The sequence below is a fragment of the Melospiza melodia genome, chromosome 1 (genome assembly GCF_035770615.1).
Source record: "Melospiza melodia melodia isolate bMelMel2 chromosome 1, bMelMel2.pri, whole genome shotgun sequence".
NCBI classification, from domain to species: domain Eukaryota; kingdom Metazoa; phylum Chordata; class Aves; order Passeriformes; family Passerellidae; genus Melospiza; species Melospiza melodia.
In genome coordinates this window covers 150129711-151127681 of record NC_086194.1, presented here as the reverse complement: position 1 = coordinate 151127681, position 997971 = coordinate 150129711, and the positions used below count along the sequence as shown (strand labels likewise).

The window sequence follows — 997971 nt, the reverse complement described above, 5'->3', positions numbered from 1 at the left end:
CCAAAGGCCAATTTCTGAAGCACTAAGACTGAGAAAAGCAGAAAAGCAATTGCATTGTTACATTTTCCAAGAAATCAACATACAGAAAACCCCAACCCAAAATCCCATGCTTCTAAATGATATTCACAGAGGTCAGCAATATAAACGGCACCCACAAATCACCTTGTGCAAATTCAACTCAGCTGTACTACAGTTCTTTGCTACACTGGTCTCATCAAATTCCTGCAAGAGCAAGTAAAATTTTATGGAGTAATGAGAACTTAGAAAGGCTAGGGAATATGGCCTGAAACCATTTTGTGCCAGCTTTGAAAGTCAGAGCCAGTTTGACGTTGGTCAAAATAATGAGTTCAAGGTAGTTTGCAAAGTAGGTGAAGTGACAAAAGACAAAGCACAGTTTTTATTTATTGCATTGGGTCTCTTCTTAAAGAAATGCAGTTTTTTCTACAGTAGCAATATGCCTGCACAGGATGATTTTTTTAAATCATTTTTGGACACTCTAAGATGAGTGTAACATCTACCAGCATCAGCTTGCTTGATCCATTCTAGTTGTCTTTTCATCATGGGCCTACAGCAGTGCTGCTATTCTGACTAGCTAAGTCCAGTTCTTAAGAAATAAAATCAAAAAGACATTCAGGACACAACAAGAGTAAAGCAGAGAATGAAAAAGCAGTCTGAAGGCAGAGAGTAACTCAAATTTTCATGATCCAAATATGTGAGGATTTTCTGCAACTTTCCAGAAAGGATGGTGCAATTCAGTATTTCATTTCATCTCAAAATCAAATAAGTAGCCAGGATGAGAAAGCTGTTTCAGCTCAGTCCTTCTCTCAGCATCCTGTTCTTAGCTTAGAAACTGTGTTTTTTTTATAGAAGACCAAAATGGTTGTGGTGGATGGGAGAGCTCAAGCACCTCAAAATCTGTGTCCATCAAAGCACCTCAAAATCTGTGTCCATCAAAGCTCTCTCACATCACTTCTCTTCTGGGTTTGCTCTCTTTTATCATATTAGGTAATATTAAAGGCTTTTTTTTTTTTTTTTGTCTCTAACAAAAGGATGAAATAAAAACCAACTTGGACAGGCAAAACCTGAGTTGTCTAGAGCTTTATTACTCAGAAATGACTTTAAATGCCACCTCAGAAGTGAGCCCCTTCCACCCATGGAGACACCCCAGTTGTTTTGACTGTGGCTCTAGTGAAGAGTCCTGTGTGTCTACAGTTGTAATTATTTATAAATACCATACATATACTTCTAAAACTCTTACCTGGGTTGTATCAGGTGTCATCCAAGAAAGCTTTGACCCAGAGGCAAAGCCAATTGCTCAGAATGAGTAGGGTTGGGTGGGAAAGAGGGGTCATCCGCATCAAAGTCTTTACTGTTCCTCAGCACTGAAAAAAATCCAGAGTGCATGCACAGAAAAACAGTGAATCTGCAATTAAAAATACACTTTTCAGATGGGCAGCTGCTTAATGCAGTGATTTTTGATTTTTTTTCTTTTTAAGATGCATGTGGAAGTAGTTTTGGTACAGACCAGCAGGGATTAAAGGGTTAAAAATAGATATTTTATTTTCATGTAGAACAGTGTGTCTTACAGGAATCAATTGCATCCAGGTTTTCTGAATATTTTTGCAATGCAATAATTCTTTTAAATTAGTTGGCAAATACATGAAGGGGGTTCCAAATGAAGGCACAAAATTTATTAAATTGGTTGAGAACTGTAATCAGTTGTTTTTGTTTTTCAAAGAGAAGCAGATGAAAATGAGCATTAGTACATAGTAGTTGGAGGAATGTCTTAAAAAAGAATTAATTGAAGTTTCCCTTAGTCCTTTTAGGGCCTTCACTGAGCTACTGTATTTTGAGGCATTAATTATTTGTATTCATAAGAGTTAATTATCAAAAAAATAGATGTAGTTTGTGTTGGTGTCTTTAAGAACTTACTTTTATGCCAATAGGCAGCACACAATGGCCCAACTTCTAAAATGGCAACCCCAAACTACAGATTTCTGTGTCCCCTGAAGTCTCCCTGCACCTGATGCTGGGGCAGAGGAGGCTTATGGGGTGTTGCAGGTGTCCAGCAGCACCCAGTGGGACACACACTGGAGCCTGAGGAAACAACCTCAGTGGAAGCTGCTTTTGGAGCAGTGAGACAGCACCCTGTGCCAACAGCTGTGGAGGCCAATCCTTGCCATGCAAAGCTCTGGAGTCGTTCCATGTTGGAGAAGGAAGGGTAAGAAAGGTAAGCTCGGAGATCCTGATCCTGCCATTTTGTGTTAATTTGGGGGAGAATAGAAAAACAACCTCTAAACTTTCCTTTTTTAGGTTAGAAGACATGTAGAAGATTAGTTTTACTCCTTTTTGGATTATCCAACGAAAGCAGAAATATCCAGAAAAGAGCAATTCCTTCTTTGCCTGAAGGCCTGTTTGTGGTGTTTGAGGCACCCACCCCCTTTTTGTGGTACAGCACGCTGGTGTGAGGCCAGAGCTCACTGATGTTACAAGGTGTGGTTGTGCAAGGCCTTGCACATGGGCAAATACACGACACACAAGGTAAGGGGCTTCCTAACGAACAGACTTTCAAATCTCTGCTTCCCTTAGAGCAAATAATTCTTTTGATTGCCTGAGCAGCAGAAGATCTTCACACATCTTTAAGATCATAGGAACATAGAGTGGTTTGGGTTGGAAGGGACCTTAAAGATTGCCTAGCTCCAGCCCCCCTGCCATGGGCAAGGACACCTCCCAACAGACCGGGTTGCTCAAAGCCCCATCCAGCCTGGCTCCCACCAGGAGTTCAGACCCTGTGCCCTTGCCATTTGGTGTGGAATGGTTCATGGTTTGACAGCTTTCCTGTAGAAGTGTAAAGACCACAGCAGAGCAAATGACTACACAAGGTTGGAAGAGACCTTAAAGATCATCGAGTCCAACCCAGCCCTAACTCCTCAACTAAACCATGGCGCCAAGTGCCACATCCAGGAACGGTGACTCCACAACATCCCTGGGCAGACCATTCCAGAGCTTTGTCACTCATTCTGTGAAAATCTTTCTATGCTGTATCTGTCTTTTAAATTCTGCTTTGATCCTATTCTGAGTAAATCTTGACCTTTATTTTGAAAACTATTTTTTAATTCAGATTTCCTTCTGTAAAAGACCATCAAAAGCTGAAAGATTACTGTCCCACAGTACAAGAGGAGGGATGCTGTTAGGTTTGCCAAACAACTATCACAAATATGCAGGAAATACAGCATAAATTCATTTTTCTTCAAATGTTTTCTGCAGTCAAGATCCCAGGCTATTAGATTAACTCCAGGGACTATAAAGACAATAACTTGAACTACAAGTCCCAGGACAGTAGCCAGGTTTCATGTGGTCTTCAGGGATGGGAACAAATAAACCCCACAAAAAATAATAACTTCCTTTCACCATTGAACATAGTGAACTCCACATGTCAGCTGGATTTCAGAGTCTATTAAGCAGTAAGAGAGGTCAGTTCTTCTATCTAGAAGGTCATGAAATTGATGACCATTAAAACTTGATTCTTATCCAAATCCATTTGTAAAATTAATTTGCATATTTTTAAGGACATAAATTACTCTACAGGGACCTAGACTTGGAGGAAAACATACATTTCCTCCTTTTCAGTCCTCAAAATGCTAGGACCACTGAGTATTGAAAAATATTAAAAGCTTCAGCCAATCTGACTGAAGCTTCAGTCTACTTCTCAAACAGGAGCCAAACAGGGTTTCTGAAATTACAGACAGGATATACCTTTATTCCATGTCATCAAATTGTAAGAAAACCTAAAAGATTGTCCTTTGAACTTTGACTTCTGTCATTAACATTTCCTTTGGTGTAACACCTGTCTTCTTTCACAGCCTCCTGTAGGCATACTTTTATTAACTGAGCCTTCTGCTGTATGTACCTATATTTTTTGTCATGATAAATTTTTTTTCAAGTGGAAAATACTACAGAAAAGAATGAAAAGCAGATACTTTTTCTAAGCTTTTAGACATCCAGGTATTTTTTTCCTAAATATGAAGCAATATATCTTACAGGACACTCCATAGGGTATGGGTTTTCCAATAAGTTAAGATAGTCATTAAAATAAAAAATACAAATATTTTAGTAAGTGTTCTGTTTCCACTTTCGATTCTTGAAAAACACTTGGATAAATTGGCAAGGCATTTCTCTTCCCCAAGTCTCTTTTGTGCTCCAGCATGCACTCGGAATTAGTTCCATTCCTCTAAAGAATAAAACCATCAATCTCTATGTCCTGCCACTTCAAGCTGAATGCTGAAGAGAAAAAAAATAGTGATTGGCAGAGCTTGGAGAGGGAGCCAGGAGTGCCAGCTCATCCAGCAGAAAATTTCATGTAAAACTATTCCTAGTCCAAGAAAACCAGACCAAAACTCTCACTTTAACATCCATCATTGATGGAAACAAAAGCTGTCATGTATCTGAGTATATTCCAACTTAATGAAGGGACAAGGAAAAAAAGAGGAACCCCCAGCTGTGACAGCACATATGAACAACATCTCTTCATGAGGGAAATAAAGCACCAAATTAAAATTTATGGCTTCCCAGTAGCATTACATACCCTGGGAACAGTGAATGTTTTGTTCCTTCCCCAAATGACAAGTGTTAAGATCATAAAATCAAACTCAACTGGAGTAGCAAATTGATTCTAGACAATCTAGTTCTTGCAGGCTATGTCATGCCGAGTGGAGTTGATGGTTGGTTGCCTAGGGTAGCAAAATATTAGGAATAACAGTATTTAGTGGCTGTTCCTCATGAGCGTGCCTCCAAGAGGGGAGGAGGTGTGTTCATGTGTTACTGTGCTTACCACAGCAGAAACCCTAGAACTGAGTCAGTCCTGAGTGCTGCCTTTCTAGCCAACTTTCCAAACAGCAATGAACTAATAGCATTTCCAAAGGTTAACATTTCTGTAACTTTGCCAAATGGTAGGGTCATGCCCTGTTTTTCTGCTTAATACAACTTACTTCCCTCACTTTTTTTCTCATGACCTTTTCCCCACTATTTGCCACCATCCATTTTGGCCCTTTCCCATATTGCTACAGACTCTAACATACTTCAATATTTGTGTTTTGCTCTGTCTGCAAGGAAGGGCTGCAAAGCTGCTGTAGCAGTAACTACTCTGCCTAAGCTGTAGCTGCTAACCATGCAACAAACAAGGCAGGTCTGAAACTTCTTCTTAACAATGTTTTTCACAAGTATGGTGTTTTAATCTTTTTCCCTTGGATGTTATACACGATTTCTGATACAGCTGATGTGATTTCTCTGAGGCCCTAAAGACATTTTGGCTTCTGTGCCTCTGTGCCATCTCCTGTCACAATAAAGCTGTTCAGTAGCACAAAATGCACTGAGGACAGATCAGGTATTTACTAAGTAGAGATGCCACTCTTAACCAAAAAAAAAAAAAAAAAAAGAGACAGAAGAGATGATCCCTGCACAAAGATGTCACTCTTCTGTGAAGGACTCAGAAGAGATTGCCAATATTTACTGTACCCTTGTTTTGTTTGTTGGGCTCTATTATTCCCCATTTCTCAAAGAAACTGATCTTCAGAACTAGATCCACTGTGACCATATTCTCTAGTTAGATGTCCAACTTGTTTGCATTTTTGGAGCAAGGTGCATTTTTTGTAGCCCAACAGCCTCTGCAGGTGGCACAGCAGAACTCACACAGTGAGCAGGGGATGGCCCTCAAGCTTTGTCCAGACTCTCATCTGGACAGCAAACTCTCATCTGCAGCCAGCAAACAGCTAAACATGCAGGGCTGAGGCTTACAGAGGAGACCTCTACTAACAGTTTTGTCATAGCAAGAGCTCACCCTGGGCAAGGGGTTTGTCCTCTCCAGACCCTTGGTTTCCTCAGACTGTTTATTTCATGACATGATGGTCCTGCACGTGGTGTTTGCTGCACAGAAATGTACCAGGTGCAGGATTAATGAGTGGCTGAGACAGTAACACCCAATCTCATATGCTCCTTAGGTGACATCCAAATTCATGTAACTATCCAATTAACAACAGAAATTTCCTCCAGGACCTGGCTCTGTGTTGCATTCCATGGACGTACTCCCATAGCAAATGTATGCCAGTACTGCCTGAAACTGCCTTCTGCTTGAAGTCCTGCTTGGACTGTAGGGAAAGCCAGGAAAAGGTCTGAATAGTTTTTTTAATGAGGAGAGGGGCTTTTTCCTCCATTTTTTGCTCATTCAGTAATAACTGAACTTTGCTTCCTTTATTCTTGTGAATGAAATGTTTCAAAATACACAATCCCACCAAATTGCAGGCAACTGAAACACCAGGAAATTTGGAATCAGGAGGTGACAGCTTCTTCAGGTTAGGGACTGAAAGTGAGGTTTCAACCTAAGCCTTTTCACCGTGTTGGTCTCTGTTCTCACCCTAGGTTTTAATGTAAATCATTGCCTAAATCAGTTGCAGGACGCCAACGTGAAAAGAAGCAATAGGAGAAGGATATGTTGGCAAGGAAAAGGGTATTTTGGCTATCCCAAAGGTAGGGTGGTCCACAGAAAATGCAGGAGAGGCAAAGGAATACAGCATGATCATGTCTAGGTGCTAATGGGTGGAGGGATCAAAAGGGAGACACAAAGGGAGAGGCTCAAGGCGCTGGGTGTGGTGTGAGGAGGGGCTGTGACGCAGCTGGCAGAGGATGTGCCTCCGAGACCAGGGGGATGTGTCAGAGGAAGGAGGGCCCTGCCCAGCTCCTCCAGGGCCATCCCAGCTGGCCCCAGTCCCACCTGGTGAAGCTCCCTGCCTGGCCCCCTGTCCCCCACCGCGCATCAGCTCCTCACCAAGGACAACAATCTTCCAGTTGCTTTTCAAACTCTGACTTGGGACTTGTATTTTAGCTTGAAGATAAACATTTTGAAAGCTGTCTTCTTTCTCACAGTGTCGGCACAAGTTGTTTTTATTATCTTAGGAAAGCTTTTCTTGCCCAGGCCAATTTGTTCACTGTTTGTCTTGTGGAGTTGGCCTATAAACCAGCTTTTAGGGATTTATTGTATGACATTATCAAGAAAGCAATCTTTGAAAAAAATTAAATCACTTACAACAATACATTTTTCTTCTTTGCAAATGGCTTCATAGAAGCCAAATTATCCAAGCTGACCACCCAAACCTACTGGACAATGCTCACTCCAGATGAAAATGTTTAAGTTTAGAAATGTTTTAATCCTAAAATGTTTTAAGTGATGATTTAGGCAAGAAAAGAAAGTTCTTACTGTAGGGGAGAAACAAGACTGTTGTTCAGAATTGCAAATTTTGGAGTCAGCAAAGCATGGTAAATGCATGGACATGTAAGTCCTGCTCTTTGATGGATTTGTGTTGTTTTACACATACACACACACACACACGAGCATGTACTCTTATTTAAAGAAAGAAAGCAATGGGCAGACAGAAGAGCAGGGATTATTCAACCCCCATATTTTATGACTTCTTTTCTGTACAGACTGAACCATATGAGTGTTGATTGTTGACTTTTTTAAGAGATTACCTTTGAAAATTTTGACATTCACAATAAATGTGCTACTCATTTAGATTAATTCAGTTATCTTGAACTGTAACAAATATTTAATTTCCTTTTTTTTTTCTCTGAAATGTTTCTGTGTAATCCTTTTTTGACCTAGTGCCAGTATTTTTCAGATGACTGTAATTTTATTGCTTTCCTACAGACAAAGGAAAAAGGCATGTCTTTCTCAAGTGCTCCTCAAAAAGAACAGAAAAGCAGGACTGTTGTAAGTAGAGGAGACTTCAATATTTACATTTTATTACTATTTGAAAGGAAATTTGATGGAGGAGAGAGTTCTGCTTTTAGTCAGAACATCCTTGTATGTCTCATTTCTGAAGCACCTCTTCTGCCCTAAGGAAATTCTGCCAGACTTTTAAAAGACTACTCCTCAATTCAGAAAATTAAAGAAACCCACTGGAAATCTGGCTCTTTTCAGGGATCCGTATATTTACTGTCCTTATCATCTAGATCTCCCGACCCTTTTTCCTTGAGATGGTCTTACATTTGTGACTGCTGATGCAACTGCCCTTAAAGTCTCCACTCCCTCTCAGTTCCTGCATGTTTTGATCATCACTGACATCAGTCAGAAAGCATAAGGTATTGACTGCATCAGCTCTGATTTTATGCTGCACCCCATGGGAATACCCAGGAGATCCTGGATCTCAGACTGTCCACGAATGCTCACAGCACACCAGCATGGGTTGTATTTGCACAGTTTAAACATTTCCTTCCCTAGGACAATTGTAGTGCTATTTCCCATTCTGCTGTAAGTTAAAGCTGTGAATAACAATGGAGAGGTCTAACCACACCCCTGCTGTCCAGGTAATCCTTGACCAGCCTGGCAGCTTTAGGGAGCAATGCAATTCTTCTCTCAGATGTTCTCGTGCCCCTGCCCTGGGAGAGCATTTCTCCACCTCTGCTCTGGGGACTACTCCTTTCTGCAAGACTTCAGAGAATGGTTTCTGAGATAATTCTAAAACAAATCAACTCCCCACTACCTCCCCCATCCCAAAACTGCCCAAACTCCCACACCATGCTGTCACTACTTTCAAAGGGCAGCCTAATCTTCAGTTGGTTATTCATGAAAACTGCAGCATTAAGACTGCTCAAACAGTCTGCAGCTTAATCCTCAAAAAAGGTAGTGGAACTTTGGATTAAGGAGCATGGGGAAACACTTCTTTGGAGGAGCCTGTCCACTATTTCATTTATTTGTGAAGACACAAAATACCTGCCTAAAGTGTTGTCTGTACTCTTTAGAGTCAATGACAGATTGCAGTATCAGGCCTCCATCTTCCACCAGGTGCTTAATACTCATGAATGAAGCCTACTAGATGCAACAGCACTACTAATAAAACCAGCAGGTTAACATTAATTTACTGCACTCTTTTTGTATAGTGGACACCACCTCAGATGTTGCTGAAGCCCTTACTACCACTGTTGCAGTAGGCCAGGTTGGCCTTCCCAACATAATTATCACTCCTGGAATATCTCAGCTACCATGTAGCCTCCAGTCAAATGCAAGTCTTCTGCTTTCCTCACAGCTCCCCTATAAAGAGAAGAGGTGGTTGTTGCTATGGTCAGAAGTTCACATTACAGCTTTGTGGCTGCAGAAAGCCAAGACTGAACCTAACAGCTCCACCAGCCTGTGGAAATTGCTGTGCTGCTCCCAGTTAGTCTAGTCTGAGCACACTGTGGTGGATTTTGAATAAGGGGTAGGGTGAAAGAGAAGAGGGAGAGAAAGAGATTAAAGTGAGGGAGAGGAAAAGAAGAAAGAGAGGGAGGCAGAGAATGAGGGTTGTCCAGGGTGCTGGGGGTGCCTTTTTATAGACCATATTTTCCTGCCCTGAACCTAAATTTATTGTATTTAATGCAAATTAGTTATTGTGAGCAGTCTGTTCTTTCGGACCTTTTTGGAAATGAGCCAGAGTTCTCTGGGGGGCAGATGTGGTGTTGATCCACTTCCACTGGATCAACCTTTGGTTGACAGTCCATGCCCACTTCTCAGTCTCATGCTTGCACTCCACTGTGCTGTGCTTATTTCCAAGAGCCAGAACAAGAGCATTTGTCCCAGCAGAGTGCTGCCCTTCCTTTGTATGCCACCCTTGTCCAGACACATCCTGTTTTTTCTCACAGGCATGGTTATTACCAACAATCCTTGGTTGGCTCCATAACTATCTGGCTATCAGTGTTTGAGACATACAGATTGGCCCCTTATCTTCTGGCTTCCACAGCTGCCTGTTATCTAAGTGAGTTGTTCGCACTGCAGACACACCCAGCTGCCTCTGAGCACTCAAAAATGCTGCATATGAGGCTGGCCCAGAAGGATTCAGGACAGCACTGTAAGCAGCAGAAGATGTCAAACACAAATGTGTGCAGAGGACTCAAACTGGTGCCCAGACTGCTGACAGCTCTGGTGCCTCTTTCATCACCAGGGACACAGCACTACCCCAAAACCCTGCTGTGAAAGGCAAATGGAGGGCATGGGGAAGAGGGAACAGAAGTCATTGCTCCAGAAAGGAGGAGGTTAGGTTTTAGAGCTTAAAATAGATAGATAGATAGATAGATAGATAGATAGATAGATAGATAGATAGATAGATAGATAGATAGATAGATAGATAGATAGATAGATAGATAGACAGTGATTGATAGATACTTATTAGATACCTACCTTATCTGATTTCAATTTTTTGGAAAAGGGAACCAGAAGATTGCTCTGCCCACGAGCAGTGAGGAATTCAGGAGAGTCTCTTACCTGTACTAGGACACAATATTTTGTAACTGCAGGCTCAAGGCAAGAGTCTGAATGCCTCCCAGTAACCCCCCAGCTAACCCGAGCAGTTTGGTTATTAGGTATTAAACAGCTGAAGTAAAGCACAGGGCCCTGGTATCTGCTGCTGCTTCTGCAGTCTGTGAGCACCAACATTTGCTGAAACAGAGTTAGGACCATTCCTGTAATTTTTTTGCACTCTATTCTTGTAGTTTGATATTGAGATAACCTTAACCAGTGCTTTAGTGAAGTGCCTGTTGCACATTTTACCCTGTTCCATGCAGCCCAGCTGTCACCTCACTCTGCCAGTGGCATTTAGCATAACAAAATGAATTAACATAGGCTTGAGTTTTGGCCAGATAAACATGATGCATTTTTAAGGTATGATTTTGTTTTGGCCAATGGTTAATGACATGTTTAAAAATGTGATATTATTTTGCATTAGAAAACTTTTTTATGCATCATAAATAACTAATTTAACTGAGTTTGAATTATATTTACTGCATGCTGCACAACTTCAGTTCTAAGAAAGAAATAATAACAAGGTTCACTCTGAGCACTGAGAGGCATGGAACCTGGCACTCTAACAACCACATGATAGGGAGAGTAAAATTAAATGTTAATCAGTGCCACCTAAGTATGCAGTTAACCCCACGTACCCATGAACACTTTTTTCTCCAATAACACATATATAAAGAAGAAAAATGTCCTAGTCTTGGGCACAGCTGGCAGCACTGCTTTGTTCTCTGCTGTAAAGATCACATTTTGAGCTGATCATAAAAGTGCCAAATTTTTCCCATCTCAGAGGAAACTTTTCATATGAGGGCTTTACCTCAGGGTGCTACTGATGGTTGTTTATAGTCAATGAATTTAAGAGTATGGTTTAAGTTCAGTGAAGGAGGTAGTGAAAACTGTTTGTTTCTTAGCAAAACAACAGCACTGAATTTAATTTCTTTTTAACACAAAAGGAAAGAAGCATCTTGTCCTGATGGCAATATGAAGTGCTGCCACAGCACCCTCCAGACTGTTGCAGCAGAGTCAAGGCTGAGCAGAAGTGCTCTTTTCCCAGTAGTCTAGCTCTTCCAGTTCCTGAGGACACTGCTAATAGTCTCCGGTTCAGACTTTGAAAGGGTTTCAACTTGTACTTTTAAACTTGATATTTATGTTTTGGACACTAAGGGGTACCTGGAGCAGTGAGGACCCTGACCTCACTTAGGCCATAGAAAGCCATTTGTTTTGTAAAGTGCTGCATCCTTTGAAGCTGTGTCCACCTGTTGGGGCTGCAGGGCACCCTCCCCATGCAGCTGGTGGATGGGTGATGCATCCCTCATCTGCTTTGAGCAGTGGCCAAGGTGAGCAGAGGTTTCCCTTCATGGACAGTGATGGCCATGAGAGGAAGCTCAGCATGTGCAGGGTAATGGTGCTGGAAGAGCTCTGCAGCACAATGGCAAGCAGCTTGGGGAAATGCCATTTTTTACTCAGCATATTCTTTGCAAAATTACAGTTTGTCTGTGCTGTAAGTGTCTGGGAAGTACATGTCAGGGATGTTTCTGGAATTAAAGTGAGTACTTGTTTGACATAAGTGGGAAACATGAAAGGCTCAGCTCAGTCAAACATGTGCAGCACCAGACCCTGGATCAGGGAGGAAGGGCTGATGTTCCAATTGCTCCTTGGCAAAATTACCCCAAGAATTCTCTCCTTTCCCTGCCCTTTCATGGGTACCCTTTTGGGCTCCCAACTGAAGACTTTGCTGACTGCAGCTGGAGATTGAGGAAATGCAATAGACAGGAAAGAAGTAAGAGTCTATTTATCCCTGGCAAAGCCTGCCTTTTTCTAGTTTCGATGGAAAAGAAGACGAAAGTCCACGGAGCACTTGAGCGAACAACAAATGGCACAAGAACAAATGCAGTGAAAGGGAATGCCAAGGCTGTCATCCCCCATCAGCAGTTTGGATGGGTTTCCTGCTCGGAGCAGCACGGGGGAGGCTGTGGGCCCTGCTGCAGGAAGCAGGTGGTTTGCTTTACCCAGAGCCATGCGTAATGGCCAGCACGCTGCGCCGCACGCCGGCCAAGCTACAGCAGATGGGCTGCAGTTTGCTCCTCTCAAGGATATTTTTCATGTTATGTGTGGAAAAGAGCAGTAACCCTTGTTTGTTATATGAGGCCTTGTAGGATTTTATTTGGAAGAAAGCCATTTTTGAGATTAAAAAAAAAAAGCCATTAAAAATGTGAGTCACTGTAATCACTTTTAAAGTGCTCTGACAGGGCCTTTTGCAGAGACTTCACTATTAAAGGAAACTTTTTTTTAAATGAAAAACTCTACCACAAATAATCTCAGGCTAATTGAGGTGATATTAGGATCTTTTCATTTGAAAATTCAAAGAAAAACTACCCCAAACACCTCAGAGCACTGGATCCAAGCTATTTGCTGTGTAAAGCTGCCAGCAAAATAGCAATGTCTGTTCTGTAGCTTAACATAGCACCTTGGGCTGTAAAAGTACCACAATATTCCCTCCACTGCAAAGGTATTTCAACTCCTATATCCCCCAAAGCCTGGGGGATACTCATTCCTTGTTCAGAGAGAGGCAGGACCTGAAGCACAGGGTCCACCCAGGAGCTGGACCCTGTGGGGTGCCCTGGGAACCTCAGTGTGGGGAGATCACAGCCTGAGTAAATTAATGGCTGATCACCTGAATGGTGATCCAAAGATGCCAGGGCTGGTATGCACATCCCACTACTCTTTGGGGTTTGGATGTCCCAGTCAGCATTGCCAGATGCTTGTGTCCTCTTGGAGGGAAGATGCCCCAAGTGCTGCTTTCAGAACACAGGCTCACTGTGAGGCTGTGAGCAGTGAGGGACAGAGAGAGCAGAAACCTTTTTGTCATATATTAGCATCTGTCAAATATCAGCATCTTTTCTTTCTGGTGCACCATCACCATCCTTGAGAAGAGACCAGCTGACCTGGGCAGGGTCTCCCCACATCCAGGCACTCCTCCCAGTGTGGTATTTACTTACCACACCTCAAACAGTCACTGAATTAGTCATCCTCCTCCCAAATCTGGGCTGAGCTCTCAAATCTCTCAGGTGCTGAAGAAAGGGCAGCTCTGTGATGTTGCCTGTTACCATTGCCAGGTACCACCATACCTGTGTCACACTCTGGGCCAGAGGCTTTCAAAGCCTCCTGCTGTGCTGGACTTCCTGGAGACCTCTGGGCACCTTTGGACCACCACCAAACTCAGCAGTGAGTCAGAAATAAAATCACTGAAAAGAAGTGAGGCTGCTGCATCTCTGGGCGTGCAAAACAGCCAACAATAAATTATAGTGTCAAAACAAAGCACAGGCAGCTCCCTGGAGAGGTGGCAGGGCTGCAGCTGTGGGAAGTGGGGAAGCCAGGCATCCAACCATGGCACGCTGGGTCTCATCCTGTCTGTGCTCTACTTCTTCAGTGCTGCTACGATCTGATTTTTACTTTGTGTTTGGCCAAATGCAGACACTGGACGATGGAGAGAAAGCAGAAAACAACCACAGAAAATAATTTGAGGGCTTACAGAAATATCTGGTGGTGAGAGACTTAGAAGGCTTGTCTCTAGCTTAGTGAAAAATCCATCATATTGTATTTTGCTAGAGGGACTTACCAAGTGCTTTAAACTACTGGCAAAAGGCAAATAGCTGCAAGCTAAACAAGTTAAAATAGACACAAGGCAGAGTTTAAAAACAAACAATGACTCATCGCTAGTAAAAATTACTAATGGCATTGGTGGTTCCTCTACTTTGACTGGTAGGAGAGGATGGGCTGTTTTCTTCTGTGGATGGGTCAAAGGGTTCACACAAGTGCTGGGAGGAGGTTGCCTGACTTGAACTGTAAAGGAGGCCAGGCCAGATGACATAAAGCTGCCTTCTTATATCAACAACCTTTGTTCTTCACAGTGCTGAATCAAGTCCTGCATCCACACCCCCAGAATCCCGGCAGCATTGTCGGTACATGTTGTTAGTTCACTGTTAAATATTGTCAGCAAAAATAAACACAGAGATAACTGCAATGCTTGGTCACAGTAAATGATATTCCTCAGCCCTTTTGCGTTGCAAAGCACAGAACAGCAGTTCTTGAAAAATCAATAGAAGGTCCAGTAGTGTGTTGTTGTATTCTATTGCTGAACAACGTGTTACCAGCCACAACCTTCAGTGACAGGTAAAAGCTGCTTAACTGGCAGCCTCTGTGCCATGCAAGCACTCTCTCCTACTCTTGGCTGAGGGCATTGGAGAGCATTAGACAGCATAAAGCTCTGCACCTGGTACACATGCTATTGAAACTCAAGGAAAACTATAATTTTTTTTTCAAATGGCGAGGAAACTCCTGATCTTGTGCTCATGTTGCTCTGGATTTATGCCCACAAGCTATCAGATGGAAGACAAATGACAGTGCTGTTATTTCAAGCAGTTTAATGATTCTGGCAAAAGACCTGGCAGCAGACTCCAAAGATTTCATCTAGGCAAGGCAATGCCTATTCCAAGAGTGGAAATCTTCAACTGGAGAGCTGGCAAGTGCATGTTTGTGCTGGAGGCTTAAATCAATCATTTCCATTTTTCCCAAAGTGATTTAGCAAAGTACAGAAATTGGCTCCTTCATCAATGGCCACAGGCCACTTTTCACATTTAAGGTATTAGTGCCATGGACTAGAGTGATATATTGACTCCATGTAAAGCAGTCAGTGTTAGCACCACCTGTTTAATCATTCCTTTACAGTAGTTGTAGTTTGAAAACTGTCAACAAGTGCCTTGTTGACACTGTCAAAAAGGGAGCCCAGAAGACCACTGTACATTACTGGTCCCCTGGAGTAATTGCTCTGTGTTCATGCAAAACTTTCCTACCACCACAATACATTTCTGAGTCTGCTGCCCAACAACATCCCTCTCATGGTTACCTTGGGAACTGACAGATTCCCCTGGGACTGACGCCTGAGTCCATTAGCAAGCAAAATACTGATGGAGATTTGTACTATGAAATGCACTTTGAAAGTCTTGGACAAGCTTTAGGGGCCTAACTGTGAAACTGGGATTTAGATTAAATAAAAAAAAACCTACTCAGCAGCCACCTAATCCTTTACTTAGGCCTGGAGATTCTTGAGATTCTGTGGATACCAAAACTGTCCATGCTTACTCTGTGGTAAGCAGAAAGTAAAGGGAATGTAATCCAAGACTGCAGGTTTACACAACTTCCTTGCTGAGCACTCTCTAGAAACACTTCCCCTGTGATGGGAATATTCTGGCAGTACTGTATCTTATCAGAGCAACCTGTGTTGTATACATATCACACTGTCCAATTTCCCTAAAGGGAAGACCCTGCAAGAGCTCTGCATCAAAGACAGTACATGCCCAAGAGGCATTGATATGAGGCTCAAGGCATCCCCGTCTCAAAAATATGTTTATGCGCATCTCCAGGGGCCAGATTGGCTACATGTGCTCTGAACACATTTAGCACATGGCAAGAGGACAAGGATCATTCCTACATGGTCAGGAGTGCTTAATATGTAGTGATTATTTGCCAGTGCTGTCTCCTTTTATGTCATAACTAAATGGTTACATCAGCCAGGTGCTTGGGAGGTGCCTCTACAAATTCCCCAGCTTCAAAAGGTCGAAGCATGTCCCATCTGCCAAGGGAATTTTGTATTTCCTCCCTGCTTCTCTAGGCAGAGAACAATCATCCTTCACTCCCAAACTGGTGGGAAATAAATAAAAAAGCAAAACCCAAACTAAAACCACAACAAAATTATATGAAATCACTATTTATTCACTGATGTCCCTGACTCTATCCCAGAACCCAAAAACTCAGGATTTCTCAAACTCTTGAGAATGGAGACCACTAAACATTTCTCTATATTTTGCTCCTGAAATGGCCTTGGTTTGTAAATCTTCCAGCTTGGCTCTCCAGTAACAATTATGGTCCTTAGCCTCTATCTCCTTTCAGCTAGTTGCTAACACAGTCCAGCTGATTTCTGGAGAAGGAATGAACAAACAAATTTGAACAAGAAAAATGTCAAGCCTCAGAGGACAGTAACAAAAGGGCACACTGACAGACAGCTCAGTCTAATCATCTGCATCCCAGTGTTATAAAAGGGAGATTTTTCTCTGCAAGCAACCATCGATCCTGCATAAAGAGGCCTGGAAGGAGATATTGCATGGCTGAGAACAGTTTGAGTATAGAAGACCTTTCAGTCCATCCTTCCAGCACTGTTTACACACCTTATTGCAAACAGTCACTGAAAATAAAAAAATTAGCCCTTAGAATCCTTTATAGTCAGACATGTGTCCAGGCTTTTAGCTGACCTTGGGACACTGCTGGCTGCCACAAGCTGCTATCCTAGCCTCACCTGGGGCCATTCATCACTCCATATACACAAGCCAGTGAGTTTGGCACTTAAGAGACTTTCAGGAAGCTCTTAGCTGCTTTTGGGGCATGGTGATATAAGAAGAGTGATCTTAGCAGAATGCTTGGCATATAGAGAATCTCCTCAGATGGAGAGAAATAATATTATGGTTCCCCCGAAGGAAAAGAGGTCTCACTCCCTCTCCCCCTTTTCACATCTGTCCCATCACATGTTCCAGTCTGGTTGGGTCAGCTCAGAGAGCCACCCCAGCAAGGAGAAGGATGCAGATGCTTTCTACATGGATGGGTGACCAGAACTGGCCCCAGGAAGCCACAGCACCTCAGAGCTGGGAAAAAGAGGATGAGCCTTTTGGCAGTGCTGATCCATTCAAGCAGCTTGCCAGGTGTATGAAACCACAGGTTCCAAGCACAGAAATTCAAACCCTTATAAAGTTTGTCCTCTTTCCTTTGGTTTTAGGTGACCAGTGCCCTTCCATGCAAAATGTGAGTCTGACAAAAGCTGGGCTGGAGCGAGTAGCAGGGAACCAGCCCGCCAGGTGAACACCAGGCCCCTCCCAGGGGCAAACAGACAAATCCAGTCAAAAGTTTATTGTTTGCCAGCTGAAACTGTTGGTAAATGAATCCTGATATTTTACAGCAAAAATTAAACAGTCTTGCTCTGCTCCAGAGCTCCCATTTCCAGGCCCCTGGCCAGTTAATACTTCATCTCTTGCTGCAGCGTGACCAGCAGTGGAACAAGCACTAAATGAGTCCTGCTGGTCCTGGTCTGTCACAAATCCCAAACTGGAGCCTGAGGCACCACGTGAGACACTGCCTGCCTACCACACCTTCTCCTGGTTTGATTTCTGCAGGTCCCATGGAGGATCTGTTCAGGAAAATTCAGTCTGCAGGCACAAGTTTTGCAGCTTATCTGGCCCACATGTTTGATGTCAGGAAAAGCACTGCAAAAAAAGAACTCCTTATTAAGGAGAAGGGCTCCAGATATGTTGTTTTATTCCAGGGCAAAGGCTTTTCTTTTAGCAGGCATTTGTCTGTGGTGTTTGCAACCTAAGTATGGCAAACAGAATCTGAAAATAACACTGGTTAGAAACTGATTCTTGAAACAAGTCATGTTCTTGGCAGAGCAGTAACGAATTCTCATAACTGAGTTTTTCCAATCCTGTAATACATTAATTAGTTGGAATATGTTAACATCTCAAGGATCATATCAAATCACAAATTTCAATTGCACATAATTTCTACCAGTGTTTTGGTCCACAAATTATTTTGAAATACACCAGAGATAAAATAAAACACTTTAATAATTTTTTAATAAACCCATAGGAAGAAAAAAAACAAAACATTGTTCAAGAAGAAATCCAGTAATTTAAAATAAATAACTTTTGCCCCAGATTTTTCCATTTGATTTATTGCTTTAAAGATAAAATCCTACACCTAGTAACCTCTATTACCTCCTGCAGCCCTCCTGAGCCATGAAAACAGATTTCAGAAGGATGCCCAAGGCCATTAATTTAAAAAAGCAACAATACCAAATTTTTTCACCCATTTGTTTCCCAGGTCACAGAATGAAAACCTGTAGGCCTCTTATTTCCATCTTTAGCACATACTCTCACTTGAGACTTAGCAAGCAGCTTAAATTTGGCTTGCAAAAGAAAGACAGGCATGTCCTTACTCCCTGGAGAAAGCATGTAAAAGTCATGTGCTTTTTTTATTTTAATCTTTAGAAACTTGAACTCAAGATGCTAGGCAGGAAAGGAAGGCCAAGCCAAGCAGGTGGTACAAGTAAGGTGCGGACACAGAGTCTTGTCCTGTGTCAGCTGGAAAAGCCCCATATTGAAAAACAGCTTCACAAGTCCCCAAATGCCACAGGGACATTGCTGCAGACAAAATACTGCAGCTCTGTGTGTGCTTTGCAGCATTTGGAATGAAACTGTCTTATGGATCTTCAGCTGAAAATTAAATAAACAATTACTTGGGGAAAAAAACTAGACCTGAAACAAAGTACACACAGTCTATGGCCCCTACCCATTAGTGCTTCTACCCATAACTGCAGCTTAATTCAATCCTAAAACAAGACATGAACATTTTTCAAGAGCACTTTCATTTGTTTATGCAGGGGATGTGACCAAAACCCCTGTGCTGGCTGAGGCGGATCAATGGTACCGCACAGGGATAAGTGCACCCATGAGGAATTCCTTGAAGAAGCTTTTTTGAAGGGATACTGGGACAAAGAGACACCAAGATGTCCCAAATCTGAACACAAAGCCTGTACTGTCACTGTTCCCATCACTGCTGGCTCTTCGAATCAGTGTGGAGACACAACCGTTTAATTAAGGGAAAATTGCACAATTACCGTGACTGTGGTCCTGTTTTTTACAGCCTTTCCTCATGCAGAATTACCAGTGTTAACAGGAGTTGCCCTACTTTTGTAAAGGTATTTTTCCAAGACATACCAAGAGAGGAACCCTGGCTACCCCACTTCCTCTGAAGAACCATGCATTTTCTTCGCTAAAACCTTCTTTTGCTGAAAACAAAAGCTAAAACTCAGGCCAGACTGTGCTAAGAGATCCTAGAGCCCACCCCAGTACAGCCCAGTGCACAGGACTCCTCTGGGAGGATGTAAAATGTCAAGTACAATACCTGCCTGGGCTGGGCACCTCAAATCCTTCCTGGGCTGGGCACCTCAAATGTGTCCCTGTGCCCACGTGCCTGTGGTCATGGCAAATATTATCTTCCCACTGCTCACAGAAGTACTCATTTCCTTGGAGGATAAGAGAATTTATCTGATGGTAGGAGATAATCAGGATTGTTCCACACCCAATACAAAATTATTTTTGTTTTTTAGTAGACACAACTCTATTTGTTTATACTTCATATATATTTACAGTTTTGACTCCTGAACAGGAAGGAAAGGGTTTAAAAGGGATTATATATAGCAGAATACTTTGAAATCACTTAAAAAAATTATAATTTCTCACATTTATCTTTAAACATTTACACAGATCTGAGGAGTTCCAAAGGGGAATTTTTATAATCCTGTTCTGTGCTCATTGCATTTAAAAGCAATTAAAACTCTAAAAATGTCCTCAAGAGGCATTGATACTAGAAGAATATTCCATTTCATTAATGGTGATTTGGTTTTTGTTAAGGCTTCCTTTATCTTTAGGATACAATAATGGGATAAATTAATTAGGATTAAATAATACTATGTCTCATCAACATACAGGAGTTCAATGTATACTTGAATATGTTCAATAAAAAGGTGCTACTGATCCTTGTTCCAGTGGTGTTCCTCCTGTTAACTGGCATGTAAAGTGCTCTCTTCTTTCAGCTTTGCCTTTTCACCAAGTCATCTTCCTTATTCAGTGTGCCATAGCATGAACAATGAGAATCTGGTTGTATTTTGCCCGTCAGATTTTCTCCTAAGGAAATGTGGTGAGAGAAGGAAAAAACAACAACTTTGTGAAGAATTTTAATAAAACATATTCCCCACCAATCCATCATTTAAACATTCTTTGCTCCAGTAATCATTGTTTTCATTTGACTAGTTGCAACAATAGCTTGGAAAAACCCTGAAAAATTCTTTGAAAAATCTGTTGGGAACAGGAATAGAAATCAAGTGAACAGTATATTTATTAAATATGACTAGAGCATATTTGTGACTCAATTCTCCTAGGTCATCCCATTATCTGATACCTCATTTAAATAGAGACAGAAAAAAGCCCTACTTACCAGGAATATGTCCACAGTCAATAAAAGGGATTTGTAAATGCTCCTCTTTTTTATTTCTTGCAATTATAATCACACCAAGGAAAGACAGGAGACACCTGCAAAATAACAGTGGCACAGTATCATTAGAAACAGTTCACTGTATCTGAGATGAGAATTTCTTTCCATGTTTCTTTTTCAAGGACTTCCAAACCCAAGTTGCTGAGTTTATAAAGAAACACTTCTTCCTGGCAGCTCTGTAAATTTATTTTGGGCTTCTTTCAGTCTAGTTTTGCCTCCTGAAGCTTTATTATCAGTTCCAAAGACTCCAGAGCCAAAATTACACTTCCAGCAATATATACCTAATCAGATGCCTGTGGGTGTGAGACCTCAACATTTGAATCCCTGAGCAAATCTTCCCCGAGCATCCAAGCTAGCATTCTAGCATGTGCAATTTCATTAACAGCTCAGTCTGGCTGCGGACAGTCGACATCTCTGTTGTTTTTCTTGTTTGATTGCGTGTCTCAGGGGCAGGCTGTAAGCCAGGAACAGTGAAAAACTGCTATGGCTGGACACATCTTCTATCTGCTGTGTGTTGGACACACAACCCCTAACTCCTAGCTGCCAAATACATGGTTGCTCATCTCCATGTTTTGTGTCCTTTCCAGCAGTCAGACAAGATAGTGGCTGTGAGCACCTACTCCAGCCCAGCTGCAGAAGATGAAGATGTCTGTAGCTATCAGCCCCATTTATTTGACAGCACTGTGTGCAAGACATCTCCAGCACTTCTAGGTTTTCTTTTAAACATTTTGTGCCCATTATTATTACTGTCACCTCTCCCGAAAGTTGTGGTGCTGATACCCATGTTTCTGCTCTCACAACACCTAGGCCATTCTTCAAAAAGATATTTAGCATGCTCTGAATTTTTCTGCAGGCACACTGTGTCTTTCTTGACACAGGCAGATGGGAGAGAGTTACTACAGTACTGCCTTGTAGGCAAGCAGCTCATATAATTGCCCATGCCTAGGGGCAGGAAAAACCAGCCAGACACACCAGGGGAAGTTAACATGGGAGGAGATGTCTCACAGCTGTAAAAGCACCCCCTATAATTTGATATTTGGTGGAGAGCAGTGACTTCTCCTTCCTGCTGAAGGAACAGATGATGCTGGTTTTTCATTCCATCATGAGATTAGTAGTTCACAAGTGTCTCACATTTTTGCATATTTGGATTCAAAGCCAGGCCTCCAAACTCCCAAAGCACAGACATCAATCTTTCCTTTAATGTTTTTTTTATCCTACTATAATGGCTATTCCATAATACTTTAATAACAAGGCGGTTTCTCCTTACTGAGAAAAGAAGAGATTGCACAAGGCAGTGCTGTTTCAGTACAAACCTTAGTGCAGATTTTAGGCTGATACACTCACCCGAACAGAAACATGAACACGCTCAGTAAAGCTGCACTTTGGAATTCCCGATAAAATATGACCCCTGGAATGTGACAGAAACAAGAATTGCAGATCTTGACTGGCTTCCAAGTGATATGAATTACAGCTGGGAGGGTCAGGAGAAGTGCCATGCTTAAATGGAGCAAAAAAAAATCCCAAATAAAGTATTAATACACATTGTGATGTGTTCACTTTGTGTCCTATATTCCATAATCTAGGCTTTCTCAAGATACTGCATAGGGCTGGAGAAGATTTAGTCAATCAGGCTGCAACATGTGCTGGGTTAGTAATTGCACAGATGCATGTATCTTTTGCATTGTCAGCAACAATTTCTGTGCAGGTCAAACTCGAGGTCTTACTCACAAGCAGCGACATACCAATACAGCTGAGAGGTTCTTCATGGACTTCATTAAGCTCCTCCAGCAGAGCATGTGGACATCTTAACTCCAATTGGGAACAGATTTTCAATAACTAACTGTGTCCCTGAGGTTTACTCCAAGTGAAGGGCTCCAGCAGCCAAGTTTTGCCAAATCTTTCTGGCTGAAGGGATCGCTAGGTCTTTCTGGTCGCCCCTCTTCCAGGAATTAGCACCTCTGTAGTGGAGGTGACAGAAGCAGATGTGTATCTGGATCTCAGCTGCCCCTATTAACAGCCAAGTATATTAGCTTTAAACCACTGATGAGCACAGCTTTGCTTAGAAATGCCAGTGGGACCCAGTGCAGCTGAAGTGTGACTGTGTCTTCAAAGGCTCTAACTAGGGATGGGGAAATCATGACACCAGTACCTTCTACAAGCACCCCAGCAAGATTCAGGAGAGGTTGCTTTCCTAAGCCCTACAGTGGTTTAACTAACCTGGTGCAAATGCATGTGTATCCACTCTCAAAGCTATTAAACCATTCCTGAATAGGTACTTGATCTTATAAGGAGGCACCAGGCCAAATTCCCCATATGGTCACAGGAACACAACCCCCTTTTGGCACAAATTTCTTCTCAGTCACAAAGTGTAGGTCTCTTCTAACACAGGTGTTGAGGCAATCTGTGCTTGAAGCTAACTCCCCTTCTCATTAATGGCAGCTCTGCATGAGAAACTCCTGCACAGCAATGACAGGAAAGCCCCCAGCGTGTGTTAAAATGAGTCATAAATGTTCTAACAACATGATCATTTTGGCTCATTGCTGATACAGCATCTTAGTCGTCCTCCCAGCTCATGTTCTTGCGCTGCACACCATTTCCAAGATTTGCAGTCCCTCTTTAACAATGCGGAGTTCAAAGCTCTCACCCAGAATAAAATGTTAAATGCTTAAAAAGTTTTTGTAGTCATTTTATTTCCTTCACTTAACCCAGAATTCCACCTTCTGAAATGGAATACACGCTAACTACTATGAAGCACAGCTGGTTGTCATTTGAGTAGTTTGCCAGGCTGTTAAAATTACTCTACCAGTTCGTATAGGGAGAGACTGGTGTGCACATGGTAAATGCATTTACTGGATGTCAGTATGAGGCTAGGATAAATGCAAGTACTTCTAGTAAGCCAGCAAGGTACAGTGAATCACACATAATCTATTTTGGAAAGGTTAGAATTTGATTATTTTTATAGAATTATAGAATGATTTGGGTTGGGATGAACCTTAAAGATGATCTAGCTCTAACACCCTACCATTTATCTTGTTTCAGAAGTTGTGAACTTATTTATTTTTCAGAATTTAAACACCTATGGCTTAGGAAAAAATTATTTCTATGAAGACAAATATGACAGGTTTGGGTTTCTATTCACAGGGTTCCTGTTCTTGAAAACCTGATGTTTAAAAAATCTTTCTGTAGAGGAAGAAGGTCAGAAACAAACCTGAAATGATGGCACTGGTGGTGAAGAACACAAAATTAATGGGGACAACTGCTGTTGCTTCATACAGATGCATTGCTTGATTCAAGAACCTGAAAGATAAGCATTATTGTATCTCATGCCTACAGGAGATCCCTTGCACTTTAAGTCAGGTTAGGCCACTTCCTGTCAGTTTAACAATAACTGTGACCATTTCTTACCACAACAGCAAGTAGCCCTGGACAGCATACAAATACTGAATTTACTTTCTGGTTTTGACTCTGCAGAGTACAAATGAATAGGTGAAAGCAAGAAGGTTGGCATGGATTCTTCTGGCCACAGGTTTTCAATGAACATATTTTTGAAGCATTGCTGGAAAAATTTTTTCTGCCACAGATAAGGGAGGAATGCTGGGGTACTATTGCTTATGATCTGCATTGGTTCTTGGAAGCAGTGCTGCCTGCAAGCAGCCAGGGACAAGTTGCTCTAATTCAAACAGGTTGTGTAAGGGTACATTGCCATCATGGACATGAACATGTGAGTGCTTCTAGGAAGTGTTTCACTTTGCTGAAGTCCACATTGCTACTACTGCTCACTCCAGCTTGACAGAAACACCTATTTGTATGTTTATCCACACAATCACACTCAGAAACCCTGTCCTGCAGGGAAAGTCCAGGAAGGTGGCTTCAAGCTCCTTGGGTTGGAAACTCTCTGCCCTGCTGTTCCAAAAGGCAACATGACCTCTGACCAGAGCCATGAGCAGGAGTGTGCAGGACCTCAGGAGCATGCATTGCACACAGACCTGCAGGACTGAGACACTGGCCAGGGAGCAGCCTGCACAATCTGCAAAAAGCCATTAACCCACTTGTACAGAGACCACAGCTATCACCATTCACCCACAGTGATGAATCATGAGCTGACATCGTGGATGCACCTGTAGATATTCTGTTATGTGAATGGTCATTTCAGAGAGAAAAATCAGGAGTCTGCAGACTATATTCAAGCCTGTAAAAAGAACCACACTTGAACATTTCTCTGGTGCAATATACGCGCACAGTAAAAATCCAAGCTTGGATCTGTTTTAGCCATTAAAATAATTGCGTGGTTATTTTAGCAACTGTTGAACAGTCTCCATGGTGCTTTAAAAATAAAGAAATCCTACATATCCACAGGATAGTCAGGATTTTGAAGTCATTGAAAACACCTCATTATTTTCTCCCATTTGCAACAAACTTGGTCACAGGGACTAAATCAGCAATAGCAAGGCCCCGTGTTGGATCCAGGAGATTGTTGCAGCACAGGCTGTTCTCAGCTAATGAATGACAGTCATATAAAATAAGAGTGCAAACAAATAAAATGAAAAATTTAGACTGACAGCACTGTCCCTCTTAGAAAATGAATCTAAAAGAGTAGAGAGAAAGGGATGCTGAGCCCACAGAATTAAATGGGCACATTCACTTCTACTTTAATTTTGGCCAGCAAAAGAGGGAAAGAAAAAAATTACAAGATGGAGAGGTTAATTCAGCAGCTTCTTATTTACCAAGCTCTTATTTCCTATTGTAAATGCCCTGAGCTGTTCTCCCAGCAAAGACAAGCTGGATGAAAATCACTTTATAATCTGTTACCAGGGAGTTCCTGAGTCAGCCATGAAGAGTCAGTGCATAATAATGCATGGACTTTCTGATTCCACATGGGAATGGTATGTTCTGCCATGAAAAAGCTGGGCTGGCTTTTCTACCAGAAAATAATCATGCAAGGAACTACTCAGGCTCACACTGGAGCAGTCTAGATGAGATTACTGAAGGCTGCTATCAGCACCAGAAGCAGAGGGACAGGCAGAAAGGGAACAGCCTCTGTTCAGCTGCAAGATGTATTTTACCGGGCTGCCACCCCCAGCAATCTGCCCAGGCAGCACAAACCAATCGCTCCACAGACCACAGGCCTGCAGGGGAACTTGAAAGGTACAGCCAGGCAGGATAGCAAAGTGCAACATGCAGATTTAACAGAGGCAGGGAGAAAGTTGGGGTTCACTTCCTTCTCCAGTCTGACTAGGGCCATAAAGCTGGGGAACAGACATGGATAATGAGGATAATCACTGTCATTTGATTATTCAGCAATAAAGATTTCTAAAAGTAACCCCCAAATGACTACATAGGCATAAATTTCACTTAGTGTGTTAAGATATGTACCAAAACTAGATAAGTAAGTTTGGGAAGACCTCGTTGAAGGTGATAATGAGAGGAGGTGGTGTCCATAACAATCAATTACAAACTAAGAAATAAAGTTTAAATAAACAATACAACCAGCTGGAGGCAATTTTTGCATCTGTCAGGGCTCTGCCAAAATTTGTTGCCTTAATTTGCAACTTGTATCTGGAATCATTATCAGTACCAAATAAAACTGTCAGATAAAACATGTATGAAGGTTAGTAGATAAGTGGAATCTCACTTACTTGACTTGGAAAGCACAAGACGTTGCCATTAAAATACTCATGATATAGAAAATGGAGTAAGTTAGCTGCATTTTCCCCTTCACAGAAAGTGCTATCATGCTGGACACAGCCTTAACAGCAATGACAGTCAGGGATGCTGGAAGGGAAGGGAAGAGATTAGCAGGGCAGGACTCAGATTAGCACTTCAGTGCATCACTGAGGGAGGACAAGGATCCAGGCCAGAGCCACAGGGCTGATCACTTAAGATAAGACTGAGGATAAGACTTGGGCACCTAAAACAAGTGTATGATTTGATAAATGCTTGCTAAGCTACTGTCTAAGCTCAGTGGCCTTAGATCCAAGTACACTTTGTGTTTTGCCTTTAAGCCTTTTTAGCTGACTGAGCTCCCAGCTGAAGGTGGTACAACAGCCTCCACATCTTCAGCAAATACTTTATTTATCTCCACACACTTTATTGTAGCTAATTTGGAGCCCATATTACAGCATTCAGGAGACATCTGAGAGGTCTGGCTATCTGTTCAAAGCAGTTAGGATGCCTCTTTATAGCAGCCTGCATGTGTCAGTGGTAGCCTCAAATAACTCATCGTCCTCAGGATTTCTCTTCTGAAACAGGAGCTGGACAAAGCTGATTTCTGGGATCACATCCCAAAGCACCTAAATCTCCCCTTGCATTATATATATGAAGAGCGGACAAACAACACAGGGGTCTGCACTTCATCTCAAGAACCAGGCTCTTGAGACCATTTACTGGATTTATCCCACAGAAAGAGTATTTCTGTAGTGTATTGTCAATCCATTTAATCACTACCATTGTATCACCACAAACAAATTTCAGACAGCAAGCAATGGGTTTTATACATGTCACCAGTTCAGAGAGGTTTTGCAAGAGAAATCTTTCAGAACAGGGGCTGAGAGTTTAGCTAAGAGTTACTTTAGATTTCCTTTTGGAGCTCTTGGTTTGTGGAAACTAACCCAAGAAGTCTGTGATTACTGCAAATGAAATGTAACAAGTTCAAAAAACCCTGAAAAATTCAAGAGTCAGGCTGCAGAGATGACCTTTGAAGAAAGGCAATTAATTGTCAGGAGCAGCATCCCCCAGCTGAGATCCAGTTCCACCCCGGTGCAGAGCTGAGGAGTGTTGGATTTCGGTCTGATTCATCCTCCTGTAACATTGGGATTGGCAAGGAGACCTGTGCTGTGCAAAAGGTTCAGGCCAAAGGTTGGGAGAAAAGGAGGGGGAAGAAGAATGAATGCAGGTTTGAGGGTTTGATTGCAAGCATTTTTCTTATAGAAAGTCCAAAAGTTCAGAGGGAGTTTAAGAGTTGCATACATCCTGTGATGATCCTGTTAATGACCATGAAATTCACTGTTTTCATGACAACCTTTCCCCCCAGCACTTCACTTCTTTCTCTGTAATGGAAACAGGTGAAGTGCTTTAACAAACACAGCTGTAAAACTGAGCAGAGGTCAAACACTGGCCTGCAGTGGTGCAAATGCTGTGATACAAAGTCAAAAATACACTCAAGCCCCAACAAGACATCAACATAAAACTGAGATTAGCACTCTAACATGGAGAAGTTATTATTTTAAAAGAACACTTACAGGTAAAAATTAGTGTTTTGAATTGTCATGCTAAGGGTAAAGATTGCTAATTTTTTTTTTCTGATGGAAGGCCAGTTTCCACACCTTAAAATATTAACAAGACAGAAATGAAAGCACCAGGAGGTTTGGTTGGTTGGTTGGTTTCTATTCTTTGAGAAGTGAAATTATCTTTTTCAGTAAAGTAACTCCAAAACAAGTTTCAAACCCAGGAGTTGTTTTCTCTGTCAGAATGAGCTCCCCTCAAAGCTAGTGTGACAAATGATGTCACTTTCCAGCTGTTAGGGCAGAAACCTCTGAAATCCCACTATAATCTAAAATGTTTTCCCCAAATTTATGATAACTGAGTGTATACATGAGGTAAGATGATTCTCGCCAAAAGAATCTGTAGAATTGTACTAAGCAAAACTTCATCAGATTTTGTGATCACCTCTGTATTTTCCTGATGGTGAGAGTAGCTTGCATATGCAGTGAAACACAAGGCTGCCCTCTCTGTAAAGAAACCTTTCCATCTTTAATTTACATCATGGAGTATGAACACTCCACCAGGACTATTTCACCTTCCATGAGCACTCACCCCTGCAGCAGGCAAGGCCTTGCAAGGGCAGTGCCTGGGTCACACACACAGGCAAAGTATTGGACAATTTTCCAGCTCCTCCATCACTTCACTCAGCAGAAAGGTCAGAGACCAACCAGAGTGCTCCAAGTGTAGATTTGTGGGGACTGCCAGGCTCCAGGACAGCTGCAGGAACCAGTCAGATGCAGTTCTGAGTTTCATGCTCAAGGGAAATGTCAGTATTTCAGAAGGTCCCGTGAACCAGGATTTGCTTATTTGTATCTTTTTTAACAGAGCAGAAACAATGACACATTTTTCCTCAGGTTGCATAAGCCCACAAAAACCTCAGCAGCCCCCAGCTGAAAATGTATTTTTGGTTGGTTTCAGGCAGAGCAGCAGGCTGCAGTTAGTGCCTGCCAGGGCACGGGTTTGCAGCCCTGCTGCCACTCCACGTGTCCCTCGTGTCCCTTTGCCACCGGGGCTGGCAGGACGCGGGGCACAGGCAGCAGGGCTGGCCAGAACCACTGCCCAGCTCCCCCAGGGCTTGCTCGGGGCAGCATCACGGTGGGCCAGCCCACAACTGCAGCAGTGATGTGGAGGAACACATCTGGAAACCTTCAGGCTTCCAGTTATGCAGGAGGAGGAGCTGGACCCGGTCCAGGACTGGCTGGACCTTTGCTCAGGAGTGCACAGTGCTCCACACTCCTCATGGCTGTGCTGGAAGCTGCAGAGCAGCTCAGGAGAGCTTTGCCAAAGATCCAAGGCTCTATGCTAGGAGCTGGGAATAGCCACACTCACCTGTGCCAGGAGCTGCGGACAGCCACACTGATCTGTGCCAGGAGCTGGGGACAGCCACACTGATCTGAGTTAGGAGATGGGGACAGCCACACTGATCTGTGCCAGGAGCTGGGGACAGCCACACTGATCTGAGTTAGGAGATGGGGACAGCCACACTGATCTGTGTTGGGGCTGGGGACAGCCACACTCACCTGTGCCAGGAGCTGGGGACAGCCACACTGATCTGTGCTAGGGCTGGGGACAGCCACACTGATCTGTGCTGGGAGCTGGGGATAACCACATCCACACTTCCCTCCTCCAAACCAACAGCAATTAGATCTAAGGCTCTGGGGGCTCTTCCATCTCTGTCTCATGCAGGGAGCATGGAAATCCTGCAATGCTTTTGCAGAGCTACAGATCCTAATACTCCTAGGGCTGGAAAACCGACATAGGAAGACTGTCCCCAAAAAGTTGTTCTCAGTTGTTGAGTTTTTAGCTGAGAAAGAAACCACTCAGGGTTTTTTACCCTGAAGGGAGGGTGTTAATAAATCTGTGAGGGTTTTTACATTCAGTTAAATTCAAACTTTGTACCTGGCAAACTTTAGTGAAATTCTATTTTATCAAAAACCCTCATGGTCATCTCCATTAGAAATGTAAGTCTTTGCAGACTGCAAGTCTTTGCACCCACTGAAATCAGAGAAAAAATAACCTTTGACTTCGATGGCACCTTTCACTTCAACCAAAGACTTGTGCCCCATGAGGGTTTCATGGAGAAATGACAAGACAAGGACAGGAGAATTTGTCACATGGGGTGGTGAAAATTTGTGATATAACCCTACAAGCATAGGAGCTTTAGAGATTAACTCCTGACATGTCTCAAAATAGATTCAAGTTTAATTTTATTGAAAGATGCCAATAAAATTATCTCCTGTATTTTCCCTGGTTATTGATTGTGGTGACAATGATAGAAAACAAACTTCAGTGGTCCACTGAGTTCTTGTTCTTCTTCAGGAAAGGTGGTAAAATATGAAATGTTGCATATGCAAGTATTCATAGATAATTAGAAGTTGTAGTACAGCCACAGCATATCACTGCACTTGTTTACAGAGCACTTAGAAGGTCTCCAGCTGCTCTCTTTTAAAGAACCAATTTTCACAGCCTGCTCTCCAAAGCAAAGTTTTGAATAGTCCACTTTCCCAGGAAACCTAAAGTTTTATTTAAAACAAGCTTCAGAATATCATTACACATAGCATATTAATTTGAGGGTATCTGTAAAAAGAAATAGTCCCAGCAATAAGCATAGAAACTATGTTTAAAAATCATCTTTTCCCTTCAGAAAGAGACCGCAGTAAAAATCATGTGAAATGTTTCAATGACTCTTCTTCAAGCACACTGCTTTGAAATGGCTCTAATCTAAAGTGTCTGGAGAGATGGAGTGACAAGGAATTATCAAGTAACAGACAGGAACATTAAAGTGAATAATATGTTCTTACCCAGTAGAGCTACCATCATTAGCAAAACCATGATGTGTTTCACAGCCTTTCTTTTGTAAAAATAGAGGAGAATGCAGAATATTAGAATTTCTAAAATCTGAAAATAAAAGAAAAGAAAGTTAGAGCTGTGAAACTATGTAATGAATGCTTCATTCAAAGTCTTTGAGATGTCACATTCATTTTTGCTGCTCTATATGTTCAAAGTAAAGAATGGCTTTATAAAATATCTTATGCTAAAAAGTAAAATCTATTGACAGCTGACTGAGCTATCAAACAAGTGTTGTCATTTATCTTTCCTGTTATAGCAAAAGTTAAACTTTGAGCATTTTTTTATATCCTCAGTTTTTCATTACCTCAGTCCAACCCCCTGGTAGTTGCAGGTAGTGGCAGGCAGTGCCAGGCAGCACCAGCTTTGGCTGAACCAGGTCATCACAGCTGGCTCTGTCCATCACCCTTCTCTTGTTCCTCATCATTTCATCATTTCTTCTCTTACTAAAGCTACAATAAAGCTCCACTGTCATCTCCTCCTGCTTAAAAGCAAACCAACCCACCAAGAAGACACATCTGAAAGGAAACAGCCAAGCAAAACAATGAAAAGGACACTGGAGTCCCTGATGGCAGCTCTGGAAGGGGTGCACAGGTCGGTGTGCATGGCCTCCCCTCCCTCCAGGGAAACCCCAAGAGCAGCCATGGTGTAGGGCAGAGATGGCAGTCCTGTGGCCAAACCCAGGGAGATAAATGATGTTTGCTTTTTAGGGCTGCTGTTTAAGTTTACTTAGCTCTGTCAAGTCTCACATGCTGAGCTGGAAATCCAAACAATTAGTTCTCAGTGCTGCCCAGCAGCCTAACTATTCTTCTGTGATTCTCTGCCTCTTGGTGACTGACCTACAGGTCATTTTTAATCAGAAGACAAGGGAGAGTCGGTGACAATTAAGTTACACTGCAAGCAGAGTCCATGGCTCCTACCAGGGGCTCACACAGCTGGGGTGCCCCAGCTGCTGCTTAAAAGTGTTTTCTGAGAACTACCCAAAACAGACCTTAGTTTCATCACTGATAGTGTGATGTGGTAGTGATAAATATGAAGTCCAGGAATGGGAAGGACATAGATTATATCAGCTTCACATACTCTGTTTAGAGGAAATGAAGGAACTTTACCGGCTTACAATCATCTTTGCTATTACAGCTAATATCTACTGAGGTCTCCTCAAGCCCACATATCATCAACATTTTTTAATAATCATGTTTTCCATGTTTCTAAGCTCCACCAGAAGGCACCAAAACAAAATACCACATTGGCTGCCTCAGATGCTTTTCTGGCATATACAGGATGGTCTTCTAGGCACTTCAAAAGAAAAGCAGAAGTGTTTTGAACCTGACTTTGCAGAGATTAAATATTAACAACCCAATTCTTACTATGCTTCTGTTTAGGGAAACCTAAGAGCTTCATCTATGATTTATGTCTTCTGTAGAGATTCCAAGTGCACATAAGCAAAAGAGAAAAAAACAAACTAGAGTAGTCATTCTTGCTCAGACATAATTGTGCTACTGCAGAGACTCAGAAGGTGACTCAAAGTTGTCTTGTGGGAATAGGGGCTATTCTGCAGAATACACCAGTGGAGTGCCACATGGGGATGGTTTACCACCCACAGAGAGCATTTTGAACCATTGGAGCTTTGTATTTCTCAGCAGACCACACTCTGGGGCTACTTTTAGAAAGATTGTTGGACTGTGTTGTACTTCTGTACTGTCTCCTCATTGTATATTTAGACTGGAAATTCTGCAGCTTCTGCTGCACTTTTTGATATCTCAACAGCCAACCTGTGCTAGGCATTTTACAACCAATTTTGAAGAGCTTGTTCCCTGTTCAAAGAGGATGTTTACAGCAGGGTTTGCTTGATCTTTCAGGAGCAACAGCAGGGTTTGCTTGATCTTTCAGGAGCATACCAGGGTAATCAGGCTGATATCTCAGTCTCTTGTGGAACCTTTCACTTGTCCCCTTTCTTTGGTCAGAGAAAGCTCAACACAGATGAATGCATGGAATAGAAGGAACATATAAAGAGTTAAATATTGTTGAGACAAGATTTGCTGTGTATTTGCTCTGTCCTTCCCTACAACCTATGCTATACATGCAGAATTAGATGCTGGCTGAGATAGGGAAAAGAAATAAAAGAGAAACAAAGTTCAGAGGTTACCTACAACCTCCTCACAATGTCTCCTAAGAAGAATACAGCACAGTCTTCCTACAAATTCAATTGTATTATTGAAAACTTGTCCTGAAATTAAGTTCAAAAAGTCCTCAGGTGGGGAAAAGCCCTTTTCCAGGAATCTGTTGTTTTCAAGAAAATGTGAATGGTATATCACACAGAAATTTCTGGTGTCACTGAGTGTGGATAGGGAGTTTTCTCTCTCCACCATTTATACATAAATGGGTGTATCAACAATTTAAAATCAGTCTCTAAAATGTCAGGCTACTTTATCATCTATAAGTGGAACTGCATGGTAGAGGGTGATATTCAGTAGAAAAGAAAGAGCATTGATATCCCTATTTTGAACTCCCTCCTCTTACTCTGCTGATTGCATGGACTTCTTGAAGCTCTTGTAGGTGCTGAAGCTATCCTTACTGAGTACCCCAAAACTCTTGGGTATTGCCTTCAAAAGCCTCTCTACTGCCTGATTAAAAGTACATGTTGTGTGTCATACAGTGTGAATATTAATTTTTTCCACTGAGCTGAATCAGCATCTTCCAAGATCTTTTAAAGGGCACAAAAAATTGAAAGAGAGTTTAAAATGCACAGCAAATTGAAAGAGAGGATTAATGTGTTTTATGGTAGCATGTGATTTGTGCTTAATTGGTAGTTAATGCATAGTTAGATGCATGTAAAGTCTGCAAGTTGGCTAAAAGATTATGGTCCTTAAACTGCCTACTCAGTGGCTTTTTAACTGAGATTCCTACTAAGAAAAGCCTGGGCACTAAGACTCTAACTTGAGTGAATCCCTGTTCTGGGAAATAGTAACTGCTTCTGAAGCTCCAATATTGCATTTTTACGTTCGGCTGGAGGAAAACATTTTCAGCTCCAGAGGAAAAGAGGGTCAGAAATTCATCCTACTCACTCTGGTCTTGTTCCAGATGTTAATTAAATACATCAAATAAGATATATGGTGTTTGAAGTTTGTTTAAAGACACTTTAATCAAAATGTTATTTTTGTATTTGAATTCTATCTCAGGTTCAGATTAACCTAAGTGCCAGTGAAGCAGGGCACCCCTTCACATCTCAGCTCCACACAAAACTCCTTTCAGCCAGGCTTAACAACTTGGGAATAAAACAGAGAGATATGAAAGACAAAAAGTAGAACAAAGAACACAGCCTTATTTTTAAAATCACAATTCCACCACATTCCAGAAATGCCCTGAAACTTAGAAGTAAAGGCAGACAAGGTGGCATGAATGCATATACAGGAAATTTAAACAGTACCAATATTTAGGTTTTCCCTCAAGTTCCCCAAATATCAAAATCTTTCCACTCTTGTTAATTCTGCACAATTATGACTTTCCCCTGACATGAAGTTAAAAATTATCTTTTGTTGCTGCACATTTTCAGTTTGGATTCAGTAGGATGATGGGGGACTTTCTCCCCTTTGAAAGTCACACAATTTATCTCCAGGAGCAGTTTTTCTACCACTAATTCATAATGCTATAAAAAGCCCAGTAACCCCAGTTTTCTGAGTAAGGGAGTAGCACAAACCAGATACTCACTGAATATACCAAAAAAGGCCAGCTCACTAAGTAATTCTGCACTTGTCTTGCTGTGAGCTCTTGAGGTACACTTGGAGCAAATGTGACCAACAAGTATATCCCTGTTATTGTCAGCGTTCCTCCTTTAAAGAAAAGGACACGTTACTTTGGCAATACAGTGCTTGGTAATCGTAGTTATACTTGACTTCCATCTGATCAGGAAATAGTTTCTAGAAGAAACTAGAGAATAGTTTTTATTAGGAAATAGTTTTAGAAGAAACTAGAAACAATTTAAACAGATCTATACTTAGTCAATTGGATTGCCTTGCATTTGTGGTCTTATCTAGTCTAATTTTTACTAAAGGCTCAAAGAATTTTGGAAATGTGAAAAAAAGTTGTCAGTAAAGCCATGTGAATTAGGGTTCCTATTCAGCAATTCAATTTCAAGTGTGTCACAAAGGAGAATTAATCCTTTGTATTTCCCCCAGGCACAAAGTTCATCACACAAACTTAGCCTAAACTGAAAGGACAAGTTTCCTACTAGTGCAGTCAGCTAGATGATTAACCAGTGTAAATAAACGTGACTGTGCCCAAGTCACTGTGGCCACAGAGATGTGCACAAGCCACCAACCTGCCCTGGAAGCATCAGATGCAACACACATGTGCCACTCCAGTGCTCAAGTGAAGCTGTCATGGGGCCAACATTCTGGCCACTCCCTGTTGCATTTCAGGGATCATCCTTTTATAAAACAGATCTATGAACTGTTTTATAAAAGGATGATTTGCAATAGACTGTTCAGCCACTAGGCTGCCAGGGCCCCATTTCAAGGCCGAACTTGCATTATTATGCTTTTAATAAAAATCTGCAAGTTCTGCCTTGTGGACATCTGCCTGTGACAAACACAGATGTTCGCTGAAGTATCAAGATAGAAGTGAAATGATCCCAAGATCATAAACTGTATTGGATTAAGGAAGACATTAGCTAATCAATTTTTCTTCAAGTAATCTTTAAAATTCTTGGTAAAGCTATAAATCGGTGAGGAATGCAGGGCTCAGGAATACAAAACAAAGCACATCCGGAGGGTTTTGTTGGCACTGCTATCTCAAACAGCTCCCTTGGAAAAGCAGAACTGTGTTATATTTATGTGCTTGCAAAACCATCACCATATTTCCCATTGTACAGCTCATTCTTATGGAATGTAGCAACATTGTTAAATCCATCTTGCAAAGTCAAACTCCCAGAAATAAAATAAATCAGCTGAATACCAGTTAAAGCAACACACAGTGTTTAAGGCCATAAGGGAAACATGATCAGTGAAGGGAGGGGGGGTTTGAATTTAGCAGCTGAGCTGGCAAACTTGGATTCCAAACCTAAATAAATCGTATATAGTATTCCTGGAACGATCCTGAACAGATCTCTCCAACACATTCATGAGAACAGCTGTCCTCACTACAGTTTGGACAATCAAGCCTAGATTTTAGGAGCCCACAGAAATATCAGGTGCCCTGCATCAGGTGCACTGTCCCAGCTGAGGTGGCTTGGTGTAAAGCCCAAACCCTGAAACCTGCTTTTCTCTCACTATTGCTGCATTCAAGGGGAGCAGTCTTGATATGCAAAAAAATCTTGGACACAGGCAAAAAGTTGTCAGGCTTTTACAGTGAAGACCACATTTCCCAGCTGAACACTTGACAATATGATTATTTGTTTTTTGAAGTGATAAAACTAAAACTAAAGGATAGTTATCACTTTAAATTGAGCTTGAATTTTTGTGCAATAGCTATGCAGTAGGAAAAAATATCTTATATTTGAATAAGTAACTCAATAACTTCCCTGATTTTATTAATTCTGTGTTGTACTCATAAAGATAATACTAAAGACAACCTCAGAGGCAAAAAAAGAAAATGGAAATAAATTTGAGCAATAAGGGCACATAAGGAATGAATTATGGTTATAAGAGCAGAGGATTTGGGAATACAGTCTTTTCCTCATGCATTGAAGATTCTCTTCCTTTTTATCACTTTTTCCCAATTTTGAAAGTATCTGCCTTGAAACACTTGCTTGGGAAAGTGGGAGTGTGAAGGTGGGGGGCTGTGTGAGAGTTACAGCTTGCTAAGCATATGGCAGCACACATGTCTAAATTAGCAAATGCTTACTTACCCAATATATCAGCAGTCCTCATGGTCTTCTTTAGGAAAAAGACAGAAATAAATGCACTACCTAGAAGAGATATATAAAGATTTTTATAAATATACATATATTTGTTAGAATATCAAGTGCTACTGCAGAAACCTGCCCTGGGACAAGTTTAAATATATCTCATGGGTGTTGTTGTTGCACCATACCACGATATAAAGAGCCAGCAGTCCACTCCTGCAAGCCACCAAAACTCACTTTCTGTAAGATTTCAGATGTATCCAGCAGGCTCTTACATGGTTGAAAAGATGCAATGCCCTTCTTATTTCCCACCCAGGGGCACTGCTTGAACTGTTCTGATTCAGTCATGTGTGGAAATGTCAGGAAAACTGGGCACTGATCAACCTTACTGTTTCACTGCCCGTTTGGCTACCAAGTCACTGTATGGACGTGCTCAAGGCAAATTGCATCATAGAGCAATAAAATTCTGCTTCTTTAGTCTTCAATGTATTAGAAGCTTATAAGCAAAGTAACAGCAGCACAATTGAGAAGAAGAAAGTCACTGCAAGAACGTAGTATTTAGTATGAGCTAAGTGGTCATGATGTCTGCAGACAAACAGGGAGAAACCCCACACACGTACGGGAACACTCTCCATGGTCTTTCACAGTGACTTGCGCTGAGGAAGGAGAAAACTGTGAGTCCTAGAAATGATTTCCTGTTTTCTGGGAAACACTTTCTCTTGCTCAGCTCTTGCATCTGACCCCTGCCAGCTCCTAGTCCTGCCTCCTCAGGATAGGCAGCAGTGGGGATGAGCAGCAGCAGTGGTTAGGGCAGGTTTTGTGGTTAGCAGCTCAGTGGGGACATGTGCTGGAGAGGAAGGAAGGAATGGCTTTGAACTTAGGATGGATGAGACTGGGAGACATGGCTCTAGCCCAGCACACAACAGCTACCTCTAAAAAGAAGAAAAAGAGGCTGGATAAAAGAGATGAGTAAAGTCCTCTGTGAGAGGTGCATCAGCAATGCTAGATTCATTCAGAAACCCCAAAGAAAGAAAGACTGCTCAGGAGGAACAGTGAAGGAACACATTGAAACAGTCATGGGATGCTGCTACAAGAGCTCTCTACTTGTCTACAGCATGGTTTATTCTTGAAATAACAGTTCAGCATTTTACAACTATCTTTGCCTCTTTATTGTTCTCATGGAAAACTTAATTTGTGGTTAGCTAGTAGATGTACTCTAGAAAAATCTAGAGAGGTTCATACCAAGAGGTAAACAGAGAACTGGAATTCAGCATCAGGCCTCTGTTTTCCAGTCAGTAGAAAATCAGAGAGAGCAGAAGTCATAAAATTAAACTGTAGCAAGAGTGATGGGGAGCTGTGCACACGAATAAGCACAATAAAAGGATCTTCAACTGAAAATGCCTCACTGAAATTAGGTTGCCTGATATGGTTTTCTTTATTCAATTTTACAGGGATGACTTTGCTGAAGACACTGAAGGTATCCAGGCAACACTGGCAATAGAAGAGCTACCTAGGTTTAGAAAAAAGGGACAAAAACTGGTAAAGAAGCACTATCCAAGATAGTGCAGGAATTAATTACTGCTCTGTCTCCCTGCTCTCACAGCTTTTACAAATCCCACCTCAAACCACTCACCTAGATAGTCTCTGTCACAGCAAAGAGCTGCTGCTTAAAGCACAGATACCTCAGTTATTTTTTTGCTGTTCTTTTTGTTCGTTTGTTTGTTTTGAGTACCCCATGTCTGGACTCTCTGCCTTTAGCAGAGGTCTAGTAAATGCAATTCCACTGTTGGCATCCAATCTGGGGTAAGATGAGTTATGCCCCAATGCCAGCTTACAGGGATCCCAGCCTCTGAGGCTGGCAGTGGGCACAAGGAGCTGCTGGAATGCAGCCAGGTGATGAAACTTGTCCCTCTGCTTTAATAATGCATTCAAATGCAGCAAGCCCTGTCTCCAGATAGCTGGTATTGCACCAAAGATCATGAGCTTAACAGAATCTATGTATAATTAATACTCTATGAGGAAGAGTAATATGTAGAGGAATCTAAAAATAGGAGAGGTTTTAAGGACACATATTAGACCATCTGGGAGTAGAGAAAAAGCTGCAGCAGGAAGGGAGGCACAACATCAAGGTGAATGAGGCCCAGGAGATACTCTGAACACACAACACAGCTGTCTCTGGGGTAAGCTGCCAATGCTCCAGTTGCACTCAAGTGAAGAAGAAAAGGAAATGGGGTAAATAAAAGAGAATAAGCAGAGAACAGTTGCACAGATCTGATGAGATGCTAGAAGACATACATGACTGATGAGAAGCCTCACAAACTCTGGCTGTTACCTCCAGAACTAAACTTTAGGTAAGTTATGGTAGCATGGCCAAGAGAATGTGATATTTTAATTTGACTTTTGTTAGTTTTCTGGGGTCTAAGCTCCCAGGTTTGACCATGGGGTATTCTTCCATATTCTTCAGTTTTTGAGGTAGGCTTGAATCAGATTAAAGCAAAGAATCCCAGAGCTGATTGTCTTGTTGCAGATGGGCCAAGAAGGAGGAGTACAAAAGGAGCCTTGGGAATGTAGGCTGGTGTTTGCCAGTTTTGCCTTCTGCTGGCTTTGCAGCCTTTTCTGGCTGGCAGGACAAATGACAGACATCAAAGTGCTCCCCAGGAGCCCAGTGAGGAATCCAGAGCCCTCCCAGCTGCTCTGCTCCTCCTCCTGACTCCTCTGTGCTCCCACTCACAACCCTGGGTGCCCTCAGTTGCTCAGGACATTGACTCCTCCCAAGGAGGCAGCTTAGGCTCTGTGCCAGAGGCCAACACAAACTCTCTGCTCTGCTCTCTGCAGGGAGGCCTCCAAGCTGATCCTGCTTTGAGCAGGGGCTTGGGTTAGGCACTTCTGGGGTTCCTTCCAACCTGAGTTCTCCTAGGACTTGTGGACTCTTTGCAGGAGAGCACGTGGGCATCCAGAGGCTGATAACTAGGCCTACCAGATATATGAATATAAGCCCTTGCTGTATCCCAAATGCAGACCTGCTGAAACTCCCCAGACTCTCCTCTCCTTTCCTACCCTCCCTCAGACCACAGGTGAGGTGTCTTGCATCTTCCCACATCTCCTCCTCTCTACCAGTGATGTTCTACCCCCATACTTTCCTCCTAGCCCATTTCCCCTTGATTTCACCCCATCACCACAGTGTAAGTTTAATTCCCTACCACTCAGCCCAAATTTTTCCTTTCCCATGCCAGAGCTCTTTTGCTCTTCCTTCACAAAAACTGTGCTTCCTCCTCCTCCACCATTATACTGTTGTGAGAAATAAACTATTGAACATTATGTTTCAGTCTGTGAGTGAATAGACTGAGGAACTCGGGCAATTGCTGTGCTGAAAAGTATGAATACATCTTTGCAAATTTTTTTTTGTTTGCTTTCTTTCTTTAAAAAAAACATAGTTATAGAAATTGAGATGTGTGTCAAAGTGAGGAATAGTTTCCTTCTTGCTGGTTTTTTTTGTGTTTTTTTTTTTTTTTTTAATTGGTTAGCAATAGAATACAACAATACAGAAACCCAGACAAGAAATCTTGTCAAAGCTGGCAGTAGCTTGGGAACAAAACAAGCAATTTATCATTGTTCTGAAGCCTTGCTGGTTTTGAACCATTGGCTTTGGGAATGCAACACATGGACAGCCCCAGGCCTGGATTATCAGCCTTCAAGACATCAAGGCATCCTTGGCATCTGAGAAGACTTGTGTACTTTTGGGTGAATTAGAATAATTTTTTAGCTTTTTCACTAATTATTAAGGTAAAATTTCCAAAAGTAGGCAGAGATCCAGCTCCCATTCCCAGTGACAATCGTAGCCTGCTAGATGAAGAGAAGGGCAGAAAATCTGTAGATGATCTGTTAAGGATTAAACATCACAGAACCAGCACATCCTAAGGTAATCCTTGAGTTTGTTTCATGCCTTGATTGCATGCTTGCATTAATATCCATAATTTGAGAAGTAAATAGGTCCTTTAAAATGCTTGTATCCACATGACAGAGCCTTTGTTAATGCTCATGAAATTAAAATGGAAAATATGATTTGACACTACATCAAAATCATGATAAATAAAAACTGTTGGGTGGAAAAGGGGGGAAAAGTTTTGTACAGGAACTTAATTGTTATCTAAAAATCTTCATCTTTTCATACATCAGCATAAACCAGGCTGATTTGCATTCATTATTGAATGAATATATTAATTATATATTGAATGATCATATATTCACATATATTGAATTAATGTGTACTCATTGCAGTGTGTGAACTTCAATGTAAATTGAAAAAAACGATAAAAAGATTTGAGTTTTTTTATGGTATGCAATTAAGTGACTTGAGGAATGGCTGTAATGGTGCTACACATAGCTCAGTCAGCTGCTTATTCTCTTAGGAGAGTGATCATTCACAATTATCTCCATATGTAGGTTTTCTCCAGCACAAATAAAAATAAAAAGCCGTGTGATGTGTGGGTTCTGCCACTAGCAGACAATGAATGGTGAGAATCCAGCTCACAAAATAACTCCTCTGCTTCCTAGACATGAAAGCTGCAGTTAGGATTGGGTTGTCTTTGTTTCTTTAAGAAAGGGATAACACACAACAGAAGTAAAAGACAGAAAACACATAGTGATTCATGGTATGTATTCTGTGTATTTTGTCCAATCCAGCCATAAAAAACTCAAGTGTGTGTACATGATTTATTTTTCCTATGCAAAACTATTTCACTATAATTCACTATTGAGATGTTTTCCCAATACTCAGGCCGTTTATGAATATGATCTTTTTACCTCTTGTTTTTACTGTCTAATTTTACACTAAATAGTTTTTGTAACAATTGTTCATAACAGTTATATACATATATCTGTTCATAACAGTTAATAACAATGTTATTATATTCTTTCTTTTCCTCTTTTCAGTTTCTAGATGAGCTTTATGCACTATTTAAAAAGACTAATGCTCTCCTTACAAATGCAAAGACTGCTTGCACTACTGTCTTCTCCAACAATTAAAAAAAAAAAATCCACAAAATTTCATATTTGCTTTAAATGTTAATTCTCTTAAGCTTGACAGATTCAGTCAGGTAAAGGCATTTAAACTCACCCATGCAGAAGAACACTTCACCAGTGGTCTGGATGAAATACCAAGGGAAGAGAACTAGATATGACTCGAAGACTATTGCACCTCTCTCAGTTTGTGCAACAATATTTCACTTTGAGACCAAGCATTTACTCTGTATTATGCAATTTAAGGGTGTGCTTCCATCTAATCAAGCAGTTTAAGTTCACCCAGTTGATTTTGCCCTAAATCATTTGAGCAGTGCTCCAGTTATGAGGATGCAGTTGCTGGCAGTCACATCCCAAGATGTGACCTCAGAATATGCTTTATGTGAACAGACTCTCAGCCTGTCTTCCAAGCTGAAGGGATTCAGGACCCTCTCAGTACTGAAAACTTGAAGATGCTTCAATCCATCCCCAAACAGAAGCTATTGTGGTCTGCCACACAGTCAGCAAAATCTGGAGAGACGATGAGTTACACAGTGCATTTAATTGCTGCAGCTCAAATGGCACCTGGGAACAAATTCATTACATCTAATTGACTTCTAAAACCTATTCTTAGTTTATATGATGGAGATTAATGCTGCACTGAATACAAAGAAAGACATTACATGTACCTCTTGACAGCTGTCTTGCACACTGACCCTGTAACATTCCTAACACGATCAAAGATTAGTACTGGAAAAGTGGTGAACAAAACATGAAACATTTTTTCCCATCTGAGAAACTGCTCAAAAGAGAGACCATTAAGGTGAGCTTAATTCTGGAACCTGGATTATAGGACATTCACACTGCAGAGAGAAGGAAAAACCCTGAATATCCTTTTTTTTTGCTTTTTCTAGACAAGTACAAATCAAGTATTTTAAAGAAGAGTTTAGTGAATGCTTCCTAGGTATCATTAGCAACAGAGTCCTCAGAATTCCAAGTTCTTGGGCCACAAAGATGTAACATTACAGTGTGCAGGAGAAATCCATTTCTACAAGAGTATCTCAGAATCTTCCTAAAGTATCTCAGGAATATAACTTTTCAAAGCCTGAAGCCTCCCACTGCTGTTTACAGGAGCATATAAAAATGCAAAGGGATCTTAACAATGTCAGGCTGGGTGAGGCAAGTGTAAAACAACTCCCCACAGAATGGTCAACACTGCAGAAGAAATGGTCTCCAATGCCACTGACTCTTCCTCACCTTTCCCATCCCCAAGTCATTTCTGCAGGCAAAAGCAAGATGATGAGCTAAAAACCACTGCAACCTAAAATTACCCAAGCTACGTGTAAAACATGAGCTGTACTTTTTAAGTATAGGAAGTTTCTTAATGATCACATCAAACATGTATTACTCCTCCACTTTTAAATTAAAAATTTACTAATTTCTCTTCTTGAAGAAAACAACTGCTGTCTTCTCAAACTATTTAAAACCCTGAACAGATGTAGAGCTTGCATCATCGCAACCACACACAGAAATACTTCCACTGTGTAAGAAGAAAAATATATAGTTTTTCTCTCTTAATTCTAAAAAAAAAAAAATAAAAAAAAAAAATTCAATCTCTCGGCACCACGCCAATTCATGATCTTTGGTGCTCTATTCTTTTAAAAACAAGACACTGGAACAATCCAGCTCAATAGAAAAAGGCACAAAGTTTTCACTATTTAATTGATACCAGGTTAAGTGCAACATCCAGTTGGATGTAGTTAAATGTGGTGGCAGAGCATAATAGATGTTGGCTCCATCTATTTTAAGATGCTTCCCGTCTCAGAAGTCTGGATATGTATGATGGGTACAGCCCAAATCCATTCTGGGCAGAGACTCCAGTCTGCCTTCTCCTCCTCCAAACCCTGGTTTCCAAGCAAAGGAAACTCCCTGCAAACCCAGAGACCTGCAGAGAATCCCCTGGATGCCTGGATGTACTGCAAAGCACATTTCTCCCCAGCATACCATATGTCCTGCATTTCCAACGGCACTGAGAGTCAGCCCTTACCATATGGACATGTTGACACTGAATTTGAGAACAAAATGCTTCTCAGAAGGTTGGACTTGGGGTTCAGGTATGCATTTGGAGTTTGTTATCAAGTACTTAATTTGTTCATTAAAAAAATTTAATTTATGAAAGACATTCAACAATACCACAAAAAAACCTGTGAGCTACACTCTGCAAAGGCCACTCCCACCACTTAAAAGTGGTCACAACTTAATGAGAAAACTATTTCTTGATCTTTTAAACTGGAAAACCTGCTGCCTAAACTACCCTTGGTGCAGGTGCTAGCAGATGATGCACACATGACTTGGGCAGTTCGTCACTGCCCTAAATGATGAACTCTTTTAAAATTGAGGGGATGCTCTCTCTCTGGCTTTAATTTCAGAAGACAGGAATGTATCTTGTATTAGGAAGTGTTACTGGGAAGTTATTGCTGTAATTGACTGTCTGCATGATTTTTACTTGCTCTTCCTCAAGGGAATGTTTGCTAGACTAAATAAAATTTCAGATATTTCTATTGTTTGGGCTGTGAAATGGACACTGTCAGCTGATTTATGGGAATGGAATATAAGATATTAAAGTGCTTTCTGGGATCTTACAGAATAAGCATTCTGGAACAGTTTAAAAAAATAAAATAGATGAGAATCTTGGTAAGACATAACAGTTAGGATCATGGTTTCTTGGTATTTGTTGTAAGTGAGGGAAGTGTCGAATGAAGGAATCACCAGATGCAACATTTCTTCACTTTTTGCAAAAGCAAAGAAGGAATCTACTTGGATAAAAATCTACCCTAAATGTGATCTTATTTTTTTCACTTTAATAAATATTGTGATTTTTCTTTCTACTCACTGCTTTTTGCTTTTTCTTTCTAATTTTCTATATTTGCATTTTATTCAGTTTGGACAACAAATGAGATTAGCCAATGTTCTTTGATGTTCAGAGAAGTTCTGATAATACCTACAATTGTTACAGATATAACTACTGCCACCAAAATCACACTCGGACATGTCATATTAATTTACATTTTCATCTCAGGTAATATGTCATTCCTTTCTTTGAGAACTGTCTCCTACTATGATGAACATGGCTTTATATCTGAAATTCTGCAATAGAATTTAACATTGAAGGTTGGGATAAATTGCCTGCAGTTTCCTTTTCCTTCTCTCTCTGCTAAATTGAACCTATATATTGTGAGCTGCTTCCTTTCACTACAGCTAGGCAGTCCACTGGGAAGGCATTTCATCTTTTCTACCTTCCCATGGAGAGCCACTCACTGCAGTGTCACTTCCAGGCATGCAACTGGTAGCTGGAGACCATGCAATGTAATCACTTGCCAATAGCAAGTAAATGAGCTCCAGCATATTCAGAACTGTTGGGATCTCTCAGTCCTGGATGATTCAGCTGGGGATGTGAAGTGACCAGGTTAAGGGATGTAGCTGCACCCTCTATTCCTGTTTTTGCAGCTTCTGGGCAATATTGCCCTGTCCACCCTGCTTTACACTAGCACAACATAAAGACACATTTTCAAATGTGTGTCACTTTGTCAAAGAAACAGACATCTCATACCTGAGCACCTTAATAACAAAAACCTCCACATGAAGTAAAGAGTGAGATCCTATCACTTCAGCTAAAGTCCAATTAATCTGAACGTAAAGGAACAAATGAACATGTTTAATAATGTCCATAAATGTACTAAACATTTCTGGAAATTTCTAGGCCCTTTCTGTCACACACCGCAGAGTGTCAAGCAAGTTTGCCCATGTCATAATGAATCATGGTGAAGAGGCAGCAGACACCACTTGGTGTGATGGTAACACAGAAAATGTACTCAGGATCAGAGCACAGCTCTGAGCATGCAGCAGGATGCCAGTCCCCCTCTTTGGGGGCTTGCAGAACTGGCAGCCCTTACAGCACTGGGCAGGAGCTAGCAGAGCACAGCGACACAAAAGACAAAACCATGGAAAAAGAAATATATTAGAAGAGTCTTTGATTTAAGTAGACAGTTTTTGTCAAACTGTCAGCTCATGTAATTATATGAATAATTTCTTTTCAAACCACGACATTAACATTTTCTCTTGTATTCCTGCTGCGGTTTCTGTGATATCATTCCTCTAGCCAGAAGCAAGCATTTGACTGAAGCACATACCCGAGCAAGAAATGGCAAATGGTCTCACCTATGACAGAAACAGATCCCAGTGGAGCCAGCAGAGCGATGGGGGCGAGGGCATAGGCTGAGAAAGTGCCCAGCTCAGCCAGCCCCAGGAGGGCAATGCCACAGCACCACAGCTTGCTCCTGTAGCACGGCTCCGGCTCTGCCCGGCAAGCCAGCCGCAGGTGAGCGCATTTCTAGGAAAGGAATTACCAGGAACAGGCGTGAATAGAAAAACTTCCATTGTGTTCCAATGTCTGACAGAAGTGGAATAATTAGGGGGCTGTCAACTTCAAGTTCCAGGTGCATCAAGGTTTTCTTTTAAAACATGACTTTGAGCTTGTTGCTGCAGAGCTTTGTGTTAACTCGGTGCTGCTTCAGATGTGCTTTCTTAGCCGTGCTGGAAAGGGCTGAAAATTTAGGCCTCTGAAAAAACCTGAAAAATGCTAAGTGAACACTGGCTAGTGCTTCCTAGCTATCACTGCACACATCTGCTCCTGTCCCAAAGCAAAGCTCAGCGGTTGTGCTCTGAATCTGGAAACACTCAAAGGCAGGAGATGGGGCCAAATCAGAACTGTGGCAGCAAACTGGGACAGGGGAACAGACAACAGGGTGTTCCGGTCTGTGAAACCTATCCTCACCACAAATATACTTTCAAAATGAAAAAGGCAGCACTTACTCACATCTTCTGTAGGGAGGACTCTAAATTAATTAAATAGAATTTATGATTTGGCTACAGTCTCCTGTTTGACCTTAGAAGGAGATTGTAAGTATAGCATTATTTTCTAAAGAATATGTTATACCAGTTAGCAAAGGTATAACATATACTCAAGTAATACTTCATGAACACTTCATGCTACATGAAGAAGGTGTCATTGGCACAAGTTGTAATTGTTTTTTCTCTGGCTGTACAGCAAGAATGTGTATATAGCAAGACAATTTGTCTTTGATCACACTGATCCTCTTAAACAGAGTCCAGGCAGTCTCTATCAAGAAAGTGTCATAACTGAGAACGATGCAATGTTCTGTAGATTATATTTTCCGTTCTTATATTCTGCAGATTATATTTTCCTTTCTCAAATTACTCTCCAGCCTTTCTGCACATGGGTCAAAAAAGGTGGAAATCAAATGATACAGTTATTACAGTACAAATAGTGGTAAAAGAATTTTTTTTCTCCATCACTTGAAATTTGATTTTAGAAGTCTCCCTGCAGAGCCCGGGGAGGTTGCAAAGGATTTTCCTCATACTCCCATCCTTCTCTGTAGGCTACTTGACAGAGCATGGGACAAACAGCAACGTCTGTGATAGCCCATAGTCCTAGTCAGTGCTCTTGTTGAGAAGATGCAGCACTTTGTTGCAGCTTTGTGCTGTGGAACGTGTTCAGGGGATGAAATTCTAGAAGAAAGTTTAGCCCTCCAAGAAGAAAAACTTGTGCCACCCATCCAAAATGGATTTTCCATTTTTATAAACAAAGAAACCCCAATAAAGATACAAATTAAATTAATAGTAAATAATACTAAATTATTATTCAAGAATCCGAGTTTCTGCCAAAAATTAAATAGGACAAATTCTTAACTGAATCCTGAGGGGTATTTTCACCCCAGATTCTTGTAGGATTAACTTTTGAAGACACAGTGAGACTGAAAAGATGTGCAGCAAACACAGGAAGGTGAGCTCAGCAACTCCCCTACAGCCTTCTTTCTCCAGATGTCTGTCTTCTTTGCACAGTGATGTGTGCAAATGGTATTTAGGTGGAGGCTGTTTATAACTCAGCTGAAATTGCAAATGATGAGCTGTTCTTTAGTAGACAACCTGCTAGAGGGAAGAGAAACAGGATAATGGACTACATGGTCAGAAAGGGACAGAACAAAAAAATCTGGCCTGTCCAGTTAATAGGATGTGAAAATAAATGTTGAGATCTAGGGAAAGTCGTTCTTCATATTTAGAAGATATTGTTACTAAATGGAGGAAAACCCAATTTAAAGGATAAAAAAAAATCAGTTAAATTTTTCTGTCATATGGCAATGAGAACCATTGGGTTTCCTTAATCAGCATTTAAAAAGCTGATAGTTCAAATCCAGTAAGAGCTGTTATGATTACAAGTCAATGGAAGTCTGCTTGTATGCCTTGGTACATCCCCTTGCAAAGCATCTACTTTGGCAGCCAGTACCCTCAGCAGACAAAAGATATGAACTCTGAACAACCTCATTATTATGGACAGACTGAATTTCCACTTCACCTTCACTTTTCTTCACTTCACCTTTATCTTTCCAGTTCAACTTCAGAGGTTTTCCTAGAGCCTGTCCTAGCACTGTCACCACCTGCAGGTTGGAATTCCTGTTAGAAAGGCAGGAGTCATTTCAACTTGCCTACCTCCTCTGGCTAAACAGGTTTCTTTCTATGGGATTGTCCAGCTAATGATATTTAAATAGAAAGGAATCACTGAAGAACCTTCTAGCTTTAATAAATTGGATTACTATGAACAGAAACTTTCATATTCCACAAGTTTCTGTTTCATTCTTTACAGAAAAAGCAAGAAGTAGCTTTATATGAGACCAGCACAACTTCTAAAATACTAGCTAGCAAAAATACTTCTGAACAATTTACACAACAATGTCTTCTGTGCTTTAAAAACTTTTGTTAGAAGACCTCAAAATACAACTAAGCCTACAAGATACAGACTATAATGAAAAATGTAACTTTCTACTGAGTATATACTCTAACTATTAAAACAAAGTCTTTTATAATTGACATCCTACAATGCTTTACCACAGTTGTAAGGACAACACCTTCCTTTACTTTTATGATTTAAATAGTGTTTACTCAGATTATTTTATCTTAATTGCAGAAGAAGAACTAAATTGGCCAAAGTTGTTTTGGGGTTCAATATTGTAAAAACCTTTGTATACATTTATGGAACAGGTCCTCAGGGAGCTGACTCAGAAAGGTGCCAGCCTTGATCTGCTGCCTGTCAGCTCTCGTGAGTGACATGGTGACTGGCACCGTCTTGGCCACAGAGACCACGAAATGATCAAGCTTAAAATCCTTGTTGAAGGGGGAAAAGAGCAGCAAAACCTCAGCTCTGGACATAAGGAGAGCAGACTTCAGGCTGCTCAAGGACCTAGTTAGAAAAGTCCCCTGGGAAATGTTTCAGTAGTGCTGGGGTCTGTCAGTGCTGGTCACTTTTCAAACATCACCTTCCAAGGGCACAGGAGCAGCAATTCCCCAGTGTCAGAAGTCAAGCAGAAGGCTGGCTTGGTGAACAGGGATCTTCTTTTGGGTCTAAGGCAAAAAAGGAAGGTGTGTGCCCTGTGGAAGCAAGGTCAGGTGACCTGGAAGAATAAGAGATGCAGCTTGCCACTGTAGGGAGAAAATTCATGCAGCTAAACATCAGCTGGATTGGAAGCTGACCAGAAAAGCGGGAGACAGTAAAAAGTTTTTTCAAATCTATTAATGGCAAAAGGCAGCATAGAAATAACATCACCTGTTACAGGATGTGGATGGGCACCTCACAAACAGGGACATGGACAAGGCAGAGGTGTTTAATGCATTCTTTGCCTCTGTCTTCAACACAGATGATGGACCAAGGGGATCTCAGTGCTCTGAGCTGGAGGACCATGGCTGTGAGAATGAGCAAATCCCAGCTGACCCTGAACTTGTGTAGGATCTACTCCTCCAGCTGGATCCCTAGAAATCTATAGGGCCTGATGGGATTCATCCAAGAATCCTCAAAGAACTAGCTGATGTCATTGCAAAATCTCTCTTGATTTTGATCTCTCAGCTGACTGGAAGCTGGTGAACATTCTCCCAGTTTTCAAGAAGGAGAACCCTGAAAAATTCCTGTCAGTCAGACAGGAATCAGAATTGAGACATGTTAGTCTCAATTTAGTGCCAGCAAAATCATAGAAAAGATTATTTTGGGAGGTATTGTAAAACACCTCAAGGTCAACACAGTCATGGGTCACAGCCAGCACAGCTTCATGAGGAGAAAGTTCTGCTTGTTAAACCTGACTTCCTTCTGTAACACAGTAACCCACCTTGCTGATCTAGGAAAGCCAGTTAATGTAACCTTTTTGGACTTCAGCAAAGCTTTTAATACTGTCTCTTATAGTACCCTTCCTTAATCCCAGGTTCAATGGGACCACAAGTGACGCACAGCTGGTGTTTCTTTCTGGCACATTGAAAGGAGGAGGAATTATGAATATTTCTTCTATTCCTGTATGACAATCACAGCACAGAACAGGCTGAGAGCTCCCAACAACTCCCAACTCCCAGCAATTATAGCAGGGCAATGCTAGATTACAGCTCATGAAAGAGAGAAGGTTTAAAAAATGCAACAAAAGTTGCATTTTGAACTTCATTAAAACCAAACTGCAATGTAAGTACTTGCTAAGCATAAGCAACTCTGAATAAAGAGAAACCATATCATACCTGTATATTCAGGGAGACACTGATGAGAAAATTTGAAACAGCAGCAAGTAAAACTCCAAACAGCTGAGTCTGCAAATCACAAGGCAAAGAAATACAAAAATACTTATTAGTTTAAGAAGAGCAGTATAATGGTGGTTTTCTGATAGCACATTATGACCCAATCAAAACCAAATTATTGTACTTCTCAGTCACTGAGTTCATGCTGCAGTGAGTAAAGTGGTAAGGAATGCCTCTGCATAGTTGACAATGGCTTAAGTAATAAACAAGTGGGAAGGGAAAGGCATGCTGGTTTTGCTGTCCTTCAGTAGAACACCTTCTTAAATCTCATGAAAGACAAAACTAGGCAGTTGAAAACCACAAACAGGGTCTTTTCCCCCAAAAAAGGACCCAGTTTTCTACATTATCCAGAAGGAAAACCATCAGCAATCAAACCATTGGATAATTGTGTTCCTATTGGAACACAATTATCTTACATGTTAACATATCCACTATTTGACAGGGCAGCCAGGAACATAGGTGTCCTCAAAGTGTCTTTAATGTATTGTGTTATTTCATTATAAAAATTCCTAATCAGGCTGTCTAAATTTCACTAAGATTTGCAAGCTTTCTATGAAGCCAAGAAATTAAAAACACTCAAGCAGGATTCATTATTTTGGAAAGAAGTCATTTAAAGATGCCATTTCAGCAAGGTCAAACAACATGTACTTGACAGAGCTCCCTGTCCACTGTCAAAAAGTTCTAACACATTGCAAGCCATGCTAAGTGTATTAAAAACCCATTCAAGGTCACTTCTGTAGTGCTGTGAGGAGCCCCATTAGCTTGTAGAGAAGACAAACATAACCATCAGTTTTTATAAACAAGGTCACGGTAATATAACCCAGCATAACAACAGTTTCCAGGCTGTAAAGCAGCATCCAACTCTGTGCTTACAGCCTCATGTTTCATGCTTACCCAAAAGGTTCCTGGGCAGCTCGGAACAGGCAATGCCTACCACCACAGAGACTGCTGCCCCTCAACATTTATAAAGAGCTACATGTTCCAAAAGCACTTGGAGGGGGGATTGTTGTTGTGGCTAGATAGTTCCCTGACTAAGCAAAGGCATCCCCAAAAGTGTGAAGAAACAACAGCCTTATTACAAACCAAATATAAGATTTAAGCCAAGCAGCAGAACCCAACTGTTTCCAGCCCCTCTGTTTCTGCAGTGGCCCGGAGCTGGCAGGAGAAGCAGACAATAGAACTGCTCAGAGAGCAGTGCCTGGCTGCCTGCCAGGTGTCACCAGGACATGACTGATGGGTCCAGAGGGATTCAGGGACAAGAAAGCAGCGAGTGAGAGGGCTCCCTCTGCTAACTATTACAGCATCAGTGCCACAGCTTGCATACAAGAAGCATCCGGTGAGAAGCATTACTCAAGATTTTAGCCCATAGTCTCTGGTGCATGGCCACTGGAGGTCCTTCCCTTCTTGCATCCTCTTCCTGGGATCCAGCAGCATGTTCTGGGCTCTCACACACACTGTGTTCTGGGAACACACCTCCCTGAAGCCAGTGTGTGATGTGACACCTCAGCACAGAGGTCCCTGCAGAGATCAGCACCCACTGTTAGAGGGACACACAGCCTCCTTCCACTCTGGGGAAATGCTGCACATGGACACCACCCTCTGCAGAAGCACAGGGGATGGGGTTTCCTTCCTTTGGCCTTCATGCTGTAGCATCAAATCGTGAGCACTGATCTTGCCCAAAGTTTGACCACTTCATCCTGCCCACACAGCAGCTTCAAAAAACAGCAACTAAATCAAAACTGTTTTTCTTGGTCCTGAAGACTTGTACTTTTTAAATGACAACATGCTCCCTTGTGAGGAGGTGGAGAAGTGGCCTTGTCAGCTTTGTCATGAAGTGTTTAAGAAAAAGGAGACAGAAGGGAATAGAAAACAGAATCTGCCCCCTCATTAACCCCATCATTTCACTGCACTTGCATTAGTAATTGTAACAAATCCCCACTACTCCCAGCTGAGAACTCAGTCTCTCTGTGGCTCTTGTTGTTCCAGAGGCTGATCCTGTCGTTACAGCTGCATCTCTGGATGCAACCCCTTGCAGCTCCTTCCTCCCAGTTTTCAGCTGGGGGTCACAAACCTTGCACAGGACTCAGTAGGCAACCAGCACACCACAGAGAAAACACCATTGATGTGAGCCAGACCACAAGAGGGTCTCCATCCAGCTCTTGAATGCAGCTGGTGAGCAGAGGATGAGGTCATGTGTTCCATTGGTCATCTAAAATACTGTGCTAAATCAGATCCATGTGTGGGTACTGATGATGACCTGAGTGTCTGCCTCCAGAGGCTGTGAATCAAATCTCCAGCAGTGGGTTTTCCAGTGCCCTGCATCATGGGTGTCCTCCCCAGAACAGCTTTTGCACCACGGTGGTTGCTTCACCAGGTACCTGTGAGCTTGGCTCAGATATCACTGGGGAACAGATAAGATTTCTATTATGATGACCAGCCTGTGTCTGAACAGAAACAATCTTATAAAGGTCAATTCTCTTCTTGGAGAAACACAGAATGGTTTGGGTTGGAAGGGAGCTTAAATATCATTTAATTCCAACCTCTCTGCCATGGGCAAGGACACCTTCTACCATGCTGGTCAAAGCCCCATCCAGCCTTGAACATTTCCAGGAATGGAGCATCCACAATTTCTTTGTGCAAACTGTTCCAGTGCCTCACCACCTCATTGTGAAAAGCTTCTTCCTAGTATCTAGTCTAAATCTGCCATCTTTTAGCTTAAAATCCTTGTGCTGTGACACTCCTCTGTGCCTAACTTAAGCAACCTCCTGGTCTGCACCCAAGGAAAAGCAGTGCACATGTAGAGGCAGCAGGCTGGGCTCCAAGCTGACCCCCATGGCTCAGGTCACCTTATGGCAATGACCAGATGTTTCACGTGAGCGTTGCTGTTGGCATCACTAGTGCAGGGCCTGCCCCAGGCTGACAGGGGCTCAGGAGCTCTGCTCAGCGTGGGGACAGCACCGTGCTGCCAAAGGCAGGGCTGCACACACCCCTGAAGAGTAAGAGCAGAGCACGATGCCCTAAGGAGGTCAAACATCACATGGATCCATTCAGGGAGATGAGATGAAAGCACAGCAACACCCTGCAGCTACAGCATGGCAAAGCTGTCTCATGTGGGTTCATATCCACACGTGCTTATATTAAATTAAAAAATGGGGGGAAATGCAGTAAAGGGGAAAATTACATTGCAAACATCTCAGGCAATTTCTAATGAACCAGGGTTACCACATACAGCAGCACTCAGAGGAGAAAAAGCATATCTCAGGCTAGGAAAACCATTCATGAGAGACAACCTGCAACTGAAGACAGATCACAAAATTGCTGTACTGCCCTGAAAGCCACCAGAGCCCTTCTGTTCCCATCTTATCATGTGAAAGGCTTCATTATTTGTGCAGTGTCTGCCATTTAATATCCTTCAGAGGCTAAAGGACTGGTGGAACAGCCAGTTTAATAAGTAATAAACATGATATTCTCTGAGTTTCCAGTTGTGATATCCAGTTGTGATATCATCCACAGCACTGCAGAGCTTCCCACACATAAGTCTCAAGACAAACCTCAGTTGGGGAATTCAGTTGCAGACACAACTTCAGAGCCATGTTACTGCTTCAGTCAACTAAGGACTTCTACAGGAAAGAGCTTTAAATATTCAAAACTGTTGGCATAAAATGCAAGCTTCTTCATCACTGAAACATCTGTCTGAGCATACAGGCCACTTTGTCAGACCCCAGATTTCAAACTGTTGACATATTCTTCCAGTGCTTCCAAATGCATGAGGCTTGTCAGAGAAACAACCTTAAGTTTTCCAGAAAATAAGAAACAAAACAGAAATTTATTTTGCTTCACTTAAATATGTTTTGGAACAAGCCATGAAAGCCACCTACCCACTTTGAACTCCTTCCTCGATAGCCCCTGAGCACACAGACCATGGACTGGGATTGTGGATCTGCCAGCATTTTCCTTGGTGGCAAACAGGCTTGAGGAATGCTTTCCTCTGGCCTGCTGCTCCCTCACTGCCCTGCTTGAGTGCCAGAAATAATCCATCCAAAACTTACCCCATTACCATTACATTCTTTATCAGCCACCTGCCAATGTTTAACACTGAAGGAGAGTCAAAAGTCACAATTCACACCAAGGGTTTTAAACCAGTGACCCTGTGCAGTTTGTCAGGAGTGACACTGCCCTGTACAGGGGGTGCTGGGGTAAATGAGTTCAAGAAATGGCAAATTTGCCTCAAGCAAGGCACCATCAGCACTGGTGTGGCATTCCCATCCCAGCCACATGAGGCTCCTGCACAAGCTGGGGTGTGGGGGAGGGAGGTCTGAACCATTAGCCAGGAGAAATCCACTCGTCACGTGGAGGGGCAGCACTATTTTGCTATTCAAAATAAGTGAGCAGCAGTGTGGCACTGGCCAGGTATGGTCCTGCTCCCAGCACTCAGGCAGGACCCGATGCTTGTTTACCAGAGAACCTTTTCACATCATTCTGACAGTATTTTAAATTGACATTTTACATGCAAAGTCTATATTTATTGTCAAAGTAAAATAAGGGTTTTATGGCAAATGAAAGCCAGGCTGAAATCTGTATGTTTGGCAATAATTCTACTAAGTTTATCACTTGCAGACTAAAATCTTCATTGGAGACTCAGTTATATGGTGAAATGCAATTTATCCATATTACATGTGTGTTTTCCTAAAGAACATTAAACTGCAGTTGCCAGGTCTGTGAAATGAAAACTTAGAAAAAGGAACATAATTTGCACTGACTAAAAGGTATATGCCATTATTTATGGAAACTTGCTCTGCCTATAAATTGAAGTGATGAGCAGAAAAAACCCCAAACACTTTAAATGTCTGTTGCCTGCTCACTCATCAAGGCTAGTTAAAGTGTGGCTCCTTTTTTTGTTGTTGATTTCTCCACGTATTTGTGATCTAAAGGTGTTCCCAACAAATTTAATGGTGTATACTGTTTCAAAAGCTATGCACCATTTCCAATAACTGGGATTTTGTCAGACCTCAATGGATCTTATTAAAAAAAAAAAAAGAGAAAGGGGTGGAACATGTTCTAAACTTCCAATTATGAGTTAACTCTGAAGCAAGAGGAATTCAGAGTCCCTAACAAAAACCATATTTTTCAAAGAGCTACCATGTGGAATTGGGAGAGGCTTATCATTTAGCTATTATTATTCACAGAGCTCTGGCTGTACTCAGTACTTCACAGATGTATAAATAAAACAAGGTCCTTGTTCCAATGGTTTTCATAGTGCAATTCATATACTCAGATATTAGTTAAGGTCCACATGAAGTACTGAAGGACAGCTGAAATAAGAGTAAAAGGGCAATTACCAGTGTGGGAACCTGAAATGAAAATGCATTTGATTTTTTCATTGTGACATAAAAGAAAAGGGGCATTGTTCAACATATGAGAAGGAGAGAGTTAAAACATTTGGCATCATCATTGTTAGGAATAGAGAGAGGAGACTTGGTAACTACATTACCTCACAAATTTAAAATTTATCTTTTTCCAGGAAAGTAACAAATTGCAAAGGCTGGAATGAGAGTCTGTTAAGTTATGAAAAGGTGGGGGAACTTCAGAGGATACAGCAGCTACAGAAATGGGACTCTTTTATTTATCTCTGGGTTTTAATCTCTTTTCTGAGATCTTAATTATATTCATCACTCTGATTATTTTAATTCATATACATCGCAGGTAGCAAATCAAGCTGGAGAATATGAACTGTGAACTAAAGTAACTAAAGTAACTTTTTATGTGCTTACTAAGGTTATGTACAAACATATCCACCCACTGTATTGTTAAGAAGCCTAGAATCATGGAGTTAAGTTGAAAAAGACCTTTAAGATTATTCAATCCAGCCACTAACCCAGTACTGCCAAGTCCACCACTTAAACCTAAGCACCACATCTACATGTCTTTTAAGCACCTTCATGGATGGTGACCCAACCTCTTTCCTGGGCAGACTGTTCCAGTGTTTCAGAACCTTTTCTGGGAAGAAATTTTTCCTCTTGTACTATTCAAACCTTCCCTGACACAACCTGAGGCCATTTCCTCTTGTTCTATCACTTGTTACTAGGGAGACAAGAATCACCCACCTCACTAGAACCTACTTTCAGGTACTTTTAAGAGACCACTATGAGTAGCAATTTCTTTTTCCTTTTTTAAGAGTTAAAACTAAACCTGTCACTTCTACATTTCAATTTCTTATTCTCGGGAATGAAATCTTAAAACTAGAAATAAATGGGAAAATGGAGAAGGGGCAGAATAGATTTTTACACTATTTCCATGAGCAGCCTGTGATACTTCGGGACATTTTAGTTCCTGGGATATTTTGCTGCATAATCAAAGACCATTTCATGTTTTTAATAACGCCTGCTAGATTGAAAATAAAAACCTCTCCCATGACTGTATAAAAACATCAATCATAGCTGAAAACATCTTAATAAAAAATTTTCTCAAGTACCATCACATATCGTCTCCATGGCAACTACAGAAATTAAATACTAGGAAAAGCAAGAATAGGAATATAAAGTTTTGCCAGTTTCCAGGTCCCACAGGAGAAACAGGGAGGCAAACTAGCACTGCCTGACCAGCTTCTACCCAAAATGGCCAGTTGGCTTGGGGATATGCTTCTGTTGCTGCCTAGGAGCAGGCTTTCTGGATATCCCTGTCTGACCCAGGCTAATTCCTGGTGTACAAGGTAAGGTCCAAGCCTAGGAATATGAATCCCCAGAAGCTACAGTCTGGCTCACGTTGAGAGGCTGTGCTGTTCCTATCACATGCTTAATGTGGCTCCATGGACACCTAAACTGAGAGCCAAGGAGGTGACACAAGGCTTATGGCAAGCTGGAGGCAAGCTCAAAAGGGAGCTATCTGAACAACAGAGTAAACAGAGCTGTTCAGTGTCACAGCAGGCAGGGCAAGGCACAAGGAGTACTCACAGAGAGATGGCTCACTCTGAATGCACACACAACCTCTGCATGGGCACACAAATGTGCCTCCAAGCCAGGCACAGAGAGCTCATTCCCTCCCGTTATTGTAGAATAAGTCTTGCTAAAGAGCAAATGAGCTATTTCTGACTCCACCTCAATCAGAAGCAGAAAACCCTGAGAGAAATGTAACCAGCTTAATACATTATTTAGCAAATCCTCAAAAGAATTTTTATATAAGAATCTCCCTTTACCAGTTGAGAGGAATGGCATGCCTCTTCCAGCATGCACCTCTCCAGCATCACTTTCAAACAAAGGCAGGCTTGTCTCCCATCCTAACTCAAATAATCTGTTAGCTGCAACTAACCCTTCCTTTGATCTTCACAGAAAATGCTTCTCCATGTCACAATGTGAGTGCACATGCTCAGTTGTTGAAGCACAAAGTCACCCATGTCAGACAGGGGTAAACACAGGCAGGAAATCACAATGCTCCCAAGCCAGTGGCACTTCAGAAATATTCTAGCAGGAATAACAACAGGGCAGGGAAAAAAGAAAAGACCTGACTGCAATTAGAATGAAGTTGGATCCATCTGTTAAAAGAATTACTTGATTTTATGTCAGGGGAAGGAGCTGCCCTTCCAGCCTGCTGTTCCTGCAGAGGAGGGTTGCTCTGCAATAGTTCTCTTGCTTTCCTTCCTGCACCTCTCGCACTTGGCTCTCCTAGTTTGATTTCCAGAGTGTTAATCATTTACAGATAGTTCCTAATGCAAAAAAAAAATGAGTGGACTCCAGAAGGCAGAACCTTCTGCTTAGCAGCATTATTCATTTAAATATAAACAACTGCTAGATTATCAGTGGTGACCTAAAACAAGAGATCCTGCACTGCCTGAAATATTCACACGTATATAGATGAGTGCCTACACATAAACACACAGCTGGATGCTTTTAATTTGCAGATACTTATGATAAAAACTGTAAGATGCAAATCTTGGAATAAATAAAATAAACGCTAAAGAAATAGCCTCACATGCAAGTTTCTTGCAAGGGCCTGAGATAGAGGTAGCAGGCTCATGTTTGCTCCGCTGTCTCCCTGTGGCACAGCACAGTTGCACATTTTGACATTTTACTGCAAACCAGTTTACTGGTAGTTTACAGGTTTAAAATATAAAAAGTATTATTAGCATTTTGTAATTCATAGTGAATGCTGACATAAAGAGTAGGTGTTTGGTTCACAAAAATCCAAAGCATCTAGATCATATCTGCCTTCTGCAAGAGGAAACTAAGACCAGTGTAGCTGAATGATCTCTTCTACATACCTTTAACACCTTTTTATATGCTCTGTTGTATTTACAGAGATAACAAGGTGGTGATGGTTTTTCCCCTAGTTTTGAGCATTGTTGGTCTTTCAGCAACTGTATCTTATGTGGATTCTCCAATATAGAACTTGCTGTCTCTTTTTTCTGCAATTTTAGCATTAGTATAGGATTTAATGGTTATAGAGCTTCTTCTTGACAGGGATTACTATGGAAATGGGGCAAGGAAGATAAATTCCTTTTCAGGAATTGAAGAGATGAAGGAGAACTGAGTATCCTTTTCATGAGGCAGATGCTATTATCTCTCACATGCATGTTTTTTAAACCATGCACTGCTCTTCAGTTTGTCCTGGCAGCCTCAGATGTGTGGTTATCACAGCCGCCAGCAGCTCAGCCTCACACAGCTGGAGCCACTCTTCCAGCAAGATGGGGGAGAAAATTGGAAGGGTAAAAGTGCAAAAACTTGTGGGTTGAGATAGAGACAGTTTAATAAATAAAGCAAATGCTGCATGAGAAGCAAAGCAATGTCAGGAATACATTCACTGCTTCCCATTGGTGTGTAAGTGTTCAGCCATTTCTACAGAAGCAGGGCTCCAACATGGGTAATTTACCTAGGAGCACCAATGCCAAGTGTCCCCTTTTGCCCTTCTTCCCCCTGCTTTATATGCTGAGCACACCCCCATCTGGTATGGAATAGTCCTTTGGTCACTTGGGGTCAACTGTCCCAGCCGTGTCCCCTTTCCTGCTTCTTGTGTCCCCTTCCCCTTCTTGCTTCCTGCTTCCCAGCCTACACATTGATGGGGCAGTATGAGGAACAAAGCCCACCTCAATGCTGGGCAAGCCCTGCTCAGCAGTAACTGAACACCCTGATTGCTAGCAGTACTTTTTCATCATAACTCCAAAACACAGACCACACAAATTACTATGAAGAACATTAACTCTGGCGAAAACAAATACAGTAGTCAAGAGATGGAGCTAGAGACTTGATCAGCTGAAATCTGCTATTATTTGTTTGACAGAAGCTTCTGCAGACACGACAAGCTTTGCTCTTGGTCATCTTGACATGACGACTGAGTCATTGCTGCACGATAACACAGACACAATGAAAATGTTCATGGTGCTTTAGTCACTGCTGAGAGCAAAAGACTGTTACTGAAAGAGAAATAAAGGAAAGAAAATAATGTGATAAGAAGTCAGTAAATAAAAGAACCTTGAGACAATTACAAAGCAGAAAAAATCCCCAAACCTACGACAATACCCCCAATAAAAATGGAAAAGAAACATTAAGAAATAGTAGGTTAGAATCATAAAACAAAGTAAATGAAGTCACAATCTATTTACTCCTAAGCTGGAGCCCAAAAAAATTAAACTAGGTTTTAACTGAGAGTTAACTCTGTGGGTACAAGTCTGTTATGCACACAAAGCCTGTATTTTGGTTGTTTTTCACAGGAACATATTTACAGTGGAGATACCATTGGCTGTTGAAGAAAAGGGCTTCAAGTACAATCTGTATTAGCTGGCAAAATTACTTTGTTTCCATTAGGATGACAGTCAAATCATTGAACATGCTAGCTAGGACTCTGGTGGAGGTTTCAGCTCCCATGAGGCTGATTTGGTTCGGGGGAATTAAAGGGCGGCCAGAGGTAGAGTTGTCCACAGAGGGACATGCACTTCTATGTTGCTACCTCACCTCACCACCATGACCTGTCCTGTCCAAGGCGCCAGCATTTGCTTTGCTCTGAGTCATTGTTTTCGTGTGTGGAGGGACTTCCCCCAAACCTTGCACCTCACCATAGACCTCTACATTACAGGTTGTTTCTGCAAACCACAGCAGGGTTCAAAGGAAATATAGCCAGAGAGTGGCTGTGTGCCTCATCCAAGAGTTTAACAATTCTGTGACTTCTCACTATCACAGTTCCATAACTTCTCTTCATTTCCCCATTACGGGCAAAACAGTTCGTATCACCTAATGAGGCCAAAGCTTCTAGCCTAGATGATGTAAATCAGCCATGAACGTCATCAAGGAGAGTGGAATTATACCAGTATAACCTCAGTCCAAGCAGCACACACCTGTTCAGTTTGATGGTGACTATTTACTTTTGAGCACACTGCAAACATCCCTTCCTTAAAAGCTCTGCTCCTCGCCTGGTGTTGATTCACACACCAACTGGCTGCTCTTTGAAGCTGCTGGCTGCTTGTTTCAAAGTTCATATTAGTCAAAGCATGGGAAGCATATCTCCCCACTGCTCACATTAGTGAATGCCATTTTTCTGGGACAATCCATGGTGACATTATAAACATGAGCATAACAGTTTATACATGTCACCAAAAATCCAAATGAAATAATCAGAGTCTTCAGTTGCCAGGTTAGTCAAAGGTCCCCACCTCCCTTATCACTGAAGTGCACAGTTGTTGTTTGTTCATCTTTCTAAAGCCTTTGTTTTAGTTTGGTCAGATTTCTGCTTGAGTGATTTGGGTTTTTTGATTCCTTCAAAGAGGACTTAATCAGATATGGCAGACTATTGGAGACAAGCAAGGATAAGACATTTTTTATCAATGCCCAAAGCAGGCTTCAAGACCCTAGTAAAAGGATTGTACTTAAGCTCTGAAGAGCAATGCAGTCTTTGGATCACAAAATCTTAAGAGGCTGGTGTTACAGGTGAGATTTTACATGAAAGACAACTTTTATTTTAAAAATTATATCCATGAGTATTTTCCTGTCAATTTACCCAGACAAATTGCCTCATCAAGGAACCAAATGAATGCTAAGGCAAATGGAGCACCACAAGCACAGATTCAAGGTGGGAACAACATTACTCCTTTGTGTGACAGCAATGTCCTAGATCCAAACAGCAACCTCATGAAATCTCAGGAACAGACAGGTGTTGCATGAGCAGCCAGACTCTCACCCTCCATCACTTTGCAACTCACAGACATGCTGTGAGACTTGAAAATCAACACAGTGGCCACAGCCAACTTAATTTAAAGTCATTACTTGCAGACTAGTCTAGAAGATGGGGACAGGAAGGGCAAAGCACTGTGCTGAGCCAGGCACATCCAAAGGAGGGTAGAGATTCAGATTCAGGCCATGCCTGGTCTTTCCCACTCAATGCTGACTAAGGGAAGAGAAGGATTTGCCCTGCTCTGCTGCTCCATAGTTTAAGCCCTCTAGTCAGTGGCTAAACTGGATATCAGACACAGCCTGCACTATGCACGCCATTTTTCTTCAACATTCCATTTTGAAGCAGTCTGAAGCAAAACTAAATTGTGCACTAGGTAGGATATGTGTAATTAGTGACTCAAGTTTCTTTGCATCTGTCTTTCTGACACCCCACTTTCTGACAAATGACAAGTATTGTAATGTTCCTTAGTGCCTAGAAATTTCCTAATTAACATTATCACGCCTCTTAAAACAGATTAGTGTAATTACAAAGCTCCTGTTAAACTTGCAGTCACCTCAGTCATCAGTTAAAAAAAGGAAAAAATAAAATGCAAATGCTCTTTAATGTCCTCAGAAAAAAATTAAAAATCATTTTACCATTGCATCTGCTGGGAAGGGAGGCATGGAAAACAGTCTGAGATTTCTGAAAAATAGCCCAGTGAGAGTCAGACAACAGACAGACAAGCTGTAGCTGGTGCTTAGCATGGCCCTAGCTCTGCAAGAGCATTCATTTCCAAGGTCCTGCATGAGGTGTCCAGGTAGAGCTACCAAGACTTCTTCAAAATGAATTGTGAGCCATCAGCCTAAATAAAAGGGTTTTGCTCACCAGCTTCTGTTGTCTGTCAGGCAAGGAAACACTCCTGAAAGCAGCTCTGCCAGCAGTGCTGAAGAGAAGAAAATGTCCAGCATAGATGGACTGTAAGCTCTCCCACCATCAGCATTTGCTTTGAGCGTGTGTGCCCCAAGCTCAGGATGTGGAGCTGGGCTGGTTTGCTGCTCTCTGCTGCCCAACACCACGCTGGGCTTAGCAGGAAATTGCCATGGGCACGTGGCTCCTTCCAGGCTTTGTTGGGGGAACCCAAGCAGGATACTAGAGGCCTGCCAATGGCACACACTAGGGAATTCTGCTCTGGGACCCTGAGAAGTGCCTGGTGGAAACCAGATAAGCAGGTCACTCCTCAGGTAGGCTGATAAAACTGCATACTGCCTTCAGTCTTTGGGCTACTCTCCCACTGTTCCAGACCTGCTGCCCCATGTCCAGCCTCCTCTATATTCATAGGAATTCTTGGTTGTCTCCCACTCTGCGGGCAGTCGTCGATGGCAAAAACCCCTACATTTCCCTATGGAATTTGAGAGCTGGGATGATACAAGCATGCTTATAGTGTTGTGCAAAAGGACAGGCAAGGGGTAATGCTTTCCTGTACTTATTTCCACCACCTTTGAGTCATGAGCAAGTTCCCAAGCAGCAGCTGATCTCCCTTTAAGCTGGAGGCTGCAGTCTATAAGCTGTGTGCTCATTTCCCATCAGAGATGTGACCTTTACATCTGCAGGGACAGTTGATGTTCAGCACAGCAGAATGTATGAGGTTAAAAAAAGATATGGACAATATTTTCTAACCAGTGTTCAATTTTGCCCTCTTGTGTCAGCTTCTTGGTCACACTAAAGCTAATCAGAGCACAACCCTCAGCAGATCAGACCCACAGCTCTGGCAGAGCCTGAGAGCTTGTGCGCAAGCTAGCCCAGTTGAGAGGCCTGCATTTATGAGCCAAAGCCACAAATTGTTTTCTAGCAGAAACTAGTTAAATGGGCATAAAACCATGGAAAGTTGCTGGATTCTTGACAGCAGAACAACACTGGGAAATCATGCAATGCTTCTTGCTTCTAGCTGCAGTGGGCAGAAACTGAAATATAGGAGATTCCATCTGAACATAGGAAGAATTATTTTACTGTGAGGCTGGCAGAGCACTGAAACACAGAGGCTGTAGAGTCTCCTTCTCTGCAATGACTCAAAAGCCTTTTGGACACAATTCTGAGTAATGTGCTCTAGGGGGCCCTGCTTGAGCGTGGAGATTGAACCAGATGATCTCCAACCTTACTCATGAATTCCCCTATAAGAGATTAAAAAAGGTTGCATTTGAAAGGCTGAAGAAAGTCCTCTTCCTAAGTATTGATTTTTTAGGGCTGAAACTAATATACATTTCTGCAATACCTAGGAAATTATTTACATTTTCTCCCAAACACATTTCCCAATAAGATAAAGGAAACTGAAACTGCATGAACTCTGAAATCTCACAGGTAAAGGACAACAGGATGACATAGGCTCAGTGTTTTGATACTCTTGTTTGCTTTCAGTGAAGAGTTTTAGAATAAAGAGCTGAAGGGATGGTGTTTAACAGGAAAAACTTCACAGATGAATACACCAGCAGAAAGCTGGGTGAGGACATTTTTCTCCACTTTCCCCATGCTCAGGGACTGGTTTACTGATTAACCTGGAAAAGCTAACATCTGCAGTGCATCAGGGAGCAGACTGGAGACTGAGGTATCCTACAGAGACAGAAAAAATAAAATTAAAAACCCCAGGAAGGTTTGCCTTCAACAGACTTTCTCTTCCTTCCTGCAGAGGAAAGATGTCCTTTTTGAAACCCACCTGTGCTGTGGCCATGCTGCCCTCTGACTCCCACTCACATCTCCTATGGACACCTTGAGTTGCTTAGAGCTTTTCCTAATTCAAAGCCATGGTTGGAAATGCTGTTGCTTAAGTATTTTAAAATGTCCTAGTGATTGTTTGTAGGGATGTACCATGACAATATTTTTCTCTGGTGATGGTGCCAGCTGAAGAGACCTTTGCTGTTTCTGGGGTGCTTCCTGAGCCAAGGCGAATGGAGAGAAAAATCTTTCTCTCCATGGAGACAGCTCCCTGCCTTCCTGCCTTGGGTCCCTCACAGCTCAGGTGAAGCAGTCCCCATGGCATCACAAGTACCAGCAGGCAGTGGAAAAAATGGGACCAAATGATGCTCTCACCTTGCTGAGGCTCATTGGCACTGGACATCAAGCCTTGAGTTGAAGCACTGAAGATGTTTCTCTTGAACAGAATGAGATAAAAACCTCAATTGTGGCATTCCACAAAAAAATCTAGATTTCATCTATATGATAGAAGGCAGAGTAGAAAAACCTCTATAATAATCTGCTTAATCTGTGGGATTTCTCCTCACAGCTGACAGCAGCCACCACTGCTGGCTGATGAGACCCCACAAGGCATCAGGCACACACTCACCACCTGGCAGGCTCTGATGGACTCTGAGGGGACAAGAGGCCACAGGTCCATCTGAAGGAACTGTCAGCATTGTCAACCCCTAAATACAGAGCAGAAATTATTTATTCCCACAACCCACAATATAAGGCTGTGGGTTGTAGGAAGGTGGCTGTCTGGGCAGTCAGTAATAACTCAGAGTCTATGAAGTGATAGGCAAAGAAGGAAAAAGAAGCAGAAGTGAAATAAATTTCTATCTCTGGCTCAGCTTCTGCACTTGAATAACTACACACAACAGACATGAAATGCTGAGTTACAGAAGAGCTGTTATGGGGCTCTGAGTAACATGGTCAAGTGGAAGCTGTTCCTGCCCATGGCAGGGGGTTGGAACCAGCCAGCCTGCAAGGTCCTTCCAACCCAAACTATTCTATGATTCTATTTCATCTGAGCTCTCAGTGACTGTTCTCATCCAGATGTTTTCGCCTACCTGATAATACAAAGTCAAACCAAGATCAGTACTGTAGATAATAATCTCAACTAATCCTGCAAATTGTTTTTGTCCATAAACAACAATATTGTAAATAAGTAAAAACCTATGAGAAGTCCTGAGGGAAATAAAAATGTATTACACTGAGGCAATTACATACACTTTCTATTAAGCAGACAAAGCCCACATGTTACGGCTTCCTACACTCATTGCTCCAGCAGACACAAAAATATTACAATATTAGTTTGCAGGAAATACTTCAGGTAACTAAGTACATATTTCATCAGATTTTACTGCACCATTAAACACACTCATGTCCCATAACACACCCTGCCTATACAGGGAGGGCTGTGGGAGCATGGCCTGGGTATTGCTGATTTCAGAGATGCAGCTCCTCAGGCAGTATCAGCCAAGCTATATCAGCTATGCTGATGGCAAGGAGAAATCCAACTCCACTGTTCTTCCCCATGGCCATGTGTGCCCCCTTCCACACTTATGTATGCTAGCACACATAAGGTAGCTAGCTAGCATATAATCAGCCTGATCAGGGACATCTCTGGAGAATAATCCCAATTAAATCAAAAGACAAAGAAACATAATTCCAACACAAAGCAGCATTATACTACACAGTCACACAGACACAGCCACTTAAAGTTTTTCCAGGGAGCTGAGTGTTTACAGACATCACTGAAGGCCTAGACCAGTGCCATGGATTTCCCTAAAGAATGTATCAGATCTGCTGCTCCTGGGTGGATGTGTCTGATCCCCGTGTGGCATTAGGCATCCACAACTGGCAGCTGTGCCAAGCCCCTCATGTCTAGGAGCTCTTGAAAGGGGATCTCACTCTTTCACCTCCTCATGGGGTTGAAGGGGCTGAAAAATACTCTCCCAAAAGTGATTCACCTCAGCTGTCTTGGGCTGTTCCCAGGCAGATCAGAGCCAGCGCAGTTATGGTCTCTTGTAGAGGGAGAAAACAAAGAGCTCCTTTTCAAACCAACAGGACGAAATGACCTCAAGAAAAGGGGAAGGGAAAGCCCCTGTGCAAAGACCTGAAAATGGGACGGTCCACTGAATCACAGGATAGTTACAAATGGGAGGAGGGAATTGTTTCTGAGGCTTGCACAAACATAAAATGTGAAAAAGGGGGTGGACAGAAGAATGTAACTGTTGGAAAAATTAGGGTTGGCATCAACACATGACCCATAGCTACCCATTACTGCTCCAAAGCTACAACTAAAGTAAATAAAAGAACAGAGTATCAGTCTCACCCACCGACACCCAAGCAGCTCTACAATACTATTAAGGTCTACCCAGAAAACGACCACGTTTAAAAAACAGCCACAGTCATGCAACAACCCCAAGGAGTACAGGAGCAGGACTGGGAGGTTTTCCAAGCAAACAGAAACCCCCCATTTTGACCTGCAGGTGGGTATCCCCATGCCAAGGGAATTCCCTGTTGCTGCCAACTTCTTGGCAGCTGGGCAAGCTCACAGCCTTGGGACCCCAGTTCACAAACCCACAGTAAAATCATTGGCTCCACATTCTTATCTCCCAGTAAGAGACCCCCGCTCTGGTCCTGGGAAGCACTGCCACCAGCCATCAGCCAGGAGTCCTGCTGCTCCAGGGAACTGTGCATGGGAATTTTCAGTTTTCCTTTGCTCTGAAAAATGTGCCATGCCAAATGGATATCCACCCAGCAGCAAATGCAGAATCCAGAGGGGACAGTTTTGGGACCTTCTTCAGGCTATCACCTGCTACTGGGCTGCTCCTAGAAAAAGAGACCAGCTAGTTGCAAGCCTTTTAAGTACAATTTATATCAATACTTTCCATCGTGACAAAGTGGTTTGCCTCTTATGCAGAGAAAGTCAAGTATGCTGGGTATCTTTCCATGCCTTCTAAACAAAAAGCAGAGAAAAGGTAAAGGGTTTAATCAACCTCCCATTAATTTTTATTGGTAGCAGATGCTTCAAATTGCTAGCTCTTAGGGGCTGCTTCAGTCTCTCTTTTGCAGTTGCCTAAATCCATTGTCAGCAGTGACAGAAACACAGATGACAAAAACCAGGGCTGCTTTAGCAGAGAACAGAACAGCTCTGCCCAGTTCCTGCTCAGCAAGGACTGCTCGGAGTGGGAGCCAGGGTGGGATTCAGGCTGAGCTGTGGGGTGAGGAGGGAGCAGAGCCAGCAGCAAGCAGGTGCTGGAGTGGGGCTCTTCAGAGGACCCAGGAGAGAGGCTGAATCCAGTGCCCCTCTGGCCAGGCCCTGCTGCACGCTGGCACTTACCTTGTGTGTGCTGTACCAGGGCCCGGACAGGGGCCCGCTCCCGGATCCTGCTCCCCCAAAGGATGCATTCCAAGGCGCCTGGGAGGATGTCCATGGCCCTGCCCTCAGGCCCCAGCCACTGTTCATGCCGTGCAATGTCACACCAGTGGGGAGGGGTGGCTCTGAGGAGAGGTGACCAGGACGTGGCACTCTTTTCCTGAGGGGAGCAAGGCTCCTCACATCCTCTGCACGCAGGCGTGCGCAGCCAGGGCTCAATCGCTGGTGTGCACCAGGACACCCTTGGCTGGAGAGTAGTTGGAGCACAGGAGAGGAAGGGGAGCTTGACAGAAGGTTTTGCTGCTCCTTCCCAGGGCATTCAGGTGCCTTTTTTTTGGTCTCTGACTTCCCCAATGCCCCACCCTCCTCTGAAGAGGAAGCCTGGGAATTTAACTCCTTCAAATCACTGCCTAAACCTAATGGTTAAGTATTAATTCCTCACTGCTAAATTGCAAAACTTAGAAGTTGTTGTTCCCAAAGGCAGATAGTCACTTACATAAATTCTTACTTATGTCCTTTATTTTTCTCTTCTAATTACTTCCTGAATAGTTTCTTTTGAGAGACTTCAGGTAATGTGTTCATTCCCAGTCTGTGGCTTTATTCATTCATTCTTTTAGTTTTGATTTGATAATTTGTTTCTTCTGGGGAAAACAATGAATGAACAAGCTCATTAAAGGGAGTGTAAAGCAGGCAAGGTACGAGCTTGGCAGAATTACATAGGAGACAGAAGTAGGCCTCTCCAGAGAAGCATAGAAAGAAATATGAGGACACCACATCTTCAGGCTGTTGACAATACAACTGCATGCAATCCAGAGAGCTCACACTGTACCTTGGAGGAACCGACTTGCATTAATTCATTCCTTTGCTTAGCTGGGTTTGAAACCCAAAGTCCTGACAATTATTGCAGCAGACAAGGGTCAGTGGGGAATTATTCTGCTCCCTGCTACATTGGTTTTCTCCTACTCTTAAGAAGAACTGGCATTGATTTCTTAGTCCCAGTAGTGCTACCATCAGCAAGATGCACTGAGAGAGGACGAGTCAGCATGCAGGATAGCAGGCTGGGAGCTGAGCTTCCAGCAGGCAAGGAGAAATGATCCCTAATAGAAATGAGCAGCAGCAAAGCTGACTGCTAGTATGATTAATTTGGTCAAAAATAGAAGAAACACACAATTACAGGAAAGAAACTGTAGTTAAATTAATACTTTCCAACTTGAATGCATAATATCTTAGCCACAAGGATTTATTTGAATCCAGACAGAAGGGGATTTACAAAAGCCAGAAGTGGCAAGGTAATTCTTCAGTTATATGATGGTATAACACCCCAAAATACAAAACTTGTCTTATAACAATAAATGTTTTGTTCATGCATGTGGCCTAACTTGAATTACCAGTTTCTGTGATCTCAGCTCCTGTGAGTCCTTTGTAAATATTGAAATTAGCTGCAGCCATGTAGGTATGATGGAAAAAAACAGCTCCACTATTTCATGGCTGTGTAACTTGCTGCAGATTATTTTTACAGTGTTGTGTAATTATTCTCTGCAGTCTAAGCTGACATTATAGAAAAAAATTCTAGGCAATCTTGGTTATGGCTGCAAAATAACCAGTGCAGTGAAACTGGAGTGTAAACTGCTGCAATGATATTTGCCCTGTCTAGAGAGAGTTGAAACAATAGCCCAGAGGGAAGTGTGAAAGGACCCATTCTTCTAACTGCAGTGCTAAACTAGAAGTCTGCTGACAATTTAAGTGTCAACATCAGCTACTTCAAGGCAAATCATTTGAGCAGAAACACCAGGCTAATGCTCTTATTTGTCATGCTCAATTTGCACTTGCTGTATAGCAGATCCTGGGATGAAGAGGAAAAGCAGCAACGATTGTCAAAGGTTGCTGAGCTGAGGAAAGTTCTCCCATTCCTCACCCTTCCTCACACATTCACCTCTGCCCCAGCTCAAAATAGGGAGCAAAGAAGTTGATGCTCCCCCAGGCTGGAGAAATTGTCTTCGGTAGCCAAAAGCCACAGTGGTCCCTATCAGCCTGCCAATGACTTTTTCAGTATGGTTCTCTGTTGCCAAAAATGCCCAGATTGGTAGGAGATTGAAAAGGAGTGTAAGGGGAGTGGGAGGAGAGGAGCAGCCCAAAATATCTCTTGGGGACAGTTGCTGTTGTTTTGTTTCATTCTTGTTGGTTCACTGCCTAAAATACAAATATGACTGTGGTTTTCTCTTGCATAAGAAAGCTATTGGAACAGGTTTTCTGTAATGCTGTCTACATGGAGCCCTTGTTGAATTGCTTTTAAAGTTGATCTAACAGTGACAGATCATTGTTCCACAGTTGGTTCCAAACATACCAACTCACTCTAAACATGCCAGGAGCATCCTTTATTTATTGAAGATCTCTGATTGTTTTGTATATAAAACCACTATTTAGTTATTCTGATTAATTTAGCTTTACATCTTAAACCAGCCCTATTAAAATTTTAAAGAATATTTTAAAAACAATTTCTGCTCAGTTACTACCCTCCATTAGGAAAAACAACTAACTGTGTGCTAAAGTCCCTATATTTGTGCATTTCTATTTTCAGGCTAAAAGTGATGCTGAGGTGTTTGGCATAAAGGTATTAAGTCCTTAGGACTGGATCCTGAAATATCCTGAGGAAATGTCCCATGAAGTGGAAGCAGAAGATGGGATCTGCAAGATGTTTTAACTGAGAACATTACTCCCAGTTTTCAGTGGCACACAGCTGTGCCAAAAGTTTGTTCCCAAAGTCAAGTTCCATTTGAGGGTCCTTCAAATCAGGGGTGTCTTCTGCTGGCTGGGCCAGCAGGATAGACTATAGCCACTTCAAAAACATGGAAATATAAGGCATTTTCAATGAGTACTACATTAGTAAGGTCACTTCACTGGGGATATGTGCAGAACACACCATGTACAAATTTCTGTCTGTGTATCTTTGGTTGTTGTATTTGTTGTACTGTGAGGTAGCTCAAAAAAATACCCCAAGAAAAGTATCTTCAGAAAGGTGACCTGACTTGCTGTTGCTGGATCTGTCTGTTTTTACACATGGGCAAAGGCAACAGATGAGCAGATTTGTGTCTCTGTGGTGGCTGACCACGTCAGTATCAGGACAGGACTGTTTCTCCCTGTGAGCAGCACCTCACTCCCTTGGAGTAGCACACAGCACAAGGCAGCACCTGTGAAGATGGAGAAGACACTTCTTGAGTTGATTTGCTGAGAAATCTCAAGGCTGGTTAAAGAGAGTAAGCTGCAGGTGCCAGTGTTTGACTCCTCTCATTCTGTTGCCCGACATTTTTGGGTAGAAGAGAAGGGACTTCACAGCCTGGGAGATTACATCCACCTTCTGTTGTGCATCCCATCAAGTTTTTAACATCTTGGGATATTTCTGAGCATTGGAGATACAAGAGATTGTTTTGGGTGCTCATTTCATGGATTCCCTCACTTGCATGCTGCATTTCTATCTGCTATTCTTGGGCCAAGCATCAGTTGCTGTTAACAACAGATCATGTTCCTCTGCTTGGTCATGAGGATTTGGAGACTGTAATGGATGCTTTGTCAGCTTCAGGTTCAGATACTGTGGGACATTGCCTGATCTGTGTGTGTCCCTGAACTCTGGCTTGTGTGACATTGGGACCTCATTAACCAACAGAGCAGGCAGGTTCCTACCCCTGGTTGCTTTAGCCTCTGGAAGTCATCCATGAAGAACTTGACCTGGTGCCCCTGTATTTGGGATATTCAATGCTCTTGGGTGTCTGAAGAGGAAAGAAGAGGGCTTTCCATGTGTGTTTGCCCATGCCCCATCACTTCTCTGAGCTTACACTTTGCCATTTTAGATGAGCCACACTCTCAGCTGAGAAGAGGAATCCCTGTCCTTGACTACTCAGCTCTGGCCACAGTTACTGAGATTTCCTGGGACAGAAAATTAAAGAGTCAGTGATTTCCTTCTCTGCCAAATGGTTTCCTTCTCCCTTTGTCCAGGGTACTTAGGTGTTCCTGTGAGGATAGAGCCCGGGTGATGGGAAGTTCAGTGTTGGAACAGATGGTTCCAGCAGGGTGGTGCAGGAGAGAGTTGAAGACCTTGCTTTTACCCAGCTACTAGTGCCAGATGAGTGCCATAAGTGCTGAGCTTGAGCAGGATGATCAGATGTGTTTCTGAGCTAAATGTCTACAAGCAGGCTCTTGCTGGTCACTCACTGTGTGTAAGGCTGTACCTGTGGGCTGGAGATCTGCCTGGAGCAGGTTGCAGGCAGGGAATACTGTGTAATGGATAGTGCAGGACAATTTGTGGAAGATGTGTACCAACAGTCAGTTGATTTTTATAAGCAGCTTTCATCTCCCTTCCCCCAGCAGCTTTACAAGACCATGGTGCAAGTGTGTACTGCTTCATATGCTAGCAATTACAGTCCTTTGGAAAGTTGCTTTCCATCTTGAAGTCTACAAATGTACAAAAAAATAGAAGTTCTGGAAGCAAGATGTATGTTACAGACCTTGGAGAAGGCTTTTGTCCTTCCTTTCTGCATGGTGGATCAGTGAGAGATTTGTAGACTTTGGATGTTTTCATTTTTGCCTTTTAGACCCTACCAATTTAGGCTTAATCCTGATCCTTTTAAAATCAATGTCAAAGTTCCCACTGACTTCAAAAGAGACAGCCTCAGCTTTCAAATACTTTAAAGAATAATTTTAAGCAAACAAACCCAAAATGGATAAGAACTACATTTTCTCTCTCTATTAGGCATGCAACTTATTTCTCCAAATGTAAACGTTACCTGGAGAACTAAGCAGTGATGTGGTTTTTATTATTTCTGTAGGACGCTACAGTACCCAAAGTATATTCCATACATACTTCTTCATTTAGGACCCAAACACAGCTATGTAAAGTGAGCAGCTTGTTTACAGTAGGCCCTTATGTCTTGCTATCAAATTAGTGGCAAATCAGGATTGTAGTAAACAGAGGTCAAAGATCAAACACACAATTTCACATAAAATTCCAGACCATGTACACAAAATTTAAAATGCAAAATCTTCAAATCATAAGACCATCAACTGCTCTTAAAACTAATCAAAAGCAGGATAAGGACTGAAGGCAATGAAATTTAAACATGATTTTAATCTAGCTTTTAATGGAACAGCTACATCATGGGTATCTTTTAACTATGACAGCTGATTCCAGGCTACTTATTGCATACCCTGAAACAAGGTTTTGCTACATCTCTCTGGCTATTCATACATGCTGTTTTGTTTCTTTCTTTCCAATTTGAAATAAAATAAATTTCAGAAGTGTTACCACCTAAGATTTTACAGTGGTTCTCTTCCTGCTAAAACCCATGGTAGTTTTGCACCCCTTTTTTTTTAGTGCTTTGTTTCTCTGTGCTCAGAAGAGGGAATGACAAGATGCCATGTTCTCCATTTTGTGACTGCATTTGAGCATAGTCAGGTGCCTTGGCTGATGGTCCCTGGGCTGATGGTCCCTTCCTTATCTGGAGGTCAGTGCTCACATACATGTCCCACCAGAGCTCCAGGACATGCCAGTCCCATACTAATGTGTTACAGTAAACCCCAGTCTGAAGTGGTCAGGGAGGAATGCTTTTCTGCAGCCAGCTAAGGGAAAGTAAGGATGCTGACTCCTTAAAACTGAAACATTTGTTTAATGAAGATTTTGTTGCTGAATGCCACCAGATGTCAGCATACACTTTATGATTAAAAGCAAGTGTCTAAGACCTCTGAGAAGTGAACAGTTACAAAAATGCCTTTTGCCTCATGGAAATGATGAACCATATCAGCTTTGCTGGGGCAAGAATTATGGCAGGGATTAGGTGGAAGAAATTGCCTGTGAGGTTTTGCTCAAATATCTGCTTACTTCTTCCGCCCTTGGAACGTGCCCATCTGCTCTGCCTTCAATTCTTCTCCCCATCCAGAGGTCTGTGAGGGGCCTGCTTTGGCCCTGTCCTCAACCTACAGCTTCATGGGGTTTCTTAGCATGGACCCAAAGACCTGCATCCTCGTCCAATCCAGGACAAGAGGGGAGAGAAGAATTTGCTGAGGATCCAGAACCCTGCTTTTCATATATGTAGTTAGGGAAGATACACCCCTACCCCAAATACTGCTTTTGCTATGAATGAACATGAGAACTCACCAAGGAGGTGGGCACAGAGAGTGGTTCTCGATGACTTAGGGAAACAATATGAACAGCGGGAAAATTGTGATGCAATTTTTTAATTCTCTGACATACTCCTTCCCACTCCGGAAAATGCCAGAAGGCCAAAGCTGTTCTTTGGATGACCCAGTTTAATATCTGCTCAAATTTTCTACTTTAATATAAGTATCTGAGGGTTGCATTTTTTCCTATTGAAATCAATGGCACAGCTCTTCTGAGTAAGGTAACCTGCTGCAAGGCTTCTTCCCCACTTCTTATTACCTTCTGTCCTATGGCAGGACCTGTACTACAACCAAACATGCCCACTCCACACCCTGATGGCTTGATCCTTTAAGTTCTGTACACACATTCCTCTTCCTCCAGTCATATGCACCATTTAAAATAGCTAAAGCAACAAGGCCCCTTCAAAACAGCTTTCCCTAATGAGCATGTAGAGAGCTGAAACCATTATTCGTTATTCTGCCACTCTAAGTTCTGCCCTAGGTCTGCCATTATCCACACACATCCCAAGAAGTCACAAAACACTGATCTATCAGAAAGTCCAAGTAAGAAAGTAAGAACCCAAGGGACAACTGAGCAAAATGACATTCCTTTGGTGCTATGAGTCAAAAAGCCATACATCTGAGTGTCCCAAAACATGTCCTCTTTTTCTGACTTGGAGTCTCAATTTAGTTTTGAGGATTTTACTATATTTGGCTGACTTTCTGGGTGTACAGCAGCTTTAGTTGAAGGTCCAGTACAACAGCTCCAAGTGCACTGGCACCCCTCCAGACTTCACAGCCGTGACTACTGTGCTGCAGCAGATAAATTCTGCTGGAGGCACGTGCTGTTGTCACCACACACCAACAGAGCAGATCTGACGCTTTGAGGCAACTTCAGAGGTTGCACATTCATAGAGAAGACACAAAAAGCACAGTGCTTCTGGACACTATCAACGCCATTGCCTGCTTGCTGTTCAGCTGCTTTGTTCCAGCTCAGCAAATGTGGTGCTTCCCAGGAGCACCAGATGGACATTCCACACCAGAGGCACGTGTATGCAGATGGTCTGTGTAGCAAGCTCACTGCAGGTGTGAATGCAGTAACATCACTGAAACTCATGCAATCCAAGGGCAAAAGTCCGTCAGCTCTTTCAGTTTGATCCATGGCATGAGCTGGATCAATCTGAGGATGGCCCTGCTTCAATAGAGTCTCAAAAGAAGGGCATGTCCTGCCTATGTCTTATGCAAGTGGTCTGGCAGTAAGGGTAGGGGACAAGTAGTTGAGAGACTGCCTGGGGAGTGCCTGAGTGCCTGTTTAACCTGGCTCTATCCATGGTTCAGGAAATCCCCCCTCTTTGGAGGGAATAAGGCAGGCACCTTGTTTCAAACCCCTTAAACAAATCCTTAAACAGGATTTGGGTGCCTACGTGCCTTTGAAGAGCTGACCTGTGCCTCAGAAACCTTATTCCACTGACTTCAGAGGAAGGAAACTGCATATTATAAGATCTGTATTCCAAAACCACACTGAAACCAGCCCTGGAGCCAGATACTTTATGTATTACAGCCTTGACAGCACTTACATATGGTGGCAGTGAACTGAAACAGAGTATGATAAGGTCTGATCTGGATTGAATCTGTTTTTAAAAAAATAGTGATTTGAAAATAAAAATTATGGTATTTTGGTAAATCCATAAAATCCCTGCAATATTAAACATAAAAAGTAAAATAACTTGAGGCAACCTCCGGGATAACTGGACTGAGAACACACTGGTTTCTTCCCTCCAAGAAATAAATTGTTAACATGAATATCACATATGTCTGTGAGTGTGCTGGAAGCAGGGGAAGAGCTGAACTATGTTTAATAACCAGTCAATTGATATCACAAACCTTGTATATACACAATATTCCTTGTTAAAATATTGGAAAAATTGGAAACAAGCTTTCTTCACATTACGAAGGACAAAACCCTTTTATGCCTCTGCATTTTAAATTAAGATCCAATGGGTTTATTTCCATAAGAGTTCTGTTTTCATAAATGAATTATTTTGTGTTCTAAGGACAGATAAGATATTCTGATTATAAACTAGCTTTCATAAATACCAAAGATCAAAGTCCCCCCCTTTTTTTTTTTTTGCTGTAACTACAGCAATACTCACTGTAGTGTTTTGAAATGCTGCTTTCATCCTTGTAAAACCATTCAAGCAAGAAAAGGACATACAGATCTTCAGAGATGGAGATAACATTTGGAATTACTTGGAGAGAACAACAGCAAATAATAATAAATCAAGAACATGGTGATAGACTTCTTTTGCAGGGAACATCTTCAATGAGGTATATTGACACAGATGTTTCCTGAAAGAGCAAGCAGAGATCCCTGAAGCATTTGCTGCAGAAGTGCAGATGTTTGCTTTGGTGAGGAATACTATCACCATGAAAGTAAACAGGATTTTGCAAGGGTATGTCCTGGGGGTGTATTACATTTTCTTCAGGCAAATGATGGATTTTAAGTACATCACTGAAGAGGAACCTTCCGTTGTTAGTGGAGAAAAATACTTTTGACTGTGATGTGGGTTGACACAGACCATTTTGTTAGAATATGTATTCAAGAAAATAGAATAGAAATTATATATATATAATATAAAAAAACCCTCCATCATGGATGTTTCATGAGTTTTAACTTTCTTTGGAGTAAGTATTTATTTTCTTGCCAGAAATTTGGTTCCTTGTCTAGAGTCTGCAGAACATTCCTTTCTGTATTTATTATATTTTTTACCATATTATTATAATTTTAAGATCAATAGAATTTTTTAACCTCTGACTGAATGACACTGTCCCTTTTTCAACTTAGACATGAGGAACTGATCTTTCATATGAAAATATCTTTTTTATCATTAAAAAGCCATTTGTGATGCAGAGTTTACAGACTGTTTATGATAGTTTTGAACATGATGGAAAGAAAAATAAGAGCAGTTGAAATTGAAATCAAGCTATACCAGACAAGGAAACATATTATATAAGGAAAAGATTTACAGGATTTCAATTGAGAGTGGCTTATGTGTGTAGCACACGGGGAGGTTTTGGTGCTGCGGATCCTCCAATTCCTCATCCAGTCCTTGCACATGTGGAATAAATGGAATCCCCCCAAATCTTGAGCCTGCAAGGTTTGCCTTTGCCCTGTAATATAATCTGCTAAGTGGAATAGGTTTTGTGAGTTTCTCTCAAAGGTTGGTGATCAAATCCCAGATGAACGTGTGGGTGGGGAGAGACCATTTTCAGTCCATAGTAGAACAGGCTTTTTCAACTATTAGTAGAGTTTCATGCAGAAACCTACTCATCTCTTTATAAATCAAATGCAGCAATTCCTGTTATTTTAATAAGCACAACATGGATATCTGTTATATATACCTGATCTATATAACCATGGCAATAAGTGCACAGATATCTCCACTTATTGCCATGGTTATATAGAGATCGGGTTTGTATCCACTGGTTTGCTAGCTCAGGACATGCTAACAGCAATGCATGACAGAAACCGTGGAGATTGCCTTTATAAATAGCTCAAATCCACACAGGAACTGTAAGCCAGGGGCAGTTTGTGGCTTTGACATTTTGAGGAGGATTTATTTGTTCCTTTTTTCCTAGAGGGTGATTTTAATTCTCTGAGAAATAGTATTTTGGAGTTTGCAGTGTATAACAGGCTTTCCATAACTCTTTACATTGAATGCAAGCTGTGTTTGTCATTTCTGTAAAGTCTTGTCTCAGCCCCTTGTCTTTTCTATTTTTATGCTATGTCAGGATGAATCTTTTGCATGTATACATCCGCCTTTTCCCCTCTATCCTGGGATATGGGAATGGTAAAGTAGAGATTATGCCCTTAAGCCTGAACATGGCTTCTGAACCATCCTTTATATATTACGGCATTATATGTAATCCCATCCTTCTGGGACAGCATTTTTATTTAGCCTTGAGGTTGCTAATTTTGAAACTCCAAGTGTAGACAAAGACTACTGAAGAGAAGAAGAAAAAAACAATTCTAATTGCTAGTGAAAAGTATTGCATGGTTAGACAAGAAAACCCAGTGGCCTAGCAGGCACCAAAGCAGTGTCACAAGTCTTATTTTCCTAGTCAAAAGATGGATGTACATCGCTGGTGGCGAGAGGGAAGGGGATGTGGGGCACACCGTGTTTCAGGTTCTGCTGCAGCCTGCTGGGGGGGCTGCCTGGAGTGCTGCAGGGCTGCAGGGTGCAGGATGGGGGTCGGGCACAGCCTGCTGGGTGGGCTCTGACTGGATCTGTAGTGCTGCACAAACCTTCAGGTCTAACTGGTCTAAAATAACCTTGAGCTATTTGTGTCTTGCATGTCCTCAGATGCGGATTTCCTACCATTAGCAGTCATATCAGTGGTAAAGCTGCTTGTAAAATGGATTTTTTTTTTTTGCAATCATGTTTTTTGTTTGTTTTTAAAATTAAACCTAATAAAAAGCAGAACTCGGTCTCAGGGTTCCAAATTAACATTTAAACACTGGCCAGGAAAGCACATCTTCCTACAAAAAAGAGAAAGAATAATGAAGAAAAGTTTGAAAAATGCCAAAGGAAAATATATTTGCCAGGCCTTTTAGCTTTTGTAGGTGACCCATCAGCCTCAGGTATGGGTTGCAAGTGTTCCCTGTGTGTGGTTTTAAATAGCATGTTGCAAGTATGAAACTTTTGCAATAAATTAGTTCAATGCCAGTTGATCAATTATATGTTATCTGAAGTTGTAACTCCCATATTTTCCAGAAAGAAAGGTGCACTTGGTGTTTGTTATTGTTAAACATTTGCAGTCTGGCAACACCAATTAAGACTCCACTGTACAAACATGGCAAAATAATAATTCTTCTCCCTAATAATGATTTTCACATGAAGGCCAAGAGCAACTTCTCTTTGCTCTAAGCAGTTTAATTCAGTGTTTAATTCAGTGCTCCAAGGCATTGAAAGCAGCTACTTCAGAATCATGTGAGCTCTCTGTGTGCAGTCTCATCATAAGCAGTTTTTTTATTTAGGATTCCCCGTGTGTAGCACACTGTCTTGTGATGCATGCTTATTTTCCAAGACATGCTGATGCTGCTGAATTGTCAGAGAGAAATTCCTTCCTTTGCAAATGTAGTGCTGTCTTTGAAGTGGTTCAGTCTGAGCTGCTTCTCAGTAAAATTGTGTGTGATAATCACCACAAGAGAATTGAAAGGGAGGTGTTTTTAAATTAAGTAGAGAAAGCTCCCAAAGGGATGGCTCAAGTATTGTAGCCCTACAAGACCTAAACTCTTACTCACAGTTTATGCTTCCACTTTATTCAGTGGAGATTAATCATAGACAAAAACTTTGAATTTACTAGAGGTTTCATAGGCAAAGTTTTTAGAAGAGGGGTGATTTTGCTTGTTTTGAGACTGCTAAAAAAGAAAGCATGATCTCCTTTTTATAGGCTGTTAAAATCAAAAGCAAAACCACCAACCAAACCAAAAGCTTGTTGGCACTCAGAGGCAGCAAGCAGAGCATGCCTGCACCATGCCACTGGAATGATGCTGAGGCTGGGGCTCAGCCCTGTCCTGGCTGCAGCTGAGTCACCCACTGCCCAAGGAGCTGCAAACAAGAGCAAGATCAGCCCAGCCTGATGATGCCTGGCCTCCCCACAGCTGTCTGCCAGGCCTTGCTTACGGCAGGAAGTGACACTGTGCTAGTAGCCACCAGGAGTCTCCAGCAACATGTTCTAACATGATGTAATTTCCCAGGGAAAACTATCCCACCGATGCTTCTTTCCAGTTTCAAGGCCAACAAACAACATTCATGTTGGGCTCAGTCCTAAGTGTTGCAAGAGCGTCCAAAGGTGCCAGTGCAAGGAAGGTGCAAGCTCTTTTCTCATGTGCTTCAAATTCTATTTGATGCAACTGTAAAATGCCAGGTGAAACTTCACATCTGTTCTGCATCTGCATTAATTATGGCAGCTTTAAATGGATTCCATTAGGCCAGTGCACTTGTCAGATTCAAGGTTGCAGCCTGCCGTTCTGGGGGCAGCTGTGGTTGCTGGCCTCCCCTCTGTAAGCACCCAAGGGGACATAAGCACCCCTGTCCTTCCAAGCAGGCAAACCCAAATCCTACTGTATGACTTAAGACAGTTAAAATTGCTGGCCTGAGCCAATCCCCAGGTCAGGCTCCAAAGCACATTCACCTGCATCCCCAGGAGCAAGCCACAGAGATGGAGGACATGAGCAGGGGCTGCTTCTCTTCCATCAACACAGCTGATCCTAAATAGGATGTCTGTCCCTGCAGAGGATGGGAAACTCACACTAAATACCCTCCAAGGGTGAGTAAAGCAAGGGAGAGCAGGGATTTTAGTTGCCACCTTCACCTAGGTAGTGTAGGCACTTACACATGTTACTTGATGAGTCACTTTATGATTTATGAGGTGTACACCAACAAATACTGACATTCCTCCAACTCTTTAGCTGACTCTTTAGTGCTTAATGATTTCCCACAGGCAAAAGCAGAAAAGCATACTTCAAAATCACAAGATCTCAGCTTTACAAAAATTTGAACCTTTACATGTGACAAAGAATCAGCTAAGGACAGTGTGGTGGGGGACAGAGAAGCCAAAGCAGGGGAGCATGGAAGGAACACTGAAAATCACCTAAATGTACTCAGCATCTTGCCATGTGGGGACATTCTACAGGAGGAAAAAGATATTATGGCAACAACAATAATAATACTTTGCAACCAGTATGGTGCAAGGTTAAAGCAAGAACTGACCTCACCCTGTCCACAGGGAGACTAAGAGATTATCTGATCTGCTTGGTCTCATTTGTTTTGTTTTTTTTTTCCCTTACATAAAATTTAATTGACTACAAGTGATTTAGACCTGAACAAATAAAAGCCAAAGTTGTTGCAATTACTTACACCTCAAAAGAAAAATGAGAATCTAGAGTTAAGATCCTGGTTTAGGATTTTTTTCTCTCTCCTAGGTAATTGATAGGAAGCCCACATTTTGTGTCAGAACAATAGCACAGTAATATAGCAACAAATACTTGTTTAACTGAGCCTTTTCATAAACCCCTTCCAAGCTAGGTGGCTTGCTGAACACATTCTCAGCACATAAGAGATTAATTTATCCTTCCTTTTTTTTTTAGAGTTGGCAAGCAAAGGCACCACAGCCTGAAGTCCATACCTCTAGAGACAGCATGGTCTTGGAACAAAACCATGATTTTAGCTGAAGAATTTAGGAAACATAAATTCCATAGCATTTGATACCACAACTCCTACATTTGGACTTCTTACATTTTGCAGCTAGGAGGGGCAATATATTTGTGTTTATGGTGGAAACACAGAAAACCTGGACCCAGAAAGGGGTGCTGTAAGAAAGGCTGGTGGTTGTATTTCAGCACTGCCCTACCCCAGCTGCAAGTAAAATGTATTCCCTTTATAACTTATATGAATTTAGTGTCTCTGCCAGGCTGCAAGCATTGCTGCAGCCTTGTGGGCCTTGCCTGGTGTCCTGAGCTCGCTCCCTGCAGTGCTCACTGGCAGCAGGGAAAGGCAGGTGCAGGTGTCCCCATCACCAGCAGTGCTGCTCTGCAGGGCTGTGGGCTCCACGGCCTCAGGTGATGTTTCCCCCTCCAATCCAATTTGATACTTCAGAGCTGACAGCAATGATCTCTCTTCAGCTGGTATCAGCAGGAGAGAAGGTAAATACACACAGAGTGAAAATCACTCACCTGCAAAATCTTAAGTGCTTGAATAGATTTAAACACCTCTGCAGAGGAGTTTCCTCTGCAAATAGTGTCTCTCTTCAGGCAGCCAATACTGGTTTGACACCATCACGTCTGACCACACAGCCACAGCTCACTTAGATCAGCCAGTCATATTGCCATGAACTTGCTTCTCTCTAGAGACACTTAACAGTCTTTACAGGACTAATATTGTAATCAAACCCAGAGAAATTAATAGAACGTAAAATATTTTCTCTATTTTGTTGTTAAAGCATAATGACAAGGAAAAAATGTGCCACTGCTTGCAATATAACTGGATTTAATACTGAGATTCTTTTGGGGCTTGATGGAAGCTTTTATTTTAATCAAATAGCATCCTTGGAAAAGTGGGTGTTATTTGCTAAGTGGCTCTAAGTGGCATATTGATATTGAGATCTTTGTCTTGTTTGCAGAATTACCACCAATTTCTTATAGGCTGCAAAGGAGAGAGTAGCAACCCATGTGTCCCACTGATCTTCTCCAAATTCATCTGTGTGCCTGCGGAGACATCATTAAAAATGCATGGTGCTGGAGGCTGCAGTGCCCAGGAACAAGCATGCACACCAAAGCCAGCAAAAGCTGCCTCTGAGTTAAACCAGTGAATTGTATTTATTTTCTTTTATTGCTTACTCATTTACTAAGAGAGAACATTTGTCACTTGCTCAGTTTTTCCAGTGCGGCTCCGTCTCTCCCTCTCTCTGCCGATCTGTGTAGGCCATACACGCTATCTCCTACACCCACTGAACTCCCAAGGTCTCTGAAATGCCTACGCCCTGCACAGCCACGAGAATGTTTTGGGGTTTTTTTAAAACTACAGCAGATGCAGAGCCCCACCACACAAAGTGGGGGAGGCAGAGGACACCCAGTCCCCGGGGAGCAGAGGAAGCTGTAGGCAGTGCCTCCTGTGTCTCCCTCCTGCTGCTCTAAAAGCTGGGTTTGCCTTGATCTATGGAAGGATATTTGAAATGCTGACACTATAAACAAGTCTGAGGGAGTCAGGATCAATAACACCACTAAAAGGAAGCTCCATCTCTCCATTCTTGCTGGGCAGCAGAGCAGCAAAGGTGAGAGCAGCAGCTGCTCCCTCCTCGCTGCTCAGGCAGAGGACAGGGATGGCCTGTCCTGCAGCAGCTCCTTCCAGGCCCCCTGCCCAAATCTCCTTCCACACCAGGCTACCCTGGCCTGCTGCTCTCCTTTTGATCTTGTGTTGGGATGGCTGCAAAGCTGGCATTCAACAAAGATTTCTTGTGGTGGCCATCGTGCCTTCCCACCAGGAGACAAAATCTCTCTTCAGTGACAAACCTCGTGCACACTCAGAGCCATGGGAAGGGCTGGGTCTCATGGGTCTGTTCCCATTGCTTTCTCAGCAAGTCTCAGTGTTCTCCATGATGGGACCTCATGTATTTATACTTACTTATGGCCCTACATTGTTTCATTTCCTGCTAGCCTCTCCCTAACAGCCTGCTTTGATTTAACTCCATGCAAGCAGGATATTATCAGCCAGGAAAATCGAGAGGATCACGATATTGAGATACTGATATTTATGAAGCAAACAAAAAGCATATACTTTTCGTCATTCTTTCCTCCCAGGTTTTCCAAATGCACCTTAACTTACAGCAGTAGTACAGTAAGGAAGAGTCTCAACATAAGGGAAGAACAAAGCCAGCCTACTGCCCCTTTCCAGTCTTTTAGGAAATGGCAATGTGAGAACTTCTGTGATCTTTCCTGGAGGTGAAAAGTTAAGGCTTAAGTCTTAGAGGAGTGCCCATTTATTACCTGATAGTCTCAATGCCCACAGGATTTACAAAAATTGGACTGGCAATTTTGATTCCTTCCTGCTTCAAAAATTGCCTTACTTTTGGAAAGAGACATTCCTGCATTTATTTTGTCTTTATGTGATGGATTTTTCCCATCCTGAGTCTAGGACTTTGTGTTTGTCCTTATTGAATTTCACCTAATTGCTTTCAGACCATTTCTTAAATTTATCAAGATCATTTTAAATTCCTCGCCTGGCCCCCCTCAAAAGCCTGCCAATGTGATGGTCATGTGTGAATTTCACAAGTACTTTTGGTCTTCCATCATTCAAGTCATTATGAAAATGCAGGATGGTACCAAGCTTAGGACAGATTTCTATGTGTGCAACTAATCCTGTTTGTCAGGAAGTTATTAAGAACTGATTTCTGAGTATCTTTTTAATTCCATTTTCCAAGTATTTGTGCACCCTTCCCAGTTTCAGCTAGGACAGACTGCTAAGTTTCTGCATGAGAACATTAGAAAAATGTAAAAAACATTACTAAAGTTGAGACACATAACATCTACTTCCTCTTTTCCATGATGTAGATTTCTTTTCAAAGAGAGATATACATTACTTTAACATGATCTATTCTTGACAATTCCATGCTCCTGTTTTTTATGATATTTTTTCTCTAGGTGCTCCTAAATATGTACATTTATTTGAATAACTTTAAATCATTGCAAAGCTCTCTAAGTTGTAAATTTCCAGACCCTCTCTCCACCTCTCACCCTTTTTAAGGGCAGGTATTTTTATTTCTCTTAGCTCTGTCATATTGTCACCATTTGGATGTCACAATTTAAATTGCTCCTGGTTACTGTTTGCTTTTGATAATTCTTTTTTGTCTTCCAAGTTTTATTAAACTGTCCTGCATGAAATTTAAAATTCACCTTTGCTGCTCTGCTGCCCAGCATCCAATTTATCACTAAAAATCTCATATACATCCCTCTGCTTTGTTCTAATACACTGTCCCCTTGTTACTATCAAAAGCACTGTGCATCCTTTTAAAATTTTGCATTTTCCAGTCTTTTTGGTAGGATTTCTTCACCTTCTACACCATCTTCATTCACTGCAACCTTTTTGGTTTGTTTGGATATTTTTGCAACTCTTGCTGTTGGCAACAGCTTTGGACCCTTGAGGTTCTTCCATAGTTCCTTTATTCTTATGGTTGCAGTTTCTATTCAGCTTAGTAACATGCTCCTGTTTCTCCTTTTGTGATTTCCAGATGAAGAAGAGGTCTTAATACTCCTCCTGAGGGTAAGGAGGAGTAACACAATTACTGAGGGTAAGGCACAGTAACCTCAATTAGAAAGTTCAGATGAATGCGGGGAGGACGGTGCTCTGAAGAATGGTCTGGCACTGCCCAGGAGTGAATCTATGTGTGTTTGAACAGGGATGGCAAAGGGGTTGGGACAAAACCAGTTTATGGGCCAAACAGCATGTTTTAAAAGCAAAGTTGCGTTTCAGGGTTCCTCCAGTGACCAGGCAGATGGGCAAGATGTTCCACAGCAATTTCTTTCCCATTGCCCACATCAGGACAATGTAATGCTTTGGCTGCATCAGGGAACTGATCCAGTAGATACAAAAACATATTTTAGCAGAGGCTTTTCTTTGTATTTCTTGCTGATGTGGTCCAGAAGCAAACGACACAAACCACAGAGCCAGTGGCACAGAGGCAGCGGTGGCGCAGCTGGAGGCAGAGAACAGCAGGAACCTCTTAAATCCCCTGCTTGGTGGGGCAGGCACTCCACAGGCTGGCTCCCAGCGGGAGACCAACTTGCAGGTCTGGAGAAAGCACCAGTGAAATGCCATGCAGAGCAGAATGGTCAGGAATTTTTGCTTTACTTATTTTTCCCCATGAAAAATTTACATTGCAAACTTTTGGCCAGAAACTTTCTTTTTTTTTTTTTTGATGTTTTGTAACTAATTGAAATTGGATCGTTCAAGGGGTTTTGGTTCAAAACCAGCTTTTTTCAATTGTAAGTTAATTTATACATTTAAAAATATGATAGCAACATCAGAGTTATTTCTAGATTATTATTCTGGCTGTGTATATTAACAGGACTCTGTGGATTAATGGCTGCTCCCTGAAAAAGAGAAGCGTGGTGCCTTTAGGATGGAATTTCTGTCTTATTCCTTTCCCAAACACTAAATATTTATGGTTTTTTGAGGAGGAAGTGTAGGATAGGCAGGACTGATTGCTCTGAGCCACAAAATATGCCAGGGTAAGCTGGATCAGAGTTCAGGAGCTAAACTTGACTTTTCTGGGCAGCACCCTGATGAAATGGAAAACCTTCTGTTCTTCAGTGACTTTAAGATGAGCAGTAATAAAAGCTTTAGCTTCAGGCAAAACTGCTTAAACTTGCTACAGCAAAGAGGGGGACACAAACAAGAACTGATTAGCTGAGGGGAGTGACCAGTCAGTGATTTATGCTTGTAAAAAGAGGAATATAGACACACGGGGTAACTATTCTGCTTAACAGCATGCTAGATAGAGATAGGGAAGCTTTGTATGTGTCCTCAGCAGCATCCAATGGCTCAGTTAACTCCTGACATATGTGACAGAGAAGTTATGGCAGGCTTTGGCCCTGCTGGAATGGGATGACTTTTAAGAAGTATAAAAGTCAAACAAGTTGCTGGTAGTTAAGATATCTTCCCAGGATGTAATCATGGAAAATTCCTTTCAAGAGCTGGTGTTTAGACCTCAGAAAACACACAGCAAATTGCATTGTGATTTATTTGTCGGTGTCTTTATAGGTTGGGCGTTACTTTACCCCACAGCTGGAGTCAATTTTTAATATTTAAAAGTGGAAAGAAAGCAAAACCTAAACACATACAGATCTGTCTGTTTTAGATTGTGCTTTTCCCAAACATTACTGTTTAGAATTGAACCCTGAATAGATTTCTGCAGAGGCCAGCTGGCAACAGAGAATTAAAATAACTGGGACTGGGTAGACCATATAGAAAGACCTCCTAAACTGCAGTTAGCTGATCTGGTATTCATAGTCACTGCAGGAATAAATCTAATCTTTCTCTTTTCCTAATAAAGGACAGGAGGTTCTATCTTTTTTTCTTTTACCTTCATCTCTTTCTCACTCTTTCTGTCTTTCTCTTTTCCTGTCTCTTTCTTTCCCTCTTTCTTTCACTATTCCATTGCAAAGTGCTGTACCGAGTAGGTGTGGTACAGTGCATTCTTTAAATACAGAAGTTGTTGGTTACCATGAGAGCCTGTTGAAGAAACAGATAAATAGACTGAGAGAGATGATCATTTACATCACTCTTGAACCACACACATGCAAAGGAATTAATGAAGAAATAGATGACAAGAAATTTTCTGGTGCCCATCAGCTTTTACTCAGCTAATGAAGAAACAGCTGGAGTCAGAAACAGATCCTATTTCAAAGCCCATACTGTACCTACACTAGAAAATTCAGTCTCCTGTGGTTCATGCTCAAGCTTTGTTAGAAAGTTGTGCCTGTCTTGCTGCAACATTAAATGAACTGACAGGCCAGTAGTTAAACCACAGCTCCAAGGACCAGGATTTTATTGCATAGTCTGCCAGCAAAGTGCCAGATGATTTCAAAGCCTAGCACAAAAGTGAGTTACCATCATATGCAGATAATCATGGAATGACTAAGCCCCAGTAAGTGCCTGTACATGTGTTTATAACCTCAAAGTCTGCCACCAAAGACCAGGTAAGAGTTCCACTTGGTCCACAGAGAAAGACAGTGAAGCTGGATCTGCTGTGGGCTGAGAGCAGAAGCACAGACACAGCTCAGCTGATGCACAGTGAGTTACCATCTCCTGTGGTAATTATCTTACCTATCTAAATGCTGGGAAAAATTACTTTGCTTCTTCATCTGTCAACTACAAACTGCAATGGCATTGCCTGACTCACAAATGTACTGCTGCCATAGGCCTGGGTAAGGGCTCAGAGGCATTTGGAAATTTTTAGTTGCTGTATTATTACTGTGGATCTACTATACAAAAAAACAAAAATCACTAAGGCTATTCCCTACCTCCCTCGTTTCTCTTAGGGAGAGTTATCTGTGGAAGAGGCCACAGCTTCCAGATTCTCAGAGCCTCTCTGTGCTGTAGCAGAGGACACATGGAAACAAGACCATCCCTGCATGGCAAATCAGACGTCACGCACAATTTCAGTCTCCAAGTTGCTGGTGAGTGGCCCTGGCACCCCTGCAGAGAGCCATGGATATGTTTACCAACAAAAGGGCTCTGTAATATGCAACATATGGAGATAGAAAAAACAACTCTAATTGGGAAAGGCACAATCTCATTTGGTAACATTGTTGTACCTCTTAATAGTATTTTATTTACTCTCTCTTCCCTACTGAGTCATGGTGGATGCCAAAAGCCAGGACCACCAAGCAAATCTGGCTCCTTCCCCAAAATATGCCTTGCCTGAGCAGATTCACTCTGTGAAGGATTGCAGGGAGATGTTCTCCTTCAAAGATTTTTATATGATTGGAAGGGATGTTGTGAGATAGGCAAAGAATTCTTCCAGCTGAGAAAGGTTTTAGTTTCCTGCCTGTCTAGTCCAGAGCAAGAAACTTTTTGGCTGTCTTTGTGAAGCTGATGTCTGCAGACCACAAGGCATTTAGTTCAAACCTCAGCTGTGAAAATGTGCACAAAAGGAGCATTTTATTCAGCAGATGGGGGACATCTCTGTTTGAGGAAGGCAGCTAATTCAGGGTCTGGCCAGCAGCTGGCAGTCCTGGCAAATGATATATATTTTAAAATATCAATTCTTGGGATTTGACATCCCCATCATGAATTTTCACATCCCTTCTTTGAAGATCAGCACAATCATGAAAGGTTTGCATTACAAACCTTTGAGCATGAGAAAGAATCCTCAGACCAACTCCTTGCTCTTAGGGGCATCTGGTCTGGACTGGTCAGGCTCTATCATGATGGGAATAGTTTATCTCCCAAAAATCTGTGGGAGGTGAGAAAGGTAGTACAGAGTGCTGTAGTGGCTAATAGGAAACACCAGTGAGGAGGGCTCATTCCTCCATATCCTAGATTCTATGTGCATTCTTTGACAAGAAACACCTTACTCGCTCTAGAGGCTACCCTAGTCATAGAAAATATGCCAAGGAGTATTCCTGACAGAACTATACTTCATGGGAAAATCTTGTGTTTCTACTCCTGCAAAATTCCTGTTTGAAAAGTCTCTTATTCATTCAAGCTTTCACCAAATTAAACAAGCAAACCCCTGCCTGGATTCTGGGCAGTCTACACAAAGCAGGGCCCCTCTCTTGGGTCTGTGGTGCTGGGCCAGCCCAGAGAGCCGGGTCTGCCATGGGCTCCTGGCAGCTGGGATTTCTGCCTGGAGCCAGGGTCCAGCTGGGATTTCTGCCTGGAGGCAGGGTGGCTGTGCCAGAAGTGGCACTGGCAGCCAGCCTTGGCCTGCAGGACAGAGAAGGGGGTCCCAGGCAGCACATCCTGAGCCTGGACACCCAGGGACTCCAAAAAGGGAGAAGCTTGCAAGTTCTGCCTCAGAGAGGGTCTTGGCTCCCTGTGTCCAGGCACGGATGCTGGCATCCCACAGAGGCTCAGGTGGAGTTGCCCAATTCCCAGCTGTACCTGAGAGGACTGAGACAAGCCCCAGTGATTCTGTCTACACAGGAAAATGGGAAGGTGGGACTATTGCAGCTCCTGAAAGTAACCAGGAAAGGCAAGAAAAAAGTTTTTGGGCCAATTTGTTCCAAGACAGCATTTTACAATTTTTTTTTTTTTTCCTCAGGTCAGATTTTCTTGGTTTGGATTGCCTCTAGTGACACAACACAACTCACATGCTAAAATGACTCGCAGTACTAAAATGAGGAATTTATTCCAAACTAAAGAGGCCACCTAAGAGAGACCATCCGCTTCCTGGCATACACACAGACTTCTCATGAAATGCATCCCAGTGTTATTCACATGAATTACGTGCTTGACTATGGAAAAGAAAATTAATACACTTGGACTGGAGCTACCTTTTTTGTGAGAATGACACAAATATTGCCAAATTATTCCAAAATTTTCATGCCCATGCAGTAGTTCTCAAAATTGAAGAAATGAAAGAAAAACACTTCATGGTGTGCAATGAGAGCATAGGAGATGGAAAAGTATACAACAAATGAGGAAAAATATATAAAAAATTAATTCAGACATAAATATAGAGGATTCTGTCTCTCTCAGGCCCCAACCCATTTGATTCACAGTGTGTGTGTGCCAACTCTTTTCATGTACAACCCTTTCTTTCTCTCTAGGGCAAGGGCAACACAGATGTAGAGCCTAAGAATAGGAGGATACTTTTACACCATGCAGCTGGATCTTGTGTGACACACAAAATCTCAGGAGCTGATCTCTGCATCATGTCTCAAACTTTTTGTTGAACATGTGCCTATAGAGACTTGAACAACATAAACACCTCCCTAAATAAATTGCTCCAAAGTTAAATGCTCCCCAGTATCACAAATGTGTCTGCGTGCATTTTCCTTGTTAGATATGTTTTTAAAATGGTGTGCCAAAGGAAAATATTTAGGGTAAGTTATCAAGTTTTGCTCAAGATTTAGATATAGCAATGTTCTCACCTCTCTGTTGTCTGAGAAGTTTTGACTTGGATACATTTCTGTAGAGAAAATATCAGAAAAATAAATATGGAACAGTTTTTTACTCTTGACAAAGAGCACAAGCAAAGGAGCTAGAAATGGATTTTGTTAGAACCTAAGTGGAGGCTCAGGGTCACTTTCCCCTCAGCTGTAAATAGTTGCCATGTGGTATAGGTGAGCCTTCCCAAAAAGCAGAAGACACCTCTGTATAAGAGGCAGGGTCCCTGAAAGTATGTCCTCATCCACAGAATGATTCAACAATGTGCAGGGACAGGGCACTTCCAACAGCTGCAAAGAAATCAGCCTTCCCACTCCTGGCAAAATAGGACTGAAGCACTTGGTGCTATTGCTGAGTATGAAGCAAAGAGAATGAACCTTTAGAAATATCCTTTTGCTTTTCTGTGTCTGTTTTATGGCACAAGTAAGGAGATGCCTAAAGGGTCTTAGCAACACTTTTATGTTCCCTTTCAACAGTTTATTTTTAAATAGGGCCAAACAAGTTGTTGTCCATGTTTCAGTTATCAGGACTGGAAGCTATAAAGCACTGCAGCACTTAAATTCCTGGATGAAATCTTGGCTGCACTTATTCATTGAGGCTTTTTCTATTTACTTCAACAGGGTGAGAACTGCACAGCTCTTAGTTGCCTGAAACCACAGAGAGAGACTGTCTGCACAGTTGGCTGCAGGAGGCTTTCACTGAGCTATTTCATGGATTTTGGGATTGCTGCCTCATGAAAAGGATTCTTCATGGTTTCTTACTTGGTAGATCTGTGCTGTGTTTAAAATCTGCTATCAGATATGCAGGAATAAACTCCAAAGGGTGAGGTGTGAACATCTACCTCAGGGCAGAAATTGCTTCTTTTGATAAAAAAAAATTCACATGTTGTGTGGGAGCTCCTGGACTTGTTGGACACCCCCAAGCTGTGTCCTTCTGCTGTATTTGGGCAAAGAGCTGCCTACAGATAATTATGCACCCTCCCACACCCCAGCAATACCTCCACAAAAGAGGTGTAGGCAGAACCTGCTGTGTCCAGGTACCTGGGGTGAATAATCAGGGGCTGTATCTGACTCACATCACACAGCCTGGCCACCACTGCCTGTGGAGGTGACTGCTGATGCTCCACTGCAGGGCTTCTTGTTGCTATTCTTTATTTAATGCTAACCCAATCTACGGGGCACATATATTCCAGGGACACTGCCTGTGAATGCAAATGGGATGTGCAAAGTGAGAGTTCCACTTTTCTGCATAGTGCTCCATTTTTTGAATTCATTGTCTTGCTGAATTACCAGTCATTGAGAGTGATTAAAAGCACCCAACTTATGTATCAGATGCTCCAACAATACATCTCAAAATGTTTCACAAAGCAACATGAATCTCTTTTATTTCTATAGCCCCTGGAATTTCCACATTTCCAATTTAGCTCGCTGCTTTATATGATCTGATACAATTCAGGAGAAAAAGACAAAGAGAGAGGTCTTTGCCTGCTGCTGTAACCCAAGAGGACATCTGTGCTATAACACACAGATGGAGAACCTGCAAGGAAGAGTTTGTGCAGCCAGGTCAGTGAAGAGAGAGCCAGCAGCTGTGTGGGCCCAGCCCCACACTCATGCACAGCTGCACTGAAACCAGCCTTGTCTTTGAGTAGGTGTAGAAAAAACTAAATTTCACCTACCTCCTTATGGCAGTGGGGGAGCCACAGAGGGTGATTCATAGGGCCTAAATAAGGCAGTAAGCAGGCAGCTGCCTGGAGCTAGTCAATAGGAACATCAAGCACAGAAACACAAATGGAATTTAGCCCCAGTTGTCTAATATAAAAGATCTGCCAGGGACCAACTCACTGCTTGGGTGGTTCTTCTGATGGTAGTTTGTGGTTTCAGTTATTACTTTCAACAAAGGAATGAGGATAATAAAGATTTCTGAGTCTAATTTAATCTTTGGAGGCTTGTAAAAGTTATATTTTGTACCAGCTTTGTGTTAGGCACAATCCAGTGGCTTTTATTTGCCTTTATACCCTTGACTTCTGAAATATGCACAGTACGTAGAGACAGCAGATTCTACAAAAAAAATCTAAGGATGAAATTCACATTTATTCATTTATTCTGTGCTAAAACACCATATCAAAGGCCTGTCAGGAGAAAGTTTCTTGCAAACAAATCACCTCAGACAGAGCAAGATCAAAATTTTACTTTGCATTTAGAGTCAGACACCGAATCTAAAAAAAAAAGGAAGAAAAAAATCTGTACTCACATGACTAGCAAATAGGCCAGAACATTTTTTAGATAAATTATGCTCTTCTGTCAGCTATTGTGAAACGAGGAAAACCTACGCATGCTTGTAAATAGATCCCACTTAGATGGAAGGAGATCTCTAAATGCACTGTGACTCACACAGCATAAAGATGCAAGGATGGGTTGTACACTGCACAGGGCTGGAGTTTCTTTCAGCATTATATATTCACAGACATGTAGTTATACAGTGTTACAGAGGAGCACTGATAAGAGCCCTGAGGAAGGAGAGTGGCTGTTTACTGGGTGGATTTTGAGGAACAGAGACCCAATCATCATTTTAATTTCCTTCTCAGTAACTACTAATCAATCTGGTAATTATTAACAAAATATTTTTAAAGCTCTGGATGGTCTAAATTTACAAAATAAGGAAGGAATATATATGGCCATCCTCAGAACACCATACTGCATATGAATCTGTTCACCATTATAATATAGGACAGCTTTTCTTCTTCTGCTTCCTTATAGTTATGAATACTCAGAAATGAATTGCTTACAGGCTTAAGTGCATGCTAAGTGCTTTGCCCAGCTGCTGCTCTTCTTAAGTGCTTTGCTCCATCCTCAGTAGACTTTGGGCTCAATTACTCATCTGTCTTCCCCATGATTTTGGCATTTAATCTCACAGTCAATGTCTACATGGCTGATGGACTCAGCAGCCCCTGCATTCTGGATCACCTGGCTGCTACAGTGACCACTGGCCAGCCACTTCTGTTGGCTGCTGACCATGTGGATGTGTTTGGACTTGTATTCCAACATCTCCCAGAGCATTTGTGTGGCTTGTACCTCTGATCATGTCAAAAAGAGTAGGAGTAGGGGTGGCTGGCACAACCTTGCTGGATGGGAGTCCCAACACTGCTGTTACAAGACAGTAGAAATGTAGTCCCAGACACACAGATCTTTCTTCGAAGCTTGTTTGAGCTGGGAGACAGGAATTATTCATGACCTTCTGAGCATTTAGAGTATCAAATGAGTTCCACTTGTCAAAACCAAATATAACACTGATATATTTTATACATTTTTCACATTATTCCACAGTAATGAGAACTATAAACATGCTTTTTAAAGAATTGAAATATGAGATTTTTGGAACCTGAATTTCTGGCAAATTTGGTAAGGAAGTTGCCTGGAGCACTGAATTTGGCCAGTGTGTATATCTGCAGGCTTTTGAACCAGAATGGGGCAGCATCAGCAAAGATTGCAGGGAAAAACAAAGAACTTTGCACACTTCTATCCTGGGAACCCACTTTCAGCCTCACCCATCAATCAGCACATGCTTGAATGCTTCCTGTAACTGGGCTCCAAAGCAACACAAACCATTTGCTCCAAGGGAGGAAAGAAGCTCCTGAGACCTCTGCAGCCTGGATTTCAAGCATCAAATGCTAACACCGTTAATTGCTTCCAACCGAGTTAGCAAAGCCAGAGCTATGCAAACCTTTGTGCATGAGCAGCTCACACTGAACTCATTTCAGAATGCTGGGGCAAGTCTACTTGGAGGCCAGTAGTATTCACCAGGCAAGTCAGCCAGTGCCAATTATTCCCCATGCTGTGAATCAGAACACAGTCCTTATGTTACAGATTTCATGATCACAGCCCATGCTTGAAAAGGCTTAGAAATGCAAGGCACTGCTTACAGGCTCTGGCTCTGTGCAGGGTTCTGGTATGTGAAGGACACCTATTTTCATTGGAAGAGAATTGCCAGCAGCAACTGACAAATTCTGGCCCCCTTAATTTTGTTTGTGTAACGAAAATTTTAAATCTATTCTTTGACTTGGAAAATAACTTGAGCATGAGTTTTTAATTCATCTTGCCCTTCAAGGAGACAAATTAATGAAGCCTAGTAATACATTAGTCCAACTGCCTCTTTTCTCTTATTGACAAAAAATATTTACATAGAAAGAGGTTAAAAAAATGTTGTCTGCCCATTCAGCTAGTGCTTGCATTTCTTGAGTTACGAGGTGCATACATTGTGAGCCTGGAGGGATGCAGAATTCTGAGTGCATTTCAGTGCCTTCCACTCACTTTGCCATTGAGATATTTGCTGACAACCTAAAAGGGTGGAGGCACCTCTGCAGTTCTCTTTGGAAGCTTTTATGGTTTATTTTGTGTTTGTGTTGTATTCCAGGCTCACAGCTGTAATTTTTCTACTGTTCTTTTGATATTATTACTGGCAGTGAGTTCATTTCCTTACCCAAACCGGTTGTGGCCTGTTTGCAGCCATCCCCTATGCTCACCACATTTCAGTGCCTGAAGAGGCATCCCACAGTCTGTGTCTCTGTGCCTCCTGAGTGGAAAAGGGGGAACACTCACCCAACAGCCCTACTTGCCCCTGTCACAGACAAGTGTCCCCTCTGGCCCCTGCAGGACTGTCCTGCCCAGGGACCATGGAGGTGAGCAGCAGAGATCCCACAGTGTCCCTGCAGAGCAGCAGGGCCACCAGCAGCTGTCACAGGGAGATCTGGCACAGCCACTAGCTGGGGACACAAGTCACTTGTGTTTCCCCCAGGCCAGACATCCCACCCATAGCCCATTGCTGGTGGAAAGGGCTGCTGCCCTCTGCCCAAGCCCATCCAGCAGGAGCAACTCAGAGCCAGGGAAGCTGGCAAGGAGCCTCTGTCCCACCAGACCGTGTCACCCAGGCCGTGTTCCCAGGCCTTTGCCGCGATTCCCGAGCTCCCCGTGTGTCGCTCGTGTGCTGGGGCCAGCTCGAGGAGCAGCTGGGTTTGGCTCCAGCCAGGGCCACGGCTGAGGCAGCCACACCCTGGCCTGCACCCAGCTGGCATGGAGCTGCTCCCCAGTGTCCATAAGCACAGACCTGGCTGAGAACCAGCATGCCCATACAGCCAGCCTGCTCTCTTACCTGGGCTGGTAGGAATGCCCGTGACAAGGTGGTTCCCTCACCCAGGTTCCCCTGTTGCTTGCCATTTGGATTCTTGCCCCAGCATTTGACACACCCAAAGCTGTCAAACACTCAAGAGATATACTGGAAAAATAGAAGCAATTAAATTAGTTGAAGTTGGAGATTTTAAACAGATCAATCAAGGCCTTCACTGTCACTTTTTTTCTCTGTTGTCTGAGGCTGTGTGGGCTTCATATTCTGAGTCCTTTCTCAACTGTCCTTCCTTTAAAGAAAGCCTAAGAGTCTTGCTTTCTTCTGCAGCTTTTAAAAAACCCCAAAACAGTAAACAAATTTAATGAGATTTGTGTTAAAATCAGTGTTGGCAGCACTGTCTCATTTGTTGAATTTTTCCATGACATGGAATAACTTTGCTAACCCATAATATGGAGAAAGATGTAGTTTATTCACAGAACCACAGCCTGGTCACTAACTGCCCTTTATTCCAGGCTTTTATTATATTGTTAGATAAATTCCCTTGGCTGTCATATGGATGAGAAAAATGAACCTTTGCTTCATGGGTGCATAACTTTTTTCAGCATACAAGCCACTAAGACCCATTGACATCATCCTGTCATAACCCCTTCAAACTCTCCCACAGCCCTCACATCACATTTGTAGTTGAGGAAAAGCTCTCAGCACCAGAGTTCCTCTGCACAGAGCTGAGCTCTCAGAAGAGCTACCACATTGATTTATACATATATATATATATATATATATCCTGTATTTTCAACAGGAGGGTATCACATCCTCTAGAGAAGACAGCATTCAATGCTCTGAATATTCACTGTCAGCAACAGTACTTTTAAACTTTCTGTGAGGGGGAAATTTTTTTAATTCCTCAGACTTTTCCTAGAGAAAGATAAATGAACTTGGTGTAAAATTTCCATATTTTAATAGCATCCATTTTATGTTCCGGCTCAGGACTTAGAATAATCAAGTTAGTTTCATTTTTGTTTATTGCTCATTTCTGCTCAATTTCCTCTCACTGCCTTTCCCACAGTAACCTAGCATGGCAGGGCTCACTCTGGCTGCAGATTCTACGGGAAAATGGTTAAATTGAGTTAAAATTTGTTTCACTAAAAATACACTCACAGTTCATACAAACCTATTTATTGATCCCCTTTTCAAAAAGCTTTACCTGTGACCTAACTGAACGAGACTACAACCCTCGAAGCTTTAGATGATTTAGATTTTCCCAGATATTGAATACTGTCTGTTTCTAATTCATATGTGTGTTTCTCATCTATGACAACTGGCTGTTTTATTTTTAATATCATGGCTGCACATGAGCAATAAAGGGTGGCACTTCTTCAGAAACCCACAGACTAGCAATAAATTTCTTCAGTTACAAAGGAAAAGAGCAGAGACTTACTGGCAAGGAAAAATCATCAAATCTGGGGGACAAAATTCAAAGTGAAGAAAAGGGTCTTCACATGGTTTGCAACACACATACAAATATTTTTTGACCACTCAAATGTTTTTGCATTTACCAGCCAAGTGCTACACAGGAAATTCCAGTTCCAGTGGTGCTAACAGAACAAGTCCAGCACTCCAAAGGTAACCTAAAGCTGGCTTATGCAGCTGATTGCCCTTTGTGGTGGCATGACTGGCTGGGCAGATGAGGGGAGAGCAGTGGGTGTTGTCTTCCTCACCTCCATCAGGCCTTTGGCACTGCCTGCCATAACCCCCCAGGCAAGCTCAGGAGCCTGTGCTGGGTGGCCAGGGGAGGTGCTTGGGCACTGCCTGGAGAGCAGAGCTCAGAGGCTGAGCCCAGACACAGAGCCTGGCTGGAGGCTGCAGCTCAGGGTGCTCCTGGGGTCAGTGCTGGGCCCAGCCTGTTCACCTCACTCACCATGACCTGGATGAAGGCACTGAGTGTCCCCTCAGCGGGTTTGCTGGCGGTTCCATGGTGGGAGGAGTGGCTGATACCCCAGAGCCTTGTGCTGCTCTTCAGTGGCACCTGGACAGGCTGGAGAGAAGTTCAGTAAAGGCAAGAGCAGAGTCCTGCCCTGGGGAGGGACAAACAGGAAGGAATAACCCCATGCACCAGCACAGACTGGGGCTGGGCTGCTGCAGACAGCTCTGTGGAGAAGGACCAGTGGGTCCCGAGGACAACAAAGTGTCCATGAGCCAGAGGTGTGTGTGCCTTGTGGCCAGCCTGGGGTGGAGCAGGAGTGTGGCCAGCAGGTCAGGGGAGGTGACCCTGCCCCTCTACTCAGCCCTGATGAGGCCACATCTGGAGTGCTGGGTCCAGTTCTGAACTCTCCAGTTCAAGAAATACAAGGAACTCCTGGAGCAGGTCCAGTGGAGGGCTGTGAAGATGATGAGGGCTGGAGGAGGTGAGGGAGCTGGGCCTGTTCAGCCTGGAGAAGAGATGGCTGGGAGGGGGCATCCAAGTATCTTAAGCGCAGGTATTAAGAGGATGAGGACAGATTCTTTTCAGCAGTGCCCAGTGACAGAACAAGGCACAGGCACAATATGAAATGCCAGTTGCTCTGTCTAAATATGAGATAAAATATCATCACTGTGATAATACACTGTTCTAGGTGAGGGAGACAGAGGACACAGAGAACAGGCTGCCCAGAGAAGCTGTGGTGTCACCCCCTCTAGAGATATTCAAAACTTACCTGAAGTCAATCCAGTGCAGCCTGCTTTGGGTAAACATGTTTTAGAAGGGAGGTTGGACTAGATGATCTCCAGAGATCCTTCCAACAGCAACCATAGGTTCCTTCCAACCCAAACCATTCTGTGATTGTAGAGGAACAGAGAAGGTCCCCTGGAGAGCTAACCAAAATCTGCCTGAGTCTGTCTGGTTCTTAGGGAAGGAGAGGGCTTTTCACAGGGAGAACTCTTTCACAAAAGGCAACCACAGATGAGAAGGTATCGTCCTGGGGCTAAACAGGTACCCAGAGGACAACCCAAGACTGGTCTAAACCCCCATTGTGTGACCTTCTCCTAGCTGAAGAGATGGCAAATAGCAGTGTCCTGTGCAGTGGCACCGTGCCTACCCAAGTGGAGCAGGACAAGCAGCTGGAGCACGATGGTGCTGCAGCTGCTCTGGGGTGGCTCTGGAGGGGTTGCTGAGCCTCAGCAGGTTCTGGGAGCCGCTGGCCATAAGCTCATGGCTAGGACCCCACCACCAAGACACACACTGAGCAGTTATTCTCTCTACAGAGTGAGGGGACATTGCATTTTAAATTTCTAGCTCTGATCAAGGTCTATTCAGCAAGGTTGCAACCATATGAGAGTAAAGAGCAGTTCTGTTCCAACAATCCCACTTTATTTTTCATCACATCTTGTCTGTAAAGGCAAAGTGTATTATAAATAATACACTTCAACTTTGGCAAGTTATTAGATCTAGTGTTACACAATGCTCTGATGGTAGTGTTAGAAAATATCAATAAAGTGAAGACTAAGCTGCTGAGCAACCAACACATCACAGTGACATTGATTATCAAATCAGGCTGGCTTTATTAAGGCTCTGTCAGGCCGAGTGCTGAGTCTGGCACTGTTTGATATCTCCACTGGTGATCTGGAAGCATAAAATCATTGCTAATAAGATATTTGGTAACAGAAAAGTAAATAGTTGTGTGGGCTGGAAGTTATGCAAGAGTGAGACTGTGCTCATTCTGTCTAAACACTCCTTAATACATTGTACACTGCTAAACAAGGAATGGAGACCAAATCTTTGCAGAGCGGAGGTATCCTAGTCTGGGGTGGGTGACTCAGAATTGCTCCCAGTAAAGAAATACCTTACCAGAAATTCCCTGTGCAATATTGAAGAGGAACTGATGGTGAGCAAAACTAACTGAAGTCTGACACAGAGTGTGGGCACCAAAACCACAATACTGTGTATCATCAACATTCTTTTTCTCAAGTTTTTTTTAAGGCTTCAGGAAAACTGAATAGGATGCAAAGAAACATGAAAACATTGAAGGGCCAGGGAAAACGCTTAAAGTTGAGAGACTTAAAGAGATCAGCCTGATAAGAAAGAAAGAAAGAAAGAAAGAAAGAAAGAAAGAAAGAAAGAAAGAAAGAAAGAAAGAAAGAAAGAAAGAAAGAAAGAAAGAAAGAAAGAAAGAAAGAAAGAAAGAAAGAAAGAAAGAAAGAAAGAAAGAAAGAAAGAAAGAAAGAAAGAAAGAAAGAAAGAAAGAAAGAAAGAAAGAAAGAAAGAAAGAAAGAACTATTTTACAGGCATGTTAATGAAAGAAAATACACAGTCTGAAGAGGCACTTCTCATAGAAAAAAGCATAACAAGAACCATGAAGAGGAGATGAAGCCAAATGAATTCACACTGGAAATAAAGCACAGAGTCTTAGCAGTGAGAACTATTAACCAGTGGAAGCAAACAAATTGGAAAGGAAGGATTTTCCATATTTTCCTCCTAATGTCCCCTGCTCAAGTCTGAATTTGCTTTTCTGCATGCAAAATTTTAGCTTATAAAAAAAAGCAGTTGGACTCCAACTCAGTGGGAAGTAATTGAAAATCTGGAGACAGACAAGAGGTCAGGCTCAACTGGCAGCCCCTTCCAGGCTTAGGAATCCCCTATGAGCTGAGATGCTGTTCCCTATGAACAGCATCTATGAACTGAGCTGCTAAAAACTTTGTCTCAGCTCCTAACAAGTGTAATAAGCAGAGAGGTGTTCTTGGAATGGATAATTTTAAGGAGGTTTTTTTGTCAGTGATACATATCACTTAATGGAATCTAAAATGAGGTGACAGATACCAACAAAAACATCACTGATTGAAATTGTTCAGATGTTTGTTATGAGCCTCTGCTGTTATATTCCTTTGTTTGTACATTTGCCAAAGGATTTCTTGGCATGCAAGAAGAGATTTTGTGCCTTTTTGTAAGAATGGGAAGAAAGCAGTGTTTTTATGTAGATGATGCAGACCATATTGATTGCAGTAGTCAATTTACTATAGAAGCAAGTCCACAATGCATGCCATGTAGTTGCTTAGGGATTATAGTCAGTTGTAATTTTTCTGCTAATTAAAATTACTGTAGAAATAACAATATTTCCATGTTGATTTTATTTCAAGAGCAATGAGATTGCATGTCTAGTGCACAGCTTTATTTGACAGAGAAGCTTGCATCTGTATTATATCACTGACAGCTAGAGCATTTGCATGCAGAATACTAGGGAAAGGTCATGATTACCTAGAAAAACACAAATGTGTATGCACTTACTGGCTTATTTGACTTGGAAGCTTAGGCCTAGATAAAGATGAGGAGTGTGTTGCCATAGGTAGGAATTTTTCTCAGAGAGGATTGTAATCAATTTGTAATTTTTAAAGAAAAGTATGAATATATAGGCAATCTACAGTTCTTGCCTTCAGCTGGCTTGCTGGTCTGTGTTGCATTATTTTAAGCAGCAGCTGCCTGTGAAGGTGCTGCTGATTCTGAAAGAGCAGGTTTTATGTCAACAGATTGAATAATAATACTGTGTTCAAGACTCTGCTTCCCACTCTGATCAGTCTGAATTCTTCAGGAAAAGAACATGTTCTTGTGTGTAGGTATCATCTATGTCTCTCTTCTTTCAGTGGATAATAAAAAACATTTTCCCAAAGCTGGCTTCATCAGAAAATGTAGCAGCAATTGCACTGTAAGATTCAAGCTCCAGAGAGGGGAAAAGTTCACCTCCCCTGGTAAAGCTCAGCACGCCTCTGAAATCATCCAGGCTCTCAGCTCTAACTGCCTTTCTCTCCCCCACATCACAAAAATAGCCTTTGAGTTCAAAATGATCACATACTCATCTTACATAAAATGTACAGGTTCCCAGAGAAGCTTGTGTCCTATTTGCTGAGGCATTTACAGAATTATTTCAATGCTTGCACATGATGGAAAAAAATCAGCACTTGTGTTAGAACTAATGCAGAGGCTCATAATGATGAGAAACATAACATTAGAAATAATTATGGGAGCTGCACTTTTACTGACGGACCATTGAAAATACAACTGAGCAAATGAAACCTAGTTGCAAAAGGAAGCTGGAGTTCCAGGTATTATGCCTGTATTGCCTAGCAAGCCTGGGCTTTCTTTGCTAGCCTGCCTGAGTCTCTGGTGTTGGATGTCCTGCAGGTCCACCTGCTCCCACTTTGCCTTCTGGCCTTAACTGAGTAGTTGTGCATTATCAACATCAAGGTGCAACTGCTCAGCTGGGGCAAGTGGCCACATGAGCACAGGATTTGCCACTGAATTAGCCTTCCAGTGCCTTGCTTTAGGCATGACAGGGTTTCTCTGGCAAAAATGTTCCTGGAGAGCACTCATGCCTGTGGCACTGCTGGGCATTAGGCTGTGGGAGGGTGCAGGAGTCCCTTCACTGGAACAGTCCTCTTCTCTGCCTGGTCTGGGTGGACTGCCAGGCTTAACTCTCAGGAAAATGCTCTGAAGAACCTTCCCCCACCAGAGGATTCCCTGCCTTCTTTCAGACCTTGCTTTTATTCGCACATATCTGTTTAAAACCAACTCTAAATCAGAAGTCCTGTCAGCTTCCTGTCTCAAAAGAACTGAGATGTCCTGGGAGGTGGCAGTGCTAGTGCACTCACTGCATCTCAGTGAAAGCCAGGCAGTGGGAATCACGTTTTGTCCTCTGACACAGCCAGGACCTGTGTACTCAAGTCTTTTAGAGAGCCCAGCCCCAGAATGAAGTCTCCTTGTTGGCTTTTCTGGAGACCAGGTGATTTTCCAGCTTCAATCCAAACCCAATACCTTTAAGAAGCAGTTGATTAGTCACAGAGGGGGAATAAACACTACTTAATATGTTGAAAAATCATCTTTTCCCCTATATTATCAAAAGAAAGAGGTTCCCAAGAACCAAATAGGAAATGTGATTTGCATTAAATGCAACCTATTAGTCCTCTTTAATTTAACTAGGAAAGACAGTATCCTGCTTTCAATGTTTCACTGTGGTTCAGATATTTATCCCAGGAAATCATAGCAGGGGGCTATTTAATACACAGAAACCAAGCTCAGAGTTTGCAAACAGACCTTAAAATAAAAAAAACATAGAAGTGGGTTAGACTGAGCAGGCAGCTTGGCATTCCTTAACACAGAGGCAATTTGTTTTCATAACTTCTGTAGCTACAGCCTCTCACCCCTCAGTAAATAAGCACCAATCAACCTGCAGGGAATCATTAGCCTAAAACAATTGCCAGCAGATTTCTTTCAGGTCTCGGGAGTGCTGAGGATTGCAAAGCTTATCATTTGGCATTCACTGCATCTTTAACCTTTCCAAAGGCAGCAGCAGAAAGCAACAGAGAGCCTTTCAAAAATCTTTTAATAGCTGCTTCCTCTGTATGTGTTTATAGTGACCATTGCAGTTGCAAAAAGCTTTCTAAAGTACTCCAGCCCTCCCTGGAGCAAAGGCTGGCTGGTGCTGGGCATTGTAATAGCAGCACATTGTTTCACAGGTGCAAAGTCACTCTAAAACCTTTCCTTTTCCTCCCTCTGGAGACCAGAACTGGCTATAACTCTCCACATCAGCAGGCCAAGCCTGGTGTCATTCCTGCAGGTGTGGTTTCAGCACAGTGCAGGGGGATGGGAATGTGGGGCTGGGAATTGCACTGGCAGCTTACTAAAGCTGAGTCTCTGCCCTGGGGACTCTCTCATTAGAATCACCATGCTGGCTGAAGAGTAGCATTTTAATGACATTTGCAGATGTCACTCAAACCACGGGTGGTTTTACTCATTTAAACAGGGAATTTTGGCTACATGGCTTAGTGCACTTGATGCTCTGTGCCTTCCAAAGTGTGGTCCCTGAGAACATTTTTCCCTGGTGAACAGAAAAGTCCAGACTCTCTCTAGCAGCTGAGACCACTTAGTAAAACTGAGGAGTAGGGACAGCAGGGACTAGTTAGTGGATTCTAATCTTCTGCTGTACTCTGGCTTCAAACTGAGTTGGAGAAGCTTAATACCATTTAATGCTTTAACTCCTAAAGAATTCACTAGAAGACAGAGCTCTCCACCCACCCCCTTACCTTAATAAGCTTATTCATATCATGTGCTTATGTAGAGAGTAAAGCTGAAAATCTGCTCCCTAAAAGTAATGGAAATGTGATTTTTACACACTCTTATTCCCATGTAATTCAAGAATCAGGATCTCTGTGCAACATTTATGCTACCTCTGCCAAAGAGTATAAGTTCCTGATCTCATAATTCCTCGGCTGATGGATCTGCAGATACAGCTCTTTTGGCACATGCTTTTTTTACACAGGACTGACAAAATCACCAGTAACCTTCATGCACAAAAGCAGTATCTTCAGACTGTAGGTCTTATAATTTGAAGCATCCTTACAGAAAGTCTGTGGTTCTACATAGATACTTCTGTTAAGGCCAAGAGATCCAGTTCTCATTTGTGATAATCAGTACTTCCACCATTACAGTTGATGCCTTGAGAGGCTGCCTAGAACAGAAGCTAGACAGTGTTAAAGGAATAAACTAGATATTTATTTAAAGGCCTTCAAAGGATTCACCTTGGGCAGTACAAGATCCTGGCCATGGCTACATCAAGATGGACACCAGGTCACGAGTTTTCACACTTTTATAAGTTTTGGTCCATTTACATGGACCAAATTGTCCAATGGGGTTAATTGTCCAATTACAGCTTCAGGTTATAAGTCCCATCCTCCCAGTTTGCTCTCCTCAATTTGCTGTTGTTTTTTTTTTGGGCCTGAAGTTGCAACAGTTCTCAGGCTGGAAAAGGATTGTTTTGTCTAACTAAACTCTGAGGAGAATTGCTAGCACTTTATATGAAGTTCAGGGTTATATAGCAATGCAGTACAGAATCTGGATAATATGAAAGTTTAAACTTAAGGCATCACAGTGACAAAGCAACAGGAGGTCCATGATCTCTTTGCTCCACCACTCAGGCAACGGAAAACAACCCACCCATGCATTCAGTGGTGCAATGCAAGGTATGAAAATGCTCTTTTCATTCATTTCCATGGATGTTCATCCCAGCAGCTTCCTTGCCCAACATTCCCAAACAGTGTGTCACACTGTGACCAGTCCACTGCCTGGCCTCATGCAGTTTCAGGGAAAGAGACACAGAGCCTGATGCACTAGACCTGTTCACTGCTAACCTGGCTTCCCGGCCGTAAAGCGCTGGCAGAGAGTGAAAGGGCTAAAGTTTGCTTCTGTCTGAGCAACTTTTAAAATAATATCCTGGTCCCAACCATGCAGACATAAGGAAACTGTACAGTTGTTTGTGGGTTAAGTGGAACACACTTTGCTGGAATTTAGACAGGTCCTCCTAGTTTCAGCCAGAAGCGCCCAGACAGTTGCTGTCTTTGTGAAAATACTGCAGAGCTGACTTCCACATCCCAGCCTGTTTTGTAGATATGACTAGTGGACATCAAGTTTTTGGGGAGGGCCCAACAGACCACCCTTCTGTCTTGGTCAGTACAGATCAATCAGTAACTAGATTCTGGCTTTTTTTGAGTTTTTCATCCATACACTCCTTCACACTTTCCTGCTATTTTTTCTGTATTTTATTTCTAAAACATGACCTGTACCACGGAATTCTGCTTTAGGTTGGTTAAGGTTTTTTTACAGAGAAACAGACCCCTTAACCCAAATCTTCTGGGGGGCTGTCACTAGGGCACAAGCAGCCCTGAGGGTCAGGGGTAGCACTCAGGAAGATGAGTCGATGGAAACTATCTTCAGAGGACCAGCCAGCTGAGGCTGGGACTTATTATGGGATAATTAGAAGGACCACAGGTGGGAAAAGGGATGGACCACGGTTGTTTTGGAGAAATAAGCATGACTGCAGAGAGGGATAAGGAAATAAAAGGAGCTGGTTGCATGCAAACCTGTGGCTGGTCAGCATATTGTTGGGTCATGCCCTGCGCCTGAGCAGCACAGTCTTTCTTGTCTTCCTATTAACCTCCATCTCTGTTTACCTGGAGGGGGAGGGACTCTTTTCTGCATACACGAGTGTGCATTGACATCTAAGTGCCAGCAATTAGATTTGAACCATAAGTTACAAAGGCCCCTGTGCCTGGGGTGCCAACAACCCCAGCAAGTGAGGGAGTGTCCACACAACAATGTGTCATTGCTGGCTGTTGTCAGGCTGGACAAGCCAGCAGAAGGAAGCGGCCTGGGAGCCATGTAGCCAAGTGGCCATAAGCCTGGGCTGGATACATGCATATCTGTGAGGCCTGGAGGAACTGGCTACTGGCTATTGGAGACACCAGGAGATCCAGGACAACTCTTGAAGAGACCATGGGCTCTCAGAGTCATGGATGTGCAAGTACACATGTGTGTGTGCAAGTGTCTGGGCAGGAGGCAGCTGGAGACAAGAGGGTGCAAGGGTGACTTGCTGGGTAGGCTTGGTGTCTGCCCTTCCTGGGGATCTGTGCTATGCACAGGGTACTGGGGGGGACACGTGTGTGTCTGTGAGGGATGGACAGGCTCCTGACCCTGGCCTACACTCTTCATATAAAGCATCACCTGAGTAAGTAAATTGAAAAGCACCAGAGACTCTTCCTAGGAACTGAACTCAATCACAGTAACTGTAATGTAAGAATAACCCTCGTTGTGCCCTGAGTCTGTGCCAACAAACACTCCTCAACAGTTTGAAGGCATGCTTTGGGATGTAGCTCAAGTTTAACTTTGCGTGCAGTCATCCTTTTTTGGAAGATAAGCAAACCTAAGGCCTCTCCTCTGCCAGCTAATTTCAGTGGCCAAAATTTAGCCTGCACACATTTAATTTAATGACAGAGCTGTGGGCACAGAACCACTGAGCATGGTGCCCCTGCACCAAAAACTTCTGGGTATCACCCTGCCTGAACTGTGGTCACTGGCCCTTGTCCCTGCCCAGCTCAATGCAGGATCAAACATTTGGTTACACCACCCCACTCCAATAGGCATTGGCTCACACTTCTGCTCCCACTGAATCCCTCCATTCATTCCCCTGCTCTAGAAGGTTACACTTTTTCCTATACTACCTATCAGTTTTTCTTACTCAAGATCCATAAACGTCCATGTACCCTGCTCACCCTGGAGCTGCAAATCCTGCCTTTTCAAGTCCTCTACTCAGCAAACGCAGCAAGTAGCTCATTATGGGCTGAGCTAACACTGATCAGGTTGACCATGACTGTTATATTATTTCTTTCAGTTCAAGCTGAAAGGCTTGAACTCTGCCCCAAGATAAGGAGCAAGAAGAGACTAGTTGGAGAGTAAGTTGTATTTCTTGTGGAAAGACAAGATATTTTTAACTTGCTTTTTCTCAGGTGTGATGTACTACAGAAAAATGAACAGAAACGCCAAATGGTGGAGTGGAAACGCTACACAGTGTTCCTCTTCATAATGCCACATCAGGCTTCAGTGATGCTCAGCCCCATCATGTGCCTGTTTCTCCTGAAAGATCTCAGTGGTTCCCCTCAGTGTCTTCTCTGCCCCAATGTGTACCCCTGAGCCACAGATGTGGGGTGCCAACCATAGGGGATGGGGTGCAGGTGCTCCTCTTATCCAATTCTGCCTTCAGAGAACAGGGTGCTGCAGCCACATACAGGTCCTCTGTGGGCTCTGCTGGAGAGGACTTCTTCACCATGTGAATCTCCCTCCTGCCTCCACCCTTCTAGATCTGTCACAATTCATTTCTCAGAACTTTTCAATGGCAGTCTCTTTACTCCTGCTATAAATTTGAGTTGCTCCCTAGCAGATGGATTAAGTATTTGCTAGTAGGAGGTAGGTAAGAGTCAGCATTGAACAACAACCAGCTGGCCATCATGACCCATATTTTACATTGTTAAGGGACTGGATTAATAAAAACAACAGGATGAATAAAATCAGCAAGTAAAGAGCACAGGGAAATGTCACTGCTTGTGTAAAAGGGAGCATGTCTCCCATCCCAAGTGATTGTGCTTTTTCTTAGGACTAGCAAGAAAGTCATCCCAGAGAGTCAGCAAAGGCTAAATCTTGCCAAACAAACACAGTCACTCCTCTTTTACTGATTTACAAAACCAGCTGATAAAGAGAATGAAGAAGCAGCCTACAGCCAGTCCAGAGAAAGCCTCAGTTACAAAATTACTTGAAAAATGAATGTAAGTTGGCTGGGAAATGAGCAGTGTCACAGAGATTGAACACAGGCTGTAAGTCCATAAACAAAGAGGAACAAAAGATAAACATGAACATAAAGAGCTGATGGGAGAATATCTGGGGCATGGATTGGGTGTGGGGAGAGGAGGAAAGGAGGACTAGAAATCTGCCCTAAGTCTGTTTTTATTTAATGTCTATTATGATCTGGAAGGAAACAATAAACACCACATTCATTCAATTTGTATTTGATGTAACAACTCCTATGAGTTAGAGAGGTGTTGTGTAAACTAATGGGGACAGACACAAAACATAAAGAAAGTAAGACAGGCTGGAAATAACAAAACAACAGCCAAGGGGATGGGCACAAAGCAGTAGTCTGCAGGAGGAGGGTCAACCTCAAATGCAGACATGGAACTAGAGAAATGTGCTTAAAGAAGGGAGGCAGAAGGTCCTAATAACAGCAGAGACCAACAAACTGTGATCTTGTGGAGCAGACTCATCCCAAAGGAAGCAACGGGTAAGTATCTGGACCTATTGATTTATGAGGAATTAAGTCAATGAGACGAGTTTGGCTGTACACCGCTGAGCAGAGAGCAGAGTGTGCTCAGGCGTTCGTGTTGAGACAATCTGCTGGAGGTGAGGAAATACCCTGGGGATGTCTATATATTTTGACAGTGTAAACATCACAAGGAAGGATTTATGGGCTGAGGAGGAGCAAGGGTCAAAAACAAGCTAAAAGAAATACAGGCTGATTCACTGACAGGGTGAGGTGTACTGCCCTGTGAAACAGCTACCTGAGGAGCAGTCTGACATTTCTTTCTCTGAATCCCTTAAAAGTAGATTGCACACAAACATATGAGAAAATAGTTTCCAGGAAACAGGTTTTTGTATTTGAGAGGAGAGGTTGAATGGATGTAGAGGGCAATGGCAGCCTGTGTTTGTCTGCTAATGGGTCTTGTCTGTTGTAAAATCCTAAGTGAGCCTCTCTCTCTCCCCTAAACTGCCCTCACAGTAAAACTGCCTGTGAAGAAAAAAGCCAAAACCAAACACAAAGCCAGGGGATAGCTGAAGCAAAAACAAGAGAAGAGAAGAGAGAGGCCACAGAACTAAAGTGAATGGCCTGCCAGCAGGGAAAAAGATTCATATCAGGGACCCAAACACTTCACATCTTAGTGGCTGGATTATTCCACAGGTAAAAGAGAAACCTGAGCCCTCTGCTCCTTTCATCAGACTGAAGTTGAGCCCACACCTGCCAGCTGCCCAAAGACTGCCCTAACCACACAGCCTGGGAGAGGCTACCAAGGTTACCAATCCTCCCATCCCAGTCTCTTCCCCAGGAGACAGGAGGATGCTCAGAGAATCCAATAAAACATTCAGCAGAAGAAAAGGGCAGGGTGGCAGTGTGGACTGTGAACTTTAAAGCTGACTGCTCAGCACAATATGGATTTGGATGGCCCTGGAGGCAGGACTAGAAACTTATGATTAAGAGGAACTTGGCTGGTAGACATGCAGATGGCTCAGGAATTTAGGCAACATGAGGCTTAAGAGGAAAGAGCAAGGAATTTTGAGGTGTAGTATTAGCTCCAGTGTAAGTTAATCTAGCACTTATTTCTTACAGGTTCATTGTTTTAAGATGTTAAGCCTCTCTCCTGTGCCAGATGAATGTCCAGAATATACTGGAAAATCAACCTTAATTTAGATAATTCTGTTCCCCAGAGAAGTAGCTATAATGCATTATGAAATGATATCTCATGCTTTGGGCTGAAGGGGAGAAAAAAAGAAATCTATTGGAAAACATGTTTTCAAGCATATGACACCAGGACTTGCCTTCCCATCTGTCTGAAGATGATAAGGACAAAAGTGAAAGTGAGGAGCATTTTAATAAATCACTGGTGAGGGAAACATTATTCTTGTCAGTAAGCTGTATTTCTTTACCTAGGTATTAGTCAGTGTTTTTGAAAAATCTCAGAAGCGTATAAATAATTTTTTTAAACAAACAAAACCAATTACTCCTTACTACAGAAAGCTGTGAAGACACCCAAACTTCAGATCCTTCACCATACAGAATCATAAAAGGTATTCAAACATGAGGTATTTCCACTTTGATTCTCTTTATTATACAGGCAGTCCATGAGTGAAACAGCCATTTCCAATTTTAAAGCAAAGAATGGTTGGACAATATCTTCAGTAGGCAGGAGGTAGGTGCCAGGGTCATGCTTTCCATAGATGGCTCCTGGAGGCATCGAATCACACAATAGCTGAGGCTGACAAGCACCCCTGGAGATCATCTAATCAGTCCCCTGCCCAAATCAGGGTCATGGGATGATGATCCTCTACCAGAGACTGAGCCCTCACAACCTCTCTGGGCAGCTTGTAAAGGAAAGTCCAGCCCCATCTTCTTTGCACGCCCTCCCTCAGGTATTTATACATGTGGATAAGGCTCCACACCCAGGCTGAGCCACAGTTCTCACAGGCTGGTCTTGTATGTCACTGCCTGAGTCGCTCAGACAGCTCAATGGCCCTTCACTGGACCAGCTCCACACTGTCCAAATCTCTCTGTACTGGGGACCCAGCAGTTCAGACAAACTGCACCAGTGCTTAGCTGAAGGGAAGGATCACCTTCCTCATCCTCAGCCCGCTGGCAGCTGTTGGCCTCTGTGCAGGGGCAGAGCTGGCCCAGGGCCACCCTCCATCCAGCACCCCCAGGGCCATTGCCCTCCCCTGCCAGCTGCTCTGCAGGAGGCACCAGCCCCCAGCCCCTCCTGCTGCAGCCCGCAGGTCTGGCACCAGGTTTAATCTCTTTGGAAATAAAGGGATCCTCTCAGTTCTGCACCCTTTACTTGTGTGCTGTGGGACAGTCCCACTGATGAACATTTCTCTCTCAGCCCTGAGGACTGGGCAAGGAAAGAGGAGATTTCAGCTCCTCTTTGGAGGAAAGACTTTTTAATGGTAAGGAAAGTAAAGTGATGGAAAATCATGCACTCATGAAAATTCTGTCACTGGAACTTAAACAAGTATCTAACGGAAAAATATTAGGCCTAGTTGATCCTGCTTTCAGGCAGAGGAGTGGATTTAATGAATTGTCAAGGCCTTTGCCATGGTTTTCTGCTGCATCACTACACAAAAATAATGGCATTGATATTTGAAAAACCTTACCCTCTTATTCTAGGAATGGCACTTATCATCTCACACACTGTGAGACACAGATACTTATTCCAAAAAAGGCATTTTATGGTCTTCTCCTCTGCAGGATCATGGTGTTCTACAAACACTGACAAATTATCTTCCCAGTACTCCTGAAGTTGAGAAGAGAGTATTCTTCTATGTTTACTCATGGTCATTGAGTCAAAATTCCCAAAAGAAACCACAGACTTTGGCTTCTCAGTTGAGATGTTCAAGAACAGATTTTTTTCAGCATCTAAAGTATATCTTCAAATCAAATTTCCCATAATCGTGAGTTTTCTGCATATCCCATATCAGATTCCAGTTGTCAGGGTTTCCAGAAAATCAGTTACCATCTGTGAAAAGTTGTTAAGTGACTAGCCCAGCATTACGTTTGGAATGAGGTGAAGTAGAATAACAACAAAATCCATAATAGCAACAAAATCCAATACCAAGAGAGCACTCAGTTTCCCAAACCACAGTACAATCCTTTCCTATTTTGAAGTCCTCGGCCATCACCCTCCAAATTCCACAGCTTCTGCAATAAGGTAACCATGATTCATCCCACAGCAGGTCCATCCTCTGCAGTGAGAGGAAAAATAAGGCAAAGAAACCACTAGTTTGTGGTCATGCAATTAGAAATTGGAAGATAGTGTACACAGTGAACCTGAATTATTGCAGTTTTAGTTCTGGCATTCCTTAGCCTTGCTTGGCAATTATTACGGTCTTTTCTGGGTTGGCCTTTTTTTTTTTTTTTTATCATTTCAAGGAGTTTCTTAAGCTTTTACAAAAGCAAACTGGAAAGACAAATTCTTCACATGGAACCAGCTGCTCCGCAGCTGGGTAAACAGCAGAGCTGGAACTTTCATATCCTTATCACAGTTCAGCGGGTGAGAGACAGGAGCAGTATAACTGCTGATACTGAAACTCTGTTATCCTCACATGGTGTCAGCAGTTGCAGGTCTTCAGACATGACCCGTGCATTCCACAGGAAAAACATGGCACCTCTTTCCTTGGAAAAGGTAGTCCTCAGACAAATCTCCTGCTCTTACTCCAGGTTTCATCCCTCAGGTTTGCTTCATTTTATAGGTATACCAGCATATTGGCTTTCCTCCAGATATAAAAACCCCAAAGCAACGGTCTCCATAGATGTTAGGGCCAAATAACCCATGGTGGATTTGTAACTAGATAGGAAAGCTAAGTACCTTCTTTTTGTATCAGAGACATCATTCCTGTGCTGCTTTTCTGAATCTAAAATAAGACTGAAAGCATAGATCTCCATTCTGACCTTCTACAGGTTTTATATACTTCTAATAACCCTAAAGAGTTAATTTCAAATAAGTAACAGCACTATTATACTTTTTCTATTTATTTAAAAAAGGCTGTTTTCCCATGTTAAAAATTCACAAATGTTGTTATACATATCTGTACATAAAGGCCCAACTAATTTCTTCTTTTTGGCAGTCTAAATCTCTTACCACAACCAAAGTCAACATGGAAGCACCAATAAAGCAATTAGATCTGAAGTACCTCTGGTTGTTTAATAACTTTAGACCTGTACATCAATGGGTCTCAGTCTTCTGGCTCTAAATATCTAGATAACTAGAAGAAGTCTTATGCATTTCACTGCAGAAGAAAAGAAGCTAAGATTGGAAGTATTGCTTTTGGGATGTAGAAGCAAGAATCACAGGACGAATCAAGCAAATTAAATGATATTATTATTAGCATCATTTAGAAGCTGTGTGAATGACAAGTTGAAAGGATGTGTTTAAACATGCCAAGCATGTTTGAGATATCTCAGGAGAATTTTATGCTCAGATACAAACTGATTAGCTTTGTTATTTAGGGCTAGCTGGCCTATAGAGCAATTCAGTACACTCTAAGGCCAGAAGAAAGTATCAGATGAAAAAAAGACAAGTTTTTGTCTATTGCTACTTTCAGCTCCAGTGACATATGTCATAAATCCATATAACATCAGATGTTGACAATTTCTTTGTTTCTAGTGAGACTTGCTTAGACTAGTCTCATCCCTAAATGAGACTATTCTAAGGAAGGCTTTCAGCAAAGACCAGGGTTGATGTAGCCCATGAAGCAGCAACAACAAGCAAAGGGATCAAAATCTGATGCCACTGATCCAGTTCAGTGCTATGGCAGAAACACCAGCCCTTGAATGGGAGCCAATGAAGCACATCTAACTGGTATTTGAATCACATCTCTGCCTCTTTTTACACCCTCAGCTGAGAAACTGATATGCTCTGCCTGCCACTATAAATTCTCAGGAAAATCTGCACTAATACTGGAGATTTTTTAATTTAATCTGATGAATGGTTGAGGCTGGCGAGTACCTCTGGGGAGCCTCCAGTCAATCCCCTGCCCAAACCAGGGTCATGTTGCCTGTGATTATGTTCAATCGGGTTTTGAATATCTCCACAACCTCTCTGGGCAGCCTGTGGCAACACTTGACCACCCATGCATTACATATTTTCTTTACTTATGTTTTAGTAACTTTCCTGTGTTTCAGTTTTTTCCTACTTTCTCTAGTCCTGTCACCGAGCACCACTGTGAGATTCTGGCTGCATCTTTTATTCATCTCTTTACCTAATCAGCTGTTTTATGCACAATCCCCTCAAGCCTTCCCTTTTCCAGACTGAGCAGCCCAAGTTCTCACAACCTCTCATATGTCAGATGCTCCAGGCCCCTAAACATCTCAATGGCCCTTCACTGGAGTCACCTGAGATACATCCATATCTCTTGCACTGGGAAGCCCAGACCTAGCAGACTGCACTTCTTTGGAAGTCAGAGGATTCTTATTTTGCATCTGTATGTACAGAAAATCAGAACTTTCTACTCTGGGAAATAATTTGCCACTTCCATGTATTTATTCTTTAACTCTTTCACAGGTGGAGCGTTGGAAGTTTTTCCAAAAAATACCTGATGAGATCTATTCCCTTGGAAAAGAGAAGGCCAAAGCCACATACCTGCCAGCTGCTCGTAGCTATTCTGAAGTTAGCTATAGCATGCAGCCACAGCAGGGCAGTCAAAGCGGCACATGGCTCAGTAGAGAACATCAATTCAAGCACAGTTTGGGGAATGTCCATATGTCACCAATTTACGGTGAAGTCCAGCCTGGCCTGTCTCATACTATCATTATCCATGAGAACCAGGGGACAGCTACTGTGAGACTGCCTCTCTGCACCTTACTTGCATGTTAACTGGGCTATGTGAGCAACTCCCCCATGTCTTCTTTCTCCTTGGGATGACCTGTGTTCTTGGGCCAGCCTCCAGGAAATCCCTGTGTCCTGCACAGAGAAACCTCACGACTACCATACCTTCATCTTTGCCAGGTTGTGTCTCTGATACAAATCCACCCTGAATCTAGAATCAACATAAAAGATAAACAAAATTACTGTATTTAGTAATATTGGATCTGTAGATAACAGTTTCCCTGGCTTAGTTGTTTGCCTTGTATTGCAACAAGACTACCTATCTAGAGAGTGTTTCTGTTACTAAAGGCATCACTGAGGAATGTTTAATTCTTAGCAGAACTCCAGTTCTTGTTTTACACAATCCAGATGATATAAATAAATAAACCATGAAACATTCAGGGAAGGCAAATCACCAGTCCATCAAAATACCTGATAAATTAGTTCAACAGACTGGACTACAGACATGTTCAGTGATTCATCATCACAAAGAGTAAATAAATTCCGATTAAGCAAAACTTGATTGAATCATGGTGAAGTTTGGCACTTAACAAAATAGATCAGTCTGAAGTCTTACTTTAGGAACACATAATCTCTTAAGATTTATGAGTGTTATTGCTGACCACATATGTTTCTATGTTCCTGTTTGCTATGTTGAGAAATGGATACTCTGAGTGTACAAAGGTTTGCCTGCTATTACACATTTTAATCTCCAAGAAACTCTTCTCCTTATTCCCCTTTTTAGGGTACAGAACAAACTTTTGCAATAGTAAACTTCCTGATTTCCTCCTCTGTCCCAGTAAAATTTCCCATTTCTTCCAGGTTGTTTTCCGTTCCATCTGACCATTCAATTCGTTTTGCTAAAACAAATGTTGTGATATAGCCAAAATGCAAGAGCTGAACTAAGGCACTTAGTGTCAGTGCATTAAAAGAGAGCTGAGAATTCTTTCCAATAGCTGGAACAATTTTCACACACTGATCATTGTATTAATCCGTTGGTATCTGCAGATTAGGAACAACACAGGCCTATGGATATCTTTTAAGCAACAAATTAAGCTACCCACTTTTTAGCAATAATTATCTTTGTTTAATGTTTATACTATGGCAATATCCAAGGTCACTGTCAGGGTGGAGATCCAGATGTGGTCTCCTGTGAGAATGGGAAGGTAAAGTCCTTTACAAAGCAAATTGAAAAATTATAACCACTTGAATGTGTGATGTCAAGTTCTCCTCTGGTGTAATACTAAAGCCCTCAAATATCTTTGCACTTGAGAATTTCTTTGTACTAAAAATATTGGCTAGGGATAGAGTTGGTATTATTAACCTTATTATACTAAGAGGTCTAATATGCAGAACAAGTTCCAGACTAACAGTGGTGAGTACTCTGTGTTCAGCCTTGGATGGCTATCATACTTTCCAGAATACTTAAAACAACAAATGGTGATGATTTTCCAGCCAACATCATGGATAGTGGGTCAACACTGTCAAAAGTTGATATTTATAATCTGAATGTTATCACACAAGCAGCAAAATCTCATGTCCTTATCCAAGCAACTGCATGTATTTTCATCTGGAAAAGCTGATCTTCATCCATGCCCCCCATCCAGGTTTTACTAAAGGAAGTAATACTTGTGTGTTTGGAAGGAAGTTTACTAAAGGAAGTAATATTTGTGTGTTTGGAGGGCCCAAACGCCAACATCCCAAGATGTCACACTTAGAGCTAGAATATGACTGAATTTTAAGTATGTTCAGTGCAAGTCAAAGTATGCTCTACACAAATAGCCTCTATTGCTATAGGAAAAATAAACAACAACAACAACAACTGAAAAAAACCACCCCACCCCCCCCAAAAAAAAGCCAAAAATAACCCACAAAACCAAACAAACCACAGGAAGATTCATTTTGTATAAAAGTCTTGTCCTGAATTCTAAGTATTAGTGGTTACCATGTAAGCAGTGCTTACACACGTATATGTGGATGCCAATACACAAATATTATTTTTCCTATTATGACCATACCCTGAAATAAGCCTGTTCATTGTTTCTTGTGAATTACAGAAGTAATATTCACTGAAGCAAACCTGCCCTTGGTGATGCCTGTGCTCCAGCCCATCTGTAGGTCAGGAGGAATGCTTTACAAGACAGATTCTCCTGTCTGCTGGGGCTTGTTCAGACAGATGTTCTCTGACTACTGGTGTAGTCTCTGTGGTGCTAAGTTTAAATTTTAAACCCATTTAAATTAACCCCAACAATACTGCAAAGGGAGAACCCGGTTGCATTTCCCCCACTACACCTGGGAAAAGATTGGTTGATGTACATCTTACCATTGTTTTGTCTTAGCAGAAAAACAATCTGCAGAGCATGCATCTATGGCAAGCACTCTCCAGAAAATACTTGCTCAAGATGACTTACAAAAGCAGTGTCACTTGACAGGGAGTACCAGGAAATGAGAATGGGAGAACAAGAGGCAATGAAGCAGACCAGAAGGAAAGAAAAAGCCTGTGTGCCAGTGGCAAAGGCACTGCTGCCTCTCAAGCAGCTCTTATACCCAGGCACAGCAGCAATACATCTGCTCTACTTGTGGCAGATTGTGTGAGTCACAAATAGGATTTCACAGCCAGCAGCAAAGTTGTGAGCCATAAAACCCACTCCCTTCAATTACAGTGATCACCTCCCAGGGATATTGTAAGACTTGATCAACTGATATTTACAGAGTGCTTTGAGATCCTGAGATAAAAGTCACTATAAAAGGCTACAGATTTTTCATAACATTCACAGACCACCTGCTCAGACCAGAAGCATTCACTTTTAACATTGCTTGAGCCAGCTACCAATCTGATATCTCCACAGGAATTTCCTAAAACAGATGTGGCTGTCACATTTAATCTCTCTTTTACTAGGAACTCTAAAAAAAGAAACTCCTGGAAAAGGAAATAAAACAAACTGCATTAAAACTGATGGTGAGAAGAAGGCCCATAATTCTGTTCCCACAGCTCATGGATTCTCCATCTGTACCTTTCAGAAAGCTGCCATAGTGACTAACTCTGTGAGCTTCACAAATTAGACCTGACCTAGATTCAGTGAAGTCTTTGATCTGCAGCTGGTTAGTGTAATATTCTGACTGCAGTGAATTTCAGAATTGTTCCACAAAGCTGCAGCTTCAAAAGAAAAACAAATAAAACAAAATTCAGGTTTTCCTCACAACATGCTGGCCCTCACTTGACTGTATACCAAATGAATCAGTCAGCAAACCAAATGGTGAAGTTTAAACCACTGCTGTTTTCTCATAATTCTATAGTATATGCTCTTGAAAAAAATTACTTCATTATTTCCTCTTACTCTTTATTATAGGAATAACAAACTCCAGGAGACTGAAGAAAAGCATGATTCTGGGAACCAGAGGGGGGTTATAATTAAGCATATTGTTAAGTGCTTTCTTGAATAGAAGTTAAAAATTTGAAGTTTAAAATCATGTTAGCTAAGGATAAAACAGTTCAGAGGCTTTTTTTATAAACTGATCTGAACCATATGAAACTCTTCAGAGCATGGATCTGGACTGGCATCCCTTCAGAATAAGGTTTCCCATGATGTTTTGGACTTTCTGCATTGTGTATAGAAACTGAGCACAGATGTCCCAACATGTTTCAGAAATTTTAAAACCTTTTGTTCCACGATAGCAATGGGAACAGTGGGAAACATTAATTACAGTCTTATTTGGTGATTCTTTTTTTTTTTAATTGGCTTGTTCTTGCTTTAAATATGATCCAAAAATATCATAGTGAATCAAATCCAAAGGAAATAGTTTCTTTATCCTTCATCCAATAGTGAAAGGCCTCTTTATAACCAGAATCTTTTTGGAAGCATATAAGAATGTACGTAGTCTCAATCAGATACTTAGGTAGGCAAGTCTGACCTTTAGGATAAATTACAGACCAAACTGCTTTTGAGATACATTTCAAGCAAGGTACTGCCATGGCAAAGTTACAGTAAATGACTCCAAGATAGACTGGTACTGCAAATAATTTGTTCATATATCTAAAGAGGTGGAGGGCACCCATTCTAAACAATGGGACATAAGCATTATGCAGATCATGAAAAAGTTTTAAATTCTTTTTTTTTTGCTGTGTATGCAGTTGTTAAAGAATATAAGGTTAAGGCTGATTGTTTTTCACTAAAGAGAATGTAAAAAACCCAAACCACTATCTCAATCCCAGTAGGGCTTGGTGCAGCACAAATCTTTCTCTTTGAGCTGTTACCAAAAAAAAAAAAAAAAAAAAAAAAAGAAAAGGGGTGGGAGGAAAGAAAAAAAAAAGGTGCTGGAGGCAATAACAGTACAGAAATATATTTTGTTGGCAGCATATGATGGCCATATATCTTACAGATAGTGTGCTACAAGCATCTTAAGGGGAGATTGATTTACCTTTATCTCAGCTGGCAAACTCTGCACATGGTGGTTTATGAGGCAGTGGTGAATGGTTCACACAAACTGAGAGAAATTATTCACAGTACCTGCTTTGGGAAGCTTCAGGAAGCCGGTTCAGTGTGATGTGCTTTCACTCTCTCCTTTTTGATGATGCTAGGCTGCATATAAATGGATATACCTGTACTGCCTCTTTGGGACCACTCCTTTTCAGACCCACTCTGCTATTTCCTTAGGCACCCAGGATCCTTAAGTTTCTTTGCTCTCAGGCTGACTTCAGAGGCAAACATTGCTCCTCTCTTGATGAAGCAGCCAGCGTGAATAAAGTGGATACTGAAGAATTGTGAACACCAGAGCCCTCAGGGCAACAACTAAATCCTTTACAAGTAGCACAAAGATAAAACAAAGGATCTGATGTTGGGTGGCTTCATAAAAACAGACAATGGTAATATTTCATATTTAAGAAGCTGAGACCTTGTATTAGAAGCCAGGAAACAGTAGCTTCTGAGTCCGTGCTCAGCTGCACAGATATTGGGATGCAGGAGGCTGGAGCCCCTGATGGTCCTCTGTGGTCAGAACTGGGTCTTAAGTCAGCTCTCCAAAATCTTTCCAGTTAAATCTCTATGGCCTTATCTGAAGATCCAATAAAGCTTTCTCTCAAGCCAGATTATGGCAACAGAGACCAGATATTGTATCACCAAGCTATTGTGTCATTGTTTGGGCAGTCAGGGAGGCATGGCAGTGGCAACTCACACATGGAAAGCAAAAAGCACATCTTCTGCCCTCTGCCTGTAGAAACAACCTTTTGGCGGCGCAGAGAATGCTGCCTTCCATTTCCTTTGCTTCTTTGTTTTATCTCACTCATTGATCTAGCTGGGCATTAAGGTTTTCAGTTGCAAAATAAATAATTTGGACAGATGAAGAGTAAGATTCTCTTACGCTCCTCTAATTTGTTTTAAAGTTAGTAAAGATGCTTATGATTCCAAGCTCTACCGGGCCCCTGCAGCCTGGCCTCACACTCTGTGGATGTGCTGGGCATGAAATGATCAGTCTGTCCTTGCCAATCTCCCTAGTGGTGAGGCTGGGCAGCAAAAGGCAAGGGCAGTGTGGCAGGTGTCATGCCTGGGTATGTGCTGTATGGGGTGACTAAATGGATGAAAAGGTTTGGACATCCAGCAGAAACTCATCCAAGGAGTCAGGATGGAGAGTCAATGGATTAAGAGTTTGTGTTTGGCAGCAGAAGCAATCTCTTCTGGCTGTTACCAACACAATTTCAATGTTGTTCCTATTTATTTGAAAAACACAGGATTAGCTAAGGATCTTCTAGCACCAAACTCCCTCAAAAACGTGAGGAAGAAGGAAGGAGATAATACTGATCCACGTGTAAGGCAATGGTAACAACATTGGAGCTGGCCCAGCATTGCAACACCAAAAAACCTGGCCTGGAGGTTACTAACCTGTGTAAAGTACGGCATGGACCTTTGCTGCTCAGTGCTGATAGTGAGAGCAGTCTGTGAGGCTGGGTCACCCAGCTCAAGAGGCTACTCTGCCCTTCTGCATGCTGGTTTCATAATCAAAATCAGTTTTCCTCCCACACTGAAATAGCTGTAATCTAGGAGGGGCTTTCTCATGTTAATGCTTTCTTTGAATTCTATGTTTCCAAGTAGGAACGTGGATCCAAGTTCCAAATAAGTAAGTACGAAAAGCAAGCAAAATAACCCTCCAATGCTCCATGTCAGCTGACTGGCATAGCAGAACTAGGCTTTTTAGTCACATTTTAGAACTAATACCCATAACCTGCATCCAGGCAAGATCCTCTTTCTCCCCACCTCCACTCAGACAGATATTAAAAAGGCCATGCCCATTGCTGTCTGCAACATGTGCCACTGTGAAAGTGACCATTGCACTGCATTTGGTCATCTTTACATCCAAAAATGCAGCCCTAAAACCCCCCTCTTTCCCACTGCTCATTGCTACTGGCAATGCTTACTGCTGCAGCTCAGCTGGAGTCTAGGGGTCTGTAGGTATGGCTCATCTCATCCATCTCAGACATCAGTTTTCAGTAGGGGACACAAGGTTGAAATTCTACAACCTATCCAAAAGAAAGCCACAATTATGTGATAATCTCTCTTTTTTTTTTTTTTTTTTTCCTTGCATTGCATGATTCTGGGATGTAGTGCCTTAATTAAGGAAGACAATGCTCCCCACTGGGCTTGCAAAAGCAAATATTGCCACATGTCCCTCAGTCAGGAATCAGGTGGAACAGACAGAAGTGACTAAGGAGGTCAACTCACAACAAAAGGCAGAATACCACAGTCATCACAGTAAAACCCCAATGCTCATGCAGTCACTGCACCACAAAATATCAGTATTTGCCACTCTGTTGAGGTGCTGTCAGACAAAAAGAAATGTTTCATTCATGTTCAGTACATGGTTCAGTTTCTTCAGCTGACAGATGGTCTCTCTGTGGTCCACTGAGTTCCACTGTGTCACAGTCAAGGTCTGTTTCCAGACATGGCTATCACTGCCTAGTGAACTTAGAGCTTAGTAAAGTGACTCTCCTTCCTCCCCCATTTTCTACTGCAAATGCCACAGAGCTTGTGCAAAGCCTTTGCCTCCTAAGAAAAGAAGGCATGTCAGTCAGGGCACTTACAGGGCAGGCAGACTCATAAACAAATGGCACTTCTTTTCTGCCAGTGGTTATGAGGGTTTGAGAATGATGAAAACAGCAGGGACAATCTCAGCTTTTGTTAGACTTCCAGTGAGAAAGGGCTGGCCACAGACTGACAGGAACCAAGCATCATGAGGGTGGCTGCCTAGCTGACATGGGGAGGTAAGAGCAAAGTTTGTTTAGAAGGCACCTTCTCATATTCCTTAAATAACGTGGTACCACATGTACCAATTAAACAAGTCCTGTCTCTCACACAGTCTCAATCAGAAACTATAACCGCCAAACCCAAAGTTAGTTTAGCTTTTGTAACATTGCCCTAGGGTAATATGAATCACTCATTCATCTCCCCACTCCAACAGGCAATTCTTTCACATTTCCTTATGCTCCCAGCCCAGACCCACCTCAGCACTGGTCTTGCATTCTCTACAGTCCAAGAAATGTCCACAAGGCACTGTAAACAAAGTGTTGTTTCATATTTATTTGGCGTATTACCAGTGCATCCCAAAATGTGCTCTTATCTGACACATCACTAGCTCATTTTGTGCAAAAATGACATACCTGATTTCTTTTGACATATCTTTTACCTCAGATTACACCAGTTTTTTACAGCAATTTTTTTCTGTATTTACTGCTGGGAAAGGCAAAAATATGAGGCCAGTGACAGTAACTCTTATATGTCCATGGAGCAGAGTGTGCCCTTTGAAAAAAAAAAAAAAAAGAAAGAAACAGAAGGATTTTGGATTAGTAATTTGAGTGCTGGATTCATTTTAGCCTTATTAGCAAAATGCTTGGACTGAGTCTATTAGCCCTAATTACAGGAGCAGTTATATGAGGACCAGTGAGAGCTGTATCGCTGTATCCTTATGAGTTTTTTAATGAGAAAATGCAACTTAGAAAAGTGACCAGCAATTTTTCCAAGGTACAGATAAGATCAGAGATTGATGAATGAGTAATGAGACTGCCTATAACCTTTTTTCTTAGCCAAGTGACTTAGAAAGTGAGAACAATCTATAAAAGCTTGGAAATCCTCCAAATATACCTCCACTTAGTTTATTCTAAAGCAACATTAAGGAAAAAATTTTTAATTTAAGTATAAGCAACAAAAGTAATTTATATTTTTACAAGTTTGCTGAAGATGTTTCAATATATTTAAAGCCCCCACCAGCCACCCAGGATAGCAGAGCTGTGGGAAAAACATGGACATTGCTTGCATGCACTTCCAGCAGCAGCTCACTATTCTTTGTAATGTTACTGAGGAATGTGAGTTATTTTTGTTCTCCTAAGAGTGAGTGGGAAATTACAATAGAGAAATTTTGTGATTTATCCAAGCCCTGGGGAACGTGGTGGGGCATCCAACTCAAAAATTTTGACGTGGTGGTTTCTCAGTCCTGTGTCCTGCTACCCCTTGCCCCAGGCACTAAAAGCCAGTATAATTAGAGCTCCCCAGTGAGCGGCTCGCCAGCAGAGCCCTGAGAGGAGGCGGCTCTCACGAACGACCACAACAGCTGCAGTGCCACTGGGATGCAGGAGAGCTGTCTCTCTGGACGTGACACACCGCCGGCACAGGGAAACGGGCAGGTGCCACGACGTTTGCTGAGCCTCCTCCCTGCTACGTGCAGTCTCTGTCTGCTCCGTGCCACTCCCCAGCAGGGGAAGAGCTGGAGGGACCGGGCTGAGAGGAGCAGCACTTTTCCTGGCTAGGAGTGTCCGTAATTCCGTGTGGATTCAGCGTCCCCTGGGATGTCACCAGACACGCAGTGACGCGTACTGGGACACAGAGCCCTGACCCAGGGCATCTGTAGGAAAGGGAGGCAGGAGCCGCTCACCAGCAGCAGAGCAAAGCAAAAACACACACCGCCCGAGAAAAGGAGAGCAGGGAGACCATCTGTAGCATCCCTGAAGCATCTCCGGGGGGGCTGAGAGCGCTCTGGGTCCCCGCACACCACCTTGGGAGTGTCCCCAGAGGTGTGGGGTCTGGCCACACAATGCACCAGCCTTGGTGGGGCATGGTGGGGTGCTCACGGCACCCCAGGTAGGAAAGCTGAGCAGGCTCTTGGAGACCTGGCCAGTGGCATACACCAGGACTTATTTGCCCCACTTCATGTCTGCACTCATTTTCCTGGGCTCTTAAAGGGCTGACCTTTAATACTGGGGCCTCCTTGTAAATGAGGCTCACCTGTGGCTGGGCCTGGACGTTATAACCTCTCTTCCTCACCGAGGTTTTGAGGAACAAGCTGAAGGTGAAGTTTAGGGCTGGAAGCAAGAGAGGAGTCTTCATCCCCCTGCACAACCTGACCCTACAAAGCACTGACAGCAGTGGGTCTCCGGGAGCCGGACTTTAGATGCGTGGGGTCACGAGGCAGCTGGCAGGAGACGATGTGGGTTATCCCGGCACAAAGCACCTGTCTCGGAGCATCTGTGCTCTGCTCCGCCGGCCCTGCTCCGGGCGGGGTCAGGTGCGCAGGGATTGCCACGATCAGGCTTCCCCCCGAGAAACTCGGCCTCACCCCGGGCTCAGCAAGAGAGGGGAGATTTCTTCCCCAGTCGCCTGCAGCGTGGGCAGGGACACTGCCATCGCTGACCATGTAGCTGGACACTACTGCGTGTGCGACCACGAAAAGTGTACCCACCAAGAGCAGCAGCAGCAGCAGCAGCGCAAGGTCAGCCCTCCCAGCCCCGCTGCTCGAGGCGCCGCCGCTCTCGATTTCCCCCCCGACATGGCTGCAGGGCTGTGTGTGGAGGTCGGGGGTTCCCAGCAGGCGACTGAGGGGGAGGCGAGCGGCTTCAACTCGCAGCTCCGCTCCCCTCACACCGAATTGCTCTGACTTTTGGCGTCCCCGTCTTTCCCGTTGTCAACCTCGGCAGGGACCCTGCTCAGGCGCCACAGCGAGGACCCGCGGGTGCCATGGGCGGGCGGGGTAGCGGCGCCCGCTCCCCCGGGCCCTTCCCGGCAGGGTGAGGGGGAGAGGGGCGGGGGCGGGCGACGCCCGTCGGCAGAAGGTCCGCGGGTGCTCGGAGCCACTGCGGCCGTGGGTGGGCGTCCCCCGTCCCCCCTCGGGAGGTTGTGCCGCTCGGAGCCGGCGTGAAGCGGCGGGGAGGAAACCCGAGTTTGCGGCGCCGCTGCCGCCGGTGCGCGGGGGCAAGAGCGAGCGGAGGCACCTCCGGCACACCGGCTCCGCCGGGCCGCCCCTCCGCAGCCGCGGTGCCCACCCACCCGGCCCGATCGCTGCCGGCGGGGTCGGGCCGGGGGTAGGGGGGAGCGGCGGGGGCGGGCGGCAGCCGCGGGGGTCGTCGTCATGACGAGCGGGCGTGCCGCCGCCTCCCGCCGCTGAGCGGGGCGGCCGCTGTCCCTTCAGCACCGCGCGGCCGGCGGGGCCGTCCTGCCCTGCCCTGCCCAGCCCTGCCCTGCCCGGCACCGGCACCCCCCCGGCACCGGCATTCCCTGGCACCGGCATCCCCCGGCAGCAGCACCTCTCCGGCACCGGCATTCCCCGGCACCGGCAGCAGCACCCCTCCAGCAGCAGCACTCCCCCGGCACCGGCAGCCCCGGGCAGCGAGGCGAGCCCTGGCGGCCCCCGCGGGCGGCGGCGATGGCGGGCGGGGGCCGGGGGCAGCGGGGCGCGCCGGCGGGGGGCCGCGGCCGCTGAGGCAGCAGGTAGGGCGGGCGCCGAGAGCCGCGGGCCGGGCGGGGCCGGGCGGGCTCCCCGCGGTCCGAGCGGGGCTCCGGCCCCTGAGGCGCGGCGCGGCACGGGACCCCGGGCGGCGGCGGGGGCTCCTGTGTGGCGGGGCCGGGAGGGAATGAAAGGTCCGCGCGGCCCCGGTGGCACAAAGGCCGTGAGTAACGGGGGCTCGGTGGGAGCGACAGCCGCAGCCCAGGTGAAGGGCGAGGGGAGGGACAGGAGCATGCCGCGGGAACAAAGGAGCCTCCCTCAAGGTCTTCGCTGGGGCGTGGGAGAAAAGAAAAGAGGGAAAAGGAGAGAAACGGGGGCAGAGGGAGAAAAAGGGAGGGAAAGTGAGTGAACAGGGAGAAAAGGGGGGAGAAGGAAAGGAGAGAAGGAGAGAGAGAGAGAGAGAGAAAAAAAAGAAAGAAGAGAAAAAGAAAAGAAAGATCATGAAACATCAATAGGTGACCATGCTGTAGATTTGTTCATTTTACCAACTTTCTGTGTAATTGAATCCTAGGTTTTCATTCCATACCCACCTTTGGAAGGAGCTCACTATGACAGGGCAGAGTCTGAGGACTTTATCTGAAGCGAATTTTGAAGACAATGAGATCAGCATCAACGTTGGAGGCTTCAAGAAAAAGATGAGATCCAACACATTATTAAGGTTCCCCGAGACCAGGCTGGGCAAATTGCTGAGCTGCCATTCAAAGGAGTCAATACTGGAGCTTTGTGATGACTATGATGACACCAAGAATGAATTTTATTTTGACAGGAACCCCGAGCTCTTTCCTTACGTGCTACATTTTTATAACACTGGCAAGCTCCACGTGATGGGTGAACTCTGTGTCTTTTCTTTCAGCCAAGAGATTGAATACTGGGGAATCAATGAATTCTTTATAGACTCCTGCTGCAGTTATAGCTACCATGGGAGGAAAATGGAGCCAGACCAAGAGAAATGGGAGGAACAAAGTGACCAGGAAAGTACGACATCTTCTTTTGATGAGATTTTGGCATTCTACAATGATGCCTCTAAATTTGACAAACAGCCCTTTGGAAACATCAGGAGGCAGCTCTGGCTTGCTTTGGATAACCCTGGGTACTCGGTTTTAAGCCGTATCTTCAGCGTCCTTTCCATAGTGGTGGTGTTGGGCTCCATTGTGACCATGTGCCTGAACAGCCTCCCAGACTTCCAGATTGTTGACAGCAACGGGAACACCGAGGAAGACCCTCGCTTTGAGATCGTGGAACATTTTGGTATTGCATGGTTCACTTTTGAACTGGTGGCAAGATTTGCAGTAGCTCCTGACTTTTTAAAATTTTTCAAGCATGCCCTGAATTTGATTGACCTAATGTCTATCCTTCCATTTTATATTACATTAATTGTCAACTTGGTGGTGGAAAGTAGTCCGACTTTAGCAAATTTAGGCAGAGTTGCACAAGTCCTGAGACTCATGAGGATTTTCCGCATATTAAAGCTTGCCAGACACTCCACAGGTCTCAGGTCTCTTGGAGCCACTCTGAAGTACAGCTACAGAGAGGTGGGGCTTCTTTTACTCTACCTCTCTGTGGGCATCTCCATTTTCTCAGTAGTGGCTTACACTATTGAGAAAGAAGACAATGAGGGGTTAGCCACCATCCCTGCTTGTTGGTGGTGGGCTACTGTTAGCATGACCACAGTGGGCTACGGGGACGTGGTGCCAGGGAGCACTGCTGGCAAGCTGACAGCATCTGCATGCATCCTAGCTGGTATCCTAGTGGTAGTGCTTCCCATTACACTGATCTTTAATAAATTCTCTCACTTCTATAGGCGTCAGAAGCAGTTAGAGAGTGCCATGAGAAGCTGTGATTTTGGTGATGGCATGAAAGAAGTTCCATCTGTCAACTTAAGGGACTACTATGCTTATAAAGTTAAATCCCTTATGGCCAGCCTGACCAATATGAGCAGGAGTACCCCCAGTGAGCTGAGCCTGAATGATTCACTGCATTAGTGTACAAGTCTGACAGCAGTTTGCATGAGAGCTATCAAGAGCTATGTTTATAAATGTTTTCCTATTTGTCTTTTTTTTTTTCCCCTAGAAGATAGTGTTGCTGACACTGCACTTTGCACTTGAGAAACTAAAGACATTTCTATCACAAGTTAACAGTTTGCACATTTTCATCTTGTTGCATAAGGGTACTGAGTGCTGACTTTTCCATACAAACGTTACCACTTTCATGCCATTACTACTAGTGGTATAGTGATGATCTGTTGCTTTGTGCATTTTCTCATATGAGCAGAGAAATGAATGTACCCAAGTGGAATAAAAATTCTCAGCTGTGACATGAGTAATGAAAAAATCACCTATCACCTATACTGGTGTCTGTACTAGTATAAGACTTCCCATGCATTTTACAATGGTTTGAAACAGCCACCTGTGAGTCACTGACACGGCAACACTTCTACCTATATTGCTGACCAGTGATTCTGATCATCACTTGCCTGAAAACACCTCTGAGTTTGCTTATTCTTGAGAGTGTGTGTTAAAATCTGTGTGTTCTTGTTCTGAAATGTTATGTATAATAATATTTTTCAGAATCTTCTGGGCATAGACCTTCCTCTGTTTCCAAGATTAGATCAATACTGAGCCCTCTAAAAAAGGCCACCCCTCATTTTCAGATAGCTACATATTCAAAGACTACATTTCCACAAGTGACTCTAGGAATGGAGGCCCATCTAGAGCTCTAGAATCCCATTTCCAGAAGGGATGTGCTCACAGCTTGGTCCCAGTGCAGCTGCAAATGTGTTGTAGCAGTCCATCAGAAAGGTTTTGAGATTAGACATATGAAGATGTGGCTTTTAAACAATTCGAAGCACCAATGAAAAACTTGGATTTGAATAATGAAGTGAAATATTCCCACATGAACAGTACAGGCATCATTTTAGGAACTGACATTCATATACTGCAAAAAGACTAATTATAAAGATGCCATATGTGATGCTGAGATACAAAATCTAATTTTATCGGTAAAGCTTGAAAGCAGGTGTTGATGACAGACAATTCCATTAAAATTTCTGCCAAGGAATCTCTAAGCAAAAAACCATTTTCACTCAGAAAGAAACTCTCAATTTACAGCTAAGGGAGAGTCTAAGGGCCTAAGAAGGGAACAGATAAAGAGCTTAATACTGCACTATCTGTGGGTAGATCCTCCTACCTACTTCTGTGATGTAGTCAATTTTAATCCTTTCAAGGGCTGGCATGTACTTGTTTAAAAAAAAACAAAACAAAACACGAGAGAACAGATCATATGCAATTTCAAGAGTAATAATGAATCTGCATAGAGTTGGTTTTTGAGTGCTCAGTCTCCTCCCTTACGCAATTGTACAGAGATCAAACACTTGTAGTCAACAGGCAGAAGCCACTGCTGCCCTCTTTTCACATCTGTGCTAGAAAACAAACTACTGGCACTCAGTGGGCAGAACAGCATTTCTCTTCAGATCCTACTGCTTTTCCATCCCATTCATTACATATAATGTTCCAATTAATTTTTTTGTTAGTTTTACTTGTGAAGAGTAGAGAGGTGCAGAAATTAAATTCAATCTAGTTAGAAGAAAAAATACTAAAGCTGAAATTGTCTTTTTGGAAGACTGTGTTTTTAAACCATGACAAAGAGTGGCTCAACCAACAAAATAAAGCAAATATGGTATGAATAGGTAATTGCCTCATTAAGGCTATTAGAGGTTGCAGCTTGGTCTGGATCCTTTGATGCTGTATCAGCTCCACCTAAAAAACAGAAAGCTGAGCACCCAGGATCACATTTCTGTTTGCCCAGTGATCTGTGACAGAATACACAGTGTGAAATAACTTACTCTCCCCCCCACACACCATTTCTGTTGGACACCCTCCCCTCACATCAGTAGCTGATTTAGGCCATGAAGTGTGAGGGGAAAAGGTCATTTCCAACCTTACCAATTTCCAACAGAGCCTGCACAAGTTATAAGTCAGTTGGAGAGCCATTGCTTGCTGTCCCTGAGACTGAAAGTGTCATACACGTGGTCCTGAAGGCAGACCTGGATAACCTGAATTTGGTGACCAAACTTGAAACATTTTGCTAAGGTTTACACTTCTGGATAGGGCTGGTTCAATTCCATTTCTGCAGACTCCCAGGCATAAATTCAGCATTCCTGTCCCTGATTCATTCTGCACATGTGTATGCTATGACACACCCACAAACAGCCACCTGACACACAGAGCAGCGTGAGGGCACCCCTGGAACTGAAACACGAAGAAAGAAACAAGGGGAGAAAGAGGTGGGCATGGGCAGCACATACCCTCCAGTCAGGTTACATGCTGCAAGGTTACATCTCTCACTGATGCAAAGGACACTGCAAACTCTGTCTGTTGGGTGGGGCTTTTGGAGAACTCCAAGCAGTGGTTTTACCTCAGTTTCATAAAGAGTAGATTTACAGAGCTGAAAACCGGAGACTTTGAGAGCAGTTATTTGGTGAGCCCTGTAGACTTGCCAAAGAGCCACAAATTCCCTCAGCTGTTGCTTGTTAAACATTGCAAAGGTTGGATTTAACTTTGCAACACATCATTTCAATAACCTATAGCTTATCTTATGTTCTAGATTTATTATTATTTGTAGGACTAATGTTCCGTCATTTCTGCAAATATTGACTGGAACATGTTCAAATTGCATTTCACTAAAGAAAATGAAATACCCAAGGAATTCCAACTTTTATTGTAGTGCTTGAAAGGAATTTTCATTATTGCATTTTTATATAAGTGCTTTTGATCAAAGACTAAATAAATAAAGTACTGAATAAATAAAGTACTGAAATTTAAGATGTTTTTATTATCATGGCAATTACTTTACACAGTGCACAGGAATTCCTTTCATAAACTTAACTGACTCCATGTTAAAAGTAGTCACATTTTTGCTGCCCCCTCCTCCTGAAGACCATTCCAGAGCTGTGCTGCTCTCCAAGGCTTGCACAACTTTTAGCACAATTTTATTAATGGCTGCTTTATACTGGCATTTTTTTTTCTTTTGCCAACACTGTTCTTTAGCTTAAAAATTTCATTTTCCTCTTAGTGTATTTATAGACAGCAACCATATGGTCTTACATACGTATTTTCACAGGTTTATACCTCTCAAGCTTCCTTTTAGTTTTCTTTTTGCAAGTCCTGTTCTCTTGGCCACGCTAGGGGATGTAGCCCTTTTTTTTGCATTACTCCTGCTTAGATTTATTAAGTTTGAGCATTGGACAGTACTGTACAGCAGTTTTAATATTTGCTTATGACTAACAGAATTTTTTACTGAGCAGAATAACAATTTAATTATTTCAGAAACATTGCTGTCTTAGCTGCCCCCAAAATATCTAGGTAAGGAGAACAGGGCACATCTTACCTGCCATTTTATGAAGTAATGTCTATTCTAGGGCTCAGTGCAGTAAGTGCTGCAAAAACTTATCTCTCATTAAATAAAAGCTACAGGAAAATGTTTACATTACACTTTGAAGAAAAAGTGCAATCTCTCCAAAGGTTCGCAGGGGAGAAGAGACTTTTTGCACAGTCAGTACTTTTGCCAGATTTCCTCACTCACTGCTGTGTGAGAGCAGGGCATCTGCACTGCCACACACCACTGGGTCAGGACTGAAGGATGAGAGCACTAACTGCCCACTTTCTCCAGAGCTGGTCATGAATCTGCTCAGTATGGATGTGCAGTTTTCTGAAGAACATTGCAGGAGCCTGTGCTCCTCCTGCCTGTGACAATCACCTTCGTGGCACCAGTGAAAATGCTGTGCCTACTCCCTTTCATCTGAGAGATTTGTATCATTTAAATGAGAATTGTGGAATATTTCAAATGAGGCAACTCACTTTATTGCAAGGAATAAACTGTTAGAGAATCTGGATTTCTAGTACAAATCTAGGGTATTATGAGAGTCAGAGATGCCCTTGAGAAGCAAAATGTTACATTATGTTCCTGAGATGTAAAATCTATATATAGATTGTGATTAAGCTTTTTATGTATGTTCAGATTTTGTATTATTGCCTGGTTTATTACTCATTTGCTTTCATCAGTTGCGAATTCTCTCTTTCCCTGCAGACTTTCCATTTTGAAAACAGACTGGTTTTTCCTCCCATGTTATATAGAGCATGGGCCACTTCCACTGCAAACTTAAAACCAAAAAACTTTGCATTTAGTTTTCCAAATTTAATACCTCCAGTAATTGTACCTTTTTGTATATAACTTTACAAGACTGCAAGGAACTACAGTATTTGGTGCTCTTTGTACTGTGTGTCTTGTCCCAGTAGTGTGTAATGCACTAAATAACTCAGTTTTTTGCCACAAAAAGGAAATTAAATGCATAAAAAATTATCTTTTACCAGAGATATAAAACTGATTTAAGTTTCAGGACATTCTGAGTAAATATTATAATCAGAGAATCCTGAGCCTCATTGTGCAGATAAGTTTTTTTAAACATGCACATCAGGCTAGATTTCTATTCTTAGAAATGCTCTTAATTGGTGGTTGTGGTGGGGAACCCACATTTTTCAGTTGAACAAACAGTACAAGCCTCTTGTTCTCTACCTGACAGATTAGGGACTAAACAACATACCACCAGCATTTGTAGGCACTAAATCAACTTGACACGACCTTTCATCTCTTCCAAAATAAGCCCCATCCCTAGAGGCCCCAGCTGTGCACATATAAGCAGCAGAAAGCCCCTGGAGTAACTGCTCCTGCTGTGCTGGTTATCCATTTCCTCCCACAATGCTCCTGACTTTAATCTACCTTTGATGGTGCTTTCAAACAACATTCAACCCAAGGCACCAGTCATATCCCTTGGTGAGGTGTTGTGCCAGAACTGTTCTTTTCTCATTATGTTATTCTTATTTTCTTTTCCAATTTATGCACCTGGCTTCCCATTAAGTTACATCAGAAATTAATTTGATCTCCTGTAACTAACTTTCAAGTTGCACACTATTCAGACAGGATAAAAGAATGTTCCCATCTGATTTCTGAAGCATTTTTTACTGATTCTGCCTTTTTACTGAAAAAAAATATTTTGCTTCTCATCTGAGAATAATTTACGGGGTTAAAAATAGAGCAATGGGTAATACATTATTCAAAGCAACAGTTCTACAGAGCAATCACTGAAGCTGCTAAGAAACATAACTCTCATTAAAAATTGTGAATCTCTTCACCCCTCAGATATAAAATTACGAGTTGTCAAGTGGAGGAAGCAACCTCCAAACAGTCTAGAAAGTGCTTCCCAAGATCACATGACACTGCTGGCAAAGGTCTGGCTCTGGAATTTATTTGCCCTGCTGGAAATGAGGATGGAGAATCATCTCACAGGTGTTGGGACTCACGCTGACCTCCCACTGCAGAAATTTGTTTGCCTGACATCGCCTCACCCTTTACACACAACCCTAAATCATGTAAGTCCTCACTTGGATAAACACATGAATTTGCCATAAGAGGCAGTGGCACAAATCCAGCATTTCAGCTTCACAGAAGTGCAAAGAAACATCAGCACCTCCCACTCTTGCTTTTTTTCTTTAAGGGTACTAATGGGCTCTGGCTTCTCACAAATCCCTGTTCAGATATAAACAGGGCTAAGTTTTTCAGGAATTGGACAAAGACTGCTATAAATCTGACAATTCCTTCTACAGATCTAAAGCAGCCCAAGAGCTGCCCATTTTCAGATGCACGGTCCAACATCTGCTTGTTGTCACCCAATGTGCAGATGTTCTGTGTGTGCAAAAGTCTGTGTAGCTTTGAGCAGACAATTCCACTGATGATGCTGCTGACTTTCAAAGAAAACTCTTCATCTTACTTGGAAGATGAGTGGTACTCACACAGCAGCTCAGTTTGCTTGCCAGCAGCTGCTGTGCTGCCCATCCCAAGTCCTGTACCTCCTGCTTCACCCTCTCTGTCTGCCATAGCCTGATGTGGCTATTCCAGCAGCCTCCATGACATATGAGAAAAAGTGATGTGCTGGGGCTGTAACACAGCAAAATGGGGGTTTGGAGTTCCTGAATTAGGAACATCGATCCCACTAACTTTCAGTAGAAATTATCCTTTCAAATTACTATGCTGTTTTTGAAATTCATGTTCCATCCCATTCTGGGAAATGTTCTGAATACTGACACCCTACCATAGCCCCATGAAGGAACATCCATTTGATTACCATTAGGTAAATTCTAATTTATTTCCATTGTATCAGTGCCTAGGCATGTCAGACTATGGGCTAGCACCTCCCTGTGTTAGGTTTTCCAAGTATGGCAGAAAATTGTGGTTTACTTTTGGGAAAAATCTACTCTCTATGTTATTTCATTCTTCTTTCCATACCAATGCACACCTTCCTACTGCCACAGTTGGCATGATCATTTTTTTAACATTTTGATCCCTTCCCTGTTGAAGGAAGAAGCCCTGGATGTATTTTTCTTTGGTGAGCTGGTTCTCAGCATTCCCTGTGGGAGCATGCTCTGAAGAAGACAGCTGAAAGCAGGGAAGAGGCGATGCCACTTGCAAGCACCTTCCAGAAGAGTGGCTTATCCCCATCCTACTCACCTTTTGTGTCTCCCCCTCTCCTGCAGGGTCAGCAGAGAGGCAAGGCAGGCCCCACAACAGGGACATCTCAACCAGCCAAAGTCAGGATGCAGCTCCTTCTCCAATCCTTCCTTCCTCAGCCTGGCAAGTGAACTACCAGGCCTGGCAGTTGATTTTTGCAAGGGACATCTCAGCTGCAGTATTGAAAATGCTTTATAAATATAGGGAAATTTTGCTTATGCTTTCAATGGCAAAAATGCTTGGGCCTTCCTTATACATTGATGAGGGCAGCCCCACTCCTGGCTCTCAAATTCCCCAAACTGGAACTGTACTGGGGCTCTCCCCAGTGTTACCAGTGCACTGCTGGAGAACACAAAGGATTCTGCCTCATGTGAGGCAGAGTAACACAGCACTGGCCCATCCACCAGCACAGAAAAAAACAAATATGCTTCCTCACACTCAGCAGGAGCCCCAGAGCACCAAAACAATTTAACATGCTGGGAAAGGAACAGAGGTGACAGGTGCATTTGATTTCCTTGGGAATCCCTTTAGATTCAGAGAAAGGTCAGTCCAGACATACCAAGAATACAGAAGAAAAAGTCTTTGCTAGACAGCTAATGATACCTGAAACAAAACACCTGACAATTTTCCATCCTGAGAAAGCAGTATTATAAAGCAAAATGCATCTTTTCATCTTCCCAGAGAAGATGAGAGGAAAGCCATAGGGAATGAAAAGTTAGTCTGTTTCTGTTCTGGGCTTTTAAAATAAAGCATTAATACAATGCAGCCCAGAAAAGAACAAACCTGAAGGGAAAACAAAGCTGCAACTGAACAGTTTCAATTCTTTCCTTGCAAAGTGCACAGGGCAGTCATGTCTTGCATGGTCTCAATTAAAGATCTGGACCAAAAGTCAGAGCCCACCTTCCAAATGTTTCAACTTCAAATTTCTACACACAGCCAGGAGTGCTAGACATATCCTCACCTGGGTCAGCAGCACGGCACTCCCAACACGAGGTTGGCAGCTTCACAGTATTGGGGAGGTAAGGCCATGCAGGTGCTGTCACTTGCTGTGATGAGGGAACACAGCAGCCGCCCATTCAGCCCCGAGCAGCCTCGACCCACTGATCAGGACAGAAGCTGGGAGACAGCTCAGAAATGCAGCACTAGCTCTTCTAAAAAAGCCTGAATGGTTGCTCCTCGTGCTAGAGCAAAGAGCTGAACTAAACAGTTCACATTAGTCAAACACTGTGCAAATAAGACTTTCTCCTACTCTAGCTGAAAGATAGGACCAAACTGTTGAGGTTTTTGTGGAGGCAGTAACTGAAGACAAGTGCTATGAGATGTATAAACTTATGTCAGTTGATGGACTGAATAAATCAGCACTAGCTACACTTAAAAGGCTTCAAAATTATACTTATTCTTGGAATAAATTTGCATTAAAATTTGGGATGCAGGATTACTGTATTGCTGGTCCTATCATCCTAGAGATCCTCAATTCCTTACTTATTCTAATAATTACATATTTGGGGGCTGTTTAAACATCTGCTTGTCAACAAAATTATAATTACACTAACTGGGAGAAACAGGCTTCTTGGGTTTGTTGAATCTAATACAACACTATTGCTATTGATTTTATCCACATTACATTGTGGAATGTAAACAGCCTCAAAAACAAATCTATTTTTATAAAAGCTGAGCAATCAGTGGTGGATGTGTTTCCTTAGCAGGAGAGATACCCACATACCTATAGTGGGTTACCAAATTGCTTTTGGTTGTTTTAGAGTTTCTAATGGAATGAGAGACTCTTGGAATGAGTCAGAGCAATATTTCAGTTGTATTTATTGAAAATTTATTGAAATACTGAACCACTACTCATCACATCAGAGAATTCTGTTAACTTTCTGAGGTAAATCAGATTTAGACTAAGCAATTGTATGTGTATATAAATTGTTGCAGTGCTGAACATTAACACAGTCACCCCATTATCTTCTGAACAGTCTCAAGTCCATTTTTTGTAAAGATCAACTAACAGGAAAAGCAACCCAAAATTTCTTCTGGATTTCAGGAAAAGTTATTTTATTAATTGTACTTAAAAGTGAAGCATTTGACTTGTTTCTGCATTTTTAATACAAAACACTTTGAAAAATTCTAGTCTTCTTTCAGCGGGAAAAATTGGTATATGACAAATAAATACGACTTATCTAGACTGAAATAACAGCTGCACTTTTAAAAGAATCTCATGCTTTTGGATATGGTTGGTATGAAAAATGTACTACTACTTAATCCTTCCTCAAATAATCTCTGACCTCCATAATCTCTGGACTATGACACCTGTTTTCATGTGCGATGAGAGATCAAAAGGACACCTCTTGCTGTTAAGCCCATGTACCCCACTGTACTGCAATAAAAATGAAATATCAATTGATGCATCACACAAAAGGCTTAGTGTCATATAAATCAACTCAAAAGCTTTTGGTATCCCTCTTTGATGTATTTGCTGTGAGGCTTTTTTTAACAACAACCATGCAGGCCTTGGGAGCCAGGAGGAGTGCAAAGCAGCAGAAACATCTGAATAGGGGAAAAGAAATAGTGCTGGAAACATCTGAGGGCCACAGCCACCTTCTCATGCATCAATCCTTCCGGTGACACTGAGGGAATGAAAGGAGGAATGCGGGAGTAGGGTGCTTGTTTCTGGGCACACCTGTATGCAGCAAAGGAACAGCTGTGAGAATTATACTGGTCAGCTCCAAATACTGTACAGGGGAGTGAAACAGGACTGGGAGGGCTGAGCTTTTCTCTGGGAGAAGCTAGGGAGAGATACTGCAATATCTGTTCCTCAGAAGAAATATCCACAAGGAGAGGAAACAAATTTTTAGTAAACAACATGTGGCCCAATTAATTTGACAGAGGAAAATATATGCAGGTACATTAGCATGTGGCCATGTATATTTACAAATTTAATTTCTGTAGCTGTGATACCTAAAGAAAAAAATTTTTAAGGATGCTGGGCTTTGCAGTGGCATGGTAAATGGTGAATGCCAATAATGTTTCTCCCCATTGTGACAGAGAGAAAATGCATATTTGAGCCCAGAATCAGATTACAGTTTTAATTCCTTCCAGTGTCTTCTTGCTGCCTGGGCAGCTCCCTACTTAGTGCCCAGTTTACCCCCTCTGAATTTTCTGTGGCCTTTAGAAAGGCCTGTTTGCACCAAACAAGTACGAGCACCAGGCAAGAACTCTGGCTGTTTGCCAACAGTACATGAAAAATTCCTGCTCACACCATCACTTCTGGCAAAGCTAAAGCCAGCACCCACAGTAGGAACTTGGGAGGTTGAGGAAAAGAGCTGATGCACTAAGGTAGGTCCTGGCACAGGGCATGGAGAGGTTGTTAGCTGAACTCTTCCACTGCACTGAGATCACTTCCTAAATATTTTTTGTACATCAATAAAAAATAGACACAAGGAACTTTATCTTTCCCAAAGGCCATGGGCCATGCTGCAGTCCAGCCAACCAAGCAAAGCAGCATCAAAAACTGTTTGCCACCACAGCATGGCTTTGTCCCTGAGGAAACAGCTGGCTCCTCCAAGGCTTCCCAGACCACAGGCATTGATTTGAGCTCAGTGCTGCCCTGCTGGGGATCAACAGCTTCCAGGCTCACACTGCTCTCTGAGCAGAGCAGGGCTCCCTGCCGTGGGTTGGTTCCTTGCGCTCTGCAGGAGCCCCAGTGCCCGGCAGGGAGAGGAGCAGGGGGACAGCAGAGGCTTCCAGCAGGGCACAACACTTACAGGACATCCTGAGCAGGGGCACAGCTCATCCAGCCCTCCAATAAAACCATCTCCATCCATGTCTGCCCAGAGCTGGAGCAAGCAAAGTCTCTCCATGCACAGACAAACGTCTGCCATCAGAAACGTCTGTAACCCCAAAGAAAGGAGGAGAAAACACCCCCACTTTGGTGACTTTAATTAGGTTCTTTTTAATTTTTATTTACTTGGCACTGTTATGGTATGTTTCCATTTATATAAAGCTTAAAAAAAATTAAAACTTCTATCTTTAAAGGATGAATAAAGCATGAACATCGAAGACAATAAACATTAACGGAAGAAAATCAGATGTGAAACATCAACACAGAGCAGTAAGTTGTACAGATGACTACCTGATTTGCTTTTTTCAGCCAACACATTTTTCCTCACATCCACAGTTAGCCTCATAAGCCACCTGGCCAGCTGCAGATGCCATATTCTTTTTCTTCTCTCCCCAAAGAAAACTTTTAAAAATTGTTTCTTTTTTCCTTTTTCTGTGACAAACACTACTCTTCTCCAATGCAGACGACTCTCTGAAGGCCTAGTGAAATGAAGTGTGAATCTGTCCTGAGGACTGTGTAGCAAATAATGGAAAAAAGTATAAAGCATTGGTCTGGGACTAACAATTATTCTGAAAGATTTGCTCAGAATCTGAACATCCCATCCTTTCAAAGAAAGAAAAAACAGGACAGCTGAGACTTCAGTGATCTCTGAATAGAAAAAGAGAATAAAAGCTCTTGCTGACATTTGCATGTGCCCACTATGTTCAAAGGACACTTGGCTCAGGGGATGCTCCTAAAAAATAATGCCCACATTCGTTTTCCTGAGCAGGAGGAAGAGAAGGAGGAAAATATGGGTAATTTTCACATATGCTTTAAAAATGCTAAGAAATTAAACCAAATCAAAATGGATGAGAGCACACCATGTAAAAGATAGGCCCTTTCCAGAATGAATGCACTGAACAAAGAGGAGAAACACATTTTGTGAAAAAGTATTTCACAAATGCAAGTTAATAACTTCACACTAAGCCATCAATGTAATTAGGCTTTCTCCAAAAAGCTTAAGCTATTAATTGGCTTATTAATACCCATTTGGCACAACACAATCATGAGAAACAACATGGGCTATGCAGGATCTGTCCAAGGCTTTCATTGTCAATAGTGGGCATAATACTGCTGCATCATGGCCTGGCATGGAAATATCCCACAGCAAATTTCCCAGCCAGCTGCATGACACAGCCTCAAATGCACCAGGGCAGGTCTTAATTTGGTATTGGGAAAAAATTCTTCCCTGAAAAGATTGTCAGGCACTGGAACAGGCTGCCCAGGGAAGTGGTGGGGTCACTATCCCTGGACGACTGAAGACACGTGGATGCTGCACTTAGGGCCATGGTTTAGTGTGGAGTTTGCAGGGCTGGGTTAACACTGGACTTGATAATCTTAGATCTATTTCAAGCTAAATTATTTAACATGCATCACTACCTTTGGAAACACAGAAAGAAATGTCACTGTAAGCTGGACTCCAATTGAAGAATTTTCACATATTTAAGAATGCAAAGAAATAAAGACTTTCTTACTTCATGAGGTCTTTCTGATGAGCTTTATAACCAGGTATACACTTAAGAAAGAGTAACCCTCAGCATACCACACTGATAGAGCCATATGCAGACCAAGTGCTTCACAGAAGTTGTACAGTACACATTCTGCTTGGAAGCACCAGTGCCTTTCCATGGTGAGTCAGGCTATCCCATGTACCTGGGCAGGGATTCACTCACCATGAGCCATAATTATATCTGAAACTTGAACACATGCTCATCAAAATACACTGTGCAATGCAGATAAGCTATTTTTTGCTGTAAATAAGTAGTAAATAATTACAATATCCAATAAATGTCAGATTAATTCAGATTAGCATCAAATTTTTGTGACTTCAAACATACCGTGGTTCACTAAGGAGCATCAGTCACGAGTTCCTTTTACTGAAATGTATTTGTGGGCAAGTTATTAAGAGAATAATTTTAAAAAATCAGAAGAAACAGGTAATGGAATTATATTCCAGACATTAAATGTAGCCACTTTTCTACTCAAGTCTATCAATTGCCTACTGGTTTTCTAGTGTCATGAGAACAACAAAGGAACAACTCACACCCCTTATGTCCACTAGCACCTCCAAGTTTAAGAAGACAGCCAAGATATTTGAGTGATGCTCAGCTGTCTCAGGATTCGGCCTTCAGCAACATCAGATTGCAGAGAGAAGACTTCCACAGAGAACTGAGGATTTCTGGCCTGATCCATTTTCATGGGGTCCTCAGACTTCTAATTCTTGCAGCACTGTTGTGATCTGGAAAAATCCTTTTCAGAGCTGACTTTGAGAGACTTGGGTTTCTGTGCTCACAGTGTTACACAAAGGAAACAAAGCATGAGGGATGACTACGGAAATGAACATTAATGATTATTATTAAGATCATTTTGCTTCAGTTAGAATGAACAAGTCAACAATTATACAGGAAAAATTAGCTTTTATTAAAAATGTTTAGTTATAAGCAATGATTTTCCAAAATTGTTTTAACTTACTAAACCTAAACATACAAAGTCAGAAGCAAACAAGAAATTGCTTGGTTAAAATCTTATTGAAGGTTAACTTGTCAGTAGTTCTATTAGATTTCCTGCAAGGCTTGCTTTTAAAATATCTTATTTATTGTTCTATTGGTTTTCCTTTACAGAGATGCTCATCCTCCAGTAGAGATGTGTAGTCAACAACATGGATGATTTGATTCATTTATACAAACAGAGGAAAGAAAAAATGAGTTGCATCCATCTCTGAGCACAATGTCAATGCTTGCAGAGGATTCAGAGGTCCCTATGCTGGCTGCTGAAGCCCAAGGCAGCTCTTACACTGACTGCAGTGTGCACCATACCAGAATGGCAACATACCAATTTCATATTAATTTATGAAGGTATTCTTTGGTCACAAACATCCTGTACCTACCCAGTTTACAGTGCATCAGATGCTACTTTTCACCCTTTTCAGTAGCTTGTTTTATTTGTTTTATTCATGCCATTCAGATTTTCCTCATGCATGTATATTCCATTTCTGTGTGCATGCATGTGCACAAAGTCTGAGTTGTTTCTATGTAGACACATCAGGATAGAAAAAAAGGATGTCATTTACCTTCTGATAGCTTTCAGATGTCAGACAGCAACAGCTCTAGTCTAAAATAGCCTTTTATTGGAGTCCCCACGGGATACACAGTTCATCTTTAGGGTACCACATTACTGAAGTTTTCAAAATACACAAAATAAGAAATTTGTGATCCTGTTATATTCTTGTCTATTACACTGTAAAGCCACATTATTCAAACTCAAAGTTTTATTTTTGGTGGGAAAAGTTTAAGATTGAGTAAGGGAAAATCTAGCTGCTGAGAATGCAAGTAAGAGTGTCTAAACAATGATACTTTGCTTAAAAGGCACACCAAGAAAAGGCAAGCTAGGTTCCTCTCCTGATGGTTTAAACCTGCTCTATATTTTCTCTTTTATATATATGGATATGAATACATATGTGTGTATATCTACACAAATCAATGTATGAACACACACCTTTGAGCTTTTGAGAACAGAAAGTTCAAGAAGTAGAAATTACTTTAAATAAATAAGAACCACAGTAATAGGGGGAAGTTGGTGCTGATATTTTTTTCCTGCATTATGATTATAATCTAATGACACAGTGATATGTTTATACCGTTTTTTACTTTACATCATTTAGTCGTATAAATGTGAGGCATAGGACTACCAGGTGCATTTTATCTTGCCTAAAGTAATTTTTATGGATCTTCTGTGTTCTTGCATTTTCACAAGGAATGGTCACTGCTCTAAGAAGTATGAAGAGAGCTGAGGATAAGGACGTTCTAATAATCACAATTAAGATTTATTTGCCTCTAGGGTTTACATGTCAGAGCGTGGTGTGCATGCAAACACACAGAGAATGACAAGGACAGCGACGGCTGGATACGGCTCAAACCCAAGCACTGGTACCAGCATGGCTGTAGAATGCTGATCCTCTAAGAACTTTTTGTTTCCATTAGCATAAGCTTTGTGACATAATGCATCATTTCCAAAATTGGCACTATTCCATCTAAATGGTCCACATATGTTGACAATTAATGTTAAGAGGTATGAGATGATTACTAACTTCCAGAAAACGTTTAACAGAAGATGCCCATATAGTAGTCACCATTAAAAGTTTAACAGCTGAAGGCTGAATGTAAAGATCTTTTCAGCTGTATTGTTTAAAGAAGTATGACTATCACAGTGAAGTTATTTACATACAAGGCAACAATAGTAAAGATTTCAATCCAGAACACAGCAGATTGTTTAGAGAGTGGATCACATTTTCTGCGAAGTCTGAAATATTTCTTACAATGTTGTAAATTCTACAAATAGATAGTCAACAACATAAACCAGACAAGAACTTTTAAAAAGCTATTAAGAGCTTGGTCCTGCATTTCTGAGTCCCCAAAATCTAGCAACAGAAGACTATAGGAATTTTGAATGTTTAGCAGTTGCAGGACAAACCCCCCAGAAAACTATTAAATGTTGCTTCTTTTCTGTACTTATTAAATATAAGTATTCAATTTATTTTCTTTGGTTTTTAAATTACTATCCCTTTGTAGCTACAATATGAAAACAAACAAACCCCAAAGCACTAATAATTCCCCTCTCCCCTCAAAACAGTGATTAAAAAAACTCCAAATGAAACAAAAAACATATCCAGAAAGTGTAGCTGTTACTTCATTATAAAACTACTGTGCAAAATAGAGGTTTATACTGGTCAGAATTGCAATAGCAATTGGAAGTTTACACTTAAGGAGTGACTGTAAGTATTGCTTCTCCTGAATAACAAAAATTAAAACTGATTAGGCACTTGTTTCCTTGTTTAATGAAAGCTGACTCAGTGTGCGTACAAATGACAGAAATCCTCTCTCAAAGAATGCTCTGTAGTGTAACAACTGTACTGTACAACAGTCCCTGATTCAGGAGAGCAGAAAAACATGTGCCTATTACTTACTTTATTCCTAAATTTTACTATGAATGGGCTGGATACACGTTCAAGTGCTGTCCTGAATCAGGATATGTGTTGAATTTGGAGTTTTAAAAGATACTACAGTGGTGAGCAGCTTTTCATTATACTACAATAGCAAGTTTATCTAATTTGACTCTGCTCTCCACAGTATTATCCTAATACTTCCCAACAGAAATCAGGCATAAAATAAATAAGATAACCAAAGATTACATAATAAATATGCTACTATGTGGGAGAAAAATACATTGCAATATAAGGCTCGGTAGTGTTGCACAATCAAGAAAACATTCCAGGTGCTCCAAAACACAACTCCCAATGTACAACACCAAGTTATCCCTACCCACCTGAAAAAGACTGGGAAGTAACAGATTAAACTTCTATTACATTAAACATCTGAAAATGCAAACAAGTGGTAAAGTGTTTTGCTGCCTTTGCAGAACACCATATGAATATTCTTGAGTGCTGCAATTGTCGCTGCTGATGAAGGAAAATTTAACAGATTGGATTTTTGAAAACTCTCATAATCAAATTCCTTCTGGCTTACAAAGTTACCAGTGTCCATACTGACTCCTAGTATTATGTTTGAAAGGAAAACAAACTCAGAAATTTTGCTGCCTCCGTTTCTTTGCATCCATCGCATCTAGGATAGGTTGCCTCTTTGCAGTGTACCTCTGACGAAGCTCCTCAATTTCTCGTTCCATCATAGGGTCCAAAGCCTTTAGTCTCATCTGTAATTCTTCTAAACTCAGATTTTTTAACTGCAAAACAACCAAACAAAAAGTATTAGAAACTGTTTTCAAAAAAAGAGAAAATCATTGCCTTTCATAAACCTTTAATTTATTGCATGGAATCATCTGCATTTAAAATGTGTTCTTTGTCAGGCCTATGTGTTTTTTTCCTGATGTAATTTAGTGCCATTCTGCATTTCTCTTTTGTTAGAATTGCCCATGTGCCATTCAGTCACATTATTCACCAGTGTGAAAACAAATTTAAAATAGCACATATAATTTCCTCTTATGAAAGGGATAATCTTTATTTTGTTTGCAAATAGTCTGACATTGTAAACAAGCACAGTACCTAACTCATGGGTAAAAAAACCCAAACTTTTCTGAATCAACTACCAATGAGTCAATACTTCATTCATGAATCTAGGGCAGGCTTCTATCAACACAATCTGATCTGTTTTCCCTGAGGAATTAACTGCTACTTTTGATCTTTATTTTTATCAGCAATTGAGGCATATAACACATACTGCTACATACAGTCCAAACCCCAGCATTATGACTTCTGCTAACAGACAACACTGCATACAGTAAACAAATGATTTAAAGTCATAATAAAGAGAGTGGGCATATCAGAAATGCGTAACAGAGCATATGGAAAAGATGCACATTCTCATGCAACATCATTTTAACCATAAGGTTCCTAATGAAGAAGGGAATTAAACCCCACATGTCAAAATATCTTTGAGGACTAAAGATCCCAAGATCTGTATGAGCCTTCAGATGTGCTCAGCAATGTCTGTCTTTCAGAATCACAGAATATGCCAAGGTGGAAGGGACCCACAAGGGTCATCAATGTCCAACTCCTGGCCCTGCACAGCACAGCCCCAAGAGTCCCATCAGGTGCCTGGGAACATTGTTCAAGTGGTTCTTTAACCCTTTCAGGCTCAGTACTGTGATCACTTTGCCAGGGAGCCCTTCCAGTGCCCAACCACCCTCTGGGTGAAGAACCTTTTGAAATGCCCAACCTAAACCTCCCGTGACACAACTTCAGGCCATTCCCTCGAATCTGTCACTGGGCACCACAAAGAAGAGATCAGTGCCTGCTCCTCCTCTTTCCCTCATGAGGAAGTTGTAGATGGCAGAGATCTTCCCTCAGTGTCCTCCAGGCTGAACAGACTAAGTGACTTCAGATGTTCTTCCTATGGCTTCCCCTCCAGACCCTTCACCACCATCTTTGCCACCCTCCTTGTGACACTTTGTTTGCCCTTCCTTGCTTTCTTCCAAAGACTCTTCTTCTCCTTATGAAGGAAAGAGTTGTCTCCCAAGGCATCAAACATAATCCATTTTATTGCACTCCTCCCATTTAACATAAAGAAAAAAGACAGGGGAAAGGAATTCCTCAGTCAGCCAGAATTTTGCAGAAAAAGACCTTTCCATTTTCAGAGGAAGAAAAGATTAAAACTCTGCACTATTCTATTTAATTTTTAGCCCACTGATATATGTAACTCGCATATGATGCACTTTTCCATGAAGATATTCTCTTAGAGGAGTTAAGTGTCAGAGATTTTAAGTATAACGGGAAGAGATGTCAGTGCCAACTCCACTGCTTAACTGATCCCAACACAGCACAGATGAAAGGAGCAATAAACCCACGTGTGACAGGAATAATGTATTTAGCACGTGCGACAGGAATAATGCATTTGGGGCTCCACAGACCAGCAAATGCCTAAGGCAGACACCGAATAATCCTGTGTGTGTTTTGTGAGAACTGCCAGTGATGAAGTCCCTACCCACTCTTGGCCAGTCTGGACAGCCACTTATTCGCTCTCAGTCACCACTGTAGACGTCAAGCTTAAACTGCACAGAACAGACTCCAACTGATGCAATTACATAATTATTCTGCTCTGAAAAACGTTTTTTTCATAAATTAGCAGAGAAGAATGTGGTGGGTGAGTTTTTATTTAAATTTCAATCAAGAAACTGAGCCAGGAAACAGAATTAACTACTCTTTAAAGATCATAGACAGCTGGGATGAATATTAAAATATAAAGAAAATTAGTTTTTTTAAGCCAGAGACCAAGAAACTTTCAGAATTATCTCAGACACATCTCCCAGGAGAACCAGATAGCCACAGTACTCATCTATATGAACAGCTGATATTCAGGACACTTAAAGGAAGGAAATGGCAGAAAATAGAAGAGTTAGGAAGGTCTTACCTATCTGGCATCAGATGAGAAAATCACTTAATCAGCCACAGCTCAATCTGGGAAATTATGTGTGTGTGTCTGTGCACATACGTTTCCTTGGCAAATTAAAAAATATATTTCTTTGACTTCTGTTTGTGCTATAGGTATTACAACACAAACCCTAAAAGCCTGCAATAATCCAAACACTGAATGCAACAGCAAATATATCAAATAAGATGTGTAGAAATATCTCAAACAAGATATTTCATTTCTCCTATGTAATTTATTGCCCTGCATAAATAAATATTTTGTTTCAAATTCTTAAAGCAATAGAGCTCAGCATTCATTCATTTCCACTTGCAAACAGCTTCCAATTTAAACTGCCATAAATAATTCACCAAGTAGCTTGCAGCAGTAACTACTGGGGCTACTGGCATTAATGGGAAGGGAGAGGGAAGCAGTCAGTAGCACAAGCTACAGGAATTCACAAACGATTTAAATTTTATTTCAGTAGCTTTTTAAAAGCTGTTAAATGTAACACATTGTTACAATTACAATTGTAATCAGGATAGCATTTGTGTGACAATAATAGATAATTCCATTTCTGCCACTCAACATAACAGACCGAATTATGTTCTTTCAGAGATCAAACACCCACAACCACACAAGAGACAGTAATTAGTGTCAGGATGGGCCACTTCCAAGACAGAGGTCATAATGCAGTTTCTGGTAGCAGCATTTGCCTTCACTGGGACCCTTTATTTCACCAGATAATCACATTTGGGATTTGGGAAAGCAATAGTCCAAAATCCAACTTGCAATAGTCCAAAATCCAACTTACAAGACACGGCCTTTTAGAGTGAGTACACTTACCCAGTTTTCCAGAAGAAAGATTAGGTGTACAATGATAAAACTTTTCTCCTTAAAGATGTATTTGTTAACCCACTCATTAAAGAAAGCTACAATGCATAAGGGAAGCAAATCAAACAAGGAAGTCAAACCACGCCAGAGCCAGATGACATTAAATAATTTCTCCTCAAAGCTAATGTATTCTCAAGACACAGTCACAGGCAAAGAAGCCTCACTGAAATTCTCTGCTTTGCTAGGGCAAGGGAAATCAACTTTGCCTATGAAGAGACGAGACAACAGTCATCCTTATGGGACCAGAGCTCCCAGTGCTGCAAGCTGAGTGCCAGCAGCTCCTGCCTCCACCTTCTCCTCTCCCTGATCTGGGGGGAAATCCTGGTGGAAGGCAAACTTTCATCGACCCAAGTTCCCAAGTGGCTGAAGTACCTTCCACTAGCACCAACCTAAGAAGGGACAAATATAATAAAAGCATAACTAACCTTCTAACTGAACTACAATTTTCAGTTATAATCCTTGGAAAAGGTAACTAAGCCACACACTTGGGAGATCAGTAAGTCTGGAAACATAGTACACTTTATCTCAAACTTCCAGCAAATGGGATACTAATAATTTAATTCCTCCTTGCTCATTTTTCAACTTATTTGTAACAGGTTAGATGCTCTTCCAGGAAAGGCCACATGTAGATGTTAAAAAGGAGCAGAACAGGGAAGGAATCATGAGCAAGCTTTTTTTAATGTGACTGTCCTCATTACACTGGGATACAGTAAAAATCCAAAAGTTGAGGCAGCTCCAGGCATGAAGTGTTCCAGTTGCCACCAGAGCACAGGTCAGAGCTACAAGCGCTCCACAGACAGGTGTGCTGTCCTTGTGGGAAGGTGGCAGGAGCCACTGCTGATCACTCCAGGGGTTTAAAATAATCCAGCATGATCATGCAAGGTTTGGTGAATACAAATTAGCATGTCATCAGAAGAACACTTCTTGCTTTAGTGGGCTGACCCTGTCTGGATGCCAGGCACTCACTAAAGCTGCTCTGTCACTCCCACAACTGGACAGGAGAGAGAAAATGTAACAAAGATTCACAAGCTGAGATAAGGTCTGGGAGAGACCACTCACCAAATTCTATCATGGGCCAAACAGAACTGAATCGGTGATACTAATTATATTTACTTATAACAAAATCAGAGCAGGATAACGAGAAGTCAATTGGACTTCTGTTAAAACGTCTTCCCTCAGTTAATCAGACTGTTAAAAACACCATCCCTCCACCCCTCCCTCCTTCCCAGCTATACATACTCCTTCCCCCACCAGTGGAGGGAGACAGGGAATGGATGTTTTGATCAGTTTATCACACGTTGTTTCTGCTGTTGCTCAGGGAGAGGTGTCCTTCTGCTGCTCCAGTGTGGGGTCCCTCCCATGGGAGACAGTCCTTCATAAACTTCCCCCATGTGAGTCCATCCCATGGGCATCAGTTTGCACAAACTGCTGCAATGTGAGTCACTCTTCCACAAGGTGTAGGCCTTCCAGGACAGGCTTCTCCAGCATGGATCACACACAGGATCACAAGTCCTAGCAGGACACCTGCTCCAGCAGGGGCTCCTTTCTCCGCAGGTCTGGAGGTCGCCACCAGGAGCCAGCTCCAGCACAGGCCTCCCACAGATTCACAGCTTCCTTTCCAACATCCTCGTGCTCTCCACGGGCTGCAGGTGGATCTCTGCATTGCCATCTCCCTCTGTGAACTGCAGGGGCACAGTCACCTCACCAGAGGCTGCAGGGGAACCTCAGCTCCAGCACCTGGAGCTGGAATCTCCTCCCTCACTTCTTCTCCCCTGACTTTGGTGTCTGCAGAGCTGTTGCTCCCACACAATCTTATTCTGCTCCTCTCTGGCCACAATTACCACTGGCAATACCTTTTTTTTTCCCTTCTTAAATATGTTATCACAGAGGTGTTACCACCATTCCTGACTGGCTCGGCCTTGGCCAGCAGCGGGTCCAGAGCTGGCTGGCACTGGCTCTGCTGGACATGGGGGAAGCTTCTGGCAGCTTCTCACAGAAGCCACCCAGCTACCAAAACCTGGCCACACAAACACAATACACCTATGCAAAAAACATTCTTACTCTGGTCATGACTGGTTTCAGGTGGCTGGTTTTTTTGTGTCCTCAGTGAGACACAAGGAACTTTTCTCTCACATAGTGATGCACTCACCTCCCAGAACCAAACTTCTGCAAGGGAAGTGCAACAAGTTTTACTCTTTTTGTCTTTTGGTCTGACTTCTTGCATCCCATATGGACCAGGTTTATTTGGATCACTATTTTCAGCACATCAAAGAATAATTACTTGCAATCAATACTACTGCCTGCAGGAGGACCCACACCATATAGAACCTTTTTTTTTTTTACAATCCTTGTCAAAATTCTGGCCAAAAGGGGCACTTGGAAAATAGGTCTGCATTCCTGTCTACAGACCTGAGTTCTGAGCAATAAGCTCAGAAGGAAGGACATAAAGTACAATCAAAAATGGACTCTCAGAAGTCAAAGAGTACAATGTAAATCCTGACTACTGGATCCCACATGTGTCCAGCACAGGAGCCAGAAGGATGGACTGAGTATCTGAGATACTTGGTGATACCTGCAGTCCATGGATTTAAGTGAGGGGGTCTGGAACTCAATAGCCACACTTGGCTAGCTCATAGGTGTAGCCATCCAAACTTTTCAGGCAGTGGAAGCCAAAGTTGTGGTGGATGTAGAACACTATCATCTTAATCCATTCTGGACAGCAAGAGAAGTAAATAAAACCTCTATGCCAATCATGTTTTCAATATGATAAAAGTAGATTCCATTATTAATTCCATAATGCCTGAGTTACCATTGCAAACCTCCGGTCTATCAAAGTAAATTATGAAATACTGCTATTAAGCTTGTGCAACAAAAACAAGCAAATGCATTTTCAGGGTTTAAATTTTTAAGAAAACAGATATTCAACAAAAAAGTAATCTCTATCAAGTTTGTTGTGTTTACTTGAAAAAACAAATTCTTCCTAGCAACTGCTTAAATGAATCTTATGTGCAACATGCCTATTAGGGTCCTTTGATTAAAAAAATATGGATTATTAATACTATATTCTGAGTCATCTATTTTCCCATCTGCTATCAATTCCTATAGTATGAATTACCAACAGAATGGCTAACAACAATTATTGCATCAATGGCAATTGCAAAAGGGGGTTGCCCACAGCACCTTCTAAGATTTAACCAGGGCATATCTTGGATTTTCTTGTGTGTTAGTGGTTTAAGACAACAGAAACTTTTCTGTCCAGCTATTCACTTCCCTCTGTCAAGTAGAGTTTTCTTTTCTCAAGTGGAATGAGGTCCACTTCAAACTCCTTTTTTTTACTGGTATAAAAAGTTAAACTTGAGTCACAATCCAAAAGGTACAAGATAGGACTTTCTGCCCAATTTATCTCTACTACGAATTCACATCCAAAATCTGTGAATCTCACTAGTGAAAACATTGTCACACACTTGTGTGCAAGGAAATACTCCCCAGCTACTGCAGTCTGTTCAGCTGCTTCCAGGCAGCACCAGGAGAACTGCTTTATGTTTGCTTACACAGCAAATCCTGCTGACCCTGCCTAAGCAGTGCCCGGTGAGGATGAGCTGTCTCAGGCACCCACTGGCCACACAGCAGAGCTCTGACCTGCTGCCATCCCCACCCCTGCTGTCACTGCAAATCAGTCTCAAGAAAAACTGGGATGGGGAATGGAATGAGGGCATTTATTTCAGGGTGTCTGAAGAGCAAGAATGCTTGTTGCAATGCACAGAGTTATACAAATATAAAAAGGACCTTATTTATTGTAACAATTTATAGGAGAGAAGGACTGACAACTGTCGAAAGCCAAAGTTCATTCCACAGGACTGCAGTTACCTTAAGCATCTTGGGGGGTAAAATAAGCATATAAGGAAAAAATAAAGATAGAGAAGGTAATGTATTTTTTAAATGTTTTTCTAGGGATAAAAGTGTATTTAACTTCTCCATTATTAATTCCTATTTTCACTAGTAGAATTCTCTCTGCTCTAACATTAAAGCTGAATGTAATTTTAGCAACACAAACCTAAATCTTAGTCAGTACCATCAATATTTTTCAGCTCTAGGAGACTTTTATCAGCTTCATACAAAGTGACATTTCAATAGAAATCACCACTAGGAACAAAACAAACTTTTCTGTAGCATTAGTTCATACTGTCCTTTGCATGCTTTTTTGAATAGCACCCAGGGCTCTCCTTTGAGCACATTTAGTACTGCCAGTACTAAAATTCAAAAATCATGAGCTGAGTCATTTATTTTCATTAAATTATCCTTAAAATTAGATTCCTAATATAAGATGTTTTTAAGAGAAGTGAAGTGTCTTTTTATTTTCTCATTAATTTTTAAGTCATCAGGATGCAGATAAAATCTAAATATTTCTGTAATTAAAAAGGCTAAAAAGCTCAGGGAAAAAAAATGTAGTAGTCAAAAACTTCAATGAACAATCCTGATTATTGGAACTGAAATCTAAGGAAAAGCACAGCTTATCATGAAGAGCAGTGTAAAATTAGCAATAATGTCTGTTGCAATATTACCCAGTTCCTGACAAAACAGTGAGGCAGTGTGCATTGATGCTTTATCATATCCTAAGCATTTCAAACATAGTTTATGTCAGTTTTACCTACTATAGCATGTGGTGTTCTTGGAGCTATTTAAGCATATAGTTCTCACTAATACAAAGAGAGCACCATGAAGGAGTCTGAACATGGGAAAATAAACTGAAGCAATGTATCTCAAAAACTCTGTAGCCAGTAAATTTCCATTATAAGTATCTTCAAGATCAAATCCTTAGTATCTCATAGAAAATGTAAAAAATAATGTGTCTCTCTTTCCCATGCCATTTGCACAGGGTGTGTTGTTACACTACATGCTAGGGTCTACTGAAGCATGATACTTTAATTTGCTATCACCTTCTCTTTAGAATTTCATCATCCATCACAGACATTTTAAAAATTGCTTTTAGAGTATCACAGGCAAAAATTCACAGTTTGGAATCCCTTAGAGAAAATCTTGGTGGCTTTTTATATCCTGTGATTTTTTTATACGAGGAATCTCAAGCTTAATTGTACAGTTTGTCCTGAAGAATACTACAAATGTTTATAGGAGCTCCCAACAGAGTAAATAAGCTAAAGATGAGGAAAAACACTCCATCTGGATATTCACCATGCTGTTTAAACTTCATTGCAAATATATCTACACAGTGTTGATGGCAAAGTAGCTACTACACCTGATCTAAAAATATGCAGGATTTCCCCCTCAGCCCCTTCTGCTTTTGGAGAAAAAAAAAAGGAAGGCAACCAAAAAAACCCAAAATAACACCCAAAACATCCTTTCAAATATTACCAAGCAAAGATATAAGGGTTTAAAAGGAAGAGGGACTCTTTCTTTAAAGCTCTTAGCATAGCAAGTAAGTAGCATCAAAAAGTTAAAAGTTATTTTATCTTTATTAATCTATAGGTCTCCAGGAGCAATCACAAGTGCTTCTACATAATCCTTCATCCTGAGCTCAGCTATCAGCAGGTACATTACAGTGTCCTTGAAATACCACATTTCAGCTACTGCAGCTGTAATTCAGCTTCATAAACACAAATATTGCCCTCATATCCTCATATCCAAAAGCTTTTGCAAGTTAAGCCACTGCCTCCCTGACATCTGATTCTTCCATGAAAAGAGCATTAAAAAATATTCAGAAAAGTATTTTATTTTTGTAAAATTCTACTCATCTATACATAAATGCATGCTGTATGTATTAAGAACAAAGATATAAACTGTTAGGGATAAGAAACACTTTAAAAACCCCATTTGTTGAAGACACCAAAACACTGTAAAAATAAATTTAAAAATGAAAGAAGCTCCTAGTTTTGCTAAAGTATTTTGTAAATACAAAAATATAGTGAAAAGTAAAGACATAAGTAACTTGAAGTAAAAGCCCTGAGTTTAAAAAAAGCTGTATTAAAAATCTAAAAATCATTGAATACATAATGATGTATTTTAAAGCTATTTTTCCTCAATAGTCCATTTAATATTATTTTCAAAAGAGAAAGAAAAATAGAAATTCAAATAATAGTGAGTTTTGACACACAATGCATGCACAGCAATAACTCTCAGACTGAGAAAAGCATTTAACCTGAAGTGCAATGCAAGAGGCTAAAAGAATTTTAAACATCAAACCTTAAGTGTCCTACTGAGGGATAACATATGATAATCCCAATCTTCTGAGAAGCATAAAAGGTTGATAATCAAAACTAAACCAACAAAACTAAATATTCCTAACGGGAAAAGTCTGTTGGAAGAGACACTCAACCCCCAAACCCAAAATGCACACCCGAATTGGCATCTTATTTGCTGGGAAACCTTGACTTAGCTATACTCTTTATAAGGAAGATAATTCAGTTTAGTTTAGAACAGCTAATTCACAAAGGCCCTAGGAATAAAAAATTATCTTTAATAAATGTAAAAATGATAGACATACTCTTTCTGGGGTTTACTTCATGCAGAAAGCTTTTAGTCCAAAGACTCAGGGCAATTTATGAGCAACAAATGCCAGGTTTATTAATCACTGGAAGACGGAAGAAAACACAGCAAAGGCAGCAAAAAACTCTGAAGAAAACTGAGGCATCAGTTGAAAGAGGCCTGCAAAACCTCAGAAACAGTGGAATCTGAACTTGCAGCAACTCAATAAAGACTGGGCTAAGCAGAAAGATTTAACTGAGCTGTTAATCTCAGTTAGCAGGGAGGAGAGCCCTGCCTCAGGAAGGCCTGCAGGTTACCACCTTGGGAGAGGGACTGGAGGAGGATGACAGCCAAGCACACCGAGCACGCCTAAACACCAACACAGAGCCCATGGATGCTGCACACAGGGACTGACTGCAGTGAACTGCAAGGGCAGAATCAATCTCCCAGTCTGTAGCATCTTCACCAGACAGCACCAAGCTTTCTTTTCTGTACAACTTAAAAGATCAAAGAGAAGCACTGTTGGTTTTTAAAGAATGTGTTGAGACACATTTCCTCAAAAGTTCTTTATTCCTTCCTCAAACATTTTCTGGAAATCCTTTTTCCCCTGCCAGAACTACTTGACTACTATTTAATTTGATGTGGTTCACAGTTCTCCTAAAAGATCTGGGTGCCCAGTAGCAGCATCCTGGCCCATGGCATACCCAAAGATGAATGGTACTGTTCCACTCCCGCATGGCATTCGGCAGCTTCCTGAATCACAGGGGATGGAGATCTCATTTGCTGATGGAAGTTTTAGTGTTATGAAAATTGATTTAAATTGTTCAGGCTTAAGAACTGAGCAGATTTTTAAAAATCTCTTTACACCAAAACAATAGTTTATTAACTGTTTCTGATGCTGCCTTCCACTGAAGTCCTATCTATAAATCATACCAATCAGGCACTACAGTTTCAGCTGGTTCATTAAGGTGGATTTGGTTTTTCTTTTGTCAAAATGCACCAGCCCCATACTTGGAAAACACATAATAAATAAACAAACACTATCAATGAACCTGATGAAATCCACTGCATGATGGGCTAAATCTAGCAGACATCTAATGGTTTGCTTTTAATCCAGACTAAATTAAATCTAAAATAAGTGAACAAATACAGAAAGGGATAATCTATGAATAACACCACTTAGCTGGCAGCTTTTAAATAATATACAGGATCTCTTTTTTTACAAACACGTAGTAGACCACTCTATTGCAAATAATATGCTAAAAAATATCCCAGAAATACAGAACATGATAATCACTGATAATCTGTCACGTCAGCACACATTAATCAAGAGTTCCATGTATCAACGTACAACTAAAAGCAATGCTAAATTAAAAAAAACCCAGACTATTCATCTTAATGAACAAGAAATCCAGGGAATCTAGACACTGAACAGTACACTTAAGCATAATCTAAATCTAGTCTCTAAAACACAATCCACCTTTGTGAGAAGTGTGATGCTCACTCTCTATGAATTTAGAAACTACACTTACTAAGACTCAACGATTCAGTGGCATATTCATTTACTGAGTCCAGAACTGCTAAAATCATGTGCCAAAGAAATATTTTATTATCAAACATTTTGTCTGTGACTCAAACATCAGTGTGATCAAGACAACAATTAGCACAGCTCTTTCTTACCTTCACAGAACTCTCTCCTAGGAAGATCCAGAGAGTATTTATCTATTTGCCTTCTCACAGACAACAGAGCAACACTAGTTTATTCAATTAGGTTTTTCATAATCTGCAGATATAGTTTTGACTCACTACTCAAGGCTAACAGGTACTGTACAAGCTTTTGTGCCAATGCTGTTCATGAATCCCCATTCAAATTTAGAATGCTCACCACTCCCCTTCTGCACCTCTGGAGTGAATGATGATGATGACACAGCCCAAACTCAGGAATGGTACGAGCTCTGCAAACCCTCATCATGTGAAACACATCTCAGCTGAATCTTTCTGGCCTCTCTGCTGGTATTCCAATCCATCTCTGGAATGATTATCTAGGGTTCAATTAAGGGCTCCATTTTCTAGACTTAAAAATCCATTTTCTTTTTCCATAAAGAAAAAGAAAATAATCATAAAATCTTAGTATATCAACATTGAAAACGCTGGTAATGTTCAAGTGCACAACACTGGTAAACTTCTAGTGTCTGTAGCTTCTCAAGAAAAACTGTTGGGAATTCAATCCAGGTTTTAGAATTGATTTTGTGTTTATAGATTGGAAACTGAAGTAGAAGCAAAGGCATAACCTGTATTATTTCCAAACTTAACTATCAGGGCAGGAAATAATGTGAACTCACATGCAGCACATTCCTAGACCACACAAAACGCAAAAGAAAAATGTGAGCTAGAAAAATGCATTCCTCCAATGCAAAGTGTCAGTACTCAAAAAAAATCCATGCTCAATGCAGTCAGTTGCTATACAATTCACAGGCTCAGCTCTAAATAAAAGTATGATTAAAAGCCAAAAAAAGTGTATTTCAGTGTGCAGTGCCTTGTGAAAGCAGTTCAGTAGCTTTGACCATCTTCATAGCGGTGCCCTTCCAAAATAAAATATGAAAATACAAACTCTGAGGTTATTAAATGCCCTCACAATTTATTCAGAATACATCACTGGGGTTTCTGCTTACTCCTCAGTTTGAATAGTATCCTGCATTCAGAGATACAACACTGAAGACAGACAAAGTACAAATTTATAGGACTGGTCATGTATTTAGAGTCATCGTTCAGTCTGTAAAAATAAAAAGAGAGTGAATAACTCCCTTATCACCGACAGATCTGAGGGATATGCATGAGCTTAAACAGATGCAAGAAATGGAAGTGTCAAAAGACTGCCTATCTGTCTTGGACCTTAAATATTAATTTAACAATGCACATGGGTTATTTCTTGTTCCAGTTATTGCACAAGTCTGGACATGAACACTAGAATTTACTGTGAAAAAAATCCCTACCCTCAGAAAGAAGCAAATATACAACATACATCATGGAATTGATACAAAAGAAATTCATCTTATGTGCCAGTAGGATGCAGGAATGCGAAAGGAAGGAATCATGAGGATCTTTACAACTTCTACATCCCATCACAAAGAGAAAACCTCAGATATTTTAAAACCTGACATTAACATACAGCAGCAAATGCTAAGAGCCTCAAAAATATAATTATTTTAAGAATCCCCAGTACTAGTATCACCTCCCCTTGTCACCCAAAGAGAGAGATGTGTTTTCATTTGAAACTCAAATTATTTTCTGGGTATATTCTGGGTATATTCAGTGACAGAGAAGTTGCTTTTGGCATTAAGCCACCATCTTCTGAAAAGCTGCCATGGTTTTGAATACAAATTGCCTTGTTGAACTACACCATATATTGAGCAGTGGACTCACTAACCAATTATTTTTCCTTGAAGAAACACAATGCCCGCTCAGGTCTGATGGAGGAAAAATGATACTTTTTCTGTTTAATGTCTAAAAAACTTACATTGTTACAGTCTGAAATCAGAGTGCACTCCAAGTCTAGATGTCCCAACATCCTATCGCCACAGAAATTCTGTTAGTAATTTAAGAATGCTACAGACATGAAGAAAGCAATGTCTTGTTGGGTTTTTTGACATCACTGAAAAAGTAAGGTTTTCATTATAATTGTCCTAACTTCATCTCACACACACGTGCATGAAGTTGAAAGTATAAATACTGTATAAACTATGAGAATTGACAATGCTGTAAAAACAAATACATTAGAGAAAATGTAAAAAAAAAATTGTTGCAATGAATGTCAAATTCACCAAAGGCTCCATTAAAAGACACAAAATGCAAATAATGACTTCACAATATTTTTTTAAAATCCAAAACCTAGGAAGATGTATTTTAAAATAGCAACATTACAAAGTTGCATACAAAAAAATTTGTGAACCTGGCCCATCAGTTAATTTTGTAAAAGAAGTAACTGTGCTTCTATTTTCATTACTGATTCTGACTTTATACTCCATTTGCAGAAGTTTTAGATTCTTGCCCATTTCAATTTCAAACAATATTCCTCTCTCTTCCATCAGTATCTTATTGATTTTAATACAGTCTACGAGAAAGATCTTATTCTGTTGATTTTTTTAACATTAATATCTCCAAATATCTTCCATTCTGGGAGTGTATTTATGTCATTTGATGGTCTGTATTACACAAGGAATCCTAGTAATTATGAACTAAATGCCTACTAATCTGGTTGTTGATGATGTTGTTAGAATGCCAGTCACGATTACCAGATCCTGGCCATTAGAATAATAATAGCAAAGGAGTATTTTCAGCAATTTAACAGTTGCTCCTACTTCAACAAATGTATTCTATTTATACTTCCCTAAGTAGGACCACAGTGCATAATAAGTTGCCTAGAAGCCGCCACATTGCAAAACTACAAGGCTAATTAATTTATCACATTAATTTGTTTTATTATGCTGAAAATATTTCACCTCTTTCTCACCAATATATCATACAACGTTTTGAAAGCAATATAATTTGAAAATTAACAGATTTGTTATTTAATGTTGCCATAACAACCATAGCAAATTGTGTAAGAAAATACCAAGCAATAAAGGATGAAATGCCATAGAAACAGATAAGAATAGAACAAGTTGTGTCAGTTCTAGCCTTCAGGAAAATTTTAGGCACAGAAAAGCTCATGGACAGAATTATGAACAGGTGGAGAAACAGAAAATGGCAGTTAATGTTGGAAAATTAAAAAATTAGTTGTATGGCATAGTGCCAGTGTCCTCCAACAGAGATTACATGCAGATTAGTTGAAACCTCTAAGAAAACTAAAGCACATTAGATAAAAATTCAGCACAGATAATGCAAGAAACTTGTTTTACTTTTGGGGTTTTTTTTAATCTTCTGCTTATAATAATACTGCTGCAGTGTTGCACAATATAAATAGTCAAAAGCCCTCAAAACCTGAATACAGTAATAGCCAAATTGCTGCCAGTTTTACATGGTTTTCTAAAATTCCCTCCAGCAGAAGGAATTAACAATTGACTTAGGAAGTTATGAAGGAATTCAAATGTAGGACCTATTTTCCTGTAGGTCAACCCACTACTGCACTGCATAATGAATGTAAACATGAGATGATATCATTTCATCTCTGCTCCTCACCTTTCCAATGACCTTTCAGAGAAAACATCCTGGAGCCTGAATTTTGTTTAACATGGAAGTCATACAGGCTGGATAACATGACGTTCCTACCTATGAGCAAAACATCTTTAAGGAATTTATTTCTCCTAAAATAAAAATGTTATACAGATATCTCTGTATCACAGCTAAAGTCAACACACAGAGCAGTCAAATGCAAAGTTTTGTGTACAGGAGAAGAAATAATATATTTACAGCTCTTTGTTTGAAGAATTAATAAAGCCAAAATCAAACCTCCTTCCAGTGAAACTTCATTTTGGATGGAGTACTGCCTTGTACTGAGAGCATAATCAAGGAAAACCACTTTCTTATTACATCTCTCTTGTTTCAAAGAAGGATAAAAAAGCAGATGACATCAAAATGGAGCCCAAAGATGGTATATTTAAATTTGATACAGCAAACATATGGAAACCATTATATAAGGAAGGGAATTGTTGCATAAAATGTTCAGGTGAGAGGCACTTAATGAAAGACAAGAATCTTGGGAGCAGCATAAAACAGGATAGAGACTAAAGAAGAAGCTTCATTCTACACAAAATCTGATCTAATCACAGGAGATAGCCCAAAGGGCCAGTCCTGCTGCGTGAAACCCTCAGGCTACCTTACATGACAATCTACCAATTCTGCAACTGTAGGGTGAGCTGGGAGAGGGAGGAGGACAAGGGGGAGTTGGACATTTTTTGAGCATGACAAATTGACTCAGCTTGATTGATACATGGAGATAACAGAAATGAGCCAGTGTGCCCTTCTGTCCTGCCTCAGTCTTTTCCTAGCTCCCATTTCATGGGTATGCCACCCCTCTGTCCCTGGCTCCAGGCTACTGAGGCCACAATCAACCTTTCAGCATGACAAAGACAACAGCTGACTACAGGCTTTGGGCTACAACCCATCCTCCAGCACAGGTAACCATCCTGGATCCCTCTTCTCAAGAGGCAAATTAGTAGTAGTATTGAAACTTAGAGCAAATTAACTTCCTTTGAAACCTCCACCTTTGCTGGAGGTCAAATTTGGTCAATATGACTCAAAAGTTATCAGGATAAACAGCACAATAATAGAAGTCTAATTTCCTCAAGAAACGGATGAAAAATATTATACAGCTAGATGGCACAAAAATAATCTTTGTACAGGGTGATTAAAAATTTGAAACACCAGTATGATTAAATTATTAGCAGAAAGCACACAGTAAGACAAAGTATCCCATTTTGGATAAGTATAGGTTGGGGGAGAGATCACAAAAATATATGAAAGATGGCTGGGCTTTTATGTCAAAGTGAATAAAATCGATTTTATACAGTACAACTTCTAAATCATATAAAGTATTTCCCCCAAAGCTCTGGAACAGGATTAGTAGTTTTCTCAAATTCAGTCTGTGCGCAAAACTGTAAACAAGTCATTTAAATGCAAGAGTGGGGGATTCTGCAGGGCTGGGGTCACCCAACACAGCAGCTTTTCTTTCTGGTATTCATAGCACCTTAGAAGAAACACAGAGATGGTGTATCCTCAGCACCATTTTAGGATTCACAGTATATCTGACAGCAAAATTACAATACCAATACCTATACCAAAAAATGGCACATCTGAAAACCCAACAAGTGAAAATGCAGCAACAGCAAGCAAAGCTTTTGTACCAGTTATTTCTTGTAGACTTAGAAAATCAAATTGTAAACTTTTTTCTTACTTCACAATATTCTTTAAATGCCAAATGCCTACAATCATCAGTCATTATCAGGACCACACAATAAATGCTTTTGAAAACCTTTTTCTAACATCATCTTACAATGTAACCTATTGCAATAGTTTCTTGTGTTCCTGTATTTCTTCCCTCTTCCAAGAGAACAAGAGCTGAGTATCATATTAATTTATTCTCTATATAAATTTGATCTTCTCACATTTATAAGAAGAATATGGGCCTATGAATGAGGCCCAATTGTGGATGTAGATGGTGACCTACTCAAGTGCTGAAGTTATACAACAATGACTTTTAAAGCACAATCTAACTTATCAATTGTTTTTTAGAAAAAGCCCTCACACCCTTGAACAGGAAGAAATAGCATCTTTGGAATAAAGGTTTCAGGTGTCACCTATTTGAATCCTCATGTTGCTTCAGTGTTACTACTGACATTCTGACTTCTTCAACTAACTGCTCAGGCAGCTCTGGTTTAATTTGGAAGCACTCAAAATCTTCCCTCTCAGAAAAGCCTCCAGCAACTCGGCATCACATCTTCTCACCACTGTGCAAAACCATTGCTTTATCAAAACCACAATAAATTTAAAAGCAATATATAGATAGCAGAGTCCACAACTCTTGTGATAGCACTGATGAAAGTGTGACAACCCTAATACTTCAAAAAATGTTTTAATTAAGCTGTTTCAGTGAAGCAATTGCTATTTTTACCTTTTACAACAGATTTTAATTATCATTTAAAACAACACAACTAATTAAAAGAAAAGCTTAAGTAACATTCACAGTCCTGTGAGGAGATATTTCACCAGGAAGTGAATCCTTATTAGTAAATTTTCTGTCCAGTGAGCTGAAAGGCATCTGCAGACCTATGGAATATAAAACACAGAGGAAAAGAAATCTGCAGGTATTGCAAAGTAAGTTACCACAGAGCCTAGTAAAACTCTCCAAACACTGAGATTCTGCAGCACCACTAAGAAAACCAACCTTACCCCTGAAATAATTGACACTTTTGAGTGATGAGGACTACACCATTCATCCAGTTTTACTTCATGTTATCCAACATGCAACACTGAGGTCAGAAGGTGTTACTAAAAGAAGCGCTATGATTGATTATTGCCCACCTGAACTGGAAACCAAAGGCAGTGGGGAAAGGAAGGCTCTCCCCCACTGGCACCCAGCACAGTACATGGTCCAGGACCACACAGTGACTTATCACAGTGCTTATCCTGTAAGGCAGATGTCTTTTCCAAAAGCAAAGTTTGAAGTGCAGCCCAACTGTATTTAGATTCCCTGTATCACATCCTCATGACATTTGTGCTAATTTAAAGGATTCAACTAATTCCAGGTGGCTGCTTTGAAAATTTAGAAATTAGAACAAGTCTAATTCCATATTGATAGCTACAATATTCCAGATTGATAGCTACTTGGGGTTTTCTTGAGGGTGGTGGTGGTGTTTGGTGTTTTTTTTGTTGTTTGTTTTTTTGGGGTTTGTTTTGTTTATTTGCTTGCTTTGTGGTGTATTTTAATGTTTTCAAAGCAGTCAATCCTGCAAAAGCAGTTGGCAGGATCACCAGACTCGTGACGCAGTAGGTTTATTCATCAGGCACTCATTTTGATTTTTAGCTGAAAAACTCCAGTCTTCATTCCCCAAACCATGGTTGGGAATAGAGGATTCCCATGGCTCTGACACCAACAGCCATTTGCAAAAGGGACTGCATATTCCCGGCTCCAGACCGTGGCAGAGCCCCGCTGGATGCCGGGGGGATGTCTGGAGGGGATGGACACGTGCAGCAGGGTGGCCCTGAGCGTCACCTCCCCCTGGCCCGGGCTGCAGGTACCACCCACCACAGCAGCTTTCCACCACCTTTGCTGCCTTTTTGAGAGACACTTCACCACTGACAGCCTAGAGCACTTGCTTTATTTTCTGAATTAACTGAAGGATTATCATGTAATAAGAATGCAGTGCAATTGTTTGGCAGCAGGTTCCAAGAAATTAATACTTTTGTGGATCCAAGGTCGTCAGGACAAACTGCAAAAATAATGAACTCATTTAAAGTAGAAAATAAGATTAAGGAACAAAAACACAGACAATAGGAATCAGGATTGATTATGTAGCTGTAAGCATGGAAAATGCAAATCTATGAAAAGAAATAAGGGTATCTTTAGAAAAACAAGCAGCCATCTAGACATGAAAGTAATGCCAACATTATCACATTCCCATAGCTACAACTAAACCAGCCCAGGTACTCCTTCTTCCTCATCTGAGAATTTAACAAGCTTAAGTCCTAGAAGAGATAATGGAATATGGACCAAAGATTAAGAATTATCCCCTCATGCTAAGTCATTTCTCACAGTTTCCAGGCTTGCTGAAATTCTGGTCCTACCTCTAAAGAAAAACAAACGGCAAAAGGAATTGTCCAGCTATTCTGTGTAAGTATTTTGAATTTCCTCCCTCAGGAAACAAGGTATAAGCATGAAGCTCAGTAACTTGCTTCTGGTGAGTGCTTCTTGCATATACATGGCTGGCTTCTCTTCTAAGATACTTCTCAGTCCCTAGTCACATTTAAACAGAGTGAAGATACTGATACTCTCACTGAAAAGCATTTTCAGCATCTTTTCTTCAGACACTGTAGTCTGAAGAAAACATGGAACAAACAATCTACTTCTTTTAATTTTAACTGCATAGTAATATTCAAAATAGCAAAGTATAGAAATTCCTTGTTTCACCTGAATTCAGTGAGGTAAACTTGTGATATTCCAAATTATGATATTTATAGCATGAACCAAATTTTCTTTAAAAAAAACCCAAACACTAAAACAAAACACAACCAAACAACACAAAAAAACCAACCCACTCCCCAAGTAACTAAACCAAAACAACAAGAAAAAAAACAATCCCCAAAAGAAAGTAACCCAAAAAACTGAACTCCCTGTAAACAGCCACAAAATCCCCAAGAGCCAAACACCAATCACTTCTGTAAGAACTAGCCTAAATAGCTTTGGGCTATTTCAATTTTTGTAGGACAAATAGAAGGGATTTCATTTGCATATAGGAAACTGAAGCAACAGATTTTATTTCTTTTCAACTCTTCCCAAAAATATACATGGTACAAAAAAAACCAAACCTTCCATCTCTTGGGAGATGGAAGACCACAGAAGTCTCCCTGGATAAACCAAATTCCAAATTCCTCTGCCCTGGGCTGGTCAGATCCACAGTTCAAATCCATTCCAGCCCCCATAGAGGGGCCTCAGGGGAGGTCAGAGGTACAGAAGCAATGAATATCATTATGAATTTTGTTTCCATTAAGGTTTGATTATTGTGTACAGTGGAGGAAATTTGCCACTGTTGTACTACGCTAAGTATTTACAGTGCAAGAAATTCAGCTCACTAATAAAAACGCAGTCATTCTCTTTCAGGTATTTTTTGTGATGCTTTGAACAAGTTGCTCAGCACTGTGCCTGTCAGTGGAAGTTCATCCTAATAACAGACTGCCCCATAGGCTCTCCTACCATCCCTTTTTTCTTTTTTAAATCTATGCCATAAAATATACATCATATATATTTTATTTCCATTCAAATTCAACACTATGCATGGGAATACATTTCTATGCTACAGGTACTTTAGTAAAAATCTGTGAGCAGATTAATTTAAAAGCCATGGACAGCAACCTAAAGGAATTTTTGACCATGCAAAATGTTTTATAAACAGTTCCATGTGCGCTGTTCTTCTGGAGTCTCACTAGAGACAAATAATGACCTTGTATTTGGTTCTCATTTACTCTGAATTAGCTAAACCTCCTGGTTTTAATTACATACTTAATACACCTGGCATGGTCTAATTACAGAAAACAAAACATCATTTAAACAAAGGGTGACCTTGAACTTAGTCTATCAAAATAATGGTTAACTTTAAGTTTTCAGTTTTTAACGAACTGCCAAGACATGCAATAGTGATTTTCCAAATGTGATCATACACCTTTAGAGCAACAGACTTATTGCATTAGGAAACATCTGTACACACCCTTTATGGCTTTGCTCATTATTAATGCAAATCCCTCTTAGATTTCAATAGTGCTATAAACAGTTCTATAGGTAAACACCAAGTGTGCACTACTGATAGGTTTAATGTGTTAGACTACACCAGATCTAGATTTGCCAAGCAACAGCTTGTAGGAGCTGAAGCTGAACTACTTTTAGTGGTTTTGTATGAGCATTGCATCTATGAACAAAGGGAACACAATGTAATAGCCATGACAACATGCCACAAAAGAGGCAACAAAGGGTTCTAATACCAGAAACTTAGTTAAATACATTGAGGATTCTACTGTTGTAATGTGGTTACTTATCTGCTTGAAACTGAATATTTGCTTTAATTCCCTTTTCAGCTGTGTTGAAGAGTTTCAGTGACAGATTGGTTTTAAAAGAATGTTTCAATATAATAATGAATTCACACATCTGATAATGTTTTTTAATTCTACTTGTGATCAAGTAATGCTAAGAAGCATATTTATTAAAGCATCTGGAATTTAAACATTCAACAGAATGTAATGCCTACTCAAAATTCAGTAAGGCCTAAAATTTCTGTAATATAACCAGATCATGTACCATTTTATATTGATTCTTGTTACAGCCCTTAAGCTTCCCAACTAAGCATGTCAGTGCAGCAAATGTGAAGTGGATTTGAGGTAAATTATGTGAAAAACAACATTAAGGAAGGACAGGAATTAGAATCTGAGCATGCTCAACAAAGATCTCCCAAACTATTGGCTATTACACAAAGAGCTGGCATTCAAAGATGTACTCACAGAATATTGGTCTATGTTCCATAATGCTGACCACAGCATACTTTCAAAACAGAATACTCCAGCATGTAAAGGCAGAGAAGTTGGTTATTAGAGATTTTGACAATGTTTCAGCATAGGAACATATTACTGTCACTGCTGACACTGCCAATGTTTTGAAAATAGATGAAAAAGTTAGTGTTTTGCATGTATGTTAGGTCTGAATAGGTAGTATTCTTTGAAAACAATAATTTTTCACCAATTAATAGTTTCAACTAATTCAAATAAAAGTATCCTATATAGATAAGCCAATATATTCAGGGTCGCCATGAATGTTGACAAACATCCATCACTTAGTTTACTTGGCTGACAAATTAGTAATAATAATGACTGTCTAAAGGAGAAAAGCATCCTAAACTTTTAATACCTCACTGACAGAATTCAATAAATCTATTAAGATAAATTAAATAGTAAGAAAAGATTTTACAACATAAACCACGTATGTAATAGACTGTGATTAAATAATTATATATATCACTAATTATTTAACTGAAATGCAATAGCATCCAAACAAGACTCCACTGCCTGACACAGACACATTGCAAACTGCCCAGGAAGGGACATGATCTAAATGAGATTTATCACTAAGTAGTACATCTCCGAAAATGAAGATTTGAGATACATGGGAGTGAGAAGAATTTATACTTCACATGAGACCTGATGGCAGGACTCTTGTGCCTTATTGCAGCTCTGCTATGAACTCACTGTGAAATCACTCACTTTCTGTTTCTCTGTCATCATTCTCCTGACAACAGCATTTATTATTTTTTTTTCCATTACTAGATTACAATTAAGGAAGTCCTTGAATAAATACTCAGATCTGAATCCTTCTCACTGTGCTCTCTCAACCAAAAGGTCTCTGTCAGCGCAATTATGTTGTTTTAGCTCTACCAGAAAGTCCTGTTTTCACAACACAGGCTATATGCCAAACACACAAACATGGCACCCACTAACATACTACAAAAATAACATAAATTCAAACAGATCTAGCATGGCTGTGCTGCTTTGAAACAGAAATAATCCTGTCCATCAAACAATGTTAGTGACATAAACAACCTGGAGCAAACAGGCATGTTACATGCACAGAGAAATAAAATCAACACCAGCAGTAAAAAGGTAATCTGGAAAAAAGCCTTGAGACTATACAGGGCAAAACGCTCTATAGCTGAGGTCTCACAAACTCCGAAATTAATGCGCAGAAATAATTAAAATACAGTTTCACTACAAATTGAAAACCATGATAGTTTCTCCTGAAGATTATTTCCCTAAATAGCAAAATAAAAATAAAAATCAGCATTTCACAAGCATGATACAAGAAATTTAAAATAATTTTTTTGTTCAATTAAATCTGTTCCAAAACCTTGACATTATTTAGTCTCTGAATTGTTCAAAGCACATAGTTAATTATAGTTCAAATGACAGCACAATATAGTTGGCAAAAATATTGCAAGAAAGGCAAATCTATAGTGAAAATAAGAATACAATCCTAAAAATAGGTGCAAATTCATCCCTATTACCTTTTCTTCCTTTATACTGGAACCAAAAGATGAACTTAAAAGTTTCAAACTCTGTTTCCTTAAGGTGGCATTCATACTTACAGAAGTGAACTTAATTAACCTATTTCAAGATGTATAGTAGTAGATACTCTCTTCTCTAAAGCCCTTAATACCAAGAGTAAGATCTCACAATATAGTCCAAGGCAAAAATCACCCACTATAAAAAAGCATTCCTACAAACCACCAAATTACATAAATGACACACTGAGACTGAAGATAATGGGTCCATCTCTGCTTTCTACAATACATAAGTATTTTAATAATCCTGGCAGCATCCCTAAGGATAAATTCCTTGCTGTCTGCCAGTGGCTAACCTCTTCCTTCTGGGAGACTAATAATTTATTTACATGGTATCTAAAAACAGCTTACACATGAAACAACAGAGGGCTTTTGGTTGGTTGGTTTTCATCTGGCAGTATTTTGTCTTTGTGTCCAAAAAAAAAAAAAAAAAAAGACTCAGCTCAAAAATCTTTTTTCTGAGTCTGTCTAGAGTCTGTTCAACTGTAGGGAGAAAAAGTAGCTCTTTCAAGAAGATGACACACAGCCCAGCTAATCTCCCCTGCCCCTGGCTCAAGGCATTTATAAGGGTTTTTACAAGGTTTTTGCAAGGGTTTCCTGTGCTATGATTCCAGAGCCAGGGATGACTTGTCACAGTTTGAAATTAGTGTTCTGCTGAGAGATGTCCTGTACCAGGGAGCCAGCAATTCCCACCTGTGAACACTCCTGATGCACGTACAGAATCAACACACAGGGAACCGATCATATTCTTTACTGCTACTGATCACTTGGTTGTGTTTCAGGGATCTTCAAAGTAGACACAAATACCAAATCTTTTTAATAATTCCTGGGGTGGGTATTTAAACACTCATATATGTATTGTTCTAGATGGGCAGTATTCTTCTCCCTAAGGCAGTCATGTAAGGGAAGATTTAGTAACCTATATAACTTGAGTAAGTTATTCTTCCTTGGAGGAGTAGGAATTGTTGAAGATTGTTCAAGGAGCTATGCATAAGATCATAAAATTTTACACTGAAGATAAAAAAATATTATTTAGCTGACAGATCTATAAAACTATATCTATATGTGACACAGTCCCCCCCAAGGAAAGAAATGCAAATACCTTTGACATGTTAAACTAATCTGTAAAAAGTACCTGGTAACACACTTACTTGAGTAGGGATACAGAAAAGATCACTGAGTGAGGAATTTTAATCTCTCGTTTTTCAGATTAATAATAGTTCTTTAGACTACTCTCACTACCTCACTAAATAAAAACAATAGAGTAAAATATAAGAAACTACTGGAATCAACAGTTGCTAATTTACAACCTCTCACATGTATTCAAATTACCACATGAACACATCCCAAGTACAAGGACCTCAAAAACCACTGAAAGAATAAAACATTTTTGTCATTTTGGATATTACCAGTAGACTTGTGTGGTTTTGTGCTTAATGCTTTCTTTATGTAATGTCTCATTTAAAACATAAAGTGAAACTCCAGTTTATCTGAAATAAAAATTTTGAAAGACCACAAAAAACTATGATAGTCTGTATAGATCATCTTTTATATCTTTTGCAAGAAAACTGTCTATTTATTATATTTTTGGACTTTTCTGCTTTTAATTTGAAGGAAGAAAAAACATGTACAATTCTTCCCCAACAACTCAATGAGTCAATTTTTCTAGATTGTTCTGGAAAACTCCAAAGAGATAAGGTCAGAAAACAATAATCCTCAAGCAGTAATGTATTTAGATACACTTCTTTGGAAAAACTTTGCCTGCCCACAAATTAGCACCAGGAGCAAGTTTTCCTCAAATGCAAGGTGTTTTCCTGTAGCCATGATATTTTCTGAAAAATCCCTTTCTTCAGGATTTTTCTCCTGAGAAGCTGAGAAGCCTCAGAGGAAAAGAAAAACAATAGTTATCTGCTGCTGTGGAATGCAACAGGTGCTTCTTTGATTGGTCCATGTTGGTTGTTTCTAATTAATGACCAATCACAGTCAGCTGGCTCGGACTCTCTGAGAGTCAAGAGCTTTTGTTATCATTCCTTTCTATTCCTTGCTAGCCTTCTGATGAAATCCTTTCTTGTATTCTTTTAGTATAGTTTTGGTATATAATTTTTCTTTTAATATAATATATATCATAAAATAATAAATCAGCCTTCTGAAACATGGAGTCAACATTCTCATCTCTTCCCATGTCAGGGCTGCCTGCAAACTTCCACATTTTCCCTGTAACCCTGTCTACTCACAATTTAGTGGCAGGTGCATACTACTCTTGAGACTCAGCAGATTTTTCTTGCGAGATAACTGAAGATAAACTCTTGACTAAAGAAGTGTTATTATAGACACAGTCTGTACATCACAACATAAATAACACAGGCAAGTCAACTTAATGCTTTGATGAATTAGAGGTAGAAACCTGGTACTTGCAAAGAAAGAAGGATGAGAGAGTCAAGGAGTGTCATTAGGCATTCTTAGAGGGGCCAAGTCAGAGATAAACCTTACAGATATAAGAAAACTTAAAGAGTTGATAGGTACAAAATATTGGCTAGAAAATCTTCAGAGTCCATACTGAAAAACATGATAAATCACAGTTGACAGTTGATAAATACAAATTATTTGATCGAATCATTCATTCATTAACTGGTACCACTCAGTGTTGTGCTTGCCATTTCTAGTGAATGAAAAGGTGGAATGAAGAGACAAAGTGAATCTGTTGGTATACCAGCAAGAGGAAACAAAAGGCAAGAAAAAAAAAACATTTAAAACAAGGGTTGCAAATGTTCTCATCAGTCTTACACAGGAAAGTGCACAACAGGTTTTGACTCTGTATTTGACTTATCAGGTGACTGGGATTTGACACCAATTCCAACAGAAACAAAGCAGCCTCTCAAAAAAACCTCCAATCACCTTCTACTCAACTTCAAGAGCCATCTTCTTTCTAGTCTTTCTTTTTTTCATACTGTATGGTAATCCAAAGAATTTTAGTTTTAACCAAAATAATAATAGCTGCTGAAATAAGAGAATGTAAATGTCTTCTATAGTCATATTAACGTGTAAATGTATAACCCAATATATTACACCAACTATTTACCTCCAGAACTCTGCTTCTCTAATATGGTTACAATTAGATTGTATTGCCATGGAGAATAACTGTGGTCCGAGCTTTCCTCTAATTTTGATTGCTGCTGAAGTTTCTCCTTTCATCTTTGTCCCAGAATGCCTTGCTACTGAACAGAAATCTCAGTTCTTCTAAACACCCAAATAGAAAATCAAAACCATAAACCTGGCAGTAAGAGAACAAGCATTAGTTTCCAGTGTTACTAGAAGACTAGCAGCCTCGTGGTGGTTTTATTATTTTCATTTTCTTGCAATAGTGTGTGAAATTAACAACCCCAAAACTTAACTGAGTGGTTGCTATGCAAAGAACCACACATTTAGATGTAGGATTCCTCAAATGGAAGTTTTTTCTGAATTTACATTTTTTTCTCTTTTAATTCCTATGATTTCATTCCACTAGTGGATGAATGCAAAAGTATCCTTCCTGAAATTTGCTGTTTAATTCTCAAAGCGCCTTTTTTCTTTTTTTTAAATAATAATATACAGCACCACCTAAAATATGCTACTGAGCAGTAACCAGAATGTCCTTGATGTCATGCTCTATACACAAACCTAGAAAGATTGGGGTTTTTTGGGCTTTGTTTTAAGGGGAAGGTGCTATGTCATGCTGTGGAGGTTGCATATGTGAGGTACCAACTGGTAAATGTGTGCCCTTGGTTCCTCACATCTAGAATCCCCAGCAACTTTTAATGAGACCTCATATGGAGTTAGGAATATACACATGAATGCAATTTCCTGAAGAAGTTCCATTCCAAGCTGAACCCACTGGTTTGGACTGATGAGGATATGTAAAACATTAAGGAAAGCAGTACTTAAGAACCACTGGAGCTGCATCATGCACGGAAGCCCCCAGTGATGGTTCCCTGCTTATAAAAAAGCAAACGCACATATGGAATTTATAGGGACAAATCTGCAATTCTCAGGGATAGATATATTTCTCATCTCAAAGCACATTTGTGCTCATGTAGATATACATGAATCACAGCTCTGGTCCTCTTGCAGTAGATCCTGACCCAGCATGTTACCACACTATCTCCCTGCAGGGAAATCACCACACACACAGGCATTTTTGCCATCTCTTTGAAAAGCTGGACAATCTTTCTAAACTTTCTTGTCCACATTAAAAAAATCCTGGTATCTCAGATGTGTGACTTTAGTAAGAACACAGGCAGAGCGATTTCCTGGCTTCAGTCACATGTTGCAGGAATCACATAAAATGCAAAGTTACACAGTTTTTTCCAACGTAAAGAAAGCCAGTGTAACTCAAGATATATTTTCCTAAGTATGTGGCAATCAATAGAAAATATTATTTAAACTCGAAGAAATTAAATTAAATTAAAAATTAAAAAATTGAAGAAGTGATCACACAGCCATGAGCTTAGAGGGATGATCCATAAGGGGATATAAAGGTAACATTAAAGTCTCAAAAAATGCTGGTTCATTAGATCCGCCAGAAAACTCTTATTATAAATTTTCCTATTGGGAAATTTTGCTGTAGAATACAATGAACTTGTTCCAGGAACACGGTGTACCCCTAAAGAGTACCCAAAGAAAAACTGCTTTTTTTGTTTTCAAAAAATTATTCTGACCAAGGGGAAGGAGACCTCCCCCTTAAAACACAGAGCACAAAGCTGGCCACCCCCCACAGACACTGCTTTGCTTGGCTGTGGCTGTACATATAGTGAACTTCTGAGCACTTTTTGATACTGCAGTTATCAAAGGATCAGTGTAGGATCAGGAGACTTTCCACAATCTGGAGTAACACTTAAGCATCAGGCAATGAAAGTCCCATGATAGTAAGCCCGAAAACCCAAAATTAGCTGTTATCACGGAGAAGAGATTGCAGAATAAAAACTGCCTTCACAAAGCTTGGGATAACTTAGGTCTTTTGAATATTGTAACTTTCTAAGGATCACCAATAATCAACCCCAAAATTAGCTCAGTTGGTTAGAGCATGGTGCTAATAATGTCAAGGTTGCAAGTTTGATCCCCATATGGCCATTCACTTAAGAGCTGGACTCAATGATCCTTGTGGGTTCCTTCCAACTTGGAATATTTTGTAAATCTGTAAATAAAGTTGCAGGAAAGAGATGAGTAAAATGACTGTGACTAGCAGATTAAAGAAGTATCTAAATAGAACCCTGCAGACAAACCAGACCACAATGAAAAATATTTATTCATCTAATAAAAAATATTTCCTCTTCATTATCAGGGAAAAAATGGGCCCATTTAAGCATCTCAAGTCCCACAAAACTGGCTTGAGTATCTTTCTGAAGCCTGTTTACTCAAAATTCTCCAGCCCTCACTACCCAATATTATGAGGGTTAGTCAATATGAGTCTTATACAGATAATCAATTCCACATATAGCCACCTTTTTTGCAGAGCATAAAGATCTCATGCCTCCTTTTTTGTTCACAGAAATTATTGCCCTGGTATGTTCTTGGCATTCTTGACATACAGAGGCTTAGACTCTTCCTACGACTCAAGTACCACACTGGAGAACGTGGTGAGATGGGCCAGGTGGAACCAATTGCTTCAACCACAACTGCCCTTTGGGTGTATCTGAACAAAGCATGCCTGCCTCACGAACATCACCAGCTGTAAGACTGAGACATTCACCACTGTACCTACTTGCCTAGCTAGTTGCACCTAGCTGTTGCAAAATACCAAGAAAGCTCCAAGCCAGCTCTGACAATCACAATTCTGAGGACAGCAGGTCACTCCAGTGAACAGCCAAGAAATGCATTCAGGCCACCCTGTAGCCCTTGTACTGCAGACAAGACCTTCTTCTAAGAAGTTCCAGAGCAAGCTGACAACTTTAACGAGTAGGAATTTGGAAGCAGTACTTCTGTACATGTGTCATGGGGCAATTTGAGGACAGTTCCAAAAAAAGAAATGAAAAAGCAGCTAGACTGATTCTCTGTATCTGGCATGTGTGAGCAGTTATGTAGGAACTCACTGAAGTGATCTTAACTGTAGGACAGATGGTATTTGTGCTTTAGATCACTGAGGGGGAACCAGACCTGGCACTCTTTCCAATAAAGCGAGCATCTGCAACAGCACTTCTTAGTTACTGAGCTGTGACTGCAAGACAGAAGTGCTGTATCAGGAAAAGAGAGAGAAGACCTGACACAGATCATGAAAACTTATTCTCATGTCAGAGATGAAGATGAGCTTCTAGCTATAGAAGATTCCTCTAATGAGTCTTAGCTGGTGAGGTGGGCTAAATCTTGCTAACAGCCAAATGCCCACCCAAATGCTCACTCTGTGCCTTTTCTTATGAGGCATGGGGGAGAAAATAGAATGAGAAAGCTTGTGTCTCAAAATAAAGATAGGGAGATTGCTTACCATTTACCACTGCAGGCAAAACATATTTGACATGGGGTAAATTTAATTTATTGCCAATATAAATATATTTGTGTAGTGAGAACCAACCAACAACAGAAAACCACTGAAGCAACACCTGGTCTCTTTTCCTTCCCAAGCTTGATTCACGCCTTCATTACAGACTCTGCTACTCATAGCTACTACTCCCCCAACAGCACAGAGAGATAGATGGAGGGTGAGCAGTTCTGGTCAGTCAGTAACAATTCCTTGTTGCCACTCCTTCCCTCCTCATAGTTCTCATAGAATCACAGAATGATTTGTGCTGGAAGACACCTTTAAAGAACATCTGTAATACAACCCCTGTGCCATAGGAAAGGGCATCTCATACCAGATCAGTCTGCTCAAAGCCCCATCCAATATTTGAACTCTTCCATGAAAGGAGCACCCACAAGTTCTCTGTGCAATCTGTTCCGGTGTCTCAGCAAACTTATAAAAAAATCTTTCCATTTGAAAATGCACTTGCAGCTCACTGAATCAGTTTAAAGTCATTGCACCTTGTCTTCCACTACAGGCCCTGGTAAAAAGTCTCTCTTCATCTTTTTTTAGAACTCCACCATAGATATTGAAAGGCCACAGTATGGCTCCCCCATAGCTTTCTCTTCTCCAGACTGAACAACCTCAACTCTTGCACCCTTTTCTCTCTCTCATCATTTTTGTGTCCATCCTCTGGACCCAGTCCAACAAATCCACATCATTCTTGCACTGAAGATTCCAAGGCTGCAGGCAGCACTTCAGGTGAGGACTCATGAGAGCTGAGTAGAGGGCAAGAATCACCTCCCTGGGCTTGCTGCCCGTGCTTTTTTACGCAGCTGCAAATAGCTCTCTGAGCCGCAAATGCATATTCATGGAATCAATCAAAGGTTCGGGTTTGAAGGGACATTTAAAGACCACATAACCCAACTCCCTCTTAAAAAAAGCATTTTAAGGCTGGAAGCAGAAATAATTGATACATGATTTCACATCTTACCTTATCAGTCCCTAGTCTCACATCAGTATGCATTGTAACACAACTACTGGGCAGCTCCATCACATGTGCATTATTACACGAAGGCCAGGCTGGACTCTCTGCCACGATGACTGCTGGTCAAAGCCATTTGTGTCTTGTTCAGAGTAAAGCATCTGCTCATACTAATCCCACCTCATGACCAGCAGAAAGACTAAGGTGATCTTTCTTGTTTTGTTGTATTCCCCGTTCCCTTCATCCAGGCTCCCAGTAATCTATTCCTCCTTCTGATTTCCTCTCTCTGCCAGTCTGCATAGCTGATCTGGGTATCAGCAGTCAATAATTCAGCACTTAGACCTAACTGATGTTGTGTAATGAAAGGCTTTTGTGTGTGCACCAAAAAAGCGTTGCTTTTCTCCCTCCTTTTCCTTTATAAATTGATATGAAATTACATTCTGTGATTCTATATCTAAAATTATGAAAGAATGTTAAGTCAAATACTTGAAAGACATTAGGGAAGAACATCTTACGATTCCTTAGGCAATCTTAATTTTGCTTTTTTTCCTAATTATAGCACTATAACACATTATTTAATTACATGACTATGGGTTAAAACTCAGTTAAATAATGAGCCCATAAGGGGTCAAGTGATCATAAATGTATTGCTCCTTAACTTTTGACCATTTGATTTTGGCATCTGAACAGTTTTTTAACTCGTTTTTGCATTTAGTGAGATTAGTTGAGAACCCTTCAGAAACACTACTTTTCCCCACATAAACAACAAACTAAAGATCACATATGAACATTCTCCTTCATATTTGGTATTATAATCTGCTTGTTAGAGGTGAAAGAAGACTTTCAATCCATGGTTCAACAAGAACAAGTCCAAAATAACGCCGATAGATTTGGGGAATAAAAAAAAAAAAGCAGCTACCTAGAGTATTCTACTCTGTCATAGCTCCCACTCAGTAAGGCAAAGGCTCCAGTATTATTCTTAACTAAGGTGCTTTGCTGGGGTCCCAACTACTCCTGTGAATTTGAAGAGCAGTAAAAACAAGGTCTTCCTCTTGAAATTTGTGCTTGGCAAGAATGTACTTTCTCTTCGACATGGGTCACATTACAACCACTCTTCTAACTTCATAACATGAAAAATGCCCTAAATTGAAAATTATGTTACACCTCTACTAACCAAACCTTTCTGTTATCATACTATATGGCTGTCCATCTTCTAAGTGACAGTTCTCACAAGCAGCACAGTACACTCTAGATGCCAGGCAAAGTTCACTGCACTAATTTTCAATTTAAAACTGTAAAATAGTGTCTTGAACTGGCCATGTGCAAAATCCTCTCACCACCACATGTTATAATAGCAACAGCCAGCAGCAGAGGAATTTCAGATAGCAATTCACAGATTAGAACTGTCAGCTAATTTTTCAATGAATGTGTCTCAGCTTTGGAATCAATTTCTCCTTAACCTATGGTCTAACAGCTTATTTTTGCTGAGTTCCATAACATGGGATATGGAACTGCAGAAGAAAATTACCATTGTGTTTGGTGATAGGACAGTATGAAGACCACAACATACTATTGCTCTTTGGAAGTGTTCTATTTTGGGAAGCAGCAATGAGATGTGCAAAGGAAGAAATTAACTGAAATCAAGCTAAATTAATAAACTGCTCAGCAGGGTTTGGAAAATATGTTTTCTAACGCATCTGTGCTAATTCTAGGGTAGCACAGGAATCTGTAAAAAAGGTGGGTGCAGGGAGCACACTTTGATGCTGGAAGCAATCCAGCCGCGCCACGCACACACGACTGCCGAACCTCTGAAACTTCACAGCGCTCATCCTCGCTGAGCTGCTGCTGCCATAGCAACAGCTCTTTAAAACGTGGAAAACAGGTCAGGCAGTTTCAAACTAACCACTGTTTCCAGTGTCACTATTTTCCCCTGTAGTTTTGAACTAGCCCACCTCTGAGATAATCACTGGGCTGTTGCTATAGAGTCATCAACCCACAGAGAGAAGAAAACAACGCTCTTGAGTTTCACAGGGATGCGTAAGTAACACGGAGTTTGGCCTCCCTCCACCTACTGCTCTCCCTAAATCCCTTAGAAATCCCCTTCAGAGGTATCAGCTCTTTTCCATCTCCTTTTCTCTGCAAATATTCTTTACTCTGAAAACTGTTTGGGACTTATGATCTTTAGTTTTCTTTTTTTACACAAAAATGCACTGTAAAATTTTAGATTTAAATCCTGTTAACTGCTGAGTGTAAGCGAAAGATGAATTATTTGGCTGTAACATCATTCCTTCAAAAGTCCATAACAGTACTATTCAAAACTTTATGTAAGGAAGAACAATCACTGCAAATAAGGCCTTTAAATCCCATGACAAGAAAGAGGTCGAGACAAGTCATGAGACAACAAATCAAACAGTTGAGCATGTACACATCAAGCATGCACTACAACCAGCACACTCCTGCCAATTCCTTCTCTGTTTCTCTAAAGCAGCACTGAAGGTGGACTGCACACAGTTGCTCACATCTTGCCAAATTTTAAGCCATAGAAAAAATATAAAAGGACAAGCCTCAGTTTCATTTTTAAATTTAATGTCTTCGTTATGTGAACCTGGCTTGAATGTAGGTGTACTTACACAGGTCTCTTCATCTTGCCTCACAGTCATATTCTAATAGCTAATGGAAACTCTTTAGACAAAAATAGTGATTAAATTTACAACTTTGCAAAAGCAAAACAAAAAGCCCATTTCATCCTACACGCACATATCACAAGCACCATGGAAATATCACATTTCTATCTCTATGAACATTATCAGCATAACAGTTTGCATCTTTAAGTGGTTCTCCATCTCTGTAGAATACAGGTTCTTTTTGTGTGTAGATGGCATTTAGAACTGGGGACTATAATTAGTGGCAATCTTAAAGTAACCCAAATGTTTGCACTTTAGAAAGAAAGCCTCCACTTCCATTCACACTTCAAGTAATTCCCCATCTCCAAAGACGACACAACAAAATAAAAGAGGCTGTCATTTTTACTAACAGAACTTTTTGCATCTAAGTAAATTTTTAGGGTAATCTGAACGTTTGGTCTGTGTCTTTGAAGAACACTTTTCCCTCCATTCTTACTTGAAAGTATAATATTAAACCATAAAAATTAAATAGATATACTGGACTTTATTGACATCACAAGGGAAGAAAAAATTCAAACATGTTTTTAGAAGGTTCCACCGTTCCACCTAATTCACATCTACAAGCACTACAGCATGGTCGTAGAGCATCATGTGGTCAAGGCTGCACAGGTTAGAAAGTTTCTGCTTCTCAGCTGCAGACCTAACCTTGCCCATCACCCTAGTCTGCTGCAGTGCAAATAAAGTTACATTTTTCAAAATGGTTAAGGTAACTTGTTTTAGTTCTCACTATGGCACACTAAAAATTGTCACAGAAATGAAGTCTGAGTGCTCAGGTGAGCATCAAGCAGCTTCTTGAAATGGCTGTAACCATGCTACTGTAACTTTAGAGCTGTCCTACTGAACAATTTTGTCCTGAAACATTTATGTCAACAAACTAGATTATCTGATTACTATTCTTATATCTGTACAAATCCTAATGTCAAACACAAATGTAAGTAACACCATGATCATTAAACAGAGGCCAGAAAAGTGCTAATTCTTCAAGCGTTTCTTTCCTAGGAATGGAGTGAACTTCCCTAAACTAAGGAATGCTGAGAGAAACAGTCTAAGTTGTGAAATTTCTAACCCAAAATCTAAATGCAGTTTCACATTTAGGCACACAAATGAAAGTAGCTTCTTTAACAGTCTGAGCAGTGAAACTTAAGATTGACATCAGTAGGAGTTTTGCCACTGACTTTAGCAAGTATGAGATTAAGTCTTTGTGAAGAGTTTGCCAATAACCGCAGCTTTGTATACGGGGCTTGCATAGCTTTATTTTTAAACGTTTACTCATATAAAAATATAAAGTAGGTTTAAAAACTTGTCAAATTTGGGTTTTTTTTGCTTTGTTGGATTTGTCATGTGTGTGGGTGTACCCTCTACACATCAGAGGATATCACATAGGGGGTTTTTTACCTTTTTAAGTACCGGTGCTGTCCATGAGGCACATGTCTGCCCAGGCACTAATAGCAACATCAGTGAAGGAAAAAAAAAGTCAAGTCTCCAAATAGTTTGATTAGAAATTTACAATGCACACATCTTACCTTTTTCACCAAAAATAAAATTATTAGGTCACAGCAATGCTGCAACTCCCAATAAACAATAGAAAATGTGGATTATAATGCATATTTACTCACAGATCTAATGTAAAAGAATGACATTTGGATAATTTTAACATATACTTTCATACATTAAAAAATACAAGTAAATGAGAATAATAAGTTATTCAGAAACTATAGAAACACAAATTTTGCTCTCAGGTTTCATAGAGGTTTCTTTTTATCTCTGAGTTATGAAAGTTGGAAGAAAAAAAGTAAAATTTACATGTAAGGCAAAAAAATATTTTGAACAATCCCTGGACTTGATATATGTACACTAAGTCAAATCTAATCATATATCTGAAAATATTAATTCAAAAATAACAAATAACTCCAAGTACTTGAGCCCACTGCTTCAAGTCACTGTGTTAGTGCACAAGTGTCTTTATTCAAATTCTACAAGATATTTGCAAACTAAAACCATACAGATTTTTTTCCGTTCCTCATAAAGCACAACAGTTTTAAATGTCAGTCATTAAATTTCCAGCATTTTGTTTACAAAATATTGTTAACATCTATGATTAATATAGAGTCTACACATGGTATTTACTGGCTGCTGATCCAAACACGAGGCACAGAAATCTAATACAAGCATTGTGATTATTCAGAGTCAGCCACAGAGTCACTAAGCTCATCCAATTTTATTTCTGTTAAATTGCCAGAATCTTATCTGACAAAGATCCCATTTGAGTCTAAAAAAAGGGATAAGGGGATGGCGCAAAAATCCCTAAACTGATAAAAACATCCCATTCTTTACCAAACCTTATGATGAGGAAATCCTCCTTGAAAATAAGAAGCTATAAAAATTAACTTAAAACAATCTTCCAGTCACCCACTCTCCCAAGACAGGTTTTATTTTTAGTCCTTTTCATTAGCATTAATTATCATAGCAAAGAGCAGAAGAGCAGATTTTGTTTCCTGGTGGTAAATTTGCATGATACTGACACAGAGATGATTTCAAAGAATTCTGCAGAAAGCCTGAGCTGGAACAAGCACTCCTTGGTGTGAACATTCAGTGTGGAGATCAGACATTATGCACAAAGGTGTGGCACACTGTCTTGACACTAACACTGATTCATGGAACATGAAAAACTGCTTGGATTAAATACCCTCCCTGTTTGTTTGGGTTTTTTTTTTTTTTAATGTAAGGGAAAACAGAATAGAAACCTGAATCTGAATTGCTTTGATGGACAAAAAAAAGGAACATTTAAAATTTGTCCAGCCACAACTGCCTTTTTACAAGTTTCTCAAAACTATGCACATTACTGAGCTATTACACAATGATCCTAAAGAAGTATATTAGTACAGACAACTGGTTACTAAGGTAACAAGATGTTACTTTAAACCAGCAGCACTGTCCCAGCTCATCAGCTGCACTCATGTCATTCCTTTGTTCTTTTTAAGCTACGCACAAATTACAGACTTGCTATATAACCAAATATACGTACTAGAGCTATGCTCCAGTTTCTCAACTGATTTTCCTCATTCAAGCTAATCAGGTAAAAAAGAAGGCACTAAGATGATGGAAGCATTCCAACTCTTTGGTGTGTAGTAGATTCACTCTTAACTCTATACAAAGAATTTGAAAGTTGGCTGAAAATTAAGTTTTGAGATGTTTTCTCACTAGAAACTATTTGTAAGTAAAAAACAACTGCACACTGAAATTTTTTGATGTGATAAAATAAGATGGCAGGGATCCTATAAACTTTTGGGAGGGAAAACCTGGTAACGTCTTATTGACTGCATCTTGGCTGAAATTTTCCAGAGGAAGACTCATGTTTGGAAATTACAGTTGATTGCTAATGGCAAAGTAGATTAAGGTTAGTCAAGCTCTAGCTCCTCCAAAACACTGATGCTCCTAACAAACAAATTAAGTATGTCACTATTTGTGAGAGCTCAAGCTTGTAAAACATAAATGTTCTCAACATCTTTTATGATTACAAACATCAGGCATCAGCAGTAGTTTAAAAAGCCAGAGGAAATAAGGCCATCGGAAACATTTACAGAAGCAGGTCACCTATAACAATCCTCTGCTCCAAGTGGGATTAACTCCACCAAAACAGTTCCTGATGTGTTTATATAACCAGGTCTTCAACACTTGCAACAATGGCAACTTCTGCAACTCCCCAATGCAGTCTGCTGCTGTACATAGCTATCCATTCTTCCTATATCCAACTTCAAATAAATTGCTGGATTCAAGCCTGACCTCTTGCCTTGTCTTCAGAGTGTATGTCAATGATAAATAAAAGCCTTTTGTTCTGTTTAACACGTAAGAATGCAAAAAGCTTTCTGTTCTAGAAGGGTGTTTCCTGTGCTCTTTTCAGATACAAAAATTTCTATAATCTTTGTCAGACAGCACAATTCGCTTTCCAAAGCTGCTGAAGTATAGCACTGACACTTTGTTACACATGACTCAGTAGTCAGAGTAACAGCCTTATAATAGTCCTACAATTTAAGAGAAACAGAAAGTATTGATCCTATTTACAGCCTAAAAAATTACTGGGATTGATTTTCAATTATTTACTTACATACTAATAGAAGAAGGAACATATTCAAAAAGAAGGGATGCTGTATTCAATACCAGCTGGAGAAACACTCTGCTCAGGCATTGTATTTCCCCTTCTCTGCATGAAAAATAATTCTACTTTCATGGTAAGAATATACAAACAGAATTGAGTTAAAAGAGTAAGTATTTTACTTATAGAGTTTTTTGAAAAGTGTAATAAGTTGTTCTGTTATCTTTGCCTATAAAATCTCAGCAACCAATACTACACTTCTGGTTTACATGTCAGGCTGGCAAAAACTCCACTCCTGAACAGCTGCACGATAAACCTAACAAACCACGACATTCAAACCATCCTCTGTGGATTCCTAATACAAATACCTCTCCCACTGACTTACCCACACACACACCTTTCATTTTTTGTAAATAATCACCCAAGACACAAGAAGTTTCTCTAACAGCCACCTACTTTAAAAGGTACAGAAAATCTCCACTGCTGAGGTTCACACTGTCCTCACAAAATGACCTAGATAAAGCATGTAATTTTCATTAAATTCGTTTTACAGTCTCTCCTCCTTCAGCCATGCCTGAACTGAGTAGAATGAAATTCTGTGTGAAAACTATCAGCACCAATAATATCTTTATCTCGTGGGTGTAAGGCCCATGCAAACACAGAAACCTAAGTTTCATATTTGCTTAGTTAAGAAAACATTCTTCCTGTCAGCATCTGGAAATGCTTCATGATATTCAACAACTTATTAAAAACAAAGCAAAAAGAATCTATATTAATACTTCAATTAAAAATTTCAAATCTTTGAAGTGATTCAGAAATTACTGAAAATAGATTAAATATGTTAATTCTCATTAATTAGAAAAAGAACTGTTCCAAACAAACTCATTCACTGCTTAAATAAAGTCAGCAGAAACCCAGCCAAGATTTTGGACAAAGATGTATTTCCAATGAAGTTATCTCAGCTTAGCTTTATTAGTGAACTTTTAATTTAATTCTAGATAGTCTTCAGTCATTTTATGCTATTTAATTTTTTACAGAATCAATTGCAACATTATACATTTGTAGATGTTAACTGAAGTCTCAGTATCTCCAGTACTACTATTCCAAAATTATTATATTCTAATGTATTTGTTCCTTTTGAAACCCAGAGAAATATTCTGCCTACAGTAACAGATGGCTTTTTATTTTTTTGTTGCTATTCCAGAATCTTTAAGTCACCCAAAATGCATCTACTTAAACATGATACTGCAGTTATTATGCAAAGCATGATCTACATGTTCACTGTTTAATATTTAACAATCTGGATACCATTCCTGTTTGGAAATAATTTTACTAGAGACAGAAATCATTACCCTAGCATTACTATAATAAACAGATTTGCCTTTTTACATTTTATTGTCTTATAACAAAAAGTAAATGACTCATTTAAAATGAAATAACATATTCAATTAGTGCAAATGAAGTTTAGCAACTCATTCTGACTAATGTAAATTCAGAGGTTATCATCAATTAGGTTCATGTAAATCCTTTGATAATATCACGTCCCACTCTAACACACATTACTAAGGGGCAGAAGGATTTACAGGGTAATTTTAAATCTCAATGAGATCTAAAATGTCATGATACAGTAAAAATATAAGCAGCAGGTTATTTCACAACATGTACACAATGCACATCCATCACAAGCTAAGGTTTATCTGGGTATCCCCACATAACAAAAATGTTGAGCTCTTCTTGCTCAGAATTAAAAGTTCACCTTTTCTTGGTGAAAACTAATTTCTATTATAAATGTTATACAACATAAAATCTTCAACTGAGAAAGACAATTAAAAAATTTCAGCAAGCTGCTTTAACAACACCCTGCAGTTATACTATTCATTAAATACACAGCTCTCTCCAGCATGTACCTATTTCATGGGAAACATTCCCCGTGGAAAGAACAAAGCTATCATCACAGCAACATGGTCACAGTAATACAAAATATCTACGAAAAATAGCTGTTCTTAAAAGGACTGGCCAGTGAGATGGGTGAAACAAGCACATAATTTGCTGTCATTCTGATCCAAACTGCCAACTTCTGAGCTAGAACTAAAAGTCAACAGTTAAGCTTACGTATGAAAAAGCTGCTTATACCCTGCATCATTAACACTCCTAGGAATATCATATCCACACACTACAGAGATTTACTGCCTTTTTACTTATTCAATGAGATAATGCCACTATTCCTCACAATGAGTACTATGTTGTTGATTACACTTACTGGCATCAAGGTTTGCCGTGCATAAAGCATCACTTAACCCCAAGTAAAACTGACAGAATTAAGATTTAAAATACTGCTTTAATTATGCCACCTGCCACATGTCTTTTAAAAAGAATTAAAATGTGTAAGAGAACCGCCTATAGATTGGTAACATTCATTAAAAGCAAAATTCCACAATGATCCTCAGTGTGAGATACACATTAACAATTTAATATAAAAGCTGAAGTTTGAATAAACATTAGTTTAGGTTTTTTGAAAGAGCTGTATATCAAATCAGAGCTTCAACAGCTGCACTTCAAAGGCTGAAGTAGAACTAGCAAAACAAAACATTACAAATACTTCCCCAGAAATACATTTCCCTAATATTCACTGATATCAAAGGTCCATACTTTTAGGTTTGAGAATTGATCATGAGACATCAAAAACAGACAGTAGAATAACAGAAAACAAATATTAAAACCAGCAATTCTATACAAATTCCTAGTCAAAGAAAATAAAATAATCAAAAGTGCTTGAACTTGAATGTTTATGTTTGGTTGTTGCTTCTTTTTAAAAAGCAAGAAGAAATGTAGTAGAAAAATTCCAAACAGCCCTTTTGCAAGAAAAACAGCACTTTAAGTCCAGAGCAAATATAACAGTATAAATTTGGAATAATGTAATATTCAAGGTGAGTATACAGTAACTGAATTCAGTCTAGTTAAAGTTATTTGCAATATACCTGATTCAATGCAATGTTTCTCAAAGGTCTGCAGTGACAATTTTTTCTTAACAATTCCTGAAACATGACATCAGTAACCAGCACAGACTGATCACAGAACTGAAGGCCCTCAGGACCAAAAGTCAGAGATAGACCCTAAATTCCCATATGGCATCAGTGAAAAAGAATTAAGACCAGCTTTGAAATTTCAAAACATATGTACTTCAGTAGGGGAAAAAACCAAACCATAAATACCTACTTACAGAACAAATAATTCTGCTAAAATTTACTTTTTTTTTTACAGCTCAGATTGATTACCAAGCATGTTATTTTCTTGGAAGACTCTTCTAGTTATATTTGTGCTGGCAAGTAGTTTTTAAAACATTTACATCAGGGCAGAAAACTATGCTCACACCAAGCCTTTCAAACCAGCCCTAACGCTAAGTTCATTTGCCTTATTTTATATATTTGTTTATCCACATTATGAGAACAGTTTCCTATGTCATTTATTTACATTATCTAAAAACATCAGCAAGTATGTAAGATTAACTGGTCTATGCACATTACATGTATTTGTATATTTCAACAAATAAAATAACTGTTTTTTCAGACAGTACAATAGACTAAGAACAGGCTAAAACATCACTGTGACCTAAAGCAAATATACAATTTGGCCACAGGAATTAGTTCCCAGTTCTTAACGTTTCAACTTAAAATATACAGAAATAAGCAAACTAATTAGTTACAGGGATTTATCAAGTTGGTTTTCACTTCCTCTTCCCTTCTCTTTCCCACCTCAATGCATTTCTTTTTCCTACTTCATGCTTTAACAGACATATACATGAATAAATTAGTAGGGCTTTCCATCCCATACACTTAAATATTTCTTCTCAGCATGTCTCTTCCTTCAGAGAGAACCATTCTAGGATTCTCAAGTCTGTACTTGCCAGGCTACCACCACTGGGAAGGTTTGCATATAAAACTCAGCAGTTCAGTTTCTGAAGATCAGAACTGCTTGGGTTTTGTTCTAGGACAAATTCCTACTTCAAGAAGGCAACTTCATTGCACAAGCAATGTCAACAAATTCCACATGATTATCCACGTATGAGTTATCAATGAGTAGGTACTAACAGATTTATCATCTTAGCATTTACAAAAAGAATAATTTTTGCCTGCATTTCTTCACAAGTAATGGAAAAGACAGGATGAATTTAAAATTGTTCTAAAGGCAGCTTTATTGCCACTATAATAACCCTACTGAAACAATGGCCAGTTATTTTCCAGTGAATAGTGCAACTATTTTGTTAGTCAATCATCAGGATGATAATTGCTGCATTTGATAGGAAAAAAAAAACAAAACAAACCTAAAAAAATTCTACCCAAACCAAAATCCAACTAAATCAAAACTCTCCAGCAGCAACAGCTTGTACTATGCTATTTAACTGGCTTTATCTCAGTAGTTTAAATTTAAGAGTCAGCTTTAAGTAGAAATGCAGTAAGTGAAAACTGGAAAGAAAATTCCCCGCCTACAGCTGTTACCTAAAATTAAACACAACATTTCTCTTGAAATCTCAAGTGTGCTTCAAAAAGGCACCATGTGATCATATTTAGCTACTGCACAGCAGTTATGAACATTTCATCCACAACAGATAAACAAAGACTTCATTGAAAACATGTTAAAAAATAAGCCAAGGTGAAAAACAAGTATAATTACTTACATAATTATATATTTCATTTTAAGTGCAACCTATAACTTAGGAACATTTTCTTTTTGATACTGTTATAATTTGCAACATAGGCAAAATGAAATAAACTACAAATATTTTGGAGGGTAAAAACTCCAACCTAAAATAGATGAAGTTGTGTTAGGTAGAATAATTCTATGTAAAGAGATGTTTGCTATTGGAATGGTACCAAGAAGATGACTTGTGCAAAACAGTAGGTGGTCTTAAACCTCTCCAAGGGGATTGATTAAATGCCTCCAATCCAGTTTAAAATGCTTATCATTTTACTGAGATAGCCAGCAAAAATGACAACAATATTCCATGTCTGTAGCAATTCTAGTTTTTCTTAACAGTACTGGGTCAAATTTTAAAGCTGTTATATCACATGAATTTTAAGGAACCAAAACCATTTTTTAAAAAAGTAATTACAAAGTAATATAATATCACACACCATTCCTCATTAAAAAAGTTCTGTGTTAATCAGGTGTACTTATTTCAACAACCAGAATGAGGCACAAAGATTAGATATCTGGACAGTATTTTTGAAATTTTATTTGTATTAATATAGTTATAGAAAGGGATTAAGTATTTTTGGCACACATAAAATAAACTGCATGCAAGAGAAAGTACTTACGAAATCAAAGTCTCCATCTTGAGGGACTTTCCAGTTATCAGGGAAAACGTTTTTGGATATGTGGTAAGGTTCATGCATGTTCTGATTACAGTTTTCAGGGCTTTTATTCTTGGAATCTTGTTTATCAAAGTAGTCCATGAAAGAAGGCCTTTGAACTTGTGGTGAAGTAGCATTTCCTTGGTTAAAAGAAAACAGAAAAAAAGGTAAAAAACTATTCAAAGATTAAAGTATTAATGCACTACAAACTAAACTTCACTAATTAATTTTCCTGGGGTTTGCAGAAACTAATACAGTCATTTGTATGTGATGCAAGCCTGTTTGTCCCCTGAGGATCTCTGGCATAAAAGCTCATAGTCGAAGTATGATATTTTTGTAGCAAGATACAATGTGGAGAAATGTTCAAGACATATCAGTGTTGCACACACAAATAACAGGAGAAGTTACTTCATGCAGTATTAATTTGTTGTTATAGAGACAATAACACGAGGTGCTAAGCATCCCTCTGGGTGCTGAATGCCCCTAACTTCAAGGCCTGGTCCATAGGCACTTGTAGGAAAGGACCAGAGTTTCACTAAAGGTGGGATTTAATAATTACTTAGAAAAAGAACTTGCAAAATACAGCTATACAAATTGTGCCCAGATGCTGCTTAATTTAATTCATTACCAATTAATATTCCCAGAAAACAGGATCACCCTCTACAGATGGTTGCAAAGCACCCTGTCTCCATGTCCTGGGGGATTTTTTGTCATCATCAAACAGCTGCAAAAGTTTTATGAAGCAGACAGGGATCAGCATGAACTCCTGCTCTTTTATCCTTTTCACAAAACTAAAGGTAAAAAAAATTAATTTCACCCCTAAGTTATTGAAATTTGTTTTCATTTGTGGGATTTCAAAGCAAATTCATTACTAAATACCATAATAAATAAACATTAACTGTCACCTCAGAGACCATATTCTGCATAGCATTGATACATTAAATGTGTCATGTCACTTCCTGGAAGTGTAACACATTTGACATGAAGATATATAAAATACATTTCCACAAATGAAATATGAAACAGGACAAATAATTAAGATTGGGGAGTGGGGGGGACCTACCACCAAATCAGACAAAACTATACATTTAAATTACAAGCATAACAAATTAATAGTAATTTTTATTTTATATATTTATTTTTACAAGTGAAAAGGAAAACTGAAATTATGTTTTGAGCATGTGTTTTACATGATTACTAGGACTTGCTAATTATTAACTTCCTTATCTGGCTTTACACTTGTTTTTATTCATTCACTAAGTGGGTTTTTCCCCCTCTTCCACTATTTATTTCGTCATCTCTTTCCATTTCCTCTGTCTAAAGATTTTCTAATTCATTCTAATTTTGCTGCATGGCTAACAGCAGCCTGTTTTTTCATTAATGTTAAATTTTTGTACGACATCAGAATCATCAAGGCCAGAAGAGACATTCAAGATCATCTAGTCCAACCACTGACCTAGAAACACCATAATCACCACAACCATACCCCAAGTGCCACATCCAGACACTTCCTGACACTGCCAGGCATTCCAGAGATGTTGCCCCCACCACCTCCCTGGGCAGCCCATTCCAATGCTTACTTGCTTTTTCTGTTAAAAAAAATAAATTCAAATATCTAATCTGAATCTCCCTTGGCACAATTTCTAAGGCCATTTTCTCTCACCCTTTTGCTTGAGACACGGCACAAGAGACCAACACCCAGCTGGCTAGAACCTCCTGTCAGGTCGTTGTGGAGAGCAATAAGGTCACCCCTGAGTCTCCTTTTCTCCAGGCTAAACAACCCCAGCTCCTCACAGGACTTGTGCTCCAGACCCTTCAGCAGCTCCACTGGCCCTCTCTGGACACACTCCAACACCACAATGTCCTTCTTCAAATCAGGGACACAAAACTGACCACAGGATTCAAGGTGTGGCCTCCCCAGGGCTCAGCAGAAGGGGACAATCACTGCCCTGGACCTGCTGGACACACTATTCTTGACAGAAGCCAAGACTGCATGTTGATTTATTGCTTCTTTTCTTTCTGCTGCTCTGAAAGTTTTCTGTTCCAGTAAGACTTCTTCTGGCATTTTTTAATGTGTGCTTCTACTATCATGCTCTAAGCTTTAGTGAATTTGACTTTAGCTGCTTTCCTTCAACTCCAAAATGGTTCCTTCAGTCAATCTGTTATTTCCATACACACCTTCTTTTCCTCACATTTTTTAGCTGATTTTTCTCTCAGTTTTTGCCACATTTTTTCACGTATTTTTTTCCTAATCCCAGATCTCTATTCACCATATTTTAATTAGTAGCAACTAACAATTCAGTGAACTAAACTCCAGGTTAAATTTAACTGACCAGACAACAGACACCTCTTCTCTAGAATCTCCCAAGTTTGCCCCCACTAAACTCAAGATCACTTGAAGGACATTCCTCTGAGGACTGAGGAAGGGATAAGAAGTAAACAGCAGGGATGCCAAATAACTACAGGAAAGAGCACTAAAGAGCAAAAGCCATAGTCATAGAATGGGTTAAGTTGGAAAGGACCTTTAAAAACCATCTCATTCCAACTCCCTTTCCATGGGCAGGGATGCTTTCCACTGGATCAAGCTTCTCAAAGTCCCATCTAACCTGGCCTTGAACACTTCCAGGGATGGGGCAACCACAGCTTCTCTGGGCAACTTGTTCCAACATTTTAACACCCTTGTAGGAGATAATTTCCTCCCAATACCCACTCTAAACCTGCTCTCTTTCAGTTTAAATCCATTATGCCTTGTCCTGTCACTACAGGACATTGTCAGAAGCCCCCTCCAGCTCTCCTGCAGGCTCCCTGTTAAGTTCTGCAAGGTCCAACAAGGTCTCCCCAGGAACTCATGCAGAGTTCTCCAGGCTGAACAGCCCCAGCTGTCTCAGCCAGTTTTCTTATCAGAGGTGCTCCACCCCTCTGATCATTTTCATGGTCCTCCCCTGGATTTGCTCCAACAGCTCCATGTCCTTCTTGTTTTGGGGGTCCTAGGGCTGAACACAGTATTACAGGAAGAGTCTCATGACAGCTGAGCAGAGCAGGAGAAAAATGGAAGAATCTAAATTTACAAAACCACACATTTAGAAAACAGATCCAAGAGAAGATAGTAGCATGAAGGAAGTAGAATTAAAAACAGAAATACAATGCACTTTCTTAGTACAAACTGTTCATTACTTAGTGATTACTGCCCAAACCCCCTGAAACTGTTTGTACCAAAAAAGATAGGACACCACATTGCTGGCCTTTCACAACCAATTTTTTCTTGTGTTGAGATGGCTGTACTTAAGTTTCATCCCTGAGACATAGTTATAAACAAAAAGATTGCCAGTCTCTCTGTGCAAAACTCCAAGGACCAAAATGTTTGCCCATTACAGGTAAGGAAATCTCCATTCTCTCACATATAAGGTAATACTAAAGATTTTCCAAGCATTACTCAGAATTTTTAAAACTATTCTGCTTGTAATTTTTAAAACTATTATAAATAATCTTCCTTATACATGTAATTGAAGACTACCTACACACAGAAAACAAACCAGCCCCTCTGAATTCCTTGCTACCAAATGCATATTATGGAAACTGGGTCAACAGGATTGAAATTACTCCAAGGTAAGCAAAGAACATTTATTTTTTTACTTTGAGAGTCTCTTTTATTTGTTTTGCTAAGTGAGAATTTAGACCTCACTTCTGATTTTAACTGAGCATACAGTCAGTTAGCCCAATTAAAACAGCAAGAGCTGCTTACCTTCACTGCAAATACAAAAACTCACACAGAAAACCAGAAATGTGACTGCAAAATGATGAGACCAGCGGTATTTCAATCTTTTTTTTTGTTTCTTCCTCTAATGTAAAAAATCCTGAAGAATTTATTTAGAAATTAATTTTTAAGGTTTTGTTTTATTTTTATAAATAAATAAATGGAAAAAGAGACACTATTCCAATCTCTAGCTAACCTAACAGGTTCAGTTAGCATTTCATAGGAATGGGTAGACATCTACCAGTTTAAAGGCCATGTGAAAGCTGCTATCTCTTTTGTATTTACATTAGAAAACACTCAGGATCCTTATGTCAGAGCAAACTGATAAAGGTTGCATCTTTTTTTTTCCCCAAAATAAGATCATTTTGGTCTGAAATTACTTTTTTAAACTTTCATGAATCACAGAGTTATCTTCTGTTGTCTTTTCAAGCATCTTTCAAAAACCAAGAAAACTGGAAGTATAATATGTAAAGATTACCTTAAGGACAATTAATTCACTCATCTATTCAGTAAGTTACATTTGCCACAAAAAATCTGCAGCACAGTCACTATCACTTCACACTTGCACTGAAAGCTTATTGTGTAATAGCCTGTTCCATTCTAGAAAGATCTGGATTTTTCATTCTTCTAAATATTTGCTTTTCAATAAGCAATGATCATGTTTAAAAATGTTTTCCACCATTTCAATATTTAAGAATATCTGTCTTCTACCATCCCTACAACTTGCATACTGCAAAGACAGCTTGGGGGAAAAGGCCATAACAAAACAACAGTCAGAAACTGCTAGAAAGCCATAAAACACAGAGAGCACCACTGGTGCTGAAAACACTCTACCTCAGCAATAACTCTGATAGGAACACAGCCAATAGGGATGTCCCCAAATAGTTATGTAAGCAAGTTTCTTCCAAAAAGTATCCTGAATAAAATGAATGAGGTAACAACACAACACCAACTCTATGACACTGTTTCAAAAACATATCACAAATAAATAATTCTCAACACACATTTCAAAATAAAGACGAATGCACACTCCATTCTAATACATGTTTTGGTAAAATTCCACCGATGTGTCATCTACCATGAAAAATTATTTTGCAGTGAAGCATTTCCAACAGAAAAGTATTATATTAACATCAAATTGATTTTAAACCTGTTTAAAAGTTCTGCTGTTAGTTAACAAGGAATTTCAGCAGAGGAGGGTGACCATCTCCTACAGAAAGGAGATTCCCACTACAGTTTCCTGGGAGGGCACAGGTGCTGGTATTTTGTTTGTTTGGCATTTTGGAGTGGAGGGTTTGCAATGTCCAGTAGAAAGTATATAAGCCTTTCTCTCACTCTGTGACTACCAGGACACTGGACCTCTTCTGCAGCTGCATATCTATGGAAGAAAGCTTTCCTCCTTTTGCCAAAAGCCACGAGCTTGCACAGCCTTCTACATTCTGTGGATATCCATCTACCACTCAACTGAGGAACATTTTCAGCTGCTTGGTGAAGTTAGGGATCTGGCTCTCCTGTCTGAAGTGCTTCTGTGAACATCCTGCCATTATCTTTTATTCCCTCAAAATACACTGCTCAGTCACTATTGAGTCAGAAGCTGTAAAGCAATCAGCTTTTCAGCCTCCTTCAGACCTGTACATACCTATGTGCTCTCACCCCTGCTGCAAAGGCTACCAGAGCTTATACAACATCATACTCTACTCAAGTTTAGTATTCCATACATTCCTACCACTACTCTCTCCCCTCACAAGGTGCCCTGTAACACAGTGGCAGTAATTCTGGGAAATGGGAGGCAGAAGCCTAGAATGTCAATTTGACCTCAAGTCTCCAGGCAAATGCATCTAACATGAAAAGCTGCACAGCCACCTCCTTCAGCCATATTTCAAGCAGGAATTGTGGCTGTATTTTATGAGTGGGAAAGTTCTGCTGCTAACACTCACCTGTTAAGCAACCAACTCAAAGAATTAAGAGGTCAGGCTACTGGGAAGCACAAGGAAGCAGCAGTAGAAACTGTATCAGTTACTTAGGCCAGAGCAGCTGGGATTCTACCACAGGACAGATCCAAGAAATGTCTGACTTCTGAGAGCTGTGTGACAAAGTAGTTACTGAGTTCACAGGTTTTGTATCCCAGTGACTTATACACCCAAGCCTTCATTCACAATTGGGCTTCATCCAGTCTTTTGTCTGTTGTATGACACACCTATTTACCAGAAGTAGTTGTTACTGGCATCTAAATGGAAAATCCACATAATTTTCAACTAGTTGAAGCTTTCAGAGACTTTTTTGAAGGACAATGAACCCAAGTTACAATTTTTAATGAGGAAAAGTTTCTAGCACAAAACATTTCTTTGCTACTTGAGAATAAGACTTGTAAAACTGGTTTAATAGTTTTGGGGTTTTTTTACCCTCATTCCCTGGAAAAAAGAAAAAATATTCAATGATACTACTATTATAATAATGGAATATTCTGAGTTGGACAGGACTCATTAGGATCATGGACTCCAACTCCTGGCCATGAATAGGACACCCCAAGAATCACACCATGTGCTTGAGAGCATTGCTCAAACACTTTCTATCAATCCATTCCAGCCAAATTACACTTTATTTCTGGTTTTAGCAAAGCAAAGAAAATCCACATTAAACTAGCATTCTGCAACAGCTCTCAAAAGCAGAATTGAAAACAACATTATTTAAAAAGAAAAATCCCCATTTAAAAAATATACTACTACTAGTGACATAAATGAACAACTTTATTACCAGTCACAGAAAATGGCTTGAGAACCAATACAGACCTGTAAACATCTATCACCTCTATACATATACACCTATATAAGGCACCAAGCAAACCATCTTACTGGGGGCACAGTAAACATGCCTGACTGAAGATACATCTGTGAAGTGTAAATACCTAGGCTACAGCAACACTGAAATCAGCTCACAATTGAGTTTCCTTATGAAATTCCTACCAAAATTAGGACCTAAGTTGTTATAAAACACATTTCACCAGCTTTTGCTTGTCAGCTGAAACACCAGCTGAAGTAAGAGTTTTGAAGCACCAGTCCAGAGCTATCCAAGCATACAGCTCATATCACAGAGGAGACTGACTTAGAATACCAAATAATCCCTTACCCTGGATGCTGAAATCACTAAAAAATAATGAATAAATCAACTCATGAATTCTTCTATCCCCATGTAGGTTCTACAGCATGGTGCATGTCCCGCTGTAATCAAAAATACCATTATGTATAATAAGACAGGAAAGTAAGTGCTGGAACCAAATCTGGTGCCTGACAGCTGAATGATTAAACCATCACTTGCCTCAGGCTATCTCCAGTTTGCCAACTTTGCTGGAGTTATTGGAGTTATGCTGCTCAAAACAGTCATCTGTTGGGGGGGGAAGAACAGGGAAGGAAATCTGCTGTCCCAAAGATTATATTCTTATATTTGATTAGCAGGAAGAATGTATTGAAGAATTACACTGACTAAACCTAAAATGTACATGTCTTATAGGGCAAAAAACCAAAACCTGATTACTTTTCTACATTCTAGCTGTCAAATGCCACCTCATGACTTCCCTGTCCTTGTCTTTTAATACATTCATTATCAACCACAAACTATCTCTAAGTTTCACCAAAGACTGAAGCAACAGTTAGAAATCCACAATAAACCCAAACTGCACCAAGAGACAACTTCTTTTCCAGCCCAATGCAGATAGCCAATAAAAATTCAACAGGGCAAAAAAGAGAAGCAGGGGCATGTGAGTGAAAAAGAGAAAAGAGAAGGACCAGGTATTGTTGGTGCACCAGAAAGCCCTAACACTAAGCCTTGCTGAAAAACCACAAGGGGAATGTGAGGAAGCTGCTCTGAACACTAGTCTCTCCACTGACATATGAAAAGGCTTCTACACAAAAACAAGTAAAACCCAGGCAACCGAACAAAAGAGGTAATATTTCCATCATTCTCACTCTCTCCTCTACTCCACATTAAACCTCCTAAAGTAAAGTTCCTCCCAACTCTCCTATGTTCTTCATTTTCTTTCCTCTTTCCAGGTACATACCACGGAGTCTGTGTTCAGAGCATGCACAGGCATACCAAGCAAGACAGGATAAATGTTGTTTATTACAAGACTGTATAATGTATGTTGGGGCAGAAAGGACAGGCCTCTTTTTGTTCCAAATCCCAATTTTATCTGGGCACAATTCCCTATTTGTGAAAAAAATATGGTTTTAGTTATTTTCTGTCATGGCTCCCAGAGGCCTCTAAGCATGGGTACTTATAAATAAAAACATATTATTGTTTCTTATTTTGTCCTTGAGCAGGGAAACAAAAGGCAGAAGGAAACAAAACATGAAACTAAACACAACAGCAATTAAATAAGAAGTTTGTCATAAATATTTTGTGTCTCTAAGAAGGAAATTAAATCTCTCTTCCCTTGTTCACGAAGTTTATTTCTCCAACCTTCTTGCTTGCAATGTTATTCAGCAGTATCAAAGAGCACTTTTAAGATACTAATTTTATTATAACCAAATCATGCAAACATCCAGAAAGTGCCTACTTTACGTCTAAAGGTATACTGGAAAAAGCAACTAATGTCCAAAGTCTCCTGTCTTTATCGAGTATAAAGAAACACAAAATCTGTGTCTGCCTTTCAGGGACATAAAGGATTTTTATGTCCCTTCCTGGTGACGTTTCTTTAGGAAACTTGCTATTGCTTCTATTTCAGCCAATAGCACAACAATCAAAGAACCAGAGGACCAGCTACAGTGGACATGATTTATATTCATTTTTAGCTGAGAGATGTGGAGGTCCCATTCTTGAATTATTTCTTGTTTTTAATGTAAAAAATGCAAATAATGCATACCTAATGCAAAATACAAGAAATTTCAACAAGTAAGTGCTGAAATCAAACCTGTGGCCTGACAGCTGAATGATTAAACCATCACTTGTCATGAAGCAAACTACCTCCAGTTTGCTGGATTTGCTCTGCTGTAGTTACAGGGCTCAAGACAGTCATCTACGGGACAGGATGGAGGGGAAGGAGAATAATCTCAAGATTATTCTTGTTTGAGAAGAAAGAAGAATGGGATTAAGACATATACTGATCAAATGTGAAGATGTAGAAAGGCAACTCCCTAACTACAGATTGTAATTGGAATCAATTAAAAATTGACAATAACAGTACATTTTAAAAGCAATGTCCCCAGCAGAGAAATAAAACACAGATTAAGAGATTGCAATGCAAACCCAATGCCACTCTTCTGATCTGTTGGGCCTAGCAACAGGAATTGCCTCTCAGCATATATAAAAACTGCATGGATAGTGTGGTGCAATTTGGTAAACTACTTCCACAGAACTTACTTATAAAGACTGATTTGTCAAGCTGCATAGAAACTGCACTAAACCTAATTCATAATACTTCCACCCTAAAAATTAGTTCTAAATTTTTTTCATACTATCTTTCCCCATTTTTTTTATCACACAGCTGAGAACTCTAAAGAAAAAACAAAATAAAATCCAAAATAAACCACAAAAAAGCCAAGCAAGCAACATCTACAAAACTCCTTTTTCCTTCCAACTTCCTGTACACACACAAAAAGTTTCTGCTTTGCACTTCCAAATAATCTTGAGCAAATTACATCAGGTATCTACATGCAAACACAAATGCAACTTTGTATTTGCTATGAAACACTAGTTATTTATTTGGCACTGAATTCCACTCTTGAGATACTAGCTCTCTGTATTACACACACACACACAACTTCCCACAGCCCCCTCTCCCTGCAACTGCCTGGAGTTAAACATTACATTGTGCCTCATGGAATCAGGCAGCTACAGCCTGAGTTAGAGTCATCTACTGATGCTGCCTAATCATGCAAATAATTCTATTAAAATTCATGGACCTCAATCTGCAGTAGTCTTCAGCCAAACAATGAGCATATCAGCCAGTAAGTATGTAAATTAACTATTTTAAAAATGTGTATTTATAGATATTTCATTATAAGTTATATTTTTATACATAAAAATCAACTATTTTTAAAATGTGTATTTATAGATATTTCAGTATAAGTTATATTTTTATACATAAAACATTCACAATTCTTTTTCTCGTTACGTACTCCCTCACATGCTGCCAAAATCAATTAGAACTTTTTAGTTAGTTTCAATAATCTTTTGATCATTGCCTTAAATCAATCATTGTTGAATTACATTCCAAAAAATGTCCAAATAATTATTTGCTTAAAAAATACAGATCTGCTAAGTGATCATGAGTTACAAAACGATTTTGCAGCAAAATATATAACTGATTGCTGACCCCAAAGAGAGTCATGATGCATTCCCAGGACCACTGACATTGAAACAGCAGCCTCTCACATAATCACACCAGTTTAGTTCCAAGAAACTGGTCCAGCTGTACGTGGGACAGGAGACAGAGACAAGCAGTACAATTCACAGAAGGACAATTTGAGAGTCCTCTAGAGAAACTTAGCAAAGCACCAAAACCAGGCTTCTGCTTTGAATCTCCCACTATAGTCAACTTTTTCTCTACAAATTACAGACTGCTTAGAGACAGAAAAACCCCTCTTCCCCTGTTTTAACCACAGAACTTCACACTTTAAAGCCTTTCATGATACAACACTGTCATGCAGCATGAGAAAACACATTATTAGAAGAAAGCAAATTAACAACATACGTTTCATGGTCCCATCTTCCTCTTCATCATCATCACTGTTGATTACCATGGTCCCCAAGTCTGATTCTAACATGGTGCTGTTGTGCTCAATCATTGTCTGAGCGCCCTCACTCATTGTGCTGGTGGCTCTCATGGTACCAGCACTCTCTGAATTGGTCTTCACCATGGTGTGAGAGTCCAGCTCATCTTCATCCTATGGGGAAACATTTGCCAGGACACAGCAGATCATTAAAACAAAGGTAAGATGCAATCACTTATTGATTAGTATTTTATCTTTTTGTGACCGAGTTGTACTGCTGGACTCCAGGCTTAAACTTTAAAAAGAAATCACAAAATAAAAAATCTTTCATATAAAGAAAAACAAAAACTCCTCTCTCTCACAGATGCATAGCAGGGTAAGTACAACCCCACACATTCACTTTGCATTAGCATTCAGGTTTGAGTTATCTTTGTGATTTTCATGACCCACTTTATCTCTCTGGGTTCCACAAATCACTGACACAATTTACAGAAAGAGATTTTGCTGTTTTGCAAGGGACTGTCACAAAGGGTGCTGACCAACCTTAATTTAAGATCATGCCCAGCATCTGACATTACATACAGAGCCCAGATTATAGGCTCATGTTCAATTTAGCTATTAAACAATCTCCAACAGAATTTTAAAGTCCTCCTCAGAAACAAAAAATCAACTTGACTTACTTCAAGTCTTTACTTCCATTTTAAAATCTTTGTTACAAATGTGAGTAAATAACTTGTTAATACCACACAGAAAAATAGCCCTTGAACACATACTTACCTAAGTGTGGGGGAGATGATCAAGGAGATAGACAGTAACATTTTGAATTGTTAACAGTAATGGGCCAGGAATTTTGAAACAGAGCACTAATGGCAATCCAGTTAACGAAATATGGAATTCATGTAGAATATCAATATTTGAAAACACTAATGGGAAATCCCATTGGTTTCCAAAATCTGATTTAGATTATATACACATCACAGCATTTCAGGAGTAATGTGATGGACTGTGACTACACACATTTTCTATTTGAATAAAATCTATTACTCAAGGTAAAAAAAAAATATTCTCATTTGTTGATTAAATGTAAGCAAAAATACTCATCACAATGAAGTTACTCTATGTCAAATTGTTATATTTTAAATACAAATGTTACTTTCATGAGTTCTATAGCCATATATGCATCCATTTCCTCTACTGTGTCAAAATTTCATTAGAGTTCCTTGATAAATGAATTTTATTCCTGATAAGCAAAATATTTTAGTTACATAGCTTGGAAGACTATTACACAACCCTTGATTTTTATTTTTTTTTATTACCCCTTACAAATAACATGGTGTTGCTACATAGAATCACAGAATGCTTTAGTTTGCAAAAGACCCCTAAAATCATCAATCTGTTAATCTGGCACTGCCAAGTCCACCACTAAATCATGACCCTAAATGCCACATCTACAAGACTTCTAAATACATTCAGGCAAATATGTAACATTAAAACAAGCCTTCAGCCACTAAGAAATTTCCCCTTTGTCCTAAATCTTTGCATTGCTTTATAGATTTTAAATGTTAAACTACAAAGTGACTTACAAGTGCAGGAGATGGGGAGAAGAGAGGCAGAATGCCATAAAAAGTAAAGCCCCAACTCAAACCCCTGCAAGATCTGGCACTTAGTGTTTCTCACTGAACTCACTCCCTGGCATGGCAGGCAATTTGCCTCTCGCACAGACACACGAGCTGCATGCCCTCAGTGCCTGTTTCACTAAGGGCTGGTCTAGGTAGATATAGAAAATTGAGTGCAGTAATACCAGCTCCTGAAAATTATTCTATTGCATCTCAAGTAAGAGATACAATACCAGATTTAATTTTGATAGTCCGGCTAACAGCATACCACAATGAAGCCAGGATACAGACTAAACAGATTTAAATACAAGTTCCGAACATCAAAAGAATAATTATTTTCCAGATTATAATTTACAAAAATTCTTGAGGAGTTCATTTGCATTCTTTCAGAGTTTTTGGATTTTTTTTAGTTGCATTCTATTTAGTACCCTACCCTTAAAAAAACTGTGATATTCCCAACGATACAGACAGCTTAGAGCTACAGCACTAGGCAACTGTGACAGTGAAAAAATGAGAATATTTTGGTACTGCTCCTCCTGGTGGCAGCTTCAATTTTCTTTACTATCTACCACCAAATGTTAACCCCAGTATTTTCTATGAATTGCATTTTCCCACTTCTAAATAGGGTACTCAGAAAAAAAAGTAGTTTTGCATCACATTTTAAAAGTGCCAGAACAGTTAACCTACAAGTGTTTCTTTCCGTACTGCAATACAACATAAAGCTGACTCACAACATACTGGTGTTTTACCTATTAATCACTACAAATATGGCATCTCTCACATAAAAATCTCTGAGTTTAAGGCACAGGTACATCTGATTGACAGACCAGGCTGACTAATATTAATATCAATATCAATATGCACTTGCAGTGCATATGGCCTTAAACTTACCTAAGCTGAAATAAGGAATTAAACAAACACTTTCCTGGAGCTCAAAACTTTAATTGTACAATTAATGGGAAAAGGTGATGGCTAACAATATCAACAAGTATGAAATGGAGTCCTAAATTACCATTTTGATAACTTCTGCTTAATTGAAAAAGTATCTTTAATTTCTTCAGTAAATCAGCTACCTGGACTTGGCCCAAAGAACAGCATTTCATTTTCCAGGCTGAGTGCCAAATGCCTTTGTCTTAGCACTGTCTCTCAGCAAAGAGAAGGGTTATCTTTTAGCCCCTAGGAGACTAAGGATCACAAAAGCTCACCTTAGTACTAGAGGAACAGCTGCCATAAAAAGGGAAGTACACAACAATTTTGATGAATGGTGTTTTCCTTATATCAGGAATGATGTACTGAGACAGAACAATGTCAAACTTCTCATGGCCTGTGCACAGCCCAGAATATTTAATTTTGGAGCTAACACAGATTGCTTCCAGAACTGTCACTCCAGTATTTCTCATAAATATGAGATTCAGCTAACATGGCAGTAGACTACACTGGTTCTGAGAAGGTAACTTAATAAAAACATGCAGTGGGTATCCAAGTTATGGATGCGCACATTTACATGAGAGATGAAAGTGATTGTTTCATACAAATTCTGATTCGTGCTTTACAGTACATAAATATTGGCATAGAACTTGTGATCTCTTGTTAAAAAAGGTAAACACACTGATTAAATAAAAACAAACACAATCTCAATTTTAAGCAGGAAAAAAAAGAGAAGTATTAAAGCTGAAGTGTCCTGTTCTCATATTGTTTATGAAAACAGATACAAGAATCAAACAATAAAAACAACTAACTCTGGAGTTAAACTGTCTGCTGCTGTCCTGTGTACAAGTAATAAGCAACCAAACTGGTATTTGGAAGAGGTATCAGTTACACCACTGTACAGCGACAGAAGGTGAGGCACAAGCAAGAACTCTACAATCTCTTTAAATGCTACAGAAATAACGACAGACTACAGAAACTCTGAATAACATCATAATGTAAAGTACAAGTAAAGTACCAGCAATAACCTGCAACCCTATAAGACTAACCCTCCAGATGTCCTTATTTACCAGAATGATGTTATTAACAAAATCAACCCTTAGAGCATAAAAACGCAATCACAGACGTTTGATTATCAGGATAGAAAAGTCAAAAAGACTTCAGCAGAGACCACACCAAGACTTCATTACATACTTGTAAAATAAAAGATCTCATCACACAAGAACTTTTCTCAGAGAAGTAGGCCCTGCAGACCGTACCAGAGTCTACATCAGTACAGAAGTGAATGAGCCGAGGTGATAAAGATTAAAGGATTTTTCTGTTTCCTTTTAAACATCAGGAGGGATGAAGACTTACAAAAAACTAAACAAGAGAAGCAAATACAGCAGCAGTTACTTTAAAGATCTCTCTACCTATGGTTTGGCATGTTAAAAGAACACTAGAGGGCAGCAAAGACGGCCAACTCGGCTGCAACGTATTAAAGGAAGATTTATTTACACGCTGGCAAAATTAAGTATCCTGTAAAATCATTTCATTTACTATTAACACCTCATCATCACCTTTGAAAAATACAGCTGTAGTCACAGCTATCTTTTTTTAAAGCACTGCAGTAGCTACATAAACACACAATTTAGTTTGGTCAAGCAGAAGGATTTCGTAAAAGCTCCTAACGTAAAGCCAAACTTCAACCTGAGTATATGATTAATACTGAGCACACAAAGCTTAGACCCATCAGTGAAACAGGTAAAAACTTAACTTTCAGCACACAGTCAAATCCTATCACATTCAACAGACATCTGTCACAAAACAGCACTTAAGCACATTTTCTACCTACAGGTAATGAAGCCTTGCTGCATGCTTGTACCTCCCCAGGTTTATTCCTCCTATAACCAGTTTCTGGCTCCATACTGCTGTAGGTTTTAACAATATGCTGCTTGTCTAACTTCAGGACACCTAAAGGATTGTAATCAAATCTAATCAACACATATGTCAAGTGTTCTTTGGCATGAAGAAAAAATGTCAGGGAAAGAGAAAGTTTTAACACTTTCATACAAAATTACATGTGTATATATATATATAAATATAGTACAACACATACATGCAAACACATGAAAGAAGCATGAAAACAAATATAAAAACCTTCAGAAAAGTACAGCACAGTGTATCAGATTTAAAATACAAAATAACTCATATGATTCACTAGTTCCTTTACAATAACACCATAAATATTGTAAAAATATAAAGGAATAATTACAGCAATTATTTCTTAGAGTCTCAAAATACAGATGCCAACTTTTCATAATTGATACAGGATTAACCAAATAATCCTTTGTATGAATGAATAAATAATTCTAAATATAGGAACAATTGATTATTTGACAGTTGGCTTTGGTGTTGATAGTTGTCAACCATCAAGTGCCCAAGAAAAAAAAAGGGATCACTGAAGTAGTAATTCCTTGATTTAATACTCTAAAAGATTTCAACATTTCTCACATCATAGCGACATTAAATTGTAAAAGAACACATAGAGAGAGCTGCTTGTTAGCTCACTCCTTTAAAGGTCCACACAAACAAATATTTAGACATGTTTTCTGTAAGCTGCCAGGCAATGAGTTACTTTACATTCCCATAATATAGCCGCCCAGCCCCAGCATCCACTTCACATCACACTTCCAAAAATGCACAAGAAGAGATTGGTCATGCCTCATAATGCCTAAACTAACATTTAAACTTTGATATTGGGATTAACCTTCTGTAGAACACAACAGAAGGTTGCGTTCTTGCGACTTTTGCTTAATTAAAAAAAGCTGTACAACTACCTCAGCACCTATCAAAACATGTCAGTTTGTCACAAGGCATTCTCATCACATGAGCAGCTCTCATAACAGGCATAAAATCAATTCTGAGCACACTATTTATAATGATACTATGTCTCTCAGGAAGGATACAGACATGAAGACTGTATTCAACCTGGACATTTATTTAGAGGTCTATAATACAAAGTTTTTAACAGTAAAAAATATTTACAGTATTTACATTTACAACTTCTCACGCTATAAAATGTTCACAGACTGTGGTGAAAAGGAAAAATTTTTACGGGGGATGTAACTCTTCCTCACCTGAAGGACAATTGAATTGATCCTGAAAATTAAGTACATAATTGTGAAAACTTTGCATCTGATTATTTCTCCAGATCCACACAATCCATTCTACTTCCAGTTATGTAAGTCACTTATAACTTGAGTGCCCATTACTATACAATTAGTGACTCTAAGAAGGTATTAAAGCACAAAAACGTATTCAAATGTAACTGTTAGGGTTAAACAGGTTTCCTAACATAAGAAACTTCTTGATGGGTCTCAAATCATGTACTAGGGAGTAACAAGCTGAACTCCTCACAATTTACATAGAAAATACCTGGGGGGTTAGATCAATAAATTCAAACCCCTGACACGTTAACTGAAACCATTCTTTTTCAATAGTATATGGACTCAATTCACTGCCTATGAGAGAACTTTAACCTCAATAGACTCCACTTAACACTAACACCAATATTTGCTCTTGCTTTTAGATGTTGTTAAATATGTATTTCTCAAAGTTCGAGTCTGTTTCTACAGGGAGGCTTTTACAGTAGTATTATTGGGGAAAAAATCCATTTTTGATGTGTTATTTTTCAAAATTGAAGCGCCAGGTGGCCATTACTTTGCAACTGAACGGTGACTCCAATTCTAGACACAATCTAAAACCATTTACACATATTAAAATATGAAGAAATACATGCATTACTTACTGCCACTACCCCTACATAAGGTAACACAGGGACTGTCGTTAGCTCTTTCTAGCATCGTTGCCATCACTGCAGACTTACCAAGACCTGAATTTTCATCTGAACTATAGGATCATGTAGTCATGTAAACCACATACAAGCGGCCCTGTATTTCTTATGGGATTCTGTGAAACTGATGTATAAGGAAGAGAAATGTACAAGGGTTATTTATGTTTATGCCTGAATGCTGGACTGCTGACTTCATCTGCTACCAAACTGTATACCAATTACACCAAACTGGCACTCATATTATCTGCTTTCCCTTTCCAAAAAGAAAATAATAAACACTCAGAAGTGCAGAAAAAATTGGTTTATTCTTTTTCTGGCAGTTCCACAAACAAGTTCCAGATTAAATGAAAGACATATTATTGTCAAATTATTATTCACTTCAAATTATTTTGAAGTGAAGCGTAGGGTTGGGGAATTGATTGTTTCTTTCTCAAAAATGACAAACACAAATATTGTAATGCTTTCATTTTATTCTTTCAGATTTTTATCCTGGTTTCCTCTAATAACTTGTGGGTCCACTGATTAACATCTATTACAAAACTAAAATCAGAATACCACTTACTGCAGGCTTCACTTACACCTAACATGTTGTACAGGAGTTTTCCACTATGCAGTATGTGAGCAACATGCATTCAAGAAACACCTTACAGAGAATGTGTTTAATTGAAAAGAAAATGGTAACAGTTTCAACGAATCACAGAATGTTTGGGATTGGAAAGGACATTAAAGACCATCTAGTACCAACTCCCCTACCACGGGCAGGGACACCTTCACCTAGATCAGACTGCTCCCATCAAACCTGACCTACAGCACTTTATGAATAGGGCATCCACAACTTCTCTTAGCTACCTGTTCTAGTGTAGCTTCTCTTAGCAAACTGTTCTACACACCCTCTCCACAATGAATTCCTCCTAATATCTAACCTCAAACTATTTTCCTTCGGATAAAAGCCATCACCCCTACAGTACATGTCCCTGAAAAATGTCCTTCAGCTTTCTTGTAGGCCCCCCTAGGGACTGGTACAAGTTCATGTTGCCGTTTCCTAGTTTGGATGAGTTTGCACTTCTGGCTGATCAGAACCTTTGGTGACAGCAACTGTACAAGATTCTGGGTTATCTCTCAAATGAAACTGGAATTTCTTACAATGATATAAGAAATGCACTGCACTGAAACTGCTGCAAGACATAGGAAGTCTGTATTATAACCAAACAACTATTATAACCAGACCAGAACAAAATTTGTTCTGCACTGTAACACACAAAAGATATTCATAGGTCACTCCAAAAACTGTTTTTGTCAACGAGGAAATCCCTCCTCACCTCACCATCAATATTCTTAATTTCAAACACTTGTATGCTCACTTTTTCTATTAAAGCCAAGTATTTCAAAACTTTTTTCACTCAAGACTTACCAAGCAATACAAAATTATTAGAGATACATTTACTGATAGCAAAAGTCACATTTACTACCAAATACCACCAGTTTTAATAACTGTTAAATATTTCATCCTAACTACAAATCTTGTCACAGATTATTTTCTTAAACCATAAAACTGTGGGAAAATTCAGGGAATTAAAAAAAATCTCAATAGCATTAAAAAATACACATTTTTTTATAGTAGGTATAAAAATCTTCTTTTAGTTGATCTTTTTACAATGAGAAACTTTTGAAAATGTTTAATTCTTCAATATAAACTTAACAGCAAAAACACCTGGACATCCTCTTGTCTGTTATAAGATATTCTTGCATGTCTCTTAATAGACCTTGCAAAAATAATTTGGTGCTAATTATTAATATTAGTTAAACAATTACAGCCTGGAAGTCAGCATCTGCAGTGCAAAATAAAAAGGAGTACACAACATCATATAACAAAAGATGATAAAAGCATTCTGAAAGAACATATTGCTGAAGTTTTTACCAGACTCTATCATCCTTCTCTTTTTGTCATCTTAAAATCTCATCTACTGATCCCTCCACTGAAGGTAATACTACAAAGCTTCATTTTCCAATTTCTCCCTTTCTGTCTTTCACTGTGCTGAAGTCATGCTCTTCTTTCTGTTTTTCTACTTCCTTTCTTTTCTGGACCAGCTAGTCTCATTCACAAGCCCACTTTCATGGCTTTCTCCTATTCTGTCACTATTTAGTACTGACAAGTCAGCTCTGCCTCAAATTTGCCTCTTCCCTTTCTCACCTGTGAAGTTTTCAGACCTCTACTCTTTTCTCACATCCTGTGCAACTACAGGGAGGGCTGCCTCCAGCCCTCTGCAAGGCTGGCCTTTGGAACTCCTCTACATCGTGACCACAAAAAAAAATTGAGCAAGGTACGCAAATGCTGAGCTGCCAACTGCTCTGACCTTCTGCCTTATATTGAAGAGCAATTTCTTTAAGCAGAGGTTGACCTCTGGTTCTGGGTTTGTTGTTGCTCATGCACTGCTATATGATTCATAGGCCCTAACATTCTATTAGTGTAAATTTTAAATGCTAAAAAATGACTTAGCATTTCTATATAATACAACAGCACTCATTTTTAAGAGCAAATCAATCTTTTAACAATAGTGGCTAATTAGACAAATTAGGCACTGCATTAGACAAAGTTGCCAGGAGGTGCAGGAAGGTGAGTGATCCTTCCCTTTTGCCCCACACTGCTGACACCACACCTGGAGTGCTGGGTCCACTTCTGGGCTCCTCAGTATGAGAGACGTGGACACACCAGAGAGAGTTCACAAAGGGCCACAAAGATGACCAAGGGACTGGAGCATCTCTCCCAGGAGGAGAGACTGAAAGCTGGAACTGCTCACCCTCGAGAACACAAAGCTCATGGGGACCTCATCAGCATGTGTAAATATCTGAAGGGCAGGTGCAAAGAGGATGAAGTCAGGCTCTTTTCAGTGGTGCCCAGTGACAGGAGCAGAGGCAATGGGCATATAATGAAAAGAAGATTTCCTGTGAACATCAGGAAACACTCTTTGTACCATGAGGGTGAGGGAGCATTGGCACAAGCTACACAGGGAGGTTGTGGACATGGTCCCAGGCAGCCAAACCTCAGGGGCCCTGCTTACGCAGGGGGATTGGACAAGATGACCTCTGCAGGTACCTGTCAATCTCAACCACTCTATGATTCTGTTTTCTCAGCCCTGTTAACCAAAGATACTCCTGTTACTTTCAGATTTGAGGCACTTATCTTCTGTATTTAGTGACCAGCAGACTCTTGCTGTCTTTTTTACTACAACTTGTTCCCTTATAGCACCACAAAAGCTCATAGCAGAATTCCCAACTACTACAATGGTAACACAAGTAACAGATTGCTGCCTCAATCCTGGATTTGAGGTTCTCTGACACTGAACACTAAACTGGGGGAAGTATGGAGGGAAGGAGTTGGGGGGGGGAGCGTGGAGTGGCAAAGCAGGGAGTGCACTGTTAGGTTCTGACTTCTGTACCCATGCAAGAACCACGAGGAGTTGCTAAATGCTGCCTCAGTTGAGGTGAACCAAACTTGTGTTACACCCTTCCATGCAGGAGAGGGAGAGGGAGATTTACACCACATCCTTAGCTGGCACAGACTGTGCCCAGCAATGTGATCTGAACCTCAGACTTAAGTAATCAGATGCTTAATTTCGGGTTAATGCAAAAGACATCAACATTGCCCAATAAGGAATAGTAAAATAAGATTTTCCTTCTAGTTCAGAAGGAAATAGTATGGATGAAAGCAAGCTAGTAAAGATATCAGATTTTTATGTCAGTAATAAATCAGTATCTTCAAAAATCAACGATTCAATAAGTCAAGTCACAAACATCAACTCTGCATGTCAAATCACACAGAGGAAAATTTCCTAACGTAACAAAAATAATCTCAGCCTTCCCTGCCTGTTTGTTACTGAGTAAGCAAACACAATTTAGAGCAAACGACCTTCATAAAAACAAGCTATGAATATTCTCAGAAAACTCTCTTCAAACAGAAAAAAAATGCAGCCATCCACACTGATTATTGGAGATAGAAAAGATTGCAGAGAACCTGCTTGAAAAGTATTCCTATACATAGGTCATCACATAGCAAGGATTCTACAATTTGCTATAGCACAAACTGCATTTACTGCACTGCTCTTTTCTGTTCGCTCAAAGCTGTAACATTCCAGTCTCCATCTTCTCTTTGTGCTCTTCCTGAATGACCACACACTGTATGTATGGCAATACACTTCTTTGAAGCACATTATGCTGCACTGCACAAGACTAACCTGAAATGAATCATGTAGGGAAGAATAACAATGTCAGGAACACAGACTTTTTCTTAACACTGCCAAACAATTCTAAATGCAACCTACTTATTACACAACCTGCTTCTCTCCTCAAACATATGCTGACAATGTCACCTGAAGAATGAAGTGCTGTCACCATTTTCATGTTACTTGTTACTGCCATCACTGCTTACTGAGTGTCGTCATTAATTATTCTGTGCATTAGGCTTAAACAAAAAACCAAAACACCAAGCAAAGTGCCCTGAACTAAAAACTAAACCACTTGTCTAGAAGTCCACCTGTGAAAGTAGAACCTTAAACAATTCTGAGGGTTTTAATATTAGTCTGAATAGCTGAAGTTGACATGGTTTCTTTTCCCACTTCCTAGAAAAGCTTTTTACTAAGACGTTTCATGGAATAGTGCTGAAAGCTGGCTTATACAGCATAACTCATAATTAAAGAGTGGCATACTCAAAATTCATAGGCTTAAAACTACACAGAAAGCTGATAAAGTATTTGAACACAACTACAGGAAGTAGGGGAAAACCAGCAACTTATCTGTAAAGTATAGGTGATTATAGGAAAAATGGGTACATACCGAATTTTCTTCCTCCTCTTCTAGCTCTCTCTGCTGTTCCTCGTGTCGCTTTGCCTTGATCTCCATTGCTTCGGTGATCAGGTCCCTTAAAATTGAAACTGGCTTAGCATTCTTAATAAATGTATGCTAGGGGAAAAAAAATCATTAAAATATGTAATATCATTAAAGCAGTTGTGTTCCAGATTTAATTACAAGTCCTATTCAACAACACAGATTTCAGTGATAAACAGTATCATGCATTACACAGTAACCAAAATCTAAACCTACACAATACACACAGCATCGTATCTTTCAGCCCCTTAGTAACTAAAATTTTACTTTAACTATTTTTAATAACTTCAAGCCTTGGGAAATGTAATCACTTAATACCTGTTTCATGAGTGAGGATACAATTTTCCAAAGAAATCATGCAGAAAATTGTAAATAGAGTGGTGATGATCTGACATAGAAAACCAAACTTTTTCAGATATTCAGTTTCATAATTTAATTAATCTTAACAAATTGAGAGCATAAATTAATGGCTCTAACCAGAGCATCTGTGGCTGCTTACTTCAACAAACCTATACTTTAAATGTCATACAATATTTCTTGATCTATGGTGCTGAAAAGTGGAACTAGTAAAAAAAACCCTTACTTTTAGCAGGAAGTTTAATTTTGAATTCAAGGTCAATTAAAACATAACTTTTTAATTTAAGACAATATTTATTATACCATTCGCACATTTTGCTGCCTAATAAACACCTGCTGTTAGAAAAAATTTGATATTTGATTTTTGCATCATTATATGCAAATACAATTTAGGCAAAATACAACTAAGCACTTCATAAAAATATAAATACTTAAAAACTGTTCCATGAAGAACAGAACTGATGAAGCCTCATGCACTACACCTATTATCTATCTTCTCCCTTGATATATTAATTCAATTACTCTCTTTTTTATTTCATGACTTCTGCTCACAGGCAGTACTTTCATTTCTACTCAAACATTTTCACAGCATCTCGAGCTCCATCACATATGCTCCAAATTCCAGCTGAGGAAAAAGACAACACAGACTCCTGATGAACAAACACAGTATCTGGTTTTCTGGTCAGTTAGCATGGGAAAGAAACTGTACACTGAAGCTTTTTCTTTTGTTTCTCCTTACTTGCCCACATTAATGCAAGTCTCTTCTATCCAGCAGTCTGTATTCAGCTAACCATACAAACTTCACATCCTGAAGGTGTTAAGTACTGGTTCATACATCACACAGACACTTATAACTTTCAATTTTTACTTACCTTGTGGTCAACATTTTTGTATTTTGCAATGTATAAAATTAAATATTCATAGCACGATCTACCAATTTCATAACATGACCTACCGATTTGACAGATTTATTACCAAAAAGTACTTTGCAAAATTTTTGTTCTCTTTGTAGTGGAGTTCACTGGAACTTAAAATTTAACAGCTGCTATTGCTAGCTCAACACAGAATAAATCTAGCAGGAGAGTAATACAGGAAGTGAGAGCCTGGCATGCCCTGCCTTGCTCCAAAGGTCTACACTGCCAACTGTGGCTCACACAGGCAAGTGCCCACTTGGCTGAACTCAGCCCAGGAACAAATTCATACACTGCATCAGACCTTTCTAGGACACAGACACCTGCCTGCTCAATCTGACATGACCAGAAGGAAAGACTGAATATACCCCATGGCTGGTCCACACAAAAGGGTAACCTGGGCTCAGTTCTGTTACTAAACACTTGTCTAAATCCTGAGATCTACTGAGGGCCTCAAATCACAAAGCAAGGATCCAATACTAATTGCAAGAACTAGCCCGAAACTATTTAATGATTAATTTTAGAAGCAGTAAGAAGAGAAATAAAATGGGGGCAGAGATACAGGAGCTGACAGAGAAAAGACTACAAAGTGAAAAAGAAATAAGGTATAATAATAATTAAAATAAGATTTTCCCTTACAAATTTTCACAACATTATGGGTTTGAGGGGTAAAAAACAAAACCCAAACATAAAATGTGCTTTTCCTCAGTAACTTAAATACTGACCTGTAGCAGCTGGGTTGCTGTAGCTCTTTGTTCAGGATTTTTCACTAAGCACTTCTTCACAAAATCTGTGAATTCATCAGACCAGAGCTCTGGCTTCCGGAAGGTTGGAGGGGGATTTGTAGGAATCATAAAAATAGCCTAGATAAAAATCAAACAATAGCAAATCTAAACAAAACACATCACCACAGCAGCTGAAGCCAAGCTAAAAAAAAAAGAAATTGCTTTATCCATGTTTCTTATCAGGCTAAGAATCTGTAAAACAAATTTTAAGTATGCAAGGATTTCTACTCAGATCAAGATTCAGAAAGTAAATCCATCTGCTACTAATAAAACTACTTCCCATTAGATTTTCTCTATTTAAACTGTATCCCACTGAGCACAAGACTCCTTATTTAATCTACTGCTGTACATCAATCTGAAGAGATGATTGTATTATTTCAGAAATTCTTAGCAGAAATTACAGCACTGCTTGTTTACACACACATATAAAATTGCTGTGAACAGTCAAGTTCACCTTTTCCTCCCTTAAGTGAACTTAGTTTTATTTGAGAATTGCTTCGGAAATTTGGGAGGATTGCTATTTCCTTTTGCACTCATCATTCATCAGACAGAGCTTTAAAACTTGCTTGGCCAAGTAAGATTTAGATACACATGCTAAAAGTCCTAAGGTAACACTAAAAGATGACAAATAAAATAATCAAGTAACAAGTCTTACAATACTGAAAACTTACACGAAATTGAAAATGCACCATTTTACCTATATAGCAAAAATTTCTTCTGTTGAGAACTATATGTGGACAGATTTTTCAACTGGGAAAAAAATATTCATTCTATATTTTAAAAAAGTTTGTCCTACTCTAAGATTATATATATTGTGCCATTTTTATATTATTATTTCCAGGTTTTCCTCTAAAAATACACACTTGCAGCGGGGGGAAAACAGCCATACAACTCTGACAGACTACTGCAAAATAATGAAAATTTTTGAACTTTTGTCTGTAATAAATGCATCCAATATCATCACTTAAGACTTACACATGATAGCAACAGATTATTCAGAACAAGGTCTATTGACAAGAACAGGCTATTATTGTCTTCTAAATCCAGGTTCAATTCAATCACATTTTCCAAACTCACAGGGAGTGAAAGTTCTTCATTTGTTTTTCTATGAGCATAGGCAGAAATATAAACCCAGAAAAGGGGAAAAAACTGATTCTACACACTTTTGACATACTAGAAGCACTAGAAGCTTCAGCCTGTGTCTGAAACATAGGCAGAAGGCAGAGAGAACTTAAGGAGATTTTATCCATAACTTAAAAGAAGTCTGACTGGCCGTGAAAGTTGGCTGAACTCAATCAAACCCTCATTAGAAAATTCTTCTCATATTCTGAAGGAAAGTGGAATCCATGCAAAATGATGTAAAAACTGTTTACTACCATTTTAATGAAAAATTAGTTCAGTACTGAATAGTTGCTAAACATTTACAAAACTTGCCATTTTGTTTAATAAAATTGTATGCTACAACATCAGCTTTATATTTTCAGAGGGCAGCCATGCCAAACAAGTATATAGACTGAGACAGGAAACGTGGCACTCAGTAACTGGCCTTATGTAATTCAGTTGTGATGCAAGATTAATTGTCAGTACACGTCAAGTACTTCTGGCAAAAAGCAGTGGCTAACAAATTCAGCAGTTTCTGTCCTTGAAATTAATGATCTCTTCTGAACTTTGAACTGATGACTTTTGATCTTATCTTCAGCTACTCTTAACAGCAAACTCTGCAGTAGCTATTGAAAACACACAGCTGTAAAAGAAGGCTACCAACTTCTGTTTATGTGGTGTCAAAATGGGTACCTCCTCTTTGATCATAAACATTGACCTCTCCCCCCACAGGTAAGCAATGATAAGTTAGAGTCCTACTCAGCTCCACAGTTCTAGAAAAAATGTTTGCCTTGGCAAATTATTTTCATCAAATACACAGCAGTTAAGAACCACAGCAAAGAATTGACTTCTTTGCCATGCACAAAGGACAATGAGAAGAAAGAGGAAATTAGTGAATCATTCTTTTATGCCAGGCAACAAAAGCCACAAAAGGAGATATTCAAGTGTCAGGAGTTCTAAATCCACAGGTATGCTTTGTACGCTCATTGAAAACACCTACTTCAGAAATATGTATACCTATGTAATGCCTCAACTGTAGGCATTTTTAAATCCTACTATGCCACATGAGCTCTATTAGCTGAAAAGAAAAATCACATGCATTTTTGTAATACAAGAAACCATACAGAAACTACTTATTGTTTAGTCCAACTTGGTAATTATGCCATGCATTTGCTAATGTGTGCTAGCTCACTCCAGCTCTCATCACTCCATTCTATTAACCAACCTAAAATTCTGGTTTCAATTCCATCTTCCCTCTCTACTACCTAATTTTGGCTTGCATATTTCTCAGCAGAAAAGTTAAGCTGCTTTCCTCTTTCAGTCTACGATTTAGCTTTGACTACCTTGTTTCCTTTCAAGAGGCTTGCAAAGCAATTACTGGAGAATTATAAAGCTAGTCCCAAATCTCCAGGAATGAAAACAAAACACTTATCTGACCGGAACTTATTCCTCATTTTTGCTTCCACTTCTTGTCCAAAAGGTAATTTCTATCCTAAAATAACTACATATTATTTTAAACCAAAACTAAGCTATTTCAATCACTTCAGGTGCCAATGGAAGCAGGAAATACTTGGGGTTTTTTCATGTTTCTTTCATCTTACCTTAGATTTCTCCAGTCCCTATGTTTTCCCAAACTATTACTTGTAGTATTTTTTTTACCTCCACTCCACTTGTAATTTTCTCAGAAGTTTCCCACAGCTCTTTGTTTTAGTGTAGCTCTCAGCTTGGGGCTGAGGACAGTGCTCATACAGGCAGTGTTAGGCAAATGTTGCTACAAAGAAACACCAAATATAAGCTACAATCCAACCAACTACAAGGGCTGAAATGGCAGTTCCAACTGCAGGAAATGTTAGGAGAAAATTGTTTAACAGATGGGGCAGGTTCTGACATACTTATAAAAGAGCTGGGGCTGATTCTTTTCTCTCTCCCACCCTCACCATCCCCTTCCACATTGCCTTACATTTCTGAGACAGAAAGACAAATCTTACACAATTAACACAGCAAATATACAACCAAAGAATTAGATTGCATGACTCGGTCTTCAGTTTCAACCATTCAATCACCTTTAAAAAGAGAAAGAAATCTCTAAAGATGCAAGAAGGATCAGCTTAATCTGTGTTTGTTTTCACCTGCATATAATAAAGAGTGAATTTCAAATTTGTCCTGAACTGATCCCTCCCCCTCTCAACCTTGAGCCCAATTCTACTTTGAATCCTCTTTCACACATTGGTATGAGACAAATCCTTCACCTTGCAGTGAAACCAGAATTCAAGGCAGGTTATAATATATGTATGATAAAAGATGGGGGGAAGAGAAAATCAGCCAGGGCAGCTTTTGGGGCCACTTCTGAATTGGGCACTGGACAATCCAACACAGTTTCTACCATACTTGTTCCCAGGCAGCACTTCCATGCTCAATCACCAGCAGTCACAACTAAGTTGAATGAATACCAGACTGAGAACCGGGTATTAAATGAGAGCAGAAATGCACAAGTCAGCCCAGGATTTTCTTTTTATTATTCTTAAAGGGCCTAGTATTTTAAATTAAGTCCAGGTTGAAAACAGGGGCTTTTTTAGTATGAAGGTTCCTTAACAGACAACTTTATTGGCATGAAAATATAATTATGGTGATGATGATGAATTAGGAAACGCCAAAAGAAAAATAAGATGCTCGTATACCACACATGGAAATTCCTAATCAGAAAATCCTTGCAGCTCATTCTTCTAGTCAGTCAGAGTAATGTATCTGTATTTCACACAGCCCACAAACACATTAAATGATCAACAGCAATTTTGTAGAGGTACCATGTCTTCTGGCTTTTAGTTCCCTGAATAACTTATCTCTTATTATTTAGTTGAAATAAGTTACTTGTAATAAAAAGCAGAAAATCTCCCCAGTATCATAAATGCTACTGAAGAGCACAACAAAGACTTCCATATTGTGGTGATTTTGTAATTTTCATGCTGTGAAGCTTCATTGCTAGAATCTACAGAGAAAAACTTTTTTATAAATAGGATAAGGATACATGACATCAGTTTGTGACTTCATTGTTTTTGGAACCACAATTATACTACTTAGTTCAGCAAATACGAAACAAACACCAAAACACATTTAAACTCGGTAACATTTCAGAGTGCAAAAAACTATTTAAATCTGGCAGAGTTAAATATTGATTACTGCAAAATTTTAGTAACTTTGGAAACAAAGAATCACCTGAAAGGCACATTTTTCTCGTGTTTGTGATGCACATCATAGAACCTCCATCCTTTGTAGAACAGCTTTCAAAAAGACAATTTAAACACCATTGACTGAGTTACACAACTCATCAGCTGTCTAAGAATGAAACATCAGCATGGAGAATGGTAAAATACTAGCAGGATTCTACACTGGATTTTCTTTGCTGAGCATGTTTTCTTGGCGTGGCTTTTTGGGGGTTTTTCTGTTTGTTTTGGTTTTATTCATTCAGAACTACAATACTGCAACACAGTGAAAAATAAACTTATTGGACAACATCTCACGTGTTTAAAGTCAAGAAGGTCGGTTCATAGTCTGCTTCATAGTAGATAATAGATTTGTTAGAAGCATCCTAAAAATCACTGCTTCCTCCTCCCATCTGCAAACACAGATGTTGATGAAGATTATCTAGTGTACTCACACCTTTTGTGCAGAACTACAAACAGGTCTGGTTCCATCAAACATCTATCACATACCTGATCCAAGTTGATTCTTACCAGAATTATCAATGCAGGATTAAATGCAGAAAGGGACAAGTGAAGCTTTAGTTCAGGCAAGTTCTGAACAAACAATAAATGACAAAATTTTTCGTCCTAATGAGGGGAAATATGTGTGACATTTAACATGCAATCTACTGTGCTTACTTTTATAGTTTTTAGTAATGGCCACTGATTAAACTATGTACACAATACTACATAAGTTAAAATTACATTTAAATGACTTTATTATAAAATCACATATATGAACACTAGGAGCACATGAAAAAAAAATAAAATAAAATATGAGGGAAAAAATCCAAACTGAATAAAACAAATCCCAACTGTTAACAACCATTCACTATCATAAGCTTCTATCTGGAATAATGACCTTTCGATAATCAAATCAAAGTATGATTAACTTAAGATGTAAAGTAATAAAGTAATAAACACAGAGAAAAGATACATAATGGGAAGACTATTCTCACGATTAACAGCAAAGATGGGTTACTGAAAGATAAGCTATTTACATTGACCTGCATATTTATTATTGCTAGTAAGCTCATAACATACTGACAGCATTACAACAGGTCAAGAATGTAAAGATACAGATCTGAAACATTTTGCAATAGTAAGTGCAATTGCAAATGTATTGAAAAGAATCCACCCTTGCCTCGTTGTCACTGTCACGTAACAGAACGGTGCCTTCAGATTCACCTCTGAGTTTACTCTTCCTACTGAGGGGGAATTGGGCTAATGAAACCTATGGGTCCCTTCCAAACTGACATATTCTTTGATGCCAAAAAATTGCTTTCAGTTTCAAAAGAATATTACAGAACATTTGTTATGTGACAACAACTTGAACAAGTTGGCATTCTACGGCCACAAGTTCCTACAGTTTGGGGTCTTTCATAACTGGTTTTAAACACGCTTACTTAGAAAACTGATTTTTAAGTCCCATCACATTTCCTAACTTCTACCATATCCTCCACTGACATATTTAAAGGACAGAATTTCTTGTACTGGCTGCTATGTAATTATCAAGACAAAGAGTAAGTTCCCCCTGCTAACTCAGCTAAAAGGATCGTAGTATCTGTGTATATGCCTGTTCATTATCAAGCCATTTTATCAGATGAGTAACAAAAATATTTATTACCACCAATGTACTCCCAGAACTAACACCTCAGCATGCTGACTTAGTGCCAGTTGATTAATTTATGAGTTTATCTATTTCTTTTTTTTTTCATTTTTCAAAGCTTCTTGAACTCTTACAACCCATCACTTGTATTATCCAAAGATATCTGAAAGCTACTCAACAAAAAAAAGGAGTTATATGCAAAGAAAGAACTGTGATTATCCGCACTGACCTCCTTACGCTCGTTTCTCCCTTCTCCCTCTCCCTTCAAGCCCAGTAGACCTATCACTATTTCTCCAGGTTTTATTCTAATATATTTAGATAATATTTCGGGAACTCTTCATTATTTCTGCCTGTAGTTTTTTACTTTTATCTTGTCCCAGATTTCCATTTTCTATTCTGAAATGAACATTTCAGTTTCTCTGTCCAATTCAGTAGGGTTATTTTGATTTCCTGACTCAACTCTTCAACACAAAATGTTCCTGAATTCTGCCATTCAATTGAACGTTGTCTTTTTAGTTTAGGGATGTAACCTTCAAGTTCCCATTTCATCTGCAAGTCATTGATGTCAGTGACATTTCAAAAGAAAGAAGACACAGTCAGCAACCTGCTCCTCAAAATTCTTCCCTCCTTCAACTTAGATCCTTGAAAGCAGAGCAACAAATGCCTTTTCAAAGTCTGTAGAAATGAAAAACAAAGCATGGAAAAATTTGCAATTGTGTGGAGGTTTCTGAATCCTTCTTTGGTTTCACTGGGGATTTTTGTTTTTTTCCTTGGGTTTTTTTTTCTTTTTGGAGTGAGGGGGGCAAGTATTTTAGATAAGTGAAATTTTTCAAGTGAAAACAAAAATAATTTCAGGCTATTCAAGATTTTGTGTTTACACTACCCAGTCAGCTACCAGTTTTGAATTTTTATTGACATCTACAGGTATTTTCAGAGGAAAATACCTAATTCCAAATAACCCCTTATAGGTATTAAAAAGTGTAAGTATTAAACACTTTATTGACAGGTGATACTGAAAGTTCACATCCACAATAATTAAAAGCCTACACATTTTTAGTGTTCTTGGACATAAAAAAAAAATTTGAACCCTGATGACTTAAAAACATCCACGCACCAGTGCAAAAAAAGACAGTGAAAGTCAGCAAAACTTAAAAAAAACCACAAGTTTCAAATAGCTGAAAAGAACTGCAGCATTCAGACACCATCTAGGACAGTATTTCTAATAACTTCATTCAGCAAAAAGAAAACCTAAATGAGCTGAAACTTATTTCATTATTCTTATTCTGAAAAGTACCCTCAATTTCAGCACTGGGTGATCAAGATTAATTTTATCAGAGAGAGAAAAAAAACAAGAGTGTACTGCATGTATGTATATGTGGGGGTTTTAGGGTTTTATTGAGGGGAGGAAGTGTTTGTGAATAAGGGGGTTGAGATAGGAAAAAAAAATAAATTAAACTACCTTTAGTTTAGAAAGAAGTATCTGTTGTAGTGGTTTAAACTTCCAAGTGATTTTTTACTTAACACAGACTTGCAAAAACAAGTATTTTTAAACACTGTTGTATAGGAGGAAACTTCCTTTTGATAGTGATGAGCAACACCTCCTCTTTGTGAGGAAATCAAAATCATCCTAACAGAGATATGGGGCCACTTCAGGCCACTGCCCAATTCAATTCAAACCCTCAGAATTCAACACTTAAAGTGTCTCTCAGACTAAATCCCACATTATAGCATATCCTTGCTCAAGAGCTAGGCACCTCACAGCCTAAAGGACATCTCCCAGGCACACAGGTGGCCAGGAATCAGAAGAGAAGACGCCTTTGTGAATGTTGTACCTTTCAGCCAGAAGCATCCTGCTATCCCACATCACTGCTATCACTCCTGTCACAGAATACATGGAGATCCAGAACATGAGCTTGAAATTGAACTACTAATTCTTTTTTCAGCACTGAACTACTTTCCTATCAGCTACAGAACAAGGAAATGCTTCAGAAAGTGCACACAGTATGACAGAATCCAGGGAATACTTTTGTGATTAATTTAGTCTTCTTTCACCATAGTTTGTTTTACTCCTGATTCAGTACTATCTTGAAAATTCATATGCATTATGCCAAGAAGGTTCCAACTTTTTACCCGAATATGAAACTTACTTTCCCATCAAGAAAACTCCAATGATTGACCTTACTTTAATAAAAAAATATTTTCTCTTCTTCCCACAGTATTTTCTGCAGTTTCTGAGAAAACAAGGCAATGATTACATCCAGAGACATACTAACATTTAATGAGACAGGAAGTGGAAAAACTGCATTTGCAATTATATTTACTAGTAGAGGAATCAAGGAGTGAGTAACTTATATTTGTGAGAAAAAGCTGCAGTAAACTTACTGGACTTTAAATGTGAAATCTCTGACATAACCACAGACAATAGTAATGAAAGAAGGCATTCAAGAAATATGTGGCAGTTCTCCTTTATTTGGGATATGTCAGACCTCCAGCAGCACTTTTGTGCTCAGTTTCAGGCATCGAACTTTCAGAGATGTGAACTGACCTCAGATGGTTTGAAACAGAGTAACTACAATGCTTAGATATTTTAAAAAGCACACTGTTCAAGAAAAGACTGAATGAATTAGGATTGCTCGGTCTAAAGAGGAGGATACAGTGAGAGATATGGTAACAGTCCCCAACATGTTAAATGCCACTTCAAAGAGGGACAAAGTGACAAAGTCTATAAAGAACCGAAGAGGAGCTAATGAGTTTAAATTTTAACAAGGAATATTCAGATTACATGGTAGGAAAGTTGCCAATAAACTACCCAAGAAGTTCCAGAATTTGGTGTTTTATTCTACAAAAAATATAAACAAACGCAGTTTCAGAACTTCATTATCAAAATCTGGGCATGTGTTTTGAGGACAATTTTCAGCACCACCACCTTCCCATTTGCCCTGTGCTCATATAAAATTAAGTTTAAAAATAAAGTATTAATAAAAAAAGGGGGGGGGGAATTATCATGTTTGGTCAGCCTAGGTGCAGAAACAGAATGACCATGTTATGTTTAACACAAGAAACACGAAACACAAATGAACAATGCCTTTCAACAGTGTTTGCTGCTTCCTACTTCACCTTTTACAATAACAGATGAACAGGTGACAGCAAAAGCTGGCCACTAGCACAAAGCAAAACAATTCATTCACCTGCAATATGCAAACTAAGAACTAAAATTAAACTGACAGATTACAAAATTCTAGACATTAAATGCCAACATCCTAAAGACATAATGAAAACATCTAATTAATTACAGATTTTGTATGAAAGAGTAATTGAGTTCTTACATCTTAAAGCACAGTCTACTTCCATCAGAAGAATGAAAACCCCTCGTGTTTCTGCTATGCTGACTCTCAAGGAACTGAGAAAATACAAGACTCAATGGTGCTGCTTTCCCAGACACCAGGTACATACAAAAACAGTGCTACTGTTGATTGAATACTGGAAGCATTGCTAGTGCTTCCAGTATTCTCCCTACTACTTTCAAATAAATGTCATTTATATTGTAAAGCCTTAAATTTCATTGCTAAATTAGTGTAATAGCCACATTCTTTCCTGTAAGGAAATGTAGTTACTATAGTAAATCTATTTTTGCTATTCCACAGGCCATGATGCAGTGGGAGGCATTACAAAGTAAAATCTGGACATGGGAATGTCCAAATGAAAAGAGAAGTACAACCAAGGCATAGTATTACTTTTATAATTACACTGATCTTACATTCTAAAAAACCAACACTCTTTTTAAACCAAACTGAATAGTACAAGATCACAGTCAGAGTTAAAATTAAAATATAGTGGCAGAGCTGATACTTCAGTTCTTCAAGGCACTGTGTTAGCTTGGTATGTGTAAGCACTGCTCTCTGGTACAGGGTGTGAAAAATATAAACTACATCATGGAATTCAAAAGTCTATTCAAAAGCCATGGAATTCCTACCAAATGACAGAGATAAAGCAATATACCAAATTCTGGACATGTTAGGTAAATCAATTAAAAAAAAAAAATCTCTGAAACAGCATTGTGTCTGAGGAAACTGGAATTGTTAATAATTGCTCATTATTTAATAAGTGATATGATATACATCCTCAGGAATATTCTTCCAAAAACAGAAACTGTTCTAAAGAGAAAAAGTACACACAAGATTCAGATGCCATGTATCTTTTTTAAGAGACAGTAAAAAGTAAAATGAACTGTGAGCCAAAGTTAACTCTGTATCTTCAAGTTTTATTTATCAAACTGAAAAATCTCTCCAACTTTCTCTTTTCCTGTATGAGACCAAAACTATGAGATGTTCTGTTTGTATTACAATTATACTAATTCAATGCAGGTCACTTGCATTTTACTGAATCCAGATGACATTTAGTAAGCTAAACACAGGCCAATTGGCTTTTTTTTTTTAAGGTGGGGGCTGGTTGCCGCTGGGTAGGTCATACAGTGGCTACAGAACACAATTGCCTGAATTACATTTTGACTTACATCAAACACAAAACTGAAGCTAAAAACTACCACTTTTTTTCTGCATGCCTTCTAGATTTCCTATATTGAAATGTACTAATTTAAAAGTCATCTCTTTCCACCCTGAGGTGATAGATACGAACAGATTCAAAGTTTGTGTTTTTCCTTCTTTCTCTATTTAGTTTAAAAATATACATTTTTAATAGTCTAAGTAGTACAAACAATTTAGTTTCCACTTTATTTTTAATATCCCCAGTGGCTAACTAACCTTTTCAAGCCTGCTCATTTGAACATACCACAGTAAAAAAGAAAAACATAGCAGCCTAGATTTAGTGAGTACTAAAAATAAGCCTCTTCTGTTTCTGCAACATCTGTATTTTCCAATCAACCCGAACTGCCAAGTAATTAGCCATACAATAACTTTTACTGATAATGAAGAGAAACCAGTTCCAGAGGAGTAGGAAAACCCTCAAGCTTATCTCCAAGAAAGAAATAAACAAAATGTCTTTCTTAATGCTTTAGTTTTGATCAACGGCTGATTCTCTTTTGACAAAAACACTAGCTATAAAACAGTAGTTAAGATCTATGTTATTAAATAAAAAAACAGTTTAGACTTAGTGCACCTGACTGCAAATCAGTTAGTGATATTCTTTCTAATCATGTCTGCTGGACCTTGGCATCTTTTTTTTCCCCAGAAGTTATCCACCTCTCAAGCCTTATTATCAATTGCTAAAATAAAGTAGCCTCATTATTTGTGTATTCTGTAACACACTGAATTATACAAAGTAGTTATTATTTGTATCATCTCAAGATTTTGTATCCACCTCTTATTCCTACCAATATGATCTGCTACACTTCCAACAAATTTCACCCAACAGAAGAAAACAAAGCACAACACAAGAGATTAATTAAAATGCATTACGCTAATGGCATCCAGTGCTAATTAGATGACTTGGTCATCTCTCACTCTACAGGATATCAAGGACATAGAAGAGAAAAATTCTTCATAATTAAGAAAAAAAAAATCAGAGCATAAGATATTTTGGAGGCCAGAAACATAGAGACACTGAGAGAAAAGACCTGCAACAATGTGAACTGGCCTTGAATCTATTTTTCTTTGCTTAAACCAAATTATAAACAAACCCGAAGAAAGATAAAAAAAATAGCAAGTATCTAGAGTCAAGAGGCCTACATTATTTAGCCTGGAATATTTTTAAGAATTTCATAAGTGTTGGGCTTGGGTCTGCGGCCTGTGTTTTACTGCCCTGTCCAAACACTTACTGATCATATTTTCATTTTTTGTTCCCCCTCAAGGCATGGATCATAACTTTTCCACAGTGACTGACACTGCAGAGAAAAAAAACAAGTGAAAGCAAAGCCCTGTTACTACAGGTACACACAGAAATCACATTCCTTCACAAACTGTTTAGGAACAAAATCTATAGCCTATATTGCTGAAAAAATTACAGTTTAGCAATGTGGCAGTTGCAATCACTCAAGTATGCAAACAATATAGCAATAGTTGAAGCACTGACCAGAAATGCTGATATTGTATAAATGGGCCATATCATACCCTTAATTCCTAGCAGCTTGTCCCCAGTTTATACAAAATACCTCAGGGCAGACAGAGGAAAGGATTTCTGAATGCAAGGGTTCTTCAAGATACAGCAGCCATATACAGTTACATGTAAATGGCCTTTCCTCTCCACAAAGGATACATTAGCAATCATACTCCTGGTTCCACCAGCAACAGGATAACTACTCACTGAGTAAACTGCATAGTTCACATGAAGCATCCCAAAAAGCCTCTTCAAGATTCATCTTGCTTGAACAGCCTTTGAATAGCAGGATACTCTACAACATATATGCAACTACCAAGTGAAGGCTTTGTAGATCTGAGAAATGTACACTTTGAAAATGGTGAACTTGCATCTCTCTTGCTCTAATTGTATGTATTCATTCCACTCAAGCAGCTTCACAGAACTTCCTCTATCCAGCCTAAGAGTATATAGAAAACTCCCTTAGAGCAGAGACAATAGAGGCAAGAAATATTCCTAAGCAAAGTAGGAAACTAAAGCATGAATGACATCTATGTTACCTGAGGGACACGTGCAATTGGAAGAGAGTATCAGCTGGTAGACTCCCAGCATAAAAAAATAATAAGCCAATCCCTATAAAAGTCCACACAGAGTCACAAAGTTAATCAAACTTCTCCATTCCTCCTCAGATACAAGGTCAACAAATAAGGAAGACTCTATTAAAAGGGGCAGGTTGAAGGAAATTACTACAGTTACAAGGATTTCTGAGGGACACCACAGTCACAGAGCGGTTGATACTGGAAGCGACCTCTGGAGGTCATCTTGTTCAATCCTCCTGACCAAGCAGGACCACTCATGGGCAGATGCCAAGGACTATGTCCAGACAGCTTTTGGGTACCTAAAATATGCTCCAGAACACTTCCTAGCTGAACAGGGTTCCTAGGGCTCAGAGAGGGACTGATTTAGAAGTTCCTCATGGCAGCTAAAACACGGAGAAGTAACGCAAGAGATAAAAATCCTACAGAAAACGCTTGACATAAACAGGAAGAATCATTATCTCCTGTGGATTTCCAAGACAAAAGACCTCCTTTGGAAGTCCCCTATCTCAAAGGGTAAGTTTTGAAGCATTATTCCAGACTCATGTTTTCCTGAAAAGTGTCAGAAACTATTCCTGACAAATATTACACTCTTGAGCTTAAGGAACAAAGATGTTCACAGGGACTTGAACTTCACTTGACTTCTTTCCTTCTCAGGAGACTGATCCTCACCTGGGAAAAAGCAATCCCTCTCACAATATCATTCCTCTTGGTCATCTTTACATACAGTGTCCTCAGGCCACAGAGGAACTCCTATGTCTAAAGCTTCTGATGTGGATGATGAGAGGTAGATGTCCTCACTGTTGGAACAGGACAAAGACTGAAGCTATACCAGGCAACCGGAGTCTCAGATAAATGCTGAAAGTCACCTATAAGCTAGCACAGGGTGAATGCAAATTCCAGACATACAGCCCACTCATCCAGGCCAAAGCAATATGCTAGTATAAAGAGGCCATCATACAACTTTGCATGAAGAGTGCCATGTATTTCAGGAACGCCCTTTCCTCTATCATTGTATTTAGAGCTTATGTCTTGTCTCTGCAACCCTACACATTTAGCTGAACACCAGACCGCAAGTGCACCCAAACCTATTTCAAATCAGAAATGGGAGCCATTGATTTGGAAGACAGCAAGAGCTGGAAAGCTGCTGAAGGCTATTGGTTCAAACTTCAGGTAGAGAAAGGCTGGGCACACTGCTTGAAGACACAGCACTCAACCTGAAGGCACTGAATGCAAGTCATAAAGCAAAGTTTCCCTAGAACAGACAGCAACACCAGAAAGCGCAGAGGGTGGTATCTTAATCATTCCTCCTGCAGCTTCTCTTGGCTACTTACAAGGAACTACCAGGAGTGATGGACTGAAACAATGACTCAAAAGCAGCACAGCACACTCCAAAGGGCCTTTCCTGTGGCAGAGACCCAGGCACTACATAACCAAGACCATCACCAAGTCCCATGTCTAGTGAATTATTTTCTTTGTCCAAAAATGGATATGCCCACTGAAGAAGGAACTTGGCCTTCATAAGTTAAAGGGAACATAAAAACATAACTAGGAATGGCATAAAGATGATTAAAGAAGCCACCCAACCAAAATAAAGAGCATTCACTTTGTAGAAATTATTCACTTACTTTAAACAAGTCTTTATTTAAAGCAGTAGCAAACTCCACAGTCAAGTCAAAGTCAACTGACATACAAAAGGAAAGGGAGATTGTTCCACCTTTTCTTTACACAAAAAAATAAAGAGAGGGACTATGAACATACCTGTTACAGACTGCTGGGCTATGTAATCCCCATGTTAGATTAACACAGGCAATGATTTAGAAGACAACAATATAAAGAGAAAAGTCAAGTGCTTAAGCTGAAATTCAAGCACACATTAAACTAAGAAGCTGATCTTAAAAACAGCAACAAAAGTTTCAGATAGGATAAATCCAGGATAAATTCCTTCAGAGATTCAATGCCCGTAATTATGTCTTTCATAAAAAAAGAGCCAGATTGAAAGTTTTCATGGGAATCTGCACAGCAGCACAGATAAATACAGGATGATTTACCAGGTTCTCTGCCTAATTCCACTCCAAATGACCTATGTGATGTCCAATTGATCCAGAAAATGCATAAGACTCATTTTCTACACAGTAGTTAAGCATTGCTTGGGCATCCACTCTTGGCAGTAAAACGGAGAGTGTCTCGGTTTAGTATCACATACAGCTTTAAGTCCACTGGAGCTCTTAGGTATAAACATTTTGTGAAGGGCTATATGAAAATCAAATTTGCACTCATATGATCACCAAGGAGACATCTGCAAACTGCTGAACAAACAATGCCTTACAAGTGTTATTAAACATGGACACTAAAAAATAATTAAACAAATACTCATTTTCTGCATGACTGAAAAGAGCCATTTTTAACAGGGCATTATTTGCAAATATATAGAACAAAATAACTCCTCTGTGTTTGTGTGCCTGTGTATCTGTACAGAGTTCATTGAGAGATAAATCAATATGTAAATATGTATTCCATATAAAAAAATAAGCTCTTTCTTCATAGATATTGAGATATGTTTATGGATTTTATATATACATATATATTCCTCTCACATAACTAACTCCATAGATAAAGATATTTAAAAAAACAACCCAGTAACAATAAAAATTTGTTGTTTTCTTCATCTTCATTTAATGGAAGCAGGTTTCCACATGTCTGCAAACAGCTTGCAATCATGGGAAAAAATACAAAAAATACAATGCTCATTTTTGTCTGAAAATACTAAGGTTCCTGATCACCTTCTAGATGCAATTTTTTAAATCCTACTGCTCTGCCTCTGAACAAGATTTGCCTGTATTTCCCTAGCAAGGCTGTCTGTACTGGAGATGAGGCATAACTCTAGGTTACATGAGCACAAGTTACAGCAGTTAACGAATGGTGAATTCTCAAAACACATCAGTCACATCCATTAGCTACTCACATGCACACCCTGAACTCACTGGTTTTTCTCTTTAAGAAGCTGGTGTGCAGAGACAACAAAATACAAGTGAAACTACTAATACTGAAAAATCTGAAAGCAAAGGCTCCCCCAGTGAAGGGACTGCCATGGCTGGGATCTGATTTTCTCTGTGAAACAGAACTCCAATCTCTCAAGGAGGCTTTGCCAAGTTTCACTCCTGTGGCTTGACTTACCTTTTCTCTGCTTGCATGCTGGAGAGCTCCCCTTTGCCTGGCCAAAGGGCCGGGGACATGAAAGGAGGTGGAAGAGATGAAAATTCATGTGGAAATTGGGAAAAGAAAGAATATTCCTGAGCACATCTTGCCTGACCTAAACAATCCAGACTAAGTTTCAAAATTTGGCTTTAACTTATGGTAGGGGACCAGCCAATCATTACTCAGGCTCTAAACAGGGCCATTTAAAACCTTCAATTTCCAGAACAGATCCTTATACCTGCCAAATGGCAAATTTTCTTTAAGAACCACTGTTTATATATTAAAAACACTGATTAAAAATAAAAAATCTAACCACACATACTTAAACTGTCTGTAACAAGAAGTCAACCTCATTTTTGTAGTGAATACTCTAATCAATTTCTTTAGATAAGTTATAAATACCCTTAATGATAAATTTAAGAAGAGAAAACATATAACTTAACTCCTAAATTTGCCAGAGGTTCTGTAAAGAACAGCATCCAAAACCAACACAGCTTACCTTTGCATATCTCCCACCAGCATTAGCTTTCTCTGCCATTTGGACTTAACACCCCATACATTCAAATGACTCCCTCAGTGAAAGAAAAGCCATCTTTGGTTGACCATCATTGGAATGGTTATTTGAAACTGGTAATCACACAATTCTTTCAATTCTTATCATATTACCAGTATTTTATGGGAAACAGATGTTAGCAGCACAACTTAGTAAGAATTATTGAACAACTTTTCTTCCAATTTCATAACAAATTAGGCAATGCTTAGTTGATGCATCTGAAAAAAGTTACAGAATTGCAAGCCCTAAGGCACAGGGCTGGTGTCATAATTTAAACCATCACCATCTGAAATGCAAAGGCATTAGAAACATAATGTTTTACTCTGTTAAACAAATTTCCCTTACAGATGAATTTGTTAATAAATTCTGAAGCCTCAATAGCAACCAAAAGCTCCCATTTCAACATCAAAAATCTAGCAGAGTTCTTACAAACATAATACTAAAATTCCCCAGATGTTTATAAATAAGTAGTGAAATACAAATAAATAATTAAATACTTTAACAAAAACCCACTTAGCCATAGCAATTATGAAATTATGATAGAGTTTTTGATTCCTATCATGAAATCAAAACAAAGCTAGAGAAGGGAATAATGCAGAAGTCAAATCATCCTATGTGTACACTACAGTAGCAGAGCCTAGGTAACAATTCTCAAATTTAAACAAAAGCAAGATATTTCCAGTGTCTGGTTTTAGCTCCTGATTTGCTGTCTTGGGCCCTAGTAATCCAGGTTACTGCCTTTAAAGTCCCTCTGAGAGGCTATTTTTATAAATGTAACTGTCAAAGGAAACCAATAAAGGTGGAGACTTTTGTCAACTGCTGAAATTCTGGAGTGTGAAAGTTAGTTATTTTAGCAACATGCATCAAGGGCATCTTTTGATCAAAGTTGTGCTGCAAAAGGCAAAAAAAAATGTCCTGTGTCAATGCCAGGTTTGGCAGTTTCCTTTTACTCACCATGTGTCTTCTCATAACTGTCATTAATTAAATGTGTAACAAATGTAATTATGATGTTCAGGATACACCTTCTTCTTCTGTTAACATTAATTTTACAGAAAAAAAAGTTCCCTTCAGTGAAAGAAAGCTGAGCCAACAATGTTTTTGTTTTCTCAATACAGGTAAGGAGTTAAGGTAACATCCCAAAAAGACTATTAAAAAGCAGTAGGAAAAGAACACGGTCAGTGTATGAAACAATACCTGGAAGACATATATGACTTAATGGCTTAAGAAAATGAACATTATACCCACTGACTTAATCTGTAAGTACTAAGGGGTCAAGAACAAACTCTTATATTATGGGCATGTTAGTCTAGTTGATTTTTATCAAAGTTCTTTCCAGACAACACTAAAGCAGCTTTAGGAATCACAATGCTAGATCAGAAACATTGCAGAAGAATACACTGTTCTCCTGCAGTAACTAACTTTAAAAAAAAAAAAAAAAAAAAAACCAAAAAAAACTAATAGGTTAAATTGGTTAAATTTTGCATCAGCTAACTTAATGCTGAACTGAACCTTAATCTAACCAGAACATGCACAAAGTCAACAAGCCAGCAGCAGAAATCCTGCAGCATATGCTTTAGCCCCTTGGTGAAATGCACCTCTGTGTCCACACTCAGTCCAGGTGCTGTGAATGAATTCTGTACTAAGGGTTATGAATTACAGCCTGAAACAGAAGTCATCTTCCACATGGAGAGAGGTAAACATGGAAACAAGCTCAGAGGCCAGGTACGTGACTTTGGGTACAGAGGCAGGGCACTGCACTGCTCCTGAGCCGCAGCCACATCACATCCTGCCCTCAGCCAGCACGGCTGTCAGAGGGAGCACCCCCCAACTTTTCAACACTCATCCATGACAGACAGACAGACATGTCCTCTGGCTTTTAGCCTGTCCTACTGCTCACCCAGGCCTACAGCAGTAAGACCTTTCTCAAGCACCATCAGCTTACCATAACATTTCCAGTCTAAAAAGAACCTTCCAGCTACTGCACACTCCACATATTTTCACACCAGGAAGTGGCAATGCAACCAGTTGCTCCACAGTCACAATTCATACATGACAATTCACACAACTGCTAGAAGGATCAAGTTCTAAGAAACTTTGTGCCAATTTCTCTAAATAATTTAATTACTCTGACTGTTTAACAACAGCATGTTTTACAAATTAGGAACTTGCATATGCTCATTTTCACCACAAGAATCAAATGCTAGCTACTTCTAAACATCAAAAAACACAGCTTGCACAAATTAGTCATATTACTCAGAGAAACAAACAAAAAAGCAAGACATTTACAGTATGCACATAGTTGCTCCAGAGACACTCCTGGAGCAAACTGAAAGGGGGACAGTACAGGCAAAGTTCACTTGTGTCTGGACGTACCTGCCCAGTGTAGAGGTGCCCTCTGTCCCAGGTTAGAGTTCATGACTATTACATTTCTTAAGGAACATCCCACTTGAAACAGATGACTGTTTAAACACATGCATGTCAGTTCGCCAACAAATCTTGTGCTGGCTGATGCTACCTGTTTTACGTTTTCATAGCATGAGGAAAGGAGCAGCAGCAGAGAAAACACTGGGCTGCCATCTCTAATGCCTCCAGTCCCAGCAGCAGGACACTGGGAAGTACTGCACCACAGGCACCCATCAACTCCATCAGAGGTACTCTCTTTTCTGGGAAAAGATTACTTCACTATCTTCCAAAATTATTCTAAGTTTCTGGGGGAGAATGGAAAATGTAAGACACCTTAAACTTCTCAGACTGTCCAGTGTTCCTGTAACCATTACTAAAAATCCAAAGTGCTCTACCAGAACACCAACTTTTTCCTCATTTGTTAACAGTATAGCATGGAGCTCAGAGGAGGAGCTCCTCACAGCACATGAGGCTTCTATCAGTAGAGTTTTTTAGGCAAGTAGGTAATGATTAGCAGTGTTTGGAAGAATTATGTCCATGCTTGTGTTTCTGAAACACAAACTGATAATGTATTAAGATTTGTGGCATTTGGAACACCACGTATGTAATTTTCATAAGGTGAATTCTCAGACATAGTAAAGAAGCACAGACAAAAACAGAATCTGGAGGTAACACTCATGTTGCTTTTGTTTCCTGTGGGAATGCAAATATTGACAACTTACATCTGGAAGAAAATCTTGGATCCACACAGCTTTAAAAGCAGACAGATTGTGTTATCTAAAAACTATGAATTTTTACTCTACTTTTCTGCAGGTAGTTATTACAGCTTTCAAACACACTTCTTGAGACAGTGTATCAAAAATACTTCCTGTATCTCAGTGCATTTTAAAAACAGCAGAACAATAAAAACTGGCATTAGTACAGAAAATTCGAATTAAAAAACAAAATCACAAGTTGTATACTCAAATCATTTGAGTTAGTTTGTAAAGTACTGACTGTGTATTAAAGCTTTGTCTAAGTACTTAGTAAGTAAAATCAAAGGCTGAGCCAGGCTGATTTCATTCTTCTCTAAAACCAGGGTGGTCTACAGGCAATTTTTGATACCACTGGTGTTGCCAGGGAAACAAAATGAAAACAGGTGCCATCAAATACAAATTAAAGATTTACTTCTATTTTAAACCACCTAAAAACAAAGTTTCCATAAACTTAACTGATACTACTACAAATTTGACAATACTTTACAACAAGAAAAGGATTATAAGTTGTCTTTAGACCATCAAGTTTTAACTGAAGCAAATTTAGACTGATTGGCAACACTTCCTTTTAAATAAATAAATTTCTTCATTAAATATGCATCATCCTCTTTAAAAATTACCTAGTGTACATTTTAAGGCAATATAATACCATGACAGAAACAGGGTACATGCAGTCTTAATAAGCTTTCTTCATTCGAAATTTTAACCACCTCCCAATCTAAGCAATTTTTTAGATTCTTTATAAAGTAAACAACCAGTATAGGCTCAAAGCATATAAAAATCTTCTGGTAAGTAGCAACAGAAGCTTAATATTTTCCTCCTAATTTGATTGCGGTTTTCCCCACATATTAAAAAAAAAATCAAATATCACTTTAACTAAAATCCAAGTAAATACACTTCTGCTTTTAAAACTTGTAATAATGAGCTCAGAAATTGACAATACAGCAGTCAAGTCTCTAAAGCACTTCCTCTAGGTCAACTAGCTATACTGACAGAACACATATTTTTAAAAAAGTGAACATACAATTCACTTCAATAAATAAACATTAATTCAAGTTTCCAAGAATGTCTTAAAATTGTTTGCCGAGTTCTTTTTTGGCTTAAAAAGACATTAGTTCTACACAAAAAATTCAAACAGACAATTCAATTAAAAGCAATGTACAGATTCCCTCCTCTTTAAGGAAGCTAATTGCCAGACTGCATAAAAATTAACCTTGTATATTTAGTGCTAACCCTAGAACTTGAAAGATAATAGTAAAAAGAAATGGAAGTATATTTCTAGCTAATATGTATAGCTCTTGACTTAAAAGTGGTATACTTGACAATATCCTGGAAGATATTACAGAACTGCTAATAAAATTACTTCTCCTAAATCTGTGCATAAACACCTTGCTGAACTATTTTCCACATCCACAGTGCAGGTTAAACAGAAACTGAATAAATTCAGCATACAATTACATGTACAAATGATGGAAAGTTGTTGGTTTTGTTTTTTTTTTTAATAACAATGGCTGTAAAGCTCATTAATAGAAAAGCCTTGTTATGTTAAAATTGTCATTTTAGATTTAATGACTCTTGATGATTGCCTATTCCAAATAAAATTTTCTCGAGAACTTCAAGTTGCAAACTAATTTTGCTTTGCACTCTGATCTATGTTTACAATATTACTAACATCACAAATGAGCAATCTATAGCAATTCAAAAACTTCTGAATAAGCCTTTTGGTAGAAGGTTGTCTGCTTGTTTGCTGTTAACATTTGCCCAGGAGAAAGCAGCCAGCTCAGGCACAGTGGGTGCTGTTATCCTGTGCCGTGCTACATCTGCCGAACGCATTCCGGGCTTTGCCCTCATTAACGGCTCTATCAAACAACCTTTAACAATGCTTACAGGCACAGGGCTTGAGCCAGTGCTCACTCAAGTCATAAAGCATATTTTCATTCATTTCATGGCTTCATTCAACCTCTGTTTACTGTTCCATTATCTTTGAAAAATAATTTTTCCAGGTCCAACATTTACCACCGAAGTGCCTTGTAAATAAACAGGTAGCATCATGGTATGGGTCCTTCTTTCAGATTAGCACTACTAAGAATCTGAATCACTCACAGAAGATGCACAGCATTACATGAAACTAACCAAGATCAAACTCCCTTTACAGTTATTTTAGTTAAAAGTTTCAAGTTAACTCACTTGTGTGTAATTATGAAATTACTGTACTGATCCTCCACTTACTTTGAAAGTGATTAATCAAAGTCAGAGAAAACCAACCATCAACTGAAGCATGTCTCAAATTTCCTATTCAGGGGAAAGTCTAAAAAGATGCATGAGTTTAATTTTAATTAAATCCTCATTTAGAAGCACGCAATAAATGTTTTCCATTTAATTCAAGTTAAACTCCAGTTCCAGTACAAATTTCAAATATTCTCTGCTTCTGCTACTTTATTACACATGACAGATTTACATTTCCTTTTTGCACATATGCACCAGCAAACGCGACATAATTTTAAAATGTAAGGAATTTATACTTTTAACAGTAATAAACATTAATTCTACTTCAAAAAATTCTAGTGACATAAAGAAAATTCTGGTGATGTGAAGAAGTGACAACTCATTCTCTAAGCCACAATCAAACATGTATGCTAGATTCTGCAACTACTCTTTAATTGCACTTTATTTACATTGCACTTTAATTATATAGTTTAATTGCACTATATAAACTTGCAGTTTATATAGATTAATTGCACTTTATTTATATAGATTTGTTACATGAACTTTTAAACCATCTCCTCACTGAAAAAAAAAAGCAAGATAGAGAGATGCAAGAAAAAAGGAGGGTAAATAAAAAAGGCAGGAAAACAACAATTACACACATCAGATTGTAGACTATTTGAAAAGCTTTAATGTGAACAGGAATAGGATGCTACCATCCTCCAGTTTAATCACTGAGCACACCTCAAGTAATCTCGTGTTTTCACTGCAAATCAATGCTAATGTCATACCATTAAAGAGTTCAATAAACCAGAGAGATCTGTCAATCCTTTGTTTGGGAAGCCATATGGCAGAATCTCTTTGAAAAGTTCCTTGGCCTATTAGGAAGAAAAATTTTACTATCTTTGAAGTTTTGCCAGAGAACAAATGGTATTTTTTCCTATCTTGCTTTCATAGTAGTATTACAAATCTTTCTTTCACATGAAATGGGCTGATGTTAAACCCACAATCCCTTTGCATAGCAAGCTGTCCAGTCTTGGAAACTGGATGCTGCCATGCTGGCTTATCATTCCCTAGGAGGCTAAATACTCATCACTGAGTCTGGTAAAGTCAAGCAATGAACTGTTGATTGCACTTTAGGAAATAAATAAAATATCATATGCTATATTTCATGTGTTTTGCAACCAGATACTTCTAAACTTGTCTTCATTGTCTGAGGAGAATTCACATACCACTTCTTTTCAGTCCATTTATATATTTTGACTAAGCCATGCCATAGGAATTTTCATTAAAATTCTATGCTAGGCACACCAAAAAACTGAAAGAAATTGTAATTCTGTGCCACAAGAAACTAGACTATACCCCTAGAGCTCTTCCCTGGGTTGACTTCCTCACTCATAAGAATTTTTCCCCTTCACCTCTACAGCAAGTCCATAGGAGGGCAGATCACAAACAAATAAGCAAATTAAATCCTTTGGAAATTCACTGCCTGCATTAATCCTGCAGGCATTACACATTAAAGAAGAAGTTATGTTCAAAGGGTACTATGCCTGTAGGTATGACTAGTATTTCCACGAAAAATAAGAGCTTAAGGAAGAAAGTACTTGAAATCACCTTCCATATATGAGTGAACACCAAACATATTTTAACTAAAATCATAAATCATACTTTGAGTTTGGAGACCCATACACACTTTGAAATTAAAAAGAAAAAATCTACAGAGTAGGATCTCTGCAGCTCCATGATCAGCTTGCCCAAGGACCACAAGTGAAACTTTGACAGAAAATTATTTTTTTCTGTGGGACCACAACTTGCCCTTTATTTTCGTTTTCAATTCACGACTAAAAATAAGTCAATCACAATGAAAGGTAATGTCAAGCTGAAAAAAGTACCTAAAAACTCTTCTTTCTATCTAGCAAAAATGTCATTACTGTAATAGTTAATGGTTGCCTTAATTGTATTCCAGAAAATTTAGAAATCAATCTCCTCACATTAAGGTACATACAACAACCCATCAAAAACATGCATGCACCTAATTAAAGAATAACAGCTGATGAAATAAGTTATCAAGTCCAATTGTTGTTACAATTATAGCAATTCTCCTGGTGATCAGTAGATCTATTATCTGGATATTAAGACTCTAGCAAACTCTATGCAAATATTTCATTTAGGTAGCACCTCAGGTATTTGCTCACAAAAAAATGGAAAACATGCACAGATATGCAAGTTCAAATGTACACAATCACTCATTTTAATTTGCCCAACATTTATCATCTTATTCCAGATGAGTTGAAAGGAGTCAAATCATGAAGAGGGCATTAGGACCTGGTCTGCACCTCAGCCTTTACTTACCACACCATCAGCAGTTCAGGCTAAAAGGTCTGTTCACACACTATAAACATTGCCCATTCATTTAAAATAAATAGTAAATACATTTATTTTGACAAGTAAATTAAGTGAATACACTTATTTTGACAAATAAAATAAATCTTTAATAAAAAAGCATTTAGCACCTTTCTTTTTAATGTATTGCCTCGTCTGTTTTGGTTTTTGATTCATACAACAATTCCTGCACAGCAATTATTCATATTTTGATCAGAGCAGGTGGACAGGTTGTTTACTAATTTGCATTAGCAGCATATTTAATTAAAATGTAACACTTTCCTTTGTTAAGAACTCTTAAGTATGTCACACTTCCTTAGAGTTCAGTCCTGAAAAGTTGTTGAACAAAAAATGAAAACTACCAAACATACAGATCAACACTGGTATTAGCAGAGCTGCAACTGATCTGAACCACATACTACCACTACTGCTATACACTCCAGGAAAAAATGTTCCATATGCCATTAGAATATGGACTTGTATTTCCCATGGTGATTAATGTGGAAAGCAATTCCTTTAAAACCGCTTTTTTTCCTCAGTCGGTACAGAGAATGTACTTTACCTTCTGTTAGACAAATACAGTCTGGTGTAAACAATGCTTATGGGTTTTTTTCCTTAATAAAGTTGTAACACCTATTTGAAACTTTGGCTACAAACAGTACCAGAGGCAAATATATTATGAATCAAAACTTGACTTCAGCTGCATGCAAATGGAAGTTTCCCTCCAAGAAGTTCTGCTGTATGACAGCAATAGCATTTAAAGATGGAAGAACAGAAATGCGGTGGAGAAGGAGGAAGGCTTTGTGGGGGAACACTCAGCCATGAAAGATCCAGAATTCTGTCTAATTTTGTCAATATGCCCAACCAGAAAAAGCCTCAAAGGACAATTAGGACAGCTATAAAAATGCCAGTTTGTCCCTTAAGACAAGCATCTTTAAGGGTCAACTTCAGACAAGCTCTGCAGTTTCCTTTAATAATTACTAAGTTTTAATCACAATAAATTTACAGATGGCCAGCTGAGACTCTGGTTTTGCAACTACCTAAATCAACTTGGCTGATGCCCAAAAATAGATGACCTATTTCTTCTATCAGTACCACCCACACATTTTTGTCCCCACTTAGTTGGAGTACCCTGTTAACAATATCATTGAAAGCTACTTCTTGTTACTTGGTTAGTTTTCTGATCCAGCTTATCATGTGACCACCTAAACACTCATTCCAGCAGAAATGGATGTTGGAAATGCATGGAAACAGGCAGGAATACCACCCCTCTGCACCCACTGCCTGCATTTAGATCTGTATAAAGTAAATACAAAAATTCCATTTAAAGCCTAGAGAGGGTCAAAGGTCTTACAAGAGCTCTTTGAAAACAGAACACATGCTCCTCCAATTTCTCTACTGTCACAGCCCTATCACATCAGTGCCTTGGGGTCCCCACAGCAAACACATGTTACTTGCACCTTAAAACAGCACAGCTCACTGTCATTCTTCCACAAGATTGTGAAGAGTAGTAAAATAATGAACAGTAATGTCAAACAAATATCCATATTTTAAACTCTTTAAATATTAGCTCACTCTATCTTGACACAGCAGGCAAGAAGACATCAAGTTACAAATTAACAGCGTCTCATAGAAAGTTCTTAAAAGGTAAAGGACTTTTAGAAGTTAATTCAAAGTCTTTTGCAAAGATAAGCAAAAGCACTAAAATAAGAAAACCATATAGTTTTACAAACCTAGTCTAATTTAAAAGCAGTAATGGTGAGATAAGATAGGTGAACTCCTAAAGAAAATAACAGAAATGAGATAACACCACATGTTGGAGAGAAGAAATGCAAGAGTGACTGTACAGAAAGACAGAAGTTGGGGGTTTTTTTCCCTTTCCTCAATTTCTGGCACAAAAGGCATATAGAAAAGTGTCTTCCTAATGGCTGAAAAAATTGGTCCCAATTTGACTGCCATGCTCCACATGACACCTCTTTTTTCTTAGAGCCCTACAGAGCAATAATTCTCAATTCAATCTCCAGTTTTAATGCAATATGTCAAGAATAAAAAAACGGGAAATTGTAGTTTGTTATAAGATACATCAGGAATAAAAGGTTATTACAAACAGATTAGTCCAGGGTGGAAATGACACAGGCTAAGCAGGAGGCATGGATAATCTGGGTAAGTGCCATGGAAAAATAAATATCATGATTGAACTTAAGGCAAATGGAAGCAGTTCAAATTGGCTTCCTCCAATTCACTGCAGAACATGTGATGCCCACATGTCCATTTCCAACAAGCTTCACCATAAAGAAACAAAGACCAATACTGTGAAGTGTTGAAAAACAAATCTAGCACCAGCTTCTTCCATGCCACAACAATGTGAATTACTGCAGCTGCCTGATAAGCATGAAAGAAAAGCGCTGGGGCTTTTTCAGTCTTTTTGTTTCCTTGTCTTTTGTAAGAGAGCTACCAGCATTTATTTGAAGCACACCAACCTGTCAGTAACTGTTCACCTTGCAAAGAGGAGGAAATTTTATAAGACACACACGTTGCCATTTTACAGTTGGTCTAAAAGGCTGAAAAGCAGCAACTCCCCTCAGCCCATTTCCTCTGCCCACTACACGCTCCTACAACTTCTCTGGCCCAGTTCTAGGAGGTTTCTATCACATCAACTTTTCAGAACATCAGCTGCTTTATCCAACTCCATGTGAGGCCACAATAATGTCAGTGTTTGCTTAACAGAAAGGTCAGAAACTGGCTATGGACAGGATGTCTCTAACAGCAGCCGCCCACACTTAAATTGATCATAAAAATCTCAGCCTTGCAGGAATAACTGATCACATCACTGCATGAATATTAAGAAAAATTTTAGTAAGGGTGGCCTAGAGAAGGACCTCAAAAAGAGCCATGCTTAAGTTGAAAGACTAGCTTTATGGCAAAGTGTTATTAAAGCCAAATACGATCAGCAGAAGGATCATATGAAAATCATGCAGCTTAAAGGATGTTCCACCAAAAAAATTCTTACATGACAATTTGAGATCATGGTTTGTTTAGCAAAGACAGAGGATATTTCACAAGCATGTTAACACTTTTTAGAAAAAGAGCAAAATCACAACTGTTACACTAAAACAGCCCATTCTCTGTGCTCTCGTCACAGATTAAAAATAACAAACTTAGAAATACTAAGGATAGATATCACATGCAGAGGAGTGACTGAACAAAACAGTTAATGGTTCAAATTAAGTTTTGTAGGACTTTGTCTGGGGTAGGACATACATATTGTATCACTACAGGACAGCACATATGCTGCAGTCAGTGGGGACAAGGGAATTCAGCTGTTAAAACATCACTGCAGTTTCAGAGGAAGAGACTGAGTCTTGACCTAGAACCACAATGAAGTCCCCTTTAATTAGCTCCACTATAAATTGCTAACTGCTCATCACAGCAGAGCAATCAAATGCAGATGCAGACACTTTTAGCCACATTAACCCTGGGTGCTGCACAGTCTGCTGCAATCAACATGCTTTTAGTCCTGCTAGATGGGTTAAATTATTTAGGTTTGAATTATTTTTTTTTTATCAGTAAATTCCTTGCTATTTCTAGCAGCTGTATCACCCTGTTTTAGGGAAACCTTGAGGACATCTCTATTTCTCTCTCCATTACAACTACCTGAAAATACTCCTTCTTTAAAAAAAAAAAACATAGAAAATACACAGAGGTTTCACTTTTCATCATTAGCAAAAGCAGAAAAGGACTCTGACATCGAGTATTGAGACAGTCCATAATTCTTAGGTGAATAAAGCATTAAAACTACTGAGCTGGCAATTGCTCTTGACCTTTGAGCCTCAAACCAAGTGTGACAACTACAGCTCCTGTTGAACTCAAGTTTGCAGCAGGAAGAAGTGAAATAAATCTTAAGCTGTGCCAAGGGAAATAGAGGTTGGATAGTAGGAAAAAGTTTTTTACAGAAAGAGTGACAAACTACTGGAATAGCCAGCCCAGGGAGGTGGTGGAGTCACCATCCCTGGATGTGTTTAAAGAAAGACTGGATGTGGCACTCAGTGCCATGGTTCAGCTCAGGTGTTAGGGCTTGGGTAGGACTTGATGATCTTGAAGGTCTCTTCCAATCTTGTGATTCTGTGTGAAATAGCCTGGATGACACTTACAGCCAAATACACTATGACAGAAATACTTAACCAGAAGAAACCTGCTGCTTCTTCCCCCTCCAACCTGAAATTCCATTTTGCACCCCCCACTACTTCTTTCCCATCTGAAACTAGTACAAATCTTTGGAGAAGTCAGAGTGTGGTTAAGCAGAGGAAGCTATGCTTGTTTGCATGGAATCTGCTATTTCCTCTCTGCCAAAACACTTGTTTAAAGAAGTCATGTAATATTTCTATTAAACTGTAAATGCAGTTGACAAGGAAATGGCATACTGGCAGTGCATTAACTTTGTGGCAGTGCCAACCAGCCTACAGCAAAATAGTGTGCATGGTAATTTCACTATGCATTCCCAGGCAACAAAATTGTGCCTTACATAAATACCACAGAACTCCAGCAACATCTAGGAAAAGCAATGAAAATTTGCCCAAGCTTTCATGCTTGCCTGTATCAATTCTGTATCATAACTAAAACAAAGCGTCTACATATGGCCAAAAGTCCTGTGAAGCTGTATCATATGACACCAGAAAAACTATTGCAACTTAAATCTGTGTATTTCTTGTTAACCACTGTAACAACTCACTAATAAAAATTAAGAAAAACTGAAGGTATCAAATATACGAAAGAGTACTGACTACATACAAACCCTTAAAAACCATAACGTAATTTAAATGTATTCATTAACAAGAACACATGCTGTATGTAATCCAGAATTGTGTTACATTACATTGGCCTTTGATAGCATTCACTTGATTGCAAGAATTAAACAGATCCACAAGCATTCAAACACAATGACCTTTGATTTATAAGCAGCTATTGTCATGCACATAAAAATCCTCTCTGATAATGCAGTCCTCACCTTTCAACAGCTGGTGCAACTACATACAGTGATGTTACTCAGATGTAATTAAGGAGTTTTTGTTAGAAGTATAACCAAAAATCCCAACATGATCAAGTGTTGATCATGTAATTTGTAATCAATCATTCTTCAAAATATTTTTACAGGTTATTTCACCTTAAATTCCTATAAAAATCCAGCTTCAGAGATACTTATTTTGTTCTCAGCTTTCACTTGAGTATTTTTAGTTTGAATTGTAATTTTAAAACAGTTAATTACATGGAAGAAAAATATGCTGCAGGAAAACTACTAAACTTTGCTTCCAAAATTATGTAATGTTTCTAAATGAAAATCACTCGCTAGCTTTAACAGAAATTTCAGAAAACATCTCTCCTCCACAGAGCACACACAACCAAAAATCAAGAACCCCACAAACAAAAATAGCACTAAATACGCTTGAATTCAGATGTGCATCACCTTACAGTAACTGTATATGAACTGTACCTTCTCTTTCTATAGTGGTGATTTCTTTCTGTTAAGATTCTGACACATGAAGCAACAGCAAAAGAAAACTGAATAAAATTTAATACGCATTACAATTTTGCAGCAAAATTTCTAAGATTTTTCTGGAGAATGGTATTCTTTAAGCAACGTAAAGTGCCTTCTAATTCAAAATGGGCTTTAAACAATTTAAGAATGGAGCATCAGTGCAATCAGCATAGCTGTTCTATAGCTTATTACAAAAGCAGCATTGTAACAGCAGCACAACTAACAGCGTCAAGTTATCCCTAAATAAACATTGATCCCCATTAGCTTCTCCAAGTAATTCCTTTGTAACTGCTATTCCTCATAAAGCAACTAATTCTGTTCACATTTTATTTTGAAAAAGTAAACTCATTCATTAAGAGACCTTAGGAGTCATTAATAAATAAAAGCTGTCAGGTGTAACTAATAATAATAGTATTAGCACTACTCCCATAGGACAGTTCTGAATTCTTCTTTAGGTTATCTTTATTTCAAAACTGCCTTTCAAAAGCAGACTGAGTCTTGGTGATGTAAATCTCCAAGTGCAGTATGAAACAGATTCTATATATTAGCCCAAAGCCAATTAAGAGCATCCTGCTGCAGCTCCATCTCAAGTGGAGATACAGAAAAAAACCTTACAGAAATGTGTTAAAACACAGAGAAACTGGAGTCAAGAGGAAGCAATACAGAAAGTAAAAATTGTTAGTATTAAAATCTCTCTTCATAAACATACAGCTTTATGATTCCAGTATTAGGGGGTTTTGAATGTTTTGTGGGTTTGAGAGTTGTTTTTTTTTAATACAAAAATTAAAAATGCCACCAACACACTTACCCTCATTGGGTGAATATCAGCATATGGAGGCTTTCCTTCAGCCATTTCTATTGAAGTTATACCAAGGGACCAGATGTCTGCCACACAGTTATAGCCAATCTCTTGTATGACTTCAGGAGCCATCCAAAACGGAGTTCCTATAACAGTATTACGTTTTGCCATTGTATCCTGTAATTATATTAGTTATGACATTAAACCAGGGATGCCTATTTTCAGATTATTTTTATATCAATTCTATATTTAAAGTTAAATTATCCATCCAAAGGTCAAATGGTAGTGACTTCCAATTAAGACCAAACAGATTCAGCCCATCAGCCTACACAGGCCAAAGAGGTGACAATAAACCTCATACTAAAATTTAAAGAGATCATCAGGCACTTGATGCACTGGGCTATAAAAACAAACAACTAAAAACCAAATAGCCCTGCAGCACATTAAATACTCACCATGATAAAGTATGTTAGTTCTGCCACTAACACTAGTGGCAGTGATAGTGCCCAGACACAAAATTCAAGGCAGAGGACAAAGGTGAAAGAACAAGGTTGGGAGCACTATAGCATCTTAAAATTATCTTCCCACAGTTACTTACTGTTAACTGGCCAGCCACACCAAAATCAGCTAATTTTGCATGTCCCTCGGTGTTAAGAAGGATGTTTCCAGCTTTTATATCTCTATGTATTTTTCTCATAAAGTGCAAATATTCAAGTCCTTTAAGAGTAGATTTCAAAATAGTTGCAATTTCATCTTCTGTTAGCTGTAAGAAAACATAAAACCACTTTCAGGTATACACAAAAGGTCCATATATTTGACTTATTTAAATCATGATCATTTCATAGTGATTATTGTAAGGAGCACAATGCTTGACTTTTTTTTTTTTAGCAGACCAGAAAAACTTCCATTTTAAAGCTAAAAAAAATTCGAATAAAAAATAAATTATTAAATGCCAACTAAAGAGAAAAAAGGTGTTGTGTAGACTTAGCAGGCCAAATGCTTCTCTTAACTCTTATATAGTGAAGAGTCACATGCCATCACAAATGCTACAATAAATTGCAAGTCAACTGGCAAAAAGATGACAGACATTTCATTATGACAGAAAACACAACAAAGTGAAAAAAAACTGAGACATATTTTGTTTTATTACTTCATAAATAACACCAACTCTTGAGTAAGTCATCAGCTAGCAGTTGTTTACTTTCATCACTTTAGATCAACAAAATAGGAACACATAAGCTCCTGAACAAGCATTATCAAAGAAACAGCAAGAGTCTCTTTTTCAAGTATCAGACCCCCTTGAGAACACTTCTTCATCAACATTTGTCCTCAAATAAAAGCACAAACATGCACATATAACTCATTCCATGTGATGCAACTGCTCAAGGAAATACAAAGAAATTATCCATACAACTGAAATGCCAATTAATTACAGTACACTGATGCTTCAATAGAAGAACTAAAATGAACTTCACACATCCTCAGAAATGCAAGAAACTGGCTCTGATTTGGCTGCAATTCGGGGTTGCATTTTTTCCCTCTTTCCTCTACTTTTCCAAGCCTACACAGAAAATAAATTAAGCACTAGCAATTCCTTCCAGTTTCAGTTCTCAAAGTGTTGGGAGACATCCACACCTCCCTCCAAAAAGCAACCACCACCAAAAGCCTGTAAGAAACAAAAAACCCACTTGTGATCACTCTAAGCCAAAAGAATGAAAGAACAAAAAGGAAAAAAAATATTAGTCAGCAAGATTATCTGCACCTGAGCTGCTCACAAGTTTTAATTACTTAATAAACAGAGCCACTTCCCGTTGCAGCTTCTATCCAGTCTCACAAAACCTAGGTGTGGAGCCCAAGGGCATAGTTGCACATTTATTTAAACAGCAGTCCCAAGCTCCAGTCCCTCCTTTCCCTGCAACCTACAGCAGTAATTCACAGTATCTCAGCCCTCCTTCCACTGAACAACTATAACAGACAGATCCTAGTTGAAAACAAACCTGTCTGCTAAATTATTTTTCCAACAAAACAGTTCCTGGATTCAAATCATGGCATAGTAAAGAAGGACAAAGCAAAGTAGCTGCTGCTCAAATTGGCATTGCTTTCAAAAAAGTGCATGTGTTGATATACCCCAAGAGTTCCAGAGACTTTTATAAACCTTTTCCTATGCTAGCAGAGGATGAAATTGATGGTGGTGTATTAGCTCCAAGCCAAGCACTTACCGCCTCTGCTGTGCATTATGCATTCCTTGCCCACCATTTATCTCTGAGATCTTTCACTGTTTCTATTCAGCAGCACACGGCTCAAAGCCTTCACTTGTGCTACTTTATGCTGACTGCTATGCTGCTTCAAAGGACTGCATGCCAGAAGAACTGAAAACCCTGTTACACACAGTTCAAACAACACAACTTTCCTGGCATTGTGCCATGGGAGTAAAACCCTTTACCTGATCTGGAGTCAAGCAAGAAGGGACTTCAAATCAACTGTAAGATAAACTTAAGTATGGTCAGAAAGATATTCGGAGAAAGAGACAATCTTCATTATGTGAGCTAAAAATTCTATGGTGAATCACTAAAACTGTGATTATCTGCACACTCACACTTCAGGCAATTTAAACCCTGGCTATTAAACACTGTACCACGAATGGTTTAAGACATGCTGAGTGTAACACTTGCTGCCCAAACTTTACCAAATCCACCCAATTTCAGAAACAATACAATGTCCCAAACCTCCAAAGCCTTCCATGCAGCAGAACATGCAACAGAACATGCAACAGAAAATGACCCTGAGCACTGACAAATGTATGGCAAGATAAGCATACAGCTTCCCTCCCACTTTCATCTAGAATCAGGTATTATTAAAAATACTTAGAGGACACGGCAGAGATCGCTCTTCAGTATGTTGTGCTCCTAAGGAGGTAAACACCTAGCTTTAGTTCTTGAAAAATCAACCACATAAAGATCTTTGGATCATCAGCTCTAGATGGAGAAGTGGTTTTGTAGCTGCATGACAAAGTTCAGCTCTCAAAATGAGAGGCTAACAGAAGACTGGAACCAAAAGCTGGCAAATAAGCTATGGAGTCAGAATCCAGCAAACCAAAAGAGAATCCTGGAGTACTGCAACCTGATGCACTATCTGGGGACCCTCAGCAAAGTAAAGCTCTACCATGGCTAAATATTACAGAAGAACAAAGTATTTACACATCCAAATACAAAAGTGGTCAAGAAAGCCCAGAGAAGTGAATAACCACCTCTAAGAAATAGGCAGAGAGCACAAGTCATGGTTATCACAAACAGCAGTAACAGGAAAGCACAGGAAAAAAGAATGAAGAACAGACTTATGATGTTCCAAGACACATCAATTCCAGCTCCAGACATCCTAGATTTATCCACTTGTGCTTCATATAATCATCATCTACATAACATGATGCAGTCACTAAAATCACTACTGCTTATACTGCTGCTGAACATGGCCAAGTATGTACACAATAATACTTAGACAAAATGTTTGGCTTTAATACCTAATATTATTTAGAAAGATGCAATGAATTTCGAGTCTTACACAAGAAGCAAAGAAAGTACACTCAACCTTCCCTAGACAAAATTACCTTTTCAGAAAGTAATGCACTGCCATATTGAACATTACCATGCAATCATCAAAAAAAAAAAGTATCTAAAAAAAGATTTCAAAATCATTAATTTCATTATTTTTGTGCCATTTAAACTTTTTGCAGAACCTATACCATCTATGGATAACAGTGAAAGCACATAAATTACAAAGTTCTCCGCATGTATACTTCTAAATCCAGAAACACTATTTAACTATGCAGTATTGCATCTGAGCTATACTGCACAGTTAAATGCAGTACATAATTTCCTCCCTTATTGGATACACTGAACATTGCTTTAAAAGTTCTATTATGTTGTTCTGTAGACCACAACCATCTTGTGCAGAGGTTTTTGCACACACTAATAGTATTTAAGTATTTTGTACACTGGCTGCCAAAAAGCAAATGGTATCCTGGGCTGCATGAGATAACGTTGCCAGGAGGTGCAGGAAGGTGAGTGATCCTTCCCTGCTGCTCCACACTGCTGACACCACACCTGGAGTGCTGGGTCCACTTCTGGGCTCCTCAGTATGAGAGACATGGACACACCAGAGAGAGTTCACAAAGGGCCACAAAGATGACCAAGGGACTGGAGCATCTCTCCCAGGAGGAGAGACTGAGACTGGGACCATTCAGCCTGGAGAAGATCAAGTTCATGGGGAATTTTTTTAATGTATGGGAATAACTGAAGGGAAGGTGCAAAGAGGATGAAGTCAGGCTCTTTTCACTGGTGCCCAGTGACAGGAACAGAGGCAATGGACACACTCTCAAACACAGGAGGTTCCCTCTAAACAGCAGGAAACTTTTTACTGTGAGTGTGACTAAGCACTGGAACACGTTACCCAGGGAAGTTGTGGAGTCTCCCTCCCTGAAAACCATACAGAAATGGCCCTGGGCAGCCAACTCCAGATGGCCTTTAACAGGCTGGTTGGCCCAGCTGACCTCCGGAGGTCTATTCTAACATCAACCATTCAATGATTCTGTATTAGTAGAATTTACAACTCCATACAACAAAATTAGGCGCATTTTACACCAATTTGAATAAATCATGGGTGGTTTGTTTTAGCTGACTTGTCTATATTTAAAGTTTGAATATAATCCCAAAATAAACAAATTCCAAAATATATCACTACTAAAGAAAAAGTAAGTTAGTTATCTGTCAGAACAAACGGCAAGTGTATGTTCCTAAGGAGGTAAAATCACTAGCTTTAGTTCTTGAAAAATTAGTGGCTGAGGTCCCTGCCGACTGAAAGCTAGGCAGTGTTATTCCAGTTTACAAAAAAGGCATGAGGGAAGACCCAGGAATCTATGTATATGTTAGTCTAATCTCAGCTTCTACAAAACTGATGGAGAGCATCATACTTGGTACTACTGAAAGGCTTTGAAAGAACAATGAGATCATCAGGCATTGTCAACATGGGTTCTCAGAGAGAAATCCTGTTTAATTTGATACCTTTCTATGATGAGGTCACCCACCCACTGGTTTTTAGTTAAGTGAGGCTTACTTACCTCATGGCATCCTTCTGCAAGATGAGCAGATAGACACTGAGCTGGAGGCTGAAGGGCAGGGCTCAAAGGGTTGTAGTGAATGGAGCTACATCTGGCTGGTGACCTGTCACCGGTGATGTACCCTCAATTCTAGGGCTCATTTTGTTCACTACTTTTATCGATAATCTTGATGCAGGAATTGAATGCACCATTAGTAAAATTTGCTGAGGATACCAAAGTGGGAGACGCTGTTTGAATGAAAAGTCTTGCAGAGGGATTTGGACAGAATGGAGCACTGGGCACTGATGAACAGGATCAAACTGAGCAAGTCTGAATGACAGATTTCACACCTGGGATGGGTAACACAGGGACAAGCATAAATTGGGGAGTAATGGCTCAAGAGCAGCACTGCAGAAAGGGATCTGTGTGTGCTGGTCAGCAGCAGGCTCAGCAGGAGTCAGCAATGCACTCTGGCAGCCCAGAGGACAAACCCCTTCCTGCATCAAACTCAGCATCCCCAGCTGGTGACAGAGGTGACTGCCCTGCTGGACAGCCTTGGTGCAGCCTCTCCTTGAGCTCTGTGTGCTGCTCTGGGGCCCACAGCTGAAGAATGAGGGTGAAGGATGAGAATGTGTCCAGAGGAGGGGAAATAGTGATTTTTTTTTTTAACATGATAAAAAATAACACACAGTTCTTTACAGCATAGAGACGAGCTGACACACAAACTAATGCAAACCTGATGGAATTTGTGGAAATAAATGGAAGACACTTTTATGGCCTACCAATTGTTGGAAGTAACAAGGGACCAAAGTACATAAAAACAGATCCAAAGCTCCTACAACTATTCATTTATTCACAAAACTACAAATAAACTCTTAAAATCCACATCAAAATGCTTCCTAATTATATCTCCTCCCTTCTTTACTCTAAATCAGAATCTGTCCTCATAAGCATGGTTAAAAGTTACTGTCTAGGTACTGTAGTGTCTGTGTCCCTACAAGCAACTTTCAACATATAAACAGCTGAATATAGAACCAGACCATAACAGGCTTTGGCACAGCACACAGCTTGCCATCTACTCAATACCCAGTACTCTCTAGTTCTAGAAGCAGTTTGATATTGACATACATGCAGTGCCATTGACAATCACCACACAGAACATTTAAAAGAAACAAAACTATTTCATATTAATATAAAACTATGCTGCAGTCAATGCTGCTATCCTGATCTAGATGTGTGGTTCTGACACTATTCTATTCCTGATCAATCTGTATGGGCAGTATTTATCCTAAACAAGTTGGTCAATTTTATTCTGAGATTTTCCATGCACAGCATCATTCTTCCATCAGCACAGCTCTATACCTTGCACCTTAGAATAATTTCACAGTCATAATCTTTCTGCTTAACTTTTGATTTCTGTTCACATCAAGATCCTCACTTAGACCCTTGTGGAACATTCATCTCTTTGGTATCTTAAGCTAGTTCTAATCCTGTATGCTGTCCCTTTGACAGGTTGGTGCTACCCTCTAAATAAGAGTCAGCCATGGAAAGCTTCTAATCCTTCACCATCAAAACCACATGCAGATTATATATTAAAAAGAATGTGAATGATAAAGGTGAACAACTCTACAGCCTACATAAAATACATTAGACATGAAGACAATCTTAAAAATCAAAATGTGGAGCAAAGCAGCAAATTCTAGTGTTCCACATCTATTAGGAGACTATAACAGACATCTAATTCACATATTTATATCTAACTGGCTATGGATGCCACACACAAGGGAGAATGAGGGTTTATCCAGTCCATCACACACCACCTAATCCATGCAGCTGTTGGGACAACTCATCCACAGGTTCTCTTGCACACATTCTCCTTCCTGAGGCCCCTCTAAAGGGGTCTGGGTCAGCTGAATTGTTTTAACTGACTAAGTCCATTCCCAGATGCTCTTTTTACACTAATACACGCACATTAAATCTGATGCTTCCAGGAAGTATCAGATTACTGCATCTAAACACTCTGATTAGGTTGAACACACTGGGTAGGTCCACTCTCATGGCAAATAAAGGAGCCATTCTTCCACCAGAAGCTATGAAGCTCAAACATTTCACATCCTATCATCATCACATACCTCTCCTATTCTTCATTTACACAAAGACAAGGCTGGACTAATAAAAAACCTGAGATTCAGGAGAGAAGGGCAAACAAGCAGGGAAGAAGAGATGACAGTTCCCACAATTCCATTCCCATTTGTAGTATTTGACATCTCACTTAGGAAGTAGGCAGAAGTCTTCAGAGAGAAAAAGAGTTGTTACAGCTCTAGCCTGAAGGAAGTTCCCACTACCTGTTACAAACTACACTGTCCTGAAATTGCTTTCCCTGAGCCTCCCTCAGGGCAACTAGACCCTTTTTTGAGCAGATGTATATGCTATGAGTAAATACAGTGCTCTTCAAACAAAATCACAGCCACTGCTTGGAGTAAAGTGCCAAATCATGGCATTACTTAGGACAAAAAGGTTTGGTCTAAGTCTGCCAGATAATCTTCACTTAATCCTATACTATCAAGGAGACATCTCAATATTACAGTAATGGACAGAGTAAGAACTCATTACCATAAGACCCAAGCTGCACATAAAATCATACAGAAAATATGCTGCAATAAATATAACTACAAACATTCACTGTACAGGTGATGATCAGTGTTAGCATTTTTAAGATTCGTTTTTCACTACATAATCCCAGTAACATAAATTTAATAATATTTCATGAATATAATATGCAAGAGACCTCATCTTCTCTTTTCTTTAAATTAGCATTTTTGTACTGCGTTATTAAAGATAGTGCTAACACATCAGTCTTCTATGTGTAGCTTGAAAATTACTACAGCCTAGCAGCAGCATAAAATTACCTAAAACATACCTAGTGGCTCATAGGAAAAACTATTACAGGAAAACTCATGCTTAACATTAGCTAACATTAATACATAGACACAGGCAGATCAAGTACTGATCAGAACATGAAAGTCAGACTCTTCAGCCCTTCATTACCTAGTCCCAGCTTCCTATAAGATATCTATGAAGTACTGAACCAGATGTTGAGCACAACCTTAGAAGTAAAGCAGAAAAGTACAGAACCTCTTTAGCACTGCACTAAGTGCAGATTTTAACTATGATTCAGTAGCACATGCTTTGGCGTGTCTACACAGAGCTGTGAACAGCACCAATGTAGTTAGTTTGGTTGTGCAAAGTCCTCTTCTGACAAGAATAAGGTCAAGAACTGCACTGGAAGCCCTTAACACAGGTCTGCTACAACAATATAACTGTATGCCTTTCTAACAGGAAGCGCCCATCTGACATGCCACTGTTAAAAACCAACTTTACCATCATAGGGAACACATCTGCTAACAGCTCACGTGGCTCACAAGCCACACACCTGCTCATACCCTCCCCACTGGATCTGACAGCATCACCAAGAGAGGCCTTGCACAATCTTATAAGCCAACAAAGAGCTGGCTGAGCATAAAGGGCAACCTCCTACAAGTATGAAAACAGTCTTTCCTGGCAAGAAGGTAAGTAGTAAATGCAGGAGGAGACCATCTTGAACAAACTAAAAACTCATAACTGAACTAAAGTACAGAAAATAAGGCATGCAAAGCACAAAAACAGATTACTAAAGAAGCACTGCCTGGATCTTAAATAGCTGCATTTCAAAGGCCAAGAATAGGGTGGATTTTAATTTGGAGAGTAAAACAGAAGACAGCAAGAAAATTAGGGGAAGGGAAGGGAAGGGAAGGGAAGGGAAGGGAAGGGAAGGGAAGGGAAGGGAAGGGAAGGGAAGGGAAGGGAAGGGAAGGGAAGGGAAGGGAAGGGAAGGGAAGGGAAGGGAAGGGAAGGGAAGGGAAGGGAAGGGAAGGGAAGGGAAGGGAAGGGAAGGGAAGGGAAGGGAAGGGAAGGGGAGTGGTCAGTCTGTTAACAAGCTATGCAGAAATCGCCCAAACACATTCCTTGCATCAGTGTTTAGCAGGGTTTCTCTGACTTTCAGTTGTCTCTGCCTAGTAGCAAAATAAAACAAGTTATGAATTACTCTAGTAAATTGGACAAATACATGAGAACAGATAAGATACATCCAAAGGTGCCAAGGAGTTGCTGAATGTCAACTCAAGGCTACCTCTTATCAACTTTAAAAGATTACAGCAATGAGGGTGTCCCTTACAACATCATCATCTTCAAAATAGGCAAAAACAAGGACCTGAGGAACTACAGGCTGAACAGCTCATTCTCAGACCTCAAAGATATTACGGAGTAAATCCACAGAGAAGCTAATTTTGTTTGTGTTTTTAGACATACAAACAATAAAAAAGTGACTGGGAACAGACAGCCTAAGTTGACCAGAAGGAAATAATGCTAAATGAACCTGGTCACTTTCTTATGAGGGTGAAGAGAAAGCTGAGGATGTCATTTTGTCTGACTTCACCAAGGCTGTTGGCAGCCTCCAATACATGTTTGTAACTAAACCTGGGGAATCATAGAAAAATGTAGAGGAACAACCAGCTGGACTGCCAGGCTCAGCAGTGGTTCAACACGTAACCAAGAGCCAGCTCCAAGCAATGTTCTCAGAAACTGATCATAGCGTGAATACTCCCAGCATCTTGATCAACAATGAGGAAGAACACACCCCATTATGGTTTGTGGATGACATGAAACAAGATGGAAACAGCCAGGGCACTGACAGGGCAGGACTGCCATGTAGAGGGATCTGAACAAGCTGGAAGAATTAGCTTGACAACAAATACAGCAGTTCAACAACAGCAGAGTCCCACACCAGGAGAGAACCACCCCATGCCATGAGCAGTAGGGACTGAGAATCCATGTGGCAGGGAGCATTCCTCCAGGAAAGGTTCTGGGTGGCTCCAGAAGACAAGCTGAACACCAGCCAGCAACATCAGCAATACACCCTAACCACAAACTGGCCTTCATTAGGAAAGCACAGTCAGGTCAAGTAAAAACCCCTCTATTTAGCATTTGTGAGCACAGTACTCTGTTCCAGGCTGCCATAAAAGAAAGGCTGACAAATTGGAGCTAGAACTTGACTAGAGGGGCTAGAACAAACCAATGCTCACTGAACATGCAAGAAGAAATAAAAGTTCTTGGGGCTGAAGAAAGAGACTGTTGAGTCTCACACTTTTCAGATTGTTAAAACTGATCTGAATAAGGTCCTAAACACTAACTGGACTTCCTTCCTTGGCAAAATAGATTCACCTAGCTGACTTCCAGAGGTCTCTTTCAAATTAAATCATTTATTCCAAATCAGTGGCACACTGTTCACCTCTTTCCTTACCACCTCCAAAATAGACATCCAAATTCAAAACAACAGCCCTTCTTTTACCTGCAGTTTTTCTACATTTCATCTGCTTCCTCACCACAATAATATAGAGCAATAAACCCATCTAAACTTTAAAGACTCTTTTATTGTAAAATAAAATACACATGGAAGACCATAAGGAAACTTGGCTCAACTCCTTGAATGGAGAAAAATTTTATTGCCCAAATTACAACTTTATATACAGAGAGGCTGACTCAAACTGGAAATACATTAAAAATTCAGCTGATATTTCTGTCTCTCCAAGGCAAACAATGATGGGGTTCTTTTGAGAGGAAAGAGCAGTGTGGCAAGGCAATAAGGTTAAACTTCCACTCCTTACTACAACAGGAATAAATTTTTGTGTGTTTTGAGATGCAAGTTATATACAGGGTACCAGCAGATGACTGGTGAAACATTCATTTAAACATCTACCTTTTACTGCAAGATTTTATTATAAATTTCTTCATATTATATTTTTATATGGTCATTTCATTGTCTGAGCAACTTAAAACTAGCACTAACTGAAAATTATTTACAAGAGGGGAAAAAAGCTGCTGCTTGCATTGAGTAATTCTAACAATTTTTTATTTGAAAAATTATTTGAGTGACTGACTTCAAACCACAGATGCAAGTTCTGCAATTCTCCCAGAAGTTCCACAGATTTTCTGAAACATGGGTGAGGAGGCAAAGGAGATCTGTTGACTGTGCAACTAATCAGACTGTTCAGATCAGAAAAAAGTGAAAATCCTATCTCCTCCTCAACATACCATAGCATTGCTCATCTTTTAGCAGTGACCTGACTGCAAAGAGATCAATAGCAAATATAAACATTGTGAAACCCAGAAAATACAACCATTAGAACTTAAGTAGTATTTTGTAAACTTTCTTCCAAGAAGTACATTTTTTTAAATAGAAGGTGAATTATATGATGCTGAGCATTTTAGTATTCCATGGCTAGTTTTAAGATAGCCCATAAAATGAACTCCAACATTTTATCCACCTGTAGGAAATCACAGAAATGTAGAAATCATCCAGGAATCAAATTCTTCTTAGAACTGACTTGTAGATGTTCATGGCACAAGTTAGTAACAGTATTTCTTTTAATGGAAAGAGGAAGGTCAGATAAAGTTTGGGGAGAGATAATTCTGTCTTCAGAGCAATTGTTATAGTATTTTACAAACAAACACAGAACTTCAGAGGGTGTATAATTTAATAGCATATTAGTCCTCACTGAGTGAGCATGATCTGCTAACACTGTAGAAAAAGGGGAAGAGAGGACAGTTAATGTACCCCAAAGCACATTTACCAGAGGATGCTGCATAGCCAATCTTTGTTTTGAAACTTGCCCATTTCTGAATGCTTTTGGTCAACTGTAGTTGCGTGTAATACATACATAGTTATTTTGGAAATGGATGAATACCAGTGTAGCTCAAGATTCTTTTTCTTTCATAAAAATTAGTCAACACATAACTTGCATTTTATTTCTGGCATACGAAGATTTTTCAGCTCAGGGAAAAAACACTAATTTTCATGAGCAAACTTCCAAGCAGATAAACACAGTTTAATGCAACACTGAAAGAAAGATCTATCATTCTGAGAGTCAGACAGTATAATCCATTTTTAAGGAACTTACAATGCTACTCTAAAGAACTAAGGAAAAATAATTCCCAGCATTTATATAGCAGCCAATCATTCAGAGCCATAGTAAGGATTTTATCAGACAAGCACTGAATAATCTCAGTGTTGCATTGCAGAAGCTAGGATAAGCTAACCTGCTCTGTAAGGCTAAACACAGAACAAGGCAACCAGGACATTTGTGATCAAGTTCTTTCCTCCTTTTCCTCAACCTGTAAAGAAAAGTAGTTTAAGAATGTTGGCCTAAAGCTCAGTCTCTGAAGAGTAACACAGCTGATTAGCCCATTGAGTCAATTCATCACCTGAAGGCCCACTGACAGAACATGGCCAGCAGCACAGCCAGGATGGACTTGCCCATGGACACCAAGATGAGATAAGCAAGTGAGCCAGTGCAGAAGGACTTTCAATCCTTGTATGGACTGTCTGGGTATTAATTAATCCACGTGGGTCCAACTGAGGAGTGATACTGTGATAGATGCTACTTAAAACGTACAAGAGGTACTAGGCCCGAGGCAGCTGCTTTACAGCTAATGATCACATGAACTTTAGTGAAGCAAAGGCTTACAAATTGGAAATATTTTAACCGTGAAATTACTGAGAAACATGACTGCTTAAAACTGCAAAACAACATCCTTATGAGCAAAATGCCTTTAGCCCAGATAACAAAAGATTTACCCTGAATGCCCATGGTAACATACAGAGAAAGAAAATCCAGCAGGAGATTTAAATACAGCATCCAGAGATTTGGATACACTATTCACTTGAATTAGTGGAGCTTAAACATACAGAAAAAAGTAATTAGCTAAGAAAACATGGCAGAAGCTAATCATTAGGAGTACATGAGGCATTACATATACAACTGAAAAAGTGGCATGTAAAGGAAATAATTTTAGATACAAAATGAACAATCTCTGGGCCCAACTGCACAGTACCTGCACAGCGATCCACTCCTACACTTGTTACTTACAATATTGACCCAAGTAAGACAGGTTTGTCAGATAAATCTACAACATAGCCACTACCTGGTATGTTTCAGTCAGCTGAATTTGGTCCCCAAAGAGTCAGGATTAGAATGACTTAGTTAATCATGATCAGTGGATGAGCAAATGCACCCTCAATAATCATTAGAGAAACAAGGTTGGTGGTGAGTAAATATTCTCCCCTACGTTCAGGGCAGCCAGTGAGTGTTGCTTCACACTGTAATTATCTCATCTATTGACACTGACAGTCAGTCTCCAACATGCTCTTCCTTCCCTTTCCACAATGCTCATGCCTTGCATCACATGAAGCCACTGTGCTGCCACAGTAAGTCCAGAGTTAACTCACGAGGGGTGGGGAGGACAGAAGAGAGGAAGTGTCCCCATCATATCATCAAGCTTATCGAAGACCACCTGGCAGCCACAGACAATCACTGCATCTGAGGCATGGAAAAGGCAGGAGGAACACACCAGTCAGGTTGGAGGACAGCAGCAGAACTGCCCTTCCCGGCAGCAGCCCACAGCCTGAATGCATAAGATACATGTACCTCCCAAACCAGTCTCTGAGAAAAGCAGACAAAACTAGATCTAAGTTTGCTGCCCAGGACTGATGAACACCACACCCTGGATGAGCTAACAAGCACCATGGATTTGCTGAAGTGCTGCTCATCTGCCTGGCACATTAGAAGACTCCAGTAGAATTGCAGGGGTCCATTTAACTACAAATTAATGGCTCAGGCCTCTTGGACAAGACCCTGCTCTTGCTAAGCTGAAAACTTCTTCATATGAATGGGCTCCAAACAGTCACTAAAAATTACCCTAACTCTGGATTCTGTTTCCTTGGTTTTGGTCCACTAGAACCGTGGAAAAAAAGCCCAGTGTTGCTCACTTTCAAGACAAACAGAATTTCTGAAAAACAGAAACCACTAAAACAGAAGATGATCAATAAATTCTTAGTTTTAGAGACAAGCAACAAAGGCAAACACATATTAACGTTTCCTCTCCAAACAGGAGGAGAAATCCAGCTTCTCCTATGACCTGACTTAATAATCATCCTAGAATAATTTAGGTTGGAAGAGATCCTTAAGATCAAGTCCAAATGATAATCCTAATGGCCATTGCACTAAAGGGTTCTTACTTCAACTTTCTCTATTTCTTTTCCTTAAATATGAGAAGCAGGAAATAAACTTTTCCTTGGCCCAGCCACAGTCTTCATTTGACAATTTAAGAAAGTTACAGAATACATAACTCTATGTGTCTGACTGTATTCAGTAAATATTCTGATAAAATAAGAAACAACTCTCTCCTTCTTTGCAAGTGAATATATTTATGTTCTTATTACAAAACCATTTCTTATTTCCCTTTAATGAATGAATGAATAAATAAATAAATAAAATGTAAAGTCATCAACAGAATGCTCAAGTACTTTAAGCAGCCTCATTCCAGTAACAGTCCCAAGCTTCCCATCACACAGTCAGTGATCAGGCCACTGTTCCACAAAGAGCAAGAGCATTCAAACATGTCCAAAGCCTCTGCCTAAACCTTCCAAAACTTGTAAGACAGAAGCATAGCAAGGGAGAAATTGAGGAATTGAGGAGTTGGCTTTGCTTTTTTTTTTTTTTTTTTTGATAGGCACTAGAACATTTCATATTCTACACCAGGATGAAAATTCTGTCCAGCCTGGTATCCTGCCTGAATGTGAGTATATGCCAAGTAAACTGTGACAGTTGTGTGCTTCGCCATTCCAGAGATCTGAAGCACATGGATTTCCTGCTCCAGTCATTATCCATTTGAGTGCAGTCATTTTTTCCTGGTCTTATTTAGCTGCCTTTTGAAAATCAACTCTCAGCACCTCCAAGAACTTCTGTAACTATACAGTAATCCTCATCATCATGTCAAAGAAAAAATTTTTGCTTTGCATCTACTTTGACAAGTGATCTCGTTTTGTAATAAACAGTAAGATACCCATATTTTATTTTCTTGGCACTATGCGTGGTTTTCAAAACCTTTCACCTTGTCTCTCCCTCCAGGTACCTCTTCTCATTACAGAAATATCCAAATGCATCTGGCTATCTGCTTCTAGAGAAATAGTCTTTACTTTTAATCACCCTTGTTACCTTCTTTAACCTCCATAGTTCTGCTGTGTCCTTGGTACCACTGTAACCTCTGACAACCACTTTACTTATTCAACTGCTTCTAAAAGTTAAGCTCAAGCACTCATGAACCTCAATATAAAGGCTTTGCCTTCCTCACCAAGCCAAATGTATTCCTTCACATTTAGTTGTGCTTATTTTCTCAGTACCACAAAGCCTTGCAAGTCTTTGCCAGTTTCCACTGCTAGGAATACAACCTCTCTCACCAGTATTTCTACCCTCTTTCTACCCACAGACCCATATAGTAGGCCAAAACACACTCTTTGTTATATTTTAAACAATTATCCACCTGTGACAGAACTTCTCATTTACTGCAGATTACAGCTGTATTTGCTTGAAGAGCCTCTGGTGTGCAAGTCTGTCCATAAACCTTCCAGCACATGCAACCAACTTTACATCAGCCAGCACCAATTGTGTCCTTACCAACTCCTTCCCAGAACCCTACCAGCCATGCACTCCATGACTTGCCTTTACAAAAGCTTTATCATTGGTATCCATGCATTTACTGGTTATTCTGTGTCTTAAAACAGAATTCATGCTATTTAATCATATGGACCTTAACAGCAGCAGAAGACAGAGTTTCTCTGATCATCAGTATGTATTTGGCCCAAGACTCCAATATCCCTTCCCCTCAAGTCTTTAATTCATCTACTATGTCAGTATTCTACAACAGATATAAGAAAAACTAGATAGCCTAATTTTATATAAGTACACACACATTCATATGGACACCTTTTTTAAAATAAAAATGCAAGCATTTTCTATCAATGCACAAACAAGTTTGCTCCTTTTTTATTTTCTTAAATTCTGTTTGAAATGGATTGTGGTTTGTTTTGGTTTTTTAATTCTGGAGCAGCTTGTGCCATTTCTTACTAGAGCTACTGATCCTTGGATAATATCCAACAGCAAGAACACCAGTTTTGAAGATTGCAGAACTCCAGCAATCTCACATTGGTTTTGTCTTTTCCCCATCACTTCAACACCACAGCAGCCTTGATACAAGGCACCTTATCCAAAGGGGCTCCCTTTAGTCTCGACATCACCTCCACTTCCTAATAAACCTGATTCCATTCTCTTTTATGTCTTGTTTTCTAAACATTGATTTTCTCTCCTTTACTTTTCCCCAGTAAGGTGCAAGGAACATCTCAAGGAGTGTTTACAAAATGTGAAGCCCAGCAAGTAGTGTCACCTCAGAGTACCTGCTGGTAAAAAGAATACCTCATGTTACAGCTTATTACTGAAAACAATGGACTCAAAGGAATTCAAGGCTCCTTGACACCTACAACAAAACACTTTTCAGAGAAGCTGTTTCTTCATGAGAACTAACAATACCTGCTTCCTACAGGCTTCCTCTATATTACTGCTGTTGTAAGTGCATGAAGACACTTCCATACAACCCTCATTTTGGTTCCCTCTCACATTCCTTAGTTGGCACCTCTTCCCCTCTCATTCCTTGAGTAATGCCAGTTATTTCTCATGCTCCCTAACTACTGAGTGAGAGCAAGACAGTTTTACACCTGTTTCCAAACTATGCAGCTACTAAGTGGCTGCTGACAGACTGTAAGGTGGAAGGGGTAGGGGAAAGAAGCCACAATTTTGCCTTCTACAAAGCAGTAATTTTTAGGAAATTCCCAAGATCTTTGTATTTCAAAATGCATTTGCTTCTGCTGGTGACCAGCCCAGAGAGGCATGCACAATGACAGTCAAACTGCATGAGCCTGTTTCCTGGGAAGCAAGGCACAGATAGGCCCCTTGGCCTCAGCCAAGATCTTCTCTTGTAACTCCAGCTTTCATTCCGGCTTCCAAACTTAATTCACAATTGAGTTCATGAACTGCTAAATATATTTTGTAAAAAAAACAACTCACCGTTTTATTACGCAGTCTAATTATGTCTGAAACAGAGCCAGCTCCACAGTACTCCATAACAATCCACAGATCTGTGTTCTTAAAGTAGCTGCCATAGTACTTGACAACATAAGGACTAAATGGAAAAAAAAAGTTAAATAGATGAATTCTTAGTAGAAGACAAAAAAAAATCACCAGCACACCTGTTGTTATAAACTGTTTGACATGCAATCGAATACATTTTAAATTTGTAACTAGCTTAATCAATGCCCTTTTATGATTATGATTACTTAATAAAATGATAAAGGCACTACTATGTATATAAGTTTTCCACAATCTTCAAATACAGACCAAGTTTTCCCAAACATCAGTCATCTGATAAAAAGCTTTGTTTTTCCCTCCTCTAAGGCCTCTCTTGAATGCTTCTCTTTTTAGAAAGACTGCCTTGTTTTCTTCTCTCCAGAGCAAAATCACATGGAAACTCAACCATGTTTTCCCAGTTTTGCAAGAATGAATTTATTTCAATGACAGAACTAGACTTTCTTATTAAAGAGAATCTAATGCTGGTTTGAAGCCTGCTGGATTTGCAAATGCTTTTCATACTCAGCACCTCATGAGAAGTGATAGCATTGTCACAAACAGAAGGCATTGCTTTGCTACTCATCAGTTTGCCACTTGACATAACGCTTCCATGGAGTCACTTGCACGAGAAAGGCAGAAACAGATGTGGTAAACATAAAAAGAATCATCCCTCAGAAGTTATTAGATGGTGTATTTAGGGAAATACAAGACTGAAGGTTTGGGGTGGGGTTTTTGGCAGGAACTGAAACAAAGAAGGCTACAGTTCCACTGTCATCTATCACCCACAAAGGAAGTGAGATACTGAGATTTCAGACAGTGGTTTCTCATCAGAACACCTACATTATGGGGTGGAATCAAACACCATTTTGTTTTGGAGCAAGGAACTGTATTTTAGGATCAGCATTTCTGGCAGCAACATTCTTCATAGAGACAACTGGTACAAGAAGAAAGGACCTATGGTTGCCTTCTGCAACATGGTATCTTTACAAAAAGACAGGTCAACACTATCAAAAAACTATTTCATTTAAGAGCAACTGTAAGCACTAAATGAATTCACCTTTTCAGAAGGAAAGGTGGGTCAGTCTCCTCCTAACTAGTCCAAATGTCCACCATTTACAAGCATGACACATTGACCTTGCTCCTTATAAATTCATGAAGTGAGGAATTCTAAAGAAAACCCACTGATTTTTGTGACCATCTCTTACCAGATTTACACTATGCCAGGATTCCCAGCAACAACTGGGTATTATTATCAATCAGGACAAGATGATCTTTTCAAAACATCAAGTGCTGTGCAATCTCAAAACACTGTTCATATTTGCCTAAAGACTAACACTAATAAGTTTCATTTTGAAGTTGTAGCCCAAAACTCCACAGACAACAGAAACAGCAAAGTAATTTCTGCATCCTTGCATTAAGGCTTCCTCTTTTACAAAACCTGCAATCATAAAATCTGTGAACAAGTGTAAGGTAACAATCCACCAGCACTTTCACAAGACTGCTCACATTTTGAAAGGAATGTTCTCACAGGAAAATGGCAGCCAAGAAAATATCCTTCTGGAAGGTAACTGCTAGCCATTCATCTTCTGCTAGAAACATCTTTATCAATCTTCTGAAACAGGCAGACTCAGAATTTCACAAAGCCCAAAGACATTTAAAGAAAACAGTAACCTTTGGCCTTAAGAGTGCAAGTAAAGTGAAGCAAGCACAGAGAATTCTAAGCAGAGACCAATATTTCTTCTTCCAACAGTTTTTGTTATGTACACTATTTGTACTTCCTTCAATCCAAGGTAAGGAGAGAAGGAGATCCACCAAGTGGCTCCTTTAATTAAAAAAAGTCTATGTTGGACAATTTACTTTCCATGAAAAAGTTGGCAGCTGCTTATATTTCAGCTATTTTCACAAGCAGAAATACATTTTCACATAGACTCATAGAAAGGGAACAGAAATGTGATACCTACCTGTCACATTGTTGCATTATAGAGATTTCTTTAATTATTTCTTGAAGATCTGACTCCACAGGGACCTGTTTAATTGCTACAACTTGTCCAGATTCTTTGTGTATTGCTTTAAACACGCTACCATAAGACCTAAAAATGAGACAATCTTTTTAAAAAACAAGGCAAACTGCTCCTGATTTCCATTATGCACAAAAAGTCAAGAAGCCATATGTTCATGCAGAAGTGTGAGCATTTTTCAGGCTGCAAAGAGATCAGTTCTACCAAGACCTCAGGAAAGACAGAAGAATGTTTTATCAAGACAGCAGAAATTTTTGTCAAGATTTAAGAGTTTCTAATTCCATTACAGGTGCAAGTACATTTGCTGTCTTAACAAACAACAGACATCAAAAATGCATAAATATATAAGGGAAAGTGTAGAAATCTACCAATGCATGCATTTGCTTTAGCAGTAAAACTTATACAGAGGCATTTACAGTCACTCTCTCTGTAACTCAATATTCCAACATATGCTTTATGTATGGTTTCCCTCTGATCCTATGCCCCTGTAAATAGCTGTACTTACCCTTCACCAAGCTTCTCCAGAACATCAAAGACTTCTTCAGGCTGCTTAGTTAAACTATCTTCACTTAGCTTTTTCAGTTTGCTAAAAGAAAGACAAAAGTTATTTACTTTTTGGGGGGAGAAAGAACTCAAGCAAATTTTCACACAAGCAAGCAGACAGAATAAATTATTACAAAGAAAAATATATTCCGATGAAAATAAAATACTTAATGTGTAAGAGCAATCAAATTTTAATTCATCTTATATGATAGTTGGTTAAGTTATGACAATTTTTGTCATTATCACTTTCCCATTAATGTTTGCTCAATTCAACACAGCATGGGACCAATTCACTCTGCAAACTACTTCCTTTGCTGAAATAGAAACAGACAAAGATTGCAGGAAAGTTTACCTTCCCTCCAAAAACAGCATGCAAACACATGCCCCTTACTGCTTAGGGGATGCCACACTGTTCTCTATTTATAAACCAATCCTTCACCCACATGAAGCACTCAGTTTCTAAACTGCACCCCTCATCAGCCAGTGAAAGATGTCATTAAAAGCAGAATTCTGAAGTCAAGATGATTCTGGGAGCATATGGGAGCACTTCCCAGGTGGCAGCAGAAGACTGAAATTCCAAAAGCTGAGTACTGTAAGAGCTTCTCTTGCATCTCTGTAAATGCACATAGGGACAGGATGCAACCAAATCTCTAATTCCATAACAGCACCATATTTGCCCTTAGTTCTCTCTGACACAGTCTCAAATCACTCAGAAACACCCAATGATTTCTTCCAGCACTTTGAACTCCCTTTTACCACCATTTGTTGTCCTTTACAAGCAGTCCTAGCCTTTCCCTGGTCTCTAGCATTCCCAGCTCTCCAGGCCCCCAGACTCCTGGCAAATCTCAAAACACAACTCAGCTGCAAGCTTGCACTAGAGCTAACACTGAACACAGCACAGGAAAATACAACCACACACACATTGCACCAGGGATGGGGGCTGCAACATGTAAATCCTTCACCCTAAAGTTCTAGGGAATTTTGCTGCAAGACTGAAGTAACAAGTTGACTCTACATGACAGCCTTCTTCTAATAAAGTAGAAGATGAGCTGAAGAAAAGCTGGTGCTGTAGTGTTAAATATATCCAATGTATTCCATATGCAGGAGGAGGAAAAGGGGAATAAAAAAAGGAAACTTTGAAGAACAGCAGATCATTGAGAACTTAGGGAAACTAAGTTATCCCACAACTTTCTAGAAACAAATATGAAACAGGGGAAGGAAGAAGGGCATGGACAGAAAATATTGACAAGTCTCAATAGTGGAAGAACAGTGATCTGAAAAAATAAACCTTTCATGTTAGGAGATACAATTCTGTGATGCACAAAATAAAAAAAAATTAAAGTGACTGACCAATGAGGGAACTCATGAGTCAAAATAGATTTCTAATTGCCAACCATCTAAGGAAAAGCAAAGAATTTAAAGTAATTGTAAAAGCACACAAGTCATATGGATTGGTGTTAAACAAGGGTGCACACATTTATACATCAAAGAACAATTTCACAGAGGTAGCAATTACATGAACACAAAAAGCATCCACAACCAGTAAGAAAAGGTGCACTAACTACAAGAAAGACCATGCAGTTTGCTACAGCAAACAGTAAAGAAGCTGGAAAGGCTGTGTGCTTAGGGAAAATAAAAATCTTCACAGCAAAGGAAAGGCACAACTCATCAACATAGAGAAAAACACCAAAAATTCAAATGAAAACAACTAAATAATGTCTGTAAAACTGCCCTACAAGAACAAAACTCTGTTTTCTTTTTCACTCTCTCTGCTGGTTAGACACTAGAAATTGGAAAGACAGAACTTATACTTTGCAGAGAAGCACATATTTCATTACTGAAAAAGCTGATGTTGAGACAAATCAAACAGGAAAAAATATTTTGCTGGTAGGTATTAAAGAATAAATCATTCATTTTGCTTCTTTTTTCCAAACTTCTTTCCTCTCTGAACAGATTATATACAGCCTTAAAGACTGCATTCAAGAATAACTTGCTGCCATGATTCCCTTCTTGCCACCAAAAAACCCCATGCACAGTATGTTTATAATATAAGCAGAGCCCTGAAAATTAAAAAGCATAACCTTTAGCTGAGTCTCTCAAAGAGCTGTGTAACAAAAGATGTACTGAACAGAAAAGCAGAGGGCCTGAACTTTTTAGCAAGAAAAGAGAAAGTATACAGCACCCCTGACTGGAGATGCCCACAAGGAGAACACTTCCACCTGCTCATTAACACCTGCTAAAATGAGAAAGAAGAAAAAAAACAAAAAAATGCATACCAAAAGGGTTCCAACAGCACTGTTAATGGCAAAGCATTGTGAGTGTCTGAGAAGAGTTAGTGAAACAATCACTAGCAGCCATAAACTGATCAAAACCAACATCATTGTCAAATAACCTTATCTGGAGTACTTGAGACACAGCCAGGAGATTTAAAAAAAACAAGCATTCTGTAGTTTTAAAATTATTTTCATATTATCCAACCCTGACACACACGTTACAAGACCAAATCACACTTAACACCAAGGCAGCTTAACACAAAGCCTATTTGCAGTGAGAAAGGTACGTGGCCTCAGGAATGTCCTCACCAAACACCCTGCCCGAAGCACCCCCCACTCCTCCACCAGCACTGCAACAGTTCAGGTGCTGGCTCCGGTGTTCAAGCGGCAGCACCAGCACCACAGGGCTTTGAACCACACAGAAATCCCAATGACTCAGCCATTCTAACGATTCCTGTTTCTGGAGCTTTCAGTAGAATATTCAGCTCCTGAGCTGCAGAACACCACGGGACACACCCTGAAGGGCTGCAGTGAAGACAGCATTTATGAAAACTCCTGGAGAAACGAGGAAGAAGGTGGTGACTGGTGTAACTGGCTGCAAAGCACCAAGCAGCATACAAGGAGAGACCAGAAACAGTTTCTTGTTGGTTAAATGCAAGCAACAGTCCTGGGACAGAGAAACACATCAAAGACTTCAGCATCAGCTCTTGATGGCAGGGGGAAGGGGGCACGGTGAAGAGGGAGCAGGAGGGAAAAATGGAGAGACAAAGGGCACAAGAACAATAGGAGAGAAGGACAGAACGTGTCTCATTCCTCCCTCCCTCACTGAGCCTCTATTTTCATAACACAAGCAGTTAAAACAGAACAAATAAATCAGTAAATGCAGGCACTGCTTTACTCTGACTAAAGGATGCAAGTGCCATATGTGTGTGTGAGGTACAGATCTCTATACATGAGAAAATCCAAAGGAGATACAGAGAAGTTGAGTATAAACCTGGACAGAAAGGTGTTCTGGGTTATTTTTTTGCTCTAGAATCTAAAGTATGAGGTGGTGGTTATGAGCTATTTTAGAGGTCTTCCAGAAGGGAAGCTGTTCCTTAAATCAGAAGGACTAACTAAACTACACTTCTGGGAGAGACCTGTGAAAATTATTTTCTTGTTCCAAGAAGGTTTGACTTTCCACATAACATCTAGTCTCTTAACAAGGAAAATACATCCTAGCAGATAATTATACTTTTATAAATCCAGTTATATGAGAAAACATTAATTCCTAGTCCGACCAGAATCTTATTTGCCATCAGCAAAATTCTAGAAAAGGAAAACCTAAGAGGCACTCAATCCCAGCATAAAGAAAAATCTGAACTGCAACATGAAAGAGCAAGAGATTTCCTCCCCAAAAATGAAAGAAAAAGTATGACTACAGTACTCTACAGTCATTATATATAGATTTCACAAAATAAATTGGTGATATGCTACAGAAGTAGGGATAAAAAAAAATCCCTGAAAGTTCAAAAATAAAAATAAAGCTGGAATAAAGAATAGAAAGCCATCAATTACTGTCATGAGTTACAAAAAACTGGACAGCCACTCCAAGAAACATAAATAAATGTGGTGCATTGTGCAGAAGAACTAGCACATTGAAACATTTAAAAAGAATGGCTGGGATCAATTATACTGATACATTAAAAGAGAAGGCAGCAGGAGAAATCACTGCAGTCATCTGGAGTAGAGGTGGCACATGGAAGCCTTGAGACATTGCTCTGCTCCACAGCACTCACACAAGGAGAAGCAAGATGAAGACACTCAACACCACTGTGCTGTGCACTTACACTTGGCCTTCTGCCAATAAAGCCCAAACATTTCTGTCCCGTCATTTTCAGGAGGAACTCGACAACTGCCAACATGTCCACCGACACAAACATTACAAAACAATTTTTTCACAAACAGTTCATACTCTAAGATCAAGTTCTTCCTCTTCCCACAAAACCTGAAACATTGTGTTTTTCAGTGAACATTAAACTCAAGTTTTTTAAGAAAGGACTGGAAAACCTTCATTAACACTCCCCATGCCTGTTAAGCAGCCTTTCACTTGGCAGCAGCATGCAGGAGATGGGCATGATTAAAATCCAAGTACTTGAGAAAATTCTGTCTATAACCACTTTGTTTTTCCCTTGTATGTAACCTGTATCCTCACATGTGAGCTTGCCAATGATATTGAAAAACCAAACAATGACAACAAAGGAAAATTACAACACTAACAGGCAAATGTTGTAACTATTTCAAAAGCAAATCTCCTTTCTAGTGAGAGAAAAAACTATAAAGCACATCTAAAGTACAGTTAAAGATTCAAGATGCAAGAAAACACTGTGTCAACTACTGCACAAATCATTCAGCATAAAATCAGAACATCTCTAAATCATTTCTAAAGTAAAAGGTGTTCTGAAAAGGACTCTTCCTTAAAAGTGTTGTGTTACTGTTGCAGTGCAGTGTTAGTCAAGGGAAAAAACAGAATTCTTTTGACGGCACCTCCATTGAAAAGTCACAAAGGCCCAGAATGTCACTTGGGCATCATCATTGCAGCTTTCTGGGCTGTGTTACAGATTCATGCAACAGACAACTGCATTGTGTGCTTCTCTGCAAGGAAGTGGAGATAAAGTGCCCTGTACCTGTACAACACTGGGATTCTAGGACATCCCTGCAGCTTCTTAGTGTCCACATGAAATTCTTGCTACCTGTAAACAGATGCACCACAGATATGATGCCAAGAGATGCCTCTCAGTAACTGCTCCTGTGAACAGGCACCAAAGTCAAGAATTCTGGTGTTCACATCTGTTTTGCCAAGTAAACATGGTCCATTTCACACCCCTACTGCATCCAAGGACAGCACCAGAAACTCAGCCCACAAAAAATCATCTGCATTTCCTCTGGACTTGCAGAAAAAGGGGGTGGCCCAGAACAGTTGGGAATACCAACAATTGGGAAACTGTACAAAACTGCCAATAAAGGAGATATTATGCACAGCCATGAAAAATTTGCTTCAAATCTTAAGAAATAACCTGAGTTAATATCTTACAAAAAACTGAGCACAGATTTTTTCCCTTCCACTAAAGAAACAAATCTGAGTTCTCATCACAATTTCCAGAAATAAGCTTCAAAACCCATGTGGAATATAAAAACCTGCCAGAGTTTAGACATTCCCAAATCTAGTTCTTTCTGACATAATCCAAAGATTTAAACATCTCTCAGTTTCAGTTATGCCAGCCACACACCTCCAGCTAGGCAATAAAGTTACAGCAAATGCCACATCCACCCCAAAACATCTGGCAGGTTATGCTAACTTCACAGTTTGATTCTCTGTCCTGGGATACCACCAGTTCCCAAGGTTTCCATTGCTGCTGGTGACATTGGTTACTCCCCAGACATTTCCATTTCTTTTCCTAAATTTTTGCTCTCTCCTACTTCCTTTATTTGAGCCATGCAGCACTGTCAGCCTGAAAGTACAGTGTAGGCCTGTCCCTTCTCACCCCACTGCCTGCTAAAACCACCCTAGACAGTAACTACAAACCAATTCATTTTCAAAGTTTTCCACAGTAGGTACTGTCACATAATGCATTATTGGAGAAGTCATCAGATGTTTAAGACTACATTCTTCTCAAGTCCTATCTTCCTAAAAGAATGCTTTTAAAGAATTTTTTCTAAATGGGGAATGTACAGGTCTTAAAGATGAATGCAAAAACTGATATCCTTTATCACAAATTTACATTGCGTAGTCCCTAGATTTTTTCATTATCAGGAAGTAAAAGCAAAATCAGAGCTCAAAGACAGTAAATACGTATATCAGCCAAATAAGTACATTCGGTACGCTACACAACTACAGTCTGTGTATTGTCCAACTACATCTCGTTCCAATAGAACTATATGATTGAACTTAAATTTAGCACAAAGCAAAACTGTTTTATGCACTAAGAAGTCAAATGATAAATTATTTTTAAAAACAAGCACGGTAATTAATATAACCTGATAGCCTATATATTTGAGAAAATACATCTACTGTGGGAATATTCCTGGGTTTTGCCTCTTCCCACTCCCTGATTTGCAATTGCAACTATGCAACGCCCACCCCCTCAAGCATCCATCCCTCCAGCAGCAGAGCACAAGGACGCTTCCCAACGTGAAAAGAGAGCACTCATGTGTGCTCCTGCCACAGACCTGAACCATCGAGTGGGAGACCCTCAGGGCAGGGGACTCTGCTCGGCGACCAAGTTTCCCTCACTTCATGTTAAAATTGTTGTGAACTCAAGCAGCCCCCAAGGGTTCCCTTCCGCCGGGGCATTTACTGGCGGGTGTATTTCGGGGCATCCACCGTACAGAAGACTCTTCCCCACATGACAGACCCCTCCGGCCGCTAAGCAAGGCCCAGCACCGTCCCTGTCCCACCGCCCCTTCACACACCCGGCACCGAGGCCTCACCCTGGCCGTGCCACCGCTCCCGGGCGGGGAAGGGGCCGCCGCGAAGGGTCCTTACCTCTTGGGCGCTGTTTGCTCCATGCCGTCGCCGCCGCGGCCCGCCGGGGCCGGTGACCGAGCTCCCGGGCCCCGCCGAACCCGCACAGCTCCGGTGCGACCTCACCGCCCCTCAACGCGGGGCCCACGCTCCCCACGGCCGCGCTCCGGCTGCCGCCACTACCGCTACCTCCGGCCGCGGCGGGGGCCCGCCCCTCCGCGCCGCTGATTGGCCACAGCCGTGGTACGGCAGGCGCTGATAGGGTGGTGTGGATGCCGCTCAGAGCGGCGGCTGCAAGAAAGCCCCGCCCACCGCGAGACAAGCGGCAGGGGAAGATCATGGAGGCCGCGGTGCTGCCGAGCTCCCGGCGTGCCCCGCGCGGTCACGGCCCGCGGGGTACGCCGGGAGTTGTAGTCCGCCCGCGGAACCCGCCCCGCCCGCGGGGCGTCCTTGAGAGCCGGGCCGTCCGAACCGGCACCACCCGGCCGTTCCGCCGCCGCGCCTCGTCCCCCGGCTGCCGGCGCTGCGCCGCCGGGCGAGGGTGGCTTGGGGCAGCACCGCCGCCTAAGGGCGGCTCTTCCCCCGCGGCCACCCCGTGGCCTCGGGGCAGCGCTGCCGGGCGGGCGAGCCTTTCACCCGCGTGTGCGCGCCCGGCGAGGCAGCGGCGCCCGGACCCTCCTCAGAAAGCCAAGGGCGTGTGGGCAGCCGGCTGCAGGGCAGGGCTGAGGGAAAGCCTGGGGTCAGTCACGGCAGGACGGCCGACCTGCGCCCCGCAGGCCCTCGGGACACGGGAAAGCTGCTGAGGGGAAAAGTGCCGGCTCTTGGGTGCGTGGTGCCAAAGCACACAAGTTACCCTGCGAAGCTGGGGAAGCTGTCACGTAATTATTCAAGCAGCAGGTCTCAGGCTCCAGAGCGCCGTGTGACAGCTTCGACTTTCTGCTGTTTATTTGCTTGAATCTGATGGATCCAAGTAGATCCAGCCAAGTCAATACAAGAACAGCTAAAATGCTCAAGCCAATTTCTATATCCTTTCCTGACAGTAGGTTTATTTGCCTAACTAATGGAAGTTCAAGGTAGTAAAACACCTAGGCAAGCTCCATATAAACACTGAGATGCCCACGTTTCACTTCAAACTGATTTTAGATGTGCAAGTATTACACTCCCACTTCATAGAAAAACCTGCACTCCATACGTAATTTTGCCTCTTTGATGTGCATTAGCAAGGGAATTCAGAATGACTGAAGTCCTACTGTTGTTCAAGTTCTCTACTTCGTCTGAGTCAATCCAACCCAGTTGACTCACTGCAGTCGGGCCAAATGCACAATGGCAATGTTGAATGAACGCACAAAACAAATCACACACCACCATATGACCTTTTAGGTTTCTTTGTTTTTCTGAGTCATGGAAAAACTGCAATGGAACATCTTCCTTTGCACAACAGATTAATGCGGAGCTCTTCCAAGCATCATCCCACAAGCCACAGTGGCTCACCAGCAGTGCTGCCAGATGTGTCCATAGCATAAACAGCAGCTTGTAGGATATGCCAAAAAAAAAACCACCCAGGAAAAGGAGCCAGCAGATGCCTGAGATGGAGTATGGTATGAGTGCCTCAGAAAGTGGTGAGAAGGAATCCCACAAGATGTCTCATTTTCCAGTTCAAGGACAGCTGAGGTCAGGCAGATAGCAAATGCCACATGGCCAGTGTCCAGCTTTGTTCTGCAGGGTATTTGGCTATAGCCACTGACCAATTATTATTTACAGTTCACCAATTTCACCTAATGAAGGGAAGTCTAACATCCCTATTTGGCTTTAATACTCCTGGAATGCAGAGGTTGTCTCCACATCCTTTAACACAAATATTTGAGGCAGTATTTTATCCAGGTTATTTCAGAGGAGGCAGGTTTTGCTCCCACATCTCAAGCCAAAGGTGCCACAGAATACACATTAAAGCAAAGAAAAGGATTCTTAGAAATAAAATACAGGTACTATATTATGTTTGTAACAGCAATACAAAGAAACAGAGCCAAGAAGTTCTCCCTCTCTCCCTTCACACATATATTTCATTTTCTGGAAGAACTTAGGTTAAACAGTCTAATCTGCCACTTACACCTTTCCCTTAAACAACAGCTAACAAGAACAAAAGAAAATTTTTCCAAGCGAAAATAGCACATTTAGAAATTTTCTTGTTTCATTTGAAACTATTTAATACCACAATCCCCACTTCAAAAAATACCCTGACTCCTCAGTAACTGAGGAAGATGGAGCAGGACTGTCCTCCATCTATGCCACTGAAGAAAGAAAAGGGTGTAAAAAACTCAAGATGTCTGAAAGAGGAGAAGTTAGGTAGCCTGGCTTTATTATATAGTGGGGCAGACAGTGCCAAAAAAGTATGGACTAATTCCATGCCTCTCTCACAGAAATTTAAGTTGTATCTTGTGCAATAGCCAGAAAGCTTTCTAAGTACATTTAAACTGAAAATAAAACATCAGGGGGATAATACATATACCACAGTATTTTTCAAGACCACTTTATTCATCTTTTATAATTTCTAGTAGTATTTTTCGTCAATGACACTGGAATAAATAACACTCTGTCACCTTTCCCCTGTGACATGAATTTGAGAACCATGCTGTGAAATACAACACTGATTTGGTATTCATTACAATACTGTACCTAGCCACTGGCAAAGAAGGAACTTTGAAAGGGAAAACAGATTCCCTCTGTTCTCCTACCTCATTCAGAGTTCCCACTTAAGAGAAGTCTAGATGTTCTGGAGGCATGAATATACTATGAGATTGCTGGTGTCTAGACAAGATGGAGATGAGGAAGTTGCAGACACTCTACATGAGTATTCCCATGATTTCTTCCAACAACGGGTCTAACACTAGAAGGCAGCTGAGTGAGAAAAGGCTTAATGTAGCCTAATCCTAAAAATGCAGGAGGAAACTAACTGAATTACTCTTTTTCTTCTGAAGTATTTTATCCATTTTACAAATTTATCTGCCTGAATTAGGACTCCCTTCTCTGCAGAACTGGCATTAACATCAAATACAATTCCTTAGACCAAAGAATGGATGAAGACCATACTTAGTTTTTGAGTACTATAATTATTTTATATTATAATACAGTTTTGTAAACAGATAAAATAATATATATTATAATTACTTATACTGAAATGAAATCAGGAATCATGATGGCATGGACAACTATTAGGTGCTTATAAACACACACAGAGGAAGTTCTCAAGCCCCTAAAAATGTGAACTATAAAAGTCCTAAGATATCAGTCCTGTCTCAGTTGTATGTAGTTTGTAATAAAACTAAGAAGAATAAAAGTTACTTGAGAAGCTCATGTCTGCATTTCTAACAGATATTACTAATGCTGGGATTTAAATTACAAATATATACTTCAAAGTCATTCATAAACATCATGCAAATAAATTACCTATGTTATAGCAGGGACCTTATCTCATTCCTTTGATAGCAAATAAAAGCACATTTACTTCAGAAGGTATTCGATCAGGCTCATTTAAACAAAGTTCATTGTAATGAATACATGATGCTACTGTAAAGCAGCAGAACTGATAAATAGTGTGTGTTTTCCAAGAGATACTTGTCATGAACACTCCCCAAAGAAAATGCCCCTAGTCCTCCATCATGTCTGTGGTGCTTTTCACAAGCCAGCTCTTTTTCCCATGTGCTTTCTACCCTTTCACCATTGTAGCTCCCATTTCTTTCACACAGACAGGGTCCTCTGTGCTCTCTCCCTTGATGTGGAATTGCCATCCCACAGCGGTTCCATTCACCTGCTTGGCACACCAAAACCAACAAAATCCATAGAGACCCCCGAGCACACTCCCAGCTTGATCTCCCTTAAACCCTCCCCATCCCTGGTGTCTCACCATGCCTGGGCCCACTCTGGCATTTCCTCAGGGAGTTCCAAGGGGGCTCTGTCTCCATTACACCTGCAGATTAGCTCACAGGAGAAGGTGTTTGGCTCACAGGAGAAGGCTGCAGGCCAGTCCACAGTGTGGTCCCAAACCCATGTAAGGATAGATTTTCTTTATTTCTCCTTTGCCTTGTGGTTAACTGCCCCACAAGCAGGGCATTCTTTCTCCTTTACCCTTGAGTTTTGTAAAAATAGGAATTTACTGTAATTACTCCAACTTTTCATGAAACATGTTTAAGACTAGTAAGGTAAGTCACAAATGATTGTGAGGGGGAGAAAGGCAGAGGATGGCAGGCAAGCACAAAGATGGAATGAATGCAGGAGCCTGCTTTCTGTGGAATCCAATTCATAAATTCAGTAGATAAATAGTCAACAACACATTTGCATCTCTCTCCCTGTGACTGCCTGATAGTGATCTGGTATGCCAAAAGTTAAGGAAAAGGCCTTGAATGAAATACCAACTTGTTTATACAAAAGATAAGGAAAATTGACTTCTGTCTGTATTTTCTTCCTACCTATCATGTCTAATGTGAAGTAACCTTGAAGACTTATCTAAGAATTTGTTACATACTTTCCTAACCTTGTCAGTCATAAAATAGTTACACATAAAATATAAAAGAACATCATATTTTCAAGTCTGGAATAAAATTTATACTTTTCTAAAGTGAGTTTTTAAGTAAGAACAAGGCGAGGGGGGGTGGTCTCCTTTCCTGAACTATTCACAATTTAATGGTTAATTAATGTCACTAAAGGGAAAATTAATTTTTGCTGGTCCAACAAAAGAAAGAGGCAGAAAATAAAAAGTCAGGCAATATAAGTAAAGCAATATAGAGTCTGCTGTCTGTATCTAGTCTGTTAAAGTCAGCATGATTCACAAAATTCCTACTTAACATTAAAAAGAGCCATAAAAACCCCATTTTTTATGGCTGCAATTCCTCTCCTACCTAGTATACATTATTTTGATATCCAAAATATTATTACTGGACCTAAAGCCATTTGTTGATTAGGATAGGCTTTTACTGTGGACTAATCATTTAGCTCACAGTCTTGGTAACAGGCTATATATAGACTTACCATTTGCTATTTTTCCTATAATAGCACACTATGGTAAAAATAAACCATGGATACAGAGTTGCTATTTACAGTTGACCACAGAAGATATTCTGGTCTGTACTACAGCTGCATTGATTGTGCTCATGGGATCTACAGATTGGCATTAACGTCCAAAAAAATTCATTTTGGTTTGTGAAGCAATTACTGTTGTTGTGGTAATACTGAGGCTTACTCTGGATTCTCTTCTGCACAAAAATATTCCTTCTCTTTCTGAGAGCAGCCATCTGCTCTCCAGTGTGCAAAGAAGTGTGCTCACACCCTGGAGAATAAATAAATAATGTTTAACTAGCAAGCCTTGATGCCTGCAGTTGGGGTGGAAACTAGTATCAATAACAAAAGAAAGATTGAATCATCATTACTTGATGAAGCAAGTACTACATGAAACCAGCTTCAGCTGGGTGAGCACACACAGCCTTATGCCCAAGGCTTCCACCACCATGGTGGCTGGATTTTCTCCTATCTTCCTTTAGCTCCTGAGCTAATAATTTTAATAATATGAGGCAGAAATATTTAGGGAAGATAAGGATTTCATTTTTTTTTTTACAATTTTTAGGGATAAAGATTTCAAGAGGCTAACAAAACCCATTCTTTCAGATTCAAAGGAGGGAAGTTTCCTTGCCCTTGTGGGCCTTTCACTTAAGTGCTGGAAGAGAAGTATCAATATGTGTGATGCCAAACGACAGAATAAAAAATTAGGAGAACTCAACAACATGAAAGCACATTGTGAATACTGAGCACTACAAAAACAATGTCATGAAGCACTTACAGTTTATTCAGTTACAGGGTTTTGGGGTTTTTAGTAAAACCCTTGCTATTTATTTCTGAAGTGCATCTCCAACTTGCTTCATAAATATTAAAAAGCAAATGTTTTTATGAGGAAGAATCACTCATCTAAATGCTTTACAATCCAGAAACCACATTTCAGTTTCTTACTTTTTTCCAACTTTCCCGACCAAAGCATGCCAGAAGATCATAATTCAAGTCCAAATAAGTTACTTGTATAACATGTACAGTCACACTTTAAAAAAAAATCCAAAACCTAAATACAATTCCAGTCTTAAAACTTCCCAAAAAAAAAAATGTTCAAGGACATAACAGCCATTTCATGACTGACTATGAAGTAATGTGTCTGATTACAAGATAAGGACCCATGGAAAAATCGAAAATCTAAACAAGAAAAGTATTAAGATTTGCATTTACATTCCCATTTTGCACTTAAAAGCAGTGGGAAGCCTTCCCCACAGCAGCCTGTGTGCTAAACAAAAAACAAATCAGCAAATAAAGAATTTTCATAGAACTGGCTTTGTACGATGCACTCCTTTGAGTCTCCTCTAAGCAGATTTGGATTGGTTCTATGGGGGAGAGTTTTATGGCATCCTCACCACTCCCCAGAATGAGTCCTTAAACTGCTGTCATGACTGAGCAGAGGAACTTTCTGCTGAAAACAAGGCTTCAAAGTGACTAAAGTGTACATAGGTAATGCTATAAAACCACAGCAAATCATAGAGCAGTTAACCCCATTAAATTTGAGAACTAAGCTTTTTCCACTATTCCTTCCTTAAAAATAATTTTCTTAGTGGATGATTAATGGATTTCTTTAATGCCACAAGAGAATTTATCAACAGCCATCAAAACAGCCCATTTTTACCCAGCCTGGAGTTGGCAAAAAGAAAAAAAATTTTGGTGGCATGATTTTCTTTCAGAGTTCAGGAAAATAGAGCAATTCCATATGCTAGGAGCTTTCCAAATAGAAACAGTTAATTTACCACATAAGGAATATCACATGCATACCACTTCCACCTAACATGAATCACTCCTTCCAGTTGAGAAAACTAAGGTCTTTTATCTTCCTCAGGGTGGAGTCCATCTCCTCCCATAGATCCCTACAGAATAAAACTGCTAATGGTTTGAAGATTTAAAGGCATTACTTCTTTTACTTTCTTGTGTCCATATATCACGGTTCAATGTCTTCTAAACAAGAGAGAGCTTAATGTTTTTGTGTAACCTTGAACAGGTCGGTACAAAACTTTTATTGCTTCATCCTTGAGCTCTTCTGTAGTTCCATAATCTAATTTGTTATACTGGTGGTATTCAGCTGCTCTTACTAGACTAACAATATGCATTATAAAGGCCTTAAAGCTAATTTTAAAACGGATGTGCTAATTTGAATACTAGGGTAAACAAGAAAAAGCTGAAACAGAATAAAAAAGCCAAACTACATGTTTTAATATATGCTGTGTCTCTCCTTCAATAAGGTTAATAGATAGCAAATCACTGCTCTATGCAGCTCAAACTAGGCAGAACGTCTCTAGGACCTCATCTAAAATTTGTTGACATCAACAGAATCTTTCTTTCAAATATACTACTTTGAGGATCAGTCCTTAAAGGAGGGTCCTGTCTAATTTTCTCATGGGATTGTAAATATAAAGGCAGATTTTTATTTGACTAGTGTTTCCATGCTTGGCCCATTTCATCTCCCAGGAGGATGGGGGAAAACCCAAGATTTGAGACAGATCATATTAGACACTACCATTTCTTTGAAATAATCTCTTAATAATGTGTCATTTTTTCATTAGATGAGAAATTATGCAGTCAGAGAAGATAAAGAGTGTAGAAGTGGTCCCTTTATTGTGGAATGGATAGTAAGCATCTGAAATTTTAGACAGTGGGAAAATCTGCTGTTCCTAGTCACAGGGACACTTATGCAATGTTGAATAATATGCATTGCCTGCTAAGGCATTACAATATCTAAGTATAATTTGCATTGCAATGGTATAGCAATTTTAAGTGAGAAAATGTGTAGGAATATTAAAACCACATAACTGTGTTAGTATACCCACAAATATATACAGCACTAATTTTGCATAAAGTAACAGAAGCAACACATTATAAACACTTGACTCAAATGTTATTGGCATTTTTCTTGACCTTTCAAAATGATCTTTCAAAAACAAGTACATCATTTTGATGGGTGTGGGATACTCAAAAGCTCTAAATGAAATGCCTTAAAAGCAGTCTTCAAAACTGGGTTCTAAATTATACTGCATTAGGCTACACAAGACCAGTTTTTGGCACCTGTTCTTGAAATGAAGGGGAAGAAAGCACATTGAAACAAGATTATGCATTATTTTTCAGGAATTCAGCAATTTCTTGGAGAGATTAAATTTACTACAGCTTTAAAATAACATAGTCAGTGTGCATTTTGAATGGTTGCAGGACTGGGTAACAGCTAGCACAGGAACCTCAGGGGATTTTATTGTAGCTAACCCATCGTTCTGTTCTGTTCCTACTTTTACAGGCAAAAGGAAAAGGTTGTACTTAATACAATATTTATAGCTATAACTAATAGTCAGTTCTCTTTTGGTTTTACTGTACCAGCATGTATAAGAAATACACAGAACTATATCTATATTACTGCTACTACTTTGCAAAATGTTGTATATTTTGCAAAGCTGGCTCTCTAATAGAAGGCAGTTAAAGCCCTCTGCACTGAAATCTGCCAAAGCTGATACTGCAATCACAAACATGTGTTGTTACACTTCTTGTGGCTCATCTCCACATGGTGCAGCTGTTGTGTTGGCTAAAGAAAATGCAGGCCCAAGGGAAACAAATTTAATTCAGCTGGGTTGACTTCCACTAAAAGAAGTGCTTTAAGGAGAACAGGTGTCTTACAGTAAGAAGGATTGTTTGAGAGGTTTTCTCCAAAGTTGCTTTGCTTCTAGGAAAGCTATTCTAAAGTGGTATGCCTGTGATAATAATCTTTTGCAGTCTAATTTTTAAATAATGCCCTTCAGAAATGCAATGGATTCCAGAAATTCTATTTTTGTTTGTCTGGCTCAGTCCTAGGACAGGAAAGCTACTACAGGACCTTATGCTGCTCGTTAGGAGCTGGAGGAAGCCTCATTGCTGTTATTCAGTTTCCTCAGCCTCAAGAAGGTTTGTTTAATCAACAAATGATTGTACCAGGCAGACCTGCAGCCCATGTAAGTCACTAGCTGACACCCCTAGAGCTGTGCCTGCTTAAACCTGTGTAACTATTGTTTTAAGTTTAATTTTTTACTAAATTCACTTGAATGTAGCTCCTTCCTAAATATGTTCCCATTTAGTCAAAATAAGTAAGCTAAGATACAGTATGTTCTCTAAGAAACCAGTATGAAGTATATGACTTCTTTTATTTTCCAGAAAGACATTTACCTTACACACTGTGACACCTCCTCTAGCTCCATCACGCTTTTCCAATTCTCTGCTGTGTCCTCTGGTTTAGCAGAATGGAAACTGACTGAAGTCCAGCAGCCTTCACACTATGGGAAGTAGCACACCCCACAGCCCTGAGGCGCTGGGGTCCCTGGGAGCTGGGAAAGTCTTTTCCCAGCAGGCTCTCAGGATGTCTGTCTGTCACTGCTGACTGAAGCAGCCCTTCAGACAGACACTGCAGCAGACAGCAGCTCTTTCTCTTCCTCTTGTCAGCTCTCTTTCCAAAATAAGGTTACTGCAGAAGGCAGTCTCTTGTTGTGTAGATGTCTTCACACTGCACTTTCCCCCTTTGGGCCTGTTTTTTCTATCTCCTGCAAGTTCAGAACTCCTTCTCTTTGAGGCAACAGAATTCCAAATGGGGGATAATTTTTCCACACACATCCCATTCCTACAGTGTTGGTTCTCCTATAAGAGATGTATAGGAGTTGCTTTCAGCTCTTCTTTCTCACATCTTAACTAAATAAATGTTATGACAAAATTCTGTCTTTATTTTGAAAAGTTAAGCTTCTTAGCTTCTTCTTTGATATTTATTGCCAGATATCGTGTCTTCAGAGTATCATATGCAGACCTTGGGCTGTTTTTTGGACTTTTTCTCGAATTTCTGGATTCAAGACCCAGTAATCCTCCTTTAGAATAATATTCAGAACTCAGCAAGGTCAGTAGCAAAATTCATGAGAACTTTGATTTCTATGTCTGCGCATAAAGACCTGCAACAAATCTTGCATTTTTGCCAACCTCCCTTTACAAAAGGGAAAGAAATTTGTTCTGCCCTTGCTACTTTTCCTAGTGGGACTTGTGACAAAAGTCCAAAGTCACACTGGTGGAAGGAACTGTCATGGCCATGCCTGAATTCAAAAGCCAGTAGATGGATCATATCCTGCCAGTGAGGAGGAGAAAAGTATTTCAATTAACTAAATAAGGAGAAACAACAATGTAGTGAAATCTGCAGTTGCAGTGAAACCATTAAGGAGACACTCACTCTTTACTATGTATATGTACAACCAGTATCCCAAACACTGGGGAGAAAAAAATAAAACTATTACTTGTAGAGTAAGATGAATTGAACAAAGTGTCTGAGTGTCACTGAGAGAAGTTGCTTAAAGTAATATCTGAAGTTAAGATTAGCCTCTTACTTTTCATGGCGTTGGACTGTGTGTTTATCAGGGAAGTTTTATGTTTGAGGTTCAGGGAGAAGGTGATGGCCATGTCCTCTGAATGCTTTCAGATGACTGATTTTCAGAATGTTGCTGGCATTCTTCCAGCTGGAGGCCTGGCCATTAGATAAGCTTAACATTATGGTGGCCATTTGCAAAACAGATGAGAGCAGGAATAGCAAGAGGAAATGAGAAACCCAAGAAACCTACTGAAACTCCCTGAAAATAGTCTTAGCATTGGAAGGAAAAGTCTTAGATCCTTCCACTGAAAGAAAAACTATTAAGCATAAATTTTCAGCTGGTAAAAGTATAACCATACCCCAAGGGAGACAAAAACCCTGGCTGAAGCCACGCTACCACAAGTGCCGGCTTAAAGAAATCTAGGAAACCTTGCACTAGCTTCCTGTGTGAGAGTCTAGACAAAAGGTTTTAGATATTGCCAGATAGGATACATTTACTCCTGCTTTCAAGTGGGGGGGGGGGGGAGGGGGGAGGGGTGTGTTTGGTTTTTATTTTTAATGGTGAAGCCCATAGCTCTGCTGGCTAAGAACCCTGTTTAAAAATCCCTCCTCTGCCAGTATTTAAAGTGTGTTAAATTGCACTGGAGCATTACACCAGCAGAAGATTTGACAGATATCATTTGGCAGATCCTGTCATGGCCATTCACATCACCCTTACAGCTGCCTCCTCCCTCCCTCCCTCTGCCAGAAATTACTGCTTCTGGAAGTGGCTTGGCAAAAGGATCATACCTGTACTTCGGCAATTCTTGTTCAGCCAGATGCTGTAATTCAAACTTGCAAGCAGAGATAGCTGAGGGCCATTCATTTTTGCTCTGCATTTAGTAGCTGAAGTCTCCTTTGCACTGGCATTTGGAAACATTGTTAGCCGTGATCCTTGGTTACCACATTTTCACTATCAAGCTTTCACATGGCAGTGGAACTTGATGTGGTGGAAACAGGAATGGGGCTCTCTCCACTGGTAATTTCCTGGCAGAGAGAAAATATTAAGTCATCTTTTTTTAATCAAAGAGCCTCACCTGAGTAAATATTCTAGCAATTCCAATTTTTAATTTTATTATCGTAGTCTGTTGCTCAAGCTGTGTTTTCTGACTGTGCAGCAATAATAGTGCTGTGAGCACATGAAGATTTTTCAAACTGGCATTGTATTCAGTTCCTCTTACATTTCCACACATAATCTGCATAACATTATTAAATCTTTCCTGTACATTATTTAGCCTCTGGGATCAAATGAAATCATACATAACTGGAACTCTTTGGACTTTGACAGATGTCCTCTGGCAGATTTTTTGCAGTGGTTTTTAAATTGTTACTGCTTTTAGCTATTTTCTTGGCCTTTTCCTGGAATTGGACACGTGTCAGCTGCTCTGGTGGAAAACACTAACCTCTTAGCTTTTAAATATGATAAAAGTGGGTTTGAGTTACTGTACCAGACTTGGAACTGGAGCAACTTGAAGCAAAGGTATGGTCCTTTTCACCAGCTCACCTGCAGGAAGAGTAGTGCTCCACAGAGGGCTGTCAAAAGGGTTGGGAAGGTAATGGGGAGAACTTGCTTGCAAACTGCTGGAGGAATATTTACAGCATCTTGTCTCTGGTCCTTTTTTCATGAGAGAGCACTGGAAAGCTGGGTATTCTCCTAAAACAGTGAAGGTAATACAAAAAAAAAAAAAAAAAAGAAAAAAACAAAACCCTGAACTTTCGCAGCTCTGTTTTGAAATAATACAGATTCTCCTGAAGCTGATCTGCTTTGTGTGCTCTCTCCTACTGTGTGTTATGAAGTTACTCTAGGTAATACTGTACCTAGACACTGCATGGTTTCCTTTCATCTCTACACCTGCACAAGGCTTTTTACGTGTGGGAGAGCTTTTTCTACCTTGTTTATTTTGTAAGTAACCTCTTTGATAAAGAGAACCATAGACTTAGTATCTCTCCCTAAGTTACTATACTTTCTACAGATTTGAATCAAATAAAAATAGTCATCCCAAATCCATAATTTGTTTTTTAAAACCTCTGTATCAGCCATATAATACAGAAAAAAAAATCCACACCACCACATTTTGATGAGTTCAGGCATTTTTGAACAACTGAGAATTTAAATCTGTGAATAAACTGAAGAATGTGTCACTGCATTCAAGAAGCATACTTTCACTTTAAGAAACCACAGCTGCAACAATAAGGTGGAAATTTGACACATACTGGGTTGGAGGTGGCAAGGACTGAAGGTATGGAATTAGAAAAGAAACCCTTATGCTGTTGAACAGAATATGGGACATAAATCAATGACTAACTTTGGCTAAGCTTTGCCTTATGGAGGTATGCAGCATTGCAGCTTCACAGTTATCAGTATTTGTCATCTTGAGTATCAGTACACATGCCAGATGCAAAAGAGGGGCCCAGAGAGAATATGGGGGATGAGGAAAAGAAAATTAATAGTTTCAGTGACAATGTACAGTATTTTGATGTGAAACAGAACTTCTGTAATATTTCAAGGAGCTTACATTCATATATATATATATGTATGTATGTATGTGTATATATATATATATGGACAAAAGCTGTTGGAAATAAGCCTTTGACTTCAAAATGTGCCTGATTAAAAAGAATACTGATAAAAATTGAAACAAGAACAGCTGGAACTTTGATTGCAGTTATGCTTTCTTCTGGATGTTTATTTCTAGATCACTTTTGCAGCTGCTTTTATCTACTCCTTAGAAGTTCTTTTAGATTTGAGGAACCATTAGCTGTAAAAGTAAACATCAGCTCAAGTCTGGTTTTAGAGATTTTGAAACCATTGAGGGTGGAAAAGATAATGTGAGACTAGTGCTGAACTAGATCAGACTTAAGTGATCCTTTGAACAGCCTTTTAGCTTCTCAGGCTCCACCTGTAATTCTAACAGAACATCCAGTATTTCCAATATTGTTCTTTATTAAGCAGTTAGGAATTTCCAAGCTCTAGGAATTAAAATGCTCTTTTCTGGAAGACTTAAATTCATGTCTCGCTGTCATTCAAAAGACAGAATTCTTTCAAAGTATGTCTCCCCTATCTAGGTAGAGAGATGGTCCTTAAAACTAGTTCTGCTGCCTTCCAGTATCTGTCATATATAAATATTATGCTTTGAATAAAACAGATCTGCAGTTTTGACTCCACTCTGTTTTGTTATTGTAGTTGTTTAAGAGTTCTTTAATAACTGTGGTTTTTATTTGCTTAAGAGATGCCTGTTTGGAGACTGGAGAAAGGTCAGGGTTAACCCTGCTTAACCTTAGCTAATGACCTATATTGGTGGTCCCTTTTTTAGATCTCAGGAGTATCAGCAGTGATGCTGTGGCCACTGACTGACTTTCATGCCAGGTCCCACTGAAATAAACACACTATTATACTTTCTTTATTCTTCTTCCAACAGAATTTTTTAACACACTATATTGGTCAAAGCCCTCTGGTAAGTCACTCAGACTTCTCCATTTTCAGATTTAAGATTTCAAGAATTCAAGCACAAGATCCATTTTGTTGAAAAATCCTTTCAGATGGCTTCGTGAGCCTTTTCCTTGGACTATTCCTGGATTAAAAAAATATTTTTTTCAGTTTCTACATTCAGCCTTCATTTCTCTGTCCTGAGCATTTCTGCTAATGATGGAGATTTCCTCACGTTTCTCCATAGGCATTCTCTGAAAGCCCCTAGTCTTGCAGATGCCATAGATCCTTGCTCCCATCACAGCCAGGAAGGCTGTCATTCCAAAGCATTCCTTGGCCCAGGGTCTCTTCTGCTCCCTTCCACACAGCCACAGCCTCCCAAAAGAGCTGGGTGCTGTACCTTCACAGGCAGGTTCACAAACGCGCAGCCTCACGGCAACAGTAAGACTCAAAAGCTCCTGGTTGCAGTGTGGCTGACAGTACCTCCTTTTCCTCTTCTCTGGAGCTGAAAATAAGAGGCCTTGAGTCAGTTCTGTTTCTACTTCAATGTCATGTCCTTGGCTGTCAGCACTCCTCTGGTGCTAAAATGAGTTTTGGTGCTGAAATGAATGGGATTTATGTTTTTCTTGGAGACAATTCCCAAGGGGGAATTTGAAAGAATAGTATAACAAGTAATAATTTTCACCAGCCTAGCATGGGTGAGCAAGCTAAATAAATGAAAGTTAATGCAAACATAAATCCTGCAGTAGTTATTGATACTGTTTATGGGACAGACCATGCCATCTACTCTAGACTAAACAGGGGAAAAGGCCATTTGCAAGCTTCATCCTACCCTTCACCATTGCATCCAAGTCCCTCAAATGCTCCTGTGGGGTCTGTGAAAGGGAACTAAGGGGAGCAAGCAAAATGCCAGTCCTCCGGGCAGAGACCATCATGGGAACAGAAAGCAAAAGTCCATGAGCAAAGAAGGTGGAAATCCACTGACACCAGCTCAGCTTGACAGGAAGGGAAGGAAAATGAGGTAAAGAGTGTTCTTTACCAGAAAGTCTTCTGACTGGCCTGTGCCTATTTCAGTTCTATTCTTGAACTGATCTGTTCTTTTTCCCAGCTGTTTCTTTGACTGTACTCCAGAGTGATCTTGCCCTGAGTTTTCCCCACAGTGGCCATGGAGAGTTCATGGAGAAAAAGGACTCTTTTTCCCATGCCATAAGCTAAATGCAGTGCAACTCCTCTCCACTGCAAAATCTCTACAGTGTATCAATCAGCATTGCATCCGCAGGCTCTGTGTTGGTGCCACTGTCCTTTCACCCAACAGGATGATGCACACAGTGGTGCTGTGAGGTGGCAGCAGAAGCTGAGAACACCAGCACTTAAGGCAAAAACAAGGTAGTCATACAGATATCAGTGCCAACAACTTAACTCATGGAAAAGGACATGAAAGCAGGCATGATGAAAATTCTTGCCTAGAACAGTAACTGCTTTTGGATTTTTTTATAAACTTTTGTTCATTTGTTTATTTTATGAGGCAGTCTGAAAATAATATCCCTGATTAGGGAAATATTTAAAACAAGCAGGAAACCACACATTCAGCAGATGGCCAGCATATAAAGACATTGAAGCACCTGCTTAGATACTTCCCTAGATAGCAATGATCTTAAGCATGTACTTAAAATACTTTTTAGATCATACAGAGTAGAGAAGCAGAGTTATGTTCAGCCTTGGCAGTGTCTTTAAGTGCTTTCTAATACCTTACCGTGGTAAGCTTTCCCTCGATTTCCTTGTATTTCAGCAATTATCAATAACTTAACATTCAAACCCCCTGATTTTATTATGAACTTCAGGGTTTCATTAGTAAGGTTTGTCTGGACATTGTAGAAGTGAATCTACCTGGGAATAACTGTTAGTTTTTTTGTTATATGCATTATTTTCCTTTTCTTTGAGTTAGATGCCACAAAAACTGGAAAAACACGGAGATTACTGCAGACATTGTGCACATCTGTAAGTGATGATTTGCATATGCTTGCACCATGCTTGTAATGCTCTGAAAATATCTGAAATGCTCTGTAGTATCCTGGTTTATAACATATCCTTCACCACAGTATACACATTGAGAATGCATGCTGAAAACAGGAAACCCGCATGTGGAGGGTAGGTAAAAGAGGATTATAGTATACATGCATTCGACAGAATAGTCCCAGTTTAAGGGTATCGTGAGCATCAGGCTTGCATAAACAAATCAGTGTTTAACCCACAGATGTATCTAATGACCAGATGGATTCTGCATGTTTATAACTGGAAAAAACTCTCTGAGCTTTTCTATTGTTTGTTGACTTACACCCTATAATATTAATTTTATTTGTGAAACCAAGTTATTCACTGGGATATTGCAAGTTCTTAAAAGGAAATGGAGTTACTTAATGTATGCCACAGGAGAAGATGTATGGGTCTGTTCTCTGCTGCCTTGGAGTTTTCATGTCCTAGGTAAGTTACGAGGCATGCGACCAAATGTACAACTGCATTTCTTAAACCAATTTATGACTTTTATACAATAATTCTTTTAGATTTCCCCCCTAGCAGTTGGCTCAAAGATTGCAAACTTCACGATCCTTTCGGCCTGAGGCAGCTGCAGAACTTCTTGGGAGCCTGAACCCCCCCTTTAACTCAGCAGTGTAGTCTACAAACCCATGGCCGTGCAGCCGGCAGGCAGCCCTGAAGCCCTGCCGACCTTCACCTGCAGGTGTCCTTTGACACGTCTGCCAAGAGAGGTAAAATGCCACCACCAGAGAGTAAGCAGAGCCTGTCAGCCTGGGGACCCTCTGCAGTGCCGAGGCTCGGCTGTGGGGGTGAGGTACGGAGCGATGGGAAAGGGCCCCTCGTGTGTGATGGGTGTCTGTGCCTCCGCAGCACGGCCCTGCTCAGTGTTTCCGTGCTGACGGCAGGAAAACTTTAGCCAAAGGTTGCTTAAACCAAACCATAGCAAGGTACGGCATGTTGTATTTCTTTCTGTCTTGACATCTATTCACTTCAGACAGCACAAAAACCTCTCATTGCTGATGGCGGGGGAAGGAACATTTTAGGCTAGAAAAGTCCTTTTATCGAGGGCTCGGGGCCCGCCGTCGGGGCAAGGCTGCAGCACCGCAGCTGGCGGCGTCCCCTCGGTCCCCGCGGCGCCGGCGGCCTCCGCGCCGTCCGCACCGCGCTATTGCACCGCGGCAGTGGCTGCGGCACAGCGCGCAAGTTCCGCGGGATGAGCGGCCCTCGCGGTGAGCACACGGCAAGGGCGGACTCGGCCAAAGGCGGTTTGACGCTCCTCCGGTGCCTGACACCGTGAGCCCCGCGGTGTCCGACGTGGAGCCAGGAGATTCGGGAGCGGGGGGCCGGAGCTCGGCAGTGGCCGGAGAACAAAAGCCCCCCGGTGCTCTGTGCTCCCCAGAGAGGGGAAGACGGGGAGGAGGCGCCCGTCGGGCTGCCCGCGGTGGCGATGCACGTCGGGGTGGAGAGCCGCGGTGCCGCGGTGAGGCGGCTGGGCCCGCTCCCCCAGGGGCAGCCCTGCGGCCGGGACCGCGGGCAGGCGCCGAGGGCGAGCGGGCGGCCGGGCTGGGGCGGCCGGGGAAGACGCGGGCGGTATCCAGCCCGCTGAGGTCGTTGCGTGCTTAATTACTTTCTCTTCCATGGAAATTAATCGCGGCGGTATTCTACGGGGATCTGAGTCCGAGAAGGAAAAAGGGGACGCCGAGCGGGAGTTGCAGCGGCGGTGTCCCCCGAAGCCTGCCAAGCGCCGCGTCCCCGGCCGCCTACGCCTGTTTGTCAAATCTTGGCATTTCCTGACTAGCTCATTAAAAGCAAAACAGAATATCCCACCCAATAAATCGGAGCGAAGCCGGTGATGATTTAGTCACCAAGAAACAACCAGCGGAATCCGATGACAGATAGACGGGCGGTCACTGTTTTCCTTAAAAAAAAATAATTAAGTCCTCGGTGTGTAGCCGAGTGGTTCGCTGCATCGGCCCGTCTGTCGGCCGGCGGTAGCCCGGGGCTGGGCTGGGTCCGCGGCCGCCCTCGCTGCCCAGCGACCGCTGTGCCCTGCGCGCTCCGGCAGCGCTCCCTGAGCCAGAGGCCGTCGGGAGCCCTCGGGTCTCTTCCAAAGCAGGATGCGGCGGCTGCCTGCACTGAGGGCTGTGCTCTCGACCCCTTCCCTTGGCATAGCCGCTTGTCATGAGCCGGAGCCGTCCCGAGTACCCGCTGACCCCTCTCCCTCCGGCGCCGGCTGCGGGCGCACCCCTGACCCCCTCTGAAGACTCTGCCCCATTCATTTTCGCCGGGATGAGTTCCCAGCGACCGCGGCCCCCACTGCCGATAGCGCTCCGTGCGCGCATCCCGCACCGCGGCCGCGCACGGTGCCCCGCGGGAGGGCCCGACAAGCGCCGCTGCGGGGCCTCGCTACCGTCTCCCGGACGCATTTCTGTGCTCAGAAAGGGGCGAATGGTCAAGGTTTCCCCAAGCTTCACGGCCGCGGAGGAACTGCTTTAATCTCTTCCTCGCAGCAAGAGCAAACACTGCCTATCACCTTGCTCCCCTGGACGGAATCCAGCGCTCCGGATGAATTTTTTTTTTTTGGGGGGGGGGGGGGGATGGTGCGGGAAGACAGAGCGGGTGGAGGCTGAGATAAGCGCGGCGACGTCTGCACCGGCGGGAAGCGCAGATGGGAACAGGAGGTGCGAGGTGAGCGCTCGGACCCCCGCGGATAGCGGTGCGGCCTCCGCGCTCCTCGGGGCCCCGCGGCCACCGTCTCTCGGGCGGTGCGGGGAGAGCCCCGCTCTGGGTCCGCCGGGACCCCGTCCCAATGTGCTGCGGCCGCCGGGACACCCACGGCGGGGCCGGGGCCGGGCCGGGCCGGGCCGGGCGGAGCGCAGGGCTCCGAGCTGACCTCCAGGCGGCGCTGCAGCACCGCGGGCCGCCGCCGCCGGCGGGCACGGAGCGTCCCCGGGCGCGCCCCCGCACCGCCCGGCCGTGCCCGCGCCCGCGCAACGCGGGGAAAGTGCCTTGGGTACGGGAGGCGCTCGCCCCAGGTGGATGCGGAAAGGTGACAGGGGAGTGCTGGGCTCCTGCGGGACCCGGCGGCCCGTACCCCGGCTAGTGCCACCCCCTCGACGGGTGCCGCTGCCGTGAAGCCCCCCGGCGTCCGAGCGACCCCGGGCTCCCCCTGGTGCGGAGCTGACGCGGCATTAGCTGTGGGCCTCGCGGGCGGATCTTGCCGCGCACCTGCCGGCCGGGCCGGGCGGAGTCGCGCCGGGGTCACAGGGTGCTCCCGGCCAGCGCACACGTGCGCGGTGGTGGGAGAGCGCGGCGTAGCCAAAAAGGTACCACGAGCGGCCGGGGAGCGAACAGCCCGGCCAGTGATGTCGCACCGCACCGTCTGCCTCCCGAGTCCCCTCCGCTTTGGGGCATTTTCGTTGCCTGGTCGGCTTGTGATTTGAGGAGATCGTTGTTGTTTGGGGATTTTTTAGATTCTGGTTTTGATTTTGAGTTGGTTGTTAAGTATATTATTTTTTTTTTCTTGTCCACAAGTGCGTCTTATTTCTACTTGCTGTAAAGCGCAAGAAATTATGGTTCTCCTGAAACAATTTCCCTTTGATCCTTGAGTCCGGGGGTGTTGCTCTTGGTATCCAGAAGCCAACAGTGCGGGGAAGAAATTGCGACTCTAAAGACCCCTTTTAACTTCGTTCTTGAAGCAGCCGGCCTCTTTCGAGAAAGCAAAACGACGGGATGCGGGTCCTGCCCCCGCGTCCTGCCGGAGTCCCCCAGCCCAGCCGCAGCCGACGAGCCCTTGCCCTGTGCGGGCTCCCCGAGGCGGCCCGTACCCGCCTCATACCCGGACCGAGGAAATCAGTCCTTCTCCGCGAATTGTGAACTTCCGTATCCTCACTGGCCAGGAGAAGAAATACTATTTATTTAGGCTGTCTGGATTTAAAACATAGCATTTTCGAAGCAGAGATTTCTAAAAAGAAACGAAAAATAGCCCCGGCGGCCGGCGGCAGCCGTGAGCTGCAACGTGCGCCATCCTCGGCTGCGCTGCCCTGTGAGGGGACACGGCCAAAACTTCCTCTGCCCACTCTTATTCTCCTCTTTGATTAGTTTTTTCTTACTGGACAACAAAAGGGAAAAAAAAATCCCTATGCAGCCGTAATTTATGTCCTCTTCTCTACCTCGGGCTTGAACTAACCTACATAGACCTTATCTTTGAAAATTTTTCAAAGCTATCCTTTCAGTGCCGTTTTCCCCGACATATTTTTGTACTTTTCTAATTCTTGTTCCGGTTTCCAGTCCAGATTATACGATTAATTTCCCATACATGTGATTGAAATAACGCACATAACAAGATAATATTACAGATAAAAATGTAACCCAAAGCCGACATGTGCAATCAGCCGCACTGCAACTGTCGACGAACGTGAATAGGGCTCTCTAATCGAGACATTTGAAGAGGGTTAGGGAGGCCCCATTTAGCAGTAAATTCCCTGGTAATAAATCGAAACTGCTTTCGAAACTATGTGTCTGTTCCAGGTAGGGATTGTGCTCTTAGTCACTGAGCATGGGGATGCCTCCGCAGAGCTTCTCTTCCCGAATCTGCCCTTAAGGGACTCAGTCGCAGTGAAAGGGCAGCGCCGAAACGCTGACCGTCATGACGGCCACAAGCCCACTAGGGACTTGAACACTATCTGCACCCACTCTTGGCCACATAGGCACCCACAAAACCCCACACTCTAGGTTTGGGGGTGTTATTTTAGATATTTAAACCAGTCGGGCCGCCTATGTCACTCCAGCTGGGGCACGACGGGCAGCCGAGATGGGCGACGAAGCGCAAGGAGCGCGCAAATACCCGCGGCCGGCAGTGGGACGGGGGGCGTCGAGCTGTTCTCGGAGGGAAAAGTCACCTTAGGTGACGCGGGGGGAGCGGGGGGCGTCCTGCCACTTTAAAGCCCAGTTGCTACCCAAACACAAGTAAACAGTGGGGCCGGCGGGGCGGGCCGGGGCCGCGGCCGGGGGCGGTCCCGTCCCGTCCCGTCGGGGCGGAGCGGCGCGGCCCCGAGCGCGGGGCTGTGCTCGCCGCGGGGTGGGCCGGCGGCGGCGGCGGGCGGGCGGGGACAGCGCTCCACGCCAGTCACCGCTGAAATGTGATGGACCGGGCAGGGGGCGGCTCAGACTCGCGCCGAGCCTCGCCGGGGTCGAAGGCGGGAGGCTGCGGGCGGGAGGCGGCGGTCTATGCCGGGGCCCCGGGACCGCCGCGGCCAGAGCTCCCAGCCGCCGCCCAGCCCTCCGCAACATGCCGGTCGCCGCCGGGCCACGGCCCCGCTGAGCGCCCCCGCTGTGGATCTAATGTCTCCGTGAAGGTGCCGCGGCCGCCGCTTCAGCTTTGCCCCCGGAGGAGCAGCAGGCTGCGGTAGGTGAGTGGCTCCGGGACCCGCCCTGCCCGCTGCCGTCGGCGGGAGCGGGGCGGCCGCCCCGGGAGCGGAGCGTGCGCTCAGCCGGCAGCGCGGGGCCGCCGCGTTTACTTTCAGTTCGCAGCTCCGCGGCGGCTTGGGGTGCGGGTGTCCCCCTCTCCATGCCGCGGGCGCGTTGGTGCGAGGCCAGGCGACGGCAGCCTCCCGAGATGCGCTCTCGATGTCCTCCACGCCAAACTCCTGGCAGGGAGCAGCCGGTCCGTGCATGGACTGCGAGCCAAGCCGCGGGTCGCACTGGAGAAACCTCGGCCGGGGGAAACACCTGGCTGCGCGGGCAGCGGCGGCCGCGGCTTCGGGTGAGGCCGTCGGGGAACGGAGGCGACCCGGTGCCCACCCTATTCCTGGGTAGGACGGCAGAGCCTTCGGGGCACGGTCCCGACCCCGCCGCGGGAGAACGGGGAGCGCGGGCAGGACCAGCAGGTCGGCGGCAGGTAGAGAGGATTGTCCTGGCACCGGGCTTAATTTAATTAAGCTCTCTGAATGGAAAGGGAAAAGGAAGTGCCAAGGTTTAAGTAACATCCGTTTTTGGTTGACTTTCAACCCCTCCGCCCCAACACACCTTAATATAAATGGCCTTAAAAATCACGTTCGAAGGCGCTTTCTATTCTTTTTTTGATACGTTTAACTAAAGTTACTTCCAAATACAAATAGTAGCATATGTACCGCCATTCAGACAGAAGTGTGGTTTTAGAAGTTTCTACATTAAAATGAGGATTTCATGTTCAGAATAGTTTTCTCAGGATTGGTTCTTGGACACCAAAATGAGCGTGGTGCAATGGCACCCCCATACGCAGCCACCAAACGCGGCTTAACAGAGGGAGCTCTGCCCTACAGGAACACTGCTCCTACCTCGGTCATAGCTCCCAACCGGTGGCTCCGAAACCCAGCCTCAAACAACCAGGATGGAGCCGCCGGAGCAGCCAACGAAAAGTGATTTAATTGCTTCTGTTTCGGTTCCTCATGGAAAGCGAATAGGAACTCACACTATGACATCTTTAAAAATAAGTCTCTATATATAACCACCCCCCCAACAATAAAACGAAAAGATGGCCATATATAATAGTATCGATAACTGTTCCCGGTGTCGATACAATCACAAACGAGGAAAACTGGGCAGCGGCGGAGGAAGCTCCGGAGAGCCACGACTCGAGGCAAACGAAAACAGGAGTAGGCAGCACTGCACTTAACACCCGACCTCCTTGCCACATTTTTTTTCCGCAGTCGGCCAATTGTGCTGTGCAGCAAACGTGGAGGGAAAGGTATTTTAGGAAAAAAATTGAAAAGTGTCTTCGCAGGCGGAGTGCGCGCGGTGGCAGCGGAACGGCAGGAGCCGGGCGGCAGCGGCCCGGGAGGCAGGGACGCCGCTCACGGAGCGCGGCTCTGCGCTCGGAGAGTTTCCTTAATTTTTGTTGTTGTTTGGAAGGGGTAGGTTAGGGTTTTTGCGGGGGGAGGTTCTCGTGTTTATTTTGGAAAGTGCGCGTGACCAGACCCTCCACACAAATCCCTTGAGGTGCTGGGTCACCCTCGGCCCTACCTCTTGTTTACAGGCCCGGAGAGACCCCGGCGTTTGCTTTGGCCGCTTTCTTGGGTCGCGGCAGCCTCTCGGCTGCTGGAAGTGAACCCTCAACGAAAGCCAAAATAAAAAAAGGAAACGGCAGGGGCTTGCCCCCCGCGCCAATGTACCCCTGCCCTGCGGGGGGGAGGGGGGGGGAAGCGTCGCCCCGGGTCCGCCGAAGGGACCCCCTTGCGACGGGAGCAGCGGGCCCGGCGGTTTCGGTTGAATGGGCTGAGTGAAACCCTCTGACAGTCACACATCGCTCATTAGCTCACAGCCCCGCCGCTCCGGCGAAGCTCCCGGGGACGCCCGAGGGGGTGCGGGGGGTTCGGCCGCACGGCTCCGTCCCCCGGGGCTGCTCTCGCCCTTCTCGGCCCCGCGGCGCGGAGGGAGCGATTGCGGGGCAGCGCCGGGCCGGGCGGCCCTCGGCGGGCCGGGAAGGCCTCCGGGCCGGCCGCTCTTCTCGCCGCCGCTGGGATGGCTGCTGCGCGGGCGGCTGGGGAGGAGGTGTGCGTGCGGGGTAGGGGCTCCTTTTCTCTCCTTCGGTTATCTTGATAAATGAGTTGTTGTTGAAGGAAGAAAAATAAGCAACGGAGCTAGGACGAACGCGGGGTTTATTCCCCCCCGCTCCGCCCCCCGGGCCTGACTCGTCTCTCCGTGAACACCCTGTTCTATCCCGGGAGGCCCCAGCCAGGAGGGGTCGGGGTCGGGGCCTCTGCGCCCGCAGGAGGCCGGGCGGAGGGTGGGAGCGACGCCGGGGGCCAGGTCGGCGCGGGGGCCAGGAGGGAGGCGGCTCCGGGGTCCCCGCCGTGGGCGCTGCGGGGGAAGGTGGCTGGGCGACGGAAAGCGGAGAGGCTTCGTCCCCGGCTGCGTCTCCGTTCCGTCTGTATTTTCACACGACTCGTTTAATTTGAATTTGTGGCGCCCTCGGTTGGGTCGGTGCTGGGTTTTCTCCTTTTTGTTTTAATTTGGGGTGGTTGTTTTGGGAAAGCTGTTTTTATTTATTTATTTCCTACGCTGTAGCTTCACCGGTCGAAGCGATCGCGCCGTGGGTCGGTGTTGGCCACCGGTCCCGGCGGAGGACGGGAGCCTGTGCCGCGGCGGGCACTGGGGCCGCGGAAAGGCAGCGCACCGGAGCCGTGCCTGGCCCTCCCTGGCTCCGCTGCTGCGCTCGCCTCGGCTAAGGAGCACCACGCTGCTCTCGGTAAAAGTCTCTCTCTCCTCCTTTCTCCTTCTTTCCTCCTAGGATTTTCTCCCGGTCTCGGAAGCCCAACAGAGACATCAGCTGCTCCGCCGGCTCGCACCCACCTCGGGAAGATGGGAAGCAAGGCTCTGCCAGCCCCCATCCCGCTGCACCCGTCCCTGCAACTCACTAACTACTCCTTCCTCCAGGCTGTGAACACCTTCCCCGCAGCTGTGGACCAGTTGCAAGGTCTGTACGGACTCAGCGCCGTGCAAACCATGCACATGAACCACTGGACATTGGGCTACCCCAATGTGCATGAAATCACCCGCTCTACCATCACGGAGATGGCGGCGCAGGGCCTGGTGGACTCCCGCTTCCCTTTCCCCGCGCTCCCCTTTGCCACGCAACTCTTCCACCCCAAGCAAGGGGCCATCGCCCACGTCCTCCCAACATTGCACAAGGACAGGCCCCGCTTTGACTTTGCCAACCTGGCCGTGGCCGCCACGCAGGAGGACCCCCCCAAGGTGGGGGATCTCGCCAAGCTGAGTCCCGGACTGGCCTCGCCCCTGTCGGGCATCAGCAAGCTGTCCCCGGACAGGAAGCCTTCCCGCGGCCGCCTGCCCTCCAAGACGAAAAAGGAGTTCATTTGCAAGTTCTGCGGCAGGCACTTCACCAAGTCCTATAACCTCCTCATCCACGAACGAACCCACACGGACGAGCGGCCTTACACCTGCGACATCTGCCACAAGGCTTTCCGGAGGCAGGACCACCTGCGGGACCACCGGTGAGGGACCACCACGACCGGGGTCGGGCCGTGGGCAGTCGGGGTGGGGTGAGCCGCTCGAGGGGGATGAGATTCAGCGGCTCCAGGAGCCACGGAAACAGCACAGGGAAAGCCCCCGGCTCAGATTCGGAGGCCACGGAGGGACCAGGGCAGCCGAAACCTGCGCTTTGTGTGGGAAGGGCACCCGCCTGAGGGAGAGCTAGAGGGGTTCACAGCCGGAGATGAAGATCCCGGGGCTTTTGTGCTTCTGAGCCATGACCCTGGGGGGTGCAGGAACAGGACGGGTCGCAGGTGGGCGCTTCCCTGCTGATCCCTCACCCAGCCCCGCACGCTGCGGCCCGTGCTGAGAGACGCCCGCGGCCGCAGAGCTGAGAATCCTCTCCGCCTTCGGAGAAGAGCGGCTCGGGTCCGGCCGGCAGCCCAAATGCTGTCCCGGTCTGGCACCAGAGAGTGCAGTCACGCTTCGATTCGAATTATTGCAAATGTTTTGAACCGGCCAAGAAGTTTAACAATACACAGAATAGTAATGGGGAAAGGAAGGAAGAGGAGGGTGAGGGCGTCTGGGAGAGGGGGTCGAGTTTGGGGAAGCGGGGTCTGGGGTCGCGGGGCCCACGCGCCTCCGGCAGCGCTGCTCACCCACAGGTTGCCTTCCAGGTACATCCATTCCAAAGAGAAACCCTTCAAGTGCCAGGAGTGCGGGAAGGGCTTCTGCCAGTCCAGGACCCTGGCGGTCCACAAAACCCTACACATGCAGGTGAGCCCGCCCTTCCCAGGCCTCTCAACGCGTGTGCCGCCGGCGCTGTTCCGGCCCGGCCCGGCTCGGCTCGGCTTGGCTCGCCGCGGGGCAGGGGCGGTGGCCACTGGGGGAACAGGACTCTGGTGCGGAGGGGAGCGAGGGGGGGCCGGCACTGGACGGCCCCGTGGGTCCGCGGGGGAACAGCGGCCCGTGATTACCTCCGCGGCCGCGGGAGACCCGCGGATAAACGGCTCCCTTGGGAGACGGGCTTAAGGACAGCGGGGACGCGGTTGGCAGCGGAGAGTGAGCCCCGGGTTCGGGTTTGTCCGCGCCGCTGCTTCGAGGCGTTTTTCGTTGAGGGCTGCAGCCCTGCCCTAGCGGCGGAGGCGGGCGCGGGATGCGGAGCGGTGCGGAGGGACCGCCGTGGCAGCCGGGCGGGCAGAGGGTGTCCCGGAGCGGGAGGGCGGCGGGGAGGCTGTTTTCCGTGTGCCCCAGGGGCGCGGAACATCACTACTCGAGAACTATAAAATAAGGCTTTTGGGGCAGGATAGGGAGAGGTGGGCGGCCGCCCGGCCGCGCGGGGCTCCTGTCGTTCGTGTCCTCCCCCGATATCTCAAGTTGTGCGTTGCGGTGAGAAAAAGTGCAGTAATACGTTAAACAAGGTGGTTTGTGAAGGATTAATCCTTTGCTTGCTTCAAATCTGAACAGGAATCTCCACACAAATGCCCCACATGTGGAAGAACCTTTAATCAAAGAAGTAACCTGAAAACTCACCTTCTTACCCATACAGACATCAAGCCCTACAACTGCGAGCAGTGCGGCAAAGTGTTCAGGCGAAACTGTGATCTACGGCGGCACAGTCTAACTCACACCCCGCGGCAGGACTTCTAGAGCAGCCAGGGACCCGCGCCCGCTCCGGCAGCTCCAACTTGCCCACTTTACTCAAGGAGTGTATTGTAGGAACTCACAGACGCGCACACACACACACACACACGCACGGAGACACGCACGCAGACTCGGGGCCAGGCTTTCCTACCACGTCTGCGAAACTCGTTTAGAGAGTGCGGACTGCAGGATCGGGCCCCTCTCCAACCCAGACCCAAGCGTAAAGCTCATCTTGTAGATAATCGCGGCTCATTTTAGAGCTCTGTACAGAACGTGTTTTTTCTTTGTTTGTTTTGTATCGTGTCAGATGCACATCGATAACAAATCATGGAGGCAAAGTATCTCTTTAAAAAGTTATTTCAAAATAAATCTTTTTTTTTTTTTCCAAATACCTCCTGCCTTCTTGTATTATTCTCTGAGCATTTGGGCTTTTTTTTTCCTGCTGTGTCAATGCAATGGCAAAGCATATTGAATAAATTTCCTAGCCGGGTAATTGTACTGTCACAACAATTTTGGTGATCGCTTTTGTTTGGTCTGTTCCACTGTCGCTGTTGTGTTATCTATTGTTAAGTAAAATGAAAGTGCCTTATTTGAGAGTTTATAGCTCTATTACTTAATAGTATGAATGTCTAAATATTAACTTCTGTACCTTTTTTTCTAATTTTCCCGAACGATTTTTTTTTAAGAAGAAAAACAGAGAAATATTTGCAAATAAACAAATCTTAGGAAATAATGCATAGAGCCGTTCTTACGCCAAAGCGGCTTATTAGTAACTTATTTGCAATCAGGCCGTATATTGTAAAAGTTATCCCTCTCGCAGGGATTGCAGCAGGCAGCCTCCTGCCTGTAGACTTTGGACACGGGCAATTCACCCGCCTAGACAGGGACTTTATCCTGCAGAAGACGATTCTTTCCCGGCAGCTCTGGAAGAAAACAGCGAGGCGTCAATTCCGCCCGCCCTCCGCCCTGGGCTCATCCGCGGGCCGTGGCAGAGCTGCGGCGCTGGGAGCAGGGATCCCCCCACCTGGTCCCCCTCCTCCATCTGCAATGCCGAGCGCAATTCACACCCAGGGGGTTGGACGGAGAGGGATCGTTCCCCCCCTCAGGAGACCCTTACCCCACCGTGGGGCCCCAGGCGCTCCTGCCGGGGTGGCTTTGGGCGATCCCGCATGTCCACCCCATGGGCAGCACGCTCAGCGCCTGCACCGGGTCTGCAGCCGGCAGCATGGTGGCACTGCACAACGGGCTCTCCTCCCTTGCCGTCCTTGCAAGCCCCTCACCGGTGCCTGTGCACTCTTCTGGAAGGGTGTGGTGCCAACACTGAGGCATTTTATATATTGCAGGGCGACTTGGATGTGTATCCTCTCATTACCATCCCACTGCTCTTGTCACTGCCGGCACCCTCTCAGCAGTGTCTTGAGTAGTTTGGGACCCCATAAATTGCTCTTTCTCAGTCTGGGGGCAACCATCCTTCCCTATTCCTCTGCCAAATGAAGGACCAGGTTAGAATGGCAGGGAGAAATCTTTTCCCCAGGCCCAGGGAGCCCTGTCCAAGGAGAGAGCAATCTCCTTGCACCCCGTTCAGCAGAGAGGGCTTCACTCTTGGGCTCCATCTAGCAGGGTACCAGAACTCCAGGTGGTCCAGCCGTGGGAAGGATCACAGATCCTAGCATGCCCAAAAGCAGCAGGCGCTGACAGAGCTTGTGTGGCTGCACTGTCACCATCCCTGATCCTCGCTGGTCCTTCGGCAGGGAGCACTGCCTGGACACTGTTAATGAATAGCAAGTCAAACCCAGCAGTGCCTGGGCTGGAGTCAGACTATCGGTGCAGAAAGCTCTGCATTACTGCCAGCACTGCCTCCACAGAAGGTTACCACAGGGCAGGGACCATGAGCCAGCCCTGCTCTGCCCCACACCAGGCAGCCAGGTGAACTTCCACCAGTACAGCAGATTTGAGAGTGCCAAACTCAAAATTTCTTATGGTCAAGGCCTATGTCTCCATCTGCTCCTGTCCAGGAAGATGGGGAAGGAAAGAATGTTTCTGCAGCCAGAAATACTCATCTGCTGGCTGAAGAGCAGCCTCCCTAGTCAAAGTTTATGTCAGTGCCATCTGGTCTCTTCCTCTTCACCGCCCATGAACTTGCACCCCTTCTTTGCTGGGGTGCTGCACCCCCAGAAATATCTTTTCTCACACCCTGCCCTGCTGTGTTGGCAGCCCTTGTTCTCCCTCTTCAAAACACTTCTCTCTCCACACTGCTCCTCTCCAAACCTCTCTTCGTGGGCATCTTTTACTCCCTCTTCATGGGCATTTTCCCAATATCTGATGTCTTCCTGTCTGACTGATTCTTCTACTCTCAGTGCATTCCTGTTCTCTCAGTAGGTTATTTCCTCTAAGTTTCTCTCTCCTTATTGTTCTCTGAGTTCCTGTCCCCAGGCCGTTTTACGTCCCCAAGTACGCAGAGCAAGGCTGGGATAACTCTGTTTGAGTAAACACTCCTGTCAGGATACATATGGGCTTAGTCTGCTCCTCATAGGCCAAGTTCTGTGTGAAGTTGGTTTGGAAAGAACTTAATCAGATGAGCAATATCAAAGGACAAAATTAAAATGATTGTATATAGCTAAGGTTTTATTTAATTGTTTGAGGTTGCTTGTTTAATAATCTTCCCCCTGAGCAGACACAGACCGTAAATTTTTCTTCCCAAGATTTCTAAAGTTCAGCAGCCAGAAAAAAACCCAAATTATTGAAGCAGGTCAGTGATAAACATCTCTAGCTGTTGGTCCATGAACTGTTATTTTATCTTTAAAGCAGTAGCTATCATGTTAAAATGCCAGAGAATGATCTTGTGTTTCTCTTTACTATCAATTCACTTGCCTATAGCACTGCCACACCCCATTCACTTTTTAAAAATTCATCCCTCACTGGAAAATTTCAGAGGCAGCTATAAAGAACATGTTAAAATACACATATGGTTTGTTGATTTTAGACCTGTTGGGAACAGAAACAAGCTCTGTAAAGCTACTTTTTGGGCAGGGCTAGGGATTTTATAGCCATAAAGTTCCATCCTGACTTTCACAATGCAAACACTAAATACAGCAATATCCCTGTGACTGCTGTTTGTGCCTTTGTGAAGTATCCTCCTTCCCTCTGGAAGTTCTCTGCTCAGTCACAGAACACAGCAGACAGTCCCGTGCTTCTGCAGTTTCCCAGAGCTTCCCAAACCACCTGCCTCCTGCTGCTCTGTGTTACTCTCTCTCATTGCCCCTTCTTTTTTGGCACTGCTTATTTTTTGCCTGCACTGGCATGGGCTGATTCTGCATCTTTTGCTGTGTTAGAGGCAGCAGCTGCACTGCTGTAGCAGGAAAAATAAATAGCTGTGCTGCATATCAGGAAGAAAAGAACAACAGATAATAAGAATGTCACAATAATCTACATTTTTTAGGGGCAAATTATAGCCCTTTAAGTTGCATCTGAAAACTGAGCTCTTTTCATATCAGTTGCTGAAACAGACACTGTCCGCAGCTGATGGCAGAGCAGCTCAGCCCAGCTAATTGTGCATAAAGCTTTTCTATGTGGCAAATATTACTTAGCAATGGCATGTCATGCTATTCCAGCCAGCACAGACTGTATCTGATGCAGTGTAAATTTGCTGGCAAAGCCCAGCTTTATACCATTGCCACCTTAGCCCAGATCTAAGTGTCAAACACTGAGCAGCAGCCCAGGAATGTGGCATGGCCATGTCTGCCTGGGTCTAGGGGCTGTTTCCTAGGGTCCCTTAGAGTAAAACATGTGAAAAACAACTATTCAACTCCTCTCTGCCTTCTCTCCCTTTCTTTTTCCCTCTTCCTTCTTCCTTCTCACCACTCTACTTTTGGATGTTTGCTTCAGGAGTTGCTTCTCTTACCCCAGATATCCTGTACTACACCCTGTCTCTTGCCTAGTCTCACCTTCTTCTCTTTCCCTCCTTTTTCTCTCCTGTTTCTTTTTTGCTTTCCCATGTCTCGTCCCACATTTCAATCTCTATTCCAGAGCAACTTCCTATACTTAGACTTTTTGGATCCCTCTTTTGAACCACTCCAGCTTCTACTTGTTGTCTCATTCTGTCCTTCAGCCACCAGCCCCTATGAGCTCCTCTGTCTTCCCTGACCCAGAGCTCGTGTCCCTTGTGTGGTACTTCTCGCACACTGCTGGTCCTTCCTTGCTGACCCCATTAATTGATGCAATGTCCACATCACACTCAGGAGGCATCAGAACAGGTGCCACAGATGTACTTGGACCATTTCAAGCATGCTGGCTCTGACTGAAAGCCAGCAGCATAGTCCTAAGAGGACCAGGGCTGGTGGCACATGCAGCTGGTGGCAGTCTGGGCTGCTCAGGATGGAAGCACTGTTGTCAGCTGCACTGCAGCCCCAAAACTACGTGGCCTTATGAAGATCAGTGATTTCAGGTGCAGTGCTCCAGCCCCAGAATGTCAGGACTGAGTTTGCAGTTAGTCAGCTAAGCTGCACTAGTGGCTCAGAGCCTCTAATCACTCCATGCTCCTAATACTGTAACTGCAGATAGTCTTCTATATGTAAAGTGTAGAACAGTGACTGGATTTATCAAACTGTATTACACAAGGGTTTAGGCATATGTTCCTTTATTTTAAAATTGTACTGGGTTTATAACTTGTATTTCCCTCCTCATGGCACATTTCTTCCTTCCTACTTATGTAAACTTGTAATGGTTAATTTTCCAACTTAAGACAGTGCAGTTATTATGAAAATAGGGTAGCTACCAGACAAAAAGTTTTTTTCATTGAAATGATTAAAAATAGTTATTTACATTCAAAAGAAAGGCATCATGCCTGTATAGAACATAGATTTCTTCTATTTTCAAAAATCCAGGTGCGGATGTTTATGAAACTTTTTACTAGAAGCTCCTAGTTTATCAAATAAAATGAAAAAATATCTACACTGAAAACAGTAAGCATCTTTCCTAGATCTGCAGAATTGAGGTAAGGGAAGTGTAAGCTGCTTCCCCTTCTTAGAGCCCTCCTTGCAAGCCTGAGCACCCTCTCCCAAGTGCAACTTTCAAACACTACTTGAGACTTCATGATGAGTGGAGGAGGACCCAAAAGCATTGGCTGGGACCCAAAAGCAGTGGCCTTGCACCTTCATCCGTACACAGTCAAGCTGGAGTGGTGCATGGTCACCTTTACCTGGGAAAGTTTCTTCCTCTGCCAGCACTAGGGCAGAACTTTGCAGTACAGATTGACCAAAAAAGTGTAATCTGAAGTTTACAGATACAGAAAATACCAAGCTCCACCTGAAATGAGGGGTGCATGTAGAGGGCCCCCTTGGCCTGGCTGTATCACTGGGGAGAGCCCACTGGCTGTGTCCCCAGCCCACGGGCAGGCAGGGGACAGCAGGCAGGGGGACAGCAAGGAGGGGGACAGGCAGCAGGGGGACATGGCTCCAGTGGAGACCCCACATGCTGTGCTGGGAGATGCAGTGGCCCCAGGGGATGGACAGATATCTCTTCTCAGACCTGGCAATGCTGGCTGAAGGTGGCATCTCTCCTGGCTGCAGGCTACCACCAGCCCCAGCAGCCATCACAGGGCTGGCTTGGATTTGGGGCCATGAGGGACACTTCTACAAGCTGTCCTCCATCAGGACCACAGTGAAAGGGGATTGAAGAGCGTGCTGGGCAGTCTTTGGGACAATTGGGATTGGCCAAGTGAATCTCTAGGCCTTCAGATTCCAATTGAAATCAGCCTCCTCTCAGTAGGAGAAGGGGAGCAGCAGGACTTTTGCTTTCCTGAAATTCTTGTAGGATCCAGAGAGTGGCTCCATCGCCTCACATGGCTGAGGCTGCAGCTGGGAGAAGATTACAAACCCCAGGTCTTTTGACTTTCCCTCTCTGCAGAAATCCCTCAGATTTCTGGCTTCAAAACAAGCTCACTTCAGCTTGCCTGCAGAGCAGGGATGGGATCGGGAAGGAGAGCTCTGGCAGGGCGGTGCCGGTGGTGCCGTGCCCCGGGCAGCGCCGCGGGACTCCCGCTCCTCCGGGCAGAGCCTTGACCTGGGGCTCCCTCACCGAGTGCTTGTCATGGCTCTCCTGCATGCCGGGGCATTTTGGAGACCCATTTGTACATACGGGGAAGTAGATTGGCTGATTGCTTGCTTTTCTTTTTTCAAGTGTAAAAGGAAGCAAAAGCTTTATTTCTTTTTTTCCCTCAGAGATTATTTATAAGGCATTATCTGTACTACTGCCAGCTGCCATCCTTTGGCGTCACTAGCCCTCAGTGCACTGAAGATGCCTCAAGGTGTGTCAGCCGTGCCTCACGTCAGCGCGCCTTGATGTATCTCCTTGGCTGGGATTGAAAGGTACAATTTCTAAATCTCCCGGTGACCCAATTTGCATGGATCACTGGTGCGCTAGAATGTAGCTACTCCTTCCCATCGTGTTAATGCAAGTTTGCCTGCCTTCAAAGCAGCCTGGCCTCCGTGTGCCACGCTGAGCACAGCCCCAGAGATCGCGCTCGGGCCTCTGCGTAGAGCAGGCCCGGCTGTGTCTTCCACACAAGTGGCATGCTTTAGGTGTTCTCATTGCTATATCGTAGTCCCTTTATTTAAACATTGTAAATTCTTTTGCTTGATAAACATAGGCAGACAGCTGGATTATCTTAATCTTGGGGCTTGCAGTCGGCAAGCACAGCGAATGCTCCCAGGTTGCGGAGGCACCCTGTCCTGCCCGGGCCCGCGGCTGGACTGGGCAGCGGCGCTCGCTGTGTCACCAGGAAAAGGACAAAGCGCCTGCAGGGGAGCAGCCCGACACCGCCTATGGTCCCGGGCTGCCTGCCGGAGTGTCCCTGGGGCAGCCCTGGGGACAGCCCTAATGAATAGTTCCAGCAGCCCTGTGGCTCCCCGTGCACTGCCCTGTCTGCCGCACGCTGGGATGGGAAGGAGGGTGGCGGGAAGGCAAACCCTCGGGGGCCCTTCTGGAAGGCCCTGAGGCCCAGCTGTGATGGCAGAGGGATTCATGGGCAGCTCCAGCCCCAGGCTGCCTGTGAGGGCAATGCAAATGCAGTGCACCTGCCTGCAGGGTGCCGTGACCTCCAGAGTCCTTTAAAGGGAGCCTGGCTGAGGTACAGTGAATATCCAGTGCTGATTTAGTCCAGGAGCTGGTTCTGCTGGCATGAGTCATTTAAGCACACAAGCACCCCATGACTCTGCCTCTCATTTCCATGTTGTGGTCTTCTTTTCCCACTCCACGGAGGAAATGATGGCTTGATCTTGGGCAGGAACCGCAACAGAAAAACACTAGGAAAACAAGGAAGCAACTGAAAGGATTTCAATTATATATATGACTGGACAAATCTGGGTGATTGGGTCAGATCCTCACCAAATTCTTTTGTTATTATCCTCTAATTTTATTTAATGAAAATTGGGTCTTGAAATTAATGCTGCTTTAAGAGATATGTGGCAGTTCACACTATCACATGCAATGTTCCTGCCAAGCTACAACCGTAGCTTTGTCATGATTCACATTTTCAAACTCCCATTAAAAAGGTTAAAACCAGATTTTCAGTCATTCAGCTGTGGGCACCTCACATTTTTCTGTGTCTCATTTGCCTACTTAAAAAACAAATTCTAGACACACCAAGTTTTTAATGAAAAATTAGTCTGCAATGCAGTTGTGTGGTCCTGTCCTTTTCTGGGGTGCACAACAGGTTCAGTTCCCTAAAATCACCCAGTAAATTCAAATGAGCCAGGTTTATGACATGGCAGTGAGTGCTATAGGTGGGGACCTTGCTGCCTTTGCCTACGTCTATCCTTGCATCGGAAGCACTTGCTTGTCTACTTCAACAAGGTTTGCCAACTGGGAAGTGAGAATGTGGGCACATGAACAAGTTACTGCAGGCAAAACAGGGGATGTGGAAGTTCAGCCCCTCGAGTACTGCCCAGAAATTGCTCAGAAGTATTCTTTAAACCCCTCACAAATGCAAACTCACTTTTCCTCACTCACAGGGAATAAGATACCTGACTTTTGCTACAAGGTACTGTATATACGAGGGTGCAGGTGGACACTTGCCACCACAGAGCAACTAAACTGTAGGTTGGTGACACCTTGTCCTGCAGTTGGTTGTCTCCCTAAACTCTGGGGCACAAAAGATTAATTTCCCTAAAAGCCCCACTGTAAAAATCCTCATTCAGGTGAGGGAATGGCGTGAGAGCTTCTGTGCTGAACTGGCCTTTGCCTCACAGTCACTTGCAGGCAGCAACCTGGTTTGACTAAAATTCTTCAGGTTTCAGCAACAGGAAATTGCAGATGAGAGAACGCTCTGTAAAGTGCATTTGCGCACTTTCAGTCGCAAGCTGTGAAAAGTAGCAGCTCTCCAAGCCCTCAGCTTTAACACTGCTATTAATGCTGTTTTTTTCTAATAGCATTGAGATTAATGGAGCATGAGGGTCTTGTTGAAGTGAACATCCTTCCAATGATGTTCAAGAAACCCATGTCTTGTCTTCACACAGTTTGCTGTCTAAATGTCCCAACAAACTCCCAAGCACCTTACAGTGTTCCATGTAAAATACAGATGATTAGGATGGTGATTCTATTTTAAAATCTAGTTTTGAGGTGTTTCGTCTGCCATGCAGCAGAACAGGCACCCTAGAATTCTCCTCGAGGTAATGATGGCTGCTGTTCAGCGTTCATGAGAGGAGAAATCAGGGTTTTCACCAGTGCCTTTTCCCTTTTCCTTGGAGAGCTCCAGGGACTGTTCTCATACAGGTGCTTGGAGTGCTAGGCAGGAGAAAATCCCTGTCCCAAAATTGGACGGGCTTTGCAAGCTGCCCCTGAGGACTTAACACCATTTTGGTTTCCACACTGCTCTCAGTGGTAATGTAGACAGTCTGTGGTAATATAAAAGCTGGTCAAGATGGTCAAATAAACTACCAGGACTCTCTGCAGCACTGAAATCTGAAAATATCTTCCTCCCAAAGCAGTCAGGAGAGGGATGGGTGCATGGCTGGTAGGAGCAAGGTTGGCTGGTGTCTGCCCCACGGCTAGGTAGCAACTCTTCCACTCCCTGAGGACAATAGGCCCCATCCTGGGAGTGGACTGGTTTCAATATGGGACTCCCCATCTTGATCCAGTTTGGATGGGTCAAGACATGTTGAGACATGCCCTTTCAATATGCTGCATTTTATTAAAAACAAAGTAGCTGTGGGCCAGATTGTAAAACTAGGTGGGCCTCGTTTGTCTGTCCCTACTGTAAGCCAATGAAACCTTCAACATATTCAAACTCTCACCTTTTTACCCATTTGAATGAAAAAGCATCACTAATAAAAGAAAATGACTCACCTAATGCTAAACCTGAGCTCTGTAGATCAGCTTTGATCAAATTCACTGACATTTGGATAACTGCGTTATTATAACTAAAACATCTTTTAAAGTTTTTTTTTCCAGACGTTCATTCTTTAAAATTTGCTTTGATCACTGTGCATATCCTTTTCAGCAGAAATTTGTCCACAGAGGGTGAATTTTTTTCATTTGTTTTTCATATGGATTCTCTTTCCTTTGTTCATATTTTAAATCAGTGAAGCTACCCTTCAAGCTAGCCCTTATAATAAAAATGCAGCTACTGTGTGGCTTTTAACAACTCATTTAACCCATCTGTGCTTCAATAGCCTTGTTAGAAACCCAACACAATTTATTTATGCAATGAGGCTGATCAGGAGGCTTAATTAGATATTTTTTTTAGGATAAAGTAAACATTTCAGAAGGGCAGAGCAGGGAAGTGGTGGTCACTGTTATGGTGGTCTGACAACACCAATTTGTAATATGTTACAACAGTAGTGTTACAAAATGCTGCACAGAAGGATATTTCTTTCAGAAAGTACTTTTGAATTAGTTCAAGTGCTCCAGTTTCCAAATAGGAGTCACAATCCGAGACAATTAAAATAAATGGAAGCAGGAATGTGTCAGGACAATTACAAATTAAAATATTGAAATCACTGGAGATGGAAGGGCAAAAATTTGCCTGTGTGAAAGTATGCATCTGTGTATGAAGCTCAACTTTAGATGTTGAGAAGGATAAAGTTTGACTGTTCTTTTTCTATGGGAAAAAAATCACACATCTATGATGCAATAAAATTTAGTTTAGCAATTCATAAGTACATTTGTAACCAATTTTTCCCTTTCAAGCAGGCAAGAAGACTGTGTAAGTTTTAATTTGCTAATTATAATTTATTGTAATTTGACCATGCAGCTGGGGAAGGTGGTGCTGATTGTTCATCAAAGAGGGCGTCTGCCAGGCTCTAGAGTCAAGATAGTCTCATTAGTGGCTTTTTACAGCATGGGCAGAGTTCTTGTTAGAGCTTGTAACAGAGATGGATTAACCACAAATAATTTAAAAAACTTTGAAGTCTAAAGCTGCAGCACCTTTTGCCGTATTTTAGGAAAAAAAGCGGATGTGTTCAGATAAGGTTGGCTGGTGAGATTCTCTGCCTGGCTCATACCAAGGTGCAGTTTCCACCCTCCCAGGGCTGCCTGCTCGGCCATTTTGCAAACACAGATTCCTGTCGTCCGTCAGAGCGGCCCTGCGACTCTGCTCGGCTTCTGCCTCCCATCAAACCCTTTATGAGCGCACACTTTTCCAAAGAGCGACCCTGCGATCCACACCAAGCTTCTTAGGGATCCCTTGTGTTCCCAACACACTTCGGGCTGAGAATTCCTACTAATATAAATCTGCTTTAAACAGGAGATAGCCATTTTTAATGCAGACATCCTCTAATATTTTCATGATGTGGCTTATACCTTAATAGATAGCAGTTGCGGTGCAGATCTGGCCCTGCCGTTGCACAACATATTTGCGGTAATGAGAATCCTTGCCGACATGGAAAATTAATATTAAGAAAATTAATGTAAGGAAAATCTTTAATAGGTTTTTATCTGTGTCTAATGCAATTTTGGAGTTAGCAGAAGGAAGGAATTTAGTACCAGGTGAGTAGCCAGCTCTTCAGAAATCATGTTTTGTTGACCACATTTTAAGACCTGCTGTTTTGATTTAGCGCATCAGGAGCAATATCTACTTCGTAAACAACAGCATGAAACACCACATTCAGGATCCCGCCTGCCATACTTAGCTGTCAGAACCTTGCCCACAAGAAAGAGTTCCTTGGTAGAAATGTTTTTCATGTTGGTGCCCGTTTGGTCTGGGGGAGTGCTCTGAAAGCTCAGAAACTTCAGCGGGGCAGGAGAGCAGCTTAATGCTCAAACCCACCTAGCAGTGACTGGGTGAAAAGCTGTTATCTTTTCATAAGCAGCAAGTGAAGTCCTTTGGCAGAACAGAAGTAGCTGAGTTCCCAGTGAGAAAGGCTGCTCTTACTTGCTGCATGTGTAGTGTTACAGGACCGCAGTGTTACAGCAATAGGGCAGCATGCAGTCACCGCTCTGCACAAAAGGGGAGGAAATCCTGGATGGGAACCAACCTTCTCTGCCTCCCACCCCAGACTCTGTCCCCACTGCTCACAGCTGCCATCCCAGCAGAGAACACCAATGTTGGCATCCGCTTTTGCTCAAGGTGATCTATGGTTTAGATGTTAGAGTCTTTTTATCTGTTGCCTGGGTTTCTCTTGAATAAAAGGAGACTGGCATATTTTCCTCCTTTTTGCTGCAAGGAAGGTAGGTACTGATCCCCTTTACTTTCTGGATTGTGGATATTAGAGATGATGCAAGCACAAGATATCTGGCATGACATTACAGAACCCAAAGAGAAAAGAATTCTTGGAAGAAACCCCCTTTTTAAAAAAAAATTAAGACAGCTTGAAGTTGTTTTGTTTCATTACCTCCTACCTAAATTTCTTGAAAACAGTATTTAGCAAGAAGGAGGGATTTCTTGGTAAAGACTATGTATTGTATGCCATTTTTCAAGGAGTGGGCAGACCCCTAACAGCCTTCTGAGTCCTCCCTGAGAGACACCAATTGTGAGAGAAAGGGTTGTATTTGATCAATAGGAAACGTGTGTGTGTGTACACAAATAAAAGGAGCAGCAAATTCAACGCTCTTATCTCTCTTCCTTCTTGCATGCCAGATCACCTTTAGCATCAGCTCCAGTCCTGCAGCTGCTGCTTCCAAGCTCACTGACACCAGCCCTGGCTGCTGACCTGCTCTGGCTGCAGATTCAAGCCCTGTCTTTCCTCACCCCTTCCCTTCACCCTTTCATTCCCACAACAAAAGGAAGGGGAAAATGAAAGTGAATTGTTAACTGCACTTTTTCAAAATTAAACAGATATCAGAAGTTCTCTGGAAGTGAAAGATGACAATTATTTTCTAAAATACAGCCATAACTTTTTTTTAAAGAAACCCTCTGCTGCTCACTGTTCCATTACTGAGGGTGCACCGAGAACAAAGTTTGTTTTATCACAGAGGGGACTGTCTTCCTGGAAACCCCAACAGACACATAAAGAAATGTTGTTAGGTTGAAGGAGCTTTCAAGATTTGGATAGCCAGTTTTGCCCAGATAAGAAATAATTTATTCTTCATAACTAATTCAGAAAATCTTTAAACCAGATTGACTAGCAATGTGTTAATATTCATCATCATCTTGATACTGCCAGTGGCTTGTATCAGAAATTGTTCAGAAATAATACATGAAAAAAATATGCTTATAAAATATAAATGTTGGTGTCCATTCTGTGCTGTGCATGCCCATCTCATTTGTTTTTATCCCCAAATATTTAATATAACTTCATTTTGCAGCATGTGGATTGTTAGTTCATATTTAGTTCATACACAAAAAGTAACAGAGTATTGAAACATTGCCCTCCTCCCACCCCCTGAAGAATGAGATAATTAAATTAACTTTTTTCAGTTGTCTATGGTATTTTTGTAGAAGGTAGATAACACATATGTATATTTGGAGACACACACACCCAAAACATATATGATGTTTTGTGGCTGAACCAGTTGCATTTGTCATCAAGAACAGCAAAACATGGACCTGATCCAATTGCTTTGGAGCTTCCTGTCACATCAATGCAGTATAGAAATACAAAAATAATATATAATTATACTCACCATATGACAGTAGAAAGTTTTCTGTCTAGATTTTTAACTCTATTCTTATCTCTACTAGAAACCACTATTTTATCTTGCTTTACAATGTTCCTTTTGCATCAGAAAAAATGCTGCTTATATTTGTATTAGCTATTCAGCAGACCGATAAAGATTAAAATGTGCACAAAGAATAGAGGACAAAATTTATATCAAACAATAGACATCAAAGAGCAGAGACTTCACTTCCTTTTTGTTACCTCCACCCGTAGATTTTCACATTAACCAAATCAATATTACATCATTTCTAGCCCCAAATGGCTCATATTAATTAATTTCTTCTAATTTAAAATGATTTTTTATTAAACATTTAACTGTCATTATATCAAATAATATGCTAATAAACATTTTAAATATTTGATAATGTAGAACATTCACCCTTTTAATTCTTGTAAAATGGACACCAAAACAAAAACACATCAAAAGAGAAAAGAATCTGAAATTTCAATTAATTTTAAGCAAAGTTCATGCAATGACAATGTCGAAGAGACTTTGTAATACCTAATATCCCCTGACAATATTTCAAATCCACATGTGAACATAAAATAACTTCTCGCTTGACTTCGATGACCCAGAATTGTCAGTGGAATAGAAACTTCAGTAATTCCTAAAGGTATCAAAGTGTGATTTGCTCTGATTTCAGCTTAAATTATCTATTTGTCTATATCTGCATTTTGTCTCTTTCAGAAAGCAGAGGGGATTTGTTCGTTCATGGTCTTTAAAAACACTGTCTTATTTTCATTAAGCTAAGCCCACTGCTGATGTAATTCTTGCATTACAAAGGTCTTAATTTAAACCATGACATAAATGCTTTTCATCAGTTGATTTTTTTTTGTTCTTTGTGCCAAATTTCTTGCATTTTTAAAATAAAGAATATGGTGTATAATAACTGCTGCGGGACAGGCTGCTTTATTCTCCAATATGAAAGACAAATGGGGTGTGACATGCATACGTTTCAACATGCAGCACTTACTTCTTCAGGACCTTTACTTTTTCCACTGTTTTCTCAGTAGACTATTTCACTTCCTTTGACTCAGGCCTAACGATAACACCGGATTTGAAGCACGGTTCTCGGCGTTGAGCACACTGACGGGACCAAGAGGTGAAAAGTGCTTCTAATCTCTCTCCTCTCTCTCTCTCCCCCTCCTCTCCCTCTTCCACTCCCTGCCTTCCTCTCCTTCCTTTCCCACTCCACTCAAGGATTTGGGGTCTGCAGATGATAATTTACAGAACGTTTTGGAAGAAGGGTGGGGATGCATTCCTAACACCCCAAATCCTGGTTTGCATTACACATTAGGGATTTCAAAGCACACCAAGATTTAATCATAATCAGAAAGTAGAGAAATCGTTTCTACAGCATTCTGCAGTACTGAGTCTTACTTTTTTTCCCTTTGGTATCCCTGTAACTAATACAGCAAAATTGTATTGCCATCATGTCCTACTATTATTGCAAAGATCAGTGAGCTGTGCAAATTCATCTGGGAAAACTGCATAACTTGTTTGGATATTATTTTGAGTTTAGGAGCTTGGTTAACTTTCAGATGGAGTGAAAAGACAATAGCTGTTTCTCTATTTGAATGTGAAAGTACAGAAGAAATTTTTCTTGATTAGCGCTACTGCAAATGAATCAAGATTACAATGAAAAGGATGCAAATATTTTATTAAAGTAGAATTTTCAACATGATCCACGCTAACATCAAACTGCAGTGTTAGTTCATTGATCTCCACGGGAAAATATTGTCAAATACAGAACAGATTTAGAAAATATCAATTGAATTTGTGGAAGGAATAAAATCTTTAAATGATCTTTCTTCATCTATTGCATTTTAGGAGATGTTGACCTGATACCTCTACATTCGTCCTGGCTTTATACTTTGTCTTTAAAGCAATGGTCTTAAAATTGCCAAAAACTGGATACAGGGACAGTTCACCTTTAATCTGTCAGCTTGCTTGTATTATGCAAGAAATTAGATTAAATGGAAAAGATGTCTTTTTTACTCAGATTAAGAATTTGTAATTAATTAATTTAACATGCAGAAATAGATTAATTCTATTTCTTGAATTGGGAACCTAAATAAAATTGAAGCCCAGGAAATAAATGTTTTTCCTATGAAATACTTACAACAACAGCATGTTGAATACTTCTAAATTGCAGATTATATCCATAAGGGTGGATATGATTTGTTCAGTTATTTTATCTTTTCTCTTTATTTTATCTTTTCTCTTTTATTCACTTTATTGTTCTATTGCATGAACCTGAGCTGAAGAGACCAGGGCTATTCTGTAAGGGTGTGTTCATCTTTACATATTTTAAACCTACTTTGATATATTTATATCAAGGCTGAAGTAATTCACTCTGGGAAAAAACTTGGCATCAAAACTTTTAAATACAAGCAGATTTTTCTTTCAAATTTTTAAAAGAAAATTTGAAAATAATTCGGCATGTTCTTAAAGGCAAAGGTTTAAATCCTGATTCATTTTAAGTCAATGGGAGCTTTGCCATGACTTCAGTGGAGCCAGGACTTCCTTCAAATGATGGGAAACAATTACACTTAGCATTTTCAGATGGAAATTTTTGTGCTAGTGTAAATTAGAATTTGTTTTCTTTTTCTTTTTGAGGTGGGGGTGTGTATACATATTGTATAATCCATAGTGTGAACTCATCTCTGGATATCTTTCTGTTAAGTGACTGTCTTTTTTTCATTAAGATAAGTAACAGTTCAACATATGTGCTTACTTAAGAAATTCCTCAGGATCTTTAGTGGAGTCTTTTGGGATAAGATGTGAAATCAGCCGTTGTCATTCATGACAAAGATCCCACATAATTTTTCCAAAGAGTTTGGCATGCCAATGAGAGTGGATCAGCATAAGTGATTGTATTTTGTCCATGCATTTTCCATCTGAGGTTTGGATCCTAGATGGGACTTCTGCCTTTCCTGCCCTAAGCTGCCTTCAAGTACCACTTTGCATTGAAGTACTTCATGTTTTTGGCCAGGCCAGGAGAGCTGTGAATTTCATTACCTTGTCTTGCTTCACAGGAAGGCAAGGTTATTGTTGGTGAGATCCTGCTCACCCTAATCAAAGACAAAACCTGAGCCCCAGAGAAGTAGTCCAGGGCTGCTTGTGTGAGGCATCTGCAGGATGGGCCGGGCCTCTCTCTCTCAGGTAAAGCTGTTCCAAAGAGATTTGTCATACCTGTCACCTCTGATTGTGTTCAAATATCAACAATATTAAAGCTATCCAAGGCAGATAATGCAACTTTTGTGCAAGGGGTGAGTAATTCAACCAGACCTACCCTGAAGTTCCTGCCTTGAGCCATCAGATCCCCAATACTTCCCTGGGGATTTAACCCCACATGTGGGGTCTTGGAGCCAAGCCAGGCTACTGTCGACAGGACAGCCCCTTCCTTGTGCCAGCAGGGTGGGACAGTGTCCACCTCTGTGTTTCAGGATGTTAGAAACTGGAGCAACTCCACTGCTGTAGTCTTAGATATGAGACAGCATCTAAGGCCTTTTTGGGTGTTTCCTGTGGATGTGAGATTGATGGTAATTCTCTGGTGCAATCCTGCTTATTTACAAAGAATAAATAGCTTTCCTGAACCCTGTGTAGCAGTATGCAACAACTTTGCCTGGAATCACTGGCCAGCACTGCCAGGGAGTTTTCTCCTGAAAGAGAGCTCTGCTCCCTGCTTTCCTCCTTGGCTCTGCTGTCAACAATGGCTCAGATGCACCCTGGCTATGGTTTCTCCACAAATTGTGTGGACCTTTCTGTCTATTGCCTGTACACTCCACATTGTCTGCACCAGGGAAGGCTGGGCCCCCCCACACACCACAGGTGCATGGGCTGTGCAATATGGGGAGATCAGAGCTTCCACGTGTCTCCTTCTTACACAAAAATGCTGTGAACCTGAACAAACTGGGTCAGCATCACATTATGGCCATGCCCTCCCTACCCAGGCACAGGTGTGACAGAGCTGGCCTCAGTGTGTGTACCCTGGCTACCTGCCCTTCCCAAAATCTGTCCAGAAAGCTGAGTGACAAGTGTCACCTAATTGTCCAAATAAATAGTTCCTTTTGAGCTCAAGTGTGTACCCTACCATGCTCATAATAAACAGGCAGCATTACAAAGTCTTGAAAATGCAAATGCTGACAGCAAGCACTGAGGTGACGCTGAACAGTGAGCTGGATATGGCTAAAACCAGTGATTGCTCTGTGAGCAAACACAGAGTCAAGAGAGTGAAACACTGGGCTTTTATTCCTTCCTCCACAAATGGAGGAAGAAATAAAAATGGAGTCCTTGTATGTCTTGGCTGTTGTCTGTATACAAATGTATTGTTGTATGTTATGACAATTTCATAGTTAGAATAAATAACTCCATACCCCCAATCTAAATCTATGCATGTATGACCAAAAAGCATTTTTACTGCTAGGATGAAGCATTTCCTAAGATTTTAGAAATGTTTCTTTTTCCAGCAGCATGCAGTCCAAAGCCCAACATTGATCCCACAGTATTTGGATGATGCAGGGACCGCCAGGCAGCCCTATCACAACTGGATGTTGCCTTGTGCTGCTGTCTTTTGTGATACAGCTTTTATTCCCACAGTTATGGTCTCTTATGTTATGGCTGTGACCATATATACCTGGTTGGTGCATTTGCAATTTTGGTTAAACACATAAGGGGCTTAACAGTGTGATGAGAACTTGTTATTTCAATTTGCATAGCTTTTAGTATATGCAGAAATAATGTAATAATGTGCTTCTGTGCATCTCCGACCTTTTAAGCATTGTAGCCTTTTTACTTTGTTGCTCAGAGTAAACACTGGGCTCTGTGTATCCATCCTGCTCTCCATCTGGTATTCTGAGACTGCAAGCAGTAGTAAAGGTGGGGCTACAGACTTCAAAGATACTCATACGTCTTGAAACTAAGCACTGTGCTAAACTCCCTTTAATGCCTCTGTGGGAAAGTGTCTCCATATGTCATCCCATGTATTTTCTTTGCTATTTAAAGTATTGCTTAATAGTACACTAAGCTGGTGGAAAACTATTTGCTTTGTTGGGTTAGTTCTACTCGGGCTTAATACAGGGCTGGGTAAGCACTGGGGCCTGTGCACGGGAGCGAGTGGGACCAGGAGCAGCTGGGTGGGAGGAAGAGGGCACCCAGCAGGCAGTGGGATTTCCATTGCTGGGAGGTGGTTATCAGTCCAGCTGAGTGGACAAATCCTTGGCTGGCTGGGAGGTGTGGAGGCAGGGGTGTAGCTGGACTTGCACTTCATCAATTGCACAAACACCCTGTGGGTAAGTGGGGTCTGTATCTCTGAAGTATTTTCAGACCTTGTAAATCCCCATCTTCTTTGCTTAAGTCCTACTCCTTTTGGACTGTTCTTCTCAACTCCATGCTTTTTCTCTCACCTCAGCAATTGGAGCACCTCACTGTAATCCTGTCATCTTATTTCTTGTCTTCTCTGTCTTCTGTGATTTACTCAATTCTGTAATCACTTTTTTAACAAGTCCTCTGGAAACTCCTTCTTATGTTTCCCTACTGATTTTTGAAGGGTTCTTCCAGGCTTTGGCTTTGATTTCCTTCCCTGGTTTCTCTACACTTCATCTCTAGACAACCTCCTACTAGAAACATATATGTAGAACTCTGTTGTGCTAGCGAGTCATAGACCTGCCATGCATCTCCTGTCACCTCCTCCTGCTTTCACTTTGTCTACTTTTTAAAAAAAGCCCATCCTTTCCCATTTCTTCAGTCTGGGCCACCACACATTCAGGAACGCAGAAGTCATGAGACCAGAAGGACAGTCACTCCTTTATTCTGATTGTTTATCTGGACCTTAAAGTCAACTTCCTTTAGAACCATGATTTTTAAAATTTGGGGCTGTTGTTTCTTCCTCGTTTATAACTACAGACCAAATGCCTTCTAAGAATTTGTCTTTCTTAGAGATGTTATTTCTTTTCCTCCCCAGGACATGGTGACATCTTTTGTGTCTTTTTAACTTCTGTGGTTTTGTAGAGGCAGCAATCAAGAAATTTCCCTCTGGCCATTCTTTAATATCACTTGGGCTACTGCGTGCTTTCTTGGTTGCTGCCCTATTTCTGCAAGATATTCCAAGAAAGAAATCGGGTTTAGAGGTAGGTTCCTGAAAATGAAAGTGATAAGACTGACAAGTCTATCTTCCAGTTCACAGTCTAGTTATCACTAACTTAACTGTTTCACCTGTGCTGGTGCAGCAGCCACTACTCCCTACTGTTACAGTGTGACTTCTCTTGTGCCAGTGAAAGGTTTAGTGAAAGTCTTTGTGGACAATCTGTTTGATCAAGCACCAAATATCTCCTCTATGTTCTCCCCCCTGCCTTCCTGTAAGATGTGATCAGGGTGGCTGGGGTTCTTGCATGAACACCTTTGGTACAACCCTGCCTGCTGTTGCACAGTTTAACCCCTTATATGATTGTAAATGGCTGCACTCAACCCCATTTGCAATTTTTTACTTGCAGTATCCCTGGAGGAAAAGCTAGAAGACTTTAAATGCAAAGTTTTTATTGGAATAAAGGTGATTTTTCAAAGGTGACTTTTTAAGAGATTGTGGAAAATGTTAAGGCTTCTGCTAGTGCTTAACTGTAATATGGCATTGATATAGAGGATGCATTTCCACAAAACCCTGCAATCCTAAAGGATGTATGTGGCAGTTACACTTATTCCCAGGTCTTTTTTAAAAATCATACTGTTCATGAACCATGCATGACTCAAGCTTGCCATATAGGAGAACTGTTTTATCTCTCCCTCCAGTTATAGTATTTATTACAAAAATAGATACCACAGTATATATTTAATATAAAGATATATAAAGACCTGCACTTATGGAAAACTACTTTTGACCATCAGAAACTGAGTGCCCACTTCATGTTGCCCAAAAGACTTCACAGCATTGAAAAGTCAGGTCATACACCTCCTCATGAGGCAACCTGGTATGGCAGTGTGAGAACTGCTTTTCATTTGGGAAGGCTGAAGAAGTAGGGATTTGAGCAAACTAACTCCATACATTCAGGACTAGAAAAATGCTGGTCCATAAATTAAAACTTTTCAAATCAAGAAAATCAAGAAGAAATCAAATTCTACTCTTTTTGTTGGAAGCACAACTCTGTTTCCAGCCAAAGGAATGAGCATGGTTTATCTCTCCACATACAGCTTTTTGAGTTTGGAAATTCAAACAGTTCAAACAATTCAAAGTATCTCTCTGAGTCTTCTGTAGAGGAAGCATTTTCCCTGCACTGACGTGAGCTGGGCTGTACCAGTATAAGTGAGCACAACACTTGACTTGGCCTCGTGTTCATGGTTATAATATTGCCCCTATTCACAGAGTGGAAACTCGCTGGATTTTTTCCATTAGGAGGAGAAATTGATGATAGGAGTCAGGAATGTCTTTGGTTTATTTACAAAGCATGTACTCAGAATCCTGTTTCTCTGAATGCAGCAGAAACAAACAACAGGCATTTTTCTTACTCAGAGTTTCCAAGCCTGAGTCTGTAGTGCAGTGTGTATTCCATAGAGCTGTGCTGCTCCGGCCTGGGCCCCTGGCAGGGCTCTGCTGCCCTGGCTGCTGCTGCTGCAGGCCCTCAGGTGAGACATGCACATGCACATGCACACCCAAGCCCCCTCCTCCCCACATCCAACCAGCTGGCTTCCTAACCCCCACATGCCACGGGGGTTCCTGGTCAAGCCCAGCCTTCCTCTGGCTGAGCTCTGTCACCATCCAGGTCACATCTACTGTTGTTTCCAGCCTTCTCCTCCTGCAGGGGCTGGAATGCTCTTTTCATTTAACTTGAGGAACACATGTGCTGTAGCTTTTTGGAGGTTGTGACTGTAAATTAAAAAACTCCACTGCCATGAGAAGCCCATATAGATACGACCCACATGTGCACATGCCCACACACGCACCCTCCTGCATTGCATGCACACATGCAGAACCTCCAAGCCTTTGGAGGAGCTGAGTAACATGCAGTACAACAGAATTATAAAATTGTTTCATTGTTGTCTAAATAATTTATAATTTTCAATTCTTTTATTGTAGGCCCAGTTCCACACTAGTTTTACACCCAAACAGCTTATCTCTGATCTGAGGCATGAATTTTGTCAAAGGGAAATAGGTAAATGACAGTGAAAAATTTTGACATTTTTGAATGCCTGCAACAAGACAATGTTCTCACATTTCAAACAAGGGCTAATTTTTATGGCATTAAGCCAGTCACTCTTGAGGTCTGCTGACCACCCTTTGATAGGAGGGTGCAATGGATAATGTCAAAGATTTTTCATTCCATGAAAAAAATCCCCAGCAATTTCAAACTAAAAAGGTGGAGATGATGGGCGGGCAGAGTTACACTGTGCTGTATTTCTCAGTGTGCAGTCTTAAAGCTTTTTTCTATCTTTAGTAATATTTACTTGTAGCAAAGAACATTAGATTGGTTGTAAGTGCAAGTGAAGCTAAAAGCAGACTCTCTCCAGAGCCCACTGCACAGAAAGTGGAAAGCTGATAGAAGAAAATGTTCTCATGGCACTGTAGCTTTGTAGTATTTCCCTCCTTTCTTCTCAGGACAATCTGCTTATAACCTGGATTGCACAAAGGATCCCTTTTTCTCTGATCTCAACAATTCCTTGATCTCTGTAATTTGTGAATTTTCATATGTAAAATTGATCTGATTAATTCTATTTTAACTACATGTACAATTCTAAAACAACTTAAAAACTATTGCTAGGGTGGGATAAGCATTAAATTGATGCCATTTACATCAAATAAGAGAACAGCTAGTAGTTTATGAAACAGATCCTTTGAACCTGATGTTGGACCAATGAGAAAGGGCTGTTTTCAATGATTCTTTTCATATGTTTATTGGATGCACACATTGCTTATATCTGTCAATAACACTGAGACCTATGACTAGATAGGGCAAAATAAACATTTTTAAACATGAACAGACTGCATTGGTAGCAGTGGAATGCATCTAGTTAGCTAAAGACCTTGTCCTCAGGCACTGAAGGGATCATAATTACAGTTGCAACTCCACCTTCTGGCTTATTTTGCTCTAAGGAGTCCAAGGTTTTGGATCTTTTATTTGAATAAATGTGGATGCTTCCTTCAGGGTTTGAAAAGGGGAAAAATTGACAGCTACATTCCAAAGAAAGCTTAGCTGGATGGAAAATGCTTGCAATACTAACGTGCTCTTTGTTTAGTGGTGCAAATCATTATCATCACTTTTAAAATGTGTAACTAGAATAAACACTGAATATGAAAGCAAAGTTGAAAGCAAAGTCTTCATGAGTTGAAGATTTCCATATGAAAATAAATGTATATGTGTGAAATCTTTTTTTTGAACAACCTTCAACAAGTGTATGGGAAAAATTATGTGGAAAACACTTCTTACCAGAAGCATTTGGGCTACTTTAAAGGAACACACAAAGGGTAAATTAATGACATGGAGATGGAAAGTGAAAAAGCAGCTACATCCTTGACTAACTGTTCTGTGATAGGAAAGACTCTGAAGTTTTCCACAGTTGTCTCTGTATTTGTAAATCTAGGGTCCTGCCTCAGACATTCTTCTATACTACAGTATTTTTAACATTTAGTATTCATCTTCACCACACCTATCTGTAGCAACCAATTTTGTGATCACTCTCAATGGCTTCAGAACAACACTCAAATTCATATGTTCCTGGTCAGGAGGGTTTTAAACATCCAGCTCTCTTTTAAAAAAAAGAATTATACACAGATTTGGTTATAAACATCTTCCTTCTGCATCCTTAGAATTAAATAGAGACTCAGAGTCATACACAGGATTTAATGGAAAAAAGTTAAAACCCTGTGTAAAGACAAGCACCAGCAGTGGAACAGTGATAAATGAAGCTGTTCAGGCTCCCTGGCATGTTGATTCTGTGGAGTGCATTTTACTGAAACAGTTTCCATATCATGTTTGGCCTCATGAATGTTCAGTGGTAGAGGCCAAATTCTGTCTTCAATCCAGTCTCTGCAATTCCCTTCAACCATGTTGCAGCTTTCATCTGTTTTCTTGCATCAGATTCTTTCATAGGAGTTCAGCTGTGCCAAGCATCTTGAAGTTGTATTACCAAGAATGTTTCAAGCACAAATCTCTTAGCCTCATCACTGAACACAAGTGCCTTTGCCCAAGTGCAGAAAAAGTTTCTTTGCCTTGAATTTAAGGAAAAAAGCTGGCAGATTTTGCACTTTGAGTCAAGATGTTGGCCTTTAAAGCTGTGGCATAAACATAGGTGTTGAACCAAAGCAGGATTTGGACTGTGGAAGAGGAATCAGTGTCTGTAGGAATCTGTGAAATGTTTCCGTGCGAAGAGAACATTCTCCAGTCCCTAGACTGGCCCATCTGCAGGGCTTGGGAGAAACAGCATCTTGATTTTCCCCTACAACCCACATTCACAGACTGAAATTATAGCTGTGCCTTGGTCTGAATGGTTTTCAACTCTCTGTCCCTGGGGTGTCAACCCTTTCTCCCTTTTTGTGAGCAGAAATTAATGGGAGAGGAGGGGAACTTTTGTTAGTTTTGGCTCAGGACTGGCTGGGGCACTAACAGGCTGACCAAAATGTCAAGACGTCCCCAGAGGAGAAAGGACTAACCAAAACAAAAACCCCACGATGAATAAAATCAAAACCAGGCAGGAGTGTGAGATTTGAGGGCTCACACATAGATCAGGAAGGTATCAGGTGACCACACCAGAGGACTCCAAAAAATGCTCAGTAGGCTGCAAGTGCGAGGTGTACCGCTCACTTCTTTACTCTTCCTTCACTAGGCTGCTGCATCTCGAGAAAAATCCTTTCCTGCCATCAATCCCTGCACTCCCCTACCCCACTGCACCAGGCATGGCCCTGTGCTGCTGCCCTGCTCCCTGGCAAAGGGCCTGGCTGGGCTCCTGCTGCTTTCCCCTCCTTGCCAGTACCAGAACAGCCTCTCTCTAAACCTGGAAGATGAGAGAAGGTTTTTCACAATGCTACCATGTCATCAATCCCAGCCAGTGCAGGAACACTGCCCTGCTGGTTCTGGGACATTTAGCAGGTCATGGGTTGGTTTTTGGGGTGCTCAAGCACATTCCTAATTGGGGCCTCTTCTAAGGGAAGTTTCAGGCTAGGGATGAGTATGTGTGTGAGATGGGAGGAGGAAGCCAATGAGAAAAAGCAGCTGAGAAATGGCAAGGGAATGAAGAAGGTATTTTTTCTTTCCCTGCTGCAAATGGGACCACTTCACTTGAAGAAGAAACATCTGAGAAATAATTTAAAAATACTGTCTCAAAACAGTTAGGACTAGTAGACATCAGTCAGGGGAAATCTCTCTTTAAGTTCAAGACTCTGGAACTGTATTTCTATTGTGTTTGAACCAGTTCAATCAACCCCACTTAATTTCTATTGTTGAGGGAGTCTAAAAGAGGCAGGAAAATAAGAAAAAAAACAAAGTCTGCTGGAGAGATATGCTAAAAAAGAAAAATCATTTTGAGAAGAGGGCAAAAAAGTGGAGAACTGACAGGAAGAATATAAAATGTACCTAGTGAAGCAATTTTGGGGACTTTTTTTTGCTTTTGGGTTTTTTTTTTTTTTTGGTGTTTTTTGATTTTGGGGTGTTTTTTGTTTGGCTTTTTTTTGTTTTGTTTTGTTTTGGTTTTGTTTTTTCTTTTTCATTTTTCTGTAAAGAAGTTGTCATCAGCTTATTGTAACCATCCACCTGTACAGTAACTGTAAATACACTGGGCATAACAAGCTAATCTTCTGACTTCTCTTTGCGTCACTGTTATGGGGAAAATGCCACAAGAGAAATTTATCTGTCATGTTGTCATTTCTCTTTGAATTTTAAACCTGCCCAAAATGAAAAAGTGTTTGTTTGTTTTAGTTGCAGAAGGGGTTTTGGCTTACTCCCCATAAAAATATGATTATAAATTCCTGCTGCATTTACTGTTGGCATATTATAAACAATTGAGTCCACTGATTACTGAGTTATATAAGAATTTTCATGTTATTTGAGACCCAATTCATCAGGTGCTCTGTGAAAGTGACATAGATATTTTTTTACATCTAAAATTCAAACTAAAAGAAACTTTTCTGTTCTGTGGGATTTTTATTATTGGCCTGGGGAGGAGGAAAGAAAACTGTGGGAGTTCTTGCCTCATACGCCCAAGATGATTTCTTTCAGTGCAATTTTTACCCATTTGCAGCTGGCCTTTGAGTACTCCTGCTCTGTCACAGTGTTGTCCTCATCCAGATATTCAAAAATTTCAATGTCCTTATTTAAACCTCTGGGGTTCAGCCTCTGCATTTGATTCAAGATTTTGAATGTCTTGGCATCGATCCCAAAGCTTCTTGGTGAACTGTAGGGTGTGAAAGAAGCTGCATTTTGACGACCGTATTTTACCTTAGTGTGGAACACTGAATTATCTGTCAGAGATGGGGAAAACCCATGGAAATTAATTTAGTCCACTTGTTTGCTTATGGTCACAATGTCCTCAAGGGAGTGCTCCAAAGCGAAAATGCTGAATTTGGTATTTCTATGAGGTAACAGAAAAATATTACTTCCTATTAACTGTATGCCAAGCAGTGCCTAGAGTTCTGATAAACTCATCAAAGATGCAGACCAGTCACACACAAAAATATTCCTGTAAGACATATTCGAATAATTTGGTTTTTTTGAGAAAGCCTTCTGAGGTCTTCAAAACACAATTGTAGAAGAGATTATCTGTATGAGGATGACCCATCTGAAGAATGTAATTTCAGAAAACTTTACTACCCACACTATGGAATACATAGATCTATGCATTCTATTGTATTCTATGGTATTTGTCATATTCTGACATATTCTTACGAACTATATTTTTGCCTATTACTGCTATACTGAGCCAAACCTGAATCTCAGCTATTTGGGCAGGCTAGAGTAAGGGTGCTTTTCTGCAAGTTTCTCAAAGGTTTAAAGGTTTCTTTAAAGAGAAAGCAAAGCATGTACATTTTGTAGTTACAGCAAATTGGACTCACATTGTACCTTAAGTTCGCTTCAGCTTGATTATTGACATTAATAAGAGAGATTATCTGAGTGAACTAGCAGTCTTCACTCTTTCAGTTTGACTTGTCAGTTGTAGAACCAATTTTCTGATATAAGGACATTTTCCTAGTCAGAAGGCTGTGGAGACCATCATGTTCTTTTGCTGGACTCATGGAACACCCAGCAGTATTTGAACCTCCTTAGATGACACTGGATTTTCAACATACAAAAAGAACATACTGCAAGATATTTAGAATGGATCATAGACACCATTTGATTAAAGTGCAAGCCAGATATAATGGAAAACTTTTTAAACTGATAGTTCAGGAATTGATTACTCAGTGGTAAGAGGCTCATACAGTGAAGTAAGAACACACTGAAGAAGAATGCTATTAGATGAATTTCTACAGCAGGATTAATTTCTACAGCAGGACCCACAACATTAAAAAAGCAGCAAATCCTGTATCCCACCTTTGGTTCCATTATCAGACATTTAATGGTATTGTTTATTAATATAATCATTATTTGTACAACAGTGTCACTTAGAAGCTTTAAATATGAGACCACAGTTGAGTCATTTCATCTGCAGGATTCAGTTTCCCAATCTCATAGTAATATTTTAGAGCCATGTTTTTAGGAGGGCTTAGCAATGTTTGCTGAGTCCTTTGAAGAAATGAAGCAATGTATTAAGGTATAATGAGGGTTGTTATTTTTTAAAAATCGTAATTTTTTTCAAAAGCAAACTAATTTGGCAACGTGATAAAAGCCAGGAAGAAAGAGAGAGCGTAGGACTGAAGATAGTATGTTCATTTTTTCCTCACTAAACAGTAAACTCTTTAAGGAGCACTATATACTTTTCATTCTCATTGTTCTATCACCCAGCCTCTTGCACTCAAGAGCAGTCATTTCATATCTGTATTTACACTTCTCAAGCCACAGTCTGTGCTCATGCTTTTCAGCACTTTATACATTTATTTAAGGATCAACTTGGAGCACTTATTTCTCCTATTGAGAAAACACATCACATTCCCACATCACAGCCTGCAACTGCAGAACTACTATAAATCATAAAATATCACTGACATTCCCCTTTCATCTTCTGATAGATGCTCTTTTTAGCTGTTTTGACTTTATTTAGGTTGCTTTGCTACTTCTTCCTTGGGATTGAAATACATAGTCTTTAATTTCTTTTCTCAGCCAATAGATTTTTTTACTCTTGATAGTACACAACAGTGTGATTATAAGTTATTGGTGTATGCATGGATCTCGAGCAATCAAAAACTATATCACAAAGTCAACTCCTTTATGAAAAGGCATGCCCATATCAAAACCAATAATCTTACATTATGTCTATCAGTAATATATTTCCTGTAAATTTTGTTTGCCTAAGTACCATTTTGGGAATGAAAAACATGAAGGTACAAGTTAAAACATGACATTTGTGTGCTGTGAGGGAAGATAAAATACTGACTTTGCTTTCCATGGTTTTAAGATGAATTTGAGTAGTATAAATTAAGTAAGTGCCCAAGTGAGAAGAAAAAAGTAATTCAGTCTAAAGAAAAAGACATAACAAAGAAGAGACAGTATCAGAAATAGAAGGAGCATGTCTAGAGGAGAGGCCAGTGAGAAATTTCATAGGCAGACAGAAGTGGAATGAGATTTGGAGTGTGGTACTGTTAGATTCAGTCAGGACCTAAAATTAAAAAAAAACCCAAAGAAGATGTTATTACTTTTGAGTCTGCTGGTAATTCTGCAGCATACTTAGACTTCATCCACAAGTTGCTGCTTGTTGGCTCATTAGGTTGATTCACTTGTGTTTTTAATCACCTCTATTGCTGATGATAAGCATGTAAATATTTTGTGGCAATATTTTGTGACAACTACTTCCCATAATTGAAAATATGATCTAGCCCTGACGAAAAGGTGATTAATGAGACTCCACAGCTCTTTTGAAATTTCTTTTGTTATGACTACAAAAAATAGGAATGTAATTTAAAAAAATATGTAATTACTGATGAACTTTAAAAAAACTAAGTAACTAAGAGTCTGATTGGGACAGTTTGGGTAAATTTAGCTGGTGTGAATCAGTGGCTAACATGAAACTGCTGGATTTATGGTATTCCACCAAACTTCGTTCTGTTTTCTGCTTAAAGTCACCATTAAGTCCATTCCTTGTTCTTAACTACCTAGTTTCTAAAAGTAGTACATTACTTTAAATTATTTGTTCTGTGAATCTGGTAACAAGATATTGCCTGGACTGTGCATGAAAACTATGCTGGAGATAAACTGTCTGTCTTTCTGTCTAATAACAAAAGTTTCAGCTCTGTAAATAAAGTTAAGTCTATCTGGAATAGGAATTTAGCTCTTTTTGAAAGCCACTTTCTGAAAAGATTGATTTCCTATCTCTAAAGGTGAAATGGGCTCTTCTTGGATTAGAAAATACTGTCTTCTTCAGTGTTTGCAGGATTATGTCTCCACTGTGTGAACCCAATATTCACACAGGATTGTGTAATGGTAAAAGTATTTGCCTGCAACAGCCAGCTTTATGATTGACTGATTATATTCTACTGAAGATTGAAGTGAAGATAATATTTTCAAAAGAAAAATATTGCTGGCACTTGACTACCTGTTCTGTACAGCATTTATTCGCACTTGTCAAGTAACCAAAATAAAACCTTTAATGCTGCCAATTTGTGACCTTCTTTGCTGTAAAATACTCTGTTACTAAATCAGCACTTCTCTGCTGCCTGTGTTTGCCTTAAACCCTTTTGTGAAACAGTATCTACCCCCTTGGAGCCATTTACTGCCCTGGCTGTGTACGCAATGAGAGTTCTGTGCAAAGATCAAGGGGACATTAGGTGTAGGTACATCCAGGTGATAGTGATGCAGGGTTTACTTTAGGGTTGCTCATTTATTAGGATACATGTTGTGTGTTCTTACTGAAAGACAGCTCAGCGGTATTGGAGCCTGAACTCATTGTTCTCAACATTTAAAAATTTTATGCTGAATAGCTGGGAAGAGCTGGGTAAATGTTTTGAGGTTTTTTAAGGTAATGAGTGAAAGACACATGAAACTAGAGTTATGTTCTACCAGCTTAATGCAGCCATAAAATGTACTGTCTGATTTATAATGAGAAGATGTTACATTTCTTATAATAATCTGTGATGAATAGGAAGTGTTTTTGCCGGTGGCTATATTGTGCTAGGGTCTGATTATATCAGAGCTCATAAATGAAAAAGTCAGAAGGGGCCACTGTGATCATCTGGCTTGGCCTCTTTTATAATACAAGCCATGGGACTTCCCTGAATTAATTCCTGTTTGAACTGGAGAAAAAGTTTAGAGAAACAGCCAATCTCAATTAAAATATTTCCAGTAATGAAGAGCCCACAACAACCCTTAGTGAATTTTTTCAAGGAAAAACTATCTTTGCCCTTACATTTTTGAGCTTTATTTTTATTTTGAATTTCCCTTAATTCAGCTTCCAGCAATTAAATCCTATTATGCCTTTGTCTGCTAGATTAACTCTTATTTATCAAAATCATATTCCTGCCATAGATACTTACAGTCTGTGATCATCTAAACTCTTAGCCTCTTTTTTCTAAAACAACATATGAAACTCTTAGAGTATGCTATAAAACTTTGTCTAGTGGTTTAATCAGTCCCATGGCTCTTCATAGTCTGTGTAATCCCTTAGCATCCTCTATGGATTGAAAACACAAAGGATGGTCTGTAGCCCATCGTGAGTCCTACCGATGCTAAGTGTAGCAGAAACACCGTCTTCCTCGCCCTTCATGCATCTCCTGGATCCCTTGCATCCTTTCTGGCTGCAGTGCTCATTGGGAGGTTAGATTCAGGAAGTTACTGACCATCAACATTCAGGGGTTAAGTCAAAGTTAGAAATGTACTGAGTAACTTAGAAGTAAAAAAGAAAAAAAAGAAGTCAGAAGATATTTTAGCTTCCTTATGTAGGACCAAATTAAATCCAAGTTGAACATATCTGGACACAAGTGGTGGAGGAAAAAAATTCACTCACTGCCTGCCTCCCTTATATGTCTATGTATGTAGCTGTGTACAACAGCTTTAATGGTTAGAGCAGCAACAGGGTTGAGCATCAAGTGCTCCACTCCAGAGCACATCAACCGGTGAAGGGAAGCGAGGAGAGAAAGGTGGGCGGCCCCACCCACAGCAGAACTTGCTCCCCATCTCTCCACAGGGCTGTGGAGGTGGGCCAGGGGGAGGGAGATCCTCTGGTATTCCCTTCCTGAACATCACCAGTCCCAGAGGACTGTAAGGAAGGAGGATGTGAGGCAAAGAGGTGCCTTGAGGTGGATTTCTCCAAATCTACTTGACTGTGAAAGCCCAGGTTCATTCAGTTTTTAAAGCAAGGGTAGCGAGACAGTCAAGACCATTCGATAGCCTGGCAGTATTCCTTCAGCCTTGCATGTTGTTTTCTCTAACCAGCTTCTTAAAGTAATTTTACACTTCATCTTGGAGAATGAATAAGCATCCTTATACCACTTTAGACAGTATCATCAGTAGTTTGTGTAACTTGCACAGCTACCTATGTAAAGCAGTCACTCACCCCCAGGAGATTTGTGAAGATTACGCTAAACCTCCTTCCTGTGTATGGTCTGTGCTGTTACATGAAATACTTATATAAAATCTCATGTAGGTATTGTTGCTGATGCTTCCTTTGCCTTTATTGTGGCAGCACAGGTGGGCTTTCAGTTTATAAATACTGCTGATAACAGCCAACAGTACAGGGTAAAAATGGACATGTTTTATATAGTAAATAAACTTGTGACAATGTCCTCATCGGAACTATACTTATACTAATATTCCATTTACTGCATTTATTAAAGATACCAAAATTAATTGCAACTACCACAGCCAATTTATGTGCTTAGCATTCTGTTACACACCCTTGAAGTCTGAAATTCATTAACATCATACATATTTTAACACACTCGTCTGTCTCTTTCTCTTTTCTTAACTGTGTGTAGGATCTAAGATATTTTCCTCGGGGCTTGGAGAGGTGTTGCTCCACACTGTGCTGTAGCACAGGGTCTTGGATATACCCCGTAGGAGTTTAATGAGTGTTTATCTTCTGACAGTGCCAGGAGGCTGTCTTGCAGTCAATCCTTCCGGTGGCTGCAGTTTCTCATTGCAGTGCTGATCATATCTCAGTGGAGGTGGATCTTACTCTCCTTCATAGCAATGTCAACGACCCAGTGTTGTAATAATGTCTCAGAGAAGCACATGCTTGCCCACTGCTGTGTTCTATTGACAAGAATTTCCTTTTTCAATGCCCTGAGTTTTCTCAAGGTTACAGTTTGTTCTGGGGAGATCCCAAGTTTCAAAAAAGTCTCCTGCTTAGAAGGCAGTCAGGGTTTTGGTTGTAGTGAATTCTCATCTTTTCACATGCACTGTTCTTCCTCGTCCTCTCAGCACCGCTAGTGACAGTGGTGGTGGGGCTGTGAATGTAGAAATATGCAGACAACATTGAGTGCAGCAGCAGGATGTTGTTCAGGCTCCTGGTACACATATTTCTTTATCCAGGGAGGGCTGGCTGTATTTTTTCTTTGCCTTTTGCAGAAATAGGGTCTCACACACTGTTGAGGTCATAGCAACCACCCAAGCTAACACATTCCTGGGTTAAGTTACCATCTCTCAGTTGGAAAACAGTTCAATTCACAATGTGAGCTCGAAAATAAAGGAATATGTGCTAAATTTACACTCAGCTGTGACAGTGCTTTAACTTCACATTTAAAAGAAATGTACAAATACTTACAATCTTCTGGCTAAAAATTGTAACTTTTTTGTGAATTTTCTCAGAAGGTCTACTCCTACTATGCTCCAAGGCCTGCTAGGGATGCTGCAGTTTTTCATAACCTCTTTTGCTGTTTGTACCACATTTCCCCACATGCCTCACATCTGCTTACCAGGTTCCTGGATATCCTTGAAATAGTTTGGCCAGTCTGCTGTGCTCTCCAGATACAGAATTCTCTTCCAAAATGGCTCTGTGTTACTCTTAAGAGTTTCTATTTTCAGTCATCCAACTGCCCTTACATACACTATCTTCTGTGCCCAATTCGTCTTGATAGCTCCAATATTTTTGAGAAGCAAGCAAAATTCTTCCCTGATGTCTGGCTACTCTATCAGAAATCTAGATGCAAGCACTTGTAAATCTTTGTCTTGTGAAGTTTGTTTTCAGATATTTTCCAAATCCCTGCCTTGAAACCATCTGTATAAGAATTAAAAAAAAAAAAAAAAAAAGGAAAACTATTCCATTTTGCACATATATTGAGCAGAAGCTTTTTAAAAATTCCTGTTAAAAAATTGTATATGATTAGATTTTTCTATCTGTAAGAGTACTTCTTGCTCATTTTCACTGTTTTCATGCTGCAAGATTTCTATAAAATTAAATAAAAAATTAATTCTTGTTATACAAAAGTAGAATTGCTTTGCAGAGTCAGAAGATTTTGTTAAAAGTTGTCTCTAACTTTCTACACCTAAACTTACACACACAACTCTATGGCCAGACACTCTTCCAAAAAAGCCATGGAATATTTCTCTCCTCAGTGCAATGCCCCAATTCTGTTTCAAGTGCATCATATTATTTACATGCCTATTGATTTTAGTCATTGCATTTAGAGATGTGATATGTTCCCTGATAGATGTGATGGCAGCATTATGCTGAAGTTTTCTTTGTATAGCATCTTTCTCCAGTACTGCACCAAGGGTTTCCCATGCATTCAAGATTCTTGGAATAAATATCAATAGATATTTTTATAAACTAATGTGAGAAATGAGAGAAAATAGTAACGAAAAGCATAAATATAAGTAATTAAAACATATGTGAGATGATAAGAATATAAAATGAGAATGCAATGGGAAAAAGGAGACAGCAGTCAGCCTCTTCCTGTCCTCTGCCTGTCCTCCTCCTGGGCACCACCGCTCCCTGGGAGTCAGAGCTCGTTAGCATTGTCTCTCCCTGAGCCCAGCAGGGATCCCTCGGCTCGCAGGGAGCCACGTCAGCATCTGCCATGGCACAGAGCCCTGCTGTGCAAATGAGCTAGACAGGGGCTGGCACAGCATGGGGTAAGGCAGAACTCGTTTGTTCAGGCACATTTCTACCACTTATCAGTCAGGCCAGATCAGGCACAAGTTTCTTCATCACCACTGGAGGCATGTCCTAGGCTCGTGGACATTATTTAATGCATGAGACTAAACATTGATTTTGTGGGGCCTTCTGTGGGGTCAGAAGTCAGTGACACTGTGCATGCCTGCTTTCTCACACACACAATATAGGTGGAAGCCACTACTATGAAGATTTTAAACCAAAGCAGTATCAAGCCTGAAACAAAGACCACTGGACAGGAGTCTGTTCTGTGGCATGACTGGCATATGGCTGAATCAGCCTGGAAACTGCTTAACATAAGAGAAATTAGGTGACTGTAAGAACAGTGTGACATCATTTTATGCAAATAATAACTTGATGCTTAGAATGTGATGGTATTTCATTATGAAATGATACAAACACTTAATTGATAGTTTGCTTCAGTTGTTACCAAAGACTGGCCAAAGCTGGCTGGAAGACAAGCACATGCTCTCATTGCTGTCCAAGTCTATCTGACTTCTACTCCTGCTTTATTTGTAAGACCAAAAGCACTGACTTTCCTGAGGCACAAGTAAGGTGCAGGTCTTTCAGCATTGCTTGCTCATGGGCATTGAGAACTTCCCTGGCTGGCATAATGACTTGGAAACACTATGGAGATCCTGAAACTAAGAAAGCAATAGACCTGCATAGGAACTCCAGATTAAATTGGGTTCTCAGTACATATTACTTTCCCCCTCAGTTCCATTGCTTCCTCCATTATCCATTATTAGGAAGAAACTTCAGCATCCTGTACGGAAGAAACTTCAGCATCCTCTACAGAAGAAACTGCCTTATATTTTAATGAGATGTCCATTTTTGATCTGAGGAATTGAGACCCCTGGGACACACTGAGCATGTGTGCGCCCACCAGTAAGTCTAACTGCAGTCTGAAGAGCAGAATAGTTCCTTTTTCCTTGTAAAAATTTCCCAGTGAAGCTGAGGAGTAAGATTGATTGATATTAGGTTGAGTGGGGAACCTGAGAACAGCCTGAGGCATGTATAGGTTGGATCACAGGGTTTAACCGCGGAGTGCAGGCCTTGAATAGAGAGGACAATGGACAGGTCTGATAAAGAGTAGTCAAGATTCAGGTTTTAAGTACCTCAGTGATCAACAAATGGAAGTCTCAGGGGAGCTGAGAGGGCCTTGGTGAGGGGAACATTGCAGAGGCCAAGAGCCACAGCTCTGAAGGGCTGTTGGCAAAGTACACCTTGAGTACACCTCTGTCTTCTGTGGGTAGCTGGGGTGTGCCTTGTGCTGGGCTCTGCCCACTGCTCACACAGGCACAGGGCCCAGCCAGGCTGCACCATGACCTCTGCAAGTGCTTGCCATCCCTCATTGCAGCTGCAGCACTGGGAGAGCTCTGCGGGCCGGCAGGCAGGCAGCACAAAGGCTGGCAGTCATGTCTCCATGCTGTCATTAGCTGGGTGGGCAAGAGCAGGGAAAATTACTTTGAGAAAAGTTAAAATAATTTTCCCCAAGTCCTGATAAAATCAGATTCTCTATGTGTGTCAGCCTTTCTGTGCCACTTACCCAGCCCCAAAGAAGGGTTGGCAGCATTGTACTCTTTACACGTCAGTCATAGGTCACATCAGAATCAGTAGTTAGGGTTGTTCTTTTTTGCACTGCTTTGAAGAACTCCACTTCTGTCATGAAACTGCTCTTACCTTAGTTTTAAATTTCTTCTCTAGCATCCATGAAGTAAAAAAAAAAAAAACAAAAAACCCTGAAATCAAGTGTGATAAGAGCATGCTATAAGTATTGTCCTCTGAAAAGTCAAACGAGTTTCCTCCTAAGATCAAGTAAGGATACTCTTCCAACCCGGTTGTTCAGCAAGATGCTACCAAAGTCTTACTTTTCAAAATAAACATGCTCCTTTATTTCTTTCAGGGATAAAAAATTTTAAAACCCTCTCCTAAGAAAATCTGGAGAGTTTTTACAAAGTAGAGGAGCAAATCTGTCTTCCACAACACTCACTCAACTACTTTCAGTCCAGGTGATGCCTTATCACTCAAAATATTAACATCTTTATTTAAAGTTATCTGAGGATGGATTCATCATGAAAGGAGAAAATACATGAGAAGGAGGTTGTTGGCACATGTCAAAAAATGATCTAGAAGGAAGTGGGGAAGAAAAATTAAATATATTTTAGTAGGAGGTTATATTACAATTCCCACATAAATTGGCAAGAACCTGTAAAGCAGCGTTTGAGCCTACATGACAAGGACATAGAGGGAAAAATCTTCATACATCCACATATTTGGTTTAGTTTTGAAGTGCTGGTGCAATGTGTGTGCATAGGAGAGAACAAGAGCACGTGCAAGGAAAGCAGGAGAGAGTTTCTGTGGCTGTGCCAGCAGGGCATGACTATATAATTTGTCATGTGGGGAGAAGCTAGCAGAGAAGATCTTTGAGGTGTTGATAGCATGATGAAATAGCTGGGTTAAAAGATTAATACAAAGAGAGCACATGAAGAGTCAGAGTCACGAACACAGGAAGGAGAAGGATCCACAGGAGTGGTCCAGAGAGACAGAGAGGGCTGCACACAAAAGGCACAGGAGAAAAGCAGGGCACCAACTATTGGTGTGAGAGGAAACATCTCAAAATAGAAGATAGGAAACTTAAATGGGAAGAAATAATGTGAAGACATTGAAAAAATACAAGGAACATAAAGTAAATTTAAAAAAAAAATTTTGGTAAGTTGTGAGTTTTCTAGGGTAAGGACTTTTTGTTTGGGGGTTATTGCTCCTTTGGTATAAAATGCACTCTAGAGACAGAAAAGTGTCTACAGTCAATACTGTCTGCTTGCTACGTCTCTTATGATTTTGGTTTGGGGCTTTTAGGTGTGTTGTAGGTTTTTTTAATTGGTTAAATTCTTGCTTAGTTGGTTGGGGGTTTTTTTGGTTTTTTTTTTTTTTTTTTTTTTTTGCTTTTTTTGGGTTTTGGGGGTTTTTTTTTTTGTGGTTTTGGTTTTTTTCCTTGGGTTTTTCTTTTTTTGATTTTTTTGAGGGGGTTTTCTTGGATTTTTTTATTTGGTTTGGGAGGAGGATTTAGTTGGTTGGTGGGATTTTTTGTGTTCGGACAAAATTTTTTTTCATTTCCTTGACAAGCTCTCTCAAAAAGCAGCTCCTTCTAGCTCTACCTGTGCACCCCTGTTACTGGCTAGCATCCAAACTGTCCCATTTACTATCCAAAAATTTTTCACAGATTTTGCCACATTAAGGGAAATCCTCATTGATTCCTTGAGCAGTTAATTCTCTTCACATCATTTGCAGGGAAAGATAAGAATAAGGTGTGAATATCTTCTCTCCTAGTCTTGACTGAGCTATGTCCATACTATTCTGTCAGGATTTCCATGTACAGGTGGGATGTAAGCATAAAGGTGAGGTGAAGGGGAGCATGAGCTAGAAATGGGAAAAAAGGAGGTAGGCAGAGAAAAGATGCGCAGATGAATGAAACCAAGCAAGGACAGTCAGGAGAGAGTCTATGAAATGTGGAACAAAAGTAAAGCAGAATATAGAATACAAATTTGATAGGGAGAGCTAATGAAGTGACATGTAAACTGCAAATAGAGCAAAAATAGAATTGAAACAAAGAAAATTAGTAAGGAAATTAAAATGTAACAAAATTTGGGCAAGAAATCTAGAACAGTAGGAAGAAACTAAAAGAAACTCTAGGGCAAACTAGATAAAAGCAGAAAGAAAATAACTAGAAGAATAGCAGAAGAATAAGCCAGTGAATAATTTTTTTAAAAGGGCAAATATTGACTGAGGTCAGCACCCTCTTATTTATAGGTTTTGTTAGGGAAGAGAAGCACCATAAATTTATGAAACACCTGGCAGGCTGGAAACAAATGTTGGAAACAGGCACCCCTGGCTGGAAGACATATTTTTGTTGTCCTCAGGCTTTTCATGACACAGTTAGATCTCTGTAGCTAATCAGGCTGCTGCATTACTGATAGAGTATATTGACATTGATAAAGAGTGGACACGAGGCACAACAGGTTCAGTGCTGTGTATATAAGCATTTCTAGCTACACCCTCATGGGAAAAAGTTCCAACTCTCTCCATGCAGAAAACAAGTCATGACCTTTGAGAAAGTAAGCAAGAGAGATATGTCTAAGCTGCCAGATTTTTATTCCTGGCCAACAGGATGGAAAGGGATGCTATGGAATTAGAAATTTGGCTTTGTTTCTAGAACTCCACTTCTATGTGTACACACTTCTATCTATTTTACCACAATGGTTCAGGTATTTGGGCTTTTCTTGGATCAATTTCTAACCAGACCCAAGTCCAGTTATTCTATACACCTTTCCCCCAGTTTTGAAACATTATCTGCATTGATATGCATAGAGCCATTGATTGTGTTCATATATGTGAGTGCTTACCTCTGTTACTAAGCCCTTCTAAATGCTTTAATTCACAGAACAGATTGGTGTTTTGGTGTGAAACCATACTTTTTGTTGGTTAAACACTAGCAGCTGGAGGGACTTTAAGTGTGTTTTAATAGGGACCATGAAACTGCCCTTTTGTTTTACACTTTCTTGTACTTATATTGTGCCCTTATTCCTTGTACTTACTATTCACAGTATTTAATGTAGATAGTTAAAATGCTTATAAGAGAGAGGCAGGGAACAGTTTAACCTCTGACAAGGGCAGCATTTTTAAATTCAACCATAAACATTTAGTTGAGGAAAATCTGTTTCCACTTTCCTGATGAACCCTTTAAAAAAATTCTGTTTAACTACACACAGCAAAGCCATGATATCAGCCCTGCCACACAAGGCCAAATCCTGCAGATCTCTATTTGCATGAAAAGTCCTTCAAACTGGGAGTCCTTTTCAAGTGAAAGGAATACACATGTGATTTTAGGATTTGGAGAATTTGGCCTCTAGCTAATCACTTGGCAAAATTGTGCCTCCACAAAATTTGTGGTCTCAAGTAAAACTTCCTAAATGGTTTTTGATTCCTTTGCAATAGTATTAAGCTCCTTTAGGAAAAAAGAACTGCCAGGTGATTAACTTTTCTGGGATTCAGAATGTTTGCTAAAATGATATTAAAACAATGCCCTAATAGTTGAGTCATAGGATTTAAAAACCCAAAGTTTTGCAACAGTGCAACCTAGAGATTAATGAATTAATCTAATTTCTTCTATGCATTAGAATAAATGTAAAAGACCAATTTGTCTTGCAAAAACTGATTTCAAATTGAAGGATAATCTAGTAATTTTAAATAGGCCAAATTCTGTAGCCTTACTGGAGGAAAATTCCCAATGTTGTCATTTGACATCAAAGGAATATTACCTGACTCAGGGCTGTAGCTCTGTAAAAGATGATTTTACTAGAGCTGGCATTTTTATTTGCTTTCAGAAGTGAAGCAAGGTTTTCCTTTCCTCTGTTGGATGCAGAGAGGGATTCCTCTTTTCCAGCTTCTTTGTTAAGAAATGCTGCACCACACCACTGTCTCCTCTTGCCTGTTACAAGAATGTCTCCTGCTGCTTCAGCAGATATTTGAGGGCAATCTGTGTGTCAGTCTCTCCAGGATCCTCCTGCAGCCAGTAATGTCTCTTCAGATGGCTCCATTGCACTCCAGGACATCATGGCATCCAGAAACCTACCAGGAAGGAGAAGATAAATCCACAGAGCAGGCATTCCTCAAGGAAGGTTCACACCAGAAAAAAGAAATAAAACAGAGCTACTGTAGATCAACAGCAGAACTACAACTGTTCACAACTCCACGGCATCTCTATCCAATTATCCCGAAGGATTTGGCAAATGCTCAGAAGGAATGATATGGTTGTCTACTATTGTAGGAAGAAACAAACTGGAAAAAGTTAATTTCTTTCAATGACAGACATCTGTGATTTTTCACTGGGTTTACAAATGCAATGTGTTCCAAAAGGCTGGGATATATAGTACTGAAGCCCTGCATCTGAATGTTAAATATTATTTCATTCAGAATGTATTTTCACTAAATCAGGCTTCTGATATTGCATGAGTTGTATTAATAGAAAACTCTTAAACATCTTAACATAAGACTCTTTGTGGTACAAAAATCCTCTAAAATAACCTGAAAATAGCTACTCCATGTTTTCTAATGCCAAAATTTTGCAGTCTGCTATCTCTAGTGCTCTCCCTCTCTTTCACTGTTGCCCCCACTGAATCTATCCCAGACGCAACACTAAATACCACTTTATCCAAGACCTATGCTTCTTCCACCTCTGAAGAGGAAAGGAAACCTTTATCTGGAAATACACATTTTTGGTTGTTTGGCTCTTCATGTGTTTCAAGCTGTTTCACATTAGTCTCAGAGGCCGAGGTGGTATACAGAACAGAAGGCAGGTGAGACAGTTCATGATAAATGAAAGTTATCTCATGAACATCAGCACCTCATTTGTGTACATGTGTGTTTTCCCCGTTGCCGAGTTAATTATTCTTGGTAATAATATTGAGTCAGACACATGACTATATCATTGCAGACAAACCCATGTTATTAATGCATTTTCACTAAAGTAATCCTTGCCACAGGCAAGATTTTAACCTTCTAAGGGGTTATAAGCTGCTCATGCACGTAGTTGCTCTACCCAGGGAACAGACTGTGAACAAACTTAAACTTGTAGTCCTCATTTATGCCTTGTTCTTCCTCATCTCTGGGGACGAACAAGAGACAGAGCCACAAGCATTTTAATATCTCTGAAGATTCTTTGATACAGAATGAATTTCTATGTAAAGATCATATAAGAAAAAGATCCTGGGTGTAGGAACACTTCTTTCTTAAAGTGACTGCAATTTCTTTATCAGGTACAGGAAGAAAGAGAAACACCAGCTCTTGTTCGTGAAGGAGACAATCCCAGCTGCCACGCAGCCGCTCAGGAGAGCTGAGTCCTGTTTGCTCCAGTGACTAATTCCAGCAGAACAGAGCACATCTTGTCTCTGCTGGCATTTCAGTTTGAGGGACCTTACCACCCAAAACCTGGTATCTCTGTTTTTTCCTTTCCCTGCCCTGGTGGCTGGTGGTGCAGCTGAGCACCGGCAGTTTAAAGCAGAGTGACGGGCAGCAGCGTTATCGAACACACTCTAAGGAGCAGCTCCCTGCTGGAATACCCTGGAATTAGAGCTGCTTATTTTTCTGACCAAAATCCTGTTTTTGCTATTGTTAGCTCTGTAGAGCCAAGGAGCTCTGGGAGGGTGAGCTGGCTTCTATTCTGTTTTGTACATCATCAACCAAATTGTCACCTAATTTCCTATTGTGGAATCTTTATTGCCATCAGTGACCTATGAGGCAGAATGAATATTTTTTACTTTCAAATCTCATGTGGAAGCTGCAGGTTGCCAGCTGGAAAAAAATTTCTGACCTGTAAATTTAGCAGATATGTTAGGAAAGTAATTGACAATGAAAAATAAGGATCTTCAATTTATCCCTGTTAAATACTAACTGAATTATAAACACATTTTTTAAAAGGGTCTTTTTCAGTTTTGTATGTGTGTGTGATATTTTCTTCTTTGTCCCTTTTGTGTCTTTTTTTGTCAGATGTTTGATGTTCTTTAAGGCTCTGTTAAGTCCCTGGGTTTCAAATCACATTGAAGCATATAGTTTCGTTAACCCTAAAACTGGCATCCTAGAGGTGTCAAAAATGAGATTGGCTTAAAAATCTTAAATTCCAGAAAAAATAAGATGTAATTTTAAAACTTCTAATCTTTTATCAAAATTTATATTTTCAGATGTTACAAATGTGAGGGGTAGAAACGCACACAAAGGAAAAACAGCTTAAAACGGTCATGGGTTCATTCACATCCAAGAATGGCAGTTATAAAGGAAGAAGCAACTATTGAAACTCAAGATAAAATCTTGAGACTTTTCAAAACTGAGCACCACCATCCCCCCAGTCTAAAGCAGTTCTTGTTCTGGAATTTGGATTGTAAATCTCCACTAAGAAGGTAAAGCAAAAATACAGCACAGTGGTGTCATTTCTGTAAAGAAAAATTAACTTAAAAAAACCCCTGAAAGCAAAGCCACTTAAAGCTCAGCAGCTGGTATGAAAAAACGGAAGCACTGGAAGACTTGCAAGGGCAGATTAAAGTGTACTTCTCCTAGCCAATTTTGTCTCTTTGCTCAGTGCATGTCCTTTTTGAGGTGAAGACAGTTAAATCCAACTATCTCCTTATGCTTTGTTGAGGTCAACAGTAGTTTTAAATGTGAAAGGACTGAAGCACTTAGTCCCTGTCTGGGAAGCCATTACAGCAAGACCTGTTGACCCTACAGCTCCCTACACCACGCTGCTATTTTAGGAAGTCCACAGAACAGTGTAAATTATTCTGAGATGAATAAAATCATAGAGAAGAAAAGCATGTAACTGTAAAGAATCAGTCCTAATGGAGAGTGAACTAAATCAAAATTATGTAGGAAAATAATTCAACTATGCTGGAAAAAAAAATTAAGGGAGACATTTGCACAGTTTGTAACCTACAGAAAATAACTCCATCTCAGGCAAGGATCCTGTGGCAGAAAATATAGTGCAAATAGAATTGAGCAGGAGAAGTAAGCAGGTTTGAATTAAATTTGTATTAGAAAGCTCATAGTAGCTCTAACTGTACAGAAATGACAGCCACTCAACATAGTAAACAGCCTACAGGTAGAGATCCTAGTGCAACTTCAAAAACAACAAGAAAAGTTGAGATCATCTGAATGACCTCTATTCTGCAAAAAGAAGCACTGAAAATACATCACAGTTGTACTGAGGAGTAAATGCTCATTCAAAGAATGCATGAAAAGTGCATAGATCTAGGGTATAAGGTTTTCCCAAGTAATGCTTCTCTAAGGTGTAAAATATCTTTTCAAGAATTACTTACCCTGTTGTTCAAAAATGAGCTACTTTTGCTGAAAGAGAAGCTCATTTTATCAAAGCTATGACTGAAATCCAAATAAATTCTTCTGTGTGAACTTTTGTATTTTTATCAGCTTTGCAAAACTTTAAAAAGATAAAGTCAAGATAGAAGACTAATCAAACAGAGGGAGCATTTTACCATCCCTAGATGCAGTGAACTAACACAAAGTTAGTAAAACTAACATGTGTGGAAGCAGTTTGCATGAAATTATTGTCATCAACTTTGCTCAAAACACAGAGTAACACTTTTCTGAGAGTTCAAATGCCTGTTACACTTCTGAGAATGATTTTATTCCTTTCCTTTTATTTTATTCCACTTACTTTTGGCTGGAATGTACAGAATGGCTAATTTGTGTGCTGAGTGCAATCTTAAGCCAAAGCAGCAATAACCTTTTTTGACAGCTGTTCTGTTGAGTTTTCCCTCTCAGATCTTCATACTCATAGAACCCAAGAAGTTGGAAAACTTAGTTTGCTGGGTGTTCTTTTAGGTTGAACTCCTGAAAATTATTTTAGGGAAAACAAAATTAACATATTGGGGTAATTTCATTTCAGAATGAAATACAGCTTTTCTGAAAAAGGTGAACACAAAAAAGCCACAGAACTAGCCCACGTTTGAACACCTTTGAATTTGTGATGCCTTTATTGCATATTCTACCTTTAACTTGATAAGAAATTATCTATTTCCTGAGATGGTGGCCATTTTGTTTGCAGTTGCTGTTAAGTGAGAAAGGTGCATTCTGTTTTCTCCAAGAACAGACTTACTTTTAGTTCTTGGGCTTTTTCTTGAAATTAAAAAAGGAACAACTTAAAGACCAAGAGAAAAGTGGAAAGGTTTTGTGTACATACATGGTACAAAAAACCCAAACCAAAACGAATATATATGTATAAATAAACATAATCTATAACCATAGATGCTGTTATAATTTGGTACTTACCTGCCTTTTCATATATAGTTTGTTGGAGAGAAAATAAAAAGCCTCACTGAGAGATATTGCAGAGCTGCAGCACAGTGTCCACAACATTGTTCTCCAGAAGCAGTTGAATACAGTTGAATACACAGAAATTCCAGGTTTGATCCCTTACTATCACATCAGGTCTTAACATTCCTTTGCATAATATCAACATACAAAATTTTAGTTTTAACCAAACATCTAGCTATTGATTGTTATTAAAAATTACTCAAATTTTGAGTAAAAAATCCAGAATTCAATTGTCAGTGCAAAACTACATTTTCTGTGACAGCTGCCAATCTCCACAAGGGCAATAAGGAGAACTCCAAAAGGCAATGCAAGAGCCCCTTGCTCGGTATCCCTATCATGCAAGCCCATTTTTGTCCTTTGGAATAATGCATTGTATGGCATTTTCTACCTTGTTTGGTATTTAGAGTTGGAATTTATTGCCAGGCTTCCTGGCAGCAAGCTGTGCAGGTTGCAGGCGGAGGCTGATGGAGGTGAGTGAATTAATGTGGTGGCTGTTTGGAATGTCGTCCAGCTGCCAGGGAGAATTATGTTTGTTTGCCTTTGGCACAAGTGTGAAAGGAACAGCCGTAGATTTCAGAAGTGTGAGTCTACATTTTTATATCTCACACTAATGAATACATTTTTTTGTATCCTATACATTTGGGGAAATAGAATTTATTTGTAGATTTTATTTACCACTTGTGTGGTAGAGAAGGAATGTTTCCTCAGAGACCAGAGACTGAACTTGTACTTTAGAAAAGAAAAAGAAAAAGAAAAAAAAGAAAAAAAAAAAGAAAAGAAAAGAATGAAAAAGAAAGAAAAGACCGGACTAAGCCAAAACAATGTCACTAAAAGTTATCCTAATTTCACTATTTTTGCAACTATACCTAAAGTCAGATTATAGATTGAGCAATTTCAGCAATAAGATTATTTTGGTGGTGGAGAAATGTCACTGAAAGACTTCACATTGTATTTGTTTTCTACTGGAAAATTATTTCTTCCAGTCAAACCTTTCCTTTACCTATAACCTGTCAGTTATCCCTACCCCAACCTCCTGTGCTATCAACAGAGGGATGATAATGCTATTTGTAATGTGCTCTGATGTGAAAAGTGCTATGGAAGATTGAATTGTTGTTGCTGATATGACCAGAAATTTCCCCAACTAGATCTGTCAATAGCTGACACTAAAACAACAAGGTACAAAGTGCATTTGAAGACTGTCAGACATCATTGCCTTTTTGTTTTCTCTAGCAAACTATTCCTTAGATAACTGACTTGACCTAGCATTGCTTAAAAAGATCAAGCGCTCAAAAGATCAAGTGTCTCAGAAAGAAAGAAAAGGCTGGAAAGAATAATATTAGTTACTCCATACTATGTAAAGCATGTCCCAAACTGTCACTTATACCTCTTCTGCTGGTCTTATTAATAATAGAGAAAGGAAAACAGCTTTCTAGTTTTGGTAGAGTAATGAACCAAAAAATAATAATATGCAAAATTATCTATTTTTAATAATTTGCAAAAAGTCACACTATAGGATAGATAAAAAAAAAAAAAAAAGACAATAATGAATACCTGTACTAAGTATTTTAGTTTCTATGTACAGCCATGTAACTCACAGATATGATCAGGAAAATTGTAACTTCAAATAAAGCTTTGCAATTTAATTTTTTTATTCTAAATTTATTTTCTATATGTTAATTGATTGTTGCAAAGACTTAATTATGCTATAACACAGTTCAATTATTATTTAAGGAGAAGCAAATACATTTAAGAGAAAATAAATTGTTGAGTAAATATTCCTCAAATCATTGTTTCATTCTAACTATTTAAAGAAAAATATTTGCAATCTTAATCAGAGCCCTTCAAGGAAGCAAAGACGTTTTAAGTGGCATATCCAGCAGAAGAAAGAAAAATAGATGTAAGCTTGCAAACAAGACTATTTTCTGGTAGGATGAAGATGTGAGATGTCACTTTAGAGATGGGATTATGAACAAAGAGGCAGAGACGAGAACAAGGAAGAAGGAAAAGGGGGGACAACAAGAATAAAAAGAACAATAGAAAATAGGGAGTGGAGGGTAAAGAATGTGACAGAGAAGACTGAAAACAAGAGTCAGTGGGGACAAGAAAGAGCTTGAGAAGCCAACGGGTGCTGGAGAGAGAGAGCTACAAATAAATGAGTGTAGGGTGAAAAATCTGCAAAGGGAGGAAAAGAATCTCACATGAGTGCTAAACTTAAGGAAGAATGGCAAGTCCCTCTTGGATGAATCAGTGCTTCCCAATTACCCACATGCAACCCCTCTGAGTCACCCCACGTTCGTGGCTGCGCAGCCTTGATGCCAAGACAACTGTTTAGAGTTGTGGTCCAGTGTCAGAGGCAGCAGAAAAGATGGCAGTACAAGTCCCGCGGCAGGGAAGCCTCGCTGCTGCCCAGGCCAAGCGCTCCTGCCAGCAGAGCCAGCTGCAGCTGGCCACGGCGGGAGCGCTCGCTGCTCGCTCCGCACGCAGGAGCGCGGCCCAGGAGCCGCGGGGCGCCGAGGCAGCCGCGCCGCACAGCCGCCCCTCTGCTCCGCGGGCAGCGCCCAGGAGCTGAGCCTGGAACCGCGCCCGAGGGACACAGCCGCAGGAGGAACGGGGAAAAGAAAAACCAAAAGAGGGCAAAAAAGAGGAAGAGAGTAAAAGAGGAAAGCAATTAGTGGTCATGGCCTCTTTGCAGCAAGAAATGACCCGTACTACAGACATAAGTGATCTCTGCGTGAACTGTAAGTGGGAGAGGCACAGCAAGGAGCCTGCTGTTGATCTCATGAGCTGACTATGAAAGCTCAGGAGTGACACATTTCTGTCTCAAATCCAGCCACTCTTACACGTGGAAATACTTCTGCTAGGGCAGTTCAATGGCATATATACATATCAGTTCCTTTCTGATCAGCTTTGACCTTTTCCTGAAGGCAAGCCCGGATTTATCTTTTTTATTTATTTTGCCAACATGGCTGTATTTGGCAGCATAGTAATTAGTTGAGCCGGTAGAGCTCTGGGAATAGACTTCCAGCTGACATGTGCTCCCTCTTCTGGTTGGCATTTGCCCCTACACACTGAGGTCAAAGCAAAGACAAATTTGGGTCCTCTAGCTCCTTAAAAAAAAAGAGCCTTAAAATACTCTGCTTACTCTATTTTGATATGACTGTGACATCTATGCTGCTCACTGTCCTATTGCACCAAAAGGACATGAGCTTTGATGCATTTGTGCCTTTCAGACAAATGATTTTACTGTCCATGAAGTCCATTCATGGATTTGTTTGTTAGTATTTCTGCTGTTTCACTGATATAAGCATGCATTAGTGCACTTTTTTTCCCCACAATGACAGGTCACTCATACTCCCTCACACAGCCATTCCCAGCTAAGCTCTTGAACACAAGGCAACCAAAGTTTCATTTGGGGGGGATCTGATACCTGATTAGAGGGGCACTATTGCAGGAAGTCTTGCTGGTCCACTTTATTTGACTACACATAGTGGCATACAGATAGTGGGAAAACACAATGCTAAAATATATCCTTGGTGAAAGAGCTCAGTCTGAGAATTTCTGTGAAAAGCATTCGCTCCTTCCTTTGCCTGTGGCCTGTTGTGAGCAAGGACCTGCAGCTGGGAATGGAGGGCTCAGCTCAGAGGGCCAAACCTGCTGCCTGCAGGAATGGGCCTCTCAGGGCTGCTTATGGAACTGAACTCCACAGCAATCACCTCTGCAACTCTCATCTTGTCTCTCACACTGACTCCTGGTCAAAATCAGTTATGATCTTTCTGATTTGCTTCCACATCTACAGAGAGGGAACAGTCCTTGCTTATAATATTTACCAGGCACACTGAAGCAGATCTTCAGCATTTACACCTCATATCATTTGTTCAACTGCCTCTGCTTGACTGGGGACTAGGTCATGCCTCTTTGGTGCTACCACATAAATGTTAAAACTTAACCATCATCTGCTCTTCAAAAAGGGCAGCTCCAATTCCCTGCCTTTTTTTTTTTTTTTTTTTTTTGGAAAGTAACTCTTTGAAATATTGTTTTAATAAAAAAGAACAGAATAAATGTCTGCTTGGCCAGATCTAGGACAGATTGCTGGATAGTATTTAACATTCAGAGTGGAAGTATTACTTTGGCCCTTAGGCAAAATGTACCAGAAACTTGTCTAGGGTCATGCCAACAACAAATGATGAAGAAAGAAAACCTATTTTTTCAATTTTAAATGTAGTCTTTGAGTTTTTCAAATAGAGAGACTAAATTTGGATAATTGTCTTGGAAATAAACTCAGAGAAAATTTAGATTTTTTTTCCTGTTCATCAATTTTCTAAGTATTCAAATTTAAAATAATCTGTCAATTTCTATTTCCTCTTCTAGAATTTGTCTTTACTGGTTTTTAACTGTTTCCTACTGCTTTCACAGGTCAGTGCTTGCAAACAGTAAAGCAAGCACTGTAAAAGCTGAAGAAAGTAGGCACCCACTAATATTTTCAGATCTTTTTCAACCCACAGGCAAAGCTATATTCCATTTGTCCATAAGAATTTCACTCAAACTTTTGAGGATTTCTTTTGGGTTTTTATTGTATGAAATCAATATTCAAATATATATTCAGTTAAGTTAAGTTATCATCTAATGCTTACTAAGGTTACATTAAATCTTGAAAAGTTAACTTTTATAGTACAATCCAAATGGAAATGTAATTTGTGTGAGATTTGCTTTACTATCATTGCCTACCACATTATTGCAGAACAAAGCACATTACGAAGGCAATATTTGTGGGAGGATCAAGGTACACTAAACATTTGTTGATTATGTGATACAGATATATCTCAAATGCATATGCATCTCAAAGTCTTTTTAGCAACACTGTCATTTTTTAAGAAACAAATGAAATAATGCTTAATTTTATTTCAGACCAATGAAATAGAACAGAGCTGATGGGGTTCACACTCATTCAGCATGTCTTTTCTGACCAAAAACCATTCATCTAACTGAATATTTACTCCATTTGATACCCAATTCCTTATAAACCCAAAGAAAAGCTGATACTCCAGAAACATACATCTTAGGCAAATATTTTATATCTATAACACAAAAACAACTCCAGTGACAGGAATTCTTGTGTCACATTATAAAAGCCTGAGATATAAAACCACCAGACCCTTTTGCTTATATCATTGGTCCCCAAACTCTGCTTTGTGAGTGCCTGCTGGGTAGATTGTAGCCTCTCAGGGAACAGGTCTGCAGAGCCCAGAGAGCACCATGGCCTGTCACCTGCCTTGTGACCAAACACACCTCACGGGTCCCCTGGCACTCAGTACAGCTCACAGTCAGATGATGGCTCTGCAGATGAAACTCTGGGCCAGCAGCACAAGAGGACCAGGACTGCCTACCTCAACCTTAGAATGGAATTTCACTCAAAATGAGGAGGGGAGGCTTCGCTTGTTTATGGACAACAAATAATGTGGTAACAAGGAAATTCATCTTGCCCAGGGCACATGCAAGTTTGAATCACTGCTCTCTGATTTGAAGCAGCGTCTGACACAGGGATTCACCACGACAGGTATATACTTAGCCCTGGTTACAAGTCTGTCTTCTGTCTCCTTTGCAGACTCTCTTGCTTTCAAAACATGCTGAAAAGTCTTGATTTCACCCTGCATCAGAATGAAACCAAATGCCAAAACCTCAGAATCTTTCACGAAACAGAATCCTTGTTTCCTGGCCAGCCTTATTATTGAACCTTAATATGATACAACATGTGTCCATATTTGCACACATGGTCCACAGCCCTTACACATGTGTAAATCCTACTGAAGTCATGTATAAAGGATCAGGCTCTAGGGCTGTTATAGAAAAAGTTCATGTTTCACTGACTTTTTGGTATTCTTTGAAGATATTACATTTAGAGTAAATATAGAGAAGTACATGTTATATGCAAGATTTTCAGAGAACATTTAACTTCCACACCAGAAGGTCACATCTAAGGCAATATGGTCTTGGAACAAGTTCAAAGTTGTCACACTTGATAAAAATAACTTAAAGGGCACATAACTGTGCTGGAATATGGGAAAACAGTGGAACATGAGAGGGAGAATGATTGAAGGCCCCATTACTAATTATGTACATACTTTGTTGCTATTGAAAGCTAGGTTTCCAAGCATGTACATGGTAGTTAAGTTAAATAAAAGTGCAAGCAATTAAGAAAATATAAATGCTTTTGCATTGCTAAATCTAAGGAAAGAACCTTTTACAAATATAATTTTATAGAATAAAGGAAAATCTTTTAAAAATAAATGAACAGAAGATAAATGTGTCTAGTTTTCTTTTCTGTTTGTTCTTAGTTTCAAAATTATGTTTATATACTTACATTTTCCCATCACTTATTAGTATTTTTGTAATATTACATTGAAAATCAAAACATATATTAATTTTTTTTAATATAAGAAGCTACATTCACTTTTAAAATATTTCACTTCAAACAGCTGCAATTTTGTTAAATTTTTTCTAACCTCCTGAAAGAGGGACGAATGTACATAACAAACTGAATCTCAGGAAAAGTTGAATCATACTGGAAGATGGACTGTTCTATGTGGTACATTAGAAATACAAGTTTACATTAACCTGCCTCTTGAGAGACACATGGTGTTGGCAATAATTAGCCCTTAGGACTGTGCTCTATGTATTGGTTGCCTGTTAAACCACAGTCAAATCTCCTGATGATGTTCAAGCCATACATTTAAGTGAGCCTAAAATAAGGTCCTACAGCCCTTCTGCAAACTGATTCACTTGCACCAAAGTCACACTAAATGGGCATTTTTCCATGACTGGGACACTCAGTAAGTCATGGGACATATGTCTCCTACACAGAAAGCCAAATGATAAATCTTCCAATTCAATGTTTGATTTATTGTGCTATCATGTTAATTCTGCCCTTGTAAAGAACAAGTCATGCAAAGGAATCTTTCACTTTGCTTTTAAATGAGAAATTTGTTATATCTTGCACATACTTTTTAATGATTGATGGCATGGTGCAATCTTTCTGCCAAAACATAAAAAAGCTAATGTTTAATGATTTTGTAATGCAAGACTCTTGCCTTAGTTCTGCCCAGAATTACTACATGCAGGACCCAGTCACGTCCTAATCCTATTTATCTCAGTGAGGCTCTTGATGGTGGGAAAATGAAATTGCTACTTTCCATGCTTGAAAGCAAATTTTTTACTCATCTGTATTCTTCCCTGTAGAGAAACTCAGATACAGGAATTTTTTGACCAGGTTTGGTTTCATAGAGACTTACTTACATTACCATGGAAGGTAACATATTTTATGGCAACAGTCTGCAAAAGGTATGTTCTGTGACAGCAACATTTTTTTTCCATAATAATTAAATATTATTATATATAAGATTTTGCTATAATCTTCAATTAAGAATTGAAGATATCCCTTCAACCAGAGAAAGACACCTGAAAGCACCGGCATCCCATGTCTCCCACGATACAAACAACTAACAGGAAGATTTTATATCTTCGAGGATGAGGAAGTAAATGATCAGGAAAAGAGCCTGAAAGCTGAACTCCAGGAGGTGCACTGGATACACAGAACTTTCTATACCTCCCTTTTAAAATGTATAACCACGGGGAAAGGTTATATTATATGGCAGCAGAGAAGCAACAATGTAATTTATGCCGCTCAGTTTAAAAGCATCACATTTTTATACAATAACAAAAAAGTAGAGAGTCTGAGTCATTAGAAAAATACTTGCACAGCTGGTAAATTGTATTTTTTATGGACCTTATACATGTGATTGTAAGCACTAAGTATACACATTATTAGGGTCAATTTAAATCCAGGCTGATGAAAAATCCAAAGTGTTGGAGGATTTAGAATCTTCCTGCGGATTTTGTTGTAGCCTCCACATCTATGCTTTCATTAAAATAATATCTGTTCTAACTTCCCAGGTTTTAAAAGGAGCATTTACAGCGTTAACCAGTGCACAGACTGTAGAGTCAACAGATTGAAACGATACTACCAGGATATGTGGAATAACAGCAATATTTATTCTGTATTTTTATCTTCCTGGAATGGATTGAGTGCTGATTCAGAAGCAAAGAACTACTGTGATATGGCCTTAGGTCCTCACTCAATTGGAGATGGCAATGTTTTAGTGGTTTTAGTGCTAACCATCTATGAAAGAGCACAAAAGGTGGCAGGCCCCTGGAGAGCAAGAAGATGAGGGTCTGTGTGGCTGTTACAATCCTGCTAAGAGGACCGTACTGCTCACTTCTTTCATCTCTGTAATGTGAGAGTGAAACAGTCCATCACAAAGCTGGGGAAGAAAATGACTCATCTGCTGTCCATTTTTATTTTGTCTCAGCATCTGGAAAGAAGTGCTTCATTTCTTACTGCATCTGGACCAAGACAGACCTCCTGGAGGTGCTCCCAGCTCCCTGAAGATACCCAAAAGGGCATTTTGGGTTAAACTCATGCTCTATTCAGGCTTGGGTTCACCTACTTTCCCAGTCATATTTACCCACCGCATTTCTTTTGGCTGTATTTTTCTGTGGTCTCTTTATGTAGTGTACAATTCTGAGAACTGCAGAGAACGGGAAGGTTTTTAGTCATCTTGCCAGTTCACATTATTTGCTGCTGGAAAGCCTTTGAGCTGATAGAGATTGGAAGGCATGCAATTCTCCATGAGCTAATGCCCACTGCTTTTGTCTCAAATGGTTTTAATGGCCATCCAAGTAATGCAAACTGGATTTACATTACTCCAGTCCAATTGGATCTCATTGAAAAGATTTTGCTACCAACGTTTCTTGCAGTGTAGCAAAAGTAAAAGCTGCACTCAGGAATAGAAGTTATGTTTTACAAGATGCTATACAAATCCAGAACAGAGAGATGATCCTTGCCTGAAAAATATGTAACATAAAGGTGTCACTTGGCTTTATGCTTTCCCCAGATGTTGCAGTTGGCATGTGTTTGTACATCAGCTTTGTTACATGAAAAATGGTTGCACCTAATTACATCCTAAGGTGACAACATGGAGATATGGCTGATGGATGGGGAGCCCAAGGATATAATCATATGACAGTGATCCATCTGACAGGGAGGGTATCAGTTCCCTTGCTCCTAGCTGTTGTCATCCTGATAGACATCCTGGTGAATTTTATAGAAAGGAGATGACAAAATATAGTGAAGATTTTCAGAGGTGTTTAAAACATGTTGTCTCCATGTATGAATGACTGCTTAGGTGATCATATGCATAGGGTAAAAAACTTGGAGTTGGGATGGTTATTTGCCTCCCTGCCAGCACAGAAAGGCCTAAGCATCTCCAAGAGTAAAGGAGGGAGAGTAATGGTAATGTGCTTGAAAGAAGTGCAAAGCATTGAAAATTAAATCTTTCATCTCTACTATGATAACAACTCAACTTCATCTCTATTGTGGTAAAAACTCCAAAAACTTAATGGAGGGATGCAAAGGGGAGGATGCAAAAGGGAGGTACTTTGTAGAGAAATGGCATGGATTTGCAATTGTCAAGTGCTTTAGAAAGGATGCTGTTGTACCTCAAGACATGAGCTGATGAGAACATGAACTTTGAATTGCTAATTGATAGCAGCTGTCCCACTTTCAGAAGTTTGCCATTTAGGAAATTTTGGGTGGCCTCGACAAATTTTTCCAGCTTCCCTAAAAGAAATATTCATTTCTCAGTATCAAATTTGTGTGTCTGAAAGAAGCAAATACACTCTCCTATGTAACACCACTATTTCTCTCTTTTCACACATATTTGTTTCTAGTTGAAGAAGAAACTGTGTGAAACATGACGAAAACAGAGGTATGAAGAGAAAATAGTCTAATATGACTCAGTTTTTCTATGTAATTTGGGATCAGAATTAAAATCAGCAGCTGTGTTCTGTTGCTAAGAGAATATCTTAGAACACTAAATTGTTAGGCCTAATTTGCATTTCTAGAAATGTCATGTGTTTGTTTAAAAACACAATAAAAGTTATGACAAAACATCTGGATGAAAGAACAAGACCCATTTCTGCAAAGCAGGTGATTCATGTAGTGTCAGCTTTCCAATTAAAATCTAAAAACTAATTTTGGGAAGTTCTTTCCATCTTATAGACTTGCTGATATTTGTTCTTAGGCACGACATAACTACAGAAATCTTGAATAAACTATCAGAAACGCAGCGTCCGGATGTAAGCAAGCTTTATTGTTTTGCAACCTGTGTAACAAATGTAAACTACTGATAGACTGTGTATGTTGTATTTACTTTGTTTCTCACATAGACCTTAAAAATTTCCAGCATCAAGCAAGATTCAGAAAAGAGTGAGAGCCATTGCTAATAAAAATGTTCGCATTATCTTATACAATATTGCAATCATCTCTCACTGAAATCATGCTATAAACCTTTGCACACTTTATAAAGCAATCTTTCAAATTTTGGCTACCATTATCTGTGATAATCAACACTCATCCCATGCTTCCAAGTTTTAGATTATATGGAGACAATAATAGATGTGTATCATGTAATTGAAATGGCATCAAGACCACCAAGTCCATCACCTTTGGACAAATGAATGATATTAATCCAAAAAGAACTGTTCTGTGCATTATGACTGGATGATATAAAATGCGTAACAAGAAGTATAGCATGAAGTTCTTTGCATCACCTCAATGCATGTGGGATACAGAACACCAGAAATCAATACTAACTGATTGTGTGTTTCAGAAAAAATGGGCAGACAAAAAACCCCTACGTCCTTGGAATAAAATGCAAGATATGCAATCCTGCCTACTCAGTGAATTTAAGATTGAAGGGAGACTTTCTGCAATTTACAATTCATACTTAAGTTACTGTTGTTAGCAACACTGAATCTAAAATGTGGGCAGGAAATTAGGTGAATGAAAAGAAAAAGGATGGAGAGCAAGCAATTGATAATGGCTGCTGAAGCAGCAAGGAGCACTGAAAAGCAAAAATAAATCCAGAGAGTCTCAAAATTTGCAACCAAATCAAAAATGTCTCAAAACTGCTGTGTGATGAATAGACTCTACACCTTGTTTTCAGGGGCAGAGGCAATCTGCGCAGTTGTTTTATCAGAAGTGAGATCTTCACAGAGCTTTTATAGCTATTGATTTTTGGAGAGGAGTGAAACAGCTACCTAATTTCCTAACAAAATACATCAGAAAATCAGAAAATTGAATGCTAACATCTATAAGTTCTCAGAGAGAAAAAAAATAGCCTATCCAAAGCCTGCATGTTATATGCTAGGACAAAGAGCTAAGAAATCACTAAAAATTCTGGAAATGATAAAAAGTCTCCCTCTTATAAATTATCTGCTTTCCATATTTTCTTTTTAGTCCTTTGTACCTTTCACAGACTGATTTCAATTTATACAGATTTATTTCAATATTAGGACCCATGTCTACTTATCTATAAAGTCCAAGAAACTCAGGAGATCAGTCCTGAAATACTAAAGATTTTATTCACATGGAGCTGTGTCTGCCATTCAGGTTCCAAGGGTGACTTTGTAGAGCTGACACATTTTCTTGGCTTTGCAGTTCTTGCTGCTGTCCAACATGCCTGATATTCATTAATATCAGCTCTACAACATGTAAATCAAATTTAATATCATTTTTGTTCACATGATGAAGACATTTTCGTGCAGACTTCAGAATCTGCAAGAATGTTCCTGGTACAGCTGCAGGACAAGCCAAAGAAAGGGCATCACAAAGTGTTACAGTTTCACTCAAAGATTCACTTTGCCAATAAAAGGAACTGGATTTTAGCATAGTTCCACCAAAAAGGTTCCAGAGCTTTGCCATTTTCATCTTCATCCCCTGAAGAGCCAGGAAATTACATAGAAAGAAGCTGTTGGTTACTTTTAAACTTTTGATAACATACAAAATTTTTTATTGAGGAACAATTATAATAGCAGTATATGTATAAATATTTAATTGAAATATATTGATAGCATATTTATGCATTTCTTATTTACTGAAAATAATTTATAGGTACAAGTACATATAAAATCATAGACGTGCAATTTTTTGTACAAGTAAATATGTAAATACTGGAGAAAAGTGATTATTTAACTCCTGAAAAGCAGGAATATTTTAAAAGGCTGTATGCTAGAAGTTGTCATTAGAAATACACATTTTGCATGAACAATATAAGAACAGTCTAGCAAAACCTGTGTGAAACTTTTAGTGCATAAATCTGTTCATAGCCAGAGGCGGTAATAAGTTACATGTTTCTCTACATATACAGTTTAAAATTGTCAAACATATATTTCATGTACTGGAACAGAAATAACATCTTCTTGGCTGACTTTCTGGGATGTGTTTCATAATTAGGTGTAGAAGTCAAAGATACCACTTCCTACCCAAAGGACACATAAACCCTTCAAGCATACCAGAACAGGTCAAATATCATTATATACCTTAAAATTTCACTACTGCAAGGTGGGTAACTGGTTTCCTTTGTTACCAATTCAACAAAACCTTGAAAAACAGTTTCCAGTTTTAACTTTCCTGATTAGACAGCTATTACCACACCTGAGTGAGCGCGGCTGGTGAGAGAGAGACGGTGAATCTTGTTTCTTGAATCAGAAGGCTTGATTTATTAAGATATTATATATAATACATTAGGACTATACTAATAGAATATAGAGAGAGGTTTGCAGAGCAGCTAGGCTAGGCTAAGAATAGATAGAAAAGAATCTATAACAAAGTTGTGTCCAGGGACTCAGTCCCCTGGCTTGCACTGGTGATTGGCCCTTAATTATAAACATAGGAAATGAGCCAATCAAGGTGTCCCTGTTGCATTCCCCAGCAGCTGATAACAATTGTTTACCTTGTCTGCTGAAGCCTCTGGCCTCCAGAAGATGCAGAAATCCGAAAGAAAGGATTTTTGTGGAGAAAAGTCTGCGACAGACAGCCATGCTCGCCTCTCATAATGTACCTGAAAATTATACTCCTAGAAGACTAAACTCTACATTTCCAGCCTGTTCCATTACGGTTTTTTATCTTGTCTTTCATTCATTCTGGTGTGTGAATAAAATTCAGGACGATTCATTCTGGAGATGCAGTACTGCCTCTTTATTTGAGGTTTAATAATTCCCAAAGAAACCAAATTTCTGTGCAAAGAATTTATGCATGGCTACATTTTAAAACACCAGTTACTGTAGCTAAATCCTTACATTTGAGTGTACTATCACGGTCTGGACCAAGCCGAGTTGGCTGCCAGTCCATGGCTCCCCCTTGGGAAGAGGAGATTGGACAGACATTGGCCCTGTGGACTCAGAGCGAGCACTCACCCACAGAGGAGACACCAGACGGGACTGGTGAAGCTTGAGCTGGGTTAGCATCCCAATCTGCATAAATGTGTCCTGCCCCCACTGCCCCGAGCATTCTGTCCCCACACTGCTGCAGGGATTAGCCGAGCTGGGGAAAGCATTTTCCTAAAAAACCAGATGAGGCAGCAATGAGCTGGGATCATATATCAAAAGCTTCCAGAACTTCATGACCTTTGGTCACTAAATTAATACTTTCTCTGTTTTACTTAGAGTGAATTGTAACTGTTGCCGCAGATCATAGTTACAAATAATAAATTTATTTTGATATTTTTGAATACTAATTTTCCATTTTAAAGGTGCCACAATTAAATCTATTTTTCTTAACAACTGAAAGAAAAATATTGCTTCAAGACTACAACAGAGAGCTCTTTCACTATGATTTTCAGAAACAATTTAGGGAATAGAAGAACAAATAAAATTTATCATAGACAATTGTTTGCACCTTAAAATTTAGGATATACCAAAAAACCAGATTACAGTGAAAGCATATGTGCAATTAAAAAAAAAAAGCTTTTAATATTTCCAAATTTCAAATCTATGTGCATTTCAGTGAACTTGAAAATAACCCCATAGTAACATGGGGGGCTATTATAGTAATAAAAGTGGCATGACAATTTTTGTTTCCCAGTTTCTGATTGCTATATATGATTTAACAATTAGGTAACATGACATCACTAATAACCAAATTACTTCTAACAGTAAAACAGATTGATTTATATTGTTTGTTTTTGTTGCTATAGTTTTTTAATGCTTGAAAAATATTAGAAGATACATTTTTTTAGTTAATTTAGTTTGAGCTCAGGAAATTCCCAGCTCACATCCCTCTGTACATCAGGAACCTTTATAACCTCTCCAGTTACTCTTGTTTCATGACACCCATTTATCTCCTTTCCTTCAAAGAGAGGGCAAACATTTATAATACATTATTCTTATATATTACAATATAAATGCATTTATACACATATTTTACATCTATCTATAATATACTACATCATTTAGTACAAGAATTATTTGTAGTAAAAACAGAAAAAGAACCAACAAGAAATGTTACAAATCAACTAGTCCATGTTTTAGCACCTAGAACAGGAAGGGAGTAAAGCTAAGTAATTTTTATTTTCCTCACAGGTGTTTCTGAAATATCTCTATTAGTACTGATAATTTATGATTACAAACTCCTTCACACTCTGTTTCATGCAGTCTGGATAGGACACCTCAGTAGGCTCTAAAGAATCATAAGCCAGCAGTTTTCTGCCACATGAATGGACCGAAAGCTTCTGGGACCAGTTGCCCATATCCATGCTGCTTATTTGGAGGCACTGGAGCAGCAGAGATGTTGACAGCAGATTGCTCAGTAACCTGGTTAAAGTGTCCAGTGTTAGCTGAGGGACATAGGGAAGGAGGCTGGGGGACTAAAACCCTTTTTCCAGGTAAGAAAGAAGATCCACACAGGTTGTCTCTCAACCCTTCGTCAATAACCTCAGATTGTCTTCTGTACTGTAAACTGCCCAGGCCAAACATTTAAAAATCTATTTAGATGTCTATTTTCCTTACTTTTCCCTTTAACTGCAGCCTCAAGTAGTTTACCCTGGTTGATGCCATGCCTGGAGTGCTGTGTTCAGTTCTGAGGTCTCCAGCTGAAGGAAGACAAGGAACTACTAGAGAGTGCCCAGTGGAGTGCTATGAATTTAATAAGGGGTCTGGAGCAACTCGCTGATGAGGAAAGGCTGAGAGAGCTGGGGCTGTTTAGGCTGGAGAAGGAAAGACTGAGAAGGGATCTTATCAATGTCTATCAGCACCTGAAGGAAGCCAGTCAAGAGGATGGAGCCAGGCACTTCCCAGTGGTGCCAAGCAGTAGGATGAGGGCGACAGGCAGAAAAATGATGCATGGGAAGTTCCAACAAAACATGAGGAAGAACTTCATTTTGAGGTTGACAGAGAACCCAGGGAACACACTGCACAGGAGAGGTCGTGGAGATAGAAAATTTCAAAATTTCTTTCTCTGGAGATACAAACTGTCCTTGATGCAATCCTGTGCAGCCTGCTCTAGGTGAACCTGCCTTAGCAGGAGGGTTGGACTGGTGATCTCCAGAGGTACCTTCCAACCCCAACCATTCTGTGATCAAGTAATTCTGTAACAGCCACTTAATCATCCTCTACCTTTTCTAGATTTTCTTCATTTTTAATGAACTCTATTTTCCCCCTCCATTTTGTATTTCATTGATCCCACTTCTGTTGCAAAAACCAGGAAATAGCCTATAGGAATAACACTGAAACCAGAAACACATTGATAGAATCTTTTGTAAAGAAAAAATGTACTCTGCAGGCAGATATGTTTCCTGAGGACCTCCTTGAAGTGCTGTTTTTTTCATGTCCAGCCAAAAGTGACACTGTTTCATGTGCACCTTTTCATTCTCCAGGTAAACTGTAGTTACTTTTGTTAGCTTCTCAGGGACTCACAATTGCTCAAGTTATATGATTGAACAAGATTCCCATGCCACTAGATTTGCAATTTTAATTATACCTATCCTGCATGTTTCACTGAAGTGTTGAAATACTGAATAAATTGGACTAGCTCAAGGAGCTGACATTTCTAGCAGACATGCCCTTGTTGCTGTAGTATGCCCAAGTTCATTACTGCACATCACCTGCCTACTACCTGCAAATTCCCCATGTACTCAGCTCACATCCTCTGTACATCAGGGACCTTTATAGCCTCTCCAGCTACTCTTGTTTCATGCCACCATTTATCTCCTTTCCTTCAAAGATTTATTCCTTTATGATTCCTTTCATTTTTTCCCTGATTTTTTTCCTACTATAGGAAATAAATTATTCAGGGTGTCAACATACTTGAACAAGAACTGAGATGGATAATGAAATGCTAATAACTGCCAGGAAAATTACAGAGTTGTTCTCAGCTGCTAGGTCTGCCAGGCAGCTGCCAGGAGCACTATGTTTTCCCCTTACTCTTCTTGTTTACTGATTTTTCACCAAAATAGGGCATTGTTCTTCAATTCTGAACTTTCAGAAAACATTCCAGCACCGATTGGATATGTCATTCAAAGGTAATAACATAATGGACAAAGAAACAGAAGAATGTTTTTCTGATCAAATAAGGGCTTTTGATGCAGGCTTTAGGCTGTGCTTCAACATTACACTTATCAGTTGCCACATCCTTCTGTTGTGTCAATGCAACTCTGTTGGGGGCTATGCTATAATTGAGATTGTTTCCATTAGCACTGATTATATCTCTGAGCTGGCTTGCAGTGCATACTCCTGAAAAGTGTTGCCAGTAAAATTCACAACTCCTACCCCTCCAGCAAAGGGGACAGAAAGGTATAGCAGTTGTGCAAAGGAATTCTTCAGGAACATTAGTCCTACACAAATTGTTTAGTCAGAAGCACAACATTAATTAAAGACCACTGACACTGTTAAAATTTTCCTGTCCCTCATCTGCCTGCTACCACCTCTTAGCCACAGATTAACCTGCCACAGGTACTGAAGAATGCTTGAACATACACTCAAGTATGAGCTGTGGGAGTGGTGACCATTGTAAGAAGAAAAGCAGTCCAAGCTGCTTTGACTTTTCATGAGGTGAAATACTGACTTACAAGCTGTGATTCATGAGTGAAGAGGGCAAAGCAAGTGAGGCAACGGTGTATGCAAAATGAGGTTTGATTCATGGTTAGCTCAGGATTCATGTATTCCAGAGGCAGAACAGACAGGTAATCCAGCAGGATTTGGAGCCTCCAGACCTTGATTAGCTCAGCCAAATTTCACTATATGCACTGCTATGGGGGTAGGCTCCTGCCCGAGCATTTGCTGTGTGATCTTCACAGATACTCCCTCAGATACTGTAGTGTTGTCTTTTCAGCCATGTAACTACACTGCAGATCAAATTCATGGGATTTCAAATTTCCAGGAGGAATATGTAACTCAAGAGGCACATCCCAGGCTTTCCTTCAAAACTCAAATCACAGGCCTTTGTACAAGGTTATTAATTATCTACATCAAAGCCATGCCCACAGGCACTGCTTACTGCACTCTTCCCTGACAACAATGAGCTCAGCTCATTTCCAAATCACCCATATGCCAACACGTCAGCCTGCATTCTATTAACTCACCTTTCCAGGGCATTTTCTGGGCGCCACAAGCAGCCCCAAAGGGACTTGATCCTGCTAAAGATGGCTCTTGTCTATGATCTAGAGAAGGAAGAAGCACTTTGAGCATGCAGAACATCAAGGGCATTCCTGGGTGTCAGGAATTTCACATCTGAAATGGTGAAATTGAGAACCTAAGCAGAACCTCATTCTAAACCAAGCCAGAAAATGCACACCTTTATTAAGCAGAGTGGGAACAAGCGTTTGCCACCACTGGGGTTTGCCCCATACGGCCTTTTGTCAATTATAACAATATGAACCAAACGGTGGAGCTGGGGCTGGTTGAGGCAGGGACACATCTCAGGGGCTCACAGAGCTCCGGGCAGAGCCCGCCATGCCCAAGCTCCCCACGGTGGGGGCTCACACAGCTGAGGGGCGGCCGGGCCACTCAGCCCTGGGAGGAGACTGTGTCCAGGGCTGTGTGCTGTTCCGGGCCCCTCAGCTCTGGAAGGACATTGAGGTGCTGGAGAGAGTCCAGAGAAAGGCAACGGAGGTGGTGAAGGGTCTGGAGGACAAGTCCTATGAGGGGCAGCTGGAGGAGCTGGGGGTGTCTGGCCTGGAGCAAAGGAGGCTCAGGGATGACCTTACCGCCCTCTGCCACTGCCAGAAAGGAGGCTGCAGCCACATGGGAATTGGCGCCTCCTCTCAGAAAAAAATGGAGAAAACATGAGGATACAAACTCAAGCTGTGTCAGAGGGTGTTCAGGTTGGACGTTAGGAGGAATTTATTCACGAGAAGAGTGGGTGATTAGACACCGGAACGGACTTCCCAGGGAGGTGGTGGAGTCATCGTCCCTGGGGGTGTTTAGGAAAGACTGCACGCGGCACTCAGTGCCATGGTATGGTTGACACGGCGTGTACGGTGCTGTTGGGCCACAGGCTGGACTCGATGACCTCGCGGCCTTCCCAGCCTCGCTCGCTCCGCGTCCCCGTCCCTGTCACGCGGCCCGCGCGCTCCCGCCGCCTCACGGGGACGCCGGGGAAGCCCCGCCCCGTCCCTCGGGTCACGTGACCACCGCCGCCCTCAGAGCCACCGCCTGGCCCCGCCCCGCGCTCGCGCTAAACGCTTCCGGCCGAGGGCGGGCGGAGCAGCGCGCATGCGCCGGGGAACCCGGAAGCGCCCGAGCGGCGGAGCCGGGGCGGGAGGCGCTGCCGGAGGCGCTGCGTGCGCGGCGCTCCCGCGGCCCGGCCGGCCCGCGGTGGGCGCGGAGCCTCGGGGCGCTGAGCGGGGCCAGGTAAAGGGGCCCTGAGGGGGCGTGGGCCCGCGGGAGGGACGTGCGAGGATGTGTCCCGAAGGTACGGGCGCGGGGTTCCCGGCTTTGGGAAGGTATCCGGGTGAAGGCGCGGCGGTGACGGGACGGGGAAGGGTCTCCTCAGGACGGCGGGGTTTGGGAAAGGATGTGGGGAGTGATGGGAGTGATGGCAGATGTTGGGTTCTTGGAGTTCAGGCTGGCACGAAACTGGCAGGGTTGCCTTGTACACGGTGCTGGGACCGGTGAGGTGCATCTAAGGCGATATTTTAGTGTGGACTCTTATCTGTTAGGAGTTACCCTTTTTTGATGTTATCCAAATTTATCCTTTTAATGACTCCAATAAGGAGTTTTCCTGTCACTTAAATGCTGTGTGAAAGCATGGTGGGCTGGTCGATAACCTTTTCTGTTTCTTCGTTTGTTTGTTTGACTTTTCTTTTGGACAAGCTAGTTAATAGTTCTGATATATATATGCGTGTATAAATATACATACACACACACAGATATGTGTGTGTCAATATACATATATGTAACCTGAAAATTCAGAAAATATAAATAGATGTGCTTGCATCTTTCTATACATTTTATCTTTGTATGTAACTGTATGAACCTCTGTCTATAAATGATGTTTAGAATTATTTTCATACTTTCAAACAATGGGAGTGTTGCATTATTGCAAATTAGACTGGAGCTATGTAACTGACATCTCAATTTCTTGTCCTTTTCCTAGTGCTTGACCTGTAAAACAGAGATCTTCCAGAATGCTGGAGTCCTATGTAACTCCTATTTTGATGAGTTATGTGAATCGCTACATAAAGAACTTGAAGCCTTCAGATCTGCAGCTGTCCCTCTGGGGAGGAGACGTTGTGCTCAGTAAACTTGAATTAAAGTTGGATGTACTTGAACAGGTACCTTATGCTTATAGCAGTTACAGTCCATGTCTTTGATTTAAAATAAGTTGTTTTATTTTAAATTATTTTAGAATTATTTTAGATTGGTCTGCACAGCTAAGTAGTAACTTAGTGCTTGCTGGTTTTCTTCTTATGCAAGTATTTCCCCCCCCCCTGCACTTAGTTATTCTTGCTTTAATTTCATGCCATTTGTTTAGCAGTGACTGGTAATTCCTTGCACATTCTCTAAGTTATGGAGTGTGAAGAGAGGCTTTTTTGTGGACATGTTTCTTCTTTCAGTAACTATTGTTTTGCAGTAGGAGCATTAATTGAATTGCTTTTCCAGTCATATTTACAAATTACTGTTAGTAACTAAGTTGAAAGGTCACCAAGTAAAGTGGGGTCTCTTTTTAATTATGCATATTAAACCCATTTGTGCCTTGTATTGTTTTCCAACTTCAGATTTCATTGTTCCAGTTGTATCTAAACTTAAGTAATTGAGGAAGATATTTGATCATCTGGTTTCTTTGGATTAAATCAAAGACACAGTAAAACTTAGCCTTAGAAAAACAAGCTTGACCAAGTAAAACACTAGATACAGAATTTGGAGCCTGCTGTCAGCATGCAGGTAAAGCCTTAGCATAGGGATGGTTTCCTTTCATGCTTATCTGGGTTGACACCTCGAGTGTGTGAGAGTGATAAAGCTTCTTTCTGTTGTGCATGGAGTAGCAGGGCTCAGCTGGGGTTCTGTGCCCAGATGTAGTCCAAGCAAGTGAAGGTGCTGAGAGAAATGCAGCAAAGAATGGGAAATTTAGTAAATACATCCCTTGAAAGAAGAATAAAATATACAGGGAATGTGTTTTTAATGTTGACTAAAATAAGGTGAGACAAGATAGGGCAAGAATTATTTGGATCTGACAAGAAGCAATTGAATAAATTGCATGTTGGGAGACTTAGGTTAGACATAAATGAAAATCTCATTTATGTGTCTGATGATGAGGCATTGAAATAGGCTGGAGTGACTGTGTGTCACTGTTAAAAAAGGGAACACCTTTTAAAATGTGAAAAATATACACGTGGTTAATTAAGAATCTCTGAACCTGTTTTGGAAGGAGAGACAATCTCACAAGAGATCTTGCTCTTGTTTTCTGTGCTTTTTAAAGAACCTTACTTGTCTTCCTTCAAGTGTTTCATAGCCTCTGTATTTTCTCTCCAGTCTATTGCTGTGTATGTACAAGTAAAATACAAGTCTATTACTTGTCCACAGAGCTGATTTTCTGTTGGATGTGCTCCCCTGTGAGCCTTTTTAAATGTTTATGTACAAAGAAGGGTAGATCAGAAAGGATTTCTGGAGGTCATCTAGTCCAACCTGTTTTGAGCAGGGCTGTTGCCAGCATTATGTCAGACATGATGTGTTTTTCTTCAACTGAGTCTTGAACTATGCCTTGTGAGAAGTTCCTCTTTGGGTAAACTGTTTGAGTGCTCTGCTGTATGGAGAGAAAGTTTGTCCTAATAACAACTGATGACTTGGGATGGATATATCAAACTTGCTATCAAACTTATTACCTGTCACTATAAGAATTTTCCTGCTGTCATTAGTGGTGTTCCCTTCCAGTAGTTGCAGTTTGCTGGTAGGTGATCCCTTGCTTCATCTTTGTCTGCCTGTGAACTGGCTTCCTAAATATCCAGCTCAACCTGATGATGTTATGGCTCTTGTGGCAAGTACTGCCATATGTACCCATGGCCATTTGGGTATGGTCATGGGAATGTGACTATGTGATGGATGCAACATTTAGCCTGGACCTACAGATGAGAGTGGGTCCAGTGGGTCCAGTGGGTGTTTAGAGTGTCTTCCTTTTTTTTTTTTTTTTTTTTTTTTTTTTTTTTTTTTTTTTTTTGTGGAGGGGATGCTGTTTATTATGCTGTTTATTTCTGCTCAGCAAAGCTCTTCAAGTAAGCCCTATATGGTAATGCAAAGTATCCAAGCCATTGCAGCTGTCAGGAGCTCCCTTGAAAAGCTGGTCTCTAAAAATGACCAGTTTATATAATTTTAGTTGGCTTCTCTCCCTGGATGGATTCATGATACCCAGAGGTAGTTCCCTTAACTGCTCTGCTCTTGTAACACTCTTCTGTCCTGGGTTGTGATGCCCAGCCTGGTTCCCTGCTCTTTATGTGACATTAGCACAGCTTAAATTTCACACTTCAGGTTCTTGGATACAAATCCATCCATCCTGGATGTATTTGTCTAGAGCCTTAATCATTTTCAGAGAATTCAGTCTTCTGTGGAGTTATACATGGTTTTTTGGAGTGTTAGCATTGGTGCCAAACTACCTGGACAGAGCACTTTGTAACAGATTTGGTAACAAGTGTGTGCTTCAGCTGATGTTAGTGTTCCCATGTCATGTTGTGCTATCCTGAGCCACCCAACAGAATCCCAAAGGACAGATAAGAACAAAGCATAAACTGCTCTTCGTCTTATAGAATATTTTAGAATATTTTAATTTCTTTTTGTGACCAAGTTGGAGCCAACCTCTTTGAGATCAGATGAATTACAGTTGTTGACAGAAAATTTACCAAATGTCAAGAGAATACTCCAGTATCTGAAAATACTTAAATACTTTACCTGTCTTTTACATATGTTTATGTAAGCTTTATGCTTTCATTAAACTAAGCTGAATGTCACTGTAATAACTCTTAGGGTCTGTCCTTCTCTCTGTCCCCCTTTTTTTGTACAAACCAATTCAGTAGTGGAAGTCAAGTGCTAGTTTGTACTCAGCTTGAATCTTCTAGGTACAGTGTAGCTTTTGTATATAATTGTGTCACTCTCTGAATAGCCAGTTGATTTTATAATAATTGTCTTTAGTTGAAGATTAAATCTAATAAAATTTTGATTTTTTTTCTTATCCTGAATAGTTCAATTACTAGAAGACTAAACATTCCAAGAAATTTTCCATCTGTACATAATATGCATACTGTACAAAAAATACTTCAAGAAAGTAATATGTAATAAAATTTTGAAACAAATACTTTAAATATAATTTTTTGGAAAAGTGTTTTAAGCATTTTTGTCAAGTTTTGTGTGAAGTCCCTGTTAGTACCAGAGGTAACAGAACTCCCTCTGAACTTGGGAAGTAGGTTGTGTGTAGTGTAGCTGTTGACACAGTGGTGCCAAAAAGATGGCATACATTGTGATACCTTCTTGCTGCTTGTGTATATTCCCATAATTAGTTTTTAGCTGTTTTGCAAATGTGGAAGGGAAGGATTAAGTAGTCTTTGGAAGACAAAGGATGCCTTGATCTAAAAAGAATTTGTATAGAAAGAAACATGAAAAATTCTAATGTACTTAAAATAGTTTTTAGGAATAGTCAATGGGAACATTGAAATATCCTTATTTTAAGTGTCTTTTATATGCCACTGGTTACTTGTGAAATACAGCCTTGACTGTGAAGAAAAATTATTTGAGTTAACACTGATGTGGAGAACGAGTACTTGCCTATCATCCCAACTTTTGGAACAGGCTTGTGTTTTAGAGCAAGGGGAGAGTTTAGGCAAAGGGGAATTATGATCATCTAGTCTGCAGTCTTACATGTTAGTCAGTTATTTATGGGTCAAGCCCAGAAGTTTGGTTTTAGTGATATGTACATTTTTGTGAAGGATTTATATGATTAAATGGAAAATCTAAAATGCAATGTTTTATCAGTTGTGAGTCTAGAAGAAATATTAAGAATTTCGAGCAGTACTTAATGAAAGGAGAAAGATGGCATAGGAAACAGGGAGGAATAAAAATCTTCTGTGTTGTGTTATGAACAAGTTGCTTAATTTGGCACATATTTGTATTGTCTACTGAATAGTTAAACAGAGAGTTCTCTACATTGCTTTATTCTAGTTGCCCTGGCTGTAACAGGACAATGGGCTTCCTTACTGACAGATAACATTTGTATCTAAATTTCCTTTGAAAGAGAACTACCTTCTAAATATGTTGTGCGTTTTCTTTTACCACCTTTATTTTGAAATAATTCCTACTTCTGTTTCTTTCAATATCTTCTGGTTAACTAGCCAAAAGGGACAATGTGTTAAATCCATCCAGCAAATAGTGGAAAAGCAGCTATTCTAGAATGCCTTCTGAAGTAAAGACAAGCCAGGATCTAAACAGACATTGTGGTATTGATGAATGACAAAAACTTACACATTGACAGGTCCAGAATGGGACTTTATTTCTATTACTGTTAACAGTGGTAGTTTGCTGCCTTGATCTCTGAAGGCATTGTCTCTTATGTTGTGATGTATTTTTAGATTGCATGTTTTTATAATTTATTTCTGTGCCACACTTCATGTGTTTCCCCAATTCCCCTCCTCTCCCAAAAAAAAGCTCTGGGACAAAAGATACTACTTAAGTTGTTGTATGATTAATCATATAGCAAGATCTGCAGCTAAACAGCCCAATATTTGCTTTTCAGTGTCTTAACTAAACTAAAACTGTCTGGATGACAATTTTATTTGTGTTGCTTGTGAGCCTAGGGCTGAATTTTTAGGAGAGGCTTTTGGCTAAAATCCTGAAGTATAGTAGTGAACAAGATGAAGAAAAAACATTTTGTAAAAACAAATCAATAATTTTCTTTCAACTTTTGATGAGAAAATCTGAAACTGTCATCTCTTAGAAGGGGGACTTGAAATTAGTTGTGACTTTGTGTAAGCGTGGTTGAAGAAGGAGTTGAGTATTTGTAGTATGAGATGGGTGTGGTTTTTAATACTTCATTAATCAGTACTCATTAAGGCCCAAAAACTAATTTAGAGACTGAAAGCTGTACTTGGCAAAAAAATAGAGCTATAATTTTGTGTAGTTTCCTCCTCAGAAGATTCTGTCAGCAGTGAATACACAACACCCTTAGCTCCTGGATACAAGATAAACTTTTTGATTGTACCAGGAGAAAGGTTAGGAGGTATCAGCTGCAGAATGGGGAAGAGTGTTCCCTAAAATTACTTCTCTTAGCAGCTGTTATTGCTGTGATGGTGTAGGTATTGGTAAAAATAGTTGACTTGCTTCTACTCATCCTGAGGACTCTCAAGATGTAAACCTGTTACAAGTGTAAATGGTGATGATTTCAACTCTGAACTTTGGAGATGTTAACTGCTTAAGAAAATAAAACTTTTTAGGGAGCTTTCAAAACATAAAGCTAAGATTTTATTATATATTAATTATTCATAAATTTATCGCTGATAAACATATATATTGCAATATATTTAGGCAAAAAATTACATTAGCTAGCTTCATGGAAATATTGTATAGGTATACTTTAAGGCTCTATAGGACATGTCAAATAGTAAATGCAAAATGCCCCTGTCCCCAAATTTTATTCATATAGAAGTTCTGTACAGCAAGGGTTGGTCTAGGGTCAGGCAGTGCAGGAAAAGAGGCTTTCTGCATCCACTGGTAGATATGTGTTTGACATTGCCTAACAACTTACCTGATTGATTTCTGAGTTTCATGGACCTTCTCTGAGTAACAGCTGTTCATTCATAGGAATTCTGTGTTGAATGGGAGGCATGTACCTCACCTGAGCAAGGGGCAAAGGGGCTTAAGCCCTAACTTGCCAGGGTAATTCTGGACTCCTGAAGGGTTTGTGATCATGAATTTACCAGAATACAGATAAGAACCTGTGTGTGCTGGTCAGCAGCAGGCTCAGCAGGAGTCAGCAATGCACCCTGGCAGCCCAGAGGACAAACCCCTTCCTGGGGTGCATCAAACTCAGCATCCCCAGCTGGTGACAGAGGTGACTGCCCTGCTGGACAGCCTTGGTGCAGCCTCTCCTTGAGCTCTGTGTGCTGCTCTGGGGCCACAGCTGAAGAATGAGGGTGAAGGATGAGAATGTGTCCAGAGGGGGGGCAACAAAGGTGGTAAAAGGGCTGCAGGCAATGTCCTGTTTGAAGGGACTGAGGACTTTGGGCTGGTTTCATTTGGAGAAAAGGAGGCTGAGGGGTGACCTCACAGCTCTCTACAGCTTCCTGAGGAGGGAGCATGGAGAGGGAGATGCTGAGCTCCTCCCCCTGGTATTTGGGGATGGGACATGTGGGAATGGTTCAGAGCTGTACCACGGGAGGCTTGGACTGGACATTAGGATGCATTTCCTTACTGGGAGGGTGGTCAAACACTGGAACAGGCTTCCTGCAGGAGGTTGATGCGCCAAGCCTGTCAGTGTGTAAGAGGCATTAATAAAATATGTTGACTTCTAGTCAGCCCTGAATTGGTCAGGCAGTTGGACTATATGGTCATTGTATGTAGCCCAGAAGTGCTTGCCTGTCTCTAGCAGACTTAGATTCACTTATTTCTCTCCTGAGAATACACTGCACTTGTAGTTCGCAACATCTAAGATGATGATGAAAATACCAGGCTATAAGCAACTTGAAGTGAAGATGTGTTGTTTTTTCTTCATTAAAACTTGATAGTAAAAAATATCAGAATATGAGATTTTAGAAAAGTGAAAAGATGAAGCATCCCCGAAACCTGAGTATTAGAATACTTAGTGTCAAGTATGCTTGACAATATCATATTCTATGATATTCTAACATATCAAATATTGCTTCTTTACTTTACAGTAAACAATTGTTTTCTTTATTCTAATCTTGATTGCTAGTTCTGGCACCAGCCCTCTAGCCTGACCCTTCTGTTGGTTGTGTTGAACTAAGTTTTTGCAGAACACCTGAAGCTACTGGGAAATTGCAACACTTTGTTAGCTTTGTATTGAATATACACCAATTTACTCAGTTGAGAACCTTTAATCTAAACTTTGGCACCTTCTTTCCTGCTGAATTGCTGCAAGCAGGAGGTGGTTCCCGGAGGCTGTCCTGCAGAGTTGTGATTTGTGTTAGGTGGAGTGCCCAGGCATTTGTTAGAAGCTCTGGACTGACTTGCACAAGTTTTTAAACCAGTGAGACATCTACATTAGACCTTCCTGTGTAGGAGGCTGGTTTTGCCAATGAAAAATTTAATAACTTAGTAAATACAAAGTAGTTTGATGTGAAAGGGGCAACAGTGGGCCAGTCTTATGAGAACTGAGCTCTTAAAACTCTTAAGCACTAAAATATTTCAGAAGAAATTGCCTTACTGTGGCATTGTCAATATTTAATTCCAAGTTTGTATTCTTCACAGTAATACTGGTTGCATATCAATTTAAGTATTTACCTTCACTCTGTTTCTACTTGTACCTTGAATAGTGAAACAGTTTGCAGTAGCTTCATGTGAGGGAGAGGTGGTTTTAAGCTATCTTTTATTATCAAGGACATGGTGACCCAAATGTCTCCTTTGAACAGACTAATTGTGACATAATCCTGTGAGTGATTATAAAGGCAAATGCCAAGTCCTGTGGCACACTGCTGATTAGGGGAGGGAGACTTGACTTGCGATGGAACATTACTATTTTGAGTTACAGATGTGTCTGGAATTTTGATGTTTCAGTGGTTAATTCTACATTCTTTGTTGTTGTTAGGAGCTGAAACTGCCATTTACTTTTTTAAGTGGGCATATTCATGAGCTTCGGATTCACGTGCCATGGACGAAACTGGGATCAGAACCAGTTGTCATCACTATCAACACAATGGAATGCATCTTGAAGTTAAAGGATGGGGCTCAGGTAAGAAATGTCATGAATGCTTTTCCAATATTGTGTGGTTCATGAGAATAAGACTTTCTGTAGGCCACTTTCTTGAAACTCTTCTGCAGAATCTGGCACGTGAAGTTGTGATCCCTTTTATTTTCTGAGAGGCTAATATTTTTCTTCTTGTCATGGCTAATATCTTCCTTCATATTTGTTTTTAACTCTTTATTAGCTGTAGCTGTGTTCTTGCAGATATGAAAGCAAGTTAATAGTGCTCTGTCAGGTTTTTCCTATGACTAGAGAAGAAATGGATTTCAAGAGCAGTATAGCATCCTGTGTTCTTCCAGCTTCTGAGACCCAAGCAGCAGTGCTGGTTGCCTGAGTCAGCTGTATGTGGCACAAATCAGCATGGGGCATTTTTCAAAAGTTCTGTTGCTATTATTGAAGGAATGCTTTGAAGATCCTGGAGTCTAAGTAATTTTTACCTTTAGAAATTATACTACTTGCTTGAGTGTATTTGGAAGACTTCTTGTATGTAAGGGTCTTCAGGGATTTTTTCTTTAGTTGCTCAGAATAATTTGTGCAGTAGGCTGTTTTTACAGGCTCAGGTAAGGTTTCCTTGTGACATAATGAAGCTGAAATATGCAGTGCCTCAATTTTTGTCATATGTCTAACTTAGTTAACCAAAAGTACTTGGTTATGTTAATGTTGAACTTGTGGGTTTTTTTTAATCAGCATGGTACTTTAATTCTAGAGAGGCTTACAAGTTTGTTTGGTTTGTTAGTTTTCTAAAAGCCTTGTTCACATTTTGATTTCAACAGTGCTTCACTTATATTAAGGATCATGCAAACGAAAATTTCAGTTTGTGAAAAAACTCAAGTGTTTGGTAGGGTGCATGATGAGCTGTTAACATTTAATGTCAATAACTAGGTACAAGGCAGCAAGAACATTGGAAAACACTTTGCTGTTGTTTGATATTTCTTGTTATGTCCTTTTACAGTTACATAACTAAGAGGCTTTTTTGCTGGAGTAGAAATCTCTAGTCCTGGCCACCCACAGAGGACATGCTTGAATTCTGTAGTTAGACTTAATCTATGTGCATGTGTGGATGTGCATATATGCACACCACCAGCCAAATATTAAGTACTTTTCCAATGTTAAGGTAAGCTTTTGAGACCAGATGTTCCATGAGAAATGTGGTTTTGGGAGCAGCAAATTGCAACTAATTATGAATTGCAGAAAAAGACTTGTAGCCCATGACTTTGTGCAACCCAGAACTAATATTTGATATTGGACCTTGCAGATGGCTACTGCTGAAATGATCAGATTTCCTGCTTGCATGGTATTTGAAACTTAAATTTTGCAGTGCATACATCAAAAGGTCAAGTGTCATGAATGTAAAGCACTCCCAAAACAAGTATTTGTTACAGATGTTTAAGATTCAGAGGCAAGAAAAGAGTTTTGAAAATTGCAACTGACATTTGAACAAATTATTCATTGGTATGTATGCTCAGGAGGGTAAAATTTGGGTCTGTGCCATAGAAGGATTATCTTTGATGAACAAGAATGTAGATGAAAACACTTTAATGCTGTTTTCTGAGGATATGGTTTAAAAGGTTGACAAGTTGAATTTCATTTTTTGAATTACTATTTGAAAATGTTCAAAGTATGACAGTGTACTTGGCTAAAAACAATTGTCATAAATTTTTTTGTAATCAGTGAATAAAAATATGAATGAAATTAAATATTTCTGTGGAAAATGGTAGTAAAATGAACTTTCAGTGAGTTTAGCTCCAGTTGGAACTGTTCTGCCAGGAACTTCATGTCAGCGAAGAGCTTAATTAGCAAGAAAGCTTAGTTTAGTTCTCAAATTGATTGGCTTGACCCTGTATTTCCTTCCTCAGGTGAGACCTCTAATGAGCACAGGGATAATTTCACCTGAGCAAAAAATAAAGTTCTTGACCTCAGCTGAGTGAGATGTGTTTTCTTTGGAAAGGTGCTATTTCAAATGTTTCTGTTGAAAATATATGAAGGCTAAAATACGTGGCATTGTTTGAAGCTATTATCCAGTGACCCTATAGATTTTGTAAAAAGAAAGAGGGTTTTGCTTACATCTTTGAAGAGTATCAGTTCCCTGGGGTGCTTTTGTATATATTTGTTTCACTGTGATGCTGTGTCATTGTTAGTTCAGCTTCACTATTAGTTTAGTTAGGTGTTTTTGTTGTTCATGCTTATTGCAGCATCTCCTCAGCTAAGTTTGGGTTAGACAGTAATGGCTCAACTTCTAGTTTTAAGCAAAAATTGTTTTTCTAAGCAGAACTGTTGTATAAGTGATAAGGTCATTTAATGATGTACAAAATCCAGAATTCTGTAGAATTAGGGGTATTTACATTTTGAAGGTCTTTGCTTTTCCCCTTTTTCTGTGCTTTGTTTCCTTATTCTTCTTTTCTGCATCTGGTACTACTACTTCTAATACCCAAGTGTTAAATGTGGATACTTTACAAGAAAAATAAACTGAAGTGCATCAACTTTACAGTGAGTAAAGGGGTGTTCTATTGAACATGCTTTGTATGTGTGCTTTTGGTGATGACTTTGGTTAGTGTCAGTACTTGAAATAGAATTTGGCTGTGAGGTGTTTCACATTGCTTTTTGATGTCTGTCAGCCTAATGCAATTCTGCCTGCTTTTTGTTTTTTTTTTTTTTTTTGCTCCTGAACTAATCTTCTGCAGCACTGAGTTTTAAATATGAACATTTATAATGTTCTCAAATATGTTCGTATGATTTTTAAATCTGCTTTTGAACCCTTTAATGTGATTCTGAAGTTTGCTTGACTTGTATTTAAGTTGTAGTAATTGACCGTCCTGACTCTGTTCTCCATGAGTATTATATTTTGTTTTAGAAAGTGGTTAAACTTCCAGTATTTTATGTTCTTTTCATTACCTATCTCTATATATTAAATCTCTGGGCTTCATATAGAATTGAAACCAATTTTAAAATCTGTGTTGATAGCTGGTTTTCCTATGAGAGATTTTCTCCCTTTGTCCTGTTGGTCTGTTCTTAACTTTTTTCTCTTCTACATATTCTTTTTTTTTCCAATAAAATTGAAATTCTTTGCTCCTTTCTCTTACCCTCTCAGTGCTAAGATATCTCCATGCCCAAGCCAGAGGCTTTAAATTCAGGTAGTACAAATTGGGAAGGACAAGCCTGTCAGCTCATGTCTGTTTTCTTCACCTTCCTGCCATTAGAACTAACCACGAGATTATTCTTCATGTTCCACCTTGAATTCTGTGGGGTTTTTTTGTCTTGGAACCGATGCAAGCGAGGAGATCAAGGAGAAATGTGTTATTTGTATTACTGCTTCACATTTGAGAACTTGCCTTTAAGCAGAACACAGTGCACCAGAAATATGCTGATGTGTATGAACGCTCCCTGTACTCCAAGGGTAATTAATTATGGAACTGGGGAAGTCTGTTAGGTTGAAGCACTTAGAGGCACACAGGGAAACCAAGCAGTTTGGATCAGCATACAGACAAGTGAGCACTGCTCCTTTCATAAGGCATTACAAAGAAAGTTGTGAAGGAATAGGATAACTTTGTGGAGGCAGTGGAGAACAGCCCACAAGCATGACTGTCAGAATACCAGACACATTATTACCTGACAGCTGCTAGAGACTGCCACCAAAGAATGCTGGAAGCAGAAATTGGTCTTGACTGGGAAATGACCAAGAGATGGGAGATAAGGTGCCTTGACAGATTATGAAAGGCTTTGAAGGTGAAGACAGAAGGCTTGTGTTTGATGAGGGCATAGTTATATGAAGTCTGCTTAGGTGGTAAAGCTTGTTCTAGATCTGAAGCAGTGCTCTAGTGGCTTTTTCTCACCTGGGTTGTAGTAGTTCGGTTGAATGTGGCTCTATGGGCAAGCAGTGCTGTGTTTTTCCAATTGAGTCTACAAGTCTGGTGTTGTGTGACAGCAGAAATATGGTCAGACTTGAAGTCAAGAAGACTTAACTAAAAGTCTTTAGTGGCTCACCTTTATGCTTTTTATTTGCTCATGAGGAAGCTCAAGGTCTTTATTTTTTAAATGAATTTAATTTGGTGCTTCCTTTCATAGTAGTATATTTAGTTCAGTAAATCTGATACTGAGTTTTAGCAAGATTTAAGGTGAAGATTATATCAAGAATTGCTCTATAGGAAGCAAACTATGTTATCAGCTAGTGTTGAATCATATCAAGTTAATGATGAATATGAAATGTTAATTAAGCAGCCAGTTCATGATGCTTTTATTTGTGTTTTCATAGAGTAATAGCAGAAAAAGAGGATTTTGTTTCTGTGTGCATGCATACAAATTAGCGTATATATGAATAACAAGAAAAAATTTTCATATTATTTTGAATTAAAACAAATTGCTTTGTGCAAATCAGACTGTAATTTAGTGTTTTCCAAAGGTTTAGGAAGGTTTGGCAGAGTCTTTTGTTGGTTTTTGTGCATTTTCTGTCAAGAGCTCCTGTCTGAAGAGTTTTTATGTTTTCTATAAATTGCTATATGTAAACAAAAGTGTTTTAGGTAGGAGGTTTTCTTTCAAGGATATTATCCATTTAAGGGATGAATGTCACAAATGTCTTGGAATAAAACTTACTCTTTGAATAGAGGAAGTACTAAAGGGAGGCTAAAAAAGGTGCTAAAAAGGCTTTGCAGCATTTGGTTCAGACACTTTGTTGTCCTTCTCCAGTGATTTCAAATGAGAGGCTGAGGAGGAGATGAGCAGCTTTGCTTAAAGCTGGATAGTCACATGTACTAGCTGGGTATGCAAGAGTGACCATGTAATTTACCTATTTTTGTTCCTGCTAACCACTTTACTAGACTGTAAAAGTAAAGCATCTGATGCTTGAGATTGCAGTAATTATGCTTATGTAAGAAAAAATTGCCTTTGTGAATTTGTTCAAAGACTCCTGCAGGCGTATTTCTTAACACTTTAACTGCAGGAGTCCTGCCACTGCCCTTGTGTTGCCTCAGTCTGAATACCTGTCTTGTTTACCTGAATGCCTATTATTGTTTTCCTAATTCTGGACAGTTTTCATGTGAATTTGCCAGTATATTTCTGTTTGAGTCCTTTTCAGGGCTAAATAATGGTGATCTCAGATGTCTGAAACTGATTACTGTGAAAGGTATGAGAGATCCTGCTTGATTCCTTCTGTGCTTATTCCTGGCTCCTAGGACATCTTTCAGTGTTGGTGTGCTGCCTACAGGCAAAGGTAGTGTGGCACCTCTGACCTAGTCCTATTGCTTACTCTGGGGGAATGAACCTTGCTTTTTGGTGTTAGTCTTGCTTTTAGATGTTTCTGGCAAAGAACAAGACTTGCAAACACTTCTGCTTTCTGGCTTGTGCAACCCTGGATGACATCTTCAACAGCTGTGCTGTGCCTAACTCCTGAGAACACCCCCAGGGACAGAAAGAGCAATTGTAAATATAGTTGGGAATGTATTCTTGCAAAGAGCTCTGATTTTAAATGCAGTTCTTGTCAAGAAAATCTTTTGATGTTGTCAAAACAGTTAACAGTTTTGATCTTAAAGACCCTTTCCAACCTAAATGATTCTATGGTTCTAAAATCAGGTTGGTCAGTAGGTATTAAGACCGTATAACATCAGTGTTTTTCAATAGCTTTTTTTATTCAGATGAGTGCACTTTGTATGTTGTGAAGAGATAGCCAGGTGAGGATATGGCCCTGTGTTGGTATAGGTGTTACAACTTAAGGAAGCTGCCAGGAGCTGTGTGTAGTTATAGTTTTCCTTCAGTTCTGTAGCAGCAGTTTTACCAATCATATCAGGATAAGATAATGAAAAGTAAACCTTAAAAATACCTTGCCCCATCACTCCCATCTGGAGCTAGAGTAAAGCCACTCCCTGGCTTTACTCTATTCCTGATCCTCTCCCTCCTCTTGCCAGTGGCACACAGGGCAGTGAATGGGGTTGTGGTTAGTTTGTCACAGTGCTGCCACTTGCTCCTTAGTGCAAGGACTTCTCCCTGTCCCCCAGAGAGGGGTCCCTCCCACAAGGGACAGTTCTCCACAAACCTCTCCAGTGTGAGCCCTTCCCATGGGCTGCAGTTCTTCATGAACTTGCCTAAGCTATCTCTTTCTAAACTGATGATTTTCTTTGGTTTGCAAAAAATGATTGAAAGACAGCCCTCACAATAAATAAAGCTGCAGGTTCCCTAGCTGCCTTGCTCTAATTCATAGTGCTTCAATCATTTTGTGTACTCATACAGTTGGTTTGTTTTAGGCATATGGACTGGGCATCTTGTCATCTATCCCAAGTTCACTTTTTGCTTTTCTAAAATTTAGGTATTTAGAATTAATAATTGTTTGGGGATTTTTATTACTATTTGGGTATATTGGCTTAGACTGGCTCTTTGCCTTTTTAAGATGTCAGTTATGTGTAGGGAAACACACCCTTGCCAAAAAGGAAATAACACTTTTCAGGTTTTTAACAACTTACTGTCCTCCAAAAAAACCAGTTTAATTGTCCTTTAAATTCAAGAAGGACAGAAATATATTTACTTACATGTAAATGTGGATTACATACATTAATGTCTCAATACTTCATACACAGTGTATATGAACTTTCTTGTAACTTCCAAACCAATGCCCCAGGTTAGGGGTCTGATGTCTTTTTTAAGTGCTCGTGTGGTGCTGGTGCTGTACCTCAATTTATGACCTTTCTATAAGCTTCAGAGACTGCAGCTTCAATTTTCCTCCTTCAGCTGATAAAGTTTGAGGCAGCCAGATGGAAATTTCCGTGTCCTGCAATCAAGAGAGCTCCTCTGGAGTCCAGTCTGACTTGCTATAGTGTTCCAAGGATATGTAGAAAAGTAGGCACTAAGTAATTTGTATCAGATTTATGATGTTGTTAGCTTAGTACAAGATATTTTTTTGGAGCATGACTTTTGAAGTTTGTTGGTTTTATGTGCAACATCAGCTGGAATTCTGTCCTTCTCAAGTAGCAAGAGTAAAGGATAATGGGTATGGGTGTAATATGTGAAGGGATGCTGAGGCTCCTAAATGGACAGATGGGTTAGGTGAGAAGAGATTAAAGAAATTCGATGGATGTGAAGTCACCCCAGGACAGGAAGGGTAGATTTTTTTGGGGTAGTGCTGGTGATCCTTTAAGCTTTCATGTATTCACAGGTAATTCTAAATAGATTGTTTAATCAGGTGAGGGTAGCACGCTTACATGGAGAATTCTACTTGTTTGCCTTGGAACACCTGAATAGCTGAGAAATGTCTCACTTATTTTGGTGGAGCCTTTTAAGGATGCCATGTTTTGGGAAAAAGGAATCCTAATTTTAGATGTGTTGGAGTAGTTTTCCATGTATGTATATTTTTTTGGGAATCCTGCATAGGGCTGAATTTATTGAATCAGTCACTATTTCAGACCTAGTAGTTCAATGCACTATTATTTTCTCCTATGCTTTGAAGAAAATATTTTCTGAGCCGATAACTAAAACACAATTATTGCATGGGTTTGTTCTAAAATAGATATTGATATGGGGCTTGCTGTTTTGTGGATCACCTTGTATTTCAACAGAAATCAGTGCTTTATGTGACATGTTTTGAATTTGTACTTTTTAAAAGCCTTGTTCTTTTGGGCAGACACTCTTAAATTAATCTGTGATTCTCACTGCTTTATTTTTTATAATTCCCCCCCCCTTTTTTTTTTCTTAGCCCGTTCTTTAATGTGGTTGGGTTTTTTAAAATACTTAAACTGTGGGCACCAACTTCCTAGCTAGGTTCCTTCCTCCTTCTTAGAATTCCAGTTTAACTACAATTGTGCTTTGATTCTTGGCTGTAGAAGTTGATTCCTCTTCTTTCTGGAATCTCTTCACTCGTCCACGTGTTGTCTGTGTGTGCTTGTCTGATCAGTCTCATTCCACTAAATTATATATTGAGTAACTATCAGCTGACCTACTGATCTTTCTGAACTGTAGCTAGTGCTGTATTTTTTCCCAAGAGTTGTGTTTTGGGACTAGAGAGCGTCCAAGATGTGCTGTCTCTATTGCAATGCTGTGTCGATGCACTTGGCAATTTTAACACTGGCAACTCGACACACAAAGTGAAGCAGTAGAGTGGGTTCATTTTCAAAACTGAGTTGTTTGGGAAATAGCATGGTGAGAATTCAAAATCTCAAAATTTAGTTTTAAATTAAAAAATATTTATAGACTTTTTTTTTCAACACCGTCTTTGGTGATGGAAAATATTTATTTTCATTTGCTGAAATTTGAAGTGTTACCAGCTTGTTGCACATGGGCTAGTGCTTCTGAAAAGAAGAGCTAGATAGCAATCTATGAGGCTTTTCCTGGAACTGGAGTGTACTAGATTTAGAGATTTGTTGGCATAGGAGGTGCAAGCTGTGCTTGGGAATGTATTCTGACTGAAGCATTTCCCCATGTCTTAGTTGTGGAGACTTGTATATTGTTGAACATATTGTTATCAAATAGGGCACAAGTAGCAGAAAACCCATTTATCTCTGTCTCCCCTCCCCCTCCTTTTTTATTTTTGCTTCCACTGCATTCTATAAAATTAATTCTAGAATCTGACTGCAACTTGCTACTCCTAAGTCATGCTCCATTAAAAAAAAAAAAGAAAAATTGGAAATCAAATTATGTAAGCCAAGAACTGTTTAACCCCCAGATATGCACGCTTCTCATTATTCATGCACATGAAAACTAATAAACCCCTGCCAAATGCCTGTGTTAAAAAAATAAGTATTATTGGTTTTAACCTAAAGCAGGTGCATCTCTTCTCAGCATGAGGCATCTTGTTTCTGAGGCTCTTCTCTCTATGACTTCTGGCCTGCAATACAATTTCACTCCAGTGGGCTGCCTCTTACACCTTCTCACACTTAAAATCTGTACAGTTCCCACTTTGCTTGTGAAGTAGTTCAAATGCTGACAGTTTCAGCAGTGTTGCCTGTGTGGAGGAGAAGAGCGTTTCAGAGGAAGCCTATGTTCCTCCTTTTACTTGTTTAAAGCTGTAGTTCCTTATTTTCTACTTAGTAGTTCTAGATTCCTTTGCTTGGGGGGATTACTTAACAAGTTAGTGATGTTACTTAACAAGTGAGGAAGCAGCAACCCCACTTACCTGTTGTACTGCACTGCTGTGGGAGCTCCTTCTGGGGCATACATTTGTGTGGGTATATATATGTGTTTGTGCATTTGTGTTTATGCCTATTAAAGATGACTTTCCTTCTGACTTGATTTCATTATTGCTTGATGGTAAGAAGGAACAGTTAGGACAGGAAATATGGATTGCACTCAGTACATAGGTAAACTGTTTTGCGTTGGGTATAATTTCATGTTAATCCAGTTATAGGGCAGTGAGAGCAGGCAGGAGCCATTTTCTGATTGCTTTGTGGGCAGGTACTGTCACACAAACCCAGCGGAATGGTAGTCAGTGCATATTTAACTTGCTTCGCTCAAACAAAATCTTTATTTTTTTCTAGAGTTCTTTAATAGACCATTGTCACATGTTCTGTGATCACTAGAAAGCTGCAGACCCCAGATTATTTTATACTACATAGTACAGCTGTGTTCTGGAAAGTTAAGAGTGTGAATGTTGCAGTTTTTTATACAGCAAATCACCTGAATATGCTGTGTGGAGAGAGGAGGTGATACGTGAGAGCTTTCTAGGCTGCAAAGTGAACTTGGAAGCTGAATGTCAGGTTGAACTCCTGGCAAAGCACCAGCTAGAAAGTGCATTGTTGAAATGTAAATTATGGTTTTGTTCTGTATCAGCTATGATAATATCCAGTAATTTTTTGATGGAGTGGCTGTGCTGCTAGGGAATTGAAGGAATTATATACAGGAAAGCAACATTATAGCAGGGAAATGGATGGCACAATTTAAATATTAGAGCTAATGCAGCATTGACCAATTTAACTTTTATTTTAGAACTATGGCATATATTGTGGGTCTCAGAGTTGTGGATTTGAATGTGAATGCAATAGAATTGCTTTTAGTGTGGCTTAATATGCTATATTTCTGGAAAAAAAACCCAAATAGTCAACAGGCTAGTAGATAAAAAAACCTACTAATATCACTAGCTAATTTAACTAATGCTAGTGATTTGCATATGCTTATATCTTTCAGGTGAGTTTACCTGTGTTAAAGTATTTATTGCCTCTGGGCTATGTGTGAGTACAAAGAGTGTTTGTGTGTCTGTGTACAGGAATTTTCTAAAATCTCCTTTGAGTGCTCAAGAAGACTTTGTCAAACTGTCACCTTTTGGTGCCTCCAGAAGATGACAGGGCTGTTGGCTGTTGAGGTCTTCTGGATGTTCATTCCTGATACAGGTCGCCCTTGAAGATAATTCTTCAGCTTTGTATGTCGTGCTTTTATTGACACATCAAAATTAGCAGGGAAAATAGCACATCACCTTGCCAGAAGCTTGTGTGTTAATACATAATGATTTTTGAAATATGTGGGTAATCTAAATTCCAACACTTACCATTTTCAAAATAATGACAAGTGTTCTGTTCGTAAGTTTATGGGTTGGGAGACTATCCATGGAGACAGAGAGGAGGGTGATACAGGAGTTCATCTATTTGAGGAACTGTACTGCAGGATAGTCCTGGACAGGAAGCTAACTGAATTGGTCTGTGCTAGCCAGCCAGCAGATCTGCTCCTCCCTGCCACAGTCCCTTTACTTCCCTTGGGTGTGTACCAAGCATTTGGAGAGCAGAAGCTGGCATATCACTGATGAGTCTGAATTTGCATCTGCTGTTAGCTCAGGGTTTAAACCTACGCTGGCTGCTTTGAAAACAAGGTTGCCACAGGATGTTTTCACTGTTCATGCACTGTGGTGCACCAGGTAGAAAGGGTTGTTTGGTTTCTTCTTTGCTGTGGTTAATTCAGTAAAGTGGTATTTGGGAGTGATCTCATGGTATGTACTCCTGAATTTTGGAAAGGAACCCACTTGTACAGGAACAGAGTCACAGTGATTTCTGCAATGTTAGAGTTGACACTCAGATACCACAGCATTGCTGATGTTTGTTCCAGAAAATAGCTTTACTAAGACAGATAAAAGTACTAACATGTGAATGGTGTATTTGTCTTTTTAAAGTACAGACAACCTGTTCTGATGTGTTGATACAGTTGTATAAAGTAGAAAAATTAAGAGTAATCCCAGTCCTATTACTGATCTTCACTCAATTTTTTCCCTGACCTACTTACAGCAAGGAAATGTAATGCCAATAGTCAGTGTCTTTGTTCCCAGGTACAGGGAGAAAGGGTTTATATATCATCTTTGGCATAATTCCTAGAAGTTTAGGATCATATTCTGATTCCTCTTTCCCGGTATAGGTCTGGATTACTTCAGTTGATTTACTTTGGAGTAATTCCAGATTTGTCCCAATCCAGCTGACATCAAATCAGGACCCGACAATCCAGCTTTGTTTCATGTAGTTGGGTGAAGAGTTTGGATTTGTGTGGTTTAATGGGGAATGAGGTGAGGTAATGCATGTAAAAATATTTCCTTGGAGAGGAAGTAGTTTTTCCTCATTTGTTGATAGATTAAAGCATAGATAAATTTGTTGGAATGTGTTTTAGCTCCTCATTACGGCAGAACCTACTATTTGAGAATGGGCATGATTACACAATTTGTAGTGGAAAAATCCTGCAATTTGTTCACCTTTGGTAAAAGGATCTTAGATTTCCAAAAGACAAAATACTCTTAATTCTTTCAGTACCAAGCATACTCTGGAATTATAGCTTGTTTTTTTTTTTTGAAGGAGTAGTATTTTCTCTAAAAGCTTATCATTGAATTATAAATTCTTAGATACAGCTTAAGCAAAAGAATTCCTTTTGCTCACCTATTGCTTGTCACTTACTTTGAGATATCTGCACTTGAAGAGTTGTTCCTGCTAAATAATTTTAATGTGCAACTGATGTAGATTGTGTTTTATTTTGAAAACTTATGGATTAACATAAATTCAGTTCTGGTGAGCTTCATGTCTTCCAAAAGAATGGATAAATGTTCAGATTTAAATGTGTGCTTTCTCTTCTAAGGAAAAATCATTGTCTTTGCCTCTTTACAGGCCGTAGAACCTGAGGGAAATTGTACTGTGTTACTGGCAGTACTCTGGACCATCCAACTGTTAGAAAAGTGTGAACTTTGAATGTAATTATTTTTTTCTTTGCCTCTGGAGAAAATTGAACAAACTTGATTCCTCTGTTGAGAAATATGTGGTTTTTTTTTTTTTTTTTTTTTTTTTTTTTTTTTTTTTTTTTTTTTTTTTTTTTTCTTTCCCTCTCCTCTGGCATGTTTGTTTAATGGTTCTGCCAATGACTTGCTAAGAAACTGTTCTGAAGTCCTCACCTTGGCTTCAGGAGATCCACTTGGCTTCCTTTACACGTACAAAGGTCTACAGAGAATGCTATGAGGTTATCCTTAATTTTCAGTAAAGTTCTTAGGTATTGCACCTAATTGGAGGATGAGCAATGCAAAGCTGCTTTTCCTTTTTTCTTTTATATATGTAATCATTCTTCTGAAAGATTTTGTCACGTAAATTGAGTTATTAGATTTGCAAGTATTTTCAGTTAAAGCTGAAAGTGTCTTTTAGTTTCATTAGGTTTCAAAGCCTGTTAGGCCTGTTAACCTCTCAGCATTATTCAATATTTCAAATTAGTTTAGGATTTCCAGAAACTAATCAACAGCAGCAGTATTATGTGATTACTTAGAATTCAACCTGAAGATCATTGTCCTGGTATTCTAGAAGTGTGCTGGTAATGTGGGACTCCTTTTCAAAGAACTGCAGTGGTTTTGCATGCAGTTCTGAGGGGTGAGAGGGCTCCTGATCAATGCAATCAGTGTTGCTCTGCTGTTGGCTATGGGGAGTACAGTTGATGGCAGTGTTTCAGTCCTTGGGTGGGTGGGCTGCTCCCAGGTTTGTTTTTTATTCCTAGTGGTAGGAGAGTGTCATATTTCACAGCTTCTGGAGCACTTTCTGTAGGTGAGTATCATCTGGATTGTGTTGTATATGTGTGTAGTTCTGCTGCCTTCTGGAAGTCTCTGCTTTCCTGGATCTTTACTGGATTCCAGGTGTTTTGAGCTTTCTACCCTGCAGTTTTTACCCAGCAGGGCCTGGTGAAGACCTGAGAAAGAGGGCAGACAGGAGTGTGCTGCTGACTGCACATGACTCATTCAGCCTGTTCTTGATGGTCTTCTTCCCATATGTTCCTCAGATGTGGACAGTGATGATTTTGTGGGATAAATGCATTGTTCTGGCAGTGGGAAGTGGACATCTTTCCTGGAAGCTCTTCAACCCTTTTCCCAGCATGGATTTAAAGATGGGCTTATTATATGATGGGGGAGAGGCTGCAAGCCCCCTAGATAAAATGGTTGTGGGGAGCAGACTGCCTGCTTCACTGCAGTCATCTGGTATGCAGCTGAGGTTCTCGGGAGAGGCGGCCAAAGGGAGCAAGCTAGATGAATTGTCCTGCCATACTGCACATGGCCTGTGGGTTATAAGTTGTTCATCGTTTATACTTGCTTATGATCCTTAAGAACATTAAGATTTTGCAGTAAAACTTTAGAAAAATACTTAACAGCATGAAAAAAATCTGCTTAAGCCACAATGAACTCTAGTTCTTTTTACCAGCCTTTCACAAAGAGAGAGCATCTGGTGGACAGAATAGATCAGAGTCCTGAGTGCATATGCTAGTGGTTTCATTGTCATCAACAGGCATTACATTTTTGTTGATTTATTTTGTGCAGTGACTAAAACTTCATTTCCTGCTCTGTTAAGGATGTTCTACTTTGCTTGACTTGTACTAAAATGAAGTATGGTTGTTTTATCCATATAAAAGTTGAAAGCAGTTGTGTGGCATGGAGTTAATGGTGGACATATCTTTTATCTACTTATGTGTATGCACCGGTTCTTTTCATCTGAAATCCTCTAGTTGTTGATGATGCTAAATTTTCTGCAGTTAACTTTCCCTTCTCAGGACTGTAATCTAAAGGTCAAGATACTACAATCTATTCTTCATTTATTGCATATCAAAGAGTATTCCTCTCATAAATGTGGCTTATAAAAATGTAGTTTATTACCCATATACCAATTATTTAAGCACTTCTGTTTTCAGTCAAGTAAAACCAAGCGCATCTAGTTGTAGGAAAGTCAGAGATTCACTTCTACTGATGTCTGTATAATCCATCAACTTGAAAAAAGAATACGCTATAGCTGCTCATTCATTTTACTTCTGGCATTTTTGATGCAACCATAATTTATCCAAAATGGTGTTTTTAGTGCTTCTTTTGTCTTGGGAAAAAAAAACCCCAAACAAGATACTGCATTTGGAACAGCACAGGGCAGTGTTTTTCTGCATGTCAAAGCAGGGCCCTCACATTTTTGATCTTATTCAGTATTGAGCTGTATCTAATTGAAGTGCTCCTCTCTTGTGTGTGAAGTGTAGCTTGGATGCCTGGTTCTCTGCTCTGGGTTGTGTTCCTGGATGTGCTTCCTCAGCAGCATTGATGTTGTTTCTCTCAAGTGCCTAATAAGGTCCTGTGATTAGAGGGCACTGCCACGAGATGTTCTTTTGGGGGAGAGAACTGGCTGCACCCAGAGCTTGGGTGTCTTGTGGCCACATTTTTGTTTTCAGGTGAATGCTTTTTTGTGTGTGAAACAGCACTTTCATCTGACAAATAAAGTTACGCTGCTTTCAGTAATGTTGGAAAACTTTATTTGAAACAGAAATAATAAAAATACAATTTTTCAGAAATTTGAAAGTGAACTTTGATGTTTCCAATGAAATGTTTCTTTGTCCACCACTTTTCCTCTTGATCTTGTACTAAAAGCAAGTACCAAGGTTATGAGACCTCTAGAGCTTGACTCAGTGAATTGGTCTGTATGTTAGGATCTGGTGAGGGACAGACTTGCCTCAGAACTGCCAGCTCATGAGCACTGATCTTCCCTCTGGCTGTGCTGGACGTGGCTGGAGGTTGATGATTCTGGCCCACAGATTCTTAGTTTAGGATGCAGTTATAAGGTGCTGACTATGTTTAAAGGTAAACTGCAGTTAATTTGAAAGTAACACTCAATGTCTACACACATTCTTAAACCAACCTGATGGTTACACTAATGCCAAGATCCTGTCCTGTCCTTTCCACCAGTGGGACTGGTATGAGTTCTGTAGGTGTTGCTTGTTAATAGAAGATGGATTCTGGCTCTTCAAGTATTTTTATGATCCGCTGACACAGTATTTCATTTTTTCATATTTAATAGGTTTCTGAGTTCTCCTCAGCAGAGAGCAGTCTAAAGTGCTCCTTTATCATCTTTTGTGGGAAACACCTGGTAGGCAGTTTGCAGGTTCCAATAGAAATGATGGCCAGTGCCACAAGGAGAGAGAAAGCTGGGAGAATTGCAGCTAGCAGTTATGAGAAGATCCCCTGCATGGGACATTGCACTCTAACAGAAGCATTAAGGAAGCATTGTGTGCTGGGACTGAGCTTTTCAAGTGGTGATGTCCTTTGTTTCAAATTTTTCCTGTCCTGCTCTGCTTCAAAACAGCAGCACACATGTACCTGTTCCATTCTTGCCTCTTCCTTTTGCCTCGTCTTAAAATGATCTTAATTGTTAGGTTTTCTTTTTTTCTGTCCTAGTGTTTTTGATGCTTGACCTGTGAGCTTTGCCCATCTAAAAGGTCTGGTGTATGATATTTTACATTTTATGATGGTGATGTTCTTGGTTATCTTAACCCAAATAAAACTCCTGACAGTAATACTTGTCTTTAACATGTGACATACTATTATTTTATAGTTTTGGTTTTTTGTTTAAAAAAAATCTATTGGATTTGTGCAAAAGGCTTGTGCATAACAATCTTAGAGAGGTAGAAAGCAAGGACATACTTAAGTGGTTGTTCTGCTCTTTTTAGTTTTCATTGCTGTTTCTAAGGAGACATGTAATGCTTTAAGTGATTGATAAAGTAGCCTCATAAACACAGGCAGGTCATAATAGTGTTAAAGCTTCCTTTGTACATGATTTTTTTCATCATTGAACACTCTTGTAATGAATTCAAGTGTGGTATGATCCTGTCATTTGTGCTGACTTGATGCCACTTCTTGCACTAATCACATCTTGATATTTATTTCTTGACTATAACTTCATGTCAGTTTTACTGCTGTTACTGAGTAAGAAATGGTTTTGTTCATGCAAGGTTATCCTCCTTTTTTCTTGCAATTTAAGAAGCACAGGTATATTCCCAAACACATAATTTCCTTTGCTCTGGTTTTAGTATACTGCAATGTGCAGCCTGTTCAAAAGAACAAGAACTTAATCTGTTCTGATGCTGAAAGGCACCATGTATGTAAAAGCAAATACTGAAGTGTGGTGCTGCTTGGTTTTGATTATATACTTATTATACTTATTATTTTGATTAATCAGTAAAGATTCTAGATGAGCAACACATCAGTCCTTCATGGTGTGGAGACTTTTTTCCCGTTTGTTCTTGCATTACTGTTTAAGACCTTGTTTTAGCAGTGGTAGGAGAGCAGGCAGGAGGATGTGGAAGGGAGGAGAAAAAGAATGCTTATTGACATGCAGGTCAGTTTACATATTGACGTAGCAGTTTGGTAGGCTACAGCATTATCAAAATTTTTCTCAGGAGCTCTCTCAAGCAGTTAAACCTATTTTCAGTTTTCTCTTCACATTGTACTTCACATCACCACTTGCTGTCATACTTGCTGTTTTGTAAGGTGCTGTTCTGCTGTCTGAGCTTATTCTTTGCCTTTCCAAACTCCCCTTCCCTGCTTCAGCTACCTCTTTTGTTTAACAAAACTACAGTGCTTCAATTTCTCCTTCATTTTGAATGTTAATGTAGATTTATCAGAACTATTGCATAATTGATTTCTTTTAATTAAAAGAGTTTGAGACACACGTAGTATAAGCACGCTCCCCATCAGACAGCCAGCCCTTAGAAACTTCTGCAGTCCTGAACCAGTTTCTATAAATATTTGCTCTATTCAGAATCCTGATCTAAACTAGGCTGAAAATTAGCAGAGCAACTGATTAGAAGACAAGGGTAACTTTTCCCAATTCTTATAGTAGTTAGAAATGTTTATTTCTTCAAGAGTATTGAGTTTCAAGGATTGAGAAGTATTTATCTGAAAAAATAAGTTATATAGTACTGTCTTGTTGAGTTAAATTTATGTGATAAAAATTGAAATTTGGATTCTATTTGAATGACTATCGTACTTTTATAAAAATTGAACGCTTGCACAATTTCTTGTGGAAGTTTCAAAGTACTTTGGTTTGGTAGCAGAGATAGTGTGCATGGAGGTTTTGATGTTCGTATTTTTTTCTGGCAGTAAAAATGCAAATAATAGTCTTTATCATAGGTTTGTTTATAAATGAAATTGTTTATAAACTCTCCCATGAAAAAGTTTTTAATGAATACCACTTTATTTTAGGAAGAATTGCCTTTCCTTTACCCTCTTGGGAATGCTATTTTTGTTGTATTTTTCTATTTATTCTTTTGTGAGCTTTAATTTCTAAAAGTTATTTCATGTGCTGTTTAAATACTTGCTGTTTTATCCAAAGCTTCTCATATATATCTGTAAAACCACTTCATAATCTCAGTAGAATGTTAAATATTTAAGACTGAGGTCAGTACATCACTGGAATTTATGATCCATTTATGATCCATTTTATTAAGCCATTGCTTTCCTAGCTTCTTAATTAAAGTCACCCCTTCCATGAGAACAAAGCTATATACTCCATTTAACACAGAGAATGGTATTATGAGAGAATTTGACATTCTCTAACATACAGAATTTGTAATATGAATTCAAATTAGAAAAATTAAATGACAATAGCTATGTAAAATGCAAACATTTTTCTCCACCATTATATTTTTTTGCTATAGTCTAAGACTTGGAGAAGACAAATTATTTGCAGAAATGTACCTTGGAATTTGGTTGAAGGGTTCAGAGTGTGGTTTTGGGTGGTTTGTATGTTTATTTAATTATTGTGTGTGTGAGGCTGCAGATATAATTTCCCCACACATTGAGTTACGTTACCAGTAAATCGGTTCTTTACTCCTGTAACAGCAGCTGAGACAATCTTCTAGCTACATGAAAGAGGCTGGAAAAAGTCCCTAATGAAACTGGTGAACTTATCAAGTTTTGAAACTAGTCTCTAGTGCATATAGAAATTCAGAGGCAATGCTCTGGGGCTTGGAGGCTGTTCCATTGAAACTGGCTTCCTATTGGTGTTTGCTGTGTGGACACCTCATTTTCCTTCTTGCTGGGGCCAGGCACTGCTTTTTGTAGGGCTTGCAGAAGGCTGCTTGTCACTGTAGGAGATGAGCTGGGGACAGCAGGGTTGCTGGAGCTGCTGAGAGGTCTGCCATGTCCTTGTCTCCCAGGGCTGCCCATCTCACCCCTGCTGGCTGTGGCTCTTCCCTCACCTTGTCTGCGGCACAGTAGCTTCTCCAGTTGGCAGAACCCGTGTAGTTCAGTAGCTTTACCCAGTGTGTTTTGTTGCTGTGATATGTATTGCTCTTAATGAAACTCTGAAACCAATAGTTTGTTTGGCCAAAGACTAATTTGAAAGTACTTAACTATTTTAATTCTGTACTTAGTGGCATTTACACAGAATGCCATGTGGGTAGGAGGTACTTTGTGATTCTCTGTGGAGCATGGATTGCTCTAGCTGGTTTTGTTGTACTCTTATTCAAGAAAATGTTGCACTGAATATCTCATAACAAGCTGCTGTTACACACTTGTGGTATTTTGTAATATTGTTACAATAATCCACCTGTATGGATTTCTACAAAAGGCTTATTGAATTTAGTTTCTCCCCACTGCTGACCTGCCATCCCACTTTGGAGAATGTCCCAAACTCTGCTTGAAAGGTAACACTGGGGCAGAGTAACTCAGAAACTCAGGCTCCTTTTGCCTGAGAAACAAAGCTCCTTCCTCCAGAAATAAAGGGCAGGAGGGAGAGAAGGAAACCCCAAACCTTGCTCTGTACGTAGAGGTAACAAATACCTTTCCTTGCTTATCTGAAATGCTCTAACATAGCTTCTTCATTCTACTTACATTGTCATGTGGTTCTGCTCTATCCAGTTGTTCCTGATGTATCTGGGCTGCTCACTGGCACCTGGTTTCTGAACATTGTGCTGTGGGATATAAAGATGGTTTAAAAGGTAGTCATCTAAATTAGTGTCGGGAAAAACCTGTTTCCAATAACTTTTATGGGTCTTGCAATATTTAATACATATCTAGTAATAGCTGTGTATGTAATTGTCTTTATATGATCAAAATATATTATTGGACATACTTTTTCATTCAGATGCCAAATTAAAATTTACTGTCAAATGTGGGTGAGGTTTCTTTTTCCATTTAATAATGCTGGAACTAAGATCTATCACTGTGTACAGTTCCACTTAGTATTTTGTAGTTGATTGAAGTATTGCTGCAAGATGTTAATGGGAATTTTCTCATGCTCCTTGGTTTGGCTGTTGTTCAGAGACCAGTTTTCATAACTTCTTCCAAACTATTTCAGTAAACTTACATATCATATGTATCATAAGCCACTTGGTAAATTCTGATCCCTTTAAAACCCTATAGAGAGACAAACACACATTTGAGTTTTACATAGCAAAAGAGATATATCAGAGAATATGGACAATGTCTACTGCTTTTCTTTTCTTTTTTTAGATTAAGCCAAGGGATTGGCCATGCTATGCCTTGCACTCTTTGAAGACTATGTTTTTTTTTTTTTGCATTAAAGATGCTGTTTTTAAAAAGTACTTTGCTTTTGTTTCTACCATTTTGCTTTCATTTTCCTTCGCATTTTGTCATTCTTGTGGTATCTCACTTTTATTTCTAATCATCTGCTAGTTTTTTGGCTATTTTTTGGGCACTATTCAGTAGTCAATATTGGAATAAATAATTATGGAAAAAGCTTCCTACCATCCTGGATGAATAGGGTTTTATCACCAGCAGGAGCTTTTTCATCATCTCATCTGGTTTTCTTACAAGAAGATGTCTATAAATTGAACTAATTTTTCCTAATCTAAAGGGTTACCTAAAACACATTTCCTCTGTGGGCTGAAATATGGCACCCAAAAAATTAGTCTGGTGCCTAAAAGCATTTCTTGGGTAGACTTATGAAGCATTTTTTTAAAACTTGTTCAGGATGTTTGTGCGCTAAGTGGCCCTAGGAAATGGAACATCTCTGTGCATATTCGGAAGTATAAGAGAGAACTTCCTCATGTTGATTTTATGATTCTCTTTGATGTATATACTGTCACAGGGCTGGTGCTCTGGGCAGCAGGGGAACAACATGAAACTATAATGTGGAAGGAAAAAATAGTGTCCTTCCCACTTTTACCTCCTGACAATAGGAAAGGGAGGAAGATTTTGTGTTCCGAACTTAGCCCAGAGGTTGGAACACCTAACACCTTAATTTGACAATTTTAACAGTAGTAAAGCTAGGAAAAGACTCAACTGGACTAGTGGTCTGTGGCTGGTGTATACTTTGAGATATTAGTTAAGATGAGTAATAGATCTTTTGGTTGTATGAATATGGGTGGCTGGGTGGACTTAGCAAAACAGAGTGTATTAAACCAAGTGTAGTATTTGCATAGGAGCAGTGAGGGACAGAATAAAGGGAGTGGAGACCAGAAAAGAAATGATGAATACACTGGTGGTGTTCAGGTCCTCTGGCATGTGATATGCACCATCTATTTCTGCATATTTGTTTCCTCAGAGCTGTGTGGAACATGCCCAGGTTTTAGGCTCAAAAGGCAACTCTTGAAGTTTTTGTTTCATTCGACTGAAAAAAGCCTCTACTTTTCGGTGCTCTATCTTTCTTTCCTGTAGTTTTGTCCTCCATGCTGCTGATGCAGCAGTCAGCAAAAAATCCTTTTGGAGGCCCTCAGTTTTTGGGACTTTTGAAGTTGAGTTTAGAGGTGGTTAATATATTTTTGTGAGGATTTATTCTTGTTCAAAAAACTTAAAATGCGCAGGTGTTCTGTGTAAAGAGAAATGTTCCCCTCATCTTAGGTCATTTTACCTCTGGGGGAGGACCCAAGCTACTGCCAGGATTTACCCTCTGTGGTTGCTTTCTGCAGGTGTAAATCAGAATTGATAAGGTGCAGTAGCTTGAAACTTGGTGATTCTCAGCCTTTCCTATGTGTCTGCTTTAGCCTTCAAGATCTTTTCTAATTCTAGGAATGTGTAAATAATGAAAACGGTTGCTGTCTGTAAATGTGATGAGGGAGTCTTGATATGGCCCCTTGAAAATTTGTGCTGTGCACCTTTTTTCAGCATACCAGTCAGAGGTAACTGATGTGATGCTATCAGTGATTTACACTGATCAAAACTCTCAACAAATGAAAAGCTGCTATGTTTATCTTCAGCAGCTAATTGCAGTGCAAAGCTTTTATTCTAGGAAAAAACCCAACACTTCACCCTATCATGGCAAAACACAAAGAAATGTGTTTAGTCTTCTCTGTCACTTCATGCCTATTAGATTTGGAGGGATTTTGTGCTTGGAGCATAAGAAATCTTCAGTCTGATACAAGAAGAATTATTGAAAATCCAAATACATTTTGGTTCTGATTGACCTAAAATGATGTAGTGGTGAAGATGGCTTGCATTTTAAAGAAAAATCTAAGCTGTGCATTGCAAATCAAGCAATTCTTACTTAATAGATGTAGTGTTAATTGTATATTTTTCCTTTACTAGACCGAAAACCCTGAAATATCAATATAGTTTAAAAAACTTTTCAGGAAGTTTAAAAACCTTATCAAGAAAATAGCAGGAAAATGTTTCATGTTGAAGTGTGAGTTTGAGTGGAGGGAAAAAACAATGCAGGTAAAGATCATTGATTTACTGGGTTAATTATGAAAGGTTGTGGATGTTGGTTGCAGTAGTAACAGACATAATTTTTCTCCCTGACCTAAAACAAATAACATGCAAAGTTTTTGATTAAATACAAAGTTTTTTCTCTGAGTAGAATACTGTAAGTGATGTGGGCAAATGTCACTTATTTAAAATTTCTCAGCAAAACCATTCATACAGTGTTTTGCCAAGCTGATTACAGGAACACAGATTACTTGTGAAAAATGTGCTATATTTGGGATCTCCATGTTTCTTAAATTTATTTTGCATACTGGATCTAGGGGGAAAACTGTAGTATGAATTTTGTCCATCGAGATAGTTATGGAACATTTTGTTCATGAAAGAAGTTCTAAAACAATGTCTTAATAGATAATGATATTAGATAAAGAAAAACTTTATAAATATGTAAGTATACAGGCAAAAACTCACGTGTGTTGATTTAGCTATATAGACTGTGGTTATATTAATTTCTTATTTATATACATGATGAGCATTCCCAAAGTACCTTAATGAAATAATATTTTCTGAAAGTAATTAAGGACTGTAATATAGTGCATTTTCAAATAGGAGCAGAAGGTTTATGATGGACAAGTGTGCACATAATGTGATTATAGTTCAACCACAAGAGAAGAGTAGAAGTATCCTTGGGTTATATGTTAACATATTAAGTTTTAATTGCAAAAGACACTTTGGTAAGCCTGCATCTGTGTATCTGTATGAAGTACTCATAACTTAAATTTGTAGATAAGTTTGGCTTTGACATTTATGTTGTAAAGATTTATAAGGAGTTAAATGATGGTACTGTTACTAGGGTTTTTTTATTTTTGTTATCTACAGTTTTTATGAAAATTGTGAAATTATATATACAATTGATAACTTTAAAATCATGACCCTGTGTCATGATTTGGCATGAACCTTTGGCTTCATAACAGAATTAATATTTTTTCTTAATCTATGTTGTTACTAACTTATTTTTCAAAGAGTTACTGGACCCCACAGGTTGTCTATCTCCAGTATTGCATCTTTTTCTTTTTAGCCACCACATTGAAATTACAAGTCTTTAATTGTAGTTTAAATTATTTTTATATGATTTTCTTTCTGCTTAAACTGTATTTTTTTGTTATAATGCTTGTTGGAGTATGGAATAGCTTAAAAAAAGAATACATATAGATAAAAAACTGCTTTTCATCATTTGGTACAAATATTTACCCACATATAAGTATGCCTGTGTGCTTCGACAGAGGAAGCAGGATTAGGATGACATTCCAACTGCCACATGGTGTTTCCAGGAACAGAGAAAGTCACAGTGTAGGGAGCACAGTCAGTATATTTAAAAACATGGATATTTAGATATCCGTGTGTGGCTGTGTTAAGACTCATATCAGTAGATGCACCGCCACAATCATGTCCTGTGGTAACTTCCTTTGTATGCAGTATATTGTTTCTTTGAACGTTTTGTTACTGCTTACAATCTGATTTTGAGACTCACACACACAAAAAGGACTATTCAGGCACTCAATGCTTCAATATTTGTTCAGTGTGAAGTGGAACTGTGTGGTTCTTTGCATCCTGTGCTCTTTGCCAGGAAATTTGGAAATAAAAGTGTTCAGTCCTGTTAACTATATGAAAGCTAGATGCATTTTTTTCTTATAAAGTACAAAACAAGTACTTAATCTCTTTGTTCAATGAATTACCAACTTGGTCTCCTCCCACAACAGTAAGTCTTAACAACTATAGCAAGATTTCAGAATAAAGCATGACTGAAAGTGATGTGTTTTAGAGCCTTTTGTTGCCAGAACACTTTAGAAATCTGTGTGTTTCAATACTTTTTGTTGAACAAGCATAGTTTTTAAAACAATATTTGAATATTTATTTTCATGGTATGTAAGACATGTTCAGAAGTGATAGTTACAGTTTGCAACTTTGTTCAGTTTACTCTGTGAAATATGGGGTAAAGATTTGGTCTGCAGGCTGTTTGAGGGAGAAGGATAAAGAAGAGAACAGTGAGGAGACCTCCTGAATAGAGCAAATGGAGGGTGTCTGTCTGTGTGTGGTGGATTCAGGAGGGAAAGGACCATGGTCTGTGCCACAGGAGGGTGCTGCAGCATGAACGTCATCCCTGGGCAATTGCCGTAGGTGGATGATCCTCGATTGTCCTTGTCCTTAAATTATTGGTATTATCTAAAGTTTACAGAAAGACTTACTTATAAAGTGAGGGATTTGCCTTCTGACTAATGAAATTATCTGTTGCTCTTCAGGACTGCAGATAAAAAGCATCAGTCAAGAAAAGCTTTCTTTCAGTTTGACACGAATGCAATTACACTTACATGAATTAATGGTATTTTAAATATTACACCTTAGGTTAGTTTTTGAAGGTGCTATAACTATCCACCACTGTAACCAGTGTACACCATGTAAAATAAGTGTTAATGAAACCTGAATGAGTTGATGACTTAATGGTATGTTACTTGTAATTACTTTTGTCAAACTTAAATTTATAAAACAGATCTCACAATGTAAACTAATAGATAAAATAACAAAGAATTAATAAGAGAATCTAAGAGAATATTTCTGTGAGTTTAATTTCTTTATTAACTTCTTATTTCTTGGCTGATGTTATTCAGTAGTTTTGTTACAAATATTGTCCCATGTTTTGATTTGAAACAAGATACAGTATTTTCTTCTTAAATGTTCCCTGAGCTTTTCTTCTTGGCATTATGTGAGATTAGAGGATATTTCCAAAGTTTTTTTACTTTCCCACATGCATATTTTTTCCCCAAGTTGTTTTCAATCTTATTTCTCCATCCTGTTGTCCAGTTTTTAATTTCTTCCTGTTGCACGTGGCTGGAGTTGCAGTTGAGCACAACCAGTAACAGTCCTGTCTCTCTAGCTCCTTTCAGAATGTTTGTAATTTCTTTCCTTGGGCACTCCATTTCTTTCTGACGCTCACTTTCCTACCTTGTTTTAAACCTGTCCTTATTTATTGCAACTTTGACCAAGGATAAAAAAGATTTTCCATTCAAAATGATTGGCACAGATTTGGAAGAAGGTGTTTTGTTTTTATTTGATGTTGAAAGTCATCCCTTTAGTTAGTGTTAAGAAATGCATATTTGAATTCTGAACATTCAGATTTCTGTAAGGAAGTGACATGAGCATGATATTCAGTGGAAAAAATAGCAAATGTTGAATGCTGGTGTAGAGTCCATGCTGCCTGACAGAAGGCACACTGTATTTTAAATTAACCAATGTGATAAAAAATTTAAATGTTATACTATAGACATCTTTTGTAAAACTTTGCAACATTTATGGTGTAGTGCTGACAGCTGCACTTGACTTAATATATAGCATTCTGGTGGTTTGGTGTGATAGACTGCTGGCTGTTTTAGAAGATAAATTACTGTTTATATAGGTTTAAGTTAATGTTTCAAAAGCTTTCTTACTTAAAAAGCAGAGCATTATAAATAGTAATAAGTTCTCTGAAATGCTCTACACATTGCAGACTGACAATTGCAAAAGAAAAGACTGATTATAAGTAGAAAACCTGTAACTATGTGTTTTGAGTAAGTTGCTCTTATGTGTACTCTTTAACATTGATTAACTAGAAAGTTTTTGCAGCCATTCAGCCAGCTTTTGTAGTTTAGTCCAATAGGTTTTAATAATGTTATTTAAATAAGATGTAATTGATAAATTACATTTGGTGAAAAATCTGTTCTTCTCCATCATGGTGTCTGAAGTTAAGCTTAAAAAGAAAGAATAAAATCAAGGACAAATTTGCAAGTGAATTGTTAGAAATACAGCAGAGCTATTAATGTGTACTTGAAAGTTTAAAGACAAGCATTTTGGGAAATTATGTGGAAGGTTTGCTTGAGACAACTAAATAATGAAGCTCTCAACTAGGCTTCTGTGTTTAGAATTTGATCAGCTGGCAAGTAAGAAAACTATGTAAGTTAAGAGAAATTATGTTTCAGATATGTATGTATCTGAAATTTCATGTACAATTATACTCAGTAGATTTTAATTTCTTAAAGTTGTTTGAATATTCATACATAGAATTAATACAATTACATAGAGTTATGTGTATGTTCATAGTATGCATGAGAAGTGTGAGAAGCACTATTGGAAATAAGAAGAAAGTGAAGTTTTGTCTTAATATAGCGCTCAAAAAGCCATGACTATTATTTTTTTAAAGATTGTGCTTATTTTTTGAAAAGAAGAATAATTTTTTATTACTGTTATGTTGGTGTTCCAGTTTCCTTCTGTAGATTGTATTGTATGCCAACATCTCACTTATTCTTCAGTGAAATGCCCATACTTCTGAATTTGCAGAATGCAGTGAAAGCTGCAAGCAGTTTAATCTTCCTGTGCCTGTGGCTGAGAAATCTTTCTACTAGAACCTTCTTGTATTGGCAAAAAATGTCCTGAAGAGTAGTACCTTGGGAAGAAGTCCCTGTTTTGGGTTCTGTGAAGAATGGCCACAAGCACAAATTTGGCTTGGACTTATCTTGGACAGTAACTGAGGAAGAAAGGATTGCTGGGCTGAAATCTCTGACCCAAATGCTTTTCAGTTGATTGGATTTTAAGATTGAAATTGTAAGGAAACCAGACCTGCATGGTTTTGTCATCTCTGCTTCTTCTTCTTTTGCACTGCCCCATGACATTTTGAACCTACTTGGTAGTTTCAAACAATTTTGATGGAGAATTAGTCACTGCAAGCATAACCTAAACACTTGTTTAGGTTACATATCAATAGCAGCTGGAGGCACCCTAGTGGGTATACTCTTCCTTCTGACATTGGCATGTATAATTCATTGCCATTTCATTACCTCTTTGCTCTCTTTCCATCCCCAGCACCTAACAAAAGCCAAGCACTAGCCAAATGATGCTCAGCACTGAAAAGAGCTTGCTTGGATAGCAAGTTCTCCGGGCAAAGCTTTGTGCCTCAGGCCTTTCACTGTTATATATTAGAGGTTTATTGTGATGATGGAAATTTGAGAGCTGAGGATTATTCAATTTGCTGGGACCCTGCTGTAGGTCTGCTGTTCAGTAGTGTTTGGGATTAGGAGAAAATTTGGTCTGGACAGTATTCTGCCTTACTCTGGAGGAAGTGGGTGGCAAGGTTATGTTGTAATAAAAATTATTACTACATCCTTGGCAGGTGCTTGGTGGAGAGAATTCTTGCACATGAGGTCTGGCTTTCTAATAAAATCCAGTAGGAAATGTGTTAGGGGAAAATACCCTCTAAAGAAAGTGTGAAGCAGAGCTAAACTGCAACCCACCAGAACAGTGCAGGGAAACAAATACCATCAATCATCTAACACCACAAAGGAAAGTGATGTCTTGGTGAAGTCTGGGGCAAGTTGAAATAGTGCTGGAGACCAGTGCTGGCCCTCTGGCAGGTTGAGGAGAGTATGAGAGAGTGACCTGAATGGATCAGACTTCTGCTAATGGTTCCCAGGTGTTGTTTAATGAATCGGTGATGTGGCTGAGCCATGCTTACCATGGTATTTTGATGTCGTGGCGAACGCTGCAGGAACAGACTTGATAAATGCTGGAGAAGTACTTCTCAGCCATTGCAAATATTTCAAGGTACCTGCAACAGGATGAGAGTATGTCTCGTCTTTGGTACAGTGTCTTCCAAAATAGCACAAATAAAAATGCAAGCAGTTGGTGTAAGAATGATATATGTTTGTTGTAGTGCTGGCCAGTTCAGTAGCTGGACCTGGAAGAGGGTGAGATGCTCATCTGACAAACCCCAAATTGTGTGTTAGGCTGGGTGACAGTGGAACAGTCAGACTGGCCTGGAGTTTTCATGTATGGAGATAAATTATTTAAACTTGAAATATATATCCTATTTTGTTCTGACTTAATTTTCAAGAGATTTTTGAAATAGGTATCTGTTCTTTTATCACTCTTAATTTTATTGAATTTGCTTGTTTCTGAACACAAGTTGGAAAAGAGAAAAAAAATGCTTGTCACTTCTCTTAGGTTTCTGTCTGTTCTCCTGAGTTGTTTCTGTCACTCTTTTCTCCCAGGCCTTAAGGGTTAAACTGTTTCAGTCACTCTTCTTTCTCATTTTCAGTCACAGAGAATATATGGGCCAGAGTGGCCCATTTCAGCCCATATTACTGGTTTTGCTGAAGAAGCTCACATTTCTGTTATGTCTTTCCTTTTGACTTTTGCTTTCAGTCAACCTGGTGTGAGAGTTACTGAGTTAGAGTTCTATGCACTGTGACTTTTGTGGAACAAATATTTCAGAATTGACTTTTTTTATCCCTTCCATCTTTACTTCTGCAGTGATGCCAAATTTTGAGTATAGCTGCCAGTTGCTGCTGTAGTATTTCTTATTTTGGATTTTTTTTTTGTAGCTTTGACAGCTCTAGTCATGGGTCAGACTTCACTTTGTTTGCTATTAAATGCAGAGTAATGTTACAGAATTAACACCACCCCACCCATATTCCTCCAAGCAAAGCACTGCACAAACTTCCTGTAACATGAGAGAATGAAATCTTGAAAAAGCTTATCCTAGGAGAAATTGCAGAAAAGTCATTTTGAGATGTTTGTTTCTATTAAAAAGCACTTACATCATGGTAGGTGGCCTCATAACTTTTTGAAACTACAGTAAATGTATCAGAAACTTTACTAGATGATCAGTTAACAGTTTATAATACGAATTTCTTTACACAATAGAAAGAAGATATTTGTACAACTCCCCTCTAAAAGAACTTGCAAAGTAATTTTATTTGTTACTCTGTCTTGAGCGTTGAGAAATTGGGGTGTATTTCTGAGAACCACTTAGTGAGAACAGCCTGTTCTATTTATCTTTAGCTGTATGACTGTATCACCATGGGCTTTCAGACACTTGACAGCTCCTTTTCTTGTGAACAAAGGAATATTGCTTTCAAATAGCCTGGATAATCAGCTAATCAAAACAGTAGCAACATCACAGGGAGATTTTGTTATCCAGCAATCAATAGGAAGATGGCACATGTTTTCTGGTATGAGTGCAACAAGTGCCTCACAAAGCTTCCTGGCTTACCTTTGGGGCTGCTGTGGCAGCTTTTTAGCCTGTCCACAGCATTTGTGTGGATTTTTAACTTGTACCTCTACTTTGGAGCACATTGTGCTGTGCTAACATGGAATTAACTCAAGGCTTGTGCTGACATTGGGAGGTGGATGTAACACCCTCATCTAATGCATGTACCTTAAATGTGCCTTGTTGGTCATTGTTGCTGGTTGTTTCTGTTAATTTAGCATCAGCCAAGATCATATGCAACAAGAGGCAAATAGATGCTGACACCTTGTTTAAATTGTTTCTTGATTGCTCCAGTTTGTCTGTTCTGCTTAACTTAAACCTTGTTTATTTGCCCCACTCCCCACGTCTCTGCCTCAAATTCCCTGGTATTTCTCCTTTGTAGTCTGGAACATAATATTAAGAGTTTATTTTTGACATGTTTCTACATGAAATAGTATTGAAAAAAACTGGCAGAAAAAAAAGACTTTCCAGCATGTTTTTGTCTGCTATAGAGAAATACAGAGCTCAGTCTCTGAGTACTTGCTCTGAGGTATGTGATTTGAAAAGATTTAAAATTGAGTTTTGTTACACTAGAAAAAAAAAGTGGCTAATCTCAAATAGTCTTCTGAAAGTATACTAGAAGTATATAGAACTTATAATTTCTGTGTGTGATACAGAATTCCTTAACTATTCTGCAAAATTGGAACACAGCCTGACTTGGCTAAATTGTCTTAAATATTTTACATTGTCATAGTTTTGAAATTAACCTGTATTAACATAATTTTAACATAAATGTGTGTTAGATTATTAAATCACATCTTGCAAAAGATGTACAGATGTCATATGTAACATATGTGAGTCACTGGATTTTCTTTGTTTCAGTGTTATGCTTCTAGTTTGCTGTTCATTAAAGAAATAATAAAATTAATTTTCTATACTAATTTCTAAGCAGTGCTTAACCTATGTTAGCCAGCAGAAGTGTTGTTGTGAGGTTAGAAGTGTAATATGAATCTGTTTATGTGGAATGCATATTAGCAAGTGTATAACAGTGGAAAAGAACCAGATGTCCTTTGGAAAGCAAGATCTTCATGGTGCTTACCATTTTAGTGAAACTTGTGTATTTTGAAGGTAATATTTTCAAAAATTTGTATTACTTTTTGTTTTATTTTCACATGCAGAGGAATCGTAGTGCAATGTGGAATGGTTTCTGGTGATGATCTAGTCAGCTTCATGCCCAAAGCAAGTGCAAATAGAATGGGTTGCTGCAGGGCTTGGCCATCCAAGTGCTGCATAATTCCAGGGACTGAGACTCTACCACCTCTCTGGGCAGCCAGTTCAATACTTGATCACCCTCCAAATGATGAGAAACAGCTTGCCCTGCTTGGAATTGCTTGGTTCAGATTTGTACCATGAAAAGATGAGTGGCAACAGACACAGTCTGGATCCCGCTTCTCTCAGTATGTACCCTCCCAGTATGTGGCTGTAGGCAGCAGTGGGATCATCCTTCTCCAGGCTGGACAATCCTAATATATCTCAAATTTATCTCAATCTGCCCTGAGAGAGAGCACAGGAGATTGCTCCTCTGCCCTAACCACCATGGTGGTCCTCTGTAGATCTGCTTCTGGAGTGTCTTGGGGAGCCCTCAGCTGGATGCAGTATTCCATACAGTGTCTCAGAGGGAGCTGAGGGAGGAGGATAATTCTGCCCCTGGGTCCACCCTTGCTAATACAGCCAGCACACATTTGGCCTTTGCAGCAAGGAGAAGCTGCTGACTCATGGGCAGCTTGCTGCCCCCTGGCACCCTTGGATTGGTTTTTGAAAAGCTGTTCTTGAGCGGTTTGGGTTTGAGTCTACGGTTCCAGAGTATCTTTATCCTGGGTGCTCCAGCACTCAGTGTTTACATCTGGATTTCACTGAGTTCCTGACAGCCCTCTCTGCACCCCCTCAAGGACCCTAGCAATAGCAGCTCTGCCCACCAGTGCATTGGCTCCTCTCCCTAGGCAGGTACTATCTGCAGTTTTGATGAGAGTGCACTCTATCCCGTCTTCAGTTAAAACACCATGGACTTGGCACTGATCCCTGAAGGATGCCTCAAGTAGCCAGTCATCAGCTGGGCTTGGCAGCTTGATCACAGCCCTTTGAGCTCAGTGGTGCAGCCACTTTTTCACTGAACTCCCACTGTCCAGCTGGTGTCCCACCAGTCTGTGGATGAGGAGATTGCCCATGTGAGGAGATGGTGTCAAAGGCCTTGCTAAAATGAGCACATCCTGAATGTTGCTTCACAGGCACCCAACTGCTCAGCCACGTGAGCACTGTCCACTAGTGGGAAATAAGTTCCACTCCCTCAGTTCTTGCATCTTGCCATTTGAAATAAATTTTATAGAAATACTAATAGATATATTTTAATGAATTGTAAAGGATATTAAGTTTATTGTTTTAGAAATGATAGAGGGTGAGAAAAAGCAAATTTTATAAAGGAGAAGGGAAAAAATGGGGATGGAGAGCTCTTTGCAAGTTTGTGTAGTAAGTAATTTGAATCAGTTTGGGTTTTAAAATTTTAATTCATAATAGTCATTGATTTTAAGCAGCTTCTTCATTTTTCTTTTGGTTTGTTTCTATAGAACCCAATTGTCTAACTTGGTTTTATGAAAGCAGAGGGACAGTATTTGTATAAATAGCCAAGTGACCTCCAAGAGAGCATTGTTTTCCTGTGAAGTGTGCTTATGAGGCATTTTGGAGATCTTGCATGTTGAATAGGATTTGTGTGTTTTGAAAAGAGAGTGTGTATTTTTTTAGGAGAAAATTATTTTGAATTTGGAAAGCATAATGAACAAAGGAAAGAATAATGAACTAAGATTATAAACTCCAGTTATTAGGAAAGATCAAATTAAACCTCATCTGTTGTGTGTTCAAGTATTGTCAATTGGAATTTGCTCTAAACCTTGCAATAATGGTTTTAAATTGCAGTAGAAAAAGAACTTGAAAATAACTTTACTAGCCTAGGTGTCTTTAGCATGTTACTTATAACTTGCATAGTTCTAGAACTAACCATAGTGCTTCATAAAAACATTTCAGCTGCATCTGACTGCTGGATCTGACACGTCTGTCAAAAGTGAAAAAAGAGCCTGGTTGTGCAAAACTGTATTTGTTGTATTTGCAGAACAACACCCCAAAACAGGACCTCTTGTTCAAATTTACTCTTGTTCAAATTTAAGTTTTCTAGGCTTTACTTCTGATACAAGCTAGTGGGAAAAGATACTTTTGTAAATTACTTGTCTTACTTAAAAATCATCTCTCTAGATATATCATGAGTATTTTTAGTTTTCCACTGCTGTGGCTATTGTTTGGAATTGCTCTCATTAATGATAAAATGAATGGATGTTTATCAAATATCATTCCATAACGATAGTTATTAGTACTTTTAGAATGTAACTCCCTTCCCACCACCATTATGATTTTGAATTCAGCTTTTAAATGTTTGTCATCTGGTGTGAGGTGGATTTATGGGAGTGCAGTAATTTTAGTGCTTTTTGGCTGGGTGTTTCTGATGACATCACTGTGATCTAGACACAGTGTGTGACTCTAGTTGGTTCCAGTTTTAAATAGTTTCATAATTATGCTAGTTTTGGCAGTTTCCTTGGAACTTTCCCCATCTCTCTAATGAACATGTTTTACTTCTGGGCTTATGAGGCAACCACATGTTTGAGAAATTAATAGTGTGCTCTTAAAGTTAACATTGAGCAGAAGTGTGCAGATACAAAAACCTTCTGGATATATGTGTACTTAGGAGTGTAGGTTTTTTTAAGTTCATGACCACTCTTATTGTCTTTGAGTAATTGAAGAATACATTTGGTTTATAAAGTATCAGTAACTGTTGTGAAAAATGGTGCGTATGTTCATGCTCGAAGACCTCAAAATCAACCCTTGCAGCTCCCAAAAATATTTTTGATAATTGTGTATTGTTATGAAATGAATGGATGTTATTCCAGATTACAAAAAAACCCACACCCTTTTTTCAAATGTCAGTCAGGTTGAATTCTTCTTAAATGTAGGTGTACTCTGTTACTTTGTATGGATTTAGTCACACAGGTGTATTTCTGAGATAAATTTGCTTTGTGTTTTGGCACCGTTTTGGAATATGTACATTTTTGCTTGTGTTGAGGTCCAGCTCGCTGTAAAGGATTTACAGCCGTTTTTCCATCACAACAGACTTGTAGCTCAGGGAAATATGAAAAACTTACTGGATGTAATGTGTTTGTTAATTAATTTATAATTTGTGTTTATTTAGTTTATTTAATTGATTTAATGTTGAGATTTGAGACTGTTTCAAAATTAAGGATTCTCCTCTCCTTTCCTTTAAAAAAACAATCCCTCCTCAAAAATATTAGTGTTTATTCCTAGCTCTCTCAAAGTGGTAAAAGCTTAAACCACTCTTACTTAATCTTTACTCATAATACTCAAAAATATTGCATAGATGTTGTGAAGTTTTGAGAACATGTATTGAGCATAATTACAGCAGTATGTAGATAGAAAAGTTAGACTTGAATGTAATCAGGCTTGATAGAGTTAACACTTCAGTAAAAGAACTTCCCCATTTCCTTCTCCCCCCTTCTCTTCATTTTGTAGTCAAGTGTAATGTGATCCTATCAGACCAAGTCATTAAATAGTTGCAGCACAGCGTTTGGTGCAATCCATGAGTGAGCTTGGGGAAGAAGGAAATGTGGTAGTTGAGCTTGGGCTTTTCTTCAAGTTCAAAACATAAACAGTTGTGTAGAGTCTTACCTGAAAAAAATACTTCTGTGCTACATGTAAACTGGTTTCCAAGAAAGTGTATCTAAAAATGATTTCAAAAATTTTAGAGTGTGTGATCTAAGTTTGTTCAGTAAACTGGAGAGGAAGGAGAGTTGAGCTCTGCTGATTACAAAATATATATGAAGAGACTTCCATCATGCTGGACTTAATAAAAGCTTTAAGCTCTTGCTTTTTCTCTGTCAGGTATGCCATAAAGAGAAGGGTGGTTTTCTACTGAAATTGCTCCACAGTTTTAGGTTCAGGGAGAGTCTTCAGGAGACTTGCATTCCTCAATGAAAAGTATCAGAAGTTTGTCAGAGATGAGAAAACAAACGAATGCCCTCTAAACAGAGCTGATTCTCAACACTCGTTATGGTATTTTTTTTATGCACTGGAATGAGACTTTCCTGTATGACTAAAATTGCCAAATAACCTTAAAATAAAAAGCATCCAACAGCTTGCTTTTCAATACTATATTAGTAACTGGAAAATCTCAAATCCTTTATGGTAACTCATCATTCTTTCAGAAGCTATCATGCAGTCTTCTAATATATGAATATGTCTGTCTTATGCAATTGCCCCAAATGAGTTAAAGCTTCTACCTTAACCTTGTCTTTTCCCAGCTAACATTCTAGTGCTCTTCTTTTTTTTCCCTTAGGGAAATGGTCTTCATTTCATCAGAGAATTTCCCTGTTTTGTTCTAAGTACAGAGTGGAAGGAAAAAAAATTCTTTAGTTACTTTTGAAGTTGTAGACTTGCATTTGAAGTGTATCATTGCATGTATTAATTGTTTTTAATGGAAAGCAAAATCCACATGAAAAAGCAAGTAATGTGAAGATTCCCTTTTGTAATTTCTCTGAGATTATTAGAAATACCAGGCAGCACATGGAGAAACACATTATCTGTCCTGTATAGAAATCCAGCAAAATTTAAGCTGCTTGCTTTTCATGTTAAGAGGACTTAAGAATATTATAATTCATACTATGTTACTTAACATTTGTTCCCCAAAGCTTCTTTTTGTGAACAAATTTTGTGATATGATCAGTGGAATGACCCAGAAAGCATTTTTCACTTTTTCTGCAAGAGACTCTATCAAATTAATTTGGCTTAGGTCAAAAGCTGTGTTTGCATCCTCTTTAACCTGTACTTTTAATACATTTACAAGAATATTTGCATTGCTTCTCTTGGCGTTCTTAGACTTGAACCTTCTGCTTAAACTGTCATTCTGGAATGTAATGGGAATACTACTGGTGTATTTAAAATCCTAGATTCAGCTAATTAAGATTTTCACGTGTCTGCAAATCTCATCTTGAAAGGCTTATATCACATTCTGGAATTATGAGCCATGTTTCTGCTTCTGAATTCCTTATGTTGAATAAACTATATAGAAGCTCAAGAGGAGCAGGTGTCCTCAGTTCATTTATCTTTTCTGGGGTCATGTTTTACTGTTATAGAAGTCTGTAAAAATATTTTGCTTCATGAATCAGTTTCAATTAGTGGTATTAGGAAGGATGTGACTCTGACATCTTGGAACCATCTGAGGTGGTTTCATGAGTAGGCATATAAGCTCATGCAATTAGGTAGTTTCTCATACTTGTTTTGATAATCTGCAATGATCTGTCTCTGAAGGAATGTTTCAGCAGAAATGCAGCTAGAAAAAAATATGTTCAGTTGAAATAAATATTTAAATGACAGGTTTCTTTTTTAAACTAAAGTTAGTGCAGGTATTCATTTAATGTTGTCGAGCTTGTTTTGTGTCAACTTCTGTAGTACAGGATTGAGTTGATGGAAAAACAGTAACAGAAATTAGAGAACCTTTACCAAGTTCTCCCCATATTTATTTTCTTTTTGTTTGGTTGACTTCATTGCTTTCTTTTCCTCTAGCAGGAAGACCACGAAAGTTGTGGTTCCAGTTCCACAAACCGCAGTACCACAGAAAGCTTGAAATCGGCAGTAAAATCACGACGAGTTCAGCAGTCTGCTTCTCCTGACCCTGATTTACCTCCAGGTAATCCATCATTTCAGGAACTGGTTATGTATTTTTGTGTAACTCAAATACAGAAGTTTATTCAGTGATCCCTGTGTTTAAGTTAGCTTATTATGGTTTTGTCTACCTACAAATCACAGAGGATAGTGAAATACTTATAAGTTAGAAAATAGAACCAAATCATAAAAAAATGTAGTTTAATGCTGATAACCTTTTTCTCCATTTTATCAAATTCTTAAATTGACATAATTCATTTATAGTTCAAGGTAGCATCATAGAATGACTTGGATTGGAAGGGACCTTAAAAATCATCTAGTTCCAACCCCCAGCTATGGGGAGGGACACCTTTCACTCAACCAGGTTGCTCAAAGCCCCATCCAGTCTGACCTTGAACACACCTTCTCTAGGACACCTGTTGCAGCGCCTCAAAATAAAGATTTTTTTTTTCTATTATCTAATCTAAACCTGCCCTCTTTCAGTTTAAAACAATTATCCTATGTCCTATCTGTACATGTCCTTGTGAAAAGTCCCTCTTCAGCTTTCTTGTAGACTCCCTTTAGGTAGTGGAAGGCTGCTGTAAGGTTTTTCTGGAGACTTCTCTTTCTCAGGCTGATAACCCGAAACTCTCTCATGTTTTATTAATGTTTTTTATTGAGCCCTGTATCTACTGGTGGAGATTGTCACCATTTTTTTTCCCCTGGATGTGGAATTTCAGTGTGAATGGGAAGTTTAGATGCTGAAATTGGAGAAATTTTATGATACAAAAATGCCTAAGGAAATATGTATCTGACTGCAGTTACCTCTGAGTGTGGATATGAGGTGATTCATGCAGAAAGGTAAAATTGGAGAGTACTGGAATGAGTTGCAGTTTGCTGTCTTGGTCAAGTAATTTTAGATAGGTAAAAAATATGATGGTTTTGTGTGAGATTTTGTTGCTGTCTTTTGTTAACAGAAGCTTTATACTTGACTTGAATCAAAAGACAACATTGACATTTAGTGTGTGTAATATGATGTGCTACATGGTATCATCTTGCTTGGAAATGGTTACTTGAGGAGTCAGGGCTGGAGGGTCTTGTAGAGCTTCCTGACGCAACAAACTCCAGGGGCTTGGAATTGGGGGAAACCATTTCCTACCATGGACAGCGCTCCAGCTGTGGCAGCTCTCTGGCATTTGTCTCTTTGGGTCACATCTGCAAACAACAAAAGTCAAAGGCTACTCAAAAATTGTATGAATATATTTCCTTCAACGACATTTGCAGGATTTTTGTAAGTTACCTCCTTGTGGTGAAATTGTATCAATATAGTTGTATTAATTGTTGTAAAATATGAAGTTGTAAATACAGGTGGCTTTGGTTTTGGTTTTGAGTGGAGAAATAGCACTGTTTAGTATAGATGTGGAGTCATCTGCTTAGGTGTGGTTTTTTTTTTTTTTTTTTTTTTTTTAACGTTTCCGGAGGATTTTTTAAAAAAGATTTCTTTGTCCTTTTGTTTTAGTGTCCTTGGAGATTAATCTCCAGAGGCAAAGTTTAGCTAAAACTGTAGCTTTGGCAACATCAGACTCCTGCTAAACTTCAATTGTTTAGATATGTGTACTCTGATGGTATTGATTTTATGACTACAGAGATACTAAATTTTTGGAGTGTTGGATTTGAAATTGCATTTGTAGCACTTAATGCTCAGTGCAGCCTCCTGGGTTCTGGAGAATTTGAAAAAAGCACACTTGTGGACTTTGTGTTGCACCTCAGGAAAGAATTTAGCCCTACAGATTTTTTTGGTAGTTTTATTCACTTGCTGTAGAACACCTATATTTCAGTGGCAAAGATGCCCATAGTGTTATTCTTAGAAATCATAGAGGTATAAGTAACCTTTTTCCCACTTCTATTTAAAACAAAACCCTTTTGAAAGAATCTCCATACACGAAAAACCAACAAACCCTTTATTATACACAAACTTACTGATGTTTTTATTATTTTGGTTTGAATTGTAGGAATTACAATTTCTTAAAAGACTGTTCCTCACGTGTGAAAATCTGCTTCTAGTATATTTGAAGCTAAACTTATTTAGGAAGCTGGTTTTTGTATGATACATCTGACAATGTAGTGTACCACTGGCTGGAAATATCTCCATAGGCAGTTTTGCAGTTTTTAGCAAATCCATGACCCCTGGTTTTTTTTTGGGAAGATAGGACTGTGCTTCCTCTCTTAATGCATTCAGCCAAAAAGACATAGAGATGAAAATGGTGCTACTCTTTTCCTGAAAGACCCTTGACAGCAAAATACTGAAGAAACTTTGGACCTGTGGAGAGACAGCTGCACTTTTTTCAATGAAATTAGTAGCTTGCTTTAAAATCATATTTAAATAACTGGCTATAATGTTATAATTGCTAGTTAAATAGTCTGCAAAAATATTTCTATACTGAAATTGGGAAAAGGAGCTAAATGCCTTGTTCTGCTTTCTACTTATGTACAGGTTGGTTTATATCACTCTAGTGATGAATATGGGTCTCTTATGCCCCTTAATTACTGAAGTAATAAATCTGGCTTTCTGAGTTCATATAAACTAAAAATGTCATTGTTTGAAGGAGTCAGTGAGAAAATCCTTAAAAACAGGTTATTCCACATATTTTTCAGTAGTTTTAGATTGATATGCAGAAAAAGCCAATTCAGATTATGTTAGAAATCTGACAGTACTAAGCTCTGAAAACATTGAATTTGACTGTATTTCTGGATTTCCTCTTTCTGGTCATTGAGGACTTTGAATCCTGAAAAACCAAAAAATGTTCTATGTCAGCTGGGCAAATTTTTAGTTGTGGAACTCAAGAAAATCAGTTATGTAATGGTAAAATTTTCCACATACCCTAAAGTGAAAAATTATATATGAGTGTGAAAAAGATGAATACCTAGAAAAAGCAGAGTAGAATGGAAGTAGCAACGTAAGTATTTTCCTAGTTAACTGACAGTACTTTGATGTTTATTTTAATTCTTAATTTGAATTAAAACTCCCTTGTGTCAACAATTTTATTTAATGCAGGTTTCAGAAAACTGCTCTTGAAGCCTGTGGGTTTAGGCCTCTATCATTAGCTCGCTTTTTTAAGCACAGTCACCAAACTAGAACTTGATAGTGTCTATGAAATGTATTTTTAGATGTGTGTAATGTGATAAATTTCAAAACAGAGAAATTCTAAGGCTTGTTTTTTTCTAGCACAAGCGAGTTGGGTCCACAGATAGCTTCAGTATGCATGAAAGACAGGAATGTGGGTAGTATTTAATTTCTTCATGATATTGTTAAAAATATTAATGCTTTCCACATACTGTGAATTCCCAGGTGAGATATTTTTTCAATAACATTACATCTAAAAATATGTAAATGGATTTGTTCCCAGCAGGCTTCAGTGCAGGTGCTTACTATTTGGTTGTTGACAGAAATTGGTTTCAGTAAGACCTCAGAGGGGTCTTTCTGAACAAGATGTGGATATATTAGGTTTTAGAATGAGAAAGTTCCAGATGTGTTAATACTTAGTTAACTTATAAAAAAACTGTGGGAGCACCTAGGCATAATATATGCACACTTGAAAAGTAACCTAGCAGCTGGTATTCACTTTTCCAAACCTATTTCTAAATATCTCTCAAGTAATTGTTAAAATTCTTTGTCTACAGTAATCCATAGTGTTATGTTTTCTTAATTAGTTTTAAAGTTAATTAGTTTTGTGTGCTCTATTGTATTCATAGTTTTTAAGAACTTTTTTTATGGTATCTTGCATTTCTAGGATGCTGATTGACTTAACAACTACACAGAGTGTTAAAGAGTTTTAAGTCGTGTTAATTTCTGGGTAAAAATGATACATAGTTTGTTTAAATTTTGATTCTTTAAAAGAGTGCAAGTTAAGAATAGTAAATGTATTGAAATAATGAATTTTTTTTACTAAATAAATGAGTTTATCATGTCTTCCTTATCTTTGCCAAGAATTTGTTTTAATTTATAGGTTATGTTCAGAGTTTGATTAGGCGTGTTGTAAATAATGTCAACATTGTGATCAACAATCTCATCTTAAAATATGTGGAGGATGATATTGTTCTCTCAGTCAATATCACTTCTGCAGAATGCTATACAGTGGATGAGTTTTGGGATCGAGCATTTATGGACATCTCTGGTGAGTTGATATTTTTTGGTTTTACTTACCACTGTGGAGGCACTCTTAAATTCCTACAGAAATTATTGTCTCATAAAAATGGCTTTTTTATTATCAGAAGTAGGACAATTTATGTCTGTTTTGATTTCCAGTCAGTTTTTTCTCTTGTTCTTACCTTAATTCTGACGAGCCAACTGTAATATTATAGACTGATTGATACTACATCCTTGTAAGTCTGGGTGCTCTTACTGATATTGGCTAGAGGTGGAACTGGGGCACAGTAACTGTGCTAAGATCACACAGAAGGTTTCAGGTAGAGTGTTGAATTCAATTAATGTTTTCCTGAACCTATTTTTTTTTTTGTTCTGGTTAAAATAATTACAAACTAATAGGACAAAATCACAAAATATATTTCGTGTTAAGATCACTACAAAAGCTTTTGTTTCTTTTGGAAGGTTCAAAAGAAAGCTTTGGGGGATAATATGCAAAACTATTTCTGTGGGAATAATGAGAATCATAGTAATCGTATGCTTCCACATGAAACAGTGCTCTTCTTTTATAAAAAGAGGCAAGTTATAGCAGACAGGGTGAAAATTTTTATTGGGTGTAACTAATTTGTCCTCACGTCCTGTGCGTTCAGCATAACAGCAAATGATCCTCTTCAGTCACATAAGCAAGTACTTTGCTTCTCTTCAGTCACACAAACAAGTACTTTGATTTAAATAATGACTAAAAAGCTGTCTTGTATTGCTTTCTTCTAGTTAAGAACCTGTATGCACAACTTACTTCTTGTATGTAATACACTTTTTTAACCTATACGCTTCTTTTAAAAGCCACTGATCTGGTACTGAGGAAGATGATCAACTTTTCTGACTGCACAGTATGTCTTGATAAGAGAAATGCTAGTGGTAAAATTGAATTTTACCAGGAACCTCTGCTGTACAAGTGTTCCTTCAGGACTCGTCTGCATTTTACTTATGATAACCTCAACTCTAAAATGCCATCAATTATTAAAGTAGGTATCCAAAATAATTGTTTTTGCTACTCCCTTATGAAGTTTTGAGGCTTTTCAAAATATCCTTTAAAATTTTAAGTAAAATGAAAAGCTTATGCTGTTGTGTTTTGCTAAAGGAATTTTTAAATTGTATTTTGTTCATATGATGCAGTCAGTTTATGTGCAGAAACAGCACCTAAGTAAGTAAGTTATGTTCTCTAATATTTTCATTTTTTTCCTGGCGTTTAAAAAAAACCCCATAATTGTAAGGGGGGAAAGAAAGTCTGCAGATAATCTGTTAAAAAACCCTCGGTGGTATACTTTAGGGTGTCTGCAATAAGATGGAAAGGATTTTTTTTGCCTGAAGTTATTGTTTCAAATATAGCTCCACCTCTTATGAATAACGTGAAGCATCAGTGGATTGACAGTCTGTAGTGTACCACGTGAGATGGATTAGCAAGCCAAACTCAGCTCCTAGTGAGCAGTGGCACAATGTTATTATTATTATGAGTAGTAGCATTAATATTAGTATTAGTATTATTATCTGTGGGTCATAAGGATGCAGTTTTTAGCGACTGCCTAAAATATTTAGCTAATGATTGGAAATAGTTTTGGTTTTTTTTTTTTTCATAGGGCTGAAGCAAAAAGAACTGCTATTAGTAAATAGAACAACTTCATTTATGGAATTAAATTTAATCTGAGGATGCTAAAATCCTTTTAAAAGCCTCTGCTGCAAATGGTATTACTGTAGCTTCAGCACCCTGAAGGGTTGGTTGCTGAAGGACAGTGGTTTTTCCAGCTCAGGACAAAAGCCAGCAGTGCTCCAAAGTAATTTTACATGGTTTTTGAATTGGATTGCATTAAGGCCAAGACTGATATGTAGTTACTTTTAATTTCCATTATTTTCACCTGCAACATGTAGAAACTGGACCTGGAGTTGAAAATATGTCTAATGTGGGACAGTAGTTTTGGTACAATAATTTTATGCAGCTCTTACTTAATGAAAGGTACCTTTCTTATCTTGTTTGACTTTGATGTTATAGAATGATCACATATTCAAAATATTTTGAAGTATTTAGCTGTTTAACAGCTAAAATTTTAAAAGAAGGATAAGTTTTCATGCCATTAATTTTAGTCTTTGCAAAGCTTTCTTTCATTTAGTGAAAGATGTCTTAACTGCATATTTGAAATGGAATATTCGGAGGAGCCAATTTTCTGCACTGCAGTTGGAATCAATTCTTCCCCCCATTACTTGGCCATTTGGAACAGTGTTTGGAGTGGGAAAGAATCAAAATGAAGGACCTTGTATTTTAAAACCAGTATATTTAAAGTTTATCTAAATATACTATCTAGGTTATCTAGAGCATGGAGAGATTTTAAAGAAACTCTATAATGAAAATAAAATTAGAGCATTGTAAGAGCATTTATTAAATGCTCTTACATCACTTAGATTTGAGAAAGTTCTTCAGCAATAACTTTAAAAAACAAATACATAAATATTTTTGTGTGTAAAACATGTTACACTTAATTTTTCAGCTGAAGATGTCTCGTGTGGCAACCCAAGTGAATGTTTTTGGTAGGCTTTGTTTGCAGCCCTTTGCCTTCTGTCGTATTGCACATCTCATTTTTGGAAATAAAATGCCCATACCAAATGAATACAGAGATGTATATGGTTTAAAACTAGGCTTTACTGATGTCAGAGCTTTGTATTATTTGGTTTTGTTCTCTTTGCATGTTACAGATTCACACATTAGTTGAAAGTTTGAAACTTTCAATCTCTGATCAGCAGCTTCCTATGTTTATACGTATAATGCAGCTTGGGATTGCTCTGTATTACGGAGAAATAGGCAACTTCAAAGATGGGGAAAGTGAAGAGTTGATTTGCCACACTAAAGATATGTTGGGAAATATCACAGGTGAGTACAGTTTTTAATTTGTAAGAAGAAATGTTAAAAACATTAATTTCTTTGCTTTTTTGCAAATGTAAATATCCAAGTCTAGTTCTTGCCAAGTATCTTGATAGTCTTGCAGTTTGCTAGAGGCATTGTACTGGGTAAGGATGCAGTGCTTTCACATGCTTAATGTTTTGTTCTATAATTCTGATGGTCTTAATTAACTGAGGTTAAATATGATCTAAGAAGACCATTTTGAGAGTTGTGACACTGTAGGGTACTTCGGATTTGTCTGTCAGTATATCACGCATTAAAGCACCTTTCCATAAGCAAGTCTGAAACTGGCAGCAGCCACACTTGAGCTAAATAAGAGAAAAGCCAAAGTGTATGTGCTTCTTAGTTTCTTTGAAAGTGGTCATTGAGAGCAGATGTAATTTGTCCTAAGCAAGGAAGTATTACTTTGTTCTGTTTCCCATAGTTCTGTCCTTTTACCTTGTCTGGTCTCAACTTTTTATTTTCATATAACACGTGTTCCTTCTTCTGTGTGATCTTTTGTGGTAACTTAGTGCAACAGGATCTTTTCAGGAGCATTGCACTCATGAGGGGTGAATGTTCTTCATCTTTGTGTCATTGCTTCCCATCTGCTGCTTCTCAGGCACATGGGGTGACTCTTGGGGTGATTCTGTGCAGGGCCTGGAGTTGGTCCTTGTGGGTCCCTTCCAACCCAGCTTATTCTGCAATTCTCTGAATTTATTTCGAGATTTGTATTTTAATTTAAATCGCCTCAAGACAAAAGTTGTGGTTATCTTTCTAAGGTTGCATTTGAATCTTTTGAATTGGGGAAATAGGAAGAGAAATTTACCTCACCTAGAAAATTCTTGGAATTTCATTTGAAGGTGACATAGCTTTCTTAAGCTAGGCTTAAATTTATAATATTGCAGCAGTTTAAAGCTATGCATAAACTAATAAATTAATTATGTTCTGTTGAAGAAATATACCATTTTAATTCGCATTAGGAGACTGTAATATTTTAAAAAATTCTGTGTTGCTGTTGTTGCTGTCTTCTCTGTTTTCAGAGAAATAGATGCATGATGGGTAAATGACAGCAGTGGAAATTTTTTTCCGAATATGGCCTTCACTGTTGTTTGGCACGGATAACTGTTTCACTCTTATTTCAGATGTAGAATCCTCTGTCATGTTACTGCTGTGTATAAATGAGAAAACAAATAAGATATCTGTAAATAGTTCTCTCTTATTGTTTCTGAAGATGGGTTTTCTGCACTAGAAACTCTGCATTGCAAACATGAGTTCATTACACAAAATACATGATTAGAAGGAATATTCTGCAAATATTGGCTTAATATTCTGCTGAGACTTTAAAAGCATACAAGTTTTAGAAAAATCATCAGTGTGTATTTTAGTAACTTTCTGTATCTAACCAATGATTTGTACTATTTACAGGACAAAGTGTCAGGAAGTTTTCTCTGAAGCACTGCATTGCCCTTGCTTTCAGACAGAGGGTTGTCTCTGTATCATGGAATATCTTTCTTTTGTTAGAATGAAGTTTTCCCCAAATTTGGCTAAGTGTTTATGCCATGGAGAATGACAATGTATTTAGCGTTGCTTGAATTTAGTGGCTGCATTCCTGGAGTCAGTAAGGCAACTAGGGCTATTTGAATGCAGGAAAGACACAGAAAGAAGAGAGAAATCATATGAGTCAATGTGAGAACAGCTGGGATGGGTAAGCAGTGACTTTCAGATGAAAAAAATGTAAGGATTGGGGACAGAGTAACTGGGATGAGAAAACTGGAATGAAGCTTTAACTGTTGAAGAGGACAGAAGTCAGCAGAGCTATGTGGGTTTTACTCAGTTTCTTTTGGTTAAGGTGTGAAGATGTGGTGATACAAATATAATTTAAGCAACAATTAATGTTAAAAGGCATCTTCCTACAAGTACGCAGTTGCTTTTGCATCTAGAATTAAATTTGAAGTTCTTACATCCAAATATGTGTAAAATCTTTGGCAGTCCATCTTGTCATCTCTGTATTAATGAGTGCCTTCAGGAACATTGAATTGCAATTGCTGTTGGTCAGTCCCATTTGCAGTCTTTTGAACAACTGTCAGTTTGACTTCCTAGCTTTTTGTAAGACAGCCATCTCAAAAAGAAATAATATAATGTAACTCTGCACTGTTATGCACAAGATGTTTCAGAAGGGTCAGGGATAAGATTGCAAAAGAAATCTGTAATTGCCTACACAGCTTTTGTTCAACTGTGCTGTGCTCTAGCATTATTGTTGTACTTAATTATATGATCATATGTATTTGACAGAACTATCTCCCTCAGAACACAAGACAGATGGCAATTGTTGGATGGCCAAGGCAGAGATGTAGAGGCAGTTTTAGAAGCCCATTTGTATCTTTACTGCAAAATATTTTGCCACACACAAGCTAAAATGGTCGTGCCCTTTATGCTTGTTTCCAGTGTCTTAGTTGTGAGTTTGTAGTAGCTTCTTTGGTTTGTAGCAGACAAATTGTGAATAAGAACATGAATTTTAATGTATACATTATTTAGTGACACAAGAATGAACATCTACATCTCTGTCCTTGAAGCATGTACTAAGCTTCACTCATACAGTTTCATGGCTGATTCAATGAGATGAAAATTCATGCTATTGCCAGCAGGGATGCATTCCTTCCTTCTTCCTCTAGTGCCAGCACTTGTATTCATGTAGCCATAGGCTAGGCTGGATCACCCATACCTGGCTGAAAATATATAGACAGAGAAATAAATAAATAAATACCAAGAGAGTAATTTTCTACTATGTTAATTCCAGATTGATGTTGAGAGATACCAGTTTCCAGATACCTATTACAGATAAATATCTCAAATCCTTTAAGAGAAAGTAAATTTCTGAAGGTCAAACTTGATTTGAGCATGCAAGCAGTGAGATGCAGTCACACTGCACTTGTGTAATATATATAAAACGTATTTCTTAACTGGAATCACTCTCCTGCATTATGGAGCAAGACTTCCAGTGTGAACTATGAATGGCTAGAAAAAAATGACTTTAGAAACCTGATGCAGGGTAACGTTTTGTCCTTTAACAAACTCATGTAAGTAAAACAGTGATTTTGTCACTATGTTTCATTATCCAATATGTTTTCAGGCAATGAAGTGGTTAATGTAGTTAGTTCAAAGCAAAGAGACTGTGTTTCGTGTTTCCCACATACATGCTCTCCTTCATATATTCCTTGTTATAAATGAATTTACAATGTATTTATATTTGTAGTGTTTAGAGCATGTTGTGTGTTGTTTATCAGGCTGATGTGCATATTTTCTTAAGTTTGGTGATTGTATAGGGGCTGTAGTAGTTTTAATTTAGTGATAGAAAATATATATATTCCTCTTTCAATTTTCTGTCTCACAGTATATAGGTAGAGGAGCTAGGGTAAAATGGTGCTTATTTTAATGTTTTCCAAAATATTAAAAAACATTATAATCCAAACTATTACTTGGCATATTTTACTGTTCTCTCCGTGTATTTCAAAAAGGGGTATGCTAAATGATGGTTGAAATTTATGGCCAGGTAGACCCAATGTTATACATGACCCAGGTTCTACAGCTCCACCTTTTTTTCAGTTGTTGCCAGGCCTTCCACCATTTCTTTTGTGCTTGCCAACAGCAGTCTGTACTAAACTACTTGAGTCATGATCAGTGTCAGTTTTTTTCCTTCTATAGCTGACAGTTCTTCCTCTTGGCTTTTTCCAGGATTTTATGTGCACCTCTTCTGTATCTGCTGTGTTTCAAGATTTGTTTCTGGATTTAAATCTGCTCCTTGAGACTTGTATGAAGGGAGTAGAAAGGGAGCTTGCACTGCCTTTGTGGGAGGAGATACCCTTGCCTCTTAACCAAGTGCAGAGAATTCTCAGGAGTGTTTTTTATTATTCTTTCCTCAGTTATGCAAGTATAAAAAGAGTAGAAGGCTAAAGAGTAGTTAAACTAAGCAATAAAAGGTCTGAAACTTGTAAAAATGGGATCTCTGAGATTGAAAATATGTGAATAGAATTGGAATATGGCTATTTCTGTTCTCAGTTAAATGATTCATTGAACATAATGTTCACCTTCAGGAACAGTACTGCATCCAGTACTACCTAGTGTAATTCTGAAGTATTTAATAGCCCTCATGAGTCCCACAAGAGTGGTGATGAAACCAGATAAAAGCTATTTGTACATGCAGTACATTACCTACCTGTTTAGATAATGAGTCTTAGACTTGAATCTTTGGGGAAGTTCTTACTTTGTTCTGCATGCGATCTCTGCTGATTTTCACAGGTGACCAACGTTTTGACTTTTGACTCACAGATGGGTACCAGCTTTTTTGAGCATAGATTAACTTGTAGTTAGTTATGTAGTAGCACAGATTAACTTGAAGTACTTTTGAATTTAATTTTAAAATTGGAAACTATAAGATCATAATATCATTATTTAGTCAGATTTAATTTTACAGCTTTAGGAAGTCTTTAATGAAAGCAGTCTTGAGGACTTGTGGTGTAGATGGCAAATTCTAGTCTCACTGCACATGTATGATACTAAAACTATGGCCAAGACCCTTAATATTCTTTGGAGAAAAATGTTAATGAATCAAAGAAGTGCTTGAAGAAACTCATATTCAGTAATTTAAAATTTGTACTGACTTCCTATGATTATAAGCCAAGTATAAGTGAATGCTGTGTGGAATACAGTCCAAGATAAATTTCACATACCTTAAATTTGAATTTAATAAATGATTTATCTGAAATTTAGCTTGGTTTTTGTTTTAAAAGGCACAGAAGATGAAGCAAGCTCAGTAATGCAATATCCTACACAGTACATTGGTCAAGATCCTTACTTGCATCAAGATGATGACCAGCAACAAGGATGGGTTTCTTGGGCTTGGTCTTTTGTTCCTGCTATTGTGAGTTATGATGATGAAGAGAATGATTCTGGTGGAATTGGTGACGGAACAGCAGAACAGCAGAAGTCTCAGTCCCTCAAGGATCCTATTATTTCAGTTGGCTTTTACTGTACAAAGGCAACAGTGACTTTTAAGGTAAATATTTCTCTGTGTCACTTATTGAGGAAGTGCATAAAGATTTCCTGAGCATTCAAATACTGTTTGATTCAAGACAAATATTGTTGGTATTATGAGGGGAGTATTTAGTTAATGAATAACAAGAAATGTGAATGCTAAAAATTCCTCTTGAATTGTACTGGACTGATAATGGCAACGTGAGTAGTTTTTGTTATTTGATCTTAGAATTTGAGTGTGAACTTCATCATGTTCAAAAGAAACCACTTAATTTACTTAGATTAATATTTTTTGATGGGAAAAGCCTGAAGGCATTCTGTGAATGTTCACTGCAGAATTCCATTACAAATACATATTTCTTTATAAAAGCCCCTCTGATTTAGAGCTAGGATTGGAGGAATTTTTAGAGACTGTTCCTTTTTTGGACTATTGTATGTGAAAATACCATTTTAACTTGATAATGCTGAATTAATTTTCCATAGGTCGAAATTTTATTGAAGGAAAAAAAGATAAATAGTACATTTAGGCTGAGCTATAAACAGTATATGTAGAGAAATATTTAATATAAGCTCTAAGCACAGCTGGAAATTGTTGCTGGCCTTCTAATATTTTGTAAACTTGCAGAAGGGAATATGGAGAGTCTGACTAAGGTATTGAGATGTATTGATAGAAATTAGAAATTAAAGTATTGAATTAGCAGAATACTTGCAATGTTTCAAGCTATTTGCAAGCAATTCTATGTGCATGACTACACTAAGTGGCTCTTGGCTTTACAATTAAGCATGTATTAAATCAAGGTCAGAACTTGCCACAGAGTAATTTAGCATGATTTTTATGACTTTGAGCCTTTCAGATTAACTGCAAGACTTTTGTAACTCTCATACAAAAATTATGTGCCTGATTATACCCAGTACCATCAGGAGCTCCCTGTCCCTTTTCTGCCTGTTTGGCTTGACATCTGTGCACAAGAATGTTTTATGGGGCTTTATGCCTAATTTAGCTGGTTTTGTTTGGTGGTGAAGAAGGGCATTTAGCTGCTCAGAAACTGCCTGAAAGGGTGAGACAAGTGACTTTGGAAGCTGTAGATATTCTGTGGGGATGTTGATGTTTTAAGCCTTCAGCCTCCTGAAAAATTTGGTTAAAAAATTTGAAGATATCAACAGCATTCAAGTGTTCAGTCGTGTTCTTTTGTGTCAGTCTGCTTCAGCTTGCATTAAAAGAGGCTAAAAATAAATATTATAATTTTGTTCCCTCCATTAATTATATTCCTGGGACACCGCTTGAAACATTAGTTATATTCCTGGGAATATAATTAATTATATTCCTGGGACACCACTTGAAACATGAACAAGCCACTAAAGTCCAAATTTTTCATTTATCATGGCTCAGCATCTTCTTTTACACTGTCATACAGTAGTAATTTTGTGCTCTTGTTCCTCATGCAAGAAAACTCATTAAAAATAATATGAGCTTATTCTTTGAACATGTGTTTTGCTAGAGAGGGTTTTCCTAATGCTTCATTTGCAAATTCATGCATTTTATATTAGGAAGTGATTAAAAACTACTGAAAATGTAACATTTTGCATTTTAGAGATTTGAAATGTGAAGTGATGTATGATGCTAATATGGTGACAGGAGGAAAACAGAATTCATTGTTCTGCTTGCATGCAAAGAGTGTATGGAATTAATTTGTGGTTCATATTTTGGTTAAAAAATAAGGTCAAGTTTCTGCATTAACATTTTGAATAGTTGATATCATTCCAGCTAAAATCATGCAAAATTGAATGTACCGTTTTCTAATAATGGTGAAAACTATTCTTGTAATTTCTGAGTTCTTTTAATCAATTAATTGCTTTTCCTCTGCAATAATTGCACACAGGTGAAGGGTGATCAGTGACTTTTTTTGTCCAATTTTCTTGGACATTCAGATTACACAATTTTAAATTGAAACAGCATCCGTTTGTATCCAGTCTTGAAAACAAAGAGAGTGTGTAGATATTAGTTTCAAAAAATTACAATTTGAAGTATTTAAACTGTTCACCATAAACTAACTTGAGGTTTTTTTGTGCCAAATGTAATATATTCAATATAGAGTGCATCTTTTTACTTGTTTTTCTTGGCTCTATGTTATGTGCTTTTTAACCTGTGCATGTTTTCCCATTTTGAATTTTTATATCAAAGTCATGCAAGAAATATAAATGCATGCTGCTCTTGGTTGGCATGATATGAAACAAAAATGTGTATGGGTATAATCAAAATGTGTCTGCAATACTATAATGATGTTTAATTATTTTCTGGGGAAAATAAATCAAATATTAATGGATTTTTACAGGAGTTTATAAGCTTATTTGATATTTATATCTGTTTCATCTTTTCACACAGTTTCTCTTTCGATAAGCAAACTGAAAATACTGTAGTGGATTTAAAGCATTCTGTTGTAGCATATTTCAAACTGAAGTTGAACATGAGACGTTCTGGATATGGATAATGTGCTACAGCTGTTTAATTGCACCTGTTTTCTGACAGTTAATGTATTTTTGCCCATAGTTTACTTTGTCTTTATCAGTTCTGTGTATTAATGACCATACTGTCATGAATACTAAGGTGTTTTATAAGGTGTTTGTCCTGTTGTTCTGTAGCTCACTGAAATGCAAGCTGAAAGTAGTTATTACAGCCCTCAGAAAGTAAAATCCAAAGAAGTCATATGCTGGGAACAAGAAGGAACAACAGTTGAGGTAATTTTACATTGACAAGGCTTTTTTGATACATTTAAAGTCATGTACCAAGAAGTTGCCGGTAAAGTATTTTTAAATTATTTAATTGCCGATTTTTCATTTGCTGTCATATTGTATGTGTTTGTTGTAATAATCACATAGATATTAACTCTCTAAACTTCTGTGTTGTAGTAGTTGAACACTATAGTAATACCTTCCTTTCTGGTGGCTGGTGTGATTGCTATTTATTGAAACTCTAATTATATAAACTAAGCATATTTTGCTTCATTTTTGTCCATCTTCTCTATTTCTTGTGGAATAGAAGGCTTAAAAATTTATCACTTTATTCTTTTTCATCACTAGGTCCTTATGAAAGGTGAACTTTTTTTTGATTGCCAAATAGGTTTTGTTGGTTGCCAAGCTATGTGCCTTAAAGGAATTATGGGAATTAAAGATTTTGAAGAGAATATGAATAGAAGTGATGAAGTGAGTATGTTGAAATAACAGTTGATTTGCCCAGTAAGCAATTTTGTTATCCTTTATTAAAATATCTGATTGCAAAAATGGAAAAGACTGCTGTTACCAGCTGTGATTTTTGGATATTACTGTGATACAGAGCTCAGTGTCTATTCCTTAGAGTTGAAAAGACAAATATCTCAGATTGAGAAGAGGCAGAATATAAGACTTTTTAAAAATCTTTTTGGACAGTAACCCATTGTTGCCTTTGTAATTTTGTATAAAAAATTAAAATATAATTGAAAGTCTCTGAAAATACTTAAATCAATCAAAGATTGGAAGGGAAAAAATGGGAACACTGTATGGTGAAGATAATAAAGGTGGCACAAATACTGAATGAGTGTCTTACCTCACTTTTCAGTAAGATTGAGAGCAGTATGAAGTGAATGAGTTAGACAGTATCAATTCTTGTATTTTAAACAGATGCAAATCTTCAATTGTTTAAGAAAAAATCAGGTATCATTATGAGCTATTTTAAAATTATTTAATGAAGTGTTGCATGAAATTGTTACTTCAATAATGATGATTTTTAGATGATTTGTAGATAGGGTAATGCCCTAAAGTATTGGAGAACAGCAACTATTATCTATGTTTAAATAAAAACAAATAATGTAGACAAGAAGAGACCTGTTAACTTGATATTAGTGCTCTGTGATATCTTGTAAAGTATTCTAAAAAGGAAAATAAGGAATATGGAAGAAAATAAGTGCCTGTATTTATGTCAGATATCTCCTAATGTGGGAAATTGTGATATTGTGATAGATTTGAGCACATCATGGCTTGACATCCATCTCAGGTGTTAGTGTGTGCAGAGCAGAAAACAAGAAAATATCATGATATGGCTGCTGAGTATGACATTATTGGGATTTTAGGGATGCAGTGGGACACACTGTAGGACTGGTGTGCTGTTATGGATACACAGAGGCTTTTCCAGAAGGAGAGGCTGGGGAGGCAAGGATGAGCCAGCTGTAAAATGCTATGCTGGCCTCGTTAAGGACAAGGGAGATGTGGCTGGGGATGTGAGGGTGGACAGCCACCTTGTCTGTAGCAACTGAGATTGTCAGGTATAAAATCTTGAGAGAATTGATTTTTTAGACTGAGGTAAGTGGGTGAGCAAAAGAATTTCACAGAATCATAAAATTGTCTCTTTTGGAATGAACCCAGAATAAACATCAAGTCCAACTCTTTAGTGAATATCCCATACAGGGATTGAACCCACAGCTGTGACATTATTAGCCCCATGTTCTGACCAATGGAGATAATTTCCTTTAAGATAGTTAATAAGGAACATTTGGGGTTTTATTCTTACTCATTTTTCTGCCACTCTATAGTCCAGGAATTTAGGAAAGTATCTGCTTTATGACAGTGGTGATGATTCTACTTGCCTGTTGTCTGTGTACTGCTGTGGTTGTGGGATTGGTCCTTTCATAAAGGTTCTGGCTCTGCCTGTGATTGAGAATAGATAGTTGGAACAAAAATAAATCTCCTAAAAAACTTTTTTGGATTGATTACTCTTGTTAGGAAAGTTGTATTGATTTCAGAAGGGTAGAAGTCTGGGAGGAGGCATGTTAAAACCTAGATGAATAAAGAATGATAATGTAGCAATGAGGTCATGCATGGAAATAACTGATTGCCTTGAAGATAATGAGTACAGCATCTAAAAGGATTGGGCAGCCAGAAATAGAGTGTGCAGTGACAAGTTTGTATACAGAAGAGGATTGGGGCAAGATTTGGAGTGATGATGATCTAAGGTTATTTGCTGTTAAAATGCTGCTATTATGTTCTATATCATCAATTGTATCATATTCATTGGTTCAGGCAATTTTTGTTCATTTGAAAATGGGGAAGGAGTGGACAGGAACTTGTGTTATATGAATGAAATTAATTTCATTGTTTCATCTTCATTCAGAATGAAGCATGCTATTGAAGATTACTACTCTGTGTGTGTCTTATTTGTGTTACGACAGAATTGAACTACTCTGTTAACTTGACTGATTTTTTTTTTTTTTTCTTGCTTCACTTTCTACTGCCTCATGAAGGAGGCATGCTTCTTTAATTGTGGAGAAAATCTGAGCGTGAAAGGAATGACATACCTTACCAATTCACTATTTGATTACAGAAGTCCAGAAAATAATAGTATTCGTGCAGAATTTATATTGGATGCAGCTCATCATAAGGTCAGAGAATTACATTTTTCTTATAAAAAAATTTCCAATGCTCTCTAATGGATTTCTTCTAATTATTTATATCTGTGTACTATTAGAGGACTGAATTCTCTTTACTTTTACACATTTAACTGAATCTTACTTTTCAGCTGGCCAAAAAAAAAAAAACCAAGTAAATCTGTTTGTGTCAAAAAACAGACACCCACAAAAACCAAGCCAAAAAAAGAGCCAAACTGAAAAAACATGTCCAAAAGAAACCTCAAACTCCCCTCCTGCCCCAAAAACTGAATTAATGTCATAGTTTCCAAAAGCAGTAACCACAGAACATTTTAAGAGGAAAAGAGACATGTGGGAGAATACTAGCAAAAGTCAAGCTTTACCAGCACGTGTTTTAAACCCAAACAGTAAGTAGTCTATGGTCTTCAAACTAATAAGTACTGTCAGATTTGGGTAGTATTAATTTTATTGCTTGTGTTCTATATTGGTCTACTTAGAGAAAATTTTGCTAGTTCTCCCTTTTGTGGAGACAAATTTTCAGTCGCCTCTAGTCTCTATTGTTGTAAATTGTGCAGTAAAGCTTTATTCCCTGGTTGTCTGCCATTATTAAAGATTGGTTGCAATGACCAAGGTGGTCCTTTCTGGTTGTGTTCATTGGTGGAGGTCTGTGCTGTTTGTTGTACAGGTAAGCCATTTACAATTTTGGAATGTATCCAATTTCCTTTAAATTTAAATTTAACTATTTTCACCTTTTTAGTAATATTGATGAAGTGTAATACTGAATAATCACGTGAAAAAATGAGTTTAGTAAAATCACAAGTACTTATAGTCAATCTTTTCCCATAGTGTGTTTTAAGCTTTATTCTCTCCTTGGTCTGTCTTCAATGCTTTCACAATTTGCCCATTTTTTGGCAAGATTGGAAGCAAATTTGCTGTGTGATGTATTATATTATGTATGAATCCCAATGTTGGCATAAAGTCTTGATAAGTTTCCTACTGTTGAAAGATAAAACTACAATATTCCTTGAATAGCAAAGCCAAATTGAACGAGCTGAAGTTTTCAGCATATTTAATTAGGATGATGTGTTGCATGCAAGAGGTCAAATGAAGAATAGTTACTTCATTAAAGGTACTAATTGACTCGATGTAATTGATGAATTGGTCAGCATGTCCGCAGGAATTATGGATGTGCATTTGTGTGGCCTCAAATGGAAGTTTCATTACCTATCAGAAAGGTGAATTCTTCTGATAACCTCTGTCCTTTGCTTTGATAAGCCTTTCCCTGTGTTGATGCACAAATCCAAACATGAATATATCTCTCTAGTAACAATCTATCAGTTGGGAATCTCAAGTTTCTTTCCTTATACAACATTTTCTTTGTTTGCTTTGCTTTGTTGGTAGGAGACATACACAGAGATAGCTGGAATGCAGAGGTTTGGGGCTTTCTACATGGATTACTTGTATACAATGGAAAGCACCGGTGGCAAAGGTACCTTTTTTCCTTTGTTTACCCTGATGAATAATAGAAACAAAGACTTTTCATGCCTAGATGGTCCTTGACCATCTGTCCTCTAACTTACCTTAGATTTACCATCAGGATTATCATTAAAATGCTTTCATCTTCATTGATGTCTTTCAGAGGTTAGTTGTTCTGGTTAGCTGTTGATTGTTGGTATTCTTCATTTTTTATTTTTCTTTTCTTGCATAAGTAATCAAAGTGGTATTTTATATAGTTGCTAAACTGAAAGTTAAGTATTTTGTAGCAGTGGTGGAATTCATAAAATATGATGTCTTTTTTAAAAAAGTTATTATTATTGACTTGGCACATTAAAAATATCTTGAGAAACCCTGGTTGAAGAATGAGGTTGATCGTATACTTAGCACAGAAGATGAAAAGGGCTATTGTTTTTCTTCTACGAATAAAAATGCAAGGATGCAAGAAAGTGTGAAAATTATCTTTAAATATGTGTATCTAAACAACTTGATGAGCAAATACTACTCTAAACTCTGTGCACAAAGGTATAGGATAATTCTAAACAGTTCTTTGTGATTCCAATAAATTATTTTCTAAATCTGAGAAGTGGGTTTAATGAAGTAAATATATCTACTTTTGTGAGTGTCACAGAAGCTGGGACAAAGGAGTTAATCTATCAGCAAGTAATATGTTTCTGTTTTTTCACAGATATTCTTATCACTGATTGTGATATAATTTCCCCCTCACTCCTCAGAACACTGTCATTTACAGCTGTTCTGCAGTTTTATTGTCAAATTAATATTACTTTCTTGCCCATCTGTGTATTTATTATTTTGAATACTATTTCTCTGGATATCTGTTGGGAACTTCTTGCTATTTTGGGGCTGAACATTTATCTGTCCTTACTACACAGTCCAACTCATCTGGGGTTTTTTTTGTGTTTTGTGTTTCTATTTCTATGTTAGAGAATTCACAACTCCTAATGTTTGGCTTTGTTTTCTGGACATGGTGGACATTAAGTCTGAAAGGAGTAGAAAAGAAACTTCCAGTTTCCTTTTAGTTGCATCATGAAACATTTACAAAAATAAGTAAATGATGCTATTGCCCTCAGCAGTAGAGGCATACACCAGGAAATTTAACAGTTCTTTCCTGACTCTGAGGCTTTCCTCTGTACCATGAGAGTGGTGTGAAGCTCTGAAAATTTACAATGAAGTCAAACATATACTGCAGACGTCTTCTGGTTTTAATAACAATTTAAGTGTTCAATTGCACACTGAACTCCTATGTAGAGAAGTTGAAAACCTCGGGTAAGCCTTATCTCCTTTTGAAAGTTAGTGTAGAAATTTAAATATGCACATACTATGTGCATTATGAAGAAAAATTGATTTTGTGGAGTATTTTTTCTTGTTTCTCTGAATGCATAAGGAATGTTATGATCATATCTCTTCCTGACATTTAACTAATGCTTTTCAGAAATTACTGAACTCAGAAATGCTTTTTTATTTTCCTCAGTGTCAGACTATTGTATTTTCTGACTACATTTTTCCCTCCTTAGCTTCTCTTTCTTTCCTATCAGGATGATTTCTTGTAGCCTGGGCTTCTATTTTCTCCATCAGTTACTAGGAGAACACCTCACAAAATGTAGCTTGGCTTTCTATCAAGTCTTACTGTGTGCTTTTATTTCAGTGTTGTTCCTTTGATTTCAGGAACCCAGCTGCGTAAAATAATAGAATAATTAATTTTTAAATTGTTTAAATGGTTGTTGTTTTTCTAGAGTCAAGAACTTAAAATCTTAAATTTTAAAATGTTTTTGTCCCTCAGAAAAGCAGATGTGATGCTTTTTGCTAGTTATTTTCTAGCTAATTTTTCCATATTGTGAGTTAAATGCAGAGTTGTTATATAGAATGTAAACAAATAGGTGCAAAATATTTATTTAAGATGAAGGTATAAATACATTAAGATTTTGAAAACAATCTAAATCTGCTCCATTTTTAATGTGTTTTTTTATATGGAAGTTTGCATTTTACTATGTCTTATTTCGGTGTAACTGTTTTTAGTTACCATTACTGCACCTCACATACCATAAAAAAAACGAACCAAACTTAAGTTATAGGAGGCAGTTACTGTGATTGTAAGATTTTTATCTGTCAAGGCAATTTTGGTTTGACACATTCTTTGCACCTTTAACCTTTCCTGAAGCATAGGATTACTGATTAAACCACAAGTGCCTCCTGGATAACATTAACCCTCAGGAGTTTCATCTGTCATTTACAGAAGTGCATTAATCAATTTCAGTATTTTGAATGAAAGCAAGATAGTCATGCACAGTAGTCTTATTTAGACATTTTGTCTGTCTTTCCCTTCCTTTATTTTTCTGGCTTTTGCTTTGTATTTCAGTGCATAACAATTTCTCTGAAACATTTTGTAGCCTGTCAGTTCCCTGATCACTGATTTGCATGACCTACAGAGCTAGCAGAGTGTGCTGTTGAAGTTACCTTTTGTTTGTAATGTCTACCTCTCTACTGTGCTGGCAACTTTATTGTGCAGCACTCATTTTGATATTTTTGGTTGATTAGAATTAGACACACAATTTAAAGGGAGCTTGAAAACTCAGTGGTTGAAAATTGGTTTTCTTTATGCATCCATGAAGTTTCAAGATTACCTACTTCTGTAGAGCCAATAGGTTTTCTGCCTTTTCTGTTTGCATTTGGGTGGAATTAACTGGAACTGTTCCAAAAAGTGGTTTGTATGAATTTTGTCACTTAGATATATTATTCATATACATACAATATATACAAGCAAGTCTGATTTTTCCTCTTTGAAAAGGCAGGCTATTACTACTTCTGGCCTTATTGTTTTTGGCCTTATTATTTTTTATATGATGGTATGGTTTTTTGCACTCTTTGGTAGTGTTCATCTGAACTGAATACTGTGTAGAATTGGAAGGATAAAAGTATTTATGTTAACTGCCTATAAAATAAATGCAGAAGCGAGTATGCTGGGTTTCAAACAAATCTCTTTCAGGATTCATTCAAAAGATTGTAATTCAGTTCCAGCTGAAGATTTGAGTAGGTTTTATAAGGAAGTATCCCTCTGTCCTTTTATCTTTCTTTTATTGTTCTCTTTCTTCTCAGAAAAACAACAAACCAAGGGAAGCAGAGGCTATAAATGCTCTCACCGTCAACTTCTGTTAGGCTTTTAAGGATAAAGCTAATTCTTCTGCTGAGTGCATAAGCCTGTAAAGGTCTGCAGAACATTATGCCAGCTGTGCATCCAATTCAGCACAGTCTCAGTTTATTTGAGGACCTTTATCCTCACCACTGCTTAGAAGCAACAGTGTTTTATGGAGTATGATTTAAACACGAAGGAAAAAAAACCCCCTATGCTTGCTTCCATTTCCACCAAGCTCTGCTTCCCTCAATGTAAGGACTGTTTTGAATGAGTGCAGTTAAAAGAGTACAGTAAAGGAGAGAGACCAAAGGGTGAATGACTGGGTTCCTCTTGGGCAACCAGAAATCATAGAATTGTTAAGGTTGGAAAAGAACTATTTAAGTTATTGAGTCCAACTGTTAACCCAGCACTGCCATGTTCACCACTAAACTGTGTCCCCAAGTGCCATATTAATACATTTTTTGATTACTTCCAGGGATTGTGGTTACAATGCTTACCTTGACAGGTTGTGCCAGTGCCTGTAGCCAATTTCAGTGATATTTTTCCCAATATCCAATCTAAACCTCCCCTGGTACAACTTGAGACCTCTCATCCTGTAGCTTCTTACTTGGGAGAAGAGACTGACCTCTTGCCCTTGCTACACCCTCCTTCCAGGTACATCTAGTGAGCAGTAGGATCTTCCCTCAGCTCCTTTTCTCCAGGCTAAACAACCCCAGTGCCCTCAGTTCCTCAGAAGTTTGTGCTCCAGGCCTGTCACCAGCTCCGCTGACCTTCTGTAGTCTCAGAACCATTTAGTCTTGATGCTTATTTTGTCAGTGTTCAGTTGTGTTATGGTCAGCAAGATATTTAATGTTTAGTGCTTCTGTCAAAGCAATGAAGACATTGTCAAAGTGATGATCTTAGGAAAAAATCAGAGTGAAGTTCAGCAAGCTAAAAGTGTTAGAGGGATAGGACCATAGTTTTACAAGTCATATGTGATAGGAAAGCTTGAGCTTCTGAAATCTGCATGATTTAACTGAAGAATTTCCATGAAGTATGTTTAGAGAAACAGTCATGCTGTTAATCTGACTAGATGAGTAGCCTGTACTCACTGGTAGCTGATGGGTAGCCTGTATACACTGAATGTGTGATTTTGGTCTGTCTTATTACTCTACTAAACTATTCTGTTATCTCTGTTGGCTTCAAAAAAAAAACAGTCTGAGGCATAACGATTAAAGAATTTTTCTTTCTTGTTGTCCATATGTCCGTGAGTGGTGGTAAATGTGAATGGAAGGAAGGGTTTATCTTCATTTTTAGTCTGCTTCTTCCAGTCTTGTCATGGCAGCTAACCTTTCGAGGGCCCAAATCTGTCATGTCTCTGCAGCACATCTTTTCCTTGATTATTGGGGATACGTAACTTTGTGACAAGCTGTGCAAAGTTTTGAACACCGTGGCTGTTATTGACATGTGAGTTTAAGCTGCCATAGAAATTTAGACACCTCCAAGGAGTCCCAAATTTGAGAAATACAAAGTTTATGGAAGAGTTAATAAGTTTTACTTTGCTTGGAGGCAAGGCAGAAATTTGTCCTGTTTGCTCTGCATTTACCAGAAATAATTTTGTTAAAACCTGTTAAACCAGTCATTGTATATTTGTATGTTATATGTGTATAGTTATATTTTTTTGTATATTTATTAAGTCTTTGATCACAGGATTTGAAACAGAAGTAGCTGATAAAATATATGTTATTGTGTGTAACTTTTATAAAACTTGTTGTAGTTTCTGGGAATCAGCAAGACCTTTCTTCAGTAAAGAGTGAAGATTTTGGAAATGTTCAGGAGATGTCTACAAAAAGCCTCATTGTGGGTCCACTCAATCTTCGACTGGATAGCAGCGCTGTGCACCGCATCATGAAAATGATCGTTTGTGCTCTGGAACATGAGTATGAACCATACAGCAGAACTAAGCCAGGTTTGCTCCTATTGCTTATACACAAAAGTACAGAATTATACCACACTACATTTAGTGCTTCTGAAGGTGCAGCTTTCAAATAGTTTTTTCGAGTCTGAAGAGCAAAATGTAAAATAAAGGTAAATTAATCACAATATCCCCGTCAGTGCTGGATGTACTTCTGAGATAATTTCAGACGCTTTGAACGCCATTTGTTTTAATCATAAGCCTCGTGTTGAGTAAGAATAGCTTACTTCATTTTCTACTCTAGCTTAATTTTGGAATCTTAGAGAAGAAAGTATTCCTACAGGTATTTATGAGTTCAAAATAATAGTTATATAGGATGAAAATGCATGGAAATAAGTTATGGTAGACTGTTAAGATGAATTTCTCAGAACAATACAGATTTCAAGTAAGGAAAATCCAGTTAGTATTGCATTTAGCTTTAGGTAGAAACAGTGTGGAATAACATTATTAACTGCAAAGGGGCAGAGGGTAAGCTTGGCATTTTTTGCTAGTCCTTAGGCATTTCTGAAACATCAGCTGTAGGGCATGTTTTATATATTTTAGTGAAACATATGTAATCTCCATTTATTGTAGATATTACAGATGGAAGTAGAACTATGCCAAGCTCAGAAGAAGTGGCATCACTGGAGGAATACATTCCCACTAGACTTACAACGTTCACTGTTCTTAAGTGTACCATTATAATCCCTGTGGCAGAATTCAATTTACTAGACCACTTGCTGCCCATAATCATGGGTGAGAAGGTATGTATGCACAGATAAGGATTCAGTTTTTTATATCAGCATGTGCTATTTCATATAAATTTTCTTACTGGCCTGTTATTCCATGTGCTGGATGTATCACTGAGTTCTGGATTAGTTTGGTGCTTGTGAACCTTCAGATACCAAAAATGGGAGTCTGACTAGTTAGACTTGGAGATTGAAGGTGTTATGTATGGGTGGGAAAAATACTTTCAAATGGAAAAGATTTTAAAGCATCAAACAAATGAAAAAGCAGTAGCTCTGATCTTATGATCAGAAGAGTGAGTACCTGTTCTGCGGGTCTTCATTGGCTTGGTAAAGTATGAAGTCTTTTAATATGCAGGCTCAGTAGAGACGACATAGGTTTTAATAGCCAGCTCTGTGTGTACCAGTTCCAGACAGGATGTCAGCAGGACTTGAGCATTTAACTGCTAAATGATAAGCTCACAGAGACAGAAATTTCCTAATAGCCTTCATTTGTTTTACCTTTTGGATATGTATAGTATAATGCCAGCTAAAGAATCCTATACTGGTTTCATTCTTGTTGGTCTCCTTTGTCAATGTGCAAAGTTGAGGTACTGTAGGGGTAAATCTGTGGCTTGTAGGGAAGGCTTGCAGTAGGTTTATCTCTTGTGCCAGAGGCTGGAAGGTGTTTTATGGGTAAGGGAGAGGGTGAGAAGAAGATTCTCATCAATTCTTGAGTTAAATTTCTAGGAGTTTTTGTCCAATATTTCATCTGATAAGCTGAGATTGCTCTGGTAGGTCATTCTGAAGAAGAAAATGCTTTGAGGAGACTTAATTGTGGTCTTTCAATACCTGAAGGGGGCTTTTAAAAAGGAGGGGAGAGGGTTTTGTACAGGTAGATAATGACAGGACAAGGTACAATGGTTTTAAACTAAAAGATCAAGTTTAGTTTAGATATTAAGAAGAAATTTTTTGTTCAGAGGGTGGTGAAGCACAGGAACAGGTTGCTCAGAGAAGTTTTTTCCTTTTTAGCACTTTTTAATACATTGCACTGAGAAGTGCAGTGGGTTGTAGTGCTTTTCACCTTATGGGCATGGACAGATGCTGTTTTTACAATGGGAGAAGAGTCCCATGTTTGCTGTAGGTTTGAGGTAAAGTTGAATTCCAGTGAATTTTTTGCTTGATGTAATCATTACTTGGAGTCTCAATTTACATTTCTTGAATGAAGCCAAGCATATTTAAAATAATGATTTTGAAGTTTAGATTGAAAATAATAAGTACATCAACTTATTGTCCTATTTTGATGCATATTTAATAAAATTTTCAGATCTGTAGTGTAATTTAGATTGGAAGAGATGTTTGGAGGTGTTTTCCAGGAGTTCAACATCCTGGTCAAAGCAAGAGCAGGTGTTCTCTGTACCCTCCCAGTAGGTTGCAGTAGACAGCAGTAGGATTCTTCTCTGGCCTTCTCCAGACTGAAAGACTTCAGTTGTCTCTGTTTCTCTTAAAACAGAGCTCATGTGCTCCAACCCCACAGCCACTTTGTTTCCAGCAAACTCATTCTGGTATGCCCATGTCCAACTTGTGCTGGGTGCAGTACTCCATTTTAATGGATACTATGAAAAATAGACTTGGATATCTAAAATTGTCATATTTATTTTCTGTGGAATGACATCTTCTTTTGTTGATATACCTGGCATGTCTGTGAATACATGGAAGTGTAAAGGCTAGATCAGCATGAGATAAGTATTATGGTGATAGTGCTTTGGAGTGATAAAAAGGTAAACAAAGATTTTTATAGGACAAAATATTTTGACTTGGCATATTCTTGTACTGGGTTGACCTCAGCCAGCTGCCAGATGCTTACCCAGCTGTTCTCACTCCCCCTCCTCAAAAGAGCAGTGAGGGAGAGAGTGGGATGGGACAGGGTAGAGGGGGAGATCAATTACCAATTACCAGTATGAGCAAAACAAACTTGACTTGGGGCAATTAATTTCACTTATTGCTAAGAATCCAAACAACATGCCCCTTTTCCCCCTGAGACTCAATTTCACTCCTTCATTCCCTGACTCTTCTACCTCCCACCCCTTAATAGAGGAGGATGGAGAATGGAAGATGGGGGTTAGTCTGTAACAGCTGAGCTCTGCCATTCCCTCATCCTCATGCTGTTCTCCCTCAGTGCAAGTCCTTCTGGCAGGTTGCACTCCTTGAGGGAGAATCTGCTCCAGCATGGCCTCTCCTCAAGGCTGCAGTGCCCTTCAGGGCATATCCACATCCTCCAGCATGGGGACCTGCAAGGGCTGCAGTGTGGATGTCTGCTTTTGTCTTGTCTCTTTCATGGGCTGCAAGAGAAGCTCTGCTCTGGTGTCTGGAGCACCACAGCCTCCCTGTCCTTTTCTGACCTTCCTTTTCATGTTGCTGTTTCTCACTTATTCTCGGAGTCTTTGCAACCTGTGTGGTGTTTTTGCCCATTCTAAAATGTGTTTGCACAGAGGTGCCCCCAGCTTGGCTGAGGAGCTCAGCTGTGCCCTATGGTGGGGCTGTTGCAGCACAGGCTGGAGCAGGCTAAACCTGGCCCAGGACAGCCCCTGGTGTCCCCTCACAGAATCTGCCCCTGCACCACCAGCACCTGGACACCTGCACCCAAGACAATTCCAGATAAAAAGTTGATTATTTTTGACTTCAAAGAAAAAATTTTGGAAAGATTTGAGGATTTATAGTATAATGCCATGGTAACGGTAAATAGTTTATTTAATGTAGATTTTCTTGTGTGTTTGGGTAAGAACATACAGATATGATAAATAATACATTTAAGTTATGACATAATTCTTTTTCCTCCCTGCCCTAGAACTTGAGTGGGCTGTTAAATGCTGCAAGTTTCCAGCCCCTGCGGCCTTTACCTTCTGTGCGGATTCTGGTGGACAAGGTTAACCTGGAGCACTCGGTGCCCATGTACGCTGAGCACCTGGTGCATGTGGTCAGCAGCCTGGGGCAGCCCTCTGACAACCTGCTGCACTACTGCTACCAGCACTGCTATCTGAAGGTCAGTGAGGGCTTGAGATGTGTGCTGAGAGCATCATGTATGTTCAGTTAATCTGAAGTGTTAGCAGGTTTCCTGAAAGGATGTTTTCAGCTAATCTGAAAGGCCATAGAGTAAATACATTTCACGGAATGTTGTTGTTTGGGATTACTGCTTCTGACTCGAGCCAAGTGTTGTGTAATATACACTGCACACTTCATATGAGAAAAGTGCTAACTGAAGCCCCAAGGTCCTTGTGACAAGATAGAATTATTCGAAAGAAACTGTTTTCCTCATCTGAGATAATGCTCCTGTGGTTTGTAGATCGCTGCAAAATTACAAACTTACAAACTTGATGGGAATTTAGGAGGAAAAACTGTTACTACTGGTAGTGTTGATAGAGCAAACCCATCACAGTGAAGATATGCAATCAAAAACTGTTAAACAAACAATTTGTTTTTCATTTTAAGAGAATAGATCTTTGGAGGTTCTCAATTAAAGATGCATTATGTGAGAGGAGCTCTTATTGTGAGGCTGGAGGAAGCTTAAGATATGGAAAATTGTTTTGAGATGGTTCAGTTGCCATCTGCTCTGTGGAGGAGTTTTAAAGCAGGCCTTTCCAGCCTTTTAAGATGTGCTTAGGAAGCTTGAAACCTTTTGGGTGCTACTAAAATATAAATATCTAATATGACTACTGTGAATTTTAGTAAATGTCTGAGTTATCTATTCACTTCCACGCTGATATTTTACAAAAATTTAAATATTTATTATCTGCATTCAAGAAACTGTGTTTCAGAATTGCATGGCAAGCTTTCAGTTTTCTGGGTGACACGTCACATTTAAAGTGATTGGAATTGCAGTACTGCAGGTCATCTGTATGTTTTTCAGTTTGAGAGGATTTTTTTCTCTTGAGGAAACATTTTAGTAGCAAAATTTGGACATCAGCTTTGGGTTTTAAAGGGGTTTTTTGCTAGCTTTAATAGTGCCTGAGTTGTTCTGTTCTTGTGAATGGTACAGCATGTTAAAAGACAAGTCTACAACAGTTTGTTTGCCATATTGAATAGGGAAAAATCATAAAGAATTCCTGTGATGATTCTTTCTGTAGCCAGGCTCTTATTAATAAAAAAAGCTTTGAAGGAAAGGTTCTAATTTCCTTAAATACCACTCTTTGGTAACTACCAGTGTTGTTATAATTACTCAAAGTGATTTTACTTTGTATGAAAGGCAGTATGTAATCGGCAAGTTTAAAGGATATAGACTAAAGTATTTGAGTTGAAAAATTGTAATTCAGTGTTCTTTTAAATTCAGCTGACTGTAGTTAACATTTTTTGAGTGAAGAAAATATTTTAATGTGTATTTTTAGGGCATTACTTGTAGTAGATTTTTGTAGCTGTATTTATGTTTGGGTAAAAGGAATTCTCTAAAAATAATACACAATTTATTTAATACTTACTGAGTATAAGTACATATGTTATAAAATATCTTGAAACTAATCTAGTCACATGATAATATACCTATTTGACCAACTGCATTTGTTCCAGATATTTGGTTTTCAAGCAGCACTGACTTCTTTGGACAGTAAAGGATTATACTGCATCCCTGTTCCAGTTATCCCCTCATTCAGTACTGCTGTTTATGGCAAGCTGATCAAGTTCCCCAAATATTGGTGAGTATTAAGCCTGTACAGTGTGATTAAGTCATGTGAACAATTATTTTGAATTTTTAATGAAGGATTTAAAAATGCCAAGCTTTGCATATATCCCTAAACTTCTCTGTGTCCTCTCATATTCTATTATCACTCATAGGTTTCTTTGTGAGGATAGTTGTCAATAAACATGTTAGACCTGATGTGGCTGAGAGACCTGGAGCTAATGACACCAAGGTCACAGGTTCAATCCCAGTATGGCCCAGTCACTTTGGATCAGTGATCTTGTGGGTCCCTTCCAGCTCTGCAGATTCTGTGGTACAGAAGAAGCCCTGTGGTGCATGGCTTTCTTCGGGACCTTGTAGGTTTCTGAAACAGTTGCCATTCTTTCTTGAGGTGATACAAAAGTTACATACTGATGGCAAGCTTGATGTTTGAGCTGAATAGGTCAGCTTTTTCTTTTTTAAATTCAACCAAATAAAAAGCAACAAATTGGGGGTAAAACCCCCAAGCATCCCAAATCCACAGTGTTTCTGCTACACTTTTATTTGTTTCTCATTACAGTTGGAAGTGTAAACTATTTGTAGTAGCTCAGATGTTAAATACAAATATTTTTCTTCTGAAAACAGTTCTGTACTTTATTAGGAAATGTGCTACATAATTTTTTTAGCCATAAGTGCAGTGGAAATTCACTATTTAAATGTATCTCTGCGGTTCAAATTTTGTGGTCATAAATGGCAGTATGCAATAATTTATATTGATAGGTTGCATTTATAAAAACTATTTTCATGAAAATCCATTTTGACAATATTTTGGACAAGGTATTACTTTTCTTTATCCCTCATTTTGAGTAGTAGCAGTCTGTAATACCGCTTTATGAGTAAATCCATGCAGAAAAAATTACCTAGAGTGACAAGAAAATAAAAAAGTATGTTAATTTCAAAATATTTTGGCTTCAAACATTTTGTTGAATAGCTAATTTGTAAGATGCATTTGTTTGTGAAACCTTAATGGATTATACAAAAAAAGTCTACTTCTATAGTTGTTCTTAGTGTCACATAAAGAATGTACTAATTTTTCTTTCATAAGCTGTGATACCATATTAAATGTAAATGGGTTTTAGCATTATTAGCACACCACCAGGTGGTAGCAGCCTAACTGATAATTTCTATCAATAGTTTACAAAAGTATTAATGACTTTGAATTAATTGCTGTTGTGTTGTACCTTTTTACTAAAAAAAAAAAAGAATATTTCTAGGATACTCTATTATCAGCACTAATCAGAGTACTCCAGGACTTTACGACTGACAGCCTTTCCTTATGTTATCTCACGTTTAACACTAAGCTCTGGTTAGTAATCCTGGTAGCAAACTGCATGAATAAATTAGTGTTGAATGGCAAACTTATATTTCTTCACTATATTCTAAACCCCATGCTTAGTGCAAAAATCAAAAAATTATTTTAGGGATGAATTTCTAAATAAATGTGTCATCTGACAACTTCATGGTATTCAAGTGCTGCTGCTTTCTCATGTGTGCTTGTGCTCTTCTGCGTGTGCTTGCTGTGCTCCATCTCTTGCTCGCTCATGCTTGGTTTCTTGTGCTTGTCCTTGTGCAGTTTCACACTTGCCCTCACTCTGTCTCATGTTCCGGGTCTTATCCTTACATTCTCTCTCTCGTGCATTCTTGGATTGTCTTGTGAAATCTGCCTCTCTCACATTCTTTGTCTCTCTCTTTTAAAAATGCATTGCATTACCGTGCATGCCCAGCTGGAAGGAGCTGTAGTTTTGGGGAGTGGAGGCAGGGCACTGATCCTGCCTTAAAACAGCAAACCATCTATTGGCATTTATGAGAAGATAGAAGATAGTTAGAGCAACACTTTCTGTGGTACTGTGGTCTGGTGTCTTTTGACGGTTTTCTCACTTTTTTTCTCTGATATGATCTCTTTCTATGGCTTATTTATTTCTTAATGAAATTTAAAAAAAATTTATAAATGAACTTAGTCCAACCTTTTATCTAAACTAAGCAACACCAATTTGTGAGTAATAAAGTAGAAAAACAAATGAGTAGAGCAGCAGCCTGGTTAAATGAAGTGTAGTTTGAAGTGAGTAAAAGTCCAGATGAAACGCATCAAATAGCACTTCAGCTAAATCGAAATCAGCATGAGGACTGAGAGCTTCATTGAAGTCATGCAGTGAGTGAGAATTAGTCTGGTAGGATAACCTGGTAATGTCATTAAACTTAAATTCAGTTCTCCCTCCCAAATTATACCACCTGCTTTATTTGGATTTGTGGATTTCACATTCCAGAGTTTCTTAAAGTGCACACATCTGATGCTACATGTGTTCTTCTATTTCTTCGTAGAAAATACATACCACAGACCATACCTTTTAAAAACAAAGACATTTTATGAACTGTTATGGAATCCCTTAGGTAGTATGTTTTGAGTTAGCAGTGAAAATCTCAACTTTATTTCTGACATAAATCAGTAGAAAAGGTTTCTTTTCTAGTTTCAGTACAATAATCTAAAAGTTACTGTTATATACAGTGTATTAAACTGTAGTAATATTAATTTTTTAAAACTAGTTGATAAACATTGGCAGGCTGTTTTAACAGATAAAATTTCAGCAGCATCAGTCCAGTAAATTCTAGTAAATGCCTGTAAACAGTCATAACATGCTGTTTATCTATCAGATTGATGTCTCTTTTAGTTTCAACTAGTACACTTTCTTTGTATAAAAGAAATGTGCTCAAACTCACTAGTTAAGTCTTGGACATCTTTTAAATTGCATAGCTAATCTGTTTTTATTGGAAAGTACAAACCATCTGGTCTTTTGTTTTTGTCAAGTGTAACAAGATGCAAAATACAATGTTAATGTCAATATTTTACAACTGCTTTATGTAGTGTTGCATGCCAGATTGTAAAGCAGCTTTCAGAGCTTTCAGGAGGATGTCTAAAACCAACTGAGAATTAACAGAATATGGTTAAAAGCCTAGAGTGAATGACAAGAATGTTTATTGCCAAACAGAAAACTTGAGAGGAATTAGATTATTTTCTTTTATTCTTTTGGCTTCAATGTCTCTGCTAACAGATGAGGTAATCTGGTGTGAGACACTTCAGTGTTGTAACCTTCTATCACTTCTAAAATACCACTTCACTGTACTTCTGAGGAATGCTAAATTAACAGTACAGAATATGGATTTGTAATAGCCTTCCTTTTATTTTTCCAGTATCTGATTGGCAGTGAAGTGTTCTCCCTATATTTTGAGCTAGGTATCAGTCTAGTTATGTGTGTTATTTATTGCTTTTCTTAACCTGTCTTCTCTAAACTAGTGTTCCAGACTCATGTTTTTATTTTTCTTTATCAGGTCTGTAGGAAATTTCTCACTCACTGTCTCTACCTGTGGCAGATTTTCAGACTGTGAGCTCTGGTAGAATGAAATTATAAATGAAGGTGACATCATTATCCCTGATTCCTTTCTGTTCAGCTTCTTGGTCCTGTGGTCTGCTTTTAAGAGATCTGTTTTCTTGATAGTGAGTCCCCTCTTTGTTAATTGGATACCAGAGCAATAGCTGCTGTTTGCTGCTTTCAAGGAAGTACCAGTACAGAGTTGACTAATAGCTAGTCAGGTTAAGTTTGAGTGTGTGAATTAGTCTTTTATAAAGAGGTTGAGGACCTGCTGGGTAAATTATTATCTAGGGCTTCGTGGTCTGCACTTGAATTATTAGAGAGTACAGAGCATATAATTGATTGTTCTTGAGTTTTTACTCTGCCAGAGCAAAAAACTTGAATAGAAACTTGCAATTAGATCTCAGTAATTATTAGTTAACAAAGAACAGTCTTTGAGATGCTTTGCAGTTTCTGCAAAGATTCTTTCTTTTGAGCTGTTCTCTGCAGGCTGTCTTAAGTGATATATTTCAGCTTAAGTACATGCAGCGTGCTAATCTCCATCAAGATTCATCTTTCTGATGAAGAAGGATTTTTGGTAACAGGAGATTTGATTTGGGTTGGCACTGTAGTTTCATTTCTTCGGTGTTTTTATTGAAGTGCTAATCATTATTGACAAAAGCTGACAAAAGCTAAAACTTTGCTCTTCTGTTAAAGGCAGTCACATGTATCATATGCTGGGCACCTCAACTGTCCAGAGATCTGTCACTTGTTTCACTTGTGAAAGCTGTGAATTACAGACCTAACACAGTCATTTTATTAATATATGCACTTAGGGTTCTGAAAGATCACTTAGGAAATTTAGATGTAGTGCTATTCACATGAAATGAATGTGTATCTTCTGTAGGCTCTTTTTATGAACTCTCAAGAACATTTATATAGCATAGCTGCACTTAATATTTCAACACGGATTTAACTGTAAAGGTAAACATTTACTGTGTCCTTAGAATCTGCTACATTTCGAGTAGTTTGGCAAATCAGGTTATAATTGCCTTTTGGCTAACTATTATGCTAAGATTTTGAGAAATATTCTTTCACCAACCTGAACATCAGCATTTTGTTTTCTTACATGGCTTCCTTGCTTTTATTTTGATTTTTTCATGATGTAATTGTTGCTTTGTACACACAATTTAGCTTCTCTTTTATTTTCCAGCTGTAATATTAACATTACCAAACCCAAGGACTCTAACTCCCTCATTACTACTGCAAAGGTTTTTGTTCCAACTTTTGTTAAAGTGTTTGTGTTTTTATATAGCTTTACTTCCGTTTTCTTCCATCACGTGTCCCTTACAAGGCAAACATCTGTCACTTAATCAAAGTTATTTACCTGGTATGCCACACAGTTGTGTTCTTATTTATAGAATACTTTCTTAGACTCATTTTGCAATTTATAAAGTCATTATAGGATGTAGCCAGGATGTGCATCTGCTTGTGTCTGCTTCAGGGGTCGTCTTGTAAATACCATGTGCATTTAATGGTATCCCCATGAATTGACAAGGGGGAGAGCAATTCATGTTGATCTGCAAGCAGAGTAGTAGATGAAGATCTGGCTTCTTACACAGTAAGAAGCTATTTAGCAAGGAAGTTAGGTTCTGCTGGCTTGGCCTTTACCAACAAGGTACCACTGTCATGACAGTAGGAGATCTTTAGGATTTACTGCTCAGCAAAGAAAGGATTAGAAGTGTATAATGGAGAATGAGGCTAACTGTCTGTTTGTGCTACTTTTTTGAATAAAACATCTTTGCAGGGCAAGTCCAGTGGAATAATCTGTTTAGGACTAGAAACCATAGTAGATTTGTGAGTTTGAGAGTCACAAGATTTAGTTGTCATGACATTCAATGTAGGTAACACAGACGCAACTATTCCACCAACTGTGAGCATTGGATCATAAATCTAGGAAGTTTTCCCATAAATTGACGCTTAGGTCTTGATTTTGGCAGCCTGTTTTATTGGCTAGTCACAGCATATCAAGAGCAACGTCAGTTTAGATTTGGTGTGGATTGCATTTCACATGGGCTGTTGAAGGGCCTGCTCATTTCTTGGGTCAGAAGCAGAAACAGGTTGAAAACACATGAAACTCATTTTGTAGCATTCAGTTGTGGCTATTAGTTATGTCAGTAATTGAATTTAACTGCCAGATAAAAATTTGGGGTATTCTTTGAAACAGAAAAGATCTGGGGTTGAATGCCTGAACAGATGCATTCAGTGTATGGGGCAGGGGAGTTCCAGCCACCTCAGCATTGTTGCAGTTACATCTGGCACATGTTAGAACCTGTTTGAACTGTTGAGATGTGCCACTGATAGGGGCTGTGCAAAAGCAGAACACAGCAGTTGTTCCTTTGTGTTCTGCAGGGGTGTTTGTGTAGTAGTGCCTCACGCGTGAACAGTCAGAACAGCACAGGAAGGAATGTGCTGGATTGCTTCAGTGTTGTCCACTTCTCTGCTCTTGCCTAGAAAATGCATCAAAGAACATAATACTAAATCACACTTTTAAAAAATTGGTTGGTAACTGGTTTTGGTGGGACTTTACCTACCACTGACACTTTCAGAAGTTTGGTTTACTGTGCATCTTAGTGTTTGAGGAGTAAGTGTGGCAGTATAGTACAGTGTATTGTGAACACTAATGTAGGGTGATGTAAAGCTTAAACAGAAGTACTTCTCATTGATTTAACATATCTTGCTTTATAAAAATTCAAGGGAGTCACACTTATGTATAAGGATGAAGATGCTTGAAGAACTTGTGTAGAACATTTCTAGTCTGCAGTGATATGAACATTTTAAGTTTCAACAAGAACATTTTGGGGCACTTTTCAACTACACTATTCTGGAAGGAGCTGTTGTTGGTTACCAAGAAAACCACTTGGAACAGGAAGGGTTTTGCATTCTGAGGGGTTTTGCATTCTGAGTACATGACTTGCAGCTTGATTAGTGTAACAACAAATTAGCTTCAGTTGCAACCCTCAAGTTTAATTTTTTTTTTTTTAAATCAAGTCCAGATCAAATGTTACTGTTTCTCAGCAGATGTGGCAGGCAGCATTCAGCAAATCTGTGGAAAGTGCAGTTATAATCAATGTAAATTGGAAGCAGTTGTATTGTTCAGTATTGTCTGTGAGGAGGAAATTCAGCAGAGTTGACACTAAAGGGTAGTCACTGGGAGTGTTTCCAGTGTAGTTATTTAGACTAATTATTTGTCACCTCTCTTCAGTGAAAGTAAATTAAGCTTATTAACTAATATCTGTCCAAGGAAAGTGATTGCACATGGTGAATAATTAATCCTGGGTTTTGTAAGTGTTGCCATCAGGATTTGCTGGCATATGTACTAGAAACAAGCAAATGGTATTTCAAAATTTGAACGATTCTCAGGGTTGAAGCTGCATTTTGATTAGAGACTGATGAAAGGTACGAAAAACACAGTCTTAAAGCTGAAATGCTGTTGTATAGCATAGATCCTAAGGAAAAACTGAATCCCTGATATATATTTCTTTTGTACTGGATATATTTAGAAATTCTTTTTCTCTTAGTAGCAACACTTGTCCGTATAAAAGGACCTGTTAGGAATTCTCTCCTATGATGCTTTACCCATGTAGAATCTGGCTAGAAAGATGCAATAGTGGTAATTCTTCACACAAAGTTTGTCCTTTGTTTCTCCAGAATTTTGTCTGTAGTTTGGTGTCTTTTTTTCTGCCTGTGAGTGCATCTGTGAATTATGAAGAGAAATAATCTCTGCACTGACATCTCTGCTGCTAAATTACTAGAAACCCATCTGTAGCTCTGAAGCTTGGTGTTTTCTTGTCTCTCAGTTCATATACACATACCTACTTGTAATTTTCCTTTCCACTCCCAAAAGGCAGGAAAAAAATTAAATTAGAGGGACATATATTGAGGCTTCAGACTGAGGACTGCTTCTGAGGTGCTTGGTCCCTTCAGCATTGTTTGAGAAAGTGCCAGCCTGAGGCTGGTGCAGATCAAGTGAACAGGTCAGCAGTGCACAGCACAGGTCATTACTGGAGCCAGCCCTCAGCCTCCATAGCTGGCCAACAGGCAAGCTTGAAACTTGGACCCTGAAACTGAGCGTGGTGGCATTCTGCCAGCCAGCCCAAATCAAAGCTGGTTATTACACAGCATTCTGAAGAAATGTACTTTAGTCTTGGGGTTGCTCTCTTACCTTTCACCGTTTTCTTTGCATCTTCTTTTTGAGGTAATGCCATGGGAGTTGATAGGATTCAAAGTACTGTTTTAAGAATTTGTAGTCATTAAATAAAAGAAGTTGGAAAAAAAAAAAGCCTTTCATTCATTAGTACTTTGGATAATTCTACAGGGAACTATGCTGGATTATTCACCTTGTGTACCAAATAATCCACCTTCACCAAAGCTCTGCGTTTACTTCTTGAATAAACTATATGCCTATATAGAATTACTGATTTTGTTTATCTTTTTATGTTTGCCATCATTAAGCTTGTGTAACATAGTCATGTTGCTGGCCAGGCTGTAGCATATCTCTTTTTGCCTCTACAGATCTTCACTCTCAAGGGGTAGACATCACTTCCACCTGAAGTGAGGTACCAGAAACCAGAGTTAAATTATGCACCTTCTCTTACAAGCAGATTAATGTGACACCCAGTTGAAGCTGGTACCTATGATAAATGGTGACTGCACACAGTTTATTAAAAAACAAACTGTTTTTATCTTGACTCAAATAACCCAAATATAAAGGCTCAGGTGGATGTTCAGCTGTCCATAATACCTTAGCATCTTTACTGTATCTGTGTTCATCTGTAGGTGGAAGAAACATACTGTCCTGTGTCCAGTATAATTTGTTTGCTGTATTCTCCTTGTGCTTGTTCCCTCTGTGACCCTAGAGGTGCTTTTTCTTTTTCATAGGAATAATCCTTCTATTAGACCAGAATCTCTTTGGTTCTGAGCTGAGTGCTTGTTTCCTTCCACACGAACAATATGCATTCTCAGCATTTTTCCTCAATCACTTCTATCCTAGTTGTTTGTAGGTTTGTATTTTTGGTACTGTTTCTTTAGCAATGCCTTTTAAAGGAAGTTAAAGTAAGCTGTCAGATGTATATACTGAGGAATAGCATTGCATGAGTACTGAGGTACAGTGTTGAATTCATGTAAACATTTGGATCTCCATTTGGGCCTGTATATTTGGTAAGAATTGTCTGTTTTTATTATGTTTTAATCTTCTAAAGGACACCAGCTCCCAGTTTATGAACAAGATTTTTTAGTATAGTGTGTTTTTGATGGGAATGTTAGAGGGCCATTTGAATAAACAAAAAAAAAAGCTAGCAAGTAAAGGCAGGCTCAGGTGGAATATGAAGCTCTTAAGTAGAAAAATATGAGAATAAAACCTGTTTATTAGATTTGGAAATCATTATACCTGTTGAAGATACTTCTGACATCAATGTAAGAAATGGAAGGGATTGTTAGCTCCAACACCAGTACAAAAATCATGGATTCATTTTTCAATTGATCAGATTTTTCTCATTATAGTGTGTGTGGTTCTTTAAACAAAAGCCAAAATGATTCTTTTCTTTGCTGATGTTTAACTAACTAGTTTTTTCTTTGAGTTTAGTGGTTGATTGCAAAATGAGCAATTGAATAGAAGGAAATATTTGGTAAACATGATTAGAATATTTATTGGATAATAAAGAAATACCCAGGGAGAATGAGAGAATTAAGAACCTGACTTCCATATTTTAAACGAGCAATTGGAAATGAGACTTTTATAATGTCAGTGACTTAGTCTGTTGCTCTGAAAGTACTTGTATATCTTTGATTTTGCATACATGTTGGATTTGGCTGTGCTTATGTATAATACAAGAACATACCTTTTTGATGTGTTTTACTGACAATATGGTAATTATGTCTGTGTGTGATAATTTTGATGATCTTGAAGACTCACAAGGGCTTGTGGAGTTTTTAGTTAATTAAATAGGTGTTACGAGACACAGTGAACAGATCAACACTGAACACAGGAAAAATAGATCCCTAGAATCTGCTTCAAAGCTTGTATTATTTTTGAGGAATGAATGGTGTAAAGTAATGGCAGGGTCAATGCTTAAAGATGGTAAATTTAGATTTTGCAGTAATTGTAGTCTTTGAAGTACAAAGTATTACACATTTACTGAGATTTAATGTTTTGCTTTAAATAGCTTTTGATAGCCTTTAAAATTCTTTTGAGGTTGATACTTAATGAGGCCACAAAATAATAATTTTCAAGTCTTTGTACTCTTTCTGCAGTTATGCAATGTGTTCATGTGAACCATTAGCACACCTTGTCCATTCATGTCCTTGCTGTTGAAGACACTCTTGATCCATCCTTTGCTATATTAAAGGCTTTTCTGGTAATCAGAAAAACAAAACTTCCCTGTTTTCCCTGTGCTTGCCTGTTTCCAGAAACTTCTTTTTAATATTGTAACTTTTCTCTTAAAGGATAGTGGAATTGGCTTTTGAGGTACAGTAAGGGACAGAGTTAAGTCCCTTTATTTAGCAGTGAGGTTGGATTTAAAGGATCACTCTTCCAACCCCAACCATTTTGATTTACCTTTTTGGATTTGACAGAATTCAGCTACAGAAGTACAGCTTCTTTTTTTTTGTTTTTTTTTTTTAGTTTTGTGTATTTTGTTTGTGGTATGTCCATTTAGGGCAACAATTTTGTTCAAATACTAGTTTTGTTTTGCTAATGCAGACATGCAACTTCTTACTGTTCTAACAAGCTATAAAAAAATTGTCATAATTTCAAGTAACCTTTTTTCTCTCAGTGGAAATGTGTCCTTTTTTCCCCACCAAAATATTTTATCTATTTATGAAAGAAAATAAACAACATACACAAGTTTTTAGTAGAAGAAAGTCACAGAAGCCCCCTAATCATAGCCCACTTACCTTTTTGGACAATTATTTTTTTACTGAGATCTTTTTATTGTTGCTGTTTACTTGAAGTTGGGGTTGTGTTCAGCTCTTAAATCTTTGGCAAGGAATTTGAAACTGTGTTAGTTCCCAAAAAGACCTTTGAACTGGGTTTGTCAGTGCAGTTTTCCTCACTGAGCACCAGCATGTTTGAGCCCTTCTGGCTCCCTGTTTTACCTGCTAATGGCAACCAAATGGTTCTGTGTGGCAGATTTAGAGGATTGATTTAATGGCTGTTTCTGCTGCTTCTGGGATTGTGTGAAGGGGGAAAGAGGAGAGGAAAGGGAGAGGATGGGGTTACTTCCCTAGACAGTAAAGCAGGCTGCACTGTGGGAAGCCTGTTCCCCAAAGCCTCAACCACCCCGGTGGCTCCTGAGATTGGATACTCTGTAGTATCCAAAGCAATGGTACTGGGTTTATATAAGCTGTAAAACTGAGTAATGCTTGCTTTGTTTTAGTAAACACAGGTCTTTGTGGTTTGGAGGTTTATGGCCACTGGCAACTTTTACCTGATCACCTCTGGTGGTTTTGCTCATCTGCAGCTGTTTAGTTACAGTACTGGCAAGGGTCTGCTGATTCCTTTTTGTCCCCCACCCACAACTAACATTTACCTACAAGATAAGTGGTGATGATGGATAGCATTGAGTTTGGCCTTGCTGATTTTTCTCATAGGATCTTTTTCTCAGGGAAAGATACAAGACACAATTATAATATAGATGTAAAAGTTCTCTGCTTTTTTCATGATTGCTTTCCCTTTGCACTGCCTTCATTATGCCAGTGCTTCCCTATTGAATGTCCCTGCTTCTTTCCAGATTTGCTTCTGGCTATTTTTTGTTTGTAATATATTTTGATTTTTGGCTGCTCTGATGAATACTGATTTTTCTCATGGTCTTTATATTTGGATTTTATGGAACATAATGCTGCTGTCAAATCCCTTCCCTTGTTTCCACTAACACCCACCATCAACAACAGGAGGATTCCTAGATCCAAGTAAAAAAGTTAGACCTTCTTGCAGAAGTAAAGAAAGACTGGATGTTTAAAGTGTAAGTAACTAAAAAAGGTCCTGAATTCACACTGAGGGCATTCCATGATGAAAGTTTATTTTTTTCCCCTTGATTTTTTCAGATCTCCACCCTATACCTTGTAGAGTTCTGAAGATGCAGTTCTTTAAAGATATAACTTTATGCTTCATATATATATGGTTTACACACATCAAAACATAAAAGACATAAAGAAGACTGAGATATGGTTGTTATCTCCTCAGAGCAGGGAACTTGTAATTTTATTCTTTAATGCATTAAAAAATATATATCATGTCACTTTGATTATTTCTGGAGACAATTACTAACTAGTGCCTAGAAAAAGAGTTTTTTGCAAAGAAATAGCAATTAGTGACTGATGTCGACTTGTGGTTTCATGGCAGTTCAGATCCCTAGCATCTGTCCCATTGATGAGTCAGTAAGCTGAATTTGATCTGAACATCCTAAATGTTCCTCTAATGCAGCTACAGGTTTAAGATGTTCAAGAGCCACTTTAGTTTATCTTGTGTTTAAAAATAAGACTGAAAACTCCCAATCCCTTGTTGATACCAACAGATTTTTAGTTCAGATCTGTTGCATTTTGAGGCACATAGCCAATGACCAAGCTAGAAGTAATCATAGACTGCTTTCTTGCCTGCTTTCTGAAACATGTGATCCACAGGTAGACTCATCAGAAGCTTTGTAAGGCTCAGATCATGTTGTGGGAAATTAGAACTTTCCTACCTTCAGATTCAGGTGTCTGTTTTTTCTTGCACACTTTCTTCTCATGCTGTCGCATAGCACAGGTCACTGTTTCTCACTTCTTGCTGTATTACAAACCAGTATTATTATTTGCATGTAGCAATCATAATTTTTAATCTAATGATCATAACTTTAATGACCAGATGATACAAAATGAATAGTTATTTTAAAAGCAACTCAAGTTTAGAGCTTCTAACATGTCCAGAGTTGTGCATTCTTTGCTTAAAAGGGATTTTTTTCAAGATTTTTTTCCTTTCAGAAATTTTTTGATTTCGTAGTTTTTGTTCTTGTAATATGCATTCATTTTTGCTGTGCTGTATAAAGCTGAATTTTATTGTTCCATTAAAACACACACTGTATTGAGAATTGAGAATGGATAGCCTCTGTTCGTTTTCTAAGCCATACTTAAGTTTGTACTCTGACTGTATTGTTTTGTTTTCACAATTGTTTCAAGGAAATCTGTGGGAGTTTTTTGAAATTTGCATGTGAGTGAACACTTTAAAAAATGTTTTCATCACTGACAACTTATATTTCAGAATTTATGTTAAAAAATCTATACAGAAGTCCATTTTGAAATTATAGCATATTTCTCTTCTAATCCCATATCTAAAATTTTCAGAAATATCAAGTTAATATTTGGATTTACTGAAAAAAAAAGAAATTGGTGAACATTGAAGTTCGTTGTTCTCTCCCTTGTAATAAATCGTGTGATTAACAGTGTTTCCTACAGCAGCCTAGGCAGCTGCAGCTCCTGAAAATTCCTCTGTGTCAGAGATGATGTCAGATACCAGGCAGCCTTTAGTGAAGACTGTAGAAGAGCAGAAGTTGAAGACATCAGTCTTGGAGGTGTTTTTGGAATGGAGTGTTCTAAAGCAAGTTTAATTGTTTGGGATTTTTTGATAGTAATTAACTTGGTCATCTAGCAAGTTGCTCTCTGAAGACTGAAAATTGTGTTAGTAAATGTGGACATGAGATATGGTTGGGTTTTTTTGTGAGTAGTGACTTCATTTTGGCATTTCGACCAGTAATACTTCCATTTCCCTTCCTACATGTACCTTTAGGGGTTTGATATATGTCATTAAGGAGCTAGACATTGTTTCATTTACAATAATAATCATAGTTACTTAAATGTTAAGAAAAGGGATCAAAATTTTTGTTTTTGAAAACTAGATATCAAACATCAGATTAAGTATAAATACAGATTGTTGTAGGTATGTAGATGAAGCATTTGTTATAAAAACAGCATGCACTTTCTGGTTGCCTAAGAGGAAAGGTGTGCAAATGCTGACTGAAATTATTTGGGCATTTAAATTACATTCAGGTTCTTCTAAGGCACAATTGCTAGGTTCTAGTAGCAGGTTACCAGTTTTGTTATTTTGGAAAAAATGAACTAATCGTGTTTTACTGTACAGGATATGAGTAATAACAAAAATCAAATTTTTTCAAACATTTTGCAGGTTCCAGCTTTGCAGTTGGGGACTCTGTATAAACCTCTGGATCCAGCTGTTCACCACTATATTCTTTCAATCACTCTGAGGTGTTGATTTTACAAGAATGAGTTGCTGTTGCTAAAGTCTACAAACTGAAAATATTTCATAACGGGCCTGTGAACTTACATGGATTGGTTACATTCATGCCTATGCATGCTGTATAATAAGGACCAATTCATATTTTTGTTCAAAAATAGCAAAGAAAACTATTTTCTTTAATGGTACGCCAGATTTATTAAAATATTTCAGCAAGTCTGTATTACAGTTTGTCAGCAAACTAGCTACAACCAAAGAGTATTTAAAAATCATTTAATTAGGACAGATTCATTTTCACTCCATGCCACTACACAGCAAGACTTGCTTGTTCATATTTCTTTAAATTTATTCTGGAACTTGTCCAAGTTCAGCTTTAATGAGTAGCCTATCCTGCTAGTTAGGATTTATTTTCCCCTAGAGAAAAGTGTTTGAATTGGTAGTTTTTTAACCTGTTCAGTTAAATGAACATATGTTCAGAACTGCATCTTAACTCTTGAGTGTAAAGATTCGAGAAATAATTATTCCTATTGTTATTGCAGTTCCAAAATGCAGTTTAAGTAGTGTTTTTAGACCCAAACTATGTGCTATCACTTTTTTAATAAGGTGAAGAGTTTTGATATTAAGTTTCTTAATGCAAATTTAACGATACAGTATAGAACCATAGATCTGATTTGGTTTACTGAAAAAAATATTTGTACTTGTATTTTCACTTATTACTTGAATATATCTCTTGGGTCGTAAAACTTGGTTAAATATAGCTCAATACCTTATTAATGATGTATTTTCCATATTAACAGGTGCAGGTTGGTGGCAAACTTACATTTTAAGATCTTTAAAATGCATTATTTGTGTTTCAGAACTATTATAATAAATCCTGAATTATAATTGTACTTTCATCACTAGCCGGGTCTAGTAAAAATTTCCTTTAAGGAACATTTGCTGCACACATGGTAAAATGCTTCCTCCGCCTTGATATTTTTTTTTCTATAAAAAAGGATTTGTTTTCAACTTCCCATTCCTCCAAATATATCTGAAAAGGACCAGAAGACTTTATTCCTATGGGATTGTTAAAGTACAGTAAGTGTAGAATTTGCATATTGTTAAAAAAAAATTCATATGCTGTTACTACTCCTAAGGGACAATTTTATATAAAACTTTTAAGTTTTGAATGTAGCATAGGTTAGTACAGTAGCTGTAGTATGTATTAGCTGAATAGTCAGACTTTTAAAGCAAAATCTTTTGCATTGCTATATTATATGCTGTGATTTTCCCAGCTCTTCAGATTCCCTCTGAAATACATTAATTTGTTAATAAAAATGTGTTTAGATGGACTTATTGTCAAGTCATGTTCGTTCTGAAGTTTGCTGAAAAATGTTTTCTATCTTCTTGGTTCCTTCCCAATTTTACATTAGGAAATGCATCTTTTGAAATATTTAAACACTTTGTTCTGAAATACTTAGTTGTAATCCTGCAAAATAGTATTCAGAAATAAGGCGGAAAATAGAGAAAACATTGTGTAAAAGGATTACAAAAGGAAAAAATACCAGAAAAGAGAAATGTAACAATGCACTTCCATACTGAGATAAATACTAAAGGATTACACCACATGACTTAAGAAAAATAGGAATACCAGGAAACAATCTGATGTCACTATGCATTACATTTCTTTCTGGGTAATGCAAGCTAAAGCTTTCCTGAAATGCATAGCAGGTTTTCCAACTTCAGTTGTGTAAAAGAAATTGGTTATGCTGTCTATATAATATGAAATTTCAAAATAAATTAATCATTGTGTATACCATTTTGTTTCACAGGAATGGATTTTCTTTTTCATTTTTTTGCCTTTTATACTCCTTTACTCATGCACACCTCTTTTGCTTGAATTGATAAATTACTGAGCTTGGATTTGAACTCTAGGAAATTTTTGGAAAACAAGTTCAAATTCTAACTTGGGATGAACATCAGAAAAGATTTCAGAATTGTAGTCTCCACCTGTGCTTTTCATGGCACCCAGAGCTTTTCTTTGGGTGGCTACAGTCATATGTGTGTGCATTTGCACAGAGCATTTCTTGTGTATCTGAGGAGCTGGAATGGGACACGTGTTTTATGTAATTGTATCCACAAGGCAGTGATCATGTGTCCTCTTGTGCATTTGTGTGGTAGTAATGATCAGAATATGTTCCAGGCTCTTTATTCCTTTTGGGTGTCTGAGTCCAAGTGTTTTTCTTTACTGGTGATTTTTTGTCTTGTTTTGGTTTTTTAAACCAGGCAGCATCTTTCTTTATGTGCTTGACGTAATACTAGTATTATTTTCAGGTTTTGTTTCATCTCTCCTTAAAGTAGTTCTAATTTTCAGACTAGGTAGTTTTCTGATGTTTAGAAAAATGCTTTTTTTAAATGGATTTTTTTACACCAGCTAAATTCAAATGTGTTTGGATATGTTATTTTCTACGCTGTGTACTTGTTATAAGAAGAGCATTTTCAGGAAAGGTTTGTGGTGTGTTTAAACTTCAAACTGAAAGAGAAAGAGCTTCAGGAGTTTTGTACAGAGATTTCTTACCCTTTTGGTGACCTGCTGTGCTGCAGTTGATAGAAGTGAGCCTGGAATGGGGTCTGGTCATGTACTCCAGAAAGCTGTGTACTTGGCTGTCAGCAGATGAGGCAGTGGGAGATGCAGAGTTCCCCCTAACAGGTCATACATAACTTCTTTGTTCTAGCTTGCTGTTTGGTGTTTGTGACTCCTATTAAAACAAACAAAATCCAAAAAAAAAAAAGACCAACCAAACAAGGCTTAATACAAGTTGTGTTCTTCAAAGGCCTCTAATGAATTTTGATTTTTCTAGCACCAAAGGCTGTACCTATAGGTGAATTCAGACTTCAAAGGTGGATGGGTTTATTCAAACAGGAGACTGCTCTTTTTGAAGGGGGGGTTGTGGAGCGTGGTGTGTGTTCATATGAAAGAAATTTCTACTACCAAACACAAGGCTGAGTTCTTCCATATAAACATGAAATGTTTTTCCTCCATTCGTGGTTTTTTCTGCAGATGGCATTTGAAGCTGGCAGCATAATTGTGTCATTAGCTTCAAATGAGTTGCAAATCAGAGGCAGTCTTGTTTCTGGTTTCCTCCCCATTCTCAGCATTTTTGAGACAGGTAATCCTGGTTCCAAGCTTTATGAGGTTGGAAAACCTCATTCTAAACAATACTGATTACTATTGCAGAAGGTTATAACATCTGGTTTTGTTTGTTCTTTGTCCTTCATCTGTATTTACATCAATTTCTGAAAAATCTTTCATGAGTATCTCCTTTCATAAGAATCAATTTTTATTTTAATAATAAAATAGTGAGGAGCAATGGCTATTGTGGATGGGCTTTATGTGACACTTTGATCTGTGGTGCAGACATCCCCAGCTGAGAAGTGTTATACTTTATAAGCAGTGGGCAGAAACAGTGACCTGCAGAGACATTACATTTGTAATCCTCAGGTCTTGAATGAATGGATATCCGTCTGCTGTGTCTACAAGTGCTGATGTATTTCAATTTACCTTAAAAGGTTCTAGACTACAGTGTTAGTTGAGGATATTTGTTTTTACTGTAGGTATCTAACACTGAGCTTAATTCCTCTTGGTCCAGAGAAGATGATTTTCACTTACCAGCTGTTTGCTGGTATTGACAAGGAATTAAAGGAAGAAGCTCTGTTTAGGACTTGAGGTGAATGCTTTTATGGCCAAGTCTAAATTGAAATAGATGACATTATATTTAGCTGTACCACCATGTAAAAACAGTGGTTGAGAGATGTCTTCAGATGTTCAGAATGCTTATTTCCAAACCATGCTTCATAAGTCACATCTGCAACTTATGGGCCAAAAGTATTAGCAGCAGAATATTTTATTTCACTTCTTCATCTAGAGCATAATTATCCTGGTCTGAGAAGTGATACGATATTTTTCTCTTCACAGTTGTCTTGGTGAAGGCCCACTCTCACAATCAGATGCAGAATATTCAAGAAGTCTACTCCTTATTACCAGAACTTTGTGTCATTTCATGCTGCTGAAGGTTTTAGAATTTGACATCATAAATGGCCTGTTTCTTAATTCATGGAGCCTCCTGCTCTCTACTTTTGGGCCTAGATAGAAGATGTGGTGTATTATGGCTGCTTCTGAGAGTTCCTTGGAAGATTTTGATTTTGCTGATCTGGAGAGTCATTGAATGTCTGCATGTCTTTACATTTTCAGTCCCTGGGCATTTTAGTAAAGCATGCTTTTCTTCAGGGCCAATGGATTTTGTGTGCAGTTTCAGCAGCTTTGCCTCATTTGAGGCTCTGATTCTCAGTGAAACATTTACCTACTATTTATTTTTAAGGGGCTTTAAACATGTCCCTAAAATTTCTAATGGAGGAGATGCTCCAGAATGAGAATGAGCTAGTATGTGGATCAGTATTTAAATTTCATGGAATCATAGAATGGTTAAGATTTGGTGCAATGTTAAAGATCATCTAGTTCCAACCCTCCATGTAGGACATTAGAGAAAATAATGCTAAATAGCAGAAAAAGTACATTTCAGTGGTGGAGTGGGAGGTGATTAGGGCAGGAATGATAATGTTAAAAACATGATACAGGAAAAGGCTTCAAACTGAGAGAGCTAAAGAACATTGATAGTTATTGAATGTAGCAAATCAGTCTTGTTGCTTGATTTCAGGTAATAGTGTGTAAATTAGGAAGAAAAAATAAATTACTGACTTAGCTATAGTTTTTGTAAAGCATTCTTGTTGATGGTGGATTATATTGTCCCAGAGGAATTTATTTCCCAAACAAATGTCCTTTACTTTGCCCTGTTGAATGCCTGTCTCCTCCTGTTGCTCCTCCCCAATTAAAAGATAAGGCATTGAAAAAGAATTGTAGAATCACTTAATGAGCTCTGTTAGCAAAATACAGAATGTGGGCTTGTTTGTATTTTGATGTATGAATATTGTCTATATGTTTTTGGTGTCTCTAGCCATATGTCATTTAGTGATGCACTGTAAGCTTTGTAAATAAAACAATCTCGAACATTCAACTTTTGAACAGGTTGTTTTAGTATCTGCATAATTTTGATTAGCTCTTATTTTGATGGGAGCACATGGAATTGCTTTTATTTAATATTTTCAAGTCAAGGGATAATTAGATAAAAATATATGATTTTTTTCTGTCACATTCTGGAGGGAGATATGAAGTTAAATCATGTAACAATTCCTATTTAGGTTTCATTTCGAGTAAGTAGAATCAGGTCTAATCTAAGAAATCCAATAAGCACACAGTTCCAACCTTACAAACTAACTACTTGTACTCTAATATTCTGTGACTAAGTTTTAAAGTGGTTATTTTTTATGTGCCAGAGTAATGATTTTCTGTTTTTCTTTTATTTTAAACAGGACCAAGCGAGCTCATGTCCCCCTAACAGAATGCATTTTTGAGCTCCCTAATTTGACAGTCCAAGCAACTAGAGCTCAAACCCTTCTGCTTCAAACTATTTATCAGAGCTGGTGTCATCCTGTTGGAAATGTCAGTTCAGTGGTGGTAAATGAAGCTTTACTGAATGAGGTTTTCCAAACTTCAGGTAAATATGTGTTGGTTTTGGTTCTTTATTGTGGTACAGAACACTGCTAGTGAGTGTCCATACAGCTATATCCTTTAAATCCAGCTTTTTACTTATAGTAGGTAACAGACAGAATTTTTTTTGTGTGTGTATATGGGTATTTATAGCTTATATTTAAAATCCAGGATGTAAGCTAAGCCACCCAGCTTCACTCCTTGGCACCAATTTCTGGATGCTTTTCATTTTCCCATACAGGATAATTTTTCCATGCTTCCCTCATCTGAAACATCCACTTTTACAACCGTATATGGTACAATGTTGTTACTTTAGGATCATTCAGAGGTGAAACTGGGTTATTAAGGGCTTTATTAATCAATGGCATACATTGAATTCTTTAGAAGGGCTGCAGATGTTTCTCATTATTTCATAAATAAATATTACTTAACTGTTGTGAAATTGCTGAAGATATGCAAGTGCTGGTGATGATTACATGCATAATGAAAATCGTTATCTGTCATCCTTTTGTAAAACACCCATGGATTTTTGGGAATAAATAAAGGATTTTGACCAGTGTACAGAGGAAGCCAGAGTTTTCAAGTAATCCGGAAAATGATTTTTTAAAAATTTCTATGCAGGCTAGAATAATTTAGAGCTGTTATTGTTTATTTGTTGTAAATAAACCCATAACAAGAATAACAGATATTTTGGAGTATCCAGCATTGCCACTCTTTGAGAATGTATTCCGAGAATGATTTAGGTGCAGAAAATCATTATTTGAAGCAGAGTGGTGAATTAGACCACTGGAAGTCTTTCAGCTCTGCATTTCTTTCCGTTTTTCTTTTTCACTCCTTCTGTTTATTGAAGTTAAATCTGTGTTGATCTAATGTTACAAAAGAACAGTTGTATTTTTTTGCAACCCTTGGAATAAGTGTTTAAAGTGATTAGGTTTTTCTTCTTTCATGAAAGTCACTTTTGTCTTCATTTCTTCAGTCTGTGTGGGTCACCTAAGAATGGGATTGTGTCATTTTATTTTCAAGTCCTGATACTCGTAAAGGTAGCAGGTTTATAGTCCGCATCACAGAGCAATCTGAAAATACAGTTGTTTGATCACTTCAGATGCTCTTAGGGTTTGCAGAGTTTCAAACTAACCTGTTCTATTATTTAACATGTTTCAGTCCATCAGTGCAATGAACTGTGAAACAACTCTGCTAACAGTATCTCTGCAGAATAGAAATCTGGAGCACACATTTTAAGTACTTCAAATAAAGTAAATGAACAATATAATGCAGTTATTTTGATCTTCTCTTGTTCATGGCTTAACGCTTCACCTGGTAAATTTTACACTTCTGTAGTTGTGTTTGGCATTAACTAGACTGAAGCCAGCTTTTTGTTCAAGGCTATGAAATGATTGCTGTCAATCCTTTTGTCTGAATTTTTGGCTTGGTTGATTCTGTAATCCTCCTGTGTTCATTTGAATACTGTTGTATTCAATTTAATATCATGCCTTCCTGAAAGTCATCCTTGTAATTAGGGTCAGCTTCCACATATTTTAACAGTAACACATATGTGTATAAGCCTCTAAAAATACTTGATTGTATTTTCACAAGGAAGTTGAAATTTCAAGTTTTCTTTTGTAATTTTTCTTCTTTTTTTTTTTAAATGAAGTAACTATGAGCATAATGCAGTCCGTAAGGAACTTGTCAGTAAACAAGGCACATCTGTTAAACACTTTTACTTACATTCCGCTTAGTTTCTCCAACATAAAACAAAAGCTGCTGAATGTTTTACTTGGGAGTCCTTGTGTTGAGTTCCTGCCTGCTGCTGCATGCCCCAGTGCTCCTTTAGGCTGGTACAGAGTGGCCTTACAGGGCTCATGTCTTGGGGCTGGCAGTAGCCTGGCAAGGTCTTTGGGCTGCCCCTCCTGCCATTGTGTGTTTGAGAATCTTTGTGGGTGAACAGATGAGCTTTTCTTGTGTAACCTAAACTCTCAAGAAAAAGATTGCCTTTTTCCCATGGTATTGTGTTTTCCATATGAGCGCAGCTTGGTTTTGGCTATGCACAGAAGTAATACTTTAAGAAAATAGGTTTCCGTGTCCATGGTGTTGTGGATTAATATTTCTTTGATTAATTTTCTACAAGTAATGAAAGTATAACCACTTGTTTTTAAATTGCTCTTTACTGTCCTTCCTTTTCTTTTTCTGACTATATTTATATTAAATTGTAGTGTTCTTGCAGGAAAAAGCAACAATTTACTCAAAGATTCCCTTACCTTCACTTTATTCTACTTTTCAGGGAATCCTTTTCTTGAAATTATTTGATTACATTCTGCTGTTTCAAGGAATTATAAACTATGTGTTTCATTAATACAGCAGCCCAAATTTTCTTCTATGTTTACATTTTCAAACTTCTAAAAGCCATCTTTCTAACTAGTTAGAAATATAGCAGGACAAACAGCTATGTCTGCTGATTTTTTTCCTGTTAAAAGTAAATAAAAAAGCCTTCCCAAACGTGACATTATTCTGAAAATAAAGGCTTATATATTTCGTCTTCTATTTGTAATGGTCTGCTATTATCCTGAGGTGTCCAGCAAATCTGACTGCTATAGGCAGTTCACAGGATTTTATACATTCTTGATACTCAGTGTAACATCATGCTTGTTTTGTAATTTGTGAATGAAATGTGTCCTCCTATGGAAATGGTCTAGTCATTAGCTACCCACCCGGATCTGTTCTAGCAATCTGTTTCACTGATATACTGTGACTTGAAAGTTTTCTTCTCTGGGTAGCTCCTCATACATAGCTAGTCTCAAATGTGTTTGCCATTTGTTTACCAAGCCTACAACTTTGTCAACTGCTTGTGTCTGCATTGCCACTTTTTGTGTGTGGTTGAAGGGTATTATTGGACAGAAACAGTTGTTGCTGAGCTCATTGTCTTTGTTGGGGCTTTGTGCCGGATGCTGTTGAGAGTGTTTGGCTTCCTTAATACATCAGTTCAGTATTACTTGAACTCAAAAGTGGTACCCCAACCTTTGTAACCTCTCAGCCAAGATCTTTTTCAGCAGTCATTGTGCTACAGCTTTTAGTTATATGTTTTTTCCAACACAGCCATCTCTTCCAGTTTTATCACTGAAACTTTTAACATGGGCTTTAAATATGGGCTAAGATATTCCATAGGAGAGAGACAGATAATATAGGGGAAAATATAAATAAAAAATGTAAAGGAAGAAAAACAGGAGAAACAGGATCACCTAATAAAAAGGGAAGAGAGCAGCAGAGGAATATAAAGCAAGAAGCAGGTAGAAAGAGTTAAAGTAGAAAAGCAGTAGAAGTTAAGAAAACCAAAAATTAATAGGAAGACAAGTACAAATGCATGAGTTGCAGGAGAGGGGGGAACCTTTGGGAGGAATCCATGACTATTGGCCCTTTCACCTGCTGTGGAGAGGCTCACAAGGTACAAAGGCCCCTTTGGGAATCTGTTTGTTAGGTAATGGCTGAAAGACCTTCTATGGATCTGGTTTAAAAAGTGAGCGCTGCACTGTGTGTTTCCACAAACATCTGAACAGAGTTTATTGCTAGTATCTGGAGTTCTGTCCTAAATTTTCACCTGGTGCAGAAATTTTATCCTGCTCCAAAACTTCTTTCAAAGGTTATTGAGGCTGAAGTAGGTCTAGGGATTCAAAATGACCTCTCTGAGCTCTGTGTTCTGCAAATTCTTTTTTGTAATAGATTACTGGAATACCAGAAAGGGAAGATTGCTTGAAGATTAGCACTCTTTTGTCCCCCATCTACTTTCCTCTCCTTGTTCTTCAGAAACCTTTTCCTACTAGGAGAAAGACACTTTACTCAAATATTCCCTAGTTTGATATTAGATTGTTGTCTTCATTAGATCACCTGAGAGTTTGTTTTTTATTTAACTTGCCCAAAGGCAAGCTGTCTGAAAAAAAAAAATTAAAAAATCTGAAGTCTCAAAAGCAAGTGGTGTGTGTTTGGTATCTGACAAAATTTAAAAATGAGGTGCCTGTACTACTTAAAATTCATATTTGTCATACATATTAGGAAGGTCTCTTATCTTAAAACTTCCAGTAAAAGATGCATACAGTACTGTGCTTGACTGAGCGTAGCACTTGTGAAGGACAGATAAAATAAATATGTCAGGAAAGATGTATGATTTTTGCTCTGGACATTTTTTTATAAACATGTTTAATATTGTGTCTCTCTTAGCTTGAGATGATTTAATTCTGCTAAGAGTAATTTTAAATTATAAATGAATTATAAATTATATGGAATTTAATGAAACTTGTGCAAGCATTCAACTCCCTTCATTGCATTTACACCTTTGGTAACCCATGAATTTAAGTGTCTAGTTGGGAAAAGTTCTTTTTAAGATTTTTAGAAGTCAAGATAGATTAAAAAAGAGAGATAATATAAACAGTTAAACTTACTGCTTGAATGAGTAAGTATTATCATTTAAGTACACGATTGATACATACTGCCTGAAACAGTTATGCAGGAACAAAAAGTGTAGAAAACTTAAAATAGATGGGAATACTAGTGATAAAATGCAGCATAACAAACAGAAACTAAAACAGCTGCAAACAGCTTTTTGCTCTTTTTCATGGGTCAAGAAAAAGCATTACTAACTTTTTAATGCATTACATCTAAAATAAAAAAAGCACAAAAGCAGTCTTCAATCCACATGAAACTCTTTGGAAATTTATGTTTTGGTTTAGCTTTATAATCCTTTTGGTATACAAGCACAACAGCATGTTACATGTCAGTTAAATAGTGTGAGTTCTTATGCTTGTGAAACATCCTGATTCTGCATTTCAGTCACTATAAATGTGGAAACAAATACGCATTTGAAATACATAATGTTTTCTACCTTATGCCATGTATAGATGTTAATATTATTGCAATTATTAATATACAGTTTAAAAAATAAAAGTGTGCAAGATACCAAAATATTAGGAAAACAGCATTAGTTAAGATCTTTCAAAGGTTGAGCATGATTAATCCTATAGAGTAATTGTACTCTATATTTTTTCCATTATTTGTTAGTAAGTACCTGAAACACTCTGTTTCTAACCATTTCAGCTTGCCAAGAAAATACATACACAGTCACACATGGCTTTAGTTTACTCTGGAAAACTGGAACTTGCTACCACTTTTTCCTTGTCCTGTTCAGGTAGTTCATTATTTTGTTGACAGTTCGGTTCCATTAATCTGGTATTTTTGGGAAAATTGCTTGCAGACCTTACGTTTCTCTACTGAAGGTGATCAAATAGGCATTGAATCCCTCATGTAAATGATGTCTTAAAGTTAAAATAAAATCTATTTTCCAGAAAGTAACTGTAAAACTATTTTATGCAAGATTTCATGTGGGATACCTTAATGGTTGAATAATAAATTTTACCTCATAAAAATGAAATTCAATAATACAGTAGCTTTCTCAGCGCAGTAGCATCTGGTTGAATCTCATGAGAGCCAATATTTTCCAACTCATTAGGATCATGTCGTTCTGTATGTCGTCAACATTGACTTAGCCAAGCTACCTTTACTTACATAACCGCCAAACTATTAAATAGGTCTCTTGTGGAGTGAAGTCAAATATTCCTCTTATTTTGCTTTTGCCTTGGAAGAAGAAAAGAAAATGTACATGCTGTAACATTTAAACATCTGGTCTAAACCACATCAGGGTAACAGTGAGGAAAGTAACAGGATTCAGTATTCTTCCCAGGTGTACATATAAAAAAGGGTTGTGGAGCTGCTGCATAGTTCTTTTAACCACTTAGGAAAAAGACTAAAATAAGTGACTTGCCTCTCTAATACCCCTGTTTTTAAAACTACTTTTTTCCTCTTGCCTGCTCCCTTGCCACCAAACTCCAAAACACAAAAGCCAGCCAAAGACCAACATCTCAGAATTTTAGAGATAATACAGGTTGTTCAGCTTTAACTTCCTTGCAACATACGGGCTTTTAATCTCTGTTCTATATAACATGGACAATGTTGCATTCATTTGGAGGAGTATGAATTGAAATTTCTGTCTAAAATAGAAGTGTAAGAAGTGTAATTGCTTGGGAGTGGCAGGACACATCTATACGAAACTTGCACAGTATAAACAGTGTGGATGATTACCCACATGTGTCCTCATCCTTCATGTAGGATGAGAATGCAGTGTATAAATAGTATTATTTTTATATGTTGTGCATTTCTGTGAAACTCTGGTAGATTATCAAGTCTATTTTCAGATGGAAAACCAGCACGGATAAGCAACCTAAGAACCTAAGATTTCTTCTTTAGCTTAATTTTTTTAAGCTTGATATAGTTGTGTATAAGATGTTATTTCCTCTTGTAGTAAACATTTTCAGTGATATTCTTAAGTCATGAACTGACTTGCACTGAAAGGAGGTAGGTGGGACATTTTATTACTCCAGTACATAATCAGTAAGATTTATCTGAAGAAATCCTCTGCCAGAAGCAGTGGCTCTGTTGTGACCTGAAATGAGGCATTGAAACCAGTAATTACGATTGCCTTTTTTTTTCCTGGTCTAATTAATATATACTAATAAGCTTTGAAATTGAAACATACAGTATTCTGATGAAAGAATGGTGGTAGGCATACTTAAGGCATTCATGTGAGTTTAAATTTAATATGTAATGTTGTGCTAAAGAATCTAATGTACTTCAAAATCCACATGAGACTTTTTAAATGTCTTTTGTGTTGAAAATTAATATATACATACTGTCAACAGAACAGTGAAGGAGAAAAAAGATAAATAAATGAGTGGGCTGTGAAAGGAATACATGCACACATAAAATCCATAGCTGTGCATAAATGTGTACAAATTTCTTAAGCTGAATTGTTTCAGAATTGCAGGAGAGCTCAGTTCAGTGTCTATGTTGAAATTAACAAACTCTTGAGTATGCTAGGAAAAAACCAGCAAACTCTTGGTGTGCTACCAAAAAACCAAGGCACCTAAGCTTAGAGCTATAAATATTGCCCTTACTCCAGAGTCAGTAGTTTATTTGCACAAATAACAATGTGACTGAGAGCACCTGTTTTGTTTGTTCAGCTGCTAGTTTGATGTTATTGCTTGTTCTTGTGCTTGGATAGCAGAGAGGTAGGCTGCCTTTTTGCCTTGTTCTAGCTGCCAGGTACTACATCAGGTGAAAAACTACAGGGAGATTGAGATGTTGGCTTCTAAAACCAATAAAGCATGTTGAGCCTAAATTACTGAAATTCAGTGTTACAGCAGGAAGACTAGGAAGAACGTAAATCTTGAATCTGCTGAATAATAGAAACTGGGAATTTTCTGAGAAGCATTCAGAGCACACACAAAAGAAAACTTCAGAGATAACAGAAGGGTGTTTTTTTTCCCTGTGTGCAAAGGCCCAGAGAACCTGTCAAATATAGAGTGAACCTGGAAACCATCAGTGGTTGCTGATGTAAAAATAAACCATGAATGAGGCGGGCATAGTGTTTTCTTGACATCTGTGTTTTTTAAGAAAAAGGTTCGTGCAGAGGTGTTGCAGTAGAAGTATTGATGCCAGTCACTGCCATTTCCTGAACACTGCTTTTCAGAAGAGCAGAAGAAAGCTAATTCTTTGTAGCTGGCAAAAAATAATAGGGTTGTCAGAAAAATCAAGTTTGAAGGGTCTACAGGAAGTCTCTGCCGTTCAGTCTTGTGTTAGAATCAGAGTCAATTACGGGATCAGACCAAGTTCTTTAGGGCTATACCCAGTAAGACCTTGAAAATCTCCAAGGGTAAGAATCCCCTACCTTTCTGTGCAGCCTTTGCCACTGCTTGACTGTTCTCATGGTGAGATAGCTTTTCCACCATTCTAGGCAGAACCATTCATATTTCAGTGTATGACAATTGTCTTTCATCCTACTGCTCTTCACCTCTGTTTAGAACCTTCATCACAACTTTCTCACACATACAGGAATGCTGCTAGTATGTCAAGTGTGTTGTTGCTGTTTTTGACCTTATTAAACATTAAAACAAAACTACAACTTAGAAATCTTGACTAGTCTTAACACTGTCTGATGGTGACTCTGAAATCTTTTTCCTGTTCAAATTCTCATGCCAACTAGATTTAACCTGAGTGTCAGTGCATCAGTACATACAAAATAAATCATGCTACTTTGTGATTAGTAAATATACTGGTGTATGACATGAATTAATTCCAGCTTATAATATCACTCTCCGCTGGTTTGACATTGTGGAAATTCCCAAAGTCACTAGCTCTTCTTTTGCCCTTCCAATTAAACAATCTTATTTTGTAGGTTACTCAGTTTGTGTCATGAGATATTCTGAGATGAAATGAAAATGCAAACAGGTGTTACAGCATAAAGAAATTATTGTAGTTTATGGTCATTGTGGGATAATGTTTTCTGTTTATGGTATCATTGGACTTTTTTTTATTATGTTTACTTACTTCTTTTTATTTATTGAAACAACTTGAATCACTTTAAAAGAATTTGGAATGCCTCATAGCACCTATTTTCCCTCTTTTTATTCAGAATGAGACATTTCAGTTTGGAAAGGAACAGACTAATTAGGGGTTTTTATCTTCATGAGGCAAGAAATATCAAGACATTTTTAAATGGAGAAGATTATTATGGAATGTGAATGAAATGAGAAAATAGTAAAGATAAAATTGAAATATTTCTGTGAGGAACTTATTGTAGTAAAAATGTGTTTATTGTAGTAGTAGTTTTTAGGAAAAAAAACCCCAAGACATAATCAAAAGTAGATAGATTTAACAATAAGCAACTATTAAATATGGTAGAAGCATGTTTTCTGTTTGCAAATATGTAATATTGACTGCTGACCTTGAGTAGTGAGTTTATGTAATACATATAGTGTTGATCAAATAACAGTTGTACTGAGTTCAAGTAATGGGACAGATCCCAAGTATTGGACTGCTGCTTAATAATTATTAGTGTCTGCAATACTAAGAGTTAAAAAATACTAGTATCCACTAAAGTTACTTTTATGGAATAAACTGTAGTGAATGGTATGGAAAACAACTTTCCATTTGTGGGAGTATTTTGATTCTTGTGGCAAGGTAAGATGATAAATACCAATGGTATTCTTCCCATAGAGATACCAGATTATTATGTACTGCAATAGCAATTTTTAGTCTGATGTCCCATGTGATTTCATATTATATTAAATCAGGCTTTAAAGAAACATATACACCTTGTAATTATTTTAAGCCTAGTGATTATAGATCAAAATCCCATTTTTTAATTGCATGGATATTCAAGAAAAATACCTTCTTCTCCAGGAACATATCATGTGGGAGAGCTGTTAAGCTGTTAACAATGCAGACTGTATGAGGAGTAATTATGGTATTTCTTGCAGTCAAGAATAATGTTTTTCCTACGTGTCTAGTCTGCCTCATAGTCAAGAATATAATGAGTGCAAGTTACATGTAACATGGTAATGGTAAGGACAGAAAGTGTATTTTTACTGGAAAATACTGAGCTTCAATTATAGGAGCTCTTTTGCCCATTAATTTTTCACTTAGTGTTATGTCTCTAAAGGCAGGCAGTTCTTGTGGAGGAATATTCTACCAAAAGTAGAAGTACACAGTAACATAAAAAGGTAGTAATGATAAGGGAGACAAAGCCAGTGAAACATTAGGTTCTCAGTAAGCTATAGTAAGCAAGAAAACTCTTAAATTAACACTTCACTGTATTGGATTTTGCTATATTGAAGGAATTAAGGTGCTAATATAGAAAGGGATGTGTTCTGTTACAGTGTTATTCAGTGGTGTCCTGTGAGTGTCCCTTCTGTTTGTGTGAAGCATAATAAGAAAATTAAAAATGGCGCAAGCAGATGTAGCTGCGTTGATTTTGCTTTGAATACTTGCTGTAGGCAAATATTCCTTACTGTGTAGTGTTATAAAGGTGTGTATCACACTATGTGAATCACTAATCAAAATACTGGATTCTAAGGGGATGTCAGAGGTGTCTGTATAACCACAGCTCCTGGGTTCTGGGATCTTTATCTTATGTGAAATAAGAGCTCTTATACCTGGTTAACACTCTCCGAAACATACTTTGTAACAGGCCTGCTGGCTATTCAAGGGAAGTAACAAGAACTATTTCCAGAAACACCTTTGTTTGAGTTGGAAATCATCTAAATAAGCAAAGTGAGCTTAGTTTCTTTTTTTTATGACTATATCAAGTGCAAACCAAATGTGTTTTGCCTTTTTTTTTTTTTGAGTGTAGCATGCTGAATAAATCAGGTATTACACTGTCTTATGCTGATTTCTCCCAGTTTGATGCTGTGGCTTTGTTACTGCATCTTGCTCATGCTTTTTTCCTATTTTAACTGTATTTTTTGTCAAATTCTGTGATAGTCAACCCTTTATTGAACTTCATGGTTCCAGTCTTTATGCGTTCTCCTGATTTGCCTCTTTTTTCTTCTTTAATACACAACAGGGGACCTGAACAGTTAGGTATGGATAGGTAGAATTGTCTCATGCATGGTAGTTTCAAATGTTTTTCTCATTAAAGATGCTTTCTCCGAACTGAGGTTTATGGTAAGTGTTTTCCCCTTCCCCCATCAATTACTGCAGGGCAGGGGAGTGACTAGAAGATGCAGAAATTAAAAAGAAATTCGAGTCTTGGGTATTGTTATAGAAATGTTTTACATCTTGACTTCTGGAAAGGATGTTTCTATTACTATTCCAGTAATTATTCAAGTTTTCCAATTTGAAGACATGGATTTTTTTTTCTCAACCTGCTGTTGGAAGAAGAAAAGCTTAATTGCTCTAAGGGGTGTAATCTTTTTGAGAAGCTCCATTTACTTCTTCAAATGAATTGTCCCAATAGTGGAATTATATTGTAGAGTGTTTCAGTTTCCTGAGCTAAGTGAATACTGGATGATTTAGAGCAAAAGACAAGAATTCCAGCATGACAGAATCCAGCCATCTTTGCAACTCTGGTGAGATTTGGAGTTCCCTTCATGTGATTGCTTGGTTTTACCAGGCTTGTGTGATATACCACAGCTGGATATAGCTCTTCTGCTATGTCAGCTGCTTTATTCTTGCATCAGTTACTATTTTTTCATTCTCCTATATGTACACTCAGGTTTGCAATATAGCTTAATACCAGGTACTTTAGTGCTTGGATTACTGGAGAAAGTTTTAAAAACAATAATGATTAAAAATACTAAAAAATTAATCACTTGATTTACTACAAGCCAAGAAGAGTTTTCAAACTGACTGATAGCTTTCCTAACTATTTTAGAAAGTCAAGCAGTCCATAAGATTTCAATTTTCATCTATCTCCCAGAATATTTTCCTTACCTTTTTGCTATCTTTTCAGAGAAAATCTATTAGGAAAGATCCATGTTTTGCTGTCTCAGTATCAGGTGATTTATTGTCAACTCAGTGGCTTGTACTTGGAAGTTATCTGATGTCTTTTGGTTTCAGTTTGGATAGCAAAAAATACATTCTCCAGATGAGGTTGTGCCTGTTGTTTGATAGATGGGTCCATTCAGCTTTCTTATTTGGTGTTTTCTGATGTTTTGACTTGCGATGGACTACACGAAATTCTGTTCCTTTCCTTGAATGACTCTGTCATCTCAGAAACTCAGACCTCAATTGAGATGAGGATTACTCATCTCATTGAGATGCAGAATTACTCTTTTCAATATCTTCAGATTTGTGAGGTATAAATCAGTCATCCATCTACAGTGAGTTCAGCAAAATAAGTGAAATAAGAACTTGGTTTAATTGTTTACTTAATAAAAGGGAAAATTTCAAACTTCTGCACTTTCAAAGGATGACTAGAGTTTGAATGAAATAGGGGTTTTGTCAGAGGGACTTTGGATATCACAAGAGTCTGTTTTCATTTGTGATCAGATGTGAGTCCATTTTTACACTGTAGAATGGAGAGTAGTGGCAGCCTTGCCTTCCAGAAGGATACTTCCCTTGCATCAAAAATGTGCAGAAGTCAAGCAGTTTCTTCTGGTATGGTCTGTTACAAGCAAAGGAAATGGGAAGTGGGAATGATTTATTTTTTGATGTATTTATTTTCTAAACTAGTCATACTGTTGCTCATGCTTCCCAGGATTTAAATGCAGTTTTTTATAAGTGCTTGACAATGAATATTGCTGTTGTAAGTAGTTATGACTGTGCTTGCTATGCTCGGTTAGTAAACAAATCTGACTTTGTATTGTATACAGTGTAAAACACCTGTTAGATATCTGTTACATTTAATCTTTTTGCAGATTCTTTTAGAGTTACTCTTGGCTTTTAAAGAACGTAGTTTCTGTGTGTATTCAAGAGCTTTTCAAATGCTGTGGAATTGTGTTACAAAGATAACATACAGTTCAGAGGGGTGAACTGCACTATTCTGGGCACGGTCTTATGAAATTGTATCTAAAAATAAACTGTTTGTGCCAACAAACTAGATCACTTCAGAAACATTAGGAATCCATAGATATTATGTCTACTCATTTTAGACTGAGCATAAACTTTAAAGCAAAGCTTTGAGGCACTGACGTAACAGCATTTGCAGTTCTGTTGAAAGCTCATATGATTGTGTCTTGCTATAGCTCTCACAGCTCCTGGTTTCATCAGTTAGCTCTGTATTCCGTTCACTGGGCTTAGATGAGGTGGTTGTGATCACCAAAGTGCTAAGCACTTGATCTTCTGTCTTTCAAGAAAGCTTTTTATAAAACTTGCTTTGATGTGTACTTCGTGTCCAGGCTACTTTCCCAGTGGGATCGCTTTTATGCCGCTGTCTATTCGTATGTTGCAGTATCCCATATGTTATCAATGAAACACAGCTTGCCAGCAGATTTTGAGCTTATCACCAAGACAGTACCTCTACCATATTCAGCAATAAGATCAACTAATTCTCTAATTCATAAAATTTGCTTTCTGTAAATTTGCACAAAGTCTTGAAAAATTCTTTTCACAGGTACAGAATATTTCCTAAATGCAAGGAGAAAACTATCTGAAAAAGGGAATAGTACTGGACAAAACTATTGTCATGACCTCAGTCTTTGCATCTCATGCTCTCCCACTTCCTTTACTGCTTTCATTTGAATGATTTGCTGAGTTTGAATGTAAGCCTTTAGGCAAGTTTCTTTCTAAGAATGTCAGTAAAAAGCTGTTCTAACTTAAAAACTGAATGGGGAAATGATCAACAGAAAAGAGCTGGTGATTTTTACAGCATTGCAGTACGCACTAAGAAGTCCACACGCATGGTTATGAGATGAAATAAAGAAATATGGCGCAGAGCATTCACTGAAAACACATTTTTTTCAATATTTGGCTATTAAGCATTCAGTCTATCAGGCATTCTGTCAGATACTGCATTTTCTATGGTAGCACTTGATGAGAAAACTGAGCTGCAGGAAAAGAAGCTGCAGACTTTTTAATAGAATACCTTGAAGCATGTGTGCAAATTAAATGGGTGATTTTCTTGGGAGCTAAATTTGTACATTTCACTCCATTTTATATTCTGAAGCTGGTCTGAGTTATGAATGTTGTCATTTAGGTTTTTCTAATACTGCCCAGTCTTTTCTGGAATCCATTGAACGGTACACATTTTTCCAGGGTGAAAATGACACAGTTTTATTGTACCAGGTGGCTTTGTTCTTAGGCTTTCAAAGTGCCATGAGTATTTGCAGGTTAATTAGATGAGTATTATTAGAATTTCTTCAGTTCTTCCTTTGAAACTCTTGTTTGCTGTAGTGCAGTAAGATTTAGCTGTAGAATAAAAACGTCTCAATGTGTATGTGTCACATTCCTTAATCTCCTTTGCAATTTGCAAGACTATGTTTACTCTGCTGTTAGTATATAACTGCACATGTTGAATATAATTGAGCATATTCTGATAATATGGCTATTTCCTATGCATTTATGGTACTTTAAAAGTTTTTATTGCAAAGAATGGAAAAACTTGGAGCTTTATTGTGCCAGTCTATGTTCAAATGGCTGTGAACCACAGTGTAAATTTTGAAACCCACTTTGACTTTGCGTTGCTGCTGTTTTGAAACTGTTTTCATTAATAATAACTTGTAGTCAGGTAAGTCTTTTCATAATGTAAAGGGAAAAGATATGCCCTTCATTTCTGTAAAATCCACTTCACTTTTCTTCTATACCTAATAGTGATGCTCTGTTTGATTGAGGTAGTTAAAAGCTTTCTTGTTTTAGCAATTAGAAAGGTACTTAGTGCAGTTGCACTCAAAATCACAATTCAGAGCTCAAGGACTGCTATGGATGCTTTCCTGTTTGGATACTGCTTACCAAGTGGAGCTCAGGAACCTGCTGGCCACAGTGTTAAGATGCTTTCTTCTTTTTGTAAGACATAATATCTGGCACTCACTCTTTCTTTCCCCTATGTTCAATGCAAATATAACCTCTCAGCCAAGTCATTATATGCAAATGTTGATTGTGTATTTTTGTTCGTTGCCATTTTTTCTTAGCTTTCCCCAATTTTAAGCATATAAACAAAAAGAGCATCAAAATAAGAAATTACTCCATGGTGGTTCTACTTCAGATGAATTCTCTGTGTTGTCTTGTCCTCCCAGAAGTCTCAAAGATCAACTTGACTTCCAAATGCTGCTCAAGTCATTCTTTTGAAAGGTCACTGATCATCTTAAGGCTTAATGTGCACTTTGGAGTGGGAGATGACTCATGACAGAAATCACATGCAAACCTTAAAAAATTCTTTGTAATAGGCAAATCTACTCATATTTCAGTCAACTGTATTATCTGTTCAAAATGCAACTTTTCAAAAAGTTCCATTATCCAAAACAAATTCCAGTTAAAAAGATGCTTTTTATGTTGAAAATAGTTCATGATTGTAACAACTTTTTGAGACTGCAGGGGTTTTTTTGATAGATTCATGCTGGTGTAAGTACAGGAAGAAAATCCTGCGATCTGTATTTTAAAAGAATCAAGGCTGGATGATCACAAGGCTTCCTTCTTTTCCTGTTCATTTTGTGTTACTTGATGGTTCACAAATTTTCTGTTTGAAATGTTGGTTCCCCCAGTTTTCTAATTGAGGCCAGCTGCTTTCTGAACTATCCTCTTGTTCAGGCTGTGTCTCTTTAGTGCAGTTGGCCCTTTCTAGGTGCTAGTTGAAGTATATTTTGCTGGGTTTTTTTTTGTTTCCTTTACCAGCTCTTTCAATTGCAGGATATTAAATCTTGGTAGACTGAACACCAGGAAACTGATTTGAAGTTAAAGAAGAATAATATAATTTTCTGATGATTGTCATGGCATTGATTAGTGTAATCTTTAAAACAAACAAAAAAAAAAAAAAAAAACAAACCCCAGAAACAAAACATCAAACATTATTTTATAGTGACTCACCTATTTCATGGGCTAGTGAAAACAACCTTCTCAGGAACTTACCAAGCAGCATCTATTGAATAATCATCTTTATATATATTGCCAGTAGTTCAAAGGTATGTTGTGATTTTAGACATTGGCAAGAACAAATCTCTCTTTTTGTGATAAATAGTTTTCATTGTAAGGCATTTATCCTTAGCTGATTACCTCAGATATTTTTTGTTTTTCACAAATTCTCTCTGTCAAGGGAAGCTTCCTTATAATAAGGGGAAAACCCCCTAAATATAGAAATGTTTCAGCAGCACTCTGCTTAGTTAAGGTGTTTGGTAGAGGAGATGGCTTGGAGTCTGTATGATTTCATTATTTCTAACATAGTTGTTCAAACAGTTTCTTTGCTACAAAAGTTGATGGTTTATGGCCTGCCATGTAATGTGGATAGAAGCCTCTTGACTGTTCAGCTATCCTTGCTGTTGGATTTGAAATGTGATTTTTCTGGCAGTGCAACCTTTGATGTCAGGAAGGTTAGATGGCTTCTTTGCTTTCTGTCCTTGATGTGGACCATCAGCTTTATTAGCCTTGGAATTTGTGTCAGATGAATTCCTTAAGCCTACTGTGAGTTCCACATGTTTTATCCTGCTTTTCCCAGTACCACATAATGTTGTGCAGTGCTGCTCTTAAGTTTTTAGTTCGACACCTGTTTCTTTGTTGAAAAAGAAAGGCTTCTAGAATATATAGGTACAATAGAGTTCTCTTTTATATCATTCTCATCTGTGTTAAGAACTTCTTGATATTTCACTTGTAGGACTCTGTTTCCCAACAAAAGTCATGTGACATCAGCAGTGAGGCGCAATAAGAGCTCTCTTAGGATTACTTAAAATAGAATGGAAGACTTTGAGTATATAAGGTTGTGTGGCCTTGAATGTGATTTTTATTTGATATATGAGCTGCGACATAGCTATTGCATGACTGAGATGTGCCTGTAAGCGATGCAGTGTACAGATGGGGTTTCTCTGAAACAAAGCCAGTGACTAAATCTGAATGTGCTCATTTAAAGGGTAAAGAATACTTCATAAAACATATGGAAACATTTCTGTGTTTTTTCATTAAGAGGGCTTCTTACTCCTTATGCATTTTTTATGATTGTTCATGTTAATATGTCATTTACCTGAATCAAGACTGCTTATGCATCAGTTCAGTTTAGTAGCATTTGTATAGTGATACGGATATTTTATTAAAAAACTCACTAAATACACTTTTTTGTTATCCTAGAGTTTTTCATCATTTCAAAAGTAAAATAATCCTTTTCTCAGAAGTGTTGAAAAAAACCTCCCCATTATGTATTGCAAAGCACTTTATTTAGGAAGTATATAAAACAATAGTAATGGGTCTGTTGCCCAGTAGGATTTGAATTAAATGGTTATTGTGATCCACTGGTATAAAATACAGAATTATTTAAATTTGAACAAGAAATTTATAAAAGAGGATCTCACTACTCAAAAGTATGGATGCTGAAAATGTGCAGGAGCCATAGCAGCCCACAGTTTAGCAGAGGTTTTCTCTGTTGTTCTATGCCAATAGGAGAATTGAGCATCCAAAGCATCTGAGCTTCGGTGGTCTGTAATTACTTACCAGAAGCCTGTGGAAGAAATACATGTTATTGATTTTTGTCATTTTGTGGGAAAAAAATAAAATATTAAATTGCTAAACACTAATTGGTAAATTTTTCTACTCTGTTTGCAGGGATGTGAGGTGGAAATTACAAATCCCGAGTTTTTCGCTTCTGCCCACTTATTTGCCATTTGATTTCCCTGATTAGGCTGTGCTTTAAATTTGAAACATCCTTTAGCAATATCTATAGCATCTAATATATTATGAAATTATTTTTTTCCTACTATGATGTCAAATCCATAGTGGATTTTAACACTAAAATGTATTAAATTAATGCAGTGATGGCATTCATAGCTGCTCTTCAGAACTGGTAATTTAGTAGAACATGACCCTGATTCTTGAAGTTCCTAGGTAGTAGGTCAAAACAGATAATATTTCCCTTAGAAAAGAGGGATATTAAGCACATTACAAAGCAATGGTGTGTGTTTTCTTTGTAGTTACAGATGTCTCATTATAATGGATCAAGAATTTTGCTTTGTGCCCTCTCAGACCCATGATTACAGTGATTCTGAGCCAAATTTTTCTTAAACTATTTTTCAGTCTGACTGTACCCCTAATGGAAGGTACTAGAGTTCAAGAAACAGACATATAACACTTGGATCTAGGTCTTACAAAGTCATAGGTAGTCTTTCAGAAACTTCTCGCACGTTTTATTCTTGTACACCCTCAAGAAGTGTTTTGGTGCCAGATTTTGATTTATAGGCATCCTTATAAGGTTAGGGGAGTTGAAAAACTCATCTGTCCTGTCTTCTAAAGGATGTGCTTTCCTTTTATTTTTAGGATGTAGGGCCATACAGCTGTGTGTAGGGCCATTTTACACTGCACTCCTGACAGCAGCTTTCCCACATGTATAGCCAAGCAGTTATGTGAGCAGTTCATTCAGCTTGTAGGTCCAGCTGGAAGTTGTTCCTTCTGAGGGTTATTTTTCAGTCATTTTAGCTGCTTTTCTGGCTTATAATGTGCCCATGTGAGCATGAGAGGCAACTGAGGGGATGGTGGCATTGCCCCAGTGGAGAATGCTGCAAAGGTGAAGGAATTTATAAGCTGGTCTTGGTATCACTCTCTGCAGCAGTCTCAAACTCTTCTTTTAATGCATCAGGTTCTTTTACTTTCTGAAAGATGTACAGTCTTTCAGGTTAAGATCATTTACATTCTTTGTGTGTTTAGTATAATTATTAATATTAGCTTCTTAGGTAAATGGTAGAGGATTATTTGTACTTCATCTGTTAATGCTGAAATCCATATTGTCTCAATGAAAAGGATGTCAAGGTTGATGAAATTTTACATTGTTCTGTGCTGTAATGTAGCATTGTGCCAAAAATACTTTGTGTGTTACTCTGAGAAGTACAAGCTGAACTTGTACTTTCTAACATCCCTAAATTGAAAATTCACATAGCAGAGATCAGCAGTCACTGTGTAAATGGGATTTAGTGTCTCAGTTTTGAAAGAGGAACTTTTCACAGTGTGGTTTTCTATACTGCTACTATTTGGTAGTCATTTCAGAGGATGTCACTACTGAGTCACTCTTGTATGGTGAAGTTTCTGCACATATACTGTTGTAAATATTTCATAGATTTTTTTGGCCTTAAAGAGAGGGGGAGATATCAAGACTGAAAGGTTGTCATCTACTTTGGAAATGTAAGAGGAGAAATTGAAATGGGAGTGGAGAAAAAAATTTTTGATTGTAGGAAGGTACGTTTGGAGATGATGTTTGCAAAGGGATCCTGCAGTTGTGAAGAGCTGTGAAGCAAGCCTCTGTACAGCTGCAGGGGCATGCAATGCAAAGAATGTAAGCATTAATATTATCCCCAGTAGAAAAGCACTTTAAGTACTGCTATGCCTGGTAGTTTGGTTAACGAGATGATTTTTGGTTAACAAGAACAGTCTTTTTTCTGTGATATTACTGGAACAAATATGACTTTATAGTGTTTACTTTTTGGGGGATGATGGTGGGGTTAGTTTGGTGTCCTCTATGTTTGTGCAAATAGGCATGATGCATCTCCTTCAAGTCTCTCAGGCATATATCTTATTCTAATTAATTGATTTCATTGTACAGAAATCTTCTGTACATCAGGATGTATGGCTGTATTTTGTACAGTTTCTTACTAAAATAAGCAAATACATTAGCTGATCTCTTAACTGCCCAGCTATGCCACTGATGACCCAATCCTTGCAGTGTAAAGCTGCTGCTGCTGAAGCTTAGCCAAACTCCAGGGAGCTCTCTCTAATATGCTGCTGCAGGCATTTCTTAGTGTGTCGAGCCAAACACTCTTTCCCTTGGTTTCATTTCCACTTTCATTTGCTCTGGCATTTTTATTTCCTAAGAAAGATTGACATTTCAGTTGCTTCAATATGTAAATGATCTGTGTTTAGTCATCACTGGATGCAATTAAAATATCTTTGTTTTCCTCTTTGGTTCTTTCTATTTCTCTTGAATATGTAATATATTTGTGAACAAGGTAATTGATCAGCAATACTGCTGAGATTGTTTAGGTGGTGTTCTGAGAATCTTATCATTACGTGTTTTTGCTTTCTTATTTCTCAGTTTATGCTCTGCAGCAATGTTGTAGACTTCTGCAAATCTTCAGGAATTGTAACAGAAATGTTAACTTACCTGCAGCTGGAAAACAACTTAATGACTTGTAAAACTGTGGTGTTCATCTAAAAAACCCAAAGAAAACCTCAGTCATTATCTGTACAAAAGCTGAAGTAATTCTAAATTGGTAGGTTTTTAAAATTGCTAGCAGCCTCTAGTTTTAACATTAACAACTGTCTTCTGGAGAAACAAAATTTGGTCATCAGCAAGATTATTACTAATCTTTTTTTGGCCTTACCCTAAATTGATGATGTGCTTAACAGCAGAAATAATTTTTTTTGTATGAGGAATTATTATTTTTTTAAATATATGTCTTGTCTTTTTTGCTATGCATTGGATTTATGTGTGTCCATATCAGTATGGACATATTAAGATTCAAATACCTTTTAAAGAATTGTTAGGGTAAGTGTACTCTTAGGGTCGCTTTACATTGTTAGAAACATTTAAATTTCTTTTTATTTGAATCACTCTCTGGGGTAAATTGTCTTTCCCAAATCACATTAACTTCTCTTTCCTTGATGTCCTGTTGTAAGTATTTTGTGTCCTTTATGTATTTTCTCCTGCTGCTATGAATTATTTTGCACTGGCAAGATTTTCCAAATCTTTCCACCTGTGAATGTAATGGCAGATGTGTAGTTTCCTGTGACAGAATGAAGCCTACTGAAAGTTAGTGTTCAACATCAGTTGCCATTTCATCTAGCTGATTTGCACATCACTTCTGTGTACTCTGTGAGAAGTTTATTAGTTACTGTTTCCTCTAGGAATTAATTTGACCCATATGTCTGATTATTCATTATCCATTCTGGCTGGTGTGTTGAAAAAATTTATTTCCTGTATTTATTGACATTGTCTGAAGTCCTGGGATCTACACTATAAAGTGTTATATATCCACTCCAAGTGGTAGCTAATGCAATGTGATGTAATTGGAGAATTTTTTATTTATTCTATGATATAATTGAACTTAAAGAGAATTATTCACTTGCTCCCTTGCTTGTATGCATGTCATTTCAAGTTTCTTTACTGCGGTTCATTATTCACTTGCAGAGTAGGGGCTTCTTAGCACTGCAAAGATAATTCCTGTTCTTGTGTGCTGTAATGGCATAATGGAAAGTCCTGAAAGAAGATGTAAGTTACAGCTTAATTTAATGTGACTTTTTTGATTGTTGGTTGGAATGTCACTTAGCTTGACTTACCTTTAATTCTTTGGTGACTTCTCATAAGAAATCCCGTTTATCCAGAGGAAATGATCAAGTTCTTCACAATGAAGGGTTTATTAGTCGAGCTCAATTTGCCATCCTGAGAACCACAGGCTCGTCTCTGGAAGTAATAATTACTAATGAGCAGGAATACCACTGTTACAGATGCAGTAATTTTAGTTTTGTTCCATAAGCATCATTCTCAGAGCAGAATTAACTTGAATGTGAATAACCCAGATGCAGACTAAGGAAGGATTTTATCCTCTCCAAAAGTCAGTTAGTGTTCTTGCATGGGCTCTGTAGCTCTAACCTCTGCAATGGTAGCATATATGAAATGGAGATATGAATATCCATTAAAAGCAGGCTTATGTTCTTGTTTGTGAGAAAAGAATCTCATAAGGGGAAATATTATGTGGTGTGTGCTTCTTTCTGGGAAGTGGCTGGAGAGTATTGAGCAGGAATAGTTACTGTGAGGTCTGTGAAAATGGTTGGTGAAGAAGGTTCCATGTTAGAATACAGTGTTCTAGACATGAATGTAATCTTTCCACAGCTGTAACTGGGTATGCTTGTGCCTATAGGACAAAATTGAGGCAAATGAAATAACAAACATCCTTGTAGTATTTATTATGTTCCTGTTTTTCTGCATTGTAAAAAGAGGAAATATTTTCTGTGATGTGCTAAATACTGAATTAATTTCCAAAGGAATGTCTGCTTTTCATTTTTAAGATGGTATTGTATTTAATGCATTCTAGGCATATGAAAATGATTATGGAAATGAGGGTATGTGATCTGAACTTCACTACCACTTGGGTGTGCAGTGTAACTTGTGTTAAAGGCCAGTGTTATTCAGTGCTTCTGCTAATAAGGGCAGTTCTTTGTTAAGCACAATAATCCCATTTGATTTGTCTTTAGGATACTTCTTTTTTAATAGATAAAGAAATTATATTCTCAGTATTGGACACTGAATTTAGAGTTTCATTGTTGAGTTTTTAATGGTTTTGTGTGGGAAAAGTGATTTGTCTGAAAAGAAGTTCCATTAATGGAAGGCCCCATATCTTTATTTCCTCATTCCACCGCTCCACCTCCCAGTATCAGAGTTCTAATCTTTATAATAGTGTTTTTCCAAATATGTAGTAAAGTGTCTCTAGCAAACAGAAGACAGTAGCTCTTCTGATCTGGACTAGTAGAAGGCCTGTTGCCATTTATCTTTTCTCTTACAGGTTGGTTTTGATGCTATTTCATTACTAATCTCTCACATACAGATCTTCTCACTCTGCTGATGACTATAACTAGCAAAATTGTGTGTATGGTAGTCCCTTTGGAGGAATAGTAGTGCCTCCTTATGGTGGGGCAGTGTAAAAATGACCTGGACTATTGACCAGCCCTCAGTTTACTGTTGACTAGTTATGCTAAATTGGAAAAGTTTATTAGTTAACATTGCTCAGTCATAAATTAACTTGCTAAAATGCAGTGTGTGAAGAGCTGCATTTGGAGAGTTTAAAGGGCTTAGGAGAGTTGAGTTCTTAGCTTAAGGCAACAGCTGGTTGGACTGCTAGAAAGAAATTAATTTTCTCCTGTGTGCTCTCTGTCTTAAAGTCCAGGGGAAAAATGATAATTTTCATAGTTATATTTATTCAAATAAGAGAATATGCAATGTGTTGTTATATAATGGAGAAATGTAGTTGTTTTTAAGGATTTAATTTAGCTGGGCTTGAACCATAGATTTGTAGTTAATATGTAAATAGTAGCAGTGCTAGGGAAGTAAATGGGTTTTAGGATTAATTATCTATTTGGTTCTTCAAGATTTCAGGATAATAGAAGACAGTGTTTTATTCTGGTAAATAAATTTCTTCTTTTGTTTGTTGAAAAAATTGTACTTGATTGGACTTACAGCTTTAGAAATGTATTTCACCAGAATATTTACCATGAGAATTTTTTTTTTCTCTCAAGAAAGCATTAAATGAAATCCACATTTTAGGTAAGGGCATGTTATGAAAGGAAATTATTTATCAATAATCTGATAAAGTAGGTGGTATGCAAATACTTTATCCTCTTTTCATCACAGAAATCTTATCCCGGGATCTTTGAGTAAGGAACATGAAGTTAGAACTTCATTTTAATGTGGAAAAAAAAAAGAATATGTAGTTTATTTATCAAGTTATTTTGCCTTAAATACTATTATAAAATACAAAACAGTGGTTGTCGCTTATTGATTCAATTAACAGTAGATGTAAGAGATACAATTTACTACCAAAAAAAGAGTAAAATCTCAAAGATGAAGCAGTTGTGTAGTTTCCAAGTAAGTAATACATGACACATTTTAAAAACATAAGAACTGGTTTAATTTCATTAACTGTGGTCTAGTATGTTGTGCATCCCACTCTTGGTAAACCACAGCGGCATTTACTGGCTATTGCTTCAAAGCACTACTGGTTTTCATCCCTTTCGTTGGCCAAATGTGTCAGAAGAGCATTAACTGAAGTCTGGAAAACAGTTCTCATGGATTTTGCTTTAATGATAAATCTAGCATATAGTACACTTGCTGATACAATCAAGTGAATGGAATTTCCAAAATCTTGACTTAATGTCTTTTAAGTATGAAGCAATAATGTTTTTATGAAGTAGCTTTTAAATGGCATTTGTTGAAGTGGAGAGCAGCTGGATTAGAAGGGTCTGTTTCTAACTGCAATCAGCAATGATCATAGTATCATATTACAGTCACCCTATAAAATAGCTTGTATTTTAAGAAAAATGGGGGGAAAAAAGGGAAGGTAGGAATGGAGAGAAAAGCGAGCATGGCCTGTGTGATGCCCAGAGGGGTCTGGAATTGGTTACAGTTGGGTAATGTTGCTTCAGCTGTTTGGGCAACAGTAGTATAGTTCTCAATATAGGAAGTTCTTTATCAGTTATTAGGCTTTTAAAATGTTTTGGAGATACAGTGAGTATGCATTTCTCAAGTGTTTTCATAAAGGGTGGCTTTTCAAGTCTAATGTTTACCAGGATAAAATTTAACTGAAATAACGACCATGGTTTTAGAACCTTTTGCACTTCTTTCCTGTGTTTCTCTGCAATACAAAGTATTTTTACCACTGTTGCATTTGTATCCATTTGTATAAATGGAATGTATCTCTTCACAGTCCATCTTTTTCAGTAGATAGGCTTTGCAAACAGGGAAAATACTTTCTGTTGTTTCTTACAGAAGACTAAAGTTGTTAGTGATGATGTGTTCTAAAATTTGTCACTGCTGAGTCTCAAACTTTAACCTGGGAAACCATTTTATCCTCCCAGTAATTGTTTATCATTCTCTTCTTTAATGTATAGCATCAATGAATTAACTGCAAGAATCTTCTGTTGCTGTTTCAGTAATAGCTTGTTGTTTTCTAGCAGCAGTCAAGACACATCTACATCACTGAATTATGAAGGTCTGCTGGCTTAACATTACACAGGAATGTCTTGCAAAATAAAAGCATAAAAATTTTGGAGACATGAAATGCTCTTACTAGGTAGTGCTGTTGATCAATATTATTGAATACTTCCCAACTGATGCTCTTCTATACTTTAATTTTTTATTAATTTAATTTTTTTAATGGCATGCTGTCTGCAGAAAAAAATGAATTCCAAAAATGACTTTATTTCCTTAGATATTTAGGGTTTTGTTTGTTTCTAAAGGGTTTGATACAGTCTTAGGCAGGATCTGATTAAGACATGCGTAATATAGTTGTACCTAAAATGCCAGCTGGCTAAGGCAGACAAACTTTTGAATATGAGTTTTAAATTAAAAGAAAACAAAAGTATAGATGACTTGATTGTGAAGAAGGTCTAAATATGATTTGACTTGTGCTTGCAAAAATAATATAGTCATCCCTGCCATGTAGCTGTATAGACACATCTTTCATCGTAAGAATTGTTTCCCTATCCATTAGTTCAAATAAGTTGATTTTTCTTCCTGGAAAAGAGCTCTTGTTGAAGTGCTTCACTTTCCTGAGATCTCTAGATAAAGAAGAGGTTCTGTGGTTTGATTTAGTTGTATTGGAATGCAGTTCTTTGGGAACAGTATAAGGGAAGGTTGCCTCATGATGTGCTCAGATCTTTAATTTTCTAAATTGGAACATGTTATCTTGGAGGGCTCAGACAATGTTCAAATCCATCCATGCAACATGGCTGAGGCAAGTTCTACATTTAGTCTGCTCAGGGAAGTAGGTCCTGCTGTTCTGCTGGCTTTTATGGACTTCCTCTTTTGCAGAGCCCTACTACTGTGAGAGTGTTCAGGGCTCTTCTTCCTTGTCTTCTGTCTCACTAGGACAAGCCAGCCCTCACCAATCCCCTTGTCCTTCTCCTTGCTCTCTTTCTCTCTTAAATTTATATTCTCCTATAATTCACTGCATAATATTATTACTCAAAACCTCTAATTCCTCTTTTACAATTTTTTGTAACATTCACAAAAACAGTTTCTTAAAGATGTCCTGAGAAGTCACATTTCTGGAAAGGCACAGTTTTGCTTTATGGGCATCACAATATTTTGCTCTATAATATTGTGGTCATTTTTAGCTGTTTTTCAAGAAATGTACTTTAAGTTTTTATTTGAGGTAGGGCTAATTGATTTCTTGTAAACACTTACTAAGGTTGTAGGGCATTTTAATAAAGCAATTATTGTTCTATTGAATGTAGTTTTTCCATCAGTGGTGTAGTATGCCATTAAATCTTCAAAACTTTGCCTTCAAACCATCAGTCAGTTTATGCCATATTCCATTTGCTAATATATCTCTAATATGGACTCTGTCTTCAGTTTACCAGATTAATAATTCCATTGTTAAAGCTTTGTGAGTCTATTGTGTAGGCTGTTGATCCAAGATGGGTACAAAATATGTATCCCTGAAGTTAAAGATTTTCTAGTTTGATTCGGAAAGTTATTTTCATGATTAGGAATGATTAACTTTGCTTTTATATTTGCCCTGTGTTGGAAGAAAAGGGTTATAAGTGGAAGAATGAGAAGGAGGATAGTAAATTTGCTCAAGTGACCTTTTTGCTGGGAATGCTGAGAATACCAGGCTGGGAAAACTCCATTTCTTCTGCCGAGTGCTGTTCGTCCTCTGCCTGGTTTGAGAAGTATAATTGCTGTGTAGAGATAACACACTCTAACAGACAAGCCCGAGCCTCCTGCTGGGACAGAGTGCAAGAACAAAAGCTCAGAGATCATAAAAGCTCAGCCTTGTGATAAACTACACATGTATGAAGCCCTTTAGTATAATGGGGCAGGAAGTGGCCCCTCCTGCTGTCTGCTGGGATAAGCTGAGCCTGACAGAGCCCGTGTTCTGCTGTGTGTCTGTCCCCTGGGATGAGCTGAGCCTAACATAGCCCGTGTCTCTCTCACCCAGCATTTTTAGTGAGGAAATGAAATAAATCTACTCTTTGCATTTCATCTGTGGTTTGGTGGTCGCCCTGGTTACCTGTATGTGTTGATTTATACCCTCTGTATTCTAAATGACAATTTTTTGTTTTGAAGTGTTTCTTTTTGATTTTGTTATGACATGTTTTAGTGGCTTTTTATACTGAATATGCCTTATAGTACTGAGTCTGATAATTTTTAGTACCGTTGATCTGAGTCCGCATTTATGATGACCTGTATGGCTTAAATAAGCAGCTACCTTTACACACATGAAGAAATGACTATGTTGTTATTAGTTACGTATCAGTAATTATAATGATTAGATCTTATGTTACCATAATATTAACATAACCTTCATGTACATTTCTGAGCCCCCAGTAGTGATATTCTCGGTGGATGACACATACGTGGTCTTGAAATGTCATTAGGTCATGTTTGGCAAAGTGACCTTTAGGAAGCCCCTTCTCTTCTTTCTGGAAATGATGCAATTAACTTAATGAAGCCGAGGCAGTTGGGAATGGATTCCTGCTCATAGTGTTCCCAGGTGCTGCTGAAGTCCTGGTCTGTGCAAGGAACAACGTGGTTATGTTCTCAGTGCCAGTCAATGTCTGCTGTACCAAGGTGTTGAATTCATGTCTTCCCCTCAGCACATGAAATTTGAAAGAGCTGTTATGAGTGTGTAAACATGTCACCATCAGAAAAGAGAGCAGTATGCAAGGCCTGGTAAAGTTTTGTGTTTCCAAACAAACACCCAAAGAGAAGCAAGCACAGGTGCCTGCATATTTGAACTCAAGGTTTAATGGATGAAATTAATCTAGGATTAGTCCTGATAGCCTTCATAGTTTCTCATCTTTTCTGAGGCAATTTTTAAATGCTGAAATACATACCATACAGTGACTGTTCTGAATAAATAGGTGGCAAATGACTTTAAAAATTGTGTTCATTTTCTAACTGATTCTTTTTATTCTTGATTCTGACATATGAATTTTCTTAAAGGAAACTTGCATAAAATTAAGTTTACTGCTTTTTCTGGTTGATTAAAATATTTTTAACATCTGTATGACCACCATGAAATTCTCTGGATGCTGATGTCTTCTAAACAGTACTGAGAGAAAGTAATTTTAGTTGTGTTTTAAAATTTGTTAAAATCAGTTTAAATAAGCAAGTTAATCACAGTAGTTTTCATTCTACACTTCTCTTTATCAAGTGTTTTTAGGAATTCACCTGTGATCTAAGCAAAAAAGGAATAGAAAAATCCTATGTGACTATAGTAAATGTGACAAAGCATAATATATAACTAGTAAGAAACTTTGATATACTAACTATAATTGATTCCAGCGATTTGTCTGTTAAAGCCAATGCAAATAATTGTAACATCTGTCAAAAACCAACCACTAGCATGAAAACCTTTTAACATTTTTGCACTCAATAAACTATTTTATACATAAACTACCTTATTGTTTATATTAAAAACTAAAAAATATTCGGTCTGTTCCAGCCATTCTAACAAAAACTTTAATAAGTAGACATTGCATAAAAATGACACAATCCAGCAGTTATTTGGTAAGGCCAGCATAATCATAAATTTACCATCCATGCTTTTCCAAAAATACTAACCCATATTGTTCTCTCTGGACCTGTTGCAGGGATGACTAATCCAGCTGCTGAGGTCTCCCTTTATGTGTTTGATGGAACACTTGGCTTGCTAGACTACAGCTGTGTGTTTATGTGCAGTGCACACCTGCAGGGGCCTGACAAATAGCTGTAGTATGCAGAGTATGCAAAATTACCCTGGCAGTGCTGCAAATAAGGAAGTTTCTGTTTTGAAGTCCATATGTGTGTGAGCTTGAGATGCCAGCTGGGGTATTTATGTTGCATTGCACAGATGTAAAACTGCCAACTGATTTTATACCAAATAAAGGCTAATCTTTTTATACATACTCGGTGTCAGAGTTATGAAGTGGTACATAAGAATGTTCTCACGACTTAGCTCTTTTAAAATAAAAGCTGACATTAAAAATGCTCAAACGCACAATATGCATAGATGCCGAAGATAAAAACATGCTGTATTTACTTAGATATCTGCTGTAGCATGGTATTCTAAAGGTTTTATTGTTGCTGATGTATAGTTTTTAGCTGCACATAATCAGGACTTGATTTATTGTATGCACATACACTATGCTATATATTCTTTTTTCCAGGAAGTCACTTCAGCTCTGTGGTGAATCCAGTTTATGGGTTCTGAAATGTGAAAGCCCAATTTATATAGCTACTTTAACTTGAAAGCATTGCATTCCTGTTTTCAAATGTTCTTGAGCACAGTGATAACTTTTCATCATATGTAATATGTATTTTGAAAATTGTTATAATTGTTAGTAAACCTTGTTTGTGAAAAAAATTTAAAGGTAACATTTGCTTCTGAATACTAAAGAAATGAAAATGGAAGCACTGATTTCATTTGCTGAAGCTAACAAATAGCACAGACATGAGTTCTGATAGTTTGATGATTTTAGCCAGTAGCTTGGCTTTTGATATGAAGTGGTTGTAAAGACAACAAGGTGAAATTAATAGTTTGCTTTGGGTACTTAAGTACTGCATGCTTAATCCTTTTTAAATGGCTAAAATGAAGGCTTGGGGGGGGAGAGAGGGTTAATGTGCAGATGTGAAAGTGGACAGCTTTTGTGCTTTTGACTACTTACTGGAAGTTCTCTAAGCACTTAGCTACTTTTTTAGGCTTAACACACTTTTCCTTCAATTAATGTTTTTCACATTACTGTGTGAAGCAATTTTAGTAATGTCTTTAATTTGTTGTTTATTCTGGGCTACAAAAACACTTGGAGATGTGCAGAATTCTTCTTTGTCCCAGTGTAGACTTGAAATGCATTTATGCTACATGTGTAAGAACAAAGGAAATGGGAGCATCATTGAATTGTATCACTACAGAATGTGTCCCAAAGGACTTAGGAATGTATTTTGCTAAATGTAGTGCACAGCTTAGAACTGGCTAGCCATCACACGCAGCTCAACAGGCTGGTGGGGTCTTTTTCAAAGCAAAAGAATTTCATATGTATACACATACGCATGCACATGCTCACCGTGAGAGTGCTGTCATGGACTTCTTGTGCTTAAAATGAACATCTGCAAGTATCCCCAGAAGCTTAAACATTATCCAGGTTTACATGGTTTAGAAATAGTTTTTTTGATGACTGAATTTTAAAGCACAAACCTCAGGCATTACTATGACTTTGCTGAAGAGTTGAGCTGTACCCCCAAAAGACTGCCTAGGCATGTCCTCCTGGCTGATATAATAAGGGTGCCTGTGAGATGCTCAAACCAGCATTAACTGCTGAGAATGAGTCTGTGAGCAGAGAGGGCTGGGAAACAGCACAGAATGCCAGATCTCGGTGAAAAATGGAAACACTTCAAAAGATGTTACTTCTGCTAGATGAGTATAGGAAGTCTTAATTGTTGTTATATCCTCTATTTAGGAGGTGTATTCAAGACCAAAAGAGCAGAATTCTGTTGTTGGGTGAAGAAATATGTTGCAAAGATGGTTCAGTTATTTTGTGGCAAGACCAGCTCTGTTATGGAAGGATATCACTTCAAACAGATTGCCGCCACTGCAGGTTGCAAACACGCAACTGAAGGCTTCTAGTTCTCAGGTCATGCACAGATGTCTTTCAATAAGTTTAGCCAGTAATTTCTTCAAATTGCTCAGTTTATCAGCAGCACATGTCATCAATCCTGGAGTGGTTGCTCAAGTCAAACTACAGAATCCTTAGCTTACAGACACAGCTGCAAACAGGTGAACAGGCAGAAAGTAATTTGTGCAGCTTGGTGGCTGTCAGACAAAAGACAGACAATCTGTGTTTAAAACAGATTGCAGGCCTTGCATGAGCCAGACAAAAGGGATTTCTACAACTGCAAATAATTCCAAGGTTAACATATTTTCCTTTCTGCCATTAGGTGATTTGTTAAAATTGGAAACAATGAGCATTATAAATCTACACAGAAACTAGAGATAAGATGAAAGAGAAAACAGATCGCTAAATAAGTTTACATCCTTCTGTTGAAAAGCATGCAACCGGTATTCATATAGCACTCCTTTTTATTAACTAAACTAGTTATAATACCTATAGGGACATTTATTACAGATTTTTAGTTATGCTAAGGAAGTCTAATTGGGAAAAGAAACAGCATTGTAAAAGCAGTAAGTTTGTAGTATTGTTCCTCTGTATTGAAAATTTGACTTTTTTCCTCTTTTCAAAATCTCCTTTGGTTATCATTCAAAGATAATGTGAAGATTTAGCAGGATTAATTTTAACTTTGAAGTCCTCTCTTTCTGAGATATTTCGATATTGGGTAGATTTACCAAGATTTACTGTACCAAGTATATCAGTGTAAGAAATTTGTAGCAAACAAGCGTACTGTAGTGCTAACCTAATTACAATAAATTAGAAAATATCCAATTGCCCAATCACAGAAATTACCTCAGATGTATGACTATAAAATATCTATTCCTTCCACTTCTCATGGGCTCAGTAAACTTGCCTTGACCTCAAAACTTCTGCAGCCTTCCATGAGGTACTAATCAAGCTAATGTAATATAGCCCTTCTTCCTGTTTAGTTCAGTGAGTAAGTACTTACGTGCAGTAATATTGATGGGTAATTCTATGCCTAGTTTAAGTTCTGGCAAATTTATTTTCCACGTTACTTAAAACTTACCAGCAGATAGAGATTGTGGGTGGAAGAAGATGCAGGAAGTAACTGTCTACTGTAAAGTAGCATCTGCTTTTGTGATGATTTGATTCTGTGCATAGGGGATAAATCATTCTGCTTTAAAATACGTGGAAATCAATGTACTTTGTGTGTAATATGTATTACAATAATTTAATGAATACAATGGATAATCATGCAAAAGTGTTTACAAAACTTATTTGGTCCCATCAAAAGCCAGTGTTGTTTTCTTAATGAAAAAATTAAAATATGTTCATTTTGTTACAATCATGCCTATATTACCTACTTGAATCCAGCATAAGTATTGCCTTAAATGTAGACTTCTGTTGTACATCTATTTCAAGTTCTTAGTATTAGTGAAATCAAGCACTAAATTCTGCAGGGAAACCTGATGCTGAGGCCAAATTAAAAAATTCTTTCAATTTCTCAACTATGAAGATATCACAAGCATGTGCTTCAATAAGCTATAGCATGGAAGTACCCTTTTTCATGTTTTCTGACAAAATGCAAATTCCAAGATAAAATTATCTTTAATATGTGCTGTGTTACAAGACTCCTTGCATTTGGATTTTCTTCTGTTTTTTATATCGTAACAGACAGCAAGGTTTTAAAATTTCAAAAATTATTCACACTAATGCAGATTTTCTATTCCTGGGCCAGGAAAGATTATATACCAGGTTCTTTCTTTGCAATGCTGACAGCATGTGCATTGCTTGTTGATTGTGCAGGGTGAATGCTGCAGATTGCAGTCTGCCATTGCTGTGGTGTTCCATGCATGGGCTTCATGTATTCACTGTAAAGGTGAGATCATCATCCTTAAAGGATGGTTTTAATTTGTGTTGATGAATCAAGTGGATACTGTATTTAAGGAAGGGGAAAAAAGTGTATTCATGCAGGTTGCTGTCTGCAGTCCAAATTGCTGATCAGAGGGTCTTTATACACATCGGTAATGTGCTGTGCAATATAAGCTGAAATATATTCCACAAGGGAGGAAAACGGAATAGGTTACATACGCTGTTCCTAAGTGCAATGAATATAAAACTCCATTACTCACTTTAAGCAGGTGCTTTTTATATGAGGCTTTAAAGAAATATAAAACTGCTGGTGAAATGATTGGTTTGTACAGACACGACTTAACTTCCAGTACTTTGACCAGATAAAGAGGCTAAAAATATTTCTACAAACATTTCTTTAATGATTTCAAGGATTAAAGGTTAATATCCTCCTCGTGTAAGAAACTGCCATTCCAGACACTAAATGTATTGTTTTCTTTAAGTCCTCAGGAGTTACATAGACTATTTAAAAGAAAATACAAACTTGTTTGTTAAAATTAGAGCATTGTGTTTTTAATTTGATATCCTAAACAATCTGTATTAGGTTGTTGGAAGGAGTACATTGGTATAAAGAAAAGCAGTGTGGTATAGAAATTGTGAATAAGAATGATTCTTCAGTTAGAAAAAACCATCATCTTTAATGAAAGTGAGATTTTGTCATCTTTGTGCATGGAAAACCTGTAAAGGGGTAAACTTGGACCTTTTGTTTAAAGCAGCATATACATTCTGAGTAGGAGATTCATGGGAAGATTCCTCATGATAATACTGATCTATTGTACTTTAATCTTTCTGTTTAATTTCTGTAATATTTTATTTATCCGTCCTATCTGAATGACTGTTTTCCTGTCATTTCCTACTCATTTACAGTCGGTGATTGTAGCAGCAATCTCTGTAGTCCATCTTTTAATCATGTGACTCTGGGCTTTCTTCACTTCCCAACTGAGGGATGTTAACATTCTTTTTTGCTTTTCCCCCATGCCTAGCAACTCAGGAAATTAACTGTTAATGATTACACTTTTGATGTTCCTTATTTTTGATAATACTGTTACTGAACACTTCTGACCTTCTTTTGAATCTCTATGAACCTTTGCAATTTCTTTACTAGAATCCTCTTCTTGTTTACCTTTTTTCTGGTCCATACCTGTGCTGTCCTATGTTCAATAAGCTCCAGCTGAGCCTGTGAGAGATTTCAGCCATTGGATATTGTGTTTGACAGCAAACAGGTGACCAGGTGTCATGTGTGTTACAGGGAAGCTCACAATCCTGTGTAGGTCCAGGTGATACCTGGCACTTTTTGTCTTTAGCATATTAGATGTGTTACTTAGCACTGTAAGGTTAGAATCTGTTCTGGTGAAGGAGACTTTTTAAAGGCAATGCAGACTCATAGGAAATATTTATTAGTTTTATAGTTGCCCAGTAGTTTATTTGAGTAGATGTGCCTTAGAGAAGAGAGCTCCACAGTTGCAACAGAAGGTGATAAGGTCTGAGATGAGCTCTGATTTGTCTGAAAATTTGGTTTTTCATCCTACAATTTGCTGTCCTAGAAAGTTTCTCTTTAGTTGCTACCCAGCATTTTACTAAAAGAAGAGTTGTAAAATGCAGAGTTTAATCCAGAGTCTAAGATAAATTGCACTTTTTGCTTAATGTGTTTGAAGATGAGCCCTTTGAGATTGTCCAGGATTGAATTTGAACTAGACTAGATAGAAAATACATTTCAGATTTTTGAGATCCTGTTAGAATTTACTAGTGAGTGAAAGTGTTTTCATATATTTTACATGTTGACATTTGGCATGAGCTATTATTAACCTCAGATACAGGAAAACTACTGTATTTGAAATGGATAGAAGTCTTGTACAACGGAGATGGAATGAACCAATTGCAAGCTCATGGTTTCCAACCAAAGGGTGTCTTATTGAGGATGGGAATTGTGAGCTCTTTATCTATCTGTCTGTCTTCATCTTTTTCAGAATCTTGCCTCAAATACTTTGCTGTGCAGGTTTCTCAAGTTTTTATTTATCTGTATCCCATACAGATGTACCCATGTCGCTTTTAGCATTTGTCAGCTGACAACACATAGGTATGAGGATTGATAGCACATGCTTTTCTAAAGTTACAATCTAGATTTTGATAGGGTTTTTTTGCATTTTCTTGGAAGACAAAATCTTAATTTTATTTTTATTTTAATTAACTTAAATTTTATTTTTATTTTAATGTATCAACTTTGGCTTCTACCAATTGTCTCAAATAATACAGAATATCTGAAATGCAGCTGTTGAATTGGGCAGAAAGGAAAATCAATCCTTTTCTTTTTTTAACCTCTGTTTACAACAGCAGGAAGAGGAGCACTAAAGCTACTTTAATCCTGTGTTCTGACCAGTGTCATATTGCCAAATCCAAAATAATGACTTCAGTTAGGTCTGCTTATAATTGCTGGTGCCTAAATAGCCCAAATGTTAGCAACAACGAGGTTAATATTAATAAATTGCCCAAAACTGCACTTTTCACAGCAAAATTTTGGAATCATTTACAATCCTGTCTCTGTTTAAAAATGGAAAATGGTATTCCTTTTCTAAGTGTTGGCTATTTAGATCAACAGGGTCCTCTGTCCAACAGGGAGCAGAAGTCTGATGGTGTGGGATGTGGTCAGGCTTCCTTATGGCAGAGGGGTTTGTGATTGTCTGCGTTGCCCAGGCTTGGCCTCTTCTGACATGTGGCATGCCAGGGGTCAGCTGCTTGCCACTCCACAGCCTCACCTTGGTTTGCAGGTCTACAACCCATTTTCTGAGCTGCCCTGGTTTTTCCCTACAGCTGCTGAGGTAGAGCTGCTCCCACCTCGTTCCCCTGCTCTCACAGCGCTCAGGCCCAGCTCTGTGCCTCTGCCAACTCCAGGACAGTTTTCATGGCTGATTTCTCTCACAGAGGGATTGCTACTAGTGACATTCACATTTTCTATCCTGAAAGAACTTAGCAAATACTGCATAGTAGTAGTTTAAATAAATACTACTAATCACATGTGAAACTTAGCAGTCAGTGTGCAATGCTTGCAAATTGTTGTCCAGCTGTGCTCCAGTGTTAGGTACCATTGCAGGTGGAAACAGCACACTGGGAGTTATGGTAGGTCCATAAGGGAATGTTTCTATTACTAGAAGGGAGGCATAGTTGAAATTTTCAACCTTATCTTCACTAACATCACCTCCAGCTGCACTGTAAAAAGCACCTGAAGGAAGGTGTTTGGTCATCTGATTACTTCTTCTGGTGAACTTGGCAGTGTTAAGTTTACAGTTGGACTTGATGATGTTAAAGGTCTTTTCCAATGTAAATGATTCAGAGATTCTGTGCATTTCTGTGGTAGCTGTTTAGTTCTCGTATGAGCATTCCAAATTAAAACCACATTTTACCTTACTGGATAATCACTTAAAGCAGATCATCAATAAGGAATATTTAAAGCTTCTTCTTACCTAGAATGCTCTAACCATATTATTCCAAATGTTCTATGTTTTCTTCAATGCTAGTTTTCAGTTTTTGAGCTCCAGTTTTCTTATTTACCTCTTTATTTGAAGAAGGATTTTAGAAAAATCAAGAGGCTTTTGGGTTAGGGCATATGGGAACCTGTTTGAAGGCCATAGTGAAGCAGGAATGTAAACAACAGCATTTTGTCTTATTAAAATGATTCTCCATATAGGTGAAATGCTGCTATTCTTTAGCAAGCTGGGAAATATTTTGCAATATGTAAATCTCTGTTTATAATGATGATCCTGCATCTTGTTTAGTATTTAGGCAATGGAGAAACCTTAGCTAGTTTAAAGGCAGTTTAAGGATTTAAGTGATTAGTTAGAGATATTTTAACATGTGCTTCTTGCAGTTTATATTCTGATGAAGAAAATGATACATACTTACACTGATAAACATTTTATCATTGTTGCCCAAGAACAAAGCAGCTTGACCTTCTTTAGGGAGTATTTCAGTCTGTCACTTAATTTCACCCTTTCACTTACTTTTTCTTTTAGTACCATGTTGAAAAGAAAATAAATTCAGAGCTATTTTTTAGGGCAGGGTTCTCTTTTGTGTGGAGCTCTGGCCCAGAAGCTCAAGTCAGTAGAAAATCTGCCCAGTTCACAATATGTTAAAGGCAAGACAGGTCTACCATAATCCTGTTGTTGGTGCCCTTTTACGTCTTGGGAGTGGGTGGAGATGAAACAATAATTTTTTAGAATAGTGAAATGTAGACTAAGAACTGGTTGACACAGTTACATGAAAATAAATTACTATGATAATAAGAATAGAAACTGTGATATTAAATCAAGTTGAGTTAGAAAAAACACCCAAATAATTTTACCTTGACAGTTCCTTAAAATAAGCTGCTTGAATGACTGTTCTGAAGAAGTAATAAAATAATAGCCTGTGAGTATGTGCATTAGGGTTGCAAAATATGGTCTATAGATTATGCTGACAGATTTAAAACATGCAATTGTGAGCACAGTGAAGATCCTTGAGGTACTTTGTTGCAAAGATTCAATTTTACTATGGAAAACCCGCAGAAAATACCTATACCCCAGCTTCTACGTTTTAGGAAAACCTCTCTTTTCCTCTGTTTTTCCAGTTAAAAAAAAGGAAGTGGGAGAGTGTGGGAGGTGGAGGAGGGAACGTTAAACACAAGACCCCAGTGATTTCAGGTGATGTGTGTGAGGAAGCAGAATGATTGAAAGAGATATTGAAGTTCCCATGTTGCTGCTGTTTTATTGCAAATAAGAATGTGAAAGCTTTATGCTCTCCCAATGCTTTGAACGTGAGAAGTAGGACTGGTGCCAGTTAGAGCTGGTCTTTGTGGCTTCTATTATGTTCTTTCTGAAAGGAGGAAGGAATTAAGTTTGGTTTTAGCTTGGAGTTCCTCAGAAGCACCATCTCTGTAACCAAGCCCAATACAGACTCCAGAAATTCTCACTAAGAACTGCCTAAGCAGAGACTGAATACAGATTAATATCTCTTAGGAAAGAAATGAGGTTTCTCTTATGCTTCAATTTGTTTACTAGCTTTTCTGTGTTAGTCATGTAAAACCTAAATATATGTTTCTGTGAAAATAATTTGACATTTTTTGTCATGATTCCAGTAAGACTTATGCTTCAATGTTCTTTCATTTAGTTAATAGCTCCTTACTTTTATTCATGGATTGATCTTTTTACTGTTTGAAATTATTTTGACAAGTATGTGACAGTCTTTTACTATATCATGTTTCCAAACCATAGTTTATTGGTACTTAATACTTTAAATATTGAGATTTTTCCTTCTGTGGCCACAGACTAAATGTGGGCACAATTCATGTGGAGTTACTTCTAGAAGTTTGTCATGCCTTATTCATTTCCTATTTCATATTTTGCAGTTCTTTTATGAGCTTTCTAAATAATTATTGTATTTCAGGGATTTGGTGGCACGCAGTTCTGTCTGTTCTCCTCAGAATCAGTAACATTCCTCTTTTCTGGTTTTCTGTGTTTGTTATTGATCAGTTTAGATTTTGTTTCTTGGTTTGCTAGTAATCGTTGCAAATTCCCCTTATCACAAATGGATTAGTAAAAGATATTTGTTGGTAAAATCACTAATTAGGTGATGTTTTTAAACAGGCCTTAAATTAAATGAGTACTTAGGTTTCTAGGCTTGCTAGAAGAAATCCTGAGCTGATGTATAAAGACATAGTTGTGATCTGCCTTTAGCTGTTTGTTTCTCCCTGCTTGCATGTGGAATGACACTGAATGCAGGAACTTGGGGCAAGCTGTGTGGTTGGATTATGTACATGGAACAGACCAAAGCTATATCTGGAATGTTGGAGGGAGGATGTGAATACCTGTTTCAAAGTGTGGGAAAACCTTTCTTGACAGCACAATATTTCTGTATGTGTATCTGGATCACAACAGCTCTTCAGGCTTGGAGTTATAATTAAAGTGAGTTAGTGTGTGCAAGGTGCAAATTGTCAAGGTATAGTAGATTTTAAGTTAGAAAACGTTTCTGCCTGTTTTTGGGTTCTACCCAAAGAACAGATTTTAAGCCTTTGGTGATATGAGGTATTCCATGTGTCTGAATCAAGTGAAATAGGCTATACTTGATCACTGAGTGTACACAAGGCTACATATTGGGAAGGAAACACTGGATTCTTACTGCAGATCATTCTGCAATGGGCAATGTTTGCAGGAAAAAAAACTCCAGACATCTAGAAAATTTATCTGAAAGGAGCCATAAGTTACATATGATGATGACTGGCATATGTATCTCTTCCTTCATAAAGTCTTTGATTCCCCTGTTCCTGGTGAAAATAATAAATTAACTGAAGAAAAAGTGATTTGTACTAAGAAAAAACATGTTGCCCTAATTTGACTCCGCTGGGCATTGTCAAGTAAATCTGAGTGGTGCTTTTGCAAGTGAGATTCCAGAAGAATGAGTACAGTGCAAGTTCTACTCTCTTGTCTAGCACCTTGGAAATAAGCCTTTCTCCTACTTCATTTGCAGGATGTTGAATTTGCATAATGTTTGCTGTTGGCAATGTTAGATGTGGTTTTCATAGTGTCTATTCAAATTCATGCTCAATGTCTTAATTAAAATGTTGTGGTCTGTTTGTCTCCGTGTAAAATTTCAATTAGTACATGGAGGCATGGAGCATTTCTAATCTAGAAGTTTGAAAATCTTCATAATCAATCCCTTAAGATTGATCTCAACTACCTTAAGAAAAGTTTATAAACATTGAGGGGAGGGAAGGAAGCTCTAGTCTTTGCTTGCTTAAACGTTTGTTTGCTGAAATAGGTGTTTAAGGAATATTTTAGTTCTGTGAACAACTGCTGAGACTTCAATTTTTCAATGGTACCACGATGAAAGAAATAAGGGAGACTATTCGGGAGGAACTGAAGTTACAGGGATGCAATCTACAAATAGAGGCACATGAAGGAAACAAGGCTTCTTTCTTCTCTGTAGAGCTGCTTGCCAGTTTGACAAGTTTATGAGAGATGGCTCATAATTTCCAAAAATTTTCAGACTGAAGAAAATGGCCTCCTATTTTAAACCAGTTCATTAGAAATGGTTCACTAAAAGTCTCTAAACTTTCTGTGCCTTGAAAATGATTTGTGATTTGGCCAGGGCAATCACTTCAAGTTTAGGTGATTTTTGTCTTTGTGATGAAAGTCTAATTAGACATTCTAAGTTTCTTACTGTGTTCTCTGTATAGGATTTCAGTAATTAATAAATAGGTATTCAGTAATTAATAAATAGGTAATAGGTTTGAGTATCCATCAGTCCAGAGCTGGAATTTTTTTTCTGGCAACTTCTCCTTGTTTACTTTGCTGTGCTGTAGTTTTCAGGTGTTGAAGCTGAAAGCAGGTTGGCATTTGACATGAAAGCAACATAGAAAAGGAAGGCATGAGATACTCTGTGTTTTCCCAGTTCTTCCCTATTTTCTGTCAAATAGTTGAAAACAATGGACAAAGTGTTTACCCTAATCCTGTAACAGAAAAAAACCCAAAAAACCTCATTACTGCTACCAGTGACTTCTTCATATGCATTAAAATATGATGGTTAATTCTATGAGCATGTATTAAAGGTTTGTGGGTTTCTTTAAGGCCAAGCCATGAAGCTTTCCTGGCTTCCCATCATGGTCCTTAACTGCTGGCTGGGTGAAAAGCAATTTGAGCAATGCTTTGCTGACTGTCATAAATTTGATAATTGGTCAGTTGAAGAGGGCAAATAGAAGGTTGTAGAAAATAAATGTCTTGGATAATGCTGTCATATCTTGCTGGAATTCAGCAAGTCCAGAAGTTACTTGGTGAGGGACTAGGAGTAAAAAGAAACAAAGAGTGATCATAATCACACTTAACTTGGTTCCTTTGTCTCAGATAGGATACTAAAATCAATTTTAAATTATGCATGTAAATAATTTTGGACATGGACAGTTTTAGTATCAATGCAAAGAAGTTGTCCGGGATAATGCATCTATAAGTGAACTCCATTGTAGAAATTATTTATTTTTAAAAGTACTTCATCTTCCTTAGTGAAGTGAGAGAAATGAATGCACATCACACCTTTAATTTTGATTCTTAAAATAATTGCTGAAAAATGAAAACAGCAAGAAACTCCCAGTTTTAAGAGGGCTTAAAAGATGGGGATCAAATTGTGACTTCAGTTTGGTTTGCTTTAACTGTAATATTGGCTGCTACAAACTGTTGAATAATCTTTGTTTTGGAATTGGCAGAAGATGGATATCCCCCCTCCACCTCCCCCCTTTTTTATTTATATGAATGTAATGGCCTCTATTTTGCACAAATTTCTAGGAACTATGAGGAGGCAGAAATGCCTACAGATATCCTAGTTTCTTTTGATAAATTCATGTATTATGTCAGATACCATGCCTTAGATCAAAGGGGATTTTCAGCTTTAAAAGAGGCTTACCCTGGACAGAAATGGGAGTGAGGGTCTGTTCACAAGACAAACTGGTAGTTGGTCTTTCAGACTGAGAACTGATGGGGTGTTGTAAGGAAGGCACACAAATTAGTTTCAGTGAGTGTTCTTTGAGCCTGAGTCACAAATTAGGAAAAGTCTGGACATAGCCCAAAGACAGAAAACGGGGTAAATTTTGATAACAAATAATACCTTCAGTGTGGAACCTACTTTCAGATGGCAGTCTGCTTTATCATGTTCTGTGTGTCCCTTCATGTGTTTCTTCTTTCTTTCTGTCTTGGAAAGTACTTTTTATTCAAAAGTTATTTTAATGTTTTACCAGAAAAAAACTTGAATATCTGTCAAGACTGCTTGCTAAATGATTTTGTATGCACCATGAAATATTCTTCAATCTTTAGGAACTTGAATAAGCACAGTGAACTAAGCATAATTACCAAGTTTAATCTGAAATCTTCTGTTCCCTATAATTTTCTTAGGATTCTTTTCCTTACTAGTTAATATATATTAAAGGTTGTTCTTTGAGTTAAGTCTTGGACAGATTTTGGAAAAAACCTAAATAATTAATTCTGTAGATGATTACACTTCTTTAATGTGTTTAATAATCTTGAAATATGTATAAAAATGCTTTTTTACCTGATATTCCACAATACTTTCCTTGCATAATTATGGATTTTGGAACAAATTCTATGTTACGTACATGAGGAAATGGTTCCATAATTATACTAATGTTTGCATAATTAACAAGCTGCTTGCCAATTTTAACTGACAAATTCCAAGTTGCTTCTGCACGAAGGGCAAAAGAAACCATAAAAAAGGCAACTTCTGTTAGTTTTTCCTTTCATACTTCTTACAGGTGTTGAAACTATTTATTTCTAATTTGCAAGTGAATTTATATGTTTTTTTTCTGATAGGCAGTGCTGTACAGATTTGGAGGGCTGGCTTCCTCCACCTATGCTCTGGGGCTGTTTTGGGGGGCTGCCCTCAAGCTCTGCCAACAAATCTCAGTCCTGGCTTGTACAATCCCCTGCTGCTTCTGCCTCAGTTCTGGGCAGCTCTTCAGAAGCGACTGCCAATAGCACTGACTTCTTCCAAGTGGTGCAGTAGTTTTCTGGTGCTCACAAATGGGGGCTGAGGAAAGACCACCAAAACTTATTTCCACTTGTGACCCAAGGCAAGGTTTGAACTCCAGTTTCCGCTGAAAAATGGCAAGTGTGCCGTTGGCCTTCTGTACTGCTCAGCTGCATGGATCTAATGCTTTACATAGCTACTGAGTAAAATGTTGATGTCTAAATAAAAGCTGAAAACACTTAGTCATTTTAAGATCCTGAAATTAAATGGTCGTAATAAAAACATGAAGGAGAATAGCTGATGTGGCACTTGCAAAGTGAAAATGAAAGTATCTATGTGTATATATGTATATTTGTTATTTCAATTTCTAAGTGGTCTTGTGTGTTTTCCTCACGGTATCTATATATATTTTGTACATAACTGTTTGTATTAAAAAATCCATATGCCGCATTCTTTCACTTTCATTTGAAACCTGTGAATCACAACAAAAATGCTGTAAGAACATCTAAGGTAGATAATTAAAATATAATTAAGTTTAAATGCCTTGGTGAAGGAATATAAAAATATTTAAATTCAACAGGCTAGTACATTTGCAGTTTTCTTTTATTAGGTGTGAAATCTAAGAATCCCCTGCCAACTCTTGAGGGCTCAATCCAGAATGTTGAATTGAAGTACTGCGGCACATCATTGGTCAAATGTGCCTCTGGGACCGTGGGATCAATAAAAATTTGTGCCAAAGCCCCAGGTATGTGCAGCTGGACCATGTAAAACTTTATTGCCTGTATAGGAGAATTGGCCTTGCTTTTTACAAGGGGAGTTACTGAAACAAGAATTTACTCATTGTTCCTATGAATCAGAGAGGGGTTTTTGTATTCTGTTTTGGGGGTTTGTTGTTATTATTAAGTATGTCATGATGATCCAGTCTGGCCTAGTATAGTCAAATTTTACACTGAATAAGAAATTTATTTTTTTTTCTGTTGAGACAAATACTAATCAGGAAGTATTCAAGAAATAGGAAAAATACAGAATATTTTCACCTAGCTTTATCCTTAGCATTATTTTGGTGTATTTTCCTGACTGTTTAATGCCTCATTTTCCATTAATGCTATAGGTATGTATTTTGCTTGTAAAGTTTTTGAGGACTCTGTGATTTTTTTTCTTTTTTTTTACTTCTTTAATACAGTTTTTCCTGAGGAGCATGTGGGAACTAATCAATGTGTATGATGTCTTTATGGATAAAAAGGAGCTAAGATCAAGAGCATTAAAAATTTAGTGTCTTTAAATTGAGTTCATGGTGATGTTTAAGTAGATTATTTTATAAAATTTTATAAAATAATTTATAAAACAGTATAAAATACTGTTTTAAAGATAATCAGTTACATTATTTGAAATCCTCCTGGAAGTCAAGGCATTTATAAGTAAACATTAAGTAGATTGCCAAATAGTTTGTGTGATGCTGCTCTTTCTAGTTGCTCTTTTAATTCTGTATTCACAACGTAAATTAATAGATGTTCTCTTTGGACTAGTAAATGTTTGTCTTGAAAATTTATCTTGTAACACTAAAAGCAGTAAGGAATGTAATTTTTATCTTAGGTGATGGTAGAAAAGAGAAGCTGATTCCTTTAATTCAAGGCCCTTCTGACACCAGAGACTTACACAGCAGTAAATGGCTCAATGAGAGTAGAAAGCCAGAATCTCTCTTAGCTCCAGATTTGGTAGCCTTTACAATCCAAATTCCACAGTATATGGACTACTGCCATAATTCTGGTAAGTACAAAACTCTTGTTAAACTGGTATCATGTTACAGTTTTCCTATCCAATGTGATTTGCAAAAGAGGGGCTTGATATAAAATGTGCCAAATGTCAATGTATCTTCTAAACACTCTGCACACATTGTAACTTCAGCTCACTGTGAGACAAAAGAACTGAAAGCTGCATTTTGATTTATGTCTTCTTCAATAAGGAGTGCTTCATTAACTTTGGTTGCCTTTTAAAATAATTATATGAAACTTTTGTAAATTTCAGGAGGGGGAGGGAGGAGAGGCAGGATCCATGTTGAAAATATTAGTTCCATTCTCTCTTCCTGGTACTGGGTTGGCTTTCTTATACAGAAGTTGACATACTGGATTCTAAATGGTCCATATAAATTTATTAGTAAGAATTTGTTTATCATAAAATTTGCGTACAATAAAAAATAATCTAAAAAATACTGCAGGGCACACGTCTGACCTCATCAAATTTGATGTTGTGGTGGCCTTAAATCAGAAGTTAATAATTTGTGAGAGTTGTTTGGCTAAATTTAAGGGTGTTGTTGACTTTGTGGGCATAAATACTTTTACCTGACATTCTTATGGTTTCTGTGGTCTTTAAACAAAACATTGGTCTGTTTTAAGCAACACTGAAAATTTTTAAATATGTCGAGTTTAAAGTAACTCATGTAGTTTGTGAAATACACATGGAACTGGGTTTTGCTGTCAGTGTGGTGCTCCTTAAAAACCATGTTTTCATGTTTTTCAAAGTTAATTCTATGGTCATGCTAGGCATGGAATGAAAAGTGGGGAAAAAACAATCCAAAAAAGTATCTAGGTAAAGGAAAGTAAAAGAATTACCTGATCCCAATATTATGAAACACAGAAGCAACTTGAACACTTCAAGTGTGCTTTTTTTCTGTATTTTTTTCCTGTGAAATGATTCTTGAATGTCATTAGTCTGAAAAGTAACAGTGAATTTATTACTGTCATTGCAATTTTTATGTGCATATGTCAGCAGAATTTGATTCTTACACAGAGTAAATATTTGTAAGCACTGTGCACTCCAGCAGTTGTTAGGTTATTTTTTCTGTAATTGTACTTCTGTGTTTTTTGGATAGCGTCATGTTGGAAATGTTTACAGCTGTGTTATTACAACAATTGTCTTCAGGTCCTGCTCCTAAAGCATTGCCAAAAAGCAGTTCAGGATTCAATAATATCTGAATTAGTCAGATGAAGCTAAAATCTGTTGCACCTGTTGATTCACTTAAATACCTTTTAAATGTTCATAACACCAATATTTATTACTATGACTAATTGTTGCATTTCGTGCCTTTTTTGAGGATTTTTTGTTTAATTTTCAAATTTTTGTCTTAGTCTATGAATTATAATTTAAAGGTTCTGTGGATACATATACGGTACACTTACTGCTTTTGTTACAGGTCATAAGGATCACATACATTTTTGCTCATCAGTATTATAGATGTTCCAGTTAGGTGGGTGGGAGTCATTGATGGGTTGTGACAGGAGGTGCTTAATGAGAATTAAGGCACTGACAAATGAAGTGCTGGCCAGGCTCACATTCAGGGATTTTGAGATACAAAACATTTTTTTGCAGTAGACAATTGTCTGTGGTACCTGTTTTTTAGATGAATGGACATGCATTAAAAATGTGAAGGTTTTAGAGTTGAAAATGTTCTGGACACTTCACCTGCTCCTTCAGCATCTCAGGGAAGTTGTATTGATTCTGTGTACACAATGGCTGTCACTAACCTGCTCTAGCTGTGCTCCTGTGGTGGCACCTGCAAGGAGTGACAAATGAGAGGAAAAATCTGACTGATTTGCTCAAGCTTCAGTCTCATTCAACAGGAAGAATGGCATACTGCAAATTACTTATTTTTTTAATGTAAATTAAACCAGGAGTAATTAATGTTTCATTTGTCTCAGGTTCTGTACAAAGGATCACCAAAGCAAAAGCGTTTGCTTTCGAATACATGCTGAAGAAACTGAGGCAATTTTAATACAGGAGATATGGCTATCATTTTCATTATTACTGTGAAAATTATATGTAGGTAAAACATGAAGTGCTTTGAGAGCATAAAAATGCATTTACCATCAGTTGCAGTCACTTCTGGGAGTTAAAAAGGCTATACTGGATAATATCACAGAAAAAACCTCATCCCTTGAGAGTAAAAGGTTTTTTTAAGCTGTATTACTGGAGGTGATTGTGCAGTACTGAAGTTGTTTGTGAAATTTTTCCTGATAATGTTGCATAGAGTGTTCTGTAGTAGGAATTTGGAATAATTAATTCATTAAATTGAATGAAAAACAACTTGATCAAAAATTAAAGCAGTCGTTTGGATATAAAATGCTAAGGAGGAGGTTGTGCAAATGGCATGAGATACTCGAATAAATCAGGGCATATTTACCTGGTGAACAGGGAGGGCACTGTTCCTCCTCCTCTCCTTGTTGCATCAGCAAGTGTCTACTGTCTTGTATCACTTGAACCATATGATCCAGAGTGATCAGGATGGTTGTGCAACTTCCTTTTACTGCTTGTCTGTATGTGGCCCTGCAAAGTTACAGGATGTATTTACAGTCTGAGGGATAGAGCATTTGACAAGATAGCTTCCTTTTTGCTATTTCACTTGTGCTGTTGAGAGGAAGAGAAAAAAAGAATATGGTTCTAGCAGTACCATACTGCATTGAGTACAACCATTCCAAGGAAAAAGCTCTTTGAAGGGCTTTCAAAAAGAGCAGCATTTAGAGCATGTGATGTGTAGCATGTACAGTGTACGTAAAGTATAAAACAAGTGCATAAACTTATGATTACTGGTCAGGAGTGTTTTACTGTTTAATGCATAAAGTGTCATTAGCATGTGGAAAACGGATCCACCTATGGCAAAGGAAGTATTTAGGGACAAAGAACATAAATATGATTTTGTTTAGTCCTTATGCTGTAATTTTAATTTTGGATACTTTGGTTGTATGAAAACTGCCCCAGGTATCTCTATGCATGGTTGTAAAAATCAGTGAGTATGCTTCTCACTCTTTAAACTGCAGCATATAAATAAGTACAAGAGAGGAGATTATTCCATTACCCCGGGGCTTGGGAAGGTCTTCTTACTCTTTCTCTGAAATAACCCTGGCTTTATTAACCCTGGGAGCAAGCTGCAGACCTTGTTTGTTTCACCTGGCCTTTGAGAGTAGAGCGAGATTTCAAAATGAGTGCTGGTGTTAGTGGTTAATTATGAACAGCTGTTGAATAGATGAGGTGAGCTGATTAAGCTCTATTTGGTTTGCCATATTGAATAATTGGGAGTGCGTGCACAGCCAGTGTATGGACAGCTTTATTACAAATAAATCAAAAGGAAAAAAAATAAAAAATACAATTAATGAAGTTTTCTCTGAGATCGGCTTGAATAGGCAATAATGCAGCAGTGAAATAAGGGAGTAAACAAAAGTGCTTGTATTAATGTCGTGCTCATATGTGTCGAATTTCTACACTTAGTGCAGCAAAGCAAGAATGGGAAGGCTTCTCTAAATTGTCGAAGCTGCATAAAAGCTGAAGAGCAAACATTTAACCTTATAGAAGTTGGTATTTCTTGTTTAAGTGATATGTTTCTCCGACTTCCAAAACTTTTAGAATTTTTTTCTTCTATCAGTCTTTTGATTTAGATAAGATCACTCCATTCACCCCCTTCCCATGCTAAAAGGAAAAAATAACTGAAGAAATGATCAAGTATGAAAAAATTGCCATAGAAGTTGTACCAGTACGAACATAAACATTTTTATTATTGTAAATGATCTGATTTTTATCTGTTAGAACTTAATAAAAAGGAGGTGAGAGATTAAAGATAAGTTTGGTTTTATGCTTATACACCTACATATGTCCCCCAAATTCCCTCTTTTTGCAGTTAAAAAAGCATTATATTGATATATTTTTAAATTTAATTTTGACTGCTTGCACTAGGGATATTAGCTTGAATTTTGAAGCTGAAGCAATTATATTTTTAAGCTCTCATCCAATTTAAATGAGTTCTTGTGGTAGTAAGTAAATAAGTAAAAATCCTAGTAAAAGAGAATTCATGGTCTAATTTAAGTATTTTGAAAAGATTTAACACAATGAATGAATAAAAATGGTTAGTGTATTGGAGTAATTAAAGACAATTCACATTTGTGGTTTGGACATAAATGTGTAAAAATTATACCCATCTATCTTATTACATTTCCTTTTCTCTCCCTGAGGATTTCACTATGTACTTTATCTGTAATTGTTGCCAGTTTTCTATCAAGTTCCCACTGGGCTTCTGGTGCAAAAAATCTTATCCTCTCGATGACAGAGCTTGCCTGAATGATTTCATGCTCTTAGCATTTTTGTTCACGGGAATTAGGGGGAGAATGTAACTGCAGCTGAACATAGCATCTATTTTTGTAATTTTGAAGTTTAGACTCTGTTATTGGAACTAAATGAAGAGATGCAGGTGTTCTCCAGTTCAAGTCCTTTGGGATTTTTTGATGGTAGATGCTTGAAAAGAAAATGCATGTGTTTCCAGAGTCAAACAGCAGCTGTGGACAAGGATTTATGTTTTTCTCAGAACTTTGGGATTTCAAAATGTTACATTTAATCACATGCACAGAAAGGAGAGCAAATGTTAAAGATGTTACATATAAAACTAGGAGACTGATCTTTTTACCATACCAACTAGTTGTGGGAATAGAGGAACAAAGTGATCTTTAATCTTAATATGCGCAATTTCAAAAGGATTATGATAGTTGCCAGGACTCTGGTCTTATGAGAACTGTGCTCAGGCAGTGTGCAACATTTATATCTTCTTAATTGCTTTTAAAACCTGGTTTATTCTTATATTTTTCTTTGGAAAAATATGAATGTTAATAGTATGAGTTACTGAAAACACAGTATTCATGTAGGCTTCCTTTGGAGGGTGGATTTAAATTCGGTAAGTATACATTTTTAGAAAAAGATTTCTGGCAACGTCCTGTAGTTTTCAAAATTTGATTTAAAATAGCAGTTCAACTGCCTGAACTGCAAGGCTATATTTGGAAGTTTTCTTTCTCACAGAATTTGTGGGCAGAAGTATTTTGTGGTAATGCAATTTCTCCCTCCCTTTCTCTCTGGTGATTTTGCAGTTAGTTGATTGTAGCAAACAAAATGTCTGAAATCTTAAGTTTAGCTGAAATTGAGGCAAGGGTAGCAGATGGTGGTACTGCTGAGCAATTCTGGAAGGGAGAGTAGTGTGGGCAGGAGCAGGTTGGTAACAGTGGTAAATGTCAAGTTAATCCATACCAAGGAAGGGAAAGTAAAGCCTCTTTTAACAATCACCAGTCTGTGTGTGCTCCGTCCTCTGCCATTATCCTCACAACCTCAATATGCTGTGCACTACAGCAATGTTAAATATCAAATGTTTTTCCAGGCTTGGATCACCACTGCATCTACTGTCTTACAAAGATCCAGCACTTAGTACTTTCTCTAAGAGAGAAGTAAACTTGTCCTCAAGTGCAGTCTGTTCCTCTGCTGGCTGCAGTTGGAGATTTCATGTCCATGGGAGTAGCAGCAAGAAAGGACATACTATACTATGCTAACTAGATTGACTGCTTCCAGTGAGTTGCATAAATCTGGCAACTGCCAGTAAGTTCTGGTTATAGAAAGGTACTTGCACAATGCAGGAATAAGACAGCTTGTTCAACTTTCCCTCAAGTAATTCTGCAAATCCTCTTGAGGAAGAGGTGTTTTCATCTCTCTGCTTATGTTGCGGTCAGTTTCTCTCAGTATGCCATAAATCCTTCAGCAATACATGTGTTCTAAAATTCTGAGATTGTGACTAAAAAGGATTAGTTTGTAAAATCTTACTTTAAAAATTGATTTTTTTTAAAAAATAAAAAAGGGAAAAAACCTACACTGTCGTGCAAGTTTTTAGGAAGTTAGCCTCTGTAGTTGAGTTCCCTGAACTCTTTCAATCCTGTTTGACTTTGAGATGTTCTGTTCAACTGCACTGTGAAAGTTGGGCACTATCTTTAGTCAAAGAAGCACTTTTGCCTTTTTTCCATTTTTTTTTCCTTAATAGAATCACTTAAGATTAAGAGTTTTGGCAAAACAGGAACGAAGCACTGTGAGGATGGGGACTCAATGCCAAATGGCAGGAGCCTTAGACTCCTGGGAAATATGGGACTGGGAGAACTGGAAAGCCTGCATCTCATCTGGATTTATAACTTTTTTGTAAAAACTCATTGTCTGCTCTTTCTTTTCTTTTAACTCAGGATAACAGTGTAGATAATGTAGTTGATCATGTAGTTCTGGGGATAGGACTTTGAGCTTCAGTATTGGCAATTAAAGAGTTGAGCTCTTCAGTGGTGGGGGTAGTAAGAGGTATGAAGGCTTTAAAGTACATAAAAGAAATCTCTCCACCTTCTCTTTAAACAGCTCATAACCTAGAAAATTCTGTAAAAGTAATTAAAAAGAAGTTGTTGAAAAGCCTTTTCTTTTTTAAATGTTTAACTCATTAAATGTGTAGAAGTTAGGGAATGGCAGATATGAGATTTTTTTCTGCTACCTTTATTTTGTGTGTGTGCATGTGTGTTCCATTGGATTTCTGTTCACTTTAAAATCTGATAGTATCAAAGTGTTCCATATGGCCAACAAAGTCATATTTAACACTTCTGTTATTGGAAAAAAAAATCTACATGTGGGTTCAAATGATAATTTCTATTTTCATAATGGTAGAGGCTGATGTATCTGGGCTTCCTTTATTTATGAAAATGCATTTACCTTTCCCACTTACGGCATCTGGAAAAGCATTATTCAGCAAGGTGACTAGATACCCATTGTTGGTTTCAAGTGTTTTGAAAACATGACAGGTATAGGCTCTCAGCAATTGCTGACACATAGCTTTGGACATTGAAATCTGGTTTTAATTGAGAAAATATATGTTGGCCAGCATATTGGGATAGTTCCCTCCCATTTTGAAAAAACGCCATGGGATCTTTAACTTGCATTTGGACACTTCCCAGACATGGCCATAAGGGACTGGAGCTGTTTATTTTCAAATAGTGTTTAAACTATTTCCAGGTTTTATAATTGAATTGTAGTGCTCTCACTGCCTCTTTAGTGATGTAAATGATTCATATAAGATGGCTACTTTTTTTGTAATGAAATGCTAAATAGATATGACTGAAAATCAGTAGACTCTTGGTAGTAGTAAATGCATTTTGACTAGGTCAACTTCAGGTTTTTTAAATTTTAGTAACAAGGAACTAAATAATATCATAGTGCATTTGATAAAAACAACAATAAATGAAGCATCTTATTTTTAATGCAGAAATTATTGTATGTAGAAATGTATTTGTTCCACATCTGAATTTTTTTTCAGTAATTTTCACGGTTCAGCTCTGTAGCAGTTTCAAAAAAGAAGCTACACGTCACTCCCAGGATTCCAATGTTCTGGTTCTAATACAAATGTACTAATAATCTCATTTTTCTGATTCAGTATGCAGTCAGAGTGAATATTCAACCACATTGTCCCTTTCTACCCAAACATTACTGTTCAGAAGCTCCCACAGAAATTCCTTCCTATGATGTTATGAATAGCCAGTTGTGGTCAGCAATTGAAGTTGGGCCATTACCAAGTGACTGAAGAGCTGGTTTTATGTAGAAAGGAACAGTTCACAGTCAGGATTAGGCAAAGCAGGTTAGAATTTCAATGGTATTTTATTTTTTAAACTCGACTAGATAACCTCTGTGATGACTTGCAATCTAGTACAGACTCCTATAGCTGAGCAAACTGAATTAATTTTGAACAGACATATGATCTTTAAGCTGTACAACTTTGGAAACATTTAAATTAGTTCTATTTTTCTCATGTTCTGTGAAGCTTCTCAGGGGCAGGCTCTATTGTTACCAGAAATCTGCAGACTATATAAAAATTAGTATTGCAGGAACTATTATTCACTTGTAATCTTTAAACCATTCGATCACTCCTGTGTTGTGTGAGCCGATTTAATTTTACCTGTGCACTCAAATAGAACTAATATGTTCAAAATACTTAATATATACTTGTGTAAGGTGCCAGAAGTACTTAAAATTGGTATCAGGAAAACAGTGCATTGTGTAACTTTTCAGTTCTATTTAACAGCTAAAACTAGCTTACCTATAATACATGAGCCAATTATGTTGAGTATCTCTAAATAACAGGATTTAAGTACAGCAAATTCAAACTCAAATGTGGTGTATTTGAGGTTATCCTGACATTCTCAGTATCACATGGAATGCTAAATCTATTTGAGAAATGCAGTGATAGGATTAGTGTGGATATATAGTTTAATTAAATAGCTAAATATTTTTAATTCTTCATTTTAATGTGATTTACACTCTTCAGTTGAATACAAGGCATTTTGAAAAGTTAAAAAGAAAACCATTTGTTTTCCAGAAGTCATGTCTGAACAAGAAGATTCTAGGTGTTGCCCTGGTCTTGCAGCCAGTTCAGTTAAGACAAACATTTGCCAGAGCAAAGTAATTTGCTGACCTGACTTCTGAGTTTCCATCCAAACTCATTTATGCTGCAAATTGTTGATACCACTTTCAGCACAGCATATTAGTGCGTGCTCTGGCTTTCCTAAGTGTTTTCCTAATTTCTGATGTATTTTCAAGATGAAGTAAACAGGTCTGGAAAAAAAAAAAGGTTATTTTTTCTCCAGGAGATTTAGAAACTGTGTATTTGCAGAATAGCAAATACTTTTGGAGTTCTGGTTTCTGAACCTTTGAGAACATTTCATGGTTATGCAATGAATGGGTACTCTGACAATGTGAATGGAAGGGATGGGGAGTTCCAAACATTTCAGCTCTTAGAGTGAGAGTTTGCCTGTATCTACCAACTCTTACACATTTAGCCTGGGTTCCCCATCTGTCACTGTAGAGCTTCTGGGGCTGATTGTCTGGGGTTTGTGCCAAGCTGAAGAAATATCTTTGGCTGTGCTGCCTCATATCCAGGAATCTTGGAAAAATAGACCACTGCCTTTGGAAAGGTTGACATGAAAGGAGTCAGACTGACCAGAGTTTGAGCCATGTCTTTTTGAATTTCAGTGTTTATAACTGTCATACCAGTGGAAAAAAGACCATGTTCTAATAATATGATGCAAAAAATAAATTAAAATAATGTTTATTCAGCTATATAATTAATAATAAATAATAAATCTTCAAATGAACAATCTGAATAAACAAACAAGTGGCTGACTGCCTCTTCTTATCTCCTGCTGCCCTCAAAAGTACCTAAGCTTGTTTTACTTTTGGAATAAAAATAATTAAACCCTAAACAAATATTGTGTAAATACAATATAAAATATAATATAATATTAGAACTTCCCTATTAAAGTGGGGAAAATAATGGACATTTTGTAAATAGAAACAATACTTTGAAAATTAAGAGAAGATATGATTAAATATAAGAGTTATTGAGTACAGTATCTGGCTCAACATTAGTGAGGAGGGTTATGGAGCACATATGGCAATGGATCATCACATTTAGATAGTATTCTCCTCTCTTCTGTATGCCCATTGATGTAATCTGTCAGATATCTAGTTTATGTAAAAGTTGATAAAGCACATCTTTTATGCTTTGGGCTTTTCATGAATTATATGTACAGCATATTTCTTATTTTTAGTGTAATTATGTTCATGTTTGGTCATGTATTCAATAGAAATAAATTAATGAAATGAGAATATAAATTGTCTTCTGTACTTTTGAGCTCTCTTATTTCCCTGCTGTAATAAGAGCACAGGAATTCAGCGTTGAGCAAGTCTTTCAGGTTGTTACGTGAAGATTTGTACAAGAAAATGAAATATGTTCAAACCATCTTTATAGTATTTGCAAGATGTATTAGCCCGTGTCCTGGAATAATATTTTTCAGATAGTAAAATTATTGCAAAACACTTCTTTCATACATATTTCATAATAAATTCATTATTCAGTGATAAGTTTAACATTAACCTATTATGTTAAAAATATGTTTTAAAACCAACTTTTGGAAAATCTTACAGATAGAATGTAATTTTCTGAAACCAGATATCTAATTTCAAGTGTGCATATCAGTCCTTTAAGCAGTTGTGGTCTAAACAAGTAAAATGAAACTTTAATGCAAGTTGCAATCAGTTGATTAAATTCTTTTTAATTGCAAAATTAAATAGTTAAGATATATTTATATTTTGCAAAGAAGGAATAATAAAATATAATAATCATAATACTAATATGTTTAGGGTAAAAACTTTTATGATAATTTGAAGCCAACAATACTTGGTTTTGTTCTTCACTGGTAACATAAGCAAAGTATAAGCCTGTGAAAGGGATGAGTTAACACAACTGTTGATGCACTTCAACTGAAACATCTTTATCAAGTTAATACAGAAGCAGTCATGCCCTACTTGAATTACTCATTTATAATGGCTGAGCAGCAGCCTGGATGTGGACTTTGAAATCCTGGGAAAATAAGATGCATGCATGCATCCAAATGTCTTTAAAGCAGCTGTAAAATGTTTAAGTGAGATGTCAGCTACTAGCTGTTGTCTACAGTTTTAGTCTGAAGGGAGGTGTGATCATTTAATTGCTAACCAAATTTAATATTATGATAGTGACTATATCCTCAGTTTAAAACTTTTTATTTTCTAGAGCCATTTGAACTGAAGAATTAGAATATTTGTCTGCTTTTTTGCACACTTTTATTGCAGAGATTATTCCAACTTTTTTTTATATCTTACTTGCTTTGTTAAAATACATACATTTTTCACTACCTTTTATTGCTTGTAATGAGGAAATAATAATCCCAAAGATGTGTAAAATATCAAAACAAAGCACATGTATGGGTAGCAATTCCAAAAATGGTACCTTTGTTGTCAATAAGGACCTAAGAGCATAAGAGCTGGTAAAAGCCATATATTAAAAGGATTTCTGTCTCTTTGCACTGGTGAGATGTTGCTGTTTGCACAGTCCTTTGCAGATGATGGCATTGCCAGGTTCTTTGTCTTCACAGTTTGGTTTCATGTTTTCTTTGAAAAGACAGACATATAGGAAATTAACTGTTGAACTTTAATTTTTCTTCAAATTCTTGCACAATTCCAAAGGGTGTGTATCTCGTTATACTTGAAACAGATTTTTTGTTAGAAGTGCCAGATGTTTCTCTAGTATCCTCACACTTCCCAAGTACCCAGTATGGAAGTAAACAGTCTTCAGTTACTGCAGGAATTGTAGAAGTTCCTATGACAAGAAGTCAGTGGGAGCATGAACATCCAGTTTTGCATGTTGGAACATCTGTAAGGCAGTGTGAACTTCATCTTGCACTTTGGATTCAGACAATAAAGTCCATGTTGTATATATCCAGGGATATTCATAATAAACTCATAGCAAGGATGCTTAATTAAGGATCACTCAGGAACTGATGAAGAAGTTTATTCCTTCTTTCTGTTACAAGTAGTATTGAGGTGACTTGTACTTTGTTTCCTGGAAAAATCACTGTCTCAAAATCATGGTGGAAGGAGAACTAACATTTTCTACAAAATGGCAGCAAATTAGGCTCCCAGCTCAACGATCATGCCTTCTTCCTGGTGCTGGGAAAAAGGAGAGGTGAGAAGAATCCACCTTAAAGGTAGAAATAGGATGGGTAAAAGTCTTCACTCATAGTTTTTCCAAGGCAGCCCTAGTAGAGTTATTTGGTATAGCTCTTATTATTAAAGGGCTTTAAACTAGATTTGAAGGAGGAAAGCAAATAAACCCAGGCTTACTACAGATAACCTGGGGGCACTATGCCACTGTCTGAGGGATGCTGTTGTAGCACGGTCTTTGGTCTGCTTCCTCTGTGGAGTTTGGGGGAGGAAATCCATGTGGCAGCAAAGACACAAGGGTTATTGAATTTTTTGAAACCAAGGAAGCACCTGAGAATGGTTGCTTAGGAATTAGGGCTTGTCATCCCCAAAAGGCAGTAATGAATATTCCAACTGAAGTGCATTTGCACCAATGCACTCAGCATGGGCATCACGCAGGAGGAGCTGGAAGCCTTTGTGCAGCAGGAAAACTGGGATGTATTTGCTGTCATGGAAACATGGTGGAATGACTTGGGCAACTGGGTGCTGCAGTGGATTGCCATAAACCCTTCACAAAGGATAGTCAAGGAAGGAAAAATGTTGGAGTAGCTCTGGATGTTGGGGAGTGTTTTGGTTGTCTGGAGCTTAATGATGGTGACAGCAGGGTGAGTGTTTATTTTAGAGTCAGAGTGAAGGACAGTGAGGCTTTGGCGGGAGTTTGCTAAATGCCTCCTAAGCAGAATAAAGAGGTAGATAAAATATTCTTTTAGTGGCTGGGGGAAATCTCACAATTGCTGGTCCTTGTTCTCATGGGGGACTTTAACTTATCAGATGTCTTCTGGAAATGCAAAACATTGGAGAAGAAACAGCCTAGGAGATTCCTGGAGTGTGGAAGTTAACTTCTTGACACAGCTGATGAGCAAGTGAACTATGAAAGGCACAGGCTGGACCTGCTGTTTGTGAGCAGGGATGTGCTGGTGGGTGATGTGGTGGTTGAAGGCCTCTTGGACCCAGTAATCATGAAATGACAGAATTTTTGGTTCTTGAAGAAGTAAGGGAGATAGCGGAGCAGCAGATCTGCTGCACTGGATTTCCAAGAGCATACTTTGGCTTGCTTAGGAGACTGACTGAAAGAGTACCTTGGGAGGCAATCATGAGGCACAAAGGAATTCAGGAAGACTGAACATAATTTATAAAGGAAATCTTAAAGGTATAGCAGGCTGTACCCATGAGCTGAGAAAGATGAGCTGATGGAGAAGTGTCTGACATGGGTGAACAGAAAGCTTTGGCTGGAAATCAGGAAAAAAAGAGGAGCTTTGGAAGAATGGTTGGAAAACTCACAAGCACTGGAAGGATGTTGTGAGGTAATGAAGGGAGCGAATTAGAAGGGCCAAAGCCCAGTTAGAACTTAATCTGACTACTGCTGGCTACTAATGAAAAATGTTTTTGTAAATACATCAGCAACAAAATCCCTTGTTGGATGCAGGGGGAAACATGATGGCAAAAGATGAGGAAAAAGCTGGAGTACTTAATGCCTTAATGCCTCAGTCTTTAATGACAAGATCAGTTGTTCTTTGGGTACCTAGCCCCCTGACCTGGAAGACAGGGTTGGGAGGAGAATGAAGGCCCCATAATCTAAGGGGAAATGGTCAGTGACCTCCCATACAATTTAGATATACACAAGTCTGTGGAGCTAGATGGAGTCCATCCAGGGGTGTTGGGGCAGCTAGCAGAGGAGCTCACTGAGGCATCTTCAATCATTTACCAGTGGTCCTGGCACACTGCAGAGGTCCCAGGTGACTGGGAATTGGCAGTAGTGACCCCTGTCTATAAGAAGGGCCAGAAGGAAGATTTGGGGAACTACAGGTCTGTCAGCCTGACCATGGTACTGGGCAATGTTATACAGCAGATTATCTTGTGTATCATCATATGGCACATGCAGGACAACAGAGGGATCAGGTCCAGCCAGTGTGAGATCAGGAGAGGCAGGTCCTGCTTGTCCAGCCTGTCCTCCTTCACTGACAGGGTGACCTGCCTAAGGGGTGAGAGAAAGGCTCTGAGTGTTGTCTACTTGTGTGTTAGTAAAGCCTTTGAAACAATTTTTCATAGCACACTTTTGGAGAAACTTTTTTCACGGTGTAGATGGGTGTATTCTTTACTAGGTAGTAAACTGGCTGGTTGGCCAGGCCCTGAGAGTGGTGGTCAATAAAACTAAATCCATTTGGTAACCAGTCAATAATGGGGTTCCCCAGGGCTTTGTGTTGGGGCAGGTCCTGCTTCATACCTTTATCCATGATGTGGACAAGGGGATTGAGTGCACGTTCAGTCAGTTTGCAGAGGACATCAAGTTAGGTGGAAGTGTTGATTTGCTGGACAGTGGGAAGGTCTGCAGAGGCATCTGGATAGGCTGGACTGATGGGCTTGGACAAACAGTATGAGGTTAGACAAGGCAAAATGGTGGGTCCTGCACTTGTGTCACAACACCACCATGCAGTGCTGCCGACTTGGGCAGAGTGGCTGGAAAGGGGCGCTGTGAAAAAGGACCTGGGCATGCTGGTCATCAGTGGCTGAATGTCAGCCAGAGTGTGCCCAGGTTGCCAGGAAGGCCAGTGGCATCCTGACTTGTGTTAGGAATAGTGTGGCCAGCAGGACCAGGGTGGTGATTGTCCCCCCATACTGGACACTGGTGAGGCCACATCTCAAGTTCTGTGTCCAGTTCTAAACCCCTTAATTCGGGAAGGACTTTGAGGTGCTGGAGCAAGTCCAGAGAAGGGCAATGGAGCTGGTGAAGGGTCTAGAGGGCAAGTCATAGTAGGAGCAGATGAAGCAGCTGGGATTGTTAGGCCTGGAGAAGAGGAGGCTCAGGAGAGACTTTAAATTTTCTTGACAGCTGCCTGAAAGGAGTTTGTAGCTGGGTGGGGGCTGATCTCTTCTCACAAGTGACAAGCAATATGACAAGAGGAAATAGCTTCAAGTTGTGCTAGAGGACATTTCAATTGGTTATTAGGAAAAATTTATTCATTGGAAAGGTGTTCAGGCATTAGAATAGGCTGCCCAGGGAAGTGGTTGTGTCACTGTCCCTGACAGCATTAAAAAGACATCTAGAAGTGGTATTTAGGGACATGGTTTAGTTGTGGATTTGGCAGTGTCAGGTTGATGGTTGAAATCTGACCTTTAAAGCCTTTTCCAGCCTTTACAATTCTGTGACTCTATATAACCAGGAGGAGCAATATCTTATCTTACACACTTGTGTGAAGTGGAGCATTTGGGATGGGTTTGCATTGCTGTTTTCCACTGAGGTTCTCTGTTGGGCTGTTGCAAGAGGATGATGGAGGGATGTTTGCAGTAAGAATGTGCCAACCCTTGTACCCTTTACTGTAGCTTGGCTCTATTTGGATTTAACTACCATGGTTTTTCATCCCTTCTCAAATGGGAGCTGCTCAGCTAGCTCCTGTGAAAGGTTTCTCTATTTTGAGACGTGAAGTAAGTTACTCCAGAACACTTGTTCGTAAGAGCAGAAAAATTGGTAATTAAGAAGTATAGTTGTACCAAATAGCATGAGGTAATGCTAAGGGAACAAGATGTTTTTCATTCATTTTCTGTGAGGTTCCCCCACAGTGAAACACTTGCAAATGAATGCTGCTATATTGGAAGCCAGTACAACTCAGACTCAGTAACAGCAGCATTTTGGACCTGGCTTTGGGGAAATAAAGCAACATCTGAGTTCCTGCCATGCTTACCAATGTGAGGCTAAGTTCTTCCACTTCTGTGTAATAGAGGTACCTCTGCATGTTCCTTTTCCTTAATTTGCTAAGAGTTGTTGTCAGCTCGTACATAGGAGCCAGCGTGGAGGACTGCTGTTTGTGTGTTCCACAAGTCTCTGTTTGTGTGTGACCCAGTCTCTGTGGATGGTTGGTTGGGCTTCACACCTCACAGGCATTGGAACATTAGAAACCTATGATTGCTGCTTCAGGGAAATAGAAACAGTGTAGTTAATAACAATAATAATAATTAAAAGAACAATTAACTAATAAAAACATGAAACTAACCCAGCTTGAAGTCCTACTTATTTCCATTTTTTCTGAGAATTTTATTTGTTTTCTTAAGAGACAAAGCCCTCTTCTTACTCTTCATTTCCTAAACTGGAATTCCACAATAAGAATTTGGAAGGGCCAGGGTCAATTTTTTAATTAGGGTGGGGAAAAGTGGGAATATATACTTACCAGACAGCTGGTATAATTTTCTTAAACATTTTCATGTTTAGCTATACATGTAGCTAAGTATAAGAAGAGAACAAAATATTTATTCTCATTGTGTCTGTGAATAAGATAATCAGAGTATTGTTGAGATTTGGGAGGGTGCTTAGAAAACTGATGGTGTAGTCCATGGTGCGTTGTGTGACATAGCCCTATGAATATCGTGTAGAGCTGCAACTTAAGAGAAAATATTAATCTCTTTAGCTCTAGATGCTCTTGTTTCCCAGAGGATTACTAGCAGAACAGGAGGACAATTTCTTTAATTCCTTTATCCATAAGTCAATCCCTTTGGAAAATCTGAAGTTGGTTCTTCATACCCCAGGAAGAATGCTAGCCAAACACTTGTTGTTTTTTAACAAATTCTACCTATTTGCTGTCAGTACCAGGACAACGTGATTGATTTTTTTTAGGGAAATGCAGACAAACTCTCATTAATATATATGTGGGACAGAAAATATAGTGTGTGTGTGTGTATATATGTGTGTATGTATATAAATATCTATATATCTATATGTGTGTATATATAGATATGTATTTTAGTATAAATGTGTAGTGAATTTTTCCTGTTACTTTCCAGTAATTTTCCTGCATTAGATAGGATAGTAATAAAAATACCTTACAATCTCATCACTTTTTCTTACTTCTTTTAGGAACTCTACCTGGCCTTGTCCTGTCATGACTATTTTGACATGTGCAGCACTTGTAAATGAACTTTGCCTTCCAAATTATCATCTTTCAGTTTCTATTAACCAGTATCAATGCTATCAACACAACTTTAGAGAAAATCAGTATTTTTAGCATAGTATGGCTTCTTTACTAAATTCTTCCTGTGCTTTTATAAATAAATTATCTTCTAAACAAATAGGCTACAGCCTAATAAAGTGTATGTTATCCCACTAGAAATTCTAAACAAAAGCTATTGTATGGCAACTTGAAATATGTCCAAGGCAGCTAGCATTGCTGCTTTTTAGTAGTTTCAAAATAATATTACACCTACTTATAACAGCAGAATGTGTCTTGCATATCAGTGTGCCAATGCAAATAATATTCAGGCTTTCTACTATGTTTCTTCTGTTAAGTGCAGTTTAATATTTAGTTGCTGATAGCGTCCATTATTATTGTTATGCTTTGGATCAAGGAAAAGATAAAATTGTCTGAATTACAAAGCATCCAATGCCTTGAATTTTCTCCCCTAGTAATAACAAAAAGTAGCAGACTGAAGTTCAAATTTATATGGTGAATAAGTTTGAGTAGTTTTCTGTGCCATTAGTGGAACAAATTAAACTTTTGCTGCTTGAGTGCATATACCTAAACAGTGTAGTGTGGGAGGATTATCAGCCAGTAAGTCTTATTGGTTTATTGGCAGTAGAGCAGACTTAAACGAAATTTTCCCATGGCAGAGGTACTGTATCAGTGATCCCAGAAGTTTTCCTAAGAAATTTATGAAGTGGTATGAAAGTAAATTACTGAAGAGCCATCAAAGCAAGTATGTTATTAATTGACAATTTATTGACTTCATCCTTACTGCTAGTAAAAAGAAAAAAAAAAGGGATTAGGATTCCCAGTACACTTTGAAAGCTGCGTGAGGTCTTCTGTACGACATTTCAGTTAACCTGTAATTAATTAACTTAATTAAACAAATATTAGTAAAAGAGTAAAAGCACACTTATTCTGATGGATCTGTAAAAATAGTCATAAGATCAATGTAAATAATTAATGGAAAGTGTGAATCTGGGTCTGGTTAGGACAGAGTGTAACACCGATTATCTTTGATCTTTTGAGAAACTTAGTCCTTGCTCAGGGAAATCTCTCATAAACATCACTGACTAATTGCTAAAGTACTGCTGGGTCTTTACCCTTCAGCTTATGGTCAAAAATATATTGCTATTTTTTATAGTGACCATTTTTCTGTGCCTAGGTTCAATACACTTAATTCACACAGATTGCAAATTGATTTTGTTGTTTATTATTTGACCTATATTAAAACAGTAGGATAGTGATTACAATAGAAAGAAGTGATTTTCTGTTAATTCCAATTTCTTCTATTAACTTGCTGCTTTTGGCTAATTATTTAACTTCTCTGTGTATCATTTCATCTGCAAAAATATATGTTACCATCTGTGTGAAATGCTATGGGAAATGCTGTAAGGATATTTTCAGACTTTCAGTTGGAAGGTATTATGCTAAGACTGGAATGTTGTAGTGATAGTAGTTAGGTATTAGTGAGCATGCTGTAGGTCTTATAAATGTCTAATATTTGAAATAGGAATTTAAGTCCTACTAATATTATGTGGAAGTGGAGGTCTCCTTAAATTTAAATTAAAAATCTAAAACTGCTCTTTCCAGATCATTCATGCACATTTTAAATTTATAACTTTTTTAATGTCACTCAATTAAGACATGCAGATTTAAAGACAGGAATATTTTTCTTATTACTAATAATTCATAAAGCCTACTGCACATAAAATACATGTAGTACTGAATTCTCTCATTTTCTGCCTCTTTCTGATACCTGTGAACTTTTTTTGTTGTATTCAATGGCTGATCAATTGTTTGCCAAGTAGGAGGGAGAATGCTTGACTTTGACTCACAGTTTAATTTCTTGAGAAAGTACCATTCTGTGCAGTTTGTCCACAAGAGAAGCTATTACAGAATATTTTTCTTTGCTGTCAGGGTTTTGGCCAGTTTGCCCATGAAAGCAGTCTCCTGGAAATCTGCTTAATCAGTAATGCTGTTTTGAAAACAAACATTTTGTAAAGATCTGTCCTTTTTCATTAACAGCTGCAAACATTATAAATAAATCTAAGTCTTTTTTTTTCTTCACTCACACATGATATGCTTCCCTTCTTTGATATTGTCAGTTTTACCTACTTTGTTCATGGTACTTCAACTTTGATCTGGGCTAATTGCCATTAAATTCACACCGCTCACTGACTTGGCAAGCCAGAGCAAGTTAATGCTATTCATCATCGGGAGAGCAGTTACTTTCTTCTGTCCCCTCTGGGCATGTGCTTGTTTGTTTAACTTCGGAATGATTTGAGCAGTTTTACATAGGCTGCTCTTACATTTTCCATATGAAAGTCAATAGCACAGCAGAATTCTACAACTGAAGGTTTTTAAATATGTTTATTCCTTAGGACCTGGGTATATTTAAAGTCTTTTTGGTTTTATTTTCCTTGCTGCTTCAGATGCTGTTTCTGTCCCGCAGCGAGATTTCACAGGAGGCGTTTGGAGCTTGTCCTTGGGTCAAGGAAGGATTTTTGTTGGTTTGGTGCTTCTTCGCTTTTCAGAATACAGATTGCTTTTGCCGGCTGAAACTATTTAAATACATTTAAATCAGACAAATACAGGCTTTTTTCTAGGGCTGTTTTCCCCTCTTCAGTTGTTACAGACTGTGTGATCTTGGGAGAGGAAAATACAGAATCTCCCAAGCCATTGTCTGTCTTGGACTTGCTCATTGTCTTTGCTGGGCTGATGTGGTAACTTCTGGATACTGCATAATTTACCAGTGTAAATGCTGATAGGAAGGAATTAGTTTATTAAATAAACATGTTTATTAATTTTAAGCATTTAAAATATGGAAATCATATTTTAAATATAAAATAGTTCTGATGAAGCAAGTACATGGTATAAATTTCAGATCTGTGAACGTAGATTTTTTCCTCCAAAAGGTGGAGAATTGCATTCATTAGAAAATAGGACAGTGGTTATTTTTAAACCTGTAGTCCAGTACTACCCTCAAGAATCATCTATTGACCAATAATAGTTCCTCTTCCTAGAGAATGTAATTAGTTGAGGCAAGGTGTAGCATCTAGCACATAATAATAATATAAGAATAAATAAAAAGCATGAAGAAGATTTTTATAGTATGAGGTGTTAAATGGACTCAATTTGAAACTGATGAAAAACTTGTTCAGCAGCATTATTGCCAAATCCTCCTGAAGGCAGCTTGAGAGATAATAATAGTAGTTCAAGCCTTTGCTGGTGTGTCTCTTGAATCTTTCATAACTTTTTGACCTTCATTAATAATAAGTTTTCTGCACTGTGTAAATAATCCTTTTGATATATTAAAAAAAAGAGGGGGAAGTACATTTGAACATTCAGATCATATTTTTGATTGCAGAAAAAAATGTAACAATGTTGCTTACTGCCCCCCTCCTATTGAAATTTATTATTTGATCAAAATTATTTGATTTTTTTTAATGAGCATCTGTTATTTGAGTTATTTTGATTTTGTTTTGGTTACTTATTGTCCATTATTTTCAGTAACTGGATTTCTAGTGTTTTTCAGTGTCTGCCTTAAATCTGCAAAATTAATGTTATTCTTTCTGGAATATTCTTTCAATCTGCTTAGACTGCAATGAATGCTTACATCATTGTGTGGAACAATTGAAATGTCTATTGAAAAGTTTTATGAATTTTGATAATGAAGATAATTAAATGATCTTTATTTCTTCGGGTCAAATAAATAACAAATAAAATGTAAAGAGAAGAATTGTGATCGCTGGTGTGACAGGAAAAATGAAGGATAAAACTGAATTTACAATAGGGCCAAGCAAAAGTAATTGGGCAGCAATTCTCAATTGGGAAGTACTGAAAAGCACCAATGTTGTTGGGAGCTGCATCCAGCTCAGTGCTGTCATTCTCTGTTTGTGGGATAAATGTGAGGGTTTGGTGCCTGGTCCGTTTCTGTTTTCTGGATAGCTGCAATCTTAAGAATCAGTTTTAACAGAAATGCTTTGTGGTGCCATCATTGTTCAAACAAGTCCACACTGGAGCAGACTGCAGATTGCCTGTCAAGTGCAGGGTGACAATCAAAGCAGAGCTCAGCCAGGTGCCAGAAGCAATGTAGGCAACTGTGGAAGTATCACCTCACTTGCACTGACTCGTTCTCTTCCTTCTTACATCCCACACTTACAAGAAAAAAATTATACTCAACAGTTCTCTCAGGTGGATATGTTGGAAATTGTGGTGTGAGAGCATGAATAGTAGCCTTAATGTTTAAAGGTTTCAAACTACTGTGCAGATGTTGTGTTCAGGATTGAGTCCTTAGGGTCCTTCATCTCATTTTGGAATGATGTAGTATAAAAGCTTGTTGTTTGTTTGGTTTGGTTTTCTGATACAGTTTTCCCATAAGACTCATATTAATGTTCAGGAAGCAAGATTTAAATAAGAGACTGTTTCTTGTTTTAGTAAAGTTTGAGTTCTTTCTCTAGAAGAATAAAATGTGATGTGAGACAGTTAAATACAATAAAAACTGAAATAAGCTGTCCAAGCTGAACTCACTGGACCACCCAGGTCTTGGACCACCCAAGGGACCAACAACAAGCAGTTGCCTGAAAGAGATGGCCTTTTACTGGAGGTCGAACAAGTTGTATTGCAGACCTTGGATATATTTGGGAGTGATTTCTTAGTGCAGTTGGCTGCCTACTGGAGATGGTCCTTATTCTAAGTTCCCACTGTATCAGTAATATCCCTATAAAAATGGCATTTCTTATTTACTTCTGGCCTTAACAATTTTTTTGTCATTTTAGGACAAAAGCAAAATTAGCAGCTTAGTAATGTGTTGCTACTAAGTAGAGATTTTGAGTTACTATAGAGTTATGTAGTGCCACATAAAAATAAGATTTTTGAATGGAGGATATTTGGTGTCACTGGTAGGATTTGCAATGAGAATTAAATTGGAAGCACTCAGGTAAATAATTCTTGCTTGAACCATGTTCACTATGCTTCTATTCATGAGAAATGGTACAATATGAAGGTAGCTAATTCAGCGTTAGAATTGGTGTGTCCCTAAGCTTAAATAGCCTTTGGAAAGTGTAGAAAATCTTAGTTGGAAGTCATTCCAAGTGGCAGGTTTTGTCGTTAAATCCACAGTAAAATGATGTATATGAGTGTGCAAATATTTTCTGTTAATAAAAACAGACATTGAATTAAAATTTTCTATGGCAGCTGTAATTTCAAGATGGTTTCCTGTTGTGTTATTTTTAAAATTTGTTGGATAAACTGTAAGTCAACTTAACCACCCCAAATCAACATTTTTATGTACATGCTTTTGTAGCAATTCTAATGATGGTAACTTAGGGTTTGCTGAGATGTAATTACCTGTTATGTGAGTTAAAATCCCTCCATCGTGTGTCAGTAAAATCTTATATTCCTATAATCTTGTTTTAGTAGATAGAGAAAATATTTAAAAGTAAACAGCTGTATCTTGTGCAAACCTCCTTTTAAGTATATGGCATTATTTCTTTAGCATTCTTTTCCATTGTAAGTTTTATTCAACATCTAATTTTCTGATTTTTTTCCATCCTTTCTTAAAACCAAAATTAAGGTAGCAACTAATTTTTCACTTTTTGCAAGCTGGATAAAGCATTGGCTAATTAATTTAACTCCTATTAGAGGAGTGAAATTTATTTGATGGCTATAAATAGGTATATTTTTGTCACATTTTTTCCATCTAAAATGGATACAAACATTGTTTTGATCCTGTTGAAAGACACAAAGAACTCCTGCACCTTTGCAAGACAGGAAGAAACTTTTGAATAAAGAGGACTTCAATGAAAGCCCTGTAGGCAGGGCTTGTGTGTTATTGTGGGTATATATACGTGTTTTCACTAATTTTAATCTGCGTATTAATAATAATTTATTAATCAAATTAATACTATTCATAAAAAAGTTTGACAACTGCTACATTGTAGTTTCATAGAATGGTTTGGGTTGGAAGGGACATTGGAGATCATGAAGTTCCACCTTCCTCTAAACCAGTTTGCTCAAAGCCCCTCCAGTCTGCCCCTTCATGTGTGTGGAGTATGAGTGTACATAGACTTGGGCCATCCACATTGTGAAATGTAACAGGTGTCAGTGTAATAATAATTTTAAGTCAAAACAGTTGACAAAACATCAGTTCATCTGTCCTACAAGCTGTAAAGCCTTTTCCTTTTACCACCTTATAGCCAACTGAGTAGAACAAACAAGTTTTGAGATAAAATAGTATATTACTTGTTTTGAATTTCATTTAATAAGCAATATGATGAAATAATGACGAAGAAAGCAGTCAGTATTATTTATAAGTATAGAGCTAAATCTTGTATTCTTATTACCAGCCTTTCTAATTTTCCTCCAGTGCTCTAATGCTAATAAGTCATTGCAAATCCATGTCAGCAGAGTCCCGATGAACAGTTTTCAGTTTTACTGAGGGGAATGTTCTCGGCAGGGCTTTGTTAACCTGATGTTCTGTGGTTTCGCCTCGTAAAACTAGCAAAGGGCTCTCTGCATGGAATGTTAATGGGGTGAGGTAATGAATGCAGGATGGGATGTAAGATTCAAACATGCATAAAGTTGGGGGTTTGGAGGAGATCCTTGCAGACAGTAGCAAAGATAAAAGCATTGAAATTTTTTTTTGTTTGTTTTAAGCCAGCAGTTGGATCTCTGCTGGAAATCTGGCTTTGAAGTAAGAACGTAAGAAAGGAATTAGAAGTTAAGCTGCATAAATTTATTTCAATTTGCTCTTGGTGAAAGAAACAAAGTTGAAGGTCATCCCTGTGGTTTTAATACTGTTTAAAAAATATTCCTATTTCAAAACATTCATATAAATTATGTACTTTTTAGTTCTGCATCAAGAAATTTTCTGTTAAAAGTAAGGTTGCTTGTGCTATGCCTTTGCTTTCTTTTCAAATGTATACCTTCAGAAACATGCAACTGAGCTGAATTCAGTTCCTGGAATTTGTAATCCCTTTTATGGAGAAAATGTGTTCAATACTTTGTACTTCCTGAGGAATCAAGCAGTTGAAATTTTTATACAAGTGTAATGCTAATTAGTTACATTTTTCAGGCATAATCTGATCTTGAATTTGTTGTGCAGGGAATGGATACATCTATGGATGAGGTGTTTCTTGCTCTGTGTGAGTTAATGAATTTGTTGGTTGAGGGCCCAGATCAGGTCTGATGAGGTAGGTGTATTTATTTTTGTTACAGTAAAGCCCACCTATAATTGTCAGTCTGAGGGTGTTGATCAGGTCACCTCTCCTTAATGACTTGGTCACTTCACGCTCGCACTGCTCAGTGTGGCATTTGCGCTACATCAGAATGGCTAACCTGCAGGGCTTTGACCTTTCCCTGTAATTTTATTAAAAACATAACAGCAAGAAAAGATGTGTAACTGTGATTTGAAACAAATAATCCTTTTTTTTTTTTTTTTTTTTAGGGATGGGGTATGTACCTTTTTTTCCATAAGACATTTTTTGTATTTCTTACTTTAATACAAAAAGGCCAGTTGCATAAGATTTCAGAATACAGAATAACAAGTAGTAGATAATGCAGAGAATGGATGCAGGTTGTTTCAGGAACAACTACTGCTCCAGCTTGAGGGAATATAAATGTCTGCTAAACATTGACAGTGGGGGCATATGATAAACTAAGCACTGTGAAATCTGCTTACTAGGTAATTTTAAAGGTAGATAATCGTAGCTGTTTGATAGCAGACAAGACCTGGTCAAACTCAAATTTGCTTATTTGCTGGCATTTGCGTTTACACATTTACATCTAAGCTAAATGGAAGAATAGGGGTGGATCAAGCTGGATTGTTGCTCTCAATTTTTACCAAGTTTTGGGAAAACAATTTTGTAGCACTGGAAAAAGTACAAGTGTTGGATTTTTCTGGGCGTAGGGGTTAACAAAGAAGAAGGGTTGGAAGAGAAACAGTATAGTGTTTGTAGTACTAGCATTTCTGATTGATACCAGTTATAGATAAACTATGGAATATATGTCTGGAATACAGTAACAATGGTCATGAGGGAAAGTGGAATGTGAAATGCTTACCTCTATCAGTCAAATGTTGTTAGAATGAACAGTAGCACAATAAATATCATGCTGTAATGATTTATATGGTCTTGTGTAATTTACCTGTTTTAAATAAAGTGTCTTAGCTTATTCTTAAAAAGGTAATTAAGAGATAGCTTTGTAAACTGTGTGTATTGATAAAGGAACAGGCTTTTGGAGCTTTTCAGAATCAAACAAGATTGAATGATAATTATAGAACAATTCAAACTCAAGAGATACGTACTGTAATTATCAGAATGATTTTTGAAGAGTGATCAATGTATTCTCCAATGCTGGTAATGATAAAACCAAATGGGGGCTTTTTCAGAAGTTATGTTCCATACAGCCGTGTTTGCAGTCTAATTCAGGGAAGTTCTGCCACCTGCTTTTCAGTAGAATTAGTTAATTAATTAAGCGGATGAATCTTGACTCATTGCTGTCTCTCACTTAGCACATGTTACTAAAAGATTTCTATGGTAGAAATCTTATCTGGTGAGTTAGCAAATATAGAGCCATTACTACTGTCCCTTAGAGGTTTTTGCTAGCTTCTTGATCTGTAGAATTCTGTAGGATTTGCTCTGAAGTAAAAACTTTAGAAGAGTAATATGCAATTTAATGCTGATGATTGCCTTGGATATTGTTTGGCATATTAAATAAAATCAAGATATGTAGTGAGGACTGAAATTGCTACTGGTCCTGCTCTTGTAGGCATTCAGTTGTGCTCATAGTAGGATGCACAATGCTTGTCTCTGGTCATTTAAGTTACTTCAAAAGGATGGGGCTTTCTTCTCCGGTTTGATAGCAAAAGTTAGAAGAGGTTTTTTAAATGGAGGCTTGAAATACTTAAATTTTAACCATCTGTTGAATATGTTGTGTATTGGTTCACGGACTGCTGATTTCATTGCAGTGATGGCACCCAGCTGCATGTGTCTCCTTTGATAAGTGTCTTTGTCAGTGCCTAATGGAAATACAGAATTTGGCTAAGAAGTTGGCTGAAAGCCAGACAAGATAAGTTGGTGGCATTGGTTTGAAAAAAATGGCCCGGAGGAACCCACTGAGGCTGTGTTATTCTTTGATGGAATGCAACCAATATTGGTTCTTGGAGCACAGAAAGTGCTTGTTGGCTAGGTGCTCATCAGGCCAAAGTAGTTTAGTTTTTGTTATTTCCTCCACCAAAAAAGAGAAAGCCAGTTTAATGGGACAATTTTTGCTGACAGTTATGTAAGAGCGTTATAGTTTTGGAAATTAAGAGTGTGTAGTGGCAACTCCAAGTATTGTACAGCCAGGTCTTGAAATCACAAGCTAAAAACCAGAGTATTCTTACGGTTATTCAGTTTTACTTCATTTGTTTTTTTATACCTGTATATTTTAAATATAAATGAATTCTCAGTCATTGAAATGTGGAATGAGTGTTTAATCACTTTACTTTGTGATTATAATTTGCGAGACACTGAACCTCTTTTTCACTTCCAACATGGTGGTGCATCAAGTGTCGGTTGGAGGTCTTAGTTTACAAGATCGCTTAATTAGAATATTTATATTACTAATGATAATTTATCTGTATAATTGTCTTTTAAGGTAATTTTTGGAGTAAAACTTTAGTTACTCTTAAATGACAATTAGGAATGGAATAAGCAGATATGGATCATGCATTTTGTGGTCTCTTGAAGAATTACTCCATGTGCTTCTCGAAGAGAAGCAAAGAATAAATAATTACAGGTGAAACTTTTGAGAGGTTGTGCTTCACGTTTTTAGAAACGTTTTTATTGTTTGAATTTATTGTTTGAATTATGCCAAAACATAAGAAAAATATAAATTGCATAACATAAATCTTGTATGAGAGGATCAATGATATTTCAGATTTTCAAAACAGAACCGTAGAATGTAAGTTGCTGCATGAATAAGACACAAGCAGACAATATTTACTTAATATATTTATTTCTACCTCCCTGGAATGAAAGAAGTGGCTATATCGTAGAACATATAAACCTTCAGTTAATATGACAGTTTAATGTCTGTCCAGGATTGAAAGTTGTGTAGTCTGGTTTAAAACTGCATGATAAAGCTTTTTGTGAGAATGGAAGCCTGGAAGCAGAAGTCAGCCAAAAGTTGATTTATGGCTGATAATGACATTTAGTTAAGTTCTAAGAGTAGTATTTACTAATAAATCCACTTCAGTGATTTACTAATAAATCACTGAAAATTTACTTTGCTAAACCTTCAGTGATTTGAGGTAAAAGTTTCACTCACATGAAATTTAATAGGTGACTTGCATCATTTGTGAAAAGAGCATAGGTTGCATCATTTGTGAAATATAAGTCTCTTCCATTTGAAAAAAAAAAATAAATAAATACATGTAACTTGCTTCCTAAGCAGTGTTACAATGCCCCCACTCTGTCAAGTTTAGGGTTCCTGATTCACAATCTACATTGGCATCAGCACATGTGTTTGACCCTCAACAAAGTCGTGGGAAGCTTGTAGAAGTCGTAGAGCTCACACACTCTCCTGAGCACTAGGACTTGGAGAAGACCCAGAGAGCCCCTACATAGACACTCTAAGACTCAGGAATTAATTATTTTCCTAGAAACTAAACATTGGTTCTTCAGTTGTTCATAGCAAGCACTCTTCTTTAATATTTTTTAACTTTTCAACAGGATTATTTTATGCCAATACCAGTAAAACTTACATTTGTTTGTGAAAAATGTCATGAACCCAGTAGGATTTAGAGTTAGAGCAGAGCATAGGAAGTCTAACGATAGTAGGGGTTGGATGGTTAGCCCCACAAAAGCCAGATTTTTCTGCATGTGGTGCCAGAAACCTCATAAAAGGAATGTTTTCAGTATTTTAACTTTTTTTACTGTGTTATCTTCTTCTGCTCCTTTAAGCCCAATGACCATGATATTTTTACCTGATGGGTATCTCATATACCTTTAAAAAGAAAATAAATGCATTAGAAGGCTTTAGAAAGAGTTTGGGCTAGCTAGAAACTTGCAGAAACTGTCAAATTATATTAGCTCTGAAATGTAGGAAGCAAACACTGAAAATTAATCATCTGGATCTTCTTTATTCTAACTTGGGGAGTTAGAATAAAGTTGTGACAAATATTTCATGTTGTGACTGACATTCAAAGAACTTAATGTATTTAGATTATTTATACAGATCTGCTTCAATGTATTGTTTAAAAGTGCATGAGTCTAGAAGGTATTTGTTGTTTAATCACATGAACTGTGACTGTGGTATCATAGGAGCAAAATTATCATTCTTCCATAAATATTTAATCTTAAAATGTGGATTAAAAAAATTGCTCAGCTGCTTTTCTTTATCTTTTTAGTGAAGTGAGGATTCATGAAATGTCTTTCAAAACTTGAGTTTACTTTTGCTTAGTTTTTTTTAGGTAACTGCAAAGGAAAAGATGCAGGAAACTAGAACTGAAACAATTATATTGTAGATTGTTAGAATTCAGGGACTCTTCTCATGTATTTGATGTTTGAAAGAGAATTTAAGTTAAAGATTAGATCTAATGCATTGATTTTTAGGTTCATTTTCCCATTTATTTATTGGAAAAATCCTTAATGTTTCTTAAGATAGAGTGTACTTCTCTACGACAGTCCCATAATTCAAGTATTAAGTAAGTAGAAATACTTGGGTTCTGTGAAGCTGTTATCACTCTTAATTCTGTGTGGCTGCTGCTGAAAAGGTCAGCTAGCTGCTGGTTGGTTTGCTCTTTCTGGCTTCTTCATTTGGTAACCCAAATCAGACTAATTCTACTTCCTTAAAATGTCAAAGACTTAGATCTGTCTTCACCTGATAAAGAGCAGGCATTGGGGCTTTAGAACTGTCACTACAGTCTCATTGGGTGTGATGCTAATTTATAGATTTGTCTGTGGCACAGCTCCTTGACAGCTATGTCCATTGTTAACACCTTTCTTATCAACCTTTGCTTTCTCTGCTCTTTATTTATTTGTTTCTTCTTCTGTGAGGTCTGGCAAGGAGAAAGTACTTGTTTTTTGTTGCAGTGTGGAGGAGTGCAATCAGTAGCAGCAGAGATAGCCGTAGCAGGGTTGGGGTAGTGCTTTAAATTGGTGACAGGAGAGCAAGTTTTGGATAGAGTGAGAAGTTTGTCATAATTTGGCAAAATTAAAAAGTGATTGCATATTCCTGAGCCCAACATAAGACATTATTGTTTTGAGGGGTCTCCTCAGGAGTTGTTTAGTTGGTTAATTTGAACAGTTTGTTACTTTAGACTGCTTGTGCTCTTGCAGGACTGTGATGGAGAGAATCCTAAGTACATGGTAAAGAAGTATGGGGAAAAGGGAATTATCTAAAAATAAATGAAGTTCTCTGAAGTCTCACTGTCATCAGGAGAAATGTGTTATGAGTTGAAATACTCTTTTTTTGGAAAAGGGGAGAAAAAGGATGTTGTATTTAGCTGGTTGGGAATCCACTGGTGAAATTACTGTGTGTACTAGAAATGTAGACTGTAGGGCAGGCTCCTTTCAATGTTTTTGCAGTATTGGAAAATGACAATCCTAGAATGGGTTGAGTTAGAAGGACCTTAGTGATCATCTCGTTCCAAGCCCCCTGCCATGCACAGAGACACCTTCCACTAGACCAAGTTGCTCAGAGCTCCATCCACCCTGGCCTCGAATGCTTCCAGGGATAAGCCATCCACAACTTCTCTGGGTAACCTGTTCCAGTGCCTCACCAAACTCAGAGCAAAAAATTCCCATCTTATACCTGATCTGAACCTACTCTTTTTTATTTCAATCCATTCCCCCATATCCTGTTGCTACACGCTCTTGTAAAAAGTGCTACTGCATCTTTCTTGTAGGCTTCCTTCAGGAACTGGAAGGCTACAATTTGGTCACCTCAAAACCTTCTCTTCTATAGGCTGAACAAACCCAATTCTCTCCTTTGAGCATTTCGTCATATGAGAAATGCTCCATCCCTCTAATCAGCTTGGTGTCCCTCCTCTGGACTGGCTCCAGCAGGTCCATGTCCATCCTGTGCTGGGGACCCCAGAGCTGGTGCAGTGTTACAGGTGGGCTCTCAGCAGAGCAGAGCAGAGGGGCAGAATCCCCTCCCTCCCCTGCTGCCCACAGGACTCTGGATGCAGCCCAGGACAGGTTTGGCTTCCTGGGCTGTGAGTGACCATTGGTGGGACATGTCCAGCCTCTCATCCACCAGCACCCCCAAGCTCTTCTGGGCAGGGCTGCTCTTGATCTGTGCATCCCCAGCCTGTTGGTATTGGGGGTTGCCCTGACCCAGCTGCAGCACCAGGCCTTATTAAACCTCATGGACCCTTTGTCACAAGCTTGTCCAGGTCTCCCTCTGGATGGATCCTGTTCTTCAGGTGCGTCAACAGCACCACTTAGCTTGGTGTCATCTGCAAATTTGCTGGAGTGCACTCAATCCCTTCATCTTCATCATTAATGAAGATATTGAATAACACTGGTGCCAATGCAACTTATCACTGATATCGACTGGGACTTGGAGCCATTGACCACTATCCTCTTGATGCAATTGTCAGTCCATCTTCTTACCCATCTAACAGTTCACTCATCAACTCCTTCTCTGTCTAGTTTAGAGAGCAGGATGTCAGAAGTCCAGATAAATGACACACGTAGCCCTTCCCATGTCCATTGATGTGTTCACTCTGTTGTGGAAGACAGGGGAGTTGGCCAGACAGAACTTGCCCTTGGTGCACCCATGCTTGGTGTCCTGAATCACCTTCCCGTTCTGTGCATGCCTTAGCACAGCTCCTAGGAGAATCTGTCCCATTTATCTTCCCGGACACAGAGGTGAGTTTGACAGGTCTGTAGCTCCCAGGGGATCCTTCTTTCTACCCCTCCCAAAGATGGGTACAATATTTCCCTTTTTGTGGTCAACTGGGACTTCACCTGGCTGCCATGACTTGAATATCATGAGAGTGACTTGGCAGCTACATCAGCCAATTCCCTCAAGACTCTGCGATGCATCTCATCAGGTCCCATAGACTTATGTACATTCAGGTTATAATTACTTAAATGATTTTGTTTTTTGGATTTATAGTAAAATATGCAAAACCTGTGCAGCAGGCTACTTTTCCTGACCACAGCTTTTATTAGGAAAGAATGGAGATGCTGAACATAACTTCTGTAAAATTTTAATTTGCTGGAAGTATAAACCCTCACCCTGCTTTCTCTTTAGTAGCAATGAAAACAGATTCTTAATTATAATAGTATTATTGGAAAGCACTATTACTACCTGCAATGGGATTTTAAATTTCCCATCTATTATTTTGCTGAATTGCTCTGAAAGTTTTTTCATTGTGATAATGGAAAACTCAACAATTATTAACACTCTATATGTGTAAACCTATATATGGTTTTCAGTCAACAAGTATTTAATGAGATTGCAACTAGTGAATATCTTTTTGATAGTAGTACTATTAAAAGATATATTTTGGTTTATCTGCTGCCAAGAAGATGTTCAAATGGCAAAAAGAGATAGTTTTCCTTGAAGTGGCAAAATCTGGCCAATCTCCCAAATGTCTTTTGTTTTCAATAATTTCTTTATTCTTCTTATGTCATCACTGTGCATTGCATTTTCTCATCTCCATTGAAACTCCTCCTCAAAGACTCTTCTTTTGTGAGCCTATCAGCTATCACAGAAGTAAAAATTGGAGAAGGGTTTGATACATCACCCAGTCAGGCTTGCTGCCGCTGTAGTGAGGAGAGGTCAGCAAACAGCCCTGGTTTCTTCTCCTCTGATGTGTTTTCAGGTGACTCCTGGCACATTCAGAGTAAAGCTTAGCAGTCACCTGTGTTTTCCATGTAACCATGGTGTTTCAAACATCACATTGTGAAAAAGTTTTGGTTTTTGTTACGGAACTGAGATCTTGGAAAGAAATTGCATGTTGATACTAAGAAGCCTGTATCTGTGTGTGAAGATGTAGATAATGTATATACAGAGTGTATGCATGTGTTCCTCTGGCTAAGGTAGGAAAGCTTCTTGTCCATATGTGGTATTTGAAGTAGGAATAGTGTCTTACAGCTGTTTGATAGCTAAGATGATAGCCACCCTGACTGCAAAAAAATTAAATAAATAAAGCAATCTGGGGTGCCCAGAAAGAAAATCAAGCCTAAATAAATAAATTATATGATACATAATTATTTGACATAATGGATTTCATCTGTCCAACTGAAGCCTCTAAAGGTTGTGCTGTACAGATAAAAGGTAATGCAATGTGAACTGGTGGTTTGATGCAAGTGAGATGTTTTCATGTCTTGTGGGATATGTGTAATTGTTTATATAATAAAAAGGTGGATACTAGACTGATTTAATGGGCGATGATGAAGAAGTAGACAAAAAGTTTGACCAAGTACATATATGCCCATATGTATGCATGTGTATAAGTATGTATATACAGATGCTATTTTCTTTCTATCTTGAACTTTTTATTGGATGTTTCATTTGAAGAGACTAGTCAGGTCAGTGTCTAATACCATAACTTTGTTGTTGGACTTAGCTGATATAATTAGTTGTCAGTGAGAAGGTGATGCTCTCATTACTCTGAATATTGTAAGTGCTGTGGTTATGAGCGCACAAGTTGGTTACATCCACTGTCAATGTCAGACCAGTCTTAAACTGACTTAACTGACTTAACCTGATGGGATAATTAGCAAATTAAAGATAGTTTGATCCTATCCATTTGAGAAAGTGTAAACCCATCATGCCTTCTAAAATAAATAGCAAAGTCTGACAAGGATCAGAGGCAAAAAAATCTCGCTATGTTCCACTCACTTTAGGCTGTAAATTTTATAATAGCCTGATTTACAGCCTGTGGAGTTCAGGATTGATTTATTTCCTGCAGTGTGCTTACAATTGTTGTTAAACTCTGATTATGCTGTCATTTAGGTAACAGCAAGCTTTTCAACCCAGTAGGGAAAAATGGATAATGTGTTTTAGTTTCTTGTAGTCAGGGAACTAGATTCAGTGGCTTAAAAAGTAAATGTGCCAAAGTATTTTATTTTTACCGTTCTTTTTTCTCTCCATTTTTCATTTTTCTTTTTCTTTCTTAGTCCTGGCCACAGCTTCTAACAGAAACACAAGAAGAGTAGTTGGAAACTGTTTTTACTTTGTTCTGTTACTTAAGGAGAACACAATACCTTCTTGATTTAGGTGGAGAACTTAGTGTCCCTGAGGTTTTACCATGAACCTCATGCGCATGCAAGGGTTAATATATATCGAGATTTTTCTTTCAGGATGAACTTGTGCACCAGGGATATTTTATGTTTGCTTTTCAAAACCAAAATCTTTCAGCATGTCTTTTCATAAGTAGAATTAGGATTGCTAGTTGAATCCTGAATGTTTATCTGAGAAATCCTGATTGAATAGGACAAAAGAATGTCTGGGGAAAGATTTTATCTGATACAGTAGCTCTGTAGTCTAGATCTCTGTGGGTATTCTGGTCAGAAGTGCAATTAAGACAGTTGTTAGCATTCTCTCTCTTTGTAAAAGGTTCTTAGCATTAACAACCAAGATCTTTCTCAAATGGTCAGAAAAATCCATCTGCCTTAAGAGGAAACTCCCTGTTAGTTCCAAATTATGAAGAAAGCTGATATCTTTGCAACCATAAAGTCAGCTTCATGTGTAATGCACCCCACAATTCCCCCAGCTGTCAGCTGGCATGATAGCTATCAACATAATCACTAGACATGCTCTGTGGCTCTGACCCTTTCCTGCCCTTTATATAGCAAAGTGTCTGTTCCATGAGCTAATGATCAAACACAGATAATAAGGCTTTCCTTACCCCAGAAAACTACTTCAAGGCTGTCATTCTCTCCTAAGTAAGGGTCTCCTTAGTCCTAACGCAGGCCCTGCTTCCCTCAAAACTAACAGAGGTTTGAAGCTTCGCTGCTGCTTTAAAAACCACAAGTTGAGCTTTGACCAGTTACTCCAGAAGTGTCACCAGTCTATTGAATCTTCAAAATTACTAGCTGGCAGCAGTATACTTACAGTAATGTTCAAAACTTTCTCTCATCCTATTAGCCATTTCCATTCCTTCTAACTTTTGAAAGGCTTATACATTACAGTCATTGGATAACATGGCCAGTTGTAGTTATTTCTGAAGTACAGTAAGAAACTATGTAATTGTGTGCTCATTTTCCTTTTAATTTATTACAGAAGACCACGGACATTCTGATAGAGCCTTAACAAAAAAGCAAATATAAGCCATCGCTATCATCAAATATGAATTCACTTTCTATGGGGGTTGAATTACATCTAAGAAGTCATGGTACTGCATGTCATTTGCCAGACCTCATTAGAAATCTTCAAATCTGGGTTTCAAACTTTGGCTTCTGAATTCTATTATAGGGGAGTAAATTATTCTCATTTTCGAAGTTGCTGGAAGCTCAACAAGCATGTCTTGTTGATACCAAAATGTTTTCTGCAATTGCTTCAGATTTGTATCAACTACTGTATTGCTTTGTAGACTATGTCTGCATGTTTCCAAAGTAGTGGGACTTCAGTGGTGTTTGGGATTTTGACTCCTGGTATGACATTAATATTTTTAAATAACGGTGATTTGCTTTCACAGAATCATCCTGTAAGTCAAACTTTTTTTTTTTAATTTTACAGTTACATTCCTGTTTCCTTCTTCTCTGTTGATTTTGTGAGAATCAACAGAAGTACAATCTGTTAATAAATGTTTGTGAGCTGTTTGTGAGTAGTGGCTGCATGAGCTGCTGGAGCAGATGGAGTAAATTGTGAAGAGATGAGAAAGTTGGCCTTGGGAAATTCAGAGTGAGAGAGAAATAGGGTTGCCTTCATTGAGGGGGCACGAGAATGGCTGTTTTCATCCTGAGATCTGTGTGCACAGTTGGAGACAAGAAGGCTTCCAGTCAGTTTTGCAGAATTAGATGCAAATGCCATAACCTTTGCACCTTAAATGATGGTGTTTAGATATGCTGGGGTTTGTGGTAATCATATGATTCTTGTTGAATAGACTCAAAATTTTACACTACCTTGGATGATGGCATTTAGAGCCAACTAAATATCAGTGCTGTAATTTTATAGCCTGGTTATGTTATCTCCGTCTCCAAGTAGCTGAATTGTAACAGTGATTCGGAATTCTGTTGACATGATTAACCTAATTTCTGATTTTTTTCTCTGTTATTAAGTAGTTGTCATTAAATCTTCAACACAAAAGAAACTGTGTTTATTTCTTTTGATTTCTCTGTGACATTGCAATGCATTGCAACTTGTGTTGACTTCTGGATTTTCAAACTTGTGAGCGGCATGAAGCCTGCTGCTTTGGAGAGAGCCTGTTGTCACACAGGTGCATCCCCAACCCTTTTTCCACAAAAGATTGAAAGCTGTTGTGTTGTGAAAGTCAGAAGGCTCTTTGGGGGACTGTAATGGGTGCTTTTATTGAGGGGAACAGGGTGATGATCACTGTGTGTTTGGCATACTTTCTGGGTTTTGATTTTTGTTTGGCAGTTTTCCATGAAACATTGTAAATATCTTTGCTTCCATAGCTCATTCCTGCTCCCTTTCTTCTACTAAATTATGGAGCTGTTTGCTGTGTTCTTACAGCCTTTCACTTAACACTAAATGACTTCTTCCATGTAAATTACCAGTATATTCAGGAAGCCATTGAATAATTGGTGGTAATTTAATCTAGTTTTGTGGAAAGGTTGGGAAAGAACTGGCGTTTTGCACAGGCAATGGTCATGGTGGGTTTTTGTAACTAGTTTAGGAAAGTCTTCCTGAGGGATACAGAATGAAGGTTGAAAGGACATTTATCTGTGAGTCTGACATGGCTCCTGATTCAGGCCAACTTCAAGTCATGGCAGGAGCTCCTGCTCTGAATGTCCATGCAGAGGTTATCCCACCAAGATTCCAGCTGCTGCATGGAGGCTCCATGGAAGCTGTCCTGATAAAATAATTTACATTGAGGTAAAAGTCTAATCCAGGAAGTGTTACTCTGGTGAGAGTCCATAATAACTGCTGAAGCATTTTGTGTCTTCAATCATCATGGGCAAATGAGTTCCCATCTGCTGCTTATCTTGGGCCAGTGCTGTGCTGTGGGTATCGCTTTGGGTTGCGTAACTACAGTGCAAAAATAGTAGCAGACTATTGATAATATGGGTGGTTTAAACAAACCGCCCATATTATCAATAGAAGATTATGGGTCTGGATGAGATTTTAGGATTGTATTGAGAACTTAATTTTTAAGGAATTTCCTGTGAACAAATTAATTAAGGTGACTGCTTTAAGGTGTTTTATTTTCTTTAACATTACTGCCCCCATATGGACTTAGTCAGAACACACAGTGGAGGTAGGGAAGGCATTTTGTACAATAAAACAATTTTCCTTTTTTTTTTTTTTTTGGTCAACTCCAAGCTCTTGGAGTTTAATTTGCTTTTACTTGCTTGGTACTCAAAGAAAACAATTAATGGCAAGGTAGGTGCTGGTGCCCTTAAACAGACAATTTGAACAGAAATGGGCTTTTAAAGTAATTATAACACATAATTTTGCAAATACACCTGTAGTCAGCATGTTTTCTGGAAATTCATTTTACTGCCAAATAGAGATTCAACACTTACATTTTATTTGGAAGTGAATTCTTATGTAAGTGAGCTGCAAACTTTAAAAATCCATTTGAATATTGTAAAAATAAAGATCGATGTTTTACCTCCTACTTTTGAATGAAGTAATGTAGCTGGTACATGCAAGTGAATTGAAGGTGATTTTTGCTAAAACTCAGCATGGTAATCTGGAAGAAATATATGTTCTCATTTAGATTATGTAACTGTCATTTCAGTTAACTTTATTGCTAGAGTTCTCTGGTTTCTGTGAGCGAGTACTTAAAAAAAAAAAAACCTCATCTTTTTTTCCATAATTTTGTGTGGTTCACTGTAAAGTACTAAATTTTCAGTCCTGAACTGGTTGGATTGAAATTTTATTTTTAACAAGCCCCACACAGTAAAATCCAAAAATAAGGAATTAATAAAGGTTTGCTATTGCCACCGCAGCATTTTTTTTAAATGGCCATTTCCAGGCAACTAGGGGAACAGTTAAAACTTTTTTTAATCAGCTAAAGTGTTACAGTGTTGAGTGTTCTTTATTTATTCCAAGTAGCTCATTCAGTAAATTCTTTGAATGTCCCGGAGGGCTCTGTGTGGAAAGGATGTTTACAAGTACAAAGTCAGTGTTATAGTTATACTATATGCTTCCTAATGCCAGTTTGTTTTAAACAAACTGATGCAGGTTAGCATTTGCAATATTAACTGTGTTAAGCACAGTGACAACACTTTGTAGTCTTTAAAATATAGCTGGTAGTGGTTTGATTTGTTTTGATGAAAAAAATGTTTTCTGATTTCTTTTGCATTTTGAGACCATTAAAATGGTACTGAATAACAATTTTTGCTGCATACAGTATTATTTTCCCCACTTTTTATCAAGAAAATCCTTTCATTCTCTTCAGCTGTATGTGTGTAATCTGATAAAACTCATTTTTCAAATGAAAAATCTTGATCTTGCCTCTGAAGTGTGAATTTGTTTTGGATAGTGTTTGTTCATTGTCTGTAGGAGAAGAATTGGGGAAATGTAGGCATTTACATACTTTTATATCTACAGTAGACCTTTGTAAATACTACTGAATTATCACTTCAGTAACTCGTTAATTTTTCAGCTCTATCGTTAGACTAAGGCTTTCATTTGCAATATTGGAATTAAACTAACCCAAAATAAATAAAAAAACAAATGAATAAAGGAATTGCAGGTGTCCCCTTATTGTAAGAAGAGCAAGCCCTGCATGATTATCTGTTAGCAGCAGAAGTGTTTGTTCTGTTGTAATGTTTAGCAATTTGCCTTTCAAACAGGCAGGGCTGCAAAGCGGCACAAAGATCAGCAAGTCGTGTGTGACAGCGTACGCTGCTGCTCGCTGCAAGGAGCGGGGGAAAAATGGAAACATTTTGAGCTATGGGAAATGAAAGAGAAGCTCAGCAACATCTCATTCATGCCCTAATAATCTATTGATAATTAGGATATAATATGGTTTAGCAGAAGCAATGGTATGTTAGGAAAGAAATTAGGTTAAAAGAATGTTTACTTCTGACCCCACTTTGCAGCCAGTTAAGAATTAAAGTCATGCTCAGTAGTAATGCATCTGCTGCTCTTCTATGCCATTTTAGGGCACATGGAAAAGCCAATTGCACAGAAGATAGTAGTAAAATGACTACAGAGAAAAATTAGCTGACATAGAATGGAGTGGACGAGCAGCTGTTGAAGTGGAGCTGAGTGACACACTCCTTGTCTTGTGCCTTATTTTCCTTAAGGGAAAAAGCGAGATGCACATGGTCTGAGTTAACTGATTGTTCTGTAACACTGCTCCAGTGAATTTTTGAAGTGAGAATAGAAACTATGTAGAATATTCTTGTTCTATTACATTAACATTTATTGAAATTTTAAAAAAATCCCACAAATAAACAACAACAAAAATACCAACCAAAATACCTCAACAAAATACTGTCCTAAAGTTTTGTTCCATTTCTCTTTGCTGCTCCTGATTTTCTTTTCATTTATGTTTTAGCTAAATCTGTTCAACTGAAGAATGCATTTGAAAGGTATTTTCACATTTGACTTACAGCATCAAAATGTATGCAAGACATTAAATCTGCTTTATTGATAATTTTTCTATAAATTTAAAATAGAAATAATGCTGACCTAGTAGAAACTTTATCAATGATAATTATTTGCTATATGAGACCTATATTTAATGATTGCCATAAAACATCTGTTACCAAAATTGAGTTACAAATCAGATTACTCTAAAGTATTTGTCACATTGTAAAAGTAAATGGTACCTTCAAAAAATAAATTGTATTAGAGGTTCAGAAAACTCAGCATAGTCAAGATACAAAACAAAATAGTAAGTGTAGGACAACATGTCTGTAAGAGTATGGGGTATATTGATGGGTCAAAAGTCAAAGTATTATATGTTCTTGAAGGGCTACATTTGAAGGAAATAAAGATGACAATGAGAATAAAGGTATTTGGTGTATTGGGAATAATATGGGCTTGCAAAAGAACGTGAGACGTAGAAGGAAGCTATTGGATTACAGAATGGATGGAAGGAAGATTAAAACTCAGAGGAACTTTGGTTGGAATTAAAAAGATACAAAACACAAGTGATTATATCAGTATATAAAGAACATAAATTAGTTATGCCTTAAGAACATATTTCTAAGTTTTGATTTGGGGAATCCAACCTGTAGATGTTACCATACAGTTAAATATTTTGGGTGGGTTTTGAATACTTCATCTCCACTATGAGCAGCTGTCTTGCCAGATTTTCCCATGCTATAATTTTCCATCAATTCTCCCAAACTTATCAAAGGACCAAAAGATAGTGCCAGGCTGCTCCTCTTAGTTCATTTCAGTCTTATTACTCTAGCACATTCTTGTGGGGAATCTCTTAAAAATTTTAAAAGAAAAAAAAAAAGACCCCAAGGCAAACAGGAAAACTTACGCCTCTTCTGTTGTCTCCTCCTCTAAAACTGCTGTATTTGCCACTGTCTTCTTTAGTGTCACCAAAGGAACAAAAAGTTGCAACAAGACACAGTGTGTAGTGATGCTTTTCCTCCCCAGATATAGATAAAATTTTTATTCACTCCAGGAAAGTAAATGTTGTAGCAGAAATTTTGCAGCACAGTACAAATATGTGGGGATTGAATGTGCTCCTTTGTAATTCCCCAGCAGAGGTGACAGAGTCCTCCTCCTTCATCTGGAGCTTCAGTAGGGCACCATAGGGTCCATTTTTCTGCCCATGTAGCACCATTAAATTTGACCTGAATCACCAGAGGGCACTGCTGGGTCTCTTTAGGGGCACAGTGTCCATCTATGCCTGTTAGGAGAGTTGATGGTTATAGAGGAAGTTCTATTTTCTCACAGCCTAGTATCTGATGGTACCTTTTTGCCTTCTTGACCCAATAAAATGTCTGGAAAGAAAATTATAGAAGAGGCATCTACTGTGTTCTGGTGTGAGTTTGTTTCTTCTTCTTCTCCCTTACATTTCATCATGGTAGCATGTCTCATGCATTCCTTCTTCAGGCACATAAAGTATAATTCATGGACTGTCTCTTAGGATCCACAGTATCCACATTAATCCTACATGATTAACCAGTAATCATGGGATTCTGTGTGTCAACTCAATGCTTCCACTGAACAATATAAAAACTGTGATGCCAGTAAATATACATTTATAAAGGGAGGCTGTGGCTCCTCTCAGTATTTAAAATTTAGTTTATCAAGTTACACTGTATGCTTTCTTTGTAATGACAGAATAGAGAGGGAAGGGTTCTTCAAAAAATATCATCTGTTTGAGTCTTCAGCTCAAAGAACATTTACAAACATTTTGCAGTGATGGAAAATACTTTAAAGACATTCAGAACTGTAGGCTGTTTCTGAATGTGGCAGTAGTGACAGGAAAATAAATTTTGATGTACATTACATTTGAACTTTATTATTTGACTCTGCTATACTGAAGCTTAGTGCCATGAAGTTTCTTCCCTCAAGCAGCTCTCTGGAGGTAGGGCTGATTCAGGGTAATCTATCAGTTTTGTGTGTGTCAGCATGAGACAGCTGCTGGTACTTGAGGGAAAAAGATCCTGCACAATCAGTCTGTGCCAGCATTCCATGGTGGAGCTGGGGCTTGGGAGTTCAGAGCCAGACCAGTCCAGGAGGGTGGGCTGGTTCTGCTGGAAGGTGCTGGGAGCTGTGTGTATTGATTCTTCAGGTGGCATCCATGAGGGATTGCCATCCCTTTTCTGAATATGATCTCTTGTGGCAAGAGTCTTTGCTAAGGTTCTTTGCAAATCCTTTCAGAATGAGGAGATAGATATATATATATGTGTGTGTCTATATATATATATATATATATATAATTTTGGAGAAGTGTTTTAAATAAAGTTATCTCTTCAGTTATAAAGTAAAAAGAATCAAAAAGAAGTCTATCTCAAAATTTCTAGATATTGCAGCAATACTGGTATCTGTTCCATTAAAAACCTGTCTGTAGAATATATTAGAGGAGTTAATGCTAAGTAGTTTTGTGATATTGGAAAGAAACTATTATTCTTCTATAGGGTAATACAAGACTGAATTAATTTGTGAATTTTTATTAGTAGATGGTTATTTATTTGTAAATATGGTATGGATTATCCCCATAGTGTTATTATAATAATCACAATTTTTTATTGTACAAAATGGGCTACACATGAAATACCTGTTGTTCAAAACATCAGCTTTAAAATTCTGTCTTTTCTCAGTGCCTGTAACCACTTCACTAGCCACTACAGCTGGAGAGTGTAAGTGTATGAGCACAACTACAAGAAGTCAGATTAGATCCACAGATGATCTATTCATTAATTTGCTTTATTCTGTTTAAGAATATATTCTTTGATGTTAAAAATGCTCATATTTCATATCAGAGAACTGGTTTTTATCTTGATTTTTAAGCACAACTAGTATTCGTTACACTGATGTCTGACCAAAAAAATGCATGTTTTAAAAAATAAGCAAACAGCTTATTTTTAAGTGGTGCTTTTCCTTTCTACCATACTTCTGAGGGAGGAGACTTACAACTTTATTACACTATCTGTTTTACTTGATTGTAGCTTATGACTGCACACCTAGGACAGATACAGAAAAGTCACAGTTTAAGTGAGGTTATAACATCTTGCCATCCACGTTTACTTTAAATTATCATCTTTTGAAATTGGATAAGTTTGCTTCTCACAACTCAGTTTCATTCACATTTAAATACTGCTTTTGTGTTTTCTTTTATTCTGTGCTTCTGTGATTGAATTAAAACTATCATAGTATTTATCTTTTACAACTTTTAGAATTATTTTAGATATGGAACATCTTTTTCTTAGTGTCTGAGAGTTTTAATAAAATGCAGGTTTAGGCTATTTTAATCATAAGCATCCACTGAAATCTGTTATCCTGCTCTTCTGTAGCTGATTGTATTGACAGATGAAAAGAACAAGACTATTCAAAAATACAAATCCTTTCGAATGTTAAATAATCTTTCTTGTAAGTTTGTAAACACACTACAAATTGTTAAAGTCATTATTCAGCTTTTGTTAAAGATCTTTTTCTGTGCAGGAAGATGTTCTATATTGTGTGGTTGTGTGAAAAGGATTAGTGTAGAATTTGGGATAAAATCATCTGTGTTAGAATATGTGAAGGTGGTAGGAACAGGTGCTTTTAATGAAATAACTGAGGACGCTCTTGGGTCTCCTGAGGTTTGACAGATGCAGACACTAATGTAAACGTGCTCTCGTGACCAGCAAGCAGCACGATAAGATCCTTGCTTACTCAGTGTTCTCTGCTTATTTCATGGCAAAACAGGAGCATTCCAGCTGACTGTACAAGAATTTAGTGCAAATTCTGTTAAATAATGTGCTTCCAATATGTCCGTAACTGTAGCAGACTGCTGTTGTGATTCTCCCTAAAGGCACACTGCAAACACAACTGGACTGATATGAATAGAAATTATTTTCCATAAATTATGGAGGCACTCAAATTAGTGTGTAAAAAACAGCTTGGATATTCCTTGCTTTCAAGGGCTTGTAATTATTTTTTGACAAATTCTCTGGTTCGTAAGGAAAGATGAAAATTCTTTTCTTTACATATATCTGTAAAATAAGAACATGAAATTAAAAACTTCCAAGGTTGTCATATTCACTGTTGATCTGCTTTTCTCTTGGACTGGAAAGAGCTACGTAAACAGTTATTCTGAGCTATCTTGTCACGTTCTTCAGTCGGACACTGTTTAGCATGTAGCTTGTCATTCCGGAGATAGCTGAGCATGGACTAATATCCACTGAAAGTTGGTGTGTTTTTAATAGCCTTTGGATTTGGTATAAATTTACAAAACAGGAGAAAGCAGCTACGCAGCAGCAGTATCAAAGCAGATAAACTTTATTCCACATGAAATTTGTGATGTGATAAGAAGAAAGAAGCAACTGAAACACAGCAGGTATGGTATTGCTGGTTTTGTTACCAGTGTTTATCAACTGGTGTTCTCTTAAACCCATGACTTAATGAAGATTTAAAATTACTTAGTGCATGAACTAGGAGTTTTGTTTGAATGACAACTGCATACTTGAAATGCATATGCTTCAGTCACTTTTTAAACAGTCTTTAAAGGCTCTCACAATTCTCGCCCACTCAAAATCTCAACCCACATGCCGAGTATCCACTTAGTATCAGAAAATATAAAGCTGTAAACAGGCACAAGACTTTATAAACATCTGTATTTTATTCCAGAATTCTGGTTTTCACATGCAGTATTATAATTGCAATAAAGGACTATGAGGTTAATGAGCTGGGAAAGAAGCAGCTGGTCAGAATTATTTCCCTTAATAACTAGAAAAGATGAGGTAAATTCCTCTAGCTTTCTTTTCTCTTCCAGGTACAGAAACGCCATAGTATGGTCGCTGTTACGTTCACCTCTTGGTTTTAGAACTGGCACCTCTCCAGCCCCAGCACAGAGATACAGCTCTGACATATCTGGATTAGCAAATGATTTGTTTAGATAGTGCTATGGTTACATGGTAGGAGCCCCATAGGGCCCCAACATGTGGTGTCAGGCAGAAAATTTAAAATTGCAGGGCGTATCTAAAGCATAGCTATAAGTAAGTGTTCCTTTTAATGTTTCATTACTCAGAACTCGATTTATTTTCTTACTGTTTTTACCTGATTGAATTTCTTTTTTATTAGTTTTAATAGTCTGACTTGTGCACTAAAAAATTCAGGAAAACTTGATCTAAATAGTTTTTACAGGTATCTTTTTTGCTGATCTGTAAAATATGACGCAAGAGCGCATACCACTCTTTTGGAGCACATCCCCAAAAGATCTGCCTAGAAAGTTAGTATTCTGAAGACAACATGATATATTGTCAGCCATCTGCAGTAATATTTGCTTTGTAAATAAACTCAGTGTTCTTATAATGCCTGTGCAGATGTTTTATACAGTTTACTTAACACTTCTTATGCTAAAAATCTTAAGTGAGGTTTGCAAAATCATAAAGCTGCAGTGTTCAGCTTACTGCCAAAATTACACGAAAGGTTGCATGTTTCTGTTTATTTGTAACATCTCTTGCAGAAGACACTGAAAAAATGTGAAAGCTGGTTTTACTTAAAAATCAGTTTTTCAAGACAACATATTTAAAAAATCCCACTGTGCCTTAAATGTATGACAGCAGCTTTCTACACTTCTACTAGTTAAGATATGCTATTTTGTAATTTTCCTTACCTGTGAGTTTCCAGTGCCCATATTGAGAAGCTCATATACTTTTTAAACACAATTGTAATTTTTAAAAATAATAACCCTCTAGATAGTGTTGATATTTTGAGTGAAGAGAAGCATTCACACAAGCCCCAAAATGAAAGTAAAACTCCTATTCTCCATCTAGTTAGGTACGGATTTAGAACACTGACTTAATTAAACAACATTTTGGATTTAGTTATCAAAATGTATGTAATCAATTAAAATTTAACTTAAGGGTTGTTTTAAAAGCTTAGCAGTGGTGGAAGAGGTTAAAAGATTTGAAAATAAGTGTGCTTACATAATACAGTGAATGTTTTAATATATATTAACCATAGTTAATAAAATACAGATTTTCTAGAATTCAGAAATATTAGTTAGCCTTTCTTAGATCCACACGAGTGGGAAGATAACCATTTTTAAATCTTAACACCATGTAAGAATGTATATTTCAGCTTAAAGGAGAATGAGGTTATTATACTAGGTGTTTCAGTTTTTTGAGTGCATCATGTTTAGCACTTCTGAATCTTCAGAAACACTTACCTTGACAGTTGACTGAAATTGTATGTTCCAAATTCACAAACATAATGGTATTGAGAAGAATAGCTTCTTTGTCATCTAAATGATTATTTTGTAAAAATAGTAAATGTTAAATAACCATCTCTCTGTTCACTGCTGGTATCAATAAACTGCACATGCTTGGCTTTGTTTGCAGTTTTGTGCATTAATTTCTGCTGTGAAAAAACAAAGTTACTTTTTCTGCTGGCTGTGTTGGAGGTCCACAGCATTGTTAGCAGAGGAAAAAAGCAGTTTTTATAATAAACTAGTTTGGCAATCTGGATATCTCTTAGGATACCTCTTAGGATATTCTGAGTGTTGTCTTTCATTGATTTTTTAAAAATTGATATTTCATGAAATTTGTACTGTACTGTACCATGAAGATTGAAACATCACCTTTAACTTAATTCCTTGATTTTTTTCTCTTTGTGTGGACTGTAAAGACATCTTTATTATTTGTCTGTTGGTGATCATGGTGACATTCATTATATTATTGAGAAAATTCAATAATTGAGAATTTTTATTACATTTACCTGGAAACCTTAATGAATTGAAACATTATTTCAATGTATAAAAATACTTTAAAATACTCCAAAAAGCTCTCATTCATAAAGGCAAGATGACTAAGAGCCTCTTCCAGTATTCCTTGTGTTGGTGCTTTGTGTTGGTTCCTTGCTTTTCTAACATTTTTAACATTAATTGCTTAATGTCTGTGGTGAGCTTTCCTCTGCCCAACTAAGATTCTTTTTTAATCTGTATCTGCAGCATTCATAGTTACCATCACCTCTGTTTCTAGTCTGAATTACTGTACATTTCTAGTAACATAAATGCTACTTTAGGAAATTAAATAATAACAACAATAACAATAACATATAATAATAATAATGATGATGAATTAAATAAATAATTAGAGAATATCTGATAAAAATTCTTCATTTTAGTCAGTAAATATGATGGTATTCTAGAAGGGGATTGAATTGATACCAGTAAAGGCATGATTTTGAACTTAATGTAGACATGACTGAATGTGGGATTAATAAATGATTGTCTATTTTTAGATTTTGTTTATTTACCAGAAGATTGTGCAAAGCAAAGCTATTTATTCTGATAAGTTTACTAGAACCCAGATGAATGCTAGAGAATTAACAGAAAAATCCCTGAATGAGGAATCCAGATTGTGCTCTGTGCACTGAATATGTTCATGGGTAAATTCAATTTACAGAATTTAGAGAATTTCACAATATGCAGTAACAGGGCATTTTTTTATTGGTATTTATGCTGTGTGGGCATTTTTTAGTTAATAGTGCCCTGTGTATCTTGAAAAGAAACTCCAATATGTCATGTGGTTACATTGAAATCTTCTTTCTGGAATCTCTTGGAACTGCAACACATTCCCAAGACTTTCTAAAGATGGCTCTCCTGTTGTAGGTGTGAATAGAATTAATTACACATTTGAGATGTTATTTCTTGGCATTTTGTGTCTTGGTACAACCATTTCAGTGTGTGTGGAGATGCTCATCTATCCTCTCTCCTTTCTAATATATAGATTTCATAAGTTCATTAAGACTTTTTGGTTTTACATGACAGGTGTAAGTCTGTCAAAGTGGTGCTGTAAATCTCAAATTATCTTTAATGGATTTGTGGCATTTCATTCAAATTTTGAATGAAGGTAATGTGATATTAATGACTGTACATCCAAAATGTAAATGGCCTTATTTATGTAAACCAAGTACATATTTGATGAAATATCTTTTTGATGTGTGTCTACTGTAATTCACATATACTTTTGAAAGCATTGCCTATACAGATAGTAACCGCAAAAAGGACCAGGATTGGCTGTCCTTTAGAAAATTTGCCAATTTTATGTTCAAAGTACCTAAGACCTATATATTTTTCTCACTGAGGAACCAAGCACCAGACATTTCATCTTTTTCAAGGTTGTTATTTTAAAGAAGTCATTTGCTTTCAACTTGAGCTCTGTGTATGAAGTTTCTGTTGAAGTACATGTATTAAAAAAAAGAAAAGGAAAAAAAAAAAGGTAATGGCAGAACTGCCTGTGTAACTTTACCTGCTTTGCAGTGTCGTGACTTCAGCAGTATAACACACAGAGGCTATTTTTATTCAGGCTCATTGTTTGGCAGTTATATGCTATTTATTTCAGCCTAGAATCACTGTTAAAGAGCATGAAGTCTTAAGCAATAGAAAGGAATACATGAATTAATTAGAACCTCCTCTTTAGAAAATATATATAGTTTTTTGTTCTTCCTTTGCTGACATTGCTGCTACAGAAAAGCATAACCTTATGTGGAATTTCTACTGTAAAGCTTGCATGCCTTTCTAAGTTACTTTCATTTTCCTCTGCCTCTCTGACTGTGGGTGCGTTGTTTTAATTGAGCACCTCAGGAGTTATGTGAAATCATCTATGTGTTTTCTGTTGCCTCTGAGAAGCCCTAATGTTTAAGTAAAAAGAAAGCAGAAACCACAGCTGTATATTATTCAAATTTTTAAAAGGAGGTACATGAGGCATCTACTGCTGAAAGGATTTCAGCTTTATAACTTGAAGTGCAAGACCAGTGGTATCCATAGTCACAACACTACAAATGTTCAGCTGCTAAAGAAGGAATGAAAATAGCTCCCTTGGTGCCCTGCTGCCGCAGAGGAAGAATCCTGTTGCAATTCCCAAAAGCATACTGCAGTAAGAAATTGCAAAATATACTTTTGGCAGATGATAGTGAGGTGTTTATAAATGCAGAAGCTGAACTGTATTGAGAAACTTCTTGGCAGTTTTCAGAGAATTTGCTAGTTTTAGTTTAAAATCCATATTTTAAAAAACATATAACTGAATGTTCTATTAAAAATCACTTAAAAGAAGATATATTGGGGTATTTCTTGTTTTAACTAGATCATTAGCTCCCAGTCCTCTTAAAATGGTGTGTCACAGTTAAAGAAAAGGTGTGGTAGCACTCTACCAATCCAGTCATAGAGAGAGGGAGGATGCAATTCTCTTACCAGTGTGGTAGCATATGGGTGCACAGTTAACTACCTAAAGTTCATAGAAATAATAATTTGTAAATCTAGCAAGCTTTGCTCTGCTGTTTTTCGTAGTAGAAAACTTGAGAGAGATTGTTAGGCGTTCTCACAGCTTAGTTAGGAGTAATGCATTTGGATCATGACTGATACTATTCTCTGTATTTAGAGAGGTGATGGTTTGTGATCCTCTCTTCCCTTCTGGCTCATGGGTGATGTCAAGTATTTCAGCAAATATCTATTTCCCATGATTTCAGAGCCTTGGAGCAAACCTCAGCTATTTTATGCCTATTATAACTTATACAGATCTATAGTCTAAATATGGAATGGTTCTGTATGACTAATTCTTTCAGACCCAGCCTATTTAAGATAGCTTTGAGACTTCTCTGTCAAAGTATTATTCCCCTCACAGACTTGCAGAAGGTTTCTTTCCAGTGGCATATGTTTTTTTAGTGGCTTGCCTGTCCATGGTCTTTTGGCCTTCAGCTGGAGCTCTCTCCACAGAAGTTTGTGTGGACTTTGGAGGGTTTTTTAATCAACTGTTCTGCAGAATTATCTACAGTGATTAGAACTTGTTTGTTACATATGTGGAGACTCTGGTATCTTCATCAGTAACGTCCATGTAACCTGCTTGTAAAGTGCAGCTTCTGGAAAACATACAGAATTACATTCACACTTACCTAGAATGCTGCAGTGATAAAAGCCTACAAATGACATTGCCTTTAGAAGAGGTTCTGACGTTGCAGCTTGTCTCTGAGGTCCCCATCCAGGTGGTTTGGACCTGGAGGTTTTCAAAACCCATTTGCTTTGGAGTTGACTATAGCAAATAGGCAATCCTTAAACAACGATGAAAAGAAAATTGTTTAACCAGTATGTGTGAATACTTCTTTTATTTCTGTGCTTTCTGCTCTGGGATTTTGAGAATGTATAATGCATTTGGCATGGAGCATAGAGTGAATCAGGGAGGATAAACAATGAATAATTGATATTGTGAAACAGAAGTTTTCAGGTTTGTATTCTTAAAACTGACCCTTTTGGCTGATGGCAGCTGGATGCAGTGTTCTGAGTATCTGTGTACACAATGCATTTATGCAGTGGCATAGTTGATATTTTCTGTTTTATTGCTTGTTCCTTCCTTCCTACTGAACCTTGATCTAACGCTTTTCTAGAATAAACAGAAATGTTGTTTTCTTAGGCAAAGCAGTCAGCTCAGTTATCATTTACATGTGAAGTTAAAATAGAGGCAACAACACCAGCAGGAGAAGTGTGTTTATCTGTATTGAATCAGGTGGGATATTTGGGAGTTCCTGGGTCAGCACTGTTCAGAATTACTCTGGTTACCTCAGCAGAGCTGGTCACCACATTGATGTCCTGTAGTGGCTTGGGCAGCTCAGGTCCTGCAGGGCTCTGCTTTCTTCCATAGGGAAAATGACCATGTTTGCCTAGGACTGTTGCTTTTCTCCTAAATAATTTACCCTTTCTCAGACCAGTGACAGGACTTGAGGAATCAGCATGAAGCTGAGGCAGGGGAGGTTTAGGTTTGATTTCAGGAAAGTGTGGTCATGGAGCAAGGAGGGAACAGACTAGGGAAATGGTCTGAGCACCAAGCCTGACAGTGACACTTGAAGAAGTGACACTTGAAGAAGTGTCTGCAAATCGTTCTCACACACACGATGCTTTTCTTGAGTTGTCCTGTGCCAAGTCAGAAATTGGATTTGAGGCTCATTGTGGGTCCCTTCCAGCTCAGCATATTCTGTGATTTATCTAGTTAATTTTCTCTCTTATCCCTTCTAGTTTCTTTAAAAAACCTATGATTAAACAACTTGTGGAATTTGTAATAGGGAATTCCAATGGACTACATAATTAAATCTGCTTTGAACTTGTTCTTCTAGGAGAACACCAGATTTTGAGCCAGAGTGTTTCTTATTTTAACATTAAATCTTTCACCATTTTTTTAGAGAATAGAATATCATCCGAAAGTAATACTAGAGATTAAATGGAAGATAGGATTTGTTGCCCGTCTCCTCTGATTTCTAGTTTCAGTCTATTAAATAATTAGCAAAATTTTTGATAAATAAAAAACATTTGAAGATTTTGTTCCTGATCTGCTTGAGGGTGTCTGTTTTCAGTAGTTCATCCAGTCATTGGAATTACTGTGTTTTACAAGTGAGACTAAAAATCTTTGTAACATGAAAAAATAGCCACAACAGCCTTTCAAATGGGACTGAGGAGGTCTCAGGTAGAGCAAATAAAAATTAGGAAATTGCCTCAATTTCTTCAGAGCTCCAAACACTTCTTACTTTAATGGAATGTAGTCTCCTCTTGATCCATAGGAGTAACTGTAAGTGGTACTACTGGTTCCATACAGAAAACAGAAAGAAACAGCCTTGACATTGTAACATGTATCTGAACTCGTTTGTCACAGAGCTAAACAAGCTAAAATTCTCAGGCCTTTGTTAGCATTCTGAAAACCTGGTCAGGAAATGTCAAGTCTTATGACTGAGAGTCAGATTGATGATCAGATTTATAATAGTGCCTGTTAGATAGTTTTCTAGTGGGACTTGAGGAGGAAGAGACAAAGGGACCAGATTTTGGTAGAGACCTTTGTAAACTACTGGTTTGTGTTACTGAGTTTCTGAATACCTGCTTTTTTAGCAATGTGTCCATTAACAGCCTCTGCTTCCAGTCAGTTTGGGCCACCCTGCAGTCTTACTGGAAACACAGCTCTCTGGGAAACTCAACTGCTTTATTTCCCCATATTTGTTTATGAGTAAAACAAAATGTTCTAAACACTTCATGTTTTTGAAAGCATTCCAGTTTTCTTTACTTGCTGGTTTTAAAGTCCTTATAGTATGTCCTCCCTTTCTATCTATTTTGTCCTTTCTGTCAGTTGAATTTAGAGTTCCTCATTTTCCTTTTATTTACAGAATAGTAAGTATGATGGTTAAATATATAAACAACCTAAAAGTGAACAGAAGGAAATGATACTTGAGTGAGATATTCTTGCAATAAAAAGATAGAATTAAGGAAGAGGTGCTGTGCAGCTCATCATAGGAATATTGCCATTACCTTTTCATAGAGATGATTCAGTAATCAAAATAAAGCTGATATTTCTGTACACTACAGCTGCCTGCACATTTTCTTTTTTTTTTTTGGTCTTCACTGCCTGTTAAACTGTTTCTCTGAACCCGCACACCATATTCTCTAAGGGAAATTAAAGTTTTGATCAAATTATTTTGGGAAAAAAGAAGCCTTTCAAGATAACTTGTTTTTCTTTCAAAAACATGCAGCACACAAATTAAATATAAATATTCTAGCATTTTTGTGAAAACTTCTAACTCAGCATATCACAAAGTTTTTCCTCAGTAAGAAAAACAAAATGCTAAATGGACTATGTTCCATTCTTAACATCAGAAATGATGTGAAATAAATGAAGGTTGTTGTCCATATATTGATTTGATATGGCTTTCTGCAGATTGATTTGCAGAAATTTGATGTCTTGTACATTGAAAAATGATGCCTTATATACGCCACTTTGTGTTAAACAGTGTATCCAGCAGTTTTATTTTGCCTCATTATGTTACATCTTTGAGTATACTTCTATGGCATAATTCTGTAATTCAGCATTTGTGAACATTTGGGTATGTATATTGATAAAGACAGGACACTTTTGTCTTTAAAAATATGATGATGGCTTATCAGAACATTATATTAAAATTAGACCTCTCTGATTTAGTTATGATTAACACAGGATGGACTCATACATTAAATTTTTTTCTATTAGCTACAGTAGGCCAATATATATGCCACTTAGCAGTGGCCTATAACTTTAACATCTGAATTCTATTGGTGGGTTCTGCTGTGGGATTTAATAAATGCAGTTCTCTGCCTCACTTTCTCTATTTTTAAAATAAAAATAATTATGTTGACCCCCTTTTTTTAATGGTTTTCTGCCACAAACCTCAATAGGCATTAGAAGGTCATGATAGCTGTAGAAGTATGTTCGTAGTAAATGTTTCTGAATATCAAAAGCTTTTTTAATTAAAAAAACAAAAGAATGGTGTTAAAATCTTGTGGAGTATGTATTCTTGGGTAAAGAATAACTTTTATGAGAGAGCTGTGTTTGGTATTACAGACCAAAGTGCCTTAGTTAATGGGAAAGTCTTAATCCACTACTTCTGTTTTAGTGAAATATTCCAGTATTGGACTAAGCAAATAAAATAATTGATTTCAAAGTTATTTTAAGCACTTGGTGAATGTAAAACTCTATGCAAGTACAGTAGACTTGGAGTTTTTTCTGAGATAAAATGATAATATTTGCATCTGTAGGCTTTGGAGTCAACCTTGAATAGAGAGACATGCAGACATATACTTCAGTAGTCTGACAAAATTTATTAACTTAATATAATGTAAAAATAATTTTACAGCCACATGAACTTTGATATGGGTTGAAGTATCTGTTTCCCTTGTGTACTCAGCAGTGGAGGATGAAATGCAGGACAGTGTCTCTTAGATAAGCAGATTATTTTGCAAGATAGTCGTATTGGCTTTGCCCTTGATATTCCAAAGTATACCAAAGTTGTATGACTAATTTTTGTGCAGTGTAACTGCAATTTCTAACTCTTCAGCTCGCATTCTTCATTTTGGGATGTTATTGAAAATGGCTGTGGTGCCACAGGATAACTAATTGGTAAAGCCTATTTGGAATGTGGGTAAGCAGAGTAGTGAAGAGGAGTCTTTTTCCCTTAGTTGACTCCCAGGCTAAATTTAAACAGACTTAGGTATTTCCACACTTAGGGATTTACAATGCATCTGCTTTGAGTCAGCAGAAAGAATTAGTTACTTACATACTTGTATAAAATAGAACTCTTCACTTGGATGTAATATGCAAATCTGCATTTTTATGGTATGCCTTAGTGAAAATGCCCTTCAAAACAGTAAGAAAAAAAGAGCAAAAATTATATTTCTTCTCTCAGGTATCATTTAAAATAATTAGGTACTAAATGAATTATGCTAATTCAACCTGTTCACATCTAAATATCATTCATGTGTCCTGAGAAATCTAGGAGTCATGAGTGCTCAATGCTAAAATAATTCATGGTGCAGTTTATATAGCAAGATGGTGTAGTATTTTTTAAAGCTAGTTACTAAAATATACATATCTTGTCAGAATTCGGTGTTATTGTAGGTCACTCCATTTGTTCATATTTGTAATCCCTCCCTTATAGAAAATGTACATCAACTCAAACTTCAGTTTCCCATAGCGGTTTTTCAGTTTATTTTATAGGAGGGTTTCTGAAATGTGTTACTGGAAGTTTTTTCTGGAAATAACATTAAAATGTGTTTGGATACTGCATACACACAGAGCAGAATTTGGAAAAAATTCTGCCAGGGCGGTGGTGGTTGTGGCAAAAAATAATTTTCAGATGCATAAATGGCAAGATTCTTGTCTGCTCTTCCTGGTATTTTTTTTCTCCAGATTGTTCAGAATGACTCAGTAATGCAGTTTACTCATTCACAAGATTTTTGCAGTTCCAAAAAGTGTTTTTTGCCAAGGGTTGCCACCTCCCTTCTCCTTCCCAAGGTCCTCCTTCACTTCCACATTATTTTTTCACTGTCCTGCCTCTTTCATTTTTTTCTTGTGTCTCTTTGATATTTGAGACCCTTCCCTGTTCTTATGTAATGACTGAACATTCTTCAGCTCCACAACTCTACTGCTGGACTCTGCCGTATTACACCCATCCTGCCTTTCCCTCTGGCTTTTGTTCTTTGCAGCTGTGTTGCCAGGGTGGGTGTCCTCTCCCACCTCACCAGAAGTGTACCACATTACCTGTTTTCCCCACTTTTTTCCCCTGAGTTTCTATGGGGGAGCCCCAGGCTGGTGACCCCTGTCGTCCCTGCTCCTCCAGCAGCCTATGCTCAGCACTCCAAGTGGGAGGAGGTGGCAGTGGGGCCAGCCCAAGCTGGAGGCCCCAGTTATCTTCTGCAGGGCCCCCTCCCTTGGGAAGAAAAGTGCTGTTGTTGCAGCTGTCATCATCCAAGGAGACTTTGCAGGAAGCTCATCCACAGGATGAGAGAGCCAAGCATCGCTGTGCTCTGCTGCCTTCCCTTCATCATCCTCCTCTGCCTCACTGCAGCCTCCCTGTCTTCTCTTCCTTCAGGAGAGAGTGGGAATTTGTGAAGGAAGGAAATTATTTGCCCAAGCTGAGCCTGGCCAATGACACCATGACTCAGGAAATTCTCAAACATTAAAGATTACACGGTGTTGAGTCCGATACTTATTTTTCAAATCTGTTGCTAGAAAGATGTAATAGATAACTCTGGCCAGAGCTGAGATCTGGAAAGGAAACCCTAGTATGCTATGGGAATAAGGTCTGCATTTTTTCTGAAATGTAAATTTAATTAAAAGGAAAAAAGGGGAGGGGAAGAAAAGAAAGTTCTCCACAATCCTAATGAAATCCGGGGAACTCAAGCATTGCATTTTGATGGAGACAGAATAGCAATTTTTAAATTTGTTTTAGGCATGTGAGGAGTCTGCCACCAGCTTCAAGCTTGATCCTCAAATTAGTAAAAACTTCCTTAAAAACTTGGGAGTATTCTTATTTCTTGACATGAAAACAGGAGGCAAATCTGAGAAACTTTTTTAATTCATGCTGATTTTGGAGAAAGCTGTTACACGGAAAACAACTTTACATAGGTGAAACTGCCCTTAAATATAGTGGCTGAGTAGCAAACACAGCAGTAAATTTCAGTAATTTGGTGTGACAGAGGTGACTTAGTAGGAAGCTAAAGTTACCTGACAGTCAAACTGAAAGGCAAATGATGTAACTGCTTATCTGAGTACTTCTGCTGGGTTTGTTTTGTTTGCTTGTTTTATTTTTTTAATATCCTGAGCACAAGCTATCAAAAGATAACTGGAGGAATGTTTGCTATTTGTGCTGCCTTACTTTTGAATTTATGGGATTGTGCTAATGTTGACTTCGTTGAAGGGAAAGGAGAATTTCAGTTCAAAGCTTGACTTACTTGTATTGAACTTTTAAGTTGTAGCTCTTTTTTTCAGTAATCAAGTGTTAAGTTACTAGAATGATGTGCTGCAGTAACACTGTATTTTTCTTTTCAGGAGTCTCCTAGAAATGTGGGATTTTCTGTTGACTTTGCCTGTAGGCTGCCTTTGTGCTGCACTCATTGGGAGGTCTGTCTCCCACTTTCTGTATCACATGTGTATTAAACCTTTCACTAAGGACTGCTGACAACAGGCTGTGTCTCTTAAAGATGCAGGAGTCTTTTACATTGGCATATAAATATCTTATAAAAGATAATGATTGTAACATATATTTTATCAATCCTCTGTTACCTTTTGCTTCCTTTCTGTAGTTTCCTGCACATCCTGCCACAAGGCATATTCACTGCTCTTGCTTGCATGTTACCCATTTATACTTGACATTGGCTTTGCCTTTAACTGCAGATTTATTTCTAAGGTTTATTACTGACATTTAAAACCTTCAGCTCACATGGACTAGTCTGTATATAGGAGTTCCTCACAGTGTGTGTTCCAGCTCCAAGCCTGGGCTAGGCAGATGATTTATCTTTGTGTGTTTCCTGACTGCCATTTTCCCATTGTGCTCATCAGGCTTTGCTTGTGTCACCCCAGGTTGGTGGGTCTTCTGCCATTTGGAATTCAGTTGGCTTTAAAATTTTGTTATATACAATAAACTCATAACTTATATTTTTTTCATTAATTTCCCATTTACAGTTTTGCTGATGTGTCTTTTGAGGCACATGCTTTTACTGTTTTTTGGAAAGTACATTGAATTGTGTGTCAAGCTTTCTGAATGTATTTGAATTTATTATTAAATTCAGATTGCTGCATAATTACATTGTATACCACAGAGTAAATGTAGTGTATATTGCTTTAGGCACTACGATTCTTGGTATTATAGAACTACTGTAATTCTGTGGAATTTGGTGATGGGAACTTCCAGTAATCAGGATTTCTGTTTTAAATTTATTTTGCTACTTTTTTCATTATTTTATGTATTAATTTGTAGTAAAAATGCAAAGCTTATATGAAAAGATAACTGCCTACTACTAGTTGCTACACTTTTTCAGTATAGTTGCTACGTTTGTATTCCATGAACCCATTTGCTTCTGATTTGAACAGCTCTGTAATTATGTTCTGCTGCAATAGATACATTCTCTGTTCTGTTAGGAAAAAAGCCTCACCAGTGTATAATCAGATTTTTAATGCAGGTTTAATGGAGATAGTGCTTCATAATTAGGGTTTTAGTGTGCATGGTTTGATGTATATGCTAATATTTCTAGGAACTGATGTAGTTTTTCTCCTGTTTCGAGCCTTAACATTTTCCATGTGAGGTTTTCTTCACAAAAGAAAACTAGAAGTTTACTTTTAAGAAATAACGTAGCCCTGTCTTGTAATCCTAGGTCCTAGAAAGTGACATTTAAAGAAAATAAGGTGTATTGTAAAGCTTAGGAAAATCCTAAGAGCTCACAGTATGGAGGCTGCCAGTGTTGTCAGTTAAAATATTTGCCTTATTTTGCCTAACTCATCCTGTAAAGAATATTCATGACCATGTTTACTTGAAAAATGTTTGTCCTGAGCTTTGGGCGGAGCTAGTGTGAAGTAGGCATGTCTTTATTAAAAGAACTCACTGTCCTAGACCATGGGGTTTTTTTAATTGAGGTTGTAGGGAGTCATGCATTGTATTCTTCCCTGCATTGTATTCTGTCAAGGGTTTTATTGACTCATTTTTTGCAGAGTGTTAATGTTGGCTGAGATTTTGAGGGAAGGTATTGCATGTATTCAGTTGCATAAACAATTTTGTGAAAAGAAGCATTTTTCTTGACAAAAAGTTTTAATAAATCAATATACAAGTTGCTGCATTTCTTTGTATGTGCATATAGTACTGGTAAGTTTCTCACTTTGAATATGTTACTGAAGTTATTCTTTATGTATTATTATTTATTATATATGTAGTCCAAGACAAATAAAAGTCTTCATTAAAGAGGATTTGTTTGCAAGAAAACTGAATACATACAAGGAGATTCTTGAGCAGATAGTTTAATTTTTTTTTCTTTTTTCTATGGTGTGCAGGTGCTGTTCTCTTGTCCAGTGTACAAGGATTAGCAATTAATGTTGATCCAGTCCTGTATACGTGGCTTATCTACCAACCTCAGAAACGAGTCAGCAGGCACATTCAGCAGGTATGTATTTTAGGAGGAAAAGGGATGGGGAGAGGCGAAGCTTTCACTTCTATATATGCCAAATAGTGCATTCTTCCAAGTATTTGTAGCTTGTGACTGCTTCCTTGTGATTTGTTGCATGTACTGTTGATTTTATTTTGAAATACTTAAAATGTTAAGTTGACATATTAAAATTTTAATTTCACAACTTCTTCATTTTTAATTAAAAGAACAAAGAAGATGTGTTTGTGATCACCTTCTAGGAATATTATTTTGCAATTATTCTTATCTACTGAGACCTCATAAGCCTTGAGTCTAAATAGTGCATCATATTTTAAAATTTGTCATGATTTATCAAATAACTGTAATCACTGGTTATAAAGTCAGCACTCTTAATCAACCCCATTTTAATAGGAGATGAGCCATACAGTTCACAATTTGACAGAAGTGAGTAGCAGATTCTGTATATGATGTCAAAATACATATTTGCATACGATGTGCTTGACAAAGATAGAAGCAGCTGAGGCTGGGGCTCTGCGTGGGGCAATGCTTCCCTTGACATGTTCTTAACCCTGATTTTCATGCCACATATTCCTGACCTGAAAAGAACACTGTTTTTCCCTTAAACTGAACTTACTTATTACTGTTGTTTGGTAGAATTTCCTAGAACTTAAGTGTGCTATAGCTGATCAAACCGGTGGTTGATGTCACCAGTGATGTTCTGTCTCACTTCTCAGTGGTCAGTTATAAAGCGACAAATGTAAAAATCTCAATATTTGTCTCATAACTGTAGAACACTCTGCACATCAGAGGAGTTTCATTCTGGGCCCCTGAAGTGGGAGGATAAACATTACTTGTAAGCATTTGTTTCTTGTGTCTAAATTACCTCGATAGCTAGTAATTGTCAAACATTAATTTGAGTCCCATTAAGCTCAGTTTGCACCAGCATCAAAAAAACTTCATTGTGACAGTGAAGCTTTATTATTGTTTTAATAAATGTACTCTTTTTTTTAAGAGTATTGAGTTATTCTTCATTCCTGCATCACAACTGGAGCAGCACATTTCCTGGTGTATGTCCCTTGCAAAACAAACCATTTATCTACATTTTATTGTTATGTAGCCTTCCAAAATGTGATCAATCCTGCTTATCCTGCTTATTTTAAGTGTTTGTATTAAAGTCTGTCTTTAACATCAGTGTATTTAATCAGCTGTTAGTCAGTGCTTTCTTTCTCTTTTGATACTGGATGACTAGATGGGTTAAGTGACTACTTTAGGAAACTTGTTTGTCCCTGGGTTTGATCATCACTGGTAAAATTTTTAGCCAAATTTTGTTGAAGTATTTATTTTATAACTTATGTCATTACCTCATACAGCCTTCTAAATTTTTTCATCATCTATTTCAGATTACAATTACTGTATCACAATCCTAATGTTATTAAAATGTCTTAGCAATTTGAAATTATTTTAAATATGAGTTTATAAACTCAACTGTCAATGTCATACCATTTGCGTTGTTAACATGACTGTGGTAATGAACTGCGTGTAACAGTACAAATTAAATTGTCTTTAATAGTGATGAAGAGACTTTATGTGAAAAGAAGCTATACCTGTAAAAAATTATACTTAACCACTGACTTTTTTCTTTATATAATGCTGTAATTATCCTAGAATAAAAATTCTAGTCAAAGTTAGGCCTTGTGCCATATTTTTTGGAAAAATTCGGCTTGTTACCATAATCTAACTAGTATAATCAAACAAAAATGCTCTATATGCTTAATTTTTGAACATTTAAGAGCCATAAGATACAATGCTTTCAAGCAAGAGTTATGGTCAAAGTGTTATTGATTGGTAAAGCTCTTACCTTCCTCTGTTCTAACTGTCAGTCTTACACAATTGCAATGGAAAAAAAAAAGACAAGACTTTCTTTAGAAGTTCTTTGTATGATTCAGAGATCCTAAATATTTAGACATTTTAAGTTTTAAAACACTGCTTTTGCTCTATCATTTTGAGTAAGTCAGAGTTGTGAGTTCTATCGGAAAACACAGAGTTAGAAAATCTTTCAGTGCATTTGGCCCTGTGTTCACATTAAACTCATAATGTTGAGTTTATACTTGAGTTTATCAAGTTTGTACTTTATAAAATAAGTTAAATGAAATTATTTATTAATTTATCTCTTTGTACAGCGGTAGTCATGTAAACTTCTGCTTTCATACAGGATGGGGCTGAGATTGTCTGGTTCCCCACAGAGATGAGACACCTTTACATATGAACTTCTTAACTTTTGTTTGCCTTTTAACTATTTTTCTGGGATTTTGAGTTTAGGTTTATAGTGCCAATTTGGTAGTACATGTATTTTATATCTGCTGAAATATTCACTGTGGCTGTTGTAACTGGTTTTAACTGAAAGCATGACAAGTCAGAAATATGGAACATAATAAGCTGCATTTTTACAAAACTCATGACATTTCAATGTCTCTTTGGCCTCAGTGACATTTTATTCAGCTGGAACAGAACAGTGACTGACTGCCATGCTGAGGTGTGGGGGGACATGCAGCCCCTCTTTGTTTATTGCTGTTGGACTGCTGCTAGGCAAAGCTCTCTTTGCACCTTGCTGCCCAGCAGCTGAGAATTGTACAACTGGTGTGGTAACCAAGGCCATGGTGTTGGCATTCATTTTTAAGAGTGCTTTAATCTGTGTGGATTGTTTTTGTACAATGAACTGTAAGTGTCGCAACACTCAGTATGGGAGTAGTTTGTGCACCAATTGCTTATCTGCCTAAACCCCTTGTGTTTGTTTAATCTGAATGCCCTGTTGAGAAGGTAAATTCTTTATAAATGCTTATGAAAGGTTAATTTGACCAGAATTTAGCGAAGATACTACTATGGAGTGATTTCTTGTACTCATGCTGTTTATAGCTTGTTAACCATGACTCCCAAATGAAAAGCAAAACAAAGCCAAATTTAGAGGCCTTGTTTTCAGCAATTTAATATTTTATTTTGACTTTTTTTGGAAGATTTTTTTTCTGGTGAGTCTTATGGCAGCAAGGCCTTGTTTCTAGTAATTTTTAAGTATTCTTTAGTGTTTTATTATGACTATTTTAAAGACTTTTTCAGCTGTGACTTGTTTTATTTCTTTAAACCAATGCCATTTTCTTAGTTTTGCTCTCTTTTAAAAGCCCATACTTAGCTTTGCAAGACAAAAAATTGAAGGCTTTCTTTTCCTTAATAAGAAGCCTTAGCTATACTTTGATATGGGACAGTCAGTATGTGTGATACTTTTTGCAATAAATTTATAAATCAGTGTCTGTCATCTTTCTCAAATGTACAGTATGTAAAGCCTTTGGAACTTGTCAATACTTTTCTTACATTATTTTTTCTATGAGCTAAAATGAGTAATTTTAGGGAAAGACTGAATTATCAAAAATATGTACTCATAGATGCCTAGTGTAGATCTGTATTGTTCATATTTCTGTCCATTTTTTTGGCTGCTCCATACGTGTGCAGGTGTTACTACCTAATTTAAGGAGCATTTCAGTAACAGAGTAGATCTAAACTCAGGAGGTCAGGGTGAACGTTCTTAGTCATATATCAAAACAACCAAGAGAATTACATTGCACTTCTTCCAGATTCATCATGCTGTGAAACACTGGAATGTCATTTCAGAATCCAGATTTCTCCTTTTCTTGAACATCTGCTCCATAGAACACTGTGTATCCCAGTTCAAACCCAAGAATTTTTGCTCAGCTGTGTAGGTAGATTAAAAAAATCAGTCATTAACAATTCAATTTAATCAAGTGATTTTTCCTTCAACTCTGCTTTTTCTCTGCTCGTTTTCTCTTTACCGTTACCTTAGGAAATTTACTGTGTTATGAAATCCTTTCACTGCTTTATGGAAAGGTCATCATGAACTGAGGGTAATACCAATCTTGATGTTGTACTTCAGCTGGTACTTTGTTGAGAAGTCTGCATCAGAGATCTCCCTAGAATTTTAGACTAAGATGAAATAATTCTATTGTTATTGATCAGTAATCTCTTGTAGAACAAATAGATCCTTAAAATTGTTCTGTCTTAGAATGACTTTTGGAATATTGCACATCCTTGATGCTTTAAGAGCCAGATGTGTGATAATGAGCAGCAATGAATGAAGGACAGAAGGTAAGAGGAGGTTTCAGTACCCAAATTTAGGATTATTCCATGTTGCAGCAAAGCTGGCTGTTGAGAGCAAAGCTGTGTTGCCTTGTTTACCTTGAAAAAATAGCTGGAAATGCTTTGGTAAAACAAGCATATTCCTATAGTAAACATAATTCCTTTCTTGGTGTGCAGAGATTTCTCAAATCATGACAGATTTTGATTTCTGATATTGCTTGCAGGTCAGAAGCACTTTGTGTTTATCCCTATGAGGATCTGTCACCTCTTGCCCCATGAAGGCATTTAAGTTTATGAAGGATACAGAAATGAAATTGCTTCTTGCTTAAGGAACTAAAGCTACGTGGAACTGAAAGCTTGTAACTTCTGCTTTCAGAGGCCCCTTGAAACTGCTGATGAAATGCTCTCATTGGTGAAAATGAGGGGTTTCTTGGCTGACATCAATCCACCACATAAGTTTGGAAACATTACAGCTAATCAGTTATCAGTCTTTTATTTCAGCAGAACACTTTTCCAATACCTGAAGTGCCAACCTGAAACAATCATAGAATTTCATCTAAATTAGCAAGTCCACCTGCCAGGAAAGAAGGTGGTTTTGTGCACCCCAGGGGTGAAGCAAGTCTTCTTTATTTAGCAGTTAATTTTAATTAGTGCATTTTCATTGATTTATTTAATTGGGAACTAGGCCTAATGCCTTGCTTTATTTGAGTCCTCTGAAGCAATTTAGGTGTAGTAGTAATCTTAGAAATCAAAACAATTAAATGTAATTCAGTAATCAAACAGTGATTGCCTTTTCATGTCATTAGAATTTGTTACAAGATAGGCAGGGGGGATCCTTCTTGCTGTCACAGCTCATTCTGGTACAGTTTGGACAGTCTTGTAAGCAAATGTAAATATTCTTCTCTGAGCTAGGTAGTGATTGCATGACAGTGATCTCAGATGTTCAATAAACACCATGTGTTGAACAGAGCTGCCATCCATCCCCACTCCAAAGACTCTGTTGACTTTTCTTGCTGCTTGCTGGCTGCAAGCTACTGCAGGTGTGACCGTGGGTCTGTGTGCATGCTGCATCCACCGCGTGGGAAAGCTGGCTTCTGTACCATCTATCTCAAGGACAGCCATTCATGTCTGGGCACAAGCTTTTCAATTTGACAGTTCACAAGCCAGTGATAATATTTAGGTTCCTATCTTGGAACATTCTTTTGCCTTTGGTTTGTTTTCAGGAAGGTGACTGTATAGGCATCCCTTGAATGAAAGTTATTAATCTGTTCAGGTGTTCACATTTTCTGTAAAACTCATTTCTCATGCTCCCAGATCTGCCTGCAGTCTCTTCAGCCTCTTATTTGTGGGAAATTGTAATTCAGAAATAAAATATTTAATTACAAAAAAATCCCAAGGAAAATGAAATATTAATTCACCTAAGGCAAATTAGTCCTCTTTATAGATATTTTAGGTTTAGTTAGTTGGCATGTCTCCATGTAAATCAGGAAATACTTGGCCTGTTGTATTTTTGGCAAGCTGTTTTTAGCTATTATTTTTCTGAGCCTTTCTCTGATTTTAGATCTTTATCATTTCCAAAGTCATGTTGACCACATAGTTTGAAGTAAAAAAAAAAAATTATTAAAAATTGGTATCTGTTGATCTATTTGCATGTTTAAATGGCATATATATGTGTGTGTTTTTTGTACACATACTTCGCATGGTTTGTAATGTGTCAGATTATTGGTACCAATAAAGATTAAATTTAGAAAAGGATTGCTTATCTATAGTTTTTTAGCTACTGCTTAAAAACTGAATTACATTTGAAAAATAGTAACCTTTCTTCTTTTGAAATATGTGAATTGTTATTATTCTAGTATTCTGTATATAATTGCCACAAAACATTATTGATAAAACTGTCAGTATTCTAGAATAAAATCTGATTTTGACTTTGTGTTAACAAAACAGTCTCATATAAAAGCTGCTGTAGTTCCAAACTTTGTTACATGTTCTGCATCTTCTGCAACATTACCAATTAGTATTCATAAAGCTCAATCCCAAGTAGGTGTATTTAAGCTTTAGTACATCCTACTTTGTAGCTGGCTATTTGGATTCTTGTGATGAAATGCTTATGACAGCTCTAGCCTGCAGTGTCTCCTTTCCCATCAGATTTGCCTTTCCTGACAGCTGTGAGGCTCTTGTCATCTGCTATTTCCCAAGCCATAATTTCCTCATCAGTTTGTGGCTAAACCCCAAATCTTGATGATCCTTTTCCATCTAGTTCAATGCTGATCTTTCATCTTCTGGATTCTTTTAACCAGAAATCTCATGCCAAAAACCTGACAAGATTGTACTGGGTGTCATCAATGCAACATCAGGCTTGATTTCAGTGAGCAAAGATAAAACAGCTGTTTCATTGTCCAGATCAGCACTCAATATTTGGTCATAATTTTTTCCAGCTTTATCTGGCTGTGATAGCCTTGATGTTTTTCACTCTTTGACTAGTAGTGTAACTTATTATATTTTGCTGATCCATTTCTTCAGTGGTTCAGAAATAGATACAGCTTCTTCAGGCAGTATTTCCATCCTGTTGTCTTTTGTACTGTCCTGTGTTGTCTGCATTCATTCTTCAGAAATTCTTGCTTCACTTTGGCAAGTCAATGTTCTTGTGGTGTTACACGCACAATTGCCAAATTGTGGCTCAACAGTTGCTGTCATGAGAAAGCTGCAGCTGGCTATGCCTTATGAGAGTTGTATCAGATAAACTGTGAGATTTTGAGAATAAGTAATGTAAAATGTCTGATGAAAGTTTACAAAACTTCAGATCCCCTCTCTGTGTGAAAGTGGGAAGTATTTTTGTGGTGTAAAGGTTGTCTTTTCAAAGCTAATGGGGATTTTTGTTGTTGTTTTAACTAGAGGGTATGCCAAGGTGGCATGTTACTGTACTCCAGAAAAACTTTTTAGTGCTTTTGGAGACAAAGCTAATGACTGTACGTTCAGAGGGAAGAGGAGAGATTAGAGTTCTGTTTGTCATTGAAATTAGTATTTTTCTATTAACTTTGCATACCACTGCATATATAAATGGATTGTTTTCACTGGAGTAGGATTAAATAGTTGATTGTCTTACTTTAATTTACTTTTATAGTGGAAAATGGTGAAGGCGTTTGGAAGCCATTCTCCTTCAATTAAATGATTTTTCTGTTTGTTTTGGGGTTTTGTATGTGTGCACATATTGCACACTGCTCGATTCAGTGATCTGTTTTCTATTGGAGAAAATTTACAAGCACATTGCCCGCCTCACACGAATTTGTTTCCCACAGAGATTCCTAATGCAATGTGTGAGGTTTCTCATTACACAACTATATGGATTACATTTGCACTCCAATTTGAACAAAATTGAATTACACAAAAATTAAGATGCGTGTAATCCTAATGTCTGATCTTTAGAAAAGAACTTTGTCATCTTTAAATGATAACCGTCTGCAAAATCAGTGGTAGAACTATTCTGCTTTTGTCAACTGGGATGCATCTGCAGTTTACATAGCAGCTGATGTTACAGCAAAATGTTAGGGGCCAACTGTATAGCAACATTGTGGATCAAATTGTTTTTAATAATTTTGTCTTTTCTTGCTTGCATTACTAAAAAAGTAACAACAAAGCCAATAGACCATTCATTTGTTCCAGAATCCATGTAGACTAATACACATCGCTCTTGTCTAATCTTAAAATAAGGATGCAGTCCTTCAAACTTAATTTCAGTGCCAACAGTTTTGTAGTTTTGTATATGTCTGCAGTTTCACATTTTGAGCAGGTTCTTATTTATTGGTATGCTTAAAAATCACAACAGTTCACAATCAGTAGCAGTTAAATCTTGTATTTAAAATGTTCGGAAAAAGCACAATAATGGAGAAATATAAATACATCCTATATTTTGGAATTTAAAGAAGGTTAATAAGTGTCTTTGGATCTTCATATCTGTATAAAATTTTTCAGTTTCCATAAAACATTTAGATAATTATTTTACTTTGTTCACCAGCCAGGTTTATTCCTATTGTTTTTGGTTGGCTAGCAACCATGGTACTCTAAAGTTAGTTTTATTTCCCTTTTTTGTTTTCATAGAGCTTTTCCTCAGACTAACAGGACTGAAATAAAGAATTACAAGTGCAAATCTGAATCTGGCATTTAATTTCCATTTGTTTTCAAAATATTTGTGCTCCAATCAGCGTGTCCAGTTGTCTTCTATACATTTCCAAATATTAGTTTAAAACACGTTTCTCATGACAATGCCATAATTCTATGTTAATGTGTTTTGCCTTTTAGTGGTTCACAAGGTACTTCTTTTTCTAGCAGTCTGTAGGAGCTGTTCCACTTGGTGTGTCAGTAACTCGAAAGAAAGAGGATGAAGCATCAGTTGGAAGTGCACCTTTGGCAAGGCAGCAGTCCAATCAAGCCTCTGAGTATGCCAGCAGTCCTGTCAAAACAAAAACTGTAACAGGTATATATATCACTTATTGAAACTATCCATTTTGTATTTGCAACTTCCCTTGCTAGTGTGGCACCACAACAGACCAGCGTCAGCTGTGCAAGTACTATGAAACAACTTTTCAGTTTTAGAAAAAATAAAACTTCTAAAATTGAAAATAATCAAATGGGTTTTTTTAAAATTTTTATTATCATGTTTATTTTTATTCTCATTTTTGTTTAGTGCTGTCTTTGAGGCCCTGATAGTCTAATAAAACATATTTTGTAAAATGAGATAAAGAAGATCTGCTTTCAGTAGAATATCTGCTGTTCACCTTGATATTTAGTCCATAATTTTGTCAGATTTCAGACTGTGATTAATCTCTGATTTCAATCAGTCTATTTACTTTGCCTAAAGTCTGACATCTGTGAAAGTCAAGATTTGTGCATAAACAGTTAAAATTTACTGTTTTCAAAATCAGTCCCCATAGAAAGTGCATTTTTTGGCATTTCTGCTTATGGAGTTCAAGAAATTCTTTATTTTAGGAGTATTTTCTGTCCACTTAAAGAGTCTAAAGTGAAACTTCATTACCACTGATCAAGATAATATGGTTTTCTTGGAATTTGTTGTGTATTTATTCATATTGTACTGTCTGCAAGAAGTAAAGTAGGTGATCATCCAAAAAAATTACTGTCCAGCTGAGACTTGTAGTGATCATTCTGAAATACTCTGAACAAATTCTCTTTTCCTTTGCATTGATGTTTATTTCCACATTATTATGAAGCACTTAAAGATGTTATCTGCTGAAACTAAGATTACAGTCTTGTTCATTAATGGTAGTTAAATGCTATTTTGTGATTAAAAGGTGCTAACCCAGAAAATCTGTTTGCTGAATAGTAGTGATGTTATCATACTAAGAGTAGTGATGTTGTCATGTTATCACTGGTAGTAAGACAGCAGATTAATTTTGAGGCCTTCCATTTAATTCATAAATATCCTTCACTTGTACCATTTATCCACTTATTTTTACAATTCATTTATGAATTTCCTTTATTTTTGCCTGTGATGAAATGGCTGTACCAAGTATATTCTTCTTTTAACTGTATGTGTCATCTGTTCTGCTTTATCAGCATCATAAATGGTATGATTTGTTTCTTCTTGATGTTAGTTCTACCTGTGCCTGCAAAGCACAAAGGTCTATTTCATTAGAAAAACTTCCATTATTTTGAATATTCGACATTCAAATCCAGCTATTTGCATGAATAGATTCTAGATTACTTTTTCTTAATTTATTTAGCCAGTTTATAAAAAGTAGGCATGTAGTTCACAGAAATAGCTTTGTATTTGGATTTTGAAAACTGGTGTCCCAGTCTGGTACCTGCTCAGCACAGTAGCCCTTTTAGTTCTTCAGTTAGTCTTCACTTTGAGTATTATCTTTTCTGATCACACCAGAATATTCTACTAAATGAAAACATTATTGTTCAAAATCCAGAAATGCCATGAATGTCAGTTTTGCTTTTGGGAGGGGGGAAGTTGTGTGTGTGAGAAATAATGAAATTATAAAGTATAAAAAAAGTCATAAAAGCAAAAGTGGGGTTTCTGTGCATCTCAGCTTCTTCCAGCTTTTTAGTTCAAAGTCAATACCAAGATGTGTTTTCAGTTACACATTGCTGCAAAAAATGGATAGTTCACTTGTAGATTTCATTTGTTATCTGCCACTTACTTTAGTCATTCAGTTTATCCAATAAGTTTAGCCTAGATGCTGAGGATTTTTTGAAATCAAGTAGATATTTGGCTTCTCTATAAACAATTTTGCAGCATGGAGTTCAATACTATGAAATGAGAGGTGATGGTGCTAATTCTCTCAAGAGATAACACTGACTAAGAATTTTCTTTTTTTGAATTAAAGGCTCTCTTCTAAGGAAGAGACTATTGAACTTGGTTTCATTTATTTTCAACTGTTAAAAATTTGTTAAAAAATACTAGTATTTTTTTCAAGTGAAGCTACAATACATATCAGATGGTCTGCTGGGTTTATTTTTAAGAGGCAGTGTGCCTGACACCACTGGGTTGAAGGACAGCCTGTTGTCATGGTTTAGCCCCAGCCAGCAAAGCAGCCACTCACTCACTTCCCCAGTAATAGGACAGTGGAGAGACTTGGAAGGGTAAAAACTGGAAAACTCATGGGTTGAGATGAAGAGAATTTAATAAGAAAACCAAAAGTCATGCACACAGGCAAAGCAAAACAAGGAATTAATTCAGTGTTTCCCGTGGGCAGGGAGGTGTTCAGCCATCTCCAGGAGAGCAGGGCCCCATCAGGTGTAACAGTTACCTGGGAAGGTGAACTCCATCACTCCACACATCCCCTCTTCCTCCTTCTCCCAACTTTACTTACTGAGCATGATGCCACATGGTCTGGAATATAATTTTGCTCAGTTTGGGTCATCTGTCCTGGCTCTGTCTCCTCCCAACCTCCCATGCACCCCCAACTTCCTCCCCAGAGTGGCAGTAGGAGAAGCAGAAAAGGCCTTGGCTCAGCAACAGCAAAACCATCTCTATGTTATCAACCCTGTCTGTGTTCAGCACAAATTCAAAACACAGCCCTGTACTATCCACTGTGAAGAAAATTAACTCTACCCCTGCCTAAACCAGCACACCTGTGTTTTAAAATGTTTATGTATTTGTTATACTCTGGAGAAAAAATGGTGGGTATAATATAGTTGAAATATTTGATATTTATATGCAAAAAGTGTGAGTAAAAAATATAAAATTAATGTCAAAGAGCAAATGCCTTCTATAGTAACAAAATTAATTGAAGAGATGCTCTCTGCTTCAGTGGGCCACACAGATTTCCCTTATTTAAAAAGAGTCATGTCGTGCTGCAGTGCCATGCAATTTCAGTCTCCTGAAATTTCATGTGATGTTGGAGTCTTTTCCTTTAGAGTTTTCTCATGCCAGGTTTGTCAAAATTGGCTTTGTAGTGGAAAATTCAGGGGACAGTAGAAGTTAACACATATTTTGTGTCACCAAAATAAAAGGTCTCTGATTGCAAAGCCCCCAGTTACAGAGGTTAGAAAAGGTTGGATGGATGCAAATTTGAAAGGTGAAATCTCATTCTCAGAGAAGTTTTAGTGGATTCTTTCTTTGAAAATTTGTTTCTTTACAGCAGTTTATTGTGTTGGAAGATGATGAATGAGTGACCATAGTTCATTAAACTAAACATGGAGTGCCTGTGATGATGATTCTTTCTAATTTTTCTAGGTCCCTCGCTTCCACCATATTTTACTTTATTTCCTCTCTTTTATTTTCACCTGCTTTCTGTCTGAGGTTTCTTTCATTATTTCTGTAACCTTTTTATAGCAGGAATGCCACACTGGTTATTGATCTAGGACATCCAATGTTATCAATTCTACAAAAACATTTCAGGTAAAGAGGCAGTGAGCCTCCTATACCTCATATTTATTAATCATCAAGGCTATAGCTAGACATGTTCTAAGTTTTGAGAAAACTGAGACCTTATATGGATAATATGCACATATGCATGGTCTTTGCACATTGAAAGAGATTCTATCTTAAAATCATGCTGTTCAGGGGATGATTTTGAATTAATTCTTTTCAAATCTAGCATGATCTCAGCAGTCACTCCCTTGAGAACTGTTAGGAACCAACCCTATGTAGTAAATCAATGCAGTTCGTAATCACAGCTGTAAAATTATTTCAAACATTGAGATCAGTTTATTAGTTAATGGCTACTGACACCTTGCCAAAAATGAAGCATGGGAAAAGAGCAAAACTGTTATCTATATGGTATCTGTCTCTGAAAATCCAGGATTTCTGTTCTGAAGTCCAAAATTGTAGGTATTTATAAAGCTCCTTAACCACAGAGGCTTTACAACCAGAGTAAGATAATAGACTATGTGATTTAAATCTGATATGATGTGGCTGTGAACAAGGAAGGGGATAAAGACTATCGAAAAAAAGGTTATGTCTGTTTTTCTGTCCACCCACTTCTCCCATTCTCAGCAATTCAGCAGTTCCATGTTTGTTCAGTGATTCACAGACCTGTAGCAGTGCACAGAGGCAGAGTTCTCATGTCTGGATAGAGGCAAAATGCTGTATTTGTGTGTAATTCTTTAATATATGTAACATACTTCTGCAGGAAGATAGTATGGACTGCAGTAGATGAATAGGACAATCTTTGAAAGCTGTCTTGGGCACGCTGTTGAATAATGATTTAAGCCCAAATGTCTGTTTTCACATTCAAGATGTGTGCTTGTTCATTACTAAAATAATCTGTAATTTTCTTTCATATTTATAAAATTTTTATAATTATTTTCACTGTGTTTGGAAAATACAGCATTTTCCATGATCAAAGATGAAATTGGGTGTGGGGGTTTTGTGGTTTAGATTTTTTACTGCCTTCTGGTAAGGTCTTTTTTTTTTTAGCCATGGCAGTGAAATATAATTTCACTAGATCTGACACTGTCTGACATTTATCAGTTTGGAAGTAACCCTGATCTCACAGACACAAATTTAACACTGTCTTATGAGGTGTAATCCAGTGACTATGGCATCTAATTTTTCAGTAACACTGGGAAAGTAGCTTCATACATACTCTTAGTATGAAGAGGGACTGTAATGGAAGAAGCTACTTTAGAGGGGCTGAAAAGGTTATTAATTTTTTGTCACTCAGAATCCTGAAAGTTGTATTTTCTTATAGTCAGAGAATACGTAGGTAAATTGAATGGAATTTAATGTATCTTCTAAGAAGACATGAACTTTCTGGTTGGAGTAAGCTCCATAACCTGTTAGGAAAGCAGCTGATAACTGAATGCCTTGTCCCATGACTGAACATACACTTGTAAAAAAAGTTTTACTGATCCCTATTAAGCAGCATTGAGTTATTTGCTCATGGTACAGGTGGTCACTGCATTTCAACCCTGTCATGAGTGTACATCAGGCCTGCAAAAGCAGGCAGATGTTTTTCATTGCTGTGTCTAGCACCAGCTTTTCACCTGTCTGGTGGACAGATTGAAAGAGCATTTGCAAAAGAGAATTAAGCAGTGGTGGGTTTGGGGCAACATTTTTCATAGACCAGGTCTGCACTTCACATGGCAAACTGATCTTTTAGTTTCACTACAAATTCAGTATCAGTTCCAAGTTCAAAGCTGAAAAGAGAATCCAGCCTTGTTTCATTCTGCAGGAAGTGTAGGTGTGTTGTGTAGGAGTATGTGCATATGGAGAGAAATAAAGGACATAAAAGCATTGCATTTTGGAAAAATCTCTTGTGTTTTGAAACACTGGTATTTTGATCTTTGGAATTATGTTCTTGAAGAGAAATAATTAATTTGTAAGCTTTATAAATGCTGTTACACCTAGTTTACTATTTTTATTTCAAGTAGATGGAGGATGGTGTAATAAATAGAAAATAGAGAACTCTTGTTTGAGATAGACTTTATGTTTTCTGTTCTGTACAAATCACCTGAGTTCTGATAAGGACAGAGCTCCTTTTACCAATTCCTTCCTGGTTTACCCTGCTTACTTATTTTCCCAGAACTTGTAGAAACGTAGTACCTTTGAAACAGTTACCCTTTTGAATTTGACCAGCAAGTGCCTACAAAGTTACAAGATAAGCAAATGAATTGAACGCACATGCAGGGAATATAGGCTTGCATAAGCCTTCTTTCCATAGGAAATCAGGCAAAGAGAGATTCCCATCTTTTCTTTCAATCACTTCTTAACATTTGATAGTGTAGATATAATAAAACTTGCATTGCTTGTTAGATATTTACTATAACTGGAATTTCTTGGGGTTTATGGGAAGTGTTAGTAATTGAATTTTGAAAGCTTTACAGAAGGCATTCTTAAAATTCTTTCAAAGTATACACGAGATATTTCTGAACCGCTCTTAAGTACTTCTACACAAAACTGAAGAAAGGACAAGGCTTTAAATTTAAACACATCTCTTTTATTTGGACCAGGTGATGCCAGATAAAGTGATATTTTTATTTGAAGTTTTATTTTAAATCAATAAAGTTTCTACCAAAAAGTTTCAGTGTAGCAGAATAGGAGCTGTACGTAGCAAAACTGGATGCAGTTACTGATTTTTGTTTTTCTTAAAGTCTGACTAGAATGCATCGTTAGATTCCTGCTAAAATTAGTTGTTGGAATGCAAAAACCTGGCAAATCTGAGAGAGGTCTGGCTGGTGAGAAATCAATGGATTATCTGAAGTATTTGATTTAGTAGGTCACTATTTCTGCTCAATGAACTGAATGATTATCGTTTATTCATGCCTGTTATGAAATGTATGCCTGATGATTAATTTGGGAAGATGAATGAAATTAAATAGATGCTAAATAAATTAAGTGAAATACTTGAAAGAATAAAAAATCAGGAATTTAAATCTGATGCACATTTACCTAGGGTGCCTGAAAATACTTAGATTTTTATAAATGTGCTTTAGTTCTTGGATTATTTAAAAGGAAGGTGTCCAGGAACAAGTGATTTATAGAAAGTTTTAAATGTCTGGACAGTCAAATATCTATCAAAAAGAATTTTTCTGAGTTTTGTCAGCTAGTGAAATGTTTAACATTTTTGTTATGGTGGCATGATTTCTTCAGTTCACTGTGTGAATTTCAGAAACATTAGTAACTCAAAGCCAATGTAGAATATCAAACATTCTTTCTGTAGGAAGAAATTCAGTGTTGAGAGTGAACAAATGTTTTGTTATTTATTTTCAGGTTATATTTAAAGAACTAAGGAACTTTATGTGTATTTTTAAAAAGGCAGAGTACTAGGCAGAATTCCACATTTATCAGAACTTACTGCAGATCCAAAAGCTGAAATTCTTACTTCATGGTATAAATCGTATTTGGAATGGAAAGTGATACTAAGATAAAGTCAGGCATGGACTGTAGATATGAACACACAAACATCACATTTTTGTAATTACTAATCTGGTAGCTCAGTTTGGCCTCTGAATGGCTGGTTTTGATTTGTACAAAAGTGTGAGTCCTTTTTTATTTTTGTTCCCAGAACTAAATAGATATTTTTTGCCAGAAGTAGTGCAGCAATCATTAGGAATTTGGTGGGAGAAAATGCTGACCATAGGCATTCCCTAGCCAACATACACTTTCACACAGAAAGATCCTTTCTTGTTGCACAACATTAATATCACATTTGTCTTTGTTTATTGACATATGTTAAAAGCCTCTGTGTTTTAACACTTAGTCTGCTGTTAAGTCATTGGGTGAGCACACAAATTTAGTCACTACACCTCTCTGCTGCCATTTCCCTGAAAATAAGGGACTTACTCTCATGAGTTGTGTTGCTCAGTTATTATCTTGATAAAAGTAATGTATTATCTGCACTGTTAATAAAGTGGAATGCAAAAATGCTCAAAGGCTAGCAAAGAAATTATTTATGCAAAGACTATTCAGTATGCTGGCAAATATATTGCATATTTTAATAAGCTTAAAAGGACTTCCTGCTGTCATTTAAGTACCGCTTTCATTCTGAAACATTTTGACGGAGAGTGTAAATTTCAAAAAGTAATTAACATAGTCTATTCTTAGAAAATGAACAATCCAAGTATCATTCATCCAGGAAACGGAGTGTGGGGAATAACTTGTCTTACGACACCTCACAAATAAAATGTGAATATTGGTGAAAGACTTTTGAAGGGCACTGATGGTTCGGAAAACATTGAAAATGCAGATTTGAGCTTCTCTGCATGGTTTCAGTGAGCTGCTGCTTTGATTAACTTTGAAATTCAATGGTGGCAAAAATGATGCATTAAGATAGAAAGTATTTTAAAAATAATTCCTTTGTGCTTTTGCAGTTCCTTGTATTTGTAAAATCCTTTAATATTAAATCACAGAAGAGAATTGTTTAATGGATGTGTATTATATTGGGAACAGAATTTCTTTGGCTGTCATACATATTTACAGAAAAGTTTAGATGATTTGTAATGCCTTCAAATATCTTTATAACCACATATGCTTAGTTCTGTTGTGTTGCAAGTATGAAAATATAGAGACTTGTGAGAGAAATTGGAAGGCAAACCTATGGACAAACAAGCTTTTATGTAATAAGTTTCACCGAATTTTTACTTCCATGTAGTATTATACACAAAACAAAAACCTGCTGATTTACAGAAAATTGCAGGTTTTAAAAGGTGATGGCTGTTTGGGGTTTAATTAGGGGGTAATTTGGGGGATTGTTTTATATATACAGAAAATTAATCTTCTGTTTAATTAAAATAAATAAATGTGTGTGTGTGTATGTGTGTGTGTATGTGTGTGTAGGCCATTTCATTTTTTGGGGGTTATTTAATGTTTGAATTTTCTCCTCCACGGCATTTTGATCTTATTTCTAATCCTTTAGAACCCTTGATCAGTTCCTTAGGGTGTTGTATTTGATGCAAACACCTTTGTAATTTTGAGTTTATTTTTTCATGGAAAGACATATCTAACTCATGAAACCGAATACCTGTTAAAAGAAATCCCAATGAGTGCTCTGACTCCATGCAGACCACTTCCAATTTTGGTAGAGGAAAAATGTCCCTAGAAACAAGAGCGATGTGGTAGGAGAACATTTTCCTCTGGTTGCTTTTTTCTTTCAATGTGTTTTGCTGCCATGGCTCTTGGTAACTGTGGTCAGTCTGTAACAGCATTTTCCTCAGCTTAGCTCCCCTCTGGTGTGTGAGAGGCTGTATGGCAGGTGATGTGATGGTGGAAGGAAAGCTTGCTCAGCCTGGTGAGGTCATGGTACAGACACATTCTGAGTAGGACCATGAGATGGGACAGAGTGTGTGGGTTCTCGAGGTCAGGATTGAAGGCACTTGAGATGGTAGTTTGTGTTTGGACTCAGATGTTTATTATTTCTTATCAGTAAAACAGCCTCACAACCATGAGTTCTGCAGCTTTTCATTAGCAAGGCACAAAATGGCTAACCATTTCTCTTTACAAGGTCTTTTAAACTATCCAATTAAGAAAGGACACCTAGATTATTTTCCCTTTTAACCCAGTAACAGATCCCTCAAAGCCTACAATGCAGATTTTTCTGTCCAATTACAAAACATCACCCAAACCCATGAAGAAGAAGGAAGAAGGTAAAAAAGAACAACTTGCCTCCACCCTAAAACCTCCATCTTGTTTCATATTTATTTCTATATTCTAAAACCCCAAACTCTAAGTTTTCCACCCTGTTATATTACACACTTCTAACCAACTGCAGATCCATAATCCCAGTGCTATCAATCAATTTTTAAAGCCTTCTCCACAGCCTCAGGTCAATTGCAGTGTTCTCTTGTGGGTCTGTGCCTTTCTAAGCATAGAAAGTTTAAAATTCTCAGCATCCAGGATTCCAAGAACAGAGGAGGGTCCTGCTGCCTGCCTGCCTGGCTGTGGACCTGTCCTGAAGGAGGAGTGCTCTGAGCTTTTGGGCATCAGTGAAATTGTGGATTTGCCTGCAGCAGGATGACCTTTTCCAGCCAGAAAGAAGCTGCTGCCTTCTTCATGCATGAGGGATCTGAGGCACAGTGGGACAGGAAAAGGAGTCCATGTTGTGCCAGAGAGATTGAGATCTGGCAGGTTTGTGCCACACAGAAATCAGGAATAAGATATTTTTCTTTATGAGCATGAGTCCATCAGTGCCTACAGATTATCAATATTCTTCAACCCAGTAGTGGAAGTCGCTTTTTTTTCTGCATTGAATTATTTGAAGAAATGTCCATTTGTCCCAAATCGTACCTCAGAAATTCTCCTTTCCCTTTTCTATTTCTTAAGTCACTGAATATTAATAACACAGAGTAGTATTATTTACACAAAAGTTCTTTTTATTTTTAAAACTTATGTATTTTCTGGATAGAAGTTCTGAAAACACTCATTCCTAGTAGGCTAAAAAAACACAAAGAAGGAGACATTTGTCTAAATAAAAAAGACACTTTTAACTGGAATTTATACCTATAAGTCTTGCTTGGTGGCATCTCCTACAAAGTGAGTACTTTAATGATTAATTTTGCAGAACTTGGAATTCCCTCAGTACTTTAACCAGAAATTGTTAAATGAGTTACGAAAATTACTCCTTTGATGAGTCCTTTTTTTTTTAAAGTCTGTTCATTACCAGTGTGTTCTGAAATTGGTAAGTGTGGTGGCTTATGTGTCATTGATGTGCTGTATGTGTGCAAAAGCACCAATTAAGCAGTAAGGGACTAAAAGATAAGAATAAGAGCATTTTATGTTCCTGTGCACCGTTTTTTTTTGGGTTTTTCTTATTCAACTGGTAAAACCTAAAGCAGTCCCCACATTGTTGAGGTTATTTTTGTCCCCTCATCAATTTGGAAGTGTTTCATACAAATCATATTTTCTGTCTAGCTATTGCTGACACCTGGGTTGAACGCAAGACTGATTACATTGTCAGGAAATGTTTCGAGGTTTTCAGTTCAGTAGTAGCTAAGTGGCATAATTATTTTAGTAGTTTAGTAATTACCTTCATACTGAGAATAGATGAGGCTGATCCAGTTTACATGTCTACTCTAGAAGATTGGCCAAACACACATGGTAGCCACACCTGACAATGTCTTAGCAAATATCATCTCCTGATCTCCTTGCCTGACAGGGAATTAGACACTTCTTTCCCTGCGTCCTTTCAGGCAAAATTCTGGGATTTACAGTACAGGAAAAAAAAATAGTACTACTTTCTTCTTTTCTCTTCAGGAGTTACTTCTTTGCTTGTTTCTTCTTTCTACCCCAATTTACTTTTTATTCCTGTTCTATTTTCCATGGTTTATGGTTGAATGGTTCCTTATCTTTCTGTTGGGTTTTGAGACTTTCGGGTTTTTTTAATCTCTTGGTTGAACTTGAGGGATTATAGCAAAGCTGGTTTTATCATGGATATTCCTGGAATTTTGCAGATTTTAATGACACATAAATGAAGAAAAACAGGAGGTACTTCAGTCAGCTAATCTTATTTTAAATTCACAGGTTGTTGTTGTCTGCTAATTGAGAGAGAATTAGCAGTTTTTATTTGTTTTCCTACAAATAAAATATGGGAGATGGGAACGAAATCTAGTTTTAAATCCCACTCATGAGGAATGCACTTGTGAAATGATGTAGGATGTTGACAGTCCCTGCTGAATGCATTGTAGAATATGTAGGTTTACATAGTATTTACCTACTCATCCTGACCTGAAGCATCCTATCTGTGAAATTCCTGGAGTCTTACAGTGATTTGTGTGCCGTTCTCACCCTTACCCACACTTATGTTCCAGACTTCTGTGCTTCAATGGCTCCTGTTTTAATATTTCTTGGTACTCAAGTGTTCCTGATTCTTACTTTGTAGTGTATGTGTAGTGTAGGGCCTGACTGCACAGAGGACTGCACAGAAGATGGTGTGAATTGAGGTGGGGCAATAAGTTAAAGGAGAACAGCTCTTCCTTGACTAATTAATCTCTTAGTTTTAACGTAATCCATTTGTAATGGGGATGGAGGACATAATCATGGCATGAAGCTGTCCATGTGAGGTGTTATAAAACAGCTATTGCATGCTGCTTCTCCAGATGGACAATTTACATGTTTGTCTCTCCAGTACGGCTGACAGCAAACAGTCCTGAAATGTCATGCTTTTTACACTCTCACGATCCAGTTTTCATTCCATAGCCTTCTAACATATCCATAATTGGAGCCAGGAATCTCTGAGGGGACTAATTATCCTGCAGCCATAAAAATCTTCTTTCACTCTTTTGACGACCTCTCTGAATCTTTGGATTCTCCATCAGTTCAATGAAGTGACCATTTCTCTTTAAGATGATTAAAACTACTATTTGTTGAGGGATTTTTTCTGATAATGTTAGTGAACTCTAGCTTTGATGGGGAAAATGTCACAGATTAATTCATCCAGTGACATTAACATTGCATTCTCTTGGCAAAAGGTCACCACTTAGATGTTTCAGTTTTAAATCTTCCCATGTCCATTGCATTGCTGAAGAACCAGTGATGCATATCAAGGACCAGGTATTTTTGCTTTCCTTAGATCAATTGATAACATAATTTTGTCTTAAGAATTCTTCTGTGAGTTTCATGCCACAGATTTCTCCTAGCTGTAAAATTGGTAGACATAAATTGTCACACACTGATTTCAATTTAGTTTAAATTTAAGTCATGAAGTCTTTGTAATTTATTCCTGCAGTTTTATCAGCTCAACAACATGTAGGACAACACTAGAAATGTCAAATAAGCTGATGGTTGTTCTATGGGTATCCCAATACACAGTGAGGTGGATATCCTGTGAAACATGTCAGAAGGAACTCTGCACCACTCACAGTCCAGTTTTGAAGTTTTAATGTGCTTATATTTAATTTAATATTTCTAAAATCTTTTCATATTCATGTTTTTAAATAACAGTTTAAGGGAATGTTTCTTTTTACTAGAAAACAATGAATTTTGCTGAAATATTTCACACTTTACTGCCTTAAAATTTGACAAAGTAAGAAAATAGTTTAATTTCTATGCCTTTTTTTGATGCATACTCAAATTTTTAAAGGGATTTTTTCAAAGAAAACGAATTAAAGGCTGTTATTTAGTGTGGTCTGTCATTTCTTACAATTTTAGAAAGGTGATACCTTTAGATGACACCGGCAGCAATGTAAGTGAAAACCTCTTGAATTTCAACTGCATCATCAAATAGGTTATCACACTTCAAAAACTGTCTTAATTTGTTTAAGTCAAACATTTTTCATAATATTTTCTTAGCAGTTCGTGTTGAAGAAGTTGGAATATTTAATTTTCTTGTGCTGTATTTCTCACAAGGCTCAACTGGTGCTGTTGTATTGACAAGTTTAAAACTAATACAGACACATTATTACTATGTGCCTAGTGAGCATAATTATTATGTGCCTAGTGAGATATACACAGTGAGAGAAAGACTTTCTGAATGTACAGTAGTTGTTTTTCTTTGCTATCAGTAAGTATATTATTTACTTAGATTTCTTTTTGTAACTGAGTTTTCTTGTTTGCATTAGAATCTCGTCCTTTGTCACTCCCTGTGAAAACTGTGCTGAACTCATCTGAAAACTGCAGAAGTCCTGAGGAAAAGATGAAAGAATTTATTGGAATAGTGTGGAATGCAGTTAAGTGCCTTACACTTCAGGTAAGATGAAAAGGAAGTGAAAAAACCCCTGTGTGTTTCCAGACTTTATGATACTTTTTATGCATCCTAGTGCTTTTTATTAGAGAGGTTTTAAAGGAGCTCCCAAGTTTTATTATCTTATTTCAGTAGTTTCAAAGTCTGAGAGAATGAAAAATAAAGTAAGATTTTTGGGTAAATTAAGCAAAGAATGCTTTGGTTTTAAAATATTAGGTTTTGAAATGCTGTTTTGTATTTAAAGGGAAAGATCTTTCAAAAATTATATTAATAAAAATTGCTTGTCACATTTTTCTGCATCATAAACACTGCAGTTATATTTGCAGAATGCTTTTTTTCTAAAACTATTTCAGGAAAGTGTGTAAGATAAATATTTTCCTGAAGTGTATGATACAATTGCTGTTGTTACACAGTGAAGTCTCAGCAGCTTACTTGCCTGCTTTTTCATGAAGGACAAGGAGATGGCAGCTGGGATTAAACAATTTTGGTTTATAGTGCTCTAGATTGTAGCAGCTGATCAGTAAAAACAGTTTTTGTGTAGAATTATAGATGCCATATTAGGACTCCAATGTTGAGATTGCAGGAACAAATATTAGCTGGCTTAGAAGTGCTAGAATTATGACTGAATTGTTCCCAGTACTTATCAAGTGCTTATTGAGAAATTATTCTAGTTTGGAATTATTATGACCTGTGCCTCTTGAACTATACATTCATTTTATGAGATCAGTATTTTCAAGATATAGTAGCTACTCTTTTTTTTTTTTTTTTTTTAATGTCACTAAAAAAAAACCTGCCAAAGAAAAGTCTTAATTACAACTTTTGGCAAGTTTTTTGTCATTATTACAGAAAGTAATTGTTAAATACTTGTTCCTTCCTCCTATCAAGCAGCATATTTGATAATATGCAGGCTCATCCCAGAATGTGTGTCTGTGTCACTCCTCTTTCATGTAAAAAGTACTTAAAATTCACAGTTTTATAAAGTTTAAAAGTTCAGGTTTTGCCTGAGCAAGAACTTGAGACTTGTCACCTGATTGCAGAACGTAGTGAAGTTGAGATGTTTTCCATTAAATCTATTTCATTTTCAGCTTTCTCTTTAATCATTATTTCATTACTATTTTGCTTATTTTCCTTTCTTTCTAATGTTCTCACCACTGTAGATTAAAATGTGTAGATAAGAGAGAGAATTTGTTATCTATTTGAAGGAAGCAGTGTGTTTTTGTTATGTGTCTGGCTGGTACTTAGCACAGTGAGACTCCCTATATAAATGCAGCTTACAGTTTGAGTCATTATAAAAGTAATAATATAATAATGGCAAAGAGGCAGAGCTGGGTCCTTTATAAAAGGGGAAAGCTGAATCAGGACTGCAGTACTCTGCTCCCACATTTTTCATGGCACATGTTTGCTGTGAGCAACCAGCAAATTGAATTAGTTTTGAGGAATGAATAAAGCACCAACCATAAAGTTTGTGTGTTACTAGATAGGAAAATAAGGTATTGTTTCTTTCTGTGGAGATGAAGACTGATGGCAGTGATAGGCAGGGGTTGTCTCAGAGAGTAATTCCTAAATACCTTATTTTTCTTACCTAACATACAGAATAGGGCTCATACTGGCAGAGGATTTTTTTGTATTGGGTACTTTTTCTGGTGCTTGAGGTTCTAGATTTACTTGCTTTGTACAGGTTTCTGTAAATAGAAAGTCATCGTTTCTATTTTCAGCATTACGACTATGAAATGATATTTTTTGGTTTTATCTATGTTGAAATTAAACAGCCCTTTGAATTCATACAGTAGCTTACACCCTTTGTTTCATCCTTATTCTTTAACTGTACTTTGTACGGTACTTGCCAGTACCTTCCCAGGAGTTTATTACATGTTATCAGAGAAACATTTCAACAGACTCCAAGGAAGCACTGCAGGAAAGTTCAAGAACATGCTTCCACACAAATATGCAATAGTTATTTCTTCTGAAATATGAAGGATTTATAGACATGTTTGCTGTTCTTTTTATTACTATTAGTAGTCCCTATGTCTAATTTATTATGGTTTTCAGCACAAATGCCATATATATAGCTTGTTTCTTTCAATACCTGCCCAAATGGGAAATTTGTGCAAGGCAATATATAAAGGGTGAGAAAGTGAGTATCATGACTCTGTATTGCAATTCAAGTATATTTATTTTATTATACATAATGTGCATTTTATTAAACATGTATAACTATATTTAAATGATAAGTTTTTACAGATTCTCTGTATTATTATTTGGCATGAAAAAGGGAAATTTCTAGAATAATTTGTCTGGTTAAATGCTGGAGCATTTAGACTCTGTGGCTTTTTTTCTAAAGCTAATTTTCATGTTCCTGGAGCTTTTAGTTACATGATTTTAGAACAGAAAAGTCTGTAGTTGTCGTCAGATAAAACTGAGCTTCATAACTTAAAATCATCAAAGGATTATTCTTTTAGTGGAAGTTAGAGTAAGTAAATGTGTTTGGAACCAAAGTAACTGGAAAGTTTATTTTGGATCCAAAGCTGGTACTTGCTTAGCCCTAGCCCTGGCTTGCTTCTGATAGAATATTGCATGAAGGTTTTATGCATTGGAGTAGTGGTATTTAAGTGAAAAGGCTTGCATATTTAATTATAAAAAGTTGGTTTATTATTTAGTTGTTGTAGGATTTTATATGCCTTGAAGTCTTTTTGGCAGTTACTGTGTGTAGGAAGGTAATACTCATTTTTCACATGTTCTTCATACTAATAGTTGCTAAAATTGTGAAGCAGTATAAACACAATTATTTTTAATTGGCTGTTAATGCTGAATTCCATTGAGAACAATGAAGGATCTGTATTAAAAATAAATTAATTAATGAGTAATGTTGCAACAAGTGCCAACTACATAATAATGTAATTGTTACATATAAAACTTAGGTATGTCACATGTCTTTAAATATCCTTGAATTTATTTGAAAAAAATTAATCCTTTTCCTGAAACTACTGAAAATTTTATTTTCTTTAATGCGTATAACTTGTAAAAATTTTTGACAAAGTGAAACAATGAAAGGCAAGAAAGGGGAGGACAGATTTGATAAGTGTTCCAGTTCTTTGAATTGTGTCGTTATCCAGGGATCAGGAAGAGATTCTGTGACTTGTAATTTAGCAGTTACAGCTCTCAGCATTTTTTGGCAATTATGAGATAGGATTATTTCTTAAGTTGGTTACTTACCACAAGCCAACAAAAATTTGTGCTTTCGGTAACTAAACAAAACCTTTTAAAATGTTTTGAAAGTTTTCTTGGGAAAGAACAGGAATATTGTGAAACATAATGACACTGTGTTTTAATTGGTCAAAGAAAATATATCTGATCCTTATTAGGGTCATTTTTATGTACAGGTAGCCTGCTCTCTTAGTTCCTTTTCTTATGTGTTCTGCTTTCCATTTATAACATTTTTACTTTTGTCTACCTTCAAAACAAGAATTTCTGCTCAGTTGTAACAAACACTGCATGTCTGGCTCAGCAGCGGATGGTCTGAATGGTAGAACAAATTTGGGTGTTGGAGGCTGGGCTACAGTCTTACAATACTGAGTGCACCAGGACCCTCACACGAGGTGTGTAAGCAGTGATTCTTTGCAGCCTGGGGAGTCGTTGCAAGATGTTATTCTGTACCCAGAAAAACACATTGCCTTGCTGCTGAGAGCCTATGAGGGTTGATGACTAATTCAGAGAAAGGCGACTTCCCTGGAGAGACATGCTCATGCAAATGTCGCCTTGTAGAAAATCTCCAGTACCTCTAATTGAATTATGTAGCTGTTAAATGTGGGTTATGAAAGGGAATCTTATGTTATCACTATCATGAAAGGCTGAAAAGACTTGAACCACTTGTCCCTCTTCATAGCACTTTTGGGCAGTCACTGGCTTTTTTTCTTCCCTCCAACCCGCCCTCCTCAGTTAGGAAGACCTAATTTTTCAGCAGTATTTATTATCTTTTCTCTAGTGAACAACATTCCTTTCTATAAAATAAGAATTAAAAATACTCCAGTAACCTAATACTTTTCTTTTTATGCAAGAGTCGTTGGACATTTTGAGGCTTACATGTTTGTAAAAGTGTAGAGCATATAGTTATGCTTTACTTAAAGTTTTAGAAGGGAAAATACTACTTGCTTCATTGGTTTATCATTTGTGTACATTATTTAGCATATATAGGCCTTGACATTATAGAAATGAAAATAAGGGGTGATCCTGTTTCAAGAATGTAATAATTCGTTCTCTTTAACACATGAATGTGTTCAGTATTGGCAAACGAACATGTTGCTACCAAAACTGAAATCAGATTCTTGAAACAGAAAGGATGTTGCCATGGAAAAATGAAGTAACACTCAGTGCAGCTGCGAAGCATTAATGAATAGGATATTTTTTTAAAAGATCATTTGTGTTTGGTGTGGCTTGGAGGGTCCCAACCAGATGGTTTCCATGAACAGGATCTGACCCCCAGCTTGAGGACTTCTTACTGGCAGATTACTTCATTTTCTTTCCCTTGGATTGTCAGATCCTTACATTAATGCAAGATTTACTGCTGCAGATTTATATTCAGTTACATAAATCAGTCACATCTTACATTAAATTCACAATTTTAGGCACACAGTTTAACAGTTATTTAAAAAGTGTAAAAAGATTTATATGATAGCTTTAATATATGCTATTGATGTAGTTTAATTTTAAGAATTTGGATTACATATATTTTGAAACACTTTCCGATTGGTGAAGCAATCTGTAGCACACATTCTCACTTTTGTCCAGCATATAATTCTATCATTTTAGGTGTACCCTTCCATTCCTTCACTGGAACTTGTAGGCAAATTTCCAGATTCTGCGAGTTAAATGTACACAAATTCCATTGAAGTTGATCGTTGTGAATCTGCCTCCGAGAAGTTCAACAGGTGCAGCTCAGTTTTGCACTTATTGGGCCTTTGTGCATTCAAGTTGGTAATTTCTTGTGTGATTATAATCATGGCATAATTTGCTCTAAAATGTGGACTTTTGCCATACATTCATTGTATTGGACTTTGAAATCTTGCAGTAATGTTTTGCAAAATTTGTTAATCATATAAAACTTTAAATGAAATGCAGGTAAGCCAACTATATCTGTAAGCAATTCTGTAGTATTACATGTTGTCAATTTTTAGCAAATCCAGATCTAGGATCCTGCTGACTGCACCAATTTGTCATGAATGAGTGATTTAGAGTAACTTAAATAATCATCATCAAAGGCATTAGCAAAGGAGATTTTAATATGAATTCATAAAGGTGTAACTTGGTGAAGATCAATAGCAAGATTCACTCTATCATTCACTAATGGTCAAAATATACAAGGGAAAATAGAATTTGAATAAATCTGGCATTATTTACATGGAGGTCAAATATGGAAAAGGGTAAGGGAACCCAAGCGCTCAGTCATGAAGTTCAGACTGGAATTCCTTGCTTCCCAGATCTCTGCTGTGGCTTAGGTGCAGCTGGATCTAATCTGGACAACAGTTTATATCTAAGAGAAGAAATACAAAGAGTAAGAAAGTCCTTTCATTGAGTCATGAAATACAGAGTGGATCCCCTTGCTTTCTGAACTCCTGATGAAGCTTAGGTCCAGTCTTAGTCTCAGACTTTGACAACAGTCTGTCTAAAGGAATTACCTACATGGATTTCAGTAGTATTAATTTACCATGCTATCAGCAGCTTACCAGATCTATTGCAGGCAAGGGATCTCTCTGCCTTGGGTTACAGAAAGAATACTCAGTCTCAGATAAGGAATCCCAAACACTGGGAGGCGTCCCAGCTCAAGGGGAGAGTCACTGGTGTGCAGACCAGTTGCACTTTAGGGAAAGTTTGAATTGAACTCATCCAGAGATCTGTTGTTAGTAGAAAGGCCTCTCAGCCTCTCAGAAGAGCCTTGAAAGGTGTCCCAGCTCAAGGGGAGATCCCTGCTGTGCAGGCATCCTGGCAGGGAGAGCTCAAAGGCAGTTCACTTAGGCTGTTGTTGGCTTGTAGTCAAACTGCATGCAATGGGAAGGGCATGCAAGAGACTCCTTGTACTCACATCTTTCTTTGTTCCTTGATAACTGAGTCTTGGAAAAAACACATTCAAGTGTTATTCACACGATCAGGCATTATGCTCATTGGGTCACTCTGCTCTTTGTGGGTTTCCTGGAGTTCTTGACCTGGCTACAGCTCAGACTTTTACCTCATTTGGAGCTTGTACTGAGCTACTGCAGGTCTGGTTAAGGGGGCTCAGTGTATTCATCACACATATGGAGGCCTGATGATACCATTTAAAGCCCACCAAAATTCATGGTCCAACTCCCATTCAGTTGTTTGAAATGAGTAGCAAAGAGCTGCTTTTGTAAAAGAGGAATTTCCATCAGGAATTTAAAGGGGTGAAACTCGTGTGATTCTACTTCAGTATTCTCGATACAGCAAAGTAAAATAAACCAAATGTGATTGGAAGAACTTTTCTTTAGTACAAAGCTCTATTAACCTGTAAATGAAGTGCAAAACTCTACTGAGTATTGAGATCTGTTCTTGAGAGTGCTTTGTAAAACATGCCCTATAGATCCTGCTGCTGGCAGTGTGATGGAGTATAGTATCTCTTCAAGTTGGTGGAATTTCTGGATTATTACCACATGGTTTGTATATCCAGGCAGCATTTGACGTTAATCGTCATAGATGTGTGTGTATATATATGTGTGTGTGTGTGTATGAAGAATGGGTGATTTTTTAATAAACTGTTTACTCAGCAAATGCATGGATAAAACAATAGTTATACTGCTCATAAGTGCTTTTGTCATCTATTTATCATTATCCCACAATGATTTGACCTACAGCCTATTATTAATAGACCAGAAAACGATCTGTGTCACTGTAAAAATCTTTGCAGATTGACATAGAGACTAATTTACCATTAAAAAAAATCCAAATCTGTTACATCTGTTACAATACACCCAAGCTTTTCATTCAGTATAAATAAAGTACACTCAGCAACCTTGGATCAATAAACTACTTATCAAAGATGTAATTAGCTTTGTTTTATAACTCAAACAGTTCTAAATCCAGAAACAAACACAAACTTCATGAACCAATGTATTTATTTTTGCAGAATTCTACTTATATTTTTCTGCAGTGAATTCTTGTCAGTTTGTCTAAGCAAAAGGGTACAAAAATGCTGAAATAAAGATGAATATCTGTGTACTCACTAGGCTGGCAAAGTAGTTACAGTGCTGTGGAATTCCTGCTCTATTACAAATCACTATTGTGGTCCTAAAGACCTAATATCCTTCAGGGGAGAGTATGAAGTACAAATCTTGGTTTTTGCTTTTAAGCTGTGCTGTCTTTAACAATGTCAAACCAAAAGAGTGTTACCTCAGTTTGCAGCAAACAAATGTTTTTATCACAGCTACAAATAAGATATTGTCCAGCAATTTGTATGCTAGGTTTTTCCAAGCAATGTGAAGCAAGGAACTGAATCACAGCTTGTGTTTGCTTAACAAAGCTTTCCAGTGTGCAGGCTGTTGGAGCCTTTTGATATCCAGGTGCCAGAATGGTATTTGTAAGAGCCAAGGAGGACTAACAGTCCCCAGCTTACATCACCTCTGAGTTAAGAAGTTGTGATGAGTCGAGTTCTTGGTTTGGGCTCACTCTACCTCACTAGAAGCTCCTAAGAAGATGGCAAAATGGTCAGACATGTTCCAGGGCACTGAAAATAAAGAACAAAAAATTTTATTTCCTATGAAACCATATGTACTGCTTCTGAATTGCATTGAAAAGGGGATAAAAGTATCAATTTATTATTATCTCCTTCTCTTTGTTTAATGTATACACCTCTCCATTTGTTTGAAAGTCAGTCAGTTTTTTCTCTAAAGTTTGTGTTTTTCATAGTTTTTCTAATGATTACCTTTTTTGTACATGCTCATTATGTTGCTTATTAAGCAGAGGCAGAATTTTCCTTGAATCAGTTCTTTATAGAAAGTAACAGCATATAAAATGTTGGCTAGTTCTAGAGACTTAGCTATTGCTAACAAAGCTAATGAATGGTAAAAAGTGGAGGGCTTTCTCATTCAGAACATTCTCTGACTGAATTGCACTTGTACAAAGCTGTTGAAATGTAGATATATGTATTTTCACTTTATATGGCAACACTTTTCTGATGAATTTACACAGAAAAAACATCCTTCTGCTTTCTCCCCTTCTATAATCATAATTTATTAGCATATATTATTTCCCAGCATTTTGCGTCATCTTTTCTCTTAATTCAACTAGAAGGTAAGACTATTTTCAGTAACTGTGATGGATGAATAACTTCAGATTTTGTACTAATATGAATACACAGTGAGGGGGAAAATAATCTGTTTCTGAGAATCTGTCTTTGCTTTGTTTTTTCAGCTTGAAGTGCAGTCTTGTTGTGTATTCCTTCCCAATGACAGCCTGCCTTCTCCCAGTACTATTGTGTCAGGTGACATTCCTGGGACTGTGCGGAACTGGTACCATGGGCAGGCCAGTATGCCTGGCACCCTTGTTGTCTGCTTGCCCCAGGTAAAGGTTATGAGTGCTGGACACAAACACATGGAACCATTGCAAGAAATCCCATTTGTTGTGCTGAGACCCATCCTGGAAGAAGGTAACATGATAAACTCAAAAACCTTTCTCTTTAGTTTCCATTTCTGTCATGAAAATTGTCTTCAATTTATTTTGAAAACTTCTGATTTCGTACTGCTCTTTTTGCAGAATGTTGTTATATGTTATTAATGTCTAGAAATACTACTTACAAGGTTGGCCCCATGGAAATCAACATGGAAATTATCATCAAAGAGCTAGTTCTGTGATGTTTTGTATATTTGAAACTAAAATAATTTTTTCCCTTCATTGGTTTTGTTATTCAAATTATTTTGTAGCTAATGATCTTGACACAACAGGAAGTGACAGTAAATTGGAAATTCCAAGACAGAAGAGGCAGGTTAGGAATTCCAAGAGGCAGGGTAGGAAAAACTTTTCATCCCACCAAGGTCTTGGATGTAACATTCAGACTGGATGTTTAACTAACGTTCTTCACTGAGTGGTTGGTCTCTGGAACAAGCTGCACCGGAAAGTGGTCATGGTACTAAGCCTATCAGTGTTCTGGATGCTTTTAATCTTAGGTAGTCCTGCAAGGAGCAGGGAGTTGCACTTCTTGATCTTTATAGGTCCCTCCCAACTTGAGATATTCTATGAGTCAATGTAAAATGAGAAAAGAAATACATAAGTAGAGCAAATTGTCAAAAGAAAATAATGAGGCTTTAATGGCCATCCTGACAGGCAACAGTTCTGTGTTCTGTTGTGACTTAGGAATTGTAGCAAGGATTTTGTAGAGATTTGGAGAAAAAAATTGTAAAGGTTGAGAAAAATACAGTAGTTCTTATTTGAAAAGCTAATATTTGATAGGGCTTTGAGTTTTACACCAGCTTGAGGGAAGGGTCAACTTTTAACATTCTGCAATTGATCAAAAAATTAAAGGAGGAGATAAGCTGAAAAGGACCTAGCAAGTGAACACAAGTTGCTCATGTTGAATATTTTTTATTGTGTTTTGGCTTTTTTTAACTGAGCCCTTAGAAATAATGAGAATAAATGGTAAATGGACTTGCAGCAGTGTTCTGAATAAATCCTGATGTAAAAATCTTGTTCCATATATATATATGAAAAATTGTATACTGGAAATAGGTGAGGCAAATATTCTGAGCTATCTTGAGCCTTGGGTTCCGGGTTTATTTTAATGATTTCTGTAAGAGCTAGTCTCACAACTAAGTTTTGGATTCCATGGAAATGCCAGTATTTGTGGTTTAACCCCAGCCAACAGTTCTGGCTGAATGCAGCCACTAACTCCTCCACCCTGGTGGAATGGAGAAGAGAATCAGGAGGTCAAAAGTGAGAAAGCTTAGGAGTGAGATAAAGGCAGCTTAAAAGATAAAGTTGCAGGTGCAAGCAAAGCAAAATAACAGATTGATTTGCTGCATCCTGTCAGGAGGCAGGTGTTCCAGCCTTTCTTTTTGGTTGGTTTCTTTGGTTTTTTGAGGTCAGCTGACCAGGCTGTCTCCCTTACCAGCTCCTCCTGTGCCCCCAGTTTACTTGCTAGTGGAGCAGTGTGAGAAGCAGGAAACACTTGAAGTACTGTTCAGCAATAACTAGAGCATACCCATATTATCCACAGTTTTCAGCATAAATTCAGAACAGCACATGCCAACTACTATGAAGAAAATTAAGTCTATCCCAGAAAAAAACAGGGCATAGGTGTACAGTTAGTTCATTGTTGTATTCCTAAACTATATTATTTAAAAGAATTCTTGCTGTTTTGTGTATTGATTCTAAGATGAAGAGAGGGAGATGCAGTAATTGTACCATTGCTTTTGTGACAGCATTTTTCTGAGAAAATTATTCTGTTTTCTCTCTTGCTGCTGAAATATAAACAATTTAAAGGGTATGAGAAATTAAGTGGAAATCGCATTCAAGAGCTAGTCCTGCTCCTGCAATCTGAAATTTGTTTGGATTTATAACATTGTGTTTCTTCTCCCTTTGATCTGCCACTTATATTGGACTCTTCTCCTTTGTGTATTTTACCTTAATTCATGGCAATGAAAATAAAATTGTAGTTTTTAGTATTGAAAAACATGTTAGAGATGCTGCCAAATGAAAAGGAAAAAAAGTTTGAAAGAAAGAGAGGAAGGTATATGTGGTTTTCCTAATAATTTTCAGTAGGAATGATCTTATTTACTAATCATAGTGACAGATAGAAGAGACATTTAATGGGAGTCTTTTGTTTCTTTTAAACTGATGATGTAATTTAAACCATTTATGAAAGATATTGCTATTTGAGTTTTGTCAGACCCAGATTTGAAGGAAAGAGCTTAGTGAGGGAAAAGAATTCCCCTGCTTGGGATAAAGCCTATGGTAAGGAATTTATTTGTGTGGCTTCTGCTCTGGGAATAATGCCAAACAGAAGTTCTCACAGTCTTGATGATTTTGATTCTTTAATGGAGCCATTGCCTTCTCCCATGCCAAGACTCCCTCTTAAATAGATCATTTCAAAGTTTTTTTCACCGCTTAAAGTCACCTTCTTGGTTCTTCCCCTGTAGAGGTAAATAATTTTTATGGTCTTGTATTGTGAAAGTCTCTTAATTGCTCTGTCTTCAAACAAGACTTCAGGGACAGTCAGACATGTTACCATCTCTCAGAAATTATATGCAGTCAACTGTGCTTTTCCTGATAGCCATTTTTTGGTCATTCTAAAGAAGATATAAGTAAAAGGCTTTTCTACAAGTTCGTGTTGTCACTTTTAAGATAGCTGTGTGCTCACTGATATAGTTTTCTTATTACATGAAAGACTAAAAGAGGACAAAAAGGGAACATTATCTTACTGTCATTTGGGAATATTTCAGCCTCCTCAGATACTTACTGACCTCAAGATGTCAACATACTGTAAAAATAGCTTATACACTATCCCACAATCAGGTCTTTCCATGTGTTTACAGAGTTTTGCTGCATCTCTGAGGTAATTTTAGTTTGTAGGAATGCTTTTACAGTACTTTTATTCAGAAACATGTAACTCAGTCATTCTAAATAATTAAGTAATCCATAAATGGATTTATCTATGTAAAGAATGAAATAATTCTTTTGAACTTCTGTTGAATAAATATACACATACAATTAAGTAAGGTATTGAATTGCATTATGTGTTCTTAAGAGTACAAATGAATCAGACAGAGATCTGTGAGGTAGTATTTATTGAAGATGTTAAAGTAGAATCACAGAATCATAAAGCCTGGAAGGCCAGGTTGGAAATGACCTTGAATGATCACCTGGTCCAAATTTGCATGGCAGAGGGACCCAAGATGACATTATCTAACACCCTGCTCCTTTGCTCCTGAAAGGCTGCACATCTCTAAGGAGGTTGTTCCAGTTAATGGTTGTTGTTACTGTAAAAACTTCCTTACATTGATATTAAATCTCTCCCAGTGCAACTTGTACATGTTGCCTCTTGTCTTCTCTGTTTTGACACCTTCTGAGGAGAAAGACCTCTGTCCTATTTGTAGATGCCTTTTATGTAAAACAGTTACTAAGGAGAAAGTAAATTGTTAGAAACTCACTTTGAGGAAAACTGCAATGTTTAGAGAAGTGCTTATAGTGAGTTGTGACATCTAACTGTGCACATCTGTGCACATCTAACTTAATATTTGACAATTCATCTATAAAATCTCCAAGTTCCAACCTATAGGCTATAGCTGGACAACATACGTTGTTATGGTCAGAACTTCTGGACTGCTAAGTGGTCTTCCAAAAATCTAAACACTCATAACAGGAAGAAAAATTGAAGACATGAAGGGAACTTTTTCATAGCTAAAGCACTAAAACACAGTTTTAGAGTAATAATGAAAAATTTTTGTATTGATGAAATCTTCCTGTTTTTATAAGTTTATGTTTTCAGTTATTTTAATTATTGATTTTTTAATAGTATTAATTATAAATATAATAATGTTCCTCTTTGGAAACATAGTAGTAAATCTTTCATAGTAGTAAATTTTATGACTTCATCTTTTTAAAAATGTTTACTTATGTCAGATACAGTAAGATACAGATCTTTAGGTAAGACAGAGTAAAATACTTTTAGAAAGCAGTGTTCAAAATATCTTAAAATTGTTGTTGATATTGTTGCTAATCATATTCTCATTTTCAAGTGGATAGCCATCCACTGACATTCATGTGAATCACTATTCCAAATATTTAAATTTGAAAGATGGCTTTTGCTTGTGAAGTAATACAGATTATACATCTTCGCAGAATTTTGTAACACATGTTGAAACTCAATAATCTGTCCATAAGTGACTTGCAGGAAAATAGGAAATTAGTGTCATATAGATTTCAACCTGAAAAGAACATTTAAATGTTTAAAGTAGAACAACAGTATGTTGGCCTCCTTACAAGTTATCATCTTGCATTAGATTTTTTAAAATGTTTGCCTTTAAATTTATTAATTTTTCTGTTATTATATTTAAAATAAATGTTTGACATTAAAATAGTGTGCTGTTTCATAGAGGGTTCTGTGTGTGACCTTAAAGAGCATCTATTTCCAACGCCCCTGCCAAGGGCAGGCACACTTTTCACTAGACCAGGCTGCTCAGAGCCCATTCCAGCCTGGCTGTGAGCACTTTCAGGGATGGGGCATCCACAACTTCCCTTTGCAGCCTCTTTCAGTGTCTTGCTACTCTTGTAGTGAATAATTTCTTCTTTATATCTGATCTTAATCTACCCTATTTCGGTTTATTCGAGCTTATAGTCGATGTCACCATCTGTAATAGTAATTACTGTGTTTAATTTACCTGTCATGAGAATGGCTTGTAGAATTAGTTCTCATGTTGGAAAAGCTGGAGTTATGCAGACATAGAACCCCTATTGTATGTCTGGGGGGGAGTACAAGTGACCTAACATGTAGTGACTGCAGTGTCTTTTTTTAAACATTGCATGTCCCATGAGAATGAGGGCTTTAGAAATCCATGTAAAGACTCTGCAGTGTGGGTACAGAAAGGGAAATGAAGACACAGCAGTCAGGTTGCTTTTTAAGGATTGCAATGGGTACTAATGGTAAGCCTGGGAATAGATCCCAGAGCACATGCATGATAAAGCTTTCATGACCTCTCTCCTACCATTACTGATTTTAAACAAACAAAATTTTTCTTGTGCAGAACTGTCAGTATTGTATACACAACATCATGTACAAATACCACAATTGCAATCTATTTTTTAAAATAAATATAGATACCTCATAAAAATGAAAGCAAACATAACAATTTTTAGATTTATCAATGCTGTATGTTATGCATATGGGAAGTCTTACTATGAGCATTAATGATTAACTCTAGCAAAGAAGCAAAATGCATCAATAAGTACCAGAGAAAGAGCTTCCACATACCAATTTTTTTATTTATAGATTGGAAAAATAATTCAAAAATTCTGTAGGAAATTAGTCTTTCTAAACCATTGCAAGTAGCAGATTAACACAGTTAATGTCTGATGGTTGGGTCGGTCAACTGCCAAATACCTGATAGTGGTATTTATAAATTTAAGAAGTTATCAAAGCATTTGAAATAGTTTAAATAATAAATTTTTAAATACAAATCAATGATGGTGCTCTATAAAATTAAAAATAAGGATTAATTATAGTAATAGATCAGAATTGACCAGAATCTTCAACCATAGTAGGGGACTTTCATGTGTATATTTTGCAATCTTGCCATAATAAATGTTGAGTATAATGTAGTTCCACTAAAGGCAATTCCAGTTTTCCCAATTTACTTAAAATATTTCAGAATTTCATCAATGAGGTGACAAAATAAATATTATATGCAGATTCCAAGGTTAGATGTAGAGAAAATTTTGCTAAATATGGCAATTTCCTTTCTACCAAGAAATCATTCTTTAAATTATGGGAAAATCCTATAAGCATTGTTGCTTTTGATGTTTAGATGCTTTGAATTATTTTTTTAATAGCTTCATGAAACAAATTTGAAAATGAATGAAGGTACATTTTTAAAAAACCAAATAAGATATAGGTACAACAACAAAACAAGGATTTATCAGGTGCACAGTTCCAGTGAAGTGTTAGAACAGCAATACAGTGTAAATGGAGCTGAAGAGGAGGTAACTGGTGACATTGGGGGAATTTCATAGCTGTAAATTCACTGTGTCTTTACTACAGTATTTTTTCAACATACTGCAGTTTCTGTAAATTGATAACATTTTATCATAGTTTTCCCTTTAACTTAGATATTGTGCGCAGTCTAGTAAAGCTACCACTGTTTTTTTTCCATAGATATTCTTTCTTTCTAATCCATGAAATATAAACTATGTTAATTTACTGTGGTGGTCACAGAGAAAAACAAAGTTCATATGTAATAATTAGAAACATGCCATTGGAGTTGACTTTGCATTTGAATTTTTTCCATTTATTACAATTATTTTTTTGTATTTCTTGGATGACTGAACTTGGAAAAATGCAAGAATTAATTGCTTCAAAACTTTTAATCTGCAAACCTTTTGAAAATATTTTCAAGTTTCTTTGAACCAAATTCTTCAGTATGTAATAGCTTCAAAATAAACTATTGAAGTTTTCAGTTTGTTCCTAGGATGAGATACAGAGTTTTCTGATATATACTTTTGGACATATAAATATATTGCTGAAGCCACCTGTGGAAGAAAAAATAGAAGTCTTACTAAAATAATATGGTAAAAAGATATTGGAATGGAGCTTTCTTTTAATTTCAAAACCCTTCCAATTTCTTTAAATGGTCACAGTTAACAGTTGGTGCTATTTCTTAGTGTTGTGATTTCTCAGCAGTACATTATTGACTGTAGGTCACACCAGGCAGCAAACACTCTCTTCATATATTGTTTAAAAACACCGGTTTGAATTTTTTATTGTCCTGTGAGACCCCAAGGGGCCCAGCCCAGTGTACCTTTGTCTACCATTTTCTCCTCTGATTCTCAAGACTGGCTCCCATGCTTCTGGGGCATTAATTTGGACTCTTTATCCATGGCTTACGCCAAAATTTTGAAAAATAAAACTTCATACCAAATAACTTTCTGAATTTTCCTGCAGGAAGGAGAACTTTTCTCCTTCTGTGTTCTCCCTGCAAAGATGAAGACTGTTTCAGGCATAGCGGAGGTTTGTGGATGCTCAGCAGCCTGCTGTGTCTAGACCTGGCACTTCATCCAGCTGCTTTTACATTACTTCATATTGGGACAGGCAGTTGCTTTTGGTGGATTGAAAATTCACATGCTGGGCACAGACTCTGTTGTTCAAGTGGTGACAAAAAGGCCCAACTTCCTCAGTAGGAAAGCTGAAAAATGGGATGAAGATTTTCTTTAAAGAAAACAAAACCAAACAAAAAAAACTCCAAAGACCCCTAAAATATTATGTTCTTATACCTGTGAAGAGCAAAAACCTGTATCTGTTTCAAGTAAAATTAGAATTATCCACATATCTTTGATTGCCTTATTTTCCTCATGTATTTTGAGCATTCTTTAAATTTTGGTTCAGGGTTTCTCCCAGAGCCTAATTTTTTTCCTCTGGGACCTGGCTGTCATATTTGAGATTGTATTTGCTTTACCTGGCAAGGTTTTGGTAGTGGAGTGGGCTGCAGGGCTGACATCTCTGAGAACATTCCAGAAGCTTTCCTCAAATCCAACAAAGCCAGTTCCAACTGGCTCCAAATGGTCTTTCCCAAGTTGAATCTGTTCTGCCCATGAACAGTAACAGGTGAATTATTTCCCCCTGTTTTCCAGCCTTTTGTTAAATTTTCTCTTCTAGTCCAGCTGAGTAAGGGGAGGCATAGCAGCTGTAGTGGGTTACTGACACTCAGCCAGGGTCAACCCACCACAGGGATTCTGTTTCAAGTTTCATTCAATTCCTGTAATCTGTGTGCTCAAACCCTCTCAACTCTAGCTGGTAGAACTGTTGAAAATTTTCCTTTACCAAAAGGAGTTCCTGTTGGCCCTTTAAAGATCTACCTGAATAGTTCTGTGATCCTGCTTTGGAAACTTTTATGTTTCATCTGTTGACAACCTAAAGAAAACTGATTGTACAGAAGCTGTAGGCATTTTGTTGTTCAGCTGTGCACCCCCAATTCCCTTGGTGATTATTCCTGATAAAAATTCCTGGTAGGATGCCAGGAACCTCTCTGGGTAGGCTATTGGAAAAAAAAAGGCTCTCAATATTACCAGTTAGATTGTGCCTGGGCCAGTCTGACCCTCGCTGCTGGGCCAAAGGCAGCAACTGCGGCGTGTCACCCCAGAGATACCTTAGCTTGCTGGTGGTTGCAGCTGGGCACTGAACAAGTCCAGGCTTGTAAGAGACCCCGTTACTTCAGGAGGATAGCTTCAGGCGATGGTGAAGAGAAAAAGGAGAGGATTCTGCTGGAGGGTTTAATGTCCAGAGGTTTATTCCATGGTTACAGAGGTCTGAACATGAGGACCTGCTCCAACAGAACAAGACCGCATGGTCTGATGACCTTTTTAAGCTCAGGGACAGGGGGAGGGGAGGTACAGGTGAGCCACCAACCAGGTGAGAGGGGCAGGGTCTCAGGGGAAGATGACACCCAGACAGGCCAATGACCCCTGGGCATAGGGGCATCCTTTGAACTTGACCAACCACACGACGCCTTGCTGGAATGTTAAGTCTGAGTGACAGGACTCACTCAGCATGGGGGCAAGGGGGAAGGGAGAGAGGTATTGGCACACCTGGGAAAGTGACCTGGAAGGCCAAAATGGGACATTGCAGCACACCACAACAGTAGGCTTCTTCCTAAATATAAGAAATTAAGTGCTAAGTAAATGTCCATAATAATTTTGTTTTAGAAAATCCATCATCTAGGAAGTTTAAGTGAGACAGTGGAAAGAGCTGTCCTCTGAGCAATGGAATAGGCTTCACTCTGCAGCACCACTGTATTGAGATGCAACCTGTAGACTTTTAAATGAAAGAATTCACTTTCTTAGTATTACAACCTGTAAACAGATATAAGTATATAATAGAAAGACTTGCCTCTGAACTGCATCCATACGCTGAAAAAAGTGGGGAGTGTTTTCTAGATATTTCTCAGTTTGAGGAAAATTATATGAAGAAGAAAGATTTCTTCGAAGACTATGTTGTACATGTTCACAGTTTGGAGTTAAAATTCCCAGTGGATTTCAGTTTTTAGAAGTTGTAACAAATGTATTGCTATTGTTAGATTTTGAAGTATAGCATGGAAATAATGGTTGAATTATATTTATGACAGTTTGGGATCAATTTAATGGTTGTGGATTGCACTTGCTGACTTCTAAGGTGGTTTAGAATAAGGCCGTTGCTAGTTTTGTGAAATTAATACCCTACTTTTTAGTAAGTAATTGTTCAACTGTTTAACACCCTTCTTTTTAATCACTAGGTGATGCTTTTCCATGGACAATTAGTCTGCATCATTTCAGTGTATATACCCTTCTTGGACAACAGATGACTCTTAATTTGGTAGAACCAATGGGCTGCACTTCTACTTTAGCTGTGACTTCACAGAAACTGCTTTCTTCAGGGCCGGAATCCAGACATTCGTTTGTCGTCTGCCTCCACGTCGACCTTGAGTCCCTTGAAATAAAATGCTCCAACCCCCAGGTTGGTACATTTAATTGATTTATAAAAGGAAATTAAAAATAACTTGATTTAAGTACGATTGATCTGCATTTTCATTAAGAGGAGCTCTATCTTAATTTTTTTTTAACTGGGCCATCAAGATCAAGGTGCTTAGATTGAGATTTGCTTTGAAGCTTTCTCAGCTTCTGTAATTTAAACTCTTTTCCAAATGTAATAGCTGTAGTATAAATGCATCTTTTGGCTGATGGAGTGAAATGAATTGCAGATGTACCATTAAATGCTATGATACTCTTCTGCTGTCACTGTGGATTCTTATATTGAAGTGGTTTAATGTAGTTTTTTTGCTACATTTTCATGGAACTAACGTTTCTTTGAACATAAAGTGTCTTTTAGGCAAACAATGGTATCTGGCAGTAAAAGGAAGAAAAAACAGATGAATTCATGTAAACAGAAGTTACCACCTAATTTGTTTTTATTAAAAGGAAAAGGTGTTCTTAGATTTTTTTCAGAAGGCACATCTTGTATTTTAATTACTTGGACCTAGTTTGCTGTAATTTCAAGTATAGTAGGTATTTAATAATATTAAAAGTGGAATGGCATTGTATAAGTGCAAGTCTTACCTCAATGTGAGTTGAGAACTAAAAAGAAAATAGAAAAATACAATATTTTTCAAGCATTCCTGTTAAAGTATAATCAAGTAATTTGTTTTGCAAACTGTAAGAAAATATTTCCACTAAAAAACTGAAACTCTAAGCTACATATAAATTGTATTATATGCTGTTAGTGAACTGTTAAAATGAAATTGTAATATGGAATATTAGATCAAATGTTGTTGTCTTAAAGGGTGTCCTTGTACACTGTGATGTTACTAACTTACTGAATTATTCTAATGACTGAAAGGATGCAGAGAAATTATTTGATTTTACTAAAGATTCTGGAAATGCCTTTTCTCCTTTACATGTGCCTTACTTGTCCTTTCTTCTTTTCTTATGCAAAAGGGAAGAAAAAAGGCAATCAGTCTTCTTGAGCCAGATGTCGAAGGATAGAAGATGAAAAATGCAGTTCCATAAACAGCATTTGATAGTCATAAATTCACAGTGTGAAATTTGATTCCTTACAGTGACAGGCTGTATTTTTCCTGTAGATGACAGCCTCCAACTAGGTGAAATTTGGTGAATTTGTTAAATGGTAGCAAAGGTGAAGTATTCTATTTATATGACTATTATGATTTAATGTGAAACCATGTTCTGATGGTTGTAAAGTCAGTAGATACTTCCAGTGTGCAAAATTGCCAGGATGCTGCCCTTGGTTGTAGTTTTCAATTTTGTAGTAATATGTTATTTTTAAAGTATAAAATGCTGTAACATATTGAGCTTTATAGATTTTGCCAAGTAGTCAGTGGGGTCTTATTGAGTTATGTGTGGTTTTGCTGAGGAGAGAGTGGAAGCAGTGAGAGGGGGAAGCCTTTTTTAACAAATACTGGCAGTTACCCTTTGTGTCCTACCATTTTTCTTCTCTTAAATAGTATGTTCTAAAAATAATTATTATACGTGCTCAAAAATACTTAGAAAGGAGAGAAGCCTTACGCTTATACTAGCCCTTCTCATATAATCAGAAATGTATTTGTAAAATACTGAGATTACACATTTGAAAGCACACAACCAACAAGAGAAAAAGGAATCCTTCCAATTTAGTCAGTAACAACCAATGGAATGAAATAAAGTGTGTTAAAAATAATTTACCGAAGATGTGACTTTATAAGAGTTTTGAAATTTTATTTCCATGTAGACATGTGCCATCTAATTTGTTTTAATGAGGCTTTATTTTGAGGCTTTTTGGTATTTTCACCTTTTGACATAACTCTGTGAAAATCATCTCCCTCTAACAGAAGCGTGTTTTTTTGTTTGCTGAACTTACATTGCAGTTGTGATGGCCACGATACACAGAGTATCACCATGCAATTTCAGAAGGCTTTAAGCATTTGTCCATACAGAGTAAAATCATGTCACTTCAGAAGGCTGCAAGCATCTGCCCTTCTTGTTCTTTAGCCCAGCCTTTTATACCCCTCATGTTGATGCATTGCTCCTTTGTGCCCTCTGTTCCTTTTGGTGATTGCTCAGTGCACCTGGGCCCTCCATGGCTCATTGCCTTCAGTACTGTTCATATGTTTTTCACAGCTGTAGCCCATTGGGGATGAGGCTTGGCCACAGCCCCATTCCCAATTACCACAAACCATGTACCTACAAACTTATTTTGTCCCTAGCTTCAGACTGGGTATATTTTGATCATACTGCTTGGTTGGCTGGTGATGTTCAGAGACATGGCTACTGCTGTCTGAAATAACCACTGTTTCAGGGTGGCTGGAGAGATTCTAGCCTGAGCAATTTAAAAAAGTCTCCCTGACAAGATAAGTAATTATTAGCTGTAATGGTTATGACTACTGAAATCCCAGTAAGATTTGAACCTTTCAGTGTTGGATTAACTGATGACAAACCTCTTCGCCTTGTATGTGAACATACATGTAAACACAAATTCCTTCTTTTGCATTACTTTCTGCCTTTAGGAACAATAGCATAAATAATTTGCTGAAAGGCCTGCTTCATTAAAACATAAAAACATAGATTACGTTGTCTTTTGGTTTCTTGGAAAAAAACTGGGACATGGGGAAATTGCTGGCTTGTATGATTTGGATATCTGCCTGTATCCTATTAAATTTCTAGAGATAATTTTGCCAGCAAAGTGTCAACACCAGTTAAAGTTATACTAGTCAATCAATTGGGTGGACATTCCATTAGTTAGTTCCATTAGGACATTAGTTGAGCTTCCTGCATTACATGGAAAAGACTCAGGAAAACTTAGAAATTTGAATTTGGGAATTTAAAAGTTACCAGTGCCTATCAGAGTGCTACAGACACAAAACACTTTAGAGCATAACTGAAGGAGTTCTTCACCAGAGCCAGAGCTGTTTGGCTGTAGATTGCTCTGTATATGAAGGGAAAAAAAATGTACTGTGAAGTTTATTTCCTCTAAGGAAAATTCTGTCAAAAGATTATGTGACCTGCTCTGTGTAAACCTTGAAACTTCAAAAGAAAATCCAAGTTGAATTAAGAAGGTTTTTATAAAATTCCAGCATTTCACCTCTTAAGAAAAGACTGCACCATGTATTTTGAGACTTCATCACACATTCTCACGCACAATATCAAGTACTGTTTTATATCAAATATAGATTGACAGCAGTGTTTTTCTGCATCTGTTCTGCCCACATAAGAAGCCAGCTTCATAGAGCAAAAGTGTCCTGAGGCTTAAAGTTCTTATAAATATGAGAATTTAAATTTTTTATAATGGTAACGTTGGTATGGTATCCAGCTGTGAATCTGCTTATATATTATTTTCAGTTTTCACTGACCTTTTTTTTTATACAGTATATTCCAATATGTTGTCATACAAATTCCATGATTAATGCCTATTTACAAAAACTTATGTAAATATCTTAGAACTGACTCAAACAATGTGCAAGTTAAACAGTGTGTTTCTAAATATTGGAATGACATATGCCGGGAGACTGTTGAGTTTGGTAGTGAATGTTCTTCCAAAGCCAGATCAGTTTCACATGCTGCATGGGATCATTATTTTAGTAGAATTGGAGTGATTAATTTTGCATTGTTAATATTTTATAAAGTTTACATTACTTTTCCTAGAGACAGTATTTATATGTATGAAATATATGCTAAATTATCTTTGCTTAATTGTTATAATTTTTGTTAGTAGAAGTTTTACAAGACCATGTTATAGTTTTTTTGAGCTATGTGCCATATGTTTACGCAAAGAATAGATTATTTTTATCAAAGTCAATATACTGTAAATGATGTTAATTATTTTCTTTGCAATGTATTTGCTTATCAAAACATTCTAAATGGTGAGAAGTTCAGTTCTGCTATGTTCTAAGTCTCAGTGGAGGACTTTGATGATTTTTCCTTCACCTTGTTAAGAAAAGCTTCATCCTAAAATTAAGTTTTATTTTTTTCCTTTAGGTGCAGCTTCTGTATGAACTGGCTGAGATCACAAGTAAAGTTTGGAATAAAATTCAGAGGAAAGGAGTTCTATATCAATCTGTATCTTCTGTCTATACTGAAACCATGACAGGAGCTGTTCCTCCTAGCTCCCCAGTTAAAAGTAGCATTGGTACCATTCCACCAGATACCAGTACATACAGCCCATCTGCTGACATTGGAACCACTACAGAGGTATTTTTATTTCTTAAAAGAATGTGTTGTGTGATTTCTGACCTACAAAATGTAGTGGTGTGCAGTCAAGGAAGAATCAGAAAAATCAGAAAGAGTAGTAGAGTCCAGGTGGCTTGCCCCAATAAACTAATGAACAGTACTTTATTACTCATTTTGGTGGAACAAAAGAGAGAAAAAAATATTTGCTGTATTGGGCTGTATTTATTATTGTTTCTATTGTATAATAAATTTATTGTTTCTCTTTGAAGTGAGTGTATAGTATCTTGTGGCAGAAAACTGTGGTTAGTGTGTTCAGGTCAAGAAGCATAAGCCATTTTTCAAGTCCAGAATTAGCAGAATTGTAAGTGTTGTTTTGAAGATACCTCTGATACCTGTGCTGCTTGTGAGCTGTTCCGAGTAGTCAGCCAGTAACTCTGATGGCTGGGTCAGTAGAGAGCTGCTGTGTGTAAATTGCATTGGCAACCAGGAGAGGTACTGGGCTTTGAAGGCTTCCAGAGTTGGCATTGGACCCAGCTGTGTGCTCACCCCACCTCCATCCAGCCACTGTTGAACCACGGTGCCATCTGTGACCTACTCCTGGAGCTCAGTGCATTCCCCTGTCCCAGCTGTCCATGTCTCACACTGCTTTTGTGGCTCTGTCACATGAGCATTTGGGTATGCATCTTCAGATACATACAAGATTGGCTACTTGGGTTTATATATTTCTGCTTCCTTAATTTATAACACTGTGTAACTGCCTGGAGAGAGCTGGTACCTGATCATAATGTCAGTGTTTGCCTGAGACTGTAAAATATTCAAGGCAAGGGGAGGAGTCCTGTGCCACATGAGGAAAGCAGGCGAATGCTTTTATCGGCATGAATGCTGTGTTAAACTTCACCCATGAGAAACATTGGCCAGAAGTCACCAGGTAGCTGCTATAGAGTAGAATGGGTGGTCACAGGAAGCTTTGCAACTGCACAGGCATAGTATTTGTGGTTTTCTTAGTGCCCCTGTCAGGTTTACAAGTTAAAATAGTGATTTGACCTTGTTTATGCTCCAATAGCGGATCAAAAATGTGTCAAATGAATTGAAGGTATACCAAGGTATCACATGTATTCAGTGCTTTGTTTTTAACATAAATCTATAAGGATGTAGGGAGGCTTTTCTGAATGACTGGCTTTCAGTCTCAGGATAGCCCCAGCAACTTTAGGGACACGTCATTGAACAGTTCTGGAACACAAGCAGATATACAGTAATTTGGATTCTGATTGCAATACATATTCAGCTTTTGGCCAGGATTGTCTTAGCCCTCTGTATAGTTTATATTATCTCTCAGGTTTGGAGAAGATGAAATGGTGATTGCTAGTGCCTACTTTTATATGCGTTGTACACACACCCCAAAGAAACAGCTGACATTAAAAGGTGTTTGGGCTGGAGTTTCAGTTCTTAAGTTGTTTCACTAAAATGTTTGTAGAATATTTGAATAGCCTTGTCTTTGGTGTATATCTACATGTGCATGATTTTAATTGTGAAAAGTATTGCCATGGATACAGAATTGAAGGTAAGCAATAATAGTAAGAAAACAATATGGTCACAAAAATAGTGGTTTTCCCCCTACTTACATCAAATTAATTTCTCATTACAATCAGAAACCACCAGCTTTATAAGTAACAATTTGTTTTTGCTCATCTATATAGACAGCAGTATTTGGAATACATATTGTACTTGGAGCATTAATTGAAACTACTCAGTGATGTTTTAATCCATGTGTTACCAAGATTATTTTAGTAATATGGGTCCAAGTTCAGTGTTCATATCCTCCCCTTTTGCAAAATGTTCTTCATTATTTATTTAATTTTCTTTGTATTCTCAAAAAAATGTTATACACTGGCTAGAAAATTTCTTCTTCTAAAAATTCTAAATTATCTAAATGAAATTTAGTGAATTAGTGAACAAGGGACAATATTAGAATAGATTAATTAAATAATAATATATATTTCTGTAGGTTTGTCTTGGGGAAATTTAGTTTTTTATCAGATTCTGTATTTTGTTTATATATATCTATAATTTTGAGCCTTGACATCTTGAAATGTGTCAAACAAAAACAGCCTTGCTGCCATAGCTATGGGATTTTTTAAGTTTAGAGATTTTATAGTTGCTGTGTTTTGCTCTGTGGGAGACACATGATTATTTTTAAAGCTTCTTTCAGCTGCAACAGACTTGATATAAAAGAAGAAAGCAAACTTGCACAACTGTTTATATCAGATAGTAAAAAAAAAAAAAAGGTAATTTGTTTATGTGATTTGTGGATGATTTATATTTTAAGCTGTGTCTAATTCTTTTCTTGCTGACAACTTGATGTGAGCACCATGTTTTGACGTGGATAAAGCTACCTAGGCTTACTGACTTTTAGCCTGGGTGGTGGTCAGACAGGGAAACATGAGTGAGAGGCTTAAATACTGGAGGCTGGAAACAGTTAATCATTTTTACCATCCCTGCCTTGGAAAAGGTAAGGTAGTGCAGACTGCAACAGGCCACTTGTTACTGTTTACTTAAGTACAAACAGTGGTAGAAGTGTTTAGTCCTTGGGGAAACTCAGTGATTGAGCAAGAATGCAGAAGTTATTTTGATAAGGCATAGCATTAGTGTGGCCAAACTGTGATCATCCCTGAGCTTTAGGCAGGCCAAGGATGAAGGCCTCATATGTTTGGATCTTCCTGATGAACAAAGATAAATTCTGGTAAGAAAATAAACTCAGTATATTGGTCAATTTGCAACAATTGGTAAAAGAATTAAATTGTATATTTTAGGACTTGGCATGAGAAGTTGTGGGAAAATAGTTCAGAGTTTCTGACTCTGGCTTGATTTTTCAGTAGATCTGGAAACAGAGCAGAAAAGTAATGCATAAACATATTTAACAATAACATGCTGGGTGCTGAAAATCCAAAATGAAAATTGAAACTGGATGAGAAACAAGAGTCTTCCGTCTCACTTCAGTTTCTTAGTTTTTTACTGCAAAAATTTTCTGTGAATTTGAGCTTATAAAAAATAAAAAAAAATATGTCAGCTACTTCAGACCATCTGTTTTTCAGGCCCTTTGGCTTTGCCTAATGGTTGTGGTTACAGTACCATGAACAGAGGGCTAAGAGGAAATGCAGTCTCTTCCATTTGTTTGCCTCCCAAAGGACAGTCATACAACATGTTCTGTCTTCAGAGGAGCATCTACCCCTGGCAGAGGGAATGGGCCAGTTCAGCTGTTTACACAGGTTTTCACTGCAGAAAAAGTATAGGTAGTATGTTGAAGTTAAACTGTTGAAGGGGGCAGAGGCAGCACTGTGTCCCTCTGCCAGGGACAGGGTGTTGAGCAGCTGGGGCTATCTCTGGACCAGCTCTGCAGCTGCCAGGGCTGCCAGCAGGAGATCAGCGCTGGACACCACAGCCCAACCCAGTGCTGGCTGCACTGACCTGCTGCCACTCCAAGGGAGAGTAAGGCCAAGTCACCTGGAATTCTGGGGGGAAAGCAGTAGCCCAAGCACAGGATTGTAGGTGAGGTGAAGCCCGAGGGAGTTGAGACCTTTGTTGGGCTTTTCAGCCTGTGTGGTAGAATGAATTCCAAACCCTGGCAATTGCAGGTCCAGCTTCTAATGATACATCTGGGTTGGTATCTGTAACTCTAGGGTAAATGCTGTTCTTCAGAAATCTCACAAATCCAGTTTTAAGTAACCATGTGCCAAAATTATCATCTGACTGATTGTCTAAGAGGCATTAGACATAATTTAATATCTTCAGAAAAATAATCCAAAAGAAGTGTGGGAAAATTATAGTGTGACTTTTTTTCACAGTAAAGTTATCTTAGTACTCAAACCACGAAATAAAAATAGCTCTCTGTGGAGAAAAACCCTAACAAAATGCATGAAACAGCTGAAAACATTAAATTACAGAAATAAAAGAATCCAATTATAAAATTCAAAAATTATCATGGTGGCAATACGTATTTGCTGTTAAGTGTACCCCTTTAAGTTTAATCAGCTATTGTTTACTTCTTTTTCAACTATCAGAAATGTAGAGACCTGCCAAAATTTTAGAACAAAGTTGGTTTTCATTCAAAATCCATTTTGGAACATATTCAGTGGGAGACTGGGAGTATGTGTGGAACACAAGAAGAGACTGTCTCTCATTCCCACCCATTCCATCACAATTTTTAAGTTACAGTTTGGCAAAATGAAGCGTGTTTATGGTACAAGCAGAACATGAAATATTCCTCAGATAAAAAAAAAAAAAAAGAAAAGAAAATGAAAGCTTTTTATAGAATGCAGGGAATAGAGAGCCACAAAAGGGTCCACAGAACATCATCATTGTCAAGAACATTGGCTTGAACTGTAAATAAATATCAAAATATTGTTCTTCTCTTTTCTTACCTTAATTGGCTTTTATGTCTTGATACTTTGTGAAATCCATCTGAAGATCTCAGCACAGGGAAATTTGCTTTGGCTGGCTCCTTCCTTCAGATCTGCCCTGCTGAAGGGATCTGACCAAAGTACTGTTGACTCCACCATCTTTTTAGAACATGTGAGTTTTGATGAGAAAGGTCGTCTCAGATACAGTGTAAGTCCAGCACTGAATCATCGTCTTTTAGGGCGATCATTCAAAGGCAAATTATGAAGGTGTGGGAAGTTATTGAAAGGCAGAGTGTCAAAGAAGCTGTGTGGATGTTATAGAAAAGAAACAGAGAGGAATTGATTGTCAGAAATTGAAATGATCAGAACTAATGCCATTCTCATGGCGTGAAATCTCAAGTCATGAAATAGGTTGAGGCTTTTCTGATGTCCTCTAACAATGAGGACTTTGCAAATAAATACTCATTAAAACAGGAGATAGGAGTCTCAAAGCATTGTGGTTTGGAAGGATACGTTTTTCACTCTGACCTTTCATTGCTTTACAAGTGAGCAGAGCAGTTGAAGGAAGGCAGGCTAGTGTTTGCAGAGGGTTCACAGGGATAGTTGGGGACAGCAAAATGGCTGGGTTATGTCACTGTCTTATTACTGGTGCCTGCCATTTCAGGAGAAGCAAGGACTAACACTGGTTACCACTGGACAAGTGACTGCTCTGCCTGCATCCTTTCAGTTGCTGGGGAGCTTGCAGGCCTGACACTCCCCGAGGCTGCTTTCCCCTTGGAACTTTTTCATTCCAAGGACAGGTGCTGGCATCCTTGAAGAAAACTGAATTTTGTTTACAGTGTTGAAAAGATATTTACTCTCGTGTCACTGTCATTTAGTGCTGCCTTGTAGGACAGTTAAGTGGCACTGGAGAGAGTAGAGCTCTTTGTGGACATAGTAGGAAATATCTTGCAAGGACACTGTTAGCAAATAGTATTAAGAGTTCAAAATCTGGACAAAAAGGCCAGAGGCAGGAAGGATTTTGCTGGAGAAGCAAATAGGAAATGCAAGTCACAGATTGTGAGAAGGAAGTTGTTTTGCCCTTTTTTTTTTTTTTTTTTTTTTTTTTTTTTTTTTTTTTTTTTTTTTTTTTTTTGCCTCATTTTGTTGGGTGCCATATATTCAATGTGCCACTCCAGTTTGGGAGCTAGATGCATCATAGTGAAATGAGCTATCTGAGGTTTCTCCATTGACATGTCCTGCTGTGGCAGGCATTAAATATTATCAGATACACAGCAGGAGACAGGTCCTGCTATATTTAATAATTAAATTTGCAGGCAGTGTAAAAGTAAAACAGAAGAGGAAGAGTAAACAAACACTATAAGCAAGAGGATGATGCTAAGTCAATGAGTGAGGAGGTTAGTTCACTTAGAATGTGATAGGGAGCAAATGCTTTTTGGACCTCAGGAGTCTAACAGTTTTTCCACAGATGATCACCTGTGGCTCTTCAGGTTATCTGTTCAGAGCTGTAAGCAATAATGCCTTATACAAGATAAACAAAAATAAATAGAAATATACTTGTTTTTATTCATGCATTTTGATTCACGCAAAGCCACTGTCACTATAGATGATTGAAGGTGAACTGGATCTTAATTTTCATTGCATCACATATTATATCTGTTAAGCTGGTGCAGGTATTGTAGTCTCATGTTTAGGTGTTATTTTCTTGAAGCATACACTAGTTAGTTGGACAAGCTTTCCCTTCCTCATACAAATGAGTATCTGGAATGGAAAGTTCTTTGAGTCAGCTATTGACAATGTAGATGGTGTCTTCCTAATTGTAGTATCACTAAGCTTTTCAAGGGTAAAAGTTACTGCATGCAGATAAAGTACCTTTGCTATTTCTGGGTCCTCTTATAGTTTAGGAAACCTATAATTAAATTGTAGGCCTGAGTTGAATGAAAATGTGATTTGTCATCATAAATGCTTCCATATGAGCTATGTCATTAGGTTTGGGCTAGGTTCTACCCATCCAGAAAATAGATTGCTAACAGAACTTCCATACTTGCATTTTCCAGCTTTGGGCTACAGAATGAGGCAAGTACTGTCAGACTTTAATTTTGCTGCTGAAGGGAAGCTTTCAGGAGCATCTGAAGTTGAAATGAATTCTGACTCTTGCCTGACAGATTAAAATGGTTTCAGTCCAATTGTTGTGCTTACTGTGTAGATCTGCCCTCTGAGGTGTCTCCATAGAAATAATCTTGGCTTTTAATTAGATAAATCTCAAACATGTTGTTCATCATATTTTACAATGCCCAATCCCACAAACCTTCAATGAAAGATAAGAGTTTGGATATTTATTGGTCTGTTAATCTTAGAAACAGCTTGGTCTTAGTGGATCAAAGTGACTAAACCTTTTTCCTTTCTTTGTGCTTGAATGAAGAAAATTTGCAACACATGGTGGAGTTGCAAGTGGAGATGCTTCTGGATATTCAGGAGCTTCTGGATGATATTAATGACTTATGTGTCTCTTGCATTCAGTTTAATAGGCTGTAAACACTGGGGGCTGATGAGCAGTTTTATGTTTGCGTCTTTCTTTCCCTATCTGGAAGATCCAGCAAAGGAGCAGGTTGAGGTCCTTTGGCTGGTAAATATTATCAGAACATGCTTGCATTGCTCTAATAAGCCCTCATAACAGAATTTTCAGTATAGCTTTCATTTGTCATCATCTTCTCCTAAAACATTAATCTTTGTGTCTTCTTTATTGAGCCCTTAACATTTTAGGGAAGAAACAGAGATAACTGATGGCACAGAAGCTTCCACAAGCTCATTTGTCAACATTTCATACATTTAAGAATATTACAAGTGACAATAATGTTTTAAAGAGAAGTATTTAGGAAGTGGCAAATAAAATATTGCCAATTCTTACAGGAAGCAATTATTTTCTGATTTTTTTTTTTCCAAAATTACAGGGAAGCACATACAAGGGGGGAAAAAGTTGGCTCAAACGCGGTGTGTACATAGTGTAGGTGTTATGGCCTTGCTGGTAGGCTCTTCATTTGGTGCTTCCAGTGACTCTTCCTTCTTTTGCCTTTCAGATATGTGCAGGCCTCCATATCCCTTTTGCTATTGCATCTCCAAATATTCCTATTAGCCTTTGTTTTAAATTGATGATAGTGTTTCCATAGTGTAGCATTAATAAGGCAAGTCTGCTATGCCAAGGAGACCTGTCATAAAACCTTACAGTTTCACCATTCTGTCTTTGCCATAGTCTGTTGTCTCTACCAGAGAAAAGAGAAAAATACTTGGTTTATCTTTTCCTGGTGTTACAAATAGCTTAAATCAAATATACTGGTTGGGAATCTGTATTTCTATAGTTTGTGCATCCATATCAGTTGAGATAGAAAAAAAACCCCAGAAGTGGTGAAAAGCAATGCTTCTTTTTTCCTCAGCTATTGCTTTTGTTTTGTAGGGTGATTCTCTTCAGGGTGGTGATGATTCTCCATTCTCAGACTCCATTACATTGGAACAAACAACAAGTAATATTGGAGTTTCAAGTGGACGTGTCAGCCTATGGATGCAGTGGATGTTGCCAAAAATTACTGTAAAATTGTTTGCTCCTGATCCTAGAAATAACGGCACAGGTATTTTGCATTATTCTGCCTAATGTACTCTTTTAAATTCCATTTGAATTCCTGATGTACTGTTTTAAATAGCACACCCTATTTTACAGCACAGTATTATCTATTCAGAGCTTGTATCAATATTACTGAACACTGTAACACAGAAATAATGGGTTGGAGCTGTATTTTAAATAACAGCAACAAAACATAGTTGGGTTACTGCATGCAAATTAAAATTCAGTGTTGTTCTTTGACATAAACTTTACCCTCCATGTTGACAGATGATTAAGTTAAATTGGAAATAAGTTAGTTAATGTCCGTAGAGTGCTGCATTTATTGCCTTAGAACCAATCATGCTTCATTTTTATATGATTTAGTCATATATTTTGTGTATGTCCATATATAGTCCATTCTAGTTAATAGTGGTAATTTCAAATTTCAATTTAATATGATCACTATAATATAGTCATTAAAGTCAAAGGAAGTTTAAAGGAAGTTTAATGCAGGGTTCAGAGGAGAAGTTTCAATTTCTGTGTTAAAAAGTAAAATATGTGTTGTGCACAGCTTATCTTTTTTTCTCTTTGAGATGTAGTTGAATTATCATTCAAGAGTAATTGTTTGAAAGGAACTCAGATTCCATAAACTGCAGGACTTCACTATTTTTTTTTTCCTAGGAAATACTGCTGCTTATCTATTAACATTATTGCCCATAGAAATGTGAAAAAATAAAGTGACTCATTTTTAAGGCTAGTTTTCAAGAAATTTACTGGAAGCTTTGATTTAAAAAAAAACTAATTGCATAAGAGAAAGAAAATTTTAGAATAATTAGAGTAAATATCTTGGCAAATATTTTTTTCTTTTTTTCACCCCTGGGAATTATGCTATAAATACCTAAACTAGAAGCCCCTTATATATATTTCTCAATATATTTGTATAGAAAGGTTTGGATTCTAGTGTGGCACTTGAATCAAAAAGTGCTTTATGAGAAAACTCTGAGTAGAAATAGCATCATCCTATTTACAAAATGTAACATCTCAGATATATTTCATGTTTAAAATCCTTCAAGTTTCAGATTAATAACTAATAATTTTATTTTTTTTACTATTGCAGAAGTCTGCATTGTCAGTGAATTAGAGGATCTCAGTGCCTCAGTGGATATGCAAGATGTCTACACCAAAATCAAATGTAAAATAGAAAGCTTCAATATTGACCATTACAGAAACAGGTAATTCCTGCGTATTGTGATGCTTTGATTTCAGGCTGAAAGACAAAGACAGGTGGTGTTTTGGTTTTTTTCCTTCTTAATTCTTAACTTAATTTAAGGTAGATATTCAATTTCAGTTAAATTATTTTAACCTTTTAAGTAATAAAAATCACAATTGTGTTTCCTCAGAATTAGATCTAATTCCAAAGAAATACATAGAAATCATTGCAAATTTAGGAGAGTGGTTTTGTCACACTTACTGCTCTCTTGATCCATTAAAAGAAAAGAGTTTAGCTTAACTTTAGAATGGGAAATTCCTGAAATATTGGTTCATGTTGTGTTAGCAAGTGCCATTGCTTAATGCTTTATACTATATTACTCTTGCATGCTGAAGAGGAACAACTCCATTTTTCAGAGACATCTGTTGCTGTGGCAAAGCAGCAGTTAATGTAATGAGGAGAGCTGAGCTGATGTTCTCTGCTGTGTCACATGGCACAGTGCTGTGCAGACACCTGAGTAAAACTTCAGTAATTAATCTCAAGCAGCGCATCATCAATATTGTGTGTATTCAGCCTTCCCACTCTGCAAGGCCTGCTGTCTGGATCATTTGCTGCACCAGGGTGACTGTGTCACTTGGCACCCAGGCACACAGCTCTGTAGAATGGCATGTGCCATCTTCTAGTTTGTGTTGGCCATGAACACACCAGTCTTGACAGGGAGAGAGCCTGTGCAGGCTTTGATTGCCTAGGGTAGTATTTGCCATTAGAGATCAACAAATTCCATTAGGAATTAAGAGATTAAGAGAAAATAGAATAGTTACATTACTCTTTGAGTGGAAAAACATAGTTGAGAGCTTCAGCATGGCTGTTGGCATTGAAAATAACTAAAATATTTAGGAGCATAAATTGTTTTGACTTGGGAACCAATGTCTGCAAGGTCTTATTGAATGCTTATTGCTCCCTGTGTACAATAGGAAGGTGATTTCATATTAACTTAGCAATGTTACCATTGTTTCTTTATGATTTTATTCCTGATGAGCTACCTTAAAAATTATTTTGATTCCTTTCTGGTTGCCTACATTACAAATGTAGTTATTGTTTGTATATAATATAATATAATATAATATTTTCTAATTAAAATTTGTATTTTTTTAAAATCTTTTATAATCATGTCACCATGCAGGAGTGCTGAGCATGTCCTGGGGGGCATCAGTCACGGCATCATGAGCTGGGCAAGGGTGGGGATTGTCCTGCCCTGCTCTGCCCTGGGCAGCTTCGCCTTGAATATTGTGTGAAGTTTTGGGCACCACAATACAAGAAAGTTATTAAACTACTAGACAGCATCCAAAGGAGGGCAACAAAGAGGGTGAAGGGCCTTGAAGAGAAGCCATGTGAGCAGCATTTGAGGTCACTTGCTCTGTCCAGCCTGGAGAAGAGGACACTGAGGGGAGACCTCATTGCTGTCTACAACTTCCTCATGAAGGGAAGAGAAGGGGCAGATCTGATCTCTTCTCTCTGGTATCCAGTGACAGGACCAGAGGGAACAGAATGAAGCTGTGCCAGGGGAGATTTAGGTTGGATATCAAAAAAAGATTCTTCACCCAGAGGCTGCTTGGGCACTGGAACAGCTCCCCAGGGAAGTGGTCACAGCACCAAGCCTGACAGGGTTGAAGAAGCATTTGGACATCTTGAGGACATGGTGTGGCTCCTGGGGATGGTGCTGAGCAGGGCCATGAGTTGCACTCGATGATCCTTGTGGGTTTCTTCCAAACCAAGATATTCTATGACTCTGTGAAGTCCCGAGAGATATTTGAAATATCTTAACAAACTTTAGGGGAAACAAACAAGCAAAAAAAAAATCCCTAAGAAACCCCAACAAACTCAAAACTTACTCCACTTGACAAAATTGTCGCTGTTCTCATTTATATTTTCCAATCTATTTGGAGTACCTTTCCTATGTGCAAATCTCTGTGGACTAAAACTAAAGGAGAGAATAGATAAGGTTCACTTTCTGTCTTCCAGGCCAGGGGGAGATTGGCAGTCAGGACATTTTGAAGGAATTTTTCTACAATGCAGAGAAAAACTTTTGGTGAGATTTCTGTAGTAAACTAAGGCGCTTACCTGAATAAGTCTTCTTAAGCAAATTACTTCACTTTATTCTCCTATGTATTAAAAAGAATGGTTACAAGAACTGTACAAGGCACATTTTAATACTTAGAAACTAACTTTTTAAAATAATACCAATTTTGTAACATATGAATACAGATTTGCATTCGCAGTATCTTCGTTCTTGTAATCTTTCTCCTCATTCTGTTAAAGCTGTCTGCTGAAAATCCAGGGTAAGTCTCTACACACCAGATTTTACTATACTTTTATTCTCATGTGTCTTGACCTCTTGCTGTAGGTTGTCCTTTCATATAAAATTTTACAGTTACTTTTTTTAATCTCTTTTTTTTGGTTGTTTGATCTGATTGAGTTTCAGCTTTCTAGGGAAAGATATGGCATAGGTATCTTGCAATTACATCGAAATTATGCAAGTTAAATGTAAACAATTTTTTTTTGCTTACAGCAACTTTTTTGTTTCTTTTTCTTCTTCCTATCTTCCATGCCTCGATCATTACCTCCAGCCTTGGGGAAGATTCTTGGTCTCTGGGGCAATATGGAGGTGTGTTCCTTTCCTGTACTGACAAGCTGAACAGACGTACCTTGTTGGTTCGACCTATCAGCAAGCAGGATCCTTTCAGTAACTGCTCTGGCTTCTTTCCTTCTGTAAGAATATTTTTAAAATTTTTGAATACAGAACTTTCACTAATAAATGCCAACAAAGAAAGAGAAAAAAACTCTTAAATTTCTTGTCATCTAATTTTTTTTTTGTACTGAGCATATTTCTTGGTGATATTGATTATGTAACTTGTGTTATTTCCACCTCATCCTTTAGTAATAGTTGTCATTTTTTAGTAGATAGGGGAATGAGGGTTGATGGTTCACAACCTTGTACATAACAACAGACCACTGAAATCAGTGAGATTCATTTAAATTAGAAGTGAGCACACACAGTATGTTGAAGGCCAAATATGTAAAAGCCAGTACTAAATGCTGCATTTTTTAGTGTAATTCTGATATCTACTTAGGGATTTAAGTACTTGGTATTACTGCACTATACCTTTATGCAGCCTTATAAAATTGCTTCTCTAATTATATAATGCAACAATAGTAATTCCATAATTGAGTCTTCCTTTTAAATGCTTGGAAGATTACTAGCTGATTCAGAATATCTCAATGTGAGATATTTAAGTAATTTTCTTCTTGCCTCTTTATCCTTGAAGAACTTCATGTGTTATGACATTGACCTCTTTATCTGTGGGTCTATGAAATTACTTGATGTTAGTGAAAGTTCTGGATGGTCTGATTTATTCTCATCATGAAAATCAATTGGAAATACTTTCTCTTATTCTGTTTGTTTCAATTCTTATAGTAAATAAATTTACCAATTTGTTTTAATTAATTTAATTTTAAAATCTTCCAGTTTTCCACCATTTAAACTATGTATCCTGTGTATTTAAGAAAGAGATGTTCTTCTGCTAACAATGTTTAAATTTTATTAAATTGATTTCTGTCAAATTTAACATGCTGAAGGAAGCAGCTATTTGCAAAACATAGTTGCTTTTTTTGTCCTTACATGATTAAACTGATATTTAAATAATCTTAAAGAATTCTGTCAACGTTTATTACATTGTTAAAATATTTTTTTTACATTTTTCCATTTATAAAAATGAATAAAATCTTTCAAAGGTAACATATAAGCTCTCCTATTCATCTTGGGGGAGCTAAGGATTTAATTGTCAGCTTTAGCCAGACAAATCTGTCTTAAGTAAAGGAATCTGGTATTTTTAAAGCACAGCACAATGTCTAATGAAATTATGTGCTTTAGTATGTGACACAGCATTTTTCATTAAATACTCTGAAGTGATGAGGCAAAACCAGTTCAGTACTTTTTAGGTGACTATGGGTGGTTTATACACCCACATGGAACTGGGGTGAAGCTGTCTTAGTACCCAAATGATATTTTAAAAGCTGTGGTGTCTGCACATACAGAAGGAACAATGCAAAGGGAGTGAGATCTGCAAATGTTTTAAATGAAGGAAGAATCAAAATATGTAACTGTGTTAAAAAAATAACAGAAAGATTTGGCAAATTTAGTTTCTTGAATAAATGGGGGTTTTTTTCCTGATTAGATGTGAGTTTCGTGAAACATACGTAATTAGAAAAGAACAATATGTTCAGAAATCTGTGGTTTTAGATGACCCAATGCAGAGAAGTGTGGAAAAACTGAAATGAAAGGTGTTTTGGTTTTTTTTTTTACTGTTAGATGACTGTAGAAAGCTACTAAAAATACAGAATCCTAAATAACCAGAAATATGGTAATTTATGAATGTTGCATGTAGATTTTTGCAGCAGTTTATTTATTTATTTATTTTTCCTTGAAACAGACAACTGCAAAACTTTTAGATGGTTCACACCAGCAACATGGATTTCTTTCTCTCACTTACACCAAAGCTGTGACAAAAAATGTCCGGCACAAACTGATATCAAGAAATGAACGAAGAACATTCCATAAGCTGTCAGAAGGTCACACTGATGGTTCTCCTCATTTTCTCCATGAGATCCTTCTCTCTGCTCAGGCCTTTGATGTGGTCCTCTGTTTTCCTTTGCTAAATGCAATTGCAAGCATTTTTCAAGCCAGGTTGCCAAGGAATCAGAAGGAGAAAAGGAAGTCACCGGGTCAACCAATGCGGACTCACACTCTGACTTCCCGCAACCTGCCTCTGATTTATATCAACACAGGTGTAATGAGAGTCTTCTTCCCCAAAAATGAGGAAGATCATCATATTGTAGAAGGTACAGTATTTTATTTTTGAGATTTTTTGCTGTTCAGTATTGTAGACAAATACTCTTACTTAAATCACTGACCATTGCTTCAGTTTTAAAGGTCGGAGTTAGGAAACATCTAACATTCATGCTACTTCTTCTGCACATTTGCTGTAAATTTCCTTTTAGCTCTTTATTTGATCCTTGTTTTGGTACCTATAGAGTTTGCTTAGAAAGAATGGTCAAAAATTGTGGACAGAGAGTTTAACCCACTTCTGCAGTGGTGATTCCGTGTCAGCTTACGCAACACTGTGCAGTGTTCCACAGACACCTGTCCAAGCAGTGGAGTGTAAGCAGGGAGCCGTAGCTCTTGTGGACATTGACAACTGGAAAACCATGTGGTAGTAAAGCAAGTAGATAGTTTAGTTTGGAAAATATTATTAAAATGTACCTTATGGATGATGCCCAATAGATTATGCAGTTTAGCATTTTAGTTGAAGCTATTCCAGCTCTCTTGTGCAAGAGGCTTTCAGGTATTTACAGAGTTTAGGTAGGGTAAGATGTTCATAAATAGCTATTTGATTGATAGATAATACTTGTTCTGTAAGATATTGTTTTCCCTTTGTATATAAAAATATATTTCCATCCCTGTTACAGTCTTTATATATAAACAGAGATGCTGATTGTTAAATTAGACCATGTAACAGCTAATAGGAGTACATTCACTTCTCACAATTCTTCTAGAGATTAAAAAAAGTTGTTTTACTAATATCAAGATGTATTTACACCAGTTCAGTAGGTATAGAGCATTTTTTTACCATTATATACAACACACAATATAATCCTAAGAGTATAGTCTTTAGATTTTTCTCATAACCTAATTGCAAGAAATGCACGCAGTGAGAATTTGCACAGATCAGTTTTTTGCCAGCATCCTCTACAATTTTCCAAGTGGGATTGCTGAAAACACAGGAAGATAAAATTAGACTAGCTGTCTTGGCAAGAAAGAATTATGATTCTAGTTGGAAGGGAGTTCTAGGGCATGCTGTCAAGGAAATCTTTTGTAAAAGTATGGTTTTTGTAGCTCTGTAACTGTATACTTCATTAAAAAGAAATTAAAAAAAAAAAAAACTTCGTCTTTTTGCTGTTTCTTGCTTAAAAATGCCTGCAAGGAACAGAATTGCCATGGTTAATGGCAACGTAGGAAGAAAAACTATGCTTTTAAAGCAAAATACTGATGATTATCCTAGTTAATAAGAAAGCCAGGTACACTCTTCCACTGGAAAATTCTGAAGTAGCATCACTACAAAAATTGATACTGTTCTTTCATTTCTTCTTTCACCCCAGATTTTCCCAGAGTCTCATTTGTTTATGAACATGAAATAAACTACTTCTCTCTTCTCCTGCTTATTGTCTGCAAGAACAATAGAAATCAGAAACAATAAGGAGCCAGAGTTGAATAAGGCCCACATCTCCTTTGTGTTAGGTCAGAAGAGTGTTAAATGTTCTGGAGATATGGCTCCATAAGATCCTCATTCATCATTTATTGACTATGAGAGATTTTCCATCCAATAAGACTTGTGTGTTTCAATTTGTCATCACTGCAGTAAAAGCAGAAAAATTATTTCAGTTTCTCTTCTAGTCAGTTGTCTGCTGTTCATACCCTGTGCATACTGATAGCTACAAAAACTGTCCTTCTCCCAAACTCCACAAGTAATTGTGGCTTTACATGTATAGTTAAAATAAAAAAAGGAAATCTGTTGTTTACTTGCAACTTGCAACTTCTGCAATGAACTGTGGTGGACAAACACTGAAATAATCAAAATCATGTTTCTTCTTCTGAGGAATTTGCATACATGCATGCATGACTACACCCACACAATTTTATAGTATTTTAGTTTCACAGTTTCTGCAGCAGCACCAATTAACATTTCTTTTTGTGGTAGATTTGAGGGCAGCATTCTGTCCTTGGCAATAAGCAATGCTGCTTTCTCTGAGTTTGACTTGTTAACACATCAGGTGGTGTTTCAAGCTCTGGCCAACAGTCCTCACTTACTCAGCCATGAAGTAAAGGTAACTAAATATATGAAAGCAATATATGACAAGTAGGAACAAGAATTACTGCATAGCAGAAGACTATAAGTAAAAATTGTAAATTGCAAAAAACTGATAAGAAGTTGTAAACACAGAAAAAATCCACATCTGGCTGGTTTGAGGACAATATCAACTCTTTCTTGTACGTACTAGGAGCAAAATATCAGGAATCACTATAAAGGACATGATGAATTTGTTGATAGTGAAAAAGAAAAGGCAGCACACTGAATAAATGTATGTCCTGCATTTGTAGAAGTGATATATTCTTGTCACATGAGCATGACTCTCTACTTTGAAGTCTGTCATAACATATGGTCTGTAACATCCTCCTCACTTACTATTAAAGTTTCAAATCAGTCAGGCTGAGTAAGTTGTGCTCAGAGATCTTGGTCTTCTGAGGCTAATTTTTAACACACCTTGAAAAAACAGATTTTAGACAGCTGAAGGTTTGTCTAGTAAAATGAAAAGTGTAATGTTCAAATAAAATTAAGACAGGTAGTTTTATTGTTCGCCCTCGGAGAACATAAAGGAAAAAATATTACATGATTCAGTTAATAAAAAATTACATAATTTTTACATGATAATAAATATGGTTTCATGGGAAATTAGATGTTAAAAAAACATCTGATTTCCATTCTTCATTGTGGTTTCAATTCTTAGTTGATAAAACTTTTGCAAAGATTTGATATGCTTAGACTTTTCAAGAGAGTCTGACATTTTGTCTCATGGTATTTAATTTAAATACATCCCCGCACTCTCTCTGTGGAAATGTTAAATGAATTAAAATGGCTAACCAGGAATCTAAAAATAAACCACAAAAACTCATCAATTGGCAATAATAAATGAAATTGGTGTTTAATAGTCTGAAAGTAAATATAAAACCATTGCTGCTATCATCAGCAAATGTTGGAAAGCATTTCCTGAGGCCAAGCATCTGGGTTACTGTGCTTGCATACTGCTTGTAGAAAGTACAGTAAATCTTCTAAAGCTGAAGTTATAAATCAAGGAAGATTTACACAGACTGGGTCTTCAGGACTGGGGAGACTATCCTGGGAAACAGTGGCTGAAACAGCTTGTGGGTCACAGTGGACTGAGGGAAAAGAAACGAGGGAGGTAGCTGTACTTCTGCATATGGCAGATGCTGGAATATCATGTCCAATTTGCCTTCTGTTGTAAAACTGGATATTGATAAAAGTAGAGAGGGTGCTGAAAAGTATCAAAAATGTTAAGTGCTAGAGAAAGAGGCTTAAAAGGAAGGATTAAAAGAGCATAATATATTTAGCTCAGCAACAAGATGACTGAAATGAGTGAATAAAACCAAATGAGATTGTGAACATCTTCACACTTGAGTCTGTAAGATTTTCCTAGATTGTACTTAAATTGTAAGTATAATGTATGTACAGTATTATATTGTAAATATACTTAAATTGTAAGTATGTTTTTAAAATGTAGCAGAGATGTTTTTCCCCTCAAATTTTTAAATATCTGCAATGACCATGATTGTTTACTACATTACTCCCATATTTTGAAGAGTGTGGTTAATGAATGGAGATATGAATTCATATGATCTTTTAGAAACCAGCTGATAATAATAATGTCTGTGATTCTTTCTGATTTAAGATTGGCTTATTTATTGACCTACAGTAAACTGTACACAAAAGGTCCATGCCCAGCCTTGAAAAAAATCTCTTAAAATACTTACACAACAGAGACTGTTATGGGTAGCCCTCTGCTTAATTTGCTTTTCTAAGTGTAAGATAAAAATTAAAATTCTTAGCCTAAGATATATTTTAAGAGTCATTTCCCAAGAATAAGGCATCTGCCATCTAATTGAGTTGCAGTTATAATCAGATATTTGTTTAATACCATCACTCTATTTTCTTCTGTGAGTATTGGAAAGCAAATACCCAACACCTAAGTGTACAGTGGCAGTATTCTAGTACTTAGTACAGTGCCTTACTACTTTTTGAAAATATAAGTTCAGATTTAGTCAAAAAATTGAGTTTTTCATCAGCTTAACTCTTGTGTCTTATTTATTGCAACCAAACCATATGTAATTAGTTTTGTTTTGCTTTGGGGGGACTAAAGGATTTGTCTTTATTTTGTAAGCACACGAGGTTCTTTTACATAGATGGCTTGTGTGCTAACACACTTGTGTATCAGAGCTTGTGTTCCCACTTTGCCATGTATTTACTGAGGTACCCCTTCAATAGTTTGAAAATATTGTAGAATTTCTGTGATTTCTTAGATCTGTTCAGAAAATATACTTGTCTTTATACGTGTTTAGCTGTAAAGCATGGTGTCTCTTTCACCAAGACATTACTGGGTCTGAAAAAACCATTTTTTTAAGATTATAGATTTTGCTGGGTCTTACCACACCAAACACTTCACACTTCAGTAAAATATTTAAACTACCTTCTACTGCAATCTTGTTTTCAAAACTCATATATGAGAGTCTTGCAGAACTTCCTTGGATGTGGGAGCAGGTGTTATGTCGTTCCATCCTTGTTACATCTCGCACAGGTTTTGCAGTGAACCTTCAGACGATGAACTCTTTGAACTTGTTTCACACCTGCCCAAGTTTCCTAGTTAATATGGAGTCTTCTGAGCACAGCCTTATCCAAGTCTTTGTTTGTGCCTGCTGACAGAGTTAGCTTTCTACAAAAAATATGGTGCTATTTTATTTCTGGGCAGAACTTTGGTTTTTGTCTAATATGACCACTGCTTTTAAAACTGAGAAACTTTACATGTGGCTGAAATTTGAAAATTATGGAGATAAGTGGAAAGCAGAGATTTTTTTTCTTCTTGGATTAATTTTGTTCCTGATGTGAAATTTACTGTCCAGCATTACATCTTGTTCTGTGTATATGTGTCAGATTTCAGATTCTCTTGTTTCAGTCCTTGTGTTTGAACTTTCCATGTGCGTTGCAGCCGATTCCAAATGCTACCAGGATGGTTATACTGTGGTATCCTGTAATGTTTTACATCTAAAGATATAGGCCCATAATAAAAAGGGTGCACAATTCAGAGTGGTTTACATGCTGATATTTCAGCAAATAGTTATTGGAGAAACAAACAGATCACAAAGAATATGTCATAAAATGTCTGAAGTCATTTTGAAATAACCCCCCCAAAAGTGTCAGAGAGAATGAGAAGTCACAGACCAGGACTCAGTGGTGTGATAAAACTCTGAGGAAATTAAATTACAATAGTTTTGTCTTTATGTATCACAGCAGGGCTATTGATTTTATGTTGCTCCTGTGCAAAATTGAATCCTTAGCAAATATTCGTATGAACATTTTTTAAATAAATAGTTTTCCAGTGTTCCTGCTATGTGCATTTGACTTTCAATCAAACACATATTTTCTCTTTTCCTAACTACAGCTAATCCCTCAATTAAAGAAGACACTTTGGTTCTCAAGATTGGATCTGTCTCTATGGCTCCTCAGGCTGACAACCCTCTTGGTAGAGCTGTGCTCAGAAAAGACATTTATCAGTAAGTGTCAGAGGAGGGGGTTGGCTTTTCATATATGATCTCAGTAAAATTCATTCTGGGAAAAGTTAATTGATCAATAAAACTGGTACGTGCAGCCTGTAAAAATACTTTTCACATACAATCTTTTGATATTCAAAACCAGGTTTTTCTGATTTTCTTCACTTGTGGGCTTTCAAATCCATTTAGACAAATCAAGTTCTGCTGTGAAGTGCTGATGAATAACAGAATTTAAATGTCAAATCACTATGAAGTTTAAACTCACAGATGAGAACATTTTAAGAGGTTTTCTTTTATTCAGCTACTACTAAGTTCACCTTAGAGAAAAGGAAATTTTTTGTGACTTCCAAAGTGTTCAGTAGCCATATAGTGAGAAGGAGATAGATCTTAATAATATAAATGGTAAACATATATTCAAACTGTAGGATTCTTGATGTCATGTAGATCAAAGCTTAAAGGAATGCAAACTTCTAAGGAGCTCTTTCCCAGTAAACACATTTTCTGTGAAAATGTCATGCTCTGGATTGTGTCACTAAGTATGTGCAAACCACAGTAATCATATATAGGCAGCAAAACTGGTGAACATATGTAATCAACATGATAAAAGTAATACATGATCCTTAGTAGAGTTGGCACTGTTGCCAGACATGAAAGTAGGGTTGCAAATAATACCAAGTGAGAAAAGTCACAGAAATACAGATGAACAAGTGTCTTATACTTCCCGTTGGTCTGTTTTTCAGATGTGGCAATATTTTTAACTACTTCATAGTGCTCTTCAATAGAAATTACAAACATCAAAATCTTTTCCCAGCAGTAAAACATTTACTGCCTAGAAAATGACAGCAAGTTTTACTTTTGTCAAGACTAGGATTTTTAGGAGACCATGAAATATCTCCAATTTCACTTCTGATCACTTAGAAGTTGTAAGAGAGTCCTTTTCTTCATATTTCCATGTGGAAGCATTTAAATTAATGGGTTTGCTTGTATGTTTGGTTATAGTAGTTTATCCTTTCTTTCTCTTTTTTTTTTCCCTTTTGTTTTTAAATGAGCATTTTATCTTTTGTATCATGGAAAAAGTCTTGCAGGCGGGCATTAGCAGTGGGTTTGGGTGGCAGGGCCTGATCCAGCTCTCCATGTGCTCATAGATGAAAGAGATCTTCCAGACATTTGTACAGGCTCTTCCTGCTCCTACCCTTTCTGTCTGAGGAGATGCCCATCTGATACCTGCTTTAAGAGTCAGAGACCCAAATGTAGATTCCACTCCTCGCATAGCAACAAAAACTTTATCAAAAAATGCCTGATCATAAAGTGGAATCTGCAATTACCAGCTTCTGTAAGGTCATTTCAGTCACTGTGAGGAACTGTGTGATGTTCCTTGTTTGCACATTACAAACCAGTGAGTAAGCAACTCCTATACAGTTAAAATCACTGAAAATGTGCTAGTTAACTGTGCTGTGCTGTGCTAGATTTTTGAGTCTCTATCTTTGCCTGTGTAGCTTTACCTGAAATGTTGACGTTCAGTGCTTTTCAAAGGTTCTGATGTATTATTATGCATTATGGTCCTTTGGGTTTTATATACATAAATGTTCCAGACACGATTTGTGCAGTGTATATTTGGTTTTCATAGTTTTCATGTAGATACAATATGCTCCACTCCTTTAGGTATTATGACACCAAATGAGTAAGGTAGAAATAAGCACTGGGCCAGTGACATCTCTCATTTGACTACTACTGGTATCTTGTGACCAGTCTCACAACATTGTGCTTCCTATGTCTTTTTCTGAGTTTTCTGACATTTTAAGTGATTTCCTCAGCTTCAGTGACCACTCCCCAATTTCTCATCATCTATGAAATGATTTGTTGTTCTCTTTCCTTCTTTAATCATCCAATTATACTAGCTTTACTGTTTCTAAGATATATCAGAGCAGAGCATCAAGTTACTTTGCAGTGTTTTATAGGACAATATTGAACTTTAGATAGTGGGGAGTCTTTTGATTTTGGGAAGAAGGTGACTATCTTAATCTGTTTAAGCAAGTTCCAAGATTTTCAAAGAATAAAAATTAATACTTTTGAAATTAAAAATATAAAGATCCATTTTCTAATTACAAAATCTTTGATTTAGAGCAAAGTGTACTTACAGAAGCGTGGTTCAAGATGTCTCTTCATTGTCTTACATGACAGTCACTGCTGTGAGACAGCTAGAGTTCTAAGTGAAGTTAATTTCACCGTTTTCCAGGGTTCTTTAAATAAAATTAGGCAAAGGGTTCTGTACTGTGGGCAGGACATGCAGTCTGTATACAAGGAAAAAAAAACAGAGGGATATTATTAACACATAATGTTGGGTCTAAATATGAGAGTTCTTACAAAGTATTTGCCCTTTTTAACGTGCTAATGGTGCTAGAAAAAAAACTGGAGCTAATACAGAATGCTTAAAAATTGAGTGGTAAGATGAGCAAACCCACACAATGTGTGGTTCATGTGCTTGGTGACAGATTTCTTAGCAAATATTAACAGAGGTACAAGTAGTACAATATCTAGTGTAAGGCACTCTAAAAATATAAATTACAGAAGCCTGTTGGTTGCTGAAGAATTAGCATCTGCAGTATTCTAATAATGCCAACATGTCATCTTCAGTCTTTTTCCAGCCTCTCTTCTCTAATTTGATTCTGCTGCTTTTAATAGAATAAAAGAAAATAAATTGTTGTCTGAACCACTGTCTTTACAGTGTTTCTGGAGTGGGGATACAAACTTAATTTGTGGTGTCACTTTGCTTTAAACAGTCTTCTGTTTAGGCCTGAACTACAACCACATGCAATTAGTGTCACTTTTGTAGTGCTTCATGAGAAAGAAGAATTTTTGCTTCTCATTTAGAAATTGTTCTTTTAGGAAAGGCTGAGAAACATTTTCATGGCTAGAGGCGGAATAGCATTTCCAAATATCTTTTGAATTTGTCCCATAAATGTATACATGAAAAGCTGAATGTGCTCACGTATCATTAGTGGAATACCAGTGCATGAAGGTAAGTCTGGTGGGGCTGCAGGTCATACTAAATAAACCAGACCACTTTTGGCCTGTAGGCTGAAGTGACTCCCCCTAGTATGTCTTAGGAAAAAGAGCTTACATGCTAACTTGGAGAGAGAACTAAACTGAAAAGGGCATGTTGGAAAAACAATGTGCCTCAATCATTTGGGCACAAATATAGTTTCAGATGATTACTGGAAGTTGTAAAAAAATGTATTGACATTGTAACTTCAATTTTCCTATGCTGTATAAAAATAAGTCTTAGAGTATTTTCTCCAGTAGAAAATGGACCACTTTAGTTCTGCTGTTAATATATAGTAAAGAAGGTTAAATGCACCATAACAGCAAATTGAGGACTCCTGAAAGCAGTATGGTGACACATTTCTGTATGGTGACAGTAAGAGACAATGTCTTTTTCTATTTTTTTCCCTACTAAATTGTAGGAGTTGATTTTTTGGTTGTAATGGTTTTTCATGATTCTCTGATTCTTAAACTTCAGCTCCAGCTGTATTTGTGTTCCACAGATGTTACCAGAACTGTACATTGCCATCAAGAAACTGCCAGTTCTGTTGATTGGAAGATTATCAGATTATCAAAAGGCCTTGGGATGGGGTCAGGGAGCAGATAAAGGAGGGGTTTTGGATAAGAATGGAAGTAAGGCAGTTGCTTAGCCTGGCTAAAGGGAGGGAAGAGCAGTTAATTGAAACTGTGAAGGAGTCAGTCAGAGTAAATGAAGTTTCTGCTAAACAATGAAGGACAGAACTATATTTTTGTGGGCTTTAACTCCTGATGGGTTTTTAAGAAGTGTGTATGTTGGGGGTATGAACAGTGAATAGCACTAGTTCTACTAAGCTACCAGCAGAACTAGGCACTGTCAACAGGGAAATGGTTGACAAAACTTGCTCACGAGACCCAGAAGTTCTGGTTCTCTGACTGAAAAAATGAGGCGAGGTAGCTGCATGGATATGCTTAAATGTGAAGCTGAAATTGAGATGATGTTTAAGTCTACTTCTGTTTTGGGATAAGGGGCCCATTACACCAAATACTGTGCAAATGCTCAGATGGATTATAGAGGTAACTGCTGATCATCCCCAACAGGGTTGTTTTAGCAAACTGTCATGGAACAGTAGTTAATTGAGTTTTAGAGAGCATCCATGAGCATATAGAGTAAAATAATGTTGAGTTACAATATTGTAGTGCAGAAATGAAATTGCTGACAAAGAGCTCAGCGACTGGAGGCTGATTGAAGGCTCTTGTGTAAAGGTCTTACTTAAAAAGTCAGGAATAATATGCCAAACTATCAACTTCTGAGAGTTTAGGTAAGCAGAATCCCAAACTTTCCTCAGCTTGGCCAATAAAGAACCTAATTGTTGTCCACGCTCTGGATTCGTAATTTTTGAGATCCAAGGATTTCATTCATGTCATATATCAAAGCTTAATAGTACAGGTCTGAGTGTTCCATGGTCATTTTCATGTGTAGATCTTTCATAGATCAAAGCATAAAGCTGTCTCTAGACTGTTTCCAATTTGTGAATGTAAATGGAAATTCTTTAGACATGCCTCTCCCCACAAAAACAGTACATGTAAAGAATTTACTTACAAAAAGGTAGCTGTAGATTTTATTATTTTTTCATTTAAATTTTTATTAATGCAAGCATTTTCTTATTATAATTTTTTCATTTTTGTAGTTTGCTGTTTTTCACTCCTTAACTCTCAAACATTTGCAAATAGCAAAACAAAGATATTTTCCTCATAGAATAGCTGCTATTTTTCTTTATTTTAAAGAACTCCATCTAGAACATCCTTGTAACAATCATGTAATGCCCATTATTGGTTTACAAAAATCCATCAGAGAAATAAGGAGTAATAAATATTTTTTTTTGTCTGTAGTGATAGTGCTGGAGTGAAAGGAAGGAAAAAAATTATTCAAGGAATTTCTGAAAGAAGCGCATGCATAGCCAGCAGTCTGTGTGGAAATCTGTTTTTTCTTTCAAATGTGGTTTGGAAAATCAAATGCTTTTCAGAACTTTTCAACAGCACCCACATCTGTAGGCATCTTCTCTTCAGAAATATTTTGACATGTTTATATTTGAAAAACTATACCTTGAAATTATTGTTCAAAAAGCCTGGATTTTCTATAATTTTATTATGTGTAAAAAGGTTACTTTTTGATATCTTCCTTTTCAAACCAAATAACAGTTTAAAAACATTTCAGTTTTTGCATAGAAATTAGCATTAAGATAGCTAAATGTTTCCCAGATTATGGACCTAATATGCATATTTCCTTTTATTGAGGAAAATACTCTTTCTTTTAAGAGTTAATTATTTTGCAAAGGTTCTATTAAGACTTATTTTCTATTTTACCTATTTTTATTTTCAGTATATCTGTGAGATGTATCTGCTAGGCAAACAAGGAGTTAGCTAATGCTGACCAGGGTTTCTTCTTCTCTGAATAAAGGCAACAGAGATAATCAGTGAAAAAAATGTATGCACACAGTTTTTGAGGAAAATGTGAGCTACTTATTACATTGTCTGTATGTACCATAAGGAATTAGGAAAAATATCAGCTTTAGTATATGGTAAAATCACTTTCGCAGTTTTTCACAAATTTCAAAATTATTGCAACTGCAGGGTGATGTTATATAGGAAAAAACATTTGAGAGAAGAAATTATTAGTGTTTTAAAAAGTAAGTATTTTATTGTGTATCAATTGTGAAGTGGGATTGTGTTAGCATCCTTTTAAGTTCTCATCTATCTGTGTTAAGGAAAGAAAATTGTAACAGCAAAGATTTTGAAATTGATCGCATAATTTATTTGCTAATTTTTTTCAGATTTCAAACAGGGATGATTTTATTTCTGAAGATTTTTTTTAACAGGATTCTCTTTGTGTATAAATTGAATATACAATCTTGTTTCTTTTTGCATTTAATAATCTTTAGAATTAATAGTTGTTGAATAGGGGTGTAAATCAAAATTTTTATAGTAATTGTAATTTCTGAATATTTTTCTTTGCTATGGTACTTGATTACATTTTTTTTAGCATAAAGTTTTATAAAGACTTAGGAAAATAATCTTTATCTTCTGTAAGAATCCTATACTACTCTCTGGATTAAGGCTTGGAAGTAAAGTCTTTTCCTGCTTTACATTTTTCTCTTCTTCTGTGTTTAACAGAGAGGCAAAAAAAAGATCTGCTTAGACCTTTTGCCCAGCAAGATATTCATATATATGGATAGTATTACATGCAAACACCACTCCTAATTAGCATTGGCATGTTTAAGGCTATTGCAGCAGTTATTAATTTAAAACTCTCAGTGGAAACTAATTGTAAAATAACAGCTGGAACTGCCCATTTAGTTTCAGAAATGTGGCTTGCTAATTATCTAATACCAAAAGCTATTCAAAGCTAAATTTATATTTGGAATTTGGCATTTAAAATGTTCAGCTTTAACCTTGAAACTTATTTTTACTTGAAATTTCCTTGTGAGTTCACAGGAATCTTCAACATAACTGATTTTCCTAAATACATAGATTTGAAATACATTTCCTTATAATGCAATATTTTCATAAGAAAATAATTTTTACAACTTTACTTTTCTCTTTAACTGAAAAATTTAATCACTGTGTTCTCCATACACATACCTACTTTATATTTTTTCTTTCATTTAGTAGCCCAGAACTTGATTCATACAATAAGTTTTAATTTCTTTGTGCAGTTCCTCAGAGAAAGGAAATTGAAATTTACTTCATAGAAATATTCCTGTCAAAAAGCAGTGGCATTATGTCATTTAAGCATCCATTTTTTGTTAATCAGGACTGCATTTTTGGAAACCTTATTAAATATGTTAGAGGGAAAAGAAAAACAAGTACGTATCATTAAAGAATGAATTCAAAGGAATAATCAATTAATTTAAACTGATCAAAGTTGAAACACGTAGAATTGATAAAGACATTTTTGAAGTCTAGTAATTCTTCAACAGTGCATATATTAAAATGTTTTAATATAAAAAACCAGTGACCTTCCTCAATGATTTATTGTTACTTTCAACTTTGTTTTGAGGACTTAATATACATTTTACCTGTAATGCTCTTCCCTTCTGCTTCTGGCTTGGCTGAGGTGTTTGCATAACTGGGTTCATGTCACTAGCTGTGTCCTGTGTGATTTAGAACTAAATTGGGAATGGGTTTCCAGGCTCCCTTTAAACTGGATTGTGGGTTCAGGAATTTCTCAGGTTGGACAGTTTAGTTGTGAACTTAAGAGCCAGGCATCAAGGATGGATCTCTTCAAAACGGAGTCCATAAAGTCTATGTACTTCATATGATTTACTGTAGCATGTACTCATTTCTTTCATTTAATATGATGCCATCATTAAACAGCTTAAGGTCAGAAGTAAATAGCAGTTTTAAAGTAAAACTTCCACAAGGGCATTGCTGTCTCTGCTCTGCTCATGTGCTATACTTTGTTCTATAAAAAGACTTCTCAGCTGTGTGTGTTCTTAACTACTGTATCTTCTGCTAAGTCAAGGTTCAGTTTGAGAAACACAGCAGGCTGGACTCAGAGGTTCCTTGGTCTTCTGATACTTCTTGCTGTCTCAAATAATGTTTTAACACTAATTAGTATTTTCTGTGGGGCATATACAGAGCTTGCCATGTGAAATTCATACAACCTCAGTTTTGAAATCTGTAATATGTTTAGGGTGACTGAGTGGAGGAGAGATTAGGATCTTTCATTTGTGCTGGTTTGAGATGCTGTTTAACATGTTTTTTCCCATTTCCTTTTTTCCCAAAAAAATAGCAGTTCTGCTGTGATGAAGCCAATCAAAATAAAATCAAATAACTTTTTTGGTTTTTTGGTTAGTTCTAATCCTTTTAAACTTTTTTTTTTGTTCTACATATGTGAATGCTCAATTTCCTGACTTCTTGCCTTGATATTTCTTAGTCCTAAGATTCTAAACACTTGTTATGCATATGGGTGTTTTTACTTGAGACCTAAGGTTATTGCAGTTATTTTCGTCTTCTCTCTAGGAAGCATAATTTCTTTTCCTTTTTGTTTTCCTCTATGTTTGCACATTTTTACTGAACCCCTCAGAAATCTCATATCTCTTTAACCAGCACTGAAAACTACCTCCTTCATTGAGATCTAGTCTGTAGCTGCTTCCCTTAACTGTAATAATGCCCCTTTCTCCCATTTGAAAATATTTCCAAACTGTTAATTCCTCCCTAAAGCAATTCTTGTTTTACCACAGGGGAGAGAAAACATGTCAGATATTTGCAGAGTTCTTTGAGTAGAGAGGTCTCTCACCCTCCCATCCAAGCAAGTGATGTGCAGACCATCCATGCCTAGTGAAGGGACTAAAGGAGTGAAGTGTGGCCCTGGGCTTCCTTGGGGCTGCCAGAATGGGATGAATGTCATGTCAGTTTTTTAACATTACTTTATCCATGGTCATTGGGCAGTGAGTTTTGTGCCCATTTAAATTGTAAATCCAAATTTGAACTCTTTTAAGATCTACTGCTTCATGGTGTTGCTGTTTATACTTTTGTATAAGGAACAGGCTGAGGGACCTGAAAAAAATAAAAAAATATTGGGGCCATCAAGCAATTGTTTTCAGTAAGATTATTCTCCTGAGCCTATTTATTGTGTAGGCACAAAAGGATTAGCCCTGGCAAAAAGGTGTGTGTTATCAGCTTGGGCATGGATCAGCTTCATCTGCCATCATGATATGGCCTTTTGAAACAGCTCAGAATTTGATGCAGTGTACTAAGAATTTTTAAATAGTTCTCAGATTCAACATTAACATTATTAAATAGACTGTAACAGTTTAAAAAGGTAAACAAGAAAGGGTACAGGGACAAAGAAAAAACACATTAAATACCACTTAGAAATCCCAGAATACCTTTCATAGTTTATGTACTCAGCAACTTTAATACAATGAAAAAATTTTCAGATAAAACTGGGAAATAAAAGGTAGTCCTAAAGATGGAGTTATTTTTTATATGAGTAGTGTTTTGTATTTCATGTTTTATGTTATAAAGCAATGTTATTGAAGGTTTTGCACTTCTTCAAGTTACATCCCTTTAATCTTTCTTTTTCCTCAACAAGTAGCTTTATATTGTGCCTGTTATTGTAAAATGCAGGGGGGAATGAGGGGAGGTGTTTGGGTTTCTGTTAACATGGGAGAAAATAATTAGCTGGCTCTTAGAAATTAATGCCACCTTAAGAGCTAGAGTGATTCCTCTGTATGAATTACTGAAGTAATGTTCCTTTGCTTTACACAAACTCCTTACAGTTTCTTCCCAGACTCTACTTCACTGGTTCTTAAAATATAGGATTGAATGCATATATCAAGGTTGCTTTTCTGTCTTATATACTGAAAATTAACTAAATTATCTAAAGTCTTGGCTGCAGTAAATAATTTATTCTAAAAGAGCTGAGGAGATCTTTTAAAACTCTTTATTCTATACAGTTTTCTTCATAACTGTGAGTAAATAAAATTTCCATCAGCTCTGGTTTCAACAAATGCTTTTTGTTGAAAAGTATTTTCTAATAGCATATAAAGTGCTTTGTAGCATTTTTAATTCTAGCAGGATCTCAAGGTAACTCTAAGGCAAGTTGTGTGCTTCTGTTACTGAGAGAAGCATATCCCGTTTGTAATGAAACATTTGTTAACTTCTGTATACAGATTGTGGTTCATTCCGCAAATACTTGTGGGCTCTCTGATGTCCCTCACAGGGTTTTATCTATGACAAATTCATACCACAGTTCTTAAACTACATTTTGGACAGAAGATTTCTTTCTTTTGCAAAACTGTTTGCCAGTGTCTTTCATTTAATGCTTGTAAGTATTTCAACTTTGGTTTTCAATTATTTAACAAAAAGGATTATCAGAAATATACAGAATAGTAACATGTTATTTTAGCATATTTCTCTATGGGATTCTCTTCCAAGCTCCCATGGCAAAATTAAATCCATGTTACTGTTATCCTGAGCAACTCAAATTTTACTGTTTAAGTGAGTATGGTTCCTAGCTCTTAACTGACTTTTCCAACATAGTTTCACTTAGCTCAACCACCTTAAGTATGGTCAAAAGTCCTGCTTAGTGTTTGTTACATTTAAGGACTTACTGTGCTATTAAATCTTGCTATGCTGCAATAAAGAAAAAAGAAGAAAAAAGAAATTAAAAAGTCACATGCTGTGGGTTTGTGTTGCATTTCAGAAGCTATCCTTTTTTTTTTTTTGTTAAGAACAAAAAAAAATCCATCACTTCTTTTTAAGGGTTGGTTTGTAATCTTATGGGCTTTATTAGTTGTTGGACACAAAGATAAATGCACCATTCTTCAGCCTCTCAATACATTTTTCATGCCCACTGATATTTTTGTTGCTGGGGTTTTGGTTTTTTCTGTGAGAAGGCAATGGCCAGCACTGGTATGTTAATGGCTAACACAAGTGCATGTTGAGAGTAATAAAATACAGAGATAGTATCAGGCATCTCTGTTTCACTGTAAATGGTTGGCATAAATCACAGCTACTCCAGTTTTCTGGCTGGTATTGTGTGTTCTTGAGCATTAAAAAATAAATGGGTGTGAAGGTGGTACAAATAGGACATAGGAGTATCTACAAATAGATATGCCCTGTACTTGCAGGATAGGAACAGAAGAGGTTTGAACTCTTTCTGACAACCAAAATTATTTAACTATTGAATAGTATTGTTTAATCATTGTATGTGACAGTTTTTCATGAAACAGGAAGAAACTTCTAGATGAGCAAATCCAACTACAAAGCAAATTCTAAACTTTTCAAGGTTGGAAGTGTATAAATATGTGCATATATGTATTCAAGAAAAATACAGAAGAATGCAATTCTGTGGCATATCTTTTTTAACCCACTGTATTTAGACAGCTTCATTGGTGGATTTTCCATGTTTTTGGCTTAGTAAAAAAATGCCTGATATATTATGTAATCGCAAATGTTACTGAAGTTGTTTTCTAAAAATAATTTTTTTAATCTACATTTTGTATTTTTCACACACTGCAGCTCATAAGAGTGTATCCAATTATATTTACTAAACTGGACTCAAACTACAGGTGATGGAATTTTCTATTTTCCAGATGGGCAGTGTATTTGTTTGTGTGTTTGTGTCTGTGCAGTGTCCTAATTTTTTTTAGCTCCAGGCAGAAAAATAAAGCTCTAAAGTTTTCTTTATAATCACCACTATTTAAATATTTGGGCTGCAACATAGAGTCTGAACTACCTGACACTGGAATCTGTAGTCTTCATGGTCAATATTGTGAGTACACAGGGATATTTTGAGTAGATTTGTATCATTTTTGTTTCTCTCTTTGCCCTCCTTCAGATGCATATTTAGAAGTAAAACTCCCCTTCAGTAAATTTTTTAGGCATAGATTCATACTGACTTTAGAGGTGCCAGTAGTCAGTTAACAATAGTCTAATGGGGTTTTAAGAAAGCAAATATACTGGCTTTAACATGACAGGTAATGTATTTCATAATTACTGTGGAGTGAGGTTTTATATCAGGAGAGTTTTCAAGGGGTATTGAAATAGACAAAGTAGTGCCAGGACTTCAGGAAGAAGAATTAAAGGAAGATTATTTTTAATACTGTGTTATTGACATATTTTACAATATCATATACAGTATTTCAGAAATAGTTCCAGCTTGCCATTATGAATATGATTATTCCAGAAGAAGAAGAAAATAATGTAATCATTGAGAAACTAATGTAATCAGTGCCAAAGATAAATGTGAATTGACTTAGAAAGTTAAATATTCATGTTTTAGAGTAGTTTCTTGTATTGACCATGCTATAAGCATTACCAATTGCAATAGACGTGCTGAAAGTATGCATTAATACACATTGTTCAGTGTAAAGGAAAAGCTGGTATTTATTTGTTTGTAATGTTCTTTTCTGCTTCAGATACACTTTGATGTCCAGGTATGATTTTGATATACTGACACAGCAGCAAAAAGAAATCCTGTCCCATATCAGCTTATGAAACGCACTGAGGAGAGTTTGCCTGCCAGCCTGTTCCTTACACCAGGTTGTATTGCACCATTTAGAGAAATTCCACACATCAAATATGAAGGCTGTGTTCAGTGAAATTTCACCTGGGTGAATTTATTGAATATCTGAAAAAACTGAGATACTGTTCCACTTAGCTAGATTTATCAGTTAAGCCAAAGTGAAATTCAAGCTGAAAATAATGGGGAAATCACAGGATTATTTATATTAGTCATATGGTAAAGCAAATACACACAAAATATTTAAAAATCTGAAATGAAACATCCTTTGATTACCAGGCAGAATTAAGTTCTGAGATAAAATTATTTCTACCACAAAACTAAAGCATAAAAGTCTTTGGGTTATATTGTATTTTGCCTTTTTTACTAGTCCCCTCTTCAAACTTCCACTATTTAGAGAAGCTATATTCCACTTGGTTTTCTTCAAGGAACATTTGGCATCCAAAAATATCATACAGACCTTCCATTGGAATTGTGCAAACTTATCATTTATACAGTCTGTCAAGTGTATATTTATACAATGCTTCCTGAATTTGGGTGAATGTTTCAAAAGTATAAAGAGATTCCTCAAACTGTCTAAACATTAAACAGTATAAAAATGAAAAACTGATTTTTGAAAGTTCAGACTTGCTCATGCTGTTATTTTTGCTGAGGAATTTAAACAATGAAATGATAGAAGTAATTAAACAGATGACATCTAAATGCACAGCTGCAAACTTCAGCTTTGTTTCATCTTACACTTTTTTTGAGAGAGACCAAAATTACTTCATAGTTTACTAAAACTGTACCTTATGGCCATAGGTTCATTGATACTGTGTTCCAGAGACACCTCTAGAAGACAAGTGCACTGCAGAAGTTCTTCAGCTTCTTTGCAGGCAATTACTGCACTGCCACCCTTGTAGCAAGGGACTACTTTTATATGTCTGGTCACCTCACAGGATATGTAGAGCATTTTTTGCCCATAGGACTAAGAAAGGAAGCAAAGGCCAAATTTTTTGATGTGTGATCTGCTGTAATTCCTTTCATGTGTTTAGTAGCTTCTATATTATCAGTGCACTGCTGCCAGTCCTGACCTTGCTGTGGCCCAGTTCACTAAAATCTAGGTTTCCTAAATGGGTAGCAAATGGAGTTACAGTAGCACCCACCTGGAACCACCACTGTAATTAATGAGGATGAAGAGGTGGTGAGTTTTTTTTTTCTCTGTATAGGTACTTATTTGGTTTCAAAATAAAAATATTTAAGTAGTCACATAAGTAGCATATCAGTTTAAAAATTGCAATCACTAATTTTTATCCATATTTTATAACTTTGCATTCTCAGAATACTCTCAAAATGTTTTCTATGTAATTAGTTACATTGACAAAATCGTTTTGGCTTTATGCCCACAGGATAAATTTGTAGACTGTTGAAGAGGTTGATTTTGTCATTTAGAGATATGTACTAAGCAAGTTTAGAGAGAAGAGCCTCTCCTATTTTCCTTTGGCATGTTCTAGCCTTGCAAAGAGGAAAGCGCATCCCATGGCAGGCCAGGCAAAGGTTCTGCCTAGCCCCAAACATTCTCATGTGCAGCCTATGGAGACCTGGCAGACTCTGCTCTTCTGCACATCCATGCATCCTGTTAGACTGGTCACCTCAATTCTAACCAAGACAGTGTTTCCTGCTCCTTTTGAGAGACTGTCAAACCACACATGCAAAATAGGCACAAACCATTGACTTCCCATCACCAGATTTATTCTTCTGTCTTCAAAACCAAATCTCTCTCCTCTTGCATTATGATAGCTCAATGAATATCAGTCCTTTAAAAAATGTTTTGTGATTAAATAAATACCTCTATGACTCAGTAGTTGCAGTTGATGAAACTGGTGAAATAAAGGACACATAGTAGTTAGAGAAATGTTATTCTAATTTTACAGTTTTTCATCTCTGAGCAATTAGTTTAAGAACTGAGGGGTTTTTCTGTGTTGTCTGTTTTTAAGAAAAAGCTAGAAAGCAGTCGTAAGGGAAGACCTGTCTGCTTCAGCTTGGCAAAAAAAAAAGCTGTGCTGAAAAATATTAGTAAAAAAAATAGTCTATTTGGATATTTTAGAAAAAGGTTGGTTATTAGTATAATTCTCTTCTGTAGAAGGTTTATTGCTGCACAATTAGAAAAGTCTAGCAGCAGAGAAGAGATAACTGTGTTTCTGACTATCCCATCTACATGTCTCAAAAGTGACTAATACCTAGCTGGGACATATTTAAGGGAAACACTTGTGTGTAGAGTACTGTGATGGCTTTGTTGAAGATCGTGAATACCTTCTCTTAATGTCACTCTCTGTCAGGAGCCACGATTGTCATAGTAGTGGATTCTGTGCTTGAAATATGTAGAAGCTTGGAGTGAATTCAAATAGCAGAATTCAAACACCTTTTTCACGGTTGAATTTTCTACACATGTATCTAACACATCCTTATTCCAGACTGACATATAGGAGACTAAATGATATCTTAACAACAATCAACTAAAATCTTAGTGCTCTTTTATATGATTAGCTGTTCTAAATGATAATGAGTGTAGATGGCTTGTTCTATACACCCAGTTGTTTTTTTTTCACCAGACACTTTGGCATTCATGTATTGGATCCTGTTTTAGGGCATGCTTATCCATAATTGAATAATCTCCCCTTTTTTTTTCTTTTATTTTTTTTGTGATTTGGAAGTACTGATTTCCCACATGGAATTCATTGTGTTACCTAATGATCTTTGTAGCTATTTGCTGTTGTATGCTCTGCTTTAGCTTTTTTAACACTTTTACCAGTTCCTGTCCTCTCAGTGGTACTTATCTCTGTAGGTATATAGAACAAAAAGGCACCAGTGCCCAAGAGATAGAAGTCAGAAATCTATCCAACATTAATTTGAAAAAGAAGAAAGTTACTTGTTACACTTATATTTTTGCATCCCTGTAGCAATTGTTTGAAGTAGTCTAGTGCAATCAGAAGACAATTTTGCATATGTTTCAGTTACTGGCCTTTTTTTTCAACACAAGTAATCTACATCTCAGCTGATTTATGCCTATGTACAAAAATGATAAACACTACAAATCATTATAAATTTAGAACTTAAGAGTGTTGCTGACTACAAAACATATTCCATTAAAATGTAATTTATAACTTTTTCCTTTGCATTAGGATGTTATGTATTTGGCCACTATGTGAATTTAAGAAGGGGTCAGTAATTTTTATTTTGCTCACAGAGCTATCACTGATGTTTTCTTTTTACAAGCATCCTGCACTTATGAAGATGAACCCAGGTTCCATAACCACTCTGACTTAAAGGAATGTGTTACCTTCTGTAGATAATGTTGATGTTTCTGGCTGTGCAGATCACAACAGCAGGGCTAATCAGACAGAATGCACTTGGCGTTGTTAAACAGATTCCTGTAATCAATAGTATCACTTGCTAATCAGAAAAACATTAAGCAAAGTAGCCTTACTGTGCTCCGTTTATATTTTAATTTAATAAACCATTGCTGAGTATGCTGCCAGCAGTGATGTAGATGGGACAGTAGTTGTGTTATTCTGAGGCTGAGCTGGAGAGGGGAGAAGGAGCAGTTGCCAACAAAGCCAGTCATGTGTGGCATGGTTTCTGGGGAAAAGAGGCAGAAACAGTGAGAATTGGAGTTCACTGCTGATGGCATTTGAAAGCCTGCTCCACTGATCCAGACTAAAATAAATTGTTTCCAACATCCTGGCAGCCATAAAACACTGTTTGTTACACCACAAGTCTCCCTATGGACAGATTGCAGGCTGGGTAAGCAAACCCTTGTCCTGGAAGACGTGTGTATCACGCAGTATGGCAGAATATGTACCCAGGATCTTGTGAGGACCTTCTCTTCTTGCCTAAAGACATCTCCTTCTCTCTTCTAGCAACATTAGAATGTTCTTATCTTCTTCTTTACTTTAATTTTCAGCCTTAGTGCCCTGATTCTATGATTCTTCCTTTGCCAGTATTGTGTTCTCCTTTTTTTATACTTCTCATTCTTTTTTCCTTCTTCCTCACAAATAATTTAATATCTCCAAATTTAGGCACATCCAGGACTTCCATCATGGGAAGTCATGCTATAGGATTTTTTTTATTTTAGTACTTAGATCATGTCCCTATATGTTGTGTGATGTCAGGGAAGTTCTGTTTCTCTCCAAAGGTCTCAAATGTGACAAAAAGACATCTAGGTATCTATTGTACCATCTATCTGGTAAAATTAAAAAAAAACGAAAAAGTAGTTGCCTTTGTTTGAAAAGCTGATTCCTGTCTGAGGTTTTACTTATAGAAGTTTAGCATTCTCAAAGGCCAGTGTTGTCATAGATTCTCTTGATTTACCACATTTTTGTTCTGTGTTCTTCTTAACACCTATAGCATCTCATTCCAGATGGAGTCCAAGAAACACTTGCTTCAGTTTCTCTGTTTGGTAAAATACATTCAATGGCTTTGTCAAGGAGGAACTTTATTGAGTTGAATTGGGGAAAAGGCAGTGAAAGTGCATTAGGTTAGTGATGTGCTTTCTGCTGTGATTTCTACAGTGGTCAGTCACATCTCATGCATAGGTGAGGGGCTTTCAGACCACATCTAGTCTGAGACTTCACAAGCTTAAGCAGAAGAGGAAGGGGTCCTTTTACCTATGTGCCATAGGTTATTACATATTTATCTATGTGCTGTACCTATGTGTTATTAAATATTTATCCAAGCTTACTTTCCGTTTCCTTTGTAAATTAGGATAGAAAGGATCTTTCATCAGGCAAAACCTTTAATAAGTGAAATTTAGGTAGATAGGTTTGTTATCTCTATACCTGGAAGAAATCACTGCACACAGAGATCCAGTAAGTACTAATAAAAATTAGCTGTTGTGTGTAAAGTCTGCAAATATTTCTTAATTATTACATAATGTGCAGTCTTTAACAGCCATTTTCCTGGCTTCTTTAGCTTTTTGTAGGTCTCAGATGAGCTGTAAGTGAATAAATTTAACTTCTTTACTGTGGGTCTCAGAATTATGCTTATTCAGCAGCATGTAGTAACTGGTTCAACATGAACTGCTTCTTAAATAAACATACAAAAAGCCTGACCCACGCAAAATCAATTTAAAAAAGAGAAAAACTTTAAACCTGTGTTTCCTGTTACATGCTTATGGTTGTCTTTGGTTGCTTGTGATCTTACTGTATTGTTGACCAGCTGTTGTATTCTGCACCACCTGCCCAAAGATTAGGTGAGATAGTGAAGTTGTTTTCAGAAGAGGGAAGCAATTTAAATCATAACCCCTACAGTACATTTCAGCTGATAAAACATCACTTTTGCTGGAGATAGAGAAGTCGGGAATTTGGCTTACTCTGTTTTCCGGAATTTATTTGCTGCAAGGATTTTAAAGGGTTCAGAGTTCATACAAAGCACGTGTACTTAAGACTAGGCCAGGTTTGCTGTGGTTTAACATACCTTCATTCTCCTAGGAAGTATACAACTAATAAATTGGAGACATACTTAGGAAAATTGTTGATATGGAAAAACCAGAAATGAGTGCTTATGTATATCACTGTATGTAAATTGTTGATATGGGAAACCAGAAATGAGGGCTTATGTAAATGCTTGTATATATATTACTTATTTGGGAAAAGGCTATATTTTGATCCTTGTATAAAACTGGCATGATGCAATTTCTGAAAGCCATAATGAGCTTCATCAAAACATCAAGGCATTAATTACTAAACCTTGTATTTTACATGGATGTGTAAAATATGTGTTTCTTGAAGTGGGTTATCTATAGAAACACAGTATGCTTGGTTTTCAAAAGTGTATCTGAACGATCAGAAGAAGAGTTTTATATTATATATAGGAGATTGGTAATAGTAGGATAATGCAAATATGAACTTTTATGTCAGCATGAAAATATTGAAGCTGAAAATATTGGGCTGTAATATCCCAAAGTGCTTTAAAAAAAGATGCAGCAGACAAATGTGATACCAGCAACACAATACGTGAGTACCTTCTCTTTAAATAATGCCCTTGTATATTTTGCTGCACCTAAAGATTTTTGCCAAAGAGTGATTTTGTTGTGGTTTATGTTTAAATAAGTAAATTTGTGAGGGTAAGAAGGGCAGTGTCACAGTGGGAGTTTCAGATCAGTGCATACAGACACATTGTGCTCAAGGAATTTGGTTCACAAGGTTATGCTGAATGAGTCTAAGGAATATTTAGCTGAGCCTATTGCAAGTTATCAAGCTGCTCATAAAAGAAGAAATGAAAAATGGTCACTGCAAAGTAAAGGGGAGAACAATCCATTGTCCATGTGAAATTACTATCATATTCTGTTTAATATACACAAGAAGATTTCCAAAGATATGTGATTCGGTGCTTTATTTTAAGTAATATTTCACAAAACAAATATTCCAGTATTTACTTGTATTAGACAAAGTATGAAAATAGACATTGGATCATACAATAATCTACTGTGGTGGGTTGAAAAAAAAAACTGCATTCACATTGATGAAATAATGCCTTAGAGAGAATAATAAAAGGCACAGTGGTTGTGGTTAGGTCTCTCTGTGTGGAAAGTTGACAAACACATTCTTAAGTTTTAAGAAACCACATTTAATTTTGAAATACCACTACTGACATAACAGATTTTCAGTGTGTTTCTACTAAGCACTTAAGAAAGTTATGGGGCCTACTGAACACTGCCATCACACTGCCTCTCCAGGAGTGACTTGATCAAAATGGCTTTCCTGTCATCCACATGTCTCTGTGGGTGCATATGATTAATTACTTAATTTTCTTAATTGCCGACATACTCCATTGGTAACAATGGCAGTGTGTTAGCAGTTTCAACTGTTATTTGGATTTGGGCAGCACTGGGATTGCACTTTGAAACAGATTGCACACCTATGGTTTGCATACCTCTACTCTTGAGTTTGCAGTTTGGGATGTGCTACTTCAATAGTTATTTGTGTTTAGATTATTAGTATCAAATTCACACAAAATGCAGAATTATTAATTTCTCTGTGAAGACAGTAGCTGTATACTAAATCATTTTGGCCCAAGACCTTGAACAGAACACTAGATTGGATGTCATATGCCAGTAAGAAGCTCAAGCTTCAACACAGATGTATGAAATCAATAAAAATAGACTACAATTTGTGATCATAGATTGAAGGAAAAAAATTAAGATACCCTTGCTCCCTTATTTTGAAAAACAGTGGTAATATAGCAGTAAATTTTTATTAAAATATCAAATGAGCAGTGCACAGAATGCTGTATTGTTCCCAGTATAGAAAAGGCAAGATTTATTTTTTTTAGTATTTCCCAGTGCTTATTAGCAGAATATGAATGGCAGTAGAAGACTCCTCTGTTACTGGTCACAGGTAAAATTGATCTCAGCAGCCCCCACTCATTTAATAGCTCTTGAATATTTTGTTGAAGTTGAGTCTGACTGTTCCCAAAACTAGCTCAAGACTGAAGTACTTTGTAAAATCTAGTGTCATAGACTTTAAAGGAATCCACAAGGAATGTGGTTCACTCAAAAATGCTTTTTTCTCACTTGCTAGAAGTATTTTATTTAAAAAATTCTGTGCTGAAATACAGCAGTAAAAGGATTGAATTGTTTTTCTATCATCTTGGAGTATTCTTTTTAATTTTTATTCTTTGATGAATTTGAACAGTGGGACAGTTGGTTATAGTTCGTGGTTAGACTGGTATGTAGCTGTTCTTTTTGAGGAGTTGAATGTGACATCCTTTATCCATCCAGTAGATATGAATCAGTCCTACTGCCCCACAAGGCTGCTCGTATAAATCTGATTGGGAGTGCAATGAAGTTGATGCATTGATCTCATATCGACTTTGGTACATCTGGCTAAATTAAGGAATGTGTTCATTTGCAGATCTCCCATTGAATTCCATAGGAAAGAGGCAGATGGGTACTTTTGAAGATTTGAAATTAAAATAATGCTTAGTGTAGACAAAAATGGTGAAATTGGTACCTTTATTTTGTTAATTTGGATCTTAATTAATATCTGATTGGTCTTATTGTGTGCTTTGGTAATTTCTTTTCCTTTTTTTGACATTACAGGAGAGCACTAAATCTAGGAATTCTTCGAGACCCTGGATCAGAAGTTGAAGACAGACAATACCAAATAGATCTTCAATCTATCAACATTGGTACTGCTTATTGGAATCAGTTGAAACCAGAGAAAGAAAATGGAAAAGGAGGAGTTTTGACAGAGACTGAGAGAAATTCTCAAAATCCAGCACTTGAATGGAACATGGCCAGTAGGTAGGGATTTTTTTAAAGACTTACTCTTTTCTGAAAATACATAGCACAAACTCTGCAGAGAGCATGCACAGTATACCTGAATTAAATAATTCAATACTGGCTTTGCTTTACATTACAAGCACATTTCCCTGGAGTTTTGGGTTACATATTTGAAATTCATATTACTGTTGTCGTTATGCTGTAGTTGCTGTCTAGTTACTGTGTGCTTTGCTTCCATTATAAGCTCTTCTCCAAGTTACTTACTGTCTGTCCATAAAAATAACTCCAGGACTGAGACTTCAGCTTGTCAGTCTCTAGAGGAATGGGAGGTTCTGTTTTTGGGGGTTTTTTTGGGCATAGGGTGTGTTTTGGGGGTGGTGGTGTATTTTTTTCTTTTTTTCTAAACTTCTTTTGTTTGTATTTGTACAAAGCTTGAGTAAAACCAGCTTAGACATTTCTAAATTAGAGAGGGATGCAGTAGAACATTTCCTATTGATTCTGAACTGGTTTTTGCACTTCTGTAACTAAAACCAGATGAATTTTGAGAATTAGATATTTCAGCTAAGTCTCCTTTATTGGGTATTGTATATGTGCACACAAAGCCCCACCCTCTGGTTAAACAGGGTTGAAAGACAAAGCATGCATACATTTGCTTGCTATTTTAAATTTTGATGTTTTCAAATAAAAAATGGGGAGGAGTTAATTGGTAATTTGTGAAGATTTTAAGTATTTATTTTGGTATTAATATACTCTTTTTTATACTTAAAAATTAATGCAAGTAGTTTAAAACTAAATTTTACAGACTGTAGGAGATTTCCATTTTCAAACTGGCAAGAATAAGGTCTGATGGCCAAGAGCAAGCTTTCAAGTAATTTTGTAGATTTAGAAGCACTTCTGCTAGTAAATACCTCCTTGCCTATACATTTAGCTATTTATTTTCATATAAAAGTCCTTTCTATCTAATTCATGCAGAAAAAATCTAATTTTTATGAGATATGTGCATAATTTCATGGTTCCTAAAGTATGATTCCTTATCTCCATTTAGGGATGAGTTCCTAAAAGTGATATAGAAAAACAGGCAGAATCATCTGGAAATAACTACTTCTGGTTTAATTTTCAGAAAAATGGGAGATGAGAGGATTCAGATTTTTCTAAAAGTAAGGCAAGTTGTAGCAAAGGCTACATGAGGATGGCACACAGACTGAGCTTTGTAAGTGATGTATTGATGCAAGGCCAAGAGGGCAGATAAGCTCACTCTGGAGGAGAGCATGCAGGAAAAAGATGTGGTCAATAATAAATTCCAGTTTATCATTGAAAACTAGAGGGCAGTTCTAATCAAAGACATGATAAAATGACAGAGAGTCACAGGAGTGCAGATAAAAATTTTAACACAGAAATAGATTCTGGTCTTCATTTATAAGATCATGTTCTTTACTGTCTTTTAACAATTTATCTTTTTAACTCATACAATTCCACAGAGGTTTTTTATTTTAAATTCCTAGCCTTAAAAAATGTGTATGACTGTATAGCTGGGCCTTGATGTTGGACAGGTGCATTGTGAGGTTCTTTGTCCCAAAATTCCACGTCCACAGCAATATCTTGAAAAATTAAATTACGTTAATTTCCAAAGGACTTGCAGCCAATTTGCAACTTCAGCTAACATAGTAAAACCAGCCACTGAGAGATTGGCTTTCCTTTTCCTTGCCATTGGTGCCTGAAATCCTACTGCCAGCACACTCTGGGTCTGAGCTGTGTGGTTGTAGATTGATAGGAAATTCTGTTGCATTACTGAAAAGCTAATAGGACAAGGGAGCAGCTGTTACAGACAATTGTCAGTTCTCTTTTTGGTTTATTTCCTATAACTGGTGGGACATGCTTCCTCAGCAGACTTCCAAAATGAAGTTTTATTAGCATACAAATAAGTATGTTTGGTTTAAAATTGCTTTTGAATGAATCTTCTACTTGGGTTTTAATTTAGAACAATTGTAATTAAATACATTAAATTTTCGTTTCTGCTGTGCAATTACAGAAATTTAGTTCCAGCTTGTTTTCAAGAAAAAGTATGAATGCTTTCTTATCCTTTTGGTTTTAAATTTTGCATATTTACTAAAGTTTTTTCAGGATCTTTATGTTTTTGCTTTCTTGTTATCAGTCAGTTTTGCCATATCTGGGTTTATTTTATGACCTGTACAAGTGATGTGTTGAGAACTGGAAGAACCTGCACTGAACTCCGCCATCCAGGGCTCTATTTCCAGCACGCACCAAGAGGGTGGCTGCTGGATGTTTTACGTGGTGCTTACTGTTTCCAGGGTTAAATTTATCCTAATACTTACTGCAAATACCTCAAAAGCTTTATGCCTTAATCTAATCTTGATACTATTTTTTAGATTTCTTTAAGTTTCTTAGATATGTTTAACCTGGAATATAATGAATGATTTTTGCTGAGTTCTTTTAAGGTTAATTTCTTTGATTTGTTTTAATATACTTCTGTTTATTCTTACCCAGTGCTCTAGTATATTAGGATCACTGGGTCTAAAGATCCTTCTTTGCAATCTATTTTTCTCATTTTTGTAGTACTTTAATGCTATGTGGGGCAGTATAGAATCCAGCCTATATCCAGGTTTTTCGTAGTTACTTTACATAGTTTACTTTACAGAAAACTTCAGCATAGATACCAGTCATTCCTTTTCCATTCCCATTTGTAAAAGCACTTTTGGATTATTTAAAAATAAAATGGCAAAATTTTTAAAATAAATTATATTGTAATTTAATCTACAATTGAAATTTGGCCTGGTTTTAAAATTTGCATGAAAACCAAATCATTTTAAGTCAGAGATCCATGGATATCACACAAACAAGTATCTGAAGGCATTTGACATAATTTATCATTTAAATGCTTTAGCAATCTTTACTCTGAAAGTAAATCCTTTGAGTTTTCATACCACTTTTTCCGGAGTTCAGTTCTTCTACTACTTAACGCATTAAGGAGTTGTTTCCCCGCCCCCGCCCCAACCTTTACACTGCAGTTTGGAAATCAAGCTGTCATACTCTAAGACAAAGTTGTTGAATACTTGCAGGTGTTTTAGCGTAAGATTCTTCAAGAGGGGCTGCAGTGAAATGCTGGTGTGATGCTTCCTGTGTCTCTGCAGGTCATGCCAAGGAGAATGGGGGAACTGGAACTCTCTGCTAGGGTGGATGCAGCCGTGCAGAAAAAACTGTCTAGATGCTGTGCTGTACTGAGGATCAAGGATCATAACTCTTTCCATTATGAAATGTTTATACTTCACCATGGATGTTATAAAAAGCTCCCTAATGGTGTAATATATAAAAAGAATACTGGAAACAGTCAGACAGTTCTAATAAGGTTATGTACAAATGAAACCTGTCCACATTTATTCCCTTTACCAAACAGCATGTGGGGAACTGGGAGTACTTAACTGAAAGAAGTTTTCTTGATTGAAAACTGCTTTTTCAGCTTGCAGATCTCCTCCTCCCTCTCCCTCCACTCAATGGAAAAAACAACAGCCCTGAAGGAAATAAAGAAATATATCCTCTCTTGAGGCCTCGCCCCCATCCCTGTGCAATCCTTCTACAGCTCCCAGCAGCAACTTCTGCTTCCTGCAGCCTGAATAAACTTTGTTTAAAAAAAATAATAATTGAGCTTAAACGCATTACTTCTCTGTGTGGTAATGAATTGAGTGTGGCAATATACTGTGTTACAGTTTTGTCCTTGGCATACCACCATCTGGAACAGCTCTCATGGAGTACATCAGGGAGCCAATGATCTGTTGTACAAAACTGAACAAAATACCACTGCAAGGATCCTCAGAAAGGTTTCCTGCAGATTTTACTTTGAATAGTTTTCATTTTCATGCTTTTTTAGAAAGTTCTTGGCTGATTGCCAACTTCTAATGAGGAACGATCAGAAAAAAATTGGTCTCTAGATCTTTGTGTAAGGAAGTAGGGCATTCCCCTTGCATCTTTTGGAATAAAATGCAATGCATTTTTTTTCAGTGGTTTATTTTAATTGTTGTCTTTTATGGTACCTTAAGTTGTGCTTGTATTCATACTGTACAAAGCATTTCTCAATAAGATGGGGTGTTTTATTTTTTATATTAATCCACAGCAAAGCAATGCTGCACAGCATTCTTCATAAGATAGAAGTTAGCTTTACTGAAGTCTTCTAATACAAAAATAGTAATTCTTTACAGCCAGGTAGTGTACACTTGTTTATTTTCTAATTTTGATTATTAGATGATCGTCAGAATGTTGCTATGATATTTTACTGCCATGTGACATGTCTTTGCAACACCTCAGAAAGCTGAAAGGATGTGAATTAGTCATCAGTAGTTAGATATCCTAAAACATTCCTAATACATTTGTATATCAGGGATTAGCTGATTTAAACAGCTACATGGGAAGCCTGCAAGAGAAAATTCTTTCATAAGTCTCAAGTTAACATGCTGTCTTAAATAACATCTTCTGACATTTTGCAAGCCTCAACACTATTAGAGAACACTTTGACTTTGTGGCCTATTTCATGCTAATATTTTTTTTCTTTTTCACATCACAAAATTCTCCATGAGGACTCATCTTTCTGTAGCTAGTAAAATTACATGGTGCAAATGTGCTTTTGATTGTTATTCCTGTACTGAATGTATGCAAGTTTCTCCCTGACTTAGTGAATTTTTATGTATATAGGGGGCTCAAAGTCAATAAGGTATTATTAAGAAAAAAATACAATTAATAATAAGGTAAACATTTCCAAATTTCACACCTAGGTTATTTTTAGCTGTTAGTGACCATGTTTTCTGTTTGTTTTGCTTAGTGTTTTCCACGTGAGAGTCATAGTAGTAGGACTTAGTCCTACTTGTGCATTTTCTCAGCTTATCCAGTCTCACATCATCGCATCTCCTTAATTAGGGCAACATCATCTCTTTGGCAGTCCTTCCTCTTTGCATAAATTCAATGTGCTTCTGACTGGTTATAATCAAGTACTGATGATTTGATTTGATGTAATCAAATGTTGTTGCTCCCATTGCAAAATTCTGTTCTTCACATTTTTTTCGCTCTTCTTCCCACAACATTCTTTGTCATATTAATCATTAGATGTCTTTGCTTTCACAGCACTTCCAGACCCCCTGTCTATCCATTTCTCTTTTCATGTCTTCTTTCATTTGTTTTGACTCATCTACACTCCCTGCTCATCAGACCTCTTCATGCCACTCATCAAGACCAACGTGTTCAGTGTTTCCAAGAGGCACTGCCTTGTTCACTCCTGTGTGTTATAAAGGTGTTTGCTGTGAACATTCACACTGTTATTGCAATGCTTTATTCAAAATCCTTACAAAAAATTAATTTCTAGGATACTGTAATATAAAAACCAGGAGACATGTTGCCACTGGATGGATATCATTACCCATGCTGCTGTTAGTAGTTTACTTTTAATTCCCTCTCTGTGGGTGTGTTTTTTCTTATACTTAAATTGTAAGCCTTTGAGGACAGAGACCATTTTCATCCTGTGCTTTTGCAATGTGGATCTGTGGTCCATAACCAGGGTTTGTGTTGTTGTGCAGATAAAGCCCAAATTCTGTGCTAAGGCACCTCCAAACCTTATCACAGTTGCTTAACTGCCTTGTTCCTTTGCGTTAGCATATGGTCTTTCAAATGCACTTACTTAAAAGTGTAGATGATCAACTGCTTTAACATCTTTAAAATACTAGCTTTTCCTTTTTTTCCAAGACAAATATATAACAGATGCATAAATGAACCACGGAATGAATGTGCTGCAGACACAGAGCCATCATTACACTCTTCACAATCAAGTTTTTTCATAAGCTCATGTGGCGTACACCTGTGTTAAGTTAGCCTTGCACTTAGGTGCAGTGTGGAAGACTCAATAATTCAAAGTGGAATTTGTTTCTTTGTTCCTTTTGTACTCTTTCTCATATCCTCTCCCTTCATTATTTACTGTGCTCTGTTTGCCTTCTGTTTGTACTTACAATTATTTTCCTAATACTTGATTTGGCTGAGGTTCAAATTCACCCACAAGAAATTCAGAAATTAGTAAGTAGAGCCGGACAGGGATAGTACATAAGGATGATTTAAAAAAAAATAAAAAATAAAATAAACCAGTAATCAATATATATTACCAAAAATGTCCTTTAAGTTGCAGTGTATTGCGTATCTACTAGTATAAAGTGTGAAAATTAAGAAATGGGAATATGCATAAGCTGAAAAATAATTTGATCAGCGATTGAAGAGAGCCAATTGAGGGTTTGAGGTTCAAAAAATAACTTGCTTTTACAGCTCTGTTTCATATATTAAAGTCATACTTACTAGCATTTCAAGAAACTTCAAGTAGAAGTTTTCTAGTATAGTTATAGCTGCATGTTCTATCATAGAATTGTTCTCCTATTTAGCTCTTTCATTGTCCTGAAGGAAAAAGGCATTTCTTTCTCATCCATTGAGAAGGGGAAATAGGAACTGGGTAAAAAATAATTTGGTTTGAATCTAAAATGGAGGTGGTGTCAGGAGGAGAAACAATTGTAGAACTCCAGCTTAAGTTGAAGATGTTCACTAGCCACTAACAAGTCTGATTTCTAATTTGGGGATAAAATGAGAATAACCTTGCTCTAAAAGCCATCATTAGAGCCCAACAGAGATACAGCTGACCAAAATGCTAAAGCTTTTAAGGTAAGATGGTAGTTTTCTCACTCATTAATTGGCTTATTCTTAAGCTGCACACTTATTATGGTAGTGTGCAGCCTCCTCAGCAATGAGGGCCATTTGAAGTAGAAGTTTGTTAGAGTTGTGCTCTGCCAATATTAGCTCTGTAGCATCTGCTCTTAACTTCTGTTTACTGTTGTCCTAAATAGATTTAAAAGCTTTAAGGCCTACCTCCACTGTATAATTTATATTCCCTTATAGATCATCATCCTTTCCATATGTTTTGAGGACACTTAAAAAAATTATTAGTAGAATTTGAAACATCAAAATTGAAATACCTAAGCACTAAAATGAATTCTGTATCTTCTGCAGTATGAATTTTGTATCTTTTGCAGTACACCGAATTCCACCTCAGGTTATGATTTAACTCTTGGCTTACAAACCATCAGCATTTGAGATTGTTTGCTTTTCTACAGAACTCATTACAGAACCATTACTAGACTATGCATCACAATGCCCCTTCTTAATCAAGAGAGTTCAATACCTGTTCTGCATGCAGTCAAGTCATTTCAGCATAAACAGGCATAAAAGCATATTGGTTAATAACATTAACATGGATGACTCTAGCTGATGGTAGGGGCTAATTGTTAATTGTGTGGTTCATGTCTGGCTCACTTGTGTGATTTACACTGATGCCTGAACTGCCATGTCTCCATTAGAGATGGCAAAATTAAAGGTAATACAGGGAAATGTGACTGACATGCTGATGGAGAGTTCTACATGGATGTGTTAACTTCTTCTCTAAGGCCATGTAGTTTGTTCTTTAAACTTGCATCATTTCACAGCTGACAATTTTCTATTTTGTAAGCATAGGGAAACTTACCTTAGACCTATAACTTTATGATGATTTTTAGAATTTCCTTGGTGAAATGTGGGTATTTGATGTTGCTACAAACAATAATAGGTAACAAGAATTAGAATTATCAAAAACTGTCTTGATGGAAAGAGTCTCCCTGGAATTTGAAGTGTATCCTCTTTTAGGGGCTGAACTACATCTTGATCTCATTACATTTTTTTTTCCCTCATCAGAGGCTCTCAGATGGCATTTTGTGGCAATAGTTTATTTGACCTGACCCAGAAGATTCTGGCCATTTGGAATGTGTTGTCATAAGCTATTAGTGATCCATCTATAAGAGTCGTGCTTCTAGGCTTACTATTTGGTTAAGGGGGGGAGAGAGAAACCAAAAAAACCTCAAAACTAAACACCTGGCTAAAAAATAAATGCAATTACTAAGATTAATGACACAAATATTCTTGGTAAGTAAATGTTGATATTTAGCTGAAAAAGTACCAGAACCAAGCAGTGACAGACAAAAGGAGTTGAGAAAGAACTGACATCACTGTTTTTTAAATAATTCTAAACATCTTGGACAATAGTTACTGATTTCATGTCAGAGTCCTAGTGTTGCATGGGATTTGCTAGTTTAAGTTTTCATGTATTTCATTTTTGTGTCAGTTTCATGCATATTTCTTCAACATGGACTTTTAATGCACAAATTCAAATATTATGTAGGCTTCAAAACAGCCATTTATAAAGGGAAGGGCATCCACAGGCAAGTTTTAAAAATACTGGTAATAAAGTTTGCATCCTTCTTCAAATTATTGTGTATAGTGCATTAAACAGGAGAACAAGCAGTGTCAACTGTCAAGTTTGTCTACCTGGAGATAGGTTGAAGAGTCAAATATTTAGACATACTTATCCTATGAAATGAAGATAGAAGTCTGCCTTCAGAATTGCAGTTAATATGATTTACAATAATGATACTTAAAGATTATTAAGGTAGCAATCAAATGCCCAATTAGTACTGAAGAAGTTTACTGCTATGTGCTGGATGTAAAGAATAATATGGAAAGTTTTTGCCTCTTGACAGTTTATAATGTAATTTAATCTTTACTTTTCTTTCCCTTTGTTTCCTAGCATAAGGCGGCACCAGGAAAGGAGAGCTATTTTAACTCCCATTTTAACAGATTTCACCGTTCGAATAACTGCAGCTCCTGCCATTATTTTTACAAAAATTGATGCTGCAGAGAATTTACACCCAGAGGTTTGTACAAAGTGTCTACAGAAATAGCATAATTTTTAATATATGTTAATATATTTTCATATATGTTTTACGATATTTTAATATATGAATAATCTTAATATTTTACCACTCTACCATTTGAAGTGTTCAGGTGTGTTTTCAAATTGCCAACTGGAGAAAGGTCATGAGCTGAAATGTTCTTTTTCTGCTGGAGAAAGAATTTTTGTATAGCATTTGATACTAAAGGCAGTCCAGCCAGAGGTAGATAAGCCTATTTTCAGTTCCAAAAATGGGAATCCTTTAATGGTTTCCAGCAATATTTTTTAAAAGTCTGTGATGGAAAGGCGTTGAGAAGAGGTGCAGCGTAACAAAACATTGTATTCACAAGCTTCTCATAAAGAAACCTGAAAATGCTGTCTGTAGACTATCTATAATAAGAAAGTTAAGCTGAGTTCTCCTATCCAGATTTCCAAGACCCCAGATTGCCACTAAGCATCCATTTCCCTACTTTTGCCATAAGTACTTCCAGGTACTCAGATTTAACAGTCACTTTTGCTGGTGTGTTGTTCAACTAGTTAAGAATAAATCTGTGAAGCAGGTTACACACAAAAGGTATTGGCTGACTTTTTGCCATTAGTTTGTAGCTCAAAACCATTTTATATAGGGAAGATACCAGAAATTTTTTGTCAGCTCATAAGGATAATTTCCCATAAAAACTCCCTCCTGGGAAGAGCAAAATTGGTACAGGAGTGTGAAGGGTACTAGAGGTGTATTTCAACATGCAGTGGGTGTACATTGTTGGAAAAAAACAGCTGGTGGGCATAGAGAGAAGAAATCAACTGTTTCACACTTTGTGTAAAGGGTCATCGGAAGGTTAAATGGAAAATTACTTAATGTAAAAAAGAAATAGAAAGCCCCAGTATGGCTTTAGTGCATAGAAGTTATTCAAGTTTAAAAGAAAATCTGATCTTCGCTAATGCTTATGTTCAAGAATGTCAGTGTTTTCTATAGGTGCATTCTTCTTGTTATCTATTCCCTAGATGACATTCCATCATGAAGGGAGAGGTCTAGTTTAGATTAAAGCTTGAGCACTGTGCAAACTTCTCATGAGACAGAGCAGTTCTTCTCCCCTTCTGTCTGTTTTTCATCTCTTTATTGTTTGCCAGCAGTGGTGAAGGTCTCTATTTGTGCTAGACAACACCAATAAAACAGTGGCTACTCAGCTAGTGTTGCCAAGGTATTAAGAATGGCTTGCAGGCAAAGAGGAATCAATCAGGTTGGCTATCAGTGAGTTCCAACACATGATTTCATTATAAATCAAGCAGAGTTTGTGTTTAAACAAAAAATCAAAAAACTATATCTTTTTCTTGGACGGAAAGGAGAACTGGAATCATTGCCAAGGACACTGACAGCCCACTGATACTAGCAAGAGATGGAAACAAGGCCTTGTGCATGAGATGCTTTTCTTGCAAAGTTTGCCTTAACAGTTCTGCTGTTGAAAGCCGTGCAAAGAATAAGCCACATCCTTTAGAAGCATGGCACACCAATTTCTCCTAAAAAGACCACATTTGTACTATATATAATGTTATATATAATGTTAAGTATTGACTACAGCAGGGGAACCACAATACAGTTATGTAGAGGCTGAAAATTATTTTCCCAATGGCTGTTACTTAGTATTTTCCCTTAATTTCACAGGAAATTTTGGTCTGTGGTCATTCTTTGGAAGTGAATATGACAACAAATTTGGACTTCTTCCTCAATGTGGCTCAAGTGCAACTTCTTCAGCAGCTGGTACAAGCTAATATGGTTGGACTGGAAGCTTCCAGTAGCACCACTGAGGTAGGTTTTTCCCTGGCTTGCAACTGGATTTTCAAGAAGTCCATCTGCAAAGTAGTGTAGCTCTGAGCAGGTGTTTGTACCATCTAGAAAAGATTGTATAGGTAAAGGAAATACATGTTTTTTGTTGTTTGTATGGTCAGTTTCAAAACGCATTCTGATGTTGATTGAAGAATAGAAAGAGTGTTAAGAGTATTATTCAGTAAATGCTGTTATGATAGGGGTTCTGTAACATCTTACGTGCAAGGAGAATTATGTAAATGAGGAATGAAACAAATTTTTGAGAAGTAGGTTTTTGAGATTATTTGGTGTTGAACTTTTCCTGAATCTTTGGTATTTTATTGTGAGTTCACATGCTACATTGTCTTTCACTAAAGCTAGTAAACTATAAAATCTTTTCTGTGCCTAGTAACCACTACTCACATTAATGGTATTAGGGACTCAGGTCCCTAAAATTCAATCCACCTCTGAATATTTTCATACTTCTATAGCAAAAATGTTGGTACATCATGAGGGATCCTGCATCTGAACAGCTGGAATATTAATGATTAGTGATCAGCAGCCATCTCTTGAATTTTGTCATTCTTTGTTATTGGGACTTGATACCTCAGTTTATATTGAAAGCCAATCACAGTCACAGACTGGTAAGTTTAAATTTCACACTTTGACACTTTTGCACTAATACAAACAAAACAAAACAAAAACCAGAAAAACAAACAAAACAAAACAAAACAAAAAAAAAAAAAAAAAACAAAAAAAAAAAAAAACAGGAGAAGGTAGGGAAAACTTTTTCCCTAAGAAAAAGTATATATTTCTTATCTTCAAAACTTGGAATCTAGTCCAGCATCTTTAGGATAATAGAAGTTAATAAATGACAAAGTACTAATTCTGCTGGAATGGCTGTTGGACCTATTGAGGTACCTTTGCAAATAAGAACAAGAGTTGGGGAAAGAGTTATTGAGCAAGACACAGTCAACTATTCCAAGAATCTGGCTAATGGGAGACCTGGAGAAGATTTTCTCCTTCCTTTCCTGAATCTCACAGTTTCAGCATTGCATGTGAGTCTGGGTCAAAGCAAGGAATGCTCTAGAGCAGCCGAACTATTTATATTCCTCTCTCTTCACCCTGTCAAAACCCCAGAAGTTGTTTGTGCTAATTGAGGCATCACATCACCCCCCATTCCTTTATCACTTCCCAAGGATAGAGAGAAAGGGCATTGTTTCATTAACATTTGGAAACATGAAAGATGTAGAAAAGAAATGCAGTGTATTTTTCTTGGACAATTTACAGACACAGGGCCTCTTTTGGAGATGAATACTGTAAATTAGATATAGAAATATCTTCAATCAATTATTTGTAGAGCAAATAGAGTTTTCCCCATTGTCAGTGGAATGGACAGAATCAGAAGATTTGAATAGATGCCAAGAATCTAAATTCTGAGTTGGCTTTGTACTGAAGTGCTGCATGACTTACTTGGACTGTAAAAACTTAAAAGGAATTTGCTACAAAATTTCAGAAAGACTTTTGTTGACTACATCATGAGATACTTATTTGCTGTTCATCAGTAACTCCCTTGCATCACTGAGGTCTCTTGTAATGAATGAGGGGATATTTCTGTCTCAAGGTGTTTGCCTTGTCTTTAGTAAATAGAACTACATCTGGATTTACTGTATTGGAAATATAAATCCATTGGTTTGTTACTTTTTGTCCAGTTCTGCTTCAGTAATGTGTAGCTCTGTGGGTCTAAGTGAAGCCACCTTACCCTCTAGTATATGCACATTTAGTATTATTCTTATGGTTCTTTAGTCATCAGAAAGAAACATCATACACTGATTGTATGCTACTGTTTTTACCTTGGTGAATGAGATCAGGAGCACGTAGCTTTTCATACTTCACACCTGCATGTTATTTCATTGCAAGAATCAAAGCATAATTTATGTTGAAGACACTTCTGGAAACCATTCCTTTACTCAAAAGAAGAGTAATGTCCAAGCTAGATTAGGCTTTTCAGGATGTTGTTCAGTCAAATCTTTCTTTACCTCAGAGGAATGACCATCTGGATAATTGTCCTGTGCTTAATTACCCTTGCTTTGGGATATTTTTGTCTTTATATCCATGCAGAATTTTGCCTGATAAAACCTTCAGTCATTGCCTCTCAAAATTTCACAGGACCTTTCCAAGAACAGTCTGACTTAATCTTCTTCATAGCCCTGCTTTAAGTAAATAGAAACAGTAATTATATGCTCCACCATCATCCTTATCCTTCTCTCTTTCTGAACAGACCTAGCTCTCTCACCCTCTCCTTATAAATTCTGTGCTTTAACCTTTTAATCCTCTTGATAATCCCCTGCCCATTCAGGTTTGTCACTCTTCTTCTTCTGCTGTTGAGCTCAAAGCTAAAGACAGTGCTCGGGATGCTGACATGCAAGTATCTCATCATCTCACCTCTGATCCAGTGGCTGTGCTGCTGCTGATGCTTCCCAGTAAATGCTCAGGCTCCCACACTACAGGGACAGTCTTGTCACATGTTCAAGTGATCATGTGATCACTTGTTGGCCCCCAGGACTCTTTGGTTCCTTTCTGCAAAGCTATTCTGTAGCATTGACCTCCAGCAAGTTTTTGATTTGGGATTTTACCATCTCACAGTTTCACAGAACCATTTAGGATGGAGAAGACCTCTGAGATCATCAGGTCCAAGCTTTGACTGATCATTGCCTTGTCAGCTAGACCATGGCAAGTGCCATATCCAGGTCCAGGACTCTGTGTTTACCTTTTTCCTTCATGAGGTTTCTGTTAAACCATTTCTCCATTTTGGCAATGTCCCTCTGAAAGCAGTTTCAACAGCTCCTCCCAGTTTGGTGTCATCTGTCTTTGGATATGTTTTGTGTCATTGCCAAGATCTTTAATAAAGACATTAAACATGGTCAGACTATGGGGAATGTCCATCAGTAACTGGAGTTTAGCTGTACTTTGGAACATTGAACGTTACTTTCTGGTTTTAGTGCCCCAGTGTGGTTTTTACCCACCTCACAGTCCATCCATACAGTTAACACGAGTTTTTGAATAAAAGTCAGCTGTGGAAAACTGCCTAACCTTGGACAACTTTGCTAATGGCAAAGCACATGTTATCTAGTACTGTGTCCTCAGAGTCAATCATCTCATCACAGGAGGCAGTCAGATTGGGGTAAAGCATGACAGTCATCAAAGTAGCAACCCCTTGTTTAAACTTTAAAAGTGTGATTTCCAAATGGACTATATTTGGTGGTTTACAGGGCAATGGTGTAAAGATTTCTGTAGACAAAAAAAAAAAAAAAAACAAAAAAGAAGTGATGATTTATGGGTAAATCTCTTTTTTCTTCAAGTGTTTTAATATTCTGTAAAACGTTTCATGCCAGGTCTCCAGTGCTGTGTTTTTACTTACTATAAGACCTAGCTTTATACTGTTTTATAAATCTTTGATGTACAGTGGGCCTATTGTACTGACTTCTTCATAAGGTATAGTCTATTATTGCAAAGAATATTGCTTTGATCTACTTGACAGCTTTAGAGTAAGGACACATATGTGGTGTTTGATAGATTACCTGAGGGGGAAAGAATGTTGCTGCCTTTTTGTAATTATTCACTTTTTCAAAATTAATATATGCCAAATTCTTAGAAGAAGAATATATAATGCCTACATGTGGAGAACAGAAACAGAAGTGCTAGGAAATGAAATACAAATATAAGAGTGAGGTGCCATTAATGTCCTGATTTTGTTCCGTGATATGTCTAATATTATAGGTGAAATATCAGTAAAAGGGCCACATTTCCTTCTTCTTAGAAGAATTTTTAATATTCTGGTAAAAGTATTTCCAATATAAATGATAACTAGTTTAACTGCTGATCAATGATAAAACAGGTGAATTTTCAAGGAGTTCATTTCTTCATCTGGCAAATCTATTTCCTGGTGTCCATCACTTACCACCTGGATATTTTTGGCAAGACTTATTTGTCATACTATCATTTAGAACCAGAAAACACAAGAACTCCTCTTTGAAAAAGAAATTAAATTCACACCAACACACATCTTGGTCTGCTGCTGACCATGTAGGAATGCAGAGTAACATATCTAACTGCAAGTCAGTGAATGTTACACTCCTCAAATATGGCTACTGAGGTCATTAGCAACTTTTGGTTTCCAATAAGCTTGAGGTTAAGTCTAGACTTTTGGAGAAAAATTGAGGTATACAAAAATTATTTCTTTAAATTTGTTCTAAAGATTGTTCCTGTCTGATAACTACACTGGAGGCATTGAATGCAAAAAACAGTTAATTGTATCTTTCTTGAAAAACAAAAAGGTACTTAGAAATGCTTACCTTTTATTCACAATATCTTTGTGAGGACTATGACTCTAGATGAAGAAAAGATGATTGCTTTTAAAATTCAAGGCAGCTTGAGACATCTGAAATAGTTTCCAGAGGATGTCTATTGAAAGCATTCACTCACTTTCTGTTCCCTATGGTATATTTCTCCTTATCCCCTCCATCACAGAATCAGTCACAGAATGTGTCAGGTTGGAAGGAGCCACAGTGGATTCTCCTGTCCAACCTCCCTGCTCAAGCAGGGTCCTTCAGAGCACGTGGCACAGGATTGTGTTCAGACAGTGCTTGACTATCTCCAGTGAGGGAGACCCCACCACCTCTCTGGGCAGCCTGTTCCAGTGCTCAGTCACCCACACAGTGAAGAAGTTCTTCCTCATGTTAAGGTGGAATTTCCTGTGCAACACTCTCTGCCCATTGCCTTTTGTCCTATTGCTCAGCAGCACCAGGAAGAGCCTGGTCCATCCTCTTGACACCCTCTCTTTAGATACCTGTAGACATTGATAAACTCCCATCTCAGTCATCTCCTCTAAAGTCGTTCTCAAATAGGCCCAGCTCCTCAGCCTTCATCCCCATCATCTTCATAGCATGCCATTGGACTCGCTCCAGGAGCTCCATATCTCTCGTGCACAGAGCATCCCAGAAATGGACACAGCACTACAAATGAGGCCTCACCAGAGCTAAGTAGTGAGGCAGGATTACCTCCCTCAACCTGCTGGCAATGCTCTTTCTAACACACCATAGGAAACTTTGGCACTTTTGGCCACAAGAGCCATTTTATTTTCCACCAGGACCCCGAGGTCCTTCACAGAGCTGCTTCCCACCTGGTCACCCCCCAGCCTGTACTGGTGCTTGGGGTTATTCCTCCCCTGGTGCAGGACCCTGCATTCACCTCTGTTGAGTTTCAGATGGTTCTCTGCCCATCTCTCCAGCCTGCTCAGGTCCTTCTGAAGGGCTGCACAGCCCTCTGGGGTATTGGCTGCTCCTCCCAGCTTTGTGCCATCAGTGAACTTGCTGAGCAGGCACCTGCCCTTCATGCAAGTCAGAGATGAAAAGTTAAACAAGACTGGATCTAGTACCAACCTTTGGAAGACACCACTAGTTAAAGGCCTCCAACTAGTCCCTGTGCCACTGATCACAACCCTCTGAGACCTGCCATTCAGACAGTACTCACTTTGTCTCATCCCTGTTTCTCAGCTTATGTAGTCTTGTTTGTTTATTTTCTGCTAGCCCAAATGCATGGTTCTGTAGGCTAAAAGTCCCTAGCTATCCTATACAGTCTGAAATTCAGATAGGTATCTAATATACTAATAAAAACAGCATAAGCTCTTTCTTGAAAGAATGGACAAACTCATCATTTTTCCTTCCATCATACTTAGTCACAAGTTTTTAATTGTAGAGAGGAATGCAGCATTCAACAATCAGTTTTTGAAAAATATGGAAATATTTTCTCACAGTTTAACTAGAAATTAAAAAGTTGTCCCTGTTTTGGATCCCTCTCAGACCTCCCTTGCCCCTGACTGGCATTCTTTTATTTTTGCCTAAGCAATGAACAACAAGCCTTCCAAAGTTCTTCAGTGTGCTTGGTATTATACTCGTGTTGCTAACCATTAGAATACAGTAGGTCCTGCACAAATTCGATGCTTAAGTTACTTTCCCCCACAAAATACATGAAAAAAAATCTTGTTGAACTGCAGGAGCAACTGAGCTGATGAAGTATGGACTCATGTGCTGGCAAAACAGTCTCACAAAGAATGATCTGGGACTTGAAGTTTCTGATTGGAATTTTTCTTCCAGCCGATATATAGCCGATACATATATCAAGCATAATTTGCAGTCAGAGCCAACAGGCAATGGGCACAAGCTGTCATTCACCTGGGGGAAGTGTTGAACCAAACAGGGGAAACCTGGTGTGGGCACATCTTTATTTTCTTTCAGAAATTCCAGGCATGACCTCCTGGCTAATGTTTTCTGCTTTGTTAAAGCCTGCTTTTAGGTGTTTGACCTTTGAGTACTCTTCCTAGGCTGCATAAGTACTAGCTGCAAGAGTGTTTGTCTCCTTGGCAGATGATACTCTACTTCTAGACCTGGCTCATGCCAATCACTGAGTAAAGTCCACCAGCAGGTGTGGTGCTGGTGGATTTTGCCCATGTTCCATAGGGCAAACCCCTGTGTTCTGATAAATTATAGCAACAACCCACCATCTTCCTGAATAAATGATATTAATACTAGGGGGAAGCAAAAGTTATTTCAATTTTGGCATTTTGTTCTTTTACCACAAAAATTATATTTGGAGTCTAACTACTATAAATATTGGCTATTTCAAAGTGAGCAGCATGTTACTTGTATTCGTCCCAATAATGGGCAAGGCTGGGGGAAGTACAGCTCCTATCTGCTCAGACAAGAGCATGAATAAGCAAATGCTTGAGTGAGTAATAAACAGTTTCACCATTAAAGTGAACTAATTAATAGCTGAGAAGCATCCAAAAGGGAGAAGGCATAGAAAACTCATCTATGGCAGCTGATTCCTTCCTAGCTCGGCTAAATCTGATTGTGTGCTGATTTGTCACATTAGACATGCTGCAGTAATATTTGCAGAAAGTGTAAGTCATTCTCTATTGCTGCAGATGAGGCTTAAAAAAACTTTTCTGATAACTTTTAAAGCCCTTTAAAATGTTGGCTCAAGAAGTCTGGAAGAGTATGCTGAAGAAATATTTCTCTGTGCTTTCTTTAATTGTGGTTGTTGGTTTTTTTTCTCAAAGCATCCAATTATATCCACTTTCAGAGAACAGGAGTCTAAAAAGATCTTTAACTCAGTAGTATTGTTATTTCTTTATTTCTGTTTAAGGCAATCTCATCAACCAGTTGTTGCTGTAACTTCACTGTAAGATAAAGAACATGGTCAGCAGGATATATGTACAAAAGTGCTGTTGCAGTTGCATCACACATAAAATTTGAAGGAATGATAGCTAATAGAGTTTATAGCATATTTTCTTGCTGATGATACTTTAGCAGAGCAAACTTTTGAGTGATGAGCAATTTAATTGCACTTTAGTTAAGGCTATTAATTACTTGTGTGAAAAAAGGAAAAAATATTGTTGAAAACAAGCAAAAATTTGTTTTCCATTTCTCTTTTGCTTAGAAAAAAATAACAGTGAAAAAACAGTAAAACAAATTCCAGATAATACTACTTAGGAAGCCAGACAGTCAAAGTGTGAAATGGCAGATGCACATGTTGCACAGATGTTGTATTGACTGGATAGTATTCTTATGGAAAGCTTGTGTAATTGGAAATATTTTTAGTATGTTGAAACTTTGAGAAGTTGGCATTCCCATTTGCCAGTTTCTTTTGAAGAAGCTGTTTATCTTTTGTCTTTTAATTACTGAAATCTAAGGTAATCAGTGTTCAAGAGCCAAAACATTCTTGGTTTTTATATTTTATACAAATCAATTGAATTTAGGTATGTCTTGATATCCTGAAATGTGTTGGCACATCAAAAAAGCTAATACTGTGTAAAAATAACTTCCTGAGGGTTTCAAAACTTTTTTCATTATGCCTTTGGTATTTGTTGTAGTGAGTGGAAAGAGAGCTAGCTTAGTCTATGGTATTAGTAATGCCCCAGAAACAGTAGGTATAGAAATATGAACTAATAAAATATTTCTCAGATTTTTAAAATGTTTTTTAGCTTGCACAATTCCTGATCAGGTCTTGTGTACCTGCTCAGTTCTGCCCATGTTTTAGAGCTTTGAAATTTCATTCCAGGGAATAGCAGGTCATGCAGCATCTATTACCATAACTTTGATGTCCTGAGCTATGAGATGCTTTCTCATGGATTTTCACCACCTTAATTGAAGAATCACAAATTTATTGCAGCTGGAATTAATATGTTCAGTTTATTGATAAAATTATTGGAAACAATCTCATGACCTGGGATTTGTGGACTGCCTTTTTGCATGAATTAGTTAGTAACTGTAGCTTCCTTGTTTTAATGATTGTACATTTCAAAGAGTAAGCTATTACAATGCTTCTAACTAGGTTACAAAATATAAAGTTTCAGATACCAGAAATGGAGTAACAAAGTAAAGAGAAAGTAACAAAATTTGGATTATTCAGATTTGAAATACTTAGATTCTCAAGCAACTTGACAAGGGTTAGCTTAAAATTAGGCTTGGTTATTCTCACTGTGTTGGTTTCATGGATTTGGAAACAATGGAATATATCCAGAGAATTGTTTTCACAGTTGAGAAGGATTGCAGAAAGCTGCAGTTTCTAAGCACATACCACAGCTAGATCTCCAAAGTAGCTCTAATTTGTGTCACTGGAGTTAGGAAATGTCTTATGCTTTCATTCCTGCACAGTGAGGCCACTTCTGTGTGCTTCAAATTGAGACTGTGCCTTGTACATCCCAGATGGATTTGTAAAAGACAACAACTTCCATTACCTAAAAGCTCACAAAGTTTTGATAAGGAAGAATTGCATTTCATGTCAATCTGTGTAATGTCCTTAGAATGTGAAAAGGAAAAATTAAGAAGTAGGAGACAAAGGAAAATCTGTTTTGCTGTAAAGATGTGACCTTTAGTTTCTCTCCTAGAATTACAGGGAAAAAAAACGAATGTTCAAACTGATTGTTGCCATGAAGATGGCTCTTTGAAGAGATCTTCATGCTTAGATCCTGCAAATACAAAAAATAAAGGGGAAAAAAGTGTTTATAGTCTCTCTTTAACATACATAATTAGGAAAATTTTTATCTTACAACGAAGAGTCTCTTCAGTAAGCATTTGGACTTATGTAGCTGAGCAAGATCAACAAACATGTTAAATAAGATAGATATTAAACTGACAAGGTAAAGAATTCTTAGTACAGTAAAACCAGACATGAAATTACAGATTCAATGTGTATTTCCTTTTTGCTAGGAAGAAACCAGGTTTTCTTGCTGATTTTTGATGTCCACAAGCACACAGACTATGTGGGGGGAAAAAAATGGAAAGTTGTATCTGATAGCTGTTTAAGCACTTCATGATTCAAGACCAGTTTCTATGACATTTTCTTTAATGTTTTCTGTGACCACTTAAATTAAGGTGATAAGATGTTCCTGCATATCAAGATTTCGCATAAAATATACCTGGGGAGGAATTTACCCAATATAATAATCTACAAAGAAGTTCATAAATAACATTCTTCCAAATATTCCTTGCTTCAACACAGAAGGATATTTCATATTGTTAACAAAAGGAAAAATACAAATTTTTTCTCTAGAATATGTGAAGCTTCATATCAGTAGTTTAAAGATTCCCATGCTGGAACAAATCTAATGGGGAAACTCTCATAGGGTTTGTTGTTATTTTCTGGAAAAATAACAGCAAAATAAAAAGTTAGAGTGAGAAAGGAAAAAAGCAAACAGAAACCTTGAAGTGTTGGTTTTCTTCTATGTTCCCATCAATATTAGTTAAAGACTAAGGTTAACAGATTTTTTTCTCCTCTCTTTTGCTATTTTTCCAGATGTTTTAAAATAGAGCATAATGGGATAGATTTATTTTTGCATGAGTTTTAAGTACAAGTGGGGTTTCAGTCTACTTTTATTTTTTTTAGCCTACAATTCTTGATTATCTGAACCAGACCTTCTTGTGTCTGCTCAATGAACTGCATTTATTCTCTCATACTACTCTTAGTAATATTGTCTAAAAGATGTGAACATTCTGTACAATCTCTGTATTCCATACCCTGTCTAGCAATATTTTGAAGTTAACTTGTGAATTATTTTTATTATAATTATCTTCAATAAAATTGTGCTTTCTTATCCAATTAAAATAATAATTGAATGTTTTGTGAATTTAAAACTTCATTATTTCTGATCATTTAATGTACCGACTAAAATAATCTGAAGTATTCATTACAGAGATAATAAAAATATTGCTATTAAAAAGGTCCAAAACTCAAACTTTTCTTTCTATTGGAACACATGCAAGAAATCATATTGCCTCATTTTTGAGGAAAAAAAAAATAGAAGTCCATGAACTGTGTAAGAATTGCTACAGGTTTGCCATAAATAGCAAGTATAGTTGGTGGTTGGCACATATGCAGGACAAAATCACTGAAGGCAAGACAGTGGCTCAAAGTGACCCTGAGGAGAAGAAGTGTGAGAGAGCACGTGCTCTGGCTTTCTCACAGTGTGGCACTGCATGTGTCACAGTGCTGATTTCCTAAGGCGGCTGACGAGGAGGGGGAAGTTGCAGCGTTGGGTCACACGGTGTGAGGCTGAGGGCTCTGCATTCTTTGATCTGCACTAATCATCTCCTTTCAGTCATCTAATGCTGCTGTACAGAAGAGTTTGATGCTGTGGCAACATTGCCTTTAGACAGCTCTAGTTGTGGTTTCTTCCCTGCATGGAGCATCACCTGCTAGGTAGTGTGGAAAACTTGATCCTTGGCAGGAATTATAAACACATGGATTCTGTAATTTCCTTCATTTTAAAGTAAAATATTAATTTTTTTTCCTTAAAGAGAAAGATGAGAAATGTAAAGGGAAAGGACAGAAGCCAGTAAGGAATTAATTGAAGGCATAGTCAGTGGGCAGTGAGAAATTTAGGTTTTAAATTTTGTTTTCTTTATGAGAAGAATGCTCACTTTGTTCCCCTGAAATTCTCTCACAGGAAACAATTTTTTTCATGAATTTTACCCTATTTTTAGAAGTAAATAAATCTAATATAGTCACCCTGTATGTCAGTCTTCCTCAAACATTACATAATATTTTTTGTTCTCATCCAAATTAGAAGGCAGAATAGAAGTCTCAATATTAATTAATTTTTAATTGTTTTGTAAAAAAACAGGACAAGTATGGTGACAAACCAAAGCAGATATTGCCACTGAGGGAAAGCCATTATTCAGTAGTTGGCCATATTCACTGTTCAGTCACTTCTGTGACTTGTGATGGACCAGCTGATCACCTAGGGGTAGATACTCTCCTTAGTTTCATATTGATTTTCTTTAGGACAGAATTCCACTTTAGTACTATCGTGTTTATTAAGCAAAGAGGCTTAATTTTCTGATTATACTGCTGGTGATTATATTGTCTGCCATCCTAATTTTTCAATTTTTCCAGCCATCTGTACTGTTTTCAGATTCAGGTAATGTTGTATCACCTGAGACTGTCTAGTAGAATGATACATTCCATTATTCATGCCTGAGATTTTGTCAGGAAACAAATATGGCTATTTTTTCACAAATTCATTTGTGTGTTCTGTCAGAAATTCATGAGGTCTTCATACTCTTTGAAAAGCGACAAAAATACCTGCATGAATAAATTTTCTTTTAAATAGTAGTGAATTTAACATAAAAGAGCATAGCCTTTTCTGTATATAACATCTAATGAATCATTGACAGAATTATTGATAGAATTAAGTGCTTCCTTTTTCCTGTGAAATTAATTTGCATGAGTCAGAGCTGCAACAGTATCCTTGTACCATTTACAAGCAGTTGTATGCATAGCAGAATTAGCTATATTTTATAGTTTATCAATTTCATAACTAAATTTTTATAACTATAATTTTGAAACTAAAAAAAAAAGGAAGCCAATCTATAATCAGAAGTTTTTTATTCATTACACCTTAGTGATGGAGTGGCATCTGAATCAGTTTCATCTAAATCTATGTTCTATCTATTCAGATGAAACTGATTCAGATCTAAATCTAAGTGCTTCTATCCAAAGTTGAATATTTCTATCCAAAACGTGATGTTGCTGCATCAAATGTTTGTTAGAAGTTCATGCCCTTTTATAAATCTGTGTAGTTAAATAATTTATATAGCAATGAACAGACATAATACAGATCCAGCTTTAAATATGTTTGAAACCATAAAATATCTGAATCAGTTTCATTTAAATCTAGGTTCTATAACAGCAACTTTTTGGGATGGTTAAATTGTATGGTGGCACATATTTTCTATTTCTGCTAATGTTAATGGCCTGAAACCATGGCATGTCAAAGGAAGATGTACAAATTGATTTGTGTGGTTTTTTCCAAATATATAGTAACATGAAGGCATGTAAAAAAATTAGCACATTAAATACATACACATGCATAGAGCTAATGGAGAAAATTTTCACCATGCATAACTTGATTTTCTTAATAAAGATTGTTCCACAGATTAATCTAATCCACTTAGATAGTAAGTAGGCTTACTAGATTTAATTGCTTTATGGAGTGATTAAAATTTGTAGAATGGCTAAATTTTTTGAAATGTATGTGACAATAAAGTCTTCTGATTATATTTATCATTGAGCTATTCATATGTTTTAAACATAATTTTGTAGCTCAGTAGTGTCAGAGAGAGTGCCAAATGTGTAACTTTTTGAGAACGCCAATAAAAACCCCTAGCTGGAATAGCTGAATAATACTTGCATCATTTTCCTGGTAGCTTTACCAGTACTTGGGTTCCCACATAGCCACTTGTCAGATGTTTTCCTGAAAATAGCAGATATTTTGGTTAGTTCAAGGACGCTATCAAAATAAAGTCCTTGCCAGTATCTTGAGTCATTGCCATACCCTGTTTCCGTTCTTAGGAAGCTCTGTCTCATCATTTGATTTTGTTGCCAAAACCAATTGGGAGGTATCTTTTTGAAGGACTGTGCAGTACTTCTTGATACTTCATATGAGCAAGCATTCTCATTCCAGTAGAATCCTAGATGCTGTTCTTATATTGGAAAAATTGATGTGGTTTTTCTAAGAATCTTCAAAGCAGAAATCTTTTCAATTAAAAAAAATATTTAGGGATGAAGTAAATTCACACTAAAGTAGGAAGCCATATGAGGAAGGGTCCATTTTGCAGACATGAAGGCAAAACATAGAAGGATTACTCAAAAGGACATAAGCATGTATGTGGATGCAGAGAGTTTTCACACAGCAAAAACACCTCATGATAGATCTGAGTTCTGTGTTAGCCTGGAATTTTTAGAAATGCACAATTTAGTTTTGCACTTCAAATCTAAGCAAGTGGTGCATTTTAACATTTTTAATTGCTTTGCAGTTTCATTCATCCCCTTGCAATGCTGCACAAGTTGCATCCATAGTCATGCTATGAGGATTTTGAGATAGCTGAGCTAAAACTAAATATTTTGAATGGAAGAGTATAATTTTAACTTTACACTTCAGTTGAGGATTCCATAGGTAGAAAATTGTTTTTGAATGTTAATAATCTTCCCCTGGTCATCAGCATTAATTTCTGCAATTCTGTGGGGTTCTGAGTTTCTCTGAATACCAACAATTCTGTTTGTTCTGACTTGCTTGCAGGGAAATTCACTTGTGTCAGTAATAATAATTTTCCACTTTTCTTGAACATTTGAACATTGCACTGAATTTTGGTTGAGTGGGGCAGAGAAAGTAGCAGTGTTCCTTCATGGGCACACAGTGTTTAGAGTGGAAGGATAATAAAGAGCCTATCTCTATTTAATTTCTTTCTAATGTCTTTGATGTATTCTGCCACCTATCACAAAAGCCGATTAAGTAAAATTACAGTGAACTAATTTTTATTGTGCTTTGATGGCAGGGCTACAAAGTACATGCGTAGGGTCTCTGGCCTTGATAAATAATATTAATCTGGTACTGATGGTATTCCCATTTAGATAGAAGAGGTAGTTATCACACTGACTTACATTGAGGAGTATTTCTCAGGAGTATGGAGGAGATTAAAGAGCTGGACAATCCTTCAATTTTTACAGCTATCTTCCATCTGATTGAATTACTGGTTGCTAAATCAAATGGCAAAATCACAGATTATCATTGTGATTAAAGATTGGTATGAGTCATGCATATCATGCTAATAACATGTACTGAATCTAATTCAGATTTGCAGCTATTTCTAATTTCTCTGAACTTACCTCTGCAGCTCATTGGCTGCCATTACCTTCTTAGAGAGAAGACATTTTAAAGTTCTCAGTTGTTTACACATAGTATGCAGCTTTGGTGGTTTTGCTGTGCTTAATGGGTTTGCTTAATAATCTTGCATATTAGCACTTTTTTCCTCAGTACGTGCTCCTAGGCAGTGTTTCCAGCTCTTCATTTCACTGAGACTGTACCTTCCCCCCAGATTACCTGTGACTCATTGTATGAATCAAGACTGGAAGTTTCATTCTTGACTCATCCTAAGTAAAGGTTTCCACTACTTTTAACTTTCTCCATCAAAACAGTGGAGGAATAATAACTTAGTAAAGTAAAGAATTCTCAGAAATTAGCAGTGACAACTATTTCAGATTGTTTGGAAGCTGTTTGAATTAGAGAATCCCTAAAACTGAAAATCTGTTAAGCTTTACTGAGTTGGGGTCCTGTGTACAAGTTTCATAAAACTGATATTTGTTTGAAAACCAGTAATTTAAGACATTGGTTTAGAAAGCTGGGCATTTTTTTCTTCAGAGCTACAGGGATAATTAGATTTGTGTGTTTGCATTAGTTCACCTGTTTTCTTGCAGTAGTTTGTGTGTCTTTTTTGCTTTTCTGCTAGGATAGGCTATCTGGTCTCTACAGATCATCCTTTTTGGCTGATTCTTTGCCTTCCAAAGAGATTCAGGATCAAAAATAAATTAGCTGCCAAACTATTATTTTTTCAGTGGGAGATGGGCACAAAACTCTTCTACGTTCTCTTGACAAAATTCATTATAAAGGCAGTAGTGCCTTCTCCACACTAGGTAAGGGTTCATTACACATTGAACACCTGGAAGTTTTATCCATTGTATTTCTATGAAATTCTTGTTGTACAATGTAATTTCTAAGTAGACCGGTCTTGGTTGGGTGGTTCATTGGATCATTTCCTAGGTATGTCTGTGAGCAAGCCCACCATAGCAAATTAATTTATGACCAGTTAAAATACATACTTAGATTAATGCTTAGGAAAGTATTTTGATAACACTCAACAACAAAGAGAAAAAAAAATCAAAAAACAAAACCAAAAAAGCAGCAGTTGTTAGTGAATGAAAAGGAACTTCATGGCCTGAACTTGGAAAAACATTTCTATGGAAAAACAGTATATGTAAACAATATTCAGTAAAATGCACAGTCTTTTTGTATCTTTATTATAGTACTTCATAGCAATATCATACAGAAGCGTGTAAAGGTCAGAAGTGTTTTTCTTTAAGAAGTAAACTTTGTAAACTGTTTGTATCTGGGCCTGCTGATGGAATTCAATGTTGTTACCAACCCACAATTTGAATGGCGCCGATGGCATCATAGAACTACAGATAAAAGCTTTAAAAATGTCAGACTGCTGCAGGATGTGTCTCACAATAGTTCTCCCCTAATTTTCCAGTGAGATTTAAAGTCCACTCTCATCATGACTCAAGTGCTGGGTGCTTTGGAGCAGCCTCTCAGCACTGAGACTGATGGGGCTGGAGAAGGCTGGAGATGCAGCTCTGTGTGTCACCCACCCTGAAGGCAGCTTGCAGAGCTTCTCTTTTGGACCTTTCATTCCTGCTCCAATGCCATTTTCTTTTATTTAATTGTTTTAAACAAATTCAGTGGGCATGGTTTAGGATGCAGTTTTGATGTTTAAGTTAATCCAAGATGAGCTGCTGTGGTCTGTCCTTTTACTTCACTGCTTTGTATTGTACAATGAACCAATGAAGGAAACAGAACAGGCCAAAAAAATCAAAAGGATTTTTGGTTGGTTTGTTGTTGTTTTTTCTTCCTGGGATTATTTTTTTTGGATGCTTCAAGACCCTGAACTGTTTTACTGTCATATAAGGCACAAACGAGGAGACACACATTCAGTCTGGCATGGACTTGTATACCAAGGCTGAGACAAACAACTTGTTAAAAATGGGGATATTTTGTCATGGTCTTGAAAAACATATTCTGGAATTACTAATTTTGTAGGTTTTAGTTCACATGGCATTTCATGTGCTTTACTTTAAAATATTCTCAACAAATTGAAACATGGTTTAGTCAAAGATCAGTTTAGGTACAAGTTGATATAGGTGAGATGTAGCAACCTAGGAAAAAGAAAAAAAGCAGTAAGGTACAGATAGATAATTTTCCAGACATCTAGCAGCTTTAAAACCTGAGGCACTCTAGATCCCAGCACATGTTTCACTGAGCAGTAGTGTGCCAGCAGTTGAATATTTCTCACTGGAGACTCCTGCACTCTGGATTTTTCTGTTCGTAGCATGTAGTCTGACTCAGTCTGACTTATATTACTGGAAATAATGTAGAACGAAGTTTGTTTAGTTAGGCAGCATCTGTACATGAAATCTTTTAATCTGCTGTGGATTTAGTTATTTTAGTTATTTAATTGCCTTTAAAATGCTCAAAATGGGTAAAGTATCTCATATATATGAAGAAAAAGATTGTACCGTTTGATTCTGGAAATAGTTCATTTAACTCTACTGTTACTCATTTAAGAGGTTGAAGATAGAGTCTGTATTATGAAAGTCAAGTACCAAGTTACTTTACCACATTACAGTAATGACTTTTTATTGTTCATACACACATTCATTGTCTCTTAGAAAATTATACCTAAATTTTTCTTTTGAGGCTTTGTTGAATTCCAGTTTGAGTTATTGCCAGATATTTGGCATCTTCCTTCTGCATATTTTCATTTATTTTACAGAATGCTAAATATTAGTCAATGGGAAAATATCCAAGTTTACTCCAATGGGAGTAAATAACTTTGTTAAATTTCTCATGTTTGGAAGTCATAATAGTGAATGATATTTCTAATATTTCCATATTAATATAATTTAATTATTTAAACTGCATGGAAATGTGGCCAATAACTGAGACTGGTAAAATTAGTCTGACACCAAAATCTTGATACTGAAATGTTAGAGAATGTCAAAGAATTGTAGAATCAATAAGGTAGGAAAAGATCTCCAAGGTCAAGGTCATTGAGTCCAACCTCTGACCAAGCACTACCATGGCAACTAAACCATAGTGCTGAGTGCCACATCCAGTTCTTTCCTGAACACCTTGAGGGATGGTGATTCCACCGATTCCCTAGGCAGTCCATTCCAATGCTTTAGCACAGTTTCAGTGGAGAAATTCTTCCTGATGTCCAAACTGAACCTCCAGCTTGGGACTGTTTTCTTACACTTTCAGTGATAGCTTGGGAGAAGAGGCCGACCCTGACCTTGCTGCAATCCCTTTAGGCATTTGTAGAAGACTAAAGAAACCCACCTCCTTCAGTCACTCCCTGTAGGACTTACTCTCTAGACCCTTCACCAGCTCAGTTGTCCTTCTCTGGATGCACTCCAACGCTTCAATGTCTTCTTGCACAATTCCAGTTAGACAACATCAGCAGTCATCTCTAGGCAGGTCACCTGGTCATAGAAGGAGATCAGCTTGGTCAGGCAGGCTCTGCCTTTCCTAAACCTCTGCTTGGCTGGGCCTGATCCCGTGGTTGTTCTGTACGTCTGCAAAACCAGGGTGAAGTTTCAGCTATTGCTTTAGAAAATATCCAGATGAAACATGCAAGAAGGCTCTCATGGAAAAATGCTGTTTCTTGGCTTTAAATAGAGAAAAAACCCATAACAGTGCCCCCTCCCAACCCTCACTCCCCTGCAAAAAACCCCACACAAAACAAAAACAAAATCAAACAAAAATAAACAAACAAAAACAAAAACAGAAGAAAGTGTGCAAAACTCAGCAAACCTTCACCATGTCTAAAATAAATATGTATTTTAAGCCAATATTTTTTGTAAAAAGCAAAGATATGAGCTTGAATTTTGAATTTAAATATGAAAAATAACACCAAACAGCTAATGCTTTTAGTAAAAATAGTAATGAAAAAAGGCTGTGAAGAAAAAACGCTCTGCCAAATTCCAGCCTGGTCTTTTTAAATTGAAAGCCTTTATTTGGAAAGAAAAAAAAAATTGAACACAAGTTTCTTACTGGCCTTCACAGGGTAGCAAAATAAACATATTGTTTGTATTAATATGGAAAAAAATAATTTTGTTGGCATTAGGAAGGATTTAGCACTTGGATATCCCTGTTACAATTGGAACATTTAACACAGCTTTGATTTATGAATATTTGCATCAGTGTTTAACAGAATGTAGCCTCTTACTTTACTTTTGATGAGCTGGGAAAACATTGCACAAAGAAGCTGAGTTTGTATTGCTCCTTGCCATCACAACTTGCATGTAATTCCTGCAGTATTGTGAAAACTGCAGTTCCCTTCTGAAGTAATTCTGTAGGTCCAGAAGCTCATATACACAATTGCACTTCAAATTGGCATCATTTGTTTTGCAACAGATTCTGTTTGAAAAGAAAACTCCTTAGAGGGAAAAAACCCGTTTGACTTTTATGAAATAATCTACTTCAGGCATCTCTGCTATTTTGGTTGCCTCATTTTGGCTTGATTTAATAGTTCCCTTTTGGAGGACAGCTTTAGGTTCATTTTATAAAGGACTCTTTTTGCAGCTGGATTGATACAAGTAGAAGCAATCTGTCTAGATTTAATAAGAGGACTGAAGTCTTAATTTGGAACTTTATTAGACTGGAGGACAAAATTTATGTTTGTATGTTTATCTTTCATTATATTTCAATGTGAAATTAATATGTCAATTTGTAAAATAATTTTGATAATGGTCAGAATTAAATTCAGTCATGTAACTCATATGCAAAGCATAATATAATTGTTTTAGTTGGAGTGTTCAGTAGAACAATGTGGCAAACAAAGGTCTATTAGATAACAATGATACATTAACTAAATTTCCAAACTGTTGGAAACTTCTCAATGCAGTAGATGAAGTACTTAGTACCAAGGAAGAAATTATCCAGTGTTACCTTTGTAATTCCAGTCCAAGCATAATGGAAAACCAAAATGGAACATATTCCTTTTCTGTAACTTACTTTGTCAACTAGGCAAGATTTTTATTTCCATGTAAATATTAATACTTTTTAGAAAAAGGAATAAAACTTGGTCACATACAACAGTGATGGAGCAGATGTGATTGGCACTTTGATTTTGTGGTTTCACACTTGTGAGTCTTTCCATAACTTATGTAATGTGAAGCATGAGCTCATGATTGGCTGAAGGGTTTTGATCAGAGTTAAGAAATGACTGGAAATTTTACTTCAATAGTGTCATTATATGACCATAATTAATATGAGAAGCTGGAAAAAATATGCAGATGTAGATGCTTTTCCTCTAGAGCAGCTGCACTTCCAAAGATTATATTGCCTACAGTTATTCTATTAATTAAAGGATTATTCTGTGAAGTACCAGAAAAAGAACATTAAAATGTTTATAGTGAAATTTGCACGTGCTTACATTGTTTTTGTTGAAAATTCTTGAGAGATTAGGAAATATAATGTAGCAATTCTACCAATTGTTGTAAAATGCTTCTCTTTGATTTGGTAAATGTGTTAGTTGTTGGTCTAAAGTATTAGGTTTTGTGTTTACCTTTTTATTTTATTCCTGCTTTTATTTTGTTTTATTTATTTTACCTTTTTATTTTATTCCTGCTTTTTATGGAGTAAAAAACTTTGAAGACATCACTACCGTCTCAGTATTGTGATCAGAAATGGAAAATAAACAAGACTTACCTGGTTAAAATTGCAGTGACCTTAGATGAGACTACTTTCCAATGTTGAAAAGCAAATCTATTTATTGATCCTTGATTTTATGATGTACTTATCTCTGTGTGTTGTACAGGCCATGCCATTTCCATGCCCTTTCTCATGGTAGATATATGTGCTATATGCCCTAGTGAACTCAAGAGGTTAAGCTAGTAAAGTTACCTATCTCAACACATGAAAAGGAAGAATTAACCACAGTTCCCCAGCTACCAGCGTAGCTTTCAACACCTTTTCTATGGTGTGTAGTATTGATAGGATATATAACTGTGAAAGGACAAGAAAATGCACTGAAGTGATCTAAGAAGTAAACTATCATCTTGATGTGTTTTTTCTAGCTATTGAAAACCTTTCCATATTGCAACTTATTCTGACAGAGAAACTGTAGAATACCTCTGATTGAAGTACCATCTGGTTATGCTCAAGGCTTTAAAGCTATTATCTCAGCTTAAAATTTCAGCGTCCTGTACTTTTTTTCTTCACCAAACTATCCATTTTTAAACCACAAATATTTTTCCAGTCCTTTCAGATTTTATCTAAAAGTATATTTTAACAGTATTTAAATAGTTCTTAAACAATAACAATTTATCTTGATAGATGACATGCTGTGTTTTTTCATTTTATTTTAATTAGCTATTGTGGAACCAAATTCCCTTTTGTTTTATTCCTTTGAATACTGTTTAATTATAGTTATCATGCCAAATATCTTAAAGGTTATTTTACCAATACAGTTTCATTTAACATAAGCCATGTGGAATCAATAGTCCTGTTTCCTAAAGTGAATGCTTGGAAAATCTTACATTCATATGTTAAGAGTACACATCCTTTCCTCATTAGCTGGAAAGTACAGGGATTTTGGCACAGGTTCTGTGTGGAAGCATTGTGCAGCTTTTATATGGATTTTGTTTTTAGCCTTTGATGACACTGTTTAGAATAGGAAGTATCTAATAAGTAAAGCATTTTGTCTAATGTGCTGCCAGTGTGTTTAATATATGCCTGGAGGTCTGAAACATTATCTTCTCCACTATAGTAATATGCATTTAATTCTCTGAAAGCAGAAGGTCGAACTTTTAAAAGGGACTCAAAGTACATTTTCAACTAAAATAATTTGAACCACATGGGATAGGGGACCGGAGTAATGTACGGTTGGTTTTTATGGTTTAATCATGATCATGTTAATGCACACCAGTAGCTAATTAAAGAAAACTTTTATTGTTCATTTTAAATGGGTTATGTAAAGAGTAAGAGAATTGATATTATACAGCCCAATGATAAATGTTACCATTACATTTGCTAACAGCAAGATGATATTGCTGTTCTTGACATCTTTAAAGTATTGGCCCATTTATTCCATAACAAAGCAAAGAATCTTTTAGAGTTGTTATACTGAGATTGTTCCTTCTCATCTTCTTATCCCATTAGAGGAATACCTAAATGCTTCCCAAGTTTATTACTAGGCATATCTTCAGGTTAACTCTGAAACATTGTTGGAAGGCTTGATGTTCTACTGAGCTGAAATTGATGCAAGTTCCAGTAGTACTTCTGCACTTTTATTTTGTACGCAGTTGTGTTATGTACAGCTGTCTTGCAAATCATTGTCCAAGTGTTTCAACCTTTATAATATATGTGGTAAGACCCTACATAAGTCAAAGTTTCATTGTGAAACTGGGTGGCATGGAAAACCGTAATAGGATATGGCGTCTTTCACCTTTTGGGCACTGGTTCATATTCCATACTGCTTAATACTGAGCAGAAATTGCCTTCTGAGTGCTGTTCAGTGACCTGCATGAATTGATTTGGGGTCTCAGTAAAGTTTCTGTAGTTGAATGTCCTCATAACAGGAAACTCGGCAGTTGGGACCAATTAGCACCCTTGCAGCAGTCTGCACAGAGAACCTATAGCCTGGCTGGTGATGGAGACAGAGCTACTTTCTTACCTTCCTAGAAGTGCTTTGTATAGACCAGAACATTTAATAATTACTTAATGATAAAAAGAGGCAGAGGAAAAGAACTAGGCTTCAACTCAAATCTGTTTAGGTGTGAGAAGAGAGGATCCATTCAGAAACCAGAAGTAGTGTGATTTCTTCTTCCACTTTATCATATACATGTGATGCTTTTCTCCCTGGAAGGTTGTCACTTGGTGGATGACACTGTATTTTCATTTCCTCTGGCCAAGTCATGCATAACCTAAATGTCAGGTAGCTGCAGAAATTTATTCTGCATAGAGGAGAACAAGAGAATGTCATGTATTAACCATAAGAGTGTCGTTCACCACTGAATCATGCTTTCTGAAAACGTTTTTCATCAGACTTAACTGATGTCTGTGTAGCAATTAAAAATTTCTGGGTTTAGCAACATATGCCCTCAACTTAATTACAGGCAGCATTTCCATGAAATGATGTGGCAAGATTTTTTCACAGCTCCATCCTTTCTTTCTGCTTGTCCTCAACACATGAGCAATGAAAATGTGTATTTTTTAAATACCATATGCAGAGTTTATAATGAGAGATGTCAAAATAGCTGTTTAGTGGAAAATATTCTGAAATATTCTTTTGCTGCCTTATCTGTACCAATTGATACCATCTGTACCAATTTTGGAAGTGCCATCAGTGCAGGATATGGGTGAAGCACTTTATAGTTTGCCAGGCAGAGAGGCTGAGGTGTAAATAGCATAACTTTGCTAGGATATCAGGAAGAATGAGGATTTCTTGGCTCACAATGTAGTGATTCATTAAAATGGTCTCTAGTTATTTTTACAGAGGCAGCATTAAAAGTGATATCACATTTACAAGTCAGTGATATGAGTCTGCCATAGAAAACAGCCACAAAGAATTTTATTGGTTATTTGAAAAATATGTACATGAGTGAATCTGAAAAGATTGTAACCAGAGCTGGCAAAAACCTTTTCAAAGAAAATCTCAGCTAGTTAATGGTTCTGGTTTAGGATTTCCTCTGTAATACTTTTTCTAGTATGTTCATTCCTTTAAAGAAAAGGAGAGGGGATTGCTCCCTTTGTTCCATAAAGCACAATATAAAGGAAGATTTTAAAAGCCTGCTTTTCTTTACCTCCCTCATAACCCAATTTCTGCAATACATGTAGAATCTAATACATTGCTGCATAAAGACCATATAAATTTGAGGAAAATGAGAAATTCACTGTCCTTTATTCCTATTGTTAAGTTGCTGATAAATTATTCATTTTTAATTATTTATTTTTAATTCATTATTCTCTTTTGAAGAGGAAGTTATGGTACTGTTTGCCCTAGTTCGTATTTCACTTTTTGAAGATTCATTTGGGTGGTCAAGATAAGAAGAAATTACTGAAATGGGTCCTGCAATGAAGAAATTAAGTCATTGAGTCAATGTGCAGCGTCAGCCATAAAAATCTAATGAAATACTGGACATCTGGATGGAGATGGAGAACAAGACAGAAGAAGCATTTCACTTCTGTAGAGAACTGTAGTGGTTCCACTTCTTGGGTGCTTCATAGAGAACTCAAGAAGGCCATAGTGAAGTTATAGAAGTAGAAAAGGGAGGCTAAAAAGATTGAAGGTGCTGGAGCACCTTTGTGAGGAGGACTAAAAAGGCTGGGATTTCAATGTCTGAAGAGGAGAAGGCTGAGGGGGGCTGTGGTCATACTTTACAAAGTCATAACAGCACTAATGAAGCTGAATGTGGACTTGAACAATTCATATGCTACAAAAGGTTGGGGGAAAACAATGTCACTCAGAGGAGATAGTTTAAAACAATTAAAAAAAAAAAATTGGAACTTGTTGCCCCCAAAGGTTGTGAAGAGCAAACAGTGTCAGTGTGTTCAGAAAGGAAGTGGATGAATTCATGGACGAGAAGCCCAGAAATGGTTACTAAAACGACCACACAAACATGTACCCCTGGCATCCTCTACAGGAGCTGTAGAGGAGCAGATTGCAGGATGTGGACAGAGTTTCTGGTATTTCTTAACAGAGTTTCCTCCTGGTGCTGTCGAGAACAGTGTAGTGGGCTAGATGGGTTAGGAATCCAGCCGAGTTGGGCGTTTCTTGTGTTAGCTCCTGTACAGAGCAGAGCAGAAACTCTACTGCAGTAGCACAGATGGAAGTGTTAGTTGTGCTGTGGAAGTTATACGGGGTGAATGTACGACTTTGACCTTCATATGAATCTGAGTAATTAGTCATATATCAATAATTATCGAATTTTTGCAGATTGTTTTTTTGCCACGTATTTTAGTATATGCTCCCCACCTTGTCCTCAAGGTTTTGATAGAATTTCTACTTGTTTCATGAGCAGTATTGAAAGTGTTTTTTACTGAAGTACTTCTTTGTCTTGGGATATCTCTGTCTCTTGAGTTCGGACAATAAGATCTCTGGACACAGCCTTGCAACTTTTTATTTCAGTCTTGCACTCTTTTTGTTTGTCAGTGGTGTATGTTTTCTTTTTGAAATATTTCTATATGCAATGATTTCTCACATGAAACCCTAAGAATGTCACAGCCAATACCCTATCTAGCCTTGGTAAGCTAAGAGCTCATTCCCCTCACCAAGATAGTCTTCAGATAGTTTTGATGTTTCCTTAAACCTTAGTGTTTTATATAAGGCACCTGCCTTCCGTGACTTGTTAAGAAAACTATTTTTCTACAATATATTTTTCAATACATTTCAAATTATAATTTCCATTTAGTCTTTGTAGTGGCTTATTATTATGCTCCATTTCATCTAATTACAGTACAGAATTTTAGTGACAAAGGTGACTTTTTGAGCATCAGTGCTCAAAATTGGAAAACAATTCTAATTAAGCTTTTATTTGCAATACATTATTTCATAGGTATATGGGTTTATATTAATCTATAAATTTCTTATAAATACTTTGAAGTTTTTTTAATGAAAAGTTTAAATTTTTAAAATGTTTTCCAGCCCTAGAAATCCTTACTGCTTGTTTTTTTTTTTCACTTTTATTTTTTTTTGGCTCTTCAGCTATTGTGAGTCATCATTTCATTGGAACAGACACCTGCTGTGTTTTCATGAGTGATTACTGTGTTAAAGTTAACTTGGCGTATTTTTTTTTTTTTATAATTCTCTCTTTTGACATCATGTTTATGTAGTGATTTTTTTGCTGTGACTGAAGTGGAAATAGCTGGAATATGGATATCAGAAGTTAATATAGCATTTTCCTTTGCAGGTTTCCAAGCAAGAACAGAAGAAGATGGATGTGGCTGATGGAGGAACAGTTGAGACTTGTTCCCGTTACAGCGGGGCTCAGGACAGTGGAATTGGCAGCGACAGTGTTAAGATCAGGATCATTCAGATCGAGCAGCACAGTGGCACCAGCCAGCACCGCATTGCCCGTCCTTCCCGCCAGTCCTCTATCGTGAAGAACCTCAACTTCATTCCCTTTGACATTTTTGTCACAGCAAGTCGAATCTCATTGATGACGTACTCATGCACTACTTCACCTAAATCAAAACCAGTGCAAGATCAGAAAGATGGTGAGAAGATAAGCAAGAGCTCCTTGAACCTTCCAGAAACCGTCTCAGGCAGCAGCCATGATACCAAGAAGCCCAGTCAGCCATGCATCTCTTCTGTCACAGCAGACGATCTTTTGAACAGTAACCCTCCCCTGTCTGCTGGCAGGAAACCAGGTCTTCTGTCACTGGAGAGCCTGCACGCTTCCACGAGGTCATCTGCTCGCCAAGCCCTGGGCATCACGATTGTACGGCAGCCTGGGCGCCGCGGAGCGGGGGACATAGAGCTCCAGCCATTTCTCTACCTGGTTGTGTCACAGCCCTCTGTGCTCCTCAGCTGCCACCACAGAAAGCAAAAAGTAGAAATATCAGTGTTTGATGCTGGCCTTAAAGGAGTCACCTCAGACTACAAGTGTACAGGTAAGAGCATTTAACATCCAGTCCTGGTTATAACCATGAAAATGATTGCACGTCTCAGAAGTTACAGAGGGTGGTGGAAAACAGCTCAGGAACTTCAGGACATCTTTAAATATCAATCACTAAATATACATGTTTTTAGGATTGTGCCTCACAGCTGAAGCAAGTTAAGTGTGTAAAATGTTTGAAATTAATTAAGATCTAACCTTTTAGCAACCAGTTCTTCCTGTTTCTTAATACTGCTTTCTCATTACCAGATTGTGGCAGGGGTTGTTGCATTGCTGTAACTTCTCAAAGTTTTCTAAGGAAGTAAAGGTTGTAGGCCAAGGTAATTTCATAAAGAGCATTTTTTATGACTGAATGTCACAATATTTTCCTATACCAGCCCACCAATAAAATGTAAAGGTAAACACTGTAGAATCACCTGGTGTTTTGGACATAAGCTGTAAAAAAAATTAACTGATCTTTCAAGCAGCATCAAGAGATGTCATTTTAAGTTTTCATTCAATTGAGCAAGAGGGTTTTGCAACAAATTCCATCTCTTAAAAAATGCACTTTTTTTAAAATTCCTTATGCAGAGTTTATAATGAGAGATGTCAAAACAACTCTTCAGTAGAAAATATTCTGAAATATTCTTTTTCTGCCTTATCTGTACTACTGAAGAGAGAAATCAAATGATTGCAATTCATTTGTCTAGCAGTCAGTACAGGGTATACTGATTTTATTTTATCATTATGGAGTGTTACCCCAAAAAATGTTAATGAGTATGCAAATAAACAAACAGCCAGAAGGATATGGGGTTTTAAATTGTTTCCTGAATGAGAGCTGTGGGTACTGCTAGTTTTTCGTTGATAGTATTTCCAGCACAGGAGTTGTGAACAGTAGTATACTTTTCTGTGCAGCTTTAACCAATCTTTGCTGAATAAGATTGTATCTTTTGAAAATTAGCATTAAAATAACATGCTTTTGCAAAGGACTAAAAATGCAATCAGTTCTCAGAAATCTGAATTGTAGTGGAACTTTTAAGAGGAATTAAACAGTGAAAAAGATTACGCAGTGTAAGAAAAGATACTTAAAACAGGGAGATTTGTTCTCTGCTACATTTTATTAATCCTTCTGGTTTTGTCTTTCTCTGCTGTTCCTGTTCTGTCTTGCCTTGAATGAAACACAATTGTGTCATGAATTTGATTAACTCCAGATTCTCATGTGTATTTCTTACGTACTATGTAAAATGTTATTGCAGCAATTAATGTGAAGCAAACTCACAAAGCAAAGCTTGAAGGAAGCTTGGAGTAGGTCTAAGATCACATCTTCATTAAGTTAGTGCTTTGGAAAGATGCAATAGGACTTCTTCATGTCTCATGTCTGAGGCATTCAAGCATGTCCTTGCTACAAGCTGCCACCACCAATGAACTGGGCAAAATTCTGTCTTTTCTGCTTCTACGATTACCTCCTGAAGTCTTTCACCATCTTCATGTCTATGGTAGCAATTCTACAAAACACAAGCTGTAATAAAATCTTCTTATAACTTGAAAGTGCATCAGGGTGCACAGAAGCATGGCTAGAAGTATAAATAATAAAGATAGTAGGAGCATAGAGCCTGAGAGCTCCTCAGTCACCACAGGTTGCCAGGTTGCTCATTGGGAGACTAAAGATTAGCCATACATGGGTCTTACCCCTTTCTTTGGCTTTAAGTTTCCATGTCAAGCAAATGCAAAGAAGTGTGGAGATAGGACTCAGACGTTACGTGAAGGCAGAAGTCCTGGTCTCATGCTGCCTTTGTGGGCAGTAAATAAATACCTTCCTGTGCATCACAGAATCCTGTGCTTGCTGCCAATGCAGTAGCCTTCTTGTCAAAAGAGTTTGAGAGGTGGTTGCTAAAGTGCTAGTACCTAAAAATACCATCCTAAATGTATTAATAAGTTGATAAAATTAAGGCACACTTCCAGTTATACACTAATTCACTCAGCAAAGAAGGTAGTATAAAGTTTTTATTGCCTGTTGTTTAGGAACACCTGCTGTGCTGGTAATCAATAATTTAGGATTAACGTTATCATACCACTATAGTAACATGTTGGTTTTGGAAATTTCTATTTTTCATTTCTAACACATATTAGAGGGAAAATAGCCATGAACTGTATGTATTATATATATGTGTGTGTTTGTGTGTGTGTGTGTGTGTACATATTACACACACACTATATATAGCATATAATATAATACAGAATAAGGAGCTCTTTGTGGCATTTTTTGTGCTACTGTGGTTGATTTTATTGATCACACCAACTTTTCTTGGCATTGTGATTATTTGTTGATAATTTTGTCTGAAAGAGATGTATCGTCCATATGAAGAACAATATAAAGTTTGTTTGAAAGAACCAAGTTAATTTCTCTCCTTCTGTACGATACACATGCTCTATATTCCTTTATTTCTCTGTGTATCAAGGATTGGAGAGTGGGAAAAAGGCATAAATGGTGTTTAAATTGCAGTGAATGTTGCTAAACTGTATTTCCAGTTAGCCTCTCTAGAAGACTGTTCTTGTGTATATACATATGCATGCAAGTAACTCTGTTATCTAACACAGAATGGGGAAGAGAACACAAGATAAATTTAAAAGATATTTTTAACTGGATTATAAGAACTGAGGGAGCATATTCCCCCTTGAAAACAAAACAAAAAAACAAACAACCAAATCATAGACCAAATGAAAATATTGTGTGCTTCTCATCCTGTTATGTAGATAGGCAACAGCATAGCAGCAACTCAAAACTTCAGGCCTATAACATTGCAAATTTTGATCACAGCCTAAAAATTGAGACTGATCTGAGCAAAAGTAAAATTACATTGTTATAAGGATTTTTGGTAAAACTATGGGAGTGTTTTCTCATTACTTAAACTAATATGGTTAAACTTACGTAGTTAAGCTATATATGAAATATTTACATTGCATTCAAAACACGCAAATAAAATCTCCACCATTTAAAATCATTCTATGTATTCTATGCATTCTACAGCATATTCACTGCATAAGAGTATTTTAGGAAAGTTTTAAAAATTTTTTCTATCAGTTCTGGTGTGGAATTCTGAAGACTTGAATACTGTTCATTCAACAGCCATAGATTTAGATCTTATGAAATATTGTGCCATTTCTTACAGTTTTTAGAAAAGAAAATAATTTACAGTTCTGAAACAAGCCTCAAATTTTTGAAAAGCAGAAGCAAATGCAGAATTCTGTTGAGAAATTAGGAATGTCTTATTTTTTGTTTGACATAAGTTCCACAAATAAACTTTATGGTAAAGAAAATCTCGTGATAGTCTGGATCTAGTTGTGCTTTTCGTCCCTCACCTCCCAATAGTGTACTTCTAAGAAATATGTCGTTTAGCTGTAGGTCAGCAAAGATTTTCTAGACTTTAGAAATGCTTCTAATAGGTAATTTGATGACAGTCTATTTTATAAACCTTTGTATAAGAGAGAATAATAATTAGTCCTGGGCTGGTGACAGAATTAAGGGTTACTGCTTCATGATGGTTTACTGCTTTGAACATTATGTAGAAATGAAGATTTTTATATGTTATATGTTATGAAGCCATATGTATTTTATTTGGGACAAGGATTTTGTTATTAGTTTTGAATAGAGCATAAAATTCACAATCTTGCACATTAAACTATCACTCGTGAGACAGTGCATTGTACAGTGGCTGAAACACCAAATTTCATCCAAAGAACTTGGCTCCTCCAACACTGACTGTGCTATTTATTTCTAGCTTAATTTCTGAAGCACAAAAGAAATAAGAACTTGAGAATTAAATAGGAGGAAATAGGCCATTTAAAAGTTCAGCATTCTTAGTTTATTAATAATCAGTCAGTAGCAGCACATTTCCATCAGACCAGTCTCTGCATGTGGGAGCATTTGCCTGCCTGGGAGCCAAAGACCCAATGGTTGTGCATCCTCAGTCCTCTCTACAACCACTTCCACTGGAAAGTCAGTTTGGAGGAGGAGACTTATTAGGTTGTTGAAATGTTAACTCAGTTTTATTATGGTTGTGCTAAACTTCTTCATTTGTGTTTTGTAATTGTGCAGCTTGATTGCAGTTATGCTACGGCAAGGTACAGGAACTTAAAATCAAAATAAATAAATTAATGGAATAAATTTTAACTTCTTAATAAGTGGCACTAAAAAGACTAGTTGCTCCTTGAGTTTATTTGTAAGATTGTGTATAAAAAAACTGAAAGATACTGTAAAATTACTCTTTTTTATTAAATACTCATCCTATATTTAACACAAAAAGGCATCTGCTAACTGTTAGTTTTTTGCTAGCAGAGTTTTGGCCATTTTTACTTAAATAAAATGGGTGCAATTGTTTTTAATGTAATCTCATAAACTGCTTTTATAAATATTTTTTTAAAATCTTTATTTGCTTTGTTTCAGGTAATGTAATCCAGATACAAAATTGCCTCATTTCCTGACCACTGTGCTCTGGGCATTCTTGAAAAATCTTTTTTCTATTTGTTTGTTTGTTTACTTTCAAAGAGGAGGTTGTGGTGCTTGGTTGTTTCAAGGGAGAGAAATTTCTCAGTAAATATCTGTTATGCATGGAATTTCTTCAACTTCCGTCAACCACTCATTTGCAAAAAACAGTCATTGTGGGGCCATCCAGAATTATTCTTGATTTTTATTTTATTTTATTTTATTTGACACCCACGCCTTTGATGGCAGGGGGTCCATGAAGAGCAGATGCAGTAGCTAAGACCACATGTAACCTCTGATCTAATGGAAAGCCTTTTCCAGGCTTTTGCATGAAAAGCAGCAGAGGCTGGCTCTGGCGGGCAGCCTGATTCACTGCCTCTGTGGCAGCCTGTGCTTCTACATGGCACTGCGAGGATTTAAGGCTGTTTCCTAGCGTGGCATGGAGGGAGTTCTGCTGGGCTGTCACCTGTTCCCCTCTGGGTATATTTATTGTCCAGTACATCTGCAGTCATGGATGAGGGGGAGCAGTGCAGCCCCCACCCATAAAGCCAAATTGGCCTGGGAACGTGCATTCCTCAGGTTACTTGAAGTGCTCATTTTTGAGCTTCTGACACAGCACTTGTGAGTACTCTAGCAGAAATGTTTTTCCACTTGTGTTCTTTAAATTCCAGTGGAAACCGTTTTGAAAACAAGACCAAACGTTCCACTTCAGAGTTTCAAATGCAGAGATGATTGCAGCATCATACTGGCTTTTAAAATTGACTGCAGACCAAAATGTGATTCATGCATTGAAATGAAAGCACGTTGCCGTGCTCGGCTGGGCTGGGGATTGCTCCAGCTGAGCGGCCGCATCGCCGTGCCGCGCTCGCGCTCGGTGGCCCTGTCCCCTGCCCGGGCCCCACGGGGCTCTGCTCCCCGAGCTCCCCCCGTTAAAGCCTCCCAGATGGCCCCTCTGCTCCCTCAGCTGGCCTGGCTGTCAGCTACCGAGAGGAACAAAGACAGAGTGTGGAGAATGAAAATCTTCAAGATGCAGAATTTCTCCTGCCTTGCTGGTTTCCTTTCCCCTGAGTCCCTGTTCTCTTCAGAAGTTTGGGGGTTGCTGTCTGCTGTTAACAGAAGACCAAGGGGATAGCAGTGAAATCAAAAGCTTGCAAATTCAAATCAAGTTTAGGAAGATATTTCATAAAGTGAAGTTTGGAGCTGAGGTCTGGATCTCAGCAAGGCTAAAAATGGCTTAGATTTTTTTTTTTTTTACTTTTTATTTTAGAGGGGAGGAAGAAGGTAAATGTGGTTCTGTTGAAGGTTTCACTTTCTCAGTCTCACAGATTTTAAATTACAGTCTTGTAATTTAAAGTTTTGTTGATCTGTGATAGTTGTCTCACTGTTTTTCTTCTGCTGCCGCAGACAAATTTTTCTCATGGTGTAGAGGATAAAATTTCTGGCCATCTTCACTGCTTCTCGCTTCTCAGTCCTTTCTTTTCTCTATCTTGGCTTGCTGTGGAGTAATTCTAGCCTCTCCTTTTACTTATATATGCATCCCCTGGGTTTTCTCCAGCATTTTCTTTATACAAATAACTGCAAATTTAAGTGTTGATTTTTGGGAGAATCATAGAAAATGGAAATGGAAATGACCTATTATAATACATTATTCAGAACCAGTTCCCTGCTGATGCATAATTGTTCCCAATTGTATATTTTATAGTGTTCTGTCAAGTGTATTTTTAAACATTCTGAATGCCTCCATCATTTCCTTGAGACAAGAATCCTTTTTCTAATAGCTCTTCTCATCACGAATTCCTCACTTCTCATTCTAAAATTCTTTTTTTTTTTGTTCAGTTGCTTCTATATTTCCTGTGATTTTGGCATAGGGATTGATTGACTGATATTGCATTATTCCTTTCCTGATTCTTGATCCTCTGAAGATGCATGGGCTGTTTTCTGCCTTCAAAGATATTTTAATAGGGTCATCTTTTGGTTGTTTGACCCTTGAGATATATGTTTGTCTTACCCTCATACATGTTATTTGGAACTCTCCTCAAGTTTTTGATATACACAGGCATAATCAATTTTGAAACCTTTGGATTTTAGCTTTCATATCATTACATAAAAACTTAAAACTGGACTATTTGGCTGGGCAATCAAGTCTGTTACCCAGATTCCAAATTAACTCTGTGCTCTGGGCTTGGAAGCACTCATGCTGGCTCTTTGCATGGCCCTTTGATATTATTCGCTCTGATGCAAAATTGTCAATGCAATACTCCTGCTTCCAAAATTAGTTTCACTTGAACTTAAAAAAAATGCTTGAACTCAGTAACCAGTGCTGGGTTAAAAGTAATGTATTTTGTTGGAGTTGTGCATTGAGGTTTTTTCGTGTTGTGTACCTAATATGTAAATTTTGGAGTCCTTATTATTCACATATCCCAGTCCTGCAGTGCCCCAGGTGATGACAGTGTTGCACTCCTTGGAGACATGACAGAGCAAAAAAATCTCCTGAGAATCCCATGGTTACTTTATTTTTTGCTTCTGTACTTAAGTGCTGCAGTTCCCAGTAGCCCGAGGGGAGTTTGTGTAGTTAATGAAATATGTCACAGAGGGGTTTTCTGCTGTGTAAGTTCTTTTTATCAGAGATGTTTTCTGCTTGAAAGAGCTGCAACTTTGAAATAATTATTAGGTATTTAATAAGGTAAACCCATCTTAGGATAATAAAACTACCTGTAAGTGTGTTTTACAAAAGAAGTGTTCAGCTAAATGTAGTGGATTTTCTGAAAAGCTGGTGGAAGATATAGGTTGCTATATACAGTATATGATGATATCTTCCAGAAATGAGACTAAATAATGGCATATTGCAGTGTTTTGTGCCCTATTAGTACACCTAAATGTTTATATTAATATTTACAGAGGAACTGTAATTTAGAGATGAATTTAATCAATTCAGTGACGTTCATTGAGCAATATTCAGTCATCTTTACAATGCTTTACACTATATATTCTGAAAAATGTTAAAATGTTAGCTGCTTATGATGTCTACCATCACAAAACAAGATATAATTTTATAGATCAAACTCAGGGATCCTTGTTCAGAACAGCTATATATCTGTGTTTTGGAAAAAATGTGTGCCTTGGTGGTAAAGAGGATAATGATGGTGATGATGATGAGTAACAGTAGTAGTAGTAGAAGTATTTTCAGTATACTAGAGAAATGCCAGACGCAGCAAGATATTCCCTAAAACAGTTACTATAGAAAAGGGAGTGTGCCACACTACTCTGGTTATTGTAATTAAAAGAAAAGGATTAAGAATCATAAAAATGTGAAAATTTTCATGGAAAATATACAGATCTGTTGTATGCAATGACAGCTATTAAATAACTGTTGAGAGCTGACTTTATAAATGTGTAGCAGGAATAGAAGGAAGAAAAGGCTGTAATGTATATGCCATACAGTAAAAATACTGCTGTAAAGTCATTGCCTGAAAATTGATCAAATAAAAACAAAAGAATGTGCTAACTTTTGATCTTTTCCATATAGATCTAAAGTCATGATCAATTGGTTTCAGTAGGTTCTTTGAAATCACATAAGGGTTCATATGTGCCAAGTTTTATATGAATCACATGATAAGGTCAAGAAACACAAATTCCAAAGCTGGCTTTATATACCCAGTCCACATATGACTGTGATACCACAATACCATATGTTGACTATAACAGTGAGTATGTAAATCCTGTTCCTGAAAGGAATTTATTCAGCAAAACTCAAAGCAATTATAGCAGTTTTAATTGACTGAAAAGGAGAGAATAGCTTCAAGAAAATCTCCTTAAGTTGAGGATGAGACAGAGTAACATAGAAGACTTCATAATAAACAATGACTGATTATTTATAATTTAAGACCATAATGCCAGAATTGAGACTGCTCATAATGAAGATAATGAGTCCCTAAAGATTAAAAAGCCTTTTTACCCAACTGTTTTTCCTATGTGTGATATGTGGAAAATGAAGGCCAGAATAGCCCTTGGATGGATTTAATTTTAATGTACTTCTGTAGTAACACAGACTGATCAAAGGAGCACCATTCAAGGTTGTGCCCAAGAATAGCTACTGGTTAGCTATTGAGGGAAGCTGCCAAGGGAATGGTACAACAGCACTGTTGTCATGCTCTGTTCCTGAGCTCTCATAGCATTCTGGGTTTTTTGCCTTTATAATTTACCTTTCCATTATTTTTTTCTCTACTGTCTAGTCAATTTTGTATGTAGCATTTTGTAATATATCATATTCCTGGAATATAATCAATGACTATGATGATTATCCTCTGTAGATCCTGGGAAGACTCTACCAGAAGCTCTGGATTATTGCAACATTTGGTTGCAGACAGTAGCAGGGGAGGTAGATGCTAAAAGTGGTATTCCACCTCCTCTTATCACTGTGCAAATTAAAGACTTCCTTAATGGACCAGGTAAGTGCTGCACTTTAATCTTTTTTTTCTAATGTAATCTGTTTTTAGATATGTACACATGGACATGGGATGGGGCCCTGAGCAACCTGATCTATTGGAAGGTGTCCCTTCCCATGGCAGGGGAGTTTGAAGGAGATCAGCGTTGAGGTCCCTTTCAACCTAATTATTCTATGACTCAGTGATATCAGATAATCAGAATTGTATTGTATTCCTTACTCACTAATGTGAAATTGTCCTCTGGCAATTACCCTGAATGAAAGTGAAAACTGGGGAATGGGTAGTCCTGGACCAGTCACTGGTTTAGGGTTTAATAATTAATTTTCTTCCCACAGTAAGTTTAGAAAGGCTGAATTTGTTGAATTTCCTGCAGAATGAAGCATACCTGCTTCTAGTCCTAGAAAACTGAAATGTTATTGCAGTTGTGTTTAGAAAAGATGACTTTTATAAAGTTTCTGAAGATTTTTCTAAGCTATCTTCTCTTGGGTTCTTTGAAATCTGGATACCTGGCTCTGGAAATTACAGTCACCTAAGTGCTGATATTGTAAAATATAAAAAGTGATAGTAATATTGTGTTTCTTTAATTAATGTAAGTGGTGTAATGTAGAGGTGTGTTAGCATTTGCATAACATAATGTGACTTGAAATTCTACTCCTAGAGCATCAGAAATTCTTGCCAATTGCATTCTCTATTTTGTGAAGCATATATTTATAGCTACATCACAGTGAGAAATAATTGAGGTTATAGTGAAAGTTAGAAAATACATAACTATTTTTTCATTTGCATATTTGTTATAGTTTATTGAATTATTTAACCTATTTTCTTATCCTGAATATCCCTCACACAGCACAGCTGTTATCAGGCATTTAGTGAGGAGCTCTTGAGTACAGGATTTTCATGTTCATTCAGTTACCTCTTCATACAGTCTTACAGCACACTATCTAATCTTGGATCTGCAGCAGAATTTCCTTTGCATGCCTTACAGCTGTAGCATCTGAGCTCTACAGAAATACTAATGTACCTGCACAACCCTCACATGGGTGATGGAATACCATGCCCTTGCCATTCCACAAAAGACAACTGAGGCACAGGGACATTAAATATTTTCTTGTTTTATTAAGGTTGTCAATTTAAAACACACAATTTTAGTTTTCCAACGTACTTGAAAATACAGAATTTGATGTTGGAAACACAGCTCATATTGTCTTTGGGTAAAGCAGAAATCACTTCTGAATATCAAAGCCCAAGACATCAAACTGAGTAACCAGTGAATGATACACACATATTTGACCCTGACTATAAATACTGTGGTTAAGTAGCTTGAAAAATGTTTTTTGCACACAGGCAGAGGTTTCAAGGAAACAATAAAGTATGTGAAAAACCTCATCATTGCCCCCTTTTATTTCTTGTTTTCTAGCTATCTAAAGACTTAATTTCAGGGAAGATTTTGTTATATTGATCCATATTTGGGTACATTAATAGGCCTTTGAATCCTCAGGCCCTACTGCATGTTCTGCTACCATTTGAAAAAAAAATGATTAATTGATAGTAATGATGTCTTTTCATTCTAATCAGAACAGCACAGGAGGGGTTAAGATGTCTTCTATCAGGGACCTTTTGATCACTGCTGCCAGAATGGTTTTCTTTTATCCTTCTGCTACCAGTTCTTATATGTCCTCTGTCCCCACATTTCTTAGATTTCCATATTCCCAGACCTTTCATTGGGTAAGAACACTTCTCTCAAGGTTCTCACTGTAGTTTCCTGGCACAGCCTTTATATTTAATTTATGACACACCTGAGGGTGTTTCCCTGATGCTGTCCTGTCAGTAGGACAGATTCTTAGTAAAACTAGCAAGCATAGAAGTTGGCACCAGCTTGCAAAGTATATATTCACAAATAGTGTAAGTGTTCACCCCAGTTTCACCAGTCCAGTTGTATCTTGCATTAGTGTTAAATCTCTCCCCTCCATAGTGTTTTGCTGAATAGGGAACTGGAAAACCATAATTTAATGCATCATAATCTTCAATCTATTTATTCTTGCAAAGCATTTAAAACTTCAGAGATTTCTTCCAGGATCTATTCTTAGCCAAAAGGCTTTTTTTCATCATCTTTTTGCTACTAATTGGAACTATCATTACGAATGACTCAACAGTAATTTCTCTGAATTTTAATGAAGTGTTTGCCAGTGTAGTATAACAAAACAGCTCCACCATCCCTTGCAGATTTTTCTAACCTCAGCTGTAACCACTATGAGATCCTCTTCAAATAAACTAACCTTTACCAAGAAGCCTTCCTTGGGGGATGGAAGTTTCATTGGATGAGTAATGGAAGGCTCATTCTGCATGTGATTGCGTCAGAACAGCACATGCAGAGAGTTACAAGAGCCTGACAGCTCCTCAGCAGGCTACTGGAAAATGAGTTACTAACTGCCCTGTGGGACAAGAAGTCCCCTAACCACAGCTTCTTCCAGGGTGAGGTAGCTTGGCCGTCAGCAGCCTGGAGAAAGTGTTACACCACCAGATCCTAGCTCAGCCGGCAGTTGTTCTTTGAGGACAAGAACCTCAGCAAAGCTCCCAAGAGCTCTTGCAAGATCAACAAACAGTATGTGTGGTGGGAGACAGCTTAGCTAATAAATTAAATAAATAAAGGCACCAATGGGAGACAGCTTTGCTAATAAATTGAATAAATAAAGGCACCGCTGGAGTAGAGTTTTGTTGCAGGCCTTGAAGGCCGTTCTTCTTTGGTGAATATCTGGCAAAGAATGCTGCTGCTGAGTGACCTATTTTCTAATGACATAGTGTGTGTTTCATGGTCATTTATGTATATGTGGTTTATAACTGTAGTAAGTGAATCACTGAAATGCATTGAATATACTGGGAGGTGCTGCCTGTTGGTTACAGATGATCAACTGTTCTGAAAAGTCAGCACATTTTTTAAAAGCTGTGCCTATGCAGACAAAAATATGTAAAATTTGGGATAACTATACAGTTTTCTGTGTTGATTTCAAGTGTTCAGAGTTCAGTAGTTTAATTGTAATGCCATTTTTCTTTCAAGATACATTGTTGGTGTGCTGAGGTTAAATTTCAAGTATAAGAATCCAACATGCCTATGTTTTATAATGCAAAATACTGTCAAGCAGTTAACAGAAAAAAATCTGCAAGTGGCTCGCAGTGTTTGCTGTGTTAGATAAAACCAGTACTCCTTGCAAATAGTTTGTCAGCTGAAGTAGATAAGTAGATGGTGTTCCACAGAAAACTCGTATGGTTTCACCACACGGGAAACCAGGTTGTCAGTCTATATTAGCTTGGAGATCAAAAAACTACAGCAAGTAGCTAAACTTGGAAACCACTAATTAAATGAGAATAACAGGATACATTAATGCACTTCTTGCCACATGAGTTGATTATTTTGTACATTTTTGGCAACTAAAGAAAAACTATATTTCTTCCAGATTTAAGGTAATAGGATCCTGGGAGAAATAAGCATTTATCATCAGGCCTGTGGGAACAGACCTCAACTTTAACCCCACAATGTATTAAAGGACTATTCGTTCTCTTTTTACAGAAACTAATTATGTAAAATTTTTTAAATTCCATTTACATCACTTTACATGACCCTCTATCTTTTATATTCATTCTGTTACTGGGTTGTAGATCCAATTTTTGTCTAATGCATTAAAGTGAACTATTTATTTCTTCAGCATTAGATATAATTCATTATGTGAGGATCAAATATGACCATCTAATTTTAATAGGTTTTTAAAAATTATTGTCTTTACCTTTTAGTCCTCCTGGATTTTTTTTAATCACCTTTCTTACCTATAAAAGCTGCCTTTGATGTAGTCTTTCTGGATGCAAATGATGCAAGAACATGTCTATGAAGTACAGCTTTATAAAAATTGCCTTTAAATACTTGTACACGCAAATTATGGATGATAATCTGTAATTAGTGGATTTAACTTTAGTGAAGTCCTCTTTCCGCAGTCGTTTCTTGGGAAGGCATTGGGTTAGATGTGAAGGAATGGAGATCCTTGATAATTCACCTTTATAAATAATTTCTGCAGAAGACAGAATCAAATAAAGTAAGAAATGTTGTGTCCCACTGAAAGATGAAGTGAGAACTGGGGAGCTGGTGGGTTTCTCCTTCATGCCAGCCCCTCCACACATGATCTGGGGACCACGAGGGGCACAGCAGGGGATCTCAGCTCAGGTATAAAAAACAATAATCAGAACTGCACCAGGGCACTCTCCACAGCCTTTTTTCCCCGCTGTTTGCAGAGGCAACAATTGTATCCATTACCAAGGTCAGTGGTTTGGAGAAACCTGGAAAATAGCAGCTACCAGAAACCCTCTAGAATAATATCTCCAGCAGGTGATAGATTAGTTGGAACAAATTGGAACCATTGCACTTCAGCAATCCTGGTTTCTTTCAAGCTGTTTTAAAAATGTCGTCATTTTAATACACAATATCAGCCCTGCGGAACAGTCCACAGCAGGTTAATTTGAATCATATGATGTATCACTGCCCTCAGCTGACATGAGCTCCGTTCCATGTGTGAAGCCATAATAAATCCATTCCCAACCGAGGCAAATTCCCTGTGAGAAGGTGAACTAATCCAGGCCTCACACTGGCATGTTAGCCCTCCGTAATTGAAAGCAGGGCCACCTGTTCCCAGCACAGTTAGCCTATAGAGAGAAAATTAGCATTAGATCAGATACTTAATATATTGAAAAATCATTCATACTACTTGCAAGTTCAGCTGTGGGCTGCTTAGCATGACATCATATATAAACCTAGGAATGTGCCCACTTGATCCCAGTTTAACAGTTTTGTTAACCATGGTGTTTGTTAACTTTGAAAGGAGAATTTTTTGATTTAATGAGAGCTGACACGTGAGAAGGGGAACTAGCCAGGGTGCAGACTTTTCTAATTAACTCTGGGTCATTTGCAAAACTTTTGAGCTTTCTAGTAGGGCTTTTTTTCCCTTTGCTCTTTTACAAACAAGTTTTTAAAGCACTGACACTGTAGCCATGAAATTATATATATTTGATTAAGAGGGCAAAGAGAAATATTCCAAACAGGTGTACCAGCCTGTAGGTATTGCTTTGGACTTGACACATCTATTGTCTGTAATATCCGTGTAATAATGAGGAAAATCATCAAAGTAACTTTCTAAAAACACTGTCTACAACACTTCTTTTAAATTTCGTTTCTTATATGTCTGAGTACAGAAAATGAAAACTGCACACTGGACCCACATGGAGAAGTTGAAAAACATTTTCTTATAATCTTTTTCAGTCTATTCACATTCTTTTAACGCTTATTTCAGACATTTGCTCAATTTTCTGAAATGCCTTTTTTTTTTTTTTCTTCCCATGTGCTTCTTAATATAGATGTATTATTCAGCAGCTAAGCAGAAAATAGAGGGTTAGTATTTATGGGTTCTTTTCTTCTCCACAAATGTGCTCCATGACCTGGAACAATTTATTTTGTCTCACTATATTGCGCTTCATCTTCCCTGACTCTCTGTTAAGAGAGTTAATGTTTCCCTTAGCCTGGGTTTTCCTTTCCTGATAGTGCTTCCTGATGCCCCCATTATAATTTTTGGCCTCATCATTCAGCCCTTGGCACACTTCTGTATTGTACTGAGCTGTATTTGATAGCTGCAACAGTTGCTTAATTTCAGTCATCATCTACTGAATGGCAGTAACCCTCCATTGTTTATTAATGGCATCTTTGGGCTTCTTGACCTACAACAATGTATCTTGGTTTACTTTTGACAGTTCTAAAAAATTAATAGAATTGCATCACTCTGAGCTTTGTCTGAGATCTCAAAGCTGGAGCTGTTAATGCCCAAGTGTCACCTTCACATAATGTCAGTGACACACTAGGTCATGGAAGAAGTTGTTATTCCTGCTGGGGAGCACCCAGCACAGCTCAGGGTGATTTAACTCCCTGAAGGCTCCAGTTTGCCATGTTGGCCTTGGAGAGCTGCCTGTGTGGGGCAGCAGCACAGACAGCAGCGGGTAGGAATACTGAGCTGTGACTACCAGTCTCTTCTAGACTAACTGGCATCTGTCTCACAGAAGCAGAATGCAAGATGGACTGCAGATGGCCTCTGAAGGCTGGTCTCAAGTTTCTTCCTCGTTTTCCCTTGATCCAAATTGGGAATGATGAATTAGAGGATAAAAACAATTAGTTGGGATCCTTCTTGCTTTTCAATTTCTCTTAATTTGTGTCTCTTTTGATGCTTGACCAGACAATTGAGAACAGTACAACTGGTCTTTACATGTCTCTTTCCTATTTTTATAAATTTAATTTTTGCAATTCAGCCATTACCATTTGCTGAAGGGCCATCCTGACTCCAAATCAGAATCAGGGCTCAAGATTACCTTTACCTTCCTCATATTTCCTCTGTTTAAAGTCCCTACATCAGGATGTGTGGCTAAGGGAGAAAGAATATCACTGTTGGTAAACTCTTTCATGCCATCATCTGCTCCTCTCCTATTTAGGACTAGGAAATTAAATCATCTTAAGAGTTTAGGATAAATAGTAGGGTTTTTTCTATAGAAGTACTGTATATTAAAAAGTGTAATATTTTACAGCCTTCTTGGGGAAGGGGGGAGGGAGATCCATGTCCAACCTCAAGGAGAAAGATCTGGCTTTTTCTGTTTCAGCTGTGAGAAGTAAAAGATCCACTGCTGAATGAATGTTGTGGAAAATGAATCAATTCTTGGAAAATGGCATATTTTTCTCTCACACATTTCAGCATTTCTTGGTCTTTGAAAAGACTAGAGTCTTATAAATGATAGAATCATTAAGTTTGGCAAAGACCTTCAAGATCATAGAGTCCAACTTTTTCCCTAGCACTGCCATGGCAACTAAATCATAGCCCTAAGTGCCATGTCCAGTCATTTCTTAAATACTTCAAGGGATGGTGACTCTACCACCTCTCTGGGCAGCCTGTTCCAATGCCTGACCACCTTTTCAGTGAAAAAATTCTTCCTGAACTGGACTTCCACTGGCACGGTTTGAGGCCATTTCCTCTTGCCCTGTCGCTGGTTGCCTGGTAGAAGAGGCCAATCCCCACCTGGCTCCAGTCTCCTTTCTGGAAGTTGTAGAGACCAATAAGGTCCCCCTTGAGCCTCCTTTTCTCCAGGTTAGCAACCCCAGCTCCCTCAGCTGCTTTTCATAAGATTTACTCTCCAGACCCTTCAGCAGCTTCATTGCCCTTCTCTGGACACTCTCCAGCCCCCTCAATGTCCTTTGTCTAGTGAGGGGCCCAGAACTGGACACAGCACTTGACATGGGGCCTCACCAGTGCCCAGCACTGGGGACAGCTGCTGCCCTGGTCCTGCTGGCCACACTACTGGTGATACAACCAGGATGCCTTTGGCCTCCTTGGCCACCTGAGCATGCTGGCTCATATTCAGCTCCTGTCAACCAGCACCCATGAGTCCTTTTCCAAGAAGCAGCTTTCCAGACACCTTTCCCCCAGGCTGTAGCACTGTATGGGATTGTTGTAACACAAGTGCAGGACTCACATTTCACCTTTTGGACCTCATAGACTTGGCCCATTGATCCAGCATGTCCTTATTCAGCTTATGACTGATTTTCATGGCATTTACTCTCTGGTATCTAAGATTAAGAAAATACTACGGTAGTTTTTAAGTCATAGAAGTAGTAACATATTGTACATTAACTTATGGCATATATTAGAATAAGTTCACTGAAGCTCCCAGCTTTGTGTTGCTTGTTCATCCTTAGCCCTCCAAATAAAAAGCCCTTTTGATAACATCATTATCCCAAGTTCACAGATGAAAATTATATCTTCCCAATACAAATTTGAATGTTATGGAGAACAAGAATAAAATACTTATAACCCTGATTTTTTTTTTATCTGAAGGTCTAAGTAATAAAATGACAGAGAAAGAAATTGCTTCAGACAGAAATTTCAGAATGCTGCTCATAGGTTTCTTTTTATCGTTGTTATGATTTAGTTCAAACAGGCCATATTGAATCCATTGGGTTTTTTGTAATAGATTTCAAAATACATAATAAATGTAAGTAATATGATGACTAATGGGTCAAGTGAAGTTGGAACTTTTAAAATGAGAAAATAGCTGGAAACGGTTTTCAGGAAACTATTCCAGTTGATTTTTGGTCTCCCACAAGGTGTACATTAACATAAAACTCTGTAGAATCGCCTCTGGGACCTGAATTCCCTCTCTGATTTCATTATTCCAAAGTGTTTCTTTTTCCTCCACTGTTAAGTCATCTCCTGGTGTGGTGGGAGCATATAATAAGTGTAATTTATTTATATTTATCTAATCTCCTTTTAACTGACTAGTTATTTCATCATTCTGTTTCCTAGCTGCTGTTCAGAAAGTTGTGAAGGCTAATTAGAAACTAATAATTGAAATACATGGATTTACTGGGTAATCTAAAGAGAAGTAGTGAAGAAATTGAGGAAGAGAAAGAGCAATTCAAATTCTACACTGAAATGCTGTACTGTAATCAAAAATTGCTTTGATACCCTTTGCTTTAGGCATAACAGAAATAACTCACTTGATGCACTCGACTTGCAAGCACAGTAAATTTTTCTCTCTTTTTTTCTTGCTGGAAATAGATAACACCTGGCAAAATAAGTTATTGCTAATACATCTTAAATCTAAAGAATGCATTGGGTTATAATTTTGGTAGCCAGTCACTAGTAGGCAAAGGAGAAGCTGATGTAATTGAGGCATTAAAGATGACTTGGAACTACCTTTTGCTCTGTGTTGATTCTGATGTAATTTTGGGCAATTCAAGGAGTTAGTTACAGGAAGCCTCTGTTTTCCTACGAGTATAGAATCTGCATAGTGTTATGTGCTGTTCTTCCCAAGGTGTTTAAAATAATCTAAAAAAACAGTTACACTTCGATTTTGCACCTCCCAAAATTTATTCCAGTTGAATCTGTGTGATTCATAGATTTTAAAGCTCTTTTTAGTGCATTTTGACTGTCCGGTGAAGCAGCTGAATATCTATCTTAATCAACTCCTATAAATAGCTCTTCATGTTTCATCAGTTTTCATTGTTCTGTCCATCACTTAAATATATTTTCCTTAGAAGGAATGTTAAAAGTTTCTTTTACATTGCTAAGGATAATGTATATAAGAGGTCAAAGACTAAAGATTGCTCAATTGTGTTTCCTCTTTTCTTTTTGAGTATTTTACTTAAAATACCAAAGAATCTCTTTACATAATCTTTAACCAGTTGTAAAAATAACCTGTATCATTATAAGATAGTTAAAATATTTTGTGAAGGTTCCAAAGTCACATTTTCTGCAATTATGCTTCTGGCTGCCACCGCATTCTGTCAGGGCTGACTTACTGGATAATAATTTCATACAAAACTTCGTCAATTTATCAGTCATGACAGCATTTTTCTGTGTGACATGCACAGTTTCCAAACAGAAAAGAGGGAAGTAATTTGCATTTCTTTGGTGTCCTGGTGGCCCTTTTTTTATTGCCTTCTTGAATGAGTGGCCAAGAGCAGTGATAAAAGCACAGGCCCAAGTGCCCAATATATTCCAGCACTGAGCTGCACCAGCACCCTGTGTCTTCTCTGCCCTGGCCAAAGGAAGCCCCAAAAGGAGCCTCTGCCTTTGTGGTCATCTCCTGTGCCATCCTTCACACTCAGTTTTTGGGTGTGTTAAGCTTTGGGCTAAGCCCTTGGCATCTGTTGAGTCAACTTAGCTCTAAGAAGTTTTTGGGTGTCAGGGAGGTTTCTTTGGTTTTCCCCCCCCCTTCTGGGCTGCATTACCATAGGAAAGTGCTGGCAATTAGATGTGTATTAGATAAAGCAATTAGATGTGAAAGTTGCCATACCAAGGAATAAGGGTCCTCCTTTACTAACTTAGAAACTGAATTATTTAGCAAAAGCAATAAATAGCATCTGTTTATTTTACTCCTTTATCACTGCAGTAGTAAGGGAGAAATTTAAATTTATAAGGCAGTTGTTTAGTTGTTTTTTTAACATTTCATTTTAAGAACAGTCAATTTGACTATTGTAAATAATGTCACATAGGTCTCTAATTTCTTCCTAACTCCTTTCTCTATTCAAAGGAGGGAGAAGTCCAGTGAAGTCTTTATAGAAGGCAGACAAATCTTGGGGTATTCCAAGTGCGAAGAGGATGGGGAGTTTTTCCAAAGTATTATGACATTTTTCTTCCCATTATTTTAATTAAAATGTCAATACATAAGGATTTTGGAAAATCTTCTAAGTTGATCTTGTGTGGTTTTGGATGCCTGAGAATCTTCACAGAATAATTGAGGTTGAAGAAGACCTCTGAGATCACTGAGTCCAACCTTTGATCAACACCATGTCAACTAGACCCTGACTAAGTGCCATGTCCAGCTGCTTCTTGAACACTTCCAGGGATGGTGACTCCCTCACCTTCCTGGGCAGCCAATTTCAGTGTTTAACAAGCCCCTCCAATCCTGTTTTCGTCTAATGCCCAGCTTTCTAACTTTGGTGCTTGCCTTCCTGCTAGGCCCACATATTAGCTAGTGTTTTGCCAGTTCCTAGTTTAGTATGGAAGGCTTTCAGTGCAAGAGAAAGCATTTTCAGAAAACCAGTAATTAAAGTTCTAAGTTAAAAATAGCTTTCCAGTCTTAAATTTCAGTTAGCTGCAGCTTGTGGAATAGTGCAGACATTTTTCTAATATCATTTTGGGGTTTTTTAGTTCAGCTATGACAGATCTTATACAGCCATTAATAAATTCCTCTTATCTTTGTAGAAAATGTGCCAGATATTTTTGGGGGGAGGGGATCAGAAAAGTACTTTGCCACATGCCTGTGAACCTCTGAAATCATTATAAATCTGTTCTTAAAAGCAGCTCTGAAACTCTGCCCCTACAGCCCTTTAGCGCTGGTGTAAAAATTTACCTAAAGAATGGGAAAATCAAGCTCATGATTTGCATCAACATTAGAAGTAAGATGTGGTGCTGGACAACTTGAAACTAGTGTCTATGAAATATTCATTAATCTGTGTAAAACCTTCAACAGACAGTGTTTCCTGTATATATTTATAATGAAACTCAAAACTAAGCAGTGCTGTTTGAACATTTCATCTAGTTTAGATATATGCAGAGAATTTAAATCACTTTTGGTTCATGGGGTTGGGGCAGTGGCAGTCAAACAGCAAAGGGAAAAGCCCTTTTCCCCCTACCTAGAATAGCTGTCTCATTACTGGCCAAAAACTGAATTTGAAATGAAAAATCCTAAAAACTAAGTTAAAAGCTGGATTTCTGTAAGGAATTGTTATGTACTGATGCTGCAGCACAGAAATAAGTTTCAGCCTTCATAAAATCCTGCTTCCAGTCTGTGAAATAATTTTGCCAATTCCTACATCTCAGCTACCAAGATGCGACTATTAACAATGTTGTTCATATTAATTGTGGTTCCTAAAAATTCTGTGAGTCTTTTAATAGTCTGAGAAACACCAAAATCCTTTTTGGTGAGGAGATGAAAAACATTTAAAAAAAAATAATGACTTTAAAAAAAAATTAAAGGAATACATTATTCCATTCTCCCTGGAAAACGAAGAAATCTAAACATACCTCAGTTTTTGTATTTGCTTTTTATTTCACATTTCATCTTGAAAATGCATTGAAGACTGCTGCATAGGAACTGTGTAGGAAACAACACAATACACATGTTATTCACTCATTTAAGTATGTTGAAAATGTTCGCTGTTGGCTTTGGAGTTTAGTCAAATAGCTCTTCTGGATATAAAACTCGAGAGAATGTGAAGTATATTTTTATTCTTACACAAAAGAACTAATGTATCTCCCCTCCTACACACTCAAATAAAGTGTGTGTCTTTCTGTGGTGATCCCTGGGAAGAAACGAGATAAAATCCACTTTGTACCATGTTTCTTCCTTTAAAACTGTACATAGTGATGTTTGCTTATAGTATTTTTCATTATATTTTAATTCAGATTTATTGCTAAAAATACTGTTTTGTTATGTTTTAACATTGATTCAGTCCTTGTAATGGAACATGGTGGAAATATGATGGAAAAGCTATTTCCGCTCAATGCTTGTATTTGCACACAGCTTGAATAATTGCACTATAGCTTATCACATTTCTTTCTCCAATTCTCCCCTACAGCTGACATAAATGTGGACATATCAAAACCTTTGAAAGCAAATCTCAGTTTTGCCAGACTTGACCAAATAAACCAGTTCTTGAAGAAAATAATAACCACAAATGAAGATGTGCCCAGGAAGGAGGCTGCTTCATCAGCTGGCATTATTCCAGATGAGGACATCACTTTGATATCCAGACACCCCAGTACAAAGGACTTTCTACCTGCAGCCCATACCAGCACTGTGCAAAAGGCTTCAATGCAAGAAAACTTATGGCAAGCCCTTTCCTGCTTCCAGAAAGTTTCCATTCACACTGTTCAAATGGTTGTTTTGATGGAAACCATCCCACACCCCAGCAAACCTTGTTTGTTAGTCTCTTTCTCAAACCTCAGTGGAAGCCTGAACATTAAAAGTGGACATAAAACTGCAGGTAAGAGGTTTTTTTTAAAGTTGGAAGAGCTACTGGTTTGTGTAAGTGGTGATCTAGTGACGGTTTCAAAGTGTGGGGCATTGCAGGGAACTGTTCCAGCCAACATCATAAATCCACAACAGAAAATAGCAAATCCCTGATAGACTCTATTATCCAAGTTTTCCTTTCTGTGAGGGAGCACCCAAGAATGATTAATTCTGTAGTTAATATCCCCTAGCTTGTAATTACTAATTTATTGATGGAATTCTGGCTGAAATAGTGGTTATGAGAACCACCCCTCTGGTATTCCAATAATTTAGCACATAATTCAAAGGTCAAAATTTTGACAGTTTTCACTCTTTAACTAGATTTTCTTGTTAGGACCTTTGTTTCTGTCTCAAAAAAAAAAAAGTAAAAATAGTTGTTCAGAGCCCTGACAGGTGCTACTATGTAAATATTGGATCATGCTGTTATTCTTCTCCAGATTTATGAAGTTTTCAATTTTTACGTGTTTCCTCTGCACACCTGAGAGTCGCACAGGGAAAATAAGCACTCTGGCCTCATTACTGAAGCACTGCAAAGAAACTTTATGCCTCAGGTACAATTAACCAGATACCAGAGACTCATTTAAAATAGAGATATTTTGAGTGTCATTGTAAATTGTTTTATTAGCATTTCAATAAAATTAATAAGATGGTATATTTCCATGGTGTGGAGATGAGCCAGATGTAGGTAGTTGGAAGAGTAGTTTGAGAGGCAGAATGGTCTCTAGCTGAGAGGAACAAGTTGTTGGCCAGCTGAGGTGGTGATTTATTTCTTTTTCATCAGAAATATTTTTCCTCAGGCCAGCAAGTTCCAGCTCTTCTTTATTGTTTTAAAAGTTAAAAATGAAAAATTTAAGGTTCATAGGACATGAAAACCCATGAAAGTGCTGGGGCCAGAAACTTTTGATTTATCCATTAATAAAGAGCAGTGCAGGCAGGAACAGTGCCTGTGTTCCCACACTTTTCCACTCGGATCACAACTCCAGCATAGAAGGCACTGCAACTGAGAAAAGCCTTTATAATGTGCTGTAAATAGTTTTAGTTTTGTTTCTGTATCATAATCCTCTTCCCTTCCCCTCTATCATTTGTACATTATCTGTCCCATGGTACATTATGGTGTCCACATCATGCTTCGATACATCAAAGCCGGGCTGCTCCCTCACTGTTCTGTAAAGCAATTTGGCAAACTCACACTGTATTTCACATACCCCGGAGGTTTGCATCCTCCCAGAAGGAGGACATACCTTGCCCTGCATGTTAAGTCTCAGAAACATTTTCAGCTATGAAGTTCTGTTTCTTAATTCCTCTGGCAATCTGAGGAAATTAGTCTTTATTTTACGCGGTATAAGCCATACATGAATCTTCAGTATGGTCATAGTCTGGCAGGCGTTGTGAAGTGGAGCAATACTGATGTCAAATCTAATGAAAATGGACATTAGTTATTCTATATAAAGAACTTTCATAGCCATAAAATTAGTAGACATCAACAGACGCTTTTCACATTTGTTTTCCAGTTAAAAATGCTTTATCTCTGCTTTGTAGAAAGAAAAGTACATCTGCATGAGGTTTTGCATACTGTTGTGATGGTGCAATAAATTAAGTTCTAATTAGAACAAAAGACACACTTCCACAAAACTGATGGAAATTGTCAAAAAATCTCGTAAGAAATTGCTTGGATTTTTTTTACAGTTGTGAATGGGAATTTAAAGTGCTGATAGAAACCAAGGTTGAAATTACGACTTCAGCAGAGAAGATAAAATACTCAGTGTGAGGGAAATGGTATTATAATCTAATGTTAAAAATCCTTTAGAAGAATACCACAGTTACTAACTAGATTTGTTTTCTTATTACAAAGAAATTATGCAAGCTAACACAATTTTTAAAAGTTTTTAGCTGTGTCTTGAAAGGAAGGAGCATTTAAATATCTCTGTTCTTCACTACTGTTCTTTTTGTAAAAGGTTTTATAGATACACCTTTTGAGCTGACCAGGGTTAATGTCAGGTTTTTTTAATAGAATGAAACTAATACGTGAATGCTTCCCCATGTCTTTGATTTTACAGTCGAATAACTATTGTGACCATCTGCAGCAGCTGCATTTTAGGAATTATTTGCTGAACCAAGCTAAGCACAATGACAAAAGTAGTCATCTCAGATATACTGTTAAAACAGAGGAAGAAAAAGGAGCATTGCTTGCCTTTTGTACAGTATGGCCATCTGCTGTACAGATGTTATTATATAGAATGACTTCAGATACAATAATTGTAGAAAATTTTCATTAAAACCTCAACAATTTGCACTTGTTTACTTGAATCTGCATAACTCCCCAGTGAGACAACACAATACGCTTGGGGTTTCTTTGGTTCTCACTAGCTTACTCTTTGATCCTTTTTGATGTGCTGACTTTAATAAACATAGTTAAAAACACTATTCAAAAACATCATGGAAAAAACTACAAAGGAACAATTATAGCAGTAGAAACTACTCTAATCCCTTACTTACGCAAGCTATTTTTAGTGAAATATGGTTTTTTACACGTTTTATGTGGCAGTGTTTTATAAACAGTGTAAATGACCCCTTTTCCAGATGAGTTTCAATGCAGGAGGTGAAGTTGTTTTGTAAGGAATCCTATTTGCTAGGAATTATTGAGCAAAAAAAAATCTCACAAGAATATATATTGTCGGCATTTTCCCTCCCTTATAGGGGGAAAATAAAAGTGCATGACCTTGTGTATTGCTTTCATTTCTTTTCAGCTGAAATTAAGAAGAAAGCTTGCTATCCAACTTATTTTTCTTTTAATATCAGTTTTCCCTCTAGACTTTACTGGTTTAATCATGGAAGCTAAAGGCATTCTAGTTTCATTTTTCTTCCTAAATTCTTACGAAACTAATAAGTTTTAGCTTCTGAAAAGAATTGGGACTAATTAGTTGAATGATTTCACTTCTAACACAATTAATTATAAGTGTTGAACACACACATTACAATTCGATAAAACTAAAACACCTCTATTTCTATATATACTGCTGCACTGTTGTACAACCCCAAACCCTTAGTGTGTCAAGGGACTTCATCTTTTGGGCATTTTTCAGGTTTTAGTACAACAGTTACTTATAACAACATGGTTACTATTTCTGTTAGAATACTTATGTTCCTGTCTGTACTCATGTGTAAATACTCACTATTTTGGTTTTAGTAAAATAATACTGTTGTAGACTGTATTGCAGTATACTGGGACAAAAAGAAAAAATAATAAAACAGAACAAAATCCCTTAAAAAAAATAATTTTACTTTAAAAGAGGTTACCATTATAGTTTTCCTGATGCCCTTAAGGGTAGGACTTTGTCATACTGATGTTCAATAAAACAATTATCTCTAGTCATTTTATATTTTGTGGCTTGGAGTTACAAGTTAAAACTTGTACCCATTTTTTTGTAAACTAAACACATAGCTTGGCAGTGTATTTGTACTGTTGAAGAAAACCCTAACTCCAAGAACTGCTGTTAGACCTGATACAGTGATTTTTGTCTTCTGAAGTACCTGGCATCTTCCACAAATGCTTGGAGCTCCAGTTCCATGTACCCAGTCAGATCTGAGATCTCTTGGTGCCGTGCTTGAGGTGTGTGACTCACCCCTTAACTGTCACATTAGAATTGAAGTAAGTCTTAACAAGAAATACTGGAAAATAGAATGCTATTCTAAACATACGGCTTTCAGTTAGTTCAGTTTTGTAGTTGAAATTAGCACTACCTACCTGCCAAAAGAGCAGATAAATTAAGAGAAGTTGAGGACCGCTCTTTCCCCAAAGTGAAAGACAACAAGAAGCCTGTAGCCTCTCAGTGGAGCCTTATTTTACTCTGGCTGGACACAGCAGGGAAGTCGTGCTGTTCAGTGTCTGAACTGAGAGAGTTACGGACATAAAATATTCCAAAGATCATACACAGAATTCCCCAGCCCTTTGTCCCATATGTAGTAATGATTACTTTAGCATATAAATAAGGGGGAAAAAATAAACACTAGTTGAGCCTATGATAATTGCAAGTATTTTACTAAACCTGAAAATAATTACATACTTGAGATACTTTACAGTACTTTTAGAAATTAAATGCAGATATGAATTGGTATAGCACGAAGACCAAACTTCAATTTGGAGTTAACTAACTCCCTCGAGAAAACTTTGCTAAGGCGTTGTCATAGCCTTTGGATGCTGCAGATATGCAAGTTAGCCCGTGGGGAAATAAAACTTTAAATTAGATATGACTACCTAAAATAATATGCAGCAGTAACAAGCCATTTACAACACCCAGAAGGCGTTTGTTACTTTTAGAAAGAAATATAAACTCTTTCCAACACTTGAACAATAGGAAATTAATTCTCTGTCAGTAAAAGCCAGAGGACAAACTAAATATTTAAATGGCCACTGAGGACTGAGGTGGAAGTGCAGCTTGTAGACAGCTATACAAATCACTAACAAACCTTAATGAATATTGGGTGTGGGCATCAGGGTCCTGTCAGATTTGACACCGTGTCCCAAGTAGCTTAAACCCAACACTCAAGGAAAGGTGGAGACCTCATCAGGTCTCTAACATCTGGGATTTTATTTGTCATTTTGGCATATCCTGCAAGCGCAAAAGAAAGAGTAAAAGGGGATTATCCTGACAATGAAATGAGTTACTGAATCTTGTGATAATGAAAAGCAGAAGAATTCTAATTCCTTTCTATAGTCCCTGAGGTGGAGGTGCGTTTATAGTTCTGCAGGAGTATAATGTAGGAGGGAAGAACAGATGGCCTGAAATCCATGAAACAAGACACCATCTAATCCCAGGACTGAGTACCAGTATTAATCCTGGTCAGATTCCCTACTGATACTTTGTGATAGGGTTCAGAATTGCTACTGATGAACTAGTGCATTAACTTCAGAGAGTAAAAAAAAGAATTAAAAGTTCCTTGAAGGTTGTTTGTTCAACTTTCTTTTGTTCAAGACAGCATGCACTAATTTTGTAGACCTGCATTTGCTATCTGAATAACTCAGCTTTAAAAGTATTTCAGATTAAATTTGATTCAGAACAAATATGGTTGGGTTTTTAATCTCTTCAGTTTTTATTGTGAAATTAATTACGTATTTTTTGCGACTGGAATTTCTTTTGATAGTAGGATCCCAGTGTGTATGTGGTGATAGTAGGTGATACAGTATTTACATGGAAGTCAATTTAATAGACTGTTTAAATTCATGAGACAATAGATATAACAGTGAAAGCTGGATGTTTTCTTTATACATCTTATGCTTTCTGTGTTTTTCTTCCAGTTCAGGCTTCATTTTTCAGTGTGAGGTATAAGAGACAGAGGTAAGACATTATTTCCAATCATAGGGACCAGTTATTAAGCAGTTTAAATTGATGGTATACTGACTTGTTTCTTCTTTTTACATGTCAAGAATATTTTTATGGAATGGAATCACTAGCTTGCTGCCCAGACAAAAGGTGCAATTTCACAGGAAATTCAGGTTATTGTAGCCACACATTTCTACACTCTGCCTTTTGCTAGCTCAGTTACTTAGGTAGCTGATCAATGGGTTGTGTCAGGGCACTCTTTTGTCTGAAAACTAACCCAGTACTAAAGAAGAGTTTGCAACAAGATTGTCTCCTTCATCTGGTTCACTGGAGAGGTACACCTAATGACCATAGTGGCACAAATGAGAATAGAGAGAAGCATACAGACAAGGAAGGATTGAAGGGAGAAGACTGGAATAAGCCTGGACCTGGACTGTCCTTGATCCTCAGGAGCCACGTTCCAAGAGTGCAAGGCAACCTGTTTGGGTTGTGTGGCCTGGGTGTATCTGTCAAGCCTTGAACTTCCACAAGCATAATTGACTGGGTTAGAGAGGCCCAAATAGAGCTCAGCTGCTGCCAGGCACTATCTTCAGGATAGTTTATTTATAAAGAAAAGCTACCCTCTAGTTCATGGATGATTTAGTTTACTAAAGCAGTTAAAATTCACTGAATCCAGTGTAGAGCCAGAGGAGCAGGACATCAAAGTAACTCTAAATCAACTTTGTGGTGATTATATTTGGATACATTTTGAGTGGCATCCACTATTTTGTAATGTTTCATTTGCTGGTCAACCATTTTGATTTTTCAGTGTCTGATTTTTCAGTTGTGCTAAATATCTACAACTTTCTAGACATTTTTAAATACCAGTTATCTCCTGATAATAAGCCAAAGTTTTCAACCAGATACCTAAAATTAAGATGTGAAAATGCATAGATCTTTTTCTTAATTGAAGAACATCCCCATGTCCATCTGTAGAGCTGGAGTAAGAATGTTTAGCTGCTTTTCTAAAACCTGGTGGTATCTAAAAATGTTTGTGATAAAAGAACCAAGTACTACTCATATCAATATAGTAATCACTTTTGAAGGCTGGACTCACAGATGCAATATGAACACTATTTTTGTTGGTTTATAATATGCAATTTTCTTCACCTAATTGGAATAACATAAGGCAATATGGAGCTTTACAAGTATATTCTAAATTATTGTACTCCCAAGACAGCCTTGACCAATAATTAAAATCCCTTTGGATCTAAACTTTAATATGCCCTCTGTGATTAAGCATCACAAAATCCAAAATTACCAAATCACCAAGTGAATTGAGATTTTTCAGTTATTTAGTATGCAGTAGTGTAATGAACATGATGTACCTGCCCAGTTATTCTTTAAGGGAGATGAGCTCATTTCAAATAGATAACCATCTTTGACTTCTCTTCTGATTCATCACTGACCTGAACTCCATTTGAACCTTGTTAGACACAAAACAAGCAGGATTCCTGGCCTGAGCTATAAAATATAATTAAGCCCTTTTGAAATGATGTGTAAAAGAACATAGCTTTACCCCTACTATAACTACTACCACCACCACAACCAATAAAGTTAAATCAACCACTGCCTGTAATGGATTAAAATAATAAATGTTCCTGGATTTTAGTGTTTGAAGTACTTGAAGAAAACAGGCTCCCAGCAGCCAGTACCGCTGAATGCATGGGGACATTTATTAGTGATGAATTCAAGGGTTTGGCCTGGTTAAGATCATTACTTTCTGTTTACCGTGTGTTACACATCTCATGTTTTTACAGAGCCCATATGTGTCCCAATGTAATGCTGAAAAACTCTTTCACTAAAGAATAGCTAATTGGTAACATGTAAGTATTGTTCTCATGGGGAGAATGAACCATCATAAGATTCAGCTCGATACTAATGAGAAATCCAGTGTGGTCAGTGGATTGTTAACTAAATCTCTCCTGGAAGGTAGTTCTTAAAATTGTTCTCTACTATGCTTCACCATTTGTTTGCTACTGCTGTTTCCAGACTTGAGTAAATTGGCTGCCTTTTAAATTAGCTGCAGTATTTCCCCTGTAATTATTTTCACAGCTTTGTTACCCTTTCTTCTCAGAAGATGGTTTGTCAAGCATATTTGTCAACAGAGCGTTGTAACTGTAGTATAACTACTCAGTATGTGATGTATCTACAGTTTTCTTAAGAGGAAAGAATTGTGTAGATAGTTGTACCAATATATTAGATATAACAGCATATTTACATTTTAATAGCTGTCTTAATGTCAATGACAATCTGAAAGTAGGTACTGAAGTTACAAACATGAAGAGTGAATGTTCAGAGCCAAATACCACAGACTGTCACTTTAGTAGCAGGTAGTAAGGAAAACCACTTGCTAATTGATCTTTAGCGGCAAGATTGTATCTCTGCCACTGGGGCAGGGAGGACCCATGGGGGAGCCTGGAGTTCTCCCTTCAGAGGGCACCAGGATCCCTTGGGTGGGAATACACTCCACAGGCTGCTGCTGGCAGTGAGACCACATCACTCACATGCCTCTGAACCAGCGTGGCTGGCTCTGTGCTCTGGGACGCGCTCTTGCTGCTGAGCTGCCCCAAACTCAGAAAAGCAATTTTCTTCATAGTGCTATTGTTTGTAGCAAAGCTACTGGCTTTTCAAAAGAGAGCCAAGTGCCAGTTCAGTGCCATTTGCTACCTTTGTTAAAATACATGTGTTTTCATTTTCTTAATTCTCTTGTCCCCTGTTGAAGTTTGCCAATTAAAATCATGCTCTGTGTTGCATTAGGTGACAGTGCAATGAACCAAACAGCATTTGCAGCCAAGGAAGAGCAAATGCGCAGGGAATAATAGAAGGAAAAAAGCTCCTTCTATATTTCTACTCATTTCATTTGGAGTTGATTCAAATGTCAACACTGAAATGTTTTTGAAAACAGAAAGTCCATGGTTTATGTCAAAACATTGTCTTTCCCTTTGTTAACCAAGAAGAACAAACAGAGCTTTTTTTTTTTAATACCTGTATTGCTTAAACCCTAAGTGATTGTTATTGCAAGGCAGGGATTGTTTTTATATATTTGCTGCATCTATTAAAATGGGCCAGCTCTTTCTTTTTCTATTCACACAAAAGGATTTATACACACACAGCAGTTTCACAAGGATGAAGCCTCCTATTATTGACAAATGCTAATGCAACTCTACTATAATTATATATAAATCTTAATCTAACTATGTGTAAAACTGTATTAGGGTACTCAGATTCTGTGAGATGTCTTTCTAAATCTTAGCATAAATCAAGTATGTACTGACTAAAAAAGATGTTAGAATATCAAAGTAAATGTCTTTAGGTAAAATTTTTTCACTGTTCTGTTGTAATGATCTCCACCTTTAATTTTGGAGCAAAGTAATTTTTTGAATGTGACAAGCTAGCTATTTTTAAACCCTCCTACATTGTTTCCAACCATATAAAATACCTGAATATTCCTTTTGAGCATATGTCATCGTAAAGGTAATGCTTGCAATAGCACACAGAAGCCTGGTCTAAGTTCTCTTTTGCTCCATTAGTGTAGATGTGTTTTGTAGTGCTATTGTGTTTCTGGCTGGAGTCTGACAGGGGAGGGCTGGCAGCATTTTTTAAATGCTGTCCAAAGCAAGTGCTTCATATTTATTAGTCTCTTGGAGGAGTATTTTAAAAGTCATGAGACTATTTGTTCCTAAAAGTAAATTATTGCACGTACTGAAAAGTGCATTGGTGTTCATGAGCCATAATCCAAACAGCACAAGTTAACTTCTACATGTCATAGCAATCATTTATGAAGATATATTGCTTCTTTGTGCTGCCATCTCAAGTTCACTTCAAATGGAGACTTTGATTTAATCTATTGAAACTGAAGGCAGGCTTCCACAATGGGGGTTTGTGAGAGATGCATTGAAGGACTGACTGAAAATAGTGTGTGGGATGGCAAAAACAAGGGAAAATTATTTTACATCTTTACTTTTCTGAGGTGATTGCTTTAGTCATGGGAAAGCACTTCACAGACTGAACATGTACTTTTGGGATTTCCATAGAAATAGTACCTTACTGGAACTTCTCTTAGACGCAGAGATCTCTTTACTTACTACTGCTTTTTAAGGTTTATGCATACTTGTTCTTCATTTCTTTTCTTTAAGCTTCCTCAAAACATCACTACATGCAAGTTTGTCTAAATGGTCTCTGCATTGCAGTTTTTCTAACAGTGAACAGTGGTTTTTTTATACTGAATCAGCTCATCCCTGAAAGGACAAGTAGGTACAACTGCTAGAAGGATCAAGGGTGTGATTTTTGTCTATACAAGAGCACTCTGGGTCACAGCAAGAAAAATAAAAATCTCTTCCTGAGTTCCTGAACTTTTCCTCGTATTTGTAGGACACAATCCATGGATGTGTCTTGCAATATTTCATGTATTGAAAACTAACCAACATTTCCTTATTCTTAATTGTTTCTTCATTTCTCATTGTTTGCTTAGCATTTGAGAAAGGCACTGCTGATTTTGAACCAGCAGTATTATGTGCTGAATGCTCAGTTCTGCTTCTAAGCTGTGGGATATTGTGTTTTCTTTGTACTTTGTGGAGCTGAGATGACAACACAAAGAGACTGCAAAGCATAATCCTTCCAAGTGTAATCCCAGTGAAAGAAAACATAAATAAAACCACTTGTATTCTGGCATTCCTTTTCCTCTTCTGTTGTTTCTGCAACTTGGCCCATATTCTAATAAAACTATAGGAAGAAATTTCTCTATATTGAAGAATTGTGCCATAGTTACCAAGAATTTATTCTCTTAAAAATCAAAATTCCATATAGAATATTAAAAGAAAAAAAAAATAATTTCCAAGTATTATAGTGCCTCTTAAAATAACTAACTATAGCAGGATGTCAGTGTGTGTTGATAATCAACTTTTGTTGATTATCACTGAAATTCAGTGTCAAAAACCGCCTTGAACAGATCTGTCCCATAGGCCTGTAACCCATGAGAGCAGATGCAGGATTTCAGGAACCAGCCTAAATAAAAACCCCCAAAGCTGGAACTCCATTTGCAGTCGGTGACAACAGTCCTGTTGATTGGCATGGGACAATGGTTGGTTTGAGCCCTTGATCATTGTTACTAAACTCCAGCTGCTCAAGGGAGAGATGGTTTAAGTTTGTGGTTCCTACTAAGGTTGGACACATTTCAATGCCAATGTTACTGTGGGCATTGTTGGACCACCTTCCTAGTGTTTGCTGCTTTAAAAAAAAATATGCAATGTATTTCCTTCCATTGAAAAAATAGTGCTCAGTATTATGAAACTGTAAGCCCCAGGATGCAGACAGACTTCTTCCTTGGATGCTAGGAGAGATTCATAGGAGAAGTTTTATTGCATGGATTCAAAACAGTGAGTTGTGTTTTGGGGGGATTTTTCTACCAGCAAAGTTATAAAATGAAACTGTTCCTTGAAACACCTGTGTATAAGCCTTAGGTGTCTTTTTAATCTTTTGCCTTTTGTAAATGTGTAGTTTCATTAGAAAAATAAGCTGTGTGCATTATAAAGTAGGGTGGCATCCAGCATTCAGGGTGTTGAGTCCAAGTATTAGCACCAAAGGAGATAAAAGTTAAGCCAACCTCAGATGTAGTACTTTCCATGTAAATATACCAAAGAAATAGAGATATTAGGCATGGTTTATTTTATTAAGCAGTGATTTGCAGTAAGTTAAATTCTCAAGAGCTGGGATATTTCTAGATGATGTTTCTATCCTCAAAATGTTTGTCTTTAATGAGAGTATGTAAGTTCTGTCATAAATGTAATCTGCCATTACCATTTTTAGGTTCTATGAAGCTATGTAAAGTTCAAAAGGTTATGATATGAAAACTTTAAACTCTTTTTCTCAGGAAATGTGCATTATGTAGCTTGAGATAAGCATTTGTTTTGAATTATTAGAATTCAAACAGTACCCTTCTTCAGCTAAGTACTCCCAAGTCTAGCAAGGTGCTATGTTATAGTAATTAATCTGGACAAAAGCAGAAAGAACTGTTCAAAATCTCTATTTCCTATCAGTTTGAAATATGATCAAGTGAAGCAGCTGTAATTATTCTTAATAGACTTTTTTGAAAAAAAAATTCATAATTTAATGAAAAATGTCTCTTCTCATAAACCTTAAAATACTCAGAAGGCAAAAAGTCATGTTTTGGCAAATGATTCTTTGTAAGGAATGTGGATGAGACATACCTGCTCTGTTACAGCAACATGGTGTAAAGTCTGGTTGACAGTGTGGGAAGAGCAAGCTAAGTGAAAAAAACAGGAATTTTTTTAAAAAGTTACAGATCTCCTTGCCCAGGTGTGTAGTTCTTCCTTGGAGACCAGAGTGATTTTCCACACAAGTATTTCCATGAAAGTCAGTGGGACTATTTGTGTGAGTAATGGCTTGAGATCCCCAGGCTCATGGTAAAGTGAATTCAGGAAATAAGCACAAAAATGTTTGGAGAATAACTGCCAGTGGGATTAAATTTCTCTTTCTCCTTTTAGGAATCCATGGATCATCTTTAGTCCTTGACATAAAAGATTTCTTACTTAAAACAAGTCTCAAAGAAAGAGTGAAATCTCTGATTGGCCCTTTTTGCTGCTCTGTTAACGTGGAAGCCAAGTGGTGTAAGCACAGTGGTGATCCTGGCCCAGAGCAATCTGTTCCAAAAATCTACATTGATTTGAGAGGAGGACTGCTGCAGGTCTGTATAAGATGCTTATGGTTGTGCTGTTGAACTGGACTGGTTTTGGATGATTAAGTTTTCAAAAATAAATTTCATTAAAGCCTTCTCATCCTACAGCCGGTTGCTAGGTTGGGGAGTTTTGCATGTTTGATTTGGGTGGGTTTTGTCTTATCTTATAAAATAAGTATCTACTCTTTCATGTAAACTATTGATTGAAAATTTGTGTACTGTGTTTTGGATTTACTTTTTTTTCAATACTGCTTAAACCTTGTATTTTAGCTGTATGTGTGTGTTCCTTAAAACTACTGGATCAAATTACTAACACTTAATATCTAGGGTCATGTTCTGATGGGTGTGTGTTGGTCTGTCCACGATCTACGTGTCTGTAATGCCTAGAGGAAGCCTTAAGAAGTACATATCCTTTCTTTTTAAACTTACACAAATTTCTCGGGGGAGTAATTGCAAACTGTTGTTTGTAACAATTAATGCTCAGTTTTCCGTGCTATCCTCTCCTTTTTGGAAGTGCCACAACTTGAAATCAGTCCAAGAAGCTTGGGAGTTCTTGAAATGAAAAATAGATTCTGTGGGGCATAAACAAGTGGGCTTTAAGATATGTCTTGTTTTAATTATTTTTATTATAGTATCTATACATACCAAATGTTTTAAAATAAATACATAAATCAAATATATAAAACACAAAAAGGAAATTTTGACATTTAATTGTGTCAATAAGTTTTTTCCCAGAACTGGCATTGGAAGGTCTTAGAACAACAGCACTGGAAATAGGGTTAATCAGATAATACAAATTTGGGAAAAAAATGTATCTTAATGAATAAATAAAGTCAGTTTGTTTCTTTGCTCCTTTTTTTAATTGTTTTTCACAGGTACTTGGCTGACTACCTGTATGTGTTGGTAATAAAATGCTTTTTTTTTTTCCAAAATTTTGGGGTTTGACAAGTACCAAAAAGGAATCTATAAATCTCAGAAAGCCATTTATTATTAGAGTATAATTAGGGACAGTTAGCTTCTGCAGAAGATCATTAAGTGTTTGGTCTGGCAGAATAGATTTGAAAATGCTGACAAAATAATTACCAGTTCTGTTTCAAATTAATTTATTTATGGCTAATGATTTTACCAGCTCTAAACATGACCTCACCTATCCCTGTCACTTTGTATTGCATCGGAACCTTGAGAGCTTATGTAAAATCATAAGCTGAATATTGTAGTAGGAGTTCCATGGCCTAGAGTTCCCTTCTGCTTACAAATGAATAAAAGTGTGAGATGGAGAAAAATGTTCGTCCCTCCTCTGTCAGTGGGGACTGGGGCCTCTGGGATTGCCTTAAGGTGACAGAGCTCCTCTGAGGTGGTGCTAGAGTAGGTGTGGGACCCCAAGACCAGAGGTTCTTCTGAAACCATGGTGGAGATGCACTAAATTCAGAGAATACCTGCCTAGGCTGGGAATCTTTCGCTCAGGGCTGGCTGTGGCTGTGATTCAAGAGGGTCTCGGTGTATTCTGTGGGCTTACTTCTAGATGCAGGGCAAGAAAAAAATCTGCCTTCTTGCAACTACATTCCCTTTAGGCATCTTCTGATTTTTTTTCACATTTGAAAATTTATATTCCCCCATTGAAAAATTTGCACTACTCTTTATGTGCATACCTGACTTGTGTGCTTCACTCACACCCTTACCATAACTTTTAAGTTACAGTCTGGGCATTTTGATTTCATCCCACACTGGTTCCATGTCTAATTTCTGTATTGCTAGTTGCTTCTTTGTCTTCTCTGGTGCTTCAAGGCCTGCTTCTGCACATGAAGTCTAAAGTAGTGGTTCCCATTAATATAATTCTGTCAAACAGGAGCTTGATTTGAAAAAAGCAGCAATGCTTGTCCAAGCTGGCAGAAAGGAATGCCTTCTTGCCTTTTATTTTGCTACAAAGTGTGCAAATCTTCTAATCTTCTAGACTTGGCATGCCCAATTTTATTAGATATTTTTCTGTATTTCTGTTTTAAACTTCAGAAAACTTTGAACTTTTAAACCTCACTTGGAGGACTTACAGAACACCCAATTCATATGCTTAATTTTTGTGTTTAAGATGATCTTTCATATGTCTTCTGTGCCACATTCTTAGCTGTGTCACTTAGTTTAAAATGTATTCCAGAATTCCAGTTCTGGAGCAACCTCTTTGAGGAGTTTAAACTTTGTATCTTTAAGGGTTTTTTGTCATGTCTTAAACTGAGAAACTTGTGACCAGTGCTAGCATTGTGTACAGTTCTTGAATATAACATTTAAGATCTGTGGTCTTCCAGGCAACCTCACTGTGAATTGTTAAATGGTAGGAACTAATGTTTTCCTTCAGATAATGAAAAGAACACATTTGAGAAATAGTTTTGTAAGGATATTTTGTTGCTTCTGTCCTTTATTTTAAAATTAAGAATGCTTGCAAGCAATTAAGGTGTAAGTAGAGCAGACTAAAAGCCATATAAAATTCCTGTTGTTTTTGGGGAGGTGTTTTTCCCTTCAAAAATGGCTGAATATTTGTATGTAATTTTTTCATCTTTTCTCTCTCTCTCTTTCTCTCTCCTTTTTTTTCTTTTTAAAGGTTTTCTGGGGTCAAGAGCATTTGAACTGTTTAGTTCTTCTCCAGGAGCTTCTGTGGCAGTACCTGACTAAAAAGGGCGGTGTAGAGACGTTGATACCTGAACGTCCACACCCAACGTGTTTTTCTGCAGAAAGGAATCAAGCCTCAAAACCTGAGCATTCCTCAGATGATCTGAGAACAGGACTCTTCCAGTATATACAAGATGCAGGTAAGAAGGATATAATTTTTTTTTTCCTTTTTTCTTTTTTTTTTTTCCTCTTTTTTTCTTCCTTTTTTTTTCTAGGTTATAAAGTAAAAATAGTAGTAACCTATTAGACATTACTTGCCTCTTACAATGAATAACTTTATATTTTTTGGAAAAGCAGTTGAAAAGACATCTGCTAGAATTTTAAAAAAAATACTTTAAAAGACTTTTTTGATTTCTTTCCATTAAGCTGTAATGTTTTAAAAGTCAGGGAAATTGCTTTTTTATTTTCTCTCCTTTTGATCCCGAGGGATTTCTTTTTAATCACTTTGGTTTCATAAACCAGCATGTTTCTTTCTAGAAATTGCATAACAGATTATAGCTTTCTTTCATTTGACAGAAGCACAAAAGCTGCCCAATGCCTATGAAGTTGTGTTTTACAATGAAACTGAGGATAGTCCAGGAATGATGCTGTGGAGATACCCAGAACCCAGAGTGCTCACTCTTGTAAAAATTAACCCTGTTCCTTTTAATACCACTGAAGACCCAGATATTAGCACTGCTGACCTTGGAGATGTTCTTCAGGTGGGTAATGAGTTTTCTACTTTCAGTAACAAATGGAAATATTACTGCTGTAAAGTGAAAGTTTTCAAACTCAGATTTATTAAAAAGGAGCACAAAACAAATGTCAGGAGCTCTATAAAACCAATATGAGGTACATTGCACAGCTTGAGCATATCTTTAGTTTCAAAACTACTTGTATAAACATTTTACCCACTTACCTCTGCAGTTTTTATGTTGCATAATAAGCTATAGCCAAGTTTATCAGGTTTAGTTTGTGAGCATACAGTTTTTATTCTTTCTTTTTATGGTTTCATCCATCAGTCTTTGCATAAAGACTTCATTTGGTTTGAAACTGAAACATATGAGGAAAGACCTGGTCTGAAATTTCCAAGTTCTAGTGGAATCATTGAAGTAAAAGCTCCAATCTGGCTGTTCTCTCCTATTTCTGTGATGGCAGATGGCTGCACTGCTCCTAGTAAGATCCACAGGGTAGGGGGAAAGGGTCTGGTTTCTCTCATTTTACCTTCAGAGGGTTGAAGTGGATGGTGTGGTTTGACTGTGTGAGAGCATGGAACTTCTCTTTTAAGGAAGGCTGAGTGCTGCAGTCTCCATGCCCTAAAAATAGACCATACCTCAAAATTACACTGATCCTTAATGTGCTGGAAGTTTTGCTTTCTAATGTATGCAATTGGGTCATTACATTTTCTCCTGTCTAGTGTAATTCTTTTTAAATTCGCTTATTCCTTGCATACATATTTTGATTTTAGCTCAATTTTAATTCTCGTAATCTCTGTTTCCCTTTTGCATTACAAATTGGACCTGTCATTTTTTTTTTAATTTCAATCTTGTTGTTAATCAGAATAGTGTTGTGAGTCAAGGGAAATAAATATTTCCCAGTTCTTCTTATTTGTCCAAAACTCTTGAATTCTATTTCATTATTGCTGTGATGTTAAAAATTGCTTTTAAAATTGAATTATTCACCAATATGCTTTGAGTTATGAATAAGTAGGATAATCTTCCTCAGATAAATGGTATAATGTTATTACTGTGCACATACTGTCGGTGAGATCATGTAAGTGTCCTGCCAATTTCTTTGCCCTCAAGACAGCCAAATGTCAGCTCCTTTCAGTTACATGAAAATTAGAATTAAATGGAAAAAAATCAGCTCCACTTGGCATGAGGTTTGAATCAAAGATCAAAATTGTGTTATTGTAGGCTGTCTTGATGGCCTATTAGGTTGCTATGAAAGCCAGGATTTCACTTCCTTTCAGGCTGGTATTTTTGGAGCACAGCACACCAAGGTTTTGGTTTAATTACATTACACTCCCATTATAGGTAACAGACATCATGAAAACCATTATGTATGTGCTTGTGGAACGATATGACCCTGTCCAAGGGGAACACCACCTCTTCTTCAAATGGGCATACACAGCTGGACTTTCAGTAGCACACAGGTTCTGCTTTGTGCTTCCATACAATGGTGTAGAGAAGAGAAGGTCCAGTTCACTATTGTTGCCTCAGAGTGAGAAGCACCCAACTACCAAGGGTCAGGTTCTGTCAGCCTCTTCTGACATTCATGTGATTCTTCAGATTTCTGCCACCAGAGAAAATATAAAGATATCAGCCAAATTAGAGGACATTTAGTAAAAAATTCTGCTTTGGACCCATGATGTGCAGAAATGCCTACAAGAAGATCCACGCTTTGGTTGAAGGCCATTCATTGTAGTAGTAATTGTTGCCTGGCTCAGGGTGGTGATTTATTACATTTTCCAGAAATGGCCATACACCTGATGAGCAGCCATTTTAAACATGGGCAGTGTGCATTTTTTTATTAATCTTAATAGAGTTATGTGAGTGGAATAAGTAATGCAGAGAAAAATTTTAATTTCTTTAGGTAAATTGCATTTACTAAATACTCATATCAAACTTCAGATTGTAATTGAAGTTAATCATGAGGCCTTTTATGAGCTCCACTTTTTCCCTGTGTGGATACATGTTAATTAATATACTGGGGATTTAGTGCATATGGAAAATTAATTAAATACAAAGAGAAAAAAGATAAAACAGTATTTATTTTATTCCATTCTTGAAATGAAACATTAGAGAAACATCTGCAAGCCAAAGACTTTAGCTTTTTTGGAAAAAAGGCTCTAAATTAAAAAACAATAATGATACTAAGCTATATTAAAATATACTTTAAAAACTTTCCCAGGATTGTGGATGTGTTCAAATGCAAGGAGGACCCATAATGTCCCCAGCTGTGTTACCAGTCTCCCTTAATCCTGTGCTTCACAAAGATACAGTCAAAGGTGCCCTTCTGTAGTTTGTATTGAATTTTTGCGGGTTTTTTTCCTTGAAGTTTTCCAGTTGCATGTTCTTTCTTTCTGAGTAAGTTGCTATGACATTTCATCTAGCTTTCTGTCTTTGTTAAACTTTTAGCATAACGTTTTAATCATGGGTAGGTTTTAGAACTCTGTGTTTTTATAGCTATTATTCAAATTCCTGGAACTTGCAAAAGCTTCACCATAAAGAGAATTTTTCTGAATATTGAAGGTGCGTGTTATCTGGTACAGCCAAAGGATAGAGAACAGCTTCAGATCATAAGAGTTAATATGAACTATACTGTTTCTGTTGAACCTTGCCTTGCTCCTATTTCTGAATTGCCCCAAGAGCTGTTTTCTTGTGCTTTACCTTGTGTTTTTGCAAAGGGAAGCAGTTTCAGTGGTCAAGTTTGTAATACTTTGTTTTTGCAGTCCAAACATTGTTGCTTTTATTTGTGGGGGGAACAGGAAGAACTGATGTCTCTGCCATGGCATACCACATGGCATTGCTTTAGCAGTTTGAAATAGAGCTTGCATCTAATAGTTTGAAGGAAGTGAGAATTCTAGATCTGATTGTAAGAAATTGCAGCAGGATTATATTTCTTTAAAGAGGTGGAAAGTACCTGAATTTGTTGTTTCCCCTGTTTAACAGACATGGCAAACACTATGTAATCTTTAAGTCCTTTTTGTCTCTTTTTCACATGTTGTAAATGTCCTTTGGCTCTGTTTGATTTACCATTCTTTCAGATAACTAGTCTGTGAGGAAACACCTTTCAAAGGTGAATAATAGTATTGATGTGAGAATCATATGACCACCTCAGGACTAGAGGGAAGTCCAAACTTGGAAAATTTTCACAAAATTTTTTCAAAAGCTAAAAAGCAAGATAAAGTAGCAATTCCATTATTTTTAAAATATTGATGATTGATATATAGATAAGTTAAAACAAAGGGATACTCTCTGAGACTTTTTCCGTTATAACAGATGAAACTTAAATAATTCAAGTAGACTGCTGGTAAGAGAAGGTTTTGTGGTTAAAGATGAGCAACTTCAAAAGCCTATTTTATTCTGTGCTTAAAGAAAGACATGTATGTCTTCTGTTCATGAACCAGTGAGAAATAACCTACTGAACCTTGCTCCGAAATAACCTTGCTCCAAAAATTTAGTTACTGCTACATTTAGGTCACAGATAATTTCTGTAACAAAAACTGTGCAGGTGTTTATAAATTTGTCTCAGTGAGTATTCACATGTGAAGACTTAAGGCATGCCACAGTTTCCCAGTTTAACATTAAACTATATTCTGTAAGGCAACCAGCTCATCATTACAGGGCAAAGGTCTTCTAATTGCTCTGTGATGGCCTTGTGGTGTGGTGCCACTTGAAGTTGCACTGTGGGCAGTGATGATTCTCATTCCTATGAAATCTGACCATGAAATGTGTTTCACCCAGAACTTGGAAGCATGGTAATAGCCTTCAAGCAGATTTTGGTTTAGAATGTATGTTGAAATGTCTCCTGAGAGATATCAGAATTGTAGAAGATACATGAGCATCCTTAGGAACAAGAATGGGCTGGACAGTCTCAATTTCAGAGTAGGGGTTTCATTGTGTCTCTCTTCATCTTCTAAATGATGAGGGCATTGGCTTGCTATGGCTACTAGGACAGTTGAAAGAGAATTTGTGGCAATTTCCTCCATTTCAATTGTTCTGGTTGCCTTGGAAGTATGGCACTGGGATGAAAGGAGTAAGAGTAATTTCTGATTTCAGACAATAATTTATTATTATGCAAATAATTCCACTGTCCCAGAACATAAGGAATAATTGAAGAATTTATTCTACATCATAACAAAGATGTGTATTCCAAAGCTGTTGTGTGATACTAAATTCAACTGTGCTTTTACAGTTCCTTGGATCTGTCAGGTCCATATCTGAGAAAGGACAAGTCATCTTCATTTCTGTGATATTTTTAAAATTCAAAAGGTGGAAAGCAGAAAATAAAAGGAGAGAAAAATCTGTTACTGATTCAGTAGTGACTTTCACATTGTGCAGATACAATATGAAGCTAGATACATTTAGATATTTAACCTCAAAGAAGGTTCTGTTGAATATTTGTGCTGCGGGGCTTAAAACTGTACTTGCACTGTGTGTCTAGTTTCCCCAAAGTCTTCCTGTGTCTTCCTGCAGTCTTGAGAATCTCAGATTTATGTTTATCTTTGCCTGTGATGTTGTTATACTTTTCTGATGTAATCTGGCTTTTATTTTTATATCATTTATCTTTACCAAGAACAAGGTTGACAGGTTTAGGTTGGCAGGGGAGAGTAAAGATTGGGTGGGGCTCACCAAGGTAGGAAAACAGTTCATATGCCATCAGGGAAATACTCTGCTTTTCTGTACAGGCAGGTGAACAGGACACACAAAATATCTCCTGTACAGCTGGAGGCCTGTTTTTATCCAGTGAACCTTTTACAGAGATTCTTATTTATTGTCATTCCATTGTAGAGTTATCTTTCCATTGAGGGATGTTGCTTGGCACTGCCCCATATCTCAAATAAAGCTATGTATTGTCAACAAGAGCATTTACCCAATTGGCATGAATTTAAAAGCAGAAGAAAACCAGATTTATCTAATCAAAGTAATCATACACTGTGTAGTGTTCCAAATTCTGAGTTATCTGATTTAGTTAAGATGCATCACTAACACAGACTTAAAATTCTTTCTCCTGGATTGTCATCCAGTGGGAGATGCAAGCTGTTAAACAAAAGAAAGATCAACTACAACATTTGCTCATTTCTCCATATGAAGTTAAAATAAAATATCTGCTGAACTATAACCCTGACAGGTTTTTGTATTTGGGGATGTTTCCCTTGTGTACCTGCCAGGACTCCTATTGCACGCACGTGTAGTCAGCATTATAACAGCTGATGAAACCAAGAATGCGTGCTGAGGTCTCCTTTTTTGGCCTTTCTTCTTTATCTAGTGTCCTAAGATACAGAGCACAGGTTAAAAAAGGGGTGATTAAATTAACCAAATCTCTAAGTCTACTGAAGAATATTTTAGGGCAGTGAGTATAGTTCTGAGGTTGCAAGAGCTTAACTGGGATTTCATAAGGAAAAACTACATAAATAAAACCACTGTGGTAAAATTCACACAGAGCATTTTCAAAGGTGGTGAAATCTTTTTTAGGAGAACATAAACTATTTCCAACTTCAAAGGGCAGGGATTCAAAAAATTGTCTGTTACATTGCCTTACATGCATGTGCTATTTAAATAAAGCATTTGCAAACTTGCTAGTCTGGAATCTGATTTTTTTCAACACTGTCATCCAATAAATAGTCATATTCTAACACCTTGTGGCTGTTTAAACAGTGGCTTAAGGAAGCATGAGCTTAAGAATGACTGACATTGGACCTACTGTAAGTCATTATTCCAGGAAAGATTTGACATGACAGTCAACAGGAAAAGAATTATGATCAATGTCAAAGACATTAATTTTTCCTTTTAACAGAGAATACCTCATTTTTGGCTGACTCTGCTTCCCTTTTACTTTTCATTCCCTGTTGGGGCTAAAATATTCAGCTGGGCATTTGAGAGTCTGGGAAAAGTGCTTTCTGAGAAACCACAAATTTTTGATTTATTTCTTATATTCCCAAAGCAACAACTATTTTGGAAATCCAGATGATTTGTGTGTGACAGGTTAGTAATTTAAGCTCACGGTGTTACAAGATAATAAGCTGTAAAGTTCAACCATGCTTCTTGATAAACATGTTGGCTTGCAAGTTACTGAACCTACTGCCACACAATTCAGTACTGTCTTCAAATAATGGCACTTTTTAGTGGATGAAGAAGTAATTTGTCTGGCTGTTGTGAATTGCTCAGAAGGCAAATTTGGTGTTTTGTCTGCTTTTTAAACCTTACATTTCTTGTTAATTCTACCTTTGGATGTTGTTCAAAATTACTGTATTAGTCATACTACTACTATATAAAGATTCTATACCATGTTTTTATTATTTCTCTACTTTGTGAAGAGTTGCAAGAAACCTGAAAAGAAGCAATTATTATTGAACATACCTGATCATAAACTAGAAGTGTAACAAATGCCATTTATTCTAATATAGGTAACCTCTTTCTCAGCAGTAGATGCAGTGTTTCTATTTGTGCATGAGTACAAAAATGGGTGCAGGTCATCACATAAACAGCTGGTCTGTGTAAGAGGCCTGTAGGTTTGTTGTAGCTTGAGCCACTTACCCTTCAGATGATCTGCAGGCGAGCAGATTTTCTGATTTGAGTTTTGCATGTTTTCCAAAGTTCAGACTCTGTCTATTAATTATGAGTATTGTCTTCATTTTCTTGCAAGGAAGGCAATAGGGACTAAAGAAGTTGGAGTCTTAAGCAGATGTTGAAACAGAGCCTGTTCTCTTAGGGAATTCCAGCTTTAAATATTATTTGTGAACTTCTGTGCCTGAGAATAGGATTATCTCAGACTTTACTATTTTGTTACTGGTTTGTGTGTGTATAATCTTAATTATTTTGCTGTGTGATCTTAGTGTTCCCTGCATCAAGATGAGACTGTATCGTTTGTCCTAGAGTTTCCCTGTGCAGTCTGCAGGGAGTTAAGCGTAACTTGTTGGGAATGTTAATGGAAGTTGTGCATAATTTGCCTGTGCATCACAGTGAAATTTACCCTTAGGGGTTACTGAGCCAGTGAAAACTCTACCGGGTGCCAGAGGACTGACGAAACCATCAGATTATCTTAATGACAGATTTACACTCTGCCTGTGTTCTGTACTCTTCCGATTTTGTGACTCTGATTTATGAAACTCTGCAAACCCGAGTCCTTCCGGCTGTACAGTGACTTTGTGGTGCTTCTCATAGGAGTCAGGCTTTGCTGTGGTGAGAATGTGTGGTCAAAATAGCTCATATACTGAAAATTATAAGGTACATTTTGTTAATAGACTGCTAACCTCAATGGTCAGAGGTGACTGAGTTTCAACATCATAATGCTTGTATTATTAAGAAATACTTAAGCCTAGAAAATTAAAAACCTTCAATGAAATGTGGAAGATAGTTCCTGTATCAGAAAGAGACAATAAAGGGTGTTGAAAGAAGTAGGTGAATCCCTAATGTAAGATCTCCAATCTCTATACTTTTGTTTCTCAATGCCTGAAACAATGCATTGCAAGCTAATAAATTAAAGAAATATTGTTACTTTTGCTGTTCAAAAGGCAAGTGATCGTCACATAAACTCAGTCTCGAGGTGAATGACAATTAGTATAAAATTTTGACACTTAGCAGTACATGATTTTCCTGTTTAAATTTCTGCAGAAGTCAGTTATAGCCCAGCGCTGTTCTGTGCTTTCTTTTAAAAAAAGCTGTTAGTGTGTTCAGAGTAATTTTTCCATAATGAAAAAAGCCAGTATCTGTGACAGATTACATTACTCCACACACCTGCATTCGCTCTGAACCTGCTAGCCTGATAAATTGATAAGTTAGTCATATGTTGTTTTAAAAAGGCAAAGAACGTAGTTCCTAATAAAAGAATGCTACATATTTCTTCTAAAAGGTTAAAAAGCATTTCTCAGGGCTCTTAAATTACCATATTCTGATACCAGGGGAAAATAAAACCTGGGCTTAGAGTCGTGTTTGTACTTAGAGGGCTTTCCGGACAGGAAGGCAATCTTGATGCAATTCAGTAAGCCACAATACCAGTGGGGCATCGCAGGTGAAAAAATTGCAGCTGTACCCCTCACCACAATGTATTACAACTGTACAGTGGAATATTTCCTGTACAGAAATAGGGCTTGGTTAACTTTGTTTCCCAAGAGTAGATCACATTAAAATGTTATAAAATCATGATTTCCTGCATTTGAATACTTGTGGTTTCTCAACTGGTTCCAATATTACAAAAGGTTTTTTTATAGCTTCTATTAGTTGAAGATGTATAGAAGCTTTCTTCCAAAGTCAGCTAAAAGGAAGTTATGTATTTTTAAAGAACAACTTTTCTCAGAAGCCAAAAGTTTTCTTTCACATCTTTTCATTACAACTCTATTTGATATTTATTTTATAAACTGCAGGACAGATGTAAATTTAAATAAAATGAAATAAATATACTAATAGGACTATTAGTATATATGTTTAATGGAGTTGAAAGACCCACAGTATATGTTATTACTCGATATCCAAATAGTAGTTATTTTTATTAGTCAGCCAAAGACCTCAATATAGATAAAGGAAAAAGCTAAATTAAGCAGGTGTTGCATATTAAATTTTAGAGTGAGTATTTGTAATTTAAATGTCCTAGCTTTAGGACCAAATTTATTTTTTAAAAAATTTGAAGATAAGCTAAACAATTCTGAGAAGAAATTATATGACATAATTTTGAAAAACATCTCCAGTTGGGGTATCTGATTATTCCAGTGTTGAAAATTGAGAGTGTACCATAGTGGAATATATTTTACTGCCTGAAATATATAGGTATGTAACATTCAAACTGCTGTCAAAGTACAGAAAACTGTAATAAAATACAAAGGAGGCTGAGGTGGGTGGGACAGCAAATACTTTGTGCAACTAAATAATTTTAATCCTAGTACTGCTCCTAATCCTGAAACTACTTATATGAGGCTATATTTTTACCTCACTGTAAGTCATCTCTCTTTTTTTGGTTGTTTGGTTTTTTCCTTCATGAAATGGGGATATTGGTGGTCTGTAGCTGTGCCAGGAAAGTCTGTTTTCTACACAGATACGATACAATCTTAGTTCTGAGGAAGGTTAAAAATATTATCTAACAGGCAAGTGGTTTGTAGCATGATTTCACACTGTCAATCACACAAGATACACAGGAATGTGGATGTTGAAGTATCCTACATTTGCCCAAAATGTAGGTGTTACACTGGTCAGATTGAATTGTGTATGTTGTGTGAACCAGGTGTATTGCAACATTCTACTCTATTTAATATTATTTTCTTTTGACCATATTTTCTACATATTGTATTATTTTTCTGCAGAGTTCTTTTGCTAGTTTTATATAAATAATACTTCAAAATCAAATTTAAAAGTAATGTTTCTGGTAGATATTGCCAAGACTTTTTTCCTTATAAAAATCTGCATAAAACTTTTTATTTCCTGCTACTGCAACTTCTGTTCACCTAATGAGAGAATTATATTTTTAAGACAGTTGGCCCTAAACCAGTAAAATGTCTTAATAAAAGAATAACTTTATTACAGAGCAATCAGTTTATTCATGCTCAGGAAGCTGAAGTAAAAATTGCAGTCTGGGTTGGTGTCTGACTCAGAGTTCCAGTTTGTGTTGTGTTCTGCCTCATTCACTGAGGTGGCCCTGCTTGCAGAAGATAAAACACACACACACTTCCTGTCTTCTGGGTGCATTTTTTGTGCAGTAGTTTTTTCTGGACCAAGAATAGCTGAATTTCCAAGAGGAAGCGCCCACGATCTGAGGGACTGAGATTCAAGAAATGAATATATCTTCTGTAAAAGCTTTTTTTCTAGCAAACACATCAATCAAAAGGAAGCATCACTGAAAGAAACATTAGGCGCCCAGCTGTTAATATCTATCTTTCTTTCTCAACTGGACAAAATCTGTTTTCCAGCCTAAGATATTTAGCATGTATTTAAAGTTCACATGTTTATACTGAGTTTTAAAATCATATGCTTCAGTAGTTAATACCGAAGCATAATACTTTCCTATTCCATAATACAGCCTTCATTCAAAAACCTCAAAGTAGGCCAATGGCTGTAGCTTTTTCCTACAGACAAAAAGATGTTTATTAAAAACATGGGATTAGTTAAGAAGTGGAGATATTTTAATTATTTCTCTCCTAGCTGGAAATTGTGTCCATGTCTGAGACCTTTTAGCATTCTGACAAAATGTATATTGAATAATAGGTATTATTATTTATGGTGACATGGCAGGTTGGGGAAGTCCACTGATGCTGGCTCTCTGCTCAGCTGTAGAAATGTACCTGTGGGCAGATAAGTGGTGTGCACCCAGCATTTTTCAAATCCAAATTAGCCAAGAATCCCAAAGCTGGGAGGATAACATCAGCTCACAGGAAAATATAGAAGCATGTCATCATCTTGAAATTCTTTGAAAAGCACTTAGGGGTCAACACTCATCTCTCTATCAAGTCTTAATACTACCCAAAACCGCTAGTGGGGAAAAATGAAGTATCTGTAAAACACAAGGATGAAATTAAAAACACAGCAGTAACAGACTGTGTAGCATTTCCCCTAGTTTCCAAGTAGGAATGAAATTATTCTGGTACTGGTAATATGTGACACAATATATGATGAATAAGAAAAAACACAATGACATTGTTGTGCTTTAGTGGGACTACTTCGTGTTGGTAACTAAGATGATACTGTCTTGCTGATAGGTTAACAAGTGTGAAGGAAATTATTTGAAGTATGCAGGGTTTTAAGAGGCTTTTCAGGTTTCTCATTGTTTGGCCTTTTTTTGGGGGGGTGATGTGTGTGTTGGAGGCTTCAGTTCTGCTCAAATCAGAGATGTTTTTCATATGTGTTAGTGTAATATACATGAAAATTTTTGTCTTAAAAAAGAGTGAAATGAGATTCAGAGAAAACAGGAATCTGCTCTCTTCTAACTAAAAAGGTTTTTGCTCCAAGGCAATTGTTTCTGAACAGTTGTTTGTTTGTGTCACGTACTTTGCCAATACACCATTTTCCTCCTTCTTCCAAACACTGCCATGCCATTTTCAGATCTCCAGTGTCTACAGTTCACAGCAGTAAAGAGAAAAAGGAGCAGCCTTCAATTTCTCTACTTAGAGTTTGGACTGTTTCATACAGCTTTTCATTTCTGCTTCTGAGTTGTGTTGTTAAACAGAGATGCTGCTGAAAAATACAGCATTTGACTGTGGTTTTCCTCCCTCTTGCCATAGTCATCCTTCTAAATAAGTGTGTTTGCCACAGTGGTTTTTTAGCAAAACAGAGCTTGGGGATTCTTGGTTAAACCTGAGCTCATGGTTAAATAACTTCTTTGCGTGACAGGTGAATACTATCATTGCAATTAAAACTGTCTTTGAGAGCTGTGGAAGAGGACAAAAAGCTGCAGGGAAGTGTCTGCTGGAGAACCAAGCTTGCTGTTTAGCAAAAAAATTAAATTTGCTTTGTTTGTGTTTGCCTTTATAGAGACAGGCCTAGTGGTCACATTTTCTAAGAGGTAACAGTTGTATGAATTATAGCTTAGGTTTTGTTCAAATATTTTGAGGTAAAACCATACTTAATTCGACACGTGTGGAATTTTTTTGTTGCAGCTAGTTCACTTATTCCCACTGCTAATGACTCAGTTCTGGCATTATAACCCCTTTCCAGGCTTTCACAACTATTATTTTTGGCAGCTGATACTGCCCAGAGCTACCATCTTTCCTTAAACTTATCCAGATCAGGCATTAGTAATAAAGCCCCTAGAAAAAATAAAGCTAGATATGTAGAAATCAAAGATTCTAAGTCAATTAAGTCTTTTGCAAGCTTCAAACTAGAAAGCTTACAGTTTGTGTAGTTCCAAAGAATGAGCTGTATTTTGTATAGGAAATCACATAATGTGTGTCCTTGATTTCTTATCTCCAAGGTGCAGATGACATTTTGAAATAAATTGTCTCTTGCTCTGGTAGATTTCTTGACATATTACAACATAGTTAGAAAAAGTTGTAAACAAAATAATGAGGAATAATCGTTTCTACTTGCTGACCAGCCTGCATTAACTGTGCAGTGATGTTGTTCCTGGCTACTCGTACTGCTGAGTTCAGCAGTCATTCCTGTGCCTTTCCAGATTTCTCATAATTCATTTTAGAAGTTGTCCTGCACTACACAGGATCACAGGATGGGTACAGTGGAAAGATCTGCAGTGGGTCCTCTGGTCAGACCTCCCTATTCCCTATCCCAGAGCACATGGCACAGGATTGCTTCCAGGTAGTTCTTGGATATCTCCAGGGAAACTCTACAATCTCTCTGAGTCACCCACACAATAAAGTTCTTCCTCATACTCAGATGAAACTTCCACTGTGTTAGTTTATACCACAGACCACAGCCTGAACATGAGTTACAAAGTTATTACTTCTTTGTGGCATAATTGTTTTCATCATTATACTTTGCCATCTTTTCCTCAAGAGGAGTTTCAATACATCTACTACCTAATGAGTGGGTGGAAATACTGAAGTACCTTTTTTTTTATATAGACAGGATGTGTGAAATCCAGTTAATGTTTTTTCAAGTTTTGTTCTGCCTTTTTTTGAATCTTTATTTTTAATTTTCTATATTATTTTCATCTATCCTTATTGATAGTTTTATGGGGTTTGTATTGTAGTGCCACTTAAAAAATTATCTTACTGTACTCTTGAACTTGTTCTTCCAGCTCATTAATCTAGTGGGAATAGAATTCATCACCCTGCTTAGCCTCTTTTAAAACACCCATTACTTTCTATTCTAATGCAATTTTGTGAGATTCTCATTAAGGAAAGGGTTTTGTTTTGAGATGTAATCTAAGAGAAATAAATATCCTACATATGATAGCTTTGTGAGACTTTCATTGCACACATATTACTCACTAACATTGATAAGAAAAGGTAATTCAGATTTTGATAGACATTAGGAAGTGCAAGACCAAACCAAGTATTCAAATATATTTAATCAGGTTCCTAAAAGAATGCCAAGGTATTTTAAGGACTGAGATTTAAAAGTATGCAGAAATAAATATGGCTGTATGTAAAGTATCTATGCAACCATGAAAGGCTGCAGCCTTTTGTCAAAAATGAAACACATCCTTTTATAATTATGTAATTCCAAAACTTCACGCTATAGGAAGTATGCCAAGTATTACAATGTTCAACTAAACTGAAATGTTTTATCACCAGTGGAGATTGGGAAGGTTTAAAAAGAGAAGCTTGTGAGTGTGGATGGCTCCACAATGCAGCATGAAAGACAGCAGATGATGGAAGAGGCTCTTTGTGTGTTCCTAGTTAACATACGGAGTTCTTGGGGTGTATCCAATGTATCCATAATTGGAGGGTAGGAACATTGCTATGGTAGTGTAGCAGCCTTGAGTGTTTGTCCATAGGCGTTAAACATTCAAATAATTTAACACTGAGAAGTTCTGAAAAAATAACTAAAAGTCTAGTGGCACTGAGAGCAAAAATAATCACTATAGTGTGACTTTGAATATGGGCATAAACTTCATGTGGTATTTCTTATTGCTGCTGTTGTGCACAGCACTATTGTACAGCTAGGAACAGAGAACCAGGAAAGATGTTTTCTGGCTCATCAAGCCCAGCCTTCTCCCACTGGGGCATGCTTGTTATTTTCTCCATCTAATTAACAAATCAAGCTTTTCAAAGTAGCTCTCATGAGCACCAAGGGTCTCCTTGCACATCCCCATCTTTTTTCTGTACAGTTTCTAGTCTTACACTTTATTCATAGGGCAACTCAATTTTGGCACAAAATTTCTATAAAGCTTTTTCTATTAAATGTTTCTCTCCTGAGGTGTCTGGATGGCACAATTATGTTCCTGTTGTTTAATTTCATTTAGTCTTCAACTCTCCACAGCAAGAGTTAATACAGTTTTGAGATGAAGAATTGGAAACATGACATACTTCAGATGAGTCCCCACTGATGTCCTATGCAAATCAATTAATATTTGCCCCTCACTTTTGGAAATATCTCACTTGATGTCTCCCAAGATGGTATTTGCTTTTTCCAGGCTTCATCATACTGCCTCACGCTTTTCCAGCTGACATTTACAGATCTTCACCTTTCCCAATTGAATATGCAGCTTATAAACAAATGTGTTGTTATCTGTACACATATGACATGTGGGTTTTGATGTTAAATCAATCCCTTTTTCTCACACTCTAGTCTTCAAAATTAAATCAGCTCTCCTGATTGACACTGCAGTGGTACTCTCTTTTATATACATTTCTGGCATCAGAGGTTTACTGACAGTTATCAGAATTTTTTTTTTTTTTGTCCTACATCTTGGAATAAAAAAGTTTTAGAGACTGTGGTTGCTTTTTTCAGTCTTCACATGTCATTGTGGTTTGACAGATGTAGTTAAAATCCACCTTTCAGGCTCTGTGGTTCCACATGTTAATTCCTCCAGAATTCTTTGGTGATTATTTATGTTCCTTGGCCCTTCCCAGGTTGAACCATTGAGCTCCCTGAATTTTCCTTCTTAACCTTCATTCCTGTTAATTAATCAGCTTACTGTCATCTCCATCTGCATTTTAATCTTTACTGAATAACAAGGAAGAATGCTTACAAAACTTTTTCTAAATTTATTTGCATCTCTGCCATCTTACTTTTTTCTTGGTCATTTATATATGTATGTTTATACACAGGGATAAAACAGGTAATAACACATACATATGCAATTTTTTCTTACTATTTGCTTTATGTCAGCTTGACTTTTAGTAATCTTGAGCAAGTATAGCTGCCATACCTGTAGATTTCTGCATCTTAATTCTAAAATCTTCATAGCTGACTGAATTTGCATTTGTTTTAAATTCATATTCTCATTCACTTTCTTACTATTACCAAAAAAAAAAAAAAGGAAAAAAAGACACCTAGAGTAAACCCTTTAAGATCTATAATTAAAATTGGTTTTCTATTGCCTATAGAAATGTCTATTTTAACTTTCTCTCCTATTCAGTGATACATCATGAAATAATTCAAGTGGATTATTTACAGAATTAAATTTAGGGATGTAATTAAGCAGAAGCCACTATGTATTTATTTGGTTTCATTTGCCTTTATTTGTCTAAATAGTCCTTGAAAGAAAAGATAAAGTGCTTAGAAGTGCTTCATTATTTCACCCAGGGTTTTTAGCAATGTGTTGACCCACCACAAAGTGTTGTGTTGTCCATTGTAATTTTTTTCTCTCTGTCACTGATTATTTTAATAAACTTATATTTTGTTATGTAATAAAGCTAAAACAATGAGTTAAAAAAAACTAATTATAACTAGAGTGTCTTTGATACCATGATGTGTAGACATCTGATGGATTTTTTGGCTGCATAATACAAATAATGTTTAGATTAATTGTCTTTGTTATTCATGGTTTCCATGGTTTCCTGTGGAACAAGCAGCTATTTTTGTACAGAGGAAGAGAAAGTTGGAAGTGTTAGTCTGCAGTGATGTTCTAAAAACATTTTCGTTTAAGTCAAGACAGCACAAGATCTGAATAATGGTTACAGTTAAGATTTTCTATATGACCATTTACTTTAGTTTAACTAGTTTTACACTTTTAGTGTATAGATTAAAATGAATTTTATTTGCATTCAAGCACAAAGTAATTATTCCTTCTCCCTTTTATCACAGGTTCCTTGCAGCTTGGAGTACTGGGATGAGCTTCAGAAGTCATTTGTTGCATTCCGGGAGTTCAGTCTGTCAGAAAGCAAAGTCTGTGAGCTGCAGCTGCCCAGTATCAGCCTTGTGAACGATCAGAAGGAGCTCATAGCCTCTGACCTGTGGAGGATTGTCCTCAACAGCAGCCAGAACGTGGCAGATGACCAAAGGTAATTTTAAAGGAGGAGGGAAAAAGACATCTAATGCTACACTCCTGAGAAATCTGTTTCAAGAGGCTTAGAAATTAAGATACTTTAATATGTGATAAGAGCAGTTAGTCCTGCACGTGATTCAGACTGTGGCTCATCTCCACACAAGGGCATGGAGTGTGCACAAAAGAGCTTTCCTCTAGGTTCATAGGCAGCCTGGCAGCATCATAACCATCCATTTTTTGAATACAAGGCTTACTGAAAAGTGCAGACAGAAGAAGGCTTAGGTGTAAGACTTACATCCATCCTATGGATGTAGTCATAAACATTCTTCTCCCATGCAATACTTTTACATCACCTTGAGTCTCTTCTCAGTGCAAGTCAACAACTATTTTAGAGGTTTTGGACAAAATGTTATTTCAATAGTATTGCATTATTATTCACACAGATTACTTACTATGCTAAAAGAAAAAACACTAATCAGTGCTTTTTAAACACTGGGGATCCATTTTTCATTATATTTGCAACTGGAAACACTGTGCAATGACAGATACTCACTCTGTTTGCATTCATTCCATTTTGGTTAATATGTAGAGTAAAAGAAATAAGTATAAAATCTGTCCAGAAACAGCAGTGGAATTGCTTTCAAAGACCTGCTTAACATTTTATATTTAGAGCAGAAAACCCAAAATTACTGTCTTGGACCATTGGTATTTGCTGATTCTTGCTGCTTGTTAATGAACCCAAGCTTCAATGAGTATGTAGCATCCACGTATGTGTTGAATGAAGCTACAGAATTCAGAGAAATCAGAGAATATGAGCATGGCTAACAGAATCAATGAAAAAAATTAAACATCTGGTTTCCATTAATAGTATCAGGTTGGAAATGATTTCTTGATGTTAATTGTGAAAGAATGCATTTTCATCATTGAGAAGTTAAGTGTTTTAGACAAGGTTAATTCCTCTGAATGTGGGACCCTGGCAGAATTGCCTTCCTGGTCAGCTTAACACCACAGAAATGTGAACTCGGTGGGAACTGGAAATGATGTAGTGAAATTTAGTAGATTTTTTTTTCATCAAGGCATTTAACACTGTAGTCATGTTTATTGGTTTCTGCTGGAATAGGGTTTGTCACTAGATGCAGTGTTTCATTCAGGGAGCTCTGATAAGCTAATGAGCTGTCATTGTTCAGAAACAACAGGAATTAAACTGAAGCATTTGCAGTTCACTCACAAGGATAGCAGGAGATGAATGAAGGCAACAAAAAACATTTACCTCACTACTGAAGCATTTGAAGGTAAATAAACGGAAGAGAATGAGGGAAGTCAAAGGAAAGTTCCTTGAACTGACACCTACCTGTCCAGAGGCTACAGAGTCACTAGTCCTGATACTTTTGTTAGTCTGAGGAATTCATAATAGCTTTAAGAACTGTAGCTTATACCTACATGAACTAACAGTAGACTGGAAATTTAAAGATTTGTATAGGTCAGGGTGAGCTCCAGAAGCCAAAAACCTGTGGGATATGCAAGGAAACCCTCTGATTTCAATCAGGAGAGAGAAAAAGTTATATTCCCTGCCTCAGCAGTGTTTTTAATTTGGAGGCATGGGTTTGCTCTCATGACACCATACCTGGAGTACTGTGTCCACTTTTTGGGGCCCCAAACTTAAGAAGGATGTGGACCTGCTGGAGTGATTCCAGAGAAGAGCCACAAAGAGGACTGGAACATATCTCCTGTGAGGACAGACTGAGAGACTTGGAATTTTTTGATCTGAGGAAAAGGTGGCTCTGAGGAGACCGTAGAGCAGCGTTTCAGAACCGAAAGAAAGCTGCAGACAGATTTTTACAAGGACAGGTAGTGATAAGGGGGGGTGGATTTAAGCTGAGAGAGGGCAGGTTTAGACGATATATTAGGAAGAAATTCTTCACTGTGAGGATGGTGAGGCACTGGAATGCGTTGTCCAGAGAAGCTGTGGATGCCTCATCCCTGGAAGTGTTCAAGGCCAGGCTGGGTGGGACTTTGACCATCCTGGTCCGGCATAAGTTGTAACTGCCCTTGGCAGGGGTATTGGAACTATGATCTTTATGGTTCCTTCCAACCCAACCCTGTCTGTGGTTCTATGATAAATATTCAAACTGATCTCTCTCACTTGAGACAATGCTGCACTGCAAGCTTTCTTAAGGATAGCTGCAGGAAGGACTGGTGTGGAAGAAGTAGTTCTGAGCAGTCAGGAGTGATCCTTCTCAGAAAACCTTCATAGGTCAAAACAAGAGCAGCTGTTCTTCAGGTATGAGGCTTTGACCTACAGTGTTTGAGGCAGAGTGGCTTTTTCTTGGAAAAAGAGCAAACACGCATGTGATATATCACTGACCTAGAGGTTTTGAGACTGAATGTGTGTGGTTACAGATACAGAACAAACTGAAGGTAATGGTTAAGGCCTGAGGGATCACGTTCTGTTAAAGGAAAGCCTCATGTAGGAGGTGGTGACAGAAACTGTGGACTTGCAGAGAAGACAAAACTTTCTAGATGTCTAGTGGCTCATAGGAAGTCCATGTTGGAAGTAAATTTGCTGAAAATGTGGCTTCATCAAACATACTGCTGCTGGTATGGGTAATTTCTTCTCAGCAAACACTCTGAAATATGTTCTAGATTCGACTTAAACAAAAAATCCCCGACTTTCTTGGTTTTGAGAGAGAGACAGTGCCCACGTTGTGGTAAATGTCAAAGTCGTGTTCCTAAAGCCAGCATTTAACATGGGATTTTGCAGACTTGTGGGAAGAGCCTCAAGGCTTGATGCCAGTGCTGAGTGTTAAACTAGGGAATTCTAATGCTGAAGGATCTCTGAGAGGAAGAAATAAAAGCTGTATAAAAGTTGAACCTCAGTTTTCCTGTACACTCACAATAACTTGATGCTAATTACAGACTGCAACCATGTGATTGGTTAACAATTATAATACACTATTAGTTGTAAAGTGTAAAAATGCTTAGTCTTGTTCAAGTTTATCTTCTTAGTTTGATGTTGTATTTTGGATCAGACTCTAACCACTGCCATATGCATGCAGCTGCTGCTCAATGATAATATTTTTTCTTAAAATTCTGCAGCATTTTTTTTTTTGTGGTAACCTCTGTGATATGCTAATTATTATAAGCAGAGAGCTGATCCATTGTGGTTTAGTACTTTATTACGGATTCCTAACATTGGTTATAAGGTACGAAATTTAGGTGTCTCATGTGACAGGAAAATAATATGGTTTGTGAGAAGATGTAGATTCAGCTGATATGATGAGCAGTAGCTGACAGGGTGAAATAGAGCAACCAGTAATGAATATGGGAATATACAAAGATGTCATGGTTCAAATCCTGTGGTATGAAAGTTCTTCTGAGATTGGTCAGGAGCTAACTGGAAGTATAAAAATCAGAAGTTGTCTGGTGAAGGGCATAATATATACATGTATGTTTTTTATTTTTGAGAATTTTGTATCCCATTCATTATTTCTATGTATGTATAAAGTTTGCACAAACATTTATGGAAATTTATTCAATGAATGAGCAAATTTGAAGTACTAAGTGAAAAAATTTAGCGTTTCTGTGGGGATATAGTACAGTGTTTATGAAAGAAATCATATATGGCATAAATGACTGTTTATGGAAGACCTTAAAACAGGGGATTACAAAAAAATTATCACAAAATAAATTATTTTTATGGGTTGTATTTGCCTGTTGCAGGACTAACAAACAATAATTGAAATTACTTTTTAAGCTCTGTTTGGTTGATGAGACACTAAAGCCCCTTCCTGGTTTGGTTGGGAATGATTTATAATTCTTTTGTTTAAATGGGTTGCATTACAAGATGTTTTATATATTTGTGCATCTTCTGTGTAATTTAAACAGTATTTTTATAATTACTGACATATTAATGTGAAATAGTAATTGAAAGTGCCTTAAGATACAAGCCATGAAACAAGTAAAAAAACTTCTAAATAAGCCTTAAATTGCTACTTTTTAGAAATTCAAGTGAGGAATCATGATCATGTTTCTTGCTAATTGTTTCAGCTTTTATTCAAAGTAAATGATGTACTGGATTTTGACCTCTAACAATTTGGGTTCAGACCAGTATTTGAGTCATAAATTAAATGAGTTAAGTGGTCTCTTTCTTCTTCCCAGTGGATATTTTCCCATGTTGTAGTTTCATCACAAATGGCAGTTTTGGTTTTAATATTTCTCTCTTAAAATAACAAGAATAATGCAGGTCACTGCTAAGTCATTGTTCTCAGTTGCCATATGTTTAACTTGAGCTGCTTTGCATGATGTGAAATATCATAATTTATATGACATCAAATGTAGATATTTTCCATTTCAAGTATTCTGATATTTCCCAGCACTTAAAAAATAAAGAAAAAAGAAAAAGAAAAAAATCTGGTAATAAAGTCAGATCACTTTTATTTTTAATTTCCTCTGATTTTACCACATTCCTCCTTAAGCATGATGTGCCAAACACAAAGCAGTAGAATCTGGTTCTTCCTCTTCTTTCAGAGCTGAAAAATTGTGGACAGTCCACACTTCATTTTGTAGCTCGAATGAAGCCAAGAAATGTGGGAGTGTTTTTGTATTGTATTCACTTGATGAACAAATTTTGATTGCCCAATCACATCTTCTCCTGATATTAATGCTCCCACTGTCATTCATCAAGACTTAATAGAAAATTTCCTGTATTTTCAGTTAGCACAACTTTATTTGCTGTTTGTGCTCAGCATGTAATAGAGGGCAGCGGTTTTTCATTTTTGTGCTCTCTGCAAAGTCAAAGAAAGTGGCAGTGCTACAGGTCTGAGGGAAGACCACCTAGGCAAAAAATTTAAAAAGTATTCAATTTAAAATCAGGGTCATGGTAGTGACTACAATACCTCTGTAAAAACTTTATTTATATTATGACTTTTTATTACAACTGGGTTTTTTTAAAGAAAATACTATAATAATTTGATGGCTGCTTTTAGTATATTTTGTACTGTAGCTGGTTTATACTGTTACTGTATTCTTGTACGTGGGGACTATAATTCTGAATATGGTTTCAGGTTGAGTAAAAATCAAATGGAGCCCCTCACCGATAAAACAATTACACTTCAGAAAAAGTCTGGGCAGATGGGAAAACAGTGGTGAAAGATCTTGTTGCATTTCTTTTCAGATGGTTCCTAGAAGGCTATTTCCTCTCTGTAGGGACTTCACCTTCTTTACCATCATGGTTTAAGATGCACTGTCCTGCTCCTCTCAGCCCTCCACTGCCAGCTCTTGTCCCTCCCTGGCAGGGGAGAGGATGCAAGGGCAGTTCTGTCCCATGGGGCAACACTGTCCCACCCTCATTTGCTATTTTATTTCTCTCTTGTTAAGTTTTTAAGCATCTGGTTGAACTCTGAATTTTGCAGGGTTTCAGTGTTGGGCCTTTTTGGTTTCTAAGGTGACTCCATCAAGAAACAAAAAGCAGCTTTGAATCTTTTTGTTCCCAACATTTTAAGCTGCTGAGTATTACCTCTCTGTGGTCTGTTGCTTGTGGAGCAGAAAAAGTGGAGAAAAATTTGGCGAAAAGCTTTACATTATTTCCCTGGTGTGAAGCTCCTGCCACATTTCCTTCTGCATCAGGCATGTCCTGTTGCTCTGTCATCGTGGTGTTTATGAGTGAGAAATTACAAAAGTTCCACCACAGTAAAATGCTCAGTGAATAGAAAGAAGATATATGAAATTGTACTAAATAAGAAATTAGGTTTTGTTTGGCTTTTATTCTATGAAAATATGCATCTCCAAAATACATCAAAAGAAATAAAAATGCTTAGTCACTGATAGGTGAGTCAAGAAATAGTTTTCTGAGGACAATAAATATATATTTTTGGAATAAATCTCAAATATGAGAAATAAATGTCCTTCTTCTTTGCTGCAATCAGTGTTACTGCTGTTCATGAAATTAAATCTTAATTCAGAATATCAAGGTGCAATTAGTTTTTTTTAAAGTTCTTCATAGTTTGGTTAACATTTGTTTGCACTCCTCTACCCCAACAAAAAACTGTTTTCATTTCATATGCTCCTGAATTTCTCTTTCTAATCAAAATGCAACAAGCAAAAAATCTTAAAATATTAATAATTACTTTGAAAGAACTAACCCATTTTACAGATTGAAAAGTACTTAGTTGTTTAAATCAGCATATGAATTTTTGTCCTTTTGGATTTGGTTTTTCCTTTGTTCCAGCAATCTAATATCCATGGCAGAGCAAAGTGAAGCATCCTATTTCTCTGTTATCCAGTCCCATAGATATTTTATCATGTGAACACAAAGAATAATTTTATTTCCAAAGGTGCCAGTTCTCAAAAGGTGTACAACACTGGTTTTGGATTCTAAACAAGAAATTTAAAGAGGTAAAGGAGCACAGAAAAGCAGCTAAAATTCTGATTGAGTCATTTATCTTTCATACTTTCCTGACCTAATCCATTCTTAGTATCCTGGCATGATTCTTTAATAATTAGTTAATCTTAGTTGGGTTTTATTGCTGCGTAAGTATTTTATGTCCACAAGCCTTAAGTTGGATTTAAGCTCTGTAAATAAATACTATACTAGATAGTTACTGCAACACTAAATGATACTGATCAATTTACCTATCCATGGAATTCCATGCATTTGCAGCTGAACATTTTGAGTACCTGCTATATTTGTGCATAATTTTGAAGTGAAACACATTGCAGGGTGAAAAATCTGGTCCTAAACCTTATGTTGCTTGGGAAGTCATTGTTCAAATCTAAACTTATGTTTGAATTTAAAATATCTTTAAAATGTTAATGGAAATGGATTTATTGTGCTATATAAAGTCTAATGACTTTCTGACAAAAATATTACGTTGACCTTAGTCCATCTTTCATTAAATCTTATTTAAAAATAAAGACATTCTTTGACTGAGGATGTGGTTGTAATTCTCTTGAATCAAGTCTAAACTTTAAAACTAAAACTCTTGAGAGCCAAAGTTCAAATGGAGTGAGAATGAGGAGAATTAAGGATAGTTTTTGCTAAATTAGAAAGTTTATTTGTACTTCTGTGGTATCTTAGTAGGTTATAGAATTGTGATGTAGTGTTAGTTCCTCTCAAGAGACTGAAAGATAATGCTTGGAAATTCGTGGTGTTAGGAGCACAGCTATGAAAAAAAATCAGGAGAGTGGCACTTCAAATGTATAGTTAATATGGTAGTAAAGGGCTCCAGACTGAGCTTATAGTACTTGGAAATAATTTTTAAATCGTGATTTTAGAGTGAAATGGGCAAAGGAAATAAAGCTTACAAAGACTAGGGGTTCATACATAGAAGTAGTTTGATGGTTGCAAATTGGTTTCCTTAAAATCAAGTGGAAAAAAACAAATTCTCCTGACCTTTCCTCTCATTCTTATAGCATTAATAACAATAATTACTCTGTTTAGCCACTTCAACAATTAAAGATACGTGGCATATTTTAGGTTTTTTTCTGCAAATAGGCTTTGTGGTTCAAATATTTGTAAAGTGAACGTGTAGTTTGATAAAACCATGGTTGGATTACAATCTTATCTGTTTTGGTCTGCTTTGGAAAAAGTACAGACACTGGCATTAGCAGTTAAAATAAAACCATGATGTTGTTTGTCAGAAAGTGAGCATGGAACGTCCTGAATTCCTGCTGTAAAGCTGCAAAATCCTGGAAGTGCTGAAGTACTAATTTGTTACCTTCCTTCTGCAGCTCAGAAAGTGAATCTGGCTCCCAAAGCGTGTGTGATCAGCTTGTGACCCCCACGGCGTTAGCGGCTTGCACCAGGGTTGACTCCTGTTTTACTCCTTGGTTTGTGCCATCACTGAGTGTGTTGATCCAATTTACCTGTCTGGAAGTCCACCTATGCCATCATCTTGATCAACTTGGCACAGGTATGTTCTGCTTTATGGAGAATAATAAAAACATAGTTCACAGATGCTGCCTAAGCACTCTCCTGCTCTGTGTAGTCCCCATCTCCTCATTCAAACAGGCATTCTTGAAACAAGCCATCACAAGCAGCCGGCAGTGGCACAGGCTTCAGGGTGAAAGCCATGACCTGTGTGCCCTGAGCCTGTCCACAGGGCTGGCAGTGAGGCTGGAAGAGCAGCCCCTGCCTGCCCCGGAACGGGTAACTGTAGAAGCCGTCTGTTTTCCAGAGTCTGATTAGGGACAGCAGGTGCCACTTCACTTTTGAGCCATCTTAGTGGATGAATTTGATCTTTTACATTTTCCAGTGTATTAACAGTACTGTTAAAATACTTGAAGATTTTGCAACCCGCTTAGTAAAAATTCCTTGGAAGAGCTCTGAGAACTGCAGATTTAAGTTATTTCAGTTATGATCACTTTTGGAGCTACATCTGGTTTTGTTCAGTGCTCTCTGTCATTGCATTAATGGCAAATACATTCCAAGAGATCTTTAGATTATTGTCTGATTTTCAAATGCCAGGAATGCTTTCTATGGAAGATGGGCAAACTTCTTGGATCATTTTGACAGGGAGAGCTTTCTTTGTATGTAGGTTTTGTGTTTCTGCAAGTATTATAATATATTCATTATCAAATCATACCAAGACTAACATTCAATGACTAGCAAATAGTTTCTTCTCTGTCAGCTACCTCTATCAGTAAGTAATCTTCCTCACTATTACAGTCCATTTTCAGATGCTCAGTCTTTAAAATTAAATATTCTGGAAGAGGCAAAAATCAGATTAAAATCAAGCACAGCTGTTTTATTTCTCAACATTGACTGAGCTTATGCTGTTATTACTGTTGTTGCAGCATCTAAAGGCCTTAAGTTTTGGGGCTCCTTTGTGCTTTGTTATACACAAAGGGAGCACAAAAGTTGTTGTATCCATTACAGTTTGTAGAATAACAGGGCTTGATCCTGGATAGGGATGAGTGTTTTGGTTCCAAATCTGTAGAGCACTAGAGCATACGCTAATTTTAAGCATGTGAGTAGTTCCAGGAACATAAATAATAGCATCAATGGAAATATTCACATGCTTAATGTTACACAAGGGGTGAACGTGCCTTGCAGTGTCTGCTGCCTCAGTGCTCAGCACTTTGCACGACTGAGACTTCAACAAACATGATAATATCTCTTTGTGATACATTTCTCATGTTCTAGTCTCAGGATACTGTTTTGTTTCATTTCTAGTATTAAGGGTTAGAATGTTGCATTTCAGTAGGTTTGTGGTCTTGAACTGTCCATAATTGCCGCAAAGACAACTCCCAGTGTGGAGCCTGTTGGCCTGTACAGTCACTTGTCAGCAAATACTGTATTACCAATTTTTATTGTGTTTGTAATGTGCTATGTGTGGAATATAAGATACACCTACTGTAGCAAAAATTCTCACAGAAATATGGTCCCTGTTCCAAATAGATGGCAATCTGGAGCATTCAGCAGTGTGCAGATAAAGCAGTTTTGCTGGCTGGTTTGTTTACCATGAAAAGATTTTGCTCTGCAGATACTTCTTGTTTGCAGCTGCTATTAATTATGATACTGTTTTACATCTAACAAACAGTGTGAACAGGATTCATTTCAGATTTCAGAAATGTCAACTCTTTGATAGATTTACTTGTTTTCATCTTATGTACAAGCAGTAAAAACACAATTTACAAAAACATAAAGAATGCAGCAATGGTTTTAGTCTTGTTTGTTCTTTTACTTTTCAGCACCACCAAAGTTCCTTCAGCCATTTTTATCTGATAAGAACATGCCATCTGAACTAGAATACATGATAGTTTCCTTTGATGAGCCTCATGTATATCTTCGCCAGTGGAATGATGAGTCAGTGTTCCAGGAGATCCAGTTTTCGACTCAAGCTGACTGCAAACTTCTGGAGTGTCGAAATGTGACCATGCAAAATGTTGTGAAACCGTTCAAAATCTGGGGGCAGATTGCTGTTTCCAGCAGCACAGCAGGAAGGCTGTTCGACTGCACGATAATGGTTGACCCTATTTTCATCAGCTTTGGCCAATATGCACTTCATTCTCTAAATACAGCAATTCAAGCTTGGCAACAGGTATGCAAAGACAATAATGATAAAAAATATAGCTACTGTGATTACTTTAATAGCAAATTTGAATATCAGCTGCTTTCATTAAAATATTTGAGGATGTAAAAACCCTAACTTATACTGAAATTGTTATTTCCTAATACACATTCATTCTGCGATAGCAATGAAAATTAGGAAAAAAGTGTGTAAAGGTAAATGTAGGCAGAATGGCCTGAATTTCAGTGAAGCTACATGGATTCATATCAGAATAATCAAAACCCAGGTCTTGAAATGCAAAATATTCCATTAATTTATGAAAAGGTGAGTGCCTTTTCATGATACATCAGCTCAGCTCAGTCTGAGCAGCAACACATATTGTTTCCAGCTACTACTTCCATCCTTATTGAAGTTCAACACTAGTTTCACATTACATTCTGTGCAAGCAGCATTAATGGCTGAAGCCAGTCCCAGTATAAGAAACTTGCTTCTGCAATGACCCCTCAAAGGCCTGTAATTCCCTTACTTCACTATAGCCTTGAAATCAAATCATTCTCTTCATCTGCCTGAAGACCTATGTGGAGCCTGGGAATTAATTACCTATCATGGCACTACAATAACAAAGCCCCCAAAAAAGGATAAAACATCTGTTTTATATCAAAAAATTCTTTTTTAAGGGCATTCCATGGTTTTCTTGTTGCAAAAGGACATTCATAAAACAAGATCTAGTGTGATTTAAATCTTCACAGCTGGCTCAAATATCAATGTGAACAAAAATCTTTGTAGCTCCAATTTCTGTTTTTTGTCATATTTTGAACAATGCTTTTAATAAAAAACAAACAGAAAGTATAAGGGAATCCTTGTAGGCTGCTTAAACCCAAAATATTTCTGACTTAGTATTAGTCCCTCATCTAAGACATGTGTGGCAACTACTGCAAAATGGCCTTCAGAAAGGTCAGTTTCCTCTTAGGATGGGGGGAAAAGAGATCTCTCAGACATAGCTATACATATAAATAAAATGTGGTGCATAAATATTTAAATGTTTTAAACCACATCACAGTGTGAATGACTGACTGACTACTCTGTGCCTTGAAGGAATATTTTGAGTTGAAAAAACTGGAATTGTATATTTGATTAAGTAGAGCCATATGTCGCATGGTATATTGCTGACAGGTACATTCTATGAATAGTTGGTACTGATTTATACATGGATTTGGCAATGTTAACATGAGCCACAGGAGGATATAATTCTGTAATTGTTGCTGTAATTTTCTCGTTTCCTCTCATGTCAGGGGTACTTGCCACCATGTTCTGATGTGGTGGGTATCTAGCCCAGAGTATTTGAGATTAAAAACTTGCGTCGCTTTGAAATTAGGGAACAGTTAACACACAAGTGGGTTCAAAATAGCTTATTAAATTAATTGTTGCCAAGATGTTTTTTATGTGCCTTTACCTCCAGTTTGAGGGGGTTGGCATGCCCTGAAAGGGGAGGGAATACATTTCCCAGTAATAAGCATTGTTTGATGTCTGCTGTTCACACAAAATGCAGTATAAATGCTACAACTAAAAGCATGATTTTAATAACCGGGAAGGGTTATTTGAATTCTCCACATATTTTTTACTGGATTAAAATCTACAACAAGTGATGTTGGAGTCAGTAGACAGACAGATGAAGCATGAAACAATTTGGCCATGCACCTTTAGGTCAGGAGTTCAGAAGTAACCGAAGCCCCTGTCAGTGTCTTTGTTTCCTAGATATGGACTGATTGTTGTTGTTGTTGTTATTTTTTGGTGGAGGTTTTATGGTTGGTGGGTTTCTTTTAAATTAAGTAACAGTGAGCATTTTGAAAGTACATTAAGCCTAAAAAGTACCAGGCTTTATACTTCTAAGTCACATGCTGAAAATCTGAGAGGATTAGCACTTTTTAAAAACAGTTTCCCCTTCTGACATATTTCACTGTCTAATCTGAAACCCCTGTTTAACTACAAGCAGTAACTGGCTAATGCATGTCTAAATACAAAGCTAGAGTAATGGGTTTAATAATTAAAGACCTGGGCAAGGAACTTCAATATTGTTATTAATTTAGTTTTATTATTTAATAATAACACAGAGACTATCAAGTGAGATAGAAAATGCGTGTTTCCTTTGAACATACATTGGTGGAGCATGTGGGGTTTTTTCCCTTTATTTGGGCATTTAAGCCTTCATGAATTGTTTTACAGCCTTATTGTTTTGAGATATCTAGAGACAGAGGTCAGCTGAGAAAACAGCTCTCCAGGTATGGTACAAAGTGTTATTTCTGGGAAAAAGCTTTTCCTTTGTGGTCTCACATAAACCAGGCATCGCAACTCTTTTCCCAAACTCCTCAGAAATTAGAAAAGCTCCTGATTTAAACCTGTTTTAGACCACTAGAACTTTTTTCCTCAAGGTCAGCATGGTGCTTAACATTACTGTTGGCAGATGCATAAGTTTTCTTAATGAGCTGGGAACAGTCAAAATGCCGTCTGTGATCATAGTGGTTTCCCCGTCTTTCTACAATAAGCACAAATAACAAAGGGAAAAAGGTATAGGAAGTTCCTACTTGATAATGCCAGGACGTTGCTGTGAGAGTAAAGTTTAAAGAATCCTGAGGAAAATGTTGTTTTCTCTTAGAGAGCCTTCAAGGGAGACAAATTTCAAAAGACTTTCTGTGAAAAAAACCATCACCTGGTGATTGTGTGTGTCTGTGTGTACATGAGAGGGAGAGAAAAAGCTTGCACAAGCCTTCAGTAGCTTGTGAAGCACAAAGAAAATTACTTTGTGCATATGAAGAGGCCTAGGCTTTTACGGTGTGGGTTTTTTCTAGATCCAGAAATGCTTTGAAATAGCTGTGAGGTAAGACACAAGCAAAAAGTCCTGAGACTGGAAAAGCCTGGTGACTAGTATTATGTGGGATGTTTTTCCCCTCTCTGAATAGAATTCACAAAATATTTGAAAGACCAATAAAGGAGAGACACTTTCCAGGCCTCTCTGAGAGAAAATAACAGCTGAAAAATTATCTAAAGAGGGGCAGGAAATTGTCCCCCAGGAACTGACCCTAATCTGTATCTGATTCAAGCTGTTAATCTTTTGCTGATTCTTTTGATATGTTTTAATTCAGAGAGGGTTTTTTTTCCTAATCCGCACTTAGGTGTTTTCAGCTTCTGGAGTCATCATTCAGCCCTTCAGCATCATTGCCACACAAATGGCCTGATTCTATTTGGTTGAATTGTACCTGGTTTCTCTAGACATTCTTTTCTCAATCAAGATGTCTTCACTCCATCCTTTTGCTGACTCTTTTTTCTCCTTTTCTGCTTACTCTAGAAGCTTCTACTGTCAGACTTGAGCAGCAATGTGGGATCCAGTTCCCTGTGATGGGTACAGGGTGCTGCTGCAGTTCCCCAAGGACAAAGAGGCGTGGGTGTCCAGTGCATAGTTGCCACACTGAGCTAAAGCATCCTCAAGCTTCCTTGATGTTCCTTTAGTCATCTGTTGTTATCAAGACTGGAGGCATCAGCAGCTTTCTCTCAAGCCTGGCAGTAGAGAGCAATGCCCTATTATGCAAATCTTGGTGTTTCCTTGGTTAAAACTTTGGAACTGTTATAAAATGGAACCTAAAATACCTCCTTCCCTTAACTGTTGTTGTTAAAAGCATTGAATTCTAGTAGCAAATCTAGCTTTCGAGACTAATGATCAATGGCAGTCATTCATCAGCACCAAAACATGTGCAAGTGTATTAATAATTCCTGATAGGATAACATTCCCCAAGCAGAAGTTAGAAGTTCTATGCATGCCAAAAACTCACTGGATTCTCTTTTCCCTCTGGGAAATGCCAAAACCTACAGTCTGTGTTTACTTACTTGACACTAGGTTAGCTACTAAGGTAAAAAGAAGGAAGTTCATCATCTTATGGCATTGTTCTTTCAATCTCTGTGTATCAACAAGAAAATGTATTGGAGTGAAAAGAAAAAGCTTTTCTTAAATTCCCCTGGTGTTGTATATAGGTTTGACTCTAACAATATGCTGAGCTCTTTGAATAGTAAATCCTCCCTTTTAAAAAGAACATTTTACAAATCTGTAACAGGAAAATACATATATTTGTGGTAGACTTATGGGTATGTGGGTATGGCAGCTTGACAGTAAAAAGTCATAGATCCTCCACTAGAAAATGCCAAAGTAAACTCTGTACTCACTGTAAATGACAGCCTTTAGCACACTCAGATCTGCTACTGAATGTGATACTGGCATACTGCTCTGTAAAGAGTTTTGCTGCTTGGAAGAAGTGCAGTTTTGGTTATACTCACCTGGCTCCTGTTTCACAAAAGATACCTGATCTTATGCAGAAGAAGTAAAGAGATTTGGGAAGAAGTTTTAATCTGAATATTCTCATGCTAAAATATTCCTAGGATGAGTAGTATTTGCACAAACACTCCCAGGCAATCATTCTGACATTCAGTTACAAGAGGAATTACAACCTGCCTTGATTAAGGACAAAGAGGCACAGACACAAACTGAAACACAGGAAGTACCATCTGAGCATCATGAAAAATATCTTAACTGTGAGGGTGACCAGTCAGTGGAACAGATTGCCCAGAGAGGTCATGGAGTCTCCTTCTTTGGAGATATTTAAAAGCTGCCTGTATGGAATCCTGTGTAGCTTGCTCCAGGTAAATCTGCTTTAACAGGGGCGTTGGACTTGATGGCCTCCAGAGGTCCCTTCCAGCCCCAAACATCCTGTAAATTCACCTTAGGTTTTGCTGGAGAAACCAGCAGTGAACATGGATTGGAGGTTCCATAAGTTAGACATCATGGGAAGAAAGGATGAGAAATGAGTAGTTTAGCTGTGTTGGGAAGAAGGAAACCAACCAACAGAAAAATATTGTCATAACAATGTGCTAGGAAAGATGGGTCAATAAGTGGTAACAAAAACCAGAAGAAAATGAATATTTTGTGTTAGAACCATTAAATTGCATAAAGACTATCCAAATGTTGGTTTCTTTGAGTAATTGTTGCAGTTGCTAGATTGTTGCTTGTAAGTGGAAGGTGCCAGCCCAGTCGTGACTGGGCAGAAATACATGAGAGATGATCTCCAAATCAAATGGTCAGTCACACTTTGACCTCTCCCATACAGGGGATTATAGCTCATGTCTTCAGAGGTAGAAGACCTGTAGCTGTGGCAATTTTTGTGACTATTGTATAGTCTCATTATGCCAACAGAGTGACAAGCAGCCGGATGAAAAGCAGCAAGAGAGGGATGGAAAGATGCTGGAGAAAAAATACTGTAAAATCTAAAATACTTTTTTTTTTTCCTTTTAAATGGCATGATACATTTTCATACCAGTCTCATGGAGCTGTGAAAGTACTCTATCGTGTCTCCTTTTTTTTCTTTAGTTGTCTTTTCAAGTGGCATCAGAAAAAAGGGAATATTCTGCTGATCCACAGCAATATTTCAAATTAGAAGCAGAAGCTGGGGAAGAGGAACTGTAAATCTGTTGGCCTGAGAGCTCAGCTGTCAAGCACTGAGAAACCTCTTCATTCCTCCCTGCTCAGCCTGTTGTACCCTGTCTGCCCTATGTAACATCATTTCCCACTGAATTTAATGTTGTTGAAATTGTTTACCCAAATTAGAAAATTTAGTTTTATTGTTGTTTTAAATCCTTAAGATTTGCATTACAGAAATATAAAGTAAAATTGAAGTCTTAGGATATATTTTGCCAACCCAGAAACTAGATTTTGCAGAGATTACTATGAGGCCAAAGCTGAGGGACGAGATCTTGCATTTCTGTGTTGTAACAGTCGCCACCGGGCAGGCAGCTGCCAAATGTCCTGCAACTGACATTGATTCTTCCTGGCTTTCCTATCCCTTTCCTTTCAGAACCAATGCCCTGAGGCAGAGGAGTTTGTCTTCAGCCATTTTGTGATCTGTAATGACACCCAAGAGACGCTGAGGTTTGGCCAGGTGGACACTGATGAGAATATTTTGCTGGCTACTCTGCACAGTCACCAGTACAGCTGGCGCTCACACAAGTCCCCACAGGTATGTCAGAAACAGCCCTTCCAGGGCAGCCTTTGCTAAAGCTGATGGTGGTTTCATGCACTGATTCTTTGGTTTTCTCTGTGGTCTCAACCATCTCTAAAGCTCCAGTTCCTTCAGGAGTCACACACTGGGGCTGCAACACAGAGAAAAGGTAAACAAAGTGTGAGGAAAGCCAGAAGTCTTTCAAAGTTGCTCAAGGGTAGAACTGGATGTGCACTTTTTGTAAAACAAAGCAGTTGTGTGAAGCTTCTGAAAAAAGGAAAGACAACTTGCCAGGTTTCTATAACTAAGTGATCCATGTTTCCTGAGATGTACATTAGAGATTTGGGGAATTTTTTTAACCAGTTGTTTTTACCAGAAGCATCTGTTCACTGAAATTGTTTGCAGAAGAGGGTCAAACTGGACAAAGCTCTCAACTTAGTGCTTCCCTTAGAAAAGATTTGAAATTGTCAGAAACACACCACTTATATAGTTTAAACATAAAAATAGTTTCTGGGTTATGGGATTTTTTGTTTTAAAGATAAACACTGAAACTGAAATAAAATACTTTTAAACTATCAACAGGAAGTATTTCAATGAAACAATAGAATCATTTAAGTTGGAAAGACCTTTAAAATCATTGAGTCCAACCCAATACTGCCAAATCTCCCACTAAACCATGTCCCTACGTGCCATGCCACATCTTTTAAGGACTTTTAGGGATGGTGACTCAGCCATTCCCTGGGCAGCCTGTTCCAATGCTTGACAACCCTTACCATGAAGCAACTTTTCCTAATATCCAATCTAAACCTTCCTGGCATAACTTGACACCCATTTCCTCTTATCCTGTTACTTGGTACTGGGGAGAGGAGACCAACACTTGGGAAGTAGTAAAAAATAGACTTCTCATCTTTGTTCATCACAGGACAAGAACATAAATCTAATTTAAAAAGTGTTTGTGAAACAGCAAACCCACTTCTTCTCTTTTCTTAGTATATATCCAGCTCCTGCTGAGTATGAAATTACAGAGCTGTGCCACCCCATTTGCTGAGCAGTAGTCCTGCCCTGAAAAATTACTAAAATTTTAACAGATCCTAGAGGAATGTGGTGAATGGGAGTTCCTAACTTCTCTAGAGCCCTAGAAAATACCAGTCTTAGCATGTGAGAAAAAAGGCAAATTTTGAATTGTAATTCTAAACAGGATTTGTGCCCACTTTCACCACTGACAAGTTTCAAGTTGCACTGGGAGGCAGAGATGGCAAATTTGCTGTAGTTTTCATTCGCATGTCAGCTGATGGATATGCAAAACTACTGAATTTTACATGAATGTGGTAATCTGTGCAGAGCAAAAACTGCCAAAGTAAACAATTGCAGTTGACACTGAAGTCAGGGCGTAAGTCAAGAGGAAGCCAAGCTCATAAAGGACCATCTTAGCCCAGCAACAGAGGAACTGTTATAGAAAGTGTGTGCTGGTGTCATAGTGCCAGAGAGAGGCCTTTGGAGACTTTGAGGCTCTGGAGCAGTCTGTCCCTTTCCATGTTTTAAAAGACATGTTTTCTCACACACACAAAGCACCTGTGATGCCCCATCCCACAGGTGACCAAACCAAGTGGTGACTGTGCTCTGTGAAGCTGGGCACGTGTCAGAGTGTGGGACAAGATCCCCACTCATCAGGTGACTTAGGATTACAGTGGTTGTAATTCCCCTTGGTTGTGTGAGGGAGAAAGAAAGCTAAATAAGTGTAATCTGTAACTCATAACCAATTATCACTTGCATTTGTAGCAACCACCCAAAATTAGATTTAAACCTTTAAACCTTTTCATAAATTCATGGAAGAAGAAGAAGGAAATATTTAAAGTAATGTAAATAAACTCAAAACTAAGTAAGGCTTTCCTCTTAAAAAATTCTTACATTCATTTTCTGCTTACTTACATAAAATTATTCAGTTGTGAGAATCCTCATTTTAGATAGATTTACTAAAGGTGTAGTTCTGAGTATGATGTATATTCAGTAATGGTTCAAACTGGAAGGAGTCTTAACAATTAATATTATCTCAAGCAAATGAAAAGTTGAAGAATTAAAGGGACAGCTCGTTACTGATACTTTCTCTTAGTTGCAACTGAACTGCTAAAACCCACCATCAGAATAAATGGAATTAGACATCTAACACCTGGAAAACTTAAACTGTGCTTTCAGTCACAGACTTGAGCAGAGCAAAACATTCCATTTTCACAGCTGCTATTTCAGTTTCTTATTAAATGAAAACGAAACTGCCGGATGAAGGGTGGAAAAGTCCATCAGAAGCCCAAATCACACATAAGGGAATGGGTGAGGGGACAGTAGGAGCTTCAGATTCATTTTTCAGATATTCATTCTTTAGCTAACAGTTGGTGATGTCAAAGGGTTTCCCCATTGTGTTTTGCTCTGATCAGATTTAGATTCAATGAAGAACTGGGCTGATAAAAAGTCAGGAGTGTCATGATGGATTCCCGTGTCCCAGGAGATGGCAAAGCCAACAGCTGACTCCTGACTCAGCCACACTGCTGGCCAGCAGGCTCCTCTAGTAGGGAGATTCTGCTTCCCTTGTCCCAAACTTTGGTATAATTTCAACACAATTTCTGCTCTCTTAACATTTTTAAACAGCCATGTCTTGCTGGGAAATCTAGAGATTAAAAAACAGCACTGAAGTAATTTCACTGTAACTATATGGGAGCAGAGGCTTTCTACACACAGTTGAGATAGAACCAAATTTTCTTTACAAAGGTCTTGTAAAGAGAGAACCTTGGCATTTCCCTATAAGCCTTTTCATTTGCCAATACAAGTCCGTTGTAAATATAGCATTCAGAATGGCAGTTCATCTAACCAGCACAATCCCTTGTCATTTTAAATCATACAAAAAAGTTTGTTTAAATATTATTACAAATGTTGTCATGTACATTTTTTTAATGATTAATACAAATCCTTGAAATGAAAACAACAACTCAATCAAGACATCAGGTTGTCCCTGTAGTACTGTGGCACTTTTCTAATTGTTTCCATGCAAAATTATCTAGCAGCTTGTTATCCAAAGGTCAGAATAATGCCCAAGCAAGGACAAACCCTCTGAGTGTCATATTTATGGAATGCTAGATGACTTCATAGTTATGAAATTATTTCATTTCTCATGATAATTCCTGACTTGCCAAGTTAGTGAATTTTAAGAACTCTGAGAGCAGATTGTAAGATAAATGTGAAATAATCCATACTTCTGGAGTCAGGGACTTCCCTCCAGGCATTAGTTCATACTTGACTTACTTGACTTACTCTTGGGGATAAAATGAGTTAGGACAAGGTCTTAGATACCACATTCTCTTACTGGGAAAGAAAACCAACTTGCACAACTTTGGCTGGCTCATGTTTCTTGTTACACAGGCACTAAGAAGCAGCGGTTGCCATGAAATACTTTATTTAACCTCTGCAAAATGTTTTTTTAGTATGGCAAGGCAGTTCAGTTAAATGAAAATAAATAGTTTTAAAAGGATTGTATTTCTTCTACATTCACATCAATAAAATTCTCCATTTTTCTTTTGCTAATTAAGAATAGAGATGCAGTAATTGCCCACTAAAATTCATTAACACAATTAAATATATATACACCTAAAATATATATTTTAGCAGATAGTTTTATAACTATTTATTTACATTTAGAATTAATTTTATTATTAATGAAACTATAGACTAAAATTTTAAAAATTTCAACTTTTTTATGTTACAAAAACAGTTATAGCACACTAAGGATTTGGATTTATCAGCTCTTGATGGTGTCCCTCCAACTGTTTGGCTTAACTTAAAGCTCCTTGCTTCCTTCATTTTTTCCCTGCCTGGATCCTTTACATTTCACGGAACCTAACCTTTCCCTTTTAACTTTCACTCTGATTCCTGCAAGTCTCGCTACTTTGGCTAAGATTTCAGAAATAAGTCTGAGGTCCGATGCTCGCTCTTCTACACCACTCCACCCCCCCCCCCCCCCACATTTTCCTCAGATTTCACGAGGTTTTGGCCCCCCTGAGGGATAAGACACCCCCAATTGTATAGTCCCTTTCAGAGTTGGGGTGGGTCCAAAACTGATGGTATTTGAGGCTTTAAGCAATTCTATCTAAAGCTGCCAGATTTTGTGAGTTCCTTCTGCAGATTTTAATGAAAGTTAGAGGTCTGTTAGATATCATTGAAAGGGAAGAGAAGATACATCATTCCTGTGCTCTACAGACAACACTGGCTCCTACATTATTATTGGATCAAGTCTGCACTCCTTATCTTGATCTTCACATTGTTTTGTGGGATGGGCCCCAGTTACATCAAAAGTCATGTTTGTCTCCAAGACAGCTGTGTTTTTTAGATGAACTGGAGCATATGATACATAGGGTGAAACTCTGAAGTTAGAAGAGATCAGATCTTCCTAGCAATTTACTCAGAGTTAAGGAATTCTGTCTTGCAAGACAGTAGGCAATTGGAGGGTCCCACTAGGGATCACAGCAAATGTAAAAACCAGATATCCATGTGAGAGTCCCCTGAATGCATTCTGCAGAGATTGTTTGCTTATGAACAGACAGCAGAAATTTTCTATAATGTGCCAGTTATTACTAGTTGTTTTCCCCACACTCAAATTTCAGCAGAGTCCTCTGAGGAAGCCCAGTGATGGATTTAAGTTCACTGGTGTGCTTTCTGTGCAAAACATAATGTTGCAGAGTAGAAGTTTTAAGAAAGTAGCAGTTCTCAAACCTTTCTGTATTCTCCCTCCAGGGTTACAGTAACAGTTACACATTTTCACTTTTCATCATCTTTAACTTGAAGCAGCAGATATAATAGATAAAAAATCAGTTGCTATGTTGAATTGGCCAGTGACTTCAAGGAGAATGTGGGTATTAATAAAATATATTTATTTCTTATCAAAGTAAGTACATATGCCTGAAATTGTGTCATTTTATTGCTACTTTATAGAATTTGAGGGAAAATAAATCTATCACTTTTTTGATCATACACTTACAAAGTCTTGAGTAGATATTAGTACTGGTTAGTACATTATTAGTACCTTCATTGGAACATATTTAAAATTTTTCTTATTTTAAATAGTGTGTCTGTGAACACAAATTCTAAATTTTATGAACATACTTTTTAAAGGCGACTGTAGTTTTACAAATAGCAAATTTGCTATATGAGAACTTCCTCCTTGTTCTACCAAAAAAAGAGACTGAAACCGAATTTTGATTCATGTTGCAGCAGGATCACAATTCATGGTTATTTACTTCCAAGTTGCTGTTCTTTTAGATATTGGGTTATATAATGTAAAATATTACATGCAGTAGTCTGGGTTCAAACCTTAGAAACTGTAATTTATATATCAGTTGTTATTGGGATATTTTCCCTTTTTACTGTTTAGGAAGGTTACAAGTTCTCTGAACAATCTCTTGTACTTTACATAATCCTCCCCAGGTCATTAGAGAACATCAGGCAAAAAAAGCTGTATGTTATTTTATACTGGTCACACAGTGTGAAGAGTGCTATTGCTTTTTTTGTGGTTCCTGCATTCTAAATCAATGCTCATACTGTATTACATGTAATTGAATTTCTAGATAATATCTGGGGCAGATAAGGATTAATATTATCCATGAACATTTATATTTTGGTTACTGTTCCTTAACCAAAAGACTTTTCTGCAGTGTGTAGGATGGGTTTGTACCTGTGAGGTTCAGGTCTGCTTTGCAGGTAATGTTGAGGTTCACAACATCTCCAGGACCCTCCAGGGTCAGAGTTTATCTGCCAAGTGTGACCTTTTTTCTACTAGACAGCATGAGGGTGATGGAAGTTGCCTTTTTCCATGCTCTGTACTGGCTTTCTGTCCTACAAAGGCCAATGGCAAAGAACTGGCCAGATCTCCCAGGTCACTTGAGAAAATGAAGCCAAAGTGAAATTCAAGCTGTTTTTGTGGCCACTGCAGCTGATAGTATGCAGAATAAATATTTCATTCACTATTTTTTCCAAATACTAGTTGGTTTTATTATTGTGAATCTTAATCCTAATAAAGAGCCACCTTGTATTGTGAAAACACAGTAAAAAATACTAATCAAGCTTCTCCTTTAATTTTTCAATTAAAAATTTCTTTAGCTTCAGGTCTTAGAATTCAGCTCCCATCTCCAGAGCTACATTTCCTCTGTGCTGCTGCATTATTACAGCTTTTATTTCACTATCTTCTATCTTTTAAAATAACAACCGCTCCCACACCATTTAGCAGGTCCTCACCTGATTCTTCCCAAACTCTCGGAATTCATAGTGATTACCCTTGTTCCCCCCCCAAAAAAAACTTTTCCTAGTTTCACTTAGAAGACAAATACAGTCTAAAGAACCTTGGTGAAACCAAGCCAAATCTGGTGAATCTACAAGCAAAGTAGAAATCAAATTTGCATCACTAAGCATTTTGAAGGCTCAAGCTTTGAATTACTTATACAGCTGGAAATTGTCCTCCATTTCCCCAAGGAAATTGTCACCTTTAGTCCCCCATTTTATTTCTCATGCTTTGTCATATGACACGCAGCTTTATTTACTCAGATCACAGCCTTCACTCACACATCTAGCTGAAACCCAAGTAAATTTTGAGGAGCACATAGAAACATTCTGTGAAGAGGCATGATAAAGACATTATTTTAAAGATAGTGCTTTTCTAGCCATTTGTTCCAGTAAAAGCAGTTTCATCTTAGTCTGCCTTCCTTGAAGTAATTTCTATTCCTCTCAAAACAGAAATCCATAATGGCTAAGAATTACAAATCCAAGTCTAGTCAAAACAAAACTCTCTGGGTTATCTGCTGGTATATTTCCCTGACAGAAAAAGCAGAAATCAAATATTTACACAAATGAGTGCCTATCTTCACGTATACAATAGATAGTATGTTTAAATTCTCTCTAAGCTACAAATTTTCACTTATCAATGGATTGTATTTCTTAGAATGCTTTGAAGTCTCTTTTTTTGTACCTTAATGCAGTTAATTCTCTTTTCTCCTAATATATGTCCCATACCTAGCTATATTCATTGAACTTTTTTGAACAGTGTGTAATAAATTTTTAGAATTAGCATAAAGCTTGATCAATGAAAGAGTTAATGACAGTTATTGCAAATCTTTAGTATCAGGTCACTTTGATACCTGTTTGGTCACAGTGAGGTGCAAATAAAACCAAGGTTCTGGGTTCAATCCCTGTATGGGCCATTCACTTAAGAGCTAGACTTGATGATCCTTGTAAGTCCCTTCCAATTTAGAAAATTGAGTGAGTCTGTAAATCTGTTTTCTGCTAAAATGATGCTAATGTCAGATTATTTAATTCTCTAAAAACACTGCCATTATTTCTAGACATCTTTTCCAGAAATCTCACAATTAAATCATCATTCAGAGATCCTTTTTTTGTTTTCATGGAATGCAGTTTCTTGGCTCAAAAGTAAAGTTACACAGCGCCCAATTCTTATACTGTTAGGTCATTAATACAAATTTATTAGATATCTTTAAAGTAAATTATGAAGGCCGTATCCTTCACTTTTACCAGTATGCAAATTGTATGTTTGTTAAATAAGAAAATGCCAATAGCTCTTCTTTATTTTTCTTTCTGAATCTTGAAGTTAAATGCAGACTAATCATTACAAAGAAAATCAGTAAGGCGGCATTTGGGAGCTAATGACTGCTCAGGGAAAGCTGACACCATGTTCCTTGGGAACATTCAACTGGTGAGCAAAGCTGTTTATACAGGGTGGGAGATATCCTAGTGTTGTAGCTACATGTAATTACTAATTGTCAATTATGGCATTTACATGACGTCTATTTTGGAGCACACAGTATTTTGTGGGCCTGTAGCTGAGGCTGACCACTTAAGTACCTTTTCTCATTATTTGGCTGTCATTTCCAGCTACCGTTCTCTCCAAAATAAACAGTTTTCATTTTTCTCCTAATTTTCATATGTGATGAGATTTATTCCCAGCTGCCTCTGTGAGAAACTGAACAGATTCCAGCCACTGCAATTGGATTTTTTTGTTGTTGTTGTTTTCTTTTTCCTTTTCTTTAACTAATGCTTCAGAATCTAAGTGACATGTTTGTTTATGAGTTTGGCTGTCCTAGTGTACAGCCTCCCTCAACACAACCTTGAAAATAAAGCTGTGCCCACACGTGGGCACATCCAGATGCCTGTCCTTGCACACACGGGCACGTATCAGCCTTTGTGCTTCCAGCATAAAACTCATTTGAATCTGAATGCAGCAGTCATCACTCTTGCAAATTCAAAAGCCACCCACTGAATGGATGTTATTGTTCTGTGTGTAACTTGTGCTGAGGATACCACAAATTGCAAACAGGCTACTGAGTTGTAATATCTTTGAAAGTTATTGCTGTGGTTGTTTCTTAAAACAGTGAAGGAAACCCCAACATCCAGCCCTTCACTAAGTCCAACTGACCAGACCCATGGTGAATACTATTTGTTTCCTTTCTGGAAACAAATCATGGAAGAACATAGTATTTACAAATTTCAGTTTTTGCTAGTGTAAATAATCAATCTTTGGGCCTGATCCTGTTCTCAATTACTTAAATTAATTAATGACAGATGTCCAAAATCAGAGTGAAATTCAACCCTCAAGAGAGAACTCCCACAAGGCCTTCATATGACTGTTTTAAAGAACTTAAGTGATGCTTAGGCTCTGTGCTGGCCCTCTGCAAAGAATAAATTTTACCCAGAATGCTTATTGCTTTGATCCCTTATATATAACTCACATCCTTAAGTTTGCACAGCCACAAAAGATCTATACAGAGCTAAAGAGCCAGATCTTCAGCTGGTGTAAATTTATGTAACTTCATTGACCTACATGGAACAGTACCAATTTTCACTACTCTGGCTTAAAGAATCTCCATGGGACAGAGGTAAGTGCGTATGGTGGGTAAATGGATGAAAGGCTCTTCAAATGATGAAAGACTGTATTGCTCTGGAAGTGATTTAAGTTAAACTGGAAAAAAGCCACTCCTTTTCCGGAATGAATCACATAGGGAGTATAATTATGCAGTTAAATTTCTTCTCATGAAGTCAAGCTTGAACTTACCACCACATTTGTGTAAGAAATGAAATGTTTCCCATCTCTCAGCAATATACCACATTCTGCATTTAACAGACACGTATATGCAAGCTATACAAGTCCTTCTTTATTTTCGAAGAGAAGGGTATTCGTAATTTTCTGTTTTATTCTGAAGGCAAAAAATCTGGTATGGAGCTGCATTCATATCACCTTGCTGGTAATAGAATGGGCTTCTAGAACAATTTCAAAGGCAGTGAAGAAAATCTCTTATTTCCTGTTTTATGCTTTCTAGTCTACTTGCCCTTTTTTTTGTGAACAGTTGTGTGCCTATATGTTAAACATACTGCTAAAGCAGGTAATTTATAGAAGTGCATGATTCAGAGCCATTTTATGGTATTGTTGCTTCTTCTGATTGTGTCTGAAATCACAGAATTACAGACTGAATGGATCATTCAGACAACTGGTGTGCTTAGCATTGCTGAGATTTCAAACCAAGAATATTTCTCTGTCATGGGAATTTATATCCTACTGCAAGGCACTTTTTTTCCCGGTTATGTATTGAAGTAGTAATTTCTTTCTTTCCAGCTGTTGCACATCTGTATTGAAGGCTGGGGAAACTGGCGGTGGTCTGAGCCATTCAGTGTGGACAATACAGGGACCTTCATTCGCACCATCCAGTACAAGGGCCGGACAGCATCACTTATTATCAAGGTTCAGCAGCTCAGTGGAGTGCAGAAGCAAGTAAGGATTTGATCCAGTTAGGAAAAAATAACATGAGTAATTTAAACTGTTGCCTATTCATGAATTAGTCACTTTGTTATTTATTCTCTCCTACTGGGATCTGCAAAAAACAAATATAGCAGTCTTTTGGGGCTATTTGGGGGAATTTTTACAATCTTTTTCTTCGCTTTGGTGTCAATCTTAGCATTTAAAAGCTCAGTTACCAACATGTATTTTATATGCTCCAGTAAACATCCCTTTGCGTGGTTCATAATTCTGACAGTGCTGTTACATAATCTCTTACATGTTTTAAGCTCTTGAGAAACAGATTTTTCTCTTAAATTTTTTAAGAAACTGTTCTTAATATATTCTGGGTAGTAATTTAGGCTTACATATTTTTTAAAGTAAAAGAATTACCAAATTAACATTTGAAAATCAGCTGCTGTGCAATAACTTTACTATCTTTGTAAAGAGATGTGTAATGACACTGCAGCCGTTCTGCCTGCATTGGCAGGAGCCAGAGCATGTGGTGGACAGAACATGCTCAGCTCATGGATGTGGCAGAGCTGTACTGCACAACTACAGCACAGCTGACCAGACAGGAGCAGTGCCTGGTGTCACTGACAGCCCTGCTGAGATTTCACATGGTGGGCTGTAGCTGTGTTGTATGCCCCCGTTCACGAAAAAAGGAATTATGATCGTTGTACAGGGGGATACACGTTCAATGGTGTTCCCTGGTATAGCTTGGAAAAATTCAGCTACATCTCTACAGAAAACAATTCATGCATGATGGACAGCAACAACGCCAAGTCTAATCTGGTCATTTTCTAGGTGTGTGCCCTTAAGTGCTGAAACAGTTACAGTAATTTAATGAAATTCTAAGCTTTAAAATGGCAGACATACTGTGAAAGATCTGGATCATTGGCTCGTGATGGGAATGTGAGGTATCCCTAGAAACCTTTCTGAAGTACATCCCTGTGGCTGCTCAGAAATGTCTCAACATTCAGAGACCATCACAGAATTCTTAAAATCCAAACCAGAACTGTCAGCCATGGACCGTACTGAGTTCAGTGGGAAGGAAAGTGGATACATGTTTCTTTCAAGCATGGATACTGCCTTTGCAATATTTCAAGCATTTTAATGCCTAGATTTCTATGAAATTGGACATACATTTGGCCAATAAAAATAATGTTTTACCAGTCACTGCCTTCAGCAGTGCTTGGGGAAACCTAAAGCAGGGAGATTATTCTTCTACAGATTTTCATTCTCTAATTCAATTTTGAATGGTTTTTTTTCACAATTGTTTACATAAGAGCTGTATTTCTTGTGTGTTTTAGATCCTAATCTGTGGAAGACAGACAGTCTGTAGTTACCTTTCTGAAAGTATTGAACTGAAAGTGGTTCAGCATTACATTAGTCAAGATGGACAGGCTGTTGTTAAAGAACACATCAACTGCCTTGCAGCCAAGCAGAAATTGCCTTCATATATCCTAGAAAACAATGAGCTCACTGAGTTGAGCGTGAAATCTACAGGAGATGAAGACTGGTCCCAAGATGTATGTCTAAGTTCTAAACACACAGAACACAGCACTGTCATTCAGGTATGACGAGAAATGGGTATGTGGAGGAGAGCATTAAAAATGGCTGAGAGAACAGAGCACTGCACATTTAGACTTCTGCTTCATATAATGAAATAGTGAATGATATCCTGAATAATGATAGTGTAATGCTGATCTTTCTACAAACAGGTACCATCTTCAAAGAGTTCAATTACATATGTGTGGTGCACAGTTTTGACTTTAGAGCCCAGTTCACATGTGCAACAGCGATTAGTAAGTACATTTAATGTTTCTGAAATCTAAATGTTCAAGTCTTATGTGTCATATAATAAATTAAGGTCAGAATGACCCACTGTAACCATTTATCAATAGTTTGTTTCAACGTTGTAATACTGAAATAAAATTGCTTTAAATTGGTGTATTTTTTTCTTTTTGTAGATTGTTTTCAGCCCTCTTTTCATTGTAAGGAGCCATCTTCCAGACCCTATTATCTTACATATAGAGAAAAGAAGCCTGGGACTGAATGAAACACAAGTGATTCCAGGGAAAGGACAAGAGAAAGCACTGCAAAATATAGAACCTGATCTTACACACCACCTGACTTTTCAAGCCAGGTAAAATCCTCATTTTCCTTGAAAATGGTTCATTTTTATGGAAAAGAAAGAATAACTTAAACTTCTTTTGCATTTTTTTCTGAAAGTGTGCCATGCCCAGAGGGGATATGACTGAATAAGCATATGTAGCTGAAATTGTATTGGAGGAAATATTAAATTTGGTGTAACGAACCTAAGCACACTGGCATTTGTTTAATTAAGCAGTCCGTATTCTTATGTTTTAAAAAATAAATGTTTGAATTATCTTGAAATGGTCTTTTGAGAATACTGAAGAGTCTTTAGGGTCACTACAGTGTGATAACAAATCCATGCATGTCAGTAAATTCTCAAGAACTTGTTGGACATCGTAACTTGATTCATTCATGAGAGTGTTCTTGCTGCAGAGTACACTTTGGAAGTCTCATTAGAGAAAATGTTGATGCTCATGCTTGATCTTGTGCAAGTGACTGAGTTTGTTTTCAATAACAGGGAAGAAGATGATCCATCCGAGTGTGCAGTCCCTATCTCAACCACTCTGATTAAACAGATAGCAAGTAAATCCAATCCGGGTGGCAGCGTCAGCCAAGTGCTCTCTGAGTTCTATGGCATTGCTAGTCCTCCCCAGCCTGCATGGCCTTATAACAGGAAGGATTCAGACAGGTAATTCCTTGCTAAACCTTCTTCATGACCGTTGCATTGTCTTTCCAAATAAACTGAAACCACATTGTGGAAGACTATATGTGATGAACGTCAAATACATTTTCAGCAGTTACATAATTCCTGCATGTAAACTGCAGAATCTGTGGCAGTTGGGGAAAAAAATTAGGTCAGCCTCAGGGCTGCCCTTGTTTACACTGAGAAGATTGCATCAGTATGGATTTTTTAAAAATGGAACCGTTTTTTTGTGAATGCACTTTCTTTACTGCAGCTCTAGAGGCTGTTGTTTATTCAGCTGCTGTTTATTTCAGTAGAGAAACAGAGTTGCTGTACAAGTAGTTGTTGGGCAAACAAAAAGGAAATGTGATTTGATGACTACAAAAGTCACAGGTTTAGGGCTGAATGACAGTGGTAACTTTGTTAAGGCATTTATTAATTGACTAAATTCAGGCTGAGCTTGTGGAGTTAAAAATATCCCTTTATAGCCTACACCTATCTAGACCTTTCTGACAGCACCTCAGTGTGTTCCAGAGTGATAAGGTAAGAAGAGAAGTTTTTCTACCTCAAAACCAGAAAAGCCTTGCAAATTTCTGAAGAAGACATCTTAGCATTTATAATCTTGAATTCATTATTCCTTTGACTTTAAGTTTTTGCTTATTTGTTCTTGACAGCAGTGAACAGCTCTCCCAGTGGGATAGTCCAATGCGGGTAAAGCTGTCAGTGTGGAAACCCTGTGTGAGAACTCTGCTGATTGAACTCCTGCCCTGGGCTTTGCTTATCAATCAGTCCAAGTGGGACCTCTGGCTGTTTGAAGGAGAGAAGATTCTTCTTCAAGTACCTAGTGGGAAAGTAATTATACCTCCCAACTTCGAGGTAACTATGCCATTCACCTTAGCAGGCACAGGTCTGCTAAGCATACTGATTCTGAAGAATTGTTACTACTCCAGATGATTCCCACTTTCCAGTTACTGTGTCTGTTTCTGTTAGTCATATGATAAAGACTAGCAATAACAATGGGAATTCACCCCACTGGCTGAGTCACCAAGTGGGTAGCGCAACATACTTGGTAGCAATGTTTGAAAAACATCCTAAAGATGCATAGTTAAAAATTGTCCACAAGACACTGTAGGAGGAAGGCCTTCGTTCCATGAGCACCCTTTCCCCTCCTCTCAGTTCAGCCAAAGAATCTGCAGCATGGCTGTAATGTAGCAGCCCAAGAAGGTTGCTATAAAGGCCAAGTAAAGGCTTTGTGTCAATGTGTCACTTGAGAAATAGTTGACCACAGTAGCAAAATTGACAGCCTGAAAGGCATATTTGGTTTGAGGGCACTTTGTGTAATGTTATTTCATATCTTTTAATGTTACCAAGAAAAGTTGATAATGACACAGAATGAATTACAATAGAGGAAGATTTTTTTTTAGAATGCTTGCCTTCCTTAATTCAGTGTAACAGATCTTCCCACATATCTTGGCCATGCACTTTTTTTTTAATTATAACTCTGACATGCTTTAATTTTGAAATATTTAAGGTGATTTGACACAGCAGCTTGTTAATTCCATTTGAGCAATCTGAGAGTTCCTGTTTATTCTGTCATCTTTTTCCCCTCCATGTATGTCTGTTAATAAATAAAAGGTCTTCCTAGTAACACATCTCAGTGTAGACCACAGCCTTGATTCCCTGTGAGGATCAGTTCCTTATCCACCTTGTGGTTTCATCTATCCTTGTACCACATAGAAAGAATCAGAGGGAGAAAGGCAGGAAATTGTATTCACTGCCTACTGGAAAGTGCATTTAGAAGTGTAGTAGAAATGTATCAAATTGTGAACCACTGACGATCAGTCCTTTTTTCACTTGCAGGAAGCTTTTCAGGTTGGAATATACTGGGCAAACACTAATACTGTGCACAAATCAGTGGCAATTAAACTGGTTCATAATGTGACCTCCCCAAAATGGAAGGATGCTGATAATGAGGAAGTAGTAACATTGGATGAAGAAGGTTTTGTTGAAGCTAAAATTAAACTTGGTGCTTTTCCAGGTCATCAAAAGGTTAGAAGAAAATTATGATGATTTGTAACTTTATCATGTAAAAACAAAGTCATATAGCAGATAAAACAATCAAATGTATGCAGTGTGAAAGCTTCTCCCTAATTATGTTAATATATGTCTGACATAAAGAGAGTATAAACAATGTATGAAATATAATTTAAAGAATTAGATTGCCAAAAACATACTGTGCAACCCATAAAGATAATACAATATCTCCTGGAAAAAGAATTAATGAATTTTCAATCTTGTTTGGATAACATTGACAGATGCAACTTCAAAAGTATGTGATGTGGCTCCAGTTACAAAGTGCATGAATATAGAGAGGATTTCTTTGATTAGAAAGAGAGCAGCACTTCTATTGCTACATTTCACTACCTTTTGTATTTCTGTGTGACTTCATCACAATTTTCATTTCATCACAATTTCATTATCTTACAGTTGTGTGAATTCTGCATTTCTTCCATGGTTCGACAAGGTATACAAATTCTACAGATAGAAGATAAGACAACAATAATCAATGATACATCATATCAAATCTATTATAGGCCACAGCTTTTTATTTCCAAATCCCACTCAGGAGAAGAGGTAAAGCACTGTAGATGCTGTTTTTGTTTGTCATCTGTGGAAAATGGTTGTTTATATCAGTCGCTGTATTTAGATGAGCTGTATATAGCAGAGGTTGGAACCTGGAAATCTTTAGACATAATAATCATAAAGTAATTTATATCACTTAGAATACCGAATCCTGGGTAAATTAAACTCCAGTAATTAACTGTGCTCAGAAATCTGTGCAAGCAGCAAATTCTTGCACATTGCAGAATTAGTTCTGCCTGTTCTCCATCTGTTCAGGCACTAATGGCCATTTCAGTAAAATAGGCAATGTAATCCCTAGTAGCTGTTGAAAATGTTCTCAGAATTTTTACTGAGTTTGTGTATAAAAGAGGTATATTGGCCTGGCAGGCTGAAAACTTTTTGTTATCCTTTTGGGAAGATTCCAGTTATCTGAGCAAAGCTGCAGAACTAGAGATGTGCCCAAAGTTTATGTGTTTCATAGCCTGCATCAAATTGTGAATATCAGATTTTTAATAATCTCACCAAATATTTAAGGACTAGCTTGCAGGAACTAAAATGTATGCATGGTCAATATATTTTAATCAACCATTTATACATATTTATTGGAGATGACATTTATAGTAAAATATGTGGAAAGAATTCTTAGGGTCCAACTTAATAGAAGAGCTGGCAGATGAACAAATTTTTAAAGCTCCTGTTTCTGTATTGTTTTCCTTCTGCTTTAGTTTTCTTCACATCAGTATCTACCGTTGTGCATCACACATTTTGTGGCAGTCTAAATATAGGGAATTGGGAGAATGCTGAGGCTAAAATCCATTCTTATTTTTGTAACCCTGAATGGATTTTGTTCACACAGTTGTGTTACAGGAATGTAACTTGATTTTGGTAGAGCTATGTTGTGCTACTGAGAGCCAACTGTAGATCACAGAATTAGAGAATCAGAGAAGGGCTTGGGTTAAAAGGGCCTTAAAGATCATCTAGTTCCAAACCCCTCAGCAGGGGCAGAGACATCTTCCACTAGAGCTGGTTGCTCAGGACCCCAGATAGCTGTGCTACAAACCTATCCCTGAAGACAGAATTTGGCCAAGTAGCCTTTCAGGCAGCACACTTAGTGCAACCATTAGTTAGTTGTGGTCATTGGCCACTTGAGAGTGTTCTGTGCAAAATCAACATGAATAAACCTCCTTTTAGGAGTCAGCGTGCCATGCTACCACCCCCTTTTTCATTTCCAGGACTTCCACTGCCCCGACAGTACGGTGTTCAGCGTCGGCGCGGCGGGGACGGGCTGCGGCGAGGGGCTGAGCGCCGTGCCCTGCTGGGACCTGCTGTGGGAGCCGGGTGCGGCGGGGGCGTCCCTGGGGGACGGGGACAGGCGCCTGGTGCTGGCCTTGGGCAGCGCGGGCAGCCGGCAGCCGTGGAGCCTCCCGGCCGTGGTGAGCGCGGAGCTGGCGAGGCAGAGCGTGGCGGTGCCCACGGGCGCGCGCACCGAAGGCGGACTCTGCACCAGGTACTGGGCACTCTCCAACAGCCAACTTGGCTGGCTGCTGTCAGGCCTCAGCCAGTCAGAAACCATAAGAGAGTAATGCAAAAGTCAAAGTAATACATGCCCCCATATATGAAGGCAAGTCTTACTTTAATTTAAAAATTGCTATCTTCTGATGGTTTTGATGCCTTTATTGTAATTGGTTTAGTGATATGACCATGTACAAGTTGTACACTTTTTAGAATATATGGCCTGATATTTTTTCTGTGCATGCAAATAAGAGCATGAAAAGCTTATATTGGAGAATTAGGGTGTTTTTTTAATTTGTGAACGACAGTTTAAGAGTTCAAGGACAGTGTGTAATAATACAATACAAAAATTTAGATTTTGTTTATAAAAGGTAGACATATATTTTTTGTAAGCATAATAAGAAGATGAAGAAGAAAAGACAAAAGGGATGAAACTATTTTGAGATTACAGCAAGGAAAAATTTCAAGTTTTAAAACTTGAACTGTGCAGTTGTACATTCTTATTCTTATTTACAAACTTACAGAACCAGCTAGTTAAAAATAGCAATCCAGTGACTTGTCAGATGAGCAGCTTAATTTCTTAAACCTGATATCTGAATCCATTCATGCTTATACTGGTACAAGCAAGAAACAATCTGCTGAAATTAAAGAAGCTACATCAGTATATATTACTAGAGATGTGATCTTTCTCTGCCCTGAAGTTCTTATTATTCAATATATTATTATATTGAATATAATATTATATTGAATATAATATATTATTATATAATATAATATCACTATTCAATATAGTGATAATATTATATTCAATATAATAATATTGAATATAATATATATTCAATATATTATTATATTGAATATAATATTATCACTATATTGATTAGTGATATTATTCAAACCCTCACACAGTTCCTGTGCAGAGTCCAAGAGGTGTCATTTTGGATACTAAAGATACTCACATAGACTTCAGATTTTAAAAAAATTAATGGAAACAATAAGGAAAGGATTCATTATCATTCTGCCACAAGAGAATCCCATATTCCTAATCAGATTTTCAGACTTTGTATTTTTTAAAATCACCATGAGGTTAAGGGTTTTTAGCAATAGCCGATAAATTTGCTCAAGAGAAAAAAAAAAGAATGTATGTTTATGTATGAAGATATTTTATATAGCTAATGAGTAGAACTAAATTCATTTTGGAAATGGATGTAGTGAGGATCCATAACATTAACATTTAAAAGCAATAGCATTGTGGATCACTCCAGGGGAGCAATCAGTTAGATTTGTTCAAATACCTTTCATGTGTACCAGAGAAGTATCCATGCAAATTCTTCTGGAAAATTTGAAAGATTTATGTTGGAAATTTGGACCTACAATCTCATGTTTTTTATTTAATAGAAATCTCTGCTGGCTAGGGCTCTCATCTTGTAGACACACATGTTCAGTTTAACTCATGAGTACTCTCCATGAAGCCATTTCTTCTCTCATGTTTTTTAGGTTGTTTCCATGTGTTTTTCTGTTGGAGACATGTACTTGTTTAATGTAGATAAATATCTGTGGACTTGGAACTTGATGATAAAGAATCTTTGAATGTTTTTAATTGTTCAGGGTAATAATATGTAAAGATTTCACCCAAAACAGGCATAATCCAAAATATCTGCTTTTGTTTTAGAGCTATAGCACTGATTTACCAAGAGCATCTTGGCGTGACGTACCTAACACTTACAGAAGATCCTAGTCCTCGTATCATCATCCACAATAGGTGCTCCATTCCATTGCTTTTAAAAGAGAATTTCAAAGGTAGGTACAATGCCATAATTAGAAACAGTGCACTGTTGTAGTATAATATATCTTACTGTATCTCCAGTCCAAAATTGAGTTCAGTGGGTGTTTTGGTTATAGCAAGAACTTGATGCCCTCATGAAGGTCTGCCTCAAAGTGAGAGACTCTGGAAGCTGTTGGAGCTAATTGTGAGGTCAGGAGTGTGAACTTAAATATTTGTCTCTGGGCTTTTGGGTCTCCCTGGTTCCAGCTGTCAAGGTGACCCAGCTGTAGGAAATCCATAGGCAGTAGATTTTTGCTGACATCAATTCAATCCCATGGAACATTTCTATTCTCTCAGATTTGCGAATGCAACAAAATATATTGTCAAAAGTCTGGTTAGATTAAGTTAATGTAGTGATCAGTGGAATATTATTTCTGTGGAATTTTATTAAATAGAAAGAGAAAAGGAAAAAACCCAAACATATAATACTCTAAGTGATAGAAAAGCAATGTTTTTATTTATTAGGAATATTTCAGACAGAAACTTTCTTATTTGTGCAGGCATAGATGAGTTTTGATTTCATACAGATTTTAGAAGGCTCTGATCTTGTATATTTTATAACATTTCAGATACACCCAAGTTTGAAGTTTTCTGTAGAAAGATTCCAGCTGAAAGTTCAGTTCATCATGAACTTTACCATCAAATCTCCAACTATCCAGACTGCAAAACAAGAGATTTATTGCCCAGTATTCTCCTGAAAGTGGTGTCATCTGATGAATCAGTAAATGAATGGAGTGATGTTGTGGACATCAACCACCAAGGAACACAAGTAAATCATTATACATTACTTCCTAATTCGCACCATAAATGGTTGTCTTTCTGACCTGCACAGTGCATTGTTCCTCTGCAATAAATGTATCTTTTCTGTTAGTTTAAGAGGTTTTATTTAACTCCTGGGAACTCTCCTGCCTAGCTAAGCCCCTTCCTGTGGAAGTTTTAGAGCACAGATTATCTTCTTTACTGTCTCTTTTTGAAAATAGATAAATTGAACATTGAGGCTTTTTTTTTTCACTTTTTAATCAACCTGGTGTTGCCTGGAAAAATCAGCCTTGAAAATCTCTGGACTCTGTAAGCAAAGAATGCCACAGGATCCAGGAAAATTTGGTGACCTAATTGTCACAGGATAATTATCTTAATATCTTGTAGGAATTGTCACAGTCATTCTCCCACTGTGTCTTTACAGAAGCTACTCATGTCTTTCTAAAACAAAACAACCCCTCCCTTTTCTTGCCTTCTGTTATTTTTCTCTGGATCTTGAGGTAAATGAAAGCTTCCTTGACTGGAGTAATTCTTTTTGATGGGAACATTTTCCATCTTTGAAGTCATTAGTTTACATGGAATCAACATAAACTGTTTGGCTCTTTGAAAGAAATACTAGTTTCAGATGTTTTCCCTGGGCACAAATCACAAAATGCTCTTGATTATTGAGTGTTATGTTATATAGCAAGTAGTTCAGTTCCATTCAGCAAGCCAGTCAAGCAATGCAGGGTTTCGAATTTCCGTCATTAATGTTATGCCAGACCAGGGTTCTTTATAAGTATCTGGCTCCTAGAAGGAATTAGATGCTAAGACAACATTTGGGGGTCATTGTCTACTGGAACAGCTCTCCAAAAAAGTACAACCTTCTGTTATTGAAGTTTTAGGATGTACATGTTGAAAATTTTCCCAGGATTTCTAAGTCTGTCTTTCTCTTTGAAAACTACTAATATAAGTGAATAAGTAATATACTAATAGTGTCACATACAGTTCAGTTCAGGTTGTGAAATAACTGGGATTTAAAGGATCTTAAGTAATTTGTATTTTTTCTATGTGATCACAGATAGATTCTTCTTTTTCTATTAGAAAGTAAATTTAAAATTACTTAAAACTAATACCTTAATAAATATTGAAGTATTTATCATCAGAATCATCTGAAATTGGAATTTAAAATGACCAGTCTTCAAGATCAGTGGAGGTTTTTTAAGAATAATTAGAGTTTTGAAAATTCTGTACATGTCCTTTTTTCTCCAATTCCATGTAAGACTGTGAATCTCTTCCAGACAAGCAAAGGATTAAAACTGACATGTCAAAAGTAGAAATTTTCTTATATTTAATTGTCAGAAGAATAAGAAATTTTATTAATGAAATTTAATTGTCTGAACAAGGTTATTATGAATAGCCTAACAATCAGTTTAAGTGCTGATCCTACTAAACTTGCAATTGTTTTTGCTTCTGGTGACTTCTTAACAGCAGTAAAGATTCTTCAAGACAAGTAGCTGTTTGTTTTACCTGTGCTAGCCCAATATCTTTGTGTTATTTCTCCAATTTGCATTCCATTATATTACAGCTTCTGTCATTGCAATCTGGTAAACAGTTGTCTTGATAGTAACCTTACAAGAAAAGAGAAGCCAGCTTGTTCTAACAAGGGCTGCTGTGAATTTTCCAAACCTTTAAAAGATCTTAATCTTTTGTGTTCTGGAGAAACACGAAACTTGGAAATATTGCAGAATTAAGCTCCAAAAGCAGTACATCACTTCTCTAAGTAGGATATTCCTAAAGACAACTTGTCCGGAATGAAAGTTTGTACACCTGTAAGCAAGACATAAACCTGTTGTCAAATTCTCATTTTCCCTGCCTTTTTAGTTGTTTTATGCTTTCCAATAGATTTTTGCCATTTTCTCATGCTGGCTTAATAATGTTTTCAGTCTTGAGTTGCTAATGCAAGTTTTCATGGATCCAAAATGTTAATTACTTTTCAGTCTTCATGTGTTTTAGATGATGCTATCAGCCATTCATCCACCCAGCTCTGAGCTAGGGCATAACAACACAATGCTAGTTTAGGGTTTGTTTTCTAGAGGAGAAAGTGGCATTTCTTAGAGCTCCAGGAAAATACCTATCTGTTTGATCCAAAATCACAAATTAAAATTTCCTCTTTATTCTTATCATATAAACTCCACCCTCCCCAGCACATCTTGTTTTCTTTCTGGAGAAGTGTCTTATTAAAATGTATTCACTTATGCAGTTGAATGATGAGATGCAAATTTCATCTCCCTGAATAGCTGAAATATTTAAAGCATCAGAGCAGTTATTTTCTGAATCACTGAAATCTGACTTTTTTCCTGAATAGTATCCTGATTTGAATAAAAGATCTCAACCAGAAGGCATTAATAACATTAAATTCATTTATGACATTAAAAATACTGATTTTGTTTACATTCCATGTGTTTTTAATCTCTCTTTTAGATTGTGTTCTTAACTGGCTTTGGCTGTGTTTATGTGGACATCACCCATCACTGTGGAACAATAGTCATAACCTTGGCCCCAGAGGGAAGAGCAGGACCTGATGGTATCAACCTCAACAGGTACATGAAGCTCATAAAAGATTATTAAAAGCATTGCTGGGAGCTCAGTCAGCTTTCTAAGTGTTAACTGACTTAGAAACTTTAACCTGTTTGTTTTGTTTAATACTGCTGCATGCTCTGTAGCATATGTTTGCACCATATGGCTTTGTATATCACAGTTAAAAAGGACAATCTGACATCAAAAGTCATGTCACTTTAGGGTAAACATTAGATGACTGGTACAAAAGGAGGACCTGAGTTGTTAATTTAAAAAAAAATACCTTTTCCATAGTAATTAATTTTGAGTGTGTTCATCAGTTTAAAATTTGTTTAGCCAAGTCCTGCCATCTGTAATCTTACAAGCTCCCAAAGATTTAGTATGCAAGAGCTGTAGAAATAGCCTTACAGTTAGTAATTAATCATGCTTGATTATAACACCCTTCTTTAGAAGATTTCCCCACTTCCATCATACACCACAATCTGGTCCTCAACTTCATTCAAGTGCAATTATAATGCTACTTATTTCTGCAGAATGTTTGGCCTCCAGCAATCCTGTTACAATTAGAGTGGAATTTGTCGTACTTTTTTTGTTTGCATTGTATTAAGTATTAATCCCCAAGCAACTGGTACCTGATAGTCCATTTGCTGGTTAAACTTGGCAATGGGCAGTTTACATTGCAGGGAGAGGCCCTCAATGCCATCAGTACAGAAATGCTGCAGTGGCTTCATTGGGGGGCACTCACTGTGTGTGATGTGAAATGATTGTCTGTAATAGTACCTTCAGTGAAACATCTGAGGCTGTACATGAAGCTTCAGAAAATTGTATCTGTGGCGTGTTTTAATATCTGTTTCTGTAAAACATAATAGGGAATTACTGTGTAGATAGAGATGTTCCTATCCAAACTATCCTGTTGAATGATAAAAAAGACAACCCTGGTATAGGTATATACTGCCCTCTTTCTTAGAAGACCTCCTGGGTGGTAGTCACTGTGGTGATTAAGATTGCCAAATCCCAGTAATGTTAGCAGGACTTGCACAATGAGTTTCCCACATATTATAGAGCAAGCAAGATGCCAGGTGAGCTCAAAAGACAAGAAGTAATAAAACTTCTTTTCCCTCCTGTCTAGAAGTCAAGAGCAGATCCTGTCACTGAAAATGTTCATCACTCAGTTGAGTCTTGCTGCATTTGATGATATTACAAACCACAAAGTGTCATCTGAGCTCCTGCGTCTCACAGCAGACAATGTTTTCCTCTACATGGCCCCAGCCCCCAGCTCCCTGTCACAGGAGTTCCAGCAGGACTCTGTGGAAGGCCTCCCACAGTTTCAGAGTCTCCAAGTGTATTGTGAAGACTTGCAACTGGACAATCAGTTGTACAACAAATCCAATTTCCATTTTGCAGTCCTGCTGTGCCAAGAAGAGAAAACTGAAACCACGCAGTGGTCAAGAATGAACAACCTCATTGTTTGTAACAAAGATTTGGGAAGCTATAAGGAAAACTGCTTTATTAAACTCTGCATTGCTTTTTCCAAGGAAGAGAATTCCATGTTTCACGTGAATGACTTCAGCTTTGAGCTCAAACCAGCTAGGCTGTATGTGGAAGACACCTTTGTTTACTACATCAAGACTTTGTTTGATACATATCTTCCAGAAAACAAAACTGCTTGTAAATCCATCAGTGCTTCAGATACTATGCTGATGGTGTCTGAACAAGTGAGAGAGCACGCAAGAGCTTTAGTCAAGCCAGTGAAGCTCAGAAGATTAAAAATACAACCTGTTAATCTCCTTGTCAGTATTCATGCTTCATTGAAACTGTATATAGCCTCAGACCACACCCCTCTCTCCTTCTCGGTGTTTGAGCGAGGACCCATCTTCACCACGGCCAGGCAGCTTGTGCACGCCCTGGCCATGCATTACGCTGCTGGAGCCCTTTTCAGAGCAGGTCAGTGCTTTTCCTTAACGAGCAACATTTTCCTTGGCTACCAGGATTCTGTGGCTGGGGCTCAAGACGAGTACCCTGGATGTTAGCAGTACAATTTTTGTTCTCCTTAGACACTGTTTGATAACGATACTTTCAGACACCATTCAGGTCCTGTCATGCAACAGAAGAGAAATAAAATAGCTGAGCAGACACCAGTGAAGATTTGCAACATTATGCTAAACATTAGCCAGCCACCTGAAGGCTTGAGCCACCTGAAACCTTTAAAACAGCGTTAAAATGTGTTCTAGCTGGCTTAGGTTTTGTCATTTTATATTATAGCACTAGTCAGAATCAACCCACATTCCTTACATAAACTCACCAAAACACTGTTTAATCAAATTATTCAGCATGTTGCTCTGCCTTCAGAAGTAAATTATAGGCCTGAATGTTGTTTTGTTGTTAAAACTCCTTTTGGCTGCGGTTTATGATTAGGAATCTGTCTTTCTTCATACAGCCTTCAATCTAAACTGGCACACAGATGTTTGTTATCCTTTGATCCTATATAGGATCAATAGCAAGCAGTTAGTCTTTTTAAGTTATCAGGTACATTTTGTTTTCCATAAATACTAATGTAGAAGTAATGAAATCTGGTCCCTGATGAGTCTTGGTGCAGCACAAAATTTGTGCCTGAGACAGAAAACTCCTCCATGATCACACAGAAGTAACATATTCCACATTGAAACGTGGGATTTATTTTCCTGCCTTACTAATAGTCAGATTTTCTGAGATCCTAATGCTTCCATTTGGACTGGAAGCATCGCTGCAACCTGACTTCTGTGCACCCTTTCCAAACTGTACACGTGCATTTAATCTATTTATAGATGCTGACATTGTGTTGCACTGTGTGCATGCCTGACTTGCACTGCTGATTGTGACAACAGTGTGCACAGTTTTTTTGTTTGTTTTGTTTGCATTGTATTAAGTATTAATCCCCAAGCAACTGGTACCTGATAGTCCATTTGCTGGTTAAACTTGGCAATGGGCAGTTTACATTGCAGGGAGAGGCCCTCAATGCCATCAGTACAGAAATGCTGCAGTGGCTTCATTGGGGGGCACTCACTGTGTGTGATGTGAAATGATTGTCTGTAATAGTACCTTCAGTGAAACATCTGAGGCTGTACATGAAGCTTCAGAAAATTGTATCTGTGGCGTGTTTTAATATCTGTTTCTGTAAAACATAATAGGGAATTACTGTGTAGATAGAGATGTTCCTATCCAAACTATCCTGTTGAATGATAAAAAAGACAACCCTGGTGTTGTACAGTGTGCCAGTTCATTATTTTCTTGCAATATTATGCTTGTAAAATTTCCATGTTTTTTCTTTCTGCTACTTGTTTGGATTTGTTGTGTAGTTAAATCTCATAGTACAGAAGGGCAGGTCTAGTTGCTTGGTAATTAAGAGTGAAACTGTGGCCAAATATGGTCCACAATGTAAATGCTTCTCCCCCATCACTTGCTCTGGGATCAGTGATGTGTCTGAAATCAAGCAGATTTAAGTATTAAGAACTGAAGTTTACTTTGGTGGAACTTCTCTTCAGGAAAATACATATGCATATATACTTAACTCCCACTGAAAGTACTAAAACTAAAATGTATTGTTTGAAAGGTGTCACCATGATTAAAATGGTGAATTGTGCTGATTAATGTTTGGTTTAGCAATGAAAATGGTTTATATTGAAGACTTTGTGACACTTGTCAAAAGAGCAGACTGTGTCAACAAAGTAAAAAAAGGAAGGAAAAAATCAAGCAAAAAGCTTTATATGATCTGCAAACCCTGAGATTTTTCTCACCATTAGCACAGTTGGTCTCTTATGGAAGAGGACCTTGTGCTCCTGCATTTTAACTACATTAATCTGGAATAGGGGTTGTTCAACTCCCTTCTGCTCATGCATAAATCAGTGGTGGCATCTGCACAGCCAGCCTGCCCTTACAGCCATACCTTATACTCAGGGATATGCACTCTTTGGCCCTTAGCTGTGTGCAGGACCACTGCTGACCTGTGGGAGGGAGCAGGATTTGCCCCAAAGCTTGCTGAAGGGGGTGCATCAGGTTGCCCTGTGTGTTGCAAAGGAGTGGTCAGAATCCATTAAAGCCATGGGTGGGACTGGAGAGCTCTGTTCAAATATGCTGATTAGCATTGCTTATCTCAAATCAGCCAAACCTGCAATGGAAATCTCCTATTATTTTCTAATTAAGTTGTCCCCTGTATGAAAGTGAATAAAATTATATTCAAAAATATCACTGGTACAACATCTAACCCTAGAATTCTATAAAGAAAATTCAGCGGCTCTCTGCTAATACAGTGATATTCATTTCATGTTAGTGGATACAATTACTCTGCATAAGTGGGAAATGGTAACCTGACATGATACTGTATTCTGCAAAGTAAAATGCCACACAGAGCTTGTGAATTGAGGGGTTGTTCCTGGTTCCTCATTCTCCTATTCTTGACTTAATCCCAGACTTTCTTCCCTGGGTTGGGTGATCCAAGCTGGCAGTGAGGAGCCATTGGGTTTGCTCTGAGCATTGGCCAAGGAGGGTCACCCATGCTGCAGGTTGTACATTATTCCCATACACTTTCCCAGGGTGAGCGTGATCCACCCAGAGCTTCTCAAACCTGAGAGGCAGGGACAGATTACAACAAGACATCCCTGGTGTTCCAGGCAACCCCTCAGTTTTGTGTTTAACTGTTTTCATTCCTGGTTTTTTTCTGGTTTACATTGCTGAAATGCTGGCTGGCCCAGCAGGAGAGTGGAGTTGGAGTCCCCCATGTCCCAGGCTGGTGGTGCCTGCTGGGGATGTTGCAGGGCACCAAGGCACTAAGCTGCAGTGTCCTGTAGCCACTTGCCATCACACCACCATGTAGGACAAGGAATGTCAAGAATATCTGGGGGGGGGGAAAAGGCTGTAAGGAATTATTGCAATAATATCAGAAAAAGCAGAAAGAACATCTCTCCCATCTATACACATCTTCCCCCACCCCTCCAGCCTTTCAGCACTTCACACAGTGGCAAAGATAATTTATTAAAAATGCTGCAGTGAGGGAATTGCAGACCCAACCTGGAGTTCTGACTTCCCCTGGTCCTGGCAGGAAGGGACTGCCAGGGGATGCTCCTTTCCAGAACAGCAGGGCCACAATGTGTGTTGCTGCTCTTGTTCACTGCATTGCCTGTAGCACTTGGGTTTTGTTTTTGTAGTCCATCCCACCCTCTCTCTTATGTCCACTCTGGTTCCTGCTTTTCATATGACAAGTACTGGAGTTCTCAACCTGCCAGAGCTGAAATGTGGGACAGATTCAACAAGAATAATAGATTTTCCAGGAGCTTAGAATGATAGTATGAGATTAATTCATTTCATATGAGTAACATTTGCTCTTCTGTTTGGTTTCATGATTCAGCCTTCCACAGGAATGACTGGGAGGGGTTAAAAGAAAACAAGAAAAGCATCTGGATAGCAGGAGTTTTCAATGATGAGATGGGAATGAGGAGGGCAGAGCACAGATCAAGGGCCCTCATGGGAGAGCAGGAGGCCAGTCTGTCCATGCTTCAGTCTCCTGGCCCTGTCACACCTTGTGCACTCTGACAGTGCCAGCTGACATTCGTGGTACCAGGGCTCAAAGACCAAACAGTTCCCGTTTCACATTTATTGCCATTTCTGAATTGCTCTCTCTGGGCTGCCAAAAAAAGAGTTATGCAGCACTGTTTCCCTAATAAATCTGCTGCCTACCAGCCTGAGAAAGACAAGACCTGCAAATAGCTTTCCAGCAACAGATTGCTGCGTGCTCAGCCATCCAGCAAGCTGCTGGCAACCCTGCGTTTATATAGGAAACCAGATCTGCAGATACTCTTCCTGGGATATGCATAAGGAATACTCCCCTATGAGTAACCTAATCAGCATGTAGATGTCATTGCTGTTTACACAACTGTACTGAGCAGAAGACATTTCTCTGGCTTTCACTGCGCTCTGAAAGAAAATGATCAGCTTAGAAGGGTTGGGGTGGATTTAAAATAACTTCTTAAGCACTTGTCAAAAATCTGCATCCCTTTTCCTAACACTCCATCAAGCAATTGACCTGCACACTCCCGTAAAGCAGTACATTGTATCAGTGTAAACTCCCTGTCACAATTCTATCACATAAGGATGTGAAATCACTGCCTTATAGTGTCTAAAACCAACCCAAGCATCTGAGCTTGCAGTCCATTCCTCTGTAGCTGTGAGGCTCTTGCATCTGCCTCCCTCACACACTTTTAGCAGAAATACGGGAAGCTCCTGGAAGGAAGTAATTCTAAAGCTATTTGTGAGTTTGCCAAAAGGATTTCTTTGATTTACGAAGTATGAAACATTGCCATTTCTGAATTCATAGTGGATGAGTTATTTCCTGTGTTTTGCTCAAAGGAAGTTCATAATGCATTGAATTCTAGTGTGAAAAAGATAATTAAGGAATAACCTTTTCACAACTGCTGCTTCTGCAGTTTTTGCAGCTGTAACATGTGTCTTGTTTCTCCACACAGGCTGGGTTGTTGGATCGTTGGAAATTCTTGGAAGCCCAGCTAGTCTGGTGAGAAGCATAGGGAATGGCATAGCTGATTTCTTTAGGCTCCCCTATGAAGGACTGACCAGAGGCCCAGGAGCATTTGTCAGTGGAGTTTCCAGAGGAACAACATCATTTGTAAAACACATTTCCAAAGGTAGAGCTTTCACTTTATTACTCCAACTACAGCTTTGTTGTCATGCATTGTTAAACTTTTAAGCAGCAAAATCTGTCCATCCTTCAGTCTCCTGGCCCTGCCTTGTCTTGTGCTGCTCTGTGCTAGTTGAAATTCCTGGTACCAGGGCTCAAAAACCAAACAACTCCTGTTTAGCTAAGCTAAGAGTGTATGTAACAAGCTCACATGCAATGTCTCATGTACCAAACAGATCACCACTTTACTGCAGTGCATGAGAATGTTTCAGAAACTTCAGAATTTTAAACCTCCCAATGGGAAATAGATATTCACTCAGCAAGTATTTCATGTGATAACCGCAGAAGTATAAAGGTGTTCTGCACTTCTGCTTGCCCTCAGAAATTCTACACTCGGCCACCTCATCATATTTATTATTAAAAAAAAAAAAAAAAGAAGAAGTAGATACAGTTGTCATAACTGTGTGAGTCCATGGATGGGATTTGACAGTGGGGCTGGCCTGCCATGGGAACAGGAGGAGCTTTTCCCTTGCAAAGCCTGTACAAACAGTGCCATCGCGTGGCGCCAGCTGCTGCACAGACACCGCGCCTGCCCCGGCTCCGAGCCCCGGCTCCTGCCTCCCGCAGGACGCGGCCTCACGGCTCCTTCTGTAAATATTTGTTTACCTGTCCATCACCCCCCTCTCCATTTAGATTGGCCTTCCACAAGTCAGGGAACTGGAGAAGGATGTTCCGATGAGTTTCTGTTCCCACCGACCAGGCAAACCTGGAGCAGGCTAATGTAAAAGGCGTGACACGGGCCATAGCAGCAGCGTGGTGATGCCTAACAAATAGTAAAGCATGTTACACATGGGTGACTGTTCACTTGACTTGCTGCTCTGCTCATAAGCTCAGCATTGCAGTGAGGCATACAATGTCTCCGTGGTTTAAATTAAAGCATTTTAATCCAGACCCAAATGTATATCTCCATGCATTTAGGTACACTGACGTCAATTACCAATCTGGCAACAAGTCTTGCTCGGAATATGGATAGGCTGTCACTGGATGAGGAGCATTACAACAGACAAGAAGAATGGAGAAGGCAGCTTCCAGAGAGCCTGGGAGAAGGACTGAGACAGGGGCTCTCTCGTTTAGGCATTAGCCTTCTAGGTAATGTACTATTAAATATCAAGTTAAGTGATAATACTGTTTTGTGATCTGCTCACTAGCCTTTTCTAACTGTGATTTATAATTTCAAATACTGGGGGTTTAGTGTCTTCTTGTGAAAAAGCCTCACAGTATGTATATTAGATACTGTTTATCAAGATTTTCTAACTTTTGTGTATGATTTTTGCTGATAAAATAATTGCAGATATAGAATGGGTTTGCACTTTGTGAAATAATATTTTCACTAGTACATGATGTAGATTTAAGTGGGAAAAAAAGAATAATTCTGCATCGGGCAGCGTGACTTGTAACTAATTCAACACGAAGACGTCATCATGCTGATGTTTACTTTCCAATGAATTATAGGATTGCCTTCTGAACCTGCTTGTTTTTGCAGCACTGTAGATATCAGAGATTCTTGGGTTTGTTTGAAAACTGCTTCAACTTAGTGCAGATGTTAAGTAAGCTTTGATGAGGAATTCTACTTTTACAAAGAGACCCAGATCGTCCTGTTTCAGTGTAATTTTATTCATCAAGCAGCCGAGTGGTTTGGTTAGAAGTCAAGATTACTCTCTCCATTTCAAAATAGCACCTAAAATTTTGAAAAGTAACCCACAGTGGAAAAATTCTCTGCAAGAAGTTTTGCAGTAAGGGGCTGGATTTTCTAGGTTACTTCGACTTGTCACACAGCAAAGGAATGCAGAACTGTATTGTTTGGCAGAGTTCCTCAGTATGTATTAAACAGTATGAATCTCTTAGAGATCAAAGTGACCAAAAGCAGTCCAGTGCAAAAGGTTAGAAGAGCTGAAGCTTGAAAGGATTTGTCCTGTTTCCTAATCTTCAGTAGTGTACACAACTCCTAAATTTGCAACCGCAACCCTGAAAGCCCCAAAGAGGAAGTGGTAAAAATGTTACAGCTTCGGGTTAAGTTGCTGGGAATTATTTTAAGCAATAACATTAGATTATGTGAAGCACTGCCATTTGATAATGCCTGTAAACCGGCAAGCAAGTGTCCTGGGAGAAATGTGCATAAAGGAGAAATTCCATATATTAGTAGCCACTGTCCCAATAGTAAGCTGTTGCTGGTGTTGCAAATCAAAGGCAGTTTGGAGGAGGTTTTATTTTTCCCTCTTGTTTTATTGGGCTAAGGGCAGTCAGGTTGAGTTGCTGGATGAAAGATTATACTTTTAGAAGCACTGTGTCAGCTTGGTGTGTATGTGTTGGTGAAATGGCTTGGTGATCTTGGCTCAGTTATTAATTAAACATCAAGGTAACATGGTGTCTATATCTCCTTCACTGACACACCAGAGCCCTTCAGAGCTAAAAACATCAGCTGTACAGCCTGAAGTAAAGAGCAAAACTTAGTAGCTTTGGCTGTATCAAGGCAAAGTTTTTTGCTGTTCAGGAAAGCTGGGAACTCCTCACATACATGCACAAATACGCCATTCCTGCACCTCCCCGCACACAAGGATTCCGTGGTTTGCAGCAGTACACCCGAGTTAAAAGCAAAACAAGTAATAGAGCTAGAATTTCAGTGTCCCTGATTTCCTAAGAAATCAGACTTCATGTTAGAAACCTAGAGCTTCATATTAGCATTTAAACAGTGCTCCTCCACAAGCTAGGGTCTTGTTATTATTCCCGCTGTTATTGTTTAGCAATCGCTCCCTGCTAACTACCTCTTTTCTTAGCAGTGGAGTCAGAGAAGTACCCAGATAAATAGCTACAGTTACTGTAAAGCTGGATGTGACAAGTATGGAACTTCAATAAGGGAGAAATCAGAAATATTCCACTTACTTTGTATCAGTTTTTTTATTAAACTTAATTTTTAAAAAGCATGTTTCCTCTGTATAGGCAGCAGCATTCATATAAATTGTGTCAAGACCTAAATTATGAATAGACCTATGTTTCAATTTCTACAAACATGTCAGAAAGCTGCTGCTGTCCTGTCTTTAGTGTAAAGAATATTGTGGCTTCTCAAAAAAAAAACCAAAAAAACAAAAAACAGTCATAGTTGAAGGGATGGTACCACTGTGCTGCTTTTTTTCCCCAGCGCATAGAGAATAAACGTGAACATGCTTACTCTAAAAACACTTACGGTTATTCATACACAACAAAGTGAAGCTGCAGTTTTTTTCCTTTGCAAGGATGAAAAGCTTGATGAGCACAGAAATGCAGAGAGCACGACTATTTGAAGCCGTAATTTCTGTGACTTTCTAATTGTAAAGTTGAAGAGTGTGAAGGAGATTGCTACGATGGTCACAGCACGCTCGTGTTCGTAAGCCGTCTGACCCATGCAGGCAGCTAAAACAATGGCAAATGTAGATTTTGTGCCTAGGTGAAGTCACGTTAGTCTTCAGTTCATCGGTGTGTAGTGGTCTCTACCCAGAAAGTAGAGGTGCCTTTCTGATTTTTGTGAAAATCTGGCTCACGGTGGCCCCGATTCAGCAGAGCACTTAAGCATGTGCTTAAGAGCTTTGCTGAACTGGGGCCAAAATCATGTACTCTCGTCTCCTCCTCCGTGCAAGTTGTTCCCTGTGGTACATTCTTAAGTGCTTTGTCCTGTCTCATTTTAAATGACTCAAGCACTGTCAGGGTGTTGTTTGATTTGATTGTTATCTTTGGCCAGCTGTTGGCTTCTTTTCTAATTTGGGGGAGATTTCTGGGTCATTTTAGTAACACTTGTGTGTGAAAAGAAGCAACAGCTTATGATAGGTGTGTTTTTTCCTTTTATATGTTTAGGCAAAAATGCAGTGAAACTTTTGGTAAAATATTTAGATGATTGACCCCTCACTGAGGAACTATCTTTTGCATTTTGTGTGACAGGGTCGAACTGAAAATATTAACTTTTAAGCATGTAAAAGAGACTATTGAAACTATCGGCTATATTTTCAACTGCTTGTCCTAGTGAAAAATATTACATTGAAGTGGCTGCCTTTAGGAAGTTGAGCATGTCTAAATAACCAAAAAGATGACAGCTATTCAAAAAGCTATTTTTTACAATGGCAGAAGTGCTCAGCATTTCAGTTACTCCTTTGTGCTTTTGGGGAAGTGAATTGACTCATATTGCCTGACAGTGTAACTATCCTGGTAGAGAAGGCAAAACCTGGGTTTCGGAAGCTCAGATTTTTGTTATTACAGGTGGTGGTAGCTGTTCTTGCTGTACACTCTCACTGAGTCAGGGCCACTCTATATTTGCCTATCTACAACACAAGATAGCACAAGCCAGTGCTAATCCTGAAATTGTGTGCTATTCCACACACTAACTATGCAACTACATCAGTGCATGGCAACAGGTGCTTTTTTCCTTGAGCTGTATTTTTATGTGATGTTTGCTGTGATGAAATTATGCTTCAGCCCTGGTTTTGGTGTGAAACACTTGAGGCAGTCCCGAAAGACAACAGAGAGAAGGAAGCAAAATGGCTTCAGCTTGGGCAGCTTCCAGCCTCATGGCAAAGCATGGCCAGTTTCTCTTAGTGGGGGATTTTTTCCAATTATGTCTTGCTCTGAAAGCATTTGTCACAAGCAATCTGATGGTTGGCAAGGTCTGTAAGCTGTGCTACGTTCACCAAACTTTGTCGGTCTGCACACAAACCAGTTGCTGCCCGTAATCAAATTCTTCTTGAAGTAATCCAGTGATATACTCTGAACTATCTGAATTTTGTAGATATCAAAGTAACTTTTTTTATTGTTACTGAGCAACATGTATTAACCAGAGTGCACCCCATCTGATGTTTAGCAGATGTTATGTTGTTGCTGGAACCTCTTTGGTCCAGTAATGGAAGAATATGTTTTTGTTTTGTTGCTTTGGTGTTTAATTTTATTGAGGTTTTCTTTATACATGCATAATCTGTGTGTACATATGTGGACATGCATATAAAATCAAATGCTTAGGGCAAGGAAAAAAAAAAAGAAAAATGGAGAATGGTTTCATTTAATTAAAAAAATACTGGTCAAGGGACATTTTACAGGGAAAGGACAGGGACAGCAGTAGGACACCATGTGAAAGAGAACGACAGTGGGAAGGGAGGAACCACTACATGTGGTTCCATGCTGTGCTTTCCTGATACCCCACTGAAATCTGGCGGGGAGAGACTTTCTGTGGTAAGTCCATCCCTCATGGTGCTCGTGCCAAGAACTCTGTTAGAACACAAGAAGCCACAGGGGCACAGGAAGATGTGCTTTGCACAGTTTCTGGGTGAGGAGTGCCCTGAGCCTCACGTGTGTGTCACCACTCTCTCGCTGCTGCTGGGTTTTGAGGTTGCTCAGGCTTTGGTCTGTCTCTGTTTCCTTTGCTCACACATGCTGCACACAGGAAAGGAGCTGCACAGATCTGGATTCCCCACACAAGGGTGGTAGGACCAGCCACTCCTCAGTGAAAGGAGTAAGGTTTAGTTTATTTTGTGATTGTGATTGTGGGCATGGCCACGGTACATAAATGAGTTGTGGCAGTGAGTTGCAATTCAAGATAAGGAATTACAGAGAAAGAGAAGATCATTTGGTATATTTTTTTGCAGGTAGAACAACAAGACTTGCAAAAGGATTTGAGATACAAAAGGGCAATGTCTTCACAGAGAAGTTCAGAGCATGCATAAAATGCCAGAATAACAGAAAGTGTGAAATTACTAAAAAGTGGCTAATTAAGCTATAGATTATTTGGGGCATTACATAAATATTCTTATATAACACAGTCACAGTAGTTTCCATTCTGTTTCCTTGTCCTTGGAGCCTAATTCCAGCTGAGGAGTGCCTGGAGCATACCACAGGTCCTTTGCAGTAGGCTCTTATTATTACCTTATAACTTTGTTCAAGTATATTGCAGTAAATAATTTACTAGTGCTAGGACTTAGGTGGATTACATTTTATAAGGCAATAACTTCTGTTCTGAAAGTGCAGTTGTTGTGGATGACCTCAATAGATAGGGTGAAGGAGGTCACAGGATAGTATAATATTGTAACTTAGGACTACACCAAGTATTGTTTTATGCCTTCAAATGCATCCCAATTGCACAAAAGACTGGACAAACAATCCCAATTGTCTAATGTGGTGTTGAGATTTTATTTTAGTCAAGCAGCAGGAACAGCTGGCAAGTAGTAATGAATTGAAAATTGTATCATTTCAATAGCATGGCATTAAGGAAAAAGCTTTGTGGCCTTTGTGGTACAAAAGGTGAATGTTCAGCTGCACACTCAGCTTCAGTGAGTGACCTCAATTAAAACCAGGCATCACTTCAAAGACAGACCAGCATTTTCTGTGGAAATACTATACATATGTCAAAAAGCTAGTGCTACAGATTCTGGGAGAATTCTCTCTAAGAGGAGAGGAAGGCATTTATGGGGGATGCAAGTTTCCTGAATTCCTGATTGATAGTATCCCAGGGACGAGGATCTGGGGAAATGTGTGCTACTTCTCATCCTCTTCTTTTCTTTGGACAGTGACTGTGCACAAATACTATATTAGTTCTTGTTGTTTAAAGTCAGCAATTTCTTTATTTATCCAGTGACAGTAACTAAAACCATCTGAAGACCAGTTAGCAGCTCACTGCCTAGCGCACGTCACGCTGGTAAACACATGGGGCCAAATACCTCAGTTGCGATTGTCCAAATCTGTGGAATTATGCCTGGATTTCCTTCCACTTACAAAGCAGGACTTTCAAAGATGTCTAGGTTGAGGTGAAAATGCCTAGTAACCAGAGTGACACTCAATCCTACTCCTCAAATAATTGTTTTATCTTGGTATTTGTAGCTGCAGGTGCAAACTGAGACCTGACCAAGAAGCCTCAGACTTGCTTTTCACTGAGCAAAGCACCTCGGGTCGGGAAGACTGCTGTGGCTTTGTCCAATCCTTGTACCCATAGCTATCTCCAAATAGCTTATCTATCAAAATTACAACAACTAGAGACATGTCTGTGGTTAAGTGGCTAGCATAAACTCAAGATCAAAGAAATGTACCACCTCAGATACCTGTTTACATTTAGGAAGATTTAAGTTGAAGTTCTCTGTTGATACTAAAAGCTGGGAAGGTCACTATGTCACTTGTAAAAGTCTGACCCATGCACATTAAAGTAAAATATTATGGTTTTCACAAAAAAAGTAACAAAAAGTCTCAAAGTCTAATTCTGCTAATCTTAGTCATATATCAAAAGTTGCATTAGCTTATGAACATTTCTGGCAGTGGAAGAGGATATAAAAATGATGTATTGAATACAAACAGTTTTTATTCTCATGAAGTCAATCTTGCACTTACGTGAAAATCTCATTTCCATAGCAGCTCTAGCTGTCTAAAAGTGGAGGATTTTATTCCTAGCCCAGCATTTTCAGAATTATGACACAGAATGAGCCAAACTAACTTAATTCAGCAGAAGCATTTAGCATAAGTAGTCAAAAGAGGAAAACATACTGTAAGGTTAGGTGATCTGAATGTTAAAAAAAAAAAAAGGTTAGATCTTAACTGAAGCTAAGATAGTGTTTACCTAATTGGTCAAATGCTAAATAGCTGTATAAGAATGGGGTACAGTCTTGAATCCAACCAATATTCAGGTCCAGTAGTAAGATTTCCTCTTATTCCAGAATATTTATCTTCACCACTTACTGGAGACTCTTGTTTTTTCAGGTGCAATTGCTGGGATTGTGGATCAGCCGATGCAGAATTTTCAGCGGGTATCTGAGGCCCAAGCTTCTGCTGGGCATAAAGCCAGAGGGGTCATCTCGGGTGTGGGGAAGGGAATCATGGGCGTCTTCACAAAGCCCATTGGAGGGGCAGCTGAGCTCGTCTCCCAGACAGGTTACGGTGAGTTTCATATTTCCAACACCTCCATTTAAATTTTAAAATGTTATTCAGATACAACCTGCTATGTCTTATTTATCCAGCTCAGTATTGTGTGACTTAGAGAAAGGTTTAGAAATGCCACGGCTAAGTAGTTACAAATGCTCTGCTGCTTTTCTGAAACGCCATCGTGTTGTGCTTCTCTCTTGTGTTACTGATCAGCGATGCACAGCCACAGAAACAGAGAATGCAGAAAGCATGAAGTAATTCTTGGAATACAGTAGAATTAGTTACAGAAACATATGTGCTTGAAAAATAGTTTTTGACATAAAAGGATTAGAGCAACACTATGTCCAATTAGAGCATTATTTTGAGATTGCTTTGTTATGGCAGGGAAAGAGTTGGGCTATCTCTACACAAAGAGTGAGTTAGGGAGAGGGAGAAAGAAGTGAGTCATGTAGTAGGAGCATCCCCTTTAAACTGGAGCTTCACGAGAAGACAGTCCTGTTTTCAGATACATGGGTAACCTTAGAGCAACCAGAGGTGGGGTTTCCAGCAGGACTGAGCACTTAATGGCACTGGTGCTAAATCCTTTCAAATTGATGGGAACAATTCTGGACAAACAAAAAGTGTAAAAGATAAAAATATCAAAATACACTAATTTAATTGTCTCCAGTATCAATAAATCACTTTCAGCTTGAATTTTTAAGAAGAAATGGTAGCTGGAGGGAGTCTGGGGAAAGAAGCAGGATACTGATAGAAGGACAATGTGTCAATAATTCCACCTCACTAATTATACCAGAAAAATCTTGAATATTTATGCCTTTAATCACTAGCAACATTTATGCTTGTTGTGTTAACTAAAATACAAGTAGTTCTCATAGAGCTTAAGGTTAGGATGCTTCCCACAACACCCACAGCTCATTCCATCTAGTAAAAGAAATAATGAAAGAATTCTTTCAAATCAACTTTATCTTGTTTGTATAATCATAAATAATAGCTGTTCTCCTGCATTGTACCCCCCATAGGTGTAAAACCCATAGTACCATATTAGCAAAATCAGAAGGCTTTTTCTGTTGTTGGCTGTCTCCGTGTTGGCTTTGCTGCCCAGGACAGTATTATTTCTAGTTTTAATTCTGCTGCTGTTTTTATCAAGAAACTCATAGTAGTAGAGGGACACTTTTCATTGCAGATATGGTACTATGGTATATAAGACATCATGTTTTCCATGACCATGACAAAAGAGTTAGCCAGGAAAAAACATAAAACTATATCAATAATAGTTGACAGTGCGTGAGAGGAAAATACACAAGAGTTCAAGTAACTCTTACCCACAACTGGATTGGAAGTGGGACTGTGCCTCTTGGGGGAGACCAAGGGGTGGAGGACCACACAGAAATAAACACATGTTCTCTCTGTCTCCATCTGTAAATAACATTTTCACTCACATAATGCTGAGAACCTTGGTAAGCCAACTGTTACAATTGGGATGCTGCTTTTAAGTATTACCATCAACATGTGTGCTAAAAATTAAAGGGTTTTTTTTCATTGCTGATGTTTTGTTTAAATTATTATCCATTGTGTAAGAGGGAATCTAAGTTATTGACACCCTTATGCCTTTGGAATGCTTAGACAAAAGAAAATCTCTTAATTTATTTGTAAAGAAGTACATTTGTAAAAGAGTAACTTTGCACCAAACCATGTAACACTAGTGCTTGCTGCATAACCTACTCCACATCTGTCATGTAAAAATTTTTAAAACTAGTTAATTTATGAATTTTTTTTGCATCCCACACATTCTTTCTGGTGACCATACCTCATCATTGAATGTTTACAGGCCATCTAAAATCATACATACTGTACCATCTTCAGCTCTGGAGAGTCTCTTTAGAAACCTGCTTAACCGCTGCTTGTAGTCTCCATTCTGTGCTGGCACTAAGAAGAATTCACAATAAGCCAGATGCCCCAGGAGATCTCATAAATGTACATGGATCTGTGTTTAACAGCTGGATTAAGTAACTGAACATTTAAATGCAGTATCTAGGCAAACTTGCCTTCTAATTTGTACCGATTGTGACACGTATATGAAAGTATTTGAATATTAAGCAAGAAAGTTAACAATGGTCTTGATTTTTTTCTACATAAATCCTAAGTGATGTGTCTGATCCTGCTCTGAAGGGATGGCTCTCAGGAGTGTTATGTTTCTCTTGATTGCAAGTGTAGAGCTGATTCATGGAACACACAGTGGGGTTTTTTTGTTTCTTGCTAAAGCGAGATCATGGGGGTTAAGTGCACAACTCTTGCATTGTAATATTTAATGAATTATCTTGACTACAGCATCCAGAGATGTGACATCATTTTGGATCTGCACTGTTTTATGAACTGCTTTAAACAGATGACATCACTGCAACATGTAACTGCGTTGTAGAAAACAACCACTAAAAAACCTGAATTCTCTCACCCGCAGGTATTTTGCATGGAGCTGGACTTTCTCAGCTTCCCAAGCAGCGCTCTCATCCAAATGATCAACATGTTGAGCAGGCTCCAAACAGCCACGTCAAATATGTCTGGTAACATTATTTAGACAATTGCTCATTTTTACATCCACATTGTTTATTAATAGCTCCTGGCCTCTGGTCAAGTTAACAGGAAAGGCTTCCCTTGCAAAGGCTGAGTTATGGCAGTTTGTTTAGGAACGCTAAACACAAAGGTAGTGCATAGAAACCCAATCTGCAAATGATGGGCTGCTGATCTGCATCCAGCTTTGAAACTACAGAGCTGATCTTTATTTAATGGTATTCAGTGAGTTCTTACTTATTTTATCATTGCACTGAGCCCAAGAAAAACACTGCACATCTCCAGAAACAGCTGTTAGTAAAGATAGTTTTATTTTCTGCACTGAATTTCTAAGCCACTTCTCAGGGTAATTTTTCTATTATCAAGGAAATAGGATGGGAAATAGGCTAACCTAGCACAGATATTAGGCCAATTCTGTGGTGAGTGATTGAGGGGTTTTGATAAGTAACAATTTCACATTCATCCTTTAAATCTGAAGTCTTACATCTTTCAGTAATGGAGTTTTGGAGTACACTCCCTGGCTTATTTTACATCCATATGTGATAGCTACAGGCTTAAGTAAAAACAGTGATCAGAATAAGCCCTGGAGGATCCAATGCTCTAACTAGTTCTTTTTTTGTCTTTTATTTTTCCTTTTTTAACCTGATAATGCAGGAAAATGCTGCAATCTCTGGGAAGGCCAGAGGTTCATATGGCCTTAGATGTCATGATTGTGAGCGGATCGGGCCAGCAGCATGAAGGCTGCTTGCTGCTCACCTCAGAGGTGCTCTTTGTCGTGAGCATCAGTGAAGACACACAGCAGCAGGCCTTCCCCGTGACTGAAATCGATTGTCTGGAAGATGATCAGCAAAAAGATCTGCTGAAGGTGCAGCTAAAACAACAGAGAGTGCCTTCTGACTTGGAGGTAAAGACTTGAGTACCTTTTCCATTCAATGACCAAGTTACACTGATGCTGGTGCTTTTGGCAGTGGGAATACTCACCTCTGGGCTGGGAGGCCAGAGGCTGAAGTGCCAAACCAGGAGATTTGCCTCTTCTAGTTGGCTGTGATTCCTTTTGGGTGAATGTGTCTCCTCCCTTCTGTTCTCTTATTGATTGTGATGTACCATATCTATGACAGAAATTTTCTGAGGGAGAAAGTAGAGGAAGTCTGAGTTCTTGGTAAGCATCACCTCTTTTCTGAAAAGGTTCTCATGGCTACATATGCATGAGGTGAACACTGTTTGGCAAGTCAGCATTGCACCCTGTGCCTACAAAGTCCCAGCAAAAGCAGTTCCTTTTATTCTTCTGGGAATTCTGTTAGCAGTTCAGTGGTGGTGGTGCTCCTTTCAGTGTGCTTTTATCTTGTCTTTTCTAGCACAGTGGTCTTATTCGACTGTATTTACTTCCTTAGATCATCCTTCTGCAAATGCTAGCTTTAAATTGGATTAGTCCCTCTCTGAGATTGGATGCACCAAGTGTTTGCCAGTAAGAGCATAAAGGCTTCATCATCATGTTGAAAGATGTCTAAGCTATTGAATACTGAGGTCTTTTGGATTAATTATCTTCTTTTAATGGCAGAAGAATGTTATATTTTTACACTTTTGGGAAACAATGTTTATTGTATTAAATTCTCAAGTAGAGTCATATGAGAGAGCATTTCAAAAACGAACATGCATGTCCCAGTTTTTATAAAAGTGTGCCAGGTAGTTTATAGTTTTCTGCTATACCAGAAATTTCTGTTTCAAATATAAAAAAAGAACACATAAAAGCCCTGAAGTATAAGGTGTGACAAAAAGTAGGAGCACCTTCAGTAAAATCCTAACTTTGCTGAAGTCAGTGAAGAGTTTTGCTGTTGATTTCAGCAAGGACTTCATCTGTGTCGTGACAGCACTTGAATATTTTTGTAAAAGCTTTCTTTAGTGCTGAATTCTCTATTTATATTTATTGTCTTTCCACTAACCTCAGTCTCACAGAGAACTGTTGACTGAAGTTGCCTTCTCTCACCACAAAGCTACATGAGGGATTACTTAAATTGTGAAGCAAATGAGCAAAGCTCAGCTTTTTTTGTCCCCGAGTGCTGAGTGGTTGGTGGAGGCACACATCAGACTGTCAGAGTCCAGACTGTCCTGCTCAGTCCAGAGCTAGTGTCCTGGAGGGAAGAAGAAGAAAAATCGCTTTCCTAAGGCACTGGATACACTCACCCTATCCTAATCCTAACTTTAGCACCAGCCCAGATCTTTTTTTTATTGGATTGGAGTGTTGTCTTTGCATCTGGTTTTCCGAGGGGTAGGGAGAAGGCTGCTGCTGTGGGGGAAGGGCAGCTTGCTGCAAGTGGGTGATGAAGGGTGCAGAGGGTCTGCCTGGTTGGCAGAAGGGAAGGGAGGGACAGGGACCCTAATTCTGGTCCCCACAGCTGCTGCAGCTGGGAATGTGTAGGATTTATGGGCAAATGGGGCCCCTGAATGCACAGAGCAACCCTGCATGGCACATGCAGAGTCCAATGTTCCCACACGCGTGTGTGCATAACATCCTCCTTTGGAGGTACTGGACCAAATACATAATTTTTTTTTTATGAAGTTATGGGTGGAAATATGGGAGTCTTACTCAAATGGTGAAGCAATGCAGCTCTAGGAGCTGTAAGCCTTGATCCCAGAATCTCTTTTGCTGATGCAGCCTCTTGAGAACACAGTGAAAATGTATGGGAAAAGTGCCTGTGTCCCAGGTGGAGCCAAGTCAGTGATGGCAAGACAGCAAAAGTTGAGTGACGCTGTACAAAACAGACCTGGCAAAACATTCCTTCAGAATACAGATACTGATACTGAAATTCTTGTAAAAATTTAAAGAAATGTGCTGTGAGGAAGAGCAGTTGAAAGAAATAGAGAAAAAAATATTTTTAATTTTTTTATGTTAAGGCAGCTAAGGCAGCTACACAATAAAAGATTCCAAAAAGCTTCATATACAGTTTTAGTAATTACATAGAGTGTTTTGTAATTAATATTTGTTGGTTTTTTAGTGGATTGGGAGATCTCATACTTGGTGATTTCCTTTCTGCAGCTGAATTTGTGGTCTGGGTGTCACATGCAGCACTGGTGCTGATGGGAGCCAGAGCTTCCCTTCAGCTTCCTGACAAGAGCTTCTACAAAGTCTTCAGATGTGATTAGGAGAAGGAACCTTAGGAGGAACAAGTTGTAACTTGAAGATGAGCAGCTCTAAGCTGCAGAGTGATGCCTAAATAGGCACAACTCCTCAGTATTAAAATAGTAGGCCATTGTGTTACAGTGAAGGTGTCCTCAGCTGAAGTGTCTGTGCATGATAGCATTTGCAAAGATGGCCTCAATTTTTAGCTGGAAAATGCCCAGTCAGGTGAACCAGATTGTTATTTTGAGTTTAGCAAAACAGAACTAATGTTACCAATAAGTTATGTCTATTTTTCTGATTAGTTTAGTCAAAGATACTAGGAATAATACAAGAAATTGAAACATTTAATTTCAAGGCTATAAAAATTGACTTTTTTGCATTACCGCTCACAAAAACAATTGCCAAAAGTTTTGTTTCAGCTCTGCCCAAAACAGTTTCTCTCATTCCCTCTCCTCAACTTCTTGGAACAGTTAAGAAACAAAACATGAGTTATTCTACAGCTGTAATCACCAGAGATGTTATACAGCATATTTTGACTCCTTCAGCAATAGGTTTGCCTGATGCCTTGTTCGCCTCCACAAGATATAACTTAATCCATCTGGACAGGAATAGCCTGGATGGATTCTTAAAAACTCTGGCACTGACAAGTTTGTTATTGAAAGGGAAGCATTAATTGTATTTGGATTATCTTCCAAAGTAATTGAGACACTGCTTGTTTCCAGACAGATGTCAAACTCAAAAGTCCTGCTCTTCCAGCTGCTCTTGGTATAGCTCATAACATCAAGAAGACAAGAAGAAATTGAAGGGCCCTGGAATTTCAGATATTCCAGATTTTTTTTTTAATACTCCTATGTGTTATCATCTTTCGAGCTTAAAAGCAGTCTTTGGATTTCTCAAAGCAATGGAAAATAATCCTAAAGAGCCAGATCTCCTTAATCAGTGTGCACAGAGGAGTAGATCAGTGCTACACCCATCTGGACTGCACAGCACAGGTGTTGTAGCTGCTGTGGAGTTAGAATTGCTGAAGGCTTATTCATTATAAACCATAATGGGAGGAATTTTAGAAAAATACTGGAGTTCTTAGCCCAAAAGTATGGCCTGGCAGTATGAAAGGACATGATATCTCTAATGTTCTTCTAGGAGTTACATTAAGCAAGCCTCAGTCAAGTTTTGAATCCTTGAGTGATCTGGATATCAACATGATAAATATTCACAGCAGCAAGTGAGGGCACTTAGTGACAATCTTAGGTCCCATTTAGGAAAAAAATGTAGAATTACATCAATTCCAAATTTTTCTTGTCTTGAAAATATAAGCCAAACTGAAACTGGCTGCAGAAGCAGACACTTAGTTACAGATGAAGTCATCTAAAAGCAAGCAGGGTCCCAGTTACTTTGGAAGACCATCCAACCATAGTTAATATTTCCTTCTGCATAATTATGCTGTATCTGTGGAAAATGGCCTGGGGCTTAATGAAGAATGTGTTCACAAAAGTAGATGAGTGGGATACCAGCACCATTTCCATCTCCTTTGGTAAGCAGGATCTTCTGGTCAATGTGGAGGCAGAACCCAGCTGTCCCTGGGCTTACCTCCCTAGGAGAAATGAGGAAAAAATATGAAGCCACCTACATCCAAAATTTACCCTGTAACTTAAAATCCAGTTTACAAAGGTGGTACTTCAGCATATTTCTCTCCTTCCAATGCTGTAACAGACTGACTGCTGAGATACTTTCACTGAGCCACCAGACCAAAGTCGTGGTTCAGACACCGTTCTCCACTGTTAGCTGGAGTCGGCTGCAGCAGTCTGCCTTCTGATTTTTCCCTGCCTTAAGGTCGTTCATGGAAACAACCCTTTCCTCTGCCCATTTCATCATTTCTGCTGTTTCTAGGCATAAGCTTCAACCTTAAACTTCTGAGCTTGTTCATGAGCCTGCTTCCTTTAGCAATTTTGTGATGATGATTGAAAACAGGAGTGTTTCTACTTGCTGAGCAGCAAATCCATTTCCAAAGGCATAGTAAAAAAAAAAAGAGGGGACTTTTTCATGTGAATGTGACACCTGTCACTATCTATCAATCAGATTAATTCTTTCTTCAAATAAGCAGCAGAGTATTTAAATGAGTCTTGCAGTCCACAGACATGACAGGATACTGATTGTGGATGTTGAAGTGAATCTAATGGCACTGTTTGAAAGTATCATTCTATCTAGCAAGACCTGTAAAACTCCCTGAAAGACAGGCAGAGGATAGCAGTCTTTAAATCTTTAGCATGATGTCCAGCAAGGAAATTTTAAATCCTATAAAAATTAAACTGGTCAGCAATTCTCCAAGTGTAAAATAAGGAAGCATCAAACCCTAGCCCTGTTATAGCTGCTGCCTTTTTCTTCATTATAATATTTTGGAAGTAACTTCTGTTCTGAATGGCTTAGCTTGTCATACTACTGTAGCATCCACGGTGGGATTTCTGAAATACAGTTTTTTTGAGGCCATGCAACCAGCTTGATGTCTGCTTGTTTGCCTTCCCTTTTCAAGCTAGTCACAATCAGCCTCAACTTCAAAAACAAGGGCACAGCAGATTGATCTTCCAAAGCCAGGTTTGCCCATAGCTTTTCTGGATAATAGTTTATCTGGTTGCAACCATATGACAGATTACAGTATTTGCTCTACTGTATTTTTTCCTGCTGGGGTAGGTCACTTGCATTCCTCTTGCTAGGATCTTAAACAAGCTCTACCTATTTCAGCCTGCAAAACACAGATCCCTTAATATTTTTTCCAGAAACAAAATGCCCAAATCATCTTTAGTAAAACCCTTTTGTTTAGAAAAATGTCCTTGTGTGGATGGGTTTTGTTGCCAGAAGCAGATGGATATATCCTGCCATAGAACATTCACCTGGAAAGTAGCTTCTAGTCCTGATTTTAAATTAAGCAAGTTAAAGACTAAAATATTTTAGCTAAATAGAATTTCTGTATGATAAGCCTTGCCAAGAGCTACTGACATTTTTCTACAAGGGATTTCCATTCTAAAAGGTATTTCAATACAAGGAGTTGATCTGTTGTAAAGTTCTACTCTTGACCAATTCTCAAAAGATACTCCTTAAATTTTCTGTGTCAGAATTAGAGCTTCTCAGAAGTCCAAAACAGCAGAGGAGAGGACTAATTCACCAAGGACTCAACTATGGGAGAACATTCATGATTTTAAAAAATGCTTTAAACTATTTAAGATTTGAGGCAGGAAGACTTTTATCAGCGAAATGTGGAAGTTCTTGTCCTTGCTGCTCAGCTCCGTCGCTGTCAGACACTCGGTGACTGTTGTACCCTCTCTCTTGCAGGCCGAGGGCGCCAGGGAGCGGCTGTCGGAGCAGCAGTACAGCCGCCTGGTGGAGTACATCACCAAGGCCTCCTGCCACCTCGCCCCCAGCACCGCCGCAGCGCCGGCCCCGCCAGCCCTGGCTGCTGAGCAGCCCCTGACTATAACAAAGACCTATCAGTATGTAGTTGATCCCAGTTTTGCCCAGGTGTTCATTAGCAAATTCACCATGGTGAAAAATAAAGCCTTGAGGAAAGGATTTAATTAAGAGTTATTTCTGGTGTGTGTAGTAATGCCGTACCAGTTTGAAAGTGGTGCTTTCTCTGCAGTAACCTACATCAAGTAGAGATGCATGTAATTTCTGAGGAGGTAGAAATTGATAACAAAGCCCAATAGCTTTTCTAATCTTGACAACATTCCTGCTTCCTAGCCAAAATACTAGTGCTGGAAGGAAAGTGTTCTGGCAAACGAATAAAGTGAGAAGGAACAGCCTTGGACTACAGCTTAATCAAAATCCTTTTTCTTTTCAGTAACCAAAAATTAGAGAATGGGGGGAAATTACGTGCATACGGACGTTTTTACCACACACAGAAATGTGTATCAATACCTCTATATCTTATTTTAGGGTCTGCCAGTTTCTGTTATAAACCAGGTTTATAACTCAGCTGTAAAAACTTGCTCAAGGCTGAGCCTTTCCCCCCACACCCACACTCCCCCAACATGTGCGTCCTGAGGCAAAGCATTTTCCCCCACTAAACCCAGTGTGGCTGTTTTAAGTTACTAGTGACAGCTGGGTTTTAGCACCACTTTAACCTTAAAATAGCTTCCTTTATTTGACTGAAGTTCTGCAGGACATTAGTCCATAATGTAAACTAGTGCCTTTGTGTGGTTTGGAGAACAAAACATGAACTACAACATGACTTTATTTTTAAAACTGTCTGTATACAGAAACTTTATTTTATCCACCATCAAATTTTCAGAAGTACTTTCAATGTATGTATGACTGTGCATTGTCTGCTCATTAACTGGAAGCCAGTAACATGCAGTTCAAAAATTGAAGAAACAGAGCTGTCTCCTTAAAATCTCCAAGCTCAATGTAACCCAGATGTGCAGGTGCTAAGTACACCTTGTGGGGTCTTGCTCATTTCTGATCTGCCACCACTACATTGTATGTGCTCCCTTCAGCCCTAATTCATTTTATGCTTATCATCTTCCAACTGATAAAAGAAATGTGGCCTTTCAAATATGTACTAAGCCAAATGAGATTTTTTTAAGTTGATTGAAAACTATGGACCCACAGGCACCAACTACATTAACAGGTAATGATGCCATCACAATACACTAACAAATATATGTTAAACACCTGCATTTCTTGTAGTAGACAAGAAATCAGTCCCTGGGCACAGTTAGATGACTTTATACACCAAATCTGGCTATGGCAGTTTCATTTTAAAACCAAAAGCTTACTTGGTTTTCAGCTATGCTTGTTAACTTTTCTCTCCTTTTCTATATGCTTACCAAAATGAATTATGTCTGGAGATTCCTGAACATGGCTGGAATTAGAGTCAAAAACTGGAATAAAATGTGATCACCATTTGGAGCATATGCTTTATAGCTAATAACTTCTATGCATACTTGATATGACCAAATGCACAGTAAATAAGAATGTAGTAACTGCAATGTTTTTCTCTTGAGTTCTGTTTTGTTAAAAGATATTCTGAAAAGCTGTGTCTCATCTACTGAGAATAAAGGAGGCTGGGGTCTGCATTGTCCTTTTCTGACTGTGAAATAAGCCCATCCATTATGAACATTTCATCCAATGATTTAGTAACTTAGTCACTGTTTAAATAACACTGTTTAAAAATGTATATGTATATACACACATGTGCTTCATTCCTGAGTATTTTATGGAAGTTGTTTAATACTTCTAATTTTGCATATTGATGGATAAATTGTAATATAATTAAATTGTTTAAAGATAATAAAGCTATTCCTGTAATACTTGTTCTTGTGAGCTGTTTATTCATTTGGTTACAAGGTGTAGATGTACAAGCTTCATGAGGGCCCCATTAGATCCAGTTGGTCACTGGACTTTGTAGTGTACCAGAAAATGCAATAGATCGTGACAATACTTTGGAAGTAAAAACTGGTGACTAGCTTGCCAAAAACGTGTGCTGAAAAGTTTTATGCTTTTGTGACTAACTGAATCAAAACAGCGCTGTACTCACCATTTCAATTAGACTAATCTGTTCCTTATTTATGGAGTACACAGACAAGCCAAGGGGATGCAAACACACCTGTATAAAATGAGGAACAGCAGTTTCATTTCTAAAAGTTTGTAGATTTCAGCCACTTTTTTAAGATTCATTTGTGTTTTTCCTGAATTACATTCTCCTGGAATAAACACTTGCTTAAATTACACTTTTCTTCAGTGAATAGAGCTGCATCTTTACTGCATTAGGCAGGTTCTTTCTCCCCCTTCTGACCACATGTATGGAAACGAGTGGGGACGGCACATAAATCAACTTCTCCTACATATGAGCTGTGTGAACTATGAAAACAAAGTTGTCCAAAGAGCAGCTGCCTGTACTTAGCTGCTAAAGCAGTGCAATGTGTACTCTTAAAACATGCCTACTCTCATAATGCTCTTTAGACCTGGAGAGCTCACAACTTCAAATCTGTCTTTTTAGTTTGCTTCCAGAACAATCAATCACTCCTCAAACACTCCAGAATAAAGTAAGCTAGCCAAAAAACTTGAAGCCATAGTCAGGCAAGACCTTTCCCAGAGCAGTTTAGGTCAAATAATTCCTTTTTATATATCACTTCATACATAAATATAGCAAAAACCTTCAGACACTTGGGGTAATCTCCAAGAGAGCCAAGCATGTTTTTCAGCTCTGCATCTCCTAGAAACAGAATGCCCTGTAACAAGCAACTGATTGGGGTCTAACTCACAGGTCTTGTACTATGCTGTGTCCCACTCCAATTCTTTGTATGATAGAATTAGCTGAACTCTTGCTGGCAAAGGAAAAAAAAAAATTAATTAAGGAAAAAAAAAGGAAACCTGGTAGGTTGGTGCTGATTTCAGCAAAGCAGGTGAGGTATCCAGCTTTGCACTCCCTTCCTACTCCAGAGGAAAGCAGGCTGTGGGATGGTCGGCATTGCCTGCTTAAGGGAAGTACTTGCCTTGTATTCAGTGTGCAACCAGACTGCATCCAGAAAGCAACAACTGCAGCCTGCCGACTCTCAAAGCACAGCCACAGAAGTTAGAACTCGGCTTCCTTTGTTAAATACATTTAGCCAGAGACATCCCTGGGCTTGCTCTATCTGTCAAAAATTGCCTTCAGTCACAAAACTCTCATTTCTTTAAATCACATGAGCTGGTAGCTGAAGGAACACAGACTGCAATAACTGCTGCTGGCTGCAACAGTTTAAAGGAAACTAAGAATTTAACAGTAAATTAATTCATAGCAACTGTGAGGAATACAGGGCCTAGACTGACAAGGGAATCATGTCTATTAACCTGCACACCTGGCAGTAGCAAGTTTCTTTGCCTCTGAAGCTGTCAGTAAGACTGAAGACCTCTGGCTATTTAAACCTGCAGACAGGCCTGAGAAAATGTTAGTCAGTACTTAATGGCATACACTGTTTATACTATACATTGGGAAGATAAATGGCTATCATTTGCTATTGTTAAGCTCTGGTTTACATTTATAGGAGCTGGGGTATTTTGATTACTAGATGGTTGCCCCAGCATCACTAATGTCAAATTCTTTCTTTGCTTAAAGGAAGCACTGTCTGCATGGGAAGTTTAAAGAAAATCCCATGTTGCTCTATAAAATGTCCTGGATCACATACATTACTTATGTGCTTTCATTAGTCCAAATGTTGTTCAAGGATACCTATTAAGTGTTAAGTAGTTAATGATCCATGTAAAATAATAAGAGTTATTCCAAACAGGATTTGAACCGAAGACCTTCAAATACAACACAGATGGCCTAATTTGTCATGCTGCTTCATACAAAGACTTCCCTCCTTTCATGCAGTCAGCTCTTGCCTGCTCTCTTAAGTATCCACATTTAGCAAACAAAAGCTGCAGTTCTAGTACCTTCTTCATCCTGAGCAAGAGGCAATGACAAAGCCTGTTCTCACTGACAGGTTATCATGGCCCAAGACAGAGCATCGTGCCTCAGACTACACAGAATGTAGCAGGGATCCAAACTATGCTTAGCTGACTACTTCCAGATATTAAAAAGATGATACATGTCTAAAAGCAGCACGCCAAGATTTTTATTACCATAATACAATATTTACTTTGTCTGCCTGTACCCCCTTCCCTCTTGTACATCAATTAGATGGGAACATGCCTGCAGTTTGGAGTAATTTTCCAATTAGAGTAACTAATATACCATGTGTAAGAATGGGCATTTGCAGAGTCTGTAAGTCTTGCTGATGTAAGGAAGACAATACAGCGGTGACAGCAGAAAAAGACAAAAAGGTTGCCTGATGTATTTCCAGAATTTCTAGCCAAATTCTTTCATCTCAAGGTCAGCTCACCTTGTGAAGCCAGAGGTAACACAGACCCCTCCAGAAATCCATCCTCTCCCTTCCTGCAACATCTGTCCTCTCACACATTCCCATAAACAGCTGGGACAAACTAGTTGTCACTGCTTAGGCATATACTGTGCTATCAAATGTGGAATTTGGCCAAAAGAGAGATGCAAATAATTACTGGAGGAAAGACAGACTTTGTCATCTTGGGCAAGTTCTGAAGACTTTCCACCCCTCCTTCCACCCACCCTGAGCCTTTAAGTATTTCTACATTAATGAAGAGAACTAAATGTCACTGACATATGTATTTTATTTATTGAGCTGCATTAGTGTGCCATGCACTGTGGCGCATTGCACTTTACACTTCAGTGAACAAACAAGGTTCAATCATCAAGTCTTCTTGAAATGCAAGGAATCTGCAAGATAAAAAAAGCCCATTAAGTTATGATGGACAAACTTCATGCTCTAAGTGAACATATCAGTATGCACAAATGCAAAGCAGCAGAGAAATGTTTATGCGGTAGTTTAGTCTAGAGGAATTCCCCGTTATTTCCTGAGCTTGAAGTTTCACACACCCTTCATGTGGCAAACAGAAGAGAAACATGGAACAAATCAAGAGCTGGAACAACACTGCACAGCACATCAGATTCACTATATATGCTGCACTGGTAACTGAATCAGTCTTGCTGAGGGTCTGCAGGAGAAAGGAATGCAGCTTTCGGAGAGGAGCCAGAGAGGAAACAAGTGGTGCAGGCAGCCTACCAAGGAAGGAAGAAAACCAAATTCAAATTGCTTCTCCCCATTATACTGAACACAATCCAAGACCAGCTGTGTTCCATGACAAGAGTCTTGAAAGTGGTTAGCACCAAACTCTGAGCTTCCCCATTCATCCCATGGCTGAGCACACAGCAGATGCCAGATACTCCTCACACTTATACCTCAATTTCCACTGTCAGTATCACCACCAGAGTCTGTGGACATCCAAGCAGATGGAGAAGTGTGAATTCACAGGGAGGTGCCAAAATGCCTCCATGCCCAGCAGGAACAAACTTGGTGTAGAGTGCCATGCTCCCACCATAACTAATGAACTCCTTCCTGCCCACCCAACCCCATCCTCAATTCTGGGGCTAAGGACTGGTTCCACAGAGAGTGCTCAGTGAGGTTAAGCCACTGGATTTACTGCCACATACAGGACATACTGCAGTAAACTGGGAGATGCAGACTGTGCATGATCACTATATCCTTTAGGTAACTACACCAAAAATGGCTAAAAATTCAAAATAGCTAAAATTTAAACTTCTGAGGCAAACAAAAATGTCTTCCATCTGTTCTGGGTACTTGTCCTTTTTTTACAGCCTTTACAGAACATTTGAAACACTGGCATTGTTTTCCCCTTCTTCTACTTTTGTATTCATGTGCAGGCACAAAAAAACCCAACCTCTTTCTACTATGAAAGAGTGAAAAAATATCTGTTCTTTTATAAACAGGCTAAGGAATAAGAAACATCATCAATTCAAACAAAATCGCAAAAGACTATTTCCCTCCCGTGTTTTCTTTTGAGTCAGTACAATTAAGAAATGGAAAAATTGTTTAGGAAACATTTAATTTTAACAGGTGCACACGATGTGCAATTTTTTTTAAAGCTGCCAATGGGAACACAGGCTGAGAGTGGAGCTCTATTTGTACAGAAATAAATCCTGCTCATGATTTGAATTAAATGTTCAACATGCATCCTTGTTGACAATGTTTGTTTGAAATTATTTTACCACCAGATGGCCCTTCAGAATTCACTGATGAAGGCCACCTGACTAAAGGATGCAATTCCAGTATCTAAAGAAGTTTAAAAGTGACTATAAGACAGCCAGAGGACTGAATCAGAAGCAGAATTACCAAGATTTAAACTAGGTAAATTTATAATTTCATTATTTAGATTTGTTGCAGTCATGGCTAAAGAACAGCAGTATCCCACTCTCACAAAACAAAAACAAAAAAACAACCCACTGTCAAAAGCTGAGACTGACACAAGGACTTTTTGCCTTTTTTGATAATTTTTTAGAAGACATGGAGCTCTGAACTTTTTTAAGAAATTGTGCTAAGCAGAAGCCGGATAGTTCCAGATTGTCATAGAACAGAATTCAGTGTTCACAGTGTTAAGTACAAATCTTTTATTCAATCTTGATTGTTCATGCAAACAAGCTGAGAAAATCCAGCTGGCCAGGATAATTAAAGCCACAGATTATCACGTAATGATCACAATATGAAAACATTCCAAAAGAATGAAAAACTATCATTCTAGATTAGTCTGAAGTCATTTTAGGAGAAGCAGAGAACTCAATGTAAAAAATTTGCACCAAGAAAGGGGGAGGAACTCTATTGAGTTGTCACATCAGCTTGTGCAGCTCAGTGAGTGCAGTTATTAATAACCACAACACAGCTGAAATCAAGACTTTTTCCTGGTGTTACTAGCAAGGGAGAACAAATCTGGGTAGTTTTCCTAAAAAAGGCAGTGTCAAGTGCTTAAAAAAAAGAGTATTGTGAAAAACGTTCTATTCAAGCTTCATACAATATGGCAAAAATGTGATTATTAGAACACAGAGCTGTATGCCACTGTGATTTTTAAAAAATGTATATATATATATAGGCGTATACAGATGTATTTCCCTCTCTCACCAATTTCAAAATACAAAGTGATATGCAGAAGCTGTCTCTGTTTCTTACATTAAGATGTGTGCTACGAGAGAGAATCAGCCTCTCCATTTTCTCCCTCGCTGTACCACCACAAGTATGCAAGCAGAAGATACAGACAGGCCCAAGTTAAGCAGTTCAAGATGTGACAGCATGAACATAAGTGTGGAACCAGGCAAGTCTTGGAGTTTAACATTAGAGCTTTGTCTCCTCTCCATGGTTATGTGAGGAGGGCAAAGGCCTGGCATCATCACTCTGTCTCCTGTACCCACAACTGAAACAAATGACACAGAAGGTACTCAGGAGCTTCTAGCCTGCCTTTATTCCCCAGAGCCCAGTTCTCCTGTTTCTCCACATTTTTATTACCCAGGTCTCTTACGTGCAATTTGTATCCTTTTTCTTTGCAAAACCCTTTCAATTTGAAAAAAAGAAAGGAAGATCCCTCCAAGGAGAAGCACACCATGTCACTGAAATCATCTCACTCCTGTTGCAATGCAGTGAGGCTCATTACCTGCAGGTGCAGCTTACCAACACTTCTTGGATGGTGCACTCTCAAGCACACCAGCTGCTTTCATGGCTTCAAAGTCCTTCATGGGATCATAGTTTCTGTAGAAATCTGCATAAGCTTTTTCCCTGGGTTCAGCAACTGCAAACTGGAAAGCAACACACAGAAAATCAAAGTTTGCAAAGCTTTATGAACAGTTTTTTTTTCTGTTAGTTCCATAATGTCTATCAGTAGATATTAATCTAAAAGGCCTTTAGCTCAAATTATTAAACATTCCTTTGTTCCTGTTAAAACCCACAGGTCAGGCTACCTGATCACTGGTCAGGAGAACAAATGTCTGAATGAAAACCTTAAAAAAGGTAGCACATCATACTTTCAAAATCCAAAACCACTCCATCTGTATTGATGCCAGTGTCCAACACCCTCCCTGCTAATGGATTTATACACAAAACATATCATTATGGCAAGTTTTGTGCCTCTGCAAAACTCAAACTCCAGATAAAATGGCATCCTACACTGAAGGGCTCCATTTGAGCTACACTGTAAGTCAACTACATCTGGTACAATTTTACAAGACTGCCAAGCCACTCTTACAGGTCACCAACATAAAAAGCCACAATTCCCATTTCTTGGACACCCATTCACCTGAAGGACAGGGATACACTCAAAAAGCTCCCAAATGCTTGAAAAAAATTCTGAAGTGGATTTGTACAACAGCATGTGACGTGAAACAAAGTCAATGGCTGCTGAGATCCATGTTACTGTTCTAAGTCTGGTCTGCCACCTTACCAGTGTGTTAACACGGGGGTGCCAAAAAGGCACTGACACAGAGACTGCTAAAAAATTATTTTCTAAGTCTGACCACAAACAAGCTTGTCTACCTCTCAACAGATGTGTTAAGTACATGTGTGAGCTCATTGTTTCTGACAGGCATTTGTGGCTCCGAGAAGTTGTGAAAAACCTGAAATTAACTTCATCTCTTGTCACTTTTGTCAACAACTTCCTGAGCACTCAAATGCTGCCAATATATATGCATGAGTTACAGGGGAAAACCAAGATCCAGCTCTTCCACAAGAATTCACACTGTGTTGTTTGCTTTGTGTATGAGATCCAAGAATTATTTAATAAAGAACTGCTCTGATCTTTATCAGAAATCAAACCTGTAAGGGTGTTTTTCTGGAAACATAATGCTCCATTTCCACACAACACCTCCAGAGCAGCACAGAAAGACCACATTAGGTTTTCCCACACTGATATCTTCCGTGTGAAGGATGAGTTTTCCAAATTGCTTTAGAGCAAGTTGCCTGAAGTCAATCAAGAAATAAAATAAGACTTGGACAACTCTCCCAAGTCTCAGAAACTGTGGCACACCAAAGCACAAAGGATCTTGGGTAAACGTGCATCAGCTGTGAATGGCCAAGAGCATTTTGGGAGACTCAAGGTCCAGTTGTCAGGAATTGCGTGACCTTGAGCACACAGCATGAAACATCAGCTTAGTCACATCATTTCTGCAAATGAAGATTAGGAAGATTTATTTGTGCTTTGGAAAGATGCTTACAAAAATACATTACTAAACCTTTCTGATGAACAGCTCAACCCAATCTTAACAGAAAAATATTATGAATTCTTTAAATATTCCAATGAGCCCAGTTTATAACCAAATGACCACAGAGCCCACCTTGAACAAAAGTGCAGATCCCATAGACACCACAAATGCCCCAATGAGGTGAAACTTCATCCTCCTGGCCAAAAGGCCCCGCATCTGGGGCTTTGGCAACAGTGCAGCCGACATGGTGACTGGATTTCCTGAAAGAAAAAAGAAATAAGAGAACTGTGGGAGAAGCTCTGCTTAACACAATTTCTGGTACTACAGAGAGGTCATTCTTTTTGTATTGTGCAAGAATCGTCTTCACAATATAAGCAACAGTGGTCCTGTGCGTTTGACCTTCCAATGAGAACATTTAAGGGACAAAATTCAAGCCAACCTATTTGTGACACGATTCTAGTTTAAGTTCTTGCACTCCTTACACCCAGTATTTGTGGAATCAAGGCTGGCCTTCGTTGTTCACACTAATGCTGCGCTCCCCGCAGGCTCTTCCCCTCCCAGGCCTGCTGTCCTGCTGTTTATGTCAGAAGACATTCTCAGCAGTACCGGGGACAGGCTGGGACCAGCCCCGCACCGCGTCCCGCGCCCAGGGCGCCCCAGCCCCGCGCTGCAGCCGCCACGGCTGGGCCCGGCTCCGCCACCCTCAGGGACGCGCAGAGGTCACGGGGCTGCCGCAGGGCCACGGCCAAGCGGGGAGCGGCGGCTGGCAGCCCTGGGGATGGGGATGAGGAGGGAAGTGAGGGGAATGAGGGGAGGGAGGGGGAGCGGCGGGAGCCGCGGCGGGAGCGGGGGCGGCCTCACCTCGCTCCGCACCAAGGTCCTTCCGCGCCGCCGGCCTCGCTCCCGCTGCGGCACCGCTACTCCGCATGCGCGGCGGCGGCGGCGTACGGCGGGCGGCGCGGGTCAAACCCGGCCGGGCGCAGTGCGCGGTGCGTGTGGGAGCAAACCGCCGGATGGATTGCATTGGAAAAGGCTCCAGAGCATCGAGTCCAGCCCGGGAGCGAACAGCACCGCGCCAACCAGACCCGGCACAGAGTGCCAAGTGCAGTCTTTCCTTAAACAGCCCCAGGGACGACGCAACACCACCTCCACATTCCAGTGTTTGTTCAGTCATCTTTGCTGTGAAGAAATTCCTCCTAATGTCCAACCCCAACCACCCCTGGCACAGCCTGGGGCGATGTCTTCTTGTGCTGTCCCTTGTTCTTGTTACCTGTGAGAAGAGCCCGACCCCTCTGGCCTCAGGCTCCTCTCAGGGCTCTGCAGAGCGCTCAGGTCCCGGCCGAGCCTCCTTTGCTCCAGGCCGAGCACCCCCAGCCCCATCAGCTGCTCCGCTCAGGGCTTGGGCTCCAGAGCCTTCCCCAGCTCCGCTGCCCTTCCCTGGACTCCTCCAGCTCCTCAGTGCCCTTCCTGAATGAGGGGCCCAGAACTGTTGGCAGGTGTGGCCTCACCGGTGCCGAGTACAGCGCCCTGCCCTGGTCCTGCTGGCCACACCTTTTCTGATGCAGGCCCGGATGCCACTTGTCTTCTTGGCAACCTGGACACACACTGCCTCATGTTCAGGTCCCTTTTCCTATCTTTAAGATTCCTTCCAGCTCAAACCATTTTGTGATTCTATTGAGAGCCATGGGAGAAAATCAAGTCGCCCACTTGAACGGTGACATTTCTAGGCTGAGGGGCTCAGGCCTTTATACAGAGAGTTTGCCAGGAATTATTGGCCAAGCCTAGAAAGAAATTAAGCCATTTGTAATCCTTTCTAGATGTCCCTTAGACATTTTGTTCCTTGCTTGAAAATGAGGAACATATGCTTTGCCCGTGACTTCCACTTAATCACCACCTGCACGTGGAATTGTCATTTGTATTCCTGGGGAGTCTCTGTGAGATTTTCACCAAGTGCTATAAATTCTTGGCTTGAAAAAACAAGTCCCTCCTGTGCAGTGAGGCATTCATTCATGCCTTTCTCTCCCTTGCCAAAGCCAGCAGATCCTGACATCAAATGAGAGAGATGGACCCTTAAAACTGAAGAGCAGTTGCTTTTTTAACGATGGAATTAAGAAGAAATAAGTGTCAGTAGAAAATTTCAGAGGGAAATCATACAGCTGTGGCTACAAGCTGGAAGAATGTTCTTTGCAATAGCAGTTTGAATAGATGCAATTTGGACAACATTCTCTCAAACTGAAGAAAAGTTTGTTACAATAGTTGAGACTAAAATGAAGAATATCTGTCTAAGAGTTTTTCCCATGTGAACTAACACAAAAACCCCAAATGTTAATGATGTCATGCAGAAAGAATGGCAAGATGTATCGCCGAGGGCAAATTGTGCAAATTTGGTGGCCTCTTAGAACAGGGTCACAGCAGTGGTGTGTGAGGGATGAGTGACTGATGTCACCCCCTTGGTCTTGTGCAAAGCATTTGACACAGTCCTGCATGGCATCCATGTCTCTAAACTAGAGAGGTGTGGATTTGGTGGATGAACCACTTGGTGAATGAGGAACAAAGGAATTGGCTGGATGATTGCACTCAAAGAGTTGTGGTCAAGAGCTCAATGTTCCAGTGTAGAGCACAAGTGGTGCTCCTCAGGGGTCAGTCTTAGGACCAGCATTGTTTAGTGTCTTTGTTGGTGGCATGGGCAGTGGGATCACGTGCACCCTCAGCACTGTCCACTCCAAGATGTGTGGTGTGGTCAGCAAGCTGGATGGAAAGGGATGCCATCCAGAGGGATCTGGACAGGCTTGAGAGGTGAGGCTGTGCAAACCTCATGAAGTTCAGCAAGGCCAAGTGCCAGATCCTGCACCTGGGCTGGGGCAAACCCAAACATGAGTACAGGCTGGGCAGGGAATAAGAAGGGACACTTGCAGGTGTTGATGGATAAGAAGCTCCCCATGAGGCAGCAATGTGTGCTCAGAGCCCAGAAAACCAACCACATCCCGGGCTGCATCAAAAGCAGAATGGCCAGCAGGTTGAGCGAGATGATTTTGCCCTCGTACTCTGCTTTGGTGAGACCCCACCTGGAGTGCTGTGCCCAGCTCTGGAGCACTGCATCCAGCTCTGGAGCCCCAGCACAAGAAAGACATGGACCTGTTGGAGTGAGCCCAGAGGAGGCCGACAAAGATGATTAGAGGGCTGGAACACCTCCTTGTCTTTGGAGAGAAGTTGGGGTTGTTCAGCCTAGAGAAGAGAAGAATCTGAAAAGATCTTACAGTGCCTAAAGGGAGCTTACAAGAAATCTGGAGAGAGACTTTTACATTGGACATATAGTGACAAGATGGGGTAATGGCTTTAAACTGAAAGATGGCAGGTTTACATTAGATATAAGAAAGAAATTTCTTACTGAACTTGCCTTCATGAAAAAGACAATACAAAAGTAATTGGAATAAAATCAAGGCAGGTTTCAGGGCTACTGTCATCACAGATAAGATATGAGTAATTTTCCTGTAAACACCAGTCTTGTGGAGACAGAATATTTTGGTGGATGGAACTAGGTCTGTAAATAAAAAAAAATCTTGTTTGCTGTTTTCAATAGCTTCCTTCATGGCTGGCCAGGTCATTAAATTCTTTTCTGTGTGGCCAGTTTCTCCATGTGCCTGAGATACTGCTGGCTAGGCATCTCTGTGTTATAGTTAAGTTGCTAAATGAAGTGCTAATTGTTATCATCCTTTGATGTCATTACTGTGGAATATACAGCCAACTCCTTATTGTTCTGTGTAAAGGGCACTTCAGGACTGTGCAAATAAGAGATAAAAAAAAGGATGGAGAACGCATTAGAGCAAGAGCTGTGGAAGGAGAGCAGAGACAAACAGCTCCTTTAGGTCAATGCACAGAGTGGTTTCCTGTCACACCAGTTTCTGAATGGGTTACAGGGCTAAGTGTGGTTTGTACCTGAGTGTTTGGACCCCGTGCATCCAAATGCAGGAAAGTAAATAAACCTCCTGAAAACAGGAAGGCATATACAGAGATACAGAGACAAGAGCAGTTGTTTCCTTCCCAGTCCACCCCCTCCCTGGGGGTCCTGACACCTGTTCCAGTGTCTTTGGGACACAAATATTAGGATTGTTCACTCAAAAGATGTCACAGCTATTGAAGTAGAATCTCCAGTCCTTTTTTTTTTCTCTCCAAAATACTGTAGAGCCAGCAGCAGTTCACACTTCTCTACTGTGTTCTTGAAAAGGATCACTCCCTTCACTCTTCACTTCCTTCACTCTTTTGAAGAATCAAGGAAGGCATTAATGCTAAATCATTTCGTGCTTGTGCTCCACTGGAACTGAAAGTAAAATTTACTTCTGACTTTAGTGAGAGAAAATGTAGTCAGTGAATCCTTGTCTTTTCCACAAACAGTACCAGCTGTGATACTCAGGACTGTACTTTCTGTGGTCGGGACTGACGCCAGCTAAGAACAGGACTGTGACAATCAAGTGATTTTGCATATGCTACGAAAAGTCTTTAGATAATCATAATTTGGATCAAATTAGAACCAAAAATCTACTGGAAAAAGAACACATGGGACATCAGCAATCCCCTGAGCCAGATGCAGCCCAAATAGTTTAACATAAAAATCTACCCATCACAAAAGAAACAAAAGGTAAACAATGCTATGTGCCACATATGAAAATGAATACATTTGGGCTCATCCTCCCCTTTCTGTGCCAGAAATTAACTGATCAAATACTCTCTTGCCACAGCTGTGTCTGCATGAACCAATGGTGCTGTGGAACAAAGATACAGTGTCACAACAAGTTTTTTAAACAGAATTGGAATGGCAGCTGCATGAAAAAATGAGGGTGAATCAATGATTCCTAAATGGAAAAAGTCAAAATTAGTAGGGGGAAGAAAAATATCTTTGTACTTCCAAAAGAGCAGTATAAACAAAGCAGAAAATTTCAAATCACAATAAATGGAGCAGACAGGGATTTCACAAGCCTTTGTTGATTTTATGCAAGTTTCTGAAATAGTAGAATCTCAAAAAAAGTGATTTCTTAAGTTTTATTCCATTTGTAAAGAGACAGATTTTGGTATATTGAATGCACATGAAATAGTGAAATAATTATGCAAATGATCCTGTGTTTGGTACCATTGTGAGTTATCCTCTTAAAAAAGGAGCTATTTCCCAAGTTCCCAACTTGCAGTCAAGACATGGCTAATGTGCCTATTCAGGCCCAGAAGCAGAAAACACACCAGGTTTCAGAGCTGTGACATTAACATTCATGTGACACTTTGTTTTCTGGATTTTGGTTCTGCATTAATTGTTCCCCCTCTGAAGTCCTCCAGGTTTGGGGGTCTATCTGAAACAAATACACTGTTTCAGCAACAGGAGACCCTTGGTTAGATAAATTGGGGTTTTAAACAAATAGAATTCTATATGTGTCATGCTTACCTAGAAGTTTAACTCAGGCAAGTGTAACTTCGTTGTTCATTGCCATTATGTTCTACATTATCATCTGATTTCTTAGAAAAAACAAAACCACACCCACAAGAAACACCTCTTTCCAGCCCCTGTTCCTTGCTCAAAGCCCTTTAAACGGTGCCAAGATTCTTCTGTCTTTTGTGGTTTTAAATGTTATGTAGCTTGTCTGCAATGGAAATAAAGTCATCAAAGAAACATTTTTATACTGTTCCTTAACTCCTCTGCATTTGAGTAGAGGTGCCTTACTCTGAGAAAGTTTTCTCATTCCTCATCCTTGTTTTTCCAGGAGTATGTTGAACCACCTTCACAGGCAACTTCTCCAATCTAAAATTTAACCAGTCCGCACATAAAATTGTTACATGTAACTCAGTCTCTACTGGCCCATCTCAGAGACAGCCCACCCAACATGGGCCACAAACATTCTTAGTCTGCATCCAGCTCCAGAAAGTGTCCACAGTAAGAACAGCACAGGAGCAGAGTTACTCCCTTAAAAAATTAAAGCAGGAACCACAACGTGAGGACAAAAGACCAAGTTTTCACACTCCTGTTCAAAGCACCCTTTGGTTCATCTGGTGTGACATGGTTTAGTTTCACACAAGGCAAAATTTTCCAGCTGCAAACATCATCTACCATACAGAAACTGTTGTATGGTGGACAACGCTTGCATGATGTGCCCAGCAATCCTGGTGAGTCCCTACATGCACCTGGTACCTTTGCCAGTGCTCCTCTCCTTGACTGTGGATGTGTTGCTCTAAGTCTGAGCAGAAGATTCACATGGTACCCTTCAGTAATCCAAAGCCATTGAAACAAGGAGTGTTCCTTCTACATTAATAGAGTTTAGGCCAGACCCTTTGCTAGCTTCTGTTTTTCCCAGATGTGACCACTGAACATCAGACCTCCAGGAGAGCAGGAGATGGCCTGCTGCTTGTTGACACAGGTGTAATTTTTCTCAAGGGACTAATTCTCACAGAAAATGACAGACCAACTTCCCTGTGGGTGTAAAAGAGGGGCTGTGAAGTAGGAAAGCCTCCTTCAAATAGATCAGACTCATTCTCCACAAGGCATTACACTTGCACCTTCCTTGGTTAGGGTCAAGGTACTTGCTTGGGCAGCTCTTGGTCCAGCCTGCTCCCCTTGGAGGAGTGAGCTGCACAGAGAGGAGAAGGGGCCTTGCTCAGGCAGGGGCCAGCACCCTGCAAGGGTGACATCTCAAAATTTGCAACAGTAGGATTTAGCCTAGGGATATCTTTGCTGTTTATTCAATTTACCTAGTACAATATAGAGTTCATTCTGACAGAAAAAGATTGACCCAGGTTATATATAAAGATCACTTTGCAATTGGTTCCTGTGGCAATTTTTAGACTTTTGACTCATAGATTTCTGAACATCTCATTTTAGTCTGTTTTAATTCACAGTGAGGTGATGACATGGTAAGTGTTATGAGATGTTGGCAACTTTTCATTTCTGTGCCTGAAATTAGAGTCCAGAAGGAGTGAAGGGTGTCTCAGAATTGTTGTGACTTGTATCACCATCGTGCTGTCGCATCAATCAAATCATGTCCATTTATGAAAAGAGAGTTCATTAACACAATTAAAAACCAAAAGTAAAATAAAAGTACCCCAGAGATTATGTGTTTCTTGACCTCCTTATGATCTGGTGAACTAATTGTGAGCCTGAAAATTTATTCATTGGTTCCAATGACGTTACCTGGTCCAGTCAAATATTCTTCCTAAAGAAATGCCATTGCTTTATTTTGTTATTGGAAGAATCTACCAATTTAGGATTGCTATGTTTTGCAAATGCTTCATAATTTCTGTTTGATATATGATGGTATTACAAATATAATAGATTTTCTTTATAATCATAACCCTGGAAATACTTTAAGTCCCCAGAGTCAGGGAGTTTCTGACTACAAAATCTGCAGACGAGCTAAAATCCATCTCAGATTATGGTCCCAGGTTTGAAAGGTGAGGCATGGTCAGATACGTGAGGTTTCTAGAAAGAAGCCAAATCATCTGTTCTTGTTTTTTTAACTTGTTATTGGCATAAACTTTAAAAAATATCTATACTTAAACCAGCCTGTTTTAACTTTACTGTTTTGTTTGAAATAATCTAATTAGGAAATTATGGGTCTCAGTTTTCTACTGCATTAAAACTTTTGAGCTTCATGATTAACAAAACTGGCAATAGATAACAGTATAAGCAACCTTAAATATATTTTGGTTAAATGAGTTCAGGATACATTTTCCTGAAACAAATTTGGCCATGTTCAATACAGCATTACATGTAAACGTCTGGAAAAATCGCCGTGTTTTTCCAAGCAGGAGGCATGAGATTTCTATAATCCATAGTCCCCACCACAGTATTAATTAGCATGGCTCACTAACCAGGGACATAATATTTGTAAATGAAACTCTAGAAGGGCATCAGTAAGGAACAGGATGTTGAAGCCAAATGGAAAACATGAACCAATAAAAAGGCTGAACTAGCTAGAAGTGCAAGCTCAGCCTTTGAAGTTAGTTCAAGTACTGCATGCTTTAATTTTGGTGTAATCTTATGATGGAGGTACAAACAAGAACTCAGAAACAGATTTTGTAACATTTGGCCCAATTGTAGATGAATCAGTTTGTTGATGGTTACCAACAATTGCACAGCCAGAGAAGCTGTGGTCTTTGTTAAACTAGATTGAATAATTGGCTTCAGTGGGAGTTTCGGGTGCAGAGCAAATGAAGTGTCACAGCCCTTGACTCTCGTAAGATTCCTTAGCAGAGGCTAAGCTTTTGCCTTCAGAACAACCTGAATATGGATTCAGAGAACATGAGTCCCTCAAGGGTTCATCTACTCACTCCCCTGCCTCAGTATGGGTCTGAACATACTTAGTCATTCCTGGCAGATGTGCATACCTTATCTGTTTTAAGAGCCCCTCTGATCACAATAAGGATACCAAAAGCTCTCTGGGCAATGCTTAACTGTTGTCCCAGAACACAATCTTTGATTAGTACTACATTACCCTGGCAAGCCCAACTAAAACTATGTATTTCTTTGTTTTGGTTTGTTATTTTTTTAATACACTTTCATGTAGAACTCCAGTGACAAAGCTGTGCTCTTCTGGTGTTTCACTCAAAAAAAAATTCACTGTTTTTTTTTTCCTTTGGACAGCTTTCTGAAGGCCTACTATTGCCAGGTGCTGAGCATCTCTGGAGACATGAATTAAGAGAACGAGTTTCAATACATTCAGCAAATTACAGGATCAGGCAGCCAGGAGTTAAGATGATCTTTGAACTTGAAAGTCATAACTGGAAAATGAACATAATCATACACACTCTCCTTTTTTAGATCAAGTACTCACTTCATTAGCTTGAAAATAGTAAATAATTTATTGTAGTCTTTAGCGAATAGCCCAACACATGCTGTTAATTACTTTCTCATTTGGGAGAAGAAACAGAGCAAAAGTTAATTTTTTTCCTGCATATGCTTTCTAGAAGAACTCCCCAAAAATTCATTTATTTTTTTTTTTCAGCAGCCATGCAGACCTCTGGAAGGAGCCATATTCCTCAACAAAGCAAGTGTAATGGCTCTGTTTCTCAAATGCAAGTGACTACAGACACAAACATTGTAACGAAACAAAGACTTTAATTAAAAAAAAAAATAACACTGAGGAAAATGGTTGAAATATTGTATTAGAAAAAAAATTATATATATACACCAAACTTAAGCCCTATGCAATTATGACGGTTAAAGAGTTTACCAAAGAAGGTAATTTTATGCATTTGTTGGACTCTGTGGGTATATATATATATATATATATATATATATAAATATATACATATATGCACATATACACACATATGCACATACAAAACAGCAAGGGTGTAAATTATTCTAGAGATGTGATAGATTCAATTCCCAAAGTACCATTTTCAGGAGTGGTATGCAAGCCAATCAGAGTCTGGGGTTTACAAACCCAGTGCTGGGTTGGGTCTTGCAGCTGGGATGGAATCCATTGAGTTGTCTATGGATGAAAACTACTAAGAATGCTATTAGCTTGTTGGTTGCATTTACTGAGCTATAGTCACCATGGCCTATTGTAGTGAATAATTCCAGGGAAATCTCTGTATTTACTCACTTAGTCAGATGGGGAATATTGCATAAGCCATTGTGTGCCTGTGCATTCCTTGAGTGTGATGCTGTGGTCTTTTTCTTGCTTGCCGTGTCATTTGTTTAATTTAACTGTCTCATTAATGGCAAAATTGCTTTGCTTTGTTCAGAAATCCTATTCTGAGAAGCAAGTATTACTTTCTTCTTTAACTTCTTGCCAACAAAATATTTTCAAATGCATGTGGTGCAGAGGAATCGTACAAGATAGTTTGAGAGCAAAAAGAAGTATCTAAAATTAAAAGCACAAATCCACTTACTACATTCCCATTTTTCCTTTGACATGAAATGAAATCTTAACGTGAGAAGTGCACACAGTTCATCAGCATACTCTGAGCAAATACATAATTAACATGTGGATTGAGCAAAGCTGTTGTCAACACTTTCACATATGTTACCATGAAACTAAAATATTTTAATTAGTAGAGAAATAGAGGAAAATCCAAGTAAATACAGCCTGTGCTTGACATAAAAATTAGCTTGACTCTATGAATATTAAAAACAAGAGACTCTCATCTCTACTTTAAGTATCCTTACCGTACTAGGACAGCTTAGTGAGTCCTGCATAATTCAAATCTGCTCCAGTGCTCTGATAAATAATTACTTGACACAGGAGTGTCCACTGTGGTCATTGTGCAAATGCTTTACTAAATCATTGGTAGAAATAAATATGTGTGAGTTCTATGGCAGGTCAGTAGAAAGTGTAGACTTTGGTGTTTTGTAATGATCCCATTTGCTGCACTAACAGAACCTTTTTTTGAAGGCTACATTATAAGAGGAGAAAATAAAAGAAAACTATGTAGCAGTACCATGTGGCTTCTGATTTGGGAACTACAATTTAGCCTATTACACATGGACCTGTTCCAAAAGTGCAGATTCAGACAACCATGCATGAAGGAGTTAGAAACACAGATGTGAATTATAACTCCCTGAAATCCTGGGAGTGCTCAAAATTAGGTGGGTGTGAATTGTAAGTACAGATCCAGAGCTAAAATTTTTGTTCAAACCTGTCTTTCCCTAACATTTTTACAGCAACTATTGAATGTATTAAAACCAACAATGTTCCATAAGCTTAAAAAAATACTAGTTAACCCCATCTTAGCTGTATTCAGACATGATTCACAATGTCTGGCTAAAAACATTTCTATAAAAAGGTAGTAACAAAAATCACCAGTTGAATGTAATGGGACAGTTTAAATAGGTCAAATTTAAGCCAAATTACTGCAGTTTAACTGGCCACATGCAGCTTCACAGTGATCACTTAGACTCAGCATTTAACATTAGAAACATAAATAATTAAAGGGTTTTCTTTTCTGAGTTTGGGACAGAACTTTGGAACATCTGTTCTCTCTTCAGTCCTTTTTACACATGCTAAATCAACATTTCTGACTACAACAATGGTGTTAGCTGGGACCGGGGCTGGCCATTTCACAAGCATACAAGAAGTAGAGGACGGAAAATGTACCTGGAACACTGAACTGGGCTAAAGGCACAGAAGGAGCAATGAAGGAGCACCTGCCATTTTTCAGTGCTCTCAACAGCAGGAACCAAGGGGCCCAAATAGATGTAAATATCCAGTTCATTGATGCTTTTATCTGCAGATTTCATTGCTGCAGGTTTCTCTTTTTTAAGTCAAACATGTTTGCAAAGTGAATCACAATTATTTTTCTCATGTAAATGATGTAGAAGGTGTGGCACAAATCAGTCTGGCCTTGGCCATCCCATACTGTATAGTAAGAGAAACTGGGTCTGCTCCACCACTACGGTATCTGCAAAACACCTCTCCCCATTGCTGATCTCAATATCTCATGACTAAAAACCAGATTTTCACACCTTGAAGGAGTCAAATGAAACCACAGTTAGTGGTCCAAGACAGCTCCCCATTAACAGGACTTTAAGAAATAGCCATTAAAAAGGGATCATGAGGAGTACAGAGGCAATGGCAGAGCAGCCTTGCACAGACTCAAAGGAAAAAGCATTTTGCCCCTTTTAAGTGGTCTGGTCATGGCTACTACCACTCCTGTAAACTGACAGAAGTGTGCACCGTAGTAACATAATGCAGCACTATGTAGTTTCAGGAATTTATCTCATGGTCTGATATTTTATGTCATGCAGCAGAAGAGAAATCAAAGCAAAATGTATAAAGCCCCTTCTGAAGCACAAAATCAGAACTTGTGTTGATGGCAAAAGTATTTGAATGAGCAATTTCGGGACTACACTCTCAAAAATTATAAATTGCTTTAATAAATATGTCAGGTCTGATAAGAAAAAAGTGAAATACACAGTAATAGCATCTTAATGTAAATATTTATGAATTTAAATTACATCTTTAAAAATCCAAAATAATAGTTCTATTATTATAGTCCATTAATTGGGAGTAAACATCAAAAGTAAGCCTGAATGAGTATGATTGCATTGTGTATTTTAACACTACTAGCATACATCTATCCAGAAGTTTTCTAGGTTTGCAAGTTTCTGGAAAAGAGAATTGGTTTTATTGTCTGTAACAGCAAATTTCCCAGAGAACTGTTGTTCTGCTGTAGAGACTTCTGAGTGTCACAAAGTATAAGTACTCAAAATAAACAAGGAATAAATTTTAATTGTCTGAAGGGAGAGGTGCTGGGGTTGTTGAGAAAAACTTTTCTAGCTCTTTAAAACTGCTGAGTTCACATAGGTGGTAAATCAGCAACCTGAGAAAGAACAGATCTCAAGAGTAAGACAAAAAGACAATAGCAGTACAAGTGTTCTGAAGTTATACAGAATCACCATTCAGAGTAATAATGTTTAGTCAGTACTCAGACTCCCTGCTGGAACTGGTCCCTTGGAATGAGACTTAAACCACTATTCCATTTCTGGTGTATCACAAAATAGCAATTCTAGGGTATCTGCCATTGCATTAGATTAGATCCAGTAACCCAGAAATTTAAGGGTCCCTGTCTCTTAATGTATTCTCTGTTCAATTGCCCAGTATTTCTTTAAAATTGACACATAAAATGAAAATGATGATATGCCATGTAGCTCTAGCATTGCTGATACATGTGACCCTTCTCACTGTGTCCTGAAGACATGGCCTTGGCAGTAAAACAGTGCACGTGTGTCTACATACACCCAGATGTTTCAGCTGCCACAGAGACAGAACAGCAAACTAGATTGAGAGTAAACTTCAGTTTGCAGCACTTGGTGTGAACAGGGCCAGTTTGAAAAATTCTATTCACAAATTAAGTACTTCTTTTTAAGTTTCATTAACATGTATAGTGTTAATGAACACAACTGTCTGGGACAGTCTTTTTTGCATGAGGTAAATTTGCTGGTAAATTGTTGTTCACTAGTTGGCAAGGCTGGAACATTCACAAGGAGTTTTAGCATTTGTAACAAATATCTGGATAATATTTTTAATTTTTTAAGTAATCCGAATATTACTCTTGTCAGAACTACAAGTATAAAATAAGCAATGTCTGCACATTACTTAACTGCCTCAAAATTCCATGAAGGCAAGAATACAGCAACACAAACAGCCTGCCATGCTCCAGCATTTGGTTGCGTGCACTGTACTGACCACAGCAGTAGAAGGTGGCCTTCCATGTGCTTTTTAGGGTGACATACATCACGGCATTTATGGCACTTCATGATTCTTTGCCTTTCACATTAATGAGTGGTAGGCCACACGACACCACATGTGCTTTGCTCAGTACAAGATGCTGCATTCCAACCTCCTCAGATGTATTGAACATTAAAGTTTACTGCATTTGTGAAATTTAGGAAAACATTAAAAGCAGGGAAAGAATTTTATGTTTTACTCCCTTGTACCTTCCACCAAAAACATATTTTTCAGGTAACTCAAACACAGAACGAGTGCAGACAAGCATGAAGCAAACTCTGAACCATGGGCAAAGCAGGAAATGAACCCATGATCTCCCTTGCTTCTCCTGTAAGAATATATGATCAGGACAACTACATCCATAAAAGAAAGTGTATTTCTTCCCTGCCAGCCTGTCTCCAGCAGGAGACAGTCCCATCCCTAACTCAGGGCTAATCCTTGGGAACGGCTCACTGGAGCTTGCTGATCAGCCTTTCTTTTACATGCGTTACACACATGTGGGGGAGAGTGGAGCCAACAGCTTTGTGGCTGGGCACTGGTTTTTAAAGAGGTCTGAAGAATGTGGAGAGGTCTAGTATCATCCTGTCTCTTGCCTAGTAGTTAATTCTTCCCCTGCCCCCTTTTAATTTCTCAATTAAGCCTTGGTCCTCAGTCCCCACATCTACTGTGCCCCAAGTCTTTTGGAATGCAGCACCTTAGAAACTTCTTAGAAGTAGGGAGAGCTATGCAAGAGCAACCCTCTGTTGACTAATGTCTTGGGACTAATGATATTGTATATAAGGTCCCAATCCCATCTGTGTCCTGAGAGATTTTAATCCTTTCTTGTGGATCAAAACTCAGAAATGAGACAGAAGGTGAACTTTGAAACAGGAATCAGACTGAACTGGGAGGAAACAACAAGAACATCTGCCTCTATAATAACTCAGAGACCTCATGAGTTATCCTTGATGAACAGAAGCTGTGTGAATTGCATAGTGAGAGCACAGTGTGCCAAAACACCCTGCTTCAGGGCAGTCAGTTCAAGGCAGTGTTTTACTTATTCATTAGATCAGGCACTGAAGAACTGGGCTTGATTATAAGATGTTTAAGGTGGAGACTACCTAGTAGTTTGCACCATGCATACTTCGATGGAATCCCACTGCAATTTGAGCCTCAAGGTGTATTATTAAATTATAAACACAAGAGCCAGTGTCACAATCAGGTTGAAACAGAACACACTGGAACATGTTTATTTTCTAGCCTTGATCTCCTGGTTCTTAATAATATTACAAGTCATCATCTTTGCTCTGGAATTGTAAGAACAAACCTTGCAAGCACATTACATTTGTGTCTCCTGGCCACCTCCATTGAATGTCTCTGCATTCTCTCCTCAGAGAGATTTTGATGTGCCTGAAAAGGTAACAAAATGTCATTGCTGTGTTCAGCCAGTTGGAATAATCAGAACAGTTCTTCAATTAATGCATCAGCTCAAATTGGGAAAATAAATTTATTGCAAATTAGAGTAAGTCATTACTAATTCAGGTAGTGGGAGACAGAGGGAAAGAAAACAAGAACATATACACACTTAGAGAAAACACTTTTCCTCCATGTTTCCCAGGTTCAAGTTCACTCCAAGCACCTCTCCTCCCCTCCTTGTAACCATCACTGGTTGCACTCTGTCCCTTTGGTGAGGCACTGGGAAGTTCCTTCTTCCTACTCACTATTTTCCTCTGCTGCAACATCAATCCTCCACAGGCTGCAGGGAATATCTGCTCCACCACAGAGTGCCTACTCCTCTTCCTCAACTTTCTCCTTAACCTCTTCCTCTTACACCTTCACCTCTGCCCTTGGTGTTCCCTTTGTTCTTTATCACTCCTTTTATTTCTTCCTCCACTCTCTGGCTTTCTTTGCTCTTTCTGAAATGTGTTTCCCCAAGGTGCCCCCATCTTGGCTGAGGGATCAGCCACGTCCTGTGATGGGTCCTTGGAAGAAACTGGGACTGGCTGTGCCTAGCACATGGCAGCCCTGGCCTTTCTCACAGACCTCCTGCTGCCAGCCTTGCCACCTATCCCCAACAGACCAGGTGTGACCTGCTCTGTTACACAGTGGAGGGAAGATGCCCCATCAAAAGCATTCATGGCCTTGTGTAGCTGTCTCACCCTACCAGCAGAGTGGTCAGATCACTATAGGATAGCTGGCAGGCAAATTTCCAGAGGCATTAGAGAGTGGGCTGCAACCGAGCCTGGTGGGAGGGACCTCACAGGACCTCAACTTTCTCATTGTGTTAGTCTCTACCACAGCCTGGTGCCTGGCAGGAATGCAGCTCTCCGGTCTGGAATAGCCAGGGCTGGCTGGGCTGGGCTGGGCTGGGCTGCAGCAAGGGGGGCAGGTGCCCTGTGGGCCCAGCTGGAGGCTTCCCAGCCACAGAGCAGGAGCAGAGGCCCTGCACCAGGACTCCACAGGGAGCAGAACAGCGGTGAGAAGGCAAAGGTGTGTGGAATACAGGCACACCTGCGAGGTGCAGGAGGCCCCAGGTGGATGGATTACTTTAACTGCAACTGTAGAACATGGTAAGAGGGCAGAAAGAGAATGGGAGGGAAGGCCAAGGAATGCTGCAGTTTTCTGTGAAGTCATTTTCAGAAAATGCTGCCACAGGAAGATTATTTTCAGACACTTGAAATTTTAGGAAGACTAGTGAGGGCAGGACACCAAGTTGCCTAACATAGCAGTGCCAAGTACAGAATTAGAAGAGGAAGGAGGAGCAGAGAAGGAAAGCAGCGATATTCCAAGTCCTATTAACATTTTTAAGTCCACCTAATTTCAACATTGGCTTAAAAAGACTAAAAAAAAAACCTCTAGAGGATTCTTCCTTCTAGGATTTTAAGCCTTGAAGCAAAATCTGGTTTTCTGTCTTTATCAATTTTTTTTTTTTTTTGCTGTCCCACTTCTTTCTCTCAGTCTAATATTTAATTGGCTTTGGCAGAGGTGATCTATTGCTAGTTCTGTGTCAGGTTCTTGACAGTAACTTCAGAGGGTCTGAGACTTCTCCAGTCATCTCATATTCCTATTTAAAAAATCTTAACTGGAAAGCTTAGATAACCTAATTTCGGAGACTGCCATTTTGCAACAAAATTCCATCTGGTCAACATTAGATCCGCTAACCATGGCTGACATGAAAAATAAGCTTGTTTTCATATGGAGGCTGTACAGCTTCAGTTAAACATGATTTGGAGCAGGATAACTTGCTACTAATGAGCATCAGCACTGGCAGCAGGAAAACTGGCTTTTAAGAATTCATTATTTCAAAGCACACTTGTTGTCAGTCTGGTACTCACTTCCTGCTTCTTGGGAAGATTCAGAATTTAGGCTTTGTAGGAATGGTGGCTTTTACAAAACTTTCAGGTTTCCGGGAGGACATAGACAAATAACCTGCATTTGGAAAAAAAATTAAAATTATGTGAAACTGAAGGAAGTGAATATTACATAGTGCTATTGCTACTACTAAATGGATGTTTTAAATGAATAAACAAACAGGTCATAATATCCTTGGCAAAGACCTACAAGGATATTCACAGCTGAAACAAGGATGAAGCAATGCGTCCAAAAACATACTGACAGACTGTGAGAAAGAGGTTTCAGTATCTGCTTGAAAGTTAGCTGATGAAGCACAAGAAGCCAGGGAGGTGAAATGTGTATGCAATTGCCACATCACTGCAGAATGAAGAAATGGCTTTATTCCTCTCTGCAGCAGGACCTGTGTTGTAAAGGCAGTGCAAAGACACCCTACAACTTTTACTTTTTCTTTCTTAGAAAATATACCACTCATGAGTACAGCCCAGAGAGCAACTCCCCTACAGACAGCAAAAGACAGCCAGAGGTTTCTGTACACAACTCCGAAGAAGAGCAAGCAAAGTCCTTGTACTGCAAGGACACAAGTACACCTATGCTCTAAGCCTGTCCTGCTCAACTACAGAGCTTGGTTAATAACCTGCAGGGAGTGATGATGATGAGGTTTTCTGCAGATCTTCTTGCCTTTTGATGAGTATTCTTTCCTGCTCCAAGGCTTCTATGTACTTGGAATAGGACCAGGAAGCCTGCAAGAACCATCAAAAACCATCAGCCTTCAGGTCACATCACTGTAGCTTCTGATCCATTTCAACAGTAAGATAAAAAACTTGTTTATGTTATATTTCTATTACTGGCTAATTACAAATATTAAGAAGATTTTTTAAAAATTACAATATTGGAATAATGGGAAAAAGAGTATTCCTGTAAATAAGTAAATCTCAAAACACCATGATTTAAGCAAGTTTGACATATACAATGTTTATATTTATTCTTCATCCCTAGTCTGAGCGTTATTCTCTCTCCTTTCTTCTTCAAAAGCAAAGCAGCAGATCTTTACTCTCCCAAATATCATTTGTGCTATCAAGGACTTAATTTTATCTCTGTGCTACACCCTTAGTCCTCCCCTTGGACTATGATTACTCTGTTTGACATAAACTCAAACCAGCAACTGATTTGTGGGGTGGAGAGGAAATACATATAAGAAAAGCTGTTTCTAGCTTATGTCCTTTCACTGAAGGTCTCATGAGCCTCACAGCTCCTTCTGCCTGCCCTCTCCAGCAGAATGCTGCTACCGCTAGAGGCAGATCAACTGGAGATGCCATCCTTTTCTTTTCTAAGGATAAAATACTGCTTTTAAAGAAAACAACCACAGTTCAGATGGCATGTAAATAATAGGTTGCCTTTCCAAAACAGGATGAGAACTGCACTTTTATTTGGCCTGTTTTTTATCTTATGGCATGAGAAGTTTGGAGCAAATTTGTCATATCATGATGCAGTAAGAACTTCTATCACCTTCCTATTGTAGGAAGGGGCTTGCAGAAGGGCTTATTGTTTATTAAGCTCTCTTTTTGAGGGTTTAAATGTATACCAGGGATGTACTGCCTTGCTCAACTCACTTTTTTTTTTTTTTTTTTTTTTTTTTTTTAATAGGTATGAGCAAAAGTAAAAAGGTCCACTTAAGGGTAAAAATGTAAGCTTATCTATGCAATTCACACTGTGATTTCAGATTTTGGGGGTATTTCACGGTACCTTTTTCTATATTCTGCTCTCCACTACCATAATGTTGTGGAATAAAAGCAGTGGCCAAAGTGTGATTTACTCCTGATTCTCATGACATATCTGTGCTTATGTGGTTGCACAGGTTCCCTGTTATGTTCTGAGTTGGCAATGCCAACTCAGCCATGAATGATCCCTTGATATGTCCAATGTAGCATGTCTGGTTTTCCCATTTCCAGCTAAAATAACTGTTACCTTTTCATTATTGATTTGATCCATTGTCAGAGTTGTTATGAAGAAGTCTTGAAGTGGTTTTCAAATACCTAGATTTTCAAATACCTAGATTTTCTAAAGCAGTTCAGCTTCAGTTTTTGACATATGACCAGAACAGGACTCTAGCCTAAACCAAATTCTTTCAGGATATAAATTTCCCAAATAATGAAAAGCTTCTTATTCCAGAACTGAACTACCTTTTCTTCAATTTATCTTTAAATACAGATTCTTTTTTTAATCCATACACGATAAGACCTTAACATTCTGTTAGCTGTTAATACTACTCAGAACCTACATCTTAAAAAAAATTAATAAAGAACAAAAAAAAATCACCTGTAAGACAGGTAAACTTAAAACAGCAAAGCTAATGGTAGAGAAATGAACAGATATTGAAGAACCATCTGACAGCAGTATTCAAAACCAAACTTCCCCTTCCCCTTTTCCCAAGATCATTTTATCTCTCTTGAATAACATCTGTAGGAATATGTATTATTTACCTTCCTCCCCGGTCCTTCTACAGGTGCTAAAGCTGTTGATGATTTTCTCTTAACATCAAGCTCATCTAGCAAAACACTCTTTGGCAGTTGAGTCAAGGGCTTGAGCTGAGTCAAGGGCTCAGGCTGAGTCAAGGGCTTGAGCTGAGTCAAGGACTTGAGTTGAGTCAAGGACTTGAGTTGAGTCAAGGACTTGGGTTGACTCAAGAACTTGGGTTGAGTCAAGGACTTGGGTTGAGCCAAATTAATGAGTTTTTTTCCCGCTTCTTTGCCCTGCAAAAAACCTCATAATTAGATGTGAACAATAGTTACAGAGCTAAAGTAAAAAGCAAAGTCTGAGGAACCAAAAATTGTCATTGGAAATGAGATAGTATCATTTGCAGTAATGTTTTGTAATGCTTAGCTTCATAATTCATCATACTGAGCATACTTTAAAGTATCAGCTGCTTTTTTAAAGCATGTCTTTGTTCTAGTTTATGTTTCCTGTCCTCTACACTCCTACAGATATCTTTCTTTCAGATTCAATACCTGCTCCAAAATATAGCTAGGTGACAGGTCAGATCTGCAACAGAATATATTTTAATGACAGAGAGAACATTGCGAGCCTCTAATTTGGCCTCAGGTATAAAATGTAGAATGCAAGATTCATCGTGATTAATTCCAGCTTGGTCCAGTAGCTGTGTATGAACTACAAGTATACAAGTTAGGAAAACAGGCAATGTAGAGTCTACAGTGAAGAACAAGGTATTGTAACCCTTGGCAAACTGCTCTGGTGATTAACTGTTTGTCATTTTCATGTTGGTTTGTTTCTCCTTTGCACATTCTGTTTGATGATCCCAAAACTCTTCATAAACATCAATTCGATGTTCATATTTGACATCACAAAGAGCTCTCTCCAAAAGCTGAGTAATATAACCCTCCCATGTTCCAAGAGAGAAAGTGAGAGGAAAAAAGGGGATCAAATTGTTCCCAAAGTCACTTAGTAAGTCCCTGAAAGCTCTGGAAAAGGATCACTCTGTCTCATTTCCTTGCTCCCAAAGTTCTTTTTCCTTTGTCATAATGCCCACTATCCTATGAACCCACCAGCTGTAAGAGTGACTTTTGGGTACAGAGCTGCCCAGGCAGTGTGATGCTGATCTTCTCTGCAGAAACAGGCTCAGCAGCTTCTGTGGCACACTCATTTCGTGGAATGGGGATGCCAATGCAAACACAGAGCCATTGTGAATACTACTGCACTGCAGTTTATGTTTGCTGGCTCTCTCAATGAGAATGGTGAATTAAGCAAGGTCTTTAAAAATTACTTCTCATAATAAATTAAGCAATGTTATAGTGGATTTAGATCCCATGCCATTACACCACTTACTAACAAATAAGCTTATTGCTAAGAGACATAGCAGAAACACAGAAAAGGAAAATAATGTTGATGGCTTTCTTTGATAAGGACATGGAAGGAGTATGTACAAATCTACAATGTAAGTTAAAGCTAAAAATTTAAAGCTATTTTGTGCACTTGAAAGCAAAAAAAATCCAAAATCTATTTTGGAGATAAAATGCAATCACGTATACAACAAAATACTAGTACTGGCATCAAGGCAGTCTGAAAGAAGTGACTTATATATTTGAAAGTATGTGGATGTGCATCTAGGAGCTAACAAAGGAAAAAGTCCATTGCCAGGATGAGTTCTACTCTTTGGTAGACTTTGCCCCTTAAATAACAAATAGGCACACAAAAAATATTGAGATAGTCAAACAATACCAAGTTATGCATCATTGCTCAGTGAACAGCTCCTTGTCTGCCCATTTTTCCACTATACTTCATAAAAGTCCAACTCTTATCTGTTCAGTTCTAAAACTGAGGTGAGCACAGGTAGATTCAGTGCCCCAGGGACATGCGTAAAGGAAGAAGAAAGCAAATTCCTCCCCTAGGAGTATGGTTTTTCTGTTTGAGATAAACCCAAAATAGCAACTGATCTGTGGGGTGGAGAGGAGATATATATATATATATATATATATATATATAAAGTTGTTTCTAACCCTTGCCAGAGCTTTGCTCTTGTTCAATGAGCCTGGTTGGGCAGAGGAAGATAGTCCATCTTTTCATTGCCAAGAAATCATCACCTTCCACAAGCCAACAAGTGAACCTGCTGTTGCTCATGTTAGATGAAAGTTATCAGTATCCTTCATACTGATACTGCATCATTTGAATTATGCTGTCACTGAGAGGAGAGAAATCTCAAGATTTCCCAGGCAAGAGAACAGGAAATGGCAAATTCTTTAAACAATAACAGAAAGAAAAAAGGATTTTAGTGTACTGGAAAAAATTATGTGTTGCACCCACTCTTTAAGAGATTTTAAAAGGTAACTGGTTTACTGATCTTTTTTTTTTTTTTTGTGAGGAGAAGAATAGCGTACAAAATGTTTACAAAGCTGTATTCTCTGCTTGCAATTTTCTACCATTTCTTACTTTATTTCTCTGCTTAGAAGCATAATTCACCATTCCGATTTGCTCTCCATAAAAGCTAGGCTTTTGCCCTCCTGCCTAATATTTCTTCTTTATTCCTTGATCTTGATCAGAAATCTTATAGACAGGCAACAAACAGATGGAAAATAAGTCTGTGAAAATGTAAAAGTGTGTTACTTTGAAATATTTCACTCTTGCACTATAAGTATTGCCAATGGCCTTGGCAGACATATATATATGGAGACATTGTGCTCTGGAGAAAGTAAGATGAGTTCTTGGATTTTAGACTTCCCTTGACATCGCTGTGTGGCCTTGAGTAATGCTTCACTGGTCCTCAGCTTTCATGTGCATAAGAAAAATAACAATGCATATATGTTCTTGTGAGCCTATGTATCTGTCCAGATACCTGTGTGGCTCACATCACGTGGAACATCTCCACACATCTACGTGGCATTTAGAATACATCAAGGTCTCTGTAATGCTACTTATTATAGTCTGCAAGTCCAGTAATTTCTCTGTCCTTAAAAGAATGTTCTCTCCTCAAAGCTTGCCAAACAATTGTATTTAATAAAAAATAAACTTTTTCAAAGCCTATAATCAATAGAAAAAGAAGTCCATTATATTTTAATTTTAAAAATCCAAGAAAAACAATTTTACAAACAAGCATTCCATTGTAGAGGTCACAGTTTTGTTAATGTGCTGGAACTGTCTGGAAACTTGCTGTGAACAGTCTAACAACTTCACTTTCAAAGCTGAGAAAATATTCAAGCAAAGGCAAAGATTATGCAAATTAATTACCACATAAATATTTTTTAAACAATGTGCAGGATTTTTAAATGGTCCTTCTGGAAAACAGATATGAAATCAATTTTGGTTTGGGTTTGGTTTGATTTCAGTTGTGGTCCAGAATGTAAATTCTAATATAAGACAATATATCATGAAAGTGCAAACAGGTCTGCAGTAGCCCACAGTACACACAGACTGTACACAGATTTATTGTTCTTAATTCAGCCTTCTTCTTTGCTCTTCTCTTGGCACAAAAGGTGACTAAAATACATTTTTTCCTCTGGTTAATGAAAGGAGTATTCCATTGACTCACCCGCTTAAACTCAAACATATGTATATGTACTGGCAGAATTGGGAAGTAATCACCTTAGGACTGGGTTGAGTGTAAAGCTTGAAATCTAACAAGATTAGGTAGCTTTGGATCAGGCTGAGAAAGAGATATTTTATTTGATGTATCTTTGCTCATGTTATTCAGTTCATCAGCGGTCACCTGAAACTTTATGAGCCTTACCTTTGCTGTTATCCCTTCCATCTTTTGCATATCTTTTTCCTTTTTTTTCTCCAAGGACGCTAGAATTTTGTCACTCTCTGGATCACTTTGGAATTCACAAAATTCTGGCCAAAATTTAAACAGAAGAGCAAAAATACTCATCTGCACAGGAAGAAAATAAAGTCAATCTTGACCGCATTAAGGAAACAGTTGACTGTAAAATGAAATGCAGAATGAGATAACTATTTTTTTTGAACACACAGCCTTGTTCCTCCCACGTACTCTGTCCTGACATTTCAGCCCAGCTTTGCTCGGCACATGCTTTTCATCAGTGTGTTTATTACTGGTGAGAAATCTTCCTAAAACACAGTTAAAAGACATTTTCTTTTTTTACATTTCCCTAAACAATTGTTTGCATTAATGAAAACATCCATCACTTTTTACAAGTATTCTTGATAAAATATACACCAGTAGAATTGCTTTTGCACCACTGTTCTGCTCAAGTATTTCAAATATTCAGTTCATTAGGGAGAGGGCTTTTTTTCCTTTCCTTAAGAGAAAGGAAATACTTTTTTGCCTCTGGAAAGGCTCTTAAACCACATTACAGATCTATGAGCAAATCTTGGATAATTTTTAAATTATATAATCTCTCACAGGGTCATTTTTGAACTAGAATAAGAAAAACAATTTTAGAAAAGCAAACAGAGGGGCTCAGTGAATTCTGTTGCTGCACGTACTAAGGCTCACATTTTTCAATTTATTTAGATGTTTAAGAGAAACTTGGCTTCAAAGCAGCCAAGCATGCTCACTGCTTCTGGCTCAAAAGGCTTGAAAGTGACATGTAAGCCACTGTCGGGTTCCAGTCACAGCTTTTTGGCCTAGTTCTTCCTTTGGTTTTGTGCCAGATTTCTGGAGTTCACTGGGTTTTACACAGGCTGAAATGAGACTTCTCTTTCTCTTAGGACCTATATGAACCGTTTTCTATGACAAATCATTCATCTCTTGTCATCCACTTTATGGACTCACAGTTGATGTCTAAAGGTGTCAGTGGGAATTTTATAGGAAAAGAACAACAACTACTTTTCTTGGACTTAGAAGATAAGACAAGGCAGTATCAAGGGATAAGAAAATAGTAAGTCTGTAGTAAAGTTCCAAAATTGCTATTCAACATGATTAATAGAAAGATCAGAGAGAAAATTTTCTACAGCCATTTAATACACACTTTCTGTAATAAAGGAGGGAAAGACATTCAGCAAGTTAAGCTGTCTTTGTGCTTGACTCACATCTGCGTTTTTCATAAAACTTGAAAACCACGGACTTTCTAACTACAAATTACTTCTGTGAAATTAACCAAGTGGTAAAGAACAAGCAATTAAGAACATAGACAGAATTCATTTCTACTGCCAGAATTTGTAACACAGACCTGGATAACACCTTTCCAGGATCAGCCAGCTGTCACAGACTTTCTTTATTGAGCAGGATAAATCTGAAGACCTTACAGTCACTGAAATATATGACTGTAGCTTTCTCCTTCAAGCCCAAGCTTGTGTGTGGAGTCCTAACTGTCACATAAGCAATGAAGACTGTTCTTAAAATCAGGCAGTCAGTCTCTGGCCAGACCTATCACTCGGCTTCTTACCTGTGCCTCTCTAAAAATGTAAGGTCCTAGTTCTTTCCTGTGCTCCACAATCTTCTTTGCTTGTTCAGGTGGGATATCAATCTGCAAAGCTGGGGGTATGGCAGAATTAATAAAGCAGTCAATAATAGCTGTGATCTTTCTCTGAACTATGGCATCATCACAATGAGAATGGCACAAGTCCTGAAAGATAAAAAATACCATTTTCAGTCAATGGAGAGAGACACAGGCAAGAACTTTTACAGGGCACCAGTCATCAAAGAGCAATAGTAAAAAAAAAAAAAAATTATACAATAAATTCCTTCAGTATGCAAGGCAAAATTCTTTTGGTAAATGTGCATGGTCAAAACCGTACTTCAGACATGCATGAGGCTTCTGGTTTGCAAATGCAGATACATGGCAATCATTGATTTTAGGTGATAATTTCTGCCTGCATGTTTGGATATAACAGCTTAGATTTTAAATGCATTACTGGCAAATAGACATTTCTGAAAAGAGAAACACATCTACAAGTGTGAAAGGCACTGATTTTCACAATGAGCCTGCTATGACTTGCATAGCCATGGCAAATAAAAGATAAAGAAACGCTCCAACAAAAGAGGGAAAATATTTAGAGGGTACTAGATAACTAGGAGTGTTGTCACAAGAGAGGACACTGTCAGCTACCAGTACAATCTTCCATTTATTGAAATCTTCTACTTTCACCATTCATTAAGATTTTCTAGTTTCCCAAAACCTCAGGGTTTGAAATAACTCTGTACACTACAGAATACAAAACAAACCTGAACTTACAGGAGTGAGATGTCAAAGGAACACTGGGGTTTTCTATTTTTTTAATGTGATCCTATTGTTCTTGTAAAACCTGTTATTGCTGCGTTTTGACACCCTGACGATGCCACCGTTGGACTTTGACATGAAGGAAAAATAATTCAAAGAATGTCCTTCCAACACTTTGAAACACGAACTTTCCCTTTATCTGTATATTTCAAGAAATTAACATGACACTAGAAGACTATCACATATATCTTAGAGACACAATGACCACTCAAGAGTTGTCAGGAAGAGAGCTCTTTAAATGAAGAATCTGATTTTAGTTTTGGTATAGAAGGCTACATATTTACTTTGCAAAGAAATTAAAACCATGACTTTTAAACAGAAATGTGGTATGTGAAAGAGCTGGCTTGCTTTGTTATGAATATTTTTAGTTTTGGGAAGGAAAAAAAAAAGAATAATAACAACTATAATAAAGAAAGTAAGGCAATGCAAAAACATATTTAATATATCCTTACTATATATATAATGGCTTTCTTTGCTCATCTAGCATAGAAGGCAGAGAGCTGTAGTATGAGGGAAGACAAACAAGCCATATGATATGAAGAGAGTTGAGACTGAGCATAGATAACCAGATGGAAATGATCCACAGAGTTATGTTTCTTCATATTTGTTTTAAAAAAAAATCTTGGTTTTGGATTGTCCCAAGATGTGCCTCCAGCCTGATGGGTTATGGGAGCAATGCACTGACAGCTAAAGGGAGTTCTGTCTAAACTGATGGCATGATAGGGCTCAGACAATACAAGTATGCACTGTGCAAAGTGCTGCCCACGCCTTTGGCAATATTCCTGCAGCTCAGCCTGACCCACAACACTCCTACTACTCCAGCCCTTTGCTTCTACAAAGAACATCAACTGCCAACCATGACATTGCATGCATGGAGAAATCTGGTCAGATTCTACTTTTTCTGGATAACAAGACAAATAAAATTAACATAAATGCAGGAAAGGGGGTGGAACAAAAAACAATGAAGGCTTTCTTCAGAGAGCAGTTCTACAAAGCAAAGAATTAAGAGCACGCTCCACATTAATTTGCAGAAAGTTTCCATGTCCTCCACAATGTAGCAATGAAGAGTCACAAGAATCAACAAAACTTCAAATATCTAGAAAAGGATTTGTGTCATGGAACACCAGGTACCTTCATGTCAGAGTTTTAATCTAAGGTAATCACTCTGTAACCATGAGAGAGACAGCAGCACCCCCAGAGAGCATTTCAGCCAGTGATCCCTTGCCTGGAGATCAGAACCTTTGTGGGGAAGAGAGATTGTCCCCTGGAAACAGGAGGAGCTTCACCTTCTAATGCAGACATCGAATTCAAATTCATAAACAGTGAAAGTACACCCACATGCCTGCAGCAGATCTCCAAGTGCTACTGCAACAGCAACTGTGTTTACAGTCCAGTTTCTGAGCACGTTAGCTAATCTCATGCTCCCTGCCTGCCATGTGCACATAGGCTATGTTCAGGAGCCCAGAAGAGGTTCTGCACTCTGGCAGCACTTTTGCATCAGGAATATCCCAGAGGCAAAAAGGAATGAGGAATACATGAAAGATCTGGGGTGACCCTGCATTCAGTCCAGGATATTCCTAGGAGGCTGCATTATGTCTTAAAGTTTCACTCCAGACATTCTCTATTGTATTTCAACCCACACAAGCAATTTCACAAAACTACATATATATGGGAGGGATGTAATCCCTGCTGACCTTTCTCATCCCATTTCACTTTGGTCCCAAGCTCAGCTCAAGTCAAATTTCATTCTGCAAAGTGCAAGGGAGCTGTGATCTGCATTGTACATATAGGGGTTTTTTCATACCATCTTTATATCTGTAAATTTGATTGAATTTTAAAGTTATCTCTCATTTTTGAGAAATTACCAAATTCTGATTGCAGCTAAAAGGACAGAATGAACATTTTAATGCTTGCATATTTCTACTGCTCAACAGATGTATACCAAACTCTGGGCATTAGCAAGATAGCAGTGTTCCTTTAGAGACTCAGAAGAATGCTATGGTTTGAAGAAGCATAAAGAAATACAGGGATAATGCTTTTGAGTCAAGAATAGCTACCCCTAAGAAGTGAGGATTTTCACTGATGAAAAAAACAGTTTAAACAATGAAAGAGGCTTTACTATGAACAACAGAATGCCTATAGATATTTTTGTTAAAATTCTCCTAATGTGCATGAATGGATGCATTTGCTGACAAATCGAACGCTATTCCCTTTGCTCTGTTTTACCACCCTACCTTATACTTTTGCACCTCTTGCCAAAAGAGCACTCCATTCCCCAGGAGGTCTCCCTTCTGTGCCACAAAACGTTGAAACAGATTTGCTGTCACTGGATCCAAGAGCGCCTTGCGGAAAGCAATTATTTCACTAGATGAAGAAACACTCTTATTGTCCACATGCTGTCAAAAGAAAAAATAGAGGCACCAAATAAACTTTGTTTCAAAAAGCAATAACAAAGGCATTAGTTAGTGTAAACTGTCTGATTCTTATCTTTGCACTGACCCTAACTTTCAGTAGTTTATGAGTTTATGACATGGATACAATAAAATGTGGTAAGGTTTCATTTCTTCCTTTCCTTTTTTTTTTTTTTTTTTTTTTAAGTTTGGTTTGGGGAACATTTCTTGGAAGATATGATGGAGAGGAAATGACTGACAATGATTTAGACCATATGACTGCATACTACAAAGTATAGAAACAGCTCTTGTTATTGATTATGGTAATGGGCTACTTTTCTAGAGAACAGTTTGAGTTTTATGCAAACAAACAACAAAGGAAAAGGAACACACAAACCACATAGCTTAAAGTTGTAAAATGCTTTTGACAGGGATCTCACCAACAAAATGAGGTTTGAAATGTGTTGCTATGATCACCCACAGAAGCCAGATACTTTGCTCTCCATGAAATAAAGCTACCAATAGTAAAATAGAATTTAAAGTCATTGAGACATTTTGGAAATCCTCACGCTGCCAAGCACAGAACAGTAGGCAGCCAGGAAAGGGTGGGGAAAGAAAGATGGCTTATGCAGGGACAGTTTGTTTGAACTGAAGTTCATGCTGGCCTGCCTTCCTGAACAAACAGTTCTTGCGCTGTTGCTGAACAGCAAGCCAAACAACCCCCTTTTGTTATCAGATGGATGAATGAAAACCATCTTCTAAAAGTGGTTTAAAACTCTTGAAGTCCTGGAAGGGTGGAGTGCTGTTCAGTGGTGAGCATCGGTCAGAAACGTTTTTAGTTGTTGCCAACAGTCCTGGAAATCTAAGCTGATCATAAGCTGAAAGGGTTTCTGCAACTTATCTTAAAAGCAGGGGTTATGCTCAGTCCTGTCACAGAGCCTGCCAGAGTTAACAGCCTGCCCTGGCAAGGAGGGTGGTGGCTGTCCAGAGGGTCCTTTGGTGAAAATAAAGTCAGCTCAATTTAGGCAGTAGGGCTGGATTTTCCAAGCCCTTCTCCACTTCTCCAAACATGTTCTATTCCCTGTGACCAGAATTTAGGGAACTTTTGAGAAAAATTATTTCTAGGGCATATTCATGAAGGGAAGAACAAAATGTTGCTTCCATCCTTATAGCAGTATGTAAACACGACTTATTTTATGGGTCAACAACCTTGAAGCAGAACATGGAGAACAATCATCTCCCTGACAAACAGGCAAATGGAAAACTCACTTAACAGAACCCACAGGCACTCTGGATTCCTTTTGTGCTGATGGTTTGCATGGATAATTGGTGACCGGGTCTCTAGTTTGATTTCAACAGACAATAAAAGTTCAACTGAACAAATGTACACAACTTGTATGTTGGCAATCACAAAAAGTTCACTGCTCTTCAAGAGGAAAAAAACTTGCAAACATCTGATGAAATCTATTATTACAAAGGTTTAAAAAGTTTAAATTTGATATTATCTCAGTGCTGTGAGATTAAAATACAATTCTAAATGAAACAGATACTGTGAGATATGATTAAACCTGCCCACTCTGCTGCATATTTCACATTCCCTTTTGTGTCTGCACGTAATCCACTTGCAATAATAAATAAACTACCAGATGCTGGAATGAACAGCTTGTCCAAATAAGTCCACTGCATGCAAAACACAGATAAATGTGAATTAAAGGTACAATATTAGTTTAAGGAGTGTTAATAGTGCTCCAAAGCCCAGGACAAGAGACCTTTATTTTCAAGTATGACCTCTCCAGACAGAAAGGGAGAGATATTTGCCATGAACATCCAGCGGGGAACTAAATTCAGGAGTAATGTGAGTAATCAGTCCACTGTAACCAGTACAGTCATGATTGCTTTTAACAGCATTACATTTGGGCCTCACATTGTCAACAGGGAAATTGTGAAAAATGTGCAAGGGTCAAATGAAAAAGACTGTGAAACTGCAGACACAAGAGACATAGCAAATTTCACTCGCCTTCCACATCCTGGTTGTCTTTTGCTGGTCTTTGTGTGAAAGATCTTCAGTTATATCCCTCATCTATAGCTGAACAAAATATTATTATTCTATTTTTTAAATATTCTTTTTTTTGGTTAGCCTTTTAATGATTAAGACCCCAGTGGTAGAACAGTTTATATGTCTTCTTATGGATTTTATGTCTGAAACTTGTTGTGGACCTGCACAGAATGCCATCCCTTCTTCAGCTATAAATGAACATCCGATCATTAAGACTGGGGAATTAGAGAAGACAAGAAGCAATACCCATCAAACTGTGCACTCCACTGGTAGCGGAGTTTGCTGCAGCCATAATGTTCTAAGGGACCAATTATGTGAGGAATAAATTTTGGGTTTGATTTTTTTTTAGTATGAAATATTTTTAGTTCCTTTGTACAGCTGTATCATAAATACAGACTTGATCCTGCAACTTCTTTGTAGCTGAATTACACCTCAAACAAAGGGCAGGTTTCCTGAATAAGGACTACATAGCATGCCCACACTGTTTTGTCACTGTGAAATATGAAGCCAGTGAAGAATGTCATCTGGTTTCACTTCTTCTAAAATACTTTCTTCAAAGAATCTTTTCATCCTCTGAATTTTCAATAAGAAAAAGAAAAAAGCAACTGGACATAAATGGAGTTAGGAATAGACTAAAAGCTCATTAGAACTATGTATTTCCTGTAAACTGTTTATTTGAGTTGAATACAGCATTTTCTAAACTACTTGGGCTAATCTCCCTGCCAACACAGTGCAGCAGGTGCAAAAAGAGGCATGAGCTAGCTTCCAGACCTGGAAGCAGCTTAGCCTTATTGGTCTTCTGCCAGGGCTTGTAAAGGAGGCAAAGTTCAGCTAAAAAAAGGCAGAGGGTTAGGATTTTTTAAAATTTAATTAACATAATCAATGTTAAAATTATCATTTCAAGCAATGCAGTTGCATGTTTGTCTGCTTGGTCGAACTTTGAAGTTTCCCTCTCTATGACATTCACATGTCAGAGCTGTTATGGAAGTGCAAAACCCAAGTCTTTGCCTCTGCCCACCAGCAGGATGATCCCTTTATGTGGATCACAGCCACAGAGGCACTCATAAAAGGCAGATGTTAGCTCTGCCCATTCCTCAGTCTTCCTAATGAACCAGCAGGAGTGAAAGGCTCCTCACTCCCAGCTTTTTGGCAGCTTTCTGAAGTAACCAATTGGAGCAAGGCTTGTAGCAGTTAACCTCCCCACTCAGAAGAATTTCACAAGTCCTGAAGTCGATTCTGCAGGCATTGCAGCTCCAGATGGGAGAATATGGACAGCATAAGAGAAAGAATTACGACATGGGAAGCTCACTCATTTGCTTGTGTCTTGGTCCCCTTGGGAACATTCTTTACACAAAGCAGTATTTCTTCAGTGTGCAACTGTATGGCTAAGGCAAAATGGCATAGGGAGAGTGTAGCAGTGCAGCAAAAATTAGGTCACTCTCCTGGCAGGCTGGATGGCAGCAGAGCTAACACCAGCTCCTTCAGATTTGGTATCTAACAATAATACTGTCAGCTAAACTAAGCCTTCAGATGAACTGCCTTCACACTTACCAAGATAAATGTTTCAACCTGTACATGCTACAGCACCTCTTTCAATGTAAACTAAAAGTAAATTGTGGGCTGCTTTTCCTCTGAACCTTTCTACCCCAATGGTAAATTATGAGCCAAACAAAAAACAATGTCTGTATGTGTTGCTGTTGTTAAAAAATTACCTTTGCTTCTTCCTCTGCCCCACGGTGTTCTTCTGCCAGAAACAATGGCAGCCATTGTTTTTCTAATCTCTTCTGGACACATTGCTGAACTTGTAGCAGAGCCTCTGCCGAAAGCTGATCATGAAGGCTTTGTCTCCTTCCTCCACCTGAATGCATTAGCTAAGCAATCCAAATACAATAACACATGACATAAACGTTTGTGTATACCAAAAGTCCTTTATCTCTCTACATCCTTGATTTAGCAAAGCATGAGCTTAACTGTAAGCAAAGCACTTAATGCATGCTTACCCAAGGCTCACATGTACTTTTCATAAAAGGGAACAGATTACATTTGTCCCTACCTATAATAGGATACAGACTCTGGTGAATAATACCCCAGCTTGACCAAGTAAATTGCCTAAGCATCAAGATATATCAGAGCACCACAGCTCAGACTTGCTGTCTGTGGCTTTACTGACATACTAAAATAGAAAACTGGAACAAGTCACTGTGCCTGAAAGTCATTTTTACACGTTTTGAGCTGTCTTGTGCATGCTTTGACTGTGGCCTAGATCACAGTTCAGGAGAGATGTTCTGTAAGAGGTAGGGAGGAAAAGCCTGAACAGGAAGAAAGGGACCTATACAACCATAATAGAACCATACTTGTGGCCAAAAATATAGGCAAGATTTGAGGAGATAGCTTGGAGAAAAGCTGGAGCAGACCCACTTGTGGATTTTTATCTCAGTCACAGTGACTGTTCTTTATGAATGGCTCTGTGACTGCTACCTCTTCTTGTTGTTCTCTGGTAGCTGGGCTGTTGGGTCCAAAGAAGTACTCATTGTTTAAGTACTTGGTTTTAATGTCTTTCAATTTTTCATCACTTTTTTCTTCATCAATTTGGAGCATCTTTCTGAACTCTTCAATATCTAGCCAGCACATGAGATCCATGCTACAAACAAATTTAAACAGAATGTTATTTCAATATTGAGTTAATTTCATCAACATTCTAGGGAGTTATTAGTTTAACCACAACTATACCATACCGAAGTATTCAGGACCTAAATACCAGGTCAGATTGGGCTGAAATTTTATGTCATTTTTTCTCTGCTAGTACCATCTGCTGAGATCATGGCACTTGCTGAACAGGCAGAGCAAACTTTTATCTTAGAGATCTCACTTAGGGTCCCATCAGGGGGTACCCTGAAAGGAGTAACCTCCTCAATATGCCACTGCTAAATCCAGCAGGGACTGTGGACCAGAACCGTCGTGCAGAGCTCACAGAGAGAATGAAGAGTGAAGCAGATGAGAATTTGAATCAGTACTGAGGCTGCGAGCCCCTGAGAGATGAGCTGACACCTCCTGCTCTGCCTCCTTGTTATATTGCCTGAGAAAGGAGCAGGGATGACAGCTGGGAACATCAGCCCAAGAAATCACCCCCTTCCTGCCCCGTGTGAAGTGCTAGAGTTTAAGTCAGTCTGCAGCTGAGCAGATAAAAACAATTAATGGCAAAATTTGTTTCTAGGGCTTTTTGTGGGCTGCTTTCTCATAAATTACCAATTCTATTACTTATTTAATTCGTGACAAATCATTTCAAAGATGCAGTTCTCAATCTATATATTGTTCATAATGTTTGAGTGTACACTATAAATTTAAATTTGTTTTCATAGAATCATAGAATGGTTTCATTCTCTAAACCAGACAACAGAATAAATGACATATCTACAATTTCGGTTTAATTTATCTGACTGTTTTCTGACAGTATCTTATTAGCTGAAGTTATATGAACATTTTAGTGAGTACATTCATTGTATCTGCAGCAGGAAAAATGAAACATTGAATTCAGACAAATCTGTTTCAGTTTTCCATTTGGTTAATAACTGGCTTTTTCAAAACATTATTCTATGAGTAAAATGTTCAAAAGCATCTGACTGATTTAAGAACAGATGTTCTCCTTTCAAAAGTCTTTTGAGACCCTTACTGAACCCTAAGTTCTATTGAGACTGAAATTCTTTCATTTGCTAGTTCATCACAACATGACTAAGTTCACCCAAATGCAAGTGATCCAAATTACTGTGGTTTATGGTGTAACTCCTTGGCATCTACCTATGAAAACTGACCAAATATGTGCATCTTTTTAAAAAGTAAAATATATAATCTTCAAGTGTGTTAGATAAACTGTTTAGTGGTGGCTTATCCTGGCATAGTGGATCAGCAGCACATCCACAGTCAATTAGCCTGGCGGGACTAACAAGTGGTAATTCACTAACCCGAAGTAACAAAAACTGTCCTGCAATTGTGTGAATATATCCTATACATTTTAAAAAGTATTAATTAATGGAGCTTTGCTTAGTTTCTTACCAGAATTTGTGCACAGGCACTCAGCAGCCTGTGCTTCCTGAAACTTGGATCACTTACATTTGGATATTATCAGAACCATAAGTTTTGATGAAAAGGCAAATGACGTGTTCATTGGTTTTTTCTGACATTTTCCAGACTGCATTAGTTCTAGGATCCCTTCAGCTTACAGTACCATTAAGCACCTTTATTGTAGCATGCCAGCTGGACTCCAGAGTAACTAGTCTGGACCCAGCCCTAAAACACTGTTGAGAGACTTTTTCAAATGTTTTTCTTCATTATGAAGGTTTATTTAAAAAAAAAAAAAAAGGCTCCATAAATTAAACATTTCTCTGCCTGGTTCTACCACTTAAAATTAGACTTGTCTGTGATGAACAAAGCAGGAAATACCAGAAACAATTCAGCATACCTGTCCATGACCTGTTATCTGCTGATTCCTACCATTTCCCCAATGAACTAGAGAGGAACTCAAGACTAGTGGTCTCTGAACCGCAGTATGTGAAGGGGGTGTCCAAGACCATTTGTTGAGGGGCAGCAAGAAAATATTAAAACTTTAGTAGCACATGTATATAATGTATAAAAAATTATATATTTATACATACACACTAGGGTTCCACACTCAAAAAGTTTTTACTGATGAGATGCATCAGCAAGAAGTTTGGAGACCACTGCTCTAGGCAACTAACTCAGAAGTCACCTGACTATAGGCAGCTAGACCATAAGAATTTCCATCTGAACTCATTATCTGCAGTCCTTTTGTAGTCAGTAATCTTAGGAATGATCCATCCAAACTGGTTTTAGATTTTACCTTCAGAATTAGGAATATTGTGTCAGAAGTGTATATTTTTGTCTCTCTGACTGCAAAGAGAACCTATGTGATAAGCAGAAGTGATGACATTGAATCTTGGCCAGAGGAGTTTGGTGCCAGATGTCCCTTTCTGGGCAGTTTTGAAAAAGCTGACTAATATCCAATGTAAAGCTATAGCAGTGCTTGACTAGAAGCAACAATCAATACGCAAAGCATCAACTCATGGGAAGCCCGACTAAAGGAAGGAAGCAACAATTTAAAGACAAAAGAAAGAGTATCAGCTTCTGTTCAGATCTTACTTTTAAAACAAACAGACTCACCTTTTCAAAGACCCTGCCTAAAATTGTATCTGCTACAAGCTAGTACTTAAATCTGCTCAGCAGACACAAAACTGTGGTTGCTGTCACACTGTGACAATAACATGCCTGTTTTCTATTTGTACATTTTTATAATAACCAGCTTTAATTTTTAAAATGTACTAAATTGAATCTGTACTAAAAAAGAGAAAATTTTACTCATTATAGGCTAATTGTTCTACTCATGGGTTTGCCACTAATCAAAGCAGAAACTGAAAACAGAACTGTAATACAAATATGTTTTGACAGGAGAATTTTTACCCCAAACATGTTAAGACAATTCAGTTGTCTGAACAATGTGTCTGTGTGCTTCATAAATATGCAAAAACATTTTTTAAAAGACTAAAATCTGTCAACATTTAGATAGCCAAGATCATTAGCACATATTTCTTCTGAACTTAGAAACAGGTAAAATAACAATAATGAAGAAACATACCTAGCAGAACGCTTATCAAGAAAAGCCTGGAACTGTTCTAACTTCTCTTTGTCATGGATCAGGTCAGACAGATTAGGACCTGCCAATTCTTTGGGAACTTGAGGCAAGTGCTGATCTTCTTTGAGAGCCCCCGTGTCAGCAACAGTATTCTGAGGGGAGAAAATATTTTGCTTGCATAACTGTTTTTTTCACCTCTGCATTTTGCTCAGTCTAATAATCCTTGCATTAGATAACCTATCTCTGTAAAATAGCTTTCTAATCACTAAGAAAATAAATTGAGTTAAGGCTCCAGCTCCTAGCAAGCTTTACTTTTATGTTTGCTTTAAACATATCAGTGTCTGCAGGTTCCATAATCAAATAATCCAATATATACCTGTAATTCCCTTGAAATGGAGCCATTTACTCAGGAGTAGAGGCCCAAAACACATTCCACAGACTTTAGGTCTGATGTTGATGGAACTGACAGAAGACCTGTGTATCTAATTAACACAATGGCTGTCAATCAGTCCCCAAAATGAATGGTAGAAATCAGACTATTTGCTTCTCCAAACTAGCATCTGATCAGCTTTACATTGCTGATACTCAAAGTGTGAACCCTCTCCGTCAGAGAAAGGGTTTGTTTTTGTTAGTAGGTACTTGTCTTACCTCATCCTTCTCGGAACTCACTTGATGCAAAGCCTGGAGCTCTCTAAAGTACACGGAGTCCAGCTGTTGAGTTTCTTCCACCAACTCCACCTAATAAAAATAATATCTTGTATCACCCCTACAGTACACATTATAGAAAGATGGAGAACTACATGGGCATTTTGCCAGTGACAGTGGATGGAAAAGAATACATCTGTCAGCGATGAGACTGATGTCTAGAAGAGACAAGAAGTCACATTCTTGTGACAAACAATTCTATCAATAGCTCTGGTAGAACACACTTTTCCCATCTGCATAGGCTCAGATGCAGATTTCTATAGATAACTACTAAATAACCTAACTATAACTTTAGGCAAATTGATTCAAAAACTGCTAAATTCTAATGTGTACATAATATATTGTGTATGTTTTGCATATATTATATTGTGTATATTGGATCAGACATACCTGATTGCCTATACCAGCAAATTGTATGCCAAACAGCCACTGAGAAGCAGAAAACCAGTTCTTAAAACTAGGACTCTCAAAGGGAAATGTCAAGAAGACAGAGTGCCGCAGATTTAGAGAAACACAAATTTAAGTTGAGAAAGATGTTAAAATAGCTAAACAATAAAGATGAAAGCATTCTGACTTTCAGTCTTGTCCTATTTCTTAAATTATTAACTGTGTGTGATTTGAATCCATGAAGTTGGCATTTTAACTTAATTAGAAGCTGTATGTAACTAGAGCAATTCTTCAGTTATGTACAAACAATCAGTAACTATGAAAGAGATAGGTGATAACTTTCCTTGCTGCCTAAATCATTTTAATGCAGATTTTAGGATATTTAGCAAAATCGAGCCAATGCCTTACACTGATCTGCATGCCCATTACAAAGATTAGAGAGCTGTGATTGTCTTATACAAGTGTTTATGCGCCAGAGAGAGAAGAAAATGTTTAGAAAAATATTCTAAATGTGAATACCACACTAATCACTGTGTTATCTGAATGTCTTCAAGCTCAACGTAACTTTATTCCATTGTTATAAGGTGCTTTGGGCTATTCTTTCCCTTAGAAGAAAATATAGTTTAAAATGAAATAGTAAAACAATTCAAAACATTTTTCATAAAGTTTAAAGAGAAAGCAGACAGAGGCAGAATGAGAGTCAACAGTAAAAAGAAACTCTCCTGATTTCATACTTCATTTAAAGAAAAAATGTAGATATATTGAATATGTCCCAAATGAACAATTTTGGACTCACCTAATTCTTGATAAAATATCTTGTTTCATTATGGGCCAAATATATCCTGATATAGAGTAGAACAAAGGGGAAGAGTAGAGCCAGGGACTGAATAAAATACAAAGCAGACGTTGTCTTTGTGCTTGGGAAGGAGTGTGCCTAACTATCAGCCTGCAGCTAGTACAAAGAGACTCTAGTGCCTCCTAGAACAGGTCGTTTAATGTCTTTGTATTGTGACTCTTCACAAACACTTGCATTGTGCAGTCAAAAGGATTTTGTTGGGGTTTTCTGTGCTCAGATTAAGATCTTTGTGTTGTTAGAGCACTAAGAAGTCTGCACGTAGCTTCACTTGCAAAGGAACACATCCTCCAAACTGAAAGGGCAAGAGATTATCCCGTGGTTAACTCAAGGAGATATAAACTGATCAAACATATTAACGGAAAAGTATATCTCTTCAATTCTTACTTTTCACTAGAAGCAGTGAAAACAGAGAGCTCTAAAGCAGACTCCTTCTTACGCAAAAACGATGTACGAGAACCCTCGGCTGTGCTGATGATTTGACACAGTGAGGACCGGCAATAGACTCTAGACAACCCTTACAGATAGCACACATAGAAAATACCCAACTACAAAAGATTAAAACTAGCCTGATAGAAATTACATAAAATTTCAGATTCATGAAAGTATCAGTCAATTCCAAGGTGCATTGCAGGTCATAAAGAGTTATAGCTGAAATAGTTCAGAAAAAATAATTTATCTGAAAGGCTGGAAAAGACGTTGAAAAGCAAAGAAAATATTTTACAGATGTGTTTGGATTACTATATTTCATTTCACTAAGTTTCTCAAAGTTTCAAAACTTCTAAAAGATATTATGTTATCACAGGATGAGAGAGAAAGTCCCCTCGTGAATTAAGTAGAAGGTAGAAAATCAAAACCAAAGAAATAAATAACTTTCATTATAGGGTGGGGTTCCTATTGTAGTCTCACAGGGACCTGCACTGAGGTTGTTTTTTAAACATTCAGAAACTATGTGGAAAGGAGGTGAGTGAGGAGACAACAAAGTTTGCAAAATGATTCCACAGAGCAAAAAATTAAATTGACTGTGAAAAGCTGCAGGATAGCAGGACACTTTAGCATCTGCGTGATAAAAGGGCAGCTGAATTCAACGATAATAAACATTAAGTCATTCCAGTAAGCTCCAAATTAGGGCTTTCCATTAGTAGTTATTACTTAGGAAGGAAATCTTGGAATCATTTACAGATGGCTATTAGCTTACATTTTGCACATCCACTCAAAATTCACCAGGAGTCAAAATGACAGGGACAATTAGGAATGGGCAAAGAGCACAACAGAAAACATGGTTCTGCCACTGGATGATCCCTGGTGCATCCAGACTTTGAGTATTGCTTGCATCTCATCAAAATAATATAATACATACAGATGGGGCAATAAGTGCAACAAAGGTATGGAACACCTTTTGTAGGAGGAGAGGTCAAAGTGTCTAGGATTCTTCAGTTTCAGGGAGATCTAATTGAAGTGGGATATCACAGAAACTTGTAAAAGCATAACAACATTGAGAACAGGACAAGATAATAATTATTTACTTGTTCTTTGTCATATACAAAACTAGGGCACCAGGTGAAATTATCAGGGAGGCCTTTCCAAACAAATAAAGATACACATTTTTTCTCCTATTGCATGACTAAACCATGAAACTCACTTTTACAGTGAGGCTGAAGATACATCACTCATGATACACTTTACAGAAACCCACGGAGGAAAAAAATTTCCTCAAAGACTATTAAAATCAAGAATATGGATAAGACCTCTGTTCCATGAACTTTCTTGGTTGTAAAGTGCTGAAGATAGCTCTATGTCTCTTTTCTGTTCTTACAATCTGTTTTTAAATTTTAATACTGGTTAGAAGACCATTCTCAACTTTAATTTTAGGTATCAATTCATCTAGTTTTTCTTACATGCATACATGATACAGAACCAAAAACAGACTGTATTACAAAACTTCTGAAAAAGGAGATGTCAAAATATTTTGCAGTGGGCAATGTGGGAATGTTATTACAAGCTGACAGAAGTATCATCAATAAATGATGATATTTCTTATAAATTGGAGATGCTTCATCTAACCTCATACTGAAGAAAAACAGGAACAAGAACCAACTTCCTGCCCTGTCTCTCATGACTTTCCACTATAAGTTTCTCCTTCTATTTCCAAGAGAGAGATGCTAAAGACTTGAAATTAGAATCATAGAGTATCCTGAGTTAGAAGGGCCCTACAAGAATCATTGAGTCAACTCCTGATCCTGCACAGCAACATCCCCAAGAGTCACACCACGTGCCCAAGAGCATTGTCCAAGCACTTCTTGAATTTTGTCAGGCTTGGTGCTTGGCCTGGGGAGCCTGCTCCAGTGCCCAACCACCCTCTGGGTGAAATAACTTTTCCTAATAGTCAACCTAAACCTCCCCTGACACAGCTTTGGGCCATTCCCTTGGGTCCTGTCACTGGGCACCACAGAGAAGAGACTGGTGTCTGTAGACCACCTCACTCTCTTCTTCTCCAGGCCAAACAAGTGACCTCAGGCCTTGTAGGCTTCCCCCCAAGGGCCTTCACCACCTTCATAGCCCTCCTCTGGACACTTTCCAAGAGCTTTGTATCTTTCTCATATTGTGGCACCCAGAAGGAGTTTGACCTTCAGCAAGCAACTTGTAGGTAAGTTTACAAATAACAGAGAGCCACAGCATCCACCACTGTCATCACCATTTCTTGTTGTTATTGATCAGAGGCACAGCCAGGATTGCAGCCCTTTCCTCTGACCTCCATGAGCATGCTCAATTCAAACTTTCAGAACATTTTGGGATTAGAACTGAGTACACCTCTGAGCCACTTTTTCAGAGCAACAATCCAAAAATTGTTTGGGGCAAATACAGCTGAACCACCACATCAAATTTCCTCTATGCTAAGCAGTAACTGCACTTAAATTCTAAACACCAGAAATATCTACTGTCACTGCACCGACACTCTAAAAAACCACCTCACTACGTGCTTATCATTAAAAATACAGAGTGTTTGTGGGCAATCCATCATTAAAATATTACTTCTGATCAATGGTACAATTGCAGAAACATGAAACTTCCTGAGTGCAGAGATAAATTTTACCACAGCAAGATGTGTTTCTCCCCAGTTCACAGGCCAAGGAGTCCATGAAGCCCACAGCTTCCTTTCACATGAGAAGTGTGCTCTCCACAAAGAACTCAGCCTATTTCAACTTATCAGGAAAGAAAGGAGTAAGTAAAACATCTTGTAATACTTCTCCCTTCTGGAGTATAAATACAACAGGGTTCATATAAATGATCTTGTGATTTTCTTCCCTGAAATAAGAATTTTTCATGGTGTCATCCAGATATTACCTTTCTATAAGTGTATTTGTCTTCTTCCACCATCTTCATCCATGGTTCCAGCAAAACAGTGAGGATATGTTCTTCTGCTGGGTCAAAAAGGTCCTCAAAAGCCGGGTCAATTTTGTGATAAATTATATTTTTCTTCTCTTGATGAAGTCCAGTGTCCATACTGGCAGATGGAGCAATGTAAGTTGCATAAAGGAACTGTAATAAAACAGAAGAAAACTGTATCTTAGCCATGGTACATTTCAATGGTCACAGACCCTTGAAGGAGAGAATTAATGCATATTTCTCCCCCACTGCCCTGCTGTATGTTCAGAACTAGTATTAGTTCAAAATTCAGTTATTGACATAATGAATCCCCCTGCCATTTTTACTCTTACTCATTAAAATGGTTAATGCAATTTTCACTTGGATATATTTGGCTGATACTTAAGATTCAGATAACCACAATTATTACTGCAACTGCACTCCTCATGAAGTCACACTGTTGTTTTGCAGAATATGGGCTGGGCCAACTAGTGAAGGCATCTTAGTTCTTCTAAGAGATGTCATTTGTAAATCTGAGGTTAAAATTAATGAAAAAATTATACTATTTCATTCTCTGTGGAGGTTCTCTTTGATAGTTTTTTCACAATTATGAGACACTTATTACTGTACAGGATCCATGCAGGAGATACCACTGCACAGCTGAGATCTAAGCCCTTACCAAAACAAGAATCACAACATGCTTCTTATCTGAAGCACAGAGTTTGCCATTCAACACGTACAAGGAGCACAAAACTGAACCTGGAGGGTATTTCCTTCTCCCTAACAGCTCATCCTTGAAGCACAGAGTAATTTTTAAATTTTTTTTATACAGTTCCCTATGTAAAACTCTTGTTTTCTAAATGTTTTGTTAAACATGCTATGAAAATGAACATAGAAAACTCAGAGTAAAACACTTTTTTTTCTCCAGGAATATCTTGGAAAAATAAATTCTGTAATAGCTTCCTAAAACTTCATGATTAGGACTTCAGCTAGAAACTCAAGTAAAAAAAGATGCTGCCAAATATATTTCATATCCTTATAAATATTTTCTCTTCTTCATATTGTGAAACTCTAACTATATTTCAAGCATAGAGTCAGGGATCAGATTAGCAGCACAAATCAGAATTTTTCTCTAGGATAGCATTGACAAGTCCATTTTCACTTTATTATCACACAGATTGGACAATGAAGAATTCAGAATTCTTATAATTCTCATTTTCCTTATGTTACTAAAATCCAGCTGCAACTAGCAGATGTTCAAAGCAATAGAAGAGAAGAAAATAATGTTTACTCTGTGTTCAAGTAGTAATAAAACACTGGTGTGCTTAGATTTCAAGTACAAGGGGAGAATGTTTGAGTACATTAAATAATGGTGTTTCTGTTTGTTTTAAATTAAATGCTGATTTATTAAACTCTCTCTTTCAAACAGCAACAGTAATAGACTATATCCCCATTATTTTGGACCTTTACAATTTGAAACAAACCCTTTAGATTCTCCTGGTGTTAAGTCACAGAGGAATATAGAGGGATATGATGGCTGACATCCATCCCTCCCTTAGCTCATGTTATGATTACTGTATTTATTGTGCATGCAGGATTCTACACTCCTTCCACATTTCTACATTTTCCATGCAAACAAAAATGGTTTGTGCCTACTGTGCCTATTGTTATTCAGTGCAATAATGATATGCAGGTGCAAGGTGTAAGAGAAATAAAAGATCCATAGGAAGAGTCTTACCTGAAAGCTAGACTACATTTATCCTAAATTAAACTCTTCTCAGCAAATCTCTAAGTACAATGACATTTAACAGCTTTAATTAGATTCACAGAGATTTCAAAAGTTGAAAGTTACTTTGAAGAGCCCTAACACTAGGAAAGTTTCAGTTAAGTCATGTCAAGTCTGATCCAAAACATTTAATGTATAAGATTAGCCAAATTTGAGGGGCCAACTCCAATGATACCAAGATGTGGTATCTTTAAAAACAGCCTTTTTAAAAAGAGGTTAACCATTTCAGTTGTCATTAGAACTATATTGCTCTACCTGTTACAACTTACCACACAAGGGATCTGTAAATTAGTAAAAAGCTTCAAAAATATGGCCTCAATATTTTAGCACAGATTAACCTGGTTCCTTAAGTGAGTGATCATTTGAGCATGGATTTAAGAATAAAATAAAAACAAATGCACCACTAGTTTCTTGGCTGAAATTCCCTTCCCCTATGATTTTGTTGAGTACATTTGCTACTTTAGAGATGGCAAAAAATGTCAGCCTACCAAGTCTGACTAAGAAGTGTTGATTTGTCCAGACTAAGAAGTGTTGACCAAAAGCTATTGACAACCTGCTCACACCAGCATTGTTGTAATATGTTGCCACATTAGGGACTGCCTTTTTAGGCTGCTCTACCTGCAGAGCTGCCCCCAGTTCTTTATAATTTCACATGCAAACTAGAACATAGTAAGGACCGATACTTGTCTCCAGAACCAATAGCTAGGGCTGGCAATACACATGAAGCAAAAATTTAAAGGCAGTTAAGCTAGCTAGAGGAATGCACTTTTCCAATCTCAAATAACCAAATTCTCAGTGGTGAAATCATTATGGCCTCTTCATTTGAAGGATGCACATTTGCAGTGTCAGAGGATTTGCATCTTTTTACTTAAATTCTCATAAGAATCCATTGCAGTGGTATTTGACCAAGTAAGTGAATATATGCACTTGCAGATAGGAGAGAAATGAGTAGTAGCTTTCATTCCTGTGTCCCTTACATCAGAGTTGAGGTGCCTCTGTAGATCTGCACAGATTCAATTGCAAGGACTGCAGGAAAAACAACTGAGAAGAGTTCTAGACATGTCAAAAAAGAGGAAAAGTGTCTGTTCACAGCCTTCAACACTGGGCAATGCAGTTTGAAAGACACATTTTATAAAAAGTAATAATCATAGCATCTTTTTATTCTAGTGTCATGGAATTCCTGAGGTTTTCTCATTCTCAGTGGGATACTGAAACCATTATATTGGTCAATCTCCTGATGAACAGGAATGGGATGAACAAGAAAAATTACATTAACTTAAAAGTTAACAAATTCATACAAAAATCTGAAGCATAGGACATCAATTGCATATCAAACTTTGTTGATTCATTGTTTTGTTCCTATTAAAAACACAAAATTTTTTTTCTACATGCCAGCTATAAATTCTCCTAAAAATGTAAATATGTTATGGATTGAACCCAAAACCTTATCTGGAAATTTGTACATTTGCATATTAGAATTACTTACAATTGCACAAACCTGGTTATACATAATGCTTAGAAAATTCAGATTAAGACTTTGGCCTCATTTTATGACTTTCCAAATTGGGGATTGTACAGGCCCTGGGTTCTGGTGTGAATTCATCCTCAGATGAGAAGGTTTTGATAAGCAATTTCAATATGACTGGAGTGAAGCAAGAAATGTGAGAAAGATTTAAGTCCAAGTGCTTTGTACTGCTGCCCAAAGGAATGGATATTGCTCTGCTCTAAACGAGCGCCTTGTGCAGCTGCTTGGCAGAATGATGTGATGGAAGCATGCAATGCACTGGCTGGTGTTGAACAGAGAGGCTAAACTGCCTTAACCTCCATCATCACTTCCCACTAACATAAATCTTGTATCTGACCCTGAAAGTCCACAGTAATGAAGACTCCCTTTATCTAAATTGATTCTAGCATTAAAATATTGTATTTCCCACAACTGCATTAAATTTTCTAATTCTAAACAACTTTTAAAAAAATTAAACTGATAAAGAAACATTTTATGTTTCTTTATCAGTTTTATTTTCAAAATTTTTTACACTTGTGTGCATATGTTTACAGTGAATAACAATGTATGTTCCTGGGTGATTACCTTGTCATTATTCTTATCCATCAAATTTCATTCTCACCATAGTTTCTTTCCCCATGTGAATGCATATATACTTTGGAAAGCATTTTATTACTCTATTATAAAGCTGAGATAGCAATGCCTAACAAATGAAACAATGAGTAGCAGATACCCAGCAATCAAGGTTTGTTCTTGTTTCTAAGAGGAAGCAGGCAGCACACATAAGGAACACTCTGTTTGTCTCTACATGTCTCTTTCTGTAATAAATAGTAAAATATATATGACAATGTGTCATGTGAATCTGATTCACATTCTCTTAGGAGTATTTGGAGTGACTGTCTTCTTGTGCCAAAGGTGAGTGCAGAATTTGGGACGGCATCCCTTTCGTAAGCAGACTCTGAAGATTGGTTGCAGCTTGACTCTTTACGGTGTTCCAATGAAAACAAGTATAATTTTTCTGCAGCCTTAAAAGGCAAGCTTGAGAATGATACCAAATGTTGCAGCACATGTGTTGATTTGTTATGTTACATTTCAGCTGTTAGTTATGCTAATGGAACAGTTTCACATATTTAGTTTTGATGTATTTACTTTCATGGCTATGTGTATGTACTGCCTGGTAACACTGATTGTACGATGTTCTGCTGTCACCACCAGGCCAGCACTGGAAATAAGATTAGTAAAAAAGACCTGGGCCTTAAATTTTCAGCCATGCAACCACTACAAAAAGAATGTAAACTGGTGTGAAATGAAACAAAAATGAAAACCATCAGAGACTATAAGGTGAGCTCTGGCCTGAAACAAAACACATAGGAAAATGGTGATACAGAATAGATAGGATCAGCTTGGCGTGAGGAGGTCCCCAGCCACACACAGGCATGGACGGCTGCAGGAGACAGTCAGACTTAAGGGAACAATCAATTGCCCACAGCCTCAGGCCATAAAAAGAGCTGGAGGGGAAAACAGCTGGGTAAACTGGGTTCAGTTTACCCAGTACGAGATAGAAGAGGAAGGAACCCATGCCTTGGCCTCTGCTTGGAGTTTCGGTACAAATAACACTGATTTAGATGAGAATTCTGGACAAATATGCAAACTTCTGTTATTTTCCCAGTAAAACCTCCAAGAAGCAAAAGAAGACAAATTCAAGAATGTCCAGATGCTCAGTAACATGTCATATAAAGAGATTACTCTCACCTGCCCTCTACAGATATTTGTTTCAATGATATGTGAAGTAGTTTGCTCTATTACAGTATATATTGAAATATGTGGATAGGATATACTCCTACACAAGGTTTAGAGAGGAAAATCAGACCAAAGTTTCACAAAGTGATTTTAAAAGTTCCTTGTAGTTCTTCTAATGATATCACACTGTTGCAGTTTCTTTCCCTGATGGAATCAATGTACTTTGCCTTCAGCACCACTGTGGGCTAAGTGCATGCTCAATTAAAATACTCTTTTATAGGAAATATCGGTTCCACTTAACATTAAATGAAGGTCTAAAGATCTATTTAGGGGATGACAACCATGGTAAATATAATAATGATACCCTGACGATCATAAAAATTGAACAGGGCTAACAAAGATCAATTTTCATTATTGAGGTCATTATCTGAGCTCTGTACTATGAAATCTGCAATTCTAACCCACATAGGAGATGGAAGGAAAGGTACAGCACAATTAGTTGGTTTAGAAAAAACACTATCTCTGATGTTAACACTAAGCAGACAGTTTCCAAATATGACTCAGTGTAGCAAAGGGGAGTTTAGGTAAACTGAGTATAATAGATAAAACTGGGAACAGGCTGCAGAGCCTGGAAATCAAACTATGCATGTTTAATGTTTGAATCAAGAAATTCCATGGAAACAATCCAAAGAGCTTCTTTTATTGCCCACAACACAGATTTACTTTGGTGTGGGTTGTCAAGTTTTGGAAACTTTTTTATCTTCTTTTCAGTCTTTACATTGAACAAATGCATTTGTGAAGGGAACTAATAAATGTATTTTTGAAAGAAAAACACATTATTTACAACTTACTTGAGCTTGCTGGCATATTTGAAAAGGTTGAAGGGTTTCTTGGTAAAAAAGCTGATGATAAGCCTGTAGGTCGAACCAAAAGTACACGCAGTTCTTCCACAACTAGAGATGAAAAATATTGTAGGTTATTGCTACCCAAATATCACAATTTTATAAAAAATTGACTTTCCAAAGCAAGTAATTATTTAGCTCCTTGGGGTCATCATAAATCAAGCTCAATTTAAAATGGATTTAATCTTCTGTTGCATACTGGCAGAAGAACAACATATTTCATAGCATCGTCAGAGTGATACTCTATCTTTTATTGCATCCTTTATGCATAATTGGCCATTAAAATTGTTAACATTGTAGTTAACATTTGAAGAGTAACCGCATTTCAGTGGCATAATGCCAGTGCTAAAGAAGAGATGCTGATAATGGACATGCAGAGTTTGTGCCATGGCAAAATAGCGTTTTGCAGCAAAACCCAAAATAATTAAATAGTGTGTACTTGACACATTGTACTGGGATTATCATTACATTTTTATTACACGCATTTCTGAGACCCAGAGTCTTGGCCTCATTTTATAAATTCAAACAAACAGCAAAAGATCTTTCAGAAGTCTAGATCTTTCCCCTAGTCCTCTGCTTTAATCATGCGTTTATAGGGTTTAGACCTTAAAAATACCCTGAAACTCCCATCACTAACCAATAAACAATCCATTCCAAAAAAGGTAGAGATGGGGAACTTTGTTCCACAAACTGTAGTCTTCCAGACCCGGAACATGAGTGAAATAGGCTTCACAGCTGAAGAGAAAACTTTAAGCAAATAATTTTGAAAGGAGCCTGGCACCTGGAAAGGCTAGAGACACTTGGGTGGTTGCCTATCTCCAATGGAAAAATAAGTTTCTTTCATTTAGATTTCTTTCCATGCACATTTAATAGTTTTAGCTGAAGGTATTTAGCTTTGGAAACATTAGATCTTGCCTTCTAGAAGCGAGAGGCATTTCTAGCTACTGCTGCTGGATTCTGGGTTGTGCTAGTGGTGAAACAGATGTCCATCTTGATTGCATTCAAACCTCCCCTAAAGACTCAATTTTTCTGCAAAGCCACTAAACACTAACTCAATATGCATAAACTGTTCCAATTCAATCCTCAATTTACACCAAGCAATGAATGATACATCTGCTGACTACATAAAAGAAATAGTGTTTATGTCTCAGACATACAAGGAAATTCATGGAAGCATAAGAAAGTTTTAAAAATATTGGAGATTTTGGACCCAAAAAGTAAGAAGAAATCAAATTATTGTTAGTAATAGAACAGCATCTTTTTAAAAAGGTTTTTTGTGGGTTAAGACCTCTTTTTTTTTGTGCCAAGTTAATGGTTAACTTTTAAAAATGAGTAGCCTTTTTTTTATCCCTGATGGTACAATAAGAATTCCAATGGGTTTGAGACAGTAAGAATCTGACAGCTTGGTTAAGACCTGTCATTAGTTTGCATATATACGTGAACAGTTTATTATTGTTGAGGGATTGAAGTCTCACAAGTAATAACTCATCCAGTCATCAATCTTTCTTTCTCCATTTCTTTTTTTTTTTTTTCAGTCTGGCTGCCCTCTATAACTTGGCATTCAGTCAATTGTGGACTAAATTATCACAGAGTAGGAAAATATTCATACCTTATTCCCTGACTTCTCACAGAATTGTGTGAAGTAGTAGCCTGCTCTGTTCTCCAAATAAAGAGACTGCAGCATGCTTTCAATTCCTGATCCCCTGAAGACCACACTGCTAGCAACACTTTTCCCCTGGACAAATAAAACATAGTTATACAGCAAGGAATAACAGGCTTTCATTATTTTCAAATGTCACTACATTGCAAAGGAAGGCCATGAAGTGTTTTCAATTAGTATCTTCATCCCAAGGAAGTAGACTCCATTTTCTACTACATATGCAATTGATCATGGCCCTTACCACCATTTTCCCACTAAATATTCACATCCAATGGAATAAATCTGATGACTGAAGACATGTAGAGAAGCTAAGTGATTATAGCATCCCTTAGGTGGTTCCTCAATACTTAAAACAGAAAAACAAACCTGGCCTTAATTCTGTCATTAAGTCTTTAGCTCTGTGGAACTCCAGCGATACTCAATGACATCAGTTAGCTGTCAAAGGTTGTCTCAGCTCAGGCTACTGTGTTTTGAATTAAGAGAAGTTAAGAGGTGGCTATTTGGTCAAGATTCAAAACATTTAACTATTATGGAACAAAAGATACATCTTCTGGGGTTACACCACTGACATGAGCAACAAAATCATGAGCAATTTAGCGAGCCAGAAATCCATGCTCATTACCACAGCTCGCAGAGCATTTGAGGAAGAATACATCCATTTTGTCAATGCTCACAGAGAAGGCAGAAGAGGCTTCTGTAAGTAAATTAGCTTCTGACGATCACAAGAGAGAAATTATGGCTGATTTGCTGTCTCTGATAGCAGAAGTGGAAGCAGATGAGTGTGGTGGCTGGCAATCAGCTTCTCTCCAAATAGGAGAGAAGGGCAGGAGGAAACCAGACTTTTGAAGCAGAGTAGGAAGATTTCCCTCCCCAGTATGAAGTTAAACTATGAATCCCTGCATTCCCCTTTGCTTCATATTTGTGATGGCGAACTGTGAGGTCTTGACTGTAGGTTCCAGTCTAACCAGTGTAAATGTATGATATTTTCTTCTGTTGGTAAGAGAGAAACTGCATATGATGTATAAAAACTAATATTTCATGGTGTAAACTTTTGCTGAATGTACATTCCTAACTGCAAATGTCCCCAAATTGCAAAGACTAACCTTTTTTTCTGTCAAAAACAAGGTAAAATGATTGCAGTGAAGAAATTAATAAAGTGTGATTTTGAAGTGCAAAACAAACAAGCATGTATTCAAGTGCTCAGCAAACTCCATGCACATGTGGGTGGGCCCAGATTTCTTAATTGTTTTTTTTTTTTTAGTTGTAAGGCTATGGGTATCAATACCTCCATGAAAGAGCAGGCTGTTTTGAGACCATTCCACAAACAAGAAGGTTTTTGGATATATTTTAGATTGCCAGATGTTGACATCTCATCTGTTTGATTTGTCAGCATTTTAGCAGTTATTGAGAAAAAGCTCATCTGTGCAGCTTGTCTCTCTTGAGGTTTGCTCAACTATTGCTCAGCAGGCAATAATTCAACAAAGAAAAGAATGAAGTACACAAGCAATAAAGAGGGATTGTACAAATGAACCTTCTTCCTCTATGAATGTTATAACTTTAATGACTTTCTAAGGCAGATTCAGTTTTCTCTGTAAGTCTGATATACTTTCCTAGGCAATGATTCCACTGAAGCATTTATACAGAGAGCTTTCCATCATAGCCTACTGAACACATGGTCACTATGGAGAAGATCCACACTTTCTAGTGAAAATAAACCTCCGTGTGTGCCATGATTTCCTATCCAATAGGTGACATATACAACAGAGAAAATGCTGACATTCTAATGATACCTCTGCATAAAGCATTGACATTCATAAAATTAAACCAAGTTCTCTTCATTTTTGACTACTTCATACTGCAGAATAAAGTGTTTTAACCCATGATTCAAGACAAGTAATATTTTCAAGCCATACTTACATGGAGAAGCTCAGCATAGGTGTACTTTCTATGACCCTGGTATTCTGAGTCTTTAGTCCCATCCAGAGCTAAGCTATGAATCACGTCTGTGCTCACTGACATTGGCCTGGATCACAAACAAAAAAATCTTCAATACATATTTAAGAAAAATCTAAGGCTGCTTATAGAATAAATAAATAAAAAGCGGCAAAAAACTGGTGTAATGATAAAGTGAATAGAGAGGAAAAAGTAAATGGAGTTTAAATTTACAATGAAAAAAAAATGTAGAATACCTTTTTCATATTGCTCTGTGGAAATCATTGGCATAGCATGACTCTATGGGTTAGCATTTTTGACAGGTTAAAAGAATATGAATGTGTAGAATATTGACTATTACATAAGAGAAAACATTTGTATTTGGGGAAATAAACTCTTTTGTGTTGTGGCATAAACAAGTGAGAAACTCATCAGCCAGGGAAGAATTCTCCATGCAAACAATCTGTACCATAACTGTGCTTCACTAAGCAGATAATTGTAATAAAGTATTAATGAAAACAGTAGAATCTAAAATACTTCCATAAATATTTGAGGTATATTGCTGTGCAGAAAGATACACAAGGGACTTTAGTACTTACCGCATTCTAACGCTAGAAATATCATCCCTTTGGAGAGTCCGACTTCCTGTGAGAATAGGTAGTAATCCTGATGACCTCTTCAAAGAGAAATTTGGTTTAGCTAGTTTTAATAAAATTGTTGGTGAGTTTGTTCTACTTTTGTAAAAGACATTACAGAAAAATAAGGAAATTCTGATTATTTTTCCACCTTTGTGTTTTCTTAACATGTTCTCACTGACTGGTCAAAAACAGTCAAGAGTTTCCAAGAGCATTCTTCCTTGTCAATCACAATATGTGAAATGGCAAGTTGCAAAAATTTCTGAACATTTTTCAAGATTTTTCAGCATACCTTAATAACCACTACAGCTTAGAAAATGCATTTTTAACAGGTGGAAATATGCTACAAGCACATTGTACAGAACTACAGAAGATGTCAGGTGAAGAGCATGTGAACGTGTTTTGTGAAACTTTAGGATGATTAACTTAAGTCAGCTCACTGTAAGAGAGATACAATCACTCAGACTGGGAGAGAAAGGGGTCATTCTGACACACCTTCACTTATTATTTTGAACAAAATCATACTCTGACCTTTTGGAGATGCCAATTGCATTCAGAGTGCCCTCAGAAATTCACCCAGAGCTGCTGCTTTACCTAAGCTCTTGCAAGCACAATGTAGTTAGAAGATTCAAAAGTCAAAATTTCTTGTAGGAAAAAAGAAATAATAGCAAGAAATGGGCCATTTGGTGACTCTGTGAATGTTCACGGTACCAGATCCTAATTTGTGTCAAATTCAACAGGGACTGAGAAACCGGCAGGTTCACGTCTGCCCGACCTACAGCTGGTCCTGGCTCATTAGCACACTTTGTGAACTGGTCACTGTAAGACAGGTGCTTCTTGCTCCCATTTCTGCCATGATCACCAGGAACATGGCTTCTGAATCCAGTTTCTGCTAAACAGGAAATCTGTCCCACTATTTTCCTCCATTATCTCCATGAATCAGATTTCAAAGGAAGTAATTGTAGCCTCAAATTATCCAACCTAAAGTAACAGAGGTTACTGACAGAGTGTGCTGACAAATCTGTGGCATAGCCTATACAGTTCTTGATACTGGAACCACAATTTCAATTCACATTCTCCAAATACCAAGTATTCTGAGGCTTAACACTGTATTGCTGAAAATCTGTAATTTTTATTGCAGTTACCTCTCACACTCAGGCTTTCAAGGAAGAAAAGTGACAAAACTGAACTGGCCACCTATAAGCTACAAACTGTGAAAAGGTCTGTTGAGTGACTCATGGACCTCTGTAGAAAGTAAACGTGTTAATGATTGAAGGGCTGTAGTGATAGAAAATGAGCAGAATTCTGACTTTTTTATAGACATGAGGAAGAGATCCAGGTTAACTGCAGTGAAATTGTAAGAATTACTCTGGATTAAGACAAGGCCGAGCGGTGAAGCTGCATTGCTAGAGACTTAATTTTGCAGTTCTGAGAACTTCCAGCTAAAATATCTATCCAAAGGACTTAGGAAATAGACAGGGTGTAACTGACAAGATAATTTGACTCTATTTATAGCAACTTTTTGCATGAAGTATAATTAAATTTCATTGCATTTTTATATGTAACCATCTTCAATATATCAGCTGGCTAAATATTTACTTAAAAACCTTTCTCTTGTTCCGTTGAATTCAAGGAGTTTTGTCATTATTTTTGGCAGGAAAAAGCTTTGTTTTCCAATGTTGTGATCCTACTTACCCGAAGAAGGGAAGGTGGTAGGTCAGACTTTGGGGTCAATGGCAACAATGATACTATTTGTGGGAAAGGATCAACATCCATTCTTGGCCTCTCTTGACATGTGTGCCAAAACTTCAGTTTTGCACTGGCAGCATCTATTGCTGTTGAATGAGTGACACAAAATCTGGGACCCCTAGGGAGAAAAAAGCTAATAAGTAGAACTTTCCAAAGTAATGAAACAATGGGCTGTTTAGCAGTTTTTTTTAGTGACGTTGTTTACTGTACCAAGACATGGTGCTAAATGCGCCTAGGATTAAAAATCAGTTACTGTCAAAGGTGTGTTTAGATACTGCATGCTTCCTAATCTAAAAGCAGACTACACATAAGTAAACTTAAGTTGCAAATTCTGTACCATTACAAACCCTTCTATCAGTCTGCAGGAAGGTATGCCCCATCCATCCTACAGCAAAGCATAGGAAAGGATTGTAGGCCAGGACAGAGACCACAAGTCATGTGAGGATCCATAATTCCAGGTTTATGCCTAGAATTTGTTGAACCCCCTTGGGGAAGAGAGAACATCTTCAAAAATTTAGCCCATATTTTGGAAATGGGTTAGATTTTATATCCTCACTTAAGCTGTTAATATGTAAAAGGCATTTTGTATGACAGGCATTGAACAGTAAAGTCTCAGGCTCAAATCCCATGAAGGCATATACACAGAGCATCCTCAGAACTTGGGAAGGGTAGTATGGGGAACAGGTTAGGACAGAATTAACCTACTGTGCCTGGAAGAGTTTTCCTGTCCTGCAGACTAAACTTTAACCCAAGGCAGAGATCCACAAAGCAGCTCAGATTCTCTGGTAGAAAAATGACAATGGCTTATTAAAGCAGATCTACCAGGCTTCTCAGCAGATTGCAATGCAGTTTAGGCTCAGCCAAAAATTAATGTGCTAGTACTTACACTGACATTGTTTCTAACAATTGCACTGGTATAAGTGCCATGAAATAATAGGCTTATCAAAGAAAATGGACATTTATTAAACAATAGAATTTTATTTCATGTCCATTTCTTCATACCAGTAAAGAAGTAGTGGTTTCACTACTTCAGGCTGAATCCGTCTTAAATGCATTATATTCCACTGATCTCCATGCAGTAGCTCAAGTCTGACCAACACTTCTGAACTGAGGAAATAGTCTCCACTGCTCAGCAGGTACAGTTTTTTCATCTTACTGAGTTGCCTGCAGTCAACAAAAATAGTCACATAAGCATGTATCAAATGCTGTACAGAACTGAGTACAATTTATCCTACTGCTTAAGCTGCTGCCATGCAACATGTTTTTAATTGCAAGTGGCAGAAGCCAAAATATTTTTTCCACAAATTAGAGACAGGTTGTGTATAAGACAAAATGTATAGTGCTATAAAATAGACTATGTGAATCCAGCAGGATCTTTCATTAAAGGAGTTTGTCATACTGATGTCCTACTCGTGAATTTAATTTCTTTTATTCTTTAGATTCTTTCTGTTGCCAACTCTTTTCCAAATCTCTTTCTAACACAGCCTTAATAATATGATTCTGACTTCATGTAAGCCTTGCAAACATGACTCTGCAAAAAGAGTTTTATCAGCTTCAGTAGAGTCATTCCAAATCTTGTCAGGACACACATTAATTGTGTCTGTTTACTCAGACATTACAATTTACTCTGAAATCTCAAAACCTGTATTCATCTCTTCAGGTTACAAGTATTAAAGCAATGGGAATAACTGTTAAATAACAAGAAGTACCTTTGTTGCCTTGTAGTGTTCTTAAGAGCCTTTAGTCTTTCAATATCCATCCAGAGCCACCAGTACCTCTCCCCAAGTGTTCCTTTAATGAACTTCTTGAATCTTTCAAACTCGTGTCTGTTGCCAGTGTCGTACGTCCCGTGACTAAGACACCAGGCAGCCCTGCTGTCTGGCCCAACACTTTCAGAACTTGGACTTAAGATTCCTTGTTTTCTTTCATCTTCCTTGCAATCTAAGGCTGTAAGTAGAGAAGAACTTAGGTTAAAGAGTGACTGCAGCACCATGAGCAAATTCATTATTCACTAGCTTGTGTGTAAACACTTCAGGCTGTTTTGTGGAACTTCACGTTACTTTCAATGTCAGCAGCTGACGGGAGGGTCAGCTCTGAAATGGGTTCCTTCATTGCATTTTGAGAGGATATTGGTGTGAATTCTTCCATTGTCTGAGAAGTTGTGCTTCCCTGTTCATCTTCCTCTTCTGCTGCACTGTGCCATTTTGGGTGTACATAAACTCTTGACCGCGTGTGGGAGACAGCTTCAGCAACGGCCACAGAGTAGACCTCCTCAGCCCCTCTGGACCTCTCACTGGTAACATTGGCTTCTGCAGATGCTGGCCCTGAAGGGGAAAGGAAACTCTGTTTGTGGCATTCCTTAGACAGGTAACCTGCTTCTTTGCCTAACTAGTCAGACATTCCCTTCAACTTCCTCTGAAAATAAGCCACATCTAACCAGTGCTGGCCACTGTCACAGACAGACACTTGGATCAGGAACATGGCAGAGAGATTCCCTGCTCTGCAATTACATAATTTCCTAACTATATATGGCAAAATGTGTTGATATTAACATAAAAATCAGTGTGATTTTAAATATCTTTTCTTAATTCTAAACTATTTCTCGTTTTCACTTGACAAAGAAAAATCACAGCCTCTTGACATAGGTCTATGAAATGAAACATGGAGAATCATTTCTCAGGACCTAAGGCAATTAGGGAAAGAGATACATCTCTGAGAATGGAAAGAGAGGAAGCTCCTAACATATAAGCTGAGGCTTCTCCTCCTCTTGCTACTGTGTAAAAAGCAGAAGCAAGGCTGTGCAATGAGGTATATGTCCATATGTACATCTGTACTTTCTCTCCCAGAACCTCTGGAACTTGCCGAACAATTTCAAATAAATTTGAAGATAGACAGGATTCCAAATGATTACATCTTACAAGATTCATAAAAGTTGGCAGCCAAAAGACCTTTAAGTGCCCAACATAAACACCCTAAGAAGATGGCTGAAACACATCATATGCTATCAAATACCTGAAGAATCCAGACAAGAAAGTCTTTCAAAACATATGAATGCCTCTCCCCCTCAAAAAAACCCAGAACAACTCAACTGAAACTTACAGATTTCTATGAGACAGAAATATGTAAGAAAAGAAACTACTACTATCACAAAATTAGTTGGCTACTAGATCAAACTTTCACTTAATGTTGTAGCTATGGAAAGAAACAATTGCCTGTCTGAAGCCTCAGATGCCATGTGATACTCAGAAGGTAACAAGTGGAGTTAGCAATAATTCCTTAGAAGGCCTTTCCTTTCCAGCTAGTCTGAGCTGTGTTACAAACCACAGGGTTATGTAACCCCTGTGAACTCTTGTTACTTACCCAGAAGGGGACCTTTTCCAGGCAATGAATTATCTCTTTTATGCTGCCCAGGCAAATGCTGAGTATCTTGAATTTTACTAGAAACTACAGGATGCGTATATGAATCTGTTGTTTTCACAGAACCACCTTGTTTTGCCAAGGTAAACCAATCCTTTACCTGAGAAACTGTAGCCTAGGAAAAGAAGTTTCATAGAACAATTAAAATTTCTCTGTTTATTGCCATATTTCTGAGAGCTACAGCTTACTGTCCATAGGAATTCAGTGCAGTCTGTTTGTGTAGATTTCTGTAAGGATAGTTCCCAATGCAGAGAGGTGTGTGACAGTAGCTGAGCATAGTTGTATGAGCTGAGCTTCTGTTTAAGTTGTATTACAACTCATCAACCTTCTTCTATAGTATAAAAAAACTTTGAATATAAAAGCTATTTAGAGAATCAGAGAACCAGAAAATGGTGTAGTTTGAAAGGGACCTTGAAGATCATCTATTTCCAACCCTTTGGCACTAGACTAGGTTATTCAAGAGTCAGTTGTCCCATTAGATTGTGACCTCGGTTAAAATAATTCTACCCAATTCATTCAATCTATCTTGATGTTACACCTACTAAATATGTTTATTTTACCTCGCCAAGTGATACATAGAACTTCTTCATAGTCAATGAAGTCAATGAAGAGTCATCCTCCTCCTCCTCCTCAGGAGAGGGAGAACTTGGGCTTTGCTTCCTCATCCTTATCCAGGGAGAGTAGTCACTATCTATAATGAAATTAATGCCAGTCTTGCTCCATTCTACTTGTGATATCAATTTAGCTAGTCTGAAATTAAATGTTGAGACAAGAAAATAATTAATTTTAGCTTTTAATCAGAGAAACAGGTAATTTCCTCAAAGAACTAGCAATTTTAAAAAACTGTCTATCTAAAAAAATGGTTACAGAGAACTTCATGATGCTTTTTTCATAGAATAATGGAATTATAGAATATCTTGATTTGGAAGGGGCCCACAGGTATCAATCCAGCTAGGTATTATTTCAGCCTTCAACAGCTGTCACATCTGTAAATGCCACTACTGCACTGCACAGCTCACCAGCACACAATAGTGCCCTACTTGCATTACCAAGCTTTACCAGTACACTTCTTTCAGGATTTTGCATGTATCTCTGCAGTTCCAAGCCCTGCCAAGATTCCCTTGAACATTTTGTTCATTAAAATTGAACTGTTTTCCCAGACTGCAGAAGTCCTGTATCACTACCAAAGACTACACCTCCAGTTCCTGACAGAAGCAGACTTCCAGCAGGAATGCCACAGCACTGATTACACTGATGGAACTTGCAGCTGAGAACAAGACAGCTGGCACTCTTGTGTTGAGCTGGCTGCCCTATGGGGATTCCAAAGTACTGAACAGTTCACAAGTGCTACTCTGTGTTAGTGTGAACATATTGCAGTGTTCAGGAAAGGCAATTTCAGAACCACATTATAACAGTGAGGATGCTCTGGCCCCAAGAACTGGGCAGAACTTAGTTAAGTTAGAAACAAGTACAAAGCCAACCAAGTCACATGTGAAGGGAAGATGAAGCCTACACTTGAGCCTACAACCAAGTGAATGCTCAGTTTTATTTGTGCCCACTATTGGAGACCAATTAGGATTTATTTCTAGAGTTAGGGTGTCTTCATCTTCAAACAAAAGTTTCCCTTTTAGCATCTGAACTTACCTTGATTCTGATTCAGAAAAGCAGCTTGAACTACTGATGTCAGTTGAAATTAGGTATATGCTTAAAGATGGTTTTATGCAATTCTCTTGGTAACTCTGCTTAATCAAACAGTTTGCTATAGCAGAAGATCAAAATTATTGTTTCATGTGGCCCAGATATGTGTAAAGCAGGCTGTTAACAAAGGTATAATTCAGCACTCTCACAGTTTGCTTGTTCTTTGCACACTTTTCCCCCTTGAACTTAGGTGCGGTTTCCAGGTTATCAAAAATAAAAAACATTTTACATTTTTTAAATGTATAAGTCTATACCCCAGTAGCCACTTTGCCATTACAATCAGCAAATATGAGTTTTGTGAACCATATTTCCAGGCTGCCTCTCCTTTTGGACCCCTAAAATATGCTACAATCATCTGCATCTAGACACAGCCTTAAGGGATATAGAGGTAGGTGCTCCCAAAAATGCACACTAGATCTCCTGAATATCTGCTGAATGGACATCTGGAAAAACACTGCAAGTTTTTAACAGTAAATCATCCAGCTACGCCATGGCATCCCACAGAGGACTTTGTTAAACTCTGACAGAGGCCCCAAAGACACTAGACTAATAATTAAAATAAAAAACACTTCCTGTTTTTTTCCAAATTAATTTCATAGACTTGTAACTTCTACTTATATGGCTTACATATTAATTAGCAAAAGATGCATTGCTAACATGACTTCTCTGAGGTACAGAGATTTAGAAATCAGTAAATCCCATTCTTACCCTCTTTGTAATGGGGTAGTATAGGATGTAATTCATGGTCAAGGAAAATAAAAGCATGAGTGAAAAAAGTCACTAACTTTATCCAGGTCACTAAAACATTACAATAAAGAGAACAGGACAAGAGAGGGCAAAACCACTTTAAGAATACTACGGAGATTAATTAAACAAAAGAGGAAAATGTAAAAATTTATAAATAAAAGACAGCATAAAAGATTGCAATACCTGTATTCAAAGTAACAGTCACTTTCTAGAAACGCTGGAAGCCTTTCTTTCTTAATCCACTCAATTGCTTGTTCTTGATCAAGTTGCTATTAAAAAAGAAATGCCAAATTTTTGCAATTCTTTACTTTCTTGACTAACTTGCCACTTAACTGATTCTCTACATCCCCCTTCTACAGAAGCATTGTCTCAGGAAAACAAATACAGAATGAACATCACCTTTACGCTGGAAAAATTACTTTCCTATTAAAAGCTAAGAAGATCTAAACCTGATTTCACCTATTAAGAGTTCAAATTTTGTAACAAATCATGAGTGGTTTTTCTTCAGAAATAATGTGTGCATGAATCATTCTTTTACTGCACAATTTCAAATGCAAATTACATGCACAAAAAATTTCTGCAGCAGGAAACTGCTGCTTTCTGACTTTGACACATTTTATAAATAATAGATATTATTTTTCCTCAAAAATTTGAAGAGTAAAGAACCTTAAATTAAGTTATACTTTCATAATGAGAAAGCTCTGGAAAATAAAACCAAAATAAAACAAATAGAAATCCAATTAGTTATCACCTCTCATGCTTTTATGTGTTGGATCACTGCGTAACTGCATTGTACACAGTAATTCTCATAGTGGAAACCCACGCTTGGTATCACCTGAGGCCACAACAAATTTCTGCTCAGGCAGTCTAAGCCTCAGTGCCTCATTGAAGCAGAAAGAGAGGGGCCTCCAAGGAGTAGTTTGGGGGGTGAAAGGGAAATGTTGAGCAGCAAGTTACACGGAGACTGCTAGTTCCAATGAAGTAAGAGTAAGATCTCTGACTATGGCCACAACAATCCATAGCTGCTTCCCTTAGAAATTACGTACAGCCCTTCCTAGTATTTTTTTAATAGTATACTTTTTCCACTCTTAGGGGATGATTTATTTTATTCATCTGAGGTGCATTTTTCCTTTACTGAAGGCGAGACTAATTATTTTGAAGAATGTAGTAACTACCCTTGTCCATAAAAACAGGTGAAGTTTGGGCAAGGATGGATACTACTTGTTATATCAGGTAACCAGTTTATGTAGATCACAGCTTGAATTTTCTTTCCATGAGCTAATATTCCATTCGGGGCAAGGGTTATTTCTGCCTCATACGTATCTGTAGGGGATTAAAAAAATCTGAATTACTCAGAAAGTGGGTGGTTTCATTTAGAGAGAAGAAAATATTTCAAAATATGGAAAGCTTATGTTGGCAGTGGCTCATACAATGTAATTTTGTGGAGATGGAGACTAATTACTCCCAACCACACAGTGTATGCTTCTTCTTGGCAATTGACAAGTTTTTTTGAAACACAGAAGATAGTTTCTTTATTTTGGCATTTAATATTTATGCATTTACTGACTTACAGCCCAGTTTTTTATCTGAATGATTCAGAACATGCTCACATCTGTACATAGCTGGTACACAAAATTATATGTCATATCAGAAGGAAAAAATTTCTATTCTTTCCTCATCCCCAGAGAAAGATGCTACATTTAATCTGATGGAGTTTGTTACCTTGGTTAGTTTCTTTACCCAATCAGCCTCAGACCTTGCTAGGACTCAATCCAGCAAAGCTTTTAGCACGTGTTTAAGTTTAAGCATGTGTTTAACTTCCCTTGATTAAAGTTAAAAACATACTTAAGTGCTTTGCTGAACTGGGGTTTCTCTGAAGTAAGGTATGTGGGATGCCAGCCAGTTTCTTTCCATAGTTTTGATCTATTTTACACAAGTCCACAGATTTTTTTCTCAATGTATTTCACACCATGACATTGACTATGGATTAGAAGATACTTACTTCCATATCAATGATTTGCAAACATGCAAACACACATGAAGAAAACTTTTGCTTATCTGTAAATTTGTAACAATCTGAGAGGGAAGTAAAATACAGAGAAAAATACCACTGTGTGTATTTCTTAGCCAAGATGTGTTTAAATTCAGGCCATAGCCTGAAAGGCCTACTAGGATTTTCCAGTCATAACTCCTTTTCATAAGTAACCTGCCACTGATGTTCACTCAAGGTGACTTTTTGTAATCAATGTAACATTTAAAAACAACTCTCAATCTCTTTAGTTCCTGTGAAGGCAGTCAAAGCAAAGCAGACAGCATCACCTGACAACTGAAAGATCAAATCCTACTTGATTTGAACAGAACTACTTGACAGAGTTGTTCTGGGGTGGTTTCTCCTGGTGCAGTCACTGTAGTGCAATGAATGGAGCTGACTTCTTTCACCCCGTGTAGTTGCAGTAACCATTTGAGACAAACTGTTTCACAGATCGTTTTGCTCCAGCTCAGACTTGAGATGTCAAGCTGAACTGGATGAGGCATCTAAGTTACCCATCAAGTAAAGGAGGAATCAAAAATAAGAAGAAATATCACCCTTTTGCCCCAAAAGGAGAAGAAAGGGTACTGAGGCATTTTGTTCCTCAAAAGGCTGTAATGCTGCCTATCTATGGAAAACATCCCAGGGAAAGAAATGGAATCTTAAATAATACTGAAGCCCTGTTTCTCCAGAGTACATGAAAGAAGAAAATAATAGTGAAATGGCTTTGAATTGCTCAAGAAAGGCCATCTACAGTGGTAATGATGGGAGGTTAGCCCAGAGAGCAATGTAAGCCACACTTGCACAAACACACAGCATTTCCTCAGTTTAGTACTGAGAGAACAAATAAGAAATCAAGAACAGCTCTTCTGCTTTTGTGCTCTCAAGCAAAGTATTTGTGAAAATTATTATTTAACATGGTAGGGATGTCTGTGAGCCTTGTCCTTTTGTATCATTTGTCCAGTTTAAATGCAGATAATTGCAGTATCACATTAGTATCACTTTGTTAAACATCATTGCCTTTTGACCTCTCTCAACACCGTTTTCTTTTCTGAAAATCATTAATCTTATACTGGGAAAAGCAGTGGTCTGTTACAACTCCCTGCTTTTCTCTCATCTTTCCAGCTGTGACATAATTTTGAGCCAGGCGCTGAAAAAAATGGAGCAAGACCTTATACTGGCCTTGAATAAAAGGAAATGAAGACATGTTAGTCACATCCATGCAAAATAAGAAAGAAAGGAATAAACCAAGCATCCCAGTGAAACTTTTTTTTTTGTCCTTGAAACCTGTTGTTTAAAGGTAAAATCCCATGTCAAATTACACCAACTTGTATTCTCCCAGGTGCATAAGATGCTTCAACTGCTGATTTTAACCTGCCTAATTTGGTGCTGAAGATGACCCTGGAAATAAGCAGGTGAGAATACCAAAACTGACACTGTCTAAGCAAGCCTGAAAACAGATTTTTTTTTCCTAAATTCCAACCCATCTTTCCATTAATTTAGATCTCTTCTTGCCAAAGATTATTTTTTCTGGCCACTGAAATTGATGCTAACCATGTAAATCCTTTAGGAATTAATGGAAGAGAGACTTATGTGTTGCCAGACCACAGATGAGCTCATAGCCACACAAGGAAATTAATTAATAAGGAAAGACTGAGCTGCATTAGTTTCAGTCAATTTGCACATTCCAGGGATCACTAGTAAAGTAACTGTTGTCATAATATTTTTTCTTTTAATATTAAAAAGTATTCAGACCACACAGCTGAACCCTGCCCTACAGAATCTTCAAAATTCTGTGCTACAGGATGTGCATCTGTAATTCCATTCACTTGTCTGCTAGACACATGTGCATTACAGGGCATAATCTGGCCCATCATTATGTTTTCCTAACATAAATTAACATTTTTCCCAAGCTACCAAGCCAAACACAATAATAATGATTGCCAGTATCTCTATATTAAGATCTAAATATAAACTCAGGGTCCATAAGATGCTTACCATAGTGTTGCAATTTGGATCAATACTGAAGGTTGAAGAAGCAGTGTGCATTTTGGAGAGCTGCCCATCATTCTTTTCCTTGCTTAGAACATCATAAATGGGGCTTGGAGGTTTTTGATCATGTAGAATATTTTTTGGCTGGCTTTCCAGGCGTTGTGGGGCATCATTAACTACTTCAAAAGCCCCAGCATCAGAGTTAAACTTCACTGGCTGGGCAAAAGTCTACAAAAGAAGTTAGGAAAGTTTATGGTACTGTAATAAGGCAACTGTCATTTAACAAATTACTTTTTATGATACAGAGGCATCCTACAGAATAGAAAATTGCATTATGAGGCTTCTTTCTCTTTGGGCCTGAAATAGTAATTTTTCTGCATTCTTGTTTTTGCTGTATAGCTTTCCAAAGCATTCCTACCTTTTTATTTCAGCAATGCTTAATTGTCAAGAATTGAATTCATCTAGATCACAGACCATTCTTTTTCACATGCAAATAATTGATTCAGTATATGAAGTCTAGAATATATAATTAACTGTGACCTTAGTAACTGTCCTACAGAGAAGTACTCACCTACAGGATCAGATCTACAGTATTATTCTCCCATTTGTTGTTATCAACAATCAAGGCATGAAAATGTTAGCAATGAAACTGACCTTTTAAATGTAAGATTCATTTGAGGAGGATGAATCTGATGATTTTCATATGTAGGAAAGGTTTGTCACCATACTGTTACTTGTAGGTCAGACAACTGTCAAAACCCATGTCCTGTAGCAAATTTTATTGTACATCACTAGTTCAGTCAAATACTGTGTAACAGACAGGATGGACTGAACTCCAATTTCAGCCATGCAAATGTGGCTTTTGTCAACTCACAAAACCCCACTGCACATGTACACACTAAAACAGAGCCATAATTCATCTTTTAAGCTCTGGTATCAGGTATTTCCCTGAAAGACTATCTTTCAAATTCTCTTATTTGAAATGAAGAGGAAAAACATGGATGGATTTTACAGAACTCATAGAGAATACCCATGACAGTTATGAATAGGAGATTATATAGAACTTATTTGCATTATATACTCTGTATTATATAGAGTATATAAGCACCACTGCACTCAGCTGGATGACAAGGCATGTTGTATTTAGGTACTCAGGAAACTATGGCTACACCTAAACCCAGTGCCAAAACTTATTTTGGCTTTGTTCCAGACAGGATCTCACCTGGTGTTTGCACAGTAGTCGTTCTCCTGTATTTAATAAGAATATTTTATTTGTTCAAGTACCGTATTTTTAATTTCCTTGAACTTTTTCATATATCACATGTATGCACACAGACATAACTCATATACATTCTAAATATGTTAAATACATGCTACATCTAACATAGAAATATACTACAGAACAATTTGATTCTTCTTCACACCTGTATAAGCCCAAAATAACAATATTAGTGTCATCTATTTTGTTGCTTCTGTTTGAAGCCCACTTGTTGATCAATGTCTTGCAGAGCAATGCCCAGAATTGAACCATGTGGCTGCAATATGTTTTTTCAACATTCCCTACTTATCCCATAATGTCTCACTGTAGAGGCTCAGCCTGGCAAAGCACACAGCGTGTGAGAACTTTAAGTGTACGATGACATCAGACCGTCACTGCTCAGGCAGGGCCATGCACTGAATTGCATGAGTCTGTTCAGTTACCTAACTTCAGCTGAAGTCATGGATTGGTTTTTGTTCTCTGACACCTTCTGCCTCTTTTGGCATTAATTTTCTCCAGGGCACTCAGCAGGTTTTAGTGCTTTTTTTTCCAGATGTACTGAACAGCATCTAACAAACCTTTCATGTGCAGTAGATTTCCCTACACACAGACCTCCTCCCAGTTTGCTATGTGCACACTTCATTTACTTTCAAACCTAATTTGTGCTGCTACCAGCTTTTAAGTGACTAACTCTGCAACCTTAATAGCATTTAAATGTTTTCTTCCTTATATATTCCTTCATGTTTTAAACAAAGAAACTGAAGAAAGTACACTAAGAAACAAAATACTTCAGTCTCTTAGGATTTGAAATCCTCTTGCTTGTGGGAAAAAAGCAAACAAAATGCAAATTTCATAATAAAAGGCTTTGTGACTAGACATGATGATATTGTTTTAGTTTCATATTTTTCAAATTGAAAACTAAGCAAATACAGTATTAGTTTAGCACATATATCTACTTTTATTTAATAATTTGTAACATACTCTAGATTTAGGAATTTTTTGATACTTATTCTATTTAACTCAACAGAAAATTGTTGCAATTTTAATGTAGTGAAATGGATGCTAGTGACAATTTTTAAAATGTAAAGTGTGTTGCTGTTTTGGGGGGGTCTGACTACCAATCATTAACAAGACAAATATACTAATGGAGCAAAAGAACATGCACTGATGGGATAGGAAGATTTAGGCTTCATACACCACATACTTGACTGAAAAAGGGGGCTCTAGTTCAGACTTTTGAGGTTTGGAGGTAGTTACTCATCCCCAGGGACATCAAAAGGCAGCATACTTCTTCTATCAGTCAGAGAGTAGCCAGCAGACTTGACACTAGTAAGGATGCATCTGGAATAGTGCTCCAGTTGTGGGTCCCCTGTACAAGAAGGATATTCACATATTTGATCAAGTCCATCAGAAGACCACGAGACAGCCAGAGGCTGGAGCACTCACCCCTGAGGGAGAAGCTCTAGGAGAACTAGCAGCAGCCTCAGTGCATTTACAAGGAGATGGCTGAACAGATAAGGCCAGGCTTTTTATGGAGGGGTATGGTGGGAGGACAAGAGACCACTTGTCATACACTGAAACAACAGAGATCTCAGCTGGATTATAAGAAAAAAGGTGATTTGGGGATGATTAGCACTGGAATAGGCTGTCCAGAGAGGAATCAGCTGTTGGAGGTTTTCAAGACCAACTGCAGAAAGTGCCAAGCAACCTGGAGTCAGTACTAAAGCACTGACCTTTCTTTGAGAAGAAAGTCACGCTACAGACCTCCCCAAAGTCTCTTCCAGGCAGTAATCTATGATTCTGTATGAATCAGAAGTTTCCAAAAGAGCATCTCTCTATCTCTCAAGCTATCATACAAAAGCATTTTAGAATAATTTAAATCTTTCTGGAGAAGCTTGTTTACTCAAAAAATCTAGAATGATAAATCAGAATGTTTTTATAAGCATAATAAAAGAAGAGATAATTCCTAATCTTCTTAACCTATCACCACCACAAAAATAAAAGTGACAATGTTATGAGAAAAATAAAATGGGAACACACAAAAAACCACCCCAGAATCTGATTTTTTGTAGGAAACATTTTCCCTTCACACAGGAGAGAGGATCAGTCAATCCATTTTCCTTTCTGTATCTGAAGAGCTTTGGGGCAAAACACTCAGTCTAACCACTCTCACACATTACATTAGCCACAAAAAAAATGCACCAAGAAACTCTTCAGTATCCTTTAGCAAACTTAAAACCTTTCCAGTGGAAGTCAAGTACTGTAAAATCCTGTAACACTTCTCAGGACAATGAGAGAGGTTTATGGCACCACCAATATTCCATCCTTGCAATAATGAGGAATCTCTTCAGTGAAGACGCCTATGCTAAGGAGTGGATCATAGTCTACACTACAAAGGAAAGGGGGAAAATTATCCATGCCAATCTAATATACTAAGAAATGTCTTTCTTACCCCACATTTGGCAAGTGCTTTTGCCTTTTTACAGACAAGTAAAATACACTAACCAAAGATTAAGTGTACCATTCTCTTTAGTTCGAGCCAATTTTTGATGCTTTGAAGATAGAAAGGGAAATCTCCAGAGAAATTATACCTCAAGATGTTAAGAAAAAATAAATCAGGTTTGGCAGGAGCCTTGAAGCTTGGGGTTCATACATTGTCAATGTAGCACAACAAATAAGATAAAGGACTTGAGAATACCAACAAATAAGAAGTTTACAGACTTTGCAAATGGTTTCACTTGCAGGAAATTCTCCTCCCAAAGTCAGTATGACCAACGTAACTCAGTGTAGTAATCTCAGCTTCAGAAAAAAATCCCTGAGCAAATAACAAAAAGCTGTTTTCAGACTGTGGTAGCAATACTATTAAATGAATAAACAATTGCATGTACTTTTTTGACAGCAAAGAAATTTCTTAGCTGTCAAATGCACATTGAATATGGTTTTCAGCTGAAAAATAAACAGAATACATAATTCTGAAACCTGAAGTTATACACTTAACTGAAGGGAAGACAAATTTCTCTCAGTCCTCCCATAACAGAAACCAAAACAGCATCCATCATCATGTTGCCACGATATCAGACATATAAATCTCACTGTTCTCCTTCTTAACAGTTTTCAGATACACACAACTTCAGATACAATTAGGAAATGTGTAAATATGTTCACATCCCAGACCCAAATAATGTAGTTTGATCCCAAGAGAAACAGAATGACCACAACTTGGCTGCTTCTTAGGTTAAGGGTGGGAGTGAATAGAGATCTCATCCAGGAGCATAGCCAAAACTTCCTTAAGAAGGGTATATGTATATCATAAATAAATGTCAGTGAGAGTCCACACCAGAAAAGAATTTGAGCAGCTCTATGAAGTATCTGGAAAAATTCACACTACACATGGTCAATGAAAAATCTCCCACTGACTTTAATGAGTCCAGAATTTCCCTTCTGTTGATGAGAAAGACAAAAGACATAATCACATATCACAATCTAATTAAGAGCAGAACATTTAGAGTAAACATATTATTAATAAAGAATGTAGTCAAGAATGCTTTGTTTGCTTCCTTCAATGTCAAAGATATGATGCGAGTTTTAGTGCTGGGTAAGTCTCAATATAACATGCAGGTAGGGCCTTACTTCTGTCAAAGCCTTTTAAAGGGAGGTTATATTGGCAACTGCAGCCTCCCTCCTCCCACCTGGAAAAGACAAGAGGAAACTAATGAGCATGCACTGATGCCTTGAATTGATTATTTGATGCATGGAATTATTCAAAGTTATCTTCAAAGCAGTGAAGAGCCTGAACTGTGCTGCAGAGTGGATTGCTTTTTTGCTTTCAGCCCTTTCTGTAATCTGTGACTCAGATCAAGCAAGATTTTATTTGTGACAGCACTAGGTTCTCAGGACTTTCTTCTTCAGAAAGGCCAACTGGCCTAAGCTTTGTTACTTAGGCTTTAATTTTTTTCAGAATCATCACCTGCACCAAATGCTGGACCCCAGACTACCTGGAGGAGAGCTTTTACAGTGAGAACAATGTTCAAAAGAAATATTCTTCAAATCTAAAGTTGATCAAATTATGATCACTTAGAAGATTTCTGCTGCAAGGGAAACCAACAATCAGGGACTTGCCATCAAATTGTCATCTCCTGAATGTGCATCAATTGAGGCACAAGGTAGCACTTCTGTTTCCAGTGCAACTCCTTGAGTTTGCAAAGAGGAGGAGTGTGGCTTCCTCAGGATCACTGGTAACTGGAAAATGACAGGTCAGACCCAGCATGGACTTGGGATGGAATGAGTAGCAAGCAGCTTGTAGAGTGCGGGAGAAACAAGTTGACATTACTGTGCTTGCCTTCAACACTGAGCTGGATGGCAATTTCTGACTCCTGAATTTCCATTCCTACTAAACATATCCTTGGATGTTTTTAGTACATGGATCAGAGATTCAAATTCTAGCCTAAACTCCTAGAAATGGAAATGTGTCCAGGCCAATGTTTCTCTTAAATCTTTCATTTTACATTAGTTACTAAGGAAGGTGTAACTCATTTGTGTGTCATGTAATTGGTTTCTGCTACTGTGAAATCCCCGCACTACTGGCAACAAGTGCCCTCCTGAGTTTTTTTGCATTATGTGTTTCAGAAATACTTTCTGTAAATTACACTTTATTACAGTACATAGCTCTTTGGAGTACCTAGATATTTATGTCAGATTACGTTGAATGTCACTATAACAAGAGGATCACTTAAGGGATACACTGTAAATCAAAGGAAAAAAAAAACATGAAAAACCTGCTGCTGTTATAGCAAGTCCCCAGTGATACAATTTTCCATATGCTAATGGTGCATTATAAATCAATGCAGAAGCAGTCCCTTAAAATAAGCATATGCTCCCCCTCATTTCTTGTATCAAGTCTCACAATATTTTCAGTTTAACTTGTTGCCTAACTACTAGCACACCTGGGTAATGCTGTTCCCAGGCAACAGTGTATAAGCACAACAAGAATAAAGCAATGGAAATTTCAATGCACTGTTTTAGTAGAAGCCTTCTGAGAAGGAGAGGGTAATCAGGAATGTAAGGTATTCAAACCACAGAACTCAAGGCATTAATAGAACTTAATCCTGAAGAGGATAAATCCTTAGCAAAAGATCAAAGAGAAAATAAAACCAATTATGAGAACATTACAGTTAAAAATAGCTAATAGAGCATCTGTTTTCATGAAGATATGTAAATATGTGGAAGAGAGACCATGCGTCATCTTAGAAACCTACCAGATTACCAGCATAAACCAGTGTTTACTCAGGAGTGACTGTGAACTCTTTTCTGTGGGCTTCCAGAGCTGTCAGGAGTGCCTGGACAATTGCTGCAGTTCAGAGCTGCTGAGCTGTGCCAGGACTGTGGGCTGAGGAGCCCTCTGAGGCCAAGGAGAATTTTGGCCTGTAACGGATGTCCTGAAATTTGTGTATGTCCAAGGAGATCAAGAGACTAAAAAGGCTGAACTTCTTACCCACTCTATCCTCTGCAATTTGGGTAAAACTAGAAGCATTGTTTCCAAATAAGCAGCAAAGGCATGGAGGATAGTACTCCTGTGCTAAGAACAATCTAGTACATGGAAGAAGGCTGGGTTTAAAACCTAAGAACTTGGGCTTGGATTTAGGCAGATATCCTAAGGCAGCTGTGGGGCAGGGGCTGGGGGAGTTGAGGTGTTGGGGAAAGGGAAAAAGCAGCCTCTTACCACATGATTTGTTCCATCTGTCTCTCTCTAGCTTTGTATACTCTTCAGAATCTTGCAGTGCGGTGAAAGCACATAAAGACTGAACTCCTGAAAGAAGTCAGTATTGATGCTATGCACAAAACTCACACCTGACATGGAGTTAATACCTCCAGATTCTATTTCAGAATTAAAATTTGGAATGAGGAGCCCATTCTACCATCCTTAGTAGTACAATTTCCATGCAGTGTACATTTACACAAATCTATGATGTGGCTTAGAGAGACAGCTATGTCTGGTTCAATTAAGTAAGCCAAATCATTCAGTTATGAATCACAACTGAACTTATTTCATTAGTGACCTCACCAAGCCACTCTGTAGCTCCTTTGAGGTTCAAGGAGCATCAAGAAATATTCTGCTTTCTCCTAATGCTGGCAGTGGTTCCTACCAAGCAAGCTGTAGAATGGATACATGCTCTTGAAGTGTGGCCTTTTGGACTGCCTTAGGAGGGGAGCAGGCTGTGGGAGCCACAAGTGACCCTGTGGAAAGGCCTGTGCCACCTGGCAAGGGACTTTGAGTGTAAGGGGTCAGGGCCAAGACTACTAAGATGAAGCTGGATGAGGTTGCCACATTGAGGGAGCAGGACTGTACATGTGACTCCCAACAGAGTGTGGGGAGCCAGGCTAGTTGATAGGGAAAAGGAGCAAAATACAGGAGAACTGCTTAAATACAAGGTACTGGGTATGATGGTCTAACTGTAACTGGATCAGCACACAGAATACAGGGTAAGGCTGCATCCTTCTGGCTGCAGATGGGAGAGGAAGAGGTAAGGCTGCAACCTTCTGGCTGCAGATGGGAGAGGAAGAGGAGGGAAGTGCCAACTTGGAAACTTTCCAAGCCGTGAAGAGAAAGAGTTGTTTCTTGAGCTAAAATGTCAATTAATCACTGAAATTGCCAGAAAACTGTAAAAGGACAAACATTTGTTATGTTGTCATGTTGTAACACTGTAATAGAAGTGAACACCTTTTAAAAAAGTATTTATGTGTCCTTTTCATTTCGTATTCATATTATTTTAGTGCACTGTGATTTAAATACATAAATTATTAATTATGTAAGTTTAAATACATAAATAACCTAGGGATCTTGGTGGACAACAAGCTGTCCATGAGCCAGCAGTGTGTCCCTGTGGCCAAGAAGGCTTGGTGTACATTAGGAAGAGGACTGCCAGCAAGTCAAGGGCCCTTCAGCACAATGGGAGACATTTGAGCAGTCCAGTGGAGGGCTATGAAAGTGATTAAGGGACTGGGGCAACTTTCTTATGAAGAAAGGCTGAGGGAGCTGGGCACGTTCAGCCTCAAGAAGAGACAAATAAGAGGGGCCTTATCAATGTCTATCAGTCTCTCAAGCGAGGATGATGCCAGGCTCTGCTCAGTGGTGCTGAGCAATAGGACAAGTGGCAACAAGCAGAGACTGATGCCCAGGAAGTTCCACCAGAACATAAGGAAGAACTTCTTTATTGTGTGGGTGGCTGAGCACTGGAACAGGCTGCCCAGAGAGGTGGTGGGGTCCCCCTCACTGGAGATAGTCAAAAACCATCTGGATGTAAATCTGTGCCATGTGCTCTGGGATGACCCCGCTTGAGCAGGGATGTTGGACCAGATGACCCACCGTGCTCCTTTCCAACATGACCCATTCTGTGATTCTGTAAATTAGCAAGAGAACGTCTGCCCCCAGAAGTCCAGATGCCTGGGCTATTCTTACTGATAATAACACTGAGCAGTAAGAGTTGCTACCATTAAAATGCAGATATATGGCAAAACATAAAATTTTCCAAGGTGAATTAAGTTACTTTTAATCTTAGTAAGGCTTTTCTTGTATTTTGAAAGGAATTTCTGTTAGGTACTTACCGGAAGACTCAAAAATTCATTGAAGAAATCGACAAGCATATCATCTGCGGCTAAGCATTCTTCCTATATAGAGATAAAACCACAAAGCATGGCTTGTAATAATCTGCACTAATATTTAAATGCACTATTGCCTCAAAAAATATTTTTTTCTATGAGATATGACATGGAAGATTTTGCAAAATATTATTTCCCACTTTTGAGAATATAGTCATTGCATCACTGCTATATTCTAGCCATTGCACACTGCTAAGGTCCTTAGCAATTTAAAATGCACACATGAAGGTAAATCCTTTATCAATGAATTTACAGATAAAGCCTTCATAAACCAAACAGCTTCTAGATGCTAAAACTTTTGAAAAAATGTGCATAAGCTAGCAGTCTAGAAATTCCCCACATTGCACCTTTCTCTCTTGCACTTGGGAAGAAGGGAGTATAATATTTCACCAGGGCCACCTTCTGCTCTCACCCTGCTTAGGGATATTTGGGGACTAAAAGGGAGAAAAATAACCTGTAATTTGGCTCAGCAAGCAAGCATTGTATGCCATACTTTGAATCTGACAGAACTGGGAGGCTTCCTATTGTCCTGATCAGAAGTGAAGACTGCATCTACGGGTGTTTTTCTATCTTTTCTGATGCCTACATTTTAAATCCTGCTAACATGACACAAAAACTGTAGACTAGAAGTTGAATATTTTTGCTGTTGACAAATCCAAAAGTGTGGCTCCAGGTCTTACTTTTACTGACTCAGTATTTCCACCATCCCCATTTCAATTCAACAGAGGGTAAAACTGGAACATTATTCCACTGGTGTTCAGATATGCGTCTTCAGTATAATGAAGACAAATAATATTTAATAGTTTCATTTTCCTGAATATTCTATAATTTCAGCCTTGCAAGGCAAGGAGAATGAACTTAAATTTAATATATTTGCCAATGGCAGCAAAGGTGTTGCAACACAAATCTTTTCTCTCTTTCTGAAATTGGTATCATTGAACTGTGCTAATGAGGAATAGCATTAAAGAGATGTTATGCACAGGGTACAGGCAGGCAGTATCTTGATCCAAACCCCAGTGGTCTAACCTAAATGCAGATAGCTTGTGCTCAGATAAGGAAGAAATCTGAGATAGCATGCATGGCAAGTCAGGACTAGGCCTGATGGTGTTTGTCTGGCCCTAGTCTGCCAGCACTTATTCCTTAGCACTTGTACTTGCTGTGGTGGCTAATACAGCACAGGCAAGGTAGCTCAAGACCATTCCTGGAAAATGCTGCCAGTGCTGAAAGCAAGGTTTTCATGCCTTATATGTATCACAGGCCCATGGGCCAAAGCAACTGCAGTGCCATGGACCTAGAGATGTTTGGGTGCTGCTTAAATAGGGGAATTCACCAAAGTGTCTAACCCATTTCGAAATTAACAGAGAATCTTCTTACTAATGTCAATAGGAAATCAAATCCAGAAATACCAATTCTTCACAATTAGGAAAGGAAATTAATTAGAAACCAGCTATATTCAGCCTCATGTTTGGTTTGACACTGACACGGATGAATCTTCAAGATAGGACTAGATATGATAATACATGATGAAAATATTGTTAAATTACTTATTAAAAACAATTAATTTATTATTGGCTGAAGTATAAGCTCTTTAGGAATATGGGGGTAACATGATTTTAATTTTCCAAGGATATATTTCTCTGTAGTCCCATAAAACAGCAAGAAATGTAAACACAGCATTTGATTAATAGATAAAATGCTTATGATATTATTAATGTGTGCTTTATTGCTTACTGCATCTACATATTATATACTTTCCTTTGGTTTTTGGAGTTTTTTTGTAGACAGCTTTATTTTCATTTAAAGTCAGTTGCACTTTCTTATGTGCACATTATAGGTTAGGGAGTTGCACGTACAATACTACAGCTTAGATTTTTGTGCCAGAAAGCATTTGGTTTCATTTCTTTCCATGCCATTTCTCCTGCAGCACAGTCTAAATTATGGCTAGAAAAAGCTGCCTTCGAATTGCAACTGAAGGTTAAGGTGTGCTAGAAATTGCTCCAAACTTGTGCTTTTGTTGGTTCTGTTTATGGCAATAAACACTATAAATAAAACAGTGTCTAGAGATTCCCAATAGCAATATCTACACATTTATACTTTAAAATACACAGGAAGTGCCCAAAAGGCACTAAGTTACAAACACATCCAAAACAGGGAATAGGCAAACATCACCTGAGCTGTAACAGTAAACATGTCATTTCTTATGAGGTAACAGACAAATATATATACCTTTCAAATAAGAAGAAAAACATCAGGGAAATCCTACAATGAGCTATGAGCAAAGGGCAAAAAAGGCAAAGTAAGGAAATTGTTAAACCTGTCATATTGAATCTTCCAGTTGTTTGTTTCCTTCTTTCATACTAATTAATTTTCATTTCCATCTTTATTCTCCATAGCCTTCTGTTACTTTTTTTCTAATTATTTTCAAACTAAGTATTTTGTCTGACAAAATTTTAAGAAATTGCTCAGTAGTCTACACTTACAAAAAAAAAGAAATGAGAAAATAATGGTTTCCAAAATGGTTTTTTGCTTTTTTTGCTCCATAGCTGCATTATAAAAATGATGACCAAGCCTTATAAGCATACTTACTAACATTTCTTCTGTTATACACGGAGGTTCTGAAAAGATATTAAATATCATATGTTATCTAAGCAGTACAGTTAATCTGGTTCAACTACAATACACCAAAAAGTAGTGAGGCATGACAATCCTCCTGGGTATTCTGAAATAAAATAACTTGGACTGAAGAAATAAAATAAACTAAGGACATGCTGTAATGTTGACCCGTGCATGAAAAGATTAACTATCACAAGAATTATTTAAATAAAAATCAAGTATTATTTAAATATATTATTTCTTATACATATCAGTTAACTTCATGTCACCTTTCCTCTGCAAAATTGATAACTAGAAGCTTGGGGGTTTAATGAAAATACAGAGACTCAAATCTTTGAACAGTAAATATTACAAATCGTGATAAAACTAAGAAGATCCAACTGTGTTCCCGAATAGTCAACTCTCATTCATTCTAGAATATTGTGACTTTAGTGATGCCATTTGAGGGGAGCAAAGTTCTCTCTTCGGAGCGAGGAGTTCTGCCGGGCAGGTTTACACCCGGCAGTTCAAAATGCCCCTCTTTGTGCCACCGTCTCTGTCCCTGAGGCCGCCACCGTGGGCCCCGAGCCCCGTGCGACACGGAGGCGGCCCAGCCCTGCGGGGACAGTGCCACGTACCGGTGGTGAGCCTCTTGGAGCGCATCCTGCCCCGGTGAGATGCCGGGGAGCGGCGGGAGCGGCTCCTGCCCGGGTGAGATGCCGGGGAGCGGCGGGAGCGGCTCCTTCCCGGTGAGATACCGGGGAGCGGCGGGAGCAGCGCCGGGGCCGCCGGGCCCGGCCGGGGCCTGTGGCCGCCGCGCCGTTGCCATGGCGCTGCAAACACGGCCTGGGCAGTGCCCGCCCGGCAGCGCGCTCCCTCAGGGAGGACAGTCCCGAAGGAGATACCTGAGAAGCAGGAATCTGAGGATGCTTGAAGCCACAAATGAAACTAAGCATTCCCAGAATGTTCGTTCCTGCCTTGGCTCCAGCATGGAAGAAAAGGTCACGTTTCTGATGGGGTCAGCGAAAGCTGTGTGCAAAGAAGGAATTCAGGATCCTATATGAGGATTTCAGAGGGATTTAGGTGTTTCACAACTGGGATCTGAAAACCATCCTACCTAGGAAGTACCTTATCCCAGAACTGCATAAATCCTTCAGGATTTTTTGGCATGAAAGTTCGCGCAAAGGTTCTCTGCCGTTGCTTGTTTCCAGACCAGCGCTGCTTTTAGTAGCTTGGCAAAAATCCCGCTGGGATGAGTTGTCCAAGATGTCATGGATGCAGGGTACATGAAGGGCTCCTTTGAGAAGCCTAATCCATCAGCCAGGCTCGGGAAGTGCCCAAAAGACACTAAGACCTTGCTATTCCCAGAAAACTGTCATTTGTGTCCCCTTTCCAGTTGTAACGCTCAACTGTGAAAAAAAGTTTTATTTTAACTCACACATGACTTTGGTGGACTCCATGGTAACTAAAAACAGAACAAATGCACATGCCTGGGGACTGCAGCTTCAAGTGCGGAAGCTGATGAGTGTTAATAATGAACAAGCAGCAAATCTGTTACCATAGAGGCAGGGAAAATGGCTTCATCTCCTAGAAGCTCATGATATTTTGCACCCTCTACTCCAGATGTGCATTCCTACTCTGGGGGATGCCTGCCCAAACACAATCACTAGTCCAGTTGCTAAATGCCAGAATAATACTTCTTCTAATTGTCTAAATGGAATTATGTTAGCTGTGTGATTAGCTTTTGAGCTAGTGGTTTGGCGGGAGGGGGGTGTCCCTTGAGGGGACAATAGTATTTCCAAAGCCCTAAAAGATAAGCTGAATAATGTGTTCTTCAAGATACACATTTCAGGCAAACATTTCATATATATATATATCTGAAGAGCATATTCAAAAGAAGTAAAGAATAAAATATGAAGATTCAGAAAAGTTACCTATGGACAATTTAAATATCAGTATTCTGATGAAGTATTAACTGTTCTTACATTCTCTGTGTGCAGACTCTATTCAATAAGACATGACAAATATTAACATTGAATTTCCTAGTGCTGTGTGTCAAGACATATTCTATTGTCACTATGAAATATTTCAAATAGGTATACTTAATGTAAGAGAAATTTGCTATATGTAAGAGAAATATGCATAACAGCCCATAAAATGCAAAGTTAAACCTTTCCAACAGGTAGAAGAATTGCACTCATTGTATTATGGGCCTAGATTGTCTCGTAACCAAACTACTTAATATGATTTTAAATGTTTAACCTAATGTTCATTCCATTCATTTTCCCCCTGCCCCTCTTTCTGATGTAAGTATAAACATAGTCTGCAGTGTATAACTTTCTCCTAAACTTCCCTAATTGCTTGCAACTTTTGAAGAAAAAACGAAAGAAACATTATGAATGACCCTTTTTTTAAAAAAAATTAGAAGTGGAAGGTACAAGACAGCTCAGAAACACTGAAGTTTGGAAGTGAGTCAATTTAAAAAGGTCCTTTTCCTCTCCTTCTGCCATCAGCTATATTTTGACATAAAACTCTTAGGTCTTTGTGCTGTTTCAACATGCTTCAAAGATTACATTTAGGATTAAGCTCATCAGAAAATATACATTGTACTCTCTCATGGAGAATCTATCAGCAGTCATCACTTTTTCATTATCTGAGTTAACAACACACATTTAGGTCAAATACCTTGTGTGTGTGTGTGCATTCCAGTCCTGATTTACATTGCCAGTTAAAAGTTCACCAGCTAGTAAAGCTGAGATCAAGCTCATTTTCCTTTTTCCCATTTTTCTTTCCATGCTCTTAATTTATTTTAATTTTTATTACTATTTAGCTTAGCAGAGCTGCAGGCCTACAGGATGTTTCATAAATATAATCAAAGCTGTGATCTATCCCAAAAAGCATCTTACCCTGTAGTAAAGATGAATGGCTAGACACGATGGGGAATAAATTCTAAAAAAGGAGATACCCATAAAATATTGGACAAAATAAAGAAAAAACACTAAAAGTAGGCTTAAAATTGTTAGAAATTTTAGAAAATGGTGATCTGTCAGAAGGCCATCACAGGAAGAAGCTGCATTGGAAGACAAATGGAAGGAAAACATTGATTGGTCCACTTCATACCTGCTGGCATTTCCCTCCTCTGCTTATTTCTTTTGGAGAGCTGAACTTACAGTCAAAATTTTAATCTGTCCTCCACAAATTTCTGGAATTTATGTCTGTCAGGGTAAGGATTTCAAGGTATTGCCCAGGCAAAGCAAATCAAAACTGCTGAGACAGGTTTGCCCACAAAGAACCACACATATAAACTATGCCAGCTTGCTGGATGAACAAGCTTCCTTGGGACTCAGGTACACATAACAAAACATAAACTGGATTGCTTTACTAAATCCAAATGTACACTTGTTTTTCTAGGTGCTAACCTGTGCTTGATTCCTGGAAGTGGTCATAGTGAAGTCATGAATTTTCACATAAATAATTATGCATTCAAAAGATAGTAAACACTCAACAAAAATGCAGATAAAACTCTAGAGAGATACCCAGGGACAGCTATTGATTTCCATAGAAATCCCTCCTGTCAGATATAAGTGGGCATTTCTTGCCGTGATACCTTTAATACCTAAATATTTTTTACAGAAGTCTGACTTCAGTTGAATATAACTACATATTCTTTTTTAGATAATTACCAGGGAGATTTTAGTTTTGCATCTGGTAGCTGCAATCACATGCACTGAAGACAGGTGCTAGGAAACCTATTTAAATATTGACTGCAGAAGTGCCAAAGTGGGAGTCAGATCGCAAGAAAGAAGCACAAGTCCAGTGTCAGATAGCTGGCCCTTAAATGCCTTAAATTATTCTGTTGGCAAAAACACAGAGGCTGCCTGTGGTGATGGTACAGCCTCTGTGTTGAATCTGATAGTCCCAGTTTACAGGCACAGTTTAATGCAATTCTGTGGCTGTCAGAAAAAAATTAGTGCAAACACCTGAGGAAACTGTTATTGGAAATACGAGCAGTCAAAAGAACTTGAAAAGGAGAAAAATAATATTCCTGAAGATAGTCTAGGTTAAAAGCAAAAAAGCAAGTGGTTAAAAATAAATTTGAAGAGGTCAATTGCATCCTGGCCAGATCAGGAACAGTGTGGGCAGAAGGACCAGCACAGTGATTGTCCCTCTGTACTGGGCACTGGTGAGGCCACCCCTCAAGTGCTGTGTCCAGTTCTGAGCCCCTCACTACGAGGACACTGAAATGCTGGAGAGTGTCCAGAGAAGGGCAGTGGAGCTTGGGGATGGTTTAGAGCACAAGTCCTGTGAGGAGCAGCTGAGGGTGCTGGAGTTGTTTAGCCTGGAGCAAGGGAAGCCCAGGGGAAGTTTTATCACTCTCTACAACTACCTGAATGGAGGCTGTATGTAGTGAGCTGGGGGTCAATCTCTTCTCTCAGGTATCAGGTAATAGGACAAGAGGAGATGGCCTTAAGTTGTACCAGAGGAGTTTCAGATTTGCTATTAGGAAAAAATTGTTCACCAAAAAGATTGTCAAGCACTGGAACAGGCTACACAGAAAAGTAGTTGAGTCACATCCCTGAAGGGACTTCTGGATGTGTCACTTAGGGACATGGTTTAGTGGTGGACTTTGCAGTGCCAGGTTAATGGCTGGACTCAACGATCTTAGTGGGCTTTTTCAACATAAACAATTCTATTATTCCAGAAACAGTAAAGGAAGAAATGGGACTTAGCTTGGGGCTATCAACATTAGAAACCTTTAACTGGAAGAGACTTTCAGAGGAAAGTCCAAAGAGCTTTACCTCTACAGAACTCTTTTTTTGGATAGTCACTGGAGAATACTTCTTGACTTGTCCATGTTGCCAACAGCCCAAGGATTCCTATAACAATCCTACTCTATCAGGACAATGTAGAGGTGTCTTATCAAATTTAAAGGCTTTACATAAGGTTTGATTTCCATTTGCTTAATATGGGTCTTGAAAAACATTAGGGGGATACAGAGACATGCCTGGAAGATGAACCAGAATTTGGAAGGAACTGCTTAGCAATTTGTGATATACATTTCTACTCTTACTACCTCCTACATGCCAAGTAGTGTATATGCCTGCTGCATACGCACCTGCAGTCATCTGAGGTCTTTATAAATTTCTGTTATTGTCTTAAGGCGTAACTCCTAGAGCTTTAGGAGAATTTCACACTACCTTTCCTAATTTTGGAAAGGAGCATTAACACTTAATTGAAAAAGCTATTTAGCAAGATTATGAAATAAAATTATTAAAAATAAAAATAGAAATAGATAAATTATTTAGAAATTATTATTAGAAATAAAGTATTATAAATAAAGTAATTCTGCAAAGACAGACTGAAAATCAGGAAAGAATTTCTAGAGCCACAGCTATGAAACCACGTACAAGATAGAAACATTGACATGGTGCATAAGTGACAGCAAGGCAGAAAGAATTTTTTGCTAGCAGCCCTGCTACAGTTAATGTAGCATATCTTTCTGCTGAAACATAATACAGATCAGAAGAAACTGTGACAGTTATTTCTCACAGAGATTTCACTGTCATGGGATGTATCCAAATTTTGGCACTGTGTACAAAAGATTGTATTGTTATTGTCTATTATCTATTTTCCATGTAGATAAACTGGAGTCATGGTTTGTAATACTTTTTGGCTGCACTAACTTAAGCTTTTCAGATGTACAACCACCTCCTACTTCTAGTTGCACAAGTAGATTTCATGACTTGTTTTTTCTGGGGTTACTCACAGCTTGGTTTATGGCAAGTGAGTTTCTTGATCATGGCTTAAGAGGTGTTCCAGTCCACGAAAGGTCCAATGCAAGAGGCACAATGGAGAAGCTCCAGCAGGTAGCAATAGCATAGCCAAATAATGTCAAACGTCCTTTAGCAGATCATCTCCTGACACTCCTAGGTGTCAAATACCAACAAGAAACACTAGATGCATGCATGTCTTCCCTGTCTTGCTATGAAGCAGGTGTAAACAGCAGCCCCCAAACCCAGGATTCCCCAGCTGAGTTAACCAAGTGAAATATTACTGATGCATTAAATCTGGATAGCAGCAGTGCTGTTTGAGATAAAACATCTCACTGACCACCAGTTCCCATGTTTTTGTTACATTGCTGTGGCTGCTGTAGAGGTCTATAAAGAAATAGATTGGGAGACTGATCAAGCAGAAAAAATGAATTAGGAGGAAAAAAAGAAAAATATTTCATGTTCCTCCACTTCAAGAACACAGCAGTGTCTACTCAACAGGTTCTGAGAATTGTATGAGAATCCATAACTATAAGTGCTCCTTAAGATTTCAATAATGTTTCAGAAAAGCATCCAAAAATTACACCCATCTTATTTTGTAGGTTTTTGATTTTTTGCTTTCCTAAGTGCCTATTGCTCTAGGAGTACCTAGTTGAAAAATAAAGAATGCTTTAAGTTACCAAATTTTCATCCAGTCTTCATTCAACAGACTAAAAGTAAAATAAAATAAAAATGCTGTCGTTCTGACATTGTTTCAAATATGTTACATGGGAATATTTAGACTTTTCCAATTTGAGAGTAAAAAAGTTAATGTATTCCCTTTCTTGTTTACTAAAGCCTTAAGAACATCAATTAAGTATGAATAAAATACATACAATGTTTTTCGTGGTCATTTAAAAATCATGATAGAGGAGGCGCTTTTAATCATACTTCATAAAACCATATTGGATTTTATTATCAAATATATTTTCTGTACTTGGGGAAGAAAGTCCAGAGCTTGTACCTTCTGAAACTATGAATTATCAAATGTTTCAACTGCAACACTTGCATAAAAGAGTTATGTTTTCTACTCTGGACTGGCATGGAGACCGCTGGATAATCCAAGCCTGTGGCTGCAAGAGGACCTGAGCCAGGAGGCATTATAATTCCATGATCTTGCTGTATTCAGGCCAGTCTGTAATTCCACGATCTTGCTTGGTTGCTGTAGTAGGTGGCTGTGGGCCCAGCACAGCTTTACCTTGTAAAGGAGGCCCTGGAGAAGTAATAACTGGGAATTGCTTCCCAGGATGCCCACTCCTCTTGTAGGGTCTTGGTACGCAGCTCCTGGGGGCAGGAATTATGGCCAGCACTGCTTTAAGCCATTCAAAATATTTTGCATTTGTAACGTTGAGTTAATGTGTATGGGTTAAAGAGGGAAGGAAAATTAGTGTTCCGTTGTGTAAGGAAAACCTCTGGTGCCCCCTTGTGGTATGTTATTATCAGCATTTGAAATTAAGGGCCATTTTCGGGGAGGAAAGCAGTTCGACATTAGGATAGTTTCACATTTAAGTAAGTTAATTGAGCAAAGCATTTCACGAATTAGTTTGTTTTATTGGTATCCATTCTGTGTTGTATGACATTCTCCCTGGACAACTTTATGAAAATTATTTAAACGAAGGAAAAAGTCCAGAATAGGAACTTATACAGTGTCCCAGTGATCATTTCTGTTTGGAGCAGAAAATGGGACTCATTGTACTTTCTCACATTATACCTATTTGGGATGCAGAGTCTTGAACATTTTCTTAACAGAAACACTTTTAGCAGAAATGCTGAAAGGTAACTGCATCCCATTAATACGTTTTGTACATCACAACAGAGTACACAGGGCAAAAGCATAAAGGAAAATGAGGACTGAAATTGCAACATTTATGAGAGAGCTGCTTTTGTACCTATCTTTTCAAAAGAGGAGAGAATGTTTGCAACACAAGCAGAACTAATTTTTAAAAGCCAAAACTCTTGCATGGCCACCATCTCCAGAGCATCTATTCTACCAAAATGTGCACCAGCAAAATGCGATGTGTTCAAACCAGAGGAAAATTTCATTTTGTAGCTCAGTGGTCTAAATATAGGCCGGGTACTGTGGTACTGAGTCCTGGCAGAGCAAAGCACTTGTAAGAGATGTGTTCTTCAGGCCTCTAATATTGTATTACACCCAAATAATGAGTTGGCTGTTAAAAGAATTAATTTTCTGCTTTAAGCAAAATATCAATAGAAATATTCAATCCACTCCTATGATACATGTTAATTTTGAATTTACAGGGTAATTTGCATCAGTTGTACTGTATGTGCAATAAATATGATTGCTTGGTTTCTAATGATGGTAATAGTCCTCTTTGTATTACTATAAGAATTGAATCCACCATTGCCATGATCCATCCTCACGGACGAGTTCCATGATGGTTCCTAACTTTAGTGTCTGCTCAGTGAACACAAGAGAAAAGTCCTCCATTTAGGCACCTGCAGCACTTTAGGAGGATAATTAACATTTTTGCTGAAGTGGAAGACTGCTGCACAACTGCTGAGTATCTCAGCAATAACCTTGCAGCTCCAAAAACTTTTACCAAGTATTACTATATTTATCTAGGGCACTACTGCTTCCCAACTAGTTCTCCCTCTTTTCCCAGTTACTATCCTCCTACCACTTCAGCTGGTTCTAGCCATGACACAGTATCTAAGTTTAAGTAGTTTATGGAAATAGGTTTTTCACTATGAGTCCAGAGTGAAAAGCATCAGCTGAAATACATGCATGGTTTCCACATCCCATTTGCCTACAGAGAGATTAAATGGGCCTACATAATTAAGACACAAGCACTCTTGCAGAATTGCTTTCAGAATGAGTGTTAAAGCACAGAGAGGGAAAATTAGAGGGACTTTTAACACTTGAACTCCAGTCTTCAAGTCAAAAGTCTACTTTTACATGAAACTTTGAGTGTTTGACACTGCTTGTAAGATCATTGAAAATGTCATGCCATCAATATTTTCAGCTGAAGGGCTGGTTTCATTACTGTTCATCCATTAGCACCCAGCTCAATAAGGTATTACTAGCATTTAGGCTTCTGACAAGTTTGGGTAAGTTCTAACACTCTCCAGAAGCTTGTCAAAGAGAAAAAAATGTGTTAAGTCTTTTTTAAATGGATATTCCAACTAATCAGAGCTCAGAAAATAAGAAAGTGAAAACAAGCTTTGTTTTTGTTTAACTAAAATTAAACACATCATTCCCAAAAAGCAGTCAGGTTGTGCTGTGGCATCTGACAAATGGTAACAGAAACTGCTAGATATTTTGCATCAAAAAATCCCCTAAGATTCAGCACAGGCAAAAAAATTGCAGCTGTAAAAATATAATATAATCACATCAAATACTAAATCATTACAAGACTAAAGCAGAGAAAGAAAAAAGCCTGAAGTTTAGACGAACAAAGCATGAGATTACACGTTTAAGGTTCAGTGGAAATTAATGGAAAAAAATTTCGATCTTTCCAAAATTTGTTAGAAGAATGTGGGAATACTACACCAAGCAACTATGACTGTGCAGAAGACATATACAAGAAATGTTTATCTTAATATACCTCAGTCAAAGTACTTCTTGTAGAGAAAAGAAAGCCATAATATTATTCTAGTTCTTGAGGAGGTTTCACTTGGGATACTGGTTGAATTGAATCAAAGAACAGATTCCAGTAGAAACAGTGAGGAGTGAAGAGTTGTTAGACACAACATTTGATGTTGGATTGTCTTAAGAGATGAGAGTAAATTCTGAGGATTTTTGTCAGTGAAAGAACAATCATAGTATTGGAGAAGTCTAAGGGAAGGATTAGATATACAGAATAGCTATTTTAATAGCAGTGCTAAAACAAAGGCAACAGGTTAAGTGACTAGTAGAGCAATCTGGAGTAGGTCACCAACATGGTAATGGGACAGTATTCTAACCAGTTTTAAGACAGAACTTAATGAGTTGACATAAGAGCTTGGCGCTAGATTCCAGGAGTCCCTTTCTAATCTGACACTGCTGTATTTCTTCATGTGCCTATAAAAACATAAATAAAATAAATTACTTCTTGTATTAAAATTAATCAGCATGGCCTCAATTGCCTAAGGTGTTTCAAAGAGTAACCAATACATGGAATAGGAAAATGATCTGACATATGGTGTTGAGTTACTTAATTTAATGACCAAATTTTTTTTATCATTTTTGGCTAGTTAATGATAAAACATTCTAACATTCCCTAGTCTATAAACAATTCAAAGATTTATAACCATTTTTTGCCTAAGCTCTTCCATACTTGTCACCAAGGAAAGAATGATCAGAGACTTAAGTAATTTCAATTTCCTTCTCACAAACCACTTGAGGTTTATGGTTGCTGCTCCAAAAAAAAGATTTATGAAGTAAAATTCTTGCAGCAACATCTGTCAGCAGCAAAAGGTTACTTCCAATAATTCTATTTTGGAATTTAAACCCACAGCTCTGGCTCAAACCATCATGGTCAAAAACTAAATTCATTCCCTGGGCATTTGTAGGCAATGCCACTCCTCCCACTATATAGATCATGTCTGTCTGCAGGGAAATGAGGATTGCAAAAATAAAATTTGTAGCAGCCCAATACTAACCCAAATATTATCTTGAACATTATCCCCATGTTCCAGAGGGAAAGACAATTCACTCCTCCCTTTCCAACAATCTGTTGTCAGTTTTAAGAAGAAATCTTGAGCTGGAGAATAACTGTGGGTAGGACATTTTAGAATGATGTCTCAGATTTTAGCTTTTATGTTTTTCGGAGTCTATGCTGCTTTAGTGTGTGGGTCTGGGCTTCATATTAGGGCATAGCAAGCTCTCTTCACAGAGTAGGGAGACAAAACAATTCCTTCTCTAGCTGGGGACCCAAGGACAGCTGATCCAGATCTCAGGCCCAAGAGCATAAACAACAGTGGACTGAAGAGAGAAAAACAAGAAGGATGGGACTTCATGAGATAAAGCTGTAATTGGACAGTTAACTCCAATATGCTAATGGACCAGAACTTATAAAAGTGTGAGACCCCATGACCGGTCATCCATTTTGCGACCATTTTGGGTTCATTTTGGGTGTAGCCTTGGCTGGGCTCTTGTGCTGCCCAAGGTGGATCTGTTAATGCCTCCTAATCAATACCTACTTTATTCTTTAACTCCATCTAGTCTCTGTTCTAGGTCAGCCTACACAAGGCATCAAGAATACTTCTGATCATTGTCATTTCTGCTCCAGGAGTACTTTTGCATTCTTCTTCTCTGTGCTAGCCCTCAGGTCTGCAAGAATTCAACCAGTAGAGAAAGAAACACAAATCCCTACTTGTAAGCTGTTTTCTGTTTGAGTTTTCTGTTTTGTTGGAAGAGAGATGGGGCGGGGGGGTCATTTTCAGGGTTTAGGGGTGGTGTTTGTGTGCTGGGGGGGGATTGTTTGGTTTTGTCTTGGATATTTGTCTTTTATGGAGAACTTAGGTTCTCTTTTGCTGTTTCATCAAAATCCAGACTTACATAACTTTGTGATATGTGATGGAGACTAATTGAGAGATCCAGTATAGAGGAAAAAAGCATACTAACAGGGACTCTGTACTGCCACTCTCCTGCCCCCAATACTTAATTTCTGTCAATAAAGCAATCCTATAATTAAAATGCTTTGATTCCTTTCACCCAAATTATTAGACTATTAGATAGCTATCATATACCTTGTGTTCTATTCATGTGTAGGTAAAGAATAACATATTACTACTTTCTCCCTTGTGTCAAGGAATAAAGCTGATTTTATTTTAAAGAAGTTTAAAAAAAATTATCACTGTCATAGAGAATACATTTCACTCAGACAGCAGAGCATAGATTACTTTTGTAATCGCCAGATTGCACTTGTGATAGACCCCACTGAGCAAGATATGTGTCAAGAAGACATTTTTGTGAGATGCGCACGCTGTAGCCTAGCTACCTTTGAAAAGTAACCAATATCGAGAGCCACTTGACATTTGCAAAGGATTATGGGTGTCCTCTCCATCTCTTCTCAAGTTCCCAAATTTACAATGGTCTTAATTTAAAAGTTAAGCCAGGGGATCAGTTGCTTAGTCTGCTGCTGGGCTGCCCTTTAAGAAAGAGAAGAGAAAGGAGAGTGTGTGTGCGTGCCTGCACAGAGGGGGAGACGGCAGCGGCCCTGGTGCGTCACCCGCCCTCAGCGCTGGGCCCGGCCCGCACACCCGTGGGAGAGGCCCTGCAGCAGGACGGGGCTGGGAGAGCGGGATTCATTCCTGCAGGTGCTGCTGAAGTGCAGGGAGCAGCAGCAGCTGGTAATGAGTTGGTGAAAATGAAAAAGGGACATAAGTAGCTTCTTTAGCAAATCCCCTGGAAATGACATGGAGCCTCTGGGATCGATCGGATCGATCCCTCCAAAGGCTGCGGGCTCCTCTCATCCGACTGCCAGCGCAGGGAAAGCCATAATGTTATTATCAGCAAAACTCAGGGAAAAGCTGCTGGAAAGCAGTGCTGTGGGTGCCCTGCTCCCATCGCCACGGGAAAGGAGCCGGGAGCGGCCCCTTCCCTGGGCTCAGGGCTGGACTGTGCTGCAGCTCTGGGCTTGCTGCGAGGTGGGAGCAGGATCCAAGCTGTTCATTTTAACCTTTAATAGAAAATATTAAGCATTTCTAAAAAATGTATAGTTACTTACTATACACCTAAGGAATAAAGAATAAGTTCAATGGTTCTTCGAACCGAATTAACTTTTAAGTAGACCTTGAACACCTAAAGCTCTAAACAATTAGAGAAATACAAATATTTAAAAAATTAAGTCATCTAACCACTGTCCCACTTGCAGTCTCCTCCTCTGTAATGAATGCCCTTTTTCCTAAACCAAACCTATGTGCACATACCTCTATATTCCCTACCTTGCCCCCAAATCCTTTGCCTCAATTGTTCCCTCAGAACAGACTGAGCAGTTCTTCAAGTTGCTACCAGTCTAACCTAAGAACAAGGCAAAGGCTCAGCAAACACAAATATAAGTATGGAACTAAAGTGTTGATAGTTACATTAAACATGAACTTCTGGCAGATGTATTGGGTTGACTTTTTCCTTAATGATAACATATGGTTAATAGAGTTAGTGTTAACATTTCCTTACCATTTTATTAACCATGTTGTCTCTCCTCCTTCCAAATGCAATGAGAAACTACTATGATAAAAATCAAGAATGGTAAAAGTACTAACCAAATTAGAGGTCACAACAGTTAGAGGTGAAAACTAAGAAGAGAGGTTTCTAGAACATCCTGAAGTTGTTATCCTGGTCCATTTGGCTTAAACATCCACAGATTATGTAAAAATAAATAAAGAAAAAATAAGAAAAAAATCTTAGAGGTTTGTCATTTTAAACACCAAAAATAAAGAGATGTGTGAATAAATATTAAAAGAGGCAAATATGAAGCTTTTGTTTTACTTGCAAAATCTCCTTTTAGATTGTTTTTTTTTAATCTGACTTTTAAGAAAAATCGCAGTGTTAAGGCTTACCTACAAATACACAGTCTTCAAAAATATAACACAAAAGACAACATCAGAGGGAGAGCGAGGAATAAACACCAGCTGACAACAAGAGTTCTGCAAGATGCTTGTGACAAACTTTTTGAAAGGACAAGTGGGACAATATTATTTTAGAAATTAATTGATATCATATTTTCATAGAAGTACTGTATCCATTTCTGTCACCTGTATTTCGAACTGTTTGTAATTGCTAGGATACAAACCAAAAACCACACAAAAATTGTTGGAGGTCCAAGAGGCAGATTGAGTTAGTTTTCTAGAAGGGATCAGCATATTTAGTTCAAGAGCAAGATATTTCCTAATAAAGGAAATTGAGGTAAAAAAATAAATATCTAGAGATAAGAGTGATTTTCAGCTGTAGATGATCCTTTTGCTCAAGTAGAGCTGTGAAGGTGACCTAGTATCCAGGAGCTGAAGTCAAGTCAGATTAGGCATAAAGCTAAGTTCACAACAGCAAAGGTGATGCCACAGCATTTTCAGATACGTGAACATATACAGTACCACCCAAAGTTTTCAAGACAAAAACTTTGTAAAACTCAGTACAACAGAATATCCACACAGCATCAGTTTACTTTATAAATTACTGTTCTACTGAATTCCTTTACAGAGGCTAAGAGAACAATAGATTAATTATTGCAATTAAAAATTCAGACAACTAATATATAAGTTTTGACATTTTATCATCCATATTAATGAGAGCATTTTTGCAAATGTACATAGAGCCCCACTTTGAGACATTTTAAAAACATTTAATTTAATTTAAAGCGAATGAAATCTGATTTCAAAGACTTTTTTAGAAATAATTTTCTTTAATTTGTCTTTAAGACAAGAATAACATTTTTAAACATCAATGAGGTCATGTAAGCTAAATAGTAAAGACTACATTTAAGACACTTTATTTAAAAATTAAGATGTTAGTTTCTACCTACTAGACAACAGGTAAAACAAAACATAAAATATTTTTAAATGTTCATTTTTTAAAAAAACAAATTCTACTATGTTAATTAAGATATATACATGAGAGGTTATCTTGGTAAGTCAACAAGAACAAATGGGATGATGCTTTCAAAATGCATACCTTTAGGAAGCATAGGAACAAGATCAGGAATTTAGGGGAAGGGGTAAAAGAATTAAATGTAAGTTACATGCTTTACAAATTTAGAGCCTTTTTAAATTTCTTTTGCTTTGGGCACTTCCTGGTGGAGCATCTTTTTTATTCTTCCGTTTTGCAGATAAACTATTACATTCTTTTGACCCATGGAATGCCTGCAGACATAAAATACAGAACTCAAATGCACATGCTTCTCTGCTACATAGTCCCAGTTTCATTACCAATTGATATTTAGCAGGATATTGACATCTTGGACAGGGTTTTAGAGCTTCATCAGTGAACAGAGTTTTAGCAACCTGTACCAAGAAGAGAGAGAAAACAGCTATTTATTCTAGTAAATGAAAATGTTATAAAAACTGAAAATGAAGCATTTCTTAGATACCTACTTTCATGTATTGTTCCTGCCTGCTAGCTGAGTGGGGAACAGAACTGCATCTCCTGGGTGTAATTTCAGTGTGTGAAGGTGGTGTCTGTAAAACAGGAGTTCTGGCTTGACCTTGAACAAGCCTTAGAGCAGATCTATTGAGAATATTAAGTCTTGTAGCTGCATCTTCAGCCTTCAATAGATGTTCCTGTTAGTTTATAATTATTTAACAAAAGAAAAGGGAAAAAAATTAGGATTTTATTTCATTTAGAATTTGCAGCTAGATTTTACTTGTTTGGGTTTTTTCCCTCTGAAACAACACATAAGAAAATAAAACTATATAAATCTAAATATATATACATGTATCTCACAAGAATTTACCATTAAATGTTTATATTTAGCAAGGGATCAAGAGAGATCAACAAAAACTAAGTAACAGGAGCAGGGTAGAAAGCCTTTTAGCACATTCTACTGGTGCTCATGGTTGTGAATTAGGACATCTCAAAAGCAAGTGTGCATGTATCATGTGGAAGATCTGAAAAGATATACTGCTATTAATATGCTTATTTCTCTAGATCCCCCTTAAAAAACCTTCTACATATCTTTTGATGCTCACAAATACAGCATGACACTGACACCATCCTGAAAATTATCAGGAGGTAGAGTAGAGCAGGTCCTACAGCAGTGCAGACTAGAGTGAAATGGGCAATGAGGAGCAGCATGGCACAATGGTATGAGCAGAGTTTAAAATCTAGAGCTAGAATTAGTCAAGGAAGAGATCCTACAGGATTCTCAAGAAAGGTCAGGAGGAGTAAATAAGAGTCTTACATGGTTGAAAGATCAGTACTCAAACTGCAGACAGCTGAAAAGCAGTAAGAGCCATTACATTCTCCTGTTAGAATCCATCACCTGCTCATTTTGGAAATGTCTCTGTCAGTTACTTTTCTGTAGCTATACAAGATGTTTCATCTTTCTATCTTCTTTCATACTTAAAAAATAAAAAATCACCTTTGAGAACTATCTTACCCGAGCTGCTTGTTTCGGCTGTTTTGTGTACAGTTTTCTCCTCTTATCTGCATTTCTGTCTTGTACAATGATTTCACGCCAGCTTTTGCTTACTTTCCAAATGCTGGAACAAATAAAAAAATCTATTCAATTTTTTTCAAGTAGTGCAGAAGTCATAATAGCAAGACTACCTAGTAAAGATTTTTGCATGGTTTCATAAACTCTTGGTCATTTTACAGACTGCTGCTATGGACTAGTTCTTTATTTTGTTATGCAACACAGGTCTCATACACTAAATATCACTGCATAACAGAAGAGTCTAAAGAACAACAGCAACACTAATAGTACAGCATCCATGACTTAGAAAATAAATTAATTTCTTCCTCCATATAAGCCACTTACCAAAATTGTTCCTAGTCACACTTGTGTTTAGAGTTCTGAAAACATCTGTGCCCTTAGACTTTCATCTATTCACCAATTCCCTTTGTTACAACAAAGGGATCAAGAGCATTGTGTGAAATGTAACAGTTGCTATTGATTAGAAATTAATCAAGAAGATTTCTCATGAATCAAAATTCTTTGAGCATCTTTGTGCTTAGAAATAACTGAGGAAATAAAATACACAAGAAAAATTCAAGAAAGTGTGTTTTGAATGCTATGCACTATTGGGAACTTGTAATGAGGATTAATTACTTTCTAGGCTTAAAGTAATTTTTATATATTTTAAAATTTACAAGTATTGTGATTTAGTTTTGAGTTTATTAATTTTTCATGTTTTTTCAGCTTTTTAATGCCCCTATTTTTTACATCTACACAGAAAGACCTACTTAATTAACAGTGAGAAAATGTCACTTTTTTCAGAAAAAAACAAATATTGTTGACAACAACACCCAGTATTCCACAAGTTATTCTCATTCATTTGCAGAAGCATCCCTTTTTCCCTTTTTTTGTGTCTGTGAAGCAATATTACTTACCTGCATAGACTTTCTACTGTCAAAGCATCTAAAACTATAGCAAGAACATGTCTTAAATTTCTATCTTTCAATTCTGTTAAAATATCTAATTTTTCAAGGCCCATTTTCTTGCCAATAAGTCCAGGAAGAACATGATCAAATGCAAATATTTCTGTTCCATCAATATTCTCTGAGATTTGCTTTTGGTGCAATCTTTGTCTTTGCAAGCAAATTTCATGAATTAATTTCAGAGCTGGAGTTCTTGAGAAATCCCCATGACTTACAACCAGGTCTCCACTAGGCTGTTCTTTTAGAACTAACTCATGATCTTCACTGACAAAGTCTCTTTCTTTTGTTAACATATGCACTGAAGTAGGACTGCCATGATTATCTTCTGTGTCTGACTGGGAGCCTAGTTCCCGAAGAGTGGATAACCTTCTGACTCGCTCAAGTTTTCTTGTCTTTCTTTTACTGTCTAAAGTTCTAGAATCTTCTTTGTGCTTTTGGAAGAGCTCTTGGAAAGATCCATCACAATCAGACAATGAATCTCCTGATTTGTCCAAAGGAAGTGAATTATACCCACTGTCTTCTGGTGTTGAAAGATCTGCGTAATTTGCTACCTTAACAGGGGAAGAGTTTATATCACATAGTCCAAAGTTCAAGTTCTCTACTGGGCTGGGGATGGAAGTCAGGTATTTGCCCTCACTGGCCTCAGGTAGGCTACTCCTACTGTAAGCAGGAGTCCTAAGCACCCCATCTTTAACACTCATAAGAATATTTTCATTGAATTCCTTAGTGTTACTAGCAGCAACATCCTTCCACTGAATTGGAGACAAACCTTCTGATTCTAACAATAAGGGGTCCTTACACTGGGAATCCTCTAGTGTAGAAGTCCTTTGTTGGGAAAAGGAAAGCCTCCTTTTTGGAGAATTAGGATTAGAATTCTCAGGTTCTGAAGTGCTAGTTGTCAGAGTTTTGTAACCTTTATCTTTTGGAGAATATGCATCTGTTTGTGAAAGCTTTTCTTCAGAGCTCAAAACACAAGAGAATATTTTTTTCCTGATGCTTCCTGAAGAACTAAGTTGTCTTTCACAGCATCCTACAGTTGTGCCAGCTTCGACAGTATTGGGTAAAAGCAGCCTTCTGCGTAGTGAGGAACCTTTTCTACCTGATTTAGGAGTTTCAAAAAAATCTGCACTTCTCTTTGTTTCTCTTTCTTCTGATAATGAGATAGAATTTAATTCTTTTTCAATCGGTGGTGACCTGGGAAAGAAGGCACTTGGATGGAGGTGTTCAGAATGCCCCTGTAGCAACGATACACTTGTTACACTGGGTGCTTCTTCACGGTCTGCCTCAGGATCTTTTCCTGACTCATTGCATCTGCTGTCCAGAAATGCTGAAGTGCGACACATGTCTTTAAAATTGGAGTATTTAAAGCTGCTCCTGGGAGGTGTTAATCTATTTCTTTTAAGAATGTTGAACCTCACTAGAGGACTGTCTGACATCTTCTGCTTGACACTTTGACTTTGTAAATAAAGATACCACTGTTGTTTCTGAAACAAACAATAAAAGCAGTCACCAAAACCCCCTCAGATTAGAGAGAAAGCATCGTGCAAGTCTATCAAGATAACAGTCATAACAAAAGTGTTGTCGTTAGTCTCAGTAGAAACAGTGCTTATACATAAACAAAAAAATAGATGGTTACAATGAGTGATTAAAACGCACATTGTACTGTGAGGCAAATAAAACATATCTCCAGTTAGCTAACTGACCTGGCATTTCTCATCTATGGAAATGCACTTCAAGTAAGCTACACAGCAATTAGAGGCTCATTGCTGCTGAAATTGGCAACAAAACTCCCCAGCATTCCAGTAGAGCCAAGATTTTTATTAGCACTGTTACTGGTTCATCCAGCAACTAATAGTTCAGTACTCAAGAATGAGCAGAAGCTCTGGTAATAGGTGAGTTTAGATAAAAGATATTTTCTCCTTAAGTAAGAGGAATCATGAAGTTACAAGTCTAGAAGTTTCCCTATTATTTATCTCCCTAGAGTCCCCAGAGGAATGAATTCGACCTCTAGTTACAAAGTGAAAAGTGGTTTTTTATCTGCCTTAACATTTAAGTGTTATTTTGTAAAGAAGCTCTCTGCTTTTGGTCATCACTACAGGTAAACTGAGTGTTCTGAAGGCTTACATTTTAAAGAAAATGACTGACTAGAGACACACTCACCAGGTACATAGAATTTAAGAGCTGCTATATATTTTCCTAGAAAGGTTAGAAGTGGCTAGTGCACACACTTAAATAAAAGATGTGTGGAAACAGGCTAACTTTTGCCTCTCATACACTGCAGAGTTTCTCCACCCTAACTGTAGTGGCACTGGGTCACTGCTTTCTATGCACAGTAACTGTTATGACTAATGCAACAAGAGGGCTGTTCCCACAGACACCAAAGTCATTCACATCAGGGTTGCAAGACTCAAGAGTTTGAATCAGCACCTTTTACTGTAGTATGTTGCCTCTAGAGCTGATATTCTGGAACATAAAGCCTAGAATTAGCAACTGAACTTTCAAAACAGAAGTAGCCATCTTTAAAGGCGGCTTCAAGCCCAACTACTAAGCCATTGCTAATATCCCAACAGTCCTTTCTTAGTCTAGCCCTAAGCCACTAAATGCTGGCAATGGGAACTCAAACTGCTCGAGAGAAGGGAGGCAGAACTATTCTTTGATGATCTTGGGTCATTCATCAGCATTTTTTGACCCACATGGAAAGCACTTTTTAGGATGATTGTAATATTTTTAAAAAATGCTTTGTTTTGTTTTCTACTGTAAGAAGACAGCAACAAGAGAAGCTCAAAAGGAAAAGGATGTTAAACAGCAGAATAAAACCTTGATGTTAAGACATACACAATCTTGCTAATATCAGTATGAAATCAAACAGATTTAAACAAAATCCACATACAGAACTGAGAAAAACTCTTCTATCAAAGACAGGTATTTGAAAATAATTCCAAGACAAAAAACAAACTGAAATCTGACATGCTTCGTTCCCTTCTCCCATTCACTTCTATAAACACCTTTCTTTCCCATTTGTTTTCTGTCTCTGCTTTTACCTTGTTCCTTGTTTTACACGATGAAAAGTGACAGCACAAATAGGAAACACAAGGGCAAAGCTCTTAGTGTTTAGTGAGCTAGAGATTACTTCTTTGCTGCTGCAGACCAACTCCAAACAGCATTTAATGTTTCATCTGCATCACTTCTCCATGTTTTAGAAGATCTGTAAGTACTGGTGTCCCCCAATGGTTGATCCTGGGCTCACTATAGTTGAACTCATCATCTGTGACTTGGATGAAAGGGGCAGACACCTCCCTCAGCAAGTTCACTGATGGCACAAAGCTGGGAGGAGCAGCCAATACCCCAGAGGGCTGTGCAGCCCTTCAGAAGGACCTGGGCAGGCTGGAGAGATGGGCAGAGAACCATCTGAAACTCAACAGAGGTGAATGCAGATCCTGCACCTGGTGAGGAACCTCAGGGACCACCAGTCCAGGATGGGGGCTGATCTGCTGGGAAGCAGCTCTGCAGGGAAGGTCCTGGTGGACAACAAAATGTCCATGAGCCAGCAGGGTGACCAAGAAAGCCAAGGGTACCCTGTGGTACATGAGGAAAAGCATTGCCAGCTGGTTAAGGGATGTGATCCTGACCCTCTGCTCAGCCTTTTTGAGGCCTCACCTGGAGTGCTGCGTCCAGTTCAGAACTTTCCAGTTCAAGAAAGGCAAACAAATACTGGAGAGAGTCCAGTAGAGCTACAGAGATTATTAGGGGACTGGAACACCTGAGTTAAGAGGAAAGGCTGGGCCTGTATAGCCTGGAGAAGGGACCTTATCAATGTCTATCAGTATCTGAAGGGAGGGCACCAAAAGGATGCAGCCAGGCTCCTCCTGGTGGTACCTGGTGATAGGACAAGAGGCAATGGCAGAAACTGCTGCATAGAAAGTTCCACCTGAACACGGGAAAAAATTTCTTTACTGTGAGGCTGACAAAACACTGGAAGAGGACACCCAGAGAGTTCATGGTGTCTCCTTCTCTGGAGATATTCAAAAGCCATTTGGACACAACCCTGAGTAATGTGCTCTAAGGACCCTGCTCAAGCAGGAAAGTTGGACTAGATGATCTCCAGCGGTCCCTTCCAATCTTACACATTCTGTGATTCCATGGTTTTAGGAACTAGGCTGAAAAGGCTTTGTCATGAACCAGAAAAGAACTTTTTCCTACATTTTTAAAGGTATGAAATCTCTGTGCAGTACACTTCTATACTTCAGTCAATTATTCATTAGCAAAGGACCACATGAGCATAGCTCTTCTTTTTTGTAAGAAGACAAAGACCTATTAAAAAAAAAATCTGTCATAACAAGAGGGCATTATCTTCATTTTTATGCTGAATTTTGCAAAACTACAGTTAATTAGCAAATGTTGTCAGTAGATATTATTGCCAAAAATGTTGATAGAGATTTAAACTGAATGCTAGAGACAGCTGTTCAAAATCTCAATCCCACAAAAAAAAAAAAAATCACATATCCACACTTACCTTTCAAAATATTAGTATTTCCCTTAAATACAGTCGAACTAATCACACATTTACCAAAAGCCCAAAGGCTCCCAGGCTTAGAAAATTAATTTTCAGGCAGGATGCTGAAGAAACAACAACAGGAAAACCTCATGCTTGCAGTTTCATTCTCAGGCATTCTATGGGAGAATTAAGAACAGAATAAAAATTAAAACATTACAGTATAAAAGAAGCAAACTTGTGCTTCAATTAACATCAAAATCACAACAAAGCAAGATTTTGCAGCTATAAGGGAGGTCAGAATAGCAGAGTTAAAGAAATTTTGGTAACTCAAGTAGAAGCCGAATATAATGCTGTACAGCGGCCAGCGTCCGGCAGGGGGAGCCTGTGAGGGCACGACATCGATTCGGATCTGTTAGAAAACATTACAGGAGAATATAAATAAAACTGCCAATTGACAATGAGTGAACAACGGCCGCCCATTAAGCTTCACTTCACCTCTTTTCTATACCTCTCCGTTCATTCATACATTTTTATAGTTATTTTTACTTCTTTACGCCCTACTCCACAATTTTGAGACCTCACATGGAGTATTGCCTTCAGCCCTGAGGCCCCCAAAAATAAGAAGGACATGGACGTGTTAGAGTGAGTCCAGAAGGAGAGCATGAAAATAATTAGAGGGCTGGAGCACCTCTGCCTGAAGAGTCTGAGACAGTGAGGGCTGCTCAGCCTGGAGAAGAGAATCCTTCAAAGAAAATAACTGTAGCCTTTCAGTACACCGTGGGTGCCCATTGAGAAAACCAGAGGCTTTTTACAAGCCCATTTGGTGATAAAACAAGGCAGTAAGGACTTTAAACTGAAAGAAGGAAAGTGAGGTTGGATGTTAGGAAGAAATTCTTCACTATGAGGGCAATGAGACGCTGGAACAGGTTGCCCAAAGAAGCCACTCCATCACTAGTAGTGTTCAAGGTCCCACTGGATGTGGCTCAGAACAACCTGATCTACTAGAAGAAGGCCCTGAGCCCCATGGAAGGGGCTCAGAACTGGATGATCTTTAACATCCCTTACAACCTGAACCATTTTGGGATTTACACAAATCCCAGTACACACCTCGAGCTTGTATATGATTCTTTTCCAAACTGTAGTACCTGCACAAATTAAGCTTTAATTTAATACAAAGTCTCATTTTACAAATGCAAAAGGAAAAGCCTTTCAGAGGTGCTAAACATTTCTCATAATAGAACAAGAGTCTATTTCTACTCACAAGAGATACCTAACAAAATCTCTTATAACACTACCTTTTATAAGCACTTTTTTTTTTTATTATGAGAATTTAATCTACTAAATTTGAGCCATAACACCACACCTTTTTCATTTGGGGATCTAACTAGTTCCTGGAAGTTTTATTAGCTTTGTGTTAGATGTGATCAAACAGATGTGCAGGGAAGGAAAGGCGGGTCACACCTAGTCAATTACAGAGGAAGTAACAAAATCAATATCTACTAAGGACAGATTTATGTGCTCTGTGCATTTCTCATATCTATTCTTAACTTCGCCATTCTCAAATCAATTTACAAGTAAACTGCAAATTTTCTGGGAGTTTACTGGACAAAATAATTCATATTCAGAGACCCAAACTAAATTTAGTACGGGATTCACATATTCGGACAACGAATAATTTCTAACAAGTTTAGTCTTCCCAAGCACCCTATAGAGGTGAAAATGTTGGTTACTAGAAGACAATATAAATGGTATCTCCAATGTAGACATAAATTCTAGGATGGAGTTACACCTGTTCCTAGCAACTTATATTCTTCAGTAATACACACAGAACACTTATGCATTGAACAATTTTCCACTGCTAACAAAACAGAAAAGACAAAGTCTTGGTGATACAGAAATATTTTTGCTGTTATTTTAACAGATACGGTATCTGCAGTAAAACAGACTCCGCTCTTTGGCCCCAAAGTCACTGATACCTTCCAGGTAATAATAATGAAGATGACACAGCCAAGTCCTGTCTGCATGATGTGGGTCACTTACCCTAATTTGTGAAGCAAATCAAGATCTTCCAGAGCAAATGCGGTGTATTCAAAGTATTGCTTACCCCTAGTGATAACCTGAAGTAAGAAAGTATGTGGAGAGAAAAGAAAGAGGTGCAAGAGAAACATTACCCAGCCGAGAGAGTTTTCATTCCACAAATACATGTGTTAACTGCAAAGCCTAATTACCCAGCGATGGCGATAATAGAGACGCAGCTGAGGAGCAGCACCCGAGGGTCTCTCGGTCCCCTGGGATGCCGGACACGAGCAAAGCAACGGCTTCGCTTTCTCGCCTGGCAAACCGGTGGGCACAGAGCGGAGCCTGGAGGCCGCCCTCCCACCGGGAGCAGCTGAGGCGGCGGCGGGGCACCCCGAGCAGGGCTGAAAGCGAGGAGCAGGAGGAAAGGCGGGCTGGAGGAACTTAAGCAGCTCTCGCCGCCCGGCCCCAGGCCCGTTGCCCTTGGCGAGGAGCCGCTTCGCTCTCCCCACCCACACCGGCCCCTCGCGTGCGGCCGCCGCCGCTTTCCCTCGCTCGGCTTTGAACTACCCGCCCTGACCAACCGCTGCCTCCCCGCCCCCTCCGCGCTGGCCCGGCCGGGAGCCTGAGGAGACCGGGAGTGCCCAGCCCGCCCCGCGGGGACGTGAGGGAACAGCGGCGAGGCTTGCCCCGCTCCTCACGCTTTACACTTCAGCCTCACGGCCCCCGCCGCACCCAGCCCACTGTTAAAGCGCCCCTGAATCGCTCCCGCCCCTGCTCTGCTTCCCCAGAGGCGCCCAGTGAGGGTGAGGTTTTCCCGCCTCTGCCAGAGCCCACTCCGCTCCCTACGGTGGAGGGGAATGGGGGGCGGAGGCGCAGGGGCGCCGGCTCTAAGGGGTGGCTCAGGGGTGCCTGAGGCATTCACAGCGAATAATCCTTATCTGCACCACAGCCTTTAAGCTTGGGTTATAAGGGCGCTACTTAATTTGAGTTAATTAGCACCTTTTTACCGGACAGCCCAGGACTAAACAGTCACAGATCATTTGTCAAGTACATCACCTTCAAAGCAGTCGAGAGGAGGATCCCCGACTCCAGCACTGTGTAGGTTCTCCTCAGATCTCCCCATGTACTTTTTGCCCGAGATTCCACGAAGGACCATTCTCCCTGGCTACAGTGTAGAGCACGTTTTCCACACCTTGTCCTGTCGTGAACGGCCTACGGCTACTCCCGTTTAATTTGTTAAAAATTTTGTAGTAATTCAGAAACTGGCTGCTGAGTTTTGCTGCGGTTTTAGTTTTTCTGTAAACTAAAATAAACCCAAATACAAACCCGCCAAAACAATGACCACATGGATGGCTGTTTTTCCTGGGCTCGGTAAGGATAACGGGAGGCTTCACACCGGCGGGATGGGGAATGTCAGACCCAAAACCGACTCTAAATACAACACCTACGTTTTAATAAGAAAACTCCCGGTTTTAGTAAAGTAACCTCTGTTCGTGGTGTCTGGCAATTTTCAGCCTTCCCCTTTGGCAACTCCGCTTCTCCTGGTGTGAGGCAGCCTGAGAGGGGCCCGAGGAAATAAGGGGTTAAAAGTTCCCGACTCAGCCGGCGGAAGCAGACATTATTAGGGAAAGAATATCGCTTTATTTGACTACAAGGTAACAGTTATGGCTAAAAAGCGAAAGGTTCTTGGATTATCTCCCCCTTCCTTTTTAAAAAGAGAAAACATTAAAAACTTTCTTCAAGGTAGTAAACTTTTCTGAGGGTGCTTTCTGTAGTACCGTCTGTTTCGCAGGAATAAAATTGTTTTTCAAATATTTGTACTTATTTATAAAATATCTTCTCAGTAAACCTGGAAGATTACTAGTGGGACACAGCCACTGCAAACTCTGGCTCCGTCACTCAAACCTGGATGGATTTATGCGAGCTGGATCAAAAATATCCAGAAATTTAACAAGTCGTAATTGCGACATTTTATACAATACACAGAAGTCACACTACAAAGTGTGTTTTAACGAAAAGAAACAAAACAAAAAACAAACAAAACAAAAACAACAACTACAAAAAAAAAAAAAAAAAAAAAAAAAAAACCAAAACCTGAGAACGCTACTTCTAACAAGTGAAACGAGGTGAAACATTCTGCAACACTCGCACTGCGCTCGGTTACGGCTGCATTTCCTTCCCCTGTCTAAAGTACCTGTACCCCTGTGCCTTCCCCATCTCGACATGTAAGCCTTTCCTCTCATTTGCCTACCCATTCCCCAAGAATTATTTCACTTTACAGTACAGTGGGAGTCTCTCACACCGTCTCAACACTCTCTGCTACTCTAAATCCGAAGGAGCATCTTTAGGGCTAGAATTTACCAGCAGATGGGAACGGGACTTACCAAAGCGCTCCTCTCGTAAGGGGCGGATTTTATCGGAAACAACTGAAGTAACCGAAGCTTTAAGATCTGGTAAAGCATCCTATTTTTCCAAGTGAACGTTGAAAGGATGCCGATAATCAAACAATTACATTATTTCTTTATTAATAATGGAAACTTTATTTTCAGAGGATTAACTAAATTCTTCATGGAGATATTTTTATTAAGTCCTTTTAAATTTGTCGGTTGACAAACGCATTTTTAAAATACTAACGAGCCTAGAGAAATAATACCGGGGGGGGTGGGCGGGGGTTGCTATTTGCTTTTCTAGGATTTGCTAATTTCTTACCATGCGTTTACCAAGAGAGAGTTCAGGCTGTTTTTCTCCTCTGTTTAAACCTCTTGGTACCCACCCATACCAGCGGCTCCGTAGCAGAGGAGCGTATGCAACTAGTGACCTATAACAATACCTCTGCCTTTTACAAACCATTTTTCTTGCCCGTGCTTCATTCTGACATTCCAAAAGTTATGTTTAGCTTTATTCTTAAAGAGCAGTGTGAAGAAGCAAGTCTGAAGCCATTTCTGTGATTTTATTACGTTTAATTTAAACACAAAATTAGGAAAACTACAATTATTTTCTATTATCTGAGTTCATTTTAGGGAAGTTACAAGACCTATATGAAGGTCATTTGCTGGTAGGAGAACATCAATGAATTACAACTGATAAAACCTCATCCGTACTAATTTGGATGCTTAGGAAACAATTTTCATTCAATATTCAGAAACAGAAAGGGATCTTTCCTCAAACTAGGGAACCTTAGAACGATCTAGTAGTTTAAATTGGCATGTTCACAAAACATAGTATTCGTTAAACATGGGGGGAGGGAGGAAAGAAATACAGCAAAGATACCTAATTATACAAACTGTCAGTCGAAGATTCAAAATTCCTGCCGCAAGCGAGGTGGAGCCAGTGACAAAGAGCAAGCGGTGTCGTTTCAAATCTTGCCCGCACCGCTTTAGTTTAGTACATCGGGAAATACCGACACATGAACTTCTTTCATCACAGAACCTGACACTTAAAATGTGCAATATATATGTTTGTAGTATGTAAATCTGGCTTCATGTGGGTACATATGATACCGACCACGGCATCCAAATATCAAGATGCCGGGTTTATCCACGAAATTTTTGGTAAAATGCTTCTGAAAACAGAGGGGACCTTAGGTAGAACACCTCGGTGGTTTAAAACTCCGCGGCTGTATGACCAGGTCTGGCGCGGGGCGTTCTCTATCCCGAATATGTTGGGTACAGCTAAATAAAAGAATGAAAACATCGGGTAGCTTGGGGCTCATTTTACCTAACCATGCAGCTGCCTACTTTCTTTATTGATAACTGACGCTGCTATTCGTATGGAAGCTTCTGTCTTAAAATAATCAGTGTGCCTTTTTTTTCCCCCCAGGTGGCTAACACCCAGAACGGAATATTTGTTATTTTCTCAGCCTCATTACCATTGGCGGCGCGGAGAAGCACAGCCCGCCCCGCGGGCGCCGCGCGCGCGTCATCAGCGTGCGCCGGGGAGGCGGCGAGGCCGGCGGAGCGGCGGGAGCGGCGGGCGGCTCCTCCGGGTGCTCCCTTCGCGGTGCTGGTGCGGCCGTGGTGGGCAGGGAAGGGCCGGGACCAGGCTCGTGGGCTTCGCTTCTGCGTGCCAGACCCGCGGGACGGAGGTTGGAATTGGGGCGGGATGGGGGGCCTGGGGCCCGTTCCCTGTGAGGGCTGTCTGCCCTTCTCCTTCGCTCCTCTGCGAGACGTGAAGGAGCGGGTTGGCCTCTTTTACGGGCGCATGAAAGATGCTCGGAGAGAGGACCTCATTGATATGTAAAAATATCTGAAGCGAGGGGTGCCAAGAAGATGAAGCCAGGCTCCTCTGGTTGGTGCCAAGCACTAGGATAATAGGCAGCAGGCAGAAACTGAGGCATAAGAAGTTCCACCTGAATAGGAGGAAGAACTTCTTTACAGTGCGAGTGACTGCTCACTGAACAGATTGTTCAGAGAGGTTGCAGAGTCCCCCTCACTGGAGATACTCAGAAACCATCTGGGTGCACTCCTGTGCCATGTGCTCTAGAATGATCCTGCTTAAGTGGGGAGGTCAGACCAGGTGACCCACTGGTGTCCCTTCCAGCCTTTCCCATTCTGTGCTTTGCTGAGGTGACTTGCACATGGTACCCCCACGTCTCTGCAATGGATTCTGGCTGCACCCCAGCACATGTTGCTGCATCACTGGGCCTGTGGGCTCTGCCAGCTTGGTGGCACTTAGGGCTGCAGGGTGTGTGAAGGCCAGCTAAACTATGGTACCTCCCTGCAAAACACAGAACTGAATTCAGAACTGTGCCCTTAGCAGCAGTATAATTTTACTGCACAGGAAGCACTACCTCAGGTTATTTAGCTACAACTGTGATCCACCTTAGTTCAGCTGTGTTTTAGATGTCATTTTCCAGTGGTAGTGGGTGGCTGCACATACCTTACTGCAACGTGCTGGCACAAAAATACTGTAGCACATGTGAGTTAAGATACCACTATGATTATGGTGTACCATACTTGAAAGCTGTAGAGTGTAATGGATTCTTTCCAGTTCTCCTAAATGGAGTGACGTAGTGGGAGTTTTAAAAAGATGGTTTGTCAAGTGTTGATCAGTCTCATAAAGTATGAAATGTCTCTGCCCTGTTTTCAGTATCATGGTTTTCCCAGCTGAATTTATGCTGAAACAAATGCTGAAGCTGAGGGAAATATTTGCTGTAAGCAAAAGCATCAGAAAGCCATTCTCATAAGGAAGCATCAAGAAGGCTATTTACTGGCATAAGGGTTAGGAATTCTTGTCTTCTCTGTCAGAACAGCAATACAGAAAACAGCAGCCTCAAAAAATTTAGTAGGAAATATTAGTGTTCTTGTCTAGACTTAAATTTGATGGGGGAAAAGTGTTTATCTATGTACAGTAACCACCTTGAAATTCATGGTTGCAAGGACATTTACATGTTAGGATAGGATTACTTAAAGATTGGTGGAGTTTTTGTGGAGTATATGTAACTATTTAGTCTGATGCCATGAAGAAATACTTGTCTTTAAATTAAAGTCTGAACAATCAAAACCATTATAGGACATTAAGAGCTGTTTGGAGAATAGCATTGAGTTTATTACTCTTGATTTGGTAGGATTTGAAGGATTGAATTTCATCTATGGCCATTCATTGTTTGGGTTTTGTTTTGTTTTGCTTTCCAATTTCTGCTACTCTTCTATCCACAGTCTGTTCCCAGTATTTCTAACACCTTAGAACAACAAATAGTCTATCAGGTTAGCTAGTGTGTCAGAGGGGGAGGAAAAATGACAAGGCTTACCTTCTTTGTTAGACCATTGTTACAGGAGTGGCATATAAGAAATTATTGAACTTTATATTTCCAGCAAGTAAATTCTTAACATTGGCAGGAAGGAGGAAAAAAATATTACTCATTGGTCTTTAATGTTTAAAATACTGTTTAATATAAAACATCATGTTGTCCTCATCCTTAGATATTTTCTATACCAGAGTGGTAAAGCTCTGTGGAACCTGATGTTACTTTGCTTTTAAGAAGTCAAACTAAATTACTTTCTGAAGTCTCTTTCAGCCTGAATTAACCCATGCCCTGTGCATTAAATATAAATGGAATTTGTTTGTATTTACTTTTAAGGAAGTGGTTTCATGTTCTCTTACCTTTAGCTTGAGATATTAAAGTGATTGTATATGCCTTGGAAACAAAAAACAAACCAAAAAATCCCACACCCAAGCTAATGTGCATGTTGTGTATTTTTTGTTTTAGAACATGGATTCACAGAAGGATGTTCAGCCTCCAAAGCAGCAGCCAATGATTTACATTTGTGGAGGTAAAGAAAAGACATTACTGATTTTTTTATTACTTGATACTGGAGATTTGGTGCTTTAACAATGAATGGTGCTTAGTCATTACACTGAAGGGTGCATAGATACAAATAGTTGCAGTGTATGTCCTGATGATGTTCAAAGCTTTATGCAGTGATGGTGACACGTGTATGGGGTACATACACAGTGTTGTGGAGGTAATTCCCTGGAGCTTGTGTTGCTGTGTGGAGCTCCTCCATCTCTGTGTGTTTTATTGACAGTGCTGTAAGGGCACTCAGCTTTCCCTGAAGTACAGCAGTCAAATTCTCTCTTACCTATAGACAAATCAACAACTTAAAAATTGTTGATTTTCGGGAGTCCCTGGAATATTTTGTCTTTTGTCTTTGTGCTTTGGAGGGATGAACTGAAATTTTCAGTAGTAGATGATCTAGTATCAGTGTGGAATGTGTTCTATGCAGTAATATTTGGGTGATTTTTACCAAGATTCTCTTTTATCTTAATGTAAGTGAAGCTTGCTTTTTATTTTCTCTTTTTCTTTTTTTTCATGGTATCTTGTTATCTTTGAGCTCTTAATACAGATTCATTGCACTTGCTATGTTTGTTTGCCACAAGTAGGTGTTTGACTATCACAACTTTTCAAAGTTATCTTTGCATTAACAGTGCTGTTCTTCTTTGCCCCCACTTCCTTTTTCTTCCTCCATAACATCAGAATGTCATACAGAAAATGAAATAAAGGCAAGAGATCCTATCAGGTGCAGAGAATGTGGCTACAGAATAATGTACAAGAAAAGGACAAAAAGATGTATCCTTTTACAAGTGCACTTGAATGCCTTTGGAGAGCTGTGAAGGGAGACAAAGGGAAATGGAATGTAAGGGAAACAGAATGGAAGATTCAAAAAATCACATAGCAATTCTTCAGGGTCAAAAATCAATACAGGAGAGCACACTACTGTAGAACAATCTCTGCAGTGTTATTTGGCACCTGGATTTCTTTTCTGGCACTTTGTCTTTTTTTTTTTTTTTTTCCATTTTCTTTCTAGATTAAGTTACTATAGTCTGCTGGGTAACATACTGGTAATTGTTGATATTATTCAGCATCTTATTATAGATGACTTTTGAAATACTTTATGTAGAAAGTTGTGATTAGATTTAGACAGTCTCTTTTCCTCTCCCCATCTTTTTTTCAATCACAACATATTTTTTCTTTAACTGCATTATTCCAGTGGTAGTTTTTGATGCTCGATGATGTCTGCTGAAGATAGCGACTTCATTATACAATCTTTCTGATAACTTTGTTCTGTAAAACTGTTTGTGTGTAAAAGCACGCTCTTATTTGTGTTTTAAGAGATTGAAATATTAAAGTTCATTGTAAAACTAAATTTTGTCTATATTGTCTTCCATCAGTAGATTTCTAAAGCTGTTGTTTAAATTGTAGTCAAAGTATGCAGTGTTTTTTAAATTCAGTGATAATTGTATTCTTTTTGAGTTATCTTTGTTTTCATTATTCTCATCTAAACTTTATTTGCATTTTAACTTTGCTAAATGTTCTTTGGACTCCAATGAACTGCATAAAATAACTGTGGTTTGAATAAATTCTACTGAAAATAAATAGAAGGCTAGATTTGAAACTGATCTGGATTTCAAAAAAGAAAATCTTTCAGGACATCAGAACACCCAATGCTGGCACCCAGTTGTGGACATGTCAAAAGTATGGATGTCTGAAAGTGTGAAAAAATAATTTCTCCTGAAAGAAGAGGGAGAGGGCGGCAAGTTAAACATTAAGAAGCAATATGGAAACAGAAATTTCTTAAGTGCTGTTTGACTTGTTTGTATTCAAGGAAAGAATCAAATCTGTGTTACAAAAATTTTTTGGGTAGCACCCCAAAAAAGTGAGATCTTGTTTTGCTTTTCAGATGACTTTTCAGGGGTCTGTAGTAAGTGGTGGGTTTGTGATGATGAGCCAAAACTTTTTGCATCTGTCTGTTTGTAATGTGTGTTATGTAATACCACTGATACTACTCCATACAGCTGGATTGTGTGTGTCTGATCTCCATTTTGATGGTGCTGAGATAACTTGCTTATCTCATCACTGTAATAATATCTTTTTTAAGGTCTGCATGACTGTGCGATGGCTTGTAAATGAACTGCAGTGGCTTGTTATAGGGGATGAAAAGAGCATTCTGAGATGCTGTTTTGGGGCTTTTGGTTAAGATTTTCTTAGGTACCTGATCTATGCTACAAAGACTAGATTTTTTTTCCTGGAAACCAGATACACTCGGGTATAAATGATAACCTTTTTTAACACACAGCTGCCATCAGTTCACCAGCCTGGCCCGCACAGCGTGCACCTTGTGCCTGCACAGCAGAACGAAGGGGTCGGCTGTGACACGGCTGCTGGGAAGGGTGAGGAGGAGCGGGCGGCAGCCGCGCTGCCGGAGCTCGCCGGCGCACGGAGGCGGGCTTGGTCCGTGTGCGGGCATGCCGGCTGCCTCTGGCTGCGGACTAAGGCGGCGGAGAGCCCCACTGCCCCCGGGAAGGGGCACGGACATCCTTTGGAGAGTAGCCCTGGGGGAGTGCAGAGCTGACGGGCAACACTTAACTGGGGACACCGGCGTCGGGAGAGGGACCGCTTGCTCTCCGCTGAGTGAAATACTACGCTGAAACACAAGGGTGATGCGCACACCGGGCGCTGTATCTCTGCCCGCCCTCGGCGGGCGCTCCCCTCAGCCCGGATCCCCGCCCTGAGCCCAGCTGCGCCTGCGCGGCCTGGGCGAAGGCCGGGCGGCCCCGGCTGCGGTGTGGGCAGGGCCGCGTCCGTGTCCCGGAGACAGCGCGGCCTCGGGCAGGTGGGTGCCGGAGAACGACAGGGCGACGGCAATGTGGCCGCTGGAGCCCGGCGGGGCTGTGCGGGAGCCTCGGCAGGGCATCCCTGGGGCGGGCAGCGCCGTGTCCCCGGCGCCATGTTGTACATAGCAACAGTTGCTAGGCACGGGCCGGCCGCGCTGCCCCGGCTCCGGCGGGGCGTCAGGGCAGCCCGGGGCCGGCCTGGAGGTGAAGCCCCGATCCTGCCGGGGCCGTGTGGGGAGGCTGTGCTGCAGCCGGGCTGTGTCACCACGAGCCCTGGGCACCGCGGTGCCCGAGAGCTGCGCTGGGCAGCTGCTCCCGGCCGCGGGAATAAACGGGAAAAACCGCCGGTGGTGATGAGCTTTCAATTCTTCTACTCTTCTTTAATGATTTCCTACATTTGTCCCTCTTCCATGCGACTTCTTCCTTTTCCAGTACTGAAACCGTAAAGTCTTGGGGCAGAATCTCTATGCAACACCTAATTATTACCAGTTATTATTTAAGTGCTACTGTATTGTAAACATTTTTGTGTAACTACAAATTAATGTGCGTAATTATGCAAGACATTAGAGCATAATTATTTTAATTTGGTCTATAACTACACGTAGCTGTTTTCACATACTAGATAGTTGCCTTTATTGTATTTCTTCAAAATTAACTGATTGCTTTGTGCACTATATAAAAGGGGGGGAAAAAAGAATTTCAGCTCCATAGAGCTTGTGGTCAAAACAGAAAAAGATGCAGATGAGCAGATCAAAGGGACAGGGAGACAGAAATGTCTCATTTGAATCCCTCATTTCTTCGTTTACAGACTTACTGGAAAAGATTCAGATTCGTGTGTAACATAATCAGAGACCCAGAAAATGCAGTCATTGAGGAAAGAGAAGTGAATTTATTTTGTCTACAGAGAAGCCAAAGATTTTTGTTCCTTTAGATATGCTGCACTGGTTAATGTCTTCCCCCCTCTGAAAAAAGGAGTGTCCTTCACTGTCTTCTCCTTTGCGATTATCCCACTTGGTTAAAACAGGTATGTGTTAAATAGAACAGAGAATGTGGTAGGCAAAAATTGGCAATTTTTAAGTGGTTTTTCTGAATTGTTCTGACTTGCAGTAGAGTTGCATACTCTTACAAAGCATATCTCATACTTCTGTCTGTAGACCTCTAGTCAGGGACAGTTAATGTGATCAGGCCTTCAAATCTGATATTTTTTCTTTTACAAGTCTGCTTGCATGAGAGAGTGGAGTGTGAGCAATTTTATTCCTTAAATTTGCATTACTTCAAAATGTAACTAGAAGCTTACAGAATAATTTTTTTTCTTTTAATATTTAGTTATGGGTGATGAGTCAGTACCATATTTTCTGGGTGAAGGAACCACTAAAACATATCAAATACCTATTAGTCATTTGGACTACAAATTCATTGAGAAATGCACAGATGTTAAGCACCTGGAAAAGATTCTCAGGGTATTAAGGTAAATTTATTTTTTTACCTTCATTAATAATTATATTCCTGTTCTGTAAAATTTGAGGGAAACCCATTTATATTTGTCTGAACCTGTCTGTGACTTTCTAATTTAAAATTAAAGTACGAAGTTAAAGTGATCATGCTAAAAGTGTCCCAATGTAACTTGAAATCCAAGTATTTTTTTAACTACCCAAAAGTTTGAGTAGCTCAGTGCTAGGTTTTTTTAAATGCTGCCACTCTGTTTTGATTCCCTCATGATCCATGTTGCATGACTAGCAATTTCAGATGCCACACCTGTTTAACTTTTGCTTTAAATGACACAAGTTTCTTTTTTATGGCACTGTGGTGATAACTTTTGAACTGTGTATGTGGGCATTGGAAAATGGTTGAAGGTTAACTGTGATTTTCTAATAAAAATGTTACTAGGTGTTAGTAAAATTGGGTTGTAACAGGAAAATAGTCCTCTGCAGTCACTGTATGGACTACACATGGAAGGAAACATGGAGGATGTGGTGCAGTTCTTTTTTGTTAGCATTTCTATCTTTGCATTTTAAAGGTCTGGTGAGGAGGGGTGTTACCCTGAACTGACGTTGGCTTGTGAGAAGAGAATTGAGTGTTTGGATCCAAGGAGCAGAGCTCTGAGGAAAGATAAGCCTGCAGCCACAGCTTCTGATTTCACAGCTGAAGAATGGCAAGCAATTAATAGTGAGCTGATGGTACAAGATCTCATTTATAGTGGTCCATAATATAATCACTGTAATGTATCAATCTTCTTCTTGTGCCAAAGTAGAATGTAATTATTTGATTAAAAGAGGAAATGATCAAAGGATTGTGTTTTAAAATTTATTTTCTTGCTTAATGTTACTGAAAATTAACTGCTCATTTTAACTCTACAGATTCTATTTTTTTTTTGCAGATCACTTTTTGTTCAAAAAAGCACTATTGCTCTTTGTCTTAATTGCTTTTCCCCACTAAGAGCAGTGCTTTTTAAGGATAATTGCTCTACTGCCTTAAGGTAAAAAAATATTATTTATTCATTTTCAGAGCTGGCTGGCAGAAATGAATGAAGATGATAAGAAATCACAGCTCCTGAGAACAGACACACCAAATGAAAGACAAGATAACTTGCCTCCCATTCGTTGTTCCAGCAGCTGCCCTCCCACTAATCAGGTATCTCCAGTTTTGTTTTTTTTTTTAACTGGGAGATTTTATATGTATGAACTTCTAATCATTGTGCCTTTCTTACTAGATTTATTTTGTTAACCAGAAAATAAAAACTTTTAAGCTCTCTTGCAAGAGACCAATGGTTAAACAAAAGTACTTTTTAGTACTAGCATGTGTATTGCAATAATATTCTCATTCTGATCAAGAATTCACTGCCAAAGCAGATCTCTTTAAACAGCCTGTTATGTTCTTCGATTCATATTTCCAAGTACTGCTTAAGCATGTGAACTAGGCTCCTTCTGGATGAAATTATGCCAGGAGATTTTCTCCAGCTGCCAGCAGGCTTTTGTTTCATGGGGCCAGTCAGAAGCCAGTCCAAAACAAACACCCTGGAACTCATACAGTGGGGATGTTAGAGCCTCTGCAGGAATTGTTTTACTCTGTAGCCACTCCTGTACTGGGTAGGCTATGGTGTACATGTAGCCTTTGATTGTTGGTACCTTGTGTTGATATTCCTTCCCACTGCAGCTGTACAGCATAATTCCTAATTTAGCCCTTAAGCAGACTTAACAAATCTTCATGACTACAGAAAACATATTTACATTTTCCCCCCAGGTATTAGTTTCCTTATATTTTGGTGAGTTTTACTTTTTTTTCATTTATTTATCTGCCTGAAATAATTTTTTTCTGGCCAGCTTTTCTTGCTAATACTAAATACAGTGCTACTGAAGTGATTGGCAGACAAGTAGGTGTGGATGGGATTTCTCTGAATTGTCAGGTATTGTCACAAATCAGTTCAGTCTGATTCTCAAATTAATTTTTTTTTTAATTCTGGGACACTGCAATAGGAAATTCATTAAGCATTGTTCTTTTTGGAGGTTTGTGAGTCAGAAACATTATGAAGGGATCCTTACAGGTCGTGTGATCTTTCATATTAATTCCTATTTTCTTGAATAATTATGTATTAGTAAATGCCTGATCTGTGTTCTTATGCTGTCAGAAACTACTTCTTATTGTCAGCTGGTACATAGATGTTGGACCAAGACATTTGGGATAGCTAGGCAGTCTCTGTTATGTGGTGTACAAGAAGCTGGAGATTCCAGTGAATGTTTTATAAGTGGTTAGTATTGAGACTAAGGTGTGCTTTTGTTTTGTTTGGTTTGTGGTTTGGTTTTTCTTTTTAATTAATATGTACTCTTTAATATTTTGCAATGTATGTTCCTCTTGACTGTCCTATTTTGCTGAGATGGATTGTGCCACTATCGCTTTATCCTTGATTCATGTCCTGTGTAATTGCTAGAACAGAAAATGGTTTAATACCATGTGAACTCACTAAATCCAGTTTAGAATGTTAGGATAAAGTGATGGAAAGTGTCTTGAAATCTAGGATATGCCATGTTACTAAAGAGAATGTGTTCTCCATTCAAAGACAAAATATTCACCTTTTTTCCCTCTTCCTTTAAACCATGCAGCAGTCTTCAGATCAAATTTTGTTCTTTTGCTCTTCAGCTTTTGTTCTCCCTACTAGGTTTTGGTGTTAGCATTATTACGCAGGAAACCTAGATACAGCTTTATGCTTTACCTGTGGTATGTGATTTCCATTCCTTTTGTCTAAGCAGATAACCTCTGAGGGAATTGTAACCTGTCCTGGAAGAGAGCAGGAAAGCTTGAAACATTTTATGCAGCAGTACAGTTATACCACTACTAGATCCCTACTGAATAAAAATAAGCTGCTTATACGGCATACACTAAATTTATACCTGCAACATGAAATCTCAAATAATTGAATAATGTACATTAGCTTTTCTTCTTCAATCAGCTTTTCTTTTTTTTTCTTTCTTTCTTATAAAGGTATGTATCATCTTACAGTTTTTAAACATGTTTGGCTAATCAATTGGGACTATAATTATTTTTCAGATTGGCATCATATACTTTTGTAAGTGGGTTCAAGTTTAGAATCATCCAAATTTATCCTTTCTGCTGGAAATAAATGCACAAAGCCGTCCATAATTTTATGTTATTACTTGGTTGGAGACTGTTCTTCTGATCTGATACGTAAAAAGTTCAGCATTTTCAATGAATCCAGTTCTGGAAATCATTACTGACCCTAAACCAGTGGATTGCACTAATGGGTACAAATTTGGTAAATGAAAACATCTTGTTTTGTCTGTAATCAGATTTTCTTGCTGATACTATATGTCGGTGTAATTTCAATTCACTACTGATAGTTTGTAACTCTGTATAGTGTTTTTCTTTTATTGGTGTGAATCCATGGGAGGAATTCCAAAAATAGGCTGAAAAGAGTAAAATTTTTGCAATATTTCCCTCTATAACACAATGTGGAAATTTCCGTTTTACACCCCTCTTTTCCTATCATGCTGCCTAGAACTATCTTAACTGTCCACACTGCATAATTATTATTTTTGCTGCCTCGTTTTGTCCAGGAGAGAAGTAAAGCATGTGTTTAAAGATATTAATATTCAAAACACTGTATTGATGAGATTTCAGCTTAGGCTTCTTTGCCAAACATGGTTTTCTAATACTGTTCCAGAAAGATTTGCATCCTCAGATACCTCCTCATGCCACAGCCCGGAGCATGCAAAATGCATACAAGTTTTATGTTATAAAAATCCACCATGATAGCATCGAATAGCCTTCGTGTTGTTTTGGATATTCTGAATTAAAAACTTACACTGGTTAGCTGCCATAGAATAGTAATGTTTTAGGACAGCACAAAGGCCCACAGGAGAACCAAGGCCAAGTTGTGTCACCCGTACTGAAGCCAATTTGTGTGTTCATCTTCGGTCCAGAAAATGTTCAGCGAGCTTCAAACCCAGTGGGATTCATGCATTATGAATTGTAGCAGGAAACATGACAAGCACAGAGATTTATTTGTTTTAGTTCCACAGCATGCAAGTGTACATTTTTTATCAAAGCCTCTTGGATGAGATCCTCTGAAATACTATTTATCAGAAATTCCTGACTCTGTACGAATCACAACTTGATTACAATTATTTCAAATATATGAGACTTGAGATTTTTTTTAATTGTGGGGTTTTGAGTCAATGTTTCTTCCTCATTTCTTAACTGCACATGCTGTAGTTCTCTCCCTAAGCTGGAGTTGCATTAGTGTCAGTACCTTATGAGAGTCTCTTCTGAGAGCTGCAGTATTTTTGCTCATTTAAATTAAGGACTTTGGTTGAAAAAAAATACTTGATATTCATTAAAATAGTAATATACACCAGGATGGATATATAAGGATAACTCATGTTTCAGGAAGGTGTATTTAGGAGCTCCCTCCTCTAAACATGTGTTGATCACTGAACATATTTGTCATTTTGTCTCGCTTCCTGAAAGACATAACATTAAGAGTAATTCTGGAGTTATATACTACAAAAATTTGTGTAACCTAACATTATAGATAGTCAGAAGTGTTTACAGGAAGGGTCACATTTGCATTATGTAAATTGAGGTGTTTACATCCAGCTGCAGAAGCATGTCCTCGTTACAGTGTCACCACTGGCAAAGCGAGTTTAGGAAGCTTCTGGTCATTTCTTTGGTCCAGTTTATCACACGCTGAATTGATCTGGTACAGATATTTGGAGACTGTACTGTGATCTCTATCAGATTTTTTAAACACAAAAAATTGCAAATATGCAATTCTACAAAGAATTACACTGGTCTAACTCAGTGAATGCTGGACTGCAAGGTAAGAGGAGGACTGAATGGCCAGGATAGGGTAGATAGGAATATTTTGAACTGGCTGTTCCATTGTGAAATACCTGTTCGGAACCACACCTTGCTATTAAGCATTTTGAAGTCAACAAGCAGGGAGGGGCATAGAAGAAGTATAGTCTCATGAACAGAGGTAGAAGAGATGCCAAAGGGGACAGCTAGGGAAATAGAGTCCATTAGTGTAGGAGATGTATTGGGATACAAGGCAGTCAAATCTGATTGTCAGAACTGATTGTTGCAGGAAGGTCATCAAGATAAATTTTAGGTAAGGCAAGCTTTAATGATGGAGCTTGTCCAAAATCTAAAGTGAATGTAAATAATAATGGAATTAACTTTAGTGAAGTGATAAATGGTGAAAAGAAGTTCAGACACTACTTTGAAGTAATTCATTTGCAAATTTGTTGTGAGTGTTCCAGGGACTACCAAAATCTGTGCCTGGAATTCTCTTGGGAAAGGGAAGCCTAAAACCAGGTTCCTGATTCACTCTCAGTGTCAAACAACTCATCACAAGGCTGGGTCTTCTCAAGACTGAGTTCTCCCTTGCTGTGTTGCAAGGGTGGTTGGGAAGATGGCATCACAAGATACTCATTAGAAAGTTTCACTCAATGCCTCTGTGATGTGATAGGACAGTAGACAAGAAGGGTGAGACTCAGGAGTCCCTCAGATTGCAATGATTTGTGAAATGCATCAAGATTTTCTTTAAACCAAAATGAATTACATTTTCAAGACTGAACTAAGTTTAGTCATGAGTAGTGGTGGTTACTAGGAAAATATGTACTGCAGAAACAAAACCAAAAAAAACACTGTGAATTCTGCTGCAACAAATTGTCTTACAAGATGGCTGTTTGTTTCTCTTTTAGAATAAAAATTTGCAAAACAAACAAAGAAACAAGAAAAACGTACCACGGGATTACAGTGAATGGGACAAGTATGTTTAATTAATTTTATATTTCAGTTTTTAATAAATCTTATTTAACTAGGGAACATGGTGTATTTTGCAGAAACATAGTATTAAGGTCAGCATTTTAAGGAACTGTAACAATGGTGAAACTTTGGTTTTTCTTAATAAATGTTCTGTTAAAATGCAAATGACACATTGTGTTGCTAACAGTTGAGAACAAGTTAGTCTACACTTTTGTACAAGGTGTGTGAAATATAGTAAACCAGCAGAAAAATAAATAAAAATTGATTATTTAATTGATGAGATTTTTAAAAACAGCTCTAGGGTTACGTAACATGGACCTATAAACATGGACTTGTGTATATCTAAAGGCACAGTTCTACACTGAAAACAAAACTGATGAATACTGACTCCTACTCTGAACCCCACTAACCTCAAAGAATGAGCTTCAGGCAGTGCATCAGTTTACTCAGATGCAATTACACTTAATAGAGGTTTAGACAGTAACTATTTTAGAATGGATGAAGCTCTGACACAAAGACATTCTGCATCGTGTAATGGTGGCACATCACCTTCCCAAGTTACGTGACAGGTTCATGCCCAAATTGTTGAACACCGAAAGCAAAAAGCACATCGTTATTCTTGTGTTGCACATTGTAGAAGCTTTTCTGTAGTTCCTGAAATCTGGAACACAATGGTGTAGAATCAGAGTGAGGAGGCACAAATTTCCAGTGCAGTAGATGGAGATATTGTGGGGTTTGGGTAATGAAACTATATCCCAAAGCCCTTTAAAAAACCCTGTTCTGCATAAGCTTTGCATAGCAGTTATTTTCATGCACTTATCTTTCAGAAATTGGTGCCTTCCTGCTCAAATGTGGACAAAGAAATTAGGTCATAAAAATAATTTCTGCAACAATTTATTGTTTCATTTATTCTTTACTCTTGGTACTGTATCCAAAGTAATTGTACAGATTTTGTTTACACATTTATGTACACAATCTTAAAGAGTTTTAGCATGCTGATAATAGTACAGATTGTGAATTTTTCCACAGAGAGTATTTATTTTTGATTAAGAGTACATTGAAACAGAGCTGTCTGAAAGATGTTTTCCAATTTAAAGCATATCATGGTTTTAAAGTGCTTTGAGGAAAATTCCAAAGCTTTCAAGTAATTGTTTAGGCAATTTCTAAACAAAGAGTTTTGCTTCTTATTTAAAAAAAAATTTGAAATGTGGTTAATTTATAATAAATAGATAAAAGTAAGCTAGGAAAGATGATATTCAAAATGGAGAACAATTAGTGTTATGTGAAAAGGTTTTGAGTTGGAGAAATTTTCAAAATAGTATCTTGATTTCAGAAAGAAATTATTCATATTGTTCAGAGTATTGTGAAAAGGCTATTTTCCATTAAACCCTACACAGAAAAACAATAAGAACAATGTTTATGTATAGTGTAGGAATTGATTATTACTATATTTATTTTACAGTATTACAGCAGCAATATTTCTTTGATATGCATTCCTAAACATTGTTTTCAAAAGCTGCTTTAGAGTAGCTTTTGAAATGTCTGAGACTACTTGTCTCAAGTTTACAGTATAAATTGCTTTGAAGCTGTTTCTTAGGTATTTTGGCAAAGGTTAATGGAGATGTTTGATAGAGCTGGGATGGAGCCTGATGATACTGTTTCTTAAATTTTTCCTTTTTTGGGGAATATGGTGAGGAGGTGACACAGAGATTTGTCTTGGTCACCAATAATTGAATGCAGCCTGTATCTCTTTTCCTTTGGTTTATAATAAAACTACAATATGCCTTTCTATCAGCTGAGGAGTCTTGCCATGCAGCATTATTGAATTGGTTGTTTTATGACTTAAAGGTTCGATGTGGAAAAGGAATGTTCTAAAATTGATGAAGACTGTGAGGAAAGTAACTCAAAAGCAAGATTCTTCAGTAGGCCAAGTCTACCCATAATTGAAAAGAAAATTGACACAACTGGTAATGTCTTAGAAACGTAATTTTTCTTTAGTTGTAATACTATGTTGTAGAGTATGAATACTAATTAAAGAAGTATATCATAAAGTGCCTTTATTTTTAAGCACCTAGAGATGCTGAAAGTTGTTAGATCATCAAGTGAGCTTGAAGCCATGTTTGAAAAAAGTCTAGTCTTGGTTAATAAACAGTAAGAATGTTTATGTTTAGTTGACAGCACAAGGTAAAGCAGTAAAGCATACATCTGATATTATAAATGAATGGTAGAGGTTAGCCAAGTGCTTTTTTCTACAGTTCTGCATGCTCAATTGTATGCCTATCAGAAGAATTTAGCATTTTATTACAGAAAATAAAATACAAATTTCTCTTTTAGCATGCCATGTGCTTTTTAAAAAGTGCAGACTATGAGATTCAGAGTATTTTATTTCACTGTTTTGGTTATATCTGTGCAAGTTGCTAGTTGTTGTTATGTAGAAATATTTTTTGCTAGGAATGACAAAGAGAGAGAAAATATTTATTGCTACTCGTGAGAAAGAAAAGGGCAATGAAGCCTTTGCCACTGGCGATTATGTGGAAGCAGTGACATATTACACTCGGTGAGTAAATACTATTGTGTTCTTTTATTTTAATAACTCTTACTTGTGAATGTTGGTTTCAGACCAGTGTAATTGAAGCAACTTCTTATTGAAGCAACTAGTGACAATTAGATTATTTTCAAAAGAGCAGAAAGATTTGACAGAAGAATATTTAAAGCACTGATCCATACTCATATTAATTTTTATTTATCAGAAGAGAAGGGGCTAGAAAGTGATGGAATGCAATCTGCAGTTGTCACAAACTTCCTCAGATTTTTTTAAAGCATTGAGATTCAAGGGCATGTTTACAAAAATAAAAGGATAATCAGAGTGCTGAGAAACTAAATAATTCCAAATGTAATTTAACTCTATGCTCTGAAATATTAAGGACTTCAAAAACCCCTCGAAATCAGAAAGTGTCAAAGTTGTTGTTTAGAAATTTACAGTACCTGGGAATCTTGGGGTATTAATTACCAGTGTAAATGGAGGATAATGAAATGACACTACTGTGAGATGAAATGTGAAGATAATTAATGAGCTATGATATTATAGTGGGATAACCTTGAAAAAAGTATGAGAAAGTTAATATATTTGTGGTCAGTGCAGATAAGTATGGAGAAAATAATTAATAGAAATAGTGTGGAACAGAAATAAAATAAATATTTAAGAGACTTTAGGTTTAGGAATTATCATTCATAATGTCAGTGAAGGAGTTAGGATTTTGTAGAAAAGCTTATGAAAATTTATCTGGAGGTTGCTGATATAGAGAGATATGTATATATGTATGTGTGTGCACACTTGGAATGATATTCATAGACCACAGGCTCCTTAACTGAGGCATTTAATGCATGATGGGTTTGGTTTTTTGCAGCTCAAGGATCTTTCTTGTTTTGTTTGGGTTTTTTACACAAACATTAAAAAAAGTCTATAGCTGTATTTCATATTCAATAAATAAAATACAAATACAAAATATAAAAATAATTAAAAACGTCTGCTTTTGGTGCATAAATAAGGTACTAATAACTAAGGATAGGCAGAATCCTTTCTAATGGAGAGTTTTTCCATTTTTGACCCCCATAGAGCATTGTATGCCTCTGAAATGTATGATAGTGACACCATGCTGTTCTAACTGGTCACTTTTCTAATCCTATCTGCAATCTACTTTCTTACAATTATAAATATTTAAGTAAAATATTTTGGAGTGAATTGTTAATAATCAAAGGGGTCATCTGTGGCTAGAATGGAAAATTACCTCTTCTTCTGACCTCTTCTTCTTACCCATTGGCTTTCTTGACTGGCTTGTCAGTCTCTTGCCTGTTCCTCTTGTGTGAAGACAAACCTTCACACATTGAATCACTGCTTATGAATGCATCTCCTCTTCTTCCTCACCCTCCTACCCTTTTTAAAGAGCATGCACAGATTATCCCACTGGGATCATAGCTGCATAGAGCTTTTATTCTTTTTTTTGTTTCCCATGTGTTGTGCATTTGTGGACAAGTATTTGAGATTGTTCTTCAACCATGGTTTTTTCACAGTGAAATTGTGTCTATTGCAGTGTGCTGTCCCCCAGGCACTTCCATTGCTATTCTTTCCAGAGAGCACAGTTTAGGGTCTTCCTTGCAACATTAACAAGGTTGTTGGTAAAGATTCCCTTATACCATTTTGTTATGTGCATCCTAGCTGTCCTTGTTCCTCAAAGACAATCCTGTTGTCACAGAAACTAAAACCCTACCTACCATACCAGCCCTGCAGCCAGACATGGACCTGGACAATTCATTCACTGCTGAATCTTTCCATCTTACAAGCAAGATCAAGGAGAATCCCATGTGTCCTCCCCCACCACCATGCTTTTCATCATAATCCCCAGAGCTGTGTAGTTACTCTTCATCTTTCAGAGGTTCCATCTGGCAGTTTCTTTGGAGTCTACATGGATGGCAGGAGGAGGCAGTAGTCTAAGTGACAGATGAGCCATGGCATCTCCTCTGCAACACCTCAGGTCCAAGTCCTGGCAAGCAAGAGGCCTCTGAAGACAGTAAATCTAGTTGGTGGATGTTTGCCTGTGATGACTTAGGAGGGAGTCTCTAACCACTACTGTGGTTAGAGTACCAGTATTAATATTCCTATAGCTTCCAGTAGTGAACTTTTTCTAGATTCATGTTTTCTAACTCTGACTCTAACATGATCAATATTCCCTTTCTTTTAGGAGTTTATCAGTAATACCAACTGCAGCTGTGTATAATAACAAAGCTCAAGCAGAAATCAAACTTCAGGACTGGGACAATGCTTTGCAGGATTGTGAGAAGGTACTAGATATGGAACCTGGCAACATAAAAGGTAAAGGAGAAAATAAAATTTCAATGTAATATTTTACCTCTGGCAAATAAAATGGTATATGTTGTTAGTTGACTGAACTGAGCTTTACATAGGTCTAAATACAAATAAGGAAAAGCATAGCTTCCCAAAGCAGTTCTAATGGTTCTTTGGGGGTTAGTGAAGTATTATGCAGTTCATCCTGTTGCTGTGTGAAGGGAATTCTTACATGGCAGCATGTTTTCCATATGATTACTATAAGCCCTCTTGTATTCATGCAGTGTTTCCATAATACCCACACTGAATTATAAATTAATTTAAAAGTGACATGAAAACAAGCAAAGTTGTTGGTTTATTCCTTTCTGAAGTCAAGGACTTGAATGTAGCTAACTGTATTTCCATGCGTGGAGGTGGAAAATTTGAAAATTATGAAAAGGTGCTTCACAATTCATGATTGTTGCCTCAAAAGATGTCATGTGAAATTGCATCATTTAAGATCATCAAGAAAACAGTTGTTAGTAATATAGAAGTAAGCGCAGAATTTTCAAACTGCATAACTGCACTTACTATATCTAGAAAAACCAGTGTGTATTTATTCACTTTATATTTTAAATACATAAATAACACACTTCATTCCTTCGTAGCTCTGATGCGTCGTGCCACTGTGCACAATCATCTGCAGAATTACCAGGCAGCTATAGAGGATCTGAATGAAGTGTTGTCTGTTGAACCAGAAAACTCTATGGCTAAGGTAAAGATCAGTGAGTTGAATGTGGCTAGGAAGAGGTTGTACACAGTTGTAGCCTAAAGTTCATGTTGTTTGATGTAACTGTGAGTTTTGATCTGCTGTGCCATTGATCAGCTTCCCAAGACCGCATGTGGCGGAAATTAGGTATTGAACGTGGCCAGATCTTCTGTTCATGACTTGATTGTGAGGAAAAGCCTTCTCTATTAGTGTAATTTAGGTGCCTAAAACATTTTCTGCTGAACTTGCTTGCAGTATTAGTGTCTTGCTGATCAAAGCTATTTGGAAATTTCTCTTGAAAAGATCCATTGAGATAGATGCATTTAAATTTGAGTACATGAGAAGAAAAATTCAACAGATGCCAAGCTTTTGTTGTTACAGTGGTAAAGTTTACCCAAAAGGAGAAGAGCTGGATTCTGTTCTTGTGTGTTGTTATAAATCTTCATTTCTCATCTCCAGGGTAGAATGAAAAACCTTTCGTACCTTCTGATAAATCTGGACTCTTCATAACCAATTTTGGATCAAAGAAAGCCAGATACTTCTTTGAAAATTAAGGTCAGGATGTGGTCCTTGCACTACCATTACTCTGGCTGTTAAGGAGAGGATTGGTTTGTGTCCTTTATTGATATCTCAGGGATATTTTGCAGGTTAGAACAGTCCGTGCATTTGGACTCTGTGTGTCCTGAGAACCTTCTGTACTGGGCAGTTTTGATAGTAAACTGCTCGTTGTATGTTAATTATGAGTCCATCATACTACTGCCCTCCCAATGGTTTTACATATGACTTCTGGATGCTGTGCAATTGTCCCAACTTCTGACTTCTGTCCAGCTCTTGTTGGTGGCACATTGTAAGCTGCTAGCAGCTTGTTGATTGCTGCTTCTTTCCATGGAGTTATTTATTACTTTTGCTTATACCAGAGAAAGTGGTACATGCCTCTTGTGTCAAATTGACCACATACAGCATTTATCCTTCTTAGGGTGCTCCTGGAGCTAAGTTCCTGTCCAGAATAGTTCCTGAGTTTCACATCAACCAAAGAATTAATTACATGTCTTTAGATCTGAGTTCTGAAAGAGATTTTGGTCTTTTTCTTTTCTATTTACAAGACTGAATATCTAAATAGTTTGTGAGTCTGTGATGACAAATTGTACAACAGTCTATGTGAAAAGACCTATCAAATAGGCTGTGCTGAGACTTCTTATACTACCAGACAGAGATAGTCACTCATTTTGATTACACTCTTCCATGACTTGCTTTGCTGAGCAGTGCTTTTGTAGCTGAAAGCAGATATCTGTACTTTGTCCTTATTCATGCCAGCTATTATGCCTTGGCTGGCACATACAAAAATGAGAAGTGCTTGGCAGGGCATTTTTTCAAGTTTCTCATTGCTTGGAGAATCCTCAAAACTCTCTTGAGATAAATATGAATGTATGGAACATATGCAGAGTGCATGTTCATATCCAGAATCACTAGCAGAAAAGTGAATTGATTGTCAGTAACTGGAATTCTTCAGGGTACTTTGTCCATGTGAATCTTTGCTTGGTCCTGTTCTTGTCTTTTTCTTGAGACAGGAAGTACTGAGATGGCACTTTCTTGCACAGCATTGAATTACATTCAGAATACCACATAATTCTGCGTGTGTCTTACTCTGCTCTGACAGTGTAAAGTGATTTAGTGCTTTATGGGTTACAGTGATAGTGCTGGGTTAACAGTTGGCCTTGGTCTCAAAAGTCTCTTCCAACCTTGATGATTCCAAGTGCAGTTAAAGGGGATTTTTTGAGTAATGGAAAAATATTATGGAATGAGAAGCTGTTTGATCATTTAATTGCAGTTCTTATAAGAGGAGCAAACTTTATCATTATTCCACAGTGTCCTTTGCTACACTGTTAAGGGACTGCTGTCTCTTGGTTCTTGTTCTCTCAGTTGTATTTCTCCATCAGTTGTCCATCTGACATCAGATTCTCCGTAGCATAAGTTTTGATTCTGATTTTAGGCTTTTTTGGAGATTCTCTAGAGAACCTGTTGTCCACATCTCTTCTTAGTAGACCATGCCAGATCTCACAATCATAAATCTACTTTTTTCCTTTGAATTTAGTTTTTTTATTTTTGATAAGCAGTGCATTCAAGAAAAGTATTTATTTATTTATGTGATATCTTCACACAAAGATGTGAAGATATCTTGTGTCTATTTCTTGTGAAAGAGACAGAAATTCACTATTACTATTGGTTTGATGCTGACTCTTGTCACATTTATTACCATCTTTTTATATTGGCAACATTTATCTTGATAATTCTTCAGAATTTCACATGGATTATTTAACAGAATGTATTTGCTGGACATGAACTATAATTTATATACATAATAAAAAAACTTCTGCTATTGCTGATTTTTTTCTCTATTGTAGAAAAGTCTGCTAGAGATTGAAGAGAAACTGAAGGGTTTAAAGCCTGTATCTGAGCCTCAAGGCAAAGGAAAAAAAATACTTATTGAAGAGATAGAGGATTCAGAAAGTGGTGAAGGAAGAGAGGAAAATACAGAAGAACTTGAAAGACGTGGTGGAGATAAAAGTAATGTCTTATCATTTCCTACTTTATTTTAACCTAAGGAAAAAATAGTTGTCTTTGAGATAGTAATGTTTATTCACACAATTCATCCATATATTCTTGCAAAGAATTTTGCCTGTTCGAAGACTAAACTTACACTGACTACTTAAAGTAGATCTGAGTGTGAAATCTAGAGCCTAGTTTTGTTACACATCTTTGTAATTCTTTCTAGAATGGGCATAACAGAGACAAATGGAAAATGTTGCTATAAATCACCTACTTCCCTGTGCCCTGTGTAATTTTACACCTGCCCTTTGATGTGGACCCAGTTAAAAATTTCTTCTGATGAGGGAACATTTTGTGTTCCTGAGAGCTTTCTCTCACACAGCTTTCCTGCCTTCCCACCAGCACATTTTTCTCATTTTTTTCCCATGCTTGCATCAAAGGGCGTAAAAATGATCAAGTATAATTTGTTAACATCTATAATTTTTGTTGTTGTTTGTTTTAGAAACTATCATTCTCTCTCTTTTTTTTTGTTTGTTTTTGTAAGAACTCATCTCTGTGCCCTGGAAGTTTGTATTTGAGGTAAACAACATGTAATTCTTGTACTGGATGTAGTTTACAAGCAGTTGAAGTGTATCTCCCTTTCCTGGATTAGTGTGTGGTTAACTGCAGTGCTCTTTGGGTGAAGCCACTGGCAGAATCAGAATCCATGGCTTGCAGGAGGAGGTGAGGCAGCAGGGGCTAGGAAGGCTTGCATTGGCAGCTTGCTTTTAGATTCAGCTGCATGGCTGGCCTCCAGCCTGCAACAGAATAAAATCCCTAGGCTGATTTCACCCTTCTCCTTTCTTTTAGTTATATTGGCTCTTTAAGGTATTGTGGAATGACAGCTGTGACTTTTATGTTTTCTGTGTTTTATCTTGAAACAAAATCAGTCTGTGGGGTTTGCAGCTTAATCATGAATGTTGGACTATAAATGTGTGATATAATAATGTATTATTGGCACACAAGATTAGGGAAAATATATTTTCCCACATCAGTTGGTGTCTGCCAAATCTCCTGAGCTAAAACCTTGGAAGAAAGGAGTGCATCATGTCCCTAGCCTTAAATGTCTGTTCATTTGGGGGTGTTTCCTATTGTGAGCATTCAGATGACTGTGTGCCTTCTAGCTCCATAGGAAGACTTCCATTCTGTTGATGAAAGGTTAGGCCTTTAAACATAGGGAAGATTGTCAGTTGACACCAAGGGCATATGTGTTCCTGTGATACACAAAAGTACTTCTGAGATTTAAATGGAAAGCATTTTCATAGATTACACTGTATTTTCTTGTACAACTGGAAACAAAGATGAATTCAGTTCAGTTAATGAATAAAAAATGTTCTGTGAACCTAACAGCAATAAGTAGACTAAACATCTAGTCCTGTAATCACAGGCAGTCCAGTAGTCCATGTAGTCCAGTCATGTAGTCACATTTATTTCACATTCTAATTGGGAAGCCTAATGCATTCCTACTGAACTTACAATTTAAAGATTGGAAAAAATTTTTGTTTTCTTTAGGACTGAAACGTTGATTTCTGAACTTTGAACAAAACAGTCTAAATAGAGCGTAGTCTCTCTTCATCTTCTATGTAACTGAAAGCAAAAGTAAATGGAGCCCTTTCTGTACAATAGAAACAGAAAATTGCTTGCATCCTAGAAACTACAAAATACAGTATTCAGGCACTGCAAAAACTAAAAATCATGTGCTTGACAAAGCACCTGGTATTTTGACATGTTTCCAGAAGTATAACCTCAAGTAATAAATACAGTTTAAAGAAAAATTGATACATTTTAAATAGCCCCTTTTAATTAAGACAAATTTGTTGAGCTGTGTGGTATATAATTGATCTATTACAATATTAAATAATATGATATTAAATATATTATTTATATATAATATAATAGTAAACACTCACCAAACTTCAAATATTCCTGTTAGAGTATTCAGTGGGGATTTTTTTAGTTTTATGATGGTCCTTCCATTTTACGTTTGTTATTTTAGTAATAACATAAATGAAAATTCTTGCTTGTGTGTATTTGTTGTCATTCTGGTCAAAATTCTGTCCAGACTTTTCATTACCTTTCTTCACATTCTCCTTCGAATTTATAAGGTGTCTTGATTTTTTTTTCCCTTAAGAAAAGTTCAGAAGTATTGGTGTTTTTTTTTTAGCAGTAAAGAATACTGCTTTAATTTCTCTGTAGAGACCAGTACGGGAACATTGTTTTTAAAGACTGAAACTAAAAGACAATGAGAATTATACTTGAGAAGTATAGTTGTACTTTTTTTTGCATGCTGTTTACTCAGACTTGAAATATTTAACCAATTAGTATTACCCAGCAGCTACACAAGGTAACTATCAGCATTCCTATTGTCAGGGGGACTCCAGACTCCAAATGCTATAAATGTTTCCTGTTTAATCCAGGACTGGTTCAGTGCACTTCATCTTTAGGAATTTTTTCCTGTATTCAGGAATTACACATTATTCACATCACATATTGTGTGCCTGCCTTGCTTTTTCTTTGTCTCTAGAAGCTGGGATGCTCTTGGACAGTGTTTCACTATGTTTTGTAAAAGCTTGTCCTATCACCTGTTTGTGTCTTCATTCATCTGCCCAGCAAGCATTTGACCACCATTCTCCCTTAAATAGACTTTAAATCTTTTTGGTATATTTGGTATCACCAACTGGATGAGTGGGTGGGTGGATGTTTCAAATATAAATAATTTAAGTTTTACAAAAATGTGTGTGTGGGTAGATTTAGCCTATCATTGCTCCCACTGTGGAGTATGAACTTATTATTAAGTGTGGTATTTCAAAACAGGGATCTCAGCTGGTAGGAGGCACTAGAGGATCTGTTTCTACCAATCTTATGCTTTCCCATCCTGTTCAGTTTGATTGCAGTAAGATTTTGTGTGTTCAAAAAATATTTCTTTCATTTTGGACCATCTGAAGTTCATCCATGTTGAGTCAGTGTCAGATATTTTGTTAAAGTCAATTGAAAATATTGTTCCAATATGTGAAAAAATTCTGTTGGGCAGATAAGAACATCAGGTTAAGGCAAGGGGAAGATAGCATCTTAATTGTACCAAAAGGCAGAGTTGTTGTGTGCTTAGTAGTATCGAGAGTCAGGCTCTGCAGAAATCTGTCTTTAGATACTGTGGTGGTAATCTGGTAGGAAATCAGGTGAATATGGAAGATAGAGATTTTACTATCTAATACCCTTAATCTGTGATTTTTTCCTAAATAAATTTGTCATAAATAACAGTGAAGGTTGAATGATTTTGACATGGTTAAGTGAAATCTTCTTAAGAAGGATTTATAAGCTTTTATCCTGCCTATTCTATGTTATATTTGAGGAGAGTTTTGTATAACGTTACTGGTTTGATAGCTTGTGATCTAACTTTGACACGCAGGCATTTGATTTGGTCACGGCAGATCAGAGCGTCCGTGTTGCAATAGGCAGTATTTAAAGAGTTAATGTCAAGGTGAGCCCTGTACCATTCTGACGCCTCAGCACAGGGGTTCCCATGTGCCCAGCAAGGGCAATGAGGCTTCGTAGTAATCCCTTCTCAGTAACACCTGCAGGTTACCTGTAAGAAGGAATTTTTGCGTGTCCTCAGCAGTGTTTCCCGAGGCAGACAAGCCCCGCTGGCGCTGGGGTGCCGCGGGCTCGGGTGCGTGTCGCTGTGGCGCACCCCCGTGCCGCGGCGGGCCGATGGTTCGCGCCGCTGATGCGGCTCTAACCCGCCTCATTAACGCCCTCGCAGGCTGCGGCGCGGCAGCGGCGGCGCGGGCGGCGGCCGGGGAGCCCGCGATGGGCAACGCGCACAGAAAGTCCCACGGCAAAGGCAAGGCGCAGCAGGACCGAGACACGCACAAGCACAAGGACTCCGCTGAGAGCGGAGGGAAAAAAGGCGCGTCAAAGAAGAAGTCGGAAAAGCATCTGTCGGACCATGAAGGCGAAGTTAATGGCTATTTACGCAGCGATGAGAAGAGTGAAAGCGCCGAAGCTGAGATCTCCACACCGCATGGGGAAGGGTCTCAGTCGGCTGGTGGTGGCAGCTCCACTTCACTTCCTCCTGCTGCAGCAAAACTAAAAAGTGAAGGAAACGAGTTATTTAAGAGTGGACAGTTTGGAGAAGCTGTGCTCAAATACTCGGAAGCAATTGAATATGTCACTGGTCTTGGTGAGTGTAATACCTTATACTTTAAATCTAGAACTGCTTAGATGATTTCAAGGAAGTACAAGTGAATTAATTTAGCCTGCCCCTGGATTTTTGACAGGAGTTATCATGCAGTAAATCTTGCATCATTTCAGTGGGCAGCAATTCACGTGACAGAAGATACAGAATGATGAGTGAAATAATGTTTTAATTTTCTAGGGGTAGAGCTGTTGACATTTATGTTTGAATACTTATATACTCCAGGCGACATGATAAAAGAAAGCTCTTTACTGCTTTGCAGTGTCAGCAAACTGCATCACTGCAGTGCAGCTTGGAGTATGCAGATTTTTCATTGTTAAGTTTAATTTCAGTAATACTATTTGATTTTAATTGTAACTTCTTTTAGGAGAACAAAGTCCAGACGATTTAAGTATCTTGTACTCAAACAGAGCAGCATGTTACCTCAAAGAAGGGAACTGCAGTGACTGCATTCAGGATTGTAACAGGTAAATTGAAACCTCCCATGTAGAGCAGCAACATTCCTGGTGATGATTAAACATTTTAACTGATATATTGCTAGTGCTGTTTGACTCAGAGCAGTACTAATAAAGTCTGATTCCCTGTCTGAATGACAGATACCTTTGTTATGTAAACAATCACATAAAAACTAGGATAGAAGCAACTTTTAACTTAATGTCTTACTGTGTACGGGCAGTTTTTAAGCTTGTTATGTTCATAGAAATGCACAGTGGAATTCAAATTTTTAATACAGAAGCACGTTTACAGCGGAGTTCTACAGTAATGAATATGTAAAAGCTTTGCTAAGCCACATGCTTATCACAGTATTGGAAGTTGATTTTGCGCACATGTGTGGTGTATGTGTGTGTGTTCTCTGTTGGATTGTTGTTTTGGTTTGAGGGTTTTATATATATGCTTGACATAGTTATAAACAGAAATTAGAGCTGTTAAGGAATTGAGCTAAAATCCTTACTGCTTATTGTGGCTTTTAAGGATACAGGAGTTAGAGAAGAACAGACACCTTCACTAACTTCCAAACACTGTGTCCCACTAAATTAATACTGTGTTTCTGATGTTTTGGGTTTTTTTAATATTTCCATAGATTGAGTTTATAATGCTGGGGCTTAAGGTGCCGAAAAGTATCTTAAAAGAATTAGAAATCATATTAATTAATCAGTGGGTTTTTTTTGTACACCACAATTTTACTGTTAAAAAAAGCCCTCCACAACAAAAAATAAAATATGCATGTACCTTTATAGTACAAAGCATGTAACTTACTGTATGTATTGTATCTGACAGAATAAGTTCTCTGAAAAAAATGGCTCATTAGCAGTATTTTGTTAAAATAGATACAGGATCGCAGACAGCTGGCTGAGATGGTGTATTTAAGACCCATCACATTTTTCTGTTCTGGAAGTTTGAAGTATGTAAAACTTTAGCTGGAATCAGTAATACAGAGGTTTTAGGTTTTGTATTCTTACCAATTAGACACTCTATTCTTACTATCTAATGATATGCATATTTATGTTATGCATATTTCCTGGATGCACAAAAACTCATGGTGTTAGTGGTAGAAATAATACAGAGGTAGAAATAATTTAGAGACTGGGAAGCAGAACTGCAAACCTGCAAACACATGTAATGTCAGATCTTCAGTAGGCAACGCAATATAATAGATTACCTACAAATAGGTTACTTGATTTCAAAGTAAAAAAATATGTAGGGTTATACTAGGAGAAACCTTCTCCCCATGAACAGTGCTTGGCATTGCAACAGATTGCCCAGAGATGTTGGGCAGAGATCTCGGAGGGTTTTCAAGCCCAGCTGTATGAAGCCCTGGGCAGCCTTGTCTGATCTTGGAGCTAACCATGTGTAGCAGAAAGCTGGGATATCTCAGTCTGGGTGGCTTTATGACTTCATGAAATCAAATTGTCTAGACTACTCTTAATTTCACTATTTCAAAAGTTTATCTCTCTTTAGCAAGAATCATTGAAAAGAAGGTAGTTCTTTAGAAATAAAGCCTTTGACTGCTTCATACTGCTGGAAAAATGCATGGTGTTGGGAAGGAGTGCTAATTGCACAGTGTTGAGCTTGGTGTTGACCAGGCAGACAAACAAAAATGTAAACAGACAAAAAGGAGGCAAAAACTTAGTCCAAAGAAAAGTGCATGTTCCAGTCATAGTCAGTGGGTTTTTTAAGTGCATACTTTTATCCAGGGAAGAAGAACTGAAAGCCATGTAAGCAAAAGCACCATACACTTGAAATCCTTGTACATCTAGGCATGACTTAGGAAAAAGAGCTTTTGCTCGTAAGCAGGTGCCATTCCATGAATCATATCATGGTGATGAGAGCAGTTTTCCAGATGGAAGACAGAGCTTTGAGTAGCGTAAGCTGTAGTGAAAGCACTAGCAATTTCAAAACTGGGTGTAATTTAGGGTGTTGATATGAACCACTCAGACCCATTTTCCTTAGTTATTTTACTGTAAGTGCCATCTGAAATCACAGAGTTGCATATAGTTGTGTATATCATGAAATAGTTCCCTTAGTTCAGTTACTCCTTTTCAATCCTGCATTTTTCTGTTTGTTTTCCCAGGGCTCTGGAGCTCCAGCCGTTTTCCCTTAAGCCCCTTCTACGCCGAGCGATGGCGAACGAGTCAATGGAGCGCTACCGACAGGCGTACATTGATTACAAAACAGTCCTGCAGATAGACAGCAGTGTCCAGGCAGCCAGCGACAGTGCTAACAGGTAACTGCACACACAGATTCCCTGGTAACACTCAAAAGAGAGTGGAATTCAAATTTGTTTGTTTTACATGCTCCCTCTATTCTGTACCCTTGGAGTTGTTGCACAGCTGGTTCATTATAGGTGGAGGATTGGCTGTTCTTTTAGTTGTTTTCCCATAATTTCAGTTTTCTTCTCCTAGCAGTGGGTTCCTTTCCTGTTTTTCAAAAATGTAATATTTTTAATATTTTAAGGCTGGTTTTTTTAATAATGCTTCTACTTGTTCTCTTTCCTAATTTCTATTTTATACTATACAAAGTAATTCTTAAGGTCGATGCCATTTCTCTGACATCCTGTTTCCTTTACATATTAACAGTCTTTCTGTGGCACTTGGAGATTTATGTTAAGTGTGAATCCTTCTGTATGCTGCAGTTGTGGAAATACTGAAGTAGCCTGAAACAGTGGTTGGCTACAAAGCTTAGAGGTGTAAAAAATATAATTGAAGATTATTTTCAAGTATTAATACTTTCAACATTAATTCTTTCTGCCAAGAGAGACTTTTGAATTTCTATAATTATACTTTAATACTATAAAGTTGAAAACAACAGTCATTAATCACTGAGCAGAAACCTACATGCATGTGACTTTTACAGTGGAATCTAGTGTGGGTTTTTTTTCCCTAAGGCAAGACCATGAGCACTTTCACTATTCATTAAAAAGTCCATAATATCTTTCTTTGAATTGTCTTTATTTGACCAGAGGAAATTGTGGCACTTTATAGTCTCTTAGAAGTCCTATTTTTTTTGATACCACAAAAATTTTTAGTGATCTTCTGTATCTTCTATTCTGTATCTATTATCTGTGATAATAGAGCACTTGGATTGGTGGAATAGCTGCTTATCCTGGTACCTATGTAATTATTACACTTTTAAAAATCTTGTTGGCTTATTTTATCTGCAGATACTCTTTTCATATTTCTCCTTGACTTGGAACTTGCTTAGTAATAAGCTTATTTCCCTTTTCTCCTTAACACTCTTCCTTTTCTCCTCTCTAGGCCTTCCTTATGTTTTTAGCTTCACTGCTCATTACTCTTTTCCTCCCTGGCAACCCATCACCTTATTTCAGCTGCTTCTTCCTTCTTCTCTTCTGCTGGTAATTCATTTTTGCTTGCAAATTATTAGTTCCTAAACCATAGACCTCCTGCATAATTGAACTTTAACTATATTAAAAAAAAAAAATTTATCATTTGAAACTTCAACTGAGACTGTACTAAAGCTTTCATTTTCATTTCCAAAGTAAGAGACCTTTCTAAATATGAATTTAAAAAAAAAGTTTGTCTTTTAACTTAAAGAAACTACCCCAAATGTAATTTTTTTTTTTTTTTTTTTTATTAGGAAGATCAGGTCTTAACAACCTTATTTTATTGGAGGAGGTTTTTAATTTTCTGTGGGAAATTGTATAGCAATGCTTTAGGATGCTGACAGGAAAAATTCATCATCCTACTTGTGTCTGAGGGTGGGTTTGACAAACCACATTGGAGCTTGTCTCTCTGTGCTTACGTAGCTAAGCAGACTTTTCAAAAACCTTAGAATCAATTCCATATTTTTAATACTCACATAAAAGACAAGGATTTTTAATATCAAACCTTTGTCTGATCATTTTGCAGTCAAAAGGAAATAATTAAGAGTTTGGGTGCATAATGGAAACAAGTATAAATAGTTATTTCACTGTTTATTATGCTGGTTAGATGATGTTAAATTCTGTCTTTTATTGATTCCTGAGGTGATTTTTTTAGATAAACTGGAAGGACTGGTTCATTTAATGGTGTGTGCCAATAACTGGAAATTGCATTTCAGGCTTGCTTTTAATTAGTGGCATTTTCCTAACATCGTGAACATCAGTGGATTTTCTACTTCATGTATTTTAATTTCCTCTTGAGTGTTTCATTATTTACTTTTCTCTGTTAGAAATACAGAAGCTCTAATGTGTGGGAATATGTTTATGCATTTCCTCCTACTAAACTGAAACTTCATTGCAATTGTCCCAATTCCTTTAGTATCAGTGAGCAAATTGCCTGAAATAGCTCAGAAGTTGTTTTTGCAAAGTCCCATATGAATACTGTACTGCAGAAAGAAATTAGTGATCAGCTCCAGAACTGCAGGATTGTTGGGGTGTTATTGGTGGGAAATGAATGTGTTTGTCCCAGCTTTTTCATGAGACACCTGTGCTTTTTAAGCTAATCATGGCACACAAGTATGCATTTTTGCCAAAGACTCTGCTTACATTATGATATTACAAGAAGTCAGTTAATCATCAGATACTGCAGGGTTCTTTCTGTGGGTTTTGATGAATTAAGAGTTTTTTCCTGCAACTTTTTAAGCCCATTATGATAAATGAAAAAACAAATAGGAATTCAATATGACTCTGCCTGTGGAATTACTCCATTACTTTCTGTGGGAAATATCTGAAGTGAATTAATTGATATGTTAATATGAAGTGTACTGTTTTGTTGCCTAAAATAAACAACCTGAGTAAATCTTTGGGTTGTTCAATTTGTGATGGTGTGCCACATTTTTTCTTAGCAGTTGGGTTCAGGCTATCCTTAAAATACTGAGGTTTTATTGAAATAGAACAAAGCAGTACTTGGACAAGCCACATTGTTGGTATGTCCTCTGAGATGCTAAGGAATGGTACAGGCAGAGGAGAGCCCCTGCAAAAGCATGTGCAGTTTACACACATTAAAATAGTGGTTTTGATCACTTAGAAAACAAATAAAGCAACTAAATTATACTATGGAATGTGATATTCTGTGAATGAAGAAATTTACTTTCAAGTCAAAAACTTCATGGTTTTTATGCAGCATGGTGTAAGACATAAACTCACTCATTATATAGCTCTACAAACAGACTTTTTAATCTATACAATTCTTTAAAATATTTTGGTAATTTCTGTTCTACATAAAGGAGTTTGGAACTGGGGCTACTTTTTGTTTTAGTGTTTTGATAAGACCACAATGGGAAAAGAATATGGTCTTGAGTGCTCTGATTCTATTGCTAAAGTATTAGACTTGACACTTTTTTTTTTTAAATAGCTGTTATTCAAATACTTTAAAAGAACAAAAGTAAATTAGAAAACTCCATTGGGTAATTTATGTTCATTCTGTGTTGTTCTTCATGTCACTTTAAAGGTTCTTAATTTTGTTTTTGGATGTGTGTTCATGTAGTCTGTTTTTCACACTGTGTTAGATGGAAGTTCACCTGATTAAAAAATTTTAGTTTTATTTCCTATAGTATATGTGTGACTTGCTTTGCTACTCAATTCAGATTTTTCCTTTCTTAAATTATGAATTAGACTTTTTACCAGTTGAACTTGATTCTTAAGCCCATTTTGAGACTAGGAGATGTTTATCACACTGTTATTCTCATAATTCTCGTAATTATTTTTATTAACACTACAAAATTTCTAATAGAACCATGAAATCTTAAATTATTTCACTTACTACGTCAACTTATGTCTTTCTCCAAAAGAGAAAAAGGCAGTGGGAAGCTCCCACTTAAATAGTTTTGGATTGAACCACACATATGTGGAAATAGTTGACATATATATATGTGTGTGTGTGTGTGTTGGTTTAAGGAAGACTAACTATAAAATGCAACTTAATGCAGACTTCTTTGTGACCCACATTGCTTTCTTTAGACAGTTGTTGTGGAAGAGGTTTCATTTGACATTTGTAAATTTAAGTATCACATTTTTCCTGAAAATATTGTAATCTCACTTACTACAGGTAACACCTATGAACAGCTGAGAAGAGTAACCAAAATAAATACATAGATTGTTTTTGGTATTTCATTACTTGATGTGGTAGGCAGCATTTAGAGCTTAGTCAGAATCAGTCATTGATTAAATATTTACAGATCATGCTGAAGTCAGCTTGTATTCTAAATGCTTCCATAATATTCTAAAGTGGAAAAAGTCTAAATCTTAAATGAATGTGATACTGTTGACTGCTGTGATAATATTTTTCAAATTAGCCTGAAGGATAATCTTTCAAGTTTGGGGTTGTTTTTTTTTTTAATTGGAACATTGCAGTATTGAACTGGTTGTAAGTTATTAAAGTGCGAGTTAAATACATGAAAAGTCATGTTGGTGGGGCTGTTGTTTTTCAGAATAACAAAGACTTTAATAGATCAGGATGGTCCCAGTTGGAGGGAGAAGCTGCCACCAATTCCAGTTGTTCCAGCTGCTGCTCAGCTACACAGGTGGGATGGAGGAAGCCTCACTTCGGAGAATAAACCAAGTACCACAGACATCAACAGAGAAGAAGAATTGCAGATGAATTGTATGTATAGCTGATGCAAATACACATTCAGAAAATAAACCTAATTACAAAATGGAATATATTTTAACAATGTCAAAGAAACTGCTTTAGAAAACACTCATTAAGAGACCTTTGTGAAAACCCAAAGTAAATTACTGTCATTTACATGATGGAGTTCAGTGTGCTTTGTGGAGCAGTTATGGTAATTTTTTTAAACCAAGTGATGTCATTTGCAGCATGCAATTTAGTTATATAAAGTTAAGTTATATAAAATCTGCAGTAATACTCATTAGCAAAATGTCAGGATCACCAAAGCCCAACTGCTGGCCCTGCCCAGGACACCCCAAGAGTCACACCATGAGCCTGAGAGCATTGTCCAGTCCCTTCTTGAACTCTGTCAGCCTTAGTGCTATGACCACTTCCCTGGGGAGCCTGTCCCAGTGCCCAACCACCTTCTGGGGGAGGAACCTTTTTGTGATATCCATCCTAAACCTCCCCTAGCTCTGCTTGCCATGACCATGTCACTGGTCATGAGAGTGAAGAGATCAGTGCCTGCCCCTCTGCTGCCCCTCGTGGGGATGTTGAAGGCCTCAGGGAGGTTTCCTCTCAGTTTCCTCCAGGCTGAACAGACCAAGTGACCTCAGCCACTCCTCATACAGCTTCCCCACGGACCCTTCACCAGGCTCTTCTTTGGATGCTCTCTAATGGATCTTTCTTACATTGTGGTGCCCAGAACTGCCCCCAGCACTCAAGGTGAGGCTGCCCCAGTGCAGAGCAGAGCAGGACAATCCCCTCCCACACCCTGCTGGCAATGCTGTGCCTGATGGCCCTCAGGACACGAGCATCAGTGGTTTCCCTGACATCATAACACAGTTATGAAACAGTTTTCCCCCAGAAAAACCACCAGCCAAACAAACACCCAACTTTGGCAGAAGATCAGGAGACACCTTTCAAAGATGTTCTGGACTTGTCCATATGTAATCACTGAGTGCTGAACTCTGGGAACCTTAACTTCCTTCCTGACTTTTTTTCCCCAGTCATTGCAGTTTCCTTTTTTCTCCTTCAGTAAATAAGGTGAAGGAAGCTGTCTGATTCAGTTGTTACTGACATTAAACACTCCCTTTGCAAAGGCTTTAACGCTGTGATTCCTAATTCAAGTATTAATTGGTTTCCCTTTGAGTTTATTTCAATATAAAGTAGTACTGAAGATATTCTCCCCTTGATTAACAGCAGGGGTGACTGCAGTTTGTAGCTGGGCTGTTGGCCAAGTATGTACCAGTGATGGGGTTATGTGTCTATAATGCATTACTGCAGTACTGAGTGTCCTCCAAGTGCTTGGCAGCGTTTTGATACAAGACATGTCTATTTCAAATAGAGCAGGCTTTGGTTTTAGAAATGTTAAACAATGATTGTGTGACTGTTTTCTTCACTGAAGGCTGACTCTTAAGATTCTGGTTGCCTTCTCAGGCCTCTGCTGCATCAGTGAGACCTGACAGTGATAGCTGGTACTGAAAGGCTGCCAGCCGTAATGTTCAGTCAGTAGTTAATCCTTACTGTTGGCTGACAGTTTTTTGCAACAACTGTATGCTTTTCTTTGTGTCTTACTACTTGAGTTACAATTTTGTCCAACTCTACATGTAGTTTTCTGGCATAGGAAACTGCCACGTTTTTATAAAAGAACTCAGTGAGTTCAGTTATAGGTTTAAATTGTTGGTTATATACAGTGTTGAAAACCTGAAGCTTGGCAGGAGGCTCATATTCATTAGCACGGTGCCAAAAGGGGATTGTTTCATTATGATTTACTTAGAGCTATGTTGATAATTACTGTTTGCTCACAACAGTCATGAAGCTGCAGCTGGGATCAGTTTTTCACTGCAGACACAGCTAAAAACTGTAGCCTAACCCAAAAGCATCTGCAGCAAATGATGTGGAATTAAGAAGGAAAGGCAGTTATGGAATAACACAGTAACTACACTAAGAAGTCTAGTTAGGTGTTTCAAGGTTCCTCACTGCATATTTTAGAAATAGTTCTTAACAGAGTATTGTCACTGTCAGTTTAGCATAATTACTGTGGCATGATTGCAAAGACAATATTAGATCAAATTATGGCCACCTTGGTGTGATGGTGGAGAGATCTGGAAGGCCTTAATCCTGCTGATTAAGTCTCCAGCAGTATAAGTAAAAGCAGGGTCTCAGTGTTCACAGGTGGGCCCTCTCCATCACGCAGAAACTGGGGAAGCTTGGAGCTGTCTGTTGCATTCCCATTATTTTCAGCAGAGAAGTAACACTGGTGGATGGGAAGTGTTTGTTGAGCCAAATGTGGGTCTGGCTGTGCCTTGGTGGGAGCAGCAGGGGAGGCTGGGGACAGGAATGGCTGAGTGCAGAGGGACAGACTGGGACAGAGTGACAGTGCAGGGACTCCAGTGCCAGGCGCTAATCCTCAGTCTGCACAGATCATTGAGCCACCCATGACAAAGTGACCTGATGTGACACTGTGATCCTTCCCTGCTCTAGGTGAGGAAGCTGCGGAGAAGTTCAAGAGGTTGAAAAATGAAGGGAATGATTTTGTAAAAGTGGGGGAATACGAAGAAGCTGCAAATAAGTACAGTGAGTGCATGAAGTTAAATACTGAGGAATGCACTGTCTACACTAACAGGTAAGGATCCAAAGGCTAATGCTGCTTTGTGGGATAGCAGTAGTTACATTTTCTCATTTCTAATAGAGATTTTGCATCTGTTCACTCATTGTTGGGAAAAAGGCATTTTTTTCCCCTACTTGGTAAGTGTTTATAATAACAAAATAGATTTCTTGTAAAAACATTTTTCAAGGGGAGCAAGTATTAATGTCACTGATATATATCTTACAATCTTATATATAAATAAAGTAAGCAATAGTAGAAGTTATAATTAGCATAGCATTTTGCAGTGTTTTTGAGATTTTTTTAAGCATACTGGTATGATTTGAATTAAAAACTTAACATGAAGTAGCAGTATCTCAGATATGAAGAGTAATCATTCAGAGAAAATGTACATTCTGAGAAAATAAGAGTAAGAACACAGTCATACATCAGCGTTATTTTAAAGGTTGACCTAATTCAGCAGTATAATTCTTTATGTTGTAATCTTATCAGCTCCTACAAACTTAAGAAGGATTTGATTAGACCAGTACTTGAATAGGATAGTTCCAAGTAATAATTAGGTGCAGAGAGCAGTGTTGTTAATTTAATCCAGAGCACTTTTTTACCCAGAATGGCTGTATAAAATCTCTATTACATTTACCACTGTACTATCATATTGTACTAATGTAGGCTCTGCTTTTAAAATATTTGCATACCTATTTAACTTCAAGCATTAGTCATACTTGCTTTTTTTTTCAGGAATTAGCCTTCTCTAAATCCATCCAGTGATGTTCTTGATATTTAATGGTACTTCAAACAATTCAGTCTCAATGTGAATTTTTTTAAAGTATTTTAATTAACATTTGTGAGTCAGAAGATGTTGGCACTACAGCACTGTAGAATTACTTACATTGCAGTGTATTCTGTTTTTCTGTGTTAGAGCTCTCTGTTACTTGAAGCTGTATAAATATGAAGAGGCTAAGCGGGATTGTGATCATGTTCTTCAGATAGAAGATTCTAATATTAAAGCTTTTTATAGAAGAGCACTAGCATACAAAGGATTACAGGTGAGGAAAAAGAACATGCCAGGTATTCTTAAGCACTTCTAAACTTGCTTATCCCCTTCAAAGGCAGTGAGGTAGTTGCTGTCAATGGGTGACTACAAACAAAGTACTCAGTGTGATGATTTATTACTTTGTAGAGCATAAGGCATACACAGAACATTATATAAATATTTTTGCTACATCAAAACCTGCATGTTGATGTAATAATTTGAGAAAATAGAAGAATATTGCAATAAATAAGGTTTGACTGGAGATGGGTTAAGCGAGTTTCAGATCTGTTCTAATGTTCTAGTATTTTCCTTCTGGGTATCCCAGTTTCTTTTATCTGTCAAGGCATTTACTATAACTTTGCTAATGACAAATGGATTCTCTCCAAGTTGGTCTTCATCTGTCCAAACTAAAATCTCAAGCTGTCTTGGCATCTGCTCTTGTTTAAGTGTCATATCTAACCAGGGTTTTAATTATCATCATTTTCTCTTTCTTCCCCCAGTGCATTACAAGCCTTTGTCAGTTCTGTACTTGTCACTCTGGCAGTGGCAGTACTCAGCCTTTCCCTTTCCATCTGCATGGTGGTGGTATTTCCACAGTGCTCACCTAACATACAGTTTTTAGAGTATCCTTTTACTGATCATCATAAATACAGACACACTGATCATATCCATCCCAAATGTGACTTCAGATCTCATGTTCCATCACTGAACTGTGTTGTTCTGTTTGTCCCTCCCTCTGGTGGTTCCCCATCTTCAGTGATGTTAAGTCAGCCTTAACACTCCACAGTTCTCCCACAGCAATCCTTGCTCTACCCATCAGCTCTTACTTGGCATTGAATTATCAGCTTCTTGATTTTGTAGGCTCATGATGGCAGCTCTCATCACCTGCTTTGTATTAAATTTACAAGTGTCTTTGGACAAGTGTCTGAAGTGCTGTCTTCCATATTGCAGGAGTGGACTGGAGGTCCACCAAATTTCATCATTCTCCCTCAAATGGATGGACACTTACTCAGACCTCCGTTGTGTTTGATGCCATAACAAAAAATTACTGGATGGTGTCTCAGCTTACAAGGCACCTGAGAACCTGTTTGTGCTTAGCAGCATACCAGTCTGTTCTCATCCCATGTTATAATTCCAAGTGCAGGTCCTAGGAATGTGATACATTTGTTCCTCTGTTGCAGTAGCTCTAAAATTTTTGAAGTGTGCTAAGTCCCAATTTGTAATGTTTTTTCTGTAACTGTGCTAAGCTACCTGGTATTAATCATCTCTAACCTGATACTGTTAAACTTGATAAAACATCAGTATAAATGTGTTTCTGCCAGACAGTAAAAAAGGGTATTACACACCTGTGAAGAAGTCTGAGAATTGTTTTTTGCATATCCTAGAAAAAAAGTGCTATTTTTGTATTATTGAAAACAACTTGAAACATAGTGTTGATGAACTCCCTCAGAACAGCCTGAGCTGGGGACTCCCAAAATGTTTTGTTGTGGCCAGATTTAATGCCTTCATTACTACTAATTTCAGGGATGAAAGTGATAGGTAAAATCAGATAAAATTACAAAAATTATCTGAAGTTGACAAATTACTCTGTAATGAATAATTGTGTGAGCTCAAGGCATGTAGTTTGGCAAAGATCTAACTAAGGTGGGAAGTGTTATTTGTAAGTAATTAGACACACATTTAACTAAAAAAACTGCAGTGGAATTTAATGTAGTAAATGAGGGATTTTTTTACAGATTACCAGGATGTAGTTAAGGGAAGATCAGGAAAAACATCAGTGGGATATGTTAGGCCTGTGACACAGGACCCCAGACAGCATCTCCTGCAGCTGGTATTTCACCCTCTTGCTTTGGGTACAGTCATCTTGTGTGATTTTTGTTGGGCAGTCAGGCAGGCTGCAGTTTTAAATTCAGTGGAGTTGGTTGCTGACCCTTGTTACTGTTTCTGGAAGTCTGTTCCAGAATCTCTTTTCTCTGTAGTTGTGAATCCTCACATCTGTAATTCAGATGATTTAGTTTAATTAGTAGTGGATTTCTTATGAAAGCAACCTGGCCCCTCTGTGCATTCCTTTGTTAGGGGTAGTACACAATTCTCATTCTCTGTGTTCCTTCATGACCTGGCAGGCTTCAGTTCACTACTGATGTTCTGCAGCCCCTCTGCACCTTGAATACTGGCCACCAGTGTGGAACAAAATGTGGGAAAGAGTTTGAGTGACTTGGACACTGGCTCCTCTCTTACATTGAGGTGCTGAGGAAGTACCTCAGGTGCTGCATGAGGATTTTTTTTTCCATAATACAAATTATTTAATAGTAACCTCATGATGCTGCTTGGGAACAGAAGCAATACTAGACCAAACAGAAGAAATACTAGACCACTCATACAAGAAATTATGTTGGTCTTTTACTGTCTGCATGATCTTTTACTGTTTACTGCTTCATTTCATCTTTATTTTGATACTCCAGTCCTTGAGATGTCTTGATTTTCCTATGTGATAATTCCAGTCTTCCTCAATTGATGCTATTAACTTTGTGACTTTAGAAAATTTAGTTTAAAAATAGTAATTATACATTAAAAAATGGGAAATAAAGGCATGAAACAAACCACAAGACTGATTATTGAGGAACTGTGTCCTAATGCCACTCTGTCACTGTGTTTGTCCTAATCTTGTTTAGCCCAGAGGTCATAACATAGTCCCAGTTTTCTCAGGTATTAGCAAAATTTCACTGTAAGACATGGTCTGTTGGATTGAAGCCCAGGAAGATTACATATATCTTTAATCAAAGCTCAGTTTAACTCTCTTATTGGCAAAGAAAGTATGCAGACTTACTGGACTCACATTATATTAATTGTGAAGCAGTGTTACACTGTAAGTAATTATGCTTAAAAGCAGCAAACTTCAATAATTTGCTCTCTGACACAGGGAATAGATTTCTGAGAATAAATTATTTCATATTACATATTTAATTGGAAATAGTTACAGTGTATTAACTCATTCTCATTTCCTTTTTCCCCTCTGAAGAAATCACACTATCAGTATTTAGATTATTTTTGTCGACTTAGTGTCCAGATCCCAGTATTTTTACCTTTCTTACTTGTAAAGGACAGTGTGGTACTTCAGATTTTTTCTAGTGATGTGCTTATGACAAAAATATTCTCTTGTACTTACAGAATTATCAAGCCAGTGCTGATGATTTCAAGAAGGTACTTCTGATAGATCCAGATGTTGTTGAAGCACAGAAGGAATTAGAGGAGGTGACCCAGCTGCTTCACCTTGACAGCAGTGCTGGAGATGGCAGTCAGCAAGCACACGGGAAGAAGATAACCATACAAGAGGTGGTGTACCTGTTCACTTCTTAAAAGCAAACACAACAGAAGCTGCACATTTCAAGAGATACTAAAGCTTTTGTTTGCCCATTTTGAATCTGTATCTTTGTGGGGATGGCGTTGTATTTTTCAAATAATTTTGAGGGCATGTTGGAGGATTTTTACATATGATAAAGCTTGGACTGCTCACAAGTTTATTCAGAACTACAGCAGGAAGGAAAATAGTCCATTTAGATGGCACGAAACTCGAGGGTATGCTCCTTGTAAACAAAAGCTGCTTAGGCTTTGAAATATGTTTTACAGAGTGCAGCTATGAAATAGCAGTTTCATTTTTGAGTTCTGTGCTCCTTGGCAGCCCCTGGGGCACAGGTCTGTGGTCAGCAGATGTGCTGGCTGCTCCTGTGCTGGTCCTGGAGTTATGGGTCTGAAAAATGAAATCCTACCCTAAAGAGCAAGAGTAAAACATCTGTAGGATCTTACAAGAGAAACACAGGATGTAATGTTATGTACAAGATCAAAATGTTAGCTTTGTACAGTTCTGGGTAGAATTAGGTGATGAAAGGATTTTCTCAGTCATCTGATATTTTTGGATTGTAGCTTTGCTGGTCATTAAAGAATTCTTTTCCCCCTTTTCATTTAAAAATGTACAGTTAAAATACATAGTTACCAGTCTGAAGAGTGGTATTGTAATTTGATAATGTAATTTCAGAATCTGGTCTAATGGAAACTGCATTTATTAATATAGGGGGAAAAAATGTTCTTGAAATACTTCAGGTTGTCACGAGCTCATGGGATTTTATGTAACAGGCATAATCTGGTATAGTGTTAGTTAAGCTCTGAGTTGTGACAAACAACAGGACCTGGAAAGTGTTTAGAGGCAGTTTGGGAAGTGACCACATAATTCAGAGACCACCTAACTACATTGCTGGCACTGGTAATTTTTCTAGGGGTTGTGCAGGAAGCATTTATGTTTGCTGGCATCATTACAACTGCCCATGTGGAGAGGCTCCCCTCTTTCACCTGCTGTAGTACAAGGTAGTCTTTTTCCATGAAGACAGACTGCAAAGAGAAACAAAATTAGAAAAATAATTTATCATCATTATTCTTTGTTAATCAAGCTATAATTATATAAAAGACAGTCAAGGTTTCTCCCTTGATTCTAAGGATTGTTGAAAAATAGAACAAAATGTCTATAAGCCAAATGCAGTATTTTCTAAATATTACTAATCCCCTGTTCTATGCAATATATTATCTTCAGACTTTTCAAAATACTTGGCATTGACAGGCTCTGTTCAGTAAGTTTTAGTCAGGTTATAATAATTTCACAACTCTTGATGGCTTGAAGTAGATTTTAGCAAATGTAGTTGGCCTCATAGTTAATTTTTAGTTACCAATTCATGAAACTTAATGGAGGTTGCAGCCTCAGAAGTTAAGTGGATAGTGAGGCAGGTTATCCATGCTGAGCTTTCTCTTTCCAAAGCAAGACTGCAAACAGCAGCCTGGTGCAGCTGCCATGTGCCTGTAGTGCCCTGGAGGCACAGCAGAGGAATGGAGCATGGGTGCCTGCTGTCCCTGACTTCTGGAGCTTCACATTAATACTTGCGTGGAGTCCTCCTTTCTCCTGGTGCTCTCCAGGGATGTTTCCACAGTGCAGTGCCAAGCAGTGAAAAGGAGGAGTAAAAAATACACTTTGCACAGTGAGCCTTTAAAGGTGAATTAGAGAGCTCCTGTTCTGGGGGCAGCAGGACAAGGAAGAAGGTGGGTGCCTTTCTTTGATGAAGAGCAGAGTGCCAGCTTTAATCCAGCGATGGATAAATGCAGTTTATGAAGCTTGAGGTTATCTCTGTGTCCACATGGAGTGATCTGTTGCCACTTTGTTTTGCAGGTGACTGACCCTGATGAACGGGGAGAGGGGCCCTTGGCCTCGGCAGAAGGTGCTGGGGCTCAGCCCGTGGCCGCTGAGGAGGCCGTGCCCAGGAGATCCTCGGAGAAACTCCGCGCGTCAGAGCCGCCCAACGCCTACGACTTCGGTCAGATCATCAACGCACTGAATGCCAGCAGGGATAAAGCTGCTTGTGCAGATCTCCTGACAACTACTGATCCAAAAACACTGCCAGTGCTGCTAAGTAACAAACTTGAAGGAGAAATCCTTCTGCTTTTTATCCAGTCATTGGAACATTACGTAGCTGGAAAAGATCCTGGCCTTGCATATCAGCACCTGTTCTACTTGAGCAAAGCCAAAAGATTTAAGGTAAGAACCTACACTGATTGAATGGGTACTTAAATTGCACAGAAATCTAAAGGAAATTTTCATATCTTAAAAGGAAAAACACTGACTTATGTGTCTCTGTCAGATATTACGATTCTCACTTAACCTGTGCTGATTATAAAATAATTTGTTGTGGGTTTTTTTCAGGTGGTGCTGGCTCTTCTCAGCAAAAATGAAAAAGAAGAGGTACAGCATCTGTTTGACTTACTTACAGAAAGCCAGAGTGATCACTACTCACTGGAAGATCTTGAGAGCCTTAAAAAGGTTTATGAACTTTAAGAAGTTAAAGTTTATTGGCTGCATGCATATAGTTCATGTTAGAAGATGAATGAATGAACTCTGCAGACTTGCCTGGGTTCAAGTGGGTCTATACCTGGACTGCTGGAATTCTGTTTTGTTTTGACAGCATATGCACATTTAAAACTTGCTGCTCTTTTCTTCTGGTAGTTGTATACAGCTCTAGAATTTAATGCCCATCTGTGTTCAGTAACAGAGTTCATTTCCTTTGGCATACTGATTTTATTTAGACTCAGAAAAATATATTTTACCTTATATATGCAATGGGAAATACCTTGATGGTACAGTAGGTAAATACACTTTTAGTCATCACTTGTTACATCATTTTGTGAGTTCTGTGTTCTTGTGATAAAAGAAGTGTCTTCAAGATAAATGGGTCAGTTAGCAGTAACTTTGCTAAAATGAGTTTACAAGAAGTATTAACATTTTTCAGAAAACTTCTGTGGACCACCTATTTGTTCACTATTCCTGGTCTGTACAAAACAGATTTAAATATTTTGGCTCATAACATCTTAACAAAAAAGATGAATGAATTATTGATTAGCTTGTCATGGAAACAATTATTAAATGGATGGGTATGTTTTTAACAAGTGAGTAATTTTTACAGAGAACTCTTTTCCTGTGTGTTCAGGAGGATGGCTGGTTTTCTGACTTCTTTTGAGCAGTGACAGAAGAACAGGTAGCTGCACTGCACAATAGAAATATTTAACTCTGAATTTTGTATTCAGATTATTTAAAATACCAGCTATTTCTGTTTACAGATATATTTATAAAACTACAACAATTTTTTGGACCAGTATAATTTTTTTTAATTTCAGGCATTACTTATGTTTTATATTTGATTCTGACAAAGTTCCTTCAAAGGTGAAGCTTTTCAATTTTTCAGATACCCTGATGCCTTCTTTGCACAGATGATATAAATGTATATCAAACTCACTTAGCACTGCAGAAATATCATTAAGAATGTTGTTCTAATGAAATTTTTTCTCAGGTGTATACTAATTAATAAAGTTATTTTCTTGAGAAATACAATTATGGCTTCTTTTCTGGTTCAGTACACTTTAGGCTTACAATTCTCACATGTGGATTATGAGTTTCAGCTTGGGGTGCCAAGAATGAGGCTTGTACTTCCTAAAGCATCATCAGTGCAACTGATGCTTAGCACTTAACAGGTTTCACTTTATTTGTGTGTGATCTCCTCAGATTAAGGCAGACCCTAAACTTTGGCTGTTAGGATGTAAAACAGCAGCATTGCCTGCAGTCATTTTGGTGATGGTCCTGCCTCCTTCAGGTTTTATTGTGAGATTGGTACTTTTTTAGACAGCATTTGGGAGGGCCTAATGGACAGGCTGAACAATTTCTAAAGACACAGAACTTAGTAAAAACCTGAATCAAACTCATGTAAGGGACTGTGCTGCTGATTGGGCCTGAACAGCTCAAAACAAGGACACCAGTCTTCAAAACTGAAGGGGCACTGGAGGGCATTTTGGGGGCAGGGGCTGCAGAACGGAATTATCTTTAGGTGTGGATTTCACCGTTTGTTTGACAGGTAAGGGCTGCCTAAGTCATTCTCTTGCCTTAGTCTGGGAAACTGTGGGAGAAATCTCTGCAGCCCCCACCAGCTGCAGCTGAAGAGCAAAGGAGGGGTGACCTGTCACAATGTCCTTGGCCAGGTGTGGCCTCTGCACAGAGGCTGCTGCAGCATCCCAGGTGTGGCACTGGAGCAGCTGCAGGCCAAAAGCAGCTCCTTGCTCCTTGCTCACCTGCTGCAAAATGTGTTTTGTGTCCCATCTGTGTAATGATCAGTAGGAGAAGCCACAGAGCTGAATTACTGCTGGGCTGGGAGCTCCTCTTTTCCTGGACAGTCCCTATGTCCTGGTCTAATTTTCCCCTATTTTTGAACACTTCCATATTTTAAGTCTTGTTTCAGCTCTGTGCTTGTCCTTTATTTATGCTGTTTTTTGTTTCCTCTGCCCTCCATAATCTCTTCTGCAGCTCTGGCTGCTCTGCCAGGCAAAGGTAGGACTGCAGCTGCCACCTCAGCACTGCAGTGCGTGGCCTCAGTGTGGACACAGCACCTACAAACAACTGAGTGGGCAAAAGGGGGAGCAAGAGCACTCCAACTGTCTTACCTGGCTTTGTGGCAGGGAGACCCCCCCATCCCAGCATGGTGTTATGAGTTTGGCTTGTCACTCACCCCCTCAGTGTCAACTTCCACCTCTGTAAAAACAACCAAACCCAACAGCAGGACAAAAGCAGGTGACGGGAGCAGGGGCGTGAACGTGACCCTGAGTGGCAATAATGCAGCCAGTCACAAGCACAGAGGATGTGTGTCCCAGGCCTGCACACACCCAGCTGCTCCTGGACACAGATCTCTGGTTTTCACACAAGAGATGACAGCAAGATTCTTTCTGTAGCCACTGAAAATGCAGTCAGTGGCCAGGGAACAGCCCAGGAATGGGGTGGGTCACACTGTTGTTATTTTAATCCTTTCAAAGTATTTTTGATGTTTTTGAGAAGCCAGCTCCAGGCTGGCAGGTGCTGCCAGGGCTGAGTGTCAGCATGGCAGGGTTGGACCACAGGGCCACCACTTCCCACTCTCCCTGCCCAGAGGTGCAGGCGGTGGTGAGAGCTCAGTTACTGGCAAACCACACTCCTCACCCTTATGTGGGATGTATTTCCACTCATCAGGCCCTGCCCTGCTTTACATAATCCAGTTGCACAAATAAAGGGCTACTCCTGTGACTGCCAGGCCTTTCAGAAGACTTAGACTTGTTCATTACAATAAACAACATAACATCGTTTTGAACAGCAGGGTACAAAGCTTCTTCCGTGCTGTAATGAACATTTATGACCCATGTCAGTGTAACTCTGCTCAGTGCTTGTGAGCTGCAGCTCCCCAAGGGACAAAGGGTGGGCAGCTGGAGCAGGACTCAGCCCGGCTGGCTGGGGGGGAGGAATTATCACCAACCGAGTCCTCCTTCCTTCCCTGGGCCCTCCCTGAGGGCTGTAACACACTGCAGTGCAGATGAAGCCCACAGCTGTGGCAGTGCCATTTCCTTAGAACCCTGTGCCACTTCTGTGGCAGTGCCATTTCCTTGCAAGCCTGTGCCACTTCTGTGGCAGTGCCATTTCCTTGGAACCCTGTGCCACTTCTGTGGCAGTGCCATTTCCTTGCAAGCCTGTGCCACTTCTTGGCTGCTCCTTGCTAAATGCCACCCGCGTAAACACAGTCAGCAACTTGGGAGTGGTTTTCCTTGTAAGCAAGAGGGATTATAAGGGGATAAAGTGCACAGAATGCTGTGCTTGAGAATGCAGCCTGTGAGCAAAGGGAAGCTCAAGCCCACACAGCCCCAGCAGCACAGCTCTGGTGCCTGAACACAAGCACTCCAGTTGAGGCTGTTGGGAATTTTAATGTTCTTATAGTTGAGATGGAATGAACAATAAAGCCAGCTTTCGTAAAGCCAACTCACCAGGATCTGGTGCAAGGAGAGCTGTACCTGGCAGCTTGCTGGGTTTGCCCCCCGAATGCTTCCTGCTGTCCGTGTGCAGGCAGGTGCTGAGAGTCACCCCTCGAAGCCGCTCAGTTACCCGGCCTGGCACAGAGCCAGGTGCCACAGCAGGTTCCTCCCCAGAGCCATCTGCCAGCACCTGGGGCTGCGTTCAGCACAAAGTTCAGTGTCAGCCCTAAGGCTGTGCATCCATCTCCTTTTCCTCCAGACCAGCTTTGATTACCAAGTACCTCACAGCCACTTTTCTCTTTGTCATTTCAGGAAGTGATTCTAAATAAATCTCAACATCATTTCAAAGTTCAAAACGGCCACTATTTCACCTGAATTAGAATATTCATGGGTTTTAAGCTCATTAATTCTAGTGTTTTTCAACCTTCTGCTTGATTATCTTTAAAATGCATTATTATCCATCAGAGTGGTGGTATTACTAAGTAGGCAACTATTTAAAAATCAATCTGAAGGACTGGAAGTGATGTAAGTCAGTCAAAAAATCTTTATGCAACAGTAAAAACTAATTAGCTCATACATGCAAAACTTTGCGACACTGACTGAATGAAAGGATGGATGTACAAGCCTGGATGCTTCACTACAACAAAGACATGCAAACACCACGAGGAAAGCTTTTATGATGGCTTTTATCCAATGTTGTAACCATCTCAAATAGTCTCAGATACAGCAGGCATTAAAATACATTTCCTCAAGATCCACAGCCTGACATGAATTAGTCAAATCAGCCAGGAATCATGAAAAAAATTTCTGAATAAAACCCACTATGTGTGTGTACTGAAATAAATTACAGGAAGAATCAAGTTTACACCTGATGTTCCATGTGGGACATCCCTGTAATTTATTTCAGTGTAAAAAAAAGTTATTGAATTTTTACAGTAGATCTGTAAATAAGAGAAGCCTCTTCTACAGTAGTGTATTAATAAAGTGTGCATTTTACTTTTTTATAGACTCAAAATTCAGTGCTGAATTAAATTTACTGGTGCTGTTAAGACTGCCTCACGTATTAAATATTACCTCTGAATTAAAAAATATTACAAAATTAATCAGCAAAATGGTTTGCTGCTAAAAACTTATCTCCAGAAAAAAAACTTACCTGCATTTTAACATTACCTCTTCAAGTGATGTAAAAATTATCAGATTATTTCAGAGTGACTGAATATTATTTGATAAAATTTATTTACAAGAGTAAACCATATTTCCAATTACCTGCACAGCAAAACAGGTCCTGAGAAATTAAGAGGTAGGTTTAAACTTGCTGAAATAGCTTTTCCATCTGACAGAAGCATAACTTGCACATGGATTTGGGGTGAGGCAATCCAGCCTGGGCTTCTGCAATGCATCCTTCCATTGGTTTTAGTTTCTCACTTCCCTGGCCTCTCGTGATGCAGGTGAGAAAATGAGCCCAAGGAACAGGCAGTTCAGCTCAGCAAAACCACCAGGGGCTACCCAGAAACTCTGACCAATCTGTGGTGTTTCAGAAAGAACTCTGTGCAGGCCATGTGAACTGAGAAGAGCATCACTTTAGATGGAGAAAACAGAGTTTGAGTTCAGTCAGCCATCTGACTTGTGCCAAGACTGTGCAGTTTTATTTAAAGAGCTCCTGCCAGAACTGCATCCCTCTCCCAAAACCATTTACTGCTCTGCCTGCCAGAGAGGCAGATCAGAGTTCTTTTCATCTTAGAGAAGGCTGAAATCTTGTACAAAACACAACTGACTTTAGATCTTACACTTCCAAGAATCAGAACATTCAACTTCCAAAGCACGCCAAATCAAATAAAAAAATTTAAAAGCAGCAAGAGATAAGAGCAGTCAGGAAAAAAGGCTCCCTGGGAACACGCACATTTTCATAGGGCTGATCAGCACATTAAACAACTGGCCACTAGAAGTCAGTATTTAGACATTTATTTCAGATATGCAGTTTACACGCATATTATTGAGCAAAACTGAATTGCAAATATACAAATACTGTAACAAGCATTACCAAGTAACATAACTGGCACTAGTGTTATAAGCTATTACTGAAACTGGTGAGGATAAGTCATGGAAGAGGACTGTAGCTCATGGCATTCTGTTCATCCAATCAAACCTCCAGTAGCACCATAATGGCAATACATGAAACACAAGACAGAACATTGTTAACTGTTATTCTGAGAGTCACAACTTTTTTCATTTTAGTGAATTACTTAGCAAAAAATGTTAACAGTGCGGGCGCTTTGGCCAACTTCAGCTTGTGTTCAGCTGTACATCTCCCATTTGCAAAAAAAAAGAAAAAAGCCAGCATATTTGGAACCCATCTTTGCATTTGGGCAGTCATTGCACTGCACTTAAGATTCTGGGACTGAAGACAGGCATGTCTTGCAAAGAGATGTCAAGTCCACTAAAGCCTGAGTGAGTCTTTGGTAGGCCAATACCTCATTATTATATCTATGACAGTCATTTCATTCACTAGGATTTTCTTTTGTGATCCAAGGTGGCCAAAGAGGACATTCTGGAAAACATTACAGTAAAATCCTCAGGCGACCAGGCACTTCAAACCCAGTCTTTTCCAAAGGCACCAAGAATGGATGGGGCACCAATTTTCCCCCTAAGGAAAGGTGACTGCATCTGCTTTTCTACAATGCTTAGAAATCACTAGATTGTTATTTTACACTTTTTATACACTATATAGTAGCCTTACCTGCTGCATGATTGGTTGCATGAATAAATAGGTAACCCCACTGTTCTACACAGGTGATGCCTCCACTCCACCATATATTAAGTACCAATTTCTTATGTTTTGAAATTATGTAAAAGCCATAACCCTGCTCAAAGTGTACACACATACAAACACTTCTGACACAGGCTACATCCATCTGAAGATATGCAGTTCATTCGACATGCATTCTAAATACAGTGTGTCCAGTTATGAAACAAAATTGTCATTCTGAATATTCACTGTTGAAGTATGTTTGTATAGGTCTCTGCAGGTCTTTGCTTCCCTTAAATTTAAGAGTTCACACAAGAATGGTTTTAAGTCACTAATGCTCAGCTAACACCCTTTATCCCAAACCTCATATTTTCCAAGTGAACAGTGCAGGACATATTATTCATTTCAGCATATTAAGAATTTACCAATTTTTATCTAAATACACCAAGTATACGCTTTCAAGCAAAGTCGTGGCAAAAATACAAAACATGGACATATTTGTACTGCTGTAATGCACTTGGTTAAAGCCTTCAATGTCTCTTCATACAGGTTGAAGATCCATAGGAAGTATTTTGCCTTATCAGACAAGTATATAGAAAATGAAGTTGTATCAAAACCTTGCTTCTGCTGGTCACCTGAAACTTACAGAAGTCGCATGTGATTCAACCAGCTCTGACAGGGTTCTTTAGTGGCAAATAGATTTTTGCAGCACTTACAGATTTACATTTCAGTCTGAATATCAGTGCTTAACTCCACAGCCTGTTGTGAATGGTTGTTGTTTGTTTCTTTCAGTGGTTCACCAACACCTAAATCTACATCTGTCGAAGATCCGTTCTGAATGCTTTCCTCAGCAATGTAACTGAGCTGTGGAACATCAGTGCTTGGGGCAGCTGGGACAGGCACAGGGATTCCACTCGGCTGTGGAGAGTTTTCCAAGCGATCGTTTTCCACCTCTGGGAGAACACTGACTGTGGTAAAGCGAGTGTGATAGTCGCTGGAGCCATGGCTACAGGAAGTTTTCATACTTTCCATATCTGAGCAGCTGAACTCAGAGAAATGGCTGGAGTGCGAATCTGCTACAGACGGAATACTATCGCTCAGAGAGGGAGAGTCAAATTCACTGGAGTTTGTGCTTTGCTGCTCCAACAGCTGAGCATCCATGTCCTCTCTCGTCTCGTTAATCTTCATGCTACTCTTCTTTCTCAGCTTGCCTTTGCACTTCTTCCCCGCCGTGCTGTCCTTGGACCACTTGGCGGCGCCGGCCTTGCCCTCGGGCGGGCCGGAGCAGCCGCGCCCGGCAGCGCCGCCGTCCTCCACGCTGCTGCTCCCGCTGTGGTGCCGGAACTTGGCTGGCTTGGACTCGATATCCACCTGCACTTCCAGGCTGTTCCCTTCCCTGCAACAGGGGAGAACCCGTCAGTGTAAGAGGTCGTCGGAGGGTGGAACAAACTCTTGCTGCTTTCCTACATACATCCCTCTTTCTCACTTTCACTGTGTATCTTGTAAGGGGAAATGTTTAACCAAATAAACAGCCCAAAGGAAAACACAAAGTCTGAACCACCAAATGCTTCACTGAGCTACAGCAATGGCATTCCTCTTTGGAAATAACCCTGGCAAAATGCAGAAAGCAGTCACACCCAATTCCATTTGTAACGAAATCTACAGTTTCAAAGCATAACCTCGAATGCAGGACAGCTGAGGCATGCTTAAAATATCCTTTAATAAGCAAGGCTTATAAATATTCTATTTTCACCACATTTCCCTTACCTGTCCAAAGGGATGTAGGAGTTCAGAATGGATCCTGCCATTGCTTTGGTACTGGCATTGTCACTAACTGTTCCCAAGCTAACTGTGCCAGATTCTCCACTCAGACTGTATCGTTCTTTCTGCACATCTGCTTGCACTTCCAGTCTTTGAAAGAGAAAGACAAAGTTACACATACTACCACAACAGTTAAAGCACACTTTGTAGATGGCAGTGAGTAAATTAGTCAGTAATTATTAAACAGAGTTCTTGAGTCATTCCAGTACAGATAGGCTTATTTACCCTACTGACACATGTTCTCCATTCCCACTGTCAAAATTACTATTTTTTTATTAAAACCAAGCAAACAAAAACACCCCAAAGCAAAACCAGAGTAATTTCCTAAAGGTGTTAACCAAAAGTTCTGGATTCTTTTCCTCCTGAGATTTACAAGGACAGCTTCCAGGTTCAGCCACAGCTCTTTTGCAGATTGTACACTATACTCTAAAAATGGTGAAAACAATCAGAAGGGTACATAAATTCAAGACATGATAGTACCCATGTATCCCCTGCTACAAATTACTGCTAATCAAATAAAAGGCAGAGAACTGTGTTCTGTACTCTGCTTTACATTGTATTGCTATCAACTGCAACAGGAATAATAGAAACCTGAGCAATCTAAAGCTGGGCTCAGCAGATATGCCAGAAATCAAATTACAAGCTTTTTTCCAAATGTCTTATTTATCTGTGTACTGACATTGCAAGTGGGGTTTGGTTTTCTTTTGGGATTTTTTTTGTGGGTTTTTTTGTGTTTGTTGTTGTTTTGTTTTTTTGTTTTAACTTTCAGCTCTTTAAAGAAGAGAGTATGTATGTATATCTCACTTAGCAGTCACAGCCTGGTACACATGTCCCAGCAGAGGGGAGTTCTTGATACTATCACACTCTTTATTCTATATAGCTTGGAATGCCAAATTACTCAAAATGAGCAGTTTTGGCAGCTGATTTAAGGAGCAAATTTCATTCAGAACCCCACATGCTAACAATCCTTTCTACACACTCCCTTTTTCTTCAGGGTGCAGGAGAGCTAAGTCCCAGAAAGTCCAAATTCACAAAAGGCACTGAGCATGTGACAAGAAGCTGGCACCTTGGCAAGGCCAGGTGTTCATCTGCTTCCCCTCCTGCCTCAAGTCCATCTGGAGTCCGCACTCCACCCACGTGTTCTGAGGCACAGCTTGGTGCAGACCAAACAAGTCAGCAGTTCTGAATTTTGGGTGAGGTGCACCAGAGAAAACAACTGCGTGAGAGATGAGCTGTCCCCCTCTGATCCTGCCTACAGGCAGCTCTCCTGGGCAAGCAGGAGAACAAGATCTCAGGCCCCACTCAGCCTAAATAAAAGCAAAATCTTGAGGACTGTGGTCAGGCAGGATCTCTTGAAAAACAGTAAGTTTGTCAGGGATGAACTGTTTATCTCCCAGAGACACTTCTGTTTAATAGGAACTGATACTGAAAAGCAAAAACTGGGAAGCCAAGGAGGTGCACTGGCTGTGGCTGCAGGTGGAGCAGGGCTGCAGCAGGCCCCTCACCTGTTAGAGCAGCTCACCATGGCACTCTCCATGGCACACAAAAGCTGGGGAAGGGAGGAGGTGCACTGGCTGTGGCTGCAGGTGGAGCAGGGCTGGCAGCAGGTCCTTCACCTGTTAGAGCAGCTCACCATGGCACTCTCCATGGCACACAAAAGCTGGGGAAGGGAGGGGGTGCACTGGCTGTGGCTGCAGGTGGAGCAGGGCAGGGCAGGCCCCTCACCTGTTAAAGCAGCTGACCATGGCACTCCCTGAGAGGCTGCCCGTGATGCTGGCCCCAGCCAGGGCCATGGTGCTGGCTGTCTCGCTCAGGTTGTCGCGGATGGCGCCGATCCTGTCCATGTGGCTGCCGCTGGCGCTCAGGCTGCCCGTCAGGCCGCCCACGCTGCCCTCGCCGATGCTGGGGTTGTGCCGCGCCTCCGCCACCGACGTCGTATCTGCAGAAACACACAAGGCCCCTCAGCTAGGGAAGCAGCACTTTGCTGTTTCTGGAATGTGACTGTGAAAGCTGTTTCTGAAATTATGCTGAGAAGAAGGATTTATAAAACACATGGTCACAAAAAAAAGAACTTTGTAAAAAAAAATCCCAAAAAACCAGAAATAATTTTAAAAGACACCTTTCTTGGTGCTGTTATAATGGCTATGCCTGACATCAGCAAAAAATTAACCATGGATAGGACATGGATAAAAGGAATGCAGAGAGACCCATCACACAGCATAGTGCCATGTAATAAAAAAATTGAAGCATCAAACCAGTCTTTAGTTGGCCCTATCAAAAAATAAAAAATCTAACCAGCTTCCACAAACCAGGATTCTGAAAGAGCAACATTAATGGTATGTTAAAACTCTTACCTATGGAGAAGACTTAAGTTTGGCTTTGATTAAAATGGGCAATAACTTTGTAATTACAGCCCAGCACAAAATGACACAGAGAAGCAATTATCATCTGAGAGGTGCAATTTCAGCAATGAGCAGAAGCAGCCCCAAATGCAAGTAGCTGCTCTAGTATCCAAGATAGAAAATACAAGTCACAAAGCCCACATATTTACAGAAAACACAACACTGCATTTTCTTACCTACAGCTGCATTTGTTCCACCAACGTTTATATCATTTTCATCATCAAATTCTATCCTGACACCTTTTCCATTGCCAGCTGACACACCACAGCCTCCACTTCGGCAGAGGGAAATTGGAACAACTCCATACACATAAGCCAGCATAATAGGAACACCAATACCTACAGAGGGAAGTAGAGTTTTTCATTAAATTGACTTTTATTTTAGCGCCTTTCATAAAGGCAACTTCATTTTCCAAGATAACTTAATATTTGATTAATAATACACTTGAAAGAGATCAAGAGGGAGCAAAATTAAGAAATACTAGTAAATCACAAAGGTGAAAAGACAGGAAAGTATTTTCAGCAGGCAGAATGTCCTCTGCCAGCACTGGTAGGAAGAGAAACTTAATGATTGACGAATTAATACTTTCCATATGTCCGTAACATAATTTGCAAACAAAATTAAAGTCCTCTAAAGATTCACAAAGGCTCCACTGGGGACTCTGATATTCCACCTGAGAGGTAGAAAAAGCAGACATCTATTTCAAATGTTGCTCAACTGAAAATATTAGCACCTCCACTACTTTAATAAGGGGCTTCAATTTACATCCACGAAAGGGAGACACAGCTTTGCTATCAATTTAATAGATTTAACATTATTATTACTCTAGGATTTTTCAATATAAGTTTTCCTTTAAAAGTAAACAATTCAATGGAGTACAGTGGCAGGAATTAAGGGGAATCAGCTGAAGGAACTGTAGACTAAAGCACAGACAGATACAGATATACACACATCCACTCCACCACTTTGAGTGGAAGATGAAAGTTAGTCCTTTGGCATATGAATTAAATCATTCAATGGCTTTGCTGATGGAAGCATACAGAAGATATAAAAACCAGCAGATTGAAAAATGTCAAGTTGGCACATTCTGAAAATGTCAGGAGAGAAGCAGACCTAATAGAAAGGCTACTCAAGTCCAATCTAAATTAAGGATTCCAAAGTCTCCTTCAGTAGAAATTGTTCACATTCAAGGAGGCATTCCATATTCTTATGGTCATTCTTTTGAAAACCACACAATGGCCTGAGACTGGAGGCCATTTGTTAATGGCAATGGGGCAAGAGCAAAACTCCACAAAATAAAACCCAAGTGCTCTCCCTGAAAAGCCACATTTCATCTCTGTTCAGGAATAAGAAACAGCTTGAGAGAAATGAAGTAAGGCAGACCTATAAATACAACTATGAGACTCTGTGTCTCACCACCTGTTTAACAGGGATCTGACACCACAGCCACATGAGAACAATGCAATGCAGACTGACAGCAGTTTCATGGCTGGCATATCATCATTTGCACAGTGGCCCACCATTGATAACAAACAGTTTAAAGCTTCATGACCAAACTGAATCATCACTGGCTAAAAGTGGCCTCATCTTCTGGACGTTACTGATTACTCTCTGAGCACTGCTTCTGACACAAGGGGGAACACTGCAGACAAAATGTGTGTACAGGACGCTGATCCAACTTAAAACTAAATGGTGTGTCTGAGTGTGAGTTAGCTATCCACAGCAGCTTGCTGAGCAACTGTGAAGATGTCTGTGCTGCAATAAAGAAGGAGACAGTGCCAGGCAAGTCCCCTCCTTTCAAAAACAATCTGGGTTTACAGTGATCTTGAAATTACCTGGGAAGATGAGACAACTATTTTGTAAGGAACAGCAAGATTCTCCTTAAATGCTATACTCAACAATCACCATGATAAAAAGTGTGATGTAATTTGAACTTACTCCCAGAGCAAAATAAGTGGTTTAGCAACTACTGCAATGTTAAGTGTAAGAGACTATTTTTGTTCTGCATGGAGAAAATTTTGATATGAAGTTATTAAAATATGAATAGACTCTGTGGCAACAGTTTTTTTTTCTTGGTCATTTAAAAAACCTTTAAATATTTCAGTCTTAAAAGCCAGAAGTGACAATGTGGAAATTTCAAGATAAAAATTAGTTTTAATTCTTCAGGAAATGCTACATTAAAATCAAGTACTGTATTCTTGACTCTGCCCCAATAAATGTATAACCTCGGAATCCTCCTTGTCTTGGTTCCGTCACCTATAAAAGGAAACTGCAGCACTTAGTTGTGTTATTCATGAGTGTTTATAGAGCTCTGGTTGCAAGGTGCTACCAAGACACAAAATAGTAGTATTTGCTTACCTACAGTTACCGCAGCTACAACTGGAGAAACAATTACAGATAAGGTTACACCACCTGCTATAGCCAAGTTTCGCTTGTGCTTTGAAATGTCTTTGCCTTCGTATCGATTGTGAATCTTGAAAGAAGAAAAGAAAGGGGGTTTAGAGCATTATCAACATCAATAGTACATTGCTGCAAGGATGGAAGAAGTGCAATCATCACTTCTACGCAACGACTTATTTCTTATCTCAAAGAAAATAAAATTTATACATATCTTAATTTTAGGCAATCTCTTCCAAGTCCTCCCATCCAGCAATTAAGCATTTATTCTCAGCCATTGAAGAGCTAAGTAATTGAAGAGCTTTGTTTAATCATTACTCCAGCTTACATGGCTGGGAACAGCAGACAAAATTCAGGATAAAGGAATTGCCACATATGATCAAATTGACACATCTTATTCCAGTTGTCTTTTCCCTGAACAGTATGGAGTTGAAATTTCACAGATTACTAGATCTATAGAAACAGGCTGACATAACAGAGTCACAAGAGAGCCTTCACCAAACACAGCCTGGAGGGAGGGGAAAGCAAGAACTCCACCTCTCCAGCACCCCCTCATGACAAGCTGTTGAGACAAGAAATGTTTCTGCAAACCTGAATCTTAGTTGTGCTTCTGTTTACTGAGGAACCTGCTGCCCAAACCTCTTACTGGTTATTCAAGTGTGCAATAACTCTGCAATGTGACTGCCTTAAACTCACCTGCCACAAGCCCCACAAGAACCTGAGAGGCCTTTAAAGATCACTGTTCTACAGAGGCTTCCCACATTTGTGTGTTTCATTTACTCTCCCTGGGAACATGGTTTCTCAGAGGTATGCACTACATCTAAGATATAATTACAAAGGAACAACAGGTACCTTAATGGCTGTCACAAAGCCAAGTTAATCCTCACCCCATCTAAGGAAGAACACAAAAGATGAGTACACAAGAAGACAATGACAAAAAATGAGTGCCATGCTTTCTAAATAGCATGTTGTTGAATGCTGTGCTTTCTAAAATATAATTTCAATTAGAGATTTGCTAGGGCTGTTCTCATTTTGGAATAAACAAAGTCTTTGTTCAGGCAAGGAAAGGGCAGAGAAGGCACTGTGCTTTGTGCAATGAGAATGCATTTACTTGCTCTGAGGTACAATGCAGAGTGAGGGAGCACTTGAATATTGAACATGCCTACGGATTAAAAAGGAAAAACTGAACATGAACACTCACAGTGTATGTAAGAATTATAAACCCATAAAGATTAGGTTTCTGAGCAGTTAGCAGGATCACCTAAGGTGCTGAATTTTACTGTTACAGACAATTTAAACTCCTGAAACAAAAGGCATAATACAACAAACAGACATCCATAAAGGTTACTGGATTCCTTAAACACAAAGCAAAAAAAAAAAAAGGAATGGAAGGAAGAGGTTACAGAGTAGAAATTGATTTAAAACATCAAGATAGAAGGTCACACTGGTAGAAACTACTATGAAGTAAGAAACTTCTGGATATTGACTAAATAATAAAGTATAATCAAACAAAAACACTAAGCCCGAAGAGAGATTTCAATAAACACAGAAACCTATCAGGTTCCAAGACTTGTATCTATAAAACCAGAACACTAGCACTTCCTCAAGGAAACTCTATCAAAGCACAAGCACAAACTCTTCCAATGCAAAGGACACACAGAATGTGAAAAAGAACAATGAAGCTTCCTTTACCAAAGCAGCAGCAGCATTAAGGAAACAGAAAGTAGGTCAAATTACTATGAATGGGTATAGAAGAACAGCATGAGGGTGTTAGAAAGGTTAACCTAGGGGACACAAAAAGCAAGAGATATCAAAGTCAAGAAGAAATTATTCTATGAGTACAGTGCTAGTAAGAGGAAGACCAAATTGGATCAATTTGCTGTTTAAAAAAAATAAAGACAGCCAGCAGATCAAACTGGAGACCTGTTCCTATTTTCTTTTCCCTTCAGTTGTCATTGAAGATCAACTGTGAGCCAGACAACTGGTAACAAAGAAATAAGATCTGTACAAATACAGCAGATTGGAGTGTACTTACATGAGTTGATCTGAGAAATATCTCAGCAGGCCAAATTTCAGAGTCATTAATAGTAATTTTTGAAAATTATTATTAGTAGATGTCTGAAAAAAAAATCCAGGAAAACTGGAAATGGTTAAATGGCAATGATAATCTTAAAAAGGGTACAAACCAAGAAGTTGAGAAAGTAAAAGACCACTGAATGAACTTTCATTTCCTGAAAATTGGGACCTTGTAAACATCAAAGCAAAGGTAGGAAACAAAAAGGTCATACTGAGGTTTTTGTTTTCAAGTAGAAATCATGCCAATTTAATTTTCTCCTGTGGCAAGATAAGTCAGCCTTGAGGATGGGGAGAAACAGATGTCACACACTGACTAATTAAATTCTTACATTCTTGCACGACACTCAAGCAGTTATAATAGTCCAGATAGAAAAAAAAAAGATGAGAGAAATCTACTAAGCTTCATGTGAAACTACAGAAAACATGTGAATAGTCATTTTTTGTAACTACCCAAATTTAGACTCTTCACTCCATACTTCTGAGAGATGTGCCTTGGATCCAAGAGTACTGAACATTTTCATTAATGTTGAAGATGGAAGGAGAACGTGTGTGGTGAAATTCAGGCCAGTACAATCTGGCATAGTTGCAAGAATTCACTCCAGCTGTGAGAAGCTGAAAAAATGGCCTGAAATGACCAGATGCAGCTGAATGGCAATGAGTTCAAGACTACCTGTAGGAAGAAGCCAATTGCCTGCATTATCAGTATGTGGGAAAGGGTTTGTGTTTTAGAGCACACAAAATGAAGACAGCACATTGTTGAAGAAGAGGTAAGTGGTAGTTACTGGCACAGAATCAGCCTTTCATTTAACTCAGCAGTAGTAATGCTGCAGCTTCACTGCTGTATTCAAACTGGACAAAAAGGTGGCATGAACAACTACGAGGAAATCCAGAAGAGGAGAATCAGATACCTAAACCAGTGTTTTCTTGACAGCTTGTCAAGAAAAGCTGGAAGTGCTAGGTTTGTTAAGAATGGACCTGAAGTATCATTAAATATGTAACAGCATATTGCAAAACAAAAGGATTCTTGCATCAGCTGAAGAACAGAGCAGTAGGAATCTAATGCAAATTCTCTTCCTATATCTATGTTAAAAACACTAAGTTTTTCTAAGAAAACCAAGCTTGAAGGGCCTGTGGGATCTCCACTGTCAGATGTTTCGAAGTGCAAATATTTGACAGGGTCACAGAGAAATGACCACTAGGCACTGGGGTACCACAGAAATTCTCACCAGGCTGCCCTCACAGACTAATCCTTTGAGACTTTAGTACATGAAAGGTGCTCTGTGATGGGGTCCTATTCAAAAATATAATGAGAAAAGCTAATAGTGCAATTTGGAACAGGTAACTGCTGCCTCCTTCCTCTCCTCACTTACAAGGTTCCAGTGACTGTATGGGACTAAGCTGTAACAGAATAAAAAGGTCAAAACCCAACTGGAGCAGAAAGTAGGGTACTTGTTAGAAAGAAAAAGATTAAACAAATACAGTGGAAAAGCTGTAGCCCTGAACATTCTGTCCAGCAATCACACTCCCCCTTCCCTCACCAACAAATGCAGAATTATGAGTCTGTGCCAGTCACTGCGAGAATCCATGCTGATAAAAGCAGAAAAACAAATCTTCCAAGCCATTATTTCAAAAAGCCTACTTCCAAAAGATCTAGATAACTTATTACTATATGTTAAATTACATATAAGAATTTGTTGATTACTTTATAGTAAAAGGTATTCTATTTTTTAAGAGGAAATATATCAACTGCCCTCTGTTTAACATGATAATTTTTGGCTCCTTCCTGGAAGAAGTAAAACGAAGGCAAGCCAGCTAGCACTGAAGACTGTTCCACATTGGTGGACTGGCCCAAGGCAATTAACAAGCTGCTGAGTATAAATGCTTAAATATGGGTATAAAAAAACCTGAACAAGTATAATTTTATACTAAAATTCTGGTAATTAGCTGCTTTTCAGAAAAAAAATATCCTTTTTGTCTTCCTTGTGCTCTAAAAATTATTTCATTTTAAGGGACAGAAGGGAAGCTACAGATTAAAACCAGAGCAATTCTGAAAAAGCATGCTGGAACTTTCATGGCAGGATGTAGAAATTGCAAATTGTTCAGTGTTTTGCTCTGCAAGTTTTAAGAGAACCTAAGATTCTTAAAAAACACTGCTTTTTGTTCCTCTACAACTGACACAAATATCCTTAAACAAAGCAGGGGTTGGCTGCTTTGGTATTTTGGATATTGTTTGGGTTTTTGTTTTGTCTTTTTCTTTTAGAGGCCAGTTTAAGACACCCAACTAACACAGTATCACCCAAGCCATACAGCAGAAGGTAAAACCTGAAGCATGCTGGGACTGAAGCACTTTTTACCTTACGTCCCACATAGACAGGAATTCCAATAATCATAGCAGGAATAGCAATGCCAGCTATTAGGGCAATTCCTACAGGAGCTCCAACAAGTGTCCCTAGTTGCCACAGGATTTTCTTCTTACGGCTCCATGGTTTCTTTCCCCAAAATGTGCAACCTGATGGGCTAATAGAGAGAAATAAGAATGCTGTAAAGAAGCAATAAGTAAATCAAGGTAGCTATACACTACTGAACATTTCTCTAGTTACAAAATTTTTGTCCCTAGGTTCAAGTTACAGATGTAATGCATCATCAGTTATTTAATCAGATTTTTTTTTTGCCTTAAGAACATATTTTGCAATGTAACAAGAAGCATATTGCTACACACCAATCTATGGCTCACAGTAACCTGTATAATCAGAACTTTTGTTTTGCCTAATACAAGGACAATATAAATGTATTAGGACATCAGTAAAAGGAGGGTGTGTTAATCCAAAATACTTGATTTGTACTAAGAACACGTTGCATGCATAAAATTTACAAAATATTTTAAAATAAAAATAATAAAACACTAATTTAAATACATATATTGAAAACTGACTTAATTCTCTAATATGAATACTTCAACAGTAATTCTCTACTCCAAGAAAAAGAAAGCCAGAATTACAGCACTTGGGAATCTCCTTCTAAATACTTAAGAAAACAAATCACCAACCACACAGAATTTTTTTTTCTTAAATGTACCTTAAATAATGTAAATCTGAGATCTCTTTCATACACAGCCAACAGAATTCACAGCCGCAGACAGCACAAGTCATGTGATTGCAGCTTCCATCGTTCATTTTTATTATATAAGCAGCACAGCGTGGGCATGGCTTTATGTCATCAGCTGTTTAAAGACAAATATTAGAATCATATCAGCTCTTCAGACAATCAAATATAATCACAATACAGACATACATTTGGGAAAACTAATTGAACTGTTACCTGAAAAACTGAAGAAGTTTTTTATAAGGTTGCTTTACAAATCTTCATTTGGCCATGACTTGATATCAAATCTCTTTTTACAAACCTTGGACTGAGCAAAACTAATGAAAACAAGGTGTAGTAGACCACATTCAAGTAATTGAATAGTTAATGCATACTCTCTGTTCAAGGATTTTCTAAGCTTAATGAAATATGTATTAGAGTCTGACATTAAAAATGTATGCTGATACAGGACTGATAATAAGGTCTCTTTAAATATAATCCTCTTTTACCTTTCATGCTGTTATGAATCTTGTACTTTATTATTCAGTCTCCACTCTGTTAACATATCTTAAATCCATCTCCCCATTCACATTAATGTACTTCTTTGGTACTGCCAACCTCCTCTTGAGTCCTTTTCACAGCCCTACTTTATACTTACTAACTTCCCCCAAAAAATATAGTGGAGCAGAAGAAAACTCTGGAGAATCTCCATGTTCCCAAGTCAAATATGGAAAAATGAGGTTAAGTGATCAGCTCTGTCAAACAAGGGGTCATTGAGCAACAGTGAAACACACACACACCCCACAGTTGTGATCTTCACTCCTGTTTAACACCTGCACTTCAGGACAAGCTGTTTATTCACAGCAGCAGAAATACCTTGCAGCTCCCAGCACAGAATTCCAAGTTTACTGCCTCGGTGCTACTGGGTAAGACAAAGGGAAAGGAGAGCTCATACTTGATAAAAGAATACCTAAAGGGGTGCAGAACAGCAGAAAAAAGTATCTCTACCAAGCCCAGTGCACAAGGAGTAAGCAGCTGAAAGGATTCATTAGCTACTCCCACCTGAGAGCACATGCACAGCCTACAGGGCAGAAAGTACACAGAGCAAGTTCTTCAGCACAGGAAAGGCAGAGCTACTGCTCTTCAGGCTGAGAGGAACTGAAAGGGTAAGGAAAGGAGCTGGTGTGCTAATTTATTTAGCTTATTTTCCGTTTTATTTGAAAGCTAAAGCGAGATGCTAATTTTTAGGGCAAGATGGGATACATTATAAAAAGAAGCCAGTGCAAACTACAAATTAGAGACTCTCGAGTCAGGGGCTGGATTAGAGAAAAACAGCTCTAACTACAAGGTGCAAGTGGGACTCTTTATCCCAAATATCTACCTTGCTTGTTCAGGCAGACAAAAGCTGCCAAAGAAATCAGAGCTTTATTCTTATCAATTCAGAGCCAATTCTTATCAACAGCAAACTGGAATTTTGATGTGCTAAACACTACTCTGAATAGCTTATCTGCTTTTTTTGGGAGTTACAAACAAGCTCAGCTTTAATAGATGGAATTGTTTGCCCTCTGGTAGACAAGACAGATGAGCATTTCCTGGAAAACCAGAAATTAGTACTAACAAACATATCAAACATCAAAGCTGGCATCAGAGTAATAGTCTTTTTGAAAACAGAAAATCAGTGGTTACGAGTTTTAATTTTAACAGCTCGGGAACTTCACCTACAGCGGAGAAAGCAAGTGTACTAAGTGATACAACTAAAAATGTCAATGTGCAAAAGTAGGCTGCCTTGCAGCAAGTTTGATTTCCCATTTTTCAACTACAAAGAACTTTAAATGGTGACAAGCTTTTAAGACTTAAGTCAGATGTTCTGGTCACAGAGTACTTCAAAGCATAACACTTAAAATTTTAATCCAAATTTAGAATTATTATTTTATGTTTCTTAAAGACAAAGCATCCAGTATCTATCTACCATGTCACTATTCCATTCTTTCCTTATCTAGGGCTAATTGTGCAAATGTCCAGAAGAGATGTTTTACAGCCCCAGCACCCCAGTCACAACTACCTGCTGCTCCAGACTCCTGGCTGTAACTGATAGATGAGGAACGAATGGTTCTCAGGCGCAGGCTCTGGGCTCTCTCCTGGCGAGCAGCATCGCAGGTCTGGTTGGGATGCCAGATCTGCTTGCAGTGGTAGCAGAACTCCGTCCCGCAGCCCTCGCGCCCGCACGTCAGCTTGGGGCAGCTGGCACATCCGAACGCGATCACTGCGTACCTTTAACAACAGAGAGAATTCTGCTCACGAAACCAGCTCTGAGTATAGAACAAAGCTGACTATGCAGCTGTCAGGGCAGCTGGAGCAGGTACAAAGGCAGTGCACATCAGAAACTGACCGCTTCCTTCAGGAGGCAGCCAGCACCAGCTCCTAAACTCATCTTTCCACAGCTCTATTGCCATTGCATTGGATTAAGTACACAATATAGTATTTGTACACAAATACTATAATCACTGCAACACTCACTCACCTTTACTCCATGCAGTATTCAAATATACTGTATTTAAAGCTGAATGCAACACTGTAAGGTTTACAGCCACCAAGAAACCACAGTTTAAAAGAGTGGGACAATAAACCCAAATAAGGTGTTTAAGCAATTAGGGAAAGTTATAGGTTCAGAAGTGTCCCAGTCACTCTGGGCATGTCTTAGATCGACCCTGTCCATTGCAGTGTAACTTACACCTGTAACAACAACTGGTTTGACACTGCAAGACATTTTAGGATTTTACTAATTGCCTTTTATCATGAATACTACTACTTACTTTAAATAGATGTTTGTTAACTCTCTGTATTTTAAAATGTCTAAACAATGAACCAAGTATTTTATAAATAGGATTTTGTTTCTCAATAATTAAGGCATTTAAAAATACATTTCAAATGCAAATGTAAAAATTGGTAAGAGTTTGGGCCTCAGTGCCACTTTGACAATACTACAGAGCAAAAAACCTCCGAGAATGTTGAGACTTACAGAACTGTGTCACGCTACTTTGTAATCAGACACTACATGGACAGTTCTGTACAATGAGAGCTGAAGTAACAAAACTGTTCCTTCATTAGACCTGCATTTCAAAGTTCACAGGGTAAAAACACAATGTGTTCACATTAACAGTAATTACAAACATATGTATATATGTTTTATAATTCATACCCATTGTAGCTTTTTTCAATGATTTTATGTAATAGCTTTCTTTTAAATATATAATACTAAGTCCACTGTTATAAACATTTAAAACAGATGTATGCTTTTATTCACATGAACATGGTCCCTGAGTAGACTTCAACAGACTTATAAATGCAACAAGACTTCAGTTTCTGTCTGTTCAAATTAAGGTAATTTTATTTTTAAAGACTGTTTATTTTTACCCCCTGTCCACTTTATAGCAGTTGCATACGTTAATTCAAAATATTCTTTATTAGTAATGATACTTTTAAAATATTCACACTTACAAGCCCAACTTAAAATCTAGCTATTTTTATTTAAGTAGCTAGATCTGAAACTCTGCAAAGTTAATGCAAATCCTGTCCCTTCCATTATTGTTTTAAAACAGCATATTTGATGTTCCTCCCTAGGAAATCTTGCAAACAAATAGGACTTTCAACACTTACAGACGATGCAGTTACAAATGAGATACATGCTTGTCTGTTTACAAATATTTCCTGCTTTCCAAGTAGAGATTTATTTCAAAAATTGCTAGACTCTTCTATATTGCTGCCAAGTTAATCAGCTTCATTTTCCCCACTTTCTGCAAACTGAAGAGATAATTGCTTTGCATGTACACAAAGAGACTCTGATCCAAACACTTCTTTCAACATACAGGGATACATTCAAGGCTTGCTAATCTTAGACCAAAAAAATCTCAAGGCTAAGACACAGAATCAAGTACCAATTTATATCCTGCCACCTTTCTATCACTAATAAAGCATGGGCACATCCCTGAAAGCACTCCCTAACTGGTACTGATGAATTTGGCAAACCTTTAGAAAGTAACTTTTTAGACCAGAGAAAATCTCAGTTCCAACTGTACAGGGTTACAAGTTTAATTTTAACATTTGCATTCTTTTTAAAGGAGATGTGAAGGCCTAAAGTTCTTGTTTAGGGTGAGAGAAGGGACAATCAACCAAACTCAAAGTAATACTCAGTAAAACAAAAACCAGAGGCAGTGAGCCATTAATTGCAGGCTGCACAGTGAAAAAAAGGAAGAAGAATCTGTACTTGTTTGCATAATCTGCTTTTTGCCTGATAAAGGCATGAACATTTAGGCATTGCTGCTCTCTTCTAATGATGTCAGCAATACAATCTCAGAGCAAAGCCATTAAATAATTCAAACAGAAGAAAAGACAGAACTCATCTGGAATACTGATTCAGTGACGCCTGTTAAAATTACACTGGAGAACTGGTATGAAAAACAGACTATAAAGATATTGTTCTAGGAGAAGGCTCATGAGGTTTTGTACCAGTGCTCCTTCCTCAGGGAAAGATCACCTATGACAGTGTCTCCCATCAAGCCACTGCTGGTAGGTTACAGCTGGTCCAGACTTTCACAGTGCTTCAGGTAACAACATGATCAGGACGCATTTGAGCTTGCAACAGAGCCTCTCCTCCAAACTCATGTGCAGCTCTCCTATGGGAAGGATAAGAAGTTCCCTACTGGGATAGAAGTAAGAGCAATACATTTGTAGATAATTTTGTTTCAAGATCTGTTTGGTTCAAGTTTTGCTGACCCTAGGACTTGTTTTTGTTTTGACCCTAGGATTTGTTTTTACTCAAATAGATTTGGAACAGAGAGGAAAAAGAATTATTTAGTTCTTAACCATTAACTTGTTTCCTTAAAACCCAGGAGACCAATGATATAAAAAAACTCCTATGTTTCAACAGACTGATCTAGTTTCCCTCAATTTTTTCATTTCAGGGATCGAACATTTTATAATTATTTGCTCTTTATCTGGTCCAGATTTTTGACTTAGTGTCATGCCCAAACCCTGAAACAATACTACATGGGACATTTGATCAACACTGAGAAGAGCTGAAGCACTGTTGCGCACCATCCATTTTTTACCTATTTCTACAGTAATTTTTTCCTACTAAAATGCTCAATTTCACACCTATTTCCTATTTATTACAGTACTTGTTTCCAATCTTCAAGTCAACTTTAGGAAATTATGCTAACTGCACCTCTCCTACTTTGGGATTAATTGCACATTTAGTAAATGCATGCCATCCATTTCCTTCATGAAATATTTGATCCATGCTAAAAGGTCATAACCCTAATGCATTCTGCCAGTATGGCACTTCAAAACCTGTTCAGAAAAAGAAATAAACCCCAGCTTTAACTGCATATTGTACAAGTGGATTAGCTGCCAAAGCAATTAGAAACTGTGACTACTGTTGCACCACGTAATTATTAAAGTAAATGTCTGCTGATCTGCAGTTTGTGCGCACTGAATGTCCTGCATCACCCCTGATCAGCCTTTGTTAGCAAAGGCTCTTCTGTGGAAGTCTGAGTAGAGTTTGCTTCCCTAAACCTTACACCTGTACAGTTCCTTCATCCTCCTGCTAAGCTCCACCACAACATCGAATCCCCATTATTACTTTCCACATGACTCCCACCCCACTTCTCCTTCCTGCCTCCCTCTGTGTGCTTTCCCTCAGCTGGGTACATACACGCTTGTCAGACAGTGCTGTGGTGGCTGCCTGAAAGCCAAATTTAAATTTTAACTGGAGGACTCATACACAGGTACTACTCTTGCTGGAGGCACTACTGATGGTCTGTCTGTTGTACAAGTAGTATGTATGCCCTTTCCCCTAAAGTACTTAGATTAACTTCTGCTGAATTCTCAATCCCTGCTGCCCAACAGATCTAAAGGTTCTGAAGGTTTCAAAACAATCAGGAGAAGGATAGGAAGAAGACAAAACACGGTTGCAGGAGCCCTTGTTTGTTTAGGATGACAACCAAAAACAGTGATCCCCCTGAGAAGTACCCAAGCAGCCAACTTTATTCCACTTTAAACTTATAGTAATGAGAATTCAGTGAGGAGGCACTATCTGTGCATTAAAAGCAGAACTCATCTACCACTGTGAAGCATTTCTCTGCCACTCCAAGTATAAGGAAAAATCATGGTACCAAAAGCACAACATAAGGTTGCCCGTGCAGTACAAGTTTGTTCCCTTCACACAGACATTGGCAGAGTTTATCTGCCTGGCAATATACTGTATTTTTCACAGGACTCCCCTCCCAGAGTATGGAGCATGCAACAAGCAGTTCTGGAGCAATGATTTAAATACTTGCTGCACACTCATGCATTGCTGTGGTCCCACATGACTGCATGGAACTTTAACTTTGCTCTAAACATCCACTTTTTATTTTTATGATGGTATTATCCATAGCAATTATCATCACAGCTCTGACCACTTAGAAGATACTTAGAAGTTTGCTTTTTTTAAAACAGAAAAGAAAATGGATGCATAAAAACCAAAACAGGTTAAACAAACCTGTCTTAGTCTACTTAATTAAATACTAAAAAAAGTATCTTAACCACAAACATGGTATAATAGAAAATATTTTAACAGGTCTTAAATGCTTCTCCTCAGCTTGAATAATAACTGCTTATACCACAAAAACTCAAGGCAAAGCATGCTTCTGAATATCAAATAATACCTTCCAGTGGTTGTTTAATTTTTCAGTATCAAAATATTAAGAGTAAACTGTACTGGCTTTGTCCATATGACTTTGTTACAAGCTCATGCAACCAAAACATCTCTCAAGTTATTTTTCCTTCTGTCCTCAAACTATGCCACAGCAATGCCATCCACTTTGGACCAGATATGAAACTATCAACTTTCCAGTCCCTGCTTTTGACTTGCGCTAGCAAATTCTGTTTCTTTCAAAGTATGAAAGCAAAATTGTATTTTAAATAAGTCCTAAACGTTAAGCACCTGGTTATTAATATTGGAGTATTTAATCTACCTAACAGTCAGTCCTATCTTGCTTGTTCTCTTGCAACATTCTTCCTCTTCTTCATTCTTCTTATTGCTCATCTGTGAGCCGTTGAAACAGAGCTGTCAGCCTCTGAGTTTTTAGTGTGCACTGCACATCTGGACTGCAGTAATGCCTAAAATCCTTAAGCAGTATGATAACACAAACAATCTCTAAAAAGCAGCTTGCTGAAGAACAGCATTTTGAGACACCAGCAGCACAAAAGCATGATGAGCTGCTGCTCAGTAGTATTCAGCCTACTTAGAATTCAGCATGATTTCAGAACTGTTTAAAGTATTAAAGCAAAGTTAAAACATTACGTTCCCCAGATAATAAGCAGGAACAAGCTGATTATCTTACATCAGAATCCTGCTGACAGGCAACAAGTGCTGTCTCAATCAGCCACAAGATGGAAGATATCTGAAGCAAGAGAGGCCTTTAAATTCAAAGGAAAGCTTAAATCATTTTTCACAGTTAAAAAGCCAAATTACCCACAGCGCTTTAACAAATTAAGCTAAATTACAGTCACCAATTTTTCAATTCTCTTCAGTTTGAGCTTTGTATCATTTCCTTGGCAGTGCAACATCTAAATTTCTTTTGCTTGCTGTAAATAAAGGCAGGCATCTACCAATAAAAGTTGCTTGACATTGCTGAAACTCCCTCTCTGCCAAAAAAAAAGGAAAACCTACTCGAGAAAGCATTTTATTTGGGAAGGTGGTTGTGACTCAGAGAGGTTCTTATTGTTGTTTTCAATTTAATTTGTTTTGATTTCTTGTCTTTTTTCTTATTAAAGAGAATTCTACCTACTACCTATTCATACAACAGTGACAACACCCTAAGTAAAGTGAGTGACTTTTCAAAAATCATAATGCTATGAAAATTATGTTCTTACACGGTGACTTTTTTGCAAATATAGGAAAAATACATACCCACAATCTGGAGCTGGGCACCACCTACAGTCAGGATCCGCAACCAGCCATCGCCTAAGCATAAACTCTTCATATTTTTCCATCAAGATGTCATCATTTAATATCAAACGAATATCATGAGGATTAAAGCGTTCTGAGCATTCTGGGCAGCTAATATTAACTCTGCTCTCCGAGATCTCAATGCGCAGGTACTGACGCAAGCAATCCACACAAGACCTATGGTGACAAGTCATTATCTCCGGGAACCTGTCCTTGGAGTGCCGCAAGAGGCACAAGGGGCACTCCATGAAGTCTCCGCTTGGTTTGCTGCTAGAGGTTGTTCCGTTATCAGAAGAGGTACACGTGGAGAAAATAGAGTTCTTGTCTGTACACATTTCTGAATGAATACTTTCAATACTTGCAATTCCATCGACACCTCCATTTAAATCCCTAGACTTGCGTTTCGTGTCTTTTTTTCTCCGAAAAAGTGAGCCCAATGAAATTCTTCTTTTCTTTGGTGCCTTTTTAACTGATGGCAAGCTCACAGAGGAAGCAGAAGACTGGAGGTCCCGATCAGAGCCCATTTGCCGATGTAAACTCATGTCTAGGTCACTCATCAGAAAGGGGTTAAAGTTCATATACAATCCTAATCATTTTTAAGGATCAAATGGAGGCAGAGGATACAGCCATATTATTATGTAATCCAGTTTGAGAGTCTTCATGCAGAAAATTCACACGTATCTGCTTCCAGCAAATCCTTCAGAATTCCCTGTATTAGGAGGAGAGATAAAAAAAAAACAGGATTAGAATCACAACAATCACTAGTGGTTCTGAAAGGTCACAGCACTCTAGTGACCTGTTATTCCTATTGCTACCTTCTTTTCCTCACCATCTGACCCAAGACCTCTTCCTGTCAGCTTTTTCTAGCCTTCACATCCTTCTTATCTTAACAAGCCTGAAATTTCCTTCTGGTCAAGGACTATCTTTGTTACACTTAATCAGTGCAGAGAAAGGTATCTGCACTCCCCTGCTCTCCCAAGGGAAGCAGGGTGTGCGCATGTGTCTATGCATGTATACAAATTACCAAAACCCAAGGTGACAATTAAGTAAATATGCAAGTTCTTCTATAAAGCTTAGCAACAGGCTTACAGCATTGGAAACTTCTGTTTTCTCTACCTTACATTTTCTGCACATGTGATGAGGTCAAGTACAAATACAATATAGTTAATTAAAAGAAAGATTCCTCAGTGTTTTTTGAACCATTTAGACTGACAGCAGAAATTAAATCACTGTGGCTAAACAACTCAAGATATTCTCAAAATCTGAGGGTTCTCAGAGAAGTATGCATATTTATAGCATAAGGCATCTGAATATTTCAGGGAGCAGAGCTGCAGAGTGACAGCCAACACTGCTTGATTATATAGAAGCTGAAGGGCACGGCAAAGACTACAGTTAAGGTGACAACATTTGAATTTTTTATCAGATGTATTTCTGTAAGGAAAAAAAAAAGCCCCCAAACCAGATTCCCACCACACACCGAGCTTCAGTTATTACCTATGTATAAGATGACACCAAGGATTTCCTTCTGTTCTCTGATGCCTAAATGACTGCACAGTGAGAAGAGAGAGAAAGAAGGAACTCTTCCTATTTTCCTCTGACAGAGGAAAAAGCAGCAGATCATCTCCAACCAAAACCACTAAGCTCTCCCAAAACGTGCAACTATTCCCACTTCTTGGAAACTTGACTGTACAAGAGGAATTTTTTAAACTTTTGGTGAACTGCATCAATAACAGAAGAATGAAAGACATTTGCACCAGTGTTGCAAATGTTCATGCAAAGCTACTGCCCCGCAAAACTACTGCCATCCTTTCTTTCCTCAGTGTTTACCAACCCCCCAGAAAGGTGTAAATGGGTTTCTATGACCTTACCAAAAGATAAAATCAGAAACTGGATACTAAAACTAAGTCCAAAGGTAGGAACAAAGGAATGTAGAGATGAATGCCTGTGTTTATAAGAGCTAAGCGGTCTGCACAGCCCTTAGAGACCGGCACAAATCCAAACACGTGCTGCAGCCTCCGGAAGGGATCGCTGAGCTGCTTGGGTCAAGACTAGGGAAGTTTCAGGGGACGGCTCAGCAGCAGCGGAAACAGGAATCCCTCTCCAAAGAGGAAACACAGAAATAGCCCCCGGCTGTCCCTCTCAGCAGAGCCGGGCTGGGCCCTCTGACACAGCCACGGGCAGCTGCCGGGCCTGTACCAGCCGGGAGCCACGACTACAGCACTCGGTATCCACTACCAGGTATGGCAGCACTCCGCACGGACACCGCCTGCCTCAAGGGCGAACACTGAAGACAAGAGAAAAAAGGGGAAAAACCTCAACCCCCCCACAAAAACCCCTACCAAAAAATATCTACTTCTCCTGGTTTTGATAAAAAGAGGTCTTACATTCTGAGCCCCTAGAATCCTTTTAGAATCAAAAAGCCACCATATTCTATTTTTCAAATGCTGAATTATTACTGCTTTCGTCTTTCTTCTTTTTTTTCCTAATAAAGGAAAATCTTGCTGTGAACATATTAAAAAAAAAATCTTAGCTTACTCTGAGTCTAAAAGAGTATAAATACTTCAAGAACATAACATACTCTTCCTTCCCTCCTAAGGGAACGTTTTTAGTCAAAAAAACCCATCTTGGATGCTTTACCTGCTCCTGTTCCCAAAACAAATTTAATAATTTTGCAGCCGCTGTTTCTCATTAAATGAACTAAAACATTCCCTGATCTAAAAAAATAAAAAAAAAGTGAAACGGAAAAAAACCTACTCCATAATTTTCACAGAAGATGTCCTTCTCTCCAGGATCTTGGTATTATGTTATATCATAGACAGACACAACTGATAGACCATGTCTGAAATGTACTACAGATACAGTCCATTGCTGACAATTAAATTTGTATGTTCAGAAGTGCAAGAATAACCTTAAAAGCATTTTTATAATTGGATAATTACTAACATTGGTATGTTCACACAGACACCACGAGGGCAGCGGAAAGTGCCAACCTGCTAAATCAGGAGAGTTCATGAACAAAATGAACAGCAAGCAAAGCATTAATTTCAGGCAAAAAGTCTGCTGCTGTTTGTTTTTTTGGAGGGGTTGTGGTTTTGTTTGTTTTTTAAAATAAAACAGAAAAAGGTAGGAAGTAAACACAGTAACACAGCCAAGTGTATGACTACAAACCTTCCCCTCCTCCCTTTCTCTGGAGAGGAAAGAATGTGTTATTACAGCATTTCTGCCAGTTCCAACAGATGTACAAAATCAAGAAATAGCAGTTCTGGTGATGAACCAGTTGTACTTTTTTTCTTTTTAAATAAACAAAGATTCTCCCATGATGTTAAAAAAAGAGACCAGTACATCTCATAGTTCTCTCTGCATAATGGGATCTGATAAGCAGTCTCTCTAAAAGAGCAGATTGCTCTTCTAAGGAAAATAGTTAAACTTTGACAGGACTTTTGAAAAGAAAAGTTGCCAGTTATTTCAGACAATCATCAATTATGTTCTTTAGATTTAAACGCACAGAACTAGTTTCAAAAGCCAAGCTCTTCCTTATATAGTAATTTTGGACTGACATTCTAGTGACGTTCAAAGATGACTTTGCTGAAGTGAAAAGATTCAGCAGATGATTTATTAGAGGAAAAAATGAAGACAAATGTTACAATGCTAATAATGATCAGAGCTGCACAAAACCATAAAAGCTTTACTAGCGCAATCTGGAGCACTGGCCAGTTCTCATGTTGCCCAACCCAACACAGCATCTGCATGTTTCTGCTGACAAAATAAGTAAAAAATACTTGATTTTGTACAGCCAGAGAACACAATGCTCACATTATTCCAGTAACAACGAGTTCACATGAAGGGGATACGCTGTGTGCAAACTGAAGCTCGGAAATCCAACTACTTGAAATAAGCTGAGACCCACAAACTATGGTAGTAATAAACAATCTGATTTTGAGGCAACATACATTGCAAGTTTTGCATTGCTCTCACTGACCAGTATGAACTCTGTCAACACACACAAGAAACTAACATGGGCAACAGCAAATGGACAGAAAAGAGAGAGCGCAAATCCTAAAACTTTAAAGTTCACCACTGTTTTAAACATTTCCTCAAAAGCACTTACTGACTACAGAAAAACCGTATTTCTGGCTCCCCGCCATGCCCAAAGCCCTTCCACAAATCCCAATTCCAGCCGTGCTTTGCATTCTGCTCGTGCCACAGCCTTACCACAAAACACCAGTTGCCACAGCACAAACACACCTTGTCATCTGTAGATGCATAAAGGACATTTAGAGTTGCAACTACCTGAAACTCAGTATTAAGCTGGTATCTGTTCCTTGTGCAACCCTGCCTGAACTATTTGCTAGGGAAACCTAATAAGCATCCAGCTAAATGCCTTTAATAGTTCTTTTTGACCATGCTCCTTTAAGTAAATGCTATTGGTGACCTTATAATGGAGGCAGAGGGAAAGGAAGGGAATAATCTTGCCAAGGGAGAAGATTTCCACTGAAGAGATGACTGGGGTGATGAGTACCTTCTCATATGGCTCTCCATGGCACAATCTTTGCTTTTCTCACCAATTTCAAAACACTTTGGAAATGCCCTAAGTGCAGCTGAGAATAACTCTGCTGATTTTGCAAGAAAAGAGTGACAAACGCCTACCCCCATAAGCCCAGTGCTGGGTGACATCAGTTCCCTCATGCTGCTAACTGTCCTCCAAACACACCAGAGCACAAGCTCAGCATGCTGCCTACTCTTCCATTACATGCCCAGTCTGGGGCAAAAAGCTTCACACGTTTGCAAAACAAAGGCAGGCTTAAACAACAGCTCGGAAAGCAGAGAACCCACCATAAACATGGATGTAACTACAGCCTCCCTAAACACCTTGAATATTCCCTCATGTAATTGATGCTTAAATAGTACATCTAGACTTCTGTTCCAAACAAACTCTCTTCATCTTAGGCATTTGCTCCACCAACTCTGTCAGCATACTGAAAGCTGCTTCTTGATTAAACTGACTCCTAATGGCTTCCTTTCTGACAATTCCCAACATCTGTGCTCTCTAGCTGCTTTCTGAAATGGACTGATCCAGCTTAAACAGAGATGTAAAACAAAAGACCAAAAAAACAAACAGACCTTCAGAGCTTGAATTTCAATCACCATCACAGAGAATTTCTGCTTCCCTCTTCCAATAAGCATCTCCTACCACATAGAATTCTAAAATTTCTAAGCTGCGATGTTGTTAACATAGAGACATCAGTAATCATCTAAAAGAGGCATCAAAAAACAAGTTTTCCTTTTCATTTAATCCATTGTCTAAGAACTATAAACATAGAGGAATAAAATGTAAAACAAAAATATGGAAGAGCTGAAGCTACTCAATTAAATACCAACACACAGGATTTTAAAACGGCAAACAAGTACCTGATTTCAATGGCCATCCTTTAAATGTCAGCTCATTCCACAGCAGTGTTTAAACTGGGGAGAAAATGCAAACACTTTTGCCTGAAGATTTCTAAAAGAGTATATCCCTACTCACTTTACACATGCCTCAGGTTCAAGTATACATCTGGCATTACTGAGTTAAAAGAGTGATGAACAGCCTGGAAAAGTTTAACATCTTAGACAAGGTTAAATTTTGACATCTATGTGCTTCTGCAACACTCTGTCCCATGAAAAACATCTCACCATAGTCATGTCAATGCACATGGTGTCAGGGCATGTTAGGACTGTTACATTTATTACAGATTATTTAGTACAAGCAGAACCAACACTTTGCAACTTGGAAGAAAACAGATGGAAATTATGTTGAAACAACAAAGGTGCTGGCAGAACCTTTATATGCACTAAGATGAAAAATAAATCCTTTAATGGTAACACAATGCAGCGCACTGTATTAGGCAAATGCATATTGTGCAGGTGACATGCTTTACTGCAACAATTAGCAGAATAGCTTTATGACTCCTTCAGTATATTTCCCTTCATATTCTAAGAAAAAGAATAGCAACATTTTCCATGTGGAGTTTCAAAGACTGTAAAGACACTTCAACTTAATTTGTGTGGCATTTTTTATTGTCTTCTGACTTGGATTTCTAATAAAAGGTGAAAGAAAGGCTTGATAGTATTTGGACTAAATTGAACAGTTAATTCTTCAAAAGAAAGTTAACAAATTTGTATGAGAAGATTTCTCAAGCATTTAACACAAACTCAAACATACAGATACTTATTAAACATTTGCAGTGATTTGTTACAGTATGACATACAGGATGCAAAAAACAGTCGTCAAAGCCTCTTAAATAATTAATTTAAATCAAACTGAACTGTGTAAAACTACTTTAAATACATGCTCATGTAAATTTTACTTCATTATGACTTTACTCCTTCAAAAAAGAGTGCCAATATGGTAATTTACATGTTATGGAAGTCTTACTATTCAGACACTTTCACAGGAAGGTATCTTTTACTTTTTATCCTGCTTTGTTCTAAGAGCTATGTACGTGAATGCTTTTCTTATAGCATGAAGAATATTTATTACAAAAGTTACTGGAGTTGCTCCTACTAGTAGTAAATCCTTTCCAGAGTGAAAATCACATGATCATTTAGTTAATTACATCTAATTTCTTTATGCTTACAATGGATAGCTGCTTACAATTGATAGCTGCAGAGACCATTATTCCAAAAACAGAATTCCCAAATCCACAACTAACTCAAGTTTTTCAAAACCTTTAGAAATTTGCCATGCCAGGACTTAAACTTCACATATCATCTTTCAAGGACAGAAAAACAGCTGCAGTGTCATAATATCACTATTAAACTTCTGTAAATCCAAAAGACTGGGAGCAGAGTTCCCAGCTAGTAGCATACCAAGCACTCACTCACTATTTGGAGCTCACAGTGGGCTCAGTGAAGGTGCTGACACAATCTGGGACATGCCCACATCAGCATGGTAAGCAGAATAGGGTAGGGCCCTTACCCCTAACTTGAGAAGAAGTCAAACCCTCTGGAATAAGCCAGCTTGGCACATGCAGACCATTAGACAAGTGCTAAGTGAGGTACAAGGGGTCTTTCAGAAGCAACAGGAGTTGCTTTAACATATGGAAGTTGCTACAATGCAGTCAGTTATTTTAGAGAAAGTCTTCTAATAATTAGTCTCACTTGACTTCTTATGGGGAGATTTAGGTTAGATGTTAGGAAGAAATTCTTTCCTCAGAGCATAGTGAGGCACTGGCACAGGTTGCCCAGAGAAGCTATGGATGCCCCACAACCTGTTCTAGGCCATGTTGGACAGAACCCTGATCAGCCTCATCTAGTGGGCGCTATCCCTGCCCATGCAGGGCAGAGGGGCGGGAACTAGATTATCTTTAACGCCCCTTTCAGCCCACATAATTCCTCAATTCAATGTTACTAAAAACCCCTGATATTCATGGATACTATTAGACAAAATTAAGAGAAAAGCATTTGTGAGGCAGAGATTAAATTATCTCTACTGCACTGTTACCATGTCTCAGTTTGTTCTGACGGCACTTTATTTTTCCTTAAGGTCCTGTGTCAATTATCTGGAAATTCTATTTTCCCTTACAGAACAAAGCAATATTGTTTGTAAAACAATGACACAAACAGACTGACTATGAACCCACTCGGGCTCAAGGACTGAGAGAGTCAGACTGACCGGGTATGAAAATCAAAAGATTGACAGTATTTACAATACAGAGAAGCCTACAGAACTGTCAAAAGTGAACTGATATACAATGCTCTGTTTTAAAATTCACAATGGTATGTAGCACATGACAAACTAACCCTGACAGCTAGAAAAATCTTCAACAGCTTATTAAAAAAAAAAAAAGTTATGCTTCTTCCTTAGAAATTTATGAGCAATACATCCTGTATCATGTGTCCATGACAGCTGCTATTAGGAAAGGAAGTCTCGCAAGCTGCTCAGCTCATTCTGAAAGTCTCTGAACAAATGATTGGCAAAGCTGTTCCTCTTGCAGATAATGCCTGTAAAGAAGAGAGTACACCCAAAGTGCCTCCCTCAGTCTGGTGGCAAAAGGGAAAGAATTCCTTAAATTCTAAAAACATTTATTTTCCAAGTCAGCAGCATTAAATCTGGGTATGTTGTGTGCAGTGGTCAACCAAAGCTAAGAACTCAGTGGAGAGATGCTTTCTATTTGTGTATCTGCAGGCCTGTGTCTGTTGCCAGTAAGACTATTCACAATTTTCCCTTATCTAACTCAGCAGAGCAATCTTAGTTCAACCACGCATTCTCTTGCGTGTCAAAAGCTTCTCCTGTGCACTGTGGTGCCTTCTGCAAACAAATGTACACCAAACTCTGCCAAGAGGAAACCAAAGGCTTGGAAACACTGAAGGGAAAAAAATGCAACAAAACCAAGAAGGAAGCAAAACAAAAATCACCAAAACGTTTAACTACTGTAATCCTTCAATCATTAGAATCCTCACACTATGCTTTTCTTGCAAAAGTAACTGAATGTGTTCTCTCAGCGCAATGATGGGCATGTATGTTCACTTCTGAATGTTGTGGAGAGATTTATATATCTATATATAGATACAGATACATAGAAATAAGTATTGTTCTAAAATATTTTACTAGCTAGTCTGAAAAGTGGAACACTAAGAGATTTAAAAACTGCACAAGCTGCGTCTACTATGTGCCAAAAAAAGAGGTTTAATCTATCTGTATTAATACTTTCATTCCTGCAGTTGCTTTTTATTCTACACTATACATTGCAAAATAATTAAAGACATACACCAGTGAAATAACAAAAGACAGTTTTTGTTTCCTGCAGTGTCACCATCCCTGCAAGTGGAAAACATTGCAACACTCTCGAATGCTGAGATCATTCCTACAGAAAATGTTCCAAAATGAAAATGACCAATACCAACAGATTTCCAGAATAAGCAGATTTAATTTCAGGCCTGTAATTTTGCCTGGTCAAACAGCTATGGCTACATACTGAATTCTGACAAGCTTTTGTTTTCAAGCAGGCTTACAAGTTTGCTCCACTACAAAAACAAACGAAATACAGCATAGCAAGAAATGAGATGGGACAAATATTGCAGTTCTGGAACCATGAACAGGAGTACCGGACAGAGCACACAAACAGAATTTGAACAGCATACCAGAGACAGCAGCTTGAGGGGATATATAAGAGGTTACAGATTGCAGCTCCTGGCTCCTAATGATTTTTAAATTCAGCAAGAGCCAGAGTTTCTGTCCTGCACTGAGGGAAGATATTATTGACTGTCTGACTGTCAGCATCTCCCAGCTCTGTTTTATCTCTGGCATAATCAACCTCTATTTTGGAGGCAAGGGAGACAAAGAAAAAATATAGAAAAACAATTCACAAACACCAATATCCTCCTCCCCCACAATCTTGAAATAGCTTTGCCTCCAACTAAGAAATCCTGGGAGCTATTAATGGATTACTTGATTAAACATTTGGTGCTATTTTACCATTTAACCCCCCCCCCCCTATATACAGATATACTTTGCATAAAACTTTTAAAGTAAACTAATTAAAAGGGATTTAGAATTGCTAAAAAGTTAGTAAGAGTTTTGAATTCTTCCAGGTTAGGCTGTCCAGGTAAGACATCAGGTTAGGCTGACTAACAAGACCTTACCACGGGGATAAGAACTTGGTCAGTTTCTGAAGTCGCAGTGACAACTCACAGTAACTTATTTTGCCAGTATCTCAGCCCTGGAGAACTGAACAACTGCCCTGCTTTGGTCTTCTTGGATATCGCATTACAGAGAATTAATACTTTTGGTAAATATAATTAAATAGAAAACTTTCAGAAAAGCTTGGATGACTGAGCGAATAATTCATGCCTGTCTATTCTAGCAGCAGCAAGTCAGGGATACAGACAGAAACTATGACAGAGTTTTCTGAACTCTGTTATGGCTAATGCCACAACTTGTGAAACTGCCCTCAGGTCAGGTACAAAGTTGCACCAGCCTAACCAACAGCTCCTGTTCACTCAAGACGTGAGATTAGGTCAAAACCTAGCAAAACACATTCAAATTCTCCTGCAGCCTGACCTATTAATTTATTCTGCCAAGTACATTAACTGAAAAATCCTGCATGGATATACTTCAAATCACCATGTCAGTTTTTTGCAGTAATAGTTCTAAATTAACTGCTGCAACATCAAATACAGCCCAAGATTAACAAAAAAAAAAAAAAAAAAAAAAAAAAAAAGAACAACTGAGAGAAAAGAGACAAAAACAAAGACAGGTCTAGCCAGGGAAACAAAAATACTCCATCCTGCCAGAAACACTGCCTGTAGCTTCCAGACAGGAAACTCACTGCCTCCAGAAAAACCATTGGCATCAGGAAATGGCAGAAGTACCATGAAACTTATCTCACAGCTGAACTTAATGTAAAATGAAGGGAGAACATTATAAAAGGAAGGCAAAGACAACGGACTAGTCACAGATCTTTGCTTATGACTACACTAGGTGAAAATTTAAATCTTACTGATGTGTCTTTGGAAAAAAAAAATTAATGGAAAACATTATTCTAGTCCAGCTGAAAATAAATAAATAAAAACCACCAGGTTGAAAAGACAGAGCCCATTCAGCATAGGAGAAGGGGAATGATCCAGCAGCATTTACAGGCAGACTCCACTAGCACTGTAAATAGTGTAAACACTACTTTGAAAGCACAAAGCAAGAAAGAGCTGAATGCCAGTCATTTAAAGTACATCTGATGCTGTACCTATGCTGGAAATACAATACATGCCAATAGGAGAAGTTATTCTGCCAGCACAATTATCCCACCTACAACAACACCACACTATGCCAGAAGATATGCTCTGTCAGCACACAGCAGGATTTAGCCAGGTTGATGAGAGTTTTTCCAAACATTTTTCACTGACATCAACACAGACTGAGGAGTAAGCAGAGTTTCTCTATGCAAAACAACTGCTGCATAAAATGGGTAGAAAAGTCATCACAAACACGCCCACTCATGGCATTAAAGACTGAATCTTGTGAAACTTTCTTAGGCGTTATTGCCTTATTGGTGTCCAAGCATGAATCAACACAGGGGAGTTTGTGAATCCCCTGCACACCACTGCATTAGCCTTGTGTCAGGTGACACACTGGCTCACAAAGTGCTGACAAGACCCTGACTGTGCTGCCACATTCAGGATGGTCAGAAAGCTTCACACCAAATTTTAAAAAATAAATACTCAGAGTTTTCCTGCTATGTTACACACATTTAGCAACAGAATACAAAGTCAAAAAAGACCTGCAGAAGACCGACAGTGATGTTCCTCTGCAGCTGAGGAGGCTACAGCAGTTTTTAGTGCTCAGTGACAAACGAGCGTGTGTCAAGAGCTGCACTATTCCACTTGCTCTGTTACTTGTTAATTAGTGAACTACACCTCCACTGCCAGGCCTCACAACACAGTGAGTATTTCTGAAATACAACTCCCTCGCCTCATGCTTTTGAGGAGGGATTGCAAAGCCTTTTCCTTTCCACTCACCCACTCACATTCAAACTCGCGTACCTTTTCTGTGTTGAATGTTACTTTTTTCCTTCAAAAGCATCATCTTAAACAGCTCTTTCCACATAATTATAGAAACATCATTAGCTGGGCCCCTTCGTGCAACAGACTGTGACACATTACCTATTTCCAGCAGTTACAGGCAGAAAATATGGAGCAAGCATAATGCAATTCATAGAAAAGCTACTGTGCTTATTTTCTCCATTATTTAGAACAGCTAAACACTTCCTAATTATAGCCTCCAAACAAACCTGTTTTATTTCAGGTTCTGAGGTAAAACCATGCTTTGTGGTTTTTAATAGTAACACTGGTAATATGCCTTCAACTGTACCCTTTTTAGTAGATGTCTAAAAAAACCCAACACCTTAAGTCAGATTTAAAAGCTTCCTAGACCACAGAAACATCAGATTTGGTAAACTGAATTAGTACAGAAGATGCTGCCTCTAACCATGAGTACCTGTTAGCCTAAACCTGAGATCCAGTCCTCAAGTGCTGAGATTTCTTCCTTTAAAAAGCAGCACAAACAATTTGGAAACACAAAAGCTTCTTGTTTATTTTTAAATTCAGCTGCAACCCTACAGCTTGACTCTGAATTCTGTCACAGTGGCATCCACTGCTCCATTCTGTTCTGATGGCCTTAAATATAGCTTTCCTGAGCTGTCTGCAGCCAGAAAAATTTTAGATTAAACAAGTACCTTAAACTGAATATAACACAAAGGCTTTCATATTTATTTTCAGGTCATAGATATTTGTTTAGTCAGCAATAACAAAAGTCAAATCTCTGCTCATCTTAAATCTAAAATACCAGTTTCTCTGGTGGCTCTTAAATTCACAGTGTCTTTGAGTCCTTGTTTTCTTTCTACTTGCAAGTTAACCATTAAGAATTTCAAATTGTAGTAGCTGATTACTGATTTTTTTTTATTTTTTTTTTTGCTTATCTAAACCTTGTTAACATGGGGTGGGAGGAGGGAAATCCTTGAGCAATATATTTAGTTTTCCTCTAAAGAATATCTTCACTTGAAACACCAGCAAAGAACTCTTACTGTAATTGCAGTTCAAAGAGCTAAAAGCAACATCCTGCCAGCCAATAGCGTCAGGCACAAATATTTACAGAATATTCTGAAATGCCTGTAATAAACAAATGGTACGAACTTAGTTTATCAAGTACATTTTCTACCCACAAAGGCCACGGAGGGAGCAGCAGGCCCCAAGGACGGCTGGCAGTGCCACCCAAGCAGTGTTTCCATTCCAGCCTGCTCGGTGCCGAAGCGGAGCACAGCAAACCCTCACCCGGCTGCCTGCCGTCAGAGCTCCCGGCCAGCAGACGCTTTAGGAGCAGTTACCTTCATTCTCCCTTGTGCCGTGGAACTCCGAGCTCGCGCTCATGCACCGCAACAGAATGCACAAGAGCAGCGAGAGAGGGAGGACAAATTCAGTTTTTCAGCCCGAGCTGTATCTGGCACGGTCTGTCCATGTGACCGGCTCGCTATGCAAGCTTCAGGTAAATTCTCTGCGCCGAGCAGAGCCAGGAGGGGAACAAAGCCGTGCAGCAGGAGCCGAAGGCCGCGCGGCCGCAGAGCCCAGAGCCGGCGGGGCAGGGGCGCGGCCCCGAAGGCAGCAGCGGCCCCCGGCCGGGCACACCTTGTCCTTCGGGCCACCCCGCCTGGCCCAGACACAACCAGGGCAGACGGCAGCGCATCTGCCTTCTTCTCCACCTTCCAAAAACAACCCAGATGCCTCAAGTAAGAAATATTTGAATTATTCTAGATGCAGAAAGCAGAGCCAAAGCTAACAGTTTGTACACTCTGCGGATTGCTGAAGACTAAGTGATTGCTGAAACTGGCTGCAGACACTGATCCGTGGTGGTGACAGAATACCTCACACTGGTTGCCTGGAGAGTGAACAATAATACTAAAAAGATATTTAAAATAACTCAGAGGTCCCACCTATTGTTTTGTTGCCTTTTTTTTTTTTTTTTTTTTACAGTGACCAGGGCTCCCCTTTGCACCAATCCAACATCAAGTAACATTCTGACTCTTCACTCAGAAATGTAGCATTCACTCTCAGCAAGCTACACAAAACCACCAAGGCACACTCACAAGTGTGATGGTTCGTGTCACAGATCCTCACACTCGAGTCTGTAAGCAAAATGACCTTGCAACCATCTTCATGCCTTACTCTCAGCTACCCCATATATTTATAATAAAAGGCTCCTCACTTCTGTCAGAGCTTCTACCTGACATGCAGCAGATGCCAGATGAAACAGAAGAGCCCTCACTGAGGACAGCATTCTGAAACAGATTCATAACATGGATTTTACAAACCTGCATTGAACTCTCAAAGATAATGACACTTAGCTTCCACGGCTCCTGACATGAGTCTGTTTGTTAATGGAAATCATCTTGGGAAGCAAACTGAGCGTCTGACAGAGACACCAGACAAACCAGAAAAGATGTTGACATTTAAACAAAAACCAAACACAATGAACTTCAAGTTTCATATTCACAAAGGGCCACATCTGTCTCTAGATAACCTGGTGACACTACCAACCATTACTGAGTTAACTGTAGCTTACTATCCCGTTCCAACTCAGTGCACTGTGATCTGGACTAACCTTTATTTGTATTTGCTATCTTACAGCAAGACTAGATCAATACAAAATACCTGGACATGATGCCAGCTGCTCTTTAGAAAATCTGGGCATCAAATCTGGATATCACAGCTTTCTTCCCCTCAGCTGTAAGGATTACTACACAGGTGTAACTCCTAAGCTCTAGTCTGAACCCAGACCTTTCTTTTGGCCATTGAAACAAATTGTAAAATGTGGTATGCTTTCTCAGGGTGGGTGGGGAGGAAGAAACAGCAAGAATAAACAAACTCTGAAAGTATTTAGGATTTCAGAACAGAGTGTTACCACCAGCTCCATTCTTCAGGCAGCACAGAAGTGCCTACAGCAAATGTGAAACACATCTGTGCAAGAGTTTTTTTTTCTGCAAGTCTGCTTCATAATGCAGGGTGAAACTTCAACAGAGCAAATAAATATTCTCGATGATTGTTTCATATTCAGTCTGAAATGTACTCTCTAGCCTTGTTACATTGCAGTGTGTGTGTGGTTTCCTTGCTAAAGCTAGCAGGAGACAAAAATGAATCATACACTGCACCAGTGCCAGAACAGAGAATAAAACAAGCACAATCACTGTTACTGAGGAACCAAAGTCCCCTACAAAAATGTTGGCTGCACATCTGTTTGCATTGTAGGATTAACTTTTTCAGTGTCTTTACCTAAGAAATAAGGCATATAAAATGTCAAAAGAGCTCTAGTGTCTACAAGTGTCTACATTTAAATCAGATCATTTTAACTTAGGTAAGTTGATAAAACAGGAGCTTTAATGATTTAATAGTTATTTAGAAGCTTCACGTCTATAAGTGAACACAGTAGATAACAAATTCTACTCTGAAGAAAATGCAGTTTCTTTAACATTTCTGGTATACTGTGTTTTCAGTAAGGGGAGCTTATTCTATTTTCTAAACAATTACTCAACATTACACTAAAAAAAAAAGCTGTAACAGAAAAGTTATTCTGAAGTTCTTTTAGCTGTTCCGTCATTCACTTCTTTCATGCTCACATTTTTTATAATTATGAACAAAAGTACTTGTAACAATTCACTTTCTGTCCCTATTTCTGACCTTTCTGATTTGCAATCCTACTAATCCTCAAATAATTCCAGGGACAGAATATTATCAAATACTGTATGAAAGAACATAAATGATTCCTCACTCTCTTCAAGTTGTGTGCAACTACAGAAGTACTCTGCTGCAGTTTTAGCCAGTATTATTAAAGATCCCTCCTCTGAAGAGCAAATCTGTTGTCACCTCACAGTTATCACAGTGGTACAACTGTGAGAGTGGTGTGATGGAACTTAAGGAAGCTGAAAGGCCAAGGCATATTAAAAAGGATTCAAACATCAGTACAGGTAGAGATTATGAATGATAAATGCAAATAAACTAGAAGAACAATATGCCAGGTCAACTTACATGGCACAACACTGTGCCCGAACAGGGATTGTTACAACTCACAAGACTTATATTATTTACTTATACTAGCAAGCCTTAACCTAAAATTAAATGTATGCTGAGAGCAGCCTTTTTAAATACCTTCTGGTCAGGCTGACTGTTCCTTTCTGGGAAGATAACAGCTACACTAAAACACACCATTTAGTTTAAATTTCGGTTCTGATATAACTGTGGTAGTTTGTATCTGCCCACACTTCCCCATTAGAGAAGTTCCAGCACCTTCAGCTGCATTTGCGGCTTTTCAATGGAAGAGCAAAGCACTACTAAAACTTCACAGGTTTCCCTGTCTTGGTCCCTCTCTCCTTACTCTCCAAATGTCCAGTAACATAGTTGTCTCTGAAGCCACAATCCTACAAGACTGTTCTGCTGAGACAGAAGGGGAGAGAAGAAAAATGAGAAAGAGAAAAGAAATATGAAATGTGTGGAGTGAAAGTCAACCTACCATAGAAAGCAGAATTCTATACAATTGACACATAGATGCAGTATTGCTTGTTCACTAATCTGACCTCACCTCAAATTACTGAAAGAAGGGAAAAGGGGAGGATGTAACACAAATTGTTCTCAGGGCAGTAAGAGAAAACCCACAAGTGTCCAGAAACTGCCCTCTCCTTATCAGGTACTTACTGGTGTAGAGTAATCGTGTGTCACCTACTCTTTCCTTAAGTTTGGCCTGATAACAAAGAAGGAAATTAATATAGAGGTTTGGATCATGTCCACGTTTCAGTATTTCTGACACCTCTGGTTTCTACTTTGATTTTCTACCTTACTAAAACCACTTTTTCTAGTCTTTTCATGTTTGTCTACAGTATTGAGATCCACCAAAAAAACTGAGCTACCAAGTCCTTTTCTAGCAACAAGGCCAACAAAACCTTTGTGTTAAACAACTCAGTTTTTCATATAGAACTGTTTCCTACATTGTACTTAATTCTAGTACATGAAAGTTCTACACACCCATGCCATACCTGGCAAAGTGAAAGCAATTGCCATCTCACCACTGCTAATGTGATTACAAAAGACAAAATCTTACTCTCCTTCTGCCCCCCAGGAAGTCCTTTCCCAATAAATAAGTTATCTGCTTGCGACACACAAATTATCAAATTAGTATAACTGAAGAGTAATATTGATGAGTATTAAATACTCTTCAGGTAACAGAGGCACAGAAAGCTACACTAAGAGCTATTAGGACATTTAATATTGCACACTTGAATGCTCAAAAATCAAGGATTCCAGAAAGCAAGGTGTCCATAAAAACTAAATTCAGCATCCCCCAACCAGCCAATTGACAGCGTAGCTGGTGCACTGGAAGGCAATGCAAATTTTGGTCCAGTTTCAGCACCTATGATGGCTGGTTGTGATATCTGATCCTTGTCACTGTTTCCAGGGACATCAGGACATCCCTTCCCCTGTGCACAACAAAGATCCAACTACCAGGACAGACAGACACAAATTAAGGGGGGCAGTTGCTTCCCACCCCAAAAATGAGAAGTACAGCATCAGGTAGGTGAGCTGCAGTAAGAGAAGTTGGAAGAGCTCTGCTGGATGCACTTAGTGCTCTAGCAGTCATTTCCAGACCATGGGGAGATATTAAAGGCTGTGTCCAGCTTCTGAACTTCCTGCAGAATCACACAGACATACTGATTTTTCTGGAGTGGCCTCATTCCAGCGACAGCTTTTTCTCATTTCCATACTAAATGAGGCTCCGTATCTACACGTTGCATATTTTTTGCTTTATAACAACATTATACAACACTGAATTCACAAATACCACACAAATCCTTAAGATATTTTTACCAGACTGAAGGCTTCAAAATCATTAGCAAATCAATCTTCAAAGCAGTCCTGTGAAACCTTCATAGAAATTCTGCAATGGAAAATTATTTTCCAAATTTGCAAAATGAGAAACAAACACCAAAGCTAATGCTGTCACCTGAAATGAGATTCTGATGTTGTGGGCTGCCAAAGTTCTAAGGCTGTTTGCACCAATATAGAATGTACAGGTCCAAAACTTAGACTGAGCATTGACAGCACTGACCTGCTGATCAACACCTGAAAGTCTGAAGATGGCATATAGGAAAACACCTAACTACTCTATAAGGGCCTGGCCCAACATTACAAACACTCTACAAGTGAGGTGCCACAGACTCCTTGTTCTGGCATTCCCTATCTTAAGGTTCTATCCCAGCACACTCCAAAAAACGTGGCTGTTGTCTAATGATTTAAATGCCAATAGTATTTTTTCTGTTGCCAGGGCATGAGAAGGTTCTCTTACACAAATTTTCTGCAATTTAATAATCTGCAGACACCAAGACTTAGCTAGCATTAACCAGAATTAGTTTCTCTTTGAAACTCTTATCCCCATGACAGATTTGATTAACGCTGGCCAGTGGGTTTCTGAGGAGCACAACAAACCTGGAAGAATGCCTTCTCTCAAGGACACCACAGTCTGCTACAGCGTGCTTTGAACTAGGGGTTGTGGAATACATCTCAAAGGAAGAACCCTGTGAAATAAACCCATGCTCCTGCAACAGCAAACACAGACAAGGTGGTGGCTGAGAGGGCTGTGCATGGCAAAGCTTCATTTAAACCTTTCCATCCCTCCTCCCCAGATGTTGGTCAATAATTAGCAGGGGTTAAGGACCTGTAAACAGTCTCTTCTTTCCTTTTGTAATTTTCTTTTGCAGGTGCTTTAGTTTGACAGCAAAACTGTGAAGTAGGGACAACTGTCATAAAAAGAGAGATTTGGTTTAAAACCAGCTGTTACAGTCTACATCACCCTCAGTTCCTTCATGCAATCTTTTCTTCCTACTCCTCCTCACTTATCCTTTTTCCTTCTACCTCTTCTTGTTGCCTCTACCCATCACGTTTTCCTATACATCCTTTGAACTGAAAGTAGACAGCTCACACTTTGTCTCAAGCCTCTCATCCTGACAGCATCAAGAGCAGAAGGAAGCATTCTTCCTTCTCACTTGAGTCTCTGATCATTGACTTGATGCCCAGCAGCTGTGATACAAAATGTAAGTACCTCATCACTTGCTACGATGGCTGAAAAAGCGTGGCTGTATGTGAAATGTTCAGAACTTTGGTGCCACAACAATCAGTCTTTTAAGAAAATGCTCAGAACCACTTTCTAAAAATTTGCTATTCCTTGCAAATTTTCACAGAAATAAAATAAAGATGGAACAAGGCTTCTCTAAGAAAATAAAAGCAGAAGAAAATTTTAAAAACCCACCCCAACCTCTGATCCAAAATACAGACATTATAACATTCTCAGAGCAGTTGCACTATATTTTTAAACATTAGGAAACCTTTCCTCTGGATTCTCAAATATTCTCACAATATTTGGTGGGGTTTTTTTTTGCTTTAGACCAACTACATTTTGAATGAAATATAACAAGAAACTTGAATGCCTGGTTTCATAATGTGAAGTACTAATCTTACTTATAAAAGATAGTGTCAGTTCTAAGTATTGTATACACAATACTTGGAGCTTCTAACAAACTCCTAAAAAGAGGAATTCTTTGATGTTTACTTGATGTAGCGGCCCCAGTCCAAATGAATACCCACCAAGAATATTTCCCTTCTATCATACACTTATCACATGTGTAAGTGCTTTTTTTCATATATAGTATAAATTCTAAAAACAAAGCATGAAGAGAAAGGAGGCATCACTCATTTAAGGAGGCATCACTCATTTTACAGGCAGATGTTTGAAGCAGCCAGATAATGTGACTTGCCAAACTCTCAGAGAGACAATGCACAGAAAAGCTGACAATGGGCAGAGGAGAACACGTCTTAGCTCACAGGCAGGCTGGGACGGCAGCAATCATCAGCCTCCTCTGTCTGAGCTGCTAAGCACTAAGCCACAATAACTCCACAACTTGCTCTCCTTTGCTTGTACTCTGATATATGTAGCACACCAGGCCACTCAGCACCATGGGATGTCCTCAAAACCATTTAAAAATCCCACCACCATTTGGAACAGAAAAAAAGCATGTTTTTTGCTCCTTCATATGTAACTCCATCATCTGTTCCAAATATCCACAGACTGTGCCAGTACAAACAACTGGTTCTCTCTTTTATCTCCTGCTCACTTTACAATACCCTCCACAGGACTGACATCACTGGAGAAGGACCCTTTACATTTTCCTCTGCTTGGCAAAATACACACTCTGTAATGGCAGCCTGGAGGTATTTAATGCCATTCACAGGAATGAAGGAAAGACATATGTAGCTAGAAAGAAAGACAAACACTTGATAAAAAACAGACAAAAACAATTTCAAAGAATTTAATGTATTGACTCTGTAAATTGTAACAGGAAAGTGCTGATACCTTTAGAAGGAAAGGTTATGACAAAATGATTTTAAAAGCTTGAAGGCCTTGGTTTGCTTCTCCAAAGCGAAGCAATCTTCCCTAACCAAGAAATAAATATGTAAAAGGCCAAACCAGCTATATTATCATTCAAACTAATTCAGAAATGTAAGTCCTGAAAGGATTTCAACAATATACTACTGTAATCCCCAATTTCATTTTCAAAAAGCTATTTAGGCAATTACTTAATTCGATTATGTTTTGTAAAACAAACTGCAAACTTCCAACTGTCTACTAATTCATAAATTTGCAAATTACAGAATGAACTACATCATGCTAAAAAAACCCCTGTTGAAAGTGCTCAGGTACTTGATTGAAAGCGAGTGGATGTAGCTTTTGTCTAAGACATAGTCTTTCAATAGGAAGAGGCCAATCTGTATTTTTAAAGACCAATCTATATTTTACTCAAATATAAATCATACAAGATATTACAATTTTATTACATTTCAGGATATCAGTAGCCATGAGAAAACACATGTTGTTATTTAAATAAATCAACATTCCTGATTACCCTACAAGTTCACCAGGTCATAACAAGTCACTCCCAATTTTGAGTTCAGGATTCTCTCTGCAGCCTATGTAAGACTCCACTGTGCAAATGACAGGTGCAACAAATTCTCAATTGGTCCCAGGCCCTAAACGTGAACTTTTAACTTGTCAGAGTGGTTTCAGATTCAAAAAGTACATTTATCTCCCAGCCAGTATGTTCTAGTACCTTCTATACTGCCATGCATAGAAATACCAAATCTCTCTCTCAGCACTGTGAATACCCAAGAAAGTCTATGGCAATGAGCCCAACAGCCTAATGAAACACAAAAAACTCCAAAAATTGCTCCTTCAAAAATCAGTATTTAATTTGCCACTAATCCAACTGAATATATTCTTGTTCTCACACTATAATATGAGGACAGAAGTTCTAACTTATCCTTATCTTTCTAGTATCAGAACTGAATTTCCACCCAGAAAGATGTGAAGCCTTGGAACAGCAGTGCTACCCAGGGAAGTAAGAGCATGACCAGAGCTTGACAGAGGGAAGTACTGCATAAATCTCTGCATCATTTACAGCCACACACAGCCACCTGTAATACAGTCAATTACATATTTTCTAGATTTACAAACAGTTGGAGAATACTTGTTTCTCCTTTTGTCAATGGTCAGCAGAAAACCAGGAAATTAATCAGGCTGAAATAACAAGTCTGGAGAAGAAACACCATTGATTTTTTTGATCTTACATAAGATTCATTATTTTTTAAAGTGACAGAACTTCAACAGACAAATTGATCTAAAAATCGTAGTTTTAACAGATAGTAGAGTAACTATGGATTGTTCAGAAAAGGAAAACAGATTTGGGTCTTTTTCTTTATATTATGTCATATCACAGGTGTCTTTCTGATGCATCATGCTCCATATCCAGGTTCACTGACTGATGGAACACCAGCCAAGATAAGAAAGTTGGGAGGGCTGCCAAACAAGCATCAGTGCCAAATGACAGTGAACCCTTCATTTGCTTTCCAGCTTTGCCACACAAGAAGCTTTATTCCCAACAACTCCGGGCCTCCATTTCACAGACACGTTGTTGATAATGCATTTACATTTCACTAGGACTTCCTTCAATGAGCTGTGAGAAGGAACATACAATGACACCAACAAGCTCTGAAATCACTTTCCCATGCAAATGCAAAATCCTGTCATCTTTGAACACCATTTCTTCTGGTCTGTCCCATCTGCTATTTAAGAGGAGTGAAAAATAAGTAGGTTAAAAAAACCCCCAAAAAACAGAGAAGCTAGCTATTCAAGAGAAACCCTTTCTACAAAAAGTTAAAATGGCAGTCAATACCCAGATTATTTTGATTCAGGATGGCACATGGCATTTTAAGACAGCTGTCTAATTGCATATACAAAAGAACAACAGAACCAGACTATAACCCCAACTAGAGACCACAATAATCACTTGAATTTCAACTTTGCACCAAAATATTCTCCCTACCCCCCAGTCCCTCAATCAAAACTAATTTATGGGGGAAGGAAATTAATAAAATTGAATCCTGAACCGTTTTTGTCTTAATAATAAATTTTATGGCAAACTGACGGCACATTTTTTCTCATTTTGAAGCATTATTAAAGGTGGGATAGAATCACCCTGGAGCAGGCTGGATGTCTTTCAGCTGACTCTGATTTAATCCCAAGCTGCCAAGTTTTCACCAGCCACCCAGAGGGGTCAGAAACGAACTTGTCTCTCCAAACCAACATATAATTTATGTCCTTAACCATTCTGGGCTGAGGAAGCGACTTGGATTCAGACTGGTTTAATTTTAAAAGCAGAGGGGAAATTTGAACTCCTGTTATTTAAAGTATCAGCTACCAAAAGAAAAAGAATATAGGAGCACTCTGATCCTCTGCATATCAGTAAACTTTCTTAGTTTTTCCTCTACAGAACAGGGTGAAATAACTCCCTCTAATTTCAATATTCCCTTCTCATTACATATAACCTCTATAATAGTCCACACATTTTTTCAAATTAATTATTTTTTAAAGAAATCTAATGTTGTAACACCAATCCAATTATTCAAAAGAATTATTTTTATTCCAAATCTTATTTTTCCTCATTATTTCAAATGCCTCAGAAATATAGTAATTAGATATAGAATAGTCTGCAATCACAACTGGCAAGAAGGAGAATTTTTTAACTGATGCCTTGGATTTCAGATGTTCTAGTAACTCAAAGTCTGCCTTTTAAAAAAGAGTATTAACCCACAATTTTTGCTGAGGAACAAGCTAGTTATAAGCATTAAAACACACAGATAACCTTGAAGTTAAAATTTTACGGCCATATAAATGTGTATTAGTATCTCGGTTTTCCAGCAAATGTGTTGATTTTTATTTTTAATCTTTCCCAAAATATCAAATACATGATGAAAAGCAATATATTATATATACTATATTATAATGTAACTGATTCTAACCAATAAACAAGCTTGAGAAGAAAAGCTTCCTTAAAAAGGAATTAAACTAGCGTTATTCTAATGAATCAAAGTAGAATCTCATCTAGCTGTGACAGAGATTTCTTGTGCCAAATAATTTCTCAATTTTGATACAAATATTTAGTATTATGCCCTGAATAAAGGTAAGAGGAAGTCAGCCTTACTGAGCCAGGGAGAGCATTAAGTTAATAAAACATAGTCCTTGTATTTGTATGTAGTTCACACCTGCTCTGGCTTGTCAACAAGAATAAAATATTTCACCAATCATGGACTTGATAAATATTTCTCCAAAGTTACCAAAAAGCTGCTGTGAAATAGAGCTGAACTAGTAAAAATCTTGGAAATTACATTATTTCCAAGAGATTGCTGAAAGTACTTCATTACAGAGCGCAATATAAAAGGAGAAAACTTTTTATTAAAGTTTTGGTAACAAACCAAAGCAAACAAAAAGCATCACATCTTTTAAAATGCTAACCACACACTTATAGAGACATAGCAAGAATATTAAACACATGGCATCCCAGGAGAATGCGGGGAAGCAATCCTCACAGGTCAGCTCTGCAGAAGAAATGAACTGGCAGTGAAACCTCGACATGACAGAATTTCAGCAGCATTCAATACTGTAGCTGTTGTAAGAAAAACAAAAACAAAAGGGCATCCAACAATTCTGCATATTTGTATGCATTTGAAAATCAAGTATCTACAGACATCCTATTTAAGCAACCTTTGCCAGTAAAAACTATTCTATTTTAATTATATTCCTTAAGTAATGTCCTGGTTAAGCAAAGCATGAGATAGATACCATCTAGTCTGTTTTTGGGATACTCTAGGTAAGGAGTCACTGAAGAAGAAAAGACACTGCCCTGCAGTACCACTACAAAAAATTATCTGTATTGCCTCTTTCAACAAGAGAGCTCATCTCCATGGAAAACTTTTCTTTTTACACCACTACAATAAAGGTATGAAAAATTAAGTCCAGTAAACCTTTTCCAACACAAATTCACAGAATCAGTTATGTTGGAAAAGACACCCAAAACCATTGAGTCCTACTGTTAACCTAACACTACTAAGTGCACCACTAAACCATGTCCCTAATATAATCTAATTTGAGGTGTTTGACATTAATAGTTCTTTTGCTATGAAAGACTCAAGATGAAAATCCCTTCAGATTTATACATAAAATAAAAAATGTAAGATGGGAAGTTATGTTTGGTTTTTATTTATTTAAGAAAGGAAAGTTGTTTCACTTTTGAAAGAAGTACTTTGAAGTCAGGAGCTTCACTGTTTACTTGAAACCATTTATTTCCTCCTGCAGTTCCAAAGAAAAACGTTACACAAATACATTAGAGGAAGCAGGTGTGTAATTTCATTGAAAAGCTATTTAAACTTCTGAAAAACAAACTTTGTCAGTGCAGGAGATCTTTCAAGCATTTCCTTATGTTACCTGCTAGAACATATAATTTAATATTTATCTTGCTACTTTATTACAAGAAAGCAATCACAGGGTATTATTTCACAGTACCAGCAAGCCATGCATGCTCTGTGGCCCTAAGCATAAAATAAATGATCACGGTGACAAGAAAACAGTAAAGTCACTTCAAGCTGTAAATATATTAAGAAAATCCTCAGCATCACCAAAATAATGTAGTAAAATATCTAGGGATATGATAGTTCAAACAAGCTAACAACACAAAATCCCCCTTTAAACTAGATTGCATAATTCCATGAGATGCTACATCACTTGTTTTCAATGTGCCCTCAGTTTCAGTTCAAACATACTTCTTGTTTTATAAATCAGTTATCACTGAAGTTACAGTAACATCTGGACTTGCTTAAGACTAATTAAGCTAAATATACCTTTAAGAAATGTATTTCAGCATGAAAAAATGCATTTACAAAATTATATTGATGTGCAATTAGGCAGCTTGCAGGTTTTTTGTATTTTAACATAAATTCCTCCAAAAATGCACAAAGCAACTCAGTGTGGACAGAGACATGGATTGACATGAATGTAGGTAGATATGCATGCATTTAAAAATATTAAAATATTTAAATACTAAAGAGAATACAGCTTTTCCAATGTACAGAGGCTCTGGTATAGAGGAACTTTATGCTCAGTAAGCTTCACTACATATTTTCAGATCCTACAGAAGCAGCCCCGACTGAATTAGCTTCAGAGGGTTAAATAAGTACAAGCAATGGCCCATGCTATCTCTTGTTGCAGGTTAACCCACCCTGAAGCACCAATTCAGAACAGGACCACCTTTCACTCTTCAGAGTGAGGTCAGGCGTTTGGTTTAAACTGCCTGTAGCAGAGGTTTAAGCTAAATTTTGGATGTGAATAGGAGCAAGGACACTCACTGCGTTATATGAATGGCTGTAGGTTAGTAAATTCCAAGAGAAAGTCATTAATAAGTAGAAGGTGGTAATGAGTATTAACATTTTAAATCACTGTGGTTATTTGCTAAATTAACAATGTCCTGCTAGCCAAGTTTCCAAACTAGCTTATACACTAACTCCAGAAGGCAATCATTTACCAGAACTCACTCTACAGGTGCTGGATACCGGCAGCACACAACAGAGTACAGCAGCCCTACAAAAGCAGCAGCAGGCTTGTAAAGCAAGGATGGATACAGCACCTCATGGTTAAACAGCAGATGTTATGGGGGAGGAGAATGCAAGCACACAGCCAGATTAAGTCCAACTGGAAAAATATAACCATGCTATTGAAAACAGAAAATAAAGTAGTAAGTTTAATGCACTGTGACCCACCTCATTTTTAGAGTTTAGCAAGTAATTTACTTCAAAAGAAGTATTTTCTTGTTAAAAGAAAGGCTAGTTACTATTATGACTGCCTGACACTTCCCACTCTAACATCCTATTTTCCAACCTGCTTAGAATCTTCTCAAGCAAACTGGGCTGAAAGTTATACACTAGAATGTTCTTTAGAACTCTTATTTCGACCAAAGTACTTAAGACAATAACAAAAAAAAACCACCACAGCTCAAAAAACCACAACAATCTAATGGAGAAAATTATCCTGGAAGAGAAAATAAATCAAAAACTTGCAGTATTTTCTCTGGAAATGTTCAACACTAGCACACTGAAGCTGGAATTTGAATTCTGGCCTGTATAACTTGGATGTACATTTTATCACCCTTCCAGCAATGCGAATATACCCATGCTTGCAAGTTTTTTGGAATATGAGAAATATGAGTCTTCAGCAAAGAGCATGTGTTTTATTTGCTAATATCTCTACTAAACTTGATCCAGCCTAGAACTGAATAGAATCTTCCTTTCACTTCCAGGTGAACAATATGCCTTGATCAAAGTACCAGAAAATAAAGGTAGGAAGCTGATTTATCCTTTCCAACATCCAACTAACAAGTGGCAGCAATGTAGAAGAAACTTCAACCAAATGTGGAGAGGGTGGGATTTCAACCTAAACTGTGTTGCAATTTTAGCAATAGTCAAAGTGGTGGCTGCCAGAAAGGCAGAAACCTGCACCGAAACTGGATGGTTGAACAGCAACTCCATCAGAGCATGCTAACGAGAAAAATATAAGAACAAAAAAGGGGACTGCAGAGTGAGGAAGCCATCAGTTGTTGTTTGGGGAATTAATCTGTAAACTTTAGCACAAGTAATAAGAGATTATGTATGAGAGACAGAACAGACTGCTGATCACAAACACTGGAGGAAAACAAGCCAACAAAGGCAAGAAAGATTCTACAGAATAGTTGAACAGGAAACAGAAAGAGAAAGCCTCTCCAAATCACAGGAGAGAAACAGGAAAGACATCAGATTAGGTATTGAAAAGGATATGATTTTAGATCAACTAAGGTATCAGCCTAAAAAAAAATCTTAACTGGCTAAATATGAACAGGATTTGCATAAAACGCTATTAATGATGCAGAAAGTGAAAGTTACATTGCCAGTGACAAAAAAAAAATCAGCAGAAGCAGCTTGTACTTTCAAAGTAAGCCTTCCTCTATTGCTCATCCTCTACAGTCCAAAGGCAGAGATAAAACACTCTACACAAACACATGGATCACACTGTCTTGGGTCAATCCCTATAAAGCATGACACAGAATTATTAAATACTACTAGCTCAAACAGCAGCAGTCTGCCTAGTGAGTAGTTTCCAAACCTCCTGATATGACTTCAATTATTTTTAATGGATAGAAAACAACACACAAACTACATTAGAAATAATTCTCTTTACTTGATGAAGTTGCATTTGGAAATGATTGCTGAAGTACATTATGACAGTTTAACTGCATGGCTTTTATCCCTTCCCCCCCCAGTACTATCTTTGCCTGGTACACACTTACCAAGTCACTGGTCAGGATTTTGTTTATTCTTACTCACTGTGCTCCCCCCAAAATAAATAGATAAACAAACAAATAACTACTGCATAATGCTACATTGAAAGCAGAAATTGATTTCCCCTAAGCCATTGCAGAGCACCAATATTTTAGATTCATGTTGCTGAAATAGTCAAAACCATACTCATTCCACTGAAGTAGCATGGTTATTATCCCTGTTAACAGATGCAATATTAGAATGTGATTAAGGATTAATTTATTTACCACCTCAGATGTCTGACCTGACATAGCCTAAATGAAACTAAGTTCTTGGGCGTGTTACCCAGTACATATGATCAAAGATACCTGCAGTATCAATAGTGTACACACATCCCTACCCCCACCACACACGGCCAAGATTCAGATGTCTATTTCAGACAAGATAAAAATCTTTTTTTGCTCTATTTGCATTATATCTCTTATTCAATGGAAATAATTGCCCTAGAGACTAGGTTTATTTCTGCCCAAAGTAGATGGATGCCCCAGTAGAGACAGCAACTGTATTCTGAAAAATGCCTCTGCAGGGGGAAAAAACTCAAAAAATCACAGCTGTACAATTAAGAACAGTAACTTAATAAAGTTAGGCACAAATGAAAATCCAGCTATGGTTGCTTCTTCAACTTTAATTCTGGCCTTTCTTAACATTTGAGACTTTTACCTGAAACCTTAAAATTACAATTAATTGCATACAGTGGCAGAATCTGTTTCGCTCTCCATTTGCATGTGCAATCCTTCACATTTCGAAGCAATTACAAGCCAAACCAGTCATGTAATTGCTGCAGAAGGCACACCTTGCCCTTTCTGGTATTTCTGGTGCATTCATTATCATGGTTTCTGAGAAACAGTTAAACTACCAGCATCCTAGAGCTATTTTCCCTGTCTTTACAATAGACAGAGTTCTTGCATTCTATACACAATGAAAACCTGAGCCATTCCTCACCTACAAAATGCACTGTTTTGCAGAATGAACATAGATAAGTTAAGTTATTCCAAGTAGGTACTGCCTTCAATAAAATATACTCAAAGCCATACTCCAGTCAACTGTTTTTATGACTTGACACTTGTGATAATGAAGTTAAATCTAATAAACCCCCTTTTTTTGAAGGAAAATCAGATCACCAAAACAAGACTTCATCATCTAATACTCCAAAATCACCCATATCAGGGTACTAATCCACAGTAACACTGTATAAAGCACCCTATTTCAGAGATGAACTTTAAAGGTGAATACCTCTAACTTCAAAAGGACTGCATTTTACAGTTTCACTACCCACAGTGCATTTTTACAGATAAAAGCATCAATCTACCCAAGGCTTCCCCTGAAGTGTTGCATTTCTCTTCACTGCGCTGCCAATTGGAAGCTCCTTCCTTTTGGGATTCTAATTTATTCTCTCACTGAATGATTTTTAGGACAATAAAACTATTCATCTGCATACTTAGAGGTGCATTTTCATCATTTCATAAGAAATATCAACCATATAAAATATTCTTTATTACCAATATCTTTTTTTAAATTTTTATCCACCACAGAGAAACAAAAGCAAATTTACAGATAGTTTAAGAGACTTCATCCCACAAATGCAGCATAGTGTGGCTTTTACATTAATTGTGCATATGTAATTTTCCATAAAGTGGCTTTAAAAAGCATATAGTGCAAAGATCCCCACAGCTTGTGAAAGATAATTTAGGTTGCAACTGTTACTTCCAAATTATTTGTTACCCTTAAAACAGAAAGGTAATATTGTATGACGTTTGAGATAAGAAAAAGGATATGACTGTATAGACCTAAAAAAACCCCCAGCAGTATTTCACACCTCAGAAACAAAACAGAAAAAAGGAACAATGAAAACAAAACCATGTCACTGTCTTAGTGTTTTACTCAATCAGCAGTTCTTGGTCTAGATCCAGCCAAGATATTATGCTGATTAGGACAGGGTGTAGGAGGTAGGAAGAAACTGTTTTCACTGCTTACAGTTTTAAAGAAAAAGCTGTGGCATTGCTGGGCAGGACTAAACAGGATGCTTCCATTTCTTAACCCATTCCCCAGTAAAAACACCTCCTGCAAAGCTTAAACTTATCTTCTGCTGTTGAATTAATCTGGCACATCATATACCTTATCTACTAACTAAGTTAAACACTGAAAACAGGGAAGTTTCTTCTTCATTTCCCCGACATACAGGCAGCATGTAATCCTAATAATCTAAATTCTTGCAAAGCAGGATATTTCTCGTTGTTTACCCTTGTTCTCGTTTCATGACTTAGTTAATCCATTACCTAATTTATCTTGGAATCATCTTTAATTGTTAATAATGGAAAGACTCAGGACTCCTGTGCTGAGTTTACAAGCTCTCTTCTATTCTTGCCCTGGCAGAATTTCTGCCTGGTGTCAGGTCACAGAAGGCGAAGTCTACTTTTCTTCAGCTACACTGAAGAAACCACCACAAAGTCCAAACAAAGCATACTGGCACACAAAGGGAGAAAAGTGCAATTGCAAATAGGAATAGGAAGGTAAAGAAAGAAAGGAGATTAAAAAAAAACCAAACTAGTCACTTTATGAGGAAAATACTTTTAGTCATTAGGTACTAAAACCTCTCAATCAAAAAGCAGATGGCTTAAAACCATGCTGGTATGAAATGAAGAGCAGTGTGCACAACAGCTTTTTAGGTTTCCCCTCTATGTTGTCCCACGGATAAAACTTACACTGACTGTAAAATCTAAAATCTTACACTTCAGTAAAGCAACAGCCTGGCTTCACAGACTTTAAGCACTATCATTCCCTTCACTTAAAAAGGAGCTAGAAGCTTGATACATCCATCTCTGACCCTGAGTAAAAGGGCTCCTGGTCTCTCAAGATGTTTTTAGCAATATCATATAAAGGAAAGCTTACCTTCTTTTGAAAAAGGCAAAAAGTAAGTATCTGATACAGCTTCACAGGTAAAATGAAAGTGAAAAGGTAGCTGCTTGTCTCAGTAAACTGAAGCAAGGTCTCCAACTCAGGGAAAAAAGGTAATTGAAAATGCTTTATTCTGTTTATATTTGACATAACAGATAGTAGAACACAAAATCAGAGCACCTCCACTAGGACACACAGTGGAGAACACTTTGATTAAAGTAATTTTCCCAGTACACAATCTAAAAATAAAGTAACCTTCAACACACTCCACCTTCCAGACACATTTCTTTGCATTGATCAATGTATTAGACTGCTTATCATGGAAACATGAAAGGCAGCCTCAGAGTAAGATAGTTCCCAATCACTGACCAGAAGAAAACGTTTGTTATCAGGCTTCAACTTGCCAGTAGAATGATGCCACCACAATCACCATTTATTCCCATCCAAATGTTCTTCCACTATCAGAAGTCTGAGGGACACCTGGAAGTTCCCTACATAACACATCTTGATATGAAGGAGAAAATCCAAACAGTATGTTGCAACAACCACTCTCTGTCAGCACTGTCACTTATTATACACAGTTCCTGTACAGATGTTAATTAATACTCAAAACATTTACTGGTAAAGTCCTATTAGATCTTGATACAAGGAAGAGCTGCCACACTGAATAGGGCCTTGGCACATGGCCCTAATTTGCAGGTCATAAAAAGTCTAAAGCACTCCTCAACTATCTAATTTACACAAAATAAAAGCCTTCTATTTCCTAAAAAAAGTATAAATGTTTCTTCCTGAGATTGAGTTCTGAATGGCAATACTGCAGAAGATCTGCCAAAACATCCCTCCCCTTGTCCAGTTTCACAGAAATATACAGTGAGTTCTGTGCACCATGTACTTTTAGCAAAGGAAACAGATGAATGACGCATTTAGGCACAGCAACACCAATACTCTTTTCCTCTGGAATGCAACTCTTATGGTGCAATGAAAGACTCTTATTTGTCTAAGAGCAGTTAACAAGGTTATTTTGTATAAATACTTAAAAATAAAAACAAGGCACAGCAGCACTAGTGCTGTGGCGCCATCATATCCAGAACACTAGCAGGCAGCACTGCCAAAGCCCCATGCCTCAACCAAAACCCTCAGTCCCATCTGAGCCTCCACTGTTCACAAGATCCCTAAGGTGCAAGACCACTTTGCACTCCCTAAAAAAACATTTCTTGAAAATATGTGTAAATTTGTCTCACCAGAAGTCAGACACAATGCACCTAAACACTACAGCTGGAACGGTCTGACATATTAAGCATTGTAGGATAAAACAAAACTTCATTACTTGATGTGGCTCCTAGAGTTTGTTTTTATGTGAAAAAGCTGATCATTAACCAAGAAACTTAAAAGTGGTAATTTTATTTGTTAAGGATATGCAGCATCAGTGAAACACAATGAGAACAAACAACATGATTCTTACTGCATACAATTTCCCCAGAGTTAGTCCTTTTGCTGAAGCAGTTCTTCATCCACTAAATGGAACAACAGAAGGGGACAGCTAGGCGCTCCAATTTAGAGAAAGCTCTAATCTGCCTTATGGGAGCAACTAAAGGACCTATGGAAAAATGTTTGTTTAACAGTAATTTGTCTCAACTATAAATGGAAGCAGAACAGAACTGACATAGTCCCACAATGACAGTTTGTGCTGAACAATAACAGGATACTTGCATTAACAGAGTTGTGCTCTATTTAGGAAGCAAAAACAAGTGACTATACCAAACTCAATTGGTACAAACATTTATTTCTGCAAGGTGCCCTTTAAATGTCTTGCTAAAGACATCATATGGGAATATGCTGGCCTCTAAAGAGAGGAAGTTTTAATGCCTGAGGAAACACCTGTATATATGAAACGTTAAGCTCATTTCACTAGGTCATTTTGCCAAGTAGCTTTATGTTAAAATAACTCTTATATCAGCTTTTCAGACTGGTGCAGTATGTCCAGATGCAAAGTGAATCTCTGGAAACTTGCCCTTCAAAAAAACCCAAAACCCCACAACAACAGTTCTCATTTTGTGTCTGGCTACATGTCCAACAGGAGGCTACCAGCTTCCCAGCAGGTGATTGACTTCAATCTACAGTTTAAAAGTGAAAAAATCTACAGTAATCCTTCCATTACAAAAAAAAGTAACCTAAAATGTAAGTACTCCTGCTTTTTCTTGTTCCATGGATAAGCCCCAAGGTATGGTTAATTCTTCTAAGAAGTATGCTACAACATCAATGAAGGTAAAGCAAAACAGACACACAAACCCCTTCTCACTTGCCATAATGATGGAAGACCTAAGGGTCATAACACAAATGACATCTCACAGCTCAGCTGTGGGGCTTTTCTTCTTTCTACAAATTCTACTTTGAAAACTCAAAAACCATTCTAAACCAGCTGGCATAAGACATGCTCACAACAGGAAGACAAGTTCTTGTAGAGCCCTGTAATATTCTAGTCCCACACAGCATTTACAGCTCTTTCTAGATACCCATTGCTTTGAATCAGTACTTGCATTAAGAGGAAAAAAACTAGAAAAAACAAGCAACTCATGCCAGAGAAGGACCAGCAACTAAAATCAAGGTAAAACACAGTTATGAAGTGCTTGAGAACCACCAGAAACGTACATGGAACAATCAAGATCACTGAAGAAAAGACTAAGGCACCTTATGACTCAGATGAACGAAATCTCTTCCACAAAGTCTCTTTCCATCAACTAAAAAATAAACTTACAAAAATATCTGCAATAATGAGGTGAGCATTAGTTTACACAAGTTTGAAAGAAATCTGTCAATACATAAATACCAGCAACAGACTAAACACCTATTTATTATTACAATGCACCAAGAAATAAAATAAAATTTTTAAGGGCCTGAAGAAATCTGCTGAAGTAATCCCTCAAGTAAATACTTAAGGGGGAAGAGTGTAATTTTACTTGAAAGTTTCTTTCTGGGTTAAAACAGACCACAACAGTATCTCAAGTGTAATCTATATACAACACACAAAGGTATATGGTTTTCCTTAAAGATTATTTAATTGATGATTTAAAATAAAAACTACTCGAAATTAACTAAAATTAAAGAATAAAACTTCCACTTCAGAGACTCATGAAGAAAAGGAAGTCTCCTCTTGCAAAAAAATAGGAACATTAAAAAAAACCCTAAACAACTGTTTTAAGAGGTACTGGTACAGCCTCTTCCATATTCTTCCTACTTGGGGAAAAATGGTAAATTGCAACACTAATAAAAACAATCAGTTCTCTAAGATTGAATGTAACTTTTTACCTTCTTGGTAGAAGTCTATCTCCAGGAGCAATTCACATGCTTTTAGCAGTAAGATCCAACACCAGTCCCAGGGTCTTGAAGCTGTATTAGGTACACCAGTTTATTCAGCTACACATCTTCCATCAGCTAACACAGAAGGCACAATGGAAACGCAGCTAAGACAAACACAAGACAAAAATCTAAAATCAACTTCTATATAGATAAGCCAGTGTTAAAACTAATACTTTTACTAATCATTCAAAGATGACCAACCATTCAAGATGCACCAACCCTCAGAAAGAACTGGACTGACTCACATCTCAGCTACTAACCAAAAATCACACTAGGAGTAGAACCCAAAACATGTATCCATCAGTTCATTTAATTCAGGTATTTGAATTTATTCTGCTAGGCCAGTACATGATGTTTAGGTACAATTCACAAATCTAATCACAAATCACAAAGCTAATATGGATGTCTGACCATGGGCCAGAGTAAACTGACCCCATAATGGAGAGCACCAGCTTGGCTAAAGGCCATCAGAGGACAGTGGTCCAGAGTACTAAAGCTGTACTTCAGAGCTCAAACATCTTTCTTAGTGCTTCCAAACCAGGATTCAGAAGTCCTATGAAAAGATTTAGGCATCCTACACTGTCATCCTGGAAGGAAGGGGAGTGGTGTTTGTTTTGGATCTTTAAAAGGAATAGTTTAGTAAGACTAAGCACAAATCAAACAGGCCCAGTAAACAGGGGAGAAGACTCTACCTACTGTACTAGTTAGGAAGAATCACCTACTCACCAAACAAATTCAGTCTGAAGTTTTTCTCATAGTAGCTCCCCTGTTTCTCATAGGGGAATAGTAGCTAAATGCTGTTAATTAAGAATATGGGAGAAGAAAACCATATAACATATATTTTCCACCACAAAAGACTCTACCTAACTGCCAGAAGAATTCAAGGGCTTGTGTTCTTTCACAGGTTGATAATATTTACATAAATCAAGTTTTCCTAATGCATTTTTTAAATGTTAACTGGGAATCTCATAGCTAAGGGAGTTTAAATGATTCATTTACTAATGGAGAGACCAGAATTTGTACACACTACGAAGGTAAACAAATACATCTGTCAAGCATCTTCTTTCCTCCCAAGCCTCAGCTAGTACAATTAATCAAAATCTGATGATTGCTCTGCATAAGGAATGTGTCATTTGTCTGACAGATTTAAGTTGAAGGGGAGAGAAGAAAAACACACTTAAACATTTCAACTCCTTCTTTTAGGAATTATGATCTTATATCCACAAAATCAAAAATAGCTGACAACATAAACATAACAGCTTGAATTCAGCATTTTATAAATGCTGAATTGTATAAAATGCAGTTGAAACTGGCATACTTCAAGAAATATGCACACAGAAGAGTTATACATATGTAAGCCTTTTACTGAACTCGTTTTTAAGATCAGCATTATTATCATTGTGCAAAAGCAAAACTTTCATTTTCTGGACAAACAGGCTGAGTTCACAGGCAATTAAGAATAAAAAAGTGCTTTCTCAGCTTTCTGAAAGCTTGAAGTACAAGCATTTAAATGTTTACAGTTAAATAAGTACCAGATTTTGTAAACTGTTAAGTAATGTTACCCAGCCATCATTTCTAAGCATTCAAGTGAATTCTGTTAGGTGGGCAATTCAGAATTTTACTTCAGTCTGACCTGGATATTAAACCAGAAACTTTCTTTTCCAACGAATTTAAAAAGTAACATTTAATCAGACAGTGAAATATGGTTCTCTGACTAACAAAAAGATTAGTGAGTAAAAAAACATTGAGGGAGAAAATTAATTCTCAAAATTAATTTATGTTTAGTTTTGTCTCCAGAATTAAGCCCTGCAAGATGTGTTTCCCCAAACTGTGCTTAATAAAATAATGCTATCCTTGATGACAGTTGAGACAGAGCTCTAATCAGTACCAATGCCAACTACAGTATTTCAATAGAAACAAGATTTGTTGTGTTCCTCATGGAAAAACACAGACATATATCCAATAAGCAACCACAAGGGCATGAAGGCTTCAAATTTTGATTTCTCAGCTCAGCACTAACAGCATTCTACTACTGTCCCCATAACTCCATTCCACTCCTACCCCTCTGGCAAAGCTCCATTTCTTTCTGTCAAGAGGCAGTCCTGGAGCAGAACGAGAAAGGCAGAAGGAGCCTTCCCTTTGCCAGCCATCACCTCTTCAGCTCACTTACATGCACGCTGGCTTTCACACAGTTTGTTACCAATTCTTCCCTATCTTTCAAGGTGCGCCTGCAGTAGCTGCTGTGTGTCTAGCAAACTGCTAGGTGGAAAACTCCCAGCTTTGCAGAAGGACCTATGCAAGGAAAACACCCGGCAGGACGCGGGCTATTCCCACTGCTTGTCCCCCACCGCCTTCACAGCCGAGATGCACTACCCCTGCAAACTCCTCCGACCCACCGGATCCGGGCAACGCACACGGAGAGGTCAACGAGAAGCTCTCCGGGGGGAGGTGCGAACGCTGCCCCCGGGGTGCTGGAGGCCCGGGAGCTGCTCGCGTTCCCCTCCCCGTGCCAGGTCTGCCGCTGCCCCGCAAGTTCCAGTGCCGGAGTTCCCAGGCCCCCGGGCCGCTGCCGGGCGGTGGGAGCGCGGCGCCGGCCGAGGGGCCCCGCGGCCCACCCAGGCTGGCGGCGGGCGGCAGCTCCTCCCCGCACACCGCGTCGGGGCCGAGCGGGACCCACCCGGGGCTCCCCGAGCCCTGGGGCCGGCCGTGCCCCCCTCCTCCGCCACGGGCCGCTGCGCCCGGGGGGAGACAATGGGCACGATGACTTCACCCTCCAGCAATGTGAGCAGCAGCGGGGGACGCCGCCGACTTCCCCCCGGCCCCCAGGACGCTCTCGGGCCCTCTCCCCCCCGCGCTCGGGCTCCCTCCCAGAGGCGGCTCCAGCTCGGAGGTTCCGCTCCACCCATCACCCGCCGCCACGCTCAGGGCGGCGGCCGCCGGCGGAGGCCCGAGCCGGGGGACGCCGCCACCGCCGGGCCCCTCGGCGCCCCCCGCCCCGCCGCGGACCCACCCCCGGTACCTGTGAGTCGGCCGGAGGAAGCGGCGCTGCTCCGCCCGCCCGAGCCCGGCGCCGCGCAGGAAGCGCCTCCGTGTGTGTGTGTCTATGTGTGTGTGTGTCTATGCGTGTGTGTGTGAGTGCGAGTGAGGAACGGAGGGGGCGGCACCGCCCGGCCGGGGCGGGGCGGGGCGACGCGGGGCCGGGGCCGGGGCCGGGGCTGCCCGGCAGGGAGGCGGCGCCCGGACCGTCGGTTTCCGCGACGCGCTGAGCTCAACGCGCACGGCGGTGCCGCCCCTCGCCCGCCCCCGGCTGGGCGGCCCCGGCGGCCGGGAGCGTTGCGGACCCCGCGGTGGGCCCGGGGCGCCTCACGCGGTCCCCGCTCGCTGCCGGCCCCGGCGCCGTGCGGGGGATGCTCGGAGCCGGCGGGGTGGGTGTGGTGTCTCTGCCCCCGTGGCGGGGGACGCCGCAGCGCTGCTAGCCGCAGTAGCAGCACAAGGTACAGCGTTATATGCGTGTACAGTTCCGTGGGCTTCACACCTATGGAAATGGAAAAGTGCGAGGCGAAGAATGAACTATCGGGGCGTTTCAATAGGTCGTGCTGCTGAGCGCTGATTCACTTGCCAAAATGACAAAACCTTGTTTCCGTGCTGCGAGATACAGATTTACCTTCTTTACCCCCCCTCCCCCCCCCGCCATTTGAAACAGAAGCCGCCTCAGAATTTGCCCACGAGCCCCCATCTGTTCCTTCAGGCATGGCCCTGTTCTGCATTGAGCTGCGGTCGGCCCGGGCGTCCCGCAGCCTGGGCTGCCTCCGGCCGGCCTGTATCGCCCGCCCGTCCCTGAGGTCGGGCTCTGCTCTCCTTTGGCTACCGACCTCCGTGCCGTCTTCCACGGGATTCCCTCCTTCTGCAACCCCGTCGTAGCTGCCGCCCTCTCCCACAGCCGGCTTGCTGCTCCTGACCTCCGCTCCCGGCCCAATTCCGAATCTCATGTTTCAGAATTCTCTGCCTACATTATTTTTACATTGGATTTAAGTCGTGTGGTTTTTTTCCCCCCTAGTTAATCATTTACACTGCCGTTTCAGAATTCTGTGGAACTGGAGCTGATCCTGTGCTTATGACTAGTGGTTCTTCCATTAAGCTGGTATGAAACCTGAAAACTTACTCTGGAAAAAGTTATTAATCACCCAGCCTGCATTTAACATGTGCAGAGGTAGTAAAATGAATAAAATGTACCATGCTTTTCCTCTGGGATTTGCAATGTACCATCAGTTAAAGGCTTCCACGTATACTTACCTTTATTTATGTGCATAGTTCCGTTTAAGTCAATAAGACTACTTCCAGTACATCAAATTAAAAGTAAATACAAGTGATTCCATGGTGAGATACTTAATCTGAAATGACAGAATAGGCAGTTAGAACAAACAGGGAGGGGAAGTGGAAAATAAGGGTAACACCAATGAGATTATACTGGAATTTTGGCGTGTTGTGTACAAACCACGGTAGTTCCCTCTTGGCTTGTAAAAGCCAGTGGCTAGGTGAGTTGCTCAGGCTCCAGTGCTGCAAACACGTACATATCACTTAGGGTGTGTAAGTGGTGCCACTGTGTTCACCTGGATAAGATACACAGAAGTTTATTACATACAACAACCTCCAGAGTAAAATCTTGGACACTTTGTTATGTATGGGATTTGATACAGAAAAGGGGAATTAGAGAAAGGGAATTAGCTCATAAAATGAGAAAAAGACAAGAACGGCGGTGTGTGAGGGAAAGAAAATTAAGAGAGAAACAAAAAGATTAGCAGATAGAATCACGTGGTAGGTTAGTGAACAAATTTTGGAATAGCAACAGCAAACCATTTTACCGGCTCAAATGTGCAGCTACCAATAAAACAAAAACCAGCCAGCAAAGCAATTCAGTAATATATTACTTTCTAAATGTCCAGAGGGATTCAGCAAATCAGTACAAATGTTCTGAAATATCTTGGCTAATGCTGGAGAATAGGAGGGGAACAGAATCCTGGTGTTTTAAAATTCTGCGCTGGGACATTGAGCAGTCACTGTGGTGGTGAGATGGTTTCTCCTTGAAGCTGATGAGGGACAAAGCAAACCTCCAGCCAGCCACCCTGCTGAGAGCTTGGCAGTAGAGAGCCTGCAGCCAAGTAGGTGCTTTTCATCAGAAGTATTCAAAATAGTCAATTAACGAAATACACTAAGCATAGGGAAGAAAGAAACTCTTTTCTGCACAAGCTACACACCAAAACTGGCAGTTGTTTATTTTGGTATGTAAGGAAGATACATTTGTTTGCTTGCTTGCTAGCTTGTTATTATAGAACAGGATGACAAAGAGGTATTAAGGAAAAGTAGGGGCTGCTCAAACTCTTGAGCAGAGAGGAAATACTTTATGCACACAGCATTTGGTGAGGCATA

General features: G+C 38.6%; 11 protein-coding genes across 26 annotated transcripts; 5 read left to right on the top strand and 6 right to left on the bottom strand.

Annotated features, from left to right (window-relative positions):
- Positions 1-17970: 17970 nt before the first annotated feature.
- NIPAL2 (NIPA like domain containing 2) lies at positions 17971-67681 on the bottom strand. Of its 2 annotated transcripts, none has more exons than XM_063171916.1 (11): positions 67315-67681; positions 50049-50117; positions 45642-45813; positions 36429-36488; positions 34292-34413; positions 30538-30634; positions 26113-26248; positions 23685-23773; positions 21821-21884; positions 20420-20514; positions 17971-20109 (listed from the first exon to the last, which is right to left on the bottom strand). In XM_063171916.1, the coding sequence occupies exons 1-11, from the start codon at positions 67438-67440 to the stop codon at positions 20015-20017; spliced, it is 1125 nt and encodes a 374-aa protein (XP_063027986.1). In that variant the 5' UTR covers positions 67441-67681; the 3' UTR covers positions 17971-20014. The 2 variants fall into 2 exon arrangements, with proteins under 2 accessions (XP_063027986.1, XP_063027993.1); XM_063171923.1 differs by lacking the exon at positions 67315-67681 and adding an exon at positions 53984-54087.
- Positions 67682-123935: 56254 nt separating this feature from the next.
- KCNS2 (potassium voltage-gated channel modifier subfamily S member 2) lies at positions 123936-126599 on the top strand. Of its 2 annotated transcripts, none has more exons than XM_063171895.1 (2): positions 123936-124009; positions 124537-126599. In XM_063171895.1, exon 2 carries the CDS (start codon positions 124574-124576, stop codon positions 126005-126007), a length of 1434 nt encoding a protein of 477 aa, XP_063027965.1. In that variant the 5' UTR covers positions 123936-124009; positions 124537-124573; the 3' UTR covers positions 126008-126599. The 2 variants fall into 2 exon arrangements, with proteins under 2 accessions (XP_063027965.1, XP_063027973.1); XM_063171903.1 differs by lacking the exon at positions 123936-124009 and adding an exon at positions 124152-124188.
- A 12262-nt stretch (positions 126600-138861) lies between these two features.
- STK3 (serine/threonine kinase 3) lies at positions 138862-265425 on the bottom strand. The gene is made up of 11 exons (XM_063171883.1): positions 265327-265425; positions 258491-258571; positions 257929-258057; positions 255908-256022; positions 239421-239585; positions 238832-238999; positions 208360-208497; positions 206316-206441; positions 195089-195281; positions 184611-184786; positions 138862-142200 (listed from the first exon to the last, which is right to left on the bottom strand). The coding sequence occupies exons 1-11, from the start codon at positions 265347-265349 to the stop codon at positions 142042-142044; spliced, it is 1473 nt and encodes a 490-aa protein (XP_063027953.1). The 5' UTR covers positions 265350-265425; the 3' UTR covers positions 138862-142041.
- A 21083-nt stretch (positions 265426-286508) lies between these two features.
- OSR2 (odd-skipped related transciption factor 2) lies at positions 286509-292230 on the top strand. Of its 3 annotated transcripts, none has more exons than XM_063178268.1 (4): positions 286509-286641; positions 289504-290227; positions 290882-290981; positions 291672-292230. In XM_063178268.1, exons 2-4 carry the CDS (start codon positions 289575-289577, stop codon positions 291852-291854), a joined length of 936 nt encoding a protein of 311 aa, XP_063034338.1. In that variant the 5' UTR covers positions 286509-286641; positions 289504-289574; the 3' UTR covers positions 291855-292230. The 3 variants fall into 3 exon arrangements, with proteins under 3 accessions (XP_063034338.1, XP_063034348.1, XP_063034330.1); XM_063178278.1 differs by having other exon boundaries at positions 286515-286645; positions 291754-292230; XM_063178260.1 differs by having other exon boundaries at positions 286515-286645.
- A 23917-nt stretch (positions 292231-316147) lies between these two features.
- Positions 316148-791315, bottom strand: LOC134426653 (cytochrome c oxidase subunit 6C). Of its 3 annotated transcripts, none has more exons than XM_063171871.1 (4): positions 791239-791300; positions 790510-790637; positions 788855-788979; positions 316148-316161 (listed from the first exon to the last, which is right to left on the bottom strand). In XM_063171871.1, coding segments are annotated over exons 2-4 (240 nt in total). In that variant the 5' UTR covers positions 790624-790637; positions 791239-791300; the 3' UTR covers positions 316148-316160. The 3 variants fall into 3 exon arrangements, with proteins under 3 accessions (XP_063027941.1, XP_063027925.1, XP_063027933.1); XM_063171855.1 differs by lacking the exon at positions 316148-316161 and adding an exon at positions 785934-786057 and having other exon boundaries at positions 788838-788979; positions 791239-791315; XM_063171863.1 differs by lacking the exon at positions 316148-316161 and adding an exon at positions 785934-786057.
- On the top strand, positions 353717-783091 carry VPS13B (vacuolar protein sorting 13 homolog B). Of its 6 annotated transcripts, none has more exons than XM_063171820.1 (62): positions 353717-353805; positions 354490-354667; positions 362134-362277; positions 397836-397956; positions 401918-402085; positions 402898-403079; positions 404800-404974; positions 409774-410039; positions 412658-412753; positions 413096-413218; positions 415288-415425; positions 416812-416899; positions 421812-422003; positions 422583-422752; positions 425562-425756; positions 427274-427398; positions 446457-446641; positions 488474-488608; positions 489457-489630; positions 546290-546399; positions 554851-554998; positions 567988-568115; positions 576525-576759; positions 586085-586305; positions 590316-590528; positions 598356-598527; positions 599617-599731; positions 602337-602478; positions 604200-604608; positions 610057-610168; positions 630298-630501; positions 639128-639254; positions 640932-641075; positions 666162-666864; positions 675642-675779; positions 687934-688341; positions 700234-700433; positions 703015-703222; positions 703599-703783; positions 719420-719616; positions 727329-727510; positions 729291-729640; positions 735505-735666; positions 745304-745459; positions 746776-747039; positions 747187-747270; positions 747436-747611; positions 748080-748250; positions 748919-749120; positions 750105-750293; positions 750732-750878; positions 752099-752373; positions 754051-754178; positions 754773-754972; positions 757426-757544; positions 758651-759465; positions 764016-764192; positions 765164-765334; positions 771941-772117; positions 774561-774663; positions 775325-775574; positions 781113-783091. In XM_063171820.1, the coding sequence occupies exons 2-62, from the start codon at positions 354521-354523 to the stop codon at positions 781356-781358; spliced, it is 12087 nt and encodes a 4028-aa protein (XP_063027890.1). In that variant the 5' UTR covers positions 353717-353805; positions 354490-354520; the 3' UTR covers positions 781359-783091. The 6 variants fall into 6 exon arrangements, with proteins under 6 accessions (XP_063027890.1, XP_063027914.1, XP_063027900.1 ...); XM_063171844.1 differs by lacking the exon at positions 602337-602478 and adding an exon at positions 601732-601798; XM_063171830.1 differs by having other exon boundaries at positions 397833-397956; positions 554854-554998.
- Positions 791316-804790: 13475 nt separating the features above from the next.
- RGS22 (regulator of G protein signaling 22) lies at positions 804791-865017 on the bottom strand. Of its 2 annotated transcripts, XM_063171780.1 has the most exons (27): positions 864945-865017; positions 864301-864329; positions 861661-861723; positions 852807-853028; positions 848963-849048; positions 846895-847084; positions 846278-846449; positions 844978-845241; positions 844627-844864; positions 843920-844081; positions 842864-843035; positions 841133-841209; positions 840519-840624; positions 838551-838676; positions 836891-836992; positions 830989-831183; positions 826347-826436; positions 825702-825850; positions 822533-822695; positions 821767-821925; positions 817843-818004; positions 814775-814954; positions 813157-813297; positions 809402-809671; positions 807556-807661; positions 806903-806996; positions 804791-804977 (listed from the first exon to the last, which is right to left on the bottom strand). In XM_063171780.1, the coding sequence occupies exons 1-26, from the start codon at positions 864967-864969 to the stop codon at positions 806923-806925; spliced, it is 3723 nt and encodes a 1240-aa protein (XP_063027850.1). In that variant the 5' UTR covers positions 864970-865017; the 3' UTR covers positions 804791-804977; positions 806903-806922. The 2 variants fall into 2 exon arrangements, with proteins under 2 accessions (XP_063027850.1, XP_063027859.1); XM_063171789.1 differs by lacking the exons at positions 861661-861723; positions 864301-864329; positions 864945-865017 and adding an exon at positions 855263-855299.
- A 13790-nt stretch (positions 865018-878807) lies between these two features.
- Positions 878808-882587, bottom strand: FBXO43 (F-box protein 43). The gene is made up of 4 exons (XM_063178246.1): positions 881104-882587; positions 880151-880253; positions 879147-879332; positions 878808-879056 (listed from the first exon to the last, which is right to left on the bottom strand). Exons 1-4 carry the CDS (start codon positions 882585-882587, stop codon positions 878808-878810), a joined length of 2022 nt encoding a protein of 673 aa, XP_063034316.1.
- Positions 882588-891609: 9022 nt separating this feature from the next.
- Positions 891610-895311, top strand: POLR2K (RNA polymerase II, I and III subunit K). The gene is made up of 4 exons (XM_063171765.1): positions 891610-891749; positions 893874-893937; positions 894642-894734; positions 895156-895311. The coding sequence occupies exons 2-4, from the start codon at positions 893877-893879 to the stop codon at positions 895176-895178; spliced, it is 177 nt and encodes a 58-aa protein (XP_063027835.1). The 5' UTR covers positions 891610-891749; positions 893874-893876; the 3' UTR covers positions 895179-895311.
- A 2304-nt stretch (positions 895312-897615) lies between these two features.
- SPAG1 (sperm associated antigen 1) lies at positions 897616-934047 on the top strand. Of its 4 annotated transcripts, XM_063171727.1 has the most exons (19): positions 897616-897803; positions 898106-898247; positions 898797-898956; positions 899285-899410; positions 904000-904067; positions 905912-906030; positions 906515-906620; positions 908803-908933; positions 909554-909660; positions 912057-912219; positions 916001-916420; positions 916803-916902; positions 919008-919160; positions 923303-923475; positions 925969-926110; positions 927012-927138; positions 930294-930458; positions 932335-932700; positions 932866-934047. In XM_063171727.1, the coding sequence occupies exons 2-19, from the start codon at positions 898108-898110 to the stop codon at positions 932995-932997; spliced, it is 2898 nt and encodes a 965-aa protein (XP_063027797.1). In that variant the 5' UTR covers positions 897616-897803; positions 898106-898107; the 3' UTR covers positions 932998-934047. The 4 variants fall into 4 exon arrangements, with proteins under 4 accessions (XP_063027797.1, XP_063027815.1, XP_063027806.1 ...); XM_063171736.1 differs by lacking the exons at positions 897616-897803; positions 898106-898247 and having other exon boundaries at positions 898844-898945; XM_063171745.1 differs by lacking the exons at positions 897616-897803; positions 898106-898247; positions 905912-906030 and having other exon boundaries at positions 898817-898956.
- A 4375-nt stretch (positions 934048-938422) lies between these two features.
- Positions 938423-995713, bottom strand: RNF19A (ring finger protein 19A, RBR E3 ubiquitin protein ligase). The gene is made up of 11 exons (XM_063171714.1): positions 995564-995713; positions 992494-992648; positions 958954-959701; positions 953062-953270; positions 950994-951138; positions 950273-950435; positions 945804-945918; positions 943622-943783; positions 942769-942982; positions 940990-941133; positions 938423-940618 (listed from the first exon to the last, which is right to left on the bottom strand). The coding sequence occupies exons 3-11, from the start codon at positions 959568-959570 to the stop codon at positions 939943-939945; spliced, it is 2445 nt and encodes an 814-aa protein (XP_063027784.1). The 5' UTR covers positions 959571-959701; positions 992494-992648; positions 995564-995713; the 3' UTR covers positions 938423-939942.
- Positions 995714-997971: the final 2258 nt, after the last annotated feature.

Coding starts and splice junctions, on each gene's coding strand:
- NIPAL2 (XM_063171916.1), bottom strand. CDS start 67,440: ATGAACAGTGGCTGGGGCCTGAGGGCAGGGCCATGGACATCCTCCCAG. Junction 20,515..21,820: donor GTGTTCATGTTTCTGTTCGG/GTGAGTGTATCA, acceptor GTTATTTTGCAG/GTGTCTCCTGTCTTTCCTTG. Junction 20,110..20,419: donor TGACTGTGGACATATTCCTG/GTAAGTAGGGCT, acceptor ACATTTCCTTAG/GAGAAAATCTGACGGGCAAA.
- KCNS2 (XM_063171895.1), top strand. CDS start 124,574: ATGACAGGGCAGAGTCTGAGGACTTTATCTGAAGCGAATTTTGAAGAC.
- STK3 (XM_063171883.1), bottom strand. CDS start 265,349: ATGGAGCAAACAGCGCCCAAGAG. Junction 258,572..265,326: donor GAGCAAACAGCGCCCAAGAG/GTAAGGACCCTT, acceptor TCTTTCTTTTAG/CAAACTGAAAAAGCTAAGTG. Junction 256,023..257,928: donor ATAATGCAACAATGTGACAG/GTAGGTATCACA, acceptor TTTTCCATTTAG/TCCTTATGTTGTCAAGTACT.
- OSR2 (XM_063178268.1), top strand. CDS start 289,575: ATGGGAAGCAAGGCTCTGCCAGCCCCCATCCCGCTGCACCCGTCCCTG. Junction 290,228..290,881: donor GACCACCTGCGGGACCACCG/GTGAGGGACCAC, acceptor GTTGCCTTCCAG/GTACATCCATTCCAAAGAGA. Junction 290,982..291,671: donor ACAAAACCCTACACATGCAG/GTGAGCCCGCCC, acceptor AAATCTGAACAG/GAATCTCCACACAAATGCCC.
- VPS13B (XM_063171802.1), top strand. CDS start 354,521: ATGCTGGAGTCCTATGTAACTCCTATTTTGATGAGTTATGTGAATCGC. Junction 639,255..640,931: donor CAGAGAATTTACACCCAGAG/GTTTGTACAAAG, acceptor TTAATTTCACAG/GAAATTTTGGTCTGTGGTCA. Junction 745,460..746,775: donor TCAGTGGAGTGCAGAAGCAA/GTAAGGATTTGA, acceptor TGTGTGTTTTAG/ATCCTAATCTGTGGAAGACA.
- LOC134426653 (XM_063171855.1), bottom strand. CDS start 791,305: ATGCGGAGTAGCGGTGCCGCAGCGGGAGCGAGGCCGGCGGCGCGGAAG. Junction 790,638..791,238: donor GGACCTTGGTGCGGAGCGAG/GTGAGGCCGCCC, acceptor TTTTTCTTTCAG/GAAATCCAGTCACCATGTCG. Junction 788,980..790,509: donor GATCTGCACTTTTGTTCAAG/GTGGGCTCTGTG, acceptor GTTGCTTTCCAG/TTTGCAGTTGCTGAACCCAG.
- RGS22 (XM_063171780.1), bottom strand. CDS start 864,969: ATGCGCTCCAAGAGGCTCACCACCG. Junction 843,036..843,919: donor AAACCACTACTTCTTTACTG/GTATGAAGAAAT, acceptor TTTTCTCCCTAG/GGGTCCCAGATTTTGTGTCA. Junction 809,672..813,156: donor TGGAAGGGATAACAGCAAAG/GTAAGGCTCATA, acceptor GGTTTTTTGCAG/GGCAAAGAAGCGGGAAAAAA.
- FBXO43 (XM_063178246.1), bottom strand. CDS start 882,587: ATGTCAGACAGTCCTCTAGTGAGGTTCAACATTCTTAAAAGAAATAGA. Junction 880,254..881,103: donor ACAGTAGAAAGTCTATGCAG/GTAAGTAATATT, acceptor TATTTGTTCCAG/CATTTGGAAAGTAAGCAAAA. Junction 879,057..879,146: donor GGCAGGAACAATACATGAAA/GTAGGTATCTAA, acceptor TTCTTGGTACAG/GTTGCTAAAACTCTGTTCAC.
- POLR2K (XM_063171765.1), top strand. CDS start 893,877: ATGGATTCACAGAAGGATGTTCAGCCTCCAAAGCAGCAGCCAATGATT. Junction 893,938..894,641: donor AATGATTTACATTTGTGGAG/GTAAAGAAAAGA, acceptor CCATAACATCAG/AATGTCATACAGAAAATGAA. Junction 894,735..895,155: donor CAAGAAAAGGACAAAAAGAT/GTATCCTTTTAC, acceptor GCATTATTCCAG/TGGTAGTTTTTGATGCTCGA.
- SPAG1 (XM_063171727.1), top strand. CDS start 898,108: ATGGGTGATGAGTCAGTACCATATTTTCTGGGTGAAGGAACCACTAAA. Junction 898,248..898,796: donor AAGATTCTCAGGGTATTAAG/GTAAATTTATTT, acceptor TGCATTTTAAAG/GTCTGGTGAGGAGGGGTGTT. Junction 930,459..932,334: donor AGAAGATAACCATACAAGAG/GTGGTGTACCTG, acceptor TTTGTTTTGCAG/GTGACTGACCCTGATGAACG.
- RNF19A (XM_063171714.1), bottom strand. CDS start 959,570: ATGAACTTTAACCCCTTTCTGATGAGTGACCTAGACATGAGTTTACAT. Junction 953,271..958,953: donor TGCCCAGCTCCAGATTGTGG/GTATGTATTTTT, acceptor CTGTTGTTAAAG/GTACGCAGTGATCGCGTTCG. Junction 941,134..942,768: donor ATGGTCAGCTGCTTTAACAG/GTGAGGGGCCTG, acceptor TCTCTTTCAAAG/ACTGGAAGTGCAAGCAGATG.